Consider the following 1,127,156-nt stretch of genomic DNA (forward strand, 5'->3'; position numbering starts at 1 on the left):
CGATTGGACTGATAACCATTTCCCATATTGATTGTGAGAAAATTGTAACTATTACCTATCCATTCAACTAGGTTTGTCTAGATAGATTCAAGACCACCGCATGTCTTTGGAGTGGCCCCATGTGACACTAGAACAGCCTTGCCTCTGAAGTAAGAAGCCAGTTACATGCTGGGATATGTTTCACTTTTGCTATAGAAGTACGGACCACTGGTCCGAACATGCCAAGTGCTGTTGGATAACAAACTGGGGCACGTTAAAGGTAGCACAAATTACATTGGCGCTTAATAATTCCAGTACATGAAGGCAAGTGGCCCCCAGATCGCACACCTCTTCTCGTGCTGAAGACGCGGTTTCCTGTCCAGTGAAACAGGGTTCAGTGCCTTGCGCCCAGAGTGCTACAGAAAAACTATATAATTTCTGAAAACAAGGCATGCTGATTATTGCAATTTACGAACGAGCTCTCAAGTGAACATTTCGGAGGGTTTTTCCCACTTTGTTTGTGCCTCTGTCCTCTGTTCCACTCGTTTTTCCTCTGTCCTCTGCTCCTCTCGTTTTTGTGCCTTTCTGTCCTCTGTTCCTCTCGTTTTTCTGTGCCCTTCTGCGCCACTCGTTTTTTTTTTCCCTTTTGTGCCCCTTGTGCCCTCTGTCCCACTCGTTTCCCCGCCGCTGTGCCCCCTGTGGACCCCTTCCAACACTACATATTCACCAAAGGATTGTGTGTGTGTGTGGGGCTCGGTGTGTGTGTGTATATGCAATAGGTCTCGCCTTTGCGAGAGCTAAAGCTATTGGCATTGTAAATAACTGCCATTTATTTTTCAAAAGCAACCCATAAATAAGTTTGTCATTTACAATACCAATAGCTCCAACTTATGCAAAAGGCGAGACCATTGCATTGTAAATGCTTGTTTTTTTTATTTCAGAAAACAATACAGAAAAAGCTATCCGCATTTTAATCTCTGCTATGCATTGTTTAAACGCTGGACATGGATGTCTTTACCTCACCAGTCAGCATCTGGACAGAGAAGATTACGTGTCATTGGATAGTGCCTCAGGGTTCTCTTAGCAAGTGAGCTGTCAGAAGCCCATGTATCTCTTGGGTGTAATGAAGCCTGCAGCTCACCAGCCTAGATCTTTGTTGTCTCTGCAGTACACCTGCCCTTCAACCATCTCTTATGTTGGATGCTTGAAGTTTCCCTCCAGTGCTTTTCCACCCTTTTGGCCAATAGAAGAGCTACAGCTACAAATCTATACCCCTGGGGCCTCATCTTCTTGACCAGACTCAGTAATCCCGTCTGGCCAGTGCAACCCACTGTGTGACATTAAGTGCAGATCTGGCACAGCTCCACGCCAGGTGTAGGATATCACATCAGACCTCCACACTTTACACCATATATTCTTCTGCAGCCTATATCCATACTCTAGCAGGAGTGTAGTACGTTTGTTGTAAGAACTTAGTGTATGATGCATAGGTTGCAGTTTGGTGTTGGCATCCCAGTTGGTGTGTGCAGCAAAACTACCACTCCTGTCGAGTGTGCATAGTGTGGTATTTTACCACTCCAGCGCTTCATCCGTCCGTCTTAGACATGACATTCAGAGATGTATGTTCCAGCATGTTTGGAACACATTGCATGACACAAGTGCATCTCTGGCTATGCTCATACAATTCCGTGCTATGTGCTACCATGAGGTCTCAAATGTTTCTTATTGTATCAACCAGACTATTTAGAAGGATGGTGAAAATCGTATGTTGCGAACCAACCCATCCGTACCATATGCCTTGGCGCGCGTGCAGCCGCTGATTAAGAATATATTTCTTGCAGTCTGGTCCGGAAGAAAGTCCTATTGCCAACGTGGGCACTGAAAAAATGGCTTAAACATTTAGAACTAGGATGTGGGAGACTATGCGCTCCTATTACATCCATAATCACCGTTTTTAATCTTAACCAAGGTGCCCACAATTAAAATTACCTTGAGGGGCCGTAAAGAGAAACCTGCTCTGCTATAATTCAGGCATCGCTGCACACCCATATGCACTAGGTCTTTGGTAGGAACCCTATGATGAAGCATGCCACTGGTGTTAGTGAGGGTTCTTCTAAAATCCTAAAGGTTTCGTCCATATTTGAGGGGGGCATTTTGATGCTCAATCTTTGTGGCAAGCTAGTTTTCATTGATTGTTGTGAAAATAAAGGTGCTGCATTAAATACCATTTTTGTCCTCCTTAAGCTGCTCCTATAGTCTGGTTTTAATGGCGCTCCAGTGCCCCTCTTTACCCACTCCATCATAAGTTTTCTTCTCTTTCGCATCCCTGTGTAGAGGATGTCCAGTTACCACTCCAGTTTTTCCGTTCTTGTTAGGAATACTTTTTTCCGTTTTTGAATTCTGGAATCAATGAGTTGAATTAGTCTACACAATTCTAATTGGCACTGCAAGCGTTCAGCGTACTGTGGTAATTTGTTGAGCTGATTTCGGTCCCTAGGTGGCAGTATTGCATTACAGACCGAGCAGCTCAAACAACAGATCTTGCGTTAAGACCCTAATTGTTAGTTTTGGCATTTCAGATGGAAGCGTAAACTTGGTTTGACGGTATTTGAGCGTTTAGTAATGTGTGTGCAGCAACTGGCTCTCTGCTTAAGCAGCCCCTTTTCGACAGGTGCTGCTCTGGTTTGCTAGTTGCTTCACTGGATTCTGCCTGCTGATTAACCTGAGCCTCGGGCGCAAATCCCTATGGATTGTCTTTTGGGTACTTTTTTCTCAATGCAAGATGGGCAGGTGTTTACACTGGATTGTTGGGTAGATGGTGAGATGCAATATGCCATATCCAGTGGATTAAATATTAGTCTTTATTGTGTTTGAATTTGCCTGCCCTTGCTAAGCCATCATGCTTTGCACTGATATTGTGAAATAATTAACATTTTGTACTGGTTCTTTAAACTGTTTCAGACACCAGATAAGAATTCCCAGGAAAAGAAACCTCAGACACCAAAAACTCCAAAGGCACCTCTTGGTATGGAGGAAATGAAGGCAAAAATGCTTGCAAGTGCAAAAAAGGTAATGTCTTCAGCTCAGCGCGACTTACCTTGTAAGGCATCCCATTATAGTCCCTTTTTTTTTTTTTTTTTTTTTTTTTTTTTTTTGCCTTTCAGCAGCCATCTACACTCTGATCTTAAATTTAGCAGCCTAGTCCACCAAGACAACTTTCTGTAAAATCAATCTGTCCCGATAGGTCTCAAACTTGAAGCTGCTTCCACAGATTCATATTAATGTGGTTAACATCTTGCGCATCCATGTGCTTTAATTTAAAATTTACTCTGACATTCTGAAAACTTTTACTTTTCTTGCAAATAACTATACAATGATACGTATGTAATGTACATTTTAGAATACGAGGAAACTGAAGGTTTGTGGCAGATGTTGACTGCTGAATGTTTTAGTGGACCTAAACTGGTGGCCTGCGAGTCCAGGCACTGACCTAGATTAAACGTGCATGCAGTGCGTGTGCCTAGGGTGATAAGAATTGTAACAAAGTGGAATTGGTGATCAACAATTCTGCTTTCAATAGTCTTAAAGTTAACTGTCTTATCTGTTTCCTAGGCCTTAGGTTTAGATGACCATCAGTTGCTGTATTCTGATTATGAAAAGTTTCTCTTCTAGGGAGTTGCACTTCCAAAACTGGAAAACAAGTTTCAGAACTTTGTGAAGAACTGTTACAGGACAGAAGATCCTAAAGTAAGTTTAGTTTGAATTCACAATAGTTTGCGCTGAATGTTCATATTTACTATTACCCATTTTGTGATATTGAAGCAGGTTTGAAGTGTAACTGATGCAGATCCAATGTTATCCTCGGCTTATTGCCTTGACAGGAATTAATCCTAACTATTTATTAAAATGGTGTTTACCTGGAAATCTGCTTCTACATAACTCTTGGAGAAAAAAGCGGATGCAAATTGAACCAATGATCTTGATGCCCTTTAATTTACCACGCTGTATATCTATTTTTCAGATTATTGAAGAGCTGTGGAAATGGAGACAGTCGCTGAAAGAAGATAAATAACTTGTTTTTAGCTGGTGCTTTTTTGTTTGTTTTTGTCAGTCTTTTATAAATGCTGAAGAGTTCTTGCCATCTGATTATGTACGTCCAGTAACCTGTGCCAAGAATGGCGAATTCCACTTCAGCTTCTGAAGAAACGGTCCAACCCTTTGCACATTTTGGAATGCTATGGCTCGGTACAATTGGTGGTCAGATTGGTCGTGTGACGAATGTGAACGTTAAAATAAAACCATATTTTAATAAAAATGTGGATTCTTAATGCTTCTTGGCGTAAACTGATTATTTTGATAGACGTTCCGTGCTCCCCAGCATGCTAGATAGTTTCGTTAACAAGAGTACATTCTGCTAGCATACAACCATCTAAGATTAAACACTTCTCAAATGGACATGGAGTTAACAGCGTACCTTGCCTAGGTTTTTGAAATTAGAATATCAGGGTAAACTAAGTACAGTATGAAGGCCATTTAGGGAAGGCCGTAGCAGGGTTGACTAAACTGACAAATGGCACATTATGTGGTACATTTTGAAGCACTGTTCGGCCAGTTCTACCCATAAACATATGGCCAAGATCTCTCCCCACACCCACCCTCTATTTAAAAAAAGTTTAACGTCGCAACTGAAAGGAGACGTGCCTGTGCACACAAGCCCTGCCACTGCAACAAAAGTGAGGTCGCTTTTTTTGTAACTTGTGATCTGTTTATAGAAACGTTTTAAATCCGTAGAGGATGGGTTGTGGCAATTCTATATGCGGAAATGCCACAATCAAAATTCCAAGGCCCTGGTATTTGGGTAACTGACTTGGCCTGCTGCCATTTTAATCCAGACCGCTGCATGAATGGTTGTGGGTAGGGCTTTGGTTATGGAAATCACGCCACCATAATCGCCAGATGTACAGCCACCTCAGCCAAAAGGGTGGGCTTCAGAGGGATTTTAAAGCCACCAGGTGTATCTCGCTTCAGGGTAGCTTGTTTGAAATTCATTGGCAACCATAGTCTTTAGCTCGGCCTCTTGACCCAACGTTGTTATAGAACCTGAGCCATCTTGGTGTTTACAGGGTGGTAATTGGGGTGAAGTGGTTTGCACTTGGCTTGTTGGCCTTGCACTTCTCCTCGTTTGCAACAACTGGCATAAGGCTCGTTCATTTCGTTGTGAAATATTTTTCGGAGGGGCACATGGTGTCAGTCCAGTTCTAACTTGAATGCATGCCTTTTATTTGCGTAGGGTGTGGCAACCCGCTGAGGGTGGAGAGGCGTGACTATCTCACACATTTAGTGCTGCCTTCTCCCCCCGCTGTGCGGGCTGCTCCCGGGAAGGGCAGGCCCGTCCTGCAACCATCGGATGAAGAGACGGTCACCCCCCTCGGCCCTAACTTTCCAGTTCCAAAGACCTGCTTCACCAATCTCGTTGCAGCTGGCTGCCGCCACACTTCCTTAGCTGAGGACCACAGTACTAAAGCGCTCGTACTGGTACTGTCCTCTATTTATATATGTAAAGCGAAGCTTTGAAGCGAAGGACTTGGATCAATAATTTATAAACTGAGGGGCTAGTCCTCATTGACGCACGTTTGGACTATTAACCGTTGGCTCGCTCCCTTACCGATCTGTTGTCCCTGGCTTAAATGGGCGAAGGAAAGGGCATAAGAAGGTGAAGGGCAAAAGGAAAGGCCCAGTTACGATCCAAGAAGCAGGGGGTGGCATACTAGACAGAATAGATACTTTATTAATTGAATTCGAGGGCCTCCTTGATTATATCCATAATGACACTACATCTGGTAGCAGTCCCACGCAGGTTGTGGGAAATGGGGCTTTTAATAGGCGTGTCACTGATTTGTTTAAAAAGTCGGTCAGCAGGATCCGGTCCCTTGATTCTTTGGGTCCACGTCCCGCAAGTCCAATTGCTGAAGGCACCGCCTCACCTACCCCCAATATGCCCTAGCTGTCTTCCCCTGCTCCATTAGATTTGATACTCTGAGCACCCAGAGGCTGTGACTAGCTCCCCAACTGCAGGGATCCAGGATTACAGGGAGGGCACAGTAAGTAATACAAACCGCACTGTAGAGGAGCAAGACTTATTAGGTGAGGCTAACCACGCTGGAAAGGGCAAAGGTACCAATGCTGGACAATCCAGTAGGCCCCCTGCAGATTCCCCACAAAAAATGTGTCCATACAGCTAATCGACTTAACGAGTGAAATCCATGCTCTTAAGGCTTCAGTTCATAATTTAACCGATTCCTTAAGCAAGGTCCAGTCAGTTCAGCAGGTCAAATCCTCGCTGAGGGGTCAGTCCACAAGCAGCTGTCTCATGAGACCACTTCCCCCCCCCCCCCCCTCCCCACAGCAGGCACTTAACGTGGTGTACATGATAAATGTCCCAAAATGCTTGGGCAACTTGTATAGAGAAGATAAGGGTTCACTCTAATAAGTGTATTCAATGGAACGGTCATGTAAGGGGGCTGTCGTTCTGTAATCGGGGATGACCTTTTTGGGGCTCAGCGATGTACATCCCCACAAACCCCCCTGGACTATATCGGTTTGACACTCCCACACCTTGAAAACTTTGCTATTCGTACCCAGAAATGTACACATTCCGCTATCTGATTCAAATTCAATCCCCCTGAATGAACTAGGTGTACACATGAGTTCCTCAACACTTGGAGATAGATTGAAGGTTCCCTTCACTCGCTGGCGCTTCGGATTAATATACCAGGCGCCCATCCGCCAGGGAGATTGTCACACCCCTTGTACTACTTCCATCAAACCCAGTCCTGAGCAAAACAACCACAATCCCCCAATCCCCCCCCCCCCGGTTGTGGGTAGGCTAGAAAATGTAGAACTTGCCCCAAGGCGTTGAGCAAATTCAGACATCACACATCTCCTAGTTGAAGTTTAATGTCATGGAACATAGCTGGGCTACGTTCTAGAGGCGGATCCCCAGGGTGGCACACTTTTATGGAAGAGCACGACATCTGCCTACCCCAAGAAACTTGGTTAGTAAACCCTCTTTCATCTAGGGTACTTAAACTATCACATTCCAGCCACATGTTGAGGCAAAGGTGTGCTTACCATCTGGGTTAGGCAGGCTAGAGGCTGTAAGATTCACGAGCTCCCTACGCAGTCTAATGATATTCTTGCCATTCCGTTGGTGGCGGGACCTCACAGGAACATCGACATTTATAATATTTACTCGAGGGGGATTAGTGGGGGGAAGAGATCAGAAGTCTTAACGATCCTTGATGATCTCTTGAATCTTACATCTTTCTCCTGGTGCCTTTCTGTCTCCAGGTGAATAATTCTGCCCCAGGTAGTAATAGTTCTCTACGCTGCAATAGCTTCGACTAGATAGACAAGACTTTGACATGCTAATTAAGCCTTGGTTTCACACTTCACTCTTCAATCCATCATATTCTGTATCCCATCGGATATTCACATCACAATTTTTCGCACAATCCATTCACTACACCAGTGTCTCTTCTGGTGAACTGGGGGCCCCCACCTTCTTCACCCCTCATGTTCTGCACCTGAGGTTGCTATTTTCTGAGTTGGTTTTACTTAATGTACCTTGTATTTCATTTTGTAGATCTTTTAATGTGGTTTCCTGATGAAGGCGGCATGCTCGCCGAAACGCGCGTCTTACTCCATAATCCTTTACCACATTTGTTTCGGATTGTTGATTAGTGATCTCATTGTTTTTGTCGCAGTGTGGCTAAAAACTGACATTGTTTTGTAACCCTAAATTGTTATTTTTTGGGGGGATTATTGTTACCCAGACTTGTAAATTTATTTGAAAGCTGGAAAACTACCTATAGGCATCAAAATTCCTAGTATCATTGATAAAAAAAAAAAACTCGTCATTGTTCTCATACACAAGGAATTGTTAGTCTTTATGGCCTATGTATTGTCTGACACTTTTTAGCCACCTTTTAAAATATTTTTGAAAAGGATAAAAAGACATAATCATATATTTGATTGTTACATTAAGAAGTTTTCTGATCAGATTTTTTTTGATATAGCTCTTCCTTCTATCCTCATTTGACCTTATGTTTGCCTAGTGATTTTGATTGACAATTGCTATTTTCCCTGTCCTGGGAAATTTAATTTATTACAGGAAGTCCTTATGTTTTTGTATCGCAATCTCAGTAGCCAGGTTTTTGAGCTGGATGCAGGTAATGCATCACTCATTCTCCCTGTAACTTGATAAATCATTGGCCTGAATTTGTGCTTACTCTGCTTAAGAAAGGTGTGTTTACTTACCTCCCACATTTATTTGAAATGTTTCATGTTCGATGATTTAATATTATATGTATTGGCTATTTAAGTTTTAGCCTTGACTATTTTGGTACTAAATTTCAAATGTTATCTTTCTGTAATTGATTTATTTTATGACCTGGAAACGTCAGTTTTCTACTGAGATTTGCTTTTTTCATCGGATTTCTCAAAGCTTTTTGGAATGGAAATTCGTTCTGAAGAGAAACATGCTATCCATATAATAGGGGTCCCCCTACACCAGGGGTCTTCAAACTGTGGGGCGCGACCCCCAGGGGGGCCGTGGAGTGATGCAAAGGGGGTCGCGCCTTCCCAGTCACACTTCTGCCCAGGCCCCACACTTCCCCCGTCCTGTGTCGTGTCTCAGCCCGGGCTGCTGCAGTGAAACTTGAGCTGCTGGGGGCTCAGCTGGGCAGTGTCTGGATTCCTATCTCCGGCACCCCCGTGTTTTTTCACAGGTCTTTAAAGACCATTTAACATGCCTTTGTAAACTGGTTACAGAGGCTTAGGTTTTTTTGCTGGTTCCAGTACCCCCTGGGTCCCCACTGTGCCTATTCCTTACATTTGGATTTTACATTCACTGCCGTAGTGTGAGAATGCATTTCATGGAAAGGAATACAAAGTTGGCTTCCTGGGGGCCGTGAGTGAAAGTTTATTGTGCTTTTGAAGCACCTGCTGCACCGTTTCTTTCCCGGCAATTACCAGGCCTCACATAAATGTCAAGATAACTCCTGTGATTAATTATCTTCCTGGAGAGAGATCAGAATTTTGTATAGTTGAGGTTTTGACTTAGGTGAAGTTAGTGCAGTGGGTTAATATGCCTGCTGCAAAGAACGTGTACCAAGTAGATTACAGCGTGTGTATGATGTGAAGAGATCAGCAGGTTACTGCTTTCAAAAGAGACATCCTTTTGTTACTTGCAATTTATAACTTAAAGTCCTAATATAGAATAGTGAGCTATTAACTTTCATCCTAGAACAGCATGCACACTACAAAGAATACATTATTAGACCATTGATTAATGTTGCAAAAAGGGTTAATTTGGCTAGCAATCAATTCTTATTATTAAAGGAAACTCCCAACTATGCTGTTTCTTTTTCGACTCTGAGTTTGTGCTTCTCCACACCAAGCACTCTTGAACTATACTGCCTACCAGTATGGATGACATGTGACTCCTATACTTTTAGTCCTTTGGCTTATGTAACATTTCCTATACACTGATTTACACACTTATGATTGATTGTCTCTGTGTAATGTGTGTGTGATGCAAAGTGCTCGGACACCCTACACTGGTATGAGTGGCACTATATAACTAATTCAATGCATCGGGGAGTGTGGGGTTATGGAGACTTGGTCACTGTTAAAGGGTGCTAGTGAGAGAATCCGTGGTGGGGGTGGTCATTGGGGGGGCACCAACAAACATTGTCGCACAGGGCACCACCAGCACTAAAGCCGGCCCTGGGAAGTATGCACAGATAAGCGCTGAAAATACCGCTTTAGGTGACTGCTTTTTTTTGTACCGACAGGGCCATCAAAATAATCTGCTGGTAACCCTAACCATAGGACTGGAAGTTTGTTGCAGGATCAGCAAATTATTTATTTCCTTCACCCTCGATCCCCGATTAATGCCGCAATAGTTTAACTTAGATCTTAAAGTCTACGCCCCCGTCAATAACATGCTGAGTTACTTCATGGGTCTGGGAATGCACCCTGCATTCAGACAACTCATTCCTCATTCTCGCCCTTTATTGTCACGCTCACCTTGCACTCACAGTGATCACAATGCACTCACACTGATCACCATGCACTTGCACCATTCACCCGCTCACCTTGCACTCACAGTGATCACAATGCACTCACACTGATCACCATGCACTTGCACCATTCACCCGCTCACCTTGCACTCACAGCGATCACAATGCACTCACACTGATCACCATGCACTTGCACCATTCACCCGCTCACCTTGCACTCACAGTGATCACTCTGCACTCAAAATGCACTTGTCCTGCTCACACTATACCTCAACCTGCAGTCACACGAGTACACTACTCATCCTGCACTCATGTGACACTTCACTCACCTGTCCCCCTCACTACTCAATATGCAACTCACTCAAACAAGCCCATCAGTAATCATACATTCATTCATCCCATTCTGAACTTGCATCCGCACCCAAAATGAGAGAGGACAGCAAGGGAGTGAGAGAATTTGATTGAAGAGGTCAGGGATGAGGAGAAATGTGAATTGCCGAAGAGAAGTGTGGACACGCAAGAAGTGAGTGTGATCCAAAGGTGAGGGCTTCTGTTAGAACAAAGGGGAGATGTGAAAGAGGAATGGGGGGACTGGAGAGGTGTAAGATACAAATAGACAAAAATTTGAATGAAGAGACGAGGTGAATGAGAAGTGCTGAGGGGCACGGGAGGTGACAGGGCCAGAGAGGCCATGAGATAAATGTGAGAGACTGTTAGAGATGAGGGCAGTGAAAGGACAGAATGTCAAGAGGTGATTAAAGGTGAAGTGAGAGGTTGAATGGGGAGAGTTCAGAAGTTGTAAAAAGGGGTGAAAGAAAATGACCTGCAAAGTGAGAGAGGGATCCGGGGTTAGGAGAGGAGAGAGGGATGGAAGGGAGGGGGTGAGAGGAAAGCTGCGTGGGTAAACGGCTTAACTCTACACAAAACCGCCAGGGTTTTAAGGGACCCCTGCTTCTTCCGGTCAGGGCCAGGTGAGCTTCTAATGTGGCAACACGTATTGCTGCAGAGTGGAAGGCCCTTCACAAAGGTTGACTTGAAATCTTTCTGATGATAATTGCTGTATTTTGGTTATAAATGGGTACTGATTGGGTGAAATCTTTCCTCAGCGTTACTGTGTGTAACAAACATCAAAATAATGAAGCAATGCTATCCCAAAATACGCGGCATCACATAACCTCATTTACATTTTCATCCCACGCAATTTAGTTAACAGGTTTAGACATTTTTGTCAGGAGGGGGTCCTTACGCCTCAAAATGTTGACAGGGGGGTCTCGGCATCCAAAAGTTTGAAGACCTCTGCCCTACACTTTTGATTGCATAGACAAGGGGTTCAGTCTTCAGCATGAAAAACATGAAAAAAAATTAAGATGATACACAATTTCTTGTCATGAAACTTTTTCAATCCGATTTATGGTATATCCCAGGCACGGTGTAAAACATTTTTTTGACATGACAGTACAGAAAAATCCCAAACATTTAACTACTTCTGGTACGGTCTGATATCTTTAATACTTTGGCATTCCCGTCATAAATGGGGCACTAGACTTAGGGCATGTTCTTGCGCACTAAACAGCGTAAATTGAGAACTCTCACCTCAATACCTTAATATAGCAGCCGTATACTGAAGGGTAATCTATTAATCTTTGCTGAGGATCTCTTGCTGTGCTGCACCTCTTGTTGAGTTGTTTTAAAGTGACTTTTAACCTGTGTATTCCATTGCAGCTTGTGAACTTTGAAAGTGGTGGGGCTTTAGACCAAATCCTGATTTCCAGCTCTTGTAAGAATGGCTGCTGCGAGGAGGGTTTGCGTTTCTAATCTCAGAAATTTTTAGTTCTGACTTAATCAAAGATCAGATTTTTTTTGTTATAAAACTTTATTTCATACTTGTAGCGGTGTAATAGTACGTTTTCACAAGGAGCACGTCTGCATACTAAATAGTTGCCTTCGGTGTACAGACTGCTTGTCGTGTGTGGTTTAGAAACCCATTTGCTTTTAAAATGTTCCGCTCCCACGTTTTTTGAAAACCATGGCAAGGCCAAACTACAATCAACAAAGCCAAAAAGCAGTCCGCAGTGACAGGAATAATTGGCTTTGCCAATGCTATTCACAAAAAATGGGGGTACATTGGTGTATTTTGAAGCATTCTCTCTAATAAACTGACGAAACAAGATTTCCTACAGGAACACGCGTTTTTTGACAAGCAAGCTGACCCAAGACAAAGCCATAACCTCATTTTCCCTGAATTCCTTCTTTGACTGTATTTGTACTACATCTTTTCTTCCACTTCCAGGTTCACCCTTTATCACCTCATCCTTTTGTGTCTTTTTTTCCGGGTTGTTGCCTTACCCTTAATTGTCTTCTGTTTTACTCACTCATTTTTTGATCGTCCGTTGACCCTTTGTAATGGTCTTGGAAGGAATGTTGGGAATGGAATGTAGTGAGGAAAGTGACTTCAGAGATGAAATTCAAGGAGCTGAAGATGAGCGAAGAGTGCTGTCTGTTCGCTTGAGATGTGAGCATTTACATCTTTACACCCTCCTAATTGTCGCGTTATCCCTTCCTGGTCTCCTTTTATCCTTCCTTGCCATACATCCCTTAGCTAATCTTTTTTTAACTGTCCCCTCTGGCCTTACTTGACTGTCTTTTATCTTCACTTTTTAGCTCGATTGCCACATCTCCCTTCCTTGGTCACATCTGTATGTTTTTTTTTTATTGTGCTCAAAAAATTAAGATGTACTAATATTAAAAATGACCTTTGGTTTTAGCCTCAAATTTGAGCGGACAAAAAAACTATCTAGTTCCCCTTAATTACATTAGAACATGGACAACAGACTACATTATGAAATCAGTAATAGTCCAACTTTAACTGCTAAAAGTAATTTACAAATTTTAATGTTGGGTCATTTAATTTCTTGATTATTTAGAAGTACGCAAACATCACTCCCCTGAACATTGCAACAGAGCATAGGCAATATCAAAAAACTTATTGCATCAAAGCATGAACAATAGTTATCCTAAAGTCCATGGTCAATCCAGTCTCCATATAGTTTTGAAAGCTACTAGAAAAAATTAAAAGCAAATCATTGCACTTTTTAGATTGTTTAAAAGTGCACATGCTCTGTCTGCATTAAGGATACCATTGCAAATTACCAGCATCTTTAAGCACTTTAAATGAGGGATGCGCAAAGCAGACAAACCTGATCAAAGTATTGGTTCCCTTTAAAGACATTACATTGTTAAAATTTTAAACAGATTGTTGAAATGTTAGATGTAAAGTGTGGCAGGGCCCTGGGATCGCTCAGACTTTATTCTGGACATTCTCGCGCACCCACTTCTTGGTCGAGCAGGAAGCTATTTTGCAGAAGGTGCAAGGAGCTGCAGACCTGACACAACGGATACCCAATTCAGATTTTCCAGGACATCTCCCTGGTAACTGCGTAGACACAAAGACTGCAAACCAGTTAATGACAAACTTGGTGAACTTAACATCAAGTACTAATGGGGCTATCCTTTTGCACTGAACTGCTTTTGGGAGGGCAAAGCTGGGCCCCTTCAATTGATACGGGAAGCTAAACAACTCCCCATGGAACCCAGAGATGCTAGCCCTTCTCCTCCCCGGGCCTCTCACTGGGAACCTATCTGGCCAGAATGGGCTACAGTGCCCCCTCCTAAACACAGAACTCATCCCCAGGACTCCTCCCAAGCGAAACAAAACATCATCCAGTATCTGCACCATGAGTGGACCACGATCACCGGCCTGCTCTTTTGTAGCTTAGGAATAGCAGGTACCCACACTTGCAACGATCTTGTTTGGATCCCTCTAAACACAATCTATGGAGTTGGGAATCCCATAGACCCTAATGCATATACTGTAATATTGTCTTTATTTTCTCACTGAGACCCTCTTGCCCTGCCTGACCCCACCTATATAAAGCTTCCCAATGACTGTTTCTTCACTCAATAAATGATAACTCACTGCTATGACTCTATCGCTAGACCCAGACTGATTGATCAATAGCTGGCGTGCTTCGCCACTATTCCAGAGCTTGGCCCCGGTCTGTGGAGATGACCCATCAGTGCTCCTGTCTAGCAAATGAGCTCGACAAGGGGATCTCTGCAAATTACCCGATATATCTCACATTGACAACGCTATACACATTCAGACATATGTGCCCCTCCTGTGCAATATGTTCCCTAACATCCACTTCCCACTTCCCTTCTTCAAGGCGGTAGAGCATCCCCACTCACTGCCCCATCACCTCAAGCCACCCTTCCTGCCAATATGAACACGATCCCACTTAAGTTCTTGTTAATGTCAAAGGGCTCAACTCCCCAACAAAAGGTGATCCATCTGGTGACACTTGCTTATACTAGACCATATCATTTTCCTGCAAGAAACACATTTGCTATCTACCAACACCTCATGGCCCACCCGCCCCAAATATCCTTGCTAATACTGGGCATCCTCCACTGCCAAAACTGCAGGGGTCACAAGGCTAGACTGGGAAGAGTGTCCCCTCGGGTGGTACAAGATGCTGAAGGTCGCTAATTAAATATTCAAACCCACTTAGGCGCCCAACCCTTAACTCTTCTCAGCGTCTATGCGGCCAACCATGCACAAGACTCCTTCCTGAGGTCTTTGTTGAGAGAGCAACTGCGGTCCCCTGAAGAATCTGTGATCCTCTGGGGTGACTAATCTAGTCTGGGATCCAGATATGGACCACAGCACCACTACCCATCAGGGCAGAGGGGCAATGTCGGCTGCCCTTAAAGGGAACTTACAGACCTAGGCGACGCCTGGAGATATCAATGTCCGGATGCCGGAGACGATTCCTTCTCACATGTCTACCGCTCATATTCACAAATTGATTATTGCTTCCTCTCCCTCTCTCTAAGATCCCTGGAAACTGCAATATCTCCGTTATATCTAGACATCGGACCAAGCCCATATAGCGGTGACCTTCCGTGCCCCAGGTAGATGACATGATACTCCCACTGCTGGCATTTCCCAACTCTTATATTACATGATCCAGTGCATCTAGCTGAGATTCGCCAAGAGATTCTAGCTTTCTTGAACACAAACATTCCCCTAGAGCTGCCCGAAGCCACACACTGGGATGCTGTTAAAGCGACTATCTGGGGAGTCCTCTCTTCTATTGCCATTGCCTGGTCTCGTGAAGCCGGTCTGGTCGCAACTAACCTAGCTAATGACATCAAGGCCCTAGACCGCGTAGACCACATGACTCCCTCGAAACACAAATTGCTTGCCATGTTACGGGGACCGCTAGGGCTGCATCGGACCAATAGAGTGGATCAGGCACGCATGACACAAACAAATTCTTTGCTCGTGGAGATAAGGTAGGGCCATCTTTAGCACGCAGTCTCCGGGTCCAATCAACTAATTCTCATATCTCAAGTCAAACACGCAGCCAACACATGGGTCCCGTCTGAAAAAGAAAGGGCAGGCTTTCTCTACTTTTTACAAAGATCTCTACACTGCCACCACTCATGCGCCTGAAGAGTTTGCCTTTTTCTTCAGTGCATGGGAACCCATTAACCCCCAACGCTCAACTGCTAGACTACCCAATCACCGTGGATGAGCTACGTCTGGCATTAAAATAACTCTCGACAGGTAAAACTCCAGGGCTTGATGGCCTCCCAGTCGGTTTCTACTGTGCTTCTTCCCCCAGCTCTAAGACCACTTCCTCCACTTTTTCTGAAGTATCGGGCCTCACCCCTATGATGTTGGATGCGGAGGTTGTTCTCATTCCCAAACCTGGTAAGGACCCCTCTTGCTGTACATCATACGGCCCTATCACCCAACTTAACATGGATGCTAAGTAAGGGTGGGGGGCATATTCCGTTCCGCTCGCGGAACTTGCAAAATTTAGTCATTTTCGTGTTCTGCGCAGAACGCGAAAATGTCAACATCCGTGGCGGGGCGGAAATATGCAGGGCAGGATTCATTCTGGCACGATGCTCCCGTCACAAATTAAACCTCAACAGGAAGCACTTACAGATATAAATAAAGCAGGTGCCCGAGTTGAAGCTCAAATTCAGTAACTCATTTATCAGGCAAAAAAATTAGTGCACCAAGTTGAGGCTGGGAAGGTGTGCTTTTCTCCCCATATCTACCGTTAAAAATTAGCTGTGATCCTTGATGAAGCTCTGTGCATCCATGACTTTTTCAAGCGCAATCCCAGTTTAGTTCCTGTGACCAGGAGCTTCTTATCTGCTGCTTTGATCGGTCTCTGACCCTTTATAAACAGGCATGTGAACTCGCATAGAAGCTCTGCTCGTTTGGCCCTGCCCCACATACACTAGCAGTATGCAACAGCTGCCCGCCCTTTCCCCACTATGATGGACAGCTCAGGTCATGGGAGACCACTCTTCTGGCCTTTTATGCAGCTGTAGTATAGGAAAAGCACTATACATTTACCCAACGAGGTAGCACACATGGTCAAGGGAGACCACTCTTCCGGCCCTTTACGTAGCTGTAGTGTAGGAAAAGCACTATACATTCACTCAACAAGGTAGCACTTTCTCATTAGCCAGTAGAAAGTACTCCAGTTGAGTAGAGGTATTGCACAAAACGGTGGCATCTGCTTGGATAAATATGCAGGGCAGGATTACTTCTGGCACGATGCTCCAGTCACGAATTAAACCTCCGCAGGAAGCACTTGCAGAAATAAAGTAAAGAAGCCCCACCCCTGAAATCTCAGAGCACGCGAAATTCCGCGTGTTCGCGGAGTTTTTTTGCCGTTTTGTGGAATTTTGCGACCAGCAACCGCGCAACTTCCGCTCACCCCAAGATATTGGGGAACCATCTTGAGCCCTACCTCCCTGGACTGATCGACCCAAACAAGGTTGGGTTTATTCGACACTGTCAAGGAGCAGACAATATCACCTGCATTGCTAATCTCCTCGCAGGTCCAACGAAGAGAGATCCCGGCTTGCCTGGTGTCCTTAGACGCAGAGAAAGTCTTTGATTGCGTCAACAGGCATTTCTTAAGCATGGTGCTACATAAGATAGGCCTAGGCTGGCTATAATCTCCAAATTAATGGCTCACTATGCCTTTCCTACAGCGTGGATTCGTAGAAATGGCCAACTCGCACCCTCTATCTCTGTACACAGGGGCACCAGTCAGGGATGCCCCTCCCCTCCTTCACCTCCTATCCTCTTTGACCTGGCAGTGGAACCTCTCTTCATGGAACCAGGCCAACTGACCAACCTGCAGATGAGAATCCCGGGAGGATATACGCCGCTGGAAAAAATTCCCAATCTCTTGGATGGGCCGCCTTAACACTGTCAAAATGTCACTCCTACCAAAAATACTCTACCTATTTCAGACTCTTCCCATGCCAATTCCTCAGGTAGATATTCAGTCTTCAACGTGATCTAAACTCCTTCATATGGGGCAAGGGTCGACCCTGCTTTTCGAACAAACTGCTTATGCTGCCCTGCAATCGCAGGGGTCTCGCCTGCCCTAACCTTCTGGAATACTATTGGGTATCTCATCTTCGATATATATATCAGAATGGGTAGTTCGCGAGAGCGAGAAACAATGGTTCCATATGGACCAGGCAGTCACCTGCAGGCCCCTATGGGATCTGGCCTGGCTCCCCAGATCGGTGCAGCCTCACCGTGCATATATAGAAACCCCAACAAAAACAGTACTCTGTCTGGGATAAAATTGTGATCCCCAGAGGCCACACATCTTTTCCCTCCCCTAACAATCCTATAGTTCACAACACCATGTTCTCACCGGCCCTACATCCACATGCATTCCTATCTTGGAGTGAGGGAGAATGTTGCATATTTCAAGACCTCGAGGTCCTAAGCCATATTAAAGACACAGTGGGTTACCCCTATTCCAAACTTACTGGACATTAGGCCAACCCAGCTTGCAGCCATGACACTGATTGGCACCTTATTGCGCAGATACTGGGAGCGGCAAGACAAACCATTTCTCTCCAGTGGAAGAACTCCCCACCCCCTCCCAAAACCGATTTCAACATGGTTTCTATGCCTTTGGCACGTCATGGCAATGGAGTTGACTGCCTGCCTCACTCACACGGACATCAAATTCACTCACACCTGGCAACTGCTCATCCAACACCTCTCCCAAATAGAAAACGCTCGCTACGCCCCCTCTTTGACTGCGGGCCCTTCAACTTTTTGAGGACTCCCTCTTTCCATACTCCTGAGGCAATCCTCGAATGGAACCCCAATGCATGGATCTGACATAAGACCCCCCACCCCCTAAACGGCGATCGCATTCTAGTTGATTGTCCCCTGGGCTTACTCCCCCCTACCAAACCCGCTTTGATACCCCCCCCCCCATATCCTTTGTTCTTCCACAAGTTATGTTGTGCAGTCCTCATCGAAGAATATCTATTAGATGCTGTTGAAAGCACCCCTGGGGCCATACTGGGCTTCCTAGTCAATTGTGTCTTATAATGTTTGACATATATGCATTGTTTATCTTTTAATTGTTATATGAAGTGTTTTCTAATTTCATATGTACCCTATGATGCCTGATAACTATACGCTGCTCATGTTGCACTTATTTGTTGAAGCTCTGTAAGCTAATGCTGCCTTTCCAGTGATTTTTGCGGACTATGATGACGCTTGTTCTTCCTTAAAAATTCTAATAAACAGATTTGAAACAAAAACGAATGTAAGAGTTTTCCCTACCAGAACATGTAAAAGTACATGTCCAACTTTTTAAATACACATCAACCTGCCCTCTGGGTGGTTTAAGGCCTACCCTAGGGGAGACTTGTATGTATTGAAAAGGAAGGTTTATGCCATCGCAAAATGTTTATTCTGTCGGGTCAAAATGGCAGTTTAAAACTGCCCACGCAGTCTGGTCTGGCAAGCAGGAGACCTGTTTAAAAGGCTACTTAAGTGGGTGGCACAAGTAGTGGGGCAGGCCTACAAGTAGCTTTACATTTACAGACCCTGGATACCTGTTGTACCTCTTTACTAGGGACTTAACAGGTAAACAAATGTGCCAATTGGGTGAAAACCAATTACACCATTTTCAGAAGAGTGAGGGCAATAACTTTAGCATTAGTAAAGTGCAGTGTGTCCTAAAAGCCAATTAAAATGATTTCAGAAAACGAGAGGGTGAAGGCAAAACGTTTGGGGCTAACCCTGCGGAAAGTGCCAGGTTCAACTTGCAGTTTGTGAATAGCATTTTAGAGTATCTTTGTAGTACTACAAATGGACTACAAAATGCAGTTTATGAATCTGGCTCATGGAGTGAAAAATAGAATGATGGTATGATAAAATAATACCACTGGAGGTGGAAGGATCCACTTGAGCAGCCAATAGCCTTAATTGAGAGTGGAGTACTTCACTGGGTTGACGGAAGATATGATTGAGAAGGCAATAACTATTAGAAAAGATAAAAAGTAACTGTAGACTAAATGCTTGCCATCAACATGTTTTAAGTAGATCTATTATGTAAAGTTATAATGTGTAGAGAAAAAGGTAATAGTTGCCTTTTTCCAATTTTCAGCTTTCATTTTATAGTTTTTAAATGAAAAATATACGTTTTTTTCAAGTGAAATTGTTTTATTGCAAAACAAGATAGTAGCCAGAGCATACTTAAGTCATTGAACAAGGTATTTTGTGTGCAATGAAAAGATGTAATGTAGGAACTTAGACCACCAACTTACCTGCTCACACACCACAAAATAAAGTAAAATGCAATAAAAATCTTAACATTGAAAGCTGGTGTTGTACTTAAACTGCTTTACATAAACGAATGAGCAGTGTGAACAGCATGAAATATTCTAACATGGTTATGGGATTTGTAGCACTAACATTCTCATTTGCTACATCTAGGCACTAATACAGTTCTGACAGATTGGTAAATAAAAACCCTATATTGAGCTTCAAAGGTGGTGCACGCTCACATACCGGACTCAGAACAGGACCTGTTGTTGCATCTGATAGCAATTCTGTTTGTCACAGAGCAGATGTGTGTCGAAGAATAAACGTAGCCACCGAGGCGGCTAATAAAAGCCACTCACCTCACAAAGACCTTTGATTAAAGTGGATGCTGAAGTCATGCCATCTTGTCTTTCTATCACTGGTGCGAAGAGCTCTTTAGCCTCCAGCTCTCTGCTTTTATAGTACTTAATCAGTGGCCTGTTAACTTTCAGAATAAACCATCAATCTAAAGAAGCCTTGTTAAATATGGTTTTAACTGAAAGATAACAAAAATGTAGCGCACAATTGCTAACATTCTAGAAACTATTTAACAATGGATAACCGTGGTATGCTTGGCAGAAATTAATAACCTCAATGTATTTGCATACCTTTCATTATCATATTAGCGTGAACTATTTGTAGAACTAAACATGTGCAGTATATAGAATCATTATTAATTTCTTTATTATTTGACTAACAAACTTTTCATAACAAAGAGAGGTCCCTGGAGGGGAAAACACCTTGTTTACAACACTACACTGGAATTGTGGGCGCCCCGCCAATCCTGGGGACCCATTTCCTGCATTTTCACTGTGATCACTGCATAGGGAGAAACTGCTGCCCTCCTTCCCTGTCTCTTGGCACCTGTGTATGCTATCCACAGGAAGGAAGGTGAATTAACTCTAGGCCTGGATGCCCTGACCATATCCCAGACATGGAAGAAGAGATCCCTCCTATTGGTCCACCCCCAGTAAAGTCTGTGCATGTGAGGGAGGCTGCACAGACTTTACAAGCAGGGAACTGATTAGCAATCTCTCCCAAGGGATGAAGGTACCTCAGACGGTAGATTAATGCTGATACCACTGGCAGTGTACCACAGCCTGGAAACAGGGCAGTAGCCACTATCTGTAAAAGAGGTGTGCTCTTTGCTGGCTCCCTCTACCTCCGAGCCAAACTCGAAGGTCTCAGTCACTGTAAAGAGGGAAGGCCCCCCGCCACCCCGTTGACATGTTTGATTGTCATATTCACGGAGATAAAAATAAAAAACAAACTACTGCTATTTTCCAGTGACTTGGTAGATCAACTTAGGTCAGGGAGGCATGCTTTCCTTTATTATGCAGAAATATTTCCATCCTAGCAACCACTGTATATGAAAGTGTGTGAAGGAGGCTTCTAAAATTTGACAGTGCAAAATAAACTATTTTCTTTCTTATTAGCGTCTGGCTTTTTTCAGCTTGGCAAGCTGTAATGAGGTCAGATTTTCTACAACCATGGCACAGCATGGATGTACATGACCATATGTTTTAGTTGCAACAGACAGTAATTTTCTACTTTATAATTTTTCATACGTGAAATAATGGTTCTACCATGTGCCTATAGTGCATACTACTGAACAGCCGCTCCACACGCCGTTGAACTCTGGGAACTGCTCGACACATTTCCCCCCCCCCCCCCCCCCTGGACGTCGCCTTCCTGACAGAGACCTGGATGAACGACTCCTCGGCACCTGACATCGCCATAGCCATCCCGGACGGCTACAAGATCACCTGCACAGACCGCACCAACGGAGTAGGAGGTGGAATCGCCATCATCCACAAGTCCACCCTCAAGGTCTCGACCAACTCAGACGACACCCTCAGCACCGCCGAACACCTGCACTTCCAGATCCACACTGATCCCAACACCACCCTCAGAGGAACTCTGATCTACAGACCCCCCAGACCCTGGCCTCAGTTCAGCGACTCCATCGTCGACTTCGTCAGCATGAATGCCCTCTTCTCCACGGACTACATCCTCCTCGGAGATCTAAACTTCCACCTCGAGAACAACAACGACACCAACTCCACCACCTTGATCGACAACCTCGCCAACCTTGGACTCAGACAGCTCGTCACAACGCCCACCCACTCCGCTGGCCACACGCTTGACCCCATCTTCTCCACAAGCTCCCATGTCTCCTTCAGCCACACCACTGAACTCCACTGGACCGACCATCACTGCATCCACTTCACCTTCCGGAAACCCACCCCGCACCACCGCACCCAACAGTTCCCCCGCCGCAGCTGGAGCAAAATCACCGAAGACCAGCGAAACACCGCCCGAAGCCCACCCACCAACCCTGACGCTGCCGCCAGTAACCTCAGGCGTGGGATCAACGACTGCACCAACTCTCTCGCCCCGATCAAGTAACCCTCCAACAGATGCACCAACAAGAATGCCAGCTGGTTCTCCGCGGACCTTCAGACCTCCAAACAAACCTGCCGAAAACCAGAGAAGAAATGGCACCGCGAACAGACACCAGAGAACCACGCAGCCCACAAGAATGCCATGCGCCAACACCATCATCTCATCAGATCCGCCAAAAGGACCTCCTTCAAGGACCGCCTCAACAACAACACACACAACAGTTGGAGCACACAATGATAAAATCCATCCATTTTTAGATGCAGTTTTATATAGTGTCCTCTTAGTACATGTCAATTCAAACAGAAATACATGATAGAAACTGTTACTTAAATGAAATTAACTGATGAGCAGGAGACAGGATCTTCTCACAACAAGGAATGCAAGAAAACCTCCGAAGAAAGATACAGCTACATAAACAAATGCTAAATTAATTATTCTGATAGTCACGCTTCTGGCAGCCAATACTCATAAAAAGGCTTACTACAGTGCAGGAATTCTGCAAATGTACAACACTATATAAAATGGCACCTGGGCCTCAGAAATACTCGAAACCGTGATGACACAAAGTTAATGTGCACAACAGGGTAATATAAAAATGACTTTGATATTCAGTCCTATAACTTATCACTGCATTTTAAGGCATTTCTCTGCCACACGTTGGATAGACCATTAAGGAGGGGTGGAAGGCTGGCAGTTATCTATCACAACAGTCTAGAGCCCACATTCTCTACAGCCTCCAACCCAGCTTGTGAAGCTCTGTCATTAAGTGTGCGATTCTTCCCCCAGGACACATTCAAAGCTATGCTTATCTACCGCCCCCCCCCCCCCCGGGCCCCAGAGGTGCTTTTCTTGATTCAATTGGTACTCTTCTGGAGAAGGGGCTGTGCGCTAACACCTTCACAATCATGGGGGACTTTAACTTTTATGTGGAGGACCCCTCAGACCTGGATAACAGGAGACTGAAGCAAATTATGAATGGAGGGGATCTCGAGCAGCGGGTAGATGGCCCTACACATGTTGCTGGGCATCATTCAGATGGAATTTTTCCTAACAATTCCAGCCTCTCCCTTTCGGAGGTACTGCCACTCCCTTGGACGGATCATGCCGCCATTATTTTTTTACTCTTTCGCGGACTCCACACAATCGATTTAAAACAAAGCCCAAGGAGAAGATAGCTATACGAGCTTGGAAAAACATTGATAGTACTGACTTAGGGAATTTTCTGAAATCAACTGCCCCAAGTCTCCCAGCCAGAGTGGAAGAGGCCACAGCGGCCTACTCGAGATGGATTGAGGCCGCATGCAGCAAATTTGCCCTGGTTAAATTGTATACCCCTAGGCGAGCCCTTCCCTCAGCACCTTGGTTCTCAGATAACCTGCAAAAGCACAAAACGGACTGTAAGAGGCTGGAGCGGGTATGGAGAAAAGGGTACAACACCAGAAACAAAGAAGCTTATAAAGTAAGCCTCACTAACTATAAAAAATTACTCCTAGAAGCAAACAAAGCATATTTTGCGGAGCAGATTTATGAGGCCAAATCCTTCTCTAGAGAATTGTTTAGAACTATAACCAACCTTACGAACCCCGCTAAACCCGACTCTCACAGTAGTCCAGCACTCTGTGAATCATTAGCCTCCTTCTTTCTTAATAAGGTGGAAGATATTTTCTCCTCCATCAACCACCAAGGAGGGGTGGGTGAGGTGGCAGCCAGGCCAAAGTCTGTGGCCATCAGCACTTGATCTATATTAGAGGGTTTCACACCACTTGAGACTCAAGAGGTAATTAAACTTTTGTTGGTGTCTCGATCTGGGTCTCCACTGGACCCCTGTCCAGTGTCGGTGATCAAAAGGGAGAGGAGTTGGCCTAACGGCTAGGGCGCTCGACCTCAGACCTGGGGAACTGGGTTTGAGTCTCGGGAATGATCCTGAACATCCTGTGATTCTGGGCAAATCACTTAATCTCCCCGTGCCTAACAAAAAATTGAATGCGTGTCCTCATGTAACGTAACTGGTGCTATGTAAAGCGCTCTGATTGGATTCGGGTCAAGTTCGCGCTATATAAAACTGCAAAAAAAACACCCCAGATGTCATTGCTTCCACCCTTACGCCACTGTTTAACACCATCATTGAGTCAGGCCGGTACCCTAAAACCTAGAAATCCGACTCCATGCTCCAGCTGATAAAAAAACAAACCTGGATCTAAGTGATCCGAATAACTATAGACCCATCTCACGACTTCCATTGCTGGCAAAAATGATAGAGAAGGCCATCAATGTGCAACTCAGCACTTTCTTTCAGAGCAACAATGTGCTTGATTAACCCTGGGCGGACAACTACTCTATGCTTACGAAGTTTGCGTAGTTTGTGCTACTTCGCGCTATGCGAATTGCACGTAGCACAGTGCAAAATCGCGTAGCGTAGTTGCCATTTTTTGCTTGCTCGCAGGACTCAACATCAAGTAGGTGACCGCGAGTGAGCAGAATGACATCCCGGCGAGACTTTTTCCTTGTTCGCGATCAGCAACATCAAGTTGCCGATCGCGAGCGTGGAAATAAACCTCCCAGCGAGATTCTCAATGCGGGGAGGTCAGGTTTCTCATTGTGAGTGGTCGCGTATGCTCGCGATGAGAAACTACCAGTCCGCGTTGAGAAAGCTGCCACTCGAGTAAAAATCTACTCGAGCGCAGTAAACGACAGCTCGCACTATGCAAGATGCCGTTGTCAATGATTGCACAGTGCGGACAAGCATCCGGCACTGTGCAATCATCGCGAACCGCACACTACGCAGTTCGCATAGTGCTACGCGTATCTCGCGTAGTGTGAAGTGCGCTTGGCGTAGCTATGCGTAGCGCTACTACTCAAACTACCACCAGGGTTATGCTTGATCCTACGCAGTACGGCTTTGTGCAGGACACAGCACGGTGCTAGCTCTAATCAAAGCCACTGAGGAGGTACGAGAGGCCTTGGATCAGGGAGGCACGGCGATCCTGATTATGTTGGATCTGTCAGCGGCCTTCGATATGGTCCATCACGAAGTTTTGATGGAGTGGTTATCGATGGCGGGGGTTCAGGGCAGGGCCTGGAACCTCCTGAAATCTTTTTTGCCTGATAGAACGCAAACGGTGGATCTGGGGAGGGATAGGTCTAAGCCTTTCTCCCTTCTCTACGGGGTGCCGCAGGTGTCCTCCATTAGCCGCACACTTTTTAATATATACGTCTGCCCGCTGGCAGCCCTGATAAGATCTTTCAGGCTCCAATTAACATCCTATGCGGACGACACACAAATTGTGCTGTCCCTACAGCGAGGCAAAGAAACTGAAACGGCCTCAAGATGCCACGATTTCATGAAAGCCATATCTGGCTGGATATCCGCCAATTGCTTGAAACTTAATGCAGGCAAAACAGAGGTCATTATATTTGGGAATAATCCGAACCTCTGGACACCTGACCTGTGACCTGAAGAAATGGGTAAGCCCCCACTGTGAAAGCCAAGAACCTGGGGGGAATTATGGACAATAAACTTGCCTTTGGCGATCAGGTCAGTGGGGTTATCTCGACGAGCTTTTTCCTCCTCAGAATCTTGAGGAAAATAAATGTTTTCCTACCAGAGAACAGCTTTAGGGCAGCAGTCTCTGCCCTCATTTTATCATGGCTGAATTATTGCAACAGTCTGTACCGGAACATTAAAAAAAAACATCTGTACAGACTCCAGCTGGTGCAAAATGCGGCAGCCAGGCTGCTAACGGGCACACCAAGGTTCGTCTCAGTCAGAAATGGACTACGACACCTGCACTGGCTCCCAGTAATAAAGCATGCACAATTCAAAGCGCTGTGCACGGTTTTTATGTCTTTGATGGGCAGTGGTTCTGAAAATCTGCGTAGACGCCTCCAATGGTATGTCCCTGGAAGAATGTTGCGCTCCTGGGAAGGAAAACAAGTGATTGTTTCCTGAGTGCAAAAAGCTAACTGGGGCGGCAGCTTCATCTTTTGTGCTGCAAAAGCTTGGAACAACCAACCAGTGCATCTCAGGACTTCTAATGAGCTGCTTTCCTTTAGGAAGGAGTTGAAGACGTGGCTGAATAAGCCCCCGCACCCATGGAAACCAGTTAGACAGTGCTCAGCGCCAGGACACCCTTGGGTAAAAGTGTGCTTTAAAAGCTCTAATAACATAACATGTGGACTGCTGCGTTCATAATAAAACACTGATATTAATTAAAGGAATATTTTATTTTGCTTTCTCAATGCTCTGTACCTGAGTAGTACTAAGAAAGGCCTGTACATCTGGGCCTGTCTGATCCACCAAATACATGAATTTTGTAATGTCCAGGCCTGGCATATATCGCAGCCACATAAGGCACACTTACACTTGGTGATGCAGTACGAGCCAAGAACCCGAGCAGTCTTGCGCTCCTTTATTTATCCCTCCGGTCGAGCCCGCCCTCCAGGTGCCTGGACTAACGATACAAAGTATAGTGCGAGCTGGATGGCACCGTCACTACATCCCTCCAATCCTTTAGATACTTTTTTATCACAAAGTTCACTTCTTAGTCCTTGGCTAGGCGGCATACAAAGTCTGTAAGTCTTTGGCTAGGGACAGGGTTCAGCCAAAGACCATACTTCTGGCTCCGGGAGTTGTACTCGGCTCTGACTCCTGCAAAGTCATCACCTGATGACGGCGTGACCACACTGGGACTTGTCTGACTAGCCCCGACCGGTGCTCCTTCTTCTGAGTGTGGCAGCACCACCCCATGACTGTTCCTCGGGGTGCTCAGTGGCACCATTTCTTCTCAGAATTCCTCCGGTCCAGTTTCTTCACTGTCCGCTAGGGGCTCCATTCTCACCTTCTTGAACCAAGAAGCGTTTCTCGTGACTGTTCGAGTTCCCCGTCTTACCTACACCATTGATCCTTGCACATTGGTGACCTCCCACGCATCAGGTTCGTATGGGGTATGGTAGTTCCAGCCAGGATGCCGGTCCTTTACTATAACTCTGTCTCCGATCTGAACACTCCCCATATGCGCCCGGCGTGCGTGGCTTGCCTTGTCGTAGTTGGCTTTTCACCTGGCCTGCTCAGTGGCCTGATCCAGAACAGGGGGGCTCCAAGCGGGATCCGTGGAAATGCTGTCTCAAGGTGCTTTCTGGAATACCAGGTGTGCCGGGGCACATTGTGTTGTACAGTGGGGTGTCTGGCGGTATGCGCGCAGGAATTTTTGTAAGCAGTGCTCGCCATAATTCCCTCTTTCTACTCCAATCCGGAGAGCCCTGTTCAGCGTTAGCATAAAAAGCTCTACCTCTCCATTCGCCTGCAGCCACTGTGGCATGATCTTTGCGATGTCAAATGGCGAGGGATGTCGGATACTCCTGGAATTCTCTCCCCTGGAAGCGTGGTCCGTTATCTGACTTGATTTCTTCCGGAAGTCCCATCATCACGAATACGCGGTCAAGTATGGCTTAGACCTGAGGAAAAGCCTTTGACGACACCACCTCTACCACGGGGAATTCGGAGTGGGAGTCAATGAGGACCAAGGTGCTTCGTCCATCAGGAATGATCTGAAATCAATGCTGACTTGAGTCCATGACTCGGGACCTGGCGCTTCTGTAATGACCGGGGGTGGCGCCGGATCACTGCCAGTGAAGGTGCATAGCGGATGGCTTCCTCGATGATAGTGTCCATGCCAGGAAACCATTCTTTGTTTCTGAGACGGCTTTAGTTTTAGCTATCCCTTGATGCCCTTGATGTGCCACGCAGACCACTCATTCTTGAAGGCTCCTGGGGATCAACAGGGTCGTGCCGCGCAGAACAACCCCATGCAGTCCTTCGCTTAGTTCACTGTGTTCCCTTCATAGCTGGTGACGGGACATTCTCTCCTCTTCGGTCAGGGCACACGCACCGTCAAGAAAGTGCTGCGAGCTCCGGTCCGCCAGCGTTGGTTTGACCCGGGACAGCCCTTCATCGTTCTCTGTGGCTCTTCCGATGCCCTCAAGCATGAGCACGTTTGGGCAAGCCTCCTAAGATATCATCTGGACAAACTCTTCCGTGTTGTCCTCTTCGGTAACCCGTTCTGTTGAGGCAAGAATGGCGGGGTGACATGACAGAAAGTCAGCCGGGTTGTTGACCCCGGGCCAAAAGACGACCTCAAAACGATGGGCTTGCAGTTGTACTGCCCCTCTCTTGATTCTTGGGGGAGCGAACCTGGAAGTGCCGGCAAAGAGAGGAATTAGAGGCTTATGGTCCGCGACCAAGCGGAACTCTTGTCCATAGAGAGGTGGAAGTGCTGGTGCGCCCATTTGATGGCCAGGGCCTCACGCTCTATTTGTGCATACTGCATCTCTGTTCCAGTCAGGACCCGGCTGGCATACGCGACTGGGATCCACTCCTTTGCCGTTTTCTCCTGCATAAGAACGGCTCCTAGCCCCACGGGACTAGCATCTACCACCACCTTGGTGCGTCTGTTGGGCTGTAAGTACACCATGACTCTTTTGTCCATAAGTGATTCCTTCACGGCATGGAATGCAGTCCACGCCCACAGTTGTCCTGATTTTGTGAGGTTCTGGGAGAGACGCCAAATTCGGAATGAATCGGCAACAATAAGTGGCCATACTGAGGAAGCTGGGGACTTCCGTGGGCGACGTGGGTCTCGGGGCAGCGCTGGCCGCGGCCTTCTTCAGATCGACTTGTAGGCCATCTCTAGAGAAGATGTAACCGAAGAACTCCACCGATTCTTGGTAGAACAAGCACTTGGCTCGGTGGAGGTTAAGTCCACTTTCCGCAAGTCGTTGAAGGGTGTCTCTGAGGTGCACGTGGTGTTCCTCTAGTGTTTTTGAGAACACTAGGATATCATCACTCAAGTTGATAACGCCTTGCAATCCCGCGAGTGTCTCCTTTATCGCGTTCTGAAACACTTCCGCTGCGTAGGACACCCCGAAGCTCACGCTTGTATCGTTGTGGACCTACATAGGTGGAGAATGTCGTGATATTCCTGCTATCTGGATGAAGTTCTAGCTGGTGATAACCCGAGTTGAGGTCGAGTTTTGTAAACCACATGGCCCCGTTGAGGATGTCATCCATGGTGGGCGTGAGATGTCGCTCGCACTTCATGGCTTTGTTCGGAAGGCGCATGTCGACACATAGCCGAATGGCTCCAGGTCCCTTTGGCTTGGGGGCTACGACCAGGGGCAACACCCATGGGGTGGGGCCCAACACCTTCTCTATTACGCCCAACTGCTCCACTTGAGGGCATAGGTGGAACGGCACCCTCCAGTGCCGCAGGGCTCTGGGATTCACCATTGGATCATTGTGGAGCTTGAAGAGCTTTCCTTTCAGGCACCCCAGCCCCTCGAATAACATAGGAAAGTCTCTGAGGATATCTAGGGCGTGCAGGTCATGCACCTGGTTGGTGAAAAAGACCAGCTCCAGGTCTTCCGCCATGTGGCCGCTAAGGAGCATCCCTCGCTTTCCTTCGGTAACATGAAACCGCGTGTGGAGGTGGTGCCCTTCGCTGGCGACTTCAACCTCCATGACTCCTCGTAGGCGGAGTGGCTCCGTGCCACCATAGGTTTATATCTTTGCCCTGGAGGGTGCGAGCGGAGTTCGCTGTTCATATTGATTGCTGTCCATCACGTTCACTGACACCCCAGTGTCTATGAGCGCTTTTACGGAGGAGCCTGCCACCGGATGGTGCACATGGGTAAAGGTCGACACCTCGGGCCTTCTCGACTTACAAACGACAATATGAAGACGTCATTGTCATCTGCGCCTAAGCCATAACCTGGTGGGGTGGTGTCCACTTGTTCTAACGGGTCTTCCAGTGTCAGTTGTCTAACTGCCGTTGATGGTCCACGCTGCCCCTTGGTTTTTATTCTCGTTCTTCCTCCTCGACACACTTTTGTGAAGTGATTGAGCTTTCTGCATTGGGAGCAGGTATTCCCCCTTACGAAGCATCGACCAGCCAGAGGAAGATCCAAACCGCAGTTACCACATGCGCTCTTCTGTGGCGGCCTTCCGGTCCCTCTAGGTATCACTGGTCGTCTCTGAATAGTGTCCACTCTCTCCTCTTTTATCACTGGAGGTCGCGAGGTCCCTGATTGCGTTGTGGGCCGGTTAAGAGCTGCCTCCATCTCATCCGCGCGGGCGTTGGACAACTCGTGGGACCTGGCGAGCACTAGGATCTCATCCAGAGTGATGCCTGGTTGCTTGAGTATCAGGTGGCGCAGCGTCACCGATCGGCTCCCTTGTATGACTTGTGCCCTGATTTCTTCCCTCTGGTCGCACAGCATGCAGGAGCTCGCCAGCTTCCGCAGACGGGCATAGAATACGTCTATGGTCTCGGCCTCCCCTTATCTTGCTTGGCGTAGCTTGAATCGAAATCAGGGTTCATTTGTGGGTCAAAGTGCCTGTTTAAAGCTGCCACCGCCTCATTGTAGTTGTCATCAGCCCCTGTGTTAGGCAGAGTCTCGAACAAGTCATACAGTTCTCCCCCTCCGTAACACATGAGGAGTGACCTTTTCACCTTCCTGTCTGTTTCTCCCGTGCCCACAAAGTAGTGATCTAGGCGGCCGATCCATGACTTCCATCACGTTGCCGCAGTGGCTGGATCCGCGAGTTTGCTGAATGGGGGCTGGGGGACCGCCGTGGAATGTCCTGGATGTGGTGGTGCATACAGAGGCGCCTGCTGTGGGGCCAGAGGCTGTGGCGTGGGAGCACCAGATCCATCTGCGTTGGGCACGCTCATGTACGCCTGCGAATGTTATCACTGGGCTTCCGCCTGGTGCAATCCCCTCCTGGTGTGTCTCCCTCAAGCCCTTTGCTCCTAACAGTGGTTGATGTCTGGGCTGGGGTCCTGACCGCTGTGAGCTGTGAACAAGGACAGACTGGTGTTCCTTTTGCACTTGCCAGTGCTTGTTGCTGGTGGCAAGGAAGCTAAGTGCAGAGCGCTTGACCAAATCCAGTAGTGCACGTTGCACTTGCCAGTGCTTGCTTCCACGAGGGTGTCTTGACCGCCCGTGTACCTGCACTTCAGCTTGCAGAGCGCGAGGGTGCAATTAACCCTTTCCCCAGGGCAACAGGCTCGATCACGTGGCAGTGGGAGCGCTGTCTCTGGTCAGGGTGGGTACATGCATGCAGAGCAGACCGGGTTCACCTGCATCACACGCCGCTGATGAAAGCTACACTCGGCTGCCTTCGACCTCAGCAGGGCTCCAACGGCCGAATGGATCCTATGGCAGCTTCTCGGTGCGGGGTGGGCACCCGCTGGGTAGCGCGCATCCTTCGGTGGCTCCGCAGTACGGGGTGGGTACCTGCTGGGGCAACACGTGTCCTTTGGCAGCTCCACAGTACGGGGTGCGCACCCACTGGGGCAGCACGCGCCCGTGCTCCCCGTCTCATGCATTGTCACAGCTCCGGAAAGAGCAGCAGAGGCCGCACACCGCGCTCCTTGTCGGAAGGGGAGGAGGCCAGACCAGGTGAGATGCAGCAGAAGCACGAGTGGGGCCCGCCTCATCGCCAATGTAATGTCCAGACCTGGCTGGACTTACGCTGTGCTGAGGCAAGGCCTCTGGCATATATCGCAGCAACCTAAGGCACACGTACACTTGGTGATGCAGTACGAGCCAAGACCCCGAGCAGTCTTGCGCTCCTTTATTAATCCCTTCGGGCGAGTCTGCCCTCCGGGTGCCTGGAGTAACGATACAAAGAATAGTGCAGGACGGATGGCACCGACACTACAAATTTCATGAGGACCGGCACAGACGGACTTGCCTTAGATGCACCTTTGGTGCGCCTCTGGTGCACAGCAATGCTGTAGTTGCTCGTAAGAAGGGGTCTGCCCCATGACTTAGCAGGAAAAAACAGACTCAAGTGCAGCCAGCGCCCTTCAAGTTATCCTCTTCAAGATGGCGGCAGCTCAAAAAGAGCCCAAGCCAATTTATTCCCCCGCCGCCCCCCCCCAGGACCCACTGACCGAGCGGTATTGTGGGATAAACAGTATTACATTATCTCAGCCACAAAATGACATTGCCCACAGCAACAAAGAAGTCAGATCCAGAGGTTGAAACTTTTAACTCAGGACTATCTATAGAAAACCATCTACAAGGACTGCTGCGCGAGCAGTTTAGATAATGTCATACTAGATATTCACGCATTTCTACTGAACGGGATTGCTTCTTTTTAGGTCTAAATAGTTTCTGATTTGCCCCTCTCACCAGCCTCATGTTTTCCCAAAAAAAACATAAATAAAATTACCTAAGTATAATACATAGACAGTGGCTTTCGGTTAGCCCATTCTATCTATTGATCTGATACAGTGGCATTCATATGGCGCTACTGGTCACCACAGCATACAGCATGGGGCGGTGGGGGAGCCCACTTCATCCAATGGGTGTCTTGCACTTGTAAATGATGATATTTGACTGATTATGGAGGCACAGATGTCCGCAAAGGAGCGCACTTAATTTCAAGGACCGGTGTGCCTGGGCTGCTGGGCCCCTCCTTAATATTTATATATTTTTATATCATTGTTCTTGCATATTGCATAGCTGTGCAAAACACATTGCACACTTGTCAAGGCCAGACCTGTTGACTTTGCCAATGCTTGTTTAATGTTATAACTTAAAACATTTTCTTTTTCTTCGAGTATAGCTGTCAACCAAATACTACATTTTGAACTGGCAGCCAGCAAACCCGAAGAAGACCCATGGGAAACGAGGCTATAAACATTTACAGCATAAAAACGCGTAAGAAAAACGTTTTGAAAGACAATCGTTTGTTTCATGGTCTGCGTCCTGAGTTAGGCTAGACATGCTGGAATCCAGTGTTGCTGAGGCAGCCCGCTACACCAAAGCTCTCCACACACATCCAACACGTCCAACGGGAGCTGTATTTTCTGGGCGCATTGTCAATGGCTTGCTTTCTTGGCATCCTCCCTCCGCCTGGTTATAAGGTCAGCCTAATTTCCATTGCTTTGTGGGCAGTTAAGTGTGGCACCCTGCTGCCTTTAAAAACTGTTGCTTTTGGCGGCATCCTAAAACGACTCCGGGACTGGACAATGAGGCGGCTTTGGGCACTGGGAGGGAGCGCGGGCCCCCGGCTACTCATAAAGGTTTGAAGGGCGTGTCAGTTTGTAATATTAGAAACCTAAGTTTCCAAAGAGACGAAAACATGGTGCCGTGAAGAAAAAAACCAAAATGAAATACCTTAAGGTCAGGAGGATGCAGAATTAATTTGGTGTGCTTTTGTAACATTAGAATATGTCTGGGGTCTTCGTTCTGTGAAATAAGTGCGTCTTGTGTTAGCCTTTTCGAATTTGTGGCAAAAGCGGTGTGATTGAAGATTTTGACAGCGAAAGTAGGGTCTGGAAGCACCACACATATGAACTTTTCCAGTTCTGCTTCCTCATCAGGAATTATGCGGCAGGGGAGAACGGAAATTATGCGGCAGGATTGACAAAATTATGTAGCGAGCAATGGCAAATTATGCGGTGTAATGCAGCACATTTTCTAATACTATTACTTCATTGTTTTGTCATTTTTAAACATACTAATGCTGTCTGCGCAAAGCTGTCGTCTACTAGTAACAGTTTAACACCCAAATAGAGCAATAAGCAATGGAAAGGTGACCAGTCAACCTTTGAGAAGAGCCTTCCACTTCCCAGCAACAGATTTGCTGCATGTTTCGGTAACTTTTGATCAATTTGAGCTGGAAAACACATTTGTTTTTGTTGTTCGGAAGCTAATAGCCTTTGCTTCCTAGGCAATTGTAATGAAATGGTCAGCATACCAGCTAGCAGCTGTCAGACGCTGAAAATATTCAGCGTCTGACGGCTGCTATGCTGATATACGAAGAAATAGCAATATTTTGTTGAATGCCCAATGGCGGATCAGCAAATGTATTTGTTCAATACCAGGCTTTTGCTCCACATAAAAGTGACCTTGCTTAGGAGGCGACTATTAATTTGATCCTGCTGGAGACTCTGTTTCAGTTTGATACTTAGTGGTTGAAACGTCGATGTATATGTGTTGACTTTAATGATGTTTGCTAAAGGTGGACCCTATACGGTTATTTGGGTCCTAGGCTCTCTATTACTAAATCTTTGGCGACAATTGTGTGGCTTATGTGTCACTGTGCACTACTATTCACTATCTTTCACCATTCACCAACACTGTGCTGTCCACAAGGAGCACCTACTGTTATTTTTTTTTTTTACTTGCTTGTAAAATACCATCATTGTATACAAGCAATGTATAGACCCATTGCTTGTACAGACTTGTATTTTTACATATATGGGTATCTGTTGATCAGCTACTCTTTTGCAAACTCTAATTTCCCATCCAGATCACTTCATTATAACTGCCTAGGAAGCAAAGGTTATTAGTGTCCCCTGAGGGAACCATTATTTATGTTCGTATATACTCACCCAGGTTGCTAGGGATGCTGGGTTGCCCCATTTTTTGTTTAAATATTAATTTTGGATATGGCATTACTGACTGAGTTTACTGTTGGCGTTCAAATGAGCTCCTTAATAAGAAGAATACTACCTTTGGATAGTGATATATTTTAAATGTATTATGTTTTTTGAGTGCTTACCTGCTTTGTGTCTCATAAATGTATTATTCTCAAAACATTTCAAGTGAAAGTTCTAGCATTTGCTTTTTTTTCCTTAGAAATCGTTTTCTTGATAAGTCTGCGTATCATCTAGGTTGTATGTTATTTATTTATTTAAGTAGTTATTTAAGTTTTTATAGACTAGGTGTTAGCATGCACTCCTGTGTCCACTTCAGAGTAGCAGTGACCCCAGAACTGATGTTCTGTACGTTGTAATAACATGGAGAACTGCAGGTATGATGTGAAATGGTCTTAACCAATCAGAGTTTTGAATCCTCTTGAAATTTGGATGTTGCTCTTTGGTGTCCTTGAGAATTTGGGAGTTTGCACCTTCTAGATTCTAGCCCCCATACTCAGCAGAATTTGTGTTTTAGATGGTGAATCTGAATCCTTTATAGGTCTCGCCGACGCAGCGCGCATGCGCCGCATAGGAAAAAGCCCTTTAGAAATCAATTCGCCTTTTCAGCCAAAAACGTGCACGCATTGCATTGCTTTGAATGACAACGCGTGCACGTTTGGCGATTCCCATGCGGGAGCGAGCTTCACAGATGGTTTCAAAGCTCGCTCCTGAAAGGGAACCAGGCGCAGGCCCTCTGCTCCCTCCCCCTGCTGCCAAACTTGTTTTTTTTTGCTTTCAGCCCGAGGCACGCGCTTGTTGCTTTGGTGAATGCTGCACGGTGGTGCACAGTTTCGGAGCAGAGAGTGCACATTTCAGAATCTTGGACATTTTACAGATTCCTTTACCACAATCTAGGATCAGTTTCTCGCCTAAAGTGATCATTGTCTCTAAGAAGCGGAGGCCTCGCACTGGCCAGGGTCTGTGAGCCTGCAAGAGAGAGAGGCGCGAATGGCGGCTCATCACGCAGCAGGCAGGCAGCCTCCCTGCCGCTCTATTTTTACCCTGTCAGTGGTGCCCAATGGGCAGGCTGGGGGCGCTGGGCTCCCGCCAATCTGCAGGCCTGCGGGGCACCACGGCAACGGCGGTGTGTGGAGGCCACAGCATACCTGACATTGAAGTGCTGCCAGCAGGGCGCAGAAGTGCAAAATGAGACCTGTGCACAGCTGCACATTTCCGAGGAGCCACTTCTCGGTAGAAAGAGATATGTTAGAGTAAGTACCTGGCAGCATCATGTGGAAATTTAAAGCTTGGATATTTGTTAACAAGACATCCGAGCTGGTTCCTTATCACTGATGGATGAAAGGTGTGAGAAAAAATAGCGGCCGGCCTATCAGATTGTAAAGTTGGCTGTGTGCGAGTATGTGAAGCCGGCGCATCGTCACCACGGGATTGCATCGTTAATGCCTTTAATGCTCTCTGGCAGCTACCTCACACCCGGGGCTGCACCCTCGATACTAAGAGATGTTGTCTGTGGAGCAGCGTCGGGATTCATGTGGAGCTCGTCACGCGGGATCCACGTTCATTGCCCGGCACAAGTGGCTCGTCAACCCTAGTTCTAATTATGCAGTACTGTGTGGGAATACTAAATTATTGCACGAGCATTACGGCTGTGTATGTCCCCACCAATGCTGCCTGTCCTATAAACTGAAAAGAAACCAAGGAGGCGGCAGCGGGTGCTGGTGTCCAAATAATCCACCAGGAGTAAAGTACGATGCCAGGACATGGGTAAATAAAGCCTGGGTCTGGTGAGCAGCGAGGCAGGATCACAATTCCAGACACAACAGCGCAGACCACAGCACACCAACGAGTAAACACTTGTTTGTAGAATGCCTCTTTAAGAAGCCTTCAAAGGAGATAACAGCTGATTTTCCCTGCAATCTAGGAAACTATGGCCTGTTCTTGGAATGCTAGAACGTTCTAAAAAAATGTCATCCTCACCTCTGATATCAACTCCTTGCATTTCTACACCAAGCCTCGGTTATTGCAACCCAATCATTAATGATGCTACATAAAAATATACCACACAGTTTTTGGTTAAGCGAAAGAGTTCCATTTTTATTAAACTTACTGGCACTCAGGTACGATTCGTTTACCCGCCTTCTAAGTATTCAGCGCTGTGTCAAAATCCAATCACTGACACTGCATTTAATACCAATCCAGAGAGCCGGGAATGCAATACTTTCCGTAGTACACAGACACCCGGTGCTCGTTGTTCTTAAGAGGGGCTGCAGCTCCTTTGCAAATCTTCTTTTGCTGCGGCCGTGAGACCAGGAGAGATTAAAAGCCGACCCCCATTTGTCACGGTACCAACTGTCCTTAAACGGATAAATGGGCTGCCTAGCTTTCCTCTCAGGTTCCCCTATGGCCTGAGGCCATCAAGTTTGTGGCCCCTACTCTATTTATTGCAGCATACTGTACTTCTTACGTTAGGTAAGCCCTGCAACACTGCTTGCGACACTGAAAAACTGAATTATTAAGTAATAACTTCTTGCTCTCAAAGTTGGGACGGTATATGGGTGGTCAAGCGGGAGGAAAGAGGATGCGCAGCAGCTATGAGCCCTCTCAAACAGTCCCCATTCCAAATCTCGTGGAGGCACCCAGGTGTGACTTGTGCCTCTTCCGAGGGGAAGCATTTGCTCTGTGGTGGCTCCAAAAGACAAACTTTGCTTTCACTGGCTGATGGAAAAAGCCAAGAGGCTGTCCCCTCTATTGTCACCTTGCGGGAGACGTGGCCGCACGCCTTTCCAAAATGTATCACTAAATCGAGTTTTCGTTAAATGCAAACTTTATTTTTGAGAGCCATTTTCTTTCGTTTGTGTAATATAAAAGATCAGAAGCGATGACCTTAGGAGGAAAACTCAGAAGAGAAGCAGAAAGGTGTAAACCTCATTGAAATGAACAGTTCTATCAGTCTTCTGTGTAATGTCCAAATTAACACTTCCAAGTAGCAACCCTCGGAAAGATTCCGATGATTTCAGAGGTACAAAGTCGACACAGGTAAAGCATTCAAAACCTTTTAAGTTGACTGGGTTTAAAAGAGCGGTGCAAAGGTTCTTTAAAATCTAGATATCAGTACTTGCAGTGCAGAACTTAACAAGTATTTCGCCTGTAGCACATGAAGGCTGGCATCGGATAAAGTTAGAAAAGGCAAAACTAGACCAGTGGATTACAGAGTAATGTCAAAGGGCAGAGGCAACAGCTTGTATGCACTACTTCACATCTCATCACACGGTACATTTAGGAATCTCTTTTCTAAGTGCAGATCTTGCTGCTTAAATGCAACAAGATACACTGCAGGGATTTAATAGATTGTCTTAATGGTTATATTTACTCAACCTTTTATTCTGTCACTTGGTTTCTGTAAAGACTCAGTTCTAGCATTTCAAACCCCAATCTCAAGATGTGAACTACTGCTTAATATGAATTAAATGTGTTTGTGCTGGCACACAAGTATATGAAATGAGACTTTTTTTTTAAACATAAGTAGTTAGTTTAAGGGTTGAATTGGTTATCATGAAAAAGGCACTTGCTCTTGAAGAATGTCTCTCTGTTTACCAATTGAACTCTTCAGGTTCCACTGCACCTCAGAAACAAAAAGTCCTACCATGAAAAAGCGGTTTATGGTGACCTAGCCTACAAGGAAAGGGTTAGATAGTGCAGGTCATGAACATTCATAGAGCATAGCAATAAAACAACAAGCACTGGCATAACCAATAGGTCTCGCCTTTGGGACCTTATAAGTGCATAACTAAATACTTATAAGGTCCCAAAAGCGAGACCTATTGGCTATGCCAAGCGACCATGCGGCCGCGAAAGTGAAAGTGATCGCGATCGCGCTCAAACATCAAAGCGGCCGTGCGGCCGCTAAAGTGAAAGTAATCGCGGCACGCCCACCCGCGCACATGCACTGTAGCTCTAGGCTGGACTGGTAGCACTTTTTGGAGCCCTCTCAATAAGTCTCGCCAGACCAGCGCATGCGCTGGGTCAGGCGAGACCTAAAAAACATGTTGAATATAGCAACAAAAAAAAAAAGCAGTTAGCTACTAAACATATTTACAACAGAATCGCAGAAGCAGACAATACACAGGTATGATCTTCACAAACACACCAGTACAAACATTCGAAGAGGTTGAACTAAGAATACGACAGAAATATTTTCACAGTAGGGGTTATGCCCACAGCCCAATGTCTGCACTGAAGCGATTCAGCTACATCGAATCCTCAGACTATATACTAGTAGACAGACGACAGGCTGGAGAAGCTCGAAGGTTTCAGAGTCCAACTTCTGAGTACTGCTGCGGGAAACATGCTGGCCCCATTAGCTTTCCTGCTCCCTGAACAAAGCGGGAAGACTTTCCATGCCGGAAGTCCCAAAAGAATGACTTCTGGTGTCCTGGATAAGGAAACTTAAAGGTTTCCTGTACCCCTGGAAGGGCCTGCTGACTAAGGTCATGTATTTTCTGTTAATATCAGAATAAATGCAGAAGTGAACCTCGCGTATGACAATTCTGCATACCACAGCTGACTAGCAGCAACCGGAGTTTGCTTACTGCTTATATACATTATTTTTTTTTTTGTAACATATTTTTATTGACATTTTCAGAGATTATATACTGTACATTATACAGATCTTTCGGCAATTATGGCACATAGTACAGTATGTGGTATCACACTTGCTTACTGCTTATATACAATGTATATTTTTACCACGTGATGTTCCTGGCCTTTTCCAAAGCAGTTTAGTCACATTGAGCCAACCTGAAACCACGAGAGTTAAAATGCCTCACCAGATTACATAAAATAAGGCACAAGTCTCTCTCCCATGCAGAAAGGTCTGTGCTGGCTTCTACTCAGGTACAAAGCACACCTTTCAACGCTGACCCTACTTTTCAGAACACGGGGTGAGCTCTAACCCACAATTTACATCTTTATACAAGTCTACCACAGACAGTTCAGCCACCAAAGTAATAGCCATGTGAGGTTGCTGGTCACATTGTTTAAAATCCAATCTCACTTTTACAGACACGCTTCACCGTTGCCAGTTCGTCATTATGCGTGTGTATGTTTCACAGACATTAGAAGATCTTGGGTGAAGATGCTACGGAGATGAGGTTTGCATTTTTATTATATTTTCCATTACGGAGTTTCTTGCTGGCAGACAGCATTGAAAGACTTACAGAGACAAACATTTTCAACACTATCATATTTTAGTATGCCCCCAACAGGAACACTTCCACATGTGTATGACATTTTTTTTCTGTCTCATGATGAAGGCCGCACTATGCCATGCATACTGAAATCATTCCATAGAAGACAGCTAGGAAGATTGATCTATACAAGCCAAAAATGCTACGGTTGCCAAAAAAATAATAATTCTATTGTCTCCTTCTCTGTGATCACAAATTGATGATACAAATGTAAACAAGGCTTTTCTCTATCAACTTTCAAAGTAATTAATACTATCAAAAAGCATTTTAATCAGTGGTCTGTTTTGCCTTCTTCTATTCAAAAGCAAGTAAGCAACTTATGCCGGGAAGTGCCTACTGGGCTGTGGTTTAAGGCGCGTATGAGCCATCAGGCAATAAAAGAGGAGTCAAACCTAAAACCTGAGAACTAGGGTTTTGCAAAACGGACATTCCGAACAGTGATAAGCCACCATCGTGATACTGCCCTGCACATGCACCATTGTGTTGTAATTTATCAGTAATGTAAGTTTCCTGTAATGGTTCGTTCCGGCCCTCCCTGTCCATTCCCAGCTATTGGTCTCCTCCAGGGAGTTTATGTTAGAATGTTGAAGTACCATTCCTGTGAGATGGAGAGTGGATGATCAGAAATAAAGATACTTGGACTTACCTGCTGTGGAGTCTGCATTTCCTTTGAATTCTCAACACTGGTGACGATCTGCAAAGGGGGCAGCTGGTCATCTCCCCTTTGTTTACTCTCTCCTTTATTGTTTTCTATGAAGCATCTCATCTGGGACTGGGACTGAGGGCACCTGAACAGTACGAGTATTGTGCTCGCACCGCCACAAATACCTTGTTCTCCTGTGTTTGTCAGGGAACTCTTCAAAGTACTCCTGGCAGTTCCTGAGGTGTGCATGGCTGTTCGTCATTGGGAGACTTCCTGAGATTGGGTTCTTCTGGCATCATCGGTGTGGTGTTCGGGGAGCAGATCGGCGTGGTGCCCTGGGAGCAGCTGAGTCTCCCTGAGTTTCACTCTACTCCTCTTGCCTTTCCAGAGAGATGTTCTCGGCCCAAGGTCGGGGCTGAACCGTGCCGCTTTGTCTGCCACTGCTACGGGGGTGCTTGCGTGCTGGTTTGCTACAGAATTCCCCAGCCGTTCCTCTACGAGATCTCTACTCGGCGCTCCAACTCCTGGGGGCTGGATTTTGCCAGGATCTATGTGATAACTTCCTTCCGGCAGTCTGTGTCCCGGTGCTTCAGCCACTAGAGGGCCGTGCCTGCTCCGATATTCTCTTCAGACTCTCCTCAGAATTGGCGTTACAACCACTAGAGGGCATGCTGGCTCCGAGTTTCTCTTCAGATTCTCCTCAGAATAGGCGCTCCAACCCCAGAGGGCCGGTCTGTTCCAGGAGTTCGAGATAGCTTTCTTCTGGCTGTCAGAGTCTCAGCGCTCCAACCACTAGAGGGCCGTGCCTGCTCCGATATTTCATTCAGTAAGTGCCCTGTTCTGTCGTTGGAGGCCCGGCGCTGCAACCTTTTGGGCCTGTGTGTTCCTGTTTTTCGTCATTTAATCTTCTGTAGTGGATCTCTGCGCCCCAAGACTTGCAGGCGGTACTTTTTCAGGCAATCCTGGCCAGAGGTTCAATTGGACTTTACTGGGTGCTGTGTTATGGTCCCGGGAGGCCCGTTCAAGGAGAACTCTGCTTTGCTGCGCCTCACAAGTAAGACTTAATCATTGCAGTGGGTGTCCGGTTCTCTGTTTCCTCACATAACCCATATGGTGCATGACTTGTAGCGTTCTCATAGGCTTTTTGCCGACTGGAAGTCTCCAGAGAAACTGGGTCCTGTAAATTTTGTATAGTGTTGGGCTTCTTTAGTCCTGTTTTACAGGTAGTTTTAATTTCCAGTTGTGGTGGTCTTCGGAAGTTAATTCAATTATACTGTTCAGTGTGCAGTTCATTTCTCAACATGGGCACTCCAGGTATTAGCCAACCACCGTCCTTTCTGAATGAGTGCGGTGATCCGGAGAGTCACTGGAAAGATTGGACAAAACTATTTGAGTCATATCTGATTGCTATGGGGGGGGGAGAAGTTCTCAGCCCTGCGGAAACAACACATATTGCTGCATAACTTGGGTGTGCACGGACATAAAGTGTATGAAACTCTACCTGAGGTGGATAATGACGATGATTTTGATGTTTACGATGTTACTCTTATAAAATTAGAAACACACTTTGGAGACAAAGTTAATGTGGTTCTGGAACGACATAAATTTTTTAGCAGAGTGCAAGGGAAGAGTGAGTCTATTAATAACTATATTGCAGCCTTAAGAGGACTCACTCAGTTATGTGAATTCGGGGATCTAAATGACTCGCTCATTCGAGATCAACTTGTCAGATGCACGAACAATAGCAGGGTTCAAGAAAAACTACTTGCGAAAAATCCCACGCTTAGAGAGGCTATTTCAATTGCACAATCTATTGAACATACTGCTAAATGTGTAAAGGAAATGAAGGTTAAATAAGAGGTAGTAGGTGTAGTACAAGCAGAAGCCAGTAGCAATGAAGTACAGAAAATATCTGACAAGTGGGGCAACAAAGATGTCACAACTTTAAAACCTACCAAGGAGGGGCATGGGCTAAAATGTTTTAGATGTGGTAGCAGCAATCATCTCGCAAACAACCCTTTGTGTACTGCACGTAATGTTTTATGTAAAAAATGCAACAGGAGAGGGCACCTAGCAAGGGTATGTAGAGAAGGCGTGAGTAATACTGTTAATGTGATCAATACTCAAGGTGAACCACAGGCCAAATTTGTGTTTCAAGTGAAAGATAGTGATGCAGGGTCAAAACCTAACTATCCCAAATGTGTTGTCTTATTTGATAATAAACCGTTGCAAGTGTATGCTGATTCGTTTTCACCATTCACGTTGATAAATATCAAAGACTTTGAGGAGTCTCTAAGGGGTAGTAAAATGATGTTAAGTACTCCTGATATTTCTCCGGAGGGTTACACGAGAGATCCCATTCCTCTGGTTGGCATGATAAGCAGTCACATAAACTTTAATGGAAGATCCACGGTGGGCAAAGTGTATGTGGTGGAATGTGGGGCTAACCTTCTAGGTTGGCAACACCAGAAAGAACTGGGGATCATTTTGGATCCAAATGATAAGAACCAGGTAATTCTAGTCAATATTCCTGACAGTAACAAACACTTGCAGGACGCATACCCGAACCTTTTCACTGAGAAACTGGGTAAGTTACGTGACTTCCAACACAGAATTAAAGTCAGGCAAGGTGCCAAGCCTGTGGTGCACAAAACACGGCCTGTACCACTTCGCCTTAGAGAAACGCTCAAAGCGGAGTTGGATAAGTTATGTGAAGTAGGGGTCATCCAACCCATTGAAGCTACAGAATGGCTCGCACCATTAGTTCTTGCATCCAAGGGGAATGGACTAGGTATTCGTCTTTGTGTGGACCTTCGCTCACTAAACGACAATATTTGGGTAGAGAGGTTTCCTCTCCCCAATATAAATGAGATGTTAAGTACAATGGGGAAGGCATGTTTTTTTTCAGTCATTGATTTATCCATGGCCTATCATCAGGTTGAACTACACCCTGAGTCAAGACCTTTGACAGCATATACATCACCTTTTGGGGCATATATGTTTATAAGAATGCCGTTTGGCCTCGCCTCAGCGGCTTCCATTTTTCAAAAAATAATGCAACAGGTTCTTAAGGGTGTCAAAAATACACTCTGTTTCCAGGACAACATACTTATGTACGGGTCGACAGAGGAAGAACATGATGTTACCCTCAATACAGTGTGTCACAAACTCTCAGAAGCAGGGTTAACAGTTCGACTAGATAATGCAAGATTAAAGTCACATCTGTTGACTATTTGGGCCATACCATATCCAAAGAAGGTTTTAGGCCCAAATATAGTTTAATCCAAGCAGTCAAGGATGCTCCACACCCATCGAACAAAGAGGAACTGAAATCGTTCTTGGGTTTAGTGGAATATATGTCCAAATTTGTAAGAAATTTTGCTGACTTATGTGATGGCTTACGTGAGCTTCTCAAGAAAAACACAGTGTTTGAATGGGAAGAAAGACACAGTGAGATGGTTGAAACGATAAAACATCGTATTTTAGAATCTCCAGCTCTTGGTACTTTTGTGCAAACAGGAAAACAGTATTAACTACAGATGCATCTAACAAAGGGTTAGGAGCTATGCTTTCTCAGAAAGGAGATGGGGAAGAGACAGTCATAGCATTTGCATCCCGGACCCTTAGCTCATCAGAACGCAACTACTCAGTTATTGAGATGGAGGCGTTGGCATGCTTTTGGGCTGTGTATCATTTAAAATTTTTCCTATGGGGTACAAGATTTGTTATACACACGGACCACAAACCATTAACTTTCATGTTTTCACCTAAACAAGCTCAAAATATGTCACCCCGGATAAGTAAATGGGTCCTAGGTCTGGAAAATTACTGTTTTAAAGTGGAGTATTTACCAGGTCCGGAAAATGTGATTGCTGACTACTTATCTAGATCACCTATCAAAGGCAATCAGAGCGAAGAATCGTTAGATGTCCCCATATTTCCCATTCATCTAGCTTCACTAACAAGTGACGAGTGGGATAAGGGAATGAAAGAGGATGAAGCTATGTAGACATTAAAAGAACTCATCAGTAAAGGATGGCCAGAAAAGATTTCGGAAGTTCCCGACATTCTTAGAGACTTTTGGGAAGTGAGACTAGAACTTTGCCTCATGTCTGGTTGCATACAGCGTGGTGATAAAATCATTCCGCCCATGTGTATGAGGAATAAAATAATTGATCTAGCTCATGAAGGGCATTTGGGCCGGAGTCTCACTAAAAACAAGGTTAGGAGCTGTTTTTGGTTTCCTAAAATGGATTCCATGATTGAGATAAAGGTTAAGGAATGTGTCAGCTGTGCTAACAGTGATAAGAGTAAGATTTCTCACAAAGCTCCTTTGGCCCCTGTCAGTGTCCCAATGACCCCATGGACCAAATTGGCCATGGATATCATTGGTCCTATGGAAATGCTGGGTCCGCAGTAGAGGTTCATGTTTGTTATGGTGGATTACACCTCTCATTGGGTCAATTTCAAATTTACATCATCCACCACTACGAACAGTCTCATCTCTTTTTTGAAGATCTTCTTTGTCTATGAAGGTATTCCTTCTACTCTTGTGACAGACAATGGGGTGCAGTTTGTGACTGAGACAATGAGAGAATTCATGTAAGAACTTAATATAAGACATGAAAAGACTGCACTCTATTGTCCGAAAGCCAATGGCTTAGTTGAGAGGGTGAATCGAATGGTGAAAGAACACATTCAACTAGCTATCACAAATGGGTTCAATGTTGAAGACTCATTAAGAGAGTGGTTGTGGGCATACCACACCACTCCCAATGGTGTTACTGGAGTATCTCCTTTTGTGTTCCTGAGAGGGAGGGAGCCTAGTACCAAAATGAATCCCACATGGTTGGGAGGTGGGAAAAGTGTATTGCCTGATCTAATCCAGAGCAAAGATAAAGTAGAGTGTCATCAATAAAAATACAAAGTATGGTATGATGTCAAACATGGTGTCAAAAATGTAGATTTTGAAACTGACACTCCGGTGATGGTCAGGAAACCAACTCATGTACAATCAGGGTCGAGTAAGTATGGGGCTCCCATACGGGTGGACAAGTCTGGAAGGAATGTAGTTGGTCTGGAAAAAGGTCAGACATGGAGTAAGGATAGAATTGTGAATATATCGTGAGCTTATTGTCTGGTAACTTTCCCCTACATAAGGAGATGTGTTGTAATTTATCAGTAATGTACGTTTCCTGTAATGGTTCGTTCCGGCCCTCCCTGTCCATCCCCAGCTATTGGTCTCCTCCAGGGAGTTTATGTTAGAATATTGAAGTACCATTCCTGTGAGATGGAGAGTGGATGATCAGAAATAAAGATACTTGGACTTACCTGCTGCGGAGTCTGCATTTCCTTTGAATTTTCAACACATTGCCAACAAGAGCACTCACTGTACCTTACTGCACTGATTTCAAGCACCTGGAAAGACCATTCGGTCTTCAGCGCCAGCCCTTCAAAAATCACAGCGAAGCTGAGTTTTGTGCAAAGTAACTTTATGAATTATGAGCTGTCAGACACACTTTTCACTCTGCCAAGGAATATACTTCTTAGAAACAGGAGCTATAAATAAGGCAACAGATGGCTTCCGCTGGCTCCAATCAGAGCCCATATAATCTTTAACAAGCATTGACATAGCCAATAGGTCTCGCCTTTCGGACCTTATAAGTGTTTAGCCATGCAACAGTTGATGTTGTTGCACCAAGGATATTGTGCTGGATAACTAAACACTTATAAGGTCCCTAAGGCGAGACCTATTGGCTATGCCAATGCTTGTTTGGTCTTGTCACTGAAGGGGAGGGATACTTGGGCAGTGCTCCAGATGCAGAAGAGGAGCACCCCAAACCTAAGTCTATAGAACTCTCCATAATTGCTTTGAAAGACCTAGGGGCTAAATCTCACTGTAGAGATTTAGGATGGGTGATGAGTTTAGTAGGTGATATAAGGGGTGGTGATCTATCCCTCTGTTTCTGAGTCCTACCCATAAAAGCAGGATGAATAGTAAAGAGACCTCCTATATGACGAGGATATGAAGCAATGCAATGTCACTTCTTAAAACGAGAACAGTTAGACTCTCTTTGCACAATATAATACAGATAACAGGATGGTGTGCGCAGAAAACCCTGTTAATCTAAACATAGTATTGTAGCAAAAACATTCTGTAATGACGACAGTGAGATGTCCAGGCAGGTAAGAAGATTTATTACTTAAGCAGTTATAAGATCCCACAGACAGCGCAGAAAGTGCGTGCAAGCACAGCGCCAGCCAACTAAACTGTAAGATATCAACTGTCACCCAACGGGTGACCAACTGTAAACCTCAACTTGGCTCGCGCTCCAACGGGTCACACGAGGCAGCGTCCCTCTGACTGTCCATGCGCCAGGGGTGCATGTGGAGAGATAACTACATATATCTCTTTTCCTATAAAGAAGGAACAGAGGAAAGGTAGGACGGCAGGAGGAGGGGGGGAGGGGGGGGGAGGGGAGAAGGGGAAAAATATTACCCATACTGGAAATCAAAACCGGCCCTGGCAAAGCGCTCGGCCAGCCCCGCCAGGGGGGTTGGGGTGCAGACGAGCTGTTTGCCCAGGCCAGTTTCGGCCGATTTTGTCGCAAGGCTGTTATTGCAGTTATGCTGTAAAAATGGCCCTGTAACAAAAACGGCCTCCGGGGGGGCCAAAATCGCCCCCCACCCTTGCGGCCCACCGTGGAAATGCCCAGTGCCCGCTACGGCCAGTCCGGCCCTGCTTATCATATTTGAGCCTTCATATCAGGACACTTATTTTGGACAACCAACATATAGTGACTCCTTTAGCTACGTCACATGCTTCATTTGTTAAAAAAGTAATAAAAGAGACTTGGCCCAACGTTTTCCTTAGGCACCCACTGACACTGCTGCTGAAAGTCCATTCTTGACTTCAGATCATGCCTCTTTTGTTCACAAATATATACTTTCTATTTCACTCTTTCAGAATCTTTTATATCCCTAATTTCTGCTTTTATTACTGTTTCCTGTACTTCGTGTCCTCCTTCTTTCTCTACTTCTCTCTCTTTCTCTGGGTCGAAGTCTGATGATGAAAAATAAGTCCTAGCAACCAAAAACAAGTGCCGGTGCACAACACATGCAACCACCTGCATAAATTAAGCAATGCTCAGGCACATGTGTGCCTGAAAGAAGCTGAGATCCTCTGCTCTTAGTTTGCCTTTTACTTTTGGTCACAGCCCAGGAACCATGCAGGTGGACAGGATACAACTCACATCGCATTGGTAACTCAGGACATAAAAGTTGTCTGCTGTTTTAGACCATGACACCAATGAGCTTTGTTTTCACTGAAAGGAACTCAACCAGCACCATCCTCCATCCTCATGGAAGGTATGCACCTGCTGGGTACATCTAAGATCACTAAAGTCAACTTTGAGACACTCACCTTGTGAAATCGCTCAGCAAACTAAGGTTCTAAAAGGGGCTAAACAAGAAGAGAGACTAGTTGCAGTTGTAAATTGCAAACCTCTGCAGAAACATGCTCAGCTTACTTACCTCCACCTCCATCGAGGTGTCCAGTTGATCGAGTTGCAAGAGCATAGCATAACCGTACCTATGCTTTTGATACTACATAAGATGCAGAGATGGCTGCCTCTGCAGTCAGTGCTGTGATGATTGAGCCACCCCCATCTCCTGTGCAGCAGCACCACGACGGAAGGAGAGAAACTGAAGTAGCAGACATAACGTTGCCCAGATATATCACTCCAGGCCACACCTCAGAATCGAGGAGAAAGGAATACATGCAGGAGGCGCAGCTCATTGAGAGAGGTACTCACCCCGTGTCTCTGTCTGCCGAGGGGTGGCATTGCACCAGTATGACTCTTTGCTGCGGCAGTGCAGATGTCCCTCTGAGCCACCGCTGCATGCATCCAGCGAAACAGGTGAAAAGTTCTCATGTCCTACCTTGATCCACATCACACACCTAAGCTACACATGATGTCATTCATTCCGGCTGGCAACCTCTTTGTATTAGCTTGGGCGACCTAATAGAAGGCAGCCAAGTAGAAGCAAAGGGTAGACAGGCTGGAGATGTACTTTGCAGCCACTGAAGTATCAGATGAGAGGAAGAGACTCACGCTTCTCCACCTGGCAGGGAACGACATCTTCAAGTTGTCATGCAACCCGATAAAACCACCTGGCCCGTTTCACACTTACCAGACCTGGGTGAATGTCCTGAATAAACATTTTCACCAATTTGCAAATCCCAACTATGGATGCTTCTTACTGTGCCAAGTTCCTCAGAGCCCTGAAGAATTACTGGACAAATTATTTGAATGATTAAAGGAATTGGCAAGCATTTGTTCCTTAAACTGAAGAAACTAGGGCCTAATTCATACAGGGCTCTGCATCAATGAAGCTAGGGGGACGAATTCTAAGGGAGACGGGTAACTAGTTATATGACTTTTTGACATTGGGATGCTCCCTTGAACTTTCCAGGGCCAGGATCTCCCACACGGAGTCTGCCCCCCATTAAGCCCATCAAACCAGAGTCCATCAACATGGTCTCAAATATGCCCTCTAGATTCAAAGCAATGCCCATACTAACCCAGAATCTGCCAAGTGGATACTGCGGGGGAAACATCCCCAGTCAGAAGCCTGCCCAGCACTGGGCAAGAAATGGGCCACCTGAGGTAAATTGGAACACTTTGCCAAAGTGTGCAGATAATCTAGCCCATCTAGACTGCCTAAAAAGTCTAGCATCAATTTTATCATCCTATCATCAGAAGACATCCCAGCGAACAACATGGATGATGCTGAAAAAGCTTGTGCTTAAGTGCATGTTGGCTATTCTGTTTACCAGGAACCGTGCAAAATGAATCCTACCCCACTGCAAAGTCCTGGTAGGTGGCCAACCGATTCAAGACCTAATCAATGCATTTGTGTCTATCAGTATGATGTCCAAATCATTCTTCAGACCACTGATGACTGAACTACACATTGTAAATCCTTACAGGCAGTAGTTCTCCAACATCGCTGGGTGGCGTTACGTCTTTGGCATGAAGTCAAAAAGGAGCCTCAGAAATTGGAAAAAGCAGATATTAATGGGCGCTTCGTTGGATTCATTGCATTAATTTCACCCAATTATTATTACGAGAAAACCCAAATATTCATGGGAAGTATGACCATGTGTAGACAAGTGCCTCCCAAATCAGGCAATTAAGAGGAAACAGCATATCACACCAAGAGTCGACAAACTTGTGAGTGAAATTAATGGGCCTTGCTCGTTTTCCAAAGTGGACCTTGAGTCGGGAACCACTTGCTGTTGCTTGACCCCGCCTCACGATATAGCACAACTTTCTCTACACATCTGGGGTTGAAGAGGTACCAAATGCTAAAATTTGGGATTTACTTTCCAGCAGAGGTATTTCAGAACACCATCCGGGAGGTTCTATCCAGACTGACATGGTCATCAATGTTAGTGATAATATTCTGGTATTTATCTGTCTACTGGAAGACCATCATTGCTGCATTTGGAAAGTTCTACAGTGCCACCAAGACAGTGTGCTCACATTAAATGCCACCAAATGTGAACTTCTGCACAAGGCATCAGCTTCATTTAGGTATAGTTTTTCTGCAGAAGGGCAGCACCAGATCCAGCTAAGGTTGAAGACATCAATTAGGCCCTGCTGCCCACTTCCACAGCAGGTGTATGGAATTTTCTGGGCATGGTCATGTATTGTGAGTGGCTTATATAAACTTGACAATCCCAACCAGACCTCTAACAGAACTTACAAAAACCTCTGTGCCCTGGACATGGGAAAAAGGACAGCAGACTGATTTTTAGCAGCCCAATGATACCCAGTCAGCTGTGACAAGAGTACTATTTCTTTTACCCTCCAAAAGACTCTGAGCTGGCTGTAGATGCCAGTCTCACATGCCTTGGGGTGAGGGGTCCTGTCACAGAAACAGGATTGTGGCAAGTAGACTCCCGTAGCCTATGCTAGCAGGGTGTTGTTGGAAACAGAACAACACTATTTACAAATTGAACAAGAGGCTATTGACATCTGTTGGGGGTTCAGACACTTCCATCTGTACTTGTATGGCCATCTGTTCGCCGTCTGCACCAACCAAAAGTCTCTAATTCTGTAATTCCAAGGATCCTTCCATGAGCCTTCTCCCTGCATGGAGAAGTGAATCCTCCAGCTACACAAATACACATTCTCAAGGATCTATCGACCAGGCTTTCTCAACCCTGCTTACCTCTCAAAGCATCCCAGACCAGCAGCTACCGAAGAAGCAGTGTTGGTGCTGGACACCAGGGAATATGTCAGAATGGTCAGGAAAAGTCTTGCCCATTACTGATGTCCTTGGCTGACATTGTAGCCACCACCAACACTGATGATTGCCTCCAACTGGCCATCCAAACCTTTCAAACAGGGAAGTAGAAGAAGTTGGTGGATAACTGCTTAGCCCACACTGCATAACATCCCTGTGCTATTAAGAATAACCCTGGTACCTGTAATGGCCAAAGACATCCGAAATCTACCTGCTTCAGAGTGAGCGCTGACTTTGGGAGTTTGTTTGATGTGTGGCATGCCCTAGTAGTTATAAATGACTGTTCCAAGTGGAAGAGGTAATACCTAAAATTGAAAAAATAATGGCAACACTTTGTGTTTTTCTGTGAAATAAGGACAGACAGTGGTCCCCAGTTTCAAAGGCTAAAAAGACAGACTACCTGAAACAGTTTTCCATCAATAATCTGAAAGTGTCACCCTGATGGTATTGACAATACACTGGAACTTACAATGCAGTCTCTTTGTAAAGTTGTCAAAGATTATTCCACTTAGGTTGTATGGAATTTTGTTGGTTGACACAAAGCACTGTAAGGGAGAAGACATCAACAATACATTCCCAACGTGTGAAGCCAATGTAACTCCACAATAAGAACCAAGAATCACTAAATATAGTTAAAGGATTTTACTCTGGATTGCCAATCAATCCAGTATATAAGCAAACCCAAAATAAGTTTAATAGGTACAGAAATACAGCAGGTAAATTGAAATGTCTCAGTAGATTCAGTTGTAATAAAATGAGATGAAGAATAGTGATAGCCACAAAAATAAATAAATAAATTAGAGCGAACAGGTGTTTCATAAAGAAACTTCCCTTCTCTTGCCTAGTCCTGGATAAGTTACCAGGACATCTACCAAGGATTTTTTATTTTGGGAGCATTGAAGGTGTCAGCATGATCACACTTCAGTAGAAGTTCTAAGAAAAAGGAAATGCGTGTTTGGCATAAAGCGTCACACTTGCAAGAATAAGGCAAGCAGGGAGGTCTGTACCTCTCAAAGTATAAAAGGGTATCTCATGCTTTCTAACAGTGTGAACCCCAATTTAAAAGTAACTGGAGATTCAGAATATCCATATATCCTTTCACACCACCAGGAGTCAAGCCAATCGTTATTCAAGGAAGTCTCTGCAACATCTTGTCTGTTTCTAATCGCATTGAAACTTCGACTATAATTCTCAACCTTGAACATCTTTCTGTCCTAGTACATGATGAACAGTAGGACTCTTCTGACTATTAATTCTCCATGTTTCCTGCCAAGTTCTTCCCTCCAGGCCTCATTATCAGCAGTTTAATACAAACAATAAGCCTTTCTCTAGCTAACGAGAATCATTATTATACACCTGCAAGAGAGAATATGCTGGCACGGCAAAATGGATTTCAATTGAGGCCTGTAGTCAGGCTAAGTTTAACTGAGCATTTAATATGCACTTCAAATTCATGGCTATACATACACACATATAACTTGAAGAATAAATGTAAAATGTGAGTAAAAGAATACATGTTTATATGTTTCAACTGGACATTAGTGTATACGTACATAAATCTCTAATTCCTGCAATGATTTCAGTCCATTAATACATTTAACTGCTTTACACACATTAATGCAATTAAGGCACACAGTGAATATAATGTAGGTTATATGTATGTAATGGCATATTTTTGACATATAAGGGTGGAGTCTAAATTGCGCTGCTCCAGCCTCAAGCAAATGGGGAATCCAAAAGATTTATGCAAACTCTCACAAAAGTAATATAATAGCACTGGAAGACCATCAAACATTGATAAAGTCATCTAATCCTACTTAAGGTTGAAACCTCACAGCATGACAGGACGAGATCCTTGTAAACTGTGCCTGGGAGCTGGGAAATAGCGGGTGTGATTGCTCATCATCCTGAGTGTATTCTGTGCCCTGCAGATGAAGAGGCCATTGTAACCAGAAGAACAAAGCGCAATGAAAAAGTCAGTCTGAGGCATGGAGCGAAAGACTCTAACTTAGGCATGAACGACCTTTGCTGGTCAAGGATAGACAACCAGGGAGCAAATTCCACCTCCCCTAGACCTATCTGCATGGAAGATCATCCCATTTCATGGTACTATGTTGACAGCAAAAAGAGAACTAGAAGAAGCGACAAGAAATGCATCCTTCTTTTGCTGATGTCAAAGTCCTCCCACTATTCCAGTACACTCAAGGTTGAGGCTTGAAGAAGAAGAAGGAGACCCAGCGGCAGTTAACCAGTTCAGCAGCTACCCAAGCTCTGATGGCCAGTGAGAGGTTTCCTCATAGCCATGTAGCCTGTTGGCTAAAGTTGGTCCAGGGATCGAGACTGCTGAAACTAGGAGAGAGGTGGGTGATTCCAACCCACAAAAAAGCAATGTGAGTGCCTTCGCAGGCTTGATCGGATCACCCCCAAGCTGATTCATCCCCATCTTAGCACTAGAAAGGCTATGAACAGTAGATTCTGGATGTGGCTCCCGCTGGCCTGACAGGATACTGTGACTGCCTGTTTCTCATTTGTCATTAAAGTTTTGAAGGAATGTATTCTTTGAGCAGGCTAGTATGCAGGCGCCACACAATGTTTTTTGCACATGTAAAGTATTGGTGATCAGGAGTCCCTGGCTCACCTCTTTTATGCAATGAAGGTGACTGAAAGCTCACACATGGCGCTTAGAGCCAGAAACCGCAACAAGAGTGCGCCGTCTCCTTTGTTGTCGCGCTGCATGCCGACATCACCTCTACTTGAGAGTAAGAGGTAAGTACAATGACATTACCATAAATAAAGGACTTTAAAATGTTAGCGATATGTGTGATTCCGTCCTCGAAAGGGAGGCTTCTGAGAAAGGCGGGATATAGTGTCAAATGCGTTTGCAGTCCGGGCAGTAGAAGCACAGCACACTCATCGGTCTGCCAGGCAGGATGGCCAGACCCCAGCAGGGGAAATGCAACTTTGAAGTTGCCGAAAAGATGTTCCAAATAGTAATTCTTTTTAGAATAATGTTCTAAATAGCCATGTTGAGAGGGCCTGTGCATTTACAAGTACAATGCCGCTTTGTTTCAAGATTTTGATGAATTGTGGATTTTTTTTCTATGTCTACACCAGAAATCACACCCATAGAAAACTACCATTTTGAGTGCCCCTCATTCACCCCATGCAAGGTCCCATGGGAAGCAAGGGTGCAACCTAGTCTTCCCATGGGACCTTTCGTGAGGGGGATAACAAGGACGGGATAGGTGGGCTGTGGGCAGGTGAGGGAATTAGGTTAGGGGATATATACGAGCCAAGAGAGGAGGCCAGCCTCACTCTGGCTCATTTCCCTTGCGCCAAGACTATTCGCAGTTGCCACCCACCCACCAGGTTGTAGTGTCGGGTGGGTGTCTCAGCATAGACCTTAGGTTGCCATATTTAGGACGGGGTGCATTGGTATTGGTAGGACAGTAGAGGGGGTGGGTGGGGAGTCAGATACGGCCTGCCCACCCCTCTGGGGGGAGGGGGTGTACGTCAGCGAAGAATGACAGTCTGCAAGATGCCCTGGGACAAGTCAAGGAAGTTTTTCAAGGAAGAATGCTTGATGAAAATAAGTGAGAATGAGTCTGGGGGTGGAAGGATCTCATGGAATGCGAGGTGTGAGGAAGAGTGAAGCAACATGATGGGTAAAGTTGGGGTGAAGAGAGAATGAGGGTGGGGATACCAGAAGATGTTTAAGATGTTTAAGTTGATCAGTGTTGAACTGTTTTTTATTCTATTGCAATCTTGTCCTAATAAATCTCCTTTTGCACTTTCATGGAGTGTTCAGTGTGATTACCTCATGATGTCTGTTTCTGCTTTAACAGCTGCCCCTAACCCCTCCCCTTAATATCCAGCTCTGAATTGTCTAAATTCCACCATCTTTGCTTGAAAAATGCCGCCTTTTCAGACACAGCCTCCCCCTTTTCAGAATACCCCCAGACTGGAGAAGGTTGCATTTTGCCCCTTCTTTAGTATATCGCGATCTGTTCACAGATCGATAATGTGTTCCCTCCAGTTAGCCTATACAAGTCGTGCCACGCCTACTATGTATTGGTATACTGCGTTAAACATCCTTTACAACGAATGCGTTACAACGTATGCCATCACCCTGCAGATTTTACTCCGCAAAATCTTTTACAACGCAGGGCTTTACACCTCAAACCATTACAACGCATTCCCCAAAGCAACGCCCAGGTGGAGTTAGAATAGTAAATTGCGTTGTAATGGGGAATGCGATGTAAAAGATTTTGTAGAGTAAAAAATGCGGGGTAATGGCACGCGTTGTAAACGCGTGCGGAGTAAAGTGTCCTATTCTGTATAGCGCATTCCCCCGACAGCTGACATGCAGTTTCTTGAAGCGATGCTATGTGCGCTCAAAGGCACGTGCACCGCACTCATGCAACTCTTTATCCCAGGCCATGATGAATTTATATCAATCTGTCCCATTTATATCATTCTGTTTGAATGATGGATTTATTAATGCTGAAGGCGGGCAAACCCTCCAAAAGGAGGGATTCTGAGGCACTGAACATCAACCATTTTTCCAATCGAAATGATTGGAATTAAAAAAAATTGCAATGCTCTGAAGAGCATGGTTAGAACAACAGAACAAGCATAAACCCATAAGCAAGTTAAATAAATACGTAATAGGTCGAGCAATCTTTTGAAGACTATCAGTAATGCATTATCATGATTAAAGCCATCGATTCAATAATGTAAAGTACCTCCCTCCTGTGCCTAATGCACTTTATTACATCAGTGATGTCAGCAAGAGTCAAGCGAAAGGAAAAAGCAGTCTGAATGAATCAATCACCTGATTGACAGTGGCAGCAGAACACAATGCATTCCAGCCATGTCATTATGAAAACATTTTTCTTACAAAAACATTTGCAGAGTGTTTCGTTCCAAGAATGCTCTTTCAATAGACAGCCCCTGTAGTTCAGGGTGAGTGAGAAGAGATCCCTTTCTGCATGATGCTTCACCTGTACGTCTGCAAACTGTAAAAGCCCCTTCGTCGATTTTTAACGCTAACCATTATTTTCGCATATATATTGGCGAGAGGAGTTGGCCTAAGGGCTAGGGTGGTCGAATCTGGGGAACTGGGTTCGAGTCTTGGCAATGACGCTGAACATCCTGTGATTCTGGGTAAATCACTTAATCTCCCCGTGCCTAACAAAAATGAATGTGTCCTCATGTAATGCAACTTGTGCTATGTAAAGCGCTCTGATACCCGATTCGGGTCAAGTTCGCGCTATATAAAACTCTGTAAAAAAAAAAAAAAAGATATATATTCTATAGTTATGGGAGAGTTGTGGGATCCACTCTGAGGCATTGCCATTGCAAGGCGGGGTCTCTTTCACTTAAGGGCTCTCCAACTGAAATGTGGTCTGATGTGTTCTTAGAGTCTATGTGATGCTGATTAAAGATACCTTTAGTGAACTCGCCTCTGCATATACCTGAGTCGATTTTGGGGTATTCCGCATCCTTCCTTTAATCACGATGAATCCTATTCACACATGGTTCTGAGCACACAAGTGCGATGTATATGCACAAAAACTGACATATGGTTGTACATTTGGGGATCTTGTGTCCCAGAATCAGGATCAAAGGACATTTCCTCCCACCGATTGGAGGTGCGATAGTGGGACGTCTGTCATTAGGGCAGATTGTTCCAGCAGCAATGCTGCTACTAGAGTCAGCCAGGGGCATGTCTATGGGAACACTGCAAACACTGGTGAACCCCCTCAATCTTGTAAGTCTGTGGTTATTTTCAAAGGTTGTTTTCCATCTTGACAATTTACTCCTGAAGTTCACAGTATGTGCCTTTCCAGAGTGGAGTATGATTAAGTTGTAGTAAAGGGCTTTCGTCTTTCAATTATTTTTTTCCAAGGCTTTTTTTTTACAAAAGTTTTTTTTTCACTTTTCTGCAAATATGAATTATGCCCTTGAAAACAAAGAAAATACTTGATTTTTGTTTAAAAAAAAAATCAGATTTCGACCTCTGCCTGTGAAAATTGTGAATTGTCAAAACTGTGTAAATCATGCAGACCATATTTATAAGTCTATGATGCGTAGAGAGTACACTTTTGTTGTGAATCGGACCCAACATGAGCATGCCTGTGCAGTTCCTGATGCTCAACAGGGTCTGATGAGAGACAACTTTGGCTGCAATAGCAAGCTATCTATATCATGGACGTTTATTGCTAGAGGTTTCGTGCAAGGATATTTTTCACACATCTTACTTACAAGATAACAAAGTTTTAAATGAAAAAAATAATTGCCAGAGTTAAAAAATATTTTATTTCATGGACATACACTTCACTGCGATCTTTGGAAGCTGGAGGTGTGCACACAACCTTGGAAGTCTCTATCTGTTTCACCCGCATCACGCTCGTACCTGGAATCTATACATTTTCAAAAGCCTAACTTAGAATCATTTGAACAAAAACTATCCCCATCTACATAACATCCTTGTAAGATTTCATCCATGTACAATTGCATTAGCTTTCACTTTAATTCAGTACTAAATTTGTAAAAGAAAGAGTGGCAGTGCTCACAGCTCTGCTCAGAAGTCTGCGGCAGGTCCAGTTAAATGTTGGTGCACCAGATACTAAAGCTGGTAGTCTTAAATCCACCTCATGCCTCTTTCATCCACTACCAGACACTCCCTGCCCTTTTATTTCACTCTTGCAAGTTCCTGCTTTCTCCCTTCGTGACGGTTCTGCCATCTTTCTCTTCTTCCGTCTTTCTGATGTATGTGTTTTTCCCTCTCTTGCCCATGGTAAATATCCCATGCGGAAAAATAAGTGCTTGATGGCCCCCATTGGCTCAAATTAAGCACTGCTTTAATCAACTTCTGGATCCACCTTCTCATCCTCCTGCTCACCTGAGTAAGCACTGTGAATGCAACATGTTTCCCCCAATTACCTGCTTTAGCTTTAGTGCCTATAGGAGGACCAAAGAACATCTTCTTTTGGAGGTTGCTTCCAAACCTTCAGATCAGTTCCCCCCAAGCTGGGCTTCCAAGCTATTAACTCATTGTTCAATTCTTCAGCAATAGGATGGAATTCTTGCTGCTTGTTATGGTCTGTGGCTGCCTTTGTATCTAATTGCCTCAGGTTGGGAGTCCATCTTGATGCTCCTCTTCCAGTTTTTAATGGAATTGGTTACTTAGGGTGATGTTCATATATCAATAAAGTGTATCACTCTTTTTCAGGGGTTACTTACATACTGCCTGTGAGAAAGTGGCTCTGTATATACTGTTCCTTAATAGGTACAGGGTGTACAGAGTCCACAGACCCCAAGGGTTTAACAGAGGTTAAAGTTAGATATAACCTTACTCTCCAAAGTGGTAGCCTGGTCGAGCAGTAAGGCAGTATCAGAGGACGTGTAAAGCATTTGTTGTACACACTCAGTCAGCAAATAGTTCCACACACTCAATAACTGAACTCTAGGCCAATGGTTTGTATATAAATAATATATGCTTGTTTTATTTTAGAACCAACACTTGGAATTAAAATATACTTTCTCGACAGATGTTTCATAAAAATACTTTTGTATATGCAATTGACTTTTTAGTAAACAGTTACAATTAGTTGGAGTAGGCAACTCTATTTCTAAACACAATACATTGAGCTCAATGATAAATTCAGATTATACGCAACAAATTACTTTGTAGATTACTTTTGTAATTCCAGGCTTGGATCCTAGATCCATTCCTGGGTCAGTTCTCAGAATCAGCTGTTGAAAGTCGACTTTGGTACTGTAATGATTTTTAACTAATATTTAGCTATTTCAAAAGTGAGCACTTAGAAAATATTTCAGAGCAAACAATCAATGATTCCCTACGGAAGGAAATGTAGGTTACAGGTACAGTAGGTTATCGTTACTTTTGTAATCCAGTACTGGGTGTCTAGACTCAGCACTGGGACATTTATCCAAAACAGGTAAGTAATTATGTTTTCAGATGTTATGCGATGTTTGAGGAATATTTAGAAATTGCAGAAATCAACACTTAGAAGAAATTTCATAGAAAAGCAGTCAATGGTTTCCTATGGAAGAAAAATGAGTTAAAGGTAAGTATAGTTGTGGGTACTTTTCAGAGTCAGTGCTGGGCACCAAGATCCAGCACTGGGAGCTCACCTAAGAGCAGGTGAGTAAATTCGTTTTTGGTACTCGGCTGATTTTTGGTGAATATTTTGAGTTTTGAAAAGTTCACACTTAGAAGAATTTCCAAGAAAAAGCCAGTCAATGTTACCCTATGAGGAAAATGAAGTTAGCGGTTTAAGGGTAAGTACTCGACTGGCAGAGTTGAAGTTCTGGGCATAGACTCAGGGGTCTCCCAGTGTCAGGTAGGTACAGTCAGTTCACCCTCAGCGGTTTCAGGACGGCCGGGTGCAGAGAGAGTTAGGCCCAATGTTATCCTATGAGGGATAGGGGGGCCAGGGTTGGTGGCTGCTGTCGGGCAAGCCACGCTGCTGTGGGAGCTGGGCTCCTGGTCACTTAGTCAGGGCAAGTGGGGAAGTGGGTTAGAGTAGAGTTTTCACTGCCAGGGCCACTCGGGCGGCTGGCTGCAGGGTGCTTTTGAGCCGTCGGGCGCTCAATTGATTTCTATGGGAAATCTCCGGTTTGGAAAAAGACTGCAGGCTCGGGGACGAGGACTCTTCGGGTGCCACCACCACTTCGAGGGGTAAGTTGGATAGTTGGAGGATAGGTAGGTACCCCGGGATTGGGCACAGAGGGCCGTGGGGTGCCGGGTGCAGGGGTGCCTTTTGATGTCGGAAATCTTACCCTCTTGTTGATCGCGGTTGGGGTGGCACTCTGTTCTGAGGCTGCAAGCTTCCTCAGGATAGTCGAGGGGGGTCCTTGGGTGCCGGACTCGGGGTCACAGTCGCCGAGGGGTCATCCTCGTGGGTTTAGTTCACTCCGGCACCGGCCAGGCTTGGCGGGTGCAGAGTGGGCTGGGATCGTGGTTCTGGGCTGCTGCCAGGGGGGAAAGGTAGGTTCTGAGTAGAGCCTCTACTCATGGGACTCCCAGGGGATTAGAGTTCAAAGGCAGCCAGGTCCTCCGGGGTTTCTGAGGTTGCTGGCCACAAGAGATGCCGGGTTTGGAGCAGGAGCAAGTTCGAGGTCGACAGGCCGGTAGGGCTGGGGCCAAAGCAGTTGGTGTCTCCCTCTCCTTTGCAGCTGCAGGGCAGGTCTTCTTTTCTTCTCGCTCTTCTTGTAGTTTCGGAATCTGGAATCTGGGGAAGGAAGGTTCAGGGTGCCCCTAAATACTAGATTTAGGGGCGTTACAGGTAGGTGAAGGCCAGGGACCAATGGGTCCTTGTCCTGGGGTGGGTACACCCCCTATCCTGCCCCTCTCCTGTGGGAGGGGGGCAGTAGCCTAATCCTGATAGGGTAGGGCCTCCCATCTTCAAGATGGCCAGAGCCCGGAGATGTGCTTCACCTCGCCTCCCCCACCTGAGGGGTGGGGTTGGCAGGCTGGCACATCCCCTGTCCTTGTATGGGGTTTCCGGCCAAGCTTCCCGCCAGAGTGGGGGGTTGCAGTGACCTGGGGAAACTCCTAGAGGCGGCAGGCCTTTGAAGCTTCCCTTTGCTCATCCTGGGGGAGGAGATCTATCACCTCACCCAGGATGTGCATTGTTGCAGGCCCGGGAGAGCAGGGGCTCTCCCACCCAGGGGTCCAGCAACGTGTCTGCTGTGTGGCAGCCTGGGCAGCCTCAGAGCAGACGTGGATTGTAGGTTAGTTGTAGGAGGGCACCTCTAAGATGCCCTCTGGGGTGCTTGGTACATTAAATCTCACACTGGCATCAGTGTGGGTTTAATGTGCTGAGAAGTTTGATACCAAACTTCCCAGTCTTTAGTGTTGCCATCATGGTGCTGTGGAGCTCGTGTTTGACGAGCTCTCAGCACCATGTACTCTTAAATGGCAACACTGCACTTACAGTGCCCGGGAATGTACCTGGGTACTGTAGGGGCACAGGGCTCCTGCTCCTGTGCCCACACCATGGGCATAAGGCACCCAGCCAGAGGGGTGACTGACATATGCCTTGGCAGTGTAGGTGTTGGGCATGGCACACAGGGATGTGTGCCATGTCGACTCTTCATTTTGTCCTGCACCCAGACACTCAGCCTGTAAAGGCAGTGTGTGTGTGTAAGGGTACAGGGCCCCTAAGGGTGGCACAATGAGTGCTGCAGCCCTTAGGGGCCTTCCCTGGTCACAAGGCCCTGGGTACCTAGGGTACCATTTACTAGGGGCTGACATGTGGACAGGGTTTGCCAATTTGGAGTTTGTGTGTTTAAGGAAGGAACATAGGCCCTGGGCACCTGATTGGCAGGAGTCCAGGGTAGACTCAGTCAAAGTACATTCAGCAATTTAGCAAAAAGTGGGGGCATACCATGCAAGAAAGAGGGCACTTTCTCACACTGCCTTTACACATAACCAGCACAGCATTGCATTTGAGCATAAGCTATGTGAGAAGCAATATCATACATGGGATAAAGTACCCCCTGCCATACATTATAGGATATTGCGAGGCATGACCACATGGAGGCATGAGGCTGAGTTCCTTTATAAGGTCGTGGAATTCCAACGTGACTTTCAACATACTTTCAATGTACGGCAAAGGGTATTTTATTGCTTCTAATACATGGCTACAACATCATCCTTCACACAAACTGCTTAAATTATTAGTGTCTTGCTCTTTTGTGTTCGTTTCATTTACGAAGAAAAGCAGAATCTGTACTGCAAAAGTAAATGCTGGAAAAAGCAGCAATTTTTACCAGAGATATGAGGATCAGTTTCATGCTTGACCTAGTGTTGAAACATGCAGAGATTTTATCTCCTACTGAAATGACATATAGCACAGAAAAAATATACACAAGTTGCCACATATATCTCCTTTCTTCTGATGGCTTTTAATTATACAAAAATATATCAGAAGAATAAAAAGGCTGTTCCCGTTTCCCATGTTTAAACTGCAGCTGTAAATAGGCTCTGTGATCTGTCTTTCGCACTGGTGGCTGATTGCTGGCTCCGGCAGCAGGCACTGTAACATCGGAACTCCGCTGTAATAACTTATTACTGATAAGCACTTTGTCATATCTTTATTACAAGCAACTAGATGCGTCACAAGTTACCTGTAATAAGGAAATTTGAGACAGGCTTTTATACTGAGATAGCAGGCTCCCATGTACTATAAGTATATGGGGCATATTATCAAGCCCCTATCGCCACCACCACAACGTCACTTCTTGTGATAGGATCTGCGTCCTATTATTCTATTATCAAGGCTGCGTTAAGCCACTTACGCTGCCTTGACAATAGGGTCCCTTTCACGCTAAACTTAGCATGTAAGGGGGCGTGCAGTGGGTGTTGCCGTGGGCGTTCCACCGCAACACCCATTGAATTCAACGCTGCCACCTATTCTCAAGTTTGGCGATAATAGGTGGCAGCGCCACACTTAAGACCAGAAAAATCCTGGTCTTAGGGTGGCGAAACGAGGAGAAAGGCTTTATTTCTCCTTGTTTTTGCTTTTTCCATTTTTGCTGCCTTGTGCAGCACACCTGGAAAAAGCAAAATGCCATGGTTTGTTCATGTACAGCACGGGTACTCATAGTACGGCCTGCGGGCCGCCAGTGGCCCTGCAAGCCTTCCTTGGTGGCCCGTGGACCTTGCAGACATTGTACCTGTGTTTAAAAAAAAAAAATTAAAGAGTATCAGCAAACACCGCCGCAGAAGAGCGGACTCCGAGACACTGCTCTGTGGGGACCGGGCGATTCTAGTGATAGAGTGGAGATGCAGGGGCCCTAAGAAGAGGTCAAATACAACAAAGCCTCATTAACAAGTGAATGGTCTTTTTAAAGACCTGTGAAGTGCTCGGGTGCAGCTGTGTGTGTGCCCGGGAAGCTGTCTCAGCCCGGGCTGCCACACAAGCGGGGTGAGGTGACAGATGGTGACAGACAGAGGGAGACAGGGGGAGGGAGACAGAGGGAGGGGGACAGGGAGGGAAACAGAGGGAGACAGACAGAGGGAGACACACGGAGACAGACAGAGGGAGGGAGACAAATGGAGAGGGAGGGAGACAGAGGGAGAGAGAGGGAGGGAGACAGAGAGAAGGAGACAGAGAGAGGGAGAGGGGGAGGGAGAGAGAAGGAGAGAGAGAGAGAGATAGAGAGAGGGAGGGAGACAGAAAGAGGGAAGGAAGCAGAGGGAGAAAGACAGAGGGAGACAGAGGGAGGGAGACAGAGAGGGAGACAAAGGGCGACAGACAGATAGAGGGGGACAGAGAGAGGTAGACAGACAGAGGGAGACCGACGGAGGCAGACAGAGGGAGAAAGAGGGAGGGAGGGAGACAGAGGGAGAGAGAGGGAGGTAGACAGAGAGAGAGAGACAGAGAGGTGGAGGGAGAGAGAGAGAGAGATAGAGAGAGAGAGAGGGAGGGAGACAGAAAGAGGGAGGGAGAGATAGAGAGAGGGAAGGAGACAGAGAGAGGGAGGGAGAGATAGAGAGAGGGAGGGAGACAGAGACAGACAGACAGAGACAGATAGAGGCAGAGACGGGGCAGACAAATAGAGGCAGAGACAAAGAGACGCAGAGGGAGACAGAGGGAGGGAGACAGGTACAGACAGAGACAGGGACAGACAGGGACAGACAGACAGATAGAGGCAGAGACAGGGGCAGACAGATAGGGGCAGATACTGAGACAGACAGAGAAAGAGAGGCAGAGAGACAGAGACAGAGAGGAAGACACAGAGGGAGAGAAAGGGAGGGAGACAGAGGGAGGGAGACAGAGGGTGACAGAGGGAGGGAAAGGGCGGGAGACAGAGAGAGAGGGAGACAGAGAGAGAGGGAGACAGAGGGAGAGGGAGACAGAGGGAGACAGAGGGAGGGAGACAGGCAGAGGGAGACAGACAGAGGGAGACAGACAGAGGGAGGGAGAGAGGTAGAGAGAGGGAGAGAGGGAGGGTGAGGGAGGGAGAGGGAGGGAGAGAGAGATAGAAAGAGGGAGGGAGACAGAAAGAGGGAGGGAGAGATAGAGAGAGGGAAGGAGACAGAGGGAGACAGAGATTGAGACAGAGGGCGACAGACATAGGGAGACCGAGGGAGACAGACAGAGGGAGGGAGACAGACAGAGGGAGGAGTGCAACAGAGGGAGGGAGACAGAGGGAGGGAGACAGAGGGAGCGAGATAGATAGAGGGAGACAGAGGGAGGTAGACAGACAGAGGGAGAGAGAGGGAGGGAGACAGAGGGAGAGAGAGGGAGGGAGACAGAGGGAGAGAGAGGGAGGGAGACAGAGAGAGGGAGACAGAGAGAGAGAGAGGGAGACAGAGAGAGAGAGGGAGGGAGGGAGGGAGATAGAGAGAGGGAGGGAGACAGAAAGAGGGAGGGAGGGAGGGAGAGATAGAGAGAGGGAAGGAGACAGAGAGAGGGAGAGAGAGATAGAGAGAGGGAGGGAGACAGAGAGAGGGAGGGAGAGAGGGAGGGAGGCAGAGAGAGAGATAGAGACAGAGAGAGAGATAGAGACAGAGAGAGAGAGAGATAGAAAGAGAGAAAGATGTGTGTATGCCGGGTTTGGTGGCTCAGTGGACGAAGGCATCCGCTGCAGGGGCCTGTGTTCAACCTCATGGTCACAGTTTTATTTTGCTCTAGCCGCGCCCCCTCGCTCACTGACCCCGCCCCACCAGTGCAGCCCTCGGCCACAAACCAGACTGTAATTTTGGCCCCCGAGAGAAAGTTTGTGAGTACCCATGATGTACAGGAAGGTGTCCCTTCCTTTACATGAACAAACCGTTTTTCCAAATGCTATTTTGTAATTTCCATGTGTGCTGCACGAAGCAGCACACATGAAAGTTACAAAATGGCATTTTAGGTTTGTTTATGTGCAGGAAGGAACTCCTTCCTACACATAAACAAACCTCCCTGCTCGCAGACACCCTTGCGCTCTGGTGCAAGGGTGCCTGCGTTGGCGCTGAGTTGTGTACCTTAGCGCCATCTCAGGGGCAAACGCCAGGCTGCACCATATCCTTGTTAATATAGTGCAGCCTGGCGTTTCCGAAGTGGCGGAGAGAGGCGTTAAGCCAAGACGGCTGACGCCTCTCTCCGCCACTTCCTTGGTAATATTCCCCTATATGTATTAGTGAAGCACAAGCAAAATCTACAATTCTCACAGGAAGAGGAGACACTGTATACCTGCATTCACAAATTGAATAAATGTGTTTCACTAAAGCAAAATCTAGTGCAAGCCAATCCAAACCATATGAACATTCCCTCTTAATTTGAAAGTGCTTGTAGAAACACTTTGGGCCTGATTACGAGTTTGGCAGTGTGGGAATGGGACTGCCATGCCGCTGCCCCGCTCTCACACCGCATGTGCCTCCTTGCATGCACCCCATGGCCATGAGGCTATAGGGTGCCATGTGGGGCCCCCTTTGTTTCCTCTCTGCCATAGTTCTCATGGAGTAGGAACTTCCATGAAAACCGTGTCAGAGAGGAAACTCGTAATTTGCTTTGCGGGACCGCAGCTGTCCCACCAACCATATTGTGGCCCCAAGACCGCCGCGCCAACACCAGGGATTGCTGATCCCTGGTGGTTGTGGCGGCGCAATGGTGATCCGACTGCCCAAGTTGTAAGTAGGGGTGTCTATATGATTGCCGTAGTCGTAATCAGGCCCTAAACTTTAGATTCCCTTTTGGTACTTTATTGAATCTTTCTTACCTCTAGTAATATGACTTGACTTACTTTGAATTGAATAAATATTTACCATTCCCTCACCTGCTCACAGGAATGTAAAATGAACAGACATTTTCAATTGATTTAAAAATCCCTGATATTTTAATTTATGAATTTCATAAGCAACTAATCCATAAACAAATTAACAATTACCTATTAATCGATTCTCTAATTGAAAATGCAATTCTTCACCCGATGTACTTTTTTAAAATGAAGATATAGAAAAACATTCAGAATACAATATAAAATAGTAGAGCGGTTGGAAACCCTGGCAACCCACACTGTCTTCTTTTTAACTCCAGTTTAAATAACTTCCCATCCTCTCAGTATATAGAAAAAAATCTAGGAGCGTCCCACATTTGGTGTAGATTATTAAAAAGTTCAAAAGTCATGAGGGGTTCTCAAATTTTGGCAGTGTTCAATTTTACACAGACAGTGGAAAGACTACACTAGTCATTACATGCTGAGGCTCCAGACGGTAATAGAGTTTTCATAGAAAGTGTAATCAGTGTAGATGATAAAATGCCTCCACAAATCATAAAAACAGACACAATAATACGTGTAATCTGGAAAAATTGAACACAAGGACATAATAGACGGAGCGCTGAAACTTTTCAGACACTCACCCCCAGTCACAGATCTGGATTGAATCCATCATCGTTCTTTAGCTCAGTTCGCCACCCCAGTTCAGACACAGTTATATGCAAATCACTCTTGACCCTGTACCTCATGGGAACAGTCCAGCCCGAATTGCCAAGTCATGTCTTCCCTGGACCGGAAACAAGCAGCTAACAGCCCTCATCAGCCAGGCTAGCTTGAATCCAGTGGCAAAGTTAGCATTGAACAAATATGAACAATAAGTTTCATAATCATATTATGAAATGTCACTCAAATATCGATTTTAAAATATATTTCACAAATGCCAACATTTTGCATGAACCATTTGTTTGCTAGTTTCTGAACATACAGATATTTCACCTTGAAATATACCGTTTTCATTTTGGATAATTTAGTTAAATCCCCCAAACAGAAGGTTTTCATATTAATGAGAATACAATTGTGTTTTTGGCTCTTCAAAAACCATAACGCTGAATTAAAATTTTTATAACATACAATTTTGGTCCGAAACATCAGCTTGTCATTTACACCAAGTATACCAATGTACAACTTTTACACATGGACAAATTCTGCATTTCATGGCCTATTATCATCATCAAATATCAGGAATGTCCAGTATGTGGCAGGAATTTTCTCCATCATTATACCACAGACACCCAGACTATGTCAAAAATTGACACAATAAGCGAGTGATAGGCCTCAGCGTGCAAGAGTCACCATTATATAACAGTCAGCAAGGCATTTTTAACAATGCCCACAATATGTTGAGGAAGGAGCATTCTCAATGCCTCCAGCAATACCAGCCATATGCCAAGGATGGGCCACCGTGACTCCAGGCACAGCCAGAATGTCACCAGAACCGCCCACAATAAGTCAAGGAGGGCTAATAATATACTTTGATTGTCTGTTGTGGGGACCATCGCCTGCTCCCCCGTACTTTGATACAAGGGCTGGCAGGGACCAGAGTCTGGGTCGTGATGCCAAGGTTCCCATTCTCTAAAGTGATATTACCAGCTGCAATTTCAAGCCAGTAAAATCAATCCAGGTGCAGGAACACTGACCATCTCTTAATTTAGCAGAGGGGAATTACACATTGGAATCCCGCTCCACACAACTTCTATGCGTGGCCCTAGTAGCCTGTTTTCATTCAGGACATTAGAGAGTCGGATCAGTCATAACAAGGATGTTTAGCATCTACTAACATGTTGATATTTGGGCTTGTGTTTTTTTATGTCTTGCAGTTTCTTCACTCACTATGTACTGACTCTCCTGTGGAGATTACTCTTGAAGACTCCACATGCTGTGGGATTTGCACTCCTCCAAGATATAGTAACAGCATTAGCACATTGACCTGTTTTGCACAGCATTAGCCATATACTCGTATTTGCTCTAAATGAGGCTAAAAGGGTATAATAGGGAATGGTATGAGTACAAGTATGCATGTGAAACCGAAGAACACAAGCACTGGACCCTGAACTTAAGCTGCACAGCTGGGATGACTTCATCTTTTTCACTTCCTTATCAGGACGTGCTTGTCAGATTGGCGTAGTCTAAGTAGTTTGATCTTTGCTTGGTTCTAACATCAAGTGACACACAGAAATACTTGGAACATTTATAGCAATGATCCGGTCAAACTGAGAGAGTCACTTCTACGAGGTGAATCTTGACTTGGCACAGGAGTGCAGCAGGGGAAGGTACAAAGATGGCGAAGAAAACAGGTCACCTGCCTCAGATACAAGCAGCTCTGTACCAATGCACATGCAAAGTAGGAGTGTTTGTATAATGGATTATATTTCGACCGATACATTAGGAGAAGAAATGATATTGTACACCAGGGGTCTCCAACCTTTTCCGTAGTGAGAGCTACTTCTGATCAGTGAAAATCATTGTGAGCTATTAAAGGCAGGGCAACTAGCGAATTGTTCCCAAAGTTCCCCCACGCCCAGCTTAATTGACTAAAGGGCCTCTACAGAGAAAGAGCTAGCCATTTAGTGTATGTTTGCAATGCACAACATGAAACCAGAAAACCTAGCAATAATCCAGGCTTTCGTCTTCAACACACTGTGTGATCCTGGCCTCTGCAGTCACCAGCTAAGTAGACTACAATCATAAGAAAGTATAGGATCCTGCGGAGCTGTATAAAGCTACCAGAATACTGAAAACAATAAATTGTATGTCTGTCTTTCATGCCTTGTCATCCAACACACGGTTCCATCCCATAACACGGTAAATGCACATCGGTGGTCATCACCCATAACACGAAACACTTCTCACAAAAGAATGACAACACCATTCCAACCACACACCCTACATGATGTAGCTTTCTGACCATGTAGGTAAGTACTTCAGTGCCCCACAATTATTACATCATGTCTTCTTTTTCTTTATTATGACACATGACGGCACCTTGAAATGCTTGAGTTCAGGGTGTGCACTGCACACAAATCTCCCCTGACAGACTATAAAGGTGCTCCATGCAGTAATGAGCTATCCCACATGTATGGTACACATGACTTCCCCCTTAGTTCATTAATATAGCATTGTCATAAGGGACGGTAGGGGTCCATGACTGTTTCATGTTTAAAAACTATCACTCCTAAAAATGCCTCTCCATGTAGTGATATGATTTGATTGTCTGATGAAATGTTTCTCCTTGTTGGAGAAATACAAGTAGGTAATTTTTTAAAGATACCATTTCTGCATGACCTTTGTGTAATTATTTACAAAATGTTCAAATATGTGCAAGGAAGGGGTCATACACCGAAGCTTGGCTCATGTTTCAACTTTCCCTGGTCATTGGCTGCAGAAAATATAGGCACTACAGGGGGTAGGTACTTTTTGCAAATGGGATGAATTTAAAGTGATGTGTTAAGACTTAAGAGCCTTATGTTTATTATGCCATCAAATTAACACATCATTTGAAATTTCTCCCATAATTTCATTAAATTAAAGCAGCGTTTCACAGGGCTTTTTTGTTTAATAAGGTACATCTTGCATGTTGTTCCTAGGCACAAAACGAAGCCAGGAAGTTGTTTTGCATTTCTCTCATCATTTCACTAAAATGTAATGAAAAGAAATGTAAAATGATGTTTGTGGCCACACCTGCCAAGTTGTCAGGTTGCTTACGTGTGACATTTCTATGTGTTCAGTATGTATATGTGTGACATTTCATTTCCAATGAGTGACTCTGTGAATAACACTATTATGGCTAAAACCAAGCAGTAATATCCATGCGAATAAATATTTAGCTCAAATTACCCAGTTCTGAGACATGAAATGTTCAGGCAAAGCCCTTAAACTGATATAAAACCCCTGAAATGGAAGGTCCTGAACCAGTGTCTGACCTTAGAACAGAGCAGGCCTCGAAAAATCGTACAAACATGACCTAACTTGCATGTCAAATAACTTCAATTATTTGCTCGCTCTTTAAAGAGGAAAGTATATTTTTTATTTAATGTCACAGTAAAGTAGTTTAGTGATAGTCGGACATAAACCAACCTCACAAAATGCATTGTCCTGTAAACATTAGTAGAAGGCAACATGGTCTATTTTCTTTTTAAAAATATAGGATAAGTGAAGGTGGAGAAACTTTCTTTAATCCTGTTATCAAACAAAACTATTTTGCCCAAGACGTTTCAAGTGAAGGCTCAAAATGGACAAATATTCTCATTGCCACATTTGACAGATGGTTTGTTTTATCTGTGTGCTAGTTGTTCCTAAGTATACAGGGGCAGATTTATGAGCCCCTTGCGCCACTTTTGCGTCACTTTTCCCATGTTAAAAGTGACGCAAAAGTGGCGCAAGGGGCTCATAAATCTGCCCCACAATGTTTCATAGATAAATATGCCTCTCTCTGCAACAGTAGACAATTCTATATTTGTCCGCAGGCCAAGCGTAAATCAGAAAGGATTACCCATGTAGGCTGCACGTAAGGTTAAGGTATTTCAAACTACCTATCCTAAGACTTGTTATTACCTGAACTAAACATCTCACATCCCTATTTGGTTCCCCACAAAGTGCACCCAGATAATGGTTTGTAGGCTTACCGTAACTTTGTCTTACTCCTGGTGCTTGCTGTGCTGCTCTGCTGGCTCTCGCTTACGGCAGGGGCAGAGGCTCTCTCTCAGAAGGGGGCATGTGCAAGTCGAGTGAAATCATTCAAGGACACTGATAACTGCAGGCATCAGTCATCCCTCTGTGGCAGTAGTCAATACTGGTACTTTGACGATGACTTCACGCTAGGCAGAAGCTGCAGAGACTTTTTTCTTGACTGGGCCTGGGGCTCCAGAGAGTGCGCAGATTGCATGCTGCCTGCAGTGCTGGTTTACGGTGGCTGCAGAGGAGTCTTTTAATGAGGGCTAAGGTCAGTGTTCCCTCCTATTTTCACCAGGCTGCAACCATTGTCTGCTAGGGTGGTCCCAGGAGGACCAAATCATCTTATGATGCCTAATCTATGCGGCACCAAAGAGCACGGCTTACTCCTCCCCACATGGCTAAAAGGTGAAACTTAACCCTAGCAGCTGCTGGCACCCGGAATAACAAATTTAAGCTGCCGCACCAGTGTCTGCGCACCCTGTGTGGTCATGATAGGTAGGCACGCCTTGCCAGAAATAAGAGGAAAGGCATCGCCCCCCTGAATCACATGTAGGCCCTGCCGGGTGATGGTCACTCAGGATTGGATCTTGTTTAGTTAGTGACAAGATGCACGCTGTGTCAGGCCATGTGGTACCTCTGAGGCGGCAGCAGGGCAGACTGTCTCAGCTTGATTGAATCACGCACTGCTCACGCCGGGCTGACGTCACCCACTTTTCTAGAACGAATAAGAGGCCAAAAAGGCCTAAAAATAAACATAATGACAATGATAGGGTACAAAAGCGGGCATCGGGATGCGAGCTACTGGTAGATTGTTGACGAGCTACTGGTAGCTCGCGATCGACCGCTTGGAGACCCCTGTTGTACACATTCCGCCATCTAAATCCACTCATTGGATAAAGTTAGCGTTCAATCAGAGGCCTACTTAGGGCCCAATTATGAGTCTGGTGGTCCGAGGACCTCCATACTCGTGGTGGCTCGGCAGTGGTGGTCCAGCCACCGCTGCACCGGTGGTCTGACCGCCCCATTATGACTTGGGTGGTCAGACCGCCGACGCCACCAGAGAACCGTGTTTCCTGGAGGTGGCGTCTCGGTCCTGATGCCGCAATATGTTTGGTGGGACTGCTGTGGTCCCGTCAAGCATGTTACAAGTTTCCTTACTGCCACAGTTTTCATGGCGGTTCCACCGCCATGAAAACCGTGGTGGAGGGGAAACAAAGCGGTCCCTATGGGCCCCTGGCGCCTCACGTCATATGTATGCACACAGGGGGAGACAACATGAAATGCACACCAATCCGTGCACGGCATGGATGTTACAGTCCATGCCATGCAGGAAACTTGTGTGGCGTTAGCATTGCGGTGTCTTTTTCAAAGGGACAGCTGCCTTTGAACGAGGCACCGCCATGGGAACCACCATGCCGCCTGCCCGCCAGACCACTTTTAAATTGTAATCTGGCAGCCCGGCCAAAGTCATAAATGGGCCGGCTCTATCCCTCGGACATATGTGGCATTTGAAGCTAATGCTTATGAAAGTAGGAGTTTATAAACTGCTAATTTAAAATTGATGAAGGCTAGGAATATGTAAAACAGTGCAGCTCTCGCGCTGGCAGCATAACCCTCCTCCTGCATGTGCAAATTTAGCTTAAATGTGCAAATAGGCTTTAAAGAATCTAAAATCACTTTTGGCATTCACATAAGTTGGTTTTACATTTTCAAAATGATGTATTACTGTAAAACACATTCTGTGAGTAAATTTACTTCCATTAATGGACAACGCCCCGAAAATGTTCCGGAGTGGGAATTGATAGGAAAAATTGCCACTATTGGTGATTGGTTTTCCTAAAGTCAAAGCTATTGGGGAATATGGGGAGCAGCACAAATCACTGACACCGAATTTGTGTGAAAAAGGCTGCTATTATTGAAACAGGTGCACATCACAAATATAAACCCTTGGCCTATTGTCTTACAAAACTAAAACCTCATTTTACAGTATGTTATTTATGTTAAACTACCCCCACCCCCTAAAAGTCCCTTCCCCCAAAAAACGTAAACCTACAATTTTCTACCTCCTCCTGGGCTGATGTTCAGCAACTGAGGCCTTTTAACCTCCCCTACATTTTGCCAGCAACTATTAACCTGTAACTAACTTAACTTCCTAATGAACCTTCAACTTCCTGACTAGTCCAGGCGTGAGCTTGTCTACCCTTTCCCTTTCAGCCTGGATTGCAGAGTTAGCAACAATAAAGTTGGCTAAACCATACCAACCTATCTGCCAGAAGCTCCTGCTTCAAAGCAACAACCATAAATTTTCTCCCTCATCCCCTGTACACCTTCCCCAAAGCAAAGCCAAACAGAAACAAGTATTTGCAAAGCAATAGGTCTCGCATTGCTGAAAGTTTGAGTTATTGGTATTGCATTATTATTTGCAGTGCCAATAGCTCAAACCTTTAGCAACGCGAGACCGATTGCATTGCAAATGTTTGTAATATTAGGTGCATGGTGTGAGAAAGGGAGAGAAGGAAGTTGAGCGACCGCGCCGAAGTAAAGAAAGGAATGGATGCCATTGTTAGAGCTGAAAGAAAAAATAAGAGTTGGCGAACTGATCGCTAAACTATTTTTTCAATATCTTAAGTTGTTTGTAAGCACGCTGCCTGTGCCACACTTATTACTAAAAGCATATAATATCGAAAAAAATGTGTTTGGCAAGCCGCGCCAAGGAAAGAAAGGCATGGGCGCTATTGTTAAAGATGAAGGCTTGCCTCGCGGCTATGTGCAGGGTGAGCTCATCGTGCCTGCAACAGCAGCTAGGAAACATTTATAAATAAAATAGTGCTCACAGGCTAAATAAAACATACCGTGTAACACCACATGTAACTGGGGCAGTCCTCATGGGAGGTTACAAAAGGAGAAAATACGGTGGAGGGACTACTAAGCCTATTCATTAATCAAAAGCCACTATTTACAAAGGACAGTAAGAGGGCCAAACTGAAAAGATGGGTGGAAAATGGGCAGAGCTTCAAGTCCATACCTGAATACAGCCTGTCTCAAAGAGACAGCACAAGAGCAGCCTAGGTGAGACCTAAAAATAGTACCTCATTCACAGAGCAAACAGAAGGACACTAATCAAGATGAAGCAATCAGTGCTTGGGCAATGCTCCAGATAAATGAAGAATAAGGAAATCCAGCTTGTGCTTGCCCATTAAGAGGCAACAAATAAGAGTGACAATAAAGCCAATGAATGGTAAGTACTGGGCAGGCTCCAAGCCCCTTGTAATAAACAATATCTGTTGCAAGGGAGAGAGCATGCACAGTTGAGACCTAAAATTGACAGTGGAAGCCAACAGCTGAAGATGGACGACCTTAAGACCGGCTAAGACGAACACGGTTTACATTTAGAAATTGTTTTCATCATAGGAGACTGACAAGGCAACTAGAGCTATCCCTAGATCACACCAAAAAGGTAAAGAATAACCCAATAGACTAGAACAATAACAGCATACAATCATAGCACTACACTTTATATAAAAGCATGGAACAGAAATCCTGTTGGTTAAAGTAGCATAAAAATGTTACACACTGCATTAAACTGTTGAAGTAAAAAAAAAAATATATATATATATATATATATATATATATATATATTACAATTAAGGCTCCCTGTTTTCCGTTTTTACTGATTTTTACACATAAATACAGACAGAAAACTTTCAGTTTTTGTCTGTATTTATCTTAAAATGTGGATAAAAACGGAAATTGGGTTGCTCTTTGAGTAATTCTGAATAGTGTCTGCCATGACTGCTAGGCCAGGAGATGTATAGATTGATAGGTAAGGGGGTTAAAGAAAGACATTTTAGTAAAGAGGCTTTAAAAGCAGTAGATATGCACATGGTTGATACTGAAATTTGCACATATTCATATAAGCGAATAGATTTATCTTCTGCGGGTGTTCACAGCACTGAAACCTGGCAGGCATTCAAGCGTGAGTGCATATTTATCGGGTAAATAAATGCGGAAATACACCAGTTTCAGCTTAATTTTTCCCCAAAAAACAAATAAATATGGATAAATACAGATAAAATTAGCCAAAAATAAATATGGATAAATACAGACGGAAATGGCCAAAAAATTAATACCATAAAACCGGGAGCCCTAATTACAATTTACTCAGAAAACCACAAAACCTTCAATACTTTGCTGCCAAAAACCTGTTATCCCGCTACAACTAATGGGTCCATGATAAGGATGTAAACATTCTGATGCCAGACTGTCAGCTGGCATGTCAAAAATGTCGGCATCTCTAAATGATTAAAAGGTACCAGCTCCTTTTGGGGGGTTGGTGTTGTTAAGGGAGTGCAGCCTGCACTCTTGTTTGGGAGTTGAGATTCTACAATCAGTGATGTATTGAAACTGGCTGACTGCTAGTACAATTTGTGTATTTTGTTGTCTCAATAGCCTGTTTTGCAGAAGATGCTATCAGGTTAGAATAGCTTAAATAAATATATACAAAAAGGTTTTCTGAACAATAGTCACAATTCTCAGGCAAAAGGGTCCAAGGACAAATATTATAGGGGTGGGAAGTGGGGCAGGGTAGATAACCAAATGCCTAATAAACGGATTCTGGAGCATTAATCCGAACTCACGAGCCTGGCGGGGGGAGGGGGAGAAGGGGGCAAGAAGGACAACAGGAATGCGGGTGGGGGAGGGGGTGAGAAGGCACAGACAACGAGAGGGGGGGAGTAGAGAAGGCAGTAGGAGAACCTCATTAAAGAAAATAGTGTTCATAGTCTAAATAAAACGTACGTATAACACTCAAAGTAAATGGGCCAGTAGCCATGGGAGGATACAAATGACATAGCTGTAATAAGGAGGGACTAACAAGCCTATAAACGAATCTGAAGGCAGCATTTACAAAGGACAAAGACACAAGCCAATGAAAAATTTGGGCCGGGGAGTGGGCGGGGCTACTCTCACATACTGAGCTACAGCAGATGTTTACCAGAGCAGCGCTTGTGCGCTGACTCTAGGCTCAACCGAAAAAGGGGAACTTGAATAAGCCAGCCCCTCTCAAAAATCATGAAATAAGGAATGGGCTGGTGGGAAAAAGTACTGAAAAACCTACTACCAGCCACCGGTTCACTGACAAAATATCGACCCCCAAAATTTCCCCATACAAAAATATTGTGACATAAATATCGTTGTCAAAAATATCATCATGCTATACTTATCATGTAAATTACAAAACTATCGAAAAAATATCGTTGTCACTAATATCGTTGTGTAAAATATCGTTTTTTTAAATATTTATACATTTAAATAGCAAACATTAAATATATTACATCTGACATAGAGCGTGGCACGAGACAGGGATGCCCCTCGTCACCCATCATCTTTGCTTTGGCCGTGGAATGGTTAGCGAGTGTGCTACGTAGCCGCGTCTTAGATTGGGGTATGAAGATGCATACACAATGGGACACCATCTCCCTGTATGCGGATGATGCGCTGATCTATTTGCGTGGTCGGAATGAGGTCCTACAGGACCTAATGAAGGTATTGGACGAAAATGCTCGAATCTCAGGCCTAAAAGTGAACTGGTCTAAATCAGTGGTGTTCCCAAGGAAGCCCCTCACTATAGCACAAAGGCGGTGCCTACCTATTACCCCACTCACATGGGCTTTTGACTCTTTTAAATATCTGGGAGTTCAAATCTACCACTCTCCAGAGTCTGATCTGCGTTACCAGTTTGGACAGGACTACCATAGTCTCCCATGTGCCGAGTGACCATCTCTAAGATGCTTCTGCTCTCTAGACTCCTGTATTTTTTTGCAAATATCCCTCATAGACTCCCACGCAAGATCTTCAAAGACTTGGAGTCACTTTTGGTATCTCTGGTTTGGGTTGGCACCAGGCCTAGGGCAGCTCTTCAGAAATTGTATCTTCCCCAGTCAGAGGGAGGTTTGGGAGCACCCAATTATTAACATTATTATGCAGTGGCACAACTCCAATGGCCTATGAGATGGCTGAAGAATAGTAACCTTGTGCAATTGGACCCCTGGACAGTGTCGCTACGGCGCTCAACTATGCTGGAATGGCTGCCTGAATCTAAAACCCTGCTACAGAAAATTCAGGGTAATTTGCTGATGTCAGCAGCACACAGAAACTGGTTGCGGTTCGTTCCGTCTCCCCAACACCCTTCGCCATATGCTCCTGACCTGCCTCTTGAGATGATACCTGGCTTTTACACCTGTGTTATGAGAGCTGAACTAGATGTATGGCAGGTGGCTGGATTGAGTACGTGGGGAGACTTGTTTGTGGACAAGAAATTATGTGAGTTTGAGACCCTTATAGATGATTTCGGTGTGCCACTGGGGACATTCCTGCTCTATGCAACACTGACACAACAATTCCCACAGGTATGGGGGAATGCGTGCACTGAATACACCACATCTCTAACATTACAAACACTACTGACTCATGGGTGTGGCAGGGAAGCAATCACAGTAATATACAACTTCCTTAGACTCGATTCAGACCGGCTGCTGGCGCTACTGCGAGAATACTGGGACACAGCATTGACAACTAACATCACAGAGAAACAGTGGACACAATGTATAGGTTATCCTAAATGTATATCTATCAACGCAAGACTGAAATACATGCAATTCAATTATCTTCACCACACATATCTGACACCACATAGACTAGTGCTCATGTTCCCTACTTCCATCGACTTCTGCCCCAGGTGTCTAGCGGACAATGCTACATTCCATCACATGGTCTGGACGTGCCCCCAAATTGGAATATACTTGCACACTATAACCAAGACACTGGCGGAGGTGACAAGTACCCCGGTGACACCACAAACCCCACTCTTCATCGTCGGCATTACTAAGCGCAACGCCCGTGGTAAAAATCTCAACAGATTCCTGGATTTAGCACTGGGCTAGGCAAAACGCAAATTAGCCATGGCCTGGAAGTCACCTAGGTGCCCCAGTATATACGCATGGCTCCTAGAACTCCGTAGAGCAATGGTGGCTGAACATGAGATCAAAACAAATAATGTCACGCAGTTGCCCTCAACAACAACAAACCCCATCCCATGGTGAGGTTACCTAGCTGCCACAGACTTAAAATCACTCACCACAAACCCAGATATGGTCTGAGGCTCACTGCTACACGGCGCTTCTATAATACGACATTAGGAGCTAGATATCTTCAAATGCACATGTCCATTAGCCAGGCTTACACACACAGGTCTAACGCAGGGGGAATCCAATGTTTTGTTTCCGCGCTCGGTTCTTCTCCCACATATAGTGTTGTTGTATAGACATTCACGTATCCTGTGATATGTTTCCGATTTGTTCTGGTGGGTCCTGCAACAGAAATACATGTTAGGCACGAGAGGGTGTATAACGGACAGCTTTCTTAGTTAATGTTCATAAATGTTGGAAATATTGTATTTGCAGTATGGAATTACAATACTGATGCTTGACATATACTATTGTCTTTGTCTTGCATCAAACCAAAGCTGTATTTCTAAACAAATATGTAATACAGAACATACTATTGCCAATGCATTACATTTGTACGAATTGTCGAAAATTATTAAATATTTTTTTTTTAAACATTACCTATATTAAATAATAACACTAATATAATGTTTTCGTAAATAAATATACCAGTAATAATTATTTTCAAAAAGTAAAATACACAGATATATTAATATATATATATATATATATTTATTTACATATATCTATTGAAAAAATATTATTAAAATAACATTTGTAATTTATATTATAATGTAATAATTTTTTATGTAATAATATATATATTTTAAATATTACCTACTGGCGGTCGCCAGTAGGTAGATATAGTTAGGACCCTGTTTCCATAGGAAATCCGCAACATTCTATTTGGAATAACTTTGGCGCCGGTCGACGAATCCTCGCGAAATTTTCAAAATAGGTGGGGCGCTACGCTCCGCTCCTACCCTGAAAGTCTCGGGGGGATTCGTCAAGCAGGGGCGGAGAAAAAAGGGGGGTCCCAAAACGCGTTTTCCCCATGCATTTTTCCATAGGACCTTTAGACACGGCTACAGCCCGAACGGCTGAACAGAATTACTTGAAATTTGGCAGAGAGGTAGCCATAAGGTCAAGGAAGTGCCTTCTGGTGTAAATCTGTTCAGTATTTCCTGAGAAAATAGCATTTAAAAGCATATATATATGTGGGCGGAGCCTAACCACACATCTCATCCTGAGATCTGATTGGCTGTCAGCACTTCATCCAAGAAGTGTTGGCAGCCATCTTGGGACCAATATACATGATAGCACCTCATTAAAAAGCATTGCAGTTAATAGAAGGTTTTAAGACTTTAGTTACATTATAAATCATTTGTTGATGGTACCATACTCATTTTAGGAATTGTGGTATGTTCTAAGGTGATTTCACCATGTGAAAAAGCCTTCTGCTGGGATATCATGATTGAGAGAAAAATATTTTCTCATGCTTTTCCCACAGAGGTTTGGAAGGTGATCTATAGGCTAAACTGAGAGCTTATTTTCTGTAAATTCACATTATCTTTCTCAGTCATGTGAGAATGAAGTCTGGCATTCTCAGTAAAACATGTACATCCAACAAGGGCAGAGACTGTCAGTTGATTCCTTTGTGTTCTACTGCAGCTTCCCAGAGTGTTCCAAAGAACAACTAGAGCGCTAACAGTCCTACTTATGATAAACGTATGGCACACCTGAAGCCATCTTGCTTGGATTAAAGTGGTAACTCTTAAAACATTTAATTTAAAAAGGAACAAAATGAGGGGGTTCATTTTTCCATAAAAAGTATGATTAGTGCTGCAGAAAGAAAAATTAGGGCACATTTTGAGTGACTTCTCAAATCCTCTTCTATTTCATTAAACATTTCTGACATGCAGACTGAAACATGCACTTTCAATACCAGCAGCAGTTTTCCCTGGTGAGCAGTAGCTTTACTACAGTGATCTAATGAGCAAAAAGAGTGCTAACATTCTGAATTTATGGCAAATGTGTGACACATCTGAATGCCTTCTTGATGGAATCAAAGTAAAAAACTGAAAGTATTTCCTACTGAGGAGACTGCAGTAAATGAGGAAATTAGGAAACTTAATAACAAATAAGTCTCCCAAGATGGCCACCAGAGACAAAAGAGCCCAAATGTAGCCCAAATATCACCCAGATGTAGCCCAAGTATAGCCCAATGACAGAATGTCCCAGAATGTTCTTAAAAACAACTAGAGCGCTTACTGTCTTCATTATGACAAAAGTAAGGCACACCTGAAGCCATCTTGATTGGAATAAACTGGTAACACTTAAAACATTTAATTTAAAAAGGAACACAATGAGGAGGTTCATTTTGCCATAGAAATTATGATTAATGCTGAAGAAAGAAAATGAGGGCACATTTTGAGTGACTTCTCAAATCCTCTTCTATTTCATTAAAAAATTCTGACATGCAGACTGAAACATGCACTTTTAATACCAGGAGCAGACTTCCATGGTGCAGTAGTTTTACTACAGTGATCTAATGAGCAACTAGAGTGCTAACATTCAGAATTTATGGCAAATGTGTGACATATCTGAATACCTTCATGATGGAATCAAAGTAAAAAACTGAAAGCATTTCCTACTGAGGAGACTGCAGTACATGAGGAAATTAGGAAACTTCATAACAAATAAATCTCCCAAGATGGCCACCGGAGACAAAAGAGCCCAAATGTAGCCCAAAATCACCCAGATGTAGCCCAAATATAGCCCAATGACAGAAGTGTGCAAAACACTTATTATTTTGTGTTTTTGCAGTGTTATATAGTGCAGACTTGTCAGGTATTGGAGTGCTTTACATGAGCATTGGTTACATCACACAAGAACAAATTCATTTTGGTTGTAGACATGGGGAGACTAAGTGATTTGACCAGAATCACAGAATGTCGAGCTGAAGCAGAAACTTCAACCTGGTTCCCCAGTTGCAAAGTCTGCAGTTCTGGAAGTAACACCACATCCTCTCCCCTAAGTGCAACATTTAATCAAGTGGTCAACTGGATAAAAAAACATAAAGATAACAAATAATTTAAAAGTGCTTTGTCGCTATTTGAAAACTCAGAAAATATGTCCTTATTTTAGTCTTTTAGAGCACTAACCATAATTTTGATGCCAATAAGACCCTCTCATATATGTAATTTCTAAAGGAAATGCTCTAGGTATTACAGTTTTGATTACATCAAGATGACGTCAGGCGTTCCACACTTTTGTAATAAATATAGAATGTTAGCAATCTAGTTGTTCATTAGGATACTGTTGAGAGGCAGAGGCCCAGGGGCACGGACTCTGAAAATTGAAGGCAGGTAGGAGGGTGCAAAGGCAACAATTTAACCACACTGAGCAGGCAGGAAGGGCCGTGGAAGCACAACAGACTATGGAGGGCAGTGGAAAAGGGGGCAGGGGCAACAAACCAACAATACAGGACTTGCAAGAGAGGCTGTTGGAGGGAAGATCTATTACGGGTCAAGGAAGCTAGGGGCGGTCCCCAGATCCCCGGGAGCCACCACAGAACTGAGCAGGAGAGTGAGTCAGGGACAAAAGGGGCACCTTAATTTGAGCCGGGGTGCCTAGGAACGCTTGCTCCAAAAATGAAGAAAACAGACATATGAGACATGGAATTGGAGGCAGAATACAATGGCAGTTTAATGAGAAGATGCAACTTCAAAGAAACCGCAGAATAGAGACATAAAGTACAAAATACAGAATCCAGATAATCATACAGCTGTCATAATATTCTCTGTATCTCAATTAATGTACTGACAGAGAGAGAGAGAAAACACATCTATAAATGCATCATGAGAAACAAGTTACACCAAGGAAAATGTTACCTAGGAACACTCACGTTTACTCTTAGAGCAAGCATTCCTGCAATTACAATACAAAATCTTTTAAATGCAAAAGTAAAGAGAACAATGGTTAAACATAACATGACATTTCATATAGGTAAAATAGAATAAGATACTTCAAGCAAAGCAGAGCAAGACATTTTAAGCAAAGGAAGACAAGAGCTCCCAGCTCTTGGGGAAAACCTGCACTGCCTGTTAACCTACATACAGACGGCGAGGTAGTCCGTCGATATCTGTGGGTGCTCCCTTTTTATATCATTTTGTGGGCTCCTTTGCACGCTACATCTACCTACGTATGCTACCCAAAAGCTTCGTCTGCAGATTTTACCAGACATTTCGTCATTTACCCACTTAATGCTGACAATGGACTGGGTGAAAAGGTCAGTCTCTCAGGCCAATCGCTTATCGTAAGTTCCATAGAGCAAGCAGAAAATAATGGGTATTGTACGGGAATTCAATATATTCATGTATAAAATCTCCTCAGTTCTCCTAACTTGACGCTCTGCGGTTGCCACTTCCTTAAAAGCGGGAAACCTGCCCAGGAAGCAAGTACCAGTCCAGGATGCAGCCTACTGTATGTCGACAGCTTCAGGGGGATGTTGAACTTTGATACCGAGCACGGAGCACTCGGGTAGGGTGGGGGCTACTAGTTTGGATCAGAAGGCCTCGCAGACCTGCCTTCAGACTGCTATACACTAAAATTGCAGAGCTATGGTCAATTTAACAAAGAGGCCTACATATTGAACAGAAGGGCCTACACAGGGGTTTTATGCTGGCTGAGTGGTAAGGATGTCTCAGGATAATTATATAGCAACACAGGACCCGCTGGTCAATTTAATACGGCCTACAAATGCAGCTGGCAGGGCAAGGACAAGGGTCTCATACTTCAGGTGTGGACAGAACGGGCCAGGGGCCCCCTGTGATACAAAATCTACCCTCCTTCAAGGCTGTGGCAATGTAATAGACCATTGTGGGCAGAAGGAAGAGGCAATGGTAGTACAACCATACATGCCAACAGACCCGATTCAGCCAGGAAACGTCCAATGTTTTTAAGCTCAAATGGGCTTTATTTGATCTGTCTCCTGTCTACAATATCCTCTTTTTCAATGTAACTCAAAGGGGAAAATCAATACCCCAGTTTTTTTTCAAAATCTCCCTCTTACCAAGTTCAAAATGTTCGCAAGTATGGTACATTGGATCATGGAAGGAAATGGGATAGGGACATGGACTTGGATAACAGAGGACAGGAGGGACATGGAGAGGTGCACCAAACTGACCCTGCAGGGCAGGCATCAGGGTTTGCAGCAGCACAATACACCACACAGGGCATGCAGGACGGGAGTGCAGCACAACAATCCATAGAAAGCAAGAGGGAGGGGACAGGACCATGCACATGGACAACAGAGAACAGAGGGGCAAGAGGCAATGGTAGCTAGCTGACCATAATGGACAGACAGGAGAGAAAGCTGCAGTATAACAGACCATAAAGGGCAGGAGGGACGGATCAGGGGCATTACAATGGAACAGACAATCCAGGAGGGAGGGAGTAGGGCTGGGGGCAAGGGGGCAGGGCAGGAGCAGCAAGATAGCCATGGAGGTCAGGCAGGATGGGCACTAGAAGCAAGACACACCATGAAGAGCAACAGTGAGACTGTGATGGCATACACACAGACCATGGAGGGAAGGTGGGAGGGGGTCAGGGGCAGCTAACTGACCACACAGGGAAGGTGGGAGGGGCCATGGCAGCACAGAAGACCATGCATGGCAAGTGGGAGGGTTAGTGGCAGCACAATGGCTATGATGGGCAAGAAGGAGGGTGGAGGGGCATGCACAAAGGACGATGGAGGATAGAAGGAAGGGTCAGGACCTGTGCACAGACAAGAAAGTTCAGGGGAAGGGACCTCACAACAGACCACACGGGGCAGGCAGGAGGAGCAGTTGCAGCACAACAGACCAGGGAGGGCAGAAGGGTGTGGCAGTACAATGGACCATGTAGGACAGGAGGAAGAGGATAGGGGCATGGCATGTGGACAGGCAGGGTGGAGGTGGCAGGGACAGGCTACAGTCATCTGACAATGCTAGGCAGGTGGGAGGGGAGTGGCAGCTCAACAGAACACTCAGAGTAGATAGGAGTGGCAGGTCCATGGGACATGGTGGGCAAAAAGGATGGAGCAGGAGCATGCACAAAGACATCGGAGGGCAGGGGGAAGGAGAATAGGGGCAGCAAGCTAAGCACAGAGTTTAAGCAGGAGGTCAATGATGGGGCATAGAATTGGGCAATGGAGGGCAGGAGGAGTGGACTGGTACATCATACTAAATTGAGGGCAGTGGCAGCACATCATACCATGCATGGCAGGAGGGAGGAGGCTAGTCCATGGATTCACACAACAGAGGATAGGGAGGAAGGGGATGGGGCAGCAAGCTAACTGTTCAGAGAAGGCGGGTATTAGGAACTTTATTGTTTTTAAAACATTGTGTCTGTGCGAACTACTTAAAATATGAACAAGTATGCAGCATAATCTCACTTTTATTCAGGAAGAAGAGGACGTTTGTGACTGTGACTCCGGGCTCACTTGGCAGAAACACCCCCTGACCCTCCACCCCCTATCGCAAAATGTAATGCCCGTGAAAAGGGTAGGTGAACACAGTGTTATATAGAACATAGTCCTGAGAGCACGATTGAAAATGAAAACTAGATATAGTGTATGGTATAAACTATGCACCAAAAAGTGTGATATAAGATGAACCGGGCGTGAAATATAATATGCAATACATTGTGCGCAATGACAGATTCATGGGAGAGCGCGAGATAGCACAGGCACTAGCGCGTGCTATGCGATATGCGCCTTGGAGTGTAATATGCACAGGGCAGTGTTGTGTAACCTAACTAGTCTCTAAAGCTGTAATATAAAATATGTGCTGGGGAGTGTAACGTTGCATATGCACTGTGACAAAGATATGGATCCCAGATTGTAATATGTATGGCATAGCACTGTGCGTTATAACATAGGCATCGAGAAAGGCACGTTAGATGGGGCAATATAACCCGTGCGAAGACAAATGTGGCATGACATATTCACGGGGTGGTGTTACAGTGCACATGGGCTAGAGAGTGTCATAGCATATGCACTAGCTAGTGGAATACAACACAGAGGTGTGTGGCACTCGGCAGGCAATGGTGGGTGTAACACAGCATTGGGCTCTGTCAGGAGCACGCTGTGACTCTCAAGTGATGTTCGTCCCCTTTCCAGAGAGTAAAATAAAAAGTATTACACATCCGGCAGTGGATGTGTGTTTTATTAACCGTGAGGGGGGTTTCTTGCATAGTTTTGGTCGAATTTTTGTTGAATCCCCTTTGAATGGCTTGGTGTGCATGTGTATTAAATGTGCCCGTCAATAGCTACCCATGTTTGTATAAATAAACGACAAGGGTGTCTACCAGGATTAGGCACGGTAGGGCATCAGACATGTCAGAGCTTCACTAGTGGTGTAAATACATTCCACGTGGATTCATTGCATGCATAGTCGCCTTTTAATGAATATCACGCAAATCGTCATGGTGATAGGTACGTACGGTTTGTCCAGCATGTCCTAGGTGTGTCTATAAATATATATTTTTTAAAAATAATAAAAAACAGTGGCCGGCCCTGGGGTTTGGGGTCAAAAAAATATAATTAGGAGACTGGCCCTGGGGGATGGGGTCATCAGGGCCAATAAATTAGAATAAGAAGGGAACCAAACAGCCCCCCTTCTTAAAAAACTAAAATAAATAAAAGACTGGCATCATGCCGGAGGCCATGCCCCCTCCGTGCAGCACTCTGCAAACGCGCCCCCAACAGGCATCTCCAGTATGCGCCAGGGAGCTGCGCTGCAGCCAGGTGTTCTGAGGCCAAGCCCCTTTTTACACCTCTCTGCAACGCAGCTCTGTGGCGCTTACTGGAGGTACCTAGTGGTCTAGTTTGACCCTAGGGACCCTTAGGATTCAGGGGGACTTAATCTCTCAACTTAGAACAGCCACAGGGCGCGTTTACACAGTGGTGAAGGGAGGGGACGGGGCCTGAGGTGACGTGTGCAAACACGCACTATGGCACGTTTTAAATTGGGGATATAATTTCCCTTCAATACTGAGGGCCCCTGGGGGCTAACTAGCCCACCAAGGGCTTCCAGTAAGCGCCACTGAGCTGCATTGCAGAGAGGTGGTCCAGGCCGTGCCACTTTTTACACCTCTCTGCAACGCAGCTCTGTGGCACTTACTGGAGGTACCTAGTGGGCTAGTTGGACCCTAGGGACCCTCAGGATTCAAATGAACTTAATCTCCCAACTAAAAATGGACACAGGGCGTGTTTACACAGTGGTGAAGGGAGGGGACGGGGCCTGAGTTAACGTGTGCAAAAACGCCCTGTGGCCTGTTTTAAGAGGTAGTTTTAATCCCCATGCCCTATTATACACTAGGGGCTTACAGAGGAGGTCATGCTAATCACAGGGGGACCCCAACGCATAATGTTCCCTAGTGTATGTAGGTGTTTTCACTGTATTCTAAGTGTCTTTTAACATAGCACTGGCTCTAGGACTGGTTAGTCAGACTCAGTTTCCACCAGTATCCATCTGAAAAAGTTGAGGGTACAGGATGATTTTGCAACAAGGCTTCTTTCTGCTCTTCTTTTTGTTCTTTCTGCACGTTATCCTTCTTCCTGCACTTATCTTCGTATTTGAGGACTTCTGTTGCTTCTTTCTGCACTTCTTTTGTTTCTTTCTGTGCATTTTTTCTTCTTTCTTCACATGTCCTATCTCTGTAGGCATAGTTAGAAATTAGCATTTAAAAAACCTTTGAAATTCACAGAAAAAACCATAGGTTTCAGGCACGTTATAGTTAGGAATTAGCATTTAAAAAACCTCAGAAATTCACTGAAAAAACCATAGGTTTCAGGGGTGTTATAGTTAGCTGGACTTTTCACTTGTACAAAACCATTGAAATTCCCCCGTTATAGTTAGTTCAGCTAACTATAACTCGCGCGCCCGCAATGCACTGCTGATGACGTCACATATTACATCACTCATGACATGGTCAGTGACATCACTCATGACATCAATGATGACATCTCAAATGACATCACTGATGACATCACTGATGACATCATCCTTGTGATAGAGTGGCAGACCTCCTCTCACCCTAATATAACCTTTGATACACACATTCAAAAATAGAGACTAAAATTTTCAAAACAATGGACATACCAATACCAGTTACAACAACCTCTTCAGTAATTCTAAGATCCACATACACATCCACTCATTCACCAACAGTCCTATACAGTCACTCATACATGTACTCACTCATCATATGTACTCATACACCTATACATCCTGTTACACAATGCCACTCATCCATAGAGTTACTCACACACATAGTCACTCATGCTAATAAAGAATCAAACATACATTTACTTGCATATACAGTTATACACACACCACCATACTTACTTCTACGGAAACTTACACATACTTAGTCTTTTAAACAATCACTTATAGAAACACATACTTATTCATACAGGAACTCTTTCAATCTCTCACTCTCACATATACTCACATATATACACCAATAGTCACATATACTAGTTTAAAACATATGTAGTTACTCATAAAGACACTATTGAGACAGTCATTCACTCACTAACACACCCATACACACACTCATCCACCCATACAGTCCTGCACACATGCTGTGTTCAACACATACTAACAGTGAGTCACTCATTCATGCACCTATGCACTACGTAATAACCCCCACCGAACCATGCAGACACTCAGACTGATACTCAAAAAACCAACTAATAACCTATATAGACACCCATGTAGCTACTCACCAACCCATGCAGCCACTTATACACAAAGTGAGAGACTGATACAGATATTTACATATTTAAACATTACTCACTAAGCCATGTATTCACTATGATACACTTAATCAGTCAGTTACACAATCAATTTTTCAAAAACAAATCATCCATTTAGACACTTATTATTTATTCTTCCATCGACCTTGAGATATACATATATAAAACATATTTAATTTTCAGAAAAACACACATTCACTGGATGATGTCATCAGTGATGTCATCAGTGATGTCATTTGAGATGTCATCAGTGATGTCATGAGTGATTTCACTGACCATGTCATGAGTGATGTAATATGTGACGTCATCAGCAGTGCATTGCGGGCGCGCGAGTTATAGTTAGCTGAACTAACTATAACGGGGGAATTTCAATGGTTTTGTACAAGTGAAAAGTCCAGCTAACTATAACACCCCTGAAACCTATGGTTTTTTCAGTGAATTTCTGAGGTTTTTTAAATGCTAATTCCTAACTATAACGTGCCTGAAACCTATGGTTTTTTCTGTGAATATATATATACATATAGCCAATAACACAAAATATTTTAAAAACAAACCATTTTAATTACAAATTACAAGAATGACAAAATAAACAATTATAATTTACTAAAAATATACTACATCTTGAAAACATTAATAATTATAAATAATATAGTTTTAAATAAACAAAAACATAATAATATAAACTTAAACTATATAACTGGACTATAAATTTTACAATTAATACATATACTATTCCCACTACAATGCATACAAAAGTAGGCACAGTGTTATGCTCAAGAGGGGTAAAATGTACTATTCTCACTTCAGTCAGTGTAATAGTAGAGGAAGTGTTGGATTGTGGAGGGGTAAAATGTACTATTCCTACTCCAGTCAGTGCAACAGTAGGGAAAGTGTTGCATAGCGGACGGGTTAACATTTACTATTCCCACTCCAGTCAGTGCAACATTAAACACAGACTAATTAACTTGAACAAAATAAAATAATTTAAAAAAGTACTAAATAACAACAAATGTAAATATGTAAATATAATAGATCTAAATATGTTTAAAAATAAAATTAAAGAAATGAAATATTTATTAAAAAGTTTAATACATATAATAAGCAACTAAAAACATTATTATAATTAAAATACAAAACTATATTCTCAAATTAACATTTAAAAAGCACAACACAATTAACACATACAATAATAAATAACATATTTATAAAACATTGATTAACTATTTTTAAATGTATTATTACTTAAATAACTTTCTACCCTATATTTTTACAAAGTACACAACACATATCTATTTTAAATCTTTGAATGATATTATATACACATGTCACATAATTAAATATTTTTTACAGAATTACTAATAATTAACTATTACTAAAATAATTATATCTAATTACCTCCCCACCCTTTATTCATACAAAAAAGCAACTCACACATAAGATATAAAAAAAATCTTTGCATCATCTTCATAATTGAGTGTCAATTAAATGATTATTAATAAATAGCTATAAAAATATTAGTTATATTTAATTAACTTCACTTATTTTAATCCTACAAATGCTACAACTCACACCTAATATATAACATAAAGAATATCTTAATTACATATTTTACATATTTATTTATCATGTCAACAATTATTATCAATTAACATTATTAATTAATCATTGTAATTAATTTCCTACGCTCCCCTTATCCATACAAAAACACACACCCCGAAAAATATGTTGTAGTACACAATTTACATAATTAATTGTCAATTAAATTATTAATATGAATTAACAATTAATTATTAATTAATTATAGTTAATTTACTTCCCACCCGATACCCCTACAAAACACACAACCCACACCTGAAAAGTAATAAAAAGATTAATCATACAATTATCATAATTAATGATCAATTTAATAATCGATAATAATTAAAAACTATGTATTAATTAATTAATATTAATTTACTTCCCACCCTATACCCCTACAAAACACACTGCTTGCACCGCGCTGTTAATGAAAAAAATACAATTATTTATGCAACTAATAAGTTATTGTCAATTAAATAAAAACTATTAATAAAAAATGAATTATTAATTACTTATAATTAATTTACTTTCCACCCTATACCCCTATAAACCCTAAAACCCTCTACAATACTAAAAATGAAAAAATATATAAAATTACATTTCAAAAGTGCCAACAATTAAAAAACTATATTAAAAAAACATTAACAGCAAATAAACAAACATTTTATAACATATATTATTAAAATACATAAAAATAATTAACATCAATATTCTTCAACAATTATATTTTTGTAAACTATATTAATGATTTCAATATTGTTAACATCAATATTACTTATCTCAAAATCAATATTCTTGACAACGATATTCTTGCACACAAAAGCTCTATGTGACGATATATCAGACTTTATATTTCTGTTGGACGAACACCCCAGCCATCGTTGACCACAATGAAGTTGGTGCCTGGCATTCCAAAATGGCCATATTTATACCCTGGGCTATAAAATAGCCCCAAACTAGGCCAAAATTCGGTGCAGCCCCATGAACTGCTCTATTCCCCCAAAATATCCAGGGGGTTGACCGCCCCATGGTCGGCACCCCTATAGACCCTATTGTTCCAGTGCAGGTAATGAAGAAAAAGTAAATGCATTTACCCTTGTTCTGATATTTTCGCCTGAGCAAATATAACTCTTGGGCTATATTACCGCATGGGAAAGTGGATTTACTTTGCCAGGCACCATTTCCTAGGCGTGCTCCTGGAAACCTTGCTGAATTACCCGCAAAATGTGATCTTATATGAAATGCAAATGGGAATCTATGGGACCAGATTGACAATTTTTGTGAAATGGAGTCTTTCTGTTCAGAATTGACCCTACACTGCCTACAGACACCAGAGCACACCCGAATGCTCGAAATTGCAGGCTTTTGTTAGGGTGTCAATGAGGCAAAACATTGAGGGATGCAATGAAGGATCAACACGTGTGGAAAATAGGGAAGGGAAACATACTATCAATGAGTAAGGGCATTATGCTTCTACAAAGACTTAAGAATACATGCCAAGATTTGCCTCAGGACTGATATAAAGGAGTTACATCAATGTAATGTTCACCTCATAAAACATGAGCTTCTGGGAGTAGCCTGTTTGAATTTTTAGTTAATTAAGGTAAGTCTCACCTTTTAATACATTTGACATGTTATAGTAAAGTTTGTCCAGTAGAGGTACACGTTTTAGTGAATAAGGTTTGTTCAAACCTTCAGATAACCTGGCTAAGGTTATCAGGTCATGTGGCTTTGATACCATTTCACATGCCGATGACACTCAACTCACCATTACTATGGGCTCCAATCCAGAAGTCACCAAACAGAAATTCAGGATTTGCATGCTGAAAATTGCCTCTTGGATGACTACTAATCTTCTTCAGCTAAACTCCAGTAAGATGAAATATTTGCTCTTTGGGAACGCACATGCAGTATGTCAACAGACTGGTGGCCATCGGAATTGGGACCGTCCCCTACCCCCAAAACAATTGTGAAAAACCTGGGCGTTCTTCTGGATGACAACCTCTCCATCTCTGAGCATGTCAACTCGATTTCTGGGTCATGTTTTGGCGTTATGCGCATGCTTAGGAAAGCCTTTCACTGGGTTCCTAGGCAGACTAGACATACCCTAGTCCAGGCTCAAGTAGTGAGTTGCTTGGACTATGGGAACTCTCTTCTGGTCGCAATGAATGAAGGCCTCTTTTACAGACTTCAGGTGGTGCAGAACACAGAGGCCTGTCTTGTCTGCAAACTTCCGCCTTGCACGCCTTCTGAAACTTTGTTACATTCTCTCCACTGGAGGCCCATCAAAAAACCTGTTCTATTTAAACTCCTCTGTTTGGTTTTTAAAGCTGTGCATGGAAATGGGCCACAATATCTTAGAAATAAGCTGCAGCTGTACATCCCAGCTCACATTCTCAGATCTAGCAAGCTATTACTTTTAAGCCCTAAGCGTATTCGTACAGCTAGGTATTGCCCCCAAATATTGGAATCGACTACCCCTCATGTTATGCTCTTGTCCATACCTATCCTCCTTCAATAAGTATTTGAAAAGCCTGGCTATTCCATCTCTACCTCCTTCATCGACTACATCCTGTAAGAACTGCTCAAGCGCCGAGAGATCAACTCGGGGATGATTTGTGTGCTTAGTAAATAAATAAATAAAATATATGTGTTTGGAGGATCCTTTCTCTTTTAGCACATTAAGGTGTCTCACCTCTTTAATGCTTCTGTATATCAGCATGGCTTTGTTGGCTATGAGAGGAGTCAGGGTGTCTGCGCAGACAGTGAGCCAGGTGCTGAAGTTAGAGATAGAGTTAGGGAGGTCATTGTCGTGTTGAGGCTGCTGGTGTAATAGTTCAGAAATCCAGGGTGCTTCTGAGATCTTGTTCCAGTCCTGTTGTGAAGAATTAGTGATAGTGATTATATGGTGGTGTGGGATGGGTATGCTGAAGTTGACAAGGGTGTGATCGGACCTGGTGATCAGTGTGGTCTTGTCTACTGTGATGTTGCTGGTAAATATGGGATCCAGTAGGTGCCTGAAGTTGTGTGTGTGGGCCTTCCACTCACTGGGTGAGTCTGAGGTTAGATATGTCCCTGAGGAGGTTGTTTGTGTTCAAATCAGTGAGGTCCTCCAGGTAGTAGTTGAGTTCACTGAAGAGGGCGAAGGGGCTGGAGTTAAGGATCAGTGGGGCGACGAAGTCCATGATGGTGCTGCAGAAGTTAGTGAGTGGTCTGGGGGAGTGGTAGACTAGGGTGCTGCTCAGGGTGTAGTTGGAGGTGATGAGGAGTTTGAAGGTCAAGTGTTCCAGGTTACTGGTGGCGCTTTGCGATGTGATGCAGCATTTGATGGAGTTTTGAAGATGATAGTGATTCCACCTCTGTGACTGTTTGTCCTTTCCTGTCTTGCGATCTTGTATCTAGGGGGGATTGCTGTAGCAATTACAGGGACCGACAAATGAGTCAGACAGGATTTGGTTAGGAAGAACAGGTCTAGTGAGGAGTCATATAGCAGATCCCAAAATTCAGTAGCATGTTTGGTGAGGTAGTGAGTTTTAAGGAGTATGCCGGACAGGGAGTGGTGCAATGTTGGGGAGGTCAGATGTGTGTGGTCATGCATGTTGATGTGTAAGGTGCAGGAGAGTCAGTTTGGTGCAGGAGGGTCCATGTGAAATGGCAGGTGGGAAGGAGAATGTGCCTTCAGTGTTGGGTGGCGAGGTAATGCACCAGCACAGGGAGATGTGACCAGGATTCAGGGCACAGAGGATCGTAGTGAAGTAGCGAGGGGAGGGGGTGGGTGAGAGGAGGACATGGGGTCCTGGTGCTGGATGCAGGCAGGGCCTGGACGGGTGCAGACTGGCTTGCCTTTGGCATGTCTTTGATATGCCTGCTGCAGGTCCATGATGTGGCCACAGTTAAGTGATAACAGTTTAGGTGGGAAATCCAGTGATGTCACTTCCTATGCAGATGGATGATGGGAAATCCAATGATATCACTTCTTGTGCAGATGAATGATGGGAAATCCAGTGATGTCACTTCCTGTTCAGATGAGATGATGGAATATCCAGTGATGTTATTTCCTAGGCAGATAGACGATGAGAAACAAGTCCTCTTACTTGGCTTCTTCCCATACGAGCACTCATAACAACACATTAGCAATGGGAATGGGCCAGACAGTAAAGCTATGGAGGTTGAAAGGAAACAATTCCATTAAAACTGCTATTTCCTACAACTAAACCCAGGGCTCCACACCTCTTCCCACCTATGTTCCTTGCACCTGAATGGTATAGTGCTTTGAGTGCTACACTGCCAAAGGTTACGTGCACCCACCTTTTCCAGCAGCACAAACAAAAGCATTTGTAGCGTGCGTCTCATATCTTGCTGGAAAACACTCAATGAATATCCCCATTGCAAAACCTATATCACTTGCAAAACCTCTATCACTCAAACTACAAACTACTCTATTTGGTAATTTCCACTTCACATAGGGTTCACTGTGTGACTACAGCTCTTTAGTAGGTATACATCTGAGGAGTACTGATATCGTATGATGCATGGGTGCACTGCAGGAGCTGGCAGGTCTACAAGTATAGCAGCTCTGTTCAGGGGAAATGAAGAGGTTGCACATTTTCAGATAAGCGCAATTAAAAAATATATATATATATTCGAACAAACGAGTTCAGCCTTAACAGTTGCACAGAACAATGCTTTGATTATCCATGTTGTCTTTAAATGTTGCTTTATTTCTTTTAGAACAGGGTATAATAATATTAAAGCTGATTCGATGAGCAATACTCATGTCCTTAAGAGAAAGATAGGAAGTTAGTGCAAGTCATGCAGAGCAGATGCCACAGAATCATACCTACAAGCTCCTGTAACAAATTGTGCAGACATTTTCTGCAGAACCTGCAATTGGTCAAGAAGGCCTCTTGGTAGACCCAGTTAGAGAAGGTACCCGTTGTACATGAGGTGAGTCAATGGCTCAACATAGATGTCAGATAAATTCTGCAACAGGTGGGAACCTTAACTCATCCCTTGGTTGAGTAAATAGATTTTAGAGGTTAAAGGAGTAGTAGCAATTGATGTGTTGTGGTCCAAAAGAACGGACCAGTTTTATCTGCCCTCTGAGACTAACAGCATGCAAGTGATTACAATTGTGAAACTTTCTACTGAAATGCTCGAGGCAGATCTAACTAAAGAAATGCTGACACCACTAACATCATAGGCCATAGTGAGTTCAGGAAGTAATGCACTGAGCAATCACTAAGGGGCATATTATCAAGGAAGACGTTAAAAATTATCGCCGGTTTAGCGGCAGAAAGCCGCCGCTAAACCGGCGATAATGGGCTTGATAATATGCCCGTGAGAATTCCAATAGAAGCCCATGTTGACACCAGAACATGGGCTTCTATGGGAATTCTCACGGGCATATTATCAAGCCCATTATCGCCGCTTTAGCAGCAGTTTTCTGCCGCTAAACAGGTGATCATTTTTAATGCCTTCCTTGATAATATGCCCCTTAGTTTTTCTGATGGGGTTGGCTGCCAACCTAGTACTTATCAAGGTGGCTAATGGTTCCCAAGTAAGGCTACAACAAAGATCTCAACTGGCCAATAAGAGAACATTTGGCAGAAATTGACTAGTCTAACCTGGATCAAGGGATGTTCTTTCAAGGCTGTTGTTACATCATTTGGCCCAAAGGCTAAAGGGAAAGATTCAAGTGGGCAATAAGCAGGGGACATCAATAAGAATAGCTGTCATGTAATCCTAACCAGATGAGGTTCAGTGGGGGGCCCCACAATGAGGAGCTAAGTGGGCCTTGCGCATAGTTTAGTGTAATCTACGTAGAAGCACACCATGTCGGAACACTAGATTGAGTTCTATTCTTGTAAGCTACATAGCAGCTGACCTGGCTCTGATTTTACTGAATTTTGTATCAATAACTCTCCAGCAGTTTTTGCTGGATTCTCCGGATATGATTTCCGTAGCAATCTGTAAAGTTTCCCTTTTTCTATTCTTAGCCTTGGTAGAAAAGGGCTTGTTTATGTGTATTCTCAGTTCAGCATTACAATCTTTTCAACATACTCTGTAAGTGTTCTTCCAGCTTCTCCTAAGGAAGTTTTACACCCAGCAAGTGCAACAACCACTTATCACCTCTTCTTCATACTCTCTTGCCATGAACTTCTCCTCTGTTGTGTATTTAGCACTATAAGTGTGAATCAACACAAAAAGGTGACCAACTCCTTTGGTTTCATAAGACTAAGTCGACCCGGGTCCTTTAAGTTATGGTAAACAATACTGAGGGATAAATAACTTCTACACAGAGTCCTAAGTGCATGTACATCAACATTGATATGGCTTTAGGTTTTCTGAATGTGTGCCTGCATCTGCCACAAAATGGTTTCTAGTTCTAGGCAAGTCTGGATGAAGTTCTCACACAGACAATTGTGAAACGCACAAAACAAAATTATAATATGGCATATCTCATGATCATGAAATATATGCACACTCAGTCTTTCAATCCTACAGCCTCTTGAAAATATAAATATGTTTCATTTTGTGATTTCCTAGAGCCTGGGCATATTTAATGCCTGGTGCAAGTTATTAGAAGCTTTGCGATCGTTTTTCTCCAAGAAACGTTGGAAGCACCAGATTGCTTCAAGAGACGTTGGAAGCACCAGATTCAGGGCTTCAGATGCTATCAACTCTTCCACCTAAACATTATGCAATTGAAGGCCTTTTTTTTTTAAATGATGGCAACTCCTCCCCCCCTTTTACCCACCCTATCCAAGTGAACGCACACATAGTTCTCCTGGAAAGCAAGTTGCAGATCTGGACATGAGACCTGATTCATCAAGCTTTCAGTCATTAAGAGAGCATCCAGGCTATCCTCTGCTAACAGGTTAACTATATCCATGGCATGCTTCTGCATATCTTAAACGAACATTAATCAAGATGGCCTTAAACATTTTCTGATTTTCACTAGGGTCTAGCATATTATTGGGTTTCTGATTCAGGGGGTGTAGACTGTGCTTACAATCAACACAGGAAATGGGACCGACACAATTTAACAGAAAAGGACGGCACTTGTTTGCTTCTCTCCCTCAAATAGACAGATAAAGTGTACATGAGTCTTAAGAGGCACTCTGCTGCTGACCCGGCAAAGTGCCTGGCGCTGGCCACTGTCGGGACGCGAACGAGCTTGCCTTAGGTGCGCCTTTAGCGTGCCAGTGACGCGCCCTCTGCGGGCCCGCGCCCCAGTCATTACTATATAGGAGGGGAAGACTCCTCCTGCTAAGTGCTTACGAACTCTAGAGTGCGCATTACTCAAGATAGCGCCGCTCTATGTTTGGCTAATTCCCTTTTTCCGTTGAGCACAGCCCGATCTAAAGTGCTCCCCGCCCACTGCGCAATTAAGTTCCCCCCCACGTGCCTAGCTAACGTTGCGGCACAATTGGAAGAAATTCACATCTTAAAAAGGTCAATGCAGTATTTTCAAAGAATGAAGGAGCAGTTTAAAAAAAAATAATCTTTGCGCACTTTAGAGGTTATGTTTGCAAAGCAGTGACAGTGCGAATAAGCAATTAACAAATAGACCCCAAGATTGGCTCTGTAACTCGCCAATTCCTGGATATAAAAGCGATTTACCACCTAGAGCCATGCTTGGACTTTATACGTCCAACCATTGCCAGGAAACTCTATTTGCAGTTTCGTCATGGTTGTCTCCCCCTGCATTGATTTGTTAATAAATGGTCTAAGGATGTTCCCATGGCCTGCCCTGCCTGTGGTCTAGCTGAGGAAACAGAACTGCATGTTTTTTTTGTTTGCCAAAGCTACTCAAAGATCAGAAGAAGAGAATTACAGCAACTATGTAAGAATCTAGGTGCTATCCATTGCATAGATGTGTTTAGGCTCTTAAAACATGACACCAGCATGCATATAGTATTTGCTACCTCACGATTTCTTGCTGCAATGTGGTGGGCTCGTCTGCAATTTTTAAAACCTTAATGAAATGTACATAAACAAAGTAGGTCGTACACTGCTCGTCATACCAGCAAATAGCCCCATAGAACTCTGGATAATGTAGTAGCAACTGTGAGTACGCCTATGCCACGAGTATGTCACTATAATGCCATCCCTGGACACGTGTTTCGAGGTAATTGCCTCTCGTCAGCAGGGAGCAGGTAGGTGTGTGGGGTGCCAAGTAGACTGCCAAAATATTAAAGGTGAAAAATACCTCTTACGGCGCGCAGGTGCGGAACCAAGGCTCGTCAGCCCAAATCGCTCGAGGGAGCTTAAATACATAAACAAAGTAGGTCGCACACTGCTCGTCATACCAGCAAATAGCCCCATAGAACTCTGGATAATGTAGTAGCAATGGTGAGTATGCCTATGCCACGAGTATGTCACTATAATGCCATCCCTGGACACGTGTTTCGAGGTAATTGCCTCTCGTCAGCAGGGAGCAGGTAGGTGTGTGGGGTGCCAAGTAGACTGCCAAAATATTAAAGGCAAAATACCTCTTACGGCGCGCAGGTGCGGAACCAAGGCTCGTCAGCCCAAATCGCTCGAGGGAGCTTAAATACATAAACAAAGTAGGTCGCACACTGCTCGTCATACCAGCAAATAGCCCCATAGAACTCTGGATAATGTAGTAGCAACGGTGAGTACGCCTATGCCACGAGTATGTCACTATAATGCCATCCCTGGACACGTGTTTCGAGGTAATTGCCTCTCGTCAGCAGGGAGCAGGTAGGTGTGTGGGGTGCCAAGTAGACTGCCAAAATATTAAAGGTAAAATACCTCTTACGGCGCGCAGGTGCGGAACCAAGGCTCGTCAGCCCAAATCGCTCGAGGGAGCTTAAATACATAAACAAAGTAGGTCGCACACTGCTCGTCATACCAGCAAATAGCCCCATAGAACGGCATAATAGTGACATACTCGTGGCATAGGCGTACTCACCGCTGCCACTACATTATCCAGAGTTCTATGGGGCTATTTGCTGGTATGACGAGCAGTGTGCGACCTATTTCGTATTTGCATTTAAGCTCTCTCGAGCGACTTGGGCTGACGAGCCTTGGTTCCGCACCTGTGCGCCGTGAGAGGTACTATACCTTTGATATTTTGGCAGTCTATTCGGCACCCCACATACTTACCTGCTCCCTGCTGACGAGAGGCAATTACCTCGAAACACGTGTCCAGGGATGGCATAATAGTGACATACTCGTGGCATAGGCGTACTCACCGCTGCCACTACATTATCCAGAGTTCTATGGGGCTATTTGCTGGTATGACGAGCAGTGTGCGACCTATTTCGTATTTGCATTTAAGCTCTCTCGAGCGACTTGGGCTGACGAGCCTTGGTTCCGCACCTGCGTGCCGTGAGAGGTACTATACCTTTGATATTTTGGCAGTCTATTCGGCACCCCACATACTTACCTGCTCCCTGCTGACGAGAGGCAATTACCTCGAAACACATGTCCAGGGATGGCATAATAGTGACATACTCGTGGCATAGGCGTACTCGCTGCTGCCACTACATTATCCAGAGTTCTATGGGGCTATTTGCTGGTATGACGAGCAGTGTGCGACCTATTTCGTATTTGCATTTAAGCTCTCTCGAGCGACTTGGGCTGACGAGCCTTGGTTCCGCATCTGCGCGCCGTGAGAGGTACTATACCTTTGATATTTTGGCAGTCTATTCGGCACCCCACATACTTACCTGCTCCCTGCTGACGAGAGGCAATTACCTCGAAACACGTGTCCAGGGATGGCATAATAGTGACATACTCGTGGCATAGGCGTACTCGCCGCTGCCACTACATTATCCAGAGTTCTATGGGGCTATTTGCTGGTATGACGAGCAGTGTGCGACCTATTTCGTATTTGCATTTAAGCTCTCTCGAGCGACTTGGGCTGACGAGCCTTGGTTCCGCACCTGCGCGCCGTGAGAGGTACTATACCTTTGATATTTTGGCAGTCTATTCGGCACCCCACATACTTACCTGCTCCCTGCTGACGAGAGGCAATTACCTCGAAACACGTGTCCAGGGATGGCATAATAGTGACATACTCGTGGCATAGGCGTACTCACCGCTGCCACTACATTATCCAGAGTTCTATGGGGCTATTTGCTGGTATGACGAGCAATGTGCGACCTATTTCGTATTTGCACTTAATGAAATGTATTTTTTTATCTGTGGTCATTGAAAATTGCGAAAGATCTTTTTCTTTTATCAATGTATTTTACTCCTTTAAATATTTCTGCCAAAATCTTTTTTTAATCGTTGACATGAAATGCTGTCTTTTATGGTTTCATAACCGAAATAAAGATTTTCTACAAGAATTAACAAATAGCAAATTCAGTACTGTTTTTTACTTCGGTGCAATGGGCCATTGGAATCCTAAAGTTTCAGACAGATGTTTGAAATTCACCAAGTCTATTGGGGCGCTCTTTAATTTTTGATTCTGATAATCGAAAGTAAGTCTGTTTCACTGGTTTCCTGTTTTTAGAAATTTACAAAACTCAATGTGTCTCCGTTGCCGTGTACAGTGCTGGGGTTTGGGGTCACGCAAATACTGCCTTTATTCAGATTGAAGAGAATGGTTTCTGCCAAAGACTTTTAACCCAACCTTTCCCAATTTCCTTGGACCCAAAAAAACTGCAGGGATGGTGAGAGTATATCCTCCTGCTTGGTAAAAGTTAAAGAGTGGATGACGTCAAGTTGCTTAAAGTTAAATGGTGATAAAACCAAACTATTGCTCCTTGGAAATAAAGCAATACCCAGGCCCATTATAGACTGGCCTGCATGCCTAGGTAAACCACCCATTCCTGCAGAAATAGTAAAAAACCTGGGATTCTGGCTTGAAACAGATCTCTCTATGAGCACACAGGCCAATAAAGTCACAGCAATTTGCTTCGGACTTCTCAGAAGTCTGTGTAAAATCTTAGACAGATTCCCATACAATTAAGGAAAACAGTGATCCACTCTCTGGTCACTTCACGACTGGACTATGGAAACTCACTGTTCCTAAGGGCACCTAAATATGTTACTCAGAAATTGCAGGTAGCCCAAAATTCTGCCGCAAGATTGCTGTGTGACATCCCGGTACGGGAATCAGTAAAGAAGCATCTACTTAGACTACACTGGCTCCCGGTAGAGGCCAGAATAAAATTCAAGGCACTGGTCATTATACATAGAGCACGGTACAATAAAGGCCCAAAAAATGTCAGGAGGCTAGTCTCCCCTTATATTCCAAAGTGGCAGTTGTGATCTAGCACAGAAGAATGTCTAGACAAAGGTCAGGAGGGAAAAATGGGGAGGAAGATCTTTCTCCCATCTAGCTCCCAAACTTTGGAACTCCCTACCGCTGGAATACAGACTGATAGATAAAGAACTACAGTTCCGCAAAAAGATTAAGACCTGGCTGTTTATGCAATATCTTTAAGTCATGATCTGCCCTTACTCAGTACCTGACTGCTCAGTGCTGGGAAGCCCTAGGGCAGCAATGCGCTTTACAAATCCCTAATATAATAATAATAATAATAATAATAATAACCTCTTTTCTGCTCGAATTTAGGGGCTCATTAGGATGTCGGGAGGTCCGCCCGCCATACCTGCGGTGCCTGCCACTTGGTGCAGCAAAATTAAGGGGGGTACCATAAGTACCCCCCACGTGCACCCACCTTCCCCAGACACAAGAGGGGCCCGCAACGGGCCCCTAGACCCAAATCCCCGCCAGCCTTCGATGCCGCCATGGAAAAACCTGTCTTTTCCCACATCCTAATATGGCAGATGGTGCCTGCCAGGCACCGCCACCATATTAGTCTCCCTGCTCCGCCCGCCAGGCAATCGTAACGATTGCCACCGGCGGAAAAGCTGCAGACAGGCTTTGCGTTCGCCGCGATACCCACCAACATCCTAATATGGCGGTTGGTAAATCTCATTGTGATGGCGGAACTATCGCCACCGCTGGCGATCGTTCCGCCATCATAATGAGCCCCTTAGTTTGGCACAAGTAACTAGGACTTGAGTATGCGGAGGACCGCATTAGATTGGCTCCTCTGTTGTTATGGCTGTCAATAAGGTACAAGCCCACGCATCTTTTAATCGACAGATTATTATGGACTGCTTAAATTGTGATCGCTGGCTGTGTATTCCTTAGATAGCATATGTCAAAAGTGTTTTGCATACCTTGGTAGATCTTCTTTATTTACCACCCCAGATCGCATCACCAAACACGACAAAGCTTGGTTGAGATACACATTTATGGATGATAGGCCATCTCAAAGAGATGCTAACGAACTCATGAAGCCCATAAATTCCAAGTATATTAATTTAGTGACAGTTCCAGGCACTGAGCCTTATCTGCTATATACTCCCAATCAATGGGAAAGATCCCTGTTAAAAAGATTTAGAACTGCTTTAATTCTCCAACAGACACTGAAGAACATTGAAGTTAGCTTTGCTGTTGCTTGTTTTAAAAAATATATATACTCCAAAAGCCCACGTCTTCTCTTGCTGCAGGGGGCTTTTCCTGAATACGAGGGAGACTGCCACAAGCAAGTTTCTGCTCGCGTTCACGCTGAAGCGCGACCGCATTTTCCCCTGACACCAGGCCCTGATCCATGAAAACGTGCTGAAGCGCGAGAACACAAGAAAGTTTCTGCTCGCGTTCGCTCTGTAGCGCGACCGCATTTCCACCCCCTGTCTGCAGGACCCGATCTGCGTACTCGCCCCGAGGCGCATTACTTCGTGTTTTCCCTGGGGCCAAGCCAAGTCTGTGTGCACGATTACGAGCCAAGATAGGCCCAGGAAATCATCCAAAAGCTGTTGAGCGGCTCGGAGTGCTCTTTCGTCAATTATTTTTGTTCCATTATTTTTGGGTTGCTTGTCCATACACGCTGGAACCGCGTGTTACATCAGAAAGACTCCCTTTGGGGGATGCTGCCAGCTACAGGACGCTGCTTGTTCTGATTGCGCTCACCTGATTTCACTGCTCTCTCTCTGTCTCCCACGACTCTCCCCCGCCGTCGACTGCCACCGCGACCGCTGTGAGGGGAGAGCGTCTGTTTGGACTACATTACCCAGGTCCCCTTGCTGCCACGTGTGATCCGGAAGGAAACCCCACGGACCTTGCGCGCCCGGAGGCGCTACTTAACCGATCCACCCCCCCGCGACGCGGGATCGCGCGCGGGCTAAGCCCGGGCAAAGGGCGGGCCGTCTGTGGGCGTCAGGGGCAGGAAGAGGCTGGGCTGGGCCACCCCTGGACGACCGGACCAAAACGACGAAAGGTAGACATTGACTTACGGACATTGTACACTGTACCCGTATTAGTATAACTGTGTAGTATTAGTTCTTTTCTAGGCTTGGACCACCTACGCTAGCCTTGATATAACTAAAGCTCATAGTAGCACAATCAAATCATTTATCATGGCCACACCTAGTACAAGGAACAGAACTTCACTGGGAGGCTCTGTGCGTGGCACACTAGACAGTTTCATCACTAGGGCCGCCTCAGTCCTGGAGCAAGAAATTGCTATAGTAGAGAGACGCCTTTCGGCGGAACTTGCACAAAATAAGCGTTCCTCTCTCGGACCCATTCGATCTGCACTGTCTCCGAATCCTACAATTCCTGTTCCCTCTGTAATACATGACACCCCCAATGATTCTAGGACAGCCTCACTTATCATTGAGTCCACAACCTCAGTTCACTCTCACACTTGTTCGCCTCTATTGGCTGCAAAACCCCACCTCAAAGATCCCTCCGATAGTGTACCGTCAACTGCATCACCCCTTAGGTTTATTGCTACCATTCCCAAACAGATGAAGCCTACAAAATCAACCACCACTATCCTCCCTCCCCCTCCAAAAAAAAGGAGGAGATGCTCAAAAAACGCCAACCAGAGCAAAAAAGTTCAAAAAGAAGTTATCTATCCTTTGAACACTAAACACACTAAAGATTACAGTTCTCAAGGTAATACCTGTAATCATGATGTAATCGTCAACGAACTGATGGGCCGACTAGAAACCTTAGTAAAATCTCTTGTTCTTCCTGTCTTAGAAAGAATAAAGGGTTTATCCATACAATTAGATTCATTAGCAAAGCTGACACAAACAAATAGTGATCAACTTGAATCACTATCATTACATACAACTATGCCAACAATAAAAAGCCCCGTTGACCTTATTTCATCTCTAGTAACAAACAAAAGTAATTTAGTTGCAAAAAGATCTACAAAATCAACTATTAAAGATATTTCAAACCACTCGCAGCTAGTTACAGAGAGCAACATTGATACAGCTCAAGGTCAGAACATTGATAACACCAAAGTTGTTAACTTAAGCAAGAAACGAGATATCGTACCTGTTGACACTCCTTTCAGTTACAACCAGGGTTCAAACTGTAATCATATAAATCTACCTCCAGAAGCAGTACCATACGTCGTAGTTTTAACAGGAGTCCCGCCATTGGACTCAGGGAAAAGGGAGGGCTACTATGATTTAAAAAACAAGGTGATGCACTGGCTGAGACAGCATAGGCCGCTCCCTCCTAACATCAACGGGGAAATTCTGAATGTCCGCAGACTAACCTGGGTAGGCCCACGGCCAAAGGAAATACAAGGTGACGTAATAATCGTCAATTTTAGAGATCATAGGGCAACTACCTATATAACTAGTTGGTTACAAAACCAAAACCAAAGTTCTATAAAAACCTATGATCTGACATATTTTTACCCCCAGTCTCTAGCTAGTAACCTGATCAAATCAAATAGCCTTCCTCGTGACAGATTAAGATCTTTTAACTTTAACATCCCAATATCAAATCGCTTTTCGACCCTTGAAGGACTCGAGGATATAGATTGACTTCCCGCAGAGGCTTATGGTCAGGGCTTTCTTTACGATACAAGGAAGGGGCAAGCATCCATCCTCCCCTCCTATCCATCATCTTTACGTAATGGTCAAATCCCTGAGGGGTTACCTCATACAGTTCAAAACAACGCTGTGACGCCAAGAGCAGCAAGACTGGCATCCCCGACACCTGTCCCACATTTTAAAAATACTTGTGTCCAAACTCATAATACACAAAAAATTGCAGTCCTATTCTGGAACGTGGCGGGCCTACGCCCCAAACTAGAGAACGATATCTGGACTAATTTTATAGCAGATTTTAATATTTTATGCCTTCAAGAGACATGGTTAACCGCAGAAGCCCATCTTCAAGGCTATAGAACATACTTCTCACCAGCTGAACATTCTAAGTCCGGTAGGGCCAAAGGAGGCTTAACCATTTTCATATCAAATCTGGTTAAGCTAGAAAATATTAAAGATATAACGCTCGACCCTAACTTCCAGCTACTTAGTATCACACCAAATTCCAGAGACTACTTCCTTTTGGTTAACTTTTACAATAACTTATCGGATCAGGATGCAATGGGGAAAATTAATTCTCTCTTCACCATAATAACATCTATAATAAAAAAGTCTACCCGAGAAGTGACCATCATATGGGGCGGCGATTTTAACCAGACTATTTGTGCTGCCCCAAACATTCATCTGTGTGGTTTAATTGATGAGGATGAAAACCCCATTTTACACTTTTCCCACTCACAGCTAGGTAGTCTTTTAAATGAAATAACTTTCAACCTAGATCTAAGAATTGCATCAAAGCTAATAAATGGAAAGCCGACGTTGGCCCCAACTTTCCACGGCAGAGGTTGCAATTCAACGATAGATTTCATTTTACAGACAAATGCTCCGATATCCAATGATTTCATCTTTGAAACCCACCAGGTAGTTCTAAGCGATCACTATCCGATAAGTATAACCTTTTCAACCTTGACAGGGCCCACAAAAAAAACCTCTAGCGCCCTTAATCAGAACAACTTAGAATTAGCAAGATTAAACGGATACTCGCTAAAATGGGCCATAGCCGATCCGGAAAAAATAACTTCTACCGTGATCACTGAAGCCTATCTACCTATAATGAAATGCTTGGATATGACCACTCCCAACGATGACGTTATTGCTAATTTTGGGCTGGTGATACAAACTATTAAAAATGCCCTAATGGTAAAAAAGAACAGCTCAAAGAAGAACAGCCAGGGCTGGTTCAATCACTCGTGTACCATCGCCCATACTAATTTAAAACTCGCCTTACACAAAACGCCCAGGGATAGGGCAGAAATATCTACATTAAGGAGAGTATATAACACCGCCATTAAGGAACGGAAGTCGGAACTAAGACGACAACTCTGGGACCAATTACACGAGAGTTGCCTTAGTAATAATAACATCACTTTCTGGAAGATAGTAAAAACACCCTCCTTAATCGATAAGAGCAGCCTCCCTAACATAGAGGTTGCTATAGACGAACGACAATGGGTAGAGCACTTTTCCCAAATCTTTAAGTCTCATCCAACAACAAAAGACCTTGGAGGAAATGATTCTCTCGAGCACCAGTTCCCGACTTTCCCTATTGACATGACGATCACTTGTGACCAAGTAGAAAGGGCACTAAACGCAAGCAAAAAAGGCAAGGCCCCTGGCCCTGACGGTGTACCAATAGACTTCTACAAAACGTACCCCGAGCTATGGATTCCCTTTCTGACCAGGGTTTTCAACGCACTGACCTTTACTGGCATCCCTGAGTCTTGGAAGAGTTCCATATTAGTCCCCATATTCAAGAAGGGAGACCGTAACCTACCCTCCTGTTATCGTCCCATCTCCCTTTTAGATTCTACAGGAAAAATGATGGGCCGAATACTACTCGATCGTTTGCAGGAATGGGTCGCGGAAAACAACATTCTATCCGATCTACAATACGGGTTTCGAGAAGGATTGGGGACCGTAGACCAAGCTCTAAATTTATCACTACTAATCGATAAGTATGTTAACATTAAAGCAGGAGCCCTATATATGGTCTACGTAGATTTATCATCTGCATTTGACTGCGTTAGTCACTCCAAACTCTGGCCCATCCTACTAGACATAGGGTTGGAACAAACCGCAGTAACTTACATTAGAGAACTCTACGCCGACGCGTCAGCTAGAGTAAGGTTTGGCACAGGGGGAGAGCTCACAGCGCCGTTCGGGGTGGAGAAGGGTGTGAGGCAGGGATGTGTCCTGGCCCCATTCCTATTTACCCTTTACACAAACGGCCTAGAAAGCGAGATGCTGAAAGGGACCCAAGATCTACCTATGGTAGCAAACCGCCCTGTCCCAGCCCTTCTGTATGCTGACGACGCCGTGTTATTAGCTCGTACTCCCAACGAGCTACAGAAGGCCCTAAATAGTTATGCTTCATTCATGGCAAGCCTTGACCTTAAAATTAACGTAGGGAAAACTTTCGTCATGAAGGCAGGAGTTAAAAGGAAGAATAAGACTAAGTCTATCTACCTGAACGACGAAAGATTAGCAACCACGGATAAGTATCCCTATCTCGGCGTCATGATGGACGAAAAACTTAGTTGGAAACCGGCTGTAGAAGTAAGGAAATTGCAATTTGCAAGAACCACCTCTGCACTTACTAACTTCTCAAGGAAAATAGGGAAAAAAGCCCCCTCTGAGATGATCAAAATTTACAAAGCCAAATGCCTCTCAGTGGCCCTATACGGAGCAGGTGTATGGGGTCACGCAGCGGCTAATTCTATCCAAGTGGTCGAAAATGGCTTTCTGAAATATTTACTAGCCCTACCTATGGCAGCCCCCAACTATGCTTGTCACCTGGAACTGGGTCTCTCATATGTTACAGACCTGGTGAGAATACAGCCTTTGTTATTATGGCACAGGATTTGGACTTCTGAACACACAGTCTTTACACAACAAATCATTCAAGATTGTAGGACCCTAGATAACGTACATAGATCGAGGTGGTTAAACTACATTAAAATTTTTTTAACTGATCTTGGCCTAGAAAATTACTATAAAGACCCGACCAAGATGCAGCTATTAGCAAGAAAAGCTTTCCATAAACTTTGCCTAAACCACCTCGATGAGCTCAGACTCAACTTAGAGGTCACGAAACAAACAACTAGATACTGTTTATTAGTTCAGTCGGCATTTGGTATCCAGCCCTACCTGACATATAACATAGCTTTCTATGAACAGTACCTCTTAGTCAGGTTTAGACTGAACTTCTTTTTCCGCCTGGTTACCTTTCCGTTTAAGAATAACTGGGATAAAACATTACCACCATGTCCTTGTGATGAGACATCATCCCAGTCAACTCTTCATACCATCCTTTTTTGCAAATACTACACGCATCAACGGAGGAAATTATTAATCCCCCTATTAAAGCGTAGGGGCTTTCGTACATGCCGCCCTGCTTTATTATATTTACAGCTACTTGAGGGGGAAGAGGTGGTTTACATTGTTTCGAACTTCTTGCAATATATAGTACGACATAGACCCAATCTAGGGTAAAACTGTGAAATAATCATATCATACCAGATCAAATATGCTACTTTTTGTATAGCCATTTAGGCTAACCATTCAGGAAATGCTGCTAATATACATGTCAAAGAAGGAGATGATTTTAAATTTTTATTCTTTGTATTAACGTGATGAACTTACTGTTTTTTATATGATGAATTTTATAAATCTGTAAACTTTGTAACAATATCTTTTATGGCTTTTCATGAATTGCCGAATAAAGAAAGATTGAATATATATATATTGTATGCTGTTAGTAGATCTATGCATTGTTAGAATTGTATTCGTCTCATTGTTTTAACTCTTATTCACCACAAACATTTTTGAGGTATGCGCTTTTATGTTTTTAATCGAATAAAGCTTATCTGACTGGCTGACTAGGGCTTTCCCTGAGCCTAGGAATACAGTGATGTTTGTTTCCAATGCAATAAATGTTACCTGTCTGTGAAACCTCCCAGGCATAGCTGAGCCGCAACTGTAAAATAGTTTCTCAGTAAAGGGAAAGTAAACAGTTGTTTCTCTTTAGAAAATGCGCAGGCTTATATAATTTCAAATGTTGTATTTTATTTATTAAATAGATTCAAGCTTCAATGTGAACATGAAATTATGAGCATACAAAACAGTCTTGCTTTTAAAACGTCCAGTCATTCCTCTTGTTTAAGCTCTTCCTTTTGTTAGAAGATTACACATAAAACTAGGCATTACATCATTCTTTGCTTATTTCATGTGAAAAAGAGGGTGCTTAGATTCACTGCACAGACCAGGATATAATAATCACACTGATTAGAATACTAAATAAGGTCTTCTACGAAATGTATGGAAAATAAATGAACCAAACAGTACTTTCCTGCTGTTTTCATCTGTACAATTCCCTGTGTACGTGAGTTTGCCAACTCTGGCATCTGACCTTTGTTAAGCCTGCGTCCAAAGTTCATTATTGGTGCCAGATTTTGGACCAACCTAAACTTCAGATTCAATTAAAAAGCCTTGTAACACAGCTTTCAGCCAGAAAACCTGTCTGTCTCGGCTTTCTAGGAAGGATCAAGTGCCCTTGAGTCACAGCTCCCTTCATGGGAATCCATCTATTAGATTCTGATCCTGTTAAAGGTCATCCTGACAACGAACCATCTCAAGTCGCATGTGCCTCTTTCTGTGCCACAAAAACAGGGTTTTGTACTGATACCTGCACAAGATTAGGTCTATTCTGCTCTCATAGGAAATGCATTGCAGGTAAGATACCCACACAGATCAGGGGGAAATGTGCATTGCAAACACTCATTTCTCGGCAGCTGTGTTGCTTAAAATACTATAATCATCCCCCTATTTTGAGACTAGAAGAACCCATAAAAACACAATAGAGCCCAATAATACAATAGTGAATAAATACAGATGTTTTTAAATTTAATTCTAATTGTAACAACTCAATAGAATAAATTATACATCTGCGAACATAAATGCAGTTGTAAATAATTAATGTACTTCTGACTTTACTTTCATAGGGCCTGATATAGATTTTAGCAAACGAAGTACAGTCCGCCCTAACCCAGATGGACTATCAACCACTAAATTTAGAATTACCGCAAGCCGAGAGGTGATCTGTGTACCTTGAAAGGGGCCCACTCTCATGGAGGTCCCTATGATGTACAAAAAGGTTGGGCGATATATATATATATATTCACTTAAAAAACCATAGGTTTCACACATGTTATAGTTAGCTGGACATTTCACTCGTAAAAAACCATTGAAATTCCCCCGTTATAGTTAGTTCAGATAACTATAACTCGCGCGCCCGCAATCCACTGCTCATGACGTCACATATTACATCACTCATGACATGGTCAGTGGCATCACTCATGACATCACTGATGACATCATCCTTGTGATAGAGTGGCGGTCGCGCGAGTTATAGTTATCTGAACTAACTATAACGGGGGAATTTCAATGGCTTTTTACGAGTGAAATGTCCAGCTAACTATAACATGTGTGAAATCTATGGTTTTTTAAGTGAATTTGCAAGGTTTTTTAAATGCTAATTCCTAACTATAACGTGTGTGAAACCTATGGTTTTTTAAGTGAATTTGTACGGTTTTTTAAATGCTAAGTTATGTATGTTTTATTATATTTTTTATATATTTATTTTACAGGGACCCCCTGACAAAGGCTAGGGGGTCAGGAACTCTCTACCCTGCCCCCTTTTCACCTTCTCCACCTTTCTTTTTCACTGTCACACACAAAACACACAAAATGGCAACCGACACTTCCTGATTTCGACCGATTAGAATGTTGACTGACATGTAACCACCAATCAGAATTACGCTTGCGCACGTTATGGTGCGCGCACCGTGCGCGCACGGTGCGCGCTTATAGATATTTATGTGCTTTTAACTGCAATTTTCTCAGGAACCACTGAACAGATTGACACCATATATGCAAAAGGCACATGCCTGACCTGAAGACTACCTCTTTGCCAAATTTCAAGTAATTCTGTTCAGCCGTTCGGGCTGTACCTTCGACTAAAGGTCCTATGGGAAAATGCATGGGGAAAATGCGTTTTGGGACCCCGCTTGACGAATCACCCCGAGACTTTCAGGGTAGGAGCTGAGCGGAGCGCCCCATTAGTGTTAAAACTCTCGCGAGGATTCGTCAACCGGCGCCAAAGTTATTCAAAATAGAATTTTCAGATTGTCACGACCATGTCGACCGCCAGTAGGTAATATATATATATATATATATATATATATGGATAGAGGGTGAAGGTGAGGAAATATGAATTTTGTGATCAGTTATGTCCCCTATCGTAGACCCCAACGGCTCCATGTGCATGCTATAAGTACATGTATGTTCCCTCCAGTTCCAGTTATGAAGACGCAAATACATGTGCGTCCACCGTCAACATGTCCTCTTTCAGATCCGCCATGAATGGGTCAGATATTCCATTCCTAAGTATGAAAGGCCACCGACTTTATGTGGTTCACTTTCCACATTCTACAGATTCAGGCGAGTAGGCCCTGAATTCTGTCATCAAGCCTTTTCCTGCCTTCTGCCTCTGAAAGCTCCAGTCCAAGCCTGCATCTGTATCCATGAACTTTGTCCTACTCCCTGCGCGGCTAACGGTGCCTGATCTAGCCTGTTGCCTGCCAAAAACTGTATTTCACCTTCAAGATTATCTGCTCCGCTCCTCATCCGATGCATTCCTGTCTAGTAGTTTAGGTAAACATTCTTCCAGCTACCGTGCAAAGGGCCAGGCCTCACTGTCCTCATGCAAGTAATTCATAGCCCCTGTTATCATGGAAGATTCCTGCCCCCTCGCATCTCATGTAGACACTTAGACGCTTTTTCTCGCACTAACAGTCAGTATAGAATAGATTCCGTCCGAGAGACCTTTCCTTTTGGATAATACAGTTCTTTAAACATAAGATATTAGATATGATTTGGGATTAGGTTGACATGACCCCTCAGACTTCTGTCTCCACATATAGAGCTAAATGTCAAGTCCCCTTCACCCTCTAGTTGCACGTCAATCACACGTCATGCGACTGCGCGCGCATCTCTGCCAAGTATCTCTGCTGACATTGCAGGATTCTCTTATGGATCCACCCACTTGTGACATCATGTTTAATGACATATTTTAGTTACACCCATGTTTACGCCTTTTTTCGTTACGTATGTGTATTATATCTGTATTATCAGCTGTTACGCCTCTTGCATCTGTCTTAAATGTAATGCTTTCCATATAAATACCATTACTTGTCAATAATGTATTGTCTTCCTTCCTGAACCCTCATGGTGATGGAATGTGAAGCCTGCAGTTCGAACTGTATTTCCTTTGTAGAGGAATAAAGCCTTTCAGAAACTCTAATACCACGGATTCTGCCTCTTATATTTACTGAGTTATTCTTACTAGACTTTACCGCATAAAAAATAGTACCGGTAATGAAATATTTACCACATAAATTGGCGCCCGAACAGGGACACTTTCTCATCTCACGCGCCGGAGGTGCGTTGCAGGCCCGGTCTCCTGCCACAGCTGAACGGACAAAAACGCGTACCCGCAGGATTTCCTGTATCTCCCTCCGGCCAAGCGGGGGCGACTGAGGCTGCGATCAACACCCAGACGAGGCGGTGAGAAGTGCGAAGTATCCCGACCAGAGCCTAGCTGAGAGAGCAAGATCCGAGGTATACAGAGGCCCACCAGGTTCCGAAGTTCCGAGCCCAGACGAGTCGAGTCCAGTCCGGTCCAGTTTCAGTTCAGTTCCGAGGCCTTCTGTTCCGAGCTACCCGGTGAGTACCATTGCCGGGGAGGCATTTAACGTGCACATAGTCTGTGCCGGTCAAGACGGGTTTGGGTACACAAATCCGGTCTGCACTGTTTTAGCAGTGTATCTGTACTGTTTAGCAGTATATCTAGTATGTCTTGCATATAAATAAGTATTACCTAGTGTCAGTATTATGTCAGTAACTAGTTTCCTATTAGTCATCATTATTCGTTAAATGTTAAATGTTTTAATACGTTCTATACATTGTGGTGTGAATGACTGTTCATTATTGTGTTTATTTGTATTAAGTGTGTTTAAGATTAAGTAACCAGATCTAAAAATGCCGCTCTTTTCGAAATTAAGACAGATCAAAACTAGAAAAGGGGTACTCGAAGAAGCTGTTCCTATTCCCCCTAGGGATACCCCAGGATACTTTATGTATCATAAACATGGCCTAGATGCCGTATTATTTCTTGATTTATGGGTAGACTACACCAAGGATTTGCCAGAAAATCAGAGATGGCCCGCAGCGGGGACCTGGGATGCAGATTGCATCATGAGAGTAGAAGAAGAATTATGGAAAAAGAAAGCCAGACAGTCACAGAAAGATGCCATTGAATTATGGCGTAAAGAATCATATAGACGTACAGAAAAAGCGCTCAGGCAGGAAGAGAAAGGTAGAGAGAACTCAAATAAAGCCCAAGAAAATCTATTAATTGAGGAAGGTACCCGAGTAAAATTAGAACAAGTAGATAGACAAAGAAACACTCTTATGAATGGTATATATCCTCTTCTGGCCGAAGGGTTACCTAAGGCTACCCCGGAAATACCAAAAGACTTGACTCCTCCATTGCTCCCGATAAAAGCACATCCCAAAACACATCCCAAAACGGCAAAGGACGTTTTCCTTTCCTCCTATTTAGATGACGTAGCTCCCGAGTATGCTAATACCATACCACACACACCGCTTGCCGATGGTGTCCAACGTCAAGATCATCCGTCTGTATCCCCGCAACCACAAACTCCTACACCAGTTCCAACAGGTCCGTCCGTTTCTACTGTTTTTCCCACATCTACGATTTCTATCTTACGTCCAACGAATCCTTTCGTGCCTAGCACCTCAGACGGTGCTACAGGAAGTACGACAGACATGTTTGCCACGCCGCCGCGAAATAAACAGACCCTTAGAGATTTAGCACTCCAACGTACACCCCAACTAGCGACATCCGACATGTTTAAAGAACACCTTGTGGATTGTAGATACGATCCAGTGCCAGGTAAACAGGACAGATTGCTACTATCATCACTACGTATACGACGAGCTACATTGTATTTAATGACGATACCTGGAATGGTTGAACACCTAGACAATATATATCACTTTGTCCAAACAGGGCGAGGTCCAGAAAGTATTAACGAAGCTATGGAATACCAGAAAGTGGATGTACAAAGACAACTACTACGTTTTTTCATAAATTGCGTGATCAGGAACCAAGACAGGCCTGGGGCAGATCATGATACCATGCAAAAACTTGCCAAATGGGGCCAGAACATATCAGACGAGAAACATGATAGACAGGCGTGTATAATCGCCATGTATCGAAAGATCCGCAAGGAAGTAGAACGAATACATAAAGAAAGACGAGAAGCAGACAGAATTGAATCGGAGGAAGAGGAGGAGCAAGAGTCAGAGCAATTAGAAACGATAGCTTACGTAGGTAAAGGAAGACACCATAATAATGCTAGAGGCTTTAATGATCCGATACGTCCGATACGTCCAGAATGTAATAGACATTTTCAAACCCCTATGTTAAATACAAGGTCCCCTGAACACCTATTCCAAGCCGCTGATAAACTACTCCGAGACCGAAGGGGGTACCATATACTCGATTCCATGGACGAGCAAGAATTAGCTAGGTCAGCAGTACAATGGGCTGACAGTCCCAGCAAATACAGTGATGATGCACTAGCACACACGTTTCTGAATCTTGCCCCCGACGAACAGCGTTTAGCTAGTATATACATGATTCAACACCTCCTTATCTTATATAAAAGCCAACACTCCGATCCTGGACCCTTACATGACATATTGACCGAATTACTCACGAATAAATGGAGAGGTTCAGGTACTGATTTGATTAAAGAAATTCTAGAATTTCGAAACCAGTATATAATTTTCGTATGCCCAGAACACGTTCCAATTCCCACGATGGGAAGAAAAATGTATCACATAGATAGACTGAATCCGTTACGTGAAGTACACCCAATCAGAGGTGAAGGTAATAACTTTACACGCGTGTTTGTGTACACGCCTATAACTAAAATTGAATTACTAGAAATGAAGAAAGTAGTACCCAGCCATGACAAGGATCCAGCAGGTTTCCACCGTGAGATAAAAGACATGTTACTCATGGGAGAGTATACCTACCCCGACATTATGAAAATATTGAAAGTGTTAATGCCTGCCGGTGTTTACGAGAAACTCAAAGAAAAGGAATGGGAGGTGGGAGACCAAAAGATAGATTGGACAGCATTAGAAAACGAAGAAAAGGCCCGAGCTGCAGGAGCAGGGCTTGGGGAAAAGACTACAGCACTACCAGGATTACTAGTGCAGGTACTGCCACGTTTATTAACTACGAAAAAGGAGGACTGGGGTGCAATCTCAGCCTGTAAACAAAAGCAAGATGAAGACACCAGTGATTTCTATTCCCGATTTGAAAAATGTTTTGGTATTAATAGTGGCATAAAAGCAAGTAGTGAGTCATATCCACATCTGTTTGTGACAAAATTAGTTGAAAATTCTCTGCCGCAAGTCAAGAATAGAGTATTGAAATTCGAGAGTACCTGGCAAGGTAATACCCCGTCACAGATGTTACAGATGTTACAATATCACCACAACAGAATTAGAGAAGAACAAGAACATGAACAAAGACGTATGAAAGATACAAAAATGAAAATGCTTGTTGCTCAGTCAGTTCCAGCTGATGGTCATCACAAGGGTGATGCCACAGGTCCGGTGAAAGGGACATGCAACTATTGTAAACAACAAGGTCATTATATACACGATTGTCCAGTACTGAAACATAATATTGCCACAGGTAGAACACAGGAAAGACCACGTCCACCTAGACAGGATCAGAATCAACAACAAATCCCTCAGCATGCACAATCTAGGTCAACTCCGCAACAACTAGCTCCGCAACAGGCAGCTCCACAACAGACCGTAGCAACACCACAAGCGCAGCCTATTGCTGCAACACAAGCAACAACGCAACAGATGTATCAGTATGCACAAGCAGATTATCCTGATTATCAGCGATACACATGAAATAGCCTAGAGAGGGAAGTTGGCTTACCCCTTATTGAGGTTCCTGTAGATCAAGAGGGACCTTATGTACATAGTGAACTATTAGGGGAAGACAGAAAGTTTTTACTTGATACAGGGGCAAGCAGAACAACCATACGACGCAGTGAAGTTCCAGGGGCACCTCTCTCAGGCTCACAGAATATTTCCCTTGGATTCTCAGGAAAACCTATCATTAATGAAGTTACGCAACCTCTTCCACTTACGGTTGGTCCATTGACACGTACTACAGATTTATTGCTTACTAAATCATGTCCAGAAAACTTGTTAGGTATAAAAACATTGAAAGCTCTAGGAGCTATAATATGTTGTTCTCCGGAAGGAGTACGATTATTTTTACGTGATTTTAAAGGTCACTACGTGTCCAGAGACATGGATCACCGGCTGCAGAGTTTACCTACGCATTTATGGGCACAAGGCCCCACTGATGTTGGTTGCATGAACATTACACCATATCGTGTCACACTAAAAACAGGAGTAGTACTACCACGAATGCGACAATATAAGTTACCGCCAGATGCTGTTGTGGCTTTACTGCAAATCATTGACGAGCTCATTGCACAAGGAGTGGTTGTCGAAACGGACTCCAATGTATGCAATTCCCCGATAATTCCGATTCTTAAAAGAACGGATCCAAAAGCATCACCAGTATATCGATTAGTTATTGATCTGCGCGAATTAAATAAATGTATTGTACCACAATACCCTGTGGTCCCAGATATCTCTTCATTACTAACAGCTATTGATTCAGAAGCAAAGTTCTTCACTGTAATTGATCTCAAGAATGCTTTCTTTAGCGTCCCAATAGATCCGGAAAGTCAATATCTGTTCGGATTCAGTTTAAATGGACGAAGTTTTAAATTCACACGCGCACCTCAAGGATTTACAGAAAGCCCCAGCATCTATAGCCAAGCACTGAAACGAGAACTTGACAGTATCCACATGCCAGTTAACACTGCCTTGCTCCAATATGTCGATGATCTGCTGATCACCGCCCGAAGCGAACCTGAATGTGAAACAGCGTCACTGACGGTTTTAAAATTTCTGGCCGACAAGGGGCACAAGGTGTCCCCTTCTAAGCTGCAATTCTGTGTCCCGCGAGTTGTCTACCTTGGGCACTCGCTGTCCAAGGAGGGAAGACAGCTTACACCCGACCGCATCCAGTTAATTGCTAACATGTCACCACCAAAGACACAAAAGGAGGTGCGGGCTTTTATAGGTCTCACTTCATACTGTAGGCAGTGGATCCCTCAATATGCATTTCTAGCAAAACCACTCATCCAGTTGACAACACAGGAGGCAGCCATATCGACTGTCCTCCCTTGGACTCAAGAACATACACATGCCTTTGAAAGCTTAAAGAAAGCTTTATGTCAAGCACCTGTTTTAGCAACACCATGTTACAGTAAACAGTTTACACTCTTTGTTACAGAACGCGAAGGTACTGCCTTGTCAGTACTCACTCAGGAACAAGCAGGATCACACAAACCATGTGCTTATTTCTCTAGTACATTAGATCCAGTAGCTCAGGCTCTTCCTGCGTGCCTGAAATCAGTGGCAGCAACAGCTTTAGCAATCAGACAAAGCGATGCCATAGTGTTAGGACATCAATTGACAGTACAAGTACCACACGCAGTAGAGGTTCTCTTGAACCGCACACAAACACAACACTTGACTATAGCGAGACTCACCGGTTACGAATTGACATTGTTTCAGCCACACATAGAAATCAGACGTTGTAATACGTTAAATCCTGCCACACTTTTGCCAGTAAATGGAACAGATCCATTAGCACATGATTGTATTGAAGTCATCACCATCACGACGAAACCCAGACAAGACTTGACAGACATCCCTTTATCAGATCCAGACCTGACATTGTATGTAGATGGTTCATGTATGAGAACAAATACAGGAGAGTTAGTGGCCGCTTACGCAGTCACAACAGACACTGAAGTCATTGAAACAAATTGTATTAATACTTTGTCAGCTCAAGCAGCAGAGCTCATCGCTCTGACACAAGCCTGTATTCAAGCTAAAAATAAGAAAGTCAACATATACACAGATTCACGTTATGCATTCGGAGTCGTCCATGACTTCGGCGTACTGTGGCGAGAGAGAGGTTATTTAACTTCTCACGGTGCCCACATCCAACACGGACCCCTCATTCAAGCTCTATTAGACGCGATTCATCTACCTACTGCAATATCGATTATGAAATGCAAAGCTCATACAAAAGTTACCGATATCATTTCTCAGGGTAATGACCTAGCTGACAGAACAGCTAAACAGACTGCTCAGAACCAGACTCATACAACTGACACGACAAAAACAATAGTTTCGACACCAACACTTTGCATGACAGTTAAGGATCCCGCCCTTGATGTAATTGACATACAGACACATGCTACTCCAGAAGAAATAAAGAAATGGACTGAATTAGGAGGGATCCAAACGGATCAAGGATGGATGACGAAGGAAAAATCTATATGGTTTCTTCCCGACTCCATGGTTCAAGTCATCATTAACACAATACATAGTCCAGCGCACCTAGGAGAAAAAGCTATGCTAGACAGCATTCAACACATTTGGTTCAACAAACACTTGCGAGCAGCAGCCAAACAGAAAGTACGTACCTGTATGATATGTTGTCAGTTTAATCCAGGTAAAAGCATCCCCGTAGAGCAGGGTGGATTTCAACCTCCCGATCATGCTTTTGAAGTCCTCCAGATGGATTATATCCAGATGGAACGATGTCGAGGATTCAAATATGTTCTCGTAGTTGTCTGTGCTCTTTCCCGTTGGACAGAAGCCTACCCGGTTTCAGATTACACTGCCCCGACTACTGCCAAACAGCTAGTTCGAGAATTCTTCCCACGATTCGGTTTGCCAAGTGTTGTCTACTCAGATAACGGCCAGCCATTCTCATCCGAACTAATGAAACACGTTTCACTTTTGTTAGGCTACCAATGGAAATTCCACTGTGTCCGACATCCTGAGGCAGCAGGTCTCGTGGAACGCCATAATCAAACTCTGAAAATTAGATTGTCCAAAATATGTAGAGAAAAAGGTGTCGATTGGATAGTAGCCTTACCAGTTGCACTCTTTTACATGAGAATGGTAGCACATTCTCGAACAGGGCTATCCCCGTACGAGGTGATCTTTGGTAGACCACCAAATATGTGGTGGACGCCTATACCTCGCAAAATCACTGATGTTGACTGTAATATGCTGACAGATTACCTGGCTTCCTTGATGTCTGCACTACAATCTTGTCGTTCACAGGTAGCTGCAGCTTTTCCCGATAACACTGAGGTGAAGCCCCATGACGTGGTTCCAGGTGATCTGGTCCTAGTGCGGAATTTCGACCGGAAGACCCAACTGGAGCCTAGGTGGAAATCGCCAAAACTTGTTCTACTAGCAACAAGGACAGCCGTGAAGATCGAGGGACGTAAAGGGTGGTTGCACTCGAGTCATATCAAGAAATTTTATGGACTACCGACCGATGTGAACACTCCGCCTTGTATTCCCTCACAGACTGATTCAAAGCTCCCCTTGGTTGAACCAACGAAAACTGAACTTTATAAACTAAAATTAAGGTCTAGCAAGTCAGACAATTTGATTGTTTAAGTCCTCTCCAAGGTGAATCGGTTGAATTTGTCACTGACATGTATCCTCTAGACCGGAATAGAGAAAGAAATCAACAGATGCAGCTTAAAAAGCATGCGTATTGTAAATCACTTCGTAGTCATTGCACAGTAACATTATTAATTTTGTTTTTTCTAAGTTTTTTGATCATTGTAACTAGTATATTGTTGCATATGTATTACCCTATTTCTAAACGTGCTTACAATGTTACTGCTGAACATTCTTTTAGCGAATTACCTCCGCATGAGTTGTCTTATAGATTTGCGCTGCGCAACAACACATTCATTAGTATGTTACATCATTCCCATCAGACTAGCAATGCTACAAATTGTTGGATATGTGGCCGACTCCCTCCCTATCAGAACTATAAGGGAGTTTTGCCCCTCTTTCCGTATCCGTTCACACACAATGGCTCCTGTGGAGCATGGTTTAGTTTGATTAATTCCCTAGATTCAAATGCCGTAGTTTATCAAGACAACTGGGTATGGGGAAACCTGAACCTAGTTCTGCTTAAAGTCTGCTACCCTAACAAGGAGGGACTTCCCAAAAGAACAGGAACTGATCTAGAAAATGAAGTATATGGATTAGGTAATTTTACACTTAACCTCATGATCCTGAATGTTGAATCCGAAGCCACACCAATCTTATCCGCTATGTCAGTATTCCCAGTTAAAGGGGAATTATGTGTAAGAAAGAATGGTTCCATACACGTGGGCCATAGTAAATGCACCACTGTAATAAAATTCTGTGATCAAGGCAAATCTACATTTAGAGCTTCCCGTCATTCCTACTTCATATGTGGCCAGACCGCATATATACGTCTACCTCTAGATTGGGATGGTACCTGTTACATAGCATTCCTTCTGCCACCTGTTTTCCTAGCTCCTCCTGATTACCACAGAAATACCCATTTAATACACAATAGACAGCAGAGAGATCTCCCGATCGTCGATTACACTGAAACGGCATGGGAGCAATACACAGATTTCAATAAAGGTTTCTTTCCTTATATAGGAACAGTCACTAATAGTAAACTGATACGTAGATTAACTAGAACCCTTGAAGCAGTAGTAAACGAGACTACGTCCGCCTTAGGCAATTTAACAGAAGAGCAGTCTGCTATGCGGATTGTTGTGCTTCAAAATCGTCTTGTCCTTGACGTCATCCTGGCTGATAGGGGCGGAGCTTGTAGGGTCATCGGATCAAGTTGCTGTGTTTTCATACCAGAAAACTCGCCGTCAGTATATAAAGCCATAACTCGCCTTCATAAGATTATAAGCCAGATACACCAGAGTCCAGGCACCTGGACTTGGTCCGGTTGGTTCTGGAGCGTGTTGTCAGCCTGGGGATGGAGGATCCTATCCTTCCTAGGTATTGGCTTTCTCATACTATTCAGTTGCTGCTTATGTCTACAATGTGGGCCAGCGATTTGTGGTCTGTGTGCCACATCGTGTATCCCGCATCCAAGTTTTCGTTCAAGATCCCGGAAGAAGAAAGAAGAACAAATGATGCTATATGAACAGATCGATGGATTGATGAAGATCGATATCTCCTGAGGGTCCGTAGGGGACAAGGAGGGAATGAGGAAATATGAATTTTGTGATCAGTTATGTCCCCTATCGTAGACCCCAACGGCTCCATGTGCATGCTATAAGTACATGTATGTTCCCTCCAGTTCCAGTTATGAAGACGCAAATACATGTGCGTCCACCGTCAACATGTCCTCTTTCAGATCCGACATGAATGGGTCAGATATTCCATTCCTAAGTATGAAAGGCCACCGACTTTATGTGGTTCACTTTCCACATTCTACAGATTCAGGCGAGTAGGCCCTGAATTCTGTCATCAAGCCTTTTCCTGCCTTCTGCCTCTGAAAGCTCCAGTCCGAGCCTGCATCTGTATCCATGAACTTTGTCCTACTCCCTGCGCGGCTAACGGTGCCTGATCTAGCCTGTTGCCTGCCAAAAACTGTATTTCACCTTCAAGATTATCTGCTCCGCTCCTCATCCGATGCATTCCTGTCTAGTAGTTTAGGTAAACATTCTTCCAGCTACTGTGCAAAGGGCCAGGCCTCACTGTCCTCATGCAAGTAATTCATAGCCCCTGTTATCATGGAAGATTCCTGCCCCCTCGCATCTCATGTAGACACTTAGACGCTTTTTCTCGCACTAACAGTCAGTATAGAATAGATTCCGTCCGAGAGACCTTTCCTTTTGGATAATACAGTTCTTTAAACATAAGATATTAGATATGATTTGGGATTAGGTTGACATGACCCCTCAGACTTCTGTCTCCACATATAGAGCTAAATGTCAAGTCCCCTTCACCCTCTAGTTGCACGTCAATCCCACGTCATGCGACTGCGCGCGCATCTCTGCCAAGTATCTCTGCTGACATTGCAGGATTCTCTTATGGATCCACCCACTTGTGACATCATGTTTAATGACATATTTTAGTTACACCCATGTTTACGCCTTTTTTCGTTACGTATGTGTATTATATCTGTATTATCAGCTGTTACGCCTCTTGCATCTGTCTTAAATGTAATGCTTTCCATATAAATACCATTACTTGTCAATAATGTATTGTCTTCCTTCCTGAACCCTCATGGTGATGGAATGTGAAGCCTGCAGTTCGAACTGTATTTCCTTTGTAGAGGAATAAAGCCTTTCAGAAACTCTAATACCACGGATTCTGCCTCTTATATTTACTGAGTTATTCTTACTAGACTTTACCGCATAAAAAATAGTACCGGTAATGAAATATTTACCACATAAATTGGCGCCCGAACAGGGACACTTTCTCATCTCACGCGCCGGAGGTGCGTTGCAGGCCCGGTCTCCTGCCACAGCTGAACGGACAAAAACGCGTACCCGCAGGATTTCCTGTATCTCCCTCCGGCCAAGCGGGGGCGACTGAGGCTGCGATCAACACCCAGACGAGGCGGTGAGAAGTGCGAAGTATCCCGACCAGAGCCTAGCTGAGAGAGCAAGATCCGAGGTATACAGAGGCCCACCAGGTTCCGAAGTTCCGAGCCCAGACGAGTCGAGTCCAGTCCGGTCCAGTTTCAGTTCAGTTCCGAGGCCTTCTGTTCCGAGCTACCCGGTGAGTACCATTGCCGGGGAGGCATTTAACGTGCACATAGTCTGTGCCGGTCAAGACGGGTTTGGGTACACAAATCCGGTCTGCACTGTTTTAGCAGTGTATCTGTACTGTTTAGCAGTATATCTAGTATGTCTTGCATATAAATAAGTATTACCTAGTGTCAGTATTATGTCAGTAACTAGTTTCCTATTAGTCATCATTATTCGTTAAATGTTAAATGTTTTAATACGTTCTATACATTGTGGTGTGAATGACTGTTCATTATTGTGTTTATTTGTATTAAGTGTGTTTAAGATTAAGTAACCAGATCTAAAAATGCCGCTCTTTTCGAAATTAAGACAGATCAAAACTAGAAAAGGGGTACTCGAAGAAGCTGTTCCTATTCCCCCTAGGGATACCCCAGGATACTTTATGTATCATAAACATGGCCTAGATGCCGTATTATTTCTTGATTTATGGGTAGACTACACCAAGGATTTGCCAGAAAATCAGAGATGGCCCGCAGCGGGGACCTGGGATGCAGATTGCATCATGAGAGTAGAAGAAGAATTATGGAAAAAGAAAGCCAGACAGTCACAGAAAGATGCCATTGAATTATGGCGTAAAGAATCATATAGACGTACAGAAAAAGCGCTCAGGCAGGAAGAGAAAGGTAGAGAGAACTCAAATAAAGCCCAAGAAAATCTATTAATTGAGGAAGGTACCCGAGTAAAATTAGAACAAGTAGATAGACAAAGAAACACTCTTATGAATGGTATATATCCTCTTCTGGCCGAAGGGTTACCTAAGGCTACCCCGGAAATACCAAAAGACTTGACTCCTCCATTGCTCCCGATAAAAGCACATCCCAAAACACATCCCAAAACGGCAAAGGACGTTTTCCTTTCCTCCTATTTAGATGACGTAGCTCCCGAGTATGCTAATACCATACCACACACACCGCTTGCCGATGGTGTCCAACGTCAAGATCATCCGTCTGTATCCCCGCAACCACAAACTCCTACACCAGTTCCAACAGGTCCGTCCGTTTCTACTGTTTTTCCCACATCTACGATTTCTATCTTACGTCCAACGAATCCTTTCTTGCCTAGCACCTCAGACGGTGCTACAGGAAGTACGACAGACATGTTTGCCACGCCGCCGCGAAATAAACAGACCCTTAGAGATTTAGCACTCCAACGTACACCCCAACTAGCGACATCCGACATGTTTAAAGAACACCTTGTGGATTGTAGATACGATCCAGTGCCAGGTAAACAGGACAGATTGCTACTATCATCACTACGTATACGACGAGCTACATTGTATTTAATGACGATACCTGGAATGGTTGAACACCTAGACAATATATATCACTTTGTCCAAACAGGGCGAGGTCCAGAAAGTATTAACGAAGCTATGGAATACCAGAAAGTGGATGTACAAAGACAACTACTACGTTTTTTCATAAATTGCGTGATCAGGAACCAAGACAGGCCTGGGGCAGATCATGATACCATGCAAAAACTTGCCAAATGGGGCCAGAACATATCAGACGAGAAACATGATAGACAGGCGTGTATAATCGCCATGTATCGAAAGATCCGCAAGGAAGTAGTACGAATACATAAAGAAAGACGAGAAGCAGACAGAATTGAATCGGAGGAAGAGGAGGAGCAAGAGTCAGAGCAATTAGAAACGATAGCTTACGTAGGTAAAGGAAGACACCATAATAATGCTAGAGGCTTTAATGATCCGATACGTCCGATACGTCCAGAATGTAATAGACATTTTCAAACCCCTATGTTAAATACAAGGTCCCCTGAACACCTATTCCAAGCCGCTGATAAACTACTCCGAGACCGAAGGGGGTACCATATACTCGATTCCATGGACGAGCAAGAATTAGCTAGGTCAGCAGTACAATGGGCTGACAGTCCCAGCAAATACAGTGATGATGCACTAGCACACACGTTTCTGAATCTTGCCCCCGACGAACAGCGTTTAGCTAGTATATACATGATTCAACACCTCCTTATCTTATATAAAAGCCAACACTCCGATCCTGGACCCTTACCTGACATATTGACCGAATTACTCACGAATAAATGGAGAGGTTCAGGTACTGATTTGATTAAAGAAATTCTAGAATTTCGAAACCAGTATATAATTTTCGTATGCCCAGAACACGTTCCAATTCCCACGATGGGAAGAAAAATGTATCACATAGATAGACTGAATCCGTTACGTGAAGTACACCCAATCAGAGGTGAAGGTAATAACTTTACACGCGTGTTTGTGTACACGCCTATAACTAAAATTGAATTACTAGAAATGAAGAAAGTAGTACCCAGCCATGACAAGGATCCAGCAGGTTTCCACCGTGAGATAAAAGACATGTTACTCATGGGAGAGTATACCTACCCCGACATTATGAAAATATTGAAAGTGTTAATGCCTGCCGGTGTTTACGAGAAACTCAAAGAAAAGGAATGGGAGGTGGGAGACCAAAAGATAGATTGGACAGCATTAGAAAACGAAGAAAAGGCCCGAGCTGCAGGAGCAGGGCTTGGGGAAAAGACTACAGCACTACCAGGATTACTAGTGCAGGTACTGCCACGTTTATTAACTACGAAAAAGGAGGACTGGGGTGCAATCTCAGCCTGTAAACAAAAGCAAGATGAAGACACCAGTGATTTCTATTCCCGATTTGAAAAATGTTTTGGTATTAATAGTGGCATAAAAGCAAGTAGTGAGTCATATCCACATCTGTTTGTGACAAAATTAGTTGAAAATTCTCTGCCGCAAGTCAAGAATAGAGTATTGAAATTCGAGAGTACCTGGCAAGGTAATACCCCGTCACAGATGTTACAGATGTTACAATATCACCACAACAGAATTAGAGAAGAACAAGAACATGAACAAAGACGTATGAAAGATACAAAAATGAAAATGCTTGTTGCTCAGTCAGTTCCAGCTGATGGTCATCACAAGGGTGATGCCACAGGTCCGGTGAAAGGGACATGCAACTATTGTAAACAACAAGGTCATTATATACACGATTGTCCAGTACTGAAACATAATATTGCCACAGGTAGAACACAGGAAAGACCACGTCCACCTAGACAGGATCAGAATCAACAACAAATCCCTCAGCATGCACAATCTAGGTCAACTCCGCAACAACTAGCTCCGCAACAGGCAGCTCCACAACAGACCGTAGCAACACCACAAGCGCAGCCTATTGCTGCAACACAAGCAACAACGCAACAGATGTATCAGTATGCACAAGCAGATTATCCCGATTATCAGCGATACACATGAAATAGCCTAGAGAGGGAAGTTGGCTTACCCCTTATTGAGGTTCCTGTAGATCAAGAGGGACCTTATGTACATAGTGAACTATTAGGGGAAGACAGAAAGTTTTTACTTGATACAGGGGCAAGCAGAACAACCATACGACGCAGTGAAGTTCCAGGGGCACCTCTCTCAGGCTCACAGAATATTTCCCTTGGATTCTCAGGAAAACCTATCATTAATGAAGTTACGCAACCTCTTCCACTTACGGTTGGTCCATTGACACGTACTACAGATTTATTGCTTACTAAATCATGTCCAGAAAACTTGTTAGGTATAAAAACATTGAAAGCTCTAGGAGCTATAATATGTTGTTCTCCGGAAGGAGTACGATTATTTTTACGTGATTTTAAAGGTCACTACGTGTCCAGAGACATGGATCACCGGCTGCAGAGTTTACCTACGCATTTATGGGCACAAGGCCCCACTGATGTTGGTTGCATGAACATTACACCATATCGTGTCACACTAAAAACAGGAGTAGTACTACCACGAATGCGACAATATAAGTTACCGCCAGATGCTGTTGTGGCTTTACTGCAAATCATTGACGAGCTCATTGCACAAGGAGTGGTTGTCGAAACGGACTCCAATGTATGCAATTCCCCGATAATTCCGATTCTTAAAAGAACGGATCCAAAAGCATCACCAGTATATCGATTAGTTATTGATCTGCGCGAATTAAATAAATGTATTGTACCACAATACCCTGTGGTCCCAGATATCTCTTCATTACTAACAGCTATTGATTCAGAAGCAAAGTTCTTCACTGTAATTGATCTCAAGAATGCTTTCTTTAGCGTCCCAATAGATCCGGAAAGTCAATATCTGTTCGGATTCAGTTTAAATGGACGAAGTTTTAAATTCACACGCGCACCTCAAGGATTTACAGAAAGCCCCAGCATCTATAGCCAAGCACTGAAACGAGAACTTGACAGTATCCACATGCCAGTTAACACTGCCTTGCTCCAATATGTCGATGATCTGCTGATCACCGCCCGAAGCGAACCTGAATGTGAAACAGCGTCACTGACGGTTTTAAAATTTCTGGCCGACAAGGGGCACAAGGTGTCCCCTTCTAAGCTGCAATTCTGTGTCCCGCGAGTTGTCTACCTTGGGCACTCGCTGTCCAAGGAGGGAAGACAGCTTACACCCGACCGCATCCAGTTAATTGCTAACATGTCACCACCAAAGACACAAAAGGAGGTGCGGGCTTTTATAGGTCTCACTTCATACTGTAGGCAGTGGATCCCTCAATATGCATTTCTAGCAAAACCACTCATCCAGTTGACAACACAGGAGGCAGCCATATCGACTGTCCTCCCTTGGACTCAAGAACATACACATGCCTTTGAAAGCTTAAAGAAAGCTTTATGTCAAGCACCTGTTTTAGCAACACCATGTTACAGTAAACAGTTTACACTCTTTGTTACAGAACGCGAAGGTACTGCCTTGTCAGTACTCACTCAGGAACAAGCAGGATCACACAAACCATGTGCTTATTTCTCTAGTACATTAGATCCAGTAGCTCAGGCTCTTCCTGCGTGCCTGAAATCAGTGGCAGCAACAGCTTTAGCAATCAGACAAAGCGATGCCATAGTGTTAGGACATCAATTGACAGTACAAGTACCACACGCAGTAGAGGTTCTCTTGAACCGCACACAAACACAACACTTGACTATAGCGAGACTCACCGGTTACGAATTGACATTGTTTCAGCCACACATAGAAATCAGACGTTGTAATACGTTAAATCCTGCCACACTTTTGCCAGTAAATGGAACAGATCCATTAGCACATGATTGTATTGAAGTCATCACCATCACGACGAAACCCAGACAAGACTTGACAGACATCCCTTTATCAGATCCAGACCTGACATTGTATGTAGATGGTTCATGTATGAGAACAAATACAGGAGAGTTAGTGGCCGCTTACGCAGTCACAACAGACACTGAAGTCATTGAAACAAATTGTATTAATACTTTGTCAGCTCAAGCAGCAGAGCTCATCGCTCTGACACAAGCCTGTATTCAAGCTAAAAATAAGAAAGTCAACATATACACAGATTCACGTTATGCATTCGGAGTCGTCCATGACTTCGGCGTACTGTGGCGAGAGAGAGGTTATTTAACTTCTCACGGTGCCCACATCCAACACGGACCCCTCATTCAAGCTCTATTAGACGCGATTCATCTACCTACTGCAATATCGATTATGAAATGCAAAGCTCATACAAAAGTTACCGATATCATTTCTCAGGGTAATGACCTAGCTGACAGAACAGCTAAACAGACTGCTCAGAACCAGACTCATACAACTGACACGACAAAAACAATAGTTTCGACACCAACACTTTGCATGACAGTTAAGGATCCCGCCCTTGATGTAATTGACATACAGACACATGCTACTCCAGAAGAAATAAAGAAATGGACTGAATTAGGAGGGATCCAAACGGATCAAGGATGGATGACGAAGGAAAAATCTATATGGTTTCTTCCCGACTCCATGGTTCAAGTCATCATTAACACAATACATAGTCCAGCGCACCTAGGAGAAAAAGATATGCTAGACAGCATTCAACACATTTGGTTCAACAAACACTTGCGAGCAGCAGCCAAACAGAAAGTACGTACCTGTATGATATGTTGTCAGTTTAATCCAGGTAAAAGCATCCCCGTAGAGCAGGGTGGATTTCAACCTCCCGATCATGCTTTTGAAGTCCTCCAGATGGATTATATCCAGATGGAACGATGTCGAGGATTCAAATATGTTCTCGTAGTTGTCTGTGCTCTTTCCCGTTGGACAGAAGCCTACCCGGTTTCAGATTACACTGCCCCGACTACTGCCAAACAGCTAGTTCGAGAATTCTTCCCACGATTCGGTTTGCCAAGTGTTGTCTACTCAGATAACGGCCAGCCATTCTCATCCGAACTAATGAAACACGTTTCACTTTTGTTAGGCTACCAATGGAAATTCCACTGTGTCCGACATCCTGAGGCAGCAGGTCTCGTGGAACGCCATAATCAAACTCTGAAAATTAGATTGTCCAAAATATGTAGAGAAAAAGGTGTCGATTGGATAGTAGCCTTACCAGTTGCACTCTTTTACATGAGAATGGTAGCACATTCTCGAACAGGGCTATCCCCGTACGAGGTGATCTTTGGTAGACCACCAAATATGTGGGGGACGCCTATACCTCGCAAAATCACTGATGTTGACTGTAATATGCTGACAGATTACCTGGCTTCCTTGATGTCTGCACTACAATCTTGTCGTTCACAGGTAGCTGCAGCTTTTCCCGATAACACTGAGGTGAAGCCCCATGACGTGGTTCCAGGTGATCTGGTCCTAGTGCGGAATTTCGACCGGAAGACCCAACTGGAGCCTAGGTGGAAATCGCCAAAACTTGTTCTACTAGCAACAAGGACAGCCGTGAAGATCGAGGGACGTAAAGGGTGGTTGCACTCGAGTCATATCAAGAAATTTTATGGACTACCGACCGATGTGAACACTCCGCCTTGTATTCCCTCACAGACTGATTCAAAGCTCCCCTTGGTTGAACCAACGAAAACTGAACTTTATAAACTAAAATTAAGGTCTAGCAAGTCAGACAATTTGATTGTTTAAGTCCTCTCCAAGGTGAATCGGTTGAATTTGTCACTGACATGTATCCTCTAGACCGGAATAGAGAAAGAAATCAACAGATGCAGCTTAAAAAGCATGCGTATTGTAAATCACTTCGTAGTCATTGCACAGTAACATTATTAATTTTGTTTTTTCTAAGTTTTTTGATCATTGTAACTAGTATATTGTTGCATATGTATTACCCTATTTCTAAACGTGCTTACAATGTTACTGCTGAACATTCTTTTAGCGAATTACCTCCGCATGAGTTGTCTTATAGATTTGCGCTGCGCAACAACACATTCATTAGTATGTTACATCATTCCCATCAGACTAGCAATGCTACAAATTGTTGGATATGTGGCCGACTCCCTCCCTATCAGAACTATAAGGGAGTTTTGCCCCTCTTTCCGTATCCGTTCACACACAATGGCTCCTGTGGAGCATGGTTTAGTTTGATTAATTCCCTAGATTCAAATGCCGTAGTTTATCAAGACAACTGGGTATGGGGAAACCTGAACCTAGTTCTGCTTAAAGTCTGCTACCCTAACAAGGAGGGACTTCCCAAAAGAACAGGAACTGATCTAGAAAATGAAGTATATGGATTAGGTAATTTTACACTTAACCTCATGATCCTGAATGTTGAATCCGAAGCCACACCAATCTTATCCGCTATGTCAGTATTCCCAGTTAAAGGGGAATTATGTGTAAGAAAGAATGGTTCCATACACGTGGGCCATAGTAAATGCACCACTGTAATAAAATTCTGTGATCAAGGCAAATCTACATTTAGAGCTTCCCGTCATTCCTACTTCATATGTGGCCAGACCGCATATATACGTCTACCTCTAGATTGGGATGGTACCTGTTACATAGCATTCCTTCTGCCACCTGTTTTCCTAGCTCCTCCTGATTACCACAGAAATACCCATTTAATACACAATAGACAGCAGAGAGATCTCCCGATCGTCGATTACACTGAAACGGCATGGGAGCAATACACAGATTTCAATAAAGGTTTCTTTCCTTATATAGGAACAGTCACTAATAGTAAACTGATACGTAGATTAACTAGAACCCTTGAAGCAGTAGTAAACGAGACTACGTCCGCCTTAGGCAATTTAACAGAAGAGCAGTCTGCTATGCGGATTGTTGTGCTTCAAAATCGTCTTGTCCTTGACGTCATCCTGGCTGATAGGGGCGGAGCTTGTAGGGTCATCGGATCAAGTTGCTGTGTTTTCATACCAGAAAACTCGCCGTCAGTATATAAAGCCATAACTCGCCTTCATAAGATTATAAGCCAGATACACCAGAGTCCAGGCACCTGGACTTGGTCCGGTTGGTTCTGGAGCGTGTTGTCAGCCTGGGGATGGAGGATCCTATCCTTCCTAGGTATTGGCTTTCTCATACTATTCAGTTGCTGCTTATGTCTACAATGTGGGCCAGCGATTTGTGGTCTGTGTGCCACATCGTGTATCCCGCATCCAAGTTTTCGTTCAAGATCCCGGAAAAAGAAAGAAGAACAAATGATGCTATATGAACAGATCGATGGATTGATGAAGATCGATATCTCCTGAGGGTCCGTAGGGGACAAGGAGGGAATGAGGAAATATGAATTTTGTGATCAGTTATGTCCCCTATCGTAGACCCCAACGGCTCCATGTGCATGCTATAAGTACATGTATGTTCCCTCCAGTTCCAGTTATGAAGACGCAAATACATGTGCGTCCACCGTCAACATGTCCTCTTTCAGATCCGACATGAATGGGTCAGATATTCCATTCCTAAGTATGAAAGGCCACCGACTTTATGTGGTTCACTTTCCACATTCTACAGATTCAGGCGAGTAGGCCCTGAATTCTGTCATCAAGCCTTTTCCTGCCTTCTGCCTCTGAAAGCTCCAGTCCGAGCCTGCATCTGTATCCATGAACTTTGTCCTACTCCCTGCGCGGCTAACGGTGCCTGATCTAGCCTGTTGCCTGCCAAAAACTGTATTTCACCTTCAAGATTATCTGCTCCGCTCCTCATCCGATGCATTCCTGTCTAGTAGTTTAGGTAAACATTCTTCCAGCTACCGTGCAAAGGGCCAGGCCTCACTGTCCTCATGCAAGTAATTCATAGCCCCTGTTATCATGGAAGATTCCTGCCCCCTCGCATCTCATGTAGACACTTAGACGCTTTTTCTCGCACTAACAGTCAGTATAGAATAGATTCCGTCCGAGAGACCTTTCCTTTTGGATAATACAGTTCTTTAAACATAAGATATTAGATATGATTTGGGATTAGGTTGACATGACCCCTCAGACTTCTGTCTCCACATATAGAGCTAAATGTCAAGTCCCCTTCACCCTCTAGTTGCACGTCAATCACACGTCATGCGGCTGCGCGCGCATCTCTGCCAAGTATCTCTGCTGACATTGCAGGATTCTCTTATGGATCCACCCACTTGTGACATCATGTTTAATGACATATTTTAGTTACACCCATGTTTACGCCTTTTTTCGTTACGTATGTGTATTATATCTGTATTATCAGCTGTTACGCCTCTTGCATCTGTCTTAAATGTAATGCTTTCCATATAAATACCATTACTTGTCAATAATGTATTGTCTTCCTTCCTGAACCCTCATGGTGATGGAATGTGAAGCCTGCAGTTCGAACTGTATTTCCTTTGTAGAGGAATAAAGCCTTTCAGAAACTCTAATACCACGGATTCTGCCTCTTATATTTACTGAGTTATTCTTACTAGACTTTACCGCATAAAAAATAGTACCGGTAATGAAATATTTACCACAAAGGCAACACCAGTGTACTGCATCATGATTGCGGATATCTATATTGTCAGCAAGTGAGACTGATAAACTCGCTCTATCTCTCATGCACATGTACAGCATTAATTTGAATAAGTGCACGTAGTGTCTCTCACGACGGCAAAGGGAACTTTTCACTATACGAGAAGGGGAGAACCGGCACAAGGCACCACAAGAACTGGCCCAAGTAACAGCACATAATGGAGGAGGAAGTAGAAAGAAGAGCTCTTACTCTATTCAGCAGGAAAACGGGAGCAATCAATAAAAAAGACACATTGAATAAAGTAGACCCTACAATACAACCTTTAGAAGATAAAATAAGAAAATTGGAGAAATTAAAACGGACTGAGATTTCCAAGTGGTGGGAGGCTACCTCATTACAAAATTATGTAGATCAAGCGATGGCACCAAGAGGGTTAAGAATTTTTATTACTCCCACCTATGAAGCTCCGAATCCGAAAATGTTGGAGGATTGGTCGCAACATTCAGCATCAAGTTCAAGAGGGATGATGGAAATACTTATCAAATATGCTTGGCAAGATAGGGAAGAATTATTAAAACAGATCAATAATATACTCACAGAATTACAACAAATGTTGGACACTGCAGCTCTCAAGAAAATATTAGACTCCATGAGAGAACGACTTACTAAATACGAGGAAGAAATTAAGGCAAGAAAACAGAGGAAAATGAACAGAGATTATTCTGATTATGAAAGTGGTAGAATTCTGACTTTTAGTAAAAAGTATGACCACTTACACAAAATACAAGATGCTGTAAAGTTAACACCCCCTATGAATGAGAATATTACTACAACTGATAACTCTACCATCAATGATACTGAATCGGACATTTCTGGAGGGTATACTTCTGGCAAAGAACGCAATTTAAGGCCAATTAATTTTTTAGAGGAGTTTCGGGTCTTGCAGAAGGATTGACAATCAACAAGAGACAACAAGCCATCGACAACACGAGGACGTGGACGGGGAAGAGGCAGGGGAAACGTCGTAACAGAAAGAAAAGACTCAGACAACGCTGGCAGCACAGGCAGAGGAAGGGGCGCAGTGGGAAATCGTCGAACACTCTCCAACAAAAACTGTTAATGGACATGGAAACGGTAAACAAAACGGTGGTGAATCTGTCCAAAAGTCTTATGAATGATGTAGAAAAACGTACCTTATATCTAGGTCTTTCTTTCTGTCCTTCTTCTTCTTTTAGGTATACAGATACCAGAATTGATCTTTTTAAATATGTAAGGAAACTCAAACTCAAAAAATGGCATATGCTCAAAAGATTAGGTCAACATCAACCTAGTAACAACGCGAATAATACAACTGACAATAATCTTATGATCAGCGATATTGATACTCTAATTACTTTGGCCGAATTGGCCCAAGTAATTAGAGTAATTACTTTGGCCGAATTGGCCCAAGTAAGTGAAAGTAACAGTGGGGAATCTAATACCACACAGATCCTCGATACCATGGAATTGGAGCAGGGAGCTGCAGCACATACTCAGTTTAGGGCGAAATCTACCTTTGTACCCCTTCTCCCGCATGATAATATCGATTCCTTTCAGGACTGTATTATAAAATCTTTGATAGACCTCAGACTCAGTGTTCTCAAACGTCCTTATGATACTCAGAATAATCTTTCCTTTGTCCAGAGACAATCACTGAAAGTGTTAGCTGAAGATAACAGTATTGTGATCCGCCCAGCTGACAAAGGGGGTAACGTGGTGATACTGGATAGGGAAGGTTATATTAATGAGGCCCTACGCCAACTGGACGACAAGAATTTCTATACACAAGTAACCACTGATACGTACAATCTTAGCATCATTGACATCTGGGAGAAATTGACTACTTGGAAAGATAAAGGTCTTCTTGAGTGGGAAGAATTTTGCTATTTGAAGAAAGATCAACCTAGACTTCCCATTCTGTATCTTTTACCGAAACTGCAGAAGGATAAGATCAAACCTCCGGGACGCCCCATTGTTTCGTCAATTGGGTGTGTCACCGAACATATTTCTAAATATGTAGATCACTTTCTGAGAGAGTAAGTCACACAACTACCGAGTTACCTAAGGGACACAAAAGATTTTCTCTTGAAGATAGAGAATCTTATATGGAAATCCAACTATTTCTTTATTGTTCTTGACGTACAATCACTTTACACGATAATTGACCATCAACAGGGACTGGAAGCTTGTGAACACTTCTTGAAGCACAGATCCTTGAAATATCGTGAGCATAGTCAGATGATAATTAAAATGACTGATTTTTGTCTAAAAAACAACATATTTTCCTTTAATGGCGCCCTCTACAGGCAAGTGAAGGGTACTGCGATGGGTTCTTGCTTTGCTCCCGGTTTTTCCAATCTCTTCATGGGATACTGGGAGCAGGAAATCTTCGCAAGTACTTCCCTTCATGAGGATTTTCAGAAAGTCATTATATGGCTTCGCTATATAGATGATTTATTTATTGTCTGGAGTGGTTTGAAGGAAGAGGCTGAAGTTTTCATTGAAAAACTGAATACTAACAAGTACAACATTATACTTTCAGGCAATATACATGGGAGTCAAGCGGAGTATCTGGATGTTCGTTTGGAGATTAAACAGGACAAACTGTGTACATCCTTGTTCCGCAAAGAGACAGCGGGAAACAGTATCCTTCATGCCCTCAGCAGCCACCCAAATGGAGCATTCCTTATGGGGAGCTGTTGAGGGCAAAAAGGAACTGTAGTTATCCTGAGGCTTTTTCTAATGAACGAGAAGACATTATCAATAGGTTTCGCAGCCGGGGATACCCTAATTGGGTTCTGAAAAAAGCCAGAGATTGTGTAGATGGGGTACTGAGAACTGACACCTTAAAAGACAAACCTATTCTAGAGGAAGATGATGACAAGGCGGGTACAAGGATGATTCTAACCTTCAATTCTGAGGCACAAAGAATCAAACGTATACTTACCAAACATTGGGGCATTATGAAATCGGATGGGGTTTTGCGAACATCTTTACCTGATCGCCCAACTATCACTTATAGAAGAGATAGAAACATTCGTGATATGGTTGTTAAGCATGACATCACCCAGTATCCTACCAATCCAGGGCATGGCCTCGTGGGATTTTTTCCATGCGGTCATTGCAAAGCATGTCGACACAGTAAATTCAAGGGAACTTTAGAATACAATGGTATTTCTAAAAAACTCACGCAGTTTTTGACTTGTAGCACACATTTTGTAATCTATGCTATCGAATGTACATGCAATTTGTGGTATATTGGCAGTACGACCTGTCCTGCCAAAAAGAGGGTTCTAGACATCTCAGAGCAATAACGAACAACACCCCAAAATATCCGGTTGCTCGTCATTTTAATGAACATCACTTTGCTAATGTCTCCGATGTAAGTTATATGATTCTAGAACACATCCCTAGGAATCCCAGAGGGGGAGATAGAGTTCTGGGTTTGAGACAACGTGAATCCAGATATATCATTGAATTTCTCACCAAGAGCCCAGGAGGGTTAAATATGGATGAGGAATTGTCCATTCATTTGAAAGTATGACTTAGTCTCCTTAAAATGAACTAATTTGAACTTTTGCCGCTGCTTTTACATTAATTTCATATTAATTTGAATAGTGCACATTGCATTATATGTTTCTTCGCTTTTTAAGACCTCATTACTCTGTCATGTGCTTAGATTATTGACATATCGAATTTTAATGGAATGTTTTGTATGTTTTATGTTTTTAACAGGAGAGAAGGAAGGAGCCCTTGCACTGGCACTCACCAACACGGGCATCCTACCCTTTCCTCCGAATTTGTTCCTCACTTCCACACATGGTATTGGTATATTTTATAATTTTCACCTTCTGTCAACTCAAGATTGGTAAAGCTTGTAGATCAGACTCTGAATGTCAACTATGAAGTCTGAGATGTGTACCAGTATGTTGGCATAACAAGAGGCATGCGACATGTAAGCAGCATGGTATTAATTGTTCTGTACTATACTATATAATAACAGAAATTTGAACACTATGTTATGATAAGTATACATTATGGAGCATCTCTTGGCTCCAAGAGTACGTGCACCTTAAGGCAAATGTCTTTTATATTTTCAGGCATTTATCCTGGAATTACGTGCGCGTGGTCATACGTAGCCTGACCTTGTAGATCTTACTGCTTTGTACTGTACAAGCGAAATTAGCGTTGGAATATGTGAATTGATTAACACCAACCGCAGTCGATCATAGTAATCTAACTTTGTAGTGACATTATATTCTGGTCTGATGCACAATTCTGGACTTACGCAAACCCCTATGAGTAATGAACTGCTTTATGAGCTGTAGATTACTTGGCGAACATAATTTCAAGAGTAATTTACTGTCATCAGCATTATCTTTCAAATTGTATTATATTGTTATACATAACGATTGTGGTCAAATGCGAATTTGTTGTGGGTTTGAAGATATTGATCTTTCGACCGTTCTAAGATGGCGACCATGTAAGGGGAAAATATTTCGTTTAGTCCTTTGTTGATTTCATTGACATAAGGCTCACGTGAAACTTTATTTAAATGTTTGGTGTTGAGTGTTCACTTTACACATGATCAAGGCTTCTCGCCGAAACGCGTAGTGTAAATAAATATTTGGACCCGTATACGTGGTTGCCGTGCCTCTTTTCCTGAGAGCGTACTTTACTGTATGAGGAATTTGGTACATTTGAATTACTGGCAAGCTCCGCCGGCATGTATGCCAACCTTCTTGGGTCCCACCACCTCGGAAGGAGCAACGTCTGCTTTTCTGTATATATATATATATATATATATATATATATATATATATATATATATATATATATATATATATATATATTCACTTAAAAAACCATAGGTTTCACACATGTTATAGTTAGCTGAACATTTCACTCGTAAAAAACCAATGAAATTCCCCCGTTATAGTTACTGCAGGCAACTATAACTCACGCGACCGCAATCCTCTGCTGATGACGTCAGATATTACTTCACTGATGACATATGTGTCTTTCTGAAAAATAAATATTTGTAATATATGTATAGCTAAAGATTAATGGAAGAAGACATGGGTAAATAAGTGTCTAAATACAGTGATGTAATATCTGACGTCATCAGCAGAGGATTGCGGTCGCGTGAGTTATAGTTGCCTGCAGTAACTATAACGGGGGAATTTCATTGGTTTTTTACGAGTGAAATGCCCAGCTAACTATAACATGTGTGAAACCTATGGTTTTTTAAGTGAATATATATATATATATATATATATATATATATATATATATATATATATATATATATATATATATATATTCAGTGAAAAAACCATAGGTTTCACACATGTTATAGTTAGCTGGACATTTCACTCGTAAAAAACCAATGAAATTCCCCCGTTATAGTTAGTGCAGGCAACTATAACTCACGCGACCGCAATCTTCCGCTGATGCTAATACTGTATTTAGACACTTATTTGCCCATGTCTTCTTCCATTAAATTTTAGCTATACATATATTACAAATATTTTTTTTTCATAAAGACACATATGTCATCAGCAGAGGATTGCGGTCGCGTGAGTTATAGTTGCCTGCACTAACTATAACGGGGGAATTTCATTGGTTTTTTACGAGTGAAATGTCCAGCTAACTATAACATGTGTGAAACCTATGGTTTTTTCACTGAATTTGCAAGGTTTTTTAAATGATAATTCCTAACTATAACGTGTGTGAAACCTATGGTTTTTTCAGTGAATTTGTACGGTTTTTTAAATGCTAAGTTACTTTACGCCATTCGTGGCGTGCGCGCCCACTTAACGCAGTTCGTTCCGTGCGCGCACCGTGCGCGCACAGTGAGCACGCGGTGCGCTTCGCTCACCGCGCGCCCACTTTACGCAGTTAGTGCCGTGCACGCACGGTGGGCACGTGGTGCGCTATGCGCACCGCGTGCTCACGTTACGCTAGATGGGCCATGTACGCACGATGCGCTTCGCGCACAGTGCGCACATGGAGGACATATGATGCGCTTCGTTGTGAAAGGTAATATTTTAATTTTTCACATCTGCTATATGCCATGCACAAATGGTGCCCTTCGGGCACAATTTGCACATGGGGTGGGGAGAGTATGGATAATTTTTGTTTTTTTATTAATTTTTACCGTACGCGTACGGTAAGCGTAATCGGCGAAATTAACGAAAAAATTAAAATTCCGTTTTTGGCCTTGGGGGGTCTTTGAGGACTCCCTCAACATGGCTGGGTGCTTAGGAGCTGTCTAAACAGCCCCTTTACATGTTTTTGGCCTTTGTTTTTTAACCCCCTCTCAGACTGCGAGAGAGAAAATGGCGGCCGCCGCTTCCTGGTTTCGACCGATTCGAATGTTTACTAAGATCTAACAGCCAATCAGAATCGCGCTCGCGCACGGCGGCGTGCGCGTACGGTAAGCGCACCGTAAGCGCACCGTAAGCTGGCTCAGATATATATATTGATTTAAAGGCTATTTTCTCAGAATCTACTGAACAGATTTACACCAAACCTACAAAAGGCACTTCCTTGACCTGTAGACTACCTCTCTGCCAAATTTCAAGGAACTCTGTTCAGCCGTTCGGGCTGTAGCTGTGTCTAAAGGTCCTATGGAAAAATGCATGGGAAAAACGTGTTTTGGGACCCCCCTTTTATCTCAGCCCCCGCTTGACGAATCCCCCCGAGACTTTCAGGGTAGGAGCGGAGCGTAGCGCCCCATTAGTTTTGAAAATTTCGCGAGGATTCGTCGACCGGCGCCAAAGTTATTCCAAATAGAATGTTGCGGTTTTCCTATGGAAACAGGGTCCTAACTATAACTACCTACTGGCGACCGCCAGTAGGTAATATATATATATATATATATATATATATATATATATATATATATATATATATATATATATATATATATGTGTCGTTCGACAGCGCACCATCGCACTTCATGCACTCCTTCCAAAAAGCACAAATCCGAGGTTCAGGCTTTAAAGTGATTTATTCAGCATCAGCAGCCAAAGAAATACCCAACGCGTTTCGGCGTGAGCCGCCTTGGTCACGGGTAAATTCCGCCATACCGACTCTCAATTTTAAACATTTCAGTCGTAAGCATGACGTAAACATAATTGAAACAGAGGAAGGAAATATACAAATCAGATACACAGAATCGTAATGTCATTTCCATTGCGTCGGCCATATTGGAATGGTAAATGTAGTTTTCTTTCATATGTGTACACTCTCAAAATTTCGTATATTGTTAATTTATATACGGTTTTACAATATGGCAGTTCATCTGATAACATAAATATCAACAGACATTGAATTCATGCTTATTGAGTATCCGAGTATATACAAACTTCGTATAACGTAGTATCAACAAAGACTACCAGAAAAAATGATAACATGAGCATACGCACAGAGAACTTTGTTTGCGCTGAGTTGCAAAATTTCCCGCTTTCTACATTGCCCGAAAATATTTTACTCATATACGATTCCTCATAGTTTTTTGTTTTCGAGTGCAACTTTATTGACACAAACGAGCCGCTCCTAACTAACAAAGCGGCATAACTTCCCGGATGTAAATGACCTCCAGTGTGCTGAGAGTTCTAGTTTGTATGCGAATAACGATCTTAGAATGTACGTTGTCAATTCAGCCCCAGTGGGCAATAATGGAGAAAAATAATAATTAAATTTACAAAGCTAGGATGCTAACTATAGCGTTAAACCCCAGTGGGTAATTGTGTCTTTAACAGAGTATATAATACACATATAATTTTATAATTTTTGATATATGTTCGTATTCTCTTGTCGAGATGCTGTATGTATAATATCATACTGCATACAATTGTACTTACAATGATGTAAGCAAAGACACTATATTTTCAAAAAAAACCTCTCTGGTCATCCCACATATAATAGCTTAAATAAAGTAAATTAAACTCCATTTAGAATTACTTTACTAGATCTGGTGTTAGTCAATATCTTCAACTCAGATACCCTTCATTTGTGAACACCATCTGAAAAAATGAACAGAACATGATTCAATGACATTAGATATTATCCTCCTCATTTAAAAAATAGACATACTACGTATGACTATTAACTGTTAAAAAACATGAAATACAGCAGGAGACCTTGGAGTCAATTAAAATTTACCTAGAATGATATCAAAATCAAATATAGAACAGATCATGATTATCCTAGTTCAAGAAAAAGCCAACAAACTAATCTCCAAGAAACCAAGACATCTCTTCCTCGGAGTTCAGACCATCTGGAATCTTGGTGTTAAGTTCTAGAATATAATAGGATTCCAATCGCCTCAGCTTGCGAATTCTGTCCCCTCCCCTCATGGTTACAGGTATACGGTCTATCACAAAGAATTTCAATAGATTACGATTACTTTTGTGAAATTCCTCATAGTGCCGTGCTATGGGGGAAAGTTTATCCTTATTTTGAATCGCCCTCATGTGCTCCAGGATGCGTTTTTTGGCAGCAAACATAGTGCTGCCTACGTATCTCTTGGCACATGGGCAGGTTAAAACATAAACACAATGGTCAGATACACACGTGAGATGTTTTTCAATGTATCTATCTTGGTCTAAGATAGGATAATAGACTTTTTTCACATTAAAGCTGTATTTACAGGCTTTGCATGACATGCAAGTAAAGAAGCCCTGAACTCCTTTACAACAAATGAACAGTTGCCTACTCAAGGATCAGAGACGTTACCCACCTCTTTAAACCAAAAATATCAGAAGCTAGAGAAATTGATAAAAAAAGAAGTATCAAAATGGTGGGAAGCGATAACATTAGAGAAATATCAAGAGGAAGGCAGAGTCCCAAGAGGGCTCCGTATCCTCATTGCTCCGTCATATGAAGACCCAGATCCAGAATTAGCTAACGAATGGGCAAGTAACTTGATGGAATGTTCAAACAGAATGTTATCTATACTGATAAAGTTTGCATGGAGAGAACGCACAACTTTGTTAAAATCGATCTCTGATCTGAAAGAGGAAATACAAAAAGAAGAAAATATGGAAAGATTTACCACAAGAATGGAAGAAATCAATAAAAGAATTGATAAACATGAGGAGGAAATTATAGCGAAAAAAGAGAGGAAATTTCTCCGTGATAAGATTGACTATCAATCAGGCAGGATCTTCACCTTTGGACGCAGATTTGATAATTTTCAAGCCAAGGAGACAGCTGCTACCGAAGAGAAAACGATGACCAGCACAACAGAGGACAGTGATAAGGGTGAGGTCAGTGAGAGTGACATATCGGATGATGGAATAGCAGCTGACAAAATCTTACCAAGACCAATAAATTTTTGGGAGGAATTTCGCAAAATGAACCAAACACAAAATCAACAGAATTGGCAGAAGGACCGGGGTCGAGGAAGAGGAAGGGGGTACAGAGGACGAGGCAGAGGAAGAGGAAGAAATTCAGGAAGTCAATCATCAATTGTAAGCAAGTCAGGCGCGGCGGATGGAACAAGAACCACAACAACCCCAATGGGAATGGAAACAAGGGGTCAAAAAAATCGAAAATGACGAACTGCCAGAATGTGGTAAATCTCTCTAATCATTTGTTAAGTTCCATTGAATATGATGTCTTACAATACGGCCTTTCTTTCTGCCCCACAGCATCTTTCTCGTACCCCAAAGAAAGGGTAGATCTTTATCATTTTACCAGAAAACTGCGTCTACATAAGTGGAATAAATTGAAAATGAAGAGCACTCAACCTCAGAATTATTCCAGCAAAATTGGTCCTGTACAGGACACTATTAATGAGGTTAATACCCTAATTGCCTTAAAAGAATTACAATGTGAGGAAAGTGCTGATTGTAGCCCCATTACAGCTCAGTCTTTGGGTTTTAAAACTGACTTAAACTATCCTAACAGTTTTGCACCTAAATCGTGTTTCAATCCTACTATGCCTTCTAGTGGTATAGATATTTTTGAAACATTGGTGATTGCCGACCTAAAATCTTTGGCCAAAAGAAAAGATAAATGGCATAATGACAACTTAAATAAACAACAAAGGATAGCTATTAAATCCCTACAAGAAGATAAGAGTATAGTGATCCGCCCATCGGACAAAGGGGGTAATGTAGTTATACTTAATACAGATGATTACTTACAGGAAGGAATGCGCCAGCTAGAAGTTAAGGATTGCTATGAGATTGTGGAAAGAAGTATTATTGAAGACTCTAATACCACATATCACAATATGCTCAAGACATGGCACTCACAAGGAATCCTGGAATGGAATGAATATTCCTTTTTGTTAAATCGTACACCCAAAGTGGCATTATTATATCTGTTGCCAAAACTACATAAAGACATGGTGAAACCTCCAGGGAGACCTATCGTGTCTTCTATAGGCTCCTTGTTAGAGAAGACCTCCAAATACATCGATTACTTTTTACGTATATACGTGGAAAGTCTACCCTCCTATCTGAAAGATAGTAGAGATTTCCTCAACAAAATCAAAAATGTGAATTGGCAGAAGGGTCATTTGCTGATCACATTGGATGTTTGCAGCCTGTATACCAGTATTAAACATACTGATGGTATACAGGCTTGTAAACATTTCCTGACGTCACGTTCTGTTTCCTTTCTACAACACACAGACATGATATTACAGATGATGAAATTTTGTCTAGAAAATAATTTTTTTATCTTCAATGGTGTATTTTACAGACAGACACAGGGAACTGCCATGGGTACTTGTTTTGCTCCCAGTTACGCCAACCTTTTTATGGGGTACTGGGAGCAACGGGTACCCAAGGTGAACAGTTTATATCGTGACCATGTGAAAACATGGTTACGATATATTGATGACTTATTCATCATCTGGGAGGGCAGTGAAGAACTTGCCAGGGACTTCATCAATGGTCTCAATAACAATGATGTCAATCTAAAATTTGAAGGTACTATCAGCAATTCCTGTATTGAATTTCTGGACTTAAGTGTGCAGGTAGTGGATGATACATTAACAACAAAATTGTATCGGAAAAAGACATCAGGGAACACATTGTTGCATGCTGATAGTGGACATCCTAAAGCCCTCATAAATAGCATTCCGTATGGTGAGTTTCTTCGGGCTCGAAGGAACTGCAGTACCAATCTTGATTTTGAACAGGAATGCACAATCATGAATGAAAGATTCCTTGACAGGGGGTACAAACCCAACATAATAACACAAGCCCGCCAGAAAGTCACTAACCTCAAACAAGAGGACTTATTGGCACCAAAGAGCAACCCAGATGAGGGCAAAAATGAAAATGAAGTCATTAGATACATAACTACCTACAATTTGGGTTCTTACTATGTAAGAAAGTGTCTCAAGAAACATTGGGGCATCCTCAAAACTGAATCTACTCTAGAGGGAGTCGTAAAGGATAAACCCAATGTGACATACAGGAAGTCAGATTCTTTACGTGACAAAATATGTAGCAATGAGATTAGCCAAACGAAACCAGGATCCAAAGGAGTTCAGGGCTTCTTTACTTGCATGTCATGCAAAGCCTGTAAATACAGCTTTAATGTGAAAAAAAGTCTATTATCCTATCTTAGACCAAGATAGATACATTGAAAAACATCTCACGTGTGTATCTGACCATTGTGTTTATGTTTTAACCTGCCCATGTGCCAAGAGATACGTAGGCAGCACTATGTTTGCTGCCAAAAAACGCATCCTGGAGCACATGAGGGCGATTCAAAATAAGGATAAACTTTCCCCCATAGCACGGCACTATGAGGAATTTCACAAAAGTAATCGTAATCTATTGAAATTCTTTGTGATAGACCGTATACCTGTAACCATGAGGGGAGGGGACAGAATTCGCAAGCTGAGGCGATTGGAATCCTATTATATTCTAGAACTTAACACCAAGATTCTAGATGGTCTGAACTCCGAGGAAGAGATGTCTTGGTTTCTTGGAGATTAGTTTGTTGGCTTTTTCTTGAACTAGGATAATCATGATCTGTTCTATATTTGATTTTGATATCATTCTAGGTAAATTTTAATTGACTCCAAGGTCTCCTGCTGTATTTCATGTTTTTTAACAGTTAATAGTCATACGTAGTATGTCTATTTTTTAAATGAGGAGGATAATATCTAATGTCATTGAATCATGTTCTGTTCATTTTTTCAGATGGTGTTCACAAATGAAGGGTATCTGAGTTGAAGATATTGACTAACACCAGATCTAGTAAAGTAATTCTAAATGGAGTTTAATTTACTTTATTTAAGCTATTATATGTGGGATGACCAGAGAGGTTTTTTTTGAAAATATAGTGTCTTTGCTTACATCATTGTAAGTACAATTGTATGCAGTATGATATTATACATACAGCATCTCGACAAGAGAATACGAACATATATCAAAAATTATAAAATTATATGTGTATTATATACTCTGTTAAAGACACAATTACCCACTGGGGTTTAACGCTATAGTTAGCATCCTAGCTTTGTAAATTTAATTATTATTTTTCTCCATTATTGCCCACTGGGGCTGAATTGACAACGTACATTCTAAGATCGTTATTCGCATACAAACTAGAACTCTCAGCACACTGGAGGTCATTTACACCTGAGAAGTTATGCCGCTTTGTTAGTTACGAGCGGCTCGTTTGTGTCAATAAAGTTGCACTCGAAAACAAAAAACTATGAGGAATCGTATATGAGTAAAATATTTTCGGGCAATGTAGAAAGCGGGAAATTTTGCAACTCAGCGCTAACAAAGTTCTCTGTGCGTATGCTCATGTTATCATTTTTTCTGGTAGTCTTTGTTGATACTACGTTATACGAAGTTTGTATATACTCGGATACTCAATAAGCATGAATTCAATGTCTGTTGATATTTATGTTATCAGATGAACTGCCATATTGTAAAACCGTATATAAATTAACAATATACGAAATTTTGAGAGTGTACACATATGAAAGAAAACTACATTTACCATTCCAATTTGGCCGACGCAATGGAAATGACATCACGATTCTGTGTATCTGATTTGTATATTTCCTTCCTCTGTTTCAATTATGTTTACGTCATGCTTACGACTGAAATGTTTAAAATTGAGAGTCGGTATGGCGGAATTTACCCGTGACCAAGGCGGCTCACGCCGAAACGCGTTGGGTATTTCTTTGGCTGCTGATGCTGAATAAATCACTTTAAAGCCTGAACCTCGGATTTGTGCTTTTTGGAAGGAGTGCATGAAGTGCGATGGTGCGCTGTGGAACGACATTAAGATAACAGGGAGTCTTGGACCCTGTGATTGCACCGAGATAAGAGTGTCCCGGCGATTTCCAAGGATGTGGCTCTTTATGTATATATATATATATAGTTCCAAGACCTCGTTGTAATGTGACAATGTCCACCATGCATTTTTTGTGATCCGTAACAGGCGCGAATCCCCGTGAGACATACAAATCAAGATTTTGCATGTACACACACATTTACTGTGCAACACTGACCAATGCGTTTTGGCTCAGTAGAGCCTTTGTCAAGATAAGTGACCCACCAGCTCTCGAAAAATAAGTAGAGCCATTTCATAGACATGGAAGAACACTCCATCATGATTGCAGAAGAAAGCTCATTTCATAAACATGAAGAATTACTACAGCATGGTGTCAAAGGAAATGCGTTTTCACAGACGATCAGTAAAATCAATCCCCAAAATTCAAACATACTTCATCTTCCTAATAAATTTCAAACAATAATTACAAATTCAGAACATATATCCTACAAAGAAATAAAATATGTTTTTCAATAGTAACACAATATAGTAATGCATATAAATACAGCATAAATAAATCAGTAGAAATCAGCCATAATAACGTTCAATTAGAACTAAAAAGAAACAAATCACATTAATTTCCCCTGATAGAAGCTGTCCCATACTGGTAAATAGTGTCCAAGTGGGTAATCAAAACAATGATCCAAATGGGAAATCCACATGTAAGCTATGAGACCAGTTATAAAGGCAAATACAGTAGATAGGATCAGAAGTTAATATAAAGACATGATAAGTGCAACATAAGAAAATTAAAACAATAAAGTGAGAGAGAAGGGTAGCAGAGGTGTAAAATATCAGTTCCAAGCATGAAAGAATGGATCACAGAAAACAATTTCTCAGCTGATTGAGAGGTGGACAGAAACCTCCTGGGCAAAAGTATTGTACATGCACTTCCAAATCCTCATCCTTATTCAACCCCCTTAGGTGATCATCTGGAGATTCAGAATATAACTGGATTCCAGCTTTCTTAGTTGCTCCTTGAACCAAATTTAAAAAATAGACATGCTTCTATGGGAGCAAAAGCTCTGATTTACTGCCTGCAACATGAAGAAAAATGTTGCAGGCAGCTATTACAAGACTTGGGACTTAGTCCCCTGTCCTCAGCTTAAATTTAAACAATAATATAAGGGGGAGGATAGGGATACCTTGTCCTCCCTACACCCTGTGGGGGGCTCCCAGAGGGACACCTCTGGGGCCAAATATATTTATATTTTTTTTAAAGCTGCGATCCGCTGGGAGTCCGGCTCGTTCTCGGTATTTAAAAATAAATAATCAAAAGGCCACCGTAAAAAGCCAAGTAGAGGGGATGCACAGCCATGCTCACATAGCCTTATCGAGGCCCTGGGTTCCCACCCTCCTGGGTCAAAGTATAAATGAGAGGGGGTCATGCTGCCACCCGCACTAGACCATTTACTGTCTCCTTGGGGCTACCTCATTTTAAAAAGGCGAGGGACCACATGGTTCCCTTCTCAAACTGCCAATAGCCCTCAGGGACCCCATACCCTGGGGCCAAAATGTATTTGAATAGTGGAGGGGCATGCATGGCCACCCTCCCTGATCCACCAATGGGCCCCCGATCCCCAATCCCTCTGGGCCAACATTTAAGTATAGGGGAGGGGGCCCGTGGTCCCTCTCCCCGAGCTTAAAAAGACCCTGGACACCCCATTCCATGGGGCTGGCTCACACACTGTGTCCCAGGGAGCCCATCCCCCGGTACAGAGTGGTGCGGGCAGGGAAAGCAAGTGTGCTCCCTCCCAGTGAGAACTTTGAAAATGCTCCCGCCAGTAAGGGCAGACTTTTGTTTTCCTTCCTGTGCTTTTGCAGGCATGGAAACTTAGATTTCTCCTGCTTGGTGGGAGTAAGCAGACATAGCTGCTCCCACTGGGTGGGAGCAATGCCAGCTTCCGCAGCATTCAGGATAGGTGCATGTGGGATTCGGTGGGGTGTTGTGGGCCCTGGGGCTACACCGTGGCCCTCAACAAACTATTAGTGGGTTCCCCGGGTGGCTACTGGGGCACCCACTCAGAGCCACTTAAGGCCCTGGATGATGGGGTCCCATGGCGTCTATAGATTCGAGGAGGGGGGGTGCATACTCCCACCCCATTTTAGAAAAAGACAGCTCTAGGGAATGGGGTCCCCGGGGTCCATGGTGGCTTGGGAATTTGGGTGTGCGCCCCACCTTCCCTTAATCAAAAAGGAACACCTTGTGAGATGGGATCACTGGGGCCCCAAGAGGTGGGGGAGGGGAGCGACCCACCTCCCTCTCCTTAAAAAAAAGGAAGGCCATCAGGGATGTGCGCCCTTGGGCTGTAAACGATCGGGGAGAGGGCTGCGTGCCCCCTCCCCATAATTAAAAAAAAGGACCCGGGGGTGATGGATAGATAGATAGATAGATAGATAGATAGATAGATAGATAGATAGATAGATAGATAGATAGATAGATAGATAGATAGATAGATAGACAGACAGACAGACAGACAGACAGACAGACAGATAGAGATCAAGGAGTACAATGGTCACTGTAGCCCCCTGTTCCATCCTTGTTTTTTTGCCTCTTTCAACACTGCTAATAGGGTGGTCTCTATACTATGCTTAGGCCGAAAACTGGTTTGTGTATAGTGTAGGACTGAGTTAGCTTCTAAAAAATCTGACAAACATCTATTCATGTGCTTTTCTGCCACTTTACTTAGGCCTGGGAGCAAAGAAATTGGGCGAAAGTTATCCAAACAGAGGGAGTCAAGGTTGGGTTTCTTTTGATCAGCCCTGATCATCACATGCTTCCATGGAAGGGGCACTGTGCCCGTCTCCAGGGAAATATTGACCATCTAGATCAAAAGCACAGGCGCACCACACAATAACAAAAGTAATCAAATGAGACAATTTATATAGTCCAATTCCAATCAAAAGACGGATATAAGTTCCTTAGTTTTATCTCTTTATTCCGTGTTCATATAGCATTGAATATTACAGTGCAGCACAGCCGACGCGTTTCATCCTGAGAAAGGACTTCTTCAGGGCAATATGTAAAAAAGATCAAAAGTTTGCTTCATAGATGGTGTAAGTAGTAGGAGAAAAGACCTTTTCTACGACTTTCTTTCATATGAAGATAACTTCCCTAGATAGAGTATGTCCAGGTTCGTAGTGTTAACATCGGTTTGAACGGCCAATATATGAATAATTTATCTGAGTATTACCGGACCGCAATATGCTAGTTACGATCGGCAAAGAGATATGGTCGCAAAAATAAAGATCCTCCGGTACGAAGACCATCTCTAACAAAATCAGGGAAAAAGTATCTGGTTCAAGAGCAAGGATTCTGAGAGGTGCCAAGTCAAGAGGGGATCCAGACTTAATTTTCCTGGACAAAGCAGTGAACTTATCCATGGTAAGGAGGGGGAATTGGGAGAGAGTGGGCATACCTCTACTCTCATTAGCCTTTGATGGAATGAAGGTATCACTGTAATTATCATTGGTTATCATTGGCCAGTTGGAATGATTGATCGATGTTCAGAATTTTGATAATAAAGTGGTCAGCCAAGGCATTGCACCTACCTACGGAAGGTTCAGTTGCAGAGGAATTCGTAGTAGACTCCAACAAAGACCTTGTGAGTCTCAACATCTTTCTAGAAGAATTTGCAGCACTGTTAGTTTTGGTTTAAAAAGAGTCCCCTGGCTTGACTGATTTCAGTGTGATATAGCCTCACTTTCTCTCGATATAATGTTTTTTGTTTTCATCATAGTCCTTGCTCCATGCCTTTTCCACAATTTTACAGTTTTTTTGCATTTTAAGGTGAGGAGATAATTTGGCCTAAAGAATATACCAGCCATTCGGAAACCATTTGTATTGGCAGTTTCAGGGGCTGGATCCAAGCAAAGTGTGGTAAGTCTCAGGGTACATCTCCAGCTTTCACGATTTAGCTTAGACCAAGACTGGTCTTAACTGCCTTACATTTCTGAATTGGTGTGGAACCCAATTCCTTGAGGATCATGAGAATTAGGTAGTTATCTCTCAGGAAAGTGGCACAAGTTCCAGGATCTGTAACAGGGGACTATTAGTAAATATCGTCTCCAACAGGTGGCCTCCAATCTGTGTGGGTCCCTGAACCATTTGCGGCTAAGTCAAGCGTAAAACTTGTAGCTCTTGTATCGCCAACTTCATCTAAGGGCAGGTTTAAATCCCCCAATATCGTAAAATGGTTTTGTTTACTAAACAGATTTGCTATAGCTTCTGGGAAGAATTGAATAAATTGACTTGAGGGGCCTGGGGGATCGTAGACTAAGATTCCCCCAAATATAGAAGAACGGGAAACCGAAATGCCAAACCCAAGACTTTCACAATCCAGAATTGTTGGGTAATTAATTTGGTACGTAAAACTGAACTTCAAAATAATGACTAAGCCTCAGCCCTTTTTATTTTCTACATCCTTATGTACTATATGATAGTATGGGGGAAGAGCTTGCACAATGACAGGACCCCGTATGGAGCCAAGTCTCTGTAACAAAGAGAACATCAGGTTGTACGTCTTCTAGAAAAGAGAAGATGTTAAGTTTATGACATGAAAGGGACCTACAATTTATCAAAAACATGTTCCCTCCCGGTTTGGGCACAGGTTTCATGGTTGAAACGTCAGAGGACAGATTGTAGGCAAAACACTTACACATTACATCCCCCTCATGCAGATCCATTACCTGGCAACAGCCCTTTCCGCACACTCCTCTTAGATTAAGCAATGAGTTTCTTGGGTAATCTCTTATGTCAGTGTGTGAACATGCAGGGTCCCTGGTCCCATTCTGACGGGCGTAAATGGGCTTGCCTTTGGCGCGCCAGTAGATGCACCCACTGCACACTTCTATTGAACACCCGCTGCCCCACCATCTTTATCCTTGCCAATAACAGCCACTAGAACGCTGACCTGAATCGGCAACTCTATGGCTGAGCGAAGACTAAGGTGCAGTGTGCAAACATCCTTCAAAACGTGCAAAACCTTTGATACAGACTGCCTATAATTGATTCCCCAACCAGATAAACACAATTTTTTAACATTTTCTAAAACAAATGTAAAAAGAAAGCTTTGCAGCACAGTAAAATTATTTTATTCAAAATGAGGTAGCAATCAATAAGCGGGCCCTTCGGCGACTGCCTCACAGTGCAGCCTCTCATGCTCTTAATCATACTAACATCTTGAGAGTTAAAGCACCAAAGACCAAGCCAAGGAATACATTCAATGTTAAGAAATGTGAATCTGGACTTAGACATGCTTAATACGTTTGTAAAAATGGACCAAACTGATTGGGCCATAGCTCTCTATTTGAGAGACATAAGAAGAAGATAATGAATGACTTCATGAGAAGAAAGAAAGAAATATTGTGAGGGTCAATGGCAGCTAGTCCATAGTTTACTGGGTCAAAATGAACAATATAATTTTGGGAAGTTTGTGAAATCACTACAAAACAGGATAAGCAATAGAGGAAATGAGGTGCTATATTAAAAATGGGTAGAATATAAAAGATCTCTTTATACAACACCCGACCTAGCCCCTCAAGTATTAGCAAACCTGTTTGATGATCATCAGCTCGAGATGAAGATATCTCACATGAACTGATTACTCAGACCGATACTTAAAGGGTGCCAAAAGAAATTAACAAAAATGGTGCCCAAGCAGTTTACACGGTTCCTTGTTTATAGCTAACATTGAATTCTTGGCTCTCTGGGTAACACCCTTGTGCATTCCAGTAAGCTTAATTCCCCCTATATGGAAAGGTTTCAAACTACACACAGGACATAGATCGGCTTATAGCCTCGCTGGATGTAGAGGCAAAATCATATGTCAGAATCCTACTGCATTTACTAGAAGAATAGGCTGAAACAAAAAGAATAATCACATTTTACCCGACTGGATTCATACTAAAGTGCTCCACCATTGGTAATCTTATAACCTTGGCCTACATGGCACATAAAACCACCTTGCCTTTCAAATTCCCTCTGTTTTGTTCATAGATTATTCTGAGGCTTTCAACGGGGTTCACCATCACATATTATGAGGTAAATTCATCAAATAAATTACCCTTTTACTCATGGTTCAAGCCATCGTCACCCTCTATTGAGAGACTTGGATGAGGGTTAAGGTTGGAACCAGCCACAAAGTGCCTGAACGTGCAAACACTAACAAGGGTGTTAGACTTGGCACTATTGGCGTGGGTCTCCCTTCCATTTTTTTGCTGTTGCCTCCTGTGTTTTTGCTGGTCTAGATCAGTGGTTCCCAAACTTTTGACTCCTGAGGACCCCCATTGAGTCACCACTTGAAGCCGGGGACCCCCAAGCAATTTGTCGGATTTAAATTTCAAACATTAAAACAGTAATTCGAAAAAAATAAACACATGTGTGCACACAAAACAAGTACTCGAATTACTAAGGATTTTAGGGGCATATTTACAAGTCCCTATCGCCATGGGAATGTCACTTTTTGCGATGTTCCTGTGGCGATAGGTGCTTCACCTTATTTACAAGGCAGCGTTAAGCCACTTATTGTGGCTTAACGCTGCTTTGTAAATAAGACCCCCTTTCACGCAATGCTTAGCGTGAAAAAGGTGGGCAGTGGGAGTTGCAATGGGCGTTCCACCCCAACACCCATTGATTTTGACGCTGCCCTCTATTTACAAGGGCAGCTTAAATAGGAGACAGCACCTAAATTAAGACCATGAAAAACCTGGTCTTAACTTGGTGAAACGAGGAGAAATGCCTTATTTCTCCTTGTTTTTGCTTTTTCCAACGGAAAAAGCGAAACACCTTGGATTGTTTATGTTCAGGAAGGTGACCCTTCCTGCACATAAACAATCTTTAATAAAAATGACGGTTTTTAAATTCCATGTGTGCTGCATTAGGCAGCACACATAGAGGTGACAAAACGGCATTTCAAAATTGTTCATGTGCAGGAAGTGTGAACTTCCTGCACATAAACAATCTTCCCCTGCACGCAGACACTCTTGCACTATGGTGCAAGGGTGCCTGCGTTGGCTCTACACTGCTAAGTATAGTGCCAGCGCAGGGGGAAACGCAAGGCTGCATCATATTCTTGTAAATATGGTGTAGCCCTGCATTTCTGAAGTGGCGGAGTGTGTTGTTAAGCCAAGGAGACTAATGACACGCTCCGCCAATTCTGTTGTAAATATCCCCCTTCGTATTTTATATTGAAAGAATTTGCAAAGAAACGGAAACTTTCAATGGGACGGTTGGTGCTGCATCTCCGTGACTAACTTTTGAATGGTTGGTTTTATTTCGCAGTACGAGGCTCCTGCCAGGGCCTGACTGGAAACCCAAAGCAGCCCTGGCAAATGTTTTCAGACCAGTCCCTATACGGTGCACACAAAGTGCTGTGAATGAGCCTAACCACTACAAAGGTGGCTTTGAGAGGCTCTCCCCACAAAACAATTTAGGAAACAATGGAGCTGTCTACAACACATTTATCATTATATAATGAATTGTATTAGCTTTTAAAGAATAGTAAATAAAGACCTTACTATGCACCATGATACGACAATCTTTGTTGGGGTTCTTCAATGATTCTCTTATTATCACCCTTCAACAGTGCCTCTCATCTCTCCATAGCCCCACTGTCACATGTATTTCATTTGTTTTAGCATCTCTCATACCATTGTAGGATGTCAGAGCACTTTACATCACACACATATAGAGATAATGAATCATACGTGTAAATCAGTGTATAGAAAATGTTACATAAGGCAAAGGGGACTACAAGGTGTAGGATTCACATGTAATTCATACTGGTAGGCATTTTTAAAGAGTGCTTGGTCTGGAGAAGCACAAACTCAGGATTCAGAACATAACACAGTGGTTAGCATTGACTTTAACAAGAAAAATGTATTTCCACCCTAATAAACCTTTTTAGCAGCATCAGGATAATGATAGACTGGGAAAAAACATAAGTTAGTAACTTGTACAATGCAGTTTGCAAGCAGCTCTTTGATGACAGTTTATAGGTCACTGTGCTAGATTACGATTGCCACTTATGAACTGCACAGTAACAAAAGAATCTCACTGACAAAATCAGTAACCCACTGACCTATGCACATAAAATACTGTTTTTTAAAATACATTGTACACGTTCTTTGCAGTAGGTATATTAACCCTCTGTATCACATTAGATAAGTCAAAGCTGCCACTGGACAAAACTCTCATCTCTCTCCAGCAGGTACATTAATCACTGGCATTTTCTTGATACTTTTATAGTTGCTTTAAAACTGCTAATTTTACAATGAACTTTGCAGTGCTTTTAAAACTGCTGCCTGTGGACCCCCTGAGAATGTGCCATGGACCCCTGGGGGTCCCCGACCCCAGTTTGGGAAACACTGGTCTAGATGCTTTGGGCACTTTGCCACTGCTGTTCAGTGCCAAAGTGCAAGTGCTCCCTTTTGTAAATTGTTGTTATGGATTAGTGATTCATGATTGGTTATTTGATTTACTTGTCAGATCCTAGTACAGTGCATCATGTGTGCCCAGGGCCTGTCAATCAAATGCTGCTGGTGGGCTTGCAGCACTGATTATGCCACCCACAGAAGCAGCTGTAAAATGTGGCTCGGGCCTGCCATTGCAGAGCCTGTGTGCAGTCTGGGACTGCCATGTCGACTTGGCAAGTGCACACACTTACCAGTCCCCAAACCTTCCCTTTTCTGCATTTTAGTGAGCCCTACGGTAGGCCTAAGGTACCCCTCTGGGCAGGGTGCATTGTATGTGAAAGGTAGGACATGCCCTGATGTGTGTGGCATGTCCTGATAGTGAAATACTGCCAATTTTGTTTTTCACTATTGCAAGGCTATAAGTTTTCATAGGCCAGAATGGGCAGTTTGTTTATAACATCTTATAAACATAACTGATCCTGGGAACCAGATGGGGAAATTAAAGTTTAGTATGCCTGAACTCAGAATGTTAAAGTGCATCTTTTAGTGTGGGTGATTTTTACATTCTGTGTTTGAAAATGCCACTTTTATAAAGTAGGTATTTTCTTGCTTAACCATCCAGTGTGCCTCTGCTAGGTTTGTATATTGCATGTCTGTCTTTTGAATGACAGGGGCTGGAGGAGGGCAGCGACTCCGGCTGTCTGATGAGTCAGGGCTGGGCTGAATGGACCTTGGTTGAATTTAGAGTAGGGGGAGGTGATTTCCTTTCACCTGCCTTGGCCAGGTCTGCTTTCACCAATGCTGTCTCCACCTCCTGCCAGGAAGCTGCACCAGAGAGAACAGAACTGGTTCTGGCTGGGTACAGACACTCTCTGCCTTCAGAGAACAAAGGATTTTTGTGTATAAAAAGTGGGACCCAGACCCCAGATTTTTAGATCACTTCTGGAAATCAAGAGGAACCTTTGCCAAGGAGAAGAGCCGGAGAAGCTGAGGAGGAATATTGTCCCTGTGTTGTTTGCTGTCTGGGGTTGGCCTTAAGTGGCTGCTTGCTGCCAAGGAAAGGAGAAAAATGACTTTGCTGTTTGCTTTGTCACCTGCTTGAAGAAAAGATCTCCAAGGACTTGAGACTGAGGTTGCCTCCTGTTCTGAAGTCTCAGTGACACAAACACTGCGCCACCAGCTCCCCCGAAATTACTTGCTGGGAATTCCAACCTGAAAAGAGGTGCTTGCTGCTGTTTAGGACCTCTAGAGACTGTTTGTCGCTGGGAGCTGGAAGATTGACGCAATGAGGAAGAAGCGTGTCGCATCCGCATTTGTTTCCGACGCATCACCGAGCCACGGGGAAGAAGGGTGCCGGATCCGCACCTGGTTCCGACGCCTTGCTGAGCAACCAGGAAGAAGTGCGTCGCATCCACATCGTCTCCTGACGCACCGCAGAGAAAACCGCCGTAGCACCTGCTGTGTGGCTGCAAAAGTTCACGCATCGTACCGGATTGTGACATCGCATCGAGCTGCCATTTTGTCGCATCGCACTGGATCGTCGCAACGCATAGAGGCGCCATCTTGTCACATCGTAAAAGGACCGCAGTAAAAAACAGACGCATCTCCTCCTCTCCGGTAAGGAACAGACGCATCACCTCCCCTGCGCTGCAGTAAGGAACAGACGCATCGCCTCCCCCGAAGCAAGGAACTGACACATCACCTTCCCTGCTACCCTTTTGTTTGTTTTGCGTGACACATCTAAGGTACTTTGTGGGAAAAGTGTTGCATTTACAACTTGCATTGAACTGAACTATTTCTACCATTTAAGAGCCTTATTTTTAATACTGTATTGTGGATTTTTGTCGTTTGGTCTTGTTTTGGTTTAGATAAAGCTTACTTATTTTTCTAAACTGGTGTGTTGTCCATTTGTAGTGTTTTCACTGTGTTACTGTATGTATTCGCAAATGCTTTACACACTGCCTCTGAGATAAGCCTATCTGCTCGTGCCAAGCTACCAAGGGGGTGAGCAGGGGTTATTTTAGGAGTGTATCCCCCTTACCCTGACTAGAAGCAAGGGCCCCTATTTGGACAAAGGTACCTACATCTGCCAACTAGAGACCCCCATTTCTAACAAAGGGTATTAAACATGTGTGTTCTGGCCCCTTTGTTATTTTACCTTTGCACTGCTTACATCGGTGAGGCCCTGTCCAGAGCCATGCCTTGCCCCCACACAAAGGCCCTACAAAAGGTACAGGTGCTTCAACATAAATTGGTGACAAATGCTACCAAAAAATGTGCCAGTTTTTGGGAAACATTAGATAAAATCAAAGAAAACGTGGCATGTTGGCCCGGTTAAAGTGAGGTACACCCCAACATATATTTTCTTATGAGTTTCAAATTTGGGTATACCACACCCACTTAATTTACATCAAATAAAGCAAGAAGTTTAATTCTAGCTCTGTGCAGGCAAAACATATACATTTATATGCAAACTGCAGAAGCAACTTTAAAGGTTGCATAGCAAAGTTTTACTAGGGGTGTGCGAAATTTTCATAATTTGCTTCTGTGTAATCTCATGAAATTATGGCAAATCACATGGAATTATGTGTAATTACATGAAATGCAAATCCATCATTTCGTGCAATATTTAATTGTAAACTGCATCCTGGCATCAATTTTTTCACAGACGCATTTACACAAATGCACCATGATAAACAGTCACTCACATTCTATGGCTTCTGTGAATTCACAGTAAATTTTTACTGCACATTGCACATCCACAGTGAACTGTTACAGCAAATGGTGCATAATTAAGCAAAGTGGCATAATGGTGTAATGTTGGGAATTTGTGCATAACAAGTATAACATGAAATTGCGCAAATTATACTTATATAATTTCGCCTAGGTCTAGTCTGTGCCCAACATATGATATGAACATCAGGCCTTTCCATCAAAATGTTCACTTATTCTAGTCAGATTGCAGTGTATTGTTTAAAGAAGAACTTTCCAACTGCTTCGGTTCACTTGTCATCCTCAGATACATTTGGAATTTGAGCTGTTTAGACAGATTTTAAGCTTGAAATCTGCTCTTATTGAATACTATTATCTTTCTAGGTGAAACCCCAATCCCTGTTTCACGTATCTTGTTACTGCTAATAAAGATCTAAAGACGATCATCTTCACAGAAGAGGAAACCATGTGCAAAGACCTCTCCTATGCTTTAAAAAAAAAACTTACTGAAAGAGGCAACTATTAACCATAGAAAGAGCTCTAAATTTAGAGATCTTCAAACTGGTCAATTGGAATCAATAAACTACTCGTATGAAACAAGTTCAATGCAATATTATCTGAGGGAGTGAATAAGTAGAACCTAAGGACAGAGGGCTCCCTTACGATGTTGGTCGGTGAGACTTCGACCGCTCTTTGGAGGCTCACCGACCGACAAAGTAGATTTTAAGGCAGATCACCTAATTCCAATGTGGGTGGTTGGAGTTTAAACCGGCTGGTCTGGCCGACTGGCTTCCGACGGGCTTAAGGAGCCCGTCGGCCAGTCGGAGGCCGCGCACAATCCTCTATGGACTGCGTTGCCGCTGCGGGGATTATGATGTTGGTTTCTGACAAGCTTTTCATGTTGGGCTTTCCGACATGAAAAGCCTGTCGGAAAGTGACCTAGGAGGCCCTAGGGGCCCCCATGCCGCTCCAGTTGGAGGCCTGGGGGGCACCAACGCGCTCCCCTGTATTGGAGCTTGTGCTGCAGCCAGTTTCCGTCCGCAGCACAAGCTCCCATAGAGAAATGAGAGCTTGCGACGGCACCATGTGCGCTCGCATCGTAATTGCAGTGTTAGGACCGCCGACCGGAGGTCAGTTGGTCCCGAGACCGTGGCGATGTCGGTCAGAGGCATCTCCGACAAAACATCGTAATGGATCCCAGAATATATAAGCACAATTTGTGGTCCTTTCTATCAGGGAGTTCAGGTTGAAAGAACTTTGTAATCGGCCAATTGCACTGCAGTTTCTACAACTACAAGAAAAAAAAATATTTTGCACCTACTTTGCTGCTCCCCAGAATTCACTCAAGAAAACTGTAAACTTCTGAAACCGATGTTTTGAAAAAAGTGGATCCTTACTTGTGTAGAGACAGTAACATTTACCTCAAAACGGGCAACCTAACCGAGCTCCCCTGTTCAGCAACATTTTTAAACATGGTGCTCAAAAGAATGAATTCTAGTAAATATTCGTATTTTAAAAAAATTTATATAAGCTGGAACCTATTGTAAAGTTTTTTTAACACAGATTTAAAGTACAAATCCCAACAAATAGTTAAGTTATTCAGTGTGTAACAAGAGCTTTCTTTTACTGTCCATTTGTGGTTCGTTATCTTATTAATTATTTTGTGCTATTTGTAACTTAATTCATGTATTAGCATTTTAAGGTAACCTGTGTTTACCCTTTTGTCGTACATGGGGGTGCTATCAATTGGAATGATTTTAATTCATTATAAAACGATAATGAATATCACCAAATGACTCCATTCAAAGCCTGTAAATTCATGAATTCCAACTTCAATAGTACACTGATCCCGAGTAATTATCAATCAAGCACATAGTAAATGTCTTTACCTCCTGTTTACTTCGCGGTATAGATATGTGAATAATATTCAGTTGTCTAAATCACCATAATTAATTCACGTTTCCAATCACTTTTGAAATACAATTATGTAAGTGATCCCTCACTTTGTTTCGGGAAAGCTCTACACTTTGCTTTTGCATATTTAAAAATGACCCAATTATTTCTCCATCTGAGGTTTTGATGTGGAAAGTTGCTTTAAGCATCACACACCCTTCTATGCTTACACAATACAGGTGTCTTATTATCCCCTCCCCCTCCCCCTCAGAGGCACCCCTATTATAACTAAGAAGAAAAATGCATAATCTCTGAGACAAAATGGCTGACAAACAAGCAATGTTGATAATTTAGCTGTTTTAATGGTATGCATATTTGATGCCAGCACTTTATTTGTGTTGGAGGATGCAGGCGGTGAACACCAGCACCCATTGTTTGGGACCAGGACATATATTTTATAGTGAGACTTTGATCCTGCGCAACAGAGAGAAAGGTAGAAAAGGGAGAAAGGAAAAGGAAGAGAAAGATAGGAAAACAGTGACAAAGGCAGAAAGCAGGGATCAAAACGAGCCTGACACAATGAGGAAAAGAAACAGGAAGTGTAGTGTTGTGGGGGAAAAACACATGAGGTGGACTCAAGAATAGGCAGCCTTGCTATTCGTAATCCCATAATTCAGCAGTCCCAGAGGTGGGCTTCTAAGAAAATAAGAAAAACCTTGGGCCCCTGCACTTATTTTTTTATTTATTTATACAAATTAAACAAGTCACTACCTGCCATTGCAGTCAGCTCATTAACTTGTTGAACTAGGGCTTGAGTAAAGACCTCTTGGTACATGTTGCCAACTTTAATTAAATCATTCTATACCAAACAACTTGATACTGGTTTGCCTTGGAGATATGGCAACTAGTAGGCAAACAAACGAAGGTTCAGGGTGCTCTAAGTTACTGCTGGTACTGTGGACTTGGTTCTTGTTTGAGAAGACTTGACAGGCAGATGTCCTGATTTCTCATGACTCTCTGTTGAGCTTTGTTGTTTGCAGCCTTGGAGTTTCTACATGCTCCAGCAGTTACAACCAGGGATGTTGACCCAGAAGAGTTATGAGAAAGCCACACAATCACAAAGCAGGGTTCTGGCAAAGGACCGTGAAAATGTGGTTACCAGAGCACGACCTGGACTTCTGATTTGTTCCCTGAGATTGCCTGAATTAATGAGTCTGTTGGATTGTCTCAAGGCAGTGCAATAGGTGTATGAAGATGCTTTGCAGTGCAATATTACTCAGAGGGTTTGGGGAGTGACCAAGGGAAGAAAACTATGGTCCTTTTGCCTGTCGTCATGTTCTAACTGACCCAGCATCTGGAATGGCCCAGCAGAAGGTTGCAAGACAATGCTGTTTGCCTGGGGACATCCAATGCATATGGTTTGAGTGCCTGGAAAAGGAAACAATGAAAACCTTTTGCCACAGTGGCCAGGCAAGACAGTTAGTGGGGCATGGGGTCAAGAGGAGCAGACTAGGTTCTTAAACTGGGCATTTATGTAACCAGGAAGTACTTATGATGCAACAAAATCACAGAGGATGCCAAACTTACTTGTGCCCTGGCCCAGTGATTTTCCCTGAGCACTACTTTACTGTCTGTACGCAACCCTTAAGCATTCTCCCTCTCACAGCAGTTTGCTGCGCACCCAAACCCCCACTCTCAAGAGATTTCAGCTGTCAAGAGAGAGCAGAACAAGCATTGGCATAGCCAATAGATCTCGCCTTTGGGACCTTATAAGTGTTTATCCATGCAACACTTGATGTTGTTGCACCAAGGATATTGTGCTGGATAACTAAACACTTATAAGGTCCCAAAGGTGAGACCTATTGGCTATGCCAATGCTTGTTTATTTTGAGAGAGAGTGTACCTGCACTTCTCACGAGAAACGCAATACTTTTAATTGGAGAGAACCGGCACTTCTCAGAAACGAGCAGATACTCTGGTATAGAGTACCTGCACTTCTATTTTTCCATTTGAAGTACTGCGACAAGCTCAACCTAGCCCCTCCTTACAGCCCTTAACATAGTCCCCACTTACAGGACTCTCACTCAGCACACCAAAAACCATGGATGGAAACTTCCACTGCTAACCCCCCCAGCTCCTTTTACCTTTTGCCGAAGGAGCCCCTGCTTGCGGCGGTAGACCCAGGCTCGGTTCCCTTGCGGGCGGTGGTGAAGTTGGTGGCAGTGGCGGGGTCCATGTTCTGGGAAGCCATGATTAGATCGGAACTCACTAGAGCAGAGCAAATTCGGGTGAGCTGATCTCTGTTCTGTTTCTGTCTCCGAGACGCCTACCCCTCCTTAGCTATCTCCTCCGCTCCGATTCCGACCTCTCTCTCCTAGTCCCATGCAGCAGGCACATCACTTCCCCTCCTTGTTCTACCAACAGGAAGTACGGGTAGGAGTGCGGGTGAGACGCTGCTAGGAAGCCGACAAGTGACAGGAAGTTAAACTGGTAGCCATCTTTGAACACCTTATAAGACAATAATAAGGTGAGGAAAAAAGGTTCATCTTTTGTTTAAACTATGTTTTTCCATCAATGCCCAGCGATGTTCTGTCAGACTACTGGAGCGTTCCTTGCGCACTTTTCCAACCGGAAATAAAGTTGAAGTATTCCTAATTCAGAGAGGTCGGGCGGCAACTGGTTAATCGTTTGTTTAAATTATGGTTTTCTGTCAATGCCCAGCAATGTTCTATCAGACTACTGGAGCGTTCCTTGCACACTTTTTCAACCAGAAATAAATGAAGTGATTTCCTGCAATCTGTGCGGGTGACGAGCACGGGGGGGCGGGGGTAGGGGATGGAGGGGCCGGTGAGAATTCATTGGACTGTGGGAGAGGGGGGAAGGGAGGGGAGGGGGAGAAAAGTAGTCTGTGCAGTGAAGGGGCCTGTAGACATGGAAGGACACAAATGACGACATGCTCGTCATAAGGCGGGACTAACAAGGCTAGAACCAATGGGAAGGCAGCATTGAGGACCTAAGCCTATCAAAAAGATGGGCGGAGAGTGGGCGAAGCTTCCATGAAGCTTCCCTGTTATATTGTATACTGCATGCCTCGCAAAGCGACAACGCATGCGCTGCAACGCTAGGCGAGACCTAAAAAAGAGATCCCTGATAAACAACAAACCCCCAAAAATGCATTCATACCAGTAAAGGGGCCAATAGCCATAGGCGTGCCCAACAGGGAAAACGGAGGGACATAAAACACGCTTACCCAATAGCAAGTAGGATATTTTGAAAGACACACTCAAAAACAAATAGGAAAACGGAGGCAGGTACTCCCCCACTAAAGCATATACTGCATGTCTTAACGAGATAGCGCATGCACTGCCTAGGCGAGACCTAGAAAGAAATTGAAGAATAGAGTCTTGTTAATGTTCCAAACTTGCCTCAAATCTCATTGAGCTTCACAGCTCTTTTTAGTACCATTTTAATTCCATAGGTAGTGTGAGCCCCCCTCAATCCCCTTGTTATCACATTTCATCAACTCCTAATTTCCATAACTAATTCTTTGCATTCAGTTGTCAAGCTCTTACTTAGGTAAAGTTGCTTCTAAAAGACTTGTGTTCTGTGAGGATATGTTTTTGTTCAAAATGGTGTACATAAAGGCCAGGTTAATATGCTGCCCATGAGGTCCCATGGGTTTGAAGATATATGACGCCTTCAAACTCAAAAAGGTTATTTTTTTATCAGGGCTACCCATGCACACTTTAAAATAAAGTGCCTTAAAATCATAGGATTTCAGGTACAATAATTCCTCTGCCACATGCAATGTTTCTTCCCAGAGGACCTTATGAATACAGATATCTCTGGGGTAGCCTACTAAATGATTTCAACCAAAGCTTCTTCGTGAGATCCCTTAGATTTATATTATCAAGTGCTGTCTTATAGGTCGAGTCCATCCAGATACACCGCTATTCTGGACTCAATGATGAAGCATGACACGAAGAATATTTGGCTGAGAGTCCTTTTTATAGCCACATCGTGGTTTTCAGTGGGGGTCATTTGCATTTTAGAGCAGAGTTTCTGATTCACTTGCACCTTATTTCTGTTGGCTGTATCTTTCATGGTATTTGTAGGTGTTAGATCCTTATGCCTCCCCTTTTAAATCATGTTATCAGCTGCATTTCCTGCAGATTCTATAGTCTACCCTCCATTTTGATATCTAGGTCTATAAATTAATCAATGTCTGTGTGAAAGACATTCAGAGCAGAAAATGACGCTGAATGGTTTCTTCTTGTAATTTGAGAGGACCCCCAATACAGTTGCGGTGTAGTGAGCGCACTGGAGATAGTAGGATCAAAAGACATGACTTACAGTAAAAACGATCCCTGAAACCAAATTCTGTGTTCTTGGGCAGTCACATATTCCTCAACTCCTCTCTTTTGGAAAAAAATGGATGTAATGAAAATTAGGCTAAGCTTTGATTTTAAGTGTGCGATAGGAATATAAGACTGGACTGCAACACTTATTGGATACCACCTATGGGGAAAGCATCCAGTGTTGCAATATCCTCTCTAACATGTGATAACAATGTAATAGAACAGAAAAGTTATGGGCATAGTGGAAGAGGTGTGGTGCAGCGGTCAGGGCAACTGCCTCCGGATCCTGGGGCACATGGTTCGATCCCCGGTGCCGGCGGCAGATCAGCCCAGCACCATGTGACTCTGGGCAATAGCTCGCTTAATCTTCCCGATGGCCCCGAGCGCCAGGACACCTCTCCGGAGGTAGCTGTGCGCTTTACAAATACTGGACATTATAGAAGCAAGCTGTATTGCTACCTTGGTTCTCTTACTCAACCAAATGATCTTAGACAAATTATGCTGTCCTGTCTTTGTTCTGTTATATCGATTTGGGAAAAAGGGGGTGGTAATGGACAGAGTTTCTGAATGATGCAGAATACTCTTACCAAGTCAAGAGATCATGGTTTTAATCCATCACCGTTTTTTAGCTCACTGCACCATCCCAGCTCAGAACCTGGCTACATGCAAATTAGTCTGTACCTGTCCCAGTGCATGATGGGAACAGTGTTTGTTGTAACACTTTGTTCTGTTACATGGCAGCGCCTTGAGAGACTCACGGGTGAGTAGCCATGCTATAGAAACTCCTGAGTGACTGATTGATTGATTAGGTAAGAATTTCACAGCAGTCTAAATGCAAGAAAGCAGTACTAAGGTCATGTTCCTAGGAAAAAAAACCCAGGACCATTTCAATTCAGAAATGATTATGGTTTCATCATATTTTTAGAGTTGATGAGTAATGACCACTTGGACCTCCACTGATGCTTAATAACTAAACAAACAATGCACTTTTTAGTGTTGTTTTCTGTCTATTCTTTTGCATTATGACTGAAATAACACTGTGTGGAAATACCAAACTGCCAACACATCGCCTATTGATGAAAAATAGATTCATGAATCACAGCGTTGTGCTTTCCTTTTTCAGGTGCTAAAAATGCTCCATTTGACGTGTTCTGGGACTGTTTTTATCACTAGTCCCAGGACTGACAATTGACAAATTTGACTAGTGTAAATGTTTTCCAGCAGCCCCTGGCTGACATCGCCTGCTGGTTCAGGGCAGTTTTACTGTAAGCATCTGCATTCCTAACTGTATGGATAAAAGAAGATATCGGTGTCCCTGAAGCTGAACCTTCTGTGCTACAGCTTCTTAGCCAACCAACGTTCTCCTCCTAGACCCACCCCTGCTAAACAAGAAATCCACACAATCCCGCTCCTTCTCCGGAAATGCCCCTAACATCTGGAATGCCCTCCCCAAAGACCTACGATTTAACCCTTCTTACGTCAGCTTCAAAAGAGACCTCAAAATGCACCTCCTGAATAAATACTGGGGGTCTTAATCCTACGCCCAGCACCTAATCTCCAATTTCCCAGTCATATATGTCTATAGCTATTGTAATGCTTATCTGTTTATTATTTGTGTAATTTCATGCTGTTTCTCCTCTGTCTTATGTTGATATTCTATGCCGTTGATATATTGTTTTTGCCTTGTTGCTGTAATATTGCGTTTTAACCGTTAATATCTTCTCACCAATGTAAAGCGCTCTGATACCTCTGGGTCTAGCCAGCGCTATCTAAAACCTATAAATTAAAAATAAATAAATTAGCCCTCTTTCCCATTTAAATCTGCACCCTTCTGTCCAGCTTTTATTTACTGTGTGCAGAGCGGGCTTCATAGTCTGCCCCAGCTTGTCTCTGATCTGGTCATCCTGGTAAGCAGTAGCCGAGTGCTACTTTCTACCAGGTCGGAGGGGCCACAAGCGGACTGCAGGCCCTTCAATGAGAACCCTGCCCTGGGTCAATGCTGGTAGGGTGGGCTTGGAGCTTTGCACATTGTGCTCTGACTTAACTAAGTGGCAATTGCATTCTAAAACATCTAGCTGTCAGGAAAACTAGGACGCTCGACCTTAAGTGAACTGCAGAACTTGGCTTCGCTTTTTCTGGGTTCCCATCTTTTGCCGATACTGTGAAGAGTGCAGTGACACGTTTAAAGCTAAATGTAATGAGGACAGGAAGCAATTCTAGCAAATTTCATGATGTCAGAGAGATCTGTAGGTGGGGCTGCTGAGGGTAGGACTAGTTGTGGAATATGTTCTGCTTACTAAGGGGATGAGACCTTGTTGGAGAAAGTCCTGGCGGAAACCCTTCGAAGTAGACATTTTCTTTAGTGTAGGTGGAGTGACTGCTGTGCGGAGGTGGGGTGCATTGAAGGCAGATACGGATAGCAAGATAGTCTGTCTGATCCAATGGCATGGCAAATAGCAACTAATTAATGTCATGGGTGTGTAGACTATATTGAGTATGCGGCTGTTGATATGGGTAGGGATGTTGATGTGTTGTGTGATGTTCAGGCTCTTGGGGAGGTTAAAGAAGTTATCTATCAATTTCCTCAGAGAAGTTACCCCGGAGGTTGAAGTTTCCAAAAAGTGTTTTATTGGAGTGATGAATGTACAAGCAGGTGGTACTGAGGTTGGGCATTTCTTTGATAAGCTTTGTTGGATCCTGAGAGTCTCTAAACCAGCTGGAAACAGGCAGTCAGGTAGGTAGAAGGGAAAGCGATTCACTGAATAGCGCTATATGGATTCTTGAAAGCTTCAGGCATGGATCCGTGATTGGTGATAAGACTCCTCCTATCCTTCTTGCACAGTTCTACGCAATGCATTATGTGCGGAGAGGATGTCAAAGCTGTGCAGGGAGGGATATGGGGTGAGACAGGATTCTGCGATGAGGGCTGTGCCATCTACGAAGAAGACGGCATCCTCTACGCTGCTTACCTTAGATTGGAATTAACATTGATGAAGAGGTAATGTGGTGCTTGCTCTGCTGAGGGTGTGGGCTGAGAGTGATGGTGTGTAAATAAGGGTGTCGGTGATGGAATGGGATGTCTATGTTTGAGCAAGTGTGGCGATTGGTTCTGAAATGCTGTAATGGTCAGGCAGGGGTTCACGCACTTATGCCGTTTCCAGGACCACACACGTGTAGCCCCTTGTTTTCATCTGGCCCTAGCCACATACGAACGCAGACTTACAGGAGTGTCCATCTCTCTATTGATGGTTGGTTAGGGGCAATGGGGGGACCACTCACAATCCCTGCCTCTGACTCAGTTGTCATTGCAGTAAGCCTCATGAAAACAGGGCCCTCGAATGAAGATCTGATTATAAGCATCAGAGCAAAATGAAAATAAATTATTTTGCATTTGTAGAGCATCTTTCAACTAGCAAAAATGTGAGGAAGTGGAAATCAGAGTTTCCAAGGTGGTAACTTTCAGGTGAGAAACTCTAGGGGGTGCCCATGGCTCCTGCTTCCACGGTGGCTGCCGCTGCAATGTTAGCAGCCCTCGGCCCAGAACACCTGGCCCTGAAGTTCCTTCTGGGGCTAGCAGGAGTTGTCCATAACCATCTAAGATTGGATGTTGTCGGCCATGTTTTCAGGTGTGAGGTACAGATTCAGCGGCTGCTCTTGGGCACTGCAGACCTCTTGATGCAGACACATGAAGATGGGCTGAAACATCTCACTGGCTCTGTTAATAGTGAGCTAAGTGTAGACGTGTCCTCCTGTGTCTTCTCTGTTCCTTCTTAGCACTGCTGTGGGGTAGGCGGGTTCTGCCACCTGTAAGATGTAATCAAGAAGTAACGAGTGACGTCGACCTGTGTGCCATGACTCTCACAGGAGGACACAGCTGCTATACACGTGTTTTATATCCACCTGCGGACCTGACTGTTCATCCAGGATGAAAGCATGATGCCACCTAGTTGACAATTTCTCCTATGATGTGGTGAGTCACTTATGCGGTATTACTTTCTGCGATCTCCCTTGGTATGCTTGGAAAGGTGAGGCGTCAGGCGACGTGGGGTTAAAGTGCAGCTGAGCCTTTCCATGTTCTATGAAAGGCCTCAAGCATTCGCTGCCACCGGTGAAAGGTAGAAGGGCGTGAAAGTGGGGCCTCAATTTGGAAACACACATCGCAAATGATATATTCACCTGCATATATATTAAAATTGCAAAGATTTACCTCAGCTTTGACTGTAAAGCAGGGCGTGATCAGGCCATGGCAGCCTTTCCCGAGATGAATTGATGTATGCTAATTAGCTTCCCAAATTCTCTCTTCTATTTAACTGTTTTTGTCACACACCATTGGCACATGGATATGGGAATCCTCTGGGAAACGTTTGGTGACCTTGGACTGAGCCCACCAATAATTTGGTGAATTTGCTTCCCTTGGAAATTAGTGGCTATAAATGAAAATGAGTGATACTACATTTTGCATTTAACTTTGATATCTGCTTTGGTTCTGGGCAGTGAGCAAGCCATCGCCTCTCAAGCTGTCCAGTCAACGGATGTGCTGAGCGTCGTCTTTTGAGCATTCGACTATATCTATGTGCAACAACAGTCCTGGCATGTTGCTTTCTATTGGAGAGATGTTTTCTGGGAAGAGTGGCTGTGGTTTCTTCAGCATGTTTATACTCAAGGTATGTTTCTTGTTGACGTGTGCATTGCTTTGAGCTGAAGCAGAAAAGTCCGGGTTCCCCTGAGTCGTATAAACATTTGGGTAAGAAGTCTAGAAATGATATACTCCCTACTGTTAGCATGCAATAGCCCTTCGGTTTCCCTCATTAGCCCCCACAGTGTGCGACTTAATACTTTACAAGCGTTTGGAATGCACCAATATGCTTTAAGAGGGGGGTGATCGCTGACTGGGGAAAACGTGGACAAAAGCAGCTGCACTGGTCTGGATAATAGTCGTGTAATTTTACTGCACGCCGGTTCAGCTTGTAAATCCCATTTGGGATGTCTGCACGGTGTACGCCAGTTCTGGGTGGAGCTGGAACGCTAATGAACCATTTTTACATGAGACCGTGTATCAGCAGCGAAATGTAGATTATCAGAAGCTCCAGCGCTTTCCACTAGATGGCAGCCGAAGCCCTTTTATTTGCAAACCATTCCTCAGATAGTGGCTCTGTCTTCCCACAGGTGCGTGAGTACTGGGTTTTTGGTAGAAGTCTTAATAAAGACTAACGGAGGCGAAAGTACACAAGAAATCATCGGATATCACATGAAGCTGAAGCGTATCAACTAATACTCACATTATTCATCTAATTTACATACATATTTAACACATTGTGTACTGTGTTTAGAATGGCTAAACATGCACATCTTTCCGTATGCATGTAGGTTTGTGTGTGGGTGTGTTTGTGTGTGATACTGCATGAAGCATAGACCTAAGAATGTTTTTACAGATGGGGTCGTTACTTACAGTGCTTAATTTGTAAAACAAGGAAAGTGTCAGGGCCCAACGTATTTTATGGCACGCCACTGCAGCTTCTGCAACCTTCAGCACTACCAAAAGCCAGTGCCACTTTACCCTAAGAACCAGAACATTCCAATAAATGCCCCCATTTCCATTATTCCATGTAGATTGTCTATGGCTATGTAGATTATTTGTAAAGCGCAGCTGTTACTCCGAGGAGTGTCCTGGCGCTACTGCAGAAGGGCAATCAGCGGGCCGAGCCTAGGGACAGGAAAAGAGACGGTTCTTAAGTTTTTTTCTGAAACACAGATGTTGCCTTGATGCATCTGAATGTAATTTGGGAGTTTGTTCCAGAAAGAAGCACCCAGGAAGGAGAGAGGTCTACCCCCTGACCTGCCTTCCTGATCTACAGAACTTTGGCAAGACAAAGATATTCAGAACGGAGATTTCTCAGGGGGGTATAGAACTTAATTCTATCTTGTAGATAGCCCGGGCCAGTTCAGTGGAGGGCTTTCTGGGTAATGAGCAATGTCTTAAAAGTGATCCTCATCCTCACCGGGAGCCAGTGAAGACTCTGAAGAAGGCAAGTGGCATGGGGATTATAGGGGAGCCCGAAACTGGTTTGTGCCGCTGCGTTCTGGACCCAACTGCAGCCTATCAATCAGATATTTGGGCAGGCATGTGTAGAGTCCATTCCCATAGTCAAGCCATGGTGTTATCAGGGCTTGAATCATTTGTTGTCTAACCGTAAAGGACAGGAGATACAGGAACTTCCTAAGTACAAGTACGCGGAGTAGGGCAAAACAAGTACCCACCACCAAATTAACCTGGGTGTGAAGTAGCAGTTGTCCATCAAATTTGAAGCCCAGGTTTTTCACCACCAGATTTTGAGATCGCGAGGGAGAGGGGGCATCAGATGGCCAATAAGACTGCCACGATATCTCGGCCTCTAAACCGAAGAACAGGAGCTCGGTCTTTCCAGCATTACATTTGAGTTGATTCATGGACAGCCACCTGAACATCGCTGAAAGACAGCTAAGGATTTTATCACCTGGGAACGCCTTGCTATTCTTCCAGGAGAAAAGCATTTGGGTGTCATCGCGTATGACACGATTTTTACCCCAAAATAGAGTCGGACTCAGGGCTAAGCCTTGTAACACTCCTACCCTTAGTTTACGGGAGTTGGCAGAGAAAGGGTGGCACCACACCTCTTGTTCTCTCTCCTCCCGAAAAGATGAGAGCAACTGCCAGGCCTGCCCCATAATTCCCACAGAGTGGAGACAGGCTAAGAGGATGTGATGAGAGATCGTATCGAATGCTGCCGATAGATCTAATAGAACCAGCAGCACCAGTATCGCCCACTTCCAAACTGAGTCGGATGGAATTGACTTCCTCCAGCAGAGCTGTCTCATTACTGTAGTTGGGGCAAAAACCGGACTGGCTAGCATGTAGCAAGGTATTACTTTCTAAGTATGAAGATATTTGTTGGTTGACATGTTTCTCCAGCACTTTTGAAAAGGCTGTAATTGGTCGGATCAGTGGGGTCCGTCTGAGTTTTTTTTAGCAGCTGTATGATTTTTGCCTGGATCCATTTTGTTGGCACAGTAGCTGAGGAGAGGGAGGTATTAAGTGTCTGATTCGCTAGTAGGTTAATAGCCTCTGCCCTGTGGGATAAAATAAAGGAGGGGCACGGATCCGAAGGGGAGCCTGCTTTGAGACGACTTAGCGATAGAAGAGATTCTTCCATGGGGATGGGAGAAAAGTAATCAAAGAAGCTAGCTTTACCTTTATTGATGGAGACTGATGGAATAAGATCTGGACAACTCTCTCCCACATTCACGTTCTCATTGTGGTCTACTACCTCTGAGCTAAAAGCAACTGTCAGCTCCAGGAGGCGGGAGGCTAGCTAGGATAGTAGCTGTTTTTTCATGAAAAAAAAGCGAGTTTTTCACACTAATTCCTGGGAGGGGTGTTTATGATTAGTACCTGCTTCCGGTGAGGTAAAGGAATTAACAATTAAAAAAAATTCCCTGCAGTGGTTTCCCACGTTTAAGATTTTGGCCTCGAAGTAGATTTTTTTTGCTAAATTGATTTCTTTTTGGTACTTCCCTAGTGCGCCTCTGTATTCTGCTTTTGCTTTTTGGACAATTTATTGAGGCGTTGCTGTGTCCTTCTTTCTGGAGCTACAGCCTGGATAGCGGACCCAATCCAACTATCTAGCCGGCTAACATCCTCGTCAATATTGCCGGAAAGAGAGGGTTTACCCTCTTCTAGTGTACTACAGAGAGCTTTCAGTTGAATTTTATGCAAGGCTTTTACCGTACGGGATAAGTTGCCTTTTTTAACAGGGGGGCCTCTGAGCTTTGCCCATTTGAACCTGAGCATGTAGTGGTCATCCATGTCAATAAAGCTGTTAGAACTGACTGGATGAGGTATTTGTATATTCATTTACATTTCTATTGAAATAGTAAATAATCTATGGATAGCATTTCCTCAAGGATAGACTCACAGCGCCATCATGTGTTCGATTGTTAGGAATAACTGCCTCTGTTGAGAGATAAGTGCTGGTGCCGAGCACCGGAAAACGCCGGTACAAATGAACCACTGGTTATGTAGAGAGCCTACATGAGAAATGGTGTTTTGAGAGTAAAAAACAGGCTCATATAAGCGTGATATACAATCATCATTTATATTGTGCATCTCCTTCGATGATCGTTCTAAAGTTTGTCATTGGAACTTTACACAGCTTTGCCTGGATCCATCGTCTGAATCAGTGCTATAAATGGGCCGGTACTCACCGGTACTGAGTACCGGCACTTCTCAGTTTTCTCCCCTAGAGTACCGGAACTTCTCCTTGTGTCAAGAGAGTACCGGTACTCCTATAGGCATGTTGGGGTCAGGCTCTGGGATATGGGTACATGCAGCACAGGTGCTGTTAAATACAGTCAGAGGGAGGATGTCTGTGAGGTGCTCTGATAGTCAATAGGGAGTGTATTCCTGCGCTAGGTTGCTGCTGCTGCCGCCTTACTCTCTTAACTGGCAGCGTGACAGGAGTAAGGAGATGTGACCTGACGGACAGAGCTCCTCACTTTGGAACTTTTGGCTGTCAGTTAGAGTGTAAGGCTGCAGCGCGTGAATACACTCGCCACTGACTGTCAACGCCTTTAGCCAAGTTCGGCTCATGTGTACAGTGAGCAATTTGTACTTTTTTTTGCAGTTATATATAGCGCACACTTGGCAGGTGGTATTAAAGCACTTTAAATGAGAAGTGCAAGTTCTACACGAAAGCATACTTTATTTTGTTTTTATGGCACGGGAGTTAAAATCCAATCCTGTTGTTCTGGGCAATCTCTCCGTGCCATAAAACCAAAAAAAGTATGGGGCATGACCAAGACAGGCGATAAAATTATTGCCGCTTTAGTGGCAGAAAACTGCCGCTAAAACGGCGATAATGGGCTTTGGAATGCTCTATGGAATTCCAATTGAAGCCCATGTTAGATCTAACATGGGCTTCAATTGGAATTCCATAGAGCATATTATCAAGCCCATTATCGCCGTTTTAGCGGCAGTTTTCTGCCGCTAAAGCGGCGATAATTTTATCGCCTGTCTTGATAATATGGTCCTATGTTTTCATGTAAAACTTCTGCATCTCAAGTAAAAAGCTTTAATGCCCTTTTGCCAAGTTCGCACTATATAAAACAGCAAAAAACACCAATTACTCCCTGCAGGTATGAAGGAACTTAGCCGAAGGACACTAGGGGGCTTTTGCATTGAATAAGAAAAAGACACTATTGTTAAATAACTGCCTCGAAGCCACGCCCCCAGTCACGCCCCTACCAGACCCTCAATTTGGTGAGTATGGGCACTTTTCTTTTTCCATTTAGAGCACTGGTCTGAACACAAAGGCAAGATACCCCTGGCGAAACAGGACACTTTACAAATTGTTGACACTAGTTTTCAAATTGGTTTATCAGTGGACTAACTCACTGGACTCTCTACACCCCCACCAAGAATCTGCAATCCGCCACCCAGGATCTCTTGGTCATACCCGAAACTACACAGTGCAATGACCAAGTTCTGACGTCTCTCCCCTACAGGTCATCGCTAGTTGCCGCTCGCTGCCTCCTGGTAACTAGGAGGCATATCAACAACAATCGGCGATAATTATCGTAAAGCGCACTTAGCGCTAGGATAATTATCGCCGGCTAGCGTGGATTTTTATCGCTGAGATAGCGTGCTATTAGCAACGCTTATCTCAATAGCGATAAAAACCCTCACGTTAACTGGCTAACATGAGATTATCGCTGGAAACCCAGCGATAATCTCACGTTAGCTTGTTGATAGGGACTCACAAACTTAGCCATGATATCCTCCTTCCATAGGATATCATGGCTAAGTCAGTCCTGAAGCAGGTGTTAGGAAAGTAGCAATAACAGGTGTTATCGCTACTTTTCCTGACGCTATGCTTCATAGCGTGGGGCTTGATGATAGGAGAAATGTCGCTTAGGGACATTTCTCCTATCATGTCAGGTCAGGAACGCCCACTTTGCATCTCATTAGAGATGCAAAGCTGGGCGTTAGAAAACCCCACGCTAAAGCAAGGTTTCACGCGTTAGCGTGACCTTGCTAATATAGCGATAAAATTATCGCCGCTTTTCGGCCGAAAACGGCAGCTAAAGCGGCGATAATTTTTTATCGCCTCTTTGTAAATATGCCCCAAGGTTTGCCCCTCACTTAGCGAGTTTTAAACTATTTTGAAATGTCATCTCAGGCGATCGAGAAAAATGTGTAACTAATGCTGTTCAATGTATCTAAATTGTAACTATGTTTTTTTAAAACTCAGCTCTCTATCTTGTATAAATGCTTTGCATCTACTGTTGGACACAACCACGCCTTTTTATAATACCCACTCTTGTTTTTGTTAAATATTCAGTCTGTCTATCACACTATATATCACTAATGTTCTCGAGACCAACATTTCTGTGCGAAATGTTCTTGCCACATATATTAATAAATGAATAACACATATTTACAGAGATTCACATATTTAGAATGATGGTCAGACAAGCCAGTGTGATTTTGGTCAAGAAGAAAACAATTGGGGCCAGAATTCAGTGGGACTGGGGAAGTTCTGTGCCAGAGTTCTCGGGTATGAGAAACAGGACTTGAATTTTGTATTATTATTGTGAATTTTGCTTTATGTGAAATGTGCAAAGTTCACCGATTTTTGTGGATGTACAATATCACACAATGCGGTTCTGTGGGAGACTTTCCAACAGACAATTTCTTACAGGGGCAGAAAATGTTTTTTTCCCATCATTTCGCGTGCATTTTTTTTAAAGGGAAATAGGCCCTTAAAATTCAGTTTTCAAAAACACATAGCAAAATTTCATTTTGTGAAATATTGTATAATTTTGCATAATTTTCACAATATTTTATGAAATACCGTGAAATTCTTAAGCTTTGTGCAGGCCTACCAAGACGGCGGACCTTTGAACTGTAAAACTGATGAGGTGGCTCTAAGTTGGACAGTGGACTTTCCAGAGAAGACTTCTAAGTCCCTGAAAGCATTTGATCCATGAGGGAGCGCATTGAGACTATGGTATAGTTAGGAGGTGGAAGCTGGTTGAGCGTAACATGTGAGTTGAGGTGAGATGTGTGGCAGGCTGAGAGGTAAGGGGGAGCTGTGCCAGGCATGGCTTTGACAACTGTGAAACTAGGGTGAGTAGGTTGTATTGAGGCCTGTGTTTGGTAGCTAGCTATACATCATGGTGCCAAGGAAGCTTGGGTAGTAATAGTCATGATAAGTTGTATAAAAAGTGTTGTTTTTTGTCAGTGACAGAAAATATACATTGTGGGAAGTCTGATGCTAAGGTGTTACAATAGTACAGCTGATTTACAATCATTGCCAGGCAGGAGGCTTTTGCTGTCTGAAGACGGAGGACTTGGTGGAAGTTTCAGATACTGAGCACCTGGAACCAAACATCTGTATTTATGGCAGTAATAAATAACCCTGCTGTCGTAGTGGAGCTAAATAGGAGTCCTAGGTTCTTGATGGAGGGCTAGAGTGTCAAAGTAACTGGAGAGAGGTGATGGAGAAGAAAGGCTTCTGGTACCCTGTGATAAAGGGAAATAGATAAGTGTTGTCTTACAGGAATTGTGAATTTGGGAGCAGAAGGGGATGGAGTGCCTGATAACTGCGAGACTGTGGAGTTTTTGATTGGGGGGAATTCATGAAAGTAGAGAAAGAGTAGATCTTTGCATCATTAGTGCAATGATGGAATAAGACCTCAAGATAGAGAAAATTCCATCAAGGCAAGTAGTGTAGTGATAACCAAATGAGAGGACTTATACTAAACCCTGAGGCACACCGAGAGGCAGGATTGTCAGTATGGAACATGAGGATCATCCGGAAACTAGGACCAAATAGTTGGTGAGAAATGAGGAGAACAATTACAATACCTTACCCATGAGGTCTAGGGTAGCCAGGGTCATGAGAAGAGGTGGGCGATCAATCATAGTGAAAGCGGCAAATATATCTAGGAGAACAAGAATGGAGTAAACACGTCTATGGTGCGCTGAGAGTGAGGCTGTTTGAGATAGCCACAAGGGACATTTCTGTAGAGTGAAGGTGAGAAAGTCAGATTGCAGTGTATTAAGCAGTTTGAAATAAAAGTGGTAATGCATTAACTAATAAGCACAAACTCTCTGGATTTTGGAGACGAAGGGACCTTGAGATCTTGTTTGTAAGATGGATAAAGAGGTTGACTACCCAATTTATTTTAGCAAAGGAAGGGCAAACACTTTAGCATTTAGGTAGGATCCAGAAATGATGGCGTTACCGAACAATGAGGAAAGGCATGTCAGATGTCAGAAGAATAGAGCTACATGCTTCATTATTTATGGCATAAGATCAGAAGCACACATTATAGGCTGGCCAATCAGAATCTAGTGATCAGCTCCATGGGCGAGGGTAGGTTGAAGGTGTTAAGTTGAATGCAGTTAGTGATGGAAGGATGTATGAACTATTGGGCACAACAGCACAAGTGAATGCACATTTGTGTCAGTTAGAACCAGATAACTGATGTGATTCATGGCAGTTGCTGGGTGGCTGGAGAGGTAAATATCTTCCACATGGATGTTTAAAATTAGACGCAGCTGTGGATAAGGCTCCTCATGAAACCGGCTTATGGGCTGCTCTGAGTGACTAGAATAATGTGACAAGATCAGCACTGAGAGCTGGAGGGGTAGCTGCGTCTTTCAGTACATCTATGTGATACTCAGTTCATTGAAGTGGAGATGGAAGGAGAGTCTGTGAAGAAACTTGAGCAGGCAAATGACTCAAAGCAGCGGCCATTGTGAATACATATTGTGACACATTGAGGGGGATATGTACAATAGAAGTGGCGGAGTGAGGCATTAGCCGTCATGGCTTAACGACGCACTCCACAACTTTTGAAATGCAAGGCTGCGCCATATTTACAATGATATGGTGCAGCTTTGCGTTCACCCCTGCGATGGCGCTACACTTAGCGCCAACGCAGGCACGCTTGCACCATAGTGCAAGGGTGTCTGCATGCAGGGGAGGATTGTTTATGTGTAGGAAGGTGTCTCTTCCTGCACATCAACAATCCTGAAATGCCATTTAGTCACATTCATGTGTGCTGTTTAATAAAAAAGTGACGTTGTGGTGGCAATAGGGGCTTGTACATATGCCCGAGTGCTTTGCAGAACCGGTCACATATTTACCAGGTTGCTAGTCTATGTTGGAGAGCAGCATGGTCTTCATGTCATTTCTTGGATAACTAATTCTTAATTCATGTGTGGTGGAGACCACAGAGATACCAGCGCCAAATAGCATTTTAGGGAGTCCTGGGATACAGTATGTACCGTTAAATTCTGTGCATTCTATTTTTTCTCTTTTGCAGCATGTTTGGTGATTATAATCCCATGGAGCCAGGTGCTTTCACTCATGATCCTCCTTCATTTGTACAAATAAGTGGTTGGTTTCCGAGCTAGAGCAATAGCATTAAAATGCTGTTGGTTGGTCGGCAAATAGAAAGCGGAGTTTTCATGCAACTCAGTGGAATTCCGCATAGCGCAATTCCATGAACTGCGCAAACTTCGCCCACCCCTAATCCTCTACACAGCATATCCTCTCTACAGATTACAGCATATCCTCTCTCAGGGCCAGCTTTGGGGCAGTACAACCGGTGCAGCCGTACTGGGTCCTGACCGGGGGTAACAGACCCTAGGGGGGGCTGTGTCTAGCAGTAACATGCGATTTAAAAGCACCTGCTCTACAGAGTTCCTTGTGAGTCCAGCTTTCAGTCAGCAATAAAAATGTCAAGATAACGCTTGTGATTAATGTTCCTGCTAGAGAGAGAGATCGGAGTTTTGTCTAGTGGCAGTTTTGACTCACCATAAAGTAGCACAGAGAGTTAATATGCCTGCTGCAAAGAACAGCTCTGTACTTTATGTGGATAGCTGAGTGGATCAGAAAAGCCAGCCTTTACCAGCTCTTTAAAACAAATGAAATGTATGTGAGAGAGGAGCTATGGCGAGATGAGGGTCACTTTTTGTGGGGTGGTACTGAGAAAAACGAATGAGGAGGTCATGGGGGGCTAAGAAAGATTGTCGCTCTGGGCGCCACCACCTTTCTTCAGATTGTAGCCTATCCTCTACAGTTTGCAGCATAGCCTCTATATAGAATGCAGTATATACTCTCTACAGATTGCAGCCTCTCCTCTCTAGATTGCAGCATACCCTCTCAACAGATTGTAGCATATCCTCTACAGATTGCAGCATATCCTCTCTATAGAATGCAGCATGTCCTCTCTACAGACTGCAGCATATACTTCCTCTCTACAGATTGTGGCATATCCTCTCTACAGGTTGCACCATCTCCTCTCTACAGTCTGCAGCATCTCCTCTCAACAGGTTGCAGCATCTCCTCTCTACAGATTGCAGAACATCCTCTCTACAGATTGCAGTATATCCTCTCTACAGATTGCAGCATCTCCTCTCTACAGAATACGGCATCTCCTCTCTACAGACTGCAGTATATCCTTTCTCTCTACAGATTGCAGCATCTCCTCTCTACAGACTGCAGCATCTCCTCTCTACAGATTGCAGTATATCATCTCTACAGATTGCAGCACCTCCTTTCTACAGATTGCAGCACATCCTCTCCACAGATTGCAGCATATCCTCTCTACAGATTGCAGCATCTCCTTTCTACAGATTGCAGCATCTCCTCTCTATAGAATGCAGCATGTCCTCTCTACAGACTGCAGCATATACTTCCTCTTTACAGAGTGCAGCATCTACTCTCTACAGATTGCAGCACCTCCTCTCTACAGATTGCAGCAAATCCTCTCTACAGATTGCAGCATCTCCCCCACACAGATAGCAGCATCTCCTCTCTACATACTGCAGCACATAATCCCTATGGATACAGAACACCTCTGTACAGTACCCAATTCCTGCTATAATGCAGCATCCAAATGGTAAAAAACATGTCCCCTTGAAGGAAGTTCAATTAGATAACAAACCTATCAGGACAGTATTTCTGGTGGACCAGACACAGCAGAGCCTCAATGAGAAAGCATCCCTTCATGGTACACAGAAACCTTTTTTAGGGTCCCATTCTCCCTTTAAGAGAAATCAGCACTTTATGAAAGACATGAAGTCCCTTAATGGGACCCTGGAAACCCGCTATATAAAGGGGGTCTTTAATACGCCCTCTATAGTACCACTTACCTTATTTACAAGATCACACTGCATCCTCACAAATAGACAGCTCTTCTCTACAGCACTCAATAGCCCTTTGTTGAAGCCAAAGGCAACTGCAAGGTTCATCACACACTCTTTGAGACCAAGGTCCCTTCTCTGTAGGGCACACACCCCTTAAGGTGCAGCAGCTCACTCTATAAGGCATGCACCTTTCTGTAAGGCATTGCACCTCTCTTTTGGCCACCAAGCCCCTTCGTTGAGCTAGCACCCTGAGAATAAGGTGCAAAAGAACCGAATGGCGCACATCTATGCATGTGGCACACAACACTCCCTGTGAGATGTTCTACCCCTACTTAGTGCAAGGACATCTTAAAGATTGTGGGGGCCCTGGGCCAAACTTATTTTGGGGGTCCTGCTTGGAACAGCTATGAATTTATGATCCAATTCCAGCTCTCTCAGACCTCCTTGGCCAGGTCCCTAAAAGTGCACAGGCACTCTCGTCCACATTCTAAATGTCTTTACATCTAATGTCCAGGGATAGTAACGTGTGTTTTCAATATTGTAACAGCAGCAGTTCACTAATATTACTGAAAATAGTCTCTGTGGCTGCCTCCCATTTCTCATATGTGAGGTCCTGTCTTGATCTAAAAGATCTTTTTTGTGGATGTTGCTTGAACCATAAACACAACATTTTTGTTCAAAACGTCTGTAATATGTAACAGACTCTTACACATCAGCCACATAAAAAATGTATTTAAGGAAAATAGTATTTAAAACAATCTGCTTAAGAATTCTTCAAGGTCATGGGGCAAGACTCTGCAGAACAGAGCTGGCTCTATCAGGAGGCCCCCCGGAAAAGCTGGGGGTGGGCCTGAGCCCACTTTGCCCATTCCATAAAACGACTCTGGCTTAGTGGTGCAGCATAGCTATCTATTTGGTGTGCTAACACTTTTGTAGACCTCAGCAATCTCAGTGAAGTGTGCTACCTCTTTTGTAGGCCGCATCATTCATCTACAAGGCGTAATACTCTGCTTGTGAAGCATTGTTAAACCTGCTGCAACCTGGGGCTGTATTATGGTAAAAGCGCAATTTCATTGTTTGCGCTGGGCGCACCTTTGAAAAGTGCTATCTATTAACATGAATGAGCTGCCCCCAGGGCAGCTGTGAACTCATGCTAGCCTGAGGGCAGTGCAGTCAGGTGAAAACTGGAGCAGCTCCGTGTTTTCAATGTGCAGGTGGCACCTGCCTACACTATTGAAGGGGATGAGAGATCCACATGCAGGCGGGTGCCATCAGTAACTGCACCCGCCTGCAAGGGGATGTCTGGGTGGTCCATGGGACCCCCTTCCTCCCCACCAGAGGACTGCCATCAGGAGATGCACTCACAGTGCACCACCTTTTAGGTGGCACACTGTGAGTGCGACTCCTGAGGGCTTCTTTGCCTCTGCGCTCGTGCCTGTAATACGGCACAGGCGCAGAGATAAAGGGATTACCTCATTTGCATGAAAATGAGGGAATACCCCCTGCAGATATCGCTGGCGCTTTACGTGCGCCAGCGGTATTACAGAAGGGGCCCCACAAGCGTCTACGGCCCCTTCTGTAATACCAAAGTGCCCCAGAGGTGCGCAAAGCAGGAACAAACGCACATTGTGCCCCCAGGGCACTCACTGTAATACAGCCCCGGGTAGGTAGAGATGGGTGAGCCGACAATTTAACAGGGAGAGCCGAGCCAGCCCAGACTCGAGTCAAGGGTCTGGTTCAAGTCTTGAAGCCCTTGCATGAGACGTTTGGTATGTAAAACATACAACAAACATCACGTAAAATATGATTAAGTCTGTTCAAAATTCAAAAGAGTTCATTTCATTAACATGTGTCAGGTTTGACATTCATAGGGCACATTATAGCACTGCACTCCCTCCCCCCCCCACCCCTCCCCCCCAGTCTCTCTCTGCTGCCTTTTCTTTATCTAATTCCTTCGTGGCCACTCTCTTCTTTCTCTGGCTTTACAGCCCTTCTGCTCATCTCTTTTGCCTCTCCCGACCACCACTCGTACTTTGGTAATGATTTACATGTCTTCACCCTATCTCTACAGTCCCAGCTCTCTTCTTTCACCCTCTCTCCTGCTTCCTTCCTTGCCTTGCTCTTGTTCTCCCCACACCTCACCCGTTCGTCTGCCCTTACACTTCAGATTATTTTCCTATTCTCTCTGGCTTTCTTTTCTCCTTTCTCCTATCATTTTCTCATCTTATTATTCTGTGTCACCTCAATCAGCCCACTAACAAGTCAGCCCCATACTGATAGAATCATATGAAAACAATTTGGCTCACAATCTTGTGAAAGACTCAGCAACAAAATAATTTTTCCTTAGGACAGAACCTAGCTGTGAGTGTAGCTATCCACAGAACACAAGTCCAGTTTCAAGTTTCAAAAGACCTTTATTCGGGTTTCATACAATCCATAAAAGTACAACAAAAACAATTCATTTACACAATAATACAATCCATAAAAACACCGTAATCAAAACAATTCATTTTCAGTGCAACTCTCATAAAATAATTTTCAGGGATTTTCCATTGTTTTGCGTGCGCGTACTATTAGTCTCAGAAAAGTGCTAGTGCGGAAGATTAATTCATCTGTATCCAGGGAGAATAGTAATGAACAGGATTCCCCCAAGGAAAGGGGTCTTAATTTTCTAAAATAGGGAGTTAAAAACAAATTAATATATTTTAAATAAAATATACAGAAGAATAGGAAGTGGATATCGTTCTGTTTACTAGTGCCATCACATGGACAGGGGTTATATTCTACTGTATGATGATACCCCAGAGGGAAAGCCAACAAGAATTTTACAGAACCTGCCCTTAGACGAAAGAGCAGGGATCGTTCCCAGTTAGACATGGGGAGAGTTAGGTAGGATGGTAGTGGGTACCTACACAAATCATTCCCCATGTATGTGACAACAGAAGATTTGAGTGACTCCCTCCCCATTCTTTCTAAGTTAAAAAGTGCATAAAGTGCTTGTTTAACCACAACCTTATCTTTAGTCTCAATTCTAGTTGGTTCTGAGAAAAGATCGCCTTTATCCACGGCGATTAATGTATTAGAAACTTCGGCTAACCAAGGTATTAGCATGCCGTGATCACATTTTAGGCAATCCTTTATAATGCTTTTTGTTAAGGTCGCTGAATCGTTTATCCAGATCCTAATCCAGAATAGGGCTGATCTGGCTCTAATAAAGTCACAAACATAGGGGAGATTTAATTCTTTACGACAAATGAATTCAGAAGTGGAGAAAGGTGCGCCCAATATTTTCCTGCAACAACGGTTTTCCTCACGCTGAATCCCTGGGTTTCTCCCCGAACCCCAGACCTCAGCCCCATACGTGGCTACAGGGATGCACTGTAGTTTAAAAAAAATTTAAATAGCTCTAGTGGCACCTATTTTCTTCGGGCGTGGGAGGCTCAATATAGAATTGGTGGCTTTCGAGAACTTGCCCATGGCGTGGGCAGAATGCCCACTCCATGAGCCGTTCGCAGCGAAAACCAACCCTAAGTACGGAAAAGAGGTTACGGATTCTAGTTTATCCGAGCCTACATTTATAATATTGAGCTTCCTTTTCCCAGGTCCACAAGACATGATAAAAGATTTTTTTAAATTTACACGCAGATCCAATGTCTCCATATGTTGGACGAATGCGCCAACAAGCAAACGAAGAGCATTAGGGGTGCGGCCCATGAGGACCGCATCGTCTGCGTATAATAAAACTGGTAATGGGTTCCCCTGAATAATTGGAACATCTCTCGTCACTTGTTTCAAAGCTTTGGCAAGACCGTTAATATAAATAATAAATAGCAGAGGTGCTAAAACGCACCCCTGCCTGACCCCCCTGCCTATTTTTATGGGTCCGGACACCTCGCCACCGGACCCGATCCTGACCTGTGCTTTGAGGTCAGTATGAAGGTAAGCCAGAAAATTTACAAGAGCTTCATCCAGACCATAGTTAGAAAGCATAAGCCATAACTTGGATCTATTAACTAGGTCAAAAGCGGATGAAAGGTCCATGAATGCGAGATAAATTGGACTTGATCGAGCAACATTATACTTATCAACAATCAATTTTAAGTTTAAACATTGCTCCACCGTGCCCACGCCGCTCCTAAATCCCATCTGGCACGAGTCCAATAATTCTGTGTCTTCAGTCCACTCTATCATCCTATTATAGATAACTCGTCCAAGGATTTTTAAAGTGTTATCCAAGAGCGAGATTGGACGATAGTTAGCTGGGTCTGACCTATCGCCCTTCTTAAAAATGGGAACTATGGTACTAGTGGCCCAAGTCTCAGGCATAAGCACCATGGGTAAACTGTTAAAAACATTAAGAAGAATTGGTGCCCATAAATCCGTGTTATGCTTGATAATATCTATAGGAAGTCCATCGGGACCGGGGGCCTTGTTACCAAGGCTCTCTTTGATGGCTATAACTACCTCTGAGAGGTCAATCTTAAGGCTGCGTAACTCCTCCGAAGTAGAGATAATTACTTCTTTGGGAGGAGTAGCATATATTTTAGCAAAGTGAGCCTCCCAGCTACTGCTAGTTATGTTACAGCTGATTGGGGATAAATGTTTCCCCATGTCTCGCGTCTTCCTGACAGCTGACCAGAAGGGGCCACTGCTCTTCAAGTTAGCGCTTTCAACCAGTGTTTCCCACTGTTCTGTCAGCAGGGCGGCCTTCCTTTCAGTTGTTTTTAATTTATAATTTTTCCTGGCCAACTGTACCTCTAGTATGCACCTTGGTTTGGAAGACAGTGCCTTACGTAGTTCCCTGTTTGCCGTAGAGCAAGTGGAATCAAACCATCTTGGTTCTTTCCCTGTCTTTGGCAATGGGACTGACAACAGTTTTTTAATTACTAAACACAGTTTGCCAAAATCAGTGATTATTCTATTATTATGTCCATTTGAAAGTAAACAAGAATTAATTAATTCAGGATAATCATTCCGCACATTTTCTAGAATAGCTCCGCTATCAATTCCCCTCCATTTTAGCCGCAGGCCATCACCTGATGGTGTAATGTCTCTTGCGCCATTAAATTTCGCATATACAGGGCCAGGACCTAAATGCAGAGTGACTATGAGGGGATTATGATCGCCAAATGATGTCTTTATTACCTTGGATTCCAGCACACGATCCACTAAATCGGGGGACATAAAAATAAAGTCAATAGTTGAGCAACAATCTCTCCCCCTAAACGTAGGGACATGGTCCATACCAGTTGATTGGGACACTTCCATGGCATTGCTAAGGGTGTGCTCACTTAGTATCTTTGCCAATTCGAACCCCCTTTTTTCATCTTGGTCTGTGATATTGTTAATGTCCTTAGCCCAACATTTCTTTATAAATTTGGCATTAAAGTCTCCCCCGATTAAAATCCCTATCTCCTCCTCTGATTCCAGATTTGTTTCCAATTTCCGTAAAGTCTTAGAGAGTGCTATATAGTTTGTGTTAGGTGTAGAGTGAAAATCATTATTATAAAAATTAATTATATAAATCCTGGATTTTTGTTTCAACTCGAGAACCTGGATATTCGGATTTCCTTCCGATAGATCTTTGATAGTACCTCCCATCAATGTGCTAATACCTATAAATAATCCTCCCACTGCGCGGCCAAAAATAGGCTTACTTGAAGTTACACTGAAGCAGTGGTAACCCTCAATAAATAAATTGCTAACAGCCCATGTCTCCTGGAACATAACAATATCTTTATCGTCCAGTAGCTTGGTCCATTGAGGGTCAAGCAATCTTGGTTCCAACCCGGCGACGTTCCAACTAAGAATAGACAATTTGGAACGTCTTGGAGCACAAGAGATATTATACCCACTAAGCTGCTTAAGTTGGGTTGGTAGGATAATTATGTTCTCATGTGTTGCTGGGGATATAACCGGAGCAACATATGGTGCCATTATCTCAATTTTGTTGGTTTGTATATAATGAGGATTTTCCCTGGTGGCGATAGATACATCCTCACTCCCTCTATCTCTCTTCCCCAGTCAATCCTGACATTCCAAGTTGGAGAAAGCATGTTCAAATCGATTATGCGTTGGTATGTTATATGTATACCGTGGCTCATTCTGGGGCATATTAAAATTTTGCTTGGGCCTTTCATAGGGTCTCTCCCTTGGATTGAAATAAGAGGGAGTGGGAAAAGGTAAATATGACATTTGATGCAATGGAGGTATGGTTCGATGGCCTGTTAAACGGCCATTCCTAGGATTACAATTAAGATCCTGATGAGGGTATCCATAGCCATTGATAATGTTGTAGTTCATACCGGGTTCATCTGCTGGAAAGTTAAACCCAGGATTAGGATTAAAATCAATTAAATGTCTATAAAAATACCCAAGAGGAAGCAGAGTAGTATTGAATTCCCAGGGTGAGGGCAATGGGGCTTTTGAAAGTGTAGATTGTACCCATTGTGGGGATTTAAAATTTATAATTATACAATCCCCTTCAAACTTTTTTCTCAATGGGCCCACCCACCCTACTCTTTGAGTATGAATAATCTCCCCTGCTTCGTCCATTGGCAAATTGCAATTTGCAGAGAGCCAATGGAGGGTTCTATTTCTTAGACTTGTATGGTTTTCCTCTTGGGTTTCCCTCAATTTTGGAACATTGACTAAAACCAAGACATATGCTCCACACTCTGGGGGTAAACTAATGCGAGCCGGGATCTGTCTCGTATTAGTCACTTCAATTATATCCTGCTTGGCGGTCGGGGGGTGTTGGTCAACATCAATCACTTGTGTCGTTGATGCCCTGTTACTTCTAGCAGTAATTTGATCCCCTCCTCCAGAACTAGCTGCCTTAGTTGTTTTAATATTAAATGCCTGTTTAGATGGAAGTTCCGAGTTTGATAGATCTTTGCTTGTACTCGGTTTGGGTGTTAAGGGAGGGGCATTGATGTGCGCTATACTTTTCTTGTTGATCTTAGTATGTTGTAATTTATCTGTGTTGGTGTTAGTTGTACCGGGGTGTGATGTAGTTGTAGGGTTACGCCCTGTACCTAGTTTTAACACATGATCATCTAATGCCCTCAATCTCTTATCGATATTAAGGACTTGTTGATTGATAGGCCCTAGGAGGGTAGTTATCAGGGTCTCCATTCTACCCCAGAAACCTTCATTCCCCAGCATTACATTAGTTAGTGTAATTTGTTCATCCTTCTTGCTAGGATAGACTTCGCTATTACCATCGTTTTGCTCTACAGGAGTAAGAGGCCTCCGCAGTTGGGGGCACCCACCATTATCTCTACGTTTATCTACTAGTGGCTCAGTTTGTTTCCCTTTTCGCTTTGCTTTTTGTTTTCTTGCTTTCTGTCCCCTTGTTCGCGTTGGTATGCTATCACTTTTTTCCCTATCTATAATCGACACATCGGTATCTGAGCATAGTTCTATTCCATCCGAATATGCCTGCTCGTTAACTAGGGATGGGATGAAGTCAGCGCTCTTGTTAGCACTTGATCTTAGCATAGTCGGGGTTAGCGAGAGTCTATTATCCATCAAACAATGGTTAGGGGATACTGTGTCCACAATTCTGCGGTTCTCATTAGGGTCTGTGCCTGGTAACCCCGCGTAAGATGTTATATCCGATGTAGCAAGCAGGGAATCCAGTGAGTTGTCCTGCAGCAAAGGTGGTGGCAGGCTCGATGGGAGCGAGAGACGTCTTTCGGTATTTTGAATTGCAGAAGCCACAACGCCAATTGTCTTCTGGAGCATTTTGTCAATAGCGGTCAGACTGGGCAATAGAGTGGGGTTAGTGGCAGTAGATGATGAAGTTGGCTGCTTACAATTAGATTTAGGCACAGGTGGTGGTCTTTTCCCCATTTTTCAATATGTATCTGGGTATGCTACACAACACTAAATAATTCCCTGTCACAGTATATAATATACTCACACGAGTAGAGATCTCTTGCAGCTAGACCCACACCTCGTTTGGGCCAGGGGGGGTGGCCCGGCCCGACCTCCTTCGACCCCGGATGGCCACAGACGGCCCGCCCTTTGCCCGGGCTTAGCCCGGTGCCGCCCGCACGCGTCCCGCGACGCGGAATGAGTCGCTGGCTTTTGTGCGCCTCCGGGCGCGTTGGTGGCGTCAGGGCGCGCTAGGGAGTCTGGGGTCTGTAGTCTCCCCCCGCTCTCGGCCGTGGATGTAGAAGCGGCGTGGGGGGGAGACAGCAAGACGACACCCAGAAGCGATGGCAGCAGCAAATGAGACCCCCAGCAACAAAGGGCGACAAGCAGATCCCGCAGCAGGTAGGCAGCGTCTGATTCACTAGTTCCCGCTCCCCCGATTGAGTCGCTGGCTTTTGTGCGCCTCCGGGCGCGTTGGTGGCGTCAGGGCGCGCTAGGGAGTCTGGGGTCTGTAGTCTCCCCCCGCTCTCGGCCGTGGATGTAGAAGCGGCGGGGGGGGGAGACAGCAAGAGGACACCCAGAAGCGATGGCAGCAGCAAATGAGACCCCCAGCAACAAAGGGCGACAAGGAGATTGCGCAGCAGGTAGGCAGCGTCTGATTCACTAGTTCATATTTCCTTAGATAACATTGACCCACTTACAAACCTTTGTCACATAGTCTCCTCAATGCCTTGCTATCCTCAAATCTAATTGATTGTTTCAGGTAAACAATCTCACCAGGAATGTTTATTATATAGCACTATTTAACCAAACAGTAATGAAGAAGAAAAGTTGTGACCATTTTGAACTAATCATTTGAGAAATATTGTTTATGTTTACAAGAATGTAATCAAACAGTATGGAAATCAACAGTTTACGTGCGAAGAAGATTGAATTACTTATTCAGTAAATGTGTTTAGTTATCCAATAGTTATTCAATGAGACCAGAGGAAGTAAAATGATAACCCCACATAAATTATTGATTGTTAATAATATTTTAACCAACTGACTACCATGCACAGCACTTAGACCTCCTTAAATTCAAACCAGTTAGTCAACAGAAGTTCAGATTTCTAATATGAGAATCTAGCATATCGAACCTATATTTAAAAAAATAAAAATACTGTGAACAGTAGAATTAAATTAATTGAGAGTGACATGACCATATGACTTATGGAGGCCGAAAATAGTTACTTGCTATACATCGATATTTGTTAGATATATGTGAGGCACTGTAATTAATTGTTACTATTTATTCTGAATAGCTGGTCTGCCACAAATAACACTGAGATATAGCCGGGTCACCTTAAATTGTTAATGTGGATTCAATAACAATTATGAGATTGCTACTGCTTCACAATGTTTAATTTTGGTGACTGTGGTTATTAATTGGCTGCTTAGTGTTCACATGCCGTACCTGTTTGTTTAATTGAATATTTATAACGTTTAGACTTCTGAAATTATGTGAATATAACCATTGAAAAAGCGACAAAGTGTGTCATGAAACTTACATGTGTTGGCCTTTGATTGTCTATATTGACCAAAAAAGTCGACCTTTTTATTTATTAAAGAATGGTACTACTTGGATAAATTGAAGATTAAATTATGTATTTGAATACAACTATTAAGGATTGTGAGAAAGTGCCATCTTTCTTGCATGGTATGCCCCCACTTTTTGCTAAATTGCTGAATGTACTTCGATTGAGTGTACCCTGGGTTCCTGCCAATCAGGTGCCCAGGGCCTATGTTCCTTCCTTAAACCACACAAACCCCAAATTAGCAAACCCTAGCCACATGTCAGCCCCTAGTAAATGGTACCCTAGGTACCCAGGGCCTTGTGACCAGGGAAGGCCTCTAAGGGCTGCAGCACTCATTGTGCCACCCTCAGAGGCCCTGTACCCTTACACACACACACTGCCCTTGCAGGCTGAGTGTCTGGGTGCAGGACAAAACAAAGAGGCGACATGGCACACATCACTATGTACCATGGCCATCACCTACACTGCCAAGGCATATGTCAGCCACCCCTCTAGCTGGGTGCATTACGCCTATGGTGTGGGCACAGGAGCAGGAGCCCTGTGCCCCTACAGTACCCAGGTCCATTTCTGGGCACTGTAAGTGCAGTGCTGCCATTTAAGAATACATGGTGCTGAGAGCTTGTCAAACACGAGCTCCACAACACCATATTGGCAACACTGAAGCCTGGGAAGTTTGGTATCAAACTTCTCAGCACATTGAACCCACACTGATGCCAGTGTAGGATTTAATGTACTAAGCACCCCAGAGGGCATCTTAGAAGATGCCCCCTTACAGCTAACTTGCAATCCACGTCTGCTCTGAGGCTGCCCAGGCTGCCACACAGCAGACACGTTGCTGGACCCCTGGGTGGGAGAGCCCCTGCTCTCCCGTGCCTGCAACAATGCACATCCTGGGTGAGGTGAGAAATCTCCTCCCCCAGGATGAGCAAAGGGAAGCTTCAAAGGCATGCCGCCAGTTGGAGTTTCCCCAGGCCACTGCAACCCCCCACTCTGGCGGGAAGCTTGGCCGGAAACCCCATACAAGGACAGGGGATGTGCCAGCCTGCCCACCCCACCCCTCAGGTGGGGGAGGCGAGGTGAAGCACATCTCCGGGCTCTCGCCATCTTGAAGATGGGAGGCCCTACCCTATCAGGATTAGGCTACTGCCCCCCTCCCACAGGAGAGAGGCAGGATAGGGGGTGTACCCACCCCAGGACAAGGACCCATTGGTCCCTGGCCTTCACCTACCTGTAACGCCCCTAAATCTAGTATTTAGGGGCCCCCTGAACCTTCCTTCCTCAGATTCCAGATAGAAAAACGACAAGAAGAGCAAGAAGAACAAAGACCTGCCCTGCAGCTGCTAAAAAGAGAAGAAGACACCAACTGCTTTGGCCCCAGCCCTACCGGCCTGTCGACTCTCGAACCTGCACCAGCGCGGCATCCCACGTGGCCAGCAACCTCACCAACCCCGGAGGACCTGGCTACCTTTTAGCTCTAAGCCCCTGGGACTCCCACGAGTAGAGGCTCTACTCAAGAAACCTACTTGCTATCCCTGGCACCAGCCCGGGACCGCGGACCCAACACACTCTGCACCAGCCAAGCCTGGCCAGTGCCGGAGTGGACAAAGACCCAGAGGACGACCCCACGGCGACTGTGACCCAGAGTCCGGCACCCAAGGACCCCCCTCGACATCCCGGAAGAAGCCTGCAGCCTCAGAACCAAGTGCCACCCCAGCCGCGATCAACCAGAGGGTAAGATTCCCGACGTCAAAAGGCACCCCTGCACCCGGCGCCCTGCGACCCCCTGTGCCCAATCCCGGGGTACCCACCTAACCTACAACTACCCAACTTACCTCTCGAAGTGGTGGTGGCACCTGAAACATCCTCGTCCCCGAGCCTGCAGCCTCTTTCCAAACCGGAACATTCCCATTGATTTCCATTGAGCGCCCTAAGGCTCAAAAGCACCCTGCACCCAGCCGCCCGAGTGGCCCTGGCAGTGCCCTCTCTACTCTAACCTACTTCCCCACTTGCCCTGAGTAAGTGACCAGGAGCCCAGCTCCCACAGCCGCGTGGCTTGCCAGACAGCAGCCACCAACCAAGGCCCCCCTATCCCTCATAGGATAACATTGGGCCCAACTCTCTCTGCACCCGGCCGTCCTGAAACCGCTGAGGGTGAACCAACTGTACCTACCTGACACTGGGGGACCCCTGAGTCCATGCCCGGAATTTCAACACTACCAGTCGAGTACTTACCCTTAAACCGCTAACTTCATTTTCCTCATAGGGTAACATTGACTGGCTTTTTCTTCAAAAATCTTCTAAGTGTGAACTTTTCAAAACTGCAAAAATTCACCAAAAATCAGCCAAGTGACAAAAACGAATTTACTCACCTGCTCCTAGGTGAGCTCCCAGTGCTGGATCTTGGTGCCCAGCCCTGACTCTGAAAAGTGTTCACAACTATACTTACTTCTAACTCATTTTTCTCCCATAGGAAACCATTGTCTGCTTTTCTGTGAAATTTCTTCTAAGTGTCTACTTTTGCAAATTTGAAATATTCTTTTAAAATCGTACCATTTCTGCAAACGAAATTACTTACCTGCTTTTGATAAGGACCCCAGTCCTGGGTCTAGGCACCCAGTCCTGGATTACTAAAGTAACGATAAAGTACTCTACCTGCAATTTGAATTTCTTGCCATAGAGATCCATTGAATGTTTTCTGTGAAATATTTTCTAAGTGCTAACTTTTGAAATAGCTAAATATTATCTAAAAATCATTACAGTTATTAAGTCGACTTTCATCACTTGATTCTGAATACTGACCCCAGGCTGGTTCTAGGATCCAGACCTGGAATTCCAAAAGTAATCTGAAAAGTAATTTATTACAAATAACCTGAATTTACCATTGAGCTCAATGCATTGTTATGTTTAGGAAATAGGATTGTTTATTGCAACCAACTGTGACTGTTTACACAAATTTATTGCTTGAAACAAAAGTATTTATATTCAACCTCTCATTCTGAGAAAGTATATTTTTACCCCCTTGTGGTTCTAAAAATAAAACAAGCATATATTTTATATATACAAATCATTGGCCTAGAGTTCAGTTATTGAGTGTGTGAAACCATTTGCTGACTGAGTGTGTACAATAAATGCTTTACACTGTCCTCTGGTACTGCCTTACTGCTCGACCAAGCTACCACTTTTGAGAGTAAGGTCATACCTAACTTTGACCTCTATCAGCCTCTGGGGGACTGTGGACTCTGTACACCCTGTACCTATTAGGGAACAGTATATACAGAGCCACTTTCTCACAAGGATACATTTGTTTTTGTTTTGTTTATCGTAAGGTTCTTTTCAAGTCATACAATTCCAGGTCCCTTAATGTCTGTGGCAGTTCAGCTAATGACAGGAGTATTGCCTCGTCAGTAATTTGTAAATTTACAACCTTTTCGCCTCCTCACTTGGGTGGCATAGTTCATTTATGTATAAAAAATTAAATAAGAGAGGGTCTAGGGCGCGTCCCTATCGGGATCCAACATTAATTGCAATGTCACCGGTGGATTGTCCATACTTAACCCTTGCTGAGCTCTGCCAGCGTAGTTGGCTCAGAGCCTCGCGCAGGAATTCTGGGATTCCTTCTCTGTTAGTGTGGGGCAGAGGAGGGTCCAGTTGGCCCAGTTAAAAGCAGTGTTGGGGTTGCTGAATGTTAGATGTTCGGTGATTCCTTAGGGTGAATGTATTTTATAAATACTATCTATAACATCATGGCTTCCTCTATTGTACTCAGGCCTTTCCTGAAACCAACATGAGTTCGAAATACTATATTCTTACTTTCCATTCCGTTTTGCTGCTGTTTTAACAAGAGTATCCTTTATATTTTTTCCACTAGATCAAGGAATGAGTTCAGGCAGTTGTTCCCTGGATCTGAGATTTTCCATCTTATGTATTAAAATTACAATTGCTGTTGCCCCTGACCCCAGTTGTAGACTGCATTGAAGGCCTACAGAAAGTAATGGACCGCATGCACGCCCATGCCCCAGTATAGGTGGTGTGACGCTCTTCCAAGGCTGGGAGACTTACTGACATTTGGTTATAAACGGCATCGGCAACTCCTTCGACAGTCAACTTCAAGTTCGAAACCTTGGGCTAGCCCTTCCTAAGTCTTTCATTGAAGACTAATTGTTTCTTCAAGTAAGTTAGTGAGCTCTCAGGACATCTGTCTTCACCAGTTCATTGCTTGTGTATACAGCTCCACTGTAACCCAGATATTCATGGGCCACAACTCTATCTACAAGGCCCACAGGAGGGCTTCTGCACTCCACGTTGGCCAGTTACAAGAACCTGCTGTTATCATTCTTTCTTAATGCATGTTTACATCCTTCCAGAACCTACTCTGGTCCTGATTCTTGTTCTGCTTGATCAAGTTCTTGTATTCATTCTTGCATCTATTAAGGACTTACATCCAGCAGAGCACTCTTGTCAGGTACTCTGCCTTCTGGCTCGTTCTTGCTTTTTCATGTTGTGTTCTTCATAGAACAAATTCAATCTGTTACTTCTCCTGCGGCGTGAGGATTTTAAAAATCATAATCATCTCCAGAATACTCGCAAGTGCTTTTATAACATTTCTTCCTTCTTGTTGCCCTTGTTCCTGTATCTTCCTGAACTGGGATGCTGTCAAAGTGCTTATTAATGGTGCTAGGATTAAATGACATTCCAGGTTCCACCATATAGGCTATTGGCAAGTTTTAAACATATTAATTAAAGGCCAAATGCTCTGTATTTGTGGCAAACTGTTTTAGGCACGCAAAGACTACATGAGCTATCAGCAGGTCATGGTTGCTTTCCGTCCGGTGCTGTATGTTTATGCCAGGAATAAAATGCCACTCTTCTACACTGAATAAAACATAGTCAATGAGACTCTTTCTGTTGCCTGTGTTGTCCATGTGAGCATCTTACCATGTTTGCCTATTTACGGTCAGTAGTGACCCAGTTGCCATCAAGGATGCAACTTGTCCCCCTTTCTTTGAGAATTTGCTTCAATTTATTTGTGTCTTGGGTAGCCCTTAGATGCATTCCTTCTCCAATAGATTTTCTGCTATTCTTCAATCGGGCCTCGTTTATCACCACAAACTAAGATCATGTGATTAGTGGGGTTCTTAGTTTCTCTGCTTTCTGCTGCAGCTAGTCCCAGGCTTGCCATAACAGAGTCTTCACTCTTACAGTTCCCTTGTAAATGTATTGGAGATTTTAAAACATTCCATGCCTACACTCACCCTGACCCTGGACAGTGCCCTGTTGTACTAAGGCTTGCTTCATGTTATATAAATGCCACATACATACACACATACACCCAATGTCACTTTTCACACCCCTCATACAAGATTACTGCTTAGGCTTTATAGCAAGGAACCAAATATAAATATACTTCAAATCTAACATTTTTTCAAATAATCCATCAGAATTACCTCTTGTATTCTGAGCCTGAGAACCTCTTCCAAGGAGGTCTGAAGTATTGTAAAACACACATTTGCCTTGCTTTACAGCTACCACAAATTTGTTTGGGCTTCTTTCACTCTAAAATTGAGTGTATCTGTTTCTCCATTCCCTCCTTATTCAATAGAAAGATCATATCCCACCATTTCAGATTAATCTTCTCCCTCCATCAAGGTGTTCGTGTACTTTATTTCTTTCTCCTTAGAGACCGTTCCAAGCTGGCCAGCAAGTCAAAAGAGAGGCAAATCTAGTTGTGAGGAAGATCTGCCAGTGACAGGGTAGGCATCATTCGAAGCTCAGGAAGGTGCTGGGACAGCCCTCATGCTTCCTCTCAAGGAAGAAAACCATTCCCTACACCAAAGCCATTTGTCTACTGTTGGAAGCAATTTACATTTCACCACAGGACAGCCACCAGCAGTCAGGTGACACTGGAAACTGGCCGAAAGGCACATTTGGCTCAGGTAGGAAATTTACAACTTTCTAATTGTATCATTTCCAAAATGGTAATATAAAACCTGACTTGACCAATATTTAGGATTTTAAAATACCATTAAAGTAAATCCTCAAATCACATTTCTAGCAGTTCCCAAACTGAAATTCAACACTAGAAGTTGTTCTAGTGTAACCCAGTGCTTTCCTATGTGAAGCAAGCCTTTCCAGTGAAAAATGAATTTGAAGGTTTTCACTGACAGGGCATGTAAAACATTAAATATACATGTTCTACTATTTAAAATACACGCACTCTGCCATGTGGGCATTTAGGGCACACCTTAGGGGTTACTTATCAATATTAAAAAGGAAGGTTTAGGCCTGGCAAACAGTTTTATTTCCCAGTTCGAAATAGCAATTTAAAACTACACACCCAGGCTGTGTTGGCAGGCCTGGAGACATGGTTTACACTGCAACTTTAGCATGTGGCACAATGAGAGCTGCAGTCCAATGGTAGCATTTAATTTACATTGTCTTGGTACATGTAGTACCATTTACTAGGGACATAGAAGCAAATTAAATGGCCCAATCAGGTGCATATCGATTTTACCATGTTCAACAGGAAGACCACAAGCACCACTTCATCACAGTTTTACAGGAGTAAAGTGCGCAGAGCTCTTTGGCCAACCAAAACAGGTTCAGCTACAGAAGGCAAAAATCTGGGAGAATATCATGCAAAAGATTGTTTTAAACCTTTGCAGAAGAAACATGTAGCAGATCCCTCTACCCTTTCTAACCTCCATCCTTTCTCACTACTTCCTGCCCTTGGAAAAATCATTGAAAAATTGGTTAATAACCAACTGACAACGTTTGTAGAAGAGGCCAATATGTTTCTCCCCGACAGTCTGGATTCAGTCCTAAACATTCTATGGAGTCAGCACTGCAGAAAGTTTCAGACACTTTAAAACTAACTCTGGATGCTGGAAAAAATGCAGTGCTGATTTTATTGAATCTATCGGATGCATTGGATACTATCTCACATGACATCCTATTACAGAGTTTTAAAAATTGTGGCATTTTCCATATGGTCCTGTAAATCTTTCCTCACAGATCGCAGGCAAACAGTAGTACTAGGACCATTCCTATCACCTGCTAAGACCATCACTTCCGGCTTACCGCAAGGCTCAGCTCTTAGCCCTGCACTGTTTAATATCTACATGGCCCATCTCAGCTCGCTGATATCATCTTTCAGTATTAAACCAACCTCATATTCAGACGATACGTAGTTGATTCTAGCTTTAGATAAAGAATCAACTGACTTAGAGTGCAATTTCAAGTTCTGCCTAACCAAAGGTATTCGGTGGATGCAATCTAACCTTCTTAATTGCAATACAGTTAAGATGGAGACTGTGCTAACAGGGAAGACCACCCCTTTTCATCTAGTACTATGTTGGCCAGATTGTGCTCCCCCCCCACCCAATACAGTTGAGGTGGTAAAAAACCTTGGCGCGACATTTTACACCTCTCTCTCTTTTCGTCCACATGCACTTGTGGTGGCAGGAATGTATTTTACATTAATAAAATCTCTGCAAAAATCATTCGATTATCTTCCCAGTGCAGCAAGAAAGACAGTGGCCTTTGCATTAATTACGCAGAATTGTATTACTGTAACAGTCTATATGCAGGCACCACCAAACATGTGCTACAAAAGCTGCAGACGGTGCAATATGCCGCTGCTAGACTTTTATTGAAACTGCCTTCCGCTCTTTGGCTTCAGCAGCCCTTAAAGCCCTTCATTAGGCTGCCAATACATAACAGGGTCTTATCTAAGATCATGCTGATTACCTTTCGAGCCTCCAGAGCACCAGCACCGAAATATCTAGTCTCCAGATTTACTCACTACACCTGAACTACCAGATCTTCCTCTGCTAATCTGCTTAAACACCCAACCTTTAGGTATAAGACTAAAGGTGGAAAATCGCTAGGCATCCTAGGGACTAGGGCCTAGAATCAACTCCCCGGACATCTGAGATTCAACGACTCAGAATTTTTAAGAAAAATTTGAAAACTTGGATCTTTGCAGCCCCTGATTCTTTATGTCATTCTCTGATATAGGGAACCTCGCTTATGCATGTTGACTCTGTCAACTATGACATTTAGGCTTCACCGCTTAGCACCAGGATGCTCCATTTGGAGTGTCAGTTTGCGCTCTATAATGCAATAATCATTCATTCATTCATTTGTCAAAATACATGTATATATACACCTAAAAATAGTTCCCAAAAGTAGAACTTTGTAGGCGCTTGTACTTGTCAATCTTAAGTATTTGTATTATTTTATTTCAAATTTTATAGTGAAGTCTTTTGGAGCAAGAAATAACCTAGGCTTTAAGTTTTACTCCAGTTTCCTAACGTCATTTAGTGAATACACTTCTCATGAGTCAAATGGGAAAAAGGAAAAGCGAGGCTGCATTTATTAGCCACAACAAAAGGTGCTATACAAAACTTGATAGTTAAGCAAATTATCAAATTATTATTGGACTATGTAGTACCAGCTTCACCCCACTGTAAACCTTCTAATGTTTTGTCTCCCCATAGTAAAACCTAACATTTATAATGTACTATTTTCAGTGTTGACCAAAATACGATACATATTTTTGCTATATGTATTTCGGAGCTGTTTTCTGCCATTTATATGGCAACTCCAAGTTGATATGCTGAAATGACTGTGGGCCCGATTCACAGAACTAACTTAAGACAAAATCCTAAACTTACTACCATTTTGGTATTCACAGAAGGCACTTACTCATTTTGGTATTCACAGAAGGCACTTACTCATTTCGGTATTCACAGAAGTTAGGAGTCCTAACTTTAGGACTCCTAAATGCCTTCTGTGAATACCGAAAGTCTTAAAATTAGGATTTTTCTCAATTTAGTAGTCCTAAATTTAGGACTCCTAACTTTAGGACTCCTAAATGCCTTCTGTGAATACCGAAAGTCTTAAAATTGGGATTTTTCTCAGTTTAGTAGTAGTATAGTTAGGACTCCTAACTTTAGGACTCCTAAATGCCTTCTGTGAATACCGAAAGTCTTAAAATTGGGATTTTTCTCAATTTAATAGTCCTAAGTTTAGACTTAGGACTACTAAATTGAGAAAAATCCTAATTTTAAGACTTTCGGTATTCACAGAAGGCATTTAGGAGTCCTAAAGTTAGGAGTTCTAACTATACTACTACTAAACTGAGAAAAACCCTAATTTTAAGACTTTCGGTATACACAGAAGGCATTTAGGAGTCCTAAAGTTAGGACTCCTAACTTCTGTGAATACCGAAATGAGTAAGTGCCTTCTGTGAATACCAAAATGAGTAAGTGCCTTCTGTGAATACCAAAATGGTAGTAAGTTTAGGATTTTGTCTTAAGTTAGTTCTGTGAATCGGGCCCATAGTACTTTAACAACAAGTGTCTTTTATGTCTATTGTTTACCACTTATCTTATAAGGTAGTTGCGTACAATGTTTCTCTGTAGGGCCGTGAGGGAGACCGGCTGGTTGAAACGCGTTGCCAATAAATTCTTTGGAAAGCTTACATGTGTGGAGTGCGACTTCTTGGTGCCTGTATTTGGACACTGCTCTTTTGGATACAATAACGTGTCCTGCACCCAGGGTCTTGCACCGGCCACGTGAGGTGGATGAGACCGTGACATTCTGGCACTCTGGTCCCAGGCACCGCTATTACAATTACGCTGTTTGTGATGGGATGATCCTGGAAGGAGGAGCAGGTTGAGTGCTGTTCTTCAGAAGTCCCGGGGGGCACATCGGGAGTGTAAAACTCCCAATCTGACTAAGAGGCTCTTTTCCTGTCACATGAAAACGTTGGAATCTTTGCCAATATATGCGGCAGAGGCACAGAGCATATACTGGTTGTGGCTCTTGGCACATTTGTACAGCTTTTTGTTTGTTTTTCACCTTTTTTTCACTGTGGGGATTATTTCATGTTTCTGAGCACCCATGGACTCAGTAAAGATGAGTTAAGTTTGCAAGAAGAGAATGGAGGCAGCGTGCAACCTCGTTAATGAGAACAATTATGGCGTACTACGTGAGGCAACATTGGGACAGTGAAGTGGGACCGAGATGACTAAATCTATAAGCAACAGCTTTTTCACTGTGTGAAACTTCTTAAAGAAAGAGATCAACAGAACTTGGGAGTTTATGTCACTGGAGAACTACATTTAAGTGGGAAGAGTCCCATGTGGTTTGCAGATTCTGATCACCCCCATGTACCAGAATATGAATCCAAAGCTTCTTGAGGAATGGTCACAACTTATGGCCATCACATGTAAAGTCCTGATGGGGTTACTTTCAAAGTATGCAAATTTCGAATTAGAGCAAGTGATGGAAGAAATTACTAAGATAAAAGACCTACTGGACAAACACACGCATCAAGAGAAAATTCATCATTTTCTCACGCAAGTGGATGCGAGATTGGAGAAGTAGGAGGACAAAATCAAACAAAAAAGAGACTCAAGTTTATATGAAACAAATAGGATTACGCAAATGGGTGCATACTGACGTTTGGCAAGAAATTTGATGGAGCAATCAGGCAATTCAAACTAGTTGGGGCATGCAATCAGCGTGAGTTGGTCACCCCGGAGTCAGATTCTAACAATTACTCATCGGACTTGGATGAACAGTCCAGTTTATGAATCAAGAATGCTTCACCTTTCACCACACTTGATCAAGATTGTGTTTTACCAATGAACCAACTACGCAAAAGACCCCCAAGAGGAGGATAAGGAAACAACGCCACAGGAAGAAAACCAGAAGAGGTGGTGGACACAGCAAAGGACAGTATGCAGCGTGGGAAAACAACAAGGCTAACCAGCTCAACATGACTGAGCGCTATTAGATTTCCACTGTGGCAGGGTACAAGCTCACCGCTCAAAAATATCATACCATGCTGGGAGATTGGAGAGATCGAGGCTTACTTAGCTCTGCAGAATACCTATTCCTACATGTGAACAAACAGGTAGCACCTTGTTTCTATATGTGGCCGAAGGGACACAAGAACAGGGAAGATCTACCAGTGAGACCCATCATCCCTGCCAACAGCAGCCTCTTGGAGCACACATCCATTTATCTTGATTTTTTTCCTATTACCTTATGTGCCCAATTTACCATCATACTGCAGAGATTGTACTGTTTTCATCACAAAGGTGGGTGGGATACCTTGGCACCCAAATACATTTTATTTATGTATCAACCATGATTTGGGGGTTCAAGCTTGTAGGCACTTCTTTCGAGACAAACCTTTGTATTTAGATGTTACTTGACATGTTAAGATTCTGTCTTGAAAATAACTTTTTTCTGTTCAATGACGTTGGGCACTGCCAATTGAGTGGGACTGCGATGGGAAGCTGCTTCACTCAAAGCTATTTTGGGATCTTCATGGACTGGTGGGAGAAACAGCATGTATGGGTGGAAGAGAATGAGCAATTGTCGGACCTGCAGGGTAATTCCCAAACATTTTGTCTTCTGCCTTTTATTTTTCTAACTTGTTTTTGGTCGCTTTAGGACTCTGGACACTTTACGACTGCTAACCAGTGCTAAAGTGCATATGCTCTCTGGTGTAAATGGTCATTGTGATTGGTTTATCCATGATTGGCATATTTATTTTACTGTTTTTTGATGGCTTTAGGACTCTGGACACTTTACCACTGCTAATCAGTGCTAAAGTGCATATGCTCTCTGGTATAAATAGTCATTATTAATTGGTTTATCCATGATCGGCATATTTGTTTTACTTGTAAGTCCTTAGTAAAGTGCACTATGTGTGCCCAGGGCCTGTTAATCAAATGCTACTAGTGGGCCTGCAGCACTGATTGTGCCACCCACAAGAGTAGCCCTGCAAATGTGTCCCAGGCCTGCCACTGCAGTGTCTGCTAGAGCAGTTTTAAACTTCCATGTCGACCTGTCAAGTGCACCCACTTGCCAGGCCCAAACCTTCTATTTTGATACATGTAAGGCACCCCTAAGGTAGCCCCAAGGTAGCCCGGTGGGCAGGGTGCAGTGTATGTGAAAGGTGGGACTTGTACTGGTGTGTTTTACATGTCCTGATAGTGAAATATTACTAAGTTTGTTTTTCACTATTGCAAGGACTATCTCTCCCATAGGTTAAAATTGGAGCTGCCTTGTAATGTCTTACAAGTGTAAGTTTCAATTGGGAACAGATAGAGATTTGGAGTTTGAGTTCCCTGAACTCAGAATTTAAAAATATATATTTTAGTGAAGTTGATTTTTAAATTGTGTGTTTGAGAATGCCACCTTTAGAAAGTTTTAGTTTAGAAAGTGAGCATTTACTTGCTTTACCATCCTGTGCCGCTGACTGCCTGTGGAACCAACGTCTGGTTTAGACAGCTGGGTTGTTTGTGCATTCACTCTAGACAGTCCCAAAAAGGGAGCTGGGGTGTGCCCTGCATATCCTGATTGCCCATCATATGGCTGATGGGGCTTCCTGAGCTTGGTGGTGGGAGGAGTTGTCACTGACACCTGAATAGGGCTGTTCCTGGCCTCTCACAATGCTATCTCTACCCCCCGGCAGTGTGTATGGAGCCAGGACAGGGCAAGGCAGGATCTGTGCACTACAAAGACTATTCTTTGAAGTATGCCTACTCCAAAGGAAAAAAGGGGTATATGTATTGAACCTGTAACCCCACTTTTTTAGAACACGCCTGGACTGAGGACTCTGAAAAGGAGAAGAGGTGAAGAGCTGTCAGAAGGAGTACTGCCCCTTTGCTGTATGTTGCTTTGCTGGGATGTCCTACAGTTGCTGTTTCTATCTATGAAAAGTGGAAGAACTGAACTTTATTTTCTTGTATCCTGCTTTTCCAAAGGTTCTCTAAGGGTCTGTGTGTGCTTGCCTCCTATTGGAAGTCTCAGGATCATCAAAGACTTCATATGCAGCTCCCCGAATTCCACTGCTGGGAGTTCTGACCTGCCAAGTGGTGCCAATTGGAGGCCCTTGGCGGTGGTTCTGCTGCTTAAAGACTTGAAAATCCACGCATCGCCTTTCCAGAGTCATTTTCCCCGGAGAAAGCTTGCTGTGCATTTGAAGAACCAACGCATCATCGCACTCTGGCTGAAAACTCAATGCAGCACCACAGTCCGAGTCCAGAGCACCATGTCTCAGAGGTCTGAGACCCCTGCTCCGACTCCAATGTAAACCATGCTGTGTAGCTGAAAGAACCAACGCATCACCGGTCCGCGAATTGACGCAGAGCCTGTTTTGCTTCTGCTGCATCAACCCCAGCATGCCCGGATTTCCACGTATCGCATCTGTGGACCAAGTTTCCAATGCATCAGCCTGCCGAAAGGAGTCACTTTCAGAAATTGATGCATCGTTTCTCCTCGCCGTAGGGAATCGACGCACCACTTCTCCTGCGTGTAGCAGAACTGACGCCTTCATTTCCCTGGGGCTCAAGAACCGACACCTTGCTGTGTTTTCTGATGCTTTTCTCCTTTGATGCTTTTTTATGTCTTGGATTTTGACGCATCAAAGGTACTATGTGCTAAAATGAACGCATCTATAGAGTTCTATGGACAGAATTGCTTAACCCATTTAGAAGTGATATTGAGTTGTGTATGTTGGGTTTTTGTCATTTCGGTCTTGTTTAGTTTGGCTAAAGAATTTTTATTTTCTAAACTGTTGTGGTGTCCATTTGTAGGGTTTTCTCTGTGTTACTGTGTATGTTATGTACAAATACTTTACGCATTGCCTCTGATATAAGCCTGACTGTTCGTGCCAAGCTTCCAAGGAGGTGAGCAGGGTTTATCTCGCGTGTGTAACTCCCTTACCCTGACTAGAAGGAAGGGTCTCTACTTGGACAGGGTGCAAGCCACTGCTAACTAGAGGTCCCAATTTCTAACAGCAATGGACTAATCATATACCATTCTGGACACATCATAGTGATGATCTTTTCATCATTTGGGATGGCCCTAAGTCTGAATTACATGATTTTTTGACACACATCTCTCACAATAACCTCAACCTGTCCTTTACCCACAAAGTACTTGATAAGAAAATTGACTTTCTTTATGTATCTGTCATAATTCTGGAGGAGAGGTACACACTAGCATTTATCGTAAAAAGCAGAGCAGGTCAGAGTGTGCTGCATGTGCGCAGTCACCACCACAGAAAACTAGAATGGAGCATCCCTTTTGGAGAACTCCTCACGGCCAAGCGGAATTGCAGCACTACAAAAGCTTATCAACAAGAAGAGAGGGAGATGACAAATAAGTTTAGAGCAAGAGGGTTCCCCTCTCAAAGAGCTTAAAGCAGCCGGAAAGAAAGCAAGTGGCTTATCCAGATATAGTCTCCTCATAAAGAAAGTAAGGGACAAGCAAGGCTCCAACCAGGTCAGACTCATTACAACTTACAACAGCGAATCCACCACCAGTAAGCACCTGCTTGGTAAACATTGGCACCTTGTTGACTCAGACCCTGTAATAGGGAATAAGATACCTAACCACCCCTTTAGTTACATATCGTAAACCCAAATCTATCAAGGACATTTTAGTGCACAGTTATCCGGGAACACAAGGCAAGAAGGAGGGTTAGCGGCAAGAACAGTGTGGTTTCTATAAATGTGGGAAATGCAAAGCCTGTAAAGTAAGCAGTAACTGAAGAACATACAAATTACTCACAGGCAAAACACGTCACATCAATAAATTTATCACATGTGGTAGTGATTACTGCATATATGTTTTGGAGCGCCTGTTTGGTTTCAAATATGTGGGTAGCACTATCTTCCCAGTAAAAAAGAAAATACTAGAGCACTACAGCGCAATCAAAAACCTAGATGCTAATTATCCTGTTACCAGGCTTTGGTCCAAGGTACATATTCAGAATCCTGGCCTTTTAACGTTCTTTGTCATTGAAAGGTCCGCACCATGAGACTCAATCATAAAGGGTCCATGGCTTGTGGTGCACAGACTTGGTGGCATCGGATACACTGTGGCAGGCACAGCTACACTGCCATGGGACAGTGTCTTTCGGTGCACTGAGGTAGGGGCACCTTAAGTGCTGAGCGGGTGTGCAGCCTGTGATGATGCGCCGTCCTGTCGGTCCGGACTGGTAGGATTTGTGTGAGCCCTGCTGGACCGCAGTGTATGCCTGAGCCAGCGGGCAGTGCGGGCCTACCGACACGTGGCATCATCTCACGGTTCACAGAGTTAGTGGCACCTCTAGGGCTGAGCGGGTGTGCAGCCTGCGATGATGCCGTGTGCACTGATATGTTCCCTGCCATAGCGAAATCAAGACCCAGAATCAAGTGTGTGACCTGGTGGCCCGCGGTGCGGTCTGCATGATGTGGAGGGTGCCATGGTCATGGGCCCCGGGCTTGGAGCTCCCACCGGCATGTGGTGGGCCCTCTTGGAGACACGCCCGTGGCGGAAGGTGTGCAGTGAGGCCTGGTTGCACAGGGGCGGGCAATCACCGCTGGGCGGCGGCAGGGGCTGGGGTGCATCAGCCTGTGTGCACAGGGGCGGGCAAGCGATGATGTTGTGTGCTACTGTATGGACTCTGCCATTCATGTCTCTGGAAACTGTTTCAGATGAGGGACCTGGGGGACTGCAGTGTGTACCGGCACGTGGTTGGAGATACACCGGTGCAGCAGGTAAGCAGGGAGGCCTGGGTCTGCAGTGTCAGCACTCTCCCTCTATTTCTCTCTCCCTCTCTCCCTCCCTCTCCCTCCCTCTCCCTCCCTCTCTTTTTCTCTCCCTCTCTCTCCCTCTCTCTCTCTCTTTCGCTCTCTCTCTCTATCTGTACTTTGATGAGCACATGACACACCTTCTTATCTAGGTTTTTGTCTTGCAGGCTGTGACTTACAGAATGTCCTGAGAAGACCCACCATGACTCTTCAGAATTGTTGTTTTGGGTTTATTCTGTAATAAACAAATTATTTGGATATTCTAAGATGGATGTATGATTCTCCTTTTTCTGTCCACACATGTATATTAGGTGTTGTGATTGTGCAACATCAGGCAAATTGTTTTGTTCAGGATTTCGTACAGTTGATGTGATATCTCTTTGTCCTGGGGAGGTGCCTGGGGGGGCCTGGGAGGGGGGTGGTGGGGTCCTGGGGGGTGGCAGTGGGTGTTGTCACCCTATCAGGGCTCCAGGCTGCATGTGCAGTTGCTCCTGGGCATCTGTTGTTCTTCATGTGTGGCTCTGGGCTGTGCTCCTTTGTCTGGTGCCGGTTGTCGTCTGACTTTACACCAGGTCGGAGCAGGTGTTAAACTCCTGCAGCGAACACGCCTTATCGCCTGTTTTGTGTTCTTATTGCCGATCTGACTGGTCGTTGAGAATAATGAGGTGTGGTGTTGTTGCGGCTTTTTGATCAGGAACGACTACTCTGTATCTCATTAGCGTTAGTTGCCGGGGTAATCTGTGGCGATGTTTTTTGCAGCTGCTATCGCAGGTGAACTGGTGATAAGGGCTGTTAGCACTAGCTTGTGAATGGGGCAATATATTTATCGCGACTTTGGCTGCGCTAAAGTGCCGATAACTCGCGAAAGACCCTTGAGAATATGCCCCTAAGTCTCCTATGGTTAATGAGATTTCATTTTACATGTTTTACTAAACAACAATCACGCTTGAACACAGAAAGTTTGTATTCTTCTACATTTTCTTTTACATTGCTTCTGTATCTGTAGTACTGAAGAATTTCATATAGGCACATGTTTTCCAAGTGTACACTTCTTCTTGGGTAGTATGTATCCAACATATTTGTTTTGACCACATCTGTACTTTCCGAATCAAACTCTGCCAGATTCGGAATTTCAGGAAAATACTTAAACACTCTATTTTGTGTACTTGCAAGGCCTAAACTTACCCAAACTATTCCCCTTGACTTAGAATATAATCTTGCCAAGCTCAACCTGTCAGCGCATTTATAAAAATCAATCTCCCTATGCAACAACATTTTTTAACTGAAGCTGTACAACTTTTTTGTTAGACTTTTTTCTGCACTAATCTCTTGCCATAGCTCTTTCATCTCATTCTTTTCCGATTTTGTCATGTATGAAGTGACATATCGAGCAGCAGAAATAGAGTTGTCTCCAACAAATTGTATGTCCATATTCGCATTCCACATTTTCAGAATGAATGCATTGTATTCATTCATGTCAATCAGTCAGTCAAAAGTACTTTATTCGGTTCATATCAAAAACCATAAAAGTATAATACATAATACAACGATATCAAGTCCTGTTATTAAAATGTGAGAAGCCAATAATACAAATAATTATAAGCCATACATCACAGTCACTTATATACGAACATATTTAAAAAGAGAAGCAGGGGACTCGGTCAGAGTTCATAATATCCCACTATGTGCTCTGTAACCAATTAATATTTTTCCTGAGTCTGAGTGCTATTGATAAAAAATTTGCAATATTAAAAATCACCCAAGAATTTTGCAGCAGCTGTAAATACAAAAGAGCAGGTTTAACTTGTTTAAAACCTCTATCTTTAATAAGAGGAATGATGAACTTTTTACGTATGGGGCATAAATGTTTACAAAAGAAGATAAAATGCACAGTATCTTTGATAGAAAAACTATCACAGGAACAAATCTCCAGATCCATTCCCTTCGTCCACCCTGGGCGATCAGTAAGCAGGAGATGGAATTTATTCAATCTAAACTTAGTTAACAAATATCTATGATTCATATTGTTAACAATTCTCAGATAGGGTTCTAAGCCACTGGAGGTGATTAGCAACTGGTGAGCCCTTACTGTTGGTTTACATAATTCCATTTCCTCCCTTGCTAGATATGCCAACTGTTTAAATGTGTCTTTCACCCATTTCACATCCCCTTTTAATACATTTTGTGGGTGAATAAACAGTTCTGGGCGACCCAATTCTATAGTTAATTTTTGGACATAGTTCAACCAGGGAATAGTGTTACCATGCTCAAGGGCTAAACAATCCCTGAGAATCTCGTGATTCAACTCTAATTCAGGGTTTAGCCATAATGAGATCCATTTTAATAGCGGGGCTAAAGCTATACGATCTGTAAGATAATCTACCCCGCACTCCTGGTGAACAATATATCCAGGTGTTGACTGGGGAAGGGATAAAATAGATTTCAAGAACTTATCCTCTGCTACTTGCAAAGCCTTTACATTTTTCCACCCCCACAGGTCCACTCCATACATAGCTATTGAAATACATTTAGCATCATATGTTTCCAATACAGCCTCTAAGGGCTTCGCCCCTAACTTACGGGCGAAGTCCAAAACAGCCAGGATGGACCTAGAAAAGGCGTTACGTTTAGCAGCTAATTGGGGCAACCAGGAGGACTTATCGTCAAAAATCACCCCCAAATATGGAAATCTTGAAACCCTAGATAGAGCGTTCCCTTCACAGTGCAAAGTCTTAAGTCTTTTGTGAATGCATTGTATTCATTAATGTATTTCGACGCCTCAGTCCTCTCAGATTGTATGTGTTTTTTGGTGACTTCCGTGTTACTGTATGTGTCACTGCAGGCGAAAAGTTGCTCACTCTTCCTTGTGAAATAACAGGTCATGGGAATAAAAAACAACATCTGTTTAAAATGTTCCTTTAGATCTGTATTTTCTATGACAGTATTTCCCACATCTATGTGTTTGACACCACAGAACTTGTTGTCTCAGGCCTTTGTCAGTAGTGTGTTTCGGGATGACGCATGTCACATACTGTTCTATGAAAGAGAGCACACACTTGTCACTCTGTGTTCCAAATTTTGGAGCATCTTTTATCTATAACATCATGTAAATTTGAGGAGCGCCTCTTGCTTGGTACTCTTTACGCCCAAGAAAATCGGTCACTTCACAAGGAAGAGGATTACTTTTGTTGCAGATGAAAGACAGCATGGTTTGGAATCTATGGTTAAAATATCTGCAAAAATTATAAGGATCTAAAGAGCAAAGTTCTCCTAGTGTCTTCACATTAATGTCCTCAATATTTGAATTTGCCTCTCTCAAAAATTCAAGTAGATCATCACATGCGTATTCAGCACAACTAAGTGGAACAAATCAAGTAAATGCTCCTAGGTTTCTCAACATGCATTTGAGTTTTCCATGATGAAAATCCCAATACTCATTTGTTCCCTGTTGGCATGCCATCAAATTCATTAGGTTATATTCCAAGTTTTCATTTTTTTCTTGAACTTCATCAACAAATTTCCTTGCAGACACATTTTGAAGATTTGCTCCTGTCTTCAGTATATGATTCACAGCATGTGAAAGCCCAGACAAGTCACTCTCAAACTGAAGATAAAATATGTATGGGATGCACTGACAAAACCTTGGATACTCTGAGTATAATCAGGCTGAGCGGTATTCAGCTGCAGGTATCTATACAGGGTGGTCATCATAGCGTCCACCTACTCCAGTGGGAAAGAGTTGCGGGAAAGAAACAAATGAATGGCTATGACTCTATCTATATGGCCATGAGAGAGGAGGTGACAGTCTATGTACGGGCATCTGAGAAAGTGTGAGAGTCTGTATGGGTTTATGAATGGATAAAAGGGTGTCTACATAGATATGTGAGAAGATGTGAGAATATTTGTATGGATATGTGAGAGGGTGTAAGAGACTCTGTATGGGTATGTGAATGGGTGTCACACTGTCTGTATGAGAATGTGCATGGGCATAATGGGAATCTGAATGGGTATGTGACAGGGTGTGAGAGACTATGTGTATGTACATGCATATAAGACTGTCTGTATGAGAATGTCAGAGGATGTCAGAGTATCTGTACAGGTATGCAAATGGTTGTAAAACTGTGTGTATTTTTTGCTGAGTATCTTTCTAGAAATTATATAATCTACTTTATAGTGGTTGCCCCTACATTACAATGTCTGCTTACAATATCTCAGTACTTATTTGTCTGCCATACCTGTATTACAGCCCCATTACTTTGTGCCTCTGTCTATAAGTGTGTTACTGTATATATAATTGTGTACTTTAATTTCTCATTATATTTTTTACTATCTCTACATATCCTGCTATAAACTTCAATTTCTCTCTGGGTACCTCAGCTTACATTTTACTTTTTAGGTAGTCATGTAACTGCATACATCAATATCTCACTGAGTGACTTACTGCACACATCAGCTTCCTTCTGACTATATAAATGTATGCATCACTGTGCCATTTGCTCCGTTACTGTGTGCATAGCTATATTATTATGGGTTCCTTGACTGTGTTTTTTTTTAGAAAATCTCTATTCCTTGGAAGAGTACACGGATGAGATTGAGCTTTCTACAGTCAGAACACTGTATATTAAATGTTGGTTTGTGAGCCTGTCGCTCCAGCCCTTTATGACGAGATGGCAGAGCTCCCTTAAAGAGCTGGAGATGAGCTGCTCTTTTTGCCCGGGGATCAAGAAAACCATGGAGCCTGTTATGTTTTTTTGCCCCCAGTATTTCTAGGATAGGAGGGCTTGGATGTTCTTCTATGTCTCAATTTGGTGATTAGGGGATTAGGGTCTATCAAACTGCCTTAAGCATGTTATGATCTAGTGCAGTTTCCCAGTTTTTACTATACATGTGGAGGTGTATAATGAAGTACGTTATCTTTCCACATACCGTATAGTCAGGTGGTGTGCAATTGCCCTACATTGGATGATTGATTGTTCTATTCCTATAGGGACTGAGGTTTTTACTCCTGTGTATGTTTTATTGATTTCTTATACTAATTTATTAGGTTTGTTGGGGCCCACTTGTTGCTTATATAACTCTATTATATTATCCTGGTGAATCTTTGTTGTTTCACAATCAATGTGATATCCGCTGAGTGTTTTGATCTATTGTTCTGTTTTAGCATGATGATTGCTGTTCACTTGCTGCTATTACTACTTGACACATGTTGTGTTGGTTTAATGTTTTAATTTGTATTTCATGGCCTTTGACCGAAATAAAGTTAATTATAGTAAAAGCTATTTCATTATGTGTGAAAAGTAAATATATTTAACTGTACCTTGCTGTCAATACACTTTACTTTATTTTCATCTTCTACTCACTTTCAACATTTCATTTTACTTTTCTCAAACATCCTGCGCACTTTTATCTACCATTCTCACATTCAGTCCTTCTGCATTAACTCTTGTTTTATGGCACAGCTTAATTCACATACCTGTTAAATGTGATTGTTGATGAATATTTTTTCTTTCTCAGTAGCAGGTTCTCAAACTTGTCTCCAGAAAGCACACAAAAAATGAGCAGAAGATTGGTAGACCACTCTCATACAAGGCAACTATTAATGGCACCCTTTTCAGCTTTGCTTTCAGGGTACAGAGGCTGCAAACAAATAGAAACACTGCTTTTATTTAATTTAATTTCTGTACTAAACATACAGCTCTTCTGAATGGTCACATTTCTTAACCCTATGTTTGAATCCTCTAAAGAGTGCCCAATTCGGTAGTGATTTTGGACGAGATCCGCGGATTCACAAATGAATCTGGGGTCTCAGAGTGGCCCACCTGTAACATCGCAGAGGATCTGTGGATCCGCGCAGCAAACTGAAACGAAACGCGTTAACTGGTTGTTCTTTGAATGAACTTTTGAATAAAGAACTTTCTTGAAGAAATCAATATGGACTGAATCTACTTTCTTGGTGCACCTCCTTGCTTTCATTAAAAATTGTAATCTGTGTTCAGTGGCACTCAAGGGCGACAAGTGCTGGAGGATTTGTGCACAATTCTCTAAGATTAATTTGCAGCAATAAAGTGAGGTGCTCTTCAACTAGTCTGTCGCTCTGTTCTGTTCTGGTTCCCAATCGCACACTGCTTACTTTAAATGTATTAGACAACCTAGTTTTAATCAGAACATTACTTATACCATCCAATTGAATGTAATGTATTAAATTTGACTTCCTAGGATCATTTTTTAACTTACTTCATTTTGAAAACTGCCTCGTTCAGCTGCAGACTTCTCTTGTGTGCTACTGCTCCTTCCTTCAAAATGATTAGAGTGTGGATTGTGGGTCATAGCTTTGTGTTCTGGACTAGAGAGTATGCTAGAAACAGAGGGATTGACAAAGACCTAGGTTTGCCTAATGTGGATATTAGTTGATTTGGCCAGAGAGGGTTAAAGTGGCATCAATTGCTTCCATTGGTTGAAAGTATTATGGAGAACCATCATTCAGACTTCATGATTGTGCACTGTGGTGGCAAAGACCTAGGCATGACTGTAAATCCTGCCCTGGGTAGGAATGGAAATCCTAATGAGGAATACCTTTGAACAATTAATGCAACGTTTCCCTAACACTGGTGTTTTCTAACCTGTGCCACAGGCAGAAATGAAAGTGGTCTTCTCAATTATGTCCACAGGTAGAGAAAGCCAGGAAACATGTTCATAAATCTATTTCAATATTCCTCGGTGACCAAACAATAATAACTTGCATTTCAACATGCATGGAATATACAGGAAAGATTTATTCACTTCACAGTTGAAGGCAACAGAGTGTTTCAGAGCAACTTGAAAATCTACATCTGCTTGTATTTGTAGTCATCATATACACACAATGAACACAACAGCTCTTCTAAGAGTCACCCTATATCCTAAACAGTTGCTATTTTTATCTGTAAATCCTTTTTTGGAAACATTTATTGAGTCCGCTGATCCATTGGGGATCCGCATGCCAAAAGCACACTTTCAATGTAAAACAGCACATTGAATATTTTATTAAAGGGTTCTGAATGGATCTCACAGTGGATATAACACAGTCTAAAAGTGCATTATTTCAGGTGTATAAGTAGGTTTGTGAATGTGTCTCACACGGTCTCTATGAGGTTGTGAATGAATATGACACACTCTCTGTATGGGTTTGTGAATGGGTGTAGCAGTGACTATATGGGTTTGTGAAGGTTATCACACAGTGTCTATAGGTATGTAAATGGGTGACAGTGTCTCTATGAAATTGTGAATGGGTGTGAAAGTGTCTGTATGAGTTTGTGAATGGGCGTGACAGTGTGTGTTTGAGTACGTAAATGAGTGTGACTGTGTCTGTATTGGTTTAAGAATCACAACACAATGTTTGTATTGGTTTGTGAATGGGTGTGACAGTGTCTGTTTGGGTATGTGAATGAGTGTGACAGTATCTGTATGGGTTTGTGAATGGGTGTGACAATGTTTCTATGGTTTTGTGAATGGGTGTGAGAGTGTCTCTATGGGCTTGTGGATGGGTGTGACAGTGTGTGTATGCAGTAGTAGCTTGTGACATTTGAAAGTGGTGAGGCGTAAAACAATTATCGTACTGCACTGTGGTGAGCGAGCGTAGCGAACGAGCCAGAAACACCTACGGGGGGTTCTCCCCCCGAGAAAATTTTGAAAAAAGAGTGGGCAAATGGTGCATTTTCAAGCAAATTTGAGAAAGCCGGAAGGTTAATAAAGCAATTGTGAATCTTTTCTAACAAAGACAATGACTGGCAAAACTGTCAGTCTAATCGGATGCATATCAGACGCCGGCCTACCACATGCTCTGTCCATCTGTGCCACTGTGTGCTATTCTTTCAGAAGTCTAATGTGCCCCCGTTACTGATTGACAGGAGAGGATCCCGGTGCTTCCCTCCGAAACAAAAGAGTAAACATTATGGCTAAATTGTTTGTTTCTGCTGGGGGTAGCCCCAGATGCATGTCTCATGCCTCACACCGACAAGGCTGTCTGTCGGCTGATAGCAATATTGCAGAGGGGGTTACAAAGGGAAAGGGGAGATAAGATTAGACATGTAGAGTGAAGCAGAGGAGCAGAAAATGAGAGAGAGGCCACAGGAGAAAGGGGGCATGATGAGAAAGGGATGCTAAGAAAGACATGAACGATTGGGGAGAGAATTGGGAACAGAGAGGCAAGCAGAGAGAGTGGGAGAAAGACAGAGAAAGGACAGGGCAAGGAGACAGACAGGGTGAGACACATAGTTATGGCCCGGCACCGATAAAGAGATAGACGGGCAGAGAGTGAAGGAGAGAGACAGCAGAAAAGAGGGAAGCAGCGAGAGGAAGAGAAAGGACGGGGCGAGCACACAGTCAGGTTGGGACATCTAGTTAGAGACCGGCAGCGAGAAAGAAAGAGATAGAAAGGGAGGGGGAGTAACAGAAGGAGTGAGACAAGAAAGACAGACAGGAAGAGTGAAGCAAGGAGACGGTGTGAGAAGAAACAGACAGCCAGACTTGCCGGAGAGCGCACTCCACACCCAACTTGCCTGCCGACTGGGAGATTTCAAGACTCACCTGTACCCCCAAATAACCGGAAACGACTCACAGACTTCTGGTTACCCAGCAGGACCTTAACCAATCAGAGCACTTAATATAACACAATGTAAACCATGGAATGTTCCTTAAATTAAGTGGTGTTACCTGACACATAAAGTCTAACATATCACATAACCTATGCAATTATTAGTATGTTTACTAATATGGGTGTCTCTTTTGGGCCAAATTTGGCATTTGTGTGTTTTTGCTAAAAAAAATCAAGTTATGGTCGACATATATTGCTTTTTATAGCAACAAAATGATTGAAACAAAACAAAATGAAATTCTCTAAACTAAAACATAGAACAAAATAGCACAATTAAAATCCGATAGTGTACCATTAGTGTACCCTGAAAATAAATGAATACATAGGATGTCTGCGGTAGGTGCCTTAACCTTGTAATCTATCTTTAATGGCAGTCTATTTGATACAAATTAAGTGAAGCAGAACTGATTAAACATCACATTTTCCTTGTCAGTTTCATCAGGGCCAGAGTTTATCAAATTAATTCATATGTTCTGGTAGATCACAGGCTAACTCTTTTTGACTCTGTTTCTTATGACATCACTCCCTCGTGCCTCTGTCCACTTATCTACTTAATTGTGACCTCCTCTTTCTCTCTAGCCGAATTTGAGAGTAAATATTATAAATCTGATGCAGTGATTGCAATTAATGAACCACATGAGAAGGGAGCCAAGTAGTCCTCACCTGATTCCATTTTGTGACCTCCTAATTGCACAGGTCTCTGAGCATTAATGCCATCGAGGAGCACAGATCTGAGAGCCTTTTCCTCCGCACAACAGAAATGCTTTGAGCAGAAAGCGCCGAAATTGGCTAGTGTTTTTGAAATCCATTTTTAAAATCTGAGAGGCTTTCACCCCTCATTTCTGTATCGTCTGCCTTCTCTCCAGCTCACTCCTCAGCACGAGCACTGCTTCAAAGCTTTACCTGTACTGGCGCCCACCTGTCCAGTCGCTGGTTTTGCTGACGTCTTCTCCATACCTTCTGTGTTCGTCCTGTCTTCCCCCTGTAATGGCTGCTCCCTGCTATGCTGGCTACTTCTTGTTGTGTCGACTGTGCTGTCGTCGCTTCACATCTGCTTTGCTGGAGCGCCATGCCCATGCACCCTATAAATAATGTGTAAGAGGATAATAACCCTGTGTGAGGTTGTGAGGAGAAGGAGTTGGACTGCCTCTGCAGGGACTGGCGCAGGAGGGCTGTAAAACCCCAGCCCCCCACCCCCAATGCCCCAGGCGGGCCTCAGTTCAGCCGAAGACAGCAGTGAATATTTGTAACATATAGTAAAGTTTGAGGCTCCTCGTCCCAGTTTGTAGGGAGGGCCGTTATTTTCCTTTACACCACTGAGTTGGGTGTGGAACGGCTTTGAAGGAGATGGATGCTTGACGTTTTTGGGGGGGAGAAAAATGATGTTCCATCATAGGGACTCGGGAATTACACAACCAGGTTCTCTCACGACCCGGAAGAGAAGCAAGATGTTTCAAAGCATGTTTTAATGCATGAACACAGACCAACAACAAAAATGCTGACATTTACACATAGATGTGCTGCAAACAGTCAAACGAGCACCAATGCAGAACGACAATGAAACATATATGCATACATGCACCCAGTACCAACAAACCTAGAAGCACCAGGGCATAGAGATCAACAGATAAATATCCGAGAATGGACATAGACCACTAGACAGACGTACACTCGGACCAGCAGACAGACTCATGCATACTGACCAAGAGGTTTACATAGTCGCGGACGGCAAGATAGGCTGGGGGGGGATGGAAGCGGGATAGATTTAGATTTGATTATTTGTAGAGCGCATCATTCGTCCCATGGGACATCACGGCGCTAAAAAGTAATAACCGAGTGTAGGCGGGGGAAGAATTTCCAGATAACAATTTAGTAGTTGGGAAATAAATATGTTTTTAGTTTTTTCCTGAACATCAGGTGTTCTTCAGTCAGACGTAGTTCTAAAGAAAGTATATTCCTATTTACAGCTGCTATTTTAGAGAATGATGTATCGTCCATCCTAGCCTTAGTTGTGCGTTTGACTGTAGCCAATGCCTGATGGCGTGATCTCAGATTACACGAAGGTGCATGGAATTTTCGTCTTCCATGCAGAATTTGAGGGCCAGTTTTATATAGAGTCTTGTGTGCAAAACACATGAGCTTAAAATTGGCTCTTTGACGTACGGGTAGCCAGTGTAGTTCTTTCATGCATAAAGAGGCAGAACTATATCTGCTTTTATTACATACAAGTTTAGCAACTGCACTTTGGACTACTTGCAATCTAGTGAAAAGAAAATCGGCCATGTCCATATATAGTGCGTTACCATAGTCCAGATTACTCATCAGTAACGCCTGTGTCACAGTTTTCCAATAGTTCAAAGGAATCCATGGAAAAAGTCTTCTAAGAAGTTTTAATATAGCAAAGCTTTTCCCACATAGTGAACAAACCTGGTTCTGCATAGACAGAGCATTATCGAAGATAAAGCCCAAATTCTTGGTGGCCTGACTAGGTTCAGGAGCAGTTCCCAAAGCCTGGGGCCACCAACTATTATCCCAAATTGTTTGGGCTCCTCCAAAAAGTAGAATCTCTGATTTTCCGGCATTGAGTTTTAAACAATGTCCAGACATCCAGTTTGCTATTTCAGTAAGACAATTGATAAGGTTGTCCTTAGTATTCCCTTTTTGCAGCTTATCTGACAAAGGAATTATCAATTGTGTGTCGTCAGCAGAGGATAGTATTAAAATTCGAAAACGTACCTTTCTCCGCATGCCGCATCATGTGCCGCCGCCTCAGTCTGCTGCTCCGGCGCATTTTAGAAAGCCTCCCTCCCCTCTCATAAGCCAATCACAACGCTGCAATGGCACCGTTGTGATTGGCGTGGAGTCCCAGGCAGCGCCCAGCCAGGCACCAGTAGGGACGCCATTTTCTCTATGTAGGCTGCATGCAGCCTACAGAGAGAAAATGTAGAGTGTGCATGACTGCGTTTGTCAGCCCCAGGGCCGACCAAGCAGTTAGGGCACTCAGAGTGGTGCAAGCCACTCCTACCCGCCCCACCCACCCGCCTGCCCCCAACCATGCATAACTTCCATCACGCCCGCCCCCAACCAGGCACTTCTGCTTTCTTGCAGTGCGAGAAGCAGAAACATAAAATGGTAGTTTTACCATTTTATGTTTCTGCTTCTCACACTGCGAGAAAGCAGTGGGGTGACGCCCTCAAGCCCCAATGGAGGAGGAGCCGCCACTGTGTGTATGGGGTTGCGAATGGATAATACAGTCTCTGTATAGGTTTGTGAATGTGTGTCTCCATGGTATATAAATGGGTGTAATACAGTCTGTATGGGTTTTTTATTGGCTGTAAGAGTGTCTCTATGGGTATGTGAATGGGTCTGGCAGTCTCTCTGAGTATGTGAATGGCTGTGGCAGAATCTGTATGGGGTTGTAAATGGGCATGACAGTGTCTGTATAGGTTTCTCAATGGGTGTAACAGTGACTGTATGGGTTTGTAAATGTGTGTCACAGAGTGTCTATGGGTAAGTGAATGGGTGTGACAGTGTCTCTATGGGGTTGTGAATGGGTGTGATAGTGTCTGCATAGGTTTGCCAATGGGTGTGACAATGTCTGTTTGGGTACGTAAATGAGTGTGACAGTATCTATATAGGTTTGTGAAAGGATGTGACACTGTTTGAAGGGTTTTATGAATAAGTGTGGCAGTGTCTATTTCGGTACATGAATGAGTGTGAAAGTATCTGTATGGGTTTGTGAATGGGTGTTAAGGTGAACACCACAAAGACCTTCATAATGAGGTGTGGCCGTGGCAGTCAGAGGTGTAGGGATATGTTTGTGGATGTACAGGTAATAGGGCCCACAAAGAGATTTTTTGTGGTTAGGAATACTCCTTGACCAACACTATTTGTGGGCTCAAGCTGTATCAGCAAAATAATTATTATTTACAAGAAGTATTACCGCTCTCGTCCATTTCTCAAGAAAATTAGCTAGGAGACCCCCAGTGGAGCTCTTGCAGATCTATAAAGCCAAATGCATCTCCACAGCAATGTATGGAGCAGGGGTCTGGGACTTTACTGATACGCACTCGCTACAAACACTGACAAATACATTTCAGAGATATATTTTGTCAGTCCCAAGTAGTACATCCTCGTACGTTTGCCACGCCGAGCTGGGGTTACCATACCTCTCTGATCTGATAAAAATGGAGCCCGTTCTTTTATGGCACCGGATATGGACGAAAATGGAGACCCAGTTAAATAGGGACATTCTAATTGACAGTTTAAAGCTGGACACAGTGTTAAAGATCCCTCGGCTTAGGTATGTCCGAAATTGTGTGCATGATATGGGACATTTAGAATACTTTACTGATCCAAATACCATGCAGACGGTAGGGAGAAAGGACTTAAAAAAAGAGGGTCTTTTGCTGCTGGACAAGATGAGACTTTCAGCTGAGATTATTAAGCCTAGTGTCCAGCATAATCATACAATTTTAACTACTTTTAGTATTCAACCTTACTTAACAACTGTTCCAGGTAGCTACGATAGGTACTTATTGACACGATTTAGGTTTGGGATCCTTCATAGAATTGTTAGCTTCCCTAAAATGAACGACTGGGCATGTACACTGCAATTGTGTCCTTGTGACAACCACTATTCATGTATTTTTATTTTGTAAATTTTATAATGAATTGAGAAAAATATGGATTGTACCTATTTTAAAATCTTTGGAGTTGAGACAGTGCCGACCAGTGTTCATTGCAATATAATTCTTAGATAATGTACATATCGTATGGCGAACAGTAATGTTTTTAAAGAAAGTAGTCAGCCTCAGGAAAAGTATTGTTACATAAGTATAAGGCCGAATAGCTGTATAGGGCATATAAATATTAGTTATGATCTTATACATAGAACTTTGCTGATATTATATGTCCATTTTTATATGTTTTTTATGATTGTTTGAAACAGCAGCTGTCATTTAATGTGTTTTTAAACTCTTGTGTGTAATAACATGTATGCTTTTTTATGTGATTTTATGATTGTATGAAATTGCATTTGAATAAAGCTGTTTCTGATCTGATCTGAATGGGTGTGATAATGTTTCTATGGGTTTGTGAATGAGTGTGAGAGTGTCAAGAGTGTCTCTATGGGGTTGTGGATGAGTGTGGCAGTGTCTCTATGGGGTTATAAATGGCTATGACAGTCTCTGTCTAGGTTTATGAATGTGTGTAACAGTATCTTTATAGCATATAATTGGGTGTCCGTCACAGAGGGAGGGACTGGGGCTTGGTAGGTCCAGCTTACAGGCCTGTTGTCGTTTATAGCAAGATTAGGAGTATGCAGTTCCTTGGGGGGGCAGAAGAAGGAAAAAAGGGGGGGAGGAACGGGGGAGGGGTTAGGGTGAGTTCTGGAGTACCAGGTGTATGCAGGGGAAAGAGAAGGTGTAGGTGGGGTAGCTCCAATTAGGAGCAAGGGCCCTCAGACATCCTAAGGGGTGTCATATTTCATCATAGGGCAGCTCCTCGTTTGGCTGGCATTTCAATGCCCAACGGGCCCTGCGAGGGGGCTATTTGCCAGAGATCTTCTCTTGTTGCCGTAGTGAAGCTGAAGAGTGATAGCAGGGCATGTGTGTAGTGAGTAGAGATGGGGAATAGTGTGTGACTTGAGGCCCATAGCAAAATAACACGAGAAGCACTGTTCACCAAAGAGCAGCAATGGGTATACCGTCTTGCCACACAAAGGACAGGTCTCAATGATGACACCCCCTGGGGGGAGGTGGCACCTTAACACTACCATCCCACTCCTTAACTGAACCTGACTACCACCATTACCTACGTGAACTGTGCCACATATGATCTGTGCCACACTCAGGGCTTTGCATGTGTCCCTTCCACTCCTATGAGCTACCAACTCTTGGGTACTATGTGCCCTCATAATGACGCCAACCTTTTTGCACCATACAGGTGCATCAGAAACTACCGCACATACTCGGTATCCCTACCTACAACCATAAGTGCTCACGCACGTGCTCCCTGGAGCACCTCATATTTTCGTCACAGGACAGCTGTCCTGCATTCCCAAGACTATAATCTTTATTAATCATCTCCCTCCCCGTTCACTATGTGGGTCCCTGCACCTTTCTCTTCTGAGAGCTCTACGCGTACCTACCTATCCACAAGTGTCCTTTGAAACTACTACAGCTGGGGTCCTACATTACCAATATTTCTACTCTCCTTAGCTACTCCATTACAAGATGGTGCCCCCCCCTTTCATTTCCGCTATAACTGACTCCAGTATGGCGCCCGCTCTCAGCTAATGAGTGCAGGAGAGCATTACAGTCTTCTTGCTCCCGCCCACTATCACATGGAAAAAACCAGCACCCGCTTGTCAGCTGGCATTTCCGCTGATGATCAGACACGGTAGTTCCCGAGCCCAACAGGACTTTAGCACCCGTGAGCCCTAGCTTCATTAGGATTAACGCTGCACACCGCGGCTGGTTTCATGCCCAACAGTACTTTACTTTGAGTAAGTACCCATGCACCCCAGCTTCATTAGGATTACCGCTGTGTACCGTCATTCACTGGTGACCCGTTTCCCTCAACTAAGCCTGTAACTGACCCTGCCCACCATGGTCTCGCAATGGGCAGCTCTTCCCTGCTCTGACCCTGTTGCAATCCGCCAGTCACCGGCCAAGATTGCTTGCCCAAAACACCCACCTTTCTTCCCCCCACATCAGCTCCCTTCCGCCCACTGCATGCACAGCAGTGGCACTCTTTAGCTACCCTGGCCTACTGCCATGCAGTCACTACCAGCACCCATTCACCAGCCGGCATCCTCGGTGTCAAATTGACACAGTCAGGTCCCGTACTCCACAGGACTCTATGAGTAGACAGTACCCGCTTGCCCTAGTCTCACACTTACTACCGCTACGAACCGCCATCCCCAGACGGCCCTACTTCCCTCAGTTTAGACTTTATGTCGATCCTGTCCTCCGCTCTCCCGACCATCACTACCGGTGTGAGCCTCCAACTAACAGCCACCAGCACATACCTCAGCTGCCCCTTGTCCTTTCCCCCTTGTACCTTGCCCCACGGTGACTGCCTCCATCGTATAACAATAACAATACAAGGGATGGAGGGTCTAAGGGAAAAAAATGTAAGACCACTGCATGAACATATTCCCCAATCTTAATATAGCAAACAACAGAATGTCCATGGGTCTACTCGAGCCTGAAAGTCACTTGTGACGTAACTAGCACATATAAAAATAGAAAAAGAAGAAAGAAAAAGAAAAGAAAAGAAAAAAGGGGGAAAGACCCTCTGGAGTAGTCTGTGGAAAATCCTTCAAAAGGACAGAATCCCATCACTCACCGTAGTGACATGCTTCATCATCTGGGATCTCCTCTTGGTTGCATCCTAGTGCAACCAAGGGCTACAACCCCCTCTCTATGAGGGAGGAGCTCACAGATGTTTTCAAAACAGAGTATCTTTAGGATTTGCTACAATCCACCAGATGTGAAGACCAGAAAGTTTCTAAGAGTGATGGGCACAGTGCTAAAGTGTCAGTGATGTTGTGCAATGTAAAATTGGTTAACAATAAAGAACACCTTTATTCATCAACTATTGATCATCAAAGTAAAAACCAGTGCAAAAGCAGTTAGAAATAATAACTGCCTGAGTTTAAATCAAGGTCTACATGTTTCAGCCATTTAGATTGAAAGTAATCTTGGCCTTCTTCAGGACCTAACTCAGATAATGCTACTGCGTGAAGAAAGTAAAAAAGTGAAAAAAACCATCCAGATAGGTTGAGTCAATTCCAACCTACCAAGTTGACGTGAGTTCTCTGTAACATATGGTGTAATGGTGACACCTGAACAGAAAGACAAAATAAACAGACAACAACAAGTTCAATAGTTTCCTATCAGGTGGTGCGGTAGGGAATGCACCCTTGTTGTTTTTTGATTTGTTTACCTTTAGCCAGTGTTTTGGTTTGGTTTGGTGAGCGTACAGAAGCTCACCAACAATTAATTTTCACAAAAACACATGACAAAACAAACACAGCAAATGCTAGGCCTACAGGATAAGACTGAGTTGCAAGTTACTGACTTGCATAATGTGATGCGGAAGTGTTTTGTCTCTATTCGCACTCCTCACTTGTAATGTTTGTTGGTTGATCTTGCTTAGTTTTGCCCACTGGGTAGGACTGGTATTTTAAACTCAAAACATTAGGTCACTCTCCGTTATCTTTTGATTGCTTTCATATATTTTTTAGTATCATTTTGCTCTAATTTGTCTGTACTTGCTCTTTACCATACCACTGCCAGTCACCGGCAGCACTTGCTTCAGCAACGGACAACCCTTCACCTTCGTGATGTCCAGTGCTAACCCTTTACCACAGGCAACCCCTGACACCAACACCCCCCCATTAAACTACTGTGTGTTGGCCGCTCCCTAACGGCCGCATACATCCGCCAGTCATATGCGGCCCCCGCCTGCATACCCATCACAGCCTTGGCAAACTGCGGCATTACGCCACATGTTTGAGTCACCACTTGACTCCCTGTGTAAACACGCCACAGCAACCGTCAGCTCTACCATATCTCTCATTAGCCCCCGGCACGAGCCCCCCTCCTGTTCTATTCCCTCCACCTTGGATACCTCCCCACATGACGGCTATCCGCCACTACACTTGGTGATCCAGACTCACCACCATTCACGAGCACATCGCTTGTGTGCTAATCCCCACACAACTTTCTATTAACTATTTTTCAGGTTCCTCTTTAGCCAAATTGGGAGAGAGTTTGGCGTCACCGCTGGTGCCAATATAACCCCCCTTCTAGGTGAGTCCTTGTGGTGTTACATTTCTTCAACTCATAGCCGGCCTGAAAGGAACACATGCTTTGGGACACTCCTGTAGAGGGACACCCCCACCAGCCTCTGCAGGACCATCCCTCTACTCACATGCACGTGCCCCCACTGTAAAACAGTTTAGGTACCGACAACGCGCATGATATGTGAATGATTGGAATGGCACGATGTGGAGATTCACTCCAAACACTGAACGTGCCCTAGTGTTGTTGTAGTTTCTTATGAAATGCCCTACCACGGTGCTCGAACACTTGGGCCCCGTATTTCCCGACCAATTTGTAACCCCTCTTGGTTTTAACCTTTTTTGTCCTTTACTTGTTCCTTTTCCCTCCAGGTGATTTCGAGAAGGTTTAGATCCACTTTTTTTGATTAATTTGTTATTTCTTTCACTTTCTCACAGGACTACCACAAGAGTCCTTATTGGAGGGTATGGGACCTTTATGATACATTCTCACAACGTCCGCACTAGAGTAGACGAGGATCTCCTGGTCCTGATGGATTTCCAAAGATCCTTTGGACTACATATGGTATGAAACATGTTGACCACTTCGACACCAAACACACTGTCTTAAGCTCAAGTGGGTATATTTTTCCCCCTTTAGCTACGACCCTTCAGTCATTCGTTTTTTACTCATAGCATTGGAACCCAACCAATAAAATACTCTGTGGGATTCTGGTAGCTATTTTTAATTTGCACACAATATTCCCCATCTCTACTCACTACACACTTTTCAGCTACACTAGGGCAACAAGAGAAGATCTCTAGCAAAGAGCCCCCTCGTGGGGCCCATTGAGCATTGCAGCGGTGGAGGAGCACTTGCAGAGTGGTTGAGAAAGGGGTGGTGCTTCCTACGAGGACTCAGCAATCCTCTTGTGGGGATGTACTAGTGGCAACAATAGGGGTTCTTGGGCCTCAACAACCCTCAGCAGTCAAGCAGACTTCATAGGGGTGGCCAAGTAATACTCCACCTGCAGAATACCATGGAGTGAAACTCCATGAGCTCCACCCAGGCTTACAGAAAATGAGCAGAACTCACTCGGGCACTCATGTTCCCACTCACAGAAAAGCTCAGACATGTACACCCACTCATAGACACACTCAGACACTCATTCATCCACTTACACAATCACTTATACTCTCTCCCACCCACTCACAGATCTACTCAGAGACTTACGCACCGACTCACAGACCCTCTCAGAGACTCATATACCCACTTACATCCCCACTCATACTCTCTCACACCCACATACAAACATACGTTGACACATATACCCACTGAGACACTAATGCACTCACTCAAACACCCATTGTCAAAGGCTAGTGGTTACAGTTAGGAAATAAAAATTAAAAAACCTTGCAAATTCACTTAAAAAACCAAAGGTTACAGGGACGTTACACTTAGGAAATAGAATTTAAAAAGTGTAGAAATTTGCTGGGAAAAAAAAGGTTACAGGGGAGTGATAGTTAGGAAATAGAATATAAAATACATAAAGTTAGGCTCAGATTTCACACATACAAAACCAGTAGAATTCAGCAGTTATATTTACATGAGCTAACTATAACTTACACCCCTGCAATATACTGCTTATGACCTCACATATTACATCACTCATGACATGGTCAGTGACATCACTGATGGCATCTCAAATTAAATCATGGATGACATCACTGATGACATCATACCCAGAACCACTCACACCCCATACAACCTCTCATATGCCCACTCACCCACACAACCACTCACATACCCATTTACACACTCATATAAGTACTTATGCAACCATTCACTTATTCATAGAGCCACTCACACACCTACCCACTCATTCATACAGCCCCTCACACAACCATTCACTAGCATGTACAACTGCTCATACAATCAGTAACTCACCCATACCGCCACTCACACAGCCAAACTCTCACCCATACAGCTACAAACACACCCACTTATTCAACTTTACAGTCACTCTCACATTCACTCACTGACCCACTCAGCCTCTCAACACAGCCACTAACTCACCCATATAACCACTCAGACACTGACTCACACACCAACCCAACCAGCTATATACCCATTCAACATATCCATACAAGCACTTACACATCCACTCACTCATCTATACAACCATTCACAGACACTCACTTACCTATACAGACACTCACACACCAACTCACTTAACCAAACACCCACTCAAACTGCAACTCACTCACCCATACAGCCACTTACATACCCAGTTATTCAATTGTACAGCCATTCAGAAACCCACTCACTCACCTTTACAGTCACTTACACATACCCACTCACCCACCCATGCAGCCACCCAGACAACCACTCATACAAGCACTCACATATGTACTCACTCACCCATACACCCACTCACATAGACACTCATTCTCCAAAACAGCTACTCACATAACAAATTAACCAAACGCCCACTGATACAGCCCCTTAGTCATCCATATAGCCACTTATACACACTCCCCCATACAACCACTCACACAGCCACTTAGTCACCCATGCTGCTACTCACATATCCACTCAGAGATCCATACAGCCACTCACTTACCCATGCAGCTACTCATACACCCACTCACTCACCAATACAGACACTCACATACCCACTCACTCATCCATACAGCCACTCACACACCCACTCATTCACCCATGCAGCCCATCATACAACCACTCACTCATCCATACAGCCACCCAAACAACCACTCACTTACCCATACAGCATCTCAGACACGCACTCACTTGCCCATACAGCCACTCACACACTCACTCACACATCCAGTCACTCACCCATGCATTCACTCACACAGCACTCACTAATACAGCCACTCACACAGACAAACTAAAATATGTATATAGACATATACACAGAGACATTCACATATTCATTGACAAACATGTAACATAGTTAATCTTTCTTTAAACTAAAGAAGGTGGTTTTTACAAGAGCTTTTTTTCAGTTTTGCAGTTTTTTTTATTTGGTCCTACCTTTTGTGATTTTTTGGGATGTATTCTTTTCTTAGGTTTCTAAAACTGGGAACTGGGGAAAAAAACTGTAAAAAAGAGAGCACACACAACTTGTGCAACAAGTCTTCAAGACAAAAGAAATTTGCATTTATGCAGTTTTGTAGCTTCCAAAATGGCTGGTATTTCCTGTTCTCCAACAGATACCACTTTATGACACATTTTACAAAAAGTGCCAACATTTGCAAGTTCAGGATCACTTTCTGGAATTAGATGTGGAGGTAGAGCTTGTGATGGAAAAGTATCTCCTGGTGCTAGTGAAACTGTAGTAGATGTAGAAGCCTATTATCAATCCATCTGTCTTTGCGCCCTTGGCAGTTGTCATGAGTGCATAGTTTTCAGGTGTTTCAACATGGAACTTGTGCCACTCAAGTATATTTTATCGGTGCCCCTTGAGAGAATCGCTTAGACTGCATTGCACCTTCTTAGCAATACCTTTCTTCTCCCCTGATGGTATTGAAAAAACATTCCATGCGATGCTCGCTTTCTTTGGAGGAGGAAGGTCTTTTTCAGAATACCTGTCCAAATGCTGCACATCTTGCTGCTGACTGCTGGAACATGCCATAGTGATATGAAGAAACATCCAAAGCCCAAAAAACAACTAACAAGTTCAATGCAACAGGTGTAAGAGAATGAACCACACTCAATGAGGGGAACATTTAGGAGGGCCTTCCTCCAAATAAGGATGAGAGGTTTTTAAACCAACCAAATGCCTTTATTTACCTGTCACATGGCATTTACTGTGATGTCGTGGTGATGTCACAATGCCACCACAAAGCCGGGAAAAGCATTTTAAGGAACATTATAAACTATATATCCTTCTTCAAATATAACTTTTTCCATTGTTTTAGTAAAAAACATTTACCTCAAACCTCAAATTTATATTGACAATATATGTTTTAAAGTGCTGTTAAAAAACACACCAGTACCTCGAACCTCCTGTGGCACCGGAATATATGTATCGGGAGGAGTCACGACAGCTCCGCAAATTCCCCAAAAACTTTTACAAAAAAGAAAAAGACAAGTTGCCACTTACCTTTTTTGCTCCATGGCTTCTCCCATGCCTGCTACATCACTTACTGGCAGCTAGCACTGTCAGCATCACTTCTTTTCTACCCAGCAGTTTCTTTGAACCAAGTGCCAACACTGAACAAAACAACAACTCTGTACACAGTGAAGCACCCACTCTGAGCACTGCTGAACACTGACCATCCGGCAGCACCAATTACCCAACCCATCCCCCTCACTAAGAGGTCTCATATTATTTAAGCTCTATTTTATAGCTGTTCACAAGATAGAAATTCACATAAATTGTGTTCATGGTTGCAAAGGAACAACACTTTACCTCTTTACTTAAACTGCATTCTTTGCTTTGAGTAAGAAAAAACGGTCACTCAAACAGTAACACACCTTTTGTAGTACAATACCACTCACAAACTATGTTCCCTCTAGGCTGCGCACGTGTGTGCATGCGCATTCTTGCTTCTTACAGCACCCAGACACACAGTGGGAGCATGCTCTCCACTCGAGGAACAAAATACATAAGAAAAGGTAAGCGTAAAAACTTCTCTTTTTGAGGCAGGCAGTGCACCAGAAGTTCCAGTAAATCAATTAAAATGACAAAGGGGATGCTTCTTTGCAGAATGCAGTGTTTTAAGAGGCCCATAGCAGGCAGTGTGAAACAAAACACGCGTGAATGTGTTTCACACTGCAATGAGAGGGTGAGGCTATGGCATTACAGCCAGTGCTGCTAACATTGTAACTGGGGAAACAGATTTCAGTCTTGACGCTCAAGTAAAAAGCTCCAATACTTTCCATCCAAGGTTGCTCAAAAATCTGTAAAAAAAAAAAACTTGCAACTTTCACCTTAAAGAATAGGTAAATACTTTTAACCCAATCCTCTTTTTTGTTCATTATCACCAATACGGCACCTTCAAATACATGAATTCAGACTTTGCACTGTACAAAACAACTCTTGTGTTTTATTTAATAACTTATAAAGTTGCTCCATCTATATTTTTGACGTAGGCCACATATGGGTACACATGACACCTGACTTGCCTTTTAGTTCACTAATAGCATTGTCTTTTGTTGGGAGAGGATGGGGGCAGGAGCGGTTCTCAGTTCATGTTTAATAAATACTTTGCACTTAATCGGATGTACCAAGATGAGATGCCTCCGAAGACACCTTACTATAGCCTAACATAATCTGTGCTGCATGATTGGCATGCCACATATTTTCAAGGCTTGGCTTGTGTTTGGGTTCTTAAGACTCAGAGCAGCTGCTTGGCTCATCTGTCCTCGTTAAGTTGTTGACTCGCCCACCTCTGCCTTGCAACATAGTCTGGGCCACTGGAATTATGTGTCAGTAGAAGACCAAATTGTGTGGCAGAATGGAATTATGTGGCAAAAAAAGGCAAGTTATGTAGCATAATGCACATTTTGTGATAGTATTACTTTATTATATTGACATTTCACACATGCTAACACTAACTGGGCAAATGTTTCACCTCATTAGCAGGGCCAGACTGGCCATAGCGGGCACTGGGCACCGGGCATTCCCCCAGTGGGCTGCAAGGGTGGGGCTGGTTTTGGGCCCCTGGGGGGCCGTTTTTGTTACAGGGCCGTTTTTGCAGCATAGCTGCAAAATCGGCCCCTGTAACAAAATCAGCCGAAACCGGCCCTGGCAAACAGCTCGGCAGCATCCCCCAACCCCCGGGGGGGCCGCCCGAGCACTTTGCCAGGGCCGGTTTTGGTTCCCAGTCCGGCCCTGCTCATTAGTACCAATTTAACACCCAAGTACAACAATAAACAACAGAAAGGTGACAAGTCAACCTTTGAGAAGGGTCTTCCACTTTGCAGCAATATGGGTAGACCTGGTTTTAGTAACTTTTTATCCATTCAAGCTACAAAAACTCTTTTGGATTAAAATCTGCAAATTATAGCAGATGATGAATTATGTGGCACATGTGGTGAAACCATACGCATGCAGAAAAGGCCAGGGCCGCAAAATCTTAAACTTCCTGTGCCGGACCTTAGTACAAGGATGTGAGCGTTCTGTCAAGCATAGGATTTATACTGGAATGGGATCCTTCCAGTACAAAAAATATCCTTTAAGACGTTTCTCACTGTATGTGTGCTCTACAGTAACCCTGGGCGTAGTTCGCGAAGTAGCGCTTCGTGTAGCTACGCAAAGTGCACTTTGCACTACGCGAGCTACGCGTAGCACTTCGCGAACTGCGTAGTACCCTGTTCGCACTGGGCAAGATGTCGTTTTCAATGATTGCACAGTGCGGACAAGCAACCGGCACTGTTTAATCATTGAAAACGGCATCTTGCACAGTGCGAGCTGTAGTTTTCTGCTGCTCGAGTAGATTTTTACTCGAGCGCCAGCTTTCTCAACGCGAACTGGTAGTTTCTCATCGCGAGCAGTCGCTAGCATACGCGACCACTCGCAATGAGAAACCTGACCTCCTCACGTTGGGAATCTCGCCGGGAGGTTTATTTTCCATGCTCGCGATCGCCAACTTGATATTGCTGATCGCGAACGAGGAAAAAGTCTCGCCGGGATGTCATTTTGCTTGCTCGGGGTTGCCAACTTGACGTTGAGGACTGCGAGCAAGCAAAAAATGACCCCTGCACTGCGCAATACTACGCTACGCGTGTTTGCACTGTGCTACGTGCAATTCGCGTAGTGCGAAGTAGCGCAAACTTCGCAAACTACGCAAGCGTAGCGTAGTGCTTAGCCCAGGCTTACTCTACAGTCCATCACACTTGCAAAGTTTGAAAATATGGAGACTTTTAAACATTGCTCCACTGTTACGCCTTCCTTGAGGAGTCATCTTTTTTGGCTCAATTCCCTGTCTATAAATGTTACTAGATAGGAATTTGCCTCAAAACCCATGGGTGGTTGTATGGGAACGCCCATGTACCGCCTATGGTATACACCCTTGATGCTATACACCCTTGATGCAAAGTAGCACAATTTAGTGCATAGTGCTACTTTGCATTACTGTGGGTAACTTTCCAACACAAATCATGATTTGCATTGGAAAGTAAATCCAACCACAACACTGTGTGCTGGATTTGTGTCACTTTTGTGATGCAAACTCAGCTCAAAGAGTTCATAAATATGGATCAGAATCTCTAGACAGGTACTTGTCAATATTATGAGGATGATTTGTGTCCTAACTGCCAGCTACTTTAATGTTACCAAATGACCAATGCAGAGCAAATGTCGCTTTTTTGTGCAAAATCAGAAGGCAATGAAGATGCCAAAGAGAAGGGGTCATTGAAGCATAAGAGAAAAATGGTTTGCACCGGGCTTTGAGCATGCCAACTTTCTGTAGACAGGTTCAGATTGAAAAGAAGTTCTAAACTTGCTCCAACAGCTATCATTTAATTATGGTTCATGAAGAGTGCTAAATCAAAAAATTTACAAACACCTAAAATTTCAGGCATGACTAAAAAAGTAGGTGTGCCAAATCACCTAAATGCACATTGGTGTTTTTATCAAAACTGTAAGTCAATTTTCACTCTCTCTGTGGCACCTCATATTTATCTGCAACGATGTTCATAGAAGGATTTTTTAATCATATCTTTAAACTTCATGCTCCTCACCCAACATCTCCCATATAGGATTCACTACATCCAACATCCTTATCAACCATGGAGTTCAAAGGGGTACCTAGAATCACAAAGCAAATTAGAATACCTTGCATCTTTGTTCAGAATATTAAGCACTACATAAATGCAAGAGGACCTAACAATTACATCAGAGTTCCTGTTCTATAGCCCTCAAAAGTGGTGAGGCAGGGATGTGGCCCTGTAGCAAGGGTGTTGGCACCAAACCTGGCCAAGGCTGCTTGCCCCATTACATTTTGAGGATTCTAGAGGAGGTTAGACAAATGGAGCAGAGGAGACAGCCAGTGCCACTTGTGATAATAACATGCGATTTTAGTCAGGGGCGTGGCTACTTTTCTGCAGCCAGTGCAAAGGCACCACAGCCCAGACATGAGAGAGTCCCAGTCTTCTCTGAACTGGCTGCAGCTTATTTAACATCAGAGACACAAAAGGTGATGGAAGGAATGCTGGCAATAAGTCTAAACATGTGCAGTCACGCCATGTGGCATTTTAACCCATTCTTCTTTGGCCCACCATGCCACCACAGTTTGGACCCAGCCATATGCAAATCAGTCTTAAACCTGCCCCAAAAGGAGCAGTCTACTCTGAACTGCCAGGTCCTCCATTAACCAGAACACGAGGAACCCAAGACCGGTTTCACACTGATTGGGGCTTTTCAGTCAGGTGTAGCTTGGTTCCAGTGGCACAGTGACCAAGGTGCCCCGTCTGGGCATACCCTTGGCCACTTAGTGTGCTACATCAAATACGTGAAAGGTGATGGGAGGAATGCTTGCAGTATGTCTGACCAATGGCAATCACTCGGGGTAGAATTCTAAACTATTGTTCTTTTGCCCACCAGGGCAACTCAGTTTGGACCCAGACACATGCAAATCAGTCTTGACCCTACTCAATTAGGAGCATTTGAGCCCAAACTGCCAGGCCAGGTTCTCCCTGAACGAAAACACATGAAACCCAGGAATGATTTTGCCCTGATTTTGCTAAGAATTATTTTGGGTTTAGCTCTGTGTGGCCTCCCTCTGTGAGGGGTTGCGGAAGAGTCATTGCCACAGAGAGTGAAACCAGTCCCAGGAAGCACTAGTAAAACTCAGAACAGAGTCTATAGCGGAGCAGAGATCAAAGCTGTATTCCATAGGTTTGTGCAGGAGCTTGTCATGAGGTAGAAAAAAAGATAAGGAGACAGTGTGGAAGTTGATGGATGTGGTGAAAAGGCAACAGAAATGAAGAAAGACAAAAGGGTGTAATGAAATAGAGGTGGATACAAAGAGGTAAGAAAGAAGAGGTCATCTATAAAGGCTAGATAGTAAGGAGTGAATGGATGGAGGGTGAGACTGGGATATGAAGTAGAGATAATAAAGGAAGAGGGGAGACAGGGTAAGAAAATGAACAAGGAAATAGGAAAGACAGATTGGAAAGAAAGATTGGAGAGTAGGGAAAAGGAGAAAACATGAGAACAGGGATTGGAAAGCAAGAAAAGGTACTGGATAGGGAAGGAGAAAAGTAGGAAGGACAAAAATAATAGAATGATGGAGAGCAAAGATGATTTGAGAGTGTGAGGGAGAGAGGAGATCTAAATGTAGAGAGAAAATGAAACGTATGGAGAGGATGAGCTTTGGAAGTGAGATAGAAAGCAAGAAAGGAAGAAGAAAAGAAATAGAGGGGAGTGAAAGATAGAAAGGAGAGGGAAAAAGGGGGGGAAACAAAGAAGGAAAGGACGATAAAACAACCAAAAGGGGATAGGTAGACCAAGAGGTGGCATACAAGGAGGTCGGAGCCAATAAGAAGAACAAGGTCAGAGAAAAGCATAGTCAAGACATAGATTGGACAGAGTGTGGGTGAAAGGAGAGAACAGAGAGAGACTTTGTGAGAGAGAGAAAAGTAGTACTTAGATTGAAGAGAGGAGACAGAATGACAGAAGAGTGGAGGAGATCGAAAATAGAGAAAGAAAAGTGGAGTGTAAGGAAGAGCAAAGAGAGCAAAAAACTTTTTAAAAAGGAGGAAGGTGATAATGACAAGCTAGGAAATTGAGTGGAAGTGGACTGAGATAAGAAAAGGTATGAGGAAGAGATAAGAGTGGCATGTGATAGCAAATAGAGAGGAATTATAAATAGAATGATTAGGACACAAGATGCAGTGGTACCCCTGCCCAGAAGTGCAAGGAGCCCTCTGCGCCCCAGTAATAGGTGTCTTTTAATACCAACCCAGAGGTGTGCGTGGGGGGGGGGCTTTTTTACTGGTTTGCATTAGGGCCCATGGCACCCTTACAATGCCACTGATTTTGGTATCTTGCACACTGCACAAGCTTGCATATTAAGTTGTTGCTTATCTTTAGTACATACAGCCTTAGCTGCAGTGCACGAAGCAACTTTATTGCCATACATCGAGGAAAACAATTAGAGGGAATATTGCTCACAAGTACACAGAAACCATGAAAATGCTACACAAAACCAATCTGAAAACTTGATAACTATATAGCCACTCACACACCCAGTCACAGGCCCATGCAGCTACTCACACACCCTCTCACAGACCCACACAGATGCTCACCACACACTCACATACTCACTCAGACACTCTCACATCCACTGACAGACCTACTCAGACACTCTTGCACCCACTGGGAGACCCACTCAGACACTCACATACCCACTCACAGACCCACTCAGACACTCACACACCCACTCACAGAGACAACTGCAAATCCAGTCACAGACCCACTCAGGCAGTCACAGACCCACTCAGGCACTCACACACTCACTAACAGACCCCTTCAGACACTCACACACCCACTCTCAAAGACTAAAGGGATCTCATAGTTAGGAAATAAAATTTAAAAAAACTCCTTAGAAATTCTCTAAAAAAACAAAGGTTACAGGGATGTTATAGTTAGGAAATAGAATTTTTTTTAAACCTTAGAAATTCACTGAAAAAACCCAAAGGTTACTGGACTTTATAGTTAGGAAATATACTTTTTTTTAAAGATCTTAGAAATGCACCGAAAAAACAAAGGTTACAGGGACGTTATAGTTAGGCTTAGATTTCACACGCACAAAACCATAGAAAATCAGCAGTTATAGTTGCACTGCTTGTGAACTCAAATTTTACATTACTCATGACATGGTCAGTTACATCACTTATGACATCTCAAATTACATCATTGATGACATCATCCACAAAATCACTCACACCACATACAACCTCACATACATCCACTCACACACCCACACAAATCACTCACAGACCCATACAAGCACTCACACAGCCAGCCACTCATCCATACAACCACTCACACAGCCACTCAGTTACTCATACACCTACTCACACAGCCTCTCACTCACCCAGTCACTCAGACACCCAGTCACTCACCCATACAGCCAGTCACTCAACCATCCAATTACTAACAGTTACTCACTCACCCATACAGCCACTCACACACCCATTCACTCACCCACACAACCACATACCCATTCACACATTCATACAACCAATTACACACCCAGTTACCCATACAGCCACTCACACAGAAACACACTCTCCGATATAGCTACTCACACATCCACTCACATACCAATACACCCTCTCAAACAGCCACTCACTCACCCATACAGCCACTTACACAGAGAGAGAGAGAGAGAGAGAGAGAGAGAGAGAGAGAGAGAGAGAGAGAGAGAGAAGAAGGTTGGGTCAGTGAGGGAAAGAGAGGGTGTGTGTGTGAGACAGAGAGGGTTGGTGAGGGAGAGGGTAGAGAGAGAGAAAGAGAGGACGGGAGAAAGGAGAGCGGTAGTAAGGTGGTAAGATACAGCCTAGAGGGCAAACTCTGAGAGCATAGAATTGTCCATGTGGTCAGCACTTCTGTTCTGGACAGGGGAGGGCAGATCAGTCAGACTGGGAACAAGAAGACTGAAGGCAGATATCACTTCCAGTAACAACGCCTGTCTTGCGCAGGAAGACCTGGAGGGGAGCAAAGAGTTATGATGTGTTTTCTTTTGGGAAGCAGCTGCGAAATCCTTTGCAGCGATGCCAGGATCCAGTTTTTGCAGCTCGCCCCATCAGTGAAGGCGAAAGAATCCGAGCGCGAGGGCCCAGGTTGGAGCGCACGCCCCTCCCGCCGAAGGCGCAGCCTGAGCAGGTCCTGGGAGCCTGCCCTGCACACCGGGGACCTGTCCGCACCGCGCAGGCGCCCCTCACTGTCTCAGTTCCTTCGCCATCCATTACGGGAGCCCTGTCGGGCTGGCACAGCCACTTTCCCCTGTCAAAAAAATGCACTTTTTTGAAAAGATGATTCATGCCGTGTGTTAGAAATATGAACTTTTGTTTTTATTTCACTGGTCTGGATCAGGAATGAGTAACTGCCTTCAACAAATTCGCGATCTGTTTTAAGCGATTCCTGCTCTGTATTAGCTAAGCGGACTTTCTCTTCCAAATGGAGAACATTCATTTTTAATAAAGCCGGGCGAGCCAGCTGCCTGCATAGAAACGCATTCTATGTTTTTACCGCCAATTTAGTGCTTTGCTCTGAGTGGACTGTCTGTCTCCACAGTCCATGCGGGATGTTTAACAGTGGATCTTCCGTCCCCACAGCCCTTGTCGGACTTTCACCGTCGGATGTTCTTTCTGTGCTGCACATGCGGGATGTTTAACGGTGGATGTTCCGTCTTCCCGCCATTGCCGGATATTTAACTTTGGAAAGTGTGTCTTCACAGCCCTGGCTGGATAGTTCACGGAGGACTTGCGGCTCCACCGTCACGCTGGATGTGTAACAACATTGGATGTTCTGCCTTCAAAGCCCAAATTGGATAATCCGTGGTCTCCGCGGACAATTCAGTGTATTAACAGGGGATGCCCTGTCTCCACAGCCACTGCTAACTATTTGAAAGAGTTGTTGTGTCTCCTCGGCTCATGCTGGATATTTGTAGAAGATTTGCGCTACCGAGCGCTCTTTCTGGATAGTTCACACTGGGAAAGGTGTCCTTTCTTCTCCGCTGACTCTGCTTAATGCACCCTGTGGCAGGACAAGGTGTGGTGGGTCTGAAGGGGCGTCACTGTGCCTATCTCTGGGCAGGGCAGGCTGCGTGTAAGCTGCGTGGACTGCAGGCCCCTGACCTCGAGGTGCTGATGCTGAGAGAAGCCTTCTCTGGAGGAAAGCGAGGGGCTCAAACCTCTGACCCCTGGAGACACCCAATGAGACAGCGATTCACCTGTGAGCCATCCCTGTATCCATTGACCCAGTGAAAGACAGAGCGCAGACCCATGAGCAACCTGCCGGCCTCCTCTGCGACACTCCCTGTCCTGTAGTCACCGACTGGCACTGCTAAAGTCCGGTGCAGAAACCCTTACCGCGCGATGGTGTCCCGTGAGATCCAGCCTCCTCTGCATGCGTCTTAAAAGAGACCCGAAGAACTTGCTGCCGCACTCTCTATACCCAAAGACAGGCCCTCGCAGAGTCAGGGTGCAGACCCCTCAGCAACCTCAGGACATACCTTGAGCGACAGTCCGCCCTGCACCAACCACTAGACCATCCTAGGGACAGGGGCAGACCCCACAGGAATCTCACGATATCTTTGGAGAAGCAGCCTGCTCAGCAACCACACTGTCCCTGCGAACGGCAGGGCGCAGAACCTCAAGAAATCTGTGAGTGTCCCTTCAGAGTCCGCCTGCCCGCACCTGACTGACTCTGAGGGAAGCTGCTAGCGCCCCATGGCCATTCCCTGTCTCCACCGACTGCCCCTCCTTTGAAAGACAGGGTGCATCATCATACCCCGTGGCATCCGAGGCTATCCCGTGAGCGCCAGTAATTCCGAAGGACAGGACGCAGATTCCTGAAGAACCTGCAAGAGTACCTCGGAAGCCAGTCTGCCCTGTACACACACGCCTGACAAACCCCTGAGAAACCTGAGGGTGCTCTGCATCGGCGTACAGGCCTGCTAAAGACCCCTGAAGAACCCGCGAGTGTCCCGCGAGGACAAGCCTGCCCGGCACGTACAGACGGGCCCCCGAGGACCCTCCCGGTGCCTTGTGAGGACGAGCCTGCCCTGCACGCACCTGTCAGATCCCCGAAGAGCCTCCCAGTGCCGCGCAAGGACAAGCCTGCCCTGCACGCACCTGTCAGACCCAAGAAACGCTGCCAACATCCCGTGGCCTGGGAGATTCGGCCACCGCCCAGAACCGGGCAAGGGACCCTCTGCTCCGGGTACCACGGCGAAGGGCGTGCGCGGGACCGTCCGGAGGAGAGGCTGCGGCGCCTCGCTCGCTCGTCCTCCGCTGCAGCTGGTCCAGGCAGGCACTTGCCGGCTCCGCCAGGGAGAGCTGCCTCCTCCCCCTGCCGGGGCTGGGTCCCTCGCTTGTGTTTGCTGATGGTCGGACGGTGCAGACAATAACAAGCCCCGGAGAGCCTTCTCCTCGGGCCAGGGAGGCTAGGCTGGGAAGAGGAGAGCCGATGCCGGAGGGAGCCCCGCTCAGAGAACACACCCCGCACCTCAACTTCTCCTCCCGCCCGCTCACCGCCAAGCGGCACCGCTGGAAACCCGCAGGGCGCACCGCCTTCTCGCCGCACCGCCCACGGACTGGACCTGGACCTGGGATCTGTCAGAGCAACTTGCTGCCCTAGGAGCCCCGAGCCTCCCAGCGATGCCTCCGCTGCTCCCAGCCTGCACTTGCCTGTAAGGACCATGATGTATATAACATGTCCCCTTAGGAGGACTGGCCTCTAGGAAAAGCGGGATGTTTCAGAACAGGCTAAAAGAAAGACCCGCAGGGCTGGCGTAGAGTCAGTCAGATGGAATAGTCACTTGCCATGTCCCAGCTCAAATGTGACTGACTCTGCCCCAGCCCTGCCACCCAATTAGACTAATTAACAATGCCACACAATCTCTCTTTTCCGAGGAGAGGCCAGTTCTCCTCTGTCCCAAAGCTTCATTTTGTTCTGCTGCCCCTAGACTAATCCTTGAGAGCTCACATTTAACAGCTTCAAAGATCTTTGTGTAAAACCGTTCTGCCCCGCACCCTCCTGAACTGTTCTTCCTTTCCTCCCTCTCCAGATGTTTACCTTTCCTGCTGCTGTGCTTTCAGGTGCAGGTATGTGTCATTTATTCCTTCCTTTTATATGTGTAGAGAGGGAGCGCAAGGAAGTCGAGCAGGCTTGTTTGAAAGTTTCCTTTCGCTTTGATGTGGTACCGCCAGCTCTGCTCACCCGGCCAGGGAGAAGTGCAGATTTTTGCAAGAGTCTCACGTGCCAGGACGGGGCTCACGTTTACTCAAATGGAGGCTAGAAGGAAGGCCACGAGGCTCAGCTTCTGCCAACCAGCCCCTCACGCTTTAGAGGCATCCTTGAGAGTGCGTCAGGCAGAGGTGGGCAGCGCGTGCACAGGCGTGCTTGCGCTCGCGCTGCCCTGCACGCCGGCTCGGCGTTTACTAATGACTTTAGCGGAGCCTTCCTCTTCCCCTGCTGGTCGCGTGCAGCTTCTCTATTTGATTAGCTCTGCTTTAAATGAGGCGAGGGAAAGCAACTCACAGAGGTAACAGAGCGGGTCATGGAGATCAGATCGATTTGCCGATATATATCCCTCCAGTTTGCCCCCAAGAGCATTTCTGCGCATCCAGCTTGAAAGGCAGCCTAATGGTGCTGGTCTGGATGAACACGCGCATACGCACGCACTCTCCGTAAGGAGGAAACCTGAGGGCCGTGAGTACAAACTGCCCAATCCCGCCATTTTTCAGACAGACAGACACATTGACGCATCTACACACACGCATAGGCACGTGTTGACACCAACACATACAGGCAGATACACACACTCTCTTTCAAAGTAGAGGGGCCTTCTTTCACGCACGCACCACCCTGTAATTTGGGTGGTTCTGTTGCGTCTTGTGGGCGTTTGCATCGGGACAGCTTCACTCCCAGGAGATCTCTTCAAGGGAGACAGCTGGAAATGCACCTGTCATTTTGTTCTCGAGGATTCACTCGAAGGAGCGTGAAATAAAGTAGTTTCCGAATAGTGGGGTGCAGGCTGATTTATATGTAAGAAAGGAGGAAATAATATAATACGCTTAGCACGTCAGTTAATGAAACACCGATTTTCCTTTGAGATGCTCGAAAAATATATGCCGTTGACTATGCCGATATTCACTCATCTGCGACAATTAGCGTGTCATCATTCTGGCTAACAGTGCAGGCATCGTTCGCATTCAAGGGGAAATAGCTCAAAAGAGAAATAGCTACTTCAGGAATTACAACCGCTTTTGCAATAACATTGTTAATTAAGTTATTTGTACTGTGCAGAACCGACCGAATTCATGGCATACTTAAGTGTATGATGCTTTCCGGTGTAATTTGATCCTATAATGCCATTAAAAGGGCCTGGTGACAGTGAATCAGAGAGACATTGACTATAATACACATTGTGGTTACTGTCCAATGTCTAACAACCTTTTACAATTGGTAGTTATAGTGAGCTACACAACCATTACTCCTCCAATGCACCGTTCACAAACAAGTTGGCACAGATGACTTCACCAACATCACGTGTGAGGTCACATATCATCACCAAGGAACAGGGGAGGTGGATATGGATGCTTGAATGAATGTCAGCCATCCACTGGTAGCCACTCTGTGCCCTATTCGAGTCCATGTTTTTTTTCTCCTTGTGCCTTTACGGACAGCAACAAATCACATGCATATTAGTCTTGGCCTAGAAACAAAACAGACAGCCCTGCCTGGCCTGTTAGACCACACTCCTCTTCTGTATGGAAACACAAAGAACCTGGGGAATATTTTGACTTTGTTGGGTCATATCAGCAAGCTTCAGCTTGAGCCCTTTGGCATAATGAAGTATAGGGCCCACGTCTAGCCATCCTCGAAAACATAGGCAACCCCAAACATGTTTCAGCGTTACAGGCCTCAATATTGAGGTGCATTTTGAAGTCCTAAAAGAAATCAAGATACAGGACGTAGGGGTGACTCACCGCTGGGCACACTTGTCTCGACAGCATCTAAATATGTTAAAAGCAAAGTCTGTCATGATTACAAAAACGTATAAAAAGCTTGCATTAACATATGGAGGGCATGCGATTAGGTTGACTGCAATGGCCTTTAGGGCAAAACGTGTTCCACTTTTGACTTCTGCGTCGTTGACATTAAATGAAAAGAAGTTAAATAATTTAAATCTGTTCTTCATTCAAAATGCACATCATTTGCTTAACTTAAGAAGATTCACTCCTCATGCACTTGAATTAAGTCTACCATCAATTGAGGCAGTTCACCCGGCTTGGAAAATAAACTATTTCTGTGACTCTGCAAAACCCACATAATTGAGAGGTTTGATTTATAAAGAACTCACACACAGCAATATGACCAGCTCAGCTTTTTCTCTTGGTCAAATTAATTTTGTTATCAAAGAACATAATTTACCCTTGCTTAAGGATCTCTTGAAGATGCAACAATTAACTTGCAAAAGAGTTATCAGGAATGGTCATCAGGAATCCTTTAATTTAAGAGATCTATATAAAGTATAATGCTACAAATATGCAGAGTGACTTATGGAATCATATATTTAGCCAGAAATACATCAACTCTAATTTAGAGGTATCTATAAAACAAACTTTTCTAAGATTCCATCTGTTGTACATTCAGTTGAAAGAATTCAAAAGCTCCCGGGAGTCCGCATCCATCTTTCCTAACTGCAGACTGTAACTATCAGAATAACACCTTGGAACATGTTATTGCATCTACACAGGGCTGAGCGACATTCGAAAAAAATTGTCATTGTCCTGCTTTAGGAAGCAATCATTGCATACTATGACGGGGCAACCACTGCTTGCTTTCAGCCACAAAAAAACACCTTTGTTGGGAGATTAATATGGTATCTGGATATAACTTAGAAAATACTCAAATGAAATGGTAATATAACTAACGGGCATTCTAAGACAATGGACTACATTTGCTGCATTCAAGAGGGATAGGGTATTCTTTTATTGATATTATGACTCTTTTGTATGATTTTTTTTTATATTGTCTATTTATGAATTCAAAAATTCCTAACATATTTATGTTTCGTGTGTTGTTTAATTTATTGAATATTTTGATACATTAAATTTTTTTTATACAATACACATTACTAATTATATATAAATCAGCTTTGGGACCACCGCAAAAGGGAGAGTCCACAACAATAGCATGGTCATGTTATCTCACATGAGAGCAGAAGCAATCTGTGAGCTGTAGCTTGAATCTTAAGGCAATGCAGTCCATGAGATCCATGCCTCCAAACAAAAAACAAAAACATGATGGATGGAATGGCTGGAATAATCTCAGCCTCTGGTCATTAGTGTGAGCACATTTAATTCTCTCAGTTATGAGTTATTCATTCACCACAGGCGGGGACGAACTATGTACACATTATTCTTGGACCCCTCTAAGAGAGACAGTCCAGCTGGAATTGCTTGGCCAAGTCCCTTCCATGTGGGGACACGAGCAACCCCAGACAAGGTACGGTTGTTGGTCCTCATCAGAGAGGTGTGACTTGAGTCCGTTGGCATAGATTCCCATTGAAATCTCTGTTTGGACTCTCATTGAGAAGCACACAAAAGTAATGGGGCTATGCTTGATTTAATCTCAACCACTTTTAACTTCTCTGGGCCATTTCCAGTTCATTGTTCAATTCCTTACAATGTCATGACATACAATTGTTAATCATATTGCAAATAAGTATTGGGCCTTAAATAACATGTCTCATCTGTATGAGAAAACACGCAGCCTCAAATATGTATTGGCCTTGATTGGCTGCATCACTGCGATGCAGTGTGAGCCCTATGGCATAGTCTGCTAACGGATACATGTCTGGGATTACCCGTTGTTCTCAAAGTGTCTCATTTTGAAAAACATAATATTGGTGAACAGAATACTTGAATTTTTCTCAGCAACACTTTGGGCCACATTCCAGGTCACCTTTTTTTGCTCAATGTGCAACTCTAGACAGGTATCAACCATTCGCAAATCAGCTTTGAAGTCACAACACAAGTGTCAGTCTAGCCAAAACTGCTACGCCATGTCTTCTCCAGATGTGACCACAAGCAACCCCAGGGATGTTTTGGCCTTTGTGGCAATCATCAGTGTTTTTGTATTGCTAGGTCTCAACCCAAGTCATGCTTTGGCTTTCTTGCATCTCATCAGTGAGGCGCAGCTTGAGACTTATAGCACAGCGAGCTGTGAAACCCACATTTTCCAATATTTTCCTACTTAGGGTATGTCACTGGGAAGCATAAAAAGGTCAGTGATGGAATATTTGAATTAATCTTTGGTAATTACTCCGAGTGCAGGCCATCATTTAGGTAGATATCATATGTAATCCTTACTTCTACTCTATATTACATGTAAGCCATTATTGGCATGGTCCCAAAATGAATGGTTCAGTCTGAGTTACTAGAACATGTCATCTCTGTATGGGAACAGAAGCAGCCAGTCTTGTTTGTGCCTCGTTGGGCCTCTTCACTGAGGTGCAGCAAGAGTCCTGTGGCACAGTGAGCTATGCTGCCCATGTCTGGGAACACCTGGGCCATGTTACAGTACATTGTCAACTGTTCATATGACCCAACAACCAGCCACACACAATATCCCCATTGTTGTATACTCTATGTTTTTCAATTTCCAACCAACTTTCTCACTCCTGGTATGTTCTGAAGTGTTCCCCACTAATCATGGGTTCATATCAAAATCACTCTTCATGCTGTATTTTCCCCTGTACAGTGTGACCATAACCAGGGCTGATTTATTTACAGAAACACATATGGGATCCGAAAGCAGAGCTTGGGGTCAAGCTTTACAATAGTCTTTACAAGAAACATGGCTTTTATGGCTCATTGTGCTACTGCAGTCAGGGACCAGCCACATGCGCACCAGCCTAGGAGCCATCCCAAAAGGTATAGTCCAGCCCGAACTTCAAGGCCATGTCACCTCCACATAGGAACACAGACCACCCCAGACATGATCACATATGACATCACTATTGGCAGCTTAGATGACATCACTATTGGCAGCTTAGATGACATCAGTGAAGCCACAACATATATTGATCTTTTTCATATCTGTTAAATGACAATATAATACTTTCTTGTTTTCTTGTGGCTACTTTGCAAGGATACATAGTTGTTGCAAGAGCAGAGCTAACGTCTGTGTACAGCAGAATATGAGGGCAGATGCTGGGAGTGCAGAGTCTGTGCCAGAGTCCAGTCTGACTCTGGGGGAAATGGTCCTGAGAGATGGACCGGGCCAAAGTTCAGACCCTCTGCCCAGAAGCTGCTGGTCATGGCTAAATGTTGATCTCAGCAGGATCTGGGGAAGCAGTCATGTGGCCATTGACAACAGCACAAAAGAGGGCCATTGTAGCAGTCAGTCTGGGAAATGTCACTTAGAGTAGGGCCGAATGCCTGGGCGTTCATATAGTGAAAAATGGGAATAGACAGAGGTTGGGCGAGTGGGCTCGAGGTGAAGAGATGATGAGCAAGGAAAGAGGCGATGAGAGAAAGGCCTGGTTTCAATCCCATTTGGCATAGCCAATGGGCGTGCCCAGTAGGCTGTTGGAGTGGTTGTGCTCAGCACAAACCCTGGCACTACCAAAATCCATACCCTGCACCTAAATGTCTCAGGGGCTCAAGGGAACGGAGTGTCAATGGTGTCATCACTGAAGAAGTAAATTCTATAAGTGATGTCATAAGTGATGCCATCAATGATGTCTTTGTGATATCGTCCATAACAATATATATGAGGGTGTGAGGCGTGCTTTTAGGAATTATGTTTGTGTAGCCTATAATAATTGGTGAATTTCTAGAGATGTCTAGGTTTTATATTGTAACCATGACATTCCTTCACATTTACCTTTTATGGCATTAAGCAATGATTATATCCGTTAGGTTCTACTAAGTTCATTTTGATCTTTGCACTTTAGTAATAGAACTGTGTGAATGTATACTTATCGATAGACCTGCTTCAAATAACGTGTTATTGAGTACCATTTGTTTTTACTGGCATCAGATAAATATGCAAAAATTACCCTTTTTAAGATATAGATATTTTGCTTATATTTATCGGTATATTTTGTCTTTCGACATGTTAATTGACACAGTATTTTTAATTATTTACATCACAAGTAGATGCTCGTTGCAAGGATTTTGGCAGTTTACCATAGTACAGCTTTTGGTCCAGTATCTGCTAAGAAATGTCAATCTCATTTGTTCTCCTTCTCTATATACTTTTCGTTATTTTGTTCTCCTGTGCAATTTTCTTTTATGGCATTTCTGCAGACTTCCATGTCTTGTGCACATGCTTGTTAGAGGGGTGTTCCCTCCTTTTTATCTGTTTGTTATATCTATTTCACTCATTTAAGTTTCTAGGGTTGTTGGATAACGGAGCCAGATTTTCACGATCGTTTCTGTAGCATGTTTACCTCTGCTGTGACCTTTATTCTGAACCCCATAGTTGTGGTGTTCTGTTTCGCTGATTTGGTGCGTTGTTTTTTGCTGTTTGTGTTGTCGATCATTCACAATTCATGGGGGGTGAGGGGAAGGTAAGGATCTGTTGGCATGCTAAGTGGCAAATTGTTTAGATTTTGTGTCGGAGGCACAATGTCACCAGTGGAGGCCGGTAAGTACAGCTTAGAAGAGGGCGGGTGGGAGTAACACACACAGGTGCACACTCACTTCCACCCATGCATTCACATGCTGACACACATACATACACCCATTCACAGCACTCACACACAAATACACATACATCCACACACACACCAAAAAGTCAATGAAAAGTAAACTCAACACTTACCTACTGCAGCTCACAGGAGGGAAGCCTCCAATGTGCCAGGAGGGTCTGGAGTGCTGTGAGGTAGCAGTCTCTACCTTGTCACAGAGTGGGATGAGGTCAGTGAGACTGCTGACCCCACCCCACCCCACTCTGTGATGAGAGGCGGTGATGGACGCTCTGCCCTAAGCACTTGAGGGCTTAAAATGGAAGCACCCAGGTAAAATGCTATCTCTGACACTCCCCCTCGTCACGAGTGGGAGGGCCTTGAGGACCTTTGTCAAGCTGAGGAGGTCACGCCCTCAGCCCAGGAAACTTCAGCTCAGGCAGCCTGGAGCCTGCGCATTTAGCACATGTCTCGCTCCTGTCTGCCTGACATGAAAATAAAGAGTGGATCAGACTAACCGTTGCCCAGCCTGACAGACACCTTTTATGTTCAAAAGGTGTGGGGGCGTGGTCCCCCCACCCTTATGGACTTGCTGCTGCTGAAAGTCACTCTAACTACACAACTCCACTGTCGCGTGCATATCCCAGGATGAGCCGTAGCTAAAGGCTTTTTTTGTCTGACGATTTGTAACGCTACGCAGACCACCTACCATTGACCTGTATTTGTGAGACTGTTGTTTAAACATGGCTTCAATACAGTAATTTTGATATGTATTTTTTAGCTCAACCAGTGTCCATGATCACCTTTTTAAAATGGCAGCAAGTTAGTGATCACAACCATTTCAGTTATGAATACTTCAATAACCAGGCTAGATTTACTTTCAAGAAATCTGCAAGTGGAGACTGCACATGCTGTTGTCTGTTTCCTCTGCTCATTGTCATTTCCAAGAAGTGACTGCAGCCACTGATTGAAGATGGCAGAAATACAGAGATTGTAATTATTCATATAGAAAAAACATACATAACACGTTTTCATCTACCATGAATAAGTGTGTGCTAGTTTGGGGGCAACAAATGCGGATGCCTACACCTGCTGTTTATGATAAATTGATGATGGTAAACATATGCAAGAAAGAACAAGGTGACAGCTTTTGGAATACATTCCAACTTGCATTAATCAATCCCATGCATTGATGTTACTGATTGCTTAGATTGTCCTGCAGTTCGCTACAGTCCACAATGCTAACAATTCAAAATGTAGGTTTCTGTTTTTTAAACATTTCTGACAATGGCAATATGTGTAACATGCACACTGGACGGTGAAATATTCTAGTATCTCTACTGAGTGTAATTGTGGGACTCTATATTATCTATAGATGTGATATGTATTGTAATTCAAACAATTTTTGATAATATTGAATCCGAAAACCATTGCTCCTTTGCTCATTTGTTTGCTGACATGAGGGATATACTCTTATTTATATATGTATCTGATCTGAGAACATCTATACATTGAACAAGATACTGCTGCCTTCCTACTGCAACCGATATGTAAAGGAATATGTTTCTTTAGTAAGCCTACCTGCACCTGACTTTTCATTGACCTCCACTGCTTGGTGTAGTATTTCACTTTTGCAGCTCCATTTGAAGTATTGATGTCGTTGACAATGTCAATGGTTGTGTAATATGTGACCTCATCAATGATGTCATTGATAACAATGTTATTTGTGACATGATGTATGAGGCCATAATCTATACATGTATTGTTGTGAAACTCACAAAAATTGGTGAGTTTCAGAGGGCTTTAAGTCGTAACCCATATGTCCCTGTTTGTGAAGGTTTATTTTAAAGATTTTTTTTATAATGTTGGCCAGTAACTTAGTAGTGAGCAAAAAGTACGGCAAATTTGGCTCACTGATAGATGTGGTTCTGTTGACTAAACTGCACCAAACATTCCAAAACATAGTTCCAGCCTAGTCATGTTAACTTTTCCAATGTGCTGCAGAATGTTTGGGGGTGAGTCAATAGATGGGGGATGATCAAAGTACCATTTCCATTGGAAACAATCATCAGAAACTACCTATAAAAGGGGACATAGTTAAAAGTAGGACTGGGCAGTGAACTTCGCTCCGTTCACGGAGTTTGCAGAGTTTTCTGCACTCCACACTCCGTAGTTAGCAAGTGACACCAAGTACAGGTATATTAGCTTTTGTGAAGATTCAAAGAGTGGCAGAGGTAAAGGTTGAAGGGGGTGCCACATATTTTTTGATTTACTAATATCATTTGATGCATTTGCATGAAATATGAAATATGGAAACGGCGTAGCACATTTAACCTTTTCTTTAGCATTGCTAAGTACATGCAGATCCACCAGGTGGAGGTCTGAGTTAAAAAGGGGATGCAGACTAGTGTTCATTCACTAGTAACATTGACACAGTGTGATACATCTTCACAACAAAATTTGGCAAACGCTTGCCAAGTTTGGTTTTTGATTGGTATGTCAAGCTTTGTGCCAGTAGTCAAGAGGAGCAAAGTTAAAGGAGGGAAGAATGAGATTTTCAATACCTGTAACTTTAGCTCTGTTTGATGACTCTGCATCAAATGTGGCAGGCAGCAAGGTACACCCAGTGCAGGTATTTCATGCTTTGTTGAGCTCTAATAGGGGGAGGACTTAAAGAGGGGTATGTCATAACATTCTTATTTACTAAGAACTTCCGTACTGTCTGATGGAGCTGAACAAAATGTAGAAGAAACTAACCATGTTTAGGCAATTTTTTATTTGCTCAAGTTCATTGACTTCCATCAAAGGGAGGGGTGGATTTCAAGGGGATGTGAGCGAAATATTCGACTGCTAATACATTTGGCACTGTTTGATAAATCCATACACAATTTCTCAGTTGTTTGTAGGTTTAGCTTACTGTTGGTTATGTCAAGTTTTGGGAAGATCCGTTGGGGTCGAACAAAAGTAACTTGGGAGGGGGGAGGGCAATTAAAGTTTCGTTCACTAATAGCTTTGGCAATGTACAGTTAATCTGCACGAAATTTGGTAGACAGCAAATTAAACCCGGAGCAAGATCAGGCTAGCTCTGCAACCAACCCGACAGCACACAGCTGACAATGATTGGGCACAGGGCCTGCTGAAGGCTGTGCACAGCACAGAATGGGTACGTGTTGGCATACGGGCATCTGTAAAGACGGTGGAATAAAAGACTTTTGAAACTGCAACCTCAGCTTTGAAGATTCTGTGTGCTTGGAGCAATTGTCGAATCAAAATGGGTGCTTGGCAGGCCATGCACAGTGGGGCTTGGGTGGCTAAAGCTGGGTCGGCACAGGGCCTGATCTTGCATCCAACCCCCGCAGAGCACAGCCAAATTCCATGTACAGCATGGATAGGGTTTTCAATGCAGATTGGGAGCAGGGCCTGACCACCGGCTCCACTGCCCACACCCAGAGGACTTGCGCAGCAGAGGCTGAAACTTAAGTAAATTATAAAAAATAAAAAAACATTTACCTAAAAGACACACACACACACAAAAATATATTTATATCTATTTTTCTTTATTATATTATATGTAATATACATGAGCCATGGCAACGAAAGTAAATGTAGCCCAATAAAGCAAGGTATTTAGATGATCTGTACTACTAAACACATTTTCACACATTTATTACTACAGGGCAAAGGAGAAAGCAGATTTTATTACCCAGTACAGTAAAATTGACAGGTGTAAAATATTGTCTACTGTCTCCTAAGCTGCATGTAACAATTGCTTTACACCAGAGAACAACTCTCCTAGTAATCATGAGACTTTTTTAATGTCATTTTGCATTACTGCATAAAAGTAACCTCTTGTATCCTGGCTTTAGGTAACTATCTTTACAAAACACAAATAAACATCAAAACATGTCATGATATAAACCACATATGTAGACGCACCAAATGTAATAGTACTTTGTAACCATCTGGAAAATTCCAAAAAGCAAGCAAGAAATCAAGTCCATTAATGGCTGCATTTTGGTAATGTCCACGAAAAGAGACACAAAGTGGCTAGGTATCGTCTTAAAACTTTTCAAAGGGCACCATTTCGTTTACCCCAAGATTTGATTGTGAATATTAAAATGTTTGCAAGCAAAGTATGGAGAACAAAGAAAAACGTTTATTTTAGCAAAAACAAAACACAACTAGCAGTATTGAAAATAGTTAAATAAGGTGTATCATGTACATTGATTTGCAATAGTTCAAGATGTGTGAAGATTTGCCCTACTTTTAACAGAGCTCACAGGATCATACTGTGGGAAGAGGAATTAATGTAGAGTACACTAGCTCTTATTCTAAATATACATATTGGAGCTTGGATCGCAATGAAAAAATTGAAATGATTTGGTTTCAATAAGGTTTGAAACCTTGAGGATTCGTGTTAGCGCGCTCAGTGTCTGTGTCCTGAAGCCACTTTCCCCCTGAAGCTAGTTGTAAGAGCCATCTCCTTATTATTAGATGCAAACAATCCGGTACTATTTGATCTCACAACAGTTGGTCTGCAGTATACCCAGACGCTATGGTTAATTACGTGAAGGTTCACGGGCTGTTATAAAAATCCAGCAATTAGTACATTGGGGAAAGCAATTATCTGGTGGTCACAATAAGGTGCAGATAAAACGTGGAATGCTTGCATTTAGAATCAAATAAAACAGAAATTGTGAAAGCCAATAGGTCTGGTTTTAGGTTGGCAATCTCCTAGCATGGACATATGCAAAAGCCATTTGCTTGCATTAGCAGATTGAAGCCGGAGCTAATGGCCTGGGTAATTTTAGCTGGGCCGAATTGGGGAACCACAACCATCCCTGGCAAAAATGCTCAGGCAAGCCCCCCTTAGGTCTCCTCACACATTCTCTTCCTTTCCATGCATCCATTCTCTCTTTCTCCTTCTCTCTTCTAACTCTCTGATCACTTTTTCTCTATCTTCTTCCTCCCCCCTTTCTTTGCTGAGGGAGGGGGAAAGAGACAGAAGCACAAGGAGGACCTCTGGGGTTTCAAAACACACCAAAATCCAAGGGTTCCAGACCATCAGGGAAATGGCCAGTGGAATAAAAGGCATGTCTAGCCCTGAATTCTGAGCATGGCAGTAAGACTGCAGTAACACAGGCTGTTACTAGGTGTTGTGAGAGACAACAGGCAGGGGCCTGGCTTCAGGGAGATTTTGGTGTGTCACACACCTAATCAATGTATTCTCCAATAAATAGTTGAGTGCAAGTGTTTTCAGATGGGCATGGTGAGGTACACCGTACTCGGCTAAACGAGGAGCGACGTCCGTGGTTGGGACCTAAGATAATGATACACGATTTTGAGCATCTGCGATTTACACGTATCCCTTGGATATAAGGTCGGATACTTGTGACGTCGCGAGAAACTGAATCCCACTGTGGGTTGGAAGTATCACCACAAATAAAGGATAACAAGAAGATAATAGCCTTGGAAAAAGTCGCGGGACGAATTCCCATGTATGCGACGAAACACATGTCGGCTGTCTGAACACCCAGTAATAAAAGAAAAAGAACAATAACTCACCTACTTGTATTTAATTTGTTCTTACGTTGCGCGTGTCCACGTGTATTGTGATATAACAAACGTGTGCTGAGGAATTTTGTTTTGTATTTGTTAGTTGGCTCAGGCCACTAGTTTTGGGGAGGTCAGTGGTTCTCCTCACCTTGCAGCACCGCAACTAAGACAAAGAGCTGATACTAAATATCCTGTGTTATTTCTTCTGAGTGGCACCTCCATTCCCCAAATCAGATACCACTGTACATTACATGGCGAGGTGTCTGTCCTATTTCAAATGGGGTTTGTACTCAAACTCACAGGCAGAAAGAAGCACACAGACACACACAAATACACACACACACACAAGACGTGCACACAAACACACACATTCTCATCTCCGTTTTGAAGATCTTAAAACATGTTAGTTATTTTACCAAATAACAATATGTTTTAGGTACCCCTAACAATCCCTACTCCTCTCCCGTTCCGATACTCCTTAAGCCCCCTTCATTCCGTGCTTCTGATATCATTGATTTGATCATGATATGCCAACATGATTGTTGTAAAATCCGAAGCTAACATACCCCAACAGAACAGAACAGAACAGAACAGAACAGAACAGTAGGCTGTTACTAGGGGTTTTGAGTTTGAGTAGCAGAAGTCTGCAGTCTAACTTGGTCTAACTTATGCGGTCTAAGGTAGAGTGTGAGACAACATCATAACTAAAAACAGTTGCAAACTTTTACATTTTCAGTGAGAAAAAATGTATACCCTAAAATACAAAAGTATATTTGCCAAGGAAAGGGGCTATTACAAACAATATAGAGAAAAGATGCCACATTTCATATGATTTGCTTCATCTTGCATGGGGGTAAAATAAATGGACGAGTAGGCAACTGTGTTATACCGTGCAACAAACCCCTCAGAAGATAATGGAAGATAATGGAAGCTCCTGAAATAACATGCAGCAAGCCAGTTAACTGGACTCTCGGTAATATTAACTCCACATCAACACATCAACATCCTACTGTTTAGAAGGGGATGCAATATAACACAAAGGGCCACATCCCAAGCTAAAAAAGGTTGACATCTTCTGTCAGAAAGAACATCTATACTGAAATATAAGGGTATGTTTGCCTAGAACTGTGGCTATCGGATGCCATGACATTTGCATACCCACAATACTTTGCAAGTTAATTAATAGGAAATAATGTAGTAGGGTATGCACTGTTGAGTAACATTCAAGCATGACACTGATGAGTTGCTACTTTTCAAATAAGCACCACCCTTTCGTTGTGGGTAAAAAACATGGTTGTTCCGGCAGAACGACAGGCAGCTAAACAAACAGAATGCATACATGTTCAGCCTTCTTGGGATAGAACATAAACAATACATAGCTGTTGATCCACACAGTCCCCAGTGGCACAGCAGGAGGGCTCCTTCAGTGACTGACATGGTGTCTTTTCTTGTTGACCTCGGAAGTTGATCCCCCCTGAAGTTCATTGGTGTTGATCTCAAATGGTGATCTCCCAGGACTTTAAACACAGAAGCTTTCAGTACCTAAAGCAAAACAAACAGCCATTTTATGTTATTTTATTTCATTTTATGAAGCACTCATTTATCCTGAGGGGCATCTTGGCACATATGGAGTAAAAGACAGGCGGCGCTCTAAAACTATGAGTAAGGGCTTTCCTAATGACAAAATATTATTAGATGCATCTTCCAAGCCGAGCAGCTTTATGAGAGTTTTGAATCATTTGCAGTTTGGTTAGGGAGTCTTCTGGTAGCCTGAGTTCCACAATATTGGAATAGTCAAAGTGGTAAATCGGGTACATTTATGCTAAGGAGTCTGAGATTGTAGAAACTTTTCTTATTTACTGAATGAGTGCCAGTTTATGATCTACAACAATGCCACAATTCGTGGCTTTATTTACTGGTGAAGGGGTTTCAACTAATGGGCACATTTTGTCTTGCCAACGATTTGGGCCGTTTCCAAGTACCATGATTTCAACCTTAACTTGCATTATTTTTTAGAACTTATTTGACATTCAAGTTTGTACCCCTCAAATATAGTGTCCGTGAATTTGGCTGAGGCACAGGAGCTTGACTATCTAACTGGACAATTAACTGGCCCCGTACACGTATGACATTGACAAGTAGCGGTATGATTTTGTTAGGTGGTTCAACAGAACATAAATAGACAATGAAAAGCATGTGTGACAAGGAGGATTCTAGAGGCACACCACAGTCAATGTGCATGGTGGTGGAATAATATGGAGACAAAGCCACCGCTTGCCTTCCATCTTTTGGTAAAGAAGCAGATCAGGCTTCAGCGGTGCCTGTTATACCTGTCTCTGTTGGATGAGGCAAAGGGACTGCATAATCAACCACATCAAAAGCCATCAATAGATTAATTAGGATTAGGGCAGAAGAGTCCCTCTGATCCAGGATGGCTCTCACCTCGTCAACAGTGAGGACATACGCGGTTTCTGTTCCCCTGCTGGAACAAAAGCCAAGCTGGCATGGGTTTAGGACAGTCTGATTGTTCAAGAAAAATGTAATATTTAATGTATCATTTTTGGCACACAATATATAATTTCCTCTACCAGTAACTACGGATACATATAATATTGTCTTTCCATAATTATCTATATTATAAGTAATATTAAGTAAGCAATTGGTTACAATGCAGAATGTGGTGCTTTTAGAGGGCGGGCATAGCCTGCTGTTCAAGATTAATTCTGCATTCACCAAATAGTTTCTGTCACCTGCTGAACACAATGCACCTCATGCACTGCAATGTAAACACCCCTAAAAAGTGGAATGATACACCAAACAGGTAATTCTGTGAGGCGAGATATGTTTCCTCCTCTCAAGGCCTCTCTATGTGAAGGTATATATTTTATAATTTTTTAAAAGAGTAATCACAGAAAGTCATGCAGTCAGCTGTGTCATCAAACCAGATCTAAAAGGGTGAACTCACTAACTAATTGCTTAAAGAATTTCAATAAAATTGATTTTGCTCTGTATTGTATTGCTGTTGCATTTATAAAGCACGTCATACACTTGAGGAGGCGTTAAAGACATTTGCAGACGGGTAGCACACTATTCCAAGAGAGTGCTTGAATGGAGCATTCCGTTTCTCTCATGTGGCCTGCATTTTAGTGTGTTGATGTTGTCACTGTATCAGTGCATGAATTTGATATGAAAAGAAGTAAGAGATAGAACACTTAAGCATTAGATCACACTGTTAGATGGATATAAAGCGTTTGAGTGCAGTGTGGCCTATGTAAGAAGTGTGCAGTATCGTGAGTGTCCATCTGACTGTACCACCTACTCGTGGGTTTAGGAGAGACTCAGGCGTGCTTGTGAATTCCTTCCAGTTTTGGATTGTCTGCATCATAGAGTTTAAACTACAGTGAAGATGAGCATTTAAAGTGCTTCGAGGAGGCGGTAGGTGTGCAGTCAAAGCACACATAGCACTGCACAACACCGGACCCACCTACCTCAACAACCGACTCAGCTTCCACACCCCCACCCGAAGCCTCCGCTCAGCCAACCTCGCCCTCGCCACAGTCCCTCGCATCCGAAAAACCACCGCCGGCGGCAGATCCTTCTCCTACCTCGCCGCAAAGACCTGGAACACTCTCCCCACCATCCTACGACAGACCCAGGACCTGCTGGCCTTCAGAAGACTCCTCAAGACCTGGCTCTTCGACCAGTAGCACCCCCCCTCCCCAGCGCCTTGAGACCCTCTCGGGTATGTAGCGCGCTTTACAAATGCAGTGATTGATTGATTGATTGATTCATCAACTATAGGATTTGCTCTGTAATCCAGGAGTAATGGAGGAGAAGCACTAAAAGCAGGTAGTCTGCAAGCAGCCCTGGTATATGCTCAGATGGGTCCATGATTAAAGGGGTATATTCCATTAGAAATGGGCTTCCTACAACCAGCCATATGTATAGTTTGATGCTACTAGAGTGGAACAAAAAGGAACAACCATTATACAAGTAGCTAAAGTATAGGGAAAAAATCCAGGTGTTGCAGGGAGCCATCCATAGGAATGGGGCTGATGCAGTCAGACAGAGTATATGATTTGATCTGTCACTGTAAGGCGGCATAGCACTCATTAGGTGATCAGCCACAGTATATGCCTGTGAAGCTTACCCATGTGTGGCAGGGAGCAACCCATGGGATCGGGCACTATGCAACGAGCCATGGTAGATGCGCAGAGTTCACCCAGGAGTGACAGAGAGTAGCCCAAGAGGAATGGGGAACTACACAATGAACAATAGTGTATGCTTGGAGGAGCCAATCCAAGCATGGCACACGAGTAACCATTATGCAACCAGTCCTAGTAAATGTTCCAAGGATCCTCACAGGAGCAACACAGGAGCAGCTCATAAGAATGGGCATCATGGAACCATCCCAGGGACAACCTCTGATGAGTCTACTGGGGGCAGCACAGAAGTAGCCATTATGCAATCAGCGATAGTAACTTATCAGAGCCGATCGTCCATGCATAAGATCATCCCATATCAATGGGCATTATCCGATCAGCCATGGTTCATGGTGGAGTGACAGATGAGCAAACATTATACAAGCAACCATAGTATATGCTATCCAAGTACCACCAAAGTGTGACATGAAGCAACCCATAGGAATTGACATTATATAGTGAGCCACATTATATGCTCTGAAGGGTCACCTTGGAACAACAGAAGAGCAATCATTATATAACCCACCACAGTGGATATCCGAGGAGTCCATCCAGCTGTGCAGGTAGCATACCATAGGAATGAGCATTAAACAACCAGCCATGGGTCAATCAGGAGTAGTCGAGGTGAAGTCCATATGTATGTGCATTGCACTGCAGGTCCACCCTAGAGTGGCACATGAGAGACCCCTAGCTGTAGAGAAAATGCAACCAGCCATGCTCAATACCCTATGGAGTCCGTGCGAACTGCAAAAAATATGCCCGTAGAATCAATAGACACCACACATACATGTGTGTTGAGGGGATTGTACACCACAATAACAACGTTTTGATATCAAGCTGCACAATATTGACTACCATGATGTGGTTAACATAATATGCTGTGGAGTAAGAATAGCATAGCGCAACTTTCCAAAATATACATATCTTGACGATATAGTTGTAGTCAATATTATTAAGTTGATATATGTGCTGGTGATGCTACAGACCTCAAAATTGTGACATACAACTGTCAAGTCACCACCAAGGAGCAGTGACAGCACAACTCATCAGCAGTGGCGTGGGGTAGGTAGACAAGTTAAACCCCTAGAGGGTGGGATCCAATCACGAGATCCATGACAATGTCAGACAAGAGTGCTGGGAGAGAAATATCCAATCATAATAGGGCTGATAGCCTTATGTACATGAGGCACCCACAACAAAAGCAAACATGAAATAAGAAGAAAACAATAAGATACACAACAGCTGACCAAGGTCAAGCACCTCAAATCCAATAGTTGCATATATCAAAAGTCAAGTGCAACAACTCCCCGCATCCGCTGTTGAAAGATGCCAAATCAATAAACCAGTCCCAAAAAATGGAAGGTGCACTCTAATAGGAGTCGAACAGGAAACGCACTTGTGGTCCAAACAAATTCTCACAGTTGTTTTGCTAAAAATGGCACACAGCCAACGCGTTTCGTTCCCCAGTGCCACGGGAACTTCGTCAGGGCTGTTGACGGCGCGAATAGATATAAATGTTTTATATCTATTCGCGGTCAACAGTTACCAGGCTGTCCGATTTCCCTTATTGCTGACGAGATACCGATAGCGGGGTCTAATGGTTCACGTTTATTATTACATGTGTGAAACTACTGCTCCTGCATTGGCGATTCATTTTGTATCTCATTCTCCCTTTATTAAGGGATCACTTCAGGTTTTATACATACCTGCTTCCTTGGATTATTATGAGCCCATTACTTGATACAAGTTGAATATTCCTTATCATTGGTTTACGCTTCAGAATTACATGGACTGACTGAATTGAAGTATCCGTAGTAGTGTCTGAATACACCTCAAGCACTGAACTTGAAACTTTATGTTCTCTCAGAAATTGTTTTGATATCCTAGTAAGCCCTGACGAAGTTCCTGTGGCACTGGAAACGCGTTGGCTGTGTGCCGTTTTTAGCAAAACAACTGTGAATAAAAAGAAGAATTTGTTTGGACCACAAGTGCACCTTCCATTTTTTTTGGAATGAAATAAGAAGGGCAAAGCAGGAAGAAAACTTGCCTTCAGGTGAAATACACAATATCACATGGAAAATTACAATGGGCAGGAAATACAGTTTATTTTCCTGGTTGATGTTGCACCAAACTACCTTCAATTGCAGGACACCATTCTACTCGATGGACTTAGCATTGTTCAATAGGCTCCATATGGCCCCTAGGGAGCATAGGGTGGAAGCATGACCCCTTCTGTGACCGTCGCATATACCAGAGCTCCTATCTAAGATTTACTTTTTGTTCACTCGCTAGCTGAGAAATGGCAGCTCACACAAAGAGGCGAGCAGGCTGCTTTAATGTTTGTGATCTTCCTGCTTTTGTATTTATGTACAAAGGATTCACTAGCAGAAGATAGAGCATAGCCCTGGGCATCTATTAAAGAGCAAATACTACAAAATTGCATATTTTAAATTCCTACAGAAATTACTGGGATGAGGGGTTATAAACTGTTTGTTAGGAGTCACACCTTCAAAGTGTGGACATTTCCATACAACTTATGGTTCAAATTAAAAACTTTATTTTTGTGAGGAAAATGTTAAATTACTTTTGAAAGAAACATAAATTCCACTTTAAGGAAGGTCTGTGTCTAGAAAAAATACAATTAGTAATGAATGCAACCTGAAATATTCAAACTGTATTTAGAGTCCCTCAATTTTAAATCATCAAATGTATTCATACCATGACTCTATGCTTTATCGTCACTTTTATATTTTTACAGGTGTTCTTCTGTCAACCATTCTTTCTTAAATATAATATTTTTCCTTCATCATGGTGTGAGAAGACCATGGTCATCAGTTCCCTGTATCCACAATATTGTATCAACCCCATTCCCTACTGACCATTAGTGGTAATTACAGGTATTTCCTTTGCCTACAAGGTCAGCCAAAGACGTAAATTCTGCTTTGTAAAGGCATGTGAAGCTTCCTGATCTCTCCAAGGAGTCACACTTATGCAGCTGATGAATGGCAGAGAAATGAAATGGTATCTCAGGTCAGGGGCTGGTTGCGAATGGGGACAGAGTATGGTAGCGGCTTGGGGGTCACTAATCTGGGATTACCTTTATGTCTGCCTTGTAGGTGTCTATATATTTATATTGTATATGTGAGAAACAGACTTTCCTTGTGTTTTCTATGGACAGATGTTACTGGTTTTGTGACTGTTAACCAGTCTCTAACACACTGTTAACCAGTCCCCAGAAACCCTAAAACATGTTGACATTGACCAAAACTATAATTTATTTAACTTTACTGTAAGGCCATATCACATGGTACCCAAAAGCACACCCATGGCATGTTAAATTAAACATCATATATGGACTACAGCACTACCGTGCAATTGACTAGTGTGTCCAGACAAACATTGTTCCAAACCAGCCTGGCTGTAGCAGGTTTTAAACTAAACCTGTCAAAATTAACCCTTTCAGGCAAACTCTGTCAGGCAACCACCCCTTTGAAATATTAGCGAGCCACCCCTTTGTAGGCTTTGTAGCCCAAAAGGTCGGGTGCACAATATTTAAAAACAGGACATGTAGGAATAAGGTTAACATGTCCTAAGAGTGACTAGTACCAAAAAGCTATTTTCACTGTAGGAAGGCTGGATGGCCCATTGAGAAACACCGGGATGCAATATTAAATATGAATCCTGCTATCTCAATCTAGGGACCTGCTTAAAAAATAATTCAAGGACTATTTTTTAGTATTTACTAGAAGCACAACATAATGGCAAAGTCGGATTTGTAATAAATATTAAGAAAAGTTGACTTGTAGAAGGCATTTATTTCCCTGCCTGAAGCCTCTGGAGGCTAATTTGCATTAGCCTCAAACTGTCCCTCAGCTGGGGAATAACTGTAATGAGGTGTGGAAACTGCTCCTAGGGCAGAGGCAATGGCCTGGATGTGAGGAGGCGTTTTTGGTCCTCTGGCAGGAAGACCAGTTTGGGTGTGCCCAGGATACTTCAAAGGGGCCTGCCCTCTCACACAGATGTAGTTCACATCTGCACAGGTCCACTCTTTTGTCTTTCCAGCCAGGGAGTACCAAACACAGTGAGGGGAAGCTCCCCAGAACTGGTTTGGAGTGGCCACAGAGGAGGGGCTGCTCGTTACCATGGTGGCGTCTCTGGGTGGGCATAGGCTCTGCACAAGGGGGAAGGGTTTCTCAATCTTGGATTTAGCGAGAGAGGGACTCTGTGGGATTGCTTGCAGTAAGACAAACAGGACCTGCTGCAAAAGTGGGTAGTGTTACCCCTGGGAACTTTTATTCCACTTGTTAGGAAAGGGGCCGGAGTCATTTCCACCCACAGGTCAGCGCCAGGAATAAATATGGAAACTTCTAGGTGCCTTCTTCAGAACACTCTGGACCTTTGCAAGAACAGACAAAGGATTGCACCTGCTGTTTGAGGCCTGTGAGGAGACCTGAAGGTCTGGACATACTCCCACTTGTATTCAGCACAATGAAGTGGACTCAAAGGTCAGTTGTCTGACTTCATGTGTAAGCTATAGGGCTACTGAATGCTGGAAGAGCCCTTTTCATGAAGAGCATAGCTGACCACTGCCAACTGGTCCTGACCTGAAGCCTGTCGGTGGCTTCGCTGGAGTGAGTCTTGACCCCCAAGTGCTGTTCCCAAGGTCATGGTACTCTTGGCTGTGTCTAACATCACTTCTCCTAACAACCCTGAAAATCTGGGAGTTAGAAAATCTTTGGACATGAAGACCTCCGGAGGACCGGGACAAACCCACCGAGCCCATCCACCCAAGGTGTGTTGCCACTGGGCTGAAGAAACAGGTTTCTGCAGCTGCAAATCTGTTTTACCGGGACATCATAGAGAAGGTATCTTACCTGCTGAATACCTCTTCAGATACAGCCCACAGCCTGGCCATGCTGGAGGATTCACAGCTTCAAAACAGTATCTAACTACAACAGTTAAACTCTTGACTGGGCGAAGGTGTTCAAAGTACCCTTCTGGTGAGAGGACTTCAATGGGCGTGACATTCAAATTTTCCTGCCGAGAGCTTTTCCAGCTGAAACCACAGATTTCATCGGAACCTCACCCAAAGAGTATCTGACGCCATGGAGCCCTCCTCAGATACAGCCTGCTGCCTTGCCCTACTGAACGCTTTTTACTTCCAGAAAAAAAGACTAGGTCCAGGTAAAACCTTCAGCCAGGTCAAAGATGGTTGGTGTATCTGACCCGTATTCCATCACTGTTGGCTTGTAATTGTCCCTACGTCCCAGTTTATGGTGACCTTTGCGTTTTTGGCTCTATTTTACTTAAACCTTTAGAAATTCATATCTTTGGTCCCCTGATTGAATTATGTTGTATAGATGTTATTTTGTTCATTAAAACGGTCTCTATTTTGATAAATTGGAGTAGGATTTTTATTGTGTTGTGTTTTTGACTTTCTAACTGTTTTGCTACTTTTAAATGCTTTATACATTTTCTTAAGTTAAACCTGTCTGCTCTGTGCAAGAGCTGCTGGGAGTTGAGCTCAGGTTTAAATTACTGAAACCTGTAAAAGGACCTAGCAAGATAGTGACCTCATTACTTGTGGTGGACTACCATCCACCCCATTATTAACTTTCTCAGTCTAAATTTAGAGCATTTGTTTTTATTCATTATTCTTATTCCTTAATTATTTAGTATACCCCAACACACATATAGTATGTGCATTTATTTAAATACAGAATCATTTCTCCGAAGAGTCGACTTCCTCAATGCTAGAACAAGCTTAAAGCGCACAGTGTTAGCATTTCATTAAATCTATGGAACATCATCCTCTTTGGTAGATTCATATGTGTGGCAAGAAATGACAGACTCCCAGAAAGATCGTATCCACATCACGGCTGCCATTCTAGTGTTGGACACAATGCATTAAAATATATATATATGTGCGACGTTTTAATCTCAAAGCAAACCTATGGATCCAGAAAGGCTTGCACTCCATGGGCCAAATTCCCAAAGTTGTTTATTCGGCCATGCGTTTCACCCACACAGGGGCTTCCTCACGGCCTGTTCAAATATAACGTGTCCAATCACCTTATAAGACAAACTCAAAACATCAGTAGACATAGAAAACATTTCAGAAAACGTAAGCAGTCATCGAGCACTTAGGAAACTTTTCATGGGTAACACATATTGTTGGTATTTTACATGCCCCCAAATGTAATTAGTTCTATAATTATAGAAAGGTATTTAACAACTCAAAATTCTGTAATAAAAAAATGGTCTTTGTTCGCAAACCCTGCAAAATATGTTGTGTCTAATGCACTGTTTTCCAGCAAAATCAACATACATGTGTAATGATCTCCTCATATGGTCTATTCATACACTAGAGGCACAAAAATGCATAAAGTATATACAAATACATGAAATGAGAATAACATAAATACGAAGTACACATGTGCCCAGTGGCATCCCTTACATATGATACACGCCCCATATTCTGTTATAGGCTCACCCATTAGAAAGCATGGGAAAAATAGGGTGCTTGAGACACAGTCATGATGTCACAGAGATAACATCCATTGCAAGTGCATTTCCATCATTCCTCAAAGAGGAAAGGTTATGTCGTCACATTCTTGCCAAGTCAGTGAAAGCAACCATTTTAATATATATTAAACAAAAAAGAGAAAAAAGAGAGAGAGGGACAGGAGGAAAAAACTTTCAACCAAGTGGTAGGACTGGATATCACATTGCCAGATCACTCATCTCCTCATCAATGTAAAAACAAAGTTCCAAAAACCCTTCCAGACCGCATGTTACTCTTACCCAATGTGAAGAAACAAAAATCACTCTTGAACATAAATGCTTTTACTGAAAAACAAAAGTGTTATAGGTCTCATAATGTAAAATAAACCCAGTTATCAAAGGGGTGTAACTGCTACCTGGACAAGGAAGGGGAGAAGGAGACTAGTTAAACCTAGGAGAAGGCCTCATAGTCCTAGCCCTGTTCCATTGGAAAGCATAAATTAAAAATCTGAAAATAGATAACGACGGTTGTTAGCCAATTGAAACAACACTATTCCGTAAGGACCAGAGTCAGACCTAGAATAGAAAAGGCCATTTCACCACATCAGCCTATGTGAACATGCAGTTCCTCATCCTCAATGAGGCCTCCCGGGGACTTACGCCCAAACAGAATAATATATTAAAGTTCCAAAAGTTGGAGGCTCTTCTCCCTGCCTCCTCCTCGTGCACTTTTAATGAACCTGTCAATCCTAAAAAATGACAACACATCAGCATTCTGATCATGTTCCCTGGCCCACTGCCTGGCCACCAGGTAGCACACATCAAGGTTTTTTATGGCTCTGTAATGCTCCAAGACTCTCTTTTTCAATGGGTAGCTTGTACTGCCGACATGCAGGTAACCACATGGACATTGTAGAACAAAAACACAATAATCATGGGTATTGTGTATGTTTTTTTGGTTGCTGCTCCCTTTGCAGGCCTTGCACCGCCGAATTTATAAAAGCCTTGCTGTTATTGTAACCAACCTACCTTACCTTCATGTGTGTCAGTGTAGATGTGTACTAGAAAGTGACACAGAGATTTTGATTTGCGATATGTAACAAAAATATGGGGAACACTTTGTTCCCTATAATAGAGTCAGCTCAAACCAAATGCCAGTGCCTATTAAGTATCTTCTTTATTGCAATGGATTCACTATTGTAAGTAGTGATAAGTCTGACTACATGAGGGTTCTGCTCCTTTCTCTTTCTCTTGACAAGTAGGCTCTTTCTTGCCACTTGTGCAGCCGTGTCCATTGCTGTTTTAAGAAGTTTATGGGGATAACCTCTGGCTCTAAATCTAGTAAGCATGCACCCCTTTTCCTCCTTAAAAGTCTGCTCGGCGCTGCAATTCCACTTAGCTCTGAGCAATTCCCCATAGGGGATGCTCCACTTCAGCTTCTGTGGGTGTTGGCTATTAGGGTGGAGGATACTATTCCTGCAGTGTACTTATGATATAGGCTGCTTGTTATCTTGCCATCAACTATCTTGACAGAGACGTCAAGGAAGTCCATCTCAGTGGTATGGATTGTGTTAGTGAAGGCTAGACTGAGATCATTCTGGGCAATGTGTACCAGAAAATCATGCAGGTCTTGTCTGGGACCCTCCCAAATGATAAAACGGTTGTCATTGTAGCAGGCCCAGAATGCAATATGCCTGGTCCACCTCTCATTTGCCTCCACCCACACATGGTGTTCCTCCCACCATCCCATGAACCTACAGGCATAACTAGGAGCAAAGCAATTTCCTGTAGCAGTCCCAACTAGCTGGCAATACCAGACATCATCAAACATAAAGAAGTTGTTCTCCAAACAAAATCGCAACATCTTAAGCAACATCTTAAGGAACATCATAGAATGGTCATATTTGTATGAAAAAAGTGTCAGCAAGCCTGGATCCCCAGTACATGTATATAAGGACACCACATGCATAGTTACAAGTATATTATCTGAATGCCATGGCATATCACAAACCTTTGTGATAAAATTTGTACTATCTCTGCTGTAGGAGGGAAGTACAAGGACATATGGTAGAAGATAAAAATCAAGGTAAACAGAGGTCCTCTCTAAGAGGCTAATGTTGGCTGAAATTATGGGTCTCCCTGGTGTTAAGAAACTATAATTTGTGGCCTAAAGTTACTTAATGGCATGAGTTATAGTTTTTTCAGATAAGTATAACTATAACTGCCAAGTTTCTATGGTTTTGTGTAAGTGAAACTTGAGACTAACTATAACGTCCCAGTAACCTTTGATTTTTTCAGTGAATTTCTATGGTTTTATTAACGGAAAGCAAAATGTAATTACCATACGCTAATGCAACCACCGCATCGCATGGCCAACCCAATTGGGCTTCGGAGCCTCGGATACCCCATGGGATCCTGCGGGATCCACACCCCTAGATATCTATATTTTCCTTCCTTTAATAACTCCAAAACTACTTAACAGATTTACACCAAATTACAAAAAGCTCTCTTCTTGAACCAAGAACTAGCTTTCTGCAAAATGTGGTGTAAATCTATTCAGCAGTTCGGGCTGTTGTCATGTCTAAAAATTGCAAAATCCCCATAGACATTGCATTGGGGAAAAAACATTTTGGGACCACTTTTTTCTCGCCCCTGCTTGACAAATCACCCTGAATCTTTCCATATAGCACCTAAAGTTAGGGGCAAATTCCTTTCAATTTTTTTTGAAGATTCATCAAATGGCGCTCAAGTGATTAACAAAAGAAAAAACGCTTTGTCTATGGTAAATGTAGGTCCTAACTATAACTACCATATATATATCTGTATATATCTCTCACCAAAGAATTTACGCACTCCAGGAGAATCAGTTTGTTCAATCTCAATCTATTTTCGCAGCGAAATTTCCACCACCACCAACGCGTTTTAACCCAAACGGTCTTGCTCACGGTATCATGAGTCCATCATCACTTTTTGGCATTTATACTGTTTGACCATGTTAGCTCGTTATGAGGCATTATGGGACTAGTCTTTTTGTCTTGCAGTCACAGGGAAGTTTCCTTCTAATGTAGTTTCTGACTGTTCTTTTTATTGTACTATTGCAGCAGTTTCACGTTTGCACAAACGTGTTTCATAATTGGGGTTTTGATACAGCTGGTCAGATCTTTAATATCACATCTGTACTCTCCATTTGGAAACCTTATTTTTCTTGCTCAGTGCCTGTTGATACCCGCGGTTGTGTCCTTGATTACATTCTCGATGATTCTTATATTTCATTCTACGTGGGGGTTTGATCGCTATTGTTAACAACTTAGTGTCCTTTTTCGATTGTTCTGCAATCTTTTATTTGAGCCTACTCAATTGCGGTGGGCTTGTTCTCGCATTGGGTTTCATGTTGATGTTATTACAGGATCTTATGTATTACTCATTATGGGGAGCTAGTCTCAGTTGAACAACTTTGCGTCTTTCATCTCATTTTTATCAAAACCTCTATTTGTCCTTGGCCTATTAATTGGTGTGCCAGATACGTGTGTATGATTGGATCATTAGTTCCGAATCCCCATGTTTTCGATTTATTGCTCCAACCTGTAGCGATTATATCGATCATTTCATGGCTAAGTGCCCAGCAGGTTACCCCCTCATATTACAGTTCGGCTCTCAGCTGTATCATTTCTGTGTTTGGTACATTCACAGCAGGTTATTTCTTGTTTCTCTTGAGACGAATTATCAAGTATTTCTGTGTCTCTCATTAGCACTATTCAAGTTCGATTACAGGTGAATATATAATATTTCGTTCCCATTAAGGCCGTGCAGAAGTTTAGTTTTGAACCTGATGATCAATCTAGATTTGAGTCGTCTACGTTTCAGAGGTCTGTTACCTCCTCTTTCATTTTTAGGGACCGTCGCTATCCAAAAGTACCTAATATCCTGCCGGTCTGTCTTTGGGTGCGTGTGTAGGTGTTTGGCAATTGCATAGTTCATGTCTCCATTTTGGATTGATCTCAGGTGTTACATGATTCTTTTCTTTAGGGGATATGTAGTGCTCCCTATGTATCTTAAACCACAAGTGCATTGAATGATATAAACCAAATATGTGGATTCACATGTGATTCTCTCACTGATCTTGAAAGTTCTTCCTTTAAAGTCCTGGATCTCCTTCATGTTTTTACCCATTCTGCACGTTTTGCATTTGTTGTTTTGTTAGCCAATTGTGTTTTTGGTTTGTAGTGAAATGACTTCTCACTAGTTTGTCCTTTAGCGAGGGGACTTTTCGATAAGTTACACTTGGTTTGGTGCCTATCGTGTTGCCAATATCCGGATCTTTCCTGAGGATATTCCAGTATTTCTTTAGGATGTTGACAATTTTATAGTTCTCCTTACTGTATGCCAGTATCATTCTCACTACACCGTCTTCCTTATTTCTCTTGTCTTTGTTAATGAGAGTGCTTTCGCGTGACATGAATCTGGCCCGTTCTTGTCCTTGTTTGACATCCTTATACTTGTAGCCTCTCTGTAGGAATCTTTTTTCTGTATCTTGAAAGGTTTCCTCCACCACAGAGTCATCTGCGCAAACCCTTCTCATTCTTACAAATTCCCCGTACGGTATGCTTATCTTCAATTGAACGGGGTGAAAACTTGAACCATGGAGTATGCTATTGGTTGATGATGGTTTTCTATATACCTTTGTTTGGATTTGATTATTTTCTATATACACTGTTATGTCAAGAAATTGTATTTTCTCCCTGCTGATGTTGTAGGTGAATTTTAGTCCCACTGTGTTTTTATTTAGAATCTCGAAGTATTCATTAAATTCTTCAGAGCTTCCATTCCATATTAACAAATCATCTTTAAACCTGAGCCATAGTGCAACCTTTGCAGTATGTTTCTCATTTTCCTCACTCCAGGCCATGGTCTTTTCCCACCAACCCATGGTGAGGTTGGCGTAGCTCGGAGAAAAGGAAACCCCCATGGCAGTCCTACATGTCTCAGTGTATATCTGATGATGGAGAAGACTGACTCCAGGTGGCAATTGGACACCGCAGACGCTAACGCCGATGCGGTGAGGTGGTTTTGTCGCTATCATTTTTTGCTGATGGGTCCCCCTCAACCCCAAGGTTGTACTTCATGTAAAATAATTTTATGTTGGCTGTCACTGCAGCGAATTCATATTGGCCTTTGCCCTGGAGTGAGACATTTTTGACTCTGACCCTACAACACATAATGGCAGCTGTTTATTTCCTACTCAGTGTTCTACTATGCAGTGGCATTATAGGATTTGGAGTCTTGATGGGATTTGGAGCATGCCCTCGAGTGACTTTGAGGTGCAAGTATACTCATCGTCTGAATCTGTCAACCCCGCAATATGACTTTATTCTATCCGGTCCCGGTGCTTTGTCAACATTGTTATTGCAGGAATTAGTTTGATTTTGAAGTTGAGGTCAGAGGTCATGCTTTTGCAGACTCGGTATTAGCCCCGGTGAACTCTCCATGACATTGTCGTTTAATATTGGAAATTAACTTCAATGGCTGACAGCTTTTTACCTGCTCACTATGTTTTATGTTATATATGACAACTCAGGATTACAAGTTTGGTTAAAACATTTTAATGCTACAGATCAATCCCACTACGATGAACGTTTAATATGTGATGTTCATTAACAAACTATCTATGCTGTCTGCATCATTGGTATTATGAGCGAACATAAAAGTAAGCACTGCGCGTAAATATTTATTTTTGTTATGTCTTACCTGTATTTAATGTTGATTTTCGGTTGTGGACAGCATATGTATAACGCATTTAGGTCGTTAGTCGATCACATACGCTACAGTATGTTTTCTATGTTCATGCATCAACCAGGTGGGAAGGGCTTTATAAGTGAAGTGTTAATGCATACCAAACTAGATTGACAAAGGCCTCTTGAAGGCTGAAACACATCTCTCCTGGTGCTTGGGATTGAGAGCGACATCAACTAATAAAGAGATGCCGTATACTGAACCACTTCGTGTCCGTGCTTCCTTCCATGGTGTCACTGTGGGAGGTGGATTGTTTGGTTCATATATATATATATATATATATATATATATATATATATATATATATATATATATATATATATATATTCGTAATCCTTTCTGACAACGGTCTCTCCTCGATCCAGTCCCCAGAACCAAGAAAGGCGCGAACTCCACTTTTTGCACTGCAGGTATAGTTTTTTATTGTTATTTCTTTCGGTGCATGGCCGCCATGACGCGTTTCGAACCTCCAAGGGTTCTTGATCACATAACACACCACGTCAATTCCCCCGGCTTTTAAAGTGACAAGTGCATAGTTTTTTTCTTTGTTTTTTTTCCACTAAAATAATGGAGCTAGAAAACATACTATTCGCGCGGTTTCTGCCATATTGCACACAACAATGATAAATTCATGACAATTGTGTTTACTTTATGTTTGCATAAATGCCCAACATTCTTGGAAAGTAGAAATATTGTTTACATTTTGATACCTGTTGTCAGTTACTCAGTAACATTTCTTTTGGACGATATTATTAATATCCCTGCAATGACATTTGCTATAGATGCGTAATGCAAAAATGCGTTCAAAACACAGTATATTGTTATCTAATATACCTATTGATTGTTATACCGATATAAATACAAATTCAAAGTACATCATAACATAATGACTGTGCAAAATACGCTTGTGAATGTAAACATTTCCGACTTATGTAAACAACCACATTGTCATACTAATATGTAAACTCTAATGTTTGTGCAAATTGGCAAAATAAAGTGCTAGTGCTTAAATTTTAACTGTGCCTATAATTAGTTTTGTCCGGAGATATATTGTTCAGTGCACATGAGCCCATGTGATTACCATAAACTCCTATATGTATATATATATATATATGTGTGTGTGTATATATTTTCACTGAAAAAAACAAAGTTTACAGGGGCAGTATAGTTAGGCTCAAATTTCACTCGTATAAAACCAATGAAATTCAGCAATTATAGTTATGGCACCCTCCCAAAGAGTTCAGTGAAATCCTGGTGGAATTGTTGTGGAGCGAAAATTGTTAAAGGATGGTCAGAACCGCCACAAGATGCATTTGAGGCAGAGATAACCCGTCAACAAGAGAGTCAGGGATTATTAAAATATCTGGGTGCGATTATTTAACACAATCCCTACAGGCAGCTATATGCTAATGAGAAGCCTTCTTGCAGCAAGGGTGAGGGACGCACTCAAATTGCTTTAAAATTGTTTATGAATTGACAGTCCTCAAGGGCATATGGAACTGTGTTATATGCCAAGTGAACACTGATTATTAACGTTTAAAGGTAGCCCATGTAGGGCGGAATAATAGCTGAAGGACAGAAACAGATCTTTGCAGAACAGAAATAACAATTACTGTGACACTCCTGCATGGTTCCCGATTTTGGGTTAATTATGTGTACGAATGCTGAAATATTTTGCTTAAGCCAGTACTGCATTTGCTTTTGAAGTATTATTCATCTGCAATATGGCGACTACCCCCACTTTTTGCTTGATGTGATGCTGTGTTTCACTAGTCTGACTGGGATCCTGCTAATCAGGACCCCAGTCTATCTGCTTTCTCCCTAAACTATTGTCTTATATACCTAGGTACACCCCAGATTGGATACTGGGTTACCCTTGTCTGTCCCTAGTATATGATAGCCAGGGCATGGGTACCCCAGAGGTCTCCCATGGGCTGCATCATGTATTATGCCACCCATGAGAAGCCATTCAAAATGAAACGACAGGCCTGCCATTGCAGCCTGTGTAAGTTGGTGCAGGCACCACATACTAAAGATATAGGTTTACTATAGCTAAGGGTCAATGTACTGAAAACCTATAAGTCACCCCTATAGCAGGCCTTTACAATCCTAAAGGCAGAGTTGTTGGTTCTAAGTGAGAGGGTGCCCCTGCATGAGCAGGACACCCCTGCAGCCTACAGAGTCCATTCTCCTGGGTTGTCAGTGAAGCAGCCATATATTATATAGAGGGGTCTTGCGTGACCGCTCGATGACTATTTAAAAAACGGCTGCAACGAATCCTATCATGTTTGATATCAAACATGTTAGAATCATACCCCCGGAGGTATGATTCCAAGCATTTGAAGAGCTATCCGTTAGGCTCTCAGTGTTCCCGGTACCAGCCTTTTAGTCCCGGACAGCACAAAATGGTTGCTGCCGACCACAGACACATTTCTGCCCTCCTGTTGCGGAGCCAAGCTTGAGCAGAGGAAGGCAGAACAATAAGCATCCTGTCACAGGGAGGCGTGACCACCTTCCAGACAGGATTTAGTGTATTAGGGCTGAGTGGGTGCGCTTGCCAGTGCCTGAAAGTCTGCATGAGGGGCACATTTGTTGTCCCTGTGCATAGTCCAGTTCAAACCAGTCATGGGAGCCAACGCTCTGGCATGAAACTGGACAAAGGACATGGGAGTAACCTTCCCCCTGTCCAGACCCTCCCCTGGGAGGTTCCCCTGAATCTTCCCAACCCTTTCCCTAGGTTACTTAAGGGCTTACCTGGGTATAGGTCCCTAGATTCATCATGGGATAAGATTCAGAACTGAAACCACTGCACTTCTACCGTCTGGCCACTCTGGACTCCGCTGGACTTTGTTTGGGCCTGTCTTTGTCTCCCTTCCAGTCTGCCTCATTGTCTGTGCATCATACAGCAACCTTCCAAGGCCTGTGAAGTATCAAGCACAACCAAAGTAATGTCCCTTGGAGTGAAGGAGTCACTCCCCTACATTCATTGGCACCACAACACTTCTGGCCAGTCTGCTGATCCGGAGCTCCTGTGGATTCTGAAAGGTTCAACAACACAGGTGGTGGTTATCTACATCTACTGAGGCCCGAGCTGCCCTCTTACTGAGTTTGAGATCAGAATCTCTCATGGGGGCTGCATTAGCCGAACCCCTGTGTACGGCGTACTTTTGCAAGTGCATATGCTTGTTGGCAACTCTGCGACAAGTGCATTGGGCTCCAAGTAGCCCCATCCTCTGGCAACTTCTTCTACCAAGATCTTAAGCCACATCACCTCGTGGGCACAGTGGCCTGTTACTTTTGGTGATCTGCTCGAGGTCCTCTCGCGACTCCTGTGCCTCCGGCCTGTGGGCCCACTTGAGGGTCATCTTTGCTTTCCTTGGGCTCCCCTGATTGCATGGGGCCTACTCTGACTCCCCTATTTGTGGTGAGTCTCCTAGACCTTGCTGGTCCTCACCGTGCACCTTCTTGACTTCCTGCATGGGTTACATTTGACAAGGCTTGTTGGTTCTCCCGCCATACTCCGACCCCTCAGCACTTGACATCCTTCATGGGACAGCTCATATCTGGGTCCTGGTCTTCCTCAGCATCGCCTGTTCCTCGCAGCTGCAGAGTCAAGGTCTCCGTCAACTATCCTGAAGCACCCAACATTGGAGGGCATTCGTCTTCCAAGTCTCCTGGTAGCTCCCGAATGACATAGACTCTGTGCCCTCAGCTTTCAGGTACTACTCTTCAAGAATCCACATTTGGATTCCTCAGGACACTTTCTCCTCTTCCAGCAGTGGCACTTTCCCGAAGTTCTCCATTGGGTTTGACTGCGGTTTCCGACACCACTTCACACCTATGCACCCGGCTTCCCTGGGATAGGCAACTTGGGTACCTCGGTATCCACGGGTAGGGTGGCTCTCCAACCTTCTGTCTTCCACGGGGTTTCTTCAGGGTCCACTGGGCAGGGTCCCTTTAAAAATCTAACTGCGACTTGCACAGAGACTTGTACGGAGCACGCAGTATTGTTCATCCACTGCATATGCTCTCTGTGGGGTCCCTATTTACTTACCTTGGGTGGTTCTGTGGGTCCCCAGCAATTCCACGTCCTCTTGACATTGTCCTGACTTGAGTCGTGGTTCTTATACCACTTTTTTTAGTATATTGTTTGTTCCCCCCTGGGGCCCACTGTGCATTAGTGCTATTTACTGTGATTTCTTTGCTAAGGTATTGTGTGTTTTGTGTCTATCTCCATGTGGGAGATACTGTAACATACTAGATAGTGTTGTATACTAAATACATATTTTTATAAATAATTTGTGTGGTTCTCTTTCATTTAGTCTGTACTATACTATAAGATTGCATTCTGGTAAAATAAGCTGATTTACACTCCTTCAAGACTAAGTCTGAAGGCTGCTCTCCACAGCTACCACTTGCATAGCTTTCTAAGGTTATCTGAGACCTCTTAAATCACCATAAGGGTTGTCTGGGCTGGTGCAAGGTGCCCACTTATATTAGTGGACATCATATACCAGGCCAGCTTCTCACATTGGGTACATGAGTATCTGAATGGATCTTTGAGTGAGTGCATGAATCTCTCAGTGGGTCTATGACTGGCAGCATGAGTGTCTGAGTGGTTCTGTCAGTGGGTGCCTGGGTCTCTGAGTGTGACTATGAGTGGGTACATGAGTCTCTGAGTGTTTAACTGACTGGGTGCATAAGCCTCTGAGTGGGTCTATGAGTGGCTATGTGAGTGACTGTATAGGTGTGTGAGTGTCTGAGTGGGTCAGTGAGTGGATGTATGAGTATCTGAGTAAATCTGTGAGTGGGTCTATGAGTGTATCAATGGGTCTGTGAGTGAAAGCATAAGTCTCTGAGTGGGTGAGTGAATGGGTGCGTGCATGAGTGTCTGGGTGGGTCTGTGAGTGGATGCACAAGCCTTGACTGGGTGAGTGAGTGGCTGTGTGTATATCTGAGTAAGTTTGTGACTGGGTGTGTAATTTTATGAGTGACTGACTGAGTTCAGAAGTCTCTGAGAGGGTCTGTGACAGAGTGTGGGAGTAACTGTATGGGTGTGTGAGTGGGAATATTAGGGTCTCAGTGGATCTGTGAGTGGGTGTATGAGTGTCTCAGTAGATATCTGAGTACATACATGAGTGTGTGAGTGGTTCTGTAAGTGTGTGTGTGAGTCTCTGAGTAGGCCTGTACATGGGTGTGTAACTCTCTGAGTGAGTCTTTAAGTGGGTGCATGAGTATATGAGTGGGTCTGTGGGTGGGTGCATGAGTGCCCAGGTGGGTCTGTGAGTAGGTGAAGAGTCTCTAAGAGGGTATGAGACTGTACACATATATGACTGAGGCTCTAAGTAGGTGCATGAGTCTCTGAGTGGGTCTGTACAAGGGTGCGCCACTTTTCAAAACCAGTAGTGCACCAGGAGGCACGTTTGTAGAGTGGTGGAGAAGGTAGGCGTGGCCTTCAAATGCCTCTCAGCAATCCAGCTGTGTGGGACTTACTCGAGGTAACAGAAGGATTTCCTGGCCCCCAACGACCCACAGCATCCAAAGGGACTTTATCCCCCAGCCAGTAGTGCACCAGAAGGCATGTTTGTAGAGTGGTGCGGGGCCTCTGATCACTTCTCACCAATCCCGCTGTGTGGGACTAACTGGAGGTAACAGGAAGGGTTGTTGGCCCCACAAGGATCCTCTGTAGCCAAGGGTACTTCATGCCCCAACCAGTTGTGCACCAGAAGGCGTGTTTGCAAAGTGGTGCTGAAAGGGGGTGGGGACTCCAGGGACCTTCCGGTCTGCTTTTTATTATATTTGTTAGGGGAGGGGGCCTGCATGCTCCCCCTTCCCTAGACTGATTTCACACCAGGGGATCCTATCCCCTCGGGGGCCAGCCTTTTGTGAATTTTCTTTTTTTAAATTAAAGTGTGGGGTCAAACGCCTACCTCACCGGCCGATTTCGGCTCTGGTAACACCATCCTCCAGAGCCTGGCCTTTCTGAAATTGTGAAATGGGGCCCCCTCCATCTGCTGTAGCCCAGCCTCTTTTGTGGGTGCTCCCAGGGACCCCCAGGGCACCACCCACATCTGTTGGAAAGTTTTTGGGTGATTCGTCAAGTGGAGGCCGAGAAAAGGGGTAGTCCTAAAATTAGTTTTCCCTATGCAATTTCCCATATGTATTTTAGACACGACTACAGCCCGTACAGCTGAGCGGATTTACACCAAATTTGGCAGAAAGCTCGATCTTGGTCCAGAGAGAGTGTTTTTTTTATAATTGGTGTAAATCTATTCAGTAGTTTTGGAGTTATTAAAGAAAAAATATTTATGTATATCTTGAGATTTGGATCCACTGTGGAGAATCTGCAGATCCACGCACCAACAGCAATAGCATGATTGACTGACACTAACCTGAGAGAAAAGTTGCAGCTGCCATTTTGTGAATTGGGACACGGTTCCTGGTGGGGGGAAATAAAGTAGTAATCAGATATAAGCTGTCCGGAAAGAGTTATCCTGACCCCATGGGACTGATTGAGGGGTCTGTGAGGTACCTCGATGGGCAAGAAATGTTACAAAAATGTTTTTTGGGGTGTGCAAGGATCCACAGATCCACTGCAGCACTCAGCGTGGCCCCGTGTGAATCAACAACAAATCCACAGATCCAGATGCCAATTAAAATAAAATATACCCTCTCACAGACTCACTCCCATTTACTGACACACCCACTTACACACCCACACAACCACTCATACACCAACACACACATCCATACAGATGCTCACACATCTAAACAGAGACCCAAAACACCACTCACACACCCATACAGCCACTCACACACCCACTTAGAGACCCAGAGAACCACTCACACCCCAACTCACAGACCCACAGAGGCACTCACTTACCCATCCACACACTCATATACACACCCATACAGCCACTCACACACCTACTCACAGACCCACACAGCCAGTCACGCACTCACTGACACACCCACCACACACTGACACACCAACGTACACACTCACACACCCAGGTTACAGGGATGTTTTAGGTAGAAAATAACATAAAAAAACCATAGGAATTCACTTTAAAAAACAACAGTTACAGGAATGTTATAGTTAGGAAATAGCATTAAAAACATAGAAATTCACTGAACTAACCAGAAGTTACAGGGTCATTACAGTTAGGAAATGGAATTTTAAAAATCTTAGAAACCGCTAAAAAAACAATTGTTACAAGGACATTATAGTTAGGTTCAGATTTTACTAACACAAAACCACAGAAATTCAGCAGTTATAGTTATCTCAAGTAACTATAGCTCTTGCCCTAAGGTAAAAGTAACTTGTGCCCTCTCCATACACTGCTAATTACCCCACATATCACATTACTCATGACATTTTCTATGACATGACTGATAATATCACTGTAACATTTGTGAAAACTGTGCATGGCGGGGGCACAAGTTATAGTTACTTGAGATAACTGTAACTATAATGTTGAAATTCTATGGTTTTGTGTGTGTAAAATATGAACTTAACAGTAATATCCCCAAAACCCTTGGTTTTCTAGTGTGCATGTATGTATATGTATATCTATATATATATATATATATATATATATATATATATATATATATATATATATATATATATATATACTCGTAAAAAAACAATTAAATTCACCCGTTATAGTTAGTTCAGATAACTATAACTCGCGCGCCCGCAATCCACTGCTCATGACGTCACATATTACATCACTCATGACATGGTCAGTGGCATCACTCATGACATCACTGATGACATCATCCTTCTGATAGAGTGGCGGTCGCGCGAGTTATAGTTATCTGAACTAACTATAACGGGTGAATTTCATTGGTTTTTTACGAGTGAAATATCCACCTAACTATAACATGTGTGAAACCTATGGTTTTTTAAGTGAATTTGCAAGGTTTTTAAATGCTAATTCCTATCTATAACGTGTGTGAAACCTATGGTTTTTTCAGTGAATTTGTACGTTTTTTTAAATGCTAATTTCTTTATGTATTATTATTTTTTGTATATATTTATTTTACAATAATCTACGTATTAAATGTTTTTTTTGGTTTTTCACCATGCGCGCACGGTGCGCGCACCCCCACGATTTTTTGAAAAAAATGATTTTTTTTTTCTGCCTTCGGGGTCCCTGACAAAGGCTAGGGGGTCAGGAACTCTCTACCCTGCCCCCTTTTCACGTTCGCCACCTTCCTTGTTCACTGTCGCACTGAAAACAAACAAAATGGCGGGCGACACTTCCTGATTTCGACCGATTCGAACGTTGACTAACATGTAACCACCAATCAGAATTACGCTCGCGCACGTTAGGGTGCTCGCACGGTGCTGGCACGGTGCGCGCACGGTGCGCGCTTATAGATATGTATATGCTTTTAAATGCTATTTTCTCAGGAACTACTGAACTGATTGACACCAGACCTGCAAAAGGCACTTCCCTGACCTGAGGACTACTTCTCTGCCAAATTTCAAGTAATTCTGTTCAGCCGTTCGGGCTGTACCTTCGACTAAAGGTCCTATGGAAAAATGCATGGGGAAAATGCGTTTTGGGACCCCCCTTTTTTCTCGGCCCCCGCTTGACGAATCACCCCGAGACTTTCAGGGTAGGAGCTGAACGGAGCGCCCCACCTATTTTGAAAATTTCGCGAGGATTCGTCAACCGGCACCAAAGTTATTCAAAATAGAATTTTCAGATTTCCTATGGAAACTCGGTCCTAACTATAACTATCTACATATATATGTGATATATGTGCATACTCCATGGAAATAACTCTCATGTTGCGGGGGGTCATTCGTCTTTTATTCTCAAAATCAAAATCCGGCTTAGGGTAGTCACAGCAATCCTGTCACAGGACTCCCTCACTGTATTTCAGAGACCACCCTTACAAGGGCCAGTGGGTCAGGGCACCCATAAACGACTCCCTTATACAGGTATTTTTAAAAACACTTTCCAGACTTGGGTACTGTTAGAAATAGGGGTCTCTCGTTGGCAGAGGAAGGTGCTGTTGACCAAATAGGGACCCTTGCTTCTAGTCAGGGTAAGGTGGGTACACACTTTAGATAACCCCTGCCCACCCCCTTGGTAGCTTGGCGCGAGCAGACAGGCTTATCCCAAAGGCAATGTGTAAAGTATTTGTACCAATACTCACAGTAACACAGTGAAAACACCACAAATGGACACCACACCAGTTTAGAAAAATAAAATGTCTTTATCTAAACTAAACAAGACCAAAATGACAAAAATCCAACATACAGAAACTCAGTAGAATGTCTTTAAAAAGGTTTTTGTAAAAAAAGACTTGTAGATGATGAAATGCGACACTTTACTCACAAAGTACCTGGAATACGTAACGCAAAACAAACAAAAAGGGTCGCAGAGAAGGCAATGCGTTGATTCTGCCTGCGCTCCAGTTTCGATGCGACAAGATGGCGCCTCGATGTGTTGCGTCGATCCGGTGAGATGCGAGAAAATAGCTTATTTGTTGTGATGCGACAACGTAGAGGCAATGCATGAATGCCTGACGGCCGTGCGGAGACTCGGTGGTTTTCTGAGCCGCGACAGGCTCTGCGACATGCTTCTCCGGTGATGCAACGACACCCTCGGTGACGGCGACACGCTTCTCTGGTGTTGCGGCGGTGATCAGCAGTGATGCGCTTCCTCAGCGATGCGACGGCCCTGCAACATGCTTCTCCGGTGATGCGACAGCACCCTCTGTGTGGCGGCACGTTTCTACGGTGATGCGACAGCAAACAGCAGCAGCGGCGACACGCTACCTCGATGATGCGACAGCAGCTGCTGTGGCGGCATCACGCATCTCTCTCATTGCGTCGCGCTTCCAGCTCCCCACAGCAAAAAGGCCTCACACACAGTGACAGGCCCTCTTGGCAGACTGGAACTCCCAGCAAGGAAGTTCAGGGAAGCTGGGGGTGAAGTCGTTTTGTGCCTGGGACTGCAGAAACAGGAGGCCAGCTCTTCTCAGGTCCTTGGAGACTTTTCTTCAGATGGACACAGCACACAGCAAAGTCCTTCTTCAAGCAGGGGACACAGCACCCAACAAAGTCCCTTGGTTCTCCCCTCAGTAGAAACAGCAAACTGCAGGTCAACCCCAGACACACAGAAAGAGCAGTACTTCTCCTCATTCTCTTCAGCTGATCTTCTTTGGCAGGGATTCCTCTTGATCACAAAGTAGTCTACCTTTCAGGGGTTTCAGCTCTCATATTTATACCCCAAAAGTCTTTGTTCTCTATGTGTGAGGTGTCCTGGACCCAGTCCAAACCAGTTCTGGGTGCACTCTGCCAGTGCACAACTTCTTCCTTTGTTAGTGTGAGACAGGGTCATCAGACACACTGCAGGAGGTGGAGCCAGCAGTGTGGAAGTCAGGCCCAGCCCTATTGAGGCCCAGGTGCTACTCCTTCCACCACTCCAAATGCAGATAGGTCTATTCAGCCTAGCGCTGACTCACCCAGCCTCCTGGAGCCACCCCAACCCCTGTCATTCTCAAACCAGACAGTCAATCCACAAACAGGCAGAAGCACACAGAAAGGTTGAACAAGAAAATAGCCACTTTTTAAAAGTGCTAATTTCAAACACAGAATTTAAGAACCATCCTTCCTAAAAGATGTGTTATTAAATTCTGAGTTCAGGGATACCAGATTCCAAATTTCCATCTTGCTCCTATGGGAAGATATGCAGGTAAACATGTTACACAGCATTCCCCATTCTGTCCTATGGGCAAGAAAGCCTTTCAATAGTGAAAAACGAAATTGGTGGTATTTTGCTATCAGGACTTGTTACCCACACTAGTACATTTCCTACCTTTCACATACACTGCACCCTGTCCTGGGGGGTACCTTGGGCCTACCATAGAGGTGTCCAATGTGAAAGAAAGGGGAAGGGTAAGGCCTGGCCAGTGGGTGCACTGGTCAGGTCAACAGGGCAGTTAACAAACTGCGCACAGGCACTGTAGTGGCAGGCCTGAGACTTCTTTTCAGCGTTACTCATGTAGGTGGCACACTCAGTGCTGCAAGCCCACTAGTAGCATTTGAATTACCAGCCATGGCACACTCAGTGCACTTTACTACTGGTAAAACAAATAAACCAATCATGGATAACCAATCACAATAATAATTTACACAGGGAGCATATGCACTTTAGCACTGATTAGTGCCAACAACCACAGGTCAGGAAAAACAAAGAAGGAAGAAGCAAACAGTTTGGGGATAACCCTGCAAAAAGGGCCATTTCCAACAGGTACCAAGCCCTGTCTCCTGTAATGGAGGTCGCAACATTTCTTCTGATGTTGTGGCCCACAAATCAGAGCGCTCATTCCCAAGGGACAGATTTTGGTCTCGCTGGAGCCAACTGACTGCCAGGAGAAAAAACCTGCTCTGCCAAATACAATGCTTCAGTTTTTAAATTCCAGGTCCCATGGGACTCCAGAGGGACCCACTGTCAATATATCTCAATTTTTTTACCCTTAATTTCTCCAAAACTACTTAACAGATTTGCACCAAATAACTAAATGCACGCTTTGTGGGTAAATATCTAGCTTTCTGCTAAATTTGGTGTATTTCTTTTCAGCCATTTTTTCTGTATCGTTGTCTAATTTTCTCTAGGGAAATTGCATGGGGATTTTGGGTCCCTTTTTAATCAACACCTGTTTGGTGGGTCACCTGGAATTTTTCTAGAAAGGAGCTGAAGTGAATGAACTTTTTTGTAAAAGTGTTGTAAACATTCCTCAAACTGCGCCAAAGGTAGTAGCAAAGCAAAAAACGCTCTTTCCTATGGAAAATCTGCCCTAAATATATCTGTATACATGCACACATATATACAGCCCAACAAAAGAAGCAACGTTGGAATGCAGCCTGATTGGAGCTGGGATTCGACAGGAAGGGTAAAACAGGCACTTACATTTCACTAATCATACTGTCAAACGGAAAACACAGGTGTTGGGGCTTCCATTGTTTAGCCTCAATCAAATCTTTAATACATCCATTAAGTCCACCATATCGGGCATCTGAGATGATAGGTTTAATCTCTACCTGGTGCCTTGATCACATAAGGTCATCATAATCTTTAGTGTTTTTACCCCACATACTCAACAGATGATCACACTGAAATAGAAAAAATACATGAAGTAAAATACATCTGCCTCGATGCATATATTGAGAAAGAAAAGTAAAAGCCTCAAAACATTATAATTTTCTCATCGAGGGAAGTTTAGTGCATGACGGTCAAATAAAAAGTCTGAAAAATTAGCCCTAATAACACCCAAGTGAAGAAATTCGTATTTACACTCAGATCAATCCAGTCCAAAAAATCTATCCCATTGTCACCCAAGTGGGCAATTGATTTTTACCTAGAAGATAGAGCAGATACAATTATTAAAAGACATAATAACACTTGCACTCTATTTATCACATTCATTAAAGAAAGTTTTAAATGTATAAATTCCTTATTTATGCATTGAACTTCTTCCAAAGATACATATTCATCCGATTTCCTAAGCAAAACAGACAAAAATAAAAATTACAATCAAAAAAAGGAGCCTACCAATGAAAAAGAGATCATTGCTCATTATCAAATGCAGCAAATGTCTAATTTCTCCAAGTGTACAAAGAGCTTAGCATCTGTATTCAGCCCATAGCTTGCTTGCAATTAAATTCAGAATATAACTAAATTCCAAACATAGCACATTTCCTTCTCTGTCACCCCTTAAATACTCTAATGCATAATAGGCCACAGGTACAAAAAATACAGGAGTTGCAATTTCCTAATTATAATTTATTCCTAATGTAAGAAAAGGAACAAACTTTAGATAGCGATTCCTAATAGGGTTGCATTTAGAGTTACCTCATAAATATTAATGAGGTAGGTCGCAATTTGCGACCCATTAGGAATTGCAGCCATCATAGGGATGGTTGCCTGTTGGGGTCAGCAGACCACCATGTCTGTGATTGTTTTTTAATAAAGTCATTTTATATTTGTTTTAATGCAGCCCTTTTTTCTATAAGTTAAATGTTTTAAAGAGAAGGCAATGGTCCTTTGGACCACTGTCTGCTCTTAAAAAAATATTTGTTTCAACATTCACAAAGGGGAAGGAGTCCAGTGGAAACCCCTTCCCATTTGTGTATGGTTAACACCACTCTTGAGGTGTTGGTAATAAATAAATGTTTTGCAACAGTGATACAGTCGCAAAACATTCATACATAGCACTGCAGTTCAATATTTAGGACGGTTGTCCTCAACACCCCCCATCCAAATACTGAATCGCTAAATACATATTGTGTTTCTGTAACATGTTACAGAATCGTAATTTGTGTTTTGTACATATGAAAAGGTATTTTTGCGGTCAGAAACAGCCTGATTCTGAGAAACGGGCTGTTTTTTACTACAAAAATGCTTCTGTATATATGGCACCAATGTGTCCTGCAAAGTACCCCCACATTTTGTATGTTACCCCTATGGGCCTTTTGGAAATGTTTAACTACAGGATATCTGTAATCATTATTTTTAATGGTGTTGATATGTTGTAAGATTCTTTTACGACAGTATTGTTGAATACTATAGAATGTAGTTGTGGCCCACTTAAAGAAGTTCTTTCTTATACAGGAGTTGGAGGCGTGTCACTAAGGTTGTGCTCATCTCAGGAATGTGTGTAGTGTATGTTACCAAACTGTGCAGGCTTGTGGATAGGTTGTGACAGAAGGTGTCTTATCAGTGGCAAATGCACAGCTCTCAACCTTTTCACTTAAAATTGAGGGTCCTGTGAAGCCTTAAAGATGGCGGCCACTTTAAAGTGAATTGAGGCCACTGGAAGGTCTAGCCCCTAAGAGGGTCCCTGGCTTGGGATCACTTTCAGTGTATATTTTCAGTGTTTATCCCTGCTTTAGCCAGCCTCTGACGACCCACCATGGCTCTTATGTTTGCACCTCAATCAGCAAGCTGTTTAAGGGTGCCTGTTTCCCTGCTGCCTGAACTCTTTCACTCTTAGTGACACCCTTGAGACTCCTATCTCATTCCTGTGCAAGCTGGGGGTGAGAGCCCATGGTAGGTCCCATTAGATTCCGGGTTTCGCCTGCCTGTAACTCCTGTGGCCCACAGACCGGTCAGGTTGGGTGCAATTGCTGGTCCCATTGCATTGCCCTGCCCTGCTCAGCCGTAAGCTGTGCCAACCAGCGGTAGTGAGAGGAGTCACCTTCCTGGGTGGAGGAGGTGAGGGGCCCAGCCGTCTGTTACCTGACCATGGATCCCGTCATTGCCTTCCGCATTTCAAGTGACCAGGTTTGGATGTGACCCACAGAGTCACCAGTGGTTCTTCATTGCACCGTGCCTCTTTCGGGGTCAGAGGTCTGAGCACTGCACTTGCTTCTCTTTCTTTGTTATCTGCTTGGGTGGTTTCCCACGACTGGATGAAGCCCGGAGCAGCAGCTGCCCTATGTGAGGTCTCTGCTCAAATACCTACTGCTTGCTACAGGGCTTGAATTTTGATTTGACTTAGACAGCTTCCCATGACTTGCTAAAGTGCTGTCTTCCACTTACCATCTTGGACTATACCCTGTCTATGCAAAAGCATATCAGTGTTGCCACCAGAGGAGCTAACTATCAAGTACACAAACTTAGGAAATTAAAGCCTTTCCTCCCTATGGCTGACTTCAAAACAGAGGTTTAAGCACTTGTGATACTGTAATTATATATTATATTATGGTAGTGCTACCTTATGGGTCTCCCGAAAATCACACGTGCACAACTGAAGGCTACTTTGAACGTAGCAGCTAGGCTCATCAGCCTTGACCTCCACTCACTAAAATGGCAACCCTATGAGGCTAGGATACATCTCAAAAGTGCATGCATTACCCTTAAAGTGCTCCACCATAATACCCTCCTCTTACCTGACCTAGAAACTGACTCTATCGGGTGGAAATAGATCTTCAGAAGCACAACCTCTCTACTACTTAAGCCACCAAAAATTCAACAAAAAGAAAAAATGCAATTGATCCTTTTCCAGAATTGCCCCCAAAATCTGAAACTCCCTCCCTCCGGAGATCAGATGCAACCCATCCACATCGATCTTCAGGAAAGAAGTGAAATCTTTGCTGTTCTTCATATTCCTCCCATTTTATGACCATACCTCCCTCTCCTCATGCATGCTGCTTTTCAAGATCCGCAATCTTTCCTCCGTTGGCCAACCATCCACACACCATCCTGACAAATATTGGACTGTGCCCATGCCACTATTTGCGAATAACAATGTGCTCCTATCTCTCTCCTTACTGTTTGCTTACCTAACTATTGTCTACAAGACCTATACCACGTACATGTTTAGTGCCTACCGTTTGTATCTCACCTACATTTGTTATTTCTGTAAAGGGCCCCGACCCCGAAAAGAGTCTTGTTCGCGCTATATCAAACTAAAAAAATAAATAAATAGATAAAAGAGAGTACAAGATCTATGTACAATATATAGACTGTTCGGGGTTTAAAAATGGGGTGACCCCATTAAAGTCTATTGAGGCATTTTGTTTCTTAGGGGGGTCAATACCAGTTAAAGAGGGTAGGAAGCGTTTTATGATCTGCCAATATCTTTGGCGCCGTTTGACGAATCTTCGTGAAATCTTCCAAATAATAGCGTTGGACCGCTCAGTTTCTGTGCTGAAAGTTTCGGGGTGATTCGTCAAGCGTCAAGCGGGGGCTGAGAAAAAAGGGGGGTCCCAAAGCGAGTTTTCTCTATGTTAATTTCCATAGGAACTTTATTACAGGCTAACACTGAACGGAATTACACCAAATTTGGCAAAAATGGTAGGTCTTGGTTTAGACTGCGCCCTTTTTGTTAAATGGTGTAAATCTGTTTAGTAGTTCCTGAGAAATTTAAAAAAGAAAAATATCGATATCTGAGCACCAGGGAGGGTTCGCGAACACTCCCGGGCGCGAGCTTCACTCTGATTGGCTGCCAACACTTCAATCAGAAACACTATAAGATCTGACCCCTCACGAACAGACCACTTCATAATATGGAACCACAGGGAGCTCTCACTGTGTACCTTCAAACTTCCCTATCAAGGCCCGCTAATTGCAAAAGGCCTGCTGGTCCGTGCTGTTCAATTTAAAATAAACATCAGTAACCACAGCCTATAACTACAACATCCAGTGACTTCAAAACCCTCACATAAATGTGTATTACAAATTAAAAATAGAAAATGTGAGAGAAGGCCAGTAAGCACCTCATGTATGCAAACCCAAGGAGCTGCTGGATGGTGCTCGCCAGAATGCCCAAGTTATCATCATAGGTTACTTACGTGGCCAGAAAGAAAAAAGAGAAGAAAATGTGTACTTAACCCCTTCGCTGCGGCGGGAATTCCGCCGCAGTGCTGGGGGGGGTTTGAGGGCAGCGCGGTGGCGCTGTGCTCATTACGGAGCCACTCCGTCATGAGCCACGGTTGAGCTGTGCTCATGACGGAGTGGTTCCGTCATGACTCCGCCCACTACGCTAATCGCCCGTACAGGTGGGGAATCAGCGCAGCGTGGGAGGAGCAGCGGCCAACGGCCGCAGCATGACGGAACCACTCCGTCATGAGTACACGGCACCCGTGGCTCATGACGGAGTGGCTCCGTCATGAGCGCTGAAGGGGTTAAACTTCTTCAGAGGTGAGAAATTGTGCAGAGAATAAATCATAAACACTGTGTGCCAAACAACACTGAGTCTTTGTAGCTCCCTCAGTGCCCACTGGACCCAACCGTGAACAGGAGAAACTATTCTCACAATTAAAATGAGGTACCACTCACATGCAAGACATCTTTTATTGAGTGCTGCGAGTGTCCTCAGGTCAAAAAACGGGCATGTATATGGTCACTTTCACCCAAAAAAGGCCAACATGTTTTGTTGCCAATACTCTCTAGGCAACTTCGTCAGGGCATTAGGGGAAACCAGTCTTCACCTCTTATTTACTGTACCATATCTGCAACCCTGACGAAAACCATGCCAATAGGTCACGTTTCGCCCACCGGACTGCAAATGTCAATATCCACCGCACCCGCGTTACGATAATGCTGTGCCTCATCCCACTGGATCCAAGGAAGTGTTGACAACCATCTTGTGACTAGGTAGAACCGAGTTACAAGAAAACAGCGAAAAAGAGGTTAAAAAACAAGAAAAGGGTGCAGGGTACAAACACCCTGACCTCCTCGGCCTGCTCAAGGGGTCCCACAAGGACCCCCAGGGCCAAAAAAAGCATTAAAAAAAGAAATCGCCCGAATTCGCGATGGGGTTGCGAATCCGGCTGAGAAAATTAAAAAAAGGATGCGCGGGAACCCGTGCTTCATTTAAATGAGCCCCCGGGTGGGCCAGGTCCCTGGGGAATGCCAAGATTATATCGCGGGGGCCCGTGGGGGCCACCGGCAGCCCCGGGGATGCCACCTCTCCGGGGCTATTTAAATTATATGCAGAAGGGCACGCGGCCCTCCCGCAGACCCGGGGATCACCACCTCCCTGGGGCTTGTTTTTAAATCTGTGGGGGGCCTCCCAGGCCCCCCAATCCCCGGGGACCATCACCCCAGGGTTTTTCTTAAATATATGTGGGGGGCACACGGTCCCCCCGCTGCCCCGGGGACCGCCACCTCCCTGGCGTTTTGACCTAAACCAAAAAAAATGTGGGGGGCCTCATGGACTCCCCCAAACCCTGGAGACCACCACCTCCCCGGGGCTGTGCATATGATGGGAGGGGGGCCGAGCGACCCTCCTCCAGGATCCCTTGATGGCCCTGGGGACCGCCACCCCCTAGGGCCGGCTCCTGCAATGTCCGGGACATTGCTGTTTGCTATGGCAGGGAGGGACCCTCATGATTAAAGGGAACTTATTAGGGACGTTATAGTTAGAAATTAGCATTTAAAAAACCTTTGAAATTCACTGAAAAAAAATTGGTTTTAGGGACGTTATAGTTAGAAATTAGCATTTAAAAAACCTTTGAAATTCACTGAAAAAACCATAGGCTTCAGGGACGTTATAGTTAGAAATTAGTATTAAAAAAACCTTTGAAATTCACTGAAAAGAAAACATAGGTTTCAGGCACGTTATAGTTAGAAATTAGCATTTAAAAAACCTTAGAAAATCACTGAAAAAAACACAGGTTTCAGGGACGTTATAGTTAGTTGGACATTTCACTGGTATAAAACCAGTGAAATTCACTCGCGCCCCCACAATGCACTGCTGATGACGTTACACATTACATCACTCATCCATAGAGTTACTCACACACCTAGACAGTCATGCAAAGAAATAATCACACTCCCATTTACTTACCTATACAGTTATACACACACCACCTCACTTACTCACACAGATACTAACACATACTTATGCTCTTATATAATCACTGATACAAGCACACACTCATCCATACAGCCATTCTCACAATCACTCACTCTCATATATAGTCATTTCTATACTCTGACACTCACATATGCTGCCTTTCACAAATGTAGTTACTCACACATGTACCACCGAGACATCCATTCACTCACCAACACACCCATACACACACTCACCCACCCATATAGTCCATCACAGATGCACTCTTGAATCCATACACCCAGTGAATCACCCACTAACACATCTATGCTCAGAGTCACACACCCCTACCCATACAACACTCAGGCACCCATACAGATACTCAGACAACCAATCAATAACCCATATAGACACTCATGTAGCTATTCACAAACCCATGCAGCCGCTTACACACCAACAGACAGACTGCTAGGGACAGTCACACAGTTTAGTCACTAACCGATGCATTCAGTAGGATACATTTAATCACTCACTGATAGAGTCAGTCATGCACCTACTAAATCATTCATTCAGACACTCATACACCCACTCATTCTTCAATACACCATGGTCTATATATATTAAACATATTTAAACTTTACAGAAACACACAGTCACTGGGTGATGTCATCAGTGATGTTTTTCAGATGTCATCAGTGATGTCATCAGTGATGGCACTGACCATGGCATGAGTTTATGTAATATGTGACGACATCAACACGACATCAACAGTGCATTGCGGGGCCGCGAGTTATAGTTAGCTGAACTAACTATAACGGCTGAATTTCACTGGTTTTGTACGAGTGAAATGTCCAAGAAACTATAACTTCCCTGAAACCTGTGTTTTTTTCAGTGAATCTATATATAGATGTATATAACCTACCTAGTGGTAGCCGCAACAAGTTAGTTATAGTTAGACCTGCTTTTCCATAGATGGATCATTTTTTGGTTTGCTAATAACTTTGACCCCATTTGACTTATCTTCCCAAAGCGATCCAACAGAAATGTTTATCTACCTCAGCTCCTTCCTGGAATGTTTTGGGGTGATCCGTCAAGCGGGGACGAGGAACAAGGTGGGGTCCCAAAAAGCAAAATCCCCATGCATTTTCCATAGCCTTCTTTAGACAAGACCACAGCAAAAACTGCTGAACGGAATTACACCAAATTTGGCAGGAAGGTAGATCTTGGTCCACAGATTGTGCTTTTTGGGATTTGGTGTAAATATGTTCAGTGATTTTGTGAGGTTTTAAGAGTTAATAAAGATCTGGATATTTGGATGGCCTGGCTTACAAGAGTCTCAGAGACTCTTGCGGTAGAACCAGTTTTAAAAATAGAGCATTCTGATTGGCCGAGGTAGCTTTATTCCCTTAGGCCATGTTGCTCCCCCAGGAGTTAGTCTTCCACAAGCGCTGATTGGTTACCAGCAATGTGAGAAAAATGTTGCTGCCAGCCACTACATGGCCTGGGGACAGCTGTCCTTAAGTAAAAATATATATAAGGGGGCAGGGTAGGGATACCCTGAGCCCCTAGGCCCCATTGGAAGACTAAAAGGGACTGAAAGAAAAACGCAACAAATGCTGCAATGCCAAGAGATTCTAGCGGGATTACAAAAAAAAAATGGCAGCCAGGATGCATTTCATTACATTATGCCCTGGGGATGTGCTTTCCGAGCCTCCTGAGGCCCTGGGGAATGGACCAAAACTTCAGGACCTGCCAACATTCTGCAGGCAGAGAAGGCATGAGGCCCTCTCCCTGGGCTGATTGACCCAATCGTCCGGAGCATGGTGAAATTCTATGGGAGGCTTGTGCCCACCCTACCCTGGCAAATGTATTTCAGCCCTGGGGTCCCCATCCTCTGGCCCTACCAACATTATGTAGGGGGAGGAGGTCACATGGCCCCTCTTCCCAGGCTGACCCCATACCCCTGGCCCAGCACTGTTTGGGTTAGTTAGCCTGATGCCCACCCAGGGCACCCATCATAGTGTCGTTGAAGGCTGCCAGGGAGCCCCACCACCCCCGTGGGCCCCGGACAGATGCCCGCATCCAGCAGAAGCTTCTGCCCAGAAGTAGCAGCTAATAATGCTGCTCCCTACGCGCGGAAGCAATATTTGGATCTGTTTCCCAGCTTGCATCACTGCTTGCCGGGAAACAGATCTTAAGCCCACTCCCAGTATTTTTGAGGCTCCTACCCTGCTAGGAGCATACTTGACGTTTGTTCCTGCTTGTCGGGAGATTTAAAAATGCTCCTTTTAGGTGACAGCTAACACAGGTTTCCCTGCCCACTCCGCGGTGGTCAGGGAAACTGTTATGTGCCTTGTTGGGGTCACCAGGACGTAGCCTGTAAATCTACCCCAGGCATGGTGTACCCGGGGCCATTAATGGCTCATGGAGGCGGTGGACTCCACTGGGCCTTTTGAGGCCCAGGAAGGGGGCCACATGACCCCCTCCCCATTTAATAAAGTTTCTGCCCCATGAGTGGGCTCCTCGGGGCATTCTGAGGCTCTATTTTATGGCGGGTGGGGTAGCTGGGGCTTAAATTGGCTCAGGGAGCAGGCCATGTGCCCCTTCCCCTTGTAGAATGTCAATAGGCCCTGTAGATTGGGTCATTGGGACCAAAATAGGGCTGTGGCAGCAATCCCTTTACCCCATTAAATATCGCTGACCCCAGGGATGGGGTCCATGGAGCTGAAATCAGCCCACGGAGGGGGGACAACGTGCATCCTTACCCCTCAAATTTATGCCAGACCCCGGGAGATGGGGTCCCTGGGGCCGAAATCAGCACAGGGAGGGGGCTGCACACCCCCTTCTCCTTAAATGTATACTGGGCCCCGGGTATGGTGTCCCAGGGCTGAAATCGACCCAGGGATGGGGTCACACGCCCCCTCCCCCAATAATAATACTGGGCTCTGGGGTCCCCAGGACCACATTTGGCCCAGAGAGAGTGGCCGCGTTCCCCCTCCTCATAAAAATTATACTGGGTCCGAGGGATGGGGTCCCTTGGGCGGGGAGGGAGGCTGTCTTCTCCCCTCCCCTTAAAAGAACACCGGGCCCAGTTGATGGGATCCCTGGGGACAAAATTGACTCAGGAAGTGGGCTGTGTGCTCCCGCCCCCTGAAAATTACACCAGGCCCCAGGGGATACGGTCCCTGGGGCTGAAATTGGCCCTTAGAGGGGGAGGCTCCCTAACACCAGGCCCTATGGGATGTGTTTCCCGGGGATGAATTTGGCCCAGGGAGGGCAGCCACATCCCCCGTCCCCATGAAAATAACGCTGGACCCCGAGGGATGGGGTCCCCATGACAAAATCATCCCGGGGAGAGGGGCTGCATTCTCCCCTCCCCATCAAAAGAACACAGTGGCCCGGGTGATGGGTACCCGGGGCCAAAATCAACTCAGGAAGTGGGGCCGTGTGCCCCCCTCATGAAAATTACATCAGGCCCCCGGAGATAGGGTACCTGGGGCTGTAATTGGCCAGGGGAGAGAAGCCACATGCTCCCCACCTTATTTAAAAAAGCTGGCCCCAGGGCATAGCAAGGCTCGGGGAGGGGGGCCATGCAGACCCCCTCCCCTTTATTTAAGTAAGTGGCCACAAAGATGGGTGTGCTAAAGAATCTCAGGGAGGGGTGGCACGCAGCCCCCTCCCCTCTACTTTTAGAAATGGCCTACCAAGGCACATGGAGAGGGGATGTGGGTCCCCCTCCCCTTTAACAAAAAGCAAATGGCCCTGGGGGATGGGTTCCCAGGGCCTTTGGCCCTGCGCAGGATGGTATGGGCTGTATGGAGTGGGGGTTGGCTGCAGGGCAGGGGTTGCATTTATATATGGTAATTAAGTATTACTTTATGTTAACAAACCCTAGAAATTCAATGAAATAAACAAAGGTTAAAGTAACGTTATAGTTAGGTGAATTTGTCAGTGACATCGTTAACATTTTGAACAAAAAAAACACAGAAATTCACCAGTTATAATTAGCAGCACTAGCTATAACTTGCTTGTGACCTCACACATGACATCACTCATGACATGTTATATGACATAATATATGACATAACTGATGACATCTCAAATTGCATCATTGATGGCATTACTGATTACATCACTGAGGACATCATCCAATGAGTGTGCATGGTTGTTTTATAGTTTACATAGTGGTGGTAACTACCATATTACTTTTCTATCTAAATTTCTACAGCCTGTGTTCAGCTAATCGGTATAAGTATTTACAAAAAGCATGTGCCTCTAATGCACCATAGCTATGTAGCAGTGATAATAAAATTGAACGCAAGCTTTAGTTTGGGAAAATTGAAGCCCCAAATGACGGTGGCTTGTAGGGTATGGTTTTGTCGACCAGCCATTTGCTGTATTATTTCTCTTCAACAAATGATAAGTGGGATAAAAGGCTAAGAGCGAGCCTCGAGTGTGACACTTTACAACAATGACACATACTTGATGCCGCAGTAACTTAATTTAATCAGTTCTTGTTTTTTTCATGTGGCTTTTAGAGAACAGATGAAAGTTGGCATTCTGCCTGGAAAGCACTTGCTAAAATTTGATCTCTTACTTCAGCAGCTTTAAAACTTTGGAAGTTACTGGCATCTATACAGTTGGAACTTGCAGACTTCCAGAGCAATAACATAATGAAAAAAGTTCTGTGCTCGATGACTATTAGAACCATACTTCTTAAATTTAATGCTGATTCTGCAGCCTTTCTAATAGAACCTGATATTAGTCACTGTTATTAGTTATTATCAGAGTGCCAAGAAGAAACCCATGAGCCAGTACAAGTTCAGTGCAAAAGGCATTGCCAACCTAATCTAATCAGACTTAATTTTGGAAGTGAGCTTAAAGTGCAGGACAGATGAGGTCTTCTGTAGGATGTTTTAATGGATGTCAGTAAAAGATGGAAGTTCCCACTCTGTGTGGACACCTGTGGCATTCTGTCCCTTTTTGCTTTTCCCTGGCCTGCTTGAGATTGTTGACCCAAGTGTGCTTGATAAACTGTAAGTCTGCTGAAAGTGCTCTCTGTTTTTCAATATAACACCATTCTTTTTAGCCTATAGCAAAAGACAATGGACGAATATTTGTATTGACACCTTACTCCCCTCTTGATACCAACGCCTCTGTTAATTAGTGGATCCAAATACCATTTTTGAGTTTAAAATGATGCAGCTAGTTATCAAACTGTTCCGTTTGACCCATGTTCAACCACGAAACATAATGTCCTCCATGTAATAATAATAGGCTTAACATGCACAGTTACCAATCCTGAGGGAATTAGCAGTTCTCAGTAGTTTATCAAGATCAGGTCCATCTATAATAAATAGTAGAGGCGCAAGGGCAAATCCTTACACACCCCACTACTGTTGCTGACACATTAAAAAATGTCTGGCAATGGAAAACGCTGGAAGGCTTTGTGCCAAGCCTCCCAGGTCTCTTCTAATGTGGGAGCCTACCCTTGTGACATTCCTTCACCTGTCCCAGATTTCTGCAATAGAAGATTAATGATTCCCTTGGGTGGAATCTTCAGATTTCTGCCTTTACTGTTGGCTTTAGTTCGCCTGCCGGAGTGCTCTCAGCTTCACTCCCACCCCATCTAGCCAATCTGCTTCACAAATGATTGGGCCTGCTGTTTAGGCCCCAATACACATCTGTATCTGAACGGGCTGGAACCAGCCATGGAAGGGCTCCTGTAGTTCATGGCTCTAGCACGTGCTGATTATGCAGTGGCCATGGTGTATTGCAAGGTGCAAACCTTGCTGGGAGGCAATTGATTGCCTGACAAAGACGAGAGATCTAGATATACAAATCAAGGTAATTTACAGGGTGGTTGCTAGTCGTTGAGTTTGACTGTATGTGTGTGGTGGTGGGGAGAAGTGTTCCTTGAAAGAATGGGACTTCAGCTTCTTTCTGGATTGCAGGAGGGATGGGTCATTTCTTATTCTAGTTTGATGCTGTTACAAGTCCTGGTTGCATTGACAGAGAAGGCTACCCTTCTTTTTTTGTCTACTAGCACATTTCTGTCTCCTGTCTGGCAATGCCTTGCCTTCTGGCATTGTCCACCTGAAATATTTATTTGCTTGGCTAGGTAAGCTGGGATATTTTGCCTAAGGGCCTTGTAGGTGATGCAGCAGACCTGAAGGGTGAGCCAATGCAGTTCCTTCAGCATTGGAGTGATGTGGTTGAATTTCTTCATAAGTGCTGCAGTATGGATAGATCCTGTCCACACATATGGACATTTGTTGATTTGGAGATTCCAGTTGATTAATGTTGGAAATGACAATTTCTTGTGCGTATATTCCCACAGAGTTTTGCCTTATTTTGCTCAATCTGTTTTTCCTAGTCATAATACTCTGCATACTTTACTCCTGTTAACCAGTGGTAAAGTGCTTGTGCTCTCTTCTCTAAAGATGTTAGAATTGGCATAGCCCTAACTTGCACATCTGATGCACTTGTAAGTCCCCAGTAAATGGTACCACATGTACCCAGGACTAAATCAAATGCTAATTGTGGGCTGCAGCACTCATTCTGCTATTCACTAAAGTGGTCTTATAAAACATGTCTCCAGGTCTGCCCCTGCAGCCTAAGGGGGTCATTACGATAGTGTGAGAAGTTGGCCTGGCATATTCTGGTCACTAGTTATAGTGGCCACCTTGCACCAGTCCAATTCGACTCTTATGGTAGATAGGTTTAAGACAACCTTTTAAAGAAAGCTATCCTAGTGGTAGCTGTGGAGAGCAGAGGAATGTAAAGCAGCTTGTTATACCTTATAATCTCTTGAATTACCAAATGAAAGGACACCACACAGGTATATATATCAAATATATATGTATTTATTTCTAGACACACTCTACTAATCTCTTTATCAGATTAGAAGCCAGGAACACATTCAAATATCAACATTTCACAATAAGTTAAGCACAAATATGGCTGGGGCCCTAGGGGCGTACCAGACCATGTACTAAAAAAGAGGTTTAGGAAAGTCGAATTGCAGAATGACAAGGCCTAGGGCCTGTAGAATCGCTGGGGCTTCACGACTGCAGTGATAGCAGGTAAGTAACAGACCCACGGGAGATGCGTGCAGTGTGAGAACACAGCCGCGGGTTCCCTATTGATTACAATGGAGCAAGTCGCGGTTTGATTTTTTAAGTTTTAGGGTATTTCGAGGAAGTCTACAAGCAAGTCACTTACAAGGTAAGTAATTCGAGGGCCAACACACACTAGGGCACCGGAGTGCACGAGTTACCTCACCCAGGGAAGCTGGGTGCATAGGTGTCTTTTGGTGTCGGGTCACGTCGCTGTTTTCTATGGAAACCAAAGAGGACTTGCTGCTTGGGGCGACTGAAGAAGTGTCCAGTGGAATCCAAAGCTGGATTCAAGAAGTAGAAGACCTGAAAATTGAAGGGACAGCGTTCACAGTCACTTGCCAGTGCCAGTGACCCGGGGCCAGGAAGATGGATGCCCACGGAAGTCGGGTGATTTCAGGTGATCAAGGGTGTTTTGACTCTTCGCTCACAAGGTCCAGGAGAGATTGACGATGACCAGCAGCTGGATTCAGAGTGTCCCACAACGTACGCAGCTGATGGCGGTGTCGGCAATCAGATTGGAGCCAACAAGTCTTGGCAAAAGCAAGTCTTGTGCAGAATGAAGAAAGTCGATGGTGCGGACCAGCAAGGTCTGAAGGACTCACCCAGCAAGGGTGAGTGAGGGCAGGCCTGGAGGAACCAAGAGAGTACTTTGAGTTGATAAGAAAGTCTTCTGGGGACCCACAAGCCAACGGGCAAGGGATCGCAAAGATGCCTCTTGAGGAAATGCTTCACAGGAGCCCACGATCATTCGGGATGGGGTAGGCTGCTGATTTTTGCTGCAAAACCTGCTGGAGGCTTGGGCCACAATTGGTCCAAAGCACAAGTTCGTAGAACATTGTGAAGGGGTTGCACTCGACAATAGTGCATGGTTCCCAGGTATTGCAGTTCCTCGACACTCGTGGGGTCCAGACGCCACAGCTTCGCTGGGGACTCAAAATGGCCAATGAGAGGTCAGGAAATCTACTTCAGGGGCTGCAAGAACTTCGGACTCTGGCAGGAGTGGGAAAGTTTACAACCATTGATTAGAGTTTCAGGTGCCTGCCAAGCAGGGGAGTCACTCCTTGACTCCAAGGGAGATTCTTCGGTCTTCCAAAGGTAGTGTAACGTTGAAGGGCCAGGATTCTTCTTGTAAAGCATCGGCCAGGGATATCTAACTTGCAATGGCAAGGTGTACCTATCTTATAGTGAAAGAAAGGGAGGGACTAGCTCTATGACCACTCCTCTAGGAGGGTCAGGGGGGTGGGTGGTTACACCCACTTCCCTTTGTCCAGTTTCGCACCAGAGCAGGGGCTGGTAGCCCCTGAACCGGTTTGAGCTGGCATATGCACAGAGGAGCCTACTGCTCCCCCAGTGCAGGACTTCAAAGCACTCTAAGAGTGCACCCACCCAGCTCCAATACACTAAATCCTGCCTGGTAGGTGGTGACACCTCCCTGTGACAGGATGCCTATTGTTGGGCCTCCTCCACTGCGAGTTTCAGTCAGCAGCAGGAGGGCAGCCCAGTGTCTGTGCTGGTGGCCATTTTGTGATGCCAGGGCTCTTTCAGATTTCTACCGTGTTACCACAGTAGGTACATGTCATCCCCTCTAGAAGGGTGAGATCATACTCCCACACCAGTTACTGGTGTGGGGGTATGATTCCAAGATGTTTGACACCAAACACGACATGTTTTGATGCAGTCATTCCAAAGTTAGCATTAACCGGGAGGTTATAATGCACTTAAGAGTATATGGTTTTACCGCATCCACAAACAGCCACAGGGAATAGACCCTGCCAGCTGCAGAGGGGCCCTGCTCAGGCAGAGGCACCCCCTCACATTGTAAACCAAGTACCTTGCCCTCAGGATTGATAGGGCCTGCCATAGGGGTAACTGATATGTTTATATGTGTGTGTATGGTGAGATATAGGAACCTATACCTCTGTGAGGAGTGCTAACACTACCTCACACAGGCTGCAGTAGCAGGCCTGAGGTGTCAGATTTAGTCTGCTTCCCAGGGGTGGTATAATACATGCTTCAGCCCCTGGTAGGCCTGTGAAGTACCTATGCCCTTGGTACCTAAGGTACCATATACTAGGAGCTCATAAGGTACCACAGTATCCAATCACTAGTGCATCCAATATGCACACCAGTCATTTAAGGGAGTAAGCAGATAGGCTGGGGACGTGGATAGCAGGATCCCAGCCAGACTAGTCAAAAACCATTCCCCCCCTCCCCCCAAACGAAAGGAGATAAGGCTAACCTTGTCCAGATAAGCCTTTATTTCCTGAGTGGCCATATAAGGAAGAACCTGCAGTAGCATGGTTGCTCCCTGTCTCATGGTCCACTTGCGAAATCCTACCCCAAGGGGTTCTAGAGTTTCTCTAAAGTCTAGGGAAATTACCTGTATTGTGTGTTGGTACAGAAGTAGGCTGGTGGGGTGTCTGAGTCTGGAAGTGAGTCCCTATTTGGGGTGGTCTCAACTTCCTCAGGACACTGGTCACCATGGAAGCCTTTCTGCCCATGACTGTGTCATATCTGGCCCTAAGGGTCACCCTCTGGCTGCCTACCGCTGGGGGTTGGGTCCCTCTGGTTGGAATAGTGGAAGGCATTGGAATGTTTGGGGCAACTATGTCCCAGGTCTCCCTGTGCCCAACAGAGTCCATCTGTGGGATACCTATATCTAGGGGCAAGGGGGATCCCTCAGTTTGTAGAGGAATATTCACCTGGCTAGAATTACTCTGCTGGGCGTCCCTAATCTGCTGATGAGGGGGTTCCTCTGGACAGGGGCCCACTAAGGGTCCACTGACCTCCCTGACCTCTGCAGCCCTGGGCTGACTGGGGCAGGATACCTGTTCCAGACTGGGTACCACTTTGGGAGGATCCCCTGCCATCAGAGTTGTGGCCAGGACAGGCCTGACCACTTCTGGGGCAGTTACTTCCCAAGGGGCAGGATCAGTTCCCTTAGAAAGCTGACCCTTACCTTTAGTATGGTGGGGGGAGGACTGTTCCTCACCCCCTATGCTCTCTGTTTGTGTGGAGTGATCCTTTGTTTCAGGCTTCACTCCCCTTAATTTCCCCTGGGGTGGAGGTGAGGCCCTCAAGGTCTCATCCACTTTCTCAGGGATGCCTAACATTCTTAAATGAGCATTGTGATCCACCTCAGCCCAGGCTGAGATCTCCAGATCATTCCCCAGTAGACAATCTACAGGCAAGGTTGGGGACACTGCCACTCTCTTTAGGCCAGTGACCCCTCCCGAGCTGAGATTTACTACTGCCATGGGATGTCTGCCCTAATTCCATCAATATTGGTCACCTGGTATCTAAACTCAGGTAAAAGCTGTTCTAGGGGCACTAGTCTCCTTGTCACCATGGTGACACTAGCCCCTGTGTCCCTGTAGGCTACAGCCTTCTGACCATTGGTCATGGGCTCTTGTCTGTACCTGCCCAAAATATTGGTACTCATGGTAAAGTTGGCAAACCCCATGCCACCATCACAGACTAGAGTTGCTTGTGGAGGGGACCTGGTTAGGCCAGAGTCCACCTGAGTTCCCCAAGAAAACCCAACTAAGTTTTTGGGTGCACTCCCACCACCTGGGGGATTACTACTGGTAGTAACAGGAGATGTTGGAGCTGCAGTGGAAGGAACATTTTCTTTATTGTCATTCTTTGGACAGCTGGAGTCAAGTGGCCAGATTGCTTGCACACATGGCAATATGGTTTCTTATTGGAAGAGGAAGGATTTTGGGACCCACCCCAGGACTGGATTTTTGGGGCCCTTCAGAGGACTTTTCTGTTTTATTATCCCCACCTTTCTCTTTGGGCTTAGTGGAATCTTTCTTCTGGTCGCCACCTTGGTTCTTGGGCCTCACCCTGATTCTGACCCATTTGTCTGCCTTCTTTCCCAACTCTTGGGGAGAGGTCAGATCAGAGTCCACCAGGTACTGGTGTAAGAGCTGGTTTTGACAATTGTTAAGGATCTGCTCTCTCATTATTAGATTATACAATCCCTTAAAGTGAGTTGCTCTACTGCTAATTATCCAACCCTCCAGAGCCTTGGTAGCACAATCTACAAAGTCCACCCAGTCCTGTGTCTGTGCCTTCTGGGTATCTCTGAACTTCAACCTGTACTGCTCAGTGGTTAAGCCAAACCCATCTATTAATGCACTCTTCAGGACTTCATAATCATCAGCATCCTCTTCTCTAACAGTGAGGAGCTTGTCTCTATCTTTATCAGAAAAGGAGAGCCACAAGATTGCTGCCCACTGTTTTTGGGGGACCTGGTGTACTTTACAGGCCCTCTCCATAGCAGTTATCCACTTGTGGATATCATCCCCACTCTGGTAGGGAGGAACAACCTTGGACAGGTTCCTATGGTCTGGAATGTAATCTCTGATCCTAGGGACACTGTTGCTGCCACCAGGGGTTTCTAACCCCTCTTTTCTAGAAGCTCTCTGGAGCTCAAAGGCTTCTCTATCTAAGGCCAATTGCTTGGTTATGAGGGCAAGCCTGGCTACCTCATACTGGAGCATCTTGTACCTTCTTTCAGAGGAGGTCTCTCTTCTATTAGAGTAAGAGTTCCTCTGATGGAAGGTACAAGATGCTCCAGTATGAGCATTGTCATGGACATGGTGGCAGGCACCTCACGGTGCTGTCACCTTGTGCATGACAATGCACACAGTGCATTCCCAGCATTGTGGCAGGCGGTGCTGTGAGCACCGCCCGCCACAGTGCTGGGCAGGTGGGGGACCGCTGCACCACTGGAGGCCGGTCAGCACCGCTAGGGTGGGCGGACTAAAGTCCGCCCGCCATCCTAATGGGCCTCTAAGTGTGCAGTTTTAAACTGCCAAATTTGACTTGCCAAAACAATCCTTTTGCCAGGCGTAAACCTTCCCCTAAGATAGTCCCTAAATGCCCATATAGAAGGGTACATGGTATTTACAAGGTAGGGAATATATATTTAATGTGTCAAAAGTCCTGGCAGTGAAAAAAAGTCCAAAGTTGTGCTTGACTGTGGCAAGGCTGGCTCTCCCTTTGGAAAATGCTGGTTTACTCCATAACACCAAATAGTGCTAAATTTCAGTTTGGAAGCAGCTAAAAAATGAGTCAACAACTCCTTATAACATTAATTTAAAATATATATTAATGGTCAAATCCGATTGTATAGTACTATTTTGAATATTATATATTTGAAATGTAATTTTCCTGCCTAATGCCAAAAAGGCCCTTTCTGCCATTGTCCAGTGTCACATGACTGCAAATGGCACCCCTGTGATGAGATGTAGATTGCTCCCAGACAGTGGACAAAGGGCTTAGGCATGGGGGTATTTTAATTCCTTGAGCAGGATGGCCTGTGGGCTGTAACCAGCCCCTTCTTGAGCTTAAAATTATGCTTACCCTGCTTTTGGCAGATGTGACTCACACCTATGTCTGCCTCCCTCTTGGCCCCAAACCCAGTGGGAGGGGGAGATGCCAAGAACTGATTTGAAGTGAACATAAGGTGTGTTGGCCCATTATTATAACCATACCCATGGGTGGGCACAGAGAGCTCTTGCTAGGGGGATTAAGGGTTCTGCCATGTTGGATTTAGCGAAAGAGGAGTACTGTAGGATAGCTTACAGTAAAACACATATGAAATGCTACATAAGTGGGTAGAGGCCTTCCTGCGAACTTTATCCCCATTGGTAAAGGAGTGGCTTGGAGTTTCCCCAGCGACGGGGTGGTACTGGGCATAAATGTGGCATCCCCAGTGCCCTCCTCAGAACACTCCTGGGTCTGTGAAGATCAGGAGAAAAACTGCCCTGATGTCTGAAACCAGAAAGAAGACTTGACCTGATTGCCTTGAGTACAGTAACCTAAAAGTAGCTCAAAAGGTCAGTTGGCTGACCTCCTGTTTTAGGTACAGGAACACCACAAGCTTCCAGAGGCCTCTCCCTCTGCACCTGCCCAGTCAACCAGTTCCGATAGGACCTGCCCTGGACCCTGCTGCTGGCTCTTTTGGAGCGAGTCCTAACCCCCAAGTGGTACCCTCCACCAGATCCTGTACTGCTGTTAGAGTATACTCATGTCTCTAAAACTGAAAAAAGTGGGACTTAGAAATGTTTTGGCACATTTCTACCTCGAGGACCAAGGGTCACCGGGATCAATGCCAATGCTGCAGCCATTGAATTTCCATTCAGCCTTGCTGGTTTGCCCTGCTGAAGGAGATCTGACTTTCAGAATGTACAGGACTTCATCGAGACTGACGCCGAGTAGCATTCAACTGACATTGAGACCTTTCTAGGCACAGACTTCGAACTTGGACCACTCAGAGCTTTCTCACCTTCGTTTACGACTTCACCAGGACCCCACACTTCAGCCTGTCTAAACGAGCCTCGCTTCTGAGCTTGTCCTGCCGATGACTCGTCGACAACCGCTTTTTCTCCAGAAAAGTTTTCAAATCCGAAGGTAAACTTTCCACTGTTATGATTTTGATCCCTATATCCAACTGGCAATCCATTGTGGTCAGCCTTAACTTTTGACCCAGTCTCTCACAACAGGTAACCGTGATTTGCGCTGTGTGTCGTTTGCCGCTATTTTTATTTCAAACTTTAAAAATTCATATCTCTGGTTCTACTTTTTTGATTTTTGCTGTTGTGGTACAATTGTGTTAATTAAAATTTACTTTATTTTCCAAATTAGTTTGGGATTTTTCTTGTGTTGCATTTTCACTTTATTACTGTTTTAGTACTGCATGAATATGTTTTCCAATTTCTTACAACTAATAAAATGTGTACATTAATATAACATTCCTGAGTCTACTCAATGTTTCCATTCACATTCCAAATCAGATAGCTTAAGGCCAATTCTGGGTGGGAGAATGGTTGTTCTGAGCTTTTTTTTACTATAAATGGGGACGAAATGTGGGCGCTATTTTAGGAGTATATACTGAACATCTACCAACTATTTGTTTATATGCTTCCGAATGAACAACTGTCAAGTAATTATCACCTTTTGAAAAGTTGATGGCGGCTTGTGGAGGTCTTATCTGTCTTTAAGGCAGAGACTATCAGTATAAGTAATTAGTCTAGAATTGCTCAAGACTTGGGGTATATGCTCAAGTTTTACGGTATGCACAAGGCCGTCCAAGCCTTTTCAAATACTTTATATGTAGTTCGACTGCCCAGGTATTTGGATCTAATTCAAACACAGTCTATACTTTAAGTAAAATGGAGAAATATACAGCATCTTAATTATATGTGAAAGTATCATATATATGGTACTAAAGCAGCCAAGCAGCAATGGCTGAAAAAACTATATTAGAATAGATACAAACATTATTACCATCATTGTATGAAAATACAACACTTAGCTCCCATTTAATATACAGTAATATTCATAAGCAATTTTATTTGACTGCAAACCTGGAGATGGGTGTTAGGAATGACAGAAATGTGCTTGTTGTCTGATTGGGGTATGAGCCTTGGTCAAGTAGCATCCACAATCATTGACAGGGTAAGGCATAAGCTAACCCTAAATAAACCTGTGCTCAACCCTCTGGTAGCTTGGCACAGAGCAGTCAGGCTTAACTTAGAGGCAATGTGTAAAGGATTAGTGCAACACTTCAAAAAGTAATAAAATAAAAACTCCAAACAAAAAGGATTGCACCCTAAGTTACTTTATTTAATGAATAAAACAAGATCAACATGAGCAAAAATCAATCAGTAAAACAAGAGATATGCAATTTTAAAGATTTAATGAAAAATAGTGCAAAAAGCACAAAGCACCAACTATGGATATCTGGTTGCGCCAGGCTGGAACAAACTCAAGTTCAGGTCGACCACGATAGAGTGCAGGCCGGCTGCAGGGACCTAGTCAGGCCAGCTGAACAAAGTACCTTAAATCCTGGTTTGAAGAGTGCTGCAAGGATCCGTGTGGAAGGTGTGTTGCACAGTCAAAGTGATATGTCAGTTCTGTAATGCAGCAAAGCTGTGTTGTCATTGAAGATCCCGTTGAAGGGGCTTGCAATGCGTAGTCTGACGTTGAGGATGCGGCGTGCAGTCAAGGCGATGCGCCAAGTCCTTACAGCTGAAAGGTTGCAATGCGCAGTCTGTTGTTGTCGTTCAGGCTGTCGTAGATGAGGGATGTGTGGGCCTGCGCTGAGGATGCATCACGCAGTGGCAGTTCCGATGGGGCTGTGGTGGCGATGTGGGTCTTTGCCACAGGTCCAAACTACGCAGCAGTGGCAAACCCTCAGTTTGCGCTGCACAATGGAGGAGATGTGTCGGTTCCGCTGGATCCACAAAGGCTGGCAGAGCACCTAAAGCCCACTTCCAAGGGTCCTGGACTTGGGTGGCACCATTTGGCAGGGTAGACTCACAGGTGGTAGGGTCCAGGTGCAGATACAAGGTTGTTTAGAAGCCTGTTGTGTCCCTGAGGCTTCAGATCAGGAGGCCAGCCAACTAGTCCTTGGAGTCTCGCTGGGTTCTGTGTTTAAGAGATGCAGGTCAAGCCCTTCTCACCCAGGCAATAGGGCAGCAGACGGCAGTCCAGCACAGCAGGGCAGCAGTCCTCAGAGCATCAGTCCAGCAGAATGGCAGTCCTTTCCGTAGCACATCTGTCCTTTTTCCTGGCAGAGTATCCACAGGTCCAGAAGTGTCCCGAAGTGGAGGTTTATGAGATCCAGTATTTATTCCCAGTTGTGCCTTTGAAAAGGGGAGAAGCTTCTAGAGGCATGCCTTTGAAGTGCACAGGTGGCCTGCCTTCGAGGTCCTGGCTGCAGACTAACTACATGTGGTATGCAGCCCTTTGTGTGAAGACAGGACACAGCCTATTCCAGTGTAAGTGTGGTTGGGCCACATTCCTCCCTCCCATCCTGCCAGTAATGGCTCATATAGTCACACCTAAGCTCCCCCTTGTGTGTGGCTATTTAGGAGAAATAAACAAAACCCAACTGTCATCCACATCCAGTCACGTGACCCAGAGACAGGCTACTGGCAAGAAAATGCCAACTTTCTCAACGTGCCATTTTCAAAATTGTAATTTAAAATCCGACTTCACCACAAGGTAGGTTTGAAATTAGAATTACAGAGACGGCGAACATGAAATGGTTACCTGATCTCATTTGGAAATTACACTTATAAAATGTAATAAGTTAAATACAATGTTATCTTATGGGAGAGATAGACCTTGCAGTAGTGAAAAACACATTTATGAGTTTTTCACTACTAGGACATGTACACCTCAAAAGTACATGTCCAACCTTTACAAATACACTACACACTGCTCTTTGGGCTTTCCAGGGCCTATCTTAGGGGTGATATATGTATTGAAAAGGAAGGTTTGGGCCTGGCAAAGGGTTTACCTTGCCAGATTGGCATGGAAGTTTAAAACTGCACATACACACACACACACACAGGCTGCAATTGCAGGCCTGTGAAAGTGTGACTTCGGTGGGTGGGACAGTCAGTGCTGCAGACCCACTAGTAACATTTAATGTACAGCCTGGGGCACAGGTAATACCATTTTTCTAGGCACTTAAAAGTAAATTAAATAAGCCAGTTTGGGTTAATTCAATTCTACCTTATTTTAAGGAGGGCACACTTTACCTCTGGTTAGCAGTGGTAAAGTGAACAGTGTCCTAAGGCAAACAAAAACAAATTCAGCAAAAATGGAGGCGTGACGGCAAAAGGTCTGGGGATGACCCTGCAGAAAGGGTCAAGTCCAAGAATTAGTTTTATTTGAACTTTAAAACAGGTGAGCTGTTAATAGGAGCTGACTCCGGGCATAATCTACATAATGATATACTATGTAAACGATGTGGTTTTCTGTTGCAGGATATGATGCACATATTATTTGTCCAATATTGATTATTCTATGTGAGTGATATTTGATTATGCTGATCAAAAGATGGACTATTTGTACTTTAAATGATTACTATCCTGCATATGGATGATGTTGTCAGCATTTGCTATATACAGTGCAATTTATTGAAATCCTCTAAATGTCTTAACTGTAAAACCTTTGTAGACAATGAGATGCAATGTTGGGATTTTAGGCAAAAGTAACTTTTTTCAGTGGAAGTTGATATAGCAAATGCAATATGTGTCCAGACAGTCCTCCTCTAGGGTGGCAGATGTCATGGTATACACTTCCTCTGCAGACCAGTGGACCGTCCACCATGGTCTAAATAAGGACCTCAGTAATTACAGAATATTGGGATGTTTTATTGTGTTCTGAATTTTCTACACCCCCCGTCCAGTAGTAAGCCTCTAACTTCTCTGCTTCACTACTATTGAGACCCAAATGCCAAAAGGGAGTATGTGGTAATTCAATGTGTGGTCCAATAGTGAGGTGGCCCCAGGACAGCATTCATAAATCCCTCCAATTGTAACAGTTGGAGCCCTAGAACCTCTAAAAGCAAGGGAATTCTTCAAAATAGAACTCCCAACTACCCCCCATGAGCATTATCAATGGTTGTGAAGATGATGCTATCCAGATTCTTGTCCAGTGGGAAGTAACATTTAGATAACAACAGCTGAAGACTGCTTTTTTCAATGTGACTCTCACACAATGCGCTACTAAAAGATGAGGGTGTGTAATCTGAATAGTTACTGTGTGTAGAATAAGCTTAGGTGAAAGGCTGTCAATAGACCATATTTGGGGATAGTCGTCCTCTGACACCATAGATTGTGGTTCTAATGAAACACAATTAATCTTCCAACATAAAGTCATCTGTTGACCATGTTTCTTGTAACATCACATATTGAGTCAATAGAAAATTATGAAACACTCGGTTTTACATGTGTTAAGCCATACCAGCCACATTCCAAGACATTATTTTGATCAAAATATGTTTTCTTGATTTCAAGATCACTCATCTTCCTTTTTGAATAAATTCATTCAGCATTGGTTGGAAATCATATCCAGGGCTTTGATTGTGGAGATCCTCAATTGCTTTGACCCTTCTATCATGTCGACTTTGTGGGGTATCATATCACCCAGGCTTAAGTCTAAGATGTGACCATCAGCTTTAGGTTAGTGTCTTGTTAGCTGATGCTGGCCATTCTGATTCAATAACTATTTGGACCTTCTCTTTCGCAATGGTAGATCCAGGCTCTTGCAGTTTAGAGATAGCGTCCACTCCTAACCATCTCAGTACTCCTTTTACTAGTTGTAACAGCTGGGCCCAATGGTTGCCTCAAGTCCCTTTGTTGCCCTGACACCCACAAATTATGACTGACTAGCCATTTTTAGGATAGGTATCTGTAAATCACAGTACCACCCTCCTGCCCCCAAGGACCACTCATGGATTGTAGCTTATTTCCAGCATTATTAGTCCCCCCATTTGAACTTTGACTATGGAGATCAGTTGGAGCAATAAGTGGCCTGTCACTAAACTTTGACTAATTCTCACTTTCCACCGACGGCGAATAGAGCTATTAACAGGAAATTGTAAGTTAGACTTTGGACCTGTCCGGCTAGTTAACCTAAAGCCATGCTTTTTCTCTGAGTTGTAATACAGGATTACCTTTTTTTGGTGGTGGGTCTATAATTGCTTAAGAATATGCTTTTGATAATGTTTGAAGATTCCTACCTGCCAAGATCCAAACCCACTAATTGGGGCACACTTGCATCTTTGAGAAACTAGGCCATAGAGCATAATTGACAGTTTATAGCATTCTGTATGTTCTGTCTATTATATCTAATTGACAAGACACTGTAAAGAAAACCCACCCAAGAGGATGGATACATTGATGTTACCTACAGATTCTGATGTTACTTGAATTATATAGACTTTCCAGCTGTTCTTTTCTTATGTTCCTTATTCTAACTGCCCTACATTTCCTATTTGTAAATAAAGATATAATCCTTCTAAAAGCTATAGCTTTGACCGAAAAATGATTCCCAAAGGTAAACTAACACTTTTGTGTAAGTTTACAACTTTTTTGTTATTCACAAACTACACGTTTATAATTACTAATAATAATTTTATGCATGCGGTGACTACACCCATAAGCAATAGGCCTGTCTCATTGTTTTATGTGCGGAGTTCTCTACCCCGACTGCAGAGTCTCTGAACTAGTGAAATTACTGGTAGAAAATTAAGCTTGTAGTTTGTGAATACTAAAAAAATTGTAAACTTACATAAGAGTGTAGGTTTACCTTTGTGAATCATGTCCTAAATGTATTGGGTCTTATTACTGTGTCATGCTGTACCTGTGTTCTAAACCTTCTAATCCGCAAATATTCATAGTAACTGTTGTCTTTGGAGAGTTAAGCGTACAAGTGCAGTAACATGGTTGCACAGTTAGAGAGAAAAGTTCCTGAGGTCCAGGGACTTGACAGCACCATCCAGACATACTGGCCAACAATCACTGACTGCTCTAGGATCTAGAGAGAATGACTCAGCCATTCCATGTTTTATTTTTATATCACGCTTCCAAAGGCTATATCAATTGTTTAAGTCCCTCTTCAAGTGTAGTCCTGAGCTATGAGAAGGAAGAGGGCCTTTACCAACTAGTATAGCATGATACAGAAGGACCATAATGCTGTTAGAACATTCCCCCGACTGAGGGTAGAATATTTTGTATCGAACAAGGAGAAATAAAAAGATAAACATTGGGATCGTAAGTAGAAGGCATACACCATACATTATAACCATCAGTGTACACTTTGATGTGACACTTTGCAAAGAAAAACAAAAGGACAACCTAACTAGACTCATTACGTTTGAGGGCACATACCTGAGGCTATTTACCTACTTTGTTTATCAAACCTGTAGAGTGCAGTGATTACCTTTGAGGAGCCCTAATGCTAGGAGTGTTAAAGCAAAACCAGAGATAGCTAAAAGATGAGCCATTGTGATCAAGGTGTTATTCAGAGATGAAAGGGAAAAGCGTTAAATTGTTAGCTACTAAATAAAAAAAAGTCTTCCTTCCAGTTTTAACTTCTTAATTCAGATGGGAAACAGAAGTCTAGCTGCTGAAAAGCAAATTTAATGTCAAGATTTTGGGGGATAAAATTGTTTTGAAAAAATGTTGGCCCGTCCCATTAACTTATTTATGACGCATACAGATTCTCATGGTCACTGAGAACTAGTGAAGCTTATATAACAATCAATCAGACAATTTCCTACAGCTTTTCAATTGGTTCTGATGAATATTGAAGAAGATCAAGCATTAAAGACCACATGTCAGTCACCAACTGCTTTGCCTTTGTTGCAAGTTTATAATTGTAATTGTCTTCATAGATATATGCTCCGGCTCATTAAATCTCTCACCTACTATGCAATGTACGTGCAACCTGCCATACCATCACAAAATATATCTGCTTTCTACCAGTGTCTTGATCTCGGACAATTGTTTTTTCAAGGTCTATATTCAGCCTGACATTTGAGGTACTTGGTTTGAGCCTACCTCTTCTTGTGTTAGTCTTTTTCAATATCTTCAATATTTTCAATATCTTTGAGGTGAGATACAGTTTATTTATGAATTTCTAGTGTATCTTATTCCTCTTGTACAAATTGCACGATTTTCTGCTTCTGATACTTATTCTCTAAATTTCCACATCACACCACAACTGGCAAGGGCCAGAGGCAGCAGGCAGAGGCCCAACCCAGCCCACACAACTACTCCAATACCACAGAGGGAACAGACAATGCTCCACATATCCAGACAGCAGTCGATTCTCACTTTGGATGTCCTCTCTATCCCTGCCCTTCGAACCATACAATTGCCACTCTGACGTTTGTACTTGCTCAGAGCAGGTAATTCTGACAGAATACACTGCAAAAGAAAACAACGTTAAAAAACCTTTATACATAAATATACATAAATATGCGTACAATAAAAAGTAGAACCAAATCAGAATAGTCACACACTTTGATTCTTAAAAGATTAAATGGGTCATTTAGGATTTGATGGAGTGGAAGCTTTGCCACTCATTGGTGGAGCTCTCACTTACTTTATACCCAACACTGACCTTTTCAGTATTTGGTGTCAAATTATAACTCTACCCAGTGTTAAGTACAATTCCTCATGGAATCGCTAAATTAATGGATCAACCTCTGATTGTATGCTATATTATTGCTGCTTGAAAAGCCTTCAGGCTTTGAACTTTCCATGGAGTAAGTTATTATGGTGGTTCTTTACATCTAGTAATATGCGGACTGTAGCAGTAACTAGCCCGGTGAGCTATTTATTGCTGCGATCCTTCAGAACAAAGTGCTTTAAACTATCAAAGTTAATGGTTGGACAACATTCCAGTTAATCAGCTTCATTAATGACACCTTTTTTAAAACCAAAATGCTCAAGAGGTCCAAGGAGTCATGACATATTTTTCACGTTGTGATTTAAGATAGACGTGCTCTTCAGTGCCCTCTCTAGCACCGTGTTCCCTCTTCCTTCTTCTGCATTTTTGACAGTCACATTTGCAGGTTGGCTAGCTCTTCTCAAACCAGCCAGGTTGAATCTTTTGAGCAGGTCTAGGCGCCTCAAGGTGCCCCAGATCTCAGTTCCTTCTCTCAAGGTTTTCCTCTGTGGTTTTTAATGAATCTACCCAATTCAGGTCAGAGGACCACATGCCATTGGTTTCTGTTGACAATTTTAGGATCACCTTTAACTTCAAGATCTATTGTTTTTCATTGCTTAGACTGCATAGTCTCTATCTCCACCCGGAATGCATTCTCCGGACCTTACTTTGATTCTGAATTTGTCCTTATGCCTTTCAGTTACTTTGCAAGTGTCCCATTGTAACAAACCCATACTGTTTAAGGGTGTTTGTCAACCTATAATCCCACTGAAATACTGGGGTAGGAGGACGGAGGCAAGATGGGTGGACAGGCCCTAATAAATTCATATTGATTAATATTGTGGGTAATTTACAGGGTAACATTCTCCAGTAGATAATGTAGTAATGGAGACACTGTTATCTCAATAAATTTGTATGGCATTGTTATTTTAAGAATATTATCACTAGACAATGATAAAGGTGGAGCTGGGAGTGCCAGAGGTGATTCTGAAACCAATGGTGGCGATTAGCTAAGAGCCTTTAGTTTTAGTGAAGGGTACTGCCAAAAACAGCTAAAACTCTGGAAATCTCAAGGCGTCTTTCAAAGCTCTAAATACACAAAGCTGCTGAAACGCTTCTGGCTGCATGACGCAACACAGTCGCAGACATCGCATGTTCACACAACACCCCTCCCACCCACCTCACCAGAAGAATCAGGTTTTATTTAAAGCAGGATCTTCATCTACTGTTTCTATTTAGAACATATAACCTCTGGATGCTGCCAAAGCTGAGCATTATTTTCCAACGTTGTGCCTTAACTTTTACCCCAGTTAAGCTCATTGAGAATTGAATTCCTACTTTTAGACGTCCATGTAACCTGAGGCATGTGTGACACTTGAACCCCTGGCTCAAGAGCATTTTTCTCCTTTAAACATTGCCTAGTTTCTTCGATAGAGTTGGATAGTTAAGGTCACTTCTGTGGTGATACAACCTACTTCCATCCTTCCATATAATTATGCTAAAGATGGTATATCCAATTTCAAACCTCGCATGTAATTATGCAGCGTTTGGCATATCCTATCTCAATACTGGCATGTGATTATAAAAAGGACTATCACACCACGTTTTGTTGACAGGTATTTAAATTTTCCTATGTGTTAAAAAATGACATCCTACAACCTTTCCTATCGCACTTTCCGTACCCCAGCAATATTGTCACATAGTTCAGTTTACAGAATCTTTCCAATTTGCAGTCAGATAGAAAGAAAACACCCGTCTTCATGTTAAAAGAATAAGCAACAATTTGTCCAACGACATACTGCAATTCGACCTTTATTTTTTATTTGAATGCACAGCAGATTTGACAAGATTAAAACAAAATCAAAGGCATCTTTATTGCTCATTCACCTTCTGAACTCCAGCATGGTTATTTTGGGGGTGCTCTTGCATAGACCCCCTCACTCCCCTACTTCCAGCTCCTATGTTTAGAAGGGTACAGCGTTAGAGGCAGTGGAGGATGGTGACTTTCGAAAGTGGTGAGGCGTAACCATTGGTGATGAGTTTGACATGTGAAACAAGCGAGCTACATTATCATAAGGTACGTTCATAGGTGTTCTCACCTTAGAAATTTGGGAAAATGATGGCAAAATTGAACGTTTAAAGAAAAAATTGGTAAATCATTTGGTTTAAAAATGGTAAGGTTTATAAGGCTATTCTTAAAGTGTCCCATGGAAATATTTAAAAACTTGAAAGAATATAACCATGTCTTGTTGCACTAAATATTTTCATTGTGCCTATTGTCTCAATCAGGAAGGGGTTCTCTTAAACCAGTGATAATGCTCAGCATGCGTGAAGCACATCTCTCACACACTCATATAAAACTGCACCTTGTACCATAGGAGATGTATGGTTGCATGGAAGTCAGTTTGATGCATATCAACATTCATGTCCAAATTCAAACACTAAGCATCTTCCTTTGCCAGTGACAAGACAAAAAGACACACTTAGAATTGGATGGAAGTAGATTAAATTGCCCACATTGGCTACAGATGTGTAGATCTAAATTCCATTTCAACATATTTTGTGCACAGATTTACTCAAAGTGTAAGGCTGTGCAAATGGAGAGAACTTCTCTTTGGGGTGTGGTGCATAAAGGGATATTAGGAAAAGAAGTACAGTTGGCAATAAAATGTAAACAATTTGAATGAAGAGAATATGATTGCCTTACCATTACCCCAAATAAATGCTTACACCAGATTGTTACGTGAAACAATGCACCTTACATTTGATCATCAAACTGAAGCTGTTATCATTAAAGAGACTGTAATTAAATAAAACAATTTGGTATTAAGGGTGAAATTATTTATAGTACCCACTAGAGACAAAATGATATACCAATAACAAAACATTTTGCAATGAATTCAATCGCAAAGCAATGACAAATCGAATCAATCAATGATTATGAATCGAAAATTTAAAATTGGTGAAATAAAATTTCAAAAAGTCCCACCTTATTTGTCCTTCCTTACTTTCAGGATCCAAGAGCTAATGACAAGTAAACTGCAATTTTAGTTTGTATGTTGCAATTCTTGGAATCAACTGTTTGAAAATCCTGCGCTACAGTAATGATTTCAGTCCACTGCCTTCATTTTCAGTGCATTCTGGGAGTCGGAGACCAGCTATGCTTGAAATGAAACAGTTGGGCAAACAAACCTGTTCAGAATGCTTTGTAAAACGAAGCGGCTCTTGTGTGAATTATAAAACGTTTACTCTTCAAAGACAGACTGCTTTTTTTATCTCTATCTGGTGATGTGCTGACCTTTCCTGTGTGGGATCAGGAGAAATGAAAGTTTTTTGTCTGGATTTCATTTTGCTAGAGTGATAAAACACCTGTTCATAGAGATCTCATAAGCAGCAGTGTGTGTATTGTGTAAAAAGGTACCCGAAACCACAAAGTAAAATGAAAAGTGTGCAGAAAAGCAGATCCACAAATAGCCGTCTGCACATGTAGGCCGCACCAGGCCCCTGTTATTATGGGCACGTGTGAATTGGGGGCAGGAGTGTTTCAGAAGTAAGAGGGTTTGAGAAAAAAATGCACACATATCTTATTAGAGAAGATTGGAAATGTTTAGAAGCATGAGAGAGGGTGCACCTGGGACACTGATCCTACACTAGACAAAATGAAATCTAACAGGGCAGGAGCTGTCCAACCTGCGTCTATGTGCTTAGAACATTTCAAGCTTTTCTTTTGTACACACATGTCGGTCTCGGGCTCATTTGAAAAGTAGCCACTTTTTGGGAGGACGGAGGAAGGAGGTGTTTGTGAAGTAAGCCTGGGCACAGTTGGTGGAGTTCGGCTACACAGAACTCCGCGAAGTACAAAAAAACGCTCTTAGATAAATGCCGTTCACGGTGATTTTCAGTGCCAGGGGCTTGTCCGCACTGTGCAATCACCGCGAACGGCACCATGCACAGCGCAAGTGGGCGATGCTTCCGTTCTGCCACTCGAGTAGATTTTTACGCGAGCAGTAGCTTTCTCAACACGACTGGATGGTTTCTCAACGCCTGCAGTCACAAGCATACGCGACAACTCACAATGAGAAATCTGACCACCCGCGTGCAGAAATCTCGCCAGGAGGTTGATTTTCCTCATTTGCACTCGCCAACTGGACGATGACAAACACGAGCGAGGAAAAAAACTCCGCTCCCTTACGACTCTATAAAAATATATACGTCCCTCGCTGCCTGGCTGTAACAGAGTGCATGCAGGGCCAATTTAAGTGCCACGCCCCCTCCCAGCCAATCCAGGCACTGCTGTCATGCTGTCTATAATAGTAAACAGCATAGAGTAGTGACAGCGCTCCATCCGAGACCGATCAGACTGTGTCTCTGCTTCCCCAGCTCCCTGACAGTGCTGACTGTAGAAAGCTGTGCTGCTCATGTCGGGTTGGCCACAGCAAAATACTGGTAAATCTGATATGCGTAGTTCGGTTACACAACCTCAGTTGGCTGCCCCAGTTAATCACGCCTATGCCGGGTCTAGACAGCTCCGTGGTAGCCCCAACCCCATTAATGAAGCAATGAGTGTCGTGCCATACGGGTAAAGTATTTTAATTTTAATTTTTTTAAATAAAGAGCCAAGAATGTAGTGGCACATAGTGGGGGCAGGGGGTCAATGCCCCTACGCTCCTATTTGGAACTGCCACTAGTTACCCACATGCCACATTAGCAATGTGCAACAATTACTGTTTTAAAATCTTTGGCAATATTATATTAATCACAGTGTACAAAACTCCTGCACCAATGTTGTTAGTTTGCACGTTTCTGTATATTGTCTTGGTTACATCTCATGTACAACGTGCAGAATGATCGTCCTTTGATGCCTGGGAGTTTCTTCGCTATCTGCCATAGTCCTTGTAAGATACATTAGGCAACCAAATCCTAACACACATCCTCCCCAAGCCCGGTGCGCTAAATCTACCCTACAAAATATTCCCTCCACATTATGAAAATTGGTAGTAAGGAAAGAAAGAGCAAAGTCTTTATACCCTGCACTCAAACTCCCACTGTACCTAGGCATAGCCATTTACACACAGGTAGCCTTAGCTTCCTGCTTTGTAGTTGTTGCAGGAGGTAATAGGGAATGCAAGGCAGAGTATAAAACTAGGCCTGGTGTATTTCACAAAAATCTGGGAATTTTGCATTACTCTAGTTACTCAAAATTCCTGAAATTATACCACTCCGGTAATTGCGATCTCTTTGTAGTAAAAATTTACCACGGACGCACCATTAATGGTAAAAATTTACATTAAATGTGTGGGAACAACAGAATGAGAGCGGCTATTGTTGGTGGCCATTTTGTTTTTTTTGCACTTTTTTGCGCAAAATGTGTCCTTGTGCAAATATTTGATGTAAGCATGTATTTCCTGCTAAAATATTGGACAAAATGACGGTTTTGCATTTCCATAATTACGTGTATTTCTGCGGAAATTTTACAAAGAAACTTTTCCAAAGATTTCCCACACACCTAAATTAAACAATTAAACCATTGAAAGGGATTACCATTCATAGATGACTCTGAATCTGGTTATTTACAGCTACGATCAAGTGAAAACAAAATGTTCTTCCTGCTGTTGCTCTGTTGGAAAGGGAAGCGCTTGCTTCCCCCGGTTTCACGTGCCTCGCATTTTCACTAGAGGCCCAAGTGAAGCAGCGGAATGGTGCTGGGGGTCTCGCCTGCCTTCCTCTACCTATCTAGGTCTTCACAGGCCCAAGGGAGAAAGGAAGACATGGACGGCCCTCTTCTTCCGCCAGCGGCCTCATTCCTCGTCAGCTGCAGGTGTCTGCTGACCTGCGCTGACAGGGATTTTAGATCTGCACTGACAGACCTCTCAGAGGGGCTGTCAACGGGGAGCCGGATTTCTGCTCTAAGGAGTGCAGAGATCGCAGCTTCAGCTGAGCAGGGAAGGGGGTAGAAGGCACAGAGAGTGCCCAGGGGTGGGGTCAGAATGCCATGTTTTTTTCATTATGGAGTTGGAGGTGGGGGTACATGCTGTTGTGGGTGAAGGTAGCTAGACACAGGGTACTCTTTTTTTAAGTTGCGAGAAGTAAGACTAAGTAATGCTGAGGGTGGTATGGGAAGTTGGCAGGATGTCACGTATGTTTAAAAAAAAATGGGTAGAGAATGGCAAGAGATAGTGGGAGGGGCCATGGCGGGAGGGTGGCAGGACACCAGGTGTAAGGCGATGCAGTGGGCTGAAGCAGGTGAGATTTTGTTTTTGTTATGCACCCCCATGGCTTTTCTACTCTTGAACTGTTGATGAGAGCAGAGAGAGGTTACGTGGGGGGCATAAGTAACTTAAAATTGGAGATGGGTAGCAGTGAATAAAAGAGATGTTTTTCACCTCGGGGCTCTGAGTGACATCAAAGACAACTCGAGCTTTTCCATAATCGTGTATTTGATGTCACAACCAAATCTTTGGTCAAAAGCCGCTTTTCAAAGCTAACCATCTATAATTCTATATATGAGGAAAATAACACAAATGTATTTGTAAACATTACTTTTGGTAAAAGAAAGTGATAATATCCAAGTGCATTAAACATATCTATTTATTTTATAGATTTTGCATAACGCACAATGCATAACGGAATTGCTTCTATGGGAGGAGGTGGGTTACTTCAAGGTACTTGCAAATGAACCAATTCAAAGGATGGATTTGGAAGAAAGTAAGAAGCTGTAATCTCAAAAATGTTGATTTTCAATTTTTTTTTAACTAAAATCAAAGAGATGGCCTGAAGTGTGAATGTTTGTTGGTAGGTTGTTCCTTGTGCATTAGATTAAAAATTTATTCCAGGTGTGCATTAAAATTAAGGCACAGTGGGAATTGTTTCAAAATAACTAGAGGTTCTTCCTTCCTAGAATTCTGTGCTAGGTTGGAATGAGCCTTTCTCGATTGTGACAGATTTTGTCTCTGCAAAGCAGAGATGCCTTGGGGCAAGTTTAGTAACATTGCGCACTGGAGTTACATCATATAAGTGGCACAAGCTGGAAAAATGCAAAACTGTTTATTAGGGATTTGCTTACTTTCCAGGTCAAAACTTGATTTGTGCTGGAAAGTAAACCTAAAATAACACAAAATGGTGCTAGTACTACTTTGCATCAAGGGGGCATCCCATGGGTGGTTCATGGGCATTCCCATGCAGCCACCTATTGTTGTTGATGCAAAACTCTACCTAATAACTTTAATAGAAAATCCTTTGCGATAACAATATAATGCCTCTCTGAGGCTGGCTTTAAATAAAAAAAGGACTTTTTTTTTATTTCTGCAAACTTTTCTGCATGGAGCAGCATACATACAAAGTGGGGAAAGTTTTAGAAGTTTGTCTAAGTATATTATTTTGTACTGGCAGGGTACTCTTCCAGGACAAAACCTATGTATCAGGCACCCATATTTGCAATATGGTGTAAAGGTGTGTGCATGGCGCTAGGCAGCCTGATTGTGCACCAGTGCTAGCTAGAGAAGAGAGCAGAAGCACCATATTTGATTACAACTTTGTAATTCTACTCCCTTGAGTGGTACGTGTGTTTTTTTGCTGGAATAAAGTTCCTTTCAGCAATACTTTGGCCTAGAGGGTGTACATAAATGCTGAAATGTTCTTGAATTGACTTGAAATCTACTTGAACTTGTTAAAAGAGTCAAAGTTCATCTGAGCGCAGTGCTTAATTTGATGTGGTGATTGCAGGTGGGGCCCACCAGCACTTATTTTTGAGGAACGAAGCTTATTTTCCCTCATCAGACTTTGACCCAGAGCAAAAAGAGAAAAACACATAAGGGGGAAATAATGTGGAAGAGCAAGACAGAGAAACAGCCACAAGAGAAAAAACAGGAATGAAAAATAACCCTGCAATAGTGAGAGAAAGGAACAGAGAGTGTCTGGTGGTGGAAGAAAGAGGCATGAGGTGGAATCAAAACTAAGCAGCCTTGGTATTTCGCTACCGTGACCTTCGATAGCACCAGGTGTAGGCTTCAGAGCAAAGCTGGTGTGAAGAAAATCTGAAGAAGATATGTCATCACAATTTTTCTGCTTCAGCTTCTATATTTGCCCTCAGTTGCATTTGTAAATTTTACTTGCTATGTAGAATCAAGAGTCATTTAGAGCCCAACAGGAAAATGTGGAGGTACATTTGAGATGCTCCTGAAATGAAATATTTGAATTTTCTTAAAGAAAATCCCAATCTCTAAAGCAAACTGCACTTCATTATAGGACACTGGGTCCTGGGTTATCCTTCACACCCAAATGTGTAATCCCAAAATGTAATCACCACAGGCTTGTCACACTATCCATAGACCACATTTTCAGCCAGAAATAATCCACAAACATGTACAAATATATTGACTATATATGCAACACCAAGATCATTCTTTATGATTTTATTGGCTATCTAGCATAATAGTTCTGGATGCAACTCTGCTGACATCATAGATGGCCAAAACAGTTGAACCAGTTTTTTACTCCTCGGTATGCATACAATTCCTTTACTTTCTCCATGCAAGCATCCACCAAATCCTTGTTCCGACCCTTCTACGGTACACAAAATGCTAAGAAAGTATCCTTTCCAGTACCTTCAATGGTGGAACTGTTACTTTTACACACACCATGGCCCATGGAAATCTCTACAAATATTAACATGAATGTCCTTCTTCACAGACACATTTGCTACCTCATAATAAAATTTGGGTGTTTTAAGCACTATTTATACTAGCCTCAGAGTCAATTCTGTGTTCCCAACTACCCTCAAAATCTATACAGTGGCTTATGATTAATTTGCAATTTTAGTTCCCCACACAAATGGGCGAAAATGCTCCAACACCTAGGTGAACCATTGTCTTTAATGCTGTGAGTAATTCCTCTTAAATCTATTATGCACACGTTATGAGTGGCTAGGCTGCGGATGAGATATGTACTGCACCTTTTCAAAAATATCTATATCACGGGAATAGGAATATAAAAGCTGCAATATTTATTGCCTATTACAATTTGTCTTTTAGACATGGCATTTGGACGTGCTAAAATCTGCATGAACTGGTATGTACTGGCCATTTCCCCTTGGTAAATTTCTGCCTGATTGTCCTGCAGAAATTCAGCTGGGAAATATCGTGGAATGCAGCGCTACTGTGACATTCTAAGCCCTACTCAAATAAGTGTTTGTTGAGGGAGAAGAAAAAACAGCCCAGTTGTAATGAAGGCTTTAATGTCTGTGATGCGTATGCCACTTATGTCCCTTACGCCATACAACCGGAGGTGACAAAGCGGCAGCTGCTTAACCACTGACATCCACCACCAACCCACACAGCCTCCTGGATTCAAACAGATGCAAACATAGTTCCAGTGCAACAATGTATTTTGTTTATTTTTCCCTCCATCATGTATGCTGAAGAGCGTTTTCTTTTCTGTATTTTCTTTTAAGGATTTGTCATCAGTGTTCTACTCAAGAAATGTGGCAGCTACTAAACACCATGCACCCTTGAATAAATGGACCAGATTTATTTTTAATCCATATTGCTCTTTCGTTAAATCATAGCATATGTATATGTATATATATTATATAATTTACTGCGCACTTTCCATTTCTGGCAAGTGCTTGTATAGCTTCAGACCTTGCACTTCCATGGTACAAAATGTAAATTCTTCCTTAGGGTAGTTTGCTTTGCTTCTGTTACCCATTAGTGCATACGCCACACACGGTAGTAGGAAGACATCCTTTACATCGCATGCGATACATCGCCTGCCATTACAACACGGTCGTTACAACAACCGCGTTGTTACATTGCAAACCATTACAACGTAAGTCGTTACAATGACTTCCTGTAGGGGGCAGAAGGTGTTGGATTTAAAATCCAACACCTTCAATACTGTTGCACAGACTGGAGTTAGAATAGTAAATTATACTATTCCGACATCCAGCACCCCCTACAGCAAGTTGTTGTAACGACTTGCGTTGTAATGGTATGCGATGTATCGCATGCGTTGTAACATCGCATATTCCCAGTAGTATTGCAACTTATCTAAATACAAGTGCTACCATCAACAACACTCTACTTAGGGCATAATTACGTGTGACCTAGTAGTCCTGATTAGGCGTTAATAAGTTACCAGCCCAAACAGTATTACAAAGTGTGGAGTTTCATCCAGATATTTCAAATGCTAGTATTTCACACTCATGTATCTACATTAAGTATTAAACATTTCAACTAGATGTTACAGTGTATTTCATTTTTAACAAAGTAAAAGCCACCGCCTCATGAGACAAATCTTTTTTCTGAACAATGAAACAATATTCACTGTGTAATTAAATACATTTTTTAAATCATCAGCACTTTTCTGACTTCAGCAGTTCTATTGGTATGTTTAATAGAGAGGCAGGGAATAAAAATCTTTGTATGCCCTCTTCCTTTACAAAAGTAAGTGAACTCTCTTTGAATAAAGACAGGAGCAGGTATCCATTCACGACATCTCTTTGCTATGTACTTGTCACTGATAATTATGTATTTCTCTATGCATTTGTTGACATGTTTCCTCCAACTTGCATTCTCTGTGGATGGGCTTTTATCAGGAAAAAGGACAGTATTCATTGCATGATCTATATTAGAATATAAAAATTGACATTTAATCCCAGTATATACTTTCTTACTCAGTGGGTGTGTTGTGTGTCATGCATGTAATTACCCAGACTCTTTGTCAGTTGCAAAAAACATTGCTTCTGTTGGAACACGTCTTGGCCATTAATAATACAGGTATCAATGCAATGTTATCTATTACCCTTAAAAACATATACAAGACAGTACCTGGAGCTAATTGTAACTGTAATTGATTGCTGTATTGCTTCCTATGGCAGTCTCAATCATGCTTTTACTTTATGGATGAGACTTTGCTCTTTCTGAAATAAAAGGGCCCATCTCAAGCACCACATATTGTTTCTCCCTGACAATTTATATGCACATTCTGCAAAAACATACTGTGTACTTCTGGTGCAACCACTATTGTATTGGGATGCAGGATGCATGGCTGACTGTTCTGACTGGAGCTGCCTAAGGCTGCCTGTCGCCTTTTCTTTATCACACATTCCCTTTTTGGTGGCTCCTTAAATATGGCACCTTTCTACCCAAGCTATCCTAATATTTGGAACATATCTGATATAGTGCTTTCGATGTATCCATGATATTTTGCCACTATGTCTCTAGTTGCTACGGAGAGTGTCAAATTAATTGTCATACAAGCCAATCTGTGCCGGCGGTGCTCGGACAAAACATTGAGCTTGAAATATCACAACTCATAAATATCAGAAAAATATTGTGATACAAAAATGTTGTGGTTTGAATACTGTTGTCAAGAATATAGATTGTTTTTGGTATCATTTTCAGTAATATAGTTGTAAAGATATTGTTTTGAATTATTTTAATATGCTTTAGTTAATATATTAATTTTAGTTATTAGTATTGTACATATAATTGGTATTCATTTTTAAAAATGTGGTTTGCAATTGTAAGTGATGTAATTTTTTTTAATGGTATTAGTGAATTATAGTGTTGATTGTAGTATTGTTACGGTACAGGGTCAGAAGTTATTTAAATTAGAAATATGTTTAATTTATTGTTAATAATGTATTAATTGATTATTAATAATTCAATCTTTTTAAGTGTTATATTACATTTTGAAACTAAAATATTTTTAAAAAACAATTGTCATAGTACTATTTATAGCTAGTTATATTTTAGTAGCTGGTTGTTGGATTTGTAAGACTATAGGATGGGCAGTTAATTAAGTTATACAAAAATAAAATGTATCTGTAATTAGTTTGTAATTGTTAATTAATTATATCATTCATAATTAATTATGTGAATAATTTATTACCTATTTCTTTCAATTTTGTACTAGTAGTGGGGTATTGGGTTGTAGGGCTATAGATTGGGAAATTCATTAAATTACCAAAAATTATAAATGATTGATAATTAGTTTTTAATTGTTAATTAAATATCTAATTGATTGTTAAGTATGTAAATAGTTTAATACTTATCCACAACCCCGTGATTAGGGAGCTTAAAATATACAATTTAAGTATTACTGCTACCTTAAATCATAAACGTTCAGCTTTCAAGATGAACTCTTATGATTTAGAGTATCAGTAATACTTTCATTTTATACTTTAGGCTCCCTTATCACAGGGTTGTGGAGAAGTGTTGCATAAGTAAAAGTTCTGTCAAGGATAATATTGCATTAAGGAAGAAACAATTATGTTTTCGAGTACTGGATTATTTACGCGCAGTTGGCGTTGCATAATGTTTAAAAGTTCTTAGGTAATAGGAAATATACATTTTTTTGGGTTACATTTCAGGTTCCCCTACCATGGAGGTGAACAATTGCTAAGCGAGCAGATGTTTTTTGCCTTAGGCAACATTGGAATGAGGTAGTTGGCGGTTACAAAATATTTTAAGTTTCTCAATCGTTAAGTATTATTACATATCAGTGACAATTTATAATGGTAGAAGAGGTTGATATTGCAGATCAGGAGATGGTTGAGAATATCATTTTACATTTCTGAGAATGATCTAAGGTTTATCACTGGCATTCTTGACTTCAAGTGAGGGCACCTTATTAATATAGAGAATGCTTAATTGAAATACTTTCCATTTGATGCTCTCTAGTGGCAACTCATGGGATACTATGGTATACATGTATTGGATATGTAAGCCATAATATAGTTTACACAATTGTGATCTGTTGATATTAAGTATGGAAACTATATAAAAATATATTAAAAATATATGAGATATACAAGAACATATCAAGTTTCTCTACCAAGTGCATAACAGTAATTGAGCCCCTGGAATATATGTTTGTGATGATGTCATTTAATGCTGGTATTATATGAGTAAGATTATGCATCTGCATAGAAACAGCCACGACCCGTGATCAAGGAGCATGGGAGCTCCGAAACACGTTGGGTGAGGTGGAGGAAATATCCTGTTATGCTTGCCGGTTGCTAAATATAGACTCCGCTGAGAAGCCTTGTGTCTGCCTGTCGTCGTGTGTGTCTCCGATTTTGGGCAACCTTTGGATGATATATATATTATATATATATATATATATATATATATATATATATATATATATATATATATATATATATATATATATATATATATATATATATATATATACCAACAACAAAGTCCCTATTACAGAAACACAAACGGGGCACTCACAGGTTCTGTTCACGCTTGCTTTATTCCACCCAGCATGACGCGTTTCGTCTGGCACGACTTTATCAAATGCTGTTCAGTGAGCAAGATAGTCTCTGGTATTCCGGTATTTTAAACACATCATTGGCCCCTCCCACATAGTGTATGGCGAAGAAGGACTCTTTTAGCAGCTCAGTCCTTCTGATTTTGAATCGCCGCCATCTTGGAGTATGTATTCCTTACCTTTACAATCTCTAGTGGTGTAATTAAAGATAATTGTTCTTACTCATAAGCTTCCATTCAGTGATGGGAATTAGAAAAACATATCTCCTTGATCATATTAACTCACTCGGTGGTGTCATATGGGGCAACAGTGTTCCATCGTCAGACCCATTCGTCAACCGTTTCCCTGCCATCACTTTCTTCTGCACCTGAGAGCACCGATTTGAGTAATCAATGTTCCTTCATGTTGTCATGAATCAACTGCATGTCGACCAGTGCATCAGATATGGCCACGGCGGTACAGGCAGCACAAAATTAATGTTCCAACAAACGCCACCCCTCTGCCGAACTCCTTATGCGACGGGTGCCTCCTTCGTGCAAGTGACATGCACGTGATAAATAAACCAACAACAAAGTCCCTATTACAGGAACACAAACGGGGCACTCACAGGTTCTGTTCACGCTTGCTTTATTCCACCCAGCATGATGCGATATATATATATATTCTTGAGCTCCGCCACTCCTCCACATCGGAAAGAAAGAGAACGGAACGGACCACAGTAATGTGCCTTATTTGATTATTTATTCAGGGTGCAGGTCTCGCCACAACGCGTTTCAGCTCACCACAGGCCTTGATCATATATATATATGGCACAAAGTGGAACTATGGTTAACTGGTCACGCTGGACAGGGCCAAAGTCAAATGTTAAAGCCAACTGAGATGGATCACCTGTCAGATACAGGTATCAGGTTCGTCCCGATGGAAAGTTTACCTTCTGACTTAGAAATTGTTATAGAGAAAAAATGGTTGTCGATACGTCATCAACGAGAGAAGCTGCAAGTTGGAATCGAAGTGTGGCTGGATGATGGTGGGCTTCTGAAAAGCAGAGTCCCGGTCCAGACATTGTCGAAGAGTGGAAAGCTCCAAGCATGCGTCAGAAGTCCGTGAAGCTGAAGGCCTCAACATCGATTGGATGCTTTTCGGCAACGGTCTCGATGAAGCCCTCTCCATCGAACTTCTCTGGAAGTCGGCTCTCCTTCAGCACGGCAATCCGGCATCTTGTGGTCAACTGGTAATTCAACATTTATGGCTGCGGCTTTAACTGTGAAAGTTGGTAGAAAGTTTCTAAGTCCCACTTCATGCAGTCCGGGTAACAGGAGGAGTACACTCTAACACCAGCCAAGGGTCCAAAACCTGATGGGGCTCAACTGGGAGGTTAAGACTCACTCTAATAGAGGCCAGCAGAGGCAGGGAGAGAGGGTTCTGGAAGCTTGTTGTGTCCTTGTAGCTCAAACGGGAAGCCAACTATTTAACTCTTGCAGCCTGGGTTCAAGGCAAGTAGGTCCAGTGTTCTCTCAGGTTCATTAGACAGCAGGGCAGTCCTTCTTCTAATTCTTCTGAAGTCCAGGATTTGTTTGTAGCAAGGTCTGAGGAGTCCACATTTATGTCCAGTGCCAACCTGTTGGTGAAGGGCAATCGTTTGTCCACCCCCTAAACCACTTTGATCTGGTTCTCCCCTTCCCCTGGGTTTGGATCCAACCTGACTAGAGGGAAAAAAGAAGGCAGGCCCAGGTGTGAGCTTCATCTGCCTGTGGCAGGCTAGTATCCTTTGAGTTCAGGAAGGGGATAGGTAGAGCTTCACGGCCATTCTGTCAAAGGTGGAGATGCCTTACCACACCATGACCCCTTTGTCCACTGTCTGGGACCAATACACATCTCAGGGGTCTGGTGACAGCTTGACTCTGGCTGGAAAGCCTTTTAATTTTAGGCTGGAAAATGACAACTTTCTAAAAGTGTATTTTCTAAAATAGAAATATTAAATCCGACTTGACCATTTAGTTGGATTTTATAAAATGAGTCATTTAAATATTTTTCTAGCTATTCTCAAATGAATTTAGAACTTATTAAATGTAAAAGTGTAAAACAGTGTTAACCTATGGGAGAGCCAGCCTTGCCCTACTCAAAAACGACTTTGGAGGTTCTTTTACTGCTGGGACATGCAAAACACACATTTTAATTTGAAAAGGAAATCACAACCACTTTACCACTGGTTATCAGGGGTCAAGTGCACAGTGTCCTATGGCCAACAAAAACAGGTTCAGCAACAGAAGGCAAAAATCTGGGGACATACCATGCAAAAGATGGTAATTTCCAACATATAGTGATTCTGTTGTAGATCAATTTGTCATCTTTCTTGATTTGTTCACCCACCGATAAGTACCAAACTGATGATGGCCTCTGAGCAGCATCAAGCTCCAGATCTGAGGGAGTCTTTTCTGTTCCTGTTGATTCTCCAGTAGAAATAAGCTCACCAATTCACATTTTTAGAACAAACTGTGGACTTTCCAATAAACCTTTCTTTGTTTCAAGTATGTATCAGTTTCTTGAAGTCCTTTATTCTGGGATTAAATGCTGTTATGCATATCAATGGGGTTTCTCCTCTTGTGGTCTTCCTTTGAGCAATTCTTCTCATTTGCACAACCATTCGTTCTTTGGACATTCTTCAGCAAAATCCTGAGGTTTCATCCTTAAATTAATTGATCAACATTTTGAAAATTATCATATTAAACTTTTTCTCCAGATCACTTGGCAGCTCTCAAATCTGCATATATATTCCATTACTACAATTATGCACCCCAGTGATTAATTTGTAATATAAAAAGTACCAGGGCTTTCCTCAGGAGGCAGCGTTAACAGGAGAAATGTGCTGGTGCAAACTGCCTCATGACTAGAGCCCCAGTCTGGAGAGGCCTTGGCCTAATGGCTAGAGCTGCCGATTTCGGAGCTGGGGAACCGGGTTCGAGTCTCAACATGGCTCACCATTCTGTAATTATGGGGAATATCCCCTGCATTCCAAATGACTGTGCTCTTAATTGGAGGTATAAACTCCGGTCCTGAGGATTAGGTGCCGGTGCTAAGCACCGGCTCAAATTAATCACTGCTGCACCCGTGAATAAAACAGAACAAATATATTGTTATTCCATATCGTTCTTACTTTGAGTCATTGCATGCAAATAATGGGCTGCTCATTTTCAAATTCTGGTGGACGCTTCGATGGCGGCCGACCTTTTGATCCTAAACACTGCACCAAAATAGCTAATTTCATTTGAGAAAAAATCCTGTACGCTTGAAGCCTCTACACACACCTCAAAATTAACTTTCAACTTGTCCCATGAGGCAGCTGACTTTCGCAGAACATTCAGTGAAATTTGGCAACATGCTTTGAACACTGAACTGTCAAATGTAAATGCAGTTTCCTACCCCTGCGTCTTACTGCTTCACGGTTAGGCAAAATACTCCTTACTCAAACTCCTCCCCTACTACAGCCTAATCAGGCCCTGCTACACGAAGCTCCCCACCCAGCACTGGCATAATGAAACTTGAGGGCCACCCTTGCAAGGTACATGGAGGGGCCCCCTCCGGAGTCAATCAGGCGCTCTCTGCCAGAGTATCGTGCTGAAGGGGGGCCCTGAAGCTTGGGGCCCCCTGCACAGTGGAGGCTGCGAGGGCCTGTGTTATGCCACTGCCACCCAGCCTGATTATCTGTTGTCTCACCACAGTGTGATCTCATAAACTCCATCCATAAAAATATGTAATGGTGTACCCTTGCCATCTGCACTTCTTTCAGGGTTCCCCACTATACAGGCAACCACAATACCTCACTCAACAACCGGAGCCTGCTCTTATTGCTTTGAATGAAGTGTAGACTGATGCAGCTGCTGCTTACGTTATGTTTCCATGTATCTCTCCTGTGATACCCCACACTCTCAACAGCTGAGTGTAAGCTGGACACAAGCCCTCGCCGCCAGTTTAGGCAGGGTGCTCTTTATCACAGAGCATAGCCAAGGTGCAGCTTACCACTCGTTTCGATAACAGTTCTTACCCCAATTATTCCAAAACCCCACCATCTATCACACACTGACACCCACCACTGCACAGACCTATATACATCACATGAAACCACCTTTGCTCCCTCGAAAGGCGTTTCTTCGAACAGACCCAGTCCATGGAGAGATTCAAATATTCTGTCTCTAGCAAGTTGGTCTACTGAAGGAGGGCAAAGAAAAAGCTACCTTGTTTTACATGCTTGGCAATCTTGTGTCTTTTGATGCGATTTTACAACCCTTTCACGTTCCACAAATTGACCTTCCAATCAGTCATATGCAAGTAAAGAGAAGGTCATTTGGAGCTCTCGCATCAGACAGATCTCTTCTATAATGCACTCTGTTAGTTCTTTATTGATCCTCGTGTGAGGTTCTTTGTTTGAGGATCAATAAAACCTGGCACACAATGCAGAGCCACTTTATTTCTTGCCTACTTTCTTAGCTGTTTTCATTCCTCTCAAGGAAACAGGAATGCAGACACAATTGCCATCTCATCTTGGATGAAAATGATCCACAATCCTAATAATGAACAATTTAACTCCTAACCCGAAATGGTGAAAATACAACAGAGGAGCACAAACACTTATTTACCAAAAAGTACTAGATTTTTCCCATCAATTCATCTATGAATTTCTAAAAGAGCGTGATACACACAACAATTACTAATCCATAAAACAAGGCCTGGGAATTGGGTGCCACAATCCTGATGGCAATAACAACATGTCCATCACAAAACAGATATTTCAAAATTTCAGGAAAATATTTGTCACAGACAATGGGTTTTCCAAGCTTAGCCATTTCCCTTCCAAAATTCACCAAGAAACAACTGCAGCCTCGTAAACTCTGCACATAAACATATGGAAAGGTGTTTGGTGAATAACAGGCTACCTCTCATTCAAAGTTTCAATCCATTAAAACTATATAAGTTTTATTCCAAAGATAGACACTCTTATCAATTCGAGAAATGCAGACACATTTTCTTCTTTCGGAGCTAGTGTAAACCACTGAGTTTCCCCATTCATAAAAGTGTATGATGTATAATCAAAACCTTTCGTCTAGAGGTGGATTTGTTGTAAATAGTCATTAATAAATCCCTTTAAAAAGGCTTTGTCCCAGCTCTCAACTTTGTCATACAATTTTGGGCACGTTTTAAAATCTACCATTTGTCTTTATGTAGCAGAGGTCACTTGCTCCTATACATGTGCTTCCTTCAGCTACCTCTCAAGTAGTTCACTTGCAATAGTTCAATGTAATTGACATAGTGGACACTCCTGTTTAATACTCTTGATTAAGGGTCACACTTTAGCAAGTGTGTCCAGACATAAGAATCAAGCCCAACTTTTAAACATTATTGCTATAAAGATTTAGGTTAACACTTGGAAATTAAATGGAATTATTTCTTAGTCATACAGAATTCATTGTAATCACAATGGTCCACCAATCCTTGTTTTACCAATCGGAAACGTATGGCAGATCTATCATTCATTCAAAACGAGAAAAAAGTCCTAATAGGAAACTCCTGGGGGGACTGTGTGAAATGGACTTTGGATCCTATAATTCTAAATTGTCACCATAAACAGGAGGAAACACAGAGGTGGCAGCATCAAAATCAAAGACACTACTTCAGTGCTGTCTGGAAATGCTCTGATAATTTCTCTGCAAGTGCAGAATCACCCCCTCCCCCGGAAATACTTCTGGTGTACAACTCCTACGTGGAGAGTAATTCATGGATGATTTACTACTGACTGGGATCTGAGGATTTCCTACTTCCTCCATAGATTGAAGAGCTTTCTCTTACCACCCACCTCTAAATTACCCCAAAATCCTTCACTTTGCAACAGACAATCTGATCACTTAAATAAACAATTTGTATGTGAAAAAGGTTAAGTGAAGAAGAGGTTTTAATAAAAAAAAGAAAAAGAAATTCAGGGTCAATATTCCTAACATTCCTTTGAATTTTGGTGAATAAATAATAAGAACAGGCTCACTTTCAGAAAACTCTAGGTAGGTAAAATAGCAAATCAACGGCACTAATTCATTGTTAGCCTGAACTTGAGCTCCTTGCACTGAACCCAATGGAGAAGTAGCATAGTTATCCACGCACAGTTCAGGAATAAAGTTAAATGAAGCTATAGAATCTATCCGAACCGTTTGACAAAACGTCTTAATAGCAGAATCTTAAACAGGAGCAGAGGCCTAAAATTCTGAACCGGAAGATGCTTCTTTGCATGAATTGCCTACTACTACAGTGATGTACAGAAAAAGGTCAATGCAGCCTCAAGATTACTTTAATTTAATTTATTTTGTCCCTAAACATGGACACTGATTATTGCAAAAGTCTATGGTAGGGTTGTTCAAAAACGATGCACGGGAATGTGAGCTAATGCAGGATTTGAGAATGTCCCCAAGGGACGAAATTCATACAATAAATCTTATTGAGAAACATCCAAAGTTAGATACTCCTGATCAAGAAAACAGTGAATTTCTATTCACAATCGAAACATAATATTAATACCAAGTTTATATTTTTCTAGTTTTCAGTTTAGCAGAACCAATGTGCTTACGCTGAGACTGTGAACTCGAACAATCCAAGTGGGTGAATTAGGTTCTGAAATATTAAGTCCCCTTCCATTTCTCTCTCATTACAGTTTTCTTTAATCAACCTTGTTCTTGTAGAGTAGATGCCAGAGTAAAACGGGCACTATTTCTTTTAAATATTTCCTAAGGTTCTAGTTCTGTGTGCCTCAAAGCCTGCTTGTATGAGACCAAACTATTAAGCAGTAGCTAGGTCTCCTGAGTGTAACATTCGCTGCCGCACTATTGTCTGTTGCACAGTTTTTTTGCACTAAATAAAGTTCAGGTTTACCTTTACACTATGCAATGTTTTCATGCTACAACAGCAACCAGCACCTTTAGATACAGTGCAGAACATGATTTGGTTTATTTTTAGGCTTTCCTGTTTCCAGTTTCTATTTTTAGCAAATTCTAGTGGGGGTTTTCCAGTGTTTTCAATACCTTAAAAAACTGTGGTTGTCAGAGGTTACACATTTTTGAGCCATTAAAAACAATAGAAACAGTGTTTTTCCAGTGTTTATGGAACATTTTGCTTTTATTATTTGCTTTCAGCACTGATAATGCATGGTATGTAGAGAGAGTACGTACAGTGTATATGAGGTCCAAATACATTTTTACAAGTGAAACTTACTGTAGTACACCATACAATACTTCTTCAGAGAGTCTTTGATCATGTTTGCTTGTTCTATCCTTCCCATGTAAACTTTTATCTGTGAAAATGCCCTCTCAACATTGACACTTGAGACGGGCAATGCCAAAACAGCCAGTACACAATTTGCTAACTCTGGGCTCTGACACAACTTTCCATACCAATACTGGTGCACCTGAAGATTGCGATTCTCTGAGACAGGTTCTGCAACATATGCGTTGTACTGGGTGCATATGCCCTCAGAGTTCTTGAAGCGGTCAAAAATGAAGCAGTACTTTTTAAAGTCCGGAGAAAATTCCCCCATATGGAAGGAATCTAGAACTTGTGCAGAGTACCACAGTGATGCTTCATTGACTTCAAATGCCATGGTTGATGAAGGGACATGTCTATGCATCATTGGGAGCCATTTGTAAAATGTGTAAAATACAATTTCCTGAATTGCTCCTCAACATTTCTTTGCTTACCAATGGCAAGCATTCTAACATGAAACATGGGGCAATGCTAAAGTCGCTTAACGTGTCGCTCAGCCTACTCTCAAGGAGATGTTTCACATCTACACCAATTACGTTGAACTCTTGGTAGACAAGGGTATTTTCAAATCTATTTTTTTATTATGTCCACTACAGCAGTCATGCTTTCCTGCGAAAATCTAAGAATGCAGTAGAGTTTACTGTTTTCACATCACTATCAATATGCGACCAAAGATCCTCAAATTTCTTGCTTTCTGTAAATGGTTGCCACATGAATAATATAGCATTCACGGCCTCAAGGACTGAGAACCACTGGCTAAATGAAAAAGTTGTAATGACTCTTTCTTTGATGCAGCACAAAGCACAGCAGGAGAAATATTTGCGTTTTTGTTCCTGTGGATAACGAAACAGTGCTCCAGAATGGACTACAAAATCAATAGCACTCCTCATTAACTCTGAAGATTATAAAGATACTTTCAACATACCTTCTAGCAAGTGGCAAGGATCTCTTACAGGGAAGTACTTCAGCTCATGTATGGATTTTGACAGGTCCACACACAACCTTTTCCTATACGTAACTGAATCACTGCAAATACAAACAATATCACTTTTAGTTTGTAGTTGTGCAGGTGTTTTTTCAATGTTTATATGTTTACACTGGTGAGGGTTATTTCCCCTTCAGTGGGGTTTTATCAGTTATTATAGGTTAAAACCTAAAAACAGGAAAGCCTATTTATTTTGTACTCGAAACATGATGTGTGTTTTTTTTTAGAAATTAACATGTAATTCCTTTACAAAAATATAAGTGCCAGCTGGGTGGTTACATTAGTTTTCAAAACAGAAGATCAATTTTCAATAGAAAAAGGAAGTGACCAATTACATTATATCTGTCCATGGTCAAACTGAGCATTTTACCTGTGTTGCTGTGAGGCAGTGGGACATTCACATAGTTTGAATTGCTGCCTGTAGATTTCCCATTGCTGCAGCTGTAGTTGAACAGATGGAATGCCTGACCTCTGTAAGCCCCTGCAAGACAATGCCAGGTTCCTGAGTTACTACAAAATGCAGTATTTGTTGGATTCACTTTGTATTCTCAATGCCTCAAAAAAACCTTTTTGGGTTTTACTTACACCACCATCAAAACATTGTTTATTACAGCATTGTCTCATTTCTGAACGTATTGGTGCTACAGAATGCACCGATATTTGTCTCATACCCCCTAAATCTCACAACAAGATGTCCTGAAATCAGAAAATATATTAGTCCATGACTGTACAAATGACATTTGATTGTATTGTCTCCCACTTTCGCATAAATTTCCGTGGATCTGTTAATTATTTCTACTTTCATCGGAGCAGCAGTATTCCTCACACGGCGAGGACTTGGTCTCAATATCATGGAGTGCTGTTAGGTAAGAGTTATCAATGCAAATCTCATCGGACCACAAGGTCTCCCCTAACCAAGGAGACCGGGGGCTATCATAGCCATTTTAAAATGTTTTGCATTTCAGTGTATTCCTACGGCAACGTACGGCGCAGAGGTATGGGGTTACTCAAAGAGTTGTAGTATTCAGTGTGAAGAAAACAGGTTTTTTGGAAACTTTTGGGTGCCCCTATCGCTACGTTCCAATATGTCTGCCATAGTGAACTAAAACTACACTATGTTGAAGATTTTATAAAGGCCAGCCTAGCTTTATTTTGGCTAGCCATTTGGAAAAACCCAGCGGCATCAAGAGAGATTATAGGAGAGTGCCTGAAGTGTGAAAGGGGAATGGATATGCCCTAGCTAGCCGAGGTGAGATCAAGCCTGAACAGGGTTAGCCGTGAACATTTTCTTTTTATATGCCCAAATGAGATAAATATTGTAAGTAAAAAAGATCTTCGAACAGCACTATAAATGTATTATAGTAAGGCAAGACTCGACAGGGAGTCTAGGAAACCAACTGTAGTCACTTTCATGTCTATTGAAAACACCTATTATCAGCCAGCTACTTATCTCGCAAAACCTATAGGCCGCTGGGAGAGGGTACTCCTTTTTCGTACGAGCTGGCACATTGAAATTTTTATTTTGCTTCCCTCTTGGTTTTCAGGCCAATTTAGATTCCCTGCCATACCTCTGTGACGGTCATAGTGGGCAAAGTACATTACATTTTTTTTTTTTTTATGTTTTATTTAAAGTATGTCAAATGCTTATTATTACCGTATTTTAAAACGATTTTGCAGTTTCACTTTGAATCGGCATATAGGAACAGCCTTAATTTGGAAGATGATGAGCTGGTTTTTTGAGTTGGCATTTTTTTTTAAAACAGCTGTGCGTGCCCGCAATACGATGTGCACTTTTTGAATAACGTTTTATTGAAAATGTTTTTACATTTTTATTTTGATCATGATGAATTTGTGTATTACATGTGTCCATGTATTGTTCTGAACACCTACATTTTGTATTTTTAGTAATTTCTTTGCCAAATATTACATTTGTAGACCTATACGGAAAGCATCCCATAATCAAAAAGAAAATATAACCTTTATCCACAAATTCAACAGCCAGAGTACATGGTATGCACAAATGTTGGCATGCACCAGCAATGTAATAGTAAGTCCCTTATCTCTTTTCACCCTTTGACATCAGGCAAACATTTGCTGATTCTAAGTATCGCCAGCACAATACGTGCACCCAAAAAAGTACTAGAAATGAAATGTCTTTTAAGGTGAAGAATCAATTAATAACAAAATCATAGGGTCCATCACCAAAAGCTGCAACTGGTAATGTGTTGCTTCAACACGGAGCTGAATAATGGAAGAACAAGGGTTCAGGGGTCGTAATATGGTAAGAGTGCACTGCCTTATTCTGCACGTTGCACACATTTAACAAGGCTCTGACTGGGCAGTGCACCCTATTACCATCAATTTGCTGCACCGCAAACTTGTGTCTGCCCTGGGTGAAGCATGTTAGTGGAAGATAAAGCATTTGCTTGAAGTACCCGCTCCATCTTTCATAGTACAAGTGGCACCTGGCTTGTACTACAAAGAGGGGACAGAGATCACCAAGCAGGTGGGCACCATGGCCCACGCCCCCATGCAAATGAGGGAACACCCTCTTAAGATAGTGCTGGTGCCATATGTGCGTCAGTGCTATCAGTATTACATAAGGGGCTGCACAAGCATCTGTGGCCCCTTCTGTAATACAAAAATGCGCCTGGGGCACTGAAATGAGGCACACACACCGTTGCCAATGAGGGCCTCTACCTGAAACCACAATATCCCTTACCCCAAGGACACGTTCTGAATCTCAGGGTTGTGACCTCAGTAGAAGTTAAGCCTTTACAATCTACTGCTTATTGGTAAATCAGCTGATGTAGTCACATACCATACCTGAGATGCTCTTGCCCACCACAAAGAGGGATGCAGGGTGAGGTCCTTCTTTACTATGAGACTGGAAGAACCAAATCCATCCTTTCCCCTACCAGAGCAAAAAGTCAGATGGAAAGATGTGGATGGCACAGGCTCACTGAAGAATGTAGCCTTCTTACTGGCAAGTTTCAAGCAAACACAGGCTATGCTAATAGGTCTGGCCTGCATGTTCAGTAATAAACCAGACCTGTTGACATGCCTAATGCCATCAACAGGCAGGTGACCGGCCCAGATGAGCATTTATGGACGCTAAATTCATATTTCAGCAGCGGCCCATTGGCAGGAAGAGGAGAGATGGGTCAACTGAATATTCTTACTCCGGATGCCCATAGGTCGATCCTCTAATGGGAACTAACCATACAATTAGAACCACAAACCTCCAGCGTCCATGGCTACCAAATCATGTCACTACAGTCACTCACGCTCCATGCAAAGGAGCACCCATCAGCATCAACATAAAGGAGAGTACATTCGTGCAGGAAGTGCAGAGTGTAGGGTACAAGGCAGGGCTGTATGAGGAGAGGCGGTCCCTGCAAGTGCTATAACATCCTCAGAGACAACATTGGAGCAGTGTAAACATCTAAAAAAAGCTCTAAGCTTGAGAAACATGCAGCAGACAGGTAACGTTGTGTGCAGCCGGCACTGTCTTTCAGAAAAAGGAAGTGGCAATGTTAGTGTAGTTTATTCTGATGAATAAAAAATCCTAAAAACATGCGCAAGGCATTAAAAAGGAATACATATGAATAAAACCCCCTATATCACAGGCCACAGTCAATGCTGAGATACATCAATTACTTTATCTCGGTTGTTTCTTTATCTTTAAAGCATGATATTAATACTTTAAAATGTCTAAAATCAAAGTGCAGAAGAACAAAGTAATCTTATCTGAGAAAAACGAATTGGTTTTCATTTACAGAAGAGGGCATGTGGCATTTAATGTTATGGATTCACTCTTGAAATGTTTAGCAGCCTTTTGACTTTTCGTATTTTCACCCATGTGGTGGTAATTATCGAGACCTCCTGCATATTCCATAGGTAGGTCAGGTAGAAGTTGAGCTTCTGCTCTGGTTTCTTTTAATTGCTTGAATTTTGTATCACTTACGCCATAGTGTGGCAGAGGTGCAATTCGATCAGCTTACCGGGTTGTTAGTTCATGCTTTACATAACTTGAGAACAGTGTGCTCTAGGTAACTGATAAAGCACAGCTGTCTCTAGGCATGTTTAAGAAATGATTGGAACTTCGGTGGTTGTCAAACGTGCGGGAGGGGGAGTGGGGGGAGGTCTTTACATACGATCCTATGACCTTGAGGATGAATCCAAGCGTCTTGTCGTAAGGAATAGAAACAAAAGTGCCATGCGATCAACATTATCCCACATATTCACTATAGCTGTTTCGAAAATGTAATAATAATAGCAGATGAACAAAATACATCTATATAAAAAGGGAAAACTGGAAATTTGGAAACGCTCTGCAAATGTGAAGGAATTTGGAACTGGTAAAAAATTAAGCTGGTATCATTATCTTGACTCATGGGAGAAGCACAAGTACATGGAAAGGAATGTAGTATGGTGCTTGGTGGCCTCATTTAAAGCACTGGTATCTGCTGGCAAAAGGTGCATGCATTTGGAACAAATAAGACAACATTATATGTAGGATTCAACATATCACTTTGTCTTTTAAAACTAAAACAACATTTCAAAACGCTCCAATCTTCTGATGAAAAGTAGAATTTTTATTTTGCATGTTTTTGTTTGTGAATTTAGTCAAATATTTGATAATTTATGTAATTTTATTATATAGGATTATTTTCTAGATTTTAGTGTACTGTTTTGAGTTACAAGTCATAGAAATCAACTAGGTGTGGGTCCCTGGCAACCACCAGTGATTGAGTGGAGGTGCACAGACGATAAAAGGTTTAGAACCACTGCTCTATGCTATGACATTGTATTCATAATCAGCGGGAAAAGTAAGGTTTGCTCTCTTCACTCCGTCACAGTGAAGTGCGCGAGGTATGTGAACACAGCTAGTCAAGCAAGAGATCTTGAGTGCTAGACGGAAAGACGAAGGAGAAATAAAAGGTTGGATTTGAATAACAAGCAGATAAATTGAGATTTACAGTCGCCGACAATCCAGTTATGAATTGAATTGATTAATGTTGTTTTGGTTGCTGATTAAAGTGTCAATGACTAAAATAAAATTTGTCATTACAGCATCTGCGTTGAGGTGTACAGTGATCCACTCAATCTTGTCACCAATGAAGTCAGAACATAAAAAACTTGAGGTTTAAAACTGGTTCAAGTGTGAGAAGAACAAGTTTAATCCAAATATATCACCCTTAACCCACATCATTATGTCATTCAAACTTTCAAAAAAATGGAATCCACACATTTCACCTCCAGCTTAATACCCACATTCCTTTTTAGTTAGAACTAGATCGCCGACCAGGATGTCACAATAAATAGCCCCGTGTTTTTCTATAGGGCAAAGCTGATATGAGGATATATTTCTATATTCAAAAGGGTAGGTTTGTTTGCCATTTTTCCCCAGGGGACAACGCTTTGTGTTTTTTTCTACAACTGGAGACTAATTTTTGGTTCAACAACCAGTGATTTTCATGTTTCTCCTAGTGGTATGTGAATATAGTTGCAAAGCTTTTTGGACTAAGATCTGTTATCTATTAAGCCGGTGTCAGTAAAGTTAGCAATGTTGGTCTCTTTGACATTGCGTCGATGTGGCTGGAGAGTTTTTCCTCCAGGTAGATTAGGTTTGTTATTTACAAGAGAATTGTGTTGAGTTCTAGGATAACTTAGAGCCCATCATTTTCTGTTCGGCCAAAGCTGTGCTTGGTTAGGAGCTTATGGAATTTGTGAAAAGAACTAAGGCCTTGAGACCAGAATATGTGAGGCAATTGCTTATCACATAGATCCCTCACTTCAAGTGGTGGCGCCTCCCATCTAGGTGTATTAGATAAATCGGTGATGCAGCAGGCAGGCCTGGATGTGGAAAGCGTCAACCGATGTATCAAGTTTTGAGGGACATTCTGCAACTGGGACTTTGGCATTCAAACTATTTGAGGTCAGTATACATTTGGAAGCTATTATCAAGGTGGCAGATGGGTTGCAATAGTCAGTTTTTAAAGGAATCATATTTTAAGACATTTGAAGGGATGGCTTCAGGGGTTTTGTCAAAGCTGTGACTCAACATAACAGGAGCCTCCATATCTTACTCTAGAATATCAATGTACTAAACTGTGATAAAATAACACCTAGATTCTATTAAAGACATTGAGGTGAGTATTAACTCCCAACATAAAAAAAAACCCTGATACTCAAGAGTTTTATTTTTTGTGCAGAATACTATAGATATTAGATTCGACCACAAAGGGCTTGGCAAGCTCATCTTATAATTGTTGGGATGGTGCAATATGAAGATTTGCTCTTGTTGCCTATTTATGTATATTATTAAATGAAGTACATTGTTTATTCCTGTTCGCTGCTCGAGGTCTACCTGATTGTGTTTTTTTGGGTAAGCCAAGGGATGAAACCGGACAAGTTGGAAAGGATGAAGATGCTCTGGTGATGGGAAGACGAATTGTCCTAAAAAGTTGCAAGGTGGACGTTTACTGACAAGCTGTATCAAAGAAAGGCGTTACCCACAGGATATGAGTTTTAGACCCTTAAAGGGTTTATTGGCTAGACTGTTTTATTTGTTTCTACATCTATCTTCATGGAGGGCGTATTCGTTTAATGTTGTATGATACATGCTTTTTTGGGGCTATTCGAGTAATGATGGAAAGAAATAGCACAATACTCGCCTCTGTGTCTTTAATAGAATCAAGACTTTCTTTCATGTGGATCAGAACGTAGAATTGTTCCATCCCGGAGCTGGCTCCATTACACTTTGGAGGCCAATGACAGTTTTACAGATTGGGATCTGGCTGTGATGAAAAGTGATATTATTGTACGAATACTCCATACCAGGTGCTAAGGCACATGAGCGCTCCAAGCAAAATAATTATCCTCTCTCGCTGTTTTAGGCCTGATGCTAGTGCCAGATCTGGATAGAAATTGCAAGTAGACAAGAGATCTATAAAATATTATATTGCCTTTTGTAAAATGAGAAGCCAAATAGGTGTTACTGGGGCCTTGTGCAAATGTTATTGCACCTCAAGATAGAAGAGAGCAAGTCGTCAAAACAGTGCCTCAGGGCCTGGTTTAGAGTCTGGCAGATGGGTCCTCCGTTACAAATGTGACAGGTATACTAGTGCTCTTGTAAACAGGGAGACAGGCTATCCATCGCGTTTGTGAGGGAGCACCCGCGTGCCAAATTCTAAATCAGGGCCATAGACCCCCTAAGGTACGTAAAACCCACACATTTGGGATGCTCTGAGTGTCTTCTTCATGTGTGGGTTTTTGTAAACTGAGAATAAATAAAACTGTGCATGTATTGTATAGTTTGTGGGAGGGCGTATATCACACTAAGAGCCCACATCTCATTCTTTCCCAGTTGTACACTTTTGCAGATACATTGTTTTTTGTTTGTAGCTAGTACACAACCTCTACCCCAGAAGTCTCTTGCATTTTGGCTGTTACAGTATATTTTTTAAAACAACAGTACAATTCATTATTTTAACACTGCGTTCGGTCAGTCACTGTGAGAGAGACGAGACCACGAGACGGTGAACCGTGTGGGCGCTCTTCTGTGAGCTGTCTCCACACTGCCATTTGGTGGTTCTTCTGCTGACAATCTGTTGATAAGCTACTTCTCGCTTTAGGTTTATGTTACAAAGGGTAGTGATTTTGTTTTAGTCCTTTGCAGGATTTCATAGCTGCAGCCATTCATAAACCAAAGGGAACGTGCTTAGTTCCACGTTATCCATACAACATCTGTGATTGCGCTTAAAGCGTGGGTAGAGCACTAGCTGGTACAACAATTTCTGGAAGGAAGGAGGCTTCCAGGTAAAAAGAGTAGTTGCATTCCTCATGATTCACTGTTATCTACACAAAGTATCCTTTCTATTTACAATCAAGGGACGGGTGGTGTCCACTGCAGTTGGGACTATTGGTTATATATGTTGACTTATGGTGTGTCCCTTTGTCATGAATGGTTAGGCCCAATTTATTATTACTTGTTCAAAAACAAATGAATAAAAAAGCATATTTTGTGGCCTGTTTTGTTTCTCTTTCAGGACTTAGGCCGGGGTTAACCAGAATTATTGTGCTTACTTTCTGTCTTCAGGTCATTGCCTTGGTTTCCAAGACTGTTGGAAAAGAATACCTCTTGTTTTAGTGACTTGGCTATTACAGCAAGGAATGGTTGGATCCAGCTGTCACGTGAATGTTGTTGTTCCAATTTTAAATAGAAGAGCACACTAAAACCTTCCTTTAATGTTTGCTAAATTGGTGCTGCTTTGCCCAGTGTTTTGAGAAAGGCTCCTCTTCAGGTGTACTGTGGTGAGTGGCCGCATGCTCTTGATGGGCAGTTTGGAGTGCCACAATTGAGTAGGCTGCGGATACTCTACTCTCATGGAGGAGATAGCAGTGATGCTGCATCTCCAATGTGTTTTTAGTCATCATCACCCATTATGTCTCCCTTGAGGTGCTCTACTTATAGTCTGCATGTATGTATGTATATATTTCTTCTATAGTGTGAACCTTGCCAAAGGATGCGGAATGCTGTACAGGGTCAAAGATAAGCATAAAGTCAACGAGTGCTAGAAGAGGTGCATAGGCTGTGGACTGGACAGTTAATGCATTGTTCTTTAAAGAGGTGAGTCTTCAACTCTTTCCTAAATTGAAGCAGTGTTGGGCGATCCTGATGCATACCGGGATGTTGTTGCAGATCTTGGATGCATAGATGGAAAAGGCCTGCTGCATTGTTTTTTCTTTGGGACACTTTTATTCTGCAGTCTGATGGTGTCCTGGCTGTGGGTGTGCTGAGAACCACGAGAGATGGTGAACTTGTCTGCAAGATAAGTGGGGGTGCTGGTCATGATGGCTTTGTAAATGATACAGTTGTCTTTGAAGACGGGAAAGGTAGGATAGAGGAGTCAATTGAGTTCCGTCAGGATGGGATGATGTGATCATATGTAGGGCTCCCTGTTTTAATTTTTTACTGATTTTGCAGGTAAATACAGACAGAAAGAATTGTGTTTCCTGTGTGTATTTATGTGTAAAAGCATAAAAATACAGATAATTGGGCTTCTTTTGAGTGGCTCTCTATGCTGAGATTAATGACTTTCAGACCAACAGCTGTATATATTGGCAGCATGGCCAATTGCTGTACATATTGGCAGCATGGGGAGGTACAAAGGTGGATGAGGCTTGCTTAAATTACTTCATATCTCAATATGTATTTGTGCTATTATGCTAATTTAGTCATGTGGATTTATTATTTTATTGTTTTTGGCTGTGTAATGTGGTAAAGCCTGACAGGCATCAATATATGAGTGCATGTTTATCTGTTAAATAAATGTGTTGTTATCGCATCATATGTTGACAAAACACAAAATAAAAATGGGTTAGTAGCAATAAGATGGCCAAAAAATGTATATGGATCAATACAGATGGAAAAGTAAGAAAATACATATCATAAATCCAGGAGCCATAATCATATTTCTTCAGTACCTAGATGAGATGAGCTGCCACATGTAAGTTGTCCTTAAGTGGGGCCATTGTGGAGCCTGGAAGGCCATGGAAAAGGGTGTTACAACCATCCAGATGCAAGTATACAAGAGCTTAAATAGCAGTTCTGAAGTCACTTTCAGGGAGAGCTGGTACCAGGCCATCTTTATTTTTTAGAAATGTGTTCCTTGAGGGTGAGGTTTGTGTTCCGGGTGAATCCAACTAACTTGGCAGTCTGTGAAAGTTGGCATACACAGCCACCAAGGCTCATGTCATCGAGCCAGGTCCATACTGTTTCTTGTTTGTTGTTCTTGGCACATAACAGGAATTCTGTCTTGGTTGGTTTGAGCTTCAGGAAGGCACTAGACATATGGGACTGGATGTTGAGCAGGCAGTGTTTGAGGTGTTGGATGTCTGAATCAGAGAAGATTTTCAAGTATATTTATGTATCATCAGCATATTGGTTAATATTGATGCTATTATCTGTGAAAAGAGCATCACCTGGCTCCACGTAGAGTTTGGAGATGACAGGGATAGGAACCCTGGGGTACTCTGCAGGTGATGCAGGTTCTTTTGGAACCTGGAGGTGCCAATGTGTACTCCGTGTCCCTGTGTACTCTATGCTAGTATATTTTCTCATGGCACACTGCTCCTTTCAGATGTTCAGTGTTGGTATTGGCCCATGGTGCAACGCACATACTATCAGATTCCTGCATTGGAAACTTGGACTCCTTCAGAGTACTGGTACAATACCTCGCCTTCCTCTACTCCCTTCGGAAATCGACACATGTTGATTTGTTGAAATTTCTGATTTTGAAGACCAAATTTCAAATGCACCTGTGCTGGGGAGAATGCTTTCGGGAGACAAAACACTGCTTTGCACACCTTAGTGTGTAGCTGATTTAGGATAACTAACTCCTTGCCGTGCCATATTTCGGGCCATAAGTCAGAGAGAGTAAGAGTTGTGGCGCCATCCCCGTCAGAAGATGGCTGTGTGAAGGGCAACTCAATTTTCTTTTTTAAGAGCATGAAAGCAAATATTAAAGATTGTTTTTTGATTGCACTGATGTAATATGATTAGTAAACAACAGATGGCATTCCAAAATTATGCCCAAATACTTGTATGAATGGGCCAACTCCACCTGCTCATCTTTGATAAACCACTTGCGTTGTAAGTTTTTAAGGACAGAGCAGTGGCCTTGGGCCTGATTAGCAGATCCCAGGGCATTTCAGAATCAGTAACCACCAGTATCAGTAAAAACAAATTGAGGGTTTCAGGGCAAAAAGGTTAACTTTCTTACAATTGTATCATGATTGCTTTAATCCTGTAGAAGGGTCTCTGATCCATTTCGACATTTTGCTCTACATATGTGGAAGATAAGATATGTGCTTGGATAACCCAAACTGCTGTCCGTGGTAGCCTGGTATGATCCCTAGTTATGTAGAGGTTGCTTTCCAGTTCCCTGTGGTGGGTTCAGGTTTCTTGTGGCAAGTGGAGGTAAGTTACACTTCTCCAGGGTCATGGCTATGTGATGTGATCCTTTGTGAACTGGAAGTGAACTGTGCCACTCTTCTAAGGCTGGAGGTACTCTACTATGGTTTCCTTGCAGAGCTTTTTATGTTTTTGATGTTGTTAAAGTGTCTCCCAAGCCTTTGTTCATGTGGACTGTTCCTTCTCCTCCATTTCTTTCTGTTTTTCATTCCGTCTTTCCCTCATTCTACTATATTTTGTCTTTCTTTCTTTCTTTGTTTCTTTGATTCTTTCTTTCTTTTCCTTCAGTTCTTCTTTCTTTTGTCTTTCTCCTTGACATGTGGTCTGAGCAGATGTGACTCTAATTGAAGTGTCTCCACTCTTGATTGTTGGTCATTTTTAAGCATCTTCATACTGGACTCTTGCCTCAGCAGATATTGTTTTGGACATTCTGGTACAGGCGTTTTGTGCATATTGGTGAAGATGTCATCCTGAAGCTAGACTTTTGCAAGACGCAAAGTATGGGTTTACACTGTCAGTCTTCTGTGATCATTTATTTGATTGTCCATCATACAGTTGGTCACCTGCTCACCTTTCTAAGGGATGTTTTGAAATCAATAGTCCCACAAGATTCTTGAGCTGTGCTGCATGACTTGTGTGGAGCTACGAACGTTGTGTGACAGACACTTGGTGCTGCAAGGTGTATAATGTGTACCACAACTGTGTACATATAGTTTTTACTGCTCACTAAACACAGTTTAAACCTTCCAAAGCTATGCCAACTTGAAAGAGAAGCAGCATGGTTCAAATGAGCAAAATAAAGCAAATGATGGGTGTATTTCTCTGAAATATCTCAGCAGCCACTGTTAATTTCTCTAGGAGGCATTCCAGTCTGTCGTTTTTGCTCCCGGTGCCAAACCAGCCAGGGGGCAACCATATACAGATGCTGACCCTTCTCCAATATGAATAGTGAGTTATATGATCGCTGTGCTCAAGGAGTTTAACTGCATACCACTGACAATGCCCAAATAGCAAGGAAGCAGTCTGGAGTTTCTTTTGTTCCCACCCTGAAGGACGCTGCTTTGTAGTTTGAGCTGGAATGTCCCTATTATGATAGGACCAAGCCTTATTTGCATTAGAGTGGTGCCATGTCTCCAGTTGCACAGTGAGTCAAGAAATGAATGTACTGAAGTGCAACCCGTTTTTTGTTTTTCTTAGCAATATTTGAAGGGTAGTATTCAGTTAGATAAGTTTCCTTTGTCATTGGGTGGGTGCATTGCAAAAACAAATTATTTGCCTTTTGAATATGGTATTATCCCAAATGATCTGGGTTTTATAGCTTTTGTTAACTAGTTTGGTTTTAATTTACTAGTCAAGACAGAAGTAAGCCAACACGTGACTACCCTTGCACCACATTTTGTTTCCTCTACGATGTGGGTCGGTGTTGCGTATTTATTTCCCATTATGGCCTCCAGTGATAGCCAAATTAGTGCTAAGTAATAGAGGCATTCAAACACCTAGCTTAGTGAAAATCTTGAAGGAAATCCTTGTATATATATCGGAGGATTCAAAACAGATTTCCAACTGGACATGGTTAATTTGAGAATTAAATGTGTTTATCTTATGCATCAGTTTTTCTCAATTTGGAAAGCTGATATATTCAAGATCCAACCACGCTTGTCGATGCTGATTTACTGGAAAGCATACCCAGTTATGACATGGTTCTATTCCTCAGATAAATAAATGGATTTTCTTCCAGACTTAAGCTAAGTGTGGTGTTTGCTATTCATTGAACACTTAAGCCTTCTCTACAAATCATGGTGATTTACAGTAGCCTTTGGGTGTGCACCACATTTCGACAGGGAGGGCTGATGACAAAATAGCATATGTGGGGCTGATTCACTTTAGGAATCATAAATCTGCAGTTGTAGACGTGATATTGCTCATATATTCAGCTTTACATATTTCCACAATTAACAAAACTCAGCAGTTTTACGCCAGAAAACTGTGGCAGATACAAATTACCAGTAGTGCTAGTGAGTTGTGAGCTTTAGACCTTTAGGGATTTCTTAGCTCTCGCTGTTTGTTGGCCGACATATTGTTTCTAAAACTTCACAATTACATACAGAGGGCTTTGGAACAGCCCATTTGCTCATGATTGGATGTTTTTGTTTTCTATCTCATTTCCCTGCTGCTGGTTTGATGGCTTTCCTCCCTATGTGTGTGTCTTTCTTGCCCAGGAGCATTTCAATCCTCCAGTGTTTTGATTGGCTAATGTGTCTTTCCACCGCTAATGACAAACCTTTCATATCAGTCTATATGAAGGACTATTTTGTCTCCCTCACTCTAACTCTCTCTCTACTCACCATTACCTTCTCTTATTTTACCTCCTCCCTTTCCTCACCATCCATCCAGGGTTCTCTTGCCACCAACCGACTCTCTGGCCGCCAAGGGGACCCTCACTAATATAATGGGGGCTGTAATCCTAAAATAAATGTTGACCATTTATATGCGGATGCCCATGCTTGCGAATGTGCATCATTGCGGGTCAGGTATTTTTCTTTTTTCTTTCTATTTTTACAAATCCTATTAAAAGGTGGCCATCACTGATGACGTAGTAGCCATCTTTGATCACAATTCATAAAAATAAATTAAATGCTTTCAAAGATGGCTGCGGTATGTGTGCGTGCAACTACAGCAGTCATCTTTGAACAGGATTATTAAAAATAAAATATGTGTTCAAAGACGAGGGCCATGGATATGTATGCATCTGCAGTGTCCATCTTTAAAAGCTTTGTTTTTTTATTTTTAATAATCCAATTCCAGGATGAACACTGTTGATGCATGTGCATTCATGGTGACCATCTATCACATAACGTAAAGCAATGGCAAACTCAACTGGTTTTTCAGCCGAGTCCTATTGGCTTTGCAAATGCTTGATCAAAAGGCAGCTCTTATACAATTGTAAGCCAGAGTACCATTATACACTGTGGAAAGGCAGCCCCATGTGCAAGTACACTTTTTCTTTCTGAAGGCAAAATCTTTATTTTCTCCTGGAGAAATCTTTCAGGGGAGGCCGCCCTAAACAAAGGGTGAAGGGGCGGGTGGGGTCATGTGGGAGGCGTCATGTGGGGGAATACAATATATATTTTTTAAAGTACCTTTTTGGCATTGGCCGCCTCCAGCGTCACTTCTCGTTGCGCCGGCTCTCCTCTTCCTGCCTGCTGGTCCCAGCAGCCCCCGGGATAAACTGCGCGGGGATTGGTCTAAGGAGGCAGGAAAGAAGCCCTGCTCAGACCAGGGAGTCTGTGGGGTTTCTCCAGCCCATTTGCTCAATGCAGCTGGGCTGGAGAAAAACTAAGTGCGCATGTGTGTTTTGGTCAGCCTGAGATGGCCGGCCAAAACACATATGCGCACTTAGGGAGTGCAGTGCACTGAGCACCCCCCGCCCCCCATGCCTAAGCCCCGCCCCTCCCAACACTGCTGGCTCAGAGCCGGCAAATGTAAAATAAAACGATGCAGGAGCATTCTTTATTGTACATTTGCTGGCTCTGGACCAGGCAGCGGGGCTACGCCACTGACATCTTTTCCTGTTCAACCCCACGAAATTTGGGGGTGATCAATTCTACTTTCCACCCTAGAAGGGAAATTACTCCTGCCATTTTTGGGGGTAAAACTCACTGTTTCCAATGAGAGAAGGAGGTGAAGAGAAGTGTGTTAACCTCAACTCATGAGTTTGTGGTCATTCTGAAATTAAGAGGCAAATCAGGCTTTGAGTCGCCAACTCCCAAGCCTTGTGTGGCAGTTCATTACTGCATAAATCTACCCAGCCGTAGCAGAGAATTATAGAAAAGTAAAACCATTTACACCTAACCACTATCCTTTTTGGATACAGGTCAAAATAAAACAGCAGACATCCCTTTAATAAGTCCTAAATAAACATATGAACAAATAAATGGAGGCAGTATCCTTTTTTTAAGCTCCATAATACTTTTAGCACATTTGTCCACTTTATCCTAGTTCTCCTAAATAATTCCCTTTTAGGGATTTCGAATGGGGCAGAACGCTGTGCACGTGGGACGTGCCAGATGTGTTCCCTTTGCATGCGATGATGATCTCGCGCCGCACCTGGCACCCTGGCCCCAGCAGGCATTGCGGGCCGCGCGCCGATCCTTGTACATTCTGAACCCGGGCTCCAGTTCATGATACATCAGATGCCTGGTACTCTGACATTCAGAATGATCTATAGAGTGCGGTCAGAACTGGAAAAAATCATCTTGGCATCAAATCAGTTGTCGTAGAAGTTCTTGTGCCAAGTACTTGTAGAAAATATACTTAATGCGCTGGAGAGCTTGGCTATTTATCTAATGGGGGCATTTCAGATATTCCAACTTTAGGGCTAGCACATTTTTTATGTGGCCTGAAAAGGAAACTACATTTGACTTTTTAAAGACTGTTGCTAATTTTAAGCAGCTTGCGGATTTTGCGTGGATTTTAATATGCTGGTCTAAACAAAAAACACCCCTTGCAAGAGGATCTGCATTCTGAATTATTCAAACACAATGAGGTGAGAAGCTAAACTTCAAACTGCAGCGAGGCCTGTCTGCTAAGCCAGGCACAAGGCCATAAATGTGTGCTCATGTGCACAGGTGCTGCTGTTTCATTGCCCATATAGTGTAAAGTGCTAATAAACACTCTCGTAGGCTGACTTCAGAGCCAGGTGCCCTCTGGTCGCAGGTGCGCCCCTTCTATTCTACGTTTATGAATAAAGGCAGCTAAAGTTATTATTTTTCAAAAAAATGCTTAAAAGAAATTTGAGCAGTGAGACTGGTGCTGGAATATAAAAAGAGGAGGGAATAAAAGTTCTTGTGGAAACATTGTGCAACTTTTTTGAGAAATAGAGCTAGTCTGAATCTACCACAGCTCTTGCTGACGAACCGCTATGTATTGGCTACAATGCACGATTTTGTTTGCAAGATGAGAATCATAATGGCGGAGCTACACAAACATAGCCAAAACCAGTAGGGTGTTTGTCTCTGTCAACAGCACAGATGGGAGGAGGGCAGTCATTAAACTATATGGATTTGTAGGTCTGGCTTGACAATGAAACTGTCACATGACTTTATATGATCATGTACAAAAACAACACCAAATGCACCACTTAAACAATATAATTCAAATAAGTCCAAATCCTTAAGGTATTTTTCTTTTTCAAAAGAGTCTTCTTTATTATGCAGTGAGTATTGCAATTATAAAAAAAATTTCAACACAGCCAAAGCAGCCGACGCGTTTCGTCCACCTCTGGACTTCTTCAGGGCAAGAAAACTTGTAAGGGAATAACACCGTCTTCGGATTCTAGCTTTCTTGTTTCAGCTCCCTCACTATTTCAATTGTCAGTATTATTGGAGGTAGAGGTCAGTATTTTTATTGTAGAATAAAAAACTTGTTAATCGGAATGAGGAAGTTGTCTATAGATTGGCCCAAATGAGGCTTGCCAAAGTAGTGGTGGTCAGTATCAATATTCATCCAATTGTGAGGGCAGCTATAACATGTTCAAAGATACCCGATTCCGTATCTCGGAGAAAAAGTCAAATACACCGATCCTGTCAAATGGCAACCATGCATTCAGAGCCCTACCGAGAGAGGGGCTTAGACTCCGCTCACATGTTGGCCCCCCTGAGTACAGGATTTGATTGGGCAAAATGTGTTTACTTCCACTAATAAGACTGGATGTATTGCACTTTTTGGCTTATTGCAAAGATTGTACCCGATGCAGCAGGACTGTGTTGGTTATGGTGGCTAAAAATGATCATGTCTATAGGCCTGATCTGTTTATTATGAAATTATATCATAAAGGCGCTAGGCATGGCATATTGGTTGTGAAAAGAAGTGTGCATTTTTATTACCTATAGCAAAGCTTACAGATAGGTAGTTTGCTAATTGTAATCTCACAGATTATTGTAGCAGGCAAGAGTTTTGATGTTGGCCACCCACTCTGGCAAACCCTGGAGGGGTTTCACTGTTGTTATCCTTGTTCGGCCCTGTTGAGAGGGGTTGTATATTGTTTTGCAACTATATTTTTCTACATATTTGTAACTTTATAACTCTATGCATGATAGTTGCCAGTTTATGTGCACTTGAATAGGTCGTTTTGGGGTAAAGTGTGAAGCAGATGTTAAAGGGTAAAGGTGTCTTCAGTTCTTTGGGAAAAGTATGACAGATTTCATAGGTTTGATTTGTCTATTATGAAACGTTATGACAAAGCCAGTAGGCCTGACCTACTTATTGTGAAAAGCATGTTGTTAGAAATGGGGTCTCAATTTGGCAGAAGTATGCACCCTGTCCAAGTAGGGACTCACACTCTACTCAGGGTAAGTGTAGTACACACTAAAGGTTTACCTGTGTTCACCCTCTGGTAGCTTGACACAGTCAGGCTAAACTAAAGAGGCAATGTAAATTATCTGGACACACACACACAGTAATGCTGTGAAAACACTACAAAAGTACTCCAAACCAGTGTAGAACATTTGCCAATATTTATCTGAGTAAAACAAGACCAAAACAATAAAAATCCAACATACACAAGTCAAGATATGAATTTTTAAGGAATTAAATCAAAATGTAGTGTGTAGAAGTCAATTGCTCTTCAACTGGGGTTATCTGGTCGCGCTTCACCAGGGCAAATTCAAACGTTCAGTCTGACCATGATGGAGTGTGGTACAAAAGGGGGTGGTGATGGAGTGTGGGCCAGATACAAAAGTCCCACAGACTCCTTTACAGTACCTAGGATGCATCATAAATCAAAGATGATGTGTGGCGCAGAGCAAGCGAGGCGTCGCAAATTCAGGTGATGCGTTGGTTCCTTAAGGCGTTGCAAGGTCATTGAAGCGTTAACGCAAAGGGATGATGCATTGTGCAGAGGAGGTGATGCATAGGTTGCTGTTTTGAGGCCTCGATTCTTGAAGGCGACACAGTGTCGATGTCAACAGCGCGATGCATCGATTCTACAGCATTGTAGTTGAACCGCTGGGCTGAAGGTGATGTGTCAGTCAAAAGCCACGCACAGCCCGGAATGCATCAGAGTCAGGATGGTGTACCACGGACGTTGACGGTGCGATGTTACCTTCTGGAAAGCTTGCACTCAGTATAATGGGCTTAAGAAGGTTGTGGTGACAAGCCAATGATAAAGGCTGTGTGCCTGATTGTTGAATATAAAAAATGACGATAAAGGCAGGAGGTCTGACTAATTGTTTAGGAAAAACATATGTTAAAGTCAATAGGCATTTAAGGGTGGATTATTATTACTCTGAATTAAAGCCTACAGATAGATTTTGTGCTACATAGAATCTCATGAATTGCCTTAGTAGGCAAATGTCTCAGTGTTGCTCACCCCCTCGTCTGAGTTGCTTCTGGTGATAAGCCTATGATAAAGGGTGTAGGCTTGATTGTTTTTTTAATTGAAGTAGAAAACAAGGAGCCCCTCCTTCTAATGTAGGTTCCTAGGGCAGGGAAATAACGCAATTGAAGAGAAAATTCCTAGGCAACTATGGGTCTACAGCAACTTACAGACCTAGCAAAGCACGAACATGATATTGGGGACTCAGTGTACACATAAAGTCATTTAGAAATTCATTTATTTAATATCAAATTCTTTAAAATCATTCTAATACGTAGTCCAACAGTTTCCAAGTTCAGACATAATACAACATCTCGACATAACTTACAGGGTACAAAATACAATCGACAAACATTGACGTGTTAACAAAATTCAAGATGAGGATAATAATGGTGTATATATATTTTTTTAAAACACTGTACAACTAATGAATAAACATGTCTATCAGGTGGTTAGATGATGGATCTTCTACGTGCGTTTTGGCGTGTACAACGCCTTCACCAGGAAAGCCACAGTGATTCCATATGTTAGCATTAGAAATGCACAACGGATAAGGTAGTAACCAGTCCAAGAATGTGAAAATGCTAGATGTTCATGGGCAGATGCATAAATGAGCTTCAACCCAAGCTTGAAGATGCCCCGGTACCATGGGCAGATATAGGAGATTTTCCTGGATCAACTGACTTTTCGTATGTAAATGACCTTGGAATCACGGTCCCAGATAGTTCAATAGTAGTAATGTTACATGCTGGAAATGGAAAAGTGGCGCGGCTCCTCTGATGTCCGTGGACCCACGTAGGAACCACGCTGAATCTGCAAATAAGGTTGACCAACTACCAAATATATTAAGGCAACCCTCTCTTTGCTCACCGTGTGAAGAGTAATCTATCCTATTCTGTAGGACAATCCTTTGAGTTGTCCATACGTGGGTCACATTTCCATTTCCAGCATGTTACACTGTATTCATTTGAATTTCGAATTAAAAGAGACCTATTTCGGGTACTGTAACACCTTACCCAATTTCGTTTGATTAAACACTCTCCTGATGCCAGTCTCCCATTTGTTTCTGAGTGACACTTTGGAAAAAACTGTATTGATTTCTGCATCCCCGCCCTGAAGACTCTACCGCAGCCTCTGATGAAACAGTGGTTTTGAAGTAGAGGATCACACAAGCTCGAAAAAGTGAAGCCAGGACAGAGGGGTGACTCGGAGTCACTGAAGGAAAACCATACTATGTAAAAAAGCAGATGGGTGCTCACGACATGTGGGAGCCTGTCAAGTGACAACACCTCAAGTGTGGGGAAGAGTCTGCTGTAGGTATCCCCTGCCCCCACCTCAGCATGTGCACGAGGAGGCAGATGGTGGCATGAACCAGGAGCTGCATTCATTATCGTGCTACCAGCATTGACTGAAGACATCCGTGGTGGGAGCGCACCCACACCCCACCAAAGGAATCCATCATCATTTAAAAAAATAAATCATCATTATCAGGTAACTTCTCACCTTTTCAAAACGCAGACACATTTCAGAAGAAAACACAGATTACACATTTCGTAAGCAAACCACCTTGCCCCGCCCCCATTGCTAAAGCGACTTTTGGGAGCGTGTTCTCACTTTGTAAACAAGGTGAAATGCGCAATTTAAACCAGTGGCGCGCACCACAGAGGAGCGGGAATCGAAACTAGTGGTGCGCGTGCACCACAGAGGAGCGGGGGCGAGCGAGCCTGTCATCTGTGCCGCGCTGATGCGCGTAACAGACACCGACGGGAATGGGCTGAGCAAAGGCAGGACATGCGCCAGCCTTTGCCCAATTGCGTGCCTTTTTTTTTTTAAAAAGCACGCTAAAGCCAATGGCAGCCGGCAAAAGCCTGACCACACGCACGCTCGTGTGGTCAGCTTCCAGAACCCCCTACAAGACGTCTCGCGCTGCACGAGCAGTGTTACGCACTGCAACGCTAGGCGCAATACCTAAAAAGGGGCACAAACTACTCTCCTCTACACACACCCATATTTCTCCGCTGCGACTTCTCAGATGCTGTTTTATCTTGTTTCTCTTTTATCACTTTTGTACATTATTTCCATCTTCGCTGAGTCAGTTTCAGTCTCTGCAGTAACTGTGTACATTAAGTAGGTTGGTTTTGGTGGGGGGGGGGGGCATCCTACAGTTCATGTACCCAAGTTTAAGAATCAAATATGAGCTTTCAGAAGAAAGAACATTATGTGATGGTGCTTGGATCTTGGTACTTATGGCAGATATCAGTGCCCATATTTCAGAGAAACAAGGGAGACCCTGGGTATCTGAGGGACCTGGGCTAATTATTACAAATGGTCTCTAGTTAGAAAAGGTGACACAACATGTTAAACACCTTATACAATTAAAAACAATGTTTTTACCATATATTAACAGTACATACATAAATAAAATTCCAAAACCAAGTACTGCAGTGTGCTGTACATTTACGCATTCTTACATATACGCAATCTACATTTCAACGTGCAAAAATACTTTTGAATAGGCATCTATAGAAATTCACAAAACAGTTCCAGTAATGCTCCTGAAAACGTGCCATTCGTACAGCTTTCCATAGGCATTCCACTCCGCCTTTATGAATTTGCAAAAAGTTGGAAATATACTCCAAGCAAAAAAGAAAATGCAGCAGAGCAAATTTATTTGCTTATTGTGATTCAACCAACGACTAGAATTATGCAACTGTAGGTTTTCAAACCTGCATGGGTGTAGAATCCCAACTGTTTGCAATACACCAAATATTTCAAAGTGACATAGGAAACCTGCACAGTTGCACAGTTCCAAGCATAATTCTGAAAACGTTTTGTGAATCACGTTTGCATGCGAAAACATACACAAGAAAAAAATACAGAAAAGTGTAAATCCGTTGGCGAATCCACTTTTGAATCTCTCCTTAAGTCGGGGGGTGGTCCCGCAGGCCTGGAAGCAGGCGATGGTTATTCCCCTACTCAAGAAGCCTGGCCTAGACCCTGAGGTTTTGGCCAACTATAGGCCTATTTCTCTTCTCCCTGCGCTGGTTAAGATCCTGGAGAAGCATGTGCACATCGTGCTTTCCAATATTTTGGAATCTCATAATTTGCTGCACCCCACTCAATCTGGCTTCCGCCCCAATTTAAGCACCGAGACGGCGCTTTTGGAGGTGTCCGAAGCCATTAAAGAGGCACTGGACTCGGGGGGCAAAGCTATGCTTGTAATGCTTGACTTATCGGCGGCCTTTGACACCGTCCCCCATGAGGGTCTCCTCGCTAGACTTCATGAGATCGGTCTGAGGGGGACGGTGCTCAGCTGTTTTAGATCATTTTTGGCCGGCCGTCGACAAACAGTCTGGGTCTCACCTAGCTCTGCCGTGATGCCGCCTTTGGGAGTCGGAGTTCCGCAGGGCTCTGTGCAGAGCCCGACTCTCTTTAACATCTTTATGACCCCTTTGGCGGCATTGGCGGAGTCTTTTGGGGCCCAGATCGTATCCTATGCCGACGATACCCAGCTCCTCTTTACGTGCAGGAAAGGAGAAGATTTTGATGGAGAGAGTATTTGGAGTGCCTCAGGGCTGTTTTTAAATGGTTCCAGCTTAACAGCCTCAAGTGCAACTCAGATAAATCTGAGGTACTCTTCTTCGGTTGTCCATCTGATCCAGATTGGCAGGAATGGTGGCCTGTTAATATGTTTCCTCCAGCGTGCTCATCCCGGCTAGCAAAGAATCTGGGGATCAAGATCGATAATGGTCTGACGTTAAGATCTCAGATCCTTGGTCTTACGGGAACGTGTTTTGGCCTCCTCAGGATGCTCCGTAAGTTCCTTCCTCTGCTCTCAGAAGATCATAGGAAGACGACGGTGCAGGCCTTAATTGGTTCAAGACTGGACTACTCCAACGTCCTATATCTTGGCCTACCGGAAGATCTCCTGCAACGGTTGCAGGTGGTCCAGAACTCGGCCGCGCGGGCCATCTTTGGTCTGCATAGGCGAGCCAGAGCCTCCGGTCTTTTGCAGTCACTCCATTGGCTGCCTATCCGAAAACGGATAGTTTTTAAGGCTTTGACCTTGGCTCACAAGGCTCTCTATGCTTCGGGAGCAAAATATCTCCAAGGGAGGCTTGCCTTTTATCATCCGGCTCGCTCTCTGAGGTCTGAATCTTTGTTCCTTGCTGTGGTCCCCCGAGTAAAAAGAGCTTGCATTGGTGGTCGCTCTTTTAAGTTGCTGGCGCCACAGCGTTGGAATACTCTGCCTTTGGTATTACGCAGCACCTCTAATTTGCTGACTTTTAGGAAGGGCCTTAAAACTTGTCTCTTCGCCCTTTAGTCCGTCTTTTTTTTCTCTCTGCTGGGCCCGTTTTTATCCTAATGTGTTGTGTTTTCTGCTACAGGTGTCAACAAAAGCGCCGGGACACTCCTTGGAGTAGCCGTGCGCTATAAAAGACTCAATTAACATACATAACATAACATAACACTTCTTAAACTATTTTTCTCGAAGCGGAAAATACGTCATCTTGGTAGAAGCCCCATTCCATGAACCTCTATCTGGAAAGGGATTTACTACTGCCCTTGACTGCAGCAACTCTCTTACCATTTCCATTGTGGAAAGGGAGAGGAAAATGGTTTATGAATGTTCAAACTGGTAAGGTGCGATGCAGGATTCAGTGTGGGGTGACATGCCTTAGAGACTGCTTTAATCTGTAGTAAGAACAATGCAATTTAATGCAATAGAGTACCAATCTTATTTTTTATTTTGGATGATGGCCTGTGGCATGGACCTTTTTGGTCTATCCAGAAGTTAAAGCTCCAGGTGGGTTTGTCTCTATGAATGAGAATATCAGTCTTGCATTCAGTTGTAGGAGGGTGCTAGATATCCATTCATGTATTGCAGATAGTCCAGATTTCAGAGTGTTTGCATTCACATAGTCTACCTTGTCAATGCAAATGTAAATGTAAATTGATACTTGTATAGCGCACTACTCACCTGCAAGGGTCTCAAGGCGCTTGTACGAATACCGCTGTGGAACCCATCCTGGCTTTCCCTGTGAGGCATCCACTCCTGGGCACCCCCAAGGTGGAGGTCAGGCATCCTTAGCGTTGTGAGGGCCGTTGTGGAGATTAAGCAAGCTATTGCCCAGAGTTGCAGAGTGGGACTCCATGATTGGAATAGGCACCGAGGCGAGAATTATCATGTCCGTGGAATTCGTCTGTGTATGTAAAAAAAAATATAGATAAAAACGGGCAACCAGGGGTCTCATGTTGCCAATAAAGAGAATCCCAGTATGACCCCCTAAAGATCCTGTGCAGAGAAGTGAGACGTTTGGGAGAAGGATGAAACCTGCATGTAAATGTGAAATACTGGCCAATGTAGAGATGGGATTATTAAAAGAGGTGCATAGATATCACAGCAGAGACTTGAGAGATGAAAGAAAGACTTTGGATCTCACAGTAGGACCGAGGAGGGGCTGAAGAGTGAAGAATATGAAAGAATAGAGAAAGAGACATATTGGTTAAAGGACCAGGAAAATATATGAGTTTAGCCCTATTAAGGACCGTGCAGACTGTAATGTTTTTAAACAACTAATGCAAGACTTTTAAAGTGATACTTCCACCTTTTGGTTTAACAGGCCTTGGCGTGTCCTGCACCACAAGAGGATATTGTTTGAGACAACAGATTTTATTTTGACAGTGACACAGAATATCTGTTTAGCATTTGAAGGCCATGATCAGAAGATTATTACAGCCCTAACACTTGGCATTGACGAGGCCCAGACTTGAAGAATGACAAATTACATTTGTACAGCACTGCACTGTGCCCTGGTGACAGAAGATATTGGGGCCAAGGCTGAGTATGAGATTGCACACAATGGAGTGAAGATCTTACATTTTGGGTATAATTTGAAATAGGCGAGCCAAACGACCAAATCATTATTTTCAATCAGTAATACAGATAAGAATTTGTCAGAAATGGGTAATGCATGAATGCCATTTTGAGACGTGTTTAATTAATGCACTTGCTATGTTGGCTTTAGTTAAAACTATTTTTAAAATTTGGAGAGTAGGGATCAAATAGGTACAATCAGACTCCACAGGACTCCTTTCTTCTATGCACCAACCAGCTCAATAACACCGGAGTCCGTTGATATCAAGTAGGCAGTCATTAAGGACCTACAGAGGTGAGAGAAGAACCTGAAAAGGCCAGTCCCAAACAAATCTTAAAAGTGGAATCTCTCAAAATTGACTATCCGCGAGTATGAGCACTGCCATAAAACCTACAGGGCCAGACTGATGAACCAAAAGCAGCCCTGGCAAAACCTAGCCATGACTTCACATGCAATCTCTCCCTCTCCATCTATCCATCGTCTCTCCCTTTTGTCCGTCTCTTTCTCTCTCTATCTCTCTCTCTCTCTTTCTCTCTCTCTCTCTCTCTCTCTCTCTCTCTGTCTTAAAGCCTTCCCATGCTTAATGCAAGTAACCTTGGAGAGTTAATTGGGAAAAATGACAGAGGCACAAGGAGCAGACCTGAGCTTTCGAAACAAGTCCACTGGGAAAATGCCCAGTGGAATAAAAGGCCTGTCCAGCCCTGAAAAACAGAAGTTATGGGTGTGGCAGAAGAGACATATGTACGAACAGTGGGCATTTTGCCTACTGGATGGCACTACAAGTCAGAAGGAGATTAACCATACCCCCACACCTGACTTGCAAGTAACTATAACATACATGGTGGACAAAGTAAAGGAGATTAACTGCCCCTCCCGTTAAGAAGCAGAATTTGTTGTTGAAAATGGTGCAAGGTTTACTATCGTGTACAATTAACTGAAATTCACAAAAGTGTCACAACTCCTGGTACACCAGTAGTGTCTAGAATAGGTTCCAGATTTGTTGACTTCCTTTTCACAGATGTTCTAATGAAAAGGACAAGTTATATCTGGGAGACCACCAATATGTTAAATGTGCAACTACAGTGGAGTTCAATATTAACTTATAGAATAGCTTAGATTTTGAGGTACTAAACACTAATGTACCTGAAAAAGTAACAAGGCAAATTATTAAACAGGGCACTATGGGACCATGTTTTGGGCAAGAACCTCTCCATCAAAGAAGAAGGCTAACAAACATGCATTTCTTTCTGATACATATATTTTGCAAGCAGAAGAAAGGGCTATTTGCTGCGAGCTTGGCCAAGTTATAAATGAATAACTTTGAGAATTCACATATCTGTACTACAAATAATCGCGTTTATCTGACAGAGGATTAGTGATCATATCTTACTGCTATGGGCAGGCCTTCAGGATGACTTGGAATCCTTCCATAATTGGCTTGATCGGCCAAAACCCATGCGCATTTCACTGCGACTGCTGCTAAGAAGAATCCGTATTTTCTCAATATAGGAATCTTTGTAGATAATAGCAAGCCTGAAAAAAAGGATCTAAACAAAACCCACAGACCAGAATTAAATTTCGAGTTACCATATTTGTTGCACAAAATGTGATGTTTATTTTGATATGCTCATGAGAAAAAAGGTAATTGAATATGGCCACCAGCAAAGTAAAATCATGAATAACTGAACACAAAACTAGCATCATAAATTAAACACACAATGTGTGGAACAATTAAACATATTTCCCCCATGATATGAATGCGATTCACTAATATGTATTTCACATGCCAAACTAAGGGGCATATTATCAAGGGCATTATCACCGCTTTAACGGCACTTTTTGCCGATAAAGCGGTGATATTTTTATCGCCCTATTAGCAAGCCTGCGCTAACATGCGTTAGCGCAAGCTTTCCGGCGTTAGCTGCCGTTTTATTTATCGCCTTGCATGCCAGCAAAATGTATTGCTAATGACATGCAAGGTAGGCGTAACTTACCTAAATTTCAAGGAAAGAATCGCAGACAACACTTCGTTGTATTATCAAAGATGACCAGAGATAACTAGGGGGCATATCATCAACGAGGCGATAAAAAATTATCGCCGCTTTTGCGTCCGTTCTCGGCCGAAAAGCGGCGATAATTTTATCGCCTAATCAGCCCAATTAGCACCTGTATTCTGAACGCCCATCTTTGCATCTCTAATGAGATGCAAAGTGGGCATTCCTGCCCTGACATAACTGGAGAAATGTCGCTAAGCAGCATTTCTCCAATTATCAATGGGCACGCTAACTTGCAGAGCGACAAGCAAAGTAGCGATAACCTCTGTTATCGCTACTTTCCTTACGCCTGCTTCAAGACTGACTTAGCCATGATATCCTATGTAAGGTGGATATCATGCCTAAGTATGCCTTGCCCTATCATCAAGCTATCGCCAAACTTTGTGAGATTATCGCTGGATTTCCAGCGATAATCTCACATTTGGCAGTTAGTGCTTGGAATTTTATCGCTTTTGAGATAAGCGTTGCTAATAGCACGCTATCTCAGAGATAAAACTCCACGTTACCCGGCGATAATTATCCTAGCGCTAAGTGCCCTAAGCGATAATTATCGCCGGTCCTTGATGATATGTGCCAAAATTCGCGCTAATCCCCGTTGTATGCAGGTTTTTAACACCTGAAAAAATCCTGACTAAACATGGCTATACAAAGGAGACTAGCCCTGATCTCAGCCACAGACAGCAAAGAGGTAGACCTCATGCTGCATTATTAGCCCTTACCAAGTACAGAGGTGCCGTTGTCTTGTAAAGGGGGTACATTGCAGTGCATCACATCATCATCTGGCCTGTCACCTAACATTAAGAATATTGATTATAAATTAGCAATAAATAGTTGTATCTTATACCTTTGATGTTAGCATTCACTTTACCCAATGTATAGTTTGTTAACTTTCATGCAGCAGAGTGCGAGGCGCATGCCAAACAGGGGGTTTTCAGGCTGCATTGCACGTTAGCTGCAATATAATCCCCGCTAACGCACCTCTAACGCACTGACTACATGCTATCGCATGTTTGTCTATCGCGTGTTAGCGGGTGTTTTCGCTTCCTTTCCCGGACACCATAGTATGTCATCAACTTCTTAATAATACGTCGATAAACATGCGAAATGTGTCCAGGAAAGGAAGCGATAAATGAAATGCGGATGACTTTCGCTGGCGATCATTATTGCCTGTTCTAGATAATATGCCCCTAAGCTTGCCAACTTTTAGCACTACACAGTGAATACATAAAAGAGGCTGTATTGTATCAAAGGGAGAGAGAAAAAGAATGCCATATCTACTAAGACATGGCTTTGTTTTTCTCTCACTCTGCTATGGCACACTTTAGGCAGCCATTCCCCGATGCACACACCCCTGCACCACTGTGCAAGTGAGTGTGAGTTCTGTCAAGCGTAGGTTTTGTAGTACAAGGCTATTCTTCCAGTACAAAATAATATTTTTTTCACAAAGTCCTGTCCCACTTTTTTAGTGTGCTGCACAGTTCAGCTCGCATGCAAAGTTGGAAACATTTGGAGACTTTTTAAACTTGTTCCGTCATTAAGCCTGTTTAGAAGAGGCTTATTTGTTTACTCAAGAAAGCATTAGAAGAACTCTTCATGAATCAATATACTTCATCGGGCTACAGAGCTTCTCTCCTCATGGAACATCATGATAGATATAGAGAGATCATGGGTCCAGAGATGCAGAAATTGGGTGCACACTCAGTGTGTAATAAAAAAGAGAACAGGAATGCATGTCATCTCCACACTTTTGATCCCCTTTTGAAGATTTACCCCTTGGCACACCGAAATGTTAGGAATGTAATACTGGAGTGTAAAGTGTAGTTTACGCATTCTGACAGATAGTAGGCATCAACAGTAGTCCAATGTATCTATTAAATAAGTAGATAAATCTGTTGTGCTAAATAGAATAACTGTGAATAAGATAAGGGCTGAGTTATATTTGTGCATGAAAAGTTGAGCTTTCTGTTTCAACAATGCACAAATCTTTATATTGTCATAAAATGCTCAAGGGCACAAACTGAGACTGGGCAAAGAGTGACATGGAGTTATTGTTAATGGGCAAAGTGTGACTGCACTAAGGTACAGTTCTCCCTTCCTCTCAGCATAGTTATATAGCTACTCATTTTGTATACAACGTACCAATGGTGAGTCCATTGGCCTCACATGCTTCTATTGCACTGTACGTGTCTTGTGCGAAGAGGTAGTATTCTGAAATGTTTGTGAAGAAAGTAAAAAATGTACCTGTAAATTGTTGGTGCAGAACACTGTGAGAACAAGGAGTCTTTGGGAGTAAGTGAATCATTACTTAGACGTTCACGGGATCTGAAGGAATTAGCACCATCATTTTGAAGTTGTCCTAATGTAAAAAGTAATTTGATTCACAATGGATTTGATTTGATTGGTATGTTTGTAGAGCGCAACGAATGCCCGAGGGCGTCTTGGCGCTAGAGTCGGTAGATCTGAGCGGTGCTGGTCGGGTATGCAGGATGGAACAGTTATTAAGGAGCCAGGTTTGTAGCGCCTTTCTAAAGGACAGAAGCGATAAGCTGCTCTTTATGGAGATTGGAAGTAGGTTCCAGGTCTTAATTGTCCCTAACAGGAAGCTTCTTCCACCCCAGCTGGCCTTCTTAAACTTAGGTGTTGCAGAAGTTTCGTATGGGCTGATCTTAGAATTCTGGCTGGCGCATACCATTTCAGGTGCGTCCTCAAAAATTGCGGCCCTGTGCCATGTAGAGGTTTGAAGGCCAGGCATTGGGATTTAAACTTAATCCTTTTGTCCACTGTGAGCCAGTGGAGGGCTCTTAAACCAAAAGAGACTGACCCAAACCTCAGAATAGCTAGTACTACTCCGTGTGCCGCGTTCTGCAGATGCTGCAGTCTTAGTAGATACCGGGATTGGATCCCCATGTATTGTGCATTCCCATAATCCAATCTGGAGCGGGTCAATGCTGTAACCAGAGTTTTGAGTGCATCGGGAGGGATGAATGGGCAGATTTTTCTGATAGTTTTTAGAATGAACCAGAAGGTAGAGGAGAGCCTGTTGATCTGACTATTGAATGTTAGTTTATCATCAAAGATGACTCCAAGGTTTTTGACATTGGGCACTGGGGTTGGGCAGTCTCCCAGATTGGCAGGCCGCCATCTGGGCGAGCAGAAAGTTAAGTCAGAGCCCAACAGCAAGACTTCAGTTTTTCCGCCGTTCAATTTCAGGCTGTTGAACTGCATCCATTGGCTGACCTGCAACATACAGCCGTTGAAACGATCGGCGGTCTCCTCCACGTTGCTTGAGACTGACACCACCAACTGGGTGTTGCCTGCATAGGAGACACCGAAAACCCAAACTGCCTAATGATCGAGGCCAAAGGAGCCATGTATACATTGAATAATGTGAGGCTCAGAGATGAGCCCTTAGGCACCCCACAAGGCAGTTTGAAAAATTTGTATGAGAAGGCTCCTAGTTCGACGGAAAAGGTTCTATCGGCTAGGTAGGATGACAACAGTGAGAGGGCGGTGTCTCGGATCCCCAGGATGACAGGCCACCGATAGATCTAGCAAAATCAAGGCGGTTTTATCCGCTGAATCTGGTATTGCCCTAAGTTCCTCGGCCGCCATGACCAACGATGTCTCCGTTCCATGTCCCTCCCAGACATGGAACGGAGACAGCTGAATATATAGCATTCTGTATCAAATTTGATTCTATGAAATAATTATGAAAAACTGGATTTCACGAGACCCTTAGATTTGAGTGAAGTTGTAAATAACATTTCTTGGGTGAAAGAAATGAAAATGCAATGTACAAAATTTAGTTTTTTCTTACTTTGAAATGGAAGTCGCTTATTTCTGCTAGGTTGATTTCTATCCATTGGACACCTCGGAATGTATGATGCGTGTATGTTTTGATTGGTACAAGTTATTAAGTCAGACTAGGCTAGTATGAGTGGGATGTTGAGATAGCAGTATTAAACTCAAGAAATTTAGTTGTCACTCTTACCCGTTTTTATGGTATAAAATTGACTTTAAATCCAACTACCTGGAAGCATATATACACACGTTAGCTTTGTATGCTAAGAAATCTTTAGTTGTTGACTGCGTATTACATTTAAGAGGTTCGTCTAGGCCTTTTTTTCCTTTTGTGATATATTCTTGCAATTGAAAATGAGAAATTGTTGTGACATATGTAGATGATGACAGTTTCTATCAGTAGCAAAGCCAGTGTGACATGGGACCTGTTGCAAGGAAGAAGATGCTACCCCTTGATTGCTATTTGAATTATACATTATAGCAATAATCAGGGTTTAGTGGGCCCCGGTGCCACTGCATCTGCTGCACCAATGGAAGATTCATTCCTAGTTTCTATACATAACAGTGAACTACGTAGATACATGCTAACTGTAAACCTATACATGGTATTAAATAAAACTAATAATAAATTGAAATACAATTTAAAAAAAGAAAAAGAAGGTGTACATTGAGAATATAATGGGCCAAATGCAAAACCTCGTCGGGATCCCTAGTAGAAACAAAGATGACATGAAGACATTGCAGGGAAGAGGACGGGGGAGAAGAGGCCATTGAGGTGAAAGAAATAATAGGTAAGAGTAGGAGTAGAAATACCCATAGAGGAAATTAATTATAAAGGATAATAACCAGTTATATAGAATATGTTCAAAAAGCGTGAAGGTACTGGAGAAACTTAGATAAAAATGGGCTGAGTAACATCGGACAGGAGTATTTAAGGTAAGGACGGATTCAGAGGGTAAGATTGGAATCACTCTAAAAGGGATATAGGAAAATGGCCTGTTGAGAAAGCGTGATTATAATATGAATTTATACAGGAAAGTGTTAGGGAAAAATCAGAGTATTAAAAAAATCACAAAGGACACAAAGAATCACAAGGAGCATGTGCGAGGCTGGCACTAATGAGAGATTAAGGGATCTTGAAATTAGAGATTAGAGAAATATGGGCAAAGTAGGAGCTTGTACTGTTTAGCAATGTACTGTTCCTGATGTTACATTTGTTTAACAAATGTGCTTCTCTGATAAGGTGTGCTTGCCTTGCATACTTGTTATGACACCTGCCTTTAAAGTCAGGAAGGTCCGCATTTAACTTGCATGGAATCACAGATGGCCATTATTGGTTAGGAGTGACTGTTGTCTTGAAGGACAGAGTTATTTTTCATACTTCTGCCAGACATATCATGTTTATGCATCCATCTGAAATAAAACATCATTTGATCCTCATTAGCTTCCTTTCTCCACTGGACCTTTCAAGCAAAACCAGTGGAACTGGTGAATGCTGCTCATGGCCCCTCACTTCAGGGACTCAGGGCACTGCCAGCAAATTTATGGCATTGCTGTCAGTGACAGCTGATCTTCTTCTAAGTTGTGAGCTGGTGAAGGAGTGACACGTTATGATGTACGTATTGAGACACCTTCTTATTTTCTACCCTACTTTTTTGGGAACTTAGAGAAACTTTTCCTGTTTCCACCCTACGTTTTGGCAACTCAAAATATCTAAAAGGAAGGTTTTTTCTGTTTCTGAGATGGCAGCAAGAAGAAGAAAGAGAGGTGTATGTATTTCCTACCAAACGTGTTTAAAAGCTGAACTTGGTACTTGCTTGCCATTCAGAGACTCTGCTGTTACCATAAGTAAATTTAAACATCACTCTTTTTGTGTGATATGCACTATGGGGCTCCCAAACTTGCAATTTCTACCGAGAAAGGGACGGGCAGCCAGCCCCCGGAGAGGCTGGGAATTCAGTCCTTTTAACATTTAGCCGGGGATAAAAGTAAAGGACATGATTCAGAAATCATTGGGCACAGCTCAATGTAACTCAGGTGCAACAAACAAATTCCCAATTCTGATCCACTGAACCAGGATTGGGGAAGTTTAAGTGTGTTGTGAATGCAGCATTTTAGCCATTATTGTGGAATTTCCACAATCAAAAATTGAGGGTTAAGGTCGGACCTGTGGGTGTTCCTGAGTCGGTCTCCCTGCAAAAGCGGTTGAACACTCGCACATTCATAAGTCTGTGGGCATTTACATACCTCTTGCGGGTAATTTCCCAACCTAAAAATACATGCATATTTACTCCTGTCAAAGGCGGGACTAAGTGCTGTTCCAGTGTAGGTATGGGGAGGGAAGACCTCTCTGTTTAAATATGCAGGTAAAGGAATTTCTTCACTCGGAAATATATTGTTTCAGCTATGAAACAACCCAAAAATGTATACGTTAATTGCAGTGTCAGACTGGTCTATAAGGCAATCAGGCAGTGCCTGAAGGGTTAGTGCGATAGGTCAGTGTGTGTGCCGTTTTTATGGCTATTTCTGAGCCTGTTTTATAGTCTGGTGGGCCGGTTATTACTGTTGAGTGTAGTACTCTCCTGTGTGATCAGATGCGGTCTGCCTTGGAAATGAATAGGTCGTAATGACGGAGGGTTGCTGAGCACAGGTTTCTACAGGCCCCTCCACCCAGACAGACCATGAGGTGTATTTTTGCCACAAAATAAATACTACATGTTCAGAATCAACCGTATGTATATATATTTTCCCAATGCTCACACAATAGGTGTGCATTCATAATTTATATTTCACTTTATTATAGGTCCTGCACGGAGTGGTACAAAAAAGGGCTGGTCCCTTTGTTGTCCTGAAGAAGAGGTTTAGGGGATACCTTGAAACATGTCGACACAATACTAGGGATTGTAATTACATAACAGTTACTTTTCCCTTTTATTAACCCCTTTTTATCCGTACCATCTAGGAGCAGGTATAAAACATTAGCTCGCTAGTAATTTTTAAACATCACTTACACCACTCCCTCTACACTGCACTACACATATCCTCACAAAGTAAGTGCTCCTACGTAACTCCGCAAGTCGCAGCACGCCCCAAGCAGTAGATGTTTGGGATGGCCCCAATGATGAAGCATGTCACCTAGGGGCAACCCAGGGTGAGTGAAGCGACTTAAAAAAAGAAATTTTTCTTTTCTATCAGTAGAGGTGGTCTTTCACCCAATGGGTGAATCCCCTGTTTTTCTTGGCTAGGTTCTTTTGATCAGTCATCTACGGATTCTTTTTGCTGTACTCTGATCACACAGGAGGGTGAACCTAGCCCAATCCTCCTCCTCCTCCCCCTAATTTTGATTGATATTACTGTTGAGTGCCCCAAACATTGCTTCCAGTAAGCACGCACAAATGACTGCACTCTGCTACCTTGCAAAGCACATCTAGCGAGTGTCTTACGAAGTTCAAAAGTGCCCCGATTTGCACTTTTTTTAGTATATTTGAGTCACCAATGGGGGCCACTTTTATTGTGGTGCCTGACCCTATAGTCTGTCCCAGTCCGACTCTGCTGCAATGCATATTTGCATCACATCTCTACATGTGGAATTTACCCCGGGTAGGAATGTTGCATGTGTCAATGTTATGTGTGGAATATGCCAATGAATCCACAACTGTTAGTTGTAATTCCACAGAAGGGTCTACCACCGAATGTACGAGTAAATGCAAGCAAATTCATAACTTTTTAACACTGCCTCTTGTGAGTCGGGCCGAGTGCTTCACAGGGAACAAAAGGTGGAATACAGGTCAATGTGGTAAATGCACCACAATGCTAGAGGTCACAGCCTTCCCGATCAAGGCTTCACTAGACTACACACGAACCCGGCTTGCTCTTGTGGTTAGTGATGTCACAAGAAACCCAACATCTGAGTTTCAGCCTTATTGCTCTCTGCAGACCACACATGCCATATTTTATTACAAACCTCAGGAAGCACATTGTCTCATGGAGATTGATAACAGTGTGAAATGGACTTCCGGGGAATCTCGTTTCAGCAGCAAGGAACACGGAAGTCACTAAATAAACAATGAGATGGCATTTAAGGGAGGAAGCAGCGCTAAGGATGAAACTTATCCCTAGTGGCACAATGAAATTATAAAAAAACACATTTTTGAAAAAGGGTAGACAATGCACGGCTACAAACGTACATTAACCAAATAAAAGATTCACTGTTCATTTTCCAGGTTTCCACTGGCTCTCTTTGGAGATATTTTTAGACTTTAAGAGTACAAAAATAAATCCCCTGCTAAAAAATGCACCTGACCCACCCAGCTACAGAGAATGCGAAGGATTGCGTCACACCCATTTTAAGTAAAACATCCGACACAGCTGGAATATCTTTGCTGCTCAGGGTCCAACACTGTTCTTATAAATATTGGAAGGAAACAGCTCTGTGTAAACTCTTTTTCCCCCTAATTTCCACCGCATTCCTTATCCAGGTCTGCTTCTGCATAGAAAGTAAGTATTCACTGAAATAGTGCATATATCCAACCCAACCTGGTCTCTGAAAAAGCCGCCAAAATCCCTTAATGCCACATCTACCGACCTCAGCCTTGCACCCTGCATCTGTGGTGTGAGGCCCAGCGGGATCCCTGCAGGCCACCACACGCTGGAGTCCCTGCTCCTTGGTGAAGGGCGCAGGTGGTATTGACCATCCGTAAAATAAATGATGATGTATGATGTGCGGGCTTCTGACCTCAAGGTCGCGACCTTTCTCTGATTGACAACACTTCCTACCAGCTGAGATCGGAATACCAAACAACCTTTTGTCAATCAATAGTCCGATAGAACTACATTTAACACCTCGGCGCTTTGCCACAGATTTAAACGAAGGGCTGCGCTCAGGCCCGAGAAGCCTTGGCTGTTTGCAAATTTAATTGGTTTTAAAATAAAGAATCCTTATGCACTTGGTAAAAAATCCCCTGACAGTGAATTATGATTGGTTTTATGCTCAACTGTGTAATGTAACAACAGCATAAAAACAATGAGCAACCATTAAAAGTTGCGAATAATTCAATAGATGGATTATTCAGAAATATTTTAGTTGCCATTGCATTTATATAGCGCTTACTGTCCCTGACAAGGCATTGAAGTGCTTTACGCTGGGCGTCCCACTGCTCCAGACCCCAAGGTTAGTGGATAGTCCAGAGCTGTTGGCTAATGTTAGTTGTTGGTCTTGTGCGCCCAGGAAACTATTCATTGCATTAATTTCAGTTCCTTTGCCTCAGTTCTGTTAGATTATGTTAGTATTAGTTAGGGGTCATCATTAGTAGGGGGTTATGTGAGTTCATGCACGTGGGGGTGGGGCTAGTAGATGAGTTTGAAGAGATTAGGGGGCATATTCTCAAGCCCCCATTGCAATAGGGGCTTAGCCCTATTCACAAGGCAGCGTTAAGCCACGTTAAGTGGCTTAACGGGGTTTAGCGCTGCATTGTGAATAGGGTCCCCTTCACGCTGTTTTTAGCATGAAAGGGGCCTACAGTGGGTGTTGCGGTGGGTGTTCCACCGCAACACCCATTGAGTTTGACGCTACCTCCTATTCAGAAGGGCAGCGTAAATAGGAGGCAGCGCAAAACTTAAGACCAGGAAAAACCTGGTCTTAAGGTGGCGAAACGAGGAGAAATGCTTTATTTCTCCTCGTTTTTTGATTTTTCCATCTGTGCTGCCTTGTGCAGCACACATAGAAAAAGCAAAATGCCATGGTGTGTTTATATACAGGAATGTGTCCCTTCCTGCTCATAAACAAACCTTTATTTTAAGTGCAGTTTTGTAACTTACATGTGTGCTGCATGAAGCAGCACACATGTAAGTTACAAACTGGTATTTAAGGTTTGTATATGTGCAGGAAGGGACACCTTCCTGTACATAAACAAACCTCCCTGCTCGCAGACACCCTTGCGCTTTGGTGCAAGGGTGCCTGCGTTGGCGCTAAGTTGTGAAACTTAGCGCCATCGTAGGGGGAAACGCAAGGCTGCACCGTATCCTTGAGAATAGTGTGCAGCCTCGCGTTTCCGAAGTGGCGGAGAGAGGCGGTAAGCCAAGAAGGCAACTCCTCTCTCCGCCACTTCCTTGAGAATATGGCGCAATGTTTTGTTAGTTGCAGGGCTATGACTTTCAAAGAAGAAGAGGTTGTGATCTTTCATATGAGCTATGGGCAAAATATGGCAATCGAGATTAAGGCAAATATGCGTGCATGTGACTTCAAGAAGTTTGTGCTCAGAGAGAGGAGACATGCAGAGAATGGAAGGAGAGGGCCACCTGGAAGAAAAGAGGGCCAGAACAATCGGAAGTTTGAAGTAAATGTCAGTTTTCATGCCAGATTTAGAAATATTGAGGTTGCTTTTGAGAGATAGAATGCAAATCGAGGAGGCAAGACTGTACAAAGAATCAGCATTGTGTGTATGCAAAGATAGTGATACATTAGGCAATTCTGAACCAGGCGAACAGTCGATCTGCTATGAGGCTCCCACGAGACCACAGCTCCAGCAAAGTCAGCTGATCAGTGCAGGAGTTGCAAAGCACAAAGTAATGGCTGCATGCATACAGTAGGATATATCAAGAGCTCAAGGCTGTGCTGGAAGGAAGCAGTAACCAAGTGATCACAGCAATGTGAGAAGATGTATGGCTAACTAGTGCCAACAATGAAAAGGAGATCTTGTGCTGAGATGACAGCTACCCCCCTTGACTATGAGGCTGCCAACGGCCCAGCTATATAGCCGTTTGCTTTATTTTTCTCTAAATTTGTGTCTTGGCAGAATGGCCGGGAAATGCAAAATCTGAAGCCCATAGTGCTAAGGCTGGGTTTTGCTGTATGAATACATTCCTGAAAGCTTACACTTTTTTTCTTTTTCAAAATGCCGGACTGCAAGGGAAAGTAACTGGGGGCCGAGCAACATACACTTAACGTGGACCAGCCTGACATCCCACAACTAATATAGTGACACAAAGCATGCGCCTCGTGACCACATGTCAGGGCTGACATTATTCCCCAGTCGCTCAATGTCAAAATACAGCACCAGCGCGCGCCAGGGGCGGGTCACATTCTACCAGCATTAAGACACCATTGACCCGCTCTCGTTTCTTGCTGTAATCCAGGCCAATCTATGTTACAAAGTGCAGGACAGGGTTAAAAAAATAATTCGCCCCAGTGTCAGGCCCGCCAGGAATGGGTTACTTCCATCAGAGATGTCAGACTTTGAGCCCTCTAACACTTCATTGTAAACGAAATTCGAGACTTCCTAGAAGGACGCTTTATTTTAAAGTATTGTATATGTGCTAAACTGGGGCGGTCAGATCCTGTTTTTGCCATTGGTCCAGGGCTGTAGTTACTAATGGTACTCACAACAGCAGTAATAATAATAATAAAAATAACATAATGAGAATAATAATGATATAATTTCAAAGCACGGAGTCTAAGCGATGGTTCCCACTACCATAGCGTACAATACAGCACTCAGAACCCTTGAAATCGTAATTGTTTCCTTCTTGTGAGGGCACTACAAGCCCGGCCCACTTTCAATCCTGGTGAACCAGGCAGTACTTTGAGATGACCAACTTCTGCTGCAGCCAATCGTGTGTTAAAGCTGGCACTGTCAAAGATATGTTGGGAGTGGCAATCTTCAGTTAGTCAATGTTGGAAAGTTAGTTGCATTTTGTAGGTGGTTGCTTAAAATCCACCTTCCTGTCTGCACCCAGCAAGAGTCCCTCTCATGCTGGTACTTAGTTTTTTTCTTAGTGTGAGTCCGTCTTTGCGAATAGACATGATAGGGAAGGCGTGGTGGGCATACATGAATTGCAGGGTGTGAGGCTGCCTGGGTCTGCTGAGAGCCCTTTCCTTTCTCAAGCACACCGGGTTGTCCTCTGTCCTCCCCCCGTGCCTGTAATTCTTCCCTGATTTCTGTACTGAGCTTGTATGTTACATCAAGAAAATGTGCATATTCCCAGGAACCTATCAAGTTAAATCCTAAAGTTTTCTGGTCAAGGCCTAGGAGTGATCTAAAGTGGTTTTAATATTCTGAACTGGTTCGGACAAGCTAGGGGCTCCAAGCTATTGTTTTTACAGAATAAAGAACTTTGAGAGGGGTTTAGATCTGACCATGATGGTACGGAAGCTATCTCCTTCCTTAGCAGAGGCTCCATGGAGACATAAACAGATCAAGAAGACCTCTTCCTCATCTGCACCATCAAAAGGGTAGGTGCCATAGAAGCATGACAAGAGTGACCAGAGCTTTGATGATGGATGTCAAGATCTTCACTTCAGTCTGAGATGGCTACTTGAGATGAGATGGAGCATGAATGAAATGAGACCAGTGGTTAATTCGTGCCATCAGGTGCCAGGAGGCTCCTATAATACTTACTATGATGGACCAGGACTCTTTTCTCCTTTTCACGTACAACGTTTCCTGGAAGGCTGGCTGCGGCTGATTGTCTGTCCTGAAGGGCGACCCAGAACCGACACTTATTTCCATGTCTACAGGGACACTTCTATGGTGACGTCACCACATCATGGGAGTGCTATCCAACCACCAGCTGGCCTACACCTGCACTGTGTTGTCTGACCGCCCAGGTGCCGGTCTGTCCCTACAGCTGCCTGTATGGTTTTGTGGCCATGTTTATTACACCAGGTTGCAGGCAGGCAGTGTCTGGACTCCATCCAAGGACCGCGAACCCTCCACATCAGGTGTGAGCCGTAAGAGCTGGCAGCTATCAATCCACCACACGCCTGCGACCTGCTGCCTCATCAATGCCCCAGCCCCCTGATAACAGGTTCCCTGCAGCAGTGACGTGTACCTGAACTGCAAAGATCCAGCATCACACTGATGAGAAGTACAGTACTTCAGAAATCATGTCAATAAAAAATATGAATGTATTTTACACAGTCTGGAATGATGCAAGAGAAAAAGATGCAAGTGGTAGGAGTGGGGCGGGGCACTGTAGAACAAGGATGAGTCTGGCAGCAGTTCTAATCTAACGCCATGTTCTTATCTGCCCAGAAGGCAGAAACAAAGAAAGGCTAAGTAGGTTCTAGTGACTGGTCAGCAAGCGGAAAGGCCAAGGCCTGATAGCTTCATGATGTTCCAAAGGCGCAGATCTAAAAGGCGTTGGCCACACACACATGGGCTCATGGCGATCTAGCAGAACTTCCTCCCCATGAGCTAAAGCACATGCTGTGAATTTAGGAACCTTGATCAACCCTTGAATTCATCCAGATTATACAGTGTGATATTAGACAAGTGATATGGCCACAATCCTGTCCCTGCCCCTTGCAAATGGGAGGGCCATGAGGCAAGTAAGAGGCACCCATGAACTTTGAGGCATGTCTGAGATGAAGTACAAGGCTAACTTTTGATCAGCAGCTAGTCACAACACATGGACCCAGTTCACCATGTAGCCGCCAGAGTGCAGCTGATAGAGTAGCTTTTAATGAGAAGTCGCTGCTAGTGAGAGAACCGACTCCACGTGCAGCTGTCACTGACTGGAGGATAGGGGATTAAATGCAAAACTTTGGCACATTCCTTGCAGGGTCAAAGGCAGTTCCCAAAAGAAGATTTGCATAATCTAAGTCATTGCCAGGGCCGAACTGGCCAAAGCTGGCATTGGGTGTGTCCCTGGGAGGCTGGAAGGGTGGGGGACAGTTTTGCAGCGATGGAGGACAGTTTTACAGTGATGCCGCAATATCGGCACCCAGTAACAAAAGCAGCAGTGCTTCACACTTGGATACCCTCTGTCCCAGTGGGGCTTTTCTGACAAAATTGCCAGGACTGGTCATCGTTAGTCTGGGCACCAGTTGACATCAACCACTCTACCTTCCCAGCAGTGTGCCCGCGTTCCTCCATCGTGACACACCTGAAGAACCTATATAAGATGACCGGTGCTCTCACACTGAGCTGTACAAAATCACCTCACAGAGTCCCCCGGAGCACGAATGCCAAGATCACAAGTTATACAGGCTGAAATTAAGACACGGTTTATGTGTTAATTACATTCTGCATAGTTATGAGATGGGTTTTTTTCCACCGTGTTTTACCAGGTGTGAGAGAACCAAACAATTTTCCCTGGGGTTAATCCCATCTGGAAAAATCGCATGATGATTTGGCTACAAGAGCATGCAAGCCTCTATCTATGTTTTTTTTAAAGGGCGAACATACAATGCTCCACCTACTAGAAAAAAGCTTCCCGTTCCCTCCCCTTCTCTACCTTATCCAACAACACCCACTTTTCCCATAGGTTTATACACACATTTACCCCTTGCTCCGAGCTGGGAGTAAAAGTAGGTGTAAAACCCCAATCGAATAGTGGATTCTGTGTCGTTTTACAACTAGAAAACTAATTCCCATACACCAGTCCCTCATAACATGAGGTCCTACTCGAATCTGCACGGAAATGGGACCCTTTCATTGGGTGCTAATGGCAAAATGGCATGCGATGTTAACAATGCCTCACTATTGTGCAACTCAGAATCAGGGCCACACTATCCAAGGCCTGTCTGTGCCTAGGCCCCCACCTCCATGACCCAGAACAGACAGTATCAATGGGATGCAGTCAAATCTCAGCTATGCCAGGCTCGCCATATCCTATTCCAGAGCACTATGTATCAAAGGCAGGGCCTAAAGAGAGCTTTGCCAGAGTAACCCACCATGACCCAGCACTTGGTATCTATTGCTTACACACACATGGCTGTGCCACTCTCCCCCATAGTGTGAATCACAGCACCCAGGATCCAAAGGATGGACAGCATTTCCCATTTTAACTCCCATAGGAATCTGCTCCTGGATCCAGAACTGCAGCAAACTTCTCATGAAACTTGAACTCAGAGGAGTGCCTTTGTTTGGTTTGGTTTAAATCCATGCAGTAGCTTTTGAGGAATTAGAGTTTGAAAAGATGTTCGGAGAGATTTGAAGGGTTCAATTATAGAGATTTATTGACAGTTTAAAAGGATTTTTGGATTGTCTTTTAACTTTAGCACTGTTTGAGGATTTCAAACAAAATTTGTCTGACAATTAAGCATGTTTACTGTTGGGATTTTTTTTTAATGTGTGCAGATGTGTCAATGGGGGCACATGTAAAAGGGAGATGGCATGTCGCAGACATTCAGCATATTTAGTCTTGTGTGGGTTCAGCAAGTTGCATTCAAATCCAAGGGGGCGGGGCAAGGCTAAAAAGGCGTGTCAGGCAAAGCATATTCACGTGCTAATACTTTAATGTTGTTTTATTAACCTGTATGACATTTAGCAGCCTGCTGGCAAGTTAAACCCAGTGCTGTAATCTCAGGCTTCCTGCAAATCCAACAAGAGGGCCAGTGGGGCAAGTTAAAGGGGGGCAAAATTAGTTTGCTAATAACTTTGCTTCAGTTTTATGGATCTGCACAACACTTGTAAGACAACATGTTTAGCTTACTTTTGATATTTTGTGTATAATGGAAGTTTGTCAAGGGGAGCACGGCTAAAAGCAAAAAAGGATTACAAAAGTGCTCATTTGCTGGCGAATGTGACACTGCCATTTACCTTTCATGACATTTTGACGGCTGTTAGCAAGTTAAGCCAAGTGCAGCAAATTCAGGATTCATTGAGGTGATGCAAAGTAAAGATGTGGAGTGATATCTGATTTGTTAATCACTTTGGTTTCATTTTTATGATCTTCACTGAATTTGGTGGACACTTAGCATGCTTACCTGACTTCTGATTTGTTGAGTTTCATGGAAATCTGTCAAGAGGGGCAAGATGAAAAGTGGAAGCATAAAGTGATCATGTGCTAATGACGTTACCATAATTTCTCATGTCTGCAAAAAATTCATCAGGAATTTATGTTTGGATTTCTGTTGGTGTGTCAGGCCACACTCTGTTCAGGGTTCCCAGGTTTCTTGCAGATCTGATAAGGGGGTCGGGGTGGTCAAAGTTAAAGGTATGATCAACAAAACTTTGACTTTCTAATAAATGTGGCACCATTGGATGGATTTGCACGAAAGCTGAGATACTAGAAAAGGGTTTAACTTGTAAACTGCAGGTGCAGTTGACGGCCATTTGTGAGGTTGGTCGTCTGCAGCAAACCATCATCTTACATGACTGAAGGACAACTTGTGTGGTTGCTGCCTGCTGGGGGAGGGTTTTGGAGTAGTATATCATCCCAAAAGCAGTAATTTACTGAAAAAGACACAGTTAAAGTGAAGTTATGGTTACCTTTCCTCAAAACATCTTGATATATGTTTAAAGAGCCTCTGAAATTCACTTTAAAAACACAGTTAAAGAGCAGTTATGCTTACAAAATGAAACCTAAAAAGCCTTGAAATTTCTCAGGGATGGTTAGCTCTGCAAACCACAGCTGGCATAGCTGGCATGCAAACCTGAACTTGAACCCTTGCATGTAATGCGTGTGGCCTCACAATATGTATAACAATAAATAGGATTACTTCTTGCCACATATTTAATTTACAGCACATACGCGATGAGATCATACTGTACCATACTCAAGCCATTCATCATGCGAACGGTACAGTAGTGCATTACCTCAAGGTGGAGCTCCTGAGGATTGCCTTTGGTGCGAGTAATGGTAATAGTAGTAACATCTGCCGTTTGCAGTGCCTAGAAATGGTGGATGTGAGGTATGGCTTGTCATATAACAACAACTTACGTTGTAGGTGTTTTGTGGGTGAGGCTAAGGGCCTTGCCAGAGTCATCCACAGAAGTACAGTGATTCAGAGAAACCACGACCAACACAAGTTGCAGTAAATTATGGTTAGGGTCTACTGGCCAGAGTCAAACAAACACAAGTGACAAAATGGCAACAGCACATTTCATGGGCAGTTTCATAAGAGGGTGCCTCTGTCCAATGTGCCAGGCCAACCAACTTCCAAGGCACCGGCGAATGAACCTTAAAGGGGAAAATGCATTTGATATATGATTCTGATGGTAAAGAGGCAATCCTTAAACTCTAGCATGTAGCATTTTGCGCTATCTGTCTCTTAACTGTCCTTTGTTGGTAGTTTGACAGGCTCAGGCAGGAAGAAAGTTGCATTTAGGAGCCTGGAGGGTCTCAATTTCATGATGTCTTTGAAAGGTCCTGAAGTGGCTCTTGGCATGCTCTGATTGGGGACTTTGGGGAGACAATTGGAGCCTGGAAACCCTTGGATCTCATTAGCTGAGAGCTGGGGTTGATATACATTTGACTGTAGGCCCTATGGAGCATGTCGTTACATGAAAGTTCAAAGAGTTTCTAGGTGCTTGTCCACAATACCTTTGGGTACCTCATTTGTGTTTGTGGGGTACTATTTGCTTTCTTACTCTCTGACTCCAACTCAATTTCCATTGAAGTTTAAACTCTTTAAATCTTTTTGCAACAACAGCAGTTCTTGGAAGTTATCTCACTCTACCACCAGGAGTCAATGCCCAGCTCAGTCTTTTGATCTCTTTGCTCACAGTGCCCTGCTATTCTTTCTTGTCTCTGCTACACAGCACCGAATTTGCCCGCAGTCTAGATCTGACTACGAAAGCACTGGAATATGCTGCCTTACATAATGCTTTTTTTCATAGCCTATGGCTTTTTGAGCAAATACGGGTGACATTTGGGATGTAACATGTATTATTGGATCCAGTTTTCCACAATCTTCGAACCTCCACACTTAAAACTCCTCCCACCCCGAGCCCCTCTTGAAAAAGGTGGGATTGTTCACTTTCCCTATCTACTCCAATCCGGCATTGGGCATTGTACAAAGAAACAACAGGTGGCACCAGTAGTGGGAGAGGAAAGAGCCAGAAAATGAGCTGACAGCCTCCTCGTAAGAAACACACAAGGCCCTGCCTTTATTTTAGCAAATTGAGCACAAGAGGAGAGCTACTGTCATGTGTGGATTCTTTCTCGGAATCACCAGGAACGCCAAAAGCAGAATCTCTATCTTGGTGGAAGGACTTTATTTAGTCAAGAAGAACCATAAATGCATTTATTGTTTCTCCAGTGGAGAGAATCCTGTTGAAAACTCATTGTTTCCCAGCAGGGGCAGGTGAGACCAACAAAAGGACTCCTTTTTGCCTTACAGTCAACCCAGGACTTGCTTTTAGGGTGCTCCCCGCTATCCAAAAATCAGCACAAAGACATATGTACAGTGAGCACCTCCATAATTATTCTTAGTTGAACATCTCCTGCGGCTGCACCAACAGCTAGTCAGAATGGAATGTCAAATTCACATCTGTGTAGGCATCCAAAAATCTCTTGAAACGTTTTGCTTGTGCTAAGTTTCCATTGATGAATGGTTTGCCATTTTCAGAGGACAATTCACTGTGATACTGATGGCACCTGAACCTGGCAAATAGACCATACATTGAACGAACTGCAAATTTTGAAAACAGATTCCTTTTTCAAATCCTCTATTTCCTCCTCAGGCCCACTGGCCCTTTATGAAAGGATTTTTATTTTAGTTGTACATTTCATTTTTTGATGTGGGGGGAAATCCTGGCTACCCCCACATCTGGTTCTGGGAAGTACTTCCCTTCCCCTGCCAAGGCTCCACGAAGTCTAGGGTGACAAAATACTAGTGTCAGGTTCCTTTGTGTGTGCTGGAACCAAGCCTCTTGAAGCATTAGTGGGGCTTAAAACAAGAGTTTCACAAATGGGAATTTCAACAAGGGGAAAAAGGTGCAAGATTCTTATATATATAAATAGTCCTAACGATCAATAAAAAATACGTTAATTTATTTTTGATCCACTAATTATTATCTGCAACAATCTTTAGAAAGGTAGTGGAAGTTGAATATAGGGGAAAGATAAACTTCATCAAAATGCCTCTCTTACCAAATTTAACTTGTATGAAAGGACTAAACTGGTTTTCAGGGTGTTTTGTAGTGAAAACTAAGCAATCTGAAATGTCTCTTGCTACACTCCACGCTTCCAGGTGCTTAAGAGGTTTCGATTTTCCAGACTAGAGATGGTATCATCATGCAAGTATTCTTACTCAAAAGAAGGAGATGATTTCCCGGAGTAGGCATAATCGGATTGAGTGGCTTCAGATCGGTATGCAGTGGTTGATCAGAGTTTTGATTCAATCCATATGTGGCAATGAACAGAGAATTTTTATTGGCCTTATCAACAAAGGCACCATTGTAGGGAATTCTTGCTTAAAATTAGAATAGTTTGTCTTGAATTAACGTGAGTGAATGGAAGACAAGGTAGAAGTCTTTGCTTAATTGTGGCATGATGGGGGTGTTCACATCTTTAGAGACAAGCAGCAGCAATATGGATTAAAACAAAGGGACATTAGGAATACTTGAGAAATGAAAGAATTGTGCAGGGCAAAACTGTGGAACTAGATAGATTGATAAGAGTAGATGAGGTATACAGTGAGAAGTAGTACTACTTGAAAATAGTAGCTGACATACACAAGGCTCTTGGTAGATGTGAACCCCAGGCCACAACCAAAAAAGAAAGAGAGTGATAATGAGAACTTGCAAATCAATTAGGAGAGGAAGAATGAATGAATGAAAGTTTTAGATGGGTTACTGAAATGTGGGACTGATTTTGCTTTCAAAAAATATGTTGCAAATATAATGACCTCCAAGATTGAGCTTGCAATGAGAAGGCAGCTACTGGCAGTGTGGGAATGCAAATGCAGGCTTATTACATTTAATTGAGGAGTGTGTAGATGTAATAAAATTTCCTGGTTAAATATTGGGAACAGACTTAGTAGTGGATAAGAAGATAATGATGTTAAACAAATTGATAGTTTAGTAGAGTTATCCACCTAGTGAGAGATGTTAGTTATTAAAAAGTTTGATAATTGGTAAACTATTGGTTTTGAAAAGGTGAACAACAAACATATATGTGCGTGGAACTGTGCAAGCAGGAGATGGTGAGTATGTCTGGTCTACACAAAAAATGATAGATAACAAAAACCTTGTTTTGTCCTTTGGTGACATCTGGGAAACTTTTTGGGATTCCTATGAAGATGAATAAACGCATTGATCTTTGATGTCGACATAGATGTAAGGAACTGAAGTCAATAGAAATTGATATCAATTTTCATTACTTTTAGATCAGTCAATAAAGAGAGTTAAGTGTGGGTTATATGGTTTTATTTTCAAATCTTTAAGTTATTTCTTCTATTGTTTAAGTATTGTTTTCCAAGTTTTGCCATTTAAGGGTAACATAACCAATCAATATTTAGTAATGAGGTAAATCAATTTAGCAAATCAAATAAAGACAATAAAATGCAGCAAGTGTGTTCCATAAAGAAACTTCCCTATTCTAATCTAAGTCAAGTTCAATATGAGAAAGCTTAAAGGTGTCAGTTCAGATACCCATGAAGGGTCCTGATGAGTTAATTAAGCATAAGCATGAAGCTTTAGCAGAATAAACTCGAAAGTATTCTCAGCTCAAATAACCGCAGATCAAGAAATAAACTAAGACCTCATAGAAAAATGTCCAAAAAAAATCATTAAAAAAGTCTCCTCAGAGGGTCTGGGGAATTAAATAGAATGAGAGAAAAGGATGAGTAGAAAGCTCAATCAATCTGCCCTGTATCAAAATCTGAAACTAGTCTAGGAACACGTACTGATATAAACACATCTTTTCTATGTTGCAACATTAATATTATTTCTTCTTTATGTTGACTAATAAGATTTCAGCACACTCCTGGGAACAGGTCTGCTTCCCATCTTCTCACCAGAGTACAACTGTTTTTTAAACATGTGTCTTTGAATGTTGTGGCACAGCGTCTTCCCATGAATCATCCTCCCTGTCAGCTACATCTTTTGCGGTATGAACCTCACTATCAGTCATCTAATGCAACAAAAGTCGATTAATTAACTAATAAACAGTAGCTTCCAAAATTGCAACATCTTCAGCAAAGAAGAAAAACATCTTGAACAACAGTCATTTCAAGTCAAAAACAAGCATTTCTGTTTTTAATGTGTCTTCATGTTAAATCATAGCGTTTTCAGTGATGCCAAGTTAAGAATCCATACTTCATTTCTGCGTTACAGGCCTATAGTTTTTAAGTATGGTTGCCTACTACAAGTTTTGCATTTAACACACTTCATTTTTAAACATAAATTCTGCACACTGTAGTTTTAATAATGCATTTTGCAAATAATTAGATTGGTCTTAGCATACCTATATGCTTGTGAATTTAAAGTTGTAATTTCCTGTGTATTTTATTTAGTGTGTATATGTCTACCTGTTCATTTGAATAATCTTTCTTGTTGTAAAAATGTTCCAACTTAATCAATGTATATTAAAAAAGCCTCTTCATTTTAATTTCCCTGATATTACATTGAACATCTTGCTACATATGCTAAAGATGTACAGGGTGGAATAAAACTGCCTTTTTTGTTATTCAACTAATTGCATATATACCTCTACAGATTAATTCCTATGCTTGAGTGCATATTTACTTTTTTTAAATTTGCAAACGTTTTAAAAAGTACTCCTGGAAATCTGAAAATGTCACAACAATCTAGGGTTAGTGCTGGAAAGACTGTGTTAATTTCCCTTTGCATCTATGCCAAGCCATTCCCTCATTCGTAATTGTTCATAAGTTCACAATGTGCATATGTGAGTTCCATTGAACTTGCTAAGTTTTTTCGCCAGACACAATAACCTGCTCATTTATTAAGCCACTACTTCCTACTTGTCCTTCAAAGAAGTAAATCTATAACTTTTTTTGGAGTGTGAAATGTGTGAGCAAAAACTTGTGAATTTGTTTGCAGACCAAATTATGCCTATTAGAAATGGCGGTGGGGCTGTGAAAGCTTGGCTATGGGAAGGGAGCAGGAGGAAAAGTAAAGTGGCCGGTCTGGTTGTACAGCTGAAGGAGATGATGGGTAAAAGATTAAGGGTCTTATTCTGTGTGTGATGTTTAGACGCATTAACAGGTTTATGCACGCCTATAAGATGAATCAACCCGCTTGAGCGGCTGATTCAGGTGTTAAAATGTTCTAGCCATGAAATTGGCTAAATAAACACTTTTCTCGGACCGGATCCTGAAGTGGTCACGGAAACGAGCTGCTTTGAAGTTCTGTGAAGTTGGCTGTTTGGGCTGTGTTAATGCGCTCCATTTCACTTCATGTCTACCTTTTGCATGATTCACTTCTAAATCATTAGGTCATGGGTTAAATTTAGTTTTTCAGCAAAATACAGAATTCTTTCATTTGTTTTTTAACTCTAAAATTATAACACTGTTACCCAACTTTTATGGCGAGTGCTTGAACAGCCAGGCATTATGAAACCCTCTAACCACAAAGGTTGGAAGGTACCCTCTGCTCATAGCAGCCTGGACTGCTGGCCAACTGTTTCAGATCTGGACATGGGTTTTGTCAACGTGAAACCAGTCATATTAATGATACTTCTTCATTAGAAAAAGAGCCTTTGGTAGCAAGTTCTTTTTATAAGTGACTCTGTGCTGAGGGAAGTCACGAAACGTACATTGATCCCTGAGCGCAGTCAGTTATCTTCGTGATAGGCATGACGTGTGAGAAAAGCATCTCCGGGTAAGGACATTGGTTGTCCATGGCAAACCTCTATGTCTTGTGACAACTGTGTGGCTTAAACCAGAACTGTGACCAGCAGCGGCTCGTGCAGGTAAGAGCGGTGGGGGCGGTGGGACCGGGCGGAGGGGGATTTCGACAGACGACGACGAGGGGAAATTAAATATTTATTTAAATTTCCCTCATCGACGTCTGTCGAATACCTCCCCAACCCGGCCCCACCGCTCTTACCTGCACGGGCCACTCCTGGCTGTGACATCGGCATCCAAAGGGACGTACACTGCGACCCACTGGTGAGTCCCACAATGGTCGATATTACGCTTGGGAAGTTCAGAAGGGACTTTTCCTTTTGAGGCAAGGGCAAAGGCTACTTTGCATATAATTAACACAGTGTCTCGGCATCCATTTTCACAATAGTGGTGAACTGTAGAAGAATATCAACTCCCTCAAAAAACCACCAAAAAGCATCAATCTAGCTCAAATCTCTCTTTAAAAAATGTGGTTTACCTAAATCTTATCTAGCTTGTCGCTTCTACAACACAGCGATGACAGAACAACTCAAAGGACGCCATTCTTTCTTTATTGCATAAAAACTAAAGTTGGCAGAATGGTATCTGAGCCGCTCCAGGTAGGAAAATTAACCAGTCCCTGGCTGGGCACAGGCTCTCTTTTAGATAATAAATCATCATCTACATAAACAGTAGCAACACATAAACACCTAACAAGGGGCAGTAGCTTAACTTTCACTGGTGCAGCAGGTGCAGTGGTATCAGGGCCTAGGGCTGTAAGAACCCCCACTGTACCCCAATTATGCCTGACTTTCAGTGAAATAATGCCTTTGGGTTCATTTCACCCTTCCTGTGCCTCGCTGCCAGTTAGAAATCGAGTTAGGGTGCGAATTGTTCCCCCGCGTTCCAAGTACTTGAAACAACACTTACGTCTCCCAACCCGCGCAGATTGGTAACTAGACTCTATGCTGAAGGGCAGGGGACTGTGCCAGTGAGCATCACCCGTGCCAGCAAGGAATCGGAAACGGATCTGGTGATCAGTGGAAATACTGCTGCGTTCAATCTCGAGCCCTCTCTCCCAATGACAGACTACATTTTAAATTCATACATCGTACATACCACACACCGGTGGGATTACACAAAATGGGTTTACTCGAGGATTAGTGCTTTGTTGGGATTATACTTCTTCCACCTCGCATGGCACTGTCCCGGCGTACAGCACTTCTGGTCCGAGACCTTCAACACGATAGAGAGAATTGTTGAGTGTGTGGTTGAGCGTTCTCCTTGCATTGCACTATTGGGCTGTGTTAGAGATGTCTCGCATGAGGCGAGCAGATTAACGGCGATGCTCGTACTATTAGGAAAGTGTATGGTTGTGATGCATTGGGGCCGATGGCCCACTCCGAAGAGGAAGGATTGGCTATGCGACGCAGCCTGTTGACAGGAACTGCAGTCAGGATATTGGGAAGTGATGCCGGTGCTTGCCCGACCCAAGGGCATCTGGTCCCCCCTAGAGGCGTACATGAGCGCACACGCTGATACTGGAGATAGCGAGGCCGCTGCAGATGGGAGCTCCATACAGGTGGTACGGCCGGCCAGCTTGTGGGAACGCTGTGGGGTTGAGTGATAGCATCAACAAGCACTGTTTGATGCACCCGCACAGCTCATCCGTTACTTTCTATTTCCCCTCTCACTGCTGAGTGACACCCTCTCTCTCCTGCCCCTGTCCGCATCTCCTCAAGTTCTGACAGGCACAATATCTTTTACTCAGACTTTCAGAGTGAACCCTTTGCATGCTTTGGGAATGTGATATATATACGAATGTACGCTTTTCACACCCTTTTTTTTTTTTAAAGTGGAAATTGTTAGCAACAGCAAAGGGAAGACTACGTGGGTTTATCCATCCTCATCTTGGACATTGATCCAAGACATTGGATAATGTTGCGCAATGACTAGGTAAGCCCCAGGTTCAGAGCCTCATTCAGGTATCTGGTGCACACATATTCATTGTGCTGCACTTCCACTGACTGTTGTTTTCGAGCTTGAAGTGCTTCTTCTGGTCATTCCCTCCTGCACATTGCAAGGCAGAGGACTTGACGGCTACTTTCAGTTTGTGCAGTGAGGTTCTCACGGCCTTTGCCTCTGCAATGGAGATGGCGTCGCCTTCTCAGGCTAGACAGTAGAGTAGCTGATTCTGGCTGGGGAGGGAAGGGTGGTGAGGGACAGAGATGTCTTTCTACTTCCCCTCTCCCCATTACAGATACCCTGGGGTTCTTTGGTACATCCTGCAGTTTGAACCCCTTGGGGAAGGAGCTAGCTCTGGGACTGTAGACTGTAGTCTGGTAAGAGTGCCTGGGAGCTCCACTCTTCTGCCTGGTGCTTCACAGTAGGGAGCATTCACCGAAGAGCAACTGACCGTGCCCCATGCGAGGAAGACAGAACCACCCACTACTGCACTAATGAACAATGAAGCCTGGTCTGCAGTAGCAAATGGGACATTGCTTGGTTCCCGCCCCAACAAACCTTATTCAATCTGTTCTATAGGGTTTGACTGCTATTCACTTTCTCATTGAACAACAGTATTCATTCAGATTCTGTAATGCCCACCAAAAGTATCTCCAGATGTCCAGATGTGCACATCCTGAGCGAGGGTTCAGATTCCTTACTCCTGCCTACTTTCCAATATTGTGTTAAATATATGTTCTAAAGGATAGGATGTTTGTAAGTGTTATACATCGACTATCTAAAGACTGTTCCTACCAACGTAGTAGTAAAAATGGGGTGTTATGATTTAGGAAGGTATTAATAAAGCACTACTGCCTGATTCTGTGGGCAATAATGGCAGTTAATTACCCTCCTCACAATTATGGTCAGGTGCTTCAGGAAAAGGCCCATAAGGAGGCGCAGATAATTAAAACCAATTATTCTAAGTGATTTAGCACCTCATCTCCTGACGGGAGAACTGAGCACACAGTGGGTGAGTGGCAAAGGGCTCTTCAACGCCGCTGCAGCCTCACAGGCCAGCTCTCTTGTATTAGAACTAGAGGCTACTCTGTCTGCCATGCTGTCCTTGTTTCTTTTGCATATGTTGCCCTAAGTGGGAAGGGTATGCCCAGACGTGGGTCCCGTGCTCACTGCACCACTGGATTCAAGCTATCCTGGCTGATGAAGGGTGATGCCCTGAAACCGATCCCAGGATGCTTGTTTCCGGTCCAGGGAGGACCTGGCTTGGCAGTTCGGGCTGGACTGTTCCCACAAGGAACAGGGTCAAGACTGATTTGCCTATGGCGGGGTCCAAACTGGGGTGGTGTGGGGAGCAAAAGAATGATGGATGAAACTCAGATCCTTGTGACTGGGGGTAAATGATTGCATTGTCCAGCATTCCGTCCATCAATTGTTTCGTTGTAACGTGTAATCACAGTGACATCACTGACGGAGACACAGTTGTTGCAAAGTGCCGTAAAGCAAACTTAACATCACATCATCAGAATAAATTAAGTGGCTCCCAAATCTTCTCCAGATGAAATACACAACTATTCCAATATCTCTCCAGGATTAATATTGTCATAAATGACTAGAATTAGCCCTAGTTTCACTGAAATGGAAAAAATGAATCACGCATCACTCCATGTGAAAACAGGCACTCAATCATTCTGCCGAGGAGGCAGTGCCAGATTACAAGTGCTGTCACTGAGGAATCTGGCAGCCAGTTGCACGTGTCTCCTTCCGCCCGTGGCACATAAAGCATGGCCTCTTGTACCCTGTGCCACATTACAAGCTGCCAATGCTGAGGCTTCCAATAATCCCTCACACTGCCAGTTTTCACAGCATCCCATCCGAATAGTTCACCCCACTCTCGTCTCCAAGGCTCACTGTACAAAGTGTCTCCCTTCTTTCTGTACGCGTGCTGTACTTGCACACCATACACATGCCACCCGGATAGGGGCAAGATACTTTCGTCAAGACTTGGAGAATCTTAGTTTTATGAAACATTCGTGTAATTTGCTTTCACGGGACTAAGTGGAATTTTTTCAAAACGATGTGAAATTACATGTAATTACACAAAATACAAAACCGTCCTTTTGTGCTGTATTTTAGTCATGTAAATTGTTTATGCTAAGTGCAACAAATCAAAAGCTCTGCGAATCTCAGCTGCTCGTATTCTCTTTTATTTTGCATTCATAGTACATTTTTACCACAAATGGCACATTTTGCTGTAAAAGTATAGAGCAAATGACATTTAATTACCTGAAGTGATATTATGATGTAAACGTGAGAATTATGCATAACACAAAACCGCTCAAATTACTTTGGTGCAATAAAAATTTCGCCAGGTCTACATCTGATGTTTGTTACATAATTCCACAAACCATTACCAGGGCATTCCTACCATGACGAACGGAATCCCATGTCACGCATGCCTCATGGGGCGATCCTCCCCCCTTCTTATTTTTTTAATATTTTTTGTGAGACTCAGTGCCTGCCGAGTCCCCAGATGGCAGCCAACACTTCCTGGTTTGACGTTTTGACAGACAATCAGATCTCAGCACGTGATCTGGAGGGTTAGCAGGGCCTTCGCGTCCCTATATATATGCAAATTGATTTTTCTCTTAATATCTCAAAAACTAATGAACAGATTAATGCCAATTTACAAAAAAGTTGCTTTCTAGACCAACAGCTATCTTTCTGCCAAATTTGGTGTAATTCCGTTTAGCAGTTCGGGCTGTACTCGTGTCTAAAATCTCCTTGGGAATTAACATGGGGAAAACAAGTTTTGGACCCCCCCCTTTTCTTGGTCCTTGCTTGATGGATTACCACAAGACTTTTAAAACAGCAGCTGGAAAGGGAGTCATACTAGTTTTTAAAAATTTGTGAGGATTCGTCAAGCAATGCCAAATTTATTGGCAAATGAAAAAATGCTCTTCCTATGGAAATTAGCTCCTAACTATAACTATCTACTGGCAACCGCCAGTAGGTAACACACAAACACACACACACTCACACAAACATAGATATATATAACATATATATATATACATACACACACATATATACATATATGTGAGTGTGTACACACACACTCACACATATGTGTGTGTATGTGTACATATATATATAACTCTTCACCAAATATCTTTACCTATTGCCCTGCATTTTGTTACATCTGACCACAGCCCATTGCATAAGGTAACGGGATGTTTGGGACATCAATATAGTGCCACTCAAAAAGACTGTTTTCCAACAATGCGATAGAAGAAACTTGACTTAACAGTGATGGTTAGTACCTATATATACTAGGATGTCTTTATAAATGGTCCCTAGTAATCTGCCCTTTATTGAAAGTTGCAATATTGATTCTTCAGCATATACCAGCATTTGCATATTTACTTATCCTATTGAAATCGACAACAATTTATTAGAGTAGCAAAAGTGGATATGTACATTTTTATATACAAGCCAACTCCCTCAACCTTTTGAAGGACATTTTCAGCAGCTGCATCTTAGTCAAGAGGAACATAAACTAACAACATAAGTTATTGCAGCTTTGTGACAGACGTGTTAAGCAGTTGCTTCTGACTCAAGAGGGACAGCTAGAAAGGTTCTGCATGGCTTCATCATGTTAAAGACTTCACACTGTTTTTTTCTGACTCGAAAAGGACATCTAGTAATTGTAACTGTAGTTATGTGAAAGGCCAGACCGATTGGCTTTGCCGATGTTTGTTGATATCCTATTTTGGTTCCATCTAGCTGTGCTCATCAGCCTAGACTACCTTCTGGTAAATACTGTTGGCTAGCAGTGTGTCAAGAGGAACATTCCTTGATGTGGGTCTGGCATTGTAGTTTGGCAGAACTCCGAAAACATTCAGTCAGACTTGCACTAACCGTATTCTGGTGCTCTGTCTGTCCGATCTGTTGACAGAAAAGAATTAATCGGCAACAAATTGTTTCTTGGACGCTATCTGTCTTTTAACGTGTACCAGGCATAATCTCATTTACAGAGAGGCCTCCTTCGGTGATAAGCAAGTGTAAAATGCAGCACTCCCTGGTTTCCTCCTTAGCACTGACTGAAGACAGTTTTTGAAATGGAGTTAAGCCATATTTGAACCATGTTTATCTTTCCACTAGCTAGCATGGGCTTGAAATGGATTGGTTAGTTATGCATTTTATTTTACATAGCATCATTTTTACCTCAGGTGATGTCTTAAAAGTTAAGTGCCATGGCCTGGCCATGAAAAATGGAAGCACAGCCTGTACATCAGTGGGCTGGAGTGTTTCAAACCAAAATGGATAGTGCCATGCATTAGCTCATGGGGCTTCTGTTTCAAGAAGTTAGTAAAACAAATATCTATAGCATTGTAGATCCAGCTTCTACGTCTTATTTTTAGATCTAGAAAGAGACAGCACTAGACTTGATTTCAAGCTTTCATTGGAGGCAACAAGCACCACGGAACAAAATGGGCCATCTCAGGACCCTCTACGGTCCTCTACATGGACCTTCTGTGCTTTGATACCAGAGACACTGGTATGGACCACTGTGGGATGGGGTCCTCTGTGGAGGAGCACTGGACCACGACTCGTTAGCATTACTTGCATTTCGCAATCATCAAGGGGACAGTTATGAACTGGTGGAGACATCACTTGTCCTGCAGCACAGGCCATCCATGCATGAAGCCGTTGTTCTGTGAAGCTGGAGATACTGTATTCAACCTTTGCAGAAGAGCTCAACATAGAGGATGACAGACTGGAGCTTGACAGTATCTGCAGCATCCCTCCAGTGCCAAGTGTCATCTGGCCAGCGCTCATTTTCATTGATGCTACCTTTACTTGTATCATGAGAAAGATAGAGGCAAACACACTGTAAATGTGTGTTTGTGTGTATGGTTGTGTGTGAAGAGAGAGAGAGAGAGAGAGAGAGAGAGAGAGAGAGAGACAGAGAGAGAGAGAGAGAGAGAGAGAGAGAGAGAGAGAGAGAGAGAGAGAGAGAGAGAGAGCACCTGCTATCTTTTCCCAGCTCTTAGAAAATGTTGGTGCCCACATTCACAAAGAAGAAGGGGTCACTTGGGGACCCCTTCCCGTTTCCTAATGGATTTCCTCCTCCTTCACGGAGTTTGTAAAATATGAATGTTTTGTGAACGCAGTCCAGTGACAAAACATTCATGCACGTCACTCCGACTCGCTATTAAGAAGGGATGGTCTTGAAACGACGTACCTTTTCTGATACCGACTCGCAAACCCTATTTTGCGAGTTGGTAATAGGTCACCGACTCACAAAATAGGGTTGTTACATGCCGACAGCCATTTTAGCGGTAGCAAATGGCTCAATTCTCTGTTTGCGACCGCTAAAACAGATGTACACCTGGCCATTAATTCTCTGGGTTTCACTTAGAATTCGTCACTCAACATCTAATTTCTGTCCTTTTGTGTGTTGAGTGATTTCACACTTTGGAGGGAAACGTGTACTCATGGAAGGTGTCTTTCCTTAATTAGACTGTAACGGCGACAGAGTATCTATATCATCAATACAATGGTTCACATGCCAAATTTATATGCAGGTGGGTCTTAGGTTTAATCATGGCAGTGACTACTTTGTTTCTGCTGTGACTGAACCTCTCCGATGGCCGTATGGAGTAAGGGCCATTGGAGGCAGAGCTAATTTAGATGGGTGTAAATCGAGGTGAGTTTTCAATGCCTGTTACCGCCAGGAAGGCTCTGGTAATCAGGGGCAGTGAAAGCTGCTAAATGCTCCCCTTGCCATTGGAAAGTACTCTTGTGGCAAGGGGAGCATTTTCTTTTTTATTTTCATAAATGAAATCCACTTTAAGATTTTTTTAAAGAAGCTTTTCTGTGCATGTCATGTTGATGGAGCCATGCACCATACTGTAAACAGCATTGACAGGAACCCCTGTGAGGGTGGTACCTTCCAGAGCTTCAGAAATGACTGCCCGTTTAGTGGTGATATCTAAATTTTGAGAGAGGCACCTCTGTCAGGGCAACAGAGTAATTTTTGGTGTCTCCCCGACAGACAAACGGGCCCACCACAAAATAAATCAGGCCCTAAGTTTATATTTGACATGCAATTTACATTCCCAAATGCTATTGCTGACTTACTTTGAGGTGACATTTTCTTAGGCACATGCTGAGGGTTTTTACCTATTGAAATTTTGGGTGAAATATGATGATAAGGGTGCTCTTACTCTTCCAAACAGCAATAGGTATGAAATATTACATATTAGTGGAATGTATTTAAGTATTTGGAAAATTATAATGGGAATTCCCGAATATGTGTCCTTTCGTTCTTGACCCTGTGTCTTCTGTGGATGCTATTGGGATATATTTCTATGATAAATAATATAAACACTTCTTTCTTTCATAAAGAACCTTGTAGGTTTTCCACCAAGGTTCATAATGAGACGGTTCGCCTTCTGCTAATTTGCCACAAATATCTATGGGACCATAAAATTGTCTTCACCGGCTGTTGAAGGAAATGTGGTGTTAGAATGGTTGCATTCACTTTTGACATTTTTACTTCTCTTTATAGCACTCCTGTTGCTATCCTTGTTGCTTGTTTCTTCAAAAAGGGTGCTGTCTTAATGTCCCAAAAACTTTTGTTCTATATTATGTGGGTTTATGATAGGGTTTTGCTTATATAACCAGGTATCTTGTCTAATAAACTAATTCTCTAATGATGGTATTAATGGCACAAATCAGGTTTCCAAGGCATGATTGTGTCCTTTGCATAATGCTAATAATTCTTGGCATATTGTGGGCTCCCATGGCATGATGCCTCTCCCTTCTGACATAATGCTGAACCACAGGGCCAAGGATGATTGAGCATGGCTGGTGTCTGGGGTGACATAATGGACAAAAATGGCGGACTTGAATGCAGACCCAAATAATTGAGAGTGAATGACATTCATTCTCAATTTCACACAACTTCTTAGATATGACACAGCTGTCCACAAGACATATTGTTACCAATTCTTTATAATATACATAGAGTGGATGCTGGCTGCCACAAGGGGAGTTTTCCTTTCTCACATCATCCTACTGCCAGTATCCAGGGCCGGAAGGGTGGGAGCAGAATTGCCAGGGCTGGTTTCTGGTCCTAGTCCGGCCGTGGGTGTATCATTCCACCTCCTATGGATTGCTTGCATTGCAGTGTATGTGAGACTATTGTACATCTGAAAAAAGGCTTGATTCTCACACTTTCATTCCTTTATATCACTCATGCATTTTATTTAGCAATCCTTTTCCATATATGTTTTACTGTACTAGGGTTTTGTAAATATTTTTGTCACGACTCTAATGCAAGTCATCTAACCTGCACCTTGTAGTAGCTGATCTGCCAGCAGTCTACTTTCATCTTAGGTAAGGGGTTCAATGGACTTTGGCAGATGTTTCAGAACATCTGAAATCCTTGAGATCATTTCTTCAACAGCCAGTCTCTAGTGCTATGGTGAGTGATAACGTGGGCTGCATGGCTATCATCAGTGTCAGCATCCCGGGTCTCCCTGGACTAGCCTGGGGCTGCTAAACATGCAGAGCTTCAACAGGGTGTGCACGCTTAGTCCCAGCCAGGAAGTAATGAGCAGCAGGTTTGCCCCATACCCACCGCAGCAACAGGGTCCACGTAGGTCCAAATGATGATCAGTGAAGTACAGGCCATTTGCAGCTTATATTCCAAAAGCCATGGAGCTGTGACTACGTCCATTGCCAATCAGAGTTCAGTGCACCATCACAGTATGAACTTCCATCCACCTATGCTGGCCGCCAGAAGTTCCATCAACAAGGTGTCTAGATGGCCCTTTCCCCAAAATGGAATACAAGGACTACTGCTTGTGGGCAGAAGCATAAGTGCATCTTTCAGGTGTTCTGGTGGGAAACAATATGTATTGCCACCTAGATAGTGCCTATATAAAGGCAGGCAGAGGATGACAAACCGGTGTTTCATCCTTCATCTTCCAAACTCCTTTTTACCTAAATGTAAATGCCTGTGATAAGCTATGGTGACCATAATGACAGGTTTAGTTTTAGGGCCTCACTTATAAAAAGTGTTGCATCGCTGGACAAAAACATCAATGCAACACTTTTCAGTGTGCCCTCTGTGCAACACCATGGATGCGCCGTATTTAAACTACGGCGCTCCATGTCTCAAGGATTAAACAGATACGTCAGGAATCCTGACGTAGCTCTTGGAGCAGTAATGACACATTGCTGCAGTGTGTCGCAAAACAGATGCAACTCCAGCAATGTGTCATTACACATGGGCGAGTCCCATGTAAAAGGACCTGCATCACTCCTAAGGCCTGCTGCACAGCAGACGTAAGGATTTGACGCAGTGAAGTCATAGAAGTGACACAGTAAAATCTCATAGATTTCACTGTATCACTTCTATAAGCCTTTTTTTCATGGGAACGCCCACCCTGCATACATTATACCTGATGCAGGTATAATGTAGCGCAGGGCTTTGCAAAGTGACGCATCTGCCTAGATACGTCACTTTGTAAATAGTGCGCAGTGTGACACATTTTTTACGCCGCCACAGCATCACAAAAAAGTGACGCAATGAAGGTGTAAGGCCTCATCAATAAGGCCCTTAGTGTTTGTGAAGCATTTGCCATGTACATTTATTGTAATGTTTGTATAGGGCTTCAGTAGTGATGACAACCCATAATGTTCATGAATATGGCATTAATAAAAAAAATTAGCATGAAGGGGACCCTTTCTGTCCACAGCCTGTAGACTTAGGGCCTTATATATGAGGACTTACGCCGCCTTTTCATCTCTTTTTTGTGATGCTGCGGCGGCGTAAAAAATGCAACACACTGCGCCCTATTTAAAAAGTGACACATCTAAGCAGATGCGTCACTTTGTAAAGCACTGCACTACATTATACCTGCGTCAAGTATAATGTATGCAGGGTGAGCGTTTCCACACAAAAAAGGCTTGTAGAAGTGGCACAGTGAAATTTCTGAGATTCGCCCATGTGTAATGACACATTGCTTGTGTCTGTTTTGCGACACCCTCTAGCAATGTGTCATTACTGCGCCAACAGATAGTTCATTCCTTGCGAAATGGAGCGCTGTTCTTTAAATACGTCGCATCCATGGTGTCGCAAGGAGGGCGCACTGAAAAGTGTTGCATCGCTGTTTTTGTCCAGCGATGCAACTCTTTTCATAAATGAGGCCCTTAGTTTGCAATAGGGAGGCAGTTGGAAACTCAACCAGGTTCCATCAGGCATCTCATTAACACGAATAAGCTGTCACCAGGCAGGGTTTGTACAGAAGGGGTCAAGGAACTGCCCCTTTGGGACTACAGGACGGAGATGACTCAGCATGTCCTCCCTATGGGCTCACCAAAAGAATGCCTCTGAACCTCACACATTTATTTTGCAGTTGAGTGGTCCCTATGGGTTAATGATCCGCAAACTTGCCCAACCTCATAACAGGGAAACTGTCAGGGACAAAGAAAACGATGGTCTATACCTTGATGGTAACCACTTTTGGCAAATGCTGGCTTTGGCATAATGGTGGATTCTTGACTTATTGTGGGCATCTTTGGCATGAGGGTCCCACCCCTGGCATAATGCTGGCTCGGGCATCATGGTGGTAATCTCAACATACTAACAGGGCAGAGAAAGTCCACTCTCCAAACAACAACTTATATTACAGAACTATGCAGAAGCAATTTTTGTTCTGTTATAAGGACATCCAAGGATGGTGGGATAACCTGGTATGTGCTATATCACCGCCCTAATTAGCTAATAGTGTGGTTAAGGATCCCTTTAGAAGTATGCCTTCACCACAATCCATGAGAGGAAGAAGCCCCACCTCAAGGCAAGGTTTGGGGGGAAACTCAACTAGTGTTTCAATACACCTGCCTATGCTTGGAGATTTGGGGGCCCATTACCAGTGCTATAAAAAATGTATCCTCATCTATGCAATATATCCTCATCTATGCATTCCTGCCCGCGCTTAACTCAGTCTTTTTAGTCATCAACCCATCTATCCACAGACAAAATATGCAACAACCCAAAATAACTTTTACTTATATAAAAAGGCGTATGTGTTGGTGGTGTCAATGCTTGTTTCTTGGTGGCCATCAATGTCTGTGAGGTGTGCTTGTAGGTACAGTATTGAGGTTCCCTTGCTGCCTTAAAATTATGGTACAGATGTCTCTTTCTAAGCAGTTTACTGGTTTGCTTTTGTTTCACCAAAAGCGCTTTCCATACTTGTGACAGAACCTGTGGATGCCCACATCTTCATTTTTTTGACGTTTTTCTACCATGATGTCATTTGGTGTCATTGGGGTGCCTCAAGCATGCAGTGCCAGGCACCACAGAGGCCCCAGAGAGTCACTATGCTCTGCAGGCTCAGCACCACCCATTCCTCGACACTGTGCGCTGGCCCTGGGGCCTGGGAGTGGTGGCGCGTGCTTTACCACGGGACCCCTTCACTTTCTGTGAAACGGGCTGCCCCTGTGCTTTTGATTGTAGTGTTACATTTCTCACCTGTTCGAGCATCCTGTCTGCATGCAGCGCTCTGCATGAGTCACAGGTGGCGCGTTTCTTTCTCGGTCCTTTCCTGACTCCTTCACATACCTTTACAATCCCCACCGAGTCATGTATGCCCCTACACAGCTTCAAATACCAAGAATCCATCGCAGTGTCCGAATGATGGCTCCCAGTGGGATGGCTTTTGTGCTTTTTATATTTCCGTTTGGATTTGTCCACACTATTTTTTTCTAATTGTGTCTGATTATCCACATTTAGTTTGGGTTTGTGAAAAAGTTAACCTGGAAGTAGTGCCTTTCCACATTATTTAATCGATAAATGTGCATTTACAATTGGACTTTTGACAGGATTCAATGATTTGAATAACCACAGATGAAAATCGATACATTCATATAACAACATGCACGTATTAGTATCAACTAAGTACACATCTGCATCTATTTAAGTCTGGTTAGAAAACCTTTTCTTCCTTTTACCTCTCCTACCTGTCATTCTGCGCAGCCATTGGTCTATCAGACATGACTGGCAACATTAAGAATCACTGAAAACAACCTAGTTCCCGTTTTACCCACATTTAAAACTACATACAGGACAATAGACAATTTTCTGTCTGTGTGTTATCCGTAACAATCAGTAAACCTGGGATCTTAACCATAGTGCTTTACACACTTTTTTTTTTTTTTTTTTTAAAGAAACCTTTATTTGACTTCAAAGAGTTACAGACATGGGCCTATACCCACTTGGGCCGGCCGCTAATTAGTACGAGATGTGTTATTTCACCGTTATACAGACATGTCAATCAAAAGATCCCGTTAGTCCAGCAGCTGAAGGCAGCGGTGGTATTCGAATAACAATATTAAAGACGGTTTCATCTTTCAATTTAAAACTTATAAACATTTCACACAAACAAGGCAATAAGAATTGTAAGTATCAGTACGTGCTCCCCGGGGCAGGAAATTCCACTTTATATAATAATCATGAATGGTCTGTGACAGAGGAGGGGGGGGGCTGGGAGCAGAGGAAAAGTCAAACTGTAGCATACTCATAACATAGCAAATTTGGAATGTTCAGCTCTTTACACACTTTTTAACATCACAACACAATAGACCATTATTTTATCGACCTACTTTTTATTTGTAAGTCTGTATTTGTGGGCGTCTCCTGTCAGCCTGGCCCTGCTGTTAGTTTTATAGTGACAGAGAACCTTCCCAGAGAGAGCATTTGTGGTTTATACTGGTAGTAACCCTCAGAGCTGGGACTACAAACAGGGAACCTTCCATTCAGAGACCAGGCATGTCCTTTTCACTGTGCTGACATCTCTTTGTCAAATAATTCTCCAGATTAAAAGGCATTTCGACCCCCTTTGCTGCAGCCCCAGGTGTTGAGCTGTGATCTCCTTTGGTGAAAGTTATTCTTTGCCTATAAGAGTGTGTGATGTGAAGGTGTTGTTATGCCCCTTTCTATCTGATGCGCCCTGTATGTTCCTGCACTTATATGGCTGAGACACAGGCTTACGGTGTGTCTGCTTTCCACCCCATCTCTGCTCTGCATGGCTGTCTAAAACTTCCTTTTTCTTAAGCCTAGAATCTGGCATATTCTGGTTTGAGCATGAGGGGTTGTCTCCTACCCGGTGCTTCCTGGTCTTCTCTCGCATGACCGTTATTGGCAATAGTCGACTGATCCTTTAGGCATCTGCATTCTAACTGTGTCACACTTTTCCCACGTCCTTCGCACCGCTTGCACTCAGAGCCTGGACTGATCTATCCATCTTCGTCCAGTCTGGACCTCCATGCCCTCAACTGTGGGGTTACTGCTGGGGCACCTGGTGATGTCACGATTTCTAAGGATGCACCTGATGTCTATGGGGTCACGGTGCCCACCACAGAAAGTATTTGAATTTTAGATGTTTCTTTTGACTTTTCCTTTGCACCCTTGTATGCTTGTTTGATATCCTTTGTATTTTTATAGCACTTTAGTCCCCTTATGCCTGGTAAGTGTGGTATGGCTGGAATGAGTAAGGCTTGTGGACAACATTTGAGTTTGTGACTGTTGACGGCAGATAGGAAGGTTTGCAGGCTATTGAAAGGGTAGCAGGGGCAATATCTTTAGATATGTCTTCTGTACTCCTGCCTCAGCTATTTGCCTTCTCACTTGTGTTCCCTCACTGCAGGCTGCCCTTTCACAACAGAGCAGATGACTCTGTGGAAAGCCCGCTGGTGCTACACTCACACACCACTCTGACATGTGTCGGGGCAGCTGCTTCTCCCACACTCATATCTCTTCGGGTTGGGCTATTTTACACAAACATTGATTTAACACTGGTAAAATGGAGGTAAAAGTATAGTGTTGCAATCCTCTTTGCTCAGGTTCTGTCTGTTTTGAACGTAAAACTGATTGGAATCTCACAGACCACCACAAGTGTGATGATCACTGAAGGTCTAAACGCGCTCCTAAAAAACAGTGTTCTGTAACCTTTTCCACGTTTGCTGTTCTACTGGCAGTTTTTGACCACACAAAATGGAAATTATAATGAATTTAGCGATTCCTAACCCATAACTGCCACGAGTACAGAGGCTCAACCACCTTCCATTCATTCACATACCAAATTCAAAATAAATCACTCATACCCTTCTAAGATGGTGTCAACATGCCCACTGTATCCCTCCCTGTGCATTCTAGTTTGTTTGCAGTGAGCTTTTTGTAAAAACCCTCTGTATAACTGCACTACTGCAACAACAACACAGGATTTTCCCCATTTGCTTCAAGAGAGCAATGAGGATCAATTGTGCTTTCCTTTCAGCCACATAGCACGCTACAGGATGATAGTGGGTGCAGTAGCGGCCGGCATGGCTCACGGGTTGGGGGGTGGGTATGGGGTCGCGCGGGTGGGGGGGGCAATAATAAAAAATAAAAAATGAAAACCTACCTTTCTTCTAGCCCGGGTCCCGTGTCTTCACTGCTCCTTCTCGCCTACATCGGGCAGGAACAGGAAGCAGGCAGGCTCCCTCCCCTCCACTAAGCCAATTACAATGCTCCAATGGAACGTTGTGATTGGTCGGGACGCTGCCCAGCCAGGGGATGTAGGGGATGGCATGTTCTCCATGTAGGCTGCAATGCAGCCTTCATGGCGAAGTGCAGAGTTGGCATGACTGGTTTGGGCGGCCCGAGAGGGCCGACCAAACCAGTCATGTGCACTCAGGAGTGGGCAAACCACTCCTGCCCTGCCCTGGCAGTTCCGCCTGCCCACCCGCAATATGGAAAGAAACATAAAATGGTAATAACCAAAAGTTTTATGTTTTGGCTTTCTAGCACTGCAAGAAAGCAGTGGGGCTACGCTCCTCCGCCCTAGTGGAGGACCCGCCCCTGGGTGGGTGGATTTCATGCTTACTTGCCAGTTGTTTGCACTTTTTTCATACTCCGATAGCTAACTTTTGACAGATATTTACCACCACAAGTAAATAATCCCAAAAAGAAACAATCTTTCGCACAATCCTGAATTAGTTATTTAAATAGTGGCGAGTTTCCTTCATTCGTAATAAAAGTGTTAGGGAGGCTAGAATCCTGCTTTCAAAATACCCCAAAAAAGAAATAAAACGGTTCTTACTTTGAGTGGATTGACAAGAAATGTAATACAAATATATGTTTTGTCATTAGTCCATAAGGGAAAATGTAACTTTACTACAATAAACAAAGGCTCACCGTTCAACTGAGAGGGGAAGGGTCGCTGCATGAACTTTTGTTTGGTAGAAATAGTGTTTAAATCCGAGAACCATGCATACTGTGTGGACCAGACAAAAACATTGCATACTGTGGCAGCCATTGCTAAAAGGTGTCGTTTGTAAAGGGTCACTTGGAGTATAGCTTTCCTTCACTATCGAAGTCCAGGACGGAGTCTGGCATCTCCGGTGAAGGAAATCTGTAATTCATATGAAACCTGCGGGAGGATGTTTTACACGTTCAGGAATATAACGAATTTAGGAAAGATTACACGTTCTTGTATAGTATAAACATTCCAAAGCTAAATCAATAGATTATGAATGAAGCGTTTTTAAACAGTCTGCTGCATGTGAAAGGAAATCTGTGGCCTCACCTGGTTTGCTTGGCCTGCGTAGGGTGCAGCACAAGAACACTAAACACGTGACAATCCAACTCCTCTGGCTCACACTACAAGAAGACTGAGTTTATGAGTCCGACTGGGCATGTGAGACGAATATAGCAAATCTAATATTTGATCTGTGAAATGACACAGAGCCTTTTTTCCAGGTATAAAGTCATAACTCATACATGTATATTTAGCCTTTGATTCTCAAATGTTATGTTATGATAATATAAATGCATGTGTTACAGAAGTGCATAGTTTTCACTCTAATACATTGACTGCAAATTTTGGTTTGCTGTACCCACAGGTTTAGTACCTCGCCTGAGTGCCGCTTGGCAATTTCTTTGAACTGTCAAAGATTTTCTTAGGTTACACCTGAAAACCTCTGCCAGTGGCAACATTCCAGGGGTAATCCTGGAAAAGTCTTGTAAATACTATTTTTCTATGTGAAGTAGTAAACCTGCGGCTCCAGGTTTAAGAATGTTTCAGAGAATCAAACATTAAGGTGCTGAACCTTGGAGAAACTTATGAGCAGAGCTTGACCATGGGTCATAAATCTCTGCTATGGTATTAACAAATCTTATTTCATGGAGATGTTAGTGATGTTTTTTACTGTGGCTAAGACCTGTGTTTGAGTATGTGGATAAAACAGAGGCCAGATTCTTAAAAACATTGTTATACTGTACTTGTAGGTTTTCTACATTGTACGGCTCCACATTTTAGATTTTTAGGAAATCTCAAACATTTTGCATGATATGCCAGTGCCTGTTGCATCTTCCCAGGGATAAGATTGGAAAAGTTCTGAGAATTCAATTTTCACAACCAGCAATAGGAAAACAAATGTACCTTCTAACTTTGTTTTCTGTTTTCTCCTCCCTGGAGAAATCATTTTCCCAGTGGAGAAAAACCTTCCCCTACACCCATATCACTTTTTGAGCATGTTCCCTTTGCCTACCCTTCCTGCCATGAGATTTAGTCTCGACGTCATCAGGAGTAAATCTCCGATTGTTTCCAGGGCAGGAAGGGCTCGGAGAACAGTTTGTGAATATCCAGAAATATGTATGTCTGTTGGTGTTCACACACTTCAACACATTTAGGTCCTGTAATCATTCTCTCTCTCTCACACACACACACACACACATCACATACTTTGTGTGAAAACATTTTTTTTGCATTCTTCTTTAAATCGTAATTACACGCAGAATTAGCTTTGTGAATAAGGCCCCATAGAGGCGAAGCTTGTGATTGTTCTTGTCATAAAAGCCTTTGCATTCACGTAGCCGGTGCACGTGGCTTTGCAGATGTTGTAAAGTCTCAATTTGCAATCCACCAGAGGATTACGAATCACAATGCACACATTGCAATCCCTACTGAATCACATGACAGAGGAAGGTACCAAGAGGTGTTCCTTCTGCACGGGGCTTCCAGTAGCATACACATGTATTTTGAAGTCATTTTTGCAGTTGTAAAGTATAGCATGGTTAGCTCCTGCTAAGGACATACATTAACCGTTCATAAGATGTGAGCAGTCAACTTGTCAAAGCTTACGCTGTGTTTCTAGGGCTGTAGACATTCGTCTGAGCAAACTGTGGTCCCACAGGCCACTACATTCACGTCCAATGTGAAATGCACTATTTGCCTCAGTTTTTGGCAATGTCACCTAACGAGGATGGCAATGCAGGTAGTGAGAATGCAAGTCTTGGGATGGGGTCTACTGTCCCATGTACAGTTTTGGTACCTTTTGCAAATAATCACAAGTCAATTTCCACTTCATTCGTAGGGATATTTAAAAAATGTACATACATTTTTTATTTGAAATTGCATTTTCAGAAAGTGTCTTTGTGGTGGAAGTGATTTAAGAATCCAGCAGAAAGGGTTAGCCTGACTGTAGTGCAATACAAGACCTTGCTCTGGGTCTAGCCTCCTTGTACTTGAGGCACCTTATCATTTGTAAACTGTCACAGCCATCTTGTACAATTTACACTGCTAGGGTGAGCACTTCAGTCCATCGATAATTAGAAGTATTTGTATTTACTAAACTACTCTGTATTGTGTTATCAGCGGAAAATGAATTATTGCTGCCCCATGCCTCTCTAAATCATGCATGAATAAAATGAAACCCATGAATCACTAGGACCAGCATAAACATCCGTGGAGCTAATGGCAAAGCCCATGACACCCCACTGTATCCTCAGCGCCGCTCCCAAGATGCACCATCACTTCACCTTCTGGCAGCTCTTCAACAAATGTGTGCCAAGATTTGATATCTGCTTCTTAACCTCTTCTTTAAAAAAATACACAACTGTCATGTGGCAGTTTTCACACTACCTTGAGTTCAAGGGCCCAAAGCAGAGGCGAGCTCCTGTTTTATGTGCTTGCAGTGTGAATTCATTTAACCCTTACTTTCAGATAGTAAGGGTTTTTCTGTTTCTGAGAGGTTCTGTCTGAAAAGTCGGATGTGCTGTCTGAAAAGGAAGAACTAAGAGAAATATCCATTTAAATGAATCCCCTTTCTGAGTAATAAAATGAGTGCCAATTGCCAAAGCTTTGCTCAGAAGTCCGTGGCCGGTGTAATTCAACGTTGATGTGCCTAATACCAACTTTGCGTAGTCTTAAATCCTCCTCATGACTCTTTAGTCCACTTCCAGACACCCCCTGGCCTTTATTTCACTCTTGCTGGTTCCTGCTTTCTTCCTTTGCAACAGTTTTTCAGTTTTTCTCTTCCTCCTCCTTTCCTCTGAGGAATAATAAGTGCTGGTCCCCGAAAATGAGTGCTGATGCGCCCCACCAGCATCCACCGATTCAAATCAAGCACTGACTTCAGTCATTGCAGGCGCATAAAACAGGCGCAAGTCTCTGCACTGTTCTAGACAAGCCCATCATGATAGGGTCCCAAGTACAAAACCACACACCTTACTCTGTTAACTCACTTTTTTGCTTTCTAAATTCAGCAGGTTAGTTTATCTCAACTGACTAGATATACATCTGTGGTACATAGGGCCCGATTCACAGAACTATCTTAAGACAAAATCCTAAACTTACTACCATTTTGGTATTCACAGAAGGCACTTACTCATTTTGGTAGTCACAGAAGGCACTTACTCATTTCGGTATTCACAGAAGTTAGGAGTCCTAACTTTAGGACTCCTAAATGCCTTCTGTGAATACCGAAAGTCTTAAAATTAGGATTTTTCTCAGTTTAGTAGTAGTACAGTTAGGACTCCTAACTTTAGGACTCCTAAATGCCTTCTGTGAATACCGAAAGTCTTAAAATTTGAATTTTTCTCAGTTTAGGAGTAGTAAAGTTAGGAGTCCTAACTTTAGGACTCCTAAATGCCTTCTGTGAACACCTAAAGTTGCAAAGTTAGGAGTTTTCTCAGTTTAGGAGTAGTAAAGTTAGGAGTCCTAACTTTACTACTCCTAAACTGAGAAAAATCCTAATTTTAGGGCTTTTGGTATTCACAGAAGGCATTTAGGAGTCCTAAAGTTAGGACTCCTAACTTCTGTGAATACCGAAATGAGTAAGTACCTTCTGTGAATACCAAAATGGTAGTAAGTTTAGGATTTTGTCTTAAGTTAGTTCTGTGAATCGGGGCCCTAGTCTACAGTAACCAGCATCGCAACATTGTGCAAAGTCTGTTGTTTACTAACATGCTCCCAAATTGCTCTTAAATTCCATCACCATATTACTGTGTGCTGCTGTCTTTGATACAAAATGCTAATAAATAACCTTTGTGAAGTTTAACCAGACACCAGTCAACCAGTGGATCATACTTGCCTGACCCGTCAAAAATGAACCATAGAGGAAGGACTGACTAGCCAAACCGGAAGTGAGCGTCAGGGGAATTCTTGGGTGAACCTTGTCCATAGGAAACAGATTGAGCTCATGTTTTGATTTCACGCTGGCTGAATTTGGCTCAGTAAGTTGTTTTCTGCAGGTTATTAAAAAAGGGAATTACAGAAAAGGGAGTAGGCCGGTTTCCCAGTTGCAGCTCACAAGCCCTCACTGTCCTTCTGACCCCATTTCCAGCAGAGTTTGTGGTCAATGAACATTTGCTGTGTTCAGCTCCTCAGCACTTGAGGTGCTGCTGGGAATAAGCACAAGTAATATACAAACCATGAAGAGTGCAAAGGTATAGTACTGGATTGTACACAGAATTATCTGGGAATCCTAGACCCTCAATTACTGCCAGCAATAAATACTAACTCCAATTATGAGCATATTGAATTAAACACCAATACACCGAGTTGTGGTATTTCCTGGGTAGTATAAAATCCAATATTGGAAAAGAGTGAGATCAGACAGATCCGGCAATTTATTTTTGAGCTGGGGCAGGGATCCAGGCCTGCTCCAGCAAAATGTGCTGATCCCGGTGCAGTTTGCAGACACCTCGACACATTTAGCAGCAATGAGGGAGGTCCCTTGTTTTTAGTTCTAGCTGGTCTCAGTGCAAATGCCACACCAAAAGGGCCATCAGCACTCCTTTTTTCGAGTCTCCTCCTTGCTGGGTGCCAGATGGAACCTAACACCTTGATGCCAATGCCATCAAGGAAACAAAGACATTCGGATTGGCACTTCATCTGTGATTAAGAAAAAATCCTATGACCTGGAGCCACATTTTGTGTTGAAGCTCCGTTTGTAAGAGAGATGTATGCACTGTAAAAATGCCAGCTGCATCTGTTCATGCGAGAAACTACTCTCTGAAAACCATTTATAGATCATACTCAAATAAATGTTCATTAGTACCCAAGAAATGTTTTTATGCAACCGTACACGGTTCTAAACTTGGTCTTCCAGTTTGTATGTAGCTCCTTGATGCCACTTCGAAGCTCACTAAGGAATACCACAAGGATTGCAACTTCTGACCGTCCAGTAACACAACAATCTGCTACAAAAACAGTAACCTACTGAGCTATCTACATGAAATACAACGCTGTGAACTGCATGCTATATGATATACTTTGCAGCAGACACATCGACCTTTCATTGCATTTTAAAATAGGTCAGATGTGTGAATAGACTGCACACAGATATCTCCAGCAAGTGCATTAGACGCCAGATTGATCGCACTGCTATTGCATCCTAGAACTTGCTGGGTACACAAAGATCTGTAAACAGGTGTCTTAAGCCCACTAAATACTTTAATATTTTAAAATACAGTCTGTGTGTGACATGTTAAACAAACTTAGAACAGATTTGCTGTCACATTTGTCTTTGTTGCCAGTTTCTATGATGTATAAAACAAGGTATATGTTGACTGTCAGACTCTGTTCCTCATGACTTTGCCCTACAAAACTCAGTCCCTTTCTGCTGCCACCCTTTGACCCCAATTTATGGGGTCCAGTGCTTAATTTTAAAATAATAAGTGCCAGGGCCCTGACCAGGAGGCCACTGCAGCTTGCATCACCCATTGCCCCAGACATTGCTACCAATGGCAGCACCAAAACAACTACTAACCATGTCGCTCACCTGCAAGTGTGACAGTTAAGATTATTCCAAGTCCCCAAAGCTAAAGGAATAGCTGGGGAGGCAGGTATTAGCAATTTTTGTTTATGTATATTGTATTAAAAAACAAGCATTTTTCTGCTCCTCTCTAAATTAGTTGAGCACTGCCACCATGTGGCAGGCTGTCATAAGTGTGGTGTTGACAAATAAGTACCGGTGCCGAGCACCGGAAACCACCGGCTCAAATTAAGCATTGATGTGATCCTGGAATAAGTGTTTTCCTTTCTTGCACTGACTTCATCATTCTGAGTTCTTCACCTCTGAAATGGGGTGGGGGGGTGATAAAGCAGTATTAATGTGTGGTTTTCACCTTCAGAGGTGCAATAACTCAGAGTGTTGAGGGTTTCCTTGCACAAACTCCACAAGGTTTTACCTGAGAAAATCATGCATGGTAAAGTCTTTGGGTGCACTCATGCAATCTCTTATATCTCTCATATCTTGGAATCTTGATCCCTATCCCAACTGCGGAATCTCCACACATGTAAGTATAGATTTTAGTTTTTAAAAAAATGGCACAAACTCGGATGCCCTGGGGGCAGCACATTCAAGTGAAAAACTAGGTGGCTTTGAAACAGCCTCTCCGTGTTTCACTGTGCAGGGGAGAACCCATCTGCACTTTTAAGAGGGGAGAGAGATCCCCTGCAGGCGGGTGCAGTGAGTGACTGCACCTGCCTGCAAGGGGATGTCTTGGGGGTCCATAAGTCCCCCTTTCCCCCCTCCAGAGGGCTGCCATCAGGGGGCACACTGACAGTGCACCATCTTTTAGGTGACGCACTGTCAGTGCGCCTCATGACAGCTTCCTTTCCTCTGCGCAATAGTTTGGTGCAGGTTCAGATGCAAAGGGATTCCCTCATTTGCATGTGGTCACACCCCCATGCAAATGAAAGAATACCCTCTGGTGATAGCGCTGGTGATATATGTGCAGCAGCGCTATCTGTATTACAGAAAGGGCAGCACAAGCATCTGCACACCTTTCTGTAATGCCAAAGTGCCCTAGGGACACACCCATTACGCCCCTCGGGGCGCTTTCCATAAAACGACCCCAGGAATATAGTCACCCTTGCAATCAGAGCAAGGGACATGTGCAACATCATATTGATTGCTTTTATAGTGATTTGTGCTGAAGTAACATCATTGCATGTCACTAGATGCAACAGAAGAGCAGATAGGAGGCAACTAGAAAGAGGGAATGAGGAAGGTGTTTCGTCAATATTATTCTCTCAAATAGAGTGGTAGTTGGTAGCTCACCTTACATTTCTGGCTTGAAAGGAGGAAGTAGGAGATGAAAACAGGAGAGGGAAGAAGAGAGTATGAGAAGGTACAAATACTGTAGGGGCTCCTGGAGGGAGTGCTGCGGGGCGGTGAGGCGTGGCAGGGGAGGAGCAGGGTGGGGGGTAGTAAACTACGGCATACGGCCTAACAGAGGTAAGTAAACAAATAAAACAAATTTCATTGCGTGCGCTGCATCGCCAAATGCGATGCAGCACGCACAACGAAATTTGTTTTATTTACCCATTCTTACTAACTAACACCCTGAGGCTAACACACACAATGGTAAGCATAAGAACACAAGTTAATTAAGACAACTAACAAGCAGTGTAAATAAATGGACATAAGTGTATGGGAAAAAGAGGCTAAAGGCGGGACGGACGGCACAATGGATGAAGGTTTCAAAGCCGCTTCATTTTTGGATCCTTTGCTGGCTAAATCATATTTAAGGTAGACTAAAGTTTGGTGTCAAAAATTGGTGCTAAAACTCAGTTAAATGAGGTAAACAGAGGCTGTAAATCCAAGAATGCATTGGTTTGTTAAGTGAAAGCCCTAGACTAAACATTTAGTGGAGGATGTGCAAAGAGTAAGCTGCCAAAATGTGCACTTACTTTAGGTATTTTTGTTTTTTCAAAGAACTTACACGTGTCCTGGTATTTAAAAATAAGATAGTATAGGAATGCTTTTGAATTATTGGGAAATTTAAAAAATTTTGGAAGCCAGTAATCCTACCGCTGCTGCTGCCAACACAGGGGTCTCTTCAGCTGCCTCTCCCCCCCCCCGCCGCCGTAGCATCTAGCGGCCGAGAGAGAGGGGGAGACTACAAGCCCCAGCCTGCCTTGCGGTCCCTCACGCTCGGACGCCGCCAAACGCGCCCGGAGGCGCACAAAAGACCGCGGCTCCCTCCTGAGAGTGGGAAATTTAAAACATTTTGGAAGCCAGTAATCCTACCGCTGCTGCTGCCAACACAGGGGTCTCTTCAGCTGCCTCTCCCCCCCCCCGCCGCCGTAGCATCTAGCGGCCGAGACAGAGGGGGAGACTACAAGCCCCAGCCTGCCTTGCGGTCCCTCACGCTCGGACGCCGCCAAATGCGCCCGGAGGCGCACAAAAGACCGCGGCTCCCTCCTGAGAGCGGGAAATTTAAAAAATTTTGGAAGCCAGTAATCCTACCGCTGCTGCTGCCAACACAGGGGTCTCTTCAGCTGCCTCTCCCCCCCCCCGCCGCCGTAGCATCTAGCGGCCGAGAGAGAGGGGGAGACTACAAGCCCCAGCCTGCCTTGCGGTCCCTCACGCTCGGACGCCGCCAAACGCGCCCGGAGGCGCACAAAAGACCGCGGCTCCTTCCGCGTCGCGGGACGCGCGCGGGCGGCGCCGGGCTAAGCCCGGGCAAATGGCGGGCCCTCTGAGGCCCTCAGAGGTCAACAGTGGTCGGGCGGGCCACCCATCTAAGCTGTAGACAGGTGAGAGAAGCGACATGTCCACCAGGGGGAAGCGTACTGCTATGCAAAGTGGGAGATCGGACGTGGCACATCCGAGTACACCCCTATCCTTAGAAAGTATGTTGGATAATGCCTTCAATATGGTTGCTAATGAAATTGCAAGTACAGAGAGACGGATGTCATTGGAGCTCTTACGTATACATCCTGAGCCTCGGGACTCAGGTACAGTACATACTATACCCTTATCCCCAACTGTCACAGTGTCTAAATCCAATGTGCCTGACCAACAACCTATTACTCTTGGGGAGGAAAGCGACACCATCATTCTTGAGTCCCAGCTTGACATCACTGAATACGCCCCCTTACTTCATGTATCCGCGAAAGACAAATCTGCTGGAGGAAAAAGGAAAAGAGGCCCCTCAAAATCATTAACTAACAAAAGGAAACCAGCTCTGTGTAACAAGGGCCAACCTACACCGCAGAGCATGTGGACTAGAGGGAAGCAAAAAACAATAGGGGGTAATAGTGCTATAACCGAAGAAGTGCAATCGGCCGGAGAACCCTTGGATATTACCCCTCCCAGTAATGGCATAAATTGCACATGTACACAGACTGAGCCAGTTAGTGGAAGCATTTCAGCATTGAAATCAAATGCGAACTTCATGGAGACCATTGTAGATACCGTTTTTAAACAGCTAGAATGTCAAATGATCAAACAGTTTAATAATATTTTTAAAAGATTAGACCGCATTGAAACCTTGATAAAGAATGAAGATGCTAAGAGGAAGGGGGTTATTAGTCTTGATTTAATAAGGGGTGAGCGCTTTTTGAAAGATTTAGAAACTGCTAACAAGGGCACTCACAATGTAGGGCAAAATGCCTCTAAAAAAGCTACCATTGTTGATACCGCATCGAAAGGCGCCAATGAGGGGAGAAACCATACTCAAAAAATCCCCCAGCACACCCTGACCACAGTCATAGAACCAATATGCCCCAATATTATAGCCACTAATACGCTAAAGGATGCTCCCACCCTGCATGGGAGGAAGGTACCTACTAACACTGCACCAGAAAAGGGCCAAACAACCATCACAAGGCCATCAATGCACCCAGGGCCTGTCCTCAATTTGCCCCCCGACGCCTGCCCCTATGTAATAATCTTGGCAGGCGTACCTCAGTTACGGGAGGGACAGAGCGAGTCATGGATGCAGTTAAACAATAAATGTACAGACTGGCTATCTAAACATAAAAGGGTAGGACCTAAAATCATGAGGGAAATTTTGACCACTCGACGGGTGAGCTGGGTTGGGCCACTACACAAGAACATAGAAGGGGATTGTATTGTCATTAATTTTAGAAATCCCTCTACGGTTAAATTTATCCTTGGTAGTACTAATATGAGTTTCTCCCCGCCTACTGACATAACCTCTCTGCCACTGGGCTATTTTTACAGACCTCATCACATACCACCTAGCCCCTTTTTTTCACCCTTCCCCTTACATAATAGGTACAGTGCATTGTCGGATCTGGGCACCTTGGACTGACTACCAATTATTTCGTTAGATTCACTAACCAGGAATTATCCTAATACATTTGAGCCAGCAGGGGATTCACTTCTTGACCCAACTGCAATGATTGCTAATGATGATGAGGTGCCCAAGGGTAATAGTTTTGTCTTCACACCAGGACCCCCTACTAACAATCTGGCAATCCTGAGCTGGAATATAGCAGGTTTAAATGCCAAAGTCACAAATGGGGATTGGGTGGACTGGGTTTCTAAAATTGATATCCTGATGTTTCAGGAAACCTGGTGCACCACCCCTCTTTTGTTTGATGGTTTCAGTTGTTTTAACCAAATTGCCTCTATACCTGTTATGGGCAGACCCAGTGGGGGCTTATCAATATGGGTCAAAATTGGTGCTGATGTCAAAACTGAACCACTGGAAACACACAATAGAAATTTCCAGGCATTGCTTTATACTAGTAGTGTCAGAATATGTTTAATTAATTTTTACAACAATGATTTTAAAACACATCCCAATATGAATTTTATTAAGTTGTTTAATTTTATTGATGATATTGTAGAAGGACAAAAGTATGGTAAACTGGACGGGATATGTGTAGGAGGTGATTTTAATGCACACATCCATCGCCTAACTCCCCCCTGTAAAAGAGGTGTAGAATTATCCAACCTTCTGGCCACAAGGGATCTAATTAACGTTATGGAAAAATTAAATTCTAGGGAGAATATCTGCCCTGCGGCTACTTATATTGGGCATGGGAGTGCTTCCACAATTGATTACGTATTTATGACCCCCACGCTTGTCGACCTTTTATTGGAGGCCACAGTAGTTAGGTGCATACATAGCGATCACTACCCCATCCTATCCACTCTTAAACTTCCTCACAAAAAGTTGAAGCGGATAGAAATAGGGGCAAAAAATTTAGCTGTGTCGACGGATAGGCTAAGGGTGGTTTGGAAGGGGATTGACAATAAGGGGGTGTTAGCCCGAGTTATAAAATCCCATCCCGAATTATTATCCACCTGCCTGTCGGCCGACTGCCCTGACTATGCGATTGTGGAAGCATTCACGGAATTGTGTAAGACTATAAAGAAGGAGATATCAAAGCCAGTCCTAATCAATACTAATACTAACCCTAGATGGTTTGACAACTCCTGCTCTAGAGCAAATAGAGATTTGAGAGCGGCCCTAAAGGCCGACCCACTAGATCGGTCTTTGGTGAGGTCTCTGAGGGCTAGTTATAAACGCACTTTAAGAACACGATCCGAAGAGCTCCTAAAATCTCATTGGGAATCGCTTGTACGAACTGCAGCAACAAAGGACGTTGCTGGGTTTTGGAGCGAGGTTAAGAACCTGAAATCATTTGGCTCCAATATTACTCCCATAATTTGTAGCATATCTAGGGAAGTATGGGTGAAGCACTTTACAAACATTTATAGGGCATCGACTCCCCCTATCGAAAATTGTCAACCATCTAAGTTTCCGCACTTTTCTATAATGGAAGTAGAGGATGCAATTCTACAAAGCGCAGGGAACAAAGCGCCAGGGCCTGATGGAGTATCTATTGATTTAATTAAATCAGAGCCTGACCAATGGTCCCCACTTTTGTGCAATGTTTTTAACAACCTATCAACTACCTCATTGCCCGATTCCTGGTCCAATAGTACCATCGTTCCTATTTTTAAAAAAGGGGACAGACTTGATCCTGGGAGCTATCGCCTGATATCATTAATTGATAACACATTGAAGATTTTGGGCAGGGTCATTTTTAATAAGATTAACATTTGGGCCGAGGAAAATAAAATCTTAAATCCATGTCAGCTAGGTTTCAGAAGCAACGTAGGGACGGTTGAGCAGTGCTTGAACCTAAACTTAGTTCTAGATAAGTATACCATAGCTAAAAAATCCCCACTTTACCTAGGTTTTATGGATCTAAGCTCTGCTTTTGATTTTGTCAACCGATCACGCCTATGGACAGCCTTGCTGGAATATGGTTTGGATGAACCTCTGGTCCAATTTCTGGCCCACTTACACAGCGACCTAAAAGCCTGTGTTCGTATTAACAACGATGGTGAAGTCTCGGGTGAGATTTTAATTGGCAGGGGTGTCAGACAAGGTTGTGTCCTGGCTCCCCTGCTTTTTATTCTTTATATAAACAAACTAAGTACATCCTTGGTCAAATTGAGTACTGATGTCCCGCTCGTTAACGGCAAACCCCTCCCTGTATTGCTTTATGCCGACGATGCGGTACTATTAGGCCGCACACCCAATGCACTTCGCACTTTACTCTCAGGTTTTGTCTCTCACATGGCCGACCTTGATCTATGTACAAATTTTAAAAAATCTTATATAATGTCTTGCGGGCCAAAGAAACATAAAATCCGCCATATTATGTCAGGGAATAATGTTTTAAATAGCACTAGCACTTTCCCTTACCTAGGTTTGTTGTTTTCCGATTTCGGATCTTGGCAACCCCATGTTGCTAGAGGGAGGAACAAATTGGGCAAAGCCATTAATTCTATAATTACTTTACGCCAACCAAAGCACACTGAAGTCATCCTATCATTTTTACAAATCTATAAAACCCAGTGCGTCCCTACTGGAACTTATGGCGCTGAGGTGTGGGGGATACTCGAGTTGCACGAACATTCAGGTAGAAGAAAATAAATTCTGCAGGAAGGTACTGGGGGGAGTTATTTCGGCTCCATCATATGTGTGCCATAGAGAATTGAATCTCCCTTATATAGAGGACTTTATAAAATCAAGACCTGCTTTGTTTTGGTTAAAAATTTGGCGTAACCCAGCTGCCTCCCTGACTCGTGACATAATTTTAGATTGCCTAAAAAGTGAGCGGGCAAAATATATCCCCTGGCTTAACGCGGTACAAATGAGCCTTTTAAGCGTAGATATGGGGCATCTTTTCTTAGCACCCGAAAAAATCGATTCCTCACATAAAACCACAGTTAAAAAGGCTTTATTTGACTTGTATCGAGCGAATAGAGAAAAAATCGAATTTACAAAGCCAGCAGTCCATGGTTACTTACCTTTACAAGTATTTTGTTCTAGGCCACATAATATGCCCCAAGGTTACCTACGTAAGAAATTGGGCAGATGGAACCGGAGCTTGCTGTTTAGATTTAGGGATGGGAGCGTGGTAAATTTACTTTGCTTCCCCCTAGGTTACACACACAATTTGGGAAATTTTCTATGCCCATGTAACCAGGGTGGAAAGCAAAGTTTGCTGCACTTTACATTGTTCTGTGGCTTTTATGTAAAATATACGAAACACTTGCTAATCCCTTATTTGAGAGCCAATGCCCCGACGGATTTTAATGAGGCTTTTAGAGTTTTGCGGATGCTAAGTAATGAAGATGTAATATACAGAGTTAATCGCTTTCTTCAATTTGCTGTCCGTTCCCGCGCCACAATGAACATGACCTGAAGTGTGTTGACTATTTTGTCTACTCAACATACTGCATTTTGTACATTGGTTGTCCATTTATCTTTATGAATTTGGTCAGACAACCTGTCCTTATTTGCACATTGTATTTTTTGCATATTGGGTGTAATATTAGATATGCTGTTTGTAAGATTAATTTCTATTAATATATTCGGCTGTTTTATTACTTGCACATTGCATATTTGCACAATGGATGTACTTTTATTATGCTGCACTTTTAAGATGGTTTTACTATTCATTGGGATTACTTTTTATACATTTTAATGGACGCATCTTTTAGATCTTTCTGACATGCTAGATTTATTTTTGCACTACTGATATTTGCACTAATTGGACTATGTATAAATATTTGGTGAAATTTGTATGTACTTTTATGGATGTCTTTGAATATATCCGAATAAAGATCATTTGATTGATTGATTGATTGTACTGTACTAAAGATACAATTTGTGCTTAGGATGTCTTATTTTCATGTTCCTATTTTGCAAACAAATTAAATCTTTTGGCCATTTGGCAGAACGATGGAAAAAATAACAACCTCTTCTTAAATGTGTAAAATTATTTACCATGATTAGACATATTTTTCTTTCTGACAATTGCTTCAATACAATGCGTTGCTGCAATGTGAGGAGAGGTGTAATAAAGAGCCCTTCTTTAAATATCTCACCATCTAAAGGCGGGCATTGATGTGCATTTCATCATTTGGCGATGCAGCGCGCGCAATGAAATTCGTTTTATTTGTTTATTTGTTTACTTACCTCCGTTCGGGCATACTCTGGAGTTTACTACCCCCCCCCCCCTCTGCCCCTCCCCCGCCCCATGTCACCGCCCGGCAGCACTCCCTCTAGGAGCCTCTACTGTATGTATGCAGAAAAAAGGCCACTGTCCCCTGGTTTTCAGAGAAGTTGAGGAAACTTCGACAAACCTGTCATCACCAAGAGAGGATCTGGCGGCCACATCTTGACTCGATCGAAAGAGATAATCCCAAAAAGAAGCTAGCGGAATACAAAATAGCCATCAACGAAAAAAAATCATTATTTTACTCTTGAAAGACAGAATCACTCAAATCCCCTAGGGAACTATTTAATTTGATCAACTTTCTCTGTTCTCCTCCTGTTCCACTATACAATGACAGTTTGCACGATTTCTGTGACTAGATGGCCACATTTTTTGCTCAAAAATCCCTGGACAATCTCAATTTAGAGCTCTCTAACACGGCTCATATAACTATCTCTGAATAAGGAAGTCACATTGCCCGCCTTTTATCCCCTGTCCCATGAGCAAACAGATCATCTTTTAGGGGGAATTACATCCGGGTCCTCTTTGGAACCTTGCCCCCTGAAGATTATGAAATTGGGATGGGAGATGATTTCCCTCACCTAACGTTCACGCTTAATCTGGCCATCTCATCAGGGCTTTTTCCACTTAACTGGAAAACAGCGGTGGTTAAGCCTTTACTTTAGAACACCAACCTGGACCCTTTAGAATCTAAAAATTATTGGCCCATCTTGCCTCTACCAGTCCCTGCCAAGATTCTGCAGAAGCATCTAAATACCCAACTAAGCACCCACCTGGAGCAACATCTCCTGGTTGACAGCTCCCAATATGGGTTCAGAAGTGGCCACAGCTCTGAGACTGCCTGAACATCTGCAGTAAACAACATACGTACCCACGTAGATGCTGGGCATGCCCCTCTGTTAATACTTTTGGACCTATCTGAGGCCTTTGATACCATCTTGCCAACAAGGTTGATTACCGTCTTCAAGAAATTGGGGTATCAGGCTCCGCCCTGGAGCTTTTGTCCTCATTTCTCACAGATAGGTCACAAAAAGTAAAGAGGAACCAATTTTATTCTGACTCCATTTCCACCTTCTGTGGTGTTCCACAGGATTCCTCATTGAGTCCTACTTCATTTACCATTTATGTCTCTCCGTTGGCCAAGGTAATCAGATCTTTCGGGCTCGAGTCTCTGTCTTATGCTGATGTCACACAAATAATAGTGTCTATTACAAACAGCATTGAAGCATCTGCAGCAAATTTTAAAAGCTGCATGCGGGTCGTGCCCCACTGGATGGTAAACAGCTATTTACGACTCAATGGAGACAAAACTGAGGTCCTGGTCTTTGGCAGCCAACAATCAATATGGTCACACTCCTGGTAGCCTGAAATGCTTGGACCATGTCCCTGCCCTGCAGTACCAGCAAATCTGGGTGTTATAGTTGACAGTTCACTCTCTTTCGACCCCCAAGTCAATTGAACTGCTTCGATCTGTTTCGGGGTTATCAGGATTCGGAGTAAGATTTTTCCAATTTCTTTCTCTCTCTCTTCTCGCAAACAGGCAGCTGCTGCCCTGATCTTGTCCAGTTTGGATTATTCTAACGCTCTCTACCTGGACATTAACAAGGGATCCATTCATAAACTGCAACTTGTACAGAATGCAGCAGTGAGACTCGTGCTGGATCTTCCTAAATTCCACTCGGTCTCTGCAGCAATTCGCAAATTACATTGGCTTACTCTAGAAAAGAGAATTCTGTTTAAGGCCCTATGCATTGTCCATAGGGCTCTTCATAATTCTGGACCTGAAGGAATCAAAAGACTCTTCCAAGGGTGGGTCCCTACTAAACAGCTGCGGTCTGCCAATAAAAATTGGTTGGTAGTCCCCAGGTTTAGTAGAGTTAGGTGGAGGGGAAGAGCCTTAGCCGTCGCCGCCTCTAAGCTCTGGAACACTTTCCCTCTAAAAATCTCTTGTCAAGAGTCACATCTACCCTTTCACAAGTCTAAAAAAAACATAGCTCTTCGCTTTTTAATAAGCTTCATCCCTACTACTCATGACTGTTCGTTCTATCCCTAGCGCCGTGACACCTTTAGGCAAAGGTCGTGCTCTACAAGATCATCATTCATTCATGAGACCAGTTTCGGGGTATTCAAGCAACCCTGACTAATGAGGGGTGATATCCTGAAACCCGTACCAGGATGCTTGTTTTCCGGTCCAAGGAGGACCTGGCCTGGCAGTTCGGGTTGGACTGTTCCAATGAGGAGCAGGGTCAAGGCTAATTTGCATATGGCTGGACCCAAACTAGGGTGGCATGGTGAGCAAAAAACGATTAATTTAACCCAGATCGGTGACTAGGGCTGAATGAATGTTCAGCATTCCGTCCATCATCTTTGTTTTGCTATAGTCGCCCTAAGTGGGAAGGGTATGCCCACATGTGGTCCCGTGCTCACTATGCCACTGGATTCAAGCTAGCCTGACTGATTAGGGGTGATTCCTCAAAACCGGTTACAGAATGCTTGTTTTCTGGTCCAGGGAGCATCTGGCCTGGCAGTTCGGGCTGGACTGTTCCCATGGGGAGCAGGGTCAAGATTGATTTGCATATGGCTGGGTCCAAACTGGGTTGGCATGGGGAGCAAAGTAATGATGGGTTTAACCCAGATCAGTGACTGGGGTGAATGATTGACAGCGTTCAGCATTCCGTGCATCATCTTTTTGTGTTGCTAAGTTTATTGGTACCAGAATTGTATATTTTTATAAATGCAGCTTCTTTTTGAGCTATAAAGTTGGCCAAATTAGCTTTAGTGTAGCATTTCGTTGTGTGCACACATTTCAAAGGTAAATACATAGTTGCAAAAATCAACCCACCCTCCAATTTGTTTTCCTGAATATCCTAGCTTTTAAATATGTGGGATAACAAAATAAATGGAAAATGTTAAAAAGTTAAAAATGGCTACATATTTACCCATAAAATAGCTGTGGTATGAGGCTGTACAGACATCGTATTTGGATTTTTTTTTAAACATGTGGATAACTTAAAAACTGTGTTTTCATTTTAAATGTGAAACTGTTGATATGATATGTAAGGTTTCCCTTAAGTTTGAATTTTCAAAAAACTGCTTCAAGACTATCACGAATTTTAAACTGTCTGAAAGCATTTGTTATGAAGTTAGAAAATATAAGTTAATTAGCTCTAAACATATTTTAAGATTTTTTTTAAACTTGGAATACATTCAGAACTTATTTTCGAATTTGTACAATTGAAATAAACCCATCAGAATACGATAGAAGGGGTGATAAGGGGTGCAATAAGGAGTGAGGGTGGAGAAAGCGAGAGAGATAATCACTGCTAGTGAAGGAGCTTAGGATCAGATGTAGAAAGTGGCAGGTTGCAAATTGGGCGCTATTTGCGATGCAACATATGTACTAGTAGGTCATATACATGAACACACTGTCAAGAAATTCCAGCTGTGGAGTTTTACAGAATAACCTAACTAATAAATATCAATTAAGCAGCTCGCTATTTGTGTCCACTTGTGATTGTCTAAAAACAAGGAGCTTGTGACCTGCAAGGAACAGTAGACAACCATCCCTGTGTTTGCATTTCAAACAGGATTTCCCTTTTTTTTGTAAACAGCACTTGTTCCATTTAAAAAAAAATGTGTCCTGTTTTGAAACCATCAGTACCACTGCCTGCTCCCCCACAGATCGCCCTACATATTTCCAAAAGGGTAGGCTGTCCTATTGGTTGCGACTGCAGTTGTTGTCACATACCATTGATTATTCTCCTTCTGAATCTCAATTCAGGAAACAACCGTTATATGCCCCTTCCTAATTGCAATTAAATACAAGTCGCTAAACCCATTTTGCAAGTCAGAAGCACTTTACCGTATGAGATTAGTAGATTGCTGAAAGCCATCTTTCCAATTGAAAACAATATGATTTTTCAAATTGTAGAGTTTGCAATAGCAAACCTGGCTCTTATTTTGAGAGTATTACAGAAGGATAGCTGCTTAACATACAAGTAGTTGCTGAACTGATTTCTTTAGATGGAATTTTGCTGTCCTAATTTAATGGGATTTTAAAATGGGACTTAACTACAATGACAGTTACCCTGAACGTCAGAAAGTGTAGAATATGGCACCACAACGCTCCTTTTGCAAAGATTCTACATAGAATGGAAAACATTCAAATATAAACATCATTTGTCAGAAGAAAAATAGGCATTTAAAAAACTTTGTAATTACTAAGTTATATATCTCAACTCATTAATTCTGTGAATAGTTGATAGAGGAAATACAATGAGGGTAATCTGTACAAATGCCTTGCAGTTATGCCTGTTCATTAGGATGTGCATTAGTTACACTTCAGTAAGCTATATTCCTTGTTGAAATCTACATATAGAGTGGAGTTAAAATCCCTATGCATCGCTTTTAAAATCTTGAACTCTTCTTCCCCTGGCATCCTGGCCACCCTGCTCTCGCCCTACATTCCCACCCGCCAACTGCGTTCTACTGGCCAATATTTGGCGGTTGTTCCTAGGGTAGGGAGAGCACGGGTTGGGGGGTGCGCTCTCCGCACACGGGCAGCCAAACTTTGGAATTCTCTCCCATTGTCTATTCGTAGCTTAAATAACTACTTGTCATTCCGTAAGGCAACTAAAACTCATCTCTTCCCTTCACTGTAGGTCACTTTGCCTACACCTTTTCGGGTGTTCCCGTGACTGTTATTAGCGCCGGGACGACCCTTTGCTGGGGCAGCTGCTCGCTCTATAAGCTGTATAACATAACATAACATATCTTTAAGGTACACAGATGTGGAGTTTAAAATGTATCTATGTACTTACTTTCACAATATTTTGGTAGTCGATTTTTTGTAGCCCAAAGTGTTTGTGCTGGGCATTCTGACATACAACTCCTTTAATCTTTTTTTTAATTTTTTGTTCATTGTCGCTCACCCCAGAAGGCATCGTACCAGGGCTGGACTGACAACCCAAAGCAGCCCTGGCAAATTGTATCAGGCCAACCCTCGTACAGGGCATAGTGAGTGAGCACAGGAAGTGGGCCTCACTACTACAAAGGAGTTTTTTTGGGGGGGAGTCCCCCAAGAAACCTTAGGGAAGAATGGCAAAAATTGTGCATTCTTCAACAAATGTATTTCATTATATATTCAGTTGCTTTTAGCTTTTAAAGAATAGTAAATGATGACCTTACAGTGCACCAGGTTACCCAGTCATACCCACAGACATTCTTACGGAGAACACAAAAAAATCAGATGTCAAGGATGGAACATGAATTTAAATGTGACATAAGTGCACACATTCACTGTTCACACAGCCAAGAAGATGGGAGCACAATGAAAAACCATTTCAAGGTATGAAAGCATCCTCCACCCCAATAAGTGCCATGGCAGGGCCGCCTTTAGCTCTGGTGGCGCTTGGTGTGACAATATTTTTAGGGACCCCCCTTCATGGCCTCTTCTTCAACACATTCTCTCACTATCACTCTCCAACAGTGTCCCTCATCTCTCCATAGCCCCTCTCTCACACGTATTTAATTTGTTTTGTAGCACTTCTCATACCAGTATAGGGAGTCAGAGCACTTTACATCACACACACATACAGAGATAATGAATCATACATGGGTAAATCAGAGTATAGAAAATATTAAAAAAGACAAATGTGACTACAAGGTGTAGTAGGATTCAAATGTCATCCATACTGGTAGGCATTTTTTAAAGATGCTTGGTCTGGAGAAGCACTAACTCAAGCTTCAAAACGTAACACAGTGGTTAGGGTTAGCTTAACTAATAATAATTTATTTCTACCCAAACAAGCCCTTTTTAGCAACATTAGGATGAAGAAAGACTTGGAAAGACACATAACTTTCTAACCTGTATCATGCAGTTTGCATGCAGCTCTTTAATGGAAGTTCATAGCTCACTGTGCTATATTATGATTGTGACTTATAAACTGCAAGTAACTAAAGAATCTCAATGACAAAAGCAGTAACCCACTGAGCTATCCACATAAAATACAGTTCTGTGATCTGCATGGAACACGTTCTTTGCAAGTCATGTTAACCCTCAGGCGCTACTTCAGATGAGTCAAAACTGCCACTAGACAAACCTCCAATCCCTCTCCAGCAGGAATATTAATCACCAGAGTTATCTTGAAATGTTCATTGTTGCCTGAGAACTGCTGGATATCAAAGGAACTCTGCAGCGGGTACTTTAAACCCCATAACAATTTGCAAAACACAGTGCACCCCAGCTCAGCGATAAGACGACACCCAGTAACCAAGCTTGCCCCAGGGAAAAAAAACGGCCTGCCATTATTCCAGCTTCACCGGGAAATACTTGATAGCCGGTATGGCCAATCCTGCCTTGCAACTGACCCTAGTATTGCTCAATTCCAGAAGAACAAACTCACTAGTACAAGACGAAAAAAGTTTGTGCACTAACAGAATACATTTAGTAGTGTATCTCAAAATCATTGGCACATTGAGCCAGGTTCTGGTTCATCTTTTTTTTACACATTTTTCTGCAATTGCAAGAAAATGGGCAGCGTGGATTATTGTCATCATTGAAAAATCAACTTCTACCCTGTAAATCAAGGCCTTGGTTTATTTTCTAGATTCAGCCCTATTTTAGTCCATAGCTAAACTGTCACCTTGTTTTTAAATTACATATGTACTGCATAAATGATAAAATGATTACCATTGTCCCTTCTATCTCCATCCTGATCAACTTTTTTTCTGCAGCTGCTTTGAAATCATTGAAAATTCCCCGAGTTGGGCTTGAACAACCATATTCCTTTTTAGTAGACACCAAGCACACCTCTCTTGATTTATGTGCATTTACCTTGGTGGAAGTGGCTTAGAAGATAATCCGTTTACATGCTTAAGATCCTGGTTTAAGCCCAGAAATTGAGGAAGGGTCACCATTGCCAAGCTTCTGGTTACATTGCTGCCTTCATGCTGAAAGCCTAGGCAGTCTAGGTCCCTTTCATAGAGTGTTTATCCTATCATGGAGGTCCATGGGGCAAGCTGGCCAGTGAGGTGATCATGAAGAAAAGCAGCTTTACGGAGTTTGAAAACACTGGGGTGGAAGCCCCAGGCTTCTTCATGTAATATTGGTTTGCCAGGGACCGAGACATCTGACTTCTCTTTCGATTGCTCTTCGCGATCCTCTCCATCACATCGAACGGTAGCACAACTAACAAGACAACATTACTAATAGAAACCAGACTATGACCAACGCAAACGACTTCATAATAACATTTCTAGAGCGGGCGTGGTCATGGCGGCAGCATGATGGGACGCGTCCTTGTGGAGCCCCTTCCCCACAGTCACTTCGAAGCCTGAAAGAGATGGGCGGATGCGTGTCTGATCTCCCTTTGAACGCAGATCGGTGAAGTGCAGCTCCCAGGCTGGAGAGGACGTGACATATATCAGGTTTTTGTGTGCAGTGGCTACTGTTGGCTTGTGAAACAGAAAAGAAAGTGCTTCAAGTTGCCACGGGTGTGTGGAATGCACATATGTATCCACACAAGTGTAGTATATTGATACAAAACCAGTGCCTTAAATGGACAGGTACAGTCCGGTATTGAGCACCTGCACGACTCTGTTTTTAAAGGGAGAGTACCTGCACTTCTGAGCGCTCCTGCAATACATTTAATGAAAAGAGTACCGGCATTGCTCAGAAGCAAACATGTACTCTAAGGAGTGAGTACCTGCAGTTCTATATTTCCATGTAAAGCACTGTACAAAGCCTTTGTTATTAAGCAACAATGGTTCGGAATATGTGTAACGAATTCGACTTTCAGTGGGGGTTAGCGTAGCCTTCTGATGTGAATTAAATGAGTGCCAAGATAAGGAACTGGAGGTAGATAAAAGACAATAAGAGGTTAAAGTGAAGGAAGTTGGATGGAAGAAAGAAATGGGCCGGGAGGAGCGAGAGGGGCACGGCATTTGCTGAGGAGTAGAGGTTGAGGGGAAAATTCATGCTGTGCTTATGTCGGATACAGCACTGCGGCACGTGCTTAACCCACTGAATTGGGGTGTGCTGCTTCTAAGAGAATGCTTTTGCTGTTCGACCCTCATCCCTTTACTCTCACCATGCCCCTAGGGCCACAGTGCCGCTACTTCTGCTTTTACGCTTCTACCACCGACCTGTCTTACCGGTGTTGATAGGGCGAGGAGACTCTGCAACGCAGACAGCAAGGCACTGTTCAGATGTCTGGATTAAATATGCAGACCTCCAGTGTATCACAGTGCTTTAAATGGGCCGGTACTGTCCGGTACGGAGTACCCACACTGTTTCATTTTGAGAGGGAGAGTACTGACACTCCTCAAGAGAAATGAAATACTTTTAATCAGAGAGTACCAGCACGTCTCAGAAACAAGCAGGTACTCTGGTACAAAGTACCTGCACTTCTAATTTTTCCATTTTAAACACTGTCTACATGGTTATTCCTGTTTGAGTGCTGCCTCTCTTTAAAGCTTACACGGGCACGGTCCTAAGTATACCCAGGATAAGGTTAACAGGCACACTATTAGAACAATTAATATTAGCACTGTGACACCTGGAAAGCGGCGCGTTACGTCACAGCCGCTACCCACGCTGAGTTCCGCCATTTTGCCTGCAGTGCCACGTGCGGCGGCGCGCCAAAGCCCGACTTTCGGTTTCCCCTCCGACCTTCCCACATTTCCTTCGGCTGTATTTCTTGGAGAAGCGCGAGAAAGCAATATTTTTGTTTTAGGAGGCGTCTCAGACGTTTAGAAAGAAAATCTCTTTGAACCACTTGAAAGTCATTACTGATTTTTGAGGTTTTGGCACTAGACTCCTTCCTTACTGCCGACGAACCAACTACACGTTCGAGAGGTCACCTCGCCCTGGCAATTCATACTGAGAGTCTGTGATTTTCACACACCGTGTTTCGCACCTAAAACCATACAGCTAGGTTACAGCCAGCCCTGAAATGAGCCGGACAGCCCTTACCTCTCCACACTAGGCTCATGCGCACTTGTGTTTGAAAGAGTCTCTGTTGGCTTAACCAAATGGCACAGTTACAAGCGCGCGCTCAGACTCTGCATACTTCTTTTTACATAAATGCAAGACAAACCTTTCAGCAACGTTTAATGAGCTTCTCACAAAATTGGTAGGTTTAGCTTGTATGACTGATGCTAAGAGAAACATGTGGCATGTGACACAGCAGCACCATGCACGCCAGCTTCAACATCCTACACTGAACATGAGAAAGCTTATGAGAAAAGTTTCACGTGACAGCCCACCACCACCTCTACCCTGCCCCTGGATTTAGGAACACTAAAGAAAGCGAGCGGACTGCAGGGCGGGTAGCAGCAGCGAGAGACAAACACAGTGGCCCACCTGCTCACCCGTTTGATTGAAAGGTGATATTTCGCCCTTTTCTGGTGTTCACAGTAATGTCAAGTAGTTGAGAATCTGAACGAGCCAGAATGTAGGGGAAAGAAAATTACTGACACATACAAATAAACACATGGCATCCCATCCAGTAAAAACAGTAATGGAAAATCATTCAAAGAGAGTGCGCTGTGACCTTTTGCTGAAATAAATGTGTCAAGCCCTGTTAGTGATGCTTACAAGGAATCTTTCCATATGTCAGGAAAGTCACCTTGGCAGTGTGCACCGCTGGAGATGTAGTAGCCCAACAACTTTCTTCTGTCTGAACTTCGCCTGTGGGCACTTGCTTGCCATGGGCCCCTCCCGTGCAGCCGCATCTTCCTCTGTTCCTAGTGGAGATCAATGGGTCAAGAAGGGTCCTCCCCATGGTCTGTTTTATCATCTCCCCAATGGATTTTGAAGGAGATTCCAGGAAGGAGAGATGTGAATATGTTTTGCTGCAGGAGCAGTCCGAAGAGACGGAACATCCCTGCCCACTGCCAACTGTTTATAAGGTAGTGGAAAATATCTAAGCAGGGTTTGGAAATTAGAGGCAATGCGCAGCCATTCCTTACAAACCTCGCACATCCAGTTCACCAGAATGGAAGCCAACAAGAAAAAGTCTAAATAATTTACAAAGTGTAAAAAGTAAAGTAAAAACATTACTAAATTGTTTTTTCACTTTAAATAAGGAAGACAAAAACAGTGACGTATCCGATTTTTATTTCCCTCACAGTCACACCTATTTTGCATTCTTAGGTTTTTAGAGTCAGAAAAATGTTAGTCTCTTTTTCTATTGTTCATCTATACCAGAATGCTTCTCTAGCGAGTGTAATGTACTGGTGGAAACCGGACAAATGGACGAAAAGCCACTAAAGAGGTATTACTAACAGACTTTGAGACATGGGCCTGTGCCTGGTCATGCTGCCTGCTCGGTCTTCTACAGTGAATCGGCATCTGAAGAGTCATGGAGCTCATATCTGGCCTTCGAATTATAGGTCTGAATTGGTATTTCGATGACTTGGGCTTACCTTGATCAAGGCCTTTCTGGATGTGTCAACCATCCACCAACTCTATAAGACATCTGCCTGTTGAGCAAAATGTGCTGTTGAACTAGTCCCGCTGTACTTGGAATAAATCTTGAGTATAATGAAAATATACTAGAACTAGCACTCTAGGTCATCGACTTGAATGTGGACATTAACTTCTCTACACTTTCATTGGTTGGTGGCCTGTGTACAATGACTAGATTTATGTGAATCTTTGCAAATTTACAGAGACCTGGTGTCAAATTTATTTGAAAGTTTACTTTGCACATAACATATCACCAAAAATGGGGAGAACCACAGTAGTTGCCAAGGATTCAATCTAGGTACCACTGGAAATATTGAGTACCAATGCACTAAGACCATAGGCCTCACGTTCCCCCCAAGATCTTGAAGAAGGCCATTACCCTAAGTGATCATCTGGAAAGGAGCAAACTGCTGGAACCATCCCAATGGGGCTTAAGAGCCAACCACAGCACAGAGACAGCCCTGATTGCAGCTACAGATGACATCCGAGCCCTACTTGAAAGAGGAGATTCAGCCTCCCTCATTCTCCTGGATCTCTCCGCAGCTTTTGACATCCTCTCCTACCACACACTCATCGGTCGACTACGCTAGATAGGAATCACAGACACTTCGCTTAGATGGATGGCATCCTTCCTCACGGGACACACTCAGAGAGTCCGCCTTCCACCTTTCACCTCACAACCCATGCACATAATCTGTGGAGTACCCCAAGGCTCTTCTCTCAGCCCTGCCATTTTAAACATCTACATGACAGCACTTGTAGACATTGTCAGATCGCACAACATCAACATCATCTCTTACACCGACGACACTCAGCTCATCCTCTCACTCTCAGCAAATCCCCCCCTCACTAAGACCAACTTCCACAACTGCATGAAGAACTTCACAAAATGGATGGAAGACAGCTGCCTGAAACTCAACACAGACAAAATGGAAGTTCTGACCTTCAGCAGACACACTGCCCTTTGGAATGACTCCTGGTGACCAGCGGAGCTCAGACCCGCACCGAAAGACCATGCCCGCAACCTCGGCATTATACCAGCAAACTCTTCATGAAACGTCAGGTCAATGCTGTTGCCTCAGCCTGCTTCCACACCATTTGCGCGCTCTGTAAAATCTTCAACTGACTCCCCATCAGCACAAGAAAGACCGTGACGAAGGCGCATGTCACCAGCCGGCTCAACTACAGAAACACACTCTATGCCGGCCCTTCCTTGGAACTCATGCAGACTCCAGACAATCCAGAATGCAGCAGCCAGACTGAATCTCAACCTGACCAAGAGGAAAAACATCACCAACTACCTGAAAGACCTCCACTGGCTCCCCATCCAGACAAGATGCCAGTTCAGGCTACTGACCCATGACTACAAAGCCCTCTACAACATAAAGCCAGACTATATGATCTTCCACCAACCAGATATCTCCACTCCACACACCACAGGGTGAATAGTCACGCTATAAAAATACTGCTTGATTGCTTGAATAGGTAGCCTGAGGGGACAAAAGGTATGAACAAGTCAGCTGCTAGAGAGTTCAATACTGCATCTGGTGATCTATTCATTATCAATGTTATATTCTTCTGGCTCTCATGACCTTTGATGGATCTGAAAAGCCTTTACACTGTTTCAGACCAAGGTATCAAAAGTTGTGAGCCACTCCTATTCTCATCATTTACTTTGTGGTTACTGCTCTGACTACGTCTGCTGATTACTTTCTTGTATCACCTCTGCCTCTATCACTGATGTTACATATAATGCACTTCCTGGAAAGTGGGATCTTCAGAAATTCATTTGCAATAATTTACGGTGTGATTGTAAAAAATGGGGTTGCTGGTTGAATGTGGTGTGAGTCCTGGTCAAGCAGCAGCCACAATCCTTGTCAGGGTAAGACACAAACAAACCCCGAATTAATCTTTGCTCATGCCCTTGGTAGCTTGACAGAGCATTCAGGCTTCACTCAGAGGCAATGTGTAAAATATTTGTGCAACACTTCATACAGTAAAACAGTGAAAACACCACACAAAAAGGATTCCACACCAGCTTAGAAAAATAGAGGCAAAACAAGGCCTAAACTACAAAAATCCAATTAGTAGAATGGAACATATTGAATTTTAAAGTTTTCAGAGAAAATAGCACCAAAAATCACAAAGTTCCAACTGTAGATCTGCTCATGCCGAACCGGGAAAAAGTCACAAGTTCAGGCTGATCACGATGGAACACATGCTGGCTACAGGGAAACATTTAGGTCCACTCTAGAAAGTACCTTAAATTCTCATTTGCAGAGCGTTGCGAGGATCCAAGTCGGGGATGCATTGTGCAGCCCGAACAATGCTTCCGGCCTGAGATGTAGCGATGCTGTCATGTGAGGGCCTGCTTTGTCATTGAGGATCCCGTCGACAGGGCTTGCAATTAGAAGTCAGGCATTGAGAATGCCGTACACATACGGGGCAATGCATTGATCTCAAAGAGATGTGAGATTGCAGTGCGGAGTACGGCGTTGCCATCGAGACTGCTGCCGATGAGAGGGGCAAGGGCCTGTGCCAAGGGTGCGTCATTTAGTGGCAGTTCTGTATGTGTTGTGGGTTGCGGCAGCTTGGTAGGTCTTTGCAATGGGTCCAATCCATGCAGCAGCAGAGATGCGTTGCTTCTGCTCAGGGCTGCGTCACATAGCAGCCGAGATACGTTGGTTCTGCTGGATCCACAGAGGCTAGTAAAGCACCTTAAGTCTACTTCCAAATGTCCAGGACTTACTTGACAGAGTAGACTCACAGATGGCAGAGGCAAAGTTGTTGGAAGCTTGTTATGTCCCTGAGGCTTCAGATCAGTAGGCCAGCCTACTAGTCCTTGGAGTCACTCTAGGTTCTGGATTCAAGAGATGCAAGTCATGTCCTTCTCACCCAGGCAAGAGGGAAGCAGGGAGCAGGTCAGCACAGCAAAGCAGGATCCCAGCAGAGAGCAGTCCATCAGAGTGGTAGGCCTTCAGCAGCACAGTAGTTCTTCTTCCTGGCAGAGTATTCACAGGTCTAGAAGTGTACTGGAGAGCTGGTGTCTGAGGTCCAGTATTAATACCCAGTTGAGCCTTTGAAGTGGGGGAGAAGCTTCTAGGTGCTCCACTTTGAAGTCTCCAGGTATCATGTCTTTCCTGCCGTGGCTTCAGACTAACTACACGGGGTATGCAGCCTTTTGTGTGGAGGCAGGGCACAGACTATTCAGGTGCAAGTGGGGCTGTGCCCAGCTACTCCCTCTCATTCTACCAGTGATGGACTATTCAGGCACACCTACACTCCCATTGTGTGTGGCTGTCTAGGAGAATACACAAAGCTTAACTATCAGCTACACCCAGTCATTTGATCAGGGACAGGCTGCAGGCACTAAATGGCTACGGCAACAAAGTACCAACTTGCTAAATGTAGCCATTTCAGAATTGCAATTTCAACTTCGACTTCACCATACATTAGGAGTTTAAATTGTGATTCGAGAGACACTAGACATGAACCTGTTATCTCTTTTGCTTTGCAAATAACACTTATAAAATGTAATAAGGCACATCCAATGTTATCCTATAGAAGAGATGGGCCTTTCAGTAGTTAAAAACAAATTTAAGAGTTTTTCACTACCAGGACATGGAAAACTTAAAAGTACATGTCCTACTTTTTAAATACATTGCACCCTGCCCTCTGCTCTATCCGCAGCCTACCCTAGTGGTGTCTTCTATGTATTAAACAGAAAGCCTTTGGTCTGGTAAAAGGTTTATTTTGCCAGGTAGGAATGTCAGTTTAAAACTGCACACACAGGATCTGAAATGGAAGGCCTGAGACATGTTCAAAGGCCTACTTAAGTGATAGTACAATCAGTGCTGCAGACCTACTAGTAGTATTTAACTTCCAGGCCCTGGGTACCTGTAGTGACAGTCTATTAGGGACTTACAAGTGAATTAAATATACAAATTGGGTATAAGCCAATTCTACCATGCTTTAAGGAGAGAGAACATAGCACTTATTAGCTGTGGTAAAGTGTGCAAAGTCCTAATGCAAGCAAAAACAGGATCAGAAAAAAATGGAGGAGGAAGGCAAAACAGTTGGGCGGAAGACAGCCCTGAGGCTGACATGTCTAACAGTGTTACATGTGGGTAATCAGTTCTGTGCCATAAAATTAATGTTTCCTGACTCAAGTCATTGCTACAGAACATGTGTTCCTGACATACAGTTAGCAGGAGGGTTTTGTTTCCCAGGTTTTGGAATAGTTTTAAAATCATACCTTGAAATCTGATTCTCTTTTAAAGTGGGATGGCACCAACGCCTTGAGCTTCTCATAATTACTTTCAAGAGAAACTGATGGTCCATCAGAATGGTAACATGTTTGAGATGTAAAACATGCAAAATTGAATCTTTCAATATGCACACTCTCAAAGTGTGCATTCAACATGTCAGCATTATGTCTAGGACCAACTCTCTGAGTTCTTTGAATACTAATAGAAAATGAACTGGGAAGGTGCCACATAGCCGGGAACTCTGACTTAAGAAACATACTGTAGCCAACTGACCCTCCCAGGATACCACAAACATGCAGATTGTTTCTCCTGGTTCTATTCTCTAGATCCTCTGTGAATATTTTAAATGAGTCAACATTTTTGGCTATAACTTTAAATTTTCCTAAATCATCTTCAACCCTACATATTGTCTGCAGTCATTCTGATCTTTAGACCAAACAATGTTTTTCTCTGATCTCTGTAAAGTCTTATTCATGTATACCATGAATGGCTCACGTATTTTAATTTCATCCAGCAAACCATCTAAAGTTAACAGACTTGGGGGATTTGACAGGGAGGCCATATATTTTTTAGGACTTTTAGCTGTACTGATCAAGATTTTTGGGGGAATAGCATGTGTGGCATCACTGATAACAGGAACTTTTGCACCAGCACTACATCCTGTCATTTTATTATCACAAAAGGTAGAGCTTTCTTTTTCTTGAATAGGCACCAAACCAAAAGTTTTCAAGCAAAATGATGAGCCTTCCTCTACTCCACAGAACTTCTAAGGACAAAAAAAAGGAAAAATGGGCCTTAAGAAAATGATTCAGCCCAAGAGTATCTTTAAAGAAAAGAAAGCCAAATCCTGTATAATGGGTCTAGTCTTCCACATATATGCAGTTAAAACTACTGTCATTAAAGGCATATTCCAAAATCTAATATGCCTGGCTAATCATTGAAATCACTCCAATTGTTATAATTAAATCATGTTGGCATTATGCTAGTTGAAACTTGCAACCCACTAAACACAGCTACCAAGGATGTTGAGAGTCAACAGTGGGAACCAAAGGAGCCACACACTCAACAAGTGAGTGTGAAATTTATTTTTGTAATCCCCTTTTGATATACTCAATCTTGGAGATCATCTCCCAACCCTGTGTAATATACAGCACTCCTTTGCTTCCAAGACAGGTTCTTGCTATATAAAACCAAATACCAATACGGTTGAGGCATAGGTGACAGGAGAAAACGGATGGCCACTGAGAAGACCAAGGGGGGTGTCCAAAAATGAACAAAACTGCTTCAATAAATGGAAAAAGCATACCTCCTGCCTCCCTAGCCACTCCGCCGTCACCTGCTCTATTTTAGGACCAGTCAAATCCACATGACAGGATTCACCTCAGGAACTCTGTCACTGGTATTGTTTTTATTTTAATTTACCATTCTAAGATAGTTGACAACTACTTTGGGATAGTATTTTTTTTTAATGAATTAACTGTGTATGAAAGCATATTTTAAATAAGGAGAGACCTGGTAGAAAATTGGAACAGCTGGGCCCTCCAAATAAATAAATATGTTTTTTTTATTTTAAAAACGGATACAAGGTGAGGCTGAGGAGCAACGAAGGGCTAGGTGGGTGGAGGAGTTGGGGTTCTAATTAAAAGATCAAGAAAAATAAGCCAGGTTGGGGAAGCAATAGAAGAGAAGTGGGTAGCAATATGAAGAGCAAGAGAAAGCAGCACACTCGGGAGAAACATAGAAAATGCCTGCTTTCCCATGGACTGCCCAAATGAAAATAGAAAGTAGTTCCTTGAATATAAGCACGGAAGGATGCAAGCCAACCACTCAGAAGACTGTGATACTGAAATGAAGCTGAAGAACAGGGAGGAGAGCCCTTGAATCAAGAGGAGGCAACTAATATTGCCAACAAAGCCATCCAGTCATGAGCAAGGGGCTTACCCACAACCCATTTAATATATATTGGCAACAATAGGTCCGGTATATAAGCAGCATAAGCTGTCTGTAGTGAGACCTAAAAATGGAATGAAACAGCAAAAAGAAGGATGAAAAGAAGAGGAAGAGAGAGAAACAAAGAAAAAATATTCAACAGATATAGAAAGCAAGCGCGCAAGAGTGACAGAGCAGAAGGATGGTATGTATATTAGCCTAGTGTGCTTTCTTGGGAACCCCAAACCATGGTTTACATCTGCCCGGGAATCTATTCTCTGTTGTCTGCAGTGTGGGAAGGTGCTTGCGGGACAGAAATTTGAGTACCAGTGAGTACTTTTTCTCCTGTGGTGCACTCCCATCATATGAGCGCACTTTTCCAGAGATGCATCTCTCTAGGCCTCCTCTGCCTCCTTCTTTTGTGTAGAGCTACATGGCATCTGACCAGAAGCCTTAACGTTTTTCACTAGCCACACAGGATCTTGGACTGGATAGTGGATGACTTTACCAAAAAAATAGTAGATATGAACATATGTGTAAATAATTAAGACATTGAAGAAGGCAGCAGCACAGTCGGCAAATAAGACTTCATTTTTGGTGTGTCGCATGCTCATTGTGTATGAGCTCTTGTGAAACCATGATGTTGCCATCTTAGGTCAAGTATTTGTTTTCCTGATGCCCGGAGCCTCACAGAGGCATCTGCTAATCACACCCTGCTCTCAAACACAATATGTCATTGTATTCTCTGAGGGCAGCCATCTTTACGATAGCCTTATAGCTCACTGCCAATACCAGTTGTTAAAAGCGCTGAATGTCGAGTTATATCCCGAACCGCAGGCAAGAGCCTATAATGAGCGAGAGGGCCTTTAACAACCGGTATAGCCTGAGGCAGAAGGGCTATAAGGCTATTAGAACATCCACCCACTTAGGGTAGAAGGTTCTAAATTAAAAACTGACAAACATGAAGCCAAACATTGGAATGCTGGAGCTCAGAGCTCATACAAGCCATTATAAGCCTGGAGTTACTCAATTGTCTTCGGTGGAGCTCTCAACATTCCAATGTTCTAATAAAGCAAAATCTCCAGCATGTAGCATTTTGCCATCCATGCTGTGCCTTGTGTAGGCACAGGACCACTGGAAGCATGTGGCAAGGGAGGGCCAAATTATTTGTCAGGGTTAAATAAATTATACAGCAAGAAAAGGCAAATTATGCAGCATAATGCAGCACATTTTCTGATAGTATTACGGCATTATTTTGTCATTTTTACACGCACGTATTAACACTGTCACGGCATTGATTGCACCTCATTAGTTCCAATGTAACACTCAAATATAGTAATATATGGTGTGGTGGTGTGGTATGGTGTGAGAACCTGTGTGGTAAAAGTTCTCGATTGCTACTATTCTGTACTGCTGCTACTTTTTTTTTTTTTTGTTGTTTTTTTTAAACAATTTTTATTATTCTGTACTGCTGCTACTTGCTATTTTTAAACTGTTTTCAATATCGCTAAATACTTTGATTGCACTCTGCACTTTACTGCTGCCTGTATTGGGTGAAATTTTACTATTACTATTCTTTTAGCCAAAACCAGTCACTGTTTTTAGTTCCTACCTTCGTACCTTCGTTTCCCTGATCACTCGCCTCCCTCCTCGAGCTCGACCCTGGCGGAACCCGGATGTTAGCGGGCCCGCACTGCACAAGGGTTGGCGCGCTAGTCTTTTTTCTCTCCCACATCCGGAAGCTACATTAACGCGCTGGGGCGGACGCGCAGCGGGTGTGAGAACCTGTGTGGTAGAAGTTCTCGATTGCTACTATACTGTACTGCTGCTACTTGCCATTTTTAAACTGTTTTCAATATCGCTAAATACTTTTATTGCACTCTGCACTTTACTGCTGCCAGTATTGGGTGAATTTTTTTGTCAGGGTTAAATAAATTATACAGCAAGAAAAGGCAAATTATGCAGCATAATGCAGCACATTTTCTGATAGTATTACGGCATTATTTTGACATTTTTACACGCACGTATTAACACTGTCACGGCATTGATTGCACCTCATTAGTTCCAATGTAACACTCAAATATAGTAATATATGGTGTGGTGGTGTGGTATGGTGTGAGAACCTATGTGGTAGAAGTTCTCGATTGCTACTATTCTGTACTGCTGCTACTTGCCATTTTTAAACTGTTTTCAATATCGCTAAATACTTTGATTGCACTCTGCACTTTACTGCTGCCTGTATTGGGTGAAATTTTACTATTACTATACTTTTAGCCAAAACCAGTCACTGTTTTTAGTTCCTACCTTCGTACCTTCGTTTCCCTGATCACTCGCCTCCCTCCTCGAGCTCGACCCTGGCGGAACCCGGATGTTAGCGGGCCCGCACTGCACAAGGGTTGGCGCGCTAGTCTTTTTTCTCTCCCACATCCGGAAGCTACATTAACGCGCTGGGACGGACGCGCAGCGGGTGTGAGAACCTGTGTGGTAGAAGTTCTCGATTGCTACTATACTGTACTGCTGCTACTTGCCATTTTTAAACTGTTTTCAATATCGCTAAATACTTTGATTGCACTCTGCACTTTACTGCTGCCAGTATTGGGTGAAATTTTTTGTCAGGGTTAAATAAATTATACAGCAAGAAAAGGCAAATTATGCAGCATAATGCAGCACATTTTCTGATAGTATTACGGCATTATTTTGTCATTTTTACACGCACGTATTAACACTGTCACGGCATTGATTGCACCTCATTAGTTCCAATGTAACACTCAAATATAGTAATATATGGTATGGTGGTGTGGTATGGTGTGAGAACCTGTGTGGTACAAGTTCTCGATTGCTGCTATTCTGTACTGCTGCTACTTGCCATTTTTAAACTGTTTTCAATATCGCTAAATACTTTGATTGCACTCTGCACTTTACTGCTGCCTGTATTGGGTGAAATTTTACTATTACTATACTTTTAGCCAAAACCAGTCACTGTTTTTAGTTCCTACCTTCGTACCTTCGTTTCCCTGATCACTCGCCTCCCTCCTCGAGCTCGACCCTGGCGGAACCCGGATGTTAGCGGGCCCACACTGCACAAGGGTTGGCACGCTAGTCTTTTTTCTCTCCCACATCCGGAAGCTACATTAACGCGCTGGGGCCGACGCGCAGCGGGTGTGAGAACCAGTGTGGTAGAAGTTCTCGATTGCTGCTATTCTGTACTGCTGCTACTTGCCATTTTTAAACTGTTTTCAATATCGCTAAATACTTTGATTGCACTCTGCACTTTACTGCTGCCTGTATTGGGTGACATTTTACTATTACTATACTTTTAGCCAAAACCAGTCACTGTTTTTAGTTCCTACCTTCGTACCTTCGTTTCCCTGATCACTCGCCTCTCTCCTCGCGCTCGACCCTGGCGGAACTCGGATGTTAGCGGGCCCGCACTGCACAAGGGTTGGCGCGCTAGTCTTTTTTCTCTCCCACATCCGGAAGCTACATTAACTCGCTGGGGCGGACGCGCAGCGGGTGTGAGAACCTGTGTGGTAGAAGTGCTCGATTGCTGCTATTCTGTACTGCTGCTACTTGCCATTTTTAAACTGTTTTCAATATCGCTAAATACTTTGATTGCACTCTGCACTTTACTGCTGCCTGTATTGGGTGAAATTTTACTATTACTATACTTTTAGCCAAAACCAGTCACTGTTTTTAGTTCCTACCTTCGTACCTTCGTTTCCCTGATCATTCGCCTCCCTCCTCGCGCTCGACCCTGGCAGAACCCGGATGTTAGCAGGCCCGCACTGCACAAGGGTTGGCGCGCTAGTCTTTTTTTCTCTCCCACATCCAGAAGCTACATTAACGCGCTGGGGCGGACGCGCAGCGGGTGTGAGAACCTGTGTGGTAGAAGTTCTCGATTGCTGCTATTCTGTACTGCTGCTACTTGCCATTTTTAAACTGTTTTCAATATCGCTAAATACTTTGATTGCACTCTGCACTTTACTGCTGCCTGTATTGGGTGAACTTTTACTATTACTATACTTTTAGCCAAAACCAGTCACTGTTTTTAGTTCCTACCTTCGTACCTTCGTTTCCCTGATCACTCGCCTCCCTCCTCGCGCTCGACCCTGGCGGAACCCGGATGTTAGCGGGCCCGCCCTGCACAAGGGTTGGCACGCTAGTCTTTTTTCTCTCCCACATCCGGAAGCTACATTAACGCGCTGGGGCGGACGCGCGCAGTGGGCGCGCCGCTGACGCGCCGACTGCGCGCTAAAGGCAAGCCCGTCTGCGCCTGTCAGCGTCCAAAACGCGTCCAGCGCCATAACCCCTGGCCAATTGCGCTCCGGAGAATATAGTAGGGAACAGCTGTTATCTCTGGACTTAGGACCATGTAAGTCACATGATCTAACTCTTTTGAGTAAAATGAAGTGTACTAATTGCTCATATTGTTTGGGAGGTCCAATCATTGCTCGGGTAGGACGGAGGGAAGGTGGAGTCATGGGTACCCAAAGGGATACCCAAATTGGCTTCCCCTCCATGCATAAAGTGGCTGGTAACCACTTTCATGTTCAGGAACTGAATCTGCAATGTGTGTTACTCAACATTCGATCGCTAGGTAAACACAAATACCAGCTCGAGGACATGATTCAAAGCATGAATACTGACATAATTTTTCTCACTTAGACGTGGACAGATAATGCCTCATGTCCTACTTGGAACATAGCCCTGCCAAAAGGCTATGCAGTGACCTCACAAGATAGAGAGGAGGGTAGAGGAGGGGCATAGCTATTGTTTACAGGGAACATATAAAACTGCGTGTAACTACCATTAAGGATTTCCCGGCAGAAGCCCTGCATTTTATTACTAGTACTAACAATACCATGAATGTTCAGGGCTTACTGGTCTTTCGCCCCCCTGGTCCCAAAGTGCCATTCGCTCAGTCTCTGATGACTTACTTAGAGTCCCAAACAGACTCTGCCCCGTTCATGTTACTTGGGGATTTTAATTTTCACCTGGATCTTGCTGACAATACAGATACATAAAGGCTACTTGACAATCTTGTCACTTTTGGATTTACTCAGCTGGTCACAGAGCCCACCCATCAGGCGGGTCATATTCTAGATGGTATTTTTTCTAATAACTCTAAAATACTCGTGGTAAGAGTCACACCTCTCCCATGGACAGATCATTATGCAGTTTATTTTAAGATCAAGGTTCCATTGCCATCTCTGGGGAAACAAATAAAACCTACTAAAGTTATGTCCAGACGGTGGAATAAAGTCAGTGCAGATGACTTGCTAGTAGCTCTTGGCCAAGGCCCCCTGTCGCTGTCTATAGATAGCAACGAGGCAGCCTCTGAATTTAACGATTGGCTTCAGACAGCTGCTGACCAGGTAGCCCCTGAAAAATGGTCTACCATTAGGAGACATAAGCCCACTTCTCCTTGGTATAACCCCCATCTGAAGGCCCTAAAGCTGAAATGTCGAACAGCCGAACGAAGGTGGCGGCAGGATTATGACAAGATTGCGAAAATGAATTATAATACTGCCCTTAAACAATACAAGGAGGCAATTATAGAGGCAAAAAAGCTGTTTTTTGCCACTAAAATTGAGGAAGCTGGAAACTCCACTAGGGAGCTTTTTAAAACAGTAAATCTGCTTTCTAAATCCCAACTTGGCATTACTTTTCATCCCAATCAAATCATGTGTGACAAGCTAGCAACCTTTTTTCAAAACAAAGTACAAGTTATCTATGATAACCTCTCTGAAGCTTGTCAGTTCTCAGATACATTACAGCCATCACAGTTGACAGTAGAACCACCCATGAGGGAACTAACTAGTTTTCCAGTGATTAGCCGAGACGAAGTTTGTAAATTGCTCCTCTCCATAAAATCTGGGTCACCTAAAGACCCCTGCCCCGCAACCATATTACACTTGGCTGTTAATAGGATTGGTGATGAAGTGATGCCATTAATCAATCAGGTTCTGGAGTTAGGCAGCTTCCCAGCATGCTGGAAAATGGCCACGATCAGGCCCATCTTAAAAAAACCTACGCTAGACCCAACGGAGCCCAAGAACTACCGGCCGATCGCCGGTCTGCCCATAATGGCCAAGATTTTGGAAAGATCAATGAACAGAACACTGACAGAATACCTTGATACCAATGAAGTATTGGATTTAACTCAGCATGGTTTTCGATCTAACCACTCGACCGAATCTGCTCTGATCGTAGTCGCTGAGGAGATCCGGAGAATAATTGATCAAGGGGGAAATGCGGTCCTGGTACTGCTTGATCTCTCGGCAGCTTTCGACACCGTAAACCATACGGTGTTGGTTCAGCGGCTTCAAGATGTGGGCATTGGGGGGTCAGCTCTGTCCCTCCTATCCTCTTTTTTGGACGGGAGAGTGCAGAGCCTGCATTGGGAGGGTCTGCAATCAGAGAGCTTCCATCTGCCCTGTGGGGTTCCCCAGGGCTCAGCATTATCACCACTATTTTTAATATCTATATGCTGCCCCTGGCCTGTCTGATTAGGAAGCATGGTTTTGCATTTACATCATACGCAGATGACTCCCAGCTCATAATCTCCATGGCTAAACATCCAGAGAATACGGCTGTTAGGTTTCATGCCTGCTTGGAGGAGATTATGACTTGGATGAACCATAGCTTCCTGAAAATCAATACAGATAAGACAGAAGTCATCGAATTTGGCCAGGGGCAACCTCGATGGGACGCATCTTGGTGGCCAATGACAGCTGGGGAATGTCCCACCCTTGCATCTAAGATTAGAAATTTGGGAGTCATCTTTGATTGTAAATTAACTTTTTCTGCCCAAGTAAATAGTCTCTCCTCTTCTTGCTTGTTTTTAATTAAAACTTTGAAGAAGATTTTTTTCTTTATTAGGAAGGAACTGCAGAAGTCAGTGGTAGTAGCCCTTTTGCTTTCCAAGTTAGATTACTGTAATGGCCTGCTACTGGGAATTAATAAATCCCAAATGAGCAGGCTTCAATCATTACCAAACGCTGCTGCCAGATTACTCCTAGATACACCAAGGGATTAAATCTACCTCAGCTGGAATCCGAACCTTGCATTGGCTTCCCATTCAGCGTTGAGTTGAATTCAAAGCCTTATGTTTGGTCCATAAAACTTTCTATGGAGGAGGAGCTAAGGCCATGCAGATATTGTTTAGACCTTATATCCCCGCTCGATCATTAAGATCTACCACCCTGGGTCTTCTCCATCTGGACAGGGTAAGGAAGGCAAGATGGGGTGGGAGAGCTTTCTCCCACTGCGCAGCAAAGTTATGGAACTCACTGCCTACAGCCATGCGTCTCCAACCTAACAGACTGGTTTTCAGGAGAGACTTGAAGACCTGGCTGTTTGCTACAGCATAGGCGACTGTTGTGGGCATTAACACAGGTACTCACCTTAGCGCCAAGACGCCACGGCATACGAGCGCTCTACAAACACATATCCTATCCTATCCTATCCTATAAGTAACAGAAAGGTGACCAGTCAAGCTTTGCACAGGGCCTGCCACTGCGCAGCAACGCCTATCACTGCACTTTTTGCAACTTTTGAATCGTTTGGGCTAAAAATCTTTTTTTGGGGTAAAAATTTCAGAATATGCAGTAGATGGTGGATCATATGGCAAATGTAGCAACAGGCAAATCTAAAATTGAGCGTAAAAAAGCCTTACATAGTTCTAGTGGCCCTGTCTATGCAGCACGGAACTCTATTTTCAGCAGTGCACCAGCAGCAGTCTGTTAGAAAAAAAAAAACCATTTCTTTTATGGCGGTCGGTGGGAATATATTTTGAAACAACTCACCTCCATTGCAGTGCCTAGAAACTTCACAGTCCAGGAAGGGCAATAGATATTCTTCATAAGAGTACTAACACAAGTGCTGCCCAATCAAGGGGCATATTATCAAGAAACGGCGTTAAAATTATCGCCGCTTTAGCGGCAGAAAACTGGCGCTAAAGCGGCAATAATGGGCTTGATAATATGCCCTTGAGAATTCCAATAGAAGCCCATGTTCTGGTGCGGCGACAATTTTAACGCTGTGCTTGATAATATGCCCCATAATGCCCGTGTGATGAACACTGGGCCAAAGTGCCTGTCTCTCATCTGCATCTTGATGCGCTGTTTTGTGATTACGTGAGCTGACTAGACAGCGAAAGCTGCGCCGTGCCAGACCTCAACCTTACAATGTGTTTACCCTTCTGAGAAGTTGAAATCAACTGTCACTTCACTTTACCTGACGCACAGCCAACTTCGACTCATTCTAGAAAAAGCTGCCACAAGCAAAACACCCACCAAGTGAAAGTGTTAACCTGGTGGTAAAAACGTTTTGCATCTGCATGCCATCTCCCTGAGTCACCCAGAGCGCCATAGGCAGCTGCGCTTTCCAGAAAAAAAAAGTGAATCTATCTTTCAAAGAGGTCTGGAACTCCGCTGAATGAAGGTAGCATGAATGCACGGGTGAGTGTTTCTGTTTTGTGTCCACCCGCAGATTACAGCATCTACTTCAACAGACGTACATTTTTTGTTAAGATTTTCCAGTGTGTTGCGGTGCCCTGGAATACATCAGGTAACGTCTGGTTAGGTCATATCTCCAGAACGAACTATAACAAATGACTGAATTTGCTTCGAACTATTTCACTGATGTCTAACGCCGCCGCACTAAAAACACACATTAGTGTCATTGTTTCCAGCAGCCATCACCGGAGCCTCTTTTCCCCCCTCGCGGCTCCGCAAGGATGACCGACCTCCGTCCTCAGGCAGAAACGTAAACGGACAAACAAGCGCTGCGCCCCTCCTCAGGTGGAAACGAGTGTGTACCGTGTGTGTTGCTGGTTACAAATCACCCGTAGCTAGCCTTCTTGACCAGCCCGAGTGACGTGTGTCTGGTTGTATTTCACATTATGGAGGAGGCTTGCAAATAGCAATTATTCGGCCATTAGGCGGTCCCACGCGTGTGATTGATCACGACGCTCGGAGAGGGTAGCCTCCGGCTTTTTCTGCATAAACAGCTCTTCCTCAAGCAGCCAGAGTGAAGATAAAACGTTTCTTACGTTACGCCCTAAAGTTAAACGTCTACCCTTTAATCATGAGATGATGTAATACAAGCTACAAATACTACGCCACTGCTGTCTTGTGAATATGACCTTTTTGGCTGCGTTCCTCGAGCTGAAACGAGACCCGGAGCGGTTCTACACAGAGCGCTGCTCAGGGGGATACGCAAGCGAGGTACCACGACGCGAGCCTTCAAGACAGACTGCCGGTCTCCAGCGCTGATGAAAGAATTCGCATTTTATTCGTGTGGATTTATCTGTGAGCTGCTCGCGTTTGCTTCCCATCACCCGTCCGCCTCTTGGCTGTGGCCCATTAAAAAGCTCCTCCAATCTGTTGAGCAGGCGCAGGGGAGGTCCGCCCTTAGCCTGCCCCGCGTCCACATTCATTGAAATACTACTTCCGGCAGGCCTGTCGGTGCACCCTCCCTGACGTCATCCGATCGATGGCTCCCGGGGTTAATAGGTGGGGGGCATGTGTTCAGCAGTTAAGGTCTGTGTGGTGAGTCTTGTTTTTTACCATTGAGTTTGTACCCGCCTAGAAACTCTGTCTAACTAGGCCCAAATTCACTAACAATTGAAACCAGACATTTATTAGCTCCCAGTCAGTGTTTGTCAACCTGCTCTTTTCAGTCATCTTTGTCCTTGCTAGTACCAACAAGTATTTCTCTGCTGTGACTGCCCACGCTCCTTTGATTCATCAGCGGAGCCTCACCTTTTCAAACTAGTACTTCACCCAGCTGAAGGCAGGGTCCCACCACCCGAGGTCGTGTTTAGTCGTCCAATGGTGGCAATGCCATCTCTCATCCCCCAAGTGCCACCTCTCACAAGATGAAATGATTAATTTTATTGAAAGGTTTAACTGTGGCATCTAGAGGAAGTCCTAAAACAAGTGACATATACAAACACTCAAGTGGCGTTCAAAAATTCTTCCAAAATAATACTAAAAGGCTACAATATAGCTGCAATAACGAAAATAACTGAAACCAGGCTGAGTTAAATAAACCCCATTCCTAGCCATATAAATACACCAGAACTATGGAGCTCACTGCTAAAATAGTACCTCCTAGAAAGGTTGGGGAGTATTGTCAATGTAGTTTGAGTTTTGAAATTTGCATATGGTAAACTCTTACCACAAAGCGTTTCCAGGTGGTTGCAAAGATAAAAGTGCTTGAAACGAACAGGAAACCAACCCTGGCTCTTAGTTCAAACATCTACAGCTTCCATCCTCTGCCTGCAAAATTGGCCTAGTGAGGCAGGAGACATTGAGCAAGGAGGAGGGCATGCTAGCACTTTGCTATCGAAGCGGCTGAGATCGACTGCCAAGTCTCTTTCAATGGACTTTAGAAACATGCAGCACGTGGGAGTACATGACTCTATCACTGGCATGTTGTCTATGCAGGAGTAGCCCTGCTTGGAACAGCTTGTACTAATACACCTACAGACCAACAGGATAAAAACACCCCAGCACAGTCATATAAAGGGCAAAAGGCTGTAACACTTAACTTCTCATCAGTTTTATACCTTCATGGACCAACTCCAAGCCTTACAGTAGCTGCCAGCAACATTAGGGCATCTTACTATCCGGCGATGTGTGGTCCTGCCCAAATCCAGAAGTTTCTAATCCACCAACACACTTACTCTTGCCTTGTCGAATTAACTCTTTAAATGAGCTTCTTAGTGATCACCCTAAGTCAGGCTTACATCTTGTTGATGACCCCACGTCAGGCTTACAGCTTCGCTTCAAGAGCATATTGGTCACATTGAATTATTGTTAAATTGTTGCCTATTTCCATTGTTAGTGTTATGTGTGAATTACACAGTCATCTTCTCTTTACACCCTTTATTTCCACATTTATGTACACTTTCCGAAATATTTATCAAAAATTGGGTTCAGTTGTGTTGTATTTTTTTACAATTAGATTTTATACAACATCTACTGTTCTGCTGAATTATTACATGATTATGAATGATTAGAAAGTAAGGGTCATAGTTAGAGTTTGGCGGACTGCATACTCTTTTCACAAAGGTTGCAGATGTCCCTTCCACTGTATTACAAGCCCGTTGTAGACTACGGCACTTGGTATATGGCGGGCAGAAATCTTTCATGCTTTGACAGACTATCCCATCCATCAAACTCTAAACCAGGCCCTATGTTAGTGTTAAATCCATTCACATAATATAAATAACCATTATGTCTTTCCGTATAGCAATAGTTGTAATTTTTTATTATTTTACAGATTGCAGTTATCTATGTTTGATATATGTGTCAGCTGCCATCCTTTGATGGAAGCTTCCTTTTCTTATGTAATGCTTGTATGAGGCCTCATCTTTGTAAGCCGAAGCAAGCCTTCAACATCCTGTGTACAAGAGTGTAGTATTCTCAGAATTCTGTGCTTTGTAGTCGAGAAAGAGACACCCTATGAAGGCAGTTATAAAGATTACTTTGAGAAAAGTCTCTTTATAGGAGATTCTAATGTATGAACACAATATTCATGCAGCTATCGTGTCCAATTATTTTCTCTCTATTCATGACAATACAGACTTTTCAAGGGATAACAGCCTCCCCGCACAGCCAGCAATACAGTGAATGTTAAAAAAGGGCACTCCTTTTCAGATATTGTGAGGTAAAGCAGTAAGTGCCCTCTGACTTCCTTACTTTCAGCTGACTGTATAAATGTGAATGTTTGTCCGCCATTTACCCCAAGCGCAACTATATGGCCCTAACTAAAACAATTTCCCATTAGAGTGTCAGTGACTATTAACACGCACCCTCTAATACACATTTTTAAACTACTTACATTCATATCAATAATTCTGAGAAAAAGTTGTGTTTTCGAAAGATATATTGCAAATTATTTTTGAGGAAAATAATAGCAGAGGTGATCCCAAGTCGTCCTTGGATTTTGGTTCCTCCATTCCTGCTTCTTCCTTTTCTTCTATTGTTTACGTCAGGTAATATCTCTCCGTACTTCCAACTTCTCTATCTCATCTTAGGCCTTCTGGTTCGAAGATTGCAGATCATGAAATTCCATTGATGCTGAGATCTTTAAAGTTCATTTCACTTCAAATGTCCCAGTGACTTTTTACTCGGAGCTCTCTTGCTTTTATGCAAACATACGTCTATTCATTATGTTTTATTCGGGGCATTTTTGTAGCTTGAACCAAGCCCGAAGGGGCAAAAGAGCGCTTTATACATCCGAAGGAACATGTTCTTAGAGATTTAGGAACAAATATTTACCTAAGCTTAGGACAGTAACACGAGTAAAGGCAGAAACAGGCGTATTGCCAACATCACTAGATAGTCAGAAGAGGGAAATGGGTTGAATGGAAGAGAGGAGGGTTTTAAGTTCTTTCCTAATAGTCAAGAATGAGGTGGTGGGTCTAAGACGAAGGGTGATATAATAACAAACGCAATCTGGCCCTGACAATCGCTAGTTTCGTCTGGTTGTGTCATTGTTGATGCAAGAGTGGTTATTGAAAGAAGGTTTTTCTTTTGCATATTCTAGTATATTAACCTTGGTGATGGATCGAGGTTTGAACTTGATTGGCGCTCTGGGAAGGAGATACTGTAAAACCATTCAGGATGGCAGGGAGGTTATGTAATTGAAGTTGCATTTTTCAGAGAAGCGCTGTGCAGAAGCATGGAGGACTGGCTTAAGATGGGGTTGAGGCAGGGTCGGATTGCTAACGCGGGCACTCAGGAAATGGCCGAAGGGCCGTTAGCCGAGTTCTAGCTGTGGACTGCTTTTTTGGGCAGCCTGGGGGTTGTCTGTGCTGTCAGGATGCTGCCAACAGCCCAGTGGGTGCCTCAGTGGCCTGTCTAGAGGCGGATGGGCGACATATCACTCCCTTTCTCTCGCTGGGCCGGTCCATTAATGTATGCCGATTGAGCTGGGGCAGGGGGCCTGAGCAGAAGTGGCCTCACTTGCTTTCACGTGTGGCTCAGCAGTGTGAACTAATCTGTGCATTTTTTTTATCTAAGTGAAGTTAATAAAATTTGCCCCACCCCCTTTTTCTTTATACAACTTTGCCAAAGCAGTATTTTGCGGAAAGGCAGTCCGCAAATGTGGGCCACCTTGTTTTGGTGCACCCGGGTCGATTTTTGATCCTAATCCAACCCTGAGAAGATTTTGGGAGGACAGAGAGCATGGATCGGGCGGTGTAGGTTGGGAGTTAGGGGTTTCTCCAAACCAGTAAACTTAGCCAACATTTCCAGTTGGAATTCTGCTTGCTGGAGAGGATTGGTTCAACGTGAAAGCCCAGATCTGGCGTTGATGGAGTGATGGAAAGGAACATATTATTAAACAATTTACAATGTTGTGCTGGATATTGATACCTTGTATAAGAATTAACTGTTTCATGGTGAGGTTCAGAGTGAGACAATTATACTGTGCATACCCTTTATGGGGCGTGTGTCTGAAAACAACTTGTATGTTGTACGTTGCTGGCGTATTGCTGTGTGGATGTGTCTTGCTCGGCCAGAAGCAACCTCATAGTTTCCAATTAGAGTTTGACATTCTCCTTTTTTTGCTATTGTTCTGGGTTTCTTCAATCCACCATTTTGCTGGATCTCTCACTTCCTTTCTGACAAATACGCGTCCTTGTACTGAATTTTGTTTTCTGCAAGTAAATTAAAAATGTTTCATATTTTTTCATAGAAACAGTACAAAGGTGCATGCAAAACAAGATCTAACAATATTTATTAATAACAGTGACATTTTGAATCTGATTCACGGGAATCCTTGAAGTCCAAACTGCTGCTGTTAAAAACTTACTTTAAAATTCTTTTCCTTTTTTTTCATTTATACTATGGCGTTTTCACGCTCTTATAATTGCATAACATGATAATTGCCCACATTTAAAAATTCTAAATCTATGATTTTCTGGAAAATATTGTTTAAAGACACCTCTGCAGTTGCTTAATTTCAGTAAACTGGGTGGCTTCTTATACCCTCTGGCCTGGCTCACCCTGCTGGTGTTTGAAGCTTTGCAGCACTCTGGGATTCAGCACATATTTAGCTTAGCGTTTGGAAGAGCGTGATTTGTGCTACTCAAATTGAAAAATGTCCCTTTACACGAGCCCTCTCGTCGTGTGCACAGCAATAAATCATATAAAGGTATCAAAGCACCATATCATTTAAACATAATCTCTGTTAGCAATAATGCTGGGTGTATTGTTGAATTGCAGAGGTTGTTAATTTATTGGCATATTTATATTCAAGGTGCTCGTGGGCTAACAGTATTTAATCAGATAATATTCTACTTTCAATGAACACCATTGTTATGCCCAGTCTTAGGGAGAAAGGGGATTAATGGGGTCAGGAACTCTGCCTAAAGGTAGACCCTATATCTACCTGAGCTCCACGCATATAGACAAAGCGCTCAATAATACAAAGGGAGGGATTTAATCTGGAAAGGGCACTCTCAGCTAAACTGGTAGTGCCACGGGGGCCCCTAACACAGTATTTGGGGAGTCAGTGGCCATTCTAACACCGAGTCATGTTCTCACACTTCTCAAAATTTACAAGATAAATTAACAGCATCCTTTCACTGGGTTAGGGGACGTCTCTCTAGTCCGAAGGTTCCGGGGGCATGGTGCAAAAGCCCTGTAATTACATTTCTACCGCCCTGGTAGACGCTGCCACTCATACAAAAGCTGCAATAAGCATTTCTCCTCACATTTGACGCTAGGAGGCCATTGCTGTTCGCTTGACCGCTGTGTCCGCTCCACGCTGTTCACACAAAAGGCTCAGTATAGATGCCTCATGTCAGAGCTGTGGCCTGTTGTGTTCCCCGGTGAGATGGTTGTGGTAGGGCGTGTCCAACCAAGTCTTAGATGAATATCTATTGGCTAATGTTGGGGGGAAAGGCTGGGTCATCATTCCAATCACTTCTCAGTGGGGCAGCAAGGGGGCATGGGCTCTAATGCAAGCGAGGAAACTGGGCCAAACTAGCACAGTTTGCTTGACAAATAGAGCTGGAGTCCAGATTTGGGGTCCAGAGGGTCCTTCAAACCTGTGGGCTGCAGTGCATCTGCGCCTGCTGCACTGTTGATAGCTACACCCTTGTCACGTGGGTAAGGTGGCACAGTGTGTATTTTTCTGTGCAGTCCTGTCCTAGCTTTGGATTCACATAGTAGGACAATGTCTCTGTGTTTTTGTCTTTGCATTGTCTATCTTCTCAATAGGCACCTAGAATGGGGGCATCATCACATGATCCAGGGAGGCTTGTGAGCAGGAAGTGATGCGGAGGCGGGCACAGGATCCTGTATGGTTGGGCTTGTGTAACACTTGTTATCGTAGTAAGCAAAGGGGGGGAGGGTTATTAGGCTTCTTGATGATGAGATGTGTGAAGCCGATGGTGCCTCTAGTCTCTATTAGCATGTTGGATTTCTTGTCGCGTGCAAGAAGAAATCACAACTCATGCGGCAAAGGGATTGCGGCATGTGTGACTGGTCGTCTTCCAGGTCCGTGCTTGTTAAATGCCAAGTGACTCATTGGTTAATGTACATTTTGAACCAGCAGCATAATATAGTTGCGCAGTTATTAATTATGTCTTTGCTGTCATGGCCTCATCTATGCACTACTTTAGTTTTATGTGCTGTTTAATCAAAGAGAGTGTACTCTTTATGAGTTCCATTATCAGGCAGTTCCTCTGGATACTTTCCCAGTTAGTGAAGCCCTGCAGTATTTTTCATTTTCTAAATATTATTCTTCTCCTGACTTGGCTGAGAAGGAAGTGAGTCAGCTGAAGTTGCATTTCCAAAATGTACAGCTTGTTGCATGATGTCATCAAGCCTGTATTCCTCTGTGTGCATTGATCATTATATGATTGTAGTTGTGTGGGCTCCAGTGTGTTTTTGTGGGCTGCAGTCTTTGTTTATATGTACATCTTTTTATAGGACAGAACAACAAAACAGGGGCCATTCATTAAACCAGTTCATTGCAAAACAAAATCTTCAAGTGAATTGCGCTTGGTGATAACTATGTTAACAATAATTGATTATTCACTTGTGATTTTTATTCGTTAGTTTTGTAGAGCACAATGTCTTACCTTTCAATTACTTCAGTGTACTAGATGAGTTAATGCTGTAGTCTAGTGAATAGACAGGTGGGGAATGCACAATTGTAAATGGGGAGCCCAAACCCTATATTCTTTCATTGCAACCCATGGCTGTGGGAGAACACTTAAAGCTAAGCCTGAATAGATTGTTTTTAAAAGTTTCCTTACTCACATGTGATTAGGTTCAGATCTTATTTTGGGGTTGAGGACATTCCACATTCTTGGATACTTTACTGCCAAAGACCTATCAAATGCCTCGTACTCTTTGTGGTGTCTTCAACGTGCCCTCTTTCCATTTCATCTTCTAGTTATTTTGCCAATCTATTTCTGTGTCGTTGCAATGTATTTATTGAAACTGTATTTTCAGGATGTAGGCAGTTACATTGAAGAGAGAGAGAGAGAAGACAGCCAGGAGGAAGAGTGGAGTTGGCACCTATCCTTCGGCTGAGTAAAGAGTGTACCAAAGTTGCTGACATGTCCTGTGTATGGTACACAACAGAATTAGTGTCTTGACCTTGTCCTCTTTCCATTTCATGTTCTAGTTGTTTGGTAAATCTATATGTGATGTCATTGATGTCATTGGAATGTATTTATTGGAATTTTCAGTCTTAGAATGCAGGCAGCTAGATTGACCAGAGAGACAAGTCAGCCAGGAGGAGGAGTGGTGTTGGTGACTGTCCAGGGCTGAATAAAGAGAGTGCCTACCTTTGCTGACGTTTCTTGTTGTAGAGTACACAAAACTCTTGAAGGATTGTTGATGGGTCAGGAGGCACAAGATGATCAGAGGTTCCTGGATGGTGTTTTATGTGTGTCCATTTTGTTACAGATATTCCAGATTTTTGGTCGAGTATGTTCTGTGGACGGCGCAGAGAACCTTGCATTTAATCCTTCCCTCTGCTGCAAAGCCATGGATAGCTTATGGGGCAGGCTTGATGTCCTTGCATTTTCACCGCTTCAGGCACATCATGGCCATCTAGTCTTTTAGCCTTCGAAGCACGTTTCCTGGGGAGGTCAGTGAGAGATCAGTGAGTATCAGGACTGCTTTCTTAGATTCGTCAATGGCAAAAGGAGATCCACTCATCTGTTAGCTAGGGCTGATGCAGCGCTCACTGAGGGTTTAAAACTTGACTGGTGGTCATGAAGGGTATGATTTAGTTCAACATACTCTTGTAGTGGTCTTGTAGCCTCCTGAACCATGATCTTCATTTGGAAGAGGAAGGTGGAGATTGGTCAATAGTTAGACAGAGCCTTATGATCTTCAAGTATTGTTTTTTAAAGCGGTGACATGTTGGCCTGTTTTGGGGATATGGACACTTCTCTATAGCTGAGAGAGGCATTTGCCTTGTTTGTAGTGTTCTTTGCAAGAAATAGTGGGAATTGCTTAAAGCATAATGCTGAGGTGGACGCTTTGATCTTAGTGGACAAGTTCAGCTGTTGTGCAATCTCCGGCAGCTTGAATAACAAATGTTGGACTTTAGAAGTGGTTGAGAAGGGGGATTGTGTCAGTTATTTGGTCATCAAGTTGTAGATTTTGGCTAATGTATCTTAAATACATTTTGCAGGTCTTAGCAGTGTTAGTGAGAACCCAAGGTTTTTCTCCCAGTACACCAGGGTTGGAACATTCTGGTTGATGTTGAAAATGCCCTTGATTTGTGTGAATGTTCTGGTAATACATTTGGTAATGTGGGCCATTTTGGCTCTCCTAGTTCATTTGTCGTAGCCTCTCCCATGCATTGAACAACATGTTTTATCTTCTTTGGTCCTCATTGTCCACCACCCAAGCACCAACTTGTTGTTGCCAAGTTGTATTTCAGCTAACTTTCCACTGAACCAATTAGTGGTTGATTTAATCCCTTACTGGGATTTTCTAGCTTTCGCTGCAGTCAGCATGTATAGAGTGGCTGACATACAGGTCATTTAGTAGGATTACGCTGTGTGTTGTGTTGTCTTGCTTGTTCTTTACAGTGCCATCTCAATGTCCACTGAAGTGATGTTGCTGCTGTGCCTTATAATGATAGTAACCAGGGAGTTATTATTGGGGCAATTAGTTTGTAACTTAGATTGGATATGTTAATGGAAATGAAAGAATAATCTGATCAGATCAGCTGTTGGACCTCTAGGTTCAGTGTTTCTAAGTTGTACATGAATATGTGGTTGAATGTGTGGCAGACAGTAAGTGCTGGGCCAGCTCTCACTTGTTGGTAGACCCTGGTTTGCATGTTGAGGATGTCAGCTGTATGTTTTGAGTCATGCGTGTTAGTCCATAAATTCATGTCACCCATGCCAATGAGTTTGTTGGCTTTAGAAAATACTATAGTGACACTTCTAGAATTTCCTCCATTAAATTATGGTTGAGCAGGGGAGGGGGAGGGGTAGTAAAGCACATCAGAAATCAGAGAACTGTTTGGATTTAGGGAGCAGTGGTATACTACATACTCAAACATTTACTAATTTACGATGAGAATGGTGTTCAGGTCAGGTCATTTGCATTTGATAAAAATACTCTCTTTCCTTCTTTTGCTATTTATATTCTTCAGGATAATTTTGTAATTTGAGTTAAGGTTGTTTATAAGTAATGGAGTTCTCTTCGAGCCATGTTTCAGTGAGGTGGACAAGATGCACTTAGAGGCAGTAAGGAGGTCATAACCTGTCACACACGTGCTTCAAGGATGAGGGGGTGTTTATGAGACTGAGGTTTTGAAAGGACATGATGGATCAGGTTGGTCAGGCTTAGACAACGTATGGGGGTTCACTTGTGAGTGTGGTTCTGGTCATAAATCATTCAGGCTTAGTGGTAAGAAATGGATTGATGGTTTTAGTGAAGTGTTAGCCAGAGGTCACCCTTGAGAAAGGGGTTGTGTTGGTGGACGGGCGGGCGGATAGATGCTGGGGGAAAGTTGGGCTCTGTGCTTGCCTGCTGGAGCAGGGTATATCTGGCCCTGCGCAGTGTGAGAACTGGTTGTTCATGACGCATTGGTGCATTGGTGCCTGACCAGCATGAATGGTAGTATCTTGCTGCACAGGTGTAGGTGCGTCAAGACAACATGGAATCTGGTGAAGGTAATGACTTGCTCTGTTATTTACCTGTTTGTGAGAATGAACTATGTGCTTATGACAAATAGCGCCTCGGGGTCTGCGCCTTCTAGCCGTTCTTGGTTTGGTAGCCTGGCTGATGTCATTGCACAGTGCTTCCTATCGACGATATGAGGTTGTGCGGGTAGGAGTTGGTCACAGTAACTAAAGCATAGAGAGCCCGTGGGCGAAGTCTAGAAGTTGAGCAGGGATGTATGTGGTGACTGGGGTTAAAGCTCAACCCGTAGAATGCACAATTGATACCAATGAGGGCTGAAGGCTGAGGGAGATAAACATCTTAAGCAGCCACGGGTTCTTTTTGTGGCAGACATGTTTGATCTTTAAGGAGAGGTTGTTTTACATTTTTCATCTAGAATTGAAGGAAACCCCCACAAATCTCAGTTACGAATAACTGTAGCAGCATTTCATTGACACTGGGTGGGTGTATCCTCTGGCGCATGGGTACTCACAAACTTTCTCTCGGGGGGCCAAATTTACAGTGTGGTTTGTGGCCGAGGGCCGCACTGGTGGGGGCGGGGTCAGTGGGGGAGGGGGCGGGGCTAAAGCCACAAAAAACCTGTGACCACGAGGTTGAACACAGGTCCCTGCAGCGGACGCCTACATCCACTGAGCCTCCAGACCCGATATATATATATATATACACACATATACACTCGCTCTCTCTCTTTCCCTCCCTCTCTCTCTCTCCCTCCCTCTCTCTCCCCCCTTCCTCCCTCTGTCACCCTCTCTCTCCCTCTCCCTCCCTTTCCCTCCCTTTGTCACCCTCTCTCTCTCTCCCTCCTTCTCCCTTTCCCTCCCTCTGTCACCCTCTCTCTCTCCCTCCCCCTCCCTTTCCCTCCCTCTGTCACCCTCTCCCCCTCCCCCTCCCTTTCCCTCCCTGTCACCCTCTCTCTCTCTCTCTCCCTCCCCCTCCCTTTCCCTCCCTCTGTCACCCTCTCCCTCCCCCTCCCTTTCCCTCCCTCGGTCACCCTCTCTCTCTCTCCCTCCCTTTCCCTCCACCTCCCTTTCCCTCTCTCTCTCTCTCTCTCCCCTCCTACTCCCTTGCCCTCCCTCTGTCACCCTCTCTCTCTCTCCCCCTCCCTTTCCCTCCCTCTGTCACCCTCTCTCCCCCCCTCCCTTTCCCTCCCTGTCACCCTCTCTCTCTCTCTCCCTCCCCCTCCCTCTGTCACCCTCTCTCCCTCCCCCTCCCTTTCCCTCCCCGTCACCCTCTCTCTCTCCCTCCCCCTCCCTTTCCCTCCCTGTCACCCTCTCTCTCTCTCTCTCCCTCCCTTTCCCTCCCTCTGTCACCCTCTCTCCCTCTGTCTCCCTCCCTCTGTCTCCCTCCCTTTGGCTCCCTCCCTCTGTCTCCCTCTCCCTCCGTCTCAACCCCTTTTGGCTCCCTCCCTCTGTCTCCCTCTCCCTCCGTCTCAACCCCTTTTGCCTCCCTCCCTCTGTCTCCCTGTTCCTTCCTCCTTTCCCCTCTCTCCCTCTCCCTCCGTCTCCCTCCCTCTACCTCCCTCCTTTTTCCTCCCTCCTTTTCCCTCTCTCCCTCCCTCTGTCTCCCTCCCTCTACCTCCCTTTGTCATCCTCTGTCATCTCACACTGCGTGTGTGCCAACCGGCTGACGCAGCTTCCAGGGCACACCAACAGCCGCACCCGAGCACTTCACAGGTCTTTAAAAGACCATTTGCATATCAATTGTTGTTTTTCACCTCTTCTGAGGCCCCGCAGCTCCACTCGGACTATCCCTGGACCGCCCGGCCCCCACAGAGCAGAGACAGAGTTGCGCTGGTGCAACCGGACAGTGTTTAGGAACACTCATTATTTTAATGTTTTTTTAACCACGGGTACGATGTCATTAAGGTCCGCGGGCCGCCAAGGGAGGCTTGCCGGGCCTCAGGCGGCCCGCGGGCCGTACTATGAGTACCCGTGCTCTGGCGCATTCAACCCAAGCACTTCTTTCACCGTGATTTGTACTTTTGTTTGGATCTTTATCATAGTTTTCTCCTTAGAAGTGACTTTTTGAATTATGTCACAAGCAGTAATCAGAAAAACCTGCACAAGGTCAAAGAGCGCAGATTCTGTCTGCATTACGTTGGCCAATCTACTGTGAGTCTGAATTCCCTTCTCACTATCACAGTCCTGTTTGATCAAGATATGTACCTAATTAAATATGTTATTCTCTCGACTATTTTTCTTGGAAAGCATCGTGCCAGTCCGGAAGTAGAGAATCGATTTTCAAACTCACTTTGTTCTCCCAGTTCATCCCTGTGTAACAACCCGAGAAAAAGCCACACACGGTTTGTGAGCTCTTGTGAATACCTGTGTTGCAGCAGTCGGTTACACAAAGAGTAGCCAGAAAATTCAAATACCCCCCACTTAGAACCAAAGCTTTTATACCACCAAGCAAATCAATCAAGTCATCGTGACCCTTCCCAGAAGGACGGTCTTGTCTATTTCACCCAAGCATCTATACATTCATCCTTCTATCTACCTGCTTCATATCTACCATTTTACCTTTACATTCTGACATCCATTCATTCTTACATCCATCATTCAGTCTTTCAACATTCTGTCTGCTCATCCATCTCCAAACCTATCCATTAGGTCTATCCATCCGTCCATCTATCTATGCATTCTTTCACCTATCCATCTCTCCTTCCGCCTCTTCACTCAACCATCCACCCTTTCAGTGATTCAGCCAGCCTTTCGGTCATCCATCCACCCTTTCACTCCATCATCCATCCTTTCACTCCATCCATCCACCCTTTCACTCATCCATCCATCCTTTCCCTCATCCATCCTTTGCCTATATCAATCCATCCTTCAACCAATGCATCCACTCATCCATCCATTACCCTTTCACCCGTCCATCATTTCACTCACTCATGCATGCACAATTTTAAACAGTTCTCCATCCATTCACCCTCCCTTCCACTCATCCATCCATTCTTGGTCACATTCAAGACCAGGTCTTCTGTTTCGGCTTGACATGCAGGTGCCCAGAGTCAGCATTACAGGATGGGCTATGATCACAGGTGCCATTCATTCTTGATGGAGTTACCTTGGATGTGCCTGCCTCGGATGTGCCTGCTCCTCCAATTCCAATCGGTTAGATTTGAGATATATTAGAGCGTACAATATGACTGAGTATTTTATATTTTGTGTTCTATGGCAACTATATATGAACTATATGTTCGAGGCATGTGGGCTGCTGAATTCATATCTGTGCATAGATCGCCGCCTAGTGTTGGGTCCGGATGTTTGCACGTTGTTGTCCTGGAAGAGTCTTCGAAGTATCCTGGGATAGGTGACTCCTCCCCTGGACTACAGTGCGCATGGGCATCCTCTCCATCCTCAGATTGTTTTTTTCTGCCATTGGGTTCGGATGTGCTTATCTTGACTCAAGTTAGGAAAAACTTTTTACAGGCCAAAAGGCCTTTAGTTCGCGTCGGTACTGTTCCCGATCGGTATCGATAGTTATTTGTTAGTTTACTAACTTCAAGAACAACTTTTTCGCATCTTATCCGACCATCGACCCGACATCGACGATGGAATCGAGGACACCATTCAAGCGGTGTCCTGTATGCAATGCGAAATATCCCCATGTCGACGTCCACCCGGTGTGCAACAAATGCCTTTCACCGGACCACGACGAGTCCACATGTATGGCCTGTGCCCGATTCTGATCCAAAAAGACTCTCCGGAATCGACGAGCAGCGAGACTTGAAGCGCAGCACGCGGCACCGGCCCCGACCAACATCTTCAGCGCCGAGGACGAAGAGGTCGAAGAAGTGGAGAACCTACCCTCCAGCCCCGCTTCCGAACACGACTCCGGATCGGAAGACGTCGAAGAACAACTCTTTCACAGAGACGAAGCCGACACTGAGGTAGGAGACTACAATGAGGCCTTAGGGGCCGAAGAGAGTAGCTCCGGTGACGAGCAAGGCCTACCCGTACAGACTGAGGATATCCCAGTGCGTCAGTCTCTGGCTCCGGTCGAGGGATCGCCTTCGGGCCTTACCCAAGACCTATCCCGCGGTTCTTCGGCCCCGCCCTCTGGCCCGGCCTCGGACATTCAGCGGCAGCCATTACTACCCAAAACGACTGGGTTCCCTTCATCGAAACCGAAACCGAAAGCCGTATTGGTTCATCAGAAACCGAAACTGAAAGTGACACTGGTCGGATCGAAGCCCACCACACCTTCGACGCCAGCCAAACCCGTCGGCACCGACCGCACCAAACGGGACTTCGGTGCCGAGCTTGCAGCAGCCGACGTCGGCGCCGACACACGGAAAAAGACCATCGGTCCCGCCAAACCGCCTCGGCTCCCGGCACCGACACAATCGGCTCCGGCCACAAAGGTCAAAATGGCTGCTGCGTCTCACACTGCTTCGAAAGCAGCACCAAAGGCACACTCATCGACGCCGTCGACAGCTACTATCTCTCCTCGACTCGATGACCCGGTGGCACCGAAAAAGTCCACGCCCGCCTCTACAGAACCGGTCGGCGCCAAAGAACCGTCGGCGCTCCAGGTGGGGCAAGTTGCAGCGTCCTTGCAACGCATCAAAGACAAGGCAGCCCTCCAGGACACGTCAGGCTCCGAGCCGAAAAAAGCTCAAAAAGCTTCTCCGGCACCGGGCAACATCACTTTTGGCCTACCACCATCCATGGCCCCAAAACTGTTCGAAATCAGAACACGTGTCACCCACACCAGGATCACACCTGCCGAACGCTCTCCTGTGGAGACGTCACCATCGCACATCATCGATGCCGACACCGGCAGTATGATGCTCCACAAGAGGAGAATAACTTCCGAGCCAGCTTTGGACTCCTACCGGATCCCGCTAAAGAAAAAACTGCCAGTGGATTCGGAACCAGTTCTTTACGAACCTCTCCATACCCCACTGTCCTTCTCTCCAACACACTCCGAAACCGACGTTTTGGAGGACTACATGTGTGACCACGTCCCCTACCCCGGGGAGATGGACCCTCAAGGCCAACAGGACCCTGACCAGGCTTGGGATGTCCCTGTAGACCCGGGTGCACCTATGGATACGCAGGACACGCAGCTATATGGCGCAAAAACGTCTCCCACAGAGGACACTGCCGCATTCAACGCCCTCATTGAACGCGCTGCGGCCAATCATGGTGTGCAACTCCATTCTGACACCATCGAGGACGATTTTCTCATGGATACTTTCGCATCCTCAGAAAGGAATATCAAAACTCTACCCATGTTGAAAGGTGTCCTCAAACCAGCAAAGGACATTTTCAAAGAACCCACCAGGGCAAGAGTAATAAACCCCAGGATCGACAAGAAATACAGGTCGGCGCCTGGGGACCCTACCTACATTAGAGGCCAGTTGCCTCTGGATTCCATAGTAGTTGCGAACGCTCGCAAACGGGCGCACTCGCAGACAACAGGGGATGCTCCTCCCCCGGACAAAGAGTCCAAGGTGCTAGAGACCTCCGGCAAACGGGTTGCTGCCCAAGCAGCTAACATATGGCGTATTGCCAATACTCAGGCGCTCCTAGCTCGCTACGATCGCGCACATTATGACACATTAGAAACATTACTCCAACATCTCCCTGACCAATACAAAGAGGGAGCAGAGATCCTCATCAGGGAGGGACAACTCCTCACGAACGCATCCATTAAGTGTGCACTGGATGCCGCAGATACAGCTGCCAGAGCCATAAACACTAGCGTCATGTTACGACGACACGCCTGGTTACGAATCTCCGGATTCAAACCTGAGGTACAAAATAACATCCTCAACCAGCCGGTCAACCCCGACTACTTATTCGGGCCAGAGGTTGACACCACCCTAGAAAAAATAAAAAAGGACACAGACACTGCAAAGTCCATGGGGGCTCTCCAAACGCAGACCTTTCGGAGCGGCTCCTTTCGTCGCCCCGGAAATAGAGGAGCAGGTAGAGGACAGGGGTCACAGCAAACCTACAACAAAGGAAACACACAAAGTTCCTACGATAAAAACACCCGGGGTGGATATCGTGGCTCAAGCACAAAGGGCAGAGGACGCGGATATGGCAACACCAGGTCCTCCCCCAAGAACAAACAGTGACGCCCTCTCCCTTCCTCCCGACCACATAACACCTGTCGGGGGAAGGCTACAAAGGTTCCGGTCCACGTGGAACTCCATCACCACAGACAGGTGGGTCAAAGATATTATCAAACACGGTTACTGCCTAGAATTAACCTCCACTCCGCCCACAATACCGCCAAAACACCGTCCTATGTCCTCAGAGCACTTAACGCTATTACAGCAGGAAGTGCTACGTTTGCTACAAAAAGGCGCAATAGAGGTCGTACCCGTTCACGAGCAAGGTACGGGGGTGTACTCCCTGTATTTTTTAATACCGAAAAAGGACGGGTCACTCAGACCTATACTAGACCTGCGACCCCTCAACCGCTACATTCTCTCGGAGCATTTCCATATGCTCACCCTGCAACAAGTCCTACCACTGCTCAAACAGGGAGACTTCCTAGCCACGCTAGACCTCAAAGATGCGTATTTCCACATACCCATTCCCCCATCACACAGGAAATATCTCAGGTTCACTATTCAAAGGCAGCACTACCAATTCAAGGTTCTTCCCTTCGGCGTAACAACAGCGCCCAGAGTTTTCACAAAGTGCCTGGCTACTGTGGCCGCACATCTACGGAGGCAACACATTCATGTCTACCCCTACCTCGACGACTGGCTTGTTCAAGCAAAGTCAGCCCAGCAATGTGCCAGCCACATGTCCCGCACCATTCACCTTCTTCACAGTCTGGGGTTCTCACTAAATTACCCAAAATCCCATCTCCAACCCGCACACGTACAACAATACCTAGGTGCGACCATAGACACTCTGGCGGCCACAGCTCAGCCAAATTTAGTGAGAATCAACAGCATACAAATGCTGATTTCCAAGTTCAAACCCCAACACTCCCTTCCCGCGCGAGTGTTCATGCAGTTGATAGGCATGATGGCCTCCTGCATTTTCATAGTCCCACACGCGAGACTACATATGCGCCCGCTTCAGGAGTGCTTAGCACGTCAATGGAATCAGGCTCAAGGGCAACTAAAAGACCTAGTGTTGGTGAGCGGTCGGGCATACAACTCTCTGCATTGGTGGAATCCACAAAACCTTTGCAGGGGCCGACCGTTCCAAGAGCCTGTTCCACAGATAATACTGACAGCGGACGCGTCTCTCCAGGGATGGGGAGCTCATGTACTCAATTACACAGTGCAGGGACTATGGACAACACAACAAAAGAAGATGCACATCAACCTTCTAGAACTGATGGCAATCTTCCTGGCTATGAAAGCATTCAAAGTACACTTGTGCAACAAAGTCGTGTTGATCCGGACGGACAACATGACCGCCATGTACTACATATAGAAGCAGGGAGGAACACACTCTCCACAGTTGTCTCATCTGGCTCAGAGCATGTGGAAGTGGGCCATTCAGAGGAACATGTTCCTCATGGCGGAACACCTCCCCGGCAAGGACAACCAGATGGCGGATCTGCTCAGAAGACACAGCCACCAAATGCACGAGTGGGAGTTACACCCATCAGTACTCCAGCCGTACTTCCAGCAGTGGGGTCATCCAGACATAGACCTATTCGCCACAAGCGAAAACGCAAAATGCCAAAGCTTTGCCGCCAGGTTCCCACATCCGCAGTCGCAGGGCAATGCGATATGGATGAACTGGTCCGGCAGATTTGCGTACGCTTTTCCCCCAGCACCACTGATACCGCTGGTGGCACGCAAACTCAGACAACACTCACTGACACTCGTCCTGGTTGCTCCAACGTGGGCACGCCAGCCATGGTACACCACCTTTCTCGAACTTTCCGTGGTGCCGCATCAAAGACTGCGGATCAAACCCGCGCATTTGACGCAGAACCATGGAGAGATTCAGCACCCAGATCCGCAACAGCTGAACCTGGCAATCTGGCTCCTGAAGTCCTAGGGCCCGATTCACAGAACTAACTTAAGACAAAATCCTAAACTTACTACCATTTTGGTATTCACAGAAGGCACTTACTCATTTTGGTATTCACAGAAGGCACTTACTCATTTCGGTATTCACAGAAGTTAGGAGTCCTAACTTTAGGACTCCTAAATGCCTTCTGTGAATACCGAAAGTCTTAAAATTAGGATTTTTCTCAGTTTAGTAGTAGTATAGTTAGGACTCCTAACTTTAGGACTCCTAAATCCCTTCTGTGAATACCGAAAGTCTTAAAATTAGGATTTTTCTCAATTTAGTAGTCCTAAGTTTAGGACTCCTAACTTTAGGACTCCTAAATGCCTTCTGTGAATACCGAAAGTCTTAAAATTAGGATTTTTCTCAGTTTAGTAGTAGTATAGTTAGGACTCCTAACTTTAGGACTCCTAAATGCCTTCTGTGAATACCGAAAGTCTTAAAATTAGGATTTTTCTCAATTTAGTAGTCCTAAGTTTAGACTTAGGACTACTAAATTGAGAAAAATCCTAATTTTAAGACTTTCGGTATTCACAGAAGGCATTTAGGAGTCCTAAAGTTAGGAGTCCTAACTATACTACTACTAAACTGAGAAAAATCCTAATTTTAAGACTTTCGGTATTCACAGAAGGCATTTAGGAGTCCTAAAGTTAGGACTCCTAACTTCTGTGAATACCAAAATGAGTAAGTGCCTTCTGTAAATACCAAAATGAGTAAGTGCCTTCTGTGAATACCAAAATGGTAGTAAGTTTAGGATTTTGTCTTAAGTTAGTTCTGTGAATCGGGCCCCTAGAGTTTGGCTACCTAAACCTCCCACCTGACTGTATGGACATCATTAAGGAGGCCAGGAGACCCACTACCAGGGCTTGCTATGCAGCCAAATGGAAAAGATTCGTCATTTATTGCAATAATAATGACATTAACCCGCTAGACGCATCCATCCAAAACATAATTGGTTACCTCTTACACCTATACCATTGCAATCTGGCATACACCTCAATACGTGTCCATTTGACCGCAATATCAGCCTATCTCCAGAACAGGCAGCACCTCTCTTTATTCAGAGTGCCAGCCATCAAAGCATTCTTGGAAGGACTCAAATGAGTAATTCCTCCAAGCCACCCACCAGCGCCAATGTGGAACCTCAACTTGGTCCTCACACGCCTGATGGGTCCACCCTTCGAACCTCTACACTCATGCGAGATTCAATTCCTCACCTGGAAAGTAGCTTTCCTAGTAGCAATCACTTCTTTGAGGAGAGTTAGTGAACTCCAGGCACTAACCGTTCAAGAGCCATTTATACAGGTTCACGCCAATAGGGTCGTACTACGTACCAACCCCAAATTCATGCCCAAGGTGATATCGCAGTTCCACATGAATCAAACTATTGAACTGCCTGTTTTCTTTCAAAACCCACAAACTGTCGCAGAAAGAGCACTCCATACACTAGATGTAAAGAGAGCCCTCATGTACTATATCGACAGGACTAAGGTCTTTAGGAAGACTAAACAACTTTTCGTTGCCTTTGCCCCACACCACAAAGGTAACGCTATCTCCAAAGCAGGTATAGCCAGATGGATCGTTAAATGTATTCAAATTTGCTACCAAAAGGCTAAACGCACATTAACGATTCCCCCACGAGCCCACTCAACACGTAAGTTAGGGGCCTCCATGGCTTTCCTAGGAAACATTCCTTTGCATGATATATGTAGAGCAGCCACCTGGTCCACTACACACACATTTACCAAACACTATTGTGTTGATGTGCAATCAAAACAGCAGGCAGCTGTAGGACAGGCTGTTCTCAAAACTCTTTTTCAGACCGCTGCAGCTGGCACTGGTAGCCGCCGCTAATAGGAGGTACTGCTATGTATTCTATGCACAGATATGAATTCAGCAGCCCACATGCCTCGAACTGAATATGCTACTTACCAGTATGCATCTGTTCTTGGCATGTAGGGCTGCTGACATTCATATCGCCCTCCCTCCTCCCCGGCGCCTGTAGCAGCTGCAGCTCTCAGAATTACTGTAAGCATGGTCATCACTTTCTGTATCTACTCCATCACTGCCACAATGGCGAAAAACAATCTGAGGATGGAGAGGATGCCCATGCGCACTGTAGTCCAGGGGAGGAGTCACCTATCCCAGGATACATCGAAGACTCTTCCAGGAAAACAACGTGCAAACATCCGGGCCCAACACTAGGCGGCGATCTATGCACAGATATGAATGTCAGCAGCCCTACATGCCAAGAACAGATGCATACTGGTAAGTAGCATATTCAATTCTAATTTTAATGACCTTATATATATTTTTACGAATTGTGTTTTTATTTTATGCATGTTTTCTGAGCATCGACTAATGTAAACCTTAATTGATGGTGATTATTTTAATTTAGCTATTTGTATTGCCTTTGATTAGAAATGCAATTCAGGTGCCAGTGTTAGTAGGTTTGAATATCCATTTGACTTCGGGGCGGTGCTAGCTGACAAGCATTTCTTGATATTTCCTCCTGCATTTTCCTTCCGTTTGATGATTGCTGTATATTCGTCTATGCATGTTTGCCGGTCGTGCTCGTCACCTCATCACTGTGATTAGGCTAATTGCATATTGTATGTTCTGCTTGGTAATTTAGTAGTCCCTTTCTTTACCATTTTTGAGGAAATGGTAGAACATAGAAAATTAGTGGTTTCTGTAGCCAGTATGGTAATGTGTGCAGTGCAGTACTAAAATATGTCTTGATATGATACTACAGTAAAAAGAAAACAGAGCCAACAAACTTTACGTGCACAATATGGCTGCATTGTAAAAGTATTACCCTAAGAAAGATGCCTTATACTTTAAAAGTACACTAGAAGGAAAGGATACTATCCAAGAGGCGATGCTTCTGCATAGATTCGCAGAAAAAAGCGCTTCAACACCTCATTAGGGGTAGCAAGCACTATATGAATGCAAACCTTTTTCCCTTCTCTATCCCTCCGCTATCCTTCTCAATCCAAATAACTGACTAATATCCACCACTCAAATTACTTTCATATTTCTCTATACTAATTCACTACCAATCCTTTACGGGTCCCGGAGTAGCGTGCTACTCACCAAGAAAGTGCTTCAACACCCCATCAGGGGTGAAAAGCGCTGTATAAATGCAAACCTTTTTCCCTCTTCTATCCCTCCGCTATCCTTCTCAATCCAAATAACTGATTAATATCCACCACTCAGATTACTTTCCTATTTCACTATACTAATTCACCACTAATCCTTATGGGCTCTGGAGTAGGGTGCTACTCACCAAGAAAGTGCTTTAACACCCCATTAGGGATAACAAGCGCTATATAAAGGCAAACCTTTTTACCTCTTCTATCCCTGTGCTATCCTTCTCAATACAAATAACATACTAATATCCACCACTCAAATTACTTTCATATTTCACTATACTAATTCACCACTAATCCTTTATGGGTGCCGGAGTAGCATGCTACTCGCCAAAAAAAGTGCTTCAACACCCCATCAGGGGTGAAAAGCGCTGTATAAATGTAAACCTTTTTCCCTCTTCTATCCCTCCGCTACCCTTCTGAATACAAATAACTGACTAACCTATCCATCACTCTAATTACTTTCATATTTAACTATACTAATTCAACACTAATCCTTTATGGGTTCCGAAGTAGCGTGCTATATAAATGCAATTACAATGCAGTACAATAGACAGAATATAGAAAGGTATTAACCGCATACAATATGGTACAACAAGTGATGCTTAGACATGTCTGGAATCTAGTAAGCAGATCTTATATAGGTAATGAGAAGGTCTAAGTCAGAAGATGCCAAACTCTGAATTGGAGCTTTTAAACAGAAGCCAAGTTCACACTTTTCTTCTAATGGGAATAATGGGGCAGATGTATCATTGTAGCAGTTTGCGAGTCCTTAATAGCGATTCTTAGCGAATCGCTATTAAGGACTCGCAAAATGCTATGTAGATAGGAATTGCAATAATATTTGTGATTCCTTAATATCTCTGTTAATTACGAATCGCAAATTGTGATTCGCAATTAAGGAATACCTTCCCATTCATTCCTATGGGCCTCTAGGGAAGACATTCGCAATATGCGAGTACCCATTAGGTACTCGCAAATTGCAAATGCAATTTAAAGGGTGCAAGGGTGTCAAAAGGACACCCTGTAGCACCCCTGAAATATGTATGCTGCACATGTGGTGCACATACATCCCCCAAGGGCATGTATGTGGGCCACATGGCACTTTGAAAAATGCATAAAAGTGCATTTTTCAAAGATATCGCAAATTACCACCAACTTGAAGTTGGTGGTAATTTGCGATTTCTCAAGGAGAAATTGCACCACTTGGGTGCTTCCTGCATTGCATTTAAGGAATCACAACTTGTGACTTCTTAAATGCATTCGCAATATAGGGAATCACAAATGTTGCGATTCCCTATTTTGCGAGGGCCTTGTGGGATGATACATCCCAAAAGACTTTTTCCCGTTCGCAAACGGGCTGATTCTGAAAATTGACCCCCAAAGAGAAGGCAACTGCAGGATGTAAATTGGATGGTGCTGAACAACCCCTAAGTCAAAAGATATGCTTCTGAAGAGGTATAAGGAGGAACTGGAGGGAGGAAGGCCTGCTTGACACCCACTGAGGAAACTTCCGTTCCCAAGAGAAACTTGATCAAGGTTTTCACCTTCCTAGCTAGTTCCCATGGGGAGCTCTACCCCCATATCAGATCATCATTTTTTCCCTACAATAAAGGACTGCAAATCGGGGAGAATTTTCCTGGTGGAGGGTCTGCTTCTGTCCAGGCCCCTATATTCAAGAGAAACTAAGAAAGGTAAAACCCTCTTGGAATAAGTCTCTATCTGTTTATACGTCACAACATTGATGTCAAACTATCGACCAGCAAACATAATGTGACCGAATACCAATGACCAACAGACCATCAAGGTAAGGATAGCTTTACTTTTGCTAGCACAGCCATTGTGACATTTTGCAGTCAATATTATCATAATATATGTTGAGGTCAATATTTTGACCGTGAAGTTGTGGTTGAATACCTCTTTACCTACCCATCATTCACCAATACATTACTCTTTTGTGGGGGGTCGTCTAAATCAAGCTGTCTGCCCATACCCTTGGCAAAGCTCCCTATGGAACACGAGGGGTGATTCCTTGTGCATAGTTGTCTGATGAGGACCCATTATAACAGTGATATTGTAGTTCAAGCTTCTACAGCCTCTGTGGGCACCGAGCCTCTTCACCTTCATAGCAACACTGATTCATCTGGAGTTTTGAATGGGTGTTGATTGTGCAGTAAATATGTGTGTAATTCTCAGGCTGTCATGCTTGCCCATCGGTAGGTGAGATACATGTATACCTGTATCCACTATATTATATGCTTACAAACACACACACACACACACACACACACGCACACACACATACACACACTCAGACAGTCTCTCACTCTCTCCCTCACCTTTCTGTGACATAATATTTTGTAATCAGCAGGCAAATAACTAAATTCTCCTGCCAAAAAGTGTCAAACCAATATACATTCTTGAAAGTAGATCTAGTGTCAAATTCAGGGTGTGGTGGTTGGGTTTGGTTTCACAGGATTTCTATATCCATTTGATCACATCTTATAAAATTAGACAACTACAAAAATTCGCATTTTTGCTTGTGCTTCTTGAGAGGCATGCACACCTTTCCTCACTGTTTCAAACAGAGGTAAAATGTGTGCCACAGCTACACTGCTTCCATTATGCACCTTTTCAGTCCTGCCGTGTATGTCAGCCCATTATCGTTGAGCAATAATTTCAATGAGAGGGATATGGAAATAGGGTGGTGAATGCAAAGGATCGCTTGATGTAAATGTGATTTTCAATATAATGCATTTTGCACGCAGTTATGGATAGTTGATCCTAAAATGATTAACTCATAGGCCGCGTTACAAAAAGACCAGTAATCGTGATTCCAGTGCAAATGCAAATTTGCACCCAGAATAGGATTATAATAGTTGCGGTAATATCAAACTTTTTCAGTACACATTTTTCTGCAGGTCACTGTAATGTAAAATGCCAAATATTGTAAGTATTGCAGCTCAGAACAGAGGGAAATATCAGTATACCTGTAGTATCGCTGAAGTATCCTCCATTCTGTGGTTCAGAAAGGGAAGGGGGGGTAATACAGCCCCCATTAAACACCACAAACTACTGTACCAGTACCAAGTACTGCAGCCCGTGGAATGAAGTCCAAGCTCCTGTAGAAGGTGCCTAATTAAAAAAAGATGTATTTTATTACCAGATTTCCTTGAGCGCTGTTCTCTCTTGTTCAAAGAGTCCAGGCATTTCACTTGTTAATTTTGAGTAATTAAAGCGTGTTTTTCTCCACTCTGTCTTGCAATTTGCAAGTCAGATGCTTTACAAAGATTAATGGGGTTATTAGTAGGTTCTTGTGGTCAGATAAGAAACACTGCATAGTCTCCAAGGGCTGTACTCACTCTTGCAGACACGGGGTCAGGTCTTCCTGATATTAGAGGATTTTTTATTGGTCTGTCCATTATTTGACCAGATCCCCCCCCCCCCCCAGCAGCAAATGGATCATTCTCTATTAGAAAGATACCAGATCTGAATAACTTTCATGTTTTCTCAAGCGACCTCGCAATCCCAAGATGGTTTGATGTAAGGCGTGGAGACCCTGATTACAAGTCAGGAGGAGTGGAATAAGCGCATGACATCACCCTCTGCATGATTATAAGTTAGCAGGTTTTCCACCATATTTTCTGGCCAGCAGATCCGTTTGTGGTGCGCTACACTGTCTGTCAAACTCTAAATCACGCCCTTTGTCCCAAAACCCTTTTCAGATAAAATCATTTTCTGCCGCATTGGCCACTGGTCTTGATTTATACACACAACTGGAACTAATTCAGCGAAAGGTCTGTCAATGCTGTGGCAATCCAAATAGATTGGCTGATAGGGGCGGGATTGCCGCCAATCTCACACACTTGCAGTTTTAACTGGATGCTCTATTATACTTGTGGAAAGTTGCACAAATGTAGGAAGTATGCATTACATGATTTGGGTCAGTACTCACAAAAAAGTGGGTAGAAATCTATCAAATAATTTCAGATGTCATGAAAATTTGGATCAAACCATTTCTTCAGGCAAGCATGCCCTGCCCACCCGATGTTGGCTAAAAATAAATACAAACGGATCTTTATCTTTATCCTGCAGAAGTGGAAAGTGCAAGATCATCTGGAATCTATTCAATGGTTTATTCGTATTTGAAAATAAAATATGACTAATGCTATGCCCAGCGGATTGGGGCTGTAATGAAGTTCAACAAAATATGCCAGATGTTTGAATGGTATGTGATGTCATCAGTCTAAATGTCCTGGTAATAGTGGGTGGGATACAAACTTTCAGCATTTTGCAATTGTGTGTAATATTTAGCACTTCGAACAACTGTAATTGCCTATCTTTTAGATAATTGGTTTTATTTTTGACCACTTCCTGAGCCTGAATAATAGTTATAAAATTAAGAATAATGTAGGACATAAACACACTGAGGATGGCTTTTGATTTGCTTTATTCCGATCTGATGATTTTTGTTTATTCACAAATGTGTGCAACAATTTTGCTCATAGTACCATTGTCAAATTCGGTTTTTCAGAGGCGAACAAGTGCTCTAGTCCAACAAACTACACTTTGGCGACTTTCAAGTATTTTTTACGTTCTCATTGTTGAAGGATGGTAAATACACCGCCAGAAAGTAATGTAGGGACAGGCTAAGTTCTATTGCATGTTCTCTGAAAAACATGGGGGCATATTTTCAAGAACGGCGTTAAAATTATCGCCGCTTTAGCATAGTGCACTAAATGCGTAGCTATTTTGTTCAAGGCAAACTCAGGTGTGGAAATAGTGAGGTACAGTGCAGACGGGATGGATGTTGGATAACGGTTTTAGTAAAGGTACATCAAATCTCATACACCTTAGTTAGTTATTATGACCCAAACGCAGACAATTTCACCCCACTGGCCCAGCCATTTTCTACATTGGTGTAATTTAATGCCCCAAATATTTTAGGGCGTGATTTTAACATCTTTTTGGATAATAACCTGGACAGGTCCTCAAAACATACTCAAATTCATTCTCCAAGAATGAGGACCTATCTCCTCGCCCAGTAGCGGATCCTGGTGGGAGTGCTGCTTGGCAGTGACGTGGGACGGGGGAGGGGCAAGGTGGGGGGTAGTAAACTCTGGAATACGGCCCAACAGAGGTAAGTAAACAAATAAATAAATCAAACAAATTTCATTGCACGCGCTGCATTGCCAAATGCGATGCAGCGCGCGCAATGAATTTCGTTTTATTTGTTTATTTGTTCACTTACCTCTGTTGGGCCATATTCCAGAGTTTACCACCCTCCCACCCTGCCCTTCCACAACCCCGCATCACCGCCTGGCAGCATTCCCTCCAGGAGCCGCAACTGTCCTTGCCATGGTAGAGAACTTTAACATTTGTGACCGGAGGCGAAGGGTAAATGGGGGCAATACAGACTTAACCTTTTACAATGGGAAAAACAGCCACTACTCAAGATTAGACTATTTCTTCATTGATAGTAAAGAAGCAGAGAAAGTCCTGGAGATAGAACATCTGCCCATCCGCCTGTCTGATCATGCAGCAATAGTTTTACAAATTAAGCTGAAGGGTTGCAATCAGATCAGGAGATGGACGGTTAACAGGAGAATCTTCCTACAGCCTGAGACAATGTCAGAGGTAGTGAGGGGACAGAGGAGTTCTTTTGTTGGCATATGACTTCTGCCTCCATACATATGGTCTGGGATGCATATAGGGCATGGCTAAGGGGAACCCTTCAGAATCTCTCAGTTGCCTGGAACAGGAAAGAAAAGACACAGTTGCTGTAGACGCAGCCAAGGCATTTGATTGTGTGAATTGGGTCTACTTGCTCACTGTGCCAAAACACTTTAGTTTGGGGTAAGCCCTGATAGACACATTAACCAAGATCTATAACTCACCTAGTGCCCAGGTGTTTGTAAATAACAATTTGTCCACACCAGTGAAAATAGAAAGAGAGACCAGGCAGGACTGACCCTATCACCTATCCTCTTCGATTTATATACTGAATAGTTTGCACAAAGCCTGAGAATGAGTGGGGAAATAAAACCATTTGTAGTAGGAGTGTATTCTAGGAAAATATCTCTTTACTCTGATGATTTAATTATTTACACCTCAGACGCCGCATGTGCTATTCCACATCTAATGGCAGAGGTTCGAAATTTTGGCAGAATATCTGGTTATGAGGTTAATGAGGAGCAAACTGAGATAAAGTCATGAAATTAGATTTGTATGGCAATATCAAGCCAAAGAGAAATAAATTATTTGGGGCTAAAAATCACACAAGATTTGGAAAAAATCCCAGTCATGAACTTAGAGAGTATCAGTATTGAGATAGACAGACTGTTGACGACATAACAGAACTACCCTCTTATCATAAATGGTCGTATAAAGTTAGTTAAGATGTCTAAACTTACCTTCTTGTTTGATAATATTCCGCTGTACTTTGATAAGAAAGCCTTTCCGAAAATACAAAGGAAAATCATGTCTTTTGTTTGGGCAAGTAAGGACAAATGACTCTCCTGGAAGTAGTTAAGAAGGAAACTGGAGAAAGAAGTTCTAGGGCTCCCAGATATACAACTTTATTTTTGGACTTTTCAGCTGAAATACAACAGAATGCTTCTCCGCCCAGATCAGTCATCAGTGGGTATCATGTTCAGTGCTATGCTATCCGGATTGCCAAAGGAAGGCTTTTTATATAAGTTTGGGGGATCCAAATTCTTCAAAAAGCTTTGAGCAAAGTGCTTGCAGGCCGCTGCAAACGTGTGGTACAGGGTCAGGCTACTTTTGGGAATCTCATAATATAGCAGGTTGTCCCCAATATAGAATTCTCTGGGGAACCAGAGTGCCTGCTAGACAGTCTAGCAAAACCTCTAATGTAGGGGCGGCTGGAATTTGCGTAGTCGCGCTACGCAGAGCTCCGCGAAACAGAAAAAAATCTCCGCAAGCATGGAGAGTTCCGGAAACACGCGGAATTGCTCGTTCCACCCGTTCGCGATGCTTTTTTCCTGTTTGCGAACGCTGTTTGCGTGCTTGGTGAGAAATATCTTGCGAACATGCATTTTGAAAGTGCGAACAAGCAAAAATTTCTGCAAGGCTGCGGATCGCGGAATTGTTGGCAATTCCAAGTTCTCTGCGGAATGGGAAATTACCCAAATTACCCAAATTCCGAGAGCGGATTGGAATTTATCACCCAGGCCTACTCTAATGCAGAGTGGCGTAAGCAGGTGGAGCCAGTTGTTGGAAGAAGGGCTGAGGCTTTCTTGGGACACTTGGAACAGCAGGATAAATGGGGCTCTTTCTAGGTTTAATATCTATCAACTGAATCTGTGGCTTAAGAGTCAGGATTGGGCAGAATCTAATCCCTGACAAAAGGGCCTACAGGATCATCTTGAATTGAAGAAGGAATTGGCACACTGGTCCTAGTACCTTTTAAAGGCTGCTGATGAAAACTTGAATCCTTCACACCTCATATGGGACTGATACTTGCCGAGGAAGGAGCTGGAGGAAATAAAGCAAGTATCTCTGTCTACACTGTATTCTGTGATTAAATCTGCTGCACTAAGGAGAAACCACTTCACCCTCCACAGGGCCTGCTGGACCCCATCGAATTTGGCAAAGATAAGAGGGATCGAAGATATAAGGTGTAAATGGTGTGGTAGTGGTAATGCCAATGATGTACAAATGTTCGCCACCTGCTTGAATCTGGAAAAATATTGGTCAGGTGTGGGTAAGATCATCTCTGACACTTTAGGAAGAATTTTGAAGGTAAGCCCCATTTTGATTATATTTGGTTTAGCCTGCAAGGAGGTTGGAGGAGCCCCCCTCTCAGCTTGCCAACAAAATCTGATTTTCTATTTGGTCTTACTGGCAAAGAGGCAAATCTTCAAACGTTGGTGCAAACCCTTACACCAACTTGGTAAGTCTGGCAGAGGTTAGTGAGGTATTTCAGGGAGGTGGATAGGAAGAATAAAACCTGGGCAGAGGGAGAAGGGTTTTGGGATATGTTTAAGATTGGATGAACAACACCAAGTCCAATGATTAAACCTCTCCAGTCTGCAGATTGCAGGGAGGTTGAGTTAAGGAGCCGCAGTCCAGAGGAGTTGTTAGAAGTGGAGCCCAATGTTGAGCACTATGGGTATCAGGGATTAATTAGTGCTCATAGGAGGGGATATGAGAACAAAAAAAAGGACATTGGTGGACCTGGCCCTTTCTGCAGGGTCATCCCCATATGTTTTGCCTTTCTCCTCTTGCGTTTTGCTGAATTTATTTGTGTTGGCCTTAGGACCAGCACAATTTACCACTGCTAACTAGTGCTAAAATGCCTGTGCTCATTCCTTAAAACGTGTCTTATACCCAAGTGCCATATTCAATTTACTTTTCAATCCCTATTGAAATGCACTATATTTACCCAGGGCCTGTAAATTAAATGATGCTAGTGGGCCTGCATCACTGATAGTGCCATCCACATAAGTAGCCTTTTAAACATGTCTCAGGCCTGCCATTGCAGAGCCTTTATATGCAGTTTTAACCCGCCATGCAGACCTGGCAAAAAAACTCTAGCCAGGCCCAAACCTTCCTTTTTAATACATATGTCATCCCTAAGGTAGGCCGTAGACAGCCCCAGGGTTTTGCATAGCCCTTTAGTAAAAATCTCTTAAATTCACATTTCACTACTGCAAGGCCTATCTCTCCCATAGGATCACATTGGACTTACCTTATTACATTTAATAGGCTGTGATTTCCATTTCGGAGCAGATAACGAATTTATGTTTGGTGTCTTTGGTATTGTAATGAAAAATCCTAACTTATGGTGAAGTCGGGATTTAAATGACATTTTGGAATATGCTGCTTTTAGAAAGTTTGGATTTTCCTGTCTCAGCATTTGGTGTCTGCAGCCTATCTCTGGGCCACATGACTGGGTGTACTTGAAGGTTGAACTTTGTGAATTCCTCATAGACAGTCACACACAATAGGTAGCTGAGATATCAGTGGCGGTTGGCTTGTACCGAAGGTGATGGGGTAGGGGCACAACTTAAAAAAAAAAAGACAATAAGGGAGAGGATGTGGCCTAATGGCTAAAGCAGTCGACCTCGAAGCTGGGGAACTGGATTTGAGTCTCGGCAGAGACGCTCAACATCCTGTAATTCTGGGCAAATCACTTAATCTCCCCGTGCCTAACAAAAAATGAATGTGTCCATCTGTATTGAAACTAGGGCTCATTTAAAGCGCTCTGATACCTTCAGTTCTAGAATAGACTTACCGAACTTGCAGCAGGACGTCCTCCTCCGTCAGGTGTCTTCTGGAAGCTCTGGATGCAGGAAACTGCACTTCCCAATCCTGGCGCTGCTCTCACAGCCTGAGAGCAGCGTCAGTATTAGATAGAGCAGGCTTTCTCAGCGCTCCTAAGGGATGGGTTGCTGAAAAATAAAATGGCAATAAATAAATGTAATACCATTTTATTTTTAAGCTCTGGGGCTTGTGGGGTGACACTGCTCCGCTCAAATGGAGGAGCTGTCCCTGTTAGGTATGCCTGGATGGGCATCAATGGCAGAATGGAAGAGAGGAGCTGGGCACAGCGCACTTACACTTGAATAGGCTGTGTCCTGCCTCCACACCAAGGGCCTAATGACCCTGCATTGGCACTTCCACTAGCTTGGAGCCAGAGTGGGGAGGTAGTGAATTCCATGCACTCCAAAGACACTGCCTAGAAGCTTCACTCATTTTCCAGAACCAGGGAAGCAGTGTACAAAAGAAGGACCTCATACACAATCACTTCAGTACACTTCTGAATCTGTGGATACTCTGCCAGGAAGAAGGTCTGCTGTGCTGCTGGAAGGACTGCCACGGCTGGACTACCACTCTGAAGGAGCTACTGCCATTTTGTGCTGACGTGCTGGCTGTTGCCTTCTTGCCTGGGGAAGAAGAACTGGGCCTGCAACTTTATATTGAACCCAGTACCTCAGAGAGACTCAAAGGGGTAGTCTGCTGGCCTCCTGATCTGAGCCTAAAGGACATAAAAGGCTCCCCAATAACCCCAGGACCCATCTTCAGCGAGTTCCTGCCCCCCAAGTGATACCTTTCAGGTCCTGGGTCCTTGGTGTGGCTCTCGAGCTGTTGAATTCAATCTTTTGGGCTATTTGTGACTACAAACGGGCACGTTCGCACCCAAACTTTGCTACTAGCATCGAAAATCAGCATGTGTCGCCACCAGCTTGTCTCTTCACACAGCAAGCATTGAACACCATGGAGGACCACCAACTCAAGGCTCCAGCCTGCCTGTCCATGACGCCTGGCCTGCTCCTCGCGCCACAACGACCACCGCCAGCAACACTCTCCTTGCTCCATGTGGCCCTCCCCAACGTGAGCGGGACTATTGGCACAAAACTTGAGAAGGTGAAACTTCCAGCAGGACTTATCTGGAAATGTATCCGACCCACGCTGTATCACAGTGGGCCTGAACATTTGGCTTTGACCCGGTCCAGTGCAACCAGATAGCTGCAATTGGAGTTTTATGCTTTTAGGCGTTATATTGCAGTTAATTCTTTAAAAGTTCTCAACTCTAGTTCTACTGATTGCAATTTTGTCATTCATGTCTTGTTTTATTTATTACATTTTGCTCTATTATTCTAGCCTAGTGTGGGATCTTTTTGTGTGGTGTGCTCACTGTTTTACTGTTTGAACGGTTGCACAAATACTTTATACATAGCCTCTAAGTTAAGCCTGACTGCTCTGTGCCAACCTACCGGGGGTTGAGCATAGGTTAATTTGGGTTTGCTTGTGCCTTACCGTGACTGGAATTGTAGTTTTTACTTGACCAGGGCTCACACCCCATTCAACCAGTAACCTAGTTTCGAACAGACATAAAAAAAACTGTTTTGACATGCAAGTGCAATAAGCTGGAATCGAGTGGGGAATCCTTCTGCTGCTGGTAAGTTTGAGCCCACAAGAATGAATGTCGCTGGCATTTGTTTCTAAGAATGATTGCTCGGTATATCAAAGGAAATAGGGAAGTCACTAAAAATTCAACAAAAAACTGCCTTGGACACTCTTAAAATCCTCATGTTAACAAAGTTCCAGAGTTCTTGTGTAATAAACACTACAACACAAGACTCATTGCACCAGTGCACAGGAGATTATTCACAGTGTTTACACAGTAGTGTTCATGAACGTTGGAGGACAACATTGAAAAGAAAGATCAGGTGGTGCAGGAGTGAGAAAATGAATTTTAAGAAAGGAAATGGGTCCAGCCACAGTATTCAGGGACACACAGCGATTCAGAAAGTGAGGATTGGGATGTAAAAAAAGTATATGTATCGCAGCATACTGCACTATAAAGAGGCAAGGGAGAAAGAATGAAATAGATAGAACAGTTGTCTACGTTGTCGAAAGGAGTGAGTGATCTGTGATGAGTTGGGTGTGGGATGGATGTTAGACTGGCAATTAGTTTGGGCTATCACCCTCCACCCTCAAAAAAGGGGTAGTCAGTGCTGTGATAAAAAGTGGTGACAAGAGGCATAAAAGGTTTCTTCTCACATAAAAAAAGAATCTAAAGAATAAATAAACCATTCAAGAACAGTGTGATCGCTCTCAATGCGCTGGCCTTAATATCCTTTTTACTAGTAGGCATTGCAGAATAATCACACCGCCCTCCCCATCTTGCATTTGATCTGTTTGCCCTCAAACACAAATAGAAGAAAGTGAATTGCATATATTCAGGGGAGAGAAAGATGGAGATTGAATAAACCTATCCATGTAAATTGTTAAATAAGGACGTCTGCACTCATTTGTTCTCAGGAACGGTTGAAAATACATATAAACTATAACTTGGTGTGACCAACACTTTCATGGAGAAACACGTGAACCCATTGTGAAAACCATACTTCACTGGACAATTCCACATAAAACAGCGGGATTCCCAAGAAGCTCAGAATGAATACCTCTGTGCTTTCTGTCCACGTTGTGCTCACCCTCAATGTATGGCATGCCAGCTGTGGGCGGGGGTATAGACCTCCTGCACACATTTGTACTGTGTTGCCCTGTTGTCTGGATGTGCTGCAAGGAACCTCCAAGCTAAGTCCAGTGCCTATGTGGTTTCTCCAGTCCAGATTTGTCCTCTCAGTTGTAGATTTGTAAACCACTCCTTCTCAGATAGATTGTTTCGGCCACCCTGTATCCTCCCATCTTCCATTTAAATCTTTGACCTCCATCAGGCACTACGCATATGATACACAGATTGACAAACCTTCTGGGTAACCCTGATAATTAATCTTTAATTGGATTTCCAATTGATCTGGATTGATTATAACAGGCCATAGATACACACTATTCCCAAGCAACATGAAGGACTCTCCTGCTGTCTTTCCAAAATTGTTGAGGAATGCATTGTCCATAGCAAAAAACTAGAGGCTAGGCCTCTTAAAATACACCTCACCCTAAAAAATGAATAAAGATTTCCACTAAGAGCATTGGGATCAGTTAACCGAGAACTCATTCACGTTCTCGCCTGCTGGTTCACTTCTAGGAAGGGACTAACATGGTGAGCCAGCTTCTAAGGACATTGTATTCATTCCTGCTTGCCCCCTGGCTCAAACAGATACATTTATCAACTGACTAATTGACTCACTCACTCACTCACCATTCCATTTTCTGTTATGTTTCACAGAGCCGTTACCTGAAAGACATATTGTTGCCAATCCTTTAAACTATACATAAAGAGGGCCTTGACTTCACTCTCTCACCTCACGCTGTTTGCTGTTTGATTAATCATCAGCTCGCCTCCTATGGAGTGCTTACATTGCAATGCATGAGGGACTATTTTGCATTTGAAAAGGGCAATATTCACTCAGTTTGTGACATTCAATCCTCTATCTGTTACGTGCATTCTACATAGAAAAGTAATCATTCTTTGCTGCTTTTTCCCAGTATTGTGTTAATAGGTCAGGCTTTTATGACTGAATGTATGATGTTACAATGCGTGGTGTTACCACGCGGTAGGTAACAATGCAGTCGTTACAACGACCGCGTTGTTACCACGTGTAGCATTACATCGCAAGTCATTTCAACGACTTGCGCTAGATGGAGCGCTGGATTTAGGAATAGTATAAATTACTATTCCTACTCCAGTTAGAGCAACAGCAGGGAAGGTGTTGGATTTAAAATCCAACACATTCCCTGGTGTTGCACGCCACCTAGCGCAAGTCGTTGAAACGACTTGCGATATAATGCCATGTGTGGTACCAACGCAGTCGTTGTAACGACCGCGTTGTTATCAGCCCGCATGGTATTGCCAGCATTGTAAACGCTGTCTCCCTTTATGACTAGTATTTGTGCAAGCAATGCATTTGTGAATGTCTGTGTTGGCCTGCATTGGCACATTAAAATGCAGTGCTTAGTCAATCAGCAGATTATAGTGTGCCCTAACAGGGCCAGGCAAGCCTACTTTTATTCCTCTGGGCATTTCCCTGGTGGACTGGAGTCCTTGGAGGCTGGTTTTGAAAGGCCAGTGCACACCGAGGCTGTCCATCTGCCTCTGTCACTTTCTCCAGCTCCCTGAGGGTAATTGCAGTAGGCAGGGGAGGCTTCAAGAGAGGGAGAAAGAGAGAGAGAGAGAGGGTATAGGTAGAGCGAAAGCAAGCAGTGAGGGAGAGAGGAGAGAAGGAGAGAGAGAAAATGGATGGATGGAAAGAGAAAGAATGAGCGGGGAGACGAAGGGAGCATGGCTGGTTGGGGCATTCAAGCCAGGGCTGCTTTTTTGATTCCCTGGTCCGGCCTTGTGCCTTATGATAGGAGAAAGAATTTATACACTGAATTTTATCATAGTTACGGGGAGCTGAGCTCTGAAACATTAAGGTCGGGATGAGGCTGAAGAAGAGGTGCCAGGTTGCATTTTTCCTAATCATAGAGATACACATGGCGGGAGTAAAAATGTGAGTAATGGTGTTGTGGGGGAAGAGAAGACTGTCAGAATATTAGATTTGCTTTACAAATTGACTCATGAGTAAGGCGAGCTGCACTAGAAGACACGCCAGGTCAGCAGCGGCCCGTGCAGGTAAGAGCGGTGGGCCAGGGATTTAGACAGACAACGACGAGGGCAAATTAATTATTTATTTAATTTTCCCTTGTGGTCGTCTGTCAAATCCCCCCTACATGGCCCCCTGCCCCACCGCTCTTACCTGCACGGGCCGCTCCTGCACCAGGTGGTAAAGAGAGATGTATCATCCACACAGTTGCTTCCAGTGATTTGTCTAAGTTTCCCCACATTTTCCCTCATTGTAGGTTCACATTTTGTGAAATGTGACTATAAATCCACAAGTAACCACAAAACTTCTTTTTCCGTGGTGTGCTTCCTCGCCAATGGTTGCGTGTTTATGTGTCCCGTGTGTAAATATGGCAACTATCTGTTATTATAACTACTTCTTGTAACGCAAACTGCAAACCTGTTTCTGCGAATAAAAAAGACTGACGACAGGCAACCGTGATGAGAGCAACTCTTACTTGTCATAGGCAAATAAAAAAGGAATGGCTGGCATTCCTCTGGGGTGCATCAGATTTGACAATTGATGAAAAGTACTGTTTACGCCTCTAATGGTTGAGTTGCGCCTTTTGACAAATGTTTTATTTTAAACATTCTTGAAATTATTCTGGTCTTAAAAATCTATCATTGCTTCCCGGTAATGGAATGTTCTCAGGAATGTTGAGGATATGGAAAAGATGGCACCGCGAAACACAGCGAACGGAGGCTGTGCACAATAAAAAAGGGCAAATAAAAGAATGTTTTTATGCAGCTGCACCAATATATCTCTATGGTGGCAATTCTGGAGCAAAATTGTTAGTTTGGGCACAGCGATTACTGAAATGTTCATGAGTGGGTAGTTTTTCACCGTTGCCTTGAAATTTTAAGAGTGTTATGCGTTGAAGGGTTCCAAAATTCCAGCCGTTCTCGAAGGTGTTTTATTTTATAACCAAACAAGCGTTTCCTAGCAGCTGTCACAATCAAGCAGAGAGGTTTCTGAACCAGCAAAAACTGTCACTTCAGGAGTTTCTGGATTTATCACAGACGAGAATGGAGATTAAAACTGTATGTCGAACCCTCCCCGCATGATATGAACTTTTTTTTATTTTTTTTACAAGCCCACAAAACACCTCATAGGAGTGCTCCAGAATCGCTGTAGGAATGGTTTAAAGGGGAAGTTCCTCTCTGTGTGCTTTATAGGCATCGAATGTTCCACACTAAAAGACAACATTTTCAAGCTATTTTTTTTCCCCAATGCAACTCCTGTCACTTTTTTTCCCAACTGTATCAAGTGAAGGGGGAAAACTTGTAGGCCTCTGTCTCCTTGGTACTCTCGGACCCATCTCGAGAGGGAGAGAGGCCCTTGTTACTATGTCACTCTGTAACTTTATATGGAGGACTTGGGCGTGAATAACAAAACACAAACACGTAAAGAAACAAAGTAACATGACCATCCCTTTCACTTCATATGCACACCTCATCCCCTTGGACTCCAGTCACTGCACCTACTGTGCTGACGAGAGCCAGGCAATGGACCACATGGGTGGCATCATGCATGCCGTGCCCTCTGTACCACGGGCATTTATGGCATTCCAACGTGTTACTTCATGGCAATACACCCGAAGGTTGGTCGTTGTAGGGTGCTGGCATGTGGTGTAATTTAGCACACATGAACAGCGCCTAGAGACCCTCACGGGTGGAGTAGCCACGCTTTATAAGCCCCTGATTGATTGATTGATAGCTTAGGCAAGAAAAATGGGCCAGTTGATGTTTAAATCAACATAAGCTTCTGGTTTCATCTGTTTCCAAAAATGTAGATGGGCTCTTCTTGTAAGTCGTTCGATAGGTTAGATTTTTTTCCTGTAATCTTCCTTTTTGACTTTCCTTTGTAGCGGATCTGCTGGTTCATGCTTCCTCAGGACTCAAGGCCTACGGCTCAGACCCGCCTGGTCTCCTGTGTGTGGAATGCAACGTCTTAGGAAATAAGCCTGACGCCAGGTGATATGGGGCCACAGAGACCACAGCGGGTTTGTGTGGAATCCTCCCCCAACCATGCCGGACATTTCTCATGGTGCCCAAGGGTTGGACTTGCAATGTCAGTCACAGTCCACCGCCTCTGAATAGATCGGCATCAAGCATCATCACACTGCCTAACATGTGCAGGGGGGTCACAGGCCCACATATGTGGGAATCTAAAGATAGAGAAAGGCAGACAGAGGTGAAGGAAGGAGGAAAAGAAAGGTGGGGAAAACAGGAACAAAGAGAGGTAGTAAGAATGAAAAAGAACATAACAGTTAGACATACACAAAGGTTTAGGTGTGGAAAAAAGAGGTAAGAGGTGGAATCAAGAGCAGGCCACCTTAGTATTCGGCCCAGTGGTGCATTCCTAAGAAAAGCTTTGGGCCCCTGCACTTACTTTTTTTTTACAAATGAAGTGTGCACATGCAGAACACACCTTTGAACTTCCCCGATTCAAACACTCAACTTGGCAGAGTACAGGCCATGTGCTTGAGTCTTGAAGAATACAGCAGCAAGTACTGAAGACTGGATACTTTAATTAATAGGAAAACACAAACAACTTCCTTTGTGATGAGATTAGACTTAAAACCATCTCATCACAAATCCAAATTGTCAAATTCGTAGTTGAAATGTTGCGACTTGTCTGAAGTTACATGCTCTATCAACTCACATGCCCAGAATTTGTTGGTTAAGGGAGGTGACGGGAGCACTTCTTAAATAAGGGTTTTATTGCCATCATTTTTAAATGAGAATGAGGAACTATCATTTACGAAGAACTTTTCAAGAAATTTCATAGGCTTGGAAGAGTTTGCCACAATGCGTTTTCCGTACAAGTTTGCCTGAGAGGCTGACAAGCCTGCCAGAGAATGAACTATTCTATGCTACAGGAGAGCCTGCACTCCCTGGCATAAATATCTATCTCTAATTTCCGTATTACATTACATTGTGATGTTTCATGTCACCTGTAATAATGAAATGACAAAGCTGCTTAACTGTAATAGGTTGTTATAGTTAAGTTGTGACCGCAATGCTTTCTGCCAGCAGCCAGGGTGAAAGGCAGGTCTCAAAGCATCATTGCAGCTGTATTTCAAACAAGAAAAAGAGAAACTGTCTTTTCCTTCTCCTGATCTGTGTCTCTAAAAAGAAGAAGTGATCATCAGAAAGAAGATATTTATGGCAATTTTTTCATCACTATAGGTCATTGCCGGACAGATAGAATCCAGACACTCTGCCATATATTAAAAGACTATTGCAAGGCATCTTGGAGTTCCATGAGCTTATAAAGGGACTCGACTTTTGTCCTCATTCCTGAACACAGAATTCCCTGGTGGCTTGCAAAATCCTCACAATATACCGCAGGGGGTAGTCTATCCCATACATTCCGATGTTCTCTGCCTCACGGGAGACACACTTTATAGGAGCCTGTGCCATGTGTGGATTGGCAGAAATAACCTAAAGGTTGCCAGGCTGTAACTTAAGCTGTGAAGTCAGACTTGGGGTCAGCAACAAGGCAATGGTACTGCACCAGGGTGGGACGTGGAGCGAATTCTTAGAGGAGACATATTTTTTCTGCACTGCACCCGGCAATAGTATGATTATTTTCCTAATTATGACATGAGGGTTACACCACTGCTCATTGCTGTATAAGAAGCTGCGATGAAGATGTTTTTTAATTGAACATCTATGAATTTAGTGTAAACGTTATACACATTCCCATGTCTCCTGTACTTGGAAGTACTTTCGGCATTATTTTGAATTTTGCAAAAAGAAAATATTTTTTCACAAATTAAGCCTGGGACTGTTTTATTAATTTTGTAACTTTTCCATTTGTCTTTCCCTAATTTCCCAGAAAGGGTGTAGGCCCTATATAGATTGAAAGAACTAAAGTACATGGTGTGAATGCGACTATGAAACGATCAGTGTGAAATCGGAATCCCTTAAACTAAATCATGACCAGTAGATCTGTCAGAAATGCATTGCATTTATATGAATTGAAAACATAATGTGATATCAGACCCTGGCTCCTTTAGGAAATATTTTATTTCGACTTTTATTCGAACTGCCCATGAAGTAGGGCAGAAGCAAGGCTGGGTGTGCAGGGTCACTGAGGTCATTCATAGGGGCATTAGGTGCTAGAGGTCCTTTAAGGGTCTCTTTATTATAACTTTTTGCCACCACCTAAACAAGTAGTGATCTAAACGTGGCAAAACAACTCTGAAAACTCAGTCAGGTTTCACCCATAACAATAACCAAATATCTGACCAAAGACATCACCACTCAAAGAGCATTCTTTGTGTCACCCCTTAATCATTAGTTTCTGCCATAAGCTCATTTTACATCAGTCAAGCATTCCTTAATTTGTGATGGTGTGGACAAGCTGTGGGTACCAGCACTAGTTTTGGAGACCAGGACTTACTTTTTATCACCAGACTTTAGCCTAGAGCAAGACAGAGAAAAAAAGAAAAGGAAGAAAGGAAGAAGAGAACTATGGGAAAACAGTGGTGAGGTGAGAAACATGGTAGTGAAATGATCCTGTAATAGAATGATAAAGAGATTAGAAGTGTAGGGTAGTGGAAGAAATAGACATGAGGTGGGATGGAGGTTAGGCACCCATAAAATGTCACAAATCTGCCTTCTGGTAGCGACAGTGGTTGTCTTCTAAGAAAATACACTTATCACTTGCATTTTTCACAAATCAAGGACTGGGTTCAAATACCTCTCAGAACTCATCAATCTTAGCTTCACAAGCATTGACATCAGGGGTGGACAATATAAAACCAGGCAGACAGAATCTGTGCCAGATTTTCAGGATAGTCACATAAGATAAACGTGAATGTAAATATTCTAAATTGAACTTATTATGTAGAGTGGGATTCTGAAGTTGGGATGTGAAAATGCATTGGGATTTTGTGTTTTGAGACCCCATTTTTTCTCAGCCCAGCTTGATTATCCAGGAAGAAGCTGAGGAGGGTGAATTTGTTTTGGGAAAGTTTTGTGAAGATTTATCAATTTGTGTATAAATACACACATATATCACATATATATTTTTCCATAGCAAATTTATTTTTTGGGGTACTTATACCTTTGACATCCTTTGACAAATTTTCCCAAAACTTTCCCCCAAAACGTTCATTCGCCTCAGCTTCTTCTGAAAAGTTTTGGGGTGTTCCATGAAGCAAAGTCTGAGAAAAAAGGGGGGTCCCAAAATGCATTTCCCCAACACAATTTTCCATAAAATTACTGAACAGAGATACTGTAAAAACAGCTGAACGGAATCACACTACATTTTGCAGAAAACTAGATCTTGGTCCACAAAGTATGCTTTTTGTCATTTGGTGTAAACCCATTCAGTAGTTTTTGAGAAAATAAGGTTTAAAATATATGTATGTATAGAAACATGGCGCACCCGCTGATCCAAGAGATCAAAAGATCAAAGATGTGGTGGCAGCCATTTTAGGACTCAGGGACCCAGTCCACTGTCCTAGAAAATGAATTTTGAAAAAAACAGATAGGGAGGTAGGTAAGGGATACCTTGCCCTCCAGGTCTGGAGGGGGATCCCCCTGGGGGCAACAACATATATATATATATATTTGTTCAATGGTACTGTGGATCCACGGAAGATCTGCGGTCCTGATCTGAAGGCCCTTTAGAAACATAAGCCCCCTGGGGTAGGATAGGTTCCTGAGGGCAGCAAAGTTTTTTTTTGGGTGGAAAGAGGGTTTGCGGAACCCCCATCCTCAACTCTCAGGAAGCCCCAGGGATCCCATCACCTAGGGAAGTTTTTAAATTTCAGCGAGGGGGGGTGCGGCCCCTCTTCTAGAGCCTCAGAAAGGCCCCAGGGACCCCATCCCCTTGAAACCTGTGTTTTTTGAGGGGTGAGGCATCGGGCCTCCCTCCCTTAGTCGTAGACCTGCCCCGGGGATCCCATCCCCCAAGGCCAGGGGAAAGCGGTGTCCCTGGGACCCATCCATTGGAACACTGCTATTCCCAGCCAAGGAGGGTGTGGCAGGGAATGCAAACTTAGTTCCCAGTGCACTCTCCTCTGTGCATAGAACACAACTTTGCTCTCTCCCAGCTAGGCAGAAAAATAAGCTGCTCCTGCCCAGGCAGGAAGAAAAGGAATGGAGCTGGCTCCCACCCCACCCAGAATGCGTGCTGGCTGGGGACCCGGCAGGGACACCGGGGACCATGGGGTTCCCCCCGCAGCCCTCAACATTGGCCTTGTTGTTGGTACCCTGGGTAGGCACCTGAACACCATCTGTAACAAAATAGCCTCAGCATGCACTGCTAATTGCCTGACATAATACATCACTCGTGACATTTTCTATGACATCAATAATAAAATCAGTGCAACATCTGAAATCACATCAGTGATGACAACACTGTGCATGGCGGTGGCACACGTTTTAATTTCTTTAGGTCATGTGTTGTAGTTACTTGAATTAATCATGACTGGTGAATTTCAGTGCTTTTGTTTGTTTGAAGCAATATTTTCACCTAAATATAGCATCCATTTAACTGTGAATTGCCAAGGTTTTTTTTAATGTAAAGTAAAGTACGATATTATTAGAATTCCTTCCTGTATTGTCAATTTAACCTTTTTTCTTTAGTCAATATATATAGATATATGTATAAAAATTATAAAACATAGTTGGAGGAACCTTTGAACTCTTTTCTAGGAACTAGTGTTACACCCTGTGTGTATATGATAATCAACTAGCATAATTATAATAATAATAAAGTAGGCGGTTGCTGGAGCCTGGATTGTCCGCTGGGACACGGAATGAACGGCTGCTGGGAGGGATGTGTCTTTAGGGAGTTCCAGCACGCTAGATTATCTTCAGAACAGAGAGCTAAAGGAAGCAAATCGGAAAGAGAGGAGCCTTGAACGTGAAAGGATCTACCATCAGAACATCTGTATCTTTTTAGATGTACTTAGTATCAGTTTTGGACAGCCGCCTTAGGACCCTAGACAGCCTGTTGTGCACAGTCTTTGAGTCTTGAACTTAATATGTTGTTTTTCCATGTGCAATAAATACATATAAGTGCAGGAGTGTTGTAATCTTTGCACTTTAGACCAAAATTTAAGAGGGCTGAATAGTATTCCAGTCTTGTGTTTTTTGCAATTGACTTAGGAGGATGTCCACCATATATTCTGATGTAATAGTCAATTCTGGAGATCACAACACTAACCACCAACAGGGGCAAACTCAATAGGAGCAGCATATTTTGTGCAAAATGTAGATGTTGATAAAGTATTTTTGTGACATTGTCTACCTATAGAATGTTTGGTATGTTACCATCAAGAAAAACATTTCGAGAAGGTATTTGGGGTGGCTCGATGGAGGAAGTTGAATTGAATAGATGAGAGAATTGGCTGCCTGGCCCTTAGAAGAGTGCCCAGTATTGAAGGTGTTAAAACAGAAACAGTTATGGTGGGGCCGGATGAGGATATTTACAAGGTACTACAAGACTGTCTGACGGGTTCATTAAAAGGTTTAATGTGAATTTGGGTGCCCTCCGCATACATAAGGCACCCTAAGTTGAAATTCTCAAATAATAGTACGAACGGTACAAGGTAGACAACTAAAAGGCTAGTAGTAAGCATTGAGCCTAGAGGGACAATGTAGCTGATATCAGCTGAAATGAACAGGTAAGAGGCACATTTGACCTCATGAGTCTTATAAGTCAGAAAGAAGGAGAACAAAGGGAGGGCTGTATCATAGATTCCACAATTGGGTAGAAATCAGTTTAGCAGTATTATGTGATGAACCACAAAGAGGTTGAGAAGCGTCACAGTGCAAGATGCAACTGATCTATGTCAGCAGCAGATTTTCTTGAATGTCTATGATGGAGGTTTAAGCCTCTGGTCGAGGACAGAAGCCAGAATGGAACTCAGTCAGAAGGTTATTCTGTTGAAGGTGAGCACGAACGCCATTGTGAAGGCGAGACCTCGGGCAGCAGACCTGGACATTGCCATTATCCAGACAGTGAAGAAAACCTTGGGGAGTGATTGGTCTTCATTGGAACAGGAGGTGCCCTGGGATTCCACTGTGAAAGATGGTAGAGCAGACAGTTGTTAGTGTTTATATTAAAAGATGGAACATTTTCTATTTGCGTCACTGTAAATAACTCAATAGATTTATCAGCCTCAGATGGTTGAAGAGATGCGTCGACCCTGCCAAGGTTGGAACATGTGTGCGCAGGCTACATGCCGAGCTCAGCAGCCTGGTGTAACTGATGGGCTTTGGAGTTATGTTATTCTGCTAGGAGTCAAAATGGCTATGGGCATTTCAGAAGAAGCTTGAGCGTTTGATGGAAATATCAAATGAAATGCACATGTGTTACTTCATGTGAGGACTTAGTTGTGAATACAATAGAACTATAGGGGGTGACTGGTGTAGACAAAACATCTAGCTTTCTCATGGCCAAGCCAACTCATTGTTTACACAGTCAAGATCCCGAGGATTTCATGGTGGCCAAGCAGCCAGTTCTCAAGCAGGGATATTTGGATTCAGTGGCAGGAAACCGACTATTCTGTGCCTGTTTTTGCTCAATTAACTGCCAGGTTTCCACGGAGGGTGCAAAGAAAGTTCCAAATCAAAATGCTAACATATATTACTGAAAAAAATAAGATGCTATTTTAAATAGCTAAATAATATGGTGCATCCTTTAAACCTATCAGACTACTGTCTTACTTGGTTCGGTTAAGGCAAGTTCTCAATAGATGGTTACCGAGTACTTGCACGTTTCCACATCGGTAACACCATATTGTCATTACAAAACCTTGTCATTTTTTAGCAAATCACCGACAACATCCTGGGTTGCCGCCGCAATGTATAAAGTACCAACGAGGCCTTCCTTGGTGTATCTTAGGGCCTCATTATGACGGCGGTGTTCCATGAGATCGCCGTAGTCGTAGTGGCGGTTTGACAACCACCACACTGCGTGACCACCCACAGTATTATAAGGATTATCAAGGATCCTGTTGTGGTCTGGCAGCGGTTCGAGGACAAACTATGCTGGTGGTGCTGCAGCGGTCCAGCTGAGCACATTTTGAGTTGCCTCTCCACCGCCCTTTTCATGGTAATCGCACCACCATGAAAAGGGGGGCGGTGAGGCCACAAAGGCCCCCACTTGCCCCTGTACAAGGGGGAAAGCAAACACAAGGAGATGATGGACGGGATGCTGAAACTTTTCAAACACTCACCCCCAGTCACAGATCTGGGTTGAATCCATCATCATTCTTTAGCTCACTTTGCCACCCCAGTTCAGACACAGCTATATGCAAATCAGTCTTGACCCTGTGCCTCATGGGAACAGTCCAGCCCGAACTGCCAAGCCATGTCTTTGCTGGACCGGAAACAAGCATCCTGGGACCGGTTTCGGGCTAACAGCCCTCATCAGCCAGGCTAGCTTGAATCCAGTGGCAAAGTGAGCAAGGGACCCACATCTGGGCATACCCTGCCAACTTAGGGCAAACAAAGGAAACACAAGGAGATGATGGACAGAGTGCTGAAACTTTTCAAACACTCACCCCCAGTCACAGATCTGGGTTGAATCCATCATTGTTCTTTAGCTCACTTTGCCACCCCAGTTCAGACAAAGCTATATGCAAATCAGTCTTGACCCTGTGCCTGTGCAAGGGGGTGCATGTAGGGGGCCACATGTTGTGCCTCCCTGTAGTTTTGCACCCCAACTTCCTTTACTGGAAGAGATGTACAGCAAGGTGCATTCCTTCCCTGGTAGGATGGTACACTGGTGGTCCTGGGACGATGCTGTTTAAGGCTCACAATGAGCCTTTAAACACAAACACCATGGTACCGCCACTCCGCCCACCTGCCAGACCACAAAATTACTTGTAATCTGACTGGGGCAACAGCTACTCTTGGCGGTGCAAGGGCGCAGCGGTGGTGTGTATCCAGCTCTCCCACAGCCAAAAGTCATAATAAGACCCTCAGTCATTGCTTGAATTGAGTCAGTGGTTGCTGGTGTAGCCTACCAGCACTCACTTTTTCTCATCACATATTGACTGACCAAGGGAGAGAAAAGGCACACAGGAAAGAAAAAGGAAGCAAAAGATGTAAAAAAACATAACAAAGGGAGAAAGCAAAGAGTGGCAAGGGGGAGATAAAGAAGCAGCAGTGTCTGGTAGTAGATAAAAGAGTACTCACTAAGGGGTAACTGTTCCTAAAAAAGGAAAGGGAAAGACAACCTATTGTGGTTGGAAGGAGTGTGGAAGTGGTCTCTCAATACAGTTGGGTTAGAACGAAGGTGGGGGAATTCCTCCTTTCAGATATAGTGCCCTCACACACCCTTGCGAGTGTCATGCTTCATCATCGGGCGTTGCTCCTCGTGGTGTGGGCCTGCTGTCCTCCACGGGCCCCGCGAGAGTGCTCTTTATCGGAGATCTTTTAAGGAGACACCGCAGTTGTGCATGTGAGTGTGTGGGCCTAGGAAAGTGAGTGAGTGAGTTAAAATTTCCTATGCGGTACCCAGAAACCAAGTTTTATTCAGGGGTCTGAAAGATAAGGTTAAAAATCAAGGGATGAGGAGCACCTCCTTCAAGCAAATGTAGCGGAGGGTTGAGTGCCTTCCTGCTGCTCCCAAACATCTGTGCAAGTGAGTGAAAGGCGAAGTTAGGTCAACATGTTTCGTGAGTCACGAGCGGAGGGGCAGGTAATGGGCTTCTATGGGGTGAGTGACTAGACTCATCCTCATTACCGCAGTGAGTGCCGGCGAGGCCAACCATTCTGAATAGAGGGATTGGGTAAAGGAACTCGATCCAGACGTTCAAATTAGCGCCTAGATGCATTGACACCTGACTATAGGAATAGTAGGAATACAGGGTGTTTCTTCCCTGATTCCTAGTCTCACTTTCTCTTATTTTGACCTCACGATCCTATAGTCAGGTGTCAATGCATCTAGGCGCTAATTTGAACGTCTGGATCGAGTTCCTTTACCCAATCCCTCTATTCAGAATGGTTGGCCTCGCCGGCACTCACTGCGGTAATGAGGATGAGTCTAGTCACTCACCCCCATAGAAGCCCATTACCTGCCCCTCCGCTCGTGACTCACGAAACATGTTGACCTAACTTCGCCTTTCACTCACTTGCACAGATTTTTTGGGAGCAGCAGGAAGGCACTCAACCCTCCGCTACATTTGCTTGAAGGAGGTGCTCCTCATCCCTTGATTTTTAACCTTATCTTTCGGACCCCTGAATAAAACTTGGTTTCGGGGTACCGCATAAGTAATTGTAACTCACTCACACACTCACATTCCTAGGCCCACACACCCACATGCACAACTGCAGCGTCTCCTTAAAAGATCTCCAATAAAGAACCCTCTCGTGGGGCCCGTGCAGGACAGCAGGGCCACCCCCACGAGGAGCAATGCCCGATGATAAAGCATGATACTCGCAAGGGTGTGTGAGGGCACTATATCTAAAAGGAGGAATTCCCCCACCTTCGTTCTAACCCAACTGTATTGAGAGACCACTTCCACACTCCTTCCAACCACAATAGATTGTCTTTCCCGTTCCTTTTTTTAGGAACAGTTACCTCTTAGTGAGTACTACGTTAGTCTTAGGGAGCATCGGTACTGGACCTTTCCTTTTCCGATTAGCTCCCCGTCCCCCCTATACATTGTGTTGTGAGTAGATAAAAAAGCCTGATGTGAATTTAGTACTACAGAGCCTTTGCATTCGGTGCGTGCTTTTAAATAGCATTGCCAGAGCCGAGCTTTGGGCATCAGCACCAATTCTTTGACAAATTAGGCACTGTCGCTCTTTGCAGCTCTTGTATGATGTCATATGAATCAGCTGCACATTCGTAAGGTTCTTTCTACACTGCAACAAATGGGTTTGCAAAAAGGAAGTGGCCCTGCTCACAATGATGATTAAAGTCTGTCCAAGTTACTCCAAATTAATACAAATGAGTTCATGGTTGGTCCTAAAGAGCCAGCATTTCAACATATCCTATGTTAAATGTTTTTTTGTATTTTTCCTTGTAAAGGTATCCTAGGTAGAATCCTGAAATGTTTGCATTAGGTCGGACATGCGCTAATATGGCACCCCCTTGATAGTGACTGCATACTTGCACATGGGTATATGGCTAAAAGGACCAGTGAGCAAATCTGAGAGTCTAGAGGGCAGCATGTTGTGCCATATTGATGCAGGGAATGGGTGGTGTGCTTTGGCTTCTCTGGTTTTTAGTACCTCTGGACTGAATACATGAATGAATAGCACTTCTATAAAAGAATGTGCCTCTGAGTAGACCCTTTTCCATCTTGCTGTGTTGAGCTACTCGACGCTGTTGTTTTTTAACCGTAAATCTGGTTTTAAAGTGGGAGCATCGACCATTACTGACAATTACCAATCTGGAAGAACAGATGCAGGGCCTCGTGTAGAGTTTGGCTGTAACAACAATGACCAACTAAGAGTAAATCAGGCACTAGAAGGTTAGCACTATTGCCTATATCATGATTAGGGACGGGTGTAACTGGTGTAATTCTCTATAGCATATTTACTCGTAATTACTGCAAAATTACTCAGAATTATGCGTAATTGTGTGAGAAGTGTAATCCAGCATTTAGCGAAATTTTCTTAGTGCAAAATGGACCCTTGCGTTCAAAATGGGCCTGAGAATGCATTTTACACTAAGAAAGTAGCACTAAATGCTAGTCGACATGAACAGCAGTAGCCAGCAGCTGCTCGCTCCCTCTTAGTTCATTGTTCCTGAGCTCCTGCAGTAGGGTTTTTCCCCTAAATTACTCTCAATTACTCAAACTGTAGTAATCGCGTAATTTAGCATCACAAGCGTAATGCGTAATTACTCCAATTACTCTAGCATGATTACAATTTCGCCCAGGCCTAATCATCTAATCTTGATCCTTTAATATTTTGCATGTATAGTCGAACAATATTGGATCAGATTATATAAACTGCATAGTTCTGGCTATCATAGATTGCACTAGCACCAGTGAATTGTTGGTACATGTTGCAAACCATGCATGCAAATAGCATTTTTGCATTCCTGGCAGCGCCCATGCAGGGCAGATTGTGTCACCAGCAGTGTGGCTTCTATAAACTGGAAATGGTGCAAAAATACTTGCGTTTCTTGCATTACGTCATGTAACGTTAAACGCTTCAGAGAGTATTATTTTTGCTGCTGCCACAACCTAATGATTTTTCAAGCCTCATTTCTTGACTGCACCAGGGCCCTTATAAAATCATTTACTAGTCCATTCTTATTCAAATGCATGGGTTTCCCCTCCTATAGCTGCCGAAGACTTTTCATGAAGGAAATGGCGGTAAATGGTTAATGTCTTCATGTAAAAGTGTCTGATGATGCAGTCCAAAGTAAAAGACAAGCTGGCAATTGCCCAGGCAATTGTCAGGAGACTTTGAGGCGAAAATGTGTTTATGATTTATAAGTACACACATTTTTTCCCCACCAGGGACAGCATAGCTAGCTATGTGATGAAGTGTGGTTAGGCAGTGAATAGGTTCGATTCTGTACATTTCTCTGGAAACTGGTTGGTCAAGAAACAATGTATGGGAGGGACAGCCTGCTGGGAATTTCTTACCCTTGTGCAGAGTCTAGGAAGGAAAGGATGAGGTGGGACAAGACCCTGCCAGCAGCGAGCAGCTTCCTTAGCCACAGCACGCCTTCTTTTCTGGATCCAGCCCCATTCTGCATGCACTATCAGCTTCAGGATGGTGGCAAGCAAGCCCTTGCAAGTATGGGCTTCAGGCCTCACTGCTTGGACAGTGCCTATCAAAATATTGAATCAAGACAATTTCGAGAATCCTAATACCTTTTATAAAATATCATTGCTGGTAATTATGCCAACAGGGAACAAATCTCTGCAAATGAACTGTTTGTAGTTTTAGAATGTGTTCTATATATCTCCTCTTGCTTTTAAATGTAGTTTGGCAATTCTATTGAAAACATAGACCCAGGCTACTGATGAGACCGACACTGCATCCATAGCAGAGGAGTTTTGCTGTTAACCTCACTGGTGCTGAAGTGCATTGTACATGAGACCAAGCTACCCTGGTCTGTATCTTCACATTGTTTACCCACACCTAGGATCAGCCATGTTTGGTTCTTGCCAGTACTAATGTGAATCTATAATGAGGATGATTCATGCTGCTGGGCAGCCACACCAGTGACATGAAGGAAGCTCTGAAAGTAGATTTGCCCACTATGAGTGGCACTTGACTTCCATTTCATCTTAAGTGAGAAGAGAGTTTGAATGGGTAAAACAGGGCGGTAACTATAACCAACTCTGTAATGTGTTTTAGTGTCCAAATGGCGAAACAGCAACATTTCTCCAGTCTCACAATGTGTTTCTTTGCTGTGAATCCCATTTCACCTCTTCTGCAGCAAGGCCTTTAGCTTAAGCCCATCCTAGTTAAGCAAGAGTCAAAGTTACTCTAAGAACACATTTGGTTTAGCTCTTTGAAAAGCTGAAGAGAGGGTACTGTAGAGGTCTAAATAAAGCATGCAACATCCCTGGTCACTTATGTCATCTTCTCTGCCAGTGGCCTTCTCACACCCCAGGTTTCTGAGTTTCCTGGGATGTTGCACTGTTCTTCAGCGTGCACATATGTGAGTTCTCTCACAGTACAGCCCGCGTGTTTCTCTTCACCGAAGTATTATCAGAAATCTCTGCCTGGACTTAAGAGGAGGTTGTGAAGCAACCATCTTAGCAATATAATTCATCACAAGCTAAACCTTATTCTTGCATCCAATCAAAGCAACGGTTGGTTAGGGAAAGCGTATCATGTTGTAGACTTTACTTGGGCTGCCTAGAGAAATGCAAATGAATGATTAGAGCAACATTCAAATGGTTATGCGCCTAGTTAGCTGACTGAGTTAAATAAGTGAATGTTACTAGGTATGACCCGTATCATCCCAGATGGGGTAGTCCCTGTGTTGCATTATTCCATAGGTGGCCTCCAATCTGCACCACGCACTATTTTCCATTTATTTACTCATTAATTTATTCTGCGTTTTTTTTACCGCTACATACCACTTGGGTCATGTCTTTCTGCTTTACAATGGAGGATAGAATAATCTGTTTATTAAATGGATAATTTATGAGGGTCCATGAATAATAACAGTGAGACATCAAATGAGCTCCTTATAGTGCCATTACAGTACCAGAACAATGGGGAAAAAGTTTTTTTAAACTCTTGAAACTGCATTCCTCCCTACCAAACAAGCCCATGTAGATTGCTTGTTTTCGTTGAAAGGCGGCCAGTCATTGGTGACAGGGCCTTTCATGGTTTTTAACGCAATGCTAGCGGCCAACAGAAGTGCAGTGAGAAGATGGATTCATGATGGTGACGCATTGCTCAGCATCAGGACCCTCTGTTATTGATACGAGACTGAACGAGGCAGTTTACTTTAGTCTTGTTTGATGAATAATCCCAAATAGAAACAGAACTGGGAAAAATGATTCTGTCTTGTTAATGAAATTATAACTTTCCTTCTCCAACACTCTTGGAAAATCCTCACTTTGCTGCACTTCTACTGAGACTTGAAAAATGCAATTTTAATGCCAATGTCCTGTCACACCATTTTGAAAACCAAACAGCGGTGTTTACCAAACTGTGGGAAAACCTATGTAATACAGAAGCTTATGCCCAGTTTATCCTCCAGGGCACTTCTTCCACTCATGTACCACAGGCTACTGCTTGACGCACCCATTTGTGCCAAAATGATGCACATCAACTTGCATTACTTTCAAGTATCATTTTATCCACTGGCAGTGGAAGCACGGCAAACTTCTTAATGTGGTTCGAATAAACAGATACAAAGTCTGGAATTAAATCTGATCTTCGAGGGCTCCCCATAAAAACATAATCTGGACCTCCGGAGCCAGTGAAAAAAACTCCTCCCTCATCCAAAATAGAAAAATATAGAAATGAGTACCGTCCAGAGCCATTTGCCTCTGCCATGGGTGTAACTTTCTAGATAGAAAATATTCTGAACAGTGCATGTGTCATGAAGAAGCCTACCTAGCTTTCAACCTTTAGATTTTAAAAAGATTCACAGCCATTATGTCATTCTGCATTTTATCATTTTAAGGGCTCAGCTGCCTCATTCACATTACACTAAGGGGCCGATTACGATACGGCCAGTAAAGGCTCCGACCGCAGGGCCGCATCATAATGGACCGCTCAATTTACTTTCTGACTGCCTCATTATGATGGAAAGAGAGCCTGTCCGCCAGTCGGAAGCCGGCTAGTAATCTTAAGGTCGGGCCTTTCCGTGTCGGAGAGCATATCTGGGGGCCCTCAACAGGACCCCCTTTGGTGCACAGCCTCCGGGTGGAGGCCAAGGGGGCACCTATGGAGCCCTCCTGTTGATCCCTGCACCTTGTGGCAGGCACCTTGTGGCGCCTGACACAGGGTGCAGGGATGAACTGCACTTGCCATTCCTCAATATGAGCTTGTGTTACGGCTGGTTTACAGCTGTAACACGAGCGCCCATTGAGGAATGTGTGCATGCCACCGAACAGTCGTATCGAAATGAGTCGGTCAGGACTGCTGCCCGGGTGTCGGTTAGTCCCAGGACCGAGTCGGTGTCAGGCAGAAGCAATTACGCCCGACAGCAAAATTAGCCCCTATATGTTGTCCCATAAGGTAATAACAATAGGGTATCAGAAATAACCAACCGTTAGTAATTAATAGTTCCCAAGTCATGCCCGCTGAAAAACGCCGAAACATAAATCCTTGACACCCAAGCCCACTCTTCCCACATCAGGTATAAGCATGGGCCTGTGTGCTGGAGAAAGACTGATACCAAAGATGACCTGACCAGGATGCTCTTGGATCCTTGAAGTTATGCACACCACCAAAAACAGAGTTCCATTCAGAACGAGGGGATGAGGAGCTACATATAGTGGATATAACTGAACTGTATGAGCTATCAGCAATACCCACAAAATATACTCTTCTCTTTTTGTGATGTAAATTGATGCCTTTGGGCTCACTTAGCAAAATAGAAAACTATAAAAATAAACAAATGGGAGGTTGGAGTGGACAAATATGAAATAAAAAATGTCTAGATGATGTTTGCCTGGTTCTCCTGCAGGTGGGTTGCTAAGGGAGGATGTTTCATAACACAAGACTTTAAACATGACTTCTTCAGCGATGATCCCAAAGCGATGCTCCTGCTGATATACACGGGTTGATTTTAGCTTTAAGAGCTAAAGGAGTTTGAGTACAGCTGTACCTGTGAAAGAAACTTTAGATTTTAAATGTCATTCTGAATTTTGCTGACAGCCATTCCATTCTTATGTGACATGTGGAAAATATGTTCTCTTATTGTGGCACAAAACCTACCACGCTCTGGAATTATGGACCTTCGGTAGTTGAGCCAACTAGTTGTTTGGTATTGCCAGATGTAGTGTGTTGCAAGTTTGGAATATGCCTTATGTAGGTCTTGCGAGTTGTGTACCTTATTTGGCTGTGTACTATCTCACATTTAAGGTACCATGTCATTTGGAATAAAATTATGCTTTCTGGCATCCGTACACGTCAATTATGTTAAATGATATCAATGCCTAATTTGAATAAAGCAGTATATCTGTAAAATGTAATATATATTTGGGTCAGTCGCAAGAAGCTGCCCTGAGATGTTACATCCTCTGTGCTGAAGGTAAAGGATGATTAAGGTGACCTTAAGCCTGTGACTGGAATCCTGCCTGTTTTTTTATAGATTGAATGAGTTACACTCCTCACTGCTCCCCCATTCAAGGGGGCTTGCTAGTATTGAACTGAACTGATTAATGCCCAGTTTCATTGGTTGAAAGAAGCTGCAGTGTTGTGAACACGCATAGTCCGCATCACATCAAGGACGTGCATTTCCAGGGCTCCGGTGAACCCTTGCAAGTTTAGCACACCATCTAATGTAGGATGAAAGGATCCCTTGAATCCACCTTTTGCCTCAAGAAGGGGATTTTCCATGTACTGAAAATGGCAGCTCTAAAATACCACCTCTATTATTTGGAGTGCAATCTACAAAAGTTTTGAAATGTGCTCTGTGTTGGCAGGTGAGGAGCAGAAGATAATGCTGGCTCAAGAAGATGTTGTATTGGCCAAAGATGAAATTAAACTTTCTAAAGACACTGGAAATTTGAACACTCTGAGAACATTGTACAACATGAGGAGGGCTGCTTCTCGAGTGCTATCCATGAGTGGAGTACGTCCTCATAAACACAAACGGCCTCATTATGGGGACTGCATTAAATCTGAAATTGGGTGTATTTTTGATATTTATTTCAAGTAAATACATTTTGTAGAAACTTCCTTCAACTTTACCCTAGGGAGACTCTACAGCCGGTTGGAGATTTCTATTAAATGCAGACCAAAATAAAAACAAATGCTACAGCACTATTAAATTAATTTTGAATTGAAACTTTAATTAATGTAAACATATTAAATTAAATTAAAACTATTTTTCTAAAGTTTAAATAAAAAAATGAATTACCACCTAAAAAAATTTTTTTTTAATGTGCGTTAATAATTAAAAAGTGATGTATAGAATTAATTACAAATATATTAAATAAAATGCATTGTTACATTATTTTTATATTCAGAATATTTTATTTTAATTTAATAAATATGTACTATTTTTATATTTTTAACATTCATGTATTTATATTTTAAACTATTGTAAATAACTTAATTTAATTTAATTGAACATTATTTCCTATGGGGTTTTATTTTAAGCCCCTACTGCCATTATTTTCAATGAGAGGGTGATGTAGTACCAGTGGCTGGCCATTTGTAGTGCTAAACTTACTGTTGTTTTGTTTTGCAGTAACTTACGGTTTGTAAATATCAAAAACTAGTAGCATCACTCAAAAGTGTAAATTTACTCAAAAGTGTAAGTTCTGTTTGTGAATTAGACCGTTACTGTACCAAGAGAAGAAAATGAGAGGATGTGGCAAAATGGACAGAGCTGCTGACTTTGGAACTGGGGAAGTGGGTTCAGGTCTTGGTGTCGGCTCGACATCCTGTGATTCTGGGCAAATCACTTAATCTCCCTGAGCCTACAAAAGATGAATGTGCCCTTGTGTACTATGACTGGTGCTCTTGTAAAGTGCTCCAATACCTTCGGGTCAGTGTGCACCATATAAACTGCAAAATTAAATAACTAAATTATATCAGTACCAAGTCAACTCTGATTGAAAACTAGGATGAAAGGCTTTATGAAACAGGGCAGTTGTTCCATGGCACTAGAATTGTGTAGACTTGTGTAAGGTGCACAATGTATAATCAGATGAGAAAGACGTTCATTTTAAGGAGCCTCAACCATAACTAATAAGTATGCAATTTAGCGAATCAAGCCGCTGGACATTGAGTCTCAGTGTTGGCCAGCTTCCAATATGGGCGTCAAAGGGTGTTTTGAAAATCAACCCAGTGAAGACGCTCATTATGTCATGGGACAGTGCCGTTCCTAATGCATGTGTTATAACTCTGTGAAGCCCTAAGCAAACCAAGAGAAGAGCTATTGTTACCGATTGTTAAATATTTTTATAAAATTTCAAATTCAGAGTTTTCGTGAAACTTTAAAATATGTTTGATTGTAAAGATTTTCAATTGTGTTTTAAATTGAGGAAGTGTGTTACAATATTTGATGTGATGATAATAAGGGGAGTTTAAATGGGTTGTGAAATGTAATTTGTTTTGAATGTTTGTATTGCTAAATATGGCACAAATTAAATTGAAAAAAATGTTGACATTCAGTTCTTTTTTAATTCTGAATGTCAAAGAAATGCAGACCCATCAACATACATTGTAAAATTCCTATTTTAGCAAAGGGAATAGGTGGAGAGACTTGGGAAGTAGAGAGAAAATGTGGAAAACAGTATATTCCAGAGGCTCTATGGTAGAAACATGCATTTTAACCACAGTGGCCAAATTTCAAATTACCTGCATTTTGTGATGATTCACAGTTCACAGATGTCCTTCGAGTTTTTCCTAAGTTTGGCATTAAAAGTTCATGGGCTCAAATTGTGTTTTTTTTAATATCCTGCGGGGATTCTAGGATACTGCAGGGCAGGATGAGCTTTCTGTTTTTAGGTCGAGGACTGTCCGGTCTGCCGAAGGCAGAACCGGAAGTCGGAGATTTAATGTTTCTTAGAGTGGCTATTTAGCCCGCCTCTCTTTTTGCTTCTCCTCCATTGGCTGGCTTCCTAAACGGAGGCCAGCCATTGGAGGAGAGAGCCGTCCCTCCAAATAGGCTCCGTCTTTTTCAGATTCGGGGGCGTGTTCCGTGCTGTTCTTTCCACTTTTTAGCCACGCCCTTTTTCGAACAGCAGGAACACGCCCCCGGATCCGAAAAAGTTTGGAAGCTTCCATCCGCCATTTTTTAGGTATCGTCTGGCCGTGAGGATCTTCCTGCTTTTGTGCACGAGTAAGGTAAGCCATCTTGTTCTTTTTTCAGCTCTCTGTGAGAGTGTGTGTTTTTTCCTATTTCGAAACTTGCCTGCCACCACAATCTGCAATAAAAACAGCCAAAAGAAGCTCATTTATAATATTGGTAAACCTTAATTAAGTGGGAGTTATTTGTTTACGTTGGCGCCTTTCACTGCGTCACTCTTGACCCGATCACAAGAGTGATAATACCTTTTTAGCAAATGCTATTTATTTGAAGACAAATAAAATGAACGTGGACATACATGGCAGGGGGTGGGCAGCGGTATCGGGGGTTCGCAGAGCTCTCGTTGCCATTTAACTGTCAGTGTATTTGAACAAACGGCTCGTGCTGCCTGACGTGAGCAGTGAATGGCTTTGCTGTTTTCCATTATCTTTATGAAATGTTCCCAAGTCTGGGGGTGCTGCAGCCCCAGCCGCGCCCCTACTTCCAGCGACTCTGTCCGTGGGGGAGGGGGGCTTCGCGCTGATTTACTGCTCTCTTTCTCTCTGTTGGAGGGGTTTTGGGTCCGTTTCCTGCCTAGTGGCCGTATACCAGTCTGTATCTATCTGGTCATTGAAGTATCATGCCTGGTGCCTATCATATCTCTTGGTGCTCATGGGGCACTTTGCGGGTGGGATATGGGGGTTCTTTTCTTCTGTTTGTCCTCCTCGGCTCTTCTGGTCAGAGAGCGGGGCGCCTCTCTTGTCCGAGCTGGTCCGTTTCACCCGCTCTCCGTTGCCTCCTAGTGTCGTGTTAAAGGAGTCTCGCGCCTCTCTCGGGCCCACACTTTTTCGGGGAAGGTGTGTGGGGGTGTGTGTGATGAACGTGTTCTGCCTCATGCCTTTCTCATGGCCTCTCTTCATCGTAAGGGCCCCTATATGGGTAGGTTATTTATGGCTGTTAAGATCTCGAAATGGCCTGATTTCCCGACACGCTTCTCCCTCTGTCCTCATCTCATTTTGCCCTGCATACACCTCTCACTCTCTCTTTTTTTCTTTACTTCTCCGTCTCCCTCCCCTCTACTTTTTCCTAACACATTTCTTCTTAACGCATTTCCCTCACTACCTTCCGTCCTTCCCCTCACACTACCCATACTCAACCCCTTTCCTGCACCTCGCAATACAACATTTCTTTCCTCTCTCTCCTCCCCCACACACCTCGATGCTCGTTCCCTTTGCTGTCACTGACGTCCCCTCACACACTTTCACGCTACCTTCTCTGCTTTACCAATACATCGGTAATCGGAAATCATTGGTGCAGACTGTAAACTGGCCCCGGGGCCCAGGAGTGACGGGGGCCCCTTGCTCCATAGTAATGGCTCCTTTTTAATCCCCAACCATAGTACTGGGGATCCATTTTCTTTGCTTGCAGTAAGGCACTGGCACCCTTCTATGCCATTGCACTTCATTCTCTTTGCTTTTGTCTTTACAAACTCCATTTTCTTCCTCCTTTCCACCCTTTTACTTGCTTTTCTTTCTTATTATTCCCACACCCTATCCCGACTTTCCTTTCCCCACACATTAGTACACAATCTTATAGGTAATGCAGGTAACTATCTACCTCACTCTCTATCTCACTACCTCACTCTCTATCTACCTCACTCTCTCTCACTACCTCACTCTCTATTTCAATACCTCACTCTCTCTATCTCACTACCTCACTCTCTCTCTGCTAATGCAATAGGTATCACATATGCAAAAAAAAAGCTAATGCCAATAGAAATGACAATGCCATTTATTTAGGGATACAAAAATGATAAAAAAATAATGAGCAATACCAATAGCTCTACCTATAATATTGCCAAGACCATTGCATTGTAAATGCTTGTTAAAGAATTGTAATGGAGCACGCAGAATACCGCAGTGCAATCTGGCACGCCTCTTTCGATAGAATTTGTAAGCAGGCTATCATGTCTATAGTAGAAATGTCCTGCAACCGACTTAATTGCCTATTATGTTGACAATGGAGGAACTGTGGCACATCTGAAGTGTCTAAAGCTAGACCTGCAATTTAGAAGCTATAATACATATGTACAAACCAAAACTGGTAACTTCGACCTCATCATGAATAACCAAGCATTCTTGTGTTGAGTTTAATTTGTGGCCACATCTTTATTCATTGTCCTCAGTAATATGGCCTCACTGATCTTTGTTTACAAGTAACGAGGGTGTTTCAAATCAAATTGAAAATGAAGATATTATGATTAAATTAAACAAATCATTCTAGGTGATTCAACATATTATTAAGCCCTTCCATAAGTGCTTTCCCTGTGCTACCGAAGACACTTCATTTTCCTTCCACCAATGCAAACGTGCTCTCACCTAGCTTTATTCGTAGCTAAACTGTGGCTAACAGATTGTACCCTAATTTCATTGATCAAATCATATATTAATTTATTAAACAATAATTCTCTTAGCAAAGCCTCTCCTAGCAGAGCTAAACTACAGTAGCTGCTTAACTAACACCCTCCTCTTCTTGTACAAACAATGCAAGTGTCATTCAAATATCTAAATCGAATTTAAAGTCATGAAGGTCATTTCTCTGCCGTGAACAAAAGCAAATACTTCAAAGTTTCTTGGTCAAAGGTTTTATGAATCACATATTTGCTGGGTGTGTGCCCTCCTGCTGAACGTCATCTGTTTACATTTTCCATCTTTTCCAATTTACTTACTTCTCCTCTCGTTTAAACTTCATAATTATTTATTAGCTGGAAAACCGATGCATTTCATAAGAATAATCCCGTATTCATCATGACATTTCTGTATTTTCCTATGATGCTGGGTTAATGAAATGCAAGGGAAGGATGGAACTTTATTTGACTCTTGAAAGTCTCACATCGAGTTCATGTTTTTCAAGAGCAAACCATTTTCGTCAACATTGGTGTGAGTTTGTTGGCACTCAAAATAGCAGCTGTGAATGAGTGAGTGAGTGAGTGTGCGACTGTTTGAGTGAGTCCATCTCAAAGCAACAGGAGCAAACTACCAATGCAAAATTGTTGCTTGGAAAACACATTATATATACTTTGGTTCTGGCTAAGGTGGTTTAATAAATGATGAGGGAAAAATATAGCTTATTAAATGAAATTGTGATTTAAGCTTCTGTTGAGACAGATAGCAAATGAAAAATGTAATGATGGAATAGGAGGAGTAAATAAATGAAAACCTCAGCTTGGTTCTGCCCCAGTTTACCTACTATTAACATTGACACAACACGAAAGAACTAATCAACAACTTCGTTTTTCAATGGACCACAAATCCCAAGAAGTTACCCTAAACTCAACCTTCCTTCCACCTAAACGTCAATGTAGCTAATATTTTAAATGATTCCAGACATTCATTGATCTGAGGTGATAGAGTTGGGGCAGAGAAGGGTACTTGGTTACATGCTGGTCAATTTTTCAAAACTGTCTTGCAGGTGTTTAATCCGTGTCTGCATCTGAAGTTCCAGTTTAGACACAATTTTGTGAAATTTCTAGGGGTGTTATTGTGGATTGATTGATTTTAAAGGGCCCTTTGTTGATTGCATGTCTTGACAGCACCCAGAGGTGGTTCATGTGTTTTTCCTTCTCGTACAAGGTGCTCCCAACCAGCCAAAACTGCCCTTCCTAAGATCTGTTGACACTTGAGATATATTGCCTGTCCAGATGTGAGTCAAGCATGAAAGATTTGAAAAATCACTATCTGTGCACCTGGAAGTATGTAATTCCATGCAGGGCCCATTTTAAGCATGCCTGTAACATTTATGACATAAATTCTTATAGACCATGCTACTTTGCCCCAAAAGCCTTTGTTGTCCAGAGTTAAAACACATTAACTAAGATAATTTTACCTTTAAATGTACCGAAAATTGTTCCAAAAAACTGGCAAGCTCTGTCTCCCAAACTCCTTTTTTTAATACACATGATAGTTTTGCATGGTCTGAAGTGGAGGTGTTGATCGGCTCATAAGAATGAAAGCATGAAAGTTAAAACTTTTCACAAATACTTGAGCTCATTTCAGCTGTAACAAAAAAAAAATTAAAATATGAACCTGTTGCTCTGTAGGCTACTCAGTTTCAGCACTATTTTTAAGTGCCATCAGGTGTTATATGCCATGCTCAGCAGATGGAGAATGCAGTTCCATCACACCACATTATTTAACCAGAGTGCAAGAGAGACTTGCTGATGACAGGTTTCTTGGGGCCTACTTACAAAGAGTTGTGATAGGGGCCATTAATAAGAAAAAGTCAGTTCAGTCTGTGCTTTCCATTAAAATATATTGCACTATTAGAACATTGGAATGTTGGGAGCTCCATTGAAAACAATGGAGTGCTCCGGGCTTCTAATGGCAGGTAGAAGCCCGGAGCGCCAACATTCCAATGTTGTGTTCACAGCTGTTGCTGAGAACAAAAGGCCTCACGGAGCCCGAGGGGATTTCAATCCCCTTGGGCTCAGTGAGGCCTTTGTTTTATTTGTTAGAACATTCTGCCCTCTAGTGGCAGAATATTCTAATAACCTTATAGCCCTCCGTAGCTGGGCTATACCTCCATTAAAGTCCTGGTCCCTTGTTACAGGCCCTTGCCTTTGGCTCGTGCGTTTAACGCTGGAGCGGGCCTTTAATGGCCGGTATAGCCTGCTATTATGGCCTATAATGCTATAGTAGACTGTTTTGGAAATTTATAGGAGAACATATATATTTTGTGACTGAATAACATTCATCAAAATAGAAGTGAGAAAGTATAGGGATAGAAGGGAGAGTCCTCACTGAAAATGAGAAACAAAAAAATAACCAACACCCTATCTAAATCTTGTTATAAAATAACAAGTTCTACAAGTCAACAATCCCCGTATTCCAGGGGAGGGACACTGTAAAGTGAGCCGTGAACTTTGCTGCACTAATCACGTCATTCCTTGTGTGCAGGTTAGAAGTCAATGACCGCATATGCCATGTGGGGCCACAATGAAGTTTGCTGCTGTGTCGATTAGGCCTTAGCTGCTGTGCAGAGAGAGGGCAGTGACTCCGTATGCCTGGCGGGCCAATTGGAAAAGACAAGGAGCGTGGACTGGTCGAGACTGTCATCGAGAGGGGTAGGCCGCCGTGGTGTCCAGCACCAGTAGCTTCACATCATCCCTCCCCACCTTTTGGAAAGATCTCAGAAAACTTACCGGGATCGGAGGAGCATTGAGGACCCCCAACATGGATGTCGTTTAGGGGCCACCAGGGGTCCTAGCTGTGATCCAGAGCTCGCCCCTTCAAATCATGTCCCCTGCCTCTGCGACCCCTGGAGTCAGAGATAGCAAAATCAGTGCCATGAACACAGGAGTGACTCTGTCCTTATTTTCTGTCCATTTTTCGTTATACTGATAGTGAATAACATTGTATTATTGACTCTTAATGTAATTGAAAATGGGGACCAATTAGCTGGAATAGGACCATTTGTGGCAGCTAAAGTGAGTAAAACATGCTTTTAAATGTTCCATTGTGTACATGCTTGTGGGTGAGAGTGTGTTTATGTGAGAAAGCGTGTGTATGTGTGAAGAAATGTGAATGTATGTGTAAGCGGGCATGTGTTTGCGGGTCAGTGACAGGTAGTGAGTGAGAATGTGTGAGATTGAGTGTCAGAAAGTATGAGCGAGTCATAACGAGTTAAAATAAGTGACTGCAAGTGAATGAGTGAGAATGAATAAGAATCTGTGTAAGGGAGTGTTAGTCAGTGTAAGTGAGAATGAATGAGTGTGAGTAAGTAACTGTAAGTAAGTGTGAGTAAGAATGTGGTGTTAGGCTAGCAAGTATGTTTCTGGCTCTGACATACTAACGGTAAATCTTGCCTTATAGAGATACCCAATATCAAATAAAGAACTGGCATTCTTGAGGTAATTCTTAGCATGAGAGACACCCGTGACAAAATACTAGCACTGTCACACTAGAGATAATTCTCGGCATAATGGATACACATGGTAAAATACTGGTAATGGTGTACTAGAGGTAATTCTTTGCACATGTGAAACCCGTTGAGAAATGCTAGTACTAGCACATTGTGGCTAATTCTTAATACAAAGGAGAACAACCTGATTTAGAGGAGGGGCAAACATGACAAAATGCTGGCCTGAACATACTGAGGACATTTTTCATAAGGGACACCTCTTATATATTGATGGCATAAATGAAAAATGCTGGCACTGGCAGCATATTGAGGCACCCATGGCATATGGGGTCACCCATGACAAAATGCTAGCCCTGGCACAATAGATCATCTTTTTGAAATATGGTGGCATCCATAGCACTTTTAAAAAAACATTGGTTCAACTGGGGGGTGTCAGGTTTACTTGGTTTGGCACCCAATTCAGGAATTTGACTTTTTAATCAGTGCCCTTTCTGAGCCTATGGCCTTTAAGTAAATTTATGTGAAAATTGTTCTTTAGAATGCACTGTTTGACCACATTCTTTCAAAATGAGAGAAACTCCCTAGTAGTAGGCTGGCTTTCTTACTCTGCGCACTCACTACAATTCAGGGCGAGTGTTATATCCCAGACCTTTCAAAGATCAAGTCAGCAACAAAATATTGATGGTATCTAAAATAGACCTTTGTCTGTGTTTTGTTGTTATATTAATCATGTGAAACTTCCCCAATGTCAATTATTGTAATGTTATCAGGGTTAAGGTTAAATTACATGACTTCCTGGAAATAAATCAATGTCAAGAGTCATATGACATCACTTCCTGTGATGTTATTAAGATCAAAGGGCATTTATGTCACTTCCCTGGCATTTTGGTGAATTGACACCCATGACCCCCAGCCGTATCCTCTGCAGAACCGGGTGTGAGGAACTCAATGACTCCCCACCACTGCCTCTCCAGGGCTGCACGTGAACAACTCATGTGAGACAGCTGCTGCAGCTTCAGTGCCTGCAAAAAGGATTGGAGACTCTAATCGTGCAGGTCCTGCTGGTGCAGATAAAATTTAATTGCATGGTAGACTGCCCCGGGGAATCTGCCTGCCATATAGTGCTTAGGCTCTGGAACATTTTTGACTTTAATAGGAGTCAGAGTGGGACCCCTAAGACGCAGACTACTAGTGGGGCTTAACCTAAATGTTGCCTATAGTGAATGGGGTTTAACCACTAACGGGGGGAAGTGGGACTCAGGAACTTGCCTATTAAAACACTAGAGCCTGACCTCAAGGTACTGTGTGTATTGTTTGTGAATGCTGTGTTTTACTTTGTGTTAGTATATAAATACTCATTTTTTCATAGAAGCAATAACTTGACTGGGCAATAATTTGTTTCTGCTTCACTTCTCTTTAGTTGTGAGCCTGTGTCAACCTCCCTGTGTCTAGTTCCCCCTGAAAAGCCTTAGACTGCTCGAACCATGCTAGAACTGAGAATCAAATGCTGAACTGGGCCCAACCCCCATGGTTGTGCCCACTTGCTCCTGCTTGTCCCTTGGGCCTCTGAACGGGGTTCTGACAAGGACATCCAGGCACATTTAAAAACAAAATATCTAGCTCAAATAAGTTCAAATAAAATTATCGAGCCTAAGTGTTCTTCTAACAAAAACATATATATTTTTTAAACGTAACTTGTAAAAATAATGTTGTTAGTCTCATTTTTAATTATGGTTATTTGGTGGAATTATGTCAGTTTCATCTCAGACAATGATCTATGTGTAATTGCGTCAACATTACTGGCAAGCACTGTCCTCCCACTCTCAGATAAGTCCTTGTATCGCATTAAGTGAAGGGTGGTAGGATTACATTATGTAATAGTGAAGTACTGCCAAAACACTGCTTAATGCAGTGACTCAAGCAGATGGAGTCTGGCAGAGGTACAAGAGCAGTATGCCGCAGCACCATGATTTTAAGCCATTTCACTTACCTTTTAAAACACAGGAAAGTGGCGGCTATTCACAGAGAATATAGGGTCCCTTATTGTGAGACACACAGTAGCCACATCTGTGCCCAAAGTATAAAGTGTGAGTTCATACACAGGATGCCCTCATTGTGAGTGGCTAATTAATCTTGATGGGGTGGTTAACAGGAGTTACTAGCTCTATTAGCATTACAAGTCCAGTGAAAAGCCTACAGGTTATGAGTTTTGTCAACTGGGCTCTATGTCTGCATAAAGAATGTGAAATGCCCTGTTGAAAAACAGCATTGAAATGCTGAAGAACATGTGAGAATTGGTGCACAAAAATCAGTTCTAGCATGTAATTCCCCTATTATCTTGAAATCAACAGTAAACATCCAGGATTACCAATACTTACGGCTTCAGTATTTCCTGGGAGCGGATGTTGCAAGTTGATTACCAGGCCACCTACAATAGATACATATTGGGATTTTATGATCACCGCTAGCAATAGGTCAAGATACATTTTTTACTTCTATGTTTCTGACCCCTCCAGAGTGCAGGCACAGGTAAATATTGGTACCTACAGAGAGTCCTGTTTGGACAGATAGAGGCACAGCAGAGTGATCTAACTGTATGCACTCTGCAGGCAGCCATAAAACAATACAGCTGTAACAAACAGAAATATCTGTCATAAGGGCCAGTACGAGTGTTTCAGGCTGACACTCAAGTTTCCCAATTCCATGAGCAGTTCATCCAGTCCAGGCTTTTTCTATGCATTATGGGACTTGTTGCCTTGATCATAACATTATTTATTCACCATCTTAACTCTCTCTATAAATTTGCCACTATAGGTACCAGAATTCAAAACTTGGACTGGATGAGCGAGTTGAGAAATTGGAGGATTATGGTTGCCACCCAGATAGCAAGAATATTGCATGAACGATAATTTTAGCAGATAGGTGCTCATAAAGCTTTCAGAGCCTAGTCTAGCACCCTGAGTTTACTTACTCAACCACAACACCAAGCCCCTTACAAATGTGTTGTGTTCTTTGTACCCTCCAATGCATTCTGCTACTATCCACATATGCATGCCAGAAGACCAGCTGCCTTCATAAGCCATAAATTGTTGTGGTGATTTTGTTGTGTTTACATGTGTCACAAAGAGAAAGCTCCTCCTGCTTCTCCCTGATAGGGACCTGTGGGGCGGTAAGGAGGAATTTGTGAAGGTATCTCTGAGGTATTTTGCCATATTATGGCAGCCTTGCACTGGGAGTTAACACATCATGGTTTTCACACCAGGCCATATTACATTGCATGGCAAGTGTTTTTGCTTTTCTATCAGGAAAATATATATTTATAAAACAGTGGTCTGCAAACGTTTTTGTTCGGGCCCTCTAAGCAAAATGTTTGAAAGTTGGGCCCCCCTCCAAAATATTATAACTGTTGGGGGGGCAGAGGGACAAGGCTGAGTGCTTGGATTATTAGATCATTTTAGGGGTACTTTTTCTGCAGCTCACAATCCACATTAAATGTGAGATGCATAAAAAGAGAACCAGTGATTGACCCAAATAGACTGCTCCCCATGATTGGAGCGTTTTAAGCCTCTTGCCATCCTGGGCCCCAGTTCAACTGCAACTGCTGAGTAGTCATAATTGTGACTCCATGGGCCTCTAAGAGCCCGGGCGCCATTGCCGTGGCACTTGGGTCACTAATAACTACTGCCTTGCAAAGTGAGCTCGTTCCTCTGCCCTTTCTTAAAAACATGGCTCGCATCTTGCCAGCTACCCTTCCCTGCCATCTCTCTGGGACTAAACTGAGGTGTCTCCTCTGCTTTAATTTTCACCTCCCTTGAGCCATTCTCCATGACTTAAAGCCACACTGGCACAACAAGTGAGCACTGGGCCCTAATGCAAGCAAGGAAGGATAGTAAGACTGCCATGATTAGGGTTTAGTTGGCTTCTCATACTGCTAGGTCCTGATGCTAATGTACCTGCAGCACCAATGACCATTTTTGCCCTTTGTGTTAAAAAAACACAGCAAGGGTGACCTGACTTTAATGCTAGCAAGGACAATGGGCGCCCACTCTCTTTTTTCATATTAAGGCAGTCATTATTGGTGTACTGTCACCACTAACACCCTTGGCCCCAGTACCTGCCGTACTAATGATAACAATAGCGCTTTGAAAAAAAAAGCCCCCGTATGTCACCCATACCATCTCTTTGAAGGAAGCTATATCTGCCAATTGTAATCAACAAAATGAGCCCCCACATAGTACCCCTTCTTCTGGGCCACATCTTTGGCAGCATCCATGGAACAAGCTCCTTTCCACTTTCTCCTGAGCCGTTACTCTGAGGTCCCAGGAATCTGGAAAATTAGGGCTCTGCATCTAAATGCAGTGCTGGTGTTCCTCGCTACCACCCCTGGACTCACCTTTTAGACAAAAACAGTTTCCCCTGAACCGTTAATGCTGACCTTGAGGTGCCTCTGCCAAAAAGGGAAGGGGAGGAGCTACAGAGATTTAAAGAAGAAAGAGGCATTCATAACGGTCTTTAATTGATGGAGTCACTTGAAGCTTCATGATAACAAAGGTTTATTCTGTTAAATTGGCAATGTAAGTATTTGATAAGCTGAGTTCTGGAGAAATGCAGACACAAAAATGTTTGCTTTATGTAAAGTATGATAACTTAGTGATAAAATATAGATTTTGAAAGCACTTGTTTTATCTCAAATACTACATTATTTTGCGGCAGCCTAGTTTACACTGTGTTCAATACTATTTTATGATAATGACTGTTAGGAATTGGGGTCTCTAGTTTGCAGAGGTAGGTACCTTTGTCCAAATAGGGACCCTTGCTTCTAGTCATGGTAAGGAGGATACACTCCTAAAATAACCCCTGCTCACCCCCCTGGTAGCTTGCGTGAACAGACAGGCTTATCTCAGAGGCAGTGTGTAAAGCATCTGTGAACACATACGGTAACACAGTAAAAACACTGCAAATGGACACAACACCAGTTTAGAAAAATAAGTTATCTTTATCTAAAAAACAAGACCAGACGACAAACGTTCACAATACAGTATTAAAAAATATCCTTAAAAATAGGTTATTCACTCAAATAAAGTTCCTAGTAACAAATAACTCCACTTGGAGTTATAACGACGTCGAGACCGGTGAAAATCCCAAAGTACGGATCCGGCCATGAGGTGCGCGGCGTCGGGCCCACAAAGAACAGTACCTTGGAAACGATGAAAGCACAGACGGTGCATGGCGTTGGGGGGAGGTGATGCTTTGTTGGAGCCGCGCGGTGTCGGTTTCTCACAACCCCAGGGGAGGTGAGGCCTCTGTTCCTTACTGCAGTGCAGGGGAGGTGAGATGACGGTTCCTTAATGCGTCTGGGAGGTGACGTCACGATGGTGCCGAAGCCTCTGTTCCTTACGATGGTGTGCTGTTGATGGATTCAGGAGTCACCCACATCGAGGATCGGCTCCACATTGATGAAGTCAGCTTCAGAGTCGATGCAGCACAGCATTAGGCCTCGGGACAACGCCACAAGTCGGGGCAGTGCGCTGTGCTCCTCACGAGCGGTGCCCACAGCTTCGGTGCAGGTTACAGCATCGCTCGCCGGCGTCGGTGTTGCAATTTCCTTCCTTGGCAGCGGAAACAGCAGGTCCAGATGCAGAGAGACAGAAGGGGTAAAGTCTTTGTGTCCCTGAGACTTCAGAACAGGAGCCAATCTCAGTTTCAAGCCCTTGGAGATCTTTTCTTCAAGCAGGTAACAAAGCAAACAGCAAAGTCCTTTTTCTCCTTTCCTTGGCAGCAAGCAGTCACTGCAGGCCAACCCCAGACAGCAAACAGCACAGGGGGCTCTTCTCCTTGGTAAAGGATCCTCTTGATTTCCCAGAAGTGATCTAAAAGTCTGGGGTCTGGGCCCCTCTTTTTATACACCAAAATCCTTTGTTCTCTGAAGGCAGAGAGTGTCTGTACCGATCCAAAACCAGTTCTGTCCTCACTGGTGCATCTTCCTGGCAGGAGGTGGAGACCGCATTGTTGAAGGCAGACCAGGCCCATTCAGGTGAAAAGGAAATCTCCTCCCCCTACTCAAAATGCAGCCCAGGTCTATTCAGCCCAGCCCTGACTCATTAGACTTCTGGAGCCACTGCCCTCCTACAGCCCCTGTCATCCAAAAGCCAGACATGCAGTACAAAAACCTAGCAGAGGCACACTGGATGGTTAGGCAAGAAAATACCTACTTTCCAAAAGTGGTATTTTCAAACAGAATGTAAAAATCACCCTCACTAAAAGATGTATTTTAACATACTGAGTTCAGGCATTCTAAACTTTACTTTTCTATCTTGTTCCTAGGGTCAGTTATGTTAATAAGATGTTATAGTGAAAAATGAAATTGGCAGTATTTCACTATCAAGACATGCCACCCACATCAGGGCGTGTCCTACCCTTCACATACAATGCACCCTACCAACAGGGGTACCTTGGGGCTACCTTAGGGGTGACTAATATGTAGAAAAGGGAAGCTTTAGGTACTGGCAAGTGTGTGCACTTGCCAAGTCGACATGGCAGTCCAAGACTGCACACCGGCTTTGAAATAGCAGGCCTGAGTTCACATTTTACAAACTTCTCCTGTGGGTGGCACAATCAGTGCTACAAGCCCACCAGCAGCATTTGATTTACAGGCCCTGGGCACACATAGTGCACTGTACTAGGGTCTGACAAGTAAGTCAAATAAGCCAATCATGGAACCACTAATCCATAATAATAATTTACAAAGGGAGCATTTGCACTTTGGCACTGAAAAGCAGTGGCAAAGTGCCCAAAGTATTTAGACCAGCAAAAATGGAGTCCTATACAAAGTAAAACACAGGAGGTAAAGGCAAAAAATGGAAGGGAGACCCATGCCAATGGTGCCAGGTCTACTAATGACTTACATATTACAGTGATTTCTGTCACAAGCTGGGAACCCATAGCACAATAAACATACATGTCAATATTCCCCAATGCACCAAATATGATCCAATTCTGTGTCTTTGTATTCTCACACACACAGATATCTGCAGAATAAGCATTACCAAATGAGTATCTAAACGTGAAAGAGTGGATTTCCCACTGATTAGTTTAACTTGCATTTATTGCTTATTTATGCTATTTGTGTGTTATTTTATATACAGTTTTCTGAAAGTAGAAGAAAATACAGTATTTTTTTTCATTTTAGCCTCCTCTTTGACCCTGCCACCACACTCAATGACCCCCACCACCACAGTGATCAGGTTCACATTTTCCATGCTTTTTTATGCAATTCAAGGCTGCTTGTAAACAAAGGCATACTAGAAATGTGCCAAATCTACAAGGTGGCGCTTCGTGGCCATTGTTATGCGCCCCCCCCCCCCCCCATGGTCCTCCAGCCCCACAGTTTGAAGACCTCTGGTTTAGAAAGATTTATATTTTAGAGATTTATTAATGAAATATAAATATTAAAAATACTTTAATTAAAAATATATATTAAAATTGATTTCTTTAATTGTAAAAAAGTTCCAAAATTAAATTTGAAGCTAATTAGAAAATTAAAATGTTATTTAAATATTTTTGATCTCTATAAATAATTTAAATTGGAGGAAAGTTAATATTAATTAAATACTAAACGAATGGAAATAATTCATTTTAAGGTGAAGTTAAAAGAAAATGAATTAAAAAAATATATATTATTAAGTGTATGTACTTTAAAAATATATATTTCAATGTATATGTAAATAGTCTTTAGAATCTATTATTTAAAAATATCTATCTATCTATCTATCTATCTATCTATCTATCTATCTATTCACTGACAAAAACAAAGATTACAGTGGAGTTTTATGTAGGTTTTCTAGTAATAATAAAAAACACAATTTTAAAACAATAACCCACTGAAATTCATTTGTTATTCATAACTGACATAAGCATAACTTGCACCGCTTTAAATTTCAGGTGTCCTCAGTGAGTAAATATGTGAGATCATGACTGGTGTACCATTGCGGTGCATGTTATATTTATGTTAGTTACAAAACTGTATTTCATACTATTAGAAGATCTAAGTTTAACTTCACATTACTTTTTCTATTTTCTGTTTACTGCAATTTTTTTAACAGAAGTTAAAATCTTAGTACTTTACTCATGTGTAAGTCCACTTATTTCTCTAAATTGGGATTTTTTTACATAATCAAATATCATTTTACAATACATTTGCGCGCCTTCGGTGGCCACCCCTTGTGGATGGCCAACCCTTCACTGGCAGCCTGGCCCTGTGTCCAACAGTCCATGGGAGGCCAACACCTCCAATAAACAGTCAACCAGATACAGACCACCACCCATATGTTCTCTTTCTTAACGTTTTTTGGGTGCACTAGCTCACAATGGGACTCCATCAGGACTGTGCCGAACGCAAGGGCTAGGAGGGTCAGAGTATCCCTACCTTGCCCACTTGTATGTTTTTATATAATTTTTCAGGACCATTTCATCTTTCAGAGCTTGTAAAAGAAAAATCTTTCACAATGATACAGCTGCACATAAACCACTAAACAGCATATCAGACAGGCGCATCCTTACAGGCTCATCCTTGATGCAAGCATCCTTTTTTAAAACCTATTCTACGGTGTCATTGTAATGCATAAGAAAACCAAATTTTAGAAAACATGTTTCCGTACAATTCCTTTTGCATTTAAAATGTACTTATAATACTTATAATAATGCAGGCTATTGCATAAACACATTTGAAAAATTAACACATTATGCCCAACAAAAAAACATTTTTCTCAAAACATTGACAGATGTACCCACAGTCTTAGGCAAACAATCAAATAATAAACAGATGAATTTCAAAATGCGATGCAGCGCACACTACGAAATTCGTTTTATTTATTTGATTGTTTACTTACCTCCAATTATCCATATTCCGGTTTTTAGTACCCCCCCAAACTGCCCCTCCCCCGCCCCGCCTTTCTGCCCCACGGAACTCCCTCCACAGTCCGCGGCTGCCCCACACGCATTCAGCACAGACGTCACTGGATATGTGACCCTGGTAATAAAAAGGAGTCGAGCGCACATGCCCGTACCCACTTCCACTATCTATCTGTGTCCGTGTGTTCATTATCTGTGCATGATACTGCCCATGGGCCGTACCACATTACATTGTGCTGTGGACAGCGTATGCAACCATGTCACCTCTGGCAGTGGGGAAAAGTTCTGTTATGTAGCTGCTAGATGCATGGCTATCACAGGTGGAAGTCTACTTTACAGAGCATGAATATTGATGAAGGTGATGTTGCATGTTGTGTGTAGTGTTAGATATGTGTACATAGCAAAAAGTTTTCAAAAAAGCTCTCTAAGCATAAGAGGAGTCTCTCATCAAACGCTGTAGAGAGAATGACTAAAATGGGTGGGGTCCTCCAACTGTTACAATGGGAAATGTTATGAACCAATCAAATGCTTTTCTTTAAGGTCACATGGCAATCGCACACCGAGCGCGCAAGGAGGCCGCACCCAACGCGATTTTGAGAAAATATATTTACCATAATATAAGTTTATTACAGTTAGAAATATATAAATGTTTAAAATATTTTAGATTATCGCTTGTTCTCATATACACTTTAAACTTATTTAGATATAGTTTTGAGACAAAAGAAAATGAGGGAATGGTGTACCCGGTGCGACACCATACGTCTATGACGTAACACAGGGCCTGGCAGCGTGCACTCGATACATACGCAACGCGCAGCGGGCGTGACCCCATACATACATGATGTAAGGCGCTGCTTGGTACTGGGTACCCGTCGCATACCAAAGTAGCAGCTGGTGCGACCACATAAGTATATGATGTTACGCGGGATGCGGTGCCACGAACCCGTCGGATAAGAAATGCGCATCTTTTCCGAGTTTAGCAATATTGCGGATAGGATTCGCGTGCTGATGGAGCCTGGTACGATATAGATACTTGTTTTTTGAAGATATAAAACATTACATATTTTTTAAATTGATTAAAAAAAGGATAATAGAGTTCCAAAATATTACACACAAAAATAGAACAAATATAGGTTTTATAAATATTAAAATATGAAATTAACATTTAAAAAACTTTCAAAATTCACTGAAAAAACCATAGGTTTTACAGACGTTATAGTTAGGAATTAGCATTTAAAAAACCTTTGAAATTCACTGAAAAAACCATAGGTTTCAGAGACGTTATAGTTAGTTGGACATTTGACTCATATAAAACCAGAGAAATTCGCCCGTTCTAGTTAGTTGAGCTAACTATAACTCGCGCGCCCGCAATGCACTGGTGATGACGTCACATATTACATCACTCATGACATGGTCAGTGACATCACTGATGACATCACTGATGACATCTCAAATGACATCACTGATGACATCATCCACGTGATAATCTGATGCACATACTGATGGCCTAATATAAACTTTGATACACGCACTCTAAAATACAGACTACTATTTTTGAAACCATACACACAACAATGCCAGATACTACATACCACCCACTATTTCCTAGGTCTACACTCACATCCACTCACTTATACATGCAGTTACTCATCAATACAGTACTATAATATGCACTCATACACCTATACATACAGTCACAGTCCGCCACTCATCCATAGAGTTACTCACACACCTAGTCAGTCATGCAAAGAATCAATCACATACCCATTTACTCATGTATACAGTTATACACACCAACTGTATTATGTATACACACACCACATCACTTATTTATGCAGATACTAACACATACTTACTGTCTTATACAATCAGTGATACAAGCAGACACTCTTTTATACACCCACTCTTCAAATAACTTACTCTCACGTGTAGTCATTTATATACTCCAACACTCACATATACTGCCTTAAAACATATGTAGTTACTCACACATATACCAGTGAGACATTCATTCACTCACGAACACACCCATACACACACTAACTCACCCACAAAGCCCTTCCCAGATGCACTTCTTTATAATCCACACATCCAGTGAATCACCCACTCAGACATGTATGCACAGAGTCACACCCCCCCCCCCCCCACCCACCCATACAGACACTCAGGCACCCATACAGATACTCAGACAACAAATCAATAACCCATATAGACACTCATGTAGCTACTCACCAACCCATACAGCCGCTTATACACCAACTGAGACACTAATACAGACTTTCACACAGTTTAGTCACTAACCCATACATTCAGTAACACATGTTCAATCACTCACTTATACAGTCAGTCACGCACCTACTAAATAATCCATTCAGGCACTTGTAAATCCACTCTTTCTTCAATACACCTTGGCATAGATATATATGAAAAATATTTAAACTTTACAGAAACACACATTCACTGGATGATGTCATCAGTGATGTCATTTGAGATGTCATCAGTGATGCCATCAGTGATGTCACTGACCATGTCATGAGTGATGTAATATGTGACATCATCACCAGTGCATTGCGGGTGCGCAAGTTATAGTTAGCTCAACTAACTATAACGGGCGAATTTCTCTGGTTTTATATGAGTTAAATGTCCAACTAATTATAAAGTCCCTGAAACCTAAGGTTTTTTCAGTGAATCTTTATATATATATATATGTATATATATATATATATATATATATATATATATATATATATATATAGATAGATAGATAGATAGATAGATAGATAGATAGATAGATAGATAGATAGATAGATAGATAGATAGATAGATAGATAGATAGATAGATAGATAGATAGATAGATAGATAGATAGATAGATAGATAGATAGATAGATTTCGAAATCACGGAGTATCCACTGCAAAGATGCGTTTCGACCACAGCCGTGGTCTTGTTCACATGACCTCTTCTTGGGTCATACACTTATTTAAAGGTACATGCATCAGCATAGTCACTGCATGATGCATCACTAGACATAGAAGAGTTAAAATACAAAGTTGCAAAGTGAATATAGATGCCTGGAAACACTTGACAATCTGTTAAAGTGTTAATTAAATACTTATTAACATAACTGTCTGATTCCTTAATGCAAGAAATCATTTACATTGTACTATAGATACTGTTTTTTTGACATGTGTGAATTTTGCATAAAGTTTCTTAGATGCAAAATCTTTCTAACTTTCTCAATTCTCATGGCTCACAATATAGAGGCAGACAGAGAAAAAATAGCAGAGTAAACGAGGCTTATAGGCGTTTGTAAGTGCGTCTCATGTTACAGTAAGTAAGTACATTTAACTGTGGCAAGGAAACTGTAGAAATGTTACATTTTGAGAAAAAGTAAATGTGACTGGTCACATGTATCGTGATCGTTGGTGTCGCTGGAGTATGATATACTCGTATTAAGGGTATAGTACCTATATTCAGACATCCCATATGACCGTATAAAACATGATTTATATCATGCACGTGAGGTGGATACATTTCACTAAATAACAGTTCCTTAAGTGATGGCTGCTCATGAGTAAGGTATCCAACGGCATACTGGTCTAGTACCACACCTTACTAAAGCGGTAGCTTTCAGATGTAATTATGCCTGAGTGATACGTAACGTCCATACACAAGTAGAGATGCGTGAAGACAAAGATATTGCATAATCAAGAAAAGAAACAATAAGTGTGAGCAGTCCCTATGTGACTATAGTGAGTAGGAGTAGTGAGGGTCCACTGGAACGTTTGTCCACTCCGTTGCGCATAATTTTAGTGCTGATGAGTCAATTCCATCATTACTGTCTGTCACACAGTTCCTGTAAGAAACAAACCAAACAAAAAGAGGCAGTTTTTCGCAAACAGTTTCCTGTACATAGATTATATTGAGAATGCCTAATGGGCACTGCCTAAAGAAAATGGCTGGTGCAGATAAATAATACAGACAACTAAGGCATCTAATGTCTATAAATAATGCAAAAGATAAGAGTGTAGAGGAAAAGAGAGGGAGGGAGGATACTGCCAAAAAATAAGACCTCAGGTATACGTAAATGGTCCTATAGATGAGAGTGTATCTCCTCATCAAGATTTAACCCATCAGGAGATTTAGTGCCAGCCTGTAGAATAAAGCGGGATTCCAACTTGTGTAGCACTGCCAGCCGGTTGCCAACCCTCTGGTTCAGGCTTACTGAGTCTAGGCCAAAGTAATTTGCCTGTGTCCAGTCACCTGCATGTGTATCTGTGAAATGCTTGGCTGTGCTGTAGCTATGATCTTTGTTTGCGATAGCACTCCAATGTTCTAAGATCTGCTTTTTCACCGGAACTGTTGTGGAGCCGATATACCACATGCCCAAGGACGCATTATGGTGCAAACCACATATTCCGTGCTGCAGATGATCAGTTTGAAGATTTTCCATTTAGTTTTCACTCTCTCTAGTGTAACTTCCGATGAATTACTACTGTACCTGCAAGCCTTGCAGTTACCACATCCGTGAAAGCCTCTGGCTTGCTTTAGCCACTTGGTTTCTTTGCTCTGGAGATGGATATGGGCAAGGAGGTCTCTGAGTGTGGAATTTCCCTTGTAGGTCATAGAGGGATTGAGACCTATTTTATTTCTCAGGATAGGATCCTGTCTCAGAATACCCCATCTAGATTTAAGTATCTTTCAAAGTTGACCTGCTTGGCTGCTATACATCGTGATGAACCGCATAGGTTCCTTCATGGTATCATTGGGAATTTTATCAGAGGGTTGCCAGAACAGAATTTCATCTCTTGTCTGTTTCTCAACCCGAGCCTCAGCTTGTTTAAGAGCTTTTCACGAGTAGCCTCCCTACCTGAACCTTGCAATCATGTCTTGCTTGGTGCATTGGTAGCTAGTCTTGGAGCTGCAGTTGCGTTTCACCCTCAAAAATTCGCTATATGGTATGCCTCATATATAGTTGGGAGGATGGAAGCTGGAGGCATGCAATATTGATTTGCCAGCAGTTTCCTTTCTATACATATCAGTGTGGATAGTGCCATTCTCCACCCTTAGCTTTAGGTCCAAGAAATCAACGCTTTCTTGCTGTGGTGCATAGTAAATTTCAGGTTAACAGCATTTTCATTGATTGCATCGGCAAACAATTCTGTTTCCTCCCAAATAAAGAAAATTTCATTGATTTGCCTCAACCACTTGCTCACATTAAAGATCCAATGTTCAGTCTTGTCATTCTAGAGCACCTGCTTCTCCCACTAGCCCACCATAAAAATGGCGTAGCTTGGGGCGAAGCAGGTGCCCATGGAAGTCCCCTGCAACAGTTTCAAATGCTCTTTTTCAAAGATAAAGACATTTTCCCTGAGGCATAAATCGATCATATCAAGGATCGTAGGTGTGTGTTCGAGATGTTGGATGCGGCGTGTCTTAAGGAAAGATCTGCACACTTTAAGTCCAGCTAGGTGCCTGATACTTGTATATAGACTTTCCACATATAAACAAACAAGCCACTGCTCACCATTTAAGCTCACATCTTGCCCTTTCTGCTAGAAATCTGTGTTATCTTTCAAATATGAATTGAGATTTTTTACGAAAGGAAACAGAGAATGGTCAACAAAGATCAAGGTGTTTTCTAGGAGACTATTCTTAGATGAAACTATAGGTCTCCCTGGTAGTTCTAGTGCATTCTTATGAATTTTGAGCAAAAGATACAGTGTAGGTGTAGTAGATATTTCATTTTTGAGAAATTGTTTCTCATCCCAAGTGAGCAGTTCCCTCTCATGCCAACCTTGTATCAGTTCAAAGTATCTCACTTGTAGATCGACCAGATACTTCTTGTCTACCCTACCATAACACAATGTGTTATTAAGTTAGTGATATGCCTCCTTGATGTACATTTTTTTGGTCATGAGAACTACGTTACCTCCCTTGTCAGAGGGTTTGATAATAAGGTCGTGGTCACTCTGTAGGTGCCTGACAGCATCCCACAGTGTTTTGGTCATGTTTTTACAACGTGGGGTGGTGCCTTCGAGTTTCAGGATGTCTTTTGTAACTAGGTCCCCAGAAATATCAATATTGTCCTTGGCAATGGAGGGTATATACCTGGATGTGACCCTAAGGTCAGTGGAGTGTGCCTCCCCTGTTTGTAACCCAAAATTCTGTGTCATGTCAGCAATGTGGGCAGGGTCAAAGGGATCTATATGTTCACTCACCCCATTTAATTGACTCTGGTGACCTATATCATTCATGATCTTCAGTGTAGGAATATCCTCAATTACTAAACCTGGATCGTCACTACATGGCGTGTCTCGCTTTTTGAAGAAGAGGTATCAACAATTGACATAGAAAATGCCTTGGTTTCTGTGAGCAGGTATTTCTTGAAGATGGTACTTAGAAAGCATGGGCTAGGAAGCAACATAATCAAATGGATGTCTCTACTGTATGTGACTCCATTGGCAAGACAGCGTCCCGGGGAAGTGATTTTTGTGCAATACCGCATCAGGTGAGAGTCAAGACAAGGGTGTTTGATCTCTGCCCTCTTGTTTGATTTGGCCGTCAAACCTTTTTCAGCAAAGCTTAGAGTTGAAGGACTAGGATGAGGGATTCAATAAAGCAGTTTATGTGATATTTGTATTTATGCGGACAACCTGCTGCTTAATGTCTGCAATAAAGAGCTGATTGATCCCCTGTTACAGAAGCCTTAAATGAATTTGGGCGAATCTCTGGGCCATTTGTCAATTGGATGGAATCCGGCTTTTATCCCTTGCGGTTAAATACTAACCATGAGGAGATGGGACAGACAGTGAGAATGTGAAGTGGGAGAGAGCACTACTTTCAGATACTTTGGAATGTGCCTCCACTGTGGATCTTTTGAACGGTAATGTAGGGCGAGTAAAGAGGGCCCTATGGTCCCAAATAGCCTTTTGGTAGACATTAGCACTGGCAGTAGCTTTGAGAATTGCCCCTACAAAGATGGTGATATGCCACATCTCTTATATTACTTTGAGATTTTGCCTATCATTGTTCACAGAGTGATCTTGAAAGCACTTGATACTCTACCAAGTGAGCTCATATGGAATGCTGGGATATGCAGTGTTGCACTGGCAAATCGGACCTGACCAGTGGTACTGGGGAACGTGAGAGTCTCTGATTTTGAGCCGTTTTACGCTGCATCTCAGACCTAGTGAACTTTGCAATGGCTGGAGGGGGCAACCTACATGAACTCAATGCTGATTCATTGACTAATGATAGGCTCTTGTTGCACAGCCAAATACTGCTGGGCTTCAGAGCATATGACAATAGTTAGAGTTTTTGCCCAATATTGCTAACTGTGGGTATTACAGACGTTCTCAGACATGGCACACTACTCTGAAGTGATCCCACCAAGTAGACTAGAGTTGTACGGGGCTATAGTCCACAATAAAAGTGCAGAGCTGAGTTCTTGCAGCCTTGGCCACAATAGGTGATCTGTTTAAAATGAGTCCCTAAATTCTTTTGAATCCTTGATGGAAGGAAGGGGGCTCCCAGTGGGTCAATTTCTTCAGCATAGGAACCTGGCTGTGAAATTGTGCACGCTATGGGGAATTACAAACTCACAGCTGCTTACACATGAGTATGTTCAGGCAATGTATACAGTAGGTAGTGGTAGGAGATTGATTTTGATAGGCATAGTTGGAATCCATTTAAAGTTGAATGGGAGACTGAGTCCTGGAGGGCATGTCATCTAAACAAATGAGTAAGGTATTGGAATACCCACAGTAGGTTTCCTCCAATGCCAGACTCTAATACAGACTCTAATATTTGTCTGAGAAAGGTCTATGTGACCCCCACAGGGATTAGCGAAATCATTCTGATTCTCTCATCTAACTGTCCCCGCTGGCATACAGAATAGTGGGCTTCATCCACATGGTCTGAAACTGCCCAAGAGTTTAGCACTTTTGGCAGGTAGTAAATGCACATCTGGAGGGCATAGTTGTGAGGCTTGTATATAACTCACTTGAGAACTGGGTCTAGCTCGCCAACCAAAATTAGGTAAAACCAAAATGAGATTTGCTGATCTCCTGCTAATGCTAGTTGAATGTACTATCACCATGAATTCCAAGGCTATTCGGGCCCCTGGTTAAACAGTGGAGCAATACCATTAAACAATTTACATCAAGTGAGAGTTTGGCTTTGAATAGAGAGGAAGCAAGAGGACTCAGAAAAGATCCCATTGCTCACGTCGGCGATGTACTGATAGCATCCTTCACTTGTGATGCCAAATTGCTGACAGAGCCCCCTAAGAACATCCACAAGATATTGAGTTTTCATGAGATAGTGGTTGGGGGCTTCTCAATCAAGGTAAGGAACCCCAAATGTATGTGCCTTTCTGTACAAAGCTGGACAAACATACCCCTCACACCCAGTTTAAACTTTCCTGTTGTACCCCGGGCAGCCAAGCTATAGTCCCCACAAAGGGGGGAATGCGTCATGGGTTCCTACTGGTCTTCATCACAAACCTGCAACCACTTACCTTGTGACATGCTTGCATCATTGAATGCCAAGACATAAGAGAAGAAGACAAATTAGTAAATGTTTCCAACACCAACTCTCTCTCCCCCCCCCCCCCTCAAAATAATAATTACCTCCTTGGGAACATGGCATCCTCCCATGCATGCACTCAAAAGTAGACAATTCGTCAACCTACTGAATAAAGCCTTTCCTGACAATAGTGGTCTTGCCCCCTGCCAGCCCACCACATATTATCAGAAAGATACTGAGGAAAGCAGTTGCTATTAAACATGAAGTGTCCTCCTGCACAACAATGGAGATCACAAGGCCTCCTCATCACACATTAAAGCGTCTCCATGCCATTGTCCTGTTTTCCTTCTTAGCAGCCGTCAGCACCTTATTGCTGATCAGCATCTTCTCAGCACGTATGATTTGACAATTTGTCCTCCTCTAATGTTTCTTATGACCAGCAGTAGGTTCATGTATAATATCATTAGAAATCAACGTAGTCCACAACTTTTCCCTCATAACCCACGTTGCTAGAACACTCAAGACTCCCTGATGTAAATGAGGCCTACTACCCCAGATGACTCCACAGCTGCTTGAAGTAGACTTCGAAACGACTTCACCCTACGGCCCTCTCCCACATGAATGCATGGCAGCAGCAACAACCCACCGGACAAGAACACCCACACGGGACTTCAATGCAACGAAGAGAGTGTCCTGCACACTGTTGCACTCCTGGTCAGATTACTAAAAATGTATGACCTGTGCATCCCACACTGGCTGGCATGCACTGGCTGGCATGCACTGGCTGCCCATGCAGAGTGGCATTTAACTCAAGAACTGGCCATAACAACGAACACACCACTCTATCTACCAACTTGCATAGCGTTGACATAACCATACTCCGTGTTAATAAGAGCAAAATGAAAAGACAAGAACATAGGGCTTCTCGAACTTGACATTTGGAATCTGGAGCAACAACCCACCACAGATCAGCAGCCTCTTCACTTCTACACTGAAGAAAGTAGAGGAAACCTTACTTCTTCGCAAACATCTCTTCTGCCATCAATAATGAACCCAAAAGCTGCACTCCGTCTATTGGCTACAGCAAGAAGAGAATTATGGGCGATCCCCCAGATTTCGTACATGATTTTAAATGATTTAATTTCTTGCAGCTGCTTGCCGTTTGCAGCTCTTTCCAGACAGGTCTGCACTTTATAGGCCCCAATGCGTGCATACATATTCCTACTTAAACGGGCCAACGAATTTAAAATGCAAAGGTAACCTCAGGACTAAAAGAGAGAAACCAGACCTAAGGAGGTCCGAATGGAGTTAAGACATGTTTTTCGGGATGTCCACTTGGTGGACTGTAGTAGTCAATATATGTTTTACTTGTGGCTATTTGGCCGGCTGTCTTTAGCGCACGATAACACAACTCCCCTGACTGCATTTAAAGCAGGGAGTCTGCAGAAAAAAGCCTGCAGGACTAACCCAGGCCCCGGGCAGTGCCAGAAACGCACATGCACACGAACATTTGGGTGTCCGGAGGGCTCGTTAGAAAAGCAGAAGCCCCAGACAGGAAAGAGAGGGAGGAACCGCGAATGCCTGCCATGAATGCGAGCCTCTCAGTCACGCCGACAGAAATCCGAAAGGAGGTAGATGTTTACTCGGGAATGTTTCAAAGTGTGCCCCGAGGAATTCTCGGTTCGCTAAAAATCCGAGGGCTCGTTCAGGCTTCCACTGCAGCAGGTGACCAGGGAGCAGATCGGGGAACTCAGTTATCACAAAAACAGCTGGCTGGAAATCGCAAGTGGCTGAGAGGGAAATTGGCGCCAAATGCGACGAGAGTCCGCGAGGCCTCGGTAAACAGCCAGGATGACCTTACGCCGCTGAGCTCATGCACGGTGCGCAGCCGGTTGCCAGCGCTGGCCGCGCGCCACCGCGAAGACGTTTTTGCCAGTATCAGGGAATGTCTATTCGACCACCCAGCTGCAAGGGGAGGGCGTGAAAGGAAAAAGTAGGAAAATCAAGGACATAACAAAAAATACCATCTTTAAATGATTAAACTCAAGCAAATGAGACAGCCCATAATGTTTCTTTGGTGGAGTACCTAAAACAAACTGCTTTGAGGCGGTTGATTTTTTGTCATTCCTAAATTGATATAAAGCATTCCTGTATGGTAGAAAATTAAAGTAACCTTTGAAGCCAGCACAATAAAACCTGAGCTAGACAGTCTGCAGGGATTATATTTTTGGCACCGTGGTAGTGTTGTGTATAGTTTTAAACAGAGTCCAGACAATTAGGCCTCTAAGAAGTATAAAAATATGTTGCTGGGTAAAACTTTGTGCATTTCTTAGGTGAGAAAAAAAGGCGAAAACGGAATCAGATGCTGGACGATTCTGCTCATAACATATCACACGGAAAAACGCTCTCGTTTGTATTACTTATTTCTTTTTAAAAATAAGAGTAATAATAGATGAAATATAGCAGAGAAGGAAAGTGCTTTGATAGAGGGTGTGGAAGAAAAACATTTTGAGAAGAGTTCAAAAGCTGAGTATATCTTACAGTATTCCAGAGCTCAAGTCAAAAACTGCCTTTACAGCCCCATTTTCCAGCATTGTGAATTTATTTCTCTCGGACACGCTTCCTGTGTTAGAATATTGCTTCTGGTTCTAAAGATAACTTGTGTCATTTCTTTCATCTGATGGGTCCTAAACCATCGAGTCAACGTAAGTTTTCAGTAGTCCTTCGACAGAGGCTCGGTCGCAGGAAAACTCAACTCTAAATGAGGCGCTCGACCAATGGCGAAGGAGTACCTTGTTCCCCAAACTCTAAATTGGGCCATCGGTGTCTTATCTTTGAATTATAATTTTCTTATTTCTGGTGATGCTGCTGCTACCTGTTGCAAATGTTCTGCCAAAGGTATTGGTCGCAAATATTGTGGGGGTGTTGATATTGACTCCGTTGGAGGTGATGCAGCAGATCTTGAATGTGATGTATGCGGTTAGCAGCCACCAGTGAAGTTTCCTGAGGTGGTATGGATTCAGTGGCTTGCTAGTGTTTTGAAGTCAACTTCTGGTAAGAGGTTCAGCATGTGAAGTAAGGTCTGCTGGTGCCAGGCAATGTTTGTTTCGTGTGCGCTATCGGTAATGGCACTCAGGTTGATATCGACGTGGAAGCTCAGGGAGTTTGTGCTATGAGTTGTGACGTGAAACCGACCAGATTAATTTTGAAAGCCATGCTTGCATATCTTATTATCTGCAGCCCTTTGCAAAGAGTGCAAAGTCTGTCTTCGTGAGGGTCAACTTCTGGAAGGATGTGGAGGACATCCATAAATGAATGATAGCAAGGAAGTGTGTTAATCAGTCAATGTCATGTCTCAATGTATGAGGAGACAGATGCCCCCATGGTCACACATGGTGACAGTAAATTAGTCATACAAGGGAACACAAGTGATTGGTCATAACTGCCATTTATGGCCGGGCATGACGCAGATGCACATGCCAGCAGGTTTGCACCATATCACAAATTTGTATAGAATGGTATTGATAGAGGTAGTTTTGGGTACATATATACATCAACTGTGACCCGTGCACATTGTCAGGTTTAAATGCAAGTGCATCACTTCTAAAATGCCGATGGATCATCCACTCAGGGCCCACAGCTTGCACAGTAGCAGAATGGCCACGTTGCATGACAACGGCAGATAGCTTTCTTTTTCCTTGCAGAATGAACCTTGCTAGATGAGCCTATGTCCAAACTGTGGGGCTAAGCAATATATTGCTTGTGTGGACGTGGATCTGATGACACTAGCAAGTAGCAGTCAGGACATTTATTATATTCTGAAGATTTGCACATGGTGTGTGATACAGTGAGAAAACATAACATTGGTAGATGGAATACCATAGCTGTAAGTATGCACTCACAACCCTTTACTTCTTATGACAATCTTTGACTAGGAAGTCTCCATTTTGTGCTCTTTAAGGTCAACGCAGCCATAGCACTGCCTTCTGACTACCATAAAGAAAGTAGGTATTGCATTTCACCCTTACGAGGACATGACATTGTCTGTTACCCTGTGTGTGGTCCTAGTGTGATGTCTGCAGGCATTATTGTGCTGTAACTTTACAATAGCCAAGCATCCCTAACACAGACATTGTTTTTGGCTTGAACTACGAACACACTGTCAGTGACACGTGCAAGCTGGTTCTAGGTGTCACCTAGAACTCACCTTGTGTACTCTGCAGCTGTAATTGTCTTGTTCACCTGTTGCAGTTTCTGTTATTCTTTGCATTGGTTTCCTTGTGAGTCTGGGCCTTCTCTCTCTTCCCATTCTGTCATGTACCTCCATGTCTGCATCTTTTGATTGTAAGTTGCATTTGGAAGCATGGAAGCCTTGGATCTTGAATAGATCATTCTACCATGTTCTGTCTGCGCACAGAAAGTATGACAGATGTGCTCAGAAATGTACTTTTTACAGGGAAGTCTGTGCTGCATCTGACTACTCTTCATCGGTCAGGAAGCCCATTTAATTTTTCATAAAGTTATACATTTTTTTCTCTTCAGCAGTTGCTTTGTGAACAGCTCCTTAGGGGGCAGTGGTGACTGATGGTCACTGTCTGCGGTGCTGGCGTCACCCGCAATGTTGTTAGAGGAGCTGATGGTGGCGTAGGAGGCTAGTGTGGTTTAAGTCAGAGTAAATCCCTCAAATTGAAAGAGCACTCAGTGAGGGGAAAATGAGCACTTCAAATGTAATTATTTCCATCAAGCATTCTTCTGTTGTCAGATACCCTTTACTTTTCATAGAAAATCATAGAAAGTCTCATCTTCTCATTTCAGGATTACCCATAGCATACCTTCATCAGGAGGAAATAGCTTTTTAGAATTGTCTAACAAACATAAAAAACTGCTATCCAAAGATAGCACTCTGCAATTCCTAAACATTGCTAAATAATATTTGTTCCTAAAAAGTAGCGTGGTTCGAGAATTTTTCAACCAATGTGTAGTCTCACAGAAATATTGTGTCTTAAATATTGTATACACAAATGTTACTCATTGGAGTGATAATATAACTTCTACACCTAATGGGACTATATATTTGTTAAGCACATTTAGGAGTTGATAGTTCTGTCACACAATATTTTTTGCAAATAATATATTACATACAACCAAAAAAACCTCATTCACAACTGGATGTGAATCATACCTATGTCAGTTCAATATAGCAGCAAACAAATCTGTGATCCTGTGGCTGGTTATTGTGCGGCTAACATCCACCATTGACAACTGTCACACTTTCCGTTGCGTGCCCTTCTTTTCTGGTTTCATCCAGGAGCCTGTTTCTTTGATGACTGTAAATTCCATGTCTTTCTCCTTTATAGTTGTCACACTATTTAATTGTGTTTAATGAATCAGAAAATAAAGAAATGAGATCCTGTCTTAATAACAGTGGTGTTGGGTAGTCAGGTAGCAGTGGTGTTGGGTAGTCAGGTAACAGTGGTGTTGGATAGTCAGGTAGCAGTGGTGTTGGGTAGTCAGGTAGCAGTGGTGTTGGGTAGTCAGGTAGCAGTGGTGTTGGATAGTCTGGTAGCAGTGGTGTTGGGTAGTCAGGTAGCAGTGCTGTTGGATAGTCTGGTAGCAGTGGTGTTGGGTAGTCAGGTAGCAGTGGTGTTGGGTAGTCAGGTAGCAGTGGTGTTGGATAGTCAGGTAGCAGTGGTGTTGGGTAGTCAGGTAGCAGTGGTGTTGGGTAGTCAGGTAGCAGTGGTGTTGGGTAGTCAGGTAGCAGTGGTGTTGGGTAGTCAGGTAGCAGTGGTGTTGGATAGTCAGGTAGCAGTGCTGTTGGATACTCTGGTAGCAGTGGTGTTGGGTAGTCAGGTAGCAGTGGTGTTGGGTAGTCAGGTAGCAGTGGTGTTGGATAGTCTGGTAGCAGTGGTGTTGGGTAGTCAGGTAGCAGTGCTGTTGGATACTCTGGTAGCAGTGGTGTTGGGTAGTCAGGTAGCAGTGGTGTTGGGTAGTCAGGTAGCAGTGGTGTTGGATAGTCAGGTAGCAGTGGTGTTGGATAGTCAGGTAGCAGTGGTGTTGGGTAGTCAGGTAGCAGTGGTGTTGGGTAGTCAGGTAGCAGTGGTGTTGGATAGTCAGGTAGCAGTGGTGTTGGGTAGTCAGGTAGCAGTGGTGTTGGGTAGTCAGGATTTCTGGATTTGGAGCCAACTCCTGTATTTGTAATCTCAAATATGCTGGTCTATAATATATTTCAAAGAAGTGCCTGGCTAGGCTGGACTTCATGCCTGTATTGCAAATAGCATACTTATGCTCTTGGAAGATTTTCCAATGTAATGTTCACCACAAGGACATTAAACAACAATAATCACATTCAACAAATCTATCTAGCAAAACCTCTCAGTTATATGTAATACCCAGTAATTAAATTATCGAACCTTCAATTACACAATTGTAATTTAAGCCCAGTGTACGAAGCCATTTAGCTTTTTTTAGTGGGCCGAATTGCTATTTCGGCCCATTAGGAAATGCTAAATGGCCTTTTTCAGATGTATAGAGGGCCAAAACCGGTAGCAATTCTACATTGTAGAAATCGTAAATTGCTACCTCAGTTTAGAAATCGCAAATAGGAATTATCTAGTTGTGATTCCTCAAGCACATGAAGAAAGCTTTTCCTAAATGCGAATAGGGCATTTAGGAAATGCAATTTCCATGTGCAAAATAAAAAAATGCATTTTCTATTGTGACATGATCGCACATATACCCCTAGGGCATCTGTGACTTACATGTGCACTAGGAAATTCGAGGTGCCTTAAACGCAAAGGCACCCTTGGCTTTGCATTTCTTAAATTGCGATTTCCTAATAAGGAATCACAATTCAGGGAATGCAAACAATTTCCTTTTTTGCCCATAGGTGGGAATGCATTGTAATTTCCTATTTGAGATTCCCTAATAGCGATTCCTAATCTCTAGCAATCTCTATTAGGGAATCGCTAATTTTGTACATATCCTTTTGCATTTCTTAAATAGCGATTCCTATGGAGTTGCTATTAAAGAAATGCAAACGGGAACCTTAGCACATCTGTCCCTTAGTCTCCCAGTTGCTTTGGTTGTCCTTACCTATGGCCTTCCGCCATGGGCTATGAACTCCAGTCCATGGCTGCCGGGTGCTTTTGGATACGATATTTGTGAGTTGCGGCTTTCTCTGTTGCAATAATGACGGGTACCTTCCTCCTTCTGTCTCATTCCGTTTTTAGGTTTGGCCCTTGTCTGAATTGCAAATTTTTTTAGACGTACATCTTGTGTGTCTCTTTCCGCTTTTTTATGAGCTTTCTTTCAGGATATACTGTATGGCTGATTGAATTCTGTTACATGCTGTTTGGTTTATTAAAGCAGTCAATGATATGGCGTGATGATGTTGCCTCATGGAAGGTGGGCTCCTCTTGGCTGCAGGTGTTTTGTATATTGCTGTGGCATGTTAATCATCACTATTTTCCATTAAATCATAAGGAGGAAGTGTAGACATTACTGAGCGGGGGATTTCTTTTTTATTTTTTTACTTGTGACTTCTTTTCTTTCAAGTGACGCATGTGGCCTCCTTGGTGAGTTTTGTCTCCCATGTTGAGGTCCGCGGACGCCATACTGTTCTGCTGATTGCCAAGGTGTTCTAAATCCGATTTGACATGGTGTGCTATTCTGCCAGTGGTTCAGTATTCTACTGTTGTCCAGATATATGGGTGGTGTCCTGCATGAAGAATGTTGTATATGACTCCTAGCCTCCAGGGGCCTCTACTTAGAGGGCAGGTTCAGAAACAAGGATTGACATTCATGTGCAGTGTATGATATGGACATTTGAGCACCATATCCTTTAGGCAATAGTGCATGTATAGGTTCTAGGAACTGCACTGTTCCCAATCTGAGACCATCACCATTAGGATCTACAGTTCTGAATGATTGCTGAAGCTTTGGCTAATGCGGCTGAAATTGCCCACTAACCAGTCCGGAGATGTGGTTAAACTATATCTCCCTTCATAAATTTCCTTTATTACTTTTACATAAGTGGCCATTACACATAAGCCACATCATGATTATTAAGTGTTTTATGGTACTCATACTGGGTTAGATAGTTCAGTATATGTTTAGAATGTACAGTAACTGGGTTTTTTGGCATGTTTTTAGGAACTAATTGAACCAAGTAACCAATTTCCTTTCTACTTTTGGGTGGATCTCAAGGGTAAAGCGGTTCTGGGAAACACTAAAATGCTCCTGAGGGCACAGTCCCTGAAACGGGGACCCTTAACAGCCTGCTTACAAGAACACTGGGATCTGTGAAATCCTACATAAGGCATTATAATGTTCTAAATTGTTCCTGCAGTTTCCCCAGGTTTATTATTTCAAATAAGACATGTAAATGGATCCTGGCTGGCATATTGCGTGGAGGTGCGGTATTTGACAGCACATGTTTTGAATGATGTATGGTTTTGGCAAGAAACATTTTTGTACGAATCACAGAACTTGGATAACTTGCAGGTTTCCCTCCAGATTCTTTCATGTTACTGTTTAACATTCAAAATACAAATCCACTCTTATTGGCATTTGAAAAAACAGTAAAACGCCCAATTCAGGTGCAAATACAGCTGCACATCTCCATGTCTGCAAAACTGAGACCATCCCTGAACGTATGACCAGGCCCATGCAGTCCAAATGACCCAAAAGGTATTGCGTAAACCGGAACTGTAGATGCAAGCCTGATCTACTTCCCTCACGTCACATTTAGCTTTGTTTAGAGCAACATTACTTCACGACTTTTATGGCTCCCAGATCTTCCACGGTTCTCTGGGCAGCCCCAAGATCAGTATGGAGACCCTCCATCAACAGGCGTTGATCCCCGCCTTTCACCCATTTGTCAATATTAAATGTTTCCACTCCCTCACATTCCGCACTGTGGCGCCTAGCAATGACAAGTCCAATGCATTTGAGTCTTTAAAGAGGCCCTGCAGGGCCATTTTAGAATTAAGGGTCAGTCACCAGCAAAACACTTTAGAAAGCGTATCAGTCATCTAGGAACAGAAAACTGAAATCACTGCTCACTACCCACACTCCTTGCAGGAAATTACCCTTTTCTCAATAGTCCAGTGACACATCCTTCCCTAAATACCTTTAAATAACCCTAATAAAAGAAATAAAATACCCTCTAAGCAGATTTAAAATGTTATTAAACAAACAGCAGGTCTAAATCCTGGCATCTCTTAAATACATTATTGCAAATGTCCCGTCTTCGTCTGTCGAGTGTCCTAGGCTCCTCCCATGATCTCTTGGTATGCATTATTTTGACCAGCAGGGAGCTGGGAGTGTGTGGAGTAAATAAAGACTACCTCAGTTTCAGTCTCTTTTGGCCCTAGAAGGACTGAAGTTATGCCTTTTGGACTCACCTCACACACATCTTCTCTTGCCAGACAAGAGCAGCCGTGGCCTGGCTATCAGATCATCCGTGTTCCCACCACAGCTCATTGGTACAGAGAAGAATGGAGTTCCCCTTCAGCACATAGAGTTCACCAGAGTCCAGAGAGGTTGCAAAAGCACCCCTCACTGTTTTGACACCCCAAGGCTCAGCAGATGTGCTTGATGGTACTGAATCTAGTGGCACCCTCACTGCACCAACCACAGGCTACGACTGTGGAGAGAGGACCATTGCGATTATTCATCGAGGAGCGGAGGATCGCCAGGAAGGGTCACTCTACCATTCTCGATTCCCACCCTATTCACTTCTGCCACTGAACAAATATGAGGGGCTACCTCGAGCCTAGGCTGGGATAATTCATTATATCAGTTTCTTGAGAACTGACCTAGTTCTCAGGTACTCCAGTGTTGCCCGTGTTACTTATGTGGGCCCTTCACAACGGCAGGGCACTTGGAGTCATGCACTTAGAGGTAGTCACAGCAATCTACTACTATTAGCATGTCTCTTATGAGCGATCTGCCATCATAGAATGCTGCCAAAAATCCCTGGGCCGCCACTGCTACAAGGTCCCATGTCCACCGAGGCATGTCTCACCGTTGCACCGGTCCAGCCTCACAGGGTGAGGGGGCATCTCCAGCCACAACCTCCTGCCACACACAGGGCCAGAGATATATTGCATCACTCTCATGCAACGCCATAGAAATGACCCTTAACCATACCTAAACTCCAAGCACTCTCAGGGCACAGGAAGCTATGCAATTGTCTGTTAATCCTTGCACTGCTGATATGCCAGCTTGGGCCACACATTCTTTGTAGCATGGCACCGCCTTCTTTTCGCATGTACAAGGGAACCAATATTTGCACTACAACACCAAATCAGCATATACCCCTATGGCTGGGAATCCCTCAAACCCTCTCTCACGATGGACAACCTTAGGGACTCGTAACTCTCAACGCTATTAACACTGTATAGACCAGCAGCTGCCCAACCAGCACCACAGTGTGCTGCCGCCTCACTGTGAAAAAGCCGGGGCCTTCCTTTGTTTTTTATTGCCACTGTTTTCCCAGTCAGAATCAGTCAGCAGACCTGGCCCTCTCACATCACGAGGTTGCTGGGAAACACATACTTTGCCCAAGCCCCCAACGGGCTTTCTTTGTGGACCAGACACCAGGAAGAACAGCCAGAGCAACAGGGTTTCCTCTGGCACCACACAAACTGCTTCTGCTTCCATTTTGATGATCCTCTTGAGTTAAAGAACAATTATGCTGGAAGCACTTCAAATGCACATTCACCATCTTTTCCTTGCAGGCCACACCCCCCCATTTGTTTTTAAAACTGTGGTCAAGAAGGAGCTTGCCCGCTACATCTGAAGTTGGGTGAGCAGACATGTTGGGAAATGGGCTACTGGTTGGCTGGGGTGTGAGCCCTGGTCAAGCAGCAACCATAATCCTAGTCAGGGTAAGTCACAAGCAAACTACAAATTAACCGGTGCTCACGCTCTGGTAGCTTGGCACCGAGCAGTCAGGCTTAACTTGGAGGCAATGTGTAAAGTATTGGTACAATACTTTAAACAGTGAAACAGTGAAAACACCACACAAAAAGATCCCACACCAAGGTTAGAACAATAGAGTACATTTAATAAAATAAAACAAGACCAAAACGACTAAAATCCAATTGATATTACTGGAGATATTGAATTTCAAAGTTTCAAGTCAATATATTGCCAAAAAGCACAAAGCACTATCAAGCGATATCCAGTCATGCAGGACCAGGACAAAGTCACAAGTTCAGGCCGACCGAGATGGAGCTTGGGTCGGCTACAGTGTTCCAGTTAGGCCCGCTGAACACTGTACCTTAAATCCTGATTGTGGAGTGTTGTGGGGATCCAGGTTGAAGAAGCGACCCACAGCCAAAGGAATGTGTCAGTTCCAAGATGAGGCAAGGCTTCAGTGTGAGGTCCTGTTGCATCGTCATTCAGGGCTTGCGATGCGAAGTCCAGAGTTGAGGTCGTGGTGCACAGCTGGCGATACGTAGGTTCTGAGGAGCTGCAAGGCTGCAATGCAGAGGCTGTCGTCATTGTCAAGGCTGCTGTTGGTGAGGGATGCGAGGACCTGGGCTCAGAATGGTGAGGACGATGCGGACCTTCTGCGCCGGGTCAAATCCACGCAGCTGCGGTAATGCATTGGTTCTGCTCGAGGAGAACACCACTCAGCTGTAGAGATGTCTTGGTTCTGCTCGGGGATGTGCCGCTCAGCAGAGTGATGCATTGGTTCCACTGTGAAGCACCTTACACCCACTTCCAAGGGTACAGGAGTGAGGTGGCACCACTTAGTATGGGAGACTCACAGAAGGCAGAGTCCGGGTGCAGGTGCAAGGTTGTTGGAAGCCTGTTATGTCCCTGAGGCTTCAGATCAGGAGGCCAACCACCAAGCCCTTGGAGTCACTCTGGGTTCTGGAGCCAAGAGATGCAGGCCCAGTCCTTCACACCAAGGCAAGATTGCAGCAGGTCAGCACCACAGCAAAGCAGGAGTCCAGCAGAGTGGCAGTCCTTTCAGTAGCACACACAAATCCTTCTTCCTGGCAGAGTATCCTACGGTCCAGAAGTGTACTGAAGTGGTGGTGTATGAGGTCCTTTTTTTAGGTCTCGCCTCCGTTGCAGCGCAAGCGCTGCTCGCCTTGGCGAGACCTATAGTCGTTGCTTTTCTGTCTGTGTTCTTCGGAAGTTTTTGGAGGGTTTGTGTCCGCCATGTCTCCTTTAGGCCCCGCCCACCCTGACTGGAGATTCTGCTCGCAGGAGCCCGAGGCAGCAGACCGACTTCATAGTCTATTTTTGTGGGCGGGGACAAGCGGAGTCGACTGCTGCCGAAGGCAATGGGGGCCCTGAGCGCTGCTGGTGAGTTAGCAAAGAGGCGGGCCCTAGAGGCAGAGGACGGGGGTTGTGAGCGTGGCCTCTCTGCGCGTGCACTGTGCTCTGCCACGGGAGCTGTCAGTCAGAACTTGTGACAGATACACGGGCAACCTGACTCAATGCCTGCGGTGAGCTCTAACTCCGCCCTTTGTCACATACATGCTCCTGCCTGTCACTGTCATCACGTAAACCGTTGTAAGCTCTGGGGCTGGAGGTGGAGCCTCCTCTGCTACAGCCAATGCTGTCTGTGCACTGTTTGCACAGACACGACTCTTTACTGCCTGCCACAGGAGCGCGAGGCAGATCAGGCTCCGGATGTGTCCTTTGCTTTCAGTTTCGTGTCACTAGTGTTCCCGGGCACTGGTGTCCCCGGGCACTGGCAGCATGCACCCAAGTACCCCTCATGGGCGAGGTCTGATCAGAAGTCTATCGGTCACTTGAGTTCAGATTGCGGTTCCGCCGCCGCACACTACAATTCACGGAGCTGTGCGCTTCCTACTCCCAGAAGGATTGGTTCTACAACAAATTAACACGGAGAGCTGAGCCAAGGGGCACGAGCTGCACCGTCAAAATGTTAATATTCGCATTTGGAAACTTCGACATTAACACGTCACATGATAGTACTGCACTTAGACGTACTTATTAAAAGTGATAATTTCTTACAGATGGATTTAGAACCCTTCCTCCCCCACCCCTACACTGGTGACAGTCCCAGTAGTAAAATAAGAGACAGGACACTTTTTGTGTAAACCCTGTCTGCGTCGCAGATCACTATTAAGCAACATTACGGTCTATTAAATCAGACACAGTACATTTTTATGCAGCTGGTATTCAGAAATCACGTATTTGAAAATTATTGTAAAATAAAAAGCTATACCCAAGATCACAACATACAAGCCGGGAAAATGCGTTTTATCCAAGCTCTCTGGTTTCGCTTTGTAAAAATAAACAAATGGAGCGTCGCATAACATTACAAGCATTTGCAATGCAATAGGTCTCGCATTTACGCAAGTTTAAGCTATTGGCATTGTAAATGACAATGCCTTTTATTTATGTTTTAAAAACCAAAACAAAAATAGCTCAAACTCGCGTAAATGCGAGACCTATTGCATTGCAAATGCTTGTTATTACACAGATGTGTCTTTGAAGTGCGTATACATTTCTAGAGACATGCCTTTAAAGTGCACAGATGCCCTAGCAATCCAGCCCTGGCTCCAGACTAACTACAGGGGTTATACAGCCCTTTGTGTGGGCACAGGAGGCTCCCATCCTGTAAGTGATGGTTCAATCGGTCACAACTAATCTCCCATTATGTATGGCTGACTAGGGGAACACACAAAGCCCAACTGCCAACTATATCCAGTCATGATCAGAGACAGACTGCAGGCACCAATCCGCTAGGGCAAGAAAATGCCAACTTTCTAAAAGTGTCATTTTTAGAATTGTAATTTAAAATCCTACTCCACCATAAGTTAGGATTTTAAATTAGGATTCAAGAGTAACCAAACATGAAATAGTTATATATTGCCATTTGAAAATTACACTTAGAAAATGTAATACGGTAATCCCAACATTATTCTACGGGAGATATAGGTCTTGCAGAAGAATGTCTCGCTACCAGGACATGTAAAACTTAAAAGCACATGTCCAACTTTTTAAATACACTGCACCGCCCTCGAACTGTCCAGAGCCTACCTTAAGGGAGACTTATATGTATTAAAAAGGAAGGAGGAAAGTTTGGGCCAGGTTGACATGACACGTTAAAACTGCACATGCAGGCTCTGCAATGGCAGGCCTGAGACATGTTTAAAGGACTACTTAAGTGGGTGACACAATCAGTGCTACAGGCACACTAGTAGCATTTAATTTGCCGGCCCTGGACATATGTAGTGCACTTTACTAGGGACTTACAATTAAATATGCCAATTGGGTATAAACCAATGTTACCATGTTTTTAGCAGAGAGCACATGCTCTTTAGCACTGGTTAGCAGTGGTAAAGTGCCCAGAGTCCTCAAGCCAACAAAAAAGAATTCAGCAAAAAGGGTAAGATGAAGGCAAAACAGTTTGGGGGTGACCCTGCAGAAAGGGTAGTTTCTAACAAGACCCAAACACACTTTCAACCTATTGTGTGCTGAAACATTTGCAACCTGTGTCCTTCTTTCACCGAACCTCATCGTAGCAAGGAAAAGGGAAGCACAACTACTCACTAACATACTGGATATTTTGTGATATGTCCGTGAAAAAAAATAATGTAATACGGTAAGGCTCAGTAATTTTAAATGCCTTTTTAAGCCTAAATATTTCAGAATAGTAATAATTTGTCAGACAGTTTTGCCACCTAAACCTGGGAGGGATGCCAAAAGCATGTAAATCAACAAGAATTTAATGATGTTGCTATAATAACGAAGTCTCTTTTTATAAACTTTATCTTGTCTTCTTTTACAAAATGGCCTACATAAGTTTAGCACTTATTTTTATGTAGCCTAGTATTAGAAATTGATGTTTGCCTTACACCGCTGACAGAATCTGCAGATGTATCACTTTCTGTGAAGGGCATGACACAACATGTCATCTTTTCAGCAGGCAGCTCTACATTAGCAAATGAAATATGTAAATTAGTATTGATTTTTTGGAAGAGTTTTCTTGTTATTGATGCAAGTGTTTAGAAAAGGGTTGCACAATTAAGAGCCTTATGAATTACTTCATGTAAAGTGGAGTTCCTTCAGCCTTTGTAATCAGAATTTTAGCTTGCCTATAGAATTTTCACATCCGTCATTTTGTTGACGTAATCAGATTCGAAGATATGCTGTTTTGAGCTTCAACTTTAAAAACAGTTAAATGTTAATGTAGTTTACCATAGAGAAACTCTAATTGTTGGGAAGAAACTACATTGAGCGTTAGTCCACATAGAATGACTGCACCATAGAAAAAAGCCCTGCATAGACAAAGTAAATGTGCAGTCCTTTCTCTATCAAAATGGAAAGCAATATCAAAGTAGAACCTGGGGCCTCAGTGGTAAGTAAGAGTACCCAGCAAGAATATTTCTCAGTAACCCCCCAAAAATACCTCACAGACTCTGGTCATCACAAGTTACTTGAAATGATTCATTCTTTAAACGCGGCCTTCGTCATTGGCCGTTACTAGGAACCAGTTGGCCCCAACTAGCATCAGATACAAACTCTTACAATTTGAATGAAAACACAAGCAAGCAGTCCTCATACTACCCCACCTCCCAGCAGCCTATTCCACTGTGTACCTAAATACACTGCTGAGAAGGAATGAGAAATGAGCTGAAGGGTCCGACTATGGCCTAGAGCAGACCCACTCTTTCCTCTACAGTTGCAACCACTACGTTTGGGTCATTGGAAGTACCATCGGAGAGGATGAATTGTGGAGTTCAGCAAGGGTCATTTCTTTCCAGCCTGTCAGGATTTATTTTTGGCCTTTTGCACAATTCCTCCAGTAATACCAAGAAAATATCTACATTTCCGCCAGTCAAGCCCAACTCCATTATCTGTTGAAAACAGGCTACTTACCTAGGCCAGCGTTTCGTGTGCTACTCGGTGAAAGAGAGCTTCTTAGGCTTGAACGCAGCCAAGATGGAGAACCTAGAGTGGGTCGGGTGGGAATCTGCCTCACTGTCCCTTGATAGGCCTCCTAAGCCAGAAGTGTCTGTCTCCTCTGCACTTAAAGTAAAAAAACCTGGAAGACATATTTAATCATAAGCTCTCCCTTGCTCCCTCAGTCAATATGGAAGGCATTACCAGGACTGGAGCAGGGAACCAAAAGCCACCCTGGGTAAAATGTTCAAACCAGCCTCACTCCCTTTGCCGCCAAACACTATCTCTCTTTCTATCCGTCCACTCTCTTTCTCTCTTCTCTCTTCTCTCTTTTCTTTTCTCTCTCAAATCACTTTCTCTCTACCTCCCTCCAGTTGCATAATATACAATGAAGGACCCCCCTGCACAACGTGAGGTGGAGCCTCTGAGTCTCTCATATCTCACGGATATTAAATGGCTTTCAGCTGAATGAAGGCCCTTGACGGGTTGGGCCCCCGCACTCTAGACACTCCAGGGTCATGTTATGCCCCGCTCACCCCTCCCTCTCTCTCGTTCTCTCTCTATGAAACCTCTCCATGCCTTCTGCAAGAGTAGCGGCGTGTGTTGTTGAATAGTGGTGAGGGAAGGGGTCAGGGGGACGACAGACAACAAATAAAATCCAAATAGAAATGAAAAAGAAAAATGTACCTGCGGCCAGCCGCATCGCGCTTTTCTTGGCCAGTCCACTGCAGAAACAGAGTCCTCTGCAACCAATCCTGACACTACTCTCATGCATAATGCAATATAACTGGGGTACCCCTAATGTAGCTTCCTATATCAGGGTTTACAAGAACTGTTTGCGAATAAACATATAGGAAACTATACTAAACATGGTAGAGTAATTAATAAATAAAAGTGCATTTCATAGTCACAATGACCAAGCAAGACCCCAAAAAGGTGCAATTCTGTATTTTCATTTATTAATGCAAATCTATATTCTTGTGTATATATATACAATTTATCTGCGATATTTTCTCATTGCCCTATATGTAGATACATCTCCTTTATACTTTTTCCTTTTCATTAAATTATTTCTTATGTTTGTCACATCAATTGCACATTTATTTACTCATTTGTAATTCTTTCTAGATCATGTATCTATACATTCACAATCGACATAGGGAGGAAAATAAGAAAAACAAGAAAAACAACTACTCTCATGCATGACAGCAGCATCAGGATCATCGGCCTGAGTGCTCTGAATTTGCTCTCCCAGTGAGACTGGGAGCCTGTGCCTGCTGTCTCCAACCCAGCAATGCAGCTCGGGTTGGAGACAACTTCAGTGCGCATGTCAGTTTTGCCGTCCTGAGACATCAGGCCAAACCCACATGCGCACTGAATGTAGTGCATACTACTCCCCCCTCCAGTGACTGTCATCCCCCGAGCCCCGCCCCCAAAGACTTGACCGGGAAAGTAAAAAAGAAAACGATATTAAAACGTGTTCATTATCGTTTTCATTTTCCTTTCCTGCTGGTTTGAGGAAGCTGGAAAAGCTCCTCCACCATATGGGCGGAGCCGCCGCAGTTCTGCAATTAATTTTTGGGAGAAGTGACAGAAGCACCAGGAGCAGCCATGGGCTTTTAAAATCAGCTTCCAAGGGCTCCAACCTAGGGGAGAACTGCCTGGCGGAATGAAAGGCCTGTCACATTACAAAAACATTAACACATGAGTCCCCAAAAATTTCAATGATAGATGACAAAACCTTCAAAACCAAATGCCCAGAACTTGCTTTAACTTGTGAAAATTTAGCTATGTGATACTGTCACTGTACTTACATAACTGGCTCCAAGTCCAGGTTGCAGGTAGATGTAAGAGTCAAAGTTCTTTGCACTATACATGCAGCCCACTGTGCTGAGGGGATGGTCTAGCAGCAGAAACTAGTGCCCGGATATGCACTGGACAGGAACTGGCGCTGCATTCCTAATCCTCCAACAAGCTTTTGAATGGATGAAGAATGGAAGCAGAACCATGAAAGTCCAGGGCCCACAGTAGTGGAATGCAATAATCCCTAATCTAAGGTTTGAACTGTGCTTTAGGAAAAGCCATATTTCCAAACTAAAACATGGCTCCCTAGCAACTGGTTCCCATGAGTAGTGTCTACCGACTGAAGAATTATGGATTGGGATCTACACTTACATCACTGGACTCTACTCCCCTCTTCAGCCAAGAACATGCACATTCTGGTTTAATGCCAGCACTCTGGTGTGACCAAAAGACTACAAGCAGAGAACCATATAATGATAGTAAAATAAATAAACACCACAAGAATGGCCCTTCCCTCACATATTTTGAACAAATGGTGGATCTCTACCTATGAGGGGCGAGGAGCAGATCCCATCCAGCTCACCGTCCTTGAAATTTCATTCCTAGCTCTCTGGCTAAGTTAGCTTTAAAAAAGAGGCAAACTTAGCTCCTTAAGTAATAAAGTTACGCTTCCTTTTTAAAAGTTGTTTATTAGTCAACAATCTCCTCAAGGAATGGGCATATTATCAATGTACCAACCGGTTTACTTGGGAATCTGAGACGCTAGAAGCTTGTACATCGCTGCCATTTCCATATAGCGTTCCCGGTGTTTCCTCTTTTGTGAATGACAGTGTTTGGTAAGTGCAGCAATGAAACTACTGGAGCGGTTCTTGAGCTGAGAACCCTCTCTTTGGTCCAGCAGAAGGTGCTATTAATACATTTTATTGTTCTCCATGGGACTTCGAATTTACCACTATGTAGAGCACAGGGCGTGCTTCTACCCAATGTAGCATGAAGATATCAGGCATCCTGTTCTCTCTCCATTCAAGCCACTGCAGGAAGCTGCCGACCAATCTCTTTCCCTTCAAGCCGCTGCAATGGGTCGCCAACCAATCTCTCTCCATTCAAAGCATTTCAGTTAGCCGCCAACCAATCTGCTGGATTGTACTGGTCTGAAAACCACTCAGTAATAAAAATAATCAATGTAAGCAAATATATTCCACTGTGGTTCCTGTACAGGGAAACACTGAGGGTCTTGAAAATTTACCCTTTATTGGCCCGATGTTCCCATTCCAGCTAGTTACTAATAGTGGGGGGCATTGATATTACCAGAACTGGGGATAATACCATGGGATTCTTAGTTGTACCCCCAGGTTACTCTCAGAAATTAGGAATTACTGGGGAATGTTGTGCCTACCCCACCTGATTCCCCCATAAATTTACATTTTCCCAAGAAATTTCCTGTGAACTTTTGGACTCCTTTTGTAAGAATACCTTACCCTCACCATGCAGACCCTGCTGATGCGGGTTCCACTGGTGTTCTCCACTGCAGTGAAGTCCACGCATGCCATTCTTTTTTTTTATGCCTGTCTCCTGGATCTAGCAAGGACGCAATTGCATCCTAAATGGATGCCAACTTGAAATAGGAAGCGTAGTTAGATTGTTTTATTCCCAAAAAGAAGTAAGTCTGTATATATTGAGTACATTGATATGATGGAACTTCACTTTAACCGAAATATTGAAATGTTGTTCAATTGCTAGCTTTATGTCATAAATATATTCTTTTTTACTTTAGCTTCCCAAACCAAGATGGCCGAACTTTTCTAGTTGATGTCACATCCTGCTTTTTTGTTATAAAAGGAATGTCTATGGTTTGATCAGTTGCTTCACAATTGCTTATGCTCCATTGCTCGTTCAAAGCACTTCCTTGAACCTTTGTCCTCGTCAGTAATTTTTTACTTGCTCTTTGCCTGCTGAATGACCTGTCTGTGAGGAGCTTTATACTGGTCTGCTTGCTGAATTATCTTCTGGAGCACTGCTAGACCCCCTGTTAAATTCTGGTGTTTGATGTTGCTCATGATGATAAAAGGCCCTTTTTCCACACCCGGAAGATACTCCACGCGCCACCTAGAAGAGTGCACTTGACACCTTTCTACCACAGAATCAGTTTGAAACACCCCAGACCTGCAGACCTCTCATACTCCAAATCAAGCTAGTTATACAGGATTAGCATGATAATCGTAATCAGGCCCTGGGCTTTGGTGAGATGTCTGTTTTAGTCATACACTGTCATAGTGGACTTTGTGAGACCTTTACACCAGCCGTTGCTCCTTTCTCAATCCTTTTTGGAACTGATAGGCTAAGAGCAGAGCTCCAATCCTTTTTGAAGGGGAGAGGGACCAAGGAAGCAAACATTTGTTAGCCATTCCAAGGTCTACTCAGGAACTTCCCACGTGTGTATTTAACTCTTTCTTGTGAGGCTTGACAGTGCAATGCACAGCTACTAGTGCAGAGAAGGTGAAAGTGGCCATGAGTGAATAGCTGATTATTGCACATTTGAGTTTACATTTATTGTAAGTAGATTGTTACCACCAAAATAAAGCAGAATTGACTTTTTTTCTGCTGCTGTCTCCATGGGTCCTGCTATTTTGTGTCCTGTCCTGCTTGGAATTGCGGCATAATGAGATGGAATCCATCTTGTGTCTATTGTTGCCCCAGCCGGGCTACCAGATAACATGATAACAGTGCAAATGCAGTGTGCTTGCCACGCAATGGAGGTATGCAAAGCATGCTGAGCATGCTGCCGTCGGGCCAACCTGCCAAGAGACTGAGGGCGAGGGCCTGCCTGTGCAGGAACTCTGATAAGTTAATTTTAAAAAGCTCTATAAGTAAGATTACCGCTGTCTGGGGTGTGCTAAAATATGTCTGATCAACTGCAACAAACTATTTCCTTGTAGAATACAGATTTCCTTTGCACACTGCTAATGTAAGCAGATAGGATCCTGTGTGGTGATAAACTGAAGTTTCTGAAACAAGTTAACCAAGAGAAGGATCCTACTGTAGGGGACACTGACAAGCGAATCCGCAGTCAAGCTGAGCTCAGTTTTCGACACCTGCAAAAGGTAGGTGTCAATTTAAGGCCTGCGCTCACATTGTGCCTCTCAGTGTCTATTCTGTGCAGTAGGACTTAGATGACTATTGCCACTTAAAATAGGTACTTAGACACTAAGCCACGCTTCTTTAGAAGTTTATAAAAAACTAAGGGTGACAAGAGATTGCTAAGGGCAGTTACTCGGTTAGGAGAAGCATTGCTACCACCGGGGGTCTTCTGAAGTGTACCTCTCTTGCCATGTTTCTGTGCCCAAGGCCTCCTGGTCACCCAGAGACTTGTTGCCAGTCCTAGCTGCATCCAGCATAGATGTGAATGATGCAAATGCTGGTAGTGATTTCCTTGATGTCAATGTGACAAAAGGCAATACAGCAGCACAGAGCTATGCAGAGGCTGTCAGAGGAGAAGTCTACTTCCTCTCCGCCTTCAGACACCGTGGATGATCCACCAAATGAGATGTTTATTATGGCAGATGTTTGATGGCAATGTTTGTTGGCTTACCTGAAACTCCAGTGTGGGGCGTCTATAAGTAGTGAATAGTAACTGTTAATCCTACCACCAATAGAAAGGGCTGTGAAAACCTACCCTCTGCATCACTGAAGACATTACACTTGTTGCTGGCATTTCTCATTATGGGTTGTGAGGACTAGTGTATCCAGACTGACAAACAGCAAGTGGTTGTGTGTCAGAATATTTTATACAGTGATATCGTCTGACATAAATATTGTGCCCTATATCGTTTACAAGCATAGTGTGCCGTGGGCTGTAGATTTCCTAAGGTTAACTCCAATAGGACAGTATTTTTGTAAATGATTTTTAGGACATGATATTCATATCAGATGATATTCTGACAACGATAATCTAGTACCAGCCATCAAAAAGTGCTAGTGGACGAGTTGTATGTTGTGTACTCATTTGAAAGAAATGGTTGAAAATTGTCAACAAATGATTAATTTGAATATAGAATACTAAATAACTATGATTAATCACAAGACTCATTCTTTTTGGGCCAATTTTAAATCTGAGGGTCAGCGGCAGGGAGTTATTACGGTTGGTTTAAGTGAGTATGGATTGTGTTGGTTTATCGATAAGGGAATGGATTATTTCCTCATCCAAATCCATCTATACTTGAGGGTGAGCACAGAATACAATATATGACCTTTCCAATGAGTCTATAAAAAGAAAATGAGCAGTGTGGAAGTTATTTCACACTTTAATTATATATGTGCATTAATATGAAATGTTTCAAAATTAAATAAACTCAAATATATTACCATGAAGTTATAGCAATTGAAACAAACAAATTCTTATGTGTTTTCATGTGTTTTTCTGGCTTAAACTAAACTAGGCCTCAGTTAGGCAGCAATTCCATCCTCCATCTTTATAAAATGGCTGCCTTATTATGATGTTCATTGCATGTTTATATTTTCTCATTTGACATCACTTGCAGCAGAATGTGCACTGTTTAGTGTGTATGACACTGTTCCCAAAGAGCTCACTTTTTGCTACTTTCCAATGCTCTTCCTGCTAGCACACGACATTGAATTCAGTCACAATTGTTTTCTATTGTTTATGTAGCTAGTTTGTTCAAACACCTCCAGATGACAGGTCAGAAGGGGCAAGTCAATATTCACATAGTGGGTTTGTGCTAAGATGGTAGGGTTATATGACGTTTTTGAATATTGCAATGTAATTTGATGAAATTATGATACTTTTACTCATACCATTCTGACTATGAAGTTTCAATCGTTTCCTATTCTGAAATTGACTATGGGGGTTACCTAGACTCTTTCCTGAGCCTCTAGAGATGCTAGAATGCTACCAGATTTTTTTATTGAATTGTTATACATTAGGAATTGTTAGAAATGCGGGGTCTAGTTGGTAGTGGCCTGCACCCTGTGCCAGTAGGGAGCCTTATTCTAGTCAGGGTAAGAGAGTTATACACCCAAGACAACCCCTGATCACCCCCTTGGTAGTTTAGCACGAGGAGCCAGACTTCTCACAAAGGCAATGTGTAAAGCATTTGAACAAAACACACACAGTAACACAGTGAAAACACTACAAATGGAAACCACACCAGTTAAAACAAATAACCAATATTCATCTGACTAAAACAAGACCAACATGACAAAGATCCAACAAACACAAATCAAGATATCACTTTTAAAAGGTTCAAAACAGTTCACTCCATAGAAAACTATGGATGCGTCACTTTTATCACAAAGTACCTGGGATGCATCAAAATTGAAAGACGAAAACAGGTGCAGGGGAGGTGAGGTGCCGGAAAAGCAAAGCAATGCGTTGGTTCCGTACTCCCAAGGGAAATGTATTTTTAAATTGTGAGTTCAGTGAACCCAAACGAAAAAACATTACTAGAAAAATTATTAATTGACCTATCTTTGTGTATGTAACTACTACTTCTAATTGGAACTACTTTTGTGAATTCTTCTCTACATTTGTCCCATTCTCTATATTCATTCCAAACTCTACTCTAAAAGTAATTAATAAAACTAAAACACCCCATAGAAGCATTAATAATCCAGTACAACAGCAGCACATTCTACACCACCTCTTAAAGAAGGCACATCTATTACTATTATTCTCTATGTTAGCCATTTTAGTTTAGCCTCTACTACTCCACTACTGTTTGAACTTTTCAATTTCAATTCTTCAGCAATTCTTCAGCTTTCAGTTTATCCAAATGATCTTTTCGTTCACTTGATCCAAGTGAATCCTTCTTTCACTCAGTTTGGATACTTGTCATTCTTCACTTCAATTTCCTCAACATCAAATTGTATCAGATCTCCAACGTCAAGATCCTCAGTACTCGACTCTTCTCCAATGTCAGTCAAGAGTACTTTCAGAATTTCACCAGTGTCTTCCTCAACCACTTCTCTCAAGACCACTTCCGGATTATCTCGAGTCACTGTTTCTTCTTCTCCTCCTTCAGACAGTGTCACATAAGACCATTCCGGTGATCTGTACTTTTGGTTGGGTCTTCTTACTCTTTTTATTTCTACTGGTTCTTTTGACTCCTTTGATTCTTCTCCTTCAGCTTTTGAACTTTGACTTGAAACTTCATTCACTTGTTCAGCTTTCGATGAATTTGCTCTTATTACTTTGTATCTCAGCCTCTTAACTCTGTTGTTATGCCATCGATCTCCTCTTAACACCTTCTTCGGCTTTATTTCTTTATTACTCCTTTCTCCAATCCAAGTTCTCTTTCTCAGAACTCGACCCTCTGTTTGTTCATCTTCATCATCTGTTTCAAGTGCCTCTTGTTTCCGTTTTCCAGCAGTTTTCCTCTTTTCCACAGATTTTTTCACCACTGTTTGAGACTTCCCTACTCCTGTCCCTCCTCGGGTCTCCGACACGCAATCTTCTTGCTGTCTACTTGTCCCTTCACCTAGCTCCTCATGAATGTTCCCTACACCTCCTCGGGGGTCTTCCGCAATCTGTCCCTCTCTATCTTCTTCTGACCCTACTTCTTCAAGTATAATCTCAAGTGGTTCTTCAATCTCCTCCTCCTCTGATTCAGGAGTAGTCTCTGTGTGATTTCTTTTTTCTTTTCTTTTTCCTTCACTGCTGTTTGAAACTTCAGGCTCTCTTACAGCATCTGATCTTTTCTCTGATACTCGCAGTGATTCTCTTGAAGCTCTCTCTGCTTCTTTTCTCACTGATTCCGTATCATTAGTATCTTCATCATCACTGGAATCTGACTCTTCAAAATACTCTTTACCAGTCCCTTCTTTCGGGTTTGGAACTCTCAGAGTATGACTTGCATGTACCCAGTGCTTCACTCCAGCACACTTTACTGCAGTCGTCGTAGTCAGAATAACTTGTCTCGGCCTTCCCCACCTTGGAATCAAGCAATTTCTTCTCCTGTGAACTTTTATCCTCACCCAATCTCCTGGACTCAGATCATGGGCTTGCTTCTTCTCAAGTGTGGTAGCTTCTTCTCCAACCTGGTGAAACACAGAATGAACTGCGTCAGCCAGGCCTTTACAGTAATCCAAAATCATGTCATCAGTTATTGTCACCAACTTATTGACAGGCACGAATGCATGGCGCATAGCACGTCCCATGATTATTTCATACGGGCTCAAACCAGTAGTTCTATCTGGAGTAGATCTCATTGTCATCAGAACTAGAGGCAAAACATCTGGCCATTTCATGCCAGTGGCTAAGCACATCTTTCCAATCCTATTCTTGATTGTGCCATTAATCTGCTCAACCACACCAGAAGCCTCTGGTCGGTATACACAATGTAGCTTCTGCTGTATTTTCAATGCTTCACAAATCAAACCCATGAGCTCATTCTGAAAGTGTCTACCTCTGTCAGACTCAACTGTTACTGGAAACCCGTATCTAGGAATCAACTCCCTCAACAGTAACTTTGCCACTGTTAATCCATCATTTCTTCTAGTCGGGTAAGCTTCCACCCACCTTGAAAACAAACAGACTACCACTAGAACATACCTCAGTCTGTTCACTTGGGGCATCTCAATGAAATCAATCTGCATTCTTGTAAAAGGACCTCCTTCTCTGCCTATTGTCCCCAGACTCACCACTGTCTTTTTCCCAGTGTTAAATTGCTGACAAACTAAACACCTCTGACAGATGCTCTCTGCAATCGTCCTGAACTTTGCATTGTACCAGGTCTGTTTAAACGACCTAACCATCGCGTCTCTCCCCAAATGTCCCTGGCCATGATACATCCTTGCCATTGACGACAAGATAGAGTTAGGCATCACTGGTCTGCCATCTCTGTAGACCCAAACATGGTCTGTTTCTCTTGGAGCACATCCTGCCTTAATCCAATCTTGTTTCTCTTCATCTCCTGCCTCATCTTGTAACTGTTTCACTTCATCCCAGGTCTCTAGGACATTAGTAAACATCACAGAAAGAAAAGACATTTCCCTCTCTCTTTCCCTGTTAATAGACTGATTGGTCTTGGCACAATACTGCGCAACATCGTTCGCATAACGGTTTCCAACCGTTATAAAATCCTCCCCTGGACCATGGGCAGCACATTTTACAACTGCTAACTCCTTAGGCAGCTGTATCGCCTCAAGCCATTTTCCAATCATTTCAGCATTCTTTATTGGAGTTCCACTCGATGTCAAGAAACCTCTTTGTAGCCAAAGTTGGCCAAAATCATGCACCACTCCAAATCCATACTGACTATCAGTCAACACAGTCGTCCTCAAATCTTTCCCAATCTCACAAGCTTTTGTCAATGCTATTAATTCAGCAACTTGCGCAGATTTCACTCCTTTCAATGGTGATGCTTCCATGACCTCTGAAACTTTGCACACCGCATATGCTGCACATAGCACACCATCATCATTCCTCAAGCATGATCCATCTACAAACAACACATGGTCATTCTCAGGTAAGGGAATATCCCTTATGTCTGGTCTCGGTTTTGTACAGTACTCAAGCACATCCAAACAATCATGATCATCTTCCATCTTTATACCCACATTTTCAATATCCGGCAAGAGTGTCGCTGGATTCACATTCACACATCTCTCAAGAGTCACATTTGATGCACCCAGTATCACTTTTTCGTACTTAGTCAACCGACTATGTGACATGTACTGAGTTCTGCTTCTTGTCAAAAGAATTGCCACATTGTGAGGTACGAATACCCTTACAGGATATCCCATTATAATTCCCTCACTCTGTTCCAGACTCCTGCATGTTGCAGCCACAGATTTCAGACAACCTGGTAAACCCACAGCTACAGGGTCAAGTGTTGATGAGAAGTACGCAATAGGCCTTCTCAATTGTCCATGTTTCTGGATTAACACTGAAAGTGCACATCCATTTCTCTCACTGCAGTACAGCTCAAATTCTTTCTCATAGTCAGGCATACCCAAAGCTGGAGCCTCACACATTTTACTTTTGAGCTCTTCAAATGCTGCCAATTGTTCTGCATCCAGATCTAATGGATCTGTCATTTCACTTTTCGTCAGCTTAATCAGTGGCTTTGCTATCAGAGAAAAATTAATTATCCACTGACGACAATAACCCACCATACCCAGGAACATTCTCACTTCTCTCTGGGTTTTCGGAGCTTTCATTTCTTTGATTATTCTGATCCTGTCAGTAGTCACTTTTCTCAGACCTTTTTCAATATTGTGTCCAAGATAATGAACCTCTTTCTTGCAAAATTGCAATTTGGCTGGAGATACCTTTAACCCTCCATCTGCCAGATGATTCAGTAAAGCTATGGTATCCACTTCACAAGCTTCACGTGTCTTTGATGCCACCAGTAGGTCATCAATGTACTGCACTAACACTGAGTTTTCAGGCATAATCAAACTCTCCAACGATTTCTTCAATAACTGATTGAATATCGAAGGACTCTCTGTATACCCCTGTGGGATTCGACACCATGCTAAGATACGCTGGCCAAACCTAAATGCAAAAATCGGCTGGCTGTCATGATGCAATGGAATTGAAAAGAACGCATGACACAAATCAATCACTGTATACCACTCAGCATCGTGTGGAATTTGATACAGAATCACTGATGGATTTGGCACAATAGGACAACATGCCACCACAATTTGATTAACTTTTCTCAGATCCTGTACGATCCTAAATTTGCCATTGGGCTTTTTCAGTCCCATTATCGGTGAATTACACGGACTACTCAATAGTTCTCTCAGAACTCCTTGCTGAATCATTTTCTCAATTATAGGAGTTATCCCTTCAATTATTTCTGGTGTCATTTTGTACTGAGGAATGTTAGGATATGTTATTCCCTCTTTCACTGCAATTTTCACTGGATCTACATTATTCATCAATCCCACATCCTCTCCTGTAAAATCCCAAACTGCTCTTTTCACAGTGTCTCTCAGCTCTTGAGGCAAATCCTCCGGATTAAACACAGCAAATGCACCAATTAACTCACTTTCTCTATTTTCTAGAGTCATTCGGTAAAAAACATCATCATCTGGTGTCTCAAAAGCTATTCCATCTGGTGTACAAAAAATTGTGCAATTCATTTTACACAATAAATCCCTACCTAACAGGTTCACTGGACTCGTGTCACAGACAATAAATCTGTGCATGTCTGAAAATTTCCCTATCTGTACTCTTACTGGTTCAGTAAGACGTCTTCTGATTTGTGTATTGGCTACACCAACTACTTGGATTGCTTCATCCGAGAGAGGAAGATTTCTAACATCTGTTGACCTGACAGTTGATCTTGTCGCACCTGTGTCTACCAAAAAAGTAACACTCTCCTCATTTATTTTCCCATCCACAAATGGTCCTGCCTGGTCTATTTCTAGAGTTGCACCAAGTATGCACTCTTCCTCCTCTCTTCGGCACCGTCAATAATCACCTTCAGACTCACTCCCTTCACTCTTTAACAAGTACTGCTGTACTTTGTTAGAACGTCTTGGTTTGTTTACCTGCTCATCATTGTAGAATCCTGAGTCCTGATTATATTTTTGTACCCCTCTATTCTGCGGCAAGGGCGGTTTTGGCTCTTGACTCTGCTGTCTCACAACTTTCTGTTGTTGCTGTTGATTATTCCCTTCATTCTGGTTCTGCACCTGTTGATTTAAAGGTTTATTCTCATTACTCACTAATGGTGGATTAGGACATTCAGATCTCCAATGTCCCAGCTGGCCACAGTTGTGACAAGGGAACTTTTTCTTTGCTTCCTCAAGACTTCCTTTCCCTTTTCCTGCATATCTGGGTCTATTTCCTGCATTATTTCCTGGATTATTCGCTTGTTCCACTAACTGTGCTTCCTGTCTTTCTGCAACTTTCACTTGTGCCCACATTGCTTTCTCTTTCAGCTTTCTTTGTTTTGCTTCAATTTCATCACTGAAGTATTTTGCATGTCTCAGAATCTCATCTACTTTTTTACTCTGCCAATCCACTGTGTGTTCACGAATTCTCTCACCAATTTCAGGTCTCAGGCCATATACAAATCTGTATACAAAGTGACTCAAATCTTTGTCACCCAGGTGTTCATCTCCACTGAATTGTTTAAATGCCAGTATTAGCCTCTCGTAAAAAGCATGAACTGATTCTTTTGCTTCCTGTTGTGTTCGATCTATCTTAACCCAGTCTGTCTCTTTTGGAGGAACTTTACTCTTCAGGTATACCATCACCTGATCATACTTCCTCATTACTTCTGGATCTGGTGCCCCTGTTCTTGAATCTCTTGGATATTCCTCAGTAGGCCAACTCACAACTATTTTACACTCAGTCCACAAGTCTGCTGGAACAATTATATCAAACAGACTATTCAGGTCAACCCATAGCACTTTTGACAATTTCACAAACCTATCTACCTGCCTATACCACTCGACGGGCTTTTCTCTCAATCGAGGGAAATCATTCGTAAATGATAAAATATCCTGTCTGGTCCATGGAACATGTACATATCCTCCTCCAGGTATTTCTCTCATAGGATAATTATCCATTGGTTTCTCTTTTTCTCTCACTGGAAATGCTGAATAAGTTGTTCTATCTACAGATTCCTCTCTTTTCTTATACCACCTATCCTTCCACTTTTCAACATCACCCCATCTTCGCAATAATGCCACCATTTCTTTAATCTGTCCTGTTCTACCAGAAACATTCAAATTTTCGATATCTTTCTCTGTAAAATCCATCCTGTAAGTTCTCTGTAAAGCTTTCACTTTATCAATATCAACTCCTTGCTCATTTGCTATTGCTCTCAGCCTGTCATGTGTATTCCTTGCTCTCCAGGTAATACTTTTGCACATGAACAACAGCTCACCATCATGATGACTCTTCAGTATTTCTACTGGAACTGTTCCTGTCACAAGCTCTTCTAATTCTATACGTAACCTAGCCACATCAATAACTTGTGAATCCTTATCTTTTTTCTGAAGAACTTTCATCCAATCATTTAAATCATCAACTGTTATTTCAGCAGTTTTTCTCACTGGAACCACTCTTTTCTGCGGTTCTAAAATTGGCATCCCTGAACAACCAGGTTCACTAGTATCCAATAGTTCACTACATGTGTCATGTCTTGTTTGTCTCAGGTCACTTCTTTCTGCTCTTTTATCTGAATCCCCTGAAGGACCAACTGAATTTGTCAGATTATTCCCAACATATGGAATCACTAGTCCATTCTCACCTGTTCTCTGTTTGTCAAACACAGGCATAACCGGACCTATAGTTACAGGCACCGTAACAGCTTCCAGATTCTTCGTTAACTCCCTAATTTTCTCAGTCAGTTCTGTTGTCGTTTTTGCTAATTTTCTAGCATTTTCCTCACTACTTCGCTTTTCTCTCTCTCTGAAAGAACTATTACTTCTTGATTCAGGTGTCACTTTTTCTTTCTCAATAATACAAACTGTATCTCTTATCGGAGAAACAACTGGTGTACTCTCATCTGGTTCTGGTCTATATGGAGGTGGTCTCTTGTAAATCATGTCATTTAAGACCTCATCATCATACTCATTAACTCCAATTGCTCCCTCTTCAATTGTTCTCATAGGATATAATCCCTCTGACATATTAACATCTCGCCATCTTTTCATCCGATCATGATGTGTTTCACGATCATGTCTCCTCCCAAACATATTCCTGTAATACCCTCCAGACCTTTGCTTTTCTCGCTCATGAACTTCCTCTTCCCATTCCACTAAAGCCTCGAACTGCGTAGGTCTCGGCTTCGGGTCCAGACGTACCATCTTTTCCCGTAAATTTCTCAACACGGCCAAATTAAATGAACCATGTTCTGGAAATGCTAGAACACCATCTTCTTTAGTATACCTAACCCAATTCTGCAACCATATACAGGTATGTAATCCATATTTCGCAACCATGAAGGATGCAGGTGTTTTTGCTGGAGGTAGCAACTCACCCTCTCTCGTTTTAACCTCTTTATCCTTGGTAAACCACTTTTTAACTTTCCCAAAGAACGTTTTTTTCTTTTTCTCCTCTTGATAATACATTTTAGCACTTACTAAAACTCTCTACTCTCTCCGTATTATAAATATACAATACGAGTTTTTCAACCAATAGCAGCGCACCAATCCTGGAGCGTCTACGTCACTAAACAGCTCTTCCAATCCCTGCGCGACTCACACTAACGCACCAATCTTAGCACGAACCCTATTCTGGTCCACTATCCAATCAGAGCGCGGACTTTCTGACGTCAACAGTCGCTGCAGTTTGTCTCTGTCTTTCTGTCTCTCGTCTACCCCTCCTTTACAAAATCTCTCAGTAGACTTCGTGTCAAAATTTCTACAAAATCTATTAGTTACAACATTAAAACATCTCCATTGTCTGCTTCGCTAACCACAGAATAGTAAAAGAGAGTCTATTCATAAAAAACCTTTCATTGACACAGTAGCACTTCTTCTACTCTGCCCTACTAACATACATTCATTAACTGTTTCCTCTAGGACTTATCCAAAGAGTCTTACAATCAACTAAATGTATATACATTCACGCACATTCATGCAAGGAAAAATATAGTACATGCACACAGAATCCTGTTTTCAAGAACAGCGCACAATCTGCTCCACTACAGAATTATAACACACATTAACTAAGCAACTTCGCCCAGTTCCTCAAACAAGCTCAGAGAATACCTATTACTCCTCCCGCGATAAGCTTTAACGGAAATCCTTACGGATCCCTGGGACTTAAGACCAGAGTTTCAAAGATAACCTTCACTACGATACACACTCCTTACATACCAGAAATATCTAATAGTAACATACGACGATGTCACTGATTCCGAACCCAGACAATGTGAACGCGCAACTTCAATTGTCACACGTTATTCCTTACAATCCCGTCTTTCCCGAGAGCAGCATATACTTCCCTCTGCCCTACTACGGAACTGCTACAACAGCTTCCAAGTTCCAGAAGCACTACATATAACTCAACATGACGACTCCAACATATAGTATTAGTACATATACCAATATCAACAAAATAAAATCAATAATCAATAAGCCAATGTACAAGCAATCTTATCAGATCAAGACAACCATCTAAACCATCCTCTGCTACCAGGAAATTGATAGAGATCAGGGTATCTAAAATATGCCCACTACCACGGATAGAGTAATCACACAGTTACACGCACATACATTCATCATACGCTAGGGCCCATTTCACTAACATACGCTCAAATACTCTACCAGCAATAAACCTGTGGAAAGAAAACACCTAAACACCCTGCATCAATATCAGGTCGATCGGATCTGGTTTAGTGACTGTCCTAATCAATAACATAATCTACACAACATAGACAATAATGATCAAAAATATAAACCCAATAATTGACAAGAAAGAAAATTCAACACCATGTTTTAAAATTATATTGCTTTATCTAAATTAGTCAAAGTTAAATCAATCAGAATAAATCATTTCTCATAGTTACCTATTCTAACTAAGTGTCAGAACGGGTCAGGACAAGTCTCTCGGTAAAGTCTCTCAAGACGAAGTCCTCAGCACAGTCCTCAGCAACGCAGCTTCACGCAGCAAAGGTAAAACGGCAAGTGGCAAAAGGGTGGCAAGATCCCTCCCTAAGCTAACAGTTTTTATAATGAAAAATACAATGGAAAGACTCATCAAGTTTGAAAAAAAACACTGAATCACTGAGCAGAGCGAGAAGGAAAGGATGCAACATTGCAACATTTATGAACCTCCGCTCAGGAAAAATACACATAGCGAAGACTACGGAACAGGAACCAAGAAAATAAAACATGTAACACATTTAATCCGGCTTCTCCTCGGCCATCGAGCCACGGTTCAGAGTTTTCCTCTACGGCTCCTTTGTCTCTCGAGATTGCCAAGGACACTTTCACTTTTCTTGGAGAACACCCAAAGCTGCTGCCGTCCTCATGGAAAATTTCATAGAAGGACCATGGTCAGTCACCCTCAAGACCATTTCCAGCAGGGGTCTCCCTCGTCACGTCTTTCACATATTCACTCGAGGCCAGGCTTCAAAATTAGCCATCATGGATTAGGCCTCCATAGGCCACAATAGACCATCTCAATTAAAAGAAATAAAAACAACGTTACTACAGCATAATGATTAAACAGTGTTAACCCCACTAATACCCTTATGTGTATGCATTTATCTAGCTTTTGCGACATAAAAAAGCGTTAATTTAGACAGCGTTTTGTGCTTAAAATAAACAGCACACAGCAACGTTTAAACATGAAAACTTGCACATTATTTTTTAGAAAACAAAAACAGCACACACATGCTAACCCTTGTGTAACTTTCTCTTATGTTAAAACAAACGAATTGATTAATGAAAACACACTTGCACAAGACAAATAATTAATTTGTTATTCATTAGTAATTAATAAAACGCATAGACATACTAGAGCTTCAAAAGCCCCTGAATTTTCTTAATGAAAACTCTGCTCCAGCACTACCTCTTCACAAATACACTTTGGCACTACAAAACAACGCTTGGGAATTTAGCGATTTAACCTTGATTGGACAATTATCCACAACAGATACCCTGTTATTTCAAGGAAATCCATGGATTCTTAGATTTCCTTGTGGGAGGCTAAAAATAAATTCTACTGGGATGGGTGGGATGACATATAGTGCTACAAAAACCTTCAAAAGGTCCAGAACGGCAGAGATTTTAAGGCTGTTGTTCTCACCGCTGAAATGTAATTGTGCAATGCTTCTGGCTACCACGACCAGCGATTGTTAAACATCTGAAAGATAAGTGTATGACAGTAGTTACGTGCCGCCAAGGCACAGAAGAGCAGAGTAGAAAAGAGGCTATGATGTTATGAAACAGAATTATGAGTAAACAGCAGAGCGGGAGCACTGTTTTTGTTGGAATCATCTTTTCTTAGTCCTTGTCGAGATTTTGGGTCTGGTCCACACCACCCAAGGACCAGTTGTGGACTGTGCGGCCAACTAATCTCTGAGCTCTAGCACTAAAATAAGTCAGGGAAGAAAATATTGCGATGGAGCAAGCGTGAAGAAGTATCCAGATGAATAGGAGAGATTGAGGGACCAAGGGACTACATTAGATGACATTGGGGAGGCTCACATGTCCATAGGGCAGGTCCAGATTACAAGTCCTTAATTGACCAGTACCTTGAGGTCCCCAAACTTTCAGAATCCAATTGGTCGAGACTAGATGAGATTCTCACTATAAAGGAGGATGAAACAGCTAGTAGCCCGGTAACTAGAGAAGCATTCCTAGCCCTATTGACCTTCCAGTAGAAATTCTTATGTATTTATCTGACTTGTTTGGTCCTATATTTGTTTGTTAAGCTAATTGGGAGGGTATCTTGTCAATCAATATGAGACATACCGCTAGTACATGGATACATAGACAGGGTAAAGCCACCAGGCAGTGACAGACTTATTACCCCAATGCTCTCCTGACAGTGGTCAATGTTTTGACCAAAGTACTTGCTAACAGATTTTTGTCATCAATTACCTTCAGTCTCCACCACAATCAGTCAGGATTTGCACCCTATGGGTCCATGCGCCTGAACTTACATTGCCTAATTTTCTGGGCTGGGCGAAGTCTCTTAAGGGCCCCCAGGCAATAAGGTCCCTTAACAATGACAATGCACTTTATTGCACTGACTAATACTTTTTGTTCAGGAACAAACAGAAAAATGGCTTTGGACCCATGTTTATATCATTAGTTATCCTCCTGCACATGGACCTCACTGTGGCAGATAGCAATAATGGACAGGGCTGGCTTCAGAGCAGTGCATCCGGGGCCACAGCACTGGGCGCCAAGCTCAGAGGAGGTGCTGTGTTTGGAAATATCTTGTTGTGTTTAAAACATCTGCTAAAGAGTAACTTGTGCGCTAAGCAAGTTTCAGGCAATAATAAAAATGTCAAGATAACTTTGGTATTAATGTACATGCTAGGGAGAGATCGGAGTCGTAGTTTTGACACCCCACAAAGGTGCACAGAGGGTTAATGGGCCTGTTGCAAAGCACATGTAGCATGCAGGTCAGAGAATTGTATTTTAAGTAGATAGCTCAGTGTGTTACTGTTTTTGTCACAAGGAGCCTTTTTTTACTTGCAGTTCTTAAGGTGCAATCATACTATAGGGCAGCGAGCTTTGAACTGACATCAAAGAGCTGCATGTAAGCTGCAAGAAATACATTAGAAACTTCTGTTTTTCCCCCAATCTTTCATGATTCTACAGTTGCTAAATAGGCTTTGTTTGGGTAGAAATACATTCTTAATAGTAAAGCCAACCCCCAACCACTGGGTTACGTTTTAACTCCTGAGTGTGTGCTTCTCCAGGACCAACACACTTAAAATATATTGCCTTCCAGTATGGTTGACATGTGACTCTTACATCTTGTATTCCTCATTGTAATATTTCCTATAGACTGATTAACACACATTTGATTAATTGTCTCCGTATAATATGTGTGCACTGTAACCCTATATTGGTATGAGTAGCGCTAGAAAAGAAATTAAACATATGTGAGAGAAGAGCTATGAAGAGACGAGGGGCAACTTTGTAGACGGTAGTGCTGGAATCCATGGAGAAGGAGGTTAAGGGGTGAGGGGGAGAAACATATTGTCGCACCGGGCGCCATCTGTGCTAAAGCTGGCCCTGTAAATGGAATCTTGTCAGACAAGTTCCTTTTGGAAAGGAGAATGAGCAAAGGTTGCCCCTCTCGCTGATTCTATTTGCAGTAGAATCCTTGGCATGCGGATATGATGAGGCGCATCGGCGAGGGAGTTCTGATGGAGCGATGGAAATGACGGCGATATATCTTTTTATGGGAATATTGTTCTCTTGTTTATGGCAGATCCCTAGCTTATGGTGCAAAGACTGTTGTATGTATTTCAAATGTTTGGTTTATTCATTGGGTTCAGTATTAATTGAACAAAGTCTCTTCGCAAGCCCGTGGAACACTGGTATTTTCGGCCTCTAACAAGTTACCACCTCTATGTAGATGTATTTGGGTTTAAATTCTTGGGAAAGGATATTACTCCAAACCAGAACCAATTTCTGGAGCACACTCTCTCAGTGCTCCAAATGTAGTGAAGATGCCATACACTGAGGAAAAGAAACCCTTTGTCCTTGTGGGCAGGACCATCCTGTTTTAAATTGTATCTCTGTGGCATTTTTTGAATATTTTACAGAACATCCTACATTTAGTCCCAGAGTCAAATTTTCAGAAGGCTGATATTTAACGACATCTGCTTTTGGGACAATATACATTATAAATGTTATTCACTGATCTATACTGTAGGGAGACGTCTCCCTGCTCTACACAGGTGGCTAATAGTGGGAGGTTTAAGTGTCTGTCAGACATGAAGGGCATATTCCCCTATAGAAGAATCCTCTGTCTAAATGGGTGAATAGGTTGCATTTCCTTTATAGAAGGAGAGAAATCTATGTTTTACCCCGTATGATGGCCACACTGATCAAGGCTTAGAAGGTGGCAAGAAAATTAGTAGGATGAAAAGAGAAGACTAATCTCCATGAGCAAGAACCATCATTGGGAGTCTCAAAGTTGTAGGAACATAGGGACTGGAACATGACCAGCATTTCGAATCTAGGTTACATATTGGGGTCGGCGGTATAATGGGTTTAAATCCTTTACTAAACTACAGGTAGAATTTACTTTGGAATAGACGGATCTCTCCTGTTATCCATCAGGCAAAGTTAGCACAATGGTAACCTTGATTGGTGTAACATACAGGACAATGCCACACTTGAAGGTAGGGTGTTGATAGAGTGGCTGGCAGAAGTTCATTTAGGGGTTAGTGGAGGCATCAGTCTCCAGGTTGTGTAGAATTCGTATTTGTAATATTCCCGTTATCATACAGGGACTGAGACAAAGGTGAGTGATTGACCTAGTTCCAATGAAAGCTGAGGACTGGCATAAAGTCATCTTTTACTCAAGGGAAGAGGCTTTACAATCTAATGGAATGCATGTTCAGCTTACAATCTATAATAGTATTTATTACAACAGGAAAAGGCTCTTTACCATTGGCATAATGGAGTGTCCCATTTGCATTTGTTGCAAAAGGGATCTTTAGGAATGCACATGGTCCATGCACTCAGGGAGACAGTTCATAAAGAGACGGCATTGATCATATAGGTGGAATTGGTATTTAATATCAAATCAATTAAAAAGAACATATATGTATATATCTGTTTGCACTTACCTACATAAAATACACTTGCTTGATCATAGTTATAAAACACAACAGTTAAGGGAACATAACGTCTATCGAATGCATAACTCTGTTTACATAACAAATATGTGGTGTACTCAATGAAAGTTTCAGTACGCTTTTAAGAGTCATTCGTTTTACTCATTATGAATGGTGGGACCAGTTTGGTTTCACACGCGAGTAAGGCAGTTAACAGTATAAAGGATACTTTATGGAAATTCTTACTTGGGTTAAAAATATCAAAACAATCAGAGTTTATTAGAATTACGTTCCGACTTAATGCATGTTGGGCAATAATAATACAATTTGTAATCGTTTTGCTAGCTTTTCCTAACTCATCTCAGTCTTTACTTCGTGAAGAGTTTTTTGTCCATTAAAAACATTACCCAAAAGATTCTGGGACGGTTTTAGATCATGGCAGACGAGTTTCTCCATCACAACGGGGACGATATCCCATTCGCCAAAATATAAATCCCATAGGACATAATGGGATTTATATTTCGGGAAGACAGCATATCTGCCACTGTTGTGACGTAGTAACTTGTCTGCTGAGATCTACAACAGGCCGAAAGTTCGAAAGATATATGATTATAGCCTGTCTTCTTTTTCTATATCAACATCTTACCCTGCCTCTTCCCGCTTACAATCTCCCCCCTTCTTTGGAACGTCACTGCGTGAAAGCTGGTAAATCAAATCCCGAAATCAAGGTGTTCTCATAAGGCAATAAGGGTGGAAGGGCGGTATGAGTAGCACTGAAAGTAATGAAGGTTACTAGTAATTCATTTGGACATTCGTGTATACAGAACTATGAAGTAATGAGATTAAAATTATTGCTTCTATTCTGCTCCATTAAATACAGCGGCCATTTCTAAAAGAGATGTGAAAGAGCTTATCATTATTTGGCTCATTTAGCATATAGTTCCAGTTTCTAAAGACCATTTTTATGGTAAACATTGTAATACCTTGCTGACAGTAGTATTTTATTGTATCTCAAGGACCTGATGAGAGATCCTGAATTAAGACAAGAGTTTATGATGTATGGGTATATTCTTATACCTAGACTTGAGGTTGTGGAAGGATGGACCCTTTTTCCCAGATCCACTACAATTTTTCTGATTCCTTATTGTGTATTTGAGACCACTGCAAATATTATCTTTCACTCCTTCTCTGGCTATAGATTCTTATCAGTTGAATGTCATGGTGAAACAGAATGTGGTTATGTCAATGGAATAGGCTTATTAATGAATTCAGGAAGTATATTAGTGATCAAGTCAAGTGAAATTTTGTTGACATATTTAAATTTATTTGTCAAGTGTATACATTCTTGTACAATGCAGCTATATGCTTTCTTTAATTCATGTATTAGTGTAAAATACAAAAGGGTGTTTGTTCACGTTGAGATCACCTTTCTAAATGTAGCAAATAGTGTGAGAGGAACATATTTTGGTGTCTGTACATCACTTTTCAACACACTTTGTGAAGAAATATGGGTCTGGTTTTGCAATATTTCTTCCACAGTGAAATACACTTCCCTACGTATTCCTGTTTAATAAAGTATAATATTTAGACAAGTATGTGTAGGTAGCCAATAATATCAAAAGGGGTTGTGCAGTCCACATAAGTACAAAAACAGTCCATTGGATGACTGCCACGTTCAGGCAAAGTTTCTTTAATCCCTGCAGTTAGCTAGTAATGGCTAGCGTTCTTGTTTTTAAGGTTCGGTTGGAGGGCATATGAACATCCAGATTTTGAGTTATAGTTTGTTAGCCTGCTTCATGTTTTTATGTGAAGGGTGCGGTATTCACAACACTGTGGATGAAAGATTAACAAGTTTCCAGAGAGAGCTTCCAGAGAACTTCCAGGCCAGTTTTAATGCTGAGTGTTTCTTCATGGGGAACCACTTTTAGCAGTGGAGTTGATGGTCTACTTCTCAGCACTGTTGATAAAGGAAAATATTAGTGTCAACATTAGCCTACTGGAACACAACTCATTCTAGTAGGGCATGAGACATATGCCACATGTTAATATTCATCCATGATGGACGGACTAGGTTGAATTTAACCTGGTTTTAAAAGTTCCCTGGGTGGCTCGGGAAAGTGTGAGTGAGGCTTTGCCCTTTGTTTTCCAGTTCATGTCTCTGATGTTTTTGGGACATTTGGCCTTAACACCCTTAACAATAATCCTCCAAAGCATTAGAGTTAATGAAACACCCCTGCCCTCTGTCTGCTCCATTCGTCCCCACAAGTGTTATCTATAACAAGTTGAGAGATAGTTAAGTGGGGTAGCCACTGCCTTTTTTGTGACTTTGTTTTGGACACCAATGGTCAAGGGGCTCCACACTCCGCTGCACTTTCCAGCAGATACTTGAGGACAAAGACTGTGGTTGATCAATCTGGGCGGAATACAAAAGGTAGGCACTGCCGGAAACCGATCACAAAGATAGACTTGTGGAATTCACGATCTCAGTCTTTGAAGTGAGTATAAATTTGGGTCAGGAATCCCCAATCATGGGTCTAATATTTCTCATTATTCAGATTTGGGTATCTCACAGCACTGGAGATAGAGAAACTCTTTTGACTTCCAAGGTTGGGCGCACTGACTGCCAACGCCCCATTGCCAGGCTCAGGAACAGGAACTTTGAAGTTCTGCAACCTGTCAGGAGAAGAGCTGCCTTGAGCCTGCCTTGAGGGTAGGAGCTGATGGACTGCTGAAAAGGGGTTCTGGATGTACCCTTGCACAAAGAGCATGCCTAGACAAGGAGAACTACAAGGAGCTCAGGTAAGAAGAATTGAATCTAGCCGCGGGAAGGATCCACACTGCAAGGCCATTTGGTGAAGCTTAGAGATGTGGAGCCCCTGCAGCATGCGCAGAAGCACATGTGATTCTTGGAGCTCATAAAAATCAACTGGATCCAGTGGTCATTGCCAATCAAGATGAAGTCATTGTGACAGCCTGGTTCTTTGAAAGTCATGATCAAATTCGGCAGTCTAATGAGAAGAAACAAAAGGGCCTTGAAAAAGTCTGGCACTAGACCACGATCACTCATCAGAGTGCTGATTACATTGATCTCCTCTTTGATCACCAGTACAACCTGGAGTGGACTTTTCACTGTGCTTGAGTGGTGGGTTTGTGGTTGGGCTGAAGGAGATCCTCTGGTGAAGACACACCCGACCACGATCGGCGCAAGCTGAATGCAGCTGCCTTCTTGACCTGAGCTTGCATTTCCCCCACTTTAGTCAAGCAGAAGCACTCATCTAAACACAAGACATGGAGTCCAGAGACTGTTATTATGTAGGCAGCGCAGGGTAGATTCAGCACAGTTCCTCCAATCAAGCAATGTAGGATGAAACACCTTGAGGAGTGCCACAGCCCTTGTAACCAGCTGGCAGTAGCAGGCCCTTCCTGCAGAAGACTAAAAAATGAAAGATACAATGCAACTGTGGACAGAGCAGGGAAACGTTTAATTTGGACAATTCATGCTGCACCTAGGCACAATAATTTTAAAGGGTAGAGTGGAACCCAGCGGGGTGTCACCAGAACATTGCCCATCATTTTCCCCCAAGAGTGTTGTGTTCAATCTTGTATTTATTGCACATACACTATACCTTACAAGTGGGATTAGCCAATACCAGAATAGAGTGCTCCCTTCACCTAGTGATTATTAACTGTATGTCATATTGATGCTCTCTGGTATGTATGTATAGTATCATGAAAATAAAGTACATTTTTCTCTTATGTAACTGGACTGGATAATGAGTTAATGACTAATATTATATGTCATATTGAGTTTTGATTTTGTACCCTACATCATCTCCCTGAGTAAGCCTTGGATGGCTCAACTTTGCTATTCGAGGGTGTAGATCTAAAGGGGTGCACTTGGTGTCCTGTTCTGGGTTAAATGATAAGGAAAGCTCTCAGTGGTTAAATGCTCTTATTGCTACAGTCTGAGTCCAGTAACCCCTGTCTGCCATAGGACCTCTGAAAACGTTCACATACCTGGCATCACATAGTTCACTCTGGTAGCTGTGTGGCATTGATGGTACAGGAATCCATGGCTCTGCAGTTTTGCAATACTTTTCGATAGCCTTTCTTGTTTTAGATCAGATTCCTTTCCATGATGTGATGTGTTTTGATGTTTCATGTAAAGTTAGATAGCGATCTAATGAAAGATGAGTGCCAGCACTGACACTATAGCTAGTGACATCACAGAGCCCAAAACTGAATGGGCATAGAACCAGAACTAGACTTGGGGTGACGAGGCATCGTGGATTGGTCAGGACAGACCTGATTTTTCTAGGTATAGGTTTTTCTAGGTGTCCCGTAACCTATATTCAATTAACTGTTTGTTTTTGTTACTGGGGCGACAGTCGATTGGCCACACCTTAACGGCTTTAAAAACTAAGCAACAGTACAGCATCACCGGCCTCATTATTGCAGAGCACCAGTGGATCATTGGACCCAACCGAGAATTCAGACTTCCTGAGCCTCTCTCTGTTGATTTGTATCAGAGAAAGAAAGACAAGACTTCCAGAATGATGACCCTGTGGCCTGTGGCATTAAGCACACAGAGAGTTAAACAGCGTTATAGAGATGCGCTCACAGAAAATTAGCTGTGCTGGGCATCAATATGCCGGGTAAACACCGTCACAGTCCTTTACTTTTCTATGCAGATATAGGAATTTGTAGGTGAAAATTGCATTTTTCAATATTTGATTCAACTGATCTGAATGTCAATTATCATCCATGTTGGTGATATGCCCCCTTGTATTCCTCACCTGTCCATGTCCTCTGCTAACTTTTAGTCTTACTTCTACATCTTGCCTGTTCTGAATTTTAGGTCCAGATAGCGCAAGCTGTTTGGTTGAGAAATACTGATTGTGAGCTCCCCAAAACTTTACCGTTGGCTTAGATCCCACCCATTGCTTACCATTAGTTAGTTTTATCACTCACATTTCCTTGCTTCTTAGGTAATGGCTTGCCTTCTTCTTCTTGTGTTTGTCACTCTCCTGGAGCATGAACTCTACATCATCATCATTTTGTTTGACTGACTTGCACCCTTCCACTGCTTTTAGGGAATTACTTTTTTCTTTTTGGTGAAGCATTCCATGAAAGTGCATGTGTTTTCCAATTCTCTCCCTCGTGTTCTTCTCTCCCCGTCAAACATCTGGCTGGTGCTCCATCTTGCTCTCTTCTTCGTGTGCTTCTGTCTCCCTCTCTCTATGTCTTGTGTGCTTATCCCACTGCCAAATCCCTTTGCACTACATGTTGCTCTCTCCCTTGTGAGCTGTTATTCTGCCTACCTGTCCATATTTATTTTTATTTAATTTCTGCCTCACTCCCTGTTGCTTCCTTCTGACTCTCCATTGCTTCCCCCCTTCTACTCATTCAAAGTTGCTTCCTTTCACCCGCTCCTTCATTGCCCCCCCAAACAGTTTTTTTTAATTATTTGTTTTTTCAGGATGGTCCAGGGGATGCTCTCAATATTCAGTCACAAAAGAGAAACTGTCTGGCAAGGACAGTTTAACTGTGTGCATGGTCCTATCAAGCGCAGTTTATAACCTTATAATGTCTTGCAACTGCTGAAGTCGTCAAACACATTGAACATTTTCCTTAAGGATTGCCAGGGAGGGAAAGACCCCCACACCTTTGCCAGACCCTTTTGCTTGAGGCTTGTGGTTCACAAGAAATCTCAATGTAGATATAGAGGGTCCCTAAGACACTTACGACTCACAATATCATTTTGATGCACTGTACTTTGAAAACCCGGAGCTCTCAAGTTTCCCACTACAATGCATGAGTAGATCATCTGATCCAGGTGTTCCTTTGCATTCTGGTACTTGTGGTCCTATTCACCCCATTGGTAATGAAGGTCTAAAGTACTAGAATACAAAATAAAACCCTACACTACATTATCTGCTCATGCACAGACCTTGGAAACCTGAGAGCTTTTCCGCAGGACAGGTATGGCGAGATTGAAGGACAGTTAATGCGTACATTTTCAGTGATGGGCTTTTTGTTGCAAATCACTGAGTGATCATCCAGTTAGTTCAATGGCCGGAAAGCAAAACTACAGCTACCAGAATGCATTACGTTGTCATGTGATCATATGAAGACTGGACATATGAGCCCTCATTGTTGGTGACTCCATGGGAGGAATGAGAGCCACAGAGTTACTCAGGGCCTGTTATGTTTTCCCCAGAGATGTTGGCTGCTGAAATAAACTGCCGGTGTAGGGAGTTAAGCAGAAGACAATAAGAGAATGAACAATTCCCTTGGGAAGCAGACCTGAAATTACCATTTACTCCTGGAATGCCCCATTCGTCAGGGATATCAGGATCCCCCATGGAATCACCGTTCATTTCGAACCCCTAGAGTTAATGGGACCCCCAGCGATCTAGACCCTGAGGATGTGTAGTTAACACCCCTGAACGAGGCACTTGTAATGACTACACACAGAAGCACTAGTAAGAGGGGAAAGGAATCCTGCTCTCCCTGTCAGGACAAGGACGGTGCGCTCACCAGTACAAGGGGCATGTTCCCGGGGGTTCCAGTAGTTAATAGAGGGCAGGTACACTGCAGCCACCTCCTTCAAGCATTTCATTCACACACAGGGTCTTGAGTCAAAAAGTGGAAATGAAACATTCTATGTGCGAAGTGGCGCCATCTGGAGGTCCTGACAATAAACTCCAACGAAAGGTCTTCTGCATTAATAGAGTCAATTTAAAAATGAATGGTACATCTTTCAGATAGTGAGTTGCATTCTCATTTTAACATGTAGAATATATAGCATTTTATCTATTTTAAAAATAGATTTTCTCAGGAAATATTTGAACCAGTTTCTGCAAAGTTGCCTCAGAAAATGGGCTTCCGCATAGCAGCGCTGTTCTAGCTCTCTGCTTCACGCTGGCACATCCTGGCAGCCCGGCGCATAATCGATTGCACTCAGAGATCAAAGGGCAAAGGTCTGCTAAGCATCTGTTCAGCTTTCTCCGGGAGTGCGCGCGCGCCGCGGTCCGCAGACCTGTTCAGCGTGCTTTCAATCACTTGATATTGCATTAACAAATCATCTCAAAAGAGCTTCATTGGATTTCGTTCAGTGCCGCATCTTAGGACACACTTAAAAAATCAATAATGTTACAATTCAGAGAGAAATAAATTGGTTTCAAACTAGAGTTGTTTACGAAGCCAGTAAAGTTTGAGATGTTCATGTTTTGGGGTTTTATGGCTTTGCCAGTACTCGGCCGTATTCCAGCCTCAAGAGTTAGAAAGTCAGAAGGGGCGAAGTGGACCTACGCAGAGCAGTAACAGGGCCCTGCTACGGTTGGCACGTGCGCTGCTCTGTAGGAGCACGCGGTAAGAGTGGGGCTATTATTGCACACCTTGCAGGTGGAGCTGCCGTTCACGTCACGTGTGTGTGTGAGGGTACGAGGCGACCTGTTCTCTGGTTCTCAAGGCATTCGACGCTCAGGCCCTACGTAGCATCGTGACTGAGTGCCCGAGGTTTGTTGTCAGTGTGCTGCAAAGCAAGCCAAGTAGGCATGACTACTTCAACAAGGCTCTGAAATGGAGAGACATTAGGAAGGTTAATAGGGGCCTGAGTTAGGGATCCCAAAAACAGTCCTTATTGGCCTGCCATAAACCATTGCAATCTAGAAGTGTAGTCCAGTTTAGGAGAAACAGGACTACAAATGCCAAAATACACTATGCTAGTTATTGAACGACCAGGACTGGACAATGGTGTCTCTACTGACATGGTCTAAGACCTTTTCCACTAGTTCTAAGGGCGCTCAGTGGTTTCTGGACAGTATCCAGGGTGGGGACAGTTGTTGGGCCTCAGCACTGCAGGTGGATAAACAGGTTCTCTCTTTCGCACACTCGACTCTCCAAACGTAAATATTTCAAACAGTTAAGGCCGTACCCAGGGGTGGTAGAATGAATGGAATTCGGGTACAGTATTACACAATTTTCACCAATATGAAACTACCTTGATGCCCAGTCCAGTCTGAGCTATATGGCTTAACAAGCATTTGCAATGCAATAGGTCTCGCATTTACGCGACTTTAAACTATTGGCATTGTAAATGACAATGCCTTTTATTTATGTTTTGAAAACGAAAACAAAAATAAAAGGCATTGTTATTTGCAAAGTCAATAGCTCGAACTTACGTAAATGTAAGTCCTATTGCATTGCAAATGCTTGCAAGCTGTTTCCCAAGTATGCTGCTCTTTTCGGGAGGATTGAGCATATTGAGGAATAAACTGAATGAATGAGCGGTTTGCTACTTGCCCCTGACAACAGTGTGAACACTCCAGACATATACCTTAATCTAGGACACTTGTAAACGGCTGCATGTTTGTCCTGTCATAAGATCACCTGTGTTAAGGCATACATAGTCAGCGGCACAGAAACATTATACAGTCCAAACAGCAGGGCAACCAACGAGCCATCGACAAGACTGGCACCAACAAAAGCAAAAAGATATGGAAATGCAGGTAGGTGATCACCATCAGCTATTTTACAGAGTTTATGAAGCGGTCGAAAGGGGCAAAGCCAATCACAACAAAAGCCACTGCTTCAAACCTGTACTTCATTTATAGACTAAAAAGCCAAATAAGTCTAAATGCAAATTTATAAAGTTACTCACAAGTGCATTGTAAATGGGAATCACAAACGTTTCTTAACCCAATTGGCACCATTTAGTCCTTAAAATGATGTTCACAACATACAACATTGCCTTTGCTCCCTAACTAGGCAATACACAACGACGTGTCTATCTGTCAAACCCCGACCAGCACAGAATACAACTGGGGAGAAAACAATAGAACCCAAAGGGCAGGATTTTCGTGTTACACCCTCTTTGCAACGAAAATACAGTCCTTCCACCTCAGCAACACATCTACCATATAAATATTTAAAAAAATGCACCCTATTACCCCCACCCCAGTCTCTTCCTTCCACCATGAACAAAGCACCTTTAATGAAGAATCGACTCCCTGTAAATTGCACCCCTCAAACTCCAGTAATCTAGGAAACTGGAGTCAAGTCTCCCTTTCAAAAGCACCCAAAAACTCCCACTTGCCCAAAACAGCACACTTGTTCCCACATTCAACCTACAACCCTGGACTTGCTGATCCAGGGAGCTCGCCCCATCGCTTCCTGTGTCTCCCTTCCTCCAAAGGCTGCACCCTCAAACTCTCTGCAGTCACGCCTGGCTACTGCTGGTACTCAAACTGGCAGTGGCCAGGGGTAGATGGAGGGCTCAGCTCCCACTGGGCACTTGAGCTTCAGTTCCAGCTTCTCACTCATTGCGCTAGCACCATAATACTGATGATCCGAGAGGAAGGGACCGCCCGTGCGCTCACACAAACATGGAAGGGGGGGTGCAAGGGGCAGCCCGCGCGCTCACACACAGAGGAGGAGCGGTTCACACACCGGGAAGGTGGCTGAGCTCAAACAGACTCTAAGGAGGGCCCAGGATCACACTCACTCATTCACAGGGGGAGGGGGCGACCTGCGTGCTCTCCTACACCGGGGCCAGGAGACTCCCCTACTCCACACTTCTCCTACTCGCTGTCCTCCTCCTCCCCCCTATCCGCCTCTCACACTTGGTGGCTCCCCGACGCCATCTTGGAACTGGCGTGAGGCTACAGCACATTGAGCCAGGGACTCGGGCTGCAGTTCCCATCGTAAAATAAATAAATAATTCCAGCTCGATGTCCTCGCATGGCCCCGTCACAGAAGACGCAGTGCAGGCCATGCGAGGTGGGGTGGTAACTGTGGTAGCTAAATGAGAGAGGTTCCCTCTCCGCCTCACTCCCCTACTCTTCGGCTGTAGCGCAGTTGGGTGACTCTAGTCCCTGACTGCTGAGGGCCAAATCAGTGATCCGAAAGGAATTTTCTACACCAGGCGAAACCAACTCCATAATGGGGGTGTCCTGAACAAACGCCAATGCCATGCGACATGCAAAACATTAACGAGTTATCTAGTGGGCGGTACTGCCTTATGCCCTTATAACAATACAATGTGACAGAGAGCCCATGAGTTTCCGAGCAGAAACTCAGAGGTAAAGCTTTCCTTAAACTTCAGGTCAATTGCAAGCCATACCAACTTATACACACGAGGGTGTTCCTGTCATTTAAAAACGTGCGCTCCGTGCATTAAAAGCGGAGCACTGGAGACGAGCCAGGGATGCAGACATAGAAGGCGCAACTGAAAAAGACTACAATCCAGAGGAGGGGGCCACGCCCCTAGCCCCGACTGGAGCTCATAGATCTGGCAGAGAGTCTGAGTCCCCGTCCGTCCGTCAGGGAGGGGTAAAAAAAAGTGCTTACAGTGTAAAGCCGCAAGCAAAAGATCCAGTCCGGATGGGCTGGCCGAGAAAGAGACAGGGCAGTAATAAAAAAGCCTCGTTTTCAATCGGAGGCCAGCGTTTACCATAAATGATGACGCCAGCCAATGGGAATGATGGGCGGGACTTCAAGTCCCCTTCTGAAATTTTCTCGACTACAATAAACCTGGCAGAGCGAGGAGCACATGCGCGCTCCAGCGCTAGGTCTGCGAGACCTAAAAAGGATAAACTCTTCATCTACATTTAGGAAATGCAGGCCTGTTAAAACGAGCAGCAAAATGAACGAGAATTAGTCATGCATTGATTCTTATTGTTAGAAAAAGTTTATTTGATTTGATGTGGAACAAGAAATACAATGTTTCTAATTAGCACAAAAATAGAATAAAATTAATAACAATAGTAATGTTTCAATAATGCAGTAATAGGATAAATAATCAGAGAAAACAATACATTCTGAAACACTTTAATAACTATTTCCAAATATAGTAAACTAGTATATAATAGTCATAATCTCATTTATAAATGAGCATGTAACAAATATACTACAAGCCTTTAATTACTTAGTGATCATGACTAATTGGAACTCTAATACAATAGAAGAAGAAAAGAGAGCGCAGAGCTGAGCAAAAGAGAAGAGAAGAACCAGGAAATTATTAATATATACCTACTAATGCCATTAGCAAACAATTATTAAATATTGAAAATAATGCCATAACTATTAGGAGAATACAGATTAACAATATCAAAAATACCATAACAGAGGTTTTGGAATCTCATCTCTTTGTACACGTGATGCACTCTTCCTGTGGCATTTAGAGAAACAAGATGTTAAATGAAGTTTAAAAAAAATCTCTTTCAATGGTATGAATATAAAAGACAAACCCTTATCTGCTTTATGATTAAACAATACCCTATTTTACTATACATTGCACGTCTACTGTGTCTGTCGAACACACACACGTTAGATCCTTTCCTGTATGCCAATGTAAAAGGCACCTTGCACTCCTGACTACCATCTATAACAATATCTCTAATTCCTGAAGCCAGATGCCATATGTAAGAAAACAGGGCTTTTTGCAGATGCCCCCCACACCTTTTACCCCCATTTCTATTACTAGATGCTGGTGTATGACTCTGACAGTGCACTGAAGCCTGCTAACCAGTGCCAGTGCTCTTTCCCTAGAATTGTTGTGTGTGAATTGGTAATCCCAATTGACAAGGACTTTACCCCTCTTATAAGTCCCTAGTATATGGTACCAGTGGCACCCAGGGCACAGGTGATAAATGGGTCCCCAGGGCTTGCAGCACTGTTTGTGCCACACTAAGTGACCCAAGAAAACTACCGACAGCAGGCCTGCCATTGAAGATTGCAGGAGCAGTGTAAACTTTTTTAACTCGATTTTACGCTCACAATGTGTACAAAGTCAATGCACTATTTGTGATATATGCCAGTCACCCCTAAAGAAGGCCTCCAAAAGCCCGGGAGACAGAGTCATCTTATATCAAAAGTGTGGACATGTAAGTGCAAGCTTATATGACCCTATGTGAAATTACCTTTAGTTCTGAAGACTGCACCTGAGCTGAAGCCATATGTGCGATATTTGGATGCTGCATGAAATTTGAGTCTTGTTGAATTTTATTTTTTTGTGCAAGGTGCTCTGGGAGTTTCTAACTGAGTATGTGACACAGTTTATTTTTTCTGAGTGTCTCTACTTTTTTTCTTGTCTTCTGTTTTCTTTTCTTTTGAACCTTTTGGAAATCAGTTTGGAGTCAACATGACCCTGCACATCTGTACAAAACGTTTGCATGCACTCGTATAAAAAAGTAATCATTGACAATCTAGGTTTTAGGGGTGTGGATAACTCTAATAATGTGCTCTAACCTAATTAAGTGAAATTAGTGAAAATGTTACATAATTGCACAGCATTAAGTGAGATGACTCTAGAACTCAAAACAATTACCTGAATGGTCTATTTGGGTAAAAGTTCAACTCCAAAATATAATATTGAGTTGCTTGCCAGTTGATTACGTTCACACCACTGCTGCTCACGTTTGGATTTGTAGTTTCACGCTCCAAAATTGCATGAATATTCCCCTCGGGTAAAAAATTTCCCTGGTGTTTATTGGCTGCCCGTTTTCTGCTACTGACATTGGGAAGATGCCGATCGCGTTAACATTTCTCCCCAGATGGGGGTCTAGTTATGTGATGTAGCATGATGATGTAATCTTGGTAATTACGGATAAGTTTTGTAGAATTCAAGTAGGCAAAATTCAGCAGGTTATTTAAACGAGATTTATTCAGGGAATCTGGCACAGAAAAACCAGTCTGATCTGCAGTTCTCCGTAGTCTGCCTTCTCAGAATCTAAGATGTCATTCAATTCTAAGAGCACAAATGATTCCAAAAGAATGATGAATGTGAGGGAACATCTTAAAGGGAAATGCATTAAATGTAAAATACAACACACCTCCTTTTCTTAAATAAACAATTGGAGTAATATGTTGTTTTCAAAAGAAAAATAACTTAGGAAGCTTACGAAAATCATACATAAAAAAAACTAATAACTGTAGAATGCCAGATGACCTAGGACATATGCAAGGAATTAACACACTTAGCAACTCTTCTGATATTCCACACTCTTCCATCTTGAGTTCTAACACTATTAAAATTAACCTTAACAACTTTAATAGGTGGTCCAAAATTGGAAAACCCCTTTCTTTTAAAACCTGGTTACCGTATCCTCACCCAGTTTCCAATAGCAAAAGATGGCTCTCTAACTTTCATTTTTAAGTCATAGACTTTCTTCATCTTATCTTGCTTTTTTTGTACTTTAAAAGACACTTTTTGTAAGTTCTGTTCAGGATCATCATTTCCAAAATTCCCAATCATCTTTTCCTTCATCCACCACGGACAAATTTTTGACACTGGGTCTCTTCCTCTAAGAAGGCATGAGGTGGCATGAGGAGTAATATGGTATGCCCAAAGTCTTTCTCTAAGAACATTTTTCCATTCCTTTCCTGACTTCCTAGCAAATTCAACTCTATCTTTAAGTACACGATTGAATCTCTCAACCTGACCGTTCCCTTGCGGTTCATAAAGGGCCGTAGTATAGTGTTTAATGCCATGCAATTTCAAGAAACTCTCCATCTCACAAGACTTAACCTGTACCCCATTATCAGTCACCAGTACTTCTGGAACACCTTCCCTGGCAAATACCTCCTTAAAAAATTCAATAACAGCTTGCGTGGTGGCATGATGAACAAATTTTACCTCTGGCCACTTAGAATGGTAATCGACGATTACCAAAGCAAAACAAGAATCCTGAGGTAAAAAATTAAATGGTCCTGACACATCAAAAGCAATCTTCTGCCATGGATGCTTAGGCCATGGAACAGGTTTAAAGGAAGCTGGAACAGACTTTAACATCCTATCACTGTTAACACATTCAAAACATTCTCTAACAGTTCTTTCAACAGTTTTATCCAACCCAGGCCACCAAAAACTCGACCTAATAAGTCTCTTCATGGATGACATCCCAGGATGGCCCACATGTGCCAATTTCAAAATATTACTTTGCATACCTTCAGGAGGCACACACTTCCCATTTTTAAAAATTAAGTCATTCTCAACAATCAATTCAGTTGAAACTTGTGAAAATGACTTAAGTTCAATCGGTATATCTTTATCTTCAGGCCAACCATTAAGAATACAATTCCTAAGTGTAATCCAAGTCTTATCAGAATCAATACTACCATACCATTCATTCTAAGAAATCCCAGAAAATTCTTGAGATATAAGATCTGTCACTGAAGCAATCATCTCAACATCCTGAGGAACTTCTGTTTCATCAGTTCCGGAACTAGGTAACCGAGAAAGACAGTCTGCAGTGGCATTATGTTTACCAGGTAGATATTCAACAGAAAAGCTATACTCTTGTAACCTAGACATAAGCCTACTTATTCTCGCTGTGGCATTCCACCCACCACCAGGGGATAAAATTGAAACAAGAGGCTTGTGATCAGTGCGAAGTACAAACCTACTTCCCCAGATAAAGTTTCGAAAATGTTCAATTCCCCAAACACATCCTAGAAGTTCCTTTTCTATAACCGAATATCTCCTCTCCGTCTCATTTAGAGTCCGGGAGGCGAAGGCTCCCTCGATCGCTCCATTTTTGTGGCAAAATCTCTAATGAACTTACTGTAATATTCACAAAGTCCAGCAAATGATAACAACTATTCTTTGTTATCTGGGGCTGGAGCCTTAACAATTGCATCAACCAAAGATTTCTTTGGAACAACCCCATTACCGGACGATGTATGTCCCAAATATTCAACACTTTCACGAAACATCTTACATTTTTCACGCTTCAAGGTCAACCCATTTTCCTCAAGACGACCACATACTTCCTCAATATGCACACTGTGTGCCTTTAAATTAGGAGAAAAAACTAAGATATCATCTTGGAAGCATCTCACGAATCCCTCCAAATCTTTAAATATGCGGTACATCGCTCTCTGGAAGACTGACGCCGCAGAGGCCAATCCGAATGGCATTCTCTTAAATTGATAGAGCCCTTGTGGAGTTAAAAAAGCAGTACAGTTTTTTGACTCTTCGGCAAGATCAATCTGGTGATAGGCAGACCGTAAGTCAAATGTAGAAAATATTTTTGCCCCTTTAAGCATGGAAACTACCTCATTGATGTTTGGAAGAGGGTGGCAATCTACAACCAAGTTCGCGTTAAGTGCTCTCAAATCCACACATAATCTCAAACTTTTATCAGCTTTCCTTGCGAGAACGATGGGAGAAACCCACTCAGAAGATTCTACTTCCTCTATGACATTATCATCAATAAGATTCTGTAACAAAACTTTCAAATCTTCTCTAACACATATGGGTACAGATCTAAGTTTTTGTCTCACAGGACAAGCTCCTTGTTTTAGTTTAATTTTATGAGAAAAACCTCTTAGTTTACCTAATTTGTCCGAAAAAACATTAGGAAAACTGTTGATTATCCTATCAGCTTCACTCTTGACACACCCTTGATCTTTAACATCCATGAAATCACTCATTTGGGACACAACCAAAACCGGATCAGAACTTCTTGGATTAAGGATAATCCCCAAGGACCATTGGTCTCTCCATCCCAAAACATTCACACCCTTGACAGCAACATACATTTTAATATTGGCAGAACGACCTTTAAATTCTACCACGGTCTCTACAAATCCATCCATGTCAATTACAGTTCCATCGAAACTCTTAGCAATAATGTCAGATTTCTTCAGTCCTTCCAAAGAAAACTTGCCTTTAAATCTATCTATAAACAGTTCCCTGGTAACTATAGTCCAAGGAGACCCAGAATCAGCCATCAACTCTAATTCTACATTCTCTATTTGCACATTACACTTTGGGGCTCTTAAAGTATCCATGCTACCCCCAACATTGGCTACATATAAAAGCATACCTCTTTCTGGACCTACTCCATTCCTGTCATCAGACTCACTATTAACAAAGGATATTTTATTTTTTTGATTTCCAGTTACTCGACTCCTAGGATCTCTACAAACAGACGCAAAATGACCTCGCTTACCACATTTCTTGCAATCTCTGTTCAATGCTGGATATTTAGGGAACGAAGCACCATGATTGGGACTTCCACATCTAAAACAGTGAAATTTTTTATCAAACCTATTAAAATTCCTTTGAGTCATTTGAGTAGTGGAACCACATTGATTAGATTCTGAACTCACCGATGTTGCTGATAGTTCAGAATTAGCCCGTGTGGTATCATTCTTTATGGCACATACATCTTCTATCCCCCCTTTGTTCTCTTTATGTACACATTTTACCCACTTTTCAGATTGTTCCATTGCCTTGGCAGTACTAATTACATCACTTAAGTTAGGATCTCCCATGATCCAAAGTTGCTCCTGGATTTTCTTACTTTTGATGTGTACTATAATTTGGTCACGAATCATCTCATCTGTCATTGGACCAAAGTTACAATGTATTGATAATGCTCATAACCCTGTAAGAAAATCATCAAATTTCTCATTTTCTTCTTGAGCTCTAGTATAGAAGTTATATCTGTTTAGAGCAACACTGAAAGTTGGTTTAAATCTATCTTCTATTCTATGTAACGCATCTTCAAAAACATTCCTTTCCCCACCACCATCAATTGGAGGAAGAGTTCTGAATACAAGTTGGCCTTCGGAGCCTAGACAATGAAAAAAAATATTTTTTTTCCTTTCAGCTGAAAGCCTTTCACCATCTATTGCCTTAAGGTAAGTTAAAAATTCTTCCTTCCACCTAGACCAAGGAATTGGGGGATCCCCTTTAACTTGAAGAAATTTTGCAGGTGGGTCAAATTGCATTGCCATGACAATTTCTAATACAATTGTAATTATATTATTTATCTATATATGTTCTCATAAAATAAGAAAGCACTGTAATCGCAGCCCAAAAGGAGACAACACCAACTCTAAGTGTATAAGAAATGAATAATGCCGATTATGATGATGAAGCTTGATGAAGTCTGATCTGCAGTTCTCCGTAGTCTGCCTTCTCAGAATCTAAGATGTCATACAATTCTAAGAGCACAAATGATTCCAGAAGAATGATGAATGTGAGGGAACATCTTAAAGGGAAATGCATTAAATGTAAAATACAACACATACTCTATACAAGATTGCCAAAATTACACCAATTAAACTAGTGCAATTAACATTTCCCTACAATTGAAGAGTTATGGATTAACCCCTTTACAGTATTCCACAAATGGGAACGTCCTGTTGAAGGGAGATTAATTTATCAAGCGCATTAGATGACAGGATAAATGTTAGTCGGTGCCCCACTGTTGGGAGAATGAGCTGGGGGATAAATTGTAAGGCTGCCCTTTGACCATGTGGTTAAGGCTAAACCCAGACTTGCGTAGGAGAAGGTGTTGGGGATAAGCTTTGGCACCCTACAACTGTACATGCCGTTACTATTCCTGAAACACTATTCATTGTACAACTCTTGACTATCCAGAGAGATCACTGGAGGTTACAAAGAAAGAGCTTATGCAAATGATGGTCAATACAAGGACTGTATATCTTGCCTAACTGAGGGTGGCAAAGGAGTGCTTGGGTGACATAATATTGAGAACAAAAATATCAAGGACCAAACTATTGTGTTTACATACTTGTGTGAAAACTACAAAAATATCAAGACAAAAAATATCATGGATCAGAATATTGTTAAAAGAGGTAAGTGTAGGGATTTTACTATATGTAGCATAATACTATATTTAATTAAAAGATTAAAATAATAATACCATTAAAAATAAATACATTTAAAAAGTAATATAAACTCCAATTAAAATATAAACATATCTACTTTTAAAAATTAAAAATATCTTAAAATTATTATAAATGTATTACATTACATTTATGAGTAAGAATAAAAAAATATGTAAAAAATATAGCAAATTAGATTGAAAAATAAAAAATTATATACCAAAAAAAGTTTAAAAAAATACAGATCACTTAATTTTAGAAATACTTTTGAAAAATGTTAAATAGCAATAGAAAAAAGTAAAATAAATATGAAATATAATAAAATAGTGTTAGATTTACAGGGCTCATGTTTACTATTATCACTTTTAGCAAAAATAGGGAAAGTGTTAGACTTTGGAGGAGTCAGATTCACTATTGCCTCTCAATCGTAAGCAGAAATTGGAAAAGTGTTGGACTTTGAAGAGGTTAGATTTCTTATTCCCATTCCAATCTAAACATAGGTAAAAGCTGGATTCTGGAGTTGTCAAGTTTACTCTTCCACTCCAATATAAGCACAATTAGAGAAAGTGTCGTATTTTAGAGGGGTCAGATTTACTATACCCACTCCAATGTGAGCAACAGTAGGGAAAGTGTTGGACTTTGGAATGGTCAGATTTATTATGCGCCTTCAGTTAAGACCAAGACCTCCCGAAGAACAGTGGAACTGTTCCCTGCATCCTGCAGAAACATCAAAAGAAAAGACTCTGAGGCCTCCGGAACTGCCAAAACCCGACACCCGAAGCCAACACTGCACTCGTCGCCTCCGACCAGAGTTGTAGTGGGCCACCGGTGCCAATGAGGTTCCCAGCCCTCCAGAGCTTGAATTCAACATGGTCTCACCCCTGGTGGGCTCTCCTATGTCGCTTGAAGCATCTACACACAAGTCCCCTTGATTGTGACTACACCCGGGAAGAGAAACCTGATGCCTAAAGATGCCTCTGCTCCTGTCTCCCCGCGCCTTGGAGAAGAGGACCCCAGTGTCCCTACATCCCCAAGCATCACAAGCCTTGAACCCCCCTGTTGGTTCCCCCAACTGGCTTCCCAGCCAGAGCCTGCAGCCTCTTTTTACAGTGACTGATCCCCATTGAAACCTATTGGGCTCTGATGCTGTGGCACTCTGCACCCGGCTGCCCATTGCCACTCTGGTGTACTGTTGGTGCTGTCTTGGACCTAGCCCACGACTCACCTTAACTCCTGGAGATTGGTCTTGTAAGTCGATGTACTACTTGTTTGCAGAACTTGTTCTTCCTTCCATAGGATACATTGATAAACTCAAAAATAACTCTATGTCCACTTTTTGAACTGAAAAGAATTTATGTTTAAAAACGTAAATACCTGAATGATTTTTTTATAATATCTAATTATATATAAAGATTCTTGTTATGTTTATAAATTTGTGTGAATCTCCAACTTGAGTCGTGTTGTCATTTATTGATCATTGTGTGTTTATGCAAATGCCTTGCACTCCTCTGTGTTAAGACTAAGGCTGCTCGGCCACACTATCCCCTAACAGAGCATTTTGAGATTGCATAGCAACCCCTGTCCACTCATGAGGGAACCCCTGGACTCTTTATACAGTAATATCAACTTATTGATAAAATGAATAACAGAGAGTCATCTTCCTACAATACTTTAGTAATACATTTGCGACAGTGTAAAATTCACCACCAGCTATATACTGCATCCTTACCTCTCTCTTGCTGAAAGGATGTGGTTCATTTGCCAGTCAGTCAGTCAGTCAAAACAGTCTTTATTTCGAATATTTCATCTTAAAAGACATTTAAAATTCATCAAATACAATTAAAAAGTTAATGTATTATTTATAACAATTGAGACTAAAAGCTATTTAATAAATAACAGGTTAAGATCAATAAAAAAGTATTAAACATACATAGACTTTGACTTGAAATTCATTCTACAGTTGGGGGTAATGCTACGCTATAGTATGTATAACCAGTGGTAAAATTTCATCTTTTCCGTATAAGCCACGCCCAACTAATATATTTGGCTAGACCGATGACCACAAGAGAGGATGTATCAGTCTTTAGGATCCTTCTAGCGGCCTGGGCTGATCTGACACCTAGTTCACGACACACAGGTCGCAGCCAGACTCGCCTGAGTTGGTAATATGCCGGGCATACAAATAAAAAATGATCTTCTGTTTCGACCAAATTTTTACAGGATGGGCATTTATCAGTGCCATTTAAGGACCAGCTAGAAGTAAAGGAACCTAAAGGAAGGGTACCAATTCTGAATTGGTGGTATAATTTCCGATCCAGCTTTTTGGTTATTACGTCCCAATATACTTCTAAAGATGATTGATCCTTAATAGACAAATAAATTGCGGTCAGGGAACCACCAGTAGAAGGAGTAAATCGTTTTTGTGAGGCCCAAAGCCAGTAGGCATCCCTATATATTTTTTTAGGGGGAAACACAGCAGACACAGGGTTGGACCACAAGTCACCCATGCCCATTTCTGTCAGAATAAGTTTAATTTCTGTAAGCCAACGAATTCTATGGGAGCCTCTCATATCCTTTACCTCATGCAGCGCTTTAGCATAAATGGATAGCTCCGGGGTAGTCCATAGGCGTCGCCAAAACGCCAGGGGCCTATACCGGATCATATCCTCTATGGGTTGGCAGCCCAGATCGAATAACAAGGGGATACGTGGGGTGGAGGGGGGTAGCCCTATCAATGATCTCAAGAAGTTGTTTTGGGCCACCCTCAAGGAATCAAGATTACTAAACCCCCATAGCTCGGCGCCATACATGACTGCAGGGAGGATTTTAGAACCATAAATTTGTATCACAGGTGCAATGGGTTTAGTGCAGGAATGCATATGTTCCTTTAATAAGGCACCACCAAGTTGGGAGTGCTTTAACCTAAGCAATTCTATCTGGGGCCCCCAACTTAGGTTATCACTAAAGGTGACCCCCAAATATGTAAATGTAGAGGTCTGTTCCAGCCTTGCACCACCCATTTCAACCCTAGCTTTAACGGGGCGTGGGCCACGAAGAACCATAAATTTGGTTTTCCCCACGTTGACCTCGAGCTCATGTTCGCGGCAGAATAACTCAAACCTAGAGAGGGCCAATTGAAGCCCCTGTCGGGTTTTAGAAATGAGGAGCGTATCGTCCGCGAACATGAGCAGGGGCACTTTCATTCCTGCCAACGAGGGGGCATCAGTCGGGCAGTCAGAAAAGTATCGAGTTACTCCATTGATGAACAAGGAGAACAGTGTGGGGGCCAGGACACACCCTTGCCTGACCCCTTTAGACACTTTGAATCTCGTAGTCACTTCCCCAGGCTTACCCCATCTAACCTGTGCATATGTGTTAGTGTGCAATTTAACTAAAAGCCTCAGATATTCGGCAGGCATGCCCATCTCCCGAAGAGCCTCCCACAGTTTTGGTCTAGGCACCAAGTCGAATGCGGACCTTAGGTCGACAAATGCTGCAAAGAGCATACCCCCCCCTAAATAGACTTCCTTCCAATATAAAAGTGTAAACCTAAGGGCTTGGTCAAAGGTTCCAACATGTGACCGAAACCCGGCCTGAAGGGGCGTCAGGACATTATTATCAGTGATCCAACTAGTGATGCGGCCCAACAACAACCGCGCAGTAATTTTTTGGGCCGCATCTATTAAGCTAATTGGGCGATAATTGGCGGGGACTGAACGATCGCCCTTCTTATAAATTGGCAGAATTTCAGCCCCGAACCAAGATTCCGGTGCCGACGCACCACAGGCCAGGGCATTAGCTAAGTTCTTTAGATAGGGGACCCATAGATCCAAGTCCTGTTTAAATAAATCAGCAGGTATGCAGTCAGGACCTGGGGCCTTACCGTTGGGGAGAGATTTTAGTATTAGAGTCACCTCACTACAGGTAAACTCTAACACACCTGCATCACTGAGATGCAGCGAGGCATTAAGTGAGGTACTAGTGGACTTAAACTGATTTTCAAAGTAACTAACCCACTGGTCGGGTACAACATGGTTGGCCGGGCTCATAGCCTGCGGGTTACTGCCCCATTTCAAAAGGTGCCAAAAATGGCACATGTTTCTGCCCACACAAGCCTCAAATAACTCACGCCAGCGAGATTCATCCCAGTTTAACTTAGCTGCCCTTTGGGCGGATTTATATGCGGCTCTACAGCTCCTGATCAATATCGGCTCCCTTAATTTGATAGCTTGAATTAGGGCTTTACGTGACTTTCTGCACCCTGCATCAAACCACGTGTTTTCCCGCTGGCTAATGGGTTTAGCAGTGGCTGGGACATTTTTAGTGAAAAAGATTTTAAGAGCAGTAAATAATTCACAATGTATGTCTGGGGTGCAGTTAATAATCTCTTCCATTGAGTCACAATTAGACAACTTAGACAGAGCATCATTAACCAGTACCCTAATAGCAGCCCTAGCAGTAGGATCAGGGGCAATCTTAGGCCAACGGACCCTTCTCAAATCGTTTGACGTGGTGACTTGGACCTGAAAGGAGCATACATCATCCGTAGCACCTCCTGAGAAACTGCTATCGGAAAGGGTCAGCATCAGGGGATTGTGATCACTCTCTAGCCTGTCCGTCACAACCATGTCAATGACATCTGCCCATAGCTCACAATTAACTAAAATATAGTCGATTCTGCTCCTACTTCTTCCGTTATCAAAGGTGAACTTGCCAACCCTATCCGATGGTGTTCTTCCATTGACAGCACGCAACCCCATTTCCAAACAGAGCCCTTTTAGGAACAGGGCTATTTGTGACCATTTGCCTATGGGGTTTAATTCTAATTGGGGAATGCCCCACACGGAATCCTCAGCCTCTGAAAGAAGCCCATCATCGAAGCCAAGCGGTTCGAAACAGGCATTAAAGTCACCTGCCACTATCCTGTGGCCAGTTCTAGGTAAAATTCGTAGAGTTTGGTCCAATACAAAGACGGGGGGAGGGCATTTTCCACCTGGAACACCCCTAAGGTAGATGTTAAATATATAAACGTTGAGGCCCCTAGTAGAGGAAATATGTATGGCCAATATATCAGGGCTATCCGTGGGGACTTCCCTTACTTCTATACCTTCACGTTGGCGTACCCATATTGACAAGCCACCCACCGGTCTGCCTCTGATACCCCTCGTAGCTGCTTTATAAAAGTTTAGGTACCCTACTCGATAAATTGGGTCAACTGCCCATGTTTCTTGGAAGCACCAAATGTCCACCCGATCTACAAACGCCACCCAGTCAGGAGAAGCCAGTTTAGAATGAAGTCCGGCTATATTCCAGGAAGAAATTGATGAGCAGGCATTAATATTTGACGAAATTACTAGCTGTGCCTCCGTTGGGGGGTCATTAATAAGGCAGACGGGGGATACACTCATGGGTACAGGTGTAGCAGAAGGGGCCAGTTCGTTGTCTTGTGACAAGGATTGTAGGGGAAGAACTGGCTCCCTACAGACCCGCAATAAACTCCCGTTTAACACAGGACAGGTCGACACTGAATTATCCCCCTGTCAATCGTTGTCCTCCAGAGTGGACAGTGCAGCAAAGCGATTAGTTAACCACCAGCTATATACTGCATCCTTACCTCTCTCTTGCTGAAAGGATGTGGTTCATTTGCTACACTGGTTCTTTGTGCAAAAAATTGACTTTTCACAGTCCCTGTGAGTTCGGTGATGTGATATTGATGGCAGCATCCCCACTCTGAAGATTGTTCCAGCACCATTGGTGAGTGCAAGAATAAATAAGAAGAGTGCAAGGAGTTGTTGCTACACTGGCCGTTATGCCACTCTGGCACTTTCCTGGTAAGCTGTAGGCTTGGGCGCTGTTTTCAGAATTGGACGTGTTGCCATGACCCAAGCTTGCACCATTGACCCCATTCTTTTTGGGCCTCCTGAAGTATGGGGCTAATTTGAATAGTTTTAATAGTTCAGATTTTGGTTTGCAGTTGAGCCCTGCATGGATTGATGGCTGCACCTATTGTTGCCCTGGTGAGTGAGTGTGTGGAGATCGACAAATACAAAAACAATGCACATTCTGATGTTTGCACGCATAGTAGCGCCAGCACCAATAAATGCAATATCGATGTACGCTTTAATCTGCGCTTGCACAATGATGTCAATACCAGTAAATCCAATGTCGATGTACACCGTAACTTATGTATGCATAATGACGAATGCAATGTTAATGTATGATGTAACAAATGTAGGTATAATAATGAGAATATTGGTAAATATGATATCAATGACCGCCATGTTACACGTGAGCGCACTCATGAACTTGTGTTATTGCTGTCGGATTCATCTGGGATGACCTCCCAATCAACTCTGAGTCAGAGATATGTGGTCAGACAGGCCCTGCTGACCCAAACCCAAGCCTACCGATTGACAGGTCATAGGTGAGGTTCCACTTTGCCCAAAGACAAACGTGCACCCAGGGAAAACCATGATTAATCCCACAGGTTGGTAGTCACACCACAAACAGGACCGCGGAGATTGGCCCCAATAAAACGCATTTGGCCAAAGGCGCGCGATCCCAAATTACCACTAAGTTAGATGCCACCTGTAGTTAGGAACACTTAGCCAATCAGGACACAACATGAACACCGCACAGGGTGATCACACGCTCACCACACCGGACATTTGGACATACACACACTGGCCCACACTAGCTCTCCCTGAGGTCGAGAGACATCTGTGTCCCCCTTATCAGATGATTGTACTTGTTATTTATGACTAAGATGCTTTTCAAAGAATGTCGAGGTGTTTTATTTTACCCACAAAATGTAAATATGGGCCAAAACTTCTATACTCCAAGGCTATATTCAGACATGCCTCAGTCGATACTCTCCCGTTTAATTAATACAACTTTTTCCTGTTGTGCCAAACGTCGCTTGTCTTTTTATTTAAGGTAAATTCATATTCGAGCAGCAAGTGCATTAATGATTTATCACTCCATAGACTTAAGCACCATTTATCCATGCATGTATTCCTCCATCATTTTCAGTGGCATAACACAACTTGAGGGGGCCCTCCAGCTAAGATGGAGGGCACCCCACTCTGGACCCAGTCAGGAGATCTCAGGCCAGGGCCTTGGAACTCAGGAGACCCTCCGCACCACGGGGCCTGCAGGGGGCTAATGTTCCACTGCTGATCAATGTATTGATCAATCCGCGGAATCTTTCTCACATTCATCCACTCACCCCTCCAAACAGACACACACAAATTTGCCAATGAACCAGACCTCCTACTTCTGACAAGGCCAGACTGATTGTATCTGTTAAAACATTTGGCCAGCCTTTACTCACACAGAAGTATTACATTATTTCGCAGGCACATCCCTCTATTCTTCCATGAAGGTCTCCTGCATTCTCCACATTACTCTTCCACATAAAACCTGACACGCACTATCACACATTATCTCCTAATGATAAGATGTTGCACTCCTCCCACATTCCAACATTTTGGACTTCGTAACTCCACATAAGACGCTTTTGAAATGCCCTGCTCGGTTTCCTGCCTCACTACAGAACTATATTTCGCCAGTAAAGTTACAACATAGTGATAAAACAATTACAGCAGGCGAATAATTACTTTTTAACCTGCGCTTTCCTGGAAACCTGATATTTATTATGTACGACAGTGGGTTCTAATGAAATTAATCATACACACCAGTGATTCCTAATTAAACCTGAGATAATCTACTTTCCTGACCGTTCAGCACCTAGCACCCCCCCCCCCCCCCCCCTCCAGCTCTCTCTGTTACCAGTAGACGCCATGGGCCCGATTCACAAAAGTAATCTGAGACAAAATTCTTACTTTATGGCTTTTGTTATTCACAAAGGGCATTTAGGATTAGGAAAGTTAGGATTCCTAACTTTACTACTCCTGAATGCCATTTGTGAATACCAAAAGTCTTAAAGTTGGGATGTTGTCTCAGATTACTTTTGTGAATCGGGCCCCCTGAGTAGAGAGACACCATTCAGCTAAAATAATTCCTAACATTCTGCCTAACCCAAGGACAGTCTGTCCTCACTACCTCCACCTGTACACTCAGCAAACTGTATTTCGTAGTTACTATAACTTACTATGCTGCTGTTAATCGTAGTCTATGAATCGTTCATATTTGACTTACTGTCATTTTTTGTTTTGTTCAAGGTTAGTCCCGTCGGTGCTAACATAGCCTCATATGCGTTCTGTATGTAGTGCCTTAATGCCCCCAGTGGTGCACGTGAGCTATGTAAAACTGTTTAATAAATGATTAACGATTAGAGTAACCACAGCCAAGTCCAAGTTTCAAACTACAGGATCTGCAGAAAACCCCCTACCAACAAGCCAAAGCACTCATCAACCCACTAGTCCTTAGCAAACTGGACTACTGCAGCATCTTATTAAGTGGACACCCTTGTTACTTCGCTCTACATGTACTAAACTTTATCTATTCAGCCTCCCAATACTCAGTGCTTAATTTGTAAAAGCATAAGTGGCTGTGCTCTCGTCGGGAGGCCCCTGCAGCTCGCACCACACATTGCCCCTGCCAGCTGCCAATGACAGTACAAACACAGCTACTGACCATTGCACTCTTACAAGTGTGACAATTCATACGATGCCAGTCCCCCAGGGCTATAAGAATGGATTGAGAGGCAGGTATTAGTCACTGTAATTGTAATTGAACTAATAAACAGCTGTTGTTGTGATCCTACCTAAATTAGCAAGACAACGCCACCATGGTGCTGGCAATTAGGTGCCAGTGCCGAGCCCTGGAAACCACTGGTTCAAATTAAGCACTGCAATAGATATAGCTACATCTAATCCTAGCATTACCAGGGCAGATGGCTGTCACCCTAAGAAAGGGTTCTGTACAAATTGGTGGTCCTAGCATTTATGTCACTACAAGGGCAGACGGGTATCACCCTACAACAAGCACCGTCAAAGCTAATAGGCCTGGCTCTTGCAAGTTTACAGTGTTTTTTTTAGATTTTTCTAAACATATGCAATAGATGCATCTAAACATTGTGTGAATGTATCCAAAAAAAGTAAGTAGAAAAATAAACCAAAATGTGAATGGCACTTCAACAGGCAAACAAGTGAAGAGAGATGACCTAAAGCCCTGGCAGGTGTGTGTGTGTGTGTGTGTGTGTGTGTGTGTGTGTGTGTGTGTGTGTGTGTGTGTGTGTGTGTGTGTGTGTGTGTGTGTGTGTGTGTGTGTGTGTGTGTGTGTGTGTGTGTGTGTGTGTGTGTGTGTGTGTGTGTGTGTGTGTGTGTGTGTGTGTGTGTGTGTGTGTGTGTGTGTGTGTGTGTGTGTGTGTGTGTGTGTGTGTGTGTGTGTGTGTGTGTGTGTGTGTGTGTGTGTGTGTGTGTGTGTGTGTGTGTGTGTGTGTGTGTGTGTGTGTGTGTGTGTGTGTGTGTGTGTGTGTGTGTGTGTGTGTGTGTGTGTGTGTGTGTGTGTGTCTGTTTGTCTTTCTGTCTGTCTTTCTGTCTGCCCTCTCTATCTGGGGTAGAACATCAATAACCAAAAGTTTGTGTACCATAAAGATCGTGGCCTAAATATCTTCTACAAACAACTGCTAAACTGCATGCAGTCTTCCTCTTATTAACTAGAAGGTGGCAATATTGGGACAATCCTATTCTGGTCCCATACCCTATTAAAATCCTTTTTTCGTACATCGCCTCCTTTGCTTGGCTAGTCAAATCTTGTGGTTTCTCTAAAACAACAAGGTTCTGGACCCTGAGCTGGCTGAGGCCCTCCTTGTGAAGCTTGCTGACTGGTAGGCACCTTCTGCCTTCATGCAATCACAGCCACACTCAAAGAACCCCTCCACCTTCTCTATCACCACAGCAGCTACCACCGCTCAGCTCCAACCCTTCTCTCCAGTATTTTTGATCAGTGTAAATTATTTTATACGTATACAATTTCTTGGTAACATAACTTGCCACCCACTAAACCAGTGATCTTTTCGACACATGTAACCACAATGCTCCAGAAGTCCAATCGACTACAAAACACAACATAGTGATCTCTGCTTCATTTCCGTTACCTTGAAATACATTTGTTCTAGATACAGATTCCAGTCTGCAGCATTAATTATTGCACCACATTTTGTGACTGACATATATTAGCGTGGGCTTAGCGTCAGCTGAGATGTAAACATCCCTCAACTTTCCACAGTCCTCCTTGTGATCAGAAACCAGGCCACAGCCATGCGAGGGAGCACTGACACGAGCAACATTTATCATTACTCCAGCTTTCTAAAATCAAACTTCCCAGGTGAACTGTCTCTGCACCTTACTGGCCCCCTGCTTTGCAATGTGCAATGACAGAAGAGTAACTGTCGAAGCAACTTGTGCTAAATTGATATGAAAACCACATTTTCAGCTTCTCCATTAAACTCGTGAATTTACTTGTTTCTCTTCTGTGCACAGTATTTTGCTTGCCCTTTATGCTGTTTAAAAATAATATAATTCAGCTCATTATTTTTCAACTAATTTTCACCATGATTGAGCAGAAGACATTTGTAGGCCTCAGTCGCACCCCCACCCCGCTTACCTGCACCGGCCGCCACTGATGAACATACATGGCCAATCACCCTTGTGCTCTCAGTGCTCAGTATTTGTCTTGAAAGGGAAGCACTGGGGCACCCCTATTCAGTCACGCCTTACCTGCTCCTCCAATGCTCTGCTCTCAGGTTAATGTTCCCTTCTCGCTCCATTACTTGTGTGTCCTTTTCCATCTATTGTAACATGTCCTGCCGTGACTCCTTTAAAATCCCCTTTTGTGCTGCTGCATGTGGGCCCCACCCAGAACTTTGTGGCCCTGTCCCTCCTTCTCCATTACCCTGGTCCCTGCCCCCGCCCCCTGCCCACCGCCCACAAGTCAAAAGTATCAGGTCTGCTTGTTGCATTTGTTGGTGCCTGCCCAATCAACCAGACAAGCAGCATTGCCTGTGTCCACTCTCTTCCTTGCTATAGTGGTGTGGTATATACAGGTGAACACCATAATCAGAGCCCTTTGATTTTTTGTCCGGCAAATGTGTATCACGTGATAGTCTGGTTTTCCAAACATGAAGTTCGTACTCTGCACCCATGCCAGGTAATTTGCTTTCCGGCAGACATTCAGCTGGGTTTACGGTTGGGTGGATGGTGTGTTTTGCACTTCTTTTTACCATTCCAATATTCCACATGGGAAATATATTTTCCTTTGGAGGAACTCCTTCCCCTGCACTCCCATGCTGAGCGGGTATTTCCTTTTCTATTTCCCTCTCTGAAACACATTTACATCTACCCTCCAATGAGGCACTTTTTCATAGTGAGAAATGATGCGCTGTATAGGATATATTTGCTAACTTTTGTGTTGGTGCTCATGTGCAGGGCCAGGGCTGGCTTTAGGGCAGTGCGACTGGTGCGGCCGCACTAGGCACCGACCTGGAGGGGGGCACTGACCTCAGGAAGGATGCTGCGTTTAGCAATAATAGTAGGATTTAAAGGCGCCTGCTGCAGTGTTCCTTGTGCGTCCAGATTTCAGGCAGCAATAAAAATGTCAAGGTAAATCTTGTGATGTATGTTGCTGCAAGAGAGAGAGAGATCAAAGTTTTGTCTAGTGGCAGATTTGACTCTCAATAAAGTAGTGCAGAGGGTTAATATTCCTGCTGCAAAGAACAGCTCTGTACTTTATGTGGATAGCTGAGTGGATTAGTAAAGCCAGCCTTTACCAGTGATTTAAAACAAATGAAATGTATTTGAGAGGGGGGATATGGAGCAATGAGCGGCACTTTTGCCCAAGTGGTAGTGAGGGAATCTGAGGAGGAGGTCATGTGAGGGTCTGGGGCCAAAAAAGATTGTCGCACGGGTGCCACCAGCGCTAAAGCCGGCCATGCGCAGGGCGTACTGCAGGCCCCTCCAGCCCCTGTGGCGCAGGAAGGCTCCCAGCCCTCCAAGGGGTCCTCATTCAGGCCAAGGCGAATGGATAGCTGTACAATCTGGGACACTCAGCGGCCCCTCTCCACAATTCTGCAGGGGGGTTATCTTTTTGCATTACCCCACTTCTTATGTGGTACAGTGTAATCTGATGTTGTGCTCACAGGCTGTCACAATCTATGATCGATCGGTGCTGTTTTTTTGTTGCACCATCTTAGCACCCACACAAAACATTAGTAGTTATAGCCAAGTTCATTTCAGTTGATCTAATTCAACGAACACACCTGAAAACAATGATTTGTGGAACAAAAGCTTGGGCTGGAGCTTCACGCGTTGGGAGGAATGGAGTCAACCGGTAACTTTGCATATAAGGCCAGAGGGTAACGTATTACAGTATTCCATACTTTGTTGCCTTCTGTAGGAAGGTATTTAGTCTTCTATAAAAAATCAGGTTCTCAAATGGAACCTTGTGGCTTCTCACATTGTCTATATGCCAATGACACACTAGGCTTCTTCCTTCCAATATCCACCTTTGAGCTGCAGTCCAATATGTCTGACTGCCTCGCAGCCATTCTCCACTGGTTGGCTATCCTCTCCCTTGTGCTAAACTCCTCAAAATTAGATGTTATTTACTTCACTCCGAGCAGGTGGCAAATGTCCGCCGGAGGACTGATGGTGGTCGGCCCAGCGGGCCAAGAAAACTAGAGTATTCTGGGGGGAGCTTGGTCTCCCATGCTGTGTTTTTGGCTGGGGTGTAGAGTGTTGCAAATAGCCAGGGTGTTCCCCATCTGGGGAGAAGGAGCTTTGGGGTTTTGGGTCAGGGATTGTGCGAGGCATTAGGGCAGACCAGGGTACAGTGTGGTCTGCTCCGAATATGTTGTGTCCTGGGTAGGAGAGAGGGCTTTGCAATCAGCCCAGGTTATGCCAATGCTCAGTCAGGGCTGCGCACTTTCTGATGGGAAGAAAGAATATGACGTACAGGCAGCAGCGGCTGGTCCATACGGGCGCCAGGGCGGCGCTCCACCTTTAAACTGCTAACTGTCTGCAGGTTCGGCAACGGAATGTAAGCAGACGAATTGACAGCTTTCAATTTGTCTGTTTACATTTGCCGGGCCGGGCGGGTAAAAGTGTGCATGCCAACGCACAGCACATGCAGGTGAGGGGGGGGGAGACTGGGGCGAGCACTCAGAGCAGGAGTCCAGAAGATGGTGGTCTGACTGCGCATGTGAGTGAGGAGCGTGCACTCCTCACTCACATTCAAAACCATTAGGTATGCTGCGCATGCCTAGTGTAGCGTGCAGGCCTCTGAATAGGATCCTGCTCGGGCGGTGACGCGTTTTACGCAAAGTCGCCCCATGCCCTATCAAATGCCAGGGTACAAAGTAAGTAAATAAGGGTCAGCCGCCTACCGTCGCATCCAGTCTCCTGATTCGGCAGTTTAGTATGCAAAAGAAAAGAGCGGGGTTAGTTCCACCACGTTGCAGAGGAGACGAGCGGAACCGAAGAAGAATGGAGATGCCTGGTAAGTTTATTTTTTTATTGTGCTATTCATTAAATTAAGGAAGGCCTACTGGCTAGAAATTGCTGCCACTCAGTCAGTCTACTCTAAAGCCCTCATTATTAGGGAACTCCATTAGTAATACCGCACCCGGGAGTAACGATACCACGAAGATAGGTGTTTCCACGTTGCAAGATACTGGGCCACTATTATGTGCTCGGAAATAACTTCATGAAACTCAGCTTCCGCACCAATTGCAGCAGGGATTCCCGCCATGCTGGTCGGGTTTCTACATTTACATTTCACCAGAAAAACCCCAGTTGTGATTTAACGCACATTTTGTAATTCCAATTTAGGCAGAGACTTTTGTGTATGCCCGCATCCGAAGTAGAACGGAAAATAGAATATGGGATACTGAAAGAAGTTACTAGAACACGATCTTTAAAAATGCGCTTTGCTTTCTCTGTTGAAGGTATTTTCTAAGATGGTTTGAGTTTTAGTTTTTGGCTTGAAATTATCGGTTGCCGTCTCACTCGCTTAAGGCCGCTGGCTTGTAACACGTGGGTATATTAGTGGCCAAGCTTTGCTCACTTGTAGCAAGATCTTGCACGTCGAAGGCTTTCCGTACAAAAGACACGTTTATATATGAAAAATGAGACGCATCCTAAGGCACTGAATGGTCTGTGGTGGTTAATGAGTTACATGAAATGTATGTCTGCCATATTATGGGGTAACTGTGCATATGATGACAGACTGATGTGTGATGTGACACTTTAGTATATAAAAGCAATGGCAATCATTGATCCAGGTTGTATTTTGAGTGTATATCCTAGAGAATAGTGATGTCACTCTGTGGTTATACTGAATAGACAGCTACCAATATCATTTTCATGTGAAATCTTTTTTATTGATGTCACAACTACGCTTTCACAAGTGCCTTATTAACCTTCTTACTTTCTCAAATTTGCTTGAAAATGCACCATTTGCCACATCTTTTTTCAAAAGGTTCTCAGGGGAAGAACCCTCCTCCCGCCTCCGACCAGACTTTATGACAGTTGGGCTAGCTCGCTACGCTCGCTTGACACACATCAGTCACGCGATTTTGTTTAAGCCCACCACTTTCAAATGTCACCAGCCGCCCCTGCGTACAGGGGGGGATGGGGAAGCACTGGTCCTACTTTGGGAGAGGTTAGTCTACTCCCCCGTGCAGGTTTTGGGTCGAGAGCGGCTCTGGCTGCTCTTCCTGTCTGCTCCAGGCTACAATCTCTTGGCCAGGACTCTGCATGTGGCTTGGTACACACTTGCACATTGCTTTGCTGTTTGGGAGTAAAATATCAAATGTAAACCCGCATTTGTAAAGCGCGAGCTACTCACCCTTACGAGTCTCAAGGCGCTGGGCCCATTGTGGAAATTAAGTGAGCTATTGCCCAGAGTCACATGAGTGCTGAGCTGAGCTGCCGCCGGAGCCGGGGATCAAACCGTAAACCGTAGGCTCCGAAGTCAGATGCCCTGGCCGCTGCACTACACCACACCAGTGGAAGGAGGATGGGGGAAGGAATCTGGGACAGGACTAGGCACAGCGTTGTATGCTCCCACCATGTTGCTGCAAGGATTGGGCAGTGAACGGGCTGAGCTCCTGCCCTCTGCTCCAGCCCCTGCATTGTTTTCACTGGGTCCACATCAGTTTCAAGAGAAACTGTGCCTGATTTTTCCCACCCCAGAAATATTGGGTCTTTAGTATGAAGTTCTGGGATTACCGGGTTCAGAATTTGCAGGTTCAGTACTTCCAGACCTAATGGAATAATGAGTGGTGGAATTCCACCCAAAGTTACCAGTCTTGGTGGAATTTTCCTACAGGTATTCTGGCACCCATCATGAAAACAACAAACAAAATCTATTACCACTGAAAATGTTTATGAACCTTTGTACCATGGCTGTGTATAGCATCTCCTGTCTAAATGCCCAACTATTGTCAAATAAATAAATAAAAAAGAAACAAATATATAAAATAATAATTCATGGTAAGTGTATCCTGAGCATCATGCAAATTGTTTAGGAATGGAATATACCAGGGTCGGACTGGCCTATAGAACAATAAGGCAGTGCCCGATGGGCTGGTCTGACAGATCTATGTTCAGGCTGATTTATGGTTTGCTGGGCTGGTTATTACTGCTGATTTCCATGATATCACCACAAACAATGCCTGCAGCAAACACAAATGCATGCAGCCTCCCATACCTTGTAAAATACCCATATAGCATGTCTTTACAAGCTCCAAACTGGCCAAATTTGCAAATGTGAGCCACTTTTTTATCTGCATGGTTTGCTAAATGGGGCCACTTTTATTTTGGCACCCGGACCTATTTTTGCATTCCAACCCTGTATTATACCCAGCAGCTGAGACAGCAGGTCTTCAACATTTCAATGTCCATGTTGAGAAGGAGTATTCACTTTATTTTGTACATTGATAAGGAACGGGGGAACAAATAGCAGTGCGGAGATTGAGCAGGCAATCCAATGTACAGTATATAACTGTTCTGTGGATTACAAAAACATTGCACAATTTTTAAGTTATATTGAATAATAAAATACTGATGTGGCCCCAATAATGAAGCATGTATTAGGTGGATACTCCCCAGCAATTTCAGAGTTATTTCTAGTAATTACTATTGCAGCTTCAGAAGCCGCACCTTGTCTAGTCATGGCCTGGGAGTAAAAGAAAATGTATTATCAGGGCACACAGAACACTTCCCCTGACACAAAATACCGACTGTCAAGATATCCAGCTTCAAAAACAAGAGAGAACACCCTCTACAAGTCAATCACACAATCACAACGACCTAATCCCAATAGCAGCTAACACAATATCCACCACGGTAACCCACAAAACAGTAACAAACCTGAAATGCATGCTGCACAATTGTAGATCAGCTGCAAAACTGGCAACTGATACAGAAGATGTGATCTTAACGCATGATCTGGACAGTCTCTTCCCAACTGAAAGTTGGCTCAACTCAATGGCAGCTCCAATACTGGACCTTCTCATTCCCCCGGATTTTGCCATCTTACGTCTAGACCGCACACTGAAGCAGGAGGAAGGTCTCGCTAGAATCTAAAAAACTTCATAACCTTACTCTCACTCTTGCTAGAAGAAACATCATTATTTGAACTCAGGGGAGCTGGAATCAAGCTTAAAAATAAACTGCTAGCGAAAAACACTCCTTTTATACCATCCACTGGGTGACAACACACCCTTCCTGGAGTAACTCATGGAAACGATCGCAGTCAATGCTAATTCACTCTCTAATACAATATTATTAGGAAACTTCAACCTTCATTGGAACATATGCCAAAGACCCCACAGTGACTGGACTAGTAAACTGCCGCAGGACCTCAACATGATTCAAGCATGCTCGGGACCAATCCACAACAAAGGTGCCACACTTGACCTCATCATCACTAAACTGGGATCCTTAAACATACTAGAAATCTCCCAGACTGGTCAGACCACCATCAAATATTTTTCCAAATGTACACACAAGGAACTTAAATCAAGGGTCAAACGAGAAGGGAAAAAACGTGGGTGAGGGAGCACAGCAGTGTAAACAGATCAGAACTGGTGGCTCTGTGCGAAATCTCCTTAGTACCTCAGACTGACCAAACATTGGTGCATGATCTGACACATCTCTACAACAGCAGCATGACCGACATAGTCCAGAAGGCCACGCTATTACATCTAGAAAGGCAAAAGAAAACAATGCATAAACAATTAAAGAAAACAGCTAAGACATCTGGAATGACTATGGAGGAAGGATCTAAACAGTACCCACCTTGAACAGTTGAGAAAGCACAGATTCTCATACAAAAAGGCTATCCTGAGAGCCAAAACAGCAGTGATCAGATCTCAACTAGACAAAGCAAAGAACCAGCCCTGAAAACTCTTTGACATAATAAAGCAACAATCAGGAAAACGTGCAAAACCCCCAATTGCAAACAACTTGACAGACATCTGCAACACCTTCTCAACATTCTTTTGAGAGAGTATCACAACCATAATCAACTCTACTCCCTGCCAAGCTAGTGCTCAACCTAAAGAAGCCACCAACCCCTTTCACAACACACAGCAAGTGTATGGCCCAACACCCCAAATGTCCCAAGGAAAAACTGTCCCTTCTGGGACAGTTTCAGATCTTTGTCTGAAAGGGAACTCCAGAAAAAACATTTAGTCAATGAAACCTACCACACATTTTGACGATCCCATTCCCTCCCACCTACTGAAAGACATCCACAAATGTGTCACTCCCATATGGACGAAAATTGTGAACGCATCTCTCCAACAAGGATCCCTCATAGAATGCCTGGAAACGGGCCAAGTATCTGTCCTACTAAAAAAAGCGGGCATTGACCTGAAAGACTTAAACAAGTTCCAATTGGTATCCAGTCTGCCTTTCCTGGCTAAATCGGTAGAAAAATGCGCCCACGGTCAGCTATGTGAACACATCAAGAATTAGACACACCAATCAGGTTTCAGACCTGGTCATAATGCTAAGGTGGCCATTCTGCACATCCTAGATGATATAGAAACATCACTAGACCAAAACAAATCCTGCCCTCTAATACAGTCAGCCACAAACGCTTCAGAGAAACTCTGGAATTCAGAATGGGCCTATTAGGAGCCATCCTTAATTGTTTCACCTCCTTCCTGCAGAACCAACAAGAAAGAGTCAAAATCGGAAACACCCTATATGATGTAGCAGACATCAGCAGGGGCATTCACCAATGCTCTTCAATCTATACATGGAACCACTCACTGAAATCCTTAAACAATCAAAAATCTCATACCACATGTATGCGGATGGCACTAAACTCTACATCAAATTCTCTTCGCAACACGATATCAAGTGAGTGGATGATAACCTGAGGAAAACACAGGACTGGCTGGCATACAACCATCTAAAAATAAACGAAAACAAGATTCATTCTTTTTTCCCCACCCCTTAGATCCCAACAACCTCAACTATGGGCTCAGAACCTAAATTGGTTAAACCTCACCCCAACCATCTGCGACTCCGTAGAATCCCTAGGCATCACACTAGACTCAAACCTGAACTTGCAAGCTCACATACAGGCTGCAACTAGAAGCACTAACCTACATCTGCACATTCTAAAAAAACTAAAACCCTTCATGCTACTTGGAGATCTCAAAATGGCATTTCAATCTCTAGTGCTCTCGAGACTGGACTATGGAAATGTCACACTCATATGTCTACCTAAAGCCAGGCTAGCCTCTATGAAAGCGACAATTAATTGAGCAGCAAGACTCCTAACAGGCACATGTCATTATGATCACATTTCCCCATCACTCAGAGCACTCAACTGCCTCCCAGTTGAAGCTAGGATCCAAGTGAAGGCGGCATGCATTATACACAGAGCTCTGCACAATTCTGGTCCTAAATATATGGCGAATAGGATCAAGCTATCAGGAGGTGGAAAGGATTCCAGAAGTGCTAAATTCTTCATAATAGAACCAGCCAGTTAAAAAAAGGAAAACACACAGCCCCACTTTCGCTGGATCTTCTCCAAAAATATGGAAATCCCTACCACCCTCAACGAGAACAATTTCCTCTTTTCAAGAAGGAAGTTGAAGCCTTACCAGTAGAGAAACATATGTCATAAGGGATCTCTGTTCAAACTGTCATTCACCCTATTCTATATTGCATACTATTGTATTGTACCTTTCTCTTCAAACTCGATGTACTACGCATATGATGTGACAGGCAGTGGCGGCTGGTATTTGAAGACGGTGAGGGGGCGGTCAAGGGGGGGGGGGGATAAATTAAAAAACTAAAATATGGGTCACGGGGGAAGAATTAAAAATTAAAAAATACTCAGCTGTCTGCCACCCACCGTCACTGACACCTCCTCTGGGTCCTCTTATACCCGCTTCCAGGACAGGAAGCAGGAAGCACCCGGCTCCCAGCCTCCCTATAGCCAATCACAATGCTGCAATGCAGCGTTGTGATTGGTCTGAACGCTGTGGATCGGCGCTCAACTAGAGAATGGGAGGCTGGGCATGTTCTCATGGAGAATATGTAAAGTGCGCACAACGGTTTGACTGGCCCGAGACGGCCAGTAAAAGCTACTCCTCCTAGCGGTGCTTCCTGCTGTGTCCCACACGGAGAGTCAAGCAATGAGCTCATCACAGATACTTACTTCTTCTGTCATTATTCAGTGCTGTCCCAGATCAGTATAGGCCTCATCACTCAACCGCTTTTGATATATTGTATTCTACACTCCTTTTAAGGTGACAATTTCTGTTTTAGAGGTTCAGGGCAGTTAGCTGCATGAAGTAAATTAGTTGTGGGGGAGAAAGTGAGCACAATCATTATTCAGATAGGTTTCAAATCTGAGGCCTGGTCTCAGGTTTGCTCTATGCATGGATGTGAACGTCCAGAGCAATACTTCATTTCAGCTAAAGAAAGATAATTTTACATCCATGCAGGGTAGTTACATAGAGGACTGTAACATGTAAACATCTTTACGGCTGAAATATTTAACACCTTCCTAAAGAGGTTTAGATTAGTTTACATTCATTCACTTAGTTAATATTAACTGAAAACATACGGAGTACTGCACCTGCTTCGTTTGGTTGGTGCTGCAATCCCTATTTGGAACACCAATCAACTTATAGCTATAAAATATAAAGCCATTGTTTCATTATTGATTACTTTATAACCGGTATGGAATAAATGAGTGCAAGTATTTTGTGCACCTGTGAGCAGGGCAGTCCACCCTCTGCCTCCCCTGAGTGCAGTGAAGGACTCTGGGTCTGGTTCCCATCACGCCTGTATGCGGTAACCCTGCGCAGCTGTTCCACATTAGGTCTAAACACTTCTGCTCCCCACAGCCGAGAAACACGCTGCCTGCCTCTATGCTGCACGTGAAAGGCAGCCTCGCGACAACGAGGCAGTTCATCAGTGCCACGTGATCACATGCTGCGCTCACTCGCTCGCGCCGCCCTACCTGCTTGCCTCAACTGAACTGACAGCAGAAATTTACAGGCCTGATGGAAGTCTGGTCTAGATGTACAAAGGCCAGATTTACAGCTGCAAAGAATTCACGAAAGGTGACCTTGCAAACGTAAACCCTTATACGCATGCGCACTAGTACTCCAGACGCCTCTGTAAATCGCATCAAAGGGTGGTGAGTAGACATTCTAGGGTGCAATTTGGAAAGTTTGAGGACAGACTGGAGTTAATCTCTCTCTCTCTCTCTCTCTCTCTCTCTCTCTCTCTCTCTCCCTCTGTCTCTCTGTCTGTCTCTCTCTCTCAATCTATCTATGCATTTGTAGAGCTCAGTCTTTTGCCACTGTCAAGGGCAGGAGTAAATCCCTTTCCAGGGTGGGAAGGGAAATAAAATAACCCTAAACTTTGTGGGTGTACTGTAAATGGTTTTTCTATACAGAAACTTCCCCCCCCCCGTCAAGAAACAAAAGGGAAAACATAATGCCATTACACAAGGTCTCTGACATTTTACAACATAGAATGCATACAGTTACACACTGTGGACGTGCCTCCGCAAAGAACCAACAAGCAATGGCAAAGCCAGGTGTGCACACACAGGTGTGGTGACCACCTTGGGATGATTTTTCTTCAAGAAATAAAATCAATCCAAGATAGCGGTCAAGCGTGCACATGCATGAGCCATGGCCATATTTGAATGACTTCAATCAAATGAAAAATCTTTCAAAGACAGCTGCACCACATGCATGCACACATGTGGGAGCTATCTAGGAAGGCTTTTTCTGAGACTTTAAGACTAATTATTCAACGATGCCCACCACACATGCATGCACATTCTCAGCAGGCACCTTTGAATAACTGAAGCAAAAAAAAAATCATTGAAAGATGGCCACAGCACATGCATCAGCGGCCACCTTGCAATGGTTTAAAAACGATTTGAGGGTGGATGGCCACTGATACAGAGGTGGCTGGCACTCAGAGATTTAGGGTTCTGGGGCATCAAGCTTGGGGTGGTCTAATTTCATAATGAAGAAAGCAGGTGGTGGAAAGAAGCACAGAGCAAAAAGAGACAGTGAGAAGGAAAGGAAGTAAATCCTCATGCATTGCAGTGCAAGGTGTGACATCAGCAGTGGAAGGATATATGTCATCTAGTCAAAACACGATGAGACCTAAGTGCTCCATGGATGAAATAAGTAACCCTGGGCGTAGTTCGCGAAGTAGCACTACGCGAAGCTACGCAAAGTGCACTTCGCACTACGCGAGCTACACGTAGCACTTCGCGAACTGCGTTGTACCCTGTCCGCACTGTGCAAGATGCCGTTTGCAATGATTGCACAGTGCGGACAAGCATCCGGCACTGTGCAATCATTGAAAACGGCATCTTGCACAGTGCGAGCTGTAGTTTTCTGCCGCTCGAGTAGATTTTTACACGAACGGCAGCTTTCTGAACGCGGACTGGTAGTTTCTCATCGCGAGCATACACGACCACTCGCAATGAGAAACCTGACCTCCCCGCGTTGAGAATCTCGCCGGGATGTTTATTTTCCACGCTCGCGATCGGCAACTTGATGTTGCTGATCGCGAACAAGGTAAAAGTCTCGCCGGGATGTCATTTTGCTTGCTCGCGGTCGCCAACTTGATGTTGAGGACCGCGAGCAAGCAAAAAATTACCGCTGCACTACGCAACGCTACGCTATGCATGTTTGCACTGTGCTACGTGCAATTCGCGTAGTGCGAAGTAGCGCAAACTACGCAAACTACGCAAGCGTAGCGTAGTGCTTTGCCCAGGCTTAGAAATAAGCACAATACTGTTGAAGAAAGCTATCAAATCAGTAGCAGGGAAATGGGGAAGACAAAACTCCATTGAATCATGAGCAAGGATTGGAAACAAAGCCCCCTCAAAGTCTATATTGGATACAATTGGTCTGTTTGCCACTGGACAACTAAAACTGACTGTAGACAAGACCTAAAAATGAGTTCACAGAGGTTTTTCCAGGATTGTGGCTGAAAAGCTGGAAATCTGCAACTGGATCAAGTTTCCTGGAGTAGCCTGGAAAGGTTTTGAGAATACCTTAAAGTCATAAATCTACAGCCAGGTGAGGTCATGGGCATGTGTGTACAGATTTACTACTTTTGTTTGTGAATTGGGCCCTACATGCCTGACTACCTCCAAACTCTTTATAACAAATACGATTACCCACACCCAAAGCCCATTCGTCTTCCACTGGTTTTATGCACAAAGGGTGCTAAAGTGAATTTCAAGCAACACTAACATAACATGAATGGTGCACAATATGACTTTTTAATTAGCTATTATGTATTTTTATATGTGAGTGTGGGTACCATTTACATACTTAAAGATCTGAGTTTACCTCCCTCATATATGTTGTTAGTGATTCTGAAATGCATTTGCCATTTTTAGGTCTGGCTGGCTTGACGATATTCGGCTTGACACCACAGCTGTAGCCAAACATTATGTGATCTACCTAAAAAATGACTTTAAGGAGCACTAGGAGGAGAGGGGCTTTAGCTTGGCCCGCATATTGGTAGCCAGGAGTACATGTTGTGATTGGGCAGAAGTTCTGCTCTTCCATAAAAAAGCACTTGCCCTTCATGCAGCTGTGATCATTTTGTTTATTCAGCTAGCTGAACATTCAGGGGCACACACATGACATTTTAATGATATTCAAGTGTCTTAGATAACTGGATAATTTACGTTTTCTCTGTCAGCAACACAAATAGAATGGCAGTCATTAACTTTAGACTTCAGAGTCCAGTTTTGCACTTGTGAGCTCGGTGCTACTCTAATCTACATGGAATGTCAGGTCAGGCTTCACAGTGAAATGTCATTTGACCTTATATGATCCACAAAAAAAGAGCTTTCCGATTTCTACTGAAAGAGGGGCTCTCCCACATGTTAGTGCCCTTTGATACAGGATTGGATTTGGTCTAATATGTGTGCTTCCCTTAAAAAAGCTGCTTGTATTGCACTTTTTGACTCGTGGCAAAGTTTATACGCTATACAGCAGGACTGTATTGGTTATGATGGCAAGTCAATGATTATGGCTATAGGCCTGATATGTTTGTAAACAGAGGTTATGATAAAGGCACTAGGCATGGCATATTTATTGTGAAGAGCATATGCTAAAGTCGATAGGCATTTAAGTGTGGATTGTAATTAAACTATATTAAAGTATATACATAGGTATTTTGTTACACAGAATCTCACAGATGGCCATAGTAGGCAATGATTTAAGTGTTGGTCACCCAGTGTGACAAATTGTCAATATAGAAGATTTGCTTAGGAAGAAGTTTAGGAGATATGGTATTTTGCTTAGCCAACTGTAATCTTTTTAATCGTTCTAATTTTATGACTGTGTGTCTGATGGCTGCCTTGTGAAAAAGCTTACGCTCAAAACTGTTGGCCTGAGTTGGATATGGTGACAAGTTATATGTCTCTTTGATGCACTGGAAACCTTATATCCAATTCCATAGGTCTGATCTGCTTATCGTGAAACAATATGACAAAGGGAGTCAGTCTGGACTATTGATTGTGAAAAGCATATGTTGAAGCCAGTAAGCCTTTAACAGTTGGTTGTTATCACATTGTGTTATAGGCTGTAGACAGGGATTTGGTTACATGAAATCTCACAGATTACTGTATTAGACAACGGTTTGGTGTTGCCACTCGCTCTGGCAAACCCTGTGATGATTCTTGTAAAGAAATGTTCAGGGGTTGTATATTGTGTTGTAAAATGTAACTTTCAACATATATGTAATGTTATAACTGTTTGCATGATGTTTGCCAGCTCATGTGCACATGACTAGGCCATTGTTGGATAAACTAGAGAAGCCAATGTTAAAGAGTAAAGGGTCAATCTTCATGCCAGATTTAAGGATTTTTTATTATGGAAGGTTAAGAGAAAGCCAGTAGGCCTGACCTACTTATTGAGAAAAGTATGCGTTAAAGATAATAGGAATTTAAGGATTTGTTGTTATTACACTTTGCTAAGGTCTGTAAAAAGAACAATTGATGGACAGAATGCTGAACAATGTCAAACATTCACCCCCACTACAAAGATCTGGGTCTAAATCCATAGTTATTTTTGCTCACCATGCCATTCCAGTTTGTTCCCAGCCATATGTAAATCAATCTTGATCCTGCTCCCCATGGGAATAGTCCAGTCTGAATTGCCAGGCCAGGTCCTCCCTAGACGGGAAATAAGCATCCTGGGACTGGTTTCGGGGCATTACCCGTCATCAGGCTAGCTTGACTCCAGTGGCATGGAGAGCACGAGACCCACGTCTCGGCATACCCATTACTCTCTGGGTGACAAATGTAAATAGAACAATAGATGGACGGAATACTGAACAATGTCAAACATTCACCATCACCACAGGGATCTGGGCCTAAATCTTTCATTTTCTTTTCTCACCATGCCCTTCCAGTTTGTTCCCAGCCATATGCAAATCAGTCTTGACCCTGTTCCCCATGGGAACAGTCCAGCACAAACTGCCAGGCCAGGTCCTCCCTGGCCGGAAACAAGCATCCTGGGACCAGTTTCGGGTATCACCCCACATCACCCAGGCTAGCTTGACTCCAGTGGCCTGGAGAGCATAGGACCTACGTCTGGGCATACCCGTCCCACTTTGGGTGACAAATAAATTGATGGACAGAATGCTGAACAATGACAAACATTTATCCCCAGTACAGAGATCTGAGTCTAAATCTATGGGTTGTTTTTATCACCATGCCATTCCAGTTTGTTTCCAGCCATAAGACTGTAGGCAGGTATCAATTTAATAGATTACTGTAGTAGGCAAGAGCTATGCTGTTGATGATTCCTCAAATAAACTGGGGGCTGCATGTTGGTTCACCAACTGTAGTTTTGTACATATTTGTAATTTCTTTTTAAAAATGTATGACTGATGGTTGTCAGCTTGTGTGCACTTCATTGTGCATGGGTTGTATATAGTGTCGAGCAATTGATAAAGGCTAGAGGACTTGTTGGTTCACTCTGAAAAGTATGTCAGATTCCTTGGGTGTGATCTATTTATAATGAAAAGTTATGATAGAGCAAGTAGGCCTTACTTACCTTTGTGAAAATCATGTGTTAAAAGTAATAGGCTTTTAAGAGTGGATTGTTTTCACACTGCTAAAGCCTGTAGGCGGGTATTTTGTTACATGGACACTCTGAGATGACTGTAGAAGGCAAGGGTTTTGGTGTGGGTGACCCACCTGTACTAACCGTGGCGAATGATGTTTTGTGCATATTTGTAATTGTATTATGATCTACATGCTGATTGCCTTGTCGGAAAGCTTATGAACCAACACAACAGGTCTGAGTTGGTTATTGTGGCAAGCCAATGATAAAGGTTATAGGTGTGATTGTTTATAATTTAAAGTTATGATAAAGGCAGCAGGCCAGACAGTCATTGTGAGAAGCAAATGTTAAAGTTAATATGCATTTGAAGGTAGATTTTAATGATGTATTAGGCCTACAGATAGCTACTTTCTTACATGGAATTTCACAGTTTACCATAATAGGAAAGGGTTTTGGTGCTGGTTACCCTCTCTGATAAACAGTGACTATAGAATAATTGTACTGTCAGAATCCTTGTTAGGCCCTTTTAGGAGACATATTACTTTACTTTGCCAACTGCAATTTTGTATACTGTATAATATTATGACTGTATCCCTGATGGATGCCCTTTGGGATAGCTTATGCTCTATAGAGGAGGCCTCAGTTCGTTTTGGTGACAAGCCAATGATAAAAACAATGGACCTGATTGGTTCACTAGGATGAGATATTTCAGTTACCATAGGTCTGATTTGCTCAGTATGAAAAGTTATGATGAACGCAATAGGCCTGACAATTTGTTTGAAAAGAACATATGTTAAACTCAATAGGCTTTTAAGGGTCGATTGGGCCTACAGATATGTATTTTGTAACATAATGGGGCCGATTCTGATCCTGGAAAAACGCTGTACAAATCGTGGTATGGAGCGTTTTCTCCATACAACTCGTACTTGTAAGGATTCCCCTACAACCTAGGAAGTACGATCCGTACAAATAGACGCTCTCCATACAAATTGTAAAAAAGACCATACAACTCGTAAATACAAGCGATTCTGATTCGGATTGCCCTGCATGCGATGTTCACATGTATTCCCGGCAGCAGTTTACAACCCGTCAAGTACGATTCGAACAAACGGCACTCCGTACGGCTCTTTTTTTACAGGAGCCAAAAAGTGCTGGGAAAACATTGTACGCCCCGAAAACAGTACGAGACGGACCCCCCATGTACGCGTCGCACACCCCATGAATACAGGGGTACGGTGCGTATGTACGGTGCGTACCGATGACACGGAAAGTGGGGTACGGTGCGTACATACGTGCTGAAGGGGTACTCGTCGTGTACGCACCGTACAAGCACCGTACCCCAAAATCGCTTGTGTACGCACCGTACCCCAAAATCACGTATGTATGGTGCGTACCCCAAAATCGCGTATGTACGGTGCGTACATGCGCGATGTTGGGGTATGCACCATACACACGCCTCGCATGTGGGGGGACCCCTGTATGCCTCATACCCCTATACAACCCGTACCCCGGTACGAGTCGTACCCCCAGAACGAGTCATACCAGGGTACGAGGCGTATAGGGGTTCGCTTCGTAGCCCGGTACAGGCCATTTTCCATACAAATCACATGCTGACAACCCGGTACGAATCGTACTTGATGGGTTGGGCAGCCTTTTTACAAATTGTATGGTCTTTTTTACAAGTCCGTGTCGTACAGCTTTTCCCGATCCGATTTGTAAGGATCGGGCCGATCTGTATGTATTTTTCCCGTACGAATCGTACTACACGGGTTGGAAGGGACTTGTACGATTTGTATGGAAAAAAATACGGATCCGATTTGTATGGAAAATAAAAATCCAGGATCAGAATCGGCCCCTCAATGTCACAGATAGTTAGCAAGTCTTTTAGTTTAGATTTTTTTCCTTTAATAGTTCCCCTTTCAATTCTTTGCTGACCCTCTTTTTATTTGTATGTTTCTTCAGAGGATACCACAGCTCTTCAGGCAGATTTAATGGAGTACTTACTTGGTGGTTATTTCATCGGCAGTGAGTTGCATCCCAAAAGGCCACTTCCCCTAAACCAGTAAACTATTAAGGAATACTGTTGTCCATAGTGTATCACTGTCTTACCATACAAAGATGGCCAGCACTTTGGTTCTAAATATGCTGGCAATGCTTGAAGTTTAAAACAGCAGACTATTTACAAGGTGGACACCCCCTACTATGTTTAGATTCGCTATTTCAGATATATGCCCATCATGTTTAGATGACAGAATGCTTTGTTTTTCTATTTGAATTCTTTTAATTTGACTTCCCTATTGTTAGACCTGTTAGCCTTAGGGTGGTTTCCCTAAATGTTTTGTCTTACTCCTCCATTTTTTGCTGATCTCGTTTTTGTTGGCCTTAGAACTCTGTGCACCTTACCACTGCTAACCAGTGGTAAAGTATGTGTGATCTCTCCTTTAACTGGCACATTAAATTAACTTCTTAGACCCTAGTAAAGTGGTACTACATGTAACCAGACTAGTAAATTAAATGCTACTAGTGGGCTTTACAAAACACAGGTAGGTATAGCAGGATAACTATAAAAAGCATAATCGGTTGACATTAACACGTAAATTGTTATCAGCTGGACTATCATAATCCTACTAAAATACTTACAGCAATTTTTATATGACCTGGATACTGCTTTTTTGTATTATCTTTATCATTTAAAACACAACACTTATTAATGCAAAGTCTTAAAATGTATCTTGAATTGAAAGTAGGTTACGTGTTCAAATAGAAACAAATTCTTCAAAAGAAATTCTTATATCGCTTAAGGGGCTTTCACTGGAGCTCAGAGGTCCGGGCTCTGTGACAAACGTTTGCACTGAAATGAACGTGAGTAGAGTGTAAGACAAAACAAAACACTTATGTGCGAAAGTATAGATAAGAATGTAAACTCACTTACTGAAATTGATTCCAACCGGTTCCTAATCTTTTGGGTGGCAGAAAGCAATCCCAGAGTCATGTCAGCTTAGCAGTCTGAGTCATGTACATGCAGCTCAAGCGTCTCTCATAAGACTCGCCATCACACCCAATTGACCTATTTAATTTACTTGTAAGTCCCTATTAAAATTGCACTACATGTGCCCAGGGCCTGTAAATGAAATGCAACTGACTGCGCTACCCACTTAAGTAGCTCTGTAAAACATGTCCCAACATGCCATTGCAGCCTGTGTGTGCAGTTTCTAAACTGCCATTTAGAACTGGCAAAATAACTCTTTTGCCAGGTATAACATTTTCTTTTTAATACATATAAGTCACCCCTAGGGTAGAACCTAAAAAGCCCATAGGGTATACGGCTTAAAAAGCAGGACATGTACTTCTAACCTTTATATGTCCTGATAGGGAATAACTCTTAAATTCAGTTTTCACTACTGCAAGACCTACCTCTCCCATAGGATACCATTGGGTTGCCTTATTACATTTAAAAAGTGATAACTTTCAATTGGGAGCAAGTAGGAATGTGGAGTTTGGTGTCTAAAGAATTTTAATTTAAAGCCCTGTTGAATGGTAAAGTCAGATTTTAAGTCACAATTTTGAAAATGCCACCTTTAGAAATTTAGCATTCTCTTATCCTGGCCATTTGGTGTCTGCTGTTTGTATCCTGTCTCACACGAATTGGTGGAGCTGGCAGTTGGTCTTTGTGTATTGCCCCCAGACAGTGAGACAGAGGAACATAGGTGTTGCCAGGATGGACAGTCTCTGACTTGATAAGATGGATGAGTTGTCACCTACCACACTTGCACATCACCAAGGTTCTGCCACAAAGGGTATGACACTAGTCTATTGTGACCCCAGACACGCTGGGGCCAGGGCAGGGGGGCAGAAAATTCCAAACACCTCTGGGGTGGAAACCTCCAGAACCTTCTCCTACTTCAAAGTGGGCACTAGGTATAAATAGTGGACCCTCAGACCCAACTATACAGTACACCTGTGGACCTATGGAAAACACAGACGGACTGCTGTGCTGTTCTGCAAGAAGGACTGCTATTCTGTTTCCCTGCTGCCCTGCTGATTGATAGTCTGCTGCCTGAGTGATAGGACTGGACCTGCATCTTGATCCCAGGACCATCAGAGTGACTCCAAGGGATAGTTGGCAGGCCTCCTGATCTGATCCTCAAATACAGAAAAGGATCAAACCACCCTGAACCCAGCACCTGGACTCAATCTGCTGTGAGTCTTGCATCCCACGTGGTGCCACCCCAGTCCTGGCCCCTTGAAAGTTGGCCTGAAGGTGTCCTGCCAGCCCACCTGTGATCCAGTGAGCAGAACGAATGCAACGGAATGGATCTCCTCTCAGCCACTTTGGAACCATCGCTGTGCAATGCATCGCAGCCCGACAGACTCCTTGGAACCAACACTGAACGACGCATCCTTGATGCAGGCCTGAACTTGTGACTTTGTCCTGGTCCGGCACGACCAGATAATCACAGCAAAAAAGAGTGACAGAGTCTTAGAGAAGAATTGTCTAGACTGTGCCAATACTTTTTCATACTTGGGGGTCTTATTTGATCGTACTGGCACATGGACACAGGCTGTTAATCTAAGGAGACTGTTATTCTCAAAGTCACTGGCAGCCCTGGTTAATTTTAGCAAGAAATTGGGCAGACACCCTCCCTCAGAACTACTTCAAATTTACAAGGTTAAATGTGTTGCAATAGCGACCTATGGAGCGGGTATTTGGGGACATGCAGATGTGACATCTTTACAGAGGGCCGAAAACAGATTTCTTAGATACCTGCTTGCTGTCCGGTTAGTGTCTCTACTTTCAATTGCCACTCGGAGCTAGGTATATCTTACATAGCGGATGTCATTGACATTCAACCAATTCTCCTCTGGCATCATATTTGGACTTCAGAGAAAACCATTTTAAATTGGCAAATGATTACTGATTGCTGTGGGTTAGATGGGGCGTCACATATAAGTTGGCTCAGGTATGTAAAGGAATTCTTTTGTAAATTAGGACATCAAGAATATTTTGATAACCCCAATACCTTGACTAAAGTAAATAGGAATGTTTTTAAACTTAGCTGTTTGCAGTATCTAGAAAATATTAGATTAAATACAGAGATATTAAAAATCTCTGTTCTGGCTCACCAAAACATTCTGACCACTTTTAAGATGCAGTCGTATTTAACTTTTGTATCTTCGGACTTCGAAAGATTTTTATTAACACGTTTCAGGATGGGCATTGTCCATAGGTCAGGTAGTTTTCCAGCAATTAACGATTGGTCTAGGCAGCTGTCTAATTGCCCATGCGATGATTTGTCAGCACAATCGACCATGCATGTTCTATTCTTTTGTAAATTTTACACAGTCCAGAGGAAAAGGTGGATTCTTCCGATGCTTAGAACACTAGGCCTGCGACAATGCCGTCCTGCATTCATAGTCATGCATTCCTTGGGGAAGAGTTTGTAATTTTATCTCTTTTGTTGTTTTTAAAGTCTGTTTTTAAGTGTAGAAAAACTATCTTGATGTAAGATTTTCACTGTATAACTTATCCCATAATTTTGTGGTTTTCCATCTTTCTGTAACATGCGATTTTATCGTTATATAAATATGCTTTTATGATTATTTTATAATCGAATAAAGCTTAACTGACTGAGTGACAGAGTATATGTATGATGAATTATTGAGTGCCTAAACTCATCAATGATGCAAAAGCCACTTTCTTTAATAAGCCAGAACTATTGGCATTGCTAATGCTTGTTAACTATTTACTCTGAAGTGTAATGTTTCATAAGGCCTTCTCTAATACTGTTTTAGAAAATGTTTTTGGCAAAATTCAATTTAAGTGTTCTCATAGCAAAAATTAAATTAAATAAAAACAATAACAGTCCAGATTACCTACACTTGTGCCTGATAAACCAAGTTTTACTTTTTTTATCAATGCGCAATGATGCATGGGTGATGCTTTGTACCACTTTCTGCACTGTATTTAGTGTTTGTGCATAATTTGTAAATGCCAATTTGCACCAGCATATGTTGCAGTTCTACTACTTTTCAAAAGTGGTTGTTTTTGCCAAAGTTCAATGTTTTACATATTTAATTCATAAAAAGAGTAGTTGCAGTTCAGCCTAAAATGTGTTATTTGTTTGCTGAAGTGCAACTCTTTTTGCTGACTAAATGAAAAAAATATGTCATACTTAGGAAGTCCAGCTTTTTCAGCATTGACAATGTGTGGCTCTGTGTAGCACCACCTCTGTGTGGAATACCAAGCTTTGTGAATAAATGCATTATAAAGATTAAACAAGATAATGGATATTTGCGAATAAATCTTCACATGATCAAAAATCCTAAACTTTGTTTTCCCAGAGGATAGTTGATCTTTGTGTAAAATTGTTCATTTATAAGTTCTCTTTAAGGAATCCAAGACACACCTTATACATGTTTATCCCTCACCTTCCAAAAGTTCCTTATCCCCCAAAGAAACTGCGCCCGCATAGATCTTCTCATCTTCAGAATCATATTTAGCATTGTTTCCGATGTGCATTGTTATAACTATTAATTAAGTGTCCAAAGACAGGCCATCTTTGCTAGCTGACTGAGCTCCTTCCCCACTGCTGCTCCTTTTGCATAGTATTCTTTTTCTATCTAATTTCATTTAGTTAGACAATGAACAACATAGGATGCTTTATGGCTTCTTCACCATAAGTTTATTAAATATCTGAATTGTTATCAGACGACGCCCTGGAGAAAGTAATACGTAGTAACTGAAAACTAGATGCAGAAGTACCCAGAGTAGACAGGGTGACAGAACAATTAAAATATCTGTTACCCATTGACATGAATTAGAGATCTTCAAAATTCTTGGAAATTTAAATCCTTAATCTTACTTCTTAGCCACTTGCAGCCCCTGAATGCTAGAAGCAGTCCTCCTAGTAACAATGTCCTCAGCTGTTCACTCTTTTTGTATCCAGCTAAACAAATTGTATCAAAACTCTGCTTAAAACATTATTAGCCTTACTTTATCTTTCTGATGTTCTGGAGTGAAGATGAGTGGAGAATTATTTTGTTGTCTTCTCAATAATCATTAAGAGCCCAATTCACAAAACATTTTGCTCATGTGAGCATTATTTATGAGTGCAAAATGTCAAATCTGTTCTCGAAAATGACAGATCTTGAATCAGAAAATCAGATTTTATTGCGTAAACTGCACCTGTGATTTAAAAAAATGTACATCGTGAGCAGATTTATTTGCATTTGCAAACATGACCAAGGGTGGGTAAAACTGCAGCTACTGAGGCATAACGGGGGTGGGGACACGGGCTCCAGTGCAATATCCCTATATTGCCCCTCTCACTGCTGGTTTTTATATTATAATACAGCAATATTCAGGCCCTCAGGCCAGTGCACCATGGTACCTCTGCTCCTGCTAACTCCATTGACTGTCACTATACTTAACTTTACTTACACCTAAATAAAGCAGGTATAAAATATGCAATAATGGTGGCCCTAAACCCGAATTTAAAAGGGGTGTATGGGAAGACATTTCAGAACATGGAAACATGTTTTGCGCGTGAATAATAAAACTAAATCAATTGTGCAAATACACATTTTTTTCTTAAATCTACTCCTGCAGATTGGCAGCTGAATGGACAATGTGCAGGTGTCTGACTAGAAGATATAGTCATGGACGTATATGAACATCGTAACGTGTTTAACGACCACAATGTACAGAAGTAAATCTATATATCAGGCATTTCATACTTTTTCAATACATTAGTCATTGCATCTGTCAAACATGATCCTTCCCCTTGCGTGGGACTAGTCTTAATCACTGCAACATTACCCTTTGTGGGAAATAATCAGGTACATGGTAACTATGCACACTGTTGCTCCAACTGAACTGAAAGTACGGTTGAGGATTTGAAGAAAAATAACATGACAGTATTCTCAGTGATCCCAAATAGTAATTTTGTAAAAAAATGTTTCGTGTAATTAAATTTCTAAAGAAAAAGTTTGAAAAAATGGTTTTGGGTAGAATACACTTTTTGCAGTGCTTAATTTGTCAAATAAATCAAGACTCAACCTTTTTAGGAGCTCATCACTGACTCTGCTCAATACAAAAAAACTCCAGTCCTAATTTCTCCTTATGCATCTTACCTCCATCAACCTATTATTTGTATCTCTTTATCTCACCTGTATGTCACTCTTGCAAGCAAGTTCTTTTTCATCCCTGCTTTATCCCTTTGTCACGCTTTGTTATCTTTCTCTACATCCTTCTTTCTCCCTTTTCTGCCTTTTGCTTTTTCTCTTACTCTGAGTCAAAGTGTGATGAAGGGAAATAAGTCCCAGTAACCAACAAGCATTGGCATAGCCAATAGGTCTCGCCTTTGGGACCTTATAAGTGTTTAGCCATGCAACAGTTGCATAACTAAATACTTATAAGGTCCCAAAAGCGAGACCTATTGGCTATGCAGAGCGGCCGTGCAGCCGCGAAAGTGAAAGTGATCGTGATCAAACATCAAAGCGGCCGTGCAGCCGCGAAAGTGAAAGTGATCGCGGCAAAGCGCGGCGCGCGCGCCCGCGCACATGCACTGTAGCTCTAGGCTGGCCTGGTAGCACTTTTTGGAGCCCTCTCAATAAGTCTCGCCAGACCAGCGCATGCGCTGGGTCAGGCGAGACCTAAAAATGAGTGCTGGTGCATACCGCCTGCAATCAACAGCACAAACTATGCACTTACATTTTGATGCTTTTCTTTACAGTAAAATATGTTGCTGAAAAAAATAACAAAAAGCGAAGGAGAGTATTTTCCTTCAAAAATGTAAGAATTTCAACAGACTTGTAAATGGAAATTCATTAAACACGTAGAAATGTCCTCAAGTTGAAAAATGATGATTTTTGCCCAGCTACCCTCCCTGGCTGTATTCCCTAATGATATTGTCCTTCTTTCATGCACTTCTAGCTTCTTTGCCTAAGTTTGATAACTTCCAGCATAGCTCTCCATGATAACCTAATACTTGCCATCTTTTCAAGTGATTGGAATATGTGGGTGTGCTATATGCAACTGAATATACATTGTCTGATTTTCACCCCCAGATGTTTGTTGCTGAAGAAAACGTGGACTTCCGAATACATGTGGAAAACCAAACACGCGCAAGAGATGACGTAAGCAGAAAGCAGCTAAGGCTTTACCAGCTATACAGCAGAACAAGTGGGAAACACATCCAGGTGTTAGGAAGGCGAATAAGTGCAAAAGGAGACGATGGAGATAAATATGGTAAGAATTAGCACTTTCCAGTCATCTTCAAAGAAAGGGTCTGTGACTTCAAAATGTAGAACAAGGCGTGTCAAATCCACATGTATAAATAGTTACAGCTTTCAATAAATCTCTGTGGTCTAAGAAACGAGTGACTAACTCATTTTATCGATAAGCATGTACTCTTCAATTCTCCTACACAATTTGTTCAGGAGAGTATGTGGGACACCACGGTCCCATATGCTGCTCATGTTACTCTTGTGTTAAGCGCGCAAATGAAGATTATCATGGGTCCAATAGAATCATGCAATGTTCTCAGGTCATGGTTTTTTATTTTGGTCAGCACGCAGTAGGTGACATGTTTCTATTGACCATTTGCGAGTATTGCCACCCACACCGCACGCCAATGCACCTCACAGCCCTGCCTACCTGCTCTGAATAGTCAGCTTGATGCCTCTGCCACCTCCCATCTGCACTTGGTGGTTAGCTTGCAGCCGCTGCCCATGCCAGTGTGCCATCCATGGTCTGCTTGCTACCCCTGCCCCTTCTGTCTGCCCTATGTTCTCTGCGTGCATGTCCCTGCCGCACCCATCATTCTCTCCATGGTCCAATGTGTTGCATCTGTCTCTGCGAACCTGCTCTCAGTGATCAGCTTACTGCCCCTACTCCTGATCCCTCCTTCCTTCTTTTCATTCTCCATGTATGCCCCGTGCCCTCTTCCCCAGCACTCTATGGTCCGTTTGTTTACCCTGCCCTTCAGGTTCAGCGTGCTGCCTCTGCCTCTGTCCCCCTGACTCCCTGTTCTTTACATGTGTGCCCCTGCCTCCTCATCCTAAACACCTGCCCTCTCGGGTCAACTTGCTGCCCCTGCCCATGCCGGCCACGCCTCTGTGATCAGCTTGCTGCTCCTGTATATATAAGCCTCCTTTCCATGGTCATTTGCTGCCTCTGCCTTGCCACCCTCCCCTGGTCTCTGTTCTCCATGTGAGTGCGACTAGTTACATTCCGCCCACCCTCTGTGGGCCTTTGAGCTGCCCCTGCCCATGCCTGCCTGCCCGAATGGTCAGCTTGCTGTCTCTGCCCATGCCTCCTTCCTCCTGCTCTCCATGATCAGCATTTTGCGATGCAGCGCGCGCAAAGGAATTCGTTTTATTTATTTAAATGTGTACTTACCTCCGTTCATCCATATTCCGGTGTCTACATTTCCCCACTCTGCCCCTCCCTCGCCCCGCCTCACTGCCCCATCGAACTCCCTCCACGGACTGCTACTGGGTTAATGTCTTTCTTTTCATTTCTAAATTAGTAAGTAATTGAGACATTAAGAACGTTTAGGCCAGTCTCCTTCCATCCACTCCCTAATTCTTGTTTAGAAGTTTCATATAGGTAGTTTCTGTGATGAGAAGTCTTTCCTCTGTGTTAGCTCTTCTGCAGAGACTCCTGTAGATCTAGTATGTGGTTCTCATTCTCCATTATTATTTCAATACCTTGTTAAGGTGTGTGCTTAAGGCACACACCTAACTACAAGGAAACAGAGCACTGTGCAATGTCGGGATACTTGGAGGGCAGCACAAGTAGACAGGGTACGGAAGCTAGATCAGGGAAGGCTGGAGGCTTTCACTTTTACAGTAATAAATATTAATAATTCCTATTTGTAAAGCACGAGCATATCACCCATTAGGGGGTTTAAGGCGCTGTGGGCCATCAGGGAGATTTAGTGAGCTATTGCCCAAAGTCACATGATGCTGAGCAGAGTAGAGCTGCCGCCGGGGATCAAACCGCGAGCCCGGTGCTCCGGAGTCAGCCGCTCTGGCCGCTGCGCCACACCTCTTCCTCTCCAAGGTTCCGAGGTTCGAGGATGGTTACATGTGAATGAGGTGCTGCTTGAGGTCTTGGGTCTTCATTTCTTTTGGTAAGTCGAGGAGGCGTGGAACTTTCCAAATCCTAGTGGCAGGGATTTCAAGATTCTCAATGCATAGCAGAAGATAGACTGGTGTCTGCTTGCAGGAATCTTTTGTTTAGAGCCTAGCATGGCTGTCACTGTGGGGATCCTGTAGCCCACAGGATATCTTGCTTTCAAGTTATGGCGACGCGGTTGCGTTTAAAGCCTTGTAAGTAATGCACCATGTTTAATGCTATGTTTAGTGTTCTATGCTAAAGAAGAAAGAATTAGACTGGGCGAACCCAGAGAATACAGCAAGTCAAGCTGATGAACAAGTGCCTCCCAAGTTTCAAAACATCCTTTAATGAGTTGAGAAATGCTGCGATAAAAATGGAAGAGCAATTGCTTCTCTTGGAGATCATACCAGGCACAGATTTTGTGAAGCTTCATCAGGTTGTCTTCAAGCTCAACCCAATGTTTTTCTAGAAATTGGAAAGGCCATAACCTCTCAGATTTATTGAGAGAGTTTTTGGCACTGATTCTTGATTTCTTCCCAATCCAAACGGTTTGCTTTAAAGTCAGTCAGACATCAATAAAGAAATTAACTGAAACGACCATAGCAACCTGCAAACGAAAAATAGAAACACATTAATTTTTGGCGATGTTGCAATGCCAATCCACGCGCTTGATAGGAAAAGTCATACATGCAGCACGAGGAGACAGAGGGTTCATTTCATAAATGAGGTGAAGTTGCTGGCCATTAGCACGCCCGTTTACTTAAAATGGGACATAAGCACTTTTAAAGGAACACTTTGAGAAGGTAGCCTTGTCTCTTCGGTGGGGAGCAGAGTGGCGATACTTAGGAAGCGTTTGGAATGACCTTAAAATCCAAGGGCACCATATTATGTTCTGGGCAGAAAACCTCCACATTAGTCAGGAAGACCTTCACAGAAGCATTTCCCCCCTTGTATAAGAACAAGAGTCTATGATTTGCAGAGGGGGGTCTTGGCCATCCTTTAACAAGGGCCATGGCTTTGTGGAGATTGAGATCTTGATTCATTTCAATTAGCGCTTTCAATCCACGAGGAGCTAGAATATGTGTGGCACTTGCAACAAGACAGATCTAAAGACATCTCACCCCAGTGTCGTCCCCAACAACTTAGATATAAACTTCCATAGCGCTAACATTTTCATAATATCATCTATTGTGACTTGAGACTTTACTATTTAGGGCTGAAAAACTGGAGGTTCTCCGTGTCAGATAATTTTTCATTGACATCTGACCTATGAAAGGGGCTGTTACAAATTCTGATGCACATGGATATCGTGTGAATGCCTAGGTACATACTTCAAATGAATTCTAAATTTATGACCACGAGGTAACCCCTCTTTCCTCTTGAACCCACCATCCTGCCGTTCAGCAGCCTCTTTCTCTCTTTAAAATATACTGCTTTGGAACTTACATACTTTTCTCCCTCTCTTCTTTCTGCTGTGTTTGGTTCTTTGATCCTGCTAGTATCTAGCATTGCTCCAAGCTGTGCTAGACAAAGGTGGCCGCGGATTCAGCCTCCGCTGCAGGAGCCGTGGCCACATAGTGCCAGAAGATTGTAGCAACAGGCTTCCAAGCTAGACATACCCTTACTGTCCTTATCTACGAGTTTTCTCCAGCACACCCCTCCCACTTGCAGAGATTCCATGCAAGACTGCTGCCTACCTGGTGGACACGGGTCGCACTGCCAGTAATCACGGTGGACCGGCGATCTAAATTGGGGACATCATCAGTCTGTGGCGTCATGACCTTCAAAGACATCCCCAATGACAAAGAGCTCCACCATCAAGAGCCGTAACTTCCCTTGTCCTCTTGTTAATTTGCGATTATCATTAATTATGGAATATATTTATCATATGGATAACAAGGTAATACAATTCAGAGCCTTTATGGACACTGACAAGGGGCTGACCGCAAACATCTCTGCAGTTTTTATAATGCGCAGTGCTGTAAGATAATGCCTAGTCTTTCTGTTCACCACAGGCTTTTGATAGCAGACACTTCGCTGAATCTCCCGTTGCGTCAGTAGAATGCATATTCAGGGAGGTTGCCCTCAAAAGTGATTTTCAAGAAGAGGGTTAGACTGATCTGGACTCTTAAGAAGTCGATGAGATATTACACGCTTTGAGGGATATTGCACTTGCATCATATAGCACATTTATCACATAGGGATGATGCTATCCTGCACATTAATTTGATTCTTAACTTTGGTCACTGTTAAAGTAAATAGTTGTTGGACTGATTCACAGAACAGGGGTGAATATTGACATGCATATGTAATTCATGTGCATCGCCACACATAGACCTGGGCAGTTTATTTCCAACTCATGAATCTTCACCACGTTTTCCCAAAAAAACTCTGTGAACTCATGAGTGTATGTGTTCCAGCAGGGCCCCAAATCCAGTCCTGAATTTCTGTTGGATTTTAGGAGCTGCAAAAGATGTAATAGTTTTTAGAGATTACTTCAGCCAGCAGGGGAGGCTATGCTCCCGCGGGACTGTAAAGGCTTTTGAGGATGGCCTTTGAAACAGCTCTAACTGTCTAACTATTATTTTTCCAAACAATAAACATACAGTATACATAAAATGAAAGTCTTTTGGTTACCAGGTTTCCTCTTTTGGTCTGTTAAATTGACATTCACATTTCCCTTCTGCCCACCACAGCACAGGGCATGGGGCAATGGGTCAGCTAACTCAACCCATAGGGTCACTTCCCTTTGAGGGATTGCATGAGGCATGTGCACATTGTTCACAACTGCCTAAAAATAGTTATTTTCTCTTCAGTGACAAAGTTCAAAGTGTATTTTTTGTTAAATGTTTTTTTTTATATTAATTTTAAGTACTGGCTATTTATTTTGCCTGCTCTTTGAGTGCCCAGTACGATAGTGATTAATTATCTGTCTCCTTGTTATAAATTGTTTAAGTGACAGTCTAATATTGTGGCTGCCTGAGATTTGAGTATTTGGTTAGGTAGGGATCTCTTCTTGTCTTGGCTTGTTATTAAATAACACATCACTATTGCTTAGGTGGTAGCATGTTTTATTTATTTTTATTTTAGTGGCACATATTAAAAACAAATGTAAACATTGGACCACCCTGCCGAGTCCAGATCTATTGGTTTTGCCAGTGCTGTTTGTAAAATTCAGAGGTCAGGCTTCAGCAGAAAAGTATAGGCTTCCCTCATAATATTTTTCTATTATGCAAATGTAGGAGGAGGACTAGGACAGTCCCTATTCTTCCTCCATAGACATAATCAACAGGCATTAGCAAAGCCAATATGATTGGCTTATAAGTCAAAGGGCCTCCTCAGTAAATGGTGAGCTAGGGTACTCAATATCTCTTCATACATGCACTGTGTACAACATCCTTGCACTCATGCCTCCATTCATCAACACACTAACTCATTCTTCAATTCATCCTCTCACCCACCCACAATGAAACACACACACACAAGCTCAACATGCATATGAGAAATTAAAATGCTATCATATAACCCTGGGGTGCATTTGCTGCAAAGCAGAACAAGTTAAACATTTAACATAACAGCGAGAGGAAATATTACAATCATATTGTTTACAGTGGTTAATTGCTGTACTAATCCAAGATGGAGAAATGTCGCTTTTAAATGTGGCAGTTATCTTGGTATGGTAAAACCGTTACACACTACGGGCAATACCCTTCAAGATGTCTACCCAGTTTAGAAGCATGGGATGTGGTACACTGCAGATGAAATGAACCGTAAACAAGCAGACTGGTAGCATTGTCAGAGGAGCTGCAAGCACATACAAAAAGAAAAAAAGAGAAGGTAATAAAAGAGGGGGGCTGTTAAGGTGAAGATTCAAAACGAATGCAATTAAAGCACACACCCTGGCACCATAGCATGCTCAATTTCAAACAGAGATGCATACGTCATCAGTCAAATGAATTCACTCAGGGGTCAAAATGGGCAAAAACCCTGAAAGATGGATGAAATCATTATGGCCCTCAGGGATGGGCCAGGTACCATTGCCTGTAGACTCTGTGAAATCTCCTGGAGTTCTCCTTGACCTTCACCTTTCTTTGTCATTTCATACAAAATCCCTAGTATCCTATTCTTTCTTTCAGTTGAAAGTTTTGAAAAAACTCTCCCTTTTAACCTTCATGGACAAGTGATGGCATCTTGTCTTTTATCAACACTAGGTTACCTCAATCTTCTGTACTAAGGTCTTCCTGATGTGGCTCTCCATCAGCTTAAACAGGTTCAACATTTCCAGCAAGAGTAGCTCATGGATTAAAAAAAAGTAATCATATCACCAATGCCTGTATCAGTCTGCACTGGCTCCTTATGAGGCCGAGAATTTAATTTATGGTCCTTTGCCTTATGCATAAGGTTTTTTATGGTCTTGAATCGGCTTTCTTTGCATCTGGCTTCTTGATTTACAACACTGCTAAATGTCTATGTACGGGCACTGCTATGCTCTTCTGGGTGCCCAGATGTAGGAAATCCAACATAGGTGGTAGATTGCTGTCTGTAAGCAGCCCTCAGTTATGGAACATGCTTCTGATCAATCTGAAATTTAGGTAGGCCTTCATAGCTTTACTTTTTCTTAACTGTTCTTTTAGTCTTCTCTCCATTGCTTCAGTGTTATTTTTTTAAATCTAGATAGTGCCAAGACACCGTTGTGGGTGAACGTTGAGCTCTAGAAGCTCCTTATTCAGGCAACCACAAACTATCTGTTCACAGACTTTAACCACTGTATTATGAATCCACTCATAAATACCTATTGGCTTTAGCACAGCTTCTCACTAAAATAGGTTGTGCCTACTGTCTTTGTCGTAACCTTTCATAGTAAACTAAACAGAACTATGGCATCGGACATACATTTTCCCAACAAACCGATCTGCATTTAGCCTTTCTCATTTTCTTGTCAAAATATTCAACTCAGGATTACTTTATTGAGCATAAATATTCCCACAAGCGAAGAGTTATAAAATTGCAAATATTTACAAATAAAAACCTGGAAAACCAATTTATAAGTACTCTGAAGAGGGCCTAACAAGGATTATCACAATGCAAATCATTTACTCTCAGCATTAGCCAACATCAAAGCTGTTGCCTACTCTGTAATCTGTGACATTTAACTAAATTACTGTCTACAGGCTTTAACGCAGTATAATAACAATCCAGCCTTACAGACCCATTGTCTGCAAAATGTGTTTTTCACTATAAATACGTCAACCCTATTTCCTCTTCGCAGCTTTTTATAATAAATAGATCAGATATATGGCAACTGACTTAACTTCTCCCTATGAATCAATCAGGCATACAGCCTTTATTATTGGCGTGTCACCATAACTAGCTCAGGCCTAGTTTATTGAACAGAAACCTTCCCCCTAAACAACAACCATTGGCATATAGTCATAACATTAAAATATACACACAATTACAGTTGGCTAAACATTATACACCAACCCCAAGTGGACCTAAAAGTGATTTTACATTACAAATCTACTACACCAAAGATTTGTCAGAGATGGTAACCAATCCCAAAATCCTAGGCTACTATGGTAATCTGTGAGAGCCCATGTAACAAAATGGGCATGCAGAGGTTTAGCAGCAGTGCAACAGAAATCCACCCTTACAAGCCCATTGACATTAATATATGCTTTACACAATAGAGAAGTCAGGCCTACTGCATTTGTCATACCATCATAATAATAGATGAGACCAATGACATCTGACAAATAGCTTCATTGGCCCGTAACCATAACCTACTTAGACCCAGTATATTAAGCATAGGCTTTCCAAAATGACATACTTGTATTACTATCCTTCCTTTTCAGCAGAAGCACACATCTGTCAAATCAAATGCAGTTGTTAAGGAAACATGTGGAAGGAGCCCAAGCCTCTTTCCAGTATTGATTTATAAAGCTTATTTGTTTTTTTTTAAATCGCATAAGGTCTAGCGATAGCTGCTCTATCAAACTTGACCTAAAAATGATTATGATCATAGTGAGATGATTCACGCTACAGACATAATAGTTTCTATTATGTTTACAGCACCGGGAGGAAATGACAGCTGACAGCTGTCCCAGTTCTCCTATCACTATAAGTATTATGGTGGTCCACTATGGCTATAGAAAGCATACTCGTACGAAAATTAGATGAAGCTAACCACAGACTGCCATGCAAGATCCTGCTCTTCTCACTGGTTATTTAAAACATAATACAGCTTGGTCTGTGAAATAGACATAAAATAAGCATGCAGGTGTTGCAGCGGAAGCCATACACTTTCAAACTTAACCTTAACACTCCTACTGGGCCTATAAGGTAGGATTTCCACTCAGTTTTCACCTCAGAGGCGATGGTCCTCCGATGGACCTTTCTCTGTAGTAGTGAGGGGTAAGAAATCTGGTTGTCCAACTCTCAGCTACCCAATGAGGACCATTAATTGGTAGCCAACTCACCCATTGGTGAACAGGTTCAAATATAGTACTCCATGATATAAAAATAAAGTATTGCAATTGGTAGACTGAACCTCCTAACAAAGTGTAGTCTGTCAAAAATCATACAAACCAAAAGCTCTGCTGTGGCTACTCAGAATGAAAGCAAATTAAACTGATGTTCTGAGAATAATCTATGACTCTCTCTCTCTGTTATACATTTAAAATAAGCAGAGTTTCTGCAAAAAAAACATTAGGCACAATAAGACACAGACAACTTTAGATCATTTGGTTATTGTATTAAATATCCAAAATCAATGCATATAAGTAACATGTTAAGAAACTCAGTCATAAATCTAACAGTTCGAAATATAAAACCACACATATAGTCAAGTAAATCTATCCCTAAATAAAAGAATCCACAAAGAGGATGATTGAATGAATCATTCCTGCCACCAACAAAAGCAGGAGATTGGTTCACAAAGGTTCTCTTAGCATGGGCAAGGGGATCAAGTTAAAATCCACTAGGGGAAAAAGTCAATGGGAATGGGCAAGGGGCAATATAGTATAAATGAGGAAAGTTCAAGTCTTTTTCTCATCAAACTGCTCGAATTGTCCAACAGGCAAGTTGATCAGCAAGGGCAAAAGACAAGGGGCACAAAAGATAAGTCCGGCAGGCAGGCTTGAGGCAAGGAAAATGAAACGTGGGTTGCATGAGCTTGTGCATAAGCTTAACCTCAATTCTCCTGAATAATGAAGTTCACATAATACTTATTTGTCATCATGACATCAATTGTCGGTCCACAATGATCTTTTCGTCATGTGATCGATCTTACAGCTTTTCAGGTACAAATTGATACGCAAGCATATTTTCCCATGCACATCAACTGTCCATTACGTCCTTACAGGTTAGTTGACAAACAGCTTATTTACATTGTTACTCTCCACCTATATAGCCCAAACTTCGAGTTCCCACTATTCATGCACCAAGGGATGTAAGAAAGACTTTGTAGTCCAAAGGAACGTTGCATGCACAAGAACAAAGAAGCAACATTTAAGAAACGTAAGTCCACTGCACAATGCTCTAAAATGTTAAGTTTTATCATTAGCTTTTCATAACATCTGTTAATAATATAAGGTAATCAGTTACTTAAACATCTTAGCTCACTATTTGATTAATCCAACTGTTTCTATCTAGTCAAGCATACATTTACGGTGCTAGCACATCAACTTTTCTCAGTTTTCGTGTTGTTTTTCTAGACGTGTGCAAAGTGCACATTTATGTTTTCATTGTGGAGATAGGTTTGGGTGTCAGGCAAGGCAAGAACAGCTTTTACGCTGCATTACAGGAATTGTGAATTATTTCAAGATGCAGTTCAAATTGAGGTATGGTTTCTGTTTCTAACTGATATACTTGAAAGCATTATTACTGACCTCTGTATTGTGACCCATGTATGTACAGTGGTCGCTGTGAATGGGATCAGCACTATGCATTTTTTATCACCCACAAAAGATAAGAACATATACTACAGATCATAGGATGATTGGGTGACTCCGACAGAATGCTTTGTGTAAGCTGCATTCCAATTGAAACAGCAGGGTTTGGAGATTTAGTCTGGTTGACTAAATTTGCTAAATCAATTACTAGCAGTCATTGGCCTCAGCAGTTGCAAAAGTTCTAATGGATGCAACAGAATAGCAGTTCCACGGGGAGAGATTATTATTTTACATGGCCTTGTGTAGGAATTTGGCTTCATCTCATACCTTCCATCGCCTTGCTAGTTCATAAATTCTAGGTTTCCTGTGATGTGAAACTTTAAAAAAAAAAGAAGCTAAATACCGCTTGTAAGTCTGGAAAAAGCCGTGTTGCATGTTCATTCTTGTGGGGCTGATAGCTGAGCTGTGTTTACTTGCAAGACAAAAGGCTAAGGGGCATATTATCAAGACAGTCGATAAAATTATCGCTGCTTTAGCGGCAGAAAACTGCAGCTAAAACGGTGATAATGGGCTTGATAATATGCTCTATGGAATTCCAATTGAAGCCCATGTTAGATGTGAAGGACATCTAACCTGAGCTTCAATTGGAATTCCATAGAGCATATTAACAAGCCCATTATCGCAGTTTTAGCTGCAGTTTTCTGCCGCTAAAGCGGCGATAATTTTATCGCCTGCCTTGATAATATGCCCCTAACATTTTATAGCTTCCTAATCTATTGCTCTCCAAACTACTCTTTAAGTAGTAATACATCAAAGAGGAAGTATTCCCAGGTGAATGCTTCTCCACAACAGTATTTCCTTTTCAAATGCTGACATTTGCTTGTTAATGATTTATTGGAAAAGTTAACCTACAACATACTGCATCTACGCTGTGAGGTGATGTTTGGTTGAGTTGTCTGATATCACTATGCTTATCAAGATTACTACTGAAAAGCTCTCTTTCTCTACTAATAAGAATGACAATTTGTGTAGATGTTAAAAGCCTAATTTTACATGTAGGATATTCCTGTGTGGTCTTTTGAATTCATTTGTTAATCAAGTGTTAGGTGTTAATGGGATATTTTTCTATTCTTTTTGATCAATAAAATGAAGTTAAGCCTTGATCAATTGTGGTTTACTTGCTGCGCAGATTATCACTAGTCGTCAGTGGGTTGTGGCCTCAGCACTCTAGACTGAGCAGGGGCAGGGGTTGGTTACATCTTGGAGACATACTAGTGCGGAGTTGTCAGCCTAACCCCATGCTGCAGTCAGGTCAAAAAGAACCAGGGGCCTGTCCACAAGAAATACAAGAAATCCTAGTCTTCTCGCTCTCTTTCTCTCTAGTCGCACTAGTATTCATACGTGTGAGGTGTGAGGGTGGAGCTGCCATGTAGCTCTGAAGATATATTCAAAACCAAACCTAATTTGGGTAGCTTCCATTATACAGGTTCAGGCCTGATTAGTTTGATTTTCACCTATTTTTTCTTCTATTTTTGTCCGTGGAACCCAAATAGACTCTTATGTATCAGCCAATACACACGTTATTACTTCCCTTTTAAATGACCTCTGAAAAGGGAAAGGTTCAGATTGCTCTGCTGGAACGTGCACGCGTTGTAAAGCTGGCACTGTAGCAATACAAGCTATAGTATTTCGCTGGTCTAGGATCTAAAGATTCTTGTGGCACATCATTAAAAGTAAACGCATTGTAGGCCACTCCCTGTCTGACAACTCGCAGTATTTAAATATTTGATCAATGATCACGCGCAAAATGCCTTAGCCCTATCTCATTTGCTCCAAGACTTACCTAGTTGGAAAACAAAACTTCCAGTTTTGACTGAATGCGCTCTTTTATTTGGCATAAAAATGTCTCTGAGTTGGCCACAAAATGGCACTGACTGGGAATAAAATTGCAATAACATGTTCTACATTGACCTCAAAGTAAACCTAGCAAAACTGAAAAAAAGAAAAAAAGTGTAATGCATTACTTCAGTTGTCTCTCAAAGCTGTGACCTGCAACTGCTTTTAATTGCTCTCCTTCTGCTCTTAAATGGTCTTGGTTTAGTGCATACACTTGCATTCTTTTCATTATCAAGGGTGCAAGCAATAGTTAGCCCAGTTAACTATAACTGGCGAATTTCAGTTTTTTGTTTTAAAATGATAGTTTTTATATTATTCCAAGGCCTCACTGTAACATCACTTAAACCTTTGTGTTTTTTCAGCGAATTGCTAGTGTTTTTCAAATGTCACCTAAATTCTTAGCACCTTATCTAAACATAACGTTACTTTAGCCTTTATTGTTTCAGTGAATTTCTAAGTTTTTAAGATAAAGTAAGATATTATTAACAAACCTAACTATAACTTCACATTAACATTTTCTTTCATTTGTGAATTTCTGGGGTCTTTTAACGTGAAGTAGGGCTTGGCACAACGTCTTGCAGGTAGCCAACCCCACAACATGCATGGCCTTGTGAAGCAGAGGGTTGGCTGTAGAGCATCACCTGTGGCACATGGGGCCAACACTCTAAAAGGTACTAGCCAGCTACCAACCACCCCAGTCCAAATATTCCTTTTTTTCCAGTCCTGCAGGTCCACATGAGGGCCTTGGTAGGTCAGGAGCTGTCAAAAGCTTCTGCAAGACTAACATAGGACTGGTGCCTGAAAAATATATATTTTCTAATTATAGGCCCAGGTGGTGTCCTTCTAGGGCCCCTCCATGAAGACCAGGGGGTCAGGGTACCACTACCCGACTCCTTTCTAAATGTTAATAATTGTATTTTTTAGTACACTGTGAACCTATGTCCTCTAATGCTGACCACAACATCATTCTTCATGGTGTGGCGAGCCAATCAAATTCCTCAAAACTATGGGTGGGACCACTGAGTTCTGTTGTTGCCAAACACAGTCAATGATTAAAAGCACCCTTGCGGCCAATCAGATTGCTCTATGTTTTAAATTTAGGTTCCCGCAGGACTCCCACCATACTCCCATGGAACCTACTGTCCAGATATGTCCATTTTCTGTGCCTTAGTTTCTCAAACACAGTTGAACTGATTAATACCAAATCACAAAAAGTACGCTTTATGGGTAAAGATCTAGCTTTCTGCCAAATTTGGTGTAATACTGTTCAGCCATTTTTTCAATATCGTTATTTAAAATTCTCTGTGGAATTTGCAAGGGGAAAACATGTTTTGGGACCCTCCCCTTTTTCTCTCCCCAAAACGTTATGGTAAGGTGGATGAACTTTTTTTTTTAAAGATTTGTTAAGATTCATCAAATGGTGCCAAAGTTATTTGCAAAACAAAAAATGCTCTTTCTATAAAAAGTGTGGCCTAGCTATAAAAACAGTGGTGACCACAACTGTGTACTAAACACACACGCATGTGCATGCACATACACATACATATATACTGAAAAAAACAAATATTCAAATAACCTTATCATTAGGTGAGAATATCAGTAAACGTAACATTTTAAACATACAACACCACTGAAATTCACCCTAAGTTAACAATAACTCGTGCCCCCGCCATGCACAGTTTTCTTATCAATAAATTCATTGTAAATGTTACAGTGATATTATCAAAGATGTCATAGATGATGTCATGAGTGATGTAATAAATTGAGTAATTAGCAGTGCATGGTGAGGGCACGAGATATAGTTACCTTAGGGCACGAGTTATAGGTTGCCAGAGATAACTATATCTAGTGAATTTCAGTGGTTTTGTACATTTAAAATGTGATGTTGTCACTGATTTTCTCACCTAACTATAGCATTGCTTTACCCTTTTTTTCAATGAATTTCTAGTTTTTTTTTAATGTAAACTTATATTTTGTTACCATACGTACATTACCACAGGGCCTCCACAGCCCTGCCAGCCCCCTGCCTGCACCTATCACACATGCAGTGGAAGCCGGCATTGCTCCCTCCCCGCAGGAGCAGTTTTCTGGTGCTCCCCCAGGGTGGGAATCATTTTGTATTTACCTGTTTGATGAGCACCGGCAGGGACGCTGTGCCACGCGCCCCCACTCCTCTTAAAAAATACTGTGGGCCCGGGGTCGAATCTGGCTCAGGGAGGGAGACCGTGTCCCCCCATATCCTAACTATTGAAATTGGGCCGCAGGAATGGGGTCCCAAGCGCCAAAAACAGCCCAGGGAGGAGGACGCATGCCCTCATTACCAAATTATTTTATTTGGGCTGAATGCGACTCGGGAGGAGGGTTGTGCGCTCCCCTTCCCTTAATTAAAGAATGCAACCCTGGGGACCCAGATTTTTTTTCTATCCTACAGGAGCCCCACAGGATTGCTGAAAAAATTGCAATTTTTTTTTTTTTTAAATTTTGGCACTGGCGGGAGGGTCTGGGACCCTTCATGGGGCCTAGGAGGGCAGGGTGCCCTGCCCCCTTATATTATATTTTCCTCTAACTTCAGGACAGGGGACTAAGCATCAGAGTCCCGTAATGGCTGCCGGCAGCATTTTTGACATGTTGCTGGGAGCCAATCAGAGTGCTCGCTCCCCACTTGACATATCACCTCAAAAATTTGCATGCACACACTAGGCAAAAAAAATTCACTTTTTTGGAAACTTTTGCAGAGATTCATCAAACGTTGCCAAAGTTATTAGCAACACATAAAATGCATTTCGTACGGAAACACTGACCTAACTATAACTAACCAGTGGCCACCGCCACTGGACAGTATGTGTATATATATATATATATATATATATATATATATATATATATATATATATATATATATATATATATTACCTACTGGCGGTCGCCAGTAGGTAGTTATAGTTAGGACCGTGTTTCCATAGGAAATCTCAAAATTCTATTTTGAATAACTTTGGCACCGGTTGATGAATCCTCGCGAAATTTTCAAAACTAATGGGGCGCTACGCTCCGCTCCTACCCTGAAAGTCTCGGGGTGATTCGTCAAGCGGGGGCTGAGAAAAAAGGGGGGTCCCAAAACGCGTTTTCCCCATGCATTTTTCCATAGGACCTTTAGACACAGCTACAGCCCGAACGGCTGAACAGAATTACTTGTAATTTGGCAGAGAGGTAGTCCGCAGGTCAAGGATGTGCCTTTTGTAGGTCTGGTGTAAATCTGTTCAGTAGTTCCTGAGAAAATAGCATTTAAATCAATATATATATCTGTAAGCGCGCTCCGTGCGCTTATGGTAAGCTTACCGTACGCGTACGGTGACGTGCGCGAGCTCAATTCTGATTGGTGGTTACATGACTGTAAACATTCGAATCGGTCGAAATCAGGAAGTATCGGCCGCCATTTTCTGTCTCTCGCAGTGAAAAACAAAGGCTGATAACATGAAAAGGGGGCAACGAAGAGAGTTGCAGACCCCCTAGCGTTCGTCAGGGGGTTCACAAAGGACCAAAAAGTATGAAAAATAAATTTAATAATTTGAAAAAAAAATCGCGGAGTGCGCGTACGGTAAGCTTACCGTACGCGTACGGTAAAAAAAAAAAAAAAAAAAGAATTAACAATCACATTTAATATATAAATCTAAGGACCCCCAAGGGAGGAAAAACCAATTGATATTTTGTAAAAAATGGCGAGGCGTGCACGGTACGAAATGCGCAACGTGGGCACCGTGCGCGCAAAAATTACAAATAAATACATAACTTAGCATTTAAAAAAACGTACAAATTCACTGAAAAAAACCATAGGTTTCACACACGTTATAGTTAGGAATTAGCATTTAAAAAACCTTGCAAATTCACTTAAAAAACCATAGGTTTCACACAAGTTATAGTTAGCTGTACATTTCACTCGTAAAAAACCAATGAAATTCCACGTTATAGTTAGATCAGGTAACTATAACTTGCGCGACCGCAATGCACAATGTGTCATTTCAGATGTCATCATTGATGTCATGAGTGATGTCACTGACCATGTCAGAAGTGATGTAATATGTCACGTCATCAGCAGTTTATTGTGGTCGCGCAAGTTATAGTTACCTGATCTAACTATAACGTGGAATTTCATTGGTTTTTTACGAGTGAAATGTACAGCTAACTATAACTTGTGTGAAACCTATGGTTTTTTTAAGTGAATATATATATATATATATATATATATATATATATATATATATATATATATATATATATATACATATATATATATTTAATCCAAGATGGTTAAGATGTACCCGACTTCAGGCGCTGCTCGACGGGTGCGTCACCTCGCGGTTGAACCAAACCGCCAATATCCACCACAGCACTCCCACAAGGGAAGAAGAGGTCGCACTCCAAACAGCTTTTTAACTCCATTTTAATGTCGCAGAACCAACAATTTCCCAACGCGTTTCGGTATCCCAGATACCTTGTTCACGGTTGTTGTTTGCTCAATGCTTTCAAAAAAAACTTGTTCTTTTAATAAAGTGAATTGAAGGAAGTTCACTGACATCATTTCCTGACATCTCTCACCATTCACCCTTTGGATTATGGGTGATGTAGTCCTTGCTTAACCAGTCAATTATTTACTTGTTTAGAATGTTCGTATTTTTGCATTTGCATTTTTATTTTCCATTTCCATTTTATGAGTCTTTTGATTTTTTGCCCTCCGGTGGGATGCGTTCATGCTTCCTTACGTATATGTTTCAAGCCCTCTGGTGGGCATATTCCTTATGTTTTGATGCAATTTATTTTAACTCATTGGATTCGTGATTGCAATCTGTTTAATTTTGTTGTCACGTTATAGTTAGGAATTAGCATTTAAAAAACCTTGCAAATTCACTTAAAAAACCATAGGTTTCACACAAGTTATAGTTAGCTGTACATTTCACTCGTAAAAAACCAATGAAATTCCACGTTATAGTTAGATTAGGTAACTACAACTTGCGCGACCGCAATGCACAATGTGTCATTTCAGATGTCATCATTGATGTCATGAGTGATGTCACTGACCATGTCAGAAGTGATGTAATATGTCACGTCATCAGCAGTTTATTGTGGTCGCGCAAGTTATAGTTACCTGATCTAACTATAACGTGGAATTTCATTGGTTTTTTACCAGTGAAATGTACAGCTAACTATAACTTGTGTGAAACCTATGGTTTTTTAAAATATATATATATATATATATATATATATATATATATATATATATATATATATATATATCAAAGCTCCAAGGTTCCCACCTGTGGAGACGAACTCTGATATCCACTGCAGCAATCTTCATGAGGTAAAAGCCGGATTGGCATGCCTGTCGATTCACGCCTGACACGTTTCGTGCTCATTGAACTCTTCAGAGGCGCAACAGTCATTTTGGCATAGAGGCCACACCTCCCACTTAAAAATATGAGCCCTCCAATGGGCGGCTCGAATAAGTCCACGTTGGTTTGTGGGTCTTGTAGTGTGTGCCTCAGTTGTGTGCCGCTGTCTGAGACGTTTCAAGCCCACCAATGGGCCTCCACTCGCACATCCAGCTTGTCAATCCTCCATGGATGCCTCCACATTGAGACTCCGTGATTCGGAGCTCCGTGGCCCCAAATTTCCGGGTGGTGCATCTCCCGCGGCTGGGAGGCCGTGTAAAAATCAAAGCTCCAAGGTTCACACCTGTGGAGACGCACTCTGACATCCACTGCAGCAACCTTCATGAGGTAAAAGCCGGATTGGTGGGCGGATCCAGTTTACAGCATGCCTGTCAATTCACGCCTGACGTATGTCGTGCTCATTGCACTCTTCAGAGGCGCGACAGTCATTTTGGCATAGAGGCCACACCTCCCACTTAAAAATATGAGCCCTCCAAGGGGCGACTCGAATGAGTCTGCGTTGGTTTGTGGGTCTTGCAGTGTGTGCCTCAGTTGTGTGCTACTGTCTGAGACATTTCAAGCCCACCATTGGGCCTCCACTTGCACATCCGGCTTGTCAATCCTCCATGGATGCCTCCACATTGAGACTCCGTGATTCGAAGCTCTGTGGCCCCAAATTTCCAGGTGGTGTATCTCCTGCGGCTGGGAGGCCGCGTAAAAATCAAAGCTCCAAGGTTCCCACCTGTGGAGACACACTCTGACATCCACTGCAGCAACCTTCATGAGGTATAAGCCGGATGGCAGGTGGATCCAGTTTATAGCATGCCTGTCGATTCATGCCTGATGCGTTTCGTGCTCATTGCACTCTTCAGAGGCGCGACAGTCATTTTGGCATAGAGGCCACACCTCCCACTTAAAAATATGAGCCCTCCAATGGGCGACTCAAATGAGTCCGCGTTGGTTTGTGGGTCTTGTAGTGTGTGCCTCAGTTGTGTGTCGCTGTCTGAGACGTTTCAAGCCCACCAATGGGCCTCCACTCACACGCAACAGGTGTTTGGCTGCAGACCCTCACCTGCACCCACCCATCCATGACCACCAAACACCCTACTTTCTCAGATTTCAGCCCTTCACAGCAAAGGTTGGCCAAAGCATCTGTTGTTCAATGATGTTCAGTGGCCAGCTCCCCCCAAGTAACCTGCCCACACTGCACCCATCTTTTAGGTAAATACAGGTAAAAAAAACAGAATGACATCTACCAAAAGTGCTTCACTTCTGAAATATTCAATTTCGTTTGCATATTTCAAAAGCTTACAGACAAGTTCAAGAGTCCAACCATTGATGTATGTTGTTGTATTACAGCTTGTTCACGAAGCATTTAGTACACTGACGGGATCAGTGGTTGATCTCATTTGGTATTTCAAAAGTGTGGTTTTTAACTATAATCATTGATGGCATCAATTATGTCATTTATTTTTGTTATGAGTGATGTAGCATGTGAGGTCATAAGCAGTGCATTATAGGGGAGAAAATTATAGTTAGTTCAGTAAAATACAACTGGCCTATTTCAATGGTTTTTTTTAAGCTAGCTTATTTCTCGTTCCAATACCTAACTATAATGTCACTTTAACTGTTGGTATTTCAGTGAAACAATATCTATATAAAGATTAAAAGATAGACAGGCATTGAGCAGGTAAATTATAAAGGATCACTCAATGAGAAACTGTAGCCGACCTTCTAAGTTATTTAGTTATTTTGTTTGCCCTTTAGCATTTTCTCATTTACTTGTATTCTTATCAAAATGAAATGTTGCATTTCTTGGAAGTCCCCAGATATTTGAGATGTTTGACCTACACTGAACGTTGAGCTGAGATGTATGATAGCTTTTTCGAGTTGTAAAGCTGTTCTCCCAAAAAAACACAGCTATTTTTAGTTTACTTTTAATTTATGTAATAGAAACATGTTTTTTAATTAGCAATTTGCAGTTGATTAAGCCTGATTATTTCTGCCATACGCATCTGACTGCAGTTTCAGCTCAATTTATTTTCAACACTGATTACATTTGAAATCAGTGTTATCGAGCTGTACATTTTAACAGAGAGCAGCAAAACAAGCTATAATGTTTTTGTTTTCCATTTTGAAAGCCTTCCATAGTGTTCCAGCTACTGCTCTTATACCCAAACACCCAGTTTGCCTAATTCTTTTACAGTTGTTTTGATTTATTACAGACAGCATCCTCTTATGATTAATTGTATAGATGATCTTATTAGATATCGCTGGTCTTTTCAGGACTGCAAAAACCAAACATTTCCGGTGAGGACAGGACTTTGTTGCCCTGATTATGAATGGGAAAGATGGAAGTGAGGTACATACCTCACCCTGGGGTAATGGTATTTACTAGGCGTGGTAAATACATCCTATTATGTGCTTTTCACTTGGTAATAAGGCGGAACATGCAGAATGGGTTTTTAAAGCACTGGATTCAACATGTTTTGCATTTCACTGAACTTATCCCTCCAATAAATTTCTGTGGGTTCTTCTAATCACATCACATAACTATTGTCTTCGAACACACCCACAAACTCAACTTTGAAGTGTGCCCTGAAATGGACATTTATGTTTCCAAATATCTTTGTTATTTAATGTCTTCAAAACATAATCATCTATAGTAAGTTATTAAATATGTCAATGGTTCTAGGCTGTGAAAACACGTGGTAGTTGGACTAAAAGGAGAGAGTGAGCTCCATGTTAGAGTTCAGAAACATATTGCTGTTTGAAGTTGTGGGTCTTCATTCATTTCACTGTGCAGATGACAACTTGAACTGCGCTTGAACGGGGCAGCGGCTCACTCAACCGCACACGGTGACGCAAGCCACGGCAAGCAAACGGTTCAGCGCAAACAGAAGAGAGTGCTCTGAATCTGCCAGACAGAGGGAATCCATGCTGCCAGTGGCTGTCTCAATACCGCCGGCTAGGATGTCTGACAGCAGTGTTTATTTATGGGCTCAAGAAGGACAGTGCGATGGCAGGCAATGCCCATAATGGGAACCATCGCCCCAGACAACAAAGTAGGCACACAAGGACAAAGTCCTCAGGAAAACCAGCGGAGGAGCTGGAGGCAACCACTTGCAGGCCCCCACCAACCGGCAAATAAGAAAGGCTCCAAGCCCAGCACCCCTGGGATGAAAAGAGCCATTTAACTTCACCCCGCACAATGGAGACATAACAGCATCCCGAGAAGCACCCAAGTCGGACGGTATAGTGCACTCAGTACAGCCAAAGAGCCTCAAGAAGCCCAAAGTTTCCACAGCCAAGAAAGCTACCAATAGTCCAGTGAAAGCCAAGGCTGTGAAACCAAAGGCAGCCAAACCGAAAGCAGCAAAGTCACAAAGCAGCAAGCAATGTTAGTCAAGCAGCAAGCCCAGTAAATGCACGAAGAGCACTGTGTGCACCCCGTAGCGGCCATCTGCTGTCATTACAATCAAGGAGATATCGCCACACGCCCCCAGTGGGGAACAGCCACTACTGCAAGAGAAAGGAGTAGTCACCCAATAAACCAGCAGAAGGCTATATCTCATGGGGCACAGCGACAATGCAAGACTGCACCAGAGAGCCCCCGAGAGAGAAGAGGCCGCACCAGCCAGCCACACCACAGTATCGAATGGCCACCGTCGGCCCATTATTGAGAGTGTTACATGGAGTGACCAACCCTGTCAGCATGTCTAAACCTAGGAAGAACCAAGTGCAGCGACTACGCTGCCTCGAGGCTCCGGCACTACACCCTCGAGCGAGGAAGAAGAGCAGAAAGATGATGACCCTCCATTCATGGGTTGAAGCACCAAAGAGATCACTGAGGTAGGGACCGGACCTGTGAGAGGTCCGCGAAGAGAGGAGAGTCAAGTCCAACTGACAGGATGGGACCTGTGAGAGGTCCATGGCAAAGAATAGACACAGTCCTAATAACCAGACACGACCAGCTGGATGTCCATATGGAGTCAACATGCGATACGTGGAATTACACCACATCACTTTGAGGAACCTGGTCGGAAGTAGAGAAGAGTGTGGCACGATGCCACATCGTAGAGGATTTGAAGAGGAGAAGAGAGTGGCACCACTCCACAGCGTGAAGGAGAAAAGGATGTTAAGGTATGTGACAGAACCGTCACATGGAAGATCCCGACAACCACAGGTGCGCAAGAAAAAGGGAGAAGAGGGATAAGATTGAGGACTTGTGTCACTACCAGGAAGGACATCCATCAACACAAGCCTGCCACCAGGGTGCAGCAATGCCACTAGAGACAGCTCAGCGGGAGTACCGAGCATAAGCCTCCTGCATGCGCGAACCGCGTATCTGGCCCACGCTTCACAGTGCAACTGTCCTGCCACCTGTCACCGAATGATTGACATACATGACATCCCTGCTAGCAACTGCACAAGCCAAAGCAGAAGAAGAACTGCAAGTGGTTACGAGGCCCCTCCAGTCATCTTCACTCCAAGCAAGACATCGCCACCTGTAACACAAGTTGTTAGATGGTAAGATCAGCATCAATACCAGGTGCATCACCTGAACCACCTAAGGAGCATTCCACCAACAGAGTGGAGCTGAACGCCTGTGAAACATCCGGAACCCAATGAGGCATTCCTGATGCTGTGGGAGACTCACCACCCAGAGACTATCTGTTAGACCCCACATGCACCTGAGTCCTCCTGAAGAGAGCACACCCAACCATTGTATCATCTACCCTTGCGGTTGCACGAGCGACTCGGACATGGCCCTGTTGGGAATTCGTTAGTGACCCTTTTGCGCGGCCTAAGTGAGGCACCACACAGCCCATGCAGTCCTGTAGCAACCCAGGGGCAACAGCCTCAAGGGAATTCCTATGTGAGGGATCCCAGCACGAGATATGAGTCGCAGCTGCTCCACCGACAGGCACTGGGCCTCAGAGAAAGACATCTGAACACTGTCATCGTCGTCCCAGTCTTTGCCAGTTTGTCTTTCACAGATCCAGGGCACCTCTAAAGACATCTCTGAAGCAGACTCCATCAACGCTCCCGATGCACCCCAAAAGTGAACCATGTCAATAGACTCTTACACCATGAGACCAGGCGGGACTGAACAACAGTGCCCAGGTGGGCTATGACCCCATTGAGAGGTGATCAAGAGATCCGTACTCCATCCACTGCATATCATGCTCAAAGTCCCCTGGTTAAACTACGGCTGCGTGCCATGATGCCGGGTTATCCCAGCTGCACCTGTCCACTTATCCTGTCCTGCAGAATGCCTGAAGAGGCTCAATAGTATTTGTTGTGCTGTTTTGTCCTTTCCACAGGTTGGACACTTTTGTCTTTTTTTCGATTAAGTTTGGGAGGGATGTTGGGTCCTGCTGGACTTGTTCTAGTCTTCCACTAAAGGTAACTTGTAGTCAGTCACTCTCTGAGGGCTGGCTTCCACACTCACCCCACACCCATCCATCACAGGCATCACTGGTAAGTAAAACAATGAAAGGGGCCAGGCGCACGTGCCCTGGGCCAATTACCAGTACCATATACTATGTGTATGTGGCATCACTCTAGCTGCATGCGGGCCTAGGGCCCAAGACCCTACAGGCCCCACTCCCTCTAGCAGCCGCACGTGGAAACTTACTGTAGGTTTCAGTGCAAGGTGTTGGCTGGAACAACATATCCACTCCAGTGCCGTCAGGGAAGCAACGCAAACCAGACTGGGCTCTCCAGCAAGGCAGATGGGAAGCTGGCACCAAGAGAAACGACTTTACTATTAATAAAAACGAATAGATTGGCAGAGCGCAATCAAAACATGTCAATATGCCAGTAGTGTGTAATTCCGCTTAATAAAGTGTAATTTGATGGGTATTGGGAAGCAAGCTGGAGCTCTGCCACACCATGAAGAAAGCAGACAACCTGTATGAACAACACATGCTAAGGTTTCATTTCAAATAACTTACTTTCAAACACGCATAACCAAAAATACATATATCAAGAAGCAACCCTAAATACAATGTAACTGACTGCTGCATTGTGTGCCCAAAATTCAGCAAAGATTCTTTCCTTCCCAGTATGGAAAAATATGCGATCTGGAGTTGTCACGAGTAAAAAGTGTTGTACGATTCTGATTAGGGTCTCACTGTTGCTTTGTGCCCTATATTAAATGCATGTAAACTCAACACAAATAATACAATCTGTCATCTCTGCCCAGTAAAGCCCATTCTCTGAATGTCACTGAACACATCATCCTTCTGTGTTGTTAAAACATTTCCTGCATTATTTCCCTAGATTTGTTTCATGAATCTTCAGGCATGATACTCATTTAAAAGCAATAAATATGTGTATTGTATTTCCACCAGGGTCGTGTGTTTGCTGCATGTTTCTGTGCATGGAAAAACAAAACCGGTATTTCATTAAATGTTCAAACCACAACAGTGAAATTGATATCTATATTGTGATCTTGTTCCATGGAATTCACATTTATTCTTTTCATTTTGATACGACTTTTCGTTATTACTTTTTGAAATACAGAGTTAATTATGTTTTAGTCCTGCAAAGGCATCACTGTTAGTAGTTTTGTTTCCAATCATTATTCTTGTTCTGTCACCTGGTCCTTGGTTTTGAAGCAACAGGTCATAAATCATTAGCCCCTCCTCTTCCTGGAGGAGGGTGTTCATTGTCCCATGTTGCCATGCGTTTTGCCGTCCCACCTTGATGTTGATGCAGGTCATAAATCATTAGCCCCTCCTCTTCCTGGAGGAGGGTGTTCATTGCCCCATGTTGCCATGCGTTTTGCCGTCCCACCTTGACGTTGATGCAGGTCATAAATCATTAGCCCCTCCTCTTCCTGGAGGACTGTGTTCATTGCCCCATGTTGCCATGCGTTTTGCCGTCCCACCTTGATGTTGATGCAGGTCATAAATCATTAGCCCCTCCTCTTCCTGGAGGAGGGTGTTCATTGCCCCATGTTGCCATGCGTTTTGCCGTCCCACCTTGATGTTGATGCAGGTCATAAATCATTAGCCCCTCCTCTTCCTGGAGGAGGGTCTTCATTGCCCCATGTTGCCATGCGTTTTGCCGTCCCACCTTGATGTTGATGCAGGTCATCAATCATTAGCCCCTCCTCTTCCTGGAGGAGGGTGTTCATTGCCCCATGTTGCCATGCGTTTTGCCGTCCCACCTTGATGTTGATGCAGGTCATAAATCATTAGCCCCTCCTCTTCCTGGAGGACTGTGTTCATTGCCCCATGTTGCCATGCGTTTTGCCGTCCCACCTTGATGTTGATGCAGGTCATAAATCATTAGCCCCTCCTCTTCCTGGAGGACTGTGTTCATTGCCCCCTGTTGCCATGCGTTTTGACGTCCCACCTTGATGTTGATGCAGTTCATAAATCATTAGCCCCTCCTCTTCCTGGAGGACTGTGTTCATTGCCCCATGTTGCCATGCGTTTTGCCGTCCCACCTTGATGTTGATGCAGGTCATAAATCATTAGCTCCTCCTCTTCCTGGAGGACTGTGTTCATTGCCCCCTGTTGCCATGCGTTTTAACGTCCCACCTTGATGTCAATGCTTTTGATTCTTCCTGCCTTTCATAAGAGCCCATCAAAGCCCGAGCTAAAGAGCGAGAGTGTGAGCATAGGGTGAACCACCAGTAGCGGAACCCTTGTGCGCAACAGAGATACCTATGGCGTAACAAGGGGGGGACGCGGGGGAGGAATTCCGAACTGGGCGGCAGGAGGTTTGGTGGCGGCGGCCTCCCCTCCCCTTTATTTGCAGTTGCTGCAGGGAAATTGCCAGCACCCCCTCCCCCCTCTTAAATTCGGCCGCTGCGGGCGACAAACGCAGGGGCCGCCACAGGCGGCAAAAGGCCTAGCTACGCCACTGAGAGAAACTCATTACTCATTAGGGGTGTGAGACGCAAGCAAAGCCTGGGCCAAGAGTGGCATGTCATTCTCCTGTCTCCTAACCACTGAGAGACACTGTCTTTAGCTAACTGCAGTTGAAGGTCAATATTTCTTGCATTATTGCAAGCTTAATAAAATAAACAAGCTTTTTATACTTTATATGTCAGCTGCAGCCCTCCTAAAATGGCAAAAAAGAAAGCGGCACATCCTCTGCAGTCCTCGGATTGCGGCTCTGTGGAAAAACTATTGTAGTATATTGCTGTTCTTGTAGATATTACTCCTGCTTCAAATGGAGTATCTTCACCTCCACAATCTGAAGTTGCTTTTTTTTCTAGGGTTTAACCAACACATCATCTTGGCATGTTCCACAACGCTGTACATCTCACCTGAAAGTGAAAAAGTGTTTTTAAAACGACAAAAGCTCAGGTTAAGCTTATAGCTGAGATACAAAGGCTCCTTTCCGATTGTGTCACAAGAAATTCTGTTGCTGTACCATCTGCTTTGATTTCCTTTGCATGTAAACCAGGGGTGGCTGTCATGTATATGCATCGGTGGGGCAGGGGAGCAACTAAATGGTGAGTGGGGCGTGCATGCAAGCAAGGCGAGTGGCAAATAAAAAATAATTCACTTACCTTGCCTGCTGCACATCCAACGTCCTCCTCGTCCCTCCTCTTCGGCTCCGTGGGATCCAGCCTCGAGGGGATTCCACTAACCAGTCCTGGCGCTGCTCTCATCAACATGAGAGAGGTGCCAAGGTTGTGTCTGGACGCTCCTTCAGGCCCTTTAGGCCTGTGTTTGGTCTCCAGCCAGCTTACTAAGACAGGTGAGTGGAGAGCTGCAAAGTACGCATGTCACTGTGGCCGGCTCAGGAGATCCGGGCAAACTGACATGCTCACTTTAGAGGGTCAATCTTGCTCCTCCAGTCCTCTATGCTGCCAATTGGTAGCAGAGGAGGACACGCTCACATTTATCTCGGCTGGAGGCTGCTGCGTACTAAGCATGAAAAATAAAATGACAATGGAATCGTTTCATCGCCATTCTATTTTTCACGTTTAACATCGCTGCAGCGGGGGTGGGAGGGCGGCGCTCCCTCACCCTCCCGAAGGAATCAGTGCTTTTGTAAACTTTTCTTATTTCCCTGTTTGGCCAATAACAGTGCTTGGGAACTAAAGATAAAGTATCTTTCTGGAAGAGAGTAAATACTATACCAAAATGGCAAGCAGACCCATTATGAATCCAAGCTTCTTTCTCAAATTGCACAATGATCCAACTATCCAGTGTGTCTCCTGCACCATCCCACTCAATCACTAGAAACAGCTGAAGCCTTTAATCATAGAACAAAATCCAAACATACAAAGCCTCATAACAAAGGACTATAGGACCTAGGTTTTATTTATCCCTAAGAAAAATGGACAAACATTGAAACCTTACATTTTACTTTACTAGAGATTACAGAAAGTTAAGTTATGCTTAAAACAATCCCTTTTAGATGCTATAAATTTGACACACATCCTGCAGTGACCACTAGGCACATGGCAGCGACAACTGTGCCATACATTACTGAAATCATCAACTTGTGACTGAGGCAAGACCATTTTCTTCCCTGGCTCAACAAATCAGCACTAGCTACATGTACTTGAAGAACAACTCTCTTGTACCCTTAATTTTCCAAAACTGTTACGCAATCGGAATACACAGTTGCTCCATAACTCCAGCCATTTTTGCAACAAAATTAATACTTGACACTTAGGTTTCCAGCCATAGGATGGCACCAAAGCAGTGCCATCCTTCTGAATCAGTCTACCAAATTCAATATTATGGATCTGAGAAGACTCCTTGCAAACAGTGGCCCTTGTTTACTAATCAGCACTTACCAGGTTTCAGTCATTTCTAGTGGAAAGAACACAGCATATCAAGCTTGTACCATTCCAATCTTCTGAGCCGACAACTGTGATGTACCACCAGGGTCAATTTTGTCCCCTCTGTTGTTTTAGTGCTTCCATGAAAACGTTCTACCAGACCCTAATACACAGATGAATGTCCTTCAATTTTTTGCAGATGACATGCAGATTTATTTGCACGTAAATGAACTCCCACAACGATTCTTCCTCTCCGGTACAGGGCCTCGATGAAGTGACTCCATCTCCCTGAACTAATTACTATTACCCCCTTCTTTGCTAACAGAAGCAATAACCTGGGAGTGATCTGGGACACCGAACTCAGTTTCAGGTCAGTCATAGGGCCCGCCTTCTTTAGTATGAGGCACCTAAAGCAATCATTGCCATTCATTGATAAGAAGCATCATAAAATTATTTGTTGGAGCACAAATTAATTCTTAAAAATGCCAAACGACACTACTTAGATGCATTGATTGGGGGAGCACCTAAATTCCAGATCTTCTGACTTTAATATGTGTATAATGCAGCCACTTCATCGATTCTTATTCTGAGGCAACTGAACTATCAGAACCAGAGGTGAGGACAAACCTATCTCCTATGCGGGCAGAGTTTGTGATCTTTTCTTCACAGCAGTCTCTTATAAGAGGTAGCACTATAAAACCAAGGCAGGGCTGGGGTCTTGTCCTACTTCAATATTCGGCCTAATGATGGTATTTGGATTGTAACATATCGGAAAAATCATAGAGCTTTTTATGTGTGCCAATATTTACAAAGCCACCCTGATTTCTTAGGCTAACTAAACTGATCTTAGCACCACAGGAAGGGCCTAATTTGATTTGCAAAGATGGTTCACACCCCCATACCGTGTCTGAACAAAGGAGCGGTGCTCAGTATGATAGCAGTGTCTCGTTTGCATTGGCAGGCAGACAGCTGAGCCTGGTGAAAGGAAGCAAAAGGTGCCTCCCAATAGCCGACACCAAAGGAAGGTGATGCAGTCCCTTAGCCTAATTGGGAGGAAAAATATAGCCATGGTCATACCCCCAATGGCTAATTTCTTATTAGAGAATATTCTCCTTTGTTTTGACAACTATGAACTCCAGGCAGTTCCGTCTTTGATCAATAATTTAGTGTTGGGACACAAGGGCTTTTACATGGAATGGAAAATATTAAATCAATCACAGAGGAAGGGGTGATGGACACTCCTGACTATCCAGCTTCAATTCAAAGATTCCCAGGAGAGCTCTGCATTTCTTGTGAATTCCTGAAAGATCAGGATTAAAGTAGGCTTAAAGTTAAGTAAATGTTTCACTTTTCCAGAAATTTTTAGGAGAATTGGCTTTGCTGGTCTGTAGATCCCACTATATGACCCTCATCATCTGCTGGCATCGGAAAAGCAGCCATATGCATATTTTTATTTAACCTCATTCAGATTTTTCACTGTCTCCTTGGGTGCAATTAGTTTCTTATGAAAGGTGAGCTGCAGCTTGTGCCACCATATACAATACAGAACGTAATTTAAACAAAGCGAGGACAAGAGGTACAACAACCAATACTTCAGTGAGGTGACTGTTCAATGCTGGAGTGGATTTTTGAGTCTATGAAAACTATTATAATTCTGCACATTAGAGAGGAACAGCCGATTTGTGAACTTTCAAAGTTCAGTGTAAATTGTCTGGTTGATTGTAAGCGAGTGAGTGAGGGAAAAGCACGCGTCCCATTTTTCCAAGTTAAGTTGCAGGCTTGGGAGTCCCCACAAAAAAGTTTTCAGATAATGCGGCCAATTTGTGCATTGCACATTTCAAATGCATTGGAATCAAGCTGTGGGTTTTACAGACAGCTCTGAATGGGAATTCCTGGAATAGTCCAATACTTTCATGGGGTGTTCAACAAGTCTATTCTTCCACCAGAACTTTGGATGTTCATCCACCAAGAACACCTGCTAAGGAATTGGGCTAAAATGCTGCATTCTTGGTGTAATTTCCCTAAAAATTGGCTAAAAGGTCATATGTTGTTCAGGTAACCTGGGCATGGAATTTGACGTAGCCATCTATCATTTTTAAATATGTTTTCGCATTTTCTGATCTTGCCCCTTCCAGGTAGATTTAAAGTCATATATTATACCTGGAATCTACTTGCAAGGGACAGGGCATGGAAATGAAAAGTTATGCAGATCCCATTGTAGCATCGCGCTACAAAGAACCACAGACACTTCTTGTGGTACAACAGGAGCTTTATTACTTCACGTGTTATCTCTGCCTTGTCCCTACTCTAACTGCCGCTATCTTGTCATGACTCCTCCTCTTCCTTACACCACCCTGGCTCCGCCCTCCCCGACTAGGCTGGGAGACATTTCTGGTGATCCTACGCTGTTCAGATTCCACTGTCAGCATAGTGCCCTTCTGTTCGGTAAGTACCAATGGCTCATCACGGAAGCGGGAATCAGTCTTTTTCTGCTGCTCTTGCTTGATGAACACATGATCCCCTTCATGCAAGGGCGGAGACCTCGCTCTTCTCTTAGCATCAGCATGCGATTTCATTCTGTCCTTGTTGTGCTGGTCAGTCACCACCATTTCCTGATGGATGAGATTTGGTGATACCGCTTGCAAGGCACCTTCCCATGGCGGGATGCGATTTCTCATTGGTCGCCCTAGCATGAGGGTCGCAGGGCATTGTCCGGTAGTTGAGTGGGGGGTTGTCCTGTAAACTCTGAGAGCTTCCGTCAGAGCTGCCTGCAGTTCTTTCTTCTCAGCAGTAGCTTGCTGAAATGCCTTTTTGATCGTAGCCATAAATCTTTCAATGGTGCCATTCGCTTGGGGCCAGAGTGGTTTGACTTTTCTGTGCTTAAAGTCCATGTGTTTCGCAAAGGCACTGAATTCGTGTCCATTGAATGGGGGTCCATTGTCCGTTGTGATTACTTTGGGGACACCCCATGTTGCAAATATCTCATCCAGCACCTTGAGAGTACAGGAGGCGATTGTAGACGATATTATTCGTGCGATGGGGAATCGTGAATATTCGTCAATTATGGCAACCACATATTTTCCAGACTGCAGCGGTCCATAAAAGTCCATGGCAATTTCTTGCCAAACTCCACTGGGTAGGGTGGTCATTTGTAGTGAGGCCGGTGGATTGCTTTTGCTGGTCAGCTGACAGGGGTGGCAATCCTTTAGTGTGGACTCCACCATCTGGTCCAGAAAGGGGAACCAGACGCGTTCCCGTAGAGCTCGTTTCGTAGATACTACTCCGCTGTGGCCTTCATGGGCCAGATTGATGACCCCTTGCCATAGTTGACTGGGGATGACAAGTCGTTGACCTCTTAGGATGACTCCATCAGTGGTGACTGACAGTTCGTCACGGACGTGCCGGAATGCTTGTATCTCTTTCCAGATTGTAGAGTCTGTGTCTTCTTCTTGCGGGTTGTATCTCCATCTCTTAGTTTGGATCCGGTGGAGTACCATTTTCAGGATAGTGTCTTGGGCGGTGACTTCCCAGATGGTGTCCATGGGAATGGCCGGTGGCAATGCTTGGTCAGCCATGAAGTGGATGACCTCCTCAGCAATCGATGAGTTGGATTTTGACGACGGCTGAGGGTGACGGGACATGTGGTCAGCCGGGTTCTCCGCCTTCCCCGGTTTGGGAACAAACTTGCTGACACAGTTCATCTTGTCGTTGACTTTGAATAAGACTTCCACCAGATGAAGACGCTCTGCGGTGGGGAGGCTAAGTAGGCAGTCGGCTTCAGGCCCTTCGATGACATGTATAACCGCCTGTATGGTGATGTCGTCATGGGTGAGAGTTGTGTGGAATTTACCCAGACAGGGTAGTGGTTTTTTGGACATCCACGTGAAAACACGGACCGGTGCAAACGTTAGTGGGGGTTTCGGGACCATTTTCTCGTGTTCCGTAACTGGAATATAGTTCAGCGAGGCTCCGCTGTCCAATACGAATTTGGTGTCGTGACTCCCCACCCTAATGTCTAGGCGTGGATACTTTTCCAGTTGATCAGGGTCCGCAACCATGTTCACGTATTCCACAGTGTAGGTCGAGTCTGTGGAGGAAGATGATCTCGAGTCCCGAGATGGGGACCTGCGTTCCAATCGTGACCTGCATGATTCCCGGCTGGAATCTGATGAGCCTGGGGACTGCATGGACTCTCCTTGAACAGCTCGTATGTGATGTTTCCTTGTGTCTGAGCAGGACGATCTCGTTGTTTCACTTTGCCTTTCCTTGTGATAGTCTCCGCACATTGCTTCGAAGTGGTTGGATCGCCCACATTTCCTGCATCGCTGACCCATGGCCGGACAGGTGTCTATATGGGGATAGTCATATCCACACCGATAGCATCGTTTAGTCCTTTCTGGCTTTCGGTCCCTTCGCCCTGGTTCTCTTCTCCTGTTGGCGAGACGACAGCCTGGGTCTCCATTGATTCTCCTGCGAATATTTCTTTCTGCTACGATGTTGTTCTTGAACGCGGTGCGCTTGTTCATGACTGATGTTGTGTCCTGTTTCAATGGTGGCGGTGTGTTCCTCCGCTTGGTCGTATATACGAGTCATTTCTTCAATCTCTTCTAATTCATGGGGTTTCCTCAGTAGCCGTCTCCGGAGTGTTTCTGAGTGACAGCCGGTTATGATTTGTGATTTAATGGCAGCGTCAGGCGAGAAGGTTTCAAACTCACAGTGTCTTGACAGCCGTCGTAACCGGGTGATGAATGCACTCATTGCTTCCTCCTTCCCTTGACGTGCTTGGTGGAATGCGTGGCGCTCATAATCCACGTTTCTTTTATGAAGAAACTTCTTATTCAGTGCTTCACGCACTTTGTCATAGGTTCCCGTATCTGCAGGCGAAAGATCCTTGATGATTTTGCTTACTTCCCGGCCGGCTAGGTTGCGGAGGGCTATTAACTTCTCTTTGTCTTCCGTCACTTTGGATCCCTCGATATAGTCTTTGAACTCCTCCAGCCATTCTTGCCACTTGGGGCCCATACTCCCTCCTGTGGTCACAGTCAGAGGTTCCTGTGTGATCCTCCCGTGACCAGGGGCTTCCGCTGTGGTGAGGTGGTGGGAGGCGCCATCGTCTCGTTGGTTTCCTCTCACCCTTTTGTTGGTGCCTGTTTCTTTGTCTGTGCTCTCCAATGCTTGTTTATTTGTACTTGACAGTGCTTGTTTATTTGTACTTGACAATGCTTGTTTACTTCTTCTCGCCAATGCTTGTGTGTGTGTACTTGACAATGCTTGTTTATTTGCACTTGACAATGCTTGTTTATTTGCACTTGACAATGCTTGTTTCCTTCTTCTCGCCAATGCTTGTTTATTTGTACTTGACAATGCTTGTTTACTTCTTCTCGCCAATGCTTGCTTATTTGCACTTGACAATGCTTGTTTATTTGTACTTGACAATGCTTGTTTAGTTGCACTTGACAATGCTTGTTTATTTGCACTTGACAATGCTTGTCTATTTGCTGTATGCCTGACTTCAAAATGGCCGCTCTGCAATAATCAAGGGGTCTGTCTTGAAAAACGCCTGACTCCAAGATGGCCGCTGTCACCGCACACGCACGAGGCTTTCTCTCCTGGCTCATTCAGTCCTTTTCATGCTGGACTCACCGGCGGGCAGCTTCAAGGGTGGCACTCCTCAGTCCCTGCTTCTCCCCAACGGCGACAGCTATCAGGTGAGGTCGGGGTGGGCTCCCGCCTTATTCTGCAGCTTCCCGCGTTTCTCCTCGCGACGGCGTGCCGAAGCTCACGCATCAGGCGTGCGCTCTGCCGGCATCAACGGGCTTTCCAGCTCCTACTTCAACGCGCTCAACGGCGCTCGCTGGCAGGCCTTCAGGGACAGCGTCTCCGACGTTGGGGCACTTTTCTTTCCGCTCTTGGGCACAAGGCAGGGTCGGGGCAGGCTCCCGACTTCTGCACTCACTAGCGTCATCCAAGACACACGCATCTAGCGTGAGTCGCGCTTCGGAGCAATCGGCTTCGTTACTTCGGGCAGGTCCACACTTGTTCCTGTGGCTGCTCCCAGCTCCTCTACGATCTCTGGGGTTCCTTGGTCAGTGGGGCTTGGTCATCCCACCCTCGTCGCCAGTTGTAGCATCGCGCTACAAAGAACCACAGACACTTCTTGTGATACAACAGGAGCTTTATTACTTCACGTGTTATCTCTGCCTTGTCCCTACTCTAACTGCCGCTATCTTGTCATGACTCCTCCTCTTCCTTACACCACCCTGGCTCCGCCCTCCCCGACTACTAGGCTGCTAACTCCATTACACCCATAATCTCAGCTAAGTGACTGTAGAAAAAATCCTCAAGTTAGATAGCCCTAAACTCCTAAATACCGGCTTTTCATTTTGTGTAAATAAGTCAAATACCTCAAGCAAAAGCTAGTCATTTGCCCAAGTGGGAGATTTTCATTTAGTAAATCCACAGGTTTGGCACACAAAGAGCACATTACCATTTCTTCATCCACTTACACGCACTGCTGCTTTCCTACATAGGGAAAATCTGCCTCACAGGTCCATGCATTCGAATGTCATGCCATGGATACTTAACATATGCTAATCACTTTCTGGGGTGCCCATTTTATTTCTAGAGTGCCCACCAATAACCATGGGCAGTCATCCCATGCCAATAGCAGTGCAACTTCACCTACTAGGATGCCTCCAAAATCCAAATGAGGGGCACCATATATCAGGGTCACATGAAAACAGTGCATACAGGCTCACAGTATGCCAAGCATGACCGCCTTATGTCAAGACCACTATAATTCCAACCAGTGTTTTTTCAATATTTGTGTAATTGTTGTCCAAATATTAATGTTGCTGCCAAACAATTCCAGGATTCTGCTCACCGTACATTACTCGGTGTATTAGTTAACTTGGCGGTGCTGCTGCCCAGATATGCCACGGCTCCTGAAGGGGCAGTTGTGCTACTAAAATACCCTGTGGCTTCTCAATGCCTCAGTGGTGCTGCTCCATACTGCACACGCAGCTCACTATTCTAGTAGTTTGTTAAGCCAGGACTGCTTATTGTGCCAGCTGCTGTAGTGGGGTGCCAGAAGGCCACAGATTACGCAAAGGTGCCAGTTTTTACAGGTGTAAGCAGCTCATTTATCTACCACATTCTATATGTTGCCATGATGCATGTTTTTCTTTTGTCCAAATACAATAAGTATTGTACTTTCAGCTCCCAGTTTGAGACAGTTAAACTCCTATTGCAATGTCAACTTCCATACTGCCACTGGTAGGCACCCATGGCAATGCCAGTTTCTACACTGGTCAATAGATTACTAAGGGCCTCATTTGAGCATGTCGGACACCATCCACTTGGGTGCTGGCCAGGCTACCGCTCATCATATTTAGAAATCTCAGCCAGCATTCCGGAGAGGCGGCAGCCCCTGTGAAGACACTGAAAGATTGCTGAGCAGCCACGTAAAGAGTTTCAGGCACCCGCGCAAAACTTGTATCAGGCAACGCACAGCAAACTTTTTTGTTTTTCAAAAACTAACTCGCAAAGTGGTAGTTTGTTTTTTCAAAACAAAAAAACTAACCCTTCCACCTTTGGAGGTTAACACAGATGGAGTCATCGGGGACACCGCTGTCATAAATATGGCAGTCCAACTGGTGGACTGTCAGTTAGGCAGACAGGGTACCCTGCAGTGCAGAAGCACTGCAGGGTTTCATTGCATAGATTAGGCACTGCTCAGCCAGAAGTAGTTTGTCTATCTTCCACTTACACAGATGATGGAAGGCATGTCCAGGAATAGTATTTATGTTTGTTTACTGACACATAGCAAGTATAGCATAGGAACTAGCTTTACAAGCTTCATCAAGAGAAAAGAGGTACCCCAACAGCAAGACCAAAGGTTCTGCAGTGAGGAAGGCCCGGACACTCCCCCAGAGCAAGGCTCTGCCTAAGCTCAGCAAAGCATGCTCGCCCTGCTCAGGAGTGCCTTCTGCTCTCCTTTACTTCCTTCTCACTCTAGCTCATCATCTCCTAACCAGGTGCTGTGGAGGCCTAGATTCAACCTCACACTGATGCAGGCTGCCAGGCACCGGTGAGGTATGTCAGAATTAAAAGCAGCAGAAGTTAAAGAGGGTACTTTCATGATTGGGCGCTTGCGCATGTCCCATCTTGGTCCATGAGTCCTCCCTTCATTGAGTGTGACTCATAAGCATGGTCAGATAATCAGCAGAGAACATTCACCAGGGCAAGGGCTGCTGCATAAAGTCCTCTTTGTGCTTTGAGTTCTGGTGTTCCCTGCTTTCACCTGCACACTGATCAGTATCTCCTCAACCCTTGTGAAAATTCCACCCAGAAGCTAAGCTGGGGAAACGTAGCTGTTTCCATGCATATCCTTAACCACGCATGGGTTAAAACACATGCCCCGTTACCATGTATAGCCTTTACAATGCATGCCTATACAAGGAATTATGCTGTAAAGGAATGTTTGGTAAAGGTTTGTGTGTGGCAAGGGTGGTGGAGGCTATTGGATCATTAGAGGAAACGTAAAGACCCTTCTGCTTCCTCTTTACGACGTGCACCGCGCCTCAGACGAGCTGGAGAGGTGACGTCTTGGACAGAGAGGTAAGGGGGATTTTAAATTAATGTATCTAAAATTATACATTATTTGTTCTTTTTTTTAGAGGCGGGAGTTGCGCAAGGGTCTCTTGTTAGGGCTCAGGGTAGGGGTGGGGTAGTTTTTAGTTGCTGGGAGCCGGGGGTAAGGGGTCCGTTTCTATAGCTCAGGGGACGGATAGTTTTGAGAAGGGCTGGGTGCCGGGTGGTGGTCACGCAGGGGAGGGGTATTTGTTAGAAGGGTTAGGGACGTGGAGATCGTAGGGATCCGTTTCCAGGGTTCAGGGGAGTGGTATTTGTTAGAAGGGTTAGGGGCCAGAGGGGGAAGGTCACGTGGGGGGGCTGATTTTAGGACATGGGCCAGTCATCAATGATAAGATTTACTACGAGTATGCCCTAAACATGCATGCTTTTACAACAAAATTGGTTGTAAAGGTATGTGTGGTAGAGGCATATTTGTGGTAAAGGTTAAACGTGGTTATGGCATTCGCACTGTAACGCTTGTGTGGTAAAGGCATGCGTTGCAACGGAATGCGTAGTAACGTCATACAACCCTAAGCTGGTGACCATAATAAAGACTTCATCTTAGTGACTGTATACATGAACTCATGGGCAAGTCATTAATTATTATTGTGGGTAACAGCGAATGATCCCACAATTTTTTGCGCTTCAAGTAAAGATGAATCGTGATCATAACCGCTTTAGTGCATGACTTTCCTTTGCAGCTAGGCCCATGCATTTAAAGCCTTGAATTGGAAGGCGCCAAGCTGGGCATCACTCAAGGGGGCTGGAAATGTATTGTAAACAAACAGTTTAGTCTCCCATTCCTTGCTTATTAATGTTGACGGCAATATACCCCATACAGAGACATTCAGATTCAGCACCCCACGACTAAGCAAAACCAGCAGCTTTGAACGCAGATGTGTCAGTGCACGATACTGTGCTCTGAGAGTCCCGATTGTTTTCAATGCACAGATACCATGTGCACCCCTGTGTGGGGCAACCACAGCATTTTGGACACTCGCCCACACGAATGCCTTTCATTCTATAACAATGCAGTTCAATGTCATTTTAGGCACAAGTATAGTCAAGAAATGTAAAAAATGAGTGTGGATTATTGAAATACATAAGTCCCAGGACGCCTGCATACAAATAAACGTAGACAATTTAAAACACGTTCATATGAAGCAGTGAAGCAATTATCTATTGGTTAAATGTGGCTTCAAGGTACAATCAGCGTTAGCAGCACCAGGAACCTTTCAAAAGTAATGCTTATGAGGCAGCACCAATACTTAAATGCCCTCTGGTTATCAGAGGTTACACATTTACCATTATGATTACATTTAACACGAGCAGACAATAGCAATGCCAATGGATGTGACTTATGACTAAAAGTGTCTCTTCAGTCACTGGTGTGTTTAGGCACTCAATAAGTCATCATACATGCACTCTACCACTCAACTGTGCACTCAAGCAGCCATTCATTCACCCTCTCACTCATTCTTGCATTCACCCACCTACCCATCTGTGCTGGATGGTCTTAAAAAAAAGAGAAGGAAAGAAATGAAAGGGGACATTTGAATGGAAAAAATCGAAAACTAAGAGACTGGCCACCAGCCTAGACACTGAAGCATCCTCATATTCAGAAAGATGTGCATATGTAATCAGGCAAAATGCTGTTAGTCACAGAGCAATAAATCCACGGGCAGAAATGTGCTATTCCATTGCCCCATGCAGTATGCTGTCATAGAAGCAGAACGTGAAGGAGACTCAATCAGAGAGAAGAAAGCTGACCTGGGGACCCTTGATGTAAGTATATGTATCTACAGTTTTTTTTATTTTATTTTTTAATTACAAGGGCCTGGCAGACAACTACACCTGCCAGGCAATCCTACGAGGGTCCAGCAAGGATTATTGCAGTGCAAATCTTCTCTGCCACGGGTGTCAAAGAAAGTAAAGGAAGCAACCAAAACCAAACGCACATACATAATCAACAAGCACATGAAAAATGCATTTAAACAAGCATTGGCAAAGCCAAAAGGCCTGGCCTTCACAAACGTGTGTATTGTTTTTAAATTGTTATTGCAAGCATATGCAACAGAATAGAATGAAAAAAGAAAGCATGCATCGATTTACATGTGGCTGCCATATAATTGCATTTTTTAAAATAAAGTCATTCACTGATGTGCCTTTTAACAATTGATAATATTTAAATAACAAAGCTTTCAGTTCTGCCTCGTATTTTATTAGACAAGGAGAGTAGAATAAATCCCCGCCTAGCAAAACACTCTAATGTCGGGCAGCTACAATGTGACAATGATTCTTGTAAATTTTATAACAGCAACTTTAAAAAGGAAGCATAAAATAAATCACATCTGACTTGGCACTAAAAAATGCATTAAAAAAATTGACAGTATTTAAAGTTAATATAACAAATAAATAAAAAAAACACTTTGAGCCAAATGTGTCACTGCAAAGGAAAAAACTACTTTAAGTAGATGAGAACAGCGTGTGCAAGATTTATGCAATCACTCAAAGAAGAGATCCAGTGGGTAAAGTAGGCTGATCCATTGTCCTATGCTGTGTGCCGTGGTGGGCAAAAGCAAACTGTGAATGACAATTTAACAGGCGAATGGATGAAGGCTGCTAACCAAAAGACACTCCATGTAGGTATATTTTGTATGATTTCTTTGAAAAAACAATAGTCTGGTAAAACAGCTTAAGCAATCTCAGAGGCAAAACCAAAAAAGTAGAAAAAAGTAAACATGTTACTATAATGAAATGAAATGTAGTGCCCCCATGTGTGCATGCACCCCAGTTCCTGCACGGCATGGACGGCAGAGTTCATGCCGTGCAGGAACTGCCTTTGGCACTCCCATTGCTGTGCCCATTTTCAGAAGCACTGCCAAGAGATCTCCAAAGAAACATCCACTAGACATGAGAAAATTCATAAACAGGCAGGCAGGGCTCGCACGACTTTGGCGGTGTGGGAGCAGGGCAGTGGTGTGGTGGCCCCTCTCCCACACCACCAAAGTAATAATCAGGCCCTTAGTCTTTTGTTGTTTTTAAATGTCCAACATGACCAAAACATTTTTGAAGAATTGTGTTGATATCTTGTGATGGTAAAACAATGATACACTATGGACAGCAACATTCCAAAATGGCAGCCCATTTTAGAAGCAAGCAGTGGCCGCACAAGATGAGGCAAACTGCAGCTGAAATGAGCCGCAAGTGAGTGGCCCAGTAGCACTGACTGGGAAGATGCAATTTGTTCTAAAAAACAAAATAAAATAAAGGAGAAGGAAATAAATGAAAGGGGAACTATACAAGGAGAAAATGGAAAATTGAAGGACTGAGCCACCAGCCCTTCACAAAAGCACACACATATTCAGGCAGATGTGCAGATATGATCAGGCAAGTCAATGTAACCAGCTCAGGTCACTGTATTGAGTGCAAGTGTTCTCCTAAGGAAACTATCAGGCAGCATATAGCCATCAAATTTAAACAAATGGCAAATTTACATTTGAAAAAACTATTTACCACTGTTTCTAGGTGGCCCTAGCAAGTGCTATCACAGTATAAATCCTCTTCCCCCCGTTTGTCAGTAGCAGTGAGCAACACCATAACCCTCGTCGACTACAGTAATTTATGAGATTCCATATAATATTATACTAGTTTACATAAAGTAGCTCAGAATAATACCAATACACTCTTAAGGGCCTGTTGGCTTTATTCTTATCATAACTATGTCAGGCCTATTGCCTTTGTCATCACTTTTCATAGCAAACAGATTAGACCTACTGCATGTGATAAAATGTTTTCCAGCGAGCCAGTTAGGCCTATAACCTTTATCATAGACCTATCACCATAACCAACTCAGGCCTTCTTTATTGAACATAATCTTTCCAACCCAGGAACCCATCAGGTGCACTATGAGAGAAATACAAATCTTACAAAATTACAGTTGCAAGGCAATATGCAACCCCTTCTGAGAGTTCCTAACAAGGATTCTCAGTGTGCAAATGTTCTACCTTCAGGGTTTGTCAGAGGGAATAACCAACACTATATTCCTTACATATTAAAGTAATCTGGGAGATTCAATGTAAGAAAATATCTGTCAACAGCCTTGAAAACAGTGTAATATCAATCCACCATTAGAGCCTAGTGGCTTTGTGCTTTTCACAGTGAACAAGTCAAGACCACTGCCTTTGTAGTAACTTTTCAAGTTAAACTGATCAAGTCTACGATATCTGGCATAATATTTCCCAATGATCCAATACGAATTTTAACCTTTATCAGTAGCTTGTTACCTAGCACCATAACCAACTCAGGGCTACTGAATTGATCAAACGCTTTCCTGCAAGGTAAACAGCAAGCATACAATCATAACATTTGAAACATGTACACAATTAAAGATGACAAAACAATATACAACTTCTCCTAAGATGAGTTAACAATGGTTATCAAAGAGTGTATCTTTTATCCAACAGAGTTTATTTGAGGGGTTAACCAACACAAAAATCCTTGCCTACTTGATTAATCTGTGACATTCCACGCAAAAAAATACCTGTCTAGAAGCTTTAAAATGGTGTATAACAATCCACCTTTAAAGACCTTTTGACTTTTATTTATTTTTACTTATTCTTATTATTATTTTTATTTATTTTTACTTGTATTGATTTAACAGATCAGGCCTATGGCATCTAGTATAACATTTCCCAGTGAGCCAATCAAGTCTATATTGTTTATCATTGGTTTGTTACAAAAACTCAACCAACACCAGGCCTACTGGTATTGTGCATAAGCTGTCAATCATAGAGCATACAGCCATACAATTACAAATATGTAGAAAATGAAAGTTGGAAAAACAATATACCACCCCAATCAAAAGGATCTAACAAGGATTATCACATTGCAAATATTTAACCACAATAGTTTGCCAGAGGATGTAATCAATTCTAAAAGCCTTGCTTACTACGTTAACAAAACACATTTTTACAGCCTTTAACACAGTGTAATAATATTCACTCTCACATGCATATGGGTTTAGAATATGTTTTAAAAAATATTTTCAAAATATGTAAGTTCTACTGCCTTTGTTGTACATTTTCATAATAAACATATCACACATGCCAAATCTGTCGGCGTGATCATTGGGTTTTTACAATAAGTAACTTAGTAATGCTGTATTGAGCATCAGCTTTCCCACACGGCATAAAGTGACATATTAGCACTCTTTTTTTATCTGGAAGATCTGAACTTCTGCCCAATGAAATGCCATATAATGGAGAAACCACATGACAAGCAGGAAATCCTGTGATCAATGCTCGACAGATTATTTAAGTTGAATTTATGACTATAGCGGTACAAAGTTGACCAATTTTTAACTGCAATTAAATCATCTTTAGAATATGATATCATAGAAGGAGGCTCAATAGACTCACTGGTAGCGTGTCTGGCGCTGGCCATGATCCGGGCACAAATGCATTTCCCGGATTAAATATATCGTTGGAAACCCGAGTTCCGACCACTAGAGCACATCCCAACAAAAAAGGGTGCCACTGTGGTGGAACCAGAGGAAATTGCACAAACCTAAATTTAAAACATCCGATTTTAAAATTATCTGCCCCCAATCCCGTACCCTCTACAAATTCAGTAAACAATAAAATGAGCAGTTATTTTAAACAGAGCACGTTTTTTACAAGCAGAGTCCGCCACAGTTGGAGTTGATGCTCATTGTAGCACTCATGTCGGGAGGTTGGAGCCACTCTATGTGTAATGCTCGGTCGACAAAATAGCAGCACTCCTGTGAAATAGACAAGAGGTCAAAACCTCCCCAATTAATGAAAGAATGTCCATGGGTAAGTTTTGTTTGTCAGTTTCTGTGCACTCTCCATATAGAGTGAGGTGTGCAATGGTCGAGAGCATATGAACATGGCTGAATTAAGATGGAAAATATGCTCATTTTCCTATATTAAGCAATAGCTTGAGGTATTCTACTTGGCTAAACATGCTGCTGCTAAAACCAATAATGACACCAACTAATAATGATAATAATAATAATAGCACGTATTGTTAATAAGTATTTGTAATAGTAGTAATTGTAATTATAATAATAATAACTTTTTTTAAATAGTTTCATACAACACTATCATTTCTACTCTTTAATCCAATGAATTATAAAATGAATTACCATTTCCATCTGTTTTTCTTTACTACTACAATGTCTTGTTGGGGCATTGTAAATTTGCTTCTGATAGTGATTGGAGAGATCTTTTGGCCTTTATGAGTACACCATTTTACACAAAGGTATTGCTCTTTGCCAAGTTAAATATTTGCTTCTCACTAAACCACTTAGAGGCTGTGCTTGAGAATAACTCGTTTAAATGTATAAGATTGTGTTACCTGTATATAATATATTCTCTACGTGTAAATAACGTAAGCAAAAAAAATATGGAAAATCATCTTTACTCATAAGATTGTCCCAAACTTGGCCAAAGACATATAGTGCTAACAACTGTCTGTGTCCACAAAGGAGTAAATACCACATCAGGCGGAGTGGATTGCGTGGATCCCAACACAGAAGCGCAAAATATATTCCTCAATTTCCTGGTTGTGAACAATTCATCTGTCAACCTGACGTAATTCAGAAATATTACCTAGTTACTGTGGGAAAACTAATATAGATTATTGTATTATAACTTTTCACAAAAGAGCAACACAAAATATCAGCTTTTGTTACTGTACAGAAAAAAGAAATGTTTCACTTTACTCTTGAAGAAGTGAAAGAAGGTATATTTGTCGCCTGTACTTAAAAACATAACTTTTTAAATAGGGGGTATGGCATTTAAAAAAAAAGAAAAACAATAAACTATACCACATTTGTTTAATTGGCCGTTGGAAGTTCAATCCTCAAGGCCTGCAGGAGCGTCTGTGTCCAACACTCTATTTTCCTTGCATCCGGTATGCAATCATTGATGCCGCATGTTACCCCTTTCTTTGACCACTGAAGCTCATAATGGGTATGCAGCATAAATACAGCATGCCACTACATTAGTATTTACCTGGTGCAGAATAACCGCCCCAAATTCAGTAGCACCTTTAATCGGTAGCTCTAGCAGAGGGGCACAGATACCTGCTGTCGTGGGTTGCCTGAACCCCATCACACAAAAGAGGTTTATATTTCCAGGGGAGACACAATTCAGGAAAGTGGGCTGCTTGAGTTGTTTCCCTTGGGTTTGTTTTCCTGTAATAGCACTCCTGCAGAACCAGTCATAAGATGGCTCTCTACATTTAAGAACCGCTTGCACATATTTGAGAGTTGTTGGTCTTGGCCTCATGCCAGTTGAAGGTATGCACTTGGAATGCAGCTTTGACACAAATATGTTGGCTACATTTATTTGATGGGCTCGCCTCGAGTAATTTAAGTGATTTGTGATGCGGCGCTTTATATACCTTTACAGAGCAGTTACCTTAAATAGACATCACGGTTGGGATAGGGACGGGAATTTATTGAGTATTTTAGGAATTCCACTCTAAAATGTGGAAAGATAAGGCTATTAATATCAATTCCATTAGTGCATTATGTTGTTTTCTTTTTAGAGCATTAGCCAGCAATAAATCAAAATGTTATTCTAAACCACCATCAGGGTGATTGCACTGTAAAAGACCCAATGAGTCCTGTGCTTTGCACTTTTATGTTTCATGTGCCAGTGTTCTGGAAATGCAGGCCCTTAACTAGAAGAAGCACGAGCACTGTTTATGAGTTAAAGAAAAGGCATTTGTGAAGAATGACCTCTTTAAAGCACAGAATTGGCTACTGGTAGTCTGCAGAAAAAAGGGAAAGGCAAGAAATGTGGCCACCATGCTGTGGTTGCTCCAGCTGCAATGCATCAACTGATTTAACAACCTTGCCCGATGGCACCTATGTTTTTCTTTGATATCACTGACCCCAGAGAGCTTCAATTTTTCCTTCTCTACTTATCTTGTTTCCAGTTTCCTCAGGGTTAATTAAAGCTTCAATGGATTATTTAACGGCAACCTGAGAAAGTAAGCTGTGCCCAGAGTAACCCAAAGTTGCACTCATGCTAAGTTGCAGCCCAGTCCCTGATATGTGACCATGAACTTGCCCAAAAAAACGAGAAATGCATCCAGTCTCTTGACTCAGGTCCATCATCCTTATAGTATGGAACATTGGCTCCACCAGCAGTAGAATTCTGATTTAAAAAAAAAAAACAATTAGACACAGAAATAAATTAAATAACCTAGTACCGTGCCCCATAGAGTTCCAACAAGCACTTCATGTCCTTCTTATGAAGGGTCAAACCTGACAGAAGAGAAAAATTACTCCAGCACTAGTGCTGTTTAGGCGTGAGGCTGTGTGGTTAGGAGCAACTGCACGTCTTCGGTTCTTTGCCTGCACTGGCAAAAGACTCCTCTACCGACTTCACGTCTGTCAGTATTGGTACAACAAATGAACTTGGGAAGTTATGTGAGGTGATTTTGCACAGACCTACTGACCTGCTGTGACTGGTGATAATAGACGTAAAAAAAGAACTTTGAAGCAAAGGTATCATGCGTTTCATGTCATTTCTAAGATGGGCCTGAGTTGACCTGTACAACTTACTTTGTTGAGCTGGCGTCAGGCCACAAAGGCCCATTTCCTTCATTTACTGGCTGCCACAAGGAAGCATCGGTCTAGGCCTCAGATGTCTGACACCTGCAGCTTTGGAGGCCCATCAACAGATCCTGCTAGATCAGAGAGGTCTTCACATCAGTTTCCTACGGTTAGAGTGAGCTGCATGACGTGTGGAAGGATTCTATGATTATTCCTGAAAATAAAGAGGGCAACTCTGGGATGTTCCTGGAACATTTTTGTTTTTTTAGAAGGCTGGAGACACACGATTGCAAAATGGATCTAAGACCATACACGATTTAATGTTCCTGGATATGTGACTGGCGTGACCAGCTGCTTTAAATGGCTTTCATTCCTTTGCGGAGCCAGCAACCCATGCTACTGAAGGCCACCCATCTCAGCCATAACTATGTGTTTTTTAAAGTATATTTCGAATTTCCGCTTTCCACCTTAAGTCCACTGCAACTGAGTAAATCCATGGAGACACAGCTTTGAACATTTATTTGAGGGCAATTACGAATGACTTACTCACGAGATAGTGAGCTTGTTTCATCTCTATTCCATTAATCTTGGTTAGCAACTTCAATGCTCTACAACTGACAGCACTTCTTTGCAAGATAGGGAGAATGTGAGGATCCAGTTACTCTCAATTCCTGATGGCTATTTACAATTACAGATCTGCACCACCATAGAAGATACCTAGGGAAGCCATTAAACAAACAAATCCAACGTGCACTCAACAGGTGTTTTTCAGAAGACTCACCAACAAGGCATACGCTTATCTGTTGATCAAAAAACGTGCGTATTGACTGCAGTGCTGTTTATTATTGTCTTTTTGAATGTTGCAAGGACCTAAGTGTTTTTTGCCTGTGGTGGGAAGAAACCATTTGTTTTTTGCTTTATAGATCGTGTTGAAAAAATCCAGATGGGCTTCTTTCCTCTAATGAGCAAAGATCAACCCATTTATAGCAAGAGAACAATTAATTCTGAGGAAGTTAAGGTAACTTGAACATAGCCCAAGTCAAACACTGTTTGCCACCAAAGCACTCAGACGCTACCAACCTATGCCTGTGACATCAACTGTGCTCATGTCTTCTTGTGAATTGCCTTTATCAAGGGCTACAGGGATTGAGTCTTGTGCCTCATTCAGAATTTGAGAGCAATTCTGTTGCCCTACTGGACCTAAAGTCAGTTTGCCAGTCACATGGCATGGTAGGGCATTCCATGAACTCCAGCAGCTGTATGGTAGCAGTCTTCATCAGGAGATTCAATGACAATAGGATTTTATAAGTTTACCAGTAATTGTTACAGGATATTGGCCAAGATACAATGTATTTAAAAACAGTGAAACCCTTCCTTGTTTCCTGAATCCATCTTAGAGGAGGCACTAAGTAATTATGTAGAAAGAAACATACCCGCTCCTCTCAACATCTTCAAGCCGTTTTGTAGGACAGGCGATTCAAAGTCACAGTTGGTCCACTAGAAGTTTTAAATGAGTTTTTTAATCTTCTTCTTCATTAGGTACAAAAACCTGACTAGAGTTCCTATATGGCTTGCCGGAAAATGTAAAATATCTGGTACACATTCCACAAGGTTTGACAGAGAATTGCCTCAAATATGTTGTGTTATAATGAGTGGGTTACTATATAGACTTAGAGAATTTACATTTAGCTGAGCGCCTTCCAGACACTGTGTACATGATTGGAAGCGCTTGATCTGTGTAGCTGTGCGAGAAGGTTCTAAAATTCAATATTCACCAGACCATCAGCAAGCTCCTTATCACTAGCATATGGTTAATATAATCATGTTGGCCATGTGACCACCCCTGTCTCCACGGTCTGAGGCTATCACTGCAAACTACAGAAACACATTGTCTAACCTTTGTGATCCAATGGATAGCTTTATTAATTAGCGATTACTCAATTTCAAACCTATTGCCCATAGGAACTTTGGAACTCTTACCATATAGATTACTGCAAGTATTAAGTTAAGTAACAACTTTACTCCTACTGTTTATTAGTCAAATTGAGTCTTATGTCAAATTTGTTCCTCTTGATGGTTTGTGCGCTATTGCATGACGCTTTCTTATATTATGTGATGGATAGAGTGGTTTTATTCTGTTGTTAGGACTATTTCATTTATTCCATCGCCCTATGACAATTGAGGAATTTATTATAATTGCGGTGGGCTTTATTCATATGTGTAATGGTATATTTTTCTGCTTGCCTGTAACAACCTCTATATTTCCCCTTTGCTTGGCCCTAGAGCTCTCCATGTTCTGTTTTCAGCAGATTATATATTGAGGCTTACACGCTTTCCAGGGATTTAACTCTAGCCAATATGTAATTAGTGATGATACTACGCCCCATCAAAAAAAGGCAAGGGTGACATTACCTGTGGACATTGCACCTTCTGTGGGACTGAAACTAGAGGCAATATTTTCATTGATAGCTTGCAGACACTCAGTTAAAGTGATGTTGATGTGGCGGAACTCCCATTTTAATTATATTGTGATTTTCCTGGGCATTGTCTAATTTTTGAGGTGTGACACAGATATCATCCAATGTCAATAACGAGGTATATTAATTTGAGCATGATACTTTAATAACATGCTTATCAGCCAAAGCTCCTGACGTAGAAGGTTCCCGTGCAGGAGAGCCTCATTGGGTGCATTTATCGATGCAAGAGGCATTCTTGCCTTGCACCTTCAATTTAATTTGCCCTTGGACAAGCAATCATTTAGTTTGTTTCCCCCTGCACCGAAAGTGAGAGGTGGATCACTTACATTTTTTAATCACCCAGTCTTGTGTTATTATTATTACCTTAGTGAATATTCTTTATATCAAGACTTTGCTTGAGTTTTACTGTGAGGAGACAAAACATTGCAAGGTTTAAAGTGGGGCGAAGCTAGTACTACATAGTCCAATAATAATTCCACTTGATCAAAGATATTTGATAATTTGCCTAACTATTAAGTTTTGTATAGCTCCTTTTATTATGGCATATAACTGCAGCCTCGCTGTTCCTTTTCCCCATTTGACTCATGAGCAGTGTATCCTCCAAATGAGGTTAGGAAACTGGAGTAAAACTTAAAGCCTACATTATTTCTCAATCCAACAAACTTCACTATAAAATTAGAAATCATAGAATACAAATACTTAAGATTGACAAGTACAAGCGTCTAATAAATTCTATGCATAGATGTATATGTACATGTGTTTTGCCAAAGACAATCTTTTGTGTGGTATTCTCCCAGATTTTTGTTTTTAGCTGAACCTGTTTTGGTTGGCCATAGAACTCTGCCCACTTTCTCCTTCTAAACTGTGGTAAAGTGCTTGTGCTCTTCCTGATAAACATAGTAAAATTGATGTGCACCTGATTGGCCCATTGAAATTACTTAGCTGTCCCTAGAAAATGGTACTACATGTACCAAGGGCCTGTAAGTAAAATGCTACCAGTGGAAAGCAGCACTCATTGTGCCACCCGCTAAAGTTGCATTGTAAACAGGGTCTCCAGGCCTGCCACTATAGCCTGGGTGTGCAGTTTTAAATTGCTATTTCAACCTGGCAAAATAAACTGTTTGCCAGGCCAAAACCTTCCTTTATAATACTGATAAGTAACCCCTTATGTGCACCCTAAATGCCCATAAGGCACTGTGCATGGTGTTTAAATAATAGAGCATGTATATTTAATAATTTACATGTCCTGGCAGTGAAAACCCTCAAATTAATTTTTCACTGGCAAGGCTAGCTTCACATAGGAAAGCACTGGGTTACACTATAACAACTTCCAGTATTCAATTTCATTTTGGGAACTGTTAAAAAGTTAATTCAAGGGTCCATTGTAATAGTAATTTAAAAAATCGTAGTCAGGGGGGCGTGGCCAAGTAAGATGGCTGACTGGTAGTGCACCGAGTCAGCTCCGGCCCCACGGACTCCTGTGAGCAGCTAAGCTGGGGCTCTAGACTGGCGCTTTTTGTGGTGAACACTCGCGGGGTGCCTGTGACGAAGAATGGCCCGGAGGCGAAGATGAATCGGCTCCGCTGCGGCTAGGTGGCGAGCAATGTCCCGGGAGCGAGGTCCCAGCAAAATGGCGGCGGACAGCCACGATCGCTCGCCGAGCGGCGGTTCCCCGGATTCCAGAGAGTGATCAGAGGCTGGTCGCGGTGACCGCACAGCGGGAGAAGAACACCGCGGTGAGGGGGAGAGGCGGTGCCGGACCCTGCTGACACCGGTGAGCGGACCAGCGCATGGGGACACTTCCCGGTGGGACGTCCGTGAGGAGGCGGTGACTGCGGCCCTCCCGGAGCCCGTGAAGAAGGTCGGTGGGCCAGCAGGAGACAAGTGGTCCGCTCTAGGGGAGATCGCGCCAGGCGGAGGGGAGCGGGGGCGCGGGGGGCAATCACCGCGCGCCCCGGTGGGAGACGATGCCTGACTCCAAGATGGCGGCCAAGTGGGACACCTGCCGGCGCTGGGATCGGAGGAGCATCCGCGGCACTGACAAGGACTCTCTGGGGCACAGCACGTGGGCCTGCCTGAGTGCCTGAACGAAGCCGGGTCGGTCCCTGCTCTGGTCTCCGAGATTCCGGTGACTGAGACGCGGCGGCCAGGCGCGAGGAGGCCAGAGAACCGGTGGAGGCGACGCCGTGAGGCACGGAGGGGGCGGTCTGATGGGGAAGTCGTCCCGGGCGCCCCCGACGAAGAAGGCACCAAAGCCTCAGGAAAACCAAGTGGCGAAGTACTTCCAGGCGCGCTCCAACACTGCGGACGAAGGTGGGCCAGGCGGAGGGGAAGACATGGCCTTGACGAAGGACGACCTGGTGGCTACGCTCCGGGACTTCAAGAGGGAGCTATGTGGTGAACTCAAACGGGACCTCCACGCCAGCCTGGACCAACTGCGGGGGGACCTCACGGAGAAGCTTGGCGATCTGCGCAGAGATGTGGACGCCGTGGGGTCGCGAACCCTGGAGGTGGAGGAAAAGGTGCAATCCCTGGAAAATACAGCTCAGGCTTCCCGGTCGGAGTGTGCGGAGCTTCGCGCTCAGCTGGCGCAAGCTGCCCTGAAGCTGGAGGACTTGGAGGACCGTTCCCGGAGGGAGAATATACGGGTGAGAGACTTGGAAGAAGGCGCAGAAGGTCCGGACCTGGAGGCGTTCGTCATAGGCCTCTTTGGAGAGGTGGTAAACAGGCCAGACCTCAACATCAAAGTGGATCGGGTGCACAGGGTCGGACCACCGGGCCATGGCGACCGCCGGAGGCCGAGGGATGTCTTGGCAAAGCTGCACGCCTTCCCGGTCAAGGAAGCCATCCTGGAAGCGGCTAGGAAGAAGAAGGACGTCTCGTTCCAGGGCCACGGTTGCTCTCTGTACCAGGACTTGTCGCAGGCCACTCTTGTTCGGAGGCAGCAGCTCCGCCCGGTGACCAGCAAACTTAGAGAGGACAATGTGCGCTACCGTTGGACCTATCCCTTTGGGCTCAGCTTCGAATGGAAAAATAAAAGACACCACATCACGGACTTGGGAGAAGGGCTGCGTATCCTGGACCTCCCGTCGGCACCGGAGGAGGGGGGTGGCCCGGGGCCGTCCGGAACAGTGGCGGCCGGCTCGCAGGGGGAGCAGTGGCGCAGGGCGCAACGCCAGAGAGGAGGTCCTCACCGTGAGTAACGGTCGCGAGGTGGAAGTCCGGGATTCTCCGGGATGCAGTTCTAGAGCCGCCGCGGGGGGCCCTCAGGCCGGGAGGGCCCCGGGAGCCCGAGCGGCGCAGCCAGGTGGCTGGCAACGAGTCTGTGACGGCCCAGCGGAGAAGGAGGCAGCAATCTCCGCAGAGACATTGCGGCTACATAGACACTGAGGTTTTTGTTTTTCTCTATGAGCCCTTTGTTTGGCCCACATGTTGTTGATGCTCTGCCGGTTGCGGAGCAAGTTGATGAGGTTAGGAGTTCGATGGGGCGGGGTCTTGGTTACTTTCCCTGGAATTACCCCGGGTATGTGGGGTTCCATGGTTGGGTGCTTGTGGGGGGGGATACGGGAGGGGGGGGGGGTGCGAGGGGGTCGGGTGGGGGGAGAGGGTACCAGAGGTAGGCTGCAACGAAGTCGTGGGGGGAGACCGGGGAGAGACAGTGAGAAGTTAGGAAGGGGTCCCGGGGGGGGTGGAGGACAGGCGCTGAGGTCTTGCATCGGCGGATCTTACAACACGGGGTGGAGAGGGGGGTCTACACTTACTTAAGATGGTGACGTGGGCTACATGGAACGTGAAAGGCCTGAACTCGCCCCAGAAGAGGCAGCAGGTCCTGAAGTACATCGTGGATAGGCAGGTCAAGGTAGTTGCGCTGCAGGAAACGCACCTTACAAGGGAGGATGTGGGTAGACTCAAGCATAGGGCTTTCCCACAGATTTTTCACTCAGCGGCCGCCACCAAACATAATGGAGTGGCGATATTGTTCCACAGCTCGATGCCCTTCCAGGTAGTGGACTCACAGAGAGATAAGGAGGGGAGATGGCTCATGCTTAAGGGGCGGCTTCAGGGCCAACTGTGCACCATCGCGGTCGTGTATGCTCCGAACACGGGACAGGCGGTGTTCACAGCACGCATGTTGGGGTCCCTGGGCGGGTTCGCGGAGGGCCCCATCATTCTGTTGGGGGACTTTAATTGCCTGTGGGATGGTGCCCTGGACGGTTCTCACGTGGCGGGGGCGAGATCATCAGTATTCTCCAAACGAGTCAAGGACCGCTTCGATTCACTCGGGCTGCGGGATGGGTGGCGGGCTCTTCATGAGACGGCAAAAGACTACACTTTCTACTCCCATGTCCACCGAACCTACACTAGAATAGACTACATCTTCATTAGTCAGGCATTAGTGGGGAAGGCGACGGGGGCGCAGATTCTCCCCCTTTCGGTCTCAGACCACGGGATGGTCTTGTTGGAGCTTCAGTGGGGGGAGCGGAGTCGTGGCAGATGGTACTTTCCGGGGGCCCTCCTGCGCGACCAAGTGCGGAGAGTGGAACTGACCGAGGCCATAGGGGAATACTTCCAGGACAACCCACCTGCCGACACCTCGCATCAAAATACTTGGGACGCCTTCAAGGCGGTGATGAGGGGCAAATGTATCCAATTACAGGCGTCGCTGCGGCGACAACAAGCATTGGAACGGGAGACACTGGAGGAGGAACTCAAGGGGTTGGAGGGTAGGCACAAAGATAAACCCACTCGTGATCTACAGCGGCAACTCACGGCGGTGAGGGGTAAATTGCGGGCGATTTATAGCGCCAGGGCAGAATATACCTTACTGAGGCTGCGCCGCGCGGGGTATGAACAGGGGGACAAGGTGGGTTCTCAGTTGGCCCGAAAGCTCCGCATTCAGCGGGCAAAATCCTATGTGGAAGGCATTCGGGTTGGGCCAGACCGAGTCACGCACGAGGAGGCGGCGAAGACCAGAGCCTTTAGGGATTTCTATGGTGAGCTGTATGGGGGGAACCCGCTGGCGCACGACGCGCAAACGGCTTATCTCGATGGGGTGGAATGCCCCCAGCTGTCGGCGCTGGATCGGGACAGGCTGGACGAACCTATCTCCGTGGAGGAGGTGCGAAGTGCCATAAAGCGTCTCAAGCTCCACAAGGCACCTGGGCCCGACGGCTATACCGCCCACTTTTACAAACACTTTGTAGATGAGCTCGCCCCGCATCTGACGGCTCTATTTCGAGCGGTGGCGAAGGAGGCGAGAGTGTCCCAATCAATGGCAGAGGCGGTGATCACGGTCCTGCCTAAACCGGGCAAGGACCCTCTGGTGTGTGCATCATACCGCCCCATAGCACTTCTGAACCTAGATGCTAAGCTTTACTCCATGATCCTAGCTAGCCGCCTGGATGACCTGCTGCCCCGATTGATCCATCCGGATCAGTCGGGCTTCATTAAAGGGCGTCAGACGCACGATAATATACGGCGTACCATCCACCTTGTCGAGAAATCATCCAGATTTAAGATTCCAGCGGTGCTAGTGGGTTTGGACGCTGAAAAAGAGTTCGACCGCGTAGATTGGCCCTTCCTCTTCTTAACCCTGCGAAAATTTGGATTCGGGGACGCTTTCATGGAGATGGTGCGAGCCAACTACAGCCATCCCTCCGCGAGAGTGGTGGTCAACGGGACACCCTCCGCGCCCTTCCAGCTGGCTAGAGGTACTAGACAGGGGTGCCCGCTGTCCCCTCTGCTTTTCGCCCTCAGCATAGAGCCACTAGCCATCCGGGTGAGGGAGAATGCTTCCATTAAAGGGATCCGATTTGGAGGGGAGGACCACAAAATCTCCCTCTTCGCGGATGATATTCTGCTGACTCTGGGGGAGCCGCATGTCTCTCTACCCGCGGTGCAGGAGGAATTGAGAGACTTTGAGAGAGTGGCAGGGTTCAAGGTCAACATGACCAAATCCTACATACTCAATCTCACACTCTCGAGAGCGGAGGTGGCCTCGCTCAAGTCCCAGACGACGCTCTCATGGGCCCAACACTCACTACAATATCTAGGGGTGCAGCTGACACCGACGGTTTCGGGACTATATGGGGCCAACTACGCCTCAGTATTGCCACACTTGCGGCAGGAGTTGCGGCGGTGGACGCCCTTATACATATCTTGGCTGGGGCGAATCAATGCGGTAAAGATGATGGTACTGCCCCGGATCCTTTACTTATTTCAGGCCTTGCCGATCCCGCTGGAGAAGGCATTCCTTCCGCAGCTGAAGACGTTGATTACTCAGTTTGTATGGCAGGGAGGGAGGGCCAGGCTCCCTTTCACGGTGCTTCGGAAACGCAGGGCGGATGGAGGGATGGGGCTGCCGGACTTTGAGCTATACTATCAAGCGGCCCAATTGCGGGTCGTGCTGGAATGGACGGTGCGGGAATCGGAGAAGCATTGGCTTCATATGGACCGTGCGATAGCCGGCAGGTCCATCTGGGACCTGCTGTGGAAACCAAGGGGAGATAGACCGCCGAATGCATATCTTAGCACGCCAACGCGCACTACATTGGAGGTTTGGGATAGAGTCACGCGGAGGGAGGGGTGGACGACATTCCCTTCACCTTACACCCCGATACACTTTAATCCGGCCTTCGCCCCAGCCAGAGAGGAGGGTCCCTTTGATGGGTGGCGAGAGGGAGGGTGTCTAAAGCTGGCGGATCTTTTCGATAAGGGGGAGTTCCGCTCGTTCCAGGACTGTAAGAGTGAATTTGGGGTCCCCAACAGTGAGCAGTTCCATTATTTGCAGCTCAAACACTGGGCCACGGCGCCGCAGTACAGGGAGGCGGGCTGCCGGAGCCTTACGGATGTGGAGAAACTGGTATTGTCACGGGCGGGCTCAATGAAGGGGGCGATTTCGTCTCTATATGAGATACTGCTGACTACACTACACACACCCAGGGCCAGGCATATGGAATTCTGGGAGCGTCTCCTGGGGAGGGAGGTCACTGAGGATGAGTGGAGGGGCCTGTGGCGGGACATTCCTAGGCAAAACTTGTCGGTAGGCTTGAGGGAAGCTCACTACAAGACCATCTTTGATTGGTACCTATACCCCACTAAATTGGCTAGGATCTTCCCGGGGACCTCTGCACTCTGCTGGCGGGGATGCGGTCTCCTCGGGGATTTCAAACATATCTGGTGGGACTGCCCTAGTATTCAACCTTTCTGGGCTGAAATTTTAGCGCAGATTAAAGAGATTTTGGGCTTTGAACCGCCCGGGGACCTTGCTCATGTCATCCTGGGTCTTCGGGGAGAGGACTGGGAGGAAGTGTCCAGGGGGGATAAAGCTATATGGTGGCTCTGCGTGGGGGCAGCTAAACTCACGGTGGCAGCGGCATGGAAGAAACAGGCTGCTCCCGCTCTGTCCCTGTGGCATGCCCGCCTGTGGCGCTTGCTTTCGATGGAGCGCTTGGCGCTGTGCTTTAGGGATGATCCCACGGCCTTTGAGGAGTCTTGGGGATCGTTACTGACCTTCTTGTCTAGGGGCCTCCCGTCAGCCGTCATCCCGCCCGCGTGGCGGAAGATGCGTCTCTTCCGGACCTGGCTCTCCACAGACTGAAGCGGTCTCTCCTTCTTTGTCTTTTCGGACGCTATGCAGCAGCCTATGGGGGGGGGGGCGGTGGGAGGGGGGTAGTGGGGGGGGGTGGGGGGTGGGACGGGATACCGGAGGAGTCTGAGGAGGGGTTCCACTGGGTCGCACACGGAGCATCTGAACCACCTATGGGGAATTCTGTAGAGCCTTAGGGCCGGGGGAATCCCGACAGTTATTTGTTATTGTATGACTATGCATGTGCAATGCTTCTGTTGTTCTGAAAATCAATAAAAACGATTGCTATAAAAAAATCGTAGTCAGGTTTTATATTACTATTTTGGAAATTACACATTTAAAAAGTTGTCATTTTCCTGCCTAAGCCAAATGTGCCTTTCTACCAGTCTCCAGTGTCACCTGACTGCTGGTGGCTGCCCGGTGATAAAATGTAAATTGTTCCCAGATAGTACACAAATGGCTTTGGTGTAGGGGGTGTTTTTCTTCCTTGAGCAGGGTGGCCGGGGGTGTTGTCTCCAGCACCTTCCTGAGTTTCAAATGATTCTTACCTGTCACTGGCAGATCTACCTCACAACTAGGCCTGCCTCCCATTTGTCTTGCTGGCCAGCTGGGATCAAAACCCATTGGTATGTGAAGCTGCCCAGAACTGTTTTGGAGGGGCCGCAACGAATGGTATCTGCATTATCATAGCCACATCTCTGGGAGGGCACAGGGAGCTCTGACCAGGGGACGAAAGGTTATGCCGTGTTATATTTAAGTAGAGAAAGGTACTGTAGGATATGTTGCAGTAAAGCACGCAGGAAGTGCTACAAAAGTGGGTAGAGTCACCCCTGAGAATTTTTATCCCATTCTCCCGTGCCCCCACACACAGGCTGTGGCAGAATGTCACAAGCACCGGTGTTGACAATTAAGTGCTGGTGCCGAGCACCAGAAACCACCAACTCAAATTAAGAACTGCCCAGAACACTCCTGGACCTGTGGGGAATCAGAAGGACTGTCCTGCTGTCTGAAGAACCTACAGGAAGACTGGACATGCTTGCCTTGAGCCCAGAAGTGACCTTAAGGCTCAGTTGGCCAACCCCCTCCATGAGCTAAACGGACACAGCAAGCTTCCAGAGGCCTCTCTCCCTGCAACTTCCTAGCTGACCAGTTCCAACTGGCCCTGCCCTGCACCCAGCTGCTGGACTCTGTTGGAGTGTGTCCTAACACTCCACTTTTTGCTGGTGCTAGAGTGTACTCCTCATGTCCCCACACTGCAAGAAGTGGGACTTAGAAACTTTCTGCTAACTTTCTGGCTGGTGAACCAATGGAGACCGGAATCACCGTAGAAGCTGCAGCCATTGACGTTGAATTGCTGTGCAGCCTGAACTTGCTGGTTTACCTTGCTGAAGGAGATCTGGCTTCCACAAAAGTTGAGTCTGAATGCAGAGGACTTTATTGAGACCAACACCGAGCAGCATCTTATTAATGTCAGGCCTCCCCGAGCACTGACTTTAGACTTCACCTTCTCTCTAAGCTTTCCCCCATCTTCAATGACTAAACCGCAACCCTGATCTTCATTAACCCACTGTTGTCGAGCCCTCCTTCAGGTCCAGCTTTCATCTTGCCCTGCCGATGACTCATCGATGACCACACTTTCTCCATAAACGTTTCTAAGTCAGAAGTTAAACTTTCAACCAGTACGAACCTGGTCACTCTGTCTGACTGGCGATCCATTGTGGTCTTCCTTAACTTTTGAGTTTGACCTGGTATAGAGCGACCAGATATCAAGGGTTGGGACCTTGCTGCTTTTGACACTATTTTTAATTCAAAATTTAACAATTCATATCTTCGGTCTACTTACTGGATTTATGTTGTTTTGGTGTCGTTTTATTTAACAAATATTGTCTATTTCTCTAAATTGTTTTGGGATTTGTTTTGTGGTGTGTTTTCACTTTATTATTTGAGTACTTTACACATTGCCTCTGTGTGAAGAATGACTGCTTTGTGCCAATCTACCATAGGTTAATTAAGTGATTCATCTTGACAGATACTGTGATTGTTATGTGAGGTTGATTCTCACACCCTCAATGAATAATCCAAATTCTTGCAATGTCCAAGGGCAAAATAAAGTCGCTAGAACTAAAACTGAAGCCCTCCATTGATTGAATAGGGCTTGTCCTACAGTGGAGGAGCAATGGAGGGGTGGGGGGGAGGTCTGCCCCGGGTGCCACGAGTTTTGGGGGCAACAGCCTCTCCCCCGGCTCTTACCTGGGTCCATCGCAGGGCAGCAAATTCAGGAATCGCCAGCACCCTCCCCGCTCTTACATGCAACTGCCGTGGGGCGGCAAACGCAGGGACCACCACGGGCGGCAAATTGTGTAGCTACGCCACTGTTGTCCTAACACCCAAGTGGTGCCTCCCAGGTTCTGGGCCCTTGACTGGTGGGGAGTGTACTCCTCCTGTCTCCAAACCTATACTTTGTGATGTGCTGGGAAGGAGTATTATTTGAGTGACAGTAAACAAACCAATGGCACAAGAGTGATGAACCTCTATATAAGTATGTATTTTGTATAGTATTTTTTGGAAACATGAAGCTGGCAAGACAGCGCAAGCTGTCTTTAGGCAAGACTCAAAAATTAAGTAAGCATAAATAAAATTAAGGTGAAAGTGGGGCGAGGGTGACAATTCGCCCACCAATTGCACATAGTCTGAGTTTGAGCCTCCCACAGTGCCCACCCAGTCCAAGCCAATCATTACTCTCTTACTAGGGAATAGAATGTGAAAGCCAAGACTTGTAAACCAGCCTCTTCTGGCCTCCAATGGACCTAGGATGGGCTCTTTCTTGGCCCGGGCTTTGCCCAGGCATGTCTTGTGCTGTGGGAAGTCAGTGCTTCTTTTATGCCTCAGTGGAAGGAGTGGGTGTGCTCAAGTGGGCGACTCTGGGAAATGTAGTGCCCCGGTGAGTGCTTGTTTCTCATAAGCAGATGGAATTCCCCCGGATGGCATTCCTTGCTGCTAGAAGTTAGTGGTCCTTTTATGCCTCAGCGGATGAAGAGGTTTTGCTCAAGCCGGGGACTCTGGGAAACACTGCCACCTGGTTAGCACTTGTTTCTCACAAGCAGATGCAGTCCCTCTTAGATGTCCTGTGCTGTGAGAGGACAGCACTTCTTTTATGCCTCAGTGGAAGGGTTGGGTTTGCGCAAACCAGGGACTCTGCAAAATGTATTCCCCTGGCAATTATAAATTTTTCCTAAACTCAAGCAGTCCCTCTCAGATTAATTGATCAGATTAAATGTGTATTGAATTATTGATTAATTTAAACATATTAAATGAATATAAAAACATTTTTAAACAGTAATGTTTAATACATTCCCAGCCTCACTAACAATGTTATTTTTATTTGATATGTAGCAAATGTTGTTAAAATTTTTGTGTTGAAGTAATTGAAATTAATATTATTCTTTTAATAAAAGTTGAAACCTTTACTTTTTTCAATTTAAGTTAACTATTGCATTTTAAAATAATGAGTTGATATTAACGATAACTGTTTAACACTAACATGGGTATGTATATGTAAGCAAATATCTATAATTATCAAGAAATTATTTTATTATTTTAAAAGGGTATTTAATAGGAATGCTATGTATTTTTGTAATATTTCTATAATAGTTTTTAGTTGGAACTTATTTCTATCCCTTTCAATGTTTATAACAGTCCTGAAGAAGCGCAGAACACGCAAAACCCATGTTGAGTATTTGAAAATGAATTTGGCTGTTTGAAAATTAATTCCATGCGTGAATAAAGGAAGCCATCATACAAGATTCAGCTTTCAGACACAGTTATTTCTTCTCAGTACAAAATATATATATATTTTATACCAATCCTGGCGGCGGCGAACAGTCAGGCACTGACTCCGTGATATGGTGACAACAAAGAAGGTTTAATCCTACAAAGACCTAGACGCGTTTCGACGGCGTACCGCCTTGATCACTACAAGACGGCATGCCATAGGTTTCCGGGACTTTATAGTTAGTTGGACATTTCACTCGTACAAAATCAGACAAATTCCACTGTTATAGTTAGTTCAGCTCACTATAACTCGCGCCCCCGCAATGCACTGCTGATGATGTCACATATTACATCATTAATGACATGGTCAGTGACATCACTGATGACATCACTGAAATCTCAAATGACATCACTGATGACATCATCCAGTGACTGTGGGTTTCTATAAAGTTTAAATATGTTTTATATATATGCCAAGGTGTTTTGAAGAATGAGTGGGTGTATAAGTGTCTGGATGGAGGATTTTGTAGGTGCGTGACTGACTGTATAAGTGAGTGATTAAATGTGTCTTACTGAATGCATGGGTTAGTGACTTAACTGTTTGAATGTCTGTATCAGTCTGTCTGTTGTTGTGTAAGCTGCTGCATGGGTTGGTCAGTAGCTACATGAGTGTCTATATGGGTTATCGATTGGTTGCCTGAGTATTTGTATGGGTGCTTGAGTGTTTGTGGGTGGGTGGGAGGTGTGTGACTCTGTGCATAGATGTCTGAGAGGTTGATTCACTGGGTGTATGGGTTCAAGAGTGCATGTGGAAACAGCTGTATGGGTGGGTGAGAGTGTGTATGGGTGTGTTGGTGAGTGAATGGATGTCTCAGTGGTACATGTCCAAGTAACTACATATGTAAAGAGCAGTGTATGTGAGAGTTGGAGTATATAGATGACTATAGTCAGTGATTGTGAGAGTGGCTGTATGGATGAGTGTGTACTTGTATCAGTGATTGCATGAGAGAGTAAGTATGCATTAGTATCTGTATGAATAAGTGAGGTGGTGTGTGTATAACTGTGTAGGTGAGTATTTGGAAGCGTGATTGATTCTTTGCATGACTGACTAGGTGTGTGAGTAACTCTGGATGAGTGGCGGTGAGTGAGTGTGTGTCTGTATAGGTATATGAGGGCATATGATAGTGTTGTATTGATGAGTGATTGCATGTATGAGGATTGTATGGGTGACTGAGTGGATTTGTGTATAGACCTAGGAATCAGTGAGTGCGTATGTAGTAACTGGTATTGGTGTGTCTATGGTTTCAAAAATGGTAATCTGTATTTTACAGTGGGTGTATCAAAGGTTATATTAGGGTGTAAGGAGGTGCATCAGATTTTCACATGAATGATTTCATCAGTGATGTCATTTGAGATGTCATCAGTGATGTCACTGACCATGTCATGAATGATGTAATATGTGACGTCATCAGCAGTGCATTGCGGGGGCGCGAGTTATAGTTAGCTGAACTAACTATAAAGGCGGAATTTCTCTGGTTTTGTACGAGTGAAATGTCCAACTAACTATAACACCCCTGAAACCTATGGTTTTTTCAGTGAATTTCTAAGGTTTTTTAAATGCCAATTCCTAACTATAACGTGCCTGAAACCTATGGTTTTTCAGTGAATTTCAAAGGTTTTTTTAAATGCCAATTCCTAACTATAACATGCATGAAACCTATGGTTTTTTCAGTGAATTTCAAAGGTTTTTTAAATGCTAATTCCTATCTATAACTTATCTCTGAAGATATCATGTTTAATTATTTTGATTGGATTTCTATACTTTAACTATATTTGCAAAACTTTATTTTATATATATTTTTTCCATGTTTTTGGATCCGCGCACCCTAAGCGCACCGTTCTCGATCCCTACGCGATAGCATCCGCGCATGGTATGCGTCGGGTACGTGGTTAGTGCGCAATTTCAATGCGACCGGTACGCGACTCCTAGCCTATACGCGACACATTCGATGTACGTAACGCGACGTTTACGCGCGTCCACGATGCGTCATCTGCGTCTATGACGCGGTGGGTGCGCGGATCCCGCAAAGTATTTAACATTTAAAAAAACATGTTTATGTATTTCATGTGAATATTAATTGAAGACAAACTCTAAACTAGTCTTAAAAGTAATATATTTTGACATCTAATCCTATATTTCCTTTTAATTCAATTTTGCGGATGCGCGCTGGGTGTGTGCTGCGTACGCGCAGGGTGCGCGGATCCCATGTGACCTGCAAAAAAAGAGATTTGATTGGTTCATTACACTTCCTGTTCTAACTACTGAAAGACCCCACCCATTTCAATCATTCTTCTTTGAGCTTCTTTGGAGAACCACCTCTTTGGAGAGAAGAAGATTTTTTAGACTAAGTTTACACTTAGCTCTAACTTTTTTCAACCAAAAATGGCTTCAGGGCAGCAGGCATCACCTGCATCACCTCATACTTCTGAGGATTAATTTTTGCCGGAGTTACCACGCAAAGAACGTTTCTCTTCAGTGGTGTGGAAATTTTTTACTTTTCTCGAGGGGCAGAATAAAACCAATGCCACCTTGGTCACATGCAAGATTTGCAAAAGAGTCCTATCAAGAGGGGATCCTAACAAGACATACTCTTGCGGCACGGCAAGTATGATGAAGCACATGAGGACCCTTCATCCAAACAATCTTGCAAAAGAAGAGTGCCGACGGATGAGAAACACTCCTACTCCTGCGCCATCCACCTCATCGCAGCCGAGCACATCAAGAGTGCATCCATCAGACCAAACCTTGGACATCCGTCCTCAATTTCAATTTTTAAAAGTGCTCTGCACTAAGTGCAATAAGACTTTGTGCTATGGCGAGCAGTCGATCGATCTGATCTGCCGCCGCCAAGAAAATTTGCTAGTTTTTTTTGGTTTTTTTATTGTTCCCTGAAGTTCATTCTTTGGTTTCTCCTGGGTTTTTTGGGGGTTTTTTTTCCGAAAAACCAAAAAAATCACAAAATTGTTAGAAAAAACAAAAAAAAAATATAAAAGAAGAAAGAAGAAAAAAAAAAGTTCTTGTAAGAACTAACTTTCCTGGTTTAAAAAAAGAGCTAAATTTCTTTGTTAGTGTGTGAAAGTTTAGATGAATGTATGTGTAGTACGTAATTGACTGAATGAATGCATTAATAGCGTATTGTGAATGTATAAGTGCAGAACTATAAGGAAGTGCTGCAGCATCACACAGTAACCTCTTTAACTGCAGTGTGCTGTTGTACTTCCGAAGCACAGGGATGCAACATATGTACATAAATATGTTGCAAATCTATACTTCTGTCTGCACGGCTGCTTAAACTGCAGCCATGTGGTGACACAGGCACCCTTGCACCATACTGAATATCCATGTTAGCGTTCCACATGGATAAAATAACTGGATTGTAGTCATTTATGTATTTTGATTCTTTGCTTCTTCTTACGTTGTAGGTGTTTTTCGGAGACTTTCTTGTGATGGTATGTCGTACAGCTGACATAAAACTGTTCACTCTTACTTTGGCTAATACAGGACGTGGAAATCCAAAACGACATTTGGTATAGAACTTATCCTTTGACTTGTACTTTCGTCGACAGTATTTTCCACATCGATGGCTTTGGAATCGTAAGACTTGTTGTTTTATGTTTTTATGTTCTTTGCTATTGGGTACAGCACATGTGGCATAATCTTCAATGAAAGACAAAACAGTTTCATCTGAATCTGTTCCAAATTTGAGGGCATCCTTGATCCATAACAACATATGCATATGAGGAGCACCTCTTGCTTGATACTCCTTTCTCACAATCTACATATTTAAGTACTGCACTTTAGTGTCAAAGCCTGACTCATTTTATCAATGCATAAGCAGAGACTGGATTCTAATGCTACTAAAACTTCACAACATGACATGTTTTAAAACAGTTATCTGTCAGCAAATACACGATGTCACCAAATGCTTCGCTCACACTGATCCCAAATACCCACTAACTAACAGTGTGATTCTAGACAAGCACCACTATCCCTAGGAGTTTACCAAAACTCATTCACTACAGTGGAAGAGGTAAGGGAACTGCACACAATCTACATATTTCACGACTGCACTTTAGTGTCAATGCCTGACTCATTTAATCAACGCATAAGCAATGACTGGCTTCTAATGCTACTAAAACTTGACAACATGACAGGATTTAAAATAGTTATCTGTCAGCAAATAAACAATGTTACCGTATGCTTCTCTCCCATTGGTTCCCAAATGCACACAGACTCACAGTGTGATTCTAGACAACAACCACTATCCCTACGAGTTTACCAATCCTTATTTACTACTATGGAAGTGGTAAGAGAACTGCACACAATGTGCATATTTCAAAAGTGCACTTTTGTATCATTGCCTGACTCATTTAATCAACGCATAAGCAAAGACTGGCTTCTAATGCTACAAAAACTTGACAACATGACAGGTTTTAAAAGAGTTATCTGTCAGCAAATACAAGATATTACTAAATGCTTCTCTCACAGTGGTTCCCAAATGCACACAGGCTCTCTGTGTGATTCTAGACAAACAACACTATCCCTTGCACTATACCAAAACACATTTCTTCATCTACAAGGAGTAGTACATTTTACTGCAGAAACATAACTCATTTCACAAATTCATAAACAATGACTGGTTTCTAATTCTACCAAAATATAAAAACTGCACAGTTATCTGTCTACAAACACATGCAAAAAACAAATCCTTATCACAAAATGGTTTCTACATGCACACACACTGTCAATAAGATTGTAGAGAAAAAAAAGTACTCCCTACACTTTAGCAGAAGAAATACATTAGTCTGATTAAAATAAAAATAGTCTACATACATCCCCTCACAATTAAATAACTCACCTTTCAAGATGTTTTGTAGATTAAGAAGTATATCAGTCACACACCAGATATCAGTCACATACAGAATCTCTGCACTGTGCACCTGTCAGCAGAACCAAAGAATGGCAAAGTTTCCCTCTCATTTTCCACACATATACATGTAAACATCAAATCACATTCCTTCCCACATAAATTCAAAAGCAAACACACATTTCTATTGGTTAAACATTTCAACCCTTTCCAAATGACATCAACTTCAACCCTTCCCCCAATCTGCCTTCTGCCTGTTACCATAGAAACATGTCATGGAACACTGTACTGAGCACACAGGTCACAAGTTCAGCACACACAATGTTGCTAATCAAAACAGCAAGTGTGCTTGACTTCTCAACATATCAGCTAATCATATATAATGTTCCTTACAATCAGTTTTTGTTAACCAATAAGAATAATGCGTTTAAAAAACTGAAATATGCACCCTACCTTTCAGTGTAGAAGGTTGTTAAACAACCAATGATTTCTTGTCTTTTTTCAAAATTGCATCTTAGCCACCATTTTAGAAACATCTTACTTTCCAAACTGCCATTTCATTTACAGAGACCATCTGAGTGCATCCAGACCTCCTTACAAGATGCTTACAGTGTGGATTGTGGGACACAGCTACATTTTCTGGAGCCAAAGGAATGCAGAACACAAAGGCATTCACAAAGACCTAGGTTTGCCAAATGTAGACATTAAATGGATTGGACAGAGAGTGGCACCAATTGATGCCATTGGTGAAATCCTTCATGCAAATCACACCCTGACCTCATAATAGTGCACTGTGGTGGCAATGACCTAGGCACTTTGACTGGGGTAGGTCTGGAAATGCTTATGAAGGACACCTTTGCAGAACTGATTTCACTTTTCCCTAAAACTGCCTTTGTGTACTCTAACATATGCCAAAGGCAGAAATGGAACTGGTCCGATCATTTTTGTCCACAGATTGAGAAAGCTAGGAAACATGTGAATAAATCTGTTTCTGCTTTTCTCCGAGACTACAGAATGGGGTCCATTTACAATAACAATCTGCGCTTTCATATGCAAGAGATGTATAGGAGAGATGGAGTACACTTTACTGATGAAGGAAACAGAGTCTTCCTCAACAACTTTAGACTCTGTATAGGTACTTACTTATAAGTACCAAAAACTCTCAATGAACACAACAGCTCTTTTTAGAGCCACTCAAGAACAAAACACTTAAGCTTAATCTTTATCTCCCAACAATTTCATTTTTTTTCCCTTGGTTCCGCGAACCCACCGCGAGAGGATCCGTGCATCCAACGCGATAGGATGCGCGCACCATGCGCGCATTTCGCCGTTTTGTTTTTTAAAAAGGGGGGCCCCAGGGGGTCCTTCTGGGACCCCCTAAGCACCTCTAGAGGGTCAGAGTATTTCCACTCTGCCCCCTTTATATGTTTTACACACTTATTCCCCTTGCTTCTTCAACCTCGCTTCTACCGAGGCAGAAAATGGCCGCCAACAGTTCCTGGTTTCGAATGTAGAGAGACACTCGACAGCCAATTAGCATTCAACGCGCGATCGGAAGGGTCCGCGCTCGGTTCGAGGAGGGTGCGCGTACAGTGTGTGTACGGTCTGCGGATCCTCCGCGGCCATAGATATCACTAACTTTTTTACCCTAATTTTCTCAGGAACTACTGAACGGATTCACAACATATATGCAAAAGGCACGAGTCCGAACTGAGGACTACCTCTTTGCCAAATTTGTTGTCATTCCGTTCAGCGGTTTGGGCTGTAGCTGCGACAACAGATCCTATGGGAAGTTGCATGGGGAAAATGCGTTTTGTGACCCCCTTTTTTCTCGGCCCCCGCTTGACAGATCACCGCAAAACTTTCAGGGTAGGAGCGTAGCGGAGCTGGCCAAAATTTTGGAAAATTTCACGAGGATTCATCAACCGGCGCCAACGTTATTCCAAATAGAATGTTGCGGATTTCCTATGGAAAATAGGTCCTAACTATAACTATCTACTGGCGACCGCCAGTAGATAATACATATATATATATTTCCATGTGCCAGTGACGCTGTAAGGATGCCCTGCCTGGCGGATCAGGGCTCTTTGCATGGGCGTCGTTCGTGTAATACATTCCAAAAGAGAAAGCCAGAGGCAAATAGAGCCCACCAGTCGGTGTAGTAGTCCTTTATTCATTCATTAGAAGGTTCAGCATAACGCGTTTCAGCCTCCTCTGGGCTTTAATCATATGCATCATGTGATGTGGTCAGTTGATCTTTTTTTAAACCCCAGAGGTCATTTCAACACTGAAGAAGGACAACGAGTAAAGTTACATTCATTTGTTTAATTACTATAGTAGTAGCTTTTGCGGTACTGTGGTACAACTTTGACAAGTAAGAATATTTGTATCTTGTATCCATGCCAATAGTTGGCACATAAATCAAGGCTTATTAGCAAACCATATGTCAGTTATGTATATTATATATATATATTATCTATATATTTATATGAAATAAGTAAATTAATTTAACATTAGCTCTTAAGAGGTATTATCTTATTCCTACAAACTTGAAGCCTGAGTTTCAGTACATTTTAGTCTGTTTTGAAACCTATGTATGAAGTGTTGTTTGGGTCAGAATAGCAGTGATCTTACTCTTGTGTGAGTGTGTTTGTATCAGTATGTCCATCCAGTACTTAATTTGTAAACAAATAAGTGCCAGGGCCCTCATCTGGAGGCAACTGCAGCTTGCATCACCCTTAGCTCCTACCAGCACTGCCAATGACAGTACAAACACAGCTACTAACCATCATAAAGTTACAAGTGAACAATTCAGAAGCTTTAAGAATGGCTTGGACAGCAGGTATTTTGACTGTAGATTGCATTATCAAACAACTATTGTTTTGCTCATCTCTAAATTAGACAAACAGCTCCACCATATGGTAGACTGTCATAAGTGTCGATATTGACAATTAAGTGCCAGCGCCGAGCACCTGAAACTATCTGCTCAAATTAATCATTCTGTCCCTTCCTAAAACCCTCCTTACATTTCCCTAAATCCCTTGTATTTAATATCAAGTATTCGCCACGGTCCACCTTAGTGATATCTGCCTAAAATAAATAGGAGAGGTGGAGGCAGATATCTCTGTCCATAGGTTTGCATAGCAATTTGTAATATCTGAGTACTACCACTGTAGTACTACTTTATGCACTATAAAATGCAGTTTGTGAATAGGCCCCAGAATCAGGTAATGCAGAGGTTTGGGTAAGCCTGGGTAAGTACTGCTATTTATTATCTCAAGGTCCTATGCAGTCTGTGATATTTGTCATGCATTGTATCTGCGTGTCTCTACAGTAAGTACCCACTTTTACCAATGAAGGAATCCCACTCCTTTGTGATACTAGATTCAGTTAGAAATAAATTTAGAACAGATACTATGTTCCTAAGTCTTGAGAAAGCCCACGGGGAATATATTAAAGTGGGCAAAACATGTGTTGGATGTTTCTGTGTTAAACAAAATAGGTTGACTCACATATACAAGAAGGCAAATTGATGAGACCCCCCGCCTCGAACGACGCCAACTCTGCAGCCAAGGAACTACACCACTGGATCACCAACTGTGCAGACAAGCTTGCACCCCTCCGCACCATCAACAGACTATGCCCCCTGAAGGCCACGTGGTTCACCACCAACCTCCAAGAAGCCAGACACTCCTACAGACATCTCGTAAAACGATGGAGAAGCAGCAAAACCACGGAAGACCTGACCACCTACAAGAACGCTATGAAAGACATCCACCAACGCATAAGATCCACAAAGAAGACCTTTATTCAGAACAAAATCCTCACCAACTCCAGCAACTCAAAGGAACTCTTCCACATCATCCAGCAATTCGCCAAACCCCACAGCGAAGCCACAGATGTCACTCCCTCCCAAGACCTCTGCAACAAGCGGGGCTCCTACTTCCACCTGAAAATCAAAGTCCCCTACGACAACTTCAGCGAACAGACTCCAGAAACCACTCTTCCCTCCAGCAATGACAGCCGGCCCACCATCACCACCTGGAACCCGGTCACCACCGAAGATACCACTACTACCATGAAGAGCACCCACTCAGGAGCCCACACGGACCCCTGCCCTCCCCACATCTTCCACAGAGCCACCATCGCCAATGCGCCCCAGCTACAACGCACCATCAATTCCACTTTCAAATCCAGCACTTTCCCAGAGGACTGGAAACGCGCAGAAGTCAAGCCCCTCCTCAAGAAACCCTCCGCACACCCAACGAACCTAAAGAACTACCGACCCATCTCCCTCCTTCCCTTCGCAGCCAAAGTCACCGAAAAGATTGTCAACGCCCAGCTGAATAACTTAATTGAAGAGAACTCCATCCTCGACTCCTTCCAATCTGGATTCCGCAGCAACCACAGCACCGAGACCGCCCTCCTCGCCGCCACTGACGACATCTGCACGCTCCTTGACCAAGGCCACATCGCATCCCTCATCTTACTTGACCTCTCCGCAGCCTTCGACACCGTCTCCTCCCGCACCGTCGCAGCCAGACTCCACGATGCCGGAATACAGGGAACCGCCCTCGACTGGCTCCCCTCCTTCCTCGCCGGCAGAACCCAAAGTAGCAGACTCCAGCCTTTCCTCTCCGAACTTACAGAGATCAACTGCGGAATACCACAAGGATCTTCTCTCAGATCGCGCTCTTTAACATCCACATGGTCCCCCTCGCCGCCATCATCAGAAAGCATGGACTGAGCACTGTATCCTACGCCGATGACACCCAGCTCATCCTCTCCCTTACGAAGGACCCTGAAACCACCAGACTCAGCTTCCATGAAGCAATGAAAGACGTCGCAGCTTGGATGAGCAGCAGCTGTCTGAAACTCAACTCGACGAAGACAGACCCTCGGACCCTCCTCCTCCACGTGGGACAACTCCTGGTGGACCTCTGCCCTTAGCACCTCCCCTCACCCCCACGGACCATGCCCGAAACCTCTGCATCATACTCGACTCCTCCTTCACCATGACCTGATAGATCAACGCCATCGACTCCACCTGCTTCGACACACTCTACATCTTCCACAAGACCTTCAAGTGGATCCACCCCGAGGCCAGAAAGCCCGTCACCCACGCACTCATAACAAGCAAACTGGACTACGGATATGCCCTCTATGCCGGAATCAACGACTCCCTGCTATGCAAACTCCAGACCATCCAGAACACCGCAGCCAGACTCGTCCTCGGCATCCCACGGCATGAGCACATCACCCAACACCTGAGAGGAATGTACGTTCTTATCCCACAGTCTTTTTCCCCGCAGGGAATCACAACACGGTTGTTACAACGACTGTATTGTGATTCCACATACCATTACTCCGCAAGTCGGAACGACTTGCGGAGGGGGAGCTGGATGTTGGAATAGTATAATTTACAATTCCAACTCCAGTCTGTGCGGACAATAGGGAAGGTGTTGGATTTTAAATCGTTGTAACGACTGCATTGTGATTCCCTGTGGGGAAAAAGATTTGTGGTAAACGTTGTTTACCCCTGAGAGACCTCCACTGGCTCCCCATCGAGAAGAGAGTAACTTTCAAGCTACTCACCCACACCTACAAATTCCTCCACAACAGCGTACCCAAATACCTCAACGGAAGAGTCTCCTTTCACATATCCCAAAGGAACCTCCGCTCCACCAACCTCGCCCTAGCAAAAACCCTGCACATCCGTAGAACCAGGGCGGGTGGAAGAGCTTTCTCCTACATCGCAGCCAAAGCCTGGAACAAGCTCCCAGTCAACATCAGACGCTACCCCACTCTGCACACCTATAGAAGAAGCCTCAAGACCTGGCTCTTTGGCTGAACCGGAGGTGCACACCCCGCCCCCCCCCCCCCCCCTTCCCCAGCGCCTTTAGACCCTCACGGGTGAGTCGCACGCTTTAAACCCCTTGATTGATTGATTGACGGCTTGATGAGACAGGATGACAGATAAAATCATTATACCTGTACAACAACAAATCAAATTGCTTTAAAAGAACTCATAATTCAAACTTCAATTGAAATACTGTTTAGTTCTTGAAATAACTATTTTTTTCATTTGCATTCATGCCAACATGGTCAAGCTGACAAGATGGAAATTTTGAAAGAAAATCGGGGCAATTTATTTTCCTCATTAACTTACATTGAAGCAGAGGCAATTCTAGGCAGCAGACAGCTCAAATTAAGCAATTTACTGCTTACAAAATCAGGAGTCTCCCGCCTGACCTTGGTGTGGTGGCATGTATGCATTTACTTGCTCTAATCTGAGGAAAGTAGGCTAGCCCTCTGTTAAGGATATCTGCAGCATAGTGCAGTTAAACTATGGTGTATCGAGTGATAATGGGGATAGTTCCTTACAGCATCAAAGCCTTGTATAAATTAACTTTAGGATCAACTTTCGACTCCCACATCTGGTTTGAAGACAAAAATATATCCAAGCACTACAACAGACACGGTAAAATAATAGAATTTATTCTACCTATGCTTGTACATGATAGAGTTCAGAGACTGGTTAAAACAGACTTCTAAGTAACAGTTGGGCCTAAATTTAGAGCATCAGACTTTCCGGCAATGACTGTGAGGGCACATGGGTGTTCATGCGTTATGAGTTCCATTTCTTCATCTGTCGCGTAAGATCTCTCAAACTGGTGGCGATTGTAGTTGCCTCTCACTTGGACCCGTAGGATGAGAGTCAAAGACTCAGTTTCGCACTTTTTTTAATTTAAAGAAATATATTCTCTAAGGGCCTCATTTACAAGAAGTGGCGCATCGCTGCGTGAAAGCAGCGATGCGCCACTTCTCTGTGCGCCCTCCTTCCGACACCAATGATGCGTCATATTTACAATATGACGCATCATGTCGTAAGGAAGGACAGATACGTCAGTATAACTGACGTATCTGTCGGCACAAAAAGTGGTGCATTGCTGGCGTTGTGTGGGAAGCCCGGCGCAACTCCAGCAATGTTCCTTTCATATGGGGCAAGCCCCATGTGAAAGGGCCTGCGTCACCCTTACGCCTGCCATGAGGCAGGCGTAAGGTTGTGACGCATTGGTGTCCTAGAAGTGGCGCAGCCAAATCTCGTAGATTTCGCTGCGCCACTCCTACGACCCTTTCTTGCGGTGGAACGCCCACCCTGCATACATTATACCTGACGCAGGTATAATGTAGCACAGGGGCTTACGAAGTGACGCGTCTGCCTAGATGCGTCACTTCGTAAATATGGCGCAACATGGCTCATTATTTACGCCACCGCTGCGTCACTAAAAGTGATGCAATGACAGCGCAAAACTGGCGCAAGGGGGTCATAAATAAGCCCCAAAGTGTCCAGTTCCTTGCTCGTTATGGTATTTAACTGCTGCTGTCGTACAAAACCCAGTGAGCTGTCCCAGCTGATGGCCATTGTGCGGACATTGAGAGCGCCTATTTCTATTGTACCATGGTGTGCTGTGATTTTAAAAATTGTTACGCTGATCGATTACATACTTTTTCCACTCGTTGCTTCAATATGCATTCTTGTGTTCACTTGATACTCTCCCGACAGCAATAATCACATTTTATAATTCATTAAATAGCTTTCAATTGCTCGGAATATTACTGTGCTTCAGTCACAAGTGTTTACAGGTAACTCCAAGGAGATTTTTCAAGCTAATAACATAATTTGTTTGAAAAGAGATTCAGCCAACAAGCTTTTTTTTTCCTCCAAGTCCAACGCTACAAAGTTTACCCAGCTCTTGAGGGATATATAACCTATTTTAACTTGGCAAGCTTTGCACAGTAAAACAAAAAAAATAGATTCGGTCACTCGCGTGTTGGTAGGCAAATGGCTGCTGTCCAGAGAACAATGTTATAGAGTGAAATTGAAGCTGAACGCATATAATTGTGACGCCTACGTGTGCAGTATACCTTCAGCAGCTCCGGTGCACTGTTCCCCGCCACGCCGTATCAGTGACCTCTCCTGTGACCTGACGGGGCTCCCTGTTTGCTAATGCAATTCACATCTGCCAAATCCCAGGGCCGTAAAAACACACGTTTGCTAATGAACTAAATATGATGATGAATGATGCATTATGCTATGATATAGCAATAAATCCTGTCCATTAGGAGCAGGCCTGAAACTCATTTCGTTTACAACCTCTCGCTGGGGCTGAGCTGCGTCCCACAGAAGTAGCTAAGCTGCCCCGTCGCTCTGCCAACATCCCGAGACACAATCTGAATTGTTTTACATAGCTGCTCCTCTGATCCCACTCCAATGTTGTAGTCCCGCCATTTCATGCGATATGACCAAGGGTATATGTGTCATTGTTTCCATGGAGCAGGCAACGTTATACAAGGAACAATAAAAAATATATAATGTGTTATTCTTGCAGAAATATTTGGATGAGGTCATTCGCTTAAAATATTAGCTCTGTCGATGATATCTTGCTGTATAGTTTGTCGTCTGCATCTTGTAAAAAGTAAATTGAAAAATGTGATACTCGGGCACGTGAGGCAGCAGGCATGGCCCAGAAAACGTGCTCGGTCCAATTTAAAGAAGGCCGCGTAAAGGGCATGGGAGACCGGGCCGCTTTTAGGGCAGCGCCGATCTGCGCCACAGATTTCTCGGGCGCCTCGACAGTACCCGTTTTACCCTGCGACGCTCCCAAGTCCCACCCCCTCAATAGGCTGCTGTCAGAGGAGAACCGTGGCAAGTGTCAGCGCGGGCTCGCAGATAAAACTGGAGTGGCCTCGCGGGCCAGGAGGATGCGCGTGCTGAAGGCGCTCTGGTGTAATCATGTGTAAAAATAGAGCGCTTCTCTTAATTGCAGGTTCGCAAGTGCAAATTATCGGGCCTTCTGCAGCTGAAATGTAGCAGTTCTAGAACTTGCAATATGACGTTTGGGTGGGGGCAGGGGCAGACGGCTCAATTCGACATTGTTTTATTGCATTGAGAGGAGGGAATCTTGATTCGGAGACATATGAAAGATTAAGGCCAAACTAAATAGGATCTGTGAGCAGCGCTAGCCAGGCTGAGAAAGTGAAGTTTATCTTTGGGAAACACTTGCACATGTTCCCCAAATAAGTATCTTTGAAAAAAAGCCCTCCTAGCTAGTTTACAATTTAAGATAATCCTTTAAGTAATGAAATTATAAATGGTTATGCCAACTTTTAAAGCTGTTTTCATGACACGATGTTCATGTTTAAGAAAAGATTTATGAACATTAAAATTACTCGTTGCTTGAGCAGTTAATACCTCTGGGTTAGTGAATAGATCAAGCCAATAGCTCTGAATCCTTTAGTATTCGTTCCTCACTGCACAGCTAATCAGCACAATGCACTGGAAAGTTCACAGTTTTGTTAACAAATTTAGGCACAACCAGAGAGTTATATATTGAAATAATAATAGATCGTTCAGCAATATTTAAATCAACAAATATGTTATAATCAGACCAAAAAGCCATTATACATATGCCATGAACAAGTGGATAGAAACGACAGTAGGTAGTCCTAAATCTCGTTGGTTGGAAGAAGAAACATGCCAGTCGTCAGAAGCGCCAATGGGGATTCCGAGAATATGCCGCATTTGTTTCAAATATGAAAACCAGTAACCACAATTTAGCAGATGGGGGAAAACATGTAAAGGTCTCAGCGGGTGGGTGCTTTAATTCTGATCCTCATGAGGATACTCGTGAGAGTGAGATTGTACCACACACTGGCTGTCAATCAACAAATGACTCAGAGAGTAACTTCCCTTCACTGAGTCCTACTTGGGATGCTCATGGTTGAGACACATTCGCTCACAGTCAGATGAAGCTGCAGAAATGAGGGATGGCAGAATTGCTGAATGCTGAAGAAATAGGGATACTTACAATTGGTATTGCTCTAAACCAGTTGTCAGAAATTATATTATTAATTTGCTGGGGTGACTACCTACCTAAAGAACAGATTGAAACCTGGGAAGTACACTATGGTAACCCTTGGGTCCTCCCACATCTAACACCAAGGTCCAATTTGAAGCAGCCACAGTACCTCCAATAAACCCAGAAACTGAAGTCTGGAAGAACAAAGCAGGAGTTTCCAGCAACCAGACGGGGGCTACACAATAATTGTTTTGGTATCCTGTTTCTCTTCCTTCGAGAGCACCCTAACTGTTATATATAAAAACTCAGCAGGCCTGTAAAGCAAGATTTGACAATCAAGTAGGGTTTCACACTGTAATGTCAAAAAGGATGCTCGCGGACCCCACCCTATATATTTTGTCAGGTTCAAAGGAGTTATCACTACTCATTCAGGTCAGCCTATCGTTTGGTTCTGGGAGACATTTCCTACCTTTTTCTCACCTATTCAAATGCGTATCCTATTCAAATGCATTCCCATCTGTAGTGCCACATTTCTACTCACACACCTGTTGTGTTGACCAACATTATGCCTACTAATGGAAGGAAGGGTGAGGTGAAAACAAAAGAAATGTGATGGAAGAGAAATCAATGAAAGAATCTTAAGGATTCAATAATGTGTCCTACTTTCTGTATTCTGTTATAACAAACTTTTCTCAGCTATATCATTTTTGAAGCATACTATCACTTTTTTTGCTGTTTCAAACACATTTATTTAATCAGTGATGGAGGGCGGTTTTCATGTCTTTCTGTTTTATTGACACAACCTCAAGCCAATCATCCCATGTCTGCTAATCTCGACTTCATTTTTATTCTTTAGTTGTAATATTTTTATTTGTAACAGTTTTCTGTTTATGTCCATTTTTGTACATCTGCTAACCAATGTGAAAGGCAAGAGGCGTTCTTGACTTCAAAGTGTGCCTATTATATTTAAGTAGCAGAACCTGGCCCTGTAACCTAAAGCAGGGCTTATTATTATTTTCTCTTGTCATTAGCCAGAGGAGGGGGTCCTTGAAGTACAGTACACCAGTCTAACCAGTTATTTCAGTCTGAATGCAGACTTGCATTTTATTGATGTTCCATCAATGTCTTAGAAAACACGAGAATGTCATCCAAATAGAGCAATACAAACTGACTAAAAAGATCAGAAAATATTGAATCCAAGAAATGCTGAATTGCATGATATGATTACCATGTATATATTGACATTTTGTGATATCTGTAAATGCATAATATTTAAAATGCCCAAATTATATGCAATAAACCATTGTTCTCTGGTTGGCACAGGTAGGTACTTGTGACAAGCAGGGAACCTTTCCTCTAGTCAGGGTAAGGGGTTACACTACTAAAACAACCCCTGCTCACCCTCTAGGTAGCTTGGCGCGAGCAGACAAGGCTTATCTCAGAGCGTTATAGGTTAAGCATTTGTGAACACATACAGTAACCAAGTGACAACACTACAAATGGACACCACACAGGTATTTATATTAAAAATAAGGATTCTTTATATAGGATTATCACAAGACCATTAAACGATTAAAAATACACAATACTGTTACTTTAGATGGTAGAAGTTTGCTTAGTTCTCTTAAGTTCTTAAATGCGACACTTTAAGTCAATGTACCCTAGATGCGACACGCAGGGCAACGAAAGTGTTGCAGCGATGCAGATGCGTTGAAGTTCTTGGTGCAAAAGAAATAAAGACGGGATCTTCCAGATGCGTTATGCTTCTCCGATGTTGCGAGAAGGCTCGACTCGATGCGTCAGCTAAAGCGGCGTCACCTTCGACAAGATGCAACGACAGCGGCCTTGGCAGCAGCACTGTTCTCCGACGTTGCGAGACGCTTCCGCTCGATGCGATGCTGCAGCGGCGACACCCCTTCTGCGAGATGCGACGACAGGGTCTCCGACGGCAGCACGCTTCTCCGTGGATGCGAGGCGCTTTTCTGGATGCGGTGCAATGCGACAACTACGATGGCTGCGATGGCGACACGCTTCCTCCTCGATGCGAGACTCTTCTCTCTATGCGGTGCAATGCGACAGCTACGATGGCTGCGATGGCGACACGCTTCTTCGGCGTTGCGAGACACTTCCGGATGATGCGAGACGCTTCCGCTCGATGCGACGCTGCAGCGGCGACACCCTTTGCGAGATGCGATGACAGCGGCTCCGACGGCGGCACGCTTCTCTTCCTTGCGTCGCGCTTCCAGCTCCTTGCGACACGCAGTCCCTCAGAAGGCCCAACAACAGCAGCAGGCACTTCCAAAAGACTCTGAGGAGCTGGGGGTGAAGTCCACTGGTCCTGGGACTTCGTTCAGGGGGCAAGCTCAGTTCAAGCCCTTGGAGATCTTTTTAAAGCACAAGTTGAAGCAAAATCTTTCGTAGTCTTTCTCCTCTCCTTCAGCAGCAAGGCAACCACTGCAGGCCAATCCCCCAGGTCAGGGTCAGGGACAGTACTCCTCCTACAGCTTTCCCAGTTCCTTCTCCTCTGGCAGAGGTTCTTCTTGTTTCAGCAGGATCTAATTTCTTGGGAGCAGGGTCCCAATACTTATACCCCTAATTCCTTTGTTCCTCTGGGGTAGAGGGGCCTTTGCCCAGTCCAAACCAGTTCTTGAGCACTCTGTTGACATGAATCTGCCCTTCTATTCAGGGTGCAAGGCAGAGACATCAGCCGCTCCATAGTTCTTTTTGCATTTGTCACCCCGAGTGGGACGGGTATGCTCAGACGTGAGTCACGTGCTCTCCATGCCACTGGAATCAAGCTATCCTGGCTGAAGAGGGGTGAACCCCCGAAACCGGTCCTAGGACGCTTGTTTCCAGTCCAGGGAGGACCTGGCCTGGCAGTTCGGGCTGGACTGTTCCCATTGGGCACAGGGTCAAGACTGATTTGCATATGGCTGGGTCCAAACTGGAATGGCATGGTGAGCAAAAAAATGCTGGATTTAGGCCCAGATCTCTGTACTAGGGTGAATGTATGACATTGTTCTGCATTCTGTCCATCAATAGTTCTTTTTACTTTTAGAAGTGGGCACTTCTGTGGTGCTATGTGTCGTTGTGCCTAACTGATGTGTATTGCTTGTCTGGCTCTGGAGTGACAGGGCTGGTGGGGTGCAGTGGCTCCAGAGGGGCTGAGTGAGTCAAAGCTAGGCTGAATAGGCAGATCTGCATTTGGAGTAGTGGGAGCAGTAGCCCCCTGACCCTGAATAGGTCTGTGCCTGCCTTGTATAATGCTGGCTCCACCCCCTGTGGTGTGTCTAGGGCCAGAGCCTAACCTAACCATGAAGGTGTATGAGCACTGTATAGAAATGTTGGAGTGCCCCCCAGATCTGGTTTGAACTGGGACCCCAGCCCTGTGCCAGGGCAGAACCAAGGACACAAGGAATATCAATATTGGGGCTGTGACCCCATGAAGAGGGTTGTGTGCTGCTTGGTGCTACTTGGGGCCGGCAGGCTGCCAGTCTACTAGGAGGAAACGTCGCTGGTGATGGACCTGCTGCCCTGCTTGGCAGCTGAGGGGTCTGCTGCCTGTTTTTGGAGCCCCAGAGCGCTGGCCTGCCTGTGCACTGCTGGAGGGAAGTGCTACCTGCTCCCTTTTGGTGCCTGCAGGTGTGAGCCCCTTAGAACACTGCCCAAGCTTTAGATGGTGATTGTGGCAGACAAGCGCGTGGTGAGAGCTTTTTCCTGAGCCCAAGAAGGGGGGCTCCTGCTGGCCAGCGCTTTGTGTGCGCTCTATCTTTATTGCCCCTGTACACCAGTGCCAAGGCGCACCCCGCCTTTCCTGCATTCTGAGGACAAGAGCAGGTGGTGGGACGCTTTGCTGCTCAGAGGGACAAGGCGGGGTTAGATGTATGGGGAAAGTGCTGTGTCATAAAGCCTCATGTGGAGACCGGGCAGAAGGATTCCGATTTCACCCGTGCCGGCATTGAGAGGTACGGAGCCTCGCGGGTTCCCGTTGTCCAGTTTTGTGTGTTTCCCACACAGCCAGACGTGCAGCACTGCAACGAGAAGCCCTGGTGAGTGGGGCTTGCAGGGGAGCACTAGCACGAGGTCCCTGTGAAAGGAGCCCCGGGAAGGAGGGGCTCCCAAGGCATTGTTAGTGCCTAAGGGTTGTGTACACAGCTGTACCGCCAGATCGCGGCAGCTGCAATGTTGGGGGCATTTTGCGTCTCAGGCGAGGCAAGGGTGAGTTGCACCATTGCCCCCCATTTCTGGCACCGGCATGTTGGGCCTGTACCCTGCTGCAGTAGCAGCCTATTGGCAGACGGAAGCCACAGACTCCTAGAGCCCTGACTTTTATGGACATAGGGCATTGCGGTGAAGCCCAAGATGGGCCCCAGAGGAAGGCCAGTGGGCCTGAGAGCACCTTGTGTTCTGGTGGGGCTCAAGGCCCTAAGAGGATGTATGCACCAGGTTAGGGTTACTGTGCTGCACTGCTAATATGATTGATGCATAATGTGGTTTATGCCTGATCTAATGTGATTTATGCATAATGTGTTTGTGCTAAGTGCCTGTACCAGTAGTTACTGGTTGTGTTATTACTTACCTGTTCTGATGCTTCCAACAGAGACCCCATTGGCCCTGTACTGTATATAATCCCCTGTAAAGTAATCCCTAAGTGCCAGATGGCACAGTGTACATTTGTGATTATAATCTAATGTGTTTTATGAGTAATACAAAGGCTAGTTTTTTATATAACCTTGTGTGGAGTTTCTTTTGTGGCGTGCCTAGTGTGTTGCTGCTGTGTGTGTGTGTGTTGCGCAAATGCTTTACACATTGCCTCTGGGATAAGCCTGACTGCTCATGCCAAGCTACCAAGGGGTGAGCAGGGGTTATATTCAGCGTGTAACTCCCTTGCCCTGACAAAAGTGGTGGTTTCTGTCTGGCTTAGGCGCAAGCCCTAGCCAACCAGAAATCCCATTTCTAACACAAATCAAGCTTAATGAAGACTAGTGCTCCTTGGACAGTGTCAAATATATCCTTAATTATAGGGAAAGGCTAGCTATCCTTAAATGTAATTCGTCCAGGGCAAAATTGTAATTATGGTAGAGTAATCAGAGTAATTTTAGTAATTACCCTTGTGATGTAAATTTCCTGCAATTATGCAAATAGGCCAGCTTGAGCAATTTATGTCAAAAACCCTACTGCAGGAACAAAGGAACAATGAACTAAGAGAGAGCGAGCGACTGCTGGCTTCTGTTGTTCATGTCCTGTAGCATTTAGTGCTACTTTCTTACAAAAAAATGCGTCCTCAGGCCTATTTTAGATGTGGGGGTGGGGGGGCGTTTTGCACTATGAAAATAGGGCTAAATGCAGGATTTACCGTCTCAAGTAATTGGGCACAATTGTGAGTAATGTTTCTATAATAATGAGTAGTTATGCTAGACAGAATAACACCAGTTACGCCTACCTCTAATCATAATTTGATTTAAACCTCTGTGATCAATGCAAGGACAGAGGTCCTGATCTTTCCTGAGTACAAAAAACAAAGATGTCCCAGCTGGTGAAAAATATGTTAAAATTAACCCATTTTATAAATCCTCCGGCAAGTAAATCTTCAATTTATGTTTTTGTTTTTCCATTGATGACTAAATACATCCAACAGGAACAATAGCTCCAACTTCTGATGGAATGTCATGATCATATTACCTGTGAGGAAGAAGTGAGGTGACCTAAGGTTTAGCAAAAACTGTTGAAAAATCATAGTATTGAAATGGCACAGAAGAAGGATGAGTCCCTATCAGAATTGAGGAAGGCTTTCTTATCTCATCGTTAGGTGCCCAATAACGTCCAGTAGCATAACAGTGATGATAACATTATGATGACAAAATATGGTGCTATAAGTTGAATTAGCAAATGGGTTATGTCTCTTCGACCACGGAATATCAAAATTACAGCATAATTGGGAGAAGCAATAATGTCAAAAGATACCACATCGTTATGATCTGCAAAGTGACTTGTAATTGCAAGGAGATTTCCCGAATCACGTTTGAAGTTAATGTAGAACTATCTACTGTTTGAATGACTTTAGGCATCTTCTGTAATGTTTTTGGACTGTGGTTCTTACTAGTTTTCCAATCTAGATCAATAAATATCCACTGTTTCCACTATCCAATGAAACAGAGGCATTAATGACTTTCCCTTCTTCCATTTTTAAAATGTTTGGTAACAGGAACAGATGGTTGTCAGGGTTAAACATCGATGATACAATATAAGCGAGCTAATACATTGATGTCTTCCTGTATTCTTAGGAAATGAAGGAATTTCCCCAAATTTGTTTAAGAGGCAATTTAGCACAAGTCTTAATCAAATTTCCAGCACCCCCACAATATAAACATAAGCCAGCTTTTCATTGGCATTAATTTTTTCTTTCATTCAAAGGACCACTTACTAATCCTGTTTGCATAGGTTCACCTTGAGAAAAAGGATCCACTGGAAACTCTGACCTTACGAGGTAACTCTGGATAAACTAAACAGCTCAATCTTAAGATCGGGATTGGTCTCTAGCAGAGTGGGGATTGTATATGTGCCGAAAGTCCCTAAGGTAGCCCAGCATCCTCATGAGAATATGGAATCTTTAAATAACACAAGGGCACATGCATCAAGCTTTTTACCAGTCGCAAACGGGCCGATTCATAGAATCGGCCCGTTTGCGACCAGTAAAAAGTCATTTCCGATGCATCAAACCTAAATGCATTTGCATAATAGGTAATCGCAATATTCGCGATTACCTATTTTGCAAATGCATTTAGGGAATCGCAATTTGCAGTTCCCTATATGCAGTGCAGAGAGCATTTAAAAATGTGACTTTGCATTAAGGATTCGCAAATTACCACCAACTTCATGTTGATGGTAATTTGCAAATCCTTGGACAAATGCACAAAGTTGCATTTTTCAAAGTGCCATGTGGCGCATATGTGTGCCACATGTGCACACTTACCTTTTGTGGGGGTGCATCAGGGAGGCCTTAGGCTCCCTAGCACCCTTGCAATTGCATTTGCAATGTGTGATTACCTATTTGGTAATCGCAAATTGCGAATGCTTTCCCATTCATTCCCTAATAGCGAATCGCAATTTGCCATTCGCTATTAAGGAATGTGTAGGAATCGCTATTTATTTTGCGATACCCACATGCAAAAGGAATTGCGACTCCTAAATAGCGATTCCTTAAAAATCGCTATTAAGGAATCGCTTTTCCTTATCTTGATGCATGTGCCCCAAAGTCATTCAGTGGATTAGGCACATGTGATAGTGCAGTTCAATCATTTGAGAGGATTTAATCAGAGTGGAATGTCACTCTTCTCAATCTCAGCCATTGAAATTCATGAAGATATACTTGAGCAACAGGTGCTTAGCGGAAGCCTTGGTAGAATTAGATCTTCGGACAACTCCCAGTAATGGCTCTGAAATACAATTTAAGATGAAACCTCCATTCCTGGAGTCCCGTAAGATCCTTGTAAGGGACACAAACAACTTAACTTCTAAAATCTCTGTGAAAGATTCCCCCATTCCACGACATGGCTCAACTCTGACCAATGTAGACTTTCTCAATATTAAGTCACTCAGTAGGGGGGTTCCCGAAGTATTAACTTAGAATCCAGCCAGTTAATGGGGATGGGGATTTACTCATAGTGGGGAAAGGTGCCCTTACCCATCATGTTATTGACTCAATGGGGGGGGGGTCCCTCTACAGTGACTTAAGCACTCTTCCCATACATAATAGTCCACTAAATGATACTGAATTTGGAGGTAACTTGTGTATATATACACTTAGCATTATTGAACATAGTGGACCATAACCCCATAAGTTACAGCGTAATGGCCCAAAATGGGAGGAATTTATTGGGTCTTACCATACATGGGTTTTTCAGGAAACCTAGACAATACATCACATTTATAGATGCAGGTATATTACATATAGTATTATGGCCTCACCATCAAGTTCAGGTAAACCCACTTGTGGATTACTAATTTGGTTACAAATTCAAAATGCTGAGCATAGACTCTACGGACATCTTAGACATTAACATTATTCCAGAGGTAAGTGGACCTCTTATTTGTATCAAAATATATAATAGGGGAGTTGCATCAAATAAGGAATCTCCAGTTCTAAATGAACTTGAGGCCTTCCTAGAATACTCAAAGTATAATTGTCTGCTCTTATTAATTGGGGATTTCAATTCAACATAAGAACCATTGAACAATGATGATTGTCTGATGCAGGCAGAAGATGAAGAATCGGGTATCCCCCGGCTTGATCTTACCCCCAGTTAAGCGTATAACCTCTGTAGTTGGCCAGTTAATAGCTCTAAGATTATAACGAGGCTTTAGAGCTCGTAATGTTCTCACTAAATCAGATGTCAAGGGTGTTAGTACATTTAAAAGAGCTATTTCAAATACTAGTATTCAGTACATTATGTTAGACTTGTGGTTGTGGCCTATATTAAAAGACATGGAGATATTAGATACAGTTGACAGTGATCATAATGCACTAGCACTAATTATGTTAGGGCCCCTAATTTAAAAAAGAAAATGATGATATTTTCATACACGTTGCTCCACCACTATTGACTAAATGATTCCCGGAGCAAATAATCCTAATGAGTTAGCTAATGAATATGCCATTTTGACTGCATTGGAACCCTATGAATTTATATCAAAAACAATATCCTATACTTGGCATCCACAATGTCTTGTTAAATTCAGTACAATTTATTTTGCCCAGGGGCTTACTAAAAGTAATAAAACGCCATGGGATTACAATGAGTGTAAGAGGACTAAATCTAGTTTAATAGCAGCATCGAAGGTCGTAATAGGGTTGTTGTACAAGAAGCCAGGAGAAAGTACACAAAGTTGATGGCAGACAGCCAGAGAGCCTAGGAAGATGATAATTGGAGCGATTTGTTGGAAGCACTAAAAAATAGGGACAGCTGCTCCTTCTGGCACATCATCACTTAGGTCTACAAACTCGACAGAGTTTCCTATATGCCCTGAGTTGTGGGTGAGACACTTTATTGAATTATATAATGAATATGCAGATCCAATGGTGAGTGTCTCTCCAGCAGGGTCTGAATTGTCATTAAGCTCAGGGTGGGTGTGCTTAGTGATAATACTAACCCTACTTTGAAGTTGACCATTCTTGAAACCTATTGTTAAAGCAGCTTCTGATTATCAAAAAGAAGAACAGCGAGGCTTCGCAATCATGTACAGTTTAAGTTTAATTAGATAATAACAGATGGGAATAGCAGCCGCATGTCTTACAGTTGTTTTTTTAGAATTCAATTTGTATTAGATACATGGCATGCCTTATACTGTACAGTGGGTGCAATAAAGTGAAGCGTGTACCCCTTTGGCCAGGAAATACTGGTAAAGTGGGTCATAAATTGTGTGTTTAGAGGCTTGATCCCACTCTGATAGAAGGGGCCATATATTCCACTGGAGGTCATATTCTGAGGTGGTCCAGGTGGCCGGGTGTGTCATTTGCGTTATCTTGGGTGACGCTTACTACTAGGCATTGTTTGGGCTTTTTCTGATAAATGCAACTGACCGGTTACTCTGGCATCATGTCCTTGGGCTGAATGCAGGCCCTCTGCTGTGCATTTATTTGTGTTTATGAATATGTGCATCTGACTAGTTTCTTTAGGTATTACATCCCGGGGCCATATGTGATTTACTGCTGCAATCTTCAAGGTGTGTTTGAGGCTTGTTCCATATCTGGTGTCTCCATCACAAGAAGTGCCAGGGATGAACAGAGGGCAGCTGTGCTATGTTGATCTGATAAAGGTTCACTCTGAAACCATAACAAGTGCTTTATCGTGAATTTTGGTACAGCAGGTAACAGTTGTTCTGTTGGTGCTGGACTCCTAAGAGAGGAACCTTTCTATAAATTGATCCAATGATAACACTATAATGCCATACTGAGATTAAAATAAGGGAAGGCACCAGGCCAGGTTCCAGGTGATCTGCATTCATCAAAACCCTTGCTTAGGGCTCCAAATTATCAATCTCTTGTCAAATGTCATCATTGGAGGAGCAAATGTCCTGGACGCATGGAGGGGTGCTGAATTTCATTGATTTGCCATACATAAAAAGGAGCGAAGGAAATTCCAGCAAAATTTAGGCTTATTAAGCCTTTTGGATATCTTGCAATTGTTTCTTTTTCAAAGCAAGTACTTGAAAGACTGCAATGTTGGATTATGGAAAATCTTATTTTATTTGATCTTCAATCAGATGTTTTAGTTAAAAGATCAGCATTATAGATCAGATATTTCCCTTTACCACATTTTATTGGAAATACGTGACGGTATGGCAGGACCATCTTTATCTGGCTTTCATAGCCATGAGATCTGCGGTTGATCTAGTACCAATAGCCTCTCTTTGGGTGGTATTAAAATCCTTAAGGGTACCCAATGCAAGGTTGTCTGTAATAATAAGATTGTGTAATAATAATTACATCCAAGTTACTTGGGGTAGGATAAGCGAGCTCAAAAAGAGCATCCCAATTATTGGAGGTGTAAGACAGGGCTGCTTCTTTGCCCCACTCTCTTTTCTCTAGGGATTAATGGCTTTGTTAAATCACTTAACACTTGTTTGAATGATACTCCTAAATTCCTTGTTGAAAAAATCCCAGCTCTGATGTTTGCAGATGACACCATTTTGATTTACCCAACTTTTCTAAGACTTCCGTCTGTACTAACTAAACTTTCTTTGTTTTGTTTGGAACATCTCCTAGATAGGATACATAGTTTTGACTACCTATGGATGAACTTGTCTCTTTCACTATTCTGGGCACTACAGATAACCAAGAGTCAAATGGTACTAACTCACAGAACATCCTATGGCCTAAAAATGTTTAAATCAACAAAAGCAGATTGGTATCCCCCGTATTAGAGGTTTACCATACTAAGGGCTTGGATGCAGCATTGTACGAAGCAGAAATATTGGGAATTGACAAAGTTCTACTGCTTGCGAATGCGGAGCATAGTTATGTAAGATCTTTATATGGCCTTCCCAAAAGTGCACTGTTATTACCCTTATATCTAGATATGGTGCTACAGAAAGTTACCCACATACCTAACTTTAGACTAATCTTCTACTGGCTGCATATATGGTCTGAGCCTGGTCTTGAACCATATAGGAAGTAATTGTACGAATTTTTCAGCAGAACAAAGGAAATCATGACATTGAAACAGCTTCTTAAAGGCAAGCGGAAAGGTATCACACGTTTCCAAACAAGTATCTGAAAATGTTTCAAGAAAGGTACTCCAAGCCAAAGCTTCGGAAGGGCAGGCCATTGGCTTGACCACGCATCTTCCTTCAGAATCATGGCTTCGGTTGTAGACGTGAAGAACAAGACTAAGTTTGACATTGCAGGCTGCCAGATTCACTATTTACACCACTTCCGATACCAAATAACGCCTCCAGGCAGAGTCGCGTTTGCTAAGATAGCACCCTGGGTGTGGGTGGAGACAAATTAGGCACCCTTGGTGATGCTAGTCATTAAATGAGGTAGCTGGGGTCCCTTTTGTGTTCATGGGTCAGTACCTGGAAATGTAATGATGTTACAACGCATACATTTACAACGCATGCCTTTACAAAGCAGTTTTTACATCGCAACAACCTTTACAATGCATCATTTTAAATCGCATGCCATTACAACACATTTTTTAAAACTACATTTACAACGCATTCCATTCCATTGCATTATACCATTACAACGCATACCATTACAACGCATACCATTACATTGCATTTAAGGTAAGTGTTGGATAGTGGAGGGGTAAAAAGTACTATTCTAACTCCAGTGGGTGCAGCAGTATGGTAAGTGTTGAATAGTGTAGGGGTAAAAATTACTATTCTAACTCTAGTGGGTGCAACAGTAGGGTAAGTGTTGGATAGTGTAGGGGTACTATGCATTGTAATGGTATGCGTTGTAATGAAATGCGATGTAATGCCTGCGTTGTAGTGACATGCTTTGTAATAACATGAGTTGGAGCGACATGCAATGTAATGGCTGCGTTTTAGTGACATGCATTGTAAAGGATGTTGGGATGTAATGACTGCGTTGTAAATGTAGTGCGATGTAATGACTGCGTTGTAAAGGTTGTTTCCCGTACCTGGATAAGCAGGGACTGGTCTTGGAACACAAGCATCAGCGAACCTCCCCCAGCCCACCTCAATCACTGATAGCTTAGCCGCCTCTCGCAGATGATGGTTTTGTTGATGTGTGCCAGCAGGGGTTAGAAGGTGAAGGGGGCTAAAGGGGTGTTAAAAACATTGTCCGCCTTATGATAATGAAGGACTAAACCACTTTAAACTGGCAAAACATACAGAAACGCACAGGAGGGACAAGGACAAGGCTGGGCCAAGATGAGAAGGGCTGTTGGCATAGCCTTAATGCACACAGCTCCATGTGCCCATGCTAAAGGCCGGCCCTGCCTCCAGGTAATCGTGGGACAGTACTGCAGGCGACGCGTTCCCGAGTCATCAGAACAGCTCCAGCAACAAGGATGCCCACCTACACGCTGTGCACAGCATTGAGCAGCATGCTGTCTGAGGGCGCTTGCACACACAGCCGTCCTCTGACCACAGGCATCCTTCGGTAAACAATGGGCACATGTGACATTCCCTTTCAAAACATGCTGTCTTCACTTCTTTGTCTTATCCTGGCAACTTCCGCTCTCTCCTTCTTTGAACAGTTTTTCTACCTAGGAGCTTCATACCTGCTTGACCAAAGCTCATACCTCATACTTTTTTTCAGCCCTGACGCTAAATGCGGCGTGATTACGCAACACATTGTCTGCTATTAAGAGGATGACGTCAGCAATGGGTTGCCACACTCCCCCTCCTCTTCTTGATTACCACTCGTCACTCAGCAGCAGATAAGATCATCCCGCCTTCTTTCTCTATTTAGATTCTCTGTGGTGCAAACAACCACTCTCTCATTTCAAGTGCACTGAGCTTAAATCAAGAAATAAACATGGCTCGCTCAAGTCGGTGCCAGTATCTGATTCCCCACTAATACAGAATAAGCACCAATCGTTAAACTGAAAAATTGTACTTAAAATGTTTTAGGCCAGGACTGCACATGTATCTTGTTTTGATATAAATGCCAAAGAATATTGTAACAATTATGCAGCAACAGACCATGTTGCTGTTCAAGACATCTGGTAACATTTAGAAACCGATGTATTTTTCATATCATGAAGATTATGCTGTCACTCACCAGAAAGCCCTTAAGGCATGATAATTATTTTACATATAGGTCTAAACATATTAAAGTATCTGTGTTGAACTCAAGTTTTAGTTAGTCATGAAATGCCTCCCCCCAGCCCCTCCCCCACAGTAGTGTAAGGTTTCATGGGCATTTAACGTGCAACGTAGATCTGGAAAATGAGTGAAGGCTGTTTTGCACACTGCAGAGCTGGAGGCCAGTCGTACAAGCATGGTTTGCATCAGACACATTAGCAATGCATATCTGATCTGCTGAAATAGGACTTGATTGCCATGCCATTGCGTGGCGAGCTATATATGCGTCAGATGGTTCTGGGAGGGGCAAGCGAGCGCACTTTGGGCCTCAGCTCTGGTGCCAAGACCTGAAACAAAAGGCATGCACACACAATACATCTGTCAGTAACTGAGGCCCACCAAGCAGAAAGGACGCAACTGAGTGGTTTGGCCGCATCTAACCTTACTTATTGCCAATCCAGGGAATTTAGAGTCAACTGAGATATTGGTGTTAAACAGCAGCCTGTTTAGTTTACTAAGACAAATGCATCCATCTAGAACATGACGTACTGCAAAGCCTTCCATGTATCTGATAACCTTAAATGAATTATTAAACCGCACACACGGACCTTCTGTGATGGCTATTGGTACATATTGCAGGCTAGCATGTCTATGCCGATTATGTATGAAAATGTAGATCCTTTCTTGACAGTGATCCCCACAACTGTCAACTCCACAGCAATGGCAGAAGGTAATTTTACTAGGGAGGGGGCACCCCCCCACACACACACACACATACATACACACTCACTCTCATGCATTTGTGCACACACCCACCCCTTCACAACACTCACTCATAAGAACACATACATTCGTGCATGCACATGCACACAAACCAAACATAAAAAACACATAGAACGTACCTTCACTGCAGCTCTCAGAGAGGAAAGCCTCATAGGCCCCATGAGGGTTGGGACTGCTGCCTTCCCTCATTGGCTAAGGCAACAGTCCCTCACTTGTCACAGAGTGGAATTGGGCAAATGAGACTGCTGACCCTACCCCACTCTGTGACGAGGTGCCACTGATTGACACTTGCCCCTGGGCACTTCAGGCCTTAAAACTGAAGCACCCAGGTCCAAGGCAAACAGTGATGCTGTCCCTCGTCACGAGGGGGAGGTCCTGGAGGCACTTGTGGTGGGCTGAGGTCAGCCCACAGGGCTGTGAAATCCTCAGCCTAGCAAAGTTCAGCTCAGCCTGCACATTTGGCACATGTACCGCTCCTGGCCGCCTGACCTGAACAATATGAGTATCTGTCAGGCTGACCTTTGTTCAGCCTGACAGACACTATTCTTACCTGGAAAAAGTGGGGGTTGTGGCCCTTCAGCCCATATAGATGGGCTGCCGCTTCCCCACAGGTGACAAACTGTCAGCACCTGCCATACCACCTATGATCGTTAAGGCCCATAAGATGCTCCGGTTGCACCTAATCTCATTTAGGAGTGCTACATGGGTTTTTGTGTTTCATCATGAAGTACACTGACCCTAATAAGCAAGGTTTTGGCATCCCATGCTTAAATAGTGTGTTGAGCATTTGTATGTGCATCATATTGAACATTTAGCATGCTCATTACCAATTCATACTGGGATGTCATGTGTTGGCGTGTCCATGCCAGTTGACTAACCATAGAGGGACATATGCTTATGGTGGGTGATGGGACTACCTATCCTCTGGGCTGTAATCCAGAAAACGCACACACAAATACACACACAAATACACAAATACACACACAAACACACACACGCTGTACTGAGAAACCTCAGGGTGTATACCGTATGGGGACGTTAGTGGCACCTTTGACACAATGGGCTCCAGTCTAAAACTTTGAACAATTCTCTGGCACATTTAGCAACCGACTGATACCCTTTAGAGGTGTACTGCCTGGCCCAGTTCTAGTGGGTGGGCCGGGAGGCCCAGGCCCACCCAAACACGAGCCTGGTCCACCCAAACATGAACCTTGGCCCTTGCAGTGAAGGCTTGAATGCCATCAGAAATTGGCCACTTTCATTTAAAATGAATGTTGTTTTTCTTCCTGTTCTAGGAGTTGCACAATTGGGCCTGGGCTTTTTCTCACAGGCACCCCCAATCACACATCTCCTTTTAGAAAGGTGGGCTGTGTCATTCGGGTGTAATAGTGGCATGGCAAAAGGGACAAATTCCTTCTTTGGCACTGGCTGCCTGGATATTTCCTTTACTTTTCAGTGTTGGATTCACCTTTCCTGACCTGCAGCTGCTTATCAGATCATGCTGTGAGGCAGAGTTCTATGAACTGAGTAGGAAAGAAATGTGTGACTATTAGTTCTTATTTTTAAAATCTGCAAAGGCCCAGCAAGGCACAAACTTTGTGTATGCTTCATTTAAATCGTTTTATCATTATCATGGCCTTGGGTGCAAGACAACAATAAAAATGTACAGATAACTGTAATTAATGATCCTGATGGAGAGCAATCATTTGTCTTTTGGTAGTTTTGAAATGCAGATCAACTGTATTTTATGTGGATAGCTCAGTGGGTTACTGCCTTTGTCACAGAGATTCTTGTGTTAATTGCAGTTCAGAATTTACAATCCTAACATAGTACAGTGACCTATGAACTGTCATCAAAGAGTTGCAAACAAACCTGAATGGTATAGTTAGAACTTCAGTTTCTAGCGATATAGTTATAACTCCCCAGTCTTTCATTATTCTAATGTTGCTAAAAAGAGTAAATTTGGGCAGATATTCATTTTTATTAGTAAAGCCAACCTCTGACTGTGTGCTTCTCCAGACCAAACCCTCTTAAAATATACTGCCCACCAGTATGGATGACGTGATTCCTACACCTTGTAAACCTCATTGGCTTATGTGACATTTCTTATAGACTGATTCATTGTCTCTGTATAATGTGTGCGTGATGTAAAGTACTGTGACACACTACACTGGTATGAGTAGCGCTATACAACAAATGAAATGCATATGAGAGAGGGGGTACGGAGAGATGAGGGACACTGTTGGAGGGTGGTAGCGAGGGAGTCTGAGGAGCAATTCATGAGGGGGAGGGCTACGGAGAGATGAAGGGCACTGTTGGAAGGTGGTAGTAATGGCATCTACGGAGAAAGAAGCCACTGGTGGGGCGCCAAAAAAAGACTTTCGCACTAGCACTAAAGCCGGCCCTGTCATGGTCTTTCTGTTTTTGTTTATTTAATTTGCAGTCAGGTCATTAGGGCAACTGTGGAACATATTTTAAAGTGTGTGCTAATTATATTTACTGCTATATTCAATGTTTTAAGTTTGAAGGTGAATTTATTAATGTTTTTTACTGGGAATAATGAAAGTGGAGCTGGATGGTGGCTGATAAGGGGCTGAGGCCCAAGGTCAGCTGTGAGATAAGGCATGCAGGAGAGGGATGGTAGGAAAGAGGATAATCAGGTCTGGAAGTTCTTGCGTTGAATCGTGGCCTGCTGAGATTTGAGGGTTTGCACTTAGGTTCAGACATTGCTCTTACTTTCAAATAACTCTCCACATGCTCTGCATACACACAGAAGCGATCCGTAGTATCATGGTGACTGTTTGCAAGCAGATATGATGTAATCTAGGGCTTTTAGGCTACCTCCAGAAGCCACAAATTGGGCCCGCAGTGGCCCACCCGAATGCACCCTTGGCCCACCCAAATAGAATTGCTGGAGCTGGGCCTGTGTATTTATACATAAAATATTACATTGTCACTTTGAATTAGAGATAGCAAGCCAACAATTTAACAGGGAGAGCCAAGCCAAAGCCAAGCTAAGGGTCTCTCTAGGAGACCATGCATGAGCCGACCCCTGAAAATATTTGGCATGTAAACTGTGCAACAAAAGCCATATACAAATATTCAAAATTTAAAAAGTGTATTTCTTTAACATACATGAAGAAATATTTCAATTTAGTACATCAGGATATGTCACAGCATTTATTAAAAGTGACAGTTTGTAAACATGAACTTGAAAATATGCATGCCCCTCCACCCGCCACCGTGACAAGAATGCCGGTGGTGAATTAAGAGGCAAGTTGACATGTGCACCCTATACTGGCCTAGGATCTTACAAGAAACAACATATAGTCTGCGTAAACCAGGCACAAGAGAATTGCTTGTAAAGTACACACGCTGAACACATGTCATTCAAAGTGCTGTCAAATGCAATTAGGAGAAATGAAGTGCAGTGGAATAAAATATTTGCCTAAAATCACAAAAACGTCTTGAAGCTGGGATGCTGGGAAAAAAACAACGTATTCTGGTTTCTCCTTGTGCAATTCAGCCACTAGATGGGAATCTACTTGCCTCTCCTGGTTTACGTAAAAAGTTAGGGTTTCTTATTTAATTCTTTGAGCCTTAGGTTAGAGCATGGGAGGCAAGCAGAAGCCACATGAAAGCTCAGCTCGTTTGGGGCTTGAGGGTCCAAGAGGACCTCGAGCTGAGCCAGAGCCAGACATCGGGCTTGAACGTGGGTGGAGCTTTCAGCGGCTGGCCCACCTCTTCTTTGAATGGTGCCTTGGCACGCTCACTTACACATGGAGCTTGGAGCAACACCTTATCGCTTTAGTAGATGCGCACCCTGACCTTCTGAGTATCTCCTTCCACATTGACATGTGAAGCATTGACCCTCATATATTTAAGACCTTATTGATTCAGGCCTTGCCCTGGAATGTTGAGCATTATGCTGCCATACGTTAGAGCATCACCTCTGTGTTTTTGAACAGCAGCCTAGCTTCTTCAGCAGGACTCTGGAGTACTAGAGTATTGAGAGGTAACCCGGCAGATTTAAGCAGCACGTCGGAGGTTTCAAGCAGTACTCAGGTCCATCTAAGCGTTCCCGCCGCCAATTGAGCATCAACCTCGCCCTTTGAGTAACATTTTCTCCATTTGATCTTCACAACAGGACGTTGATTGGAATCCCTGAAGTACCAGACATTGTGTAAGTAAGGAATAAGCATAACCCTGTCCCATTTGAGCAGTGCCCAGCAGCACTATAATACATTGATCAACACTCTGATGTGACTGACGGCCTCCCGGCTCATTTAGCAATACCCGGATGTTACTCCAGTAATCCTGGAATACATCACTAGCCCTCAAGGCCGCTTCTGCTGGTTGGAGCTTATGCTGTAAACAGGGCCAGACTGGCCATATTGGGCACTGGGTGCTTTCCTGGAGGCCGGAAGGGTGGGGGCCGGGTTTGGAGCGTGAGGGCCATGTTTGTTTTTTACATGGGGGTGGTTTTGCAGCAGTGCTGCAATATTGGCCCCCTGTAACAAAATAACAATAATCGCAGCAGCAGTGTATCCCCCCGCCTGCCCCCTGGCCGGTCCGGCTTAATTGCCAGGGCTGGTTTGCGTTCCCAGTCCGGCCGTGGCAGTAAAGTGCACCAGGTCTGCTCACGTTTTTGAAATGTCTGATCCTGGTAAGAGGAACCAACGCCTTCGTAACATCATGTGTGGTTGGACTCAGTACAGTACGGGGCCAGTATAAGAGTTTTAATGCCCGCTTGAGCACCCCTGATATCCAGTGTCAATGTCCACCACTCCTGATACCACTGGGAGCTGTCTGCCATACACCATCAGAGCCCAATGTTGTCCAACCCTCCGATTGGTTGTGAGATGGAACAATTCAAGGCAGTGTCTCCCTGAAATAACATTCACTATATGGACATCCTTTAGGCAGCATACCTCAAATGTTTCTACGTGTTTGTGGAAGCAGCCCAGACACACATCTTGATGCCACATTGTTAAACTCACACATATTCACAGGCATGGCTGGCAGAAATATTTAAAGGGAGCGGGCATGAGAAGCTGCAGCGTCTCCAAATGAGCGGTCTTGCATGTTTTAGCTGTGTCATCAAATTCTCCACTAGTAACTACAGGTGTTGGCGCGTATGCATGCATGCATGTTTGTATTGCAGGCATTTGGGCAAATCTAGCTACAAAGCAATAGAGTGCCGCACAACGAGGCTGGAGGAGAAGGGATTCCATCTGTGGCGTAACACAAAATGATGAACCCCACCTGCAGAATGTGATGAGGGGCCCCTAAGCCTCCCATATCTTACAGATGTTCATTGACCTTGGGTTGAATGGGGCCCCTTGAAGGGTTGAGGCCCCCTTGCACTTCAGGGGTCTTTGTTACACGGCGGTATTCTTTTGACTGTACAGAGAGCGGGGTGCAGATGGAAGAAAGGGACTCTAGAGGACAAGAAGGTTTTATTTTGTTTTGTAGTTTCATATATCACGACTTTCGCCCAAAGGCATTGGAGCCTTTACATGGGCACCAGATTACAGTACTCAAGGTAAGAAGTTTTTAGGCACAGGGAGATTAGGTAATTTGCCCAGAATCACAGGATGTTGAGCCTGACCCAAGACTTGAACCTGGTTCCCTAGTTCTAAAGGCAGCATTTCTGGCCTCTAGGCCACATTTCGTCCATAGTAAGGTACAGAAGAGAAGGCAATAGTGAAATAGCCTCCGTGTAGGTAGAGTAGGTGTTGCTACAGTTGGTATTTACACATGGGCATAGCTTGGTCAATAAGAGTTGGGGAGGGAGGTAAGTGTCAGATTTTACAACAAGCACGTTGGCATATCATTTTAAATACTTTACACAACAAGCAGGAAGCATGAGGTGGAATTAAGGGGCAGTGGAGAGGGAGCCCAACGCGGATTGGTAGAGAAACTAAGTGAGAGAAAACACATTTTGTAAAATAACCAACAACTTTGAAGACTTTCAAAACAGAGAGAGGGAGAGTGTGTGTGTGCGTTTTTGTCTGTGTTATGTAAAAATTTCTGGTGCGTTCCGCCAGACCCCTCATCATATACAACTGAAATCAGCTATATACAACTATTTACCAAAAAATACATTTATTAGGGAGTGTAACACTCCACGCCACGCCGCAGCTAGCCCCTGTATTTACATTGGGAGGGGGGAGGCAATAGAATCTCCCTGTCTGTCCGCGTGCAGCACGAGGGTTCAGAAATGACTACACACAATTCGATGCGACAAGATACGAGTGGTGAGTGCTGTTGGATAAGCCAACCACTGCAGCAGAGCCATGTCACAGTGCGCCGCGGGAACGCTGAAGTGGCGTGAATGTGTTCTGTTCACTTGCAGCCATATTCCAGCGAGGGGAGCACGGGTTGGGGAGAATGATTCCCATGTGCTGCTCCTCGGTGGCTGATCCCAAACCACAGCTATGTATGAAGAACAGCTGCGCCTGCAGTGCGCTAGCAGGTTGTTAGTGCACTGGCCCTGGGCCTAGAGAAGGGGGAGTCACTTGGCGATTGAGATTGGAGGGCTCAGCAAAGTATAGCAGAAGGCACAGGCCCTGTTCAGTAGGGATGACTCGTTGCTCAGCGCTGACGGGCATACCTTCGACTCTGTTGGTAGGTGCAGGGTCACTCTCCCGAGCAGCTACCTAGTGATCGCTGTAGCAGTGACGTAATGCAAAATAATGCCCCCTTCAAACGTGAATGTGGGCGCCTTATTCTCCCATGTATTCATGGTTCTAGGGCTAAAGGGAAGGGTTGAGGTGGCCCTTATGGGTTACCCCCGCCCCTTCCGCCGGCACCGCGGTGCTATATGGACCTGCGTCCCGCCCCTGCTCTGTAGCTGAACTAAGGTTCGAAACTGTATAAGGCGGGCAGCGTGCTCGAGAGAGTGATAGCGATGGCACGCGACGCTACCCCTGCTCGGTACATCACACGCATGTGTCTGCTGGCAAAGGAGTGACTTTGACAGCTGATATGATCATGGAAAGCATGGTGCATGTACCACACACCTGGGCGTGACCCGTTATAGTATGAAAAGCGAACCATGGCAGAAGCGTTTGCCTTTATACCTTCATTACAGGTGTTCGGTTTTATCACCCCTCACTGAGACTTTTCAAACACATCTCCCTGTGCCATTTGTACATTGTGCACGGTGGACATGGAAATATATGGGAAACACATGCACGTTTTCTTCATAGGCATGGTCAAAAGAGATAAGCAAGGAACTTGCTCTTGTCCAAGTTCCATAAGAAAAAAGATTAATGTATCCCCGCGTTTACCGAAGTGTGGGTGAAGTGTTCCTCTGATAAAAATATATCAGTAAAAAGTATTCACAGTTTATATTTCCGTTTGCCCCTCTTCAGATCCTGAGGCAAAATGAGAAATGCTGCCTATAAGTTGTTTCTTGTGAAATGTAATTTCCGAGTGACATCCACAATTGGGGGATTATGCACATTCTTACAAAGTCTTCTGATACCCCTTTAATGGTGAGAGCCCCTCTGCAAACTTGTCTATAAGTTTATCATCAAAGCCACTCTAAGTGTATACATTAGTTTATCTACCCTGTTTGAAAAATATGTTTATAAGGTGATTACAGATGTTGGCTACTGAACAATAATTCAGAGGGACAATTAATTGAAAATATCCCAAAACCCAAATGCTCCTGCTCTCATCAACATATGACCAGGCCGTGATGCAATGTCTATCTCATGCATTTGCTCATTCATAACCCACAAACAAAAGAGCGTTGTCATATAGAACCTTCTAATAACTCTCAGATAGCGGTCATGGTATATAGCAAATCAAGGGAGTAGCCAGAGAATTAAAATGTCCCCCACTTTGAGCCGAAGCTCTCATGGCACCAAGCAAGCAAAGCAAGTCAGTGCGACCCTCCCAAGAAAAGCCTGCTTGCCTCTTCCATCCAAGCATCTATCCATTCATTCTTTCATCCACCCCTGATATCCACCATTTTACCTTCACATTCTGTCATCCATTCAGTCTTTCATTCATCATTCAGTCTGTCACCAGTCGGTCCATCCGTCCATCCATTCACCCATTCCTATCCAAGCCTATCCACCCACATTCAAACCTATTTATCAAACCTATCCATCCATCCAATCATCCTTTCACTCAGTCATCCATCCTTTCACTTATCCATCCACTTTTCATCTATCCATTCATCCATCCATCCATTCAATTGTCCATCCACCCTTCCACGCCATCTATCCATACACCCTTTAACGCAGACACCCATACACTTATTTATCCTTTCACTCATCCACTGATCCTTCCACTCACTCATCCATCCATCCACCCTTTCAATCATCTGTTCATTAATTCACCCTTTTCATTCATCCATCTGTCCAACCTTTCATTCAGCCATCCATCTACTCTCGTTTTCACTAATCCCTCCACCGTATCACTCATCTAGCCATTCACCCTTTTACTTGTCCATCCATCCAGCTTTTCACTCATCCATCCATTTATTTACCCTTTCACTCATCCATCCCTCCATCCATCCTTTCTCTCATCCATCCCTCCAGGATGCGTTTGTAATGTTAATTCCCACAGGAACTCGTTGTTGAACCTACAGCCCGACCGCTGGACAGAATTACACCAAATTTGGCAGAAAGGTAGATGTTGTTACACAGAATGTGCTTTTTAGGTCTCACGCCTGCGTTGCAGTGCGTAACACTGCTCGCGCAGCGCGAGACCTCTTGTACGGGGTTTAGAAAGCTACCCACAAGCTCGTGCATGTGGGTTTGCTTTCCCCGTCTGCCATTGGCTTGCGCGTGCTTTTTTTCTAAAAAAAAGTCACGCGATTGGGCAAAGGCAGGACAATGTCCTGCCTTTGAAACGCCCATTCCCGATGGAGGCCAGCACGCGCAGCAGCGCACGTTCGCCTCGCTGCCGCTCTCCCTCCCCCGCTACTCTGTGGTGCACGCGCACCACTGGGTTCAATTCCCGCTCCTCTGAGGTGTGCGCGCACCACTGATTTTTTTTTGTGCCTCTGCCGCCTTCGTTGGGCTTTTCGGCGGATAAGAGTTTCGACCTTCTGATCCATATACCCTTCACCTTTTACGTGTGCAGCAGTAGCCATTGTTCCCTGGGAGGTTGCCACCAAAATTAAACCTCCGCTCGAAGGGGCTCTCCACAAGATGAAGTGGGATCATTGTGTGACATCGGAAAAATGAGGCTTTCCTTTACCTAAAGGGCACAGCGGCGCCGAATTAGACTTGTTTACAGTTTACTTTGTAGCGTCCCCATGCATGTTATTACACACCTTTGAGGCGGGAGGTTTGTGGTTTTAAAGCCAAAAATGACTTTAGATCAGCTGTACAGGCAGCCCTTGTTTTGAGTAGGGAGGAGGATTGCTCTGCTTGGTTAATTGTTTCAGTGTTTCTCTGGAATCTCTTCCCACTCCCACACAGTGGAAATACCACTGGAAACAGTGACAGGGTCCCAGGCGGCACAGGGGATCTGGAGGAGCGGGCTGGGGCCTGGAGATGCACCGAGCATTGCTAGCCGGATGAGCTGTGGCCTTCAACGACACAGGCACCGGGTGACATCTGCGTATCTGCAGGTATTGGGCGTTTCTTGAGCTGAGATTGTATAAGGTAGCGTGTTCCGTACCCCTTGCGAGGCATAGAGCGCGTTATGCAGGTTTGGTTTTGTAACTGGTCTGGGTCTCATTTTGAGGAGGGAACTTTATCACTAACCGAGTTGGAGTTTCAGTGAATGTTCTGATCTGGCTGTTTTTATTTAATCTCTCCTCGTTTTTCATCGCTTCAGACTGCTGCACGGTCGGGTTTGCCCCTCCTCCGCAGTTTATGCACGCATACTGTCCCCTCACCGTGTGGCATAATGTCCCTATGAACAACTTAACGGCTCGCTCTGCGCCCCCTCTGTCCCAGCCCACTCCCCCCGCTTGGGCTCTGCCAGACCACACCCCCGCACCCCTATCTGCTGGTCCCCCGCTGGCTTCCTGCCCTCGCTGCTGTGGGCATGGAGCCGCAGCCTTCTCTCCACACTCATTCCTGCCTCCCAGAAGACTTACCATGTGGCTGAGTTGTGAGCCATGTTTGGAAGCTTGTGCTGTGTTGTTGCCTGGGGGCTGCTCTGGCGGGACTCTCCCCGGCGTTCATGTCTACACCCGGAGCCGCTCTCCTGGCTTCAGCTGATGAGTCCTGGATCTTGTGGGGCCCTCTGTAAGGTAGGCCTCGGCTGCACAGCAGGTGTGCATGGGCCCTGGGCCCTATGCATTCAATCAGCATTGCAGCCTTTCGCGATTTCAGTGCATATTAGATTATATGAGCCGTGCAGTGCTCTAGATCTGTGAGGGTGTCTGTTTCTGATGTTTTCTATCCGTGACACTGTCTGTAACGTGTCTATGTGAAGCTGTGTACCTGTGAGGTAGGCGCCGGGGTCAGGGACATAACGCATTCCCCACGGCGCAGACTTTCAGCCCTCCCCCTTTAGCTGTTGCTTACTGAACAAGCATTTGCAATGCAATAGGTCTCGCCTTTGTAAGAGTTTGAGCTATTGTCATTGTAAATGATAATGCCTTTCATTTATGTGTTTTCAAAACCTGTAAGCGGTCCGTAAACACGCAGTTTGTACTAATAGCTGGCAGTAAAAGAGGCGCAGTTACTGCCAGCCTTGTAAGCAACGACTATAAGTACAAAGTGTGTGTTTACGCACCGCTTGCAGGTTTTCAAAACACATAAATACCAGGCATTGTCATTTAGAATGCCAATAGCTCAAACTCTAGCAAATGCGAGACCTATTGCATTGCAAATGCTTGTTGTTATTTGGTGGTAATCCGTCCAGTAGTTTTTGGGAAAATGAAGCAGAAAGTTATAGATATATCTTTGGCCACGGATATTTCACTCATCCATCCATCCTTTCTCCCATTCACTCATCCATCCTTACATCCATCTTTTCACTCATTCATCCATAAATCTATCCATCCACCCTTTCACTCACCCAGCCATCCACCCTTTCACCCATCCATTCATGCGTCCACTCACTCACCCTCCCACCCTTTCAAGTTAATTATGAGCCTTTGCCTGCAGAGGTGCAGACAGAAGAGGCCTTCAAGAACCCCTCCCCCATAGTTGCTAAAGGAGGTTGACAAAGCCCCTGTAGCAAATATTCATTATTAAACATGAAAAACACAAGTTGATGTAATTTTTCTATGCCTTCCTCAGAACAACATGCAATGTTAATAAAATTGCAAACTGGAACATAATCCAATTGCTGTAGGTTACAATGCCAAAGAGTATTGGAAATTACCATAAAAATGCTAATAAGTGACTTTGGTTTGATAGTGCCATGCTACTTCTCTCACATAAACTATTTCCTATATTGAGCAGGACGATTTAGGAAACTCTTTTTACACATTGCAAAAACAAATGTAAAGATTACTCTACATAGTGAGTCTGAGTTTCTATAATGTTATTCAGTAATAATCGATGTATTATCATATGTGTATATGTATATGGTATTTCTATAGTGCGAACCTAGTGAAACCTAAAGTCAGTGACTAGTAGGAGAGGAAGCTGATTTGTGGATGATTAATGCATTCTGATATAGTGTTCTTTAAAGAAGTAGGTGATCAACTTTTTCCTAAATTGGAGCAGTATTAGGGCGGTGCTGACGGATATGGTGATGTCGTTCCAGATCCTGGATACATAGATGGAAAGTTCTTGCCTTCTTTTTAATCGTTTACACTTCTTAGTCTGCAGTCTGATGGTGTCCTGGTTGCACTTGTGTCGAGAACCCCCAGAGATGGTGAGCTTGTCTGCAAGATAAGCGAGAGTGCTGGCTGTGATGGCTTTGTAAATGACGCTGTTGGTTTTGAAGAAGGTTTGGCTGGCAAGGGGAGTTCCATCTCGGTGGGGGTGAGGGGATCATATATCTCCGGGCCCCAGATAAGACGTGCTACTCGTGAAGGATGCTCCCAAGGGAGTCCATTCCTTCAGATAATCGCCAAATCAAATCTTCAGAAAAGCTACATTGAAACAAGGGCTGCTTACTATCAGGGAAAATAGGTGTAAATTATTTCCGCCTTTTATGCATTAAAAATATTTTGGAGGGTTTGGTCCTGTTTGAAGGTGTAAATCTCATTTGCATTGCTTCTCATTGCCCACTCATTTGACTCTCCTTTTAGCCTTAGGCTAAAGCTAATTTTGCATTTCCAATGCTTTCTCTGCCCATTTTTTGTGTCCACTCATAGTTTGAACAGGTAGAGGTTATGCTTACATACAGAATGTTACATAAGTGCATCATAAAGCTACACAAACTCAGCATAAGTTATAGATGCATGATGACCTTTTTTAAATGTGTGAGCCATTCATATTTTGTGCGTGTGTGCAAATTAACGCTTTTTAAAAAGTTTCAAGCCTATTTGAATCTAGTGAAAAGACTTGTGCATTGGGCCATGGTTTACACCACACGGATTCCTTTTATGTAACCACCTGCTCCACGTTTGATTTGGCGGTTCTCATAGGTCAGATTTCACATTAAAAACGTTGAAGCAACTCTGTGACAATGAAACAGTGAGTCCTGGTACGAATTTAAAGTGGGCTTCCAATTTTCCCCGCAGTAGTAGTGAATGAAAAGGGAAATCTGGCTACTTGACTGAAATACGAATTCAAACTGAAATAACAGAACCCTGGCTAGCTGGTCACATGGGCGAGGAGTCCTGTGTGCCCAGGGCCGGACTGGTAACCACAACCGGCCCTGGCAAAGTGCTCGGCCGGCCCCCCTCCGGGCACCCCCTCTGGGGGTGCCGCCGAGCTTTTTGCCAGGGCAGGTTTTCGGCCGATTTTGTTACAGGGCCGATTTTGCACAAAAAACGGCCCTGTAACGAAAACCCCCGGGGGATTGCCCGGTGCCCGCTACGGCCAGTCTGGCCCTGTGTGTGCCTTGGTAGCTCAAGTGAAGACACTTCTTTTAGAAGAGGGGCCATGCTAAGAATATTGAGGAGAGCGCCCCTGGAGAATGCAGATGCTTCTGTGGTACTGACCGTAGTAGCCACAGATCAGCAATTCAATCTTATACACACAAAGGAGCTATAGAGGGAAAAAATGATCAGGTCGCCCTCCACTCAAAACAGCAAGTACAATTGGACCTGATCAAAAAGGGCACTCAATTCTTTTATCTTCCTGAGTGGGAGTGGGAATTCATTTTCTACCCCAACAACAATCTTTCATATTACTAAGGTATTGTCTCGTTTTCTCACAATTTCTTCACAAATTCTGTTTACAATTTTGGGGCAGATTTATAATAGCTGGCGCATCCCTGCATATTAGCAGGGATGTGCCAGTTGCTTTGTGTGACTCAAAAATCCCTTTGCGCCACCATGGATGCGCCGCATTTACAATGCGGCGTACCATGGCGCACGGATAGACAGATGCGTGACACATCTGTCACCGTAAGGGTGACGCAGTGCTCGAGTTGTGTCGCAAGTGCGACGCAACTCCAGCACTGCTCAGGGGTGCCCTATACCTTATATGCTGCATCACTCCTTACACCTGCTTCAAGGAGGCATAAGGATTTGACACAGCTGGGACGTAAAAGTGACTCAGTGAAATCTTGTAAATTTCACTGCGTCACTTTTACGGGGCTTCCTTGCGACGGAACGCACACCCTGCATACATAAAACCTGATGCAGGTATAATGTAGCGCAGGGCTTTACAACATGTCGCATCTCACTAGATTCGTCACGTAGTAAATATGTTGCATAGTGGCGCATTGTTTACGCCACTGCTGCGTCACAAAAGTGACGCAACGGTGGCGTAAAACTGTCGCAAGGGGCTTGTAAATTTGCCCCTTTGTGTTTTATATGCACCTGTTAAAGTGGAGGGTATTTTTGTGGAACACAGTGACTGTTAATTTGAAGGTTTGTTTTGTAAATGAAAATACAGGGCTAGCATGAGTAGGGACAATCAATACCTTAGTAATATGAAGGATTGTTGTTGGGGTAGAAAAGGAATTCCCACTCCCACTCAGGAAGATAAAAGAATTGAGTGCCCTTTTTGATCAGGTCCAATTGTACTTGTTGCAGCAATTCAATCTGCCTGGAAGTAGTGTTAATGCTACGAGGGTAAAGGCAGCGCCTTAATTTACAAGTCAACATAGGAGGACCTTTTTGAACTACAAAAAGAAAACAGTGAACCAGAGCCTAACAAAAAATCGAAACATCCACACTGGTAGCATTACCTGCATGTGTGTAGATTTTGGAATTTCTGGGGATCGCAGATGTTTTCAGGATTGCACACAGTAATAGTCCTGGAAAACATTTATGAATTCCCATTCCGCTCGTGCGAAGCCATTTCTGCATGCATAATTGTACATCGTGTTAAATTGTGTGTGTAAAAATGCCTTTACAAAAGTGGAATTGCATTCATTTTATTGTTCAAACCCTTTTTTAAATCCTGCAGCAAAAACCAGTCCAATTGGACTAATGCACAGTTATTTTTGCATGTACAATCCTTCGAAAGGAGAACTCTGCAATACAAAACTCCCAAATACTGGGCGTGTTCTCTGCCCATTCGCCTCCATTGAAAGGGATTTACTCGTGCCTTGGACAAGAGTAAATCTTTGACACTGTCCTGGATGGGAGTGGCCCCAAAAAATGTATGGATACATAAAAACTCACAGGTTTTTGGGGTGCATTAAATTTCCTGAGCCATAGAATGCCCATTTCCATGTAATATTACATATTAGAGGTGTAATATTAACTGAGACATAGGAGACCCTCCTTTAGGGCTTAGTGGGCCAGCCACCCAGTTTGCCCTTCTTAAAAGCCATTTATAAGTTGGCCAGAGTAGTCTCCCCGGAAAGAGACCGCTCAGACGCATTCCGCGTTGCCAAGAAATACCACATCAGATCTTACTGGGTGCAGGGGTACAGGGCCCCAAGTTTAGTAGGTTCATTTCTGCACATATTAATATCTCGTAAGTGACCAATGAGGGGGCTGTAGGCACAGGCACCCGACCCACTCTGAACACCATGGGGCAAGTATGAAACGTTTCACCCAGCAGCTACACATCCCACAATCCGCCCTGTCCTTCACTCCCATTTACCACCTGTTCAGAGCAGGGGCTGTTTTAGGAAAATAAATAAAATATCTTTGACCCACAATGGCGCTTCCTCCAAGCACGTGAAAAACGTTTTTTGCATTTTAGCTGTCCAGGAGCGCCATGTTGTACACAAGGATTACAAACAGCAAATAATTTGGAGGGAATAACATCACCTTGGCAGGCCTACATCTGACAGCCTCTCTCACGCCATCGAATACCATTGTTGCAGGTGGATGAGAGGGAGAAGGCTCCGCCCTTAGTAGCTTTGCCATTTCCAAATGAGAGGGACAGCTTAGAATTGGACAGAGAGGACATCTGTCAATTATTGGCCCTAACTCATTTCACAAGTGAAAAGTCACATTATGTGAATAGAAAACGAATGTTTATGCATTTACTCTTGATTGTTTAAAAAAAAGGAATTTCCATGAGTTATTGGAATTTTCATGTCCAAATAGTTTTGTCACACAGGCCCAGTATGTTGTCAACTGTTTTAAACATCGCAACATAAAGTCTCAGCAGCCTGTCGACAGGTATCGTGCAAAGTGGTGACACCATGAAGGAACATGAGCCATATTATCAAGGAACGGCGATAACATTATCACCGCCTTAGCGGCAGGAAACTCCCGCTAAAGCGGCGATAATGGGCTTGATAATACGCCCTTGTGAATTCCCATAGAAGCCCAGGTTCTGGTGTAAACCTGGGCTTCTATGGGAATTCTCTGCGGCATATTATCAAGCCCATTATCGCCGCTTTAGCGGGAGTTTCCTGCCGCTAAAGCGGTGATAATGTCATCGCCGTTTCTTGATAATATGGCCCATAGTTTTGTACCCCTAGTTCTGTTAATGTTTCCTAGGCATGTACTACACTGAATCCATGTTGTATATTTTCAGTCTCATATTAATTTATATTTACATCGCGCATACTATAAATTGAATTAACCGAAGCGCTTTCATGACAAGTGCTGTTATTGCCCAAGTAAGTGGCGCCTGTGTGACTCCAGATGAATGAAAGTCTGATAAGCCTGGCCTGGATCTAAACATGTGAGCTATAGGTCTCTGAGTGATTGCATAACGAATATTGTCACTCTGAGGGGACTCCCAGAGGACAGCTGCCTGCACAAAATCAACATCCCATCATTTTAATTCTAGTCTTTGTTTAAGTCTCTTTCAAAACAATGACTTAAACTAAGACATTTAATGGGTGGCTGGAGGGAGGGCGAGGCGAATATTTGTCCATTTCCTCCATGAAGACTGACATAATTCACAGTTTCCTACTTGCAGGTTGGGGTGCGGGGGTCGCGCAGGGGTTCACGTGGGGGAGGAGTTAAAATTATTTTTTTTAAAACATACCTGACTCTGCCACCTCTGCTGCTAGGGCGGGTCCCACATTTGGCGTTTTCCTGCTCTTGAACAGGAACTGGGAACAGGCATGCTCTCTCCACTTTGGGGCGGACAGTACCCAGCTGGGCGCCTGTAGGGAGGCCATTTTCTCTATGTAGGCTGCATGCCGCCTACATAGAGAAAATGTAGAGTGTGCATGACAGGTTGGGGCCGACCAAACAGTCAGGGCCCACAACAGTGGGCAAGCCACTCCTCCCCGACCCGCCCACCCCCCACCACCAACCAGCCATACCCTCCCGCCCGCTCCCAACCAGGCATACCCTGCCTTCTGCTTTCTCGCAGTGCGAGAAGCAGAAACATAAAATGTTATTTTAAATACCATTTTATGTTTCTGCTTCTCGCACTGCTAGAAAGCAGTGGGGCGACGCTCCTCCGCCCTAATGGAGGTGCCGCCCCAGCTACTCTTATCTTACACGAGCTTGCTGTAGTCCTTGCCACTGTGGCTCACCCAGCTGTTCTTCCTACACCCCCTTCTTCAGCTATGTCTAATAGAGAATGAGAAAGGCTTCACTCCTACCTTCAGCACTTGTGAAACTGACTACACCTGCTGGTTTAATTTACAATATTTTTTATTGAAACCTTGAGTTTCCGGTTTAATTGATGTATTATTGTTTTATGTTAATACTTTTATGAATGAAATGCCACTGTGTTTGTAAGCACTGTAACCTTTTCAAAGAGGTTCTCAGGATTGTGTTTTTTTGACTCATGTCTTTTATTGATTTTCTCAGATCGTGGTCATTGCCCAGTGGAGAGATGTTAGTCGTTGATTTGTTTCGTGAAGTTTTGATAAATTGCCTTCATTATCCTCGAGCTGACTGTTGTCAGTGAAAATAGATATTATTGCATATCTGTCCTTCATCAAGGGATGAACACACAGTAACCAATAATTAGACTATTAACGCACTAATCATGCGAGAAAAGGTGCTGTCTGTCAAAACCTCAACTAAGACAAATTACCACAACATGATGTGATAGTCTTTGCTCTCAGCTGGTGGCCCTTCCCATTGTTGCTTGAAGTTTGGGAGACGGAGGGAGGTTTTGCTTACTTTGTCTGCCAAGGAGGTTGGGCTGGCAGCTCAGGTGCTGGTTCGCCTTTCCCTCAAACTCGCTATGTGGTTTTGCTTCATGTGCCAGATATGTGGGCTGGGACAGGTCTAATGTCCTCCGCTACTTGCATTGTTATGACAACTATAAGGCTTGTAACCAACTGCAGGGAATGCTTCACCTGTATAAGAAAGGACACATTATATTTAAAATAATGCCATCCCTTTCAAAGTGGGGTGCCTGGTCTTCCAGCAGTGCTGAATCACAAGTGGATGTTGAGGTGACGATGGACACTTGTATTAGTGAAAAGGATGGCGGTAGAAGTTCAGTAGGGCATCCCTTTCTCTTTATTATGCATGGAGGAAGTAAATACTGAAGGCAGGTTAATACTACACTAAAGCAAGGTCAATTATGATGCAGATAAATCTTGTCTCTCACTCTCAATGCTACTCACTGACCTCAGGACCATATCCTTTGAAGATGTTCAATTGTATTTGTTACAAGTGTGGTTAATAAGAATATTGTGGTTCTGCTGAAGGTACATGATTTTGTGATCACCCAGCACCAGAAACATATCAACCCCATTTGGGGTGATTACCCGCATGTTGTTTTACCCTTGTTAAAGAAGTCTGTTTCCAACATTAAAATGAAGATATTACCATCAATACACAATTTTAGCTGTCCACACAATCCACACAACCACGTCTCTTAACTTCTCCCGGCAAAGATACACACTGTTTTGATTTCTAGTGACTAATTTGGAAAATGATGACAATGAGATCAGTGTTTACATTCTAGGTGGCAACACCAGCGCTCATTCTTACTTGTTTCACTAAAGAGTAATAATATATATATCACTGCTCCGTCTTCTCACAACAAAGGATCAGCACTCACGGGGCTAAGTTCATAATTTTTAATGAAACTCGTGCAAACAAACGCGTTTCGGCTGTGGCCTTCCTCACTGTTCACAGGCGCGCCGGATACGGTCACAGTTTAACATTATTGCATGTTTGAAATTCATTGACCTTAACAACAGCATGTCATACATATTGAATGTGCAACCATCGCCATCTTGGCGTGGTAAACCTTTCGGCGAGACTATTCTTTAATGATAAGGAATCTTAAGGACAGCAGGATTCTGCCCTGTATGGGCTCACATCGCAGCACATTCAAAACAATCATTTAATTCAATTTTGCAAAACATATTAATATTCATAAATATAAATACTAAAGTGCCACGTGCATTGTTTACGCCTTGGATAGGCTATTAAAATTCGATTGTTTAATTTTGGGGACAACAATAGTTGGCATCCTGCCTTCATACTGCTCTGAATGGGCTATTACTACCTTTATTTCATGTGTCTCTCCAATCACAATGCACAGAATCCTCCGTGTTGTAAGGAACTAAATCATTTCCTCCCATACATACGTCTATTACTGTCTTCCTAAAAGACTTAAACATATCAAGCAAGCATGTCTCCAAAGAAAATCCTATCCATAAAACCTTAAGGACATATTTAATTGTATCATTCCATACAGGAAGTCAGGTTTCAAAGGTGTATTGATAATTCTTCCCCACTGTTCATGCCCAGCGGGGCCTTCGTTTGTAAATCGATAATATATCTAGATTCTGTTCTGTTGTAAACCAGTTATTAATGTACTTTCTGAGAAACACATACCAAATCAAAAAATGAGTGGTAAATAATATACATATAATATACAATATCTAATTATAGAAAGAAAAAACGAAAATGTTAGAGGCTCACTTTTAAAAAATGGACGTTACAATTAAGAAATAGAATTTTTTTTAAACTTAGAAATTCACTGCAAAAAACCAAAGGTGACAGGGACGCAATAGTTAGGAATTAGCACTCACGAAACCGTTGAAATTCACTGAAAAAAACGAAGGTTACAGGGATGTTATAGTTCGGAAATAGATTTACGGATTTTTTTTTAAAACCTTAGAAATTCACTGAAAACCCCAAAGCTTACAGGGACGTTATAGTTAGGCTGACATTTCACTCGTACAAAACCAGAGAAATTCAGCAGTTATAGTTAGCTGAGCTAACTATAACTCACACACGCGCAATGCACTGTTTATGACCTCACATAATACATCACTGATGACATCATCTACAGACTCTCTGACGCACCCACTCACACCCCAATATAACCTTTCATACGCCCATTGCAACTTTTACACTACCATTTTCAAAACCATTGACGCACCCATACCAGTACTTACACACCCACTCACTGAATCATAGGTCTACACACATTCACTCAGTCACCCATACAGCCACTCATACACCTACTCACTCACTAATATAGCCACTGATGTATCCACTCATGCACCCATACAGACACTTACACACTGTCAGTCACCCATAGAGATACTCACACACATAGTCAGTTACCCAGAGTCAATCACACTGCCACATACTCACCTATAGAGGTATACACACACAGACTCACTATTCATACAGATACTAACACATACCCACACACCTATACTGTCAGTGACACAAGCACACACAGACCCATACAACCCCTCTCACAATCACTCACTAACACATACAGTCAATCATATACTCCAACACACACCTATACTGCCTTCCACATATGCAGTTACTCACCCATATACCACTGACACATCCATTCACTTACCGACACAGCCATACACATACTCATTCACCCATACAGCCCGTCACAGATGCACTCACAAACCCATACAGCCTCTGACTCACTCACTTACTCATCCATGCAGGCAGTCACACACCCCTCTCACCCACCTCCACACACATTCATACACCCATACAGGTACTCAGACAATCAATCAATCAATCACCCATACAGCCATTCACATACCCACTCACCAACCCATTTAGCCACTTAGACACCAACTGACAGAATGATACAAATATTCATACAACCTAGTCACTCACCCATACATTCACGGAGTCACCTAATCACTGAGTTATACAGTCAGTCACACACCCACTGAATCATCCATTCAGGCACTCATGCACCCACTGATTCATCAAAACACCTTGGTATATATATCTAATACTCGTAAACCTTTTTAAAACAGTCACAGTCACTAGATGAAGTCATCAGTGATGTCATTTGAGATGTCATTAGTGGTTTCACTGACCATGTCATGAATGATATAATATGTGAAAATATAGGCAGTGCATTGCGGGTGCATAGCTCAACTAACTACAACTGCTGAATTCCTCTGGTTTTGTATGAGTGAAATGTCACCACAGGTGCAATTTGCTAGGAAAAAATGGAATATATACATTGTGTGAATGTATCCCTAAGTGACGCTATATTCTTTGCCAGACTGAATTTGAAAAAATCTCTGCTTCTTCAATTATGTGATTGTTCACTAAATCAAACACTGGCAAAGCCATTTGGACTTGCTTCATCAATGCTTGTTGCTTTCTACTATTAGCCATGCCAATGCTTCGATCAGCGAGGCAAATGGTGGCAGTCAGCCATCCTGTAATGGTATTTCTATATTTCCAAGATGGCCACCACCTCAAATGTAGATGTAATCTTGAAAGTACTGAAAATTTCAATTTTGAAAATTACACTTTTAAAAATAACTCTATTCTTCCAATCTGGTGTAGGGTCTTCTTTTTGTGGTGTGTTTCCACTGTGTTACTGTTTGAAGTGTTGCACAAATACCTTACCCATTGCCTCTGAGTTAAGCCTGACTCCTCTGTGCCAAGGTACCCGAGGGTTGTGCACAGGTTAATTTAGGGTTTGCGTGTGACTTCACCCTGAGAAGGACTGTGGTTCCTGCTTGAGTAGGGATTCAACCCCCTCAACCAGTAACCCAATTTAATTTACATGGCAAGAGACATTCTCCATCTATGCTCCTATGATTTGGAACAGTACCACTGTATTCCTGTTATCACATACGGTAGTGGTGGATATATCGTTGCACATTCAAACAAATATTTAACAGATAATAGGGTATTCGTATCAACTAAATATGGTCATATAAGGGTCAAACGTATAGCAGGTGCCAACTCGGGGTGAGATACCCCACTACCAAGAGTATCGATCACACAAGCCACCAAATGACTTGTAAGGAATATACAAACATGGAAACCCCGAACTCTGGTTGTGTATATATACAATTCTAGATATGGATCTCTTGGGGCAGAAAAACGAAATGATGTGAGGAAATAGCCCCTGACATAGAGAACGTCCAGGAACGCACATGTGTATCATTCAAACACTGATTTATTCATTAAAGAAATGATCAAGAGCATAAATCAAGACATTACATCCCATATCAAAAAATGTTCATAAAAATAATTCGTTTTATGAAATTCTTGGGAGTCCAGGGCATCAGAAACAGCCAACGCGCGTTTCGTCACCACCGTGACTTCCTCAAGGCTCTGTTGTGGAGCTCACATAGGGGAAGCTTCAGTATACCTAGTCCCCTATTGACTCAGATATCCTGGATAACTGTGGAATCCCAGGTTACAGTTCCAAAATTCGAACCAATTCCAAAATATTACTCTTTTTGTGTTTTATTTTCACACAGTCCCGAGTCAGAATTAGCTGGAGATCAACTCTAGTGTCCCCAAAAACTGCGAAGTATTCATTTAGAAGTGTGTGATCATAGTCGTCTTTGTCATCAAGACACAATGTATCCACAAATTAGGGAACCATGATAAGGCCCTTGGGAGAATAGTGTATCTGATACAAAAAAGTCTTGCCGTCCGTTGGGGCCAAAACACCTGTATTCCTGTATCCATCAGGACCACACCAACCCTGCACCAATTTTTGGAAAGAGCTGATGACGCATCTCCTTAAAGAAAACTACATCACAATGCAGTAACTGTACATTTGCTACCAGAACACAGCTACCTTCTCATTCACTCATTGACTGTGTCTTTGCCTTTGACACTGTATAAAGCTCTGCTGCCTTTTGGCTAAGTTGTGTGTTATACAAACTCCACATGTATACATGCATACAAATGAAACTGTTAACAATATAACTCTGCTGGAAAAATGCTTGAGTATTGGGAAAACATATCTGGCAGCCAGCTGAAATGTGTCCAATTGTTTCTCACCAACAGCAGCTAACAAGTCAGGATGGGCCCATTAGCTTCATCCACACTCCCACTGCTATGTGGCAACCCTCAAGGATCATCCCTCTGTTATCTTGTTTTCAATGTCTAAATGCATCACCTGGATAAAGTCCTTAAGCGATATCAGTTCAAGTTTCTGATGACATATACATCCACTTCTGCTTGGAGAACCCATCCAACATATCCTCATAGTTAGACCATGTGTCCTGTAAATGAAGGAGACCTAACTGTTGTAGTCAGAGACACAGATTCAAACCCATCACACTTTGTCTGGGTTTAGACCTGGGCACGCCGACATGCACTACTGCTAAAGCAGTGAACCTGGGCATTCTTTTTGACACTGACCTTAGTTGAATGCTGTGGCAAAGATTTTAAATATACAGATCTTCCTCCTGTGAAAAGTCCTCCCTGTTCTGAACAGTGACCACCAAATCCAGTTCACAATAGATTCCGCATCCTGGCATGCCTCAACTACACATTTACTCTGATATTCCCCAAATATTCAGTGCCAGGCTCCAAAGACTCCAGAACCAGCAAAGAGAATTTGCCTCAATCTTCACAAGCAGGGCACCATCAATCCTGCCTTCATAACCGTAAAAGACGCTCTTAGCATGCTGTTAAATACCAACATTAAATGTACTGTCTCATGCACTGTCCATGAAGCATACTGGGGCAACGGTGTTGCATACCTGCAGAAAATGAAAGTTCATTAGTACTCCACCAGAGTCCTTTGCTGAATGGCGGACCGCATTAACTAACGACCATTCAAAATGATCAAAGACAGAGGGAGCTTCCGAAGCTACTCCTGACACCCATAGCCAATCATATGCTGTTCTGGGACCTTCTAAAATGAACTATTCAGACTGACCGTTAACTGAACTCCTCACAGAAGAGGATTTGTAATTGAAATATGTTGGTCTCAGCACTTTGTTCCAATAAAGGATGATGCAGGCTTGAAAAAGATTCCCAGGGAACAGAACATCTGTGGGCTGTGGATTTCTGCTGCTTACCCACCAGGTCGGAATTTGCTTTTTAATCCAATACAAAGGACATTTGCCTTCATTAATAACATGAGGAATAACTCTTGTTTCCAATCGCATCAGCTACACAAGATGGCCGCCGTGTAGGAGCTCTGTCCAGAGCTCCGGGTTGGGGATCACCAAAATCTGGTCTATATCCCTGAAAAACCCTGCCATCCATTCCTCGCCGCAGCACGCCCCAGGTATACTTCTAACTACGATCACGTAGGAACAAGCTCTGGCTTTCTGGACTTACCAGCACCGAGGATCTCCGCAGCGCCCTGCTGGATTGCTGGTCCGCGATCTGCCTTGCCTGGTGTCGCCCAGTGGGTCGTGATTCGGACTGGTGGTGCCCAGGTGAGGCGACGACGCTGCTTTCCGCTCGCTGGCGTTACCAGATTTAAGGCCGGTGCTGTGGCTGCCAGTCTTTGCGGTGCCCATCCTCCGGCCGTGTTTAGTGAGCCACGGGGATCCGGGCCAGCCCCCAGCCTGCCTGCATTGGATGCCGACGCCAAGCGGATCCACCGGTGTCCCAGGCCTGCCTTCGGCCCGCCACCCTTGATTCCGTAACCTGGCCGCTGTCCCGCCTGCTTAGTACCGGAGCTGAAACCGGCCTGCTGTGATTGATGCCAACGCTGAGCTACAGAGGAACCAAGTCTGCCTTCGGCCCGCCTCCGATGCTTCGGCCCGCTCTGCCGCCTGCTAAATGCCGGCTCTGAGCTGGCCTGCCGCCCACTGGTGATGCAGAGGCTGGGTCTCCTTTCTGCAGCACATGAGGAGCCTGCCTCCCGCCCGCAGATGACTACGTTCTAGCACCGGAGCGGATTACGATGTTTGGGCCCGCCTCCGCCCGCCTCGGATGTCTTCTCTCACGGTGCCCCAGCGAAAATCCGGCTCGCCTGCTACCACTTTCATCAGCTGACTGCCTGCCTCCCATTATTAATGGTGAAAAACGATGAGCGCCTCGCTTCCTATTTTACTTTGTTTACGCGGTTAAAATTAACCACCACCACCATCCTAACCTTGTGTGACGCCATTTTACAATTTTCAAACTGTTTACGATGGCCATCTAAATGTACGCATCTGCTAGTTTAAATGGTAGTGAAAGGGGACTGATCATCACTTGCCCCATTAATGGTAATTGAAAGAGGACAGTGCAGCTGACTCCACAGCAACAGACAGGGGACAAAGCAAAATCCCACCTTCAACAAGAAGCCCCCCACAACAACAACAGAGAGAGGAATTCCACAGTAGTCACCTAGAAATCCAGACATTGGTTTTTATACTCCAACCTCCTAAACTTACTGCATAAAAAAAAAATATATATATATATACATATTTATCTGTATATTTATATATGCATATGTGTGTGTGTATGTACATATATATAAATATATATAGCTCTAGCCACACCTGCCCGGCATCTTGGTTTTGCTACGCTCCTAAGGCAGGCCATCGGACAAGGGAGCTCCTTCAGCAGCATACCTTGAATGTAGGACAGAATTACGAACTCATACCTCCTTGTAAATTGACCACTGGGGCTGAAACTTCTTCTCTCCCCCCAGCATGGCTGAACCGTGCCTGTCCTTCACGGGAGCCAACTATTACACCGTTATCTACCCCCCGAATCTCTCTAAATCTGCCTCCAAAACCCTTAAACACTCCATCCAGAAAAATCATCCTGAAACGCTGATATCTGACCACCGTCTCTGCGTAAACCAGGGCACTGTCATCAACGACCTCATCTTCCATTCCAGGAAAACGTCCCTCTGGTGCAATGCCTTCTCAAGCCTCCTCAAAGTTCAAGAAACCAGGGACATCCCTCACGGAAAAAAACTCACAATCACTCCTTCTGCAAATCTGCGTGCAGACCTTACCATCACCTTATACAACAGCGGCACCATCCTGATTCAAGGGCCTCCCAAAAACCTCATCAAATTTGCAGACCTCTTCACCCTCCTTAAAAAACATATCCACAACCCAGCTCAGTCCCCACTCCGGCCACTCCTCCCTGCACCCACTCTGCCTAGTATACCCTGCATCTCACCAACCACTCCTGCCAATGACCCTGCCTTGGGGGGACCCGGCCCTGCCAGTGACCCTGCCTTGGGGAATCCCGGCCCTGCCTCCTTGTCACCCATGCCTGCCATCCACTATGCCCCATTACCACCACACCCAGACCTCCCAGAAATCCCCTTTCCATCGAACACCGAAGCTCCCCCTAGGATCCTCCCTTCTCGTCTACCCAGCCCCACCATCACACCACCAGCATTCACCAGAAGCGTCCCCAAACCCTTAACCTCCGGCCACCGGCCCCCTGTAACCCCTGTTAGGGATCAAATACTGATTTGGAAACACCTCATTTGGCCCAGAACCCTGGTCGAGTTAACCCCTCCGCCAGGTTGCATTTTCAATCTGGCAAAATCGCTCCCACCCGCTTGGCCCCTTGCCCACAAGACCCCCCTCACATAGGGACACGGATCCACCTAACCCCCATAACTCTATCCCAATAGCACACCGGCTTCCAGCCCTCAGCCCACCTAAACCCAACTTGAGGCTACCTGAACGTAACGTCAGAACGGCTCAGTCTTTCCCTATAGCTCACCTGCCATCAGCCCTCAGCCCGCCTGATCACACTGCTAGGTTACCTGAACATACCATCAGAACCGCGCCCTGGCAACGGGCCTCAGGCCTACCAGAACTCACCTCTCTTTATGATATTGATATTCTCCACCGCAGATCCTCAGAGTTAACACTGAACATCCACAAATCGATTCTGGACCTAAAGCACCTCCTTCACATCACTGAACTCTACTTCTCCAAACTATGGCTCTCACAGACTGCGACTCACATCCCCTTCACAAAGCCCCTCCTTCACCCTCTACCTCTATCCCAGAAACACCTGCGCCCTCGCAAGCAACCCTGCCTCCTCTCCAAGGAGGAAATTCTTGCTCTCCTCTACACCTACAAGCCCTCCCCTGGCATGATCAATCCCTCAGAACTCACAGAGGAAGAAGTAGTTGACCTCCTACGTAGCTACGACTCTGCCTTCATAGCCCCATGCCCTTTAGACCCGGAAGGAGAACACCCTATCTGCACGGTTGCAACCAACCCTAACAGAGCAGCTACCCGCCGCGTCCGAGGGGTGGTCAATAGCAACCTAGCTAAAGTTCCCACCTCTGCCTCTTCTGTCGACACCCACTCCTACCCCTCCCTAGCCGGCCTCCTAATAAACTGCCGTTCAGCTGTAAAGCATGCATCCGATGTCGCCGACCTCATCATGAAACATAAATTGGACCTTGCGATCCTGACTGAATCTTGGCTCAAGGATTCCTCATCACCCTACCTTGACCTCTTAGTCCCGCCCAACTATAGCATCGTAAGGTTGGACAGGCACTCAAAGAAAAAGGGGGGTGGCATTGCCTGTATCTACCGCTCCAACCTCCTTGTTACGGAACTGCCGGTGGACCCCACGGACTCTTGCGAATACCTCGCACTCGCCATCTCCAACAACACCTCACAGCTGTGCAAACTGCACATCTTTTACCACCCCCCGGCAAAAATGACAGCTTTACGGACCTCCTCATGGAAATCATCACTGCTAAGGTGTCCCCAAGCTCTAACGACATTTTTCTTAGTGACTTTAACTTGCATTGAAATGATCCTAAATATCCTCAGGTCAATGCAATCAGAGACCTCTTGGCCGATCTAGCCCTTACCCAAGCCTGCTCCCTCCCTACTCACGCGAAAGGTGCCACCCTCGACTGGATCATTGCTAAGAAATCAGCGGTCAAACTTATCTCCATTGATCCTTGTGATTGGTCTGACCACCATGCCATCACCTTCCTCCTGCCCAGCACTCACAAATCATGGGCCCCCCAACCTGTGATTCCCAAACGATGGATCAGGTACACCAAGAACCTCGACCACGAGAAATTGGCAGCTCGTTGTGAGTCTGACCTCCCCCCCCCCTCCACAGTGCACAGCGGTCACAAACCTGGCGGACCACTACTCCTCCACCATATCCGACATTCTTGATGACCTGGCACCGCTAAAACTAAAAAGAACACAGATCAAAGACAGAAATCCCTGGTTCAGTGGATCCCTCAACAAGGAGAGGAGATCCCTGCGACAGTCTGAACGAATCTGGAAAAGACACCCATCTGCAGCACATCTAAATCTCCCCCGCCAGGCAAGAAATGCCTACAACAAGAAAATTCTCAACACTAAAAAAGAATTCTTCAGAACTGAACTGGAAAATGCAAAAAATCGGCCTCGCAAGCTGTTCGACTTGGTCAAACACCAATCCAACAAACTAGTGAAAACTGCCAAAGAAACACCAAAACACTTAATATCAAGTGAGGAATGCTCTTCCTTCTTCTGTGACAAAATCTTGGCCCTAAGAAATAAGCTTAAATCTGCAACCCACCACCAAAATCAAAATCAGCCAGCTCCACCTCTTCTCTCCCTGTTGTCCTCCCAAACCTCACCCAAAAACCTAGCACACTGGTCCAATTTTAATCTATATGACGATCAATCTATCTTGAAAATTCTTGCCTCCCTAAAACCGAACAATCACTTTAACGATCCTCTCCCCTCTAACTGCCTAGCTCCGCCTCCAAGGCCATCATCCCTTCCTGGACCTCAATAATCAACACCTCCCTCCGACAGGGCTCAATTCCTGACTCGCTCAAGGTGGGCCAAGTTGTCCCCATCCTAAAAAAACCTACGCTGGACCCTGCCTCCGCCGAGAACTATAGACCCATTTCCAACATCTCACTCCTTGCCAAAGTTCTGGAAAAAGGTGTGCAACAGCAGCTAAGCCTTCACATCAACAACTTTCACCTGCTAGATGACTTTCAATCAGGCTTCAGACCGGGACACAGCACAGAAACCACCCTCCTCCACATTGTTGATGACGCTCTCCAAGCCCTAGACCGAGGCAAAACCTGTCTCCTAATCTTTCTAGACCTTTCTTCCGCCTTTGATACGGTGAACCACGAAATTCTCCTTGAACGCCTCAAACTCAGGATGGGGTTGGAGAGCGCCGTCCTTGAATGGTTTAGATCCTTCCTCCAAAACCGCTCACAAAGAGTCCTCATCAATGGTGATCTATCCGCCCCCTCTCCAGTTTCTGTGGGAGTCCCCCAAGGATCAACCCTCTCCCCTAACCTTTTCAACCTTTATCTTGAACCTCTCACCGAGGTGCTGCGTGCCACCAACATCTCCTACCTTATGTACGCCGACGATACACAGGTCTACATAAAAATCTCTTCCCCTCAGGACATTTGCTCCCTAAACAAGGCACTGAAGCTAACAGTCCACTGGCTCACCGCCAACCAGCTTAAACTCAGCGCAAACAAAACCGAATTCCTTCTGATCTCCCCACCCAAACCAAATCCAGACATCCAGGAATGGATCAAGACAATCACGGCACTAAACTGCCCTCCTACCATTGTCGATTCTGCAAAATCCCTGGGAATAACCCTTGACGGCAGCTCGAATATGCACAGCCATATAAACGCAATGGCCAAAACGGCTAGATTCCACCTGAGCTACCTAAGAAACCTAAAACCCTTCCTCGATAGGTCCGACCTTAAAATGGCAACCCAGGCCCTAGTCATCTCCAGACTTGAATATGGATGCTCTACTCTCGCAGGGCTACCCAAGAACTCTCTGGCCCCACTGAAAGCCTGCCTCAACACCGCTGCCAGACTCATAATGCTCTCAAAAACATTTGACCACATCTCTCCCCACCTCAAAGCTCTGAACTGGCTTCCCCTGGAGGCCAGAATACAATTTAAACTGGCTTGCATAACTCACAAAGCTCTGTACGCGAAATCACCGACATTTCTTGCACAAAAACTCGTGATATCCGGACAGGCCAGAAATTCACGATCTGCCAAAAACCTGCTGTTGCAGCCAGCGCACTTCCGGAAGAAAAACACTTACAATCGAGCCTTCTCTGGAGCCGCTCCAAGAATCTGGAACTCTCTCCCACCCTCCATTATAAGACTCCCGTCCTTGGCACACTTTAAGAAGGAGACCAAAACTTTCTTAATGGGAAAATACCTCATCTAGCGAACTCTTTACAATCATCTCATTGACTTGCCTCTTGTACCTTATAACTACCTGCTCTAATTGTTTTTTATCCCAAATGTAGCGTCGACCTCAGCTATGTTTCACCTCGTGGATTGGAAACCTTTTTATTTTTATTCTGCATGCTTCAATTTTTCTCCCTCATGTAGCTTGGACTTTAAAGTGCATGCTCCTCCTGTATCCCTTTCTCTCCCAATGTGATCCCTCCCATCCTTATGTTTTATTTCCCCCCCTTCAATCCTGTAAAGCGCTCTGATACCCTCACGGGTCTGGTTCGCGCTCTATAAAACTGTAAAATAAATAAATAAATAAATAACTACAACACAAGACATATTTCTACATTGTGCTTGAAATTTGATTTATGAACTAGTTCAGTATATTCCTGGAACGGATTTGGAAAACTGGGTTATTTAATTTGTTTTCATGTTGCCTCAACAAAGATATCTTAATGATAAATACAACGTAAGTTGTGTTTAAAATTGAAATTAATTACTATTGGATGTGCTTCCACATATTTTATGATTTTGCTTTCATACTGGGTGGGAATGGTTTTAATGGTTCTCCATAAACTTTGGAACATATAACTTACTAAACAACGGGGAGTTTGTGGTTGGGCGCTCCTCTTTTCAGGATTAACGTAGTAATTGAGAGATATTTTAGGGCATCAGAAAACCATTTTTTCATTTTTCTTTTACCAATTCATGGGAATAAGAGACTTTCCCAGCGCCCTTCCTGTCTGCTCACCTAACCCCCTGCCCTTGTCAGTTTCTGGCTTGCCTCTTTCTACATTGGTTGTTTTAATCTAGAAATCTAAAAACAAATAGCTTGCTTTAGCAGGGGTCCAGCAGCTGCACGCTGCTATCTGACCTCTCACTACCCCGCTCGTCTGTTACTCTCCCAGCCCTCTCCTGCCCCTTCTAGCCTCCCTGCTTTAGAAGGACAAAGGGACAGGCTTCACAATGCCATAAATAGTGACACATTGTGAACGTGACATCAGTGACACGTTCTGTACCTAGTAGCGGCTCCTCTGCAATGGCGGAGGAGTGTCGTCTCACTGCCTGGCGCAGAACCAGCTAACGAAAAATAAAACGATGCTTTACTATCATTTTATTTTTCGTTTGCCGGCTCTGAGCCAGCTAGGGCAGGAATGAGCAGGGCATGAGAGGGTGGGGCAGGAGTGTTTCTGCACTCCCTAAATGTTCATGTGTGTTTGGCCATCCATCTCAGGCCAACCAAAACACACATGCACACTCAGGCGTCTCCAGCCAGGCTGCATTCAGCAGCCGGGCTTGAGAAACCCTCACAGACTCCAGGACCTGAGCAGGGGGTCTTTCCTGCCTGCTCAGGCCAATCCCCGTGCTGCTCTGCAGCGCAGGGATTGTCTAGGACTCTGTCCCAGGGGCTGCTGGCACCCAGGAAAAGGCCAGCAGGAGCAATGCAAACTGCTTGATTCAGGGATTACCTGGCTTGGCAGTTCGGTCTGGACTGTTACCATGAGGAACAGGGTCAAGACTGATTTGCATATGGCTATGTCCAAACTGGAGTGACGTGGTGAGCAAATTAAACCCAGATCTTTGTGACTGGGGGTGAATGTTTGCATTGTTCAGCATTCCGTCCATCATTTGTTCCTTTTGCTTTTAGAAAGATTACATTTTTCTGATCTTAGCCCTGTTCCCCTCCAGCCTGTGCCCAATACACATCTGGGGAGGGTGACAGATGGGCTTTGTGCATTCCCTCTAGACAGCCATACACAATGGGAAGGAGGAGTTGTGCCCCTGAATAGGCTGTGTCCTGTCCCCACACGAATGTCTGCATACCCCCCTGTAGTGAGTCTTGAGCCAAGGCAGGAAGGGAAGACCTCTGTGAACTTCAAAGACCCTTCTTCAGAGATGGAACAGGTGCATCACTGCTTTTGCCTGGTCAGCACCAATTCATCTTCAACACTGCATGAATTGGAACCGGTGCAGCGCCCCTATTGCGAGGCCCAGAACTGATGCCTCGCTGCCTCTGTGTGGGTCAAAGCCTCCACTCCGCCTTCAGAACCACCACTGCGCAACACTCTTGAGGTGAAGTCCTCACATCTCCCTCAACAACAGTATCAACGTCGAAGTTGAAACTCTGCGTCCCATTGGAGCCAATGCATCATCGCTGTTGTACTGCCAGAACCTGCGCATCAAAGCCAAATGCGTGGATCGACATCGAGGCATCGCCTCTGCACTTTTCAGCTCCTTCGTCAACAGGATCTTTGACTTCAACCAACCCATACCAACATACCAAAGACCTTTTGATCTGCCGGCCCAACCTGGCCCATGTAACCATCCCGCGCTCCATCGCAGTCAGCCTGAATTTTTGACTTTGGCCCAGTCCAGCGTAACCAGATATCTCTTGTTGGCGCTTGGTGTTTTTTGGCACTGTTTTCACCTATTCTTTTAAAAAACCGATATCTCTGGTTCTACTTATTGAATTTTTGTCATTTTTTTTGTCTTGATTTATTAATTAAATTAAGCTCTATTTTTCCAATCAGGTGTGGTATGCGCTTGTGTGGTGTTTTCACTATTTAACTATTGCACAAATACTTTACGCATTGCCTTTTAAGTTAAGTTTGACTGCTCTGTGCCAAGCTACCAGGGGGAAGGCACAGCTTAATTTAGTGTGTGTTTGTGACTTACCCTGTCTAGGATGTGGTTCCTTCTTGGACAGGGTACACACTTCTGCTAACCAGAAACCCAATTTCTAATATTAGCATTAATATTTAACTTCAAAATTAAGTTTTCTATTTATTTAAACTTTAATAAAATTTTACATTTTTCTCTATTTTTTACCATAATGAGATCCCCGACCCAAAGCGGAGGTCTCTACTAAGTGTGTAGAACATCAACTACAGTCACTAGTATTACCTTTACAGTTGTATTTGATGTTTTACTAACTCCACCCTTATTTTAGGGGAGGGGAAATGTAAGTCTACACTTTTGAGTACCTTTACACTCAGAAATGGTGAAAAGCTCAAACTAGTAAAGTTACTCAAACATGTAAGAGTAAACTCACATGTGTAGATTTGCTTATGTGCAAGTTTACGTTTTTGAATAGGCCTCAGTATATTTCAAATTCATAGTTTACCCTAATTCATTCCCAGCTATTAAATGTAGCTTGTAGTGTAGCATACACACCTCTTATCCAAATTCAACATTCCATTTGACACATGCATTGGGAAACCATCCAGTATATGTGCATATCGAGAGCAAGGATTCTGTCACAATCGAGCTCTATTTATTGTCATGTTCAATAATCTATCAATGCAAAGATGGGTGGCAGCCGGAAACACTCAGAATGTGACTGACAAAATAAATATTAGAATCAATCAAAGGTTACACCTAAAATCTGAAGTTACTACAGGCTGCAGATCTGACCTCAGGAGTGAAGACCACTGCATCTTCTCAATAAATTCTTGTTAAGAAGAGATGAAGGAACTGCATCACAGAACAAGAAAAAGCTGCATGGCTTCTCAGAAACACAGTTAAGAGGTTCTGGAAGGCAGGCCAATCAATGAGAGCAGGTGTAGATCCTGAGACTTCTTGCTGATTTTGAACTTTATAATTGCAGTGTTCAATTATTACTCATTGATGAAGTGATTACTTTCATTGTTCATATCCTTTATAGCTCTAATTAAAATGTTTAAAATGTACACGTATGTCAACAGAGTCTAAAAAGTTATAGTCTAGTCTCTAAGTTGCTGATCCTGGATTCTGGGATGGGAAGGGCAGTCCTGTTTAAGATGATGGCCCTCCCATGCCTGCAAAATACCCCCTACAAAATACCACGTGACGTCTTTAGGAAAGTGGATGGTGCGGTACATAAACTCCTATGGGACAGGGGCTGCTCATGAATCGCACTCCATAAGCTCCAAAGAGGTGTGTTTGAGGGAGGGCTTGGGTGTTCACAGACAGGGAAAACAGCATATTGTGTAGATAGACAAGCTATGGGTAGCCGAGGTTATTCGTCACCATTATACAGGAGAAGACGGAGGTAAGTAACGCTAACAGTGGTAAGGACATGCCAGGATGCTAAGAAATTTCTGCGATGGGACAGTAAACTGACAAACTGGACACCACTGTGGGATAGTGACCTCCTACAGGAAGTTGGTTGGAGACCTAAAAGTATTCCATAAATGGGAGCTGCTGGGTAGTGAAGGTCTGGAAGACCTATGCAGGGGACAGGCTCGGAATGTTTTGATGAGCTACAGATGGAATATGAGATGGCAGACTCTGAGAGATTCCAGTACCTACAATTGAGACGTGCACTGACACAACACATACTGGAAGGGGAGCAGTTGCCAGAGTCAACTCCATTAGAAGGTCATCTACTTTTTGATCCCATGCCTGATAAAGCGACTTCTCTAACCTACAGGAAAATAATTGGTAATTCTACTAACCCACTGAAGACTTTAACGGCAAAATGGGAGGGTGATCAGGGTTTAATCAAAGATGATGATTGGTGGAGGCAATCCAAAGCCCAAGGGAAGTGGCTACCCGCACCTTTTTCCGTTTAATACAAATAAGAATACTACATAGATCAAATTACTCCAAATCGCTCCGACATCGAATGGGGAGATGTGATACCGCATTGTGCATCAGGGACTGCAGCATGGTGGATTCCTTCTTCCATTTATTGTGGGAATGTCCCAAAATCCAGCCATACTGGAGGGGAGTGACGCATGTTAAGCCTGAGTCATGAGCAGCACTGTGCCGACAGAAGCTAGGTGGCTTCCCCTACACATAACGGGTGAGGAGGTTTGGCCCAAATATCTGAATGATGGCTCATGTTGGCAGCTGGGGTGGTTAAAAAAAATATAAAAGGACCTGTGGAACAAGTAGACCGCCGAGTGTGGCGGACTGGGAAACCAACCTGGACTGGTGTCAACGAGCAGAGGAGGCAGTATATCAAAGTCGGGCTGCCCCAGGAAATGGGGGAAGGCATGGAAACACTGGTGTGAATACAGACAATGAAATGTGGTTTCCACACAAGGGCAAAAGTAACACAATAACTTGGACATATGATATATGCTAAAATGTACAGTATGATGATTGATATGACATAGATGTCACAGGCCTTCATCCTTTTCATTTAGTTATTTCATTGGTGCAAAGTCTTCTCTCTGTGATGTATGTAGTAGTAGTAAAGCTTTATTTCGATATAGAAACATATCATAAAAGCAAAACATGACAGCATAAAAACAATGGTCGAAACAAAGCAATTTACAATTCATATTACCATTAAAAACATTTCATATTTACACGGGATAATCTTAAAATTTATGAAAAATGAAAAAGGGACACTTTACTGTATCGTCAGTTGTTTAGCAGATCTTATGCGCCAAGCCCAGCCTAGGAATTTAGCCAAACAAATGGCAAAAAAGGGTCTTGTATCTGAGAGCAGTATTCTTATAGCTTTCAGATGTGAGCGAGTTCCCAGGCTCCTACAAAGAGGCTTCAACCACCTCCGTCTAGGGGCCATATAGACTCGACACTCAAATAGAAAGTGTGCGACAGATTCGATTTTTAGCTCGCAGAATGGGCAATAGGGTACAGTTTGCAGTGGTGGTTTCCAGGTAGAGGTAAACTGACATAAAGGTAAGACCCCAACCCTGAATTTAAAATATAATGCCCTATCATGTGGACTGTGAATCAAGTCCAAATATGGTTCTCTGGAGGGGATATCTTTAACCATCAAGAAGTTGGCAACAGATCTTGGGTGATTTGATTTACCAAGTCTCTCGTTATCCACCCAAGACCAGTAAGCCTTCTTCAGTTCTTGTTTAGGAGGTGCTGTTTTATTTTCCCACGCAGCTCCCAGACCGAGCTTGTATAATGCCCTCTTGACCTGTCTGAGCCAGGCGATCTTATGCCAGCCAGGTAAGGACAGTACATCTTTTAGGGCGTCTGCATAGCTGTGGAGTTCGGGGACGTTCCAAATTCTAGACCATAGTAGTAAGGGGCGTAATTTAGCTTGCTCGCAGATTGGACGGGTACCTGCGTCCAGCAAGAGGGGGATTGTGGGGGTGCTCTGGGGTAGCCTCATCAGATCTTTGTGAAATTTATTTTCTAGGTGGGCCAAAGTATCCACTCTCTGGGTACCCCAAAGTTCTGCGCCATACAGTGCTGCACTCACAACCCTACCCCTATAGATATCAAGAAGTGCCCCAATAGGTTTTATGAAGGAAGCACGCTGCTCTTTAAATAACGCACCAACAACCCTCTTATGGGTTAGAAACACTTTTTGGTGATGGGCCTTCCAGCTCATACTATCACAAAGACGTATGCCTAGATAGTCAAATTCTTTGACCCGTTCTAATGTGACAGAGTCTAGAGTGGGGGGTTTAACAGATTTCTTAGGGGGGTTGAGGACAAGAAATTTGGTCTTGCCAATATTTATGGCCAGTCCCTTGGTGTCACAGAAGGCCTTGAAGCTGGAAAGTAGTGACTGTATGCCTACAGGTGATTTCGAAATCAGGAGGGTGTCGTCCGCAAACAGGAGCGTCGGGATTTTCCTTCCAGCCAGGGATGGTGCATCTGCAGGATGTTGAAGAAGGTGCTCCACCACTCCATTGACGTAAAGCGAAAACAGAGTGGGAGCAAGCACACACCCCTGGCGGACGCCCCTGTCTACTGGAATACACGGGGTTTTTTCTCCCTGGGCACCCCATCTGATTTGGGCAAAGTTGTTTTCATGGAATTTTATCAGCAAGGCCAACAAATAGGGAGGTAGGCCTAACTCGTCAAGGACCTTCCACAATAATGCTCTTGGAACCAGGTCGAAGGCTGTTTTTAAGTCTATGAAGACTAAGTATAAGCTGCCCCCTCCTAGCACCACTACCTTCCAATAGAGCATTAAAAGGCGGAATGTCTGCTCGACGGTGCCTGTCCCTGATCTAAAACCCGCTTGGAAATCAGACAATATCTGATTTTCATCCACCCACTCCAGAATCCTGCCCAATACCACTTTCCCCGCTACCTTTTGCATCGAATCCAGCAAACTGATGGGGCGGTAATTGGCTGGGTCTTCCCTGCTACCCTTCTTGAAAATGGGGACTACTTCAGCGCCCCTCCAAGAGTCAGGGAAAGACCCCCCCAACATAACCTCATTAAGAAGAGCAGCAATTAATATGCTCCAAAATGGGGGATTATTTTTTATCAAGTCGCCCGGGATCCCATCAGGTCCTGCCGCTTTGTTAGAAACAATACACCTGATTGCCTTCTCTACTTCCAAGGTGGTAAATAGGACTTCATTTGGTGGGAGATCTGTGGAACTGAGCCTTGGGAGCGGGTCTGGTTGCGGAGGCCCTGTCTGAGCCGAATACAATTTCGAAAAGTGGGCAAACCAGGCAACACCAGGGATATTACAAGTCAGTTGTTGATCAATGGGCTTGTCTCTTGATCTTAGCAAGTCCCAGAACCCCTTAGCATCTTTCCTTGTGCTCGCCTCCGTTAGGTCACGCCAAAAGTTGAAATCATATGTCCGCTTGGCCTCAGTCACAGTTTTCCTATAAAGTTTCCTTGCAGACCTGATGGTAGCTTGGTCTTTTCCTTTTACTGCAGCAACAAGATCACCCTTAGCAAGTCGACACTTGGCTGTGAACCACTTTTCACTTGTTCTCAGGGCCCCCTTTGAAGCAGTTCTGGAGCTGGGTTTGGGAATGATGAACAGCCCACTTAGTGCCGTTACAGTCTCCGTAAATAACGATAAAAACATCTTGCTATCGCTATTCGTGCTATCAAGCCTAGATTCAGCCTCTAGTAAGATGGTTTCAGCTTGTGACATCCTAGCCTCATCCGCTGAGACTCTTGCCCATTTAAGACGTCTGCCACAGTTTGAGGGAAGAATCTCATGTGAAGCTTTCCATAACTGATTAGTAGCTTCTTGAGACCCAGTTTGCCAGGGAACAGAAATGGTTAAAGCGAGAGGGTTGTGGTCGCTGTCACAGGTCTCTATAACCTCCATGTCTTGATGATATGGCCAGAGGTTATAGTTGAGCATAACAAAGTCAATTCTGGATGAGTGGCCCATCCTATTGTATGTATGGGCACCCATGGGATCTGATTTAGAACGCCCATTCGTTGCTCTCAAGTTATGCTCCATGCAAAGAGCATTTATATCGATCGCCTTTTGTGTCCATTTAGGGATCGGTTCGAGGTTCAAAATAGGGATGCCCCTCCTGTTATCCTCCTCGTTGGTATCCAGAATATCTTCTTTGGCTAAAGGCTCAAAACAGCAATTAAAATCGCCTGCCAGCAGGACGAGAGAGTCGGCGTCACAGGCAAACAGGTAGTTACTTAAGCCTAAAGAGTTTCGAGATCCTCCGTTCCTATTGCCCCTTAAGTAGAGATTAAATAGTTCTAGTTTCCTTCCCCCTTTGTAGTGCACTGTTAGCCATTGAAGGTCAGGTGTTTCGGTGGTCCTTTGAGAAACACTGAGGTCTAGTGCTATGTTGATCCAGATGAGAAGACCACCGGATGGGCGTCCTTTAGAACCTTGGTGACATACAGCCGGAACATAGAAGGTCGAAAACCCCACTCTATGTCTAGGTTCCTGGCACCATGTTTCCTGTAGCAAGCAAATGTCATAGGGTGCCAGGAAGGTGTTCCATTCCGGGTTATCAAAGTTACGTGCAAGGCCAGCCACATTCCAGCTTAAGACCCTCAGTGAAGAATCGCCTGGGGAGGCAACTCTATCAGGCAGGTCGATCTCCATTGGATTAGATTGTACTGGAGGGGGGGGGATCGAACAGGGGCTGTCTGGCCTCATTTCCACTCTTTTGCAATCTAAAATGGCCATTTTGATCGGTTCCATGGCCCGGGGCAAGAGAGTCAGAAGCCCGGCTTGGCTAGTTGGAGGGCCGTTGGTTGGATTTCCAATTATGTCTATAACATGTGGAGACAATGCTTTTTCTAGTTGTGGGCATGCTGGGAACATAGAAAGTCAATCGACCTCCTCCAGGCCTCCAAATCTATTGTAGGTTGAAAGGCCATTCCAGTGTAAGAGAGTATTCTTTTGCCTCATGGGATGGGTGTTCCATGGGTGGTGCTGCACCAAGGACCAGTTATCCGCTTGGGTATGCAATTGGCGGGGGGGTAAAAATAGGATAGCGGCCTTGGTATGACTAAAGAATCTTCACTAGTTGGCCAGGAACAGATATGGTGCGCCGTATGTGGGTCTTCAAAAGTTACAACTACACAGTCCCCTTGCTTAGATTTCTTGGTTGGGCCCACCCAGGGTATTCTACGGACCATCATTACTCGGCTTCTTTTGCCATTGGGAATCGGTCTGTTGACGTTAAGCCAGTGCATAGTTTTATTTTTCAATGACCAGTGGTTTTCGTGCCAATCACAGGGACGCCTGTCAACACGACCACATAGTCATTGGCCTCTGGTGGAAGGTCTATATAGCCTCCTCTAAAATTTTCTTTTGGACGAGGACCCTGGGTTTCGGCAGGCTGGGGTCTGGCGGATGCTACCAGGTTTGGATTTACTTTTCCAGGCTTAGAGTTCCGTGTGGGAATCTGCGGTTTGGTAGCCTGAGGTTTAGCGGTTATGGAAACTTGATCCAAAGCCACAGTCCTCGACTTAGGAACAGACCTTACAGCAACAGGTACTGGTGGGGGGTGCTGCTCAGCTTGCAAAACAGGGGCTGGCGAAAGTGGGTCAGATAAGGACACGCCCTGGTTTTCGAGACTTCTTAGGCCGAGAGTGGCCAGAGCAATAATGCTCTTCTCCATCTCGAGTAGATTGTTTTCTATCCTAGACAATCTTAAGTCGAGTGGTGAGAGAAGTTTTTTTAATGTTTCCCAGACTTGATCTATAAATTCCTTATCATTCCTTCCCTGGTCTTGTACCTGCGCCCCCTCGTCTACTGGGGTGGTGTTGGCTGGACCCTCTCCCATACTTTGGCATACTGACTGTGTGCTCAAGGAACCCTCAGGTAAAGCATTACATGCCTGAGTGTTGGTCATTGTGAGCTGGTGGGAGACTGCGACCTTTGCCTTTTTACGAGAGTAGGCTGAGCGTAATTGGCGTTTTCTTTTGGGTTGTGCACCACTAACACGGGAAGTAGTTGGGAATGCTTGGGAAAGGGGATTAAGGGTGGGGGTCTGGGCGTGAGAAGGTGCAGCGAAACTTAGCTCTTCTGTAATGCGTGATTGTTCTAAGGGCGGAGTGAGGGTGGAAGTAATCGGGGGCTGGTGTAAATCAACCTGGGCGGTAATACTATTTGGGCGGGCAGGGCGTGCTGGAGTGACTGCAGAGGCTATATGTCCTAGGGATGATTTTTTCGAGAGGGCAATTACCTCGGACAGCCTACGTGCAGCTACCAATTCTAGGGATACCCGGGTTGGAAGTTTAGATATTTCTTCATCGATGGCTATATTTGTGCGGGTGATGAAGTCGTCCATAGGGCCACAGATTTGTGAACCACCTTTGGAGGCTTTGCTACGTGTCATCCTAGTACTCATGGTGCTTACGATGAGATCAGGGTCGTCATTCGACTTACTAACTAGGGAGCTTCAGTTTAAGCTAACCTGTCTCAGCACGATGATACAATAACAAGCAGGTTAGGAGCAATAAGGGGGGTGGGCCTGGGCCGTCCTCTTCCGTCCTCGAACGGCCTCAAACGGCCCGCTCTTAGCCCGGTCTTCGCCCCGGCCGTTGCCCCCGCGCGCGTCCCGCGTGTGCGTTGTCCACACAAGCTATGAAGGAAAAACAAGAGGAAGGGGCGGGAAGAGGACCACGCCGCTAGGAATGCTGGTCCTCGCAGTCCCGCCTCTACCCCTGTTGACCAGATGACAGCTTGCAAGGGGCGCGTTGGTGCTCAAAGCACGTGAAGGGAGGCAAAAAGGATGTTCCCCAGAGAGAGTCTAAGCCTACGAGCGGCACCCGCGAAGCGGGGGCCGCGAGGCGTGGCGAAGTGGCCAGACAGCAACAACACAGGAGCAGCGCTTCTTTGCAGGAAGGGACCCAAGGCTCACTCACTCCACACAGATTTTAAAGAGGAGGAGGAGGGGGCGGGAAGAGGACCAGCTGCGGCCGATCCACGCCGCTAGGAATGCTGGTCCTCGCAGTCCCGCCTCTACCCCTGTTGACCAGATGACAGCTTGCAAGGGGCGCGTTGGTGCTCAAAGCACGTGAAGGGAGGCAAAAAGGATGTTCCCCAGAGAGAGTCTAAGCCTACGAGCGGCTCCCGCGAAGCGGGGGCCGCGAGGCGTGGCGAAGTGGCCAGACATCAACAACACAGGAGCAGCGCTTCTTTGCAGGAAGGGACCCAAGGCTCACTCACTCCACACAGATTTTAAAGAGGAGGAGGAGGGGGCGGGAAGAGGACCAGCTGCGGCCGATCCACGCCGCTAGGAATGCTGGTCCTCGCAGTCCCGCCTCTACCCCTGTTGACCAGATGACAGCTTGCAAGGGGCGCGTTGGTGCTCAAAGCACGTGAAGGGAGGCAAAAAGGATGTTCCCCAGAGAGAGTCTAAGCCTACGAGCGGCACCCGCGAAGCGGGGGCCGCGAGGCGTGGCGAAGTGGCCAGACAGCAACAACACAGGAGCAGCGCTTCTTTGCAGGAAGGGACCCAAGGCTCACTCACTCCACACAGATTTTAAAGAGGAGGAGGAGGGGGCGGGAAGAGGACCAGCTGCGGCCGATCCACGCCGCTAGGAATGCTGGTCCTCGCAGTCCCGCCTCTACCCCTGTTGACCAGATGACAGCTTGCAAGGGGCGCGTTGGTGCTCAAAGCACGTGAAGGGAGGCAAAAAGGATGTTCCCCAGAGAGAGTCTAAGCCTACGAGCGGCTCCCGCGAAGCGGGGGCCGCGAGGCGGAGCGAAGTGGCCAGACATCAACAACACAGGAGCAGCGCTTCTTTGCAGGAAGGGACCCAAGGCTCACTCACTCCACACAGATTTTAAAGAGGAGGAGGAGGGGGCGGGAAGAGGACCAGCTGCGGCCGATCCACGCCGCTAGGAATGCTGGTCCTCGCAGTCCCGCCTCTACCCCTGTTGACCAGATGACAGCTTGCAAGGGGCGCGTTGGTGCTCAAAGCACGTGAAGGGAGGCAAAAAGGATGTTCCCCAGAGAGAGTCTAAGCCTACGAGCGGCACCCGCGAAGCGGGGGCCGCGAGGCGTGGCGAAGTGGCCAGACAGCAACAACACAGGAGCAGCGCTTCTTTGCAGGAAGGGACCCAAGGCTCACTCACTCCACACAGATTTTAAAGAGGAGGAGGAGGGGGCGGGAAGAGGACCAGCTGCGGCCGATCCACGCCGCTAGGAATGCTGGTCCTCGCAGTCCCGCCTCTACCCCTGTTGACCAGATGACAGCTTGCAAGGGGCGCGTTGGTGCTCAAAGCACGTGAAGGGAGGCAAAAAGGATGTTCCCCAGAGAGAGTCTAAGCCTACGAGCGGCTCCCGCGAAGCGGGGGCCGCGAGGCGTGGCGAAGTGGCCAGACAGCAACAACACAGGAGCAGCGCTTCTTTGCAGGAAGGGACCCAAGGCTCACTCACTCCACACAGATTTTAAAGAGGAGGAGGAGGGGGCGGGAAGAGGACCAGCTGCGGCCGATCCACGCCGCTAGGAATGCTGGTCCTCGCAGTCCCGCCTCTACCCCTGTTGACCAGATGACAGCTTGCAAGGAGCGCGTTGGTGCTCAAAGCACGTGAAGGGAGGCAAAAAGGATGTTCCCCAGAGAGAGTCTAAGCCTACGAGCGGCGCCCGCGAAGCGGGGGCCGCGAGGCGTGGCGAAGTGGCCAGACAGCAACAACACAGGAGCAGCGCTTCTTTGCAGGAAGGGACCCAAGGCTCACTCACTCCACACAGATTTTAAAGAGGAGGAGGAGGGGGCGGGAAGAGGACCAGCTGCGGCCGATCCACGCCGCTAGGAATGCTGGTCCTCGCAGTCCCGCCTCTACCCCTGTTGACCAGATGACAGCTTGCAAGGGGCGCGTTGGTGCTCAAAGCACGTGAAGGGAGGCAAAAAGGATGTTCCCCAGAGAGAGTCTAAGCCTACGAGCGGCTCCCGCGAAGCGGGGGCCGCGAGGCGTGGCGAAGTGGCCAGACATCAACAACACAGGAGCAGCGCTTCTTTGCAGGAAGGGACCCAAGGCTCACTCACTCCACACAGATTTTAAAGAGGAGGAGGAGGGGGCGGGAAGAGGACCAGCTGCGGCCGATCCACGCCGCTAGGAATGCTGGTCCTCGCAGTCCCGCCTCTACCCCTGTTGACCAGATGACAGCTTGCAAGGGGCGCGTTGGTGCTCAAAGCACGTGAAGGGAGGCAAAAAGGATGTTCCCCAGAGAGAGTCTAAGCCTACGAGCGGCTCCCGCGAAGCGGGGGCCGCGAGGCGTGGCGAAGTGGCCAGACAGCAACAACACAGGAGCAGCGCTTCTTTGCAGGAAGGGACCCAAGGCTCACTCACTCCACACAGATTTTAAAGAGGAGGAGGAGGGGGCGGGAAGAGGACCAGCTGCGGCCGATCCACGCCGCTAGGAATGCTGGTCCTCGCAGTCCCGCCTCTACCCCTGTTGACCAGATGACAGCTTGCAAGGGGCGCGTTGGTGCTCAAAGCACGTGAAGGGAGGCAAAAAGGATGTTCCCCAGAGAGAGTCTAAGCCTACGAGCGGCTCCCGCGAAGCGGGGGCCGCGAGGCGTGGCGAAGTGGCCAGACATCAACAACACAGGAGCAGCGCTTCTTTGCAGGAAGGGACCCAAGGCTCACTCACTCCACACAGATTTTAAAGAGGAGGAGGAGGGGGCGGGAAGAGGACCAGCTGCGGCCGATCCACGCCGCTAGGAATGCTGGTCCTCGCAGTCCCGCCTCTACCCCTGTTGACCAGATGACAGCTTGCAAGGGGCGCGTTGGTGCTCAAAGCACGTGAAGGGAGGCAAAAAGGATGTTCCCCAGAGAGAGTCTGAGCCTACGAGCGGCACCCGCGAAGCGGGGGCCGCGAGGCGTGGCGAAGTGGCCAGACAGCAACAACACAGGAGCAGCGCTTCTTTGCAGGAAGGGACCCAAGGCTCACTCACTCCACACAGATTTTAAAGAGGAGGAGGAGGGGGCGGGAAGAGGACCAGCTGCGGCCGATCCACGCCGCTAGGAATGCTGGTCCTCGCAGTCCCGCCTCTACCCCTGTTGACCAGATGACAGCTTGCAAGGGGCGCGTTGGTGCTCAAAGCACGTGAAGGGAGGCAAAAAGGATGTTCCCCAGAGAGAGTCTAAGCCTACGAGCGGCTCCCGCGAAGCGGGGGCCGCGAGGCGTGGCGAAGTGGCCAGACAGCAACAACACAGGAGCAGCGCTTCTTTGCAGGAAGGGACCCAAGGCTCACTCACTCCACACAGATTTTAAAGAGGAGGAGGAGGGGGCGGGAAGAGGACCAGCTGCGGCCGATCCACGCCGCTAGGAATGCTGGTCCTCGCAGTCCCGCCTCTACCCCTGTTGACCAGATGACAGCTTGCAAGGAGCGCGTTGGTGCTCAAAGCACGTGAAGGGAGGCAAAAAGGATGTTCCCCAGAGAGAGTCTAAGCCTACGAGCGGCGCCCGCGAAGCGGGGGCCGCGAGGCGTGGCGAAGTGGCCAGACAGCAACAACACAGGAGCAGCGCTTCTTTGCAGGAAGGGACCCAAGGCTCACTCACTCCACACAGATTTTAAAGAGGAGGAGGAGGGGGCGGGAAGAGGACCAGCTGCGGCCGATCCACGCCGCTAGGAATGCTGGTCCTCGCAGTCCCGCCTCTACCCCTGTTGACCAGATGACAGCTTGCAAGGGGCGCGTTGGTGCTCAAAGCACGTGAAGGGAGGCAAAAAGGATGTTCCCCAGAGAGAGTCTAAGCCTACGAGCGGCCCCCGCGAAGCGGGGGCCGCGAGGCGTGGCGAAGTGGCCAGACAGCAACAACACAGGAGCAGCGCTTCTTTGCAGGAAGGGACCCAAGGCTCACTCACTCCACACAGATTTTAAAGAGGAGGAGGAGGGGGCGGGAAGAGGACCAGCTGCGGCCGATCCACGCCGCTAGGAATGCTGGTCCTCGCAGTCCAGCCTCTACCCCTGTTGACCAGATGACAGCTTGCAAGGGGCGCGTTGGTGCTCAAAGCACGTGAAGGGAGGCAAAAAGGATGTTCCCCAGAGAGAGTCTAAGCCTACGAGCGGCTCCCGCGAAGCGGGGGCCGCGAGGCGTGGCAAAGTGGCCAGACAGCAACAACACAGGAGCAGCGCTTCTTTGCAGGAAGGGTCCCAAGGCTCACTCACTCCACACAGATTTTAAAGAGGAGGAGGAGGGGGCAGGAAGAGGACCAGCTGCGGCCGATCCACGCCGCTAGGAATGCTGGTCCTCGCAGTCCCGCCTCTACCCCTGTTGACCAGATGACAGCTTGCAAGGGGCGCGTTGGTGCTCAAAGCACGTGAAGGGAGGCAAAAAGGATGTTCCCCAGAGAGAGTCTAAGCCTACGAGCGGCTCCCGCGAAGCGGGGGCCGCGAGGCGTGGCGAAGTGGCCAGACAGCAACAACACAGGAGCAGCGCTTCTTTGCAGGAAGGGACCCAAGGCTCACTCACTCCACACAGATTTTAAAGAGGAGGAGGAGGGGGCGGGAAGAGGACCAGCTGCGGCCGATCCACGCCGCTAGGAATGCTGGTCCTCGCAGTCTCGCCTCTACCCCTGTTGACCAGATGACAGCTTGCAAGGGGCGCGTTGGTGCTCAAAGCACGTGAAGGGAGGCAAAAAGGATGTTCCCCAGAGAGAGTCTAAGCCTACGAGCGGCTCCCGCGAAGCGGGGGCCGCGAGGCGTGGCGAAGTGGCCAGACAGCAACAACACAGGAGCAGCGCTTCTTTGCAGGAAGGGACCCAAGGCTCACTCACTCCACACAGATTTTAAAGAGGAGGAGGAGGGGGCGGGAAGAGGACCAGCTGCGGCCGATCCACGCCGCTAGGAATGCTGGTCCTCGCAGTCCCGCCTCTACCCCTGTTGACCAGATGACAGCTTGCAAGGGGCGCGTTGGTGCTCAAAGCACGTGAAGGGAGGCAAAAAGGATGTTCCCCAGAGAGAGTCTAAGCCTACGAGCGGCACCCGCGAAGCGGGGGTCGCGAGGCGTGGCGAAGTGGCCAGACAGCAACAACACAGGAGCAGCGCTTCTTTGCAGGAAGGGACCCAAGGCTCACTCACTCCACACAGATTTTAAAGAGGAGGAGGAGGGGGCGGGAAGAGGACCAGCTGCGGCCGATCCACGCCGCTAGGAATGCTGGTCCTCGCAGTCCCGCCTCTACCCCTGTTGACCAGATGACAGCTTGCAAGGGGCGCGTTGGTGCTCAAAGCACGTGAAGGGAGGCAAAAAGGATGTTCCCCAGAGAGAGTCTAAGCCTACGAGCGGCTCCCGCGAAGCGGGGGCCGCGAGGCGTGGCGAAGTGGCCAGACAGCAACAACACAGGAGCAGCGCTTCTTTGCAGGAAGGGACCCAAGGCTCACTCACTCCACACAGATTTTAAAGAGGAGGAGGAGGGGGCGGGAAAAGGACCAGCTGCGGCCGATCCACGCCGCTAGGAATGCTGGTCCTCGCAGTCCCGCCTCTACCCCTGTTGACCAGATGACAGCTTGCAAGGAGCGCGTTGGTGCTCAAAGCACGTGAAGGGAGGCAAAAAGGATGTTCCCCAGAGAGAGTCTAAGCCTACGAGCGGCGCCCGCGAAGCGGGGGCCGCGAGGCGTGGCGAAGTGGCCAGACAGCAACAACACAGGAGCAGCGCTTCTTTGCAGGAAGGGACCCAAGGCTCACTCACTCCACACAGATTTTAAAGAGGAGGAGGAGGGGGCGGGAAGAGGACCAGCTGCGGCCGATCCACGCCGCTAGGAATGCTGGTCCTCGCAGTCCCGCCTCTACCCCTGTTGACCAGATGACAGCTTGCAAGGGGCGCGTTGGTGCTCAAAGCACGTGAAGGGAGGCAAAAAGGATGTTCCCCAGAGAGAGTCTAAGCCTACGAGCGGCCCCCGCGAAGCGGGGGCCGCGAGGCGTGGCGAAGTGGCCAGACAGCAACAACACAGGAGCAGCGCTTCTTTGCAGGAAGGGACCCAAGGCTCACTCACTCCACACAGATTTTAAAGAGGAGGAGGAGGGGGCGGGAAGAGGACCAGCTGCGGCCGATCCACGCCGCTAGGAATGCTGGTCCTCGCAGTCCCGCCTCTACCCCTGTTGACCAGATGACAGCTTGCAAGGGGCGCGTTGGTGCTCAAAGCACGTGAAGGGAGGCAAAAAGGATGTTCCCCAGAGAGAGTCTAAGCCTACGAGCGGCGCCCGCGAAGCGGGGGCCGCGAGGCGTGGCGAAGTGGCCAGACAGCAACAACACAGGAGCAGCGCTTCTTTGCAGGAAGGGACCCAAGGCTCACTCACTCCACACAGATTTTAAAGAGGAGGAGGAGGGGGCGGGAAGAGGACCAGCTGCGGCCGATCCACGCCGCTAGGAATGCTGGTCCTCGCAGTCCCGCCTCTACCCCTGTTGACCAGATGACAGCTTGCAAGGGGCGCGTTGGTGCTCAAAGCACGTGAAGGGAGGCAAAAAGGATGTTCCCCAGAGAGAGTCTAAGCCTACGAGCGGCCCCCGCGAAGCGGGGGCCGCGAGGCGTGGCGAAGTGGCCAGACAGCAACAACACAGGAGCAGCGCTTCTTTGCAGGAAGGGGACCCTGTGATGTATGTATATCTTGGCATTGATTGATCTACTGTATTATTATGTAATGAGCAATTGTTTAATAAAATGACTTCCCAAAAAACAGAGGTACCGGAATCTGGAAACCAGAGCACTACTGCCAATTTGGCACATAGCTAAAAAGAAGATTGGTTCAGAGAAATCCCTTGCACTCTCTGTGTCTCTGCTTGTTAACCCCTTCAGTGCCCGCCCCTTTCCCCGCCCTGTGCCGGCCGTTTCATTAGCGGGCGGGGTTTATGACGAGCTGGTCTCGTCATGGGCACAGCGCAACCGCGGCCCATGACGAGACCAGCTCGTCATGGGCATTGAAGAGGTTAATATAAGTGCTGTAATTCTGTGTAAATAAACAGTACTGTGATCATTAGCATTTTAAAAGCTCTGATCACCCTCCCCGCCTGTCTCTTATTCAGGTCACTATAATCAGTCTCAGCAGGGTCGTCAGACTAACGCGCACACACACACAGACATCACACACATGCATGCATGCATGTGCGTGCACACACGCTCACATACACTGCTCTTCTATTTAAAGCATCTCTAATGTAATGTGCTCTTGCAACAAAAAAGAATACTCACAGTTAAAGGAATAGCACCTCTGCGATAAAATACAATTTTTAAAACGTTGGTCCCATTTCACAAGGCATTCAAGAGTATGTTTAGTTGTACTCCTGTAGTATTACTTTGCATCCTTATGAATGCAATTCACTTGGTACGGTGTAGAGCTACACTTACGCTGGTCCTATTTCCTATGTGTGAAGTTCTCCACTGAGAGTGCATAGAACTCCACACATGTAGTCCTACGTTTTAGCTGTAAGAGTGGGAGTGGTTGAACAATGGGAATATTTACTGCAAAGTTGGAGGAAGAAAGGGAAAACTATGAAGGTGTATAGGAAAGTACATGCAATACTAAAACATGCATGCAATTGGGCAAGTCATTTTCAGGTCAGTAAGTTTACACCCACATCTACTACAGGAGCCATACAGTCCAAACAGGCTCAAATCTGCTCCAGGCAAATAATACAATAGTAACACTGTTGGACTTGACCCTTTCAGCAGGATTATCCTCAGACTTTTAGCCTTCACTCTCCTGTTTTCTGAACCTGTTTTTGTTGGCATTAAGACTCTGGACACTTTACCACTGCTAGCCAGTACTAAAGTGCTTGTGTTCTCCTCTTTAGACATGATAAAATTGGCTTACGCCCAATTGGTACTTTATTTTACTTATAAGTACCTTTTGAAGAGGCCCTACATGTGCCTAGGGCCTGTAAATTAAATGATACTGGTGGGCTTGCAGCACTGATTGTGCCAGACACTTAAGTAGCCCTTTAAACATGCCTCAAGCCTGCCGTTGCAGCCTGTGTGTGCAGTTTTAAACTGCTGTTCGACCTGGCAAAATAAACCTTTTGCCAGGCCTAAACCTTCATTTTTAATACATATAAGTCACCCGTACTGTAGCCCCTAAATAGCCCATATGTCATGGTGCAGTGTATTAGAAAAGTTGGACAGGTACTTTTAAGTTTTACATTTTCTGGTAATTAAAATCTCTTATATTTTCACTACTGTAATGCCCACCTCTCCCATAGGATAAAACTAGGTTGCCTTATTACACTTAATTAGTGATAACTTTCAATTGGTAGCAGGTAGGAATATTGAGTTTGGTGTCTATAGAATTGTAATTTAAAGCCATCTTTAATGGTAAAGTCAGTGTTTAAGTCACAATTCTGCAATTACCACTTTTAGAAAGTTGTCATTTTCTTGTACTAATCATTTTGTCTGCTGCCTGTATCCTGTGTCACATGACTATCTGTAGCTATCAGTTGGTCTTTGTGTATTGCTCCTAGACAGTAAGACAAAGGGAAGATAGGTATTGGCAGGATGGGCCACTCTGACTTGAACATCACAAAGGCTCTGCCCAGCACACTCATGAGGGGTTTTGAAACGAGTCTTTTGTGACCACAGACAATTTGGGGCCAGTGCGGGCAGGCAGGAAATTCCAAGCACCTCAGGGGAGTGGAAACCTCCAGAAACTTCTACGGCACTGAATATTCGCCGGGTACACAATGTTTTGGCACGTCAGCAATGTATAGAAGATGACGCGGTAATTCTGTTGTTGGATGTCTCCATGCCATTCGATTCTGTAGAGTGGCCCTATCTCTTCGAAGTGCTGGCCCTCTGGGGTTTGGCCCGCAGTTCATAAATTGGGTCAGACTGCTTTACACTGAGTTGCGGGGTCAGATGAGGGTGAATAACCGCACGTCACGGACGTTTAAGCTGCACAGAGGGACCAGACAGGGCTGCCCCCTGTCCCCCCTACTTTTCACCTTAGTGTTAGAACCACTGGCATCATGGGTGTGACGGAATGTGGCTCTCAGGGGCCTAAAATGGGAGGCAGACAATGAGGATAGGATTTCATTGTATGCAGATGATATCCTGATCTACTTAGCATCCCCCTATGCCTCAATACATAGATGACTAAACATATTCACAAACTTCGGCAAATATTCGGGATATGCTATTAATTGGGCTAAGTCAATGCTCTTCGTTCTACATGGCCATACAGCCTAGGCTACCCCGGGGATATGAACTTGAGGTGGCATGCGAAGGATTCCGGTATTTGGGGATCTTCATTACTCCCGGCCCTAAAACTTTTTATCAAAAGAACGTAGCCGTCCCCTTAAATAGACTTCGCGAAGATTTTAAACATTGGCGGTCACTGCCATTGTCACTATTAGGTCGAGCGACTCTATTTAAAATGCTAGCTTTGCAACGATTCCTTTACCTGCTTCAGAATTGCCCATACCATGTCCCAGACTCCTATTTAAATAGCGTTGAGGCGGAAGTCCGAACACTATTGTGGGATGGAGGTACACCACGAATAGCTTTAGGGAAATTGACGAAGGGATTGTACGACGGGGGGATCGCACTCTCAGACATACAGCTCTATTAATGGGCATCACAATTGGTGGTGGTTAATCAATGGCTGTACGGCACCCCAATGAACCCAGCATACAGGCTACAAAGATATCAGATGGGACGAGAGGGGTATCTTGGTGCCATATACACCAAACTCCGCAAAGGGAGATATCTGGGCCCTATGACTCAAACGGTATCCATTTGGCATAAGGCAACCAAGCATCTGGCCTGGACGGGAGCGTTGACGAAAGCTACACCCTTGTGGTCCTCTCAACAGCTGGGGCTGCTTTGTCATCACATAGAGTTTGACAAATGGGACACCATCGGACTCTCCACCATCTGCGATCTCCTACATAAGGGTAAGATCCTCACATTTAAAGAATAACAGGCAAAGCACGAACTAGCACACAGGGAGATATTTCGGTATCTACAGATTTGCCATGCGCTTAAGACAACACTCCCGGACCTGACAAATATACCAGATTCATCGCCCTTAGAGGCCCGACTATTATCAGAGCCTATCCCAGCCGAAGCCATTTCACTTACATATTGTAAGTTATGCAACAACATACCAGACCCCTTCCACACTCTCAGGAACCATTGGCCGGCAGATTTGGGGCAGATCGATGATGATGATTGGCAAACCGCATTGATGTTCCCAAGAGAAGCAGCCATGTATCATTGTTTTCAATTGATTCAATCAAAAGTTTTACACAGAACGTACCTCACCGGGGTAACCCTAGCTAAAATAGGAACAAGGCAGGACGCACTCTGTCTGCGTGTATGTAACCAAACGGCAACATTTTATCATATTCTATGGGACTGCCCCCAGATCCGACTTCTGTGGGAGAGGGCCACAGAGAAGCTACAAGATGCACTAGGGAAACAAATCACTCTAACACCTCTAATGGGGATTCTGAATGTATGGAATGCAACTGACCTAACAGAAATAGAGCAACAATTAGCCACCCTAGGATACACATTGATGAAAAGGGCAATCGCTATGAAATGGGGAGCAGTAGATCAACCACTGACAATAGGATGGGTGGCAGAAATGGGCAAATGTATTGTTGCTGAAAAAAAGGTCTACAAATCCAGGGGCTGTCCTAAAAAGTATAAATAATGGACCCTTGGACCCCATCCTTCAGTACACCTCTGGACCTGTGGAAGACTCAGAAGGACTGATGTGCTGGTCTGCCAAAAGAACTGCCCTGTTTGCATGCTGCCCCTCTGCCCTGCTGCCTGAGTGAAGTACTGGACGTAATTCTTGAACCCAGGACCACCAGAGTGATTCCAAAGGCTAATTGGCTGGCTTCCTGACCAGAGCCTCAGGAACAGAAGGCTTCAACCACCTTAAAACCAGCACCTGGACTCTGTCTGCTGTGAGTCCTACCCTCCCAAGTGGTGCCATCCCAGCCTTGGAAGCGGGCCTAAAGGTGCTCTGCCAGCCCAGTTGTGGACCCAGCAGAACTTACGTACTGCCATGCAATTGCCTCACAAAACTCCACATCATAACAGCTGTGTGACGCATCTCCGATGTAGCACTTTGCATTGCAGTCTCATGGGATCCACTGCTGCACGGCGCATCTCCAAAACAGAACTTAACATCGCAGGCTATGCAGCAGCTTCAACACTGATGCAGGACCTCATATCGCAGCTATGCGATGCTTCTCCACACCATGATCTTGCATGGCCTCCGCTGTGTGACGCATCCTCGACACGGGGTCTCGCAACGTTGCGAGATTTAAGGTGCTCTTGTTTAGTGAGCCTAAATGGAACTTTGTATCTGGCGCACACTCCATCGCAGGCAGCCTGAACTTGTGACTTTGTCCTGGTCTGATACGCCCAGATAATCCCAATTGGCTCTTTTTTATGTCAAATAATTTATAAAAAATTTCTCTAGCTGTCTAACTTGGTGTGGGATTTTTCTTGCATTGTGTTTTTAACTTATTACTGTTTAAAGTGCTGCATTGCACATTGTCTCTAAGTTAAGCCTGACTGCTCTGTGCCAAGCAACCAGACAGTTGAGCACAGATTAACTGGGGGTTTGCTTGGGACTTCACACTGACAGAAATTGTGGCTGCTGCCTGAGTAGGTTTTCACCCCCCTCAACCAGTAGCCCAATTTCCAACAAACTCGTCACACTCAAAGTACTACATGGAAATCACATACAAATCAATGTAGTCAGTAAATACCATTAGCAGCACAAACCCCAACAATTAAAAGAAATTAAAAATTAATAAGAAAAAGAAAAAAAATCATGTAACTTTATACATTGTGCATACCAATACCAAAAATTATTGTAACATATAACTATACCATGCAGACATCTATACAAATCACAATGAAAATGTAATCTTAACTGATGCTCTTACATGGAAAATTACAAAGAAGTCAATTATTTTTAAAATGACATCCTACATCTAACACTGCTCTACGCATATATTCAAAGACACATCATAACATAATGGATATGTCAAACAAACACACACGCTGACATACAACTCACCAGTAACTGATGTCCTACTCCACAACATCTCGCAGCACAAGGAGAAGAGAGCAGAGTTCAGGTGTGGGCTTTCTTTATGTGATCCCGGTATTAATGTTTGTAGGCATATTGTTTTCCTTTGAGGTTTCATTTCCTATATCTTCCATTCCTCCGGCTTGATTAATCTCTCTCTTTGCGGGCCCGCAGCACGTTGAACAAGACTTGAGAACAAAGAGAGATTGATCAAGATGGCGAAATGCCGATATAGGGAATGAAACCTCAGATAATTGCCTTGATGAAGTCCCTTTAAGGGATGAAACGCGTTGGCTATGTCCGTCAAGAAACGATGTTTGGAATTGAATAAAGGACTAGTATATGAACTTCAACGTTCTATGATTCATTTTTAAAAGAAATGGAAAATAAGACCTTGTGTACAGAGATTGAAAATAAACAAAAAACTGAGGGTGTGTGTAACAAAACAAGGATATATTGTTGCCCTCCTTTTTTGAAAAACATTTGCTTGAGATTGAGCTCTGGGAGCAGTCAGAGCTCTAGGAGTGGGCACAGCACCTGGGGAAACAGTGGAACTTGGGCCTGTGCAGTCCAAGAATCACTACTGCTCACACAATCTCTATAAATCCGACTAAACTTGTTGTATTCAACACTGACATTTCGATTCCCACAATGTGTACCTCTACACTGGTATCATAGGCCTCAGACCCATTTCAACAAATACTTATTTCACTGATGAGATTACCCTGAAATGATGAAATAAGCATTCTAAAGCCTTCACAAAAATTGATGAAGAACCAACAAGGCCCATTGTGTTACGTAACAACACCTCTTCCACTCACGCGATGGCAGTGTTATTTTCACCATGTTCCTCCGCCCGCTGTTTGCTGTTTGCTGTTGTATTTGCTTGTTCCTGATGTTTCTAACAGCTGCCTATGGAATGGTTTGCGTTAAACATGACCTAATGGAAAAAAATCAGCATAAAGAAAATTGGCAAGCTGGACTCTAGCGTTTAGTAATGTACAGGAAAACATCGCCTTCTAACCTGTGTCAAGCTGTCATTGCAATGCTAAACGCCAGAATTAAATGAAAACATTGACATGCAGCGAGGTTACTATGATGTCCCAAAGCTTTGCCGCGAGGCTGCCAAACATTCCGACTTCGCTAAGCATTATACTGATATAATCCCACTGACATCGCACCCATACAGGCTGGCCGCTATTTGTTGTTCCTGGAGATAAGAAGCTGGGAGGCGGCCATCTTTTGTCCATATTCCGCCTTGAGGAAATATAACGTGAAGCATCTCTGGTGGCACAAACGTCCGGCGTCCCGTATGCGCTCAGGTTTTCAGAAACGAACACTCCTGTCTACCGAATTCATGACTACACTGTGATGTACCAGGAGGCGGGTATCCTGACTGGAACATTCCACACTGTCTTCTCAGGCAATATCTATGTGTTGTATTTTGACGTCCACTCAAACATGTACACAGAGGCGTAGAGGAATCCCATATATGTTTAGATTATTTGTATTGGTGTATATGCCAACATTTCAGAAGAGCAAAGTGGGAGATTTTTTAGAAAAAATCGGGAGAATGGGGCCTTAAATCGGGATACTGTCATGTATGGGCCTTGGAAGTGTGCTGCTGCAGGATCGGACATTTGAAACGCAAATGCACGTGTTTTTTTTACCTTTCAGAAGCATGGAGCGCAATGGCAGGCAGAGAGAGGGTGATACAAGTGTTATACACTGGCTTGGCAGGTTGCGGGCAGTGCATACACTCCCCCCTCCCCCCCACCCCCCTGTGTGGCAGCCCGGGCTGAAACAGCTTCCTGGGCACGCACACAGCCACCTCTGAGTACTTCACAGGTCTTTTAAGGACCATTCTCTTGTTAATGAGGCTTTGTTGGTTTGTCACACCTTTTAGAGCCCCTGCATTGCCACTCTGACTGTTGCTGGAAGAATTAGCACGTTAAACAATACCAAGCCCTGTCAGCTGAAACCGCGAGGAATCGGCTTTCGGGGTGCTTGAATCGGGAGGCGGGAGACTAGTCTTGAAATCGGTAGTCTCACGCCTGAATCGGGAGGGTTGGCATGTCTGGGTATATATAGCAAGGAACCAGAGGCGCAACTAGAGCCAAGGGGGGGAGGGGCAGGGGGGCACTAAACAATTTGGTGGGGGTGGGGGGCTGATTCTTCCAGCAATATGCAGAATGGAGATGCAGGGGCTCTAAGAAGGGGTGAAAACACAACAAAGCCTCGTTAGCAAGTAAATTGTCTTTTAAAGACCTGTGAAGTACTGGGTGTGGCTGTTTGTGTGTGCCTGGAAAGCTGTGTCAGCCGGGCTGACACACACGAGTGTGGGGGGGGGGGGTGATTTGGGGGCTAAAGCCCTCTGAATCCAATGGGCGCTGCACGCCTGCATGGAACTCAGGAAGCAACACCATTTTACGTTCCCAACTACTTTGTGTATGTTTTACAGATTTTTGGTGTTTCATAGAAAGGCCGTTTTGACTATTTCTGCTTTTCGATTTTCAATACTCCTATGGAGACTACACAGGAGCAACATGAATCGTTCCCACAGATTCCCCATCTAGCAAAACTTTCCAGATATCTATGATACTTGAGTGTTTCTCTGTATGCAGAGCTCCCGCACCAAAACCATAGAACAGGTGGCGTTTTTTAATGCACATCAGTCTGAATTATAGTTACTGTCACTGACATTACCAAAATAGATGTGCACGAGAGATGCACATATTTTCCGAGGGAAAATGTTTGACAATCAGTTATTGAAAACATCATGGGGCTTATTTATGAGCCCATTTGCGTCGCCGGTGCATCACTTTTTGTGGCGCATCGGCGGTGTAAAATATTTGCCACACTGCGACATATTTACAAAGCGACACATCTAAGCAGATGCGCCACTTTGTAAATCCCTGCATTATACCTGCATTATACCTGCATCAAGTATAATGTATGCAGGGTGAGCATTACCCCGCAAAAAAGGGTTTAGAAGTGGCACTGTGAAATCTATCAGATTTCACCTCGCCACTTCAAGGACGCCACTGCGTCAAACCCTTACGCCTGCCTCACAGCATGCGTAAGACTGACGCAGGCCCTTTCACATTGGGCATGCCCCATGTGAAAGTACACATTGCTGAAGTTGCGTCTGTTTTCAGACACACTCCAGCAATGCGTCAATTTTGCGCCTACAGTTAGGTCAGGAATACTGACTTATCTGTAAATCCTTGTGACATGGAGCGCCGTACAGTAAATAGGGCGCATCCGTAGCGTCGCAAGGATGGCACTATGAAAAGTCTTGCATTGTTGGTTTCCCCCTGCGATGCAACACATACCAGCGATGCAACACTTTTCGTAAATGAGCCCCTATGTTTACTAATCCTTTGCCTCAAAATGTTTCGATTTAGACACAACTCCATTTACAAAATGTTAAAATGATCAGAAAACATGTAAGAGACGTATATAAAATAGAGCATGCTACTTTCACTACCTCACAATGCCTAGGTTCTGATTGTGAGTTTGGCTGTCCAACAGCCTGAACACCGCAGCCGCGGCCGCCAGGAGACTGCAGGGCTTGCAGCCTTTCGACCGCCGTATTACGAGTTTACCATGGTGCCCATGGTGTGGCTGTGGAGGTTTTGCAGTAGTGGTGATTACTTTTCCATATGTATTGATGCTTGTGTGAGAATTTTCATTGCATGTGTGTCGGATGTACACATATACATGTTGAAAAATACCACCTACCCATTGCCGGAGTCTGGTCCATATGTGGGCAGTCCAGGCAATGGGTGTATGGTGCAAAAAGGACTTACCAGTACATCTCCGCAAACAGGGTCATAATCCTCAGGGTGAAGATGCTGCTGTGAAGGGGGGATCTGAAGAAAGAACAGGAAATTGGTGAGTACACACCCCAAATCCTTAGTTTCCGCCAACTTGAATCTGGCAGTCTCACTGCCGCAGTCAGCTCGTGGTAAAGTCAACTCATAATACGGACGGTGGTGAAACTCCCTTGTACCACCCTATGGCAGCAGCTTTTCCACAACCACGACTCTGGCGTTCTGCGGTGTGCTAGTGGTGTTGGCAGTTCAGCTGTGGTCTTTCCAAATACAACCCGCCATCTCATAATACAACGGTCTGACAACCAAGCTTGTAGCGTTCGGACCGTGGGTACGGCAGTTCACAGACCGCCAAACTCATAATAAGGCCCTTACTCTTAATTTACTTAGTCTGATTAAAAACAGTCTTTTTCAAGTTGTATATTGCATTATTTTTTTTTTACCCGAGCTCCTCAATGCAATCCTAAAGCTATCCTGTTCTCCAGCAGGAAATAATATGCAGCAAATAATTGAATTCAAGACCATTACGTTAGCTCCAAGAGAATCCTGTAGACACTTTAACAGGAAATGAAGGGACTCATTTGTTTAAAACCATTCATTATTATTTTACATAATGTTACATTTCATAATCCAGATACAATAATTTCCAGCTTTGCTGTCCTCTTATAAACATCTGGCACAACATTCAAATAAATAAAAACGCCTTTAAAGTATTTTAACTTTAGGATCTTTGTCTGGCAGTTAGGATTTTGCACTAATTATCGCCTTTTGAGACATTTTGAATGGGACCCTCTCGTTTTTGGAGGGACGGCCTATATCCCTCCTGGAGTCCTTCTGTGGATTTTCATTGCCGTAATTTATATGCCCGGGATTTCTCTTTGTTGTTTTGTGTTCAGATCAGGTTTGTGTGTGTGTATATCTTCATAGGCCTGCTTTTACAGTTTTTTCCCTGCTGCCTGCTGCTCTCTGACTCTGCTGAAGTAGAGCTGGACTCTAGCTTCACTTCAAGTGATCTCCAAGAGCTTGTTAGCTTGCCTCCTGTTGCTTGAGACTCAGCAATTTCCGTCTCTACCCCTGCTCCTGGTTCACTAGAAGTGGCCCAGATACTTACAACACGGACTTCGACTCATCTCCTGTCTGAGTGTAGCAGAACCAGTGCATCGACCTGGTTGCAGGAGTAAAATCGGCGCATCACATCAGAACTAGCGATTTACCTCCAGAGATCAATGCATTGGGAAGCGTATCACTGCGCTGCAGCTTGATGAGATCAATGCATCCCCTCGACTGAGTGGCAGAATCCGCACATCACTCGATGCCTCTCGACTCCGGCATTCGTCTTTGGAATTGACTCATCGCCTTTGGAGAAGATCGATGCATCCTGCACCTGCGGTCCTCAACATCGATGCATCCTGCTGTTTGCAACTAGGAAAGGTACTTTGTTCTCCGGGGCCTGCATGAGTCCTGTAGCCGGCTGGCGCTCCATCACAGTTGACCCAAACTTTGACTTTGCCCCAGTCCAGCAAGACTTAAAGTAACCTTTTTAGCTCCTCTTGCTTCTAAGTGCTTTACTGCATTTATTCTTTTAAAATTCAATATATCATCTTATATAGATTGGTATTTTGTCATTTTGGTCTTGTTTTGTTCAGAATATAATGTATTTTTCTATACCTTTGTGGAGTCTTTTTGTGGTGCATTCATTGTGTTACTTTGTGTATGTGTGTTTGTTGCACACTTCCTTTCCACATTGCCTCTATAGATAAGCCTGACTGCTCTGTGCCATGCTATCAGAGGGTGAGTACAGGTTATCTTTTAGTGGGTATCTAGCTTACCCTGACTAGAGTGGTGGTTCCTGTCTGGCCTGGGTGCATACCTCAGCCAACCAGGAATTCCATTCCTAACATTGTGTTGTTCACTTTGGACAGCTTTAATAGCTCTTTAGAGAAGTAGGAAATTATCCTTCTGCTTTCTCTCTGCACTATTATCAGTTGTAGGAAGTTTGCTCTCTATGGATCGTTTATATCAGATTCTTGTGTCATTTGTACTGCCCTAGAAAGTTCTTCATCTGTCATGAAGTGGCCTTGGGCTACCCCTTATGCTGTGAAAGGAGTGAAAAGTTCCACCATCATAAATGTTGCCTATTGCGATATATCCCACTTCCAACCATAGGGGCTTATTCCTGGTTTGTAACACTTCTATGAAGTTCAGTAAGCACTCTACTGGGATGTGAGGAGTGCAATTGAGTCTTGCACCTATCAGCTTGCAGCTTCTTCGCTAGCGGGTTCTAGAAACCCTATCAATTTTGAAGTTCTAGGTGTTTGCCCCTTGTCTGCTAGTATTGCCCCATATAGGGTGGTGTTAATAAGCTCAGCTTCTGCATCCCGTTTTCTGCTTGAACACTACTTCTAAACCAACTTGTGGGCTATTGCATTTGGGCTGCCAAAAAATGTGGCTCATAATTAGGTGCTCCGAAACTGCCTCTACCTATTGGTAGTTGTACTTTGATTAAGGTTACTCTCTTCTGTCCGTTGCCTCATTTGAGGTTAGAGAGTAATATGTCTATCTTTGAGAAATAGTTATGTATCACAGAACTTATGGTAGCATAATCACATTAGAGACTGCTATTCTGTCCATGGGGACAGGGGTAACTTACACCAGAATGGAACAGACTTTTGTGTTGCCGCGATTACCTTACCTACATTCCATGCTACTAAGTTTTCACCATTGTGGTATACTAGTGCTCCAAAGTATTTGACAGCATCCCTTTACTAGGGAAACTGGGCTACTGGCAGGGAGATCTCATTTGCTTCTGTGGCTGACTTTAATGGGAACCTACAGGTTTACTCTTAGTTGGAGTTTGGGCCTGACAGCATGCCCAAGTTTGCTATGGACTCCATTAACACTGGAAGGTTTGGAATTGCATCTCTCAAGTATAATAAACCATCATCAGCATATAACAATACCACATGATGGCTGTTTTTCAGTGATATGCACTATTTTCTGCTTTGGCAATGGCTCCATAACACTGAAGAACAGTAGAGACAATAACTGGCGTCTCTATCTAGTGCCCCTGCATGTTGCTATTGTTGTGAGATTGTACAGACAGTGCATACTCTTGTCATTGTGCTGGACTATGAGCGCTTATCCATTTTAATATTTCCTAGTCTAGCCTTATCTTTTTGAGGTCTGCAAATAGATTTGTCAATGACTGGTATCAAATGCGTTCTCAATGTCCAATGACATCGCTAATGGTGAAGCCCATCTCTGCAGGCTATGCCAATTATGTGGAAAAGCCTACTTAGGTTGAGAAAAGTTTTGCGACCTGGCACAAATCTGTTTCCTTTTATAGTCCAAATTAAGCATGGACAAGGGATGATACAATTTCACATTGGCCAAGTCATAGCTTGTTTTTGGCAAGACCCCTATCACTGCCTCCATGGTTGTGAGGGGTAAAGTGCCTTTTTGCTTTACTGTTCTGTGCATTGTACTCAGGCAGGGTATCAGCTGTGCTGAGTACGCAGCGTAAACTTTCACTGGGAATATGTCAGATCCTGGTGTCTTTCCATTGGCCAGTTGGTCTATGGCTAGTTTAATTCTTCTTGGTGTTGAAGGTGCACTTAAGTAACTGCTTTGTTGGGGTGAATGAAGGGATTCATGTACAAAGCCCTGGGTTATAAAACAGTTGCTTATTTTTGAAAGACAGGTATGTAACCCCGGCCTTAGTTTGTGCTACAACTAATGTACGGCATTGTCACAATACAAACTGACCTTTTGATGGGATTCATACAATCCTACCCCTTTAATAGGGCGATCAGGTGAATGATGTCACTATAGGTCTCAAAGCCCAAGAAGACATCTTCGAATAATGGAACTTTCTAAAATGTCCACATAGGAGCAAGAATCCTGTTTAATTAAAACTAAACGAGCTGAAAGTGCAGGAATGAAGGCTTGGTGTAACAAATACCACAATCCATGCATTCAATATCTCAAAATGCCTATTTTCTTTTACACGCGAAAGACTCTAGGGGCAGCTGCCAGTGGTTTACTGGATTTATCTCTGTTAAACTGGGGTCCTTTAGATTCCCATGAAGGTGGCATAGAGAGGCCTGAAAGGGGGTAAGCACTGGGCAAGAGGGGTCCACAGCCTCCTCTTATTTGCTTGATTGTGGTGGAGTGAGGTTGAAAGCCCTTCGTTAGGAAGCCTCACCTGCTGAATTATGTTTTTTCTTTATGCTCTACAGTTGTGTAGCTACCCCTGAGTTAGACAGTTAGACATAAGCTGGCAAGCATCATTCATACAGTTATAAAATTACAAACATGTAGAAAACTACAGCTTGAAAAACAACATACAACCCCTAACAACAAGTCATTACAAGAATCATCACAGTGAAAAATCCCAGACTTTGTCAGAGTGAGTGGAAAACATCAAGACATTTGCCTGGAATATTGCCTGCTACAATAATCTGTGAGATTCCATCTAACAAAATACTGGTCTATAGCCTGAAACACGTGATAATGGCCAACTGTTACAGGCTTCAACATATGCTTTTCACAATTAATAAGCTAATAAACTAATCCGACTCCATTTGTCGTAATGTTTCATAATAAGTAGAGCAGACCTATGGCATAAAACATAATGTTTCCAGTGACAGGCACATAACCAAGTCAGGCCTACAGTTTTGAGAGTAAGATTTTTCACAAGGCAACCATCAGACACACAGTCATAAAATTAGAAAACTTTACAAAATGATGTTAGCTTAACAAAATGCTATCTTTCCTAAGACCGTCTAACAAGGATTCCCCTCGAACAAATCTTCTACGTCCACAGTTTGTCACACTGGGTGACCAACACCAAAATCATTGCCTACTACGGTAATCTGTGACATTCCATGTAACAAAATACCCATCTGTATACTTTAATATAGAGTGATTACAATCCACACTTAAATGCCTATCAACTTTATCATATGCTTTTGACAATAAATATGTCTGGTCTAATGTCTTTATCATAATGTTTCATAATAAACATATTAGGCCTATTGCTATGATCATTGGCTTGCCACCATAACCAACTCAGTCCTGCTGTATAAAGCATACACTTTGCCACAAGACAAAAAGAGCAATGCCAGCCGTTTTTTAGTGGAAGCACACAAATTCGACCAAATCAAATCCTCTACTCAAGGACATCAACTTGTGGTAGAGCCCATCTCTCAGAAGAACTCTGAAGGCTTCTTTCTGTTGATCACATAAGGTTGGGGAATTAGTGTTAGTTCCTGATTTCAAACACAAAACTGCGCTCTGAAGTCTAAACTTGAAGACTGCCATCCTATTTGTGCTGCTGCCAGAGAAAAATGAAAAACGTAAATTATCTAAGACACTTTAATGGCATTACAATGTCATGTGCGCCTTGAAAGTTCAAGCTCAGGCAGCTGAATAAACTAAATAGTCACAGCTGCATAGAGGGCAAGTGTTTGTTTGCGGAGGAACAGAACGTCCGCCCAATCAAACTATATACTCTCGGCTATCCCAGCGATGTGGGCAGAGCCAAAGCTCCTCACCTGTTAGTGCACCTTAAAGCCATTTTTAGCTTAATCACATGTCACAGGTGAGCTGTCAAGCCAGAACTAAAAAGAATATTACAATAGTAGAATTTCAAAAACTCCCAATTCAACAAAAGGATTGTGTTGAATCATCAATGAACTTCAATGCCCTGCAGCTGCTACTAACAACATTTTACACTCAGAACGTCTACCTGAAAAATTGGCTTCTTTTTTGTAAAATAAGATTTTGAATTTGAGGGCAGCTACAATTGTGTAAGTAATCCCTAAACAAGCCTTCTATGATACTCTTATTTGCCAAGAACCAGACTCACCAGTATGAGCAATTTTTAAGCTATTTCTAAAGAATCTCTCCTACTTTGAGTGGTCTTCCGTCTGATTCTCATTTTGATACAAGCCCTGCCAAATGGATGAACTCTTTTAGTTTTTTGATAGTAGATGAATGGCTGACTATTTTCAAATTATTTGGAAAATCTCAATTGCCTGCTGAAAAAAACTTAGCTTGACCCTTCTAGCCTCAATCACTTTAGACCTATATTATTGCTCAGTCATTGGTCTAAACTCCTAGAGAAACTCTCTTTCTCTCAAAATCAAAAAATATGTTGAAGAAAATTGCATCTTAGACCCTTTCCAGGCAGACTTTAACGCGATGATCGTCACAGATTAGGCGGGCAATGGTGGAACTGGTGCCCTGGTTTATTTGGACCTTCCTGCAGCCTTTGACACAACTGATCACACCATTCTATTATCCATACTTAAATTCTCAGGCATCTCATGCAATGTACTAATATGTGCAGGCAAGTGTTGACCACTTACCTGACAGGACGTCAAAAAATAGTCACATGACTCCCTACAAGCTCAAATCCAAGTCACTTAATTGCAATGTCTCTTAAGGTTCAATACTATTGTTATTTTTATTGAACATCTACATGGGCCCACTAGTCCAACTTTTAACCCAATCAGGTGCACGGTGCTATATGTAACATATAGCACCCCATCATTCTTTGGGTTTGCCAAGAATATACTCGTGTCTTGCTCTGCTGTACAGCCTTCAACTAGTGTGTTGGTGTATGCCACAAAACTTTATGAAATTGAATGCTACAAAATCTGAACTTCTGTGAGATGCTAGATTCAGAGTATCTTTCTCAGCCTACTGTAATGGGTGTATGTCCAACCCCTTCTCATGTTACACGCAACATAGGCATCTATTTGAATTCCAAGCCATCCCTCGGCTCAGAGGTACCAAACGTGACACGTTGATGTTTCTTTCAACTTAAAACACATTACAACATCTTTACGGTTATCAAAAGAAGATTCAATGTTGCTATAACCAACATGCTTGTACAATCTCATCAGGATTGTGGTAATGCTACCTGTCATCCCATGGAAAAGTGGTCAATTAGCTGAAACTAATTGAAAACGCCCTTGATTGTTTGATTTGCGATCCCCTAGACACTAGCATATATCTCCTTTCTTTAAAAAAAATACACTGGCTGCCGGTTCTAAAGAGAATTGTGTTCAAGGCCATGGTCATTTTTCACAGAGCTGTTTATTAAACTTTTCCAGACTTTGCTGCATTCAAATTCAGTTGGCACATGTCTATACGCAACCTAAGGGCTAACAATCAACACTTTCTAACAATCTTCCAGAACTAAAACTGTTTCTTTCAGGAGTCAGACTTTGGTAGTTGCTGTCGCTAGAAACTGGAATTCCTTGACTTTGTTTCTTGGGTCAGAACCTTCTGCAGTGCAGTTCAGGAAGCTATTACAACCTTTTTAGGTCGAGCCTAGGCACCCCATGCACTGCTCTGCGAGGCTTGCTGTGTTCGGTATGTGGGCTTTAATTCCACCCCTTGCTGGTGACTCGTTCAAATGTGTGTTGTTCGTAAAAGCTTGCTTTTGTTTGGTTAATGGCCTTTATTTGTCCCTAATTTTCAGGTCTCGCTGCTCCCCTGGAGTATTGGCCTATTACGTGTATGCCTTCTTTAAATGCTTTATACCATTGTGTTTGCTCACTATTTTATTTTTGTGCAGGCTGCCACATTTTGTAAAGAATGTTCCTTTTTGGTCTCTTCAGTTACAAGACATTATGCGCGATGGGCACAATGTATTTACGCAAATACCACTGTTTTGACTCACATACAGTATAGCATGCACTTTTTGTAGAATTTTTTTTTTTTTCCGTTTTATTTAAAACAACTTTCTAGTGCCAATTTAAAGACTATTAGCCGATGACAAACATTATTTGTTAACATACACTTTTTGTAGATAAAATCCTTTTTTCTGTTTTATTTAAAACAACTTTCACGTGCTAATACAAAGCCTTTTAGCCGACTTCAAACATTATTTGTTAACTCTTCAAATTTTGTAAACGTGGCCACAGTTTGCATCAACTTTATTTTCGTTGCAGACTCCATTTTTGTTCTCGTACTGTTCCTTTATTTTTGGGTTTGTTTAACATGTATGCAATGCCCTTATTCCAGAGGCAAGATTTTACTTTGTTTAATTAGGAGCGGGATGAGTTTATATTCTTTACTTTCTGTCTCTGTACTCTTATTTATGTGAAGGCTTGATGAATTTTGCACATGACTCAGAATTAAATCCATTCTATTCGTTCTGTATAATAATGTCACAAAACACCTATTTGCGCCTATTGGGTTAGGAAATGGTCCCCTACATGCATCAGGACGTTCTAAATCCTCTAGACAGTGGTACTAGCTGCTTCTCTGGTCCCTTCAGTAATTCCTCATTCCAAGTCCTCTAGGCAGTGCTGCTAGCTGCTTCTCTGGTCCCAGTGGTAATTCTGCATTCTAAGTCCTCTAGGCAGTGCTGCTAGCTGCTTCTCTGGTCCCAGTGGTAATTCTGCATTCTAAGTCCTCTAGGCAGTGCTGCTAGCTGCTTCTCTGGTCCCAGTGGTAATTCTGCATTCTAAGTTCTCTTGGCAGTGCTGCTAGCTGCTTCTCTGGTCCCAGTGGTAATTCAGCATTCTAAGTCCTCTAGACAGGGCTGCTAGCTGCTACTTTGGTCCCGTCAGTATTTCCTAATTCTAAGTCTTCCAGACAGTAATGCTAGCTGCTAGCTGCTACTCTGGTCCCGTAGGTAATTCCTCATTATTAAGGGCCTTATTATGAATTTGTTTGGCGGTGCGGGAGTGGGACCGCCCCACTCCCGCACCGCCAAACCCATGTTTGAACCACCTGCCAAATTAGGAGTTTTCTCCTATCTGGTGAGTGGTTCTTTGGCGGTGCCTATAAAAATAGGCAACGCAATGGGAACATCAAAAACAGTACCTGGACAGCATGGACTGCTGCAGTCCCTGCCTGTGCAGGTACTGGTGTGCATGCACAACTTTTTCCTCCTCTGTGTGCATCCACATGGCATGAGGCACCTTTGTTTCCGCACCGCCACACTTTTCATGGCAGTTGCACCGCCATGAAAAGTGTGGCAATGAGGAAACTCATAATATGCTTGGTGGGGCCGCAGCGGACCGCCAAGCATATTTCGGTCTCAAGACTGCCGCACCGGTTGTGGTGGTCCTAGGATGGCCCAACTGCCTTGGACGTCCTGGGGCAGTCGGAAGACCGACACCGCCACGCCCCCATGAGTCTGGCAGTCCATGGACTGCCAGACTCGTAATAAAGCCCTACGTCTTCCAGACAGTGCTGCTATCTGCTTCTCTGGTCTCATTGATAATTCCTTATTCTAAGTCCTCTAGGCAGTGCTGCAGCTGTGTCTCTGTTCCCATTGTTAATTCCTCATTCTTAGTCCTCTAGGCAGTGCTGCTAGCTGCTTCTCTAGTTCTGTCAGTAATTCCTCATTCTTAGTCCTCTAGACAGTGCTGCTGGCTGCTTCTCAGGTCCCGTCAGTATCTCCCCCATTCTTAATCCTCTAGGCAGTGCTGCAGCTGTGTCTCTGTTCCCAGTGGTAATTCCTCATTGTTAGTCATCTAGACAGTGCTGCTAGCTGCTTCTCTGGTCCTGTTGGTAATTCAAAAACCAAAGGAAATGATGGACGGAGTGTTGAACATTGCAAGCACTCACACCCAGTCAACTGATCTGGGTTTAATCCATCACCGTTCTTTAGCCCACTCTGCCACCACAGTTCAGACATGGCCATATGCAAAGTCGGACCCTGTGCCTCATGGGAACAGACCAGCCCGAACTGCCAAGCCATGTCTTCCCTGGACCGGAAACAAGCATCCTAAGACATGGCTTGGCAGTTTGGGCTGGTCTGTTCCCATGAGGCACAGGGTCAGACTGATTTGCACATGGCCATGTCTGAACTGGGGTGGCAGAGTGGGCTAAAGAACGGTGATGGATTAAACCCAGATCAGTTGACTGGGGGTGAGTGCTTGCAATGTTCAACACTCCGTCCATCATTTCCTTTGGTTTTTGCTTTGTTCGCCATAAGTTGGCAGGGTATGCTCAGACGTGAGTCCCTTGCTCACTTTGCCACTGGATTCAAGCACGCCTGGCTGAAGACGGCTGAAATGCCAGAAACCGGTCCTAGGAAGCTTGTTTCCGGTCCAGGGAAGGCATGGCTTGGCAGTTCGGGCTGGTCTGTTCCCATGAGGCACAGGGTCAGACTGATTTGCACATGGCCATGTCTGAACTGGGGTGGCAGAGTGGGCTAAAGAACGGTGATGGATTAAACCCAGATCAGTTGACTGGGGGTGAGTGCTTGCAATGTTCAACACTCCGTCCATCATTTCCTTTGGTTTTTGCTTTGTTCGCCATAAGTTGGCAGGGTATGCTCAGACGTGAGTCCCTTGCTCACTTTGCCACTGGATTCAAGCACGCCTGGCTGAAGACGGCTGAAATGCCAGAAACCGGTCCTAGGAAGCTTGTTTCCGGTCCAGGGAAGACATGGCTTGGCAGTTCGGGCTGGACTGTTCCCATGAGGCACAGGGTCAGACTGATTTGCATATGGCCATGTCTGAACTGGGGTGGCAGAGTGGGCTAAAGAACGGTGATGGATTAAACCCAGATCAGTTGACTGGGGGTGAGTGCTTGCAATGTTCAACACTCTGTCCATCATTTCCTTTGGTTTTTGCCTGTTGGTAATTCCTCATTCTTAGTCCTCTAGACAGTGTTGCTAGTTACTTCTCTGGTCCAGTCGGTAATTCTTCATTCTACGTCCTCTGGACAGTGCTGCTAGCTGCTTCTCTGGACTTACTGGTAATTCCTCATTTTAAGTCCTCTAGACAGTGCTGCTTCTCTGGTCCCATCAGTAATTCCCACATTTTAAGAACTATAGGCAGTGCTGCAGCTGCTTCTTTGGTCCAATCAGTAATTTCTCATTCTAAGTCCTCTAGACAATGCTGCTAGCTGCTTCTCTGATCCAGTCGGTAATTCCTCATTCCAAGTTCTCTTGACAGTGCTACTACCTGCTTCTGTAGTCCCAGTAGTAATTCCTCACTCTAAGTCCTCTAGGCAGTGCTGCAGCTGTGTCTCCCTCCCTAGTGGTAGCTCCTCATTCTTTGTCCTTTAGACTCCTCTAGTAAAAAACAATATCATTTACACCACCAATAGCTTTGACTTTCACAAATGCTAGACCGTTTGCATTATTTACTAACTAGTCGTTTCAGCTGCCTGTGTCTTAGACAGGTCATTTCAGCACCATGAAACGTCGGTGTACTTGCGCCTTACAAATAACCTATTACATAACATAACATTGCAAGTCAGTGTGAAACGAAAGTGGGAGATGCCAACCCACCAAAGCGTAAAAAATGGTTGATTGAACTGTGGTTGGGGCATCTTATGAAAGGACTGTTAATATGTTGTGAAACAAACTTCTTAACATTTAGTGTATTTGAAGATAATTTCTCACTGGCCACTGTGAAGTCCTACTAGCTAACCAAATGGAAAAACCTACAGATTATGCATGCATGCCTGCCTAATCATTGTCCACAGCAGTGCTTAATTTGAGCCAGTGGTTTCCGCTGCTCAGCATCAACGCTTTTCTTTTGCACCAGATAAGGACACATTCATTGTAGACATGGGGAGATTAAGTGATTTGCCCAGAATCACAAGATGTTGAGCCAATGCGAAGCCTCGAACCTGGTTCCCAGCTCCGAGGTCAGCAGCTCTGACCATTACGCCACGTCCTCTCCCCACTTTCATGGTTCTGTTTTAGGCGGCATTAACAGGAGAAATGGGCTGGTGCCAGCTGCCTCCTGACACTTATGTTTTTTTATATAAATTAACCTCTGGTCCAAAGTGTTCATCTTGTTTGAATGCTTACCTCGCGCTCTTCTAACCCCCTTTCCTTCTTACCCCCACCGAACCTATCAAGTACTCCAACGCCTTCTGAGTCGTTTTGTTTGTCATTTTGTAGGTTGTGCATTGAAGAGAGAGACGAATCGGCAAATACATATCGTTGCGTAATTGCTACTTTTTCATATATTTAGGTAATCATTGTCTTTGAAAATCCTAAATTAAAATATTTTAACATAAATAGCATTTTCTAACGCGATTAGTACAAAATATAACAGAAAAACAACAGCTCACAATTATTGAAAGCAAAGTTTGCCTGGCCAGCTACATTATAATAGTGGAATATTTTGTAAACTATAATAAAGCCTTGTAGCCCCCTGCCTGGGGCGTCTGATAATAGAATTACTCACAACATTTCTGTGGCATGATATCCTCCTGTGTTTTAGGACACTGAACAATTTCTTGTTGAAAAGCAATCTACACTGTCCCAAGTGACAACAGCGAGTAAATGCAGCACAAGCTGGCTATTGCCTGTCATTTTAATATGCAAGCACACGTCCCTACGACCTTTCAGAGCCCACAAGATGTTGGCACACGTCCAGTTTGAAGTCAGGGTTAAGGTATCACACGCACTGGTCATGTAACAGGATTGCATATTTTTTGCACTCTATTTTTTCAGAAGTTCTCACACATTCTAAATATGGCTTCTTTTCAAAATACATACGAAGTCGTCCTAAGTAAGTAGCGGGGTTTGAGTGGAAGATACGGACTTACAGGAACAAATGCGCGTTTCTTCTGGCAGGCACAGGGGCTAGACTTGCGCATTCTGTCTGCGGAGGAAAAATTCCTTCCCAACCCTTGAAGTCGGAATCTGGTTTGCTCTTGAGAATGTAAAATGGTTTGTTGAGTCCTAACTTGTGGCCAACTGGTGTAGTTTTATAATACTTGGAATGCCTTTGAAATTTCTATTACATCTACATCAGTAAGTGATTTAATGTAAGGTATTTCACCCAAACCACACAGCAGAAGAAAACCTCGAAGAATTTAACAATCTCTTTGACTGCTCCCTTTATTCCCTTCTGTTCTGTTTACATGGAAAAACCATTTTTACCTTTCTGGGTTCCCACCCAACAGAAGAAAACTGCAAAGATAATTTGACTTAGTTTCTACTTATTCCAAATTTCTCATTGGCGTCTAAATGTTTTGTTAGCTGGAAGCTAATTTTTCACCATATATAATACTTTTCACCTAGACATTTAAGAAATTCTTTCAGTGGGAGTTGTCGGGGAGGTTTAAGTTAAGTGGGCCAATAAGGGTATAGCACAGAGCAGAAGATTTTCCCATAGGAAGAACTATTTTTTTTTAACAGGAAAAAGGTAAAACTATATAGCTGTCGAAGAATTCAAGCAATATTTCTTTATTCTGTCTAGACTATGCTGGCTTTCTCACTAAATATAGCAATCACTCTATAATTCACCTTGAATCACCCAGAGATTATGTGAATATGGCAAACATTATTCAGTAGCAAAAAGAGGGAAACAAATGTAAAATGGCTCTAGCTTTTAAAAGGGAAATTATGCTATTTTTAGATTATTAAAGGCAACAAAAAATAGAGGGGCATATCTACATGGCGGTGATAATTTTATCGCTATATCAGCAAGGTCACGCTACCGCGTGAAACCTTACTTTAGCGCCTGAATTCCTAACGCCCATCTTTGCATCTCTAATGAGATGCAAAGTGGGCATTCCTCCCCAAGATAATCGCTAAGCGACATTTCACCTGTTATCAAGACTCACGCAAAGCATCATAGCGACAGGAAAAGTAGCGATAACCTCTGTTATCGCTACTTTCCTTACGCCTGCTTTGAAACTGACTTAGCCATGATATCCTATGGAAGGTGGATATCATGGCTAAGTATGTGAGGCCCTATCAGCAAGCTATCGCCAGTCTTCGTGGGATTATCGCTGGGTTTCCAGCGATAATCTCACGTTTGGAAGTTAGCGCTAGGATCTTTATCGCTTTTGAGATAAGACGCTATCTCAGCGATAAAAATCCATGCTAGCCGGCGATAATTATTCTGGCACTGAGTGCGCTTAGCGATAATTATCGCTGGTTGTTGCTGATATGCCCCAGAGTTTTAGTATGTCAATGTTATAAACTGTAGTCATGTACTGTTCCTTCATAGTGCAAGATAAAGGTACTAAAAATACATTGTCATAAGTGTCAACATGGAGTGATGTGAAATTTACATCGCAAATAGTTTTAGATATGTACATTTCTGAAAAGCCTGGGTCCTGTGGGAAATTATTCTTGCCAAGTATGGTGCCTTATTTATTTTTCCTTTTTGCTCCCTCTGTCCTGAAATGAGGCTTTTGAACAGGCATGTGCTCTTTAGGTCTGGGGTTAGCCAAGACCTTTTGATTTTACAAAAACATTACATATAATTTACTTATTTAAAGGGGCTTTCTGACACCTCTCTTCACCTATTGGTCTGTTGTTGTGTCAGTCCTATTTTGCTTCCACCCACTACAGCACACAACATGGGGCAATGGGTTAGCTTACTTAAGCATCTGGTTAATGTCACTTTGAGTGACTGCGTTTTCCGCTTTCACAAGGTGGACATCCCCAAACAATGTAGTTCCTTCTAGTGCCAGTGATGCCTGGTGTGATTGTGGAACACATTTGAAGTGAGTGTAGGGCATATTTCAGCTTTATCAGTTCCTAACTCATTCCAATTCCATTGAAAATTCTTTTCGAAGTGGACTGCTGATATTTCACAGTATACCATATTGTGTTCCTGGACTCAGTTTCACCAATAGTTCTTAGATAAACTTTGCCCATGATAAAAACCCAAACTTTATCGTGTTTAATATGCAGGGCATTAGTAACAGTTTAATGTAAATATAGGTAGGGATGTAATATGGATTTAAGTATCCAGTATTTTATACTGTGAACCCTCTTTCCTTCCTTTTTCCATCTGATATTTTTCTTTCCTTTTGCTTTTTTCATTTCCTTCTTTTTTTCCTTCATTATTTCCTCCTAACTTTTTCTTTCTTTCTTTCTTTTTAACTTTCTTTCTTTCTTCCTTCCATTTTCTTTCTTTCTTTCTTTCTTTCTTTCTTTCTTTCTTTCTTTCTTTCTTTCTTTCTTTCTTTCTTTCTTTCTTTCTTTCTTTCTTTCTTTCTTTCTTTCATTCTTCCTTCCTTCCTTTCTTTCTTTCTCTCTCATTCTTTTCATCTCACTTTCTTTTTGCCTTCTTTCTTTCTATTTGCCCTTTTTCTTTCCTTCTTGTTTGCCTTCTTTTCATTGTTCTTTCTTTGTTGCCTTCTTTCTTTCTGGTTTGCCTTCTTTCATTCATTCCTCCTTTATTTCTTTTTGCCTTCTTTCTTTTTTCCTTCCTTCTTTCTTTCTTTATTTTCCTTCTTTCTTTCTTCCTTCTTTGTTCCTCCCTTTCTTTCCTTCTATCTTTCTTTCCTTCTTACTTTATTTTGTTATTTCCTTCTTTTTGCCTTCTTACTTTCCTTCCTTTCATTCCTTCCATCTTTCCTTCTTTCTCTTTTGCTCTTTAATTCCTTCTTTCTGCCGTTTTTCTTTCCTTCTTACTTTTTGCCTTCTTTCTTCTTCCCTCCTTTCTTCCTTTTCCCCCCTTTTTTGCCTCCCTCCTTTATATTCTATTAGCCTCCCTTCATTTCTTTTTTGACATTCTTCCTACTTTTTTTTACTGTCTTCCTGCTTTTTTATACCTTCAAATTCCTTATTTCCTTGTTTCCTTCCTTCCTTTATTCCCTTCTTTTTTTGCCTTCATTCTCAAAGACGAGACGGTAGCAGCCAATGCCAGAGTGATAACTTTTTAGGGTAGCAGCCAATGCCAGATTGAAAACTTTTTGGGGTCTGTGTTAGCCAAGACCTTTTAATTCCACTAAAAGTGTGTATAACATTGTTACTTATAGGGGTTTTCAGCCAGACTTCATCCATTAGTCGGTGACTGTGTCATTCACATGTTTCTTACACTTTACCCCAGCATGCATCAATGGGTAATGTTATCCCACTTCAGGTATTGACTGACTTCATTATGAGTTACGACATGCTGCCCTTTCACAAGGAGCACATGCACACACAAAGTAGTCCCCTTCAATGCCGGATGCACCATGGTAATGTGTACTTTTTTGAGACCAGAAAAACACTTTTGCTTTTAACCAATGTTTTGGGATTTTTTAGGTTTAATGTGGGCCCACTAGCTTTTCAAACAATAAAGTTTTGCAAAACCATGAAAAAAGTATTGCCAAAAAGATGGCGACCAACGCCAGACCTATTGGCTTTGCTAATGCTTGTTTTAGAATTTTGTTTCCTTTTACTCCCGGTGCAGTCCATAGTACCATATGGCAGTCCTCCACTTTCACTGGTCATTCGGCATTCAATAAAAGGTATCAGATAAAAATAATAAGAACATTGCTTGCTGGCTATAATACTACACAAAACTATATTAAGCTAAAACCTGTTAATTTATATTGAATTTGAGTACTTTCATTTTACCACACATATAAAAGTGTCTTATGTTGCCTGGGTGTTCACACAATAAACTGACATGCTGACCAGTCAACATAATTTCATTAAAATGATTATTTTATCAGTGCATTTATGAATGCTTGTAGACCAAGTCCACAATTTCACAGGTTAGATGATTTTCCCTGATATAATCAGCATCCTCTCATCCTGTCACCATGCAGAGACCATGCCTTTTTCTGGAAACACTAGCATGGACTCCACCCGCTGTATAATCTTGGAATATCTCAGGATGTATGGAATCCTGTGCACACATGAAAGCCCACTGCCCAGGAATAGCCGTTGTCAAAGCCAATATTTATGGGTTTTGCATGTTGAAAAGTTGTTCTCAAGCTTGAGTAACACAAATCAAAGGTTAGCATATGGGAAGCAGTAGCTAATATTTATTTCCCATACAAGACAATGTAGGAGCCCTACATCCAGGAGCATCAACAGATGCCACCACGGCAGAATGATAATGTGAGCCGGGACTCACTGACAGTTGATTGGTGCTGTTGCGTTCAATAAGTACATGTACCAATACTTCAGTCCAGATATACCTGGTATGAGTGAAAACACCAGGATACACGTTGTAGTGCTTCTATAGACAACCTCTCTCATTAATGGTCCTCTGGTCTTAAAGCAATTGCTGTCATTACAAGGGCCGTGAAACATGCCAGCCTCCACCCCCGAATAAGGCCTTTCTTGTCATGTTTTCAACTTGTGCTGGGAGCCTAAACAGATTGAAGACAAGTAACACATTCCTTATACACATTTTGAATCCACCAAAAACATTTTTGTTCACCAAAAGAATGAGGACACACACAACTTGTGTAAGCAATACCACCCACTATACAGTTTTTAGGAGTCTAGATAAAGGGGTAGTCCAGGTGGACCTCTCCCTCACTTTTGCATACGCAAGCATTGTAAGCGAGTACAAACAGACATACACTAACACAGAACAGCACCCTCCTCTGTTTCACAAGAGAAAGCACCGAGTAAGAGAAACCTGGACACAATAATTGATCTATGTGGACCCTTAGGTAAATGGCTTTGTATTACCCACTTTGCATAGAAATAGACATGTCCATTCACACAGTTGCAAAACCTGGGTATACCATCCAGATGACAAATAGATACAGGTGTGTAGAGATTTTACACTCACGTCATGGTAGTGAATGTTCACAACTGCAGAATCTGAACCAGAGTGGGGCTTTCGTACATGCATTGTTCATAGGGAAGAGGGTGCCCCAGTTGTTATCACTCCAGCTCCATTTTTATATCAAACATTAGTGAAGTTTGATGAAAGTACCCAAAGAACAGTTGTAATCAAAACATGGAAATTTGGCACACAAGTGTGACACTGAAAAGTCAACGGGTCTGTTAAGGTGTCCCAATTACAGTGTTGAACCTGCCACCATGTCTTATGGAGTAAGTAGCATGAAGGAATGTCTTGGAAATGGAAAAGGAGGCCTAATGGCCAGAGCTACCAACTTGGAAAACAAGGCGTGAGTCCCAGCACCGGCTCAACCATATGTGAGTCTGGCAAACAACTCCCCCTGTTTAAGAAAAAAAAAATCAGACTTTTTGTGTTTTTTAACCCGGCGCTCATATAAATTGATCTAATTCCCTTATGCCAAGTTTGCGCTATATAAAATTGCAAAATAAAAAGTGCCATATTTTCATCAAAAGGCCAAGGAAAGAGTCCCCGAAATTATGGCAAGCTCTCAACAGGATATCAGGAAAGCAAGACCTGTATGCACTGTGGGGGGAACATGCCTTTATTTTGTGGTGGACGGCCCACCATCTTGAACAGACATTGACAGTATGTTCACCAGCAAGTTGATCTTGTTAGATGAAGAATGGGAATATGGTGTTAATACCTCCCACCTCTGGGCAGAGCACTATAATTGCATCAGACTGTCCACCAACTGCATTGTGGGAAATGTAGTCCCCGCAACACTGACAGATGAAAATAACACAAGCAAAACTCTGTATTAGCCTTAATTAACTTTTTATCAGGGAGATCTGGGTTCCAGTGCCTGGCTCACCTCGTGACCAAATTGTGGGATCCTGGGTAAATCGCTTTACCTCATTGTGGCACTCTTCCATTGCTTGTCAAACACAGGGTGCCTGTAACCAGGAAAAATGCAGGTTTTAAAGGCCTAGGTGTTAATAGCTGGTGTTTGTCTCACACGGAGCTGTTTCTGCAGTAACTCAATGTTTAGGTCTCGCCTGACCCAGCGCATGCGCTGGTCTGGCGAGACTTATTGAGAGGGCTCCAAAAAGTACTACCTGGCCAGCCTAGAGCTACAGTGCATGTGCGCGGGTGCGCGCGCCACTTTTACCGCGATTACTTTCACTTTAGCGGCCGCACGACCGCTTTGATGTTTGATCGCTATCGCGATCACTTTCACTTTTGCGGCCACACGGCCGCTTGGCATAGCCAATAGGTCTCGCTTTTGGGACCTTATAAGTGTTTAGTTATGCAACTGTTGCATGGCTAAACACTTATAAGGTCCCAAAGGCGAGACCTATTGGCTATGCCAATGCTTTTTGTATTTACTTTAATGCAGTTTCTGCACACATTTGACACACATTTTTGTCGTTCAAACTTCTTTTCCCTGTACAGATTTTGCGAGGCATTACCTTGAGGAAAGTCTATTGGGAAATGCTTTGGGAATGCGACAATACTGGACAGCTCAGGATACACGCTTTTAACAAGTTGTAAGGATGGTTTGAGAGGTCTTTAAACCCCTGGCAGAAGTGAGTGAAGGTCATGTTTGTTTTGCACGCCCAGCAAAGCATTTTGTTTTCCAGCGACAAACCAATGGGCTTTGTTGCTGGAAAACAAACGCCTGATTGTAAATTGTAAATTGATACTTGTATAGCGCACTACTCACCCGCAAGGGTCTCAAGGCGCTTGTACGAATACCGCTGTGGAACCCATCCTGGCTTTCCCTGTGAGGCATCCACTCCTGGGCACCCCCAAGGTGGAGGCCAGGCATCCTTAGCGTTGTGGGGGCCGTTGTGGAGATTAAGCAAGCTATTGCCCAGAGTTGCAGAGTGGGATTCCATGATTGGAATGGCACCGAGGCGAGAATTATCAGGTCCGTGAAATTTTTGAGCCCAATACCCGCCGAGGCAGGGAATTGAACCCTGGTCCCGGGCTAGATCTCTGCATCAGGGTCTGCCCTCTAATCATTGAGCCACACTTCTCCAATGAGCCTAACTAACATGCAGCGAGTATTCCCTGTGGCCCCCACATGCAGGGATTATTCTCCCTGCACGTCATGACCATTACTTAATTTCTCTGCTTAGTACTGTGGGCCCAGGCAAGGACATTTACTGATGGTGTTGGCCCAGAGATCTCCCAGGGGCAGGCCACCAAATCCAAGATTTGCACACTCGTAGCCCACTATGGGCTTCACTGGTGCAAAAGTGGCCCCCCGCCCCCCTCTTTAAATGGGGAGGAAACGTATTTGAACACTCAAAAGTTTCTCACTGAACACAAAGGTAAATCTATTGACTTGTCAGTTCTTGTATTTTTGATCTCATTCTCGCCGTTGTGCAGACTTCCAAAGTAAGAGGAAGGTTACGGGGCCACATAACTATGGATGTTTTGGATGAGAGTCATATAAAACGTGATATTTAACTTGAAAGGATTAGCCTACCACTGGCGAGCCAAATCTGTAAATTAGAGCTGATGACAGGGGGCTGCATTTACCATCCGCTAGTCAGATGACTCTATGCAAACGAAATGGCCCCAGGGCTGCATAAACCCAAAATTACTCGAGCCTCAGATGTGGCCAAGCATGGTGCCAAGGACTGTCCATGCCTCACGCTAGAGGCCCGTGGCTCTGTTCCATGCATTACTGCTCAGACATAGGTGACCTGCTGCGTGTTCCCTCTCCTCCTCAGTCTGCATTGCAAAGATCACCTCATCCTCACACGTTCCACCTTTACATTTTCCACACTCTGAAACATAATGATATTTAAATGAATTGAAGATGGTGACCTAATTGGAATTTCTATGACTCAATGGATATTACATTTTGCAATTAATCAAGAAAGTTTTCAGCTCTTCCAGTTTTACAAACTGTTAATGCACTCCCCAGGGTCGTGACCTTTCCACACGTAGAAGTCTGCTCCGCGTTTAAAGGCCACGAGGACAACAGGGAAAGAATTTATATGCGCCTTTCTGCGATCATTAAAGTTTAACATATTTGTATTACGTTGAGACTCCAAATTCGTTAGGAGGGCTCTACGTTGTACAAACTGCAGTCAAAGCAGAGTGACATTTTTGAAATACACAATGAAATTAAATCAGTTTATTTTTCTGGAGCGACTTACGTTCTGATAATGATACACATTGTGTGTACGGTGCGCCAGAGGTTCTGTGAGGCAGGGCAGGAATTATGCACAGAGAAATAGATGCGTGCCTGGGGTCCCTTGAAGAAAGGGGGCACCCTGAGTACTGGATCGTGCGGGGGTCCCCAACCCCCTACACCCCGGCTGATGACAAGGTGGAATTCCTGCATCCATTTCAAGCGCATTCTAAGTGTCTTCGCACAGTGTCCTTTTACCTCCTTGACTGCATCCAGTTCATCACTCAAATGGAGGAAGAGCGGCCACTGTGGGGCCCCAGCAGTAGCCAGTGTGGCCTGTATGTCAGTTACCTTTGCATTGCTGAGAGTGGTGGGACTGCCTCAGGGGGCTATCACTTTCTGTTTATTAAAGCAGCTGTAGTCACGGTGATGCACTGTGGTCATAGTGACACACATGTACAAAAATTGCAAAGATTATAGAATGTAATTATATTTATTTTTAATTACAGAGTTATGTCTTCCTCCTTGCTGCCTCACTAACATGGCATGGCAATGGCCATACCACTGACAACCTCTGCCCATTTTCTACTTACAAAAAATAAGCAATACAGTCACCCGCTCTGCCTATCCACCCGAATAAAGAATTTACAGGAAAAATAAACAATATCTTTGCAGGGCAGAGTCCGCGTCATGGCATGAGGAAGCACTGTGTTTCCATTTAGGGTTCATTATTTACCCCACAACGGTTAGGTTTCTTCTAGGGCAAGGAAAATCCTACTTCAGGCGTGGGTATCACAGGTACAGTGAAGGGAGTGTGACGGAGACACAATGTTATCTAAGTCCATGGGATCCATCTCACCCCCCCACACACCTTCTCAAAGTCTCAGGGCCCCTGTGACATTGGTAGGTCCCCTTCCCTGGGTACATTAGTGCTGCTGGTCCTTCTTCCTCATCTACATGGCCCACATTTATCCTTCAGTTTGTAAAACGTGCTCTGTGGTTTATTTATTAATGTCTTATGAGTCTATTAAGTTGCCCTGACCTCACTCCCTTGGACAGAAAGCAGGTCTCCATGGTACATCCCTGGATTCAACATTGGAGCCCAACACACGTCTCAACTGCAGATGCTTCAAAACTCAGATTTGGCCATCTTGTATTTCTGATACAAGTGGATGAAAGACCCCATCGCAGAGGACTCCTATGCTTCTCCCACTCTCTGCAGACTACTTACTCCTCCTATAGTTTCACCGACCCACATCAGAGTTCTCCTCATTATCCTACTTTTCAACCCCATATCTTTTATGGCGACATAATAAGATTATCACTTTTATTAATTCTGGACACTCTCTGTCCAGTGTATTGGCCCCTCCTAGTTTATGAACTATAATTTCCCAGAGCACCTTTACATCTGCCTATGGCGATACTAAGCTGCATACAGCACCTTTTCACCCCAACTCCCTGTGAGATGCAGAGTATGATGTAAGTACAGGGACAAAGATTAGACTGCTCAGTCTAATCAGTATTACAGTTTTTGATCTAGACGCGATTACCTCCTCATTGAGTTTCTTTTCACCCCACCGCAAGGTTGGATAAGAGAAAGACATGGTCAACAGACCTTATATCAGATAACCGATGCTCACCATAAAGATCAAGTGGTGCACTAACACATCAATGATATAACAATTACGAAATCTGTATGCGAAGTTTGCTTTTCAAGTTCTCTTTTTTATTGGAAAAACATATCAAGTGACATGTAGGGTAGACCAGGCAATGTGTTTCGTCCAATACAATGGACTTCTTCAGGGCGAAAGCGAAGTCATCTCAAAAGAAGGGGCCAAATTCAATCTGTGGTAAATGCAGATGACTGGAAGCCAGACCGTTCAATCCCTCTGATTGAAGCCATGTAAGGTGCTAAAACCATATACACGGGGAAGTATTCTTTCCGTCCTAGGTATGAGGGGAAGTAGAACTCTCAAACTTACCTAATTGTAAGACCCATATTTGAATACAACGATACAGGTAAACTGCCGTGTCCGGGGTCAATAAAAACGGTCCAGAGTAGGCATATCAAACAGCTCAGCACCCTAATAAGCACTGACACCAGAAGCACATGGAAATCATCTCTCCGTCCTGTGTTTGGAGGACCTTTGGTATAGTTAGTGAAAAAAGGAAAGCTGTGCACAATGACCATATTATGGGTGTAAAGCACACAGTCACACTACTGCAGCCAATGATAAGTCATCAACATCTGATAATATGAACAGATATAGAGCAGGCAGGAAGTGGTTGCCCTGCAAATGTCCAAGACTGATATGCGTCCACCCCCTGCTCATGAAGATGTTTGTCCCCCTCCTATCTTGTGGAGCAGCTCCAGTTTAAGATATGAAGAGGGGTGCAAGTTAATTCAAAGGCCTTTTAGGCAATTAGTCTTAGAATCCATCGACTCAATATTAACACAGCCGGTATCATGATTATGTGAGCCGCGTCATATTTAATCGAAAGATTGTCACTTTGGTGTTGGGATACTATAACTATGCTTAACTCACATCAAGAACTCTCAAAAACTTATCTCATTCTGCGAGGAGTTTGACTGTAAAGCTTGTAAGACAATAATGTGTCCTTGGTAGAAAGTAGAGAAAACCTTCAGAAAAAGCAGCACTAGATTGTAAGAGTCTTGGGCCCTTCACCAAGAAAATTAAGTTATATGATCAACTTGATCAAAGGGAACATTATGTAAAGGTTCAGAAGGATTGATCTAAAGATCACGAACAGGAGGAAGATCTGGTGGAGGCAGGATCAATTAAATTGGGGAATGTTACAAAATGAACTCCTTGAAAAGCTTAGGGCCTGATTTAGTCTACGGCAGACAGACTTTACGCCATCAGGGTGTTGGAGAAAATACTTCGCCTCTCTGACGGAGTACTCACCCGCCGTATTAAGAGATGCCTGCCGGCCCTGTGGACATCTTTTACATTGCCAGGAACAACTGTCACGGCGTGTCAGTGCATTCAACGTCTGGCATATAGCTCTGTGAACATAATGGAGCCATACGGTACACTTTCAATTTTTTTTATTTACTAAAATAAAATCCCAAAGTAGGATTTTCTTTTTGAAAATAAAGAAACAATGCCATGGTTTTTTTTTTCTGTGACGCAGGAGTCATTTATACGTTTTCGCTGATCTTTTCTGTTAGGTTTTACCTGGCAGTGATAAACAGTGAAGACTGGCCATTTGATCTCACACTCAAAATAAGGGAGGGCGATCGATTGACCAAGTCTCCAATGGCCCCTACTCCATCGGGCTGCCAAAGGTGTATGTCAGTGTAGAGATGGAGTAGTCTCCACTGCTGAAATACTAAAGATCAGTTCTACTCTAAGTGAGGCAGGTGGACCTACAGTACGATGGAAAGAATACTCCATCGCCTTTGCGACAGAGTATCCTTTTCTCCATAGTCTAAATCCGACTCACCGTTACCAATGTGTCAAGTACATCTAATAATCTCCTGCACTGAGAGAATGTATACATGGCAACCAATTAACCTTATATACCGCTACTGATAGTCCTTTATTAAAATCTGCTAATTAATAAAAATCAGGATGGTGCTGGTCGCTCACAAAAAATTACTATTTTGTTATGGGATAATCTTTGTTTTTTATATTTATAACACTGTACAGAATGCACAATTAGTAATATGCTATTTTAGCTGTGTTAATAATAAATGTAGTTTAAAACAATTTTTACTTTTAATCTGTTAATATTAAGGAGGAAAGGTGTGAGTGTTGGCATTCAATCAATCCAAAAACGTTATTCGATCTATCGAGATAGACCATAAAAGTACAAGAAAGAAAAAGAAAAAGGTTACAATACAATACTAGGCGAACAGGTGATGTCCAATACATTATACAGTGCTGGCATGCAATTATCTTTTCTATTGCTATGTGTATGAAGTTGTGGTTCCATGTTGCTCACTCAACGCAATGTTCTGTTGACTGATATTTGGAGCGTAGAACTCTCTTTGGCTCACCTGACGCACCTGATGCTCCCACCTTCCGTAAACGCCTTTTCCTTCTTTCTTTCCAAGCCCAGCTTCTAGTGGAAACAGACACTTTTGGCAGTCAAGTTCGGATCAAAGGCAAAGAGACAGACTTTTTCCTTTGCATGAACAGAAAAGGCAAGCTCGTGGGCAAGGTAAGTGTTTTTTATTAATACATTTTGTAATGCGAGCGTTACCTTAACGGTGACCTTGTAGGTATAATGATGTGTTCGCGACTCTCCTGTCAAGCCCAAATGAAAAGCAGGTCGGACAAAACGCGGATTAAAAAAAAAAGTGCGTCTCTTTCACAAAAGTCTAGTAACAAACCAGAGTCAGCCTCGAACTGCTGCTTCGGCCACCTTGGCTCTCGTTGTGAAGTCACACAGATTGATACAAGATGTAAAGGCCCGAGAAACAATTGAACACTCGCAGTGCATGATATAAATCTGTTTTATTGTGGTAGAATACAATGCAGCGACGTGCTATGAACGTTACCGTAATGTCTGTTCTAATAACGCCCCTGGACTGTGCGGGAGATCAGCTGCACCATATTGCAATCTGAAAATCTTATTAAGAGCGGGCCTCGCAGTTCTAGTGTTACAGAAATATTTTTATGACTCTTTATCACAATATGTTCATCCACAGGGCTTAACTTCTCTTTGCTGGGAAAATATATTTTATAGGCTAACTTGCTTTCATAATTTATATAGTTTCTAACGACACTACTCTCCATCAGGCGGGGGTATTATCCACAGACAAACTGTCAGAGTTCGCGTTACCAGGAACGCAGGGGCCTGCCCGTCAAGCCCAGGCCCACCGGCTTCTCATCAAGTAAAAATGTATTTCAGAACGAGGAGAGATCGCGTGTCAGACGGAGACTAGGAGACGGGTTTTTACGACTCTGGGCGGGCCTTTGCCGCATGGCGAGTGGCGGTCACGAGTGTTATAAAAACCCCGGACGACAAGTGGAAAGCAATTGATTTTGTTTAGTTCGGCGAAGGGGCTTTAGTTGTGCACCCTAATTTGAAAGCTATGCTGTGCATTAGAATTCATTTGGGATACCACCAGCTGCTTGTTGTCTAGGACACAGGAGGAGAGGGACGTGTGACCCCCCCCCCCCCCCCCCCCCCCCCAACCTGCTACAGGAGGCATGGAAAGGGAAGCAGCGTGAGGGCGGCAGCGTGAGGTACACCACAACACAAACCAGGACTGGGAAAGATTGCAGAGATCTCCGCCATGGCATTGAGCAACCCGGGGGCACACATTGGAATACTGGGGTTTTGAGGTGGTAGGTTCAATGCACCAGGTTTGGCAAATAGCATAACGCAAAATAGTACCCCCCCCCCCCTTGCAAAATGTGATGAGGGCCTCCCCGTTTCTACCATATCTCACAGATATAGGCCCTGGCAGTGTCGGGGGCCCCCTGAAGGATTGGTGACCCCCCCCCCCATACATCACAGGGGCTGCAGGGGCTTGTGTTACGCCCCTGAGTTTGACAGTGATGGACCCAACTCAGGTTCATCAGGACCCTTCGTAGAGCTAGGGATTGTTGGCTGAGCCTCACTAATGTTTTATGGCTTATGATTAGAATGGCTGACGTGACTCCTCATCCTCAAATAAGTCTCCCCACCGTCAGGTGTCATAGAGCTGGCAGTAGAGTAGGGTGAGAGGACTGTTTTGAGATTACAAATAGTGAGATGGGCAAGACGCGTCTGACTGCGCAGAGGAAACAATGCTGCATAAACAAAAAGTAGTTGTATAAGAGTCACGTTATACGTTTTTGTATAACAAATGATCACCATTACTTGTCCTCTTATTATCTCCAGTTGCAAAGCATGGATCTGTGGCTGGTGATTTGCTTGTTGCGGATCACTGACACAATAGCAGATTCAACAACATCGTGTAACACAAAAATGGTCTCCAAAAATATTGTTTCCTTATAATGGTAAATACAAAAATATTTTTTTACAAATAGTGTTTCACAATAATATCATTAAAAAATATACAAAACTATAATATATATATTAAAGTAGTACATTTTAAATATTTATATATATATGCACCATTATTAATATAATGTTAATGTAATAAAAACACTAATATTTATTACTATATATAAATATACACATATAAACACATATATATGTGTGTGTACATTTGTATATGTATATATACACATATATATTTAATGTAACAATTATTACAAGTACATATTTTACATTATATCTTTTTTTTGTGTCATTCTTTACATTTACTATAAGAAGCACACTTTTTGGGGGAAACTTTCCTGAAGATTCGTCAAATCAAACGGAGCCAAAGTTATTAGAAAGCAAAAAAAACACTTCTTATAGAAAAGCAGACTTCAGACTTAACTAGGACTACCCAGTATGTGTGTGTGTGTATATATATATATATATATACATACATATATATATATATATAGAGAGAGAGAGAGAGAGAGAGAGAGAGAGTGACGCATAAATTATGCGAAAAAAGAAGCAAAGAACTCTGGGTAGTTCTCAAGTTTAGGTGGAAAGCATCTCCTGTATAGAGCACTCTCAACCGCAGCGACACTCTAGATCTGCTCACCTCAAATGTCTGCTTTTTTATCAACGTTTTTAAGCATAGGATTAGCACAGTGCCATCCACGCCGAGATACAAAGGGACAAAGTCTTTTGCCATTTCTACAGCAAAGTCTTTAAGCATAGGACTAGCAGAGTGCTGTCCATGATGAGCTATAAAATGACAAAAGCCATTTACCACTCCAGGCACAGTATTACAGCTTTGAATTGGTAAAATACTAACCAAGCCAACCAAAAACGAGTAAAATCAACCCCTGACACAGTGTTTCGCTCTAATTAGAGCTCTTTAGAGAGGTATAGCTTTGTCCAGACACAAGGGAGCACCCAGCATAAGTCAGAACAATACCCTTTCAGGCATAGAGTGACACATACATTATGCAAAAAAAGAAGCAGAGAACTCTGGGTAGTTCTCAAGCTTAGGTGGAAAGCAGCTCCTGTATAGAGCACTCTCAACACCAGCAGCAGTCTAGATCTGCTCAAAGGCGACAGGGACGTTCTAGTTAGACTCAGATTTCACGTGTACAAAAGCAGTTAAATTTAGCAGTTATAGTTACCTGAGCAAACTATATCTTACACCCCTGCAGTTCACAGCTTATGACCTCACTTATGACATCACTCATGACATGGTCAATGATATCACTGATGACATCACTGATGACCTCAAATGACATCACTGATGGCATCATCCAATGACTGTGAGTGTTTCTAAAAGTTTATGAGTGTTAAACATGTATACTATGGCACTACACAAGTTAAATTAGGATGCTTTGTGCGCTACTAATGAGTGATGCTATTTGTAACATATATTATGTGAGTGGCAGTGTGACTGTCTGTATCTGTGTGTGTGGGTGTCTGAGTGACTGTTTGGATGTGTGAGTGGGTGTTTGAGTGGTTGTATGGGGGAATAAGTGGGCATGTGTGTGTGGGTCAATACATGGGTGTGCAAACAGCTGTAAGTGTGAGTGAGTGGCTATGTGAGTTGTGAGTAGCTGTATTGGTGACTGGGTGGCTGAGTGGTTGTGTGCATGGCTGTATGGGTGGATGAGTGGCTGTATAGGTGACTCAGTGGCTGTTTGAGTGACTGTATGGGTGAGTGACTAGGAACAAAGTGGTTGTATGGGTGAGTGAGTAGCTGATTGAGGGGGTGTTTGGTTAACTGAGTGGGTGTGGGAGTGGCTGTTTTGGAGAGTGACTGTTGAGTGGCTGTATGGGTGATTGAGCAGATGTGTGAGTGCTTGTATGGATGTGTGAATGGATATGTAAGTGGTTGTGTGAGTGTTTGAGTAGCTCTGTTATGAGGCTGTATTGGTGAATGACTCGGAAAGTGAGTAGCTGTGTTGGTGAGTTCGTGGATGTGTGAGTGGCTGTATGGATGAGTGAATGGCTATGTGAGAGACTGTATGGGTGACTGAGTACCTGTGTGAGTAGGTGCATGGGCAAGTGAATGGCTATGTGAGTGGCTGTATGTGTGAGTGAGTAGATGTGAGTAGCTCTACAGATGAAGAATTGGGTATGGGTGTGTGAGTAGGTGTATGGGAGGTTGTGTGGGTGTGTGAGTCGGTGTGTGAGTGGATCTGGAGATCATGACATCAGTGATGCCATCAGTAATATCACTGACCATGTCATGGTGATGTAATATGTCAGGTCAGACACAGTGTTTTGCTTGTGTGTAAGTTATAGTTAGCTCAGGTAACTATAACTGCTGAATTTCACTAGTTTTGTATAAGTGAATCTGAGCCTTACTATAACGTCCTTGTAACCTTTGTTTTTTTAGTGAATTTCTAAGGTTTTTTAAATTCTATTTCCTAACTTTGACATCTCAGTAACCTATGGTTTTTCATTGAATTTCTATGTTTTTTAATGATATTTCCTAACTATAGCATCCTTGTAACCCTTGTTTGTAGTGAATCTCTACTTTTTATTCACGTTATTTTCTATCTATAACATCTCTGTACCTTTGTTTTTAGTGAATTTCGCAGGTTTTAAAATGTTTATTTCCTAACTGTAACCTGTAAACTTTGTGAGTGGGTGTGTGATTAACTGTATGGTTCTGTGAGTGGGTGTATGCATGGCTGTATGGGTCTGTGAGTGGGTGTGTGTGTGGTTGAATGGATCTGTAAGTGGGTGTATCAGTTGTATTTGTTTGAGAGTAGTTTTCTAGGTGTGTGAGTGGGTGTGTAAGTGGGTGTATGGGTCTGTGAGTGGCTGTGCGAGTGGTTATGTGGGTTTGTCAGTGGGTATATGAGTGGCTCTATGGGTGTGTGAATGGGTGTGTCAGTTGCTTTGTGGGTATGTGATTGTATGTGAGAGGGGCTGAATGGTATGTCAGTGGGTGTGTGAGTGTTGGTGTGTGTGTGTCAGTAGCTCTGTGAGTAACTGGGCCAGAATGGAACCTCACCTGCCCCTTTATTGAAAGAGTCCACAGTTTTGCAGAAAAAGCCTACCCAACGAGAATACTTTCTACTGGTAAATTAGTAAGTGCTACCTCGTTGGTAATAACTAGTGTGTATTCTACACTAGAGCTGCATAATTGACCACAAGGAAATGCCTTCAGTGACCTTGTGTACATGTAATTTCAGAACTATTATTGTTCCTTGAGAGTCTTGAGCCACAAATCTGTGGTAACATGAATCCTCATCTAGAAAAGCTTGTTTGGTAAGCTGTCCATCAATGTGAGAAAAGGCAAGAAGACCTTCGCATGCTACTAAGGAAAACGGGGCGGGGCCAAATGGGTGGTGCTTGCAGATGATTTTTGGCATTTGCATACTTACAAAATTGAAAGGGAGAACCATGGACTCCGCTCTCAAGACAAGAAAGAAACCACTCATCACAGCCACTACAGATTAGATTCTGCTCCAATAGATCAATGTTGCATTCGCCTCCATTAAAGATTTCAGATTGTTTTTCAATGTGGAATACAAGAGGGAACACACTTGCTCTGTCTTTGCCAACCGAAAAAGTTAGCAACATTTGTGCTTTACAGAAGTGGAGTTTCAACTGGGGTACATGTTCTATTTATATTTGTAAGTACCTCCTGTTGAGGTTTAAGTTGAGTGAAAAGAGCATCAGGGCCAGAATGGAACCTCATTTTTTCCAAGAAGAGTTCACAGTTTTGCTGAAAATGTCTACCTACTTGGAGTTATTTCTGCTGATGAATTAGTAAGTGCTATCTTGTTGGGTAAAAGTATAGTGCATAATCTACACTACAGCTGTGTGAAGGACCACAAGGTAATGTCTCCAGTGACCTTTTGTGTATATATTTTCGGCAATGTGATTGTTCCTGCAGCGTCTTCATCCACAAATGTATGATAACATGAATCCTCATCAAGAGAAGACTACAAGACTACAAAGAGGTGCATCTCCACCAAACAAGAGTACTTCCTCCTAACTATATGAAGTAAGCGCTTGTTTATTTGATGGAGATGTCCTTGTATTCCTCTACATCAAAAATGCATTACCAAAATTGGCGGTAAACGTGCTCGGGGGTCTTTTGGCAAACTGTCCATCAACGTGGGAAGATCTTTGCATACTACTATGGAAAACGGGGTGGGACAAACAAGAGGAGCTTGCAGATAATTTTCGGCATTTGCATGTTTTAAAATAAAACAACAAGAGGGGGGCCACTTTCAGCCCCAGGAACCCTGTCCCCAGGGGCCCGGCCAAAACTTAATGGGGAAGGAGGACTTCCGGACCACCTCCCCAGGCCAATTTAATCCCCGGGGACCCATCTGCCATGGCCCTGCCTCTTCGTCCTGGGTGTCCTGAAGCCCACCCAGTATGCAACGTTTGGGACCACAGGGAGAGCATCAATACCCCCACAGTTCCTGCTGGCTTCCTGCCTCCAGCGGGAGCCGGCACTGTTCCCACATGCAGGGAGCAGAAATATTACAAAAAATATTTTACAAATGAAAAAATATATATATATAAACAAATACTATAACATTATAAACACATATTAATAAAAATATATTTGAACATTATTAGGAAATGTATCGGAGACTGCAACAGTTAAGAAAGTGCAGGACTTCGGAGGGGTTAAATATGCTGGGCCCGATTCACAAAAGTAATCTGAGACAAAATCCTAACTTTACAACTTTCGGTATTCACAGAAGGCATTTAGGAGTACTAAAGTTAGGATTTTGTCTCAGGTAATCTTAAATTTTGGTTTTAAGTTAAATTTACTACAAACTTAAGTTTAACTGAGACAAAATCCTAGTCGTAAAGTTAGGATTTTGTCTCAGTTAAACTTAACTTTGTCTTAAATTTAACTTAAGACCAACATTTAAGATTAGCTGAGACAAAATCCTAACTTTAGTACTCCTAAATGCCTTCTGTGAATACCGAAAGTCATGATGTTAGGATTTTGTCTCAGATTACTTTTGTCAATCTGGCCCATTGTTCACACTCCTTACAGCGCAACAGTAGGGAAAGCGTTGGGCTATGGAGAGGTTAGATTTACTTTTTCCACTCAGTCTGTGCAGCAGTAGGGAAAGCGTTGGAATTCAAAGCGGTTACATTTACAATTCACACTCCAGTCTGTGCAACAGTAGGGAAAGCATTGGACTTCAAAGGGGTAAGATTTACTATTCCCACTCCAATTTGTGCAACAGTAGAGAAACCGATAGACTTTGGAGGAGCTACATTTACTATTCTCACTCCAGTCTAAGCAACAGTAGGTAAACCTCTTCACTTCAAAAACATTACATATTTGAATAACCCTTTTAATTCATAAAAAAATTAAAAACTATAAACATAAACATTATCACTTAACATCAAATATATATATGTATTATATATATATTACAGAAATAAACAACAATTATCCAATTTACAAAATTCATAAACAATGTAATAATTAATTTTCAACTACAAAATACTGGTTACTTAGGGGCTGATTAAGATGTCGGTGAACCCGCCACCAAGAGGCTGTCGGTGGCGCATTCACCGCCATCGTGAGGCCATTTTACGCCCGCCATATTATAATGGAGGGCGGTACCGTGGCGGTCAGAAACTCTGACCGCCACACATCCAATGGGCTTCTTGAGCCTGCCGGTGCTGCTGAGGCCTCCCAATCCCATAAATGGCAGCGTACCTACCAGGCACTGCCATTGGGATTACGATGTTCCATCCCCGCTAGCCTTTCCATAGCGGTTCACCCACTTTTGTTTGGGGGTTGGTGGGAACCTACATTTCCATGCACCATGTGGCAGGCACCGCATGGTGCCTGCCACGTAGTGCAGGGAAATGTAAACAGTGCCTTTTTACATTGTGGTGGGTGCTGCAGCCAGCAGCACCCGCCGCAATGTAAAGTATGCAAAAACAAAAATTGATGGACAGAATGCAGAACAATGTCATACATTCACCCCAGTACAGATATCTGGGCCTAAATCCATAATTTGTATGCTTCCCATGCCATTCCAGTTTGAACCCAGCCATATGCAAATCAGTCTTGAACCTGCGCCCAATGGGAACAGTTCAGCCCGAACTGCCAGGCCAGGTCCTCCGTGCACTGGAAACAAGCATCCTAAGACCGGTTTCAGGGTTTCACCCCTCATCAGCCAGGATAGCTTGACTCCAGTGGCATGGAGAGCACGGGACCCACGTTTGGGCATACCTGTCCCACTCGGGGTGACAAATGTAAAACCAACAATTGATGGACAGAATGCAAAACAATGTCATAAATTCACCACAGTACAGAGATCGGGGACTAAATCCATCGTTTTTTTGCTCCCCATGCCATTCAAGTTTGAACCCAGCCTTATGCAAATCAGTCTTGAACCTGCGCCCAAGGGGAACAGTCCAGCTCGAACTGCCAATCCAGGTCCTCCCTGTACTGGAAACAAGCATCCTAAGACCGGTTTCAGGGTTTCACTTCTCATCAGCCAGGATAGCTTGACTCCAGTGGCATGGAGAGCACGGGACCCACGTCTGGGCGATTCAATACAGATCTGTGACTGGGGGTGAGTGTCTGGAAAGTATCAGCGCTCCGCCCATCATCTCCTTGTGTTTGCTTTGTTCACCCTAAGTTAGCAGGGTATGCCCAGACGTGTGTCCATTGCTCATTTTGCCACTGGATTCAAGCTAGCCTGGCTGATGAGGGCTGTTAGCCCAAAACCGGTCCCAGGATGCTTGTTTCCGGTCCAGGGAAGACATGGCTTGGCAGCTCGGGCTGGCCTGTTCCCATGAGGCGCAGGGTCAAGACTGATTTGCATATAGCTGTGTCTGAACTGGGGTGGCAAAGTGAGCTAAAGAAACGATGATGGATTCAACCCAGATCTGTGACTGGGGGTGAGTGTCTGAAAAGTTTCAGTGCTCCGTCCATCATGTCCTTGTGTTTGCAATGTAAAGTATAGCAAGTGCGACTGCCCCGGTGGCGATCGCATCCTAATACCTCCTGTGGGACCGCCGCATTGTAGGCAGGGGGTCCCACTCCCCGAGACGATGGCAGACGGACTGGAATCCGTCCGCCATCGTAATCAGCCCTTTAATTATTACTTAATTAACTTGCCATACTATACACCTATAAACCCACACCCAACCCACACCTATAATATAACTAAAATAATTATGTATAACACAATTTACATAATTGATAATCATTTACATATTTAATTAGCGATGAATAATTAATTGTTAAATAATTAACTTCCCAGCCTACAACCCTACAAGCCCTTCAGCCAGACCTAAAAAAATTGACATAGTTATGAATCATTTAAATATTTAATCATACATTAATACTAATTATTTTTCAATTATTACTTAATTAACTTCCCACCCTACAAACCTTGCAACCCAGAACTAAAATATAACTAAAAAGTATTACATAACACATAATTAACAGTGAATTCAAAAATGAATAATACATTAAGAATTAATTAAATATTACTTGACTAACTTCCCACCCAATAGCCCTACAAACACATCAGCCTGCACCTATAATATAACAATTTACTTTATTATTTATTAATTAAATAATGAATAATAAATTAATCATTAATTGTTAATTAATTATTACCTAATTAACTTCCCCCAATTCCCTACAAACATAGCAAACCACACCTAAAATATAACTAAAATATATGATTATCACACAATTTACATATTTAATACCAATTAATTATTACCAATGAATACCAATTAAATAATTGTTAATGTATTAATAATTAATTGTTAATTAGCTATTACTTAATTAACTTCCCACCACATACCTCCACAAATCTAACAACCAACTATGACACTATAAATTACTGTTAGCAATTAAATTAAAAATTCTAAATCACTTGGAATTACAAACTATATTTCAAAAAATTAATAACAATTATATAAACAATAGTAATACATAAAATTTAAATATGAACTAAAACACATTAAAACAATTAAAAAACGATATTCTTTCCAAATATATCATTGAAAATGATCCTAACGACAATGAAATTCTTTACAATTATATTACTTACCGGAAAAAACAATATTCTTGACAACGATATTTCTCAATCACAGTATTTTCTTTTATTGCAATATATTTCTTTCCGATATTTCTGTCTGCGATGGTGGAGAAAGGTTACTCGCTATTCCGGTGGGGTGGACTGAAGTGTAGGTGAGTGCCTTGTTACCCTCAAAGTAGTCGGTATCACAAGTGACAATGATGTTTGACATTCTGGGGTCTTGGAACTTGAAGAGAATATCATGGAAGATGCCTCCATCTAAAGATTTTGGTGGCTGAGTTTTAGCATAATATGGTGTTATTGGTTGAGCTGCTGTTGCCTGGGAGTTCTGAAGCTGTCCTGGCAAAAAACACATGGGTCGGGTCAAATTTGCTGATTGTTTAGCTCCATTAACATGTTTCTGATATGTACTGTCTAGTTGTGTAGTGGCTATGGATAATTATCACAGTTTTTTTGGTTCTGCCTCTAACGAAACACCCACCACTGTAGTCCAAGTTGGACTGTCACCCAGTCCTGCTATTTTCTAACCAGTTGGTGTGTGCATCACTTACCTCTTTCCATTCCTTGTCTTTTGAGAGTCAACTTTAGGTACCCCTTAGTTTTGAGAACCATATAACAGATGTTTGGTTCCCACCAATCTGGTCTGCCACCTCACACCATAAGGGGTCTGAAATGATATGTGTTATTTGTGTGTGTGTGTGTGTGTGTGTGTGTTTATAGATGTCTTGCAGTGCATGTTGTGAAATGCACTGCTCCCTGATAAATGTGATCTTGACTGAGGCAAAGTTCCACTTGTGATGTTGCATTGTGTGTATATGGCCTCTGGTCTATATTCTTGTTTTTAGGGTTTTTGCACTGTTGTATAGAGTGCTGTGTATTGAGTGTCCAGATTATATGGGTAGTGGTCAATCTAAGCCACAGGTGACTGTTATGTTGTGTTCTGCACTATGTGATTGAATGATACGTGAATGTGAGGTGCAATGTTTTTGGCACATATACGGCATAAGGTTTATAGATGGCTGCTTAAGTTAAGTGGTTATGTCAAAGGGTGAGGCAAAGTGTGAGTGAGGTAATGTAGAATGTTACATGTGTTATCTGAACTGTCCAGTATGGGTTCGATGATGCAGGGTACATTGTGCGGTCTGTTGAACAGTGCAGTGGTGAGTAATGTTGCATGAATTGTGTGTGGTGTGGAAGTGTTAATGGTGAACTGTCTTTAGATATTCAAGTGTGATGTATATAGAGTTTGATGTCATCTTCGTAGAGGATTGTTTTGATAGTTATGTGAAGTGGGTTTGGTGATGTGTGGTCAGATGAGTTATTATGTGTTCGAATAGATGTAACAGATGTGTGATACACCATAAAGTTTCCTCAGATCTTGACTGAGCATCATAGATGAGTGAAGATATAGTTCACCTAGTGTGGTAGGTTATGTTGAGTTATAATGCATCTTGCCATGTGGAATCGGTATGTTTTGTGGCTTTGTGTGACAACTTAACTGAGGTGCAGTGGTCATGGTGGGGCTGCATGGAATGAGGGTCGATATGCTGAGTCTCTACATTTTCAGGGTCATTTTAATGCATGGCTTGTTGTGATATTGTTCAGAAGGTGGATTGTTTGTTGATGCGGGGTTGTGGTTATTTATGTGTTGCATGATATGATGCAGGGCTAGATGTGATGGTGTGAAATTGTGTGATGTGACGTGATGTTGTGTTTGATAGTTGCTGGCATATTTGAGAGCGAGCCTAGTGATTGGTGTGTAAAGTGTGGCTCATGTTGAGTGTTGAGCTAATGTATTATGAGGTATGTGAGCAGGGCCAGAGTGGGAACCGAAACCGTCCCTGGCAAATTGCTCGGCCGCCCCTCCTGGGGTGAGGGGGGTGCAGCCGAGCAGTTTGCTAGGGCTGGTTTCGGCTGATTCTGTTACAGGGGCCGATAATGCCAACCCCCAATAACGAAAACGGCCCCCAGGGGCCCAAAACCGGCCCCCACCCTAGCGGCCCACCGGGGAAACACCCAGTGCCTGCTACGGCCAGTGCGGCCCTGTATGTGAGGTATGTTGTGCTGTGCTATAGTAGTTGCCGTGTTGCGCTTTTACTGCTATTAAGTGCTCTTTTTAACTTCCACAGTCAAACAAACAAACATGTATAGCATATAAATGTATCCAGTGCTTACTTTGTAAAAAAAATAATACGTGCCAGGGCCCTCATTAGGAGGCAACTACAGCGTACACCACCCTTTATCCCTGCCAGGGCTGTCAATGGCAGTACAAACATAATTACTATCATGGTCCCACAAGTGTGACTATTCCAGGCGCCAAGCTCTTTAAGAATGGCTTGGCCAGCAGGTAATAGACTTGTTTAATGTATATTGAATTAATAAACAACTGTTGTTCTCATTTCAACATTAGACAGACAGTGCCATCATGTGTCAGACTGTCATAAGTGCCGGTGTTGACAATTAAGTGTTGGTGCGAAGCACCGGTGACCACTGGCTCAAATTAAGCACTGAATGTATCGCATTATATATTTTATTTCATCCAATTAAAATAAATGTGAACCTCTAAAATATGTTATTTGGCACAAGCATGCTAATAACTGTATACTCACCAATTTAAAGATCAATTTTCGTATTATCATCATCAGCCTAACTATTGTAAGAATAAACTGCTTATTGCCCTACCGGTTGCATTGCATAATGACTTTACAAGGTTTTCTTTTTTGATAAAACTCACAAGGGCTATTCCACGTGATTTTAGATTTCTGCATGGATTTGACTGCGTTTTGGTTTAAAAAAAAATCTCTACAACTACCAAGCATGAGAAAACAAAATTGGATAAACCATATGCTATTTATTACCATAGTTGAGGAAGAGGAGGGACATCACGATGCTGTCGAAGCTTCACTCGTCCTGATTTATGGCTTCTCCCCACATGCAACAATGGTAATAAATTGCATAACACACTCTGTGATTATGCATATCTACTATATATGTACATATATAGGAGCATTAAATGTATGTTGAGTCCAACCTTTAATCATCATAATAACATTTTTACATCATTAGAGGATTTGATACTTTCTTTTCTATCGTCTCTGATAAGCAAATAAAAAAACTATTATTCTAGTGCCAATTCCTTAAAAAACATAAATTACTTATATAGGATTATAGTTATGTTTAGTGTGAATCTCACTGTTTTGAAGAAGCTGCAACTCTAGAATATTCCTAGGAGACGTTCAGGAATTCTTAGTTAACTTTAAAATACTGGAATGCAGGTCTATTTTTTCTATCAATAAATGTGACACCAAGAACAATATATATATATTTTTTGCTTCTTCACATGGAAATTGTTTCCTTATTAAAAATCAGTTCCCCTACACAATACCTTTCGGGAATGTTTACTTCCTAGTCCCACATTGGAGAGGAATTTATTCCAGACATGTGCTGACCAATGTCATGTTAACACCCTTAAAATCACCTGCAATGCCTACTACATGCCTTTTGGGTCAGATCTGCTCAACACAAGATAATAACATACTAGTGTAATATTACATATCTGAGCAAATACATTTACAACCGTAAATTCACGTTTTGTCAAAACAAAATGTGAGCAGTGTTTGAGTTGTGTTAGACCTGGCACCTTGGCGTGGGTCTCCCTTCCATTTTTTGCTGTTGCCTCATGTGTTTTTGCTGGTGTTAGATGCTTTGGGCACTGTGCCACTACAATCCAGTGCCACAGTGCAAGTGCTCCCTATAGTAAGTTGATGTATGGATTAGTGATTCCATGATTGGCTGGTTTGGTTTACCTGCGAGACCCTAGTACAGTGCACCAGGAGCGCCCAGGGCTGGTAATCCAAATGCTGCTGGTGGGCCTGCAGCACTGGTTGTGCCACAGAAGCAGCCTGTTAAAGTGTGTCCAAGGCTTGCCATTGCAGAGCCTGTGTGCAGTTTCGTACTGCCATGCTGACTGGGCAAGTGCACCCACTTGCCAGTCCCTTTTCTTCATATCAGACACCCCTATGGTAGGCCCAAGGGCAGGGTGCATTGTAAGTATAAGGTAGGACATGCCCTGGTGTGTGTGGCATGTCCTAATAGTGAATTACAGCCATTTTCGTTGTTCACTATTGCAAGGCTACCTGTTCCCCATAGGCCAGAATGGGCAGTTTGATTATTACATCTTATAATCCTAACTGACTCAGGGAACATGGTAGAAATTCGAGTTTGGCATACCTGAACTCAGAATGATAAAATACATCTTTTAGTGAAGCTGGTTTTATCATTCTGTGTTTGAAAATACCACTTTTAGAAAGTAGGTATTTTCTTGTCTAACCATCCAAACCTGCCTCTGCTAGGTTGTGTATTCCTTGTCTGGAGTTTGAGTGACAGGGGCTGGGGGATTCCAGAAGACAGGGTGAGTCAGCACAGGGCTGCATCTAGATGGGTGGGAGGAGTTGCACCTGGGACCTGAATAGGGCTGTGCCTTCCCTCCACAATGTTGGCTCCACCTCCTGTGGTGCGTCTGATGTCTCTGCCCTGCACTCTGAAAGGAAAGAAGGAGTCTTGTCAACAAAGTGCTCCAGGACTGACTAGAACTGGTTTGGACTAGGCAAAGGCCTCTCTGCCGTCAGAGAACAAAGAGAAACGGGGTATAAATATTGAGACCCAAACCCAAGAACTTTAGATCACTTTGGGAAACAAGAAGAAACCTTTGCTGAGGAGTGGAACCAGAGAGACTGAGGAGAGACTATCCCTAAGCTTGAGGGATTGGCCAGCGGTGGATGCCACCGCATCACCGGGTAGCGTGTCGCAGAAGAATCGTTGAGACATCGCAGGTCCACCGAAGCGCCTCACATCGCCAGGGGAGAGGATCGACGTCACAGCAGACGACGCCGCATCACTGGGAAGCGTGTCGCAGGGCCTGTCGTGGCTCATCGCCGGAGAAGAGGATCGATGTTGCATCAGACGCCGCTGCATCTCCAGGAAGCGTGTCGCAGGACCTGTCGCGGCTCATCGCCGGAGAAGAGGATCGACGTCGCAGCAGACGCCGCCGCATCACCGAGAAGAGTGTCGCAGGGCCTGTCGCGGCTCGCATTGTTGTGGAAGCAACTCGCATCGCCAGGGTAGAGGATCAACGTCGCAGCAGACGCCGCCGCATCACTGGGAAGCATGTCGCAGGGCCTGCCGCGGCTCGCATCGTGTGGAAACATCTCGCTTCGCCGGAGAAGAGGATCGACGTCGCAGCAGACAGCGCCGCATCACCGGGAAGCATGTCGCATCAAGAAGAAAGTGCCATCTTTGTTTCTTTGCACCAGATCTTCAACGCATCACCGTCCTTGCAACACTTTCGTTGTCTTGCGTTACGCATCTTAAGGTACATTGAACTCTGAGAGTCGCATTTACCATCTTAAGAGAACTAAGCTAATGCTACCATTTTAAGTACAGTATTGTGGATTTTTGTCGTTTGTGGTCTTGTGATTAGTCTATATAAAGAGCACTTATTTTTTTATATAAAACTTGTGTGGTGTCCATCTGTAGTGTTGTCACTTGGTTACTGTATGTGTTCACAAATGCTTTACACACTGCCTCTGAGATAAGCCTGTCTGCTCGTGCCAATCTACCAAGGGGGTGAGCAGGGGTTATTTTAGGAGTGTACCCCCTTACCCTGACTAGACACAAGGGCCCCTACTTGGCCAAAGGTACCTACCTCTGCCAACTAGAGACCCCCAAATCTAACAAGTTGTAAATCGTGCTCTATCTCCAACTAACTTCATCGGTAGGCAGTGGCGGGCGGTGACCTTCAACACTGGAGGGGGGATCGGGGGGACTGAGATACAAACCCAGTGGGGGGCAAAAAGATAATTAAAAAAAATTAAACATCACAGCACCCCACTTAGCCTCAGGCAACCCTCTTCTGCAAATTCTGACGCTGATCTCATGCTGCAGAGGAGCAGCATAAGAGCAGCGCCAGGATTGGCTGGAGCGGGCTGCCTCACCAGCCCGCCTTTACCAAGCATACCATTACCACGCATCCTTTACCACGCAATCCATTTGCCACGCATTGCCTTTACCACGCAGGACTTTACCATGCATATGCCTTTACCACGCATGCATTTACAATGAAATGGTAAGTATATATCAGGCAAGAGAACCCCATGTTTTTTTATATATATGTGTGTGTGTGGGTGTGTGTATCTATCCATCTATCTATCTTTGTATATACATATATATTATTTACCCCATTATTTTACTTTACCGCACTATTCCCTTATCAAACCCTAACCCCTAAACTCATTCACCCCTAAACCCTAAAACACCCTTACCACCTAATACCCTTACACACCCCTAAACCCTAAAAAAAACCCTTACCGCCCAATACCTTTAACCATACCCACCCTTAAATCCTAAAAACACCCTAATCGCCCAACCAATACCTTTACCCACCCATAAACCCTAAAAACACCCATACCACCCTATATCCTTACCCACACCTAAACTAAAAACACCCTTACCACCCAATACACTTACCCACCCCTAAATCCTATAAATATGTATACTAACACACTTATACACTTACCTGATATATACTTATCATTTCATGTGTGGTAAAGGCAGCGTGGTGAAGGCATTGCTTTGTAAAGGCAATGCGTGGTAAATGATGTGCGATAAAGGCGTTGCGTGGTAAAAACTGCATTGTAAAGGCTGTTTCCCAGTGTTGAAGCCTCTGTGGCCTGCTAACGAAGGTACTCTCTTGGCTACTGATTTACGTCACCCAATATTAAGGGTGAGGTAATGTCAGAATGTGCTTTATATTTTCAGCCCAGACCAAGCTGGATTAATGGCAAACGTTATTAGCTGCATTCTCCGCTGCTCATGTTGTGTATTAATAGTTCATTTTGTGTGGTCAGAAGGTGTAACAGGAGAATGTGTATTCCATTTGCACTGCCTCGGCTATGCTGATGCTTTTAATCAAGAGTTTGGCAGTGGACTTTGCATGCAGTGCATTTGTAGTTCTACTTAATCTCGCTGTCAACTTGCTCCATATGTGTTGCCTTCATAAAAACGCTCGCTGACTGGTGTGTTAAGACACATCAATATATTTCTTGAACAAATATAATACCGATTGACATGTTGAGAACACTTCGGATGATCTAAGCTTTCTAGGATTCAAACCGTAAAGGATCTGTGCGTCAATGTAACACAAACCTCTCTTGGTTAATATAACTAAATCAAATCGTATGTCGAGAATAATTTGAAACATTTGAAAAGTGATGTCGTTTCCTTGTCTGGGACATTTTCAGGCATGTAAAGATTTTCTGGTCTCAGTATGTAGGCCTATTGACCTCCCTGGAGTGCATGGATCGCTGAAATCTCAAATACATCTGGCATCGCTGTAAGAAGCATGTCAGAAGCTGAAGATGCAGTCTGTCATTTTTATGTAATCGAATTAGATGTCTTTCCATTTCCTCCTCGCTGCAAAGTGTGAAAAACGTATTATAGGTGTAATGCTCCTCATTCTGCAGACAAGACGATTCGGTCCAGTCCTAAGGATGCCCTCTTCACTCACTGCTTAATGTCCTGTTCAGTGACACTCACTGTTTCTCCTCAGGACCACTCTCTATAAGGGGATTTGCTTGTACTTGTTCTTCTGCCTTTAACTCTCCTTTTAGAGGGAGAGGAAAAGAAGGTCAACCTCAAACAGGCAATTTTCAGCACCCCAACAAGGTACATATCCGAAGTCCACAAGGCAAAGGAGGAAAGTAAGAATATGATGTGGTGGAGTATTACACCGTGTAATGAATATTGCAGTTAAGTACTCAATTAATTACTATTTTAGCCCTCTTTTGAAACACCCTATGAGGACTAGGGGTGGGTGGAATTTGCGAAATTCACTTTTGCAAATTATCGCGAAAATGTTAAAAATCTCCGCAAACACGCGGAAATATCGCGAGGATGCGGAAGTTTTTTTCCCGCCCGTTCGCGGTATTTTCTGCGTGGTCGCGGCTCACCAACTTACCCATGCGGTTGCTCGCGGGCACGGCCATCTTGTTTTCACTTGTCTCGCGGTGCATGATCGCGAGAAGAAAGACGTGATCGCGTGACGAATGACATTACTGCGGGCGCGAACTGTCGCGAGACAGCGCAAATGGCTACCAACAATCCAACATCTCGTGGAGAACGCGACCGGATCGGGAAAACTTGTCGGCGAACGCGGGGATTCAGGTAAAGTGATCGCGCACGCGAGAATGTATTATTTTACAGCCGAGCAAGCAAAACATTTCCGGTAAAATGAGGATTGCGGAAATTTTGACATTTTTGCGCTCTCCGCGGAACGCGAAAATATCAAATTATCGCAATTTCCGCGAGCGGAACGGAATTTTAGCCCAGGCCTAATGAGGACAAGGCAAGCCGTCAGGAGAGCCTTGTCCCAACACTCACACAGGCTAAATGATGCTGCACGAGTATCACAGGACATGCACTAGAACTTCAAGCAGACATTGAGCTTACTAGAGCTGAACCCAAATCTAATCCCATATTGACACCTTCAGCCTGCAGTGCTTGGAAAGTGTGAGGTGGTGCCCAGGGTGCTGCGCTGCAAATATCCAGCTTGCAAATCAGCCTATCCTTGGCCCAGGAATTTGCCACGCGCCTGGTAGAACCTAATACCGTAGCAGGAAGAATACATGATCCTGCTCATGAGGCAAAATGGTTGAACTAATCACTGGATTAATCAACTGGGAAGTAGAGAATCCGATCTAAGGCTATCTGGGCTGTGTTCCTGAAAGCCCTGATTGTGGTTCATCTTGGTTCAGTGCCAGAGAATGAAAGGTTGCTGTGGTTCCTCCACCTTTGCAGCAGACTTTATAAATACGCTTTCATTGAATACTTCCCTCTTGATACGTTTACCTTTTGACAGAGGCTGGGGTGTCTGCAAGGGTTTCATCCTCTTCAGTCATCGCCTTCTCAGCCCCAATAGAAGGCTTCTGACAGGAAACCAGAGGGGACCTTTCTCAGTAATAGTGTGTACTCAGTTATTTGCGTGGAACATTTGGCAGCAGGAGAACTGCTGCTGCACTAGAAACAGGGAGCAACAGGTGGCATTACTGCAGGAAGAAGCACTGTCTCAGGAACTGATCTTACAGGGTAAAGATTGTTTCTGTCCAGTTGACCAGCGGGTAACTGGCTCCTTTTTCTTGGACATGAATGATGACATGTAGCCCCCACCTTCCTGTATTTTCCCCATCAAGGGGGTGATTAGTAATCGCTCCTGTGCCTGTTCAGCCATCACATGTACACATTGGATTACGCTTTCTACAGAGCCATCAATGGCGTTACTTGCCTTCTGATCCTGGTGTCAGTCATTTCCCCATACTCAGATCCTGTGGCCCAGACCTCAGAGGTGAAGTTGCAGCTCTGTACCCTCTCCTCTTGTAATAGGTCCTCTTCTGGTGCTGGAAGCTATTCCCTGGCTGATCAAGTGTTTGGCTGCACCCTACGTTGTCAGCATGCTGCAGTGAAGGATACTGGATAGAGAAAAGCAGCTAAAAAGTGCAATAACCACATGGCAATTCCATTTTGGATCCTGCTGCCCTGACTTGCACCATTCCTAGGGGAGTAACTGCAGTGGAGTCTACCTAATCCTTTATTGAATGCAGGACAAATTTGGGATTTCTGTTGGATAGTGACCCTTCTATCCCCTCCATCCAAAGAAAATGAGAGTTATAAAAATGAGGACAGCAAGGTGTCTATCTCTGATGGCGGGCCACCCTCAATGAAAAAGTCTGTAACAAAAAAGACAGATGAAAATAGTTTTCAATTGTTGGCCGCGGTGTTGCCTTTCTAAAGTCTCTTTACCCAGATGGTTAATGGGCCTTTATTTGGGGTAAAAGAAAGATAGTCAACAAAATCTAGAGGCCATTATCAACATTTATCTACCATGTTTGACATAAAAGGTAAATGGCTCCTGATGATGATTAACCCATTGGCTGCCCTTATGATTTATGTATAGGTCACAGAGAGATTTCTCCAGGATTCCAGCATGATGTACATACACACACACACATATATATATATTATTTTTTTTTAAACGGGCAAGCACGCTTTTTTATGTTTATCTGCCCGATGGAGGTACCTGGGGGTCCAGGGCAGGAGTGTGCTGGTGCCAAATCTATCTGGGCAGCGGCCAGCTACAAATGAGTTCATTAACGTGAGTTATTTCACTAGTGATGTTGCTCAGATATTGGTTAGTCCTCAGATTGGTTCCCTAGCTCCTCAAAAGTCTATCCAATCATCAATCTGGTGAGGGAGTGCATTTGGGATGGTTAAGAACAGCTTTTACTGCCCTCTGCTCCTCCCTAGCTATGTGAGCCTTGTTTTTCCTCCTACCCTCTCTCCTCCCACCCCTCCCACCCCACCAACAGATGAAAAAAAACAAGAGGTGGGAGTTGGAAGGGGATTGACTAGGAATGTTCCTAGCCCCTCCCCTTCCAATCCCCATGTGTTGATTCTGTGTGACACCGCTTCTCTGTCCAAAGAAGGGTTGGAAGCAGAAGGAAATGCATGTCAATGCCTCAGCAAGGAGCAGGACACTGCTTGGATTTTCTCTAACATAATTAAAAACCCACTATATCTGGCTCCTTCCTAGGGGGACACACAGTTCTGCACCTCAGCGAGGATTTGTTTGGATTTTTTCAAAGGCTAGCAAAAAGCAGCTTCCTACTCCTTGCTGGGGCTCTATAAGACAAGTCTCCACCCAAGCTAGGTGCCAGCCTCTGTTTAGATTTTTCTTTGGCCTAAGAAGAAAAAAAATCCAAACAGCATCTGATTTTGCTAGAAACAGAAACTCAAGCCTGGTCCTCAGGTTGTCCGGTACTTGGGGAAACCTACCAACCCCACACATTTCAAACATTAGACACTTGGAAGAGTGTGTGTGGGGTTTGTTGTCAGGATGCCACCACTTCTTATTACGCAGCATTCCAAGCATAGGTCAAACATTGATTAAAAAATAATTTCCTCACATTTATATGAAGGAACATTCCAAAATAAGTGAGGAACAAGAACACTCCCACTGTTGTGTGGGAAAACAGGCCCTGCGTTCAGCCTCCATTTTAGTTTCACGTTGTAGCTTAACATTGTTCTCTAATGGTGACTTTTTACATGATTTGCACTTACACAATATTATACTTAGCAATTATTTTACATGCCGTTTAGTTATTACTAAGCATTATTATCATGTTATTTGTACATTCTGTACAGTGCTAGGAACATAGAACGCGATGCCCTTGCATTTACATCTCCCGCTTGGTGACAGCTCTAAGACTCCAGACACACCATCACATCAGCTCTGCACCTTTGACACATTGCGATTGGAACAGTGCATTTATTATATAAACTGCCTCTGCGTTACATTTGGCAGAGGAACACTTCTTCTGGGTTTGTCCTGGAACGCGACGCACTGCGGCTGAGATGCAGGCCTGCTGATCTGACCTCTATCCTGCAAAGGGCGATAGCCTGTAATACACAGGCCGGCTTCCTTATACATCACACTCAGGTATGGGGTATAGGGGTTAGACTATTACAACAGATTTGCCAGAGGGTACTTCCGCTAAGCTCTCAGTATTTTAGGTAGTGCAAGGTACAAGTATAATCATATAATCACATAGTAATGTCATCATGGTTGAATTGTTTTTCCTTTTTCACCATTCTTGAAATGCAGGTTACAATGCTTTGTTTCTTCTGCCCAATCATTGTAGCACATTCTTTCTATACAAGAATACTGTTTCAATAAATGTTTGACAAGGGAACTCATGTATTTCTTGTGTTTCCCTTGGGCATGCAAAAGGTAAACAACAAAAGGGTAGGATCTGTTTCCACGATTTCCTTGGGGGGATTAAAAGTGGTCATGTTCAAGGTTGCCAATACCATTGGGTACTCTGGGAAGGTCAGGGGATGTGAGGCAATGTAAGCTACATAGGAACCAGGCCAACATTTTCTGATGATATGTGAGATTCAGTCCCCATAATCTGATGTTGTCCGGATACAAGGTCTACTTAATTCATAGGAACCGTATAACATGGTGCCACCAACGTTCTTGGTCAAGCACATATTTAATGGTTTTTCTGAGTAGAGTGGCACTCCATTATCAAAACATTATCCAAGAAAATACTTCTACCTACTGAGTGCTCAAAACATTCCTTCTGCTCACATTCCTGGAGTGGGGGATTGAGTGATACCCAAACAAGACAGCAGGCTAGAATTAATCATAACTGCTCATGAAGGATTAACATCTGCCCATGCAGGCTGCCACAGTTCCCTTACTACAGGAACACTACTGGTGGCATGGTCTATACAAACAAAAACTATGAAAATCTGATAATTATTTTGTTCCATTGCTCTAGCCAACCAGCCAGGGAGAGGGCATGTTAGCAATCAGCAATAGAAACCTTATGAAGTGTGGATGTTAAAAATATATGATTGAGTTATATTTCCATTGATCCCAGAGGTGATATTTGCAGCCAACTGACAGGTAACCTAAACTGGCATTTTGCTTGCAATTGCTTTCAAAATTATTAAATTGTATTGCACATAGTTTATCACCTAAGGACAAACACAACCAATAGAAAACCCCTACATATCTGGTATTCCATGCCCAGGGTACCCAGAGGAATAAAAATTGGGCTCGCCCAAGGTATTGATATGTTCCTGTGAGAGAGGGAGATGGATGGAATTACTATATTTTGGGAATTAATTCTACAAATGTCATGTTCAGAGTGTTCTACCAGCCTATCAACTATTCAGGGCAAGGGAGGGTTGGCTTGCATCAATAGATTGCTTAGGTCATACACAATGAGAACATTTGTAGTTGTTATACTTTCCATATAGTCCTCATTTGATATCTACAATCAAATGAACAGTGCATCATAAAAAGAGATTCTGCCACAATATAGTGATATGCGCTGATATTATATAATTGATTTTGCAAACGAAATTCCTTAGGAAAACCACACATATTTGATCCTGCGGACTCCAGACACCAAGAGCAACATTTCCGGGGTTAGCATTCCATGGTCTATGTTTGTCTGTTTGAGAAATGAAACAAAATAATAAGCACATTTCCTAAAAAGTTAAAATATCTTCACATTTTCATTATATCTTCAGGCTGCAATGAGAAATTCATACAGGGTTTGCACCAATACACAGCCCTTAATGAGGCTATGATGTCCTCAGTAATGTCATCAATTATGTCAGTTGAGATGTCATGAATGATGTCATAAATTATGTCATAGAACATGTTATGGGGATGTAATATGTGAGGTCTTAAGCAGTGCATAGCGGGGGTGCAAGTTATAGTTAGATCTGCTAACTATAACTGGTGATTTTCTGTGTTTTTTTAGTTCAAAACGAAGTTGGCACTGACATATTCACCTAACTATAATGTCACTTTATCCTTTGTTCTTTTCAGTGAATTTCTAAAGTTTTTTTTAATGTTAAGTAAAGCATAATAACAATTTCTAACTAAAACTATCCGAGAATTTCTAGGGTTTTCTTTCACGTAAAGTAATATTTTTTTACCATACGTAACACCAACTCCCAACCGCACATGGTCTTGTTAAACCTGGGGGTAAGGAACAGTAAAAACATTTAATGCTTCCCCCGCCATAGGAGAAGCCTCCCGTGGTGAGAGAAGCGTTATTTTTTTCTTTACAAAAAAAAACCCCTGCTCAGGATTTTTTATTTTTTTTAAAGAGAACATGATTACTACTTATTACAAGGATGTGTTCTTCTGACGCAACCCTGTAACAAACAGTATAATGAATTGACAGGAACCACCAGGCAGTCATGAATAAATTTGGCAGACGTAGTAGTGTCGGCCTGCCCGACGGCAACTCCTCCGCCAGGCGAATGGTGACTACTCTGTTCGCCAAGAATTAAATCGGGCCTAATTTCCTAAAGTAACTATAACTCGCACCCTCGCCATGAACTGCTATTACTTCCAATATTATATCCCTCTTGTTATGCTCAATTATGAAATAACATAATTGATGACTACACTGTGCATGGTTAGGGCACAAGTTATAGTTAGAACATGAGTTATAGTTACGTGAGAAAATTGATGAATATTCATTGAACAAAACAAAGGTTCAAGTCACTTTATAGTTAGGTGAAAATGTCAGTTAAAAAGCACAATTTTAAACTAAAAAAACGCTGCGACTTGCCAGTTACAGTTTACTGAGGTAACTATAACTTGAGCCCCGTGGCCATGCACTGCTTATGACCTCACATTTTACATCACTCATGCCATGTTCAATGACATAATTTATGACACACCTGATGACCTCTGAAATCAGTGTGACAGTTTGCTATATGCTTCTGACACCGAAAGATAATCAGTGAGCTACATCTCGAGTACATTTCCTATAGCTTCTGTACTGCTAAGAAGTGTAAGCCTTTGCACAATGCGTGACGCCCCTAAGGGGGCTTGCATGTGTTTAGGGTGTGGGTTCTCTGTAAAGAGTTGTCCAAGGACAAACACTGTGCACAGGGGAGCCTTTTTTAACTAACAAGGTTTGATAGTGTGTAATAATAGGCACTCTGTGAAAAGTTGTGCACAGGGTGGAGTCTTTGCGTAGAAGGAGATCATCCACCTAATTACACATGGGTGTCCTGAGGTAGTGAGCTCTCCTTGAAAATCTGTGCATAGGATGAAGGCTGTGTGTAGTAGGGGCTTGGTCACCTAATGGGCCTTGGATGTCTGGAGGGAGTGGGTTTTCCATAAAATGTTTTGCATAGGAAGAAGACTGTGTGTGGGGTGGGGGGTTGTGCTCCTAATAGTGCTTGGATGCATGGAGGAAGAGAACTTTCTGTGAAATGTTTTTGCACATTGTGAAGGTTATGCATAGTAGGAGCTTGGCCACCTAATGGTCTTGTGTGCCCAGAGGCAGTGAGCTGCCATCTGATTATTTTATATAAGCACATATGTTTATGTAATTTATGTTTTACATGATTCTGTGCCATTTAGTACTTCTTCAATATTTCAAAGGCTGTACTGGTTTGTGGAGTAAATTTAATAGGAGTCTTGAAGATGAAGCCATTAGTGATGTCATCATGATGTAATTGGAGACATCATCAATGATGTCATCAATTTTGTTATTGAACACGTCATGAGTGATTTAATATGGGAGGTCATAAGCATTGAATGACGGGGGTGCAAATCATAGTAAGTTCAGTAAACTATAACTAGTGAATTTCAGTCTTGTTTTTAAAAAAATTATATTGTTTCCTTATGTCACTTTCACCTTGAGCTTTCTCGGGGAATTTTTAGGGTTTCTTATAATGCAAAGTAAGATATTATATCTAACATAACTATAAAAGCTCTGGCTTGTGATGGACAGGCCCTGCACCCAAACCCACTGGGTGATTGACAACCCCACTAGTCATAGCCAGACAATGAGAATGATCCACACAATATAAAGGTGAGCCATTAAGCTGATTTTGTCAAGAGGTCACCACATCAATATATAAAAGGCAGACCTATCGACTTTGTCATGGGGTGACCACATCAATATACAAGGCAAGTCTATTGCTTTGTCAAGGGGTCACCACCTTAACAAAACAGCAATCATGTTATGATTAAACATTAAAACCAATAGAATCCAATATCATGTCCAAAGGCATTTATTATTAACAGCAAGCATTACAAAGTTTGTAAATAAATGTTTAAAAAAGCATAGATATTCAAAGCAAAATTAAATAGTGTCAGAGAATTTCCTTTGCACTCCTCTAACCCCATAATCAGGCCCCATAATGCAGCCATAAGGCCAACCAACAGGGGCCCTGCAATACACAGCTGAAAAGCAAAGGTTCTAGCTCTGGGAATGCTTAGAAACGACAGGAACCTTTCCTAGGGTATCACTGTATGCACCCCAGGAAACATAGGTAAATTTTTAATATAAACTATTCCTGGTGGCTGCTGCACTCACTGCAACCCCCACAATACTTTTGTAACATGTTGATATTGCCCCTGCTACTATGAGGCACTGCAAATCAGGAACAAATATGCAAATTAGCCCTTCGAGCACATTATGTGGTGCTCCTTACTGGGAGCAGTGAATAATAAATCAGTGGCTTCAGCCACTCATTTAATAATACTTTTCCAATTATTATTTTTTTTTTAAATATCTTTTTATTAAAGTATGCTCAACATACAGCCAATTTAGCAAGCAAGGCAATTGCACAGTGCATATTTTTCCAATTATTGATTTTATTTTTTGGGTGCCCTGGCTGCAACCTGCAAAATGCCTTTGGACATGATATTGGATTCTATTGGTTTTAATGTTTAATCACAACATGAGCGGCCAGGATTTTTTAATTTTTTTTGTTGGTGGGGTGCCCTGGTCCCACCCAGGGTACCCACAACTTAGCTGCCTGTGAAAGCGGCCCGCCGGCTCCCCAGCCAGCACCCATCCTCGTTTGATGGCGGGAGCCTGCCACAGTTTTAATATGCTCCTACATGGCAGGAGCAGCTTTTCTTTCTGCTCTCACCAGAGACAGGAGCACGCCATTGTTCCCTGCCTTCGCTGTTGCATGCGGGGAAGTATCCCGTAGAAGTAGAGTCCCAGGACATCACATTTGCATCAGGCCCCAGGGGATGGGCCACACATCTCCCCCACTTTCATTAAAAAAATGGCCCAACCCCCCTGGGCCACTCCGGGGGGGATGTTAATGAAAAGGGTGGCATGCCCTTTGTTAACATTTGTGTCGACAGTACTACTATACTCCAGTGGGACTGCAATACAAAATGTAACAAAAAAAATATTTTGGACCCGGGGGGCCCTCTGGGACCCCCCCACCTGGGTTAGGGATCAGGGTATCCCTACCCCGCATTTTAAGAACAGTTTCAGGACAGGACAGTTTCAGGACAGGGGACCAAGTCCTCGAGTCCTGTAAGGGTAGCCCCAACATTTCCATTCATGTTGCTCTCAACCAGTCAGAGACTTAAATTAAAAAAAAGCCCCCTCAGCCAATCAGAAGGCATGAATTTTTAAAATTCAGCCCAGATATTAATATATCTATACATTTTGAATATTTATTTTTCCAAAGTTACTGAAAGGATTTACAGCAAATCACAAAATGCACACTTTCTGGGTAAAGATCTAACTTTCGGACAAATTTGATGTAATTCCATTCAGCCGTTTTGCCTGTAACACTGTCTAAAATTCCCTGTGGAAACTGCACGAAGAAGCATTTTGCAATCTGCCCCCTTTTTCTTGGCACCAATTTTACAGATCACTTTGAAATTTTCCAGAAAGGAGTGAGTGTGGAAGTACTTTTTCAGGAAAGTTTTGTGAAGATTACTAAAATGGTTGCAAAGTTAATAGTGGAACAAAAGCCTTCTTCCTATGGATTCTCTGACCTAACTATCATTGCACAGTTGCGACTGCCACTACAAACTGTGTATATATCTATAGCTATCTCTCTCTCTCTTTAGAGATATATATATGTCAACAAGAAAAACAACTCAAAAGGATAATCTTCAAAAATTGGCCCATTGTTAAAACCGACCTTACCATGTCTCAACTGGTGCCAGAATTACCTAGTATCACCTTTAGACGGGCACCCTCGATGAGAGACGCCTTGGTAAGATCTAGCCCAGAAACTATGACAACATCTAATTGGCTAATGAAAAGAAAAGGTTTCTTTAACCCCTTCCATGCTGCGCGAATTCCGCCCCTGTGCTGACGGTTTCTTGCGCGGGCGTGGTCATGACGGAACGGTTCCGTCATGAGCACAGCTCAACCGTGGCTCATGACGGAACCGTTCCGTCATGAGCACCGAAGGGGTTAAGTGCAGTTCATGCAGAGCCTGCAAATTTGGCATAAATACTAGTGAAGTAATGGGAATAGCTGACTCTAACCCCATCAAAATCTCTAAAGTATTGACTTGTCGCACAGAATTTGCAGTGTATGTTCTTGAATGTACCTGCAAATTAAGATATGTGGGAAGCACAAAATTACAGGCCTTCAATCGCATCTTACAACATCTTAGAGCGATAGTGAACTCGGACCCCAGTTACCCAGTAGCGAAACATTTTAAACACGTTCATAATAACAATCTAAATGATCTTAGCTATTTTGTGATTGATATGGTACCCAAGTCTATCAGAGGGGGAAACCGAGAAAAGAAACTGAGACAATTGGAGTCTTACTATATACTAACATTGGATTCTAAAATGCCTAAGGGTTTAAACAATGGAGAGTAAATGCACCATTTTTTATAGAAACATTCTTATTTATCTGTGATTATCTTTACTTCTCCTTACTAGTATCTGTTAGCTTTTTATGTTATGACTATATGACACCTATTTGGTTTTAAATTATGGAATCTTTTTACCTGGTTTTTAGTCGGTTTTAGTCATGGGTTTTTATCTGGTATCCAGTTTTTTACCCATGATTTTATCGCTTTTTACAGGATAAAGTTCCAATAACCTATAGTGTCAATAATGTTATCTTAAACTTTTTTTTGTCTCGATGCATTGTTTGTCTAGTTGCTTCCGCTTATGAGTTATCTGCATAGATAAGGACTGTCTATTAAAGTAAACCTTATCGATGTTATATGGAAATGATAAGCACTAGGCAACAATTCTAACTGGAAGGTTGAGACTATCTGCTTACATGATAAACCCACGGGGGATAAACTTGTATCCTATTACATATAAGCATGGTATCTAATATTTGAGCTAAAAACTCATATACTATATCTCACATGAGATTATGCTGCTTCTCGTTTACGAACAGTTGTTTGATAAACTGTTTATATATTTTTTATCAACAGTTATGCTGTTTTAAATAACTGGTGAAGTTTTAATATGTTTTATTGCACTTGCACTTTTGTATGTTAAATTATATTTATATATTTATTATTGCAACTGTGAACAATATGAAAGTTAATAATTGTGATAAAGACATGTAGCAATATCACTGTCCTAAGTATAGGCGCTTTTGGTTGACTCGTTGTTGAGTCTATCTTCACTATCTATTCACCAGTATTTATAGTCAGCTGGCCCGTTAGCATGTCATGTGATCAAGACAGTGTTCCACTGTCGAAACGCGTAATGCTGATTTTTCAAAGAATGCTGATAACTGAAATACAATAAACTGCACTGGAAGAAAGAACACGCTGTGGTCCGTACCTGTTTCCTTGGGGGATCCCGGGCATAACAGGAATTTGGAATCTCGTATACTTTTCGGGAACGTTTGGCCGTGTTCCCGCTTATGGACCCTCTCATCGATAATTGGGCTGGTTGAATTCTACAGCCAACTTTTGTTGTTCTACTCGGAAGGAGTATTTCTGCGAGCCAGCCCCCCGCAGCAAGAAGTGAGGAGACGAGCAATTTCCCGCGCAACCCAGTTTTCCCGGAATCAGCCGACAACTCGAAGGAAGTCGGAGGACGCCGACGAGTGTAGGAGTGACTCCGGTTGGGTAAGCGGCATTAGCTCTACCTCCAGCTTATCGCGGGTGTTTGGGATTGTGTTCGTAACAACAGTGGCACTTCGTAAAGATATATCATCTAGCATAACGAGCGCCTCAGTGCAATAACTAAGATATATTGTATCACTCAGCAAGAATTAACAAACCATTACTAAAATGGCTACTTCAGCAGATACGCTACGAGCCAGAGAAGCAACAGCTGATGCCTTGTTCTCAAACCTTTCAGTAAGGAGTACAATACACAGTGAAAGTAAAGAAAATGCTAATACCAATCCTGATGTCAAGAACATGCTAAAAAACTTAGAGAAACTATTAAAAACTGAACTTACAAAATGGTGGGAGAAAAAAAGCCTGGAAAAGTACAAAGAAGTGGGCCGAGTACCACGTGGTCTTAGAGTACTGATTGCACCGTCCTTCGAGAATCCTAATCCATTGATGTTAAAAGAATGGGCCAATAATAATTTGGAAGCGTCGATGAATATGGTTTCGATTTTAATAAAATATGCAGAAATCGACAGACAAGAAATTATCAAAAAAATCAAACTATTAAATATCGCATTGGATACCCATGAACAAAAGGATCTCATTAAAAAAAGTCGGGAAGAAATCAACGCAAGACTAGTGAAACATGAAGAAACAATTAAAACAAGGAAAATATGGAAATTCACGAGGGACAAAACAGATTATGAAACAGGGAGAGTGTTTACATTTGCAAGGAAGTTTGATAATGCAAAAATACAGGCTCTGACCACTAAAATAACCAGCACCACTGCTACAACTCAAGATACGATTGACATGACAAGCTCAGAAACAAGCTCTTTGAGTAGTAACTATGAATCTGATGAAAACAGCTCAAACAACCAACTCACGAAACTACCAACAGATTACACACCCTCAGAAGAGTTGGGGTTTCTTATAGACGATCGCCGCCATACTCTGCGCTCACACGATCCCGAGAAGAGAAATGTAGAAATGACAACATCAAAAGAAAACAAAGGAGAAAAATCCAGAGGCAGAGGAAGAGGAAGAGGGGGCAGGGGCAAGAAATGGTAACAACTGAAATGAGCAAAATGGCCCCGGACAACACAGTGATCAATCTATCCAATATTGAACTTACAGTAGCAGAACTCCAACTACTATCATTGGGGTTATCATTTTGTCCAGGTAATAACTTCAAATACCCACAAACTCGAATAGATGTTTTCAAATTAATCAGAAAACTGAAACTTATGAAACATTTTAAACTCAATAAAATGACCGACAAAAGCAATACATCTGAACCAACGAATGCAATGAATGAACTGGTCCAAGTATGTGATATTCCCCTACTTCGCTCTTTACATGCCTTAGCCCATGAAGAGGTCACTACTAATAATTCGACACAAGAGGACTTGTCTGAATTGGGTATACAAAGTAATGTAAGTATCCCGACACCGTTTCGATCACCCTCCACGTTCATACCATTAATGCCTAAGGACGCAATTGATATTTTTAGTGATTGTGTTACGGAAGATCTAAAAAAACTCAACCAAAAAATACTAAGAAAACAAAAACATAGAAAATACAACGAAATACAATACTCTAAACTTATGCGAAAACTACAATCACGAGAAGATCTAATTATCAATAAATCCGATAAAGGGGGTAACATAGTCCTATGGCCACGAGAACTATACATGGAAGAAGCCATGAAACATCTAGGAGATAAGGACTGTTACAGCAAGGCCACGTTCAATGATTTGAAAAAAGTTAAAGAACTGGTATTCAAGGAACTTTCTAAATGGAAAAGAATGGGCCTATTGAGTAAAAATGAATTTGAATTCCTGAAAAACGACCACCCTATCACACCGGTGCTATACTTTCTTCCCAAAGTACATAAGTCAATATCCCCAGTACCAGGAAGACCCATCATATCAGCACAAAGAGGACTGCTTGAAAATATGTCAAAATATGTTGATTTCTTTCTTCGAGAATATGTAGAATCTCTATGTTCTTATATCCGTGACACTGGCGATTTTATAACAAAACTAAAATCTGTAGAATGGAAACAGGAATACATCCTATTGGTTATGGATATAAGTTCATTATACACCAGCATTTGCCATACAGATGGCATAAAAGCAAACAAATACTATTTATCCCAAAAATCCAGTGTATTCTATCAACATAATGAGATGATACTAGATATGATAAACATATGTTTGACTAATAATTTTTTCATTTTCAATAAGGAAGTGTTTCATCAACTTCGCGGAGTGGCGATGGGGGCATGTTTTTCCCCCAGCTACGCGTGTTTGCACGTTGGCTGGTGGGAGGAACATGTCCTCAGAACCACTCACAAGAAGTTGTTTGACTCACATGTGATAAAATGGTGGCGTTTCATAGATGACGTGTTTGTCATCTGGGATGGTACAAAAGAATCAGCTCATGAATTTGTCAACTGTATCAACATCAATGAATTGAATCTCAAGTTTACAGCAGAAATCAGTGAGGAGAATGTTCAGTTTCTAGATGTAGAAGTCTATATCAAAAACAATTGCATTAATACTAAACTATACAGAAAAAGCACAGCAGGCAATGCAATATTGCATGCTAGTAGCATCTCATCCGCACCATCTGATCAAAAGCATCCCATATGGTGAATTCCTGAGGATCAAACGTATTTGTAATATAGATCCTGACCTCAAGGAATGCCAAAATGGAGCATTTCAGAGATTTATAGCACGCGGATACACAGAAAATATCTGTTGATAGCTATGAATAAAGCCAATGCCCTTGATATAGCAACAACTAGAACTGTTGGAAATGAGAAAGAAATTAATGAATCAGGTAACAACATAAGACTAATCACAGCATACAGTCAACAAGAAAAACAACTCAAAAGGATAATCTTCAAAAATTGGCCCATTGTTAAAACCGACCTTACCATGTCTCAACTGGTGCCAGAATTACCTAGTATCACCTTTAGACGGGCACCCTCGATGAGAGACGCCTTGGTAAGATCTAGCCCAGAAACTATGACAACATCTAATTGGCTAATGAAAAGAAAAGGTTTCTTTAAGTGCAGTTCATGCAGAGCCTGCAAATTTGGCATAAATACTAGTGAAGTAATGGGAATAGCTGACTCTAACCCCATCAAAATCTCTAAAGTATTGACTTGTCGCACAGAATTTGCAGTGTATGTTCTTGAATGTACCTGCAAATTAAGATATGTGGGAAGCACAAAATTACAGGCCTTCAATCGCATCTTACAACATCTTAGAGCGATAGTGAACTCGGACCCCAGTTACCCAGTAGCGAGACATTTTAAACACGTTCATAATAACAATCTAAATGATCTTAGCTATTTTGTGATTGATATGGTACCCAAGTCTATCAGAGGGGGAAACCGAGAAAAGAAACTGAGACAATTGGAGTCTTACTATATACTAACATTGGATTCTAAAATGCCTAAGGGTTTAAACAATGGAGAGGAAATGCACCATTTTTTATAGAAACATTCTTATTTATCTGTGATTATCTTTACTTCTCCTTACTAGCATCTGTTAGCTTTTTATGTTATGACTATATGACACCTATTTGGTTTTAAATTATGGAATCTTTTTACCTGGTTTTTAGTCGGTTTTAGTCATGGGTTTTTATCTGGTATCCAGTTTTTTACCCATGATTTTATCGCTTTTTACAGGATAAAGTTCCAATAACCTATAGTGTCAATAATGTTATCTTAAACTTTTTTTTGTCTCGATGCATTGTTTGTCTAGTTGCTTCCGCTTATGAGTTATCTGCATAGATAAGGACTGTCTATTAAAGTAAACCTTATCGATGTTATTTGGAAATGATAAGCACTAGGCAACAATTCTAACTGGAAGGTTGAGACTATCTGCTTACATGATAAACCCACGGGGGATAAACTTGTATCCTATTACATATAAGCATGGTATCTAATATTCGAGCTAAAAACTCATATACTATATCTCACATGAGATTATGCTGCTTCTCGTTTACGAACAGTTGTTTGATAAACTGTTTTATATATTTTTTATCAACAGTTATGCTGTTTTAAATAACTGGTGAAGTTTTAATATGTTTTATTGCACTTGCACTTTTGTATGTTAAATTATATTTATATATTTATTATTGCAACTGTGAACAATATGAAAGTTAATAATTGTGATAAAGACATGTAGCAATATCACTCTCCTAAGTATAGGCGCTTTTGGTTGACTCGTTGTTGAGTCTATCTTCACTATCTATTCACCAGTATTTATAGTCAGCTGGCCCGTTAGCATGTCATGTGATCAAGACAGTGTTCCACTGTCGAAACGCGTAATGCTGATTTTTCAAAGAATGCTGATAACTGAAATACAATAAACTGCACTGGAAGAAAGAACACGCTGTGGTCCGTACCTGTTTCCTTGGGGGATCCCGGGCATAACAGGAATTTGGAATCTCATATATATATATATATATATATATATATATATATATATATATATATATATATATATATATATATATACATATATACATATCTACATATCTACATATATATGTATCTCTAGAGAGAGAGAGAGATAGCTATAGATATATATATATAGATATATATATATCTCCCCTACTGGCGGCCGTTAAGACCTAGTTTCCATAGGTAAAGGTTTTTTTGACTTGCTTATAACTCTGGTATTGTTTGATGACTCTTCCCAAAATGTTCCAAATAAAGTGACCTCCTGAATCTAGTGCATGGAAACTTTCAAGGTGATCAGTTGACCAGGAGCCAAGAAAAAGAGGGTGTTATAAAAAGTGTGTTTCCCATGTTAATTCTCATAGAGATTTTAGACACACTACAGCCCGAACCGTTGAACATAATTACATCAAATTTGGCAGAAAGCTATATCTTGGTCCAGAAAGCGTGCTTTTAGTGATTTGGTATACATTTGGCATGAGTAGAGAGTTGCAGCCGCCATTTTCCCCGGAAGCACAAATAAAGATAACATATAGTAGAAGGGGGCAGGGTAGAGGGACCCTGAGCCCATGTGTGCAATATCAGGATCTGTGAGGGACCCCTAATGGGCAAGAAAATGCCCCAATTCTTTTTTTTCCATGTGCGAGGATTCGTGAATCCGTCTCAACACTCAGTGTGGCCACCCGTGCAACTTCACGACAAATTTGCAAATCCTACTGAGAAAATTCAAAAACAAAATATTAACTCACACACTCACTCAGGCACTCATATACCCACTGAGAGACCCACTCAGACACTCACATACCCACTATCACACCCACTCAGACACTGACACACTCACTCACAAACCCATACAGACACTCACACACCCACTCATAGACCCACTAAGACACTCAAGCACTTACTCACAGATCTACTCAGACATTAATGCACCCACTCACAGACCCACTGACACACACCTACTCAGACACTCATGTATCCACTCGCAGATCTACTGAGGCACTCATGCACCCACTCACAGACCCATTCACCCTCTCACACCCCCAGTCATAGAGCCACACAGACACTCACATACCCACTCACAGAACCTCTCAGACACTCACACACCTACTCACAAACCCATACAGACACTCACACATACTTACAGACCCACACAGACACTCATGCAGTTATTCAGATCCATTCAGACACACATGCCCACACACAGACTCACTGAGACACTTACACACCCACTCATAGACCCACTCAGACTGACACATCCACTCACAGACCCAGTCAGAAACTCACACACCTACTCACAAACCCATACAGACATTCACACATACACATTGACAGACCCATTCAGACACTCATGCACTTACTCACAGATCCACTCAGACACTCACACACCCACTCACAGACTCACTGAGACATGCATGTTCACACTCAGATTGACACTTTCAGACCTACTCAGACACTCATGCACCCACTCAGAGGCCCACTCAGTCACTCATGCCTCCCCTTACAAACCCATTCACACACTCACAAACCCACTCACAGACCTACTCAAACACTGACACATCCACTCAGACCCACTCAGACACTCATGCACCCACTCACAAACCCACTGAGACATTCCCACACCCACTCATAGGCAAACTAAGACACTCACATACCCACTCACAGAGACACACACACCCACTCACAAACCCACTCAGATACTCATGCACCCACTCACAGACCCACTGAGACACTCGCATACCCAGTCACAGACCCACTCAGACAGGCAGGCTGTCTTGCTATCCAATATCACCCGGTAGTGAGGCCCTCCTCATTCCACATGGTGCTCGTGATTCCGGGCACCACAGTTCCGCCTCTACGGCGGCGGGATATCCTCGCTGCTGGACTGGCCGCAAAACATCAAAAACACAGGTTGCCCCATAGAGGATATCTCACATGATGAGGTTCCCGCACTTAGACCACTGGCAGCAGCAGTCTCAGCTCGTCTTCACGCTCCTTCATGACCTGCCAAACGCGTTTCAAGCACAGAGTGCTCTTGATCAATGGCTTTTTAAAAAAATATGCAGACAGCGGACTGTAGTGGGAAATGCATATTTATTGAATTAAAAAGTCCCACCCTACAGATGGCCTTGTGGTTGTTGTAATCCATGTTAAAGATGCTGTGACTTTATATTTCCCATATCTACCCCAGTGGGTGCCGCAAATGTCTTACCCCCAGTCGGTAGAAGCACGTGAAGGCAGGCTGTCTGTTATCCAATATCACCCGGTAGTGCGGCCCTCTTCATTCCACATGAGTTTTTGAGTGGGTCTGTGAGTAGGTGTGATACACTCACACACTGACTAACACACCCACTAATATGCCACACCCACTCACAGACCCATTCAAATACTCATAAACTCACTCACAGACCCACTGAGACACTCACACACCAACTGGCAGACCCATTCATTCACTCACACAATGACTCTGACACTGACACACCCACTCACAGACCTACTCAGACACTCATGCAACTACTCACAGACTCACTCAGACATTCATGTACTTATTGACAGACCTACTCAGACACTCACACACCCACTCACAGACTCACTGAAACACTCACACACCCATTCACAGACTCACTGAGACTGACACACACACTCACAGATCTACTCAGACACTCATGCAACTACTCACAGACCCACTCAGATACTCATGCACCCACTCACACACTCCTACACCAACTCAGACACTGACACAACCATTCATATCACCACACAGACACTCACGCACCCACTTATAAACCCACTGAGATACTCATACACCCACTCACAAGCTTAGTAAGAAACTCACACAGCCAGTCACAGACCCACACAGACACTCAAACACCAATCACAAACACATAATGACACTCATACATCTACTCACAGACCCACTCAGACACCATTCCTAGACTCACTGAGACACTCACACACCCCCTCATAGACCCACTCAGACTGACATACCAACGTACATACCTACTCAGATACTCACTCTCATGTACCCATTCACAGACTCATTCACACACCCACTCACAGACCTACTCAGACACTGACACACCTACTCAAAGATCCACTCAGATACTCATGCACCTACTTGCGGACCTACTGAGACATTCACACACCCACTCACAGACCAACTAAGAAACTTGCTCACCCACTCACAGACTGACACAGACACTCACACACCCACTCACAAATCCACTCAGTCACACACACACCCACTCACAGACCATTCAGACTGACAAACCCACTCACAGACTCACTCAGACATTCATGCACCCACTCACAGATCCACTCAGACACTCACACACCTACTTACAGACCCACTCAGACACTTACACACCCACTCACAGACCCATTCAAATACTCACTCACCCACTCATACTCCCACTAAGATTCTTATGTGCCCACTGACAGACCCATTCAGAAAATCACACACCCACTCACAAAACCACTCAGACACTCACAAACCCACTCACAGATCTACTCAGAGACACACACACCCTCTCACAGACACACTCAGACACTCATACCCACTTACAGACCCATTCAGATACTCACACACCCACCCACACACCCATACACCCACTCTCAAAGGTTACAGGGATGTTATACTTTAGAAATAACATTACAAAATTTAGAAATTCACTAAATAACCAAAGGTTACAGGGACATTATAGTTAGACACTGATTTCATACATACAAAACCATAGAAATTTAGCAGTTATAGTTACCTGAGCTAACCATAACTTAGGCCCCTGCAATGCACCTCTTATGACCTCATATTTTACACCACTCATGACATGGTCAGTGACATTACTGATGGCATCACTGATGACATCAAAAATGACATCACTGATAACATCATCCACAGAACCACTTACACACCCACTCACACCTCCAAACAACCTCATATACCTACTGACAGACCCACACAACTACTTACATATCCCTTCACAGACCTCCACAACCACATCTACTCAATCACCCATAACGCCACTCACACAGCCATTCACTCATATAGTCACTTCCACAGCAACTCACTCAGGCAGCATGTGGTACCGGCACATGGTGCATGGATGTTTGGGGGAGCACCACATGTGCAACATCATAATCGGGCCATAAATGTCTACAGCCGGTGCCCGTGTTTCATCCATTCCAGATGCTTTTAAGAATTTAGGTATAATTTAGATGACTGCAAATAGTAGTGTATGGATTTTTCCTATTTGGAAAACATGCGAATTAGAGCCCCCTGAAATAGGATTAAGTCAAGTTAAAGTCAATATATAAAGAGACTATTTGAAATGCAGTCAATACATTTCTTATTTATTTAATTTTCAAGTTTAGGTTATATTGTGAATTAAGGATATGATTCCAAACATTAGAATCAAATATTTATCTTTCCTCTTACATCTTGATATTTATTACTTTCCGTGGGGAAAATGTGAGAATGAAGGCCAGAATGCAAAACATTTTGGCTGAAACAAATTGATTTTTCATTATACTGATTTGGGAAGACAAATCACAGAATATTTTGTTTTGAAATTAATAATTGGATCAGCGGTCTTCAAACTGGTGTGCCCAGTCCACCTGGGGGTAGGAGGGCAGAATCGATCATATTGGGGCAAACACTGGCCAAGAGGAGCATCATGCTGAAAACAGTGCTGTGCTAGGCTGACATGTGTGCAGTGTTTTTTAGTTTACCTTTTGGTGGAAATGTTCTGTCTGTGCAATGGCATTGTACTACACTACACTACGTGTGTTAGTCTGCTATGCAATGCCATGAAGTATATATTATACAGTACCATGCCTATGAAGTTTATGTTACGCAAAACCATTTTTTGTTGTTGTAAATAATGGTATGTGTGACAAATCATCACAATTGTTATGCAGAAGTGTCACAGCAAAAACCTTTGCAAAGTTTTTATAAACGTTATGAAGGTTGAAAAAAAATCTTTGCAGCTTGGCACATATTTTTAAGTCTAGGTTGCCTCCATCTCTCCTCCTTCATCGGTATGCTATTCTCTCGTTTCATTTGGTTATGTAGATGCTTGATGCGTACACTTTATGGATTTAGTGAAGTTGGACAGATGCTGTACTGCTGTTTCCAAACCATGGTCTGGAAATTCATGCAAAATATCATTTCTGTAGCTAGAGCAGCAACTATTGTTTCATGCTGCCATCTTTCAGGGAAGTTAGAAGGAAGTCCAAAAAAAAATTAACTTAATATTAAAATATTGTAACAGAATAGTGCAGACAGTACAATAAATATATTAAAATGAAAATAAGTAATTGAAAGTAAAAGCCAGATGTGTTGAGTGAAGCTGTAAGAGTTACACAAACTGCAGCAACTAACTGGTGGGACGAGTGATAAAGGAGGCGAGCAGAAGGGTAGTCTGAGACTAAGAAGCTGATGCTGATATTTTGTGCCCTCATTCAACAGGCTATTTTCTTTTAAAATGTAAGCCAACAAATCATAACAAAGTGAAAATACTAAGCCACACTTGCACACTGAGGAAAACCTTTGTGAAACAAGCCGTTGTTTTATTAGGACTGAGAGGGAAGGAATTTAGGGGCATTTTAACAAGGCGGCGATAAAAAATTATCGCCGCTTTTGCGGCCGTTTTCGGCCACAAAGCGGCGATAATTTTATCGCTATATCAGCAAGGTCACGCTATCGCGTGAATCCTTGCCTTAGCGCCCTTTCCCGTAATGCCCACCTTTGCATCTCAAATTAGATGCAAAGTGGGCGTTCCAGCTCAAAATAACTGGAGCACTGTCGCTAACCGACATTTCTACAATTATCAATGGCCACACTAACAAGCATAGTGATAAGAAAAGTAGCGCTAACCTTGGTTATCGCTACTTTCCTTACGCCTGCTTTTAGTTTGACTTAGCCATGATATCCAATGGAAGGTGGATATCATGGCTGAGTCTGCCCTGCCCTATCAGCAAGCTATCGCCAAATGTTGTGCGATTATCGCTGTATTTCCAGCGATAATCGCACAATTGCCAGCTTGCGCCTGGAATTTTATCACTTTTGAGATAAGCGTTGCTAATAGCACGCTATCTCAGCGATAAAATTCAGCAATAAAATTCAGCGATAAAATTCAGCGACAGCGGCGAAAATTATCCTAGCGCTAAGTGCACTTAGCGATAATTATCGCCGGTTGTTGCTGATATGCCCCATAGTACCATTCAGTTGGCTACAGCTAAGGATAGGAACGCAAGCAGGCTGTGCACACCAGCCAAAAACAAAGGTAGATTTCAGTTTTGTCTCTTATTAAAACATGCAGGCTATCCGAAGGAAGAACTCAAATAAGAAGAAAGATACCTTTTAGAAAATGATGTAGACATTGACCATTTTGAGATTAGCAGAAGAATTGCCAAAATACAGGATTCTCAATAAAATGTGGGTGATCGACAAAGTAAAAGGCAGAGGAATTTCAACATGTATGCAAGAGCAATTGTCATGAAAAAATAAACCTGTTCAGTAAAGGGCTGTTAGTAAAAGGCACTTTAAAGGAAAAGAAATAAGGGAATAGAAATTGGGAAAAGGTAAGAAATGCAAATAAAGACTCCACTGAGGGACCTTCGGAATAAACGTGATGAGAGACTTGGAGTGGTCATTATGAGGTAAAGATGGATTCAGTTCTGTAATTTTTATTCCACGCAAGGCCGTAAAAGAATAAACATATATACAAGTTATTAAAATAAAACAAGTCATAGTACATTAGAGGCTCAAGTCACTGACTGCACCCTTATCATTATCCCATCAGAAATACAAAATAGATAAACTAGTTATACAGTCATAATAACAATAATAACAGAAAATACGAATGTGATTGTAATAAAAAACAACAAACCTCAATCATTAATAAGGGTCAGAGTCTTCCTGATTTTAAGTGATCGTTGTAAGTAGACTAAAACAGAAGCACAACAACATTCTGACTAACAATTGGAGGCAATGCAGACAAACAGGATAAGAACTAAAACCAAAGGTACACAGTAAAAGACGTCAAAACAGAGCCCTTGGTCTAGAATAAAAACTTCAGAAAACATAAAATGGGCTAGAAGTTTGCTTACAAAAACCATGGCAAGGAGGTAAAGTGAAAAACCACGAACCCTGCTTGGGGTGCGCTGCTGCATATTGCAAAGGGCCCAATCTGAAGCAGGTCAGATAGAATCTGCATTCCGAGTTTGTGATCCATATAAGATGATGTTCCCCACCCTCAGGTCATCGACTGATGTTTTACAAGCCTAAAATGAATCCTATAAGAGAAAAAAGAGATGTTACCAAGTTTTTTGAACTCCCATTAATTTCATGTGGCGTAAGAAAAAACTTTGACAGCCATGAAGTTGAGAAGATGATTTGGAGCCAGGGGATTGCAGCCGTATGATCTTGTTTAAGATAGTCTATAAGAATTAATTGACTTAACAAATTGCGGGGCGAGAGCCAGATCTTTAGCCATAACGGGGCAACCTGAACTAGAACCTCCACGAAGGCCAATCCAGCTTCCAAATTAGTAATAAAACTGACCGTACTCCTAGGCACAGCAAGTAACTTGCAGAGGAATTTATTTTCTATCGTTCCAAGGCTGCCCAAAGAAGAACAGCCCCAAACACCGGCCCCGTAAGTCCCCTGGGAGATGCACTTACTCTTATAAAGAGAAATAAGTTCTCCAATGGCTTTATTTCCAAGTCTTTTTGAGAACCTAAAAATTAAATCGCTTGGCCCCTCAAATTTACCTGCTGTCTTGGGTAAGAGGTTATCCCAACTAAAATCAGAAGACATCAGGACCCCTAAAAAATTAGTTACTTTGGCAATGGGGGTCCCTGCTATACGATGAGAGCTGTATTCATAGGACTACATGTCACAATGAAAGACTTCTTACGGCTCATTTTGAGGTTGAGCTACCCCATAAATTCATTCAAATTACCCACGAATAACTGGAGACCTTTCAGCTGTAAGTGTGATTCAAACTGCATTGTCGCATATAATAAAACCGGGACGATGCAGGCTCCAAATCTAGGAAGGACTTTTCCTCCTGCCACTAGCTCCTTCTTAAGGGCGTTAATATAAAAAAGAAATAAAAAAAGTGCTAATATGCAACCATGTCTTACACCCTTGTTTGAATCATAAGGGGATGTTACCCCGAAACCGGTCCCAGGATGCTTGTTTCCGGTCCAGGGAAGACCTTGCTTGGCAGTTTGGTCTGGACTGTTCCCATGAGGCACAGGGTCAAGACTGATTTTCATATGGCTGGGTCTGAACTGGGGTGGCGAAGTGAGCTAAAGAAGGATGATGGATTCAACTCAGATCTGTGACTGGGGGTGCGTGTTTGAAAAGTTTCAGCGCTCCGTCCATCATCTCCTTGTGTTTGCAAGGTTAATCTCAGCCTTCCCCATCATGAGCCACAGCTTGCTCCTGTCCACCAGATCGAAGGTGCTCAAGAGGTCCATGAAAATGGATGTGGGTTTTCCACAATTGATTATGCAAATGCAGCATGAATAGGTGCAGCCCTTGATTCTCACTAACCCAACCATGATCTCCTCATGAGGAGTATTACCATATTAGGGATGGTGCGGAACTGAAAAGTGTCTCGCCTCCAAAGGTGGGATGCAGAAGGATGCCCGGCAGGATTCACAAACATGTCCCTAATATTTTACAATTCATAACAGTGCATCCACACGTTTTAATTGGGACAAGACCATGAATTAAACACAGAAACAGTCTCACAGAATGCTGGTTGGGTACAGGGCTCATGGCGAGATTTAATGCACTTTGTCATGCAGAGAACGCCTAAGCAGCCTGATTGGCTAGCTAAATAGAGTTAATCAGTACAACATGTTCAAAAATATTACTCCAGCTATCTTACAAACTTTAAGATGCCAACTCTATGCCCTGCACCTTAGGTTTGACACAAATTTCAATAAAATATATTGTTATACCATTACCTAAAAAAACAATGTTTGGCCTAGAAATCCTAGTAAACTATTAAATGATCCAACAAACTCGAAATAGGCGACAGCTCCCACCACACCATAATGGTGGGGTCCACCGTATTCTGCACATCGACAACTCAACATTCAGACTGAAAGTGGCCTTTGTCTGGGATACAAAAGGCCTACGCTCATTATCAGCAATGGTGTAGCTAGACCTTTTGGTGGTCGGGGCGGTCGGGGCGTTGCCGCCCCGCGACGGCAGCAGGTAAGAGGGGGGGTCCGCCGCCCACAAAACTTGTGCCACCCAGGGCAGACGAACCCCCCTTGGCACACCGCTGCTTACCAGCAGTCGACAAACTCAATCACTCTGCTTAACTTAACAATATTTTCTTCGGACTGGCACCTGCTACATGCAGAGTCACCACAAGCTTCCCCTATCACTATTTAATTTGCACAAAATCAGTTTTATGAAGTTACTCAGCAGTCAGTGTGGCCACTAGCTCATTTTCTATTACTGTTTTGTGTTCACATCCTGCTCATACAGAGGCGGTGAGCTTGCACTCACCATTAAGAACTTGTTTAAATGTATTATTTTGGATTGTCGTCATCATACCGTGCTACAAAATAGTAATCTTCCACACTAACTTACTCCTGGAGCAGTTTATGGGTCTGATTTCCACCTGAAAGAAAGGCGACTGCTCTGCCCTGTCTGCAGATCACCTCTCCTATATCAGTGTTGGCAATTGTACACGCCACGATGGGAGATTTAAATTTCCTTATTAATTAGCGATCTTTGGCACTGCCCTCACTACTCAGGTAGCTGTTTTAATCTGACAATGGTAGAGTACCACCCAAAACACAGTGAAGGACTCGCACTCAGCAACATTGGCAAGACAGAAAGAACTCCCAGCGGCCCGTGCGTGACCTGATCATTTTAGTATTCCTTCTAAATGGTTTTACCATTCCTCCATGGATAACATGTCTATGATAATCAGTCAACTATCTATCGACAATTGAAGAATGTTTCAGTCGAATCAATGGCTGTCTCTGTTTACTCTATGAGGGACGACCAAGGATCCTACTCGCCGATGTTACTCGCTGTAGCACAGCTGACCTCTGCTGAGCCTCTTGAACCCCATGTAGAACAGTAAAACTTGGTTTGCGCTAAGGTAATCGGAATGTGAAAGGATCTCTGGAGTACAGAGGGAGGCAGGCGAGCACCACGCAGTCTAAGAATAAAGAGTTCTCTTTGCCCACTCCTGTCTCTCCAACAATCACCAGCAGTTGTTGAAAGTTAGTTTCAATACCATACGTGAAGTGTGGAAGAATCCATTGCTCTTTCTCTATTCACTTACCCCGTGGACAAGCGGTAGGTGGGCTCAAGGCCATGCTAAACAATATGGCTTGATGAAATTGTGGGATGTACCTTGATTACCTCATTATGAGTATCCCAGAGCAGTATCCTCGGGTTGAACTACTTCCGACAAGTCTTTGAGGTCAAGTCATTCTAAACCAGAGACTATCCTTCCTCTCCACCAAATCAGCTACACAGTGCATGACTGGGCTGCAATCAATGGGTCATATTTCTGACATACATTGCAGTCTTGAAAATATAAAAGGGGTCTGGGAGGGGTTTCTTACAGTGAGTGAGGCTGCCCATCTGTGCATGCCCCACCCCCTCTACCACAAATGCAAATGCAGAACAAGGATGCACACTGACCAGCCTGCATTTTCTCTCCCCCTGATTAATGAGAAATGATCCCATCTTCTAAAAAAGTACATCCCATCTTTACACCGCTCCTCCTTTTCTCCATCAAGGTGAACGGTGTGGGGCCACCTGCCCGCGGGTCCTCCGTACGCCCCTGACTTGAACCCCAAAGGCAACAAGATTGTCGCGTAACTTGGAGCGTGCTGCACCTTTCAGCTAAAGTCGTAGCAAAAAGGAGATGCCGTGAAAATGCACGCGTGAAAATGGCCTGGCACGTCCCCCACCCCAGAATTGCTGATATTGTGGACATTTGGAATGCCAGAGGGTGGGATGATTGCTCCATATAACAAGTTGGACCCCGTGGGCCCCCTGAGAAGTGAAGAAGTACTGCTGGGACCTGGGCATGAATCATCTGATTAGCCTAGATTTATTGCAAAGTTTCAGCTGAACATTTTGGCTGCTTGCAGTGGAGCTTGCAATCCAGACGAGGCAGTAACTGTCCGGGTTCAAGGACTTTGGAAAGTCTTACCGGGAGTTTCTGCAGAGACGCCCAGGAACTGATGATAATTCCTCGACTTCCCCCAATCACCACCCAAGCATATCAGACTCTATACTACGGGGATGACCAGGGAAAGAGGGGAAACAAAACAAGGGAAGAAACAAGGGGACGAGCTCCAGACGCAGTCTCTATCTTCGATCTTTGCACGTTGGAGTGGCTAAAATAAAGAAGGAGTGGTTAGCTGACACAGAAGGAAGCGACTTCCTATCCCCCTCTCCCAGACCTGTACTATACCTTATATTTCCCTCCCTCTAGTCTTGAACAGCAGTGAAACGAGACAGAGATGTTCCAGAAGCTGTAAAAGCAAGGAGAGTGCCCTAAGGACATGTATATATCAACCCAGCAGAGAGCACTCTACTACTCACTAACTTAATGTAAGTGTAAGCTCACCTAGATTTCCTCCTCTATTGCGTGGAACTGTTCACTCAGGGATGTGTCGGGCCACAGACAAAACCTTCTGACAGGTGAGTGGGGCTATACAGTGCAGGAAGTAAATAAAGAAAAAAGCGACCTTAACTTGTTACCGGAGATCAGGAGAGTGAGTTCATTCCGGTGTAATCACAGTTGAGTCGCTGTGAGAAGACGCTGTATTTGGAGGCTGATGGGAATCCAAGATGCAGCAGAAGGAACGAGGCAAAGCGACCTTAACTTGTTACCGGAGATCAGAAGAATGAGTTCATTCCGGTGTATATACAGTGGGGTCGTGGTGAGGAGTCACAAGGCAGAATACCGGATGACTACGAGGCTTTGGGAAGCAAGGAAACCATTCGTGCCGTACTACGTGGAGAACCCCAGCCTGACCTACCACTCGGGACGCTGAGTTCACACCCAGGGGAACGCAGATCCAGGCGGCAGATAAAGACCCTCTCCCACGGTACTGAACACTACAACGGAATCCTTACCTCGTGAAAGAGAATTTGCCACGGAACTAACCATTCCAGGATATTCAGGATACTGGACGACCGGGACGGCTGTCACGGGAGATGAAAGAACTTTGAACACGGAGATTCCAAACGGGATGCAGGAAAGCTTCGGAACTTGGGGCTTGAGTAACAAACGAACGCAAAGCGCTACTTCCGGGGGAAGCCAGGCTTTTGTTACTGCCTGACTTCTCCGCGCATGCGTGTTGTCAAGGCGCCATCTTTGGATTGGCGCTACGGCAATCCTGACAGTACACTCCTCCTAACGACCCCCCCACGGGTCTGGGTTTATCAGGATGTTGTCGGTGGAAGAGGCGAAGCAGTCTGGGAGCATGTATATTACTGGCTGGTTCCCATGACCGTTCGTCAATTCCGTATCCTTTCCAATGGACCAGGTACTGCAGTCTTTGTCTGACGCGTCTAGAGTCTATGATCTTTTCCACTTCGTATTCCGGTTCTTCATCAACAAGAAGGGGTGCTGGGGAGGATTGCAATCGAGTCCCGGGCTCAACAGGTTTCAACAAGGAGGTGTGGAAAACAGGATGGATCTTTAGGGCTGGGGGTAGAGCCAATTTAAGGGCCACAGGGTTCACTACTTTGACAATTTCATACGGTCCTACGTATCTTGGTTTGAACTTGCATGACCCCTTCAAAGCTATGTTCTTTGCAGACAACCACACCTTCTCTCCCTGTTTATACTCAGGCCCTGGTCTTCTATGAGCGTCTGCTCCTTCCTTATACCGAGCCTTGGCTTGGTTCAGGTTGTCCTTGGCTGCTCGATGCACTGTTTGCAAGTCTTGTATCATGTCTAGGACCTTGGGAGTAGAACAAGCAGAATATACTGGTTGACAGACAGTTCTGGGATGGTACCCGTAAGTGCACATGTAGGGTGTGGTCTTAATAGCTGTATGGTAACTGTTATTATACGCTATTTCCGCCACCCACACTAATTCGTCCCATTCTTTCGTTGATTGCATGACTTGACACCTGATATACTGCTCAAAGCACTGATTAACCCGTTCCGTTTGTCCGTCCGTCTGAGGGTGATGACTAGAGGACAAACGAGCGTCAATCTCTAATAAAGTACACAATCCCTTCCAAAATTTGGACACGAACTGTGCACCTCTGTCTGAAATGACGACTGATGGGAGTCCATGTAATCGCACTATTTGTTGCAAGAAGATGTGGGCCAAAGTTCGAGAGGTAGGGAGTTTGGATAACGGAATAAAGTGTGGCAATTTTGAAAACAGATCTACCACTACTAGTAACGTGGTGTGACCCTTAGCTGTGCGTGGTAAGTCAACTATAAAATCGAGAGACAAGGTATGCCAAGGGCGAGGAGGTGTGGGCAAGGGAAGCAAGAGCCCCAGGGGTCTTTGGGTGGACGATTTGCCTTGAGCGCATATACTGCATCTCTGCACATACAGTTTGGTGTCTTTTACCATATCAGGCCACCAGAATCGCCTGCGTAAGATTTCTAGTGTTTTCACATACCCTGGGTGACCTGCAAGAGGATGTGAATGGGACCAGTCTAGCGCTTGTTCCTGTAGCTCAACTGTGGGAAGTACCAAACCCCCTTCAATATAGGCACAACCTGCTTCATATGTGACCGAGTGTGCACCACTTATGCCCTTCATATCACTAGAAGTCTGTTCCCGCTGGACCCGTGCCAGGAACTCTTCTTCTGAGTAGGTTCCCCCTACTATCTTCTCATGGGCGATGATCAGGGGTGGTTCTGTGGGTGTTTCTTCGTGGTCATAACCTAGGCGGGATAAGGCGTCCGCTTTCCCGTTCTTCCTACCAGCTTGGTAACGAATAAGGAAATCAAATTCGTTAAAGAATTGTGACCATCTTAGCTGTCGGAGAGACAATGCTCTTGCTGATTTCAAATACTGTAGATTTCTGTGATCCGTCAATACTGTGAATGTGTACTTTGCACCTAATAAGTATTGCCTCCACTCTTCAAACGCCTTTCGTATGGCCAACAACTCTTTGTCCCCTATAGCATAATTAATCTCGGCGGGAGTAAGCTTGCGGGAAAAGAAAGCTACAGGATGGAGTATTCCGGTTTGAGAGTCATATTGGGAGAGAACCCCCCCTACAGCTACATTGGAAGCATCCGCTTCTACTATGAATTCATGAGCCGGATCTGGATGTTTTAGAACCGGAGCTTGGGTAAAAGCTTCTTTCAGTTTCTGAAAGGCCTCATCTGCCTCTGGGGTCCACAAGAATTTTACCCCCTTTTTTAACAGGGCAGTAATAGGGGAAACCAATCGAGAGAAATTACAAATAAACCGTCGATAAAAGTTGGCAAAACCGATGAAGCTTTGTGTCTCTTTCACCGTCTGAGGTGCTGCCCAACGGTTAATTGCCTCAACCTTTATCGGATCCATCCGAAGGCCCTGGGGGGAAATGATGAAACCCAGGAAGGGCACTTCTTGTGCATGGAAAGTGCATTTTTCTAATTTACAATACAGTTTGTTGTCCTGTAACCGTTCAAGTACACTTCTTACATGGTTCTCATGTTCTGCCAGGGAGCGAGAGTAAATAAGCAGATCGTCAATATAAACGATCACATACTTATCGATCATGTCCTTGAGGGTCTCATTAATGAAAAACTGAAACGCCGAAGGGGCGTTACACAATCCAAACGGCATCACTAAATATTCGTAGAGACCGTATTTAGTGCAAAATGCCGTCTTCCATTCGTCTCCCTCTCTTACGCGGACGAGGTGGTAAGCTCCGCGTAAGTCCAGTTTCGTGAATATCGTTGCACCCATAACCCTATCAAGGAGATCAGAAATCAGGGGTAATGGGTACCTGTTCTTTATGGTGACAGAATTAAGTGATCTGTAGTCGATGCAACATCTCAGACCTCCCTCTCTCTTTGGTATAAAAAAAAGAGAGGAAGAGGCCGGAGAGCGGGAAGGACGGATGAACCCCATTTGTAACATCTTGTCCAGGTACTCCCGGAGATATATATTCTCCTTCTCGGTTAGATTGTATACACGACTGCATGGAATACGGGCCCCTGCCTGTAGATCTATTCGGCAGTCATACTGCCTATGCGGGGGAAGACTGGTTGCTTCCTTTTCATCAAAGATATGATGTAGATCTCGGTACACCAAAGGTAAAGACCCTTCTTCCACATCTCCTGAGACTACTAGGTCACTTCCAGAAACCATTAAAGGTGCTAGGTTTTGAGAACTGGATTTATGTCTGAATGTCAAGGTTAAATCTGTCCAATTGATTAAGGGATTATGTTGACGTAACCAAGGTAGCCCTAAAATCACGGGGAACTGGGGAGCGCGGATCAAGTCAAAAACCATGATTTCTGAATGTTGGTCTTCGATTACGACCTTTAAGGGTGTTGTCTGGTGGGTTACAGGACCTGAGGTTAGGGTACTGCCATCGATGGTGGTTACCTCTTCCCAAACAGCCTTGGCTACCTGATCTATCTTGTGCCTTTTGGCCCATAAAAGATCCACAAAATTCCCTGACGCTCCGGAATCTATCATCACGGGGACCATGACCTGATGCTGACCCCATGTGATACAAGCCTTGACAAAAAAATGGCGAGCCTGACTTACGGGTAGTTCGGAGGCGGAGACAATGCATCCTGAAGTACCCGAGACACCCGTCTCCTTGGATCTCGGGCTTCTTAGTTTTCCGACTGTGACCCGGATTTTGGTCGTACTGGACATTCTCTCAGGAAATGGCCCGGTTTCCCACAATACAGACAGAGTTTTTTCTCCCTGCGTCTCTGTTTTTCGGCGTTGGTCAAGGGCCCCTTTACTGACCCAATCTGCATGGGTTCTGCTTCTTCTAGAACCTTCTCTGCATCAGGTCTTTTCTCTCTGAAGGGCATCCATCTATAGTCCCCCTTACCCTTCTCTCGCTTTCTTTCATGCAATCGGTGGTCGATTTTTACCACCAAATCGATCAGTTCTGGACATGTATCTGGGGGATCTACTACTTGAGCGAGAGCATCCTTCAAGTCCTCCCTGAGACCCTTATAGAAAAGAGCGGTACGCTTTTCTTCGGGCCAACCAGTTTCAACCACTAGTCTTTGAAAGTCGGTTATGTATCCGGCCAAATCCTTCGTCCCCTGCTTTAAATTCAAGAGTTCAGTGTCCGCCGAGTGTGTAAATGTATGTCTATCAAATAGTTTCCTCAACTCACGACGGAAAGCCTGGTAGTTATATAACAAAGGGTCATCTCTCTCTATAAGAGGTATGGTCCAATTAGCGGCTACCCCACCCAAATAGGACATAACAAACGCTACCTTGGCTTGCTCTGTGGGAAAGCATGAGGCTTTACACATAAAGTGTAGCTGACACTGGCTAATAAACACAGGGAACTTGGCAGAATCCCCGAAGAACCTCTCGGGGGGAGCTAAGGGTATGGTTTGGGGTGTTGACACCTGTATCACTGGGGAAGTAGAAGTGCTTGGACCTATTCTACCTACATCACCTGCCTCCCTCCGATCTCCTTGTAGGGAATCTACCCTGCTTGCTAAAGCCTGAGTCTCCGCTTGGAGATTACCTATCATATTGGCTAGATCTGCTAAAGACACCTGACTCAGTTCCATGGCGCCTGGGCAGAAATAAAGATTATATCTTTGTGGGCTTTGCGTTCTGTCCGGGTTCAAGGACTTTGGAAAGTCTTACCGGGAGTTTCTGCAGAGACGCCCAGGAACTGATGATAATTCCTCGACTTCCCCCAATCACCACCCAAGCATATCAGACTCTATACTACGGGGATGACCAGGGAAAGAGGGGAAACAAAACAAGGGAAGAAACAAGGGGACGAGCTCCAGACGCAGTCTCTATCTTCGATCTTTGCACGTTGGAGTGGCTAAAATAAAGAAGGAGTGGTTAGCTGACACAGAAGGAAGCGACTTCCTATCCCCCTCTCCCAGACCTGTACTATACCTTATATTTCCCTCCCTCTAGTCTTGAACAGCAGTGAAACGAGACAGAGATGTTCCAGAAGCTGTAAAAGCAAGGAGAGTGCCCTAAGGACATGTATATATCAACCCAGCAGAGAGCACTCTACTACTCACTAACTTAATGTAAGTGTAAGCTCACCTAGATTTCCTCCTCTATTGCGTGGAACTGTTCACTCAGGGATGTGTCGGGCCACAGACAAAACCTTCTGACAGGTGAGTGGGGCTATACAGTGCAGGAAGTAAATAAAGAAAAAAGCGACCTTAACTTGTTACCGGAGATCAGGAGAGTGAGTTCATTCCGGTGTAATCACAGTTGAGTCGCTGTGAGAAGACGCTGTATTTGGAGGCTGATGGGAATCCAAGATGCAGCAGAAGGAACGAGGCAAAGCGACCTTAACTTGTTACCGGAGATCAGAAGAATGAGTTCATTCCGGTGTATATACAGTGGGGTCGTGGTGAGGAGTCACAAGGCAGAATACCGGATGACTACGAGGCTTTGGGAAGCAAGGAAACCATTCGTGCCGTACTACGTGGAGAACCCCAGCCTGACCTACCACTCGGGACGCTGAGTTCACACCCAGGGGAACGCAGATCCAGGCGGCAGATAAAGACCCTCTCCCACGGTACTGAACACTACAACGGAATCCTTACCTCGTGAAAGAGAATTTGCCACGGAACTAACCATTCCAGGATATTCAGGATACTGGACGACCGGGACGGCTGTCACGGGAGATGAAAGAACTTTGAACACGGAGATTCCAAACGGGATGCAGGAAAGCTTCGGAACTTGGGGCTTGAGTAACAAACGAACGCAAAGCGCTACTTCCGGGGGAAGCCAGGCTTTTGTTACTGCCTGACTTCTCCGCGCATGCGTGTTGTCAAGGCGCCATCTTTGGATTGGCGCTACGGCAATCCTGACAGTAACTCCTGTCACCCCTCCGCCCACCCCCCATCAGAAATAGCAAAGGACTAGTCGGTGAGTGCTAGTTCCTTGTTGCTGTGCCTGTTATATTTTCAGGCTATCTTGAAACATCTGAAGTGCGCTGACCAGAGCTTAGTTTGAGCAGGTGGTTGCAGGAGGGGTGCACCAGCACTCATTTTGGGGGGTCAGCCCTTATGTTTCTTCATCAGACGTTCATCCAGAGAAAGGGGGGAAGAACATGAAAGAGGGAAAGAAGAAGAGGGAAAAATATTGACAAAGGGAGAAGGCAGAGATGAAAAACCTGCAAGAGTAACATAAAGAGGTAGAGAGTTTCTGGTGGTGGATTAAAGATGTTTTAGGTGGAATGTAGACTGGCAGCCTTGGTATTTGGTACCCTGACCTTCAGTAGAGCCGGCCACTGACCTCTGAGCAAAACTCTGGGGCCCGGCACCAATTCTTTTACAAATGAAGCTCTGGTCTTTACCTTTTTCTTTTCTATAGATCTGTGACCTCTTATTGCTTTCTTCCAATGTAATGTATGTGTAGTGTGCATCTGCATTCTATTGTTCCAGCAACGTTGTTTAATAATTAAGTAAGCACAATCCATTAAGAAACATTCCAGTAAACCTCTGAATACTATTCCCTTTAAAGATGCTCAACATTTGTGCTGTAGGGCAGTGCCGCTGCACAAACGATAACTGCCATGCTAAAACGGGCTAGGCGGCATTGGAAATGGATGTAAGCTAGTCTCCTTAGACGCATACAAAGGACTTGGTCTCTGCATGCGCCTTAAGGCACCTTTAGAGGGTGGGGGCCTGCTTTCATTGCAGGGGGCGGAGGGACTTACACTCTACATGTCATAGTAGTAAAAGCCAATAAGACATGTGATTGATGTTACTAGTCAGAGACGATCGCCTCTTCGAATGGAATGAAGCCCTGGCTCACAAGTAGATACTTTCAATGAACTCTTAGAAACTAATAGAACTCTCTCCTTCGGGTTGCACTACTAGGTTTACATCATGAAGTTCGATTAATCGAAACGTTGTCACTATCCTGCATGCTAACTGAGTCTTTTGCCCCTAAATCAGTTGCCAACTGAACTCCAAGCATTTTTATCTGTTGGTGCAGAACGAGGAATCATTGGACTAGATGAACACAGTGTCTCTGTGAAAGAGTTGTGTTAAATTTGTGTAGTTTTTAAAACGATGACTCTCCCGGGCCTCCTGTATATTCTCCAAAATACGCCTTTTCGAATCCCGCCAGATTTCTTCCAAAAGATAAACTCAGAACTGAGACACCTGTTATGGAACTGTGACACTTCCCGTATAGCTTTGCACAAACTGCAGACAGGAGTGTCTGAGGGGGGACTGGCAGTGCCAGATATTGAGAAGTATTATTGCACTGCCTAATTGGTATCAGCGAATGTTTGGGGACCTGGATGAACCAGCCCATCGGGTAGATAGGATCGCCATGGGTGACAGAGGCTACCCCCCTCTCCTGTATTGAAGAAAGAGCGGGACCTGCCTGTCCGCAAACAGATGATAGTTAGGGTGTGGAAAGAGGCCACCAAATACTTAGGCTGTGACGGTAAGCTGACGGGGCTAACTCCACTTTGGAACAGCGATCACCTTTCGGGGGTGGGGAAATTGCAGGGCTTCACAAAATGGGAGTTAATTGGCCTGGAGCGGTTGGGTGATGTGTGGCGGGGACAGGCGTTTGTCTCCTTTGAAGTTCTCAAGCAGGAATACAAATTGGGGGGTTGCAGAATCGTACAGATATTTGCAAATTGGACATGCGCTACGGGGCCACCTCCGAGAGGACCGCCTGTTAACGGACCACCTGATGGACAAGGCAATTTCAATCATCTATAGAAAATTGGTGAATAACTCTCTAGACCCACTGGTGATGCTGAAGGTGTCATGGGAAGAGACCTGGGCTCATTGGAGAACGATGTCTGGGCAGAAGCCGTAGAGGGTCCCAGGGAGGTGGCTGTACGATCTCGCTTTCGGTTAATCCAGTTGAAGATCCTACATAGGATATATTACTCTGGGCCACTGCTACATCGTATGGGGCGGGCTGACACTTCTCTCTGTCAACAGGGATGTGGACAGGAGGGGACCTTTTTTCACTTGGTGTGAGATTGTCCTTTGATCCAGGGCTACTTGGTAGAAATAGTATGAATAACGGCCGGGGTGGTGGGACAGAAGGTCCCTCTAGAAGCTAAATGGCAACTACTTCTTATCTCGGATGAGGAGTTCTGGCCACGATATCAAAAAATATGTCTGGCACTGGCTTCGGCGGTGGTTAAACGCAAAATTACAAGGGTTGGGGGGCATTATCTCCCCCAAGTGTGAGTGATTGGAAGGCTGACCTTGATTGGTGTTGGCAAGCAGTCTATCTCAGTAGGGGTTCCCCGCGCAAGGAGGAAAGAATTTGGAGGGGGTGGCAGGGGTTTAGGGGCTTTTAGATTGTGAGGGTGTGATAATGTACTGGAACCATGTGGGTTTAAGGGGATATTGTTCCCATTTTCTGGATCAAGATGGACTATGTTATTCGTCTGTTGATATATATACATTGTACCTTTCGGCCGAATGATTGATGATGTGGTGAATTGCTGTTACAATACTGTACTACAGATTGAGCACTTGTCAATACAAATACTTAAAAATAATGTGGGCAGGTTGCACAGGGCCACTCATTTGCCCTGTACTAGATGTATGTCATGGCCAGCCTAATGAATTTCAATAAGGATTCGGCTTTGCTCTACTTGCGTATAACAGCAAATGTATGGGTTTATGGAGGCCTGCAAGAAACCCTGTGCTTGCTTTCACTTTTTTTCAATCAATGCTTAAGGTTCTCCAGTCTCCACAGCTTTCATTTAAATGGAAAGGAGTGAGGTCTGAATACTTCCAAAAGTGGTGCATTTCTAAACTGGCATCGAGTGGAGAGAAGGCAGCAATCTGGGATTGTGTCTGTTTCCCCCACTTACAGCAATTGAGCAATTGCTCCATGCAGAGTGAAAGCTGCCTGCTATGTGCGGCTTCCATTCTGTAAATGGTTACTACCTTCCCTATGCAGACAGTATCCATGTCCTGATTTGTGACTACACAAGTGGTCGCTAATCACTGACACGTTGCATTGTGAGTCACAACAAACTGGGTACGCGCCTTTGCTACCGCTCTTCTCCTGTGTTTCACAAGGGTTTGCCATGTTTGCATTGTGGTTTTGCAAGGGCAATTGTGAGTTGAAATGTGCATTAGTGCTTTGTGAATTGCTATTGTGCATTTGCAGAGCTTGCTGCATTTTACAGTGCTGCCTTTGAGGATACCCAGCTACTTAATACTTGAATCTCTTTCTCTTCTCCCTATGGTTTGCAAGTCAGGAACGAACAGGATGTGAAAAGAGGTTAATTTTGTAAGGTTTGAACAACAATTACACGCTAAATCAAGTGCGAGTGATGAAGATGCTGTATTGTGGGTAAAAGTGATAGACGATGGACAATTAGATCAAGGTGTGCATGGTAAAATACGGGGATTCAACAAAGGTTGAGGTTCAGAATCTACCATCAGAGTTGATCACAAATCGCTCATTCATTTATTCACTGCTAAAGCTGCTGGAAGAGCTACACCTAGGATAGCAAAGTGGCAATGCAGATTCCTAGAATTTTAATATATGTACATTCCAGATGTACAGAATGTATTAGCAGATTATTTGTCTCATTTACCAGCGAGCAAATCTAAGGATTCTGGGGAAGAAGAGGATCAGGAGCAAGTCAGTGTGTACTCCTTGTTGAAGTTAACAGGTGGTGTCATGACAAGGTTGAGTGGCATAGCGCCATGCAGGAGGATGTAGTGATCAAGAAGGTTATGGAATGCGCCATGCAGGAAGATGTAGTGATCAAGAAGGTTCTGGAATGTGCCATGCAGGAGTATGTAGTGATCAAGAAGGTTATGGAATGTGCCATGCAGGAGGATGTAGTGATCAGGAAGGGTATGGAATGCACCATGCAGGAAGATGTAGTGATCAAGAAGGTTCTGGAATGTGCCATGCAGGAGTATGTAGTGATCAAGAAGGTTATGGAATGTGCCATGCAGGAGGATGTAGTGATCAGGAAGGGTATGGAATGTGCCATGCAGGAGGATGTAGTGATCAAGAAGGTTATGGAATGTGCCATGCAGGAGTATGTAGTGATCAAGAAGGTTATGGAATGTGCCATGCAGGAGGATGTAGTGATCAGGAAGGGTATGGAATGCGCCATGCAGGAAGATGTAGTGATCAAGAAGGTTATGGAATGTGCCATGCAGTAGTATGTAGTGATCAAGAAGGTTATGGAATGTGCCATGCAGGAGGATGTAGTGATCAGGAAGGGTATGGAATGTGCCATGCAGGAGGATGTAGTGATCAAGAAGGTTATGGAATGTGCCATGCAGGACGATGTAGTGATCAGGAAGGGTATGGAATGTGCCATGCAGGAGGATGTAGTGATCAAGAAGGGTATGGAATGTGCCATGCAGGATTATGTAGTGATCAAGAAGGTTATGGAATGTGCCATGCAGGAAGATGTAGTGATCAAGAAGGTTATGGAATGTGATATGCAGGAGGATGTAGTGATCAGGAAGGTTATGGAATGTGCCATGCAGGAGGATGTAGTGATCAAGAAGGGTATGGAATGTGCCATGCAGGAGTATGTAGTGATCAAGAAGGTTATGGAATGTGCCATGCAGGAGGATGTAGTGATCAAGAAGGTTATGGAATGTGATATGCAGGATGATGTAGTGATCAAAAAGGTTATGGAATGTGCCATGCGGGAGGATGTAGTGATCAAGAAGGTTACCGAATGCATGTGTGAAGTGTGACTTTTGTCTAAGGTATTAGATGATGGTGTGCGAGCTTACTGTCAAGCGGCTAATGAGTTATCCCTACAGGACAGATATATTAGTTGTGCCGGAGAAGTTAGCTCATGAAAGACATATAGGGATGAGAGCCAAAAAGAGAAGGTTGTGAGAAATTTGTTGGTGGTCCGGGTTGGATAAAAATGTTGAGCATTTTGTGATTGCAGGTCTTGTGCTATTAGTGATAAAGATCACATGAGTATTCCTGACCCAATAGAGTTGGTTCCGATTCCAGATAACACATGAGTAAAATTAGGGTTGGACAGGATTGGTCCAATTAAAGTGTGAAAAGGAAAATCAAAATTTGGTGTATTCATTATGGACTATTTTCTGTTAAACATGTTTAGGAAATTGGGTTGCAGGTTGAGAGCGGGGGTAACCTACTCAAGCAGCAACCACAATTCTCTTCGGGATACAGCACAAGCAAACCCCAAATTAACCTGTGCTCAACCCTCTGGCAACTTGGCGCAACAGCAGTCAGACTTGACTTAGAGGCAATGTGCAAAGTATTTATGCAGCACAGAAACAGTAACAAAGTTAAAACACAACACAAGAAAAATCCCACACCAATCTAGAAAAACAAACCAAGTTTTCTAAAAAAAAATGACATCAAAATGACAACATCCAGTCCGGATATATGCAATTTTGAAGGTTTAGGTAAAAACAGTGCTTGAAAGCACACAGAGCCAACTGAAGTTATCTGTTTGCGCCAGACCAGGTTAAAGTCACAAGTTCAGGCCAGCCATCATGAAGTTCTTGCCGGATACAGGGACCAAGTTAATCCTGCTGAGAAATGTACCTTAAATCCTGGTTGTGAAGCATTGTGCCGTGCAGCGCCGGTCCCAAGGAATGATGCAAGATCCGCGTTGAGCATGCGTTGCACAGTGGTGGATCCGATGTCGTGCGAGGGCTGCAATGTGGATTTGCATCGAAGCTGCATCGTGCTGTGACTGTTCTGATGAGCAGCTGCGAGGTCTGCGTTGAGGATGCATCACACAGCGGTGGTTCCCATGAGCTGCGAGGGCTGCGATGCAGGTTTGCATCATGGCTGCTTCGCGCCGCATCGGTTCCAAAGAGGCACTGCGAAGCTGTGTCAGGTTTGTAACATGCTACGTCAGTTCTGGTAGGGACCACAGCTGGGCTGGTGGAGCACCTTTAGTCCTACTTCCAAGGGTCAAGGACTAGAGGGACACCATTTCAGGCTTAGGACTCACAGCAGGCAGAGTCCGGGTGAAAGGGGTCAAGATGGTTGGAGCCTTTTCTGTCCCTGAGGCTCTGATCAGGAGTCCTGCCAAGTAGCCCTTGGAGTCACTCTGGTGGTTCTGGGTTCAAGATGCAGGCTCAGTCCTTTTCACTCAGGCACTAGGGCAGCAGAGTAGCAGGCCAGCAGAGTAGCAGGGCAGCAGGGCAGTCCTTCTTGCAGCAGCACAGAGGTCCTCCTTTTGAACCTTCCAGAGGCCTAAAAATGTACTGAAACATTGGGTCTGAGGGTCCACTACTTATACCTGGTGCCCACTTTGAAGTGGGAGAGGCTAATACAGTCCGCCCCCTACAGAGGTGTCTGGAATTCCCTGCCTCCCTGTCCTGGCCCTATTTTGTCTGGGGGTGCAAAAGACTAGTGTGAAATAATTTGTGAGTGTGCTCTGGGGCAGAGTCTCTGTGACGTGTACGTTTAGAAGGTGGCAGCTCCTCCCCCTCATCAAGCAATAGATGACCCATCCTGCCAAAACCTATTCTCCCTTTGTTTCACTGTGTGGGAGTAATACACAAAGTCCGACTGCCAGCTACATGTAGTCATGTGACCCAGGATACAGGCTGCAAGCACCAAATGGTTGGGAAATCAAATGCCAACTTTCTAAAAGTGGCATTATCAGAATTGTGACTTCAAAGCTGACTGTACTATTAAAGAGGGTTTTAAATTACAATTCTTTAGTCACCAAACTTGACCTTCCTACTTGCTCCCAATCAAAAGGTATCACTTATTAAATGTAATAAGGTAACCCAATGTTTTCCTAGTGGAGAGGTAGGCCTTGCAGTAGTGAAAAACAAATGTAAGAGTTGTTCACTGCCAGGCAGGACAAATAAATATAAAAAGTACAAGCCCAGCTTTTTAAATACGCTGCAAGCTGTCCTATTGGCTGTTTAGGTCCTACCCTTGCGGTGACTTATATGTATTAAAAAGGAAGGTTTAGGCCTGGCAAGAGGTGTATTTGGCAAGGTTGAAATGGCAGTCAAAAACTGCACACATAGGCTGCAATAAAAGGCCTGTGACATGTTAAACGGGCTAATTAAATGGGTGGCACAATCAGTGCTGCAAGCCCACTAGTAGCATTTAATTTTCTAGCCCTGGGTACATGTAGTACCACTTTATTAGGGATTTACAAGTAAATTAAATGTGCCAATTGGGTGTAAACCAATTTCACCATGTTGAAAGGAGAGAGCACAAACACTTTAGCACTGGTTAGCAGTGGTAAAGTGTCCAGAGTCATAGAGCCAACAAAAAATAATTCAGCAAAAACAGGAGGAGTAAGCCAAAATGTTTGTGGGGAAGACCACCCTAGGGCTGACAGGTCTAACAATATGTGATTGAATTCCTGGAGAACATGCTTTCTAAGGAAGGGATACCCGAAGAGGAGGTTGGTAGATAATGGGTTATACTTAACTTCAGAAGAATTTAAGGCTTTTTTTTAAAACAAACGGAATAAAACATACCAAAACCTCTGTGTACCATCCAAGAAATAATGGGTTAGTGGAGAGATGTAATGCATTAATCAGTGACAATTTACAGTTGTTGAAGGCAAGTTACCTGGATTGTTATGTGAATTGAAGAAGTTGTTGTGGGCTGTGCGTACCACTGCTAATGCCAATACGGCATTAGCCTTTTGTGCTAAGAAGGGTACACGTTCCACGATCCAAGATAGTAAGGCATTGCATCGGTAGATCCAACGTTTCTGTTAAAAAAATTAAAAGTATGCCAGAGAGAAGGATGCATACGCAAATGAAGTATGCTTACTTGGGTGGTAAATCTTCAGCAGTGAAAACAGGTGATTGGGTGAGAGTGAAACTTTCTGGAATTTCAATAAAAGGAAGTTCAAGGTTTTCAAGCCCAAAAAGAGTTGTGGCAGGCAAACCATCAATGGTGAAATTGGAGGATGGGAAGTGGTAGAAAAAAGAGAAATTGCCTTTGTTTCCCACTGGGAAATTGTGTGTTGAGAATGTGTGATGAAGAGCAAGCTGGAGGGTTGACGGTATCAATCAATGGAAACAAGGATATGTGTGCTGAGGAAAGAAAGAGGTCCCAACAAGATTGTAAACCACCACAAAAAGATCAAAGATTTTGTGATTATTTGATGAAAACCAAATAGTTTTTGATGAAAGGTAATTGAGATATATATATTTTTTTGAATCTTTGTCATGTGATTTTGTTATTAATGTTCATTGTTAAAGGGGAACGATTTGTTGAGTCTGACTTTACTGGTGGAATGTAGATATGTAAGTTCTATATGAAATGTCCGTATTTGAAAAGGGAATGGACTGGCTGGGTCAGTTGCTTTGTGTCTCCTGGCCTTCCGGTTGCAGCAAAAAGAATAATATGTACACACATGATGACACCTCACACTGTACTCTTCTTTGATTTGCAAAATGAATACAAGACATCCTCCAAACACAGGCATAAACCTATAGGAACACATTTCTGAGTCTTCTAACAAACAGACCTTTGTGAGTTTCAAGAAAGTTGGAAACTTGCTCAATTTACAAAACAAAATTCGCTTCCTAGATTTACCCCTACATTTACACTTACATACATTTAACTTCATCTTAAGAAGTAGGTTTAAGTAAATAGCAACATAAAAAAGCATCTACTATCAAATTTGCATTGAATTCTGCTTTTGGAACACAACCAATAGCTGAAGCTTGCATTACACAGTGAAGTACACTTTGTTAAAATGAAATTCAAGACTGTGACTGAAATTCCATCTGAAAGGCTGTCAGTGTGCACCTTCTCTCTATGTTGCATCACCAAGCGCTAAGCAATACTTATTGGTTAGAAATTAACATCACAGAGGATGGACAGTGCTATTTTACACACTGCTTCGCCTACAATGTGGGTATCACAATCTCCTGTAAGGATCAGTAACAGATGCCACTGTCACACTCAAAAAGGAGTCAAGAGAATGAACCATATTCACTAAGATTTTGCTTTGAGAATGTCTGGTTTGCTAATGTTGAAATCCTGGTTTACTACTGAATTCGAAGAATAAGCCAAGAGCAGTCCTGTCTTGCTCCTGAAAGTCAGAAGTAAGCCAAGAGTAAATCACAACTAAACTTTTGAGAATCATGCCCAATGAGTCTAATGTTTAAAGTTAATGTAGTAGGAGTCTAATAGACTCGACATACATGTTGGATTCCCGACCATTTCTCATCACCCAGTTAAAGGAAACGCCCAGACCATAGTACAAAAAGGTGGCAAGTGTTTTAGTCTAAAACAATTGGCCCTTGTGTACCTTTAACTAAATGCACAGCAGTCACCCAAAAGTGCAAGCTGTGTATTTTACTCATTCCCCCACCAGTGGCGGCTGGTGGAATTTGAAATAGATGTGACATGACACCATTGACAAATTTAGGTGTGTGAGTGAGCTGGGCATTTCCCTGGGGGAGAAACTTTGTAAAAATCTGTGTAAAATGGTGCCTTTTTCACAGCAATTTCTATAGTAGATTAACTAAAAACACAGTTTATACATACGTTTTTAAAGGAAAACTCATAAAATCTTTCGTACAATATTTGGGGTGCCAAGCAAGGCTTATCTCCCCAGGGGTGTGTATACCAGGCAAGAGAACTTGGTATCTGTTGCCACCAGGGCACAAGTCCTAAAAAAAGAAGTGGGGGGACGCTGTCACCGGAAGTGACGTCACAACAGGAATCTCATGAAAAGAAGTGGGGGGGACGCTGTCACCGGAAGTGACGTCACAACAGGAATCTCATGAGTATTCATATGCCTTTAGATGACGGGGCATTTCACAGCACTGCTACCCCTGGTCTGTTCCTCGATGTCCTTTGCAACCCCCCTTCGCCCCCCCCACTCCCCCGAGGGGGTGCCCCAGTTGCACAACGAAGTGCTCGCTCCGCCTCCCAATCACTCCAGCCTGCACGGTGTGTGCCTCTTAAAGTCTCCAATTACAAATATTAGCATATCTTTGGTAATTTACGGGAAACTTCCCTCCCACCCGGGCTCTCTGCTCACACGATGCTGTCCAGCTTTTGGGCAGGGGGGACGGCGTCCACCCGGAAAAACCTGGTAAAATAAGTGGGGGGACGCCGTCCACCCGCGTGGTACCCCGACTCGAGCCCTGGTTGCCACCAAAGCATATTGTCCCATTATGTACACTGCTCACACATATTCAAACTCAGTGAATTATGTTTTGTGAAATTAGCATTTTCAAGGCTAAAAACAAAAAAATACATGTTACATTTATTTACAGAATAGTTTATTCTAGATAACGTACCACCCTAATCATCTTATTTGTTGATCTCATTAGATATTTGGGCCCCGATTTCGAGTCTGGTGGTCCGAGGACCACCAGACTCACGGAGGTGCGACGTTGGTGTTCCAGCCACTGCCGTACGGGCGGTCCGACCACCCTATTAGGACTTCGGAGATCGGACCGCATTGCACCGCTGCAGCCACCAGGGAACTGCCGTTCCCTGTCGGTCCCAAATTTGGTCTGAGGGCCGAAATATGCTTGGTGCTGCCCTGAGGTACCACCAAGCATATTATGAGTTTCCTCACCGTCAGCACTGTCATGATAAGGCTGGCGGTGAGGAAAAGGGCTCCCTCTTTCCCCTGTGCAGGGGGGCAAATGTTGTACCCCCCTGTATTTCTGCACCCCCAGTTCAGCATGACATGGTGCATTTCTACCTGTTAGGAATGTGCACTGGCTGTCCTGCAGCGGTGCTGTTTCAGGTTCACGATGCGCCTTTTAAAAAGCATACTACAGGACCGCTATGGCGAGGCCAGACTACAAAAAACGCGTAATGGACGGCAGTGACTCTTAGCGGTGTTGGGGCGTGGCTGTTATTGAAATAGACAAATGTCTCATCTGTCTTTTAAAAATAATATATAACTAAATAACTGAGACCTTATCAGAAAAGAAGCCATACACCCAGTGCTTAATTTGTACAAACAATAAGTGCCAGGTCCCCCGTCAGGAGGCCACTGCAGCTTGCACCATCAATTGCCCCTGCCAGTGCAGCCAATGACAATACCAACTCAACTACTAACCATCACAATAACAAGTATGTCAATTCTTACGATTCCAGGCCCCCAAAGCTATAAGAATGGCTTAGGTGGTAGTTATTAGTCATTGATAATGTGTATTCAATTAATAAACAATTAGCCTATCCCTAGTTTGGCAGTCTGTTATAAGAGCCGGTGCTGACATTTAAGTGCCAGTGCCGAGCACCGGAAACCACCGGCTCAAATTAAGCACTACATACACCTTGAGTTAGAAGTGTATGAATGGCACAATACTAAAAGTAGACAGGATCTATTGGGAACGACAGTCATATTTTTAAAACAATATTTACGAAAAAAGGTTTTGTGTTAAAAGTCAACCATTCCTGAATATTTCATGTCGGTCTTGAGGTGGCCCTGGCTAAATGGAAAGGTTGAGGATCTCCTGAACTGTGAAGCCAAGGGAGAAGCAGACAATGAAAAAAGACAAACATCTTTTGCCAGGGGGGGGCGGGTTGTGGGGGGGAAGTGCTACCTGAAAGAAATATAAATTTGAACAATTGAGGTCTCTAAAAAGCTAAAATCTGCTTGGGAGCCAGAGTGCGATTCTAATTGATGGAGTCATTTGATGCTTTATGTGACAAAATGTATTCTTTTTGAGAAAGACTGCAAGGATGTTTACCAGCTGAGTTCTGGATGGTGTCGTGCTTCTAATGGAAAATTATAATAGTGTAATCTGATTGCATGTTACATAAAATAAAAAATTAAAAAATAAATATATATATATTCTTTTTTTTCCCTTTTAAGCACTTGTTTTATCTTAAATATGAAATCTTTTTGCTCTTCTGTGGCTGCCTTATATTATGTGTAACACAATTTTCAAATACTGACTTGCATATTCCCCTGACCTCGCAGCCACAGGATGTGTCCTCATAGCATTGAGTAGACGTCAGTATTTCCCATTGTGCCAACCAGGATTTATTTCATTGACTGTCTAATGGCACACACAAACATCTGCAGTGATCGCATTAACCTACTGAGCTTTCATAAAATAAAAGAGTTAATTTCCGAGGATTACTATAACTTGCATTTCATTTTTCATTTATGATGTGTGTAGTAGATATTATATGCGTTTTACTTGCAGGTGAAAGGTCAACCAAATAGTAGCAGAATATTTTGTTCATCCAGTCCCCGCTCCCTGACTTCCTGACCCCCGCTCCCAATTGCACTCAGTATCACACTCGGTATCACAGCTCCTGCTTCCTTGAATGGACTTTGTGATGCCCTTCAAACAATGAATGTCAATGATCACACTGATTGAGAATCATACAGTGGCGGCTCCTCCTTTGCTAAGGCGGAGTGGCGTCACCCCACTGCTTTGAGAGCAGTGCAGCGGAAATATAGAATTATAATAACCTGGTTATTATCCTTTTATTTTTCACTACAGGCTGGGTTAGGGTGAGGCTGGGTTACGGGGGAGGAGTGGTTTGCCCACTCTAAGTGCGCATGACTGCTTGGCCGGCCCTCTTAGGCTGGCCAAACAGTCCTGCGCATTTTGCATCTGTCCCACCAGGCTTGCTTTACACAGCCTGCTGAGGAACATGCAAAGCCTCACAGTCCCCGTGTGAGCGCCGAACTATGGCGCGCTGACCAATCACAACGCTGCATTGCAGTGTTGTAATTGGCTTAGGGGAGGAAGCCTGTGTGCTTCCTGCTTCCTTCTGCTATGGAAGCAGAGGAGAAGGCGGCTGAAGGGACCGAAGGGGAGAGACGGCCAGCCGGCAGAAAAAGGAAAGTGGATTTTTTTTTTAATTGTCTCCCCGCACTCCTGCTCCCCTGCCTCACCACCCCTGTCCCTTGCCAGCCGACACCGGACTCATGTCCTGCGTGATCTGCAAGAGCACATTCCTACACAATGGTTTTGCTTTAGTGTACAAAGCAAAGGCATTGCGTGGTAATGTGCTCTTGCAGATCACGCAGGAGATCAGTCTCAAGCAGTGTAATGAAGAAAGCCATCTGATAGGAGGCAACCCACTAGCACACAAGTGCGCATATAATAAATAAGCCTGAGCTCTTGTGGTTGTGGGACCTGTCCACCTCCATTTTGTTGAGTAAGGACCAGTGTCACGTTGCCTATGCCACGGATGATCAGCATTGTCTGAAGCTAACTACTGCAGTAAACAGACACATGTTTCTGCACAGCAGAAGCATGCACAGTGTAGCTACTTACTGCATATATGTAACCCGACACCACAGTGTGATGATTCTTTGTGTGCTCATGATGCTGTGCCCTAATGTCGCATACTCACTTGGCTCTGCCCCCAACCTGGTACACAGGCCTCCTGCTTCAATGTAAACAACTGTGCGCCACATGGAGGGGGCGGCGTCAGGTCAGTTACACATGGAAAAGGATGGGGTTGTGATGCTGTGAGGACTGATAAGCAGCCCCGGCAATACAGAGCTGATGCCCAAAGCAGCCAGGGCCGGTAAAAGATAAGACCTTAGGCCCGCAAACAAATCCATATTGATTGGCACATGCACACTGGTGCATGTGCCTGTAAAAAGTGTCTTGCTGCCTGGCACAGGCATCAGCGAAGGTCAGAAAGTGAAAGCTAGTCACCGGATGGACTTCATACTTTTACAGCCATTAACTTGAAAGCATTGTGGATGGTTATTGCGATTACCACGCACATTACATAGAAAATTAGAAAAGCGCATCTTCAACACCAAAACACAGCAGCCTCCCTGGTCCTCACATTTAGGCCAAAATTAAGCAACAAATGTGGAAGTTCAAAAAATGCCTTCCAAATACCGAAATCACAAATACGGAAGTATGATATGTAGCAATGTTTTGTAACCGAAATCATGTCCCAAAACATTGAATAATTACCAACTCCCAGGATGGAAGTGATAACTCATGAGCAAAAAGGAAGGTTAAGACCCGCTCCAATTTTAAATGTTACCACCCGACCTATTAGTACAGGTCGGTTTGGTAAATTCTTTACTGGCCATAAAATTATTCATCGGAAGTTTGTAATCAGTAAATCTTACATATGGCCCTTGGTTTGTGTAATCTTCGTTGACATCACTACAAAATACATTTTTGCAAAGTTACAATAAAGTTTGCCCAACAGGATAAAAACACACACATATTTAGAGAAAAGACAATATCACTCACCACAACTAGTTACTGATCCTGACAAGTTGAACAGTTCTGAAACCTTTACTATTCTGAGCATATTTCATTTGCTGCACCAAAGAGGAATAGATTAAGGGCCAAATGTATCAAACAGTTGTGTCGTCATTGCCCCATGCAATGGGGCGCACGAGCGACACAACTCTTAACCCCTTCAGTGCCCATGACGAGATAGTCTCGTCATGGAGCACGGTTGCGCTGTGCCCATGACGAGACTATCTCGTCATGAACACCGCCCGCTAATTCAACGCCCGGCACAGGGCGGGGAAAGGGCGGGGCACTGAAGAGGTTCAGTTAGATTCATCAAGCCACGCAAGTCCACCTTGCATGGCCCGTGAGTGGCTTGATAAATCTAGAGTAACGCAATGCAGCTCAAATTGCTACGTTGCATTACTCTGCCCAAGGAAGGCATTACGTGGGTAAAGAGTGGGTAGAGTGTAGGTGGAGCTTGGGTTTTCCCATGCATCCACTAATGGATTTTGGCACTTTGTCAGATTTAACATTACTAGCAAACCAGGGATTGCATCAAAATGCTACGTATCCCCATGGGAGGTGTAACGAGGAGAAATTGCTTTATTTCTTGTTTTGTTCTCTTTCTATGTGTGCTTCATTCTGCAGCACATCATGGTGCAAGAGTGCCTGCTTTGGCTCTAGGCAGCACATTGTGCCCCAGAACTGGGCAATGAACAGAAATGTGCTGTATTATGTTAGAAACTGCGAATTCCCGCCCTTTCGCTGTCACGCAGCGCTGCAAGGTGATTTGCTGCACTGCACGATTTATTTCATAAATATGCCTCATAATGTATCTTTCACAATACAGTTTAGGACTTCAATAACTTCTTTAAATAATCCTTTCTCAAGCCTTTAAGTGCTGGACAAGAACAAATAATGTAAAAAAATAGCTCTTCCGCAGGTTCACACATTTTATATGTATTCCACTCCCTAGTATCATTTGTCTATTATTGTCAGAATTTTTTGATCATGCATTAGAAAACTCGAGAAATTCAGACCAATCAGTAGTCGCTTAAAATCAATTAGATATTGGGTTTTTTTCAATGTGAGAGGATCAAGTGTGCATAATAATACCAAACCAATCAGAGAATATGGTGCCATGTTAAAGCCTTCATAAAAAGTTTGACCATTTCGTGGAGATTTACTTTGAATACCCTTCTATGCGTTTTGACATTAGTCTCATGGATATAACATTTCAGCAGTCGACGATTTTAGCTGTTATGACATCCTGTTTTTTAAACATTACTTAATTCCCTGGGCTGTGTGGCACAATATCAAAACAGAAAATATGATGGCACAAAAATATCATGACAAAAACATCGATAAGCACAATGTAGACTTTCTTAAAGTCCTGAGGAAGTAACAACATTTTTGAGTACAACAATATCATTATTCAAAACATCGGCAAACCATCAAAATCAAAAACTAAAATATTGAAAAATCAATAACACATTGAACAAATGTAAACCAACAATAACATTGATAACAACATGCCCACTCCTATGATGCTGTGTTAAACCCAAAAATACTTAAACACAGAAAATAACATGCAACACAAAATAAAAAGTAGAAATACCAAAATTATAAAATAAAGACAACATTAACAAAATTTACATTTTAAACAGCTTCATATAAGGTAATACCTAAACAAATATATGAAAGTAAAATACAGAACATGCAGAACTTGCAAACTGCTGCACAACTAGCCCATAACAAAGGAGACAGTCACTCTGCCCACGTGTAAGCTCTGTACCACCCCAGAAACTCACTCCACATGAGAAAAGGATCTGCATCTATAAACAAAAGTATGTTTACTTATTCTATTTAACTAAAAAAAGTAATCTAAAACACCATATATTTAAAAAAATCACCAATAAGTGTAACAAAATATTTAAATGTGTTTTCTCCTTTGATATATTCCCAATACTCAACTAAACACGTGAAACCTCAAACACCAACTTTAAAACAACTTACTAATAGGTCGGGTCACAAAATACGGAATCGTAGTCGGTGGCAATTCAACCTACATCCATAAATATTAATGAGATAGGTCACAAATAGTGACCCACCATCATTCATTGCCATCTCGGAAATGGTGACCTGCTGGGGTCAGCAGACCCCTATGTCTGTGATTGCTTTTAAATAAAGCAAACTTTTATAAAATTCAGAACATTTTTCTTAAAGGCAAATGGGATGCACTTGCAAAAAACAATAAAAGTTTCACAAACATTTTTTAAGATTAAGCAATGGTCCATGGGACCACTGTCTACTCTTAAAAATATATTTGGCAACATTCACAGTCTCTTAGGGATCCCTTCCCATTTGCATATGGGTTACCACTTCATTTGTGTAATCAGTAAAATATTAATGTTTTGTGACAAGATTTCGGTTGCAAAACATTCATGCATCTCATTCTGAACTGCTATGTAGAAGGGATGTACTAAAACACACCGCTTCCAAATACTTATTTGGTATTTAGCTGCAAACCCACATTGCAATTCGGTAACATGTTACAGAATCCCATTTTGCATTTGGTACATACCAACAGGCCATTAGGAGTTGAAAATGGTTTGATTTTACTAATCGAACCCTTTGCAAATGCTAAAGCCTTTGCCAGTTTTTGCTTATATTTTCTCTTATTCTGGGATAGTCTATTGTATAACTTATGTTCTGATATTGTCATTACTTAACTAGCTATTTTTTTTCTTCCGTTTCTCTTTGTACTATGTAATATTTGAACATCTCTTATTTCAATAAAAATGTTTGAAACTTAAAAAATGCTAAAGCCTTATTACAGCTGGCCCTAACATTTCCGAGGATGTTATGGGACAGGTACTTTCCATAATATATTTAAAAATATGAATTACTAGAACCAGGATGTAAAGGCAAGCCACAAGAACCCCAAGAAGAAATGCTGAAATGCAAATTTCTGCCACCTAAAAAAACAAAAAGGAGAACTCCTTCTCAATGATAATGAAAATAATTTAAAAAAACAAATTATCGTTTCCTGCTAGCTAGCAACATACAAACCCTAACACAATGCCTTACTTGGTTAATGAATGATGCTTTTTAATCTTGCACTATTTGCAGGCAGCACCAAAACACTAATATACCAATAATTTATGCACTATTGCCCAGTAAGCAAAGCGCCAAATATCATAAATTGCCAACAACTACAAAAGAGAAGAAGAAGAATTACTACCCTAAACAATAGTTATGAACTTTTAACAGCCAATGGTTGACACATTCCTTAAAATATATCCTCGTATAGCAAAACAAAGATTTAGGTCCTCATTACGATGCTGGTCGGACGAGTGTCCGACCAACATCGTATCGGGATGGAGTCCGTCCAACATGTAGTTTGCGGCTCCACCCACCTTATTACGATCTGACCGCCATAAACGTGTCAGAAACATGAATTTTGCCATTGAGGCTTGTGCTGTGACGGGGAAAAGATCCGCAGCACGTTTACAAACATATGGGTGAATAAGCTCCCAAATCCTTCGTCACCGCAACCTTGAAGCAGGTGGTCAGACCGCCGTGTTCCGCTCATGGATCAGGCAACTCCTAATATGCACGGTGGTGCAGATTCCCCATACCGCCCTATGGTGGCTGCCTTTCCGTGATCATGAACACAGCAGGCACCTCTCTTGGCGGTCCAGCGGCGGTCTTCCCAAAGCCAATCCACCCAACTCGTAATACGGTGGTTGGACCGGCAAGCTCTCCACGCTCGGACCGCCACCACCAATACAGCGGTCCACGAAACCACCAAACTTGTAAAAGGCCCTAAATATTTCTGACCATGTGGAAATACATAATTATGTGCAATAAAAATACATACTTAAATAAAATATGTCTCAATTATCATGTGTGTTTATGTGCACTTGACATACACCTTTCTTAATAAATCCACTTTTAAATGTTAGAAATGTTTATTAATTTGTAAAACTGTGCATGGCCATATTAAAATATGATACTATTTTAAAATGTTTCAAATAAAGATTTTTTTTTTGATTGATATACATTATACCCACATGCCAAAAATAATATAACTTTAGAGGTATTGTAGCTAAAATGCCACATTAATTTAAATACAAAAAATATTCAAGCTGGCCAATCATATCTCTTCACAGTGGTCATTAAGATTAAATAAACCTATATAGACACTGAACGGTCAGTTGTAGGTGACCACACACTGAGACCTCATCTGTCCTAGCTGTGGGAGGATGAAGCCAGGTTGATGGAAAGGTTGCGATGCCTGGAATACTCAACTTACATTGCCCGTACACACTACAGGGGGAGAAATCTGGCTGTTTGTTGGCCTGGTTGATAAAAAAAAAAAGTCCAAGCTCTGACAGCCATATAGCACTATGCTCTACTCACAAAGTGACATCTGTGAGGTTTTTGTAATATTCTACAGGGTCTTGTATTCCCCTACACCCGCGGTCCCACAGACCAGCATACATGTGTTCCCGGAGGACATCTCCCTTGCTAGACTAACCCTAGTGGAAATGGGAGAAATAAATGCCCCTATCATGGCTGATGATATCAAGCTGTTAATACTGAACTGGCTGTCAGAAAAACACCAGGGACAGATGGCCTTCTGCTGGAATTTTATAAAGCCTTCATAGGCTCCCCGGGACCGAACTGGCTAAATTGTTTGACTCCACGCTAGAGGCTAGTCACCCCCTGCTGCTCCCTGGGAGGCCTCACTGGTTTCCATGCTAAAACCCAGGAAAGACCAGATGAGCCCTGCATCTTAATGTCCCACAGCCATCATGAATATTGATTACAAAATATTAAGTAAGATTCTAGCCAAACACATTAAACAGGTACTTAACACGCCTGATTCATGCAGATCAAAATGAAATTATCCTCCGTTGAACACTTCTTTAAACATCAGGCGGCTGTATAGAATCATGGATGCTGCACAGAAACACTAGCCAGGCCACTGCCGTAATTCTATATTTAGAAAAAGTATTCTACTCATCAGGCTAGGATTACCTTTCTACTGTTTTGAATCGCTTCAGCTTCAGGACCTACAACATTAGCTGATCCATCTGTTGGATATGGACCCCCACCATCAGAGTCCGTTCCAGGGGTTTGATTTCAGAACCTATATCGGTGGGGACAGGCCCCAGACAAGGGTGCCCTCTCTCCCCAGTTTTCTTTGTGTTGGCAATAGAACCCCTTGCAACACATGCATGACTCTCTGAGAGGGAATGAGGGAATTCCCCTACCCCATAGGATTCATGCTATCTCCTTGTATGCAGAAGATCCTATCTTAAAGACATAAGTACTGACCATGTCAGCATTACCCACCTCTTAACGCAGTTCGGAGAAATATCAGGTTTGCGAGTGAGCTGGAATAAGTCCTGCTGATTCCCCCTCGTTCCTACTATGACTCCAGTTCATTTGGATCTCTAAGAAGGCCCAGTAAAATGGGAGAATAGATCCTTCCGCTACCTGGACATTCAGATATTTCACCCTGAGCAGGACCTCCTTGCTTGGTAACCTTACAGCTGCAGTGGCATTCCTTCTGGCTCAGGTCACTTTCTGGAGGTCTCTCCCAATATCAGTTATGAGCCGGATAACACTCTCCTATAGGATGATGCTCCAGCGGCTACTCTATCATTTTGCCAATCTCCTGATAATACCCCATCAGAAGTTATTTTGTGACCTTGAGACACTGCTGGACAAACTTATCTGCCACAATTGCCTTTGCCGGTCATTGGCTCACTGAGGGCACCCCTCATGCTCACATCATTCATCTCCTGGGCCTACCTAAGGGATCCAGCAGACTTGCAAGGCATGATCTACGGCTTTGGGATGAAGCTGGACTTTCCACTTTGAGAGGCCTTTTTCAGAATGAACAGCTACTGTTCTCCTAAGCCCTTACAGAGCAGTATGATCTTCAGAGGCGACTTCTTAAAATATGGTCTTCTGCAGGGCACATGGCAAGTGGAGGATTCTAAGCCTGCCCCTCACAGCCTCATACATTCCCTACAAACAATGGGAAATGGCATACGGCTTGTCAGTTGGCTATCTACAGTGCTGGTCACCCACTCTCAGATCTTGTAACAGCCCCTGAGAGATATACGAGGGTTCTACATGTCAAGGAATGGGAATAGCCTGAGAATACCCCAAAAGGTTTCTAGCAATGCACGCCTGAATCTTATACAGTTCTATCTTTTAAATAGAGCAGGAGAATAGTGCCTCTTCCTCATCAATTCCCCCTCCAGGAATGCCTTCCCTCCACATCTGTTTAGATGGTCCGTTCAGGGCTAGGTCCCAGCTTCTCAGTCCAGTATGGTTGCTTAGTGTCAGGTGAGGACAGGCCTGCTTCCTCACTCCATTGTCTGCAGCCATAAGCACATCCACCATGCTCCTGGATTCTCTTCCCATACAGCTGGGCCGTTGATCGGTATAGGCCTCATCATGTGAAGTTTTGACTTATCCATTCTGTCCTGGATATCAAATTGTTAGCTCAAATTGTTAGCTCTTAGTGGGTTCCCTGGGGAACCATCAGTCCCTACATATCCCTTCTTTTTTCAAGTTTGCCACAAGTTTATTTACAGTTAGATGTGTGTGTATACACACATGGGTATACACACACATACATGCCACATGACATACCCAATTTGGGATTTCTGTCTCTCTTCTCTCCTTCTCTATTTAAATAGCGAACACCAATCATGTTTTCATATAATCGTGCAATCCTGTTGTACTGAAATGTACCCTGTTAACCATTTCTGTGGCACCTGTTATTGCACCGTATGCTTTGATGTTTAATGAAAAATTAATAAAAACAGATTAAAAAAACATCAAAAGCCATATGTAGTTGCATTAAACAAAACAAATCTTAAACTTCCAACTCACGCCAATTAGCCACAGTGTTAATGTTTGGGTGCACATTTACTAATCTAACTCCAACCTTACTACCATTGGAGAAACTGTTCATTTTGTGGCGTGCAGATTTCCTATTGTAACTTCAAATTCACAACAAATTGGAAAAGTGCTCAATTTTTGAAAGGTCAGATTTACTATTCTAACACCAACCTTCGTACAATAGGAGAATGTGTATAATTTCGGGGAGTGTGGTTTGCCTATTCTAACTCCAAACCAAACAGCATTGGGGAAAGGGTTTGATTTTCGGGAGTGCCCATTTACCATTCTGCCTCCAAACCTACTACCATTGAGTACTTAATTTTGCGCAGTGCCGCTGTACTATTCTAACACCAGCCCACACCCAGTTCAATGTTTTATAAGTATTTCATTTTTTGGAACAGATATTTACTATTCTAACTCAAATTTAAATACCACTGGGGAAAGTGTTTAATTTTAGGGAGTATAGAATTAGGGCCTTAAGACGTTGGTGGACAGGATACTCTGTCACAAACATGGCCGATGTCCCGTCTCCCATTTTGCAAGTGAATTTTAGCCTATGGCACTTGCAATATGGCTGTCTGGATAATCATCATGTTTCAGTATCCCATCCACCAAATTCTAAATAAGGCCTAAGTATTCTAATCCATACCCATATACCGAAGATAAAGTGTTTCATTTTGAGGAATGTAAATTTACTATTCCAGCACCACCATTACCTAATTGGGGAAAGTGTTTTATTTTGGGGAGTGCAGATTTGCTATTCTAACTCTAACCCAACTACCAATAGCAATAGTGTTTAATTTTGGAGAGTTTGGTTTTTTCTTTTTTTTTTTTTAAAGAAACCTTTATTTGACTTCAAAGAGTTACAGACATGGGCCTACACCCACTTGGGCCGGCCGCTAAGTAGTACGAGATGTATTATTTCACCGTTATACAGACATGTCAATCAAAAGATCCCGTTAGTCCATCAGCACTCAGAGTGAAGGTAGCGGTTGTATTCGAATAACAGTTTTGAAGACGGTGTCATCTTTCAATTTAAGACTTATAAACATTTCACACAAACAAGGCAATAAAAATTGTAAGTATCAGCACGTGCTCCCCGGGGCAGGAAATTCCACTTTACATAATAATCACGAATGGTCTGTGGAGAGTGTAGATTTACTATTTTATATCCAACCCTATAACCGTTGGGGGATGAGCTTACTTTTGGACAGTGCAGAGGTGCTATTCTATCTCCAACCCACACACAAACCCTTTGGGGAAAATGCTTAATTTTGGGGAGAACTGTTTATTATTCTAACTCTGAGACTACTATCATAAGCTAAAGTGTTTAATTTTGGGGAGTTTATAAGTATTCTCCTAACTCCAACCCACACCAATTTTGAGGAACCAAGATTTACTATTCTGATTCCAACCCAAATGCCATTGGCAAAATTGTTTGATTTTATTTTGTGCAGATTTACTATTGTATCTCAAACGCTGTTATTAATTTGGAAATTGTTTCATTTTGGTGAGTGCAGATTTACTATTGTATCTGTAACCCTGTTATTATTAGGGGAAAGTGTTTCATTTTGGTGAGTGCAGATTTACTATTTTTACTCCAAACAGAAATCTATTGGGGCAAAGCATTTAATTTTAGGAGTTCAGAACTACTTTTTTAACTTCAAATCCACACCCACCGAGGAAAGTACCTAATGTTGCGGTGTGCAGGTTTACTATTGTAATTCCAAACACACACCCATAGAGGATAGTTTTTAATTTAGGGGAGTTAAGATTCATTGTTAAAATACAACTAGCTAACCATATTATTGCTAATTTTAATTGCTATTGAATATATATCTCAACTTTTCATTTTGATTAATGTAGTCATATTTATCATATAACTTTCAAAATAATGTTTTATTCTTCTATTATTTCTTAGTGTTTAAAAACGTTCATAGCCTATTTGTTACAATATGCAACAGTTTTGATTTTATATAAAAAATAAATTAATGTGCTTAATAAATAAGAAAGTATAATAAATGGCTTAATATTTACATAAGTGAAAAAATGTATATTATTAGTATAATAACTTTTCTATCCCTTTAAAATAAAATCCATCTATTTATAGGTTAAAATATTATAAATTGTATTTAGTCCCACCATAATTGCCTCAAGAAATCCCAGATCACTAGAATTTTGATGAGCAAACATTTTAATATGCTTTGCAAATTATTTAATAAATTAATTAAATGAACTTATTTTGATAATGTTTTACTTGAAAGTTTTCCCATCTTAGTCCCCACGAAACCCGACAACCTGGTAAATATCAATACATTTAATTAAGTAAATAATTAAATAAACACATATAATATTAAAACTAATAAACAATAATTATGAAATAATTAATAACATATTACTGAATTTTCAAACCTAGTCCCCAACGAATCCATCAACTTGTCACAAATCAATAAAATATGAAAACTAAATACATAAATCTTCCTAAAACACCAATTATTAATTGATAATTAATACAATTAGCTTGCTATACATTCATATTTTAAAACACTATCCACCATATTCCCCTAAAACCAAACAACCCATTAAAATAAATAATACATCAACCAATACAACGCAATCAAAATATATATTTTTTTTGTGAACAGATTTTATTGATCTTTTCTATTGCATCATAACATTACGTTACAAGAGTTCAATTCCGATCACCTGATATGAACTCTCTCATAGCTTTTCCTGTTTATTACATTTCAGATCAGTCTGAGGAGTCAAAGAGGATTAGAACTGTAACATTAACTATCTTCCCCTCCCTGCCTGCGAATCACCAAAAAAGTGGATCGTATGTGGGATGCTGTCTGTATGAGTTCAAACAGTGATGAACAGATCGTGTTTGTAGTGCAGTGGGATGCAAGATCGGTGAATGAGTCTTCAGGGTCTCGCTTATATGGGAACCGTTTAGGTAGGCTGGCTATTGTTAGCATGTCTGTATTGGGGGCCCTCCTTATAAATTGTCCCTCCCTTCCTCTGGAGTTTCTAGTTCCAGGTGTGCTGAATCATGCACAAGGATCTCCCAGGCTCTGGCTACCTCTATATTTCGCAACCCCTGCTTAGCTTCTCGCATCAATATTCTCCTCTCACAGCCTGCTCACTTCAAGAGTTATTTCTTCAAGGTGGATAGTCTGGGGCCTCCCTTTGCTTTCCAGTTTCAGGCAGTGGGCTGGAGAGTCGGGGAGCTCTCTATCAACAACCTCACCCACTGTCTGTAGCACTCCTTCCAAAAACTCACACAGGTGGGGGCAGTCTCAGAATATGTGTAGGATATGGACCCGTACTGCGCTGCAGCACGGGGAAGCCGCCTCTTCTATTTGGAAATATCTGCTTATGCGCTCGGGGGTTAAGTATGCTCTATGAAGAACATAATCATTTATCAATTTGAACATCCCAGCTAGTATATTGTCCCAGTCCTTTGCCAGGATTGGTGTGCCCAAGTTCCCTTCCCATTGGAGGCGTAGCGTCTCCAGTGGTTGCAATCCGTCTGCGTGGAGCGCCCTATATAAGAAGGACACTACTTTAATGGTGCCCGCCGATAGGGCCATGTAATAACAACTCTGTTGTGGTGGGGGTTCTAAGGTTCCTGTTCGCCAATGTTTGCGGATTGCTGTGGCTAGTGCTCTGTGTAACAAGAAATGTCCCTGGGGCAATCCGAACTCTACTCGAAACTCCTCAAACTGTAACATCTCAGCGTCTTTATAGAGGACACCTATTTTTGTAACCCCTGCTTCTATCCAAGCCTCTAAGTCTCGTCAGTTACTTCCGTGTGGGAGTGCCTTTAACATGTCTAGGGGGATGTCCGCTGAGTATGGAACTTACACCCCCATTCTCTGCAGTCCCCGGTTCCAACATTTGGCTTGTACTTTGAGTTCTTGGAGTCTTTCCCTGCTGATCTGCTCACCCTAAGAAACACTCGCAGCAGGTCATGCAGCAGTGATTTAGCCTACCTTGGTGCCTCTGTCTGACGTCATCCCAGAGCTACACTTGGTACTAACCTCAGCAGCTGAGCTGCTATGTGGTAAGTCTCAAAGTCCCGAGACGCCAACCTACCCCCAGCTATAGGTTTTTTCATTGATGTGAGGGCAACCCTGCATCGCCCTGAGCGTCAAATGAAGGTCAGAATCTGCGAGTTCAGGTCTCTGAAAAATGCAGTTGGGTTCCATAGCGGGAGTGCGTTAAAATAGTACAGCAGGCAGAGGAGTGCCACCATTTAAGGAGTGCAATCCTGCCAGCTACCGAAAGCGGAAGGGTCCACCAAAAGTCCATAGCCATTCGTAGCCATGGAAAGCTCTCCCTATGTTGCCCTCAAAGAGATCTGGCCAGGTATGGTAGATGTGGACTCCCAGATAAGGTAGGCAATTAGGTTCCCACTGCAGTCATGCTAGGTCCCTCGGAGGGGGGGGGGGTTGGGGGGGAACCCATCCACATCACCGGGAAAAGAGGACATTTTGGCCAACTCACCTTGAGTCCTGATATAGAGCAAAACCTCTCTAACAGGGTGTGGGCCCCCGCTAAGTCCCCTTGTCCCAGAAACAGCAGTAGATCATCAGCATAGAGTGCTATATGATGGTAGACTTGTCCAACCCTCAGTCCTCCATATGAGTGCCCTGTTCTAGCTGCAATGGCAAGAGGCTCCATAGCCAGCAAACAATAGGGGGGGAAAGTGAGCAATGAAAATACATTTATCACATTAATTACCAAATTATAAAAATATTTGAAATAACACAAAAACAATTACGTAGAGCACTAAAATAAAATTCGATAAAGAGTACACATAGAAATGTAACTTACAATTGTACAATAAAAACAGCATAATGGTGTACAGTATGAAAGTAGGCAATATTATAAACATCAATATTTTTAAAAGCTCTATTGTTTCCTTAGATATTATGTCCTAAAATGTTCTACATGTCACAATAATTTAGAAATTGTAACATTGGCCACCAATATTATTGCAGCAATGTTAAGGTGGAAAGATTAAGGGCATTATTATGAGTTTTGCGGTCTTTGTCAGGAACCGCCACCATGGCGGTCTCAGGAAGACCACCAAGCCCGTGGTGCACCAGCCTACCGGATTCCGAGTTGAATCCATGGCGGGCGGTGCGGTAGTGGTGTCACAGTGGTGGTCTGTTAGGCTTATAGGAGAGCCTAACAAGCAGACCGCCGCCATGACAGTGCCTACTGGGCATTCCTGCTCGGTGTGGCATGCACCATGTCGTGGCATGCCCCACCATGCACGAGCGGAGGTGCAATTACAGGGGGGCACAACAAGTGCCACCCCTGCACACACCCCCATGATACGATGAGCCTGGGGGCCCAGTTAGGGCTCCCTAAGCTGAATTTCCATCACCCATTTCATGGCTGGCTCCCGCCATGAAATGGTCGGTGGAAAAGCAGGTCGTGATATGTTCGGTAGTGCTGGCATCGGCACCGCCAACATTTACTGCCCTTTTCCACACTGCCACCGCCGTGGGATTCAGGGTCCTGGAGGAGTCGGCGGTCTTGTGGCGGTCCCACCTCCACTATCGTAATACGGTGGATGGACCCACTGTGGTGGTGGTGGTCACACAGCTACTGCGAGTACGGCTTCCCAGCACCCCCATACTCGTAGTAAGGCCCTTTGTGCTGACTCAGCTACATTTCTTTCATTGCAGTGAGCCCGATAATGTAAGTGCACTAAACCTTAACCAAATATATTTTGAAAGAAGTTAACCTCAATGAGACTGCTATGTACTACATGGCCCTATGAAGGTGAAAGTGCTGCTTCATAAGATGGACTTAATTTTAGATCCAGGAGCAGAAACAACCCCCTATGATGCTTAAATCCTCTAGATAATTGTACTGCCACAGCTGCACGTGGAAGCCAAGGCCTCCTACGGCAGGGTTAAGGATAGTGAAGAGTGGACTTCTGTCCAGGTAATCGTAACCTGACGTTATTTACATTTTCTTACTATGATATATTCAAGAAAAGCTTTTTACGACCTATGCCAAAAACATTGAACAGTCATCAATATAATCTTTAATTGGTTAAAACCTGTACACCTTCTTTATTCGAGTGTTAAAATAAATAAAAGAGAAAACAGCCATAGATGTTATGTATTGTTGTCTGTGTAAAATGCTATTCCTACATGCCAATGTATCCAAATTCAAACGTTTCTAAGGTGCGAAGATGTCCCAACAGAAGTTCATATTATTTCAAGCTTCTCTCACCTGTTCCAGGTATAACTGATGACACCATTGTAAACATCCGTTATAATTAAGTCAATGTACACGATAGATGGAAAGAACAGAACATGGGAAGACTAAAAACATTTGGGCAATTTACAGTAGAGGTGAAATGATGGCTATAACAAGAACATTATCCTGAATGTTATGACCATTAGGTAATAAGATGGGTATTTTAGGAAACATTTATTTAAAAAAGAGCAAATTCTTGGAAATTTCCATGCTGAATGCCATCTCCCCACTAATTCTAATCCTCAAGATGGTGAAGGCCTAGATCGCCAAGCATCATCTCAAATATGATTAAAACTGAGTTATTTCTGATCTCACTTCCATGCAGGACTATTTCAAATCTGTCCTCGTGGAGTTTTCAAGATATTCTTCAATCACTGAATGCACAATATGACAGGGTTCCACATTGGACAAAAAAATATTGTAAGCAAATGCATCAATGCGCAAGCCAACATTCGCTCAGCACATCTGTCTTTGAGGGATTGAAGCCCTAATCCTAAAATGCAACTTTAAAACTATAGGTTGAACTATGGAAATTCTTTTCTTGCTTAGACGTCTATGGCACACTTTGTGTTCCTGAAAACAGAGCTACATGCTGCAGCTATGCTAGTGTCCGGTATGAAAGCTCCTGACTTTATTCTACAATGGCTTCCTATTAAAACCATATACATATGCAAATTGGCCTGTGCACAAAGACCCTCGTGCTGGCACCCATAATTACTTGTCACAACAATGAATGATCTCTTGAGACATCTACTTAGCCTTTGGCCTCGTTCTTCTATCACGGAACTCCTCTGTAACATCCAATATTCTTATAATGCATTACAGGGAGAAATATATCCCATATACACTTGATAATAAACCCCTCATAATGTTTGTTTACTAGCAACAAGCAACTGTTTCTTTATGGATATGATCTTTCTTGTGGCTACTCTATCTACCTGGAGACTCCTCATCTCTGAATATACCAGGTGCCAGTCTAGATCTAGAAATTTTCATTTAGCTCTCTAGTGCCACTAAGGGTAGTTGTGAAGACATCACTGGAGCTATATAATGCCCACTTCAGTGCCCTAATGTCAGTTTAATTATTTCTACACCTTTTGACATGGGTCCGGACCTCCTCTTCTCGACTGTGAAGTGAAGTGATATTGCTATCCCCAAACAATTGGTGCAGTACTAGGGACATGCCCCAAAAAACAGAAGTCAGGGGTTAAGCACTTCCAATACATGTGAGGGATACATGCCACTCACAAACCCACATGAGATCTGTCTGTATTGTTTTGGTTCAAGGCACGAATCTTGGCCTCTGAATGAACCCGAAGGCCATCAAGGAGCAGGCGGACAAACTGTTCATGGATCAAGCCAGACATGACGTTATGGGATCTCTGACAGATTCCCTGACACCGTCTGACTTCGTACCTATGCCAGAACCCTGCCAGGGTTGATTTTGATGCTGCTATCGATGCCGAAACCTACTCTGAATCCCACACAGCTTGCACCCCAATGCTGCCAATGTCTCTTCCTCCTCATCTCCCACCACCTCAGGACCCCTTACTGCTACCACTTAAATGGCTGGAGTCCAGAAGAGAGGCTCAGCACCTCCTTGAGAAGGAACAATATGGGGAGAAAGGGCCTAAAGGCAGTATTAGTACACATCCCATAAGCTTTTAGGTGCAAGTTCAGACAAGCATTCATCAGGTTCCCAGGAAGACGCTGATGATAATGATCACCTGCCCTTCTCTGACGCATCAGTTCTATTGGACATGCAGAATGCCAGTGGGTTGGACAATTCACCGGATTTTGACAATGGCCCCGTATTGATGGAGATGGCATTTTTCCATGACATGTTTAAGAAAGCGGCTGAGATGCTGGAGATTCCGCCCTTCAGATGAGTACTGGCCAAATATCTTGACGGATGTATTACATTCAGCTGCAATTACTGTAGAGCCGTTCTTCTCCTTGAAGGACGTGCTGGTGGAGGTTGTGAAAGAGCTCTGGTCTAAGCCTACCACATGTCCGTGATGAATCTCAGTGTAGCGCAATGCTACAGAACAGCCACTGGGGACCCTGATTTCTTATCATTACATCCCTCTCAAGAGAGTTTAGTGGCTCAACTATCCTCCACCACAAAATTAAACCCAGGAGCCTTCCTTACCCACCCAATGGGCAGCAAGTCTTAAAAGCACGAGGAATTGAGGAAAAAAAGTATTTTTCTGCAGGCTGCCTGGCTCCAACAGCGGACCTCTGATGTCCCTTCCCGGCATTCCCTTCCTTCCGGCGATGGTCACTGGCTCCAGCAGCAGGAAGTGGCAGTCCTGCTGCTAAAAAGGGCGGTACAATTGGTGCCAGATTAGGAATATAGGTAGGGGTGCTATTCTTGGTACTTCCTGTTAATAAGAAGGTCGCCGGTCTTCGTCCGATCCTAGGTCTCAAGCTCCTGAACTGGTAACTACGCAAACATAAGTTCCGGATGTTATCCATGCCTCAGGTTCTTCTGGTAATGAGTGAGGAAGACTGGAAATTATCCCTTGACCTGCAAGACACATACTTTCACATATCAACCCTGGCATGGCACAGAAAATACCTGAGGCCTTTGTTATGGTTCATTATGAGCTTGGGCACCCCAACAGGGTCTGTGACTGTAGCCAACCATTTGGTAGATTCAATGAACGTCAGAGCTGACCGCCTCAGTTGTCATCTTGCCAATCACGAGTGGCATCTCCACTTGAAAGTGTATCAAGAAGTCTTTATCCTGTGGGGCTTGAATCATGTGGATCTTTTTGCCACTCACAGCAACATCTATTGCCCGATATATATTCCCCCTGTTTCCATCACAGGGAGCCTTGGGGGATGCATTTCAGTTGAAGTGGGGGCTTTCGCTTCACTATGGCTTTCCTCCCGTACCCTTAATTCCTTGAGTTTTGACAAAGATTTAACAGGATACGGTCCAAGCCATCCAAATCCCCCCAGACTAGCTGAGAAAGGTATGGCACATAGACCTTCAGCACTTTTACCTGTGTGCTCTTCTTCATCTCCTGGTTTGGGTGGACCTTCTCTCCCAGTCAGGAAGCAGGGTCATGCACCCCAGTCTCCAAGGATTACACCTACATGCATGGAGATTGATCAGGCCATCTGAGCAGGGCTGGACTGACAGTAGAAGGCACCGAGCGTTTTCCCGGTGTGCCGAAAGGGTGGGGGCCGGTTTTGGATCAGTGGGGGGTGTTTTTGTCACTGCAATATCGCCCCCTGTAACAAAAGTGCAGCACCAGTATTTCCCACCAGGCCCCCCCCCCCCCGCCTCCACCCACCCCCCCCCAGACCCCGGCACGGTCTGACGTAATTGCCAGGGCTGGTTTACTTTCCCAGTCCGGCTCTGCATCTGAGTTCTTTTCAGCTCCCCGAGGTGATTGACGTGATTATGTACACTTGTTGACACCCAATAAATCAGTCTATTCTGGGAGAATATTCAGGTGTGCGGCATGGTGTTCCAACAGTCAGGTTGATCCTTTGCAGGTGATCTTGGCCAACATTCCATATGTTGCATTGTTATTTGCCCAGCAGGTTTGTGCAGCTGGTACTGTGAAAAGTTATACTGCAGCTTTGTCAGCCCTTTTATGTCTCCCAGACCAACTGTTCATGATGGATGCTCCGTTTGAGCCCCTGCATAGTTGTAAGTTAAGACAACTGTAGGAAAGTCATCCTTTTTGCCCTGATCACCCCCATTTTTTGACTGATACTTGTGGTTACTGACTCTGAATGCGCCCTGTGCTCTGCTAACCAGGCCCAGAGCCAGTGCTCTTTTTAAAAGGTATATGGTAATTTGTATAATTACAATTGGTTCAGACAACCTATCTGTAAGTCCCCTGTTTTTGGAAGGGCATGTAAGTTTAGAGACCGCAGGGGACTTAATGCAGTTCAGTGTGCACTGCTGTGGTGTCTGGTGTCATGTTAAAGCCAGCCCTACCTTGCAGGATAGTTTTAAAATAAATCTGTGTCCAAAACCGATTTTGGAATTAAAAGTACTTCCAAAGACTAAAGCTACCATTTTATTACATATAAGTCACCCCTAAGGTCTTCCCAAGGTGCCCCACCCCAAGGGTAGGGTGCCTTGTTATAAAAAGCAGGGACATTATAAAATATGTTTTAACAGGAGTAAGCTAGTAACTTAATTCAAAGTGTCAAAATAATAGTTATAATAAATCCAACAAATTGCCAAGGTCGGATTTATTATAACTATTGCATGAAAGGAGTTTTAGAACTTACTTTCCTGAAGTTACCTAAAGCAGCCCTGTAGCAGCCCCTTCTGATTGGCTAGCCTTTGACAGCCAGAGCCAAGTTCCCGGTTTAGTTGTGAAGAGGCCTGGGGCTGAAACAATTCAGCTGTTTGATGGGAGGAGTTTTGGTTCCTGGATAAGCCAGGGACAGGAAGGTGGCTGAGAAGATAAACTAGTCTTTAATGGGAGAAGCCCAGATGCAATAGGATCCAAGTCAGCGCCCCACTTCCTTAATCCTCGGGTTGAAGGGAGCCCCCCCTAATTAGATTAAGAGATGGAATGGAAAGGGAGGTTAAGGAAAAGTTAGCCACACCTGTGGGTTGGGTTAGCCAGACCTGAACTTCAAGGAGAGATTTTCTCTATTTTGTTTTTTGCTGATATGTGCATTCTGGGACAGAAAAATGCCACACTTCTCAGGAAGTTGTCATGGCAGAGGGTGTCAACTTGAACACCATTGGTTGGGGCGATCCCCCCTCTTGCCAGCCCAGAATGGGGAATAATTATGGGAAATCTGCAAGACCACCTCACATCCCTGCCTGAAAACATCTGGAGAAGAAGGACTGTCCTGCTGGACCCTTGGACAAGAGAGAACTGCACTCAGAAGGACTGTGCCTGCTGCTCCTTAAAGGCTCCACAACAGAAGGGCTTTGCCTGTCTTGAAACACAAGGAGTGGACTCCCTGAGCAGCAACAGGTAGAAAAGTGCTGGAAGAAGCCACCTGCAACATCCTCTCCAAGGACAACTCCAGCTGATCAGTTTCACTTGGATTTTACTTGGGCTGACCAGATGTATTGTGGGAGTTGGAGTCCCCGACCCCAAGAGGCAAACCAGAGCTTCTGAAATCTTGGCTGGTTCTGTGGACCTTTTCTGACCCTCAAGGAACCTTTCAGAAGAAGATCTGAAAGTTTAGGAACTTTTTGCAAACTGAAAACGCTCCATGAGAAGACTGGCATTGACGATGCAAGTCTACCCGGCACGTCAGATCGCGACTCTGCCTGACTGCACACGTTTTGACCCACTGAAAGCCCTGAAGCCCTTCGTCATCGACGATGAAGACAAAGACCTCCAGGACTCACCGAGGCATTGCGCTGCAGCTGGCTGGCATCATCAAATAGACCCAATTGCTCGACCTTCAAGAGAAAAAGCTTAAAAAAGTGACTAAGTCAGAAGATAAAAACATATGCGGGCCCAACCACTCATCATATCTGACCCGCAGTCAGTTTGTTTTTGGCTGCTCTGGCCTCAGCTCATCCCAATAGCAAGCTTCAGTCCTTAACTGTCCGGCTGCCCTTCACTTGCTTCTTCTTCATTGTGCTGTGCTTTGAATGTGCTTTGAACTTAAGAGGCTTTCCTTTCTAAGGTGGGTCTCCCTTCCACCTGGGCGAAATCTGTCTGCCCACCCACCTTCTATATGTCACCTGATCTGACCAAGAAGGGGGAACAGTTGCATTGGCTAGGCTCCAGGCATAGAGTAAGATATAGCATTAGCCACATGAAGGAGCTCCAGTCCGATGACCAGCTCGTCGGGTTGCCGGACAACATATGGGCGCTTCAAAAGAGAACGTTATCTGTCTGGATAGTGCTGTGCATTAAGATCTGCTACACACTGGTAAAGAAAGAACCACCTAATGGGATCCAAGCCCATTCTATCAGGGCATAGTAATCCACCAGGGCCATGGGTAGCTGTGTGCTGGTAGTGGACATATTGTAAAGCAGGAACATGGGCTGCCATACACACCTTTGCCAAGCGCTATTGTTTGGATTCTGAGGAGAGGAAGGATGGTCATTTCCTCTTTTGAGTTTCCTTCAGGCCCACCTCCAAAGGGGAGTGCTGCGAGGGAATCTATGCAAAGGTGCGGAATCTGCAGGTAGAAGTATCCATTAGAAGACAGAGTTACTTACCTTTGATAAAGATATTTCTGGTGGACACTCTAACTTCAGATTCTTTATTAATCCCTCCCTCCTACCCATCCTGAACAAAATTCATAGACATTTTAACAAGAAGCCAATTTAGTTTTTTGCCCGTCACTTGCTCATTATAGACATGATTCTCATCCACGCCTCGAGAGACACAGGTTAAACAAGCATTGGAAATGCAATAGGTCTCGCATTTGCTTTAGTTAGAGCTATTGGCGTTGTAAATGACCATGTCTTTTAACCATGTGTTATGGAGTGTATGTGGTGTGTAGTGAAGTTTCAGATTTACTTGTAGAGCTGTGCAGTGTTTGAAATAATAGTTCTTTTTCGCAGAGTTCTTTATTGGTTCTTCCAACAAAAGTGTGTTACTGTCTCACTGCCCCAGACCGGCCTGCTGGTCTGCTGGCCTCAGGCTCCCAGCTATTCTCAGCTAATCTGTTTAATACTTGCGTCTCTGTTTTAAAGATCTTAAAAAATTACTTAACAAAATATTTGGAGTTTAAGTATTCCTCACAATCTGCACTCCCCTCCCTTCTTACTGCTCCTAAAGTTCACATCATGCCTTGTGTCTCGTAACCAGTCCCTCCCCCACCCTACTGACCAAGCTTCGGACCTGAAGCCGATATGTTGATGGGTTGGGGGCCGAGTCTGGGGATACGAGCGGGCGTTCATGCTTTCTGTTATGTTTGTACCTCATGACACAAACTTCATGAATCAGAAGGAATAAAACCCTCCACCAGGTAAGTTGTATCCCTATAAGAGATCTTGGGGACGACAGCTTTATGACCCCAGCCCCCCCCGGGAGCGGTTGTGATGGGACATTGTGTTTAATCCTCTGGAAGAGGATCCAGACATACATTTATGGTATAAAGATTGGCACGACCTGCCCAGCCAAGAGCACCAGACTTAACAACAGATGACACAGAGGTACTGCAGGGCATCCGCACGTCGTACAGTAGTTACCCCTGGTGCCGCTAATCAGCAACCAAGCACCTCGCGAAAAGCATGTCTACCCTCAAGCGCCTTACAGTGAGAAGCTGGGCGTCTCAGAACCCATACAACTCAGACAGAGGGGCGCAGGGCTGCCAGCAGGGATGCACCCACGAGAAGAACCCCTGTGCTTGGAGCACTGAGACCCCCCAACAAGCGCAGGAACACATCTTTCAAGAGCACCGGAAGCGGAGGGCTGTGGACAAACGAGGAGAGAAAGGGGGTTGGAAGGAGTTGTAGTGCAATAAATGTTGAGAAGGGAGAGGAATGGAGCGTTGTGCTTGACAAGAAAAGTGGAGTGGGAAATAACTAAATAAAGGGAGCGCGCTGTCCCTAAAGCGAGCGTCACACTCATTAAAGTAAAGTAAAAAAGCGTAAGGCGCGGGTGGCGGACGACACGGAGGGAGGGTAGTGGTGGGGAGGACGACGGGGGAGGCGCGACACAGAACCCATACAACTCAGAGAGAGGGGCGCAGGGCCACCAGCAGGGATGGACCCGCGAGAAGAACCCCTGTGCTCGGAGCACTGAGACCCCCCCAACAAGCGCAGAAACACATCTTTCCAAAGCACTGTAAGGGGAGGGCTGTGGACAAATGAGGAGAGAAAGAGGGGGGAGTGGGAAGGAGGTGTTGTGCAATAAATGTTGAGAAGGGAAAGGAATGTAGCGTTGGGCTTGGCGAGAAAAGTGGATTGGGAAATAAATAAATAAAGTGAGCGCGGTGTCCCTAAAGCAGGCGCCGTGCTCATTAAAGTAAAGTAAAAAAGCATAAGGCGTGGATGGCGGATGACACAAAGGGAGGGTAGTGGTGGGGAGGACGACAGGGGGGCGACACACACGCGCATCGAGCACTTACACAAGCATGAAGCATGAAGCATACAATTAACAAGCACAGCTGAAGTGGACCGCGGTGAAAATGAAAAAAAAAAGAGTGCTTACAAACTAATGAAGGAGACCGTGTAACGGCGCAGGTAAACGATCCAGTCCGGGTGGGCAGGGCCAAGAGGAGACAGGGCGGTAACAAGGAGGGACTAAGAAGCCTCCTTTACAATGAAAAGCCACCGTTTAGCATGAACGGTGATGCAAGCCAATAGGAATGATGTGCGGTGCTTCAAGACCCCTTCTGAAATTGTACCGATAACAATAAGCCTCACAGAGCGAGGAGCGCATTCACGCTCCAGCTCTAGGTCTGCGAGGCCTAAAAACAGATGAGAACCGACATTGGGGTGCTGGAGTGGGAGCTAGTCACGTCACCGCGACTCCACTTCTGGTGTTGAGATAGAGCCTGTCACCCCTAAGGCACTAAAGAGCAGCTATGTTAGAAATGTCCACCTCCAGGGATAGTCAGGTTTGAGGATTCTGCAGGCAGGCTATCCACCAGAAAGATCTTTACGTACGTTTTTCATTACTGAGATTGAAGCAGGCTGTCGATCAATAGAGAGCAGAAAGATATTTCAAAGGGCTGCCTGCATTTTTGGTCTAAAGCACTGAGGAGTTTGTAGAGCTGGCTTCCTTGCATAAGAGCTTACCACAATACTGTTTTGCAAGTTTGAAGGGGCTAGAACAACATGTACACTTCAACACTGGAGATAAACATTTAACACAGAAACATTTAACTTTGAGATTCAAGCTGCGACCACCGGATTGCATATGCAGGTCTATTATCATATTTTTCATGTCCAGATGACGTCAAACTAATTTAATACATATAAATAAAATTGATGACATATCATATGCTGGTATATCTTACCAAAAGAAATGACCTATTGAATTGTTTTCTCTTTTTATACTTTTTCTGTCAAATCCCTCTTTGGCCACATCAGTGGGACTGTGAAGTGGATATTCCTCAAACTTTACAAGCGAATAGAGGCGAGGTACAATTTGTTGAAATATATTGCGGTTTTTGATATGGCCCAATGAGTACTTTCCCAAACACATGGGGAAGAGGGAGCTTACAATTTTATGATGTGGTATTTTGCCAAAATTGTAGTACATTTGAACAACTGGTTCTATTAAATGAAAATAAAGTGTCACGCTGTTTCTGGAATGCGAAGAGCAGCTGCACAATATAAATCCAATATTCTGAGAGAAAATTACAAATAAATGTGGTAAATAATATTGGCAAAACATGATTTTCAGATGGATCCCTGGCAAGCTTTAAATACATCTACTAAGCATATGTGAAGAACAAAATGGAGATAAAGTTACTCAAATCTGTAAATGCTCACTGGAAAACAAACCAATAAATACACATTTTATGACTTTGATGACTGCAACAGGAAATGAGGGCGCGGGCATCACCTGAACGAGCACATCAACCTACATTACTGAGAGCGTGTCACTTATTTTTTTACGTAAAAACATGTAATAAAATTGCTCTGTTCAGAAATTAGCATGAAGTACCCATAGGTCAGATGTACAAAGAACTGGTCGCCAAAATCAGATCGAAATTTGCAAGCAGTATTTTTGTGGCCATGTCACATATGACCATGTGACAAATCTACTAATAGGTTGGTTCATAAAAATCCGATTCAAAGTGAGTGGAAATCTGACCTACCTCATGAATATCTGTGATGTAGATTACAAACTGTGACTCACTCGGACTGGAAGATATCACAGGAATGGTGGTCTGCAAGAGTCAGCTGACCACCGTGTCTTTGATTGTCTCTCAATAAAGTAAACTTTTTTTAATGAAGCCCATTTTTCTTATAAAGAAAATAAGGCTGTTTTGTTTTTTTAAAGCTTTTCTTTTTTTTTATACAGTTTAGAATTAATAGTGGTCCCCTTGACCACTGCTTACTCCCCCCCAAAATATTTTTTTTAAGATTCAGTAAGGAAAAGCGGTCCTAAATGATCCCTTCCCTTTTGCAAACGCATAACCACCCTAACCTGGAAGTTGATAATTTTTCTACATTTCTCAGTCAAATTTCAATTGCAAAATATTGATACATGCAATTTGAGAGGGACACCTACAATACACCCATTCCATATTGTGAATTGGTATCCATTCGCAAAGCCATTTTAGGAGTTGGTAAAAAATTACTGACTCCTAAAATGGCTCAAATGCATTAAAAAAAAGCATTTTAATGATATGATATGAGATTGTACTTATAGAGCGCAGCTATCACTCCGCGAGGAGTATCTTGGCGCTATTGTCAAACATCGATGAGGGAAACCAGAATAGTGAACTGTTAAGAATGGTTTAGATTAGAGCAAGACAACAGTCCTCCGAGATGCCATAGATCCAGGTTTTAAGTTCCTTCCTGAATGTAAGTTCAGTGTTACTAAGTTTGATCTGAGATGGGAGTTTATTCCAGGCTCTGGCACCCAAGAAGGCCAGGGTTCTTGCTCCTTTTGACTTGTATTTAAAGTGCGGCACTTTAAGAAGGTTAGCCGAAGATGATCTGAGTACTCTGGAAGTGGTATATGGGGTGAAACGCACAGACAAGAATTTAGGCCCAATCTTCATCTTTGCCCTGTATGTGACAAGAAGAATCTTGAAAAGGATTCTTTTAGGAATCGGGAGCCAAGGGAGTGCATTCAAAGCTGCCGAGGCTGAGGACTTTCTAGGGAGCTTAAGCACCAGGCGGGCTGCAGCATGCTGCACCACCTGGAGCTTCTTGAGAACTGATCTATTGACTCCAGCCAAGAGGCCGTTGCAGTAATCGATACGAGAGAGTATCAAGGCCACTGCTACGGACTTTCTTGCGGACAGGGGAAGAAACGTAAACATTTTTTTTAGAGATTTGATTAGAGTAAAACATGTGCCTGCAACTATTTTGACATGGGGAAGGAAACAGAGGGAATTGTCAAATTGAACTCCTAGGTTCCTGACAACCTTCGCAACCTCAGGAGGGGGGGTTGCTCCCTCAGGCCACCATTTAGACGGCTGAAAAGAGACATCCGACCCTATCGGGAGAATCTCTGTTTTGTCCGTGTTACACTTCAAATGATTATTTCACATCCATTGGAGGACAGCAGTCAAACATAGTTTGAAATTTATTTCCGCCTACATAGAGTCATTCTCCAAGGAGATAATCATTTGGGTGTCATCTGCATATGACATAACCTCAATCCCAAAAGAGTTGATCAAGGTGATGAGGGGAGCCATATACACATTGAAGAGTAACGGGCTAAGGGAAGATCCCTGAGGGACTCCTGCCGTGATGGCGCGCTCTGCGGAAAGGAACGAGCCCAGGGTAACCACCTGTCTCCGAGAGACCAGGAAGGATTTAATCCACTTCAGTACCGTACCAGAAATGCCGCTGCATTCGAGACGCCTCAAAAGAATGTCATGGGAGATCGTGTCGAATGCAGCCGACAGATCCAACAAAATCAGGACTGCTCTCCTACCTCTATCTGTGATCATTTTCAAAGAGTCAGAGACTTCAATGAGGGCTGACTCTGTCGGGTGTTTGTGCCGGAATCCGGTTTGACACGGATGGAGAGTATGTAGCTCTTCAAGAAATTTAGTTAACTCCTTTAGGACGAAAGTTTCCGTGATTTTACCCAAGATTGGGAGAAGAGAGATAGGGCGAAGGTTAGAGAGTACAGTCGCATCCATATATTGTTTTTTTTGAGTGGATTAACCAGTGCCAGCTTCCACTCCACTGGCACCACCCCGGTCTTGAGAGATGAGTTGACGATCTGGTTGATCATGGGGTTTACTACCACTAACAACTTCTGTAGGACTGACGGGGGCAGGCATCCAATGGTGAACCAGATTTACATTTTTCAATGGCTGAAAGAGTCATGTCCAATGAGACAGGTTCAAATGTAGAGATGGAGGCCGAACCGTCCTTCCAAAGAGGATCGGAAATGAAATTACCTACTGGAAAGTCTCTCTGAATCTTGAGGATCTTTTCCTGAAAGAACAGGGAGATCTGGTCACACAGTGACTGGGAAGCATGAAGCCCCGCTTGTTCTGCCATGGGTTTAAGAAAGGACCTCACAATTTGAGAGATCGTTTTCTGATTATCCTGTGCTATGTTAATTTTATTAGTAAAAAATTCCTTTTTTGCCAACTGCACCTGACAAAAGTATACTTTCCTGCCCTCCCTATACAGCTGTTTTTTATCCTCCCTATATCCCTTTCTCCACTGCCGCTCCAGTTGCCTGCAGTGTAGGCGCGCTGAGGAAATATGAATTTTGTGATCAGTTATGTCCCCTATCGTAGACCCCAACGGCTCCATGTGCATGCTATAAGTACATGTATGTTCCCTCCTGCTCCAGTTTTGAAGACGCAAATATATGTGCGTCCACCGTCAATATGTCCTCTTTCAGATCCACCATGAATGGGTCAGATATTCCTTTCCTAAGTATGAAAGGCCACCGACTTTATGTGGTTCACTTTCCACATTTTACAGATTCAGGCGAGTAGGCCCGAATTCTGTCATCAAGCCTTTTCCTGCCTTCTGCCTCTGAAAAGCTCCAGTCTGAGCCTGCATCTGTGACCATGAACTTTGTCTCACTCCCTGCGCGGCTAACGGTGCCTGATCCAGCCCGTCGCCTGCCAAAAACTGTATTTCACCTTCAAGATTATCTTCTCCGCCCCTCATCCAATGCATTCCTGTCTAGCAGTTTAGGTAAACATTCCTCCAGCTACCGTGCAAAGGGGCCAGGCCTCGCTGTCCTCATGCAAGTAATTCATGGCCCTGTTACCATGGAATATTCCTACCCCCCTCGCATCTAGTGTAGACACTTAGACGCTTGTACACGCACTAACAGTCAGTATAGTCAGTATAGAATAAGATTCTATCCTAAGAGACCTCTCTTTTTGGATAACACAGTTCTTTAAACATAGGATATTAGATATGATTTGGGATTAGGTTGACATAACCCCAGACTTCTGTCTCCACATGTAGAGCTAAATGTCAAGTCCTTTCTCCCTCTAGTTGCACGTCAATCACACGTCATGCGGCTGCGCACGCATCTCTGCCAAATATTTCTGCTGACATTGCAGGATTCTCTTATGGATCCACCCACTTATGACATCATGTATGATGACGTTGTCTAGTTACGCCTATTCTAGTTACGCATGCATATTATATTTTGTCTTATCAGTTGATACGCCTACTACATCTGTTTCACTGTAATGCCTTTTCTATAAAAATGATTACCTGTCAATAATATATGCCCTTCCTTCCTGAACTTTCGTGGTGATGGAATAGAACGCCAACAATTCGAATTGTGTTCCTTTGTATAGGAATAAAGCCTTTTTTAAACCTCTAATACCACGGATTCTGCCTCTCATTTTACTGAGTTATTCTTAATAGACTTTACCGCATAAAAAATAGTACCGGTAACGAAATATTTACCACATAAATTGGCGCCCGAATAGGGACACTTTCTCATCTCACGCGCCGGCGGTGCGTTGCAGGCCCGGTCTCCTGCCACAGCTGAACGGACAAAAACGCGTATCTGCAGGATTTCCTGTATCTCCCTCCGGCCAAGCGGGGACGACTGAGGCTGCGATCAACACCCAGACGAGGCGGTGAGAAGTGCGAAGTATCCCGACCAGAGCCTAGCTGAGAGAGCAAGATCCGAGGTATACAGAGACCCGCCAGGTTCCGAAGTTCCGAGTCCAGTCCGGTCCAGTCTAGTTTCAGTTCCGTTCCGAGGCCTTCTGTTCCGAGCTACCCGGTGAGTACCATTACCGGGGAGGCATTTAACGTGCACATAGTCTGTGCCGGTCAAGACGGGTTTGGGTACACAAATCCGGTCTGCACTGTTTTAGCAGTGTATCTGTACTGTTTAGCAGTATATATAGTATGTTTTGCATATAAATAAGATAAATAAGTGTTATCTAGTGTCAGTATTATGTCAGTAACTAGTTTTCTATTAGTTATCATTGTTCGTAAAACTGTTAAGTATTAAATGTTTCGAAATACGTTCTATATACTGTTGTGTGAATGACTGTTCATTATTGTGTTTTTGTAAAGTGTGTTCTAGTAATAAGGTCTAAAAATGCCGCTCTTTTCGAAACTAAGACAGATCAAAACTAGAAAAGGTGTACTCGAAGAAGCCGTTCCCATCCCACCTAGGGACACTCCAGGGTACTTTATGTATCATAAGCATGGCCTAGATGCCGTATTATTTCTTGATTTATGGGTGGACTACACCAAAGAATTACCAGAGAGTCAGAGATGGCCCGCAGCGGGGACCTGGGATGCAGATTGCATCATGAGAGTAGAAGAAGAATTATGGAAAAAGAAAGCCAGACAGTCACAGAAAGATGCCATTGAATTATGGCGTAAAGAATCATATAGACGTACAGAAAAAGCACTCAGACAGGAAGATAAGGGTAAGGAGAATTCAAACAAAGTCCGAGAAAATCTATTACTTGAGGAAGGTACCCGAGTAAAATCAGAACAAATAGACAGACAAAGAAACGCCCTTATGAACGGTATGTATCCACTTCTGGCCGAAGGGTTACCTAAGGCTACTCCGGAAATACCAAAAGACTTGCCACCTCCATTGTTTCCGATAAAAGCACATCCCAAGGGGCATCCTAGAACCGCACAAGATGTTTTCCTTTCCTCTTATTTAGATGACGCAGCTCCTGAGTATACTAATACCGTACCACATAGACCGCTTGCCGATGATGCTCATCGCCAAGACTCTCCGTCTGTACCCCCACAACAACAAGCTTCGACACACATTCCGACAAGCACATCTGTTTCTACAGCTTTTCCCGCAACGACGGTTGCTGTCTCACCTTCAACAAATCCTTTCACGTCCAGCACCCCAGACGGTGCTACAGGAGGTACGACAGACATTTTTTCTACGCCACCCAGAGGAAATAAATTTTCCCTTAGAGAATTAGCACACCAACGTACGCCCAAACTAGCAACTCCCGACATGCTCAAGGAACTTCTAATAGATTGTAGATATGATCCTGTACCCGGTAAACGGGACGAAATGCTGCTGTCCTCATTACGTATTAGACGAGCTGCAATATATTTAACGAAGCTACCAGGAATGGCTACACATTTAGAAAATATGTATCACTTTGTCCAGTCAGGACGAGGTCCTGAAAGTATTAGCAGAGCCATGGAGTACCAGAAAGCGGAGGTACAGGGACAACTGTTACGTTTCCTCATAAACTGTGTAATCAGAAATCAAGACCGGCCTGGGGTAAATCCGGAAGAAATGCAAAAACTTGTCACTTGGGGCCAGAATATATCAGACGGAAGACATGATAAACAGTTATGTATAGTAGCTATGTACCGAAAGATCCGCAAAGAAATAGAACGAATACACGAAGAAAGATTAGAGATAGACGCCGCTGACCTAAACAGAGAGGAGGGGGAGCAAGAATCAGACCAAGTAGATACAATAGCTTATGTAGGTAGAGGAAGATCCCATAATAATACCAGAGGTTTTAACGACCCAATACGTCCAATACGTCCAGAATGTAATAAACATCTTCCAAACCCTATGCTAAATACAAAATCCCCTGAACACTTATTCCAAGCCGCTGATAAATTACTCCGAGATCGAAGGGGGTACCACGTGCTCGATTCCATGGACGAACAAGAATTAGCCAGGTCAGCAGTACAATGGGCTGACAGTCCCGGCGAATACAATGACGATGTACTTGCACACACGTTTCTGAATCTAGACCCATATGAACAGCGTTTAGCTAGTATATACATGATTCAACACCTCCTTATATTATATAAAGGCCAACACTCCGATCCAGGACCCTTACCTGACATATTGACAGAACTACTCACGAATACATGGAGAGGGTCAGGTACTGATTTGATTAAGGAAATTCTAGAATCCCGAAACCAATATTTAAATTTCGTATGCCCAGAACACGTTCCAGTTCCCATCATGGGAAGAAAAATGTATCACATAGACAGACAGAATCCGTTACGCGAGGTACACCCAATTAGAGGTGCCGGTGATAATTTTACACGCGTGTTTGTGTACACGCCTATAACTAAACTAGAATTATTAGAAATGAAGAAAGTAGTACCTAGTCATGACAAGGACCCAGCAGGTTTCCACCGTGAGATAAAAGACATGTTACTCATGGGAGAGTATACCTACCCCGATATTATGAAAATATTAAAGGTCCTATTACCCGCCGGTGTTTATGAGAAACTCAAAGAAAAAGAATGGGAGGTGGGAGACCAAAAGATAGATTGGACAGCATTAGAAAACGAAGAAAAGGCCCGAGCTGCAGGAGCAGGGCTTGGGGACAAGACTACAGCATTAGCAGGATTACTAATACAGGTATTGCCACGTTTATTAACTACGAAAAAGGAAGACTGGGGTGCAATCTCAGCCTGTAAACAAAAACCAGATGAAGACACTAGTGATTTCTATTCCCGATTTGAAAAATGTTTTAGTATAAATAGTGGCATAAAAGCCAGTAGTGAGTCATATCCACATCTGTTTGTGACAAAATTAGTTGAAAATTCTCTGCTACAAGTCAAGAATAGAGTATTGAAATTCGAAAGTACCTGGCAAGGTAATACCCCATCACAGATGCTACAGATGTTACAATATCACCACAATAGAATTAGAGAAGAACAAGAACATGAACAAAGACGTATGAAAGATACGAAAATGAAAATGCTTGTTGCACAATCAGTTCCGGCCGATAGTCACCAAAAGGGTGATTCCGCAAGTCCTGCGAAAGGGACATGCAACTACTGTAAACAACCAGGTCATTATATACACGATTGTCCAGTCCTGAAACATAATATTGCCACAGGTAGAACACATGAGAGACCACGTCCACCTAGACAGGATCAGAATCAACAACTAATGCCTCAGCAAGCACAACCTAGGTTAGCTCCGCAACAATTAGCTCCGCAACAGGCAGCTCCACAACAGATCGTAGCACCACCACAAGCGCAGCCTGTTGCTGCAACACAAGCAACAACGCAACAAATGTATCAGTACGCACAAACAGATTATCCCGATTATCAACGATACTCATGAGATAGCCTAGAGAGGGAAGTTGGCTTACCCCTTATAGAGGTTCCTGTAGACCAAGAGGGACCTTATGTACATAGTGAACTATTAGGGGAAGACAGAAAGTTTTTACTTGATACAGGGGCAAGCAGAACAACTATAAGACGCAGTGAAGTTCCAGGGGCACCCCTCTCAGGCTCACAAAATATTTCCCTTGGATTCTCAGGAAAACCTATAATTAATGACGTAACACAACCTCTTCCACTTACAGTCGGTCCATTAACACGTACTACAGATTTATTGCTTACTAAATCATGTCCAGAAAACTTGTTAGGTATAAAAACATTGAAAGCTCTAGGAGCCATAATATGTTGTTCTCCGGAAGGAGTACGACTATTTTTACGTGACTTTAAAGGTCACTACGTATCCAGAGACATGGATCACCGACTGCAGAATTTACCTACACATCTATGGGCACAAGGCCCCACTGATGTTGGTTGCATGAACATTACACCATATCGAGTTACACTGAAATCAGGAGTGGTACTACCACGAATGCGACAATACAAGTTACCACCAGATGCTGCAGTGGCTTTACTGCAAATCATTGACGAGCTTATTGCCCAAGGAGTGGTTGTCGAGACCGACTCCAATGTATGTAATTCCCCGATAATTCCGATTCTTAAAAGAACGGATCCAAAAGCACCACCAGTATATCGATTGGTTATTGATCTGCGCGAATTAAATAAATGCATTGTACCACAATACCCTGTGGTCCCAGATATCTCCTCATTACTCACAGCCATAGACTCAGAAGCAACGTTTTTCACTGTAATTGATCTCAAGAATGCTTTCTTTAGTGTCCCAATTGATCCAGAAAGTCAATATCTTTTCGGTTTTAGTTTAAATGGACGAAGTTTTAAATTCACACGCGCACCTCAAGGATTTACAGAAAGCCCCAGCATCTATAGCCAAGCACTGAAACGAGAACTTGACAGTATCCACATGCCAGTTAACACTGCCTTGCTTCAATATGTCGATGATCTGCTGATCACCGCCCGAAGCGAACCTGAATGTGAAATAGCGTCACTGACGGTTTTAAAATTTCTGGCCGACAAGGGGCACAAGGTGTCCCCTTCCAAGCTGCAATTCTGTGTCCAGCGAGTTGTTTATCTTGGGCACTCGCTGTCCAAGGAGGGAAGGCAGCTTACACCCGACCGCATCCAGTTAATTGCTAACATGCCACCACCCAAGACACAAAAGGAGGTGCGGGCTTTTATAGGCCTCACTTCATACTGTAGGCAGTGGATCCCTCAATATGCATTTCTAGCAAAACTACTCATCCAGTTGACAACACAGGAGGCAGCCACATCGACTGTCCTCCCTTGGACTCCAGAACATACACATGCCTTTGAAAGCTTAAAGAAAGCTTTATGCCAAGCACCTGTCCTAGCAACACCATGTTACAGTAAACAGTTTACACTCTTTGTTACAGAACGCGAAGGTACTGCTTTGTCAGTACTCACTCAGGAACAAGCAGGATCACACAAACCATGTGCTTATTTCTCTAGTACATTAGATCCAGTAGCTCAGGCACTTCCAGCGTGCCTGAAATCAGTGGCAGCAACAGCTTTAGCAATCAGACAAAGCGATGCCATAGTGTTAGGACATCAATTGACAGTACAAGTACCACACGCAGTAGAGGTTCTCTTGAACCGCACACAAACACAACACTTGACTATAGCGAGACTCACCGGTTACGAATTAACATTGTTTCAGCCACACATAGAAATCAGACGTTGTAATACGTTAAATCCTGCCACACTGTTACCAGTAGGCAGAACAGATCCATTGGCACATGATTGTGTCGAAGTCATTACTATCACGACGAAACCCAGACAAGACTTGACAGATATCCCTTTGACAGATCCAGACTTGACATTATATGTAGATGGGTCATGTATGAGAACAAGTACAGGAGAGTTAGTGGCCGCTTACGCAGTCACAACAGACACTGAAGTCATTGAAACAAATTGTATTAACACTTTGTCAGCTCAAGCAGCAGAGCTCATCGCTCTGACACAAGCCTGTATTCAAGCCACAAATAAAAAAGTCAACATATACACAGATTCACGTTATGCATTCGGAGTCGTCCATGACTTCGGCGTACTGTGGCGAGAGAGAGGTTATTTAACTTCTCACGGTGCCCACATCCAACACGGACCCCTCATTCAAACCCTATTAGACGCGATTCATTTACCTACTGCAATATCGATTATGAAATGCAAAGCCCACACAAGAGTTACCGATATCATTTCTCAGGGTAATGACCTAGCTGACAGAACAGCTAAACAGACTGCTCAGAATCAGACTCACACAACTGACATGACAAAGACAATAGTCCTGACACCAACACATTGCATGACAGTTAAGGATCCCGCCCTTGATGTAATTGACATACAGACACATGCTACACCAGAAGAAATAAAGAAATGGACTGAATTAGGAGGGATCCAAACAGATCAAGGATGGATGACGAAGGAAAAATCTATATGGTTTCTTCCCGACTCAATGGTCCAAGTCATCATTAACACAATACATAGTCCAGCGCACCTAGGAGAAAAAGCTATGCTAGACAGCATTCAACACATTTGGTTCAACAAACACTTGCGAGCCGCAGCGAAACAAAAAGTTCGTACCTGTATGATATGTTGTCAGTTCAATCCAGGTAAAAGCATCCCCGTAGAACAGGGTGGGTTCCAAACTCCCGATCATGCTTTTGAAGTCCTCCAGATGGATTATATCCAGATGGAACGATGTCGAGGATTCAAATATGTTCTCGTAGTTGTCTGTGCTCTTTCCCGTTGGACAGAAGCATACCCGGTTTCAGATTACACTGCCCCGACTACTGCCAAACAGTTAGTTCGAGAATTCTTCCCACGGTACGGTTTACCACGTGTTGTCTACTCAGATAACGGCCAGCCGTTCTCATCCGAACTAATGAAACACGTTTCCCTTCTATTAGGATACCAATGGAAATTTCACTGTGTCCGACATCCCGAGGCGGCAGGTCTCATGGAACGCCATAATCAAACCCTGAAAATTAGATTGTCCAAAATATGTAGAGAGAAAGGAGTCGATTGGATAGTAGCCTTACCAGTTGCGCTCTTTTACATGAGAATGGTAGCACATTCTCGAACAGGGCTATCCCCGTATGAGGTGATCTTCGGTAGACCACCAAATATGTGGGGGACGCCTATACCTCGTAAAATAACTGACGTTGACTGTAATATGCTGACAGATTACCTGGCTTCCTTGATGTCTGCACTACAATCTTGTCGTTCACAGGTATCCGCAGCTTTTCCCGACAATACTGAGGTGAAACCCCATGACGTGATTCCTGGGGATCTGGTTTTGGTCAGGAATTTCGACCGGAAGACCCAACTGGATCCTAGGTGGAAGTCACCGAAGTTGGTTTTACTTACCACAAGGACAGCTGTGAAAATCGAGGGAAGAAAAGGGTGGTTGCACTCGAGTCATATCAAGAAATTTTATGGACTACCATCCAGTAAAGAGACTCAACCCTGTATTCCCTCACAAACAGACTCAAAGCTTCCCTTGGCTGAATTAACGAAACAAGAACTGTATAAACTAAAATTGAGGTCCAGTAAGTCAGACAATTTGATTGTTTAAGTCCTCTCCAAGGTGAATCGGTTGAATTTGTCTCTGACATGTATCCTCTGGACCGGAATAGAGAAAGAAATAATCAAATGCTGCTCAAAAAGCATGCGTATTGTAAATCATTTCGTAGTCATTGTACAGTAACATTATTAATTTTGTTTTTTCTAAGTCTTTTGATCATCATTGTCAGCATCCTATTGCACATGTATTATCCTATTCCTAAGCGTGCTTATAATATAACTGCAGAACATTCTTTTAGTGAATTACCTCCACATGAATTGTCTTATAGATTTGCGCTGCGCAATAACACATTCATTAGTATGCTACATCATTCCCATCAAACCAGCAATGCCACAAATTGTTGGATATGTGGCCGACTCCCTCCCTATCAGAACTATAAGGGAGTTTTGCCCCTCTTTCCCTATCCGTTCACACACAATGGCTCCTGTGGAGCATGGTTCAGTTTGATTAATTCCCTAGATTCGAATTCCGCAGTTTATCAAGACAACTGGGTATGGGGAAACCTGAACTTAGTTTTGCTTAAAGTCTGCTACCCTAACAAGCAGGGACTTCCCAAAAGAACAGGAACTGATCTAGAAAATGAAGTATATGGATTAGGTAATTTTACACTTAACCTCATGATCCTGAACGTTGAATCTGAAGCTACACCAATCTTGCCCGCCATGTCCGTATTCCCAGTAAAAGGGGAACTATGTATAAGAAAGAATGGCTCCATACACATGGGCCATAGTAAATGCACCACTGTAATAAAATTCAGTGATCAAGGCAAGTCTACATTTAGAGCTTCTCGTCATTCCTACTTCATATGTGGCCAGACTGCATATATACGTCTACCTTTAGATTGGGATGGTACCTGTTACATAGCATTCCTTCTACCACCTGTTTTCCTAGCTCCTCCTGATTATCACAGAAATACCCATTTAGTACACAATAGACAGCAGAGAGATCTCCCAATTGTCGATTACACTGAAACAGCATGGGAAAAATACACAGATTTCAATAAAGGTTTCTTTCCCTATATAGGTACAGTCACTAATTGTAAGCTGATACGTAGACTAACCAGAACGCTTGAAGCAGTAGTGAACGAAACTATTTCCGCCTTAGGCAATTTAACAGAAGAGCAGTCTGCTATGCGGATTGTTGTGCTTCAAAATCGTCTTGTCCTTGACGTCATCCTGGCCGATAGGGGCGGAGCTTGTAGGGTCATCGGATCAAGTTGCTGCATTTTCATACCAGAAAATTCGCCGTCAGTATATAAAGCCATAACCCGCCTTCATAAGATTGTAAGCCAGATACACCAGAGTCCAGGCACCTGGACTTGGTCCGGTTGGTTCTGGGGCGTGTTGTCAGCCTGGGGATGGAGAATGCTCTCCTTCCTAGGTATTGGCTTTCTCATACTATTCAGTTGCTGCTTATGTTTACAATGTGGGCCAGCGATTTGTGGTCTGTGTGCCACCTCGTGTATCCCACATCCAAGTTTTCGTTCGAAATCCCGGAAGAAGAAAGAAGAACAAATGATGTTATATGAACAGATCGATGGATTGATGAAGATCGATATCTCCTAAGGGTCCGAAGGGGACAAGGAGGGAATGAGGAAATATGAATTTTGTGATCAGTTATGTCCCCTATCGTAGACCCCAACGGCTCCTTGTGCATGCTATAAGTACATGTATGTTCCCTCCTGCTCCAGTTTTGAAGACGCAAATATATGTGCGTCCACCGTCAATATGTCCTCTTTCAGATCCACCATGAATGGGTCAGATATTCCTTTCCTAAGTATGAAAGGCCACCGACTTTATGTGGTTCACTTTCCACATTTTACAGATTCAGGCGAGTAGGCCCGAATTCTGTCATCAAGCCTTTTCCTGCCTTCTGCCTCTGAAAAGCTCCAGTCTGAGCCTGCATCTGTGACCATGAACTTTGTCTCACTCCCTGCGCGGCTAACGGTGCCTGATCCAGCCCGTCGCCTGCCAAAAACTGTATTTCACCTTCAAGATTATCTTCTCCGCCCCTCATCCAATGCATTCCTGTCTAGCAGTTTAGGTAAACATTCCTCCAGCTACCGTGCAAAGGGGCCAGGCCTCGCTGTCCTCATGCAAGTAATTCATGGCCCTGTTACCATGGAATATTCCTACCCCCCTCGCATCTAGTGTAGACACTTAGACGCTTGTACACGCACTAACAGTCAGTATAGTCAGTATAGAATAAGATTCTATCCTAAGAGACCTCTCTTTTTGGATAACACAGTTCTTTAAACATAGGATATTAGATATGATTTGGGATTAGGTTGACATAACCCCAGACTTCTGTCTCCACATGTAGAGCTAAATGTCAAGTCCTTTCTCCCTCTAGTTGCACGTCAATCACACGTCATGCGGCTGCGCACGCATCTCTGCCAAATATTTCTGCTGACATTGCAGGATTCTCTTATGGATCCACCCACTTATGACATCATGTATGATGACGTTGTCTAGTTACGCCTATTCTAGTTACGCATGCATATTATATTTTGTCTTATCAGTTGATACGCCTACTACATCTGTTTCACTGTAATGCCTTTTCTATAAAAATGATTACCTGTCAATAATATATGCCCTTCCTTCCTGAACTTTCGTGGTGATGGAATAGAACGCCAACAATTCGAATTGTGTTCCTTTGTATAGGAATAAAGCCTTTTTTAAACCTCTAATACCACGGATTCTGCCTCTCATTTTACTGAGTTATTCTTAATAGACTTTACCGCATAAAAAATAGTACCGGTAACGAAATATTTACCACAGCGCTTGGGCCAGTTTGGATGTGAACCAGGGAGTATTTAAGTTTTTTGATTTTGACGGGTTACTCTTAGAATTTGAGGGCGAAAGAACCCTACCTACGGTGGCCAGCCAAGACTGAAAGAGACGAGAATCTGTCTCCGTCTGGCCAGTCAGCGTTGGAGCAAGGTCCTTGGCCGTCATCAGTAAGTTGGAGTGTTTCATGATCTGCGGCCAACCCGGTCCCTGTTGAGGATTATGAAAAAAATGTGCAATCTGTATCTTCGGAGGCATAGTGATTTTAAAGGGAATAAGCGAGTGATCAGACCAGATTAAAGGGGAGGGAGAATCAACAGTAAAACAGGATAAGTTGGAGCAGACCCCATCCAAGGTGTGACCTGCCTGATGGGTGGGGCCCTTGACTATTTGTTGTAACGAAAATACATCTAGAACTTGAAGGAAACTAGATGTCCCTAGATTAGAATTCTCCTCCAAGTGGAGATTAAAATCACCAAGGAGTGTAAAATTTGCATATTTAAGCATTAAATGACTTAAAGAATCATTAAGTGCGTCGATGAATTTGGCACTTTGGCCAGGGGGCCGATAAATCAGAGCACCAGAAAAGCATGCGGTGGCAGTCAAGGAGAGACAGAAGCCAAGACATTCAGCATCCTTGATGGTGTCTAATTCAAAGAAGGTACAGACAAGGGAATCACGCAGGATAATGGCGAGTCCGCCCCCCCTCCCTACCAGTCGGTCTTTCCTATGTATACTGATAGAGATCAGGGTATCTAAAATATGCCCACTACCACGGATAGAGTAATCACACAGTTACACGCACATACATTCATCATACGCTAGGGCCCATTTCACTAACATACGCTCAAATACTCTACCAGCAATAAACCTGTGGAAAGAAAACACCTAAACACCCTGCATCAATATCAGGTCGATCAGATCTGGTTTAGTGACTGTCCTAATCAATAACATAATCTACACAACATATACAATAATGATCAAAAATATAAACCCAATAATTGACAAGAAAGAAAATTCAACACCATGTTTAAAATTATATTGCTTTATCTAAAATTAGTCAAAGTAAAATCAATCAGAATAAATCATTTCTCATAGTTACCTATTCTAACTAAGTGTCAGAACGAGTCAGGACAAGTCTCTCGGTAAATGTCTCTCAAGACGAAGTCCTCAGCATCAATCCTCAGCAACGTAGCTTCACGCAGCAAAGGTAAAATGGCAAGTGGCAAAGCCCTCCCTAGGCTAACAATTTTTATAGTAAAAATTACAATGGAAACACTCATCAAGTTTGCAAAATACACTGAATCACTGAGCAGAGCGAGAAGGAAAGGATGCAACATTGCAACATTTGTGAACCTCCGCTCAGGAAAAATACACATAGCGAAGACTACGGAACAGGAACCAAGAAAATAAAACATGTATCACATTTAATCCGGCTTCTCCTCGGCCATCGAGCCACAGTTCAGAGTTTTCCTCTAAGGCTCCTTTGTCTTTCGAGATTGCCAAGGACACTTTCACTTCTCTTGGAGAACTCCCAAAAACTGCTGCTGTCCTCATGGAAAGTTCTATTCAAGGACCATGGTCAGTCATCTTCAAGACCATTTCCAGCAGGGGTCTTCCTCGTCACGTCTTTCACATATTCACTCGAGGCCAGGCTTCAAAATTCAGCCATCTTAATACAGGCCTCCATAAGCCACAATAGACCATCTTTAATTAAAGAGACAAAATAAACGTTACTACAGCATAATGATTAAACAGTGTTAACCCCACTAATACCCTTATGTGTATGCATTTATCTAGCTTTTGCGACATAAAAAAGCATTAATTCAGACAGCATTTTGTGCTCAAAATAAACAGCACACAGCAACGTTTAAACATGAAAACTTGCACATTATTTTTTAGAAAACAGAAACAGCACACGCATGCTAACCTTCGTGTAACTTTCTCTTATGTTAAGACAAACGGATTGATTAATAAAAACACACTTACACAAGACAAATAATTAATTTGTTATTTATTAATAATTAATAAAACGCATAGACATACTAGAGCGCCAAAAACCCCTGAATTTTCTAAATAAAAACTCTGCTCCAGCAATCCCCCCTTTGGTGATTTTATCACCAAATAAACCCAAAAAAAAAAAATTAGTGAAAATTTAGTCCCATTTTAGGAGAAATCAGAAATGTCTTTTCCCCTTACACAACATTAAACACCAGTCACTCTTTCATCATCTCTCTTTGTCTCTAAGTAAACACTCTCCCTCAATTCTTCTAATTCAATTTCTTGAGGTTCTCTTTTCAACTTCTTATTTTTCTTTTCCTTATTCAATTTCTTTCTCCCTCCCCTGTTTTTACAACACACACACACCAATCTTATTATTAATAAAGCCACAACTATACAAGACAAGGGAAACAATATTCTACCTATAATTGTACTACCTATTTTTGCAATAAAATCCTTAACAGCTATCATTTTATTAGCTATTTTAGTCCACAAACTCCCAGCTTCAAGTGGTACTAATTCTTCATGCAAATCAGTAATATTTTTGATATAGACCTTCAGGTCTTTACTTTCATCAGGAATGTAAGTGCAACAATGTTGAACTTTAAATATTCCACAGACTCCACCCTCCTTGGCCAATAGAATATCAAGGGCAAGTCGATTTTGCATAGACATGGCACGTACGGCACTTAATTCCGTATTCACCAAAAGAAACCCTCCTGCGGTATTTGTCGATAAGCGATCAACCACTGTGGACAGTTTCCGAATTCCATAAGCATTTAAAGAAATTCCCACTGCTGGAATCAAAACCCCAAAAATATCACCCACAATTTCAGACCAAGTTTCTCTCTTAAAACGTGTTAATAAGTTAATATCTTCTACATCTCTTATTTTATCTGTATGAAAAATCTTAGGAAAAACCAGGCCCACATAACACGTGCCATACCAATGGTCAGGCAACTTGTAATAAGCCTTGTTCCCACAAACATAGTACACTCCTGGAAAAATCGTATCTTCTCCACCTCTGAAACCCCAACCTGTCGCAATGAAGTATGTATCATGGCACTCACTAGTTCCCACAAAATATGTATCATATTGGGATTTCCTTCTGGTAATACAAAGTTTACCCTTCTGTGGCGCATCTAGAGCTAAAGTTGGACTAGCCCCATTTCTCAACTCTTTTCCCATCTCAATGTCCCAAATTGTCTCACTCACTTCATATTTTCCCCCTTTCTCATGCATGTTCACTCTCCTTTCTTCTACCATATCCAGGAAAGCTCTCTCCTCTTCTTTCAAACTGCAAGTTAAATTATTCTTAAAAATGTAATCTAATGTTAATCCTTTTTCTTCAATAAAAATCTCACCAAAAGTGTTAGCTTCTTTAGCTGGATTCAGCTCTTTGTTCATTGGCAAGTGCCCAAAAATACTATCTCTGTTAGACATCTTATAATCTACTTTCCCTAACAAATAGAAAACACTACTTAAAATACTACAGGAAATACCATATGTAGCTGGTAAATGATGATAAGTAACACCCTCTGAGACGGATGCAGGTAATTGCATACAGACGTAGCAATCCCTTACTTCCATTGTTTTCACATATTCATATAACAGTTTAGAAAAAACATTACTAGAAAAATTATTAATTGACCTATCTTTGTGTATGTAACTACTACTTCTAATTGGAACTACTTTTTGTGAATTCTTCTCTACATTTGTCACATTTTCTATATTCATTCCAAACTCTACTCTAAAAGTAACTAATAAAATTAAAACACCCCATAGAAGCATTAATAATCCAGTACAACAGCAGCACATTCTACACCACCTCTTAAAGAAGGCACATCTATTTCTATTATCCTCTATGTTAGCCATTTTAGTTTAGCCTCTACTACTCCACTACTGTTTAAACTTCTTCAATTCTTCAGCAATTCTTCAACTTTCAGTTTATCCAAATGATCTCTTCGTTCACTTGATCCAAGTGAATCCTTCTTTCACTCAGTTTGGATACTTGTCATTCTTCACTTCAATTTCTTCAACATCAAATTGTATCAGATCTCCAACGTCAAGATCCTCAGTACTCGACTCTTCTCCAATGTCAGTCAAGAGTACTCTCAGAATTTCACCAGTATCTTCCTCAACCACTTCTCTCAAGACCACTTCCGGATTATCTCGAGTCACTGTTTCTTCTTTTCTTCCTTCAGACAGTGCCACATAAGACCATTCCGGTGATCTGTACTTTTGGTTGGGTCTTCTTACTCTTTTTATTTCCACTGGTTCGTTTGACTCATTTGATTCTTCTCCTTCAGCTTTTGAACTTTGACTCGAAACTTCATTCACTTGTTCAGCTTTCGATGAATTTGCTCTTACTATTTTGTATCTCAGCCTCTTAACTCTGTTGTTAGGCCAACGATCTCCTCTTAACACCTTTTTCGGTTTTATTTCTTTATTACTCCTTTCTCCAATCCAAGTTCTCTTTCTCAGAACTCGACCCTCTGTTTGTTCATCCTCATCATCTGTTTCAAGTGCCTCTTGTTTCCGTTTTCCAGCAGTTTTCTTCTTCTCCACAGATTTTTTCACCACTGTTTGAGACTTCCCTACTCCTGTCCCTCCTCGGGTCTCCGACACGCAATCTTCTTTCTGTCTACTTGTCCCTTCACCTAGCTCCTCATGAATGTTCCCTACACCTCCTCGGGGGTCTTCCGCAATCTGTCCCTCTCTATCTTCTTCTGACCCTACTTCTTCAAGTATAATCTCAAGTGGTTCTTCAATCTCCTCCTCTTCTGATTCAGGAGTAGTCTCTGTGTGATTTCTTTTTTCTTTTCTTTTTCCTTCACTGCTGTTTGAAATTTCAGGCTCTCTTACAGAATCTGATCTTCTCTCTGATACTCGCAGTGATTCTCTTGAAGCTCTCTCTGCTTCTTTTCTCACTGATTCCGTATCTTCAGTATCTTCATCATCACTGGAATCTGACTCTTCAAAATACTCTTTACCAGTCCCTTCTTTCGGGTTTGGAACTCTCAGAGTATGACTTGCATGTACCCAGTGCTTCACTCCAGCACACTTTACTGCAGTCGTCGTAGTCAGAATAACTTGTCTTGGCCTTCCCCACCTTGGAATCAAGCAATTTCTTCTTCTGTGTACCTTAATCCTCACCCAGTCTCCTGGACTCAGATCATGGGCTTGCTTCTTCTCAAGTGTGGTAGCTTCTTCTCCAACCTGGTGAAACACAGAATGAACTGCGTCAGCCAGGCCTTTACAGTAATCCAAAATCATGTCATCAGTTATTGTCACCAACTTATTGACAGGCACGAATGCATGGCGCATAGCACGTCCCATGATTATCTCGTGCGGGCTCAAACCAGTAGTTCTATCTGGAGTAGATCCCATTGTCATCAGAACTAAAGGCAAAACATCTGGCCATTTCATGCCAGTGGCTAAGCACATCTTTCCAATCCTATTCTTGATCGTGCCATTAATCTGCTCAACCACACCAGAAGCCTCTGGTCGGTATGCACAATGTAGCTTCTGCTGTATTTTCAATGCTTCACAAATCAAACCCATGAGCTCATTTTGAAAGTGTCTACCTCTATCAGACTCAACTGTAACTGGAAACCCGTACCTAGGAATCAACTCCCTCAACAGTAACTTTGCCACTGTTAATCCATCATTTCTTCTAGTCGGGTAAGCTTCCACCCACCTTGAAAACAAACAGACTACCACTAGAACATACCTCAGTCTGTTCACTTGGGGCATTTCAATGAAATCAATCTGCATTCTTGTAAAAGGACCTCCTTCTCTGCCTATTGTTCCCAGACTCACCACTGTCTTTTTCCCAGTGTTAAATTGCTGACAAACTAAACACCTTTGACAGATGCTCTCTGCAATTGTCCTGAACTTTGCATTGTACCAGGTTTGTTTAAACGACCTAACCATCGCGTCTCTCCCCAAATGTCCCTGGCCATGATACATCCTTGCCATTGACGACAAGATGGAGTTAGGCATCACTGGTCTGCCATCTCTGTAGACCCAAACATGGTCTGTTTCTCTTGGAGCACATCCTGCCTTAATCCAATCTTGTTTCTCTTCATCTCCTGCCTCATCTTGTAACTGCTTCACTTCATCCCAGGTCTCTAGGACATTAGTAAACATCACAGAAAGAAAAGACATTTCCCTTTCTCTGTCCCTGTTAATGGACTGATTTGTCTTGGCACAGTACTGCGCAACATCATTGGCGTACCTGTTTCCAATCGTTATAAAATCCTCCCCTTGACCATGGGCAGCACACTTTACAACTGCTAACTCCTTAGGCAGCTGTATCGCCTCAAGCAATTTACCAATCATTTCAGCATTCTTTATTGGAGTTCCACTCGATGTCAAGAAACCTCTTTGTAACCAAAGTTGGCCAAAATCATGCACCACTCCAAATCCATACTGACTATCAGTCAACACAGTCGTCCTCAAATCTTTCCCAATCTCACAAGCTTTTGTCAATGCTATTAATTCAGCAACTTGCGCAGATTTCACTCCTTTCAATGGTGATGCTTCCATGACCTCTGAAACTTTGCACACCGCATATGCTGCACATAGCACACCATCATCATTCCTCAAGCATGATCCATCCACAAACAACACATGGTCATTCTCAGGTAAGGGAATATCCCTTATGTCTGGTCTTGGTTTTGTACAGTACTCAAGCACATCCAAACAATCATGATCATCTTCCATCTTTATACCCACATTTTCAATATCCGGCAAGAGTGTCGCTGGATTCACATTCACACATCTCTCAAGAGTCACATTTGATGCACCCAGAATCACTTTTTCGTACTTAGTCAACCGACTATGCGACATGTACTGAGTTCTGCTTCTTGTCAAAAGAATTGCCACATTGTGAGGTACGAATACCCTTACAGGATATCCCATTATGATTCCCTCACTCTGTTCCAGGCTCCTGCATGTTGCAGCTACAGATTTCAGACAACCTGGTAAACCCACAGCTACAGGGTCAAGTGTTGATGAGAAGTACGCAATAGGTCTTCTCAATTGTCCATGTTTCTGGATTAACACTGAAAGTGCACATCCATTTCTCTCACTGCAGTACAGCTCGAATTCTTTTTCATAGTCAGGCATACCCAAAGCTGGAGCCTCACACATTTTACTTTTGAGCTCTTCAAATGCTGCCAATTGTTCTGCATCCAAATCTAATGGATCTGTCATTTCACTTTTTGTCAGCTTAATCAGTGGCTTTGCTATCAGAGAAAAATTAATTATCCACTGACGACAATATTCCACCATACCCAGGAACATTCTCACTTCTCTCTGGGTTTTTGGAGCTTTCATTTCTCTGATTATTCTGATCCTGTCAGTAGTCACTTTTCTCAGACCTTTTTCAATATTGTGTCCAAGATAATGAACCTCTTTCTTGCAAAATTGCAATTTGGCTGGAGATACCTTTAACCCTCCATCTGCCAGATGATTCAGTAAAGCTATGGTATCCACTTCACAAGCTTCACGTGTCTTTGATGCCACCAGCAGGTCATCAATGTACTGCACTAACACTGAGTTTTCAGGCATGATCAAACTTTCCAACAATTTCTTCAATAACTGATTGAATATCGAAGGACTCTCCGTATACCCCTGTGGGATTCGACACCATGCTAAGATACGCTGGTCAAACCTAAATGCAAAAATCGGCTGGCTGTCATGATGCAATGGAATTGAAAAGAACGCATGACACAAATCAATCACTGTACACCACTCAGCATCATATGGAATTTGATACAGAATCACTGATGGATTTGGCACAATAGGACAACACGCCACCACAATTTGATTAACTTTTCTCAGATCCTGTACGATCCTAAATTTCCCATTAGGCTTTTTCAGTCCCATTATCGGTGAATTACACGGACTACTCAATAGTTCTCTCAGAACTCCTTGCTGAATCATTTTCTCAATTATAGGAGTTATCCCTTCAATTATTTCTGGTGTCATTTTGTACTGAGGAATGTTAGGATATGTAATTCCCTCTTTCACTGCAATTTTCACTGGATCTACATTATTCATCAATCCCACATCTTCTCCTGTAAAATCCCAAACTGCTCTTTTCACTGTGTCTCTCAGCTCTTGAGGCAAATCCTCCGGATTAAACACAGCAAATGCACCAATTAACTCACTTTCTCTATTTTCTAGAGTCATTCGGTAGAAAACATCATCATCTGGTGTCTCAAAAGCTATTCCATCTGGTGTACAAAAAATTGTGCAGTTCATCTTACACAATAAGTCCCTACCTAACAGGTTCACTGGACTCGTGTCACAGACAATAAATCTGTTCATGTCTGAAAATTTCCCTATCTGTACTCTTACTGGTTCAGTAAGATGTGTTCTGATTTGTGTATTGGCTACACCAACTACTTGGATTCCTTCATCCGAGAGAGGAAGATTTCTAACATCTGTTGACCTGACAGTTGATCTTGTCGCACCTGTGTCTACCAAAAAAGTAACACTCTCCTCATTTATTTTCCCATCCACAAATGGTCCTGCCTGGTCTATTTCTAGAGTTGCACCAAGTATGCACTCTTCCTCCTCTCTTCGGCACCATCAATAATCACCCTCAGACTCACTCCCTTCACTCTTTAACAAGTACTGCTGTACTTTGTTAGAACGTCTTGGTTTGTTTACCTGCTCATCATTGTAGAATCCTGAATCCTGATTATACTTTTGTACCCCTCTATTCTGCGGCAAGGGCGGTTTTGGCTCTTGACTCTGCTGTCTCACAACTTTCTGTTGTTGCTGTTGATTATTCCCTTCGTTCTGGTTCTGCACCTGTTGATTTAAAGGTTTACTCTCATTACTCACTAATGGTGGATTAGGACATTCAGATCTCCAATGTCCCAGCTGGCCACAGTTGTGACAAGGGAACTTTTTCTTCGCTTCCTCAAGACTTCCTTTCCCTTTTCCTGCATATCTGGGTCTATTTCCTGCATTATTTCCTGGATTATTCGCCTGTTCCACTAACTGTGCTTCCTGTCTTTCTGCAACTTTCACTTGTGCCCACATTGCTTTCTCTTTCAGCTTTCTTTGTTTTGCTTCAATTTCATCACTGAAGTATTTTGCATGTCTCAGGATCTCATCTACTTTTTTACTCTGCCAATCCACTGTGTGCTCACGAATTCTCTCACCTATTTCAGGTCTTAGACCATATACAAATCTGTATACAAAGTGACTCAAATCTTTATCACCCAGGTGTTCATCTCCACTGAATTGTTTAAAAGCCAGTATCAGCCTCTCGTAAAAAGCATGAACTGATTCTTTTGCTTCCTGTTGTGTTCGATCTATCTTAACCCAGTCTGTCTCTTTTGGAGGAACTTTACTCTTCAGGTATACCATCACCTGATCATACTTCCTCATTACTTCTGGATCTGGTGCCCCTGTTCTTGAATCTCTTAGATATTCCTCAGTAGGCCAACTCACAACTATTTTACACTCAGTCCACAAGTCTGCTGGAACTATTATATCAAACAGACTATTCAGGTCAACCCACAGCACTTTTGACAATTTCACAAACCTATCTACCTGCCTATACCACTCGACGGGCTTTTCTCTCAATCGAGGGAAATCATTTGTACATGATAAAATATCCTGTCTGGTCCATGGAACATGTACATATCCTCCTCCAGGTATTTCTCTCATAGGATAATTATCCACTGGTTTCTCCTTTTCTCTTACTGGAAATGCCGAATAAGTTGTTCTATCTACAGATTCCTCTCTTTTCTTATACCACCTATCCTTCCACTTTTCAACATCACCCCATCTTCGCAGTAATGCCACCATTTCTTTAATCTGTCCTGTTCTACCAGAAGCATTCAAATTTTCAATGTCCTTCTCAGTAAAATCCATCCTGTAAGTTCTCTGTAAAGCTTTCACTTTATCAATGTCAACTCCTTGTTCATTTGCTATTGCTCTTAGCCTGTCATGTGTATTCCTTGCTCTCCAGGTAACACTTTTGCACATAAACAACAGCTCACCATCATGATGACTCTTCAGGATTTCTGCTGGAACTGTTCCTGTCACAAGCTCTTCTAATTCTATACGTAACCTAGCTACATCAATAACTTGTGAATCCTTATCCTTTTTCTGAAGAACCTTCATCCAATCATTCAAATCATCAACTGTTATTTCAGCAGTTTTTCTCACTGGAACCACTCTTTTCTGCGGTTCTAAAATTGGCATCCCTAAACAACTAGGTTCACTAGTATCCAATAGTTCACTACATGTGTCATGTCTTGTTTGTCTCAGGTCACTTCTTTCTGCTCTTTTATCTGAATCTCCTGAAGGACCAACTGAATTTGTCAAATTATTCCCAACATATGGAATCACTAGTCCATTCTCACCTGCTCTCTGTTTGTCAAACACAGGCATAACTGGACCTATTGTTACAGGCACCGTAACAGCTTCCAGATTCTTCGTTAACTCCCTAATTTTCTCAGTCAGTTCTGTTGTCGTTTTTGCTAACTTTCTGGCATTTTCCTCACTACTTCGATTCTCTCTCTCCCTGAAAGAACTACTACTTCTTGATTCAGGTGTCACTTTTTCTTTCTCAATAATACAGACTGTATCTCTTATCGGAGAAACAACTGGTGTACTCTCATCTGGTTCTGGTCTATATGGAGGTGGTCTCTTGTAAATCATGTCATTTAAGACCTCATCATCATACTCATTAACTCCAACTGCTCCCTCTTCAATTGTTCTCATAGGATATAATCCCTCTGACATATTAACATCTCGCCATCTTTTCATCCGATCATGATGTGTTTCACGATCATGTCTCCTCCCAAACATGTTCCTGTAATACCCTCCAGATCTTTGCTTTTCTCGCTCATGAACTTCCTCTTCCCATTCCACTAAAGCCTCGAACTGCGTAGGTCTCGGCTTCGGGTCCAGACGTACCATCTTTTCCCGTAAATTTCTCAACACGGCCAAATTAAATCAACCATGTTCTGGAAATGCTAAAATACCATCTTCTTTAGTATACCTAACCCAATTCTGCAACCATATGCAGGTATGTAATCCATATTTCGCAACCATGAAGGATGCAGGTGTTTTCGCTGGAGGTAGCAACTCACCCTCTCTCGTTTTAACCTCTTTATCCTTGGTAAACCACTTTTTAACTTTCCCAAAGAATGTTTTTTTCTTTTTCTCCTCTTGATAATACATTTTAGCGCTTACCAAAACTCTCTACTCTCTCCGTATTATAAATATACAATACGAGCTTCTCAACCAATAGCAGCGCGACTCACACTAACGCACCAATCCTGGAGCGCGTCTACGTCACTAAACAGCTCTTCCAATCCCTGCGCGACTCACACTAACGCACCAATCCTAGCACGAACCCTATTCTGATCCACTATCCAATCAGAGCGCGGACTTTCTGACGTCAACAGTCGCTGCAGTCGCTTGTCTCCTGTCTTCTGTCACTCGTCTACCCCTCCTTTACAAAATCTCTCAGTAGACTTCGTGTCAAGATTTCTACAAAATCTATTAGTTACAACATAAAAACATCTCCATTGTCTGCTTCGCTAAACACAGAATAGTAAAAGAGAGTCTATTTTCATAAGAAACCTTTCATTGACACAGTAGCACTTCTTCTACTCTGCCCTACTAACATACATTCATTAACTGTTTCCTCTAGGACTTGTCCAAAGAGTCTTACAATCAACTAAATGTATATACATTCATGCACATTCATGCAAGAAAAATATAGTACATGCACACAGAATCCTGTTCTCGGGAAGCAGCGCACAATCTGTCCCACTACAGAATTATAACATACATTAACTAAGCAACCTCGCCCAGTTCCTCAAACAAGCTCAGAGAATACCTATTACTCCTCCCGCGATAAGCTTTAACGGAAATCCTTACGGATCCCTGGGACTTAAGACCAGAGTTTCAAAGATAACCTTCACTACGAAACACACTCCTTACATACCAGAAATATCTAATAGTAACATACGACGATGTCACTGATTCCGAACCCAGACAATGTGAACGCGCAACTTCAATTGTCACACGTTATTCCTTACAATCCCGTTTTTCCTGAGAGCAGCATATACTTCCCTCTGCCCTACTACGGAACTGCTACAACAGCTTCCAAGTTCCAGAAGCACTACATATAACTCAACATGACGACTTCAACATATAATATTAGTACATATACCAATATTGACAAAATAAAATCAATAATCAATAAGCCAATGTACAAGCAATCTTATCAGATCAAGACAACCATCTAAAACCATCCTCTGCTACCAGGAAATTGATAGAGATCAGGGTATCTAAAATATGCCCACTACCACGGATAGAGTAATCACACAGTTACACGCACATACATTCATCATACGCTAGGGCCCATTTCACTAACATACGCTCAAATACTCTACCAGCAATAAACCTGTGGAAAGAAAACACCTAAACACCCTGCATCAATATCAGGTCGATCAGATCTGGTTTAGTGACTGTCCTAATCAATAACATAATCTACACAACATATACAATAATGATCAAAAATATAAACCCAATAATTGACAAGAAAGAAAATTCAACACCATGTTTAAAATTATATTGCTTTATCTAAAATTAGTCAAAGTAAAATCAATCAGAATAAATCATTTCTCATAGTTACCTATTCTAACTAAGTGTCAGAACGGGTCAGGACAAGTCTCTCGGTAAATGTCTCTCAAGACGAAGTCCTCAGCATCAATCCTCAGCAACGTAGCTTCACGCAGCAAAGGTAAAATGGCAAGTGGCAAAGCCCTCCCTAGGCTAACAATTTTTATAGTAAAAATTACAATGGAAACACTCATCAAGTTTGCAAAATACACTGAATCACTGAGCAGAGCGAGAAGGAAAGGATGCAACATTGCAACATTTGTGAACCTCCGCTCAGGAAAAATACACATAGCGAAGACTACGGAACAGGAACCAAGAAAATAAAACATGTATCACATTTAATCCGGCTTCTCCTCGGCCATCGAGCCACAGTTCAGAGTTTTCCTCTAAGGCTCCTTTGTCTTTCGAGATTGCCAAGGACACTTTCACTTCTCTTGGAGAACTCCCAAAAACTGCTGCTGTCCTCATGGAAAGTTCTATTCAAGGACCATGGTCAGTCATCTTCAAGACCATTTCCAGCAGGGGTCTCCCTCGTCACGTCTTTCACATATTCACTCGAGGCCAGGCTTCAAAATTCAGCCATCTTAATACAGGCCTCCATAAGCCACAATAGAACATCTTTAATTAAAGAGACAAAATAAACTTTACTACAGCATAATGATTAAACAGTGTTAACCCCACTAATACCCTTATGTGTATGCATTTATCTAGCTTTTGCGACATAAAAAAGCATTAATTCAGACAGCATTTTGTGCTCAAAATAAACAGCACATAGCAATGTTTAAACATGAAAACTTGCACATTATTTTTTAGAAAACAGAAACAGCGCACGCATGCTAACCCTCGTGTAACTTTCTCTTATGTTAAGACAAACGGATTGATTAATAAAAACACACTTACACAAGACAAATAATTAATTTGTTATTTATTAATAATTAATAAAACGCATAGACATACTAGAGCTTCAAAAACCCCTGAATTTTCTAAATGAAAACTCTGCTCCAGCAATACGAAAGCCTGGTGGGATGGAGTTCGCTACATCCGGGCTGCTCCAGTCTTTGAGCCAGGTCTCAGTAACAAATAAAATGTCTAATTGGAAGTCCAGTAAAAGGTCTCTAATGTCCTGACTGTGTTTACACATAGAACGTGCATTGATTAGTTCTCCTGTAAGTAGCCCCCTGTTCTTAATCTTCACCGACCTAGAGTGTATTTCCTGGTTAGAGACACCCGCCGGTATTACGAAAGGGAGGTCTAGCAGACATTCGGAACAGGAGCATGCACCGTAAATGGTGTCGGGAGAGATGCTGAGTTGACACGGTGGTTTCCAGTTTAGGCTTTTAAGGGCATCAGCTTGATAGGTTTTTGTATTAAGTTGGGCAGCGTGTCCCGTCATTGTCCCGTCCTTGGCGCGGACGGGCGCAGACGGGCTTGCCTTTGGCGCGCCCGCTGCGCGCGTCCACTGCGCCTCCGCCCTAGCCTGGACTTAAATAGCGGTTCTGCTCGTGGAAGCCCGGCTCCCCGCCCCTCCAGGACAGTCGACCAACTGAGGCGCTGATTGGATGAGCGTGGGAGGGTGCGTTTGCTTCCCTCCAATCAAACGGCTCCAAAAGCCGGCGTCAGACCGAGGAAGCGAAGGCCAAGGTACATGTAAAGGTAACAATTACGGGATCAAGCGTTTCTTTAAAATCATAGCATTACATTACAAAAGTTAAAAGGGGTTTCTGGTTAAAATGTACAAAGGTTATACCAAGTGCAAAATAATAAAATAACGCTCTGACATGTGCAAAATGATGCGCGAGCTAAGTTCCTCGAGAGGTATTGTCATACAATCAAAAGCAGAGTACAAGCAGCATTCAGTTTCCTTTAAACCACAGGATGAGGGGTTTCCTCACAGCCGCAAACACTAAATAGGCATGTTTCTAACTGTTAATGTGTTTAGTGCATCAGGTCACACGTGTACCACTCCTCATAGTCTTCCAATAGTTCTGTGGTTGAATGAGGAAGGTGCGGTTTTGTTTGGTTGCACCCTTGTTCCTCCTGCGTTGACATTCTAGTCCTTAAGCACCAATTACGCTTGCCTATTGAAAATGTTGCTATCGTGTGTATGCATCTCTGGGCAACCCTCTAGGACCCCAGGGGGTCCTCTCCAAGACCAAGTCAGTCTTAAAGACATTGTTGAGCATCCTCCAGTGGTAGACTTCTGCTCGAGGGCCTTGCATACACGCTGACTTCCACTGTAGAGTCACCCACCCACACACCTGTCCGACCGGTACCTCACATTTACACACAGTGGGGTCTTCTTTCTTTCTGGCTGTTTGCCAGCATTTACACACCCTTTCTCTGATTTTCTCTTCAGATATTTTTGAACCTTAAAGTCCATCAAACCCACCTCTAACTTAACAATGCCGTTGTACACCCACTCCGTACCTCTCTGAGAGCTCTGAAGGGCTGTTGCTTTTTTCTGTATACACCTCGAGTCCCCATCCTGGCAAAGCAGAGGTTTTTCCTGGAAAGAAGCTCTGTGAAAGTTCCAGTACCTGGTAAATCGCTTACCTGATGCAGAGGGAGGTCTATACATGGAAACCATGCGCCCGAGCAGTATGACACTCTTCTGTGCCACAGACGTGCCCATGTGTGTGTATCATCATGGCGTCAAACGACACAACTGGTGCATCCCTTGGCTCCCACAAACACATCATACAAAGGTCACAATATAAAAATACTCTCTAAAAGCCATGCATGCAGGCATGGCCTGTGATCCACCAGACTAGGAATGCACAATGCCCCAGATACACACCAGGGACAGTGATGCGCTACACGAGTGCTAAGTAGTATTCAGTACAATACAAAGCCTCGGCAGGCAGTCTGATAACATGTCTGCCAAGCTCTCCTTTTGTAAAAGGCTTGGGGTAAGCACTTGCCGCACAGAGTGTCACAGGAACTGCATGTGCCTCATAAAGTGTCCCTGTAACCACAAGTTGTGAGCTCCGTTAATGTGCTAACTACGAGCAATTTGCAGAGCAAGGGATGTCTTCCAAAAACCTCTATGTTGATTGCCAAGAGCCAACACACAACAGCTTCATTTTTGAATTTTATTTCAGAAATGTTTATTAATTAACTACAACAGCTACGCAGTGCACCCGCAGTAAATCCTTTGTTACACAACAGAGTGCCTCACCGTTTTTTACATCCGGGCTAACATGGGGGCATATTTGACGTGTTTTCAGCCACCTACCAGACACATGTGTACAGGTCTGTTTTCCCAAAAGTCTATCTGTGTCACCCTCTTTCCTTATCAGCAATGCCAGAAACTCCCCAGACGTCCCCCCTTTTTTTTTTTTTAGAGTTTTATATAGCGCGAACTAGACCCGAGACATTGGGTATTGACGTGTCGTGCTAATGACCCACTGAGACTGGTAAGCATTCAGTGTATGAATATTTTCTTGGTTCCTCGTGCCCACATGCATGTCCGTTCCCTCTGCCCTCATCCAGTCAAGTGACCGTGCCGCTCCCTAACCGGAAGTGGTGACCAGTCTCTGTCCCCTCCCCTGGGACGGAGTGCAGGGTCCTAGTGCCCCTGACCCCAGGTCACAACAGGTATCACAGCGCGTTACTTGAGCACTAGTTTTGTTACATGAAGACACATTCATTAGGTCTCGCCTGACCCAGCGCATGCGCTGGTCTAGCGAGACTTATTGAGAGGGCTCCAAAAAGTGCTACCAGGCCAGCCTAGAGCTACAGTGCATGTGCGCGGGCGTGCGCGCCGCTCTTTACCGCGATTACTTACACTATCGCGGCCGCACGGCCGCTTTCCATAGCCAATAGGTCTCACTTTTGGGACCTTATAAGTATTTAGTTATGCAACTGTTGCATGGCTAAATACTTATAAGGTCCCAAAGGCGAGACCTATTGGCTATGCCAATGCTTGTTTTTGTTAGGCACGGGGAGATTGCGTGATTTGCCCAGAATCACAGGATGTTGAGCGTTGTTGTCGTTACTCGAACCCAGCTCCTCAGCTTCGAGGTCAACCGCTCTAGCCGACCGCTCTAGCCGTAAGGCTGCATCCTCTCCCTTACATCGTTGCCAGCTAGATGCGTGGCTAAGTCCCAATCTGTGCAGTTTGTCAAGTGTGTGGTAAATTCTATTTAGGACTTTTAAAGTGTGTGAGTTGGCGCTTGCAGTACAGGGAGAGCTCACCAATCTGCCCACAGCAATATTAATATTGTGCATCGGAGATCGGCTCATTCCCTGGGTCTCATCCTGGCTAGGGCAATAGATGCGAGACATCAGGGGGCATATTCATGAAAATAGTGGCGCAGGGCAGCACAGCAAGTCACCTTTGCAGCGCTGCCCTGTGTCACTGCAAAAGGACAGGATTGCACCCTTTTCAAGCAATACAGCACATTCCTGTCCTTTCCCCATGCATTGGTGCCGTTTCAGCAGCCTAGTGACAACGCAGGCACTCTTGCAACATGGTGCAAGGGCGCCTGTGTTGACGGCAGGATTGTTTTTGAGCAGGAAGAGGCACATTCCTGAACAAAAACAATCCATACAGGTATTTTCCTCTTTCTATGTGTGCTGCGGAATACAGCACACATAGAAAGAGGACAAAACTAGGAGAAATAAAGATACTTCTCCTCGTTACGTCTCACCTGGGGAGGTGTATCTTTTTGGCGTATTGCCAGGTTTTCCAGATTTGGTAAATCTGGGGATGCGTAAAAAAACATGGGATTTGTGTGGGAACACCCACAACAATGCCTGTGGAATGCCTCCCTTGAGCAGAATAATGCATAACAGCAATTTGCGCTGCATTACATTACGCCACATTTTTGAAGCCACGCAAAGTGGCTTTATAAATATGATTAAGATCTTTGTGTCCTGCATGTACCACTTTGTGTTGGGGCATGCATGACACAAACCTCTCAGAAATATGCCCCTAGGTGTCTGGGCAAGGAGAGGCCAATATCTGCTCCAATGTGTTAAAGGTGGGAGGCAGAGCCGGGACTTCCTGTTCGAGTTTGGGGCAGCTGCTCCAAGTCTATAGTAAATAAAGGTGTCGATGGGTTTATAATTCTCTATGAATAAATGCGTCTAGAGAGATAAAAGTATTTCCCGGGTAGAGGTCTCCAAGGGCGGCGAGATGTATTGCGACTAGCTGTTTTCATAGGCCTGTGTGTCAGGATGGTGGGAGTATCGCATTGCGGGCTAATTTCAAACTTGGAGCATACATACATACATGCCCAATGCTTCAGAGGAGCCTACGCGGGCCTAGGCTGTGCAGCCAACTGTGTAGATTTCCTTTGTCTGCTTTTTATGTTCAGCCCTGAGTGTGGTACAGGGCCGGACTGGTCGTAGTGGACACTGGGCATTTCCCCGATGTGCCGCCAGGGTGGGGGACGATTTTTGATGGGGGGGGGGGTGTTTTTGTTACCGGGGGCCAGTTTTACAGCCTAGCTGCAATATCGGCCCCCTGTAACAAAAGCAGCTGCAGTGTTTTGCACTCGCACCCTCCAAACCCGGAGGCCAGTCCGACTCAATTGGCAGAGCCGGTTTATGTTCCTAGTCTGGCCCTGGTGTGGTGTTCAGTCTCTGATGTGCAACAGCATTAGCCTCTACCACCAAATAAAGTTGGAAATGTGGTGGATTCACCCAATAATGTAGGTATCACGCCTGTGCACACACATAGTATAATTTGAAGTCATGCGCCACCATGCCTTCCCATTTGCAGGGCAGTGTGAGTGTCTCCCGTTTTAGGCGAGCTTTGTTCACCGCCTGAAACCAGTCTGGTCGGGGCAGAAAGTAGTGTGTCAATAACCAACGCTGTTAAAGGGCATGGGTATGTTATTGAAAAGATAAAGGTTTTGCAGAAGAAGCACCTTCTTAGTCAGTGCTATTCCCCCAGCAAGTGACAGTGACAGTTTAATCTATCTGTCAATTTGCTTCTCCATTCTGGTCAGTAGTGTGCCGTACTAAACTCAAATTACTTCCTGGATATCTCTGGACACCATGGTCTCTAATTATTTAACAAGCGTGTTTTCCCACCAGAGTGAGTATCCCAGCACTACTTCTGCTATGCAGACTGTCAGTGGTATTATGAATGATTTGCCAGAATTAATGGTGATTCCGGATAAGCCACTAAAGCGTAGCAGCGCCCTGATTGTCAGCGAAACATTCACAGCCACTTTTTTTTACAAATAGTGCTATATCATCGGTACAAAACAATATCACTAGGGGATGTGTGGAGAAGCTAAGCCCTTTTACCATGTAGTGGTGTTTTAATCTAGCAGCGAGGGGTTCCATGACTAGGGCAAATACAATTGGGGACAGTGGACAGCCTTGTCTAGTGCCGAGGGCTATGTGTATGGGATTAGAGACCATATCATTCTGATGCAGTCATACTATGGATTTTTCACACAGCGGCCAGATCGAGCACATCCTTGTATCCCCAATTCCCAAACATCTCATCACATAAAAGAGATAGGGCCACTCGAGCGAATTGAATGCTTTAATGGCATCTAAGAAGACCTAAGCTGCATGACAATCTAGGCACATCTGGTGCAACAGTGTGAAAAGGTTTCTAAGACTGTGTGAAGTACATCTTCCCCGGACGAACCCGGTCTGATCAATAGAGGGATTTACTCGGTAGCCTATTCACTATCAGATTTAGGTGTCTGTATTAATTAAGGAGAGGGACCTACAGGAGCCCATCTCTGTCGCGGGGTTTCATGATCATGAGGGCTTCCTGTATAGAGGTAGGCAGTTTTTCCTTCATGAAGGCCTCTTCATAGGTTGCAGGCAGCCCAGGGAAAGAGAGGTATGCATATTCTTCATAGAGCTGTGCTAGAAGCCCGTCGGGCCTGTGCTACGCTGCTGGGAAGAGATTTTATAGTTGTCGCAATCTATCAGTCTCGGTATTGTCGGTGACCATTCTCCAGCCATGCCAATGCAATGGTGTGGAAGTAGTGGTCTAGCATGGTCTGTCAGGAAAGTATCTAGGGGTGTGTAGGTCAGCGTGCATAGTGCTCATGAAATGCTACCAGTATGTTTGTTACCAGTTTTAGGTACATTATTCCCGCCTTCTAGATTGAGTTAGGAGATCACTGAGCTGGCTCTACTATGTCAGACAATTGTCGCCAGAGTGCATCTTGGTCTGTATTTCTCCATGCAATCGCATCACCCCCCTCAATTTGTAAGTACTTGAGCTCAGTTCGGGCCGTCTCCTGATATTCATCTAGCAAGGTGATATCCGCTATATGTTCCAGGGTTGTGTGGGTGCCCTCTGCCACTTCTAGCTCTCTCAGCTTAGCATTCACCAGTTTCTGAAACCCTCACCCAATATCTTTAAGCACCCCAGATTGTTTCACTATGCAGGCCCCTCTTATATGACTTACCATACATTATTCCTACAGAGTGGCAGTGCTATTCACTGACTTCTCGTTTAGCTCAAAGAATTGTACAGTCTCTGCCCTGATCGCCTCTTTGTAAACTGCATCATTTGGAGCTCCCCCGGCAGTCTCCAGGAAAACACTCTGTGTTCTACTTCCGGGGGTGCGATACCTAGCTGTATGGGAGCATGTTCCGATAGATATCAGCCCTATGTTTGACATCAATTGTCCACACACCACTACCATCCTACACCAACCAATAGTGTAGGCATGACCATGTGTTATGAAAGGAGTAGGAGTATGTGCCCTGCTAGGCATTAGGAAGTCTGACACGCCTTATGTCTCCTAAATTACCTTCCTGCATGATGTACTGAAGTAGTCTTGATGCGGTCTTTTACTAACCCATGACCTGTCAGAGTTTGGTGTCAGTCCCTGACGTCAGGTGTTTCTTGTAAGGGACTTATATCAATGTGATGCCTTTTAGTGCAAGCTAGCACTTAATTTTTAAAGAGTGATTAAGGCCCCAAATGTTCCAGGACATAAATCTTACAGTCCTCATGGAGTCAAGTTGGGATGTTGCAGGTCACGTATGTTGGTGCCCAAAAATCTTGTATTAAATATGATTTCATTGTACTGTGTTGGACAAACCCAAACCCCCCCGCTTGAATCCCAACCCTCCTCTCTCTCCATCTGTTCCAACTCACCAGAGGACCAGCATTGCCCACCCCCCTCCCAGCATGTTCAAGAACCAAGTTAAACACATAACTGTGGGGAGTGCAATTTCCCCATCTCAAAGCGTACAGAACATTCTCTGCTTTCACATACTAAATGCATGCAAGTTTGAATACATGAGGTGCAAACAACATAGTGGGGACTTTCCGATTCAGTGGACGATGCCAGGGCCCAACATACATCCAATTCACTTGGGAATTGGTGGCCTGGTGTTTAGAGACCCAAGTTCATAGAAGTGACTGGTAGAATACTTCTTGCAGTTTAATCCTTGTATGAGGCCTCTTACTCCAGTGATTCTGCAGGAGTTCTCTCTGGGCACTGCTTCATTGCCACTGTCTCCTATTTTCAGTAATGCTGATCCTAGCTGTCTGTCGTTTTTGTTCATAGGATCCACATCTTCACATTGAAGGTTATCTTTGGGAGGCGAGTACAGATTCAGCTGCTAGCGGATCAATTGATTGGCTTGACTGTGACTCAGAAATACATGCAGCTTACTGTCCATTAGGATGCGCAGCCTAGCCAGATAGAGTAGGCTAGATTGAATCCCAGCCTTCTGTAACATATGCTTAAGTGGGAGGAAGTCTCTATGTGCTTTTGCCCTGCCACTGTAAAGTCAAGAAAAAAGAACACCCGCGATTGCCCTCGTACTGCACGTCATGTTGTTCTCTCACCTTTCTGATGACTACGTCTCTGTCTTTAAAGTTGAAAATGCGTGCAATAATGGGGGGGACTGGTGCTTCAGGCAGGGGCTGTGACCTAGCAACCAGTGCGTCCTATCCACTGAGATGTTTCCCCAAAAAGGTGTTTTAGCATTTTTTCCACGCCGTCCTCCATTCAACCGATTTTATGGACTCAGCAATGCCCATGATTCATAGATTGTTCCGGTGTGAGCGTGCCTCCAGGTCTTTGTTTTCACCTAGATGACCACCAGAACTTTTTCCATCTGGAGCATCTTTTGCTTTTGAGTGTTTGCAACGTCTTCTGAATCTGTAGCCCTTTGTTTCAAGCGACCAATGCAATCCACTTGAGCATAAACACTCTCTTTCATGTGGTCTAGGAAGTTTGTGAGGATGTCAGTTTTGGAATCAACTTTTTAAAGGCTATGTTTAATTTCCAGGAGTAGGTGCTTCAGATCACGATCCAGATTTGCGGAGCATTCATCTGTACCCCCTGCAGTCTGTGGTACAGCGCCACATCAAGTTTCAAATTGCACCTTAGATTGCCGGCCTTTGTATTACCCCATGTCACAGCATTGGATTGTCCCTGGGCAAAGGAGATATACGCTGGCTTATATCATCCTGTTGTGTTCACCTATCTCCTCACAGATAGCTGTCCTCCCACTTCAGCCAATCCAGATGGGTCTCAGCCTTCTCCTATGGCGACACCAATGGCTCCAGTCGGTTTACAGCTCTGGGTGCATTCCAGTCCCACCCATACTCGTATTGTTTTGCAGTAGTGATGGTCAGTAAGCAGGCAGGCTAACTGTTAGTCCATGCAGTCATGTCCATGGGATTGTGCCCTACTTCTCAATCTAATCTGCAGGTCGATCCCATTACGCCCCAGGGTGGGGGGTTCCACGATTAGATGCTATGGCAGGAGAGGCCAACTGCAATCAGAACCCTCTGATCGTGTAGCATATTATGCTCTTGCTATGCCTTATAGTTCCTGGTCTCCCTGATTGACTAGCATGACTTTGTGGTGACGTGACCATCCTTTATCTCAGCACCTCGTCAGTCCCCTTACAGTGCTTGTTTGACTGATGGCACAGGTGTCAAGCTCTCTGCAGTGTCGGGCTCAATGGCAGTGCGTAGCGGGCTCACTTTTGGGATAATCAGGCTGGCTGCAGATGGGTAGAAGGCCCTAGGACCGGAGAAGCACCCACCAGCCGGAACCCACTGCCCTCGGGGAATCGAGGACACACTGCCCCTGCCATGCAGGGTGATATCTGCAGCCTCCACACTGCTGACGGGCCCTGTCTGGGAACCTGTCTCCCCCACAATGTCTTGGCCCAATGGGGCCCCAACAGGGCTGGGGGAGGGGCCCTAGTCTGCCCCATGTCCTTGCACCCTCTGCCCTCTGTTCACTCATCAGGAGTCTGCCTCCACAGGGGGGGCACGGGCACGGGACCTCAGCAGTGCAGGCCAGGGCAGCAACTCGGACAGATGTGGTGGTCGCCCACCTCTTAAGGCAAGCAAGATGGCAGTGTTAACCTTGCGTCTTCCAGGCTCCAACTACAAACTCCGCGGACGTGGTATTCACCCCAGCATCTTCAAGTCCCAGCCAGCTGCGGATCTGTCCAGGAGAGATTTGGGACTTCTGCGGGCAGATGCCTGTCTTGGGTCATTGATCAGTAATGGATATTGTACGCAGCCAGCAGACCCTCGCTAGTGCATGCCATCTTACAGTTACACCCTGTAGCACCCCTCCCCACAACAGCCTCATCTTTGGACACTTTCACAAGGGTTGCCACGGTAGCGCATATGTGAGAAGTGCAACATGGGCGATGCGGTGGAAGTGTGCATGCGTCTAGTAGCTGTGAGGTGTATGACCACCAAATGATGACTGTTCACACCATCTACAGCCATAGGCTACTCAACCTCCAGAGCACACAGCGATGCCGACCTATAAACAGCAGGACCAGGTGCACCCCATAGCAGATGCCTGAGATCTTAAAATTCTCGTTTCACTTCGTAGACCACACAGTTTGGTCCCTCCTGCACAGCTCAACTGTGCTCCTCTGCAGTCCGACAACATTACGATGCATAAGGGCATTCATATTCACATAAAATATTTGCAGCCAGAAACTCAGATTACAAATGCAAGCCATCGGTGTTAAGGATCGGAGACTGTGGGGAAGGAAAAAACCTGATGTCACATGTCTAAACAGGAAGGCAGCATATATCATCAGTTCCACAGTGCTGCCAAATATTTTGTTTACTGGATTTTATTTTTTTAAATGTTGTTCATACCAAAAATTGTACATATGTTCAGCCACATGCAATCGTTATAGTTTACAAACTTGTCAAAGTCTGTTGTTTTGAACTCTGGATGTCAAGAAGTGGGTTTTTCTGTAGTGCAAAAGTCCGAACATTTAAGAAACCACAAATGTCACATTTTACACGTCCAGTATCAAGACTTTCTAAGGCTTAACTGCACACGGGAGAACAGGGCTCTACATATGTGCGGAGGAATACTTGTGATCTAAAAAGGATTACGAGATTAAAATGTACAAACATAGCTCGTGATCTGTTCATATGGGCAGAAGTGCTCAACACGAGCATTATTTGCATAATACATTCAGTACGTCGAGCGGGTCATGAGCCTGAACTCCTGTTCTTTTTAATGCACATTTGTCTTGCATTTAGGAAACATGTGAATACAGTGATCTCAGCCCCGCATCTATTCCTATAGACCTGGGGGTTGTTTATTTTACCAGTTCTTGGCTATGTCTCTTTTGGCAGTGACAAGTCCACGTCACATAAGCGCCACTCTGTATCTGTTAGTGTTTAACTGCGACAGTATGTGCAGTAAAACCAATTTGAGGCCCGCTTTCAGTTCCCATCCTATGCCCTCCCCGAAATGCAACGTAGACCCTTCCAAAAGGGTCTGATCTTGCACCACAGCCGTTTGGTATGGAGGGAGTGTCCGGGCTGGTCCACACATCGCAAACATTAGGAGGATCTTATTCGCCACCTGTCACTGTTTCTGTCGGGTAAAATATGTACAACATTGATACTTGAACTGAATCACCCGGAAGTGGATCGCTCTGGTGGTTTCACGAGTGGCCATTATGGGTTCCTGATGCACTTTGGGGCAGATTTATGTTTCCTGGCGCATCCCTGCAAATCAGCAGGGATGCGCCAGGAAAGATGCATCACGCAAGTCTACCCTTGCGCCACCACAGATGCGCCGCATTTACAATGCAGCGCATCGTGGTGCAAGGATAAACAGATGCGTGACGCATCTGATGGCGTAAGGGCGGCGCATTGCTGGAGTCGTGTCGCAAGCACGACGCAACTCCAGCAATGTTTAGGGGCTGCCCATACCTAACATGCTGCGTCATGCCTCACGCCTGCTTCAAGCAGGCGCAAGGTTTTGACGCAGCAGCGTTGGAAAAGTGACTGAGTGAAATCTTGTAGATTTCACTGCGTCACTTTTCCGAGGCTTTTTCTGATGGAACGCCCACCCTGCATACATTAAACCTGACGCAGGTTTAATGTGGCGCAGGGCTTTACACCGTGACGCATCTCCATAGATGCGTCACGATGTAAATGGGGCGCAACGTGGCGCAGGGTTTACGCCACCACTGCGTCACAAAAGTGACGCAACGGCAGCGTAAAAGTGGCGCAAGTCTAACATAAATCTGCCCCTAAGTCTGTTAGCGTCCCTACGTCACTCCCTTTGTCATGTGTGTGTAAGGTTGGGAAGGATGGCACGAGTGTGAAACACCAGTGAGTGATGGATTGAGAATGGTTTATGTTTGCACATGTCTCTCATCAGTAATTTAGCTACAAGTGGATTAGAGGCATGATATAGGGAGAGATATCATCGAGGTACCGAAAGAATTGGCCTTTGTTCATTTCAAAATCTGCTTGGATGTCTCTGAAGGAGCTCAGGATAGTAGAAGATACCATATCTCCCAATTTCTATATCCCAATGACATCTCATCCAAAGAAACCCTGCAGAGCATGTATCTGGCCCAGCAAAGGGTCTGTTTTGTTAATTTATTTTGCCATTCCTGTGCATGGAGCGTCTCCGGCCATAACATGATCTCAGTATGTGTCATAGGTGGCGGGTTCAATGTGATCTTTCCCCAGATCGTACATTTGTTGGGTGCCTGTTTCCCATCATCCACTTCTCGGTTGCAAAGACTGAGTCTCTCAGAAGATGGTTAAGCCACTCATTCATAAGTGTCAAGTGTAACCACAATACTATGCAATAATATCCAGTGCCCAATCCCACTGCCAAATTGAGACTTAAAGCATTTCTCTGTGGCTACCCAAGGAGGTCCATCCCTCCACAGAAACTGTGAAGCAAAGAATTGAGACTGGGGAAAAAACTTTGCGGGACATCATTTGGGAAATTTTCGTATATGGTCACAGCAAGAAGACCATCTTCATGAGATCTGCTCTGCCCATCAGGGATAGGGAAAGAGTGGACCAAAAAAGATGTCACTGGATAATCTGTATAGTGGGGGTAGCATGGGCATCTGTCAGATTTAGAATTTTTTAGCAGTTCTGAATACTCCCAAATATTGTGATCCATCTCCAACAATTTTGAGATCTAGTGCCCAGTGAAGATCTTGTTCCTGGGCACCTATTAGGCATGTTGCAGACTTAGGTAAATGTAGTCATGAGAGCTTACAGTTCTCCGAAATTCTGAGCATCTAGAAGGGTTTAGCGCTGGACCACTTTGGATATAATTGTGCAGATGAGTCGAAATAGAGTACAACTCTGTTGTCACTTCCAGGCGACCTCTCAAATTCCCTCAATAGATCTTGAATCCAGCTCCATTCAGCCAGAGACTGCCAGTGGCTGCATGGCGATGGCAAGCAGCAGACAAGGCAAAGGCATCTCTACCTGATGCCTCTGTGTATGTGGAAGGTGTCAAAAACTCTGACTCAAGGGTGGCAAGTGAGTATAGAAGGGGGTTGTAGGTATAGAACTTGGGTCCTATAGTCATCCTCATTAGCAGTGCAAAACTGGTAGTCCCACCTCAAATAATCAAACGCCTTTTCAAAGCCACCTATTAGGAGGGCAAACGGGCCATATGGCCAGTTGGCCACAGCTAAGGCATTGGTGTCCTACCTCTGGTTGAGGAACAGGGCGTAAAGCTGCATTGAACAAGATAAACTAGGCATCTGATGACTCCTGGCAGTCAAAAGGCCCTGGTCTTTGCTAATATCTTCATGTCCCTGTTTATAAGGGAGATCTGGTGACAGGAGAAGCATAGTTCTAGTGGCCTGTCAGGTTTATGTATTACTGTAATTTTGGCGATACGCAAATCAGGCAGAAGTTGTCCATTTTCTAACGATACTGTTCAGCCCATCACCAACTGACAGTCAAACTCACCAACATTTCACTCACCAACATTCTCACACACAGTCACCCAGGCTGAGCAGCAGCAGCATAACAGATACCACCAGCATGATTTTGGTGATGTCAAGGATTTTAATGAGATATGTTAAAAAATTCAGCGAGAATCTGTTTAGACTGGGTGTCGTCTCACTCCAAAGCTGGATCAAGTCCGTAAATAGCTCTTCCTCGTGATCTCCTCATCTAAAAGATCATGTGCCGCATTTGTGAGGCGTTGTGTTAGAAGATCACATATGATGCCCCACAAGTCTGTGGAGCCTGGGGATTTTCCTTTTATGTTTAATGTACAGTAATAGTTTGTAAAGGTTTGTGCAATGGTCGATGAACCCCCCTGCTCTTGTGTAAACTGGGAGCTCGCACTTTGATGACCAGCTGGGTTGCTCCAATACCCTTTTCCAAATAAATCAATTATCTGAGCAGCTGATTGACATTGAGAAACATAAGCAATATATGTCTTCACACGAGTGCCGATCGCAGAAAAGCAATGGCAGGGCTAGTAGGTGTGGTGAATTTTGAGATGATGTATTTATACTGTAATGCCTTCATCTTTTTTTCTGTAGTATGGATCTCTGATTGCACACACCGACAGCACCGGGCATGCGCTGTTCTTCCCTAGTGTTGGGCAATACCAAAAGGCTGGACTAAAAGGTCTACTTCTGTGTGTCAATTGTGGGTCATTTTGAAAGTTGAGAAGGGCTAGTACAGTAATGGCTCTGGCTTTACTTTTTGACTGTCCGCCTGGGCTGAGCCGGGTGAGCAGATAAATTGCTGCGCAGGAGCTGAGGCTGTGGCACTAGTAAACCCACACATAAGCCAAACTGCTGCGCACTGCAAAATGTTGTGTACGGTAAACATAATGTACCTTCTGGTTCGTGTGTACAAAACTAGATGTGAAAAAAAATGAAAGCATACTGTTCCGGTACATCTCTAATACAAAAACAGTCTACAGCGGAAGCGTACAAACGTATATAAAGTGGTAGTCTCAAACTGATAAGTACAGTAGTGTGTGTGTGTGTGTGTGTGTGTGTGTGTATTCATCTACTTGTGTGTGTGTGTGTTTCTTTGTGTTTATCTCCCTGTGGGAATTCTTACTACTAAAAGTGAAATTCACAGCAAGGGTAAAGTGGCATTATATGCAAATGTAATGCCATTGTCATTTCAAATGTCATCAGTGACGTTATCAACCATATCATAGAAATATCATGAGTGACTGATGCAAAATGTGGGGTCATAAGCAGTTCATGGCAAGTGTGCAAGTTAGAGTTACTTCAGTTAATTATAACTCGCGAATTTCAGTGGTTTTTTTGGTGCCAGTTCAAATGGTATTTTAACTGACAATTTTCACCTAACTACAAGGTCACTTTAACCTTTGTTTTTTCTTTGATTTAAAAAAAAAAGTAAAGTAAGTTATTACCATTCCTAGCGACAATGTCACTTTAATCTTTATTTTTTTTCAGTGAAATTATAGGGTTTTTCAAAGTGAAGTAAGATTTTATTACCACCGCCTTCGGTGATTACGCGTGTCGGCGCGCTCCGCCTTTCTCAGATCACTGTGCCCCACCACCATTAGAAATATATGTACAACAATACATGGAGACTGATACAGACGTCATCACAGTCTTTTTTAACAAAATTAATTTGCAGTATGGTACTTGTGAAAAACTAATTTTTAAGCATGATTCTTACAGTACAAATCAGCAAATAATTCATGAGGTACTGTAACCACTGCCCATGTGATAAAACATAATGATTTGTCTGGTCCTACTCAATGTTGGATGACAGCTTGATTGCACAGTGGTATATATAGCACTACTTCAACAGCTCTCCTGTGCTGAGCCCATTTTCCTGCTGTGAGTAATGAGCCTAATAACAAAGTTACGTGGCACCTGAATGGATTTACAATCATGTTGCCATTTATAATACTAAGTAAACCAGCCTACAAATGCTGCATCTCACGTGGCTGACGCACAGAAGTAAATTCTGGGAAAACCAGGATGGTCCTGCCCCAGTGGGCTGATTGTGTAATAATCTCACCACTTCTGTGTTTACTCACCTACCATCCCGATCGGGCTGCAATGGTGTAATAATCTATCAATGTTCCAGTAAACATGTATTAGTGAATGATGTGTTACCAGTGTTCGTGCCTGACAGTTGAATGAACATAACCTAAAGACTGTACAATATAATGCTGAGAAAAGCAGAGTGGAGAAGAAGAAAAGAAAAGAGATGGGTTTATGGCCAAAACTAATGGCAAGGGGTCAATCCATACACAGTATGGAACATATTTTACTGTACTTCTATTGTTATTTATTCCTCCAGATGTGATACCAGTTCTTCATCCTTGTTGAAACCATATGGTTCCCTGGTTCCTAAGAGTATGATGCAGCTTAAATCTGCCTGTCTTAACAGGGTGACTCTATTCCCTTTCCACTTACGTAGGGAATCTTGGTAATATCCACCTATGAGTAACAACAATATAAATTAATAAAGGAATGGGCAGATCTGATGAAAGAAACAGGAGTGAGTATGCAGACCCTAATGATCCAAAATGCACAAATGGACCCGAATAACACAAGAAAGGAATTTGGAGTTCTCCAGGCAGAGATAAAAGCAATCATGGGTGAGGAAGAGTACAGAGCCTCCTTATGGCACTTGGAAGAATACTTAAAGAAATATGAGGGGGACATTAAACTAAGGATACTGTATATCAATTGACCATGAGTATTGAAAAAAACATACAGTGGACATGCACACAAGCATGTAGTAATAACTCAGCTGCTATTGTGTGAGTCTCTAGGTACCCACTGGAATTATAAAGTTGAATATCAAAGCCTCATGTAAGGACGCATACCGTTTAGAGTTGCTGAAATCAACCAAGGCCCTCTTATTCCAATCTAGAACGTTCTTGTGCAGGCTGGGCAACCAATTACCGAATCTCAAATTTGGTTTGTGATTCGGCATTAGGAAAGGTCGCAAAACATTCACAATTTACCCCTTCCCCTTTGTGAATGTTTATAACAACATTTTTTTAAGAGCAGGCCGAGGTCCTAAGGACCTCGGCCTGCTCTTAAAAAATGAAAAGAAAATATGTAATTTTTCTTTTAGAAACGCATCCCTTTTTCCTTCATGAAAAACGGGACGCATTTAAAAAAAATATTGAAAAGCAATCACGGATGTGGCAGTCTGCTGACCCCAGTGGCCACCATCCCTGTGATTTTCTCGATACCCAATGGGTCGCAAACCGTGATCTACCTCATGACTATGAATAAAGTAGGTCTATTTACAACCCACTGGGAATCGAAAATGTGTCAAAGACACATTTTTACATTGTTGTTTGTGATTTCTGAATAGCAAATTGCACAACTTAACAATTTGATAATCGCAAACAATTACCTACATGCATCTGGCCCTAGACCTAGGTTTTACTCTGACTGACCTTCTATCAACTGACCTCATGACACCTTCAGCCTCTTACAGGAGTGACTTTTTAATCTTCACTGGAGCTGGTGCTTTGAATCTGGTGTTGCTCCTGTCTGCACAGTGAGTCTTCATGGAGCAGTGAATTTCAAAACCCTGGCCAATGACTGCATGGCAGATGTAATTACTTTGTCAGCCGAAGCAGAAACAGAGGAGTCCATAAACGTCTACATGGGGTCTCAATCACTCCACCAGTTTCCTCGGGCTCTGAGAGCATTCTGAAGCAATGTCTTTTATCATATGAAGACTTCTGAAGGCAAAACTAGTGTATTGAAATTGCACAGCTCATGAACAAAAAAATCCTCAGAAAAAGTCCTTTTGGGGCAATCGAGTAATCTGCGAACACACTGTCTAAGCAGGGAGTCCCCAAAATCACATAAAACATGAGAGTGCATGGCACTCACTCCCAGGCAACAGTTATGCAAAGCTGCTCCCCCGCCAATCGCTTTGAATTGCAAGGACACCATTGGCATGGCCGAGCCGCCACCTGCCACAGGCATGCATGTTAGCCTGTTGGATGATGGACTTGTGACATGGAGCTGTTTCAGCCCTCCTTGATATGCCACTCACGAGTTGGTGCAAACTATACAAGCCGCCTTCGATACACTGCATTGCAGGTCAAGCAGGAAACTGACTCCCCATCCCTCAAACAGGAAGTTATCCTAGCTCCAGTCAAGATAAAGAGAAGGACAATAACCCCAATTGCAGCATCACGAAAAAAAGAACTTGCTAGCTGTAGTGGACTCTGTTTTAAGTTAATGTGGCTCAAAATTGGCTGCATACTATTGTTACAACATAAGTTGTTTTTCCCCCAAAGGATCATAGCATCTGTAGAAGTGCTGACAACTATTTCTGAATTCAGCTCTCCCTTGTGTGTTGCTATAATGCACTTCTTTTATGTTGTTTCTTTATATTCTTATTGTGGATACCACTTGTACAATACATGAAAACACCTGTAGAGAAGTGTGCCAAGGAAACTGAACTTGTCTTACGGTATACATATTTTCAAGCCTACTCCATTTAAATTCACCAAAGTTCGAATATGATATGGTGACCTTGGCCAGACATCCTTTCCTTTTGCAGACCCACAGGCTCAATTGTTACTACTTGCCAAGTGGGGATTTGGCAGAGCCTTATTGCTAATGTCCGCCAAAAGCAACCTTTGGGGAATTGTAACATTTTTATAGTTTACATTACAGCTTTAAAATAGTGAACATGCAGTCTTCAGTGAAATTATTTCAGTTCGAAAAGGAGACACCCTTTAAATAGCCAGACTTACAGCTTTGAAGGATAAAAAAGTACAGTTGCAGAAAAAAACGTTCTTTTTTTGAGTAACAAATGGAATTGTTATTTCTAGACACATTATCCACGAAGGTTTCTTTTATTAGTTGGTTAAACAGTCTCATTAAAAGATGAGACGGTGAGGGCTTAAGATATGTAAACTGGCTAGATCTCTTGGCTGATTACAAGTGCATGTTCATAAGTTTATTGTAGCTAGGAATTGCTACTGCCTGACTTTTAGTACTTGTAGCATTTTCTTTGCCTACCCAGGAAGGGAGCAGCAGGAACCGAAATCGAACAGGATTCCAGTAGCCCTCTCCACTTCCTACAGGTAGTTTACACCACTACCCTTTCCTTAGACCTTCCAAAGCAAACAAAAGCAAAAAGAAGGCTGTTTAGAGATGTAGAACCTCAAGTAGAACATGCTCTTGTAGTCGCAAAGTCTGTGAATCGCAAGAACATACTTGTTGCAATTGTAAAAGTGTATTTATCTATGTACAAACCCCCTTTTGTGACTCTTCCCAACTCGCAAAATGGGTTCTGCAAATCTATCTGAATCTCAGTTAGTGGGGGGGGGAGGAGTTGGGCAGCCCCCTTGTATTTGTGAGTCACAATCAAATGTAGCAGTGTTGGGTGACCATAACTGCTGCTGCCATCCATTGATCAGTTACCCGCACCCAAGTTGTGGTGGTAACTGATTTGCAAGGGGGGAGTTGTCCCAGTGGGACAGCTTCCTCTCTGTGGAATAATTTGGCGCAGACTCAGGGGGACCGGACAGTGGTCTTAGGGACTGCTGCAAGCATCCCTCGATGCTGTCCAAAACAGAGCACATTTATTCTTTTGAAGCACCCCTGTTCCCTTTAATGGATACGAGCTGCTTCTAAAAAAGAACAATTCTTCCTGTTTGGGAATGCAAATGCAGGGACGGTGATCTGCTGTCCCTTGCAGACTACCGTCCCTGAAATTTCAACTAAATGCAGAACACAGAGGGTCACAGTTATCAACGTATCTAATTAACATTTGTTCAGCATGTGGTTTTGCAAACTACTGCGAATGGGATATTTATTATATGACCTCTTGGGTGTCTTAGCAGATTGCATAACTAATCACAAACCAGGTGGTGAGCAATTTGCACATACCAGTTTGAGAACAGGGATTAAATCATCAGACCCTTGGTGTGTGATAAGGAGTCAAACTTGTGACAACCAGTCAACAATGGCAAAGGTTCAGTATAATTGAGGTAGGTGTTCTGCTTGGGTTTTCGGATCAGATAGAACCCGCTCATCAGAGCCTCACTAACCCAGCCAGAACGTTACCCCCTCCCTAGAACCTATTTACAATAATGCAACCACATATATCTACCACCTAAGGACAGGGGATTCCTACTATACATACCAAGACCTCTTATAATCGGCGGCCTCGCGATCCCATACGGATCCAGACCTCTCTGCCCATACGACAGTATCACAAGTGGCGGCCTCGCGATCCCACACAAATCCAGACCTCTCTACCCAGACGGCAGTCTCAGCACAATCGGCGGCCTCGCGATCCCCTACGAATCCAGACCTCTCTGCCCATACGACAGTATCACAAGTGGCGGCCTCGCGATCCCACACAAATCCAGACCTCTCTACCCAGACGGCAGTCTCAGCACAAGTGGCGGCCTCGCGATTCCATACGAATCCAGACCTCTCTACCCAGACGGCAGTCTCAGCACAATCGGCGGCCTCGCGATCCCCTACGAATCCAGACCTCTCTGCCCATACGACAGTATCACAAGTGGCGGCCTCGCGATCCCATACGAATCCAGACCTCTCTACCCAGACGGCAGTCTCAGCACAGTCGGCGGCCTCGCGGTCCCCTACGAATCCAGACCTCTCTGCCCATACGACAGTGTCACAAGTGGCGGCCTCGCGATCCCACACGAATCCAGACCTCTCTACCCAGACGGCAGTCTCAGCACAAGTGGCGGCCTCGCGATTCCATACGAATCCAGACCTCTCTACCCAGACGGCAGTCTCAGCACAATCGGCGGCCTCGCGATCCCCTACGAATCCAGACCTCTCTGCCCATACGACAGTATCACAAGTGGCGGCCTCGCGATCCTATACGAATCCAGACCTCTCTACCTAGACGGCAGTCTCATATGACAGTTCATCCTATGATCACCATAACATACAAAAAGGGAATCGGTCTCACTATTCATCAGATCACACAAGGATTGCCAGTTCGAGCATAGCCTGTTCTCAGGTTCGAGGGGCTCCTCTTTCCCTTATTCAGTTACCACTTACCTGATCAGGGTTAACATCTGTTCATGTAGCCGCAGCTGACTAGAAGAATAGGCTACCCTCTCATACAAGAACACGCAGCACATGTTGGTTCACTACAAACTGGGTACTTTATTACTCATTACATACACAATCACATAACATTACGATATAACACATAACCTGCAAAGAAAAGTGAAAGATTAAGTTGTACACTCTAATAAGAAAGGGTCGACATCACCTTAGTAGTATGTAGCCTGCACTCAGTGGTCATCTAGGTTCCCTTCTCGTCTGTGCCTCGGCTCGCCTGGAATCACCCTTCTCCGAGTCACTGGGACCTCTTCCTTATCGGCTACTCTCTCCTCTCTGGCTATTCTGCTAGGAGAGCATCTGTCTCTCGGTTCTTCTCCGCCTTCAAGATGGCGTCTGTCTTCCCTGGAATAAGTAGTAGCTTTACTGCTAACGGCTAGATGCCGCCTACGGACTGAACATGTAACTGCCTCAGACTTTCACTAATATAGAGGTGCGTTTCCTCATGGAAAATTCCGGCCCGTAACCTGCCGCCCACCAAATTCTTGTACCTACCCGTACCAAGGACACGTTCCCAGCCGGCCGGCCTGATGTAGTGTCTTCGGCATGAAGAAAAATACAATCCTTCGATAAGGGCCGGCCTGAACCGGTTCTCTCCAAGCGAATAACACCTCATAACTAAAACATTACATTTGACCTAGAAGCATCCCAAGCTGCCGGAGCAGAAAGAAAGATGGAGTCTCTCCCGTTTGAGGCCTACCAGGCCTGAATTCAGCACAGCTCCATGAAATACCCTCACTACAGGACAGGTTATCCCTAATACTAACGAATCTATCCCCTAGGCTATGTGTGCAAGCCCTGATCTATGGGGAAGAGCACAGAATCATGTCAAAGTGCCTAGTAAATAGGCTCCATTCACTACTCTAACCCTTAGACTTGAATGATAAGAGACTGAAGTCCCATTCCATCATTGTTCCTCACAAGAAGGCCGGGAAAATCGAGCAGAACAGTAGGTGAGCAAGAGATCTGCGCTCATGAATCACCTTATTAAAGGGTGCATCATCTTAGCAACAGCGTTGTGCGAAGATCTAGGGTTTGTTTCCTTCAAATGCCACTGTGCATGCCACTTTCCAATGGATACCTCATCAATGCCCACCTCCATGTATCTTGTTGTACTTTTGAGGGGCATGGCTGCACTTTGGAGATTCATAATAAGCAGTTTGGCTTTGATGGTAATTGACAGCAAGTTGGCAGAAGGCCTGCCCATTTCCTCAAGAGGTCATTAGTCTCACCTGATGAGGCTGCAAGCATTTTTAAACCTCCCAAGGTTGGGTCACAAGTCTTGAAAGGATCTAGTGTGTGATCTGTGTCAAAGCAGGTATCTCATCACCTCTTTTGTGGGAGCACCATCTGAACAGTAGTTTCTTATCAGGCTCAGATGGAATACTCTATGCAAAGATTTATGTATCCACTAAGTAACACATTTTAATACAGAAATTCATATTTTTCTGGTCTGGTGAGCAAGTTAAATGTAGCCCTTCCCAGCATGGAAAGTATTGTACTGCCTCAACATAACACTTTCCTCCTAACTAACCACAAAGGCATTTTGAAATCTAATCTGCCGTCTGATGTGAGCGGGGCTAGATCTGAGACATGCCTGCCAGATGCAGGCGGGAAATGCCTGCAAAAGGCTTTAGCGTTTCAAGTGCAAGGGAAGAAATTAGTATTAAAAACAGCAGCAGTAGCAAAACCAGCGTTTAACTAAACACTCCAGCCTTCCAGGATTTCCTAAGCTCACTTACATTTTCCACACGTCACGCGGCCATCCCATAATAAGTAGAAGGGGTACTTGATGCGGCGTGTGATGTGAGCAGCTGTAGCACTCAAGATGGGACTCCGGCCAAGTGCTACCTATTACTGGAAAACAACCTGCGCAAAAAAGCATCGAGTTTTGTGTGTTTCTAGATCACCCCTTCTTTTTTCCTCTCCATTTTGTAAATTGCTCATATTTATATTTCACCCACATTTGTTTCCATTAATTTTTTGTCCATTCCAGAGAAAAGGTAAGCTCGATAAACGAACCAGCATTACACAGCCTGTCGGTGGATAAACCGCAGTTCTTCCCTCCAAAATTTGTGTCAGGTAAGACCTGGAGCTTTGCAGCTCGGAATGAAGGAAAACATGCAGTAGGACAGGGTTAACCCAATGTCAGAATTGGGCCCAGCCATGATGGTTGAGGCCTTTTAAACTTAATGTTCCAGGGCCCAACCTACTATGGATCCTATGCAACTGGGCCAAAGCAACTGGGCCTTCTGCACTTCACTGTCAGTGGTACCTGTGAACGAGCAGTCAAAGAATCCCTCGGGGGAAGTAGGGGACGAGAGATACAGATTAGTGAGCACAACTCATAACTCAAAGATCACTCAGTAATGTCAATAAGTCAATGTTCAGTCACATACTTGCTTTTAAATATCAAAAGAAGTATTTTATTTCTAACTCTCCACACTCAAAGAAACAATGCAGTTCCTAAGCAATAACACAATCCCCTTGAGGTTGAGGCTCTAGAATGTATCTGGCAAAACCCTGTCCCACCCTCATCCATGCACTGTGATCAGGGTTATTTCCCATTCATTGGGGGCAGCTTCCAGTAAATGCTCACTAGTAGGCCTTACTCTTACTCAAGAGTCCCTTTTGACTCTTAAGGAAAGAGTCACAAGTGTTTATGGTGCCACAGTGCCTTTAGCAGCGAGTCCCCTGAGGTTTAAGTGGGTTCCCTAACCATGGGCACTTGCCGCTCAGGTGCTGTTCAGAAGAGTCGGGCTGCTCACGGTAGACATGGCACCACCCGGCAGGCACATGCTCTCTCTCACAAATGGTGCTGCCAGCCTCAACAGGGATCAAGGGTTCTCCCAGCTTGCATCAGCGCAGTAAGATTAATTTCCCCACACAATGGAGTATCGGCAGCCACACCTGGATTACAGGGTTGCCGCAGTACTTGCTGCCAAGGTGTAGACTTCTCCAGTGCAATTGCCAACAGCAAGGTAGTCCCTCCTGGAGACGGGGTCCTCGTCAAGGCCTGCACATGTCTTGGCACTTTGTCAGAGAGTCACTTCTACGGTGGCTGCTTCAGGCATAAGGGGTCTCCACAACAAAGTGGTGCAGGCTTGGCTTTCCCCGCACGGCACTTGATGCACAGCTCAGTTTACGGCAGCCATCTCCTCGTACAAGGAGTCCTCTCGGTAGGACTCCCTACTGGACCTCACACCCTACAAGGCTCTCCTCTTCCTCACAGGGCACAATGGTCTTGGTAAGCAGGTAGGAGCTGGTGCTACAGGCTCCAGAGCAGGGAGTCTTTGTTTCCCTGGCTGATGTCCCCTTATCCAGCAGGAGACTAGCAGGCCTTGACCCCCAGTCCTGGTCACAGGCAGAAGTCTTGCAAAGCTTTCCCCTTCTCACACAGCCCGTCTGTTTACTTGGCAGATGAAACATTTTGGGGTCTCAACCTCCCCTTCTTATAGGCCGTTTCCAGACACCAAATGGGATTGAGGGTCTGGGTCTTTGAAGTTTTATGTTGGGGTGTTGCTTCTTTTGAAGTGAACACTCTTCTCTCTCTTCTTCCTCTTGAAAGGCTGTCTGTCACAGCAGTAGATTGTCCTAAGCTGATAAACCGACAACACAGGTGATGGGAGTGACTGAAGTTCACACATGGATGTCAGCCACAGTTCTATGTGCATCAATAAGGTAAAAAGGTTAATCCCGGGCTCCCAGCCCTATTCCTCATGATTCCCTTATCAGCCCTCTTCTCCTTCCTGAGATGTGTCCATGCCCCTCCCTCACTTGTGATTTCTCATTGAATCAGAGAGCACCCTTTTGAAGTGTACAGGGGGAGTCTCTCTCTCCCTTCCTCCAGTGTGTTCCACTCAGCTCACAGAAATGCAAAAGTACACAAATCTGGCTGGGGCTGATTCCTCTACACCTCATGGCTTCACCAGGCAGGCCCGGGCTTCCCAAAATGGAACCCAGGGTCCTCCATGCAATGTACCCAGTGTACATGCACAGCACACATATTGTCCAGTACTGTTTCCTCTATGTATTGTGCCACCCCAGGCGCAAATACATCCAGCACACAATCACTTTGTGTGCACTACCCTTTCTGTACTGCGCAATGGTGTGTTAGTTACACACGCTCACTATGCATGCAATGCACAATACTTCACCCTTTATGTATTGTGCTCTTGCAAGCGCACATACACCCAGCACATGCGTTGAATTGTGTACGCATTGCACAGCACTGCTTCGCTCAGAAACAGCTTTATTCGGCTGAAACAGCCATAGAAGTATACAAATACATACAAGGATAGAACCAGTCGAATAACCTGCCTTATTAAAAAAAACTCATATAAAATACATGAAATTATCCCATGAATAAAAACAGATAGTTTAAAAGTCAAATATACATGATTAATCAAAGTGCATAGTGCTCCTAGAACACACGGCTGCCCGAATAAACAAACTTAACACTGTGGCAAATGTCATTATCTGATTATTCTTGTAAAAAGCGGAAGGCCTGGAAGCAATTTAGAACATTTCTAAGCCTCATAAGAGGTCCTAAAACATTTTGGTATAAAAGTTATAATAATCACAGAAGAAGAGAAAATGGAACATTAATTGTTTAGACAAATTGTTACAGGACATACTCTGGAGTCCCGCTTATGCTGGTGCACAAGCGGAAAACATAAAGTAACGTTTTCATTGTACCAGCAGTAAAGCAAAATAGTAGGGAGCGCTCCCACTGATATTCCACAAGTAACTAGCACGAACGGCACTGGATTAAGGTGCAACATTTGGTTTCCGGGTTTTTGCACTTGACCTCTCCGCATGTCAGTGTTCTATCAATGGAGCCTGCGCTTGCCTCCTGCCCAAGGCAGCGTGTGGGGCCGGATCAGAGACCATATTTGTTAGGTTGATCTCTTCCAAAGACTTTTTGACGTACGCCAACCAAGGGATGGAAAGGCCCTTGTCACAGGCCAGGCAGTCAGAGATGATACTCCTTGCGCGTGAGGCTTCCTCGGAGCTCATAATGGAGATCTACAAAAGTGGCGGGCAAGTGCGAATTCAATCGCTTAAATAAATGAGTCCCAGCTCATTGTGGCAAATAAAATGGGGAGTCAAGACTGTCTGGATTCAACTGCAAAAGAGTTTTTTTCCCTTTGAAGTGTCTTTGAGTCACTAATCCCCCAAATTTCCAGCTCATTAGTTGCAATAGGTACACACTGGGTGGAATATATTTGTATCAGGGATGTAAGCGCCCTCCGCCTGGTGGGGATGGTAAGCTTGGGAGCGAGCCTACTGCTCTTGATAACTTTGCCCTACTCTGTGTAATTTGGGAAGCCCGTGAGCCAGTGGAACTGAAGGTGACCCCCAGGTCGAGAAAGTGCTGGTGCTTAGTATTGTGTTCAAACCCACCGTGATAGGTGAAAATCATGTACACTGCGGGCCACATGACATTATAAAGGGTTTGGCAAAATTGGTCGACAAGTCTAAGTTCACCATGAAATGTGCAAATGAATGAACCAGGAGAAGCAGAGCTTTGGGGGTGCGAGCGATTAACACAGCCTCATCCGCATGGAGTCGTTCTGGAAGGGGGACGCTATTTATCATTGGTACATCAGGGATGCACTTGGTGAGCTCTGAGCTAAGGCTATTTATGGACAAACTGAATAGCAATGGAGCAAGCACGCACCCTTGGCAAACCCCCCCATCCTATGCTAAATTCATCTGAAACTTCCCCATTGTTACCAAACTTGACCTGTGCTTTTGTGCCTTGATGCAAAGATATTAAAGAATATAAAGTGTTGGATCTATTCCCAGTTCAATGGGAAGTTGCCACAGCTTCAATCGGTTAATGCAGTCAACGGCCATGGACACATCCATAAAGGCAATGTTTAAGGCAGATTGTTTTGCCACAGTATATTTCCCAATAATTAAATGTAGGTTGAGGCATTGTTCTGCCATGCCTATGCCACTACGAAAGCCAAACATGGCAACCCGTTAACCCACTCCAATACTCTATTATACAAGACTCTGCCAAAAAGTTTGGCGAGAATGTCAATCAATGAGATAGAACGGTAGCATTTAGGTCCGGAAGGGCTCTTTCTTAAAAATTGGGTCAATAGCTGAGGTGACCCAGGAGGTTGGAATCATGGAGTGACTTAAGCCATTGTACATTTACATCACTCAAGTAATGTATTCCTTGTAGGGATTCATGCACTCTGTAAAAGCATGTGCATGCACTAATCAAGCTTGTACTGCACAGCACTACTCTACCTGTACTGTACCCTTCCAAGGCACACATACATCCAGTGCAGAATCACAACTCCTGCGCTGCACAGCACTCTATCCACTGATGTACGTGAAAGGTGAATTAAGCATACAGCAATGGAACTTTGAGTGAGCCTGTAGCCCTCACTCCAGTGACACAGCTTAAAAAAACCTATGCTTTGACACCAAAATGAAGTATATAGGTCTCATGGTTCCAGGAATATTACATCATCGCTGCAACACATCTGCAATTTGTAAAAATGTCATCCAGAAAAATTGGACCTGGAGTAGCAATGTCCACCCATCCTAAATTACTTCTTTAATGATACAAAAATACAAAGCAAAAATGAAAATCTCTGGCCAACAATTTTTTTACGGAGGATATATCAAGGGGCAGGGACTACTTGTACAATCCTCAACTTTTTGTTTACTTTCTGTTAGGCCATTATTGGGGAGTTACATGGACTCCCAATGACTTCCTTCAGGATGCCCTGTTCTATCATGCTCCCAACGACAGGGGTGATCCCTGCAATAGATTCGGGTCATTATGTAAGGGTGAGTCTGTGGGAAAACAGCATTGGGATGGAGGCATGGCGCCTTTAATCAGCCCAATATCTCTTCCTGTAAAATCCCTATATTTCTGCCTGTTTCCCGCAAATCCACTGACAACTTCTCCATCGTAATAGGCTGACAACGGGCTCTAGGGATTGCAACTTGAAATCAGCGTCTGACGATCGTTTCTTAATTCCGAACCCATCCAGTGAGCAATAGATGACGCAGTTGAGTTTGCAAAGGAGACCTCATCCTAGTAAGTTTACAGGACTAGAATCAGAAATCAAAAACTGAAATTGCTCTCTGAGATCTCCTATTTTTACCAGTATAGGGGAAGGGATTTGGTTGGTGCACTGTTGGTTCGTAATGCCAACCACATCTTGGACTTCTTTTCCTGAGAGGAGTAGGTTAGGGACTTCATTGCCAAGTAGGCACGCTTCCTCCCCCCTCAAGCACCGTCATTGGCCCTGATTGAAGTCTAGGGAAGTCTTAGACATCATGGGAACTGGCCCTCCTTGTGACGTCATCGGATTTTGGGGGTGCTCTATGGTTTGGTTGGGATGGGGAACACTTCCTTACATTTGCATTGGGTTGAAAGAATTTGGCAGAAGTCCTGATTTTGCAACTTTCAAAGCACCCATAGAGGGGGCTAGGTATAGGGGGAAGCTCTCCCCGACCTGTCAAACTCACCCATTGAGTATCCGTCACAATTCGGTCTGGATTCTAACAGCATTCCCGCTTCCAATGTCCAACTCTGTTCTAAATATGGCATTGGATAACTTTCTTTAAGGCACTTATATTTGTCCCTGCCCTATTTCCTTGACCTCTCCCCATCCCTGGAACATTCCCACTATAGTTCATGGAAACTTCCTCCATCACTGTTCCAAAACTGGGGCCCTGAAACGGTACCTTAAGTCCCTTAACCCCCATTCTGTGCTAGCTGGGTGTGAGCTATCATAAATGTCTCCTTAAGCCACTTTCATTTTGCTTCTAGCATGTCACTGCAGTATTTCGTGTACTGTAAGATCTCATCACCTGGCTTGCTCTGCTAGCATAGGACAACCTGGGTTATTTGGTTACTAATCTCTGGCCTTAGTCCATACACAAAGGTTGCTAGGAACCATCTCATTTTGTCTACCAATGGGTCATTCATCCAACTATGCTCTCTATACACCTGCATCAGTCTTTCGAAATAGGCATGCACTGATTCTTTTGGCTCTTAGGAGGTTACGAAAAGTTTCGGCTAATTCATCTCCTTCTGGGGAACCTTTGTTTTCGGATGCTTTATAACCTCATTACACTGGTTCTAACAATGGGTGGAGGGGGATTTGCCACCTGCCACCCTACATTCTACCCACAGATTTCTTGGGACTGCTACCTCAAATGCCACATCGAAATCTTCCCACAAAACTTTGGAAATAGTCACAATCTGTTCCATCTGTGTGTACCATTTACCAGGATTCTCTCTAAGCTGTGGAAGAATGTTTGTAAAATGAAGAGGTCTGATCCATGGAACATGTGCATAAGCGCCTACTTGTATTTCACGCAAGGGGATTTCCTTTACTGCTTCCCCCGTGTTTCCTGTCTTCTCCTCTCCTGACCCTTCTCCTTTTTGTTTTACTTTGATCCTCTTCTTCTTTAACAACAAATTCCCTAAATCTCTCGGTATCACTCCATTCTCGGATGTTCTCAATCAGCTCCCATACATGGGTCCTCAATCCACTTAACTACAACAATCACAACTCCTTCTCGGTAATTGCCATTCTGGCATTCTTCCTCAAGGTCTTTCCCTGGGTTATGTCAATCCCGCATTAATCTGCCACCTTCTACATCCTTGCATGTGTCTCTCTCACCACTCTCGCGACTTCCTTGCTTAGGTAGAGCAACTCATCCTCCTCATAATATCCTAGAAAGTCCATTTCCACATTTACCTTTACCATCTCTAGATTCTGCCTTCAGCTGCACAAGATTTATGCGCCGTGAGATCTGCCCTACACCTCATGAATTTCCTGACAGGTCAGTGCTTGTGGTTTGGCCTCCCTTCCCTCCTCCGACCGAGCTATCTTTCTATCAGGCCTTGATGTGGGGTCCTGAGGTATACTTGGGATAGATGGATTTGGGTCAGTACTAACAAATGCCTCACCCGAGGGAATGACCAGGCCGCCTGATAAACATGGGATTTGATTGACAGGTGAGACAGCAGTTTCTGAATAACTTGGGGGTGGGTGGGCATCTGCTGAGGGTTCTACAGTCGTTTCAGTCTCAATTGATAATGAGACTGGGGCACTCAGTATAGCAGCTGCCGCTTTCTATGTAGGTGAACTTATGCTAAGGAGCTCATCTGTAAAGGAATCTTCTTCTTCAATCTCTGATTCTGTCCCCTTCTTTGGTTTTTCCCTTTCCTTTTCTTCACTCACTAGCAGAGGATAGGTTCCAATAGTCTCTATAACTTCCTGTGTCCACTTTCTCTGCCTTTTCTCATCCTGCGCACTTCTCCAGGAATGAGCACTATTATGGATTTTTAACTCAATCTTCTTTCTCTTCTTCTCACTTGCCATTTGCCCCCAAAGGTTTAGGGCTTCAAAATGAGTTGGCCTGTGTTGTGCTTTCAAATCGTACATTCTCCTCCTTATATTCTCTATTTGGGGAATGTGAAAAGTCCCACTCAATGGGAATCAGAGTTTCCTATCTTTGGATGTATATTTGTGCCATTGTTTAAGCCGCTTGCAACCCTTTCTTTGTCGCCATTTTCCTAGCTGGGGTACCTTCAGGAGGAAATGTTTCCTACTTATTTATGTCCTTCACTTTCTTTGACAAGGGATTTGGTAATATCTCACTCACGCCTCGCTCCAATCTCTTGCGTTGTCGGCGTTAACAAGCTCATGATCCGTTCACAAATACCAGCACGTCTCTGTCAAAAGTCACCCTATCACAGCTGGACTACTGTGTCCACTAGCCAATACCTGTGCATCACCTTAGTGACTCAAGGCTCCAATACCACAGACTACTGCAAAACCACTTTCCATTGTTTTGCCTGCAATAGTAAGTTTGCGAACATCACTGTACTCGGTGTGTCTGCTGCTCCCTGTACACTAAGAAATGAACCGCTTCCAAGCTCAATTAGTACACTCACACAAGAAAAGATTATCTTTCTATCATAAGGTAACTGACAGCACTTCACAGCATACCTCACCTAGAAAGCAAGTTCAACAATTCATTGTTCTAACTTGAAGTTCCTCTTTTCAAAAGTCCTGGAATCTCATCAGAAACACATAATTATTGCACCAACAAAACTGTCAATCAAAGCCACAAAATAATAATAAAAAAATAAAATGGCTCTCAAAGGTCGACCACTGCACCTCACTGGTACACACCTACTACAACTCCCAACATGCACTGTTCCTCAACTACTTTGTTTTTGCATTTGGCGCACAATCCCTATTAATACTACCATCACTGCACTTCTTTAGCAACCTCGTCCCTCCAGAACCTGGATCAGGTTGGGACTGGGTCAATTTAATTCTTGGGGCAAAACCGACTGGACCATAAAGGTGCGGTACTCAGTTCTATGACCAATTAATTTGGCAATTTGAGCCGACTCCAATCGGAAACATCACCTCTGCTGCCAGATCTGTCGATACAGAACATACCTCCCAAAATACAATTCATGGGGCACACCAACATCTAGGACTGGGAACGGTATAGTCCTGACATGGACTTTGGTGCTCACCATCTGGAGCTGTCACTGCAGTGAATTTTGGTTAGTAGCAGGTGACATAAATTCTTGTAAGAATGACAGACAAGGGCTGTAGTTTCCAAAATTTATATAATGAATTACATGCAGGTTACAGAGCATATGCCATTAGTAGATGTAAGGCATATATCATAAGTACAAAGAACTCAGTGCAGTTCTAACCAAAATATGGCATAGATTGGTCCTCTAAGAGTGGGGAAAACGGTCTCCTGTGCATAGAAATCTGCACGTTCTTTCATGGGACCTCTAACAAGACATTCATATGTTCTATATGATTGCAGAGTTCTCAGCATATACATCAATAGGGAAGAAGAAACCTTTCCCTACAGAATACACTCAAGATTTCTCACATGATTGTGATACATTGAATTTTCATGCGATCGCACTTTTTATTTAAGCATTCTAACTCATACATTGTATAAAGGTAGCATGAGACAATTGAAACATCCTTAGTCTGGTACAGTGAGAAATGGTCTCTTGGAACTCGTGATTCGCACAGTTCTTTATTCAGAACAAGAAGTCAGTAATAGTCATCACATGATATATGGTGCTGTCAGAGCAAGATGGAGGACAGGGTAAACACAGCTTAAATTAATGTAGTCTCAATTTACGATGCATAATAAAAAAGCAACTTCCACAAAAGTACAAAAAAACATAATTTCAATGGGGTCAGTAAACTGACGTTACCGGCCCCCATCTGAACTAAGAGACAACTTGTAATGAGTGGTATAGTGTTCAATCACCTCCCCCAGTCATTTTCACACGCCTGCCCAGGCTACAGTTTGAAGTACACCTCAATTAGCTATCTAGATTAGGAGAAATAAATGAGAGTAAAGTTAGCATGTTTCATAACAGGTCAAGTCAACCAATAACTGAATATTTAACACTCATTTTAGAGATTTTTCTTATGTTATGTTAAGCTATGTTAAGTTATGTTAAGTTATGTTCTGTTATATTATACTATGTTATGTTATGTAGATTTGTAAAGCACACAAATACCGTGGAGGTTATACTGGTACTGAGCAGTAGTAAGTTTAGGCACACCTTGGGCCTAGTGGGACTACTTGAAAAGCCAGGTCTTCAGCTTTTTGCAGAATTCAAGAAGTGAGGAGGAGGCTCGTATGTGTGGCGGCAGATCGTTCCACGCTTTAGGAGCGATGTAGGAGAAGGCTCGACCACCGGTTCTGGTTTTCTGTATGCATGGAGTTTGTGCAAGTAGGAGTCCCGATGAGCAAAGGTGCCTGTAAGGTTTGTGAAAGAAGATGTGATTGTTGAAGTATGCTGAGCCAGTGCTATGTAGTGCCTTGAAAGTGTGGGTGAGAAGTATGAATTGTGCTAATTTGTGAATGGGGAGCCTTGGAACTTCTTCAGGTGTGGTGTGATGTGAGTGCGGCATGGGAGGTTGAGATTGATTCTGGCCGCCGAGTTCTGAGTAGTCTGCAGTCTTTTGGTGAGGGTTTTGTTGCTTCCAGCATAGAGGGTGTTTCTGTAGTCCAGTCAGCTTTCTTGTGACCATAGCGTGTGTGATGGTGTTGATTGGGAGCCATTTGAAGATCTTACTCAATCTTCCTCAAGATCTTCAGCGTATGGAAGCATGAAGCAGTGACAGCATTGAATTTGCGGGCATGTCGATTTTGTTGTTGATGCTGATCCCGAGGTTCTTGCCTTGGGTGGTGGGAGTGGGTGTCTGTCTTAGTTCTGTTGGACACCAGGCGGAGTCCCACGGTGAAGTACTCTTCCTGAAGATCCCTATTTCAGTCTTGCCGGTGCTCTGCTTTAGACAGTTCAGGACATAGTTCTCAAACTTTCACACAGGAAGGTGCAGGAATAGGCACCTTCCTGCACAAGAACAGTCATCAGAGGCAGAATGCAGCACACTTAGAAAGAGGAAACAACGAGGAGAAATAAAGATATTTCTCCTCATTGCAGCTCCCCTGGGGAGGCATAGTATTTTGACACATTCCCTGGTTTACCAGTGTTGGTAAATCTGGGAATGCATCAAAATCCATGGGTGGATGAGTTGGAACACCCACACTCCACTCATGGAAGGCCTCCCTGGGCCACAGTAACACAACGCAGCAATTTGCGCTACATTGCGTAACTCGAGATTTATCAAGGCATGCAGGGCCATACAAGGTGGCCTTGCGTGGCTTGATAAATCTTACTTTAGTGCTGCATTGCCCTTGTGCCCCTTTTTGTGGCACAAGGGCGATGCAACACATTTATAAAAATGCCCCCAAGTCTGGCTTGGAATTAAAAACGAAAAAGTTATTTGGGGATAAAAACAGAAAAAAACATTGTCAACTAGCAAGCCACCTAATTCGTTAATTAAAATCTGAAAAAATAGAATCCGACACAAAATTAATTTACTTTCCAGTTCAGATAATATTTTCATGCCACCACCCCTAGGATTGGGTTTCATTGTGGGTGTTTAAGATTTTCACGGAATGTGGAATCACTCTGATGTTTCTCAAAAAAGTGCGCAGCATGTTCTACAATATAGGGGCATTCCACTTGAAGCCCATGTTAGATGGTAAGGACATCTAACCTGAGCTTCAATTGGAATTCCATAGAGCATATTATCAAGCCCATTATCGCCGTTTTAGCGGCAGTTTTCTGCCGCTAAAGCGGCGATAATTTTATCGCCTGTCTTGATAATATGCCCCATAGTCGTTTAATTGCCGTATCGTTTCTTACAGAGCTTCCCACATAGCATAGCCGGCAAGTGGATCCATGTATATGTACACCAAGTAGTATGTCCCGGTTTGGAAAGGTCCTAAAATATATTGTCAACTTCGCCACTTGAAAAAAACACATTATAACGTTAAGCTGTGATCCAGTTACAAAGTTGTAACCTTGTGAAAGACATAATGGACTTAATTTTCAGTTTCAACCAGGTTTGTAAGTAATCTTTGAGTGACTCCGCATAAAAGATTTGTGTCTGGAATGGCTAAAGGAATTGTCCAATAGTCCAATTATTTGGAAAGTGCATCCAGGAGGCCAGGTTCCGGCCAGATTTTTATGTTAACTACTGACTGTGACAATGAGTTGTAATTAGACTGCATGTATGTGCATTTATCTTATTTCAATATATTACCCCCTTAAAGCAGTATTAGAGGGGTATAGCACTATCATTTTTGAAACATGATTAAAAAATACTTGAGAACTTGGCACATCGCGTAAGTGAAGCGCCCGTAAAACAGTGGGGCCGATTCAGAAAGGTAAACATATACTTTTGTGTAAGTTTGCAAATCACAAAGGAATTTTACGAGCAGTATCTTCACACCATATTTGGCCCTGAGACTCCGCACATAAAAAGATAGGCAGTTGTAAAGATACTACTCGTAAAATTGCTTTGTGAATTGAATAAAACCGTAAATTTACACAAAAGTGTAAGTTTAGCCTTGTGAATCAGACCCAGAATATCAATGGAGATCTACCTGGGCTAGATCAAGTAAAAGGAGAGTGAAAAGTGCTATATAAGGTATAATCTGTGATATGTTTATAGACTGATGGGTTTCATATAAAGTGGCAATGATGTAGCGGCTATACAGTACCACCTTTGACAGTTTTAACCCTTTCCCTGCAGGAATGTTTTCACACCTGTGTGACACAGCTTAACAGATAAATTCAGTGTTACGTTGTTTAAACAGATGCTTTGGGTCTCTGTGCATTCATGAAACCTGATGTTTTTTGGGGAATGTTCAGAGTAATTTATTCGTGCAAACCTGGTATCAATATCTCACTGCAGCCTGAACATATGATGGAAAAATATGGCCTACTTCCATTCTTTTAACAAATCTGCCCAAGATGCTGTTGCATTTCTCAAATGGACAAGCAAATCCTGGAATGACAACCAAGGAAACGTTGACCTGAAAGTCAGGAGTCCAGCAAAAACACCAAATCTGTATGGGTTTTCCAAGTAAACGTAGTCACTCTGCACAATGAATTATGTCCACAAATTGGTCAGGTCTAACTAATCTGTCCTTGTCCTAAGAATACTGCCTATCTATCTCGTGTCATTGTCTCTCCTCTATGGAAGTTAATTCATTCCAACCCGTGTTTTAAGGGGTCTCCCTAGAACTAGGTTAATGGTGTCATCTTCTCATACGAATGAAAAAACGATGTGTTGAGCTATGTACATATTAGGGGGGAAGTGCACCAAAGTGAATTTTATAATGGTGCATAGTTATAATGTTGTCACTACTTATTGTCCTTGGATTATCAGTGCTCTTGTTAGAGAATCAAAAATGCATTTAGCTGATTGCCTTCTACTCACATAATTGTTTAATTAGTTACACTTAAAAATATGATTTCCTCTACCTTAAAATGGTCAGTCCCTGAACATAGTTGTTACTGAAGCTTTCCCCTAACTATTAAGTTACCTTAATCCTTGTTTTTTCCCAGTGAATTTTAAGTGTTTTTAACATGAAGTAATATTTAATTACCATACAAAATCCAACCCCACTGCTCATAGCCTGAAGCCAACCCCTCACATGCAGCCAACTCAACTCAATTATGTCATTTGAGATGTCATCTGTGATGTCATAAATAATATCAGAGAACATGTCATGAGTGATGTTAAATGTGAGGTCATAAGCAGTGCATGGCAGAGGCACAAGTTATAGTTAGCTCTGATGGGGACTGTTGTACGACAGAACCACAACAGCATTTACAACGAATGCCTGTACAAAAACTCCTGAACAATGATAGAGTCTTTACAATGAGAGTCTTTGCAATTACTTTTTTACCACGAGTATGCCTTTACCATGAATGCCTTTACCATGGAAACGTAACTATTTTACAGGTAAGTGTAAACCCTGTTTTTTTAATATATATGTATCTATTAATATATATATGAAAAATGAGTTGATACTTTCCTGTAAAATACTTACATTTATGTTATAAAAGCATGCATGGTGAAGGCACACTATCCTATTAACCCACAAATGCCTAAACCCTAAAAATTCCCTTGCCACCCAAAAACCCATGCCCATCCTAAATCCCAAAAATTCCCTTGCCACCCAAAAACCCATTCCCACTCTAAAACTTAAAAATTCCCTTGCCATACAAAACCTCATTTCCACCCTAAATCCTAAAAAGTCCCTGGACACCCAAAAACCCATACCCAAACTAAACCCTAAAAATACTTTCATCAACCTAAACCCATACCCACCATAAACCCTAAAAAATACCATTGACACCCAAAAACCCAGGGCACCCTAAACCGGAAGAATCTCTTGCCACCTTAAAGCCCACATTCACCCTAAACCCTATACATTCCCTTAAAACCCCAAAACCCATTACCACCCTAAACCCTACAACCTCCCTTGCCATCCAAAAACCTATACCCACCCTGAATTCTAAAAAATTCCCTTGCCACCCAAAAACCTTTTCCCACCGTAAACCATAAAAATTCCCTTGCCATCCAAAACCCCATTTCCATCCTATGCCCTAAAAAATCAATTGCCACCCAAAAACCCATACCCACCCTAACCCTAAAAATACCCTCATCACCCTAAAACCCACATTTACCCTAAACCCTAAAAAATCCATTAAAACCCCAAAACCCAGTATCACCCTAAACCCTACAACCTCCCTTGTCATCCAAAAACCCATTATCACCCTAAACCCTACTACCTCCCTTGTCATCCAAAAACCCATACCCACCCTGAATTCTAAAATATTCCCTTGCCATCCAAAACACCATTCCCATCCTAAACCCTAAAAAGTTACTTGCCACCCAAAAACCCATACCCACTGTAAACCCTAAAAATACCCTTGCCACCCTAAAACCCACATTCACCTTAAACCCTGAAAATTCACTTGCCACCCAAAAACCCATTCCTACCCTTAACCCTAAAAACTCCCTTGCCATTGGATTATGTGAGTTATTATTCCATTCAAGAATTTCTGATTTTGATTGATTTACCATATATCTGGAAACTTCCCCATACTTTTCCAAAATCTCAACTATCTTGGGAAGAGAGGCCGTTAGATTGCTAGTGAACACCATCAGATCGTCTGCAAATAGTGCTACCTTCTTCTCCCAGCCCTGGTGATTAAATGGTATTATGCCCTTTTCCTTTCTTAGCAGACATGCTAGTGGCTCGATATAGAGATTGAAAGGTAGTGGGGATAGGGGGCATCCCTGTCTTGTCCCTCTCCTTATTATTATTTTGTCAGGCAGGGTATCATTCACTAGCACCTTTGCTGTTGGTTCTTTATATATCTGCTTTATTGCACTCTGAAAGGTGTCCCCGAGATTGAACTTATTCATAGTTGCGTTTAGAAAGGACCAGCTAACCCTATTGAATGCTTTTGCGGTGTCGAGAGTTATAATTGATAGGGGAACTGAGTACTGGATTGCTATATCTAGAGTGCTGATGAGCTCTAGCGTTAGTTCTTGTAATTGTCTTCGTTTTATAAATCCTCTTTGGTTAGGATGCACTACAAAGCCCGCTACTTTTGTTAATCTTTTCGCCAGAATTTGCGTGTAGATTTTATAGTCTGCATTTAAAAGTGAAATCGATCTTTATGACTCACATTTTGTAGAGTCTCTCCCTGGTTTTAATATGATGTTTATAATCGTGTCATTGCAGGAAGGGGGGCAGTCCTCTTTCCTTAAAAATACTTCATTTAGAAGTTCCATCCGGTGTGTGGCCAGGACTTCTCTTAGATTTGTGTAAAACTCATTCGAGAGTGCATCGGGGCCTGCCGCTTTGCCTTTCTTTAAGCTCTTCATAACTTCTACCACTTCTTCCCTTGTGATTTCCTTCTTAAGATGTCTTCTTTGGTCTTGGGATGTGGATGGTATTTCAATCTTGTCTAGTACAGAATTTATCTGTTCTATTGTGGCTATGGTTTCTTCTGAGTATAGGCTATGGAAGAATTTTACAAACTCTTTTCTTATCTCGGTGTCCTCTTGACAATATTGTTGATCTTCTTTTTGTATTTTATGTACCCTGTTGCGATTTAGATCCGTTTTTATTTTCCAGGATATACATTTTCCACATCCTACTCTGTATTTATGGTGTGCTAGCTTACTAGCTTCCCATCTTTCTCTGACATTTTTTTCGAGGCAACCAAGAACTCTTGTTTCTTTAATTTTCTCTTCTCAACGACACTGTTTTTCTCCTGCTCTGTTATATTCTTGCCTAGTTCTACATCGAGAGTAGCTATTTCTTCTTCCAGCCTTTTCATAGTTTTGCTCTCCCTTTGGTTTTTATGTGCTACGGTGCTAATTTTTCTTCCCCTAATATAAGCCTTATAGGCATCCCAAGTAATTTGTTTCGTGATCCCTTCTTGGTTTACGTGAAAGAATGTCTCTGTGTCTTTTGCCAGTGATTCCACCTGCGATGTTTCAAGGAGTATAGTTCTGTCTACTGTCCATCTTGAGTTAGTTGAGGCTTTCTTTAGGGTAAGGCGCAGAACTACTGATGAGTGGTCTGATACATGTGCTAGCCTGTGATCCTCTTTCTGAGTATTATTTAGAAGATTTATAACTATTAGAAAGTAGTCAATCCTGGACGAGTGACCCAATCTTTTATTCCGCAGAGTGAATCTATGTGTTTTTTCTCCTTTGTCTCTCCATATATCAATCAGGACTCGTTATTTTTAGTACATAAATTTACCCACTCTCTCATTCTTGGTAAGTTGGGGCAGTTTTTTGCTGGAAATCTATCTTTCTTAAGGTCTAGTATTATATTAAAGTCACCCCCAATTAATATTGGCGATGTTGCCGGTATAAGTTGAGAGTACACTTTTTGAAGAGGTTCAGGGTCATCCATATTGGGGCCATAATATCCCACTATTGTGTAGGGGTTATTTTGTATTTTGATTTTTGCTATTACCCATCTTCCTGTTCTGTCTACCTCCGCAGCTTCAATCCTTGCCTTTAATGATTTTTTTGTCAGGATTGCTACACCCTTTACATTACACTCCTGATTCGTACAGGCGTAATAGCCTACCCATCCTGATGTTTTTTAGGATCTTTGCCCATTCATATTTCACTAGATGGGTCTCTTGTAGTATAATTATTTCACAAACCGTTTCCATGATTTTTGACCTTCTTTTCCTTATCCTAAGGCCATTCACATTCCATGACATAATGTTTACTGTCATTTTTTTTTTCTTTTAATTTAATTTGGTTGGAGTTGACGTGTATCTTTTGCCTTCTACATTTTCTCCCCGGGCTCCGTCCTCCTTTGTATTGCTTATTAGAACTTTTTATTTCTTTTTTTTCCCCATTATGCTCCCACCTTGTTTGCTTTTTTTTGCTTTTTTCTCTGTTTTTATTTTTAACTTTTATTTTTTCTTTAGTGAATCTCTTGTCTTCCCTCCCCTCCCTGGAGAAGCTTCCTCTGTCCTTCCTTTGGGCATCAATCTGCCCTTTTCGAGCTCCATACCCTCTTTATTGCTCTATACTCTTGCTTTTTATTGCATGCGCTTTCGGCTACGAGTGTTCCTTCTGTTGTGCCTTGATGCGTTCTATAAAGCTCTTGACTTCCTTGGGGTCTTGAATATTATGCATCTTATTGTCCCACATTATTCTGAGTGAGGCTGGAAAGCGCATTTGCACTGTTGCCCCTAACATTTTCAGCTGTTGCATGAGTTGGCCTAGCTCCCACTGACGGTCCTGGGTTGTGTTTGAGATGTGTGATCTAATTTTACAAGACCAATCGCTCTTTGAGAAATAACCTACTTTCAGACTTTCACTCAGTATTCTTTCTTTCAATGTGTATGTTTTAAAATTCACCAGGATTTTCCTTGTATTTTTTCTTGTTTTCCCCTTCCCAAAGGGATCCCGGTGTATTGTTTGAATGTCGTCTGCGAGGTCCACTGTCTTCGTCCAGGGGATTATTTCCTCCAGTAACTTAATCGTAAAGTTTTTGATATCCTCTCCTTCGAGACCTTCTGGTATATTAAGAATTCTAAGATTATTCCTCCTGGAAAAAATTTCCAGTGACTCCATTCTGTCCCTGATCTCGTTGTTCTTAGTAGGGCAATCTCTTTTTGGTTTGTTCCCATCTTTTTATTCAATGCCTCTACCTCCAATTCTACCGTGGTGACCCTGTCCACAAGCACGTTGATCTTCTGGTCAAGCATTTCACTTGCTTCCTGTATTTTCACATGATTTTTTTCTGAGGTCGCGAAGTTAGCACTCATCTCCTTCATCATTGTCTCCATCATTGTTTCGGTGTTGTTTAGATGTTCCAGGTCCATCTATGGACTGTGCTCCGGTCTCTATTACTGCCTGCTGTTCTCTGGCATGTTCCGTGACTTGTTCAGTTTGGTCAACTGCCATCAGTACCTTGTATCTGTTGCCATCCATTTTTGCTTTTATTGTTTCTTTTCCAATGGTTTCTTTTTGGCCTTCCTCCAGCTCTATATTCCCCACCTTTTTCTTTTCTTGAGGTTCTACAATGCTTTCTTTTTGCTTTTCTTGGGCTTTAAAAAAGGACCTCAGTGAGGGTGTTATCCTTTGTTTACTGCTTAATCCTGGAGCTTTTAGCTTAGCTTGGCTTACTCTGGATAAAGGGGGTTCTGGCTTTACTGTCACACTGTGTTTCTATATTTTCTTTGTACTTTTAGGGACTATACAAGCGATATTCCTTTTTTCCTTTTGGGAGATCTGCCCCTCTATCGGTAGATGCTGTCTACTCCTTAAGCAGTACCCCCCCCTCCTTCTCCTCTATTTGTCCTGTGCCCTGCATTGTTAATATGAGGGGAGTATTGGCTTTTGATGCGTTTATGCTCTCTCTCTTACAGTCTACCTCAAAATCTGTCTCCTTCAATTTCTTAGGCAAAATTCCGATGTTAAATAAATAATTTTGTCTCCCTGGGTTATGTACAGTCTTTGTCCCCCGTCCACCTCTCACTGCTTGACCACTGCCGCTGACATTTTGCCTCTGAATGGCACCCTCGCGGCAGCCCTCCTATTCCTCTGGCATGCCGTAGCCACTTTCACCCACATGCCGCAGTATGGTGATGCGATCGTGCTGCTGCGCTCTACTGCCTCCTCCACCTCCACTTTCACTTTCCGCATGCAACTCTCTTTTCCTTTCCGTTGTGCGTCCTGCTCAGTCCGGGCTCCAGCTGCACTCCGCGTCCGCGCGTCTCGAGTGCCGGTAGGTCTTGCCTTTTTTCTTGGTTTTTTTTGTACTTTACTACTCAGGTCGGAGTTTGTAATTTGTTGTTTTAAACTGTATTTCGCGCCCGTAGTTGGTTAGATTTGCTGCTCATGTCCGTGTCATGTTGTTTCTGAGGGCTCGGAGCACGCGACTGGACTTCTTAGTCAGCCGCCATCTTCTCCTTCTCCCAGAGAAAATAAGATATCTCGGGATAGAAGTTACAACAAATATAGACAGCATAAACTTTGACAGAATACACAAAGAAGTAAGAAAGCTACTAAAAGTATGGGGGGGCCTACCTTTGACCGTCATAGGTAGATCCAACATAATTAAAATGGCGATACTACCAAAGTTTTCATACCTATTTAGCACAATTCCCCTGGAATTTAAGACAGATCAGATAAAAAAACTGCAAGGAGAATTAGGCAGCTTCATCTGGGCAGCTAAAGGGGCAAGAATCACCTGGAAGAAAATAAGGAGGAACAAGGCGCAAGGGGGCATCGCAAGCCCAGACATCTTGGAGTATTGTAGAGCCTTCCAATTTAAAAATATCAGAAAGCTACTGACCAACTTCAACCAATACCCCCTATACCTGCAGGCCCTAGTAAGCAACGAAGGAAGCCACTACCTATATAAGTTTGGACATCCAAAGTACTTTAAGAAAGGAAAGCTGAAGACGCTTAAATTGGCAGCGAAACTGTGGTATCAGATGAGAAAAAAATACTGAAAATTCCATATTACAGCAAGTATGCCGCAATATGGGACTCCCCAGGTACACCTGAATGCCTTAGAGATAAGCTAACAATGCCTTTAAGAGAAAATAACATTACAGAATGGGGCCAGCTATTGGAACACAACTCTATTGTGGAATGGGAAGTCCTAAAGGAAAGAACAAAGGGTAAAATATCAAGATTTAAGTACTATCAGCTTACTAGCTGGGCAAAGAGTCAAAAGGATATTCAGGCTGGAGAGGGGTACATAGAGGAAATGATTCAAGGAAAAAAACTATTAAAAAAGAAATAGCGTACCGGGCCTTAATTCAAGAAGGGGAAGAAGACTATAAAGTTGCAAGCGAGATTTGGGGGAAAGAACTGCCGGAGCTGGATATCCACTACAAATGGCAAGTATCTATAGCTACTTGTTGGAAAATTGTGAAATCAGCACCTCTGAGGAAAAATCATTTATATACCACCCACTGAGCATATTGGACGCCAATGAAATTGTCAAAGATCAATGCCCAAAAAGAGAGAAGCTGCCCTAAATGCGGGGAAGTGGCTGCGGATGACCTCCACAAGTGAGGCGGGTAAGACCATAGCCGAGCTGTTGGTACAAAGGGTGGAGGTGAGTATTGATTTCGTTATTTTTGGGATAAGTCAACAGAACCCAGATGACCCAAAGTTGAGTAAAGATCAAGAAAGTATACTTTTTATGTTGATACTCTTAGCTATAAGGGAGATATGTATTAAGTGGGTAAAAAAAGACTCCCCCAACACATAGTGAATGGCTGGCCTCAATACATAGAGTAAATAATCTAGACAGAGGGGAGAATATGAGCAAAAGACACAAGGTCTGGAGCATTTGGGAAGAATATAAGAAAGTAAATTAAGAAATGCATTAAAGCTGTATTGTCCAATGATTAGGCAGTGCAATAAAGCTTTCAAGTGGGAACTTGAAGGAGTAGTCAGAGTGAATAGCTCCCCCCAGATCCAAATTTCACCAGAAATGGACAAAAAGGGGCCCGAAAAAAGGTAAAAAGGGAAAGAAGAAGTTCTCCACACATACGATTTGTCTACCCAGGAAAAATCCCTAGATTCGGATCAGATGCGATAAAGGGCCCCTGACACCTGACCTGAGGACAAAAACAAACTCCCTTAAAAAAAACTCCCTTGCCACCCAAAAATGAATACCCATCATAATCCCTAAAAATAACTTTGCTGTGCTAAAACCAACACTCATCCTAAACCCTAATAATTCCTTTGGCAGCCAAAAATCCATTCCAACCCTAAACCCTAAAAATGCCCTTGTCACTCTAAAATCCATAACCACCCTAAACCCTAAAAATGGCTTTACCTCCCCAAAACCCATACCCACCCTAAACCCTAAAAAATCCCTCATCACCCTAAAACCCATACCCATTCTAAACCCCAAAATTCCCTAACGACCCAAAAACTGATACCCACCCTAAACACTAAAAAATCTATTACCACCCTAAACCCACACTCACCCTAAACCCTAAAAATGTCCTTGCCACCCAAAAACTCCTTCCCACCCTAAACCCTAAAGACCCCCTTGCCACCCAAAAGCCCATACCCACCCTTAACCCTAAAAATACCATTGCCACCCTAAAACTCACACTCATCCTAATCCCTAAAAAATTGCCTAACATATATATATATATATATATATATATATATATATATATATATATATATATATATATATATATATATTATATATATATATATATAGAGAGAGAGAGAGAGAGAGAGAGAGAGAGAGAGAGAGAGAGATATTATCTACTGGCAGTCGCCAGTAGATAGTTATAGTTAGGACCTATTTTCCATAGGAAATTCGCAACATTCTATTCCCAATAACTTTAGCGCCGATTAACGAATCGTCGCGAAATTTTCAAAACTCGTGGGGTGCTCTGGTCCGCTTCTATCTTGAAAGTTTCAGGGTGATTCATCAAGCTGTGGCCGAGAAAAAAGGGGGGTCCCAAAACGTGTTTTCCCCATGCAATTTTCCATAGGAAAATTTAGACACGGCTACAGCCCGAAATGCTGAACAGAATTACACCAAATTTGGCAAAGAGGTAGTTCTTGGTTCAGAAAGAACCCTTTTTGTTAAATGGTGTAAATCCGTTCAGTAGTTGCTGAGAAAATCAAAAGTAAAAACACATATATATCTAGAGCCGCGGATCCTCCCGAGCACGAGCTTTATGCTAATTGGCTGTCAACACTCCAAACCAGGAAGTGTTGGCAGCCATCTAGAACCGAGGCACAAGAAAACAGAAAAGGTAATGTGCAAAACGCAAAAAGGGGGCAGGGTAGAAACACCCTGACCCCCTAGGCCTGCTCAGGGGGTCCCATAAGGACCCCCAGGGCCCAAAAAAGCATTTTTTTTAAATACAAATAAAATCGGCGAGATTTGCGCATCCAGCGCGAATTTCGGACAAAATGAAAAAAAAAACGAAGTGCGGTCTCCCGTGCTTCGTTAATATTTAGCCCCCGGGTGGGCCAAATCCCGGGGGCAATATTTGTATTGGGATGGGGGGCCCAAAGGGGCCCTCCAGCCCTGGGGACCGCCACCCCTCAGGGCTTTTCAAACATAATTGCGGGGGGGCTCACTGCCTCCCTACAGCCCCGGGGACCGCCACCCCTGGGGCTCTACTTAATTGTTATCGTGGGGGGGCACAGTGCCCCCCTGCAGCCCCGGGGACCGCCACCCCCAGGGTTTTAAAAAACGAAAAAACCTGTGTGGAGGGCTCAAGGCCCCCCACACGCCCCGGGGACCGCCACCTCCCCGGGGCTCTAAATATTAAAATTGGGGGGTCTGTGACGGAACCCCCATCCCCGGGGACCACCACCCCGGGGCTTTGTAAATTGTGGGAGGGGGGCCGCGTGGCCCCCATCCTGGAGCCTTGTCATGGCCCTGGGTACCGCCCACCCCCAGGACACTGTAGTTTGCTATGGCAGGGCGGGAGCTTCGCGTCCCCCGCCCTGCCATAGCAAACTTGGTTTGGATTTTGAAAGAGAGAGCAGGGAAACCTGCTCTCTCTTTCAAAATGCAAACCAAATTGCTTTTCCACACGGGGAGCTGCATCTTAGCAGCTCCCCATATGGAAAAGCAATGTCGGCTCCCGAGGGATGCGGGGAGGCAGCGGGACCGTGGGGGGATTGGGGACCCCCCCACGGTCCCCAACGGAGAGGGTCAGCCCCGGGGGATGGGGTCCCCATGGCTACAAGTAGCCCGGGAGGGGGGCCACGCGGCCCCCCTCCCCAAAATTAAATAAATAAATAAAAAATAAAGGCCGGCCTCGGGGATGGGGTCCCCAGGGCCATAAGTGGCATGAGGAGGGGGGCAACACAGTCCCCCTCCTAAAGAATTTAAAAATATATAAACAAAAGGCCATGCCCCAGGGGATGGGGTCCCCGGGGCCGATTAAGGCCTCGGGTGGGGGGCCACGCGGCCTCCTTCCAAATGTAAAAAATAAATAAATACAAAATTAATGGGCAAGCCCAGGGGCATGGGGTCCCCAGGGCCAATAAATTAGAAAAAGAAGGGGGCCCACACAGCCCCCCTTCTTAAAAAAAAATTAAAAATAAAAGACCGGCATCGTGCCAGAGGCCACGCCCCCTCCTTGCGCCCCCTGGCGCGTTTGCAGATGGGGAACGAATTCCCCTTGAATACTGGGGGTCCCTGGGGGCCAACTAGCCTATCAGGAACCTCCAGTATGCGCCAGGGGGCTGCGTTGCAGAGAGGTGTTCTGAGGCCACGCCCCTTTTTACACCTCTCTGCAACGCAGCTCTGTGGCGCTTAATGGAGGTAGCTGGTGGGCTAGTTGGCCCCCATGGACCCTCAGGATTGAAGAGGAATTAATTCCTCAACTTAAAACGCACCACAAGGCGTGTTTGCACACATGTCACCTAAGGCCCCGCCCCCTCCCTTCACCATTGTGAACGAGTTGTAAGTTGAGGAATTAATTCCCCTTCAATACTGAGGGTCCCTGAGGGCCAACTAGCCCAACAGGTATCTCCAGTATGCGCCAGGGAGCTGCGTTGCAGACTGGTGTTCTGAGGCCACGCCCCTTTTTACACCTCTCTGCAATGCAGCTCTGTGGCACTTACTGGAGGTACCTAGTGGGCTAGTTTGACCCTAGGGTTCAAGGGGACTTAATCTCTCAACTTAGAACGGCCACAGAGCGCGTTTACACAGTGGTGAAGGGAGGGAACGGGGCCTGAGGTGATGTGTGCAAACAGGCCCTGTGGCGCGTTTTAAGTTGGGAAAATAATTCCCCTTCAATCCTGAGGGACCCTGGGGGCCAACTAACCCACCAGGTGCTTCCAGTAAGCGCCACTGCACTGCGTTGCAGAGAGGTGGTCCAGGCCGTGCCTCTTTTTACACCTCTCTGCAACGCAGCTCTGTGGCGCTTATTGGAGGTACCTAGTGGGCTAATTGGACCCTAGGGACCCTCAGGATTCAGGGTGACTTAATCTCCCAACTTAAAACGCCCACAGAGCGTGTTTGCACAGTGGTGAAGGGAGGGGACAGGGCCTGAGGTGACGTGTGCAAACACACCCTGTGGCGCGTTTTAAGGGGTAGTTTTAATCCCCCTGCCCTATTATATACTAGGGGCTTACAGAGGAGGTCATGCTAATCACAGGGGGACCCCAACGCATAGTGTTCCTTAGTGTATGTAGGTGTTTTCACTGTATTCTAAGTGTCTTTTAACATAGCACTGGCTCGAGGACTGGTTAGTCAGACAGTTACCACCAGTATCCGTCTGAAAAAGTTGAGGGTACAGGATGATTTTGCAACAAGGCTTCTTTCTGCTCTTCTGTTTGTTCTTTCTGCACGTTTTCCTTCTTCCTGCACTTTTCTTCGCCTTTGAGGACTTCTGTTGCTTCTTTCTGCATTTCTTTTTTTTCTTTCTGTGCGTTTTTTCATCTTTCTTCACATGTCCTATCTCTCTAGGCATAGTTAGAAATTAGCATTTAAAAAAACCTTTGAAATTCACTGAAAAAACCATAGGTTTCAGGCACTTTATAGTTAGGAATTAGCATTTAAAAAACCTTAGAAGTTCACTGAAAACACCATAGGTTTCAGGGGCGTTATAGTTAGCTGGACATTTCACTCGTACAAAACCATTGGAATTCCCCCGTTATAGTTAGTTCAGCTAACTATAACTTGCGCGCCCGCAATGCACTGCTAATGACGTCACATATTACATCACTCATGACATGGTCAGTGACATCACTCATGACATCACTGATGACATCTCAAATGACATCACTGATGACATCACTGATTACATTATCCTTGTGATAGAGTGGCAGACCTCCTCTCACCCTAATATAACCTTTGATACACACATTCAAAAATAGAAACTAAAAATTTCAAAACAATGGACATACCAATACCAGTTACAGAAACTTATTCAGTAAGTCTAAGATCCACATACACATCCACTCATTCACCAACAGTCCTATACAGTCACTCAAACATGTACTCACTCATCATATGTACTCATACACCTATACATCCTGTTACACACCGCCACTCATCCATAGAGTTACTCACACACATAGTCACTCATGCTAATAAAGAATCAAACATCCATTTACTTGCATGTACAGTTATACACACACCATCACACTTACTTCTACAGACACTAACACATACTTAGTCTTTTAAACAATCACTTATAGAAACACATACATATTCATACAGGAACTCTTCCAATCTCTCACTCTCACATATACTCACTTATATACACCAATAGTCACATATACTAGTTTAAAACGTATGTAGTTACTCATAAAGACACTATTGAGACAGTCATTCACTCACTAACACTCCCATACACACACTCATCCACCCATACAGTCCTGCACACATGCTGTCTTCAACACATACAAACAGTGAGTCACTCATTCATGCATCTATACACTACGTAATACCCCCCACTGAACCATACAGACACTCAGACATTCATACTGATACTCAAAAAACCAACTAATAACCTATATAGACACTCAAGTAGCTACTCACCAACCCATGCAGCCACTTATACACAAAGTGAGAGACTGATACAGATATTTACATATTTAAACATTACTCACTAACCCATGTATTCACTAAGATACACTTAATCAGTCAGTTATATAATCAAGTTTTCATTTAAAAAAAATCATCCATTTAGACACTTATATACCCATTTATTCTTCCATCGACCTTGAGATATACATATATAAAACATATTTAATTTTCAGAAAAACACACATTCACTGGATGATGTCATCAGTGGTGTCATCAGTGATGTCATTTGAGATGTCATCAGTGATGTCATGAGTGATATCACTGACCATGTCAAGAGTGATGTAATATGTGACGTCATCAGCAGTGCATTGCGGGCGCACGAGTTATAGTTAGCGGAACTAGCTATAACAGGGGAATTTCAAATGTCCAGCTAACTATAACGCCCCTGAAACCTATGGTTTTTTCAGTGAATTTCTAAGGTTTTTTAAATGCTAATTTCTAACTATAAAGTGCCTGAAACCTATGTTTTTTTCAGTGAATATATATATATATATATATATATATATATAAATGTATATATATATATCCATATAGATAAAGATATATATAGATATAGATATAGATATATAATATTGATTGGTATTTGGTATTGTGTTATGCATTTTTGTTGTGCTGTTTAATGGTTTTGCTATTGCTTTGATGTTTTGTTGCGTTGGCGAGTGTATTGTATTTCTTTTGTTTTATTGTAGTGTGGTGGTATGTTGTTGCAGGAGTCCTTATGTACTGTTGCTGAACCTCAACTGCAACACCTCTGCTTTAGGGTTATAAACCATGTTGCCACATATTACCATCAACACAAATCATCTTTCATGATACAGTCGTAAAAAATCTTTGCACTTGGTACTGCACTATTTACAACCACAGACATCTAATAGCAGCGATTGAAATGCCTTGTGACCCTGGCCCTTTCTGTTACATACAGCATTTCAAAATGAGAAACCATTAGGACGAAGAGGATGCAATGGAATTACTGGAAGCAATCTTAATTCATAACTGGGCATCTTTTTTTTGCTCTCCCTTTATGTGCTACGTGTTCTGTTATACATATGCATCATCTTTCATATTGAGTCACTTGGGTTATTGCTTTCCAAATTCTCAATATATATTATTCTGAACTGTGACCTGATAAAGCACTTATGATTTACATGAATTTTGCATTAATGTACATTTTCTGGCACATGCCATTGCAATACTTAATTAAAAGTTGAAATGTATGAATCATTTGAACAGAACCACTCAAGAGAAGCTGAAATGTGTTAGCAGTTGTGTGAGGATTAGTAGGTTATTGCTTTCATATACTTGGACAAGTGCTGGTATTTGAGCAAATTCCCAGTGTTTGCAGTAGGGATCAGAGAAGATCTCTGCAAGCCTACGGTTATCCCATAGTGGTGTAGCTTAGAAATCCGTGCACATATGGTTTTGCTTATTTCCAAATATAACTTCAAGGAGTGCTAGAGTATCTGAACTTCTTGTAAGTACCTTTAAAGAGCATTTATGTACAGGAGCGTACAATGAAATCATTTCCCTTGTGTGATGATGTACTAGGAACAGCCCATTCTTTGGATGCATACATGATTCTGGGTTTCTCCATGGTGTGGTGTGTGTAGTTTCGATCTCACGATGCATTGTGTTAAAAAATGCATATGTACAGCCACTCGGTAAGCGTGCAGAAGACCTAAACATCTAAGACGATAAGATTAGGAAAAATGGTGACGCAACATAATTTAACAGAAGAATCCAGGGATAATGTAAACAGCAAAGTGAAGTTTGTAAACAATTGCACCGTGAATCTGCAGCACATTATGATAAAGAGCACAGACTTGCATTGGTCATGAACATAAAAACACCAGTCTGCTGTACAGGGGCACACAATCCATCCACCCTGGGAGGTATATATCTCACTACAGTACTCCATTAAAGAGAAGTGTGTAAGGATATCCAACATGTCTCTCTGGCCCTTGAGAGAGCTTAAAGACGCCTACAAGAGGGCAGTGTGCCGTGCAGACATGCTGCATGCATGTGCACACCTGCTACTACTTGGCAGAAAACAGGGCCTCCAATTGGGAGGGAGCACTTTGTGTCTACACTTCTCGCCCTGTGGTGGTAGATGATGCCCAGAGGAATATGTGATGTTACAACGAGTGGTGTTACCACACGGTAGGTAATAACGCGGTCGTTACATCGTCCACATTGTTACCACGCATGGCATTACATCGCAAGTGATTTCAACGACTTGCGCTAGATGGCGTGCTGGACTTAGGAATAGTATAAATTACTATTCCTACTCCAGTTAGCGCAACAACAGGGAAGGTGTTGGATTTAAAATCCAACACATTCCCTGGTGTTGCACGCCACCTAGCGCAAGTAATTGAAATCACTTGCGATGTAATGCCATGTGTGGTAACAACGCGGACGATGTTATAAACCAGTGTTGTAAACGCTGTCTCCCCTGTAATTGCCTTACGCTAATCATGAAAATGCCCTTTTGAAATTTGGTACCATTGGATCAGTGCCTGAGCATTTCATGTAACAGAAAGGGCTCTGCACAGCCTCATGTAATACAAATCTGCATCCCCTGGAACGGATATGTTGTTGTGTAGAATGTGCCAGTTATACCCGTTGTATCTGACACTTTATCATTGGCTAGCTGTAGGCTTTGGTACTGTGCATAATGTAAAAGGGCTTGCAACTGGCTGAAAATTCGGTTGAGGATCCTATTATTTGAAAGATGTTCATCTGAAGGGCTCAGGCACATCCTACTTAAAAACACTCTCAGAACCCACCTTCCCCTCCAATCACTCCTTGACTGTATCTTTGCCCTCCACAAAGAGAGCACTCCGCTGCCTTGTGCCTATGTTTGTGCTATGCAAATGCCACATACACACATGTAGTGCTTCTCTGGTCCCCTGCGCCTAGCAAACAACAAAAAATAAATGATCCACTTATATCTGTCTCACTGTGTACTGGATGCCTAGGTCTTGAGTCTACACCGGCACCGAGTCTTGTGGGAGTTCCTCTTACCCCCTCCAAGGTCATGGCAGCGCAGGTTGACCATTGACGTACTCTCTTCATCTGGGCAATTCCATGGCGTAAGTCTTTGCGATCTTTTCTATAATATCAGTGTTCCAAAAACAAAAATCTTTCCTAAGTACTATACATTGATAGTTTTGATAAATATTTTACTCTAGTATCTATTATTTATATTTAACCATCCCTAATATGTTCTATCAACCGCAGTCCTACTTGCCAAAAATTGAAATTCTCTTTTGCTCTCATTATGTTCAATAGAAAAACAATTTCTCTCACAATGGACTCTCACAAACTTATTTATCCCATCTCCGCTTTAATTTTCGGCCACCTTTCCACCTTTTGGATACAGTACCCTGACTAACTGTTCCAAGGTAGCAACTACACTATTCCTAGATCATTACAATCATCATCATTTCAGTGGTAGGACCTTTTGTAATAGTTACAACCTAAAGACAATCACCATATTCCACACCCTTACTAGCAGTGTCCACATCATACCATAATATAATACCAACAGCACAGTATTTCTCTTCTGGCACAGGAAGGGCCTTGTCTGCTGCATAGTGTTGTTTTCACACTAAATGTATTGGTATGCTTAAATGATACATTGATTTTATGTCAATTCTGTATCTTTTATATAATTTTTTAAATATCAGTTTTCTGCTTCTTTCAAAGCCCTCGCACACATGGTTACACACTTTAATATCCAGCTTCAAGAGTCATAATGCATAATAAAGGCCCTTGCTCATTGCACAACTCCACAAATATTATGCATGATGTCTCAGCCAAGAACACAGAGATGATGTAGCTCTGTGCAATAATGCATTGGCCATAGGACTTATGACATCCAGCTAAAGTATACCTACTAAAGTATTAGAGGCACACATGTTCACATCTCAACCGTCTCTAGAATCCTCTCCATGTGATGATCAGGCAAAAACCTGAGTTGCCCATATGAGTTGTACAATGTCCGTGGGTTGAGATAGCTAACCACAGACAATCGTGTAAAGTGAGGCCTATCCAGTCAGCCTGAGATCCAGCCCTGCTGCTATTCACATGAAAAACATACCCTTAGAGCAGTCTTACAGAACCATCACAAATTGGTTAAGTGAGAATTGGAAATAGGTGGGTCCATCTCTGCTAACTTTGGGAATTGAATATTTTTATGGAGCGATGAGCCTAGAGATAATCCAGCAAACCCTCCTTAGTGCCTCCATGGTTCTAATTAGCAGGGCTCTGTCTAGTAATCCATATTCTTTCATTGGCCCGTCATGTCTCAGCCCTCACTGTTGTTCAATCCTCAATACAGCAGTACATAATAACCTTGTTTCCAACCTCAACCAACAACAGTCCAGGTCATGATTTCTAACCCCAACCTTTTGTTTCTCTTTGAGCTGGCTCTCATCCTCAGATGTGCTCAGCAAAATTTCATTTGGCTACCGTCCACAAATCTTCCATACCTGAAATCCTGAGGGACATTAATGTTTATGTCCTCCTTAAGATTGGCTACGTGGTTGACAAATACACTACCTGCTGTACACATACATTTAAAAAACATTCTAAGCCACTGCTTAATTTAAAATGTATTAGCATGCTTTATACAGAACAATAGAAAGTTACAACATTGATGGCTGATGAGGGCCAACTTCTATGTGCCTTGACAAAAAAGAAAATCATTTGCGTTAAAAATAGCCAAATTCAACAATTTGGTAAGTCAAAGGTAACTGTGTGCTAAGGTTTTGCACAGTAACATCCAGTTTTAAGAGGGGATTCAAGAGTGAATGGAATAATTTCTCCATTTGCTTCAGGAAAAACGTGTTTAAATAGTAGTGTTGCCTGAAGCGGCTTAGAAAGTCTGTATTTAAAATGTTAAATTGCCAACAAATTCTTGTTGTCAATTTCACATTTTAAAAACAGACTTTAAGTCTGCCTCAAGCAACACTACTAGTTAAACACAGTTTTGTTAAAAAATGCTAAATTCTTTTAAACTTTACACAATTCAGTTTGTGCTGCTTAATTGTCCACGCACGTTCTGAAGTTTATCATTTTGCTTGTCTAGCACCATGGCCATTTACATTTTCCTATCCGACCTCCTGAAGGTCACGTCTCATTGTACCTTTTTGCACTTAATCCTTCCTGAGGCTCAGATGCCGACTACCTAGATTGAAATGCCACCTTAAACGACAGATGCAGAGTGGATAAAACGTGTTTCACATGTCTCCAGGTCACTTCTGTATGTGAAACAAGCATCCTGGGACCGGTCTTGAGGTATCACCCCTCATCAGCCAGGCTAGTTTTAATCCACAGTGCGCCGGGTATGCCCAGACGTGGGTCCCAGGCTCACTATGCCACTGGATTCAAGCTAGCCTGGCTGATGAGGGGTGATAACCTGAAACTGGTCCCAGGATGCTTGTTTCTGGAGGACCTGGCTTGACAGTTTGGGCTGGACCGTTCCCATGAGAAGAAGGGTCAAGAGTGATCTGTATATGGCTGGGTCTAAACTGGGGTGGCATGGTGAGCAAAAAAACTATGAATTTACCCAGATCTCTTGACTGGGGGTGAATGTTTAATTTGTTCTGCATTCCGCCTATCATTGTGCATCTTTTTATTTAGATTTCGGTGGACGAGTTGCTCCGTCACAACAGTGATGAATAGCCCATCCACCAAAATCTAAATCCATTATGACATATTGGGATTTAGATTTCGGCAGATGAGACATCCAACATCGTTGTGACAGAGTGATCTGTCTGTCCAAATCTAAATCAGGCCCTAAGTGGCCAAATTGGCTACCCTAAAAACTCCTTACGGTTACGGGGTGTATATTCCTTAGGAACATCTGATATGCAGTCCTGTTTGGGTAAAGGGTTGCTCTACATTTGTTTGCTGACAGTAATGAGGTTAGGGCCCCCTCTATAACTGGTTGTGTTTTACATCCCACACGATCGTCCAGATAGGTCATGTGACCTTTGCCCCTGACCACACACTCCCTCTTGGCTTTGGGGACATCGGTGCATTGCTTAAAAGCAGACCAGATTCCATATAGATCTCTCTGGTACTTCTATCCACCTGTATTGCATAGATATAACAACTGTATTTTATTTATTTTAATTTGTTACCCTCTCTTTCGTCGTTGTTTGTCTGTTTCTCCAAGCGGATCATTACCGTTTTGGTTTCTTATTTCCACCCACGGGTTATATCCCCAAAGGTCAAATGTTACCTTTACACTGTAGCATGGCCCCCGTGACTGCTTCCTCTAACCTAGTCTCCATCCTGATTCCATTTGGGTTGTTGGTTTTAATTCACCACTTCCTGCATACCTCTCACTTCATTACCCCGTTCCATCATGGCTACCCGTTCCTTATGAATCTCCACCTATGGGGAACTACTCCCGCGGTCACGGGTTGAAGCCGGATTTTGATAGGCGGTTTCCCTGCCTGTTCCAATATGGCCACACTGAGGACAATTCCTCCGCCAATGGGGTTGGGGCACCCGGGATCACATGACGCCATCCGCGACTTCCGGGGTCCTTATCTGGCTCACACTTGCTCACTCCGTTACCCATCCCAGGTCCGGCGGCAGGGGTAGGTCTTTGAGCACGAGCGTCAACCGACGCAGGTGAGTGGAGCGTGTTTTTCACTTCCCCGACATCCGCATATTTTCCGAGGTGAGTCTCCTTTTACGGAGGGGTCTTTGGGCGCCTCTTTAACTTCAATGACACCATGGGCGCCACCGTCCTGTTCTGACCCATCCGCTACCAGGGGCTACGGCGGTTTCCGCTATGTCTACGAGGTTTCCATTACATTATGGATATCCAGCCCTCTAACCATTTGTGCGATGACACGCCTGAGCCCCTGAGTATGAGGGCCACCATGGCTGCACACCAGACCGCCCATGGGAGTACATTATGAGATTTTAGGCTGCCTTTACCTACCGGAACTTCACTCACCCCTTTGGATTCATGGGATGACTACGTTATGCACGGGTCTTGCGTTTTCTTTTTTTTTTTTTTTTTTTTTTTAAACCGTTTATTGCAGTTTGAAGAAGTTACAGGTATGGGCCTACAACCACTCGGCCGGCCGCTAGAGTGACAAAAGCATTTTGCATACATACAGTAAGAGTCTCTTGGCAGTGCAGATTAGCAAAACAGGAGAAATCAGTGTTGCAGGCCGCATAGCTCCATGCCCACAGTACGGTTCCCTTTTATCAAACAAAACAACACAAAAAACCACACCCGCAAGGCAGCCCGCGATCCAAAGTGACAGCACGTGCTCCATAAGTGGGGGATCCCAACCAGCAGCAGAACTCTGGAGAGGGGAATGGGAATAGATCAGGGACTGGGGGACCGCGTGCCCAAGGCCGAGGGAGGGGGGCCCTCTAGGGAGACGGAGCAGGCGAGGCAGCCGGTAGCAGTGGCGGCTCACAAATACCCCCGCGGTAGGCGTTCCAGGGGCCCCAGATTTTCACCCACGCCCCAGGCTTACCTCTCGCCACATACACCACCTTTTCACGAAACATACACCAATCCATATGTTCTTTCCAGGCCAACACCGCAGGGGGCCTCTGGGATCCCCACAATTGAGCAATGTCACGCTTAGCTATCATGTATCCCAGAGTCACCCACCGCGTCTGCGGGACCGAATAGTCATTTGGTTCCCACACATTCAGCAAGCATCTCCTCGCTTCAGGCAACAGCGCGACACGCGTAACCACACGCAGGACCTCATGCACACCACGCCAGAATCGCTCCACCTTTGGGCACTCCCACAGTATATGCATGAAAGTTGCCAACGCGCCACAGCCACGCTTACACATTCCGTCACCAGCAAAGCCCATACGTAGAAGCCTTGGCCCCGTCACGTAAACCCGGTGAAGGATCTTAAGCTGGACGAAACGAAGGCGAGCCGGGATGGCCACCTCTTTTGGAGAGGCCACTGCGGAAATCCAATCCTCGTCGTCCAGCTCTAGCCCGTCGGCAACCCAGGCCTCGCGGAGACTAGTTAGCAGGCACGATCTGTCGTTGATCAGTTTTTTATATATGAGGGAGATCGTGCTGTCTGGGACATGGCCATCCAGCACTCTGTCCTCCAGGGGGGAAGACTCCGGAATGGACGCGACATCCGGAAAGACGGAGCCCAGCGCATGGCGGACTTGCAGGTACCGAAAGTACTCACTGCCCTGCAGCTGAAACTCCGTCTGCAGCGTCGCAAAAGTCTTGAATCCCCCCCTCGTCCAGAGATCTCCCACAGTGCTGATTCCGATCGTGTCCCACTTCTCAAAGCCCTTCGATGTCCACAGGGAGCCCAACCTCTCAGACGCATATAGCGGTGACGCCCGGGTCAAACGGTCCTTCCACCCCATAGCTGCATTAGCCGCGTGCCAGACACGCACCATGACACGCGTCGGTCCCGTCAGACGGGGGTCGGGCGCGGCAGAGTAAAGCGCTCGGTTGTAGTCGCCACCAGGCAGGAGCATCTTGTCCATCTCAAACGCCGGGTTCAAGGCGGGCCCGTGAAGGCCATGGTTAATTGCAGCCAGTTGGGTGGCCCAGTAATACCGTTTAATGTCCGGGAGAGCGACTCCCCCATCGTACCACGGGAGCGTCAATTTAGCCAGAGCAATGCGCGGCCTCCCGTCCCAGAACAGGCGCCGCTGGAGGCCCTCCACCTCACGGAAGTAGCGTGCCGGAACCAAGTCCATAGTATTCTGGAGGGCGTAGAGGAAGCGCGGCAAGGACATCATTTTAAACAAGGCCGCTCGGCCGAGCGGCGAAAGCGGCAGACGCCGCCAGCGCACCACGTCCTCCTTCAAGCGCTGGAGGGGGGGCAGCAAATTCCGCTCATAGCGGGCCTCCGGGTCAAGAGTGATATATATACCCAGGTACCGAAACCCCTGGGAGGCAATCTGGATCGGACAGTCCCGTGGTAGGACCGGAGCCTCCCCGGAAAGCACATATACACAGGATTTCGCCCAGTTGATGACAAGGCCTGAGTTGCGACCGAATGAACGCAAAACATCAACCAGGACGATCAGTGATTTACGCGGGGAGGCGAGATACAGGAGGATATCATCAGCATAGAGGGACACACGGTCCTCATGCTCGGGGGTCCAGCGGAGACCACGGATGGAAGGGTGCCACCGCAGCCACTCCGCCAGGGGCTCCAGGGCCAGTGCAAACAGGAGAGGTGACAAGGGGCAACCCTGTCGCGTGCCCCGCCCCAGCGCGAATGGGACCGATACTCGCCCATTCACCACCACCTGCGCCAAGGGGCCCGAGTACAACAATTTGACCCAGCTAATAAAGCCCGGTCCAAATCCAAATTTCGCCAGCATCGCCCAGATGTATGGCCACTCAAGCGTGTCAAACGCCATGGTGGCGTCCAAGGACGCCAAGATGGCCGGCTCCCGCACAAATGGGACACGCGCGAGCACACCGTGCAAGCGCCGCAGATTGAGGGCCGTGTTGCGGTGTGGTATAAAGCCAGATTGGTCTTGGTGGACCAAATCGCCCACCACGCCAACCAACCGGTTGGCCAACACCTTGGCGAGGATTTTGGGCTCCGCGTTCAAGAGCGAGATCGGCCTATAGGATGCGACCCGTTCACGGGGCTTCCCCTCCTTGTGGATCACCACGATTGTGGCCAGACGCTGGTCCGGCGGGAGGGAACCCTGCGAGTGTGCCGCCAGGAACATCGCGCGCAGGTGGGGCGCCAACACATCCGGGCGTAGCTTGTATAGTTCGATGGGGATACCATTGGGGCCCATGGCCTTGCCGGATGCAACCGAGCGAATAGCCAAGGCAATTTCGTCCGAGGTGGGAGGAGCGTCCAGCGAATCCCTGTCCTCCACCGTAAGGGAGGGCAGTGCGATGTCCCGAAGCAGGGCATGGGAATCTTCCTCCGAGCAGGGGGAAACCGGGGAGTAGACTTCGCGGAAATAATCCGCAAAGCAGGAGACAATGGCTTCCGGCTCGGTGACACACGCACCATCCGCACTCTCAATCAAAGGAACCACGCGACTCGCTCTCTCCCTCTTATCCAACCACGCAATCAATTTGCCAGCCTTATCACCCACATCATACAATCGCCCCTGCTGCTCTCGACTGAGGCCCCTGGCCGCCTCCGTGACGAGGGCCCGATAGGCCGCCTGCTTTAGGTGTAGAACATGCAGCTTGGCATCTGTTACCCCGCTCCCCAGGTCACCCTCCAGTTCTGCAATCTCGGCCTCTACCCGGGTCACCTCCTCCCGCTCGCGCCGCCGGGCATGGGAGATAAAGGAGAGGGCCTCCCCTCTAAGAACTACCTTAAAAGCCTCCCACAGGGAGATGGCCGAAGGGACCGACCCCACATTCTCGTCGAAATAACGCTGTAAGGATTTGATCAAATCAGCACGAATGGTGGGGTCGCGCAAATACCATGCATTGATTGGAGCCACCCTGCCATCCCCCCTCGGGAAGACATCGAAATGTAACAGCAATGGGGAGTGGTCTGAGATACCCCGCGCCAGATGGCGCACCTCCCCCACCCTCCCTGCATGGGCCGCCGGGACAAGGATGTAATCAAGCCGCGAGAGGCTACCATGGGCACCCGAGTGGAAGGTGTACTGCCGCTGTGCGGGATGCTTTAGTCGCCAGCAATCCACCAGGCCCAGCGTGTCTAAAAGGCCGGGCAGCCACGCCTGTGCCCGGGGGAGGTCCCTGGGGGGATGGCGATCCATAGACCCAGAAGCTACCGCATTAAAGTCCCCTCCAACCACCAGCAGGCCACTCGGAAGGTCCAGGAGGAGGCGACCCAGGTCCGCAAATGTGGTGGCTTGTAACCCAGGCGGGACGTACACTGATATCAAAATAAACACTCTACCCTCCATTCTTCCCACCAGGACAGTGTAGCGTCCCCTCTCATCATGGCGCACCTCATCGATCTCCAACGGGAGCGAGTTCTTGATCATAATACCCACCCCCCGCGAGCCCGAAGTGAATCCAGAATGGGCCGCCAAACGATAGCCCCGCCGATTCATTGCCTGAAAGGAGTTACCTATAAGGTGTGTCTCCTGCAGGAAGACAACATCTGGTGAAATACGTTTCAAGTACTGCAGGACCACACCACGCTTAATCCTATCCCCCAGGCCGTTAACATTCCATGACAACACAGTCAAATCCCTACCCCCCATCATACGTCGAAACAATCGGTCGTCCCCCACAGAGCATCGTAAAAACAACAATACAGTAGCGGGTTTGCCTTGCGGTGCAAACAAACAACACACCCCCCCCACCCCCCCATCCCAACAGAACTCCCCCCTCCCTGCACCCCTGCATGAGCCCAGACAGCCCCCCAAAGTGCAGTGTGCCTGTCGCCCCATAGCTAAAAACTAACTAGTCCCCCAGAGGAGGAGGGAAGCCCCCAGCAGACCCCGCACGACCTCCATAGGAGGGGAACATATGCAATCAATAAATGGGGAAGGAACATCGTCCAGAGCAAGGCCTATTCAGTCACCCCTCAATTCTGATCCGGCGGGCCCTCCTCGCCAGCCGCGCCCCCCCCGCCCCCCCGGCCCCGATCTCCAGGCAAAGTGTCCAACCAGTCCCCAGCCGCCTCGGGCCGGTCAAAGAAATGCGTGCGACCATCCACCTCCACCCTCAGCTTAGCTGGAAAAAGCATTGAGTACTTAAGGTTCAGGTCCCGTAGGCGACGTTTAACACCAAGAAAGCTCTGTCTCTGCTTCTGAACCGCCGGAGTAAAGTCTGGGTAGAAATGCACATCCATGTTGTCAAGCTTGACCGGTCCCTGTTGCCTGGAGGTCTGGAGGATAGCATCTCTGTCCCGAAAGTTAAAAATCCGGGCAATGAGAGGCCGCGGCGGGGCACCGGTCTTAGGTCTGCCCCCAGGGACCCGGTGAGCACGCTCCACCGCAAAAAGCTTACTCAGCCCCCGGGGCTGGAGATGGGTAAGGATCAATTCTTCCACAAAAAGATCTGCCGCCTCCGCCTCTCGTCCCTCCGGCACCCCCACAATACGGACATTATTCCTCCGGGCCCGACCCTCGGAATCCTCCAGTCGCCGGTCCATCAGGGCGCTCGCCTGGCCAAGCCGGCGCACCTCCTTTTGGAGGGCCACCACGTCCGTCGTGAGGCTCGTTGCGGTGTGGGCCAGGGAATCGACCCGGTCGTTCGTTTTAGACAAGTCTGCCCTCACAAGGCTCACATCCACCAGGACCGAGTCTATTTTTTGCGCTAGGGTGTCGAAACGCTGGTCCACCGAGGCCTTCATCTCTGCGATGGCGCCCATGACGTCCCGGAGGGTCAGATCCACAGGCTGAGCAGATGCCTCCGTCGGGCCCGCCGGGGATGTGCGCGATGTCTCCGGAGAACCCTTCTGGAGAGTGTAGCGGTCCATACTGTTAGCTTGGTGCGCCGTGCCACGGCGGGTCGTCTTCACCTTCGCCCGGTCGCCATCTTGTTTGGTGGACATGCTTGCTCTCCCACCGTCGTGCCAATCTCCTCGGACGGGCCGCTATACCGATTCACGGGCTCCGGGGGGGGGCGGGGGCGACCACCGAACCGCAGGTCAACCCACAGCCGGCGGGTCAGCCGGGCACTTGGACAAGACCACACCACCGCACCCCGCTCCGCAGCCCTGCCTCGCTTGAGGGCAAGGAGGGCGCAAAAGCGAAAGTGAAAGTGCGGGGTACGCGAGTCGCCCAGCCTTGCCCGCCGCTGTTGTTCACTTTGTCCCCGGATCGCCCCACTACTCCAATCCGGGGGGCCGGCGAGGAGAAGGCCGCAACCTTCGATCGGTGCTCCCACCGGTATCCGGGGTCCGATTCGAGCCCGAAAAACGGGTGGCGCCTCAGCTCGGGTTCCCCGACACAGTCCCCTCAACAAGGACAGGATATCGCCAGGATTAATTCAGGAGGTCGCGGAGGTCCTCGGGAGCCTCGCACCTACGCGGCCATCTTGGTTGCGCGCTAGGCTCCTCCTGGGGTTTTGCGTTTTCAGGTTTTTTAATATCCTCCTTCCCGGTTTCTATCCCAGGACCCACGTTGGAGTCCTTTTTTACCGCCGGACACTGTTGCAAGATTGACTTGCCAGCACAATAGGTGAGTTCTTCACCTCTCCCCTTGTCTCCTTCCACAGTCCTGTCTTTGGTTTTGCCTCCTCACAAGTGACCTTTCACTATCCACTTGGGAGTATGTCCCCAGCAGTCTCTTGATGATCGCAGCTTACTTTGTTTTATGTGTACAGTTTATCATGTGGTATATTGTCATGTGGTCTTTTCTGTTTTCCATTTTTTCTTAGGTTACTTCTGAGCACCTCTTAGGTATGTAGTATTCACACACCTTCGTTGTAGATAGTTCTTATTTTTTCTGATCCTGATGAATTGCCGTGACCAATTACTGGCTATTTAGGCAAGAAACATGTTGATCTTCCTGAGTGTAGGGCATACATAACTAGCGACATAACCACTAGTGGCTATACCCACCTCATTTTTTCACTTATTTTAATTAGGCTGTTTACCACTTTAATAAATATTTTTCCGTGGACAAACAGTACCTATTTTAATTCTTTCACCACATCTACACATTCTAGGGCCCCTTACCCCCACAGCACCCTTCGGCAGGAACAGAAGATCCCCGCTAAAGAGCCCCATTATTGGTAGCCCGTCAGGAATTGCAGCGCCGACCTGACGAGGGGCAGGCTCAAATGATGAAGCATGACACCTAGCTTGCTGGGTGTGTGAGAGCCCTAGTTCCAACAAAGGGTTTCCCCCCACCCCCGTGACACATGACAGTTCCACTGATAATATAACCTTCCTCACCTTTATACATTTTTTTTCTGACCAGAGGAACTTTGTACTCTTTTTGTATTACTAGTCGTTAGGGTATGTACACTGGACCTCTTTAAACTTACCCACCTATCCCTCATTTTGTTGACATATTTGCACGGGCTTATACCCGTGGGATTTTGAGGTTACCAGCTGATTACAATATTTTGGTATCGCCGCTGGCCCACACCTTATTTAGGTTTTCTTTCTCTCCCCTCTACTACTTTGTATCATTCGCAAGACCATACTGACCCAAGATGGACTCCCATCAGGGTTTGAGTTTCGGCGATGATGCAGTAATGGATATTTTAGACAGGACGCCTTCTTTACTAGGGGCTGATGGCAATGCAGCAACGGGTTCACAGTCTGATGACTGGACGGCATTAACACACTTGAAGAGGGAATGGCTCAAGATTACTTTGCATGGGGCACTCATGACAGAATACCTGCGGGCTAACATCGCACCCGCAGGTCTAATTGTCAACAACTTTCCTAGATTATTTCTAGAGGATGCCACCTTCAAGAAGGAATGGTCCCTAGTTGCGTGGAAATGCACTAGGGACTGGTTAGTCTTGATTATCAATACCGCGAGAAGGTTGGCTGACGCCATCCTCGTGAGAATTCAAATTGCTGAAGGGGCATTAAAAACAGCTATACAGATAACGGCTTACAAAACCAGACTGGCCGAGATCAATGCCGAAATTGCCGATAACAAAGACTATCTAATGAAACAGAAAATAACCAAATTGCAGAAAGACATACAGAAATTCGACAAGGAACGGTTTACCCATATTTGAAAGCTGACTACACCTCTGACAAAACGAGCTACTCCTCTGATGATACTTCAGATAGGAGAGACTCCAGCGATAGCAACTCCAGCACCAATAGTTGGGGAGTAACAACTCTAGGAAAAACCAACGGAACAACAGGTTCTACAATGGTCCTCCCTTCCATGGCCCCCCCATGTTCCAAGGCCCACCACCACCACTACCATTCTGGCAATTTCCCCAATACCAACATTGCCCCCCTCAGTTCTTTAATGGTAATAACCAACCTTTTTTAGGCAGAGGCTGGGGCAGAGGAAGAGGGCGCAACAGAAGAGGCGCACAGAAGCAGGTCCACTGGCAGGAACCACCGACCAGCGGCATGGACACCAGGAGCAGAACGAAGGACAAGAGGAACTAGTAGTGAATCTTTCACACAGGATCCTCACAGCTCCCGAAAAATCACTGCTACAAAAAGGTCTTGGTTTAGTCCCCACTCCAAGGGTCGACAGGTTCAGGGATCATTGCGAAATTCACAACCTGTTCCGTAAAATACGTCTCAAATCCTTTTTCCAGGACCAACCTCATAATGAGGAAAGTGATTCTGGATTGAGAAACCCTTCCACATTCACTCCACAGAATAACATGGTTCCTGTGGAGATTCTCACTTTTGAAAAAGCGGTCATGAAAGAACTAAACTTACCTCACAGGGAGGCACCTTTCCATAATTTGACTAAACACGAAACCCTGCTCTTGAATAACCTCTCTGAGGATACCTCCATCACCATCAAACAGGCAGACAAGGGTGGGGCTATCGTGATCCAGTCCACCACGGATTATGAGATGGAATGCAGACGCCAACTCACCAACGAGAGATATTACACTCCCATAGCGTCTGATCCGACCCTCCGTCTTAAGACCACCATTTCCACCATGGTTCATGAAGCTGAAGCCAATGGTTGGATTACCCATAAAGAGGCAGAGTTTCTGGTAACTCGGGAACCTAGGGTCCCCTTCTTCTACACCCTTCCGAAGATCCACAAGGGCACGACCCCAGTCCCAGGACGACCAATCGTATCTGGCATTGGCTCGCTTCTCGAACCATTGTCCAAGTTCTGCGATCACTTTTTACAACCTTTGGTACGAGACACACCTTCATTCATCAAAGACACCACTGACGTCCTTAAAATCATTGATGACTTCCCAGACACCGGTGTCATTGACTATCTTGTAACCTTAGACGTGGAGGCCCTCTATACAAACATCCCCCAGAGGGCAACCTTGGCAGTTATTGAGTCAACATTACGGGCACTCGATTGGTCATCACCCACACCAGTCACATTTACTGTTGATTGTGCTACCTTGGCTTTAAGTGAATTTTTTTTTTAATTCAACAGACAATTGTACCATCAAAGCCAAGGCACATCTATGGGTAGTACCTTTGCTCCCAGTGTAGCGTGTCTTTACATGGCAGATTTTGAGAAAAATGTGATCTTGAACACTTCCAATCCTTTCTATGACAACATCTCCCTTTGGAAACGCTTTATAGACGATATACTCGTCTTTTGGCACGGTACACACACTGATTGTGTGAATTTCATACAATGGATTAATGAGCAAAATGAGTTCCTCAGATTCTCTCACACTATATCAGAGCACTCGATACCATTTTTGGACTTGAACATCACACTACTCAATGGCACCCTCACCACCACACTGTACAAAAAACCCACTGACCGCAATAGTCTACTGCGTTACGACAGCCACCATCCCAAAACATTGAGGGATAACTTGCCCTTCGGGCAATTCCTACGCATTAGACGCAATTGCACTAGGGTATCGGACTACAACACAGAGGCTAGAATACTATCAACTAACCTGATGGCCAGGGGCTATCCCACTAGATGTGTCCACAACTCTATGAAAAGGGCTAAGAACAACCCACGTGAGACACTCCTAGAAACACACACCAAACCTGAAACTGACATCTTGACCTGTGTCACTTCCTTCACATCTGATTCCACTAGGATTAGAAAGATCATCTTGAGCAACTGGGGGATTTTAGACACGGGCAATCTCAACATACCCAAACCTAGATTTGCCTACAAACGCACACAGAACATCAAGGACCTATTGGTTCACACTAGACCTAGATCGAATACCATCGGTTCACAAAGGACAATATGGGAGTTACCCCCAGTCAGGGGCCACTTCCCTTGTGGCTCCTGTGTAGTGTGCAAATTGACGATCACCTGTAAGGACATCACTTTTAAGAATGATTTCCACTGGACATTGAACAGACATACCAATTGCAACACAAAAAACTGCATCTATATGATCAGATGTCCTTGCGAGTTGGTGTACATAGGCATGACTACCCGCATGGTCAAGACTAGGATAACGGAAAACAAGAGCAACATACGATGTCAGAGAGTGACTACTAAACTTTACACTCATTTCAAAGAAATGCAACATCAGACTGACACTATCAGCTGGGTGGTCTTAGAAGCACACCCACAGATCTCTCAGAATGCATTGTTCAAACTAGAACAAAGATGGGTCCTTAGGTTATCTTCACATTTGACTGGCTTGAATGATGATATCCCATGGTCTGCACTCATTGGCTGAGTTTCTCCCTGTTAGGGCTTGAGCCCCCTCTATAACTGGTTGTGTTTTACATCCCACACGATCGTCCAGATAGGTCATGTGACCTTTGCCCCTGACCACACACTCCCTCTTGGCTTTGGGGACATCGGTGCATTGCTTAAAAGCAGACCAGATTCCATATAGATCTCTCTGGTACTTCTATCCACCTGTATTGCATAGATATAACAACTGTATTTTATTTATTTTAATTTGTTACCCTCTCTTTCGTCGTTGTTTGTCTGTTTCTCCAAGCGGATCATTACCTTTTTGGTTTCTTATTTCCACCCACGGGTTATATCCCCAAAGGTCAAATGTTACCTTTACACTGTAGCATGGCCCCCGTGACTGCTTCCTCTAACCTAGTCTCCATCCTGATTCCATTTGGGTTGTTGGTTTTAATTCACCACTTCCTGCATACCTCTCACTTCATTACCCCGTTCCATCATGGCTACCCGTTCCTTATGAATCTCCACCTATGGGGAACTACTCCCGCGGTCACGGGTTGAAACCGGATTTTGATAGGCGGTTTCCCTGCCTGTTCCAATATGGCCACACTGAGGACAATTCCTCCGCCAATGGGGTTGGGGCACCCGGGATCACATGACGCCATCCGCGACTTCCGGGGTCCTTATCTGGCTCACACTTGCTCACTCCGTTACCCATCCCAGGTCCGGCTGCAGGGTTAGGTCTTTGAGCACGAGCGTCAACCGACGCAGGTGAGTGGAGCGTGTTTTTCACTTCCCCGACATCCGCATATTTTCCGAGGTGAGTCTCCTTTTACGGAGGGGTCTTTGGGCGCCTCTTTAACTTCAATGACACCATGGGCGCCACCGTCCTGTTCTGACCCGTCCGCTACCAGGGGCTACGGCGGTTTCCGCTATGTCTACGAGGTTTCCATTACATTATGGATATCCAGCCCTCTAACCATTTGTGCGATGACACCCCTGAGCCCCTGAGTATGAGGGCCACCATGGCTGCACACCAGACCGCCCATGGGAGTACATTATGAGATTTTAGGCTGCCTTTACCTACCGGAACTTCACTCACCCCTTTGGATTCATGGGATGACTACGTTATGCACGGGTTTTGCGTTTTCAGGTTTTTTAATATCCTCCTTCCCGGTTTCTATCCCAGGACCCACGTTGGAGTCCTTTTTTACCGCCGGACACTGTTGCAAGATTGACTTGCCAGCACAATAGGTGAGTTCTTCACCTCTCCCCTTGTCTCCTTCCACAGTCCTGTCTTTGGTTTTGCCTCCTCACAAGTGACCTTTCACTATCCACTTGGGAGTATGTCCCCAGCAGTCTCTTGATGATCGCAGCTTACTTTGTTTTATGTGTACAGTTTATCATGTGGTATATTGTCATGTGTTCTTTTCTGTTTTCCATTTTTTCTTAGGTTACTTCTGAGCACCTCTTAGGTATGTAGTATTCACACACCTTCGTTGTAGATAGTTCTTATTTTTTCTGTTCCTGATGAATTGCCGTGACCAATTACTGGCTATTTAGGCAAGAAACATGTTGATCTTCCTGAGTGTAGGGCATACATAACTAGCGACATAACCACTAGTGGCTATACCCACCTCATTTTTTCACTTATTTTAATTAGGCTGTTTACCACTTTAATAAATATTTTTCCGTGGACAAACAGTACCTATTTTAATTCTTTCACCACATCTACACATTCTAGGGCCCCTTACCCCCACAGCACCCTTCGGCAGGAACAGAAGATCCCCGCTAAAGAGCCCCATTATTGGTAGCCCGTCAGGAATTGCAGCGCCGACCTGACGAGGGGCAGGCTCAAATGATGAAGCATGACACCTAGCTTGCTGGGTGTGTGAGAGCCCTAGTTCCAACAAAGGGTTTCCCCCCACCCCCGTGACACATGACAGTCCCACTGATAATATAACCTTCCTCACCTTTATACATTTTTTTTCTGACCAGAGGAACTTTGTACTCTTTTTGTATTACTAGTCGTTAGGGTATGTACACTGGACCTCTTTAAACTTACCCACCTATCCCTCATTTTGTTGACAGTAATGAGGTTAGTCCAGACAACCGGGCTAAGGGAGGGTGGATGAGGCGGAACCTGAGTTGAGGGTTTATGGAATTGGAGGGCATGAGACTAAAGTGAGTGAACAAAATTGTTAACATTTGAGATAGAATTTTAGCAAAGGATGGCAAAAGCTGAATTTGTGATGATGCACAAAAGGTAATAACTGAATACTATAACCAGAATAAAATGGAAAGTTAATATTTACTAAGTGAGCAGATACAAGTAGATTAGTTAAGTATCTACACAGTAGCAAAGCCTCTATACTAATGTTGCATGAAACCTATTTCATAGAGGATGAAGTCTCTTATTTTGTTGGAGAAAACTATCATTATATTATCATAAATTTGGTAAACATGTTGTGGAAAACAATGAAATAATTGATGGTGAATAGCTCACAATGTTCAGAGGGTTAGGGAAAGGAAGGGAATAATCAATCCAAAATGTGAATCAGAATATTTTTCTCTCTAGTTATAAGAAAAAGCAGGATTTAATTCTAAATCAGCTTCCCTACACTCCAATTACATAAGCCCTCCGTTGCTTTAGCTCTATAAAAGAAGGGTCATTGATCTACATATGTTTTAAACAGTAAGGTATATCTGATTAATAAATCATTAGGTAATATCAAAGATATTGGGAGAGTGACAGTTGAACTTACCACAAGAGGAGTAATCTTTCTGTGTAAATATTTGCAAGATGTAATGAGAAATGTATATATGCTGTCATTACTGCTGCTTGTATTCTGATGGCTTGTCTCCCAGTTTAGAAAGAATAGAGAAGAGAAATTTCTAAATATATTGAATGGACATTGTATATGATACAGGATAGATCAAAGACAATTTAACGTTGCTAGCTCATGAGGTAATGGTTGAATATTAATGTGTAATGCTCAACACAAAAAGACAAAATATGTAATGCTCACCTCTATTTGCCGTTTAAACCATTTCGAAAAGAATAGTCTCTTCCTCATGCCACAACTTATGAGTGGTACTCATATCTTTAAAAAGCCACACAAAGAAAACAGAATGTCCAAGGACCAGGTCAGTATATTGCTTCTGTTCTTCCATGAAACAGCTCTGCTTTATTTTGGGTGTACAAAGTAATTTCATGGTGTTGACCCCTAAGGTCAGTGTGCAAGTATAAAGCTTGTCATGTAACAAGATTACATGTGCTTTCCTTGACTTTTCTCTGAGTGCATAATTAATATTCATTGGTGAGCCACATTCAGCAATGATGATAATGTGTGGAAGGGGTTCTGCACATTTAATCCCCTTGGAGTATTTGCCTTTGGATCACCTAGTTTTGTACTTTTAATGTGAGTGAGTCTCACCAACTGAGTTTCTCTCATGGCAAATTCTATGGAAATGTATTTAGAGTGCTAACCACCAGTGTCAACTCCATCTTCTAAGGTAAGGCCTCTGCTGCACAGCTAGAGTAAGAGGTTCTGGACTGATTACACAGACACAAGTGAGCACATGCATGTGTGAACTTGTGCAGGCTGCACATGTGAGACTACCATCTTATGCAAACCGGTATTTGTGCACAGGTAGTCTGTTGCAGAAGAGATCCCTCAAGGATTGATGCTGACCTGCAGTGGACCTTATGAGTGGACCTTCATAGTGTTGGGCTGGGAAAAACCAAGTCCACAGAATCAAAGAATGAATACCAGACCTCTAAAAGTGAACACTGGGCTGATGATTCTAGGGAAAGTCTTTCCATAGATCACTTGTACTCGCCATCCTAAAATGTCCAAGAATATTGTGCAGGAGGTTCGGGCAGGGGTGGACTGATGATATGGCACCCTAGGAATGCTCAGGGGGGGGATAGAATCTAGAACTTTTCAACCTCACTTAAAAACCCCTGCACAAGGGAGAGACACCGGGGAAGACATTGGACCTGGGAGCAAAGACGGTGAAAGAATGCCCAGCAGGAGAAGCCAACTAATTCTATTGCAAGGATGGACTGAAGGACTTTAATTCCAGCTGTCTCCCAAGGACTAGCATGGGTATCTCCAAAGCTACAGGCACTGGACCTAATATGCCCCCTGAGGAACAGTTGGTGGAATGGGCCTGCTGCGGGAGCCCTGTTGGTGTTACCTTGAGACTTCTGTGGTTTGGCCTTTGACTCAGCTGACACGCAGGTCCTTACAAGTAACCAGGAGTTTGTGGAACCTAGGAAGTATGGCAGGGAAGATGTTCTACTTGTTGGCTGTGAAGGGACTGTGGAAGATGTTCCCCAAGAAGGAGAGAGCATAATGAGGTCATGCAGAGGAGAGATTTGTCAAGGGATCAGTAAAAATCTAACTCCCAATGGGAATCCACCCTAGAGGTCAAGAGGCCTGCAGCAAATGCTCTTGGTGGCTAGAGTGCACCACCAGGAGCAAACCTACATGACAATGAAGGAAATTAGACATACGGGACCAGAGAAAACCATTTCTGAAGCTTGGCCCCACCGAAAAACTAAGCACATTGAATAACATTGTAAAATACCCACAGGGTGGGCTACAGTCCATGGGTTGGCACATCTTCATTGATGTGATTTTGATGGGTGGGATTTGTATGTGCATTAAGATCAATTTTGGCTCCATTCCCTGGGGCCTGGCACATAGAGTGATCTGTCCCAGAGGATCCTGTTCCCCCAGAACACGAAGAACTAGAAGTGCCTCTGTGCTACTACGCTGTTGGGAGCCCTTTTCCCTGAGACCATGTTAGGGGGAGCAGGAGCCACCAAGCACACATCTCCCAGACTGCACAGCTCACAGTTTGGGTAGAAAGGAAAGGAGGCCAGCTATGTGCCGGCACACAATAACTGTGCAAGCTGTGGGAGCTGGAGGGCCTCGCAAAAGTGGGTTTTCCCCGCAGTCCCTGATTTGTGCATACATTGGGCGCCCTATAATATGGTCATGTGCACCCTACATTAAAAAAGTAGCACAAACTGCCTAGTAGAAAAGAAAGTAAAATAGAAGGAACCCCTGGCAAACAGCAACGTAGATGATCAAAAATACATAGCCTCAGTCGCTGGACCGCCCAATTAGCCCATAACTTGGTTCCCAGTAAAGAGAAAGTTGCAGACTTATTACTTGTGAAGGCCTCACATCCTTTGTAAGCAGTAATATTATTTCTTGCAGGAAATGATCACAATTGCTGGGCTGTGGTTAGGTTTGATAAGTAGAGCTGAAAGATACCAAATTAACTCCTCAGCTCATGTTTTAAACATCCCCACGATCCTCAGTCAAGCATTTCTAGCTTTATTTCTTGAGCTGCTTTAGTACTTAGGAAAACACCTCTAATTCCTTAATCTGGTTCAGCTTGTACCATCTGCTCATCATTCACTATTTTATTTATTCATTCTTAAACCTGGTCCTCGGAGACCATTGCAGTTTCTGTAATCCTGCTGTTATCCAATATCAATCCTCATGACCACCAAGAAGCCATGAAAATTGTACATTCAACAGCTAATTCAAATGAAAGCAAACAGAAACAAGCTTTGTGTGTAATGGCATTACTGGCGAAGGAGGCAACATTTTATGGAGTTTTGCATCTTGACATTTTTTTAAACTAAACACACCAAGAAATGTGAAATATAAATGATATAAATTTTAATTGATTGAAAGTATGCATACATATAGTTTGCATAAGTAAACAATGTTATAACAAAACTATGTGGAAAACGCATAATTTAAAAATGAAGAGGGGACCAAAGCACATGGGTAGGAGTAACTTTATTACCAAAGTCTGGTGAATCTGCTCTGCTATTGGACATCTTGTGCCTGTTCTCCGATGGTGATAAACATATGCTGCTGCCACCTGTCCTATACTTGTAGTTTGTGTGAGGGACGTTTTCACAGCCGCTGCCAAAACTGTAGCCTTGTTGTGTGTCGCACCTTTGCCACGATGAATGGACTGCACATTAGGTTCACAAGGGACTGCTTAGTTCAATGGGGGCTGCATGGTTGTGTGGGAGTTTTTGTGCATATATAAAAATAGAGCATTATCAACAAGATGTGAAACATTGATCTATTGATTTCATATGTATATACTTATATGATGTTATGGCCTTTGAAACAATTTTACTATGCTATGTTAAAGCAGCTTTCCTTGGCTTTTGCTAATTAGGCCTCAGCGCCATTTTGTTTAAAATGTATGTCTCACCTGGGACATTCACAGTTTTTTATTTCTGCTTCACACAGTCAAGCAAATTCATGTTTGTTTATTTCGGATTTATATTGTTCTCACTATACACGAAGAAACCTTTTCCAACATGGGCTTAGTAATGTTTCAACTGCACAAGGTCTCTTCTACTAGCTCATGGTATTGCATTCATTCACAATAGTTATCAGTTGTTTTGTAACTGGTTTGTTCTACCATCTCCGGATGATTTCAGCCCCTTTAACAATATTCATGTAGTGGTTAGATGGTAAGGCAATATGACGTTTAACAATTCTGTACACTAATTTGCCGAAATTGTATATTTTTTTGCTCACACCATTATGACTCTGCACTTTCAATGTATTCCTATGAGAAGATTGTTTGTATAAACCCTCAGATTTGGGGGTGAGCTATGAGACTGTTCTGATGCTACTACGGATGGTGTCCACTTTTTCTTACTGATTTTGCTGCTGATTGGGACTTAGAATAATACTTTATTTTGCCTGTCATTCTGTATTGCCCAATTACTGAGTGCCCTCATGGCAATGCATCTTAAATCTGCACTTTGTGATTCCTGTATTGCACCTTTTGAACTTTGTAATACATTTCTCAACATTTTTCATTTTGCCCTAGAACTCAATGATTGAGTCTGTTCTTTCTTAAATACCGGCATTGTAATTTGCAGATTGTTGCCTTATCTTGGGACACATTGCCTCATGAAAGTGAGGTTTAACACCGTCCTGATTCATCCATCAGTGGGTGTGTCATTGAGGTGACTTTTGGGGTTTAAGAATTTAGGGGTTTGCAGTGCCCACAGTTATTCAGGTTTCCTTTGTGCATATAGACTATGCTTCATGCACTCATACACTTATACACACACAACCACACAACAGGTACCACAAAACGACTTCCCAACATGTACACAAAATAGGTATGATATGAGCATGTGCAGTGCATGTTTTCCAGTTGAGTGAACCTGGAATGTATGCAAGTGGAGATATAAAGTAGTGGACACTCGTAGCAGGTGATGTATACAATTTTGTCATGGTCTATTTAGACAAGACTAAAGGCAAAACATTTATCTGGTTGTAGTGTTGATGTGTTTATGGCCTCAGAGAGGTGCTGTGCATGGTCCTTTGCTGGTACACTGAGCACTGAGTATTTGTAACTACTCTAGTCCTTGCGAATAAAATATCATGGTACATAATCAGGTTAGGAATAATCAGCTCTTCACCATTCACATAAATTGGAGATAAATGTTAGTGGCTCTTATCTTTTCGGGGTGAACATGCCATAATTTGGCAACCTGAATGGAGAAAGTAATGTCACCAATAGTTTTTTTCCTGTACACTGGAATTATTAGACACACACAGTGCAAGCCTAGAGCCTAAGTTTCTAGATAGTAAGTATTTGGTGTGTTTCATGTGCAAGAATTTGGAACTGTTACATTTATTAATCAGGGAGTAATGCATAATAATTTTAAGGAAGAGCTTCTTGCGACCGGTGGCCAGTGGAGAGCATTCAGTATAGGAGTGACGTGGATTAGTATATTTATGTGTAGTAGTTATCTTGCTGCTGAGTTCTTATGTTATGTTATTGGTATTTTTAGAGCGCTCTAATATCCCATGAGTGTATCCAAGCACTTCTAGGAGCTCAAGTTCAGAATTCTCTGCATCCTTCCCATAGTTGCAAGTAGGATGATGTCGTATGAACCATTACCAAAATCACATTTTGAAAGGATGAGTGGTGTTGTTGCTTGAATGTTTTTATGGAATCCAAGATGTAGGCAGATGTGTTGAATTATCTTCATGGTATAGAAGGGGGATTTAGACAGTTTGTCAACTTGGGCCTCGTTAGAAAGATTGGAGTCCATGACAATTACAAGATTGCATACCTCTTTAGCTATATTTTGAGGGAGGCCATAGTTCATGTCGCCAGAATGATAAAGGGTCATAGTTCTTATGTTCACCACATGTGAGAATTTCTGTTTTTGAAGCATTAATTTTGAGATAATTCCATGTCATCTGTTGATCTGAGTGTCATCCATATAATTATAACAGGTAAGCTAATCTTTCCTGATTATCTCTGGTAAGGGTTTCATGTAAATGTTGAAGCGGAGCAGTGAAATAATGGATCCTTGTGGAACTCCTGTTTTCATTTTGTATTCTCTCAATGTGAAGGGTGGATAAGAATCATGCTAGCCTTGTTGTGCAAGTACAATGAAATTCAAGCATGAATGGTGCCCACAATATACATTTCTTCTAGTCTGTAAATCAAGGTTTTTGTGGTATATTGTGTCAAATGCAGCTGAAGAGTCTGAAAAGTAGTAAGGCAGATTTAGTGTTATCATAGAATATGTTTTTTAGATCGTCCAAATCGTGATTAGAGCTGATTCAATGCCTTTTCCCAGGTGAAATTAATCCTCTGAACTTCAAGATCTGTAGACATTTTGTTCTTTCCAATAGTTATCCAATGATAGGAGATTGAAGTGTAATTGTTAAGGTCTTGTGGGTTCAAGTTGTTTTTCTTGAGAAAATGGCGTATGTATGTTGTTTTTAAGTCCTCTGTAAATTGCCTCTTGGACAAGAAGTTATTTATTATGTTTCTGACTGGGATCGCTGCTGATGTTGATAGAAAAACCTTCTTAAGTATGTTTGAGGGAGCAAGGATCTAATAAAAAGCCATCCCCACCGCTATATTTTACAATGGATGGATGGGTGGAGTTCCATCATTGTAATTTCGTGAAGGGATGGTATTTTTGGGCTGTTTGATCTGTATCTAATATGTCCAATTTTTGTGAATAATGAGGTGCAAACTAACTGTAGAAATCTTGGGAGATGGAAGAGGATCAGTGGCAGCTGGTAAATTGAGCATGGGGGGGGTCAGGCCAAACACACACTCACACAGCTACATGCACACTCAATCACATCCATAGATTCACAAGCATACACACATACACCCACCATTCACAAGCAAATGCACACACACACACCCATTCACAGCATTCATGCTCAAATATACATACATTCGTACATACACATATGCACCCAACATTAAAAAGGATTGGGATTGCCACCTTCTCTCAGCAGCTGACATTGTTATGGGTCATCTAATGAGAGGAGGCAGCAGTCCCTTACTTGTCACAGGGTGGGATGGGGGTCAGTGAGAGTTGCTGACCCCACATCACTCTTTCACAACCACTTTGCTGAGCTGAGGAGGTCACGTCCACAGGCCTGTGAAATCATCAGCGAGGAAAATTCCAGCTCAGGCGCCTGCGCATTAGGCTCATGTACAATGCCTGGCTGCCTGACCCAAACAAGAAGTGTGTCTGTCAGGCTGACTTTGTTCAGCCTGACAGACACTCTTCATGTTTGTAAAAAGGTGGAGGGCAGTCTCCTCCACCCTTTAGGATGGGCAACGCGTAGAAAGGATACTTGACTGTTTTCAGGGTAGCAGAATTCCAAATTTTATGGAGTTTGTTTCTTATGTGGTGCCTTCTAGTCTTTTAATAATCCATTGTGCAGTCATAGTCAACCATGTACAATCATAATGCTATAGCACTTTTCCCTGAAATCAAGATTGCAGTACATTCAACACTGATGCCTGAAGATGGGTTTCCTGAATAAATAACATCTTTATGCCTCCGCATTTGCAGTAATGCTAAAAATATCCCTCCTCAAGAGTTTATTCAACTCGTTGGCATTCAAACTATATAACGTAGCCATGTCTATCAGACTCTTTAATTTCTCATTCTAAACGGACTTACCAACTATCTTACATATCATAAATGTCCATAAATCATTGGTATTTATTCATGTGGCCATGTTTTCTGAGAAATGCGTCTCATTTTCAATGTGCCAACTACAGCTAAGACACGGTTGAACTGTTACTTATAAAGAGGCCAGGTGTTACTCACTCAGATGTAATTGTTAGGGGAAATTTGGGGCGTCAACTCAACAGCTCAGCCACACAAGTAGGATTACTTATGCCACACTTCCTGCACATGCTTGTGAGTAGAACCCTGTTTTGTCTGGACACTGGGTTACACATTTCTCATCAGCATTCCCATGAACCATTGATAAAAAGTCAACACACTGCATATCTCTTTAAATTCCCTTGAATGTTTTTAAAAAAACTGCTAATGTGTTTCTTCTTTCCATGTGAACATTTCAAGTAGAACACCCTGTGGTGTAGTATATCATCTCTAATAAAGGTAAAGTGTGTGAGCACGGAAATCTCATGACATTTTATAAGTAGCTCCACTTCACACTTACTAAGCAAACTTCAAATTTACATGCCTCTTTGAGTCGATGAATCTTTGCCACCATATTAGAATGGAGCAAAAACCCAAATACATCTCTAAAACAAACCTCGTCTTCCACATTAGATATTCAGTCAATAATGAGAGGTTTGGTGACATTATAAAAGTTTATTTTCTCTTTAAGAAGTTAGTCTGTATTTTTGTCTTTTTATTCAGATTGGTCAAATAAATCCATTTACAGAAATATTGAGAACATTTTGGTTCGAATAAGTATATGAAGAAACAGCATATTCCATAAAGAATGAATCTCTATCTTCATCTAAAGGACCTAACCTATCCTAGCGAAAACCCATAAAGAGTTATTTTGGAAAATGCAAAATGCGATGCAGCGCGCGCAACAAAATTCGTTTTATTTATTTAAATGTGTACTTACCTCCGTTCATCCATATTCCAGTGTTTACATTTCCCCACCCTGACCCTCCCCCGCCCCGCCTCACCGCCCCACGGAACTCCCTCCACGGACCGCTACTGCAACTGAGGGAAGCCCAACAGGGCAAGCTGTTTATACGCATTAGGACTCTGGTGTGGGACGTAAAGGACCTCTCCTAGTAAAAACAACCCAGAACAACATATTAAGGTGCGGATCATGAGTGAGTTTTTTTTTTTATTTAATCCATATAGCAAACATTTTAGTATCCATAAATACATCCATAAAAATTCATTAAATGTGATGCTAATAATACAAAGTTGATAAATAGCACAAATTTACCAAGAGGGAATACATCTTAAAATGCAGAAAGATAAGCAGCATAAACATTTAAGCCATTATACGAAGGACAAAGAACACAGTATCCACTACCAATCATAAATATAAATTGAACAATGGATTGAGCCTTGGGTACCTAAACGTATACCTAAAAATCAGTGAGTATGTAGAGCATAATAAAACTTCCTATATGTAATGATGTAACTAACTCACAAAAAACCTGCCAAATGTTACATAATAAATTGAGATCCTAGTGTTGCCAGGCCTAGATATCAGGGATAATGGAGGTACCTCCTAAAATATACTTTGAATTTCGAGATCGTAATCAAAATAGGCTGCCTAGAGTCTCTCTAACTTCTTAAGTCCCCCAATTCGTAATGCATAGGCTCGTTCACTTTTTTTTTTAACTAGTTTCATTTTTTGGACCCATTCATGGACAGATGGTATAAAATCTGATCGCCATCTTTGAAGCAGAAGTGATCTAGCTACAGCCATTGCAATGTATAATAATTCAACAAGCTTATCTGGAAGAAAAAGGTCTGGGTCAAAGCCAAGTATTATTAGCCAAGTGCTCAATCCTATTAAAATACTGCATTCACGTTCCAAATGAAAAAAAATATCTTTCCAGAACCCCTGGCTCAAGGGGCATTGTAATATAATGTGTGCCCAATTGGCTGAAGGATGGTAAAGTCAGCGGAAGCACTGCGCTGATTGGTTGGTATACATTTTAGATAGAAAAAGAGGAGTTCTATAAAGTTGCCATTTACTGAAAAACAACATCCTTCACCAATTGGCTCCCCTTAACGTACTAAAATTAAGATTATTAACTGCTGACCACATACTTGCTGAGATTTCCAACCCCTCATGCTTAGCCCATTTTGTAATGGCCTTCTGCTCCAAATCGATACCCTTGGTTGAGGCTAAACACTTATTCCATTCCCCAGGTTTCTTAAATGCGGTATCATCTAATAATTCATATACCACGTGTTTCCGTTCACATATCTGAGCCAGATGAAGTTTGCTGAGGAATTTACTAAAGATATTGTATGACCCAAGAAGAAGGAAATCATTGACGATTAAATGAGACATTTCAGCTATGCTCAGCCATCTATCATTCCTCAAAAAAATCTGTGATTTTCCGGAATCCAGCATTGGCCCATTTTTGTGTTACCACTGAAGATTCTCTGATCCCAGATAATAAGATAGGGCCGGATAACGGGGTTGAGGAATTGATTACGGTATGGAATATCTTCCATAGATAGCCTGCCACTTTTGGAAAAACCACTGTAAACACTTATATTGTACTAATTTAGGTGATTTAAAAATTGTTAATGGCGAGTGGATCTGATTTTCCTTGCAAATTAAATTCGTAAAATAGTTAATAAAAAGATTTGATTGTTGTTGCGGCTTGTTGTTGCGGCTTAAATCTGGATATATATTGTGCAAAATGTGCAAAGCAATAATCCCTGAGATTCGGGAGAGCTAATCCTCCATGTTCCAGCTCTTTATATAAAGTGCTAAGTGCAATTCGTGGGGCATTCTTTTCCCCAAAGGAAGGTTGTAAACATAGACTCTATTTTGGTAAAAAAGGAGCTTATTAAAATACAAGTAATCGCCGGGAAGAGGAAGTTGAATAGTGGATGGACAGACATTTTAATCAATGCAACCCTACCCAAGATGGTTAATGGAAGAGAGCTCCATCGAAGAAATAAGTCCTGAACTTTTCGTAGAAGTGGGGCAAAATTCAGATCTTATAGGTCAGCTATTTATTCAGAAAAGTAAACACCCAGATACCTCTTAGGTTTAGTATTTAAGCAGGAAAGAATATCAGGGTGTGAATCCATATACGCTCCACCACACTGTATAATTTCTGTTTTTTAAAAATTAATTTTATATCCACCTAATGCCTCAAATTCCTCGAAGATCTTAAAAGTTTTTGCTTGGACCTCCTTCTCAGGCTTTATAATAAGCATGATATCATCGGCGTATAATTTCAATTTCGCCAGAGTTGGAAGTGGGGGGCAGATATCAATACTATTCCTGATTGCAATCGCTAATGGCTAGATAAAAAAGGCAAATAATACCGGCGACAAAGGGCACCCTTGTCTAGTCTCCCGTTTAACCTTAACCTGGCCAGCCTCCGAGGTGTTGATAATTATGTTGGCTTCTGCGTTAAGGTATAAATTGAGTGAGTTGTTGTTGTCTGACCCCTGCTTAACCCGCTCTTCGTGCAGGGATCATAATTGCAAGTTGTGAGTTATTTACTGCACTCTGAGATTAGCGAGTGTGTTAAACACATCACCCTTCGTTGAATTTCGGCAGGGCAAACCTGCCTGCATTCATCAAGGAAAAACAGTACAGTATTTACTGTAACATGCAGATTTTGAAGCGGTAGGTACCGAAATCTGCATGTTATTCCAGAAAAACACTGAATAGGTGCTATTTATTGCACACAGTCAATTCTGAGCCCTGGGGAGTTGGATTTTATCTGGTGCAATATGCAGCACCTAGTCCTACGACAAATTTATAACCAGGGCCCCAGGTTATCAACAATATCCACAGCCAAATAGAGAAAAACCCATACGCCTATGTCAGGACCAAACCGAGCTTACTATCACTCAGACATTAGGCAAACATACACTCAAACTGCAAATACCATACCCAAATACTTATAACCCTCAGATACATTTAGATCATACTATAAAAAAAGGATAAAATGAAGTTTATTCATTGAGGAAATGTGTTGAGCTACCGTTACAAGTAAAGGCTTATACTTTGTTGGGAACGTTGCTACTGGTGGCCTCAGAAGGATGAGAAGCTTTGTTCAAGGTTCAACATCATGACAGATGAGGAATTTGATCTCTTTTCCTTGATGGGTCGTTTGGTGAAGTCTCTCTCGGGCCAAAACCAAAGGAAATGATGGACGGAGTGTTGAACATTGCAAGCACTCACCCCCAGTCAACTGATCTGGGTTTAATCCATCACCGTTCTTTAGCCCACTCTGCCACCCCAGTTCAGACATGGCCATATGCAAATCAGTCTGACCCTGTGCCTCATGGGAACAGTCCAGTCCAAACTGCCAAGCCATGTCTTCACCGGCCCGAAACAAGCTTCCTAGGACCGGTTTCTGGCATTTCAGCCGTCTTCAGCCAGGCTTTTTTTAATCCAGTGGCAAAGTGAACAAGGGACTCACGTCTGAGCATACCCTGCCAAAGTCTCTCTCGGGCCTCCTAGGCTTGCATATGTGACACCAGAATCTCAAACCGATGACATCATCCGTCAATCAGATTTTAAGGTCCGTTTAATTCTGTTAGAATTCCGTGAAAGAAACAATTGCTAATACTGATAACTAAAGAAATGCACTATGTTTGTGATGTTTCCACATGCATTAATGACTGACAACATTTTGACTGGTTAATGCTGCACTTGTCCTCAGATGAGCTACCTGTGGAGTAACTCTGCGTAATGGTATATGTAAGGATGCTGTGTATGTGCTACCAGGGAAAATGGACCCTAAACGTGCTCAGCAGTATGGGTACTGAGGTAAGCAGAAGCAAATCCCAGTGCGAGTCCACCTTTTTTGGAGGGTGGGGTCTGACTTCTAATTTACTCCCAATGGGAAAAATCCCTGGACAGAGGAGCTATAAGGCATCTGTGCATATGCTTAGAATGCCCACTTAAGATGCTACATAAATGTAACATGCAGTCTGATAACAGAGAAGGACTGTGATTGCCATGCAGTAAAGGATAGCTTTTGAGACTGTGAATTCATCGAGTAAGCAAGTCCCCCGAACACCTCTTTGTGTAGTAAGGGCTAGAAGTACTATTTTCAGGTTGCAAAAACTGGCTGCAATTTGCTCCTGTTTTTTTGCGATCATGAAAATATTTTTACAAACTGACCTATGTAGCAATAGTTTGGTTTAGAAAATTACGACTCAGAGTGGGTTGTAATTTGACCGACCCCATGAATACTATTGTGACTCACTCCAGTTGACTCCCATCACAAGAATGGTGGCCTCCTAGGATCAGCAGACCACCGTGTCTGTGAACGCTTTTCAATAAACTTTCCTTTTAAATGCAGCCAGTTTTCCTTAAAGGAAACGGTGTTCGATGTAAAACAAAAAAGTTTACTTTCTTTTTTAAGTTTGCTTGAGAGTTCACCTTGGTCCCATGGACTACTTCCCACTCCATTGCAAACTTCTTTTTCACTAAGGGTTTTCACCGCAGTTCGGGAGTCAGAAACTATTCAATGTTTTGCAACCAGATTTCTATTATAAATCATTGATACACTGCATATTGAATCAGTGTTTTGGAAGGAACACCTCTTGCAAATACTGAATCAGGAAGTGGTAATAATCCAATTTTAGGAGTCAGTGAAAGTTTCCAGATTACTTAAATGGAATTATTACACTTAGAAAAGTGTTTTTGCATTTTCAAACTCGGAATCGAGGTATGTGCGACAGTATAAACGCTTTGTATATATGGCTCTATAGTCTGTTTCTTCTTCAAATTTGTCCCAAGACTTTTTTATGTGATTATCTCATGTGTCTATGCCAACTCTACACTAATCTTTTTCACTGTACTTATTATCTTTCTTCTGAAAAAATATATATTCTATAATTTTGGGTGAGTTCTTGGGGCCTTATTCTGTGAAAAAGCATTCTGGTTTTCCGTATCTCAGAACTCCTTTCTAAGGCCAACTGGGCAAGCAGGAGCTACAGACCCGATCCACTGATTTTCCCCGTCCCATTCTACTGCGGACTCTGAGAAACTGGGCAAAGTACCCCTTTAGCACTTAAATCTCAGTGGTTGCATGGGTTGAGCAGTCCAAGACTTCTCAGGGGGAGGTAGGTGCAAGGTTTACACAGGCACAAGGCTCAAAACACGCTTAGCAACCCCATTAAATGAATGTAAAGCCAGATACTAGTTTTATGAAGAAAGTAGTGTTTATATATGAACACAAAATGAAATAAGGCACACCACAAATAATATACGTAGTTTTCGTAAGGCTGGCTCTCTAGCGTTCTCCCGGTAAGATCCTGAGTCCCACTTTCCTGTCTGTGGACTGTGGTCACTCCGAATGTACATGAGGCAAAATCGGGCTACGCCTGGCTAGAGAGTGCAAGTCTTAGAAGTTCTTAAAAGTTCCACAACTGCTTTTTATAGGAGTAGAAGTATCTCAGTGCTGGAGAGCTTTAGTCAGAGTAAGTTCCCCTAGAGGTATGGTGGCCCGATAATTCGTCTTACCCGCTCACGCTGGAGTTGGGATATTGAAGGCCCGGGTGCATTTCAGCCATCCAGCGATGAGCAGATGTCTGAATGCTGTGGGTCAGGCAGCAGCAATCCACGGCACTCCTCTGATCATTATGTATGTCTTTCCTGAGTCTGACTACAGGTCCCAGGTGCTTCTGGGATCAGGTGATTGGGCCGATGCTCTGCTTCCATGGGTCACAAGCCACTACGCTTCACTATTGCATGCTGCTCCAGGTGTCTTTAACAGCAGCACAAAGGAACACGGCTCCTTTGGGTAAGAGCCCTGCACATGGCAGCAGCCCTCTTCTTTCACAGTGATGCACCAGGGTGATGACCCTTAATCTTCATCGCAGGCCCCATCTGGCATTTTGGATTTCCAAACAACAGCACATGGGCAGACGCCATCATCAGTGCAATGAGCCCAATGTGGACCCGGATCTCACACTCTGATTCAAGGATCCACTCGACAGAATCCTCACTGGACCTCACTTCCTCCACACTCTCTTCGCCTCCGCACAAGGTCCTCTGGGCTCTGCAGCCAGGCAGATGCCAATGCTCCAGGCTCCACAACAAGTGGTCTTGATTCTCCTGAGTGATGCCGCCTCACCAAGCAGGGACACTACCAGACCTTAGTCCCCAGTCCTGTTCAGAATAGGTAGAAGGTGTGCTGAGCTTCTCCACACTTATGTACAGCTACATTTTAACAATGTTTGGAGGGTCAATCTCCTATTTTTATAATTGGTTTCCAAACGTAGATGTCATTAGGGGCCCAATTGATATTTTGACAGAAAGTGAACTCCATCACAATGGCGATGGAGTTAAGTCCCCAACAAGGCTTTGGTCCGCCCTCCCGATTTAAATGCGGGTGGACTACAGTTTGATGACGGCTCAAACTTCTCTAATGGCCCAAAGGTGTAAGGGCCATCTGAGGTTTGGCTATGTGTCTGCCCACCTAATTTAGATGGGCAAACTGTTATGGTTCATGCCAATTGAAGGTTAGACATGTTTATTTTTTCAGTAGCTTCCAGAAGCATGTAGGGTTCTTTGGAATATTGTGAAAAATTGTTTCCAGAGCCGGCAGCTGAAGCTTGAAGTAGTCCTTGGACGGTTGGTTTATTGAAGAGCAGCCCATAAATATTATCATCATTCACCTGAAGTACGTGATCGTTTTTTAGCAGAATGTAACACTGGTGAGGAGCTGCCTGGGAGGAGACGGTCATCCTTCACTAACCTCTCCTATCTTGTAAACTCATGAGCATTTATCGAACGAGAGCAGATCCAGCTCAGTACGTGGCACATCCTTCATTTCCAGGATTTCCATCATGAGTCTGGCATTTTTATTACAGAGATTTCCCTTGTTTTTAGTTTTCCTTCATTTTTCCCTAAGAGGGGGACCACCACTGCCCCTGACCTGTAACTGCTCATCCACACATTCGCCCGGTGTGAAGTAATCTACTGCTCATGCCTGAACTATAACTCTGCAAAGCAGGCTGGAGCTTCACCACTATGGACCTTGTGTGCATTGTGTTACGTGTGCATTACAGATGCGCCACCTTGGATTAGGTGTTTTTAAGTGTATGCACTTCAGACAGTGCACTGCAATGTTAAACTGATAGCTGTCTTCTTAAATTGGGAACAATTTCAGGAGTATCCTGCAAGATTTACCACGCATTTCTCTAGTCTGCCTCTGTGTACAGAAAGGATTTGTAACGCATCAATGGTGATTTAAGTGAGATTTTTGAGGTTCTATTCATCGTTCTACTATGTTTGTTTATTGTGGGCAAACATGGTTAGAATGAGAAAAAATGAGAAGAGACAACCTGCACTCCTAGCTATATCAAAAAAAAATTTGGGGAAAGTTTTTGGGAAAAGAGAATCGGTATGAGACTTCCAATTGCAAAAAGGTGCTGCCTGGTCAACCCCCCAAACAGGCTTAGAAATAAAACTGCAAAAATTTTCAAACAGAAGTTTGAAAACAAAAGCGCACTATTCACCAGCCCTATAAGGTGCTAACTTCAATGTTTCAAAAAACGTTTTCTGAACGACAATAATACAATGACATTCATATAATGATGTGATCCAAACCATAAATAACAGTGACTTGTGAAAATCAATATTCAACATTGTGATCCTTAGTTGAAAACATGACAATTACAACACCAGAAGTCAGTTCGTATTACATGACAAACGTCAGTACTCTTCAAACATAACTTCACAAATGTGTATGAACCCAATGTCAGGAATCTTCTTTATTTTCTTATTCCATATTTTTCAAATAAACAAGTGCTTTCAAAACAACATCATGGCGTCCCAATGCATTTCGGTATGAAAACCTTCGTCAGGGGAATGCTGCAAAAATATATATATACATATGTATAATGCATGTATATGATTCATTTCTAAAGTGCAATGAATAAACATCTAATACTAAACTTTTCAGAAGCAAGACGCGCTACACATATAACAATGTTTGAGCTCAGCATCCAGTACTATATACCAGCCAATTATATATTGATAAATGAAACAACGACCAACTGGTAGTCAAATGAAATAAAGGCGTTTGAAAGCAAGGCGTTTGAAAACCATGCAGATAATGATCACATTCCATGTTGCATGAGCTCCGTGTGATAAGCAAAAAGCAGATAGTGTGAAATCTTGTTTAGCCGCACACTGGTCCACATACAAACATACCATACCTCAATTACGTTTTACCGTTTTGGAGCAGGTATCGGTACAAGCACATGTTGACCCAAACAAAACACTTGGCACAAAGAGAAACTTTCTGGATTCGTTTTTTAAAAACCTTGAGCCCGTGTGGTCTGAATGATAAAATTGAATTTATAAATTTTCTCTGAAAATATGCGATTGTTAATACTGATCTAACTTCATTTGTTAAATATAACTGTGATCATTCTGTTTTCTCAATGGGCATTTGAAAAAATGCAGAACATTTACACATGTGTTTAGATTTATCATGCATTTGCATTATATCCTGTTTCATGTGTGATACATATAGTCATGCTTATCTATTGTAGTTTTTTCTACTTTCACGTTTTCCCTTTTCAACTTTAATCACACCTCGTTTGTGTCTTGAGTTTTTTATGGCGCACGGTGTCTATACTCTATACCTCTTTACTAGTCTTCGCATTCCTCAGACGCTTAGAGTTACGGAATTAGGTGGATTATGTGGCACTAGTTTTAACATTTTTATCATTTTCATTACTTCACCCACAAGAGTATTTTTTCCTACAGCGCATCTGTTGTAAGATTTTGCCACTAAGTGTACCTTGAGAAGTTCTACTTTTTAGACTAGTCCTCTTTCTATGTTAGGTGCATTGCACCGTACGTCATGCAGTCTTCCCTTTATATCTATTACGGCCTCGCGTACGCACGGCTATACATCTTTGCTGTTGTTATCTAAAGCGACCGGACCCTGTGGATGAGTTTAGAGATTACACGATTAAGGTAATTGCACACAGTTTGGTGGCATTCACTTTGCGACTGCTCATTGAGTTTAGATGCCTCTAGATAGTATACGCGCCACGTACTCATTGCTATTATTATTCATACAGACAACTTGGGCATACTAAATTGTATACTTCCGGGTGACCACCGTACTCCATGAGCACGCGTTTGACCTACAGTGGCTAAGTAAGTGGGAATCTATTACATTTTCATTTTTTAACTGTGGGAACCCTTTAGGCTTTGGACGTCAGGAACATATTTAGTTAACACTCTTGTTCGCCTTTTTCACTTTATCCAGTATCGTCATTTGGCAACAAGTTGACCAAGATCGTTACAGCAAGTGTTCAGAGACTTTTGGCGGTGAGCCCTCCAATTATATTAAATTAGGGATATCACACACATTGGTGCATTGGGGATTAGTGAAGGTTAGGTAGATTTCTTTCCTTCTTTCTTTCTTTTTATATTGATGTGTTCACGTGGTTTAGGTGGTCTTTCAGGCGTGTTTTTCACACTATCTGCTTTTTGCTTATCACACGGAGCTCATGCAACATGGAATGTGATCATTATCTGCATGGTTTTCAAACGCCTTGTTTTCAAACGCCTTTATTTCATTTGACTACCAGTTGGTCGTTGTTTCATTTATCAATATATAATTGGCTGGTACTGGATGCTGAGCTCAAACATTGTTATATGTGTAGCGCGTCTTGCTTCTGAAAAGTTTAGTATTAGATGTTTATTCATTGCACTTTAGAAATGAATCATATACATACATTATACATAAGTATATATATATTTTTGCAGCATTCCCCTGACGAAGTTTTTCATACTGAAATGCATTGGGACGCCATGATGTTGTTTTGAAAGCACTTGTTTATTTGAAAAATATGGAATAAGAAAATAAAGAAGATTCCTGACATTGGATTCATACACATTTGTGAAGTTATGTTTGAAGAGTACTGACATTTGTCATGTAATACGAACTGACTTCTGGTGTTGTAATTGTCATGTTTTCAACTAAGGATCACAATGTTGAATATTGATTTTCACAAGTCACTGTTATTTATGGTTTGGATCACATCATTATATGAATGTCATTGTATTATTGTATTATTGTCGTTCAGAAAACATTTTTTGAAACATTGAAGTTAGCACCTTATAGGGCTGGTGAATAGTGCGCTTTTGTTTTCAAACTTCTGTTTGAAAAATTTTGCAAACATGGTTAGAGCCATCAGCAGAAACAGCATTATCAGCATCAACTGCTCATTAACTAGACAGTAACTGGAGGTTATTTATTAATTTATCTCTTTTCACAAACATGGCTACAGCTAGCATGTCTCAACTTTCAGCTTTCCTCTCAGAGAGGAGTGAACCATTACTCCCCTAGAAACGTTGGAAAAAACGGTTTGACTGATACCTTTTAGCAATTGGGGGTGAGAAATTTTCAGCAGCCAGGAAACAAGGTGTCCTCTTACATAACTTTGGTGTGGGAAATCAGAATATATCTATGAACGTTGTTCTCGGTGCTTCATAGAATAGACCTGAAGGTGCCTGCAGCGGCTATAATTTTAGACGCGGAGAAGGCGTTCGATTCACTGGAATGGCCATTTTTTATTTTGGTGATGCAACGTATGGGCATGCCCAAGGGTTTTGTTGCGACCACTGCCTTATTGTATAGTTACCCACTGGCAAGGCTTCATTTGAACGGTACCTTATCTGGCCCCTTCTCCCTCTCACGCAGTACCCAACAGGGCTGTCCACTGTCCCCCCTCTTGTTTATCCTAGCCATGAATCCTCTGATCCGCCATTTCCGGGAGAGACATCTACATAGGCGACTGCAGTTTAACATGGGACCCCTATTGCTTATACGTGGATGATACCATCCTTTATGTCAGAGACCCCCAGAACAACTTAGAACTGCTCATACGAGAAATACTTACATTTGGTCACGTCTCGGGCTGGGCCTCAACTGGCATAAGTCTGGGATTATCCCCTTAACCACTAGCACAGCTCCATGGGAATGCAATTTCCCACTCGAGTGGTGCAGTGATTCTGTTAAATACCTGGGAATACATATACACCTTGACACTGCACAGATCATCAGGCTAATATGGGGAGGGAAACGGGCGCGGGTTCGTTGGCAGGTTTTAACACTCCCTTATGCCAGAGGAGGGTACGGGGTTCCAGACCTCCACATGTATTACCCCCAGTCCTCTGTACTGTCCTCTGTCCAGGAAGAAGTCTGTCACAGAAGGAGAGAGTCCAAACTTGGTAGCCTCGCACACAGGCCATGGGAACGGCTAGGATATCACATTTGGATGTCAGCCTCTCTTATATATCGCTATCAAAAGGTTACAGAGACCCTTAGCCCTTTTCTTTATTATTCCCCTATCACCACCATCTCCTTTTTAAGATGTGCCCAGAATCCACTGACCAGTGAACTTTTCAGAATCAAAGAACCCTTTTGAAGTGCACAAGAGAGCATGGCTCTCTCTTCCTCTAATGTGAGCATCCCGCCCAGCTTTCAGGAATGCAGGCAGTCCACAAGTCTGTCTGGGAAGGCTCCTCCACCTCCACATGCCTTTCTAAAGCCCAGGGTTTCCAATATGGAACTACACATAGACACACATACATAACAGCACGCACATGTGTGCTGCACAGCGCTATATACTACCATGATGTAAGCTAAGGACAAATTAGGTACATAGCAAAAGAACTTTACACGAGTGGGCTGATAGGACTCGCTACAGTGGCACAGGTAAAAAGGCCTGTTCACTCTTCTGATCACTATCACAAAAAAAGCATGCTTCCACCACTGCCATCATGCTACTTAACTCTTGGTAAGGGCAGTAACTCTTTATCACTGCCAGGGTAATGCTTTATGTGCCCCTCCCAAGAGACAGGCCTAAGTGATGTCACACACTCATGGGACCCTTTCCATTTTGTGAATGTAAAAAGTGTTTTTGGGGGGAATAGGCAATGATGCACTGGACCATTGTCTACTCTCAAACTTTAAAAAGTCTAACAAACTTTTTTTATCACAGCCCCATTTCCTTTAACAATAATGGGCTGCATTCAGAAAAAAACTATCATTCATAAAGCGATCCAGCAGACCACCATTCCCTTGATGGTCACCGATTGTAGTGAGCAATAATTTGCTGCCTACCTACTTCACATTGATTGATGAGGTAGGTCAGATTATGACCAACTGTGATTCAGAATTTTCTGAACTGACCTATTAGTACATATATCGGTTTGAAAAATTCCACACTGGTCACAAAAATACTGGTCGCAATTTGCGAACAGTATTTTCCAACTAGTGTTTCCTACATCTGGCCATGGATCAGGTAAATGCTCTTATGCAACATAAGAATTCTGAATTTCGAAAATACGTACAGTTTTCGGCAGGCAGCACGTATGAAAAACAAATATACATGGATTGATATAACAGTTTGCTAGTCCTTTTGTATGGTTTGTTAAATTGGCCAAATCATTTTCAGGGATGCTTTCGCTATACACCGCAACCACCTTTTTCAAATGTATCAAATTCAAAGATAGCAGTTCTGTGTTTAACTCTACTCCAGCGCTAATCTTACTCAAATATCTTGATTAGGCATTCTGCGGTTTGTTGTCTAAGCTATGCAAATTTTACATAATGGATTCAAATCACTGATTTTTCCTTTTCTGTTTTTTTTCTGCAGCCTGATGGCACCAGCAAAGAGTGTGTTTTTATTGAAAAAGTTCTTGAAAACAATTACACGGCATTGATGTCTGCAAAATACTCTGGATGGTACGTTGGTTTTACCAAAAGAGGAAGACCGCGAAAGGGCCCCAAAACGCGGGAAAACCAGCAAGATGTTCATTTTATGAAGAGATACCCAAAAGGTATCGTTGAGCTCCAGAAACCTTTCAAATATACCACAGTTACCAAGAGGACTAAACGACTACGGCCCGCAAATACAGGATAAAGAAAGAGAAAATATATAAATTATCACATCAGACCACAAAACTGCATCAGAGGAATATTTTTACATTAAAAAGGAAGAAGCTTTATTTTTGTACTTATTGTTTTGAAATGAAAATGAAAAGCTGGGGAAACCTATAGGACTTTATCGTGACTTGAAAAATAAACTGTTCTATTTAAGTTGACTGGAGGTGGGACTCTTATTAGGTATGGACAACGTCAAGCGTATTCCCAGAAGTAAACCAAAGAAAGCCAAAGTTCTTTCCAAAGTATGACTGATGACTCCAGTTTGCAGTAATCTATTTATTGTGTACTGCAAATTGTCTCAAGGAATCAAGTGGTGCACGTCAAGCCGTTGAGTTTCTGTTGAGTACTCAATGCCCAATTCTTCCTCTATCTTTTCGACATAAGGTGTCACAATGTGTGATCCTGCATTGCGCTCAGTTCCAGAGAATGCTGCTACTACATTGAAAGGACTTCTTGATCTAGTACACCAATGATAAAGGACTATTTTAAAACCAGCTATATTATATATATATTATATATATAATTATACAAGCTATTTATTTCACCTCTTTGTATATTGCAAATCAATGAACCAAGTATTACTGTCTCAACAATTAAAACAAGATATTATTTAAAAATACATTAACACATTATTGCGGTCAAACCAATGTGGCTATTTAAAATATTGGTAGTTATACCCTGTTTATCGATTCTGTTCATGTCAGAACAATTGCATTGCGAAGGCAACATTTGCTATTTTTTAATTTTATTTTGTTTACTTTCACAACCACTATGATTGCATAGATGTAACCATTAAAAGGCATGGACGTGGACGGGTAGCAAGTCCAAGTGTTTAACTGTTTTGTAAGAAATAAGGGATTATGGCATTGATCTGGCTGTAATCTGGGTCACAATTCCCAATCTTTGGTCTCATGCTGCTTTATGGTACAGATTAGCTTGATTCACATACCTGGCGTATTCATGTTAGTCATGACAGATTAATACAGTGTTCGCGGACTTCTTTTCCAAACCTTATGCAGACTGTGGCGTACAATTGTCTCCCCAAAAAGTTCTCTGGGGTCTTCCATTCTGGCCATTCTACCAGAGTTTTTTCAGCCAGCGCTGTAAAATAACACGCAATAAATTTCTTTCGGTTGGTTGAGAAGCAAACTTTCAATTTAGGCTTTGTGAACATCAAAAAAAATGGGCATAGTATATTTAGCAAATGAAACTGAGCCCATTTGCCTGGCTTATGCTGTGTAACATGGTTTGTAACTTATCGAAATCCTTTTGGTCAGGGGTCTAGATACACTGCTAGCCCTGATTGGAAGATACGACAGAGGTGGGAAATAAACGGTTTATTTAAATATTTCATTGTGACGCGTACAATAGCAGAGCAAATGTGCATGCTAAAACTTGCATCAAACTGCCCACCTGCAGAAAGGCAATGTGCATGATATTCATCAAACTCCTCAACTCCACTGTTTGCTCCTGGATTGCTAGGAGGCACAGGAAACTCATTGCATCAATGAGCATGCCCCGCTTTTTCCATGGAGATGCTAGATAAGGTCAAAACATTAGAATAATGCAAAGCAACATCATGTAAATAGTTTCTATGTTACTACAAATAGCATGTTCCAATTATCCAGAATAATATAAATAAAGAACAACCTGAACAGAGTTTTGGTCTTTCAGGTACACATTCCAAACCGCTATGTGATGAGTTCTGTCGCTTTATCAGAGTGTATTAATTGTGTCTTTTTGTCTGCCATGTGTATGACCAACTACTGTATCTGTAGTTAATGAACACCAATATCCAATCTTGCCTGTTGTTGATGCGTTATTTTTTTTATTGTGCTTTATAAAGTTGTGCGATTGACAGCATTGGAAATGAAAGTTTACGGTCCATCAAAGGCAATAACTTGGCCCTCATTCAAATCACTTGTGCTCTTTAAACCTGTTGTTGAAGACAATATTTAGGCAGTTAGCTGGAATTTCAAACTTGTTTCAACCAACTATGCAATACTAATGCTTTTTTGTTGGATTTTTGTTTTGATGACACAATTAACGTTGCTACTAAAAATAATACCAAGGAAACCAGACAATGCATTTAAAAATTAATTTGAAGCTAGACATCCGTATGAGATATTGGAAATTAACTTGTAACAACCTCTCACTTTTTTTTTACTTTGTGAAATATGTATTTTAATATTTCCTTCTAGGTCACCATACTATTATTCCTATAGAGCTGCAACCATTTCGGGTCCTGTTTTTGCTTACATCAGAACTGTAGAGTTTCTGGTTTCTGCACCAGCAGCAGATTGACAGTACTGAGAAATTAAACACACCTGCAGTTTGATGGAATCAGCAAACGTAGGTCCATAACATGGTAGGTTACCATGGTGACCATAAACAAAACATCAATTTTACCCTCATTAAGCAGACCGATTCTTCAATATAGTTTACAACCATGCAGGAACCTATCAAAACTGCAAATCTTAAGTTATTTGAACTCATTTGCATAAATAACGTTGTAAGGGGACGTGGTCTGTATTAATATCCAGCAACTTCAGAGCAACAGACACTTCATAGATCAATATTCTAAGAAGTTGCAAAAGAATATTATTTTTTTCCAGAATCAATACTTGGTCCTACAATGTAAATAAAATCAAATCAGCAAAGACAATATTACATGAATTCAGTATCAAGGTGTTTTAACTGAGAATCCTCTATGGTTGCTTTCCATGCAGCAAGATAACCATCTTTAAAAACAATTAGTTTGGGATTCCTGTTGTAAATGCATTTGATTGGAGTAATCTAAGGTTTCGAACATTGTCATTTTAGACAGATGGCTGCAGAGATGCTCACTAGTCATGCTAGAGTTTGCGACACCCTACTATGGAACACGTGGTGTTCATTATGTAATTTATCATTTAGTTCCAAAAATTGATATGAATTGAAGAGAAAATTGCTTAAAATAGTTTTTTTTTTCTTTTTAAACTTTCTTTATTCGTTGTTATTTTCATAGACATGTACAAGTTGAACATGAGTTAATATCATAAATGATAATCAATATCTCAGAGCATAATACGAGTTGACAGATCCTCGAAGTCCACACATTAGTCCAGCCGGAGCCCAAAACAAGACATGTTACACTGTTTCTTAATCGCTGGGTATGAAAAGGAACAATCATAAGCGTGCAAGACCCGTTTAGTGCAAATCAGCAACAACAGCCACCTCCCCGCAGGCTTGCCACAGTACCAACCCACGTACATCCATTAGCAGTGTATTGCATCTCATGTAATAGCATCAACCATGACGTCATTGCTGTCAGTGGGATGTGACAGAAGATAGCTCTTAAGGGGACCCCAGATATCCATCGGCTTAGAGGCAGAGGGTAGAAGCTCCGCGTATCGGAGCAGAGTGTCCTGACAATGTACCATGTCTTGTACCCATTCTTTAAATTTAGGGGCTCTGCCCCGTCCCCACCGGCAAGCCACTCGTCTCTTTGCCAACAACAGTGCAACAGTTATGAATCTGCGATTCGGTTTCTTAATAGTTTTGGTGTACCCCAGGAGTGCCTGTGTCGGATACGGGATTAGGGGGGTGATAATCATCTCAGAGAGGGACGAAAACACCTGCTGCCAGTATCTAGTGATGGCAGGGCATCCCCATGCTAGATGTAGGAAGTCCGCTGCCGGCGCATGACAGCACCCACACCGGTCATCCTCTCGGAGGCCGTATCTGCACATTGATATTATTTTATTATGTTTTGGCACTCCAAAGAGGTCCACATAAAACAAAATACACAAATACAAATACACATTCTCAAAGTAAAATTGACAACTACAACATTTTCCACTGGACAAGATAATCAGCGACACATACCTCCATATTTCATCAATAAATAGCTAAAAAACCTTTAAAAAAGTTAAAAATATTGAAGCAAAACATTTCATTTGGAGGAAAATATAAGGCCTGCAAAAAGGAATTCACATTGAGAATACCCAATTGCAAGCATATTGATCTTAACCACTTCAAACGAAGTGGACGCAATGCGGAACACATAAACAGTACATGGGAACGATCCTGAACAGACATATTACAAAAGTTACATGTGGGAGAGGACCCATACCATTTTGCCAAAAGAGTATTAAGGGGCAGCAAGTCCTGCCTTAGGAGGAACCAAAATCTCCGAACACCATGTGGTAGGTTCCAGGTGACATAGGGTTGGGCAAGCTTCATTGAGTATGTGTTAGCAAGGAGATCACCTCCCCTCTTTACTAGCATGGACTTCTTGTCCAACGTGAAGCAAAAAGCCCAAGAAGCCTGTTTCAAAAGAGATTTTAGCTGGGAAGAAGAAATAGTAAAAAGGGTACTCTCTTCCAATTCAAGAAGTGCCACAGCCTTTCTAAAATTCTTAACAATTTGGGAGTACTCTCTTAAGCTACCCAACAATTCCCCCTTGAGAAGGGATCTCAAAGTCCCCGTTTCTCCTCTAGCCAGGCTGGCAACCCATCGTACTAGAGCGGACAGGCCCTGCGCCCAACTACTACGGAGGCCGAATTCAAGTCTACAGGCAGCCACCAAACAGGCTAGGTTGAGAGAAGTTATAGACCTTAATAATTTTCCTTCTACCGTCTGTAGAAAACCCCAGTGCTTTAAGTCAACCAGTTCCATTCCGTACAGGAGGGTTGAAGGAATTTTTGCCCTATAGACTTCCAGTAAACAAGCAAAATGTCTTCTCCCTGTGGCGGAATAAAGGGCGCTCAGACTTTTGCCTTGGGACAGGGCTTTACGGGAATTATTATCGATATGAGGCTTCTCACTCAGGTTGGCAGAAATTATTTTTCCTAAGAAGGTGTATGTCTTAACCACCTCCAATTTCTGACCACCGACTGACCAACCAAAATTCTCTGATTTCGATTTTTTCTTCCCTGTAATGCACATAATTTTGCTTTTTGCCGCATTTATCCTCATGTAGTGGTTCTCTGCAAAAAGATGTAAAGCCTGCAGACGATTAGCTAATCCCCTAGGTGTTAAATCTAGGATAAGGATGTCGTCTGCATATAGGAGGCAGGAAATAGAAGATCCCCCCACTACCGGGGCTATGCCAACACAAGATGAAAGCGAAGCTGGAAGGTCAGCAATATACAGGGAGAAAATTAATGGGGCCAGTAGACAACCCTGTTTTAATCCATTAATGGAGGGAATAACCCGCGATAAACCCCTTTCTCCACCTTGTAACACTCGGCACCAAGTGTCCGTGTGTAAAGACCGCACCAGATCTAATAGAAGAGGGGGCATGCCCAAGTCAGATAGCTTTCTCCACAGCAAGGGACGATCAACTTTGTCGAATGCTGTGGAGAAATCAATGAAAGCCGCATACACTCCACCTCCCCGAACTCTTATATATTTGTCCGAAATAACCTGAAGGGCTGTGAGGTTATCCAATGTACCATGCCCCTTACGGAAGCCGGTTTGTTCAAGGGGTAATATCTGATTCGCATCAACCCAATCAATAATTAGCGATAGGAGACATTTGGAAAAGACTTTTCCAATGGCATCAAGAAGGGCTATCTGACGATAATTCATTGGCTTATCCCTATCGCCCTTTTTAAATAATGGAACCAATATGCTCCCCTTCCAAGAAGAGGGCACAGTTTTACTAATGAAGCAAGATCTAAATAATGGAAAAAGAATCTTGCTCCATAAAACAGGGTCCTGCTTCAGTACCGATATGGGAAGTTCATCAGGCCCCATTGCTCCAGAGGAACGCATGTCCTTAATGGCCATTTCAATGATTTTCTCCGAAGGGGCGTCAATAGACAACTCATCTTCTTTAATAGTCCCCTTACATTCTACCCTTACGCCGTTCCCAGCATACAGGTTGGAAATGAAAGTGACCCATGACAATTCAGCAATGGGAATAGGGAGGGGGCTAACTCTTACTCCACAACCCTCCCCAATGAGTGACCAGAATTGTCTAACTTTGCCATGAACTGCTGCCTCCCGTAGACTTATCCAAAGAGAATCTTCTTTTTATTTTTTAAGTTTCTTCCTAATTCTGCTTCTCCTTCTTTTTAACAAGTAAATTTTATTATTTATTTCAATATATCTACACAAAAATTGCTCCCGCACTAATTTATTTATTTCCTTATTTAGGAGGGTAATCGGTCTAAAAACATAAATCTTTTTTGCAGAAGAGCTAGACCTTTTAGCAACACGGATGACCTCCTTCATAAAATTCTCAAAGTGAATTATTTCAGAACCCTGCTAATCATTCAGTTCTAGAATTGTTTTACCTAGAATACACTCCAGGCCCTTCTTGGCTTTAAAATTCCAAAAACATCTTCCAGAGTCCTTATGAAAGTTAACTACATCACTGTTAAGGGACCATGAATCGGAATTAGGAGGTTGTAATGAGAGGCTTATAGTAATCACATTGTGGTCACTAAATGATGTCGGAGAGACCACCAGATCCTTCACTAAGGAGAAAATACAATAGTCGGTGATTACATAGTCCAGAATTGACTCACTTTGGGAGGATCTATGAGTATATTTTGCAGGGACATCAGAGGGAAGCCTACCATTCACTATTAGCCCCTCTGCCGCTGAAAGTTCTTCTAGCAACAGCTTCCCTCTCTTATTAGTTTTAATTTTATTAGGGAAGAGAGATTGAGGAATAAGATAGGCTTCTTCTTTAGATTTGTTTCTAAATAGCTCTAAGCTAGAGTTAGAAACTTTACAATTAAAATCACCTACTAACAACACATAGGGGGGAGGTTCTAACTCTTTAATCTGTTTAATGTATGAAAAGACTTGCTTCAATAGAATATTAAAACATTCATCCGGGGGGATGTATGCGTTTATTATTACCAGAGGATTATTGTTTCCCCTACTGGTTAAATTACAAAGGGTCACCGCCTGAAAGAGGTTGCTTGGGTCAGCATAATGGGAAAAGTTCCACTTTAATCTATTGGACAGAAGGCACGCGATTCCCCCTTTTGCATGCCCTTTCTTCGAAGGAGAGGCCATTGCCTCAAGGACAAAATAATCTCTCCCTGCACACAATCTACTAGCACACCAGGTCTCTTGGATGCAAATCACACTAGCGTTCAAAGAGAACAAGTACTGTAATTTCTCGGGACTATTATTTATCCCGGCAGCGTTCCAAGAGAGAACTTTTAAATTACTGCTAAAGATGTTGAAAAAGTTTGGGGTTGTCTATGGATTTACTAGACAAAGCACCGGGTAGCCAATTCCACAGCTGGATATCTTCTATTGGGTGGGTGTTCTGAATTAACGGGGCAGGCATTACATGCGTCACCAAACGTGTGCTTTTCGAAACCCAAATCTTTAAATCATCAAATGAGGTAAGGGGACCATCTTGGCCAGTGCCCTGCTGAGAGAGTCTATTATGAGGGAAACTATCTCTTCCAGAAGACAAAACAGGTAATACATCAATTCCCCTACACTGGAAGTTCTCAGCCTGTTGCAATATAAGATTTACTATAAGTTTGGAATAGAACTTTACCCTGACGTAGGGTGCGGCAACTGTTCCTGATATGGAAACTAGATCAATATCGTTGGATTGGATTAACTTTAGACTCTCTATGTCTTTAAAATATTTAAGTAACCAAGCTCTATTTAAAGGCAGATCAGAATCAAATAACGATAGAAAATCCACAGTCAATGTATCTACAAAAACTTCTGGTACATTTATAGGCAGATGATGAGGCCATACAACACCATCACCTGAGGCATGAAAAGTAGGAGCAGAAGGATTAAGAGCCACAGATAGAATAGGGACTGACCTGGTCATCTCTGCTACGGGGGGAGGGATCGTCAATCCTCCTACATCTAATAGGGGGCCTCCCATGGGAGAGATTGAACAATTGGAAGAAATTTTAATGCCTAATGCAGAGGGATTCAAATTATCGGAAGGATGAGTGGCCACTTCCTGACTCAAGGACCCATTCACAGATTCTCCAGTGATAGGTTCATTGATATCAGGAACTTGGGAATCCTCAAAAATTATTTGTCTCTGCCTTTTCTTCCTGTATCTGCGGATTGGTTTCCTCTTTTTTCCTTTGTTCTTTCTTTGTTTTCCAGTTTTTTTCTTTTTCTCCCCCCCCCTATCCCCTTCATTTCAGGCACAAAAATTGGGAATAGCTCTTTTTCAGATTTTGGAGCGGTGACATCAACACTTTCTTCTTCAATTTCGAGGTCAGAATTCCTTACACAGTTAGATACGGGAAGTGTGGGTAGTAAAGATGGCTCATTTTTAAGAATAGCCACAGGTTTATTTTGAGCTGAATTAATATTTCCAGCTAGATGGTCACTACCCGACTCAGGCCCCTGCAATCCAACCTTAGGAACTAAGTCAGGAACCTTTTCCGGGAGCTTTAACAGTAAGACATTTAATATCTGAGTGACTGATTCCAAAATACAATCAGAGCTTCCCACAAATTTACCCAATAACTGTAAAATAGATGCCAGCAAATGTTCCAATGCAATCAGGGATTCAGAGATCGGTTTTTCCGATTTATCAAAACCTGAAGGACCCATGGGACCAATGCCAGATATATTAAGCAGTGGACTCTTTGAGATGTTATACTGTGAGGAAATATCTAGCGATTTTAAGGAGGGGGTACTGCTATAAAGCAGAAGACCAGATGGAGTAGCACCGATCGGGGACTTAATAGCTTCAGATGATTTCAGAATACCATCATCTAGGTATCGCCCACAAAGCTCCATGTCAATACTCGACAACTGAGAGTCTCCCTTACCGTCCACCTTTGGCTGTAAACCTCCCATGGGATCATTGGATAAAAACACTTTATGGTTTGCAGACACATTATTTTGTTGCCCACCCTCAGAATTAGAAGCAGAACACATAATGTCACCAGTCATTTCCGGGGGCGCTGTGCAAGATTCCTCAGTAATCGGGGAGCCCGAATATTCTTCATTCACCAAAGGAGGGACCTTCTTGAGCACCGTAAGGGCTGTGCCAGATGGAGAAGCTATGTCAAAGGCTTTATTTGCAACACTTAACAATTCCTTATCCTTGGGTTTTTCCCACAATTGCAGCAGCTGGCATTGACCCTTTAAATACAAATTACTGGCAGCCTTGTATCTGCACATCTGAACGGGAGTGCAATAAAGCCTATGCAAGAATTTGTAGTGAATAATCCTAAACCTACTGCTGGAGGAGATCTGTTCAGTTTGCTGGCAACAAAAGCGCCAGAGTTCGTCCTCCAGGGGCATGCCTAGTTCCTCCTCCCATCTAGTGCGTGCCCTACCAGGTCCAGGGTCAAATGAGTTGTGGATTGTGTGATACAATTTAGAGACTGAGTGTGTAGGGGAATCGGCTTGAAGCAGCTGGTGCAGTGGCTCCAAAGTGGGTGGTTCATTAGGGTATGCTTCAGTTATCGCCTGAATTCCACTGCGTAGCCGGATATATAAAAATGTGTCCATTCCCAAACATATGAGATTCCCAAACAAATGAGTTATTGAGCAAAAAAGGCCTCCATGGTAAAGATCTCCCCATGTCCCGAGTTTAAGTTTGGTCATCATGTTTTTGAACAATTGTTCCTGTAGTAGAGGTATTGAAGGATGGTATGCAAGTGGAAGCAGTGGGGAATAGATTAGCGAAGTTTGAACTTTACGCGCTATGTGCCTCCAAGCAAGAATGGAGCTAAAGATGGGAGTCTGATATCTCGACTGTGTCTCAGGTTTACTAAATAAAGCCCCCTCAAGCGGGATGGGAGCAGCAAGCCAATGTTCAACAGCCACCTGAGGCATAAACGGTGGGGGATGGATCCAATAGTATACGAATTGTGCCTGTGCGCTGTGATAGTATAGCTCAAAATCTGGTATATCAAAACCTCCCTGCGCAAAAGGGCGAATCAACGTTTCCCAACTTAGTCGAGGTCGCTTACCTCTCCACACCAGCCTAATGAGTTCAGAACGCAAAAATGTGAAAAAGGACCGTCCCAGGTAATAAGGGATGTTGAGAAATAAATAGAGGAGTTTTGGAAGAATGACCATCTTAATGAGGGACACTCGGCCTGCCATGGAGAGAGGGAGCGTAATCCATCTGGTTACGTACGTCTGAATAAGATCTATTGTACGGCCATAATTCAGCCGCATTAGTTCCTCTCGATCCCGAGAGATCAGTATTCCCAGGTATCTGACTTCACCGTCACACCGTTATAAAGGGTAATCGAGGGGGAATGGTTGCGCCGCCTTTGTGAGCGGGAAAATAGTAGATTTTCCCCAATTAATGTGAATTCCTGACAGTACAGCGAAGCGTATGAATTCTCTCAAAATTGGATTAAGATTGGTCGCTGGATCTCTTATGTAAAGCGTAATGTCATCCGCGTAGAGGGATATTAAGACCTGTCTCTGGAAGCATCGCAATGCCTTATCACGATGGTGTTGCCGAAGCCGGGCCGCCAAGGGTTCAACGGCCAGCGCAAATAAAAGGGGAGACAAGGGGCACCCCTGTCGAGTGCCCCTCGAGATCTTGAAGGCCTCGGATATACTGCCATTAATGCCCACCCTCGCCACGGGATTATGATAAAGTATTGTTATCCACCTCGAGAAACCAATGGGCAGTCCCATGTTGCGCAGTATACAAAGGAGGTAGTCCCATTCCAGGGAGTCGAAGGCTTTGGTGGCATCTAAAAACACTGCCACTATCGGTAAGGTGGGGTCAACATTCTGCAGGATCGAGAATAAGGTACGTAGGTTATGTGAGGTAGCTCTGCCGGGAATAAATCCCGCCTGATCGGATAATACCAGGTCCTCCATCAATAGCTTCAAGCGATTAGCTAGTACCTTAGTTAATATCTTAGCATCACAGTTGATCAGGGAAAGGGTGCGGTAAGAATCGCAGAATTGAGGTGGCTTCCCGGGTTTAAGCAAGGAGGTAATCAATGCCTCCTGCATCGAAGGCAGAAGTGAACCAGACTCGTGTGCCTCCTGGAAGACCTCTCGGAGCACCGGCGCCAGTATGTCCACATATGCCTTGTAGAAGTCAACAGGCAGACCATCTAACCCCGGTGCTTTTCCCGATGCCATCTGCCCTATTGCCTCTCTGATTTCATCCAGCCCTATTGGGGCCGCTAAGAACTCCCTTTGACGATCCGACAACCACCTCAACGTGAGCTCCCTCATGTAATCATCCATTTCCAAGGTACCCGCCCTGGTAGAGGTGTAGAGTGCTGCATAGTGTGTAGTGAAAGCGGCCATGATCGATTGTGTGTCTCGGAGGGGTTCACCTCCATCACCCTCCAACTCCATGATAAAATTCGACCGCCGTGCAGGCCTAACAACTGCCGCCAGAAACTTCCCAGGGCGCTCTCCCTCTCCATACGCCCTAACTTTGAAGTATTTACTGCGAAGTTAGCCTCCCTGTCAGCAGTGGATTTATACTCAGTCAATGCTATTCTGTATTGAACTTGTGCGTCTACATTGGTGGCAAAGTCCATATGAGACTCCAACTTGTGCAGTGTGCATTCCAATTTATGTAGCGTGTTACGTAGCGCTCGCAGTACTCCAGAACTCTTGGAGATGCAGACCCCCCTAATGGTAACTTTTAGCACCTCCCACATTGTTGCCATACATTCTACTGAGCCCCTGTTATGTGCGAGGAAGTCCTCCAGGTCCTGTCCCAATTCCGTACGAAAAAGGTCATCAAGTAGGATATTGGGCTGTAATCTCCATGGAGGCGGGTTCCCCACTACATCCAGTAACCGAAACTCAGCCAGTGCCGGGGAATGGTCTGAGAAGGTGCGACCCACATGCCGAACTGCAGACAAAGCAGGAGCCAGACCTAGAGATATTAAGATGTAGTCCAATCTAGCCCAGGAAGCGTGTGCCGTGTTCCAGTGTGTGCCTTCTGTCAAAGTCGGGTGTTGGTGCCGCCACGCGTCTATGACGTCTTGGTTGTCGCATATGTCACGCAGGTACCTATACGTGTTAGTATAGTGCTGTGCAGAGGGGTTGGATCTATCCATGACAGGATTAAGAACTGCATTAAAGTCACCTACCCACATCATGTGTGTTGATCCTATGTCTCTTATCCTATTCCAGAGGGCAATAAAACTGCTAGGGTCATCGTGGTTGGGGCCATAAGAGCAGGCTAAGGTGATGGCTTCATTGCCAAGTCTGCCCCACATCAAACAGTACCACCCCTCCCGGTCAACCGCATCACCCAAAGGAATGTAGGGGATATTTTTGTTTATCAGTATAGCTGTACCTCTCGCGTATGAAGAATATGGTGCAAATACAGAGTGCGCCGCCCATCTAGAAGCGAAACTACTTCGGCGTTGTGGGTCCATATGAGTTTCCTGTAAAAATACAATGTGTACTTTCAGTCTGTCCAACGCATGCACTATATTTCTGCGCTTCCTGGGGTCACCCAATCCCCTAACGTTCCAAGTGATGGTGGAGATCAGACCCCCCGAATTAGTATCAGTGTGGCTGACTCGTCTCTCTCCCCCTATATGATTACGTCTGGTCAGCTTGGTTTCCGAAAAATATATGACCTAGTGCTTCCTCTGGCCGGACCTCGTCCGGGATCCAATCAACTCCATGCTCTGTATCACTGTCCAGTACATTTTTACCCAAAACATAAACAATTCCCCGCGAACATCCCAATCATGCCGGGTATAGTTCCCCCCTAACATCCCCAACCATCCACATCATAACCCTAAGGGGGCACACCCGTAATGGGGGACACACAGGGTCCGGACCCGCCTTACTTTCCCCCCTGATATTACACCCACTGCACGCCCGTCACAAGGACTAGCAGCAATTGCGGGAAGGGGAAAAAGAGTGCCAGGGCGAATGTCCTCTGTACCAAAACGGAAACCCTGAGATTGCCGCAACTTTACGGCTGTTAGGTGAGCATTGCAACCAATGTGTAAAAACCGACATTACCAAGTGAGAACCATACATATCTTAAGGTGGAACTAGCAACATTGCAATATATGTAGAATAGTCCCCGGAGACCACCTCCTCTGATCAGTCCAGGGCAGATGTAGGCGAGCAGGAGCGCGCCTGCTCCGAGGGGGACAGAGTAGTGTCATGTAATCGCTTATTGTCTTTCAGAAAGTTCTCCACTTGATCCGGATCTTGAAATAGATGCTGTTTGCCCCGGTGAACAACACATAGTTTAGCTGGGTAGATCATGGAGTATTGGATGCCCCTCTGAAGAAGCCTTTTTTTAACCGCCACAAATTTACGTCTCGCATCCTGTACTGATAGCGTGAAGTCCGGATAGAAGGATAGCGTGACGTTGTCAACCTGAACCGGTTGTTTCTCCCGGGCAAGACGGAGCAGGGTGTCCCGGTCTCGGAAGTTCAAGAATCGGATAATGATGGGTGTTGGGGGGGGCACCCGGTATGGGCCGCGGGCCGAGAGCCCGGTGAGCCCGCTCCACCACCAGGTGTTGGGAGAAGGCCTCCGAACCGAACAGGTCAATTAGAAGCTTCTCAATGAAGACCTCCATTTCCCCCCCATGTTGGTGGATTCTGCAAGTCCGATAAGGCGCACATTGTTTCGGCGCGAGCGCGCTTCTAAATCCTCACTCTTGTCAGCGATCACCTTTAGGAGTCTCTCCATCTGCGAAACCTTGGTAGCATTGGCCGCCACCCCATCCTCCAGCCCAGAAACACGCTGCTCCGCTTCCTTCACTCTTTCCTCCTGTTGGTCCAAGCGATGCACCACCGAGTCCAGGCATTTGGACATGTTGTCTAGCTTAGAGTCTATAAAGGTGAGACTAGTTTGCATACTGAGCAGGAGCGCCTTCCAATCCACCTCCGTGCTGTCTCCCTCATCAGAATTGCCCTCCTCCGGTGGTGGTGGTAGGGGCTGTTTTTTCTTTTTTTGGGACTCAAAGGGGAGCCTAGATTGTTTAATGTCTGTTTTCCCCATGTTGACGAAGCTGGAAAAGGGGGGGGGACCCACCACACGGTAGCAGGCTCGGAGCGCCCCCTCCGCCTCCCCACCCTGCAGAATCAGCAGTCGCCCAATTCTAGGGTAGTACCACTTGGCCCTGCAAGAGCTTCGAACCACCACTCAACAGTGTAGAGACCTTGACTGCTGATATTGAAACAGTCCCAATCCCGGCGAGGCCCTGAAGCGATCCCCCTCTCAAAATGTCCCCAGACTGCAAAGCTTTCCTCTGTTGTGGGCCTTGTTATCTTGGTGGGCCAGGAGAGTGTCAGCCAGCATGGGGCACCACGGAAGGCCCCTGTTTGTCTCCGAGTATCGAGGAGAGTTATGGGCTGGAGGGAGCAAATTGGTCAGGGGTAATGAAGGCACACCTCCTCCTCCGCTCCTCGTGTGCTGCGTCTTTGTGCGGGAGTGTCGGAGCCCTTCTAAACACTCCCGCGGGTCACAGAAGCACGATCCCGAGCATGTCCGCCCATGCCTGCCTCCACCCCTCCTCACCGTATAACCAGGTCGCTGGTGGCGTCTCGAAGTCCCCGAGGCCCCCGGCCACCCCCTCGCGGCCCTCGGCAGCTTCGCCCGGTTCTTGCGGCCTTGTGTTCTCGGCGAATGCTCGGCCTCGCGTGCACCCACACGCCCCACCTTTCAACCAGGCAGCGCCGCCGCAGCGCCCGCCGGATAGGAAGACCGCTCAGAACTCCGGATATCGAAGTCCGTTCAGCTCCAGACTTTCAGCGAGCGTGCTTTCAGGTGTGCAGCTCCGGTATTTCAACTTGAAAGCGGGTTTCCGTTCTTGCGGATGAGCTGAAGGATGGATTATTCGCCCAGCTGGCGAGAGCCTCACGAAGGTGCGGCCATCTTGGTCTGGCGCCCTCTAGCGCCCCCTAAAATTGTTTTAATATAATGCAAACTTCTACAGCTCAGCAATTGAGTAAATGCAGAATGCATTGCTAATGGCACTAGGTAACTGATTTCGTTTAAGGAAATATTTTGTCCAGCTTTTGCCTCAGAGGCAAGTTCCATAACTACTACAATTAATACTTTGACATTAGAGTTCCTATGTCTGCCTTGTTAGGAGCTACTTTATCTCACATATTACTATTGCTTTGCCGGCCAAACTGAACTAATTGCCCTTTTTTCTAGCTAGCTTCCTCTGGTATTGCTAGTCAGGCAGATAAGTATTTACCTACATAGTTCGAGACATGATTCTGAAGTTGTTACCTTGAAATCCGACAACCCTGCACAACAGGCATGTACAACTTGTCCTAACTTTAAATTGCCCTGTTTTCTAAGATTCTATCACTATGAGAAAGATGGAGACATCTGTCAGGAATCAATGGTGTGATCGCATATCATTTTAGTTACGGATTCCTAGGGATTTGTATCCTGGTCCTACACTTCATTCCCTATAACCACACAAGATCCTCACAATGCCTTCCCGTAGCTTACAAAACTGTAGAACAATAACAAGTAAACTACCATTTAAATGCATCCTTCTAAAAATGATGTGCCCTCACATACCAAAAGCTAAAGGTTTGAAAACAAAATACTTAAGGAGTTTGAAGAGGTTGGTCCCCCGATAAAAGCTATTGAAAGGGTAAAAATCAGGATCTGAGGGTGGACCTAAAGTCAGCTATAAAACATCAACGCTAATGAATAAACAGGAACTTGAGCGGTAACAGGCAATTTAGCTTATCAATAAGAAGGGTTGCATTAAGTCTGAAAACAACTACAGCACATAACATGTTAAATTGATTGTCCAATTGTTTCATTCTTGTTTTATGCACTGAAAATTTGCAGAGTGCCATCTGCAGAGCATGCTTATTTCTGTGTGTAATGCAGTTTTGAGTGGGTGACATATGATCATGTTGTTTGTAAAAGCGATGTTTGTTAATAGCATGAATGATTTTCAATGTTTGTCTTTTCTCTAGAACTACACTACCCTCCACCTTCGATATCTCCCTTTATTATGTTTTTTTTTGCCTACAGCATATTCCTATTTCCTTACTCCTTGCTGCATGTTTTGTTGTCTTGCACTGAAAGTGCAATGGCTCCGCCCCTCCCTGTCTCCCTGAATATATGTTGGTGTAAGAAATCCTGATCCGATCCGAAGTCAAAAAGCTTACCAAGAAGCAATATTGTGCAATATTATTTTCACCAGTTGGGTCTCATGGGGTGATGTAACTTGGGAGATGGTGCTCCTTTTTGCTTGAAATGGGGATAGTTCATAAAATAAGAACTTCAAAAAGGAAGCTGCACCCACCAAGATGTTACTTTGTGAATTTAGTAGCTGATAGATGAGGGAAGCAGCACAAAGTAAGCTGTCTTGATGAAAATTGATATCTTGAAGGTATGGATCTTCGACTTAGGTATGTTGCTTATGAGTAGTGCACATAGAAAGTGTCCAAATATTTTTTTAAACAATCGGAAATTTAGATTATTACCCAGTTAAAAAGAGAACGCATGAAAAAGAGGAAAACGTTGAAAATGGTATGAGGTAGTAGCTAGTTTGATTTCGAGAACTGTGGGGGTGGTTTGAGGTGATCATATGTTAGATCGCATATTTTAATTAGTATGGGGCATATGTATGAAAAAGCCGTTTTGCGAGTACTTAATAGCAATTTTTAGTGAATCGCTATTAAGGACTCGCAAAATGCTATGTATGTAGGAACCACAATCATGATTGCGATTCCTACATATTTCTTAATTGCGAATCGCAAATTGCGATTCGCAATTAAGTAATACCTTCCCATTCATTACTATGTGCCTAGAGGCCCATAGCCATGGGAAGACATTCGCAATTTGCGAATACCCATTAGGTACTCGCAAATTGCGAATGCAATTTCAAGGGTGCAAGGGTGTCAAAAGGACACCCTGTAGCACCCCTGAAATATGTATGTGTGCACATGTGGCGTACATACATGCCATAAGGGCATGTATGTGCGCCACATGACACTTTGAAAAATGCAAAAAAGTTAATTTTTCAAAGAAATCGCACAACTTGGGTGCTTCCTACATTGCATTTAAGGAATCGCAATTTGCGATTCCTTAAATGCATTCGCAAAATAGGGAATCGCAATCTTTTCTATTCCCTATTTTGCGAGGGCCTTTTGGGATGATACATCCCAAAAGACTTTTTCCCGTTCGCAAACAGGCCAATTCTGAGAATCGCCCCATGCGCGAACGGGAAAAGGGCTTGATACATCAGTTATGTGTCAGCATTAATTGTGTGTAATAAGTAGGTAATAGGAAATATCCTTAAAACAAACAAAAACGCAATGTTGATCACATGTAAAATAAAGAAAAAGTAGCTGAGCATCAAATCAGGTGACTTATAAAGTCTAGTTGCTGAACCCCCTTGACTGGGGGATTGCTGTTGTGCTTTCATAAAAAATGAAAGTCTAAAAAAGGAAACTAAAGTTTCAATCAAGCAGATGTTATCAAAACGTGCCTGTGTGCAGTTTTCATGTTAGGTTATTGTAGGAAATTGCATACTCTGGCTCACAGATCATCAATTACATAATAACACATTTCCAAGGCAACAGATCACAAAAAAAGGAAAATTAATCTAGTCAAACAAACTTAGTTCCACGGCACCTCGATGCACTGAATACATCAAACAAACACATTAAAGCAAATCAGACATATATATTTGAAATAATAAGACAGTATGTTGATATCAGATGTAAGAGAACAAATAATAATATAACAAATTATAAAGTCTGTATCCAAGGTTTGTTCTTCAAGTCCTCTTTTTTATTGACTAAACAGCACCATGATAAGCGCCGAAGCCAAATGCACGGGGAAGTTTTCTTTCCGTCCTTGGTCCTCCAAAACAAGGACAGAAAGAAGACTTCCTTGTGCATTTGGCATCGGCACTTATCATGGTGCTGAGATGATTGATATATCTACTTTGGATCGTTTTAATTGTCTTTTGATCCAGACGTTTACTCATTCTTGATGCACTACATTTTCCTGGCATCAGACCATAGGACATATCTGCTTGCAACTATTTTATACCACAAATAGAGTGATTGATCGGTCCAGTGAATTGAACACACACTGGCCATCTGCGTTTGCCACAGATATTATGGCCCCTCATTTTGAGATGAACTCGCCTTTGCCCTGAAGAAGTCCATTGTATTTATTTTATTTATTTATTTAGGGTTTTGTAAAGCGCGTAGTAACCCGTAAACATCCCAGCGCTAAGATCAGGACAATCAAGAGGTTGACGTAAGGGAGGAGATTAGGGGAACAGGTGAGTTTTCAGAAGTTTTCTGAACCGGAGGTAGTCTGGTTCCACCCTGAGATTGTATTGGACGAAACGCGTTGGCTGGTCAACCCTACATTTGCACGATATGTTTATTCAATAAAAAGAGGACTTGAAGAACTAACCTTGGATACCAACTATTTAATCTGTTATATTATTGTTGTGGTGGTGCACCGATTGCTCTTTTATATTGAATATTGTTAAGTCCAGTAAGGACCGCACCTTGACAGTGGGTGCTTAGATTCTGTGCACACATTTTAGGGTATTTTCCCCTTTTTTGATGACCTTGGGGATAGTAGGTTAGATGCTAGCTGCTGTAGGGTTTCACTGTCAATATTTGTATGATTTTAGAACAAATAATAAGTTCACGGAAAAGATAGTTAGTCTGGAAGACACAACTATGATGTCAGTTTATCATTATCAATGTAGCAGCGCAATTGAATGCCTGGAAAGGCATATTTAGTGAAAACAAGATCAACATTTCAAGCATTTTTTGTACGTTTCTGACATCCTAACACCCTAAAGCTATTTCTAAACACTGAACTACATTTTAGCTACAGCATTAAATAGCAAACCTGCCTTTTCAGTTTTATAGTTTCTTAGGATGGTTCGCATATCATACGTTTGAAGCTGGCTTCATCTATATTTTATCAGAGTCCTGCTGAGGAATCCAAAATATGCACTTTTGGTGAAAGACACCTTCTGCATGGCTTCTAGAATCAATTCTCTAAGAGCCAGTGAATGAACAATCGAGCGTGAACTGGGCAATCTGACATGACATCTGGCAATAGCTCTAGCATGAAGACCTCTCCTAATCAATGGTCAAATACTGGGATTTGTATACTGTGTAACCACTGTTTTTATCTCATGTTTTAAAAATATAACAGAGTTTGGAACTACTAAGACTACTGCAAGAGGAAACTAGCATGGTGCAAATTATGTCAGCATTAGCCACATGTTGACATTAAGCCCCCACCTTTGTAGATAATAAGTGTACACTGCAAAGGGCTATATTGTAATGATTGCACCCATGAACATAAACAAACAAAATGTCAGCCTACAGAGTGGCCGGCCATGAGGAAATCAGCATTTTTGCATGTGCTATAGGAACTTCACACCTTCTAAAAGACTTAAAGAAAAGCTGACAGCATCCAATAAATGAAAAACAGACTAACTAAATGAGAACTGCCGTGATGTTCTAAAGAGAATAACTCATGCAGAATGAATAGGGATTAGGACTTAGATTTTTTTTATTTTTTTTATTTGTTTTTATTGGTTTTACAAAACAATGAGGTAGACATCATACATCGATGTATAAGTACATACAGACATGAGATGTAGCATGACCTAGCTATCAACAGCACAATACTATTCCGTACCAATGCTAAACATCCAAAAAGTGTCTCCCAATGGCAACTTGCAAGGATCCAATACCCGTAGAATAAAGTTTTAAACGGCACATCAATGCAGGACATTTCCAGTAACCCAGTGTGTATCAGCAGGTTTGGCAAAGCGAATGTCAGGTTGTGGAGGCCTATAGGATATACTACAATTAAAAACCATCTTAACAAAAAACTACAACAATCACCCTACCACCCCTCCCTCCCTGCATGCTCGGCCTCTATCAACCACCAATAGTGTTTGCACATCATCCACTAACAGAAGTATGTGTCTTACGGTTTCAAGGACCGTCCGAATGGAACTATAGAGTCCTGTTAAGCTATCTATCACATCCCACAGGCAACACAAGGAGCCCAAGTGTCCCACACTCGCAGGTCAGACCCCCCTGTGATAGTCCCAGCACATCCTAGTAGGACAAAATATCTATCGCAGCGTACTCTTCCAGCATTGCATACCAGCCTAATGAAATCAGTGTTTTTCGTAGGCCCCTAAATTCCTCCCTTTTCAATTCAGATTCTTCTGCTCCACCCCACTTCAACATTTCGGTGTACCATTCCAGTAAGGACGGAGCTCTAGTGGCTTTCCATCGCGTGGTTATGGCTCTTTTGGCCAAAAGGAGCGCCAGGTTCACAAAACGCGGGGCAGGGTTGCCCTTCTTCTCACGGGGTCCCAGTATACAGTATTCCAAGGTGTCATTCCGGCGCACCAGGGCCACTGCCGTCAATATCTTGCACACTGTCACCCAATAATGTCCCAGTCTAGGGCAACCCCAGACCATGTGTACCAATCCCGCGTTGGGAGCATGGCACCGCGGGCAGTCGTCATCCGCCCCCTGGAACATAGCACTCAACCTGTGTGGGGTTAAATATGCCCTATGTAGTAACATCAGCTGAATAAATTTAAACTTGGGATTGCTGGAGACCTTCTTGGGGAACCCCAATATAGTGTCCCATTCTTTGGCCGTGAATATACGACCCACGTCCCCCTCCCACTTGTCGCGTAGCGGCTGTAACGAACTTGCTCTCTCAACTCGAATCCCATGAGTGAGACATTTAGTCAGACGAGCCCCGTTACCCATTAGGTACTGCATGGTAAGCAGTGTATTCGCAGGTGGTTCAGTGTCCTCAGGCGACCATGTGACACGTATGTATCTGGAAATATGCACGTGCAATAGGAACAACACATCAGGGGCACCATGGACATGTACAAACGTTTCATGCGACATCAATACACCCTCCGTAAAGAAATCTCCTAGTTTCGGGATGCCCGCCTCAGTCCACGCATTCAGCGCATGACTAGAGGTTACCCCGGAACATGTGGGAACGCCCAATAGCGGAATAGTGGGGACATATGGTGTCCTCCCTCCAGTGTATCTTACCGCACTCCACCAATAAGTGATAGCTAATTTCAGTAAGTGGGGCATCGGCGTCAACGGAGGGGCTTGTGGTAGCAAGAGCCTGTGGATAATCCCCTTATCTCTGTCTCGCGATGACATGTCCAGCTCGTGTAAATTGCGACCTGCAAGCCAATATGCCAGCCATTGCAACTGGCTGGCATAGTAATACGCGCGTAGATCTGGTACCCCCATACCTCCCTGTTTCGTGCGAAGTTGCAGCTTCGCCAGACTAATACGTCTACATCCTGTGCCCCATATTAGTTCCGTCATCAATGAGTTCAGCACTCTAAAGGACCTCATGGGGACAAGTATCGGCAGGTTAGTGAAGTAATAAAGAAGCCGCGGCAAAAGCACCATTTTTGCAATGGCTACCCTGCCCGCCACCGACAGGGGCAGTGAGACCCAGAATTGAATTTGGGATTTGAGGTCGGCAATCGCACGTCCCAGGTTGCCATCCAGAAGGTCCGATGTAGTGCGATAAATTTGTATCCCGAGATATTTAAAAGTGTCAGGTGCTATGTGGAAGGTCCAGGGACCGAACCGGAAAATCCCGTTCCTCTCAGCGCTATCAAAGAAATACGCATGTGACTTGGCAGCATTGATAGCCAGGCCAGAGAGACCCTGGAATGACTAAAAAATGGAAGGCATAGGATGAGGATCAGCACCCATATCCTTGATATAAAGAATAAGATCATCTGCATATGACGAGACAGTGTGGAATGCACGACCTCGCGCTATACCCCGACAGCCTGCAAAAGCACGAACTCTGTGTATGAGTGTCTCTAGCGCCAGGATAAACAACAACGGTGACAAGGGGCAGCCCTGCCTCATCCCCCGAGCCACTACATATTGTCCTGAGACGTACCGTCCCGTTTGTGCCCGCACTGTGGGGTTCGTATACAGCAAGCGTACCCATGCTATGTATTCCTCAGGTATGCCAAAGCGTGCAAGAGTATAGAACATATAATCTCATCGCAGGGACTCAAACGCTTGCCTTAGATCAAGAGATATGCAGCCTTCTGTGTGGTTCCCATACAGTGTGTGCCTAACATAACCTGGTGCAGCCGTCTAATGTTGAGTGCTGTGCTCCTACCAGGCACGAACCCACACTGATCGGGATGTATCAGCGCGGGTATAAACTGATTAAGGCGAGTGGCCAATAACTTACTCAGGATTTTATAGTCCATGTTGAGGAGTGATAATGGTCTATAGCTCGAAATAAGCGAAGCATCCCTCCCGGGCTTCAAAAGTGAAACCACTAACGCCTGTAATGTAGTAGCGGGGAGCCCGCCTCCTTCCAATGGTTCGCGGTAAAGACACTGCAAGTGAGGAGTCAGTCCGGGAGACCATCAATCCCCGGTGTCTTATTACGTGGTAGTGCCTTAATTGCCTGTCGTATTTCCGCACCTGTTAGTGGTCGTAATAGGTCATCGCGTTGATGTTGTGTAAGTTGGGGGACGCATATAACATCAAAGAATGGTTCAAAGTCAGTGTCAATAAGGTCAGACAGTGGACCATACAGGGTTTCATAATAGCGTTTAAACTCGGTATTGATGGGGATTAGGACTTAGATTGGTGCTCTTTGGTGTCGTTCGGCATGGATTATATTTATATTTGTTTCTCTCTCTTGTTTCTTTTCTTCAGGGCATTACCAAATAGATTAGACAGTGAACACTAGGCTTGGATGTACAAAGGCTCAGTTGCCAATCAGTCACTGTTTAGAACAGCTGTGCGTTTACAGGGCTTATTTTGCACTGCAGATGTACGGATTTTTTGCAGTTCTAAATGGACTTTCAGTAAGATTTGCAGAATCTTTCTCTATTTATATTTATGAAACAATATTCTGTCACTTTACACTTTAAATATGTATGACCAGTATACTACAAGTCTTACTGGAAGCTATGCACTTTAAGTTTAAACTTTGTGCTGTGCTTTTGTAAGATTGAAGTCACTTTGCACTTTAAAAATGTTCTATCTCTTTGTTTGTTGTATATGATATAGATACCGTTCTCCATTTGATTTGAGGCAAGATTTTCAAAAGATAAGATGATAGTAGTATTTATGAGTAGTTTCTTTTGATACCTAGCTAACCTGCTATTTAAAAAATAAGATTGTTTGTTTGTACCACTCCTTGAGACCCCTTTTTTTTTTATTATATTGTTAATTTACCACCTAATAAAAATGTTTACAAAAAAAATGACAGCGACAGGCAGCAGCAAAGAAAAAAAATTATTCTGTTTGTGAACCCTACTGAAAAAGCTGGAAAAGGAGAAATGGAGCACCGTGAGGAACACTAAACCTCTATTATTGTATGTGAAATGGCAAAATGCAGATTTTGTTTTCAGCCTGTGTCACAAAGTGGAAAAGTGGAAGCTGTCAATCGTACTGACACTTTGCAAACTGATACACCCTTTTTGGGGTTTTGTTATCCAATCAATGGTTTGTGACTGCAACTGCAGTCACAAACCATTACTACTTTGTTACATTCAATTGCCAATCTTTAGGAGGGGGAGTTCCCATTTCCAATCCCCTTTTCTAAGACTTAGAATAAGTTGCAAAATGTACAATGTGATCCACAAAGACAATTTGTGATTCACAGTGTGCATTTGATACATTGTGACTATGGATTTTGTGGTCCACAAAAATCTATAATTTTGTGAATTGCAGGCTTAGTGACCAGAAACTCCATCAGTGCAGCGGGGTTTTGGCTTATCAAAGGAAATAAGAGCTGTTTCAATGCCCACTTGTTTTATAATAAATTATAGCAGAAACTGAAAGCAGTGTCAGGTTTCATATGAATGACACACTAGGCGTTTATTCCAGGAGGGCCAAAACTAGCAGAGGTTGAAGGTGGAGGCAGGCAAAGTTACATATGAGTGATCATGAAAGAATGGAGAGACAGCAAGCTATGAGGCAATATTACATAGAGAGTGGCCGCCTGAAAAATATGCATGAGTGAAGTAGGAGAAGTTACGATTTTCATAATGAATATTTTCATGCTAGAGAATTCATTTTGAAGTTCTTGAAGTTTCCTGCCTCCACTGTCCTGGCTCTAAGCTGACTGCATGAACAATGCAGTGGTGACAGACCCTCTGTGTGAAGGCAAAGCACAGGCTATTCAGTTGCAAGTGGGGCGGTGCCCAGCTCCACCCACCCCTCAATCCTGCCAGTTAGTTGCCCATCTAGGCACATTTAATCCCTCTATTGTGTGATTGTCTGGGAGGAATTCACAATGTTTAACTGCCAACTACACCTAGTCATGTGACCTAGTACAGGCTTCATGCACCAAATGGCAATGGGCATAAAAATGACGACTTTCTAAAAGTGAAATTTTCAAAATTGTAATTTAAAATCCAACGTTACCATTTAGGAGGATTTTTAATTACAATTTAACAGATACAGATTTTTAAGGCTGCAATTACAACATTTCAAGTGTCATGTTGGGACAGTAGGCTTCTTCAATGCAAGGATGAAGTCAGTGCTGTGCAGAAAGGGGTGATGTCATTTCAAACCTGTTGCATTTACATCTGCTGTAAAGCATGTGGCAGGTCTTGACTCTGAAGGAGGGTTTCCTGCCAACGCTGCACCAACTATTTAGTCACCCTGAGAGCTCAGTTTACGGAGCTCCTACGGCTGAATGTCCTCTGTAGGATCGGATGATGACACCGGCTTTGACACATGTTCAAACAAAATAGAATAGAAAAATACAACACGTTGTGTCCAAAACGGCAGAACTTTCCAAAGGCGTTGTGGCTACTTTACAGTGATGTAAATCTTAAGGAGATAAGATAGTTACAAAGAAACTGTATATAAAATCGTCCCTTTATTAAATATGTACATACAAAATTTCATTCTACATTTTCTGTAAAATGAGTGCTTTAAAAATACTAAGGGGCATATTATCAAGAACGGCTTTAAAATTATCGCCGCTTTAGCGGCAGGAAACTGCCGCTAAAGCGGCGATAATGGGCTTGATAATATGCCCTTGAGAATTCCAATAGAAGCCCATGTTCACACCAGAACATGGGCTTCTATTGGAATTCTCAAGGGCATATTATCAAGCCCATTATTGCCGCTTTAGCTGCAGTTTCCTGCCGCCAAAGCGGCACTAATTTTAATGCCGTTCTTGATAATATGCCCCTAAGAGAGAGCTGTGTGTCAGAGTGCTAGTAGACAAAAAGTGCCATGGTAAGCAAGCATATATCAATAACTGTGATGTGAAGGTATGATGAGAGTATCTACACCAAATACAATCATACCAGAAGCCTCGTCCAGCTCATGTTAAAGGTGTTTCCAAACCAAGCCTTGTCCGCGTTCACTGCTCACATTACTTCCAAATAATCGTAGACTCGACAATCACATAAACAGTTTTAAAAAGCCATTATACAGACAAAACAAGGTAACGTTTGCTATGCAAACCCGTAAGTTGTGCACATTAGCTCAAGGGAGGCAGCCATCAGCTAGACATCACGTCCAGTGACTACAGCTCCCATGATGCCTGCGCAGACTGGGGACTACAATTCCAATGCCGTTGTGCTCACATTAACAATGCCAGTGCATCCCAAAACACGGCAATGAGTTCAACATAGAGTGCAGCGTTGACGGTACCAGCTGGAACCTTCCAGGATCTGCAGCGGTACTCGTGTTAATGATGTGCCACTTGTGGTGTTGTATGTATCCGTGAAACGTGTAATTAGTAATGTGTGCAGGGACAGAGCAACACAGAGTTAAGGTGTACTGACTTGTAAGGTCTAATATTAATTTCACACAGAGTTGTGGTCTTAAAGCATTGCAGTCTGATTCAGGGAAATGCTGCATTTGTGCTTGGAGGCTGGGGGGATGGCTCATAACATGAAGAGGAAGGGGGAAGCAAAGAGAGCAAGCAGTGATGGGCAGCAAGCAACAATTCCCCCAAAAAAGAGTTCTCCAAAAAACAGATAAAGAATGAAACCATAAGGAGACTGTACTTGGCTGGTGCTCCTCTGCCTCGAATGGAAGTGAGGTATCGGCTGCCAGCAAGGGTTAGGAGGTAGCAAATAAGAGCGACACATGACTGAACTTATGACAAGCAGCACGCGGGACTAACGTTGTTTTAGTGATTACAAGAAGTCTTGCAGACAGCGCATGCTTGCTGGTTAGGCTCGACCTAAAAAAGGTGGTCTATACTAGTGAAACAAATTGCAATAAATAACAAGCAAAACGTAATCAAAGGAACAACATGCAAATCAGAACAACAAAGTGATAGGTGTAGTGATACAATTGAGTGAAAAATAAGTAAACAGGCCCGTCACAATTAGGTATCCTACTGTGTATGCTTAGAGTTAATTCCAAAACTGATAACCTCAGCGAAGAAGGAATTAACCCAAGGCAAGTTATAGCAGAGTTAAACTTAAAAGGACAAACCATAATGAATCAGGCATGGCCGGAAACATTAAAAAACAACAACTGATGGACAGAATGCAAAAAAATGTCATACATTCACCCCAGTAAAGAGATCTGGGCCTAAATGGCTGGAAACATTGACAGAAAGGCCAGATACTTTGAACAGAAATTGCTTCCAAAATAAGGGGAGATAATGACAAATCAAGAAATAAACGCAAGGCAGAGGTCCATGTCAGCAATTCAGTGGGTCTAACACAATAGCCAGAAATCAACAAAATCAATTAATGAGAAAATTTAAGGCTAACACATATCATCAAGACTGAAACGGAAGATGCCACAATTAACAAGTGGCTGGAAAATCCACATAACTTCACGTTAAGTAGTATAACAAAATGTCTATTAAAGGTAGGTGGACTCTCACTCAAAAACAAAGTCGACTAATGGCTATCAAAGAAACCTGGGGGAAGGGACAGTCCCAATGAATGGCCTACAAATGGTGAAAGGATAGAACTAAGGTGCAAGTAAAAAGAAAAATGGGATCCTCTTGGGCACTAGAAGCTCAAATTTGATTGAGTTCATGAGTAAATCTGCCCCACTTATAAAACTATTCACAGAAACCAGGATACAAATAAGAAAAGGCCTCATAAGGACATGTGTGAGTGCACAAGGGCATGGGAAAGATGGACCTATTAAACAGGGAATAGGAAGCGGCAAAAAGAGTGAAAAAAACTCAGATGCCAGAAGCATCAGCATGGCAAATAACCAGATGAAAATCGATAAAGAACAAACAATAGTAACTGGAAACCTATGTAGCTCAAATCTAATGATTAACAGGGAAGAAAATAGAGGACAGGTGTGCATATCAAAACAAAATTCCTGCTCAGTACCTGTCAAACTAAATGTATCAAATCAAGCTTGACCAGAACAGGTCCCCTGTAAAACAGGAAATAAACTGAGAAAATGGGATAGGGGATATTGATCTGTTAAGATCCTGTCAAGCCACGAAGTCTTAGCCTTTTAAGAACTTTGTCTAATCCCCAAATGGGAAATTCTGGGCTACATAAACCAAACAAAATGTGCAAGGAACACACAAGCCACAAGAAACAGAGGCAGCAAACAAATATTTTGCCTAACCACCAATTGTGCAGAATTTAAAGCATGGGACAATTTACATGAGAACATACAGATGTGCAACATTATGTTATTAGATAATTCCATACTCTATCTAATAGGCATTTATGCGCAACAACAGTTATTGTAAGATTTTACAAACCTGCTCACTTGTATCAGCGAAGCATTATTGAGACTTTCTAAGTGAAAATCAATAATTTGCATCTGTGGAAATTTCAACTGAACAATGGGTGACTGTGGGACTGACGTATAGAAAAATATAGAAATAAAGTCAGCCTTTGGCATTCCATCTTTCTAGCATGATTTCCCTAAAAGTAACGCAAAAGACTATTAACATTTTGCAGCGATTAAGGCCTTATGTTGACCAGAGACTCCTATGAAAATACAGACGTGGGGATCCCAACATATAATGTGAGAGGGGATCAAACAGTTCTTGATTAAAATCATGTCAAATACAAGGCTTGGACTAGATTTGAAAATGTAAGAATCATATGGATAGTTGAAAGTGACCACCATGCATTTTAATTGAACATTAAAGGAAACATCTCTGATTAAATTAAGTAGACTTGTGACCCAGTAGTGAATAAGAATTTGATGGGCAAACAGGGCTAAGGTAGAACAGGGACATAGAATTAATCGTCTAGGAGTGGCAAAACAGTTCAGACACAATCAAGCTGATCGTGAAGTTGAAATATGAAATAAACACACAAGGTACATGGACAGCATTCTATCAGGAGCTCATGACCTCCCTATTACCTCTAGCGTCAAAGAGGATTTCTAAAAACACAAAGTTGAAAAGAAATATAAACACTGGCTGGTTCAACATAGAATGCAAGACAATGACCAAAGGACTAAAACCTCTTGTACAAACAAAAGGAGCACAGGACGAAATTAAAAATACAAGAAGGGAGCTACAAGTTGCTGATCAAAAAAAAAAAAGAGGCTGTGAGGAATAAATGGCTTTCCTTGAAAACAGCCACACTTGGAAAAGATCTGCTGATCTTCTGGTGAAAATGTGCGGAGAACCTTGGACTTAAAAGAAATATGCTAGAAGTCAATATAACAGGAGACATTTGGATACAGCATTTTTCTTCCATATTCCAACATAATGCAGTCACTCCTGATAATTCATAGAATCTGCACTCCAAGTAAATAGTTGGAGAAATAGACAAAAGGGAGAAACAAAATGTCTTTGGAAATAGCTTCATGCAGCAAAATATAACATCAGCAATAAATGAACTGGTAAACGGTAAGGCAGCAGGGCCTAACATGATACCAGTAGAGGCCTTCAAGGTGAACAAAGATTGGTGGCAACCAATTTAACCAAACCTTTTTTTGAAATCGCTACAACAAATATTTGCCCTGAATCTTGGCAGAACAACATTATTGTAGTTTGTAGAAAAAGGGCCCCAAAACAACTCAAAAATATTATTGTCCAGTTTACCTTAATCAACTGCAAACTCTTCTGCAAACTTATATTCAAGGCACTAGACAAAATGGGTTTGAAATGATAAAACACTAACCAAATTTCAAGGGGCCTTCAGAGACGGCCTATCCATGGTGGATGAAATTTCCACTTTCCGACACAGTGTTCACAAATACAGTACATCAAAGGAAATGCCAGTTCATGTAATGTACCTGGACTTCACAATAGCCTTTGATCTAATACCTCATCATAAGCTATAGAAAAAGCTGAATGAATTGGACCTAGATCCGGCATTTCTAACTGTGATAGAAATGCTGTATTAAAAAACAATCTCACAAGTCAGGCTTAACAAAAAAGGCCATCTTAACAAAAGATTCAGCACCGTAAGTGTACATCAAGACCTTGAAGGCAAACAGTGATGTCTCAGCAACTGAAGACTTTCAAATCCCCCCACCCCCTCTTATATCCTGATGACTCCATTCAAATTGCCTGGACACCAAAGGGTCTCCAAGAGCAAATCTTGGCAGTAGAGAAGTACTGCCATGAAAATGTATTAAAAATAAACATAGAAAATACAAAATAATGATCTTTAGAACAAAAAAGAAAATTACTGTGATGTCTTCAAAATTAATAGCATACGACTCGAAGAAGTAAAAACATTCACATACCTAGGATTGTTGATTTCTAACAACCTTAAATGGATAACACATATTAAGACAGTCATAGACAAATCAGTACCAACTCTAAGTGCCATATGTAAAATTACACAGAACTATGGAAATTATTTCACCTGAGTCCAGGCAAAGGCAGGAAGCCAAATAGCCTATGGCATTGAAATACGGGGCCTAGACAAACCAACATCAAAAATAGAAAACCACAAAAGAAACTTTTAGCAGTTTTTGCCAATGTTACCATCAGGTTTTCCCACACTGGCTCTGGACACAGATATCAGCTTCTCCTCAATCCAGAGAAGATGCAAAACTGCACCAATAAAATATGGTATGAAGAGGCTAAAAGTAGCATGAAACAACCTAGACGACAAACACATTAAACTTAGCAACAAATTAAACTATTCAATATGTTGGATTAAAGAATGCAAGAGACTAGGCTTAGATATCTCATCAGCAAATCCAGTGCTACAAATAATGTCAACAAACAGATGAGTAAGGCAAATAATAAAAGAACTTTCCACAGTAGAAAAAGAAAGGAAACAGAAAACCATTGATCTTAATGACTCATCTCCTGTTGCTCAGCCTTATTTAACAAACTTGTTATATCAAAGTGAACGGATACTTGTTGCTCTAGCACGTAGTGGCGTGCTACCTCTTAATACAATCTTACACAAATGGAAGCAAGTAAGCTCTGACACCTGCTTATATGGGGAAACAGAAGACCTGAGCAACTTCCTGCTGGACTGTCCCTTCTACACCAGTGTCACAGGCCACACCCTCACATGTGTGCCTAGCAGGTAAAAACTGGACAGTGACGAGAACACATCTTTTTCCTGCTGAGCAATATCTCAGGAGAAACAACCAAGCAAATAGGAAGATTTCTTGTGAAAAGCCTGGAACTCAGAGAAAAGCACCTATAAAATAATGGGCAGGAAGAGAATACCTATGTGACATCCATATAAATATCTATGGGCCTGATGCACAAATTGCCTCCACAGTCGTGGTGGAGGCTCTGCAGTCGTGGTGGCGTCCCCGCACTCATGGAGGAATCTCTGTAATGAGAACTGCAGTACAGAGATTCCATCACAAGGCGGAGGCTCAGCCATGACTATGGAGCCTCAGCCACGACTATGTAGGCTCTTTGTGAATCAGCCCTATACGTACAGAGAAGATGGAAGAATTCGGGAATGTCTATGCATGCAATTTTTGTTTATAAAATGTTTTAATTTATTATTTTCTTTGATACAATTTTGAATAATATGTTTGATATTTTTGCATTGTCTTTGTTCAAAAGACAGTTTTGATTGCCAAAGGCATCTATTCAATAGAAATATTCTATCTAGCTATCTATCTATGCAGCCATCTCTATCTATGCAACTGTCAATCTACTTATCTATCTATGCAAAACTAGCTATTGATCTATACATACAACACTATCTATGCATCATTGTTTATCTATTAAACTCACTCCAGCTATTAAAGCCCCTCTATCTCTAGCTATCTAACTGTCTTGTAAATGTCTCTATTTATCTATCTTTTCAACCTTCTCTATTAGTAATGAAGATGAATAAAAACATTACCAAATAAGTATTGGCAAGGTAAGCGGCTGCCGCCAACGCCAGACCGATTACCGTTTTCATAGATCTGATGTTAGCCAAGATCTTTTGATTTTATTGAAATTATCTGTATAGCATGTTTACTTATAGGGTTTTCAGACAGACATCATCCATTTGTCTGCTGTTGTGTCATTCACATTTTTCTTCCACCTACTGCAGCATGCATCATGGGGCAATGGGTTAGCCCACTTCAGCAATTGGCTGACTTCACTGTGAGTTACAGCATGCTTCCTTTTCACAGGAGTACATCCACAACATAGTCCCCTTCAGTGCCAGGGACTACTATGGCAATGTATGCATTTTAGAGACCAAAAGGTATTGCTCCCTTTGCAGCTTCCCCAACAATAAAATTTTGCAAAAATCATGACAGAACATGGCAAGGTTTGACAAAGCCAAAAGGATGGCAGCCAAAGCTAGACTTCTTAGCTTTGCTAATGCTTATTTACTATTTTCATTTGCTCTTAGAAAGTCCCCTGCATGCAATATCAAAGGGTGACGGAATTAATTTTTTTACTTGTAAACCATTAGGCTATTGTAGTCATTTAGAGGGTCAGAGTAATGGTATAAACGTACAGTACCAAAACTGCTACATATTTTAACATCATCATGAAGCTTGAGTGCTGCAGTAGCATCAAATCACAAAAGCAGGAAAACCACATCACTGCAAGGAAAAACAATAACAGGTTACTGCCAACAAAAATTCCTATGTAATATTTCTCGCTGATCCTGCCTGTGGACTAAGAACCTGCTGCAGGCATTCGGGACCCTGTTCCATCTGTTCAAGGAGCTCTACCATCTACGCCATTAATGGAGGAACAGCCTCTGCGGTCCAGAAACATCTACGGCCACCGCTGCTGGTGACTTCTAGTCCCAGGATTCTGTGCGTATGCATACCTAAGTGCAGTTGACTTTGCTACATCAGGCGAGCTGTAGTCCTGCAGCACGGGACGCGTGTGGGCCATGTCCGGGAGAAGCTCAGGCCAAGGGCAGACCCCTCCTGTGCCTGTCAGCGCCAGCAGGAGACAGGACAGGGGCACCCCCTTGGTCCCAAGATACGAACTTCGCTTTTATGGTGGTAGGTCAACTTGCATACAGCTTTCCAGGAGCATTGCTAATATTGTACTATTATCTCGCCATTGGCCTGAACATTTAACTCAATCTCTTACTGACACCAGCAGGGTTTCATTTTGAGCTTAGCTTTGTTCGCCTGTTCCAAAGGTTCAATGCAGACATTTATTTATTTTAGATAGCGCTGGCCCGCGGTGTCTCAAAGCTCCTGTAAGGTTTTTCTTGTTTGTAACACTAGTTCTTTAGTGGTCAGTTTCACTGCTCCTTGGGGTCAATCACGGTAAAACGCAAAGCTACATGAAATTCTTCAGGGGAAAAGGCATAACATTTCTCACATATAGTTCAAAAACCCTAAATAAGGAGTTTTGCAGCCCCTACCAACTGTAGTAATAATATTGCATCCAGGTAAAATTGCTGCATTTTTTATGTTTGTCAGTCTTCATTGGAAGAGAAAAAGTAGGCAGACAGCAAAGACTCCATGCATGCATGTGCAGACAGAAATGAAGCACAAAGAACTGCAAAGAGACACACTTATAACTGTGAAATTAGATTGGGAAGAAGCGAACAGCATATGTATTTTAATGGAAATTCAGTCTTAAGAATAAAAAAATATTTGGCTCGATAGATAGTTTCACTATTTATATTTTAACTTTGGGCTGATAAAGCCGGGTTCCGCTACCTGAATTTAACCAGGAACCTTGGGTCGATGGGTCTTTGTTACCTGCTGAGAAGTTTAAAGGGGAGAAATAACTCATTTTAGGCAATTCAACAGTTCGTAATAACGATGGTTAAAAAGGATCACAGACTCCAAAATTCCAGTTTAGTGGGTTTATTTACAAAGCCAAAAACAACTAAATATACAAACACCTCAAGACGAGGTTGTAAAAATACATGGGAACTAATAAAAAAACATATTTACGGGTTAGCTTGATCCGATGAATCATAAAGAGAATGAAAAGTTCCAAGAATAGACCACAAGCAAGAACTGCTCCAATATCGAAGTCGGACTTCATCTGTGGCGGAAAATTGGAAAACATTAGACTATCCCTACTCTATCTCTTAAGTGACATCCCTACTTAGCATTTCCCAGGCAAGATCAGTTAAAGGTGTCAGCTCGTGAAGACTCCCTAAGAAGTACATTCACCGTGTGATTCAGGTAGCTAAAGCTACAGAGCTTGTTCTAAAAGCTCTTTTCCAGATCGATCTACTAACCCCTTCTCCTAACTCCTACTGTCGCCTTTCTGCCTCTCCTCCCTCGGGACACTGTCCCTAATACAAAATGCAAAGACGTAAAACACACCCACAGATCACATCATCTTAACGGACACCTTCCCTAGGTAGTTTTCCACCTTCTTCCTCACATTCTCCAAGTTCAGTCCGATGACCTTGCTTCCCAGGCCTCCTCAGCGTGAAAGAACACCGGCTCCCAATTATCGACCTGCCTTTTACTTTGTTTCTTTTCTCCTCCATGCCTAACTCATAAAACAAAAGGCGTTAGTTCTAACTAACAAAGGCAGCTTCTTCCACCTGCAACTGAAAACGTGAGAACACAACATCCTTGAATGCACATGAAATTCGCTGACCACCTCTAAATGCGAGAGCTTACCAGGGAAATTACATTTTCATGCCAACACAATTCGGCCAACATAAGAATAAACTAATAGGCCTTTCATATACAAAACGTGAAAATTTCATTTAGGCCTTTACACATCAAATTATACACACATGTTAATGATGCTTTGCTTTGCAAACATCTAAAATTATTACACATTAAGCACAACTCGTCATCTCCACGTGCAAACTTCCTCATGGTGCACGTTTAAATCAAAATGCACTACATTACACATGAGCTTTTATATTAAGCAAATGCAATATGCTAGAGGTTACTCTTTCCAAACATAGATGCTATTTCATTCCTCTTGCATGGCACAAATACTTTTTCTATCGCTTTACCATCACATTATTATTACAACACGTTTTCTAATAACCACATGTTAATACAACACAGGAATATATGGGGGTGCAGACTTTTCATGATTATGATGCAACCCTACAATTTTAGAACACCATCACGCTCCATCAGTTTCCCCCTCTGATGAAAAGTGTCATCACAACAAATCACACCCCCTGGAGAAAGAACCGACCTAAAGAGAGCTATTAGCCATCCTTTCCTGTCGAACTTCTCTCGGCTCTTAATATTCTCATAATGACTGTCCTGCAGTCTTTCCATTCTTCGCTCTTGCTCTCTAAGATATATGTCAACTCGATTTGCCTTATGCCACTTGTAAATCCTCACTAGGTCCCACAACATAAACACAAACCACCACTATAATGATAGGCTTCAATATGTAACCGAGAATTCCCTTTCCAAGGGATGCTAACCAACTCCCCAACTTTACCAAATCCTTTTCCCACCTTATCCCAAATTCCTTCTGTGGGTAAGTCATGCACTTCATGATGTATCTCAGTGATAGTAATTAAATACCTCTTCCGATCTTTACTGTTGTCAGGTATATAAGTGCAGCACTGTTGGACTTTCAGCATTTTACAGACTCCACCCTCTTTTGCCAGCAAAACATCTAAAGCAAGACGGTTCTGTATCACCATAGCTCTTATCGACACCATCTCTCAATCTACAAGCAACAACGATTGAGCTGTGTTTGCTGACAATTTGTCCACAATTGTTGACAACTTTCTAATCTTGATATCATTCAACACCACTCCCAAACATGGTATCAACGCTCCAAAAACATCTCCTACAATTTCTCCTGCACTTGCACCTCGCTTCCCTCTAGGATGTAATCCACCTTCCAAATGGTCCAAATCCTCCACATGATAAATCTTGGGAAACACTACTGCCACATAGCAGGTACTATACCAATTAAATGGCAATCGCACACATGCATTTTTCCCACACACAAAATACACGTTTGGCACCACTTGTACTGCATCTTGTAAAAACTTCTTCGCTGTAGCCTCAATGGTGAAAGTATGATCACAAGCCCTCTCTCCCACAAAGACCTTATCATAATATGTTTGAACTTGTCTCACACACAACTTCCCTCTCTGCTCGAAATCCAACGCAATTGGACCACTACTCCCTTTTGCTTGATGCGCTAACTCTTCTTTGGTCCACTCAACTTTGCCTTCCTTGTTGTAACGATTTCCTGTTAATTGTCTATGCCTATCTTCTACTTGATCTATAAACTTCTTCTATAATCTGTTAATGAACATGTTAGGTTGTGACGATGTGCATAAACTGTATCTGAAGTTACAGTAGGTATGAAATACTTTCCTACTCTATCTTCCTGCTTGTAATAATCATACTTATTCAAATGCTTATAAGCTGGAACTTCTGAAAGCACTACATCATAGTTGGAAAAATAATACTCATAGTGACTTTTATCATAAAACATGCTAAGCAATAAACTACATCCTGACCCGGAAAAAGTTCTTTAGCGCAGGGAGGCCGTTCGTCGTTTATTTGGCTTATATCCTTAATCAACCTTTAAATTTGATTCATATTTCCGGTGGCCCTAACGAACTAAGATAAAGGACTATGTACTAATTTAAAGGGGACGCGTTTGCAAGGGGCCTGACTCTAATCGCCCTTCCTGTGATACGGGGCCAACGAGAGACCTGCAGTCACTTCCTGAAGGGTCTACTAACAAGGGTCACTGACCGGACAACTTCTAGATCCGCCGTGAGGGAAACGGCTCTACCAACGTGAACTACAGCTCCCAGGCTCACCCGAGTGGCGCCCGCAGGTGACGTCAGTGGCATGCGCCACCTGCCTACTTCTACGCTGCACGTCTCCCGCAGCGCGGGACGCGCGCGGGCAGCGCCCGGGCGAAGCCCGGGCCAAGGGCGGGACCGTCCTTGCCCGTCAAAGACCGGACAAGACTGGACTGGGCCACCCCCCTCACCTTCCAAGTAAGACCAAATAGAGAAGAGTGTAATACCCACGTACTGAGGTACACCTTTGCCTGTGATTTTATTGGTATTAGTGATCTGACCTGGAAATTAAGGTAGTCACTCCTTTGCAGGGGGTCTGTGCAAATCTGAGCCATGATATACCGACTGGGCCCCTAATACATCTTCGAGACCTTTTATCCTAGACCGATATATAGATAGAGGGACAGTTTGGCTTTCTTTTATATTCTTTGGTTTTACTCATTCGTTGGTGATTGGCTAAAGATCCATTTTGGCTGTGGGGTTAATAGAGTTGCCTCATTAACGGGGTTGTGATGGGGAAGCGGAAGGCCACCGAACCCACGACTGGGAAAAGGAAATTAGCCAAAACGCAAAAACAAGCAAAAACTGTTGTAAATAATTGCACATTGGCTGAGATTGATAATTTAATTGAAGAAGTAGAGTCCATGTTATCTAGCGACAAGGGGGCTAACAACAAGGGTAATAAAATCTCATCTTACTATAGCAAAAAAGAGAAGGTGTCAAGGGCAAAGTCCCTAGAATCCATTGTCATAGTACATGAACCCTATTCTCCCCCACAGACACAATCTCAACCACTAATCCCCCAATCCCCAATGCAAAGAAGGGGGCCCAACACAAAGCCGTTACCTGGCTCAGAAATTCCTAACATCACGGAGATAGTGACCAGGCAGCCAGATAGTCCCATACGCAGATAGGTCCCCACAGTTGAGTGCTCAAACAGATTTGCACCTCTTTGTGATAATTTAGTGCCTGACATTGGAATCTCTACTATAAATAGTGTTGAAACAACACCCAAACACTTAGATGTGACGGGGACTCATCCCCAGGCACAGCTATTAACCAATTCAGTAACATTGGACACCTACAGCTTGGTGGCAACCCTAAACACCAAGCTCGATGGTCTCCAAGAGGAGGTTAGGATAATCAAAAAAATGCTTGAGACCCTAACGTCCCATTTACCGTATCACAAAGGGGTCCCACCCCCAAACATGGGAATAATTGTTGCACCTGAACTCAAACTAGCAGCTATGTCTGGGGGCAGTCAAATGTCAAAAACTCTGCCTCGAGCACCCAATAGCCATTCAGAGTACCAGAAACTTATACAGTGTAAAAACCTAAGTATACAAAAACGTCCCGAGATTAATGAGGGTAGAGTGCAGCATAACAACAACGAACACCCCAGAAACACCCAGGTAAACCCGAGTAACTACCACATAGATAGACCCCCGCGTTCCTCCTCTTGGAGGGGGACAATGGACAACGAGCTAGAACACATCCGATACCTTGACCAGGCCAACTACTCTGTACTAAGGAAGGATCCAGAGCTGTGTTGTGTATTTCTCACAAATGTCCCAAGACTGAAAGTGGGCACCAGGGAAGACAAGGATTCCCTACTAAACAAAGTAGTCCACTGGATTAGAAAGGAAAGGCAGTGTCTATCCATAATAAGATCTGACTTAAAAAATGTTGAAAGGATCCAACAAGATAAGGGTAACCTAGATGATATTAAGTTAACCTTTCATTCTAAAATCATCGCAGATAACTTAATAACTATGAATCTGAGATCCCATTCCTTTTTTAACTCTAGCATTGGTATTATACAGAAAAGAACTTGTCTAGTTGGTAGGGACACAGCACCCCATACTTTTGGGGGGCTTTCGAACTTAGAAGACCTGGACTGACTGACTCAACAGTGGACTGGTACCCCGCCATCAAGGGAAAAATCTCCTAAAGTCTTGGCACAACAAATTCCTACTGGATTTCCCCCCCGTACCTGAGAATGACACACATTGTGAAAAATCCTACCCTGAGGGAGGATCAGGCTCTAATGCAGAGGAGGCGGGCAATCTGGTCAACATCTCTGAATCATCACCATACCGTACCCAGCCAACTCAACCTGTAGTAGACCGTACCCACCCCACTGATACCTCCCCAAACGCCGTGAAGATGGTATGCTGGAACATAGCCGGCCTAACAAGGAAATTGCAGGAACCTGACTGGCACGAATACATAGACACCTTCGACCTCTGTCTTTTTCAAGAAACGTGGGCCAGGGAACCTTTGCATAAGGCGGGCTATAGAACATTCAGTGTAGAGGCGCGCCAATCAGCCAGGGGTAGACCATCAGGAGGCCTCCTTATCTGGGTTGCAAATAGTATTAACGCGTCAATAGGGATAATACGCTCAGATACAGAGGACATTTTGGCATTAAGCTTCAAATTTAAAAACAATACGAGGTTATTTTTATTCAATGTATACATTAGGCCTAGAGACAAATCAAAAGAATCAATGACAGTACAGCTACTGGAAGATGTTTTAGTCCCCTTACTTTCCTCTGGCCTTATTCTAATTGGCGGTGATTTTAACTGCTGTTACGAACCCCTGTCAGGCCTGAAAGAAATTTTTGAAGACGAAGACACTGCTATGGGCATACCCATTTTGGGAATATCTAAACCCTCTAGAACTTCTCAATCCGCACTACAGCTATTGAATCTTACCATAGCAAATGGCCTGAGATCATGTAACGGTAGGACACCTTCGGACCTCCTTGGATCAAACACCTTCTCAAGGGGGTCCGCAACATCTAGGATCGATTACATTATGCTAAGCGCAGCTTATTGGGCCTATGTTAAAGACTTCAAAATAGACGCTAGAAGAGAAAGTGACCACTTCCCACTCTGCCTAGATCTCGCAGAAGTATTGTTTCAAAAACATCTAACGATCCAACTGGGATCGGGTCACGAAGTAATCCAGCCCATTGTGAGTAACAACAGAAGGGCGGTGAAATGGCCGTCTATAATGGGGAACACTGAATCACTCACTCATATTTATAACAGTTTCAGTGATCTTATGTCATTGCACCTAAACGAACCCCCAGGGTCTATCTTAATAACACAGACCCACTTAGAACTGGTAAAGAGAATCGAACCAGATTTGATAAAACCTGGGTTTGCTAAGCTAAAAAACTCTGTTAAGGCGACGAAATCTAACCCCTGGTTCAACAATGATTGTGCAGGAAAAAACAAACTTTTAATGAAGGCACTCCACACAAAGGATCCTTCGCTCATTAGAGAAGCAAGGACATTATATAATAAAACTCTGAACGTAGCGCGTAGGAGTTGGGAAGACTTGAGTTGGGGAGAACTATTAAAAGCAGCAAAATTGGGCGATCAATCAGCATTTTGGCGAATTATCGCTAAGGGTAAGAATCCAGGTACTCCGGCTCTTGACCTCAATCTGGACCCAGGTACATGGCATAGACACTTTGCTCAATTATACGCTTCCCAAGTGCCTACGACGGGCGGCCATAGCAGCGCCACTGGTAGTCCTATAGCACTAACCACGATTGCCCCATTGTGCTTCACTATCGAAGAAACTAGACTGGCTCTGGATTCAATAAAATCTTCAAAAGCCCCGGGTCCTGACAAAATACCAGGTGACCTTTTTAAACATGCACCAGATGTATGGGTTCCATACATCAATTTGTTAAGTAACGCAATTGCAGGAGGCCAGCCAATTCCCGATTCCTGGAAGGGAGCAGAGATTGTTCCAATCTATAAAAAGGGTGGTAGAGACGACCCGACTAACTACAGGCCTATCAGCTTGTTGGACATACTACAAAAACTCTATGCAAAACAAATTCTGGGAAAATTAAAAGCCTGGATATCTGCAAACAACATCATTTCCCCCTACCAAGCAGGCTTTAGGGAACGGACAGGCACCATAGATCAGGTGTTTCGTCTGATAGTAATAGCCTGGAAATACACCAGGCTAAGAGACGGTAATTTATATGTGGCCTTTATAGACCTAAAGGCCGCTTTCGATTCAATTCCCAGAGAGCTTTTGTGGTCAAATCTGCTCCAACAGGGAGTTCCCAAAAATATCTTAATACAGCTGGTCAGGCTCCATGAGAACAATTACGCTAGAGTACGTTGGGGACAGGCGGGTGAACTCACTGAAGAAATACCAGTTAACAGAGGTGTGCGCCAGGGATGTGTCCTGGCGCCGACACTCTTCCTCCTTTATGTTAATGATATGGTGGAGTTCCTCCAAAGATCTAATCACGATTCCCCGAAGTTGGGGGGGAACCATGTCTGTGCTCTAACATTCGCAGACGACACAATATTACTATCGCAAACACCTAAGGGCCTGCAAAACCTCCTGAATTCGCTTAACGACTATTGCACTTTAAAGGGTCTGGAAATTAATCCCGCAAAGACTAAATATATGTCAATCAGACCCCATAAATGTTTTAAGCACAACCTTAAATTGAATGGAATGAGCCTAGAGTGTGTTCCTAATTTTATTTACCTTGGTGTGAACATTGACTCCAAACTTTCCTGGAATCCACAGATTACCAAATCAAGTACAATTTTAATGCAAAATTCAGTCCCAATTTTTAAAAAACTGCACGCATCCATGTCTAGGGCAATCACTCCAGCACTGGAAGTCTACAAGGCAAGGGCCCAGACTGCTGCCCTATACGGCTCAGAGCTATGGGGGGGGGGGGGGGCTCGCTTAGTGTTTTAATCAAGGGGGAGAACAAGATATTAAGGAGTTTTGTTACACTTCCACAAAACACACCACTAACCCCCCTCATGATGGACCTAGGTATAAAACGCTTGGGCCATAGAGCTGTGTGGATGTCCCTGTCTTACTGGATAAGAATCTGGACGACAGAGGAACTCTACGTGTACAGACAAGCCTTAATTGAACTTCTGGCCCTAGACATCAACCTTAGTTTTCCATGGTTGGCACATATTCGCAAATGGTTGCTGGACTTGGGTTTGAGCAGATTCTGGGTCAACCCGAATCTGCTCAATTCTGACTCAAAACAGGAAATAAAAAGTATCTCCTGGAACTTTATAATGTACAATGTTGTTTTGAATTGTGATGCTGGCCCCCTCACCTCTCAATTTATAATGTTCAAAACAACTTCCTGCTTTGAACAATTTCTGGATGAGATCGAGCCTCAGCTCGCTAAAGTTTTATATCTTAAATTCAGGTACGGCACTCTCCAAATTAAGTCTTTCACATCTAAATGGGGGCCTGCCCAGAGAGAGAGAGGGGAAGCCGATGACAGGTGTCCCCAATGCAATACAGGGATCAAAGAGGATGTTGCACACGTTTTATTTTTTTGTCCTGTGTACAGAGTACCGAGAAATAAATGGATAAAACCGCTGGCCAGGAAACTAGGTGTTAGAAAATACCTTGAAATGCTACGTATCCTAAAAACCGATTCATCAAGACTCATTGAATTTGGTAACAATAGATTCTTATTGTCAGTTTATTTTATTAGGACTAAAAAGGGACTCAGATTTTAAATTCATTTTTATTGAGAAATGTAGAATTTTTTTTACAATAATTTTAAAATTTGTACTTAGTGTGTATCTAAAGCCTACGTTTGAATGTAATAATTCTTAGTGAAGTCATGTTTACACTTTTTCAAACCATAGCACTCTATGATAAAGCACCTTGCACTTTGCACTTTATTTTTCTACCTCGCACTCTCCTCTCGATGTAAATTAATTCTGTTTATATATGAATACTTAGCCCATAAGCAAGTTACAAGCATTTTATGTGTCTTTGTCAGGGACCAAACATGTTGCACCTTGTATCACCACGGGGTTTAAATGCTGGTAGGTGTATTTTGACGAAGGATTAGCTCCAGCATTGCAAATAGCTTTATATTTTATCTTCTTGTTTGTGTAATGCTTTTATGATTCTGTGAATCGAATAAAGATCTATTGAATTGAATTGAATAAACTACATGTAATACCATACATCAAAGGGAGATGATGATAACGCATACCTTCCTCCATCCATCGTTTTCACATATTCATATAGCAGCTTTGCATATGCATTCAGCGTATAATCACCCCTAGATAAATCTACATGCATCATGCGACTAGTTTGATCTAGCATAGCTTTTTCAGCTCCTACGATACCCTCTTTCATGCTAGAAGTAGTAGGTGTGGATGTTCCTTGTACTCCCACCTCCTCAACTTCTGCATCATGTGAAATGTTTACTGATTCAATAATAACTACTGCTATTACAACTATCACTCCTACAATGAGTGTACCTATCACACACTTAGACCTACGGTTCGAATTTCCAGACTCTATCTTTAGCTTGTCGGTTTAGTTCGGCAAGAGGATACACTAAAAGTCTATTTTTTTCACCTAAAATTGCTGTTCAAACAGTTCAAACACAGTTCATTGAAGTACTGGAAATTCTTCCACAATTCACTTCTTTTGGTTTACTTACACAGTTCAAAAAAAACTTCCCCAGCCCTCTTTCTTCTTCTGTGGAAAACCCTAAAAGTATTCTTCTTCCACTCGGACCTAAGTTATCTTCTTTGAAACATTTATTTACAATTCACAGTTCACTCACAGTCTCTTAAAGCTCAGAACCAATTTCAATTAATACACGCTGCAAAATCTCAGACGAACAGCTGCGATCTCCTGATCTGGTGACTGATATCCAAAAGTCGCAAAAAACAATTCCTGAAGGATCAGAGTCCGCACTCTGCTCAATACCGGAGGTCTCAGAACAGTTATTGTCAGCACTCCTTCTATTTCCAGTCCAGGAACTATCAATCCCAAATCGATTTTCAGCTCGGGCGTTCTGCTGATCATCTGTGAAGACCTCAGTTTCCCGGGTCCCACTAGTCCCGGCATCAGTGACCATATAAGTCCACTCTGGGGCAGCGTATCTTTGGCAAGGCACTCTTACTCTCCTCGACCTTCTTGGGCCTTCTTGAGCTTGCTCTGCCTCACTCAGTTCTGATTCAGATGTCTCCGACACAGGAGCAAGATCCCTCTCAGGAGCTAGTCTCAGATTTAGCCTTCTTTGTCTCCCAGGCCACGATTCTTCTGAAATATCAGCTTTTCTCCTCTGCCCCGACCACTTTGCACACCAGTTCCTTCAGCTGAGTCTTACTCTATACCATTCACAATGTTACATTCTCCCTCAGAGTCAATACCTGGGTGTTGTGTAGCGAGACCCCCCTCAGCTTGTTCTGGTGGGTAACCAGTTTTGTCAGCAACCCCCACAGCTTGGCTTGTCCTCTCAAGTGGCCTTGCTACCACAGCTTGATTTTCTTTTATGAGAGGAGCTGTTTCTTCCAGGGGTTCTGAAACTCTGCGAGTATGGGAGGCATGAATCCAGTTTGGCACTTCACTTCACCGCTGTATTCGTCACCAAGATCACTTGGTAAGGGCCACTCCAACGGGCATCAAGGCAACTCTTCCTCACGTGCTTGCGAACTAGCACCCAGTCACCCAGACAAAGATCATGGCAGAGGTCCCTCGAGGTCAGGGCAGTTGCAGCTTCCACCTGGTGAGACACAGAATGGACCACGTCAGCCAGTCCCTTGCAATAGTCAAGGATCAAATCATCTGTGATGATTATCAAGGCTGTGGATGGCACTGCTGGTAACCGCATCGCCCTCCCCAATAGGATTTCATGTGGTGAAAGGCCAGTTCTTCTATCGGGGAGACTACGAACACTCATCAACACCAGTGGCAATGCATCCAGCCATTTAAAAGACGTAGACGCACACGCTTTTGCCATCCTCATCTTCAAATTTCCATTAATCTGTTCCATGATACCAGAAGCCTCTGGTCTATAGCTACAATGCAGTCTTTGATCAACATGTAAAGCAGCAAAAAGTAACATGGGGGCATATCAGCAACAAGGCGATATAAAATTATCGCCGCTTTTGCGTCCGTCTTTGGGAGAAAAGCGGCGATAATTTTATCGCCTATTTAACAAGGTCACGCTATCGCGTGAAACCTTGCATTAGCGCCCGGATTCTTAACGCCCAGCTTTGCATCTCTAATGAGATACAAAGTGGGCGTTCCTGACCTGACATGACTGGAGGAATGTCGCTAAGCGACATTTCTCCTATAATCAAGCCCCAAGCTATGAAGCATAGCGGCAAGAAAAGTAGCAATAACCCCTGTTATCGCTACTTTCCTTACGCCTGCTTCAGGACTGACTTAGCCATGATATCCTATGGAAGGTGTATATCATGGCTAAGTATGTGAGGCCCCATCATCAAGCTAACGCCAAACTTCGTGAGATTATCGCTGGGTTTCCCGCGGTAATCTCACGTTTGGCAGTTAGCGCTAGGATTTTTATCACTTTTGAGATAAGCGTTGCTAATAGCACGCTATCTAGGCGATAAAAATCCACGTTAGCCGGCGATAATTATCCTAGCGCTAAGTGCGCTTAGCGATAATTATCGCCGGTTGTTGCTGATATGCCCCTTCATGATTTCACTGTGGAAGTGTGTTCCTCTATCCGACTCCAATGAAGTTAGAGAACCGAACCGTGGTATTAACTCCCTAACCAATAATTTTGCTACTGTGAGGCTATCACATCTTCTTGTGGGATACGCTTCCACCCACCGTGAGAAAACACACACCACAACCAGAATGTACCTCAAGCCATTGCACCTAGGCATTTCTATGAAATCAGGCTGTATTCTGTTGAAAGGCCCTCCAGACCTCTCAATGTGACTCAATGCAACCACAGTTTTCTTTCCGACATTCATTTGTTGGCACTTCAAACCTATGACACACTGCTTCAGCAAACGCACGGAACCGTGGATTGTACCACATTCATCTGAACACTCGCACCATTGCATCCCGTCCAAGGTGTACTGCTCCATGAATCTGTCTTGCCGTAGGACTTAATAAGTTATCTGGTAACACTGCTCGTCCATCACTTGGAACCCAAATTCCATCATCTCTTTACTCACATCCTGCTCTAATACACACAGCTTATTCCTCTACTGAAACCTCTCCCTGCAGACGCTTGAGCTCATCCCAGGTGTCTGCCATGGCTAACCTCATGCTGAGCTCGGTTCTTTCTGGGCTATCTCCACTATAATTTGCAGTAAAATTGTACCCTTGTTCAGCACAAAAACAAGCAACTTCGTCCGCATATCTATTTCCCAGAGAGACAAAGTAATTTCCCCTCCCATGGGCTGCACATTTTACCACAGCTATTTTTCGTGGTCGCTTCAAAGCTTCCAACAATTATCTCACATATTCCCCATTTCTGATGGGAGATCCTGATGACGTCAGAAATCCTCTCTGTGACCATAGCTGTCCAAAGTCATGAACCACACTGAACCCGTACTGGTTGTCGGTGTAGATGGTGACTCGGATTTGATCAGCAACCAAACAAGCACGAGTCAAAGCAATGATTTTGGCTACTTGTGCGGAGTATACTCACTGTAAACAAGCAGCTTCCACAACTCCTGCAATGGTACATACAGCAAATGCTGCTCTCAAGTGACCCACATTGTCTCTTAAGCATGCACCATCTACAAAAAAGATTTAATCAGACTCAGGTAGAGGTTCATCAACAATGCTGGGCCTCGGTTTGGTGCAAAGTTTAGTCACATCGAGACAGTCATGGTCCTCACAATCTCCATCATCAACACTTGGCAAAGGCATCAAAGTAGCAGGGTTCAGAACAGAACTCCTTTCCAGAGTCACATTCACCAAAGAAAGTAAAATCTGCTCATAGCGTGTGAGTCTGTTGTTCGTCAGGTGTTGTGTCTTAGTCCTCGTCATCAAGAGCTCAACCGAATGTGGGACAAAAACGGTACGTGGATGACCCATAACAATGCTCTCACATCTTTCAATGCTGACACCGATTGCAGCAACGGATTTGAGACATCTGGGCAACGCCGAAGCTATTGGATCTAAAGTAGCTGAGAAGTAGGCAACTGGTCTACGGACACCTCCATGATTTTGAGTTAGAACTGACAATACACAACTTTGCCTCTCATGTCAGAACAGTGAAAAAGATTTGTTGTAATCTGGCATCCCTAGAGCTGGAGCATGACACAAGCCCTCTCTCAACTCCAAGAAAGTAACCAGACAGCCGTGTTCCCAAGGTACTGGATCACTCACATCCTTGTGTGTCAGTCTCTGTAAAGGCTTCGCCTTCAAGGAAAAGTTAGGGATTTATTGGCCACAGTATCCAACCATTACCAGAAACATCCTAACCTCCTTCTTAGTGATAGGCACAGTCATATTCATAATCGCCTCAATTCAATCTGGTAACACCTTCCTTTTGCCTTTCTCGATTCGGTGACCCAAATACTGAACTTCAGTCAAACAATACTGTAACTTGTTTGGGGACACCTTGTGTTCATTCTCTGCTAGGTAATTCAGTAAAGCAACAGTATCGATCCTGCAAGCATCCTCCATCTCACATGCAATCAAAAGATCATCAATGTACTGCACGAGAACTGAATTCTGTGGCAGTACGAGACTCTCAAGATTCTTCGTCAAAAGCTGGTTAAAGATCGATGGGCTCTCTGTGTAGCCTTGAGGGATACAACACCATGTTAACACACAGTCTTCCAGACGGAAATAAAATACAAATTAGCTCTCCTCATGTAACGGTATCGAAAAGAATGCCTGACACAAATCAATAACAGTAAACCATTCAGCTTCGCATGGGATCTGGAACAGTATCACTGATGGATTTGGTACTACAGGACAACATGGAACCACAATCATATTGACCTTTCACAGGTCCTGCACGATTCTATACTTCCCACTTGGTTTCTGCAACCCCATAATTGGTGTGTTACATGGGCTTCCCATTATTTCCTTCAGGATTCCCTGTTAGATCCTAGACTCAATCACGGGCTTGATTCCGGCAACCGTTTCCAGTGACAGATTGTACTGAGGTGTTCTCGGAAACTCTGCATTTGGTTTAACTTGGATCTTAACTGGCTCAACTCCCTTGATCAGTCCTATCTCTTCCCCTGTGAAATCCCATACGTCCAGAGAGACAGCGTCCCTCAGGTCGAGTGGGTGTTCATCAACTGTCAACATAGGGAATATCTCTGTACACAGATTCTTATTTGCCACTTTAAATGCAGCATCGTCATCATTAGTCTGCAGTTCCACTCCCTTGGGCGTGCAGTTCAATTTACATAAAAGATCATGACCCAACAAACAGACTGGACTTGAGTCACATACCACAAATTGATGTCGATCGTGAAAGGTTCCTACACTCACAGGTATTGCTTCAGTCAATGGATTAGTCATTCTCTTATTCGCGACTCCTACAACTTGGATTGATTGTCCCAAAAGGGTTAAGTTGGGAACTACTGCAGATCTCACAGTAGAACGGGTAGCACCAGTATCAACCAAAAAGGTGGTAGGATGACCATCAACATCCACCTCTACATACGGTCCTCTCTGGTCTACCTCCAAGACTGCTCCAAGGGTACAGTCTTCCTCCCCCCTCAGACCCCGTCGTTGCAACAGGTCTGAATCAAATTCATCGAAGGTCTCGATAAAGGGCATCTGTTGGTATGTTTGATTTCCCTGTGGGATTCTTGGTGGCTGGGGAACTTGTACCTGCGGACCTATTGTCCCCCTCTTGTACAGATCTGGGTCTCGTCACTGTATTGATGACCTCAGGTGTCTGCACCACTTCCTCCTCTTGAATCTGATTAGCTGGATTCGATCTGCACTCGCGCTTCCAATGCCAGATCTTGTGACAATTATGACATGCAGTGGTTTTCTTTAGCGTGGTAACATCTACTCCTGTCTTAGGGTCTATGGGTTTCCCCCTATCCTGACCTGATGGATTCTGGGTCCCTCCTTGATTGTTTCACTGTCTTCTTCCTAAGGTTCCTCTGCTTGACTGTGACTGATCTCCCTTTTCTGCATTCTGCATTTGGACCAGCATCAGCTTTTCCCTGAGCTTCTTATGCTTTGAGTCCACTTCATCACTACAGTACCTGGCATACCGCAGAATCTTGTCCACAGATTTATTCTGCCAGCAGATCAAATGCTGTTGAATCATAAAGCTAACCTCTGGTCTTAATCCTAAGACAAATTTAGAGACGAGCTGTCCCATATCCTTTGGGTCGAGAGTATCCAACCCGCTGTACTGCTTGAAAGCTTGCAAGAGCCTCTCGTAATAGGCATGTACAGTCTCTTTTGGCTCCTGAACAGTTCTGTCTATCTTAACCCAATCTATAGCTTGTGGTGAAATCTTGGATTGCAACCATGTGATTACTTGCTCGTATGTTTTCATAATCACAGGTGAAGGACCATGTGTAACAGAATCTCGTACAGGTTCCGAAGACGGCCAGTCAACAGCAATTTTACAGGCTGACCAAAAATCACTTGGTACCACAATATCAAACAACGTATTCAAATCAATCCACAGCACCTTTGAAATTTTGATAAAATTGATCAACTTGTTTGTACCACTCAACAGGTTTTTCCCTCAGCTGCAGAAAATCATTGGTAAACGCCGCCAAATCACTCTGCTCCAAGGCACATTCACGTACCCTTCACATGGTACCTCTCACAATGGATAAGACTCTACTCCTACTGTCCCTCCTCCTGGAGGTGGTGTTTCTCCTATGCTCTTCTTGGCACTCTTCTTCTGTGACCATCTTTCCTCCCATTTGTCAAGCATGCTCTACTCACGTATCCCTACAATCAATTTTCGAATATGTGTTTTCAGATCTATGACCCTTTTCTCTTCTAGTTCCTGATCACTGTAATTTAACCTGGGATTTCCCTGTAAAAATCTTCGTTTTGGACTTATCTACATCATACCTCTGTGCCAACTCTGTCAATTTCTCACATGCTTTCCGAGCATTGCGAGTTACAACCTTCGCCACAAACAGCAATTCATCTGGCTCATAGAGTTCCATCCTTTCCAAAGGCAAATTTCCACTGATTATTTCCTATACTTCTGCCTTTAACCTCACCACATCCACCACTTTAGCCCTCATAGCAGCTTTAATCTTTCCTCGACTTGACGCACTACTCTACTCTCCACTCTAGCTACACTGATCTCCCCACTGATTCCCTTCCATTATGTTCTGTGAGACAGATTGACTCCCCGAAACTCTCTGACCATTGTCAACTCCCGACATCCTTCCACTAGGACCTCTCACTGGGGGTACCCACATCCTTAAGTCAAAGCGTGAATCGGCCAAGGACCCTGTCCTCGCTGCTCTCTGCTCCACATGTCCTCTAGAAGAATCTGCAGTGGCTGGCAAAGGTGTACTTGATTCTATGGGCCTCGAAGGGTGACCGCTTCCACTCGTTGTACCATTCCCTCCAGAACCAGTACTTTCTCCCATTGCTGATCGTATTAGGTTCCCGCTTTCTGCTTGATCTGGATCGTATACTGACACTATGGGACCAATGGTGACCGGCACTGTAAGAGCTTCCGGTAATCTCGTAACGATATTACCCTTCGCTTCTGTTCCCCTCAGTGGTTGTGTACCCATTCTCTCTGTTCCTGCTGAAATCCTTCCTCTTACTCCTGCACAAGAGTTTGTCTGCGGCTCCCCAGTTTCCTCTGTACGAGCTCCCATTCCCTCTTCTGAACTTGGGTTATATGAAGGTGGACGCTCTGCTAGTAACCTTTCCAGTAAACTGTCATCTGTGTCACTATCATCTTCCTCTTCTCTTCTCCTTTGAGCAACTCCCACCTTTACCAATAGAGGAAACAGCCTGTCTCCCTCAATGGTTTCTACCCTCCACCTTTTCACCAATGCGTACCATCGCGCATCTTGAAAAGCCCTGATTGACTTCTTCACCCTTTCCTGACTTTGATCTGTTTTTCTTGCATGCGCTGCTCTCATCCATGCGTCTAGAGCTTCGAACTGGGTTGGTCTGGGTAAAGGTTGTAACACAGTCATCACTGCCTTCAAGTGATACAACACATCAAATCTGAATGAACCATAACGTGGGAAAGCCAAATCGCCCTCCTTTTCAGTAATCTTTTGCCAATTTTGAAGCCAAATTATAGTATGGAGCCCTACATTCGTAGCCATGTAATGAGCAGGGGTATACTCAGGCAGTGCTTCCTCCCCCACTTGAGTTACCACACCTCTATCTCCCCTACAAAGATCTCGTAATACCTTAAAAACCTTTCATGATGAAATCAAAACTCTTTTACCCACAATGTTTTCATTCCACTTCCGGATGCCAATCCACCAATACCAGACCGTCTTTACACCAACCGACCTATCACAGCACGGCATACTTCGACATCACTCTTCCTCCTTACTCAGCAGTTCCCCTCCTTCACAATCTGTCTCTAACACTCTCACACGTCTCACTCCTACAGCAAGTAACTGTCTGTCCACCATACGACTGGACAATCACTTGATCGACTGTCTGTCCACCAAACGACCGGACAGTCGCTCGTAATTGTCTACCACAATCTGACGATTGTCTGTCCGCGAAACGGCCAGACAACTGCCCTCGACTATATGCCCATGAACGCCGGATGGTCACATAAGCAATTGATAGGATCCAATCACTCAATTTTCCACACACAGTAACCCATGACCTGCATTGGTCACTCAAGCACTCACACTCTCGTTCCCTATCTTAAGTGGGTTTGTCGATGACATCTCACGACTCCCACAATCAATGGTTAGACAATTACAACTCTGGGTGTCTTCTACACCACAATCTATCTATCCCGGGATCTTACGCTATTCCTTGAGCCTGACATCAAAAATCACATGGACCGCACGCGCTCACAGTCCGAAACCACAATCACTCGACTTTCATCCCAACTCCGCACGACATCTCACAATCAATTAATCACCGCAATCTAACAAACATACATCCCTATTCATACTCACTCCACCATGAACTGCTGTTCCCGCCGCACCGTCACTCGCGGTCGGTCTCCACCAAGAGCCGTCGTCCTCCTCTCTCGATACTCTGGACAACCATCTCTTGGGCTCTTTGGGGTTTTTAACTAACCTTTCCCTAGCTTCTCCCCTTCCTACAGAGGTAACCGTCCTTCTGCTACCAACTGATAAGGCTGAGTTACGCTACCTGAATTTGACTAGGAACCCAGGGTCGATGGGTCTTTGTTACCTGCTGAGAAGTGTAAAGGAGAGAAATAACTCATTTTAGGCAATTCAACTGTCTGTAATAACCATGGCTAAAAAGGATCACAGACTCTGAAATTCCAGTTTAGGGGGTTTATTTACAAAGCCAAAAACAACTGAATATACAAACACCTCAAGACGAGGTTGTAAAAGTACATGGGAACTAATACAAAGCCATAGCTACGGGTTAGCTTGATCCGATGAATCATAAAGAGAATGAAAAGTTCCAAGAATAGACCACAAGCAAGAACTGCTCCAATATCTAAGTCGGACTTCATCTGTGGCTGAAAAGTGGAAAACATTAGACTATCCTTACTCTATCTCTAAAGTGACATCCCTACTTAGCATTTCCCAGGCAAGATCAGTTAAAGGTGTCAGCTCGTGAAGACTCCCTAAGAAATACATTCACTGTTTGAATCAGGTAGCTAAAGCTACAGAGCTTGTTCTAAAAGCTCTTTACAGATCGATCTACTAACCCCTTCTCCTAACTCCTACTATCTCCTTTCTGCCTCTCCTCCCTCAAGATACTGTCCCTAATACAAAATGCAAAGACGTAAAACACGCCCACAGATCACCTCATCTTAACGGACACCTTCTCTATGTAATTTTCCACTGTCTTCCTCACATTCTCCTCAATCCGATGACCTTGCTTTCCAGGCCTCCTCAGCAAGAAAGAACACCGGCTCCCAATTATCGACATTCCTTTTACTTTGTTTCTTTTCTCCTCCATGCCTAACTTCTAAAACAAAAGGCGTTAGTTCTAACTAACAAAGGCAGCTTCTTCCACCTGCAACTGAAAACGTGAGCACAGAACATCCTTACATGCACATGAAATTCGCTGACCACCTCTAAATGCGAGAGCTTACCATGGAAATTACATTTTTAAGCCTACACAATTTGGCCAACATAAGAATAAACAAATAGGCCTTTCATTTGCACAACATGAACATTTCATTTAGGTCTTTACACATCAAATTATACACACATGTTAATGATGCTTTGCTTTGCAAACATCTAAAGTTATTACACATTAAGCACAACTCGTCATCTCCATGTGCAATCTACATCATGGTGCACGTTTAAATCAAAATGCACTACATTACACATGAGCTTTTATATTAGGCAAATGCAATATACTAGAGGTTACTCTTTCTAACATAGATGCTATTTCATTCCTTTTTCATGGCACAAATACTTTTTCTATCGATTTAACATCAAATCATTATTACAACACGTTTCTAATAACCACATGTTAATACACACAGGAATATATGCGGGTGCGGACTATACATGATTATGATGCACCCATACAATTTTAGAACACCATCACGCTCCATCAGGGCCATCAAATACGCAGTTGATTTACCTGAAAGCCTTAATCGAGTCTCATAGTTATGTTTATAGATTATTGATCATTGGCACCAGAATTAATGCTCATGAACCACAGCGCCTCATTGAAGCTCTCAAGACTAGCTTATAAAAACAGGTAAATGGGAATGCGCTTTTAGATTTAAACCTACTCATGGGCAGTCATTTTAACAGGATATTTGTGCCCCAATATGAGCACATCTAGCCATAAACAAGCAATAAATGACACAATGTAACACCTGTGAATCGAAAACAATGATCCCAGAATGAGGTCCACAAAGTTTACCTGGCACAAGCTATACCTTCATCCAATTCAACTCTCCCTTAATGCATGGGTTCAAAAGGCTGCTGAACAGGAAGACAACTATGAGCTATTCCCCGCGCATGAACAACAAGCCATGGCAAAGAAGTAATTAGCTTCACACAAAGCACACCAATTCACACAATAAAACATTTACATCTAATAAGGAAGCAAAGCATTGATATAGCTCCATTAGCGCTGGAACCTCAATATCCAGGAGCCGTAAAAACCAACACAAAATAGGGTGGAGGTAAAGAAAGAGATGCCATATTTTGAAAACATCTGCCACTGCCATTTTCATATTTTGTGGTGCACCTTATAAAATTATCCATATTCGTACAACCTCGCCTATGGATTGTAGCACTATACAGACTGATAGCAACAGTCATCCTGCCCATCATCACACTTATCCTTGAATAATAAGGCAAACAGGTCCCAACTGCATAACCAGCCCCATGGCCAAGATGAAACGCCATAGCCAACGGAAAAACACTAGCTACCATGACCAGCAATTTAACACCATCCAACGTCACTGTTACATAAGGAGCAACAGCCAGTGTGAGACCACATTCCCATCAAAAGCAATCTTTTAAAAACCGAGGAGGCTACATCCAAACTCTTTACCTTCTTCTCCGACAGCTTTCCCTTGTTCCATCCTTGTCACAGATATACTCACAAATACAATTTGTAACATCATCACAATGATATGCCAGGCAAGCAACAAATGTGTCTCCCTCAATTCAACCCGTGTTCCAAGACAAGCAACATCAAACCTCAGTAGATATGCCTCCTACAGCTAAAGTCACCCACGTCTGCAATCTGAGTAATGAGACCGAGTATTCAAGACCATCTCCCAGAATCTGTTCTAAACTTTCCAGTAGAAGAGCAGTCAACCATATCCATGGTCACCGAATGGCCTACAACAATAACTATGCATAGGTTCCAAGTGTGCTTACTGGCATAAATGTCAGCCCAAACACAAAGAAGGGCAGTTTCATTTCCATGAAAGAGACAAAACCTAAAGAGGATGCAGAAAGTAAAGAGAGTATATAATGCTGATATACTTGGTTCAACGCAGTTTTTATAGACGTAGTAAAAATGCTATACAACAGCAGGGGAAGCAAATACCTGCCAAAGAGAAATTCATGACCTATCTGCATTTCTCCAGGGACCACCAAGGAATGGATCTTTTATTTGCAGCAAACTGTTTTTTTTCTCCCAGCAGTTGGAGAACAGGGGGATTTTGTTATTTTCTCCACATCCAAAGGATTGGCTCAATGTGCTGAGGCTTGCTAAGGGGGGGTTGCACCCAAGACGGCAAAAAAACTAGTTTTTAAAAAAAAACTTTTTTTTGATTTTTAGAGTTTTCTATAGCCCGAACAAGACCCAGATTAGGGTATCAGAGCGCTTTACAAAAAAAGCAGAGTAAGTGTAAAAACAATTGCAAAACAAAGCAGAGAGAATATCAGAAACATTTTAAACAAATTTGACAGGTAACAGAGACGGTACTAGAGATGAATTGATTGGAGCAGTGGGAACAAGCTCGAGTACGAATAAGTTCCAGAGGCAAAGGTGTCATTAAGGGAAGTGTAGAGAGAAGTTTGAAGTAGTGGACTGGAACAGTGCCTTGCAAGTCAGTGAAAAAGCTGGTGTGCTAGCAGGGCCTCATACGATGAGGCAGGTGCGGAGTTAAAGGAGGAATTTGCTCATTAGCAATGATTTAGCTTCCCTTTTGAATAGTGGTGTAGATGAGATTTTTCTGATGCATGGGGGTAGTGAGTTCCATATTCTTGGTGCCGCTCCAGAGAAAGCTCTGTCGGAGGTTTTTTTCTTACTGACGCAAGAGGGTTTCAGGAGTAGGTTGTCGGAGCTCCTGGAGTGTCTGTTTCCTCCAGATAAAGTGAGTTTTTGGGATAGGTACTGGGGGGTGTTGTGGTGAAGAGCCTTGTGGGTGATGCAGGTCATTTTTAGGTGGATTCTAGCTTCGTAGGGCAGCAAGTTGAGCACCTTCAGGTGTGGTGATATGTGGTCAAATTTCCTAGATCCTGTTAGGAGTCTTGCTGCTGCGTTGAGACAGGCCTTTAGAGGGGCCGTAGAGATTTTGGGCAGTCCCGCGAGGGTAGTACAGCCGTACTCCAACCTCAATATGACTAAAGCCTGAACTGCAGTTTTGAGATCAGGGTTCTCAATGAATGGTTTCATTTTTCTGAGATAGCTGAGGTGAAAGCGTGCATTTTTAGCCAACAGGCTGATGTGTGTTTACATGTTAAGGTTTTTATCCAGTGTAATTCCAGGCGATTTGGTGGAGTCCACCAGAATCGTCGTGCAATTTAGAGCAGAGATCATCTTGGTCCATTCCTTTGTCCCCAGAGAGTTTTTAGTGGGGTAGATTAAGAGAAATTCTGTTTTTTGCGAGTTTAGCTTGAGGAAGTTGGTTGTTAACCAGTGGACGGTCTTTTCGAGAGCTTGATTCATCGTCTTTATCTCTTCAAAGGAAGTAATCTTGATGTAAAGTTGAGTGTTGTCCGCGTTCATGTGAAAGGAGATATTTGCCTGCTGTGGTAGTTAGGTTAGTGGTTCGACATAAAGGTTGAATAGTGCTGGGGAAAGGGTTGAGCCTTGTGGTACTCCTAGTAGGTTGGGTGAAGCGGCAGAGAGGTTTTTATTTACTATGAACGATTGCGTTCTGTTTTCTAGAAAAGATTTGAACCATTGAAGGACTGTGCCAGAAAAACCCATTCTATTTTCCAGTCTTCTTAGAATTTTGTCGTGATTGACCTTGTCGAAGGCTGAAGAGAGGTCGAGCAGTACTAGTAGACAGGTTTCATTGCAGTCAAGAGAGAGTAGGGCGTCGTCTACTATATGCAGAATCACTGTTTCTGTGCTATGACCGGGTCTGAAACCCGATTGGCAGTCGTTCAGTAGTTTGAAATCCGTGATGTGTTGGTTCAGTTGGTGTTGAACACATTTTTCCAGGACTTTGTCTAGCATGGGAATGTTGGTTATAGGTCGGAAGTTATTAGTGTCGGAGGGGTTTGCTGACGTTTTTTTTAGGATAGGGGTGACTTGACCAATTTTTAGGCAATCTGGGATGTTGCCTTGAGCTAGTCAGACATTGATGATTTTGGTCAAGAGAGGGGAGATGATATGATGGATGTGGAGTAGGCAGTTAGAAGGTACAGGGTTGTTGAAGTGGTTATTGGGTTTGATGGTAGCTAAGGTTTTCGTGATGCATCTGGGATCGTAAAGTTTGAAGGTAGTCCAGTGGGAGATATTTTTGGGCAAAGGTAGATCAAGTTGATTAGGTCTTTCAACTTGAGTGTTCCTTAGGGTAGCTGAGTTAATTGCTGCCGTCCTTAGCTCGAGTTGGAGGGAGTTGGTTTTTGCTGTGAAGAATAAAGAAAATTCTTCGCTACTAAGCTGTGAGTTTGAAGTCAGGAGAGCGGTTTTGGCCAATTTGTTAGATTGTTGTTGTTAGTATTTCGTAGAGTTTCTTCGGTCTATTTTTGGCATTGTCTAGTTCTGATCTGAAGAAGTCTTTTTTTGATTGTAGGATACTTTTGTTGTAGGAGTTTCTAGATTTCCTGAGTAGTTTGAGTTGGAGGGGGGAGGGATATTGTCTCCATTTACGTTCAGTTAATCTTAGTTTATGTCTTTCTTCATTTAGGGTTCAGTTCAACCATGGGTTTTTGTCTTAGTCCGGTATTCTTTTGAATTTTGGGGAGCTACAAGGTCAAAGACTTTGATCATCGTGGAGTTGTAGTGAGCAGTGAGGTCATTGACGTCTGACATGTTATTGGGAGGAGTGAGAACTTTCTCACAGTGGGAGGCTAGGTTGTTCCAGTTGAGGTTTTTCGTGTCTCTTATCCAGTGTTTAGGCCTGACTAGCTGTGAGTGAGTTTTCTTTTTAGCGGAGGGAATTCAGAAGTTAATAATGTCTGACCAATCAGAAGGGGTGATCAAGATTGATTCAATCATTTTTTCTTTAGTAATGATCCAATCAAGTGTAGCACCTTTGGAGTGAGTGGGTTTTGAGATGGCTTGGATCAGGGAATGGTCTGTTAGGAACATTTTGATATTGTTGACCTGCTTGTCTAGGGGGTCTTCCCAATGGAGATTGAAGTCGCCAAGGAATATGTCATTGAAACGAGGAGTCGAGTTTGTTGTAATGATTCCCATAAGTTGGTCTGTGAACAGAACGTTCTTGCCTGGGGGTGGTAGAGTATATGTAGTTTGTGGGAGTTGTTATCTGAGGATTTTAAATGAATTCCGAGGTATTCACAGGACTCCAGGGGCTCGGAGTGAAACTTTGAGATAGTGTTGTTGGATCAATGTATGCAGGTGATGCCTCCGCCTTTTTGGTGAAGTTTGTCTAGTCTCATAAAGTTGTAGTTTGGGGGGACTAGCAGGTCTAGGCATGGCGAGGATGATTCTGTGAGCCAAGTTTCCGTGAGGATGATTACATCCATTTTCAGATTCAGAATGAGGTCGGCGATGTCAGAGGCGTGTTTTTGATCTGAGCGGCAGTCTAGTAGGAGGCAGGAGATATGGGTTGAGGCATTCTCTAATGCAGGTTCGCAATTTTCTGAGGTAGGTGTTATTGTTTGAAGGTTATTCGGGTTTATCGTTCTGTAATTAGGTTGGGATGTTCTGTTTGGGTTGATGGGGACTGTGAGAATAGAGAATTCTTCCTTATTTGTGCTGGGGCAAGTAGTAGGAGGAGTAGAAGTTTCGTAGAGACGTAGTAGGGTTTGGATTTCCAAGTCCGTTAAGTTTCTGGGGTGCTTGTGTGTACGTAAATGTCAATTCTTCAGAGGCAGTGGGATAGTGTCTATCACACTGTTGGCTGCAGCTAGAGAGTTTTGCAGATGATTGAATTTAGAGAGAGAGTTTTCTACGAGTTGTAAGATGTTTCTGATTTCTAGGATCACGTTTTGTAGGTTCCTAGAAGTGAGGTTCGTAAGGGTTTTGAGTGAGTCTAGTTCAGATTTGTAAGAGGGAGAGGCAGGATCGTCGCGCAGAGAGGTCTGGGGGTAGTATTGTTGGGGCGTTCAATGACTGTGGCAGTAGTGTGGTAGGTTAGAATGGCTGGGAGAGAGGTAGTCGAAACTGATTGGGGAGTGTGCGGGTTGGGGGCTATTTTAAGATTTGCTAAATAGATATGCCATGGTGAGTTTCTCCAGTGGTGGGGGGAGGGTTGTGGAGGGGGGAGAGGGTTATGGCGATAGGGGTAGTGGTGGAATGTGGATATGAGGAGGGTCGGAGATTGGGTATTAAGGACGAAGCGTTGTTATTGCTTCTGTTGATGGTCCTCTGGAAGGGTGTTAGTGATATGGGTTCTAAGGGAGGTGAGTTGTTATTGTTTCTTTCGAAGGTTCTGGGTGGGGGTGAAGGTCAATGGGGTTCAGGAGAAATGGGGAAAGAAGGAATGGTTAGCTCCTGAGGGACATTAGGAGGAGTTTGGTGAAAGTTTTTAGTGTATAAAAGTATTTGTCGAATAATTCTAGGTCCTTGTTGGCAGCTTGAATAAGAACAGTACCATTTTTGTAGGAAGTTATATTCAGGGTGGCTCTAAGGTTATGTGCGGGTGTCATTGTAATCCTGGTTCCCTAGGGAATATTTTTTGTGCCATGAATGGTTAGTAGCTTGGAGAAGACAGTTCGCCATTTGGCCATTTTTCTTCTGTAGAATATAAGGTCATTGATTATTACACCTTCCTTAGCGTTAAAGGAGGGGTCCAGGAAGAGTGTTTCAGGGTTATTTCTGAGAACGTTGTGTTTGAAGGTTTAAAGGCATTTTTAGATATACTGGGGGGATATTGGATTGAATATGCGTTGTTTTCTGTGGGTTTCATGTGTGGTCCAGCCATTATGTGAATGCCTTGTTCTAGGTGAAGGGACCAGTTCATATTCCTTCTGAGGAGCAGCTAGGAAAATGTATTTCAGGGGCAGAGGTGTGATAACAGAAGGTCAGTTCGTACTTCTTTTGAGGAGTAACTAGGAAAAGGTATTACAGGGGGAGAGGTGTGGTAACAGAGCAGGCCAGTGGGGAGGGAATGTATTTGGCGATGATTAGAGAAGAGGGAGAAGAAGGGTCTGCAGAGAGAGTCTAGCTGGTCCAGGTGTGGCAAGGATGATAGTATGGCACAGACGTTACAAAATGGCTGCTGTGTTGCATGTTGTGGCCGATGGAGGTATTACAGGCCTTTGTAGGCACGGGGAGGAAATCCTCGGTTTCTTTTTGTTGTTAGGGGCTTGGGCTCTTGTGCCCTAGGCAGTAGGAAAATGGCCCAAGCTGAAAAACGGCTGCCTGATTGTAGGCGACACTCTGGAGGGGATTCGAGCCTTCAATATATCCTTCCAATCATTGTTGTTATTATGAAAGACCTTTTAAGGCTCAGCACATTTAACATTTTTGTGTAGTTGATGGCTTGAAGTGGACTGGAGAGGCCCTCAAGGGACAATAGTTTCAGGAGACTCCTAGATTTAACCTGGAATCTCTCGTGGTTGCAGGGACCGAACGGCGAGCTCCCGTAGTAGGGGACACACCCACCTGCAAACCGGGACCTGGGGGAGGAGGGCGAGCTTTCCGTGCAGCGTCCTGGGACTCCGGGGCTCCGATGTGGCCAGCCGGTCTGAGAGAAGGGAGAAGAGGAAGATATGCACATGAGCAGGAGGTCTTCTGGGCCCCCGATGAAGCCGATGACCCGCCTGTGCCGATCGGATGCTTGCCCGACCAAAGATGGCGGGCGGCCAGAGGGAAAGCGCAACAAGCCCCTCCGGCTTCGCGGCAGCCTCAAAGACTCCCGCTTTACCCAATCTGTTCGGTCCTGGAATGAGGGGGCCGGCAGTCAACCAAATAACCGCAAAGAGCCATCCCGACTCAGCAACTGCGTGCACAAACGACAGGCAGCACAGCTAGAGATTCAGAGAGCCCTCCCACCTCAATGACAGTATGTGCGATCGGTCGCAAGGCCGGTTGGGACTGCGAGGAGAAAGGTGAACTCACCGCAGATACAGGTGATCCCCACGTCCCATCCTCGTCCCTTAAGTTTTCACACTCACTCCATTATTATTATTATTATTATTATTATTATAGTGATTTGTAAAGCGCGCGCGCGATTACCAAGTAGGTGTCCTGGCGCTGTCCACTACTCCCTGATCCTAAAGGCCGAGTTATTTGCCGAACAACCAGGTCTTCAATGCTTTCCTGAAATGCAATAGGTTAGCATCCCAAGTGGAGCGGCAGTCCGTTCCAAAACTTGGCTGCCCCGTGCGAAAAGCTACGTCCTCCCCAGCGAGCTTTTTTTATGACAGGGACCGTGTACCTCCATCAGGCAGCATGGCTACAGGTACAGAGAGTCCTCCTGGCTCAATTGCAGCATGTGCGGTCGCATGGACGCTCGGGGCTGCGAGCAAAAAGAGGACTCACCGCAGATACAGGCAATCCCCACGTCTCATCCTCGTCCCTCCAGCCTTCGATAGTCACTCCACGAATGGGCTGTCTGGCCAACCGGCATTTCACTGTTCATAGCAGCGGCAGAGCCCTCCTCGCCAAGAGGAAGGCAGCAGGCGCTGGCGTGTGGCGAAGAGCCGTGTCTTGGATGAACAGCTCACGTCCTAGCCCAGAGTCTGGGGCCTGGGCGCTTGATTGATGAAGCGGGCTCAGTCGGTGACGAGAGACGAGGTCCAGCGTCGAGGTCCTGAGGTAAGTCAGGTGGGGAAGTGGTGCGGAGGGAGAAAGAAAGTTTTCAGTTCTGGGCTAACAGAGATTTCAGCTCATTAGAGCGATCTCAGCTAGACCTTGTGGTAAAGGTATCCAGCTATGTGGAGCTCTACCTTGCTATAGCTTTCAGCCTTGCCAAGCTGGAAGATTTTGAAAGAAAAAATGTGACTTTGGGTCTGGCTTTGTGTTTGGCAGGCAGAATAGTGTTTGTCGGGATGGCAAAGGACATTTCCTCCACCATCCCAGGGGTGCTTCACCTGCCAAATATTGGAGCAGATGTACTAACATTAGGAATTGCGATTACAGAATCACAATTTGGAAATCGCAATTCCTAATGTACTAAGGAAGTTTTTTTAGAATACAGATTCCTAGTCATCTCACAAATTAACCTATCTATCGCCTGAATTCTTTTGAGGTAGGTCGAAATTTGTGACCCACTAGGAGTCGCATCAATCACAGGAATGGGGACCTAATGGGTCAGCACACCACCATGTCTGTGATTGCTTTTTAATAAAGAAAACTTTAGTTTGACATGCAGTCCATATTCCTTACAGGAAAATGGCATGTGCTTAAAAAACTATTAAGCTTTTATGTTTCATTTATTAAGAGTAGGCAGTGTTCCGTACGGCCACTATCTGCTCTTAAGAAATATTTTTTTTAACATTTTCAAAGGGCAAGGGGCCCTTTGGGGTTCCCTTCTCATTTGCGAATGGATTACCTGCTCCATCAAAGTGTTGACAAAATATTAATGGGAGAGGTGTGGCGCAGCAGCCAGAGCGGCTGACTCCTGAGCATGGGGCTCACAGTTTGATTCCTGGCGATGGTGGCAGTTTACTTCAGCACTATGTGACTCTGGGCAATAGTTCACTTAATCCCCCCGATGGCCCCCAGCGCTTTGAAACCATAAGGGGTGATATGTTCGCACTTTACAAATATGGATTATTATTATTTATGTTTTGAGACTGAAATTCGGTCACAAAACATTAACACATACCAATGTGAATAAGTATTTGGAAGGAAAGTCCTAATAACGCCCCTTTCAAATACCAATTAAAAAACTAAATTGCGATTCGTCGGTAACAAGTTATCAATTTGCAATTAGAGTTGTCCACCGGCCCAGTGGACAACGCTATTTATTGTAAGGGACCACCATCACAGTGGTTCCTTTTAATGTTCAAAAACTTCAATGTGTGTCCGTCGTGAGTTTTGTGGGATGAACACCAAACTGCCAAAGCAGAATTTTGTTTTTGAAAAACTAACAACGAATACCCCTCACACCCTGGGAATTTTCTCCAAATTGTTCCTGGCAGCAGCCGACAAGAAAACATCCACCATCCACCCTAACTAGAGCAGATAGTGTAATGTCCATTCTTTGAAGGTCCCTACTTCATTGGGCGTCGGAAGAAGTATTCAGTCGCTAGAGTCAAGGGGGGCTTCGTAGACAGAATAAGTAAACGTCCACCCAACTCTAAACAAGGTGGGTAGACTGAGGGTTTAGCGTGCAGGGCACTCTATCACATTTGTCTGAGGTTAAAACCTTGGACAAGGGAGAAGCAGTAAATCTAACCAATCGGTGAAGTGACCTCAAAGGATACACAATCCAGCTGTGCCCAGCTCAGAACCAATGGATACAGTGGAAGTTCTAAGGGAACATAACCGACTGCGTAAACCATCCCTGGGGTCAGCATTGGACCTTGCCCTTCAGAAGGATTTTGACTTCCATTTCAGAGACTAATCTGGAAAGTTACATCTTTGCCCAGAGAAACCCAGTGGGTGTATTTATCCTCCGCTCCATTTTGGTCAGCCTGAAATTGTGTCTAGGTGCTAGTCAACCATGAATTGTTCTTTTCCAATTGTGTTTTACTGCTTCAAAGCACTTTTTGCCCTAAAAATTATTTAAAAATCATATCTCTGGTTTCCCTAATCAAATTGTAATGGTTTTAGTACCTTTTTGCTTATTTGACAATGTATAGTGTGGCGCTGTTTTTAACATTTTCTCTATTTTTCTAAATTGGTTTTATTTTATTGTGCTGAATTCTTTACTTTAATATTGTTGGCACTGCTTGAATTTAAGAAGCACTGCCCTGGGGATTGCCTGCTGCCAACGGCTGAACAGAGATTAGAGAACAGAACAGTACTGTGGATTGTATTTTTTAAGTTGGTAGGGGTCACCCCCCTCCCAAATTAATAGAGCAATTTCAGACACCTGGTACCCTCTTACTCGCATTATAAAGATATATGACATTTGTTGCTTAACCCGATGATAAATAAAAGAAAGACTAGAGTATAGAAGCTGGTGAGATTTTGGTAGCAGGAATGTTGCTTCACTTCAAAAATGTAAAATAAAAGAGAAAGAGAAGTGACAGATGCCACCTGGGGCAAAGGAAACAGGATGGGAGGCAGGAAGTGAACTGCAGGTGAGCATTCTAAATGGAGGTAACACAGTGGTATAGAGATAGAAGGTTTCCAGTGCTTTCCCTCAAGTAAGCAAAAAACGAGGAATCCAAACATAGTGGCTAGATGGTTCTCCAAATAACAGCAAAAAACATTAGTCAACAAGACAATGTCAAAATGGAGTTGTTGACATGAACTCAAATGAATGCTCTCTCCCAGCCAGAAGATTCGTGCAGCTGGAATTTCCGAGCCTGGTCCTTCATTCTGCCAGGTTCACCCCTCTGAATGGGTGGTTTGAAATGAGGCCTTGAATCATTAATTAGGGCCTGCATTAGGTGCACTCTGTATCACAACCTCACATCCCACTGTGACTTCCACTCAGTATCAAAGGGACTTTACAATGACGTACTTCCTTGGGATCACAGTGAAGCATTTATTGCGCGCTGCGGGCGGGGGGTCTACAGAGAAAGGAGTGCTTTTGATGTGATACTGAAAGTCAAGGTCACATTAAAAGTGTCTGAAACAAATTGGAAATTAATTGAGAAGATACACTACGATTTAACGCAAATTAAGATAAAGGTTTAAGCAAAGTGTCTAAATGCATCTCTGTTTAAATGTTCTGTATATAAATACATTTACCAGACATATAAACTAGGCAGGAACATAGTGAAAAGGTAAGCACTTCCATGAAGGACAAGCTGCAGTTGTCAAGAGGCATTAAACAAGCGTTTTAAAGGACAACAATGGATGTAAAAAAATAACTGAAGCAACTGCGGAACGCAGCAGATTGAGACTAGTAAGCATTTTACAGAGCCAATGAGAGATCACAAATCATAGAGACAGCCAAAGTGTTCCAAAGCACAGGGCCCCTTGAGCTCACTGATAGTTTTACAGCCTTCGGGAGGCTCTGGGGATGGGACAGCTGTTGTTCATTACAGAGCAAACGAGAACAACGCACAAACTCGTTCCTGGTGTTTTTTCCCGATGGAAAGGCAGCCATTCTGCCTTAAAATATTGGTCAAACAAATCCCACGCTCATACCTTAGAAAATTGACTGGCGCTAATAAAGTCAAGTGGGGATTGCTTGAGATTGCCTGGAACAGGCTGTAGCACAAAGCAAGCACGTGCACTGTGCAAAATGTGTGGTTTGTGTGGCTCTGTCTGTACTTTGCTGGACTCTGCGGCAGAGGCAATGAAGTTCTGAATCCCTTCTTGAGCCTCAGTTCCGAGGAACCTGTAAAGCCCATGGTTTGTTGGTCAACACATTTGCAATATTTTGCTCTTACAGGGTTGCTTGACCGAATTTTAAAATGTAGTCATCGTAGAAGTAGCACCTTCAAAGACTCTGGAAACAATTCCCTCTCATACTGTGCTTCTCTGTTGTAATTGCATCTATAGAGAGCTCACTATCCTTGATGAGGGGGCAAACAACTTTACGGCGAGTAGCAGCTCCTGCGGAACCCAAGGTTAGTGGCTAATCCATCAGTTATCATTGATTATACTCCATTCTATGCAGAGCATGCAGTATAGAAATAGCAGACAAGCTAGCTGGGCCTATTACTTTTCACACAATTACATTTTTTGTAACCCACTTCCTTGGCACTCTGAGCATTCTTGCTGATGCCTTGTCTCAACGGGACAGTGCTGATGAGGTTTCTGAGACACCTGTCTTTTTGGTCCCTGAAAAGATTATCCGTCTGGCAAGGTCCGTCTTACAGCGTGTGAGGGACTCTCATGTTGAGATCTTTCCAGAAGACTTTGATTCTCTGCAAAGTCAAGTGTCCTTGGTCTACAGCCAGAATCTATATTTTTCCTTGCAGGCTTTGTTGATTCCAGCTAAAACTCTTTAAACCAGGATTCTGTAAATGTGTTATGACCAGTGGCAGCAGGCCATCAGGGAGTGAAATCAGCCTTAGTGAATGTTTTATGTTCCTTTTGTTAGCCTACTGTTCACCATGATGTAGAACTCTATGTCAGGTTAGGGAGCATCGCCACGCTGGCACAGAGCCAGCAAGCGAAAAATAAAATGATGAACTATAATCGTTGTATTATTCATTTTCCAGCTCTGAGCCAGCGTGTGCAGAGAGGGGTGCAGCTAGGGCATGGGAGGTGGCAGAAAGAGTGGTATGTGCACTTTTAAGTGCACATGTGTGTTTGGCCGGCCATCTCAGGCTGGCCAAACATACATGCGCACTTAGGTTTCTCTAGCCCAGCTGTATTGAACAGCCAGGCTGGAGAAACTGCACAGATTCCCTGGTCTGAGCAGAGCGTCTTTTTAGCACACTCACAGGCCAATCCCCGTGCTGCGTTCATAGCATGAGAGCAGCATGGGGAATGTACAGGGAGTCTAATGCTGCCCCAGTGCCTGCTGGGACCCGGAAGACTGAAGCACAACACGGGAAGAAGCCGGCAGCTCCAGGTGTTTTTTTATTTTTATTATTTACCTCCTTCTGTGCGCTCGTGCTCCACCGCACAACCTCCACCCGCCACACCACCTTTTCATTGTGTCAGCCGCTACTGGGTCCTGTCCCATTTGTGTACAGTCCAAGGTAGTCCATGAAAAGTTGTTTGGTTTTCTTCAGCCTTTATCCATTCCTCCTCACATTTCCACCAACTTTATTGGGGACTTACCCCGTAAGATGGAAACTGAGTGATCATGATCACATTTCTAGGATATTGTGCTCAATCTGCTCTACCGGGGATATCTATCAAGCTTTGTCCTCAGATTACCATCCACAGTCAGTCAGACAAAAAGGGTCAATCAGAGCCTAGAGCAATAATCATCTGAGGTGCTTCTGCAATGCCACTCAAAGCAACTGGGCAGAATACTTTACTTATCCATAGCAGAGTTCTCTCATAAGAGCTCTGTTCACTCTGCTACTAACGTCTTCCCATTCAATTGCATCCAGGTATTCCACCTTCATTCCTTTCCCTCTTATCCGTTGTCTACTCTGCTTGTGTCTGCTGCTGCTGATTTTCTAGAGAAACGTGACTCTGAAAGGCGAGTAATTGCTCAGAATCTTCAGATTTCTATGATGGCTAGAATTGACAAACTAAGAAGACTGGTTCCAAACTTTGAGGGGGGAGATAAGATTTAGTTGCCTTTCAGACTCTTGTCATATCTCCCCTCCTGTCATGGTAGATGGGGAACTAGAATACAAGATCAGCGATATTTGCGATTCCTGGATTTGGAGAGGTCAGCTGCAGCTCTTCTTTCCCTGGAAAGGCTATCCTGCTAGTCAGCACTCTTGGAATTCTGCCTTTTCAGTTCATGCCCCAAAACTGGTCTGGATTCCTAACTCCTGGCTTTCTCCTACCCTGTGAAGACTTCATCAGCAAAGAGGTGTTTTACACCTTTAATTTTTTCTTCCTGAGAAGGTGGCAGCTTCTCGAGGGCACTTGCCTTCCACATATTCTAGTTTGTGGTGACATTGTGGCTTTCAGACACAGTCATCTTACCTCGGACAGCGGAAGACTCAGATATGGATTACAGACAAGCATCAAGCCTGAGCAAACAGCACAATTACCCCTCTAGTTTGAGGGAGTCATTTCATCATTAATTAAACTATCATAATTTATGACCACACTACATTTAATGCAATTTGATGTATTTCGAGAGCCTTTCTTGGCCCATTAAGTGGGTTGAAGCCAGGACAATCTGCAAGTGAGATGTACACATAAATAAACCACCTGAGAGCTACTAATGGCATACCTTTGGGAGGCATCAATGGCTTCTTGCCAGTTTGGACGACGTAGTCCCTGAAAGACTGGAAAAACTTCCAAAATAAGGCATGCCTGTGCTTTCACCTGGAGCGAGGTGTCCTCCTGCGTCCTCCTCCAAAGTCCTGTAAAATCTCAACATGTGAAAACCTGTGCCATTTTAGGAGTCAGTGCTTTGTGATACCCCATACCCCATACCCTCAATTGAAGGAAATTGGAGTTTTGTCAGTCCATATTATTTGTCTATGCAAGAAAGCTCTTTGAAAAGATCCAAGACATTCTCATTGATTTGCTTTAAGCACTTTACCTGAAAACGTCGAAGGGATCAAACTGACTGTAATCATTAATGGGATAAAGTGTCAATCTGTTTTGTTCTGGTGGCTCATAGAAAAACTGTACCCTATCCCAAGTGGGTACATCTGGAGGCAGGAAGAGCAATTCATTCTTCCCAGCATGTTGGGTGGGTGAATCACAGGACTCAATGAATAAATACTAAGGAGCCCTTTTATAAAGTCCTTTATGAGTACATAAAGTATTACTGTAGAAGTGCTACATCTTATACTGATCAATGCCTTTGTGAATTGTCCTCCAAGTGTTGAGTGTTCCATATAATTCAGTCATTGACAAGTCTGCAGAATATTCAAGTTTAAGTTTGTTCTCCAGAAGCATCAGCTATCAAGATCCAAGGATACTACAACGTGGACTGTCACCACCTGTGACCGTCTACAACTTGAGACACCTTTACAGTGCAAAAAAGAAAAAGACATCATTTAGACTTTTGTGGGTTCCACCTCCTTTACTACCGGCATTTAGCACTATTTACTTAGAGCAAAATGCACTCTCACGTGATGCATGCATGCATTTTGCGCTAATAAGCAGCGCTAAATGCAGCATAGCATGAATAGGGGCGGCCGCTTGCTAAATACGCTCTTGTGGTAGAATTTTCTCCCGCAAATAACTCTCAGTTATGCAAGGAGGAGTAATTATATAATTATCACTAATTCTGAATCAGAGAATAACGTGGCGAGACAGGCAGTGCAACGCCAGGACGGAGGTGTTGGTCAAGCCCCCTGATGACTTGGGCTGCAGAATAGGATGTGGACTTTGCCATAGTGCGGTCCGAATGCTCGCCGCATAAACCCTGACAACACTGGAAACTGCATTTCTCTGTGTGACTTATAATGCCAAGCTGTACTTATTCTACGATATTTTCTTTTTTTCTTATTATTCCTTTCACTATTTTGGGTGCTGTCAGAATGGTATAACAAAAAGGCGATAAATAAAAAAAAATCAAAATAAAGAGTAATACAACATTACCGAAATTACTCCAGTTACTCTGGCATAATCAAAATTCTTCCCAGTCCTACAAAGAACCCTGAGTACATATGTAGTTTGAAGCTGATATAAACACTACATGATATGTATGGAGCTAATCTGACACTTCTGCTACCTGCAGTAGGCAAGGTTGTACAGTCACAAACCTCTGCACTTTCACTTTCTTTAGTGCCCCGACTTAATCATTAAGATTATTTTGAGGGGTGAAAATTTCAAACATCATAAATATTGCTCCTAAATAACTGACCAGAAGTTAAAATGGCTGTGTTCACTTAAGTGCATAAAACGCCCAGTGCACGAGTAATTGGAAGGGAACATTTACATACCAATAAGCAACAATGAACTAACCTTGAAATGTCATTTAATTCTAAAATTCCTATTCTTATGAATAAAATATATTTTTTAACTATGTACATTATTTCTTACAAGCAATGAGGTAGATGATCATTAAGTAATTGCATCTATATAAACAGAATCACCAAACCCGCTCCGCTGTAATCAGTCGGTGTGGCACACCAGAGAGGCACTCGGCCTCTCTGGTGGGACCCAATGATGAAGCATGTCACCAACCAGGTTGGTGAGTAGGGTTCTTCTAGAAAACAAGAGGGTTTCTTCTAGAAAACAAGAGTGACTCCTCTTGCTAGCTCTTCATCTTTTAGCATCTCTCTTTTGTTGTTTATTTGTCTTCCACATTAATGTTCTTGTAGAAACTGTCTAATGGTTTTATGATGGCAGATCACATGTACATGAAAACTCAGTATTTCCTCAGAGGAACTGAAATGTGTTTGTGAGCAATGCTTCAGAATGATCTGGTAATTATTTTCCTGCTTTAGTTTGCTGCATGTCCACATATAAAATTCAAGAATATTCTTCAGTCAGTCACAAGTTAAGCATTCTGTGGCTGCTTGAATTCATTCCTATGAATCACTCTGTATTGCTTTTGAGGTACTTATGAATTAGTTGTCAGTGGATTCAATGAAGCAAATTTAAACTTCCCTTATTTTTAGGCCTCGCCTGGCATTGCAGCGCGCATGCACTGCTCGCTCTGCGAGAGCTAATGTGATCAGGAGATTTGAGAAGGGAACTTGAAGCCCCGCCCATCATTTTCATTGGGTCGCGTCAGCGTTTTTTCTAAATGCTGGCTTCTCATTGAAAAGGATGCTTCTTAGTTACCGCCCTGTCTCCCTTTTGGACGGCCCATCCGTACTGGGTTGTCAGCTTCACGGCTGTCGTGAAGAAATTTCTTATCTGAAGGGGGTGTGTTATATAAACAAGCCGTGAATCAAAGGATCCAGTCCGGATGGGCCATCCGAAAAGGAGACAGGGCGGTAGGTAATGACGACAGTTTCCCCTTTCTTCTGTCTCTCTTCCCGAGCAGAGCACGCTCTTAACACGATTACGCTTCCCAAATAAAGGGAATTTTAAACGCAAATTGAAAAAAGCTTCGAATACAATTGTCAACGAGAGTAATCTGTGAGAAGCAACAGAAAGCAAGCATTTTCTACACGTTTTGTTTTAGTTTTGTTACAATTATTTTTAGCCGGTATTTCCTGTGGTGCGGCTCATAGCTCCAAAAAACAACCCTGATCGGTGTAAAGAACAGGAAGCGAGGTACCTACATAGAACTATATGGCTTGTGGTCAGGTTCAGATAGAGTTATATAAATTAGGATGTGAATGGGGGCAGGCTTTTTAAAACATAGTGCAATGGGATTTTCCTTAGCCTAGAATCACATGGTTTGTTTGGGTTAAGTAGCGCCGAGATTAGAACGCAGCTCGTCACTTGAATGTAAATATACAACTTGTCCGTGTGACGGTCTTCTGTCTCTATCCCAGAGCAGAGCACGCTCTTAACACGATTCTGCTTCACAAACAAAGGAGATTTTAAACGTAAATTAAAAAAAGCTTCAAATACAATTGTCACCAAGATTAATCTGTGAGAAGCAACAGAAAGCAAGCATTTTCTACATGTATTGTTTGAGTTTTGTTAGAATTATTTTTAGCCGGTATTTCCTGTGGTGCGGCTCGTAGCTCTGAAAAACAACCCAGATCGGTGTAAAGAACATGAAGTGAGGTTCCTACATAAAACAATATGGCTGGTGGTCAGGTTCAGATAGAGTTATATAAATTAGGATGTGATTGGGGGGCGGGCTTATTTAAAACGTAGTGCAATGGGATTTTCCTTAGCCTAGAATCACACGGTTTGTTTGGGTTAAGTAGCACCAAGATAAGAAAGCAGCTCGTCACTTGAATGTAAATATACAACTTGTCCATGTGACAGTCATTGCGAATTTCCGAGCAAGCAGGGGTTAGACGGTTTAAACAAATAATACAGAAAGGTTATATACACCCGATATGCAACAGACACGTAATTGAACAAAAGGAACAATGACGACATTTAAAAATTGGAATTTGCTTGAATAATAACCCATGTTCACAAAAATAAACACCTTGTTAAAATCATTCTGAATAGATTACTATACAATCGTCATTACATTTGTATGGTGGTACCGTGGGTTGAGCACCAGCTGACCCCATGTCACAATGATCCTGACCAGGCAATGTATTTTGGTACTTGTAGTTTTGATTTCATCAAGGAGCCCAATAGACTCAACTACCAGATTACAAACGTTTGAAGAAGGAAAAGCCAGGCTTGGAGCATCGTGTCCTTGTGGTAGTCACTAAGAAGTCTGAGGCCAAAGTCCAGATTTCACAATTCGTATGTTTTGTGACCAAGCATAATTATTTCACCTCTCCAATTCACTTGGGTGAACTGTAAACATATCTACTAACTATACTGAAGGCTGGTAGCATGCTTGAGTCATACCACGCGCGCAGTGAACTGTCTTTTTTGGCGAAGTCACTTATTGAATAAGTAATTAACTCGGCATACGTGTTGCATGCCTCAGCTGTCTGGTTTCCTCCTCTCCAGTCACGCTGAGCATGAATTACAAACTGAGTAACAGTAACAAGCATTTGCAATGCAATAGGTCTCGCATTTACACAAGTTTTAGCTATTGGCATTGTAAATAACAATGCCTTTTTTATGTTTTGGTTTTTAAAACATAAATAAAAGGCACTGCCATTTACAATGCCAATAGCTTAAACTCACGTAAATGCGAGACCTATTGCATTGCAAATGCTTGTTTTTGTCAGCAGTAGCCTCTTTGCTGCTAGGTGCTGGAGACAAGGGGTCTTATTTAGAGCTCGGCAGACGGGTACTCTGTCACAAACATGGTAGTTGTCCTGCCGGCTGTATTACAAGTGCTTTATAGATTATTGCACTTGCACAGGGCCAGACAGGTATTTTATTTCACCAGGCATTTACCCAGTCAGCTGGAGTGGAGACCGATTTTGAAATGTCGGGTCTGCACATGTTGCCTCTGTCACTTTCCAAGCACCCAGAGATTAATTGCAGCAGGCACAGGTAGACTTTGACAGAGAGAAAGAAAGGGGGAAGGTAGAGAGAAGGCCATCAGAGAGGGAGTAGAGAGGGAGAAAGAAGGAGAGAGAATAGATGGATGGGAGGTGGAAAGAGATTGATTGCGCAAGGAGATGAGGGGAACAGGGATGATTTGAGAATTTTCACCTGGACTGCTTTTAGTTCCTCAATCCGGCCCTGCACTTGCAATATCGAGGGTGAAATATTCGACTGATTTTAACAGACTACCCCATCCACAAAATTCTAAGGGCCTCATTTGTGGGTTTTTTGCCGTAAGGTAGTGCATCTATTAGATATGGCGCATTACTGTCCTTTTCCCCTGCGTCGGTGCTCAATGGGCTGCCGTGCCTCAACGCAGGCACCGCTGCTCCATGGAGCAAGGGTGCCTGCATAGCGGGAATGGTTATTTTAGTATCGAAAGAGAAACCTTCCTGCACAAATGCATTCCTGCAGAATGCAGCAGACATAGAAAAAGGGGAAACAAAGATATTACTCCTCGTTGTGCATCCCTTACTTCTGCCCTGGGGAAGTGTAAGCTTTTGGCACTGCCTCCTGACTTACGATTTCTTGTAAATCTTGGGCAGTGTCAAAAAGCCATGGATGCTGCTGGGAACTCTCCCAGCAACACCCATGGTGTGTCTCTTTCACGCAGTTTTCTATATGAAAGGGGCACATATTTATAAGGCCATGAAAAGTGACTTTACATGGCCTTATAAATATGCCAGTGGCACATTGAGTTAAAGGAACGTAAAAAAGGTGACGTTCCGGTGGGGCAAAGGTTACCGGTAGGGCCTCATAAATGAGGCACACAATAAGGCTCAATTAAAATAATAAACACTTTAATAGCTTTTCCCCTTGTGTGTGAGCATGTGCTTTTAGTGGTGTCCCTCTCAGATGCCTCATAGCTGACTGGGGTGACCGATTTGTTTACACTGTCAACAATATATTACATCACATGGCATTGAATGGAATCATTTAAAATCCCACAGAAAATAAATCTTTGATTATCTACGTTACTCCAGAATGCCAATAAACGTAAATGTATGCAAAAAATATGCGCAATTCATATACAATTACCAAAAAGTCGTGAGTGCTGCATATTTACAGAGTGCATATCCTCCTTTAGCAGAATATGTTCCTGCTGAGTAGTTGCATACCTTTCCTTAGTAATTTCCTTAGTAGATTAAATAATATTCCTCCATAGATGTGAAAATGTGTCAAGTCGCGCATTTGTGCTACCATCACTTACAGAAAGCAACCCAGCTATAAGCTCACTCAAGCACACATTCCCGTCTTTTGCATAGAAGAAGACAGCTTCAGGGAACACAGCCGTAGAGGGCTGGCCTGTGGAAGTGAGGCAGGCTCAGAGGGGCGGGGCTTAGTACAATATGCCGCAGGTCACACAGTGCACTTTTGGGGCAGCGGGGTCAGGGGCAGATGTAGTGCAAATAGCAGCTGCGCAAAAAAATCTGGTGTTTGACAACTATTTCGTCATCACTATTAGTGACGTAGTTCGTATTCATTTTGAATCCTACACTTAGTAATTGTATTCCTTTCTCTGTTCCCCTCAGAACTTTTCTTCAGTTAGGCTATGCTAGACGTGTGTGCCAAATATATCTGATGTTCTGCTGTTTTGACACCTTTTTCAGGCTTCTTTCTTCTTCGGTTCCTCAGACTGTATCTACGTTTTCTGGTGGTGGAGGCTGGGGGTGTGTGTGGGGGGGGGGGGGGAGGGGGGGGAGCGCTAGTTACAGCCTGAAGCCTGGACAAGTCGACAAGCCTGGGAGTTCCATTGTGAATATTTTGATGCAATATGCTGTGCCTAACACTTTAGTACTATTGTTTATGTCATCGTATATACCATTCTGGTTCAGGTTCCATCCTCCTGCCCGTCTTCCAACCACCAGTGGACACTGTCCTGTCGAAATGGCTAAAAAAAATGGTAATTGGCACTTCCTCTCACATCTCCTCGGGCAAGGGTGACCTTTACAATGGATCTGGGGCCTGGTGTTTCCCGAGAGGCTGGAAGACATGACAGTCCCTTACAATCTTCCCCACCAAAGACCAAGGACCAGAAACCAGACAGTCTTCCTCTGACATCGTTTGGTGGCAACTGCACCGCAGTGGCTCTTATGAACAAGCTCAGCCACACGTTTTTGCAGCGATCAAGCTATGGCAAGATAAGTGCCTCTACGCTCCAGTCCGGTGTGGTGCACGGCCAGATCATTATGAAGGTAGTGGAAAGCTATGACATCAACTAGGAAGTCGCTTTGTATTGTTTGTGAGTGTGCTCAATGCCTCTCCACTGCTGGGTATTCAAGAAACCGATGACAGGGGTGGGACTTATTTTATCGGTTATGGTAGTGCTCCTTCCCTGAGAGCACATGGGCAAGCCCTCCTACTAACATAGTGTCAATATCGGCAACACTCACCAGCCCTCATGCAGCAACATATAGGTAACATAAATAAGCAGACAAGACAACTTTTTGGTGGAAAAAATTGCTGCAGGTTTATTAGCATACCAACTATGCCAACATGGTGGGTTATATTACAGGCGATCCAAAGGCAAGCCGCCCCTCGCGGCCTACCACCTGATGGGCCAACTTGCATCGTGGCCTTAGCCAATCGGTGCTTAGCGGTTGTGTTGAGGGGATAGCCCCTCCCACTTCCGGTGAACCGTTGGTCCACCCCCTTACTCACGCCCCCCCCTACGAGGGGCAGAGCGTTCAATCGACCCCCGGTTGTACAGGTTTCCAACAACCCGTAGGACAGATGGGGTGCTGTCACACCTCAGGGTCCACCGCGAAGACTTCCTGGGATATTAGGCCTCAGCACCCTTTGTACTCCTGAAGAGGGTACCCCAGAGTACCTTAACGCCTCTGGATCGCCCTGTAACTCCACCTGCAACACAAATAAAAGATTAGAAAATCCTTCCCCCCACCCTGATTACGCCAGGTAAGCGGTAGGGAGGGAAACGGCGTCAGTGGTGAGGGACAAAGAGGCCGCCAGGTGGGCGGGGGAGGAACTTATACCTCTCACCTTCCCCCACCTCGGCCGGAAGTGACGACCGGAACCCCAAATTGGTCTCCAGACAGTAGACTGTCCAGTGTGCCATCCTGTGGCACTAAAGGGGCCGCCCTCTCTTACGGGTCCCCTGCGGGGACATCGGTCAGCCCACATAGCGTAGGTATTCTTCTTCAATTCAAGGTTTTCTTTCAGGTGACAGGAAGGGATATCAGGAGACAAAATTTGACAGGTTTTTGTCTTTCCTTTTCATGGTGTACAATGTTACGGTAAATAGACATAATATCGAAAACAAAATATCGAGTGGACAGAATATCGAGTTTTAAATATAGAATGGACAGAATATCGAATTGCCAAAATATAGTGGTGAAGAATATCGAAAAACAGGTAAGAAATATCGATTGCAATAATATAGAAGTAAGTAATATCGACAGTCATAATATAGTTGTTAAAAATATCGAATTTTTTATAGTGTTTTAAGTGTTAGTATATGTGTTAAAAGTATGTATTAATATTGTAATGTATGTTAGTATATTTTTAAAGTAATGAATTTTATGTTATTTTATTTTTGTGTAATTTAATTCCGTAGCGGGTTGTGGGTTTATAGGGGAGTAGGGTGGGAAGTAATTTAATTATAGTACATTAAATAATAATTTATAGGAATTATGAATTATTTTTAATTTAATTTTGCGTTTTACTTATGTAGCGGGTTGTGGGTTTATAGGGGAATAGGGTGGGAAGTAATTTAATTGTTATTAGTTAATTATTAATTGGTATTGAAAATTAATTGGTTGTTGATTAATTATTAATTGGTAAATAATTTGTATTAATTGGTAATTAATTTGTATTAATTGTTTAATTGATAATTATGTTAATTGTATTCATTTAATATTTGTAGCGGGTAGTGTGTTTATAGGGGAATATGGTGGGAAGTAATATAATTGTAAATAATTAATTATTTAATTGATGTGTGTATATTGTTAATTAATATATCTTTAATTTAATTTAGCGTTTTACTTCTGTAGCGGGTTGTGGGTTTATAGGGGAATAGGGTGGGAAGTAATTTAATTGTTATTAGTTAATTATTAATTGGTATTGAAAATTAATTGGTTGTTGATTAATTATTAATTGGTAAATATTTTGTATTAATTGGTAATTAATTTGTATTAATTGTTTAATTGATAATTATGTTAATTGTATTCATTTAATATTTGTAGCGGGTAGTGTGTTTATAGGGGAATATGGTGGGAAGTAATATAATTGTAAAAAATTAATTATTTAAATAATTTGTGTATATCGTTAATCAATATATTATTAATTAATGATTAATTGGTATTATTAGCATTTATTAATGTTTGTTATTGAATAACAATTGGTTGTTAATTAATTATTAATAGGTAATTAATTAAACAAAAATATATTGGTATTTATAAATAATCAATTATTAAATCTTGTGTGATTGGTAATTAATTGTAATACTTGTTTTGGTATTAATAATTAATTAATTTTTAACAAAATATTAATTTATTATTTTCCCTACTTTTGCACTTACTTGAGTGGGAATAGTAATTTTTACCCCTACGCTATCCAATGCTTTCCCTATTATTGCACTCTCTGGAGTGGGAATAGTAATTTTTACCCTACCGCTATCCAACGCTTTCCCTACTGTTGCACTCTCTGGAGTGGGAATAGTAATTTTTACCCTACCGCTATCCAACGCTTTCCCTACTGTTGCACTCTCTGGAGTGGGAATAGTAATTTTTATCCCTACGCTATCCAATGCTTTCCCTACTGTTGCACTCTCTGGAGTGGGAATAGTAATTTTTACCCCTACGCTATCCAACGCTTTCCCTACTGTTGCACTCTCTGGAGTGGGAATAGTAAATTTTACCCTTCCGCTATCCAACGCTTTCCCTACTGTTGCACTCTCTGGAGTGGGAATAGTAATTTTTATCCCTACGCTATCCAACGCTTTCCCTACTGTTGCACTCTTTGGAGTGGGAATAGTAATTTTTACCCCTACGCCATTAGACGTTTTCTCTACTGTTGTAATCACTGGAGTGGGAATAGTAAATTTTGAACTCCCGCTATCCAACGCTTTCCCTACTGTTGCACTCTCTGGAGTGGGAATAGTAATTTTTATCCCTACGTTATCCAACGCTTTCCCTACTGTTGCACTCTCTGGAGTGGGAATAGTAATTTTTACCCCTACGCTATCCAACGCTTTCCCTACTGTTACACTCACTGGAGTGGGAATAGTAAATTTTACTCTCCCGCTATCCAACACTTTCCCTACTGTTGCACTCTCTGGAGTGGGAATAGTAATTTTTACCCCTATGCTATCCAATACTTTCCCTATTATTGCACTCTCTGGAGTGGGAATAGTAATTTTTTCCCTCCCGCTATCCAACGCTTTCCGTACTGTTGCATTCTCTGGAGTGGGAATAGTAATTTTTACCCTCCCGCTATCCAACGCTTTCCCTACTGTTGCATTCTCTGGAGTGGGAATAGTAAATTTGTACCCTACCGCTATCCAACGCTTTCCGTACTGTTGCACTCACTGGAGTGGGAATAGTAAATTTGACACTCCCGCTATCCAACGCTTTCCCTACTGTTGCACTCTCTGGAGTGGGAATAGTAATTTTTATCCCTACGCTATCCAATGCTTTCCCTACTGTTGCACTCTCTGGAGTGGGAATAGTAATTTTTACCCCTACGCTATCCAACGCTTTCCCTACTGTTGCACTCACTGGAGTGGGAATAGTAAATTTTACCCTCCCGCTATCCAACGCGTTCCCTACTGTTGCACTCTCTGGAGTGGGAATAGTAATTATTACCCTCCCGCTATCCAACGCTTTCCCTACTATTGCACTTACTGGAGTGGTAATATTAAATTTTACCCGCCCGCTATCCTACGCAGAAAATATTGAATATTTTTAATAAATATTACGTTAATATATATGTATTAAATTTTTTTTTTACTTACATTAATTATTTATTAATTTTAATGTTATTTAAGTATTTTTAAAGTATGTGTCAGTTAATTATATATATTATTTCATTAATTTTACATTACTTTTAAAACATTTAAAAAAATCGATATTTTGACTAACTATATTATTTACAACGATATTTCGGATTCTATATTTTTGTACTTTCCTGTTTGGAGATAGGGAGTCGATATTTTGGCATCAATATTTTTGTAAGTCTATATTTTTGTAGTCGATATTATGTCAGTGATCCCAATGTTACATTTGTAATCCTGCAGGCGAAGTCCACACCTCTCAGTCTGCAGGGGCATTTTTGGGGGATTGCACAATCTGAAAACCAACGTCCGATGGTCAGGGATGATGGCAAATGGTTTACCCGATGCAAACAGATGAAAGTGCTCCCAGGTCCACCCACAGCCAGTCTTTCCTTTCCCACCTGCAAATTGGCTTGTTCTGGGCTCGTGGGACTCCTATTGGCATAGGCCTTAATGTGGCATTGGGCCATTGTTGTCATTGTCCCACTGAGTGAGTATGGCTCCCAGGCCATCCAGAATTGAATCTACCACAATTTCTGAGTGAAATCCAGACGCAAGCACATGTAATCCTTTTGCAAATTGATTCAAATGCATTTTGACATTCTTCTGACCATTAAAAAGGAATCCATTTTTTGTCAACTCTCTTAAAGGGGTGCTGACAGCGGCAAAATGTGGAATGTATCCTACACAATAACTGAAAAGAGCGAGGAAGGAGCACAGGCCCAACACATTCACTGGTGCTAGAACTAAAGTGAGTGATGTGGTCTTTTCGGGGTCAGAGTGCATGCCCTCACGTGAAAAGATGTGACCATAAAACCTAAGAGAAGCCTTGCAAAAACAAGGCTTGTCTTTGATTAGGGTCAGGTGGGTGACTCTTTGTGCATAGTATACCTTTATACGGGTCTCATCACGCTCTCTTTTGTATGTTCCGAACACAATTATGCCATTATACTAATTTAAACTGTGGGAATGTGCTCTATACCTTTGTGATTTTCGTCTTGAATACCTCAGCCACCATTGACGCACTAAAATTGAGGTGTTTGTATTAGTACAAACGGTTGTACAGGCACTATGGTGATATCCATCAACCTCTCTCTGAAGTCCAGCTGATGGTACAATTAAGTTGGTGCATCATGTCTTGAATAAAAGGTGCTAAATGTCTTTCTCCTTTGAATTGTAAGGTCGCGTGGCACATTTCCACATTGATTCTAATTTTGTCTCCAGTGTGATTTTTTGGCACAGGGACTATGGGGGACACCAGGAGCATGGGGCCACTGATAGGCTCAATGATAGCTTACAGCCGATTATCGAGTTCACCGTCCATCTCCGCAGACGAATCAATAAACTGCTGGATATGGCAATCTTTGTGTTTGACGATACCTTGGATAAGTTCAGTAAATATCTCTTTGACATCCACACTCTTCTCTTCTACAGTTTACACTGCAGTTTTACAGAGCATTTGATGTAGGCCGAACTTAGATGCCAATTTGAAGTTTAGCAGACACCCATAACCACATGCACGTCTCTGTGGAGTGGGCGCAGTGTGAGAGCATCACGTGAAACCGTCCCAGGCACTTGTGAGAATTACTTGAGCCATATGCATTGATGTTCACGTTTACAAGTGTCAATGAGGGTTGATACCGCAGGTTCGCAAATGCCAGTCCACATTTATTGTGGCACCAAGGTCCACCAAGAACGGGGTAGGACTTCTATGAACTTCAATAAGCAGCAAGAGCTCTTACAGCTCATAGTCATCTTTAGTCAAGACTCTTCTCCTACTGAAGGACCCTTAAGCCGTCCTTCTGATTTCCATTCCAGCTGACGATGATGCAGGCGATGAAGTAGACAAACAGTCCTCATGAGCTGCTGCCTCTCTGTCATTGGACCACCCTCAAAGAGAAGTTTAACATGACTTCATGCTAATGTGTTCTATTTTACTTTTGCAGATTGTTTGCAAATTACCTACCTTCCCTGTCTTGCTGCAGGAGTTGTGGACAATGAGGCGTTGACCTGGCTGCGGAAGGCATCAACCACTGTTCTGTCTTTGGAACACTGCTTTTTGACATTGTTCGGTTGCTCTTCAGCCACATTTGATGTGTGTATTGACTCATTACGTTAGCAGTGCCATAGGCATAAGCCGTCTATAGCGTACTTTAGGATTATGGAATTTTTAAAGTAAATTTTGATGGAAAGTGATAAAATCACAGTCGCCAATGATTTGCAAAGGAAGCTCCTCCTTACAGTTATAGTTTTCAAAGTCACCGTTTTATTTCTTTTTTTTTTCTTTTTTTCTATTTTATCTAGCGCATACATGGCTCAAAGGCATCAGGGTGCTTAACCCCTTCGCTGCGGCGGGAATTCCGCCGCAGCGCTGGGGGTGCGGGGGGGCAGCGCGGTGGCGCTGTGCTCATGACGGAGCCACTCCGTCATGAGCCACCGTTGAGCTGTGCTCATGACGGAGCGGTTCCGTCATGACTCCGCCCAGTTGCGTTGTCCCCCCGCACAGGCGGGGAAACAGCGCCGCGTGGGCGGAGCGGCCGCCAACGGTCGTGGCATGACGGAACCGCTCCGTCATGAGCACACGGCAACCATGAGCGGGGAAGGGGTTAACATCAGAAGCATGATACAAGGGTACAGCAGGTAACAGTTACAATAATTACGTTCAGACATATTGCATCGGTAGCTGTGACCAGGATTAAATCCGCCTTTGGACAGGGATGTACACAGTTCAAGCATTGAATAAGAGGGTGGGGACACACAATAATGGTAGTTCGTCTCCTGGATTGAGTACTTAGGTATGGTTGAGGGTGATTAACCTAGGTGTCTGTCAAATAGAAGGAGCTTGAGGCACTTTTTGAAGGAGATTATGCAGGTTGTTAGGCGAAGGGAGGGAGGTAAGGAGTTTCAGATTCTCGTGGTACTACCAGAGAATGACTGGCTCATGTACCATTCTCGACTGAAGGTCGGGGCGGTTCCAGGAGCAGGGATTGGGCACTTCTGGAACCCTTGTTTGCTCCAGAAATTTTCAGTTCATCACTTAGCTAGGAGGGTGAAGAGGAGTGCACCGCTCTATGGGTAGTGCAGGAGGTTTTTAATTGAGTACGAGCTTCAATGGGAAGCCATTGGAGGGGTAGCAGGGTCACATTTCTCGAGACCTAACACGAAGCACGCTGCTGCATGTAGAGTTGCAGTGCTGAACTTGCTTTTTGACGTGCATGACGAATGAGTCAATCATCTCACCTGTCTTTTGCATGGTCAATTGAAAAATGTACCTTTATAGTTAACATTCTTTTTGGCAGAAAGCGCACCATCAGAATTTCGTTGACCATGGCCAAGAATCTCTTTTGTTTTCATCAACTTGAAAAATTATGCTTCTGGTGTCATGGCCCACACAATGCACCAGAAGGTAGAGCAGCCTCTGGTTGTTTTCAGTGCCAAGCACTACCACATAAATGTCAAGTTCTTTTATCCATCTGCACCATCTTGGGCTAATATTGTCCATGTCTATAAGGCTGAAGGTAAGCGGGGCACACATAGATGGTACGTCAGACGACATGTGCACAGGCCCAGTCACTGACTGGACATTCACAGCCTCTGAAGCGATGGGTTCAGCTTTCACCACAAGCTTTTCCTCATCAGAGGATGACATGACATTTAGGAGTCCATGAGCATGGGGCTCACAAAGAGCTTGGGCACTAACCGCCACATGCATCAAAATAGCCAATAGCGAATCCTTAATTGCGATTTTTAAGGAATCGCAATTAAAGATTCACTATTGGCTATGCATGTAGGAATCGCAAATAAATTAGCAATTCCTACAAATTCCTTAATTGCGACTCGCAATTAATGAATTCATTCCTATAGGCCTAGAGGCCCATAGGAATGAATGGGAATTGCATGCGCAATTTTCGAGTACCCAATAGGTACTCGCAAATTGTGCATGCAATTACAAGGGTGCAAAGATGACACCAAGTAGCACCCCTGAAATTTCTAAGTTAACCCATGTTGTGCACACACATGCCCCAAGGGCATGTGTGTGTGTAACCTTGAACTTCGAAAAAGGCCCTTTAGGGCATTTTTCAAAGTTTTCGCTAATTACCATTAAGTTTCATTTGACGGTAATTAGCGTCCCCTAATAGCGAGATCGCTATTTTAAATATCATCATGCATTGCATTTGAGGCATCGCAATTTGCGATTCCTTAAATGCAATCGCAATTTAAGTCATCACAAATTTGCGATTCCTTAAATTGCGATTTTTGCATTTGGGATGATGCATCCCAAATGCAAAAATACTGGTCTGCCCGTTTGTGACCGGTTTTTAGTTTGATGCCTGGGGCACTAAGGGTGAAGACAGGCTGGACTGGCAGTAGCTGGCACCGGGCGTTTCCCAGTGAGATGTCATGGTGGGGGCCGGTTTTAGATCCCTAGGGAGCTGTTTTTGTTACGGGGGCTGGATTTGCAGCATAACTGCAATATTGGCCCCAGCAACAAAAGCAGCACAAAGATTTAAGGTTCCGCTAGAAACCCCGTTGGGGCTGGCCGGGCTCTTTAGCCAGGGCCGGTTTCGGTTCCCAGTCCGGCACTGGGTGAAGATCAAGCAGGATGAGCAAGTCCAAACCACCTCGTCGCCACTGTAGTGATCGTCACTTATGCAGATATGCCATTACAATATTATTTAATAGTCTCCATCCGCATTGGTAAAGGATGGACGAGATTACAGTCGCTGAATTTACAACTGAATTTATCATGAGGCATGTGTATGAGACTTCAGTGCGCACGGATCTCACTGTAGAGCATCCTCTCTCTCCACGCTTCTGGTTACTCCCTTTGCCGCCTTTTTTCACATGCACGCACTTTCTTAACACATGGGTGGTGTTCCCTGCGCCAAGGAAGAGACACCCAAGTCATACAGAAGTCAGGACACCACATTTACATTAATGTAAAACCTCAGTACGATAAAGAAAAACGCATGCTGGCAGAAACTGTCATGGTAAAGAAATCTGTATCAGTGCCAGTGCGCATCATTCCTCGTGTTTACAGCCCTCCAAAAAATAGGGAGGTAACGTGCAGGTGTAATTCTATGTTTATACTGGGAATACCCCAGATTTTCTACTTTAGTGCACACAAGTCTTGCTTCAAAAATGATGAGTTTTGGGGGTTTGCAAGGACAGCAATCTTAATAGTTACTTGTAAAAGCAAAAGCTATAAAATGATAGATTTGTGCAGTGTGTTGTGTTAAAATCCTTTATGAACAGTTAAGAAGCAAAATAAAAAGCTTTTCACAAATGCATATGCACACCTATTTTGACTTCTGAAAATAGAAATTGAAGCTGATATTCGGAGTACATTTGTACAGAGTTTTGAATCCACCATCAAAAGTAAATTCTTCTGATGAACAATAGGACGTTGGTACTTGCATGGGAGACCTGATCCTACCTGGGGACCTGAAGAAGTACCAACTTGGTCTCCAAGCACCCCCTGCAGGCTTCGAGGGAGACACACCATTAAAGGTAAGTCTGCACTGGAGAAACTGTTTTTTTATCCATTCAAGTCAAAACTTAAAACACTTTATAATGCAACAAATGAAACTTCGGGTTGTGACTAGACTCACAACTGCTTGCCATTGAGACCAGTGGCTTAATGCACCTGCTGAAATAATCTGTGTGCAACTTGCAAATCAAAGGTGTGATTTCTATTCTTAATTGCTGCTGGAACATCAAAAAAGAAACACCGTGAAAACAATGATTGTCAAAGCCAGGAGGTCTGGTCCTGGCAGGTAGATCAATAGTTTTTTTTTATTTATTGCAATCATATACAACAAAAATAAAAAGAAGGAAAAAATAAATCACGCCATAATCTAAACATGTATGTAGGTTTGATAGAACAGTAAGGGTGCTTCCTACAGGTAGAACAGATACAGAAACCCTTGTAGTTTCAGGACCCATCACAGGATAATTTGCTTCCCCTTGGGGCAAAGAAAGTGTACCATTGGCTTTAAATTAGTGTAAGGTAAAGACAGGATTTAACCGCAGGGTGACTGGAAAATGTAAAAAAAAGAAAGAAAGGGCAAGAATGCAATCATTAGAAAAGTAAAGTATAAGACCACTAGCTGAGGCATTGAGGTGTAATCCTTTTTAGGCAGATATACAGGGCTTTACGTGGGATGAAAAAACTGGGGGGGTCTCTCAAGGGGGCGTGGCCAATGTAAACAAGGGTGTGGCTTAAAAACACGTAAGCTAAAAATTTGTGCCGCCCGACTGGTATTTTTCTGTTTCTGTCATTTCATCCAGATATATGATACAACAAGTAACATCATACCTACAAGAAGTCAGGACTATTGGCTTTGTCAATGGTTGTTATAAGATAAATGAACAGCAACTATGACTTGTATTAATATTGAAAAAGCTTCCACTTAAAGCCCTGGTGACACCACCACAATGTTGCTGCTCCTGAGTTTAAAAAAAAAAAAGGGAAATCCAGAGAGAAAATTACTCTTTAAAGCATTTCCCTTCCCCTATAACGCTCGGAAAAAACGGACCGCCTGTGCCAGGGCACAAAACAGAGCCCGATAGAGACCCGTTTCGAGGCCTCCTTAATAAAAATGCCGGTGCTCAGACCCGGCCCACTTAAAGCCCTGCAGATATATGCATGTGATTAGGCAAACTATCATCACTTACAGTGCAAGAGAGCCCCTGGGTGAAGTGGTCTGACCTACTACCCAATGCTGTGGTGGGATGGATATACCAATTAATAAGGATGACTGACCCAAGCCTCTATGTTTTTTTTCACTTTTTATTGAATGAGGCTGCCGAGGCAGGTATAATAGCCTCTAGGCCAGCCATAAAAGTAACATATGTTAATTATTGTGCTAAGAACCTGTAAGAATGTAGTTGCCAGCAGTATAAAAAAAAACGACTTAGGTTTTGACTCCGTACACTTGAAATGTATTTCACACTCCTTCAATGTTGATTTTCATTTAAAATGTCCCTGGCTATTATACACTTATACCCTGAAATATCTGTAATTTGTTTGTAACACATAACAAATGTAAATACCAATAAATGGAATATACACATTTTAGCAGTTCGAAAAGCAAAAATGAAGCACTTTATTTTGCAATTCTAAAATGTGAAGGAACCAAAGATTTTAATAGGATCAAAACAAATCAAGACACTTTACTTGGTAATGCACACATGATAAATATTTACTGAAACACGATTTTCACATATTATCATTTGAGTACAATATAATGTTATCACCAAAACTGTATGTGTAAAATTAGAGATCCATTTCAATAGAAAATGTGCTGTCTTTAACCCCTTCGACGCGCATGACGGAACGGTTCCGTCATGCACGTCGGTTGGGCTGTGCTTATGACGGAACCGTTCCGTCATGGCCCCGCCCGCGCTCAGAACCTTCAGCGTGGCGCGGAAATCCACGCCGCGCTGAAGGGGTTAAAAGGTAGTGCTCCACCACATGATACTTTAAAAAATCACCAGCCTCATGTCCATTAAAGCTATGTGAGTGTCATAAGCTTGTCATCCTAAAAACTGAGCTGCGGTTCTAAAAAGCTTGGGAAGCACTGTACTAGAGCACTACTGCCAACAGTATATCATAGTGCACACCTAAGAATTACGATCTCAGATCATAACTGTTGGATTTGACATGCTTGGCATGGTTTTACCTCAACTCTTTGTCTTCCAGTCTCCTGTTTTTGCTAACTTTCTTTTGCTGGCTTTAGGACTCTATGCACTTTACCACTGCTAACCAGTGCTAAAGTGCTTGTGTTCTCTCTTTTAAACTTAATAAAATTGGCTTACACCAAGTTAAGACATTTAAATTGCTTGTAAGTCTGTAGTAAAGTGGTACTACATGTGCCCAGGGCCTGTAAATTAAATGCTACGAGTAGGCCTGCAGCACTAATTGTGCTACCCGCTTAAGTGACCATTTAAACATGTTCCAGGCCTGCCATTGTAGGCTGTGTGTGTGTGCAGTTTAAACTGCCATTTCAAATTGACAAAAAACCTTTCGCCAGGCCTAAGCCTTCCTTTAAACTGCATATAGGTCACCCCAGGGTACAATGTATTTAAAAAATTGGGCGTGTAGCTCAAGTAGTTCTGTAAGGAAAGTGGACTTTCAACCAAGAAAGGCAACAAGAAGTTGGAGCTTCGGAAAGTTCTAAGGGCCTGGGCGGAGGTCCACCAGTTGTTGACACAACAGAGGATGGGAATGAGGAGGATGATATGGAGCAGCAAGAGCAGGGCATGGATGCAAGTCCTGAGATGCAGCACTCAGGGGAGGGTGATGGCTCATCTCCCGAGTAGGAACTTCCTGCCAGAGTAGAGAGCAGTGTGTCTTCACAAGGCCTGTCCCCAGAGGAGCTGGTGGACAGGAAGGCTGAAAGGGACTTTAGGCTGCAGATGGCCAAATTCAAGATGGAGGAGGCAGTAGCCCAGAGAGCCATGAAGGAAAATAATCTGGCCATGGAAGAAAGGAGCATGGCCCATGAGCTGAGCCTCAGAGAGGTGAATATCAATGAAGCAAAAGATTACCAGGGGATGTACAAATTCATGGCAAGAGAGCACATGTTCAGGCTCTGTTTTGCAGAGCTGAACCAACACCTGATTGATAGCAAGCTCACTGATCCCAGAGAGCTTGCCATGGAGGCAGACCACTGGCTCAGCACCAGGGTCCCTACCAGAAGAAGGATGGGGGGGGAGATAAAAATCAAAACAAGGGATTCTCTAGAGGTCCCCAAAATAGTTCCACTGTGCAGGATTCTCAATCCCTACATGAGCAGAAGAATAGGTTCCCAAACTGGCACAGCCCCCCACTGGTGTGAAGACACTAAGGCTGGCTAGCGTAGAACTTGGGAGAAGATTGCCCCAGTTAATATGGGAGGAAGTGCAGAGGTTAACCTAGTATCCCTGGGTGACGGAGAGATGGTACCAAAGGCCCCCATATCTAGCAACACAAAAAAGTACAGCTAGTGGGTCACCCTCAATGGACAGAGGGTGGAGGTTCTGAGAGACACAGGAGCCAGCATGACAACTGACAGCTTTCATTTGGTGTCCTCATAGCAGGTAGTCCCTAATGTATCCCACTAGGTTGTAGCAACTGACAAACTTGAGAGTCACTATCGAGTGGCTCTACTTCCCCTTGATTGGGGGCCCCAGGTTCCTTGAGGGTAGCTGTGAGTCCCTCCATGCCTGTGGATTGTCTCCTCAGTAATGACATTGAGCACACTATCAGGAAAAAGGCAGAGCTCCTGTTGTACCTGGAGATATTGGGTTTGCCTGAGTGAGTGTGCCTGAGTACAAGGTCCATGGCCGCCTGAGCGGCAGGAGGTCCTGGAGCCTGGAACAATGGCTCAGTTATCTGCCAAAAAGAGAAGGGGCATGGGAAAACTGCTCTTGAAACTCTCACAGTTTGGGAGGAGGCTGAACCTGAGGGCAAAGCCCTGGAACCTACAGGAGGAGGGCATTGCTTCCCTGGGAAACCCACCTGAACTGACCAATCTGCAGAAGAAACGAGGTCCCACCAGAGAGAAGTTCTGCAGAGCGCAAAAAAAGAGCACTACTCTGGAGGGCCTACTGTCCCAGGTCGAGGTCCAGGCAGCTGGCGACCCTTCTGGCGAGCACCTGATTTACTGAGAAAATGGTCCCCTATACAGCAAGCCTAAGGTTCCTGAGCCTGCTGAAACCTGTGAGTTAGTGCCCCCCCCCCCCCAGTGTTACGCTATATTCCAAATGGATCTGTCTCAGGATATTCCCTTGCCATGTCATCTGGGGCAGGACAAGGCTTTTGGCAGGCTTGTCACCCATTTGATATTGGCTTCGGAAGAAGTTGACCTCAGATGAGTTTTGCAGTCCATGTCCCACCTGCCAGGCCAGTGGGAAGTCAGGAGGGAAGTGCAAGGCTCCTTCCACTTGTTGGCATCCCCGCCACTGAAAGGGTGGGCATCGAAATTGTTGGGCCTCTGGACCCCAAGATAGCTCTGGGCAATAGCTTTGTCCTGGTCTTGGTGGACCATTCCACCCAGGGGTATTGTGAATCTCCCACTTTAGCAGCTACAGCGGGGGTGGAGTTCTTGAAGAGCCTCTTCTTTCTGCAACTCGGCTGACAAAGGCTCATAAATAACACAAAATCGTGAGTTAAATAAAAGGATGGATGAACGGGTGTGTGAGTGAAACGGTGGATGAATAGATGGAGTGAAAGGGTGGCTGATGGATGGATGGGTGAATGAGTGAAAGAATGGATGCATACATGAAAGGGAGGGTAGATGGATGGATGAGTGAATGGGTGGATGGATGATATGAGAAAGGATGGGTGGATGGATGAGTGAATGAGTGAAAGTACAGATGGCTTAGTGAAAGGGTGGATGGATGAGTGAAAGGGCAGATGGATGGATGGAGTGAAAGAATTGATGAATGGAGTCAAAGGGTGGATGGATGGATGAGCAAAAGGATGGATAGATGAGTGTAAGGATATATAAGTGAAAAATGGCTGGATGAGTTAAAGGGAGGGTGGATGAATGGATGAATGAGTGAAAGAATGGGATGAATGAAAGGGTGGATGGATGAGTGAAAGGGAGGGTGAATTGATGGATGGATGTGTTAAAGCGTGGATGGATGAGTGAGTGAAAGGATGGATGGATGAGTGATAGGGTAAGTGGATAGATGGACGAGTAGGTGAATGAGTGAAAGGATGGGTGGCTGAGTGAAAGGCAGGATGGATGGAGTAAAAGGATGGATGGGTGAAGGGGAATGGATGAGCAAACGGATAGATGGATAAATGACTGAAAGGATAGATGGATGGACGGATGGGTTTAGAGATGGATGGATAGGCTTGGATATCGATAGGCGGACAACAGAATGGTGAAAGACTGAAGTATGGATGAAAGAATGAATGGATGACAGAATGTAAAGGTGAAATGGTAGAAGAGTGAAAGGATGAATGGATAGATGCTTGGGTGGAAGAGACAAGTGAGCTCTTTAGTGGATGGTGTGATGACTTGCTTCAGTTGCTTGATGCCATAAAAGCTCTTTTCAAAGGGGGGGTACTTTATTTTTCTGCCTACTCCCTTGCCACCCAGTACCCAGAGGCTATACGGCTGAGGGCAGTGGCTGTGCCTGCACCGGCTTGGGAACTGATGGGGATATTTATCTGTGTGGGGTTCCCCAAGGAGGTAGTATATGACCGTGATACCAACTTCATATCAGCGTACATGATGTCCATGTGGGACGAGTGTGGGGTAACATACAAGTTCTTCACACTCTATCATCCCTAAACCAATAGGCTTGTTGAGAGGTTAAACAAGACCCTTAAAGGCATGCTCAAGGGCCTGTCTGTCATTTGCCTCAAATACCACATTGAGGGATCCAACGTTACCATGCTCCTAGTCACACATGATAAAGTGGAGGAAAAGCGTGAACCTCTCCCTGACCTCTTTTCTTCCAAGGAGTAGGGTGGGTCAGTGGTGGGTATTAACCTCTCTCTTACCCTGACCCTAGAGCAACAGAGGGACTATCGACAAGTGTTTGGTCAGTTCACCCCTCTCTTCTCCCTAACCACAGGGCTCACTACACTGGGATAGTATTCCTGTGAAGAATAAGATCCACAGGATATCTGACAAGGTGAGAGCCAGCATAAAGAAGGAGGACTCCAAACTGCTGTAGCTAGGGGTAATTGAGCAAGCAGGCAGCTCTTAGTCCAGCCCAGTGGTGCTGGTCCCCAAGGCTGCCCTCCAGGTACCACTCCCAAACTCCAGTTCTGCCGGAATACTGGTAGCTCTATTTAGTCACTAAGATTTGTGTTCACCCAGAACTGATGAGCTCACAGAATGCGTAGGGGCTGACGTCTGGGTACTGGCAGATCACCTTAACTGAGGGGGCCAAGGAGAGGTCTGCATTCTCTACCACAGAGGGACACTTCCAGTTGCGGGTAATGCCTTTTTGGGCTGAAGAATGCCCCTTCCATCTTCCAGACATTGGTCAATCAGGTCCTGGCTAGTTTGGAGCACTTCAATGTCACACACTTAGATGACAATGTGGTCTTAAGTTCCGGCTGGGAGGACTACCTGGCCCACTTCAGAGAAGAATTTCAGGCTTAGCAGAGAGCAGGCCCCATGATCAAGGCCAGTAAGTGCCAGATAGGGCAGGGTTTAGTGGTCTACTTGGGTCACCAAGTTGGAGGAGGCAAGTTACAGGCTCTCCAGGTCAAGATTCCAACCATTCAAACCAAGACGTAGACTGAGGTGAGGGCTTTCCAGAGCCTCACCGGGAACTAGAGGAGGTTTTTGAGGGGTAAGGCACCATTGTTGCTCCCTTGACAGAGCTGACTTTGAAGGAGCAGCTCATACAGGTGATCTGGGAGGAGGAGTGCCAGACTGCTTTTGCCACTCTGAAGTAGGCCATGTGCACGGCACCCATGCTCAAAAACCTGATTTCTCCCAGCAGTTCATTGTGCGGACCGATGCCTCAGAGCATGGTTCAGAGGCTATGCTATCACAGCTAAACGAGGGGGGCCTAGATCAATCAGTAGCCTTCATCAGCAGGAGGCTACTTCCCAGAGAACAGAAGTTGTAAGCAATCGAAAAGGAAGCATTTGCAGTGGTCGAGCACTGAAGAAGTTGAGACCATACCTGTTAGGGGCTCACTTCTAGGTTCATACAGACCACAGACCCCTCAAATGGCTAATGCAGGAAAGGGGGGAATCCCAAAATGTTGAGGTGGTCTATCTCCCTACAGGGAATGGACTTTGCTGTGGAGCATCGCCCTGGAACTGACCACACCAGTGCTGATGGTCTCTCCAGGTTCTTACGCTTTAGCGACAAGAACTCCCATGAGAGTTGGTAGTTATCTCTGCTTTAATCTGGGGGGACACATGTTGGACCAGACATCCTTAGAGTGGTTCTCCCCCAACATTTTGCCTTCCATTCTTCTGTTTTTGCTGCCTTCGTTTTTGCTAGCTTTATTATTCTGTGCTCTTTACCACTGCTAACTAGTGCTAAAGTGTTTGTATTCTCTCCTTTAAACATAGTTAAATTTGATTACACCCAATTGGCACATTGAATTTACTTGTAAGTCCCTAGTAAAGTGGTACTTTATGTATCCATGGCCTTTAAATTAAATGCTATTAGTGGGCCTGCAGCACTAATTGTGCTACCAACTTAAATAGTCCTTTAAATGTGTCTTAGCCTTGCCATTGCAGCCTGTATAGGCCTGCCATTGCAGCCTAAGTGTGCAGTTTAAACTGCCATTTTGACCTAGGAAAATAAACCTTTTTCCAGGCCGAAACCTTCCCTTTTACTACAAATAAGTCACCCCTAGGGTAGGCCCTGAACAGCTCAGAGGGCCGGGTGAGGTGTATGTATAAAAGATACACATGTACCTTTAAGTTTTACATGTTCTAATGTTTTTCACTACTGCAAGTCCTACCTCTCCCATAGGATTGCGTTGGATTACTTTATTACATTTGATAATTGCTAACTTTCAATTGGGAGCAAGTAGGAATATCGAGTTTGGTGTCCAAAGAATTGTAATTTAAACCTTGTTTATTGTTAAAATCCGATTATAAGTCACAATTCTGAAAATACCAATTTTAGAAAGTTTACATTTTCTTGTCCTAACCATTTGGTGCCTGCCGTCTGTATCCTAGGTTACATGAGTAGGTGCAGCTGGCATTTGGTCTTTGTGTATTGCTTCCAGACAGTGAGACAAAGGGCGAATAGGTGTAAGCAGGATTGGCTATCTGATTTGATGAGGGGGCGGAGCTGTCCTTTACGACACCTGCACATCTCAAAGCCTTTGCCTGAGCACACTCACAAAGGGTTTTACACTAGTCTTTTGTGCCCCCAGACACACTGGAGTCAAGAGGCAGGAAATTAGTCTTCTGGAAGTGGAAATCTCTAGAACCTTCTCTACCTCCAAGCTGGCACCAGGTATAAATATTGGCCCCTCAGACCCAACTCTGCAGTACACCTCTGAACCTATGGAAGACTCAGAGGGACTGCTGTACCGCTCAGCAAGAAGGATTGCTACCCTTTTCCCTGCTCCCCAGCTGATATGCTGCCTGAGTGAAAAGGACTGGACCTGGATCTTGAACCCAGGACCTTCAGAGTGACTTCAATGGCTAGTTGGCTGGCCTCCTGATATGAGCCTCGTGGACAGAAAAGGCTCCAACCAGCCTAAATCGTGTACGGAGGTCTTTCACTGTTTGACCTACGTATTGTTTCTTACAGCTTTGGCGTTGGCACTAAATCACAGAAATGCCATAGGTATTTCTCATCATAGAACTAGCTATGATGATGTTTGTAAAAGGTATTCACATGTGATGCACCTTTTAGAATCGCAGTAATGAACTCCTGCATTTGTTACAGCTTGCTTGAGTTCAGCTCTCACAGTAAATTGGGAACCCTGTGATAAGCAATGACTGGCAGTTTTGCTCCATACACAATACAGGAACCACAAATGAGCTATAACTAATAAGAAACTTGATCAGCCTGTAGCCAGTCATTTTAACCTTGTGGACCATTTACAATCAGATTTGAAGATTTTCCCTGGGAATATGTCTTAAAGGAAGAACTACTAGACTCCAAAGAAAACATCTGGATGTACTGTTTAAAATCATTACACCCAGATGGACTGCACATCACTAACAATACCACCTGATAACTGCATATCTAAAGAGATCTCAGGACTGCATTGATTCCACATTCCAAATGGAATCTTCACTTATGATGCTTTGAAAAGCCAGCAATACCAGCTGTGCAGCCTCTGAGTAAACCATCTTGGACTACCTGACGAAGGTGGAAGCTGAAACATTGTTGTGGAAATATATTTTTGTTCTCTGGTTGGTCCATCTCTTTGAAGCACTTCTTTTGTACAAAACCAGAGAAATTCAGGAGTTATAGTTACCCGAGTTAACTATAACTTGCGTCCTGCAATGCACTGTTTATGACCTCCCATATTACATCACTCATGATATGGTCAGTGAGTTCACTGATGACATCTCAAATAGCATCATATCATACTCATTATCTCTGGCGTACCCACTCACACCCCTTTAGAATCTTTTAAACACCCACTGCCACTCCAACACAACAATTCACAAACCCATTGACAGAGCCATACCAGTACTTACACAACCAATCACAAATCCATAGATCTACACACATGTCCACTTGCTCATCCATACTGCCACTCATACACCCGCTCAGTCACCAATACACAATTGACATATCCACTCATATACCCATACAGGCACTCACACACTGAGTGAGTCACCCATAGAACTACTCACACACCTACACACTCACCCATACAGTCAATCCTACAGGTACATACTAACCCAAACAGTTAGATACACATACACTTATTGCTCATACAAATAGTAGCACATACTCATTCACCTATACAGTCACTGACAGAAGCATGTCCTTATCCATATAGCCACTCTCACATTCACTCATTCAAGCATACAGTAACTCATATACCCAGTCACTCACCTATACTGCCTTTCACATACAGTTACTGACCCATACTGACACAAGCACTCAATCACCGACACAGCCATACAGACACTCACCCATACAGCTTTTCACATATGCACTCACTACCCTAAACAGGTACTGACTCACCCACTCACTCATCCATACAGGCAGCCACACACCTCCTCACCCACACACACAGACACCCAGAAAACCATAGAGATAGTCAACCAATCAATCACCCATATAGCCATTCATGTACCCACTAACACACTCATACACCCACTTAGACAGCAACTGACAGACAGATACATTCACACAACCAGTCACTCATACATACATTCACTGAGGCACCTAATCACTCACTTATACAGTCAGTCACACACCCACTCATTCATCCAAACAGTCACTAATACACCCACTGATTCACCAATACCCCTAGGTATATATATTTAACACTCATAAACTTTTTAAAAACACTCACAGGCACAACATGATGTCATCAGTGATGTCATTTGAGATGTCACCAGTGATGTCATGAGTGATGTTACTGACCATGTCATGAGTGATGTAATATGTGAGGTCATAAGCAGTGCATTGTGGGGCGCAAATTATAGTTAACTGAGGTAACTGTAATGGATACATTTCTCTATTTCTGTATGAGTGAAATGTCAGCCTAACTATAATGTCTCTGTAACCTTTATTTTTTTAATGAAATTCTAAGGTTTTTTTAATTCTATTTGCTAACTATAATGTCCCTGAAACCTTTGTTTTTTTAAGAGAATTTCTAAGGTTTTTTAAATTCTATTTGCTAACTATAACGTCACTGTAAGCTTTGTTTTTTTCAGTGAATTTCTAAGGTTTTTTTAACTAGCAGTCACGCATGCAGAGTGGTGGAGAATGGGGGCCGGGCCATCTCCTTGGGGACCACGGGGGGAGCCTGAAGGCCCCTGTGGTCCCAGCCGACTCCCGCCTCCTGTGGGAGATGGCATTGCTTTTTACCCCCAGAGAGCTGCTAAGATGCAGCTCCCTGTGAGTAAAAAGCAAAGTGTGCTTGCTTTGACCAGGTGAGAGCAAAGTGCTCTCGCTTGGTCAAAGCGAGCGGACTTGTTTGCTATGGGATGTCCCGCCGTGGGCACCATGGAAAATTGCTGGAGCTGCCTCTGGCGGGTGGCGGTCCCAAGGGCCATTTACGGCTTCCCGTGGCCCCCCTCCCATTTTTAAAATAGCCCCTGGGAGGTGGTGGGCCCTGGGGCCGCAGGGGGCATGGCTCTCTTGCTTTTTGCTATACTAGCCTTGGGGAGGTGGCGGTCCCCCGGGCTACATGATGGGGTTGGAGCCCCCATGTATTATTGTAAATATAGGCTCGGGGAAGTGGCAGTTCCCGGGGCTTCCGGGGGACCGCCTGCCTGCTGCATTTAAAAAACTATCCTCAGGGAGGAGGCGGTCCCTTGGGCTGCGTCCCCATGCATTCTAAATAAAAATAGCCCCAGGGAAGTGGCGGTACTTGTGGATGCGGGGGGCGTGTGTCCCCACGCAGTTCAAATTATTAGCCCCGGGGAGATGGCAGTTTTAAAAAAAAACTGTTTGGCCCTGTGGGGTCCCAGTGGGACCACCTGAACAGGCCTAGGGTGTCAGGGTGTTTCTACACTGCCCCCTTTTCTTTTGTTTTACGTTTTTCCTTGTGACTCGGTTCAACTGAATCACAAGATGGCTGCCAACACTTCCTCATTTGAAGTGCTGGCAGCCAATCAGATCTCAGGCACGAGATCGGGAGGGTTCGCGGATCCACCACAGCCACAGTTGTATATCTGAAAAATCTTCAGATTTATCAGAAACCATTTAACGGATTTACACCATTTACACCAGTTAACAAAAGGAGTGCTCTCTGGACCAAGAGCTACATTTCTGCCAAATTTGGTGTCATTCTGTTCAGCAGTTCGGGCTGTAGCTGCGTCAACAGTTTCCTATGGTAACTAACATGGCGAGAAAGCGTTTTGGGACCCCCCCTTTTTTCTCGGCCCCCGCTTGACAGATCACTCCGAAAGTTTCAGGACAGCAGATGGCGTGACCACCCCGTTAGTTTTGAAAATTTCGTAAAGATTCGTCAGGCGGCGCCAAAGTTACTGGCAAATCAAAAAATGCTTTTCATACGGAAACTAGGTCCTAACTATAACTACCGACTGGCTACTATATATAGATAGAGAGAGAGATAGACATATCGCCGGCAGTGCTCGTGTTCAGCGGTACACCGCACGCTCAATTTAGATCACAAAATATCTTCTTCCCAGTAAAAAGAATGCCACAACACTCCGGTGTAGTTGGTGATGTAGTTTAATCCAAATAGAAGAAATACATCAACGCGTTTCGGTCCCTTCAGAGCACCTTGGTTATGACGCTGACCGTCTCTGACATTCCCCATTTTAAATCCCATGATTACATATAACTTGGAGTAGAGCATGGACAAACTTTTATTTTGAGGGAAAAATCATTAAATAATGTTACACTGAGGTCTTTCAACATACCAGCAGGAGCGAATTTTTAAACATTTTTGAAAGCCATTGTTAAAAATCAATGACCAGCATGGAGTACGCTTCCTACATGTTAAAGTTTGAGTTTATTTACACATACATTATTTAAGCGCGGAATGAGCAATTTAAACATCACTCAATGTAAATTTCAATGACTTGTGGTTTTAATTATGTCATTTTAATATGATTCACCACTTTAATAAGATTCATCTTTTGGGTATAGATGTACAGCATGATGTTCATTTGCAGGTTAATAATACAATTTACCTTAATTTATCATATATGATATGTTGCACATTCACTCATTTATAATTGTGCAATTCAGCAATCTAGTTTCCAGCATTCAGCATGATCATGTTTTATTTTTTCCGACACAGCGCACTTTCAAATGGATCTCACACACTTTGTTTATGTCTATGCTTACATGTGGGCATGTGGTTTGAAACAGTGTCACGCCACAAAGAAAGGGGCATTGGTTGCACTGGACTTTCACTTATGGAGGATTCATTAAGACACTGCTCGTTCCGATCAGCCTGCATGCTGAGTCATGGGTGTTGTAAAGGTTGGTGATTTACGCTTTAAGATTTACAATATGGGAGTGATTTGTTACAGCAGGAGCACATTTTAGTTAGAAGCTGATGGCAGTTGGTTTCTAATCGGGTTGTGGACACAAGTTTTCTTTCATTTTTCACCTTTTAATTTATTGGCTTCCATGGGGCACAGTTTCCGAACTTGACGGACATATTATTCATCGAGTTTTCAGCACTTAGCATGTTTTGAATTCTTTTTGGCATTTGGCATCAGTCTAATCAATGGTTAAGTGTGTATCAATGTGAGATTTGTCTTCCGCCAGTCCTGATGTGTAATTTCTTATACCACAGTTACCCCTGAGAAAGGACAGAAATTCATTGGGTTTTACATTATCATGTTATTTGACGAATTGTGAATTTTGACATGCTGTAGAAAATGCCTGGATGGGCACTTTACATGCATCTGAATATCAGAATCACACTTTTTGATAAAAATTGGAGAAGAATGAAGATAAACTAGTTAATAAAATGGATAAAGTTTGGTGAATACATTGGTTTACATTGATGATTATTTCATCTTGGTTCTGATAGTTGTCGCATCCTGGGACTGGTGCATGTGTATGCATCAGCTTTGTAATTCAATATTTTCATGAGCAATGGGCCGAAGCACATACCATGATAGCATCCATAAAAACGTTGCAGTTGAGCATTTCAAAGTTAATAGGATGATTTTACTACAATAGGTGTGCAGTCTACCATCTAGGCTGACAACTTTCTAAAAGTGGCATTTTCCGACCTACAACTTAAAATCCTATTTTATCATAAGCTGTGATTTTATATTGTGACTCCAGAGACACCAAACACGAAATATCTATCTTTTCCCAATTGGAAATTATACTTATGGAATGTAATCAGGTTATCCAAATGTTAACCTATTGGAGGGATAGGCCTGCCAGTAGTAAAAACAAATCTAGGAGTTTTTCACTACCTGGACAGGTAAAACTTAAAAGTACATGCCCTGCCTTTTACATACACTGCACCCTGCCCTTGTGGCTGTCTAGGGCCTACCTTAGGGGTGACTTGTATGTATTAAAAAGGAAGGTTTGGGCCTGGCAAGAAAGTTAACTTGCCAGGTCGACATGGCAGTTTGAAACTGCACACACAGGGTCTGAAATGGCAGGCCTGTGACATGTTTCAAGGGCTACTGAAGTGGGTGGCACAATGAGTGCTGCAGGCCCACCAGCAGTATTTCATTTACAGGCCCTGGGCACATGTATTGCACTTTAATAGGGACTTATAAGTAAATTAAATATGCCAATTGTGGCTATGCCAATGTTACCATGTTTTAGGGAAAAAGCACAAGCACTTTAGAACTGGTTAGCAGGTGTAAAGTTTCCAGAATACTAACACCAGCAAAAATGAAGGTAGCAAAACAGGAGGTCAGAAGGCAAAATAATTCACGAGAAACCATGCCAAGGATGCCAGGTCTAACAACTACCCTTACATTATCAAGCACAACCAAAGTAGATATGTTGTCAGGGTTGTTTGCCAGCAGAAGTAGCTTACAGCTTTTCTGAAAAGAATCCCGTTCTGCATGGCTTGCGTGACTCGTGCCCTGTCAAGCATGTCATTTTCCACATATATGACAAAAGTCAAGTAAATTCCTCTTTGGTTAACTCAATCTGTCAGCCACCATACATCCCATATCACCATAATATAAAGGTAAAACACAAAATGTTATCAATTCTGCGACACGTCAATTTATTAAAACCAATTTATTATATATGAATAATTTCAAATATCACATACAATACATAAATCAAGTATACGTGTGTAAAAATATAGACTCATAAAAAATCTCTCCAAATAAACCAAAAAACATATTTTTCTCATTTTTAATTTTTTTAAAACTAATTCTATTTGCATTTTCCATTAGTTACTTTGGAACAGTACATAGTTATCTATCCTTTTATACATACGTCATCCGATTGCTTACATATTTGAACAAGTATCTAAGTGATATCATCTTAATGCATATTATTACTCGACACATGAAGTAACAGCTTATGGCCCCAATTGAAACCACAAGAATACGTTCATAAACCAAAAAACATATAACATCACAATTCGTTACATATAAATAAAAGCAGTTCAACTTTATAAGAAACAATGAAAGACAACACAGTGGGAGAACAAATCAGACAAATTATTATGTCATTAAAACAGCACTAGTCTGTGTCGGATCATTTGTTTCTTGTTGAAACTTCAATATCTCTTAGCCTCACAAATGACCCAGAGATCTAGTGTCCTAAATAACAGTAGAGCATCGGCTCGTTTCGGTGAACCATACAGTATCACTGCCACCTTCTTCAGGAAAAAGATATCCCCCAGCCACAGTTTGTTCACTATATAATACAACATAGAAAACATAAACATCAATGTTACACATTTGATATTGACACACCCTAATAAAACATTTATATCCTGGTGATACCACTCAATAGGCACACTCAGTGTTTACCTAACATTCCAAAACATCCTTACAGGATTGTCAGTGTCTCAAGGTGAATAAAGAGCTGTCCTTATTTTCACTCTCATAACCCCTCCAAATCAAGACACCATCCAACATACAGTGGACCTCTACCTCCACCAATTCAATAAATCCATCAAAAGTAAATGATGGTTTATATATATGTATATACTCAATCAGGCGGTCATAATAACAAAGAAAAAGAGGTGAATATATGATAGGTCACCTCGCAGAAAAAAAACTCCCTAAAAAACTAAATCGCATCACGAGTCTCCTTGCTGCATCAAGAGGAATATACCTTAATAAAAGCATAGAGCAGCTTCAGCCTAATGTTGATAAAAATATCTCTGATATATGAATAGTTCAGCGAATATATCCCTCGAATCTGTAATTAAATTAGAGGTGCACCTAGGTGAATAACCCAAAAACAGTAGAAGCCCTAACCACTCCTCCTTACATTCACAGCTAAGGGATTTTACCTCTTATCACTGTCTCCTTAACCGGGATCACGTAAAAGGATGGCATAATCGCTGGGTTAAAATCTCGATTAAAAAACTCCAGTATCTAAATATGATGGGAAAAAAATATATATAGCATGTTCCTTATATTTCCTAAAAAGAGACAGTTTCAAGATCCTATATATCTGTAACTATATTCAATACCCTCTTTTCTGGTATGTAATAATGCCCTCCGGTATATGTTGGATCCTGGAAACTCGTGCAGATGTAAAAAGAAGGACTTTTCTCCTTATTTTTGGTGGGCCGCTCTTGCCTCACCTTCAAATAATCAAATCTATAGGGCAAAAAATAATATCCATAATCATGCCTCTAGAGTTTTTTTTTCTTTTTTTAGGGTTACTTAACATAATTATAGTAGTCACTATATATGCTATGGTCTCCACATTGATGGATATCAGAGTTCCTAACATAAACATCTATACTCTTCTATAATATTATCTCACCCTAAATAAAAGACGGGAATACGAAAATAATCACAGCGTATAACTAGAAATATGACAGATACTGTTATACATCGTGCTAGGCAGTATATTTTTTGCAAACCCTAAATCATAAAAACCTCATCTATGCTGTGTTACCCCTCCTCCTTATTTGTCTGCAACACCCTCTCCTTACCTTTGACAACGAGTGTACACCGGGGCTAAACCTCCGTAATCAGTAAAACCTTTCCTGCTCTAAAGCGCTCTTTTATTCCAAAAACCGCTGATCACGTCGGGAGACGCTGATCACATGATCAAGCGATCCACAGCGTGACAACCTGCCTCTTACATTGCGGGCGTCATCTTAGAGCGGAGCCCTTCGCAAAATACAGCTAATTAAAACTGAGGGGCATGAGTAGGCGATAATGTTTGTTACTACGAAAAAATACTTGTGAATTATCTAGGAAGGTATCCACAATGACACTGGGATATATGCAGTCGTATTTCCATGTGGTATCCGTAATCCACAATATCCTTGGTAAACACGAGGACATGGGGACATCCTCCAACCTGATGTTCAAGCCAATGTAAATATTAAACTTCAGGTGACCTTTTTAATAGTATACTCTACGAGTTGATCTGAAAGTTCATAGCCTCATCATAAATACATGTTATTCAACAAGCTAAAACAATAATAATTGATCCTCCATAAAAGTCAAAAGGCATACCTGAACTCTCTTATTATCCCATATTCAAGTGTATAACAAGCATTTGCAATGCAATAGGTCTCGCATTTACGCGAGTTTGAGCTATTGACATTGCAAATAATAATACTTTTTATTTTTGTTTTTCTTTTAAAAACATAAAGAAAAGGCATTGTTATTTACAATGCCAATAGCTGAAACTCTCGTAACTGCGAGACCTATTGCATTGCAAATGCTTGTTTTAGTAGCGGCTTTTGTTGGACCTGCACTACCTAATTGTTTCCCAAACTGTTTGAAATGGGTTTTAAAATGTTTAGAAACATAATCAAAATGTTGACGTTGCTTTCTCCAGAGAAAGATTGGGTACATTTTGGGAGGGGAGAGGCCCTTGACACCCCATGAATGTACTATTGAACGGCATAATGCACCCCCTGAATATAGCATAACGAGAGGCAATCACTGGGGGCGTAGGTTTGGCAGTAAGATGGAGAGTGTGGGGGGCAGAGGTGTAAGCTAAGATTTCCCAACAATCACGCTGGTTAAAAATAAATTATATGAGAAGCCGGGCAGGAGGGGCCTTAAGAGGCAGTAGGAAGGGAGAGGAGTGCAGATTGAGAGGGGTACCTAAAAAACACAATATTTTGTAAAATAACCATTTTTAAGACCTTTAAAAGAGAGTTGTTGCCCTCGTAAATGGGGTAATGTATGGGGGGCATGGAATAAATTCAGAGGAGGCATATGCGATCCACCACCGGCGCAGGAAGATGAAACCTCAGACACAGACTGATAGGAGAGACCACGGGGCGGACATATGGGGCGTAGATATCAGAGATGTAAAGTTACAGAGAGGTGATTTCAAGGGGCTAATTGTGATATCATGTGTTGTACTGTTCTATGCTATGAGAAAAGTGTATACCCAAATGTTATTCTGTACTGCTCTAAAAAAAATAAAATCTTCATTAAAAAAAAAAACTGAAAAAAATAAATAAAAAAGAGTTGTGTGTGTGTCTTTGTCTGCATGTGTATGTGTATGTAAAAATCTCAAGTGAAATCCGACAAACACCTCCTCACCCTACCCGATTTAAAGCACCTGTACACAACTATTTACTACAGGCTACATTGGGGGTGTAAGACCCCACACACTGCCCGAAACTATGCCCCTGGCAATCACACACAGAGGACAGTGAATAAACAGGGCAATATAAAGAAATAGCAAATAAATGCACGGATAAAGTAGTGGGGGTGACCCCTTTTTGGATGTGTCCATAAAATTAACCTTTTGTCCTAAATGTTACCCTTTTTCCTGCATGTTTAGAGTCCTGCCCTGAATTTCTGGTCACCCTAGTATATTCCATAAAACAATAGTGGTGGTGTCACGCTAGTGGCATGTAATGTAACCAAGGCCATTAGAATAACGAGATTATGCGACCACAATGATTTTCGAATAATTATTAATTTGCCGCATTTCCCACATGATCCATCATCTACTGCATAATCTGCAGATTTTAACCAAAAAAAATTTGTTTTCAGCTCAAACTGTTCAAAAGTTTCTAAATAAGAACCAACATGTGTTGTCCTTTGCAAAGGTTGACTTTCTGTTGCCTTTTTTGCTCTGTTTGGGTGCTAAACTGGTACTAAAGAGTTGCAACTAATGCCCAAACAGTTAAACAAGTTTAAAAATGACAAAATAATGAAGTACTACTATCCCATAAAGTGTCGCTTAATTTGCCTTTCGTTGCCGCATAATTTACTCGACCCTGATACATAATGTGGGGCTCTTCTGCCACATAATTACTGGAGCCTATAATGTAACTTTAGAAGATGGTCTGGCACTGAAGCGCCTTTGAATTTGAATTTGTGGAGGGGGAGGAGGAGGCGACAGGAGGGAGAGGCACCCGGCTCCTCTCCAGCAGAGGCGATAGAAGGGGGAGGCGAGAGCACGGACCCCTAACCCACCCCAGGATGTTCACCGTCAACGTCTCCTCGTCCATGTCCTATGGCCGGAGCCCGGGGCCCCCGCCCCCCAACAGCGCCCGGCGGAGAGGGGGAGAGAGGTAAGGGGTGGGAGAGGAGGGGGGGAGTGCTGAGAGAGCGGAGAGAAGAAGTTACAGGAGTAAAAGAGCTGCGGGGCAGATTAGATTGGGGAGAGCATTGGGCAGTGGAGAGAGAGCGGGGGGTGCTGAGGGGGTAAGAGGTGAGAAGAAGCTACAGGAGTAAGAGAGCTGCGGGGCAGATTAGCAAAGGGAAAGCTCAGGGCAGTGACGAGAGAGGTAATGATGGGGGGACGGGGTGGACAGGTACGAAAGGCGGCTGCGGGCAGTGGTGAGAGACCTGAGGGGGAGACAAATGGGAAAACGAGTAGGTGGGACAGCCTGCCAGGTTGTGATAGAGGGCAGAGGTAAAGAGCGTGTGCCAGGGGGAAGGAGGCGCAGGAGGTTGTCGATAAACTGATGAAGAGGGGAGATGACAAGGGGGGGCAGGAGTGGACAGTGGTGAGAGAGCTGAGGAGAGGGGATATATCACGAGGAGGTGGAGTTATTAGGAGTAAGAGAGGTGGAGGGAAGGGTGGCCAGGCGCAGGGGGGATAAACAAGGGGGTGGACTAGAGTGAGAGGGAGGTGGGTGAGAAGTAATGATGGGGTGGGAGGTAACAGAAGAAAGGGAGGTAATGGAGGTGGGGAGGGACAAGTAACTCAGAGGGGCCATCTGCTCGTCACAGCAGGCTAGCGCCTTGGGTGGTCTCTCTCCACCGGCCCCACCCATCCCCGTGCAGTGACACATACCCGTGGGGGGCGACATGGCACGTTTACGTGCTAGCAAAGTCTGGTTGGGATCTCAGAGCTGTGCACGAGCCGAGCCGTAAACCACTTGCACAAAAATACAACAATTCACGTAAAATATGATAGCGAGTCTTCAAAGTTCAAAAGAATGTTTCTTTAACCTGTGGAAGATTTGACATTAACAGGGCACGTTATAGGACTGCCCTGATAAGCACTTATTAAAAGTGATAGTTTTCTACAAATGGTAGCCTGAATTCGAACTTTCTCAAGCGCTTTCATGCGTGACGGTGATAACGAAGAAAAAAAGAGTTTTGGTAAAAACAACATTGGCCTAAAATCACACAATGTAAGCAGGGAAGCAGGTGTCTATCGGTGTTTTCTGGTTTCACTCTGTACAAACAGCCAGTCAGTAGGTTTCTGTTTTGTGTTTTAACCTCTTAGTGCATTCTTCGGCTGTGTTTTTAAATATAGCGGCCACAGGTATTGGAGCGCTTTACCTGGGCATCAGTTGTATTACACAACTATCCATGCATTGTTTATAGCGGGGAGATGAAGTGACTTGCCCAGAATCACATGATGTTGAGCCGACGCCGAGATTCGAACCTGACAGCTCTGGTCTTAACACCAAATCGCGGGTAGAGGCAGGCAAAAAGCCGCATCAAGGGTCGGCTCGGTATGATCTCGCGGTTACAACAGCACTTCGAGCCGAGCCAGGCTTCATGTTCGAGTCTGGCGAGTGGTCTTCAGTCAGTCCATGCTCTGCGAAGCACGGTGCATTCTGGTACTTGTAGTTCCCGGTTAAAATACTGGCAAAAACACAGCCTTGTTAGGTAAAAGTTAAGGACTCTTTCTTTGAATAAAAGAGAGGCCTGTATCTTTCATTCCTTCTGCCACCACCTAGAAGACATATTAACAGATTATAATTTTAAGATTGCAACTTCGGCGCCTCGAGCCCAAAAGAAGGATGCTAGCGCTACAGATGGCGCTAAAGAGCAGATCAGAGACAGGCTCAAACATCCTGTGAATCTGGGCAAATCACTTAATCTCCCCGTGCCTGGATGTGTCCTTGTGTAACGCAACCGGTGCTCATGCAAAGCGCTCTGATACCTTCGGTCGAGTTCGCGCTATAGAAATGTGCAACAAAAAAAATCACTTATCTCCCCGTGCCTAAAAATAAATGTGTCCGTCTGGTATGCAACTGGTGCTCATGTAAAGGCTCTGATACCTTCGGTCGAGTTTGTGCTATACACAACTGCAAAAAGTAAAAAATGTAAATGACATAACAGCGGGCCAATGAATGAAGAGGAGTGGCTGAATGCCCCTATAAGTAAGCGTATAGTGTATGCAATTTTAGTAAAAACAAAAGGCATTAAAAAACACAGCGCGAAAAGAGAATGAAAATAGATGTGCGACAGAGGAAGAAGGGGGGTGGGGGGTCGTTCAGTAACATGAGAAACAAGACAAGCCCGGCGGAGCGTGGCGCGCGTGCTTGGCGGGGGCGGGGGAGCGCATTCCAGGCGGGGGAGCGAACCCTTTGCAGTGCGATGCCAAACAGATTGCATGGCGGCACGATGCATGTGATTGTGCGCGTGCTCGCCGAGCCCTTTTGGGAGCCCCTTACAATAGTCTCGCCTTGCGAGCGCTTACGCGATAGCAAGGCGAGACCTAAAAAATTGGGCTATAACAGTCATCTCAAACATAGGGAGCAGATACCTAATTAACACTAAGTAGTCGTTCCCATTCTTTTTTCCTTGAATTTAGCCCATTACGGACAGTATTTAATTTAGAGATATACCATTGTTCTCTTGCCTTTCGTTTCTTATTGATATTACCTTCTCTTCTATCAATAATGATTTTTTCAAGAATGAACCATTCGATTTCTTGTTCATTGTGTCCAGCTTCAATACAATGTGCCACCAAGGGGGCATTCATTTTGTTGGTTCTAATAGCTGACTTGTGATCCAGAATTCTAATCCGTAGTTCTCTACTGGTCTCTCCAACGTTGCCTAAACCACATGGGCACCGCAAGAGATAAATAATATTTTTGGTACGGCAGTTGTTCAGCGTTTTAAACACCAGTGTTACTCCATTATGGGTAATTTGTTTAGTTTGCATGCATTGTGCACATACATTGCATGACCCACATCTGGAATTGCCTATGGCCACAGAATTGTCCAGTGTTCTTTGCATATTGCGTGGTGCTTCTCTATAGGTATGCACCAATTCATTGCTTAGGTTCCTGTTTCTTTTAAATGCAAAAAGAGGTTTCTCTAACTTAATTTTCTCTTCTTCATTCAGAATCAGCCAATTTCTATTGATGACATTTTTTATTTTGTTACTTATGCTGGAGAACTGACTTGCAAACACAATCCTAGCCATCTTTTTCTCTTTTTTATTTCCTGTTTTAGGAATCATTGATTCTCTATTATAACATTTTGCACTCTTAAATGAGTGCGTGATCAGTCTCTTTGGATAGCCTCTATCTCTCAATTTTTCCTTAAGTGTCTCCGAGTGTTTATAGTAGTCATCAAGGTTAGAGCAGTTTCTCCAAAGACGGAGAAACTGGCTGAAGGGGATATATCTCTTTGAGATTGGGGATGAAAGCTTGAATAGTGCAGCAGTGTATTTTTATTCGTAGGCTTGGTGTAGAGTTCCACTGCCAATTTTCCATCATTATCCTTAATCGTGATATCCAGAAAATCTACTCTAGTCTTGCTGTATTGGGATGTGAATTTCAAATTTATGTCACCCAGGTTTAACCAACCAAGGAACTCATCCAACATAGCCATCTCTCTTTCCCGGGTAAAAAACATATCGTCAATGTAGCGGTACCAGCCCACTACATTTTCGAAAAAGGGGCCAATTCATTATAAATATGCTGTCTTTCGAACTCCCCTACATATAAGCAGGCCAGACTTGGGGCACATGTGGCCCCCATGCTTGACCCCTTCCTTTGTCTTTCCACATATACCCATTTTCTCAGGTCAGCCAACCATAACTCAATTGGGGAAACAGTGAAGGATTTCCACGTCACAACAATATGCCTTTTTGCCAATTGGAGTGTGAGGTCAATAAACTAACACGGGTGTTTCAACAAAAGCTTCTGACTGGCCTAGGTATGTTATTCAAGTGCAAAAAGATACTCCATGTCATGGTATGCCTTGGACAGAAAGAGTGCAAGATTTGCAACTTCAGAGGACAGGTATAGCTAGGGTACCATCAGCACACGTTTTTCCCATCACAGGATAGATACAAATTGGGTAACAGGTAGTGCAAGCTTTACTTAGTCACAGAAGAGGGACCACAGATCAGCAGCAAACCAAGCTACCTTCTCTCACAGAAGGCAATATGTGCAACTCTCCTTTCTCAGCAGAACAAACCCAGAAGGGCAGACAGCGCTCAGACCAATCACAGTGCTGCTAAGGGGAGAGGAGTTGGCCTAACGGTTAGGGCGCTCAACCTCGGACCTGGGGGAACTGGGTTCGAGTCTCGGTAATGACGCCAAACATCCTGTGATTCTGGGCAAATCACTTAATCTCCCCGTGCCTAAAAAAAAAATGAATGTGTTTCCTCATGTAACGTAACTGGTGCTATGTAAAGCGTTCTGATACCTGATTGGATTCGGGTCAAGTTCGCGCTGTATAAAACTCGGCAAAAAAAAAAGAGACAACGTTGTGATTGGTCAGGAGATTCTGGGAGGCTGTGTGCTTCCTGTGAGGAGGACGGAGAAGGAAGAGGAGGCAGCCGGCAGTAAAAAGGTAAGTGCTTTTTTATTATTTCCCCCTCCCCGCACCCCAACCTCACCACCCCTGGTCGGTAGCAGACGCTACTGCTTTTAAACAGGATTAGAGATCCCCTTGCAGGCGAGTGCAGTGAGTGACTGCAGCTGCCTACAAGGGAATGTCTAGAGCATGGGTACTCACAAACTTTCTCTCGGGGGCCAAATTTACAGTGTGGTTTGTGGCCGAAGGCCGCACCGGTGGGGGCGGGGTCAGAGGGGGAGGGACGGGGCTAAAGCAAAAAAACATTGTGACCATGAGGTTGAATACCGGTCCCTGCAGCAGACGCCTTCGTCCACTGAGCCACCAGACCCGGCATACACACATCTCTCTCTCTCTCCTTCTCACCCTCCCACCCCCTCCCGCCCTTTCTCCCGCCTCCCTCCCCCTCTCTCCCCTCCCTCTCCCTCACTCTCCCTCCCTCTCTCCCCTCTCCCTCTCCCTCCCTCTCTCCCCCTCCCTCTCCCTCCCTCCCCCTCCCTCTCTCTCCCTGTCCCTCTCTCGTTGTCTCTCTCTCCCTGCCTCTCTCCCCCTGTCTCTCTCCCTGTCTCTCTTCCTGTCTCTCTCCCTCCGTCGCCCTCCCTCCGTCGCCCTCCCTCTGTCTCCCTCTCTGTCTCCCTCTCTGTCTCCCTCTCTGTCGCCCTCCCTCTGTCGCCCTCCCTCTGTCGCCCTCTCTGTCTCCCTCTCTGTCTCCCTCCCTCTGTCTCCCACCCTCTGTCTCCCTCTGTCTCCCTCCCTCTGTCTCCCTCCCTGTCTCCCTCCCTCCCTCTGTCTCCCTCCCTCTCAATCCATCTCTCTCCCTCTGTCTCCCACCCTCTCACTCCATCTCCCTCCCTCTGTCTCCCTCCCTCTGTCTCCCTCCCTCTCCCTCTGTCTCCCTCCCTGTCCCCCTCCCTGTCTCCCTCCCTGTCTCTCTCCCTCTGTCTCTCTCCCTCTGTCTCTCTCCCTCTGTCTCCCTCTCCCTCCCTCTCCCTCCGCCTCCCTCCGTCTTCCTCCATCTCCCTCCCTCCCTCTGTCTCCCTCCCTCCATGTCTCCTTCTATCTCCCTCCCTCCGTCTCCCTCCCTCCCTCTGTCTCCCTCCGTCTGTCTCCCTCCATCTCCCACCGTCTGTCTCCCTCCATCTCCCTCCCTCCATCTCCCTCCCTCCATCTCCCTCCGTCTCCCTCCCTCTGTCTCCCTCCCTCCATCTCTCTCTCTGTCTCCCTCCCTCTATCTCTCCCTGTCTCTCTCCCTCCCTCTGTCTCCCTTCCTCTGTCTCCCTCCCTCTCCCTCTGTCTCTCTCCCTCTGTCTCCCTCCCTGTTTCCCTCTACCTCTGTCTCCCTCCCTCTGTCACCCTCCCTCTCCCTCCCTGTCTCTGTCTATCTCCCTCTGTCTCTCTCCCTCTGTCTCTCTCCCTCTGTCTCTCTCCCTCCGTCTCCCTCCGCCTCCCTCCCTCCCTCTGTCTCCCTCCGTCTCCCTCCCTCCATCTCCCTCCCTCCCTCTCCCTCCCTCTCCCTCCCTCCGTCTCCCTCCCTCCTTCTGTCTCCCTCCATCTCCCTCCCTCCGTCTCCCTCCCTTCGTCTCCCTCCCTCTCCCTCCCTTTGTCTCCCCCTCCCTCTGTCTCCCTCCCTCCGTCTCCCTCCCTCCGTCTCCCTTTGTCTCTCTCCCTCTGTCTCCCTCTCCCTCCCTTCCTCCCTCTGTCACCCTCCGTCTCCCTCCCTCTGTCTCCCTCCCTCTTCCTCCCTCTCTCTGTCTCTCTCTGTCTCCCTTCCTCTCCCTCCCTCTGCCTCCCTCCCTCTCCCTTTGTCTCCCTCCCTCTGTCTCCCCTAGACTGTGCCTCTCTGTCTCCCTCTCTCTGTCACCCTCTGTCAACTTCTATCTCCCTCCCTCTCCCTCTGTCTCTCTCTCTCCCTCCGTCACCCTCTGTCATCTCACCCTGTGTGTGTGTCAGCCCTCAGCCCGGGCTGAGACAGCTTCCCAGCGCGCACACACAGCCGCACTGAGACAGCTTCCCAGCGCGCGCACACAGCCGCACTGAGTACTTCACAGGTCTTTAAAAGACCATTTACATGTTAATAAAGCTTTGTTGTATTTCACCTCTTAGGCCCCTGCATCTCCACTTTGACATTCACTGGAATCCCCTGGCCCCCACGGAGCAGAGTCTCAGAGTCCGGGCTGCTGCACCCGGCATTGTTTGCTAACACTATTGATAGGTAGGATGTCTGCACGGTCCGCGGGCCGCCAAGGAAGGCTTGCCGGGCCGCTGGCGGCCCGTGGGCCGTACTATGAGTAACCGTGGTCTAGAGGGTCGATAGGACCCCCTTTCCCCCCTCCAGAGGGCTTCTCTCAGGGGGACCACTGTCAGTGCTCCTCCTGACAGCTTCTTTGCCTCTACGCCTGTGTCTGTAATATGTCATGGGCGCAGAGGTAAAAGTATTCCCTCATTTGCATGGGGCAATGCCCAACTGCAAATGAGGGAACATCCTCTGAAGATCGCGCTGGCACTTTATGTGCGCCAGCTCTATCAGTATTACAGAAGGGGCTGCACAAGCCAGGGGAGTAACACAGGACCCCGCGTCCCCCGCAGTGCGGGGGGGCCCGAGCTGCAGGGGGCCCCCTCAGCACTGTACTCACACCGGAGAGCTCCGGATTAAATCTGGAGCGGGACCCCTCTGTGTACCTTGCAGGGGGGCCCCTTCAACTTTCATTACGCCACTGGCACAAGCATCTGTGGCCCCTTTTGTAATACCAAATTGCCTCTGGGCACGCAAAGCGGGCACAAACGCCCGTTGCGCCCTCGGGGCACTATAATACGGACCGAGGTGCTGTGAAATCTCAAGTTCGGCGCTGCACCTGTTCAAAATGGTGAGGGCAGCCAGTGGTGAGAACATTACTGAGTTGTTATTTTATAACTGGGTTTTTAACGAGAACTTTTAAACATCTGTGGTTCTATGTTATCATGGGATGAGCACATTGTACTGGAAGGAGTTGGCGCTGTGGTTCCTCTTTGTTGTCGCGTATGGCCTACATGGGCTAATAAAATGATTGGAAACTAACGTGGCAAAAAACACAACAACGTTCGTAAAATGTCGATGGACTTTAATATTAGTCCACCTGATTTCTGGGAGTTAAAATAACAGAATTATATATTTTATTTTTATTTTTTGAGTCAGTCAGTCGGTAAGTACTGGTGCGCTGAAGGGTTGTCACTGTTTTTCTGCCGCCATGGCCGCTTCTGGCAGGAAGTGTATGTGGCAGGCCTGTGTGGGGAGCCCGCTGTGGTGTGGGCATCTCTGCCTGGATACTTGTTTAGGGGTTTGCTGCGTGGTGCATTTGGTTTTCTCAGGAAGATCAGTCTCTCTGAGGAGAAAGGAATGATGTCAGGAGAAGCTTGGGAAAAATTCTTGCGGGGAGGTTTCTTAATGTGAGCAGAAGCCGGCAAAGAAGTCAGTTTTATGAAAAATGACTATTTTATTTGGCCTGTAGTAGAACGTTTTGACAGCTGGCTTAAATAGGAAAGGGTGGTTCTTGACATGATGGCAGGAATGCTGATTATGGCTCAGGAGGAAAGCTAAGCAACCAAGGTACTTGCAAGGAGAAAAATCTGAAATGCACGAGATTGGCATTTCGCTGTGAATACAGTGTCACTGTTGACACCATTTCTGTGAATTAAGAGAAATTAGGGGCATATGTATCAAACGATTTTGTATTCGCAAACGCTGCGAATCGCAAAAAAACAGCGTTTGCGAATACAAAATCGCAAAACGCGATGTATGTGACATTTTCGCATCGCATTATTAAGGAATCGCTAATTTTGCGGTTCCTTAATTTTGCGTAATACGCACCCAAGTTGTGCGAATTCTCCTTAAGAAATCGCAAATTACCACCAACTTCAAGTTGGTGGTAATTTGCGATTTCTTTGAAAAATGCAATTTTTGGCATTTTGCAAAGTGCCATGTGGCGCACATACATGCCCTTAGGGCATGTATGTGCGCCATATGCGCACACATGCTCATTTCAGGGGTGCATCAGGGTGTCATCATGACACCCTTGCACCTTTAAAATTCTTCTCAATTTGTGATTAGCAAATTGTGATTTGCAATTTGAGAATTACTTCCCACTCATTCCTATGGGCCTCCTGGCCCATAGGAATGAATGGGAAGGTATTCCTTAATTGCGATTTCGCAATTTGCTAATCGCAATTTAGGAATATTAAGAATTCGCAAAATATGTGCGAATTTTTAAATACATCCCGTTTTGCAATTCTCAAATAGCGATTCTCAAAAAATCGCTATTTGATAATCGCAAATACGGTTTTTAATACATATGCCCCTTAGTCACTGCTGTTTAATACATAATATTACCAAATCATGTCACACAGGTCACTGAAAGATAAAGTACAAGGCAATACCCTACGCTACAGCATATGACTAGTATAACTCAAAAGAGTTGCTGCCCTGAGTAGGGCAGGCAATTTAACCAGAGCATGTTACCTGCATGAAAGTAAAGAGACATTCCCCGGTGCCTGCCTAATACAGGGTCCAGCTATAGTGGGCAAGGATCCTAACGGATGAATATAAAACGTCACAGTCCCGCTGCAGTGTTCGATTGTTACTGTGGGCCTGGTGTGCTCAAGAGCACACACCGAGTAGAGGGAAGACCAGGCAGAAACGTGGTCATCTGTCCTTTGTCTTCCTGAATGCGTGGAGGCTGACAGCGGGTATACTATCTGTGTAAACGAGCAGTACCCCCAAAGGTTCACAGCTCCATGGCGTGCCAGTAAGTGTGCAGGAACGGTGAACCTCAGTCTCATGAGGCAATGTGTCCCCGAGACAATGTGTCCCCGAGGCAATGTGTCCCCGAGACAAGCTATGAAACTGCATTTAAAAATACAGTCAAAGAAAAGAATGACCCAAAAAGTGAGTTCTAAAGCATGAAGGTTTATTACAAAATTTAAAAGGTGTACACTACAGAAATTGTAAAGTGCATACGCAACAGGTCTCATTTAAATGCATAAAATAATTGGCACGAAGGCTCTGAGTAATGGAACAGTGCACAGTAGGAGGCAAATTCCATAATAGGCTGTCTCAAATGTGCGCAAAATCAGAAATCAAGCAGCATCCCTAGTAGCCGTCAAAGTAATCTGGATCACCCCAAATATAATCTGGTGATGTCAGAACTAATTAGTTACATTAACAACAGTGAACCGTTGTGAGTGAATGCAATATCACATGCAAGTGGGAGGTCCTTAAAAAGTGTTAAAGTAGGCTAGAAAACTGTCTTGAAGAACAGTGCCATTCAGTAATAAACAAACCACATCTGACTTGACTAGGTGCAGCGGATACGTAAAAAAAAATGAACATGATGCAGTGGCAGACATTTTGGACACGATGGTGTTGAGGCCTAATTGAGGCCTACTTATCATAATCCTGAAATACACACTTTAAAAGTTAAAGCAAATGAGTACGTTCAACTGCATTAGCTCCATGGCAGCATACACATGTGAATTCGAATGTAGATGACTTTCTATGCAGTCTATTAATAATACACATGTTGAATAAAATGCATTTTCACGTTGTCATCTGTTATGAGGTAGGACAGAATGGTGCCCAAGGGGTGACCTGATGTGCCCACATGTGTATCTGCTGCCATTTCATTAACGCTACTGTTGCTCCTCTGTCACTTCTAACAAGCTGACGCATTCTGATGCATTGTCATATGTTTTTCTTTCCCAGGGAGAGCTCTAAAGGTTGGAACCACACAACATTTTGTGATTATGAAGGAGCGCTTGTGTTGTTTTTTCTTTTTCTTTTTTTTCTTTTTATCATTTTCTGACAATTAAATCCACTGACTATGGTAATTCACTGCGATAAAATACATTCACAAATCAACATGTTGACAACAAGATAAGTGTACAGAATATTGTCATTAAACAAAAAGAGACAGGCGGCAATGTTGTATTCAAAATTACCCATGCATAGCACACATTTCCTCACCCCACTCACCATCATGCAACCAAGCATGGAGTCCCAAGTTAAGGCCGGATGCTTATTAAATGCTCTATATTTCAGACAACCAGGTTAGCCTATGCCCATTGGGCATAGGCTAACCTGGGACACTCCTTGGGGGCTGTGACGTCGGAGTGTGTGTACCTGAGCGGTTCCCATATGTCTTTTGGCCGAGAGGCCGGGGGCTGTAGTGTGGCATAGAGCTCACTATTGGTGTTGCAGAAAGTAAGGCTCAGTAGCCAAGCGTTAGTGGTGGGGGTAAGTCTGCCGCCCCATTTGAGGGTAATCTCTCGTTTAGCGAGTAATGGTGTCAAGGCAATGAATTTGTGTCTATTTTTCGGCATGTTGTGTACGTAGCGCAGCAGCGCAACCTCAGGCGTGGGATCTATCTCCAAATGTGTCATCTGAGAAATTATTCTAAATATATTTCTCCAAAAATCCCCGGTTTTAGGGCAATTCCATGTAAGGTGAGTAAAGTCAGCGTATGTGCTGCCGCACTTCATACAACTGTGAGGAAGAGTGGGATCAATGGCATGTAGTTTCGCAGGAGGCATATAAGCTCTCCATAGATATTGAAAATGTATTAATTTATGCCTATGATTGAGTGAAACCTCTCTGTTCTGAGCACAACAGTATGACAATTGGTAGTCCAAAATTGGGTGTCCTAAGTCTCGCTCCCATGCCTCGCGAATTTTAGAGTCGTGGGTCGGGATAAGGGCCGTGCTTGCTCTATACATTTTAGAGATTAGTTGGTCCCCACTTGGGCTGGATATCAACAACGTCAGTGGGGCAAAGGATGCAGGCTCCAGAGGAAACTCCACAATTTTGGCTCGGAGAGCACTGCAGACTCTTGCGAAGACAAATCTATCCATAAATGATACTACCCCAAATCGCCCCTCATCAGCAATAGAGAAAACGTGGCCATCTGAGAATAGGTCCCCGAACTTGGTGAGAGAGTGAGATGACAGTATGCGCAGGACCAATTTCTCTTCAAGCACGGGAAGCCACAAATAATTTGCAATCGGTATTTCGGATGAGTAGAGGGTGGTTCCCCCAGTGATTCGCAACAATTTGCGCCATGCCCAGCTCGTAGTTGACACTGTCTATATGTCACAGGGGTTCCGCGGGAACCCCTGAGGTAAAAGAGCGTGCAAGGGGGCTGGTAGCACCAGATCAGCTTCTGGATTACTGTAGGGGATTTGAGCATCCGGATGGTACCAGCTGTGCGTGAAGCTGCACTGTGCTACTAAATAATAAAGCCTGAAGTCTGGAGTGCCAAAACCACCTCTCTCGTATGGTAATGTCATAGTGTCCCAGCGAACCCTTGGTCTCTTTCTGCCCCACGCCAGCCTGACGAGGTGTAATTTCAGAGTGTCAAAGAATCTGTTTGGAAGTGGGATAGGGATGTTGTGGAAAAGGTACCGGAATTTATGTAGCACAATAATTTTCATTAATGCAATTCTGCCAGCCATGGACAGCGGGAGTTTCAAACATCGCTCGATCTGCATTTCTAAATTGTGCATTGCCGTACCATAATTTTGGCAAATTATTCCATATCGTGGTGTATATGAATTCCCAAGTACCGGACCGATTCATCGCACCATGCCAGAGGGAACTCGCAGTCCCATCGAACTCTGCTTGTCGTCAGAGGAAGGATTTCAGACTCACTCCAGTTTATACCTAACCCAGAGTGGTTCCCGAATCGGATCATTTCTCTGATTAAGGGATCTATATTCTCCTGGGGGTGGCGGACATAAAGAACAATGTCATCTGCATATAAGGTGATCAGGAGCGGACCGGTGTTAAATTGCAAGCCTCTATGGAGGTGCTTTTCCTGGAAATGTCTGACAAGAGGGTCAAGAGGCAATATAAAGAGCAGCGGGGACAGGATGCATACCTGCCTAGTCCCACGAGTGAGAGCGAAGTCAGAGGACAGTGTGCCATTCAGGAGAAGTTTTGCTGTAGGAGCTATGTATAGTAGAGCCGTCAGAACAATGAACCCCTTGGGGACGCCCAGTTTGCGCATCACTGCCAACATAAAGGACCATTCCAGGGAGTCAAAGGCCTTTTCAGTGTCGACCTTGATCGCTGCGGCTGGAACCTCAGGGGCTATTCTGTGTAATATTGCGAACAGCGTGCGCAGATTCAACACCGCGGACCTGTGGAGAACAAATTCCGACTGAGCCGGGGATATGACTCGGTCCAAAAGTAAAGCCAGTCTCAAAGCAATCATTTTAGCTAGAATTTTATAGTCTAAGTTTATTAGGGACAGCGGCCTATAAGATCCACAGCATTGAAGGTCTTTACCAGGTTTGGGGAGGAGAAATATAACCGCTTCGCGCAGCGTAGGAGTCAATAACTTTTTCTCTAGGGCTTCATTGAACACCTCAAGGAGGTATGGGGCTAAAATGTCTTTATATGTTTTATAAAATATGCCCATGAAACCATCAAGCCCAGGGGCTGTAGAGCTATTCAGTGCCTCAATGGCGCTAATTATTTCTTCTTTAGAAAAGGGGTCAGCCAAAAATTGCTGCATGAATTTCTCCAGCCATACCATAGCTATCTCATTCAGGTAAGACCCACAATTCTCATCGCTATGTGTAGCACGGGTGGAATATAAAGTAGAATAATATTTGCAAGAATTCCTCCCTATACTCCGGAGTGGTAGTGTGCAATTGGCAGGACACAACGCGGATGGATGATATGTAGGCCTTGTTAGTGCTAGGCCTCAGCTGCTATGGTAACGTGCGCCCCGGTCTGTCGCCTTCGCTGTAGCGCCTGGCTGTTGCATATTTCCCGAGAAAATTTGTTTCGCTCTCAGGCGCTTCTCTGAACTCGGTCAACAGGAGCAATCAACGGGCGAGTCCAGATGGGTCTGGACGCTCAAGCAATTCTGAGTCCGAAGCACTCAGTTGCTGCTCAATGCGGGAAATAGTGCTTCTCAGTGACTTCAGTATCCCAGATTGCTTTGCGATACATACTCCTCTAGAGTAGGCCTTAAATGCTTCCCACAAGGTTGCCCACGTGTCCACCGAGCCTACATTGAGCTCGAAATATGTCAGTATAGCTTCCCGCAGCTCCGCCGGGAATGCCGCATCGCTCAGTGCCTGTCCAGGAAACCTCCACAGTCTTTTACAGCCCTCGGGCCTAGGGACCCGCACCTGTAAAATCACCGGGGAGTGGTCTGAATAAGTTCTGGGTAAGTGTATTTCTGGGTAAGTGTATAATAGATCTTAACCAAGGGGCCAAGCTATGCGAGACCAACCAAAAAGCAAGTCCCGTCCACGTGCTGTGTGGCACCGAGTAATGCATGAATGAACTATCACTCGGGCCCGCCAGATATCTACCAAACCCAGTGAATCACACATATCTAATAACGCACTCCGTGCACGGGGCTTGGTATCAGGGGAGTTAGCTGTGCTGTCACGACCCGGTCTTAGAAGAAGATTGAAGTCACCGCCCACACATATATAATCTGCACCCAGAGGGGGGAAGCAGAACGTGTAAACTGTGGAAAAAATCAGGGTCATCAACATTTGGTGCATGTAAACATAACAAAGCAATGCAGTATCCCATCAATCTCCCAATGGCTAAAGTATAGCGACCCTCCCTATCACTGAGCATCTTGTGAAGTTGGAAGGGCAGGTGTTTATGTATTAAAATAGCCATGCCTCTGGAGTATGTGCTGTAGCTGGCAAAGTAACAGTGCGTACCCCAACTCGAGGCGAAAGTGACAGAGGAGGAAGTGGGGGACAAGTGAGTGTTGTTTTTTCTTTGGAAGAATTTCATGTGATGACCAACGGAGGCTGCTGCAGATACAGATCTCTGCATCTTCTGTCAGACACAGGTCGGCCTGCTCGACCTCCTTTGCCTGTATTTATTTTTACAGAAAAGGTTGCTCACCTCCAGTTGAAATTATTTCTTCTTTATTGGATAATCTAATCAAGAAAAGTTTCTGAAAGAGCCCCCAGACAGGTTTCCCCACCAAGTTGGGCCAGCCGTCCTCTGGTGAAGATAAAGAGGGGTCGATAACTCCAATAAAGTGCTGTAAAACGGTACAGTGGGGCAGGTGCCAATGTCCCCTTCTTGCCATGGGATGAAAGGGGACAAGGGTTTCATTTAGTGATCGCTTTTAAACTATTGAATAGTGCTGTCATGTGCACAGGTTTGATAACAGATTGTCAAGAGACCCAGATGCAGGCGCGGTCGGTAGTAGGAGTAACTGCAGGGCGGTGACGTGGGGAGGGTGAGGGGCAGGGTGGGGGGTAGTAAACTATGGATTACGGAGGCTTACAGGTAAGTTAACATATAAATTAATAAAACGAATTTTGTTGCGTGCACAGCATCGCATTTAGAAAACCCAGCGTGAATACAGCGTCCGACGTCTGGCAGGGTAGGATACGGTTCCCAGACCTCCACTATGTGCAACACCCTTGTCACTGTGGACTCTCTCAGAGGGGTCTCTGAGACTCCAGGGCAAAGATGCTGGATCCTTCCCCAACAAGGGGAGTAGGAGCGCTTTGGACAAGAGCATACTTATGGGGGGCCTTTTAGGGAGTTGGGTTGGAAAAGAGAGGCACTCATTGTAGCAGGGTCTCCCCGACTGGGGGTTTTCAGAGCAGTGTCAGTCTGTGCGCATCTCAGTGGCACATGTGGGGTGTATGTCCCACTAACCGAAAGTGACATGTTATGTATTCTCTCTGTGCCCATTCATCTTAAAAGTGCTAGGTACGTGCACCCCCCAACATCCCCCAGGGATTCTCTGGTGCCCTATCCCTGCCAAGCTTAAACATCTTGCATAGCCTCAGAACCAATCATACATGAAAATTACAACTTAACCCCCAGAAACATAACTTCCCCACCCTGCTATCCCACACTGCGGGATCAAAACCACCCACCACCCCAATTTGCCGAGTGCCTTTTGCCCCATAAGAACAACACTGTGTGCATGTAGGCTTGGGCCGTTTGTAGACCCACCGGTCGTCCCCACTCAGCCCCCCCTTCTGCATGTCATAGGTGCGATATCAACTTTAACACAGACAATGATCTAGCATGCAACTAATGCGCAGCCAGAAACAGTAAAGTTAGGTCTTAGTTGTATACTGGCTCTAGTCTACAGATCCATCAGTCTGTTGGGCTCCTGCTTCACGGCTTCCTTAATGTAAACAAGACGATGCGGCGGTCACTGCTTCATCCCGCGGCATCGCAGTTGGACTATTATTCCCTCCTGGCGCAGACTGTTCTGTAGTAATCAGGAGTCTTTCTGTATGTCCCGAGGCGGGACTCTCTACACCTCAGTCTATTTTTGCAATGTTCCTGTTCGTTTGCTGAAACCTCCCAACCATCCTCCATCCATCGAGTCAGTTCAGCGCCTCCTGAGGAGTAGAAAAATGGCAGACCTTGCCGTCAGCTGTTATTCTGAGCATCGCGGGGAATTGCATGGAATACTTGATATCTTTTACTCGGAGGGCCTTCTTCACCTCCAGGAAACTCTGACACTTCTGTTGCACCTTCATGTTAAAATCGGGGAAGAAGGTGATGAGGGCGTTCTTGTACTTGAGTGGTGGTGCACCCCTGGCTGCCTGTAGGATCACGTCCCGGTCATGATAGTTAAACATCCTCACGATTAGGGGGCGCGGTGGAGTGCCAGGTACTCGATGCGCTTGCTCCACTGTGAAATATTTTGATGGGGCTTTCCTGACCCCCTGGATAGCTACCATGACATCTTTCAGAGTGAGTTCGGTGGCCACCCCGGTTGCTGCATCCTCGGGAGATAAACACGCCTCCAATGTGTCTGAGCCAGGTTGCAGCCCCTTAGGCCAGTTGTATTTGTCCAGTTTAGTTCACTGGGAGAAACACGGGCCCCTCCCTCCAGTCATAGAGGTCGCTCCATCCCAGGAAGGCCTGCATCCGAGCCAGTACCTATGTACAGGATTGATTCCCCCACCTCCTACTCGTGTCAATCTAGGTATGTCCCGAACCTCCACCTGCGCTCCTATTCTGCCTTCCCTCTACAGGCTTTTCTGTTGGGTTACTATGTCAAGCAGCCTCCCCCGCTGGGCAAATGGCTACTCCACCTCAAACCAGTTCCTAGCCGCTGCGGCCTGTTGTAGTGAGGTTTGGCTGTACTACCACCTAAGGGAGACATTCACTGTCTCCTCAGTGCTCCGCCCGGACCACAGGCCTACGAAACCTCATTGCACCCTCGGCGGTCTGCTGCCCACTCTGCGTTGTATATGAAATCTGGCGGCGGGGGGACGAAGATGCCAAGAGGGGAGAAACTCCTCCTTTGAGAGGCTATCTCCACTTCAGGGGATTGTTGGGGGCAGTGGGGGTGAAGTCTCTTCCCTGCCCACGCTATTCTGACCTCCTGCTTCTATAACACCGATCAGGGCTGCACTCCCCTCTCATCCTTTCTCCCGATCGGCACCTTCCCTTTCGGGAGCCTCAGGCACATCACTTCTCCCTCCAATCTGCGGCCCTCACGGCCTCAACGTCGTCAGTCTTGCAGTGTGCCCGCTTCTTGTCAAGGTCGCCTTGCACTGGCTGTTTTTGCAGTGCTGCTGGATCCTGGTCCTATCACGGGCAGGTCAAACGCGTAGCACTCCGACCATCATAGTCGCACAGCGCCAGGCCCGCCGCCCCCTCCTGCCGAGCAGTGCCGTAAACTCCTCCCCAGCTCTCGTTGTTTGTTGACCCGCCTCGGAACTTGAGACCGGAGATCCCAAACCAACAGCAGGCCCCTACAGGCAGTCTCTTCAGTCTTGGCCAGGAATATGTCACCGAGCATTTCTCACACCTAAGCACCCGGACCCTACTTGGGTCCGTTACGGTACCTGGGATGTATATTTAGGGGCTTTAACAGGGCAATCCGGTAGAGGCACTCTAGCAAGCAGCCATTTCTCTCCGCAGCTAGACGACACTCCCCAATAAAGCAATCTTAACCAGGATGCGTTTAAAAAGAAAAAATGAAAAGTTTCAGTTTCATTTTTTAAGAGCAGGCAGTGGTCCAAGGGGGGACCCCTTCCCATTTGCGAATGGTTACTACCAGCCGTAAGGTGTTGGTAAAAAATGAATGTTTTGCAACTGTTATTTAATTTAGTCACAAAACATTCATACAGACCACTGAGATTCGGTTTTAGGAAGGGACACCCTTGTCTCGCCCCATCCAAATACCGGTCGCTAAACACAAATTGTGATTCGGTAACATGTTTCCGAATCGCAATTTGTTTTATGTACATATGGAAAAGCATTTTTGTGGTACGTAATAGCCTGATCTGACCGCAAAAATACTTTTGTACCCATAGAGCTTTCCATTGCAGGCAAGGAGTTGAGTCATGAAGCCAAAATCCTTCTTTTCGATGACAAAATCTTTTCAGATATTTCCTCCTATGAAAATCCTTTACTACCTTAGAAAAGGTTTGGTTTGTATCCTTACAGCTTTTAGAATGGCTAGATGTTGTCCAGCTTAGCCATCTAGCATGCTCCTGTAGACCAATGCAATCCAATGTTGTAGCCTCCTTAGAGAAGTGTAACCAAGCTCAACCACTCGTGCATAAAAACCCATTATTATTGGGTATTTCAATGCTTCCTGTAGCAAAATTGCTACTCACAGATGAAATTACTCTAACTAGGTTATCAAAATACATGGTCATGCTGTTGGTACTCATCTTTTGTGCATTCAATATCCAGAGACTAATCAGTGCCGTGGACTGGGGGCTCTCCCATCTTTCTGATCACTAATTAATGCATTTTTCTGTGAGTAGGTGTGCCTTCCTCTAGGCTTGGGCTTCAGTTTAATTTAGGGGTTATTGTACTAAAGAGGTTTGGGGTCAGAGGTCCTACAATTCATAATTTTACAGGGTTTGTGAAGCTTTCCAAATCAAAAACAAAATTTTGCAACTCATTCCAAATTGCAATGAGCAGCCGGCATGAAATGGGACTGCCCCCCCCCCCCCACCCCTGTATTTGGTTTTGGAATGAATTATATCCTTGAGCTGTGATCACAACTGCTACATCTAAAAGGAGGTGGTAACTCATTTACAAAGGAGAAGCTGTTCCTTTTGGACAGCTACCCTCTGTGAATTGTTGGGAGGCTTCGGGGAGTGGTAGTGGCCCAGAGGAACACTGCCTACTCTGCTCAATGTGTTGCCAAATGGATTTTTTTATTTTTACAGCAGCATATGTTCTTGTTATTATTTAATACAGGTGCCAGTTGTAGGCTCAGATAGCAACCAGACCTTTCACCTACATTTCACCTGACATTACACTACATAACGGTTCTTAGTACTGACCTTTTTCCTAGTTATGGTAATGCCTAAATGACATGGGGCTTTCTCTGAAAACTAGCCTCATTCATTATGCATGAGGATTCTTGGAATCTCAGCAGGACTACCATCTCCTGCATAATAACTATGTATAAGGGTCATTCCTTCCGTCATCCTAGTCTGACATGACACAGCAAGGTATATCCCCTGAGGGTAAGACTTTTGGTATATAAGCACCATACCTTTGCCGAGACAGGCAGAGGAGAAAAGGACTTCCATGCTGACACACTGACGCGAGACGCTGAGGTTTCTGCACGCAGACACTCCAGCACGCAGTGGTCTTACATCCCTCGAGGGGTGTCCTTCTCGAGACCAAGACGGGGTCCCACAGTCTCTCACTTCAGATAATGGGTTTGACTTTATCCTAGAGGGTTTCTTGGCTCTATACCTACATACATGCTAGGTACACTTAGGTACATCTAGTTAGGGTTGCATCATAGGAGTACGCATTACTACTGTCATGTATTTTTATAGTTGCCTGTATTTATTGTTTTAGCACTATGGTAGGAATCTACCATCCTTTTAATCAATTGGTGCTTACCATTATTTATATCGGTTTCTGTCTTATGGTTGTTTCAGCACACCTATTTTACATTAGAATGACGATATTTCAATAAATGCTTATTGAAACCGCCCCCACTGTTTATTCTGTGTATTTCTCTGAGATGAAGTGAGCACGAGTGACTGAGCAAAAAGTACTGTACTGTTTCAACGATCCCCGATGGGACAGAGTTGTCATGTTTGATAGTTGCCAAGAACTATTCTCTCCTTGGTAAGAGGGGTTTATAGTGGCACTGTGAGCTAGCTGGTGCAGGCTAACATACCTGGTGGGGCTGTCTGAAATCAGTCTGGACACCAATCCCGCACTGTATGTTGTCTAAACGCGCAGATCCTATGTAGGTTTATAGGAACTACACGACATTCTTTAAGCAACACTGATTGCTTTAAAAAAATGTTTACAGTTTGCATACGCGAAAAGCAGAGATGACGCTATGCTGTTCCTTACAGTCCACCATCCCTCTGTTTATATCCAATTGCAAATAGCCATAAATAGGGACCTTCACAATTAATCATTAGACAGACCATTTTGCAACCTCCTGAGAATGGGAATATTGGAATTCAGCCAGTTCCTACAAAAGTTGCATTGTATTGCAAAATTACGAATAGGTCACAAAAAGTCAGTGCACAGTTTGCCCCTCGGCAGTCAGACTCCTCGTCAACCTCCCACACACATTCCTTACATCAAACTACACCTCAGGGAGTTTCACTGACTCCTGATACACAAATGTGCTCATTACAAACTCCTCACATACACATTCAAGGTACTACATAACTAAGGCCCAACCACACCTTTCTGAACAGTCAATTATCCTTTCACCAGCCACCCAGACACCCTCATTCCACAAGACTCCGCCCATGTCCCACCATGCACAGAACCAGATCAGGAAGGAGGAGGGGCGCTCTCTTACATTGCTCCTAAAGTGTGGAACGACCTCCTTCTCCACAACAGAACCTCCTTCTCTCTTCATGCATTCTGCAAGCTGAAGACCTGGCTTTTCAATTAACCAACCTATGATAGGTAGATCTAGGGACACACACCTGCTCAGCACCAGGATACACTCGTGGGTGATAGTGTGCTTTCCAAATACACATAACATAACACTAACCTGCCTCTCAGAACTTCTCACCAATAAATCATTCATCTCCAGGGCTGTGACAGTCTTACTCATGGGAGAGGTGGATAAGACATTGCCAACCTTTTCATTTAAATAATATACTTCCAGACTCCCTACGGTCCCTCTGAACATGTCACATCACTTTCGGCTGCAAAGAACCTATCTAAGAACGTACTAATCACCAGCTATTATTTATAAACTCTAGTTGTTAAATGATGAGAGATGCTGGGCTTTGTGGGACGAGGTTATAATGAGAACTCAGATGGTTTCAGCTCTACGCCTAGTGCTGTGGATTCTTGTTCTTCCTACGCCTATGTCACGTATGTAATGTTCTCTTGTGAAACTTGTTTTCGGGCAGACATGTTTGGTGACAACCCTGCAATGCATTCTGCCTCTTTTTCTCCTCCCACAAGTCAATTTAGGAGCTTGCAGGGATTTTTGTACATGGTAAAATACCTGCGATAACTTTATTCTCGCAAATGTCCCAACAGTGGTGACCTCATGTACCGCACATACTATATTTACGTTTTGGTAAGAATTGTGGCAGTATGTGAGGAAAAACTGCATTTGCACACCCCTACAACCAACTCAACTAAGGCTCCAGGGCCCGAATTATACACAAGGCGCACTGTATTGGTTTGCACCACAGCGCACCCTTAAGTCGGTGTGCGGGCACTGGCCTGGCCAGTGTATCCGTTTACATCAGGAAAAGGCGCATCTGTTTGCATCTGCGCGGAGCAAATCACACGTGGGAAAGAGAGCAACTCTGGCTCGGTCCGCAACTGGAGGCGGACTGGCCGCAGGCAGGATAGGTGACAGGCAGGGATCCCTGCAACCATACCCCAAGGCGCCCCCTCGCGGCAGCACTGACCTGGCACACTTACACATGAGACCCCGAGGGCACTTTGTATAATTCAACACCAGAGTCCTTGGCGTTTATTGTCTTTAAATCGCTCATTTGCATTAGTCGATAGTTCTAAATGATTATTCATAGACTACGCTGTATTGTGTGCTTTCACTTCTTATGGTGGATTTTCTCTTTAAACTGTTTGAGAACAACTATGATGGGATGGTATTACGGGGATTATATAAAGTTCTCTGTGTTACTTAGAGATTTATGTTCTCTTTGTAGTTGCTTTTACTCTTGCTGGTATGTATATTTTATTTCCTTCTTCAACTTTATTGTATTTTTTTAAGTGCTTCCTTAAGTCACTTAAGGGGTCATTTAAAAGTCTTCAGATGCTGGACATCCACCTCAAACAGTGCATGCCACGTCTACTAACTCCGTACTTAACCCACAGCGTGCCATGGCGGGGAAGCCACAGGGCTCCCACAGCGAAAGCCGCATCTGGCAACAGAATCCCTTGACGGGGCAGTGAATCTGCCACAAGGCTGCCAGGCAGGGCCACTGAAGGGAAGTCCATCTGCCACAGGGCTGCCAGGCAGGGCCACTGAAGGAAAGTCCATCTGGCACAGGGCTGCCAGGCAGGGCCACTGAAGAGAAGTCCATCTGGCGCAGGGCTGCCAGGAAGGGCCACTGAAGGGAAGTCCATCTGGCACAGGGCTTCCAGGCAGGGCCACTGAAGGGAAGTCCATCTGCCACAGGGCTGCCAGGCAGGGACACTGAAGGAAAGTCCATCTGGCACAGGGCTGCCAGGCAGGGCCACTGAAGGGAAGTCCATCTGGCACAGGGCTGCCAGGCAGGGCCACTGAAGGGAAGTCCATCTGGCACATGGCTGCCAGGCAGGCCCACTGAAGGGAAGTCCATCTGGCACAGGGCTGCCAGGCAGGGCCACTGAAGAGAAGTCCATCTGGCACAGGGCTGCCAGGCAGGGCCACTGAAGGGAAGTCCATCTGGCACAGGGCTGCCAGGCAGGGCCACTGAAGGGAAGTCCATCTGCAACAGGGCTGCCAGGCAGGGCCTCTGAAGCTTCAGTATTTCACAACCTAACTCCCCCTCTAAAAATAATTTGGAAAATAAAAACAGAATGCCCAGCGGGCCGAAAAAACAAGCACTGCTCTGCCTTCAATGCAAGGCACGGAGGTCCCCTCCTCCAACCAGATGGGGATCCCGCTCAATGGCAAGTCCATTTGCGCCAACCTGTAGAAACAGAAAAGAGGCATATTTTGAAAAGTTCCTCAGTCGAATTTATTTTCCCTATTAACTTAAAAAAATGAAGAGTCTCCTGCCTGAATCGGGTGTGCTAGTATGTATCAGATGGTCCTCGCCAGAGGTGTTAGGCCATTGACACAGCCTACGTGGCAAGCCGGCAGGCCACATGCTCAGCTATAAAGAGCCCTTCAGTATGACCATAAATTCATACTTTGTATACATTTAGTCCAAAACATTTCTAAGATGTAGCCCTGGAGTCGGTGTATTGCTTACAGATGAGCCTAAGTGTTGAATCACTGAACTGCTTAAAACCAAAAATTGCTAAATAATGTGATGACATTATCTCCTGCAGTGATTTGAGTTTTGTGTTACTAACTACACCCATGGGTGGACACAATGCATTCATCACATATTTCCATGACAGAAATGGACTGTCGACTCTGGAGCTGCAGGTGTTTGTTATCCGCCCACACATTAAGAAAGCCTACTGTGTTTGCCATCTGAGCCAAAACCATTCAATTGGAAGTGAGACTGACCATTGTGTCCAAAAGATCTGGTTTCCTAAGGGAGGTCACTCAAGCACTGCTACAGCTACGGATGTGTGATCAATTGTTGCACATTTCAGGAGAATCAAAGCAAAAGAGAGGGGGACATTAATGGGTCCCCACTTGTTACGTTTTTTAATCCAAAATGAAGTAACACCCCAACTCATTTCGTGTTCCAACTGAAGCAGAATAACACATATGACTCATACAAACCGTCATCTAAAGTATGAATAAACATATTACAAAAGTAAAAAGAAGGAAGGGTAAGGTGTGGCCCTGTTAATCTGTTGGTTACTTGCACTTTTACCGCAGATATAGCTTTTTAAAGTAAAGTAAGCATATAATTTCCCTCCTTTGTTGGTATTGAGTTTATACCTTTGCTGTGCTCTGTAAACGTTCAAATACCAAGCAATTGGTGGGATCGACATGAGCAGTAGGAGCCAGGAAATCAGTGTGAACTGCAGTTTTTTCCGATATTGTTTTCCTAGCATATATGGGGGGAAAGTGTTTGGACGGGTTTAAAAAACGGACGAGCAATACCTTTTTTTTTTGTTTAAGAAATTGTTATTGAATTTTCAAGAAGAACAAACAAAAAGCAAGAACAATCACAGAGTAAAAACCATATTACAAACAATAAGTAACCAATTAACATGTAAGTGCAGAATATGAAAACAGTAGAGGGAAAAAGAAAAAAGAAAAAAGAAAAAGGAGAAGGAGAAAGAAAAGGAAAGTAAAGGAGAAAAGAAAATAAAAAAGATATAAAATGTTCTAAAACCTTATAGGAGAATAGGAAGAAAAAGAAATTTAGGGCATAGGAGCATGTGTAGAAAGATAAGATGTAAATGGTAGCCAGAGGATATCACATTTGATTTTTTGAGAAAGAATAGGAGAAGAGACATTGGCAATTCTATGTTCATTGCAAATAAAGTTCCACCAAGTCAATGAAGATACTTTGGAATTGTCTTTCCAAGCTGACAAAATAACTTTGAATGCTAATGCAATAAACAGGTCGAACAATAAAGAAATAGAAGTGGAGTCATCAAAATCAGGTGAGGATGAACCTAGAAAAACATTTTGTAATGATAATATAATATCACAATTAAATTTTTTCATGCAAGTAGACCAAACAGATTTCCAAAAAATCAATACATTGGAACATTCATAAAGTTGATGTGTCAAAGTGCCGGTGTATTTAGAACAAGACCAGCATAAGGGGGAAGAGGAAGGGGAAAACTTGGCTATACAAACAGGAGTAATAACTGCTCTATTGTAAATAAAATACAAAGATTGGGTTATACGAGCAGCAGCAGAAACTTTAAATAACTTAGACCATAATTTGTCCCAAACAGAGATAGAGAATGAAAAGGACAAGTCTGTTTCCCATGCAATTTCAATAGGAGATTTAGGTCTTTCAGTAACATGTAACGACAATAATTTATAGACAAGAGCGGCTTTAGGTCTGTGCACCCGAAATAAACTATATAATGGTGTAGGTGGAGTAAGAGAGGGTACGACACTGGGAAGGTCATGAGAAGCCAATTGTGATTGTCAAGCGGTTGAAATTAAAATGTATTCATTAAGAAATGTGTTAGGTAAATGAAAGCGTGGTTGTAATTCAAGGAAGGGAATAACAGAGTTTTGGTGAATCAAATGATACATAAAAATAATTCCCTTCTCCTTCCAGTGTTTGTAATAGAATGATTTACCCTTATATTTGAGAAATGTATTATACCAGATAGTAGAGGATAAAAAACATTGAAATGGAGTTAGACAATTAGTGATTATATTATACATTACATTTTGGGAATATTTTAAAATAGGGTTATTGGATATGAAAGTACAATATATATATTACATTATGAAAAGAAAAATCCTTTAATGAGGATCGTTCAAAAACAATCCATCTGGGTATAGGGATATCAGCAAAATCATAAGATAAAGCAAAGGATTGTTTAATCAAAAAAGCCGAGTGATAGGCTTTAAAATCCGGAAAACGTACGCCACCTTCAGATTTAGGGCGTTTAAGTTTTGTAAGGGCAATTCGCAGGTGTTTCTTATTCCATAAAAATGTTGTACAGATGGAATTAATTTGTGAAAAATATGAAATAGGAATTCGAATAGGCAACATAGATAGTGTATAGAGGATATGGGGTACAATCATCATTTTGATAGTATCTAACCTACCCCACCAGGAAAGATAAAGGGGAGTCTAAGTAAGAAGGAGTGATTGAATTTTAGTGCATTAAACGTATATCTAATTGTGCTAGATAGAGAGGCGGAGAACCAAATACCAAGATATTTAATTTTTGTGGGGCACCATGCAAATTAGTGTCATTAAACATATATTGATAGCATAAAGAGTTCAGAGGTAAAACTTCTGTCTTAGAGAGGTTTAACTTATATTCAGAAATACTGGAATATAACCAAACCTCATCCAAAAATGGAGGAAGGGAAGTGTGAGGATTGGACATATATATTAATATATCATCGGCATATGCTGATATTTTGGTTTTGATGGAGTTGTGCGTGAAGCAAGAAATATGTGTATTAACACGGATGCGTTCAAGGAAGGGTTCAAGGCATAAAACAAATAACAGGGGGGAAGGGGACAACCCTGACGTGCACCTCTAGATAAAGAAAGAAATCTGGAGAAATGATTATTTACAAAAATACTGGCGCAAGGGCAGGAATATAACAATTTAATATAGGAAATGAAAGTTGGACCAAAACTGAACCATTGGAGAGTTCTAAACATATATTGCCAATTAATACGATCAAAAGCCTTTTCGGCATCCAGAGACAGCGCTGCAAGAGGGGATTTAAACTTTTTCCCACAGGAAATAACATTTGCAAACATTCGAGCATTGTCTGCAGCCAACCTGCCCTTAACAAATCCAACTTGACCAGTCTTAACCAAAAATGGAATAATAATTTCAAGGCGAGAAGCAAGAATTTTAGCAAACATTTTACAATCATAGTTAATTAATGATATAGGGTGGTAGTTTTTACAAAGGGAGTGATCTTTATCAGGTTTAGGAATGAGAATTATTAAGGCGTCCTTAAAAGAACCGGAGGCTTTAGCTTCAACAATAAAGGAATTAAAAAGAGCCAAAAGTATGGGAACAAAAATAGATGAAACAGTAGAATAAAATTCAACAGAGAGGACATCTGGTCCTGGTGCTTTTGATTTTTTTAAAGATTTAATGGCATTAGTTATTTCTTGAACAGTAACCTCTCCCTCTAATGATTCAAATTCATCGGGCATGGAAGGAGGGGTGGGAAGGCCTGTGAAGAAAGTATCTAGATTTTGATTAGAGGGATTTGTGTCATCAGAATAGAGTGATTGATAATATTCATGAAATATATTAGCAATATCTTCATCTGAGGACGCTCAGCTTTTAGTGGATTCATTTAAGATGGGTCCAATATTTTTACGTTCAGATTTGATTTTCAAGTAATTGGCTAACATCTTACCAGCTTTATTTTGGCCTCCATGGTACTTAGATTTAATTTTAGGGAGGATATTGCATGCTTCGACTGTAGCAAGTTTGTTAAGTTCAGATTTGGCCTTGATCAGCTCATGAAGAGCCAAAGACGATTTAGAAGTGAAATAATTATGTTCCAATAATTTAAGCTGTTGTAGTAGAACTGCAGACTTATTTCGAGTAATTTTCTTTTTTTTGCAACATACGAAATAGTGAAGGCACAAAAAGAAGCCTTGAAGACATCCCAGTTATTGGAAATGGAGGTGTCAGAGGGAATATTGAACTTAAAAAATTCATTAATAAAAGCAATGGCTTCTGTAATAAACACAGTATCCGATAATAAAAAGTTATTAAGCTTCCAGCGGCTGAATTTTGGGGAGCTTAAGGAAAGGTCCAAAACAGTAAGAACTGGTGCATGGTCGGAGATGAAAATAGACCCAATCTCCGATGATTGAATGGAGGGTAGAAGGGATTTACTAACCAAAATATAATCAATCCTAGATCGTGTTTGATGAACATTGGTAACAAAAAGTAAACTCGAGAGAGTCAGGATTACAAGTCTTCCAAACATCATATAATGAACGAGAGGCAATGGCCGATTGAAATGCTTTGTGGGATTTATCTGGATTAAACTTACACTTAGATTGTCTGTCAGAAAAGGGGTCTATCCATTGGTTAAAATCACCAGCAATAATAATATTAGGACATTCAATGGAGGAAAGTAAAATCTTAATGTCATTCCAAAATTCAGGATCTGGTGTGACTGGGCCATAAATATTCAATAAAACCAGTTCTTTGTTTTGTAGAACAACCCTATCCATTACCCATCGTCCATCAGCATCATTTTGCATAGATAAAATTTGTACAGACAATGACTTATGAAACAATATAGCAACACCCCCTTTTTTACTAGAAGCAGGAGAGTAAACAACTTGACCCACCCTTTGTCGTTTTAACTTAAGCGATTCTGCTTCATTACAATGTGTTTCTTGAATAAAAGATACCTGAGAGTTTAGTTTAGATAAGTGAGAGAGTACCTTTTGTCGTTTGAAGGGGTTTCCAAGACCACTAACATTCCACGTAACAATATTACACATGATGAAGGAATGGGGGGGTAATACATGTAAAGAGTTGATACACCTCTGGGATACAGCTAAAAAGAAAAAAACACCACATATGAGATGAATAGAAGAAATACGTTCTAGAACAACAAACAGCACTAATGGACACATGCAACAAATAGAACAACATCAAATAGAAAGAACAGATAGACAAAAAAAACGAAAAAGAGAAAAAAGAAAAAAGGAAAATGAATAAAAGAGAGAGAAGATAGATCAAGGAAAGACATCCAGATCAAAGCGAAAGCAACAATAACTGATGCATGGGGCGCAACAGCACCGACGAGAGATGAAACGACAGAGAAAAAGATAAAAAAGAGTAGAATTATAAACAGCCGAGTGAAAATGATACAGAGAAGAAGCAAGGACTCAAGGACGAAAAGAAGAACCAGTTGCAGAATTTGTAGAAAGGTTCTGGAGAAAAGACCTCAGTTTAAGAGGATCATCAAAAGAGCGTGTGGAACCATTGTGAGTCATTTTACACAAACAAGGATGAAGGATACCATATTGAATATTCAATTGTCTCATTTGAGGTCAAAGAGCCAAAAATAATTTCCTTCGTGCATTAGTAGCGTTAGAGAGATCTTGTGATAAGAAGATGTTGTGACCAGACCATTTGAGGTGACGTTTTGCTCTGGCTGCAGTAAGGACTCGCATTAAATCAGTAAATTCCAAAAACAACATAATGATTCCTCTAGGTTTGGAAGCATGAGGTTGAAGACGTCCAAGTCGATGTGCTCGTTGAATATTTAATGAAGGTTCTGGCGGAAGGTCTAAAAGTTCTGACAAGAATTTCTTCAGGAAGAGAAGCATATCCGGACCTTCAAGATTTTCTGGCAGGCCGTAAAGACGTAGGTTGTTGCGTCTATTACGATTTTCAAGGTCCTCAGTGTGGAGCTTGAGACATTGAATTTCCTGTTCCAAAATCGGAATTTTAGTAGATACATCATGTAGATCATTGATGTGTTGTTCCATATCTAACACCTTGGCTTCCATATTAATCCATCTTTCTTCTATTTGCTGAAGTTTCTCGTTAGTCGTGGACATAAAAGACTTAAGTCCCCTCACCTCATCCAGAATGATGTCAAGAACAGGGTTTTGAGAGAATAAGATGGGTGAGGGGGGATCATTTTTGGCTCTCTTGGGTTAGGTACCTGAAGACGAGGCTTTAACCGAAATTTGAGCTTCATTAGCCATCTTAAAATGATGTGGAGGGCGAGAAGTGATTTTTAATAAATATTTCAGTCTGCCCATATGCCTAGTGAAGACACATCATTAATTAATGAGGCTAAAAAACAAAAAAAACAAGAATAGAACATGTTCCAGGAGGCAAAAATTGCATCACCCTCCATCAGCACTCTAATATTAGTTAACATGTAACTAGGCTGTCCGGAATTCGGTTTAAACCGATTGTGCTCGACAATACCCTACCGGACTAAATTAAGCTGACTCGGTTTAAACCGAGTATCACTGAGTTTTCACATTTGCACAACTTGGCCACTTGAGGGAGCCAAAGCAGTACAAAACAGAACTGCACTGGAAGCAAACTGCAGGGAATAATATGTCACTCCCCATTTAATTAAGCAAGGTTGGGGGGCGGAGTTCAGGTCCTATTTTAATTAATGTGCGACTATGTCGGTCCCCCCACACTGCACACTGCAGACAGCGACCGCCAGTCCTCCAAGATCAAGCAGATAAGTTCTGCAAGGGAGCTGTTTTAACCTGAGGAGAGTTCTTCCGCAGTGCCAGCATGTTTGGCCACTAATATCTCGGCGACTGGATGAGCCTCCTATGTAGATCTGGGTGCACACTGCGGACACAGCGAATCCGCGAGCAGAGGAGGACTGGCCAATGTTGTGGTTGTGATTCAGGCCACTGCCTCTACAGTCTGGCAGAGTTGTGGCCGAGTCAGTCACTTCAAACACAGGTGCATGAAATTTGGCTAGAAGCAGGCACACAAAGCCCATTGGACTCACAGGGCTTCAGCTCCCCCGTTGTGTGTGACGCCGGGCTGAGATAGCTTCCCTGGCGCACACAGACAGTTTTTGAGCTGCTGTGGGCTGGCATCCGTTTTCTTGCAGCCGCACCCGAGCACTTCACAGGTCTTTAAACGACCATTCACTTGCTAACGGGGCTTTGTTGTTTTTCACCTCCTCTTAGAGCCCCTGCATCTCCACTCTGCATATTGTTGGAAGAGTCAGTTAGACCCCCCCCCCCGAAATGTGGCTCTAGTTGCGCCTCTGCCTAGATGCCGTTAGTATACAAAATCTAACATATTTCCCAAGAGGTCAGTATATCGATGACAGACAGGGTCTACTCTGCTTTTCACCATTCCGAGATCGATAAAATGACTGCTATTTAGGTGAGTGTCCTTTCATTCTTTAAGCACTATTAGTATAATTTTAAGTATTGTAATGGAGATGGGGGTCGTAATGATTATCAATAATAAACTTAGTGTTGTTAATCGACCAGATGCACTCACCTGATGCGATGCCACAGTAAGAAGGCCACACGTGCACCTGAATATAAATTGAGAAGAATCGCAGGTAGGACAGGACTGCTGCGAGCTTAGCCACATTTCGAAAATGGGCAATGCCTATCATTTGAAAACATCTTCTCCTGTTCCCTCTGCACGCATTGCCCTTTCTGCTCGCACGCGGCACACTCTGCCCTTGCCCCACCTGCCCACCAGTTGCTGCTTGTGATCGTAGAAAATGGTGTGGTATAAAGGTTGTCTGGAACTCCAGCAAGCAAGTGAGTCAGATTTGCACTGGGGTTTGTGGCAAAACCGTACATTTTAAAACACGATTTCTACGAAAATTTGCTAAAAAGTCATATTTCATCAAGGAGCACTCCTGATATATTTAACTATCACTACTTCTCTCCTTTGCTATGTCTCTGACATCCTTATTATCACCCAATATTAAACTTGACACTACTAGGAAGGTCACACATTTGAAATTTGCAACACAAAGGCAGACTCTTCCTATCTCCTTCCTCTTTTATAAGGTATTGCTGCTTAGGAGTATTATTTAACCAAGAGTAATACTAAGTAATATTATCAAATTATTATGCTCAGGACCGCTGTAATTTTGAGCCAAGACATGACTGAACCGGCAGAGTGGAAGAAATTATTTATATGGCAAGAAAATGCAAATTATGCTGCACATTTAGTTTTATTATTTACTAATGGTCTGTGATAATATAATTGTGAAAATGACCTGTTAAATACTGCTACATGCAGAATTTGGTGCAGTAAGTGCTGCGTTCCCAAGTTAGCTCCCATTTCTAATTGAAAACTTGAACTAAGAGGTAGTTAGCCAAGTCTAGTAAATGCCACACAATAGGGTGTCAGTATTTACCGGGTATGGTTGATATCTCACCAGCATCCGACCAACGTTTTATATGGCACAAATTCGACTTGAAGGTATGGGAGCGCTTTACATGAGCAACAGTTACATTACACAATGTACCCCCGACTCCAACTCTCTCCTCCAGTGCCATATTGCAAACCTTCTTTGGTGCCCGTTTTCCCTGAGTGTGTGCAGAGGACAGGCTTCCTTTGCAAGGTGTGTGGGTACTACCTTGCCAGGATCGCATGCTGCGCCCCAAGTGTATTTTCCTTGCAAACATCTCCTCCATATGAGCGGGCACCTAGATTCCCCAGTGTATTGCCAGGTAGGCCGCAAGTGTGTGTGCTTGATGTATTCAATGCGAGTGGCACTTCCAGGGAAATCAATAGTAAAAACAGCTGGCTCGCGCCACGGAGTACATACTGCAACCCACGCCGCCCCAACAAAGCTTAAACCTCAAACTCAAACCAGACAGCCTGTTCACCCACCCTTCTCCAATCCTTGAGAGAAGTCCCCTTACGCTTGCGAATCAGCCCGTGCAATTACTCCTGCCACACCGCCTTTAAGTTAAATCCAGGGATAATTTACATTATTTGTTGTTCTCTGACAGCAGCACAGATAGGAGAAGGGCAGACATGACGATTTGTAATTGTGTGTGTGTGTGTGTGTGTATGTATATATATATATATATATATTTATTAATTGTAAATATATATATTGTATTTATATAGCGCCTACCACCCGCGATGAGGCATTGAGTTGGTGTTTTCCAGTTCCCCAAACCATCCCCTTCCCAACATTAGCTACATGGTGCAGTTGTATGTTTAGGAGTGTAAACCGTAAATGCCATCACTAGGTGGTAACAAATTTCTAAATGTAATATGCCTACCATGGTTACAGAAATACACATTACTCCCTTCATAACCCACTATAATACAAGGCCCAACAGTAGAGACTGTGCTAGACATTAAAGAGCATTCATGATTTTTCCTAAATGTGTTATAATAGCCGAGTATTTAGCATTACAGTCAAAGAATAATTTTAGTAATAAAGCATTGGCAAAATCAAATGTCAGTTACCACAGCGAGTATCAGGCATTTCCAGGTCCCGGGATAAGATTAGATAACCACCCCATGACTGACGCCTATGAGCTACTATCTAAACACTTTACATAAAAATGCACTTCAAGGAAAACTCCAATACAAGTTACAGTTAGTATGCAAGGACAGTCTCAAAGAATGATACCATGTGGGTCCCATGTTAGAATGCTTGCCAAGCAAAGAAATGTTGAGGAGCAATTCAGGAAATGTTATTTTACAATGCATGAGAAATGGCTTGCAATGATGCATAGGAATGCCCCTTCACCAACCCTCCCTGAGGTACTCTGCACAAGTTCTAGATCCCTTCCGTAAAGGGAAATTTCTCAGGTCTTTGAAAAGTACTGCTTTTTTTTCTGACCGCTTCAATAACTCTGAGGGCATATGCACCCAGTTCAAGGCATATGTTGCAGAACTTGTCCCAGAGAATGTCAACCTTGAGGTGCACCAGCATTGGCATGGAAAGCTATGTCAGTGGCCAGAGTTGGCAAATTGTGTACTGGCTGTTCTGGCGTTGCCAGTCTCAAGTGCCAATGTCGAGAGGGCCTTTTCACAAATAAAAGTTTACATGGGAAGGAAAGAGAGAGCACGAATGACCAAAGACTCACTGAAGAAATATTGTATGGTATACTACAATAAGTTCGACTTGTGAGATTGTATTTGGACCTCATGTACACTGTACGTACACTGTCTCTATACCATGCATCAATGAAGAAAGCAAGCATTTATAAAAGCAAAGCGTTCCATAAACACCGGTAAAACACTGTTTCAGTTGTTTTTTATGGCGCAAAAATGAGTAACCACTGAAAAGCACTGTTTTTTTGAGGTATTGAAATCACTGGAAAACACCGAAAAAACACCACCAGAATTTACCAAAAATAGAAACTGGAAACAGGAAAGCCTACATGTAACCAAGAGAAAAACGATGTAGCATTTATTAGGTCAAATGCCAAGTTAACAAGAGGCTAGAAGGTATGACAAGACTGTAGTAAAAAAGATTAAATCAGTCACTTGCAAAACAAAAAGGTCAGACGCTCAAAAAATGCAGAAATCAGTATCATTCTGAGGAATATCCATGCATTTTAAGTAGAAAAATAGACATGCATACTGATATTTAACGTGAGGAGAAAACAAATGCATTAAATCACAAGCTGGTTCAAGATAGAAAGAAGGCATAATATAGTTAGCATTAACAATGCTTTTTAAAAAAAATTTGAAAGTCTTATGCCAGTATTCCAGGAAGAGGTAATAAACTAGATAAAGAAGCAACGTTGCCGCGCGTTCAATGATAGAAACGCCGGTTTGCCTTGACGAGATATGAAGCGAGCGGCCGATATAAAATGGCTGCTGCTGCTCGCATTTCTCTGAGGGGAAAACACAGCCGCTGCCGCTGCTTCAAAGAATGTAGGAAAAGCGGTCAGAGCAGTTTCAATCACCGCTCCGACCCTTTATCTGTCGGATTCCGTCATTGTAGACCTCGCGGGAAGCAAAAAGCAGGCTGAATTCGATAAACAAGCTCCGCGTTTGAGCGGAGCTCAGAGACGAGCCGCCATCTTCTTGCGGCGCGAGACCACGCCCCCCAAGCAATACTTTTAAAACCCATTTTTAGGGATGATCATACAAGGTAAAGGGTGCCTTTCCTTAGTTAAATCAAGCAAACTGTATTCATATTTTCAAATACTTCAAAACATTTATGAATGTGTGATATAGTTAAATAATCCTGCTACTTTGGGAGCAGTGTATTTAATAATACATGTCAGACTTGAAACTGTGTGTGCATCTTAAATTTAACTGAACTGCTTACTTACCTCTACTTTTCTTAAAGTAAAGACCTGAATAACATTGATGAGTGTCATTTACTGAGTTTCTAACCTCTCCAGGACTTGGAGTAAGCATTGCTTGCTCGCCCTCACTATCACGAGAGGGGCAAGTGACCAAAATGAGTAATTTGCCTATCGGATTGGGGTGAAATAAAACTGTGGCACTGGGACACACACAGGTACAGCCTAGTAACCACTGACTGCCCCAAGACACTAATAAGTTACAATTATAAATATATAAAAGAAAATCAGAAGGTCCTAGCTTCTTCTAAGCCTGAAATATGAAATAGCCAATATTTTGTTGCTCTCACCTTTATTTGGATGATGATAACTTCCCAAACCAGCATTGGTTGGATCCAGGCCTCGAGCGGTGGTATATTCCCAGTCCTCAGCTGGTGCCCGATACACACCAGAGAACCCTGACCTATCTGGCACCTGCTGACTTTGGTGGTTAGTATGACCTTCTTCAGTGTTTAAAATACCCTCTGGAGTTGTCCAGGTAATCCTTCCAGCTGTTACAGAAGTAACCTAGGTTGTCTAAGTAGGCTGAACATAAGCCATCCAAAAAGGTCACTGCCTTGCTCCCCACTCATTGACATTTTGCTGTGTCATTCTTCAGCTCAGAAGGCATAATATTGCATTGGTAGAGTCCCTTTTGTGGTGCAAAATGTGATCTTCTCCTTCATAGGAGAGCAAAAGCAATCTACCAGTACAGACTTGGAAAAACAAAGTTATTGGAGAGCTTTGCAGCACTTGACTTATCCACACATTTATCAGCCTGAGGAATAGTGGGGCCCGAATATTTTTCACTGCAGTAAAATACCGTATGTCTAGATAGAAGCATTGGATCATAGTGCCTTGGGACTGTCCTACATTTTCATCTTTGGTGCAGATGACAAAATAAAGACAAGGTTAGCATCAGAGGTTGCAGCTGTATATATAGACCCTCTAGCCTACAAGACCAGGAAATAGCTTTGTGGCCTTTATCTTAGACTTTTTACACTAAGGAGAAAGGGGAGCAACACTGCCCACACACTACACCAAATGTAAAGAGAGGCTTGGGAGAACAAGGATTTCTCTACACCAGGCAGCTGTTAGTTGGTAGCTCCGAGTTCACAGTAAAGCAGCAGAGAAACTCACAAACTTAAAATTAAACTTAAAAACACTGCAGTCTCTAACACAAATCCATCCATTACGCATGTTCTAGTGTCAACATGGGCTTCTATTGGAATTCTCTGCTGCATATTATCAAGCCCATTATCGCCGCTTTAGCGGCAGTTTTCTGCCGATAAAGCGGCAATAATTCTAACGCCGTCCTTGATAATATGCCCCTACGTCTCTGGAAACCTGACACTGTAGGCACTGTTTGAAACTCAACTCGGGAAAAAGAGAGGCCATTGTATTTGGGAATCCCTCTCCTGCCTGGTCCCCTAGTTGGTGGCCAGAAAGTCTGGGTCATTCCACAATTCCGGTCCCCAAAGCGAAAAACCTGGGAGTCATCATTGATGACAAACTCAATCTGGGAGCTCAAGTGTCATCGGTGGTATCTTCATCTTATCACATCCTCAAAATGATTAGAAAAATCTTGCCATACATTCCTAATAACTTCAGGAAAAATGTGATTACTGCATTAGTCCTTTCAAAATTGGACTACTGTCACAGTCTTTACATAAATGTGCAAGAAAAGCATGCAAGTAAGCTGTAGCTGGTGCAGAATGCTGCAGCCTGAATGATCCTGAATTTTCCTCAATTTAATCCTATTTCCCAGGGACTCCGAAAGCTACATTGGCTTCCGATTCGCAGCCTTGTGCATAAAGGACTCTCCAATACAGGCCCAGAATTTCTTAGGAATGCTTTCCGATGGTACATCCCTAATAGATCTTTACAATCTGTAAATTTCAAAACTTTAGTAACTCCAAAAATCAGGAAGGCAAACTGGGGAGGTAGGAGTATCATATTTCGCACAGCAAAGTTATGGAATGGCCTCCCAGCCCGAAATAGAGCCAGTCCTTCATTGTTAGCATGTAGGAAGGAGATTAAAACCTGGCTTTTTAACAATTAAAGGCGCTATTTGGGTAATTGCGTGCTTTATAAATTTCCTTAACATAACATAAGGTAGAAAAGTAAACGTGCATTATGGCAAACACTCCACACAGTATGTGACCTTTTGTCCTTACTCATACTAGACAACCTATAAGGAGTAGGTGGGGAGGAATGTGTGTGTGCGCACGACTACTGGATACCACCAACTTCATTCGCAGGCAGACGTGATAGAAACATTGCACTGAACGTTCTGCTGGAATCATTTGTACTTATTCTATTGGCCTCTTTACATTTAATTTCTTGCTATGAATTTTAATAAGCACTGTGACAGAACCCCCATTTTATTTGCATACACAGCCAACACACACTGGACATTTCCTTACCACCTACATTTACAATCTTGACTGACTTTTAGAAGTTCATTACAAGATTTTTCTGGTAAGAAAACCACATCTGTTTCTCTTCGGTTGGTGCGTGCAGCCCTATTTAATTGTTTAGGGTGGCTCTCACTCTGCACACTACTGTTTTTTCAGCGCACTTACCACTTCTATGTTTTTATATCCTACTGAACAAGGCTGAGGTGAGCAATGTAACTTCATTAACTACATGTGCAGGGTTTATCCACTGCCTCTGCTGTATCACAGTACTGAATTGCCATGTTTTTACAAAGGACTAGTCACCCCTTTTCATATACTTAGCATATGTTTCAGGGCTGCTACCAACAGTTGTCTCAGATTGTTTGTTGTGAGGATGGTCATTCAAATTCCTTTATGGGGCAAAACATTGTAGACACTGTACCTTTGGACTGTAGGACACCAGTTCATGCAGCGAGAAGCCTTTTGCCATACCATAAAATGCCAGTTATTTTCCGCGAAAGAAACTGTAACTTGGGTGAACTACAGGAATCAGTAGTCAGCAGTATGAGGGGGCACCCCAGGATAATAAGGGGATCATATAGGCTGGTTGTACCCCAGGCCATGTTCGTTGAAATGGCGGGCTATTGGGAGTTTTGAAATGTGGGCACTGTTATGTAATTGTATATGCCTACACTACACCTAATACTTACACAGTAACAACAGGGTTTTCAATATTTTTCAATTCCCTAGAGTGTATACCCTATCACTACTCAGATTATCATAGTGTATCAATGTAATATCTTAAAAACCATCAAAGGCTAAATCCCACCCGAAAATAACCAAAGGAAATGTGAAAAAAATGTGAGAAAAGAGAGAGAGTACCTCACGGTAGAAACACCCAGAGGGCTGCTGGCTAATTCTCACCAGCGTACCCACTTATCATCATCGGTCACTCTCTCTCTCTGTGAAAAAAGGATAAATATAAATTTCTCCTTTTAGAAGAATCTCAAACCAATAGATTAATAGTGAAACTTGAACAGAAATGAACTAACAGTGCCCAGTGTTTCTTATAGTGCCCATTGGACCCCCATGAGAATCTGAAAATATAATTCTCACCATTAAAAACAGGTGAAACTCGCTGGCCTGACACAGCTTTATTGGATGCTGCAAGCTTCGCCAATTAAAAATGGTTTTCATCAAACCAAAATCCACTCTGATTTAGCAAAATGTTTAATTGCTAAATCGTCACACAACTTCTTCAGGGCTGTAAGGGGTTCCAATCTTCAACTTCACTCGAGATTCATCTAAAACCTTGCGGTTATGAAGCCTCCTCGTACCTGCAACCGTCTTCACAATGGTACACGCGTCCTCTGATCACGTGACCCTGGGGTGGCTGCCCAATGTCTAGCCCCCCCTGCCGCGTCCCAGTGGTACGCGGCAGGGGGGGCTAGACATTGGGCAGTCACCCCAGGGTCACGTGATCAGAGGACGCGTGTACCATTGTGAAGACGGCTGCAGGTACGAGGAAAACCCTGTTGTTACAGTGTAAGGATTAGGTGTAATGTAGGCAAGGCCAATTGTTGTTTATAAGACTTTGAGTGGGGGGCGGCCTGGCCTTCAATTCCCCCTTGACTCCTATTGTGTTGGTATGTAATTGTATATGCCAAACCACCTACTATGTATATCATACTGTTCTCTAATGAAGCATATGTTTAATGGTTAATAAAAAGAATTAAAAAAACAACAACAAAAACTCTACCTTTGACAGCCAAAACGTAGTATTATTCTTTTGTATGTATGCACCCCACCACAAATCAGCAACACTGCTGACATGTTACAATCACCCGACCACCGGGAACCCCTTCATACATCATTAATTGAATAAATAAAGGAAGCACTCACATCATTTGCTAGGGGCATAGCAAGGGCCAGCTTCAGGGCAGTGCGATTGGTGCGGCCGCACCTGTCACCGAGCTTGGGGGCACTGTGTTTAGAAACAACTTATGGGTTTAAAAGCATCTGCTGCAAAGTTCCTTGTGTGTCCAGCCATATGATTCATTGTGCCTGTGTAATGTGCGTATTATGCAAAGTGTTCTGACACCCAACACTGGTATGAGTTGTGCTATAAAACAAATGAAATGTATGTGAGAGAGAGGCTATGGTAAGATGAGGGGCACCGCTGGAGGATGGCAGTAAGGGAATCCATGGAGAAGGATTTCATGGGGGTGGGTGCCGAAAAAGATTGTCACAGCAGACACCACCAGCTCTAAAGCCAGCCCTGGGCCTGGCCTCTAGACTGGATGGGATAACTGCAGAATTCTACAAGAAATGTGTATTCACACCAGCCCCTAAACTGTTAGCTTGCTTCTGGTGAATGTTGTGAATGGGAGAACTTGCCTCCCACACTGTGGGAAGCAGTAATAACAGTATTATTGAAACCTCAGAAGCCATCTGAAGAGTGCTCATCATACTGCTTTTATCCCTTTTAATCTTAGACATAAAAATACTTGCTGAGGTACTGGTGACCCGGCTACATCCGTACATGGAAAAACCTGGTATTGCCAGAGCAATCAGGATTCATACCAGGGAGATCAACATCAGATAACATACAGGTATTTTCAATGCCGGACTGGTTGTACCGGGCATCAGACATTTCCCCAGGAGGCTGAAAGGGTGGGGGCAGCTTTTGTTACTGGGGGCTGGCTTTGTGCAGTAGTTTTAAAAGCACTGTAGCGTTCCGTGTATATCCAAGAGCTTTTTAGGCAACAATATAAGTGCCAAGATCACGCTGGTGTTTAATGTACCTACTGGATAGAGATCGGAGTTTTGTCTAGTGGCGGTTTTGACTCATCTAATGTAGCACAGAGAGAAAATATGCCTGCTGCAAAGAGTGTATAATATGCAGATCACAGAACAGTATTATATGTGCATAGCTCAGTGGGTTACTGCTTTTGTCCCAGAGATCATTTTGTTACTGTGCAGCAGCCACGGCCCGTGGAGGGAGTTCCGTGGGGCGGAAAGGCAGGGCGGGGCGGGGGAGGGGTAGGGTGGGGGGTACCAAACACCGGACTATGGATAATTGGAGGTAAGTAAACAATTAAATAAATAAAACGAATTTCGTAGCGCGCGCTGCATCGCATTTTGCAATGCAGGGCGCGCAACAAAATTTGTTTTATTTATTTATTTTGCAGCACGCGCTGCATCGCATTTTGCGTTTATTTCTTTATTTCGCAGCGCGCGCTGCATCGCATTTTGCGATGCAGGGCGCGCAACGAAATTCGTTTTATTTATTTAATTGTTTACTTACCTCCAGTTATCCATATTCCGGTGCTTAGTACCCCCCACCCTGCCTCTCCCCCGCCCCGTCTTTCCGCCCCACGGAACTCCCTCCATGGGCCGCGGCTGCTGTGCTGTTCATAAATTACAACCGTAATCTAGATTAGACAGTTCATTGTTTTCCTAGTATTTCATTATCGTAATTCTGCTAAAAAGGGTTTGTTTGGGTAGAAAACAATTCTCATTAGTATAGTAAACGCAACCACTGTATTATGTTCTGGATCCTGAGTTTGTGCTTCTCCAGACCAAGCACTCTTAAACAATGCCTACCAGTATGGATGACACATGACTCCTACACGTTGTAGCCCCCTTTGTCTTATGTAACATTTTCTATACACTGATTTACACACGTATGACTCATTGTCTCTGTATGTGATGTGAAATGATCCGACACTCGACACTTGTATGAGAGGTGCCATAAAACAAATGAAATACATGTGAGAGAGGGGCTACGGAGAGATGAGAGGCACTGTTGGAGGGTGATAGAGAGGGGTAAAGATCCTGGTACACTGTAAGGTCATCATTTACTATGCTTTAAAAACAAATGCTATTGAATACCTAATTAAAAATATGTGTTGTAGAATGCACCATTTCCCCCACATTTTCTTGCAGAGAGAACACCCCCGAATCTCCATGTAGTGATCAGGATCGCTCGCTGCGCTCGCTCGCTATTCTCCGTATGAGGGTTGGTCTGACAAAATTTGCCAGGTCTGTTTTGGATTCCCACTCCGGCCCTAGACAATCTTTACTCTTGTGCCCAGATTGATCCTAATCTTCGCCTGACGACAGCCTTTCTGTAACATAAGGCCTTTAATTCTTTCTCTTAAATATAAATATGTTTTGCGTCCTTAGCCGTATGGGGACTGGGTGACGGATTTCTGGAGTGGATCGGATTGCTATACATGGAGCTACTGCTAGGTTGTGTCGAAATGGTAGTCTCTTGGTGCCCTTCCCAGTAGTGCAGGGCATCCACTAAGGGTGCCCTTTATCACCACTTCTAATTGCCCTAAGCATCAAACATTCACACTGTAAATAGGGGGTATTTGATGTCACTTTACGGAGATGGCATTATTCTATATGTCAAGCTGCAGGAGATTGCTGTGTTTTGAGGCTTCTCTAGACTTGAAATAAATTGGAGCAAATCTCAGATAAGACCATTAAATTGCAATACCACACAGTCAGCCACTGAATTTCTTCCTTCAAGGTGTCAGATATTTAGGAGTTTTGGTACACTTTAATCCAGAACTGGTCATTTGTGAGAATTATGGCACAGCAGTGGACAAAATCAGAGAATAGGCCAAATGCTGGGGTTGCCTCCCATTTCCTTATCAGGGCGCATAGAGGTTTTACAAATGATATTTCTCTCCAGACTTCTCTATTTATTCAGTAATATACCCATGTTGCTGTCTTAGGCCTTCTTTAACATGCTCAAATTGATATTGCTAGGATATGTGTGGGCGAGACGTCAACTAAGGGTGGGGTAGGATACTCTGACACCTGCTTATGCATGTGGAGGGTTGGCAGCCCCTAATGTTAAATATTATTATCTGGTGGCCCAGGCTAGAAATATGTTTCATGGATACATCATGAACACCGACACTCTTCATTCACAACAGAATAGGATATAGCCAAGGACACCCCGTCCCCCACCTCACAGCCACTACCATTGCCCTTAGAGCCACTCGACCTGGACCACACTCAGACACAGTAACATGCACTACATATGCATGGCATCAGTAATGGCAACCCTAAGATACTCCCTGGTTACCCATATTCAACAATCATATGCATCATATGAGCTGATTGTCCAGAAAGAACTATGAAGCATGGGAGTGCTCACGCTTCTGGATCTCTTTGTCGATGGGAAGTTCATTTCACTAGAGCATTTTAAACAAAGGGTGGGAATACACTGCAAGACTGGTACTTGTACCTTAGGCCTCAGCGTATACTCAGAGAACCCATCCCCAATGAATGCACATCCTGGTGAGGACTAATAACCAGAATGTACAATGGCGCGAGGGTGAGACCAGAAACTAAGGCAAAAAGAAATGGGAAATGGGTTTGGGAATAAATATTGATGATAAAGTATGCCAATATTGATGTGCACAAATTAAGACAGTGTCATTGAACTGCAGACAACATTTAATGCACTTTACATTTCTACACAGGGGGTACTATTCTCCAGCTGATTCTCAGTCCATGGGGCTCACAGTTGGCCCAAAGTGTATGATAATAAAATATAGCATGTATTGATATCTTCATTGCTCTGTACCAGGATACAGTTGTTATATTACATTATTTTTCTTTATATGTTTGATTATCTATGTGTCTATGTTCTGGGTTTATGTGGAGTTGACCAGTCTTGTTACGTGTTTTGTCCAGGTGTTTGAATGAATGGGTTATGAGTGTGGCTACAATTTGAATTTATGATTTTGTGGGGTTTTCATGCACAATATTTTGGTTTATGCGTCGGTCTGGGAGCTGTTCCTGTAGTAATATATATATATATTTTTTTGTCCTCATTTAGCAATAGTAATTAGTAGAGAAGTTTTCGGGGGTCCATTTCCTCTTAGATCCTGGTCCATCTTTGCCTTTCGATCTGAGTATTAGGCAGTTTCCCTACGGTTTAAGAGAAGGCAGACGCCCCTTATTTCCAATACTTTTTTGAAGGTATAAACTCAAAGTGGGATCGAGCTAGCCATCTTGGCTAATCTAAATAACCTTTAATAGATTGCATTATTGCTATCACGTAATCATTGGACTCAGAGAGGGATAAAGCAGCCATTCTTATTGTGGATTTGCCAAATATTTAAACAATATTAATTTATTTGATAATTTTCCCATATCTCCCAAAATTTGTACTTCTTATTTGGTAATTTCTTTTTATCAAATTTATATATCTTTAATATTGATGCCAACCATTCTCCATGAAGAGGAGGGGATCGACTTACCCATTTCATACAGATTTCTCTTCTAGCTAATAATACCAATAGATAAAGTAAATTTTCATGTGAAAGGGATAACCTTTCAGAAACATTGGACTCCATTATCCCAAAAATGACCAAGTCAATACTTACATTTAGATGTCTTCCTAGTACTTCACCTAGAGTCTTACCCACATCCTTCCAAAAATCATCCAGGAGGGGACACTGCCGGAACATATGTAGATCATCGGCTTTATGGACAGCTCTTCACTGAGGCCCCCTTAAATTTGGATAGTTTTTTCGGGGTCCAATGGGCTCTATGAACAGTGAAAAGATGGTTCCTCTTTAAAGCAGCTGAAGTTACAATTGACCAGCATTTATTCATAGATACTTGCCATAAGTTGTGGACATCCAACGTCGGCAGTTCTTTCCCCACGTCTTAACTGGAATTTGGAAGTTTTCCTCGCCTGCTGTGATAAGGGCCCAATACCAATTGGATATCTCTTTATAAAAAGATTCTTCTTTTTGCATGTCAGTCTCTAATGCTAGATTTCCTTTTCTGGTTTCTTTTAATGATTTTGCTCAGCTTGCGAGTTGATAGTATTTGAATTTGGCTAAAGATGCATTAGGTATCGCGGATAATAGTTCCCAATCAATTATTTTATTTTTTGACAACAGTTGTCCCCAATTTATTATTGAAGCCGTTTTAAGGGGAAGTGCAAGTTTATCTTTAAGGCACTCCGGTGTACCCAGCGAATCCCATATTGGGGCCAAATCACTGTAATAAGGTATACCCAAAACGATCCTTATGTAATACCACGATTTGGAGGCAGATTTCAAAGTCTTTAATTTAACTTTTTTGAAGTACTTCGGATGACCAAATGTATCTAAGAAATGACTGTTTTTATTGGTCATTGCTTGGAGATACAGTGGATAATTGTCATATGTTTTTAGTAAAGTTCTAGTGGCTTTAAATTGGAAAGCTCTACAATACTCCAAGAGATCAGGGCTGGCAATTCCCCCTTGCTCTTTTCTTCTTATTATTTTGCTCCATGCAATTCGAGATCCTTTTGATGACCATATAAAACTTATAATTTCCCCTTGGATTTTTTTTAATGTTTTCTCTATTAAATTCCAACGGGATAGCACTAAAAGCAAAAGTAAATTTTGGGATAATGGACATTTTTATTATGTTGGATTTTCCCAATAATGTCAATGATAGCCCTCCCCATACATTTAGCAATTTTTTCACCTCCACTTCAATTCTATGAAGATTAATTTGAGCTACTTTATCCAAGTCCTTAACAAGATCTATTCCAAGATACCTTATTTTATTCTTATCATAAGTACTAACTAAAGGATCGTTCCACGACATAGTCTCGGTTTTGGATTGGTTAATCTGGTACCCTGAGATTTTTCCAAAATTGTGGAGAGATTGTTCTATTACATTAAGGGACTTACTGAGGTCCTTGGTAAAGATCATGAGATCGTCTGCATAGAGGGCGATCTTTTTATCCCAGCCTTGATAGGAGAAGGAGGGTATTAACGGTTGGTTTCTAAGAACTTCTGCCACAGGTTCAATATATAAATTGAAAAGAAGGGGGGAGAGGGGACACCCCTGGCTTGTACCTCTCTTTATTTGAATGCTTTCTGTGAGGTTGCCGTTTATTAATAGTTTTGCCCAAGGGGAACTATAGATCTTGCTCACCATATTCTGAAAGTTTTCCCCCAAATTACATTTTTTCAATACCTCATTTAGATAGATCCAGTTGACTCTATCAAACGCTTTGGCCGCGTCGATAGTGATTATGGATAGGGGGAGATTTTCATTGATTGCTATATCTACAGTCCCGATTAGCTCATGTGTAAGATCTTGTAGATGTCTTCCTGCAACGAAGCCTTTTTGGTCGATATGAATCAGTGAACTTGCTACTTTCCCTAGTCTTTTTGCCATAATTTGTGTATAGATTTTATAGTCGCAGTTCAAAATGGAAATTGGATGGTATGATTCACATTTTCTGGGGCTTTTACCAGGTTTTAAAAGAATGGAAATTGTAGCGTCATTCCATGAATCAGGAAGGTCACCTTTTTCCCAAAAAATTTTATTCAGAAGGGCTGTTAAAGGAATGATTAAAGATTCTTTCAATTTTTTAAAAAACTCATTTGGAAGAGCGTCTGGGCCAGCAACTCTACCACACTTAAGATTTTTTATGGCTTCCTCTACTTCCTCTTTTGTTATTTTTGCATTTAGCTCTTTTCCCCCTCACTGGTTAAGCTTGGAAGATTCTAGGCATCTAGAAATAGATTTATTTCCTCTTTAATTTGGTTACAATCTTCCGTATAGAGGTCTGTGAAAAAGGCAACAAATTCCTGTCTTATTACCTCTTCTTCTGAGCTGGGACTATTGGCATTTCGAGGGTTAATGCTAGAAATTTTATTCCTAGATTGATCAGTCTTGATTTTCCATGCTAGCATTTTTCCACATCCTTCTCCATATTCGCAGTGGGCCAGTTTACTAATTTCCCAGTTTTCTTTTAAGATTTCTTCCAATATTTCTGTTAGATACCCTTTTTGTTTTAGTCTCTCCACCTCCAGGCGTTCTCTGTTGGAGGGTATTGTTTCGACTAAGAGCTGTAAGCCGAGGGTTTTAATGATCATTTCTAGATTGCTAATCTTCTGTCTTACCCCCTTAGATTTATATGCAGTCAAATTAAGAATTTTTCCCCTAATTAGTGCTTTGTATGCGTCCCATGTGATCTGAACCGAGACCTCCTCCTTGTTGTTTTCAAAGAATGAATCTGTTTCTTGCTTGAGCTGCCTGATAATCTCGGGATCTGAGAAAATGGTGCGATCCACTGTCCACCTTGTACTTGGGGCTCTATTCCTCAATTGTATTGTAATCTGGACTGCTGAATGATCCGAGAGATGTGCTGGGATATGTGCCACTTTCGATGTTCTATCAACTAGATCCTGATCGACCAAAAAATAGTCAATCCTTGATTGTATACCCAATTTTTTATTCTTAAATGTGAAATTATGTTGCTTATCACCCCTCTTTTTCCATATATCAACTAAACTTAAATCCTTCATGCATAATCCTAGCCACTCCCTCATTTTAGGCAGGCTAGTTTGTCTTCTTCGGGGAAGCCGATCTACCTTAGGGTTGATAATAATATTAAAATCCCCTCCTACAATTATTGGGAAGGTTGCTGTGAGTAATTGAGTGTATAAGGATTGTAGGGGAGCCGGATCATCTATATTTGGGCCATAATACCCTCCAACCATAAAAGTGTTGCTAAATATCTTTACTTTAGCTACCGCCATGTAGTAATATTGTACATAATTAACTGTCTTGTAATCTATTTTACTGACTATTTATTATCTATGTATTAATGTTGCTAAGATTGTGCATTACTTACTTGCACTATAAACTAAGACTGTATATCTCTAATAAAATGAAAAACTATTTATCACTTAGGTTTTTATTTCTGCCCTTCTGTCCACACACTGTGCTTACTCGATAGTGAGGAGGTTATTTATTTCCCCTTTTTGCATATTAAGACATTATCGCGTTATTTAATAAATAGGTTGCAGGCAGTGGGTTTGGCTGTTTGATTATATTCACAGTTTCATAAAACGTCATCTTGCCTTTGAACCTAAGCACTATCCCACTACTTAAATAATTATTCTGCCCCCTCTAGGCTCAAGTCATCCAGAGATGCTTGAAAAAACTAGATACATAACCAACAGCGTGCTATATGAATGTATACGGCACATTAATCGAGCGGAAAAACCATCAGGAAATAGTTGCAGTTTTGTGACTGAGCAGGGAAAAGTTCATCAAAAACGGCATGAACAATCACAATGGAAATAAACTAATATTCTAGATGACTGTCAACTGCTGCAGAAGTGACAGGCAGTGAGATGTGCAGAGCAGTGGCGTAGTTAGACCTATGGACGCCCGTGGCGGTCTCAGCGTTTGCCGCCACGCAGCGGCCGCAGTGAAGAGGGGGAGGGCTCTGGCGGGTATTTCCTCCTTATGCCGCCCCCCTCGCAGCAAACGCATTGAGGAGCAGGGGGCTGTTGCCGCCCCGAGAGGGCAGGTGATAGCACTAGCAGGGGAGGCCGTCGTCCCCAAAACTCATGCTGCCCAGGGCGGACCACCCCCCATAGCTACGCCACTGCACTGGTGCAGGGAGAAGACAAGGGTGACATCCATTTTGAAAATCATGATGTATAGGCCCTACACGATACCAAGTTAATTTAGGGTTAGATAAACGCACTCCTACACATCATAGAGAATTCAAAAGCAACATTACCATATAAGTGTGTACAAGCGTAGCTGAGTGTAATAAAGCATCCTGCACATTGTTAAAGATGCACAAAAATCTAAATTTACAAAAATCTTTCACAGCTTCTACTTTTTCAAAACACACTTTTACACAGGTTAGCATTTTTTTTTTGTTTACCGCTCCAAAATAGGCATCCACCATCTTGTAACGGTAAATGAAAAAAACATGACGGCTGAATCATGCGTACTGTAATTTAAAATGTTACAAGCTGCGTTTATGAGTTCTCTTCACTGGAGAAGAAATCAATTCCACGGTCATAGGTACTGAACACAAAACAACTATTGCTCCTTTCTGGAAGAGAACTCTCCTTTAAAGGACAGTGCGTTGGCATCGTCGAGAATTTGCGTTAGTATAACTCCAAACAATTATCTACCAACATGGTGGGCTCACCTAATGGGGTGGTCGATAAAAAACAAGCAGCGCATCTCGAAGTGGGTGGGACACCTCCAGAAATCCATTAACGTTCCCCTGAAATGCCCCGAGGGTGCCAGACATGTTTTTTGGTCACAGATGATAGTTTGCTAAGTGCGTTCAGGACGTTGCTGCCCACTCACTGCCAGTATGTTCTACATAAATTATCTCATACCGTTGTAATTAATGTTAATTACAGGGTGCTTTAAAAAATACTCATTTATCTGGGCAGACATGTGCTAGTCATTTGTTAAATGTATTGAATCTCTTTGTTTACATTTAAAAGAAATCAAATAAGCCAAGAGCGGTATTTTAATTATTGCCAGTTCCATTTTCTGCTTGACATGCTACCCAGCTTCTATTGATGTTGTAATAAAACGTGAACATTTCGGGAAGACCGCTGACTGAGGCCGTACAGAGACTCGGGGTGGTTCCCTTCACCTGTCGGCCATCTGTTGTGATGTAGCCCAGCACACGGCTGACTAAAATGTGTCTTTTCAGCTCTAGGCGTAGGTTTTCAGACCAGTCACAAGTCGATTCTTCAGCACAATTCAAAGGAGCGTTTTTGTGAGGAAGGAACTCGGCTTCATTTTAAAGCTCAGAAACTGCATTCACAACGTTACCTGTAAACCTGTGTACATACTATATCCTGGAATGCAGATCCAGTTGAATATCTGAAGGAAAGTTGAAAAATCGGGAATTTTGCATTTTGCAGTTCTGCCCTGAGTGTACAGCTCAAAGCGAAAATCTAACATTAACAATATCAGAGCAGTATTGCATGGACGTCATTTAGGGTTCCACCTGCAACCCCTGATACGGCTCTTTGTGACCCCTGGCACTGTCCTTGAGAAGTGGCGGCTCCTCCGCAATGGCAGATGAACGTCGCCCCACTGCCTGGCTCAGAGCCAGCAAATGTAAATTAAAATGATGTTCTTGCATCATTTTAAGTTGCATTTGCCGGCTCTTGGCCAGCGCTGTTGGGAGGGGCGGGGCCGAGGTATGTGCTAGTGCACTCCACTCCCTAGGTTCGCATAGGTGTTTTGGCCGGCTGTCTCAGGCTGACCAAAACACACATGCGTACTTAGGTTTTCTCCAGCCCAGCTACATTGAGCAGCCGGTCTGGAGAAACCCCACAGATTCCCTGGTCTGAGCAGGGCGTCTTTTCTGCAGCATGGGGATTGGACAGGGAGTCTGTACCATGAGCTGCTGGGACCATCAGGTAGGAAGAGGAGAGGCGACGCGAGGAGACGCGCTGCTGGAGCGGCTGGCAGCAAAGGTACGTTTTTTTTGTTTTTGTTTATATTCAAGGCCCCCCGCGTGACCCCACCCGCCTCACCATCCTTCGTTTATATCAGCCGCTGCTTCCTTGCAACCCCTAATATCAGAGGGGCATAGTCGCCAAAATGAGAAAGCATGCCTGAGTATTACCAAGGAAACTATGGCCTTGTTGCCCAAGTCACCCACACGCACTCCAACAATACATTGTATTTTTCTCAATATTATTAGAACTATAACAAATGTAAAACAAAAAGGATTTAGTACTAAAAGCGCCCTCAGAGGTTCTTCTACTAATCCTTATTTAAGGAATTACAGCTGGTTCATCTACGCTCTAAAAACACAAATAATCAGGCTACAAGGTAACTTAGAGCACCCGTTGAAATTCTAAGGGCTACAGTGCAATGAAACATTTGCAAATTGTCAGAGTAAGTGGTATTCAGACAATTTATTGAGTCAGTAATATCGACTGACACAAGAATATTGATTTTAAGGTAAGTAATATCAATGTTAAAAATAATGTTGTTAATAATATAGATTTGTGATTATTTTTCTGTAATTTAATATATGTGTTAATTGTATATGTCTTAAAATGTTTGTTTAAATATTGTTCGTTTTTAATAGGGTTTGTAAATTAATAGTAATATTAAATTTAATGTAATAGGTTTGTGTTATTTTTAGTACTATAGTGGGTTGTGGCGTTTATAGGGGAATAGGGTGGGAAGTAAATTGATTTAAAAAAATATATATATTTTTTTTAATGAATATTTATTTAATTGATATTTCTTTATATTAATTGTATGCTAACTTTTTTTTAGTTAAGTTTTAGGTGCAGGTTGTGTGTTTTGGAGGGGTATAGGGTGGGAAGTAAATTAATTATAATTGATTATATATTTAATTAATATCAATAATTTAATTGATAATTATTTATGTTTATTGCATAATTATTATTTTTTGTTTTAGATGCGGGTTGTGGGTTTTGTAGAGGGATAGGGTGGGAAGTAAATTAATTATAACTAATGTATAATGACTTTTTAATTATTATTCATTTTTTAATTGATAATTATTTATGTAAATAGAATTTTTGTTTTTAAGTTTGAGGTGTGGGTTTGTAGAGGTATAGGGTGGGAAGTTAATTGATTATAATTTAATAATTACATTTTTATTAGTTATAATTATTTAATTGATTATTATTTATGTTAATTGTATAAATATTTTTGTACATTTATATTTAATGTGCGGGTTCTGGGTTTTGTATGGGTATAGGGTGGGAAGTAAATAATTATAATTATCATGCTTGGGTAGCAAAGGGCAATTTCAGTAGGTTCTTCCTCAGGGAGGCAGTGTGCTGGGAGAAAGGGTTTTAACACTACTGTAGCTCTAGCACGTGCCACTGCTCTCAGACAGAGAACTAGAGAGAGAGAGGGAGAGAGAGAGAGAGAGAGAAAGAGTGCTAGAGAGAGCTGTGTATAAGAATCTGAAGGAGAAGAACGCATCAGCATCAGACACACATAGTAGTCGTGGCAAGAACGGGTCAGACACACATAGAGTTTGGTTAAATGGTACTAGTCACACATGAGGCTTCAGGGACTTGTAATACAAGGCAGAAAGTGGTCTTTGGGAAAGGATGTCATTTACACATGAAGCTCAAAGAGGATCCGGTGTACATGGGAATCAGCAGTGGATAATAACTACACTTGGGTCGTCTGGGATTGGTGCAGTGTAGTGGCCCACAGCAGTCAACAGGTAAAGAATGTATCACAAATAGGAAGTTCAGCTACAGCTACACATGCAAGGTTGAGATGGAGGCAGGGCCGGATCCTCCGTAATGCCAGAGGAGCATCATCCCACAGCCCAGTGCCAGCAGGTGATAAATAAAATGCTAGTAACACAATGGGCGCAATTCACAAAAGTAATCTGAGACAAAATCCTAACTTTACGACTTTCGGTATTCACAGAAGGCATTTAGGAGTACTAAAGTTAGGATCTTGTCTCAGTTCATCTTACATTTTGGTCTTAAGTTAAACTTAAGACAAACTTAAATTTAACAGCGAAAAATCCAAGTCGTAAAGTTAGGATTTTGTCTCAGATTACTTTTGTGAATCAGGACCATTGTTATTATCATTTTATTTATGCTGTCTGAGACGAGCAATGAGAATTGGGCAGGGCCAGGCATGGCAGTGAGGAGGAGTAGTGTGCCCTTTTAAGTGCGCATGTTGGTTTGAAGGGCTGCCTTAGGCCGGCCAAACAGACATGCACACTTATGTTTCTCCAACCCAGCTGTGTTGCACAGCCAGGTTGAAGAAATGCCATAGGCTCCAATGCACTGTCTGAGCGGCAATCAAGGCCACTCAGACAAATCCTGGCACTGCTCTCATAGCATGAGAGCAGCGTCTGGATTGGGTGAGGATCCTGTGCCTTGAGGGCCCACCCCTGTCCGTCCCGACGAGAGGAGCAGCAAGGCAGCCAGCAGTGCCGGCGGAAGTGGAGCGGAAGGTAAGTCATTTTTATATTATTTCTGCCCCCTCCCTGACCCCAACCCATCGCCTTCACCCCTGCGGCTGCCCTACCACTTTAGCTAGGCGACGGCCATCACTGGATGGAGGGGACATATTTGAGAGTGTAGGGGGAGGTATCTCACCTGCCTCTATGACACATTTCTCGAGAAAGTTCCACTCTGGCTTGCAATCATTCTTCCAATGCCTTTTTTAACATTTGGCATTTTTGGAGTTCAGGTTGTTTACTTAATCACTAGACAAGGATCCATAATGTTCCGACTCCAAAGTAACACATTTAACTTATATTTTAACTTCACTCGTTCCTCCGTCACATCTTAGGGATCCCCAGAGAAGCACTTGAATCTGTGAAGAATGCTTTGCCAGATTCTGGTGGACACTTTTCCTGAATTTACTGAGAAACCATCAAGAAGAAAAGATCTACACATTTTATGGGTTTACCGCTGAGCACACGGAAAAATGCAGAAGCTCCTGAAGTACATTGCTCAAAAAGGGATGTAAAATTCCACAATTTTATCATTAAACTGCTGACATCAGATGATCGAATCTGTGCACTCACAGAGGCTGTTCTCTGTGCCACATGCATGTGATTGCGTGAGGACTGGAGCAGGTGCTTGCTTGTAGACCACCCGGGAAGTCACATTTTCAAGGTCTAGAGGAAGTTAACAATGTACTTCCCCCAGGAAGGAAGGCTGATGAAACAGGCAATGGCTTCTTATATGACCAGAGGAAGTACAGATAACGGATTGACTGACCACCCATGCATGACAGTGTATGCATAGACTATTCAAGAAGTGAATGACAGATCGGAGGGTAAGCTCTTCAGATACAAAGTTTGAGAGAGTAATTCAACCTGAGCCATATGTCAAAGTGTGCTACTAGCTGGAAGGAAGAAGCTAAAAGGCTTGGCCTAGTTCTGACACCTGAAAAACCTGCCCTGAGGCTAATGGCAACAAGAAAAACGAACATGGCCATCACCAAGCAGTTCACAAATCTACTACGGTCCACGAATCCACAGTTGGACAGAACATTCAAGGCCTTAGAGAACTTCTAGCAGCCCTTGAAGCTGGGCTTTTTGATCCATCTCAGGCTGTACAGTTCTACTTGGTAAAGTTACCCAATTGTAGGGAAAGAAGGGTCTCTGTGTTCGCTACAAGCGGGGCGCTCCCTTTGAAACCCCTACTAAAGAAAAGAAATCAAGCACCTTCATGCGCTTGATTCTGTGGCCAAACGGAAGACGTGATCCACTTTTTGCTAAGCTGCTCACTTTACGACAGGATTAGTGTCACACCAGCAAATACAGAGCGGAGCATGAGCAGCTGAATAATGATTGAGAACAAATTTTCTTTCTGCTCAGCAACATGTCAGAGGCACTAACTAAGTGCATGGGAAGTTATCTCGTCAAAAGCTTGGACATAAAGGAAAGGACGAGAAAAAGAAGACCACTCGGCCCACCATCGCATTAGCCAAGATGCCATAGAATAATATCTGTCTTCTTATTGTCTGATTGTGTGCATTTTATTTTACTTATGTTATTTTGACATGTCTTGTGCAAAAGAAAGTCTTGTTGCCAAAAGCACCTACATTCAAAAAATCAAATTCTCCAGAAAGCAAAGCATCTCTCATAGGTGCTGCCCGTGAGGCAGCAATGGCGGGCCTCCGCCCTGCCATGCTCTTCACTGGTGGCGGGGGCCGGATACCATGCGTGATGGGAGGGGCGATGATAGAACATTGCCCCGCCTGAAAGAAACAACAGGACTCAAGGACTGGACGGCCAGGGTCTATACATGATCAAGCCACAACCACACGTATTCCTTTAGGCTCTTCATGTCATGGAACACACATTCACCAAGATAAGGGGAGCAGCACATGGAGAGGGGTTCCCATACATAAACCCACATTTCCATGGTGGTCAGTAAGTGGGTGACGTAGAGCGAGCTCCCATTAAGGGGTTCAACTTTGGAGGTGAGGTACCGGCACCAGGGGAAGCTCACATTCTGAGGCAGTTCCTACCTTAGACTTTGGCCCACGGCCATTGACAAACAGCTCAAGAGTCACAGGCC

At 43.6% G+C, this 1,127,156-nt stretch overlaps 2 protein-coding genes and 1 long non-coding RNA gene across 3 annotated transcripts in view; 2 read left to right on the plus strand and 1 right to left on the minus strand.

Annotated features, from left to right (window-relative positions):
• The window catches only part of NPM1 (nucleophosmin 1), a 22,565-nt gene extending 18,258 nt beyond the window's left edge, over positions 1-4,307 (plus strand). The window contains exons 9-11 of the mRNA XM_085617875.1: positions 2,941-3,048; positions 3,652-3,726; positions 4,001-4,307. Coding sequence (XP_085474001.1) covers positions 2,941-3,048; positions 3,652-3,726; positions 4,001-4,051 — 234 coding nt within the window. The 3' untranslated portion in view covers positions 4,052-4,307. The remainder of the gene's footprint in view (positions 1-2,940; positions 3,049-3,651; positions 3,727-4,000) is intronic.
• Positions 4,308-231,263: 226,956 nt separating this feature from the next.
• On the plus strand, positions 231,264-973,343 carry FGF18 (fibroblast growth factor 18). The gene is made up of 5 exons (XM_085617876.1): positions 231,264-234,077; positions 234,456-234,492; positions 597,352-597,532; positions 765,788-765,894; positions 971,268-973,343. Exons 1-5 carry the CDS (start codon positions 234,046-234,048, stop codon positions 971,532-971,534), a joined length of 624 nt encoding a protein of 207 aa, XP_085474002.1. The 5' UTR covers positions 231,264-234,045; the 3' UTR covers positions 971,535-973,343.
• Positions 973,344-1,069,679: 96,336 nt separating this feature from the next.
• Positions 1,069,680-1,070,942, minus strand: LOC146810854 (uncharacterized). Its single transcript, XR_014965748.1, has 3 exons — positions 1,070,821-1,070,942; positions 1,070,638-1,070,722; positions 1,069,680-1,070,033 (listed from the first exon to the last, which is right to left on the minus strand). It is a non-coding gene; the product is annotated as an uncharacterized LOC146810854 (long non-coding RNA).
• Positions 1,070,943-1,127,156: the final 56,214 nt, after the last annotated feature.

The sequence above is a fragment of the Triturus cristatus genome, chromosome 7, assembly GCF_964204655.1.
Source record: "Triturus cristatus chromosome 7, aTriCri1.1, whole genome shotgun sequence".
In the NCBI taxonomy this organism is placed as follows: Eukaryota; Metazoa; Chordata; class Amphibia; order Caudata; family Salamandridae; genus Triturus; species Triturus cristatus.

Bases quoted from the DNA above. Each gene is read 5' to 3' on its own strand.
- FGF18 (XM_085617876.1), top strand. From the start codon at position 234,046: ATGCCTCCGCTGCTCCCAGCCTGCACTTGCCT. The intron at 234,493-597,351 runs GTATGTGTCATT...TTTCACCCCCAG, and splicing joins TGCTGTGCTTTCAGGTGCAG to ATGTTTGTTGCTGAAGAAAA. The intron at 765,895-971,267 runs GTAAGTGTTTTT...TTTTTTCTGCAG, and splicing joins AAGGCAAGCTCGTGGGCAAG to CCTGATGGCACCAGCAAAGA.